The 1,153,433-nt window shown below is 42.9% G+C and overlaps 3 protein-coding genes, 2 long non-coding RNA genes, 2 other non-coding genes and 3 pseudogenes across 8 annotated transcripts; 5 read left to right on the top strand and 5 right to left on the bottom strand.

Annotated features, from left to right (window-relative positions):
• Window positions 1-216,337: 216,337 nt before the first annotated feature.
• BRINP2 (BMP/retinoic acid inducible neural specific 2) lies at window positions 216,338-319,225 on the bottom strand. The gene is made up of 8 exons (XM_026509291.4): window positions 318,490-319,225; window positions 265,888-266,234; window positions 238,150-238,340; window positions 236,861-237,069; window positions 225,242-225,347; window positions 222,412-222,648; window positions 219,398-219,620; window positions 216,338-217,810 (listed from the first exon to the last, which is right to left on the bottom strand). The coding sequence occupies exons 2-8, from the start codon at window positions 266,154-266,156 to the stop codon at window positions 216,694-216,696; spliced, it is 2,352 nt and encodes a 783-aa protein (XP_026365076.3). The 5' UTR covers window positions 266,157-266,234; window positions 318,490-319,225; the 3' UTR covers window positions 216,338-216,693.
• A 5,668-nt stretch (window positions 319,226-324,893) lies between these two features.
• Window positions 324,894-615,305, top strand: ASTN1 (astrotactin 1). Of its 2 annotated transcripts, none has more exons than XM_026509292.3 (23): window positions 324,894-325,176; window positions 432,663-432,850; window positions 462,331-462,724; window positions 464,406-464,552; window positions 465,594-465,701; window positions 470,150-470,299; window positions 471,326-471,493; window positions 479,200-479,284; window positions 520,555-520,629; window positions 527,225-527,362; window positions 527,879-528,029; window positions 536,712-536,878; window positions 539,699-539,893; window positions 541,316-541,443; window positions 547,601-547,705; window positions 549,915-550,103; window positions 586,867-587,135; window positions 592,676-592,809; window positions 596,397-596,548; window positions 597,609-597,744; window positions 601,794-601,894; window positions 610,994-611,177; window positions 615,036-615,305. In XM_026509292.3, exons 1-23 carry the CDS (start codon window positions 324,894-324,896, stop codon window positions 615,271-615,273), a joined length of 3,885 nt encoding a protein of 1,294 aa, XP_026365077.1. In that variant the 3' UTR covers window positions 615,274-615,305. The 2 variants fall into 2 exon arrangements, with proteins under 2 accessions (XP_026365077.1, XP_044243733.1); XM_044387798.2 differs by having other exon boundaries at window positions 471,326-471,517.
• Window positions 615,306-633,632: 18,327 nt separating this feature from the next.
• PAPPA2 (pappalysin 2) lies at window positions 633,633-892,577 on the bottom strand. Its single transcript, XM_044387894.3, has 22 exons — window positions 891,380-892,577; window positions 858,807-859,878; window positions 798,165-798,310; window positions 776,750-777,043; window positions 774,782-774,974; window positions 771,020-771,141; window positions 767,277-767,766; window positions 764,204-764,332; window positions 760,630-760,721; window positions 756,951-757,141; window positions 754,896-755,042; window positions 733,634-733,769; window positions 733,217-733,433; window positions 713,613-713,784; window positions 710,014-710,191; window positions 708,607-708,820; window positions 686,880-687,048; window positions 685,328-685,463; window positions 683,265-683,374; window positions 671,691-671,762; window positions 639,182-639,280; window positions 633,633-636,901 (listed from the first exon to the last, which is right to left on the bottom strand). Exons 1-22 carry the CDS (start codon window positions 892,281-892,283, stop codon window positions 636,827-636,829), a joined length of 5,358 nt encoding a protein of 1,785 aa, XP_044243829.3. The 5' UTR covers window positions 892,284-892,577; the 3' UTR covers window positions 633,633-636,826.
• Window positions 675,757-678,513, top strand: LOC113262788 (uncharacterized). Its single transcript, XR_003318922.4, has 3 exons — window positions 675,757-675,821; window positions 677,751-677,795; window positions 677,890-678,513. It is a non-coding gene; the product is annotated as an uncharacterized LOC113262788 (long non-coding RNA).
• Window positions 792,697-792,803, bottom strand: LOC113262989 (U6 spliceosomal RNA). Its single transcript, XR_003319010.1, has one exon. It is a non-coding gene; the product is annotated as a U6 spliceosomal RNA (small nuclear RNA).
• A 4-nt stretch (window positions 892,578-892,581) lies between the features above and the next one.
• LOC130544307 (uncharacterized) lies at window positions 892,582-895,130 on the bottom strand. Its single transcript, XR_008960488.1, has 2 exons — window positions 894,917-895,130; window positions 892,582-893,178 (listed from the first exon to the last, which is right to left on the bottom strand). It is a non-coding gene; the product is annotated as an uncharacterized LOC130544307 (long non-coding RNA).
• A 48,466-nt stretch (window positions 895,131-943,596) lies between these two features.
• Window positions 943,597-946,599, top strand: LOC125283488 (small nuclear ribonucleoprotein Sm D2-like; annotated as a pseudogene).
• Window positions 946,600-1,062,992: 116,393 nt separating this feature from the next.
• LOC113262585 (40S ribosomal protein S4-like) lies at window positions 1,062,993-1,077,776 on the top strand (annotated as a pseudogene).
• A 31,492-nt stretch (window positions 1,077,777-1,109,268) lies between these two features.
• LOC113262586 (60S ribosomal protein L10a-like) lies at window positions 1,109,269-1,110,869 on the top strand (annotated as a pseudogene).
• A 10,849-nt stretch (window positions 1,110,870-1,121,718) lies between these two features.
• Window positions 1,121,719-1,121,875, bottom strand: LOC113263008 (U1 spliceosomal RNA). Its single transcript, XR_003319027.1, has one exon. It is a non-coding gene; the product is annotated as a U1 spliceosomal RNA (small nuclear RNA).
• Window positions 1,121,876-1,153,433: the final 31,558 nt, after the last annotated feature.

The following is a 1,153,433-nucleotide window of genomic DNA, read 5'->3' as shown; positions in this document are numbered from 1 at the left end:
TTTCCAGCTCTCAGTCCCAATACAGCCAGACTCAGAGAGACTCTCTACAAAGTTTCTACCGAGTCTCTGGCTCTTTCTTCCACTTCTTGCCTGGTGATGATCAGGGTATTCTAGGGGTGAGACAGTTGGGCAACCTACTATGGTTGTGCTTAACTTGTATAATGAAGTTGAGCCCTGGTGAACAGAAAGAAAAGGAAAATCAGTTTTATGAATAAAACTGCTATGAACCATCTTGTACATTTTTTTTTTGGAGGGGCATAGTTTTTTGTTCTTGTTCCTTTGTTCTTCCTAGGAGTAAAATTTTTTTATTATAAGGTAGACATATGTTTGCTTTTATAATAAGTTGCCAGATCTTTTCCCAAGGTAGTTGAACCATTCAGTATTTTCACCACAATGTATAAGAGTTCTGGGTTGCCACCATTGAGTATTGTCTATTTTTTAAAATGTTTTAATTATTTTAACTGTATGCTTTTATTTTGTGGTGAATTTCAATTGTATTTCCTTGAGGACTAAGGATATTGACATGAAAAACTTTTCATGTTTATTGGCCCTTTTCACATTTTCTTTTGTGATGTGTTGATTCAGATCTTTTGCCTGTTTCTTATTAGGTTGTTTTGTTTTTATTAATGAGTTATAGGAATTTTTTATATTAACTAGATACTAATCCTTTGTGAAGTGTATGTTTTGCAAATATTTTTTTCCTAGCCTGTGACTTATCTGTTTTTTCTTAATTTTTTTTTTATGGATGAGCAGAAGTTTTTAATTTTGAGGAAGCCCAGTTTATAAATTCTTTCTTTTATGGTTATCGATGCCTATATTCAGTCTAAGAAAACTGCTTACCTTCAAATTGCAAAGATACTAATAGTATAAAAAGTAATAATGTTAATAATTTTAGCTTTTACTTTGGGACCAGGAGTCACTGTAAATTAATGTTTGTGTATTAGATGAAGTATGGGTTAGAGTTCATTTTTCCCCATATATTATATTTAGTTGTTCATAATTCGTTAAGAAGATATTCCTTACCACATCAAATTGCTTTGACATTTTGCCAGAAATTAAGTTAACATGTAACTATGGGATTATTTCTGATCTTTATTCTGTTCCATTGCATTAACTTACTGACTCTAATGCCATTGCCATGTTTCTTGATTACACCATCTCTGTAAGTCTGAAATCATGTGGTGCAAATTGTGTAACTTTATTCTTTTTTGATATTATTTTGGATATTTAAGTCTTTTGCATATTGATAGATATTTTAGAATCAGATTATCAGTTTCTACAAATAAGTTGGCTGAGATTATGATTGAATTGCATTCAAGCAACTTGTGGAGAATTTTGGAAATCAAATTGTGGAGAATTGACAATTTTACAGTATTTAGTCTTACAGTCCGTGAACATCATATATCTTTCCACTTGTTAGGTCTCAGATTTCTCTGCAGTGTTTTCTAGTTTACACTTTATAACTATTCTTAAATTTATTCTTGAGTATTTATGATTTTTGATGATTTGAGGAAGAGTTACTTTTCATTAAATTTTATAATTGCTATTACAATGTAAAATACCATTGATTTTTATATTACCTTTAAATATTGCAATTTTGCTAAATACATTTGTTGCTTCTAATAGATGTTTTGCAAATTCTGTAGGATTTTCTGTGTTAATCTTGATATCATTTGCAAGTAGATAATTTTATTTCTATTTTTATTTTTATGTGTTTTATATCCTTTTCTTCATTTACTGACCTGGCCATCACCTCCAATAAAATGTTGAATAGGAATGATGAGAATGGATGTCTTTGTCTTCTTAATAATCTTATGGAAAAAAATGGTTAGTCCTTTATTATGAAGTATTACAATATGTTTTATTTTTCATAGATGTCTTTTATCAGATCAATGAATTCCTATTCTATTTCTAGTTTGATAGGAGTTTTTTTTTTAATCATGAGATGGTATTAAACTTTGTCAATCTTTTTTTCTGAACATGATTATATTTATATACAAGTGGATCCAATTTAGTTAAAATTTTTAGTTTACATTTTACAATTTAGTTTACATTTTACATTTTAGTCAGTAATTCTTGTTCTCTTTGTCTCTCTTTTTGTAATGTCTGTTTCAGGTGCTGGTATTAGGATTATTCTTGACACACAAAATCTGTTGGAAAGTTTTCTCTTTTTTTCTTAAAGAGGTTGTTTGTTTGGTTTTATTTCTTCCTTATATGTCTGATAGAATTCACCAATAAAACCACCTGCTGTTTTCTTTGTTGGTAAGTTTTTTTTTAATGATAAATTTAATTTCTTTAGCAGATATATGGATTTTCCAGTTTTGTTTTATATTATATAAGTTTAGTAATGTGTATATTTTGAGGAATTTGTCCATTTTATTTAAGCTATTGAATTTGTTAGTATAAAGTATATAAGAGTCCCCTATTATCCTTTTAAAGGTGTGTACAATCTTTAGGGAAAATCTCCTTTTTGTTCCTATTATTGGGAATTTGTGTTATGGACCTTTTTTTTCCTTGATGAGTATATCCAGGTTTTTATGAACTTTATTTTTTCCTTTTTTAAAAATTTTCTGTTCTCATTTTTATTATTTCCTTTTTTATAAGCAAGTTTCCTTGACTTTACTATTATAAATGTACAAAAGATATACCTCAAAAAAATTTTTATAAGAATTAAATGAGAAAATTTTTTGGCACATACTACTAAATTAGTGATATTCATTATAATAATTTTAGAGATTTCCCTGGTACTTCATGTGAGGTTTCTCTAAATTTCTGGTTAACAATGATTGATATTAAGGATTTTTGTTCTGTATGTAGACAAGAGAAATTTCTTTAAAAATTTTATTTGCGTATAGTTGACAATGTTATGTTAGTGTCAGGTATATAACGTATTGATTCAATACCTCTATGTTATGTTTGCTATGCTCACCACAAGTATAGCTACCATCTGTTACCATACAATGAATGTTATTACAGTATCATTACAGCATATTCCTTATGCTGTGCCTTTTATTCCCATGATTTACTTATTCATTCCATAAGTGTTATCCTGTATTTCCCACTCCCCTTCATCCATTTTGCCCATCCTCCTATCCCCCGTTCCTCTGGTAACCATTAGTTTGTTCTCTGTATTTATAGGTCTGATTCTGCTTTTTGTTTATTTGGTTATTCATTTATTTTTCAGATTCCACAAGAGTGAAATCATATGGTATTTGTCTTTATCAGTCTGACTTATTTCCATCTAGATCCATCCATGTTTTTGCAAATGGCAAGAGCTCATACTTTTTAATGGTTGTGTAATATTCCTCTGTGCACACTTGTGTATGTGTGTGTGTGTGTGTGTGTGTACACCACATCTTCTTTACCCATTAGTCTATCAGTGGGGACTTAGGTTGCTTCTATATCTTGGCTATTGTAAATAATGCTACAGTAAACCATAGGGTGCATATATCTTTTTGAATTAGTGTTTTCATTTTCTCTGAATAAGTACCCAGTAGTGGAATTATTGGATTATATTATATTTCTATTTTTATTCTTTTGAGGAACCTCCATACTGTTTTCCACAGCAGCTGTACCTCTATGTTCCTACCAACAGTTCATGAGAGTTCCTTTTTCTCCACATCCTCGCCAGTGCTTGGTTTTTGTCTTTCTTATTTTAGACATTCTGACAGGTGTAAAGTGGTATCTCATTGTGGTTTTGATTGGCATTTCCCTGATGATTAGTGATGTTGCACATCTTTTATGTGTCTGTTGGCCATCTGTATGTTTTTGGAAAAATGTCTATTCAAGTCCTCTGCCCTTTTTAAAAATTAGATTGCTGTTTTTTGGATGTTGAATTGTGTAAGTTCTTAATATATTTTGGATAGTAACCCCTTATCAGATATGTCAGTTGTAAATATTTCCTCCATTCAGTAGGTTGCCTTTTAGTTTTGCTGATGGTTTCTCTTGTTACACAAAATATTTTTATTATGATGTAGTCCCAACAATTTGTTTTTTGTTTTCTTTTTCTTTTTTCTCTCTTGCCTGAAGAGACCTATATAGAAAAATTTTGCTGTGGCCAATGTCAGAGAAATTATGGCGTGTGTTCTTTTCTAGGATTCCTTTGGTTTCAGGTCTCACATTAGGTCTTTAATCCATTTTGAGTTTATTTTTGTGTGTGGTGTAAGAAAGTGGTTCAGTTTCATTCTTTTGCATGTAGCTGTCCAGTTTCCCCAGCACCATTTATTGAAGAGACTTGTCTTTTCTCATTATATATTCTTGCCTCCTTTGTCATAGATTAATTGACCATAGAAGTGTGGGTTTTTTCTGGTCTTTCTATTCTGTTCCATTGATCTGTGTGTCTGTTTTTGTGCCAGTACATACTGTTTCGATAACTACATATTTGTAGTATATCTTGAAATCTAGAATTTTGTTACTTACAGCTTTGTTTTCTTTCTTGATTGCTGTGGCTATTTAGGGTCTTTTATGGTTCCATAAAAATTTTACTATTATTTGTTCTAGTTCTGTGAAAATGTTGTTGGTATTTTGACAGGGATTGCATTGAATCTGTGGATTGCTTTAGGTGGTATGGACATTTTAACAATATTGTTTTTTCCAATCCATGAGCATCTTTCCATTTGTTTGTGTTGTCTTCAATTTCTTTCATCAGTGTTTTTTACTTTTCAGAGTGTGGGTCTTTGACTTCCTTGGTTAAGTTTATTTGTGAGTATTTTATCCTTTTTGATACAATTATAAATGGAATTGTTCTCATAATTTTTTTATTGGTGTATAGAAATGCTACTGATTTCTGGGTATTAATTTTGTATCTTGTAACTTTACTGAATTCATTTATTAGTTCTAGTAGTTTTTTGGTAGAGTCTTTAGGATTTTCTCTTTTTTTTTTTTTGAGATGTTTTATTTATTAAAGAGAGAATGAGAGAGGGCACAAGCAGGGGGAAGGAACAGAGGGAAAGGGAAAAGCAGACTCCCCACTAAGCAAGGAGCCCAATGAGGAACTCAATCCCAGGACCCTTGGATCATGACCTGAGCTGAAGGCAGACGCTTAGCCGACTGAGCCACCAAGGTGTCCCTGGATTTTCTATGTATAGTACCATATCATCTAAAAACTAGTGATATTTTAGCTTCTTCTTTACCAATATGGATGCCTCTTACTTCTTTTTGTTGTCTGATTGCTATGGCTAGGACTTCCAGTAGTATGTTGAATAAAAGGGGTGAGAGTGGACATCTTTTAAATGGGAGAAATTTTAACCAAGTGGAGCACAACAGCTCAATAGTTTGAGGTCTTTACTGAATAAAGTCATTAACATTTATAAGGCTGTATGCCCTTCAAAATGAAAACAAAACAGGGACTATTCCTACCTGAGTGAGACAATCTTCTCTTAAGCTGTAGCTTCAATTGCTTGCTGTCTGATGAGGACATTTTTATAGAACTGTGCTGAGTCAGCATGCCAGTTCCATTAATGTAACTTGAATGAGATCAGCCTTGTTGGAAAAGAGGGTAGGGATTTTAGAATCTGGTATCTATGGCAGCCTTGAATGGAGGGAAAAAAAATCATGAAGATGGGAAAGTCAAGAACAGGGAGGTGGAATGGAACTACTTCTAGTTGAAACAGAACTGTGTTGGTGGGCCCATGCTAGGCACTTTATGTATTTTATCGCTGTTGCTCCTAATATTATGTGATGTAGATTATTATGTCATTTTAGAGATGAGTATATCCCAGGTTTTGTGAGCTATTTTGGGATTCAAATTTAGGATTATAGACCCAAACACCCATTTCTTAACACTGCATAAAGCTTATACATAGCCCTCCAAAGTAAATAAAGAGCCATACACTTATTCAAGCATTGGTGTAGTATCAAATAGTGGTGTCAACCAGAGTACTGATTAAATATGCTTGTTAATGTTCGTCTGCAATCCCAGACTTCAAAATCTGGCATGATGCAAAGTGAAAAAGAAAGGTCTACAGAATCTCAAAATAAATAAATAAATAAATAAATAAATGGGGAGTAAAGAGGGGGTATATACAGTAAAACAGCTATAGATTTTGCTTTATGCACTGGATGCGTTAAGTTGACTATAAAGCTAATATTTGTATATCAAATCTCTTTTGACATAATTTTGATGTTTTACTCCCATTAGAAAACACATACATGGAAATTCAAGGTCTTGAATACAAGACCTAATAAAAACAATGCATTAGCATCCTAACATTTAGCTCAGAGAAGCATTTTGTCTCTGTCAATATTTAGTCTACGGTGCATTTAATTCTCTGAGGAAACTCCTGTGAGCAGTTGGCTAAATCGGTAATCAATCCACCTGGTCTTGCCCAGTTCCATTAAAGTATAGCTTCAAGAATACAGGCACTGCCTCCTACAGTGGAGGTGGCAGGGGGGATGGCAGGCAGAAGCTCTCAGCCCAAGTGGGGTGTGCTCTTTGACTTCACTCTCCTTCATGGTATGAAGGTCAGGAAAATGGCAGAGGACAGCCCATTTGCCTCTTAACATGCTGAGTCTTCTGTTGTTTTAAATCATATGCTGTCTTTCTCATTGCACACCAACTCCTCAGTGGTTTTGTCTCTTCATTTCTCTCTCACTCTCTTTTCCTCTGCTTTTTTTTCCCCCAAGGCTACCTTTGGTCATTTTGATGGGAGTTCTCGATAAATGACATTAGATATTTCTTGACTGTGTTGGTTATAATCTAATTCTAGAACCAATTACCAAAGATCTCAGAAACTGAAAATGCTACAAGAAGGTGTTGATAAAGACTCTTTTTCAGAGATAGAATGAGCCATAACTATTTTTCATTCACTCAACAAATAATTTATTTTGCATCAGGCACTATTCTAGATTTTACAACAGGGCAGTAAAAATAAAAGGAAAGCGGGGCAGTCAGTTAAGCCTCTGACTCTTGGTTTTGGCTGAGGTTGTGATCTGAGGATCATAAGACGGAGTGCCAGGTAGGGCCCTGCACTCAATGTGAAGTCTGCTGGAGTCTCTCTCTCCCTCTCCTTTTGCCCCTCCCCATCGCACGTGCTCTCTCTCTCTTTCTCTAAAATAAATAAATCTTTAATAAAAAAGGAAAGAAAAAACATATACATACAGAGATTTATTCTTGTCAGGAGATGGAAAGATATATAATTAAAAAAATAAATTATGGGGGCACTTGGGTGGCTTAGTCATTGGTTAGTGGCCGACTCTTGATTTCGGCTCAAGTAATGATCTCAGCGTAGTGAAATAGAACCCTGTGTGGGGCTCCATGCTCAGCGCAGAGTCTGCTGGACTCTCTCTCTCTCTGACCCTCCCCCACCGGCTCACACATGCTCCCTTTAAATAAATAAATAGAATCTTTTTTAAAAATTACATAAGTGCTGTGGGATAATGGTAAGTGCTGTGGGAAAAATGGAGGAGGGCATAAAGAATGGTAATGTTGTAAGGTTAGTTTTAAAAAGGGGTTTTAGGATTGGCCTTGCTGAGATGGTAACATTTGAACAAAACTTGATGGAAGAGGAGGTGAAGGAATAAACTGTGTTTCTGTCTGGGAAGATTTGTGGAGGAGACACCGAGTGCAATGAGAGTACTCTTATTATAAAAGTATTTGGTGGAAAGCAAGGATATCCAAACAGTTGGAATAGACTGAGCAGGTCTGAATTTCCCAGTAAAGTTGCTGTTGAACTTTTATGTGTAATTTCTCAGGTGTTCAATAAGCATTTGTTGATACTAAAGACTGATTAATTTGTTTCAAACATGACCTCTTACAAGATCAGAAAGTATGTAGGTTGCTAGAACCAAAATGGGCATTTAACAGGTTGTTGGATTATCATTGAAGGTTTAGGGAGGTGGAAATATCAGGCTGATTACCGGCACTTTATCAAATGTTTGCACATTAACCTCATTTGAACCAGGCTGCATACCTCTAGTGGGTGAAAAGCAGGAAAACAACTAGATTATCAAGGTCAAGAACACATTTTCTATATTTTATGCCTTGTTTTCTTCCTTCTCAGACTTTATTCTCAGCAAACACCTCCAACCTGGCTGAGAAGGTCATGGCCATATGACCTTAGCTTCCTCACCTTCTCTTCCATCCAGACCTGTTCCCATAGCCCTTTTCTTCCTTCTCACAAGTGCACTCTCTAGGACTCCCTCACCCCAGCCTTTTTTGGTGTTGATCCCAAGCTTCCTACTCTCCATAGAAACTGCAGATTTTCCCATTTGATGAAATCCCTTCTTCTGTCTTCAGATGATAGGAGTTTGTGTTGCTTGCTATTGGATACTCAGAACCTGGTACTTCCTGATACCAAGTACGCAGTCCATAAACATTTGTGAGTGAAAAGGGTGATAGTTCTTTCTTGTCTTAAAGAAAATCTTAATCTGCTTCCAGAGTTAGTGAGAAGCAGATGTGCATATGGTTGAGAAGCTCCCCTTCCTTTTTCCATCTGTCTCCTAACTCCCACTTTCCACTTTTCCTAAAGAGCAATCCTTCCTGGTGCCCTATGCCTCAAAGTTACACATGTGTCAAAGTTACCCATGTTTTGTCTTCCTCAACCAAAACCCTGTTCCCTCAATGGAGGGCATTTTCCTGAGAAGAAAGAAGGGAAATAATCTGATTGAAGTAATTTACTTTGATGTTCCAATAATTACATCAGAGCCTTCTTGGGAATATCTGTATTTTCAAAAGGGAAGGCTTGTTCATCTACCTGACACTTTTATCTTGGAAATATGAAAAACTAACTACAAGTGAATTTTAAAAGGTGTCAGGTAGTTTAGAAAAATTATTGCCCATTTCTCTTTATGAGAGATATTTCCTTAGAATTATTTTTCTGTGTGTGTGTGTGAACCTGTCTTTTTTTCCTTCAAAAAATTTTAAATGCTCTGTCTGTGGCTCTCATCATGGTTATTTTCAAACATCCATTTAGAGATGTCTTTTTGTGGCTGAGGTATTTCTGAGTGACATTTCCTATCAGGTCTGCAGGTGCATCTGACCGACCTCTGTGATTGTCCCACATCAGTGCCATGAGGACCAAACAAGACTCTGTGATTGTGGGGCAGCAGGCAATCCCAGCCAGTGGGTTAGCTCTATTTCACTCAGCATGCTCTTCACCTAGAAAGTCCTATTTTAAGGGCCACTCAAGGGGCAAAAGATATGGGGACAAAAGTGTAGCTTGGCAAATCAGCAGTTCTATTATTTGATAGAGAACCATTTCCAGTGGTTTGGGAATCAGGGCAAGATATATCTGTCCTGAAGGGCCTGACATGTCTGAAGTAACTGCAGTGGCTCTCTAAATAGTAGAACCATTCACAGAATAAGGCCATGTGTACAGGAAATGTAGACACTTTCAAATTACTTTAACTTCTCTGGTTTCCTGCCAGATTGATTTCTTTCATTAGGGGAAGTTACTTCCATCTACATACCATTCTAGCCTCAGGAGGTAGGAGACTGATTTAGTGGTCTTAATTTAGGAGTGTCCTGAATTTTCAGGAATTTATTGTTTAATATTTGAATGCCCATATGTGACATTTGGATTAATCGACTTGATTTGGGTATAAGTCTTTTGTGAGTTATGCCTCAAGTTGAATTTGAAACACAGTTTCCAATTAGTGGTGCCACCATCTTGGACATCAAGCCTAGCGGTAACAGATTGGAACACTATTTTCAGCACAATCCCCATTTAAGACCAATAGTAGCTTTCTATTTCCTATATTCTCTGCCTTAACTTCCTTAGTTTCACATCAGAACCCTAGAATAAAGGTTTCCTGACCTCTTTTCTGACCTCATCTCTCTTAACTCTGTGGCTAGTACACTCAATAGAGGCAACACTGCTCCAGGCAGAGATCTGGAAGTACAGGGGAATTTTAAAAGTCGTTATTACTTGGGGGCAGCACTTGATGGGTGGAGTTTAGGGATGCTTACAGTCCTGTGGTGTGTGGCAGTCCTATAAATGAAGACTTGTTCCCAATACCAAAGGGTATTCATTGATAAATACCACTTGCCTAATTACTGCCTCCCTCCAGCAGCTTTATCGTGATCTCTCTGCCCTTACTCGTGTTTTTTGTCCTCATTCCTCATTTGTATCAGTGTTACCCTCTCTTCTTTACACATCTATACCTATCCGACTGAGATATCTACTCATACTGTCTGCCTCCTGAACCACCCTTAGAGGCTCAGCATTACTTCCACATGTCTTGAAACTTCTCCCAATCATGCCACCCTGAGCAACCTCTCAGTGCCATGAGTCCCCTTCCACCTTTTTATGCTTCACTTTCAGGACAATAAGGCACATTCTTTTGTTTGTTTTTAAACCTTTCACGTGTGCTTACCTTTTCTCCCTGAGCTCCTCGAGAGTAGTCTCGTGTCTTTCCCATCTTTGATTTAGTCTATTTCTCTAGCCCCTTGCTCCAGCCAAATAGGTTGACTTTCCTTCTCCCAAATACACTGTGGCAAAGGCTGCTGTGTGTTTACGACCACTCACTTCCTTGTCCTCCCTTGCAGTTAGGTGTAGTGTTGGAATTGAGTTCTAGCCAATGGGATGTGTGTAGAAGTGAAGCATATCACTTCTAGGCGTGCCTGTGAAAAATTGCCATGTCCAGTCAGTTCTCATTACTCTTTCTCTTTCCTATCCACCAGCTAAAGAGAGAAGACTCTATAGACCCATAGGAGGACAGGACCACAGGATGAAAAGAGTTGTGTCCTTAATGACCTACCCTCTGGAAACAACTGAATTGGACTCTATATGAGCAAGAAGTAAACTTTAATTTCGTTTAGCTGTTGAGGTTGTTGCATATTTGTTATAGTAGCAAGTATTACTGGCCCACGTGCCATGTACTTTCTCATGTATATGAACTTATTTGCATTGTTTCCATGACCCTGAAAGAATTTCCTCTTTGCAGGACTTAAATTTTATGCTTCATCTAAATACCTAGATCAATTCCTACCTCCTCCATGAAGCTTTCTACAGTTTCACCAATCCAAAGTGACTTTTTCCTCCCCAAATTCTTGAATATCACACACACTGCTTTACCACTCAATCAGCAGATAGTATCATGATACCCATCTTTTTATTTAGCTTTAATGTGTGTATTCTGTCTTCTCTGGTAAATTTTAAGACCTTTCAAAATAGTGCTTTTGTCTTATGCTTCACAGTATTAAGGATGTTGTAGGTGCTTGGGAAATAATTGTAAAATGAATAAGTTGTCTTATTTTAACTTAGGCCCTTATTTATATTTCATCCTTTCCTTTTGACACATCTTATACTGTAATATTTTGCTCCTTCCATGGATGGTTTTTATGTCACTTCTTGCTTTTTTGTCTACTTCTCAGTTAGAAATACTGATGGAAGAGAATTATACCTTCCCAGCATACCTTCTTGTTCACCCTAATTTACTTCAGTGCTGCTTATTTGTTTGTGTAATACATGTTAGTTGAATAAACAAATCAAATTCTTTCCTCTGAATTTAGGAACCTTCTGTTTTTATTATTTATTTATTTATTTTTAAAGATTTTATTTATTTATTAGACAGAGATAGAAACAGCCAGCGAGAGAGGGAACACAAGCAGGGGGAATGGGAGAGGAAGAAGCAGGCTCATAGCGGAGGAGCCTGATGTGGGGCTCGATCCCATAATGCCGGGATCACGCCCTGAGCCGAAGGCAGACGCTTAACCGCTGTGCCACCCAGGTGCCCCAGGAGCCTCCTGTTTTTAGAGATATCAAAATACTGTATCAGATTTCTTTATTTTCTTTGTTATTGTATGGGTAATCACATATAGGTGGCTGACTGTTGTGAATGAGGTCAAGCATTATTATATCGACTTTAGTCTAACAAAAGAAAAGATTCTTCAGTCTGTTACTGTAGTGTGATCATCAGTTTTGTTGGTTTCATCTTTTGAGTTAATGTGTCCTCATGGATATGCTATTTTTCAAGTTGATGGGGTAATCTGGTGAGACTTTGCTTAGAGGAATTTATTTCCAGGAAAGCCTACTGAGGCAAAGGTTTTGCCAAGAAATCAGAGTTATTGATTTTGCTCTTCTTTCTCCCCCATGGAACCCTGAGACCTCATTCAATAATCAGTAGTGACCAAAAAGAGAAGATACACAGGTCAAGTGTCAGGAGACCCGACCTCTTATTCCAACAGCTTGATCCTCAGCAGCTCACTTCTTTCTGCATCACTTTGTCCACAGGAAAATGGGCTAATATATTTCTCGCTTTCTTTTTGGTGTCTTATTAGAGTCAATGTGGCAATATTAAGAACCATATAGATAACTTTTGACTAATGGACAGATAGTAGACAGAAAGTCCCATAATATATTGGTGTTAGAATCTTTTTGAATCGCAATTAAACAGATGGCTTAAGTCTCTAACTAGTCTCAGTTACTTGGATGCATCGGACGTGGCTCTAATAACAAGTGTGCTTCCTTTGCTTACATCCCTGAGGCAGGTATTAGTATGGAAGGAAGACTGGGAAATTCCTGAGTAGCCAAATGAGAAGGCTCTTTCAGTGAGGAAGTGAACAAGGAGTTAAGCCAGGGCTCCAGTGTTTGGTCCTGTCAGGGAGAGTCATGTAGGAAGGAGACATTTATGGCAGAGGATAGAAACACTGATGGGGGTGGGAAATATCCAGTGGCTTAAAGCGATACAAATTTATTAACTAATTAAAGTTTTAACTTAAAGACTGCCAGTACTTTTCTATAAATGGTCTCATTCACTAATTATTTAATATGTCTATTCAATATAAGTGCCCGCTTATTATGGGCAAGGACCAGACTTGTTTAAGTCAACATTGTGTGTATCATGATGTCAACACAGGGGGAAATGTTTGGTGTGTGTCTGCTGGAGGATTGTTATCTGGTCTTAATTTCTGTTTGCTCCATTCTATTTTGGTTCAGATTCTGGGACATATGTTCATGGTTGCATTTAGGTATTCACTGCCTTATTCATTCAATGGTTTTTTATTAAATGCCCAATAAGAGCTAGAGATAGAGACAAAGTTCATACCCTCACAGAGCTTACATTCTTGGGGGAGGGGAAATTTGTGTGTGTATCTATATGATGTATATATATGATATTTAAGCAGAGTCCTGAAGGAAGTGAGGGAGGAAGCCATGCAGACTTCTAGAGGGAGAGAATTCCAGGCAAAATGATTGCTTAGTGCCAGAGGGCAGGTATGTGCTTGCTGTGTTGGAGGAGCAGCAAGGAGGTTAGTGTGACCAAAGTCTAGTTGAGAGAAAGGTATAGGAAATGAGATCAAACTTAGACTGGGACCAGATTATTTAGCATTCTTAGGCTATGATGAGCACTAGGATTTATTCCAGGTGAAATAGGAAGACATTGAATGGCTTTGAGCAAGGGAAGGAGCTGATCTGATCTCCTTCTCAAAATGTTTGTTCTGGTTGCAGTGTAGAATACAGATTAAGGGGACAAGGGTGCAAAGGGTTTCTTGCTTTGGTCCAGAGAGAAATGATAGTGGCCTGGAATAGGGGTAGTGGTGGAGGTGGCCTTCTCCCCAGTCACCTCCAATCACTGTCAGGGTGGAAGGGTGATCTATTTCACAAATCTGAGTGCATGGTCTACAATACCATATTGAAATTAGAGCACCCTGGATCTTGCTTTTGAAATTGTGATCTTATTATTTCCAGGGCCTCAGGTCCTGATCTGAGCTGGACCTGGAATCTAGTAGGAGTACAAAAGAAGTGAGTAAGAGAAGTTGGAGGCGAAGCAGAAGGCAGAGAAAGAAGAGTAATGGGATCTGGTTTCTGGTTACAGGGACCCCTGACGATGCCCTGTCAGCCCAGAGGACATAATCCAAAATGGACACTGAAGGCTGTCCTTTTCTCACATCCCATTTCCTTCTCAACCCATTGGCTTCCATGCTCATCAGTGTGTTAGTGTCTGCTTTGCCACGTCAGCAGTGATGTTTACATGGACATTCAACATTGCCTTTCATTCGTCACCTTCCTTGACTCTGCAGCACTGGGTACTGTGTCCTCTCCTGGTTTCCAGAACACCACACTCTACTGTTCTGCCTCCTATTTCCCATTTTCTCTCTCTCCTTTGTAATTTCTGTCTCTGTTAGCTTTTCCAGTATTGCTGTTTGCCAGGGTTTTGTTCTCTGCCCTTTTATCTTCTCACTCTCTCTCCTGCCCCTGGGGCTCCCATCCAGTCCTGGGGCTTAAACTATTGTGTATGTGTGCATGCCCCCTCTCTCCCCATATTTATTTCTAGCTCTAACTTCTGAATCGAGCCTCAGACCAGTTCTAGCTGGTCACTTGTTACCTGTTTGTCCCAGCATCACCTAAAATTGAATATTTCTAAACTGACTCTGAGTCTCAACCTTCTCCAGGCTTAGTCTGCTTTTCTCTTGTTATTCTGCTTCTTGGTTTGTGGAGCCATCCTGCAGTCCTTCTCCTTTCCACCCAAGCCCTTCCCCTATCAGTCATTCACCCAATCTGGATGATTTTTGCCTTCTAAATACGTTTGAATCCTTCCCTTTCTCTCCTTCCCTGCCGGCCCTGTCCTAGCTGAGGCTCTCATTAGCTCTCTCCTGGCCTCCTACCTGATCTCCTTGCCTCCCATCCATTGTCATAACTCCCTCAGGGATCTACCTATCCTGCAACCTGATCATGTCACTCCTTTGCCACAAATTCCAAAGTGTTCCTGTCACATGTTGTGTACTGTCTGATTCCTCAGGGGACCAGACAGGGTTGTTCACCTTCTGGTCCTTGCCCATCCTCCAGCAGGATGCCCTGCAGACCTCTCCCCACCTTCCACTGTCTTTCTCACTCTCGATCAATGTATCTTGGCAATACTGCTTACCAGTCTCCAGTCACATCAGGTTTCGGGCTGGTGCTCATGCTGCATCTTGTGCTTAATAAGCCTTTCCTCCTCCTTTCTGCCTGGAGAGTTCTGAGCCTTTAAAACTCACTTCAATGACACACATTCCCTGGGATGCCTTCTTAGTCTCCCCAGGATAGGTACTATGCCCTTCCTCAGTGTTCCTGGTGCCCTGATAGCATCCTGTCCTCATAATCATAGCATCAACAATAATAGTGATATGCTTCTATGTCTGCTTCCCTTTTGGAGCCTTCATTTCCTTATCTGTAAAATGGGGATAATAATAGCACTTCTCTCAAAATATTGTTTGGAGGGTTAACTAAGGTCATCCATACCATGAATTTAGAAGAGCAGATGGTGCATAGAAAACCTAATAGCTATAATGATAACAATATTATCAACAACAATATTATTACACAATAATTAAAATAATTATATAATAATTAAAATTATTGATAATAAAATTAGCACCTTATTGATGATAAATACCCCCCCCCAAACAGTGCCTCTCTAACAGACAATTAGGCAGTTTGAGAATGATATCACAAAGTGGACATGCCTGAAATAATGTGACTTTTTCTTCTTTCTAAAGTCAGCTGTGAAGAGTTTTAATTATGGGAGAAGATGGGCAACAGTTAGAGATGAAAAAACAGAATCCAGTCCCTGGCTGCAATACAAAGCTCTTGGCCCAGTAATGAGAAAGGCCATAGTTTTCAAATCATGTTTCCAGTTCCCAAGAACAACATTGTAACAAGTTAAATAGGTATCAATACAAACTAAATTACTGACCCTGAAGGGCTAGGTGTCCTAAGAATAAAGGCATATCAGAATAAAATCTCATGCAGATATGCCGGGCCAGGAAAAACTGGAGGAAGGGAAGAGACACTTACAGAGCAGCTATTATGTACTAAGTATTTTACATATACTTGTCCATTTAATAATCACAGTTCATGAATTAACTAATATTACCCTGCTTACACATCAGGCACAGAGGTTTATAAGTTGTTCTGTATTATAAAGCTAATCTTGTGACACCGAGTGGACTACTTGGCTTCAGTGGTCGGCTTCTCTTTGCTTTCCTACTTCAGATTCTTCAAGATTCAGTTTAAGTCCTTCCTCAGGAAATTTCACACCTGGCCATGTCAACTGTTAAAATTGCATCCTGGGCTTTTAGTCTTATCATTCTGTGATTTAGTGTGACTGACTATTCTGCTCAGTTTGTAAATCCCATAAGGGTGGGTAGGGGCTGTACCTCTCTGGTTCACACTTTTGGGACCAAGAACTAGTATAGCACCTGGCTTGTAGTAGGTGTTCAGCAAATGCTTGTTTAGCTTTCACATCTTTAAAAAGAGATATGTGGAACGTTGACCTGTAACATTTCCTCCAGTTCTATGTTTCTGGTGGTAATGTTCAGACCTAGCAAAGGCAGAGACCTGAACAGGACTTCATGTCCCCAAGCAGCTGATGCTGTAGGAAGGGGCATGACCACAGACGCTGTGGCCCTCACTTCTTGTCAAAAATTCCACCTAGGTCTTTTTACTTCTAAGCAGGTGCCACAGGGGCTCTTTATCTTCTTTTTTCTCCTTCCTAAAGAGACTGGAGACAGCCTGCAGTTGCTTTCTTCTTTAGCACTACTGCTCACTTCATCTTTGACATCCTTCTTTCTCCAGATCTGGGTAGGAAGTGGGGTGTAGTCTCTCTGTAGAGACACACACACAGCCCCTTTCACTTTTTGAGTTTTACTGTGAATTGGCACAAAGGTACTGTTGGGGGAACTAAAATAATAAATACAGGGAAGCTATAAAGTCTAAAATCACCCGTGTTAATTATCAGAGACCTGATTCTTGGTTTCTAGTTCCTGCCCATGACTGGTCTTAAGACTACCTCGTTCTAATCCTTGCTCTTGGAACCTCAATTCTTCATCTTTAAAATGGGAGTAAAATGGGAGTAATGGCATCTGGTAGGTTGAGAAATATAAAATTGCCATTTTGGTAGGTCACAGGGGTCAAATATTGACAATTTTGTACAGCTCAACATAATACATCACAGGATTGTTGTAGGTGAAATGAATAATGGATGTAGAGTACTTATCATGATGCCTGTCACAAAAGTACTCAATACATGCAAGCTATGATGATCCTAATGATTTTTATCTGAGACAGTGACTGAAGTCTTATTGGACTTCTGCCCTCAGTTCAATTTTTCTAAGTGGCACCAACCAAATAAATGCCTAGCTTTATCTGACCATTGCCAAAAGAGCAAGCAGGCAGCCCCTCAAGGCGCTTTTTCCAGTATACTGCCTTGAATATGATACTGGAAGAGAATGACAAGAGTCTCATGTCCCAAGTGGACATGTTCAATCTTCAAAGCCCTCTATACTGAAAGAAAACTATTCCCTGAGCATCTCCATACACTGAATGGTCACCTCAGAGGCATTTCCTCACACTGCCCACTTAATATTGCTGTGACCCCAACTGAGTCACTGAATATTTGAGTGGCAGATCATTCATTTTCATTTTCAAACAAATATATGAGTATTTGCTAGGTTTCAGGTAATGCCATGCTGCTTTTACAAACAAAAATTTATCCTCATAGTAATATTGTCATTCATTTTTCATCCATCCCACAAATATTTATTGAGCATCTATTAAATGTCAAGGCTTATGTTAGACAATGGATACTATGTTAATGAAATTAAATATAGTTCCTAGGAGCTACTAGGAGAGATAGTCTACTAGAAAGGATAGACACTAAACACATTATATGGTATTATGGCAGCAAGAAATACAGAGCTTTCATCTAGTTTGGGGATATAGGATAAGCTGCTAACTCATATCACACCTTTGAGAGAATTAGATAAAGATGTCCTAAGAAATGCAGGTCTGTGTCAGAATATAGGGATTGTGAGTGTGACTCAATTCCATCTATCACTTACCCCTCAGCCAGTGCTCTTGTGTGGGGTGAAACTTGCACAGATGTACATGGCAGCTTGAGTTGGTTGGGGGCTTCCTTGAGGAAATGATGTTGGAACTCTTATTTTTGGAAAGGGGTAAAATCAATTATAAATAAATGAAGATGTGTATTTGTATTTGGTAGAGTTGAGAATTGGAGTAATGCTCCAGACACAGAAAACTATGTGCAAAGGCCCTGTGGCAAGAAGAAAGAGGATCCACTTGAAAAACAGAAAAATCCAATGAAACTGGAGTTCAGAAGAATAGAGAGCAAAATGGGAAGGGAATCTGGACAAATAAGAACAGATTAGAACTTGTGGACCTTGGAAGGGATTTTGGTCTCCATCATGAAAGCAATGAAGAGTAGCTGAATTGTGTGAAGTAGATGACAGTAACAGAACTAAATTTTTGTTTGCCAAGATCACTTTGGATGTTAAGAGGAAAATGGATTTGGAAAGAAGTGGCAAAAATGAATACAGGGAGACCAGTGAGGAGGATGTCGAAGGTGAGAAATGATAATTTATAATAGTGTGACATCCAAGGAGATGGAGAAAATAGTACATAGTCCATAAATACTAGGAGATAAACTTGATAGAGTCACTGATGGATTGAATATTGGGGAAAAGGAGAAGAAGCAGCTAATGATGTACTGTATGGTGACTAACATAATAAAAAATATTTTTTTAAAAAAGGTGTGGGGGGGAAGCAGTCAAGGATAATGCTGAAGTTTTTGGCTTGTGGAACGGCATGGGTGGCAAACCCACAGCCTGAGACAGAGAAGACTGGAAGAGGGCCATGTGAGGTGGGGGAGGGGCTGTGTTGGGGCTTCATTTTCAGCATCCAAGTGGAGTTGCCAGGTTGGCAGTAGGACACATATATCAGCAAATCAGAGGAGAAATCTGTGGCAAGGATAGAAATCTCTGAGGTGCCTGTGCAAAGATGATGTGTGAAGCCATTGGTGTGATTGAGACCACCAAGGAAGGAAATGTAAATAAGATAGGAAGCCTTAGAAATGAGCTTTTAGGAATCTTAAATTTACTGGCCAGATAGAAAGATAAACCTGCAAAGTTGTTTTTATACCCATTTTCCAGAAACCAAGGCTCAGGGGAGTTGAATAATTTGCCCAAGGCAAATGGCTAGCAAATGGTAAAGGTAGAATTTAAATCTGGACCTTTTGCATTCTAGAATTCTCACTCTCATACCATGTCACATTTTTCATTCTTCAACAATTAGTTTTTTTCAAAAAACTTTGAAGAATATTGCCATTATTTAATTTAGCATTGAATAACTCTATGTTCTTCAATACAACTATTTTTTTTAATACCCTAAAAGATCCACACAGCTGAGAGTGAGGGGAGAAGGGCAAAGTGGGTCCTATAAGGAAGGATAAAACACAGGAACTCAGCAGCCCCTGGGAGCCTGGAATTCACCAACTTGACATAATTAGCTGTTCACATAACACTCAGTAATTAAATGACTTTACACCAACCTCTTTATGAGAGAAAAAATTAGTGTGAGGTGCCGCAGACACCTTCAGGCTCTTTCACAAAACCTGTCTTCATGGCTGGGTTCTGTAGCTGGCTCCTGCCGAGTTACTAACTGCACTGTCACACCTCCATGGAATACACAGGCACTCCTCTCCCTGTCTCAGGTCAAAGAGCTGAGAAACGGGTCCCAGCGAGTTCTGGAAATGAGGTGCTGAGCCTCCGCTGGGTTGACTCCGCTGGGTTGACTATGTGCAGTTGCTTCTCCTTTCACTAAAGCAGATTCCCTAGGCAGTGGACAGTATGGGAGTTAAATCCAGGGTTCTGTGAAGTAAACTGGGACCTAGAAAATTCTGGGAGGGGCTTTCTAGGTCTACCCTGTCCTCACATGACTGGATGGCATTGGTATGTCTTATAGATTCCTTCAGATTTCTCCCTCTTCTTTATAATTAAAGGTCAGAAGAAGATTCTGGCTTGGAAACAGCACCAGAGAGGTTCTTAACTAACATGGCTCCATATGACTACAGGCCCAGAAAGACTGAAAATTTCACTTCACTTTCTTTAGGGCAGGAAAGTGATTTCAATAAAGTGATTCAAATGCCAGATAAACCCAAACAAGTTATCCTCACCTACCCACCCACTCAAACAACAAAAATGTCTTCTAGAAATAGAATACTTGAAAAGAGTCCAAGTTGGGCAAAATTTGGGACTGCACAGAAATTACAAAGGTGTCCCCTCTGAGACAGCCACTTGGTATTCCTTGCTTTGCAGCAAATCTAATTAATATTTAATCACCATGGAACTGTCCTCTTCTCCCAAGAGCTCATTGAGAACCTGAAGTTGCTTCTGCCTAAAATGACCAACTTTCATATGGTAATGATGACTTTGGTTGGTTTGCCACAAAAGCATTAAAATGTAGACCTCAGAACATAGAAGTGACTAGGAGCATCGGGCTGCTCATAGCCTTTAAGGTTCTTTTGACATATGTCAGTGTCGCTAATATGATAGTGTAGATGGGATGCAGCAATGAAGAATATGTAGGCATGTAGTCCAAGGACTTTAAATTTTAGTCCTTGTCCCACCATTTGCCATCTGTATGACCTTGGCTGAGTCATTTAATTCAGTTAACCAAACATGTATTGAGTGTGACTAGGGAGCTTGACCACAGCTAAACAATGAGGCCGTACAGGTTATTCTCTTAAGGAATTTGAATTTTTTTAAAGGACAGTGGGGAGCCAGAGAACCATCTTGAGCTGGAGAATGACATGATCAGATGTATATACTAGAAAGATCTCCCTGGTGTTGGTGTATAAGATGGATTGGACAAAGATAAGGAGAGACACAGGAAACCAATCAGAAAACTTCTGAAATTTTCTAAGCAAGAATTGTGAACATAAGAACTAGGAAAATGATAACAAGCACACAAAGGAGGTGATAGATATGAGGTATGTTAAGAAAGTAGAAAAGGTAAGACATTGTGAAAGTTGGATATGGAGTTAAGGTAGAAGTAGAGGATGATTTACAGATTTTTGGTATAGGCTACTCCACACATATGGCTAGCTTCACTAAGTTAATAAATAAAGGGAAAAGACCAGATTTTATGCTTGATGATGATGAATTTGGTTTGGAGAACACTCAGTTTGAGGTTTCTGTAGAGGATTCTAGATGGAAATGTATGGTGAACAGCTTTGGTATAAATCAGGAGAAAGTATGACTAAGAGGTAAAGATTTTAAAGCTATATTTATATATAGTAGATGAAATTGTGAACACAGAAAACCTCATGCAGAGAGGGTGTGCAGACTGAAAAGAGAAGAAGACTGAAAACAGAACCTCTGGGGACATTAAGCATTTAAGAGGCAGATGGTAGAGAAAGGGCTATGAAGTATAATAAGGAGCTATCAAAGAAGGTAAAGGCAAATCAGAAGAGGTAATAAAGAATCCCAGAGAAGAAAGAGCTTCAAGGAGAGCATGGCCAACAGTGTCAAAGTCACCAAGAATTCATGTATGATAGGAACTAAAAAATGGGTGCCTGAGATGGATTGACAAGATGGAATGAGAGGTATGTGGAGATATTTTATAAGTTCACTTGTGGAAAAAAGATATATAGTGGTAATTATTAATGAGTGAAGGGATAGATATTTTTATTCAGATAGAAGAGAACTTGAGCCTACTCATATCCTCCTATGTCAATAAGAAATAGCCAGCGAAGGGGAACTTGGATAGAAGAGTCTGTTGGTGGGGTTGGAGTCCTTAGGCTGGAACCTTGTTTAAAGGAGGAAGGATATACTTTAAGCAGGTGTCTTTTTTCCTCTAAGAACAATGGGAGGGAGATGAGAATGGTTGTGTATTTAATTATCTGTAACAGGGTGGGTAAGAATTCATGGGAAATTTTACCTAGTGACCACTACTGTCCTTATCGTGAGGATGAGAAGCAAAGTCAGTTTCAGAGTATGTAGGAGAAAAGGACAGATTAGGAGTTCAAAGAATGTGGCAGTTTTTTGTAGCTATGAATTGGACAGGCCCAGAGCAGGGAAATGCACAAAGATTATGGTATATCAGTAAAGATTCAGCAGGGTGATGGCAGGGGTGGCATCGATCCAGAGGTTGGTGGATTTTCTCCATGAGCACCAGCTGCTGAAGTATAAATATGCAAAATGTGGATGTGTAGATTGACCTATTTTGGAGATTTTCTTTAAGGTAGATAGCTAAAGAACCAAGGTAGAAGGAATTCAAGTTGCAAGCCAGAAAGATGTTGATTGATGAACCACAGAATACAGGCTCTATGTGAAAGGACGGATTCCAGTCCACAGATCTGGTAGACCTGGAGAAAAGTGATGTATCAAGAGGTAGGATATAACCCATGAGATTGGAGGGTAAGGATAATTGGAAAAAGAAATGAGAGACCTGGACATTTTGAAGGATGAGGTTAAAAAGGATGGAATTTAAACTTTGGCATGGAGCAGAGCAGGGTGTGCCATGGTAGAGCAGTAGGAATGGGTTGTTCAGTAGAGTGAAAGAGAGGGCTCTTAGACCTAAAGGGATCAAGGAAATCTGGAGCAAGGTTATTGAATTAATGGTCCATAAATGGAGGATCAAGGAAATCTGGAGCAAGGTTATTGAATTAATGGTCCATAAATGAAGGAATATATGTTCATGGAGGGGCGTGGTGATGCAGAGAGATTGCTGAGATCCCACATGAAGATGGGGATATTACCTTCAAATAACTGAATTATAGTGTTGGGAGTTTCATGGGACCCTATAAACATCATCCTTTGTTCATTCTAAGTTTGAAACCAATTAAGAAAGAGATAGGAATTAAAACAGACAGGGATCAAAAGCCTATATTTAATTTTGGATAATGTGGCTTATATCTGCATGTAAGTCTACTAATTTGGAAGCATGGGTTTAGCCACCCAGGCTTAGGAAGCTATGGACCCCGAAGACTTCTGGGGAGTGAGAGGCAGACCCTTTTCACATTATCAGAAAAAGGAAAGAAAACATGCTCTTTGAAGAGAGGTCAGCTTCTAAAAAGAGGACAGGAAAAGACGGATATATGCATGCCTAGGTCTATAGCCAGACTCATAAATCATTTAGATCACCCCACCTCAGGCAGGAGAAAAGAGTCTAGGTGTATAAAGCTAGTGATACTTTCTCTGCATGAAAGAACGTATAAGGATTAGAGACAAAGGTTTTTTTTTACCCCTCTAAAATCTTGAATCAGAAACACGGAAGTTGTTCTAGGTGTTCCAAGTAGAAAGACTTTTTCTTTAAATTGAGGTCATATTTATATACAGTGGACATGCAGAATAGGAATCTTGGAAATAATAGGAAACTTGTAATGGCAAACTTCTCTGCCATGTAAAAGGGGATAATAATGGTGGTGAATTACAAAGATAATTCAGCACATCCCTCCCTAATATATAACAGCAAGAAAGTGATGCAGATATGGTTGATTTAGATGTCAAAAGAAAGTTCTGTGGTGAGGTGGAACACTAAAGTGGTGCAGGGGAGCTGGGAGAATGATGATTCCTTCTCATGGCCTCATGGCACTTATGATGTGAGAGTGAGTACTTTCTCATTTGAATAAACTGAAAAGGAAAACATGGCTTTCAGAGACAGCCTTATTTCCATTTAGTAAGAAATAGAACAACTAAAAAAGTAGAGATTTTCATTTTCCACAAAATACAGGTTCCAGGGTGCACAGTGAAAAGAGTTGGCTGGGAAGGAGGACAGTGGAGAGAGTATATGTCAGTGACGGAGGATGGAATGGAGATAACATGGTTAGCTTCTACCACATGACAGAATGATCAAGGCTGGTCCGGCTTGACCTACCCAACTAGTGGGTGATTATTGAGCATCAGTGTGGCTCCACTGAAGAGGGAATCTAAATTGTTTTTGTCGGGAATATCTTGGTTGTAAGAAATAGAAACCCTCTGAAACTACTTTAAAGAAAAGGATCAAAGAAAACTTGAAAAACCCAGGGGCAAAAAGGAAAGCTGGGTCCCAGGAACTAGAAAAATTGAAGCCTAAATTTCTCTGTCCATTTCTCTGCAACAAGTATTCCCACCCCTACTTCTGTCAGCACATTTGCTTTGTTCTTTTCATGAAGATAAGGTTTATCTGCCTTGGCATATATGAGGTAGGAAGTGGATTCCATGGTTATAGCTCCTACTTGACCTTTCAGATTCCATGCCCCCCATCTTTTTTTTTTTAAACCCACCGTCTTTTAGCTAGGTTCTCTATGTCCAACTTCAAATTCCTAGGAAAGATAATTTAACTGCCTCACTTTGGGTCAATAATCTGTTCATGATTTAGTCAGCTGTGTCCTGGGACAGAGGAAGGGTCACTTGGTCCCAACATGGAAGGCTGGTCCACACTTCAACAGGGTCAAAGGATCATGGTCAGTTCTCAGACAAAAAAGCATGAGCTAGACATGAGCCCAAGTTGTCTCTAAAACACAGACAAAGTCTAAAAGTATAGATCCTGGGAGAGGAAGGACACAGGAAAAATAAGACAAGAGGTATGGTCATATAACCTATCTATTTAGTTATCTTTAAATGCTAGGATGAATTTATCAGTCTTCTCTGTTTTGGGTTGTTATAAGAATTCTATAAGTGAAGTGATATGAAAGTAGGACATAAATATAAGGTTATCTCCTAAGACTGAATTAGGTGATCCTCAATCCAGAAAATTTGAAGTCATCTAGCTGTGTTCTAACCTGGGTTTTTCTTGAGTTTCCAGTCCCTTTCCTGGCCTCAATTATTGGGAATCTTTTGGAGTCACATATTTTACCTCCTAATCAGTATTTTTTGTCTTTATCTTCTTGATAAATGTATTTTGATTGTTATACTCTATCTTCGTGTGTGTGTATTTCCGGGCTCAAATCAGATTCTTACTTAGAGCCATTAACCAAGACTTTTCCTATACTCTGGGAATGGCAGGATCACTTCTTTCTCTGCCACCGAGTAGAAGAAGTGATCCCCAGTGGCCTCATGGTGGATCTTATGCTTTGAGAGTCTTCTGCACATAGTCTATAGTCCTAACCATGTAGTGATTCACAGGGTGAGGCCACTGATGATCACCGTGCTCCCTCATTGCCCCATGCCTGACAGAGCCCCCACGGTGATCAGTGTCCTGCCCTATTCCTGAACATGACCATCCCTGTCTTTTCACTGCATATATTAGAACCCTCATAGAAGTTCAGGCAACTCTTTTCATGAAGAATGCACTGAGATAGTGCAGAGCAAGAGGACCAAGAATTGGGATCTTACCTCACTAACTCATTCTTGTACCACGCAAGGGCTGGGAGAACTCTGCCTCATTGGAAGAGATCCACGTGAATACACCCTCTCTCCTGATACCTCTCTATTTCTTCAATCCCCTCTTGTCTTCTTTATGCATCACTCTTCATTTTCTCCCCAAATGTGGCATTGCCAATCTGCTCTTTCAGAAAACCCATGAGAAAGGAATCTAGAGCCTCTATATCTCCTTGTGTTTGGAAACATTAGCAGTCCAGATTTCAAGTGAATTAAAAAGTAGATTCTTTCCTCTGCCTTGGGGTTTATTGACTCTAAATAAGGACAGACTGGGTCTTTGAATGGAGTGATGGTGAGAAAAATGCTTTGATTCCAGTTCTTCACTGCAGAGGACTGGGATCATTTTCTTCCTGAGATTCCCAAATTCAAGCATTTCTTGGTATAGATTGAAGACAATCAGTTTAGTCCCTGAAAAAGGAAAGCATATTTTTCCTATTGACTTAACTTTAAATCTGTGTCTTCATAAATAAAAACCCTGATAATATTGTGTAAGGAGCATTGTGTAGGACTCCTTTTATAGCCTATTTTTATTACAAAGAACCATCACATTGGTGGAAAGTGGTATCATATAGGACTCAGATGAAAATAGCAATCCCAAGTAGATTCTTTTTGATCCCTAAAGTTTTTATTTGATAGAAGAAAGTTTGTTCTGATACATTAAGATTTGTTCTTTTAGAATATCATGTATCTCCTATGTATGTGTGATTGTCATCAAATACCCCCACATGCACCCAACAGATGGGTCTTCCTGTGTGGGGTCCTACCGTGTGGTTTTGTTGCTAGCCCTCGCAAATGAGGCTGTGGCTAGACTAGGTCCTGAAGAAAGCCCAGTCCTTCAGCATTACTCTAGATAATATAGTTTCCCTCACATTCTGTCCCTATTCCTCTTGTGGTTAAATAGTGTAAATGTCCTCAATCTCAATAGTGTCTGAAATACTCTTTGTCAGCATGCTGGAATGATCTAATGGATATATGGAAGAGAGAAGAAGAGAAGAAAAAAGAGAGAGAAGAGGAAAGAAAATTAAAGAGCTCAGGGTTTGAGCTAACTTGTCAATAGGAATTACATTCAAATTGAAAGAAATCCAATGCAGTTTAAAGTAATGAATCAAATGAATATTCATTTCAAAATACAAGGATGATCTGCCTCACCACAGAGAGAACAAAATTTGTTTATTATGACCTGAACATTTATGGGAAGGACAGGTATTTGAGGAGAGTCAAACTCTGCCCACAGCCATGTTAAATATTGGGCTTGAAAAATAAAATAGGTAACTCAATTCTGGTCCTAAAGGAATGTAATTCTTGAGATTAGATTTATGAAAGGAATATGTACAAAACATCACAAGTAGGTTGTGTTAAGCTTTATGTAAGCAGGAGCCAAAATGTGGACTATAAAACTGTGGGATAACAGGAGAGAGTAACCCAGGTAGGTGGCCCATTGGTTTTTTTCCTTAAGATGCAGGATATCTCATTGGAGAAATACACCTCTTGTTTCAGCTGTGAGTCCCTGGATTCCTTCTGTAGGCCAGCAGTTTTGTTTTTTGATGTGTCAACGCCTGCCTCTGTCACAGAGATGGTGGCCAGTACCCATGGGTAATTCCTTCTCTGTAATCTCCACTCTTGCCAGAATGCTGGGTTTCTGATCCTTTTCTTTTTTTTACTAACTTGCTTCCTGTCCACCTTCAGCCATTTCAACTTCTTGTTCTTTTTTGTTCTTGAGCTGTTCACTCTAGGGCTTATGATCAGCAAGATCATACTGTAAGAAAGAGAAAGAGAGAAAGCTAAAGTTCAAAGCCTTTGCTTATAAGCTCCTACATACAGTTCCAGGGTATTTAGGATATTCTGCACAGTGTGTAATTGTAATTGATAATGGTGAAGCTGTACACTAGCTAAGAGGTTGTCAATAGAATAAGAAGATACTATCTGCTCCCTATTCAGTTTCTAATTCTCTATCAGTCCTGTTCTCTTGGTTGCTCCAAAGCTGCTGTCTCCTCCAGGTGATGTTTAAGCCTGTCCCTCTCCTCCTCTCCCATACCGTATGAAAAATGGTTGCGCCATCTGCAGCTGTCAGGAGGCTGTGGAGTAGGGAGTACAGCTCAATGAATATACAAATGTGCAGCTGGACCACAGCCCCTTCCAGAAGGCAGCTGGAATATAAATCACAGTGAGCTCACACTTCTCAAGTAGCAGGCTGCCATTGGGGGACTGCCATGCATAAGGGACTGGAGAAAAATAGAAGAATGTGAGAAAGGTCTCAGTGGAAATAGACCCTGCAATATGTGGAAAGGTTGGCTGGAAGGACAGAGCCAAGAGTAGCATGTTCTGAAAAACCTAATTGCTTGGGCTCTTGCAGATCATGCAACAAAGCTAAGCACAACATGGGGTTTATTGAGTTTTAGTATATTTGCTTCCCTTTGAGCTGATGGGAGTCTCTTAGGATCTCTTCCTGCTCCCCCACCCCCGCCTCTCTCAGCACATCCCATTTGCCAGGCACTGTGCAAAGTTCTGTAGCCACAGTTGTAGTTCTTGAATCAAACGAAATCTCTGCCCTAAATTTTAATGGTGTAAGGACATGGCGTTTGGCAGTGGTGATGGGGAAACAGACTTTATAATAATGACAGTTATGATAAATCAAAATGCAATGTGATGAGTTGTAATGGAAATAGATACCAGAATCTGTGAGATGTCAAGGGGTAGAATAGGTTAAATCTGCTTTGGATTGGTTTTTCAGAGGTGACATTTGAATGAAATCTTCCAGCATGAGTAGATACTCCTTAGGAAGATCAGGATGCAGCAGAGAAATAGTGGATGGAAGGCTGGAGGCAGGAAAGAGTGTGCATCGAATCTCTTTTTGGCCAAAATTTTAATCAGCCCAAATTATTGAATATTTTTCTTCAGTCCTTTCTTATTAAAGTCAATGCAAATTCTACTTGTGGACTTGTCTTTCACACAACTGGCTTCACCCTAAGCATATCTGGCCCACCTACCTCTGGCTCTCCATGAAAATAAATCAAATAAATATAAATTTAACTACTTTCCTTCCTTTTTTTTCTCTCTCATGTACACATGCACATGCACACACAGACATACACACCAAGGAATGTGGGCAGCCTCTAGAGATGGAAAAAGCAGAAACTAAACAAAACAGGTTCTCCTTAGAGTCTTCAGAAAGGAACGCAGCCCTGCTGACACTAAAACCTGACTTTAAACCCAGGGAGACACATTTTGAACTTTGGACTTATTGAAATGTAAGATAATAACTTTCTGTTGATTTAAGCCATGAAGTTTGTTGTAGTTTGTTGCCACAGCATAAGGAAATTAATACAGACAGTATCGGGAATGATATGGTGCTGTAACAAAAATGGAGAACTGGCTTTTGAATCAGGCAATGGACAGAAGCTGGAATAATAAAAGTTTTTAATAATAAAAATGTGTATGTTAATGATTCTGCTAGTGAGAACTCAGAAAACAGTGAGGAGCATGGTAGAAAAGGCATGTAGTGTTAGAGAATATCTAAACTGTTATGAAAAGACTATTGGTAGAAATACGGGTGTTGAAGTCACTGCCAGGGGAGTGAGGACTTGAAAGCAAAATGTATAAGCAGTGAAGTTAGATATTTAACTAAGGAGATATCCAAACAAAGTGTTGAAGGCAAGCCCTGATTCTGTTGCAGTTTGTAGCGAAATATGAAGAGATAGATTGAGGGAATAATTGTTAAACAATAAGGAGCCAGGCCTTGATAATTTAGGAAATTCTCAGCCTATCTGGATTACAAAAGACAGTGAAATTTGGTGATTCACTGTCCAGAAAGTATGCTCTTGGAGAGAAAGTCAAGGAACTGGCTTTTGCTTGTGCCTCTGAAGGTTAGAGTATCTAGTTACACTAAGGGCTCTTCCAAGAGGTGAGGTGTGTGAATCCCCCCATCCATCTCAGGAGAAGCCAGAAATATAAATGAAATTATCTAGGAAAGATTCGTGAGGGAACCTCTTGTTTAATGGAGTGAGTTCTCATGACATACACATGAGATACTCAAAATATTTGAGAATTTTGTACCATTAGAAGCACTGCTACCTCGGACTGAAAAGGGCAGAGGGGGTACAAAATGAAAGAAGGTCATTGTACCCCCAGAATTCTGCAGGCAAGAAACTGGCTGATAAAATTACTCAGCTGTAAGTCCATGCTATCTTTCATGAAAATGAAAGGAGGACTGAGAGGGTGGAGCCTTTAGGCCAAAGGGCAGAGCTGAGAGTTACCAGGGATTACTCCTAGGTTATAAAACCAAATGGGGGTTTCCTGGCTGGATTTTGAAATAGTTTGGGAAGGGTGATTCCTTTTTTTTTTCTCTCTCTCTTTATTTCCTTCTTTTTTTTTTTGCAAGTAAATGTAACTGTTACCCTATGCTTTTCCCCGCATTGTCTTTTGGGAGCAGATAACTTGGTGCGTGTGTTTCACAAATTGATAGATGAATTCTACCTAGGCTTTCACCCGTACCTGTTTCTGATTAATTAGGATCAGCTTTCGGTTTCACTGATTTGTTGTTGTTGTTTTCAATTTCATTGGTTTCTGCTCTAGTTTTTGTTATTTTCTCCTTCTGCTAGCTTTAGGCTTGAATTGTTCTTCTTTCTCTATTTTCCTAAGGTGGAGGCTCAGGTTGTTGATTTTACATCTTTCTTCTTTTCTAATACATACAGTTAATGCCACAATTTTTCCTGTAAGCTCTGCTTTCTCTGCATCTCACAAATTTTAATAAATTGTATTTTCATTTAGTTAAAAATACTTTTAGTTTTGCTTGAGGTTTCTTCTTTGACCAATGTGTTATGTTGGAGTGTGTGGTTAAATTTCCAAATACTTGGAGATTTTCCAGCTATATTTCTGTTGTGGATTTCTAGTTAAATTTCATTATAATCTGGGAACTTCTTTGTATGAATTTCTCTTCTTTTAAATTTTCTAAGTTGTACTTACTGGCCCAGAATGTGGTCATCTTGGTCTGTGTGATTGTGTATAAAATGTATATTCTGTTGTTGGATAGCATATTCTATAAATGCCAATTATCAAATTGATTTATAATGTTGTTTAGGTCTTTGCTGATCTTTATATATCTTTACTGATTACTTGGTTGGTTAGTTGGTTTCTTTTTTTTTTTTTCTTTTTTTTTAGCTGTCTAAAAGAGCCTCATTTTATTTATTTATTATTTTTTTTATAATGATTTTTTATTCTATTATGTTAGTCACCATACAGTACATCCCCGGTTTCCGATGTAAGGCTCGATGATTCATTAGTTGTGTATAACACCCAGTGCACCATGCAATACGTGCCCTCCTTACTACCCATCACCGGCCTAGCCCATTCCCCCACCCCCCTCCCCTCTGTAGTCCTCAGTTTGTTTCTCATAGTCCATAGTCTCTCATGTTTCATTCCCCCTTCTGATTACCCCCCCTTTCTTTATCCCTTTCTTCCCCTACTGATCATTCTAGTTCTTATGTTCCATAGATGAGAGAAATCATATGATAGTTGTCTTTCTCTGCTTGACTTATTTCACTTAGCATTATCTCCTCCAGTGCCGTCCATGTTGTAGCAAATGTTGAGAACTCGTTCTTTCTGATAGCTGAGTAATATTCCATTGTATATATGGACCACAACTTCTTAATCCAGTCATCTGTTGAAGGGCATCTCGGCTCCTTCCACGATTTAGCTATTGTGGACATTGCTGTTATGAACATTGGTGTGCATATGGCCCTTCTCTTTACTACGTCTGTATCTTTGGGGTAAACACCCAGTAGTGCAATGGCTGGATCATAGGGTAGCTCAATTTTTAACTTTTTAAGGGACCTCCACACTGTTTTCCAGAGTGGCTGTACCAACTTGCATTCCCTCCAACGGTTGGTTGGTTTCTTAACTGCTGAAAGAGGGGTGTTAAAGTCTCCAACTATAATAGTGGATTTGCTTACTTCTTTCTTCAGTCATACCAGCTTTTGGCACTCTGTTGTTACGTGCATACACATTAAGATTGCTCTGTCTTCTTGGTGAATTAACTCTTTCATTATAATATGCTCCTCTTATAAGATTATCCTTGATAATTTTTTTTTTGTTCTAAAGACTGATTTGACTGATATTAAGACAGCTACTCCATTTTTCTTTTGATTATTGTTAGCATGGTATATCTTTTTTTCCCCCATTAAAGAAAGTCTATTTGAGTATTTATATTTAAAATGTGTTTTTTTGTAGACAACATATGGTTGTTTAATTGGGTCTCTCTCTCTTAAATCCCTTCTGACAGTCTCTGTCTTTTTATTAATATATTTAATTCATTCACATTTAAAATCATTATTGATTTAGTTGAATTAGTATCTATCATATTTGTAACTATTCTCTATAAGTTGCATTTGTTTTTTCTTTATCTGCCTTCCCAGTTTTAATGGAACATTTAAAATGATTCTCTCTTTACATATCAATTATACTTATGTAAAAAAAAATAGTGGTTGTCCTAGACTTTGCAGTATACATTTTTAACTAATCTAAGTCCGTTTTCAAATAACACTATGCTATTTCACATGTCATATAACTTCCTTATGACAGAATATTCTCAGTCCCCCCATTCACTATGACATTGTTGTCATTCATTTCACTCTATATGCTATGTTCACCCATACCAATTAAGAACAAAAAAATGTAAGACTTTGTTTTAACTTTATTCCCTTTCTGACGCTCTTCATTGCATTATGTAGTTGTGTGTTTTGATGTATATCATTTTCCTTCTCCCTGAAGAACTTTAAAAACTTCTTTCAGAGAAGATGTGCTGAAGATACATTTCCTCAATTTTTGTTTGTTTAAGGAAGTTTCTATTTCTCCTTCACTTTTGAAGGATAGTTTCACTGGCTATCAGATTTCAGGTTGGTGTCTTTTTCTTTTAACACTTTATATATTTCAATTTCCTCCTTTCTCACTTGCCTGGTTTTTGATGAGAAGTCCACTGTAGTTCTTAGTGAAGGTGATATTTCTTCTGATTTCTTTTGAGATTTCCTCTTTGTCCTTGGTTTACAGAAGTTTGAATATGACGTGCTTTGGTAGTGTTTTTGTTATTGTTCTTATTATTATTTATCTTGCTTGGTATCTTCTGAGATCACTGAATCTATCATGTGGTGTCTCTACTTAATTTTAGAAAATTTCGTTTTTTCTTCAAACATTTCTCTTGCTCTTTTCTCCCTTTTTCCAGCTTCCGGTATTCTCTTTACTCATATACCACATCTTTTGAAATTGTCCCACATTTCTTGGATGTTCTATTATAGGTTTGTTGTTGTTCTTTCTTTTTTTTTTTCTCTTTGCATTGTAGTTTGAGAAGTTTTTATTGACCTATCTTCAACCTCACTGATTCTTTCCTTAGTTGTGTAGTCTACTGATAGGCCCATCAGAGGCATCCTTTGTTTATGTTACATTGTTTTTGATTTCTCACATTTCCTTTGGATTTTTTCTTAGTGTTTCCATCTCTCTGTTTATATTGCCCATCTGTTCTTGCATACTGTTTACTTTTACATTTAAGCCCTTAACATATTAATCATAGTATATTAAATTCCCTATTTGACATTTCTGACGTTTGTGTCATATCTGAGTCTGATTCTAATGCCTGCTTTGTTCCTTCAAAGTTTTCTCTTTTCTTTCTTTCTTTTTCATGCTTTGTAATTTTTTGCTACAAGCTGGACATATTGTATCAAATAACCCAGTACTGAGGTATATAGATCACTAGTGAGAACATTTATGTTAATATGATTATAAATTTGTCTATGCTCAACATTTGCTGTGGCTATAGGTGCTTGAGACTTCAGATTCCTCAAGTGTCCTTGTTATTATTTCTCCTCTTGATTTTGGGATGCCCTAAGCACTCCTCTTAAGAGAGAGTCTACATCTTGCAATTCTTTCAGCTATAAACCGCTGTTCTCTGGATCCCCATTGTGTGGTGGTCTGATATTGGGGAGAAGAAGCATTCTATAATCCCCCCTCTAAATCTCAGTCTTTTACTAGGCTTGTGGCTTTGGACTGTGACTCTCTCAAGTGTTTTTCCCAGTGGCATAGATTTTTTTTTTTTTCACCCCTAAAGTGAAACAAGAAGGCTAGAAGGGGCTAGAGTGGGAGGAATGCTCTTCCCCAGCTGGGAAAATATTTTTTTCCTGGAGTGTAGGTCTTCATGATAGAGAACGCTCTGGGTGCATTTCACAGTGATTTTCTCCTCTCTCCACCCCTGCGAGAGCCCAAGTGTATTTTTCTTGGCTCTTCACTGTGAGAACCTGGAGGGATGCTTGGAAGAAAAACCCATGAACATATGGTGAACCCCTTAGACTGTGAGCTCTTAGGATTTTCTCATTCTCATGCTAATCCACACTCAACTATCAACAGTTCATCAAAATTACCATTTAAGTGTTCCTATCAGTTGCCACAACAGTTTCTGCTTCAGGTAAGAAGATCTTGGATGTGTCTGAATGAGGCTGTATATGCAGATTGTGGGGTGGAAGCCCTACAAACTCAGGTCTTTGATAGTTTTAAGAAAAGTCATTGGTTTTCAGTTTGTCAAGCTTTTTCTTTTCATAAGGACAAGTGTGACAACTTCTCAACTTTTTACCAGTTGAAGCCTAAGGGGAGGTTGTTACTGTTATTTTTGCTGCCATTGTTATCCCAACTCTTGGAGTAAGATAGGTGTATTAGTTTAAGGGAGATGAAATAAAGCGGCTCCTTTCTATTTCTTAGTGGTCAAATTCATTTTTGCATTTAGTGTGCCAAAAAGAAAAGATCAGGTTTTGATCATTCATTCCCCTATAAGCTTTGATTTGAACCTGATTTATCACCAGAATGACTATACACATACTGAAAAAAAAAAGGTTACAGTTTTGCCTTTCTGGAAATCAGCTACCTAGCAATCCCATCTCTTTGGAGTGCAGCCGAACACCAGAAAATTAGCAAAAAAGTCTCCTGAATAGTTAATGTTACAAATGCAGGTGCTGATTTTCTTAAAATATAATTTTGATAGAAGTAAAACTATATGCAATGCATATATAAGTTATGAAGTATGATGTTAATAATCATCAGCTGTGAGTCCACCACCTGTCATAAAAGCTAGAGCATTACCAGTACTTCCAAAGCTCTCTCTCATCTGCAGGACTGCTAACCTCCTGGAGATGACTACTCTCCAAAGTTTCAGACATATAATTCATCTGTTCTTTGAAAAACATTTTCTTATGTCTATATTCCAAAACAATATAATCTTGAGTGTTCTTTGGTTTTTAGTTTTATTAAAATAAAATATTATGCTATATGTAGTCTTCTGGACTTGCATTTTTCATTTAATTAGTTATATGTACTCTCTGTGCCCAGGGACCCCCTCTGCAAAATGGAGGTAATAATAGTACCTGTCTCACCATATTTTTATAAGAATTAAATAAGTTAATATTTGTAAATCACATAGAGCAGTACTGGGCATATAGATTGTGCTTTGTATGTTTATTAAAGAAGAGATACATAAATTCATTAACATTGTTGATGTATTTGAAATTCATTTTTACTACTATATAATATTATACTTTACATATACCGTAATTTATTAATCCATTCTCATGTTGATTGGCATTTGGATGATATCCAGCTTTCTGTTGTTACTAATAATATTGATCTTAACATGTTTGTTCATGTGTTGTTTCTCTAGAGTTTCTCTAGAGATATATCAACAGTAGAATTGCCATATAATAGGGCTTAAGCATATTCAGTTTGACAAAATAACACCAAAGTGGTTGTATACATTTACACCTCTATTAGTAGAACATAAGAGGTCTTTCTGTTCCACATCCTTGCTATCACTTGGTATTATCAAATTTAGTAGGTTTTTGCCTCTGGATGGGGTAAAATATGGTTTATTTTGTGCATTTCTAGTAATACTGAGCATTTTTCTTTCTTTTTTCAAAGACTTTGTATTTACTTATTAGAGAGAGGGAGAAAGAGAGAGCACAAAGGGGGGGAGGGGCAGAGGGAGAAGCAGACTCCCCACTGAGCAGGGACACTGGGCTAGATCCCAGGACCCTGGGATAATGACCTGAGCAGAAGGCAGATGCTTAACCAACTGAGCCACCCAGGTGTCCCAATATTGAGCATTTTTCAAATGTTTGTCCTTCAGGTTTCTTCTATGGTAAAATAACTATGTTGTTTGCCCACTTTTCTATTTATGTGTATATGTATGATTTTTGTATTTTATATATCTTCATATTTTTCTTTTGTCAGTTAAATATGTTGCAATAATCTCACATTCTATGCTTTGTCTTTTTGCTTACTTTTCAATTTATTTGAAAGAGAAGGCCTTAATCATAAAGTGGTCAAGTTAGTATTTTTCGTAGGGTTATGGCTCTTTATATCTTCTTTAGGAAACTCTTTTTAGCCCAAGTTACAAATATATTCTCCTGTATTCTAAAATGTTTAAAATTTTGGGTTTCACATTGAAGTCTTTGTAATTCATGTTATATATGGTATGAGGTATAGATATTTTTTTCTAGGTGAATATGCATGTAGCCTAATATGCCTAATCCCTATATGTATTGAACCGTTCATTTTTTCCATTGATTTGCAGTGACACCCAAGTCATATATAAAGCGTTCATATTTGCGAATATCTATTTTTTAGTCCTATATTCTGTTCCTTTGGTTAAATTATCATTTTTTTAAACATTTTGTTTTTTCACATAATCTCTGCACCCAACAGGGGGCTCAAATTTATAACCCCAAGATCAAAAGTTGCATGCTCTACCAAATGAGCCAGCCAGGAACCCCTAAATTATCAGTTTTAATATCAATACCATACTAACTTAATTACACAGGTTTTAAACACATCTTGATATTTGTATTTTTCTCTTCTATGGGAGTGCCCTGGCTATTCTTCACTATCCCATATTTGTTCTTCCATATAGATTTTAAAATAGGCTTTCTAAGAATTTCAATATTTTATTGGAATTAAGTTGAATATAAAGATTAATTTGGTGAAAATTGATATAATACCTAGACTCTTATCCATGGGCCTAAATATATATATTTAGTTTTCCTTTAATATCTTTAAAGTTTTAAATTTTTTCCATAAATATTAATATTTTGCAAATCCTTGATAAGTGTCTCCTTTTTTCTTTTCTTCCTTTTTTTTTTTTTTTTGCTTTGTTGTTTGCTATTGTAAAGAATATCTTCAAATGGTTTTTAAAAACAGTTGCTTCTGGCATATAGAAATCATACTGTTTGCGTATTAGACATTTAGCAAATTTGTTAAACTTTTAGAAAGAATTCTAACAATTTCTCTGTAAATCGTCATGTATTTCTCTGTAAATAGTTATATCTTCTGTGAGAAGTGATTGTTTTGCTCCTTTTCCAATTCTTCATTTTATTGCACTGGCTAGAACATTCAGTAAAATATTGAACAGAGTCAGGTATAGTTCTATCCTTTTCCTGGTTTAAGAGGGACTTCTAAATATTTCATATATAAGAATGCTATATCTGTAGACTTGGGGTGGGTAGCCTCTTTCAGATTAAAAAGGTTCCTTTCTAGTTTGTTGTTATGATTAGGTATTGAATAATATCAAATGCTTACTTCCACATCTATTAACCTAATAATATAGTTGTACTGCTCCAACATGTTAATTAATGAATTTGCTTTTAGATTTTCTGAAGTTAAACTATCCTGCACTCCTGGAATAAAGCAAACTTGTTTATGACATCATATTTTTTATATACTCCTGGATTAATTTTTCCAATATTTTGTGGAAATATTTTAACTACTGATTTAAGTTCTTTAATGATTATATGCCTTCCAGGGTAGGCTTTCACAACTTAAATTTTTCTACGATTTTGCCTAATTCAAATACCTTTTCGCAGTTTTGGTCATTAAGTTATTCACACCACTTTCTTATTGCTTCTAATGTCTGGGTTTTTTAAATAGTTATCCTGAAACATGAGAGACTATGGACTATGAGAAACAAACTGAGGGCCTCAGAGGGGAGGAGGGTGGGGGAATGGGATAGACCGGTGATGGGTAGTAAGGAGGGCACCTATTGCATGGTGCACTGGGTGTTATACGCAACCAATGAATCATCGAGCCTTACATCGGAAACCGGGGATGTACTGTATGGTGACTAACATAACATAATAAAAAATCATTAAAAGATAAAATAAATAAATAAATAAATAAATAAATAAATAGTTATCCTCCATCATCTGCCTTAGTGTAATTTTTCTTTATTAGCTCACCAGGAGTTTGTCTCCTTCATTGACCTCTTCAAAGAGCCATTATTTAATTTTGTTAATTCTTACCATTTATTGTTGTTTTCTGTATCATGACTGCTTGTTTTTATCTTTATTATTTCCCTTCTTCTACTTCTTAAGTATTTATTTTGAAGTGTTCTTGCTATTCTCACCACTACTTCTTATATCTCAGACCTTCCCACTGAGTCCATTTTCCTTATTCTTAATGTATATCCTGTTTTAATGAAAGCCTTCTGGTGGTAAACTTGCTTAGGTTTTGTTTACCTAAAAGTGTCTTTATTTTTTTCTTAGAACTTCAAATATTATTGCATGTCTTCTAACTTCCATCATAGATAGCTCTTGAGAAGCCTGCTTTAAGTCTTTCATTCTTTTGTAGGTGATTGGTCTTTTTCCCTGACTTTTTTAGGATATATACTTTTGTCTTTGGTATTTATCTGTTTTACTACAATATAGTTACATGAGGTTTTCTTTGCATTTATCTTGCCTGTATATGTTTTTCTTTATCTCTGGATTCTTGATGCTCATAAATTCTAGAAAATTATCTGTCATTGTTGTTTCAAATATTTCCTCTCTCCTTTCTTTTCACTGATCTTTTGATGAAAAATTAGGCCTTTTCTTTCTATACCCCTTGCTTCTTGTTTTTTCTTTCATAGGTCTCCTCCTTCTGTCTTTCTGCTGCTTTCTGGTTAAGTCTCTCTTCCGTGTGCTTTTAATTTCAGTGATTATATTTTTAACCTCTAACACTCCTATTTATTTTATTTTATGAATTTTCCTGGTAATTTCTGATTGGATTTTGTTTCATGTTTATTTTATTGTATCTTTTTTAAAGATTTATTTATTATTTAGAGAGAGAGAGAATATGAGTGGGGGGAGGGTCAGAGGGAGAGGGAGAGAGACTCCTCCATCAGATTCTCTTCTGAGTGTGGAGCCCAGTGTGGGGCTTGATCTCATGACTCTGAGATCACTACCTGAGCCAAAACCAAGAGTTGCCCACTTAACTGACTGACCCACCCAGGCACACCCCTTTATTATAACTTTTTGGAAAACATCTTATTTGGCATTTACTGTATATTCTTAATTTGCTGATTCTAGTACTTAAAGTCTTTGAGGTTGCAAAGTTTTTGATTCCCTCCCCCCAGCTTTTTATTCCTAGTAGCTTCTTTCCATGGATATTTGGTGACTTTATAAAAATTATGAATCCATACTTGATTTCCTCTAATCTGTTTTAATCCTGAGGGTCTAATTTTGTTTTGCTTTCAACCCAAAACCTTGGTTTCCAGACAGGGTTTTTATTGACTTTTCAGAAGCCGGAGGTCACTACTGAGTGGGACTTCTTTAACCACCTTAGAGGGTCCTGTCTTTTTCTTTTTCTTTTTTCTTTTCTTTTTAAGAGAGAGAAAGTGGAAAGGGGCAGAGGGAAAAGGAGAGAGAGAATCTTTTTTTTTTTTTTTTTTTTTTTTAATGATTTTTTATTATATTATGTTAGTCACCATACAGTACATCCCCGGTTTCCGATGCAAGGCTCGATGATTCATTAGTTGTGTATAACACCCAGTGCACCATGCAATACGTGCCCTCCTTACTACCCATCACCGGTCTATCCCATTCCCCCACCCCCCTCCCCTCTGAAGTCCTCAGTTTGTTTCTCATAGTCCACAGTCGGAGAGAGAGAATCTTAAGCAGGCGCCACCCTCAGTGTGGAACCTGACACGGGGCTCAATCTCATGACCTTGAAATCATGACCCTGAACCAAAATCAAGAGTTGGACACTTAACTAGCTGAGCCACTCAGGTGCCGCTAGAGAGTCCTGTCTTAATGCTGGTATCTCAAGTTGAGCTCCATCCCTCCTAAGCCCCATATCTTGCAGCACACCCTAGCTGCAATCTCATTGTTCTAGGCTGTTCTTGGCATTTGTTCCCATGGCACATCTGAATTTGCCATTGGCTTCTGTTAACTGGTTGGATTTCAGTACCTCCCACCACTTACTTCTGTGAATGTCCAGCAACGCTTTTTAAATAATGTTACAGCTTATATAGGGTATAGTTCTCTGGTAGTGGAAAGGTTTTCAGGGTGTCTTGTTTACCATAACGTTAATACAGTCATTATCTTTTATTCACTTTACTCCTAGTAGAGTCCTTAGACCCTTATTTTACACTCATTTCTTTATATTTTATGCTTAATTATATGATTTTCTAAATGGCAGTTGATTCAGTGCATTAATAAGGAGGGAAGAAGAAGGGTTTCTAGAAGCAGGCTAACAGGAAAGAGATATAGCACCTTAACTTAGTAAGAAAAAAAATAGGAAAAACAACAAAAAATTGGAATAAGAACTCATAAATGACAGAGATCTGAGGCTATTTGGTAAGGGGGTAAATAACCCACAGGTGTAAATGCAGAGACAGGATGGCATGATTTGGGGCACACATAGGCAGGGCCCATCCCCTATCTTAAGAGGCCCCTTTGTCCAGCCCCTACCCTGAATTATCCTGAAATACAAGAGATAAAAAATTGAATTTGTTGGAAATAGGATAGAACATCAGTGATATAAATTGTGAAACATGGGTGATGATTTTCTCTTTATGGAATTGTTAAAAATCACAACATTTTTATAAAGGGAAAAAGCAAAATCCTGGGTGTCATCTTTTGGGGAGAACAACGGCTCATACCCCTCTGGCTTCTCTCCATAGACCTCGCTAGTACCTTGAAGTCTTCATGTGACTGTAGCACAGTGTGATCATTTTATGTCTGTTTTATGATCCTGAAGAAAGGTTAAATCATGTTCTGTGCATTCTGTTAAAGGAATAGGAAAGTGCATAATGCCTTTTAGAAAAAATTCTGCCCAAGATAGCAAAAATAGGAAACTCTTACAAAGGTTTTTCTGGAAACTTCAGAAAAATTGTTTTTTTCTGGATGATATACTTCTGTAGGAATTCTAAATAATGATTTTATTATGCACTTTTTTCAAACACCTTTCAGTTTTTGCAGGATAACATGCGACCTTAAAATTTAGTGGCTTTAAATAAGTGGTGTTTTTTTCAGTTTATGATGTGGGCAGCTGGAGATTTCTGCTGGTCTCGACTGGCTTCACTCTGGCACTTCTGTTGGCAGTCAGTGCCTCACTCATGTTGGCTGGTGGTTAGCTGGTGGTAGACTGAGGCGGTGGGCCATTTGTCTCTTGTCCAGCAGGTTAGCTGACCTGGTTCATGTGGCAATGACTTCAGGTCTCCCAAGAGCTCTTGAAGCTCAGGCTCAGAACTCAGGCAGCATCACTTGTAGTCAAAGCAAATCACAAGGCCAGCCAGATTCAAGAGTTAGGAAAATAGACTTCTCTTTATGGAAGGAGCCACAAAGTCCCGTGGCCTGTTTTGCAACCCAGTGGTACCCCTTTGTTATGGCAAAGAGCCTTTTACCTAACCATAGGCTCTGTAGTCCCTCATGGGTCCTTCATCAAGGCTCTGTCAACATTGCCTCTGCTACTGCACTCCCACCCTTATAAACACTGGCTCAGATGGATGCTTGACCTTAACTCTGATGGTAGTTCTAGGTGAGTAAGGGGAGGAGTTCAGCCAGCAGGACCTGATTGCGGAAACTGCTGGCTCTTCAGCATTTTCTCTTGATCTGGAGATGCTCTCTGATATGAGACCACTACTTCCTCTGTAAGTTGTGAGTGTTGGCGGTTCCAGGGGAGAGCCAAGAGGCGCGCCGTGTATAAGTTCATTTGTCTGGATAGGTGCAGCATGCTGCCCAAAAGGGGTGAAGAGTGGTGGGGGGAGGGGAGCGTAAGGACATAATGCCCCCACTTTCAGACCTGCTTGCGTTCTGCCTCTTCAGATTGCCCTCCCTCCTTCCCCACGCTGGGTAGCACCACATGGTGGGAAATCGCAACTTGTCACTTCTTTGAGTGTGATAGCAAAATCTTGGTTCCTTGAATAGAACAGTTTAATGTTAATTTGCAGGCAAAGAGGCACTGTAGATGTGTGTGTGTGTGTGTATGCACACGTGCGTGTGCGCAAATGTTTGTGGGGGTGGAGGTTGATGTTCCTGAGACTGGATTCAAACTAAATCATGCTACGTCTGCGCTAGAAGAGACATCCACCTAAAATCTTCCTGAATCCTCTTCCCACAGGATTAGCGCCATCAGACTGTCATCCCCCACCCCCATCCCTGGCCTCGAATTTCTTCCCCCTCTCCAACTGAAATCCAGAGAGATCCTCTTCAAATTTCCGCAGGCAAATCCACCCCCACAGTGTAACTCTAATTTTCTCTAGTTACAGTTAGCAGACTGCCCTCGGCTTCTTTATGTCTCCCCTCTTCCTACCACCTTGAATCTCAACTTCCTTTTTCTTATTCTGTGTACATTGTGGTAGTTTTCTTTCTTTTGTAACACACTTCTAAATAAACAAACAACAAAGGGAGATGGAAGAAATAGCAAAATGCTAAGCAATATTTTCGACAGGTTTTTGTTCCTTAAGAGAGCGTTAAGAATCTAGCTATAGGCAATTGTGTTGTAGGTAATGTACAAAGCAAGTTACACAGATAGGATCCCTGGTACTAGAAATTTAATTCTTCTAAGGTATGTTCTCCTTGTATCTGTCCTAAATTCAGAGTAGCTTATGGGCAGTCATTTTATATTAGATTGAATTGTGTGAAATTGCTGGTGCTCAACAATTATTGACATACAAAAATGGCAATTTCATGGGGTTCAAACAATTTCGTTGGTCCACTAAGATTTTTGATCAGTTATTTGGTGAGGCATTCTTCTGCTCAGTCTAGATTAAACTAGAAGAGAAATCACCCCTGTCCCATCTTCCCCCCACTATGGCAGTAGCCGCCTATATGGTTTCTTTGCTTCTGTCTGAACCCCCGTCCACCTTCTAATCAAGTCACTGCTCTCACCAAAAGCATCAATGATGACTCAGGATAAAAACTAAATATTTAGCCTGGCATACAGGTCTCTTCTTGTGTGAGGCCCCAGTCTACTTCTGTAGCCTCTTATGCTATCACTCTGTCCCATATATGTTTGGCTTTAGCCACATTTCTCCAAGAACTGAACAGATGGAACGTATCAAGGCTGCCCCATATCTGTGATTTTGTCTGTGGTTCCTTCTGATGGCGTGCTTGTTCACCACTTGTCTTCTTGAGAAACCCCTACATACCCTGGGAAGCCTCACTTCTAATTTCACCTACTTTTCTCTCCATCCTTGACCTACCCCAGAGTGGAGTCATTGCTCCTTTCCCTAGATTCCCATTAGATGGTACTCTTAAAACTGTTATACCATTTTCCCATGATATTATACATATTTGTGAGTATATATGCTTTGATGGTTTTGAGTCCTCTAAAGACTTGGCCTGTATTTTGATCCTGTTTATATCCCTTGCATTGCCTGGCCCATGGCAAATGCCCCATCAGTGTTGGTGAAATGCATTCCCTGTCTGCAAAACTCATCAACATTTTCATTTCCTATTCAGGATGGAGAAGGGGACTTGGAGGCAAGCAAGTTGCTAATATTATAGTTAATGAGCTTGCAAACATTCCATTTAAGTTTGGATAGAGAGAAAATACTCAGGGCAGTTTTGTTTTCCCTAAACCTTTACCTGTCCCAGCTGTATTAGTTATTCTAGAAAAGATTAATATATCTTTAATCCAACAACATCACATATTTCTCACTTATTTTAAGCAGCAGAGGACACATTTCAGATTTAATGTTGAAACACGCAATAATTTCTATTTAAACATCACTTTATAAGCAATGAATTTTTGTTTTCTCCATTAATCAAATTTAACTTAATCCTCACAGTACCTCAAGGGAATGCAGGAGCCAAGAATACAGTGGTTTGTTTAGGTGATGAAACTCCTGCTTAGTTCTCAGAGAATGAGATTTTTTAAATTCAAATTCAAATTCAGTTTGGTTTAGAGCTAGCCCAAAATGCTAAACCCTGAATCTTAGGGCTCTTTTGCTTTCTTTGACTGCTCGGTCTTAGCAAGTGCCTGAGAAAGCTGTCTGTTTCGAAGTTGGAAGAGTTCAGCCACAGAAGGGGCCTAAGCCAGTGAGATTGTGGCTAAACTTCCTAAGGCCCTGCCAAGGGCAGTTAGAAGCCATGGGACCTGGGATGCAGAAGAGCAAGGGTCTGACCCAGTGGGAGGCTACAGCCTGATTCTGCATCTTTTTCTGAGAAGGCTGGAGGATGGGTTAGGGGTGTGGGCACACAGTGGGAGAGCAGAGCAGCTGCCGCAGGCGGAAGCTGCCAACAACAGCAGCCACAGCAGTGGGACTGGCTGGGGGAGCGCCATTGCCAGCAGCTCTGAGCTAACGATGCCCTCTTCTCCCCACTCAGCAATAGCTCTGAGGCAGAAAGCAGCAGAACAAGTGTCCCAAAAGGGATCTGTGTGACTGCTCATTTTGTGCAGTGTTTTTCCATTCTGCCCAATACATTTTTATTAAAGGAGTATAGAAACTGCTATTTAGTCTATGGCTCTGGGACCATTTGGGGGGGAGGGGACTCTGCCCCACCCTACCCAGTATTCACCCTCATATCTCACTCACTTCAAATCATCTGGATTATCTCTTGAAGAAGGAGGGCAGGGGAAGAGAGTAAATGTTGGAAGTTACATTGATGGTAGCGTTTCTAAAGCTTGGAGATTTAGACCAATTGGTATGCTGGGCTTGCCTGAGGGACCTGGACATTATTGTGTTTTTTAAAAATTTACTTAAGCAAAAAACATATGGGAGATGCAGACTCCGAGTCCACAGATTCAAATGTGCCAAAATATAATCTATTTATTATAACTTAGATCAATTATATCATATTTCCACTGATGAAGAAATTAATACTGAACAATTCAAGATAAACTCAGTCAATCCAGAGCTTTCCCCCCTCCTACCTGTATTCTCAGAGGCTTGTAAGTTTCCAGGGTCCTGTGTTACATCAGTGAGTGTAGTTGAGGTTGTGTCTGGTCTTTGGTCTCTGCCACATTTTCCTGGCATCCACTGAGAAGTTTGCATCCTCACGTGGTCTGGGAGTGAGTGTTCCACTCAGATCATTCTGTCCCCTTCTAATGGAACTAGGACACTGCTGAAATTCACCAGTCTCTTGTGAATTTCTTTCTCAGGTCACTTTGGACCCCCAAAAATTCCATATGCTTCCCCAAAGATACTTCAAGAATGGAGAAACCCAGGAAGGAGGCCCTACTTTAGGACCTTCCTTTCTGTGCACTCACCCTCATTTCTACTCTGATGCTGCTGCCTCATGCAGACCTCGGGATCCCTGGTACCTTGGCACTTTCCTGGGTTCTATCTAGTCCTCACTGATCCTAGACTCCCAAACTCTCCTGGATTTTTCTATTCTCCCCTTCACTGAAATGTGGCATAGGGTACAGGCCAGGTCTTTTTCTTAGAGAACCCTTGACATCTAAGCTCATTTATTCCCCCTTTTTGATTATCTGCTCTCAACCCCAGTGATGAATTCTTTACTGAGTTGGGGTAGGATGGTCTCATCTTTCATCTGCTCTCCCCCAAACCTGTATTTGTATGGAACAAACTTAAGTCTCAGAATCTTTCATAATATTGGTTTTGATACTCAAAAGCCAAGATTTTGGAATATAAAAGTCTTCTTTTTTTCAAACAGTTGTCTCCAGTAATCATTTCAAAACACTGTTTTGAGACTCAAAAGCTATGCTGTCCTTTAGTATTTCTGTTGTTAACAATGTTCCCTTAACGTAAATGTGTGTATTTCCACTAAATGGAGGAGGGAATGGGCAATAAGTTCATTGGAAGTGGCAGGGGAACCACAGCTAATATCTCAAATTGTTATTTTGTCACACTTCTACTAAGTTCTTTCTTTTTCTTTTTTTTATAATAATTTTTTATTATGTTATGTTAGTCACCATACAGTATATCCTTAGTTTTTGATGTAATGTTCCATGATTCATTATTTGCGTATAACACCCAGTGCCCCATGCAATATGTGTATTAAGTTTTTTTCTATGTGTTTATGAAAACAATGAAAAATCAATCTTCTAGATTCAACTTCTGAGATGGTCTAGGAAGCATTGTACACTGTTGTAGCAATCACAGGGAGCAAGATCATGGAGGATCAGGTCTCTCACAAGAAGATTGAGTCCCTATTTCAAGCTAAGGGATGTGAATATTGTTTAGATGAGTTTCACATTGCATTGGACCCCCTAACTTGCTCTCAAAGTAGGCACCAGAAGAAGCCAAAGTGTGGCTTCAAGAAGAGCCATTATCATCCCACTTATCACTAGAGCTTCATGAGACCATGATCAGGAACCTATCATGGGGATGGGTGTTGAGGCCACTACTTCTGTTTTCACTTCTCCTAATAAATACGTAGTTCACAAAGAACTTTGCATTTAAAAAGATTGATCAGTTAGGTAGAATTGGGAAAAGCCATTTCCCATATGCATGCATTTGCCTCCTGTGACAGGAAGTAACGAGAAGGAAGTTGGTGATTGGAACAAATGACCAGGAAAGAATATATAGAATGAGTGGAGAGTGGGACCAAGGATGGAATGCCAGCATCAATAATATTTAAAAGGAAGAAAGATCTAGAAGTGTCTATGAGGGGAATCCAAAAATGGAAAAAGAGAGCCAGAACAAAAGATCTGCTACAAAAGTCAAAGAATACATTTGAAGAAGGGGGAAGTGACCCACTTGTTAAACACCTCAAATGAGTCAAACAAGAGGACTGGATATAATTACTGGTCTTAGTAAGGACAGCACCAATAGAATGGTGATGTTGGGAATGAAACTATCAAGGAGTGAAGAATAGGGAAGGGACAGGTGAATGTAAATCGGTATTCCCCAAAGTATGTACTTTGCTATTATTGTGCCAAGCAATATGCCATGAGAAGAGAGGTTCTGTTTGGTTTTGAATGTCTTCAGTTGTAGCAGATATTCAAATGTTGGCTTCCTCATACAGCCACATTTACAAATTCTTCAGAGACCGCTGTCCCATTGCCAGGAGCTGCCTAAGTATCCCCACTGGTCACTTTCAATTCTTTCTCAACCTCGATGACAAATCTAACGTCTGATAACCCAGCCCACAGTGCTTCTGTTTATTGAGGTCACCTCATTATCCTAGTTTGAGTGAACTCTTGGGTGAGGTTTCAAGTTCAGCTTCTTCCCACAGGTGCAGATGTGGCCCTTGAATAGCATACATCTTTCTCTGCTGACAGTTTCTCCGTTTGGAGGACTCTCTCCTTGTTTTGTGGTCAGGGGAAGGGCCAGTTTGCCTTCAGGCTTTTCCAGGAAAACTCTCATCAGGGTTAGGGCTGCAGTCAAATGTTTTGAGCTATCAGGCTGGACTCCTGGACTCTGAAGACTGAGTACTTGATAAGAAACCTGAAGCAGACTCCTAGTCAAATTGGTTGGTTTCATGACAGATGTGTGTGTGTGTGTGTGTGTGTGTGTGTGTGTGTGTGTATGTGTGTGTGTGTGTATCTTTTTACTTTTAAAGATTTTATTTATTTATTTGAGACAGCCCAGGGTGGGGGGGAGAACGAGCAGGAAGGAGGGGCAGAAGCAGGCTCCCCGTCCAGCAAAGAGCCCAATGCAGGGCTTGATTCCAGGACTCTGAGATCATGATCTGAGCCGAAGGCAGACGCTTAACCAACTGAGCCACCCAGGCACCCCATATGTGTGTGTGTGTATCTTGATTGAATTATTAATCCTGACATGTTAACATGACAGAAGATGTGTGCATGTGCGTGTGTGTGTATGTGACTCAATCAAATTATTAACTAGGACATTTGTGGTGCCAACATCTTTTGATAATTTTCTTTGTATTCCTGGTTGACCAAATAATTTATCCCAGCCATATACAAAGGATGCTGTCTTTTGTGGTCATGTTTCCATAGTCAGAGAAATCTAAGCCTGGAATTTAGCTGTAGACTCTTATGTTGGTGGCTGTCCATAATAATTTTATAGCACATTCTCCATCTTTGGATTTTGAATCACCTCCAATATTAATTGTGACATTTACTTGCTTGTTGCTATTGTGCCCTAAAAATTCCACTTCTCTAGATCATCATGGTATGAAGTTTCTTCCTCAAGTCAAAATGGAGAAGTACAAATCTATGAGAAGTGTGTGCTACTGGCATTTATAGCCTTTTTTTCTAGTACAGATACTCACCAAAATATGCCTTTTATTGGCCACAAAGCATTTGAAAGGTGTTTTATGTTTTATCACCACACACTAACTGTTTTTTAAAAGCCTTGCATCTTCTTACCTCAAATTTTACATCCATGTATGTATGTGTATTCACCCACCTGTGCTTTCATTCCCTGTCTTGAATTTCTGGAGGGTATTTTGGGTTCAGGAGCTTAGAAGGTGTGGGAGGACATCGTTCACCTGTGCCTCAAGTGTGCAGAGTGTTCCCTTCTGCAGCCTTCTTCTGGGCTTGGTCCCTCCTCTTCGCCTCTCCTTGGCCAGCAGCCTGGACATACTGCAAAGGAAGCTCCTCTCACTGTGATCCTCAGGTTCTGCTCATCTGTTTATACACGCCTCACCCTGACTGTAGGTTTCATGAGGAACAGTAAGCTTGGCTTGTTAATTTTGGTATTCCCTGAGTCAAACACAATGCCTGACACATAGTAGGTGTTCACTGTATGCTTACTAAAGGGCTGGATTTCACGTTGGTGGCCCAGTGTCAGGGCTTAAATTGCAAATACTCCCAGAGCTAAGGACCTTCCAGAGTTGACACTTACATATTGTTACAGAGCAGGGTATGGCATTTGTGTCTCTCTGTGTGTATTGTGGGGAGTGTTGTGTTTGAGAAGGGACTAAGGAGAGAATTGAAAAGAAAACAATACAATTATTTGGTCTTCCTTATAAACTGAACTCAGAAGAACATGAACTCTCTCCCTCCTCTGAACTCCCTCTGCACCTGCTGCCTGTACCACTCATCTTAGTACTTAATTAGCACATTGCCTTAAATTGAAGTCGCCCAGGATCAGAGAGGGGTCTAATCTGCATAGTTACCTCAGGAATTCTGTGATGCCATAGCAGGTTACATGGGGTTCTGTTTTCACCAAGACTCCTATGTCACTGGGGAAGAACTGTGATGGGAACTTTGGAGAACCCCAGGAAAGAAGGCAAGAACAAAGTCTATGATCCATTCCCTTGGAAAGGTATCCCAGGAAGTCAGAAAATTTATCCTGATGTGGGAAAAATTCAGGGGACTGTGCTGGACCTCAGATCTCACAGTAAGGAGCAAACGAGCAGGGTTTCTGATGCCTTTCTCTGGGATTGTACCAACTCATCCCTGTCCAGCCCATCTCAGAAATCAATGGAGTTGCAAACATTTAGCAAGTGAGCCTGGCTGCAAAAGCCATTCCCCTGGGTGGGAAAATCTCCTTTTCACTTGGGGAAGGAGGCACAGACATCTTCAGGAGAAACAGATGGAGGGAGTCCCTAGGGGACGGGGGAAGAGGTGTGGGTGGTGAGGGTGGGCCCCAGAGCCTTGGTAAAGAGGCTGGCTGAAGCCTGGAGACCACCACTCTTCTTTTATCTCTTTCACTAAGTTTCTCTGACACACAGAAAGAGGTGGATATGCTAAGGCTCTTTTTAACCTGAAGGCCACCAGTGGCGATACTAGGTGTGTTGTGAGCCAAGGGAATTCTTGATGTAGGCTTGAGTCAATTCCCTCAGTCTGAAACACACTAAGAAATTAAGGTGACGGTTCTTGTTTAAACAGTTCCTTTAATAAGTCTATAAATCATACAATAACAAGCAAAAACAGCATTTTAGTGAAGTCATCAGAGCCCAAATTCCAAGCCTGATCTTTTCTCTGTTGTTCTGTTGTTGTTGTGATTATTATCATCATTATCTTTCTTGGGCTTTCTCTAAGCAAGTGACTCTACCACCTGAATTTTTAAAAAACCCCATATAACTGATATATTTTAAACAGTTATATCTTTTAACCAACACATATAATTAAACATACAAAATATTCCCTCACACCAGTTTGCCAGGGCAGTTGCTGTGATGCAAATTATTGCTGAATACATCCTCTATCTATTTCCCTCCAGAAGCTTGTCCTGCTTGTATTGCCTGGTGCTGCATTTTCTCCTTTCTTTTGCTTCCCACAGCCATAGCTAGAGAGCAGGGCATGTATAATTTTCAGATAATCTGCTACTTCTGATTATCTGCACCACTGCTTCCCAACATTAGCATGTATAATCAAGCGTTAACTTTGTATTTGTCCATTGTGCCTCCTCAGTTAAGTTCACAAAGGGCAAAGGCACTGTCTGATCTGCTGAGTGCCTAGGATGGTGCAGAGCCAGTCATGGGTGCCCCGTACACACTAATTGGGTGCCAGAATGGATGCCAGATGGTGGCTCCCTGATTTGGCGCCTCTCAGGTCTATTTAACCACAGTTCACATCCGCTGGGATTTAGATCCCATTTTATAACCCACATTCTTCTAATCTTGGTGTGAAGAATGTGCTGGAACAGCTCTTGACTGTGATCCACATTAATATTAAGAGTCTCTAACAGTGGACAGAGGCAGAGATGAGCTAGGATTTTCCATCCCAGGCATGAGGACAGTTCAATGTTGTTAGTCCATTTCCTGTCTCACCTGTGATTTTATGTTCCCCCAGTAGAGGGCCAGTCTTTTTCTTTTTCTTTCTGGAATGTTGTATTATTTAAATGTAAATACCCCTAGAAAGGTAACACAGTAAATAGTTATTCGTTGGTTGGTGTAAACCTGCTAAAGTACCAAATTCAAACGGGATATTTAAGATGGGAACTTAGGTAGAGATTACATGTTTATTTAAATATCTGTGGCCAAAGGACCCATTCTACATGAAGTGGAGACAAAGGACGTGAAGGCCACTCGTTGTAGAAGTTCTTTAGGGGCGAGCATGGTCCAAGCTTTCACTAAAGGGTAGTTAGTCAGTGTGTAAGTAGGTATGGTGGGAGGTCCAACTTCAAAAATAAAAACAGGGAACAGAAATCAAATGTGGTTTTCAGTTACCTTCTTAAGGGGAGCCATAACTATAGCCCAGAGACTAATGCTGTAGAAACTTTGAAGGATTTCTTAAGATTTGTAACTTCACTGTATTTATTGTCACTGTTAGTTTTTGGTTGTATTGTTTTGTTTTGTTTTATTTTATTTTGTTTTTTCAGTAGTTATTAAAAGTAAACCCTTAAAACCAAAAGGGGCTTTATGATTATCTTGGGGAAAACAGGGAAGAGGAAATAGCTGAGCAGACTGTTTTCCACACCACTGCCAGATCTTTGGGAGAAAAACCACATAGATGATCCATTAAATGAAAAGAACAGAAAGGGGAGCAGAGGAAGCAGACATAAGCCTAAGAAACAACTCTGGGCTTAACAATAGAAGGGCCCATTTGGGGGCAGAAACCAAAGCTTCCTACATCCTCCAGAAGCTAGAACAAAGCCATGTTGGAGAGCCGGTACCGAAGTAAATAGTAGGGGAAGTCTAGGGTGGCAGAAAAAAGAGCTGGGCAGGAACTAGGGGAGCTACCCCTTCCCATGCTGTTCTGTCTAAGGTTGGCCTCCAGTAAAGCTCAAGGGAGTAACTTCCCATGAGGTCCAGGGGCATCCAGAGTGTAAAGAAAGCTCTTGGTTTCAATTCCAGGCATATACTTTTCTTCTTGAAGTGAGTTTAGATCACATTTCAGCAAGTGTCCTCCTGTAGAGAAAGGTCTTCATGTTAAAAATAAAGTTCACTGGAGACACACTTGGTATTTCCAGTGGCATTTCTACCTGTCCAGCCTAGGGAGGTGTTAGCTCCATTGTCCATCACTGCCTCACCACACTCCCTCATGCAATTCAAGTCGCTGGGTTTAATCTATAAAGTTTTAACAGTGTGGAGCCTAATTGTTTCTGAGGTCACCCCTGACACTGTGCATCCCCAGCTGGGTGGAACCACATTCCCAGTATTGATTTGAACTTGAGAAGAATAGAGCTGGAATGTTTTTGATGTGGGGTGAAAGGATGTTGGGTGGGGGGTGAAAAGGTATGTTTCAACACCCTTTTCTTCCCCATGTGTTCAAATCCCTGATGTGCTACAAACACATTGCTTGTTCTAAGGCAGTGAGGTCAAGAGCTTGGTATCTCAATTCATCTGCTTTGCTGTAGTATTCATGACAAGTTTTTTTTTTTTTTTTTTTAAGAAAACTGAAGAGAGTGAAAATATGGTTTGGTTGCCTCATGTGAGACTTAAATATAGCTGATTGGATGTGCATTTTTCATTTACCTTTTGGTTGGCACGAATGTTCCATGGCAACTTTTAATAAATATAATTCCTTTTTAACCTGGGTTAATTAGGTATTTCAGGCTTCCATGTTGAAACAAAATAGTAGCCAATAAGTACTTTAAGTATGCGTACTTCCCAAATTTTGCAGTGAACTTTGGATTTTTATAAAATGTGATATATTAGCACAGATTGTAAAAATACATGTGAATGTCGTGAATGTCATTCATAGAATTCCATCCTTTTAAAACTGAAGGGTGTTGCAACATCCCACCTTCTTCCTGGAGGCATCTTTTGAGAGTGTCTTGGAGCTGGCTGCCCCTGATTGGATTGAGGGCAGATTTGGACAAGTATGGATGCTGTGAAGGATACAGATGCTCAACTGCCCCACCCCTTGGGATGGGAACTGAAACCTTGTAAGTTCTGCCTAAAATGGCAGCAAACTAATTAAATGGAGAGACAGAGTTACACAATAAATCTTGCCTGGTACAAAGCAGGCTATGTGTAGGAGAGAGCGGGGGAGCCCCGTGGAGGGGTGGAGAGACAGTCAGGCCAATTTAGCACCGATGGCACCACGGCAAATTTGATGAAGATGCTCTCAGAAGTAATTGTCGCTGTCGCTTTTGAACCCTATGGAAAAATAACCCGAAGCACCAAGAGAAATGAATTTTCCCTCGAGTCACTAAGTGAAGAAATCCTCAAAGTGAAAGAGAGAGAAAAAGAAAGAGAACAGGAAAGAAAGAAGTATTTTGCTTTCTTCTGCTTAGAAGTTTGAATAATGAGGTCCACGGGCAGGAAGGGAGAGTAACCGGGTAGAGGGGATGGACACAAGAAGGAACTCAGATGGGCCAATATCTGGAGTGATCTCGCTCTAATTTTCTACATGAGTGAGAATACGGCACAGGACCATCAATCACAGTCACAAGCAGCTCACTCTGCCACCTTTCGCTGCTGCTTCTCTCACCTCCTCCCTCCCAGCCTCCTCCCACTTTGAAAAGCAGGTATAATATGTATGACTAGAAATTTGACCTGCTACTTTGATGCTATGTAATTTATTTTTTGTTGTCGTGGTGTTTTCTTTAAACTCGTCTTATGTCGCACTCATCTGGGTATTACTATTTCTTTCCCTTGAATCTTAACCCAGAATTCTTGCAGACTCACTTAGCAAACATGAATTGAGCAAGAACTATATTGCTCTATTAAAACCTGCTTGTAAATCCTTCTTACGGAGGTCTAAGTGGCCACTTGCTTAAAATGCCACTTCTTCTTGGAGATATCTGCATTTTCAAAGAATTTGAGTACTTGACTTATGGATGGGAAGTTATGTTATAGTCCGAGAGAAGAGAGACTTTCAGGGACAATTTCTGCTGGGGAGAGTATTTGAGGTCAGGATTCTCCCTCACCTCCCACAGTGGCAGGAAAATGGCCTCTGTCTGCTCCCTAGGGGAGGAGTTGGGGAATACTGAGACTGCACTGTGGCAGGAAAGCAAATTCCTTGTCTAAGACTGACTGACCAGGGTTTTACTTTTTAAGTCATTGCTTTATTAGTACATTCCTGTCTGTCTCCCTGATCTTATACTTCAATTTCTGGCAGGTTCATCAAGTGGCTGTAGCTAAATCATCTATTGTCCATGGGACACTGGCCACTTTCAGACGCATCGCTATGCATGAGAGCTCTTTGGCTACACTGGTTACATTCTGCCCTGGTTGCCATCTCCCACAGTTCCGCAGCTGCTGGTTACCATGAACACCTCCCTTTGGTTTTGTTCTCAGAATGTCACAGTGACCAGCTTGCAGGTGGCATCCTGCTATAGATGCTGGCACAGATTTCTAACCGTTATGCTGCCTGTACTGATTTTTTCCTAGTATTTGTTGCCAGCAAAAGTCATTTTGATCTCCCTCTTCCTCCTCCTTTTCCCTTTCCCCATGCACAGGGCTCCTTCGGAATCGCTCAGGCTCAGTAATTAGAGAAAGAAGCACCTCCTTTAATGCTAATCCTAAAATTTCTAGATTTCTTTGGACTCAAATTCTGCCATGAGCAGCCTGGGCCCACTGCATCTTATTGACCCCTTCCTCCTTCTATCCCCAAGCTCATGCCCACCCCCCAGTCTTCCTTGCTTCATGCCCAGCACAGACATGACTTTTAGTCCTCCTCCTCTGCTGAATCTTCTAGATGTGAAAATCACATGAGTCCCATTGACATCAGACCTTGGGTTGTAATACCCCAGGAGCCACCAACCCCTGAACAGTCCCATGGCCCTTACCTCTCCTGCTGCAATTCATCAGGAACAAGTTGATTTCATGTTGAAATAAATGAGTTTTGCAGGTGCTGCAAAAACATTTGTTGTTTGTCAGTAGGAATATGAGTGTGGGATAGAGTTGAGAAGACTTTAGATTTGGGGGGCCCTTCAAGGCTCTGTGAGGAATGAATATGATTTCTTACTAGAAATAGAACAAAATGAGCTCTTCAGAAGTCCCAAGAAAACCCTCTGGATCCATGTGGAAAGGGTGTAACATGTTGCAAGAGTGAAACATCAAGGGAGCAGCAAAGAGGCAATGGACAAGCAGGATAAAAGATATAATCTCACATCCAGCAGTTATGTTGAGAGTTACTTTGTGCAGTACTCATTCTAGCCCCGAAAGAGCATGAATACAGCCAACATTTACTGGGCACTTACTCTAAGGCAGTGTTCTAAGTATTATACATGCTTTGTTTCATTTAATCCTACAGCCATGCTACAGTGGAATACTGTATTATCTCCGTTTAAAGAAAAGAAGCCCCTTATCTAAAATGACACAGCTAGTGAGTGTTGAAACCAAACTTTGAACCCAGATGGTCTGTTTCCAGACTTTCACTTTTAACCTATGTTAATTCCTTTAAATGACAACACTTCCGTCCAGTGCCTTTTCTAATACTAGTATATAGTATGCTCAATGCTTATATGCTGAAAGAAAATATTTTCTCAAGAAAGAAAATAAAGCCAATTAAATTTTATCAGAGGAGGGAGTGAAGGACAGGATGCTGTTAGCAATGACTTTGTCTCCCTGGGACTATAGTCTCAACTGGGCAGGGTCCTAGGGGTCGGGATTACACAGCACCATGGGAGGGATCAGGATGTCCCCTCCATGTTTCAAAGGGTCCTAATCTCAGAGTTAGGACACAGCTTCTCATTCTAGCCACTCCAAACCTATTACTTTTGTTCCTTGGCCACACCATGCATAGTCACCCCTCCACATACTGGCCCTTGTCTCCATTGTCCCCACCGGACAAACTCGCAATCATTGTCTAAAGATCACCACTTCTCTCTTGTTTTTTCTGACCTCCACTTCACCCTCTTGATTTAGAGGTAGCTAACGTTTCACATTTCAGTTTCTATAATAGTTTTTATAACTGTTCGTTTATGATGTTTTCCCCACTCAAGTGAGCTCTTTGCAGGCAGAGTCATATTGCATTCACCAGCGTATCCACAATACCAAGAATATCTGTGATACTAAGCATAGCGCCGGATGCATACCGGATGTTTATTACATACTACACTGAATTGGGTTTCTTGTCTGCTGTGCTTTTCTCCAGTGCTCCAAAAGCACAGCAGGAGTGCATGGATGCTCAATGCCAGAACAATTGCAGCAACCTCTCGTCTTAATTGGCCATCAGCCACTCGCCCCATGGGCAGGTCAACTTGATTTAAAGGTGCAAGATTGAGTGGACAACAGGCACAGAGATACTCAAAATTACTAATCACCAGGGAAATGCAGATAAAAACGACAATGAGCTGTCACCTCGCACTTGTTAGAATGGCTCTCATCAAGAAGATAAGGTTCAACAAGTAGTAGCAAAGATGTGGTGAAAAGAAAATCCTTTTACACTATTGATGGGAATGTCAGTTAGTCCAACCACTATGGAAAATAATATGGAAATTCCTCAAAAGAAAAAAAAGAGCCAAAATGTCCATTGACTGATGAATGGATAAAGAAGAGGGGAAGTGTGTGTGTGTGTGTGTGTGTGTGTGTGTGTGTACATACATATGTATACATACATACACAATGGAATATTACTCAACCATCAAAAATAATGTAATCCTGCCATTTGCAATGACATGGATGGAACTAAAGTGTATTATGCTAAGCAAAAAAGTCAGAGAAAGACAAATACCATAAAATTTCATTCATATATGGAATTTAAGAAACAAAACAGATGAATACAGGGGAAGGGGAAAAAAAGAGAGGGAAGCAAACCATAACAGACTCTTAGCTATAGAGAACAAACTGACGGTTGATGGAGGGAGGTGGGCGGGGGATGGGCAAATGGGTGATGGGTATTAAGGATGGCACTTGCTGAGATGAGCACTGGGTGTTAATAGGTAAGTGGTGAATCACTAAATTCTACTCCTGAAACCAATATTACCCTGTATGTTAACTAACTAGAATTTAAATAAAAACTTGAAACAAAAAAACTTAGATCTACCATAGGCTCCAGCAATTCCACTTCTAGGTATACACACACCCAAAGGAAATAAAAACAGGATTTCACCAAGATATATCCACACCCACATTTATTGCAGCATTATTCACAATAGCCAAAGTATAGAAACAACCCAAATGCCCATCAATGATGAATGGATGAAAGAGATGATACATACACATAATGGAATATTATTTGACAATGAGAAAGGAGGATATCTTGCCATTTGCGACTACATGGATGGACTGGAGCACATTATGCTAAAAGAGCAAAGTCAGACAGAAAAACAAATACCGTATTTTGTCATTTACATGTGGAATCTAAAGAAGTCAAACCTGTAAAAAAAACAATAAAATGGTGGTTACGAGGGGATTCAGGATTGTGTGTGGGGGGTAAGACTGATGGTGGTTAGGGTACAAACTTGTAACAAGCTAACAAGTCATAAATAAGCCATAGAGATCTAATACAAAGTTATATTGAATATATACAATAGGATTGTAGTATAATGATGTGATAAATATTGCTTCAGTGGCAGTCATATTACAGTATCTAAATGTATCCAAGTAACACACTGTATACCTTAATTTACAAAATGTAACATACCAAATTCATTAAATAAAAAAAATAATAAAGGTGCAAGATTGAGGAAGAATATGTCATGAACTGGACCGAATGATTTTCTTAACCAGCTTTGGCCCATTGAACTGTCCCTTCAATTTTAACTGTTCCATCAACCAAACAGCTTACTCAGCTTTTCAGGGGCCTATTACTTGATCTGAAAACATTGGCAACATTTTGACCTCCAGTCTGACTTTAAGCCTGTTATAGATAATGCGTTTTCTCTGGATTAGGTGACGTGTCTTGGTTGTATTGGAGAAACATCAGTTATGTCTATGTCTTGGCTAGTATCAGCCAGAATTGGGAGTGTGCCAGCTTTCACTTCACTGCTAACAGACTCCCTAATTAACCTGCTAAATCTAGTGCACGGTTCACTGTTGTTTTAGAAACGACATGCGTAATATGTACACTTTTTCTTCCTCTACACTTTTTATTTGTTCAGGTTATTAGATAGGCAAATTCTCTTGCGTTGTGTATTAAGCCTTCTCAAAAGAAGTGAAGATTTGCAAAACACCCAACGGGGTTTGGTTTCTTTTGACAAGACTTGCTGTTGCTGCATCTATCCCTTGATAATAGAGTTCTTCTTTGCCCTGATATTTAAATATATCACTCACTTAAAGTGCTTCGTTTCCTTATAATGTCTCCATTCTTATAAACTATTTGTAAAATAAAAGGCTGGAGAAGCACTTTGAGGGAGTTTTCCTTTAAAAGAAGTCTGTATAGTGAGAGTAGAGGCCATGCCTTTTCATGGTTCTTGGGCTGTACGTATGCATGCCTCCCCTTTGTAATGCCTGAAATAAATTTGCTACCTGTGTTTTTACTTCATGCTTTGCACATAGTGCCCCAAATTGCTACTCCCTGGGAGGCTAAGCCAAGGACGTTGTGTTCCATTTTCATGATGAAATGCAGATTTCCCATTGAACCTAATCAACCTTCATTTCAGAAGGTTGACAAGGAAGATACTTAAAGAATTCAGTTGGTTAAATTTATGGTACTGAAAAGAGTCCATTCCAAGAATAATCTCTGATTCCTAAGCTATGGAATTTTTATTTGTGAATTAAATTACATTTTTATTCACTTCAAGTCCTTGCTTCGCAATTTTGCGTCCCTCAAAGAGAGACAAACTTGTTGACAGTCTGCGTTGGTCTCTGTAACATTCTGTCCCAGATTGAAAAGATCTACAGTCTGGAAGCCATGCTTCCACTGGTTGAATTTTATACCAGCTAATAGAACTGAGATTTTTGCATAAGAGAACATGGTATCTTTGTAGTTAGGAAGAGCTAACATATCTTGAGTTACTATTCATGTGCCAGGGACTGTGCTAGATTTTAATATGTGCTAAATCATTTTCTGGCAGCTCTGTGGGTAGGTGTTATTATCTCGGTTTCACAAATAAAGGTATCTGGACTCAGCCTTTTAAGTTCTTTGCCTAAAGCAGATACTTAACAGAAGAGTCAGCATTGGAACCTAGACTTTTCTTTCTGCAAAGCAGTTGCTTTTTCTTCATTCTACCAAACTCTTGAAAATCCTTGTTAGTTTGGGCAGCCCAGCAGCACTTAGAATAACAAAGGAGACAAAGCTTTTGGCTGATTACCCTTGATGTGCCCTCAGAACCCCTCTCAACACAGCATCTAAGTAGCCTCTACCAACCAACTAGTGTAGGTATGCATGTTGAGAGTTACTTGCCATTCCTGTCTCTGAAGTTATCTCCAAAGCATGCAGGTGTGGACTTTATTGCTAGACCATAGGATCATAACCCTAACCCACTCTTCCAGAGTAACAGCTCTAATAAAAAGGGGATGCTAATGCGGAGACACAAGACATGAAGCCACACTGGCCTGGAGAAGCAGGGTGGGTGTCAGAGACACCGATGACATAAACAAGTGGCACATACAAAAATTATGTTGTTTGTCATTCAGCCAATCTTGAGTTCCTTCTGGTAAGAGGTTGATTAACTTTGGAACTATCCCAGAAAGGTATATCAACCAGTCTTCTCTCCCAGTCTAATATATTCTTTTAGATTAAATATGATATATAACCACGCACCTGAATGAATCATACATGATTGCATGCTTCCTTTCACACAGTTTGCCCATCCATGCTCCTCAACACCATTGTGTATTTGGTTACCCATCCAGGATCCATTTTCTCTTTTCTAGATCACGTCATCATCCCATGCTCACCTTTCCCTCTAGTGACATCAGCATCCTCGTCATAGATATTGTGCGTCGGGCCTTTCACTAGCATGGAAGATTTGTCCAGGAGTCAGGATATCCTAGACTGTGGGTGGCATATATGGCTTGAGTCCCAAGGTCAAACAACATGGCTTATGGATAACAGGAGTAAAAACATATATGCCTTTCTCCTTCACACACACACACACACACACACACACACACACACACACACCTGACAGAGGTTTCTTTCCCAGGCTGGCTCAGGCTGCTTCGGAGCAGGGTTAATACTGTCAACAGCAAGGCCTTGTTTTTTCCGAAGTGTAGAATAGGCTTGGTTATGTGAAGTTGAGGGTACAGCCCTGGAGCCAAGCAGAATTGCTTTGCATAATGAAGGAGAAAGAAAGTTGCAGTTTTTGGAGCAAGGAAAGATCCAGGAGTAAGTGACAGGCAAAAGGGCAATGGTGCAATCATAGGCAGAGAAACCCTCAGGATTGACGTGGCTGAGAAGGGAATTTGAGGTACAGACATGTTCCAATGGGAATATTTAAGAAATTTGCAGTAAGATATCCTATGTAAAACTCCTTTTTCATCATTTGCTGATGCCAACCCCTATTTTAGGGTGACTGGATTTTTTGGTGGAATTTAGAAAGGTGCTAAGTTCTATATCAAGGATAAGGCAAAAACAGGGAGTAGGTTTGTGTGAAGGAGCTGCAGGAATTGAGGAAGGGAGGACTCAAACAGTCTAAGAGAGACATTTTAGAGTTTGGATGGGATTGTTTGAATCAAGATATCTGTATCATCAAGTACAGCCTTTCCCAATCTAAGGTTCCTTGCCTAAAGCATAGAACACAGAAAATGATTTTAGAAACTGTTTTCTCAGTTTTCTCAAGGTTAGTATGACTAGTATTATTCTAGATGCACTGAAGAGGAGCTAAATTATTACATACCTTGTGGACGCTTTAGGCAAGATCCGCCAAAGTACTGACACCGCATTCAACCCACTGCCTGTCCTTGCAACAGACCCACTTCTGTTCACTTATGTGTTGTCGATGGCAGCTCTCCTGCTACAACAGTAGAGTCGAGTGTTTGGGGCAGAGAATTTATGGCCCACCGTTTTGTGTCCTTTTATGAGGTGACCAGGTATTGCCACAAGAGAAGCCACAGGAGAAAGACACCAGGGTAGACAGGAGGCAGGAGTGGGTGGAATGCTTCAGTCACTGCATTATTACGGTTCCTGCTGGAGAGGCAAAGCAGAGCAGAGTGAACAGTTTAGGGCTGGCTAGTATGCATCGGGCTGTTGGGTTAGTTCTCTGACTGTCTGCTTCCTGGACCTGGGAAGATGAAAGTGGCAGCGTATTCCCTCTTGAGGAGCGCTGGCCAGACAGGAAGTATGGCTTTGGACTGCTTAGTTTACATGGCAAAAGCATGTTCCCAGTTTGACCCTTTGCTTTCTCTAAGAATTGGCTCTCTCCCATCCAGAAAGGTTTTTTAAGAAGTCAAAACATTATAATATGCAGAAAATTAAAAATAGCTACAATACACCTACAAAGTCTAAATTAGGTTCTGTCTGGCTCTGTAAGAGTCTGGCTTTGGGGCAGTAGGTCTTCATTAGGTCTTCATTTTTTCGTGAACCCCAGTTGAGAAAGGCCAACCTAGTACAGCTAGTAGCATCTTAGATGAAATAAGAAACTTAGAATTGAGCTTGGAATGTGTCCTCACCAACAATGCCAGGATACATACTACCAGCGAGTAATTATTAACGATGCAGATGACGCTGGCCTTCGCCAAAGGCGATTATCGAGACTTAGTCAAATCCAAAAGAATCTAGACCAAAAAGAGGGAAACATCATGGTTGCACATTTTCCAGGATGTTGCTCAATTTATGCCCTGACCAATGGATTTCAACCCACCTGAGAAAAGAACTCCTTAAAGGAGTTCATCATGGCCATGGGTTTATCGGAGTTGAGGGGAAACTCACATATATATACATGTAGTCCCCTTTCTCAGAAAGATTGGCTTCATTTTCCAAGTGTATGAAGAGGCCGTGGTAGCAGTCCCAAGCATCAGTTTTATTTGAGAACGCCTTTTTACCCATCCTGCATAAACAGAACCTCTTATTTTGCCTTTTCCTGTTGGAGCCTTTGTACCTGACACCTGTGGACAAAGGTGAATGTGGGCTATGTGTAGAGATCTAACCTCAAGGGGGCTACATGTGCACATATTTACTAGTCCCAGGCCTCAGCGGCCCCACTGGTGCCTTTCCCTGGGGGCATTGTTTAACCCTAGGAAACTGTCTTTCTAAGAAGGCTTTCCCCCTGCCCTGACATCCCTTTTAGCTAGAGCATTACCCTTGGAAAACTCCTCAACTGAAAGTTGCAGTTGTCATTTCTGAAGTCTGTGCCCCTAAGCACATGTGCCACGTGATTCTGATTCTTCCTCTGCATTTGGATGTTACAGGCCTTAAGTAACGTTTCTTTCTCTCATAATTTTTTTTTCTGCAATAATGGGATGTGCCTCTAGTGCTTCCTTTTCCTTGTGAGATCCCCTGTGCCTTAGAAAGTCCCGGCTAAGGCTTTGACAGTCTAACCTTCTTTCTTTAGTGAGTTCCTTTCCTTCTCTACCACGTGGAAGGCTGGATATATTTACTGGACTGAGCCCACTCTATCCTCTCTCCTTTTTTTGATTTCTGGCCTAGACAGGAGTGATACTCAAATATTCAATCTTCAGTATAGCACAGGCACCAACCATTCCAAAGAGATGCTGGCTCAATGAGGCATAAGGGTGTGTTGTAGTACCAGTGCATTGTTGCTGAACACCAGCCCAGCCCTAGACATCGGCTTATTAAAAATGTGTGCTTGTGTATTTTTTTCTTATGGGAGCCCTTACAGTGAAACATGAAAACTCAGTGTGTTCTATTCAATAAGATCATCTATTTTCAAGCAGATCCTTGTCCAGCTGCTTAACCCTGAGTTGATTAAACTCACCTAGGAAGTATCACAGATCCGCATCTGAAGCAGTCCAGGACTCAGTCTTTTGTTGTCTTTTCCAGGTCCCTGTTAGTATGTTTTATTTGTTCCTCTCATTTCCTTAGAGGCCAAATTTCATACAATTTTGAGCCTACTCCAAAAACTCCAAAAACAGCTCACTGGTGTGCTGGAGCTGGCTCACACAGGCTCACCAGAAACTTGATTGTGCACAACTCTTCCCACATCCATGTTCAGTGATACTGTGGCGAATGCTTGAAATCAGCCATGGAGGGAGCATTCAGAAATTGGCAAACACTACAAATAAGGCTGTTGCTACTTTTTTCTGGAGACTGGGTTGTTAAACAGTAACCATCACAATACTGCATCCCCACCTACAATAATTGAGTGACCTTGAAACTCACCCCCAGTTAATGCTATGAATATTTACACTGGTCTTTATTAATGTTACCCTTTTTTTTCTGAAATCCTTTATATAACTGCCCCCACTCTTAAGAATGTTTCCCCAATTGCTCTTACAAGTAGAGACTATCTTCAGCTGAGCATTGAAACTGAGCATTTTCTATATCTAGGCTCCCTTTAGGGAAACACTATAGGGAAGACTATGCTCTAGCTCTTGTTCTATGGAATTTCTTTGGACTAGAACAACCCTTTTGTACCTAGAACAAGTAAAACATCCCTTTGCCTTTTCTAATCATCTCTTTTTGAACCACTTGATCCAGGAACTCTTTTTCCCTTTTATATGTCTACTGGCCCCCAAGATTTTATTTTCATATTCAGATTGGTCTAGGTAGTCCTCTAAGGTCTCCTAAGGAATCTTTTCTTTCTTTCTCCTAGAGCTTCTGATATAATAAAATGATGCATATTTTTAAAGCAAATTAAGTTTCTTTCCTGAGCGAACTTGATTCCTTAGAACTATTCAGACACAGGCCTTTTTTTTGAGATTTTTTTCCAATTCCTCAATGCAAGAAGATTCTGTATCCTTTATGAAATAAAAGTATCCATTGATAAAATCTGCCGTCTGGGGAATCTAATGTATAACATGGTGATTATAGTTAATAATACTGTTTTACATATTGAAAAGTTGCTAAGAGAGTAGATCTTAAATGTTGTCATTAGAAAAAAGAAATGGTAATTATGTGACCTGATAGAGGTATTAGCAAGCACTAGGGTGGTAAACATTTTGCAATATATCTGGTGTATCAAATCAAGGCACTGTATACCTTAAACTTACATAATATTATATGTCAATTATATCTCAATAAAGCTGGAAAAAATCCATTGTCCCTCTGTGGATGAAGACAAAGTCTAGGTCTTAGAAAACCTGAAGCCACTGTCAAAAATAATGTATTTAATAAATCTGGAGTCAAACCAATGTCATGACACAGAGTATAACTATCGGAAACGTATGAACATGCTGCATAATCTGGGAAGTAACCCCCCCCCAAACATTTCTCATACGTGGCTCTGAATACAATTCAAAATAATATAAAAGAGCTAATTTCTAGAATGCACATTCACCTCTTTTCTCCTAGTTGTCTTTCAAGTTTAAGCTCAAGTATCACCTCTATAAAGACTTCTCTGGCTCCCCTGGCAGAGTCTTTCCTGTGCACTTTGTCCATTCTGTTTTATTACACTTGGATTGTGTAATAACTCTTTCTTTCATTCTTCTACAATACTAGGAAATCATCTTAGATCAGATACCTTTTATTCTTCTTTATATTACCAGGACTTAGGACAAGACATGGCTGGAACTTCATAACGTTTGATTAGTGATAGAATTGCAACATTTTTTTTCCTAGGATTTATAAAATTTACATAAAAATTAAGAAGTGTCATGGAAAACTAAAGTCATTGGATTCAGTGTTCCATTTGAGAGCTGTTGATCCTTTTGTCTGATCCAGAGTAGAACAAGCTAAAGGTAGTTATGCTACCATTGAGATGAATCTTTTGGCTTTCTTGTCCCTGTCTAGGGGGTCAAAAATGTACTCTGAGTTTTGCAGCCTGGTTGTGATGGTAGATAGGTGCAGAGTAGCATCTTGCTTTGGTGATCCAGTGACTTAGCCCAATTGCTTAGCACACCCATTCTTTTCTGGCCTATTGAAATGAGTTTATGATTTCAGAAAAGCTGGGTTTTTGTGCCAATTAAAACTTAGGTGTCCTTACGCAAGTCATCTAATCTTGGTGAGTCTCTGCATCTTTATTCATAAAATAGGCTTAATAGCATCCATATTCAGGAATTGATTTGAGGATCATCCAGGAGACCTTGTAAACATTTATTCTCTAGAAATCAGTGTTTTTATATGAGCGATTATTGCTAGAGTCAGCTAGAGTTAACTGTAGGTGTGGATCCTGAGCAATCCAGAAACTGTGTCATTATGAGCCATGAGCCATTTCTCCTCTGACATTTCAGGATATTCATCTTTCTCATCACACAAAAAGAGTTAACCTGGAAATGGCCATGCTTCGTGGCTCATCCTGAAGTGAGTTATTTTTTTTTCTTTTTCAAAAGTTTGAACTGATACAATTTCACCAGCTTCTCTGCCTCTAAGACCACACAGGCTTTTTTTTCTTCTTCTTCCAAGTCCCCCTCTCAAATAAAATACTTCAATCTCTTTCTTGTGATTGTGTAACTCAGAAATGTCTAAAGCTATAAGCTTCAAACTTGGCAGGGTTGTCATCTTTACTATGAAAGAAAAAACAAGGAAAATCTGAAGGAGAAAACTTTCACTATGTTTTTTTTCTTTTAAGTTAGTTAAATGTAAAAAATAACATGGAGTTGTTATTTACAAATATATTTTCATTCTCCTTGCTAATAACATCATTGTATTGCCGGAGGAGATTTCAGTATCACCATCCTGTTGACAAATAGGATAGAGACATATTCCTATTCTAATCAGGGATGGTGTATAAAGCTTGTTCTAGTCTTGCAAGCAGTGTTTCTCACCTTCTTTTAGACTAATTTGTACCCAGGTCTAATATCAAAGTCAATTATGGTAAGTAAAAGAGATGATTGTCTTCAGGGTACTGCCCCACCCCAGAATCCTCCTCTACTTTTAGCACAAATGAAATTTTAACTTCAGATTTTGCTTTATCTAGACAGCTATACTTTTTTGCAAAAAGGCAAATGGTGGTTATTACCTATGGACCACTCTGAACTAATAAAGACTCTGAAAAGAATTTTTGAAGGGAATTGGATGAGGTTGTAGATATAGACTATGTGTGTAAAGATTAGCAAGAGAGCGCTCAGAAGATAGAACAAAGAGGATGAAGCAGTTACCATTTAATTGACCTAGTTTATATATGAAGGAAGAAGGACATACTTAACTGCAATTCATTTATAAGGAATGAGAACTCCAGAGGGCACTCTCAAAAGTATAGGGAAGAAAGTTAAGAGCCTGGTCAAGAGTCTGGCGTAGACAAAGCAACATGGAATGTGAGATGAAGAGCAGAGGGATGTCCAGAAGATTTACATCTTTGTCTTTGTCCAGGAGTGACAAACATGTGAGGCATGGCAAGTTTGGCTAGCTGAGGTTTCCTACAGAATGATGCCCAGTGTCCTTAGCATATTTAGTCACCAGCCAGATCTCCATGTGCTAAAGACAGAGGAGATGGAGGTCCAGGTGGCCAGCTAATCTCCAGGTTACTCTTTTCTTAGATTTTCTCATCAGGAGCAATTTGCAATTTGTATTTGCTAGACAGAAACAAAACAGAGAAATTTAAAAACAAAAACTTTTGATACAGTGTTGTTACAAAAGATATGACTTACAAATTCTGGAATTCTATAATTTTATATATGGGGAACTCATAGTTGAAAAAAGAGGATTGGGTACTTGGGCTGCAGGAAACTTGCTCAAGTTACCTTAGTAGTGGAAGTTTCTTGAAAGGGCATACATGGCAGTAGAGAAGGCAGTATGCTCACGGGAATCTAGGTACATCGATTACCCGTGTTCCTGGCTAGTGCTGAGCACTAGAGTCATCTCTGTTGTTCCCCTAGGAGCAAGAATCTATAGATCTGCACTCTGACACCATTAACAAGTCTCTGTTACTCTCTGTTTTTGCCTCCCCTTGTTTCTTTTCTCATTGCCCATCAACTCTTTGGAGATCCAAAGTGACTAGACAGACTCTGCAATTAAAATACCTAGTTTCCAAACACTAACTCTATTCCTGACCTGTGCATGTTACCTAACATCCGTCTTCTCATCTGTAAAGTGGGGATAATAATGGTACTTACCTCATTGGTTGTTTTGATAACTAATGAGTTCAAATATTTAAAGCCCTATGCTAATATATTCTATCAGTTTCCCCCTGTTCTAACTCTGGAAAGAGATACTGGATGTCCTAGAAAATTATATTACCTCTATCATGTAGAGTTTTTCTTGAAAGAGTATCAGATGGGTGGTGTGACCAGCTACTGAACACACTTGGTTCAGATTTCTGTGATGTCCAATCCATGGCCAACCCTTGTAACACCCTAAGTCCATTTTCCTTAGGAAAAGGCTGTGGGTAGACAGTTTTCCTTAGAAGGGCTGGTGAGTGTGGCAAGCTCTGACTGGCAAGCCCATTTTGGGAGGGACTAGTGTAAAGAGGATGCTTTATCTAATTAACTAAATCCATCCATCATGCTGCTATTACAATCTCTGACCCTTCTTTCTTTCTCATTTAACTCATGTAATTACTTCAATTATGCACTTCTTCAATTATTATAATTACATATTTTTTATTGAAGACATTCTTAGATGGTATGATGTTGGCAAGATGATCTCTAAGCTTACTTTCTGTCTTGATATTCAATTAGGATGTCTTTACAATGATTCCTGTTAGTTTGGAGGGCAATGGCCCTGTCTTCTTGTTTACAGCTATATTCCCATCATTAGAATAGTGCCTGACATGTGATAAGTGCTCAATAAATATTAGTTGAATGAATGAATAAAAAGGAGATTTGAAAGAGGGAAATGGTCAGGCAGAGTGATACTAGGCATACATTTTATGGTCTTTCTCTAATGTTTAGTGTCTAACATTTTTCTATTATAAGATAGAAAATTATCCATCACTCATATTTTACTAGTGTGTTTTTCTTACTGGACCAAAATAAACCCTCTGGAGGTCAGTGCAGTGAGGTAAGCCAGGCGCTGAACAGGCAGAAATAGGGGATGGAGATGTTTACACCCCGAAGTTGAACTGGTATATTGCTGATAACTAGAAAAAGCATCACCAAAGTCACTCTGCAGTTGCCATGGATACTATCGTGGGTGCTCTGAGGTGTCATTACAAAGTGGAAAGAGTCATGCAGAGTTGGGCTCAAATCCCAGGTCTGCTCTTCTTTGGCTCTATGTCATTGAACAGGTTATTCAAACTCTAGAGCCTCAGTTTTCTTACTTAGAAAATGCAGAGTTGGATTGAAGATGATAATGGCACTTACCATATAGTAAACATTTTCCATTACCCAGCACTAATCCTTATCAATTATTCCGTGCAGTGTGTGTTATTATTCCTATTGACAGATGAGACAACCCAGGTGCAGAGAGGTAAACTGATTTGTCAAAGTCATACAACTGATAAGAGGTGGAGCTAAGATTTAAACCCAGGTTTGGCCTGCATCTCATACCTGGAATAGAGATAATTTATGTAAAGTGCCTGGCACACACGGGCATTTAATAAGTGGAAATGTTAAGATTGCTTCTCAATATATACAGCCCTCAGGACTTTCTCATCCTCACCGTTTCTTCCCAAGTCAGAGAGCTTTAAAGACCCTCCTTTCCACCCCACCCCATTTCCTTACACAAACTCATGAACTTCAAAGACCTTATAAATGAAGTGAGATAGCATCAAACACAACTGGCTACTTTCTAGACTATGTCAGGAAAGGACAGTCCATTTCCTTGGTTTGAGGATCAGGTAGGGGTTAATATGTATCCTACAGTGGCATGCTCAGATCCCTGACAACTGGGTAAAAATGGGTCAGGTAGGCTTTTCTAGCAAGAAAACACAGAAAAGTGGGTGTCCAAGCCTTTCTCCCACTCACCATCATGCATCAGCATTGCTTTTTCAAGTGTTCTGAGCTGTAGCCATGAGAGATTCTTTATAAAACCAAATTTGATTCTGTTCTCTGGATCAAAGAAATGATTACACCCTGGAGGGCTAAAACTATTATACAAGAAGAAAGAGAAGAAGAGGGTAAATGCTGAGATGGGGAATAATTACTGCCAAAGGTGAAGGAGATTGACTGGGAGCATGATACCTGTATAATTGAGGCAAAGTGAATATAAAAATCTGTGCTTGTTTCCAGCATGCACATTCAGAGGTCCTTGGCGACTGGCGTGTACAGCAGGTGGGGTGCTTAAATGTTTGCTTCTCTTGGATCTTTGCTTTTATAATCTGCTTTTACAAGGCCTATTTAAGGAGTCCACTTTACTGCTGGCAAGGGAGTGGAGCACAATAAAGCTATATTTAAAAAACAATCCCAGTTATCTTAAATTTCTTATGGCATTCTTCGAGTGTTAAATCTGCAGACGAAGGTAATGGCAACTCTCTCCTGACCTTAAAAAGAATCTCTGGTAATGGTTGAGTTTCCCAGCATGAGCTCAGATGGTGGGGTGAGTGGAATGGGAAACCAGAGAACCTGACCCGGATCTACGTGCATAATTTCCTGCCTCTGTGGGTTCTGTTCTTTATTACAAGCTCAAGCTTTTTTTTCCTGATTTTTCTAGGAACTTATTTCAGGGTCTCCTTGTGGACTCTGGGGAGAATTGCTTCCCAGCCAACAAGCTGTATTAGACAAATAAGGGGCAAGCCAGGGTTGTAGTTGAGGAAATTCTATCTCAGATCTTGGCTTCCTCACCCACCTTCACTTTCTAGATTGCCTGTTTCATTTCCATGATGAGACTAGGCTCAGTCTGGATACGATACGGCTTATTAAAGGGAGTATGCCCAACTCCGTGAAGTTTAGAGCTCAGCCTGGTCTCTCCTGACCCCCTTTCCTCCCCCTACTCTTCTTCCTCTTCCTGGCAGTCCTGCTCCTCCTCTTCATCTGCTTCCCCCTCTTTCTCTTCTTCCCAAGCTTCTTTCTTTGGTGTCTCAGTCCACACTTTTTTTTAAAGATTTTATTTATTTATTGAACAGAGAGAGAGACAGCGAGAGAGGGAACACAAGCAGGGGGTAGTGGGAGAGGAACGAGCAGGCTTCCCGCTGAGCAGGGAGCCCGATGCTGGGCTCAATCCCATGACCCTGGGATCATGACCTGAGACGAAGACAGATGCTTCATGACTGAGCCACCAAGGCTCCCCCCCACCCAGTCTACACTTTTATTTTTTTATCTATTCTACTTTCTCCACTTCATTTTTTACTTTGTATCTCTTCCTCCATATTTCAAACCTAACTCACCTTTGTAGTTTTGTTCTGCATGTCTCGTCCTTCCCCCTCTATGATATTTTCCACTTTTTCAAAGTAATACTATTTGTTTAGCACCTTTTTTAAGAATGTACATCATTAATGCTCATGACACCCTCAGGAGACAGAAGTGGAAATGAAAAGCTCTGTCCTCAGTACCCAGATGGACTGACAGGAGGGGGGAAATACAGCACGAAAGACTAGCTCCAGGGCCCCAGACAAATTAGTCTGGGCTGAGTGCTGCTTGCTCTTCTCTGGATGGCTCTGTTGGTCCCACTCAATAGGAGACCATTTTATCAACTGTCTGGCCCTCTGTAGCAAAATTTTGAATTTATTTATCTGTTGGTTTTTGTTCCCACCTCCAATAAGCCTGCAATTATTTGCTTTTGAAGACAAACATTAACATTGTTAAAAGCCTCCCATAGGTGCTTACCCACTCACCATGCTCAGAAACCTAACTCGAGTGACAGCAGAGATAACACTGCAAATCATTGTTAAGGAAAGCTTTGATTCTGAGAAAAGCAGAAAACCAGTGGTGAGAGCCAAACAAAATACCTTAGCCCTAGTCAGCAAAAGAAGAGCAGGGGTTTCAGACCTTGTGAAAGGTACCATGAAATGTACTGCAGCTAGAATGAGCAAAGAGGCCAGAGCAAAGCCAGTGGGGGTGGAGGGACTGACGCAGACTGGCAAAGCAAAGCAGGAAGGGGAAGATTAGTGGGCAAGAGGGCCGAGTTTAGAGAACTGTGATGTTCTTAGAAATGCCCTTCTCAGTCCTCTTTCAAAGAACTTGTTGCCTCAGCTTCAGGGAATGCTCTCCTTTGCAGACAGTCTTCAGCTCTCAGTCCATTTAGGGTTGGATCAGCTGCCGACAGCTTCTTGTGAAAGGCCACACCTTCCTGAAATGTCCTACATCTAATGATTGATGGAGGTGGAAGGAAAAAGACACCCACTTCAGGCCAACGCAGGACAACTCTGTTGGGACATTTTAGCCCTAGAGCTCCCCATGGGTGACCAAGGCTGTCTTTTGGGTTTGTATTATAGTTCAACTTCCCCCTCTACCCAGTCGTCTTTTTTTTTTTCTCCCACAGGTGCTTCCCTAATGAGTATCCTTCATACTAACCTCCATCTTAGTCTGCTTCCCAGACAACTCGGCCAAGTGACAGTTGGTGCCCAGTGGTCCAAGAAAGCAAGTATTAAGATGGGATTTCAGAGCCAGATGACTTATTTCCCATTTGGTAAGGAGGATTCCATCAATAAAAGAGCATAGATAGCTTCTGGCACAAGGAGGAAGTTCAGTTATCAAAACTTTCAGCAGAGTTGGATGGTATACTAGTAGAAAGGAATGCTATGTATTAAGTATTAGAGAAATTGTAACTAGAATAACAAGGAAATTGACTGGCTATTGCTAAGCTCAGTTGATGCACTAAACTACAGAGTACCAAACCACAATTCCTGGGTGAAATTCTCCCATTGCCTGTTTTTATAAATAAAGTTTGATTGGAACACACCCACACTCATCATTTACATATTGTTTATAACTGTGCTTTTACTATAAAGGCAAGTCGAATAGTTGTGATAGCAAATTCATGGCCTTAAGCCTAAAATGTTTAGTGCTATGTACTATATAGCACTCTAAAGGAAAAGTTTGTTGACCACTGCATAGGAAAAAAGAAAAAGAGTTAAAATGATTAACAAGAAATTGCAAAACTGAACATGAAATCCAGAAGACTTTTTTGACAGATTACAAAGAAGCTCTCATCTCAGGTAGTGGGAGGACAGAGACAGCTATGCAAATAAACCAGGACTTAATCAGTGTAGTAACTGAGCTCCAAAGAAGGTTAAGCTCCCAGCCAAGGGAGGTCTATTATGCTAAGGTCAAGGCTCTGGTTAGGAAAGAAGGGGACAATGACACATTGGATAGGGACATCTGGATATCAATATAATAATACTCTTGAATTTCTTAAGTCTTCTGAACCCTTTGAGCCTGTAGAAGTAGCCCAACAATCCCCATTAAAAGCAAGCATACTCCTTTTCTTGCTTGAAGAAAAGATAAAGACCTCTCCCTTGAGAAACAACATGGCCCCCCACCTCAGGACCTGCCCCATCTCCCCTCTTGGCCCCTAAACCTATAACTAGCAGCCAGAAGAATGCAGGGCCTGCAAGGGGAGGAGAGATTGTACTTTAAGGGAGCTGCATGATTAGCCAGCATGTACCGGCAGGAGCTGGGAGAGTATATGTGGGAATGGATTCCTGGGGTGCTTGATCATGGGGACTAAAATACATGGTTAGATAAGGGAAATTTTTGTTGAATTAGGAGTATTCTTCTGAGACACAGGATTTAATACTGTATCAGAGACTCTACTGTATCACAAACTCTAGAAGTATGAAAAATGAGTAGCCTACACTGAGTGAGGCTGAAATGCCAGAATTTCCATGGAAGAAGATGAAGGAAATTATTAAAAAACTCGGGGAAATAGTATGCTAAAGTGGATGTACTATGTAAAGCCAAAAACCCCACGAGATGATTATGTTCTGTGGGAAGACCCAGAGGATACAGAATTTACCAAAGTCCCGAGGAAAGCTCTGATGAGATGGTCAATAGCATCAAGAAGTCCTGTGATGCCTGTCCTTTATAGGCCATGGATAATGATAGGAGAAACCATTGCAGAACAAAGCCCACTGAGAACAATGCTCTGATTGGATTCCTAATACAGTTGAGGCCAGGTAGCAGCACTTAACTGTCGGAAGCCAGGTGTATGTAATTTACATAAAGAGCAGCAAGGTTGGAATGGCAACCAAGAAGATGTGATCTACAGAGAGTTGTGATTTGTTAAGAGACTGTGGTATCCCTAAGAGCAGAAAAGATGTGTAAGCAACGAAGATTATTCAACTTGTATCATCAGAGGATACCAAGGATGGATCATCAAGAAGCCAAGGACAGTCACCCCAATAAAAAGTCATGGTTCTTGCCCATTTTCTAAGTCTGAGCCAGTTTTTAGATCCCAAACTTGTTGTTTAAAGAGAAAACAGAGCCTCTGGGACAAAAGACTACAAGACCATGGCAACATATGCAGTAATGATTCTTTCAGTTCTTCCTCAAAAAGATTTACAGCAATTTACTCAGGGCATTGTGATAAGGGAATACCCAAATATTTCAAGGACAGTTGGACACAGTTTTGACGTTTACACACCTGAAGACATGAAATATTTTTGTAGTAGTTCTATGAAAATAGAGACTTATAGGGCCCAGGTAAAACATGGACTTTGACAAAGGTCTAGCTTATTGTATATCTTGGAATTGTGAATCACCCTGTGGTAATTTCCCTAGTCCCCAAAAGTATAACTGGGCTAGAAATACTTGGCAATTGGTGCAACCTCCTCATTGTGTTTTTGGCCAGTGGGGTAAGAGGCATCTGTAATAATGGGAAGGTCAAGTGCAAGTGCCTAAACTTCCCTGCCTCTGGACAAGATAGTAAGAATAAAAAACTTACATTCCAGGAGTGGGGAAAACAGAGGTTAAGAATATAAAGGAATCAGGAGTGGTGGTCCCCATCATATATTCCTTTACATTCCTAGTCTGGTATCTGTAGAAAAACCAGACTGATCCTACCACAAATTCAACCAAGTTGTAACCTTATGGTATGCATGCAACTGCTGTGCCAAATGAAGTATCTCTTGTTGAAAGAGGTTACCATGGCCTCAGGTACCATCAATCTGGTGAATTTTTGCATTCCTATCCCTGTTTAGAAAAAAGAATCAGAAATTGTTTGCATTTCTGTGGATTGGACAGCAATATATATTTGCATTTTAACTCTAGGGCCATGCTAGGTTTTCTTTTTCTGTCATAATACAAACCAAAGAGATTTGGGTCATCTGGATACCTCAAAGAACATCAAATTGTTATACTACATCAAAGACAGTAAGCTAATTGGGTTGAAGAAGCAAGAAGTGGCTGGCATGTTGGAGACCTTGATAAGACACATGCTTTCAAGAAGCTGAAAGATAAACTCTATGAATATTCAGGGGCCTGCAATATTAGTAAAATTTGTAGGAGTCCAATGATCAGGGGCATTTTAGGACATTCCCTCCAAAATTAATGAAAATTATTGCATCTTGCTCCTCCTAACTCAAAGAAGGAAGCAAAGGCTTATAAGCCTTTTATGGTGCTAGAAGAAGAATATGTCACACCTGAGCATACTGCTTCATTCATATAGCAGGTGATACAAAGGCTGCCAGCTTTGAATAAGGCCCAGCACATAAAAGGGCTCTTCAGCAGGTCCAGGCTATGAGCCAAGCAACATGCCACCTAGATCATATAATACAGCGGACTTTATGATATTAGAGGTATCAGTGGTAAGAAAAGATGCCATGTGGAGTTTATGGCAAGATGCAATAGGAGAATCACAAGATAATTTGGAGTTCTGGATTTAGGACCATGCTATCTGCTATGAAGAATTATACTACTTCTAAAAAACAACATATGAGGGTGCCTGGGTGGCTCAGTCAGTTAAGTGTCTACCTTTGGCTCAGGTCATGATCCCACAGTCCTGGGATTGAGCCTGTGTCTGCCTCTTCCTCTCCCTCTGCTTCTCTCCCCTGCTTGTGCTCTCAATCTCTCAAATAAAATCTTTTTTTTAAAATATGATGTGCTTTCACCCTAAAAAGCTAAAATAAGAAGAGCAAACTAAACCCAAAGCAGACAGAAAGAAAGAAAAAATAAAGACTAGAGTGGAAATAAATAGAGAACGGAAAAACAACAGAGAAGATTAATACAATAGAAAGTTGGTTATTTGAAAAGATCAAGAAAATTGACGTATCTTTAGCTAGACAGACCAAGTAAAAAAAAAGAAGACTCAATTTGCTAGAATCAAGAATGATATAAGGGACATCACTACCAGCCTCACAGAAGTAAAAAGAATTCTAAGGGAATAGTATAACCAATTGTATACCATCAAATTAAATAGCCTAGATAAAATGTGTAAATTCCAAGAAAGATAAAAACTACTGAAACTTACTAAAGAACAAATAGAAAATATGAATAGACATAAAATAAGTAGTGAGATTAAATTAGAAAAAAAAAGTCCACAATTAAAGCCCAGGCCCAGGTGGTTTCACTGGTGAATTCTAAAAAGTATTGAAAAGAAGAATTAACACCAAACCTTCTCAGAATCTTCCAAAAAATTAAGAGAAACAGGGATACTTCTCAACTCATCCTATGAGGTCAGAATTACCTTAATACAAAAATTATCTCAAAATGGAGGTGATACCCACCTGTAAGAGCTAAAACTGTAAAACTCTTAGAAGAAAACAGATGTCACTCATCATGACCTTGGATTAGGCAATGGCATTTAAGACACAACACCAAACAAAAGCTAGAGGGGGAAAAAGATAAAGTGGACCTCATTAAAATTAAAGAAAACAAAACAAAATGTTTACACTTTAAAGGACACCATTGAGAGAGTGAAAAGACAACCCATATAATGGGAGAAAATATTTGCATATCATATATCTGGTAAGGGTCTAGTCTCTGAATATATGAAGGACTTTCACAATTGAACAGTAGAAAGACAACATGATTTACAAGTGGGCAAGAATTTGAGTAGATAAGAGTTTCTAATGATTGTTTCCTTTTTCTTGGTGTTGGTCGTGATCTCTCCCTTTCATTCATAATTTTATTAATTTGGGTCCTTTCTCTATTCTTTTGAATAAGTCTGGCCAGTGGCTTATCGATCTTATTAATTCTTTCAAAGAATCAGTTTCTAGTTTTGTTGATCTGCTCTACTGTGCTCCTGGTTTCTAATTCATTGATCTCTGCTCTAATCTTAATCAATTGTCTTCTCATGCATGGGTTAGGCCTGTTCTTCTGTTCCATCTCCAGTTTCTTAAGGTGAGAATATAAGGACGATTGCATTTTAGATTGTTCTGATCTTTTGAGTGAGACTTGAATGGCTATGTATTTTCCCCTTAGGACCGCCTTTGCAGTGTCCCATAGGTTTTGGACCAATGTGTTTTTGTTCTCATTGGTTTCCATAAGTTCTTCTTTAATTTCCTGGTTTACCCAATCATTCATAAGCAGGATGGTTCTTAGTTTCCAAGTGTTTGAGTTTCTTCCAAATTTTTCCTTGTGATTGAGTTCCAGTGTCAAAGTTCTTCTTTAATTTCCTGGTTTACCCAATCATTCTTAAGCAGGATGGTTCTTAGTTTCCAAGTGTTTGAGTTTCTTCCAAATTTTTCCTTGTGATTGAGTTCCAGTGTCAAAGCATTGTGGTCTGAGAATATGCAGGGAATAATCTCAGTCTTTTGGTATCAGTTGAGACCTGTTTTGTGACCCAGAATATGGTCTATTCTGGAGAAAGTTCCATGTGCATTCAAAAAGAATGAGTATTCTATTGTTCTAGGGTATAGTGTTCTATATATATGTATGAGGTCCATCTGGTCCAGTATATCATTCAAAGCTCTTGTTTCTTTGTTGATTTTCTGCTTAGATGATCTGTCTGTTGCTGAGAGTGGAGTGTTGAGATTTCACCAGTGAAGATCTACAAATGGCCTATAGGTACATGGAATGATGCTCAGCATCATTAGTCATTAAAGAAATGCAAAATGAAACCACAATGAGATACCACTACACACAGACTTAGGATGGCTATAATAAAGTTAGACCATAACAAGTGTTGGTGAGAATGTGGGAAAATTGGAACCCTTATTCATTGCTTTTGGAAATGTAAAATGGTGCAACTGCGTTGGAATATAGTCTGATGGTTCTTCATAAGGCTAAATTTAGAGTTACAGAATGACCCAGAAATTCCACTCATAGGTTCAATAAAAATTAAAACATGCGCCCTCACAAAGACTAAAAACTAAACACAAAAACTAAAAACCACTGAGATGTTCACCTGAAAGGCTGAATTTTGTGGTCTGTAGATTATAAATAAATAAAGCTGTCCAAAAACAAAAAAGTGAGGTACCCAGGGTGCAAAATTTAAGGAGGCACTTACTCATGTGCAAGTACCCCCTTAAATTTTATGCCCTAGTTGTCTTGCTTGCCTCACTCTGGATCTGCCATTAAACTTTACTTCTACATTTCCCACAGGAGGGAACATGCGCTGAAGTGCTAGAGAAGCTGTTGTACAAAAGCATATGCACAAGGTGACCCAAATGATAGGAGGGGTGGATTGTACTGGAGTTGGATACCTGCCCTCTACTTCTCTCTAAGGAGTGCCTTGTTGCACCAGTAGCCGCCAGTGCTGTGAGAAGCTTCCGGTGTCTGCCTCTTCAGAGATTGCCTGAGTTGAGGAAAGCCACTTTTCTCAAGGCAGTGTACCTTCTAAGATGTTCCACATTCAGTGATTATAGAAGAAACAGTCTAAAGGCTCAGCCATTCCAGCTCAGTGTGGGATACTCTGATGGGTCAGTCTAGCTACACAACTTCCCTAGAGAGTAGGCTGAGGTGGTAGTTCAGGCCATCATCAGAGCTCAGTTTCTCCCTCTCCCAATCCAACTTGCTTCCCTTCTTTCCACTGTGGTTATCCCAAGAGCCCATCCCATTCTGCACACTAAATTTCATCTCAAAGTTTCCTTTCCTGAGAACCTAATCTGTAACAGGGAGTTAGGGAAATTATAAGCAAACAAACAAACAAATAGATGACAGCAAACACACAGAATCCCTTAGTGTTAACCACTATCTTTTTCTTCAGGGATGTGATACCACTTATAATGGTACCAGACCCCCAAATCAGAGGATCATTCCACCTCAGTTCTTAACAACTATTCATAGAAATGGCCTAAATTCGTTTTCAAAATGAAATGAGGGAAGAAGGCAATGATAAATGGTAATGAATGATTACAGACATTGAAGTGCAGCCACAGACACTGGCAGGGGTTGTGGAGCATGGCGGTAGGGATGTGGTGTAACTGACCAAGAAAGGATACGCCACCTTTCCTGTCCTGAAGGAACTCACAGTCTTTTCACAGATGTGGGCGATAATCTCTATCATCATATAATGTCAGTGCAGGGCTGATGGAACTTCCCTTTCCTGTTTCTTTTCTCCTTCCCTTCTCCTGCACTCACTCCCTTACTCTGGAGCCCCTGGTTCCTGCTGCACCCACGCTTGTCCTGGGGGTGAGGGAGGCCCCCCAGCAGATCTGCCAAGCAGACCACTGTGGCGTGGACTTGGATGCAGGCTCTGGGAGAAATCTATCTGTGATGAGAAGCTGAGGGTTTTTGATGAGCAGGCCATGGACCTCAGGGCATCAGCCAAGACCCCTAATCAACATATTAATGTGGTTTTTTAAAGAGTTTCCAACATCTCTTATTGAACAAACCTTGCTTATAGACTAACTCTTACTACATATGGAATCAGAGTCTAGAATCTATCATCATTCTGCATCTAACTAGCCCTGGCCAGCTGTAGGTACAGAGGGAGAGACAGCAGTCTAAACGGTGCTGTTAGGGGATTTAGAGAGGTCCTTTGGTCTGTATTCTAGCTCCATGGTTAGTAACGTTTCCTTTTAGTTTAAGGTTTTGCTTACCTATCCAAGCATAACCTTTTGAAAAATGAAATGGAAAAAAAGTTTTAAATAATCTGAATTAAAGTTCTGCTTATTATTTATGTGAGTCTGGCAGTTATAAAACTTCTGTGAGCTGAAGTTTTCTCAGGTATAAGATGAAATGAGAGGGGCGCCTGGGTGGCTCAATCGATTAAGCATCTGACTCTTGATTTTGGCTCATGTCGTGACCTCGGGGTCATTGGGCTTCGTGCTGGGCATGGAGCCTGCTTGAAATTCTCCCTCTCCCTCTGTCCCCCACCCCTGCTTGCACACAAGCATGTGTTCTCTCTCAAAAAGAAAAAAAGATGAAATGGGAATAACTGTGGCCTCACAGGGATTATTAGAAAGATAAAGGTAACAATGGTGAGAATTTCATATATTATCAAGTACTATATAATGGTAAGGGGTTATTACTTTCAGCTATTCCCATTTCATCGTAAATATTGTAAATGATATTACTGTCAGTTTTCTCTCTTTATCTGGGGACATTACAAAATGGGAGTTTTAAAGACAAAGAAGGAAGGGATGTTTTGGGAGCAGTTACATGATGTACTTGTCAATGGTAAGTCTGGGCATGTGTCTAATTGAGAGGCAGAATGTACTGGATAAACCCAAGGGAGTGAACTGGTGGTGGGGAATTGCTGGCAACAATTAGTTAATCACCTCGTAGTTCTCCAAGAGTGAGCCCTAGACCACATAACGTCTAAAGAAAGCCAGGTACAGATAACCTCATTCATTCATTCATTCATTCACCTATTGAAAAAACAATTAGCCTACTTTCACTTTGTGCTTGACACCGAGAGCATTGAGTAAAACGGGCGCACAGAGTGGTGGCAGAGACAGGCTAATAGATCACCCCTCTCAGCATCATGTGGCAAAGCTGTGACAGCAAGGCTAGGAGAGGAGCATCTAGATCAGATTAGGAAGCTCAAGAAAGGTTTCTTGGAAGAGGTGACGCTCGATCTGAATTTAGAAGGATGAGTAAGTCTTAGATGACGTGGGGGCGGAGAGAGTGTTTTCCTAGAAGAGAGAACAATATGTGCAAAGCCTTGGAAGCCAAAAGCAGTCTGTCGTATTTTAAGGAACCACAAGTAGTTTCAAATGACTGTTTTGAAGGTGTGTGGGGAGAACAGGTGGGAGGAAGTGAGGCGTGTGTGAAGGTGGGAGAACAGAGAAATAGGGGAGGACAAAGCGAGAACGTCTGAACTTGATCCTGAGACTTCTGTGACACCTGAGCCTGGGAGACAGTGACACAGTCAGAAATGCATTTGAGAAAGAGTAGAATTGCTAGGAAGGGGTTAAGCCCAGAGGCAGGAAGCTTAGGATTCTGCACAGCAGTTGTGAGGGCATGAAGTGGGCAGTAGCCTGGCCTTGGGGTTGGAGATGAGGGAGTAGAGCCGACAGAGTCTGCAGAAGTTTATGGTACAGAGCTCTGTGACCAAGTGTAGAATCATAAGAGTGACAAGTTAGAATCCCTCTCAGAAGCTAAAGTGTACAGAGAGTTTGGGTTTGGTCACTTGACACTATTAAAACCTTCCTCTCCCATTGAGAGTATAGGTGTCTGCTGATGGCTTGCCTACTTTCAGGTTCTGGGAGGAGGACCAAGCATCCAGCTCTTTTCGGTTAAATAGAAAACTGATCTCACCACCAGTCAGGCACAGTCCGTTATTTACTCTAAGAAATCGAGCTCATTTAGAGCAGATTTGCACAGAATGGAGTCTCCAATTTCCCACATTCCCTGCAAGGCCCCAGATTTCCTGCCCTACCTCCCCTACAGAGCGGTGCGTGGTGACCCTGAGCAGCCCCTCCATAGAGTCATCCTCTCCAGCTTATGCTCCCCCCTCCCAGCATGCACACCATCCTCTGTCGGGAGTGACAGATGACTATTTTGGTCTTGGGATTTCCTCTTCAGAGTGTCTGTCACTTCTCCAGTCTGTGATAAACGCATTCTAAAGAACTTAAAGGCTGTTTGACTGGGGCTGAGGCATCTATTTTAGGTTAGAATTGCTGACATTCCAGGAGCATTTTTTTAATAGGATAAAAAGAGTATTAGCAAGATGTGCTCTGCTCTCTTTTACATAGCAAGACTTCTGTGCTACCTAGTGATCTGGGGTGGTGCGGTGCATTTGGGAACCCGTGAGTTGTGACCTGTGGTGGGTGATCAAAATGGTCAGTGTCCTCCCAGCACCCATGCCACTGCAGAGTGACTTTGTATTTCCTCCCATTAAGGAGAGAAAAGCGTTCCTTCTTCTCAAGGCATTGAAAGAATAGGAGTTTTAAAGGGAAAGAAGGAAGGGACGATTTGGGAGAAGTTCTGTGATTAACTTGGCACTGCAGTCAGGGAGGGTATGTCTGGGTGTGTGTCTAGCTGGGAGACAGAATGTACTGGATCACAGTACAGTGAGAGACAAGGAGCACTGGGGGGTTGCTGGGGAAAATAAACGAACTGCTTTGCAGTTCTCTGAGAGAAGGCTTTGTGCCAGTGTCCAAAAAGAGCCAAGTGCAGATCACTTCGTTTATTCAACCATTAATTTATTAACTCATTAATCCATTAATTTAAAAATACTTATCAGCTTTCAGTTTGTGTCCGTCAGGTACTGTGAGAAGTGAGGCTGAGTGTACTATGGCAACCGTAGCTGAGATGTGCTGAGCCCACCCCAGCTCAGCCAAAAGAACCGCCTGGGAGAATCATGAGTTAAATAATGGTATTCGTAAGCCTCTAAGTTTTGATGTGGTTGATGTGCAGCAAAAGCTAAAGCAGGATCTGAATCTAAAGGATATGTATTTTGGTCTTCATTTCCCTAGAAACCTCCTTAGGCCTCCCCTGAAAATGGGTGATGCCAGATTTTTAAAGTCAAAATGTACCATGCCAAAGAGCAGAACAAGATTTTGTGAAAGCAGAGGAAAATGCTTGGACCATGACTGGAGCATACAACACAACCAGGATTAATTTTTAAGGATATGCAAGGAAGGCTAGACCCCAATAACCTTTAGAATATAGAAGCTTACTAATGTAATTAAAGGTATTGCTTTAATTTTTCTTATTGCCCTAGGTAATAATTGATTTGGTGATTTTTTTCTATTACCTTTTTATTAAACATTTTTAGCTCATAAAAAGCTTACTCTAAGCTTATTTATCACAGAAAAATTATCTTTCCATTTCTTCTGCATCATCTGCAAATTTTTATCACTTTACCAAAATGAACCATGTGATACTCTGGAACCATGTGAATCTTTCAAATATTCTCTTTGAGAACAGTAATATAAAATACAAGAATAAAATATCAACTAATTATCACTATAAATTTACTATAGGCCAGGTACTCTGCTTATAGCTCTATATTATCTCATTCAATCATTTGATCAGCTCACATGAGGTGCACATGTCAGTCTGTGTGTGTGTGTGTGTGTGTGTGTGTGTGTGTGTGTGTGACTCATTAGTGATTCCACTTGCGAGGTTTACTGAGGCTCAGAGCCTCGCATTGGGAGGAAGCCAGCAGGAAGCAGCTGTGGCATCTGAGGGTGTCGTGTTGTAGGAGCTCTACTCCTAGCCATCACTTGGTACTGCTGTGCTGGGACTCAACCCACACTCTGCTGTTGTTCTCCGTTATTATTCTTGGGCCAGCCCTCCAAATTCTGTGCACTTCAAGCTTCTTCATCTGTAACATGGAGGTAACAATATACTGTTAACTGTTAACAATATGCAGAAACCGAGGGCCGAAATATGCCATTTGATATTATTGTAGTAGTAGATATGGAAGCGTTCTGAGGCCATAAAATAGTATCTTGCCTACAGTAGGAAATTTGGTTTTGTCTCTACAAAGATTGTGAAGAAAAGCAATTAGTCTTGATTTCAACATGTCTCTCCATTTTTCTGTCTCTTCCCTCTTTCTCCACACAGTATTTGAAGGACATTCCATAAATATGAGTGTTTTGAACAGTTCCTGTTTCTGGTCCACTAGACTGAGCCCCAGCCATTTTTTGACATGAACAGAAGACAGACCCCTTGTCTAGAAGCTCAGGGATGCCAAATGATTTGTCATTATCTTATGAGAGATACAGAAACTGGTAACAACAAGAATGTCTAATGAGTGACAGCAGAGGCAAAATATCTGTGAAGATAAATGATGCTTACCAAGTGGGAAGGCTTAGGAAACTCAGAAATGTGGCCAGTGTATCCAGCAGGGGATAGCTGTTCTCGTTGTGCCTTCTGAAGAATGTTAACCTGTTTACAGGTGCACAGTGGATGAATGGGATGGGTGCTGAGAGGAAATAGAATGCTTTTTTATCTGGGATTTGCCCATTGTGTGGTCTCAAGTGGTTGCAATCACTCAGACACACAGACATGCAAGTGCGTGTATGCACGTATGTGCACACACACACAGCGACTGATATGTGCACACAGATCCATGCACACATCACAAAAGATGCACTTAAGCAGAACTCCTCTATTTTTTTAATATTTAGCATATATGGCCAAAGGAAAAGAAAATCAATAGATAATACAAAATAAAATGAATCCTCAATTCCTTAACAAGGAGGAAGGGAAAATGTATAAAACATCGACATCAGCCTCAAGGCCAGTGATGAGGACTGCCCCTCTGGTCTCATAAATCCTGCCTAACAAGACAGAGATTACAGTCGTAAAGCATCTCATTCTCACATGGTGTCATTTCCATAAATGCAGTATATAAAGAACACAATGATGAGTGCTAACTCAGATCACTGGGGAAAAGACAAATGTTCATAAAGGAGCTTTTGTTGTCAAAGTGAGGTTTTAGAACTTGTCTTAAAATGATGTCCCAAAACTGCTATGAAGAAATAAACACACATTCGTGTGTATGTGTGTGTGTGTGTGTATGTATATAAATATAAATATATATATATATATATATATATATGAATAATTATTTTTTTCTTTAGTATTTCCCCATCAGCAGAAATCTAGACTGCTGAGTAAGGAGGCCAGAGGGACATGACCCTTGCTTTCACAGCAGCATTAACTGTCCTTTTTCTCTTATGTGTGTCCTAAATGATGTCCCCAATATGCTTTTTGCCAGTCCACACCCCAGGACTGCTGGGATGCAGTTCAGTCTTGTTGGAGGATTCCTGCCCAGGTCCCTGAAGTCACCTTCTGGTTAACAGTGGTCTTTCTAATTAAGAGAACTTCCATTAACACTCTGTGCCCCATGATCAAGAGGGGGACTCTCTAAGAGACACTGAAGGCAGTCTTCTAAGTCAGTTATCTCCTAGTGTTTGATTCCTTGCCACCTTAGACAACGCTTCATATCCCAGTCTTATTTCTGGTCCTGTGGGGTTATTTCATAACTTTGAACAGCTCCTGATTCTCTCAAAACCAGAAATCCTGAGGGTGCAGAGACAGCTCCATTAAACTCCTCTGTCTCACCTCCAGAAGGCTGACAGCTGACCCCCCCCCCCTCCCGTGGACAGCTACAGAATCATGTAGATCATGCAAAGAACAGTTGGGGGTTTTGTTTTTTTTTTTTTCACGGAAGTGTTTTTCCTATAGGAAGAAACACCTCTCTTCCGCCCCACCTTACAAAACAAAACCAAAAAATAACTCTACTGCCTACTTAATTTTTCTACCTATCCACCTAATCTGTTCTTTTTTCTTATGTGCTATGGCAAGAACACACTTGACTATGGGGCACAGGTTACGTGTTCATATTCCCTAAGCATCCCTTAAGATAGTTGTAGTAGGAGTTATAACCACACTTGGGTATCCAGGGCATTTGGCAACGGACCTGGATCCCTCTTCACTTGAACCTGTGTTCCCTCCCTTCCCCACAACAAATCTCTCCCTCTGCAAATCTGCCATCGCACACATAAACAATCCACACTGAACACAGGGACACCTAGGTGACCTAGGTCTCAATAAGGGTGTCAGAGAACTGGGATTATACACATTCACTCACTTGTTCATCCATCCATCCAGTGGAAATTTATTCTAGGCCCTTTGACGGGTGCTGTGACGTTTCAAAGATAAAGATGAAATGTCTCTGCCCTCAATGAGCTTTAAACTCTGATAGTGATTTGGGATTACATTATACCTGAACTTTCCATGATAATGTTTTCAGGGACTCATTAATAGGGGAAAACTCATTAAAAGGGACCACTGATATAAAGGAGGACAGATAAAATTGAAGGATTGGAAAATGGGGACTATTAGGGAAATCTGGAGGAAGCACTATTATTTAGCACAGAAGGAAAATCCTGAAGTGATGACTTAATGAGAGTATTTAAGTGTATAGAGGATGGACTCCATTATGGATCTGTCATCCATGAGTTTATCTAAAACCCTTTTTGAACCAAATTATCTTTTTTTTTAGTCTGTGCTATCTCTAGGGGTAATGAGTTCCTTATGTAGACTGCCTGCTGTGTGAAATAACACATCCTTTTGCTTCTGAAATTTCTTCCTTTAAGCTTATGGGAACTCCCCTAATTCTGGGTTCCCAGGATTTGGTTAGCAGTCCTCATGTTGTGCGCCCTCCCTGAACCTGGCATGATTTTGCAGGCTTCTTTCATATCTACCTTCAAGCCCCTGTTTTCCTGAAGAGTCCTTGTTTTTCCTTATAGAGAAGACCCTCGAGATTTCTTATCCAATTAGCTACACAATTTCCTGAGATTTCTCTAGCTCTTGGGTATCTTTTTAGGGGAACGCTAAAAACAACAAATGTATTAATTAATCTAAAACACACTTCCCCCTCCCTTTTAACATCTCTAAAATCAAGATATGTTCTACAGTGTTAAGAAAGAAATGTGTCAAAGTTTAATCGGCAGCATTTTTTTTCCCTTGATGGTAAGGAAAAATAATGGTATGCCTTGTCACTCACCTTCAATCATGAAATATGGCATTAATATACTGTTGGTTTTTGTGGGACAGTAAATAAGGCACAATGGTAAGGTTTATGAGATGCCGCATGGATTGTGCAGGATTAGTAAATTTGTGTATTTGTTCAGTGTTTATTCAGGTGCTTTTTTTCCAGCAACATCTTTGTTGTCTCAAAGGCCAGGCCCTTCTCTGTTATGTAAAACTCTTCATATAGCACCACATATGTATCAGGACCTAAATGATGCTAACCAATAAGACTGGTGAAGAAGCACCGGGAACCTGGCTTCGATTCCTAACCTGGCTCCCCAGGTAAACCCTACAGGAAATTTTCCCCCATTGGTTCTGTCTAGAAGTATAGAGAAAGTGTCTTTACCCCTCAACTTCCCTGCTGGGTTTGAATATAAAAGAAGAGAATGTCAGGATGGAGCTCTGAGTTCCTTGGAAAAAGAAAATGTAGAAAACAGCACGATATCATTATTATTATCATGTTGACCATGTCCCTTGAAATCTCAGCCATTCTGGAGAATGGATTTTCAACTAAAGTACAGCTCTATAATCGGAGCTTAATTGGAGGCAGAGTCTGTTCAGCAAGCTTCTCGGCATGATTCTCCTTTCTAAGGCAGATTGTATTTCACTTTGCATAATGAGGCAATCTTTCTATTTACTGATTATTTCCTTATATAACTTGATCACTGAAAAGAAGTCACCGCCAAGATGTCAAACAACTGACTAATAAGCATATTCCCAATTCCTGATGTGCAGAGCACTTAAGATCCCTCTTTTGCTTGCAGATTGAAGTTTGTGCACACTATATGTCAGAGGACACATTTTGCTAGAAGGCAAGGTTTATATTCCTGGCATTTTATGTATAAAGCCAGGAGGAAAAGAACAGGGTAATGTCTCCATGGCTGGCATCTTGGAGGTATGAGATAGGATGTGAAATTCTTAGAGTTGACCTAATGATCACACAACATTTGCAGAACGCTTTATAACTTCATATTAATTTATTCCCTACACCACCATGATAGAAATAAACAAAACATGCATTATCCCACTTTGATTATGAGAAAAGCAATAATAGAAGCAGTTAACATGTCCAAAAATACAGTTAACAAGTGGCAGAACCAAAAATTGAGTCCAGGTGTTTTGATTCAGAACCCTGCACATCATGCCGTCTCCCCATGAAAGCTGACTATATTCCAGGCCTACCCCAGTCTTCCTGACAACCACAGTGGCGCCTACCAGTACTGTGTCCTTAATGATTCAGTTAAGAGAGCCAACAGTTTTGTACCAGTTTCCTTGGATAATTTCCTCAATCATCCAATTTGTTTTATAGCATAGGCCAGAAATGCTACCTTTCTCCATTGTTCCTATAGCATCTCCTGGCTTGTTTTCTGTATAGAGCTTATCCTGATCTATAACTTTTTTGTTTATTAATATCTCCTTTCTGTCTGTCTCCCCTATAGAATGTTAGGTACATGTGGGTGTATATTGTTACATACAGGGCTCAGTCCTGACACATACATACAGTACCTGACACATAGTAGGCAACAACAAATATTTGTTAAATGAATGAATGAATAAAAGGTGCCTGAAATGGCTAAATTTCCCAATCAACGCTAACGTTAATGCATTGACTTTTTTTTATAATAATTTTTTATTATATATTATGGAACTTTACATCAAAAACTAGGGATGTACTGTATAATGCATGGACTTTCATACATGAGCCATTTTACTGTAGATTTTATTTCCTTGAACAACAAATCTGTGTTCAAGGTGGTCATGGTATTTTGTAGTGTCAGTCCAGCATCTGGAATCATTCTGCCAGAAATGCCATATCATCTGCATTTAATTGTACATTTACTGTATTATAAACCTTGGTTATCTCTTTACAACTGGAGGGAAATTAAAAGGAATGCCAAATAGCACACTAGGGACCACTGCAGAGATAGAGTCTGGACTTCAGAATAGCAATGGTTATAGTTATGGTCTTCTTCCTGGGTTCAAGTACTTTCATAATTCTTTTTTTTTTATTTTAATGTTTTTTTTATTATATTATGTTAGTCACCATACAGTACATCCCTGGTTTCTGATGTAAAGTTCGATGATTCATTAGTTGCGTATAACACCCAGTGCACCATGCAATACGTGCCCTCCTTACTACCCATCACCGCTCTATCCCATTCCACCACCCCCCTCCCCTCTGAAGCCCTGGTTTGCTTCTCAGAGTCCAAAGTCTCTCATGCTTCATTCCCCCTTCTGATTACCCCCCTTTCTTTATCCCTTTCTTCCCCTACCAATTAACTCAATGAACCCTCCAATTTTCCCAAACTTATGTAAGCAACGTTGGTAATGTGGTAAGAAAACAAACAAACCTGTATTCAGGTGTAGCACGTATCTTGTACATTCAGCAAAGCTAGTGCTCTCCTTTGCCCATAAACCATCTCTTGTAAACCTCAGCAAAGCTTCAGGAAAAATCTGTATCCTCTCCCAATAGCATCAAGTCCCTCTGTGCAGACATTGTGCTGTGTTGGTCGATGTGCTTGTTAAATTGACCCAGTGCTTATGTTTTAGTTAGAACTGATAACAGTGACATAAGTCAATATTACTTATCACTATCCTTGATCTGCTCCTCAGGATAAGAACTACATGTATCTGCTTCCAACAGGTTGGGCAAACGTCAGTAGTAAATAATACATTATAAATATAGGTCACCTGCTGATTGGTGGCAGCCACTGACAACTATAAGCTTGCTTCCTGGACATCTGTACCAATAATATTTCCTTCCTCCATCCTTCCAAACCACCCCCTTTCCAAATTTATCACTTTGTTTTTAAAGACTCTTACTCATCTCCTAGTGTAAAAACACAAAATCTAAATTTAACCCCATCTGCCCCCCAAAATATCCCTAATGTGAGACACTTTGGGATACATAGACATGTTTTTGCCAAAAAATAAAATGGCATAATGTCCTCAAGTTATATGAATAAATATAAATTTAAATCAACAAAAATGAAACAACGTCTTTGTCTTTAGAAGCATAGTATATTTGAGGACTAGAAGTCCATGATCATCCATCTGATCTAATAATCCAGTGGCCTCTAACTATGGATGAGGAAAAGGAGACCCAGAGAATGTGAAGTGGCTTCTCCAAGGTCATGTGGTTACCTAAAGACAGGGACAGTGTTTCTTAATGTTCAATTCAATATGATTTGCAGATCCTAGAGAAGAGGATATGACTGGGTTTGTAGACTGGTCAGTCTTTGGCTTTTTCTACTCACTAAGATTAGTATTTCTAACTTTTTTTTCTGAGTAGCCGTTCTCAGTTTTTGTGAGGCTATGGTTCACTTGATAATTCTTGATGTAGCATGTTATCTTGTAGAGAATGCCTGTTCTCACTCCAGCCGTGTTACTAGAACAGACATGAAGAAGAATCTCTTCACTGTAGCTTCTGTTTGGCCTGACGCAAGAATAGGAATGGCTTAAAAGGAAGCACCTGCCTGTTATGTTCTTCTTCAGTTTCAGGTTAATTGTTGACACTTCACCTGCTGGTCAGTGCCCTTGATTTCAAAAAGCAGCTGTTTTCTGTGAGGAAAAAAAATTTTTTTAGATACACCCCCCACATAATTTGGTTAAGTCCTGCATAATTTGGTGAAATCCTGAGATCACAAATTTCAGTCTCCTATTTAGAGATTACTCTCACTTTGAGCTTTGAGGGCAGGGCAGAAGTAGAGTTTTTATGGAGGTGAATAGATGAGGAAATTGAAGAGAAATTCTTCTGCACTTTGGTCCATCTCCATCTGACTCTGGTCTTCTCTTATTTCCTCAGAGGAATATGCCTGCAGTACTTTATGCTTCTGGACTTTTAGCTATTCTATCTGATTCACATCCTGAGCCACTTTACAGTATAATGTGCCATTGGGCCGGTCTGCATCACTGATTCTCTGAAGTTTCTTTAAAGGTGAACATCTAGTGACTTTGGGCAGAATTGTCAGCATGCAGTGGTTAAACTTGGTGCAGTCAATGACTGTGTGATTCTTCCTTAAAACAAAAATAAAGTGAGGGTTATAGAAGGGAGAGGGTGGGGAGATGAGGTAACTTGGTGACGGGTATTAAGGAGGGCACGTGTTATGATAAGCACTGGGTGTTATAGCAACTAATGAATCATTGAACACTAAAAGAGAGAGAAAGAAAAGAAATGACAACATAAATGTAGTAAAATTCCAGACTGAGATTATGCTGAGAAATCTTCAGTTAGTATGCGTAGATCAAGAACTTACCCAATTCAAACACACCCAGAATTTGACAGGGTTACTTTGTTGGTGATGAATTGCTTTAGGGGTACCCTTCACTGTGGCAGTGGAGACTAACTTTGGAAGCCCTGGGCTGATCCCAATAGACATCCAATATGGGTAGATTTGGCTTTGGTAGCCCTGGGCTGATCCCAGTAGACATCCAATATGGGTGGATTTTGGAGAGAAGGTGTAGCAAAGGGGCCCAGAGCTTGGGTACTGAAACAAGACTGCCTGCGTATGAACAGGGGCCACTGCCTATTAGATATATGATCAGAAAAGGTGGTTGTGCCTCAAATTTCTCACCCATTGTCCATAAAATAGGAACAATATCACTAACCTCACGGGATGCTGAAATAACCAAAGTACTAATATGTGTCAAGCACTAGAATAATTCCTGGTACATAGTAAATGCTCTAAATGTTACTATTAATGATAATTAGGTCAAACTGTCTAATAGCAATGTTAAGAAGGAAGCAAACCACAAACATTCATCAATGTCTTGGCCTTCATGAAAACTGCTCCACAAGTACAATGGAAACATTGATTTAGAAATTATTTCCAGCTGTGCTATCTTGGGCTCATTAACTTACCTCTCTGACATTCAGTTTCTTATCGATAAAATGAAGTACTAATATCCACCTCATAGGGTTGTTATGAGGCTAAATAATATCATGTAGAGGAAACATTATGCCTGATACAGAGTAGTGGTCAATGCCTGTCACCTCCCGTCCCTTCCCACCACCAACACCACTACCAATCCCCTACAGCCAAATTGAGTCAACTGGGAAAGAATGCAGTTTTTGCATCAGAGTTTTCAAAATGAGAAGGAAAATTCATTTAATTATTAATCCAATGAATATTTATTGAGAACCTACGATGTGCCAGGCCCTGTGCTGGGCACTTGAGATAAAATGGACAATGCGCCCAACTTTCTTGGAGTTTGCATTTACTGGAAATGGCCGGGCTTAGTGGGTGAGAGATCCTCACTTTGATATTAAAGGTACAGAAGGAAACACTGTTGATTATTATCTCTTATAAAATTTCCAAGAAAATTTTTGTTTGAAGAGGAAGTCATCTTTGGATTCTTCTCTTTCTTTCAATTGGACTGCCAAGCTCCCTCACACCACAGCCTCTGAGCTGGTGCTTCACTCTCCAGAGAAAATAGAAGTCGAAGGGAACTGCATGTCATTGATTAGGCTAACTTCAGTGTCCCATCTGTCTTCATGGCTCAAGATCTTCAGTTGCAGTTCCAAAATCCTTCGGAACTCAAGACCAAATATTGGTTCTCACTAAGAGCTTACTGGCTGATTTAGCAGAAATTTGAAAGGTGGCTGCGTGCCATAGTGCTTTGTAGAGCTCAGAATCACGAAGTTCTTCCCCTGGGAACTTAAAGTTTAACTTTGTCAAAACTATCTCAAAGTAAATGAGGAATTTACAAGAAGAAAACTTATCTGTGGGAGAGAGGAGTATGGTAGTGTGAAAGAGGTATGACGTTGGAGTTGGATGAACCTGGAATCATGAGAGGAGAGGTTAGAGGTGAAAGCTCTGGGGTTGGAAATACCTTGATTCCATTATCTTACTAGCTATGTGACTTTGAGGATGTTACTGAACCATTCTGTGTCTCCGTTTCTTGGTCTACAACATAAGAATAATAACATTAACAACTTCATTAGGTGACTGGAAAGACATAGTGAGTCTAATGAAGATTCACTTGAAAATGTTGAAGGGAAGAGCAGGGAGGTGCTCTTCGAGGGTTGTGCTGGGCAGTACAAGTGGGGAGGGTGCTGCAGGCAGGGGGAAGCCGTGTGTTTATTGAATATCTGGTATGTGTTATGTTCTTTGCTGTGTGCTGGGAAAAGAGGAGATACAGGGCAAAAATGAAGCATGAACTGATTGTACCAGATAACCTCCCACACATTATTTAATTAAATCTTTATAACATCCTTAATAGATGGTAACTTACATGACCTGTAGTTTGCAGATGAGGAAACAGATTCCTAAAGTTTACACAGCCAATAAATGACAGAGCTAAAACTCAAACGCTAGGTGAACTTATTCCCAAAATCTATACTCTGCCTACTCTTTAGAAGGTGAACAAGACCATATCTTTTTTCTAATGTGCTCACTGTCTAATATGTTAAAAAACACTATGATTATGTAAATGGCATGGATTTCATAATTACAGACTCTAGTGTGAAAATGAAACTTTATTTCCTTTTATCTGAATTTACTTTAAGTTTTAGACCTGAAATTCCACCAGTGGGAGGAATTTTAATTTTACCTGTTTAAAGTAAACAAAGTTTCTTGTACCATTTTCCCCCTTAGATTTTTTTTGGAGAAATATTCAGTCAGTTTAAGATTTTTTTTTCTTCTTTCCCTTAACCCAAAGGTAGTGTAAATTCCAAGCACTCAAATAATGTTCTGGTATTTTGTCTGTGGCCATTCTCTGACATTGCTTACCTTTGCTGAAGAGAAGTTCATCTAACCACGTAACCACTGCTCCTCTGCTGACGTTCACGATCCCATCATGGTCTAAGCCTCATCTCGCCATCTTGACAACCAGTCTCCTCCTTGATATTCACACGCATGCCCTTTTCTCGTTAGACTTTTCTTTCTTTTTTTTATTATGTTATTCACCATACAGTACACCATTAGTTTTTATGTAGTGCTCCATGATTCATTGTTTGTGTATAACACCTAGTGCTCCATGCAATACATGCCCTCCTTAATACCCATCACTGGGCTAGCCCATCCTCACACCCCCTTCCCCTCTAAAACCCTCAGTTTGTTTCCTGGAGTCCATAGTCTCTCATGGTTCATCTCCCCCTCTGTCTCCCCCTGCTCTTCATTTTTCCTTTCCTTCTCCTAATGTCCTCCCTGTTATTCCTTATGTTCCACAAATAAGTGAAACCGTATGACAATTATTTTTCTCTGTTTGACTTATTTCACTTAGCATAATCTCCTCCAGTTCCATCCATGTTGATGCAAATGTTGGGTAATCGTCCTTTCCGATGGCTGAGTAATATTCCATTGTATATATGGACCACATCTTCTTTATCCATTCATCTGTTGAGGGGCATCTCAGCTCCTTCCACAGTTTGGCTATTGTGGACAATGCTGCTATGAACATTGGGGTGCATATGGCCCTTCTTTTCATTACATCTGTATCTTTCGGGTAAATACCCAGTAGTGCAATTGCTGGGTCATAAGGTGGCTCTATTTTTAACTTTTTGAGGAATCTCCACACTGTTTTCCTTAAACTTTTCAATACATTGCAGCTCTTCAGGAAAATATGGGATTCCTCACATAGGATAGTTGATGATTGGGTGTGTAAACTATCAGCCTGTAAGTTGTGACTTGGATTTCACTTGAAAAACTGAGAGCTCTCCATATGTTTATAGCAAAGAGTCATTTTACTGTCTTACCACACTTAATGAATAGCATGAAATTTATCTCTTACATCTTGGTCTCCCCTATAAAGAGAGAGTCTTCAGGTCAAGAATTTTGAGAATCTGGCACACAGCTCAATGTCTGGTACATGGTGAGCGTTCAATAAATGCCTATTTTAAAACAATGTATGAATGAATTCATGAATACTGAAAAAATAGGTCTTGCTGGGCAGATGTTCGTGATATTCAAGAGTTCTATAATGATGTTATTTTTACTTTGCTCACCTCAAATAAGAGACCACAGGGACTAAGTTAAGGAAGAAAGATAGAGGGGCACCTGGGTGGCACAGTGGTTAAGCGTCTGCCTTCGGCTCAGGGCGTGATCCTGGCGTTATGGGATCGAGCCCCACATCAGGCTCCTCTGCTATGAGCCTGCTTCTTCCTCTCCCACTCCCCCTGCTTGTGTTCCCTCTCTCGCTGGCTGTCTCTACCTCTGTCAAATAAATAAATAAAATCTTTAAAAAAAAAAAAAAGGAAGAAAGATAGAAAATCATAATTGGGGAGATTAATTGGGGAAAGAAACAGAGACCAATATTGAGCACTCGCTATGTGTGAGACCCAGTGTTAATGCATCTGCATTAACTCTGCAAAGAAAGCTTTGCCTGTGCTGATCAAGTTTTTTTTTTAATTTTTTTTTATTATATTATGTTAGTCACCATACAGTACATCCCTGGTTTCTGAGGTAAAGTTCGATGATTCATTAGTTGCGTATAACACCCAGTGCACCATGCAATACGTGCCCTCCTTACTACCCATCACCAATCTATCCCATTCCCCCACCCCTCTCCCCTCTGAAGCCCTCAGTTTGTTTCTCAGAGTCCATAGTCTCTCATATTACTCAGCTCTCAGAAAGAACGATTTCTCAACATTTGCTACAACATGGACGGCACTGGAGGAGATAATGTTAAGTGATCAAGTTTTTATTAAAAAAAATAGCTGAATTTTTTTTCTCTTAGTTCAGACAAAATTATTTTAGACTTTTTAAAAATGCCTTTAACTAAAACTCAAGGGAAAACTTCATGACAAACAATCTCACCTGAGTAAGGATACAAATTTTCCAGAATGTAGGTGTTAAATCCAAATCTGGATGAAATCTAGCTACAAACTAGCTTTGATGTGAATATTTCCAAGCTAGTAAACTTTTAATCAAACTCACTAAATCCTGAAGCCCGAAGAATTAATTCTGGCTGGTATTTCTCTGGCGAATTGTGACTCTGGTAGGAAATCATGTAAGAGATTTAGCATGACCAGCCATGTTTGAACACTAAGTAAAGACCAGGTAGATTATCCAGGGAAAAGGAGAAAAAGAATTATGTGTATCTGGTCCCTATTAAGAACTGGGCATCTTAAATCATTTTGTTCTTACAACAACTTTATAAGATGAGGATTATTATACCCATTTGACAAATGAGGAAAAGAAGGTTTGGAGAGTTTAGAAAACTTGCTCATTTAGTAAGTAGCAGAGCCAAGTTTTGTACCTGAGGTTGTGTGTCAAGAGTCAGGACATGGTGGGGGGGCATTGCAAAAGCTGGGAGCCTAAGTTAGAAAGGCAGGCTTAATGTTCAGAAGGCCCAACTGGATGAAAAACACAGGCAGAAACGTGACCAAAGAAGACCTCAATATCCAGAATCAGAATGTGAGTACCGATGAAACCTGATAAAGGCTTCAGGCTAAGGACAAGGTAAAAGGCAGAATCCAGACTATATCAGCTTGGAATAGAATACTCCAGGGCTTAGAACACTCCATAGCAATACCTATCACACTGAGTATTGATCCTGGGGCATGGACTGTCTCCCTTATGTCTGGGTTTGAAGCTGCTTTTTTGGCATGAACAAACAAAGCAAGTAGGTGGATAAGGCATGGGTCTATTGATGCCCCTCCTCTGAGGAGACCTTAGACTTTCTTGGGTGACACAAAAATGAGTTTGATGATATATAGTAGCTTTAGCGTTAGAAACGGAAATTTGGGTAAAAGTTTGTCTCCAAGATAGGAAACAGAAAAGTGGAGGTCAGGAACAGAGCTGGGCCATGAATCTGCCTAACAATGGGTGATGAGAAAGTTAGGTCAGGGATAGAACTCTTGACCCAGACTTGGAATTTTCAGAGAAGTTCAGTGAGGGTGGATGGAGTATGGGATCTAGTGTACCTTTGAGGTAGCTGATGAAAGGGGACGTTTGTGACCTAGATTTTGAAGGTATTCTTCATAGCACCTATAAAAGCTAGTAACTTCTATGGCTTCTCAAGGGTTGGTGGCTACCTGCTCCAGCATGAACTAGGTATAATTTGGTGGTGAGTGTTATGATGTGGGTCATTTACTATAGAGATGGGGTATGGAAAAGACTAGGTTATGGGTCAGATGCAGAAAGGAATTTCCTCTTCACTCTTTGTTTGTGACATTGGGAAGCCTTTAATTTGAGAATGACCTAGTTTTTATAAAAGTCAGAATTCCCCAACTTCGCGTAGGTTTCTCATTTGAGAAATGAGGTGGTGCTACCTTTTTCTATATCCAACAAACAGATAAAACACAAGAAGCGTATCTACTAGGTCGTTTACTAAAGCCACAACACAGCAGCCCACACAGGCTTACCTGTTACCTCCTACACTTGGCAGTGTTAGCATGAGTCTTCGTTATTGGCAGCAAAGCCATCATCTGAAGAAGAACATACCTTGGCCGGGGGTTGGGATTTTCAGTTTCCTGTGAAACGCCCAACTCACAATCCAGTTTCTTCCGTTATTTTTCAGCTGTTGATATTGGTTTGACTAGAGAGGTGGCCTACTCCTCAGGTGGTGTTTGGAACCACTGTACTGCCTTATTAAATGCCAGCCAGAGCTGCAAGTCCCTGCTCTAATTTTTTTTACACATCTACCACCAACATCAGGTTTTATTAACAGGGGAGACAGCTTTCTAATGAAATATGGCCCTTAACTTCCTTTTATATTTGGTAATATCCTGAACTCTTTATCCAAATGAAGCATAAAGCACTTACAACTGTGTTTTGCCATTGCACTGACCGAGGAATATATTCATTTGCAGTAACATGGGATTCAATGGAGTGGAAAATAAGCTCTGAAAATTGCTCTTGCCACGAAATTGTATCAATAAATAGGAAAAGCCCATTTAGATTTCACTGACCAATCTCCCCCCTGTGACAAAAATTAATATGGCCAAGTGGTGTGTATTGAAGGTAAGAAGCAGTAGGCACCAGAGGCAGAGCAAGTCATGTGTCAAGGTCTGCCTGGTATGGCTAACCTATTTTACTGTTCACAGAGCCAACTGAGGGTGCTTTTGTGGATGTGGGGGGAGCAATGAGTGGCAAGTAGGTATAAGCCTCTGGGGGATGAAGCAGAAGGAAAGATGCTGGAAGCAACCACCTGTAGGTCATTGACCACACTCTTACTATTGTGTCTCTGAGTGTGCATACACTAAAACCTTTCCCCAAAGGCATCTAGCCCAAGTTAAGAAAATGCAAAGCAGGCTCATGTTGTACTTCTTTGAGTCAGTGTGGCTTCTGGCTGTTAATTTCAATACACCATATTCTCATAATAAAATTCTAGCAGACACATCCGAAAATAAGCACGTGCTTGATCTGTGGTTTATCCATGTGGAGATGAATAAAACATCAAGTTCAGGTGTAAAGTAGTCAATTATGATGTTAAAATTTTGTGGAAAAAATAAAGACTTGTGATTGATGATATGGAAGTAAAGTTAAACTAAGAGTCAGAACTGACAGTTTCTGCACGATTTTGGGCAAACCGAATAATCTCTTGAACTCAGTTGCCATATTTGTAAAATGGACCTCGTAATGGCTCTGCTGCTTGCTTCTCAGAGTTACAATCGAATGAGATTGTGTGTGGTATCTGTAAACACTTAAGGTACTCTTATTACTGTCTACCATCAGCACTAATTTTGAAGAACAGTAATCATGAAGGTAAACCATACCTTTCAGAACTACTCCTTTGTGCCACGAGGAGCAAAATTCTGTGGTGAAAGATGATGGACTTTGGAATCTGAGAAGCTAGATTGGAGTACTACCTCTCCTGCTACAACATAGTAGGGCCTCAGGCAGCTACCTTAACAACCCCCCTTTTCCTGTCAGTAAAATGAGATGGCTATACTGGATTTTCTCTGAAATTCCTTTCCAACACTACATTTTATATGTCTTTGGTCAAAGCGGTAGCCTACTGGAAACCCAGATAATAAGCTAAAAATGAAAGAACATCTGTTGTAATTTCTAAAACAAAAAGATCACAGGTATCTTGCAATTTGATGTTAAAGGACAAGGTCATGGAGGAAATTCTGGACAGGTTTTAGAGAGCTGTACTCTCTAGAGTGAACTTGTCTTGAACCAAAATCATATTACTTGCACTGTTATCAGATTTCTCTTTTTAACCACCCTTTTGAATCATCTGTCCAATGTCAGTGAAGCTTGCTAGGGGTGGTAGACTCCTCTCCTTTCCAGATACCCACTGAGATTCTTAAGTCTTGGCAAAGATGTAAAAACTATGCTTTCCTAGGCCCATTGCCATACTGGTAGAAGCTGGCTATCTTGCTTCCTCACCTTGCCAATAGAGGTGCTTTGGGGAGCTTCTCTTATTCTGGATTTCCACAGTAACATGCAGGAAAGTATCCCAGGCCTCTTGCATGTTGACTAAGCCCCCCTCAGCCCTCTAAATGCTTGTCAGGAAGTCCTGACAAGTGGTAACTCCATGTGGCACTCAGCATGGCAGAACAAGGCTCTTTTCTCTCTCAATGCTCTTGCCAGACTGCCCCTTCCAACCTGCGGGGTTTCTGCTGCTCTTGTTAGAGTCTAGCAGATGATCACACAGACTTGTAGCAGGTGGAACCTGGAGGGAACAATGACTTGTAGTCTGTGTCCCATTAGCAGAAACGTGGGTGAAGAGTCTGTGCTGTGTTTTGTGGCTCCACTTGCCAGTTATTCTCTTGGAGAGAGTGCAACTCCTCAAACTTTGAGAAGCTTTATCAGTATAGAGTCATTGATCCTCAGCTCAATATGGTGGTCAGGATTGAGATTCCAACTTTGGTTGCCTTGGTTAGACCATCCATGGGATCTCTATAATCAGTCGATGTTCTTTTGAATTAATGAATGAAATATATGAAAACATTTTCTCTACAAAATAATACAAACTAAAGCCCATTTACCATTGCCCGTCATCCCATGTCCCTACCCAGAGGAGAGCACTGTCAATCAATTAGTTTTTACTAAATATGGCTGTGTGTAACAGGATGATGAATGGGAGTGCAGCTGAGGAGTCTTTGGGAACCTCCCTGCAGGATTCTGTAAGAAGCAGTAGAACTGACTCTGCTACCATCACCCTGTAGATTTCTCCACCAGATGTATAAGAAAGGAAGTGAAGGTGTGATTTGTTGGTTTAAAGAGAGAATACTGTGAGTCTTCCCTTTCATCTCTATGGGGGATCAGAAGAAGTGCTTTAGCCTAACCCTCAAGCCAGAGGAGGAGGTTTCCAGGAGAACCCCACTTTTATATTTGAAGAATGTCAGCAAGAAGAAGAACCTAGCCTCTAATGCCCTAGTTGGACATCTACTTAAGGAGTGAACTTGCTGGTCTTCACTCAACACCTGTTTGAGCAGGGTGAAAAGAGAACGGGGTAGAGAGGGGAAAAATGAAGCAGCTACATATTATTTGGTTTGGCAAGGATAAAGGAGTTTTCTGTGCCTCAAGTGGACATGGAGGAAGGTAGCTTGAACATTCTTGCTGTTACCCTGATTGCAATGGCTGACTTCCACAAGAAGAGACGCTGTCAGCAAGGGAATGGGGTTTGAACCTCTAGGAAGGTGGGTCAAGGGAGGTCAAATCAGAGCTTTTCATCTGTTTCAAGAATAATTCACTCATGGTCCTCAAAAAAGATGCCTGCCAGCTCAATGGCATCAAAGGCCTGAGAGTGTCAACCAAGAGAGGACCTCAAAGGCACAAAGACTCCAGTTCCACCTCTCTACTCCTGATCACTGCAGGGGAGAGAGAGACCTAGAAGAGGGAGGAGGAAGACAAGCAGCAAAAGAATAGGCATCCTCCCCTCAGGTCCTCCAGCTGGGGTCAGGCTGAGCTAGGTGGGAGGAAAGGTGTGAGATAGATTATTTAAACGAGGATAAATGGAGAAGATTAACCTAGACTGTTTAATATGTGAAAGTAATTGGAAAGCTATGGGATCTGTCCTGCACATCATTAAGGGTTAGAAAGGGGAGATTCAGCACAGTTAAATGTAGTGATTGAAAAAATAACAATCAATTCCACATCTGTATTGCAGTGAATCAGATTTTTCAATAAACCCGTTATGTGCAAGATATAGTGTTATTTGTGTTTTTTTAACATTAATAATGTCATAATGTATATATCATTCTGTAACATGCTTTTTCTAATGCAGCAATATGTCTCAAAGATCTTTATATGTCAATACACTTGGATTTTGTTGTTATTTATAACTGCTGCATAGACTTATACAGTAAAACATTCCTAGAGTTTATTTAGCCATTCTGTGGCTGTGAGTTCTTAGCTGCTGTGGAATAGTGTGATGATTGGGCACAGACTCTAAGAGAGGCAAGGGTTTGGCATAGATCTCCGAAGTAGGGTCATACCTTCTGGACTGATTAAGAACTTGTCCAGGATTTCCAAATCTTTAAGGCAGGTTTCTAAGTTCTTGGAAATTGGGGAAAGTGGCAGAACAGGTTACCTAGAGATAGAATGGTCTTCTCTTCAACCTCCCAGTTATTGTTCTTCCAAGCCCCCATCTTACTGAGGGAGAAACAAAACCAGTGATTTCAGGTCAACACTCTGTTTCCTTACCTGATAACTGAATTTGTTCCTTTGCCTTCCAAATTTTGGTTTTGTGACAATTAACCAATAATGTCAGAAGAGTACTTTGAAAATCTTGAAATAGAGATTCATTACAAACTCAAGGATTTATTAAAACAAATTCCCTTACCAGCTGGATATAATATTTCATATACATTTGTCAGATACATATATTTTAATCTCTAATTTATGTTTTTAAAGTAATACATGCTCATAACAGCAGAATATTTTTCCAGTGATACTTTGCCTCATTGCCAGTAATTACTGAACAGATGTAAGGGTATCCAAATAACTATATGCAATATTAAACATACATTGCTGAGGACAGAATATATTAATGATTTCATATTTTGTAGGACTCTAGTCATCATGGTCAAACATTCATAAATACGTCTTAAAATTTAGTGAGCTCCTCCTAATGCTAAGAATTTTGTTTTTTATTGGCTGTTTACAGCCTCCCTCATGAAGCTTTAAAATGTGAGCATAGCATAATGTATAAACTTGTCAAATCATTATGTTGCACACCTGAAATAATGTAACATGGTGTGCCAACTATACTCATTTAAAAATTTAAAAATAAAATAACAAAATAAAAATAAATAAATATGCCAAGTGAAATAAGTCAGAGAAAGACAAATACCATATGATTTCACTCATACGTGGAATTTAAGAAATAAAACATGAATATAGAGGAAGGAATGGAAAGGAAAAATAAAATAAGATGAAAACAGAGAGAGAGAGACAAACCATAAGAGACTCTTAACTATAGGAAACAAACTGAGGGTTGCTGGAAGGGAAGTCCATGGGGAATGGGGTAACTGGGTGGTGGACATGAAGGGAGGCACTTGAAGTAATGAGCACTGAGTATTGTATGCAACTGATGAGTCACTGAATTCTACCCCTGAAACTAATAATACATTATATGTTGCTTAAATTGAATTTAAATAAAAACATACATACATAAAATGTGTGTGTCATACTTCCACTAACTGGAACTCTTTTTCTGAAATATCTCTTCCTCTCTGTTTTCTCCTAAGAGTAGAAGAATCTGGCATTATCCTCCTCCCTCTAGGAATTTGGGCAGTTTTGATTTTTCTCGTTGTCTTTTGTTTTTTGTTCTGTCCACCTTACAAAATCTTAGTGTTAAATTTTTAGCAACAAATACATTATTATTACCATGTACCAGCCCAGGTTGCCTGATGGCATGAGTGTGTTTCTAGTGAATGTTAGGAGAAACAGCCACTGCAGATATGTTCTTTTGATTTATAATTCTATTCTTGGCTCTCATTTGCAGGTGTCAGTCAAGTCCACAGGATGGTCACTGGACACTTATAAGGTGAGGAAAAGCCTTCTTTCTCCTGAAAGCTTGGAACTTAGATGAGCCATCTGCCAGTGATTTTAGCTTTTTTTTTTTTCTCCTCAGAGGAAAAATAAATACAAATCGCTTGGTATACCTGACAGCCTTCAATTAGAAGGATTTATAGAATCATGCAGCCAGAAGAGAAACTATGAGCCTGTGGAGTTCATTGCCCTGTCTCAGGTCAACAATTGGCATCCCAAGTAGAGTACCTCTCTTTTTATAGCTTTTCAGAATAAAAGATTGCATTCTCACTCTGAATGAATAATACTAATATTTAATAATCCTCATTGCAGGATGTTTCTCTTTTAACCTAAGCAGTAGAGTTGGAAACTATCAGCTCCTTGTCTTTATAGATCCATAGCCCCTGGCTGAGACTTGGCATTGGCAGATGAGATAATTTTCTACATTGGAAGGTAGTATCTTTTTTGATGCAAATGTGTGGTATTTTTTTTTAATCTTTTTGGGGGGGTTTCTTCGATACTTTCTACAAGTGCCCAGGATCAGATCCAGAAAGGCTACCCCTGCCGCGTTACCATGGGCAGAGCCAGCCGAATCCTAAGAGGACTCTCAAGATTCCCTACAATAGGTGTGTGTGGAAAAGACAGACAGCTTCCTTTGTTTCCAGTAGATTCCCACTGACTGAACATCTGTGAGAGGAGTGGAAGGTATTTACTTTGAGATCCTGTTTGTATCAGTAGGAAATCAAACAGAAACTTTTGAACAGTTCCCAGAGAGGTGAAGGCAGACAGCAAGTCTGTTGCTTCATTTGGCTTTCCAGCCACCATTTCTGTCACTGCTCAGTGTTAGGCAGAGCTTGCTCTTCTGTTGCACTCTTTATGATGAAACCAGCCCACCTAAAGCTAGTTAGCCAGAGGACTCAGGCCAGGCTAAGAAAACATCCTGGCAGGGTCACATGGCCTGTGCCTTGGGGGTGTATGTCATAGTACAAAGTGTGACTTCTCCTTTGACATTTTAGCCCCTCGCTTTCATCTGCTCATCTCGGGGGAAGCAATCCTAGAATGGATAATATGATGAGTGATTAAGCACAGAGTTTAATAATAACTCAGATTCTTTTTTACTATGATGAATATGTATTATTAGTCTTAGGATTGCTTATGCCCCCCCCCCATTTAGATTTCTCCCCAATAACAAGGTAACTGGGCACAGGAATAGTAATTTGAAGTTGCTCAGAAAGCTTAGGATAAAAAGGAGTTGAAAAGTTTTACAAGAAATGTCACATAGTCTTTATATAAAAGACCAGATGTTTTAAATTGAGCATATTTCTATTGAGCTGTTATTACGTGCCACACATGACATGGTATCTACCTTCAAGATCCTAGGTTATTCAGAGGGATCTGTTATGTGATACATAATGTTAAATAATGCTATGGGAAGATATTCCAGATCAGGTGGGTCTGAGCTGAGTCTGGAAAAATGAGCAGGATCCAATTTGGTAAAAGAGAAGAGAAGGGCCAAGGGCAGGTGGTGAAGAAAGAGTGAGTAGCTTCTCCAGGAAACTAGAAATTGTCCAGAATGGTAGAACGTAGAGTGCAAGGAGGGGAATGATAACATGTGGCTGAGGGGATACGTTGTGCAGGATGGTGGACAGTTTATAAAGCTCTTGGGAGTTAGCCTGAAGGCAATCATGAGTCATTTCAAAGCAAGAACATCATCATATTTGTGGTTTTAAAAGTCATTTGGGTGGCAGGGGGAGAGAAGCCTGCATCGATGGAGGCAAAGTTGGAGGTGAGCAAACCATTTAGAAGACTGTTGAAGTAATTCATAAGATAGGCCTGAACCAAATAGTAGCATTTGTGTTGGAGAGATGCATAATGGAGATGGAGTTTGAATCCTTTTACAGAGGAAGAATTAATAGAATTTGATTGATTGGCTATGGTAGTTAAGGAAGAAGGAACTCCAATGTTTGGTCATAGAAGACAAAGCACTGAATTGACTTTTAGATTTATGAATTGTGAGATGTCTATGGGATATCCAAGTGGCAATGTGCAGCAAGTCTGGTTCTTGATTTGAGAGTCACCAGCATGTTTTGTTAAGTGAAGCCCTAAGAGTGGGTGAAATTGCCCGGGAAATGTACAGAGAATGCCTCGCCCTTGTTTTTCCCTAGAACACGGCTCTTTGGGGACTGAACATGGAGGTAAACATTGACAGTGTCATTTTGTCTTGGACAGTGGTGCACACTCTGTTCTCTTTCCAGACTCTACCAACTGTCATCTTCTCTTATTACAATCTCATCAATATTTCATGATCCTTTCTAGTTTCCAGGCTGATACGGACACACGTCGTCTTCTCGACAGCTTAAATAGGTGCCTTGATTTGGATATTAGCCATGCTCACACACCAAAGTGCATTGAGATGAAAGAAAAGCCCTTCCACTGTATGTTGATGCCTCCGAGGCAGCTTCTCCAGTGACAGTTCCTTGCCTTGTTACTAGATGTGAAGGCGGTTATTTTACTTTTAATTCTGTTCCTTGACTACCAGAACAAGATTCTGAAACCTTTGTCACTTGTGTTGGTTTCCACCGAACAGTCTATATATTTATTTATACCTGACCACTTGTGAATTGTTATGAATGTTTACAGAAATGGGGGCGGGGAGAGGTGGGGCTCTCAAAACTTGGTTTTCTAAGGCCCGACAAAAGAATAAATATTTTTTAGATTAAAAAAACCCCAACATTTCAGAGTGGCAAATGAATGCATCTCAGTGTTCTGATGATTCAAATGTTCTAAATGAGGAAGCACTGGAGCAGCATCTGTGCCTGTCTCGTTCCCTTTGAGGCACTGGGAAGTAAGATGACTCTGAGCACCAATTGCTTGCAAATTTCTTCTTCTCTTCAGAAATAAATTTGTGCTAGCAGGTCTCCCAATATGCAGATGCTGCCTCGTTGAGTCAAAAGAACATTTTAAGTAGAAGCATTTGCATTCTGGGGACTAGCTTCTGCACTTCTAAAATGAGACTCTGTTGAGAAGCCAGATATTCTTCCCAAATCTATTAGGATGGATAGGATGTGATTCCATTCCCATTTTTATGCTATATTACTTGTGCTTGATTGGAGACCCTGTTGGAGATACATGCCTGTGTAAGAGAGAAGAACTTTGCCCTGATGATCTAGATGATTATACCAGTTCTCTGCATTTTTGGCTAGTAGACGAGGCATAGCCCTGTCTGCACATGTGGGGGATGTGGGGGCAGATGGAGGAGTGGATCTGAGCTGGACTGTTGTGACTCACCCCTGACTAGTTTGACTTTGGGGACATGGCTTCTGTACTAATAAAAAATGCTGTCAATCAAAATGGTATATTGAAGGGTTCAGTACATGGTGTCCAGAAGAGTCTTTATTTAGATGGCAAAAGTGTCAGAAGAAAAAGCACAACCTAAGGATAATGGGCTGATTGAACTCAAGGGAGAGGTAGCAGGTGGGAAGGTGGAGGGCAAAAGAGCAGTTTCTAAGCGGGAATGTAGCAGCAAAGGCAAGTTCTGGGGATGGGTCAGCCATTTATCATAGCAAAAGAAGGTCATATGAACTCATTTTGGAGTTCAGAGTGGTGCTGAAAACAGAAATTAAGGAACTGTAAAAATGGCTCGAAGTTTTGGTACCACGTATCTGGTTTCGTACTTATACCCAAGCGGTTTACTACATAGGATAAAAAATGGCTGACTTTCTGCGACCAAAGAGGAAGCTGATTGATCCCGAAGCAGCAGCTTAGCACTAACGATGGCATCAGTGCCAGTGAAAATGGCAGGCAGCTTTCTGGGCATTGGCATTGCCAAGGGCATTGTTGGTACATATCCGGATAGATTTTCGTGTAAGTTAGAGTTGCAGCAGGTAAGTGCAGTGACCTGAAAGCTAAGAGCAGTCCCAGTGAATAACTGTCTTCCTGACATCATTCCCAGGCTCAGCCTGGCAAATTATTTTTGACTTAATGTTATCTGTACTGTGGTTATATATACTGCTGTGGCAGCGAATGTTTCAGGTTCTCTCTCTCTCTCTCTCTCTCACACACACACATACACATCCCTGCAGGTCACATGGTTTTGTTTGGAGGCTATCCAACTTCTCTGAATGACCCAGAATTTTGCTGCTATAGGTTGCCACAGAGCATGATGGGGCCTGTCATAGACTATGACCATCTAAACAGAAGGTACAGGGATGCCTGGGTGGCTCAGTCAGTTAAGCATCTGCCTTCAGCTCAGGTCATGATCCCAGGGTCCTGGGATCGAGTCCCGCATAGGGTTCCTTGCTCAGCAGGAAGCCTGCTTCTCCCTCTGCCTGCCACTCCCCCTGCTTTTACTCTCTCTCTCTCTCTGGCAAATAAATAAATAAAATCTGGAAGGAAAGAAGGAAGGAAGGAAGGAAGGAAGGAAGGAAGGAAGGAAGGAAGGAAGGAAGGAAGGAAGGAAGGAAAGGAAGGACCTGAGGGAAGAGAAGGAAGGAGGGAGGGAGGGAGGGAGGAAGGAAGGAAGGAAGGAAGGAAGGAAGGAAGGAAGGAAGGAAGGAAGGGAGGGAGGAAGGACCTGAGGGAAGGGAAGGAAGGAGGGAGGGAGGGAGGGAGGGAGGGAGGGAGGGAGGAAGGAAGGAAGGAAGGAAGGAAGGAAGGAAGGAAGGAAGGGAAAATAAACAAAAGGTAGGGGTCTGGAACACCTTCGAGCCTGGTGGACCAAGAAAGATGAGCTTAAGTGGGAAGATTACCACATGAACCAGGACAGGGTGCAAAATAATTCTGGGAGCTAGAGTCAGAAATGGTGGGAAAACTGCTACAACTCTTTTCTTCTGAACTATATCTTTTATCACAGCCCTCTGGGCCAGCTATTATTCTCTGTCTTGGGTTGGGTTTCCTAAAAGCAGAGCCCAAGTCAGGGATTTGAGTGCACATGATTTATAGAGAAGAATGCTCTCAGGAGAAAGGGAATGAGGGAAGTAAGATAGGGGAGGGGAAAGAGCTAAGCAAGCATTTGGTCTCAGCTTGATTTCACAGGAGCTCTGGAATATGAATTGCACCGTGGAGTTGTTCTACCTTGAAGAAAAGTGGTCGTTTTTTGGTTTGCTGCTTTCCCTTCCATCAGTCATTGTCTGCTCCCCCACAGCAGGGGTGGGTGTGACTTACCATCTTGGTGACTTCTGAGGGCAGTTCTCTGGAGAGGATCACCAGGTAACACTCACGGCTGCTGGGAGAGTATACTATAACCCAGGGCAGAGGATCTAACAGGCGCAAAAGCAGTGTTGACCTTATCCTTTATTTTATAGGTGGGGTAACTGAGACTCAAAGATAAGCTTTTGCTTTCAGCTATCCAGCCATCCCACGGCAGAGCATGGACTCAGAGTTAGTGAACATAGATTGTAGATGGCAGTTGACTGATATTTGCCCAATACTATTTTGTCTGTGCATGTGTTCTGGGTCCACAGCTAGTGTACATACCAAAAAGAGAAATGAAGTCCCTACATGAATCCTGGCTCTGGCCAAGGCCAACACAGAAGGGCCAAAATTATATTTTATGTTATCAGAATACAATTTTCCACAAATCTCTTGTATTTTCGTACATTTTGTGAGAAGAAGAACTAACTGCCTTTATTCCTATCTTTTTTTTTTTCCTCCCTTTTTTAGAGAGAAAGTAGGGAGGAGCAGAGGAGAGAGAGACTCTTAAGCAGACTGCATGCGCAGTGCAAAGCCCAACATGGGGGTCAATTTCATGACCCTGAGATCATGACTTGAACCGAAACCAAGAGTTTCAGACGCCTAACCGACTGAGCCACTCAGGCACACCTATTCCTATCTGTTCAGTAATGTTGTATAGCCAGAGCCTTGGAAGATGGAGGTAGTGCCTCTTTCCATAGCTAGGGCAGGCACGCTTCCTATCTAGTACGTAATATTTGCGTTTAAGTTCAGTTTCCTTTTCCAGTAATGCAACACACTGAGTACACAGGTATCACTTTCCCTCTAAGCATTGCTTAATGGGAATTGGCCTCAGGGAATTGATACAAAAATGATGATATTCTGGTTACTGCTATTACTGTGAGTAATAAAATGTCTTTTGTTTTTGAAACGGAAGTTTCATGTCTTCTGCCAGTATCCATGCAGCTATGGCAGCCTAACTTGTGAGCATGCAAGTAGGGTGAAATCTTGGACCTAGCAAGTTATTGACCAATATATTACCACCTCTGGCTTTATATAAGGAGATTTAACTTTGTGATTGGTGATTTGACTTTCTAGGAAAGCTCTAGAATTTTTTTTTTTTTTGCCCACAAGTAAGTGTTTATATCTGTGCCAAACAATGGTATGTCTTTGATGTGCTTTTAAAATAATTATTTGCTCTCACAGAGATGAAGAGACTCTTCATTAGATTAGTCAATTGGATTAATGCAATTAGGTAGATTGCATTAATGGCCCCAAAGTTCTTCATCCTTTTGGTCAATGAGATAGCAGATGTAACTCACGCAGAGCCTTGAAAATGCTTGCAAAATTGGGCTTGCACTTCTACCTCTGCCATCTCCATGAGGTGAGCAAGGCTGGCTTATCCTTCTGATTCTAGGATGATGCTTAGAGGCGCATGGAGTAGACATTCCCAGCCTTACCTAGCCTATGTCAGCTGACCTCTACCTAGCCATAGGCATACAAGGGAGCCAAGTCAAGACTAGCCAAACATCTCTACTAAGCCCAATCTAGATCAGTCAACCTATAAACCAGACAGCTAAATAAATGGCTGTTTGGGTTGTTTTAAGCCATTAATATTGGGAGTAGCAAAAATTTTTACACAGCAAAAGCTAATCGTCACAGCTTTCCAAGGAAATGGATTGCTTTCACTTCTTCATTTTAACAGACTTGTGAGAAGGGTGCTCCGAGTCAGCCACTGCAGCCCAAACTCCACAACTCAACTCTCGGAGTGACATGAGCTCTGCTGTCTCTTTATATGTGTTATATGCCTGACTGCCTACCTTTGTTCCCTCCCTTCTTTCATTTGTTAGTTAATTTATTTATGATTAATACACTCTTCTAGTGGACAGGTGCTAAGCATACAAAGATAAAAAACTCATAAACTAATGAGGACATACACGGAGGAAAATATTGCAGTAGATATAATAAGTGCTAATGGAGATGTGGGCAATCTGTTGAGAACACGAGGGACAAATCAACTGTCTCTGAGGAGTGGGCATGGGTAGCTTCATTGAGGAGGCGTGGTTTTAGGGATATTGTGTAGGCACCGCTATAGTTACTCCCCAGCTCATGCTGGTGCGTTCAACATGGCTTTTCCCACTCAGGAAACCTACTCTGTGCTATGTACTTTTCTAAGCACAAGGGATACAAAGCTAATTAGATTTAGCTCCTTCAAGGAGTTTATATTTTTAGCTTAATTCCAGTAGCTTGGCATCCCCCTCCTTATTTATAAGCTACAGCTATCTCTAAGAGGAATTGCATTTAATCTGATATCAATATTTAAACCTTATTGTGAATGTCTTCCTCCTTCCCTCCCTCTCTTCTTTTCTTCCTTCCAACTGTTGACAGAAAGGGTCAGACTGGATTTTTGCACAATGTTCCTCCCCCTCATACTGGGAAAAGGCAGGGGCCCAGAGACTAGACTGATTCACTAGGCCTAAGTAGTAACCAGGAAAGGCCTCCATTGTGGACTGGAAGGTCTGTTTTTAAGTCCTTTCCCTTCTGAATGTTCAAGGTGATATAAATACATTTTATCTTATTAAGTTGGTCCCTGTAACCAAGGAAATGGCCTTCATTCCCAACCCTAAGATACTGTGAGATGGTATCTCAGGAACTCGTCCTGATAGCCAGTTCTTTGGTGGATATGTGTAACCTCAGCTCACAGGTTACTCCTTAACGTGTTCTGTGCCCACTAGTAAGGCTACCTAAGGCTGTATCCACAACAGCTATTCTCAGACTTCCTATTCTGCCTCAGCCAATCACTGACTCCAGTACTCTCGGTACTTATTTGCTAGCATTTGAAGGAATGATTATATCAGATGTACAGACCTACCAGTTTCATTTAGTTGTGAGTGATAGAATTATTTTAAACAAACAAACAAAAGGTTTATTTATTCATACAACCAAATCATGAAGTGATAGTTCATGCCTTAGGAGAGACTGGAACCAGAGCTGCCAGGTACACGCACACATTTTGTGCATAGCATAGGTCCCAGAACGCAAGTAGGAGCTGGAATCCAGTCCTTTCCCCATTCCCAAAGCTGTGTTCTTTGGCACAAGGTTATGTCCAACCAAAGGTACCTTCTGTTCACCTTCAGGGCTCTGTCCTCCCTGAGGCAGTGCGTTTATCTAATTGGTCTGCTCAGAGGAGATACCCATCTTCTACCTCTTCTCTCCTCATCCTTTGCTCTTCTATTTCAATTTAAAAAACCTCACTATAGATGGAGGAAAATGAGAAAGAAGATTATGAATATAGAAGATAGAAAGCAGCAGCTTTACCAGATAATTAAAAGTGCTTCTTTTGGAACCAAACCATTAGAACAAGATCAAGTTAGGAAAGATATTATTGGAAATGTTTCTTGATTTGAGAAAAGATCTCACATTGTAACAACCAAAATTTCTCACTTTTTAGGTAAAATTAATAAAAATTATTCCAATACCTAGATACAGTCAGGCACAATTTTTGAATTATAAAGAAGGGGGAAAGTCCTATGAGTACCTCTGACAAAAGGAATAAAACAAATGGGGAGCATATCTACAGAAGCATTATTATTAGACTGGTGACAACTTGCTTTCCTCAACAATAAATGCTAGAAGACAATGGAGCAATACCTGGAATTTTGGTAGCTATTAGAAGAAAGATTATTAGCCCAAATTTTATATCTAACCAAACAGTTATTCAAAACATTTTCATATTCACTAGTAAATATACTACCCACATTCTTTTTTAAGAAGTTAGTTGAAAACACTCTCCAAATGACTGATGAATTTGTTAATAGTTACATGAGAAGTCATCATGAAAATACAAATCTGGTTTACATTTTGAAGGATCACTTTGTCTACTATAAGAATGGGGTAGTGGAGGGAAAAGATGGAACTTGTGTTCCAGGTGAGAGATGATGATATCCATATGACTGGTAGAAGAATGGCTTATAAAATGGTAGTAGCAGTAGAAAAAGAGATCAAGTGTTCTAGTTTGGGACATGTCAAATCTGAGATGTTTGCGAGGTATCAGATGGAGATATACATCTGAGGGCTTGGGGATGCAATTGCTGAGGTTCGAGAAGTTGACAGTACAAGTACAGCATATAGTTGAGGAACATCAGCATATAGATGACATTCAAAACCATGAAAATGGATGATGTCATCAAGGGAGAGAGTGTGGGGAGAGAAAAAGACCAGAATTGAATACTGAGTACCATGAAAAATAGGGCAAGCAGCAAGCCAGTAACCATACTAGGCTTGTCAGAGCATCATTCCTTGGGGTAGGGGAGGGGAGAAGGAAGGAAGGGAGGGACGGAGGGAGGGAGGAAGGAGGGAGGGAGGAACGGAAAGAAAGAAAGAAAGAAAGAAAGAAAGAAAGAAAGAAAGAAAGAAAGAAAGAAAGAAAGAAAGAAAGAGAAAGAAAGAAAGGAAAAAGGAATGAAAGAAAGAAAAGGAAGGAAGGAAAGAAAGAAGGAGGGAAGGAGGGAGGGAGGAAGGGAAGAAAGAAAGGGAGGGAGGGAGGAAGGAAGGAAAGAAAGGGAAAGGAAGGGAGGGAGGGAGGAAGGGAGGAACTAACTCTTGGATGTAGGCATTGTAGCAGATATTCAAATTCCTCATTGCGTGTTACATTCTAGGTCAAGACTCAGAAATTTAGCAGGGCCAAATACTAGACTCCAACACTTGAGCTGTGGGACTTTTAAATCATCTGAGTGAGAAAGAATTGACCCATCACCTGGCATAATAGTGGCCTTTATTCAATAATGTGTGAATGGTGGAACTTTGCTCTAGTCTAATTCTGCCAGCTCAGTTTATGGTTGATAAAGCACTAGCCCCACCTGATATGAACAGGTTACTGAGATCTAAAACTTGACTGACTGAAGCCCTGGTTTACAGCCAGTTTCCATGGATCTTTGCTGGAGTCCTACAGAAAATGCTCTCAGTCTACCTTCTAACTCCAAATGGGTCTCTGCACTATATCCCACTGTCAGAGACCTGTACCATTTCAATCCCGAGAGCTGTAAGACTAGTCACTGACATCACTTTAGGAGACACTGGAAGATGATTAGTAATGGTCAACTGAATTCCCCCAGGGGGCAGTTTCATTTTGAATAGGTGAGGGGCTTTTTCTTCTGGAAGTATCCTTGCTGTTTGTCCCATGTTTGGGGCCAGTCATCTTGGCAGGGAACCTCGGAGTCATCCTATCACCTCCATGCTTCCCCAGTACCGTTGTGCTGTGGTTGTTGAAAGCATACATTTGCACTCAAGATGAACAAAGCTGCGTAGTGGACATGGAAAGCACATGGCGAGGTCTCTGGGTCCAGAAGTTCTAACCCATGGGAGAAGGTAAAAGAAATGTGGGTTCCCTTGAGTCACTTGATCAGCTGGACTGCCAAGAACCAGTAAAGAGAAAGTAGTGTCTCTCAGTGGTGTCCCCCCACTCCTTAGTACAGCATATAGTCTGGACTTCCCTACCTCCTAAGGGAGTCAGGGTAGTCAGAGCAGTGCCTCTAATTAGCAGAATCTAATTAGAAACTGTCTTTTAAGTAAGTCTGAAAAAATGTTATTTTAGGCTCTATACCCTTAAATAGAGCAAAGAACTGAGAATGGCTGCAGAGGTACAAAGTTTAATAAATAACACTCGGTACAGTCTACTCCTTTGGGCTCTCAATGGCCAAACACATCTTTCTTTCCATATTTAACTTCCAAACAACATTATCAGTGTCATGCACCCACCTACCAGCATGCCTTTGTGTATTACATGAATAAAGAGGGACTCTTCCTCTCCCCCAAAAAAGGGAGGTACAAAATTTCATGTGTGCATGTATGAAGGGTGTTCATTCCCTTTCCAGCACAGCTAAAATTCCCTCCGATATTGTTATCTAAAGACTAAACAATAATTGTGACCAATATCAGATAACCAGGAAAGGAGAGAGTCATGAAAGTGACATAAATCATTTCTGCTCACATTCTGTTGGCCAGAACTTAGATGCAAGCAGCTGGGAGGGCTGTACCCAGGAGAAAAATGAAAACTGTTCAGTGAACTATAGCCTGGCTTCTGTCATACCAAAAAAGCAGAGTGTTTTAGGAAAGAGGGACTTCTGATTAAACACATGTATTTTTCTCTTCTTTCCCCCACCCTGGAATAATCCTCTAAAATGACAATAAAGGGGTAAAACAGGTAAAGTTAAGAAAGACAAAGAGAACAGGAGAATGAAAGACAACAAAAGAGAGATGTTAACAAAATTTTGAACATGAACATCAGATGAATTCGATGGAGGAATGGTAAATGTTTGAAAAGAAGATGACAGAGAAAATAGGTGATATTCCCACCCTCCCTCAGCCCCGTGGAAGACCTTAAGTGTCAGAGGGACAGGGCCATTGATTAGCTATAGTCACAATAATAAGGTGTGGCAATATAAACCACAGTATACAGTAACCTTCTGTTATTCCCACTTGTGAAGATTAATGGGCTGGCTCCTGTGTTTGCGGGTCAGCTGGGGCTTTTCTCCAGGCTGGGCTTGGCCAGGGCTCCCCAGCGGGGGCCTCTCTGCTCCAGAAGTCTCACATCCATTCCCCAAGGCCAGTGCATTAGCACGCCTGTGCCTCACTCATAATGAAGACAGAGAAATGGGAGCACAAGTGAAAAATGCTAGACCTCTTCAGGACCAGGCTCAGCGTTGGCACACGGTCACTCACACCTCATTCTATTGGCAATAGCAAGTCCCATAACCAAGGCTAAAATTCAAGAGGCGAGAAAAGATCTGGGTCTTTAGTGAGAGGAGCTGGAGTCAAGTGCCAGAGGGCGTGGACGAAGGGAGGGTTGCAGAATTGGGTCCATTCATACAGGACCGTAGCGGGCCTGAGAGGATGGGCTGGAAATGAGACTGCTGCATGCAGGTCCTGTGAAGAGCAGCTACAATCCCAGCTTTCTCTCCCGTGCTGTGGACAGCAGAGGTGGAGAGGTATTTGCTAAAACCCATGGAATAAGTACAAGCCTGCTTTTTGAAAAGTAGAGCACCAACCTCCTTTCCCCATTTATCTCCCAGAACTCCAGCAGGTCTGGAGAAGAAACTGGTAGTCTTTTCTGAAGAAACTGGAGAATGAACCTGGAGAGAACTACCAATAATGTTCACTGGGGGGCTGCAGCTGTGGAGGGACACGGAAAATGAAGCAAGATTTCAAAACAAGCAATTATTAATTATATATGTAATTATGTAATTCATCAACATATGTAACTAAATAAATGATGCAAGAATTAATAACAAATATAAAATTATATATGCACGAACATTTTAAAATAGTAATGAGTTAGAGATGGGCGTGGCATCAGCCTATAAAGACAATCGTTTGAAGAGAGAGATGAGAAACGAGGTGACAGAGCGATGTATGGCTTTAACTAATATTTTAAAATCCACTTTATGATGCGTTAGAGACAGCATGACTGAAGGCTCACAGTCTTTGAGAAGCTAGGGACCTACTGACAGCTAGAACAGAGGTGGCTCTGGAGACTTCAGGAGGCTCCGGAGTGTGTGTCTGTTGAGGAATTTGGAGATTCGTAAGTTTCTTTTTGCTATGTTGCAACACCATGAACTTGAGATCTCAAGACACACATACACAAAGCCTGAAATCAACATATAAAATACTAGTAATGATTGTATCTATGAAGAGGGTTACATGATTTTATTCATGATGCTTTTCTGCACTTTCCAAATTTTATATAATAAATGCATTAATGTCAAATCTAGGGGAAATGTTATCTATCAATCCATCTGTCTCCTTATATATTTCCTTCAGATGTTCCTGGAAGGGCAGGTAGACCACTGAGGAAGTGGTCCTGTAACTAAGTTGGCATAATGTAAAACACCCTGTCTTTTTAGGAATGATTCTGCCTGAGGGATGAATGGGTGGTGGAGCAGCATCCCAAAAAGAACCATCCTGTCTCTTCACTTCATCGGCTCCTCTCTGCATCCTGCCCTTTCTTCCGCACATCACAGTTGTCTCAGCCTCCCTCTCGCTGTTTCACATGTTTTGTCTCTCACTCCCTCAGGCTATTTTCAGATCGCCCCCTCCCACTGCCTGATCTATTTTCATGTAAGGAACATGATTTCTGAGAGCCCTACTTCATTTTTTCTCATCCCCCTGTGGACTGGCCTGAATGCACATTGTCAGAGAATGATGTTGCATGGACTGCAGGGAAGGAATTAAATTACTAATAGATCATTCTCTCTCAGGACAGAGGGGGGCAAATGCAAATAAACACTGTGTCGCCTCACTTCCCTGCTCTTGTACTGGGTGTGCTGGGACCCCAGACCCTCTGATTCTTGGGCTCTCTGGCCTCCTTCTTAGTCTCAAACCCAATGGACATGGATTAGAAACCCTGCCCCTGACTAACCATGTGACTGGGGAGGTTCTTATGCCCCTAAGCCTAGGAGCTCTTCTCCTGAAGATGGGAGTGATAACACCCCCACCACTGAACACAAGATGGGAAACAGCTGCCCCAGCCAGAGGAGGGGCTCAGCCAACAGCCCTTACCAGCCTGTGCTTCTGACTTGAGCTTCTTTCTACTTCTTCTGCTCCAATTTAACTAGCGAACTACAGGGCTCCTGTCACAACATAAGGAATGTCCTGCCTGCATTTCCACAATCCTATCTGGGCTAAACTCAGATACAAGTGGAGACAGACACCGAGAATCATAGCTATAAGAGAATGATAGTTGCAAGCTTCTCTGTTAAGGAAACCTTTCTCAATTAAAATAAACAAATATAACCTGCCCAACTCCCACACTTTCCTGGATGATCTTAGGTATTTATTCTGGCCCAGAATAAATACCCAGTTTTTATTGTGATGGGTTCTCTTTATTAACCTTGTTTAAGCCTCAAGAAACCTTGTGAGAAATTATCATCCTGATATTATAGAGAAGAAAGTGAAGCTCAGAGAGGTTGCTCAAGGTCAATTGCTGGTAAGTACTGGAGATAAGATTTGAACCTACAAGAAATTTGTACTCTATGTAAGCTCTTAAGTAGATTCCCTGTCATAATTTTACTGTAATTTCCTCTCCCTTTTGCAAGTAGGGACACAATAGGAAACTGAATTTAAAAGCACTAATGAATCCAAAACACTGACATCTCTTTAGGTATTACCCTGTTCTCTCAGAAAAAGGCTCTTTCCTCTCTTTGTTTCTTATTTGTTAACTTCTTCTTAACTTGTGACTCAGTGGATTGGCTTTTGGGATTGCCAAGGGATTCATTCATTCATTTGTTCATACTTTCTACATCTAGCTACCTATAGTGTGCTGGGACCTGTTCAAGACACTACAGATACAAGATATCAATGAAGTCAGTCTGTGGAGAGAGAAATATGAATGTGCTCTGACAAAGTCCTATGGGATGGGGGACATCAAGGAATGCAAATTCTCTAGGCAAGTCAGAGTGGATGCATGAAGTAGGTGGTGTTCAGCTGCAAGTACCAGCAAACCCAACTCAGGATTTATTATCTCACAAAACACAGTGTCCAGGTCATAGTGGTAAAAGTTACAGTCTGGCTAGGGCACCAGCTCCATTGTTCTGCTCCTCTCCACTCCGATCTCTTTTGTGGCCTGAATTTGACCTCAGCTTCCCTGATGGTTGCAAGATGATGGCCAGCAGCTTCCTTGTGTGTGTCTGAGAGGAGAGAGAGAGAAACCTCTGTTCAAACTGTGGAACAAAATGTCTTCCCTTCAGTCACTTCAGGTCGTGTACCCCTTCCTAGGACAATAAAATCTACCTGAGACATTGTAAAGGAAGGAGTTTCTTATGATGGGCTTCGGCAAAAAGACCCTTTCCCTGACATGAGCTTCTCTTGAGTAGTATGTGTGGTATGGGAAGTGGTAGAAAGGAGGAAGAGACTGGAGGCTGGATGGGTAGCCAACAAGGTCCACAGCAGTAGGATTCAGAGGGGGAATGACATGTAAGCTGGAGTTGATGGATGAATAAGCGCTCACCAGAGAAAGGTCAAAGTGCATTTCCAGCGAAGGAGTTAGCTTGTGTTTTTGACCTTGCGCCAAGGACTTGACGTGTTTGATGCATGGACTGGTAGTTTCACAGCAGAAAAGTGGAAAGATGCAAAGAGGATTTTTCAATGGTGGGGGCAATCTAAGAAGGGTCTTGCATCCTTTGTCAGGCATTTGTTTTCCATCTGCAAACAATGGAGAACAAAGGGCAGTTTTTATTATACAGCTGGGAATGCTGGATCAGATTTCTCTTGGGATGATTAACTCCATAAACAGAAGTGTAGGGAGTGGAGAGGCTAGCAGGAAGAAGACAGCTACAAAGTTTCAGGTGAGAGATACTGAGTTCCTGGCTAAATCAAACTGGACATGGATGCAGAGCTAGGGAGCTAGAGGGAGGCTTTGGAGGTCACATTTGCTCCTGAAGTCCCTAGTCAGGGTCACTGCTACGTAGGAATAAATCACCATGGGAGAGTAAGGCTAACAGTGCACAGCCAACCCCCGGCCAGAGGGCCAGAGATCGCAGTTGCATTCAGCTTCCCTACTCCAGGGCTTGTCTGGGTCTGCTGTGTTTTTATCCTTTGCACAGAGGCTTCTAAATTAATAATCTGAGATTTACGCTCTCAAGAAGAGAGCCTCAGCACCCACTCAGTGGAGCATGGCGTTCCTCTCTCTGGTTCACGCTTGGATGTTTCTTCTCTTCACAATCACTCTGACCCTGGCAGATTCCTGAATTTGTTACCAGGGATGGTTTCTGCAGTTGCTGAGGCTCATATAACAGGTGGTCAGAAAGGGTCTGGGACTCAGGGATTGAGCCAATTAGAACATTCCTCAGGCAAAACCACGGACAACAGATAACAGAGGTGGTCTCTCCACTCCTGGCCCATGGTCTAGAGGTGTAAAAACTGGAGTTTGTCTTCCTTGGCGGTCTATTATTTTAGAATTCTAAATCTTCTGGAAAAAAAATTTTCCACTTCAATAAATCACTAATCAACTCCTACAGTTCTTCTCTAGGATGGAAATTTAGCTTGGTGGCAGAGAATTTACTAACGGGAGAAGTCGGTGGGTGGGAATGGCGTCCCACCCATGGCATAGCATCAGGACGGGGAGTGCTCCTTTGTGAATTTCTCTTCTGTAATGGCTCATTCCTGCCAGGATACAAACATGCTATAATATCTCATGTAGTTAGTAAGAACACCAACCATCTCAACAAAGATCTCGTTGACCTCTTGTACTCTGCAACTACTGCTCCATTTCTCCTTTTCCCTCTCTAGGAAAGCAACTCCCAAAAGCTGTCCAAACTCTTTCTAATTCCTTGCCTCAAATTCTCTCTAACCCACCCTGCTCAGATTTCATCTTCACCACAGTATGGGAACTACTCTTATCAAGATAGCCATGATCAGTGGTCAATTCTCAATCCTCATGACTTAGCCCCTTGAAACATTTGTTACATGTGTTCATTTCTCCTTTTTGAAACTCTTTTTACTTAATTTGCTGGTCAGTAAACATTTCTGATCACCTGCTGACATCACTGGCCATTTCTTGATATCCTTGGTGAAATCCTCTTCCTTTAAAGGGACCCTAGAAGTTGCAGTATCCCAGGTGTCAGTCCTTGGACCTCTTTCCTTCTCATATCTACTTACTCCCTGCATAAGCTCGTCTAGTTTCATGGCTTTAAATATCATTCATATGCCAAAGACTAAAAAATGCACTCCTTCAGTTCATTGTACTTGTTTATTCAGCTACTTACAAGATACCTCCACGTGGCTGTCTACCGGGCAACTCATGATATTGTCTATCATCAACTTTGTAATATTATAATAAAGAGAGAGTGCTCCAAAAGTGTGTATTAGTTACGTCAAGCTACAAGATAGTTGCTCTAATCAGGAATTTGCACTACAGCTGGCTTCATTGCAGAAAGGCCATTCTCCAGAGGCAGCTACTACAAGCACTTCAGCTATCTTTAACTCTGATCAACACCAGACATTTTGCTAATTAGCATGCTGAAGTCAAAAATGAGTTTTCATTTGTGAAATTAGAGGCTTGTTAATCAGCATAATGGATGTTAGAAATGGGTTTTCATAGGTCAAATTAGAGGTAATCAAGGTATGGGAAGTGGCTAAAATATTTTAGGGACATTCCCTACTCACTTAAAAACAGGGTATAAGAATCTAGCAAGGCTAATGGGCTGTACATTTAGGGATAGTACCTGAAACTTGATTCTTTTTTTTTTTTTAATGTTTTTATTATATTATGTTAGTCACCATACAGTACATCCCTGGTTTCTGATCCAAAGTTCGATGATTCATTAGTTGCGCATAACACCCGGTGCACCATGCAATACTTACTGCCTCCTTACTACCCATCACCAGTCTATCCCATTCCCCCACCCTCCTCCCCTCTGAAGCCCTCAGTTTGTTTCTCAGAGTCCATAGTCTCTCATGCTTCATTCCCCCTTCTGATTACCCCCCTTTCTTTATCCCTTTCTTCCCCTACCGATCTTCCTAGTTCTTATGTTCCATAGATGAGAGAAATCATATGATAATTGTCTTTCTCTGCTTGACTTATTTCACTTAGCGTTATCTCCTCCAGTGCCATCCATGTTGCAGCAAATGTTGAGAACTCGTTCTTTCTGATAGCTGAGTAATATTCCACTGTATATATGGACCACATCTTCTTAATCCAGTCATCTGTTGAAGGGCATCTCGGCTCCTTCCACGATTTAGCTATTGTGGACAATGCTGCTATGAACATGGGGGTGCATATGGCCCTTCTCTTCACTACGTCTGTATCTTTGGGGTAAATACCCAGTATTGCAATGGCTGGGTCATAGGGTAGCTCAATTTTTAACTTTTTAAGGGACGTCCACACTGTTTTCCAGAGTGGTTGTACTAACTTGCATTCCCACCAACAATGTAGGAGGGATCCCCTTTCTCCACATCCTCTCCAACAATTGCTGTTTCCTGCCTTGTTAATTTTTGCCATTCTAACTGGCGTAAGGTGGTATCTTAGTGTGGTTTTGATTTGAATTTCCCTGATGGCTAATGATTTTGAACATTTTTTCATGTGTCTGTTGGCCATTTGTATGTCATCATTGGAAAAGTGTCTGTTCATATCTTCTGCCCATTTTATGATTTGTTTATTTGTTTCTCGTGTATTGAGTTTGAGAAGTTCTTTGTAGATCTTGGATACCGGTCTTTTATCTGTAGCATCATTTGCAAATATATTCTCCCATTCCGTGGGCTGCCTCTTAGTTTTTTTGATTGTTTCCTTGGCTGTGCAGAAGCTTTTTATCTTGATGAAGTCCCACAAGTTCATTTTATCTTTTGTTTCTCTTGCCTTTGGAGATGTGTCATTAAAAAGGTTGCTTTGGCCGATGTCGTAGAGGTTGTTGCCTATGTTCGCCTCTAGGATTCTGATGGATTCCTGTCTCACATCGAGGTCTTTCATCCATTTGGAGTTTATCTTTGTGTATGGTGTGAGAGAGTGGTCAAGTTTCATTCTTTTGCATGTAGCTGTCCAATTTTCCCAGCACCATTTATTGAAGAGACTGTCTTTGTTCCACTGGATGTTTTTTCCTGCTTTATCAAAGATTAGTTGCCCTAACTTGATTCTTAAACAGTTCTGGTTTTAGCCGTTAGGACAAAGGATTTCTGGATGTCTGACCCTGCCTTGGAATATGATCTTCTGCTGAATAAACTTCTCACGCCTGTGGTGACTGGAGCACTGGAAGGCCGGTGTGTTGGGACAGCATCAGGCTTACAGAGCAGGTGTATAAATTGCTTTGTGCCTACTTGTTAATGACATTATGTCTGCATATGTGGCAAAATCTGATCTGAGACTTGCTTTCATTATAACTTGGTAATGAGGTTGTGGGGGCAGTAACTGATTCACCCATTTTGACTTTTTCTGTGGCTATAGTTGTATACCACAATGAACCTAAGAGTTGTGCATTATCAAACTGGCTTATGTCAGTTTTCAGTACAGTTCAAACATAACATGGCCAAAATAGAACTCTTTATTCACCATCCCCTAAAATGTGCTCTGCCCAGGCTTTGCCTTTATAGCAAATGGCACCTACATTCACCCTCGGGCTCAGGCCTGAACTTAGCACCTTACCTGAACTTTGCCTCACACCCGTAGCCTATCCACCAACAAGTTGTCTTGATCCTGTCTTCAAAGAATATCAATCTGTGCACTTTTCTCTATGTCTATAGTTCATCTCTCATCTCTACTACTACAGTGGCCTCCTTTTTTTTTTTTAAGATTTTATTTATTTATTTGACAGAGAGAGACAGCCAGCGAGAGAGGGAACACAAGCAGGGGGAGTGGGAGAGGAAGAAGCAGGCTCCCAGCAGAGGAGCCTGATGTGGGGCTCGATCCCATAATGCCGGGATCACGCCCTGAGCCGAAGGCAGACGCTTAACCACTATGCCACCCAGGTGCCCCTACAGTGGCCTCCTTAAAGGCATTCCTACGTCCTTTGTTATCTCTGGTTGGTTCCCACAGAGCTGCCAGAGGAGTTTGTCTACAATGTCAATGAGATCATATTGCCCTCCTGCTTTAACCCGTACAAAGTTTCTTATTACACTTAGAATAACATCTCAACCTGTTGCCATGTCCTCTAAGACCCCCTGCGATCCAGCCCCTGACCACCATTCCAACCTCTTCTTCCCATTCTTGTCTCACCCCACCTTTTACAGAATTCAGTCTTCCTTCTGTTCAACCTCGCGAATTCGTTCCTGTCTCAGGGCCTTTACACTTGCTGCCCCCTCATCAGAAATACTCTCCCTGAACCTCAGGTCACATGTCACCTCTTCAGAGAGGACTTCCTTATCAACCACCTGCTCTAAAATGGCCCCGTTCCTGCCATTCTCTATCCTGTTGCCTCCTCTACTTTACTGATCTTGTGGAATGAGATCATAATATATCTTTATTTGTTAAATATATTGTGATCTATTTCCCCTACCAATAGAAAGGCTCCATGAGGGTAGAGACTTGAATCTTGCTAGCTAATGTATCCCCAGTGAGGACAACAGTGCTAGGCACATAGTAAATAAATATTCCTTAAATATTTGTGGAATGGATGAATGGTTCCAATATTCTTACATATTTCTGTTTCTCCCATGTTGTGATGTCCAATTCATTACATTTGGAAAGGCAGGTGGGGAGTGAGATATCTCTTTGTGAGACATGCTTATACCTATGCATTCATTAATGTAAGTCATCTTTCTTGCATGCTTTCTATCCATCAAACCCTGTAGTTGGTGAGGATGCAACTGTGAGCAAGCCAGACAGGTTTTCTGCTCTCGTGGAATTTACCATCCAGTCGGAGTCATAAACATTAAACAGAAGCAAATGATTAAAAATTATTATGAGAGATATAAAGAAAAACAAAACAAAACACTGGAGTACCAAGATAGAGAGAACATTATAGAAGCTGGTTAGAGGCAGCATCTCTGAAGAAATGACCTTATGTTGAGGCCTGAAGGATGAGATGAACAAGACTTGTAAAGAGGATGGCAGGTGCAAAGATCCCGAGGCAAGAAAGAAGTCAGCCAGTTTATAGGACTGAGAGATGTACATGGCTCAGAGCTGTGCATGAGGGTGGGAGCCACATTTGACATTGAAAGGAAAAGCGGAGACTGAGCCACCAGGGGAAAATGGACTGGGTATGAGTTTGGAGTCAGCATGAAAGCAAGAACATCAGTTAGAAGATAGTCATGATGGTTGAGCCAGACTTGATATAAGCCTGAGCTAATGTGGTGGCCCGGAAAAAGGAAAGATGTAGCCACATTAGAAGTATATTTTGGATATAGAATCATTAGGAACTGGAGAAGGATGGAATGTGGGTAACCAGGGCTATATACATGACAGATGTCCAATAAATACGTGATCATATTGTATCAGGTAAAATAAGCATATTTTCCAGATTTTATGAAATTTGCAGTGGGGGGGAAGGGCATTGTTATTTTCTGAGAAAATGGGGGAAGAGTGAGCAAAACAGCTTTGAGAAGGAAACTTCTGATTTGCGCATGTTAAGTGCAAGACAGCTGCAGCAAATCAGTTGAATATGCAAGACCAGAGTAGACAGGACTAGACTGGAGATAGCGATTTTGTATCCATGGAAATATAGATGGTGTTTAGAGCAATTGGAATGGAGAATGTCACCCCGGAGAGACTTATGAAGAGGATATATCTCCAAAGGTCCCGGGAAGTGTGACAATCTCTGTCAACTAGAAGATGAGAGACTGAAGAGGAAATTTGACAGAGGCAAATAAAAGGAAATCCAGGATAGTGTGGTATCCTGGGGACAAAGGAGGACAGCGTTTCTAGTAGGAAGTTTGTCAGTTAGGTTGCATGCTGGTGAAACACTCAGAAAGATGAGGAGAGAACAGTGTCGATTGCATTTGGCAACATGGAGGTTGTTAACTTTGACAAGAGCACTTTCAGCTGAGTAATGGAGGTGGTAGTCAGACGTTGGGTGAAGAGTAAATTGGAGGCACAGAGAATGGAGACAGCCTGTGTAGAAACCCTTTTAGGAGGTTTGACTGTGAAGAGGAGCAGAAAAATGTTGCAATAACTAGAGAAGTAGGTGGGGTTGAAGAAGAACTTACTGGTGTTTTTTAAAGATGGGAGATTATAGGATGTGTTTGATACTGATGGGACTGTTCCAGTCAAGGATGGGGAGCAGATTCTGCAGAAAAGAAAGGCAGGCCGCCTTTAAAAGTCAAAAGGGAATGGGATCCAAAGTAGATGCAGAGATTGATTGGCTTTTGGTAGGAGGGGAGTTTTTATTTTATGGAGCTCACTGTGTAAATAATACTGACTTGTCCTGTTTTGTTGCTCAGACCCAAAAGCTGAGAATAACAGATGGTGTGTATTCCTGCATCCTCATATGAGGCACAGCATCATTTAGGCAGGACTTGGAAAGAGGTGAACCAAATCCTGTTTTCGCCCCACTCGTCCATCACACAACATTAGGCGACATAGGAGAAGCTGGTAATGACTCTCTCGTGGTATGTTCCCTGAGAAATGTGAGGGCACAGGGGTGCTTTCCTCTCTGCTTCAAACCAGTGCAGGAAAGGCTCCATGTAACCACTTGGGATGCTTGATACGTATCCCCGGGAGCTTGGGGCTCTCAGGCACCTACCCAACTACTCTTGAAAAAGTCTACGGATGAAGGGCTGTGTGGAGTGGTGGGAGTAGTAGAGCAAAGAGGACTTCAGTGGTGATGGCCTGCATTTCCAAAGTCACCAGGTTCAAAATGTTTTTTTTTTCCCCCTGTGGGCCATACATGGACTCCCCCAAAAATAGGTGATCTGAGAGCTCCTTAAAAGGAATTTTCTCAATCAGAGAGTCTGGAGAGAGGAGATACTCCAAGAGAGAAAGTCTGTGTTGATGGGCCAGAATCCAGGGGACAACGGGAAAATCATAAAAGTCCCACAAGAGGAGACATTTCCCACATCAGGGAGCTGCAAATGGGGAGATATGTGAAGGGCCCACAAAAACGACTCATTACACTTGGGCTTCTGACACACAAAAGGCCCAAATGCTGTGATGCATTTGTCTCTGATTGCTCATCTCCTGAGCCCAGCTCAAGAGGGTCAGAAACAGGATGTAGAGAGTGGGAAAGAAATAAAGAAGGAAAATAAAAGTCGGAGTGGACAAAGATTGAGGAAACCATCTCATCCTCCTATTTTTCAGGCATTTGGGCCTGAATGAGTCTCCAGCTGACATGGCGGAATGGAGGGAGTAGTGGGGACACTTAAGCTAGATGAGAAATTGAAGCCTTGATATAGAACTGGACTGGACTTCCTACATATTTTACAAGCCAGATATTTCATTAATGCCTGAGAGTGATGGGGAAAATGAGGCTATGCCCCAAAAATGTCCAACAATGAGGAAGAACAGTTCCACAGAGGGAGTGTGAAGGGGCAGTGGTGAGAAAGAAGAAAGTTGCTTACTGCCTGCCTTTTTCTCATCCCGGCTTGTTCAGTAAACTGCGTCTAGTTTACATTTGTTTCTATCTTAAAACTTTGTGATGTTTGTACTATTGCAGTCCAAATAAAACCTGTGTATGACAGTTTATAAGCACTGCCATATTTCCTGTTCTCTCACGTTTGAGACCAGGTTTGTGCATTGAAAAGCATCTAAAAACCTGGCAGGTAGCAAAAATAAGTAACACAGGTCAGGAGTAATACAGTAGAGGGGAATGGGGACTAGGGAATGCATAGCTTCTTAATGTTTTAGAAACCCTCTGTTGATCAAACAACATAGAAATGGAGACTTTTGTGTTAGGAAATAAATACAATTCTTCCCCTGCCCCGGATCACAAGCCTACACTGCAGAGTGTGGCCATGGGATGGGGATAGGGGACAAGGTCATGTAACATGCCCCTACCTCACATTCATACATCCTAAGCTAATGTCATTTACTAGATAAGTATAGAAATATTTTGAGATTTCCCAAGTCTATAATTTATCATTTCTTGTCAAAATTCTTGGTACAAATAGGAAAGCATCAACCTGTCATCTTAACATTAACAGGAGGATAGATGAGGGAAGAAACAGAAAATGTGCTTCACAAAACTCCTTTCCTCATCCTGTGCCAGATCTCAGTAATGAACACCAACACAAACCATTTGCTTTAGCAAGGAAACCACTTTTTAAAAGGCTTCCGTTCAATTCGTTAAATATTTACCGAGTGCCTACTATGTGCAAGAAAATAATAGCGGGTCAGCTTTGACCAGAAGGATGTGAACTCTCTGGTGTATAATCTTGTCATTTGGAATTATGCCTGAGTAGCAATATGCTAGCCTCAAGCAGAATATCCTGTCAGCAAAATAAGAGCTTCCTCAACCCAAAACAAAACATATGAGAGAAATATAAAAACAGAATTTCAGAATGAGAATAGTCATATGCTAGAGAAAAATAAATGTAATTGTACTTCATTAAATGTTTGCTTTCTTGGTGATTCCCTAAAAAGGAACCCAGGATTTGTTACTTTATATTATGTCTGAAAAATACCACAGAATCTTGGGTGTTGGGAGGGTCCTCAAAGGCCATTCATACCATGGTTCCATGTGGGACAGATATCCTCCTTAGAAAGGGCCCTTTCTAGATGGTTCATTCCACCTACATGTGGCCACTCATGACTATCATAATCAGGTTCTGGTGCTGTGAGTTGTCCCAGACTAGATGCAAGTAAGTGTTAGAACCTAGAAAGATCTGTGGTGCTGGGCAAAGTTTAAGGTTCTGGTTATACAAGACACATGAATGTGGGTCTGAGTTGGCCTCTAACCAGGAAGCACCATGGTTATAATGATGGGTGAGAGCACATGAGAGGTGAGGTCATTAGTAGAGGACCAACACATTCCTAGTCTTGAAGACTGCCAGTAAGAGGCAGAATCTAACCGAAGAAGAGAGTTCTGTAGTAAGCAAGAAAAACATTCCTGAAGACCTAAGAGTAGGACTCTCAGCATTTGGGAAAGAAGTGTTCTAGAGCACAGTAATATCTTTAACAAGACTTCCCGAAGCCAAGCCTTGAGCAACCAGTAAACATCTCTGTCCCTTCTTCAGCATCCTCTTTGCCTGGGTCGTCATTGCCTGCTGGTGGGGTTCAGTTGTTGCCATCCATAAATTTTCCTTAAATGCAGTGACTTCTTCTTTAAATATTTTATTCTTTAGATTTTTTTATTTTTTAATAATATTTTTATTATATTATGTTAGTCACCATACAGTACATCCCTAGTTTTTGATGTAAAGTTCCACGATTCATTACTTGCATATAACACCCAGTACACCATGCAATACGTGCCCTCCTTAATACCCATCACCAGCCTATCCCATTCGATTTTTATTATTCCACCTTCTCCTAGTTTTTATCCTATCTTTTAGCCATCATTTTTAATGACTGACTCTTTTAATTGATCTCTGAATATCAAAATCTCCCAAGGCTCAGTTTTGAGGTCTCTTCCTTCTTTCTATCCCTAGTCCCATGGCTCATGTCCCACCTATGTGTTGATGACTCCAGATCTTTGTTTCTCCAGCCATGACCTCTTTCCTGAGCTCTAGGCCTGTGTAGCTATTCCTAAATGATTTATCCACTTGTGAGTCAAATCAGGATTTCAGTAATTATATCCAAAATATAACTCATAATCCCCTCTATTGTCCACAACCTGCTCCTCCCATTCTTTCCCCATCTTGATAAATGGCAGCAGCCAGCCAACTGAAGCATTAAGTCAGAAACCCAAGAATCATCCTTAATTTTCCCTTTTCCTCTCTGCTTCCCCACTCAACATCCACTTTGTCAGCAACTCCTGCCATTTCTATTTATAAAATGTTTCTGGAATCCACCCATTTTTCTCTATCTACAGCATTACTACATAGCTCCCAGCTGCCATTCTTTGGCCCCTGAACTTCTGCTGGTAACATTAACTCCTTTATACTCCATTCTATGCCCAGTGGCCAGAGGGATCTTTTAAAGAATAATTTCTATAATTTTACTGCCTGAACAAATCCTATCCAAAACTTATACAAGAATCTCCCATTGAACTTGGCATAAAACCCCAAAGAGACTTCGTATGAGCTTCTTCTGTCAACCCATCTTATTTCATCTGATACTCCACTCACTTTCCTTCAGCCACACTGGCCTGCTTTCTTGTCCTCTATAGCCCAGGCTCAATCCTGAGTTATGGCTTTTTTTCACTTGATTTTCACCCTTCCCAGAAAGCTCTTCCTAAGACTGGCTGCTTATTGTCATTATGATCTCAAAAATTACCTCTTCTGAAGGGAAGGTCTTCCTCAGCACCCAATCTGGTGAGCTTGTGCCCTTCCTCTTGATCCCGCACTATCTTTTTGCACTGTACTCCTTTCCTCAGGGTACTTATCAGTATATGAAGTCACTTATCTTGTCTCTCCATTACTAGAATATGAAGTTTAGGGGAACAGGGACTTTATTTTGTCCCTCATTAGGTCCCTATGTTTGTACCTAGAACGCTGCTTACTAAGCATGGGTCCTTAATAATTATTTACTGAGTAAATGTGAACTCTACCTGCGTATGGCTTACACTCACTGATCTGCTGGAGATATGTTTAACAAGTCTGCTGTTCTTCTATTCGATGGCCCTTTAAATATTTGTAGAAAGTCTTTATTATCATGCAACTATCTGTGTGTGTGTGTGTGTTTGTAGTGTATATGTTTCTCCTGGATATTTAAATCAATCTTCATACGAAAGGATTTCCAGATACTTCACTATCCAGGTCACCTTCTCCTGGATAAACTCCAAGAGAAGATTCTCCAAAGTTAATTCCCGTGGTGACTAAAAATAAACTGAATGACACCAAAAATAGGTAGCAAAAAAAAAAAAATGCTTTCAGGCTGGGATTAACAGCCAACTCCTGTCTTGGTCTAAAGTATTTTTCTGTAATGCAGAATTTAAGGCATAGACAATCTTAAAAGATTTTCTTTATTCTTCTTTCCTATAGCAAATAGCTCTCCCCCAGGGCCCCCAAGCACTCAGCCTTAAACATGTGTTATTTACTTCCTTGCTTACTACTTCCCAAACTCTGATCTAAGAGAGGAGAACCCAAAGACAGTCTCTGATTGTATTTCCAGCCCTAGCCTCTCCTCTGAACTTCAGACTGTGCATTCCGTATCCCATTCAGCATCTCCCCCAGGTGTCCCACAGGCACCTCAAGTTCAACATATATAGCATACTGGATTTTGTCCTCTGAACTTCAGACTGTGCATTCCGTATCCCATTCAGCATCTCCCCCAGGTGTCCCACAGGCACCTCAAGTTCAACATATATAGCATACTGGATGTTGCTTCCCCTGCCTCTACCCTTTTCTCTTTTATTTCCAGTGCCTTTAAGTGATACCACCATCCGTATCAGCATCCAAGCCCCAAACCTCAGAGTCATTTTAGATTCTTTTTTCTTCATAAATATTCACGTTCAATCAATTTCCAACCTGCAATTTTACCCTTCCCATCCCCTTTATTTTCACAGCCCTACCCCGGGCTTTCACAACCTCTTGGTTGTGGCCTTGTGAACTTGCCTCCCATTTTCCCACCTCTGCGTTGCTCTATTTAACCCCATTCTCTGCACTGCTGAATGTCATGGTGACTTTCAGTGCAGCTCTTTTATGATGGGGCCTAAACCTCCTAACACGGTGCCCATGGCCTCCTTAGTCCTGACCTGTTGGCCTGTCCAGCTACATCCACCATTTTCTGAATTGCACTTAACTCTAAAAAACTAAACTAAGAAATCCCCCGAAACACCATACACTTCTAGTCCCCATGCCTTTTCTTTTCCCTCTACCTGAACTTCCCTTCAAACCTTTCTTCACCTGACTAATACTAACCTTCAAGGCCTAGAAGAGAAGCTGCTTCTTTGGGGAGCCTTTCAGACCCTCTGCTGGGCTATCCGTATGTTGGACTCTTATGCTGGCATAGTGCACCGCGTGATTCTCTGCCTAAGCACCCAACATGAGTTAGAGACGTTGTCTGTTTTTGTACCCCTAATAGGCTGATCACTCCTTTCAGGCAGGAAATGTCTCTTAATGATGTTGGTACCTATTCCCTAGGACCCAGCTCAGTGGCCAGCACATAGTAGGCATTCCACAAATGTTTGCTGATCTGAAAGCCCCTTTGAGAGGCTGACTTTAAGAATTCTTGATATAGCACTCTTAGACCTAAACACCACTGGAATACCCTTACGTTACAAAATGAAAGTGGTCGTGGTGCTCTATCATTTCAAACCTTGTATTCAAAAATACTTCTAATATGATATCTCATGCCACAGCAGCAGGATTCAGGAGACTTAGAGGGGTTAGTGCTGCAACGATGTGTGATCTTTTACCTTTTTATCTGCGACTAAACCCACATTCAGTAAAATGGGTGGTAAGATATGTGTCTAAGGCCAATGCAATGAAACTTCATGTGATCTAACAGTAGACAGTTATTAACCAATAGAGAATCCAGGATGCTGTTGTTATTTATGTACATATCTTCATCCCCACTACAACATTTCCACGTGGAAGACAAGGCTCAGGATTCATTTATCCTTGAAACTCTGGGAGTTTCCATCACAGTGCCCCACACAGAGAATGACCTCCGTCAATGTGTATGGAATTGAACTGAGGCTGCTAAGTGGAACGAAGCTGCTTTGAGGCACCACTTTCGTTTGCAATAGTCATGGGAAAATATGTAGTGACCACTTCTTCCTCCTTACAATGAATTTCCTTGTCAAATGCCTCTTTAAAAGGCAGGTGAAGATAATTGCAAGTCAGCTGGAAGGGCTGCCAAGATATGACCTCCGGGGAGGCCTGGAGACAAGTGGTATTGTGCAGTGCTGCTAACATGCAATGTCTAACTGATTCAAGTAAAGCATCAATTTGAAATTAAGATGAGTAGTGACATCAAGCACTTATAGTCATAGCAAAGGGCTTTGTTGCCAGGCCCTGGGAGAGATGAGGACACCTCTCTTCCCTTCTTAGCCTCCCCTTATCCTGTCAGACTCCAGTTAGTTGGACCCGCAAATGCTCAGTCCTCAGAGGCTGTGATCCTCTGTAAGTATTCGCTAAGTAAAGCACAGCACCTCTGCTACCTTTTGAATTCAGCTATATCAATCTTCCCCAACGTTCATTCATTCACTTGGTCAAAAGTCATCCATCAAACACAAGTCACAAGTAAAAATTTAAAGAATTTACAGTTAGTATTCTTCATGGTATTTTCCAGGGATTGTCGGCAGGCACACAAAACACAAAATGAAGATACTAGTCTGAGGGACATGGCATGCAATTAAATTGGGGGAAAAAGTGACTCTTAGTTCAGAAAGTTCTCATTTTTCCCCAGTCTGCAAGGTCTTCTATAGAGCCCTTGAAAAATAAATTTGTAGAGAGTGTGAATATTAATTTGTTCTTACCTTCACATAATGAATTTTTTGCAGTGGATAGAAGAGAAAGAGTAATGATTCTGGATAATAGAGCAAAGCAGGAATTCTCAAACTAGTAAAACCCTTTCTCTGTATACCACAAAGGCGACTTGTAAGGCAGTGCTTCTAGAAGTCTGAAGAATCCTATCTTTCTTATCCTCCTTGTCTCTGGTAGTAATGAGTACTGTTATGTGGCTGTAATATAATTGAAACGGAGACAGATATGGAACCAGAAGCCCTGATTTTCATCCTTCTTTTGTTACTTAAAAGCTGACATTATTTAACTTCTCCTAACCTCAGTTTCTTGTCTGTAAAACAGGATTATAATAAAATGTACCTTACCGGGTAGCTATGAGCATCAAATGAATGAAAAATACTTGCCCAGTATTGAATCCCTGTTTGATCTAGTTATCAGTGAGACTCATTAAGATATAATGTTCAGGAATCCATGACATTTTTCTATTTTTTTTTTTTTGGCCAATTAATGATATTTGAACCAAAAAAAAATGGACTGTAATATCTGGAATTTCTGTAAAACTGTTAGGCCATGAAAAGCCATTTAAAAATCTCCACTTCCACACAGGTGACTCAGAGCTCAAGCAAACAAGCCAAGGGTAGCCCTGTGCTGCCACAGGTTCTGTGGCTTCTCAAAGCAAACAACACGGTCGCAGTGAACATCTAATCAGGACGTGCTCTGTGCTGGGCACTAGGCTGTGCGTTTACTGTGCACCCTCTCCTCTAATCCTCAGTGTAACCAAGAATACTGAGCTCCTCAGCACAGCACCACAGCCCCCAGTGGAGTCTGCACATATGGCTAAGGCAGACCACAGACAGCCTGCTCTAAGAAGGAAGGCTTGTTATCCCACGTCTGAACCCTGAAGGATGCTGATTAATGAGCAATCTGTGTCCCTAGCCACCTTGCTTCCCTTTTTCCTTTATTGTCCCTCTTGCTGTATTGTAACTTCATGTGGGGGCCTTGTGGTCACCTGCTTCTCTCTTGGTTGCCTCTTCCACAGGTGCCAAAGTGATCTTCAGAGCCGGGGCCACCCACGGTCCTGGGGTCTCGGGAACCCTGGGCTTTTGGTCTTTCCACTCTCTGAGGACCCAGGGTACTAGGCAAATAGCACTGTGCTTGCTTTCATGAATTCTCTCTCAGGAGAATGAGAGAGCCCGGAAAAGAGGAGCTCCCCCTCATCTATACCCCTCATCATATCTGCTGGGTTGTGTGGAACAGGGAGCTCCTTTCCCCTCACTTTCTATTAGGTGATTCTTGGCCCCTGGATGCACATTTACAATTACATGGGCAGTTTTTAAGAATATCCACACCTGTGCCCAGTCTGAATCCAGTGGGATCAGAATTTCTGGGTTTGGGACTGAGTCTTGGTTTTGCTCAAACTCCCAAGTGACCCTAACCTATAGGCAGGGCTGAGACCCAGAGTATTTGTATTTATGTCCTGGTCTCTCTCTCTGTTACCCCTTCACTCATCTCACTGAGTGCAGGAGGAAGCCTGGCCTCTTCTTTGGGCCCTGATGAACTGCAGAGAGCCTGCCTATTCTGCTTCTGGCCAGACCTTGAGATAAATAGTCAGTGCTCTCCGCCCTTGTGGGCAAGGCCTGCAGTCCTCCAGTGCTGCAATGTCCATGCAGGTAGGCTGATTTAATTCTGGAGTCCACTGTTAGGAAACCCACTCTCACCCCAACCTAAGACTGGATACTGGGGAATTTGTTCTCAGTAATAAATTTGACATTTATATCTCCATTTGCCTGACAATACCCCATCAATTGATTTAGAATTTGGGAAGGAAAGATATCTATTATCTCCTTCAAGTCAACAGCATCCTCTTTTCCTTGCCTGGTACCCAGACCATATAGATGCTCAATAAATATTTGTTGAATGAGTCAATTCCCTGTGCACTTCCAGTAATATCCATTCTCTAAATTTCAGGCTTGCTTTCTCTCTGTTTCTCTCATCCTCCACAAGCTACAGATGGTATAAATGCTGCAGTCCTTGTGAAGACTGAAAAAGCAGTCAGACAGATGTGTTGTTCATAGCTCCCTAGTCAGGCATAACTAAACATTTACATTTATTACCAATTAGAGGGGAAACAGACTGTAGTTTTATGCACTGTATGTGGCTGGATGTATTTCTTTCTGGGATCTCACTAAAAACTTCAAAATGTATCATTGGATCTTACTCTCTTACCAGCTCGAACCTCATTGAAGATGCCATTTAAATAGAGGTCTATCAATGACAGCACAAATGTACACATCACTCTTCCACCCGTGGAATGCCATAGAGGGGGGAAAGCAATGTCACAGAAGGGCAGCTGACCCAGTGTGATTGAGTTGAACCCGCTCCATTGAGAGTCTGTAGCATGTGCAGCACTGATGGAGTTATGGGAGTCTTTGTTAACGGCGATGCCTGTAAAATTGTTGCTAGTACACAGTGTACAACAATGTGAGTGCATAGAATTCTGCTGTGTCTACAGCCCTTTTTCCATTTAAGGCCAAATAGAATGAGTGAAAATAGTACTAGCAGTGACTTTGGAGTCCACAGAGCATCAGACCCAACGCTGAAGAATTCACTGCTTTTAGGTGAGGTCCCCCTAATTTGCAGTACATCTGCCATATAAAGTCCTGACCCAACCTCATTGGAAAATCAAAGGAAAGCCCTGGCTGAGGTATAGGCAACGCAGGTTCTGGTCTCAGCTCCTGTTAACTCGGCTTCTTGACCTGCAAAGTCAGATCACTGCCCCAGGAAATTTCACCAAGAAAATAATAAGATTTAATTAAAGATTTAAATAAGGATGTCATCACATAGCTATTTATAATAGGGACAGTTTCAAAACAGCCTGAATGCCAACAGGGCAGGGAGTGGTTAATCTATTATGGAAAACCAGATGTCATTTAAAACGTGTGGTTTTACCATAATGAGGTATCACTTCACACTCATCATAACACTTCACACTTTTTAACAGAGGGAAAAAAAAATGCTGGTGAGGATGTGGAGAAATTAGAACCTGCATGCATTGATGCTGGTCGAGATGTAAAATGACCCAGAAGTTGTAGAAAACAATTTGATGCTTCTTAAAAAGGTACACGTAGAATTACCCTAGGACCCTGTCATTTCTCTCCACGGTGTATTTCCAGAAGAACTGAAAACAGGGCGCACCCAGGTGGTTCAATCGGCTGAGCATTCAACTCTCGATAACAGCTCAGGTCATGATCTTGGAGTCCTGGGATCGAGCCCCGCGTTGGGCTCCATGCTTGGCAGGGAGACTCCTTGAGGATTTTCTCTCTCTCCCTCTGCCTCTCCTCCCACTCTGGCCTCCTTCTCTCTCCCAAATAAATAACTAAATCTTTAAAAAAAATAAAAGAACTAAAAACAGGTAGTCAAATAAGTACATGTACACACACATTCACAGTGGCACTATTCATAATAGCCAGAAGGTGGAAACAGCCCAAATGCCCATTCGTGGATGAATGGGCCAAACAAATTGTGACATATACATACAGTGGAGTATTTTTCACCCATAAAGAATGAAGTACTGGCACATGCTACAACATGGATGAACCTTGAAAACATGATGCTAAGTGAAGGAAGCCAGACACAAAAGGTCACATATTGTATGATTCCATGCACGTGAAATATCCAGGAGAGGTAAATTCATAAAGACAGAAGGTAGATGGGTAGTTTCCAGGCACTGGGGGGAGGGGAGAAAGGGGGAAAACTACTTAATGGGCTGGGGCTTTTTCTAGGAGTGACAGAAATATTTTGGAGCAGGAATTGGTGGTCATACAATAGAATTGGTGGACACAATTATGAATGTCCTAAATGCCATTGAATTATTCATTTTTAAATGGTTAATTTTATGTTTTGTGAATTTCACCTCAATAAATTATTGTTTTGATTGTGGTTTTTGAAGGATATTTACTGACATGGGAAAATTCACCTTACGTACATATTGTTGTTTTTTATTTATTTAAGTGAGGGAGGGAGGGAGCATGAGCAGGGGGAGGAGCAGAGGGAGAGAGATAAGCAGGCTCTCTGCTAAGCAGACATGTAGGGCTCGATCCTGGGAATCCAGGATCATGACCTGAGCCAAAGGGAGACACTTAACGAACTGAGCCACCCAGGAACCCTATGTACATATTGTTAAAAACTGGATTTATAATCTGAATTCTGTAACTTTTAAAAATGTCTGCGTCCATGTATGCATATGTATATACGTATGCATATACATGAACTCACATATATATTCACCCATATATATATTTATATACATATATACCATCCTTCCCCCAAAAAAAAACTGAGAAGAAATTCAGAACTCTGATAAATGAATTATAGATTATTTCATTTTCATACTGTTTTGCATACTCCTTAAAATGAGCACATGCCAATTTCATAATGTGAGAGAAAAGACTATTATTGAATAAGAACTGGGTTACAAGTCTATCACTAAGGTTTTCTCCAGCTCCACAGTTCTAGTCATCTAAATGTGTTACATTTACTTGATTGCCTGTTAGTCATTGGGCAGGAGCACATGAGCCTTTTGGGTAGGCACCTAGGAAATGGTGATTTAAGGCAGGCAGGCAATAGCGGAGCACAGAGACATTCAATATACAAACAGTTGCATAAGCAATCTGCATGCACAACTTTGGTCCTCATCACATTGTCCATAAGTGGTGCTCCTAGAAGGACATACATATCTGTTATCCAGCTCCAGAGCCCATTCTCTCGGATGGCTCCTTTAAGAGTTATGGTAACATTCATGGCTCTCATGTGGACTCTTTCCATAATACGTGCATCTGAAAATAAAATAAATGTCTCCATCCTGCACAGCTACCCTAGCTGGAGTCCTGCTAGTAAAAGGAAACTGAGTTGCTGGACTTTTTCTTTTCTTTATTTTTAAAAAATAACATATATCAGGGTGTATGGCTCAGTTGGTTAAGCAACTGCCTTCAGCCCAGGTCATGATCCTGGAGTCCCAGGATTGAGTTCCGCATCAGGCTCCCTGCTTAGCAGGGAGTCTGCTTCTCCCTCTGACCCGTCTCCCTCTCATGCTCTCTCTCTCTCTCTCTCTCTCAAATAAATAAGCAAAATCTTGTAAAAATTTTTTTAAAATAACGTATATCGTTGTTGTATTCCAATGGGCGGTGTCCTAAAATGATCATCTCTTGTTCAGCTTGTCACTCACTGTGGGATCCTGAACTTCTTGTTATCCTGAATTCAACCTAACTCTTTTTCTTCCTATTACTCCATGTCAGTGTAACTTAGCAAGAACACTGAGAGTTAAAAAGGAGAGTTGGAGGTAATGCTCACACAGTCTGAACATTTTATTCCTTATTCATAGATTTTGTTTCTTTTTTTTTATTTTTACCATTTTATCATCTTTAGTGATTCTCCCCAAATCCTAATTATCTTTGTGGATTAAGAGTTCTCACTCTTCGTCTCCCTACCTGTGGGTCAGTAGGCATAAAAAAAGAAGCTGAAAAAAAAATAAGCTGGATTATTAAAATATTTGTGCTAAGATGATACTAGAAGATTTATTGCTGCTAGTGGAAAATTCCTTCTGTGAAAGGAGCATGTACTTGGGCCTATGAGAAGTGTAAAACCTCCTTTAGGGTTTCCAACAGAGAAGATTCATAAAGAGAATGAAGTCAGCTGCTGTTTCAGAAAGACTGAGTCAAAATACATGAAGTAATTCATAACAGAAGATGCAGAAGGTTGAGAGTATGTTCACAAAATCCTGAAAACACAGATGCTGAAGGGTGGTTGACTATTTTCATATGCACAAAGGAGTTTTAGGGAAGTTTCGTCAACAGAATTTAAGGCTGTAACTAAGCTGAGTTTTGAGAGGATGGAAGGTGAATCATTTTGAGCTCAACTAAGCCCTGGTTCTGTAAAACTGAGACAGAACGGAGTTGGATTCCTCAGTCACTAAGAAGGCTGAAACGTTGCTCTAGATTCTACCTAGAGAAAAACCTGGAAGGAGAAGCAGAGGGTTGGTTAAACACCTGATATGGGTCAGCTTCTTGTGTGCCAACCCCAAATGAAGAATAAGACCCAGTACTTATCATTATAGACTTTTATAGAGTTGTACCTCAAATAAGGTCCACAAAGGGCAATGGTGTGTGCCTTCTGAATGTCTGAGTGTGTGCATGCTGTCTTGAAAGTTGGGAGGGGGTCTTGTGGATAAAGGAAAAGTCTGGGGATTTTAGAAGAGACTACATCCCTAAGTCCTCCTCCGCTTTTGTGTGTGTGTGTGTGTGTGTGTGGTTGAATTGTAAGCTGTGAGCCCTCACTTGATAACTTGACACACTGATTACTGTTTTTCTGGCTCTTTCTTTGAAAGGACACTAATCCGGCCCCAGGCAAAATGAACAGCACTGGGATTAACGGACAAAAGATATTCCCTTCCCCTACCTTGACCTGTATCTTCAGAGGAGGGCAGCGTTTATCTAGAGGCTGCTGTGGCGTCCCAGCCAGCCAAGCAGAGCATTCGCAGGGCGTGCCTGACCCACTCAGGAGTTGTTGGTTCCACTTCACACGCACAGTGGGCTCACTCCATGGATTCCTTGCCCTAAGACAACATTTCACAGTTGTCTACATTAAATCGTACTGTGTTCTCCACCCTCAAGTCACTCCAGAAAAAAATGTCTGAAGGTTCTTCAGGATCCAGGACATGGGACCTAATTAGTTGCTCTGTCCACAAGTTTAGTTGATCAAGAGGCAGATCTGATACTTCAGAGTTGATACGCTCCTCTAGCATCATCACCGTGTGGAGCTTTCATGAGCTGCTGTGCTACAAGAATGGCATATCGTGTGCTTTAAGCAACATGGCAATCGGTCCCTGTTGTCACTTGCGGCACCGCAGATGTATGCTTCTCCCGTGGCAGTACCTGGGGAGCCTTCCCTTGATACCTGGAAACTCATTATTAAGGTGAAGAGACAGGAAGCAATGTCAGGCGTGACAGCTTTGAATGGACATCATCTCGATGCTAACACAAACCTCTCGCTTCCCAGGATTTCTCTGTGTTAGTAACACCAGGATATATTCCTCCCATGGTGCTGTCTTTACATTTCAAAGAATTAGTTGAGGGCAAAGAATAAGAGAAATATGAGATTTGCTTCCCCCCCAAAGTGTCTTGATTTTAGAAAATGCATTGGGCTGCCCCTCACATAGAAACAGGATGCCACTGACTCATTCTCCATACGGCGTGTGCTTTGCTCTGTTTTTCTAGCAGTCAGGTTGGGTTTATGTCGAACCGAACACACACACTCACCTGATCTCCCTTGTGGCCAGTGCTCTAAGACAGCTGGTTGGAATTAGAATCCGAGTTTGTGATCATCAGAAAAAACAGAAGCTGCTGTGCCCGGCATTATGCAGAATGTCCACACTGGGACATCCAGATTTGCCCTGGAGAACCAGAAAGACATTGAGTTCATTTAATGATCCAAAGAGCAGGGTCAAATGGAGGGAGGGCACTGGGGGGTGATGAGACAAACGGAATCGGTCTGTGGCGGTAAGATGAGCAAGAACGGGGGAACAAGAGGGGGCAAAAAGCTGGGACTCTGGGAGACAGGACCTAGGGAGATCCCAATGGTTCCACCCCACAGCATCTCCTTGGCCTGGCTTAGTTTTTGATGGGCTGGGTACAATTTAGCTACTGATAACTTTTCTACCTCAGTCCTGATAGTGGAAGCCAGAGTGGCTAGGGAGCTGATAGCAATAGTCAGTATGGGGTCCTGACCACCAGATTTCTGACTCTCAGTCCTGTGGTCTGATGCTGGGCTGAGGGGAGAGGGGGCTAGAGCAGGGCTTCTTTCTGGGAAAAGGTAGCCTATCAAAGCTCTAGGGCGCCGAGGGGGTCAGTTCTCTCTATTGCCCAGCTCTGGAGGACCTGTGCCTCTGTCCTCTTCCCCAAGGCAGAGTGCTCAGGAAGCCTGGTACTGGGGCAGCTGTCTCCAGAAGCACCCTGAGGGGCCAAGGAAGAAATGGCTGGACGCATTTGTCTCCACTGTGCAGCAGAAGCCAAGAGTTCAAGACCCTCCTTCAGACCCTCTCCTCTTAGCTTCCTCCCGCCTGTGCCCGCCTTTCATCTCTCCCTGGCTGCCCTCCCCTCATCCCAACACACACCCTGTTCTTTCTTTCTATTATTTCTAGCCCCACTTCCCCCAGCTCTAAACTTGTCTTTGGATTCTGGTTTTATCATAACCTCACATCTTTTAACATCCACATTTTGATCTCTCACCTTGATAGCTTTGAGCTTCTCTTTGTTTTCTCACCATTTTGCTCTGCCTTATTTTTCAACTCTTAATCATGTGAAATGTTTATCCTAAATTTTAACTCTTTGTGAATTTCTTTCAGTTGTCTATAACTCAATTTAAAGTTTCTAGTCTTTAATTTTTTAGTCTATATTTTATCCATTTTCTAAATGCCCTTTGCTATCTTTTCTCCTTTTTTTGTTTTAATTTTCATCTTACGGTTTACCCTGTTCTGTAATGACTCAACAATATACTAGCCCGATGGTATGCACGGGCTCACATTCCTGAAAGGAAAACAAGAAGGCTTTGTTGTTCCCATCTCTTGTCAGCTGCCCCGATATATATGTCTTTTCCACGTCTCTCAATAGATTTTCTAGCTTAGCTGAAGTTGACTTTGCAAGGAATCTTGCCTTGGGAGACTTATGGGTAGAATCTCCTAAGAGTCAAAATCCTCCTGTTCAGATAGCATGTTATACTTGCTGAGTATTAGTTATTTACAGCTCACACGATCCAGGCATTTTCAGAAAAGTCATGCGTTTTAAAATCTATGTTCTCCAAAGTTTGTATCATTGGCATGTGAGTAAATCATCTGAATGGTTTGCCCTGGGTGGTTGGGAGTGGAGCCGAGCTTTGCCTTCCAGGCAGTGCTTCTGGCCTAACTTGGTGAAGAATCAGGTGGGGCTGAGTGGGGAGAATAAGGGTGAGATTCTGGAACCTCACTGACATCTCTTTACTCCTCACTGGGCTCTTTCACTCTCTGTCCCATCTGGGGGTGATCACAGAGGAGGTGTCTTATCCGAATGTGGCTACCCCTACCACCTTGTTTTCTGCATCATGAGAACAAGAAGTCTATAGCAGGGGTGATTCCAAACAGGGTTTCTAAATGGGGCAGATAAACCCCTGCTAGGTGCTTCTTTCAAACCAGCTTGCCCAGTAACTGGACAACAGAAACCATCAGAAAGACTTCATCCAAGTCTCCTCTCACTTTCTGATGTGGCTAGTTTTCCAATACCTACCACCTCGTAATCTCAGGAGATCCCCAGCATACAGAAGAATATTGGGATGTTGGCCAGTCAGAATGGCTAAAATTAACAACTCAGGAAATGATAGATTAACAATTCAGGAAATGATAGATGTTGGTGAGGGTGCAGTGAAAGGGGAACCTCTTACACTGTTGGCGGGAATGCAAGCTGGTGCTGCCACTCTGGAAAACAGTGTGGAGTTTCCTCAGAAAGTTAAAAATAGAGCTACCCTAGGACCCAACAGCTGCACTACTAAGTATTTATCCAAAGGATACAAACATAGGGATTTGAAGGGGCACATGCACCCCAATGTTTATAGTAACGTTATCAATAATAGCCGAACTGTGGATAGAGCCCAAATGTCCATCAACTGATGAAAGGATAAACAAGAGGTGGTGTATACATGCAATGGAATATTACTCAGCCATCAAAAAAGTGAAATCTTGCCATTTGCAATAATGTGGGTGGAACTAGATGGTATTATGCTAAGTGAAGTAAGTCAGAGAAAGACAAATACCATAGGACTTCACTCATGTGGAATTTAAGAAACAAAACAGATGAACATAGGGGAAGGGAAGGAAAAATAAAATAAGTTAAAAACAGGAGGGAGGCAAACCATAAGAGACTCTTAACTATAAGAAACGAACTTGCTGAAGGGGAGGTGGGTGAGGGGATGGGGTAACTGGGTGATGGGCATTGAGGGCACGTGATATAATCAGCACTGGGTGTTGTATGCAACGGATGAATCACTAAATTCTATCCCTGAAATTAATAATACACTATGTGTTAATTAAATTGAATTTAAATTAAAAAAAAATACTGGGGCATGGGGGAGTCTCATTTTTTGTTAGACTATCTGAGGAAGAAAGGATGACAGAACTCCCCATCAAGTGCCTGTTACAACCACCTTTGTGTCCACTAACCGAAGTGGGCCAGGAGCTATCCCACTTGAGGGCTGGTGCTTTTTCTCAGAATTGGGTGGCTGTAGTGCATCCAAATGGGATTCCCTAAAGCAGCAGCCAGTAGATACTGAGTAACTGCTATGGACAGGTCTTAGGATCAGGTGCCAAGGAAGCAACTTGGTGTGTAAGTTTTAGTCCATATTTAGGGACTTCTTGATATAGTTGGTGATACAAGAAATAGGCATGAAATCATTACACGGCGTACAAGATGCTCACATCTATAGACGCTTCCCTCCTTCCGCCTGCATCTCACCCAAGACCTACTCATCCATAGGCCAAACTTCAAGGTCACCTTCTTGAGGAAATCTGCCTTTTCTGAGTTAGGTAACTCCCTTATTGGCTTTCACCAAAGCCTTTTCTGACTTTTACCTTTGCACTTTGTGGTTTCCTACATTTCTGCCTATTTTCGTCACTGGACAGCAAGCTCTTTAAGAACAGAGTCTGAATGCCACACTGTTTTATTAGCAGCATTGAGAGATGCTCAACAAGTTTTTTTAAATGAATGAATGAATGAATGAACAGTAAGAGGTGGCATATATTACATGGGGAAAGCATAGAAGAAATAGCATATTTTGAACTTAGAAGGGAATGGAAAAAATGATTCCAAGTCCCATGGTAAAATTGTGTGGCTGGTGCAGTATGAGTGATCGGTGATTTTTGTGACCCTAGGCCCTGGTTGCATACACAGTCAGTTCTCATCTGGTGTCATGGTAAGTTACGGAGTCCCTTGATCACAAGGAAGTTGATGCAGGTTGATCAACATCGCTCTGGAAGGGGTGGCATTGTGATTCTGAGCTCTACTTCCAAATCTGTGTGTGTGTGTGTGTGTGTGTGTGTGTGTGCGCGTGTGACAGTAACAACGGGGCCAGATGACCTCTTTCAGCCAGCCTCTGTCACTAGCACTTGCTGAAAGCCACTGCATGCGGCAGTCTGTGATGTGATAGAAAGGACCTAATTATCACAACCTTCCAGCTTAGTGGGAGAGCTTGGGCATACATAAAAAAAAAAATATGTACAGAAATACCTCTGAGCAGAAGTGACACACTCAGAGAAGCATTCACAAACAAGCACAGTACAAAAGACATAGACATGAAAACAGCCAGGCGGCAGCTGGCTCAGGCCAAATAAATAAATCACATCGGGGGTGAGGGGAGAGAAAAATGCCTGCAGATGTAAGGACCTTGCAAGCCACGTAACTATTTTATGCATATTTCTTGTATCACCAACTATATCATAAGGTCCCCATGGGCAAGGACTAAAACACACACCATGTCACTTTCTTGGCACCTAATACTAAGAGCTGTCTGTAACAGACATTCAGAACCAATTGGCTGCTGCGGAAGAATCCCATTTTGAAATGGACAACGTGGAAGAAGAAATGGGGGGGGGCCCTCCTCCTGGGCAGTTCTAAAGGGGAAAAGGGCCTGGTTTGCTGAAGGAGACTGCAGAGGGTGGTTGTGGGTAGGGGGGAGTAATGGCAAGTATATTGTGCAAAGTACAAAGGGGAGTGGGAGTACGTGTGCGAGATTGGTAGGTAAGGGGATTCCTGCTACCGAGCTAAGGGAAGTGCGTGGAGCCAAACAAGAGACAGCTGCTAGTGGACCAGAAGGGAGAAGAAGGTTAATACGATGAATGCATGAGCGCCCTGCTGGCCGTGCTGCTTATACAAGTGTCATGGAATATAGTCCATGGAATCTGTGCATGTAAGGCTTGGCTGGGAGTCTGTGAGCTTGTGTGTCACAACTGAGAAGGGAAGTTGGAAGAGTGCTTATTTCGTAGGATTCAGTATGATTCTAATTTAATAAATTTGTACTGAAGATCTAGGGGAAGCTTTGTAGATAATGGTAATGGACATAGTCCCACCCCCCAACCAAGGGCCTCCTTAGTAAGTGTGGGAAGGGCTGCATTAAGAGGTTCAGACCTCAGGAAGGGGGCTTTTTAGGAAAAGAAGCAATCAGAGGGTTTTTGAAGTGTCTGAGACAGGCAGTCACCTGCTCGCGTGATGCTTGAGATAGATGATTTAGTACGAGAGTCCAGATTGAAGGTGGGGGTGGACTCAAGCTGGGAGGCTGGCCAAACACTGCCACAGCTTCAGGACAGAGAAGTAGCATCTGGCCTTGAGTGAGGGTAGAGACGAGAAGTGACTGCAGAAATGTTTCCAGTTCTGCTCTGACATGGCAATGCTGAATGATGAGAACAGAAAAGGGAGAAAGGCAACCATATTATCTTCCATCTTTACAAGACTAATCTGCTCTTGGGGCCTTGGAAGAGCTGCTCTGTGGAAGGAGCACAGGCCAGGGGTCTGGAACATGGCTCTAGTCCTGCCTGTTGGACCTTGGGAGAAATTATTTTATATCAGTTTTGGCTTATTTATCTTAAGATTAGGCCATCTCAGCCTTAAAAGGTCTATGATTTACAATGGTACTTTGGTGGGAGAAGTATGTAATGGATGACATATTATAACATATCACAGTAAATTAATGATATGCTAAATTACACTGTGGATAGCAATAATGACTGAGATTTGTACATGGATTTACACTTTTTGATGCATTTTTGCATGCCTTATTTCATTTCAACCTTACCACGACTACTGAGGTAAATATTATTACTTTATTCAGATTTGGTAAGTGAGGAAACAGATTTGGAGCCTTGTCCTAAGGCCATAAGGGTAGTACATGGCAGAGCCAAGACTCAAACCCCTGAAATCATAGCCTACTGTTCTGGAATTACTGCTTATTTATTCAACATCAGCTATGAATTCTTGCTGCATGGAGGCTAGCATGAGATATTGTTATTGTTGTTGTTGTTGTCATGTCAGGACATTTTTGATTCACTGATTCACCCATCCACTCATTTATCACATGTTTACTGATCACCTACTATGTGCCAGGCACAGAACTAGGCACTAATGACACAGTGAAGAATAGAGCACAGTCCCTACTCAGGAGGAGCAATCTAGGGAAGGAGTTGGCTACCATTTATTGTAAATAAATACTTAAAATATAGTGCGCTCGGTCCTTGTTGCCAGAGCACATGTGGAGGGCGTGTGATGGTGCGTAAGTATCTTCTGTTTCATCTGGAGCTGGCATCCTCTCATTCCACTCACAGACCAAATCTCTAACAAATGGCTCAAGAGGCCTTCTTTGGTCTAGGGTGCTCTGACTTCCATCACCACACTCTGCTCTTCTCAGAAGGCTGCCACACCTGCTACTACCATTTGGCCTGTGGTACCTTACAGCTCATTTTCCATTCACCTATTTCTTGTTCACTGCGTGTTTTCCTTCCTTCTCCTGCAGAAGGCTCTGTGGTAGACACAGTGGTTTTTGCAGGTGAGTACCATAGGTAACATGTGTTACTCAGTCACAGCACTAGGTCTGAATATGGTAGGCAATCAGTAAACATTTGTTTGATTGATTAAGATTCCCAGTTTGAGAATCCACATGGCAGAAAGGTGCCAAAACGAATCCCCTAAAAGGGCAGTATGCCATTAAACTGGGAGAATGAAGTCCAGAGCAGCTGCATTGCTGTCCGGGAGCATTTTAACGTGATGACTGTATCCTGCAAGCCCACCCTTGACCCCCCCTCAGTGCATGCATCAGGGGCTTAAACAACTGCATTCAGAGCGTGCAGCCTCACCATGACAGGGAGAAAGAGAGACTTTGGCCTTTTAAAGTCAATTTTGTGAAATAGATCTCAATCCAGCAGGGACTATGTTAAGAAGCAATTAAAAAAAATTATTGTTGTTATTTTTACCTGCATCCTGTTTCTGGCTGTGCCGCTATCTTGTGAAGGGGTCTTGGCACATATGCTGTTTTTGAGTGCCAGTTTTCCCATCTGGAAAATAATCCCTGTCCTTGATCCTCAGCTCACAGGGGTGTTTAGAAGCCCAGGGAGGTGATGCCTATGCTGTGCTTGCAGGATCCTGGACAAAAGGCATTGTATAAATAAAGGCGATCACTCCTATTATAGTGTACACGGTGGTTCAGAAGTGTGTTTAATGCCCTGTCCCCTTTCCTCCTGTCTCCTTGCCCTAAAGTCTCCCCTCTGCTTGTACCCAGGAGCACAACTGTTCTGATCTAGCTGCAGTCAGATTAATTGAACAGGAGCCTTTGAAATCCCATCTAGTTTACCCAACCTGCTTATCTTTCAGGCCTTTTACAAGCTCTTCTCTTTATTGAGAAAGGAAAACAGAAAAAGACATCACTTGGAATGGCAACTGCTTGGTTCCTTTATCAGCTCAGCTTTTTTCCTGAAGGGTCCCCCTGCCCCTCAATTGATCTCATCCAAAACTTCCCCCACACTGTGACGGCTGGATGCAGGACTCTAATTCAGTTGCCTTGGCAACAGTTTCTGCTTGTTGCAGGTTCTGTTTAGGGTTGGATCCTCATCATTGTTTTCCCCTCTGCCTTGCAGTACCAGAGGGGCAATAAACTCTGAATTACGTGAAACAGAGGAAAATGTCCAATGAGAGACAGGAGGGAAAGGGAAGAGCAAGCAGAGAAACCTCTAGAGGGGCCACTGTTGGGTCTTGGGAACCTATCAGGTAGTTATACATTGAACAAAAACTTAAAGCCAGGAAGCAATTTATCCAGAATGATTTAAAGGCAGGTATATAGATATACCTTGACATGATGGTCTAATTCCAATGAGAATCGTTAAGAACAGAGGACTTCATAAGCAGAGCTGAATATCTCTTCCAGGTAGACTGAAGAACCACACTTGGCATATTTTCTCACCCTCAATGAACTTGGACTTTGGGAATCCACTGACATTTACTGAGGGCCTGCTCAGAGCTAGGCTCTATAGTTAACACTACAATTCAGCAAAAAGAACTTTCCCTAGTGTCCACATAGTACACATGTCCTTAAAGCACAAACATGCTATTCAAGTGGTTTTACTTCATGTTAGCTTGTTATTTATTTCTGTTTTTATGGTATTTCTTCATTTGGAAGTCTTGGCATAGTTGCACAAGAAGAGACAAGTTCAAGACTTGTGTGTTTGAGAGAGAGGAACATTCTGACAATTCTTAACTGCTGAGCTTCAAAACCTACATATGTAAGCAACTATGTATTCTTCGTGTTGGCACCAAGTACAACTCTCACATTACAATAAGAGCAAGGTAGATCGAATAAGGATGAGTTAGTTTGAATGTCAACTACAGGTTTAAAAGATTTACAGACTTTTCATCTTTGTATTCACTCGCCAAATATTTATTGGGTTCTGATTATTTGCCAGGCACTGTAATAGGCACTAGAAGTATAGTAGTGAAGAAAACGCTAGGGGCGCCTGGGTGCCTCAGTCGTTGGACGTCTGCCTTCGTCTCAGGGCGTGATCCCGGCATTCTGGGATCAAGCCCCACATCGGGCTCCTCTGCTGGGAGCCTGCTTCTTCCTCTCCCACTCCCCCTGCTTGTGTTCCCTCTCTCACTGGCTGTCTCTTTCTCTCTCTGTCAAATAAATAAATAAAATCTTTAAAAAAAAGAAAACACTAGAACACCTCTGCCTTCAGAGATGCCACGTCCTCTCTCAGTCGCATAATCAGTGTTGCTCACATAAGTGCTCCTGCATTAGCAGAGAGGTTAAATGGAGGATCTAGTGTTGCCACACCCAAAGTCGCCCACAAAATTACACAACTTGAGGGTTGAAGGGGCCTCCAGAGACCTTTATCTCCACCCTTCCACTTACAGGAATTCCTGTTTCAAGCATCCTTTGGAGGGAGGCACACCTTCCAGCCATTCTTATCTAGCAGCGCCTCTACCACCAGAACTTTTCGCAGGTCTGTCCACCGCGTCTTACCTGTCTCCTGGCAGGTCTCCTGGCAGGTCTCCTGGCAGGTACCCCTGCTTGCATTCTTCTCCTTAATTCATTCTCCATGCAACGGACAGAGTGGTCTTTCAAAAATGGAATTCAAATCATGTCTTCTCTGCTTAAAACCCTCCAAAGGCCCTCTTTGCACTTAGTTTCAAATCTCAACTCTTCACCCTGTTCCGTAAATCCCTGACACGCTTAGGCCCACACAGCCTCTCTGACCTCAGTCCCCTGACTTCCCCACACAGCACACACCTCTACCTGAGACACAGTGGTCTGACTGCTCTTGTTCTGGAACTGTCCCCAACCCTTCCCCCAACCCCCATTACAACACACACTAAAAACTAAGCTCCTTGGCAACCTGCACTTGGATTTGTTCACTTCTATTTATAAATGTGTCTCACATAGTAGGCATTTATAATTATTTGGTGAATTTTTAAAAATCTAGCTTCTTTAACACCTTTTTAAGAGGGGAATATCCGTATAAGGGTCCAGTGTATATATGATTTTAAAAGTTTGTTTAGTTTTTCTTATATTGTGCAAACGTTTCTTTCTCTGCAGCAGCCACTCTTTGACCTTTGTTCTGTTACGTGAAATTAACCTATTTCCTATCCATGTAAGTTCATTTAAATGTTCGTAGCATGTAGGTCTCCCCACCTCTTCTGCTCTCCAGACTAAACACTCACAGTTCCTTTAACCATTTAAAGGACCTGGGCTGATTTTCTGATCCTTCTCTCTCCTGCTTCCTTTTCCCTTAAGAACTACCAGTTTACCTAGTTCCCTCTTTAAGTGTAGTGATTGGTTTAGTTGTCTGTCACAGCTATCTAAGGAGGAGAAGATGAGCCAGTTAACCAGAGATGTTTAGCTGGTGAAAAAGAAACTTGATCCAATATTATAAAATGTTTATCGATCACTTTCACAAAACTGGTTAAATGTCTGACCAATTAAACCTAACTGAAGCCTCTCCTGTGCCAAGCCAGGTACACCTTCCATTGGATTTTGAGCAACGATTCAATGTGCATATTAGTGGGAAGAGTTGAAACTAATTCTCTGTTCTTAATCGCTCCTAATACATGCTGGTCTGCAATAAATATGATATCAAAATAATTATAATAAGATGATATGGAATCTAAGACATGGTAATTAATGAAGAAGTATTTGAACTGTCAGTGGCGTCTTGAGCCCTAAAGGGAAAAATAATAACCTGACAATATAAGTGAAATATGAGATCAACCAATTAATTAGGAGAATAATTTAATCTGGTGCTTTGAAAATAGGCCAATTAAAATGCACTGTTATTATTTAACATTAAGATAGTCGCTAGATCCTGAACATAGTTTGAAAGTAGACCTTATATTCCTACCCTCAGGGAACTTGAAGCTGATTTAATAGTTGTATATAAAAGGACAAAGGAACGGGTGTGGTGGTGTTGATTTATTTACTGGAACTCCTTCCTGTGGCATTGGGCTGGAGCTTGGGAGAGCTGTTACCACCACTACACTTTTCCAACCTTCTCCTCACTCCTTCTTTTAGCCTTCATTGGAGGGTAGGAGGGATAATTTGAGGTCAGTAGAAGACAGAAGAAATGGGTTAAAAAAAAAAAAGAGCTTTCCAGGAAATACTGTTTTCTATAGTTGAGGTTGTTAGTGGAAAAGAAGAACCCAGATATCATTAGTGCCTTTGATAATTAATTAGGAATAATTAATTGGCTACTAATGAAACAACAGTAACAACAATAAATACAAAAAAACTGAAACCATTCTGCCTTCAAGCATACTTAAGGGGATGCATGTACCTACCCTCAAATTTAATGACAATGCAGAAGATAAGCCACAAAGTAGCCCATTAACTGTTCATTTTGCTTTAATGAATGCTGATCTCTGAAATAAATAATAATAATAAGTGTACTTATAATTTGCAGAAATTTCTTTAAACTTTTTTAAGTCTTCTCCTTGTGAAATACTGAACTTTCATGGTCTCCCCTCCAATACCTTGTTCACAGTATTGCATGATTAATATTTTGATGTCATAACACTGTCCCTGAAAAGAGAATCCTCCATTCTTTCCATCTCACTAGAAGGAAACAGAAGAGAAGGCCCTTCTCTCTGTCTCTCCTAGAATATGTTTCCCATTGAGATGGCCTTTGAACTGTTTTTGTAGCAATTCAAGTAGATTGTGTTGAGATATTCCTCCTCCTCTCTTCTCCTTGGGAGCCATTGGCATTCATGTAGAAGATGTTGGGGAGAACTGCCTGTGGCTGGATACCATCGATGGCTCTAAGTTTCAAATGAGACTAACCCAAAGGCTTAGGGCTGACAAACATCATGCTTTCATTAAAGCATCCGGCAATGTAATACACCAAAATGGATGACAATTTGCGAAAATGTGTTGCACGTTGTTCAAGCACACTAAATTACCATGCTTAAGCACAGAGCAGCTCTGAACTCATTGCCTAAGACTATTACCAGCTCACAAAGCAACATTCCCAACACCAATATCTATCCAGATATTCCACATCTGGACCCATGACTCTAGGTTAAGAAGTGTAAGGATTTGCCTAAACCAATGCCACTGTCCACAGCTTGCTTGATTTCTTGGTGCATATTTACATGAAAACAGAATGTTAACACTAATAAAAACTATGAGTAATTGTGCTCTTACTAAAGTTTATACTAAAGCTAAGTGCTTTCCATGCATTATTTCATTAAATCCTCACAAACTATGAAGTAGATATCATAATTAATTCCCGTTTTATAGAAATAAAGAAATTAAAGCTTAAAAATCAAGTAACATGGTGACTGGCAGAAGAAAACACTCAAATCCAAGTCTGGTATGCTTTTATCTTTGAACCCCTGTGCTCTATCGCCCATTTGTAAATAACATGCCAGGGTATGAAAGCTACAATCACTGCTTCAGCATACGTGGTTATGATAACTTATACATCATTGCACTCCCTCATGTACACATCAATATACTTAGTCCTTTTGTCTACAGATTTAATCTCTCCTTATAATCCTTACGTGCACTGTAGGCATACTTGATTTTTATAATAATTTTACAACAAATTACTGAAACCTAAGGGTGTTGAGCATCTCTCTGTGCCCACTTTTTCTCCACTGTATCCATGGTCACATTTGTACTCCCTTCCCAGTCATCTAATTAACTGAGATGACTTATTTAAAATTTTACATTATTTTCCCCATCAGCCCAGTCTGAAGCAGCAATTTGTACCTATACCTCTGCTCAGAAGGAAGAAATAGAAAAGAAAATGGAGTAGGTTTTTTTTTTTTTTTTGACAGTTGCAATGTATCACTTTCTTTGTCCTGAGGGCTAAAATAATGTTTGAAATTGCAGCAAATTGGGATCTCAGGGCCAAATCTATCTTCCTCTGTAGAATTTTCTACTCTTCCTTGGAATTCCTTGGTGTTCCATTTATTTAGTGTTGCAGATTTAAAGTCTGGATCCCCCAAGTAAACTGTACAAAACCCCCATTCTACCTCAGTTCCCCAACCCAGCAACCACAGGCCAGGCACCCCCAGGAAAGTGTTGTTTGGTTGTTTTTTATCTGATGCTCTTGACTTTACTATTTCTTACCACTCAAAGGGAAAAGTCTAGGCACAAATGGCATGGAGCATGAAGGAAATTACCTGAGTGTTCCTTGGGTTAGTGAGGTAACAGTCTATTCAGATAACGGGTAAATTATCCAATTCCAACCTCCGTTCTCTGACACTGTTGGTAGAAAAAAATTATGAAAGAACAATCAGAAGGCCTTGGTTATGATGAAACATGAAAGACAAGGGAGAAAGAGGAGTCCGAGGTGATGGAAACAAATTGCACCTTGATAACTGGGAGAATGATGATGCCATTAACTGAAGTGGAAAGTCAGAAGGAGGAGCCACAAGGGATGAAGGGAGGATGGAAAAGAAATGATGAATTCAACTATAAAGTTGTTGAGTTTGAGGCGATGCTGGAAAATTAAGTACCAAGTGTCTGGTGGGCAGTTTGAATGGTAGAAGTAGAGTTTAGGGAAAAGGTCCAGGTAGGAGATAAAAATGTCAAGGTCATATGTATAAAAATGAGTGATGTCTCTGGGGTAGAGAAGAGGAATGAGATTGAACCCAAGAAATACCCTTAAACAAGCAGCTAAGAGAAAAGCTAGTTAGGAAGTTAGAAAAAGAATGGTCCTTTCGTGGGGGAATAAAAAGGATGGTGCCATGTGTTGGAAGCCAGGGAATGATAATGGGTTTTTTGCTGATAGGGCTGTGAGGACTCAATCAGATTAAATGTTTTGAAGCAGTTCATAAGTATGAAATGCTATACCTGTGTTTACTTGTAAAGTTGTTCTTTAAAACCAACATTTGAGGAGGAATAGAATTGAAAGGAATCAGCATGAAAGGAATCGGTATCAGAACCTCTATGACCTCACTGGCCACCCACCCGCACTGGACTTTTTTTACTGAGGAGTACCACTACTCCAGCAAAACAGACACCTTATAACTGAATTGAACCACATAAAACAGCCATTTATTTTGTCATATAAAAATGGTCTTTTCATATTTTCCGTCCAACTTGAGCGTGGTTTCCCGTACATACCCTGATTAGCTTGGCCACCTCTCAGCTTTAGGAAGTGGTTTTAACCATCTGACCCAGATTTCTTTCCCTTGACCCTCAGCCTAGTTCCTCTGATCATTCTACCCGGGATCTTTTGAGGGCTGGAATGGGGACATGATTGATTAGTGTTCTAGAACTAAGTGGCCACAAGGCCTAGATCAAAAACCTAGTGTTCTAAATCTTACCTTGTCCACTCTTTTGATCTCCCTTTTATACCCTTTCTCTGAGCTTAAGCAAACATATTCCGGGATTCAAGATTATGGAAAGTGATAACTCTGTCTTTCCCTGATCCGAACACAGGAAAGAAATTTTCAATTGATCAAACATACTGGGCACACCCTTCCCACCACAGAGCAGATAACCAGACTACCTAAAATACAACTGGAACAGAGGAAGGCTTAAAATGTGTCATCATTCTGATTGACCTGAGACCTTCCTCCATGGTCTGGTGAGTTTTATGGTTAGAGTAAAGTAAAGCACAAAGGGAATTACTTCAATTATGCAAATCAACGACCCAATCAAGAACTTCCTTTTGTACATAGAGTCCCAGCATTTGCATGCCTGGTCAGCTGTTCAAATGACCATATTCTACTTGGTCTCATTAACATGCAATCCTTAAAATGCATATTCACTCAACTAATGTAATAGCTTGCTGTCTGCAAATGGAATTCTTCCCAAATGTGCAAGTGGCTCTAAGTAGTTTAAAAAGTTGTAAAAGCAGGGTCAGTACCATATACATACAGCCTGTTGATCGTGAATACAAGTTCTACAAAAGGGAAGACAGCAGAGAGAACCATTAAAGTGCAAATAGAGCAATTATGGACTGCCAACCTGACTCTCCCTGTCATTCTGCAGGACTCCTGCCCCTTTGCCAACTCCATGCAGTTAGAGGAAGCTGACATACCTTCTTGATTCTCTGGTGTGGTTTCAAGGAACGAGATATTCTAAGCCACATCTTTATATCCAGAGCAACTCATAAGACATTAAGATAATGCTCGATTATTAAAAAAATTAAGTCCAGACTGATATTTGCCCTTGAAATGATCATTGGGTTCTGACTTTCTCTTTGCTTCTTCGCTTTGGTTTTTTGTACTATTCACCCCTCCCCTCCCCCAGGGTCACTTTTCATAAATGCAATTTCATGATGAAAATTTGAAAATAATGTGGCAGTGGTTGATTGCCAGGGAAGGCAGTTGCTTCTGCCTTTCTTTTCTCAGAGACACATTAATAAAACACCTGTGAGCTGTTTCATTTTAAATAACCAGAGAGAAAGATGCATATGTAGAGAAATTGATATAATGTCAGATATGTAGTATAAAATTATCATACCATAGTTATATTAAAAACTGTATATAGCTTAAATTTGTATACATTTAATAGAAATGATGCCTATTTTATTTAAAGATACAGTCCTAGGAAAACCCAGCAATATATTTTAGAAAATTGAATGTTAATTTTTAAAAAGCCCATAACTTCTGCACCTATGGGATACTTCAGAAAGTTAATTTTCTCCACAGACTGTAATTTTAACAAGAATATCCTAATATGAGTCAGATGCTTGGGAACAACTTCCATGTATTGAAAATTGGGTTTGAAATAGGATTTTAGGCTGTCATTTTCATCGATGAGATTATATTTTGTGCATGTAGTCCCATTTTTAATAATTTTTAAATCTGAAATTAATAAAAAACTCCACTGAAATTTTCTTAAGCGAAGAGGCACTGCTTACCTTCCTCTGATTGCTTCACTCCATAAAACCCCCTTTGGGCTTCATCTAGGCATCGCATATTTTCAGAGCCTTATTGCTATTATTTTGTTAATATAGTTTTTAAAGGCAACAAAACTAAGTATATAGATTTGCCAAGGGCTGGAAGTTGCCTAGCAAGTTTTTTGGGAAGTCATAGCTTGTTTCTAAAACCATCATAATTGTTCTTTGTGGGATGTGGAGAGCTTGCTTTGCCTGTATCTGTTTATTAATAATTTGAACTTTTTTTAACAATTAGATACTTGTTTGTGGGGTTTGTGCTGAGATCACTAGACTGCTAGGACAGTAGATGGATGTTTTCTGTTCCTGAAGGTCAAGGTAGACCTGCCTCCATGTCAGTCACTGCTACAAGTGAAACAAGGATGCTCGAGGAAGAGAACATTTTTATGGGATTAGTTTCTCTGTCTTTACCATAACCTCATGACTTTATTTCCGTAGTGTATGTGACATAAAGTGGCCAGCATAGAGAACCTATAAAGTATGCATTGTTTCTTCCCTCCTCTCTATTTCAGAGTTGCTCTGGTGGTCTTTTCTCAGGATGGTTTAAGGTCTTCTCAGGTTCAGGGCGCACATACGATCGAATGCATCATCTCAAACCATATTAAACCTGTTTGTATATTATGCATGTATTTCACACACCCACATCCCTCATTAAATCACATTTATTCATGATAATAGAAGACTTGACTTGAATTATTGCTATTTAACTTTTGTAGATATTTAAACATTTATTATTTTTGTGTTTCACCTTTGTTTTCGAATTTTGGAGGTATTTTTGTTTTGTTTTTGTTTTTGGGTCTCAAACATTTTTGAAGTCATTGAGAAGCCTGTAGGTTCTAGATACTGAGCCTAGAGGTCTTTTCTTCTGTCCTGTCTTAGAAGAAAAGTATCATTCCCGCTGAATGAAACCAGCCCCTTCTCAATGCCTTCAATACTAGCCCTGGCACCCATCAACAGGCATTTAAAGAATGTCTACCATGTGACCAAATGACTAGATGCAATGATAATGTAAAGTGAGAATTCCTATAGCAGGAATCTTAGAAAATGGCTTAGGGTGACTTCACAGAGAGGTGACATTTGCACTGAGCCTCATGGACGAATTGGAATTGGCTAGATGGAGGGGTTAGGCATTCCAGACAACACACACTGGCAAAAAACACAGCTTTCTCTAAGATCCTAGTCTATATGGTATCTGTACCTTCTTGATTTTCAAACACTCTAGAGACATGGGACCAATTTTATTTTCTTCCTACCTCTCAGACTGTTCTTCTCTGGACTCCGTTTTACTCCAAACCCCATGAAATTAGGTGCTGCCATCAAGGGACTATTCTTGTCTCTTTTCTTTCTCTTTATGCCCTCCCTTAGTAGTCTGAAGCTTTCTCCAAACTGTCAACCATTACCTGATGTAGGACCCGCTCCTTCTCAATCTCCAGAGCCAAACTGTCTTCTAAATAAAGGGTTTTTTTTTTTAAAGATTTTATTTATTTATGTGACAGAGAGACAGCCAGCGAGAGAGGGAACACAGCAGGGGGAGTGTGAGAGGAAGAAGCAGGCTCCTAGTGGAGGAGCCTGATGTGGGACTCGATCCGAAAACGCTAGGATCACGCCCTGAGCTGAAGGCAGACGCTTTAACGACTGCGCTACCCAGGCGCCCCTAAATAAAGGTGTTTTGCTCTTTGTTTTGTTTTTCATTTGCATGATGGGTGTCTCCATTCATTCCAAATTAAGCATATCATTTCTTCTAGAAAAGTCTACCCTTTGTTCTGTGTTCCTTATTCGGGTTACTGTGAAATTTTCTCAGGCATTTAGATCTAAAATTCTGAGTCATCTTTGACTCCCCTCTCTTGACCCACCCCATCCAATCAGTAATTGTCCTTCAGCTAACTCCTCTTTGTCTTTTATCCCCTTCCCATCTTACTCCCTCCCCACTAGTTGATTATTGATTCCCTTTTCACCTCGCTTATCACCTAGCCTCCTAACTGGTCTCTGAATCTATTCCCACTAGCATGGGCTATATACCTAAGTTGCAAAATGCCCATTTCTGATCACATCTCTCCTCTACTAAGGATGTTAAGAACATCCACTATCTAACAAATAAGATTTGAAATGCTCAGGTCATATTCGAGGTCTCTATTACCTACCTTTCCAATATTAAATCAAATATTCATTTTTATATATCCTTTGCTCCATCGAAACAGACTCATTTGCTGCTTCCTATAGGCATATAGAAATTTTCAATCTCCATCTTTTTGTCTAGAAAACCTTTGCACCCCCCAGTGTCAAAATCTGATTTTTCCTTTAAGACTCAACCAGAAAGCTCCCTCCTTCATAGAGCTTCTCCTCATGCTATGCTGTCCTTCCTATTATTTATTTCCCCTCTCCCCCAAGCCTACATTGTATTGGAAGGGAGTTTTCCCTCTTTTGAATTTACACTTAATTTTTTAATTAACAAACTTCACTGTGTTTTTCTGTTTATAATCCTACAACATTTTACCCATAGTTTTTAGGGCAATGATTGCACTTTGCATTGATTCTAGAGACAGTACTCCATAAGTATCTGGTGGATGAATGAGTACAGCCTTTATAGATTTTTTTCCCTCTAACAAGTCTGCCTTCACATCTCTAAGTCAATTGAAAGAATATTATACGTGAAGTGAATTTATGTATACTTGCAACAAGTTATTTTAAAGGATAATTTGAAAGGGTGCTTATTTCTGGTGTGGAATTGTAATTTTTTTATATAATGATAAAAAGAGATTGGATATTTTGTGATTGAATATTTTGTGATATCCTCTTACAGAATATTTGGTTAAAGTTTTGTGTAATAAAACAGGATGAGTCAAGGACAATTAGCAACAACCATAATGATAATTTAATAACTATTGTTTACCAAGAACCAAATATGTGCCACATACTGGTCTATATGCATACATATTATTTCTATCCCTTTACATTTTACAGATTTTTAAATTGAAGCTCCAAGAGATTAACTTTAATTATCTAAGCAGTCAAGGTTACTATTTAAAATCTACAGTTAGGTCTTAGTCTCTGGATCATAATCTACTCAAAATACGCCTAGTTACTTAAACATCATTCAGTTCCAAGTACCTCCCCTTTTCTCTAGTAAAGCCTGTTCCATTTTTGGTCAACCTAAGACTTGCCTTTGCTCTATTAGTGTGAAGTCATTTTTTCCTGACTTTATGCATTTGTGTGGTGTTTGTTCCCAAAGGTCTGAAAAAATGAAGTTATCAATGCATGAACAGTCAGGGGTGTTCCTCATGGCGGTTCATCTTACGGTACAGTTTAGCAGTGCCTACATCTGAAAGTGATGTGCATTCGCCCACAGATCTATGCACCAGACACAACTCTTTCATTAATATTGACATAATTTTTTAAAAGATTTTATTTATTTATTTATTTAAGAGAGAGAGTGCACATGAGAGAGAGCACAAGCGGGGGCGGGCGGGCAGAGACAGAGGGAGAAGCAGACTCCCCGCCGAGCAGGGAGCCCAATGTGGGGCTGGATCCCAGGACCCAGGGATCACAACCTGAGCTGAAGACAGATACTTAACCAACTGAGCCACCCAGGCACCCAATATTGGCATAATTTTGTCTAAAATATTAAATCTAAGAAAGTTAGCCATTGTCCCCCCCCCCCCAAAAAAAAAAGTCTGCACTGATCTTTTCCAACAGTGGAAACTCCCACCACTGGACCTCACCTGGAGCTATGGAAGTTCACTGTTTTGTTACAAGAGCTTACTGGAGGGAGTCACACAGGGGTAAGATGGTGCGAGTAATGAGCATGGGGGTTTCAAATCTTGGCTCTACTTCTTCAAAGCTGTGTGACTGCTCGGTGCCTCAGTTTCCCTGCTTCTGTGATGAGTGGGAAAGAGGGCGGGAGATGAGATAACGCCATGTTAAAGAGGATTGGGAACCTGTGGACGTGGTATAGCTGAAGCATTCAACCAACAGTGGTCATTACTGCTACGTCTCACAGGACATGCCAACATCCTAGCAGAAGGAGGGTCCTGATTCGGTTTCCTGTGGCTGCTATAACACATTACCATAGACTAGGGGGTTTAAAACAACACAGCTTATTCTCTCACCGTTCTGGAGGCCAGAGTCTGAAACCAAGGTCTTGGCAGGGCCAAACTACCTCTGGGCGCCTTAAGGGAAATTCGTTCTTGGCTCCTCCAGCTTCTGGTGGCTGCTGGCATTTTTTTTGTTTATGGCCACATCACTCCAATCCCTGCCTCTTGGGTCACATTTCTCCTCCTCTTTTGTCTGTGTAAACTTCTTGCCTCCCCCTTGGAAGGACACTCGTCGTTAGGTTTAGGGCCCACCTGAATAACCCATAATGATCTCATCTCAACTTCTTTAACTTTATTATATCTATAAAGATCCTTTTTCTGGATAAGATCTCATTCGTAGCATTCACAAGTTCCGGGGATTAGGACATGAACATATCTGGGGTCGACCATTCCATGCACTAGAGGTCCTGAAGGAGTGGGTGAGGTATTTGGCTTATTTTCTTTGGGCAGGTGAATTATGTGTGGGGCACAGAGTACATCCTGAGCGGAGTGTTGCAGTGATGCTGCTGACAGCCAGGCTGAAACAGCTTCTCAGAGGGGAGGAGAAGGCCCCCAGAGAAACAGCCCAGAACAATGGGAGATGGTGGGGCCTGGACGTGAGGAGAGCTAGCTCCAGATGGAGTCTTGTCCCCAGCTCACAGTGTAGCAGAGGGCAGGACACTTCTCCGTAGGCCTCCGTTTCCTCATCTTTAAAATCAGAGATTTTAAATAGACTGCATACAGGTTGAATACAACCATGTCTTTTAAAAATCTGAGTATTTAAAATAATTGGCAGACATCATGTAAAAATTAGTATAGCTTCTTTGGAAAATCAGCCGTGGCAGCCATAGGGCATTCAGTCTTCTTTAGCACCAGTGAGTTGTAGGAAGTGTGGCCCCACTATTAGAAGGAATCATCCGGCTTGCCACCTCTCCCACCACACACTATTGGCTTGTGACACTGAGACCCAGTGCAAGTGGCCCTTTATCATCCTCTCACACTGCAGATTTCCTGATGGTGGAGAAATATTTATCCATGTTTCCATCTATGGTGAGATCCACATGGTTTTTCCTACACCTGTCTGGGTGCACTCACTTATATGGCCCACCTGGGCCCCCTAGAATTTGCTTTTGTGGTGGCTGCATCAGAAGACTGAGATCACTGCTCATCTCTATGACACTGATGATCTGGGTGCCAGAAGGAAAGGCTGGGGGTGCCAGGGAGTGACTTGACCTGGGACTGCAAGCAAGCTCTCCACGCCCTTCTAGGCACCAATCCGCCACATGATGGGACCTGTCACAGGGATACTTCACAGTTCAGAGGATGAGATTCTTGTCCCCTTGAAGGGCTCCTGATAGCCAGATCCCCCCCACCCCAGTTTTCTCAGTCCTCAGATTTCTTTTCCTCAGCTTTCCCCACACTTCCACCACTCCTGCCGTGAGATTTGTACCCTTCAGCTCCTGCCAATGAGCACCCTCACTGTGGCTTTTCGGGAACTTACTACAGCAGCCTCTCCTTCATCTGAACTTCACTGCGCTCTCCTGCATGATTCATGGTTTAGTCCTGCAAAGCATTTTTAGAGCCTTGTTTGCAATGAGAGAGAACTAGGACAACAAAGCAGCATATTGTCTCTAATCTGGTCCCTCTCATAGGGGGCTAGTTAATTTTTTAAATTGTAATCCTCTAGTAATGGACCATCTGAAAAGACAGTCTCTTTCTTGGCTAGAGCCTCATGTGACTTCGGACGGAGCCACGGGCCCTGCTGCCATGGCTGAGCCTGCCTGGCCACCTTTCAGGGAAGCTGCCCCCACCCCACTCCCCCATTCCCCCGGTCTCAAAGTTCACTGTTCCTTGCCCTTTCCGGAGATCCCTGACTGAAGCTGGAGAGTGATGCCATCTTGTCTCCCCCCATCCCTAACAAAGCTTTTTAAACTCCCAGGGGCTACCAGCTTACCTGAAGTCTGGTTCCAATGACAGTCATCAGATGAATAAACTAAGCATGGAGAAGTCGCAGGGTCTCCCACGAGCGGAGAAACCCTGGCTTTCATTTTCATTTCTATTTATTTTTTTGGTGTTTTCAAACTTCCTTAACAGGTATCAAGCTAAGAAAGTTTTAGACACCATAAAAACTACAGACAAGTTTTCTCTCTTTGAGGTCTTTAAGTTCTGTGTTGCTCAAGTCAGCGAACAGCGGGGGTCTCTCCTTGGTGTGTTGGCTGTGCTCGTGTTCTGTTTGGAGGCAGCAAAACACGGCACGTAGGCTGACTTTGTAGAAAGGGTGCCCAGGACGGGCAGGGAGAAAAGCGAAGCTTGGAAAGCAGGACAGGAGGGAAAATTGGTGACGCAGAGGAAGGCAGATTGATGTTGAGGCAGGAAATGATGATTGAGGCGTGAAGTCATGTTCTGGGTAGTTCGTTTGCCAGTGATGGCAGACCTAAAGCGTTTGCAGACTCTGAGGACAGGAAGAATTTCTTGAAGACCCGCATGGTTCCCTCAACAGTGTGTCCTCATTTCAAATGATGTACTCTCAACCTCACTCCCATTTTTCTCTTTTCTGGGTTAATGGTGCCACTCTGCCCAGCTGATCAAGCTGGAAGCTTGGATTTCTCCTGACCCCCGCTCCCTTGTCACTCCGTCACCTGCCTCAGTCCCCTGCTCAATCGTTTCTGTTTTCTAAGTGCTGAATCCCCCCACTTCTCTCCTGCACTGCCCTGCCAGAATTATCCAGGACTTTCCTGACTCATGTCTGCCTCTAGTCTTTTCTCTTCTCAGCTCCCCTTCATTTTTCCACAACTGTCAGTTTGGGCCCATTGGTAATCTGCCTGACATCTTAAAAAACAAAACAAAATGAAAACAATAAAACCTCCCAGGCTCCTCCAGAACAAAATCCCCAGTCCTGAGCTGGCACACTGTTCTAATATTCTGGCCTTATGTCTTCTGTCCTTTGATCTATAGTCACAGTGTGGGGCAAGCTAGATTTTGCAGCTTCCTGAGCATGCCACGCTGTTTGTCAGCACCTTTATACTGCGCATGCCCTGTCCTGGAGCTCTCCTTCCTTTGCTCCTGCACCTGCTAGCCCCATTTATGCCTGGCAAACTCAACTCTTTCCTGAAGACCCACTCAAACATCCCCCTCTCTGTGATGCCTTGAGTACGTTGCTTGCTACTTGGCCCAATACAGGGCACCTCTGTGCCCCAGCTTCCTTCTCACCTCCCTATACATCGGGCTCCCACATTAGAGGCATGGACCTCTGCTGGCCCTGAATTACCTGGACCCTAATCATTTGCATATAACTCTGATTCTACCACCAACCTGGGAGCCGAAGAAAGTCTAGAGATGTCATTTCTTTCCTGCTCTGTAGCCTTTAACAGTGAGTCCGGAGCATTATTAGGCATTCATCAAGTTTGCTCATCCACTGAACACATACTTCAAATCATGTATTATGCCTCAGGCACTGTTAACAATAGTGGAGATGTAGCAGCAAAAATCTATGGACAAAACTGCCCTCACAGAGCTTACTTGTGGCCACGGAGCCAGAGGGTGAATAAGGTGAAAAGTAAAAATGTTACCCAGTGGGCGGTGCCAAAGAGAAAACTGAAGCCTACCCCAAGGAAGAGTCTGAAAGAAATGTTTGTTGAATGAATGAGCCATTCTTTCTCCTTGGTTGGGGATTTCACAGAATTCCAGAACAGGGGAAAGGTGAGATACACCTGAGATGAATAAATATGAGAGAAAGCAGGAAATCCAGATACCCTGCATTAACATTTTTTAAAAATAAGTTTTGACCATCTACTGGGTTAATCCTCTGCAAGGATTAAGAAGAACCTGTGGTCTGTGAGCAAGAGGGTCTGAACAGATGTTTATCTGTACAAAAGAAATGATTTTGCAAACTGACTTCAATGTTACATTCTTGTAGCTTCTATCTGAATATTAACATCTAAGGTCTGTGCATTGCTTTCCATCTCTGGGACGACAGGCCCCCCCCCTTTTTTTTTTTGGCTCTGTTCCTTTCACACAAACCCCTAGAACCTCCTCATCGCAAGGCTGCTTATCCCCCTCTTTCACATCCCACCAATAATTGGTGGTAAAGACGTAAAGTCACTCTGGCAGCCTGTCTGATGTCATGGTCCCTCCCAGCCCCACAATCTCACACACACTCTCTCACACACTCTCTCTCATACTCGTCCTCACACACTCACACACCCTCCCACATACACTCACACATACTTACCCTCATATACACTCACATCCTCTCACACACACACCCTCACCCTCGCACACACACTCACACACATATTCATACACATTCTCACCACCCACACATACACTCTAACACACGTTCACACACTCACACTCACACATAATCTCTCTTACACTCACCCTCAAATGTACCCTCACATACTCACACCACACACACTTTCACTTACACTCGCACATAATCTCTCTTACATCCTCACACACTCACCTACTCTCACACACACTCTCACAAACCCACACATACACTCTTGAACACCCTCACATCCTCACGCACTCTAACACACATTTCCACACACTCACACAATAGTCGCACACCCTCACACACTCACATCCACCCTCTCACACTCATGTACACCTTTACATACACTTACACACACTGAAATCCCTGTACTAGAGCTTCACTGATGCTTTGCAACTTGAAACTAGCCCTTGAAGAAGGTCTTTTGAAGCAGTCATTTCACAGAATCAGCCATTTGTAACTTTTTCCTTCTCTCAAGTATTCCCCTTATAGGAGGAATGAACTCAGGTCACAAGTCAGTTTTCATGAAGCCACCTCCGGGCTCTTCCTGCTAGTTCTGCCCTATGAGAACCATAGCCTTCCTCATTCAGATGTCTGTGGGTGACATTACCCCTTCCTCACCTATGGCTGCCTGACCTAATCCACCGATCTCTTCTCTCATGGTGGTTCCCCTGTATATACCCTTCTTCCTAGGAGAATAAATTTATATCGTATGGAGCTTCCACAACCTGTGATGTGGAGAGCAGCTCTCCACCATGGCCTCATGAGGACTTCCAAGCTTGCCTTTGCTCTCTGACAAAGGAACTGTTCTCTTCTCTTTGAGTGGTACAATTATTTCTGGGGTCTCTCCTCATGCCCCTAAGAGGGTAAGAACTTCTTTGATCTGACCAAGGCCCCACCTGGTATTCTCCAGTGAAGCTTCACTTCATTGGAAACATTATTGTCCAGTCAAGGAAGAAATGAAATTACTCTGAAGTCAGAAATTGAATTGATTAAAACAATTATTACTATCATCCCCAAGAATGAGATAGGGTTGTTAGGTAAAATTGTAGTTTTTTTCTCCTCTAGATGAAAGAAGAAGCTCCTTTTTTTTCTTCCCATTTTTGAGCCTCAATAAGTAGAAAAGTAGGAGCACATTTCAGAAGAGGGTTGGAAAATGAAAAAAAGAATGATAATTCATTATTCAGTAATCAATTCCTCCTGCAAAAGCAGCAGAGTTTGCAGAGAACATAGGGCTGTGAGGAAAGGCAAACCCAGCCCCTGCCTAGCTTGCACCTCTGGGGCGAATGTTCTCCACAGAGACCTTATTAAGAGCAGAAAGACAGGGAACCAGCATGGGGTACCACTCTTCACAGCCTCCATACCTTTGTACGGCACATTAACATGCAGAGTCATTGTTTTATGGGCCAGCACTCCCTCCTCTTCAAACTCCACTCTCAGATTAAGAAACCACCATATAATTATCTGCCTTAAGGTTCCAGAGTGGATCCCTCTCCTCTGGGGCCTCTGAGTACAGAGAAAGATAAAGCTTTTGCAAGAGGACTCACCTGTCAGGTAGCCTCTGTTTCTCGGTCTGCTCCTGCTCCGTGCACTTGTGCTGGGAAGGGCGAAAGATGCTCCCTAAGATCCCCATTCTTAGTTGTGCACACACCTTTTCCTCTGTGTTCGAGCAAACACTAATGTAGGTGCTGCTGTGAAGGAATCTGGCAGATGTAATTAAGATCCCAAATCTGTTGACTCTAAGAAAAGGAGAGTGTCTTGGATAAGTCTGACCTAATCAGTGGAACCCTGAAAAGGGATTGTGCTCCTCCTAAAGGCCTTGACGTGTGAGAGAGATTAAACGCCAGGGAGACGGTGCACTGCTGGCTTTGAAGGTGGACGCGCCAAGGAGTGAGGAATATGGGGGATGTCTAGGAGCTGAGGGAAGCCATTGGCTGATAACCAACAAGATAATAGGGGCCTTAGTCCTAGAACCACAAGAAACTGAATTCTACCACAACCGTTATAGGAGCTTAGAAGAAGACCCTGAGCTCCAGGTTGAGAAGGTGCCCTGGCGGACACCTTGATTTTAGCATCGGTGACTCTGAGCAGAGAACCCAGCCACAGCGTGTGAGGACCTCTGACCTACAGCACTGTGAGCTAATCAAATGGGTTTCTTTTAAGCCGTGAAGTTTGTACGTATTTGCTCTGCAGCAATAGTAAACTAATACAGCTCTCAGGGATCCCTACAGCACTCTGCTGACAGAGCTGGACCACTTCACAATGCGCTCTGCACAGCGTTTGCAGGCGTGCAGTTGTGCTCTGGCTTTCCTAGGTCTGAAACCCTCCAAGGCAAGGACTACACATGCCTCTCCTAGGAGAAGAAGTATTGTGCAGTGGTTAAGAGCACTGAAGTTAAAGAGACCCTGTTGAAAAGGTGTTCCACCAGCTACCTAGGGCAGATTCATCCCCTGGACTTCAGTTTTGCTATTTCTCAGATGAAGCTGATGACATCTACCTCTTGGGATTGTGAGGATTACATGAAACAATCCATATAGAACATTTAATGCCATGCCGCCATGATGTAAATGATCAATAAATTTATGGCAATTGCTATTATCTGCTTTTAGTCCGTAAACATATATGAAACAATACTTTTTCCCTGCTAGGTGCTACACTCGGTTAAGGGGGGATATGAGGGATATGATGACCAGAAACACCAAGCTCTGGCCTTCAAGTGTCTTACAATCAACCTAGTCGCCATAGTGTCTTGGGTAGAATTCTATCCAAAGAAGGTCATATCTTGGAGGTGACTAGCATTAGAGAGTGGTCTGTGAATGGATCCAGGCCATACCTAGAGTCTCCCACGTGGTACCACAGAAGAACCCAGGTGCTTTTTTTTTAATAATTTCCAAGTGCATCCTGGAAAATCATGCTATCAGAACAGAGCCAGTATATTAATTCTCAGAGTTGTTTGGCATTATGAATCTCCTGGAGGGCCTTATGACAATACAGATCCAGGGCCCCACCAAGGACAAAGGAGGTGCCTGGTCTCTGAGGCACCCCACACTCTGATCCTATTCCAGTTATCTATTGCTATGTTACAAACTACTCCAAAATGTATGGGGTCAAAATAATAATCATTATTGTATGTGCAGTTTGTGAGTCAGGAATTTAGACAGGGCTTGACTGGAAAATTCTTTTCTATGCGGTGCTGACTGAGGTCACTTAATGACTGATATTCAGTTAGCAGGTGAGCTGAAGGGCCCACCATGGCTTTGCTTCATACGTCTGTCACCTTTTCAGAGATGCAACTTAAGGCTCCCAGAGAGAGTGTCCCAAGAGACAGGAGGTGCTACAAGAGACCAATTTCTCAAGGTCTGGGCCCCAACACTGGCTTAGTACACCACCACAGTGTTCTACTGGACAGAGTAGTCACAGAGCCCACCCAGAGCCAAAGGGTCAGGACACAGCCCCACCTGTCAATGGGAAGAATGTAAAAAGAAAATAAAAGAAAAAGTGTGGCCACATTTAATCGCCCCATAGCTTAAGCAGAGTTAGGAAACACTTTTTACAGAATATTAAATGGCTAAGGCCTCCGATACAGACAGTTTCTGGGTGTTCTAGGACAGAAGTCAGTAAACTATTTCTGTAAAGGGCCAGACAGTAAATATTAGGCTTTGTAAGCCACGTATGGTCTGTCTCATATTCTTCTTTTTTTGTTTTGTTTTGTTTCTAATTATTTTAAAATGTAAATATCATTTTTTAACTTGTAAGATGTACAAAAACAGGCTGTAGGCCACATATGGCCTAGGGGCTGTAGTTGGCCAACCTCTGTTCTAGAATAACCTTCCACTGCACTGAGCCTAGCTGCACTGTGAGTATGGTGAGCTTCTACCCATTGTGTCCCCTGAGTAGCAGTAACTCAGAAAATCTTAGAGCTGGGAAGGACTTTGGGAGTCCCCTGTTCCAATCTATCCATTCTAAAGATGTGGAAACTGAGATCCAGAATGGTTCAGAGACATGGCAGAACCGTGATTAATTAATAGTAGACCCCCCAGAAACCCCCCCGACCTCCTCGCATCGAATCCAGTGCTCCTCCCATTGCATCAGACTGGGTCTCAATGGCTGCTCTTCCAGTCAGCAGAAATAGCAGAGATTTAGGAGTAAGGGTTGGACATAGCAGCAGTGAAATATGCTTCCACCCTAGGACCTTGGAGTGTGTACGCCCTCGGCTGTGGTCCAGGTTATAAGTGGAGGCCAGTCCTGCAGCAGCGCTGCTTGGCCTGTCTCTGGCGACTGACTGGAAAACCAAAGTGCAATCTGTCACTCCTGCCAGGACGGACCGTTGGCGTGGTAAGGATGCAGAACACGTACGGAGCGGGGCTGTGCAGAGGTTACATGTGGGCCCGCAAGAGGCTGGCTGGCCTATCCATGCTTCCCATGGGAGAACAGCGATAACTTCTCACCTCCTTAGTGGGAGGTGCTAGTAAGGGGAGAGTCTCACTTCGCCGAGTTCCTCAAGAAGCTTCGGATTTCTTAGCAGCTGCTTGCGGTCCCCATACTTCCCCGTCTCCGTGTGTTTGCTGCCTCTTCTGTCTGGGAGGCTTGCGGACCTGCATGCTTTTTGGGAAAACTTACATATCATCTCCTTTGAGAAGGCTCCCCTGACTTTCCTAGAAAGATGAAGACACTTGTTCTGGACTCTCCCTCCTTTCTTATTTCACGTAAATGATATAAATAATCTGACCCTAAGTCACCCAGTAAGCTTGACACAAGTCATAACTATTTCTGATATACATCTTTTTTTAATAGGTATTATCTAATTGTGTTGTATTTATTTTCATGTCTGTTTCCTTATTAGGTTAGAAGTTCACTGATGGCAAGGACCATGCTTTTTTTTTTTTTAATCTCCCCAGCCCCTACTGTAAATCCTGGCACAAAGTAGGTCTTTAAGTCAATGTTTGCTGAATGAAGGAATATGTGAATTTATGAAAGTGAGTGTATCCTCAGTAAGTAGCAATATGTTCCTCCTGGGTCAGGGTGCTGGGTGATTCTGCCTGCTTGGTAGTTCATGCCAACATTTTCTTCATTACTGGCTCTGAAGACTTGGAATCAATTGAAACAGTTACCATGAGGTACTTCGGAAGTATTCTCCGTTGGGTCTTAAATGTCAGAATCACTTCTTTGAAGAGTCGCTTAGGCATAATTCTGTTCAGGTGGCCTTGCAAGGCCTCTCTTTCGTGTTGTGATTTGGATATATTCATCTCTTCTCCCCAACATCCTAGACCCTGGGCATCCGGACTGATTGTATATTCTGGCTCTTTCTAAAGGAAAGCACACAAGGTCAACAGTTGGCTTTTGCTAGCTGGGTTCATGAAACACCTGAGAACGTTTGCTTCACATCTAACTCATATTTTAGAGGAATATTCTCAGAAACACCTACTGGTCTCAGCTATGTCTTGGCAGCGCCTGATGCTCTTCCGTGATCATGGTTTTTGATTCGAAGTAACTAGACACTGGCTGATCATTATCCCTTTACACATATCAATTTTTTTTATATTGATTCCTGACTTTTGCCCACATAATACAAGCTTTTATTAAATCTGTCCTGACCTCTTTGTAATCACAGTGCAGAGTGGCAAGGCATTATTGTTTCCCCAACAGTTCCAGGAGACTCAACCAGTTGTTTAATACTGATATGGATTCTAGGCCCCTGGAGGGATGAGTTCTCTGTGCAAAGGGAGAATGCTTTGCTTGTCTGCTTGCAGGGAGAAAGGATGTTTGGTGATTGGTACAGCCCTTCTCGGCTGCCCATCCCTACAGCTATGCGGCTGTTGTTTTGCTGTGGTTAAAAATAACTAGTTGGAGGGACAATGTGGGCTTGCAGTGGTATCAGAATATGTAGGGAGATTTAAAATGCTGTGCGGACCTGTCCAGACCTTCAGCAGCTCTCAGAAACCTCCCCTTGCTGATTGGTTATTTTGTAGGTGTGGCTCGTGCAACAGGGAGCGTGGGTCACAGGGGGAAGGACAAAGCCCGAGCAGGAACTAAGGCTTTACAGTTTTATTTATAATGTGTACTTGTGTGTAGTTCTGTAGCTTTGCTTGTTTTAGATCTAGTCTAACTTCGCCGCCCTCGCCCCCCAGAACCTGGAGCTCGAAGTGAAAGATGCTTAGAATGTGGCGTTAATGTAGCTGGTACACTTGCATTTTGGCAAACCTCAGGGCCAGAGAAACCCAAGAATGCCCACTGAGGACGAAAAAGATAACACAACCTCATACAGGACTTTTGTGATAGAGACAAAAGCCCAGTAGCAGAAGTCTTTTTAATGTTCAGCTACACCTGGATCTCATGTTCCAGCTGGGGACACATTACTTCCTGACTCTGAACCTGTGTCCCGCTCTGTATACGGAAGTAATAACACTTTGCCCGGCCCCTCACGTGTCATCTGGCTCCGGTGAATGCTCACAGCCTGTGCAAATCAGGGTGGGCCTGAGGCTAAGTCATACCCCAGATAATGCTTCCATGCAGTGCCCTTGGAGGCCCACTTCCAGGTCCACACCGTGCTCGTGGGGTGGGAGACTCACAGGCAGAGATGCCCTCAGCCTCCGAAGGTCTCCCTTTTGCCTGCAGCTCAACCGTGCAGACTGAACGTCAGCGGGGACTCTGGGTCCCCCAGCAGGAAATCGGTATGTGGGGTATTATTATCTATGCTTTGTGAGACCCTGGCCAGGGGCTGAAGTAACTGACCACGTCCCCTTCCCCTGCACACATTCCCCAAAGGGTCGATTCTGGCTGTGCTGTAGGAACATGTGGGAACATCACCCATGCTAAGGCACCGGTCACACTCGCTCCCGCTCCTGACCAGGAACAAAGAGCTCTTGTCATCTGTTGGTGAGAAGCAGCAGCTTGGTTGAGGAGGGTGTCCGGAAAGGCTTGTCCTCAGTGGCGTTTTCCAGAGGAAATAACAGAAAGGTTCCCTCTGAACGACACCACCACCATAAGCAAAACAGATTCTGTAGCTACGGAGAGTATCTGGCCTATCAGTGGGCCCTTGCTGACTGTGGGAAGTGGGGCAGCCAGATGGTGGGAGGTGTAGAGAGGAGAGGGAGAGGTGGGCAGGGGCAGCGGAGACGGCAGGGCAGGGAGGGCCCCGCAAGTCGGGGAATTTCTGCCATAAAACACTCTACAGCGCGGTCTGCGAGCCAGATCCAGTCTATTGCCTGCTTTTGTACAGTCCACAGCTACAAATGGTTTCTGCATATTTAAATGGCTGAAAAAAATCAAAAGCAGAATAATATTTTGTGCCATGTGAAAATTATATGAATTTCAAATGTCAGTGTCCATAAATAAAGTTTTATTGGAACGCAGCTCTGCCGGTTGGTTATCGCCCGCCACTGCTTTCGCGCTTCAACGGCAGGGTTGAGCAGGTGCGACAGAGACCATATGGCCCCCAAAGCCAAAAAAATTTACTAGCTGCTCTTTTACCGGCAGATTTACTATCTGCTGACCCCTGCACTAGAGAGTGTCTTAAGCGCTGGCCTGTCAATTCGATTTAGTAGTCTAAATTTCCCCCAACAAGAAGCGCTTAGCAATTATTTGTTATTGTGTGTCTTTGCCGGTCAGTCGGGGGCCGCCAGCGCAAAGGCAGGTAGAGAGCAGCACCCCGTTCTCTCCCCGGCTCGGCTCTGCCCTTCAGCCGCCTGCACAGCACTGTGCACGGCTCGGGCTGCTCTTTTTGGAAGCCAGCCTGCCAGGGAAACTCAATGTACACGAGATTTTCATTTGAGCAATCACATGGGGACTACATCCAACTTTTTGAAATATCACAGAAAAAAGAAGTTATATATGGAAATATGTGTGGAACGTGTTACAATGATTTCCATTTCGTACAAAGAATCTATAAGCACAGCACAGCCATGTTTGAATAACCAACTGTGTATTAATCATAGCGAGACATGGGATGTTATTAAACTTCCTCGCAATAGTGAAGGCTTCATATCATATGGTATAGATTGTCTTTGGCTAATAAATCACACTTGCAGCATCTAGTTTGCATGGCTGCAGCGAGCACTGCTGTCATCGACACGGTTGCTCTACATCGCAGAGCACACGTTAGGCGTCCACAGATGCATGCTTGCCCCAGCGGCATTTTGTATCCAGTTAATGCTTGCAGATGGCTGTTGGACAAGAAACTAACCTTACCTAGCCTCGAGTTGCCTTTATTCCCACTACTTTCCACCAACTAGATCTTTCTTTAATTCGGTTCCTGTGTAAACTAGCCATTTTTTAAATAGGGTTTGGGTTTTTTTGTTTTTTGTCTTTTTTTTTTTTTTTTTTGGCAGTTTACTTTACTTCTAAGTGACTGGCTGAATCTTCATGTATTCCCTAAGGAACTTGTTACATAATCCAAAGTTAGGTTTTTAACTCTGGGGAATCTAGTTCAGTTGGAAGGACAGGAATATATTGACAGAGAGATGGAGCAATAGCACAGTTATAAAACTGCCTGGTGTGGGAGCCCCTGTGAGTGCCAGGCGGGGTGGGGGGTGCCGACGTGGCCGCTGGGAGATGGACAGAGAGAAGAGCAATCAGGGAGGGTTGGGTCAGGGGAAGGGGGAGCAGCAGAGATGTTTTTCTGAAAGACTGTGAGAAAGGAAGATGGGAACAGGTTCAAGTTCAGAGGGATGAAATGGCAAGTGAATGTGTTTGGAAAGAATCTGGACGGAAAGCACAAAGAGGCTGTGATCTGCGAGTGAGCATGAGTGTGTGGTCCGTGTGTGAATATGTCTCTCCTGCACCTTGTACTCCAAAAGAGCTGTTGCACAAGGGAGCGTGTGCAAGACGGTGGGTGGGGGTCAGAGAAAGAGCCTTTGAAAGAGCATTTCAGTGAAGGCAAGAGTTGGGCTTGTGCGTATGTGTTGTGTGGGTGTTGGGAGGGAGAGAAAATAGAAGGACGGGGCAACGGACAAAACATTAATTGCTTCCCGCCTATTTCTGTAACCCAACCATAAACACAGTTTCCCCATCAGGCTTTTTAATGGACCGCTGAGGTGAACGTGTGGCTCTGTGCCCTGTCAGGAGTGATGGTATTGAGGCGGACAGCCCTGGGGCTCTGCTTCCCCCCTGCAGTTCATCATGTCTGAATTAAAAAAAGAATTGTTTGGACAAGCCTGTTAAGTGAATGTTTTTCCAGCATTAGTGGGAGAGCCTAAGGAATTCCCATTGGATGGAAACAGCATCTAACCACCTCAGGCAGTGCTGGGAGAGAAATTTATATAACAACATGCACATAGCATCTTTCCTATGCTTGCTTGGCTTCTTGCATTCCGGCCGGTCTAAGGCATCTGTCCAGATTCCTGCCCGGATTGAATGTACCCGGCATCCACCTCCTAAATTGTCCAAAAACCAGAGGACCTGTTTGCACACTCTGATTTGGTCTCTTTCAGCAGGATTCTGAGTGAGCATGTGTTTACCTGGGCGCGCGTGTGTGCATGCGTGTGTGTGTGTGTGTGTGCATGCATGCACAAGGGTGTAAGCGCTGAAGAAAAAGGATCCCGGGTTATGGAAACCCTCCAAGCAGCCATTGCTATGGGAAAGAGTTTGAGCAAAATTCTCTGCAGGAGTTTTGTGCTTCTCTCTGTAGGAGCTACACTGAGCCACAGGAATCCCAGCTCCTGGGGTATTCTTAGTTATTCCATACCCAGGCTGTTTCCAGCAGAAGGCACCAGGGGAAGCCAAAAAAACTAAGAACTGTCCAAGCTTATGTAATGTAGAAAGAAAAAGTCACGTCTTACAGAGTTTAGGGTCTGTATATCGGGAAGGGGAGGAGGAAGCTAACAGGGAAGGAGGTGAGACCCAGCTGCTCCACTAAAGGGAACAAGTGCTGGGGTTCTTCGTGCCTTGGAGCAGGCGCCTTCGATGCTGCCTCGTCTGGGACGTCTGCACACCTCAGCAGCAGAGAGGTCTGGAAGGAGAAGCTGACATAGAGCCGGAGAGGAACTGCTCTGCCAGTAGAGAAGGTGGGGCCGAGGAGGAGAGAAATCGTTGTTGTGGCTGAAAGCATTCCTGGGTTCTGCTTGCTCCATTAACTGCGGAGGGAAAGCCTCGGTCCCAGCCAGTGCAGGTGTGAACACTCAAGTCATCACTTGGAAAATTGGGCCCCGGAGGCAGGAGCTGCCAGCTGCTCGGTGATGGGCTTCAGTGCCTTCCAAGTCTGGGCTTTGCCCAGCATCCCTACCCCTGCTCCCCTTTCCCGGCAGTGTACTTGGCCCCCCGCCGCTGTCCCCCTCCCTCCAATCCTTTGCAGCTTCCCATGTAATTCGCTTGTAACAAGCCTCATAAAGTTTGATCGTGCTTGCTAGGACTGCCGACGGACGAGTGGAATGAGCTCATGTTTCTGGCAGTGGAGCACGAGGGTTAATGCGAGTCCCAGAGGGAACTGCCTGCCCGGGCTTTTTCAGGAATGGGAGGCAACTTAACAACCTTCAGACTTTCAAAGTGTCAGGAAAGTAAAACCTGACACACTCTTGGTGGTTATATGTCCCTGTTCTCTGAATTCTTATGATTAATCAGCAACCTTTTACAAGTGCAACCCCTGTCTCCTCTGCCCTCAATTCCTGGGACCTTCAAATCATCATAAAATAAAATCTTTCTTGTCACCTCATCCCCTTAAACTATTGTGCCCATCCAGTGCCTCTTTGGCCACTCTCCACCTCTCAGCCTCTCCCACATCCCTCCCCACCATTGTTGTCACACTCCTCTGCTGTCTTTCCCAGGACTCCTCACCTCCTTCTCCCTCCTCCTCCTGCTCCCTTCTCTCTCTCTCTCTCTCCCTCTCTCATCCTCTGTACTTTTCTGAACCTCTACCATATGGCTTATTGGCTTGACATCTCACTGGTACTTGGACAGATGGACAGGGACCAGAGCAATGAAATAGGCAATTTCCCAAGGTGAACTAAAAAGCTTTGCTCTTGATTCTTCCAGCCCACCCAAGGCACCTATGATCTTAACAGACGTGTGTAGAGCACCGTTATGTACAGCGCCGTGTGAACGCTGGGGCTCTCTCTACTGTATACCTTGGAACCTGATACCACAGCCGATATTACTGATATTATCACTAAACGATCCTTCACAAATGCATCTGCAGGCTTCTTCAGTAACTCCCCACATATTATTCATTCAAATAAATACATCTCTTTGGGGTACCTTCTGTGTCAGTCATTATGTCAGTCACTGGGGATATAAAGTGTCTTTCACAGGACTACGAAAATTTCTGGATCTGCCAGTCCCATAGCTAGATATTCATTGACTAGTCCCTGGTTACAGAGCTAATGAATGGACAGCTCAGATATTTTTTGGTTAGAGCCAATACCCTTCAGCATGGCTTCTTAAACTGGGTTGTATGTTGGAATCACTTGGGAAATTAAAATATTCTGGGTCCCACTTGCAGAGATTCTGATTTCATTTAAATGGGGTAGGGCTGGGGCTCAAGATTTTTTAAAAGTTCCCCAAGTGACTCTAATACACAGTAAAGAACCAGCGTAGAGCACTTTGTAAACTGTACTCTGTTGTCTTCATGCTCGTTTGCACACCGTGAACCGTGTTTCCTCCATGAAGCTGCGAACAACTGAATTTCCTACATTTTCTGTCTGGCCCATAGGCTTAGCACCATGCTGAATGCACCATAAAGAGACATCAACTACTTGTTGGGTTACTTACTACACGGTGGAGGGTGGGGTTTGGGGACAGGAAAGACCAGCAAGGGAGTTCTAGTCCTTCACCTACTGGCAGTGAGCCTAAGCCATTCTCTCCGAGAAACACCACACAACAAAATGCCTCCCCTTTCAACTTCAAACAAGCTCCTTTACTTGTCCTCTCTCTCAGTTCTCCCCACTTTCACTTCTTATGGGATCCTTTCCCCCAGCAGATTTCTCTCTCCATTTAAAATTTTCTATTTTCCAAACTGCAAACAGGTGCCAAGTTGGCTTTCCAGAAACCTCTCCTCCTTCCAGAGCTAAACCCGAGAAGCCAGGCTTTACTACCAGCACCAGGAAGGTCCAGTCCTTCCGCCCTTCCCCTTTAGCCCACGCTGCAGACAAACGGCCTCCAGTTCATAGAAACACTGTTGTGAGCAGACCTCAAAGCCTTCAAAGGCAGGTGGCCAAGCCAGTTGCTCCCACACTGTGTGAGCACTCCCCCAGAATGACCTTTCCCAGTTCTTTCCTGGCAGTATCGGCTCTTTCTAGCAAGCACCTCAAAACTCTCCGTCTCTGTATATTACCCAGTTCCAAAGCCCCCGCCACGTTTGTAGGTGTTTGTAACAGCACCCCATAATCAGTACCGACTTCGGTCTTAATCTGCTCAGGATACCACAGCCTGAGTGCGTTAAACAACAGACACTTCTTTCTCACAGTTCTGAGGCTGGAAAGTCAGAGATCAAAGTGCTAGCTGATTCTGTTCCCTGAGGACTCGCTGGCAGATAGCCACCTTCTCTCTGTATCTTCACATCGTAGAGAAAGATCTTGTGTCTCTTTCCCTTTTGTAAGGATACTAATCCCATCATGAGGACTCCGCTGTTATGACCTAATCTAACCCAATATAGCCTACCTTCAATACTATCACACTCCGGACTAGGGTTTCAACATAGAATGGGGTGGGGGGGCACGAACATTCAGTCAATAGCACCCTGTATCTGGAGGGGTGGGCAATGGAAATAGAGTATTTAGCTCAGATAAACTCAGAGGATCATCTGTCAGCAGTGTTCTGCACCCCACATATCTCTTAGGTCTAGGAAAATATAAAGCACAAGAGCTCCATCTCCCAAAAATGTGGAGCTGTGAGAGCTAGAGAGAGGGAAGGGTCAGATTTTCACTTATAAGAAGCTGCTGGAAGGATTCATTCGTTCGTTCGTTCATTCATTCGTTCATTCATTCATTCATTCAATTCATGAACCAGTCAGTTAACATTTACTGAGTCCTTTTGAACAAGTGCTCTTTCTGGGAACAGTAATGAGTATGCATATACTACTCTTTAAAGGAGCTCCCAGTTTAATGGAGGAAAGACATCATATAAATAAACACAACTGAGTGAAGTGTGATGGTGGGGGACACGGGAGAGGTGCCAATGCACTTTGAGGGGTGCAAAGTGGGGTGGTCAGGAACGGTTTCTGGGAGAAAGGGAGGTGGAAAGTTAGATGTAAAAGAAAGGATTAGCCAAGTGAATGGGTGCAGGAGGGTGCTAAGTGCCTTATGTGAGCACACAGAACTGCATTTGAGGCGGGAGGGCTGCACAGTGAGCTGTGGAAGAGGGGGGCAGGAGGAAAGAGTAAGACGGAGAGGCCTCGGGTGTCACTCTGGGGGGTGTGAGCTTCAGTGGGATTCCTTGCCACATCCCCAGACTCCGGGAAGTGATGGACAAGCCTGAGCCTCCGGATGTCTTCTGCCACTAAGCATTCAGGATATGACAGTGTCTTCAGAGCACCTGCCCAGGTACTCAGTTGATTCTCAATGCCACCACCTTCTACAAACACACTGTCAGGTTGAAGTTGCAAGGATGTCTCCCCCATTGTGTTGAGCTTGTCTGCAATGAAAGAAAATAGTAGGCAATTTCTAGTTGGGTGTTATATTCCCTTTGAGAACTGTAGTTATAACCGCAACAGGCTACAGACCCACCAACGTATTTTAAATAACAAGGTCTCCCCTCCAAAAAAAGAAACCCCAAAGCACCTGCTCTCTATTGATGTCAGAGATTTTTATGGATGCTACGTCCCATAGCCTTATTTCTTAAAGTCCCTCCCAAATCATGGGTCAGTTGTCCTCCCATGTGACACTGCAGCTTCCATGAGCCATTTCTTCCCCAAGTCCCTTCTTAGCAGAATGAGGGCCAAAAATATTCCAAAGCCAATGCCAGAAAAGACCCCATGAATATGCCTTTGGTTGCCTTTTTACATTACAAAAGATTCTGGAAATTCCATGTGTTCTGTTTGCTGAAGGTCCTTGAGTTCTTAATAAAGCTGGGTTTGCAGAAGCCCCAGGGAATTTTGTGTCCCTTGCCAGCCCCAGGTAGAGGCACTGTTGTCTCATTTCTGTCTCGTGTGTGTGTGTGTGTGTGTGTGTGTGTGTGTGTGTGTGTATAGTTTTTTAATGAGAACTCTGATCAGCTTTCAGAGAAAGTAAAAAGCTTATTTCTGTTCATCCTGGGTAATCTTCTACTAATCTGTTTTTTGCCAAATACAATGGACCCATCAGCATCTGTCCCAAGACAGTCATGTCCCATCGTAGGAGAAGGAGAAAGGGGAGAACTGTGGGTAAGAAGAACCAGGCTCCTGTAAGCAGGGACGTGGCAGATTTTATCTTCATGACAACCAGGGAGGCAGGTGAGAGCATCCCCATTTCACATATGAGATTATAGAAACTCAGGTCATTTGAATAATTTGCCCAAGATCCCAGAGGTGGGAAGTAGCAGCACTGGTTTCTGTAGGTCCACACACAGGGCAGCCTCCTAATTAATATCTGTGGATTTGAGAGCCTATGTGCAAAATTAGCTGGGAGAAGAGAAGGCCTTCTCTGATTAATTTGGGAGAGTGATTAATGAGGAATGTAAAATTTGATAAAAAGAATATGCCATCAGATTTGCAATGTGCTTTTGTACCTTACCAAACCTTCTGCAGCCCCTCTCTCAGGATAGAAGGACCAAGGGAAGTACGGATTTTTCAGGCAAGGGAGCTGCAGCTCGACAGGATCACCTGATGAATTAGCAACGGACTGGGGGCGGGGGCAGGAGGAGTACGGGTTCCTGGCACCTAAGTCAGAGGCCTTAACACTACATCTGTGCATCTCAAGTCTTCATATGCTTCAAAATCAATACAGATGTTCAGATACCACCCCAAATCCACTGTATGACCATTTCTGGAAATGTGCCATGGGATCCATATTTTAAACTCCCTGATGATTTTTCCTGACACTAAAGTTTGTGAACACTTGTACTAAATTTTTCAGTTACTTAGACTTTGTGAGTCAGAAGACCTGGTCCCTCCCTTGCACTGAGGTAAAACTTCTAGTCTATTGATACCTTCTAATCTAAAAAACTGTTCTAGAAGAAGACAAGAAAATACCCCACGTTCTCTCCCATTTTTAATAAGCCTCACCATTAGCTAGTTCTTCCTTGGATCTAACTATAGCTTTGCTTTATTCAGTTTTCCCCTTTTCTCATCATTAGGAATAGAGAACATTTGACAGCCAACCCTCATGCAATAATGGTCCCTATAATTGAAAGCAACTCATATGTCTTTCTTCAGGATCTACCTCAGACTGATGCTCGCTCTGTCCTTTTAGCATCAGAATTATGAAATATTTTTAGACTGAGGCAGTTCTGAGTTATGGACCCTGAGGACAGCATCACAGAGAAGCTGCAAAGATAGGCTTTTTCCAATGTGATGTATTTTGAATAAATATTATTTAAGAATCCAACTGATCTCACTTAAGAATGAAAACATACATTTTCAATTTCCTCTTGTTGCCCTACATTTTATCTATATTTAAAAAACCCGAACCTAAAGTTATAAAGCTTATAAAAATTGAAACAATAATTTTTTAAATCACTGATCGTAATGACACACAATTTGTGCAAATCAATGCAAGTGATCGAACTTCTCTTATCCATTGCTCAGTTAAGATGTATAGCTTTCCATTATCTTGGGGAAAGGTTGGTCAGACAAGCTCACGTTTTTCCCACCTTTCTGTAGTTTTTTTTTTTTCCTTATAGGAAGCAGTATCAGTAAAGTGTGGGAAGAACACCCTCTTCCCCTGATCCTTGCCCCTCCTCCCCACAACAAAAAAATCTGAAATTATTTTTTGCCAAGTCACTGGGGGTAATTCCAGTTTGGGCTTAAAATACAATTCATATGTCTACTTTCTCATGACATAAAATATAGAAATGCCCTAGGGGGAGAAAAACCAGTTTGGGAGCTATGACAAGGTTAACAGAAAAGAGCAGAGGTCTCTATACATGGTCAAGTCACTTTGACAAGATGCTCTTCTTCTAGCACATGGCTAATATTTGTGTTCACTTATTCTCTGGCACTTCTGGTACCATGGGGGGTCTTGGGACTTTCTTGGCTACCCTGTTGTATTCTAAGCAGGTTGCAGTAGGGCTAAATTCAATACCCAGTAAAATTCTAAATTCTGAATGCAGAGAAGAAGAAGAAGGAGAAGGAGAAGGAGAAAGAGGAGGAGGAGAAGGAGGAGGAGAGGGGGATGGAGGAGGAAGAAGAAGAAGAGGGAGGGGGAGGGGGAGAAGAAGGGGTAGCTACTGCTTATTTCTTTTTGTTCTACCTTTTTGTTCTGCTTCTTAGAAAAATTTAACATTTAGAAATAATCAACTAAAAACTAAAACCATTTGAAAAGGCATTGCGATCAGGGCACCCTTCCTTCCTAACTCTACTGAATGACCTTCCACTGGCAGAATTATTCAGCAAAAATGCCTGGCCATCCCATGGAGGAGGAAGTACTGACATTAACACATGGGATTGGCATGCAGAGGAAGTGCCTGTCGGCAGGAAATATGTACAAACACGGTGCTTTATGACCCGTAGATGCCACTCTTCCCATCACCAGCCAACTTTATCTGGAAAGACCATTCTGTCCTAAATGTCACATACAAAAGAGCTTTTTTGTTCCTAAAGGATCATTTCCTTACTCAAGGCTTTTGGCCGCCAATGCATAAAATCTACAAAGAAAAACAACCAACCATGCCTGGGAAAGACATCACTGGCAACACCTTCCTCTGGCTCAGGGGATCAGGGCAGTAAAGGAAGACAAGACAGGGATAGCCAACCCCTTTCCATCACAGCCAAAAAACAAATGTGGTTTGCAGATGCCTTGGGCAGCGATGGCCGTTTGGCTCAGAACTGCCTACATTTGTTTCCCAGTCAACCTCACGCATACTCTGAAATACTCAAATGCTCTCTTGCCCTACACTGACCTGAGCACATACACACTTAGAAGACTCTGCAAACACACATTTAGCTGAGCAGATCAGACGTTCCCCCACCCACTGTAGGACACTTCGTGCAGGGAAGATGTTCAAATGTCCCTTCAACCCAGTAAGCCCTCTTTGAGAACCGTGGTTATAGTTTCTCTACAGAAGGAGATGGATAATTACAAAGTGATTTCTTCAACATAAGACATCACTACTTCATTGGGGCCTAGAATGTCAGATCATATCAGGACAACACAAAGAGAGTCTTTGGCTCCTTTAGATTGTGAACTAATGTGGTATTGGTATTATTTTGTGGTGTCTCCTGCTTAGAGAAATGCAGTGTCTTGAATCTACACATGCACTTGTCCTCACAGAAATGTACTCAAGACGCATTCCCGAAGGTTAGCCTGATAACAATGTTTTCCATTGGCTTCCTCAATTCCTTCTTCTGGTGTTCCTATTTTCCCGTCTTCCTCACCTCCTTTGTTGCTGTTGTCCAGGAGCTGACTCTCCAGCCTTAGTCCTGACCTTTGTGCATTCCTGAAGAGATTCCCATGGGGGTCTGACTTTCCTCTTGGTTTTCCACCAGCCTAATTGAAATGGAGTTAGCAATGGCACTTATTCTCTAAAAGATTTTGTTGATGTTCACAGTCTGAAGAAATGTGATTGGTGGTCACACCAAGTATGGGGTTAGGCTGATAGGAGCTCTCATGCACACTGTGGTCAGCAGTTCTCATTTCTACAATGACTTCTGGATTCTAAGGATTTTTTTTTTTTTCAGAAGATGGTCCCTGTGTGCGATTCCTCCTTTTATTCCTATTCAGCAAATGTTTTGCTAGTGGTAAGAGAACCAGGTGCTCGTATATCACTGACCTGACTACTGTGGGAGAACTAAAGAAGTATGCCTCATTTTTTCGGGGGTACCTACCTGTTGCTGCAAATGAGACTCGCCTATGCGTGAAACAGTCACAAAGAGCAGGCTCGTGCTCGTCCTCTGGCACCACACCCTGCTGCGGAGTGACAAGGATACCTGAGTTCAGAGAAGGCTAAACCAACACGGATGGCTGTTCTGGAGGGCTGAGAAGGGTTGGGGTGAGCAGGCAGACGGGGAAGGCCATTCGGGGTATGGAAAATGTGCTCAGCGGTAGTAGCGATCAGAGCTAACCTACAGCTGGTGCTCTTAACCATCTCTATAGTCTACGTGGATGGCCGCCTCTTTTGGATTTTGTTCTGCATCTTCGGAAGCCTCTCCCAAGGCGAAGGTGTGGCAAGGTGCCATCTGCCCGTGCACAGGCAATCCAAGCAGACAGTGCTGGTGATCTTAAAGCCTGTTTCTCTAGGCGTAACCTGAGTAAATATCTGTCCAAAATTTGGGAGTGATCAAATGTCAAGAGTTCAGTCCCGGGTAGGCCAGTCAGCTTTGCCTGTTTCATTACATGGGTTCGTTCTGTTAACCCTGGGCCAACTGTTCCATGTTACTCATAAGAAGCCTGACTAAGAACGTAAATGGATTATGATAAATCTGCCACTACCATTAAAAAAAATCCAGTTTATTACTGGCTGTGCCTACTGATGTTGTGTTGGCAATTTCAAAGGTGGTGTTTTTTTTTTTTTTTTTTTGGTCTCTTTGTTTTTGCTTTTATAGAACATATCGTTAAAAATACACTCATGGTAGCAGTATCACATAGTGGCTGAGCACAGACGCTGGAGGCACGTTGTACCAGTTAAAATCGTAGCTCTCCTCTTTTCACTGCATGACTTTGGACCAGCTACCTCATGTCATTGTGCCTCAGTTTTTTTAATGTGAAAAATGGGGATGATGATAATGCTCCTGTTTCGATAGGATTGTTGAGCAAATGAGACAGCACATGTCAAAGACATAGAAGAGTGTGCTGGGCATGCAATAAGTATCAAGTCATCATATGACAATGGTCACTATTAGTCCAGAATGGATCTTAGAGAGCATCTAGTTAAATACTACCATTTTGCAAATAAGGAAACAATTCTCAAGAGGGAAAGGGACTTGCCGAATGTCATTAGTAGAATGGATACTAGTACCGTCGGCTCCTGACTCATAATAGAAAAATTTACATTTATGTGTTACCTTAACCATTAACAAAGCACATTCACACATTATCCCCAAACTCGTCCTGTTATACCGTGTTGCCTCTCCAAACTGAATCGCCGCAACATTTTTCAGGCACCCAAGTATAAGAGTTCCATAGGGAACGATTCTCAGTGAGTTCCAGAAAGAGGCGCTTGTGTAATGAGATGAGGGAAGGGCATAGGGAGGGCATGTCCCCACAGTGCGGCAGACGAATGTGAGGCATTCAGTGCTGTGGCAAAGTTACGTTCCATTATTAATTTGATGCTGTGTTAAATTAGCCATTTTTATGAACAGCAGAGAGAATTCCTTCAGGGGGAGCTGCACTATTTTCCATGAGCCCAACTGTCCCAACAGGCTTTCAAGAGAGTGCCTGCTTCTCCCCAGTGGTTAGGAGCAGATGACTCTAATGATACTAGGTTTGCTGCACTTCTTCTTTCTTGAAGAATTTAATCTGGCTTTTGGAAAATGATATCTGCTCATCTTTGGTCACTTGAAGCCTACCTCTCTGGGTGTGTTTGTCCATGCCTGCATCAGCCTAGTCCAGCAATGACTCACAAACAGGTGTGCCACAGCCCTTCACTTGCCGGGGGGGGGGGGGGGGGCTTGGGACTGGGTGTCCCTGTGTTGCACAGGCATCAGATTTTTTTAACGAGGCTTTTTCTTTTTTTTCTTGAAGCAAGAGAGAGAAAAGCAGGTTTTACCGGAACTTCTCTGAGGGAGACCACTATGTGTTGCTTGATAAATCACGCATTTTGGTGGTTAGAGACTTCAAATTTATCTCATATGAAATAGCAATAGCCTGATGAGGGCAGGTTAGAGGCAGAATGACTTGAGACAATAGGAATAAAAGACTGACTCCGGGTGTGGGAGTTCTATGTGAGAACCACAGGAGAAGTACAGGAGAGTTCTCTCTATAAGAAGACTTGAAGGGCTTTGCTCTGGAGTGTGCCGTGTAAACTCTCCTTTCTGTTTTTCTTATGATTCTTCAGTCAAATCTATAAACAAACCATGAACTGGATTTAAAAAAAAAACAACAGTGAAGGAGTCAGTATTGAGATACAATCTGGCAGAGGGCAAAAAAAAGGAAAGTTGGATTTAAAAAAATGTGCGGAGGTCCCCCGTGACGACCTGAATAATAGAGCAGTTCCTCTTTCTACCAATAACTAGCTCATCCTTAGTAGGAATGGCCAACTTTCAGTTTCCTTAGTTTCAGAAACATTTTTCTTCTTTTTGTTCACTAGCTGTGTGTCATGGGCTGAATTGGGTCCTTCCAAAATGCAAAGGTTGCAGCCTTCACCCCCAGTGCTCCCGTATGGGCAGGTGGGGACTTGGGGAGGTGATTAACCTCTTACAAATGAGGTTCTAAGAGTGGGACCCTAATTCAATAAGATTGGTGTCTTTATAAGAAAAGGAAGAGACACCAAAGGGTTCTCTGTGCACACACAGAGGAAGGGCCATGTGAGGGCACAGTGAGAAGCCAGAAAGATAGGCCTCTTCCTGAAACCAGCACTACTGGCAGCTTCCTCTTGCACTTCCAGCCTCCGAAACTGTGAGAAAATAAGTTTTCTTATGCAAGCCCCCTAGTCGGTGGTGTGTTGTTTCACGGCAGCCCAAGCAGACTACTGCGGTGTGGTGTTCCAGTAAAAGAACACCTGCCTCCTGCCTGTTGGGCATGGCTTTATATTAATTTTTCCTTTACCCAGAATGCTATACCAATCAGTGTCCCCTCCTCTCCTGGAAAGACAACTCCTCATATAAGCTCGTTTAGCTGGCGGACGGGGCTGGTGTTCAGATGTGCAATGGTTCTGCTGTCCCTCCGTGTTTGTGTCAGAGAGAAACCAGAGAAGCCAGAGTAGCAGAAGATGTGTGTGTGTGGGGGGGGTTATTACAAGGAACAGGCTTATGCACTTGTAGGAGCTGGCTCCATAATCCTACAGTGCACAGGGCAGGCAGGCAGGAAGGAGTGAGAGCAAATGCAGCCCCAGCTGCTGCCTCATGCCCGTGAGGTGAGTCGGCAGATCTGCAACAATGAGGTAAGTATACGGATCTCAGAACGCAGAAAGAGTTTACAGTTTACATTCTCCTCTATTGCTTGGAATCTTTTCTATTCCAGGAGGGCTTAGTCCCCCTTTAAAGGGCTTCTACCTGATTAAGTCAGGCCCATCCAGGATAATCTCCCTTTTGATTAACTCAAAATCAACTGATTTGGGACTTTAATTGCATCCAAAAAATCCTTCACTGTAGCAACTAGACTAATGTTTAATTAAAAAACTGGGAGGATGTGTGTGTATATTACAAAATGGCTCCCTTCTTGCTTTGAAGCTCTGACTCTCCTGAAAGACCCTCCTGGGTAGCCCACCATAATCAAAACATGAGAAATGGAGTTTGGAGGAATGGAGGTTAGCTCAGCCAGGTTGACACATCTGCAAGCCATCACAGCATTCAATGCTCACACGTGTCCTTCCGCTTCACTCTCATGCTCTTATCCCCTAACACATCCAGGGCTGGTCTGTCAAAAGAATCTTCCCTGAATCCCATGGAAGAGACCACCAGGCTTTAGAAAGACACCCTCTCCTCTTCCGTTCTTCCTTTGCTTGTCCTCTTTGGTTTCAAATCCCGTCCAGTCTCACCACGGCAGTCTTTGGCTCTGTTTGCTGGAATGTCCTAGGAAGGAAGGATTTATACTCTCATCTTGGTGGTTTGCGTTTTTGTAGTCCTTCCAGTTATAAACTGGGGTTGAATAATGGCTTCATCACTTACAAACTGTGTGAAGTTGGGCCAATCCCTTACTTCTCCAGGGCTCAAGAAAGAATCATCTCTTAGAGTAGCTCTGTAGCTTAAGTAAAGCACTCTATGTTGCCTGCACACAGTAGAAGTTTGATAAATGATAACACATCATAATCATTATCCTCTCAATATTTTTATTCTTTTCTCAAAGTCTTTAAAGACAGTCACAGAATAGGTTCTGTACCCAAACCCAGAGCCGAGCATTTAAATCAATTGGTTTGCCGCTCACACAGCAGCAAATAGGTGTCTCAAGTTTCTAGTTGCTTTAAGACATTTGCTCACAGGGGCTTCTAATTGACATCAGCCCTTCATCATTTTCTCAGAAAAATTGCCCACAGCATTAGCAGCAGCAATGATAAATATAATAATGATAATCCCACAAAACCTCAATGTGTGCTAAAGGATCCAATGACAATCTGAACAGCAGGAGAGAAAGTTTCTTCCTACCAATTAATGGGAAGCCAAGTCTAATTTGCCACCTGCACCACACTTTTGAACCTGTCAGGGAAAAAGGAAACCAGTGAACCTTCATCTTGTCACTAGTCTTCTTAGGGACTGCTCTCTAAAGCCAATGAAAATAGCATTCATTAGAGTAAAAAATAAAAAGCCTGTGTCAGCCCCCTATGTTCTCTTCTTGGCTAGAAGCGAAGTCCATCATTGTCAGTGAGGAGGTGGCTCCGAAAGCCCACTGGACTTCTGGGCTCATCTGATGTTGGAGAATGAATATTCCCATAAATGCTTTAGAAAAGTTGAAAGTGTGAAGTCATTAGTTCTCCTGCTTGACTTAAGAGTCAAGGGACATTAGAATCATAAAAAGAGTTCCACTGTTTCAGAGCCCTAAATCTGAGAAAACGTTCCAAAGGCCAGGATAAATTCCAAGGAAAGAAGATAGAACTTCTGAGATGGGTTTTCCCTGGCTCTCCTGAATCATCGAGAGGAACTATACAAACATTTAGATACTCTATGGTTAGCAGATTCCTCGTTAAAACAAACAAACACAAAACAAATCCACAAACCCCTTCCCAGGAGTATCTACTAATACTTCAAAATTCTTAAATGTCTTTTCATTCGGCACTTTGCTTACAAATAGGGATGCAGCCACTAGATGGAAATGTGTAATAGAAGACCATGAGGTTAAAAATACGGATTATAGCTTATTCATTCAGGAGTTCATTAATTCAACGTATATTTTGTAGATATACTATGTGCCCGGAACATAGTGGCAAGGCAAAACTACTTACATCCTGGCAATTTTTCCTTGGAAGAAAATAAACATGTATTTATTGCAACTTTTACAGAGAAATTTTATACTACCAACTTGTAATTTATCGACGATGCACCTAATCAGAAAGAACGAGCTCTTATAGAATATTTCTCACAAATTATGGTAATCTAATTCTCGTCTTATCCTCATACCTTGATTAAAATTACCTTCTTCCTTTGTTACGAACTCCAGATCCCCTCGTGGTGCCGCTTTTCTAAACTGCCACATTACTCTGGAGACTTGTTGCCACACCAGCCCCTCTGAAGGGCTCTCCTCAGCTGCCGGAGACCCGGGGACTTGTTTTTCCTTTGCCCACTTTATTACTGATCTATTCACGCTGTTTGGGGTTTAGAGCTAGACGCTAGGCTCAGAGCAACCGGGTGCTCTCTCTACCTCTCCTACCCTGACTCGCTGCCATCTCCTAGTGAGGACGGGTTGATATAAATGGACCACAGTCAAAGAGATTTACTGAGCCAATGTCAGAGACATTCTCTTTATCTCTGTGGAGATGATATTTCTTCTGAGGTCCTCCTTTCCGTAGCACTCCACTTAGACTCTCGCGCTGCTCTGAGAAGGCCGAGAGCACGTGGTTATACCAGTTCTAGGTTAGACACTCGGGGTACTTAGAATCTCACTCCTCGGGAGTTTGACAGAGCAGAGTGGGTGAGAAGGGGCAGACTGCTGAGTCCTGGTTGTGTCTCTTGCTACTTATTACCGGCTACCCAGATTCTTTTGAATTAGAGGGATAGATTTCACTTGTTCTTAAAATTTCTGGGTCTTGGCTCTATTCTTTCTGACGCCTCTGTGTCTTCTCTCTTATAGGCTAGGCTGACACACAAAGAGCGAGAAAAGCCACGTAACAGAGCCTTAAGACTGCTTCCCCCACAATTACAATAATTCTCTCTCACACATGCACACACATTTTTTTCTTGAGAATTCCTTCAAGTTTCTGTCTTTCTGATCAATACTTTATTCACAATCAGGGACTCAGGTTGCCTCTAGCAACAGCTTTGGCTTAAACATATCATCAGACATACTCTCTCCTTTCAAGATTTGTTTTCCATACTCATGTATTTCTCACCACTGAACATTTTCCAACAACATTTATAGCCAGGAGACAATGAGTCCTAATAAATGGGAACAAAGCATTTTTTTTTCAGGTCAAGCTGTCATGATAGGGATATTTTGTTAGACCTAGATAATTATTATATGATTCTCTCTCTCTCTCTCTGCATATATATATATATACATACACACACTTACATAGATATGTGTATATATATATATATATACGCATATCTACACATATATAATAACACATAACACAATATAATATAAATATTCCTTTTGCTTGTCTGTAATATTGGACATAATAGAAATATGCTCTGCTCACAAGATATTAGGATGAAGAAATAAAAAATTAAGGTAAAATAGGGAAAAAAGATAACTGAATGTATTTATCTTGCTACAGATTTTTCCAAGTGTAGAGCAGGAATGCAACCAGAAATTTAGGACATTCTTGTGCTACCTGGGTGTCATGAGATGTACCATATGGACCCCTTTGTGTATTAAATAGAATATGCTTTCTATACAAGCACTTCTTTAAGCCTCTGGGTTTCCCAGGTTTAAGGAGGCTCCGGGTGAGAAGAATAAGTATTTCCTGAAATCCGGAAAAGTCTACTGTGAATGCAGTCTGTCCCTAAACCACTCTTCTTAGGAAGGAAAGATCAAATAAAACACACAAATTAAGTATATTCTAATTTGGAACATTGCTTGCAATTGGATATATAATTTTCTATTTTCAAAGGCCATTTACAGCTCTGCCTTAAATAGGTTTCATATATATATTCATGAGTATATTCATATATATATATATATATATATATATATATATATATGGCTCTGATTCATAGGCAGAAGGCTTTTAAGACAATGAGTCATAATGGGTAAAACCTCTATAAACTTTGTATCTCCCACTAGTTCTGGAAAAGTCAAGAATGACTTCGAACTACCTAAGGACCTTACAGGTCCAGTGTAGTTGGGCCGAATTCAAATCTCATGAGCACCAAACCTCCCAAGATTTGCTCTTCCCTTGTCCTTGTCCTGGCAGGACCATCTAAGACAGATGGTTACAGAGATTTCTGGCTTCAGAGGGAGCCCTTTGACCTCATTAATACCTTCCAACTCCAGAGTTTCACTCAGTCCTTCAAGAGATAGCATAGAATCTTCCTAGAGCTGCAGTTAAAAATTCCAGGGAAGCCATCTAGACTGTGGATGAAGATTATTTCTGTTAAAACAAAAGTGTAGTATTTTCATGATTTTTTAACATCTTTGAAGCTATACAGATATTTATTTTTAAATGCAAGGGCGATGAATTGATGAAGGAGAAAGTCCAAGGGAAAAAGATCTCCCCAGATTGAAGAAGTTGAGAGGCAGCAGTCTGATTCCCTTTGGTCAAAGAGACAGAGTAGACACAGGAAGAAAGGAGTGAAATGCGGAAAACAACAACATAGGTTTGAATAGAATGGCATGGCAAATAATCACTAAAATTGCAGCTGGATTGTGTTGAAGCAAAGTATAGTCTGCATGACGACTCATGTCACAGGCAGCTAAGTCAAAGCATGTCCCCAGCAAGAACCAAGGACACATGCTAGGCTGGGAAGCCCCAATGTTATCAGCTTACCATTCACCAAAGGCTGGCTGGTGAACTAATGAAACAGGAAATGGGATCCCCAAAGGAATATTACTTGTTGAACTATTTACAAATATCATCAACGGAGCTATTCCATGTTTTAACCCCTCAACAGAAGAAAACATTAACTTCTTTTCTAGAAAACACTAACTTCATTAATTAACCCAACAAATATTTATTAAGGACTTGTTACATGCAAGGCATTATGGTGGGTGCTGGAGACACAATTTAGAACAAAAGAAAGCCTTTGTTCCATGGAGGTTTTCATCATATAGGGAAGATATAATACAATAAATCCATAAATATGTAAGAATAGATGTTGTGATTAGTGCCATAAGGACAACAAGCAGGGAGCCATGACTGAGAAAAATGAGCAGAGAGAGGCCTACTGTAGTTAAAGTGATCTGGAAAGACCTCACTGAGAGAACTGAAAAGTAAGGAATCATTCAGAAAAAGAATTGTCAAAAGGGAGAAGCAAAGGAGACAGCAGGCCCAGAGGCCCAGAGGCTGGAACAGCTTGGTGTGTTCTAGAAACCAACAGCAGACAGCTTGGTGGGAGACGTGTGGTACTGCTGAGGTAGGAAGGGACAACAAACAGCCAGAGATCAAAATGGCAGCTTTATTGCTGAAAACAGCTTGATCAGAGCATGTGTCTTAAATCTGTGGATAGGTGTCTTGTTAATACACCTCAGAATTAAACCTGCATGGGCCTAGTCAGAAGATACCAGCCTTCCTCGTTTACTCCATGGAGAAACAGAGAATGTGAGTCTTCCCAGTGAGCGGGCTGCCCCCCTAGAAAGAGAGAAAAGAGGGGACTCAATTCCTTCTCCCAAACCCGTCAATAAGAAGTTGTTCTTCCCATGGGTGCAGAGGCCAGGAAGCTTACTCAAATGGCAGTCCCTCCTTTGGGAAGCTGGAAGCCAGAGAAGGGGTTCCCCCACAACAGCCACTTAGGTCTGTGCCTACCTGTGTGGTTAGACTAGAGAAGGCAGAAAGGAAGAAAGAGGATATCCACAGTGGACTGTAAAGGACTGTGTCTTGATGAGAGAAATGCCCCACAATCTTCATCATTTTCTTTCTTCGGTTGGTGCCAGCCAACAGCACCCATCAGAGACTGTGGCAGAGACAGGTAAAGGGGAGTTCTGTTTTGATCGCAGTTATGGCTGAGCTCGATTTACAGGAGGCTATGCTGTCCAATAGGATTTCAGTTAGGTTCATGTCTTAGCGGATCCTTCGTTCTTTTAACTCATGCTGTTGTGGTCAAACACATGGAGGTATGTGCCCGGACCACGTGCATTTCCTGCCCCTTCCATTTGTATGTTCACCTGTCTCTCCACCATGCCTGCTTGTCGCCACAGAAGCTCAGATGCTGCTGTTTGGCTCACTAATGAGTATGGTTAAGAACAGAGCTATTCATGGGGCGCCTGGGTGGCGCAGTCGTTAAGCGTCTGCCTTCTGCTCAGGGCGTGATCCCAGCGTTCTGGGATCGAGCCCCACATCAGGCTTCTCCACTGGGAGCCTGCTTCTTCCTCTCCAACTCCCCCTGCTTGTGTTCCCTCTCTCACTGGATGTCTCTGTCTGTCAAATAAATAAATAAAATCTTTAAAAAAAAAAAAAGAACAGAGCTATTCAACATTTCTTCAGGCCAGTAAGAAAAGTTACCTCTTCCCTATTTCATCCAAAACCTCCGTCTCCTTTCCCTAAACATTGCTCTTTCCCTAAACCTGCACAGAAGGGAAAACAATCCTAGTTAGAGTGAAAAGAGCCCTTCATCCTTTGGGAAAGCAGACCGGGCCCGGTCTGATTCACATACAGCAAAATCCTGCTTATGCCAGTGTTTCCTGTTGTGTCCCCTAGGATCCATTAGCAGTGGGTTTCTTGGCATTTGTGGCTGGCAGAAATGAGATCCTCCAGGCCCGACCAGCTCTAGCCCAGCGACGGTTGCATTTCAGCGTCGGCAGGCTGAATGCCCTTCTCAGTCACTGGTGAGGAGCTGCTCTCACGTGAAGGAGCTGTAGGAGTGCACGCAGGAATGACCCTCTCATGTGCCCGGATATTGCCTTCAGTAAGGCAGTTATAGCTCTTTTTTTAAAAAAATTAGTTTTGACAAGATGTACGTAATTCAGAAAGCGCCAATGGTTCTGAGAGGTTTACAAGAGAACCCTCTGTGCCCACCCCAGATGCTGACCCCGCAGGAGCAGGCACTTTCATCCTTCTCTGGTAGTGACCTCAATAATTTTAAATAACATCCTTATACTGCTAGTTTTTCAATTTTAGTCATAATCTATCGATTTTCCTACGATGAAAAATTAAAATTTGGCTCTCTGATGCACGCGTATACATGCACACATGTACACACACACACACACTTCTCTTCCCCTCCTTCTCCCACTGTAGTTCTAACATGATTTTTCAGTGGATCAACATGCATTGTTTACATTCCTGTGAAGTTATCACTAAGATGTTTACACTGCTGAATCATATGGAGCACTGTGATTTTTTTTTTTCTTGTACAATTTTGCCCCTGAGATGAGTAATTTGCCTAAATTTTCCTTTCACTCTGTTATACATGCAACTGTCTTTAATTCACCCCCAGATCAGATCTCCTCTCAAGGGCTTCAGAACACATGAAATAATCTATGGGCGTCACTCCTTTTCTTGGAAACACCCCTCTCAGGGCCTTCATCCGCTCCTGCCCTGTGATGGTGGCTCCTTGGGCCTACTTCCAGCTGCCCTCCTGTCTTTAGCGTCCAGGACACTCAGGAGTTACACTCTCTTCCATGTTGGGATCCCTGATTCCCTAGATCCCATTCTGCCTTCTTTCTTGATTTACTCTCAGCTCTTGCAGTAGCTTTCCAAAAGGGAGCGTGAATTGGAGATACATTTTAGATAACTTTTATATCTGAAAAAAACCTTTATTCTAATACATTGCGCATAGAAAGGTTTTCCCTCCAAATGTTGAAGGTATCTACCCATTGTCTTCTCATTTTCCATATGACTATTGAAAAAGTCTGACTGTTTTTATCCCGACTTTTTAATGTTTAATCTATTTTGTTCTCTATGAAAACATTTAGGATTTTATAATTTTCCCAGCATCCCAAAGTGTCACAATGCTTTGTCTGTATATCCTTTTTCATTTTGGCAGGTGCTTTCATTCTAGAAACTTGGGTCTTTCAGTTCTGGGAAATTTTCTTGAATTACCTCTCTAATAATTTCCTCCCCTTCACACTCCCTTTTCTTTTTCTGGAATTTTTTTTTTTTTTTTTTTTTTTTTTTTTTTTTTTTTTTTGGTGGACCTGCTAAATTGATCCTATAGATTTTTGTTCAGGAAAGTGTGGGGGGTGGGGATTGTTTGTTTTTACATGTTCTTTCCTATTCTTTCTCTTTCTCTCTTTCTCTGTGTGTGTTTTGCTTTCTGGAATATTTCCTCAACTCTATTTTTCAGTAATGAATGTTACATTTCTGCAGTTGTGGTTTTAGCTCCAGGGAGCTCTTTTTTGTTCCCTGAATGTTCCTACTAGTGGCCTCTTGCTCAATTTAGAGCAGCTTAGCTTGTATGGGGGTTGAGCTTACAAACAGAGGAAATGGATGGGGAAAAACTGCAGCTCAGCAGCTCAACCAGCTGTGTGACGTTGGACAATAGACTTAAATCCTCTGCAGCTCAGTTTCCTCAGCTGTAAAGTGGGGATAATAGCAGCACGGGCTTCCTCTAGGGTTACTGTGTGGACTCAGCGAGTACTAACAAAGCACTTGGAGCAGGTGCCTAGTACATAATACGTCAACTCTCACCATTCTGTCTGTGGTATGTTTTCTAATCTTTCTGAAGTTATTAGTTACAGGGGGTTTTCTTGAAAATCTTTTTTCGCTTCCTGCTTTGTCTCTGCATTTTTTTCCATTTGCTTTGGTCTCCTTTCATGAGGTTTGCTTAAACAGTTCACGCTATACTAACAGTGAGGAATTTCAATGTTGATTGGATGCTCTGTGCTTGCATCTGGCTTACGCACTGTGGGCTTCACTGTAGGGAATCTGCTGGATATTTCATTGCAGAACCTCCAAGGAGCGTAGGTCTTGGGCTGCTTTAGCCTCTTGCCTGGGGGTCTAAACCTGGCAGCCCCGGTTCTTGGAACTGAGCCGGGTAAAGGGCCCAGTCCTCCAGGGCACTATGCCAACTTCCCCTGCAGCCTGCTATTTTCTGCACATGCAGCTGCCTCTGCTGGGTCTCATGTTCCTGAGCCTGAACCCCCTTTTCAGAAACTCCACATTTGGACTTCCACAGGGGTTGGGGCTGACAGCCACCTAGTTTTGCAGAATAATAGAGGAGATCCAGGAATCTATCTGCTTCTCACATAGACATTTAACAAATACTTTGTTGTCAGCCCTGCCTGCACTCCCACTTCCAGAAGTATCATTGCTCACCATTCTTGGGCTTTGCTGGGCTTCCAGGGTCCAGACCTGCTTGCTTTTCTCACTTCGGGCCTTGGAGTCCGCCTTCTCTGACATGCCAAGTCTACTACCGCTTGTTCAGCTCATCTCCAGCATTAACATTTTGTGGCCATTTTCCCCATTTCCTTTTTTCTTGACCCTGATAACTATATGCAGCCTTAAAAACATCCTTTCATTGTCCCATTTGTGGAGTTTCAGGAGGAGGCAGATACACAGGTGTGTTTATCTGCCACTCTTTACAATTATACTTCTTCTCAGTGCATTTCTCGTGACTCTACGTTCTGCATGCTGAACCACGGATAATGAGGGCCACAATCCAGGTAATTAATAAATAGAGTTTCTGAGCCTATGGAAATGCTGCTGCAAGTCATCAGTAAGGGACTTGAGCTTTGGGTCTTGAAAGGGCATTTCTGGGCTCTGCCAACAGGCTCTCTTTGTCAGCAAGTCGTATTCATGGACCAGGCAGGGAGGCTCAGGTGAGCAGTGTGTTTTCCCGTGTCTGCCATTCGTTGGCTATACTACCTTGGAATTAAATAAATCTCTGACTTCAGTCCCTTCCCTTGTGAAGAAAACATATCTCTGTTTCTAAGTTTTGTGTCAGGCTTGGAAATTATAAACTGAAAAGTTCTGTACAAATAATGGGAAACATTACATTTTAGTTTCTCCCACCTCTGGGCTCCCAAACATATCAGTCTGTGCCCATTTGTTTTATAGGACAAACTACACTAAGGTTAAATTGATATTTTCTGAGTTTTCTCCCACTTTAGACTGAGTGGCTTCTAGGCAGTTATCTTAGCCATGATTTACTCAGCTTGCTACCATCAAGTCGTAACACCAGGCTTGGCACATGATGGGTATTCACTAAAATGGAGGCAAAGCTACCTGGCACCAGGATGGAGCCCATGATCTTGACCTCTGTAGTTGTGACTTCAAACCAACTACATACACCATGAAAAGAACCCACTTCCGTGACTGAAAGGACCCATTCTTCTTAGGCTCTGAGCAGCCATAGGCTGGTTGACACTGCTGGTCTTGAGTACCTGGGGGCAGACCTGAAAGATGATATTCCTGCTATGCCTGAGTCCATGTCCCATTATGCATCCCTTGAGCCATATGTTTAGTGACTTATATTTAATAAATACAGCAGCAGAATCTGATTATAGCAAGCCCAGAGATAGTTAAACTCGATTGCCAGGGAAATAGAGTTAGAATCCTGAATTGTTTTTATGTATTGCAATGGGCAATTGGAATGCCTGTTCCATATGGCGCTGACTCTGTCTGTGGATTGCACAGCCCATTCCCCGTCAGATGGTCCCATTTTGGGTCAGTGATGATGGCAAGGAACAATGTGTAGAGACAGGTGATCCCCAAGGGGGTCCATTAGATTTCAGTTGTTTCCCGTTGATCGCCGTCCCACGGCAGACCGTGGACTTTGGCGCAGCTGGGCCTGCATCCTTACATTTTTAATCGGCACATTGGTATTTACGATGCTGGCTCTGTCCAGGGCTTCAGAAAGGCAGAGACAATGGTGGGAAGAGAGCAAATGCCTCATATAAAGGTTAGCAGAGATTGTTTTCCTGCTTCCAGAGGTAGGGATGGGTTCTTTTATCTGTACCAATTCACCTGTTTCTAGCTGTCACGGTTCTGAGGAGTATCCACAAAGCTGCGGCGTGCTCAGCCAGAGGGGAGGGTGTTGCCTGCTGCTCAGCCTTCAGAATGACATTTCCCTTTTCTGACCATCCTGCCAACCCCCAGAATGCATTCTCCTTCCTTCTGGAGGCTGCCTGGGGAGGGTTTGCCATTCTTTGCCCTGGCAGGAGGAAGTGGCTCTCTCTTCCATCATTGAAGGGGAATTAAACATACTTCCTTAAAGATGTTCCCCTCTGGCTCACCTGTTTAGCTTATTAATAAAGCAATTCTGCAGCTTCCAGAACAGCGGGGGTTGGGGGATAACCTGGTATGAACCTGAGGTCACTCTTTGAAGAAAAGAATGCCATTCAGATCCCAACAAGAGGCACACACCTCTTTCTATGCCCTTTGCTAGGGCTTTTGTGAATGCTTTTAGTCTATTACAGGAGGCTGGCTTTGGCACATTATGAATATCAATAGAGTTCACATCACCATTCTCCCTACATAAAGGAGCCTTCGTCTAGTATTCACTGGCATGGTAGAGACAATAAGTCTGCTTCCCGCCCCGGCCCCTTTCCTTCCCTTGTCAAGAGGAATCAGTTCAGTGAGAAGCATGCTGCCTAGCTTTAAGTAATTGCTCTGAAACCTGGCCTCTTGAGCCAGCAGCCACTTTTTTCTGTCCTTTGTGGGTTCTGTCTTCTCTAAACATTCTTTCCATCTTGCAGCTATCTTTCTTTCTTGTTCTCTTTCTGTGTGTGTGTGTGTGTGTGTGTGTGTGTGTGTGTGTGTGTGTGTGTTTTCCTAAGAATTTACAGCAAGGCTGACTCGTGCAGAGGCTCTTGAAATGTCATGGTGACCCCCTTGCTCAGCAACCAGGACACCAAGTCTTTTGCCTTCCACAGAAAGGTTGAAAACCTTCCAGCTGGAGTTTATAAATGTCTTGAAGTCATAGAACCTTCTTATTTAAAAATAAAATTAAGCCTCCTTGCTTGAGCGGTAAAGTCTTAATGGCCTACATAAGGCAAATGGCAATAAGGCAAAACAAGTGCTGCTTTACAGCCAACCGTTCATGTGAAAGAGGTGTGTGAAATAATGATAATAGTCATAACAACAGGTAGATATTAGGGAAGGAAGGCTGGAAATGGGGGCTGCAATAAAAGGTATCTTTCCCCATTATTGTGATTCTCTATGTCACTCCTCAAAACCAGAGTCTCATTCATTTTCTTCCTGTGTTGGGGATACCTGCACTGACCCTGTGCCTCCTTTTCCGACTTGGCCCTTAAATAGACGGAGCCACATGGTGAGGATGAGGCTGTCATCCGGAACCAAGGGGGAGAAGGAAGTGGGTCTCCTTACCTTCTCCCATGTTTATAAGATGCCAAGGCACCCCACTGTAGTCAGACGCCATGACTCTTCTGGGGCCCATAGGCCATGGTCCAAGTCTTGCTCATTGCAGAAAAGCCATCTTAGACACCTTGCACAGGGAGGGCCTTGCTTTCTAGAGAGAAGTCTAGAGCCATTTCAGTATGCTGTAGCGTATTGGGGTTTATAGATATTTTTGGCCATACGGCAGTGGCTAGGAGCTAGGCAAGACCATATCCCTATAGCAGACTCCAGGGGACCCACCCCAAACAGTCCTTTGGCAGCAGGATCATCCAGTTTTACATTCATATGCCACTAGCTTTCTTCTTTTGTTATCTCCAGCCTTTAGGAAAGCTTATTTAAGAATTCCCTCCGGTCTTAGCTATACTACAGAGTTGGCAGGACGGGATCCTGGCTCATGTTTGGTCAGAACATTAACTGGGAGCAGCTCTGTCCCCAGAAGAGCAGTGGTAGCCCTAGTAATTAACAAAAGATTTCCCTCAGGCAGCATTTTCCAAAGTGGGTTGCATATAATAAGAGTTCTCTTTGGATATTAATAAAACTTATGGGGGAAAAGATGCCATGGTCAACCAAGTTGGGAGAATATTGAGTTAAACATCTTAAAGGAGTTAATTCTCAGCAAGACTCCTCATGGCCTTTTTACTAATTTCATGTGGCTGCCATAACAAATTGCCACCAAGTCTGTGGCTTGCCTCATCTCCCAGCTCTGGAGCCTGGAAGTCTGAAGTCTGTATCACTGGGCTGAAAGCAAGGTGTTGCCAGGGCTGTGTTCTCTCCATAAGCTCTAGGGGAGAATGGGTTCCTTGACTGTCCCAGCTTCTGGTGGCTATCCATGTTTCTTCACTTGTGTCATCACCCCAAACTTCAAAGGCAGTATCTTCAAATCTCTCCCTGCTCCAGCATCATATCATCTCCTCCTGTGTGTGTGAGAGAGAGAGAGAGAGAAAGAGAGAGAGAGAGAGAAACCCCCCTCTGCTTCTCTCTTGTAAGGACACATGTGATTACATTTAGAGCCCACCTAGTTAATCCAGGATAACCTCCTCTCAAGATCCTCAATTGAATCTTCTACCATATTAGGTAATATTCACAGGCTCCAAGGATTAGAAAGTGAATATATCTTTTTGTGGGGTCGCCATTTAACCACTCCAGCCTTTAATACATTATGGCCATTGTGCATCTCTAGGATGAGTAGGAGTTGTGATGTGTTTCTCAAACCTCAATTGACAAAGCAACCCTCATTTCAGGAAGCTTCTGTAGGATTGGTGTTCTGAGAAGCACACTTTGGGAAAGTTCACCAAGGGAAAATGAATCTTGGGGGGAAAAAAGTCGAATAGTCCAGCTGCCCTTCTCCCTGTAGATCTGGGTTCTATTTTACTAAGGAAGGTGGCACTTTCCTCGCTTCAGGAGATAATATTATTACACAGATAAAATATGAAAAAATATCAGCAATTTCACAGGGACATTTAAGCCACACTCCACAGATGATGTATCTCTAGGGAATAGTTAAAATAGCATTGCATTCGGAGTTTCAAAAGCTAGTTGGATTCCTGGCCCTCCTTCATACAAGCTAAATGATGCTGGGGAAGTTATTAAACTTTTTTAAGCCTTGGTTTTCTCATTTATGAAATGGGGATAATAACCATACTTACCTTGTTGTATCATGTGAATGCCAGGTGTAAGAGCACTTTATTAGATGTAAAACTTAACACAATCTAAGGAATTACTCTTATTCTGTGAAACCCAAAATTTGAAAAAAAACATCCTGTCTTATAGGATGATGGTAGTGGTGGGGGTAGATTTCTACCGGTCTTCTCCAGAGGTCAAGTTGTCTTTGCTCAGTGAGAGACCATAGCCACATGACTGTGCTTTCTTCTTCACTGTTTTATTGCCAATAGTTGGCATCCAGTCTGTGCTCAATACATGAGGGATGAGTGAATTCTCCTTGTCTAGATCACTTCTCCCCAGTGTCCATGCCACAGAATCATGGGATTCTTGGGCCAGAAGGGCCCTTGAGATATCATCTAAAACAGTAGTTTCCAAATGCAGATCTGAGGGCTAGCAAAGGCTGGCTACAATGAGAATCAGCTAGGAACTCATTAAATGCAGTCACCACGCAGCACCCTGGAGACTCTGATTCAGTAGATCTGAGGTGGCAAAATACAGGGAATCTGTATTTTGAACAAGTCCTAAGGAGGTATGATACAGCTGGTGTAACAATGATACACTGATCTAGCCTTTCCCACTATCTTTGTACAGAACCACCCCTAAAGCATTGCATTAAATAATCTATTTCTTTTAAAGACTTCAATGGAATTTTTGCAACTTCCTTCACTAGAGATGCTCTTGGTACCAAGTGGGCATGTGAGACAGCCACAACTCAGTGCATCTGGGTTTATTAATTCTTTCATTCATTCATCTATCTATTCAAACAAACATTTATTGTGCACCTACTATGTGCCTGACGCTGTGCTAATTTATTCCACTGCACTCCTTCTCAGGAGATCCTTTGTCATTGCAAACCCCATGAGGTAAAGCCTCTTATTTCTCCTTTTTGGCCTTGAGCAAGTAGAGATATAGGAAGACTCGCCTTTCTGCTTTACTGTTTGCTTTTCTCTTTTCCAAGGATTATCTCTAAAGTAAGAAGGAAGCTTTAAATGATGAGTCCTTGAATGCGTTAGAATTGTGGATGATATAGTTGGGAGGGGCCTCAAGAGACCCAGTCCTCAAAAATGTAAGGTCGTACCATCCCCATTTCCCCATTTACAAATAAACTACATAAAAGTCAGGAACATTAAGTGACTTTCCCAGCATCAGAATGAGGAAAAGCAGGGCTTAGATCTCCTATCTCTCCCCTTTTCTTTCTTAAAATAATGTTTATTCAGACTCTTTTATTCTAAAATAATGTATGTGAGACCAATATTCTCCCATTTAAAAAATACTACCTTTCAAATATTCATCTGGCTGGTTTGAGGAATGGGCCTTTTCTTCTTCTGCCAGGCTCATAATTACTTATTGACATCTTCTGATATTCACTAGTGTATGTTTATAAATAAATATCACATGCCCCCAAACTGATCCAGCCAACATCTATTAAATGGTGGACGAGTGAAATGTTGTTAGCTGCACTTTATTCTCCTAGGCTGCAGTGGGGCCTTGAGGGTTTTTTCAGAGTTTCTCTAGCCCTGAAGAGGGAAAGTGTCCCACCCCATCCAGCCCTGCTTCTCCTGTCTCTACTGTGTCTCTCTGTTCCAAGGATGCGCTGGTCATTCATCACCAGCAGTCTCTAATGTTGCTAGGGAGGCAGGTCTCCGGGCAGTTCCGAAAGCTGTCATGAGATCTGCGGGTGTAGGGGTGCAACAGCTGGGAGCCCCTCCATCTCTTTTCTTCCTGTACTTGCCTCAAACTTCACAGGGTCTGGGATGGTGCTGCCCTCCTGTGGCAAGTCACCTTCTACGGAGGATAGAGAGGATAAGACCGGGTGGACCCCTGTTTCTGACCTGTGTGGCAGGGGATCAGCTAATCACAGGATTCATAGTCTTCGTTTTAAACAAAGTCCTACCATATCGTATCAGTTCTTTTTAAGGATTCTGAGCCAGAAGTGCTTCCTTCCTTGGCTCACATCTCTCCAGAAGTCAATGGAAGGAATGGGTAGGCACCAGAGAAAACCTTAGGGCCAACAGCTGGAGACCTCAAGTCCTGGGATCAGTCATGGGAAGAGGATTGTGACGGTCTTCATAGGGCAATGGGAAGCTTGAGATCTGCTGGATTTGCTGGGCCAAACAAAATTAGATGCCTGGTGGTCTCAAGGACAGAGCAAGACGCTCAGTCTCGTCCCTGTGTTTGTGCTAGCATGCCGAGCAGACTCTTGATTTGCTGAGGTTGGTGGTCTTTTCTTTTTTCTTTTCCTTCTTTCTTTTAAATACTTTCATATACAATTAATATCATACATTTTCACTCCATTTACTGGGAATGTGATCATTCAAAATAGCCCCTGACGCTGTTTGCAGTGAAATACGAAGTTCAGAGGATCTAAAAATTAACTGTTTGAAAGTCAACAAACCATACTAATTCTGAAATTTATAAAATTCCTACCTTTTTCTCTCCTCCCACGCTCTCACTTTATGGACTTGGTCCAAATCACTTGAAAATTAATAAAATTCTTTTGTGTGCATATGCAATGTCTTCCTCTTCTCCCTTACCCCAACCCACTGCCATCCCTGACCACCTCCTTTATCCCCAGAGAGCCTCAATTGGCTCTATTTGCCAACTGCACGTTCGTTCGGGAACAGCCTAGTAGCAGACCTGACCGTTGGTGTTTGTCCCCTGAGTGTTCAAAGAGATATTTGCATATTTCCTGAGGAGGTGAGTAGGAAGCCCCAGTGTCAGCTGCCATGGCCACCCTTCTGGGATAACTGGAGTGGAAGGACATGCCTCATTGTGTCTCAGCTTCAGATTTATTTTGATGCTGGGAAATGGGGGGTGGAAGGGGAAAGTGTAGGGCAAAAGGAAGACAGATGAATGGTTAATAGAGACTGAAGTGGCAGATTGAGAGAGAACACAAACACAATGGGCAGACGGATGGATTGATAGATTGGACCCAGACATGTAAATAGGATAGTTTATCTAAGCTGCTTAGAGTCTCTCTTTCCTATCTATCCATCTATTTATCTATCTGCCATAAGCAGGGACTGATAGGGAAACAGACAGATTCCTGAGTAGGATGGATTTGCAGCAGGCATGGGAGCCTCCTGGCGTCCTAGACTGGAGGAGAGGGCAGGGCTTTGGGACCTGGGGACAGATTAAAGGTGCTTCCCTGGAGGGCTTCCTGCCTCTTCTGTGCCCCAAATACGAGCATGATCAGCACCCAGCTAGAGAGGGTGGCTCAGGCCTCAGAGTGCCCGCTCACCAGCCTGCCTGCTTCAGACCCCTCCTCTGACCATTTGCAGGTGTTCCGTTCTTGGACCCCAGAAAGTGGACAGCTGCCAGTCGGAGAAGGAAGCTGAGGGGGCAGGGCTTGGTGCTAGCATACATTTTTATCCCAAAGCCTTGCTTTAAATTCCAATCAGGCTTCTAGTCTTGCAACAACAGGGGAAAGGAAGAGGAGGGGGAAAAAAAAATACGTGAAGGAAAGCTAACCGCGCTCCTGCTGTTCTGGAAAGCTGTCAGCTGTCAGGTCTGCTTAACTGACAGCCTGGTCTCCAGAGCCCTGGGAGCCCAGCCCCAGGAGAGGTGAGGGCTGGCCTAGGGTGGGGTGGTGGGGGTTGTTGCAGGCTGCCACACTACCTACCCCCACCCTGCCCAGGCGGGTCTGGGGCACAGCCCTGGGCTAATCAGCAAGCCTGGTGGGAGGGACGTGGGGAGGGGGGGGGATGAATATTCTCTGTTCTACCAACCATCCTGGGGAAGAAAGGGAATGGGATAAAAGGGCTGCCGGTGTTGTGGAAGAGTCAGGCTGTCTCCTGACCTCCCGTCTTTGTTGGGATAGGAGAGGTCCCCTGGGGCTAGGGAGGGGTGCAAGGGTGGGGAATTTGAGAGCATTCCGGAACTCCCTTCAGGCCCACAGGTGCGGGGAACCTACCTTTGCCCCTGTCACAATGGGATTGAGTAGCAGTCAGGGAGTAGCTCTTCTCTATAAGAGGTGGCATCCAGGGTCATCTTCCTTTCTCCTCCTCCGTTGCTTTCGGCTGGGCCCATGTCCCTAGATATGAAATTCCAATGAATCTCAAGATCAACTCTGCAGGGCAAACTCTTGTGTCAAGTGGGAAAGCATTGCTGGGCTCCATTCCAGTCCCCACTCCTTACTCTGTGACCTTGATTCCCGTCCCCACTACCTACTTAAGCTGTGTGACCTTGATTCCATTCCCCACTGCTTTCTCACTATGACCTTGATCCTAGTCCCCACTACCTACTTATGTGTGATCTGGAGCAAATAAGCCTTATCTTTAAAAGGGAGATAATCTTTAATCCACTGATCAAAAAAATTGCGCATATGGAGATATTTCATAAACTATAGGAGTCTATAACACATTATTCTTTCCTGATTTATCTTTGTTTCCGTGACAGCCCCTAACATAAAGACTTAAACAGAGTAGGCACTCAATTATAGTCAAATGAAAACTAAACAAATGGGTGAAGGGATGTAGTGGAGAACTGTTCCTCTCCATTTGAGCACAGGGCTCCGCTGCAGATACAGAATCGGAAACTCTGGCATGGGCCCCAGGAATCTGTGCTTCGGCTGGCTAAGCAGGTAGTCAGTATTTCAAAACCGGGAAGTTTCTGTTTGAAGTAGGAAAGCGGAGGGCATATCACAAGGTTTGGTGATGATGTTTAAGGTCACGGACTATGTCGTTGTTGAACCCCCAACAGAACACAGGGCCTGATAAGCAGCGATGCCGCAGGACGACGTTTTATTTCTTGAGCGTCACAATCAATGCTTTGGTAGGAAACAGGCTGCTAGGGTTTCACCAATAAGACATAATCCCTACCCTCAAAAAAATCACATGCAAGATAATTGTAAGACATGGCTGAAGCTCAACCACACGGACCGCAAGGACATTACATGAAGGGGCACCTGGGACACCAAATTTAAGGAGGTGCTACTCTCAGGTTTGGGGAAGCACCTGCTTAAATTTTGTATCAGAAGGACCCTGTTCATCTTACCCTAGTCCTGCCCTGGGCTGAGGGGAATGGGTGGAGAAGGCTTCTGGAAGGAGCCCTCAAGTCTGAAAAGACCAACAGGAGGGAGTTTTCCAGGGGACTCTTAGGGAGTAAGGCATGCCAGGCAGACGGAAGAGCAAAAGCAGAGGTGACCAAATCAGAGGTGCTAGAAACATTGGGGTATGAGTGAAGAGAGTAAATGGGGAGACTCAGGAGACATGGGGAGATGGAGGGACTTGTCTGCCATATTCAGGACCTTGGCATTTGTCCTGTTGGCTATGGGAAGCAGGAGGTGTCATGGTTAGTTTGTGCTTCTAACTGGTCAGTCTCTAGATACTGCACTGAGTCATCGATATTGTGAGCTACAAAGGCAAGCCACGGGTGTAGCTTTAAATTTTCTAGTAACCCTGTTAAGAAAAGAAAAGGAAAAGAAAAACTGATTTGGATAATATATTTTATTTGACTTATAGCCAAATATAAGCATCATGATAATTTCAACATGTAATCAATATTAAACAATTATTTTATATTCTTTATTATTGTACTAAGTCTTCAAAATCTGGTGTGTAATTTGCACTTCTAGTACATCTCGATTCGGTCTAGGCACATTTCAAGTGCTCAGTAGCCACGTGTGGCTGATGGCTATCACACTGAACAACACATGTCTAGAGAAAGGAATCTAGATGCTAAAAAGCAGAGGCTGATTTTTACAAGGTCAGGGGAAGATGATACATTTCTTTTTTTTTTTTTTAATGATACATTTCTAATGCAGGGTAGTGAGAATGAGAACAGAAAAAAAGAAGGTGATAGATTGTCAGGTGACTTAGCTTCTCCTAACATCTTTGTTTGTGAAATCAAGATACAGTATTTACCTTCCTGGGTGATGTAAAGATTCTCTGAGATCATACATGTAAAGCACCAGTTCAGGCTAGCAGGGAATGGAGGTTTAGCAGGCATTCTCCCCACTACCCAAGCTGTTTGCTGTCTCCAGGAACACGAATCAACATCTCACTTGCATAAGGTGGTGTTCAAAGCACTGGAATGGTATAGTACCAGGTGTGGACTGCCGACACCAAAAGAAATCACTGCTCAGTGTCCCCAGTGCACCTTCCCAGGTGTCTCTCTTGATATCACCCAGGTGAAGGGAAATTAGTAGCTGACTGTCATGGGAAGGCTGGAAGGCAGGGATAGTAAAGCCAGGGCAGGAGAGGCAGAAAAGCAGAATTGCTGACTTCTGGGCAGCAGCCACTCTGACTATCAGCAGCCAGCAGCTGGCAGCAGCTCCAGATGATTGAGAACTGAACAGCTTAATTGGAGGAGTGCGAACATCGTGGAGTGCCAGGCTGGCATGGTTAAGTGCAAAAACGTTTCCCCAGAGCCCACATTTCTTGCCTTAGGTTGATGTGCCCATGCTGTCTTGGGGAATGCCCCTAGCCAAATCCCTGTGCACGGATCAACAGCTTCTATGTGCCTTGTAAGAGAAAGAAACTGCATTTCTGAATAGATGCAGGATACAGCCCTCTAGACCGAGTAGCTCATGCTGCAGAGAGAAGCTGGGGGTAGGGTGGAGAAAAGACAGGTCATTCTCTGCCAAATGAGAGCTCCATGCAGAGTGTCCGAAGAGTAACAGACGCCACACAGCTTAGCTGCATTAAGACCTTTCTGATCATAGGGATTTCTGACTCTTCTCATTTCCACCAAGGTGACGTTCAAATGAATATTTGTTTATTTTCAAAATGATTATTTTGGTTAGCTGAAGTCACTGGGTGGGTGCTGAGAATCTGAAAAAAGAGTAACCAAATCATTAGTGCCTGGAGCTGCTGAAAAGCACAACTCAGGTTCCCTTGGGTTTCCTCTGACTCACATGAATTTGCTATCCCTGCATTAGTCAGAGTAAGCCCACTGCTGTAACAAACAACCCCCAAATTCCACGGGGATACCAACGAATGATTATTTGTGTAACAGTCTGATTTGGAGGAACAGCTCCCCTGGACAGCTTTCTTCCGAGCAGACATCTGAGGACACTCGTACTTTACACTTTGAGCCTTCAATGTTCACTGCTCAGACTCTCTGCTGTCTTCTCCCAGGAGAGGAAAGAAGGGGGAGAATTGCATGTGGGAGCGTCCACAGGCCAGGTCTGGGAACAGGTATGTGATCTCTGTCTACTTCCTTTGTCCAGAGTTCAGGCACATGGCCGCATTTAACTTCAAGAGGCCAGCAAATACGGACTATGTGTCAAGGAGAAATAGGGAAAAGGCTTGTTGAACATCTAGTCAGTCCTTGCCACACTCCCTCTCTCTCTCATGAGACTAAGATAGAGTGTTTGGGGCTCTGACTTGACCCTGGAGGCTTGAGAGTCAGGAGACCGCAGGAGAGGGGCAACATTAATTAGAGGGTGATGCCCTGGAGTTTCAAGGTGATTATTAATCAGGACAATGTCATGGTCAAGAAGTTGTAATGCCAGACTAAATTTTTCTCCCTTGTCTTCCAGACCTATTTCGTCAGTTTGTGAGCCAAAGAGAGGGAAGTTTCTGCAGCCAGAGTGCCAATAGAGCAGAGGGCTAGGCTAGGCTTTCCATTGTTAACTGGCACCCAGTTGTCACCCATGGCCTCCACTTGCCAGCCAAGCTTAGTGGATCATGTGCACTGGTACTCTACCAGTAGAGTGTTTTGTTTTTCTGTTTTGTTGTTTTGTTTGGGTTCTTTGCTTTTAAAAAGCAACTCTGAATCCAGAATAAGCAACACTGTCTGCAAAGGTGTGGAAATTCCAGTCTGGTAAGACACTGTGAAAGACAGTGGTCCTAGGGGGTGATCACAGAGATGGTTAGTGTGATGGATGTTGTGGCTTGCAACAGCGCCCCCTCTTTGGGACTGATACACAAATGTTCTACCTTCTCGGAATATCTACTGCTGATTGCTCACAGTTCACAGCGATTTCTGTTCTGTAGGAACTGCCTTGCTCAAACTTAGGGCGTCCCCCTTGCACAACTCTCAGGTAGCCCAGGACCTAAAATTTGATTTTGTGACTGCCTCCTTGGCAGTCTTAAAAGCCTAACCATCTTGCTTCAATTTGGAACAACTCTGAAGGGCCATTCAGGCTCCAGAACTCCCCAGAGAATCTGCTTAGGTCTCAGTTACAACCTCATTACAAGTCAGCCTCTCCTCCTGTCCAGATTTGCCTTCTTCACTGCCTTACACATGTCTACCTCAGGAACTCGCCCCAGTAAACCTTCTGCATGTCAATTCTCAGCTAAGAATTAGTTGATAGAAAAACGGGTTTTAGGAAGTTGACTTTGAAAATTGGGACTTTGAAGATGGGTCAGTCATTAGCTCTCTGGCAATGCAAACCCCACCACTGGTCATAGGTGGAGGAGAACTGGCCCCTAAGATATTGGAGCAGTGTAGTTATTGAAAGCAGGGAGATTTCTGTGCAACTGTTAAAACTTTCATCAGCAGTAGACTGATATGGAATATCCATAAAAGGGGATACATGGCCTGGTGCAGTGTTTCTTGTGATTGAGAGGGACAAGGGAGATGATAATTATAAGGACCATGGAATTGGGTGACTGTGGCTGAGCACCATTGATTTTTGAAAGATAAATAATGACAGGCTCAGATGATTAATCACCATTTCAGTGCAAAATACAAAAGCTAGAGGGCCTTCTTAGCAGCATTTAGGGAAACCCTCATCTCCTGTGCAGCTGGAGTACCAGAATAGAAAACTAGGCTCAGGACTTAAACATTAAAGTAGTAGAACTTCAGATAGGATTGAATTCTCAGACTCAGTAAGTCTTCTGTAACAAGTACAGGTCCCTAATGGGGGAAGGAATAGGGTGCTGAGACTTGAACTAGGGCAATTTAAATAGATGCAGCTAAGTACCTTGACTTGCTGGTTTCAGAAGTCCCTTCCTCCCCTTTGCCTTGTTAGATCATCACGCTCCCCTTTCTAGAAGATGCTGCAGACACCTCAAATAAGGCAGTCACTTCACAAGAAAATGCTTGTCTGCTTCAGGATCTATCCCCTACCCCTGCCGCTGGCAAGCAATCCATAAGGAAGATCAAATTCCAGTTACAACCGGACTAGAGACACAAGACCAGAGATAAAAGTTGCTACAAGGCATAGCTAACATGTCCCTGTAGTAGCTGGTAGCATATGCATGGTGCTGAATCCTGGAGTACTTGATCAAGAGGAGCAGAACACAAAGTTGGATAATCAAGAGTTTATCAAAAGGGAATCGTCTCCTTTTTATACGATTTAATGCCTTTGCAGGGGCCCTGGAGATAACTGTTACTAGAAGGACTGTTAGAATCTGGAAAAAGCAAAGGCCCAGGCTATGTGAAGTAGAAATTCTAGAACTGCCATGGTACATGTGAAAGAAGAGATCAAACAGCTCAAAGAAGTACAATATCAGGCCAGAGCCTCACCAGTTGAGTATGTTTCATGGGAAGGCCTAAAGGGCACTCCAGGTGTCAAACCAATAAGGAATACCTAGTGAACCTGGGATCAGCTCAGTGATGGCTGTTCTCTATAGGCTAAGGCTGATGATAGGACAGGCTAATGCAGAACTGGGTTTTCTAGTAGCCTGATTAGATCCTCAAACAATAAAGGTCCAGGTGGTGGGCCTTTCCCTCAGAAAACAGGGTAATTGCAATTATTGGAATGAAGCAAGGTGGCCACATATATCACAATATGTGGCAAAATTCAAGTGGTATTTGGGTTTGGCTAGAGGATGAGTCTAACCTTCAAGGGGCTGTGGAGATATTAATAGAACATGTGTTTCCAGAAGCATGTTAGATGAGCAAAGAGGTTATTTCTTAGTTTACGCAGGCAAAAGATATCAAGGATGGATGATAAGAAGGCTGAGGGAAACCTCTCAAATTAAAATTCAAGTTACTTTGTCAAGTTTCCAACTTGAGTCAGTTCTCAGACCCAGAAAACTGGAGGCAGAAAGAGATGCTGGATCCCTATGAAAAGAATCCTGCAACTCCATAGCAAGAATCCTGCAACTCCATAGCAATTGTATTCAGCTGAAAATTTTCTAGTCCTTTTCCCAATGGACTATTTACTTAAGTGACAGTCCGTTTGGGAAAAGGGACTACTCAAACTCTTCAATGATTGTTGGACACGGTCAGAATTGATATTGATATCCAATATGGGGACTCAATATGCCATAATAGTCCTCCTGTTAAAGTTTAATCTTGAAGATCAGTTTGGGGAAATATGCCAGTGGGGCTGTATGAGGCCAGGAAATTAATGGAGTCCTGGAATCCTAGGTCTGGCTCGCATGGGTCCATTGGTTTCACAGACCCACCTGATGATTGTTCACTGGTATAATTGGAATAGACATATTTGGAGTTTGGCAGAAACCCTTATAGTTGGTATTGGTTCCTTACCCAGTACTGTAGGAAATTTAGTAGGGAAAGCCAAATGAAAGCATCTGAAACTATGCCTCCACCCCAAGCCAACACAGTAAATAAAAAGATAACATTGCAGCCTGGTGAGAATGGTAGGCATTAGTGCTACCCTCAAAGATCTAAAGAATACATGGTCTATAACAAATCCCCATTTAATTCACCGGAATAGTCCCTATAAAAATGGAATGAATCATGAATGAATGATTCACTACTGTAAATTTAATCAAGCGGTGTCCCCAGTTGTAGCTACAGAGCCAGATGTGATTTTACTAAAGCAGATGAATACAGCCTCCAACGCATATTAACTGGCCACTGATCTGGTGAGTGCATTCTTTTCCATCCCTATAAGAAAAGAGGATCCAAAACAGTTCATATTCATGTGAGATGGACAAGACTATGTAATTATGGTCTTGTCTTAGGTTATGTTAATGATTTGGCCCTCTGTAATAATATGGCTAAGAGAATGAGTGTCTGTATGGTGACTAACATAATATAATAAAAAAATATTAAAAAAAAAGAGAAGTAGTGTCTAACATTCCACAGAATATCACATTGGTCCATTATATTGACAATGCCATGCCAGTAAGACCAAACGAACAAGAAGTGGGCTAGTATGTTGGAAACCTTGGCAAAATACATGTGCTTCAGCGGGTGGAGATTAAAGCTTCAGGACCCTCACACATTAATGAACTTTTTAGGGATCTAGAATTCTGGAGAATGCAAGAATATCCCTTCCAAATAAAATAACAAAGAATTGTATTTTACACCTCCTACTACTAAGAACGTAGCATAAATCTTAATAGCCTCTTCATGTTCTGGAGGCAGCGTATTCTGTACCTGGGAATACTCTCTCACCAATTTGCTGGGTAACATTAAAAGCTGTGAACTTTGAGTAGTATCCAGAGCAGGGAAGAGCCCAGCAGAAGGACCAAGTTTTCAGAAACTGGTCTGACACTTGAGCCATATAACCCAGGAGATCCTATGGTACTAGATTCATCTGTGATGAGAGAAAATAGTGTGCAGAGTTGATGGAAAGTCCCAATGGTGACAAATCACAATGTAGACTTCTGGGGCTCTGGAGAAAGTCCCTGCCATCTAAAACAGGGGACAATCACCATCAAAAAAAGCAGTTACCATTGTGCTCCTTGCCCCCTGGGAAATACAGAGCTTCTGACCATGAGATAAAAGGGACCTCTCCATCATGAACTGGATTCAGTCACAAGGTGGAGCCAGTTCTGTGGCAATGCATTCTAAAATGGATATGGTACATCCAAGGTTGGGAACAAGAGCTGGAGAGCCTAAGTAAGCTAATCAAGCAGGTAGCCCAGAGCCCTGTGCCATCAATCAGTTTACACTAGGGTATCTCCCATAGCTCACATCTGTGGCTTAATGGAAGGACCTTTGTGATGAGATAGCAGAGAAGTAGAAAGCCCAAACTTTATTTATAGGGTAGCTGTGATGGATGGCAATGAGGGGAAATTGTCTCAGTGGGTAGAGCTTTAATGTTAAGTGCAGTTAGTGATCGATTATATGTAGAGGGAGAACTGACCTGAGGTAAAAAATATAGATGAACCCATGAACAATGGTGAATGGTCAAGGGCCAGGAAGGAGAAAGATTGGAAGATCAGAGACAAGGATGTCTATGAAAAAGACAAGTAGGTAGATCTATGGAAGTGTACAAGCAGCATGAAGTGAATAACCAGCAGAGAACATCTACTATGGGAGAGAGACTAAATAACTAGACAGAATGACTTGATCACCTGCTAAAAACCAACCTCTGTTATTGGCAATCCTGGTGATGACACAATGGTTGCATGACCTAAATAGCTATGGTGCAAATATAGAGGCTATGCATGGGTTACCATTCATTAAAACTGATTCAATTACCGCTACTGTTGAATGGATGCAGCCAATAACTTTTGGAATGGGCTAAGAACTTTGAACAAACACCATGGATTATTGATTATTCTTACCTTTTCATCATGTTAGCTTTTGAATGCCTTTGTGTGCCCACAGGTAGTGCTGAGAGTGATATATTTTTCTGTAGGCCAATCTCTCTCTGCAATAAATTTCCCGGATGCTTCCAGTAAGAGCATAAAGAAGTGCTCCTGCTCCCACAGGAGGCAGCAAGAACAAGAATGCATTGGTTGAAGAAGGGTCATTAAGAATAGAGGCTATAGTAAAACTACATTGGAAGATGATATGCTCTTGTATATAGAAAATTCTAAGGAAGTCACACACACACACACACACACACACACACACACACACAAACTAGAATAAGCAAGTTCTGCAAGGTGGCAGGATACAAGATCAATATATGAAAATCAATTGTAGTTGCATACACAAACAATGAACAATCCAAAAATGAAACTGAGAAAACAATTCCATTTATAATGGCATAAAAAGGAATAAAATACTTGGGAATAGATTTAGCAAAAGAAGTGTGAGACTTTTAAAACCAAAACCTACAAAATATCATCACAAGAAATTAAAGATTTAAATAGAAAGACGTTCCATGTTTATAGATCGGAACACTTAATATTGTTAAGATAATGATACTTCCCAAATTGAGCCACATATTTAACACAATTCCTATCAAATCCCAGCTACTTTTTTTTTTTTACAGAAAATGACAAGCTGAACCTCAAAACTCATATGGAAATGAAAGAGACTGAGAATAGCCATAACATCTTGACAAAGAAAAACAGAGTTGAAGGATACACATTTCTTAATTTCAAAATTTACTGTAAAACTACAATAATAAGTACATTGTGGTACTCACATTAAGGTAGACATAGAGATTAATTGAATAGCATTAAGAGTCCAGATCACACCATACATTTATGGTCAATCAATTTTTGATTCATGTGTCAATACAATTCCATTGGGGAAGAAAAGCCTTTCAACAAATGGTGCTGGGACGACTGGATAGTCATATGTGAAAGAATGAAGTTGGATCCCTACGTCACACCATATACACAAATTAACTCAAAATGGATCAGAGGCGTAAATGTAAGAGCTAAAACTGTTAAGATTCTTAGAAGAAAACATAGGCATAAATGTATGTGACCTTAGATTAGGAGTTTTAGGTAGGATATCCAAAGCATAAGCAACAAAAGAAACAATAGATAAATTGGACTTCATCAAAATTTTAAACCTTTGTACTTCAAAGGACACTATCAAGAAAGTGAAAAGAATACCCACATAATGGGAGAAAATATTGGTATTTGTAAAATATATGATGTTTATGTGTCATACATATTGCATGATTTCATTTGTACAAAATTTTGGGGAATAGGCAAATCCATAGAGAGAAAATCGATGAGCAGTTGCCAAGGGCTGGGAGTTAGGGAGGAGTGGAGAGTGACTGCTAATAGGTACGGGATTCTTTCTTGCATGGTGTAAATGTTCTGGAATTAGACAGTGCTGATCCATGCACAACTTTTGATATAAAAACTACTAAATTGTGCCCTTTGAGGGGTGAATCTCATGGTATATGAATTATATCTCAATAGAGCCGTTACTTTTAAAAGAAGAAAAGAACGAAGGTCATCAGACTATGAGGCTGGATGTGGAACATAAACATTAGGCTGACTCACCATCTTGTCTATGAATATGTGCCTAGACACACGCTGCTCCCACTTCTTAGAACGTTTCCCCTACCTTTATTTCTGCCAATCCATGTCTTGAACTTCTAACATAACTGGAGTATAAACTCTGCCTTCCTCGTGTCAGTATCTAAAAACCTTATGGCTATACTACACCCTGGTTCCCCATCAAAGAATTCAACTAGGAATTGACTGCAATCCGTACTTGCTAAAAGTGCACTTACGATGTGCTATTTGAAAAAGACAGTCTAATGGGTATGTTAACTAGCCATTCTCTTAGATACTCCCAAGCTCTATCACCGTAATGAGTTATATCATTAGAAACAACGTACCTGGGCCACATGACCCAGCCAGGCACAAGCATACTAGTGAGTGATGCTATAATATTATATTCTCTGCTTTTATAAGGGTCTATATAAGAAATACCCATTTAAATGGCTTATCTATGTCTGCCACAAAACTGTAACTGAAGACTTTTCCATTATATTACCCAATGACCCTTATGTAAGGGCCCAGATGATAAATTTCTCTGTTTCCAGGAAAGCGTTTGCTTCTGCAGGTGAGTAACATGGATGTCTCTTTTTCCTTTCCTTTTCTTCCCTTTCTTTTCCTTTTCCTTAAACATAGAAACTGTCTAATGCAATAAAACAACCCACACTTAGTGAGTCTGCTCCTGACCTTTATATGCTTTCCTTCCTGGACCATCACAACATCCTAAGGTATATACACTGTTATTGCCCCTATTTACAGATGTGGAAACTGATGCTAAAAGAGATTAAATGACACTGGGAAGGGGCAGAGGTGGGATTTGAACCAAGGCGGCCTGACTCCAGGAACCAGACTAAGGCCAGCCTCTGCTTTCACTTAGCTGTATGGCCTCCCCACAAGGTTTATTTCCTGAGTCATCTGAAAAATGTTTGAATTCAGAGAGTGTACATACTAAATACATGTTTGCTTTATTCCCCACATCTCCTAGTTGAAAATGCTCAATAAATAACATTGATTGATTTATTTTTCCAAGTGCTGAGATCCTTGGAAGAATGACCCCACATAAATTCTGGTGGCTGTGTTTATTAATGACGCAAAGGTAGGGATCGCACAGGCTGGAGGAGAGGAAGACAGGACTGAAAACGGAAATAATTTATTTTCTTTCTTGGATGAAACTCCTGGAAATTTCATGGCACCTTAGCTGTCTAAAGTCTGGGCCTCTGGGTGCTTGCACACTGCTGGTGGGGATTTAATAATCTTATCTGATATATGTTTCCACGGAGTGACAGGTACTCCCTGACCCACTTCTGAACAGATTTACTCCATCAGAAAGGCTTGGGGGAAAGACCTTTACTCAGCCAGCATGATTCAGCTGGTCTGTGGGGCTGCTTATCTGTAAACACATTCATAAGCAAGCTAGCTCTCAGCTTGCAGAATTTTGATTAGTTAAGTTTCCTTTCTTTCCTCTCTCCTCCCTTTTCTTACCTTATTAGTATCTATAGGTCTGATACCTGGCCCCTATGTGGTTGAGAAATTAGAGAGCACCAAGATTTTCATAAGTGAGGGCCTCACCTCCTAGCCAGACATTACTGACCTTTTGGTTTCTTAGCCCCTATAGTTTCTGGTAGATTCCCACTTCAGAGTCCTGAGTGCCACAGGAAAATGACACGCATACTCTCCAGGAACTCGCTCCTCAAAGTGCGGTCTCTGGACCAGCTGCAGCAGCATCTCCTGGGAGCTAGTTAGACGTGCAGAATCTGGGGCCTCACTCAGGCCTGCTGAGTCCGAATCTGCAGGTGAGTCTTGCAAAGTAAGGCCGGCAAAGCACTGGTTTCAGAATCCCTCAGCCGCAGGGAGGGGAAGCAGCTGCCCTACCAAACAGACCTCCCGAGGCTGTCCCTTGAGTGTGCCTCAGATGGAATCATAAGATGCTGGCGTGGTGCTCAGGAGTCACGAATAAGGGCACTGACCGGCTGTGTGCCTTCAGCGGGGCTCTGCTGCCGCCCTTGCTCCTTTCTGCTCTCTGAGAAGGGGCACACATGTTGTCTGTTAGATCTTTCCCTCCACTGACGTGTAGAACATCTAGAGACCTGGGGTATTGCTTCCATAGTTATTAGAGTTTCACAACAAATGTCATTAGTGCGTCCCAGGGAGTAATTTTCTCCCCTTCGGTATACCACCAATGCTTTGTACATCTCTACTGGAGAATGCACCGCTCAGACTTGCTTACGCATCCCCATCCCCCACATTATACTGTACAGTTTTTCATGGCCCAGAAACACATAGAGTCTTGACTATTCTGCACCTACCCTGGTGCCTAGCACTTACCAAAAGAAGGGAGGGATGGAGGATGGGAGAAAAGGAAGGAATGAGGGAAGGGAAGGAGGAGGGAAAGAAGAAAGAAATGGGATTGGGTTTTAGGGATTTGAAAGCATATATGTATTCTGGAAGTTGGGAAGGATTGGGCAAAAGTATGCAGAGAGGTGAGTGTTCAGAAAGAGAATGGAAAGAAAAATCGTAGGGAACTCTTAGGGGATGAAGCATTTGGGTTACAGCTAAGGGGATAAATCAAGAATTAAGATGACTTAAATACAAGTGCGGAGCCAACATGCAAATTCAGGTCTGTCTGACTTAATGACCTACACTGTCTCCTGTGCCACACTGCCTTTAAGGGCATAAAAGGATAGCAGTAGAAGGACCCCTCATATCTGCGTCAGAAATCCAATTCCCTTGTCCTCAGGGGAGCAAACTGGGGCTCAGAGAAGTGGCTTGACCTGCTCACAGTTACAGAGCTGGCTGGTGGCAGACGCGGAATAAAAAAACAATAAAAGGGGGTGGGTCTGTAGCCAGTCACATAACCTAAATTTTTCAGCCTCTCCCTTCCAGGCCAGGGGCCAGTTGTGTGTCTCAGTGGCTCCTGGTCTGTATTCTCCCTCTACTGCTGGACAGAGCAAGCACTCTGACTGCACAGCAGAGTGTTGCCTCATTAATAGTCTCTGCCATGGCCTTAGACCAAGGTCATATATTTGCCATAGGGACTGCACAGCCTATAGCCTTTGCATGTTGTTAGTACCCAGACATCTCTAGCCCTCACAACAAAGATGGTTTGCAGAAGTTACCGGATTTGTAATGGTATTTAAACTCTAATTGGTGGTAGAGAAAACAGCAAGCAATTGGAGGCAGGATGTTGTAATTAAAAATCATTGAGCTGATAGAGTTATCAGGAAACCAGCAAATTGATCCCTCTATCTCCAGCCTAGGTGGAAACATGTCTACTCCATGCTTACAGCTTCTCAGGGGAGAGACTTCAGCCTTTGCCTTTCAGTTGTTACAACAGCTGATTACTTTTGCTAGATCCACTCCCAGGAAAAGATGGGAGGATACTCCTACCCCTTGGAAGTCCTCTTTTCCTTCCCAGAAATGTGTCTGCCCTTCCCCACCCTCACACTCCCAAGCCCTGAAACTAGGTCCCTGTCATCTTCCAGGACCCAGCTATCATTCTCTGGCAGAAAGAGGTAGGGAAGGAAGACTGCTCTTCCTTCCCTGCTGATGGATACAACCTCGGGCAAGTTCTCTAACCTCTTCTCCCTCGTGTCAGAAGCAGGTAGACTAGATGGCCTCTAAAAACCTTCCAGCTCCAAAAATCTAATCCTTGATTTTGCCAGTGGGTTAACTTCTAAGACTTATTTCTTCCTAAGGGCATTTTAATTTTCATACAAAATATAATGGCAAAAAAAAAATCTCTCCTATGTGCAAGAGAATAGACTCACACAATGAAACCACAGGCTTTGGAGGTGATATTTTGGGGCAGGACATTATGGAGGCAATATATTCCATCTACTCATAAGCCAGCTCTGCCCGTCATGATGACTATGTTCATATTTGTGAAAAGAAGCCAAGAATTGGGTCTCAACTATTTGTGATTCCCTGTATTTGAAGAGATCTTCATTTAATTTTTTGGCCATGGATGCATGAATATGCTTGCAGAACATAGCATTATATAATTAGCAGGGGGCATTAAACGTGTTATTTAGTATTAGGGGTATTAGTCTCGAGCATTAGGACAGATTAGCATTTGATGTATTAGTTCTTTGGGGTTACAATTAAGGCTTGGATTCCTGATTGTTACATCCAATAACTGAATTGTGATTTGGCTCTTAATTCTACATTGAGTTCACCAACATCGACAGCCCGGTACTAATTAATTAATGACAATTCTTTATTTTCAACTGTGTATAAGAATAGGTTGTTCACATCTCCTGATTTATTATAGACTTTCAAGGTGACAGTTTTGACTAGGGACAGCCTTTTCACATTGTGGCGTTTCTTAGCCTGGCTTTCTGAGAAACTGTATGCTGAATCCATGGTTTCAAGCCTTTAAAAACCTCCCAAGGAATTTTGCCTTCCCATCCTTTACCCCCTATTCACCCTCTCCCTTCTCTCACTTGCTTTCCAGAAACAAAATCTTTGGTCTGTTGCTTTGACTCAAGCTCTGGTACACCAAACACCCCATCACTGTCTCAGAAGAGTCAGGGATCCACAACAGATAACAGAGGAGTAGGTCAAATAGAAACATTTCTTCTACTGTGATTAATTAATAATGTCTTTTAGGCCTTCTATCAATATGGTACTTGCATCTGGGCTCACAAGGGCACTCCTAAATATTTACCAATATGTAATAGTGCTTTTAAATGGACTTGATACACTCAGCTTTGTGGTTTCAGCCTTCGGGCTAGCAAGAAGTGGAAATCTTCATAAACTGTGTGCATATATTTCTAAATTCTTAATACGTGGCACCATCATCTTCCCAGAGCCTTCCTAAGACAAGGTGTCTGAGGTAAGAAGACACAACACCCTTTTTAAGATAAGAAGCACAACTCTGTAGGCAGGCTTTTCCCCAGTCTGGTCTGATTCACAGCCTTTGACAACTGGGGAGTCTCACCCTTACCCTGTGGCACTGGCCCCAGTAAGACCTGAGCCTCACGTACTGACCGAGTTCTCACCAGGGCAGTACCTTTATGCCACTGAAGGTGTACGCTTCCTGCACAGCGCCTTCTCGGTAGCTCTCCTCCTCATTCTGAATACTACTGTGCACGGTGCGCCTTTAATTCCCAGGCAACAGCCTGTGTCCGCCCCATCCTACAGCGTGGAGCCGTGCAGAGTGGGTGCTGAAGTCCGACTCTGGTATCTGTCTTACACCTCTCAAACCCCATCACTGCAAAGTATCAACGCCTTCCTACCCCTGGCAACCTCCTTCCCCACAACAGCACACTCCTCTGGCCTGTCAATACCCCACCGATGAAGATGACGTCTGCTGGTTCCATCTTCCACAGATGAGTGGCTTGGTATAAATTCCCCAAAGCAAGCCGTGGCTGAGTAGAAATAGACAGCCAATACCTGTGTCCACCCCTAGATTCTCTGGATTTCTACCCTAGAAGGCTCCAGGGGAATTGTGAAGAAAGAAATGCTGGAGGCTGCTTATCTCCCAAGCATTTCAGGTCCTTGTGGGTTGAAATATGGTGCCATGATTAAATCGGATGCCGAATTCTTCTCTAGGCAACAATAAACGTAGAAGGCTCTTGGGCACATATATATGGCCATCCTTTCCATCTCCCGGTTCATTTTGTACCGGCTGAGATACAGCCCAGGTCGGGAATGGAGTACTTAGTATGTATGTGGTGACTTTCGCCTGAAGAAAATGGGGGTCCATCATGCCTCCACATTGTACTTGGAGGCTGTGGAGAATAGACAGGGAAGTGGTTCTCCAAGAGATTTGCTATGAAATGCTTCTCAGACCACCTGGGGGAGGCACTATGGTGAGAATGATGCCTTATTCTGTGTGGCGTACGTCCAACCTGCTTTTTAGGCTGCAAAAGTGGTAATCAGACAAAATGGAGAAAACCAATGCATCCTTCACAAGGTGCAGAGAGGATGGGAAACTCTCCAGACGTCCGCAGCAGCGGTGGCAAAGAGGAGCCCCCGTTAGCCGGCATTTGCTCAGCACCAAGCCTGCAGTTCCCCTTGTGAGCAGGGACTTGGACGCTACTCTCCTGATAGTGGCAAATCCTGGTTATGGGACTTGTGTTAGTTCTCATGCCTGGGAAAAGGGGCGGGGGATGGCGGGTATCCAGATAACTCTGGGAGAGTTCTGCTTCACCTCATTCTTAACAACCCCCACATACACACATGCACACACACACACAGCCAGTCAAGCCAGACCTCACTCACTTGTGAGAGCATACACTCATCAACCAGCCTCCCCCACAGCAAGAGCCACCATCCATGAATGCCCATGCATCACACATGGAGCAATTAAAACAAAACAAACAGAAAAACCCAGGGAGCCCAAGGCGCTATACCCTTTTTTTCCCCCTCTTTTTCTCTCTCATTTTTCCCCTAAAAAAGGTCTTTTAAGAAAATATATTAAACCAGGTAAACTTTTACTCATATGTTCGTGTGACTGGAGCAGATTGACAAAGAAAACAATCACAAAATAAATATTTTCATTTTGTTTTGTTTTTAAAAAAGAACATTTCCCTATACATCGTCTCTTTCTAACTTGACAGAGCTGCTCTCTTGGACAGAACGGGTGTGTTGCAAGAGGAGCTCCAGCTGGACCACGAGGGGAACATGGAGCAGAGTGGGGAGGCTGAGGAAGCCAGGGGGCCGGAGGGAGGGAGGAGTGGGGCGCAGAGCAAGCCTGCCTGCCTGCCCTTGCGGTCCTCTGTCGGTGTCACCTTGAGTTTCTCGGGGGAGCCGGCTTGAGAAGCAGTCAGTGTCTGGGAGGGCGCAGACGAGGCAGCATACAAAAAGTAAGAACCAACGTGGGGCATCACGAAACAACGCCATTTTTAAGAAATCGGGTTAAAAAGGATACAAAAGTGACTCCATGGAGGTGGGGGGAGGAACTCCTGTTCCTACCGCTGTGGCCCCTCTTGCTTTCTTGAATGCTAAGAATCACTTTTCAGGATCTACTTTTTCATGGTTTGGCTGGTTCTTTTGCTTAATCTCTCCCTTGGCTCCTCTCCTTCAACTGCGTTCACTTGAAAGCACCGACTTTACAGATTTGAGGCTGCTGAGTTATAGCCTCCCTGTGTGAGTGAGAGTGTGTGCGTGTGTGCGTGCACGCATGTGGTGAGTGTGTGCATGTGTGCAGTGGCGGTTCCTTTCTCTCTGGCCTGCTTCAGTCCAAGCCCTGAGGTCCCGTCCGCTGGGTGCTGCAAGTCTCAAGGGAGAGCCCTGTTGGCACTAAGGTGAGGGCTCGGATGATCTCTGCACCCCAGATTCACGGATCGCCCTGGACCACCTCCCTGCCCGGCACTGGAGCGGGCCCCCGTTAGCTACAGAGCTTGCCTGTCTCATACTCCACGGGGTTTGGCAGCTTGGAATTGAAAGCCCTCAGGGAGGACTGGATCCTGCCCACCTCATTGTTGGCCAGCTTGAGCCGATGCCGGAGCAAGCAGGAGAAAAGGTCAAGCCGGACTTTGCCGGGTGGAGAAAGCTGGTTTACCCGGTCCCTAAGCTCTATGAGCTGCAAGAGGGCGGAGTCCTGGGAACCTTGCGTGTACGGGTAGTCTAACTGGAGAATTAAGTCCCGGATGGCATCAGGGTCGAAGGGGAGGCTGTAGCCAAAGACCTGCAGGGTGTTGATTTTCATGTATCCTAAGTTCTTGGAGGGATCGGTCATCTCCAGGGGCTCGTAGTAGATTGTCTCATTGGAGCTGTCGTCCAGGGACTTGATTCGGCTCCGTAGGTAAACATGGACTGTCTCGAAGAAGGTCTTCCACCTGTTGCCCAACGTGATAGTCCAGTTCTGGCACTGGGCGGCCGCATCCACGTTAGTCCTCTCCCAGTCGGGGAAGGTGCCCTCGCTCACGGGCATGAACCAGCTCTCCGAGTGGCTGCCCCCAAACGGATTGACGTAGATGGCCATGACGGGCTCCAGCGTGCTGTTCTTGGTGAGGCAGATTTGCAGGGACAGGGCCAGCATCACGTGCACCAGCCCCGGCTTGTACTTGTTGCTCTTGAGCGTGAGCAGCATGCGCTTCCGCCAGGAGGGGTCAAACCAGCTGCCCAGGCGCATGTCGTTGCTGATGAAGATGGAGTGCACCTCGATGCGGCTGTCCCGCTTCTGCAGCAAGTACTTCAGCTCCAGGTCCTGCAGGTCTGTCTCCAGCCCCAGAAAGTTCTCCAGGGACTCGGCCACCTCGGGCCGGCACAAGCCCTGGGCCAGCACATAGCCTGGGTTGCAGCCCCCGCAGCGTGTGCTGTTGTCCGGAGCACAGTGGGCGCACGCGGGCCCTTCCCCCAGGGCACACGGGATGGGGCCCTGGCAGGAAGACTGGTCGTAGGGGCAGGTGCAGCTGTGGCTCTGTTCCAGGAAGGTGCCAGGGAAGGTGCTTTCTCCACAGTAGAGGAGGGACTGGACTCGGTTCCACCAGTAGGACAAGGACCTTTGGGAAGGGAGGTAGAAATGAATGAAGAGTCATAGGAAGCACAGTGCCGTCTCCCCTGACGGTAGGAGGAGATGGACTGATAGGCACGGAAGGTAATGAGAAAGATAAAAGCCCCAAGTTCTCTGAAGGATGGAAACCCCCTACTGCACCACTTTGGAACGACTGAGTCAGGCCCAGAGCTCAGCGTCTGCTGGATCAACCCACAAACACTCGACAGCAAGCTTGGCCTCGAAGCAGCCAGCTTCATCCCTCCCCAGTACCCCCCTTCGCTTATGCCACAGCCTACAGAAATCCCCCACAGCCTCTGCACCCAAACCCCTTCCGTAGTTTTCAGCCTTCTAGATAAGATTGTCCAACTGGCTCTCCCTCCTTCCCGCGTCCCATCAGTTTCTTTCCCACTACCCCGTCCCTGTCCTTTCTATTCCCTCTGCTTTGTCACTCTGCCACTGAGAACAGAAATCTCCTATGGCTGGCTCCCTTTAGATTTATATCTCCGCTCCTCTGATGTCTCCTCAAAGAGGTCTTCCCTGACACCCTTTCCAAAAGAACCACCCAGTCGCTCTCTAGCAACTCTGTTCTTCCGGAATCCACAGCAAGAAGCAGGATTGGATGTGATTGTTTATTGCTCCCATGTTCACAGACGGCTTCTCTGCCGATGCCGTGAGAACAGGGACGCTGCGTGATTCGCCAGCATATTCGCAGAAGCCAGGTAAGCACTTCAGAGTGATTTGTTGAAAAAATAAATAGGAACCCCTCTCAAGAGCCTCTGCTGGTCTGAGCTCTCCACTCCACTTCCCTTTTTACCAGCGCCTCGGTGAGAGCCGCATCTCCCTGCCCTGCACACCACTTCCATCTCTCCCACACCATCTGGCCAAGACTTCCTTCTCCAAGGTGGCTTTTGTCTCCAGCTCTCGCTTTTTACTAGACCATGCCTCTGATTGATGTTCCACAAACGTGAATTTAAGTGGCTGCCACATAGTTAGAATTTGATAGTTTCATGTTTCTGTATATTTATTAGATCTTCCCAATGAACAAATACCACCCACCCCCCACACACACACTCACACACCGCTTAAAATGAGGATACGCAGTGTGCACTCGTTGAAAAAACGGGCACACAAAAGGGTGGGTGAGTGAGTGTCTCCGACCGCACAGCCCCGCTCTCCCGGGGCGGCGGGGCCTCTCCTTCCTTTCCTCCTGTGACTGAGAGCAGTCACTTGCTTGAAGCAACCCGATGTGTGCATTCTCACCGGATGCAGTCGGAGTGTGGGCTTCCACTCCACCCCTTTCTTGCCTAAAAAAATGCCTTAAAATAGAAATGAGTGAGAATTGGAGTATTATTAGAATAACATGGGAATCCACTATAATTTATATAGAAGTAAAATTAGCCTCTGTTTCCTCTCCCTCACTTCAGACGCGAGTCGTAATGAAGAAGGACACACAAGGAAGTGAAGACAGCAGGAGGATCTCAACGGCCTCCCGTGGGTCACCACTGCGGATCTCCCGCATTGGACAGAGGCCCCCCGGCTTCAGCAGCTCTGGGGGAAGGTACCAGGCGCGGGCCCTGGCAGCCGGGGAGCTCACCTCTCCTTGGGCAGGCGGAAGCGAGGCTGCCGGTGGCAGCGCTTACAGAGGTTGAAGAGCCGGCGGACCATCCGATGCGTCTTCTTGAACAGCAGTTTCAGGCTGGCTCCCAGCTGCTGGTAGCGGTGCTGAAGGCTGGTGTCCATGGCCCAGAACTGGGAGATGGCCGTGGAGTTCAGGAACCTGTCGTCAGGTAGCCTTTTCAGCAGGGCCTGGAATTCCTCTGTGGGCCAAGACACAGAGCTGAGCTCGGGGGGTGTCAGGCAGACCCTGGGAGGGGCAGCCCTGGCGAGTCCCTGCCTGAGGAAGGAGGCTTCCCATCTGCTTTCCCAGGTCCTTTTACATATTTCTTTTTCAACGGCTTTATTTGGAAAATAATTAACATACTATGAACTATAGTTTTAGGATTCTTTTCTCTCTTTCCTGTCCCCAATAGGCTTCTGAATTTCAAACCAGATTTCTGCCACTGCCAGGCAGGCCAGAGGTGCTGCTTTTGCCAATGACCTTGGGATGCACCACCTTCTCCCTTTGTAACTCCTTACACATCATTCTCAACGGCCACAGGCTAGCCCTCTTCACTCACACCACGAACGCCCTGGGGAAGATGGGAAGCAGTCACGAAGGGAAGAGTGCACAGCTGGCGAATGTGGACACAGGGAGACCGAGAGCCCAGCTCAGAAAGCTTCTTAGAAAACTACCAGTCCCATGGGGCGCCTGGGTGGCACAGCGGTTAATCGTCTGCCTTCAGCTCAGGGCGTGATCCCGGCGTTATGGGATCGAGTCCCACATCAGGCTCCTCTGCTGTGAGCCTGCTTCTTCCTCTCCCACTCCCCCTGCTTGTGTTCCCTCTCTCGCTGGCTGTCTCTCTCTGTCGAATAAATAAATAAAATCTTTAAAAAAAAAAAAAAAAAAAGAAAACTACCAGTCCCTGAGCCCAGCCTCTTCCGTCCACATCCTTCCCTCGGACTCTGAAACACCCTTCGTCTCTTTCAAGCTTCAGCTCTTGGCAGATTCCCACTCTTTCCTGTAGCTAATCCAGAAGCCAGATGCTCTCTGGTTCTTGGTGCCTCCCTGACCTTGGTGCCGACCTTGACGCTCTCTGAGTTCTCGGAGCTTCCTGGGCACAGCATGTGTGCTGAATTTATGATCAGATCTGCTTTTACTTGGGACCTGCAGCCACTGTCTCCTGGTGGGGGTCCAGATAGCCCTCGTTTACTCATTAGCGGTAAATAACTCATGGTGGTGAGAGCCAATGTCATGTCCCACAGTAAGCATCACGGAACATGTCCCACCATCACAACTCCAGTGCCGCTGGGGTTGTGGGGACTGGAATGTTCTCCTTAGCAACTAACTGCCATGGCTGGGACTTGAAGTGACAATGCCCAGGGCCTGGGCTCATTCTGATTTCTCAAGCACCTGATTATTCATCCCTCTCTCCCCCTTCCCCAGTGGTTGGAGAATCATACTAGTGATGACATTAACGACTAACATGTACATAGTTTTTTGGTTTTTTTTAAGAGACAGAGAGAGGCAGAGAGAGAATCTTAAGCAGGCTCCATGCCCAGTGCAGAGAGCCCGACATGGGGCTCCATTTCATGACCCTGAGGTCATGACCTGAGCCGAAATCAAGAGTCAGTTGCTTAATCACCGAGCTACCCAGGTGCCCCTCATACTTCTTTTTATAAAACATTTAAGCTCACAAAAGAGCACAGGAATAACAGGATAAACTCCCATGTGCCCACCACCTAGATTTAGCCATTTTGCCATATTGGCTTCAGTCTTCTGTTTTGTTTTTGAGAAATAAGGCAAAGAGAATATATAATCGAAGGCCCTAAACTTCTCTCTTGGATGTTTGATCATTACCATATATTTCTTCACGTTTTCTGCAAACATATCTATCTGCAAAAATATTAAGTATTGGCTAGTATGCTTTTAAGCATCATATAAATAGTGCTAAATACACCTTATATTTAATACATATTATTATGGTACTATTATATTGATAAAATGCGTGTATATAATACACAACCTTTTTCATTTTGTTTTGTTTCACCCAACATGTTTCTGAGCTACACCCACATAACTGTCGCCCACTTAGTGTTGAAATGAATGAATGTACCAGAGTTACTTATGCGTTAATGTTATCTACACTACCCCACATGAGCCTTCCACCCACCTGTTATGATCACTCTCCCTCTTTTACAGATGAGGAAATGGGGGTATCGTGAAGCTGTATGGCTGACGCAAGGTCATAAAACCGGTCAGTAGCAGAGTGTCTTAGTCTTTGGGGGCTGCGCTCAGAAAATGCCACACACTGACTGGCCGATAAACAACAGGAATTTATTTCTCACAGTTCAAGAAGCTGGGAGTGCAAGATCAGGACGCCAGCACAGTCAGGTTCTGGTGAAGCCCTCTTCCAGGTCTCGTAGGGCTAACCCTTCGCTGTGTCTTCACGTGGCAGAGGGGAGAGGGATCTTTCTGGGGCCTCTTTTATAAGAGCACTAATCACTCATCACTTCCCAAAGGCCCCACCTCTCCGGGCATTATATTTTCAACATATGAATTTTGGGGGGCACAACATTCAAAGCATACCCAGAGCAAGGACTCAAAACCAAGTCCTGAATCTAGATCTCAAGGTAACATTGATACTGGCTATACCCGCAGCAAGCATAACCAGCATGCACTGGGTGCCTCCTGAACTAGTCTATGTGTTTCATTCATTCAACAAATATTCCTTGGGTACCTTATGTGCAGGCAAGGCCTATGCCCTCAAATATATTCACCTGAACTTACTAAGTCCTTAAAACGCATCTTTTTGGTAGGGATTCTGTCCCTTTGCATCGACAGCAAAAGATAACCACTCGAGACTTGAGGTGGTGAGACAACCTGCTAGGGGTCAGGGACACAGGAAGTGGGTGAGCCAGGATCCGCACCGAGTTCCCCATATTCTAGTCCTGCACCTCCCAGCCACTCCCCACGGACCGGGAGGAAATGTGGGCCAGCCAGCTGCTCACCTGACTCCTCAAACTGCCGGTTGTGGGTCACCCAGGAGTCCTGGATCTGCAGCAGGCTGTCCTCCACGGCCTGGATGTCCGCGTCGGGACAGTTGCATTCCGGGAAGGCGGGGCTGCACTTGCACCAGCAGTCACTCCCCCTGCAGACGAGCTCGCCCTCCGAGCTGCACGTGATGTAGCTGAGAGCGGCCGCCACAAAGCGCTCGCGCAGGTGCTCGGGCAGCAGCACCTGCAGGCCTAGGGAAAGGACACGTCGGGGAGCTGCAGGGTGGGCCCGGTGGGGACTCGGTTGCCCACACTCAGGGCTGCAGGATACCCAGCTGGGGTTCTGCAAACTTGTGCCTTCTGGGCCCAAGAATGGTCGGTCACCCCAGAGCCTGACCCTGTGGAGCTGGTTGGGTAAAAGGGTCACGCGGCCCCCGTGACGGGGCGGGGGGGGGGGGTATCTGAAAATGCAGATGAGGGGCAGCGAAGCCCAAGGCTTAGCTGAACCCCTCCCATCAGCCAAATTGACAGCAGGCATATCATATGAATGGCCTTATTGGCTATGCATCAGCGTTTCTAGGATGGAAACGGGAAGATGTTTCAGATGCAAGAATAGCTTACGGCCCTCATGGGGGAGGAATCAAGGCTCTGTGGGCTTTTCGCTCTGTTTCCGATAGCCATCCTGGTTCTGGCTTCACTGAGCTGAGCAGCCCACACCGTAAGATGTTATGCTGACCCCCCCTCCCAGCCCTGATGACCAAGGACGCTGCTCTAGTTAGGAAGTGGGACAGGTGCTGCTGGTGCGTAACGTCCGGGCACCACACCAAGTACTTTGCATACGTGACCACAAGTAATGTTCTGGGCCTACTGAGGCTCATCTAGGTGAGGAAGTCTGAGCCCAGTGGCCACAGTGACCCGCCCAAGTCACAGTGCTAGTGAAGTTGGCTTGGTGTCAGACCCTGCCCCTGGTACCATCAGGTCATACCGCGTCGCTGGGACTGGCTGCTTGTCTCAATACGCTTTAACTCTTAAGGAGATCTGAAAGTTAGGTGGTGGGAGGCATCCTAAGTTCAGTCAAGCCTGGGCAGGTATGGTGGCTCTCAGCTCTCTTTTCTAATTAGCTGCCTCTGATCTTGGACATAATCCACTAAATTGCTCCAAGCTTCAGTTTTCCTACCCATCTGTGGTGGATATTGGTTTACCAGTAGCAGAACATACTCCCGATTCAGCTTCAAGCCCCATGGGGTGGCTGTTGGAAGCATATCGAGGGATGAATGAAGGACAGGCAAGCCTTCAGAGGCAACCTGGGCCAGGTTCGAGGTCAGACCTGCAAGAGGCTCGCCCAGGAGGGACATTGTGAGAGACTGTGCCGGGAGGGTGAGAGACAGAAGAACTTCTGGATGTGACGAGCAGCCCTCTCCTCAAACATCTGCCAGCGCTTCACTGTCACGCCCCTGACCTTGTTCTTGGCGGGAAATCAGAGAGCCCAAAGTATGGATCCTTGTCTCAACAGACCTCAAAACATAACTTAGAACTACAGCAGCAGTGGATGTCCGTTGTTCTTGTTAGAGACCCGCCTCCTATTCTGAACTGCCCCTAAATTCTCCTTTCTTGATGCTGTGCCCACAGCTGGCACTTGAGCAGCCCACCCCACACGCCCTGTCCACACGCTCGCTTTCAGCACACGCCCTTCCAAGTCCTTTCTCTTCACCTCCCCCACTCCCGCCCTCCTCCTCACCATAACATTTCCCATTGCTATAAAATAAGTGCCCCGAGCAATGTCTGCATGAGTGATGGGCTATAAAATTAAATGGCATAAACTATTCCAAATGAACCACCAGACATTCCGAACTTCACTCATCGCTAATTTCCAGACACAAACCCAGCCCATCGAGGGACACAGGAGAAGAGGGATGCTAATTGCATGAGGTGGCTCTAAAGAAAGGAGTCTTTTACTCCTTTATTATACATTCCTTGATTCCAAAAGTGCTGATGGGCTGCATCTGGCTCAGGTTGCCTGGAATTTGTAATCGTAGATCCTGGGTGAGGGCTATTGATTTTATAATACCAAGACAATAATATCTTAAACAGAGTCCAATTCGGTTAGGCCTTAAGAAAAATGAACTTTTCCCATTGCCAAACAGCTCTGTCTGAATCAGTTCGCATAGCCCTGCTCAGGATGCTTGGGGGACAGGCAGCAGGAGCCTCCCCTTAACCTTCCAGCCTCCAGGCCTTGTGCCACCCCCTATCTTTTTGCTTTCCTGTTTGCAAGCCTGTTTTGTCCAGTTCTGTCTCCAGTGGGGGGCTCCCGTTCCTCTCAAACTGTTCTCCTGGCTTTGATCTCCCATGGGAGATGACAGACTAATCACAGAAAAGTGGGGACCACTCTCAGGGTAGCCAAAGACCCCACAGTTGGCTCTCAGCTGAGCTAGAGGTGGTGGCTCCATGACCACCCTGCAAAGGCTAGCTGTTCCCCAGTGAGTCCTTAGGACACAGCAGAGGAGTCTTTGGGCAACAAAGGTGATCATCAAACTAGGCCAAGGTATAGATGTGGTATTGCTATAGGATAGTGACAGGAGTCTTGGGGAGGACTACCACATGGGAGGATGTGGGTGTTGAGTGGTATGAACAATGGTCTTGGGAGCAGGATAAACCATGTCAGAAATTCTCCCAAAAGAATGAAGGAAAGTTGCTCCATACAGGTCCCAGAACTCCTGGTGGTTCTGGTCTTCGGAAGGGTTTAGCCAAACAAGGCACCCAGGACTTCTTCCTATTCCTCGGTGATCCAAGCTTTTCAGCAGGTGTGAAAAGTACCGACAACCCATCCCATCACAGGACGGCTTACCGAGTAACTGCACTTTGTTCTCCGGACTCTGTACCAGGACAGAGCTGACCGAGTCCAGGTTGTCGTAGTTGCTGCAGCCCAGAGGGCCGGTCCTGGTCTCCGTGACCTGAAGAAGGAAGGCACAGTGTGCATTTAGATACCAAGTGGATACCATCCCTGTGCACCTCCGTCTCTAGACGTCCGTGTCCTGGCCCTGGTGCCTAAGAGAGCATGTGTTTCCCTTCGCGGGGGGCATGAGGCCACCTTCCTTCCTTGCTCTAACACAGTGAGCATCGGTGGGGGAAGGCGGCCAGTGGCCGGTTGTACACAGGCGAGGCTTTCCGAGGGAGCTGAAGGGAATTTGCCTCTGGGAAGAGAAAATTCAACGTAGGCAGAGGAAGCTGGACCTCTAAGCCTGAGTCCCCCCTTTTCCACCCCCAGAGGGAGACAGGAGGCCAGATGTGGACGCTGTCAGCCGGCTGGCGAGCCCAGCTGCATCCACTCGACGTGGTGCTCGCAGGCTTTAGGGATCCCGAAGATGAAAAGCACTAGAGAAATATGAGTTATGAGTATTATTATTAGTATTAAACATTTAAGTCCCACCTCGGCACTGAGACGTCCTTAGAGAAAATCAGCCATGGGCTTACTGCATATTTTAATAAGTATATTAAATATACATAAACTCTTATAGCCATGTAATATTCCAAAACACCACAGAATCATTTTAAAATATTATAAAGTTGGCCTATCCGTTTTTCCCTGATGTTTTTAAAGTATAAGATGAAAAATGGGGTGCTTTAAATGCACTGAAATAATTCCCTAATAAGAATGATGGGGACCTGCGGCCTTTCTTCTCAGGATCTCCGAAAGCTTTGCCAACAATCAATCAACCAATCAACGAGTATTTATTGAGCAGCCACTGTTCAATTCCACACAATTCATCAAACATTCGTAGAGCGCCTTTCCTGGAGTTCTTCAAGGAGTCGGCCCTGATACCTCTGACCTTCTCTCCTGGCTCCAGGCACCTGTGCTCTGCAGCAGGCATGAAAGTAGCAGTTTTCCAACCTTTTCCGTAAGGATGAGGTTCAAGTCTGGGTCCTCCACACACTAAAGGCTCCACGGGGCTGGGCTCATATTTATTTTGTTCACCGTGTCGTCAACAACAATGAACACAGCACCTAGCACATAGTAGATACTCAATCACTTAGAGCACGCGTAATATGTTCCAGGCTTCGGGGGGTGGAGAGGTGAGCAGAGAGATGCCCAAGTTACGTGCCGCGTCCTCCAGGAAATTACACCCCGTGGGGGAGGCAGGTGCACATGCAACTGGCGGAGACGCATCCAAGTGGAGCAGAAGCCACGTGTCCGAGCGCACTGCGGAAAACAGAGCTCCAAGCAAAGGGAACACGAGGGAGGCAGCCGCAGACGAGACTCAACTGAGCTGGTCCTTAGAGATAAGAAGTCTTATTGAATCACTATATTGTACACCTGGAAGTAATATAACACTCTATGTTAACCACTGGAATTAAAATAAAATAAAAAGTCAAATGAAATAAATGATAATAAAGAGAAGAAGAGAAGGGAAGGAAAGGACTCTGAGCACAAGGAGAAGGGCCAGCGTGAGCTACAACACACAGGCTCAAACGTGTGCGGTGAAAATGTCCAGCACCCTGCAGGTTACCGGGGGAAGCCACCAGGTGAAGAGCAAAGTAGAAATGACATTTTTAAAGAGAATTTAGTATTTTTAGTCTTTAAAAATACTCACAGAACAGAGTAATTAAATGAAGTATGATTTGATACTGACTAGAAATACGGTAGGGAGAGACGGGAGAGCTCCTCATGACTTAAAGTAGGCTGAGAAGGCTTCGTGGAGGAGGTGAGGCATGAACGATGAATACGAATGGAAGAGAAGGAGGAGAGCATTAGGAGAAAAAGAGGTGATTACAGACAAAGACCAAGGCGCAGCCATAGCCACAGTGCACGAAAAGCAGCCAAACCCAGCCCGAATAAAGAATGGGACCAAGAGCATGACAGGGGCAGGAACAATCTTTCTACAGTTGCAAGTTCATCCTCCAACGTCATTCCATTTAACCTTCACAGAAACTCTGAGACAAGTCTCACTACTATCACTCTCCAAAGAAGGAAACCAAGGTTCACAGAGTTACAGTGCCCGAGGCCACAGAGCTGTGAGGAGCTAAAACAGGGTCTTAATGCTTGAATCCTCGGTCTCGTCAGTGTTCCTCCTGTCTCCTGTGAGGGTGCGTCAAAGGACCGCAGAAAATAAAGTTAGTTAAACCCCTCTGGATGACATCACTTCTAAAAACAAGTATAAACAGAGCAGTTCATCGAAAACAGTTCAGTGATCTGCCCTCTGTTCAGAATGTGAACACTGGGCAAAACAAAGTGTATAGACTCGAGACCACAGTATCCTAATATTACAGATGAGGAGACCTTGGCCAGATAGGTGACATGACTTATTCAAGGCCACACATCTAGTTACCTGCAGGGCTAGGATTCATTCAACTCATTCATACATTCTTTCACTCTCTTGTTTATTCATTTTACAACTGTGCAAGGAGCATCACCGTCAGTAAGGCACAGTCACCGCCATCAGGAGTTTACAGACAAGTAGAAACATGTTTCTATAATCCCCGCATTCGGGCTGTTACACACAGGCCTGCCTCCCTCCACAGGTGGGCACTACGTGCTGAACAATGGCTCTGTATTGAGTGAGTGGGTGACGGGCTAGCGGTCACACTGCAGTGAGAAGGCAGGGCCAGGCTTCCTTCAAGGTGAAGTCTTCATCTCTCTGGTGCAAAAGTGCCTGTAAGAGGAGCCATGGCCAAGGACTAGCGCAGCTCTTCTGGGTGGGATGGACTGAAGGGCAGTGTGGAATGGTGGGTGAGATGGTGGGTGGGTGTGGTATTTAGGACACTTGCCTTTCCCCGCCTCCAGGTAAGCTGGCCACCACACTGTCACTGAGTTCTGCACTGGTTTTCCATCCACCCACCCTGGACTCGGTTGCTCACCAGCATCGGGTCCAGGCAGGAGGGAGCTACGTGCCTTATGGAGGAGTAGCATGACCCGCCAAGGAGGAGAACAGGGAACAGCCACTCCCCTCTCCTTTCTGCCCCCACAATCCCTACCTACATACCACCAATCCATCTGCTTCCCCACCACCAGCGCCATCTTATGCAGCATTCCAGGCTGGCTCTGATGCTGTTTTCTGACCTTGACTTTGCTATTCCCAAAGGTCAGTTCCACAAGGGGACAATCAATTAGGTAAGTCATGGAGAGGATGTGGGTAGCTTCCCTTTGTTAATTGTGGCATGAGGACAGGAACGAGGAAGAGACAAAGACTATGATCCCCATGCTTATTTCTGTAGAGGGAAGGAGCCAAGCCAGATCTCCGAGAATGAGGAAGGCTCACTCAGATACGCCAGATCCCAAAGTCAGGGCTCTCTCCGCTGCCGTTCTGCTTTGAGCCACCTCTGTCCTTCTTAGGGATATAAGGAGATGAGAAGAAAAACAGGACCTGGAGAAGGTCCTCTTACAGATATTGCCTGGGCACTGGCTTGATAAGCAGGATGCCTGAAGGCCCCTTCCCCCAAGTGATGAGAGTCCCAGAGTCTCTGGAGGGTGAGTCGAGAGAACCCTGTGCTTTCTCAGTAGCAGAGGCAGACAGCTTTGGCAGATTACAAAAAGGGCCCATAGAGGTAATGGAAAGTGCCGTTCACTCAGGCGCACACATTCAAAGAGCATCTCAGATAAGCTTTCAGAAAGGGAAAATAATTGTGTGCTAATTGGTCTGTTGACAGAGACCGTCCTGCCTTCAGAAAGCCCTGATGGATCTCAGGTTCATTAGCACATCCAATTTTCCATAAATACTAGATCGTGCAAACCGTCCTTCCAGCGAGCCCGCTCTCCTCCCCTTGCCCTTCACTCCCCCACTGCTCTCATCCTACCTAGGGAGACACCTGCGAAGCTGAGAGTGACTAAAATGGGCTTCTCACTGTGAGCGACGGGGCCAGGCAGGGCGAGCACAGCGGATGGTGTGTGTGCTTAAAAGAGCTGCAAATTGAATCCCGGGCTGCTGCGCTGAGGAACTCAGACAAGCCTTTTTAAGGATGCTTTGTGAGAACCACTCCTTTTTGCCATCCTGGGGCCCACCTCAAGTTATACGTGGGCTCTTTTCAGTAAGCTCTGGAACATATCGAACCAAGTCCTTCCCCCACCTTTGATTAAGTAGAGGGTAAGCTGCCGCTGAGAAACAGGCCCCTCTGCTAACAGCTCTGACCCCTTCCCAGGGCTCATGGATGAGAGGTACCATATATATATTCAGCCCTTCACAGTTTGCAAAGTGTTTTCATGTGAACTATGTCACTGGGTGTCACCCCAACCCCATGGCAGAGACCCGGGGGTATTCACAATATTTATCAGCAGGTAAGACTGCAATGTGCGGACTAACCAGAACAGGTACCAGCGGTGGTACAAAAGCAGCGTTCTGGAGGCTTCCTGAGCTCCATTCACCCTTTGATTACTATCAAGGGGAGATCTGGGGGTTCCAGGGGAGGGATAAAGGCAGTTAAGGTGGCACCCAAGTGTTAGAGCGAAAACTGTTTACCAGCTGTCATGGAAGTGGTTTAATATTCTAATAATTGGCATAGCCATATCAGCTGAATGTAAGCCCTGGCTACAAGTGAGCCAAATCATTGGTGACTCCATATCCTGGAGTTCATGGACTTCTCAAGGTCATAGAAATGGTGAGCACCAAGGCCGAAACTCAATTCCAAGTCTTCTCACTCGAGCAAGTTTGTTTCCCTCTAAGCCGGGCAGCCTGCCTTCACCTATCAAGCATTTTATTGAGTGTCTCAGTATATGCCAGCCACCACGAAGGGACCCGGAACCGCGTGCACGCTGCAGCGTCCCTCCTGCTCTAAACTCTCCTGCCACACCTGTGGGCATGGGGAGGTGGCACTGGGGATGTCAACAGCTTCAGTGTAACGTGACAAATCCTGTAATGGAGCTATGTACTGATCAGGGCCAACCTTGCAACCGAGTGGGATGTTCAGCAGGGTCCCAGAGGAATGTGTCAGATAAACAAAAGGGGCCAGAATGCCTCCCTCTCCATGTTGGTGAAAACAAGTGGTTAACAAGGGGTAGAAAGTAAGAGCACACCTGCTTAGAGAAATAAGAGGCAGATATTCTGGAGGATTTTTCCTTCACCAAGGCTGAGCAAGTGAGCAGGACCCCTCATGCCACCCACCTCGATTCAGAGTCATGACGATGCTGGAAGCCAGCTCTACTGTTATTGCAAAGGCATGTTCAGTAGAGGCAAGTGTGTGGCAGGGGCTGCAGCACCAACGAGGGAGTGTTAGCTAGCAGAGATGCATCCAGCCTACTGGCCCCTGCTCTATGGATCTGGAAAAGTATGTTAGAGCAAAGAAATGGCTCTGGTGAAACACTTTACAGTCAGGACAGAATGGACGGGTCAACCCTATCAGTTGAGCAGAGTGGTGGGATAGGGCGCCAAGACCTCCCTTTGGTCCTTGGTTAGCAGTGTGTTCTTGGACAGGTATGTGGTTCTCCAGACCTCGCTAGGCTATGTGAGGATGAGGACCTAGAGGAATGGTATTAGGAGAAAACACTATATGATCCTTGTTTTCTGAATTGCATCCCATTGGGAGAGCAAATTGCACTCCTCAAGAGAGAAAATCCAGGCTGATTGATCCCATGGAGGATGAATTATCATCTCACATTCCATGTGTGATTGGAGGAATTCCAAAAGGAGTCTTCCAAGGATGGTGGCCCCACTTTTGCAGAGACGGGCAGTGGCTCTAGTTCTGGAAAGTGCATCCATTTTGGGTGCCTTCCCATCTCTCACTCTACCACTTGCAGCTTTGCCAAAGAGATGAGTCCAGTAAGCCTTATTTGAGACTATGTATTAGACTCTTTGCATTAGACTAAAGTGGACCTCGAACCAGATTTTTTCCTCCAGGGAATTTAGAGCTGTGATACTGAAAGAAAAAATTTAAAGGGTGATGGTGGACATCCTTAAAATTCAGAATAAATAACTATCAAGCAATTATTATGTGCCAGGAATGGAGACTACAGCAATGAAAAAGAGTGGTCCCTGCCCTGATGGCACTGGCTAAGAGCAAACAGAGAGATAGTGTTCAGTGTGGGCCAGAGTCAGCTCCAGAGCAAGGCACAGCCAAATGTAAGCTGGAGTCATTGGTGTACAGAAAAGTCTAGAATAAACAAAGAACTTGAACAAGAGAAGCTGGAAGATGAAGCAGATGAAGAAAACAGATGGCATGTGTTCCAACAAGAAACAGAGACTGTAACCTGGGTGTCTCACCGTCCTTTTAACAAGACCCATGTGTCTGGAAGGCATTTAGTGTCTTATCCTTGGAAATCTCTGATAGTCTTCCCGACAGTCCTCTTGATAAACCACCTTTATGCTCAAGTAACCTTGAAGAGCTTTGTTTCTTTCAGCTAAGCATGCCCCTTGTACACACCCTTCTACATACACTGAGAAGAAACTAACCTATGTGGAAAACAGGGTCAGTGACTCATTCAGTCAGTCAGTCAGTCTACAAACCTTTACTCGTTACCCATATGTGGCATGCTCTGTACTCTCACTGGGAACCAAAGATGAATAAGACCCAGTCTCTCCCACAAGGACCTCAGAGTCTCAGAGGTCATCATGTTAGCTAGCAGTTATAGTTCAAATGATGAGCCCTATAAAAGAGGCACATGCTTGAGACATGGAAGAAGGGCATTTAACTACCTTGGGAGTCAGAAAAAGCTTGACAAAGGAGTAACCTTTTTGACATGAGCCAAGAAGGGTGAAGAAAGACACTTAGGTAAACAGACAAGCAAAACCAACAGCAGGTACCAGAGATGTGAGTATATTTGAATAAGGATAACTCGTTAAATAGGACTGGGTTACATGATAGAAATGGTAAGTGAAGGGCTGAGGTGGAAAATAGGTGGAAAAGAGACAAAAGAACAGTAGCAATGGATCTTCAATGGCCTTATGGTTTTGTTAAGAAGAGGAATTATTCTTTTTCAAGCTCCAATTGTGCTGTGGCTCCTGCATTCTATATTTTCTTATTTGATCCTCACAGAAATCCATCAAGGCAAAAAATATTCTAATCATTCAACAGTTTTAAGGGTGAGAAAACCAAAGCTCAGAGTAGTTTGGTAAGTTGCTCCTAGCCCGCCATGAGCAGTGGCACAGCAAAGACTCTTGGGTGCGATCCTACGTTCTTTCCATTGCATCACACTGCCACCATGGCTGGGGTGCCGTGGTTTAAGCAGGGGGATGGTACATGATGATCTGCATTTATGCAAGCAGCAGAGAGCGTGAATCAGGGAGAAGAGCTAGTTTAAAAGGTAATGCAAGAATATCAGGCAAGCGTTGATCAGCTCCTGAATTAAGGGGATGGCAGGCGCATGAGGAGGCAGCAAAGGGCAAGTTGAAAATATATCCAATGCAGTGATTATAATGATGGACCATGGAGTCTAAGTTAGGCAAACAGGCAAATGAGGCCATGATAGAAAGTGAAAAGTTGGTCGGGTCAAAGGATAGGAGGAACATTAATGGGAACTTTGAGTTGCTGATCCAGACCTACCTTTCATTTCTAGACAAGATCAATTCTTCTCCACCTTCCACACAGCCCACTCACTACAGGACTGAAGGGGAAAGGGGCTTCCCCAGAGTTCTAGCTTCTTGGTCAAACCCAGTCTATGCTACTAATAGTCTTCTTTCACCATTTAAAGCTGCCTAGGAGACCAGCCTCCCAAATGTACCCTAAGTCCCTGTTAACTTCAGTCATTGTCCTGTCTCAGACTCTCACTCCAGACACTGTACATCCCCTGATCTGACCTCTTCTCTTCAGGTAACTTCCATCTTGCTCTCTCAGTCTCATTATCAGTCTTCTATAGATCTATTGATCTATAGAGATCTATAGAAGAGATCTATTGATCTCTTCTCAAGAGTCTGCTTCATCCTTTTGCATTAGCCACAGCCCAGCAGGTGCTGAAGACAGGGATTTCCTTGCAGTCCTCTCTAGTGGTGGCCGCTGCTTTTGCAGACCTCACACTGCTGGGCAAGGGAGCCAGGGGGGTCTGCCACTGTGCTATCCTGAACACTGTTCCTCCTTCCTCTCGAGCCATCTCTGCCTCCTTTGAAGCCAGAACCATCAGGACTCTATCACCCATGATCCCTCCGTGTTGTCTGTTTTTCTTGTTAGTCCCCTTGACATGTTCAGGTTTTCCAGTATTAAGCTTGCTTACCACTGTCTCTGTATCATTCCTGTTGACCTCAGCATCCATAGAAAACCCTTTAGTTCTCAGTTCTCCAGCCTTCTCACCTCCTCCTAATCTTGGCCTCCAGCCCCATCTTAGCCATCCACACTCATGGCCATGTCCAGAACCCTTTTTTTCTTTTCTTTTGTTTTTTCTAATAGCACTCTCACTCTAATCTTAATATTAAACATCACACACTTGCACTTCCTCTTCTAGCTTCTAGAAGAGGTCTCTTCCCTCTAATGAGTCATCAAACCTACTTCCAATCTTTTGACCTAACCAACTTTCCAACTTTTTACCTTCTACCATCATCCCTTAATGGTCTCAAACCCCTTGGTTCATCACTATAATCACTGCTTTGTGTATACTCTCAATTTTCCTGCTTCTTCTTTCTTTCATCTTGTACACAGAAACACACACACACACACTTCTTTGTTCAATCCAATTCTCCACCTACTCCATGCCTGCCTGTACTTGAAGTGCCAAATGTAGCTGATAAAACTCACAGCTATGCTGACTGGTCCCACATTATAATTATGACCATGGGTCTCAAATGGGCCCTAAAGGCTGCCCAACAAGCATTTATCTAGTAGTTGAAACACCTAACTCCTACCTTCTGAAACCATTTCCTACCTTCTTTTCTCAACAATTCCTTCTCCTTCCTTTTAGCCAAGGACTCCAAGGCTTGTGCCAACAAGGAACTGGATCCATCAGATGAGGAAATCCGCGCCTCCCATCACGTCTACATCCTACTGCATGGTGTCCTGTGCACCTGAATGCCTCCTGCTACAAAGGATGGAATGTTTATGCTCCTATGTAAGACCCACCCCTCCATGGAACATCAGCCTCTCCCACCTACCCAATTGCTCTTGCAATTGCCTCCTGTCACTCCTGCATCATCATTTTCTCCTTTTCTCCTGAATCATTTCAATCAATATGCCAAGATTCGAATAGCTCCCATCTTGAAAACAAAATCTCCGTGTCTCTTGACCTTCCACCACTCTTCAGCTATCACCCATTTTTTCTGTTTGCCTTTACAGCAAAACCCTTAAAGAATTGTCTCTACTCTTCTGATTCCTCACTTTGCTTTCTCTCTTGAACCTGCTATACTCAGCCTTTTGTCCCTGTCATGTCACTGAAACCACTCTTATCTAGGTTGCTCGTACCTCCAAATTGCCAGATTGAAGGTCCATTCTCTGGTCAACAGCACCTAACACAGTCGTCTGCTCCTTCTTTTGTGAAACACTTGCTTCACACGGTCTTGTGATATGATTTCGGTTCTCTGCATACTTTTCTGCCTGGTCTCAGCCGCCTCTGCTGGATCCTCCTCCTCTTCTCCATTTCTCAATATTGATGTGCTGTACAACTCGGCCCTGGAGCTGCTTTACTGGCTACATTCACTCCTCAACTGATCTCCTCTCATCCTTTCCCATAGTATTAAATACCAACTACACATATGTATGTCGTTGTATGCCAAATTTATATCTCCAATCATGACCTTTCTCTTGAAATCCTAGTGTTTCTATCCAACGGCTTGTTAGATATCTCTACTTGGATGTCTAATAGGAATGTCAAATTCAATGCGTCTACAACCAAGCTCTTGATCTGCTTCTTTCAGATTGGCACGTCCCCCAGCATTGTCCTTCTCGGTAAATGGAATCACTCTTCATCTGGTGGCTCATGCCAAAAATCTTGCAGTTAATCTTGATTCCTTTCTTCTAATTTATTAGCCAATCCTGGAGGCTCTACCATCAAAATATATCCTTCATCTGCCAACTTCTCACTACCTCTGCTACAGCTAGCTTTGTCTGAGCAGGCCACCATTGTTTCTTCCCTTGAGCACTGCATCAGTCTCCGTGATCCCTCTTTCTCTTCTCTTCCCTAATCAGTAATGCCCTCATGATCTTAACATCCTTTATTGACCTCTGTCTCAGACAATCTACCACGGGGCGAGGGGGGGGAGAAAATTTTCTGTGTAGGCTCATCTCCCACTTCACCCCTCTTTTGACTGCACTCCAGCTATATGACACAGTGTTTCTGGACCATAACACGCACACTCCCACTTTGGGGCAATTGCACATGCTCTCACTCAAGATACGCATGTGGCCCCCTCCTTCCCTTCATTCAGAACTCTGCTTAAATGGCATTTCTTCAAACAGGTCTTCCCTAAAGTGCCATGTCCCCATCACTCTCTTTCCTCTTCCCTGGCTCCATTTCTTCTTATCATTAATCCCACCTGACATTATATATTTAATTCATGATGTCTCCATCACTAGAATTTAAACTTCATGAGGGCAGGGACTTTATATGTTTTGTTCACTCTGGGATTCTCAGTAGCCAGAGAAGTGCATGACACATAACAGGTGTTCAATAAATATCTACTGAATGAATACATAAGTGAACAAAACTTCTTTCAAACTTTGGGTGTGATGAAAGAAACATATAATACAAGACTGACCACCATTTGCCACCTTCACTTTATATTTAGAATAAAATAATCCAGCATTCTCAAGTGTTCTCATTGGTCTTCCCTTCTCCAAAACCATATGAACTTTCCTAGAAATTTCCTAGACATAAGTAGAGAAAATGGGATGGAGGTTATGATTATTAATGTTATAGTAACTTTTGATCATTTTCCAACATGCATGAGATCATATCACTCCTCCACTTAGAACTCTCTGGTTGTTTTTCATTGCACTTTGACATATTAGAATTCCATATCACGGACATGTAATCTGGTTCCAGTCTACTTCTGAACCCCATTTAGTACCAGTGTCTTCCTGTTCACCTTACTGCAGTCACAGCAGTCTTCTCTGTGTTTTAAGGCACCAATCTGGTTCGTGCCCCAGGGCCTTAGCACTTATTGTTCTTGCTTTCTGAATATTCTTCCTTCAGATCATTCACATGTCAGCCTCAAAGTCTAAACCCAAAGTGACCTCCCTGGACCAATCCGGCTAATACTAGCTGCTCCCTTCTCTGACCCTAGGAAATCTGTACCTATGACTCTGTGTTTTCTTTGTATCCTTATCTAAAATTACTTTGTTTTTATACTTGTTTAATATCCTCATCCCTCACCGGAATGTAATCTCTGCAGAATAAGGACCTTGTCTACCCTTCACAACAGTCTGTTGACTAGAGACTGCCTCAGAGTAGAAACTATGACCCGCGCCACATTTTAGAGCTGGTTGTGCCTGTGTCAGAAAGCTTCTTTCCCACGTCCATCAGTCAGGCCTGGCTGACTTGGAGCTGGATAAGACTCTAGCCTCCCCTTTGGTTTCTCTCTGCCTATGTCCCTCCCTCTCCCAGTACTTCGCAGGCTGTTACCTTGATGGCCCCTGTGGCTATCTGGATATGGTGCAGCCGCCTCAGTGTGCTCTCTCTGTCGATGAAGTAGGAGGCTGCCAGCTGGTGCAGGGTCTCCAGGGACACGGCAGAGCTGTTTCCACTGCCCCCAACTACAGGAGCACTTCCTGCTGTCTCTGTCTTGCGGCTCAGTTTTCGTTTGTCCACAAAAATGGTCAGGGACTCTTCTCCTGTTGCAAACAACATGGGTTCATTGGTGAGGCCTTCAGCTCCCTAATCCCCTACCAATTAGAACATGAAACTCTTGGCCAGAATAGTCGGAGCTCAGAAGGAGTCTCTTGCCCCTGCTGACGATCTCTTCCCCATCGCTGTCTCTAGAACAGTCTCATCAGACAGTGCGCAAGGTAACAGGTGTCACTGCCCAAGAGGCCCTCCTCCCTTTCCTTCATTCTTTATCCCATAGCTCAGCCCCTCCCCTCCAGCTTATCCATTTAACATCCTTTATTGATCTCAGTCTCAGGCAATCTACCTCCATGGGGGAGATAAAAATTTTCTCTCTCAAGTTGTTTATGAGAAGTCACCATGGATATTTCTGCTCCCTCAGAAAGGGCAAAAGCCTTGAAGTTCAACCTCCCTCCTCCCCATCAAACACTCAACACCTACCACATGCCGGCAGCTGGCCTGAACCCTCGGAGAGATTCTTTTTGTCCATCAGACAGTGAGCTAAATGTTATAATAAATTCTGCTTTCTTCTTGCCAGGGCAGAGAGAACTCTGCCTCCTCAGAGCTTTTGATTTTGCCACAGGTTGTGCCATACCCACTCCCAACCTCATTCCCATCCAGCCCAGAACCACTGGAATCTTTTTGGCCAGTTACCAATCTTTAGAGAGGTCAGCAGGGGTCAGGGACTCAACGGACATTTACTTCTTTGCCTATGGGTCTGACAACTACAGCCACAGCAAGTATTAGGATGTGGAGAGCCTCTGGGTTAGAAGGCTCTGTCAAAAGAAAACTGGGAGCGCCCCCTGCTGGCAAGTGCTTAGTAGGAGCCTGTCGGTCCCCCCTACCTCCTTACCCCGCACCCCCTCCTCAAGGACGATGCTTATAAGCAAAGAGCAATGTTCCAGATGTCATGATTTGGATGTCAAGAGATTATACTGTTCTCAAAGGCACCAGAAAGGAAATATTTCTCAGGCAATAACAGGCCAGAAGAACAAAGACCCAGGAACACTCAAGCTATACTCAATGGGTCTTAAAGCTATATTCAATGATCTGACAGCCAATCAGTGTAGGATCACGATGTGGCTTACCTCCAAGGGTGGCAGAAAGTAAGAAATGAGTGCCGTACTTTTTAATCAGGTTTTCGGTAACCTGTTGTAGGTTGGGTCTCCTTCCGAGGAGGCGAATGTTCCGGATAAACTCTGGGGCTAGAGGCAATGGCAAACTGAAGAAGTCCTTCCTTTCCAGAGCCAAGTTGTTTACTTTCCAACGGGCAAACTCCCTGGGGGGAAAGTCAAGGGATAAAGAAAACCTCAATGTATTTAAGAACAAGAAGCCTAAAATCTGAAGTAGGGAATGTTCTTTCTCCACTTGCACCAACCTCCCCTCCCCTTAGCACACATCTCTCCACACAGAGGAACACGGTGCCTGAAAGAGGCCTGCTGGCTTCCACCCAGCCTCCCAACCCAGGCTGTGAGAAAGACCCATCTCAGTTGACCTCCATCAGAACCTACTCCCATCTGGCTTTCTCACTGGAGAGTATCTAATCAGCTTATTCGTATGAAGGTAGTCATGTAGTATAGTGTAGTATGGTGGAAAATATGAGAACAGTGGTTTGCAGAGATATGATCTAGTTACAGTGCCCCCCAGTGGATGAATCGAATCAGCTATCATGGCCTCAGTTACCCATTTGTAAAGACAAGAGTTTGGTCTACAACAACAGTTCTCAAACTTTTTGATCTCAGGACCCCTTCATACTTAAAAAATGACTGCGTCCCCCATATTTATATGGCTTATAGCTATTGATAATTACCACTTTAAAAAATAAAACTGAGAAAATTTAAATGAATTTTTTAATTTAAAGATCATAGCAGTAAATCTATTACTTATAAATAGCATATTTTTATTACAATAACCATATGTCTTGAAACAAAACCAATTTAGCAAGAAGGGTGGTATTAGCATTTTTGAAGTCTCTTTAATATTTGGCTTAGCAGAAGAGAGCTACATTCTCATATTTGCTTCTGCATTCAATCTGTTGTGATAATTGTAGATATTCTTCTTTGTGGATATTTGTTGTTCACTCGACAAATGTCATTCCTTAAAGGTTAGTTACAGCCTGGAATCTGAAACCATATCAGTGCACTTTTTATAACTCTGTTACATGAAAATCCAGTGTTCTATACTGTACTTTGAATGTGTCCTTTTATCCTTCATGATTTCGGAACATCATGCATTGGTCATCTAAAAAATATGGGATCACTGACTTATTCAGATCTTCCATATTGTGACACTTTTCATTATATAATATCGAAATGCCATATTTGTTGATATCACCACAAATCTCATGAGTAAAGTTGTTAAATATTAGAACTGCTACCAAGCTCATAATGACGAATAGGAGTTTTCCAAAATTCTATTTTCATTTGAAAGCTTAAATTTTATTATTGGCAACAAATACTGTTAGTTGTTTTCCTTGAAGAGGTAGGCTTACTTCATTCCCTTTTTTTTTTTTTTTTGAGAAAATGTTTGCCAGACACTGAAGTCTAAATAACAATAGTTTGTCTGTTGGTTGTTCTTTCAAGAAAAATTCGGTTCCAATGAAAAAGCAGTTGGTTCAGCTCACAATTCAATCACGAAAGCATTTTTCCTTGAGACAATCATCATTCTGCAGTCGCCTCAGATGTGCTTTAGGTGTATTTTCCATTTCATCATACAAAATATTAAAAAGACATGTACTCAAGGGTCAAGATCCAATAAAATTAATAAACCTGACTGCTTCAAGGACATTCTTACATGAATCTAGCATGTGTGATTGTGTGTGTGTGTGTGTGTGTGTGTGTGTGTTTAGGTGTAAGTATGTAATGATAAAGAATACATAACTACTGGTATCATTTGGTGAGACTGCCTTTATTCAAATTAAGATGACTTGTTTTCACACCATTAATGCAGATGTCAACATGGACATCCTGAAAAGACCTAAGAGGACCCACCTTTTGAGAAGCCCTATTCTACAAGATGGCAAAATTCCTTTCTAGTCCCATCTACACTTTTAATCTTCATGCTTTGCTCCTCACTGAAATGTCTGTATTTTAAAGGGGATACATTTCCAAGAGGAATCTGTCCTGGGATGAAATTTAAAGGATTGCATCCATCAGTAAGAAAGGACTCTTCCATGGCCTTTCACATTATACTCATAAGGACCAGCTCCACTGCCTTAGGGAACAACAAAATGCAAAGTCTCAGCAACCTTCTCATCCATTCCAACTCTGCTCTTCATGACAGTGCTAAAGCTTGGTCTAACTTTCTTCCCAAATCCATGGACTATAAATTATAGGGCTGCAGAAAAACAAAAGAATTCCAAAATAAATGAATAAAAGTCCATACCCCATTTAAGGCTATAGAATTCTCCCATCTAACTCTGGGATTAAGACAGAGAGGAGGGGCATGTGCCAAATACTACCAGGGAAACAAAAGAAAGGAGACGACTAATAATTCAAGGTTCCAACAGTCTTTTAAAATTCCTATTGTGTGGCTTTATTTATCTAAGCAGGCAAGTTTGTAATAATACATTATCATTTATTTCCTTTGTACAGGAAATGTTAAACTTTAATTAAAGTACAGGGTATTTGTCAAAGTGTTTTCTATCCCAAATCCCACCGCAGCATGAAAAACAATTGCTTGATCTCACGAATTGGCCAAATGGCCAATCAAAAGACATAGGTGACTTAATAGATTTCTTTTTTAAAGACCCAACTATATGCTGTCTGCAAGAGACTCACTTCAGCATTAAGGACACTTATGTTGAAAGTGAAGGGATGGAAAAAGATATTCCATGCAAATGAAAACCCAAAGAAAACAGGGGTGGATATATTTTTATCAGTTAATGTAGACCATAAGCCAGACTGTAACAAGAGACAAAGAAGGGCATTATATAATGACAATGGGATCAATTCATCAAGAAGATAAAACATTTGTAAATATGCACCCAACATATTTAGGTGTTTAGGAGCACCTAAACATATCAAGCAAATATTAACAGATCTGAAAGGAGAAAAAGACAGCAGTTCAACAATAGGGAGAGACTTCAATATTTCACTTTCAACAAGGGTGAGACCATCCAGAAAGAAAATCAACAAGGGAACATTGGCCTTAAACTGCATATTAGACCAGATGGACCTAACAGATATTTGCAGAACATTCCATTCAACAGCATCAGAAAACACATTCTTCTAAAGCACACATGGAACATTCTTCAGGGTAGATCACATGTTAGGTCACAAAACAAATTTTAATAAATTTAAGAAGACTGAAATAATATCATGCATCTTTTTCAACCACAATTGTATGAAACTGAAAATGACGAGAAGTAAAATAGAAAATTCACAAATACACAGAGATTAAGCAACATGCTCCTGAACACCCAATAGGTCAAAAGAGAAACTGAAAAGTATCTTGAGACAAATGGAAATGGAAATACAAATACCAAAACTTATGGGATGCAGCAAAAGTAGTTCAAAGTGGGATTTCTATAGTGATAAATGCCTACATGAAGAAAAAATAAGGATCTTAAATAACAACCTAATTCATACCTCAAGGAACTAGAAAAAGAACAACAAATTAAGCCCAAAGTTAGTAGAAGGAAAAAAATAATAAAGATCAGAGTGGAAATGAATAGCCTAGAGAGTAAAATGACAATAGAAGAGATCAATGAAAATAAAAGCTGGTTTATGAAAAAGATTTTTAAAATATACAAATCATTAGCTAGACTAACCAAGAAAAAAGGAAAGAAGACTCAAATAAATAAAATTGGTAGTGAAAGAGGAAACATTACAATTGATACCACCCAAATACAAAGGATCACAAGAGATTACAATGAATAATTATATGTCAATAAATTGGACAAACTATGAGAAATGGATAAATTCCTAGGAACATAACTTACCAAGACTGAATCATGAATAAATAGAAAATCTGAACAGACCAATTACTAGAAAGAAGATTGAATCAGTAATAAAAAACCTCCTAACAAACAAAAGTCCGGGATCAGATGGCTTCACTGGTGAATTCTACCAGACATTTAAAGAATTCTTACCAATGTTTTCCAAGCTCTTCCAAAAAATAGAAGAGGAGGAAAAACTTCCAAGGGCAGCATTACCCTGATACCAAAACCAGACAAGGACACTACAAGAAAAGAAAATTATAGGCCAGTATCTCTGATAAATATATATGCAAAAATCCCCAACAAAATATCAGCAAACTGAATTTAACAGTACACAAAAAGAATTATACACCATAATCAAGTCAGATTTATTTCAGAAATGAAATGATGGTTCAGCATTTGCAAATCAATCAATGTGATACACCACACTAATAAAACTAAGTATAAAAATCATACGATCATCTCAATAGGTGCAGGAAAAGCATTTGACAAAATTCAACATCCATTTATGATAAAAACTCTCAATAAAAAATGTATAGAGGGTACAAACCTCAACATAAGACATATCCTATATGACAAGCCCACAGCTAACATTATACTCAATGGTGAAAAGCTGACAGCCTTTCCTCTAAGATTGCCCACTCCTGCCAATTTTATTCAACATAGTACTGGCAGTCCTAGCCAGAGCGATTAGTCAAGAAAAAGAATTAAAAAGCATCCAACTCAGAAAGAAAGAAGTAAAATTGTCAATTTGAAGATGACATGGTATTATATACAGAAAACCCTAAAAACTACGCGCGCGCGCACACACACACACACACACACACACACACACACACACACACAAAACCTGTTAGAATAAACAAATCCAGCAAAGTTGCAAGATACAAAATCAATATACAAAAATCAGTTGTATTTCTATAAGCTAATAAAAAAAAAGCAGGAAGAGAAATTAAGGAAATAATCCCATTTAAAATAGCAACAGAAAGAATAAAACACCAAGGAATAAATTTAACCAAGAGTGTGAAAGGTCTGTACACTATATGATACATTGATGAAAGAAATTGAATAAGACACAAATAAATGGAAAGATAGTCTATGTTCATGGATTGGAAGAATCAATATTGTTAAGGCATCCATATTATTCAAAGCAATCTACAGATTCACTGCAATCCTTACAAAATTTCCAACAACATTTTCCATGAAATAGAGAAAACAATCTAAAAATTTGTATGGAACCACAAAAGACCCCAAATAGCCAAACCAATCTTGAGAGAAAAGAACAAAGCTGGATTGACATCTATGCTAAGCGAAATAAATCCGTCAGAGAAAGACAAATACCATATGATTTCACTCATATGTGGAATTTAAGAAACAAAACAGATGAACATAGGGGAAGGGAAGGAAAAATAAAATAAGATGAAAACAGAGGGAGACAAATCATAAGAGACTATAGGAAACAAACTGAGGGTTGCTGGAGGGGAGGTGGGTGGGGAGATGGAGTAACTGGGTGATGAACAATAAGGAGGGCACTTGATGTAATGAGCACTGGGTATTATATGCAAATGATGAGTCTCTAAATTCTACCTCTGAAAATAAAAATAAAAACAAACAAAACAAAACAAAAATAAATCAGACACATGGATAGTGGAACAGAACAGAGAACCCAGAAACAAACACACATATATGGTCAATTCATTTGTGACAAAAGAGCCAAAAATATACAATGGGGAAAGTACAGTCTCTTCAATAAATGGTAATGAGAAAACTGAAGAACCACATGCAAAAGAATTAAACCGGACCCCTATCTTCCACCATACACAAAGATCAACTCAAAACAAATTAAAGACTTAAACTTAAGACCTAAAATTCTTAGAAGAAAGCATAGACAGTAAACTCCTTGACATGGGTCTTGGTGATGGTGTTTTGAATTTGACACCAAACCCAACCTCCCTGCTTTGCGGTAGGCCACACATAGACTTCATCAACTAATAACGAATTTCTATCCTATCATTAAGATTGCTAGGAGAAATAAAAAGCAGGCATTCTTCCATTTTTCATAATTTCTTCAATGGTCAAAAACCCTCACCAAAAGGAAAGATCACCTTACCATAGAGGTGATTCCCAGTATAATTAAATTTAATAAATAAAAAATTATGTGCTCAATCGCTTCATTCAGGATTGCCAAACAGTACCTCCAACAAGCTTTCCTTCACCATCTCATCCAAAAGAGCGCCCTCTCTCACTCTCTGTCCCCGTGCTCTGCTTTAGGTATCTTTTTTAGGACTTATCACTACCCACCATAATACATTTTTTAATTCTTTCTCCCCCAGTAAAACATAAACTCTTTGAGGGCAAGATGGATTCTTTTGAACCTATTCAACAGCAATAGAACAATGCTAGAAGTTCTAACTTGTTATACTGTTAGAATATACCTTACTTGAGTGATTGGGAGATTCTCTCATTTATCTTATTTATTTAAAAATAAATAGTCATTTGTTTTATGTCATAGCTCTCCTAATCCTTTAATTGTTTGGAAATTATTGATGACTGGATAGAAAAATGTTACAGGATAAGAATATATAGAAGCAATTACCAACTAGTGATTGATCTGAAATGAACGTAAAGTATCCTAAATGTGTATGCGTATCAATGGGAAAATTAGATTTGACTTACAAAAATGTAATTTACAGGCATGATTTTGTGCACTGTTTATACATAAATCAAGGAACAGATGGCATTTTCTTATGCTTTGGTAAACTGAGTCTGGGCCCTCTTCCATTGTCTTCAGCGGACATGGACAACTTCCAAACCCTGAGGCACAATCCGAACCCATGGTCCACACTCTGAAGTCCAGTGAGTACAGAGCCCCCATTCAGACTCTGCTATGCTTTACGCCCAACGTTAATGACCAGCAGCCCCAACCCCGCACAATGGGTCTAATGACAATTTCTGCCACACTCATACTGTTCCAGGTCACCAAAAGAAGCAACAATTTTGGAGTTATGCACTTTTCCTTAGTCTTTATCTCTTTTTGTCCAACATCAGACTTGGAAAATCATGTATTTTATCCAAACCAAAAAGAGTTTTGTGTGTTTTGTTTTGTTTTGTTTTGTTTGGAGATAAGGAGTCAAAGTGTTTTTATTTATTTTTTTATAATAATTTTTTATTATGTTATGTTAGTCACCATACAGTACATCCCTAGTTTTTGATGTAAAGTTTCATGATTGGGATAGACCGGTGATGGGTATTAAGGAGGGCACGTATTGCATGGTGCACAAACCAAAAAGAGTTTTGAGCATCTATTTTTTAAATGAATGAGGCTGTGGAAGCTCAGAAAGCCAAGTAATTTACCTGATGTCACACAACTACTAAAAGGGAAACTTGGGCTGTTTGAATTAGAAGAAACATTTTAGTACTATTCGCCAATCGTTTTCACATTATCATGTACATTGAAATTTTCTATGCGATGCGCTGGGATCAGAACTGAGGAGATCAAGCACAGGAGGTCCTGCCACCCCAGACTTTGTCTAATTGCCCCAAGGGCTAAATAGGCCAGTATATGGACATACCCATCCAAACCCATACCTGTCCCTACCATTTGCAGTACCAGCGGGGGCCAGCGTGCATACCGGTTGAGAAGGTCTATCCTATTCCTCTTATGTTATGAGAAAACCATGAAACAGAAAGGGAAGTGGTTTGCTTAAAGCAATATAACCTACTGGTACCAGAACCAGAACAAAAAGCTAGTGTCCTGCCCTTCCCCCAGTGCTGTTAACAACTATGATGGCGGTGACAATGGCAACAGTGAGACCCAGAGAGGTTAAGAAAGCCATTTGCATGAAGTTACACAGTTAGTAAGTGGCAGAGCTGAGATTAAAACCCAAGTCAATACCATACCGCTGTTTCTAGAACACGATTTTCCCCTGTGGAGATTAAGTGTATTTTATGGTATTCTAATTATTTTTAATTGTTTAATTATTTCATTACCTTGAACATTTCATTCTTTCCGTTATCCGTATAAACATGAATTTACCATATATCCAAAATGCACCTTGGTGAGGGGCTTGGATTAAGGTGATTTCAATACACCCATTTGCAGAAGGAGAAATTGAGACCTAGTTAAAAATCAAGTCCATACTCAGGGTACCGTGGGAGAACTCAAAGATAAAGGCCTGATTCTAGCTCCTATGGCTGCTCAGAAAATCATAACACAGAATAACAAATGACTCAGAAAAATGAATGATACTGTCCTAGGAAGCATTTTATGAGCAAATAATAAAAAATAATGGTTAACATTTAATGAATTCTTAGTATGTGCCAGGCATCCCAAGTATTAACCAATATGATATCCAAAACACCCCTATAAGGGGGAAAATATCCCCTTGTCCTCATTTTACGGATGAGGAAATTGAGGCAAAATAAGTTAATTTGCCCAGTGGGTAACACCCAGTCAGCGGCAGAGTCAGGATTTAGAGGCTGTGTGGTTTCATAGTCCACAGTTCTTACCCCCATGTTACTCCACGTACCCTGGCAAACTCAAAAGAGTAATCACTATTTTGTGAGTGGGAGAGATTGAGAGTGTGTGTGTGTGTGAGAGAGAGAGAGAGAGGGAGAGAGAGAGAGAGAGAGGAAGAAAAATTTCACTGGAGAAAGAAGAGATACATAAGGATGGGAATTACATTTGAACCCCACCCAAAAAACCCAAAAGCCGCTTCTGTGAAGTGTATCAGGGTGCCCACCCAGAATCAGGCCTGGGCCTCAGCGGCCAGCAGGATGGCTCAGGCCCTGGGGGTGCCCAGTGGTTTTCTTTTCTACTTCACTAAGTCTCTTCCCTGCCCTTTGGGGCCCTTCATTGAATCAAAATAATGGGAGACACATCTGTGAAAGGAGTTTGAGCCAGAAAGTGGTAAAAATGTACTTACAGAACTTATTAACCCGGTTCCTTCCAGCATCTGAAAGCCTCAGAAGGCAGTACTGGAAGGCAGCCTGAGCTATTCAGAGAATAAATGTTCATTTCCGATTTCCCGTTTAGCAGGGTTTTTTTCCAGTAATAAAATAATCAAGGCTCCTTTTTTTCCCCTAGGAAAAGGATGTTTTCTATATATCAATTATATTAACACACACTACTTCAATTAAGCCATCATCTTTGTTTCAATTAAGACATCAAGTAAATCTCCATTTCAATTTAGCCATTTCTCTTAAAATCTTCTCCCACTGTGTTTGTTACACAGTAAGCAGTCTGAGAGAGCAAACATCTCACACGGTAGTGAAGCCCCCACGGAAAGTGCCTTTAGAACAGCCCAGACCAATACAGGGCTCACAGGTGAAGCCAAGGGGGGACCAGAACTCTCCGACGTGGTCTCCGCCCGCAAAGGCGTTCACGCGGCCTATCGGGAAGCTGCTATCATCAACAGAAGTTTACTCCATTTCCTGTCATACTTTAGATTTGCCTAGAGTGAACAACACACACTTCCGTCAAAGGGTTAACATACCCATATGATCACTGAGAACAAGCAAAACAAAATTTAGGAAAGGTCTGATCCAGATTGGAGTGTAAAACCAGTGTGTTGTGGCAGCCGTCCACACTGACACAGAGACTACGGTGGGTGTGGTCCCAAATCTCTCTCTCCATTCTGAAATGATAGCAGTCATCTTTGTCCCAAACTGCTGAATACTCATGGTCCAGACTGCCAGCAAATGATGCTTCTGGTTGTACATGAATTTAGGGATTTTCCCAGAACCCAAAGGGCCTGCAGCAGGAGAGCAGAACCACAGCCATGCTGAGCTCCGCCAACAGGAGCTCCGGAAGGACTTTGGGACGGGACCAGCCCTGGGTTTGAAGCAAGAGGGTCTCTGATGAGGTTCCTCACTTGAAAGATGGAAATGAAGAATGCCTCCAAGTCATAGCTACTACCCCCAGTGTCACCAACCACACTGCAGGACGGTGCTCCTCCAAGTGATAAGAGGTCAGCCAGAACCCTGCCAGCAAGCGCACCCCCCTGCAGGGCCCCACGCTCCTGGCGATGAAAGACTCAGAACGAGCCCAGCTGGGCTCCTCCAGCCCAGGAGCCGTTTCCAGCAGCTCGGCACTGAAGCACCACTTTTCTGGCTTGTAAACTGAGAACATTGATCCAACCCCCATGAAGAGACATTACCTATGAAACCTCCCTCCCTGGGAAGCCTTAAGGGAGAGAGGATTTTAGAAAGAAACCCACGGTTTAAAAGCAAAACCAAAACTATACCTCAATGAGGCTGAAATCTGGTACCAATGAATACCGCGGCCTACAATATATGTGCTTAGGCTGAGACCTTGGGCTAACAGCCGGATTAATTGTTACCGTTTTCCAAAAGACCTATCATTCCATTTTGTGTGGGATGCACGGGCAGGCGCACTTCCAAGCCCACCGATATGGCTGTCATTGGGAAAGTCACATTTCCTGCATCCCGAGTATGCAGCCCTACCCAACCCCTCTGCCGTGACACCCCTGCAGGCCTGGCATCACCCCATCCCAGTGTCAGTGTGTCCCTGAGTGCTAGGAGCCCATTTGTTCCTCCTGAGTTAGACCCCAGGCTGGGTTTACTGGGGAGACAATCAATGCCGTTTCCAGCAGAACTAACCAATCATCACCTGCTCACTCAGGTGGCAGTTCTCAGAATAGGTTCTGGGACTCCCAGAGAGGTTGGGGAGAAGTCTTATGACAGCTGTGGAGCCCAGGATGCCCACTTCCAAGCACCACTTTGCAAACAATGGCAGAAAGAGTAGGCTGTCATGAGAGGAAATACTGCCCTTCTCTCGTCTTTGCCCCCCTGATCTACTTCCAATAACCTCTTTGGGGGCAACCCTCCCCCAACTTTTAGTGTTCAAAGGGACTCCCGTGCTGAAAGGGACTGAGTTATCATTCTCCAAAAGGTTGTTTTGGGTACAAACCACACTTGCAAGAAAAAAAAAATGTATAACTGGTTTTCCTTGAAAAATGAAGGAAGATGCAGGACAGGTCATGGAATAAAATATTTAAGAACTTAGGAGCAAAAAAAGATGAATTGGCCTTAGCCAAAGACACAAATAATGTTTTTCGTCATTTTTGCTGTGACTTGATTTTGTCTATGTAAACTGTCACCCAATGACCATGGGAAAATTTCTCACATACCAACCAGTTCTGGATAAATGCAAACGTCTTTGTTCTCACCTTTCTCTCGGAGAGCTGCCTTTCCCCAGTTAGCTTGAGACTTGCCAGTTTGACACAGGAATCTCAATAACACCACTGATTTTCCTAAAGAGCCCCAGACACAAAGAAGACTTCTTTTTCTTCATCCTTCTGCCAACACACCTCTTATCAGGGGCTACCACTCCCCCCACAGAACTCAATCCACCATTGAGTTGTTTACCTCAGTAAGTCAGCTAAGATGGCTTCACATTTTCCAGCTGGACATCTTCGGGGCTGAGGGATATATTACGCTTTGGCTCTGGTACAGAAGGCAGTATTTCTAGACACATCCCATCATCGGGAGATTTCTATCTCAACAACAGATTACTGTAATGTACTTAGCTATTAGAGCCTTTACTGCTATAATGAATAAGACATGATTAATCTGAGCTATAAAAAGAAATTATAATAAAAACCATAATCTCTTACATTGGTGTAGAGCTTTCCTTACGTTTAAAAAAAAATTGTACACAATTTTCACACCAGCTCAACTATTTTACCTGTACGAGAAAGAACCTTGGGAAAGAGGAAGCAGAATCTCTTGACTCAACGCTTCACCTCCTGCAGGTTAAAAAGGAAGAGGCAGAGAAACTGAAAAAAGAGACCCAAGTCTCCAGGACGAGTGGTAGAGTTTGACAAGAACCTGGACCACGCTGTGAATGATTCTCTGCCTGTGTCTCTGACCCACGCTCAAGTTCTGGGACCGCCGCACACCGCTGACATCCTTCCCAGGAAATTCTTTGGCCTTGTTGACCAAGGAGAAACTCCAACGCAGGAAGGCTTCAATGCAGGAGCCCTTGGGTTAAATACAATCTCAGCCCCTGCAACTCCAGGAGAAGCAAGAGCAGAGGGGAGGCCAGCCCGCCCCCAAAGCCCCTGTGCCCCTGTGCCCCTGTTCTTCCTGCTCTCTGGTAGAATTCAAGAAGCCTAGCACGTAGGTAATTTAGCTGCCTGCTGTGTTCTCAAACAACGGCCCGTAAACAATGATTGGCCAATTTCATTCTAATCTTCCCAATTTTGCTCTAGTTAAAATCAAGCTGTAGCTTTCAAACAGTTTAATTAAGGCTGATTGGGAGAAATGGGGAGGGGAGACTCAAGCTTAAAGGAGGAGGACGAGGTCACTGCTTGGCAAGTCTCACACTGTCCGGTCGGGGCTCCAGCACTCGGAGAGGGCACTGAAGGCAGTGTGTTTCTGGAATCACCACGAAACAGCACACGCCTTGGAATGGCGGGCCAGTGAATTGCTGAGACCAGAATGAACTGCAGGGGGAGCTAAGATCTGTGTTTTCCCAGGCACAGAACCCTCAGCTCTGCCCTGACCTCCCTCCCAACCTGCTCCCCACAGCTCATCTGTTCAACTGTGGAGAAAATGGCTCTGCTCGCCACTCCGGGCCCCCCGTTGTGCTGGTCCTCGCTCAGCACGCTAACAGCCCGTACCGTGCTTCTCCACAGCGAGCACCCGCGGGCTCCCCATTAGCTACTTCGCTCTAAGAGAACTCCCCCAGACCGGCAGCTCCTTCCATTACTCGACAAGTTTATTCCTTTGCAATGAGATAGCCTTTCTGGGATTTGGGTGCATTAGCTTTTTATAGGAGCCACTCTTCTTTGGACTAAATATTTTTTTTGTTTCTTCAATCGTTTCTAGATTCCTAGGCCCTTCTGCTAAACCTTCTCTGCTTGCAATCTAGCTTGTTAATTTGTTTCTTTTTAAAGATGGCAACCAAAATTAAACACAATTCAGTAGTTGGGTTCTGAGCCACGGAGAGCACAGGATACAATTTCTGAACACATCATTATCATCAGCATTGTAACTATCCTCATTGTGTCTCTCTGCTGAGCCCCTGTGTTACCAGTCACGGCCCTGGTGCTTTACATATTTTTTCATCATCGTCACAATCTTATAAATGTCAGTGTGGTAGATGGAATCCTCATTCTCACCTGGTTCAGAAAGAACGCCTTTTGATATGAGACTTCACAGCATCAGTCACTCCTACGGATGGACCTCATTTCCCTCCCCCAGTGATACTGGGCTTGGCTACCTGACTTCACTCTGGACAAATGAACATGGACACAAGGGACAGGATGCCAATTCTGGGCCTAAAGAGGCATTGCATATTTTCACTCCTTCCTGTCTGCCGCCCTGGCCATGAGAATTGCTTCCCCCACCTACCCGCAGGTGCTTCTCCTTCAGCCTGAGACCCATGATAAACGTCATTGGAGAAAACACCAAACGGGCCCCTTGCAGACCTGTAGCCGGAAGCACACAAACTCAGCCAGTCTACAGATGCATGAATGAGCAACATTATTGTTTTAAGATGAGTTTGGGGGTTATTTTTATGTCCATAATTATGGCAATAGTTAGCTGATACACACCACGAATTTAGTCCTCTTTTATAGCCGAGCAAGCTGAGGCTCAGATAAGTTAAGAATCTTAGTCAAGGACACATAGCTAACCAAAAGTGAAGACAGTTTATGATCTTTCTCATATATATATATATGATCTCTCATATATATGTGAAATACATTTCCTTTATTAACACACCAGAATATTGCATTCCTTTTGTTTTAATATTTATATAGTAAATGTGTTTAAATTCTTCCACTTGTTTTATTAAAGTATAGTTGACACATTAGCATTCCTTTTTTTTGAAGACAAAAATATTCTTGGCTAACAGTAATCTCATAGTCAACGAGAACCCCCCATTTTTTCCAACCCTAGATTTTTGTTTTTATTTTAATTGCTGAGCCAGGCCATCTATATCCTGTTTTGGTGACGTTGGCATTTTGAACTTAAATCTGAGGCTTTGCACTTCACCACCTTCTTGCATTCCATCCCTCTTGGCAGAGACTTGGAAAGCATTCTTTAGCCGTTTCTCCCTTCCCCTTGGGCTCACAGATACACAAATTTCCCCAGCTTCCTCTGCATTTAAATGCCATCATGTGACTGGGTTCCAGCCAGTGGGATGTGAACCCAGGCCCAGCCCAGGAGATGTCTCATGAAATCCTTCATGAGGATTTCTCTTCCTTATTTAAACAAGGATCTCTCTTTCCTTGTTTACCAGGACCCAGAGGAGAATGCTGAGGCCCTGGACGATGACAGAGTGTGACTACATGGACGGAGTCTTGGTCTTGAATAATTTCATGAAGCAGTCTCCTTTCAACCATCTCATAAACTGCACCAGACATAAGCAATAAGTAAATAATTAAATAAACTTGTACTAAGTCACTGAGATTTGGGGACTGTTTGTTCCAGCAGTTAGCCCATTCTAATACCTCGATCGTGTCAATCTCCTATTCCAGCCTGGCAAAATAATCTTCACTCTTGATTTTATTGCCTATCTAGATAAGGGTCTCTTTCAATTACCCGATTTTATTGTCTCTGTAGTCAAGCATCCATGCTCCCATTTCTCCTCAGCTCAGTAACATTCCCATATGGGGTCTCTTTTTCTTGCTTTCTGAGTCTAGATGGAAATGGTGTTAGTTTTGAGCCCTTGATTTTTATGCTGTAGGATCGTAGCGTGTGAGTCCTGCTCTAAGGGAAAAGCACCTGTCACTGTGAAGGATTTACTTTGAACTATCTATAACTATAAAATCAATGAATAGATTAACTCAGGCTACAGTTAGGGAGAACAGAATGTGGATTTTAAGTGATAAATTTGATTAATGTATGGAGATTGCAGTAGAAAGAATTTGATAGAGTAGGACTGCTCCTGCTTTCTTTCCTTTTTCTCAATTAAACTCTCTGCATTTTTTCTTCTTCCCTCTTCTCAAGATTTTCCACTCTGTTGTGTTCCATATTTATTCTCAGGAAACCCCCTCACAAAAAGAATGATGCCCTTATCTTGAAATAAACCAAACTGGGCTTTTAGTTATTGCCAAAGAGTCCTCATAAAGAGAGTCTTATTATTCTACCCATTTTACTGATGAGAAAATTAAAGTTCAGATGCAAAAAACTTGTACAAGTTCCCACAGCCAGAAGTAGCAGAACTGCAATTTAAAGCTTCGTGGTATGATTCTGGAGCCTGGAGCCTCAACCACGTGTCTTCTCCTTCCATCTGAACATCCTACTCATATGAAGAGGTTTCATTCTCTTATTATATCCTTAACGTGTGGCAGACATGGTACTGGGAACTGGAGATAAAAAGATGAAATAAAACATGCTCTTTGCCTGAAGGAGGTCAGAGCCAAGAGGAGAACAAATAAAGACAGGTAAGTAAGGAAATACACAAAACAAATTCTATAGCAGAAATATGAACATACTGATAGGGAACCATAAGTAGAAATTTCCAGCTCTCTTACAGGAGCCAAAAAGACTTCAGAGGGAGTTGATATCTAAGTGGGTTTGAAAGGTGAGTAGGAGCTCAACTGGCAGAGAAATGGAAGGAGCTATGCAGGAAGTGGGAATGGGACTTGTGAAGACACATGGGACCTAAAGGAGCCTTCTGGTGTCTGGGTGAACCTGGAGATGTTTAGTGAGACTAGGACAAAGGTTAGCAGGAAGAAATGGTGGGGCAGAGTCAACAGCATGGGGACAGTGTTCATGGGGTATTTGTTGAAACAGTGAATGGATGGATTTGGAAGGGATTTTAATGCCAAGAAAGTGCATATAGGTTTTCTCCTTTGGGCACAGAGGGACCCACAGGGGACCTCAGGCAAGTTGGACTGGAGAAGAGAGAAAAATACAAGTGGTCAACAATGAAGCCAGGAGACGAGACAAGAGGCCGACTTTGAAAGACAGCTCGGAGATGAAATCCATACAACTGAAAACGGGGACGAGGGTGGGGAAGAGGCAGGAGTTAATGGTGCAGTGGCCGTACCATTCCCAACCCGGGAAGCAAAGAATACAGAAGACCTAACTATAGTAGGAAACATAATGAGTGCAGTTCTGGCTATACTTTTACCACTGACACTAAACCTAAGTGCCCAAAATCAAATCAAATGGGAGGCGGATCCAATCCCCTGAAAAGCTGAAGAAAAAGTTCGGATTTTTTCCTCCTACATTTTTTTTTTTTTTTTGACGGAGAGAGAGACAGCCAGCGAGAGAGGGAACACAAGTAGGGGGAGTGGGAGAAGAAGAAGCAGGCTCCCGGCGGAGGAGCCTGATGTGGGGCTCGATCCCATAACACCGGGATCACACCCTGAGCCAAAGGCAGACACTTAACGACTGAGCCACCCAGGCGCCCCTTCCTCCTACATTTAACTTGAATGAAAAACCTGTATTCTCCCACCATACACCCAGCACATATTGCCAACTTTTCTTGAAGCAATGGTGCTTCCGTTCCAGAGCACAGTCACAACATCTTCCGAGGCATGCCTGTGACCTAGAACCACCATCACGAACCTTCAAGAACTGCCTAGAATGCGAGAAGTAGGAGGAAGATGCCTGATCTGAGAAAAGTTCAGAATGTTGCACTAATCCTGATCCCTGACAAAAGCCTTGAGTACTTTGGAAGGCGAGCAAGCAAGCAAGCTCCCTGGGCGCCAGAATTGGAAGAAAATCTTATGACAAAGTAAATTTCTGGTATTTTCCTCATGCAGAAAGAAGGAAAAGGGAGTGTCAGGCAGAAGAAACAAGGACAGTTTGAGAGAGAGAATGTGGAGGAGGGGAAGGAGAGAGAGAAGAACTTCTGGAGGGAAGCCACACAGTGCCACCAAGTCTAAGAATCAGGCAGAATAATGCTCTCCAAGTATCTACAGACCTGTCATGAAGAAGAGGCATTTAGACTTACTGTCAAGAAATAAGAGAAAGCAGAGTCAGGACCAGCAAGTGGAATTATAGGAAGAAAGACTGAATCAGTTTCAGAAAGGTCTTTCTAGTGTTTGGGGCTGTTGCTTGGAAATTGGCTTCAGTGAACACGCAGGACTGGAAGCGTTCAAGCCAAGGCTGGCTGACCAACTTCGTGGGGATTTGTAGCTGGTTGTCTGCACTGGGTAGGAAACAGGTGATTGTAAAGTTTCCTTCCAATCCACAGATTCGAGCATCGCTGGGTGCCGTTCTGTCACCCCACGCTGTCGGGCCCCCAGTCGTTACTGCCCTGGCAGCTTTGGCCTCGTGTCCCAGGCCAACCATGCATCTGTGGCTCCCAGATTTAGTCTCCTGACCTATAGGCACCAACATGGACAGTGCCCTACTTAGTGGAAACAGAAGGCAAAGCAGGTATGATCAGCCTCTGCAGCCATGTTTCCTCTTCCTTTAAAAAAATATATATATTTCTTTGTTTTAGAGAGAGAGAGTGCAGGGGGGAGGGGCAGAGGGAGAGGGAGAGAGAGTCTCAAGCAGACTCCCTGTTCAGCACGGAGACCAATGTGGGGCTCAATCTCACAACCCTGAGATCATCTCCTGAGCCAAAAGCAAGAGTCAGACACTAACCGACTGTACCACCCAGGCGTCCCAACAGCCACGTTTCTTCTATCAAGTTCCATTTGAGCACGAGTTCCCAGATGACGGAAGCTGACATTCAGGGATAAGCACAGCCTCCCTTTCTCTCCATCTTTATCAGACTCACAGCTTAGAACCTACACAGAACCAGCTGAGCAAAGGCTGGCTTACTGTGCATACAGTTGACCCTGGTTCTGGGAAACCAACCATGGTGAGGGATCATCACACGAGGGTGTTTACGGGCTTCTGTGGATCCAGGAGAACTCAGTCCCCCAGGAGTCTTCCTTCCTGTCCGTCACTAGCCTGCCCCCAGGTAAGGCACAGGCTCTCTTGCATACAAGGATGATGAGAATCCTCCCAGGCCCTGGGGCTGATAATGAAGGGCTTGGTGCGGTGCTGGATCTGGCTACCTCATTCTTCTCCCACCAGGGCGTCCCGTGACCAGTGAGACTTTTTGCTCACCCTGACTCATTGTGACATCAGAGCCTGTTTATTCCTTGCAGTGGGAGGGAGAAAGAGGCACCTTTCTGGGCTCAGGGAGGAGTCTGGTACAGAGGCAGAACCAGGGAGCAACAGGTGCAGAGGGGAAGGACTCCTCCATCTTTCCCAAACCACGTTCCAGTGTAATAGCCCTGATCTGCCCACACCTATGCCTGCAAATGCCACGACTGGCCGGGGAGCCCCAGCTGCCAGGTCTCTTTCACTTTCTATCTGATCCCGTGATGTGCTGTGGATGCAAAGGGAAGTGAGAGTGACCGAAAGCATATGGCACCCATGTCACTGTAAGGAACTGCAAATTTACAAAGCATCCTAATAAGCAGAGGTCATTTGCATCACCCAAGGGTTTTTCTGGCTTTATGAAAGTATCCCTTGAAACAGAAGACATTTCCAAGTGGGTATGTGTCCTTATAAATCAGTAGCTACTGATTTATAAATCAGTAGCCACTGATCCTAAAGCCAGGAGCTACAGATTTACTTAACACTGAATTTTTATAAGCCATCGCCAGGCAAAAAAGAAGATACTGCATTTTGGAACGGCATTAAGTGTCCCTCTAGTACAGGATCCGATTTACAGAAATTTAATTTACACTGCACCCTTATAGAAACATGCCAGCGGTGTAAAGCCGACCCATACAGAATTTGCTGTGGGTGAATTGTTTCAGGAAGATTCATCTGTAGCTTCCTCCCACTAAGGGCTCCCCAGAGCCCAAGCGCAGATGGAGAATGGTGGACACAGGACTACAGGATCTCCGAGTGAGATGAGCCCCACGAGCCCCCCTGAGGCCCTTCTTCCGAGTCCCAAAGACCTGCTGTAATGCCATAAGGCTGAGCAGGAGGGGCAGAGAGCACAGGTCGCTACAACTGGAGGCACCTTCTCTCTGGGAGCGTTAAGAATCCCAGGCTCAAATTGTGTATTTGATTCAATAAGCATTTAATAGTCAGATCGTCTGTGGTATGGGTTGCGTGCTGGCTCTTCCTCTCACCAGATGTATGACATCCTCTAAAACACAGTGTCTTCATCTGTCATGTATGTATACAGAGAGCACCTCCCTTGTGGGTTTCTCATTACGATAACTGTAGTGCAGATATATATATATATATCACATATGCATGATATATACATGAAATATATATCACTTAGTAAAATCTGGGGCATGTAATGAACACTCAATATAGTTATTATTTATTAATGTTACTAATATTTCACAGTAGAGGGAATACTTTGCTTTCTTTCCCAAGTTAAAGAGAAATTTTGGCCAATGTACTGCCTTCTTGAAACAACCCACCCCCTTAGCCCCACGGGGAAGTCGGGGAGGTTGGTACGAGCCGCTGTCTTGCTGTCCATGCTCCATGCTGTGTGGTCGACGCACGGAGATCCCCGCTCCCTACAAGTTCCTATCTCTCAGACACCCGTGCCCTCCAGCGGTCGTCCCTCGAAGAGTGTCCCCCTCCTCACAGCCCTTGTGGAGCTCCTCCTGAGGCCACCTGCCCTGCCCGGCCCGGCCGCAGCATTGAGCGGGGCTTTTCTAGAGGCTTCACTTAGGATTGGGCCCATCAGTCAGGTGCACCCGCAGGCTCCTGTTGACTCGAATGTGAGTCAGGGATGGACTGAGGGGACAGGACTCCTGTCTGTGACTCAGGTCCAAACTCGCCACCTGCTTCTGTCCTGGAGGAGAAGATGGATGATTGATGTGGACACCGAACTCCCCAGGCGGCCCCCGGTACCGCTTCACAGACCTCCCTGCCTCCAACCACCTGCTCCCCAGGGTCTACCTGAGGGCTGAGCCCCCTGAGGCGTGGGCCAGGTCTCCTTCCCCACTGCGCCCCCAGCACGGGTGACGAGGCCAGCACACTCACGTGCTCCAGAAATATCTGCTGAAGGAGGGGATGCCCCGCCATGTGCCACTCACTGTTCTAAGCAACACAGACTGAAATAATTTTCTTGTGGGAGAAGTGGGAAGCCCTGAGGTGGGATAAATGTGGCAGAAGCAGAATAAAGAAAAAAAAATGAGAATCCCTGACCCAGAAAAAGCTCTTCTCTTGAGGAGAAAAAAGGAAAAGGAAAAGACCACATGACTAGCCAGTGTCCCCGTCTGCCTGTCTCTGTGTCGTGATGGCTTCTAGAGGATGCCTACCACCCTTGTCTCTACATGGACACGGCGCTAAGTAGCAATTCATTCATGAATAAAATTAATTATTTCTGGAAGCAAAAATTAATCCTCTTTTTCTCTGCCCGACTGACTCGAGATCTTGCTACTAAATCTCATCTGAAAACAAGACCGATCTTGCTTTTCCCCCCTTGGCCATCCTGGATTTTCCCTCCATTTCTTGCATGTTTGTATTTTTACATTTTTTCTTCACAGACCATCTTTGTAATCCTGTTTCAAGCCAGGGTGAACAACCTGGATATCGCCCCCAAGGACATAAGAAAATGTGAGGCAAGAGTCGTTTTGTCCTGGGGAAACCTGGGACTGGCATCCTAGAATTCATTCTGACGTGGCGTCCATGGGCCAAATCTGTCCATCAGTCATGGAGAAGGTACCAAATGTCTTCTCCCCAGCGTTTGAGATGCGATGGTCCGAGGTGTTCTCTGGTGTGTGGACTGTCACTGAAACCAGACCGCCGAACTCCTAGAAATCAGCAGCACACGGTTTTCTCTCTTTCGTAGCTTGCCGTAGTGCCTAGAATCATGCAACGCACAGAGGAGACTGTCCACAAATACTTGTAAGAGGACCAAGTGAGCAAATACGCAGTGTGGTAAGTCTCCGCTGGATTTGAGTTTTTGAAGCATAAACGATGATGGATTTTCAGATGAACCAGCGGCTTTACAGGGCCTTCCAGCACGGCTCACCGTTTTCTCACCAGGTGAACACTCACCTCGCATTTGTCCCAGGTAGAAACAGGACGAACTGCCTTTAGCTCTACCTTCTCCAGACACACAATTACTTTTACTTCCGGTTACTCATCTCTAACATCGGAAAATGACGTGCCCCTCCAGGCGGGAGTGCTTTGAAATTGTACCCTGGCAGAAATCAGTGCCTAAGGGGCCCTCTGGCATCGTGGAGGGACAAGATCGGGCAGAAATGACACAGTGGGACAGAGCAGGTGAAGAAGGGACATGGTCATAAGTTTCTTGACATTTATATCAAACATAGGGGTGTGGCTGCTCGGTTTCTAAACCACACTGTGTACTCCCATCCCTCTGACTCTACGCTCCTGTGGTTACCACGCCATTCCCCAGATCTCCACCGGACACTTTCCACTCATACATCAGAGTTTGATCTATGCTTCCCCTTGGAGTCCAGCTTTCCTTGACCTTTCTGTGCAGAGATCTCCGCATGTACTTATCCGTAAGTTCCATCAGATCAAGAACTGTGACTTCCTTGTTCAAGGTTTATTATCAGAATCTTGTAGAAGCATAAGCGCAGAGTTGGCCCTCAGAAATGCTGCTTGAATGAGTATTGCTCTGCTTACATAGCAAATGTTTCTTCATGTGTTGTTTCTTCTTGCTCCAAGACAGCAGAACACGTTCTCGTTCAGTTATTTTTACATGATGGGAAGCTTCATATGGGTCTGTCGCATTCTGTGGTGTGTTTCCATGTCAGAGATGGAGATAGGAATTGGCATAAGGCTGAGGTTAGGCAGGGCCCCATTCAAGGGCGTTCCAGATGTTTCTGGAATGAAATTCCTTGGGTGAAGATCTTATGCTGGGTCCCCAGCCTAGATTAGATACTCCATGTCAGAGGTGCTTACATTTAGCCAGCATCAAATGCGGAATCAAAGTAAATTCTCAACGTGCTGTTCTGTCCCTCTCCTACCTCCTCACCTGTGCACGGAGAAATAGCGCCTGTGACCAGAACTGCAGGCTCACCATTGCCACCTTGCCTCTGATTTTGCTCTAATTTGTTTTTTCTAGTTTGTACACCATTCACTTCCCTCCTTCCATCCCGACGAAATCCCTTGTCAAAATATAGATCCAGTGAGAAGTTCAGAGATCAACCAGTTCACTTGGGTGAGGCCATCTCTCCAGAAGAGCTCACCTCTTCCTGCCTGTGCCACCCCCCTGAGGACCGCGGCCTCCCGTGTGGCGCCCTGCTGCTGCGTGATAACGCAGCCTTTCGCTACCTCGGTCGCTGTCCAGCACGCCTAGGAAATCTCGGGGATTTACCCAGGCCGACTCCCGTTGCCTTGGGTTGCCATTTATTTATGTGGATTGTGATCTCTTCATTGGAGATGGCGCCTCTCCCAGGGCTCGCTGTTTATCCAAATCAGGATTTGTTAGTCCGCGAGACATGGTCCCGATGCTAAGTCAGCTCTGGAGCCCCTCTTGGGTGATGCTTCCACAGCTGCTCTCCATTCCTCACCTCTCCATCTCCCGGAGGCACCCACAGGCTGGTTCTAGGCCCTCCAGCCTTTTTTGCTTTTAACTTTTCTCCCAGCTGCTGGATCTATTCTTATGAGTTCATGTGACTTGGCGCGAATAACTCCTGAATTTCACCTCCCTTGACTACTATTCTATGTCATTTGTAACATTCCCTGTAAATATTCCCACTCCCTCCAATGCATCATGGGGGATGCTGCCTTCTGTCCTTCTCCACCCCGGTCAGTCCTGCTCTCCTCTCTACCTCCCAGGCACTTAGTATAGTCAAGTATGGTACTTCTCGAGCTTTCTTGTCATACTGTTCATCCGGGGCTCTTGTTAAAATGCAGATTGTGAGACCCCCGGGTCCTGTAATGTGTACGAGCTCTCAAGGCATGCGGATACTGCTGGTGTACCAACCACACCTGGAGTGGTACGGATCAAATATTTGGTTGTTCCTCCCTCTCCCTTCCCTCACATGTAAGCTCTTGCCAAATCTTATTTTTTATCCTGATGAATTGCACTAAGATTATGTTTTCTTAGGGTTATTGCTCCGGTGCCGGCTGAAAGGTTCTTCTGCCCTAACCGCCCTCGTTCACCACATCATCCGATTCTATCCCTTCTCACCCTACTGCATGTTTCCAGATGCACCTGCTGAAACACATTCCTGCCTCAATGCTACCTACCTTTGGGTATCACTCCACCCTCTTGTTTTTCAGTTTTGTCCTACTTTGGTTCTCAAAATTTGCAAAATTTGCCCAGAATATGATCAAAATATAATATCATTTTTTGTCGGGGAAGATAGCTATTTAATTTCATTTTTGTTTATTTTCCTCCCAAAAGGCTTCTAATGTATCCCCAGACCCTTCCTTTCTAAAAAAGCAGATAGAAATGGGGGTAATAATGACTAAGATCAATAATTTGGAATTATACCTAGCTTTGCTTTTCTCCCAACCACCATATTATGCTCATTGTTCTGTATGATTTCTAACTTTTCTCTCTTAATTTTAATTTATTCTTTCCGAGTTTCAAGCGTTTCATCATAGTGGCTTGGATTTTTTCCAATCCCATGATTATCTCTCTATTAAAGCTTTAATACAAAAAGAAATAAAAAAAAAAACCAGACTGCTCATTACTTTGATTTGTAGCAAGGAGAGAATGGAACATTACCGCTAGAGTGTTTCGAGAAACCATATTTACATTTGCATCAGCTCAATTTAGGTGCCTGATTAGGTTGCGTGGTATGATCAAGATGCACTTACCAGTCAGAGGGAAGTGGCATGGTCTAGAGTAATGAGCAGGAGACTTGAAGTCAGGAGCCCCAAGTGCTATTTCTGGCTGTGAGTGGCTACCTCTCCGACCTTGAACAAGTCCGTCTCACTGCCTTGGGCCCTAATAGCCCGCATCTGCCTCATAGCGCTGCTGTGAGAGGTTGAACACTTAAGTGTTTGTCCTGGTGGGGGCTATGGAGTCAAGCAAGGGAGGGGGCATTAAGGTCACAAATGGAATTGGAGACAAGATCTCTGCTCTTAAAGCTCTTACGACTAGCCTGTTAAGAGACAGAGTCTGAGAAGTGGGCTGATTGCTCAAATCTTGGTCTAACAGGGCTTGAGGACATGGTGAGAGGCTGGCTAATGGAATTTAAAAGCTTGCCTAAAGTTGGGCGAGACAGCCAAGCCCATCCTGTTATTTAGGAAGGCTTAACAAGAGTGCGTATTGTCTTTCTTCTCATAACAGTGCCATCCTGAGACTGTTCGTTTCATCCCCCGCAACAGGGAGCTGGCAGTGACTGGCTTCTGGAGGATGTCCCAAGGAAGGCCCGTGCAGCAATCCCTGACTTTAGGAGAAAGATTGTTACCCGTGGTGACCAGTAAGTGTGTGCCCCAGAGAAGATTCTTTCATCCTTTTGTTGGTTTCCTCTCCCAAAGAGAAAAAGATTGAGGGGTAAAGGTTAAATTGCTTTGAAAAGGAAAGCAAGAGAATGATTTTTTTCTCCTTGCCATATAGTCTGTTGGTGTGAAGCCCTCAGCAGGCATTTTCACAAAGATAGCACCCAAGGTTCTCATCTCAATACCATTCTTTCTTTGGCTAATATTTGTTGAGGACAATCCAAAATAGGTAATGTTTATTAACATTGTTCTAGGTGCTTAACGTCAATTAACGAATTTAGTTTTCACATCAATCCATCAGGTAGGCAACTATTATTGTCCCAATTTTATAAATAAGGGCACTGGGGACCAAAGCAATTAAGTGATTTGCCCAACAATACACAGCTAGTAAGCTGCAACTTCAGGATTCGAACCCAGGTCATCTGGCTCGAGAACCTTCACTCTGGATCACCTGTGCCTACAGGAATACAAACTTGGACAGGGCAACATTCTCAAGGGCCCACAGTTAGAGGCCAAAGCTATTCTAGAACAACCAGCCCTCTTCCCTAAGTTAAGAGCACACTCTGATACCCAAGTAAGAATAGGTGGGATTTGGAGCTTAACAGTAGAACCTTGCTGTACGCTAGTTACGATCAGTTCACACATGAGAAGAGAAGGAGAGCCTCTCTCCTGCTGTGTGAGGGAGCTCATGTGCGTCTGCCCCCTGGGGAAGTCTAATTCTCTCCCATCACAGTTCCCCTCCTTTCTTCTATGGAAGGCACAGGTGGCCACCATCTGAATTCTGTGTATAGAAAGCGTTCTTAAAGAAACGAATGAAAGACTAACGCTGTTTGAAACCCAGGGCTGATGTTCTCTGCACGCATTTTCTCCCTGTGCCCTTCTAGACAAAATGCCCTTCTAGTCATTGGGGATGACCCTCAATGTATATTTTACCAGTTTTCTATAACCACTTTCATCAGAGTCAGCAAGGTCTTGAATTTGCCAGAGAGAATTGCCACTAGAGACAAAAGTGGAAGGGATAAAGATGAATTCCCACAGGGATAGCATAGAGCCCTACAGCGGTATCCATGGATCCACCATTTTGCGAAATAACTAAAGGCAAAACTCCCAGAATGCTCCTGGAGCAGCCGTGTGTGACCACTCTCTCTTCGTCCCACCATAGGGTCACACATCAGAACGCTGCATTCCTGTCAGAATGACTGGTTACTGTTTCCCCAAGTAAAGGTTCATGTGCAATAACTGACCCCAGAGAAACGGAAGGGCACAGCGGAAGCGCTTGTCACAGTAAATGATCAGGAAACCATTACCAACTGATAGAACGGTTGATGGTGCAGAAGTGATTACAGACACTCCCCATGGGCTGGCTCTCAGCTGCCGCCCAGGCATTCAGGGGCTGCCAGGCTTGGGCTGGGGCTCCATGAGAAGAAAAATCTATTGAGGGACAAGAAACGTGATGGTTTATTCCCTCTAGTTTCTATAGCCCTTTGAAGTGGATAGTGGTGTTGGGATCCCCAGGCTGACATTTCAGTTCCAATATACTTAAAATATATATATACGCATTTGGTGATAGCAGCGCTTCTAAAAGATTGGGGTGAACTGAAAAGTCTAAGGTGAATTAAATCTTGCTTCCCTGGACTGGAGGCATTTGCTGCTTAAATACATTCTAGGGTGGAGTTTCTCTCTTTCTTTCTCTCTGTCTCTCTCTGGATGGAAAAAAAATTCTTTAATAAAGAGAAGCATCGTTCTGAGTGACCTTATAGGAAATTGGTGGGGGGCATATGGCCAGTTTCTTATATATTTATTGAAAGTCAACTCAATCTCTTCTGCTCATTTAGCTTCCCTTGAGCAGGTGTTACCGCCCCCTCTCCCAGCCTGAGTTGGCTGAATCATGCCTCAGTGGCCCTAGTGAATTTCTTCTGTAGTCTTTGGAGGATGGCAAGGACCAGAGCCTTGTGGAGTGTGAACTGCGGTCTCTTCCAAGACCAGACCGGATCCAAGCACAGTGGAAGAGAAATGGTCTGAAAGGAGAGCTGGGTGGGTTGCTCCTGAGAGCAGGACTTTATCCGTATATACCTCTGTACCCATGAAGTACAAGCCCCTCAGACACCTGGTCTTGTCCCTCTGTCTGCACCTGTGTGTGGGAATCATGTACCAGGAGAACTGCCTCTGTACACAGCTGCTCTTACCATTGGGAAGCCTGCCAGTGATGAAGACCCCAAAAACCTTATTTCGCAGACCCTATACTAGCCTAAACAGACTGCATGGTTATTGAGGAAGTTTAAAAAAACCCTCAGAAACAACAACAACAAAAATTGTCTCTAAATATATTTTAAGAACCCAGACTCGAGTCTGACGATTTGCAAGCTAATCCTGGCTCCATTCTTCATTAGTTGTGTGCCCTTCAGCAAGTTCCCTAACTTCTCTGGACCTCATTGAACTCATTTGTAAAAAGTGGAGAATAATGGTTCTTCCAACCTAGGATCGTTGTAAGGGTTAAATGAGCTGATGTACAAAAGGCACGTAAAGTGCTAGCTTGAGCAAGGGCCCCAGATTTCAGTATGTTCTTAGGACTAAAAGTGCATGCGCGGAAAGGTTAACAGTAGCAACCTCTAACTGCTAAAGAACAAGTGATTTTTCTGGTTTTCTTTCTTTTTGTGCTTTTTCATATTTTCTCTCTTTTTGTTGCATTAGAAACTCATTTGTAATTGGAAAATAAATGTCTTTGATAAAAGGAAAAAATTTCAGCAAACCTTCCAGGGTTGTCTGAAGACCACAGGCAAGGTGAAGGGGACAGAAGAGCCATGACAACAGGGCAAGTGGGCACAGGGATGAAGGGGAAGTTTGTATTCAGAGATGCACTCCTGGGAGCCCTGAGGCTCTCTGGGTCACTGGAGGTGAGGATTTCGAGAAACCCTCTCCTTTTGAAGTGCTGGTCCGGCAGCTGGGACGATGGGCCTGGTTTATCCCTCATCAGATGGACCTGGCCAGTCTCCCGTCTGACTTTCAGCTCTGACGCTCCCAAGGATAGATCTAAAGGGCCAAGTAGATCCAGCCCTTTACCATGGGCAAGGCCAGCTGAGGCCGTGGCGGGGACAAGGGTCAAGGCAGGCTTGCCCCCTGACACTGCAGGTCTCCCCAGACCTCCAAGGCAGGAGCTGCAGCTGCCCTTCCTTCATTTGCATGTCTAGGTAATTACAACTCATAAAAGTATCTAACCCATTAGTTAAAACCCGGCCCCAGCATTTGACTCTGACCTCCTGCGGCAGCGCGGGCCACACGCTGACTCCATGCCGCCTGATTTGTCCTCAATTTACAAGCAGCACAGCCTATAAATAGAAACCCTTTTGCTATGTTCCCCAGGAGGCATCAGCAGGTTTTCCAGCTTGTATGTGTTTTCTTCTTTCTTTTTTTAAAAACCAACATGGTAGGCTTGTTTTCCCTGCCGGCTGCTCCCCCCACCCACTCAGTCTGGGGGCCCGCGAGGGGGCTCAGCCGGCGGAGCCCCGCGCAGCGGCTGGGGTGCTCAGGGGCGCCGCTGGTCCCCACTCACCTGTAGATCCTGTACCGGGTGGTGAAGCCCTGCCGGTAGCGCTCCATGAAGTCGGCGTACTCCTGCGCGCGGTGGAACGGGCCGCGGTCGCTGAGCAGCCAGTCCAGGGGCGGCTGGCCGGCGGGGGACGCATGCTGCTCGGGGAGCGCCGCGGCGGCCGTGGCCGAGACCGCCAGCACCCAGCCCGGGAGGCCCAGCGCCAGCAGGGCTGCCCACGGGGCCGCCGCCGGCCCGAGCCCCCTAAACCGAGTGCCACACTGCCACCTCATGCTTCTCCCGGCCGGTTGGTGTCTTCATTCTCTCGCCACGCTCTCCGCCTCCGTGCCGCTCCTCCAGGGCTCCTGGCGCTGGAAAAGTCCAACACGGAGAGGTCAGTGCAGCCCCCTGTCTCGGCCCCGCGGCCCGTGCGCGGCGGACCGGCCGGCCGGCCCGTTCTAGAAAGCCCTTAGGCTAACAAGGCCTCTTCACTCTAGGCACTGAGCAGAGGGCTTGATGGAGATTGCCTTTCGTTCTGGAAACAATCCTAGAGGAAACGCCACCGTCCCCATTTTGCACATGGGAAGCCGGGGTTGAGGAAGAGGAACAAAGTGGCTGAAGTTCATGCAGCTTTTAAGAGGAGAAACCAGAATTTTGAACTCTGGTCATCTGACCAACCTTTACAGTAAATTGCTTCTGTGTTTCCTATGTTGACTCAACACCATCTGCTGCTTCTGTCTTCCTCTCCCAAAATGTTCACCATGTGTCAGTCATAGCCCCGCAAAGTGTGAGATGCCTCTAGAAGCTTGAGTGAAGGTGAACAGCGACCTCACTTCTCAGGTGGCAAATGGTGGGGCAGAGAAGTAGTGAGGTCCCATTGCTGCTGTGAAGCTGGGTGAACTCCAGCAAATCCCTTCCCTTCTCTGGGCTTAGTTTTCTCTTATAAAGAACAAAGAGGCTTGACTACGTAATATCTAAGAATCCTTCCAGCTTCCAATATCTGATCCCTTCTTTTACAGAAGGCCATGCCGGAAAGGAGTTAGAACGGGAAATCAGATTGCGCATCGCCATCGTCAGAGAGCAGATCTGTGTACACATGACACCTGTCGTTCTGACTCTCCGCACAGAATGAAAGCTCCCTGAAGGCAGGGCTGGGTGTCCTCCCGAGAGCAGACAGCAGGCCTTTAGAGACCCTTCTTGAAGGAGTGAATGAGTATGTACCCTGTCTGCTCTGAGTAGAAGGGAAGGTGCCAAGAAAGAAGATTCTGGCCTCCAAAACTCTTGGCTGCCTTGTGACTCCTCACAGGCCTTTGATTTCCAGTGCCTGCACTTTGCCTGAGAATAACTGGTCATCTTCATGAAGCTCTGGGCAGGTGCAGGGGACCGATTCAGTACTGTGGGCTCCTGACAGCTGCATTCGTGCCTTTGATGTTTAACAGCTCATGCTGTCAGAGTCTCGCCCATGTCCCCTCGCCAATGCCACTTCAGTGCTAGAATGCGCTAGAATGCGCTAGAATGACTTCCAACCCGAGTGCCTGTAATTTGTGGCTTTGAGGACTTTCTCTGGCAGCCAAAACCAAAGAAGGCTCCCTGGGGATGAAGCAGGGGGTGTTAATTCTCTGGCACTTTCCAGGGTCCTGTAAGGGCAGGCCAAGTGGGCTTTCGTATTTGATTCACGCCCCCTCCCAGAGTCCCCATGTACTCTGTAATGGCTCCAGTTCAACAAACTTCCCTTGGACCAGTGTGAGTCCTGAAGAAGCTGCCCAGAGGCGGGGCCAAGTACTAATGCTGGCCAGAGTCTGAGAGACCCGAGCCTCAGCATTTGTGTTTTCAAAAGAGGTGTGGTCCCTGCTCACAAGGATGTGGGGACAGAAGCATGAGCATCAGCACCTTCAGAGTCACTCCTCTTCTCCGGGTAGAAGGTACTGACCACCTACTATGTGCTGGGGGATTCTTAGAAGCTGCCCCAGTTAATTCTCACCATAAATTCATGATATAGCATTATTGCTATCAGTTTGCTTCTCACTGGGACTCAGCGGATTTGAGCTAGAAAGACGCAGAGGCAGAGTACAAACCTAGATCTGGCTCCATATCCAGACCTTGCCAGAGAAGGCTGAGCTACCCAACAGACCCTTGTTTCATGAACTGGTCAAGAGAGAGAAGCTCAAAAGAAGATAATCAGGTCACACCTGCCCTACTGGGTCTTAGAACATATTATAAAATTCTAATCATTAAAATTGGTGATTCTAGCACATAAATTGGATGGACAGATCAATGATAGAGAACAGATAGCTCAAAAATAGAGCTTATTATAAACAACTTAGAATATACACATATATATAAAAACACTCCAGACTAATTGGGTAGGGGATGGAATATTTTAAACATCATATTGGGAAATTAGTTCCAGATGGATTAAAAAGTTAAATATAAAAAATAAAATCATGGAAGGAAGAAAAATCCCCAAGTGTTTTATAACAAGCAATGTATTACTTTTAAATCAGGGGGAAAGTGATATAAACTAAAAGGAGTCAGCCTTGCACATGGGGGGTAGGAATTTTTTTAGAGGATGTAAACTGATGAGGTTGCCCAAAATACTTCTCATTTAATCATTCACACATTCATTTCTTGAGAAACATAAATTGGGAACTCCTAAGTGCCAGACACTATGCTAAGCATTGACAATACAAAATAATGCTCGTTGCATTATCTGAAACTCTGTTGGTGATTCATTCCTCTTATAGAATATTGTTCTGTTTTTCAAAGCATATTGATGGAGGGGAAGGGAGAAGTCTCATTCTGGAGACTGGGACTACTTGATGCCACAGGCCAAGGCAGCAAACACAGCAAAGTGGAAAGGCACCGACAGGGGGAGAACACTATGGAAGGCAGGATTTGAAAAGGGCCCCTAAGATTCCCACGTCTTACAGTGCACGCCCTACGTAATCACCTCCCTTTGAGTGTGGGCAAGACCTGTGAATATGGTGGGATACTACTCCCGTGATCAGGTTACTAATCAGTTAACTTTGAGTTGCTTAAAAGGCAAAGTATCCTTGGTGGGCCTGACCTAATCAGGAGAATGAGACCCTTTAAAAGAAAGTGAAGTATCAGAGAGACTAGCTCCTGATGACCCGGAAGAAGGCAAACAGTCATGCTGTGAACAGCCTTCCGGGGTCATGCAGCAAAGGATTGCAGGTAGCCCCCAGGAACTGAGAGCAATTCTCTGTCAACAGCTAGTAAGAAAATGGGAACTACTCATACCAGCACAAGAAAGCAAATTCTGCCAACAGCCACATGAGCCTGGAAGAGAACCTTGAGCCCCAGATAAGGTCTCTGGTGAGACCTTGAGCAGAGGACCCAGCTAACCCCTACCTGATACCGCGAGATCGTGAATTTGTATTGTTTGACGCCACAAAGGTCGTGGTAATCCATTCCACAGCAATAGGAAAATAATACAGACAACATAAAAGATGGCGATACCCTCTCCCCTGCGCACAGCCTGGTCTGGTGAGGGGTTCCCGCGCTCCCTGAGGAAGGCCGGCTGTTGCTCCTGGCATGTGAAAAAGCTAGTGTGGCAGTTTTCCAACAGAGCAGGGCTGCTCACCTCAAACCCCCCCCCCCCAGATTACAGACCCCTCAAGGTCAGAGGTCAGATATTTGTTTTTGTAACTCCAGCCCTCACACACAGTCAGTCCTCAAATGTATGTGGTGAACCAATCCCGTGCCTTTTATAGAGGGATCACGGTGAGCCAGGGACAACACGCGGCCTTGGGGCAGCCCCTGAACCCCTTGTGCCCTGTGCTATCGCTGCCACCCCCCCACCACCACCACCAATCAAGAGTTTTCTAAGGACAGGTGTGAAAAGCTGTGTGGTCTTGGAAAGAAATGAGATCTATTAAGTCAATGTGTGCTTCTTGTCATTCTGCGTTTGTAATTATGCTGTTTCAGAGCTCACAATGTGCTGGAACCTGCCTGGTTATAGGACTATCAGCTTTACAATCAAACGGTTTTGATTGCCGGGCCAAGTCTGCTGAGTGCAGCAAGAACGCCTGAATTCAGTGCTGACGCTCCTCTGATACACTTGGCCTTGGAATCATACGGTTTCCGCTTCATCGCTTTCCTCAGGATCTGAAGACGTTTTGACTAAAAAATCTCTCTTTAAGAAAGAGCAGTTTTAACTGGTTTCAAAACTTTCTTTAAAAAAAAATTCTAGAAGGTGTGCCTTCACCTTTAAAAAAAAAAAAAGACAGTAATTGCTGCATTGACAATCGTGGAAAAATTAGGCTCTTCGAGGGGAACAGTTTTGGGCCAGTCTTGTGTTTATGCTCCACAAATAATATCACTCAAAATTTGGTAACACCAAATGTCCAGCAAGTTTTAACCATGTAAATTCTCATGGCTTCTGGTGGTGTGGCTAATATTCAGCAGGTTAAAACACTCAGCACCTTCCCCACGATGCTTCCACGGATCATTTTAACCTAAAGCTGGCTACATAGCAAACCTCCATTTACACGTGAGTGTCTTCAAGTCATGGCTGAGCTAACTCCTTGAGGAAAAAAATTATAAATTTACTTGTGAAAGCCAAATAACTCCATTTCACTTACACTATACTTAAGACAGAGTTTTACACCTACACCAATAATAAATTAGCTTTGGACCAAAGGCACAAGTAAAATAAGTTCACTGAGCCGTGAATGAAACGGATTATGGTCTTGCCAATAGAGAAAATCAAGTACAGACGAAGTTGCAGTAGACGTAGGCAGTGCAGTGGGAGCGCTCCCATTCCACACCGTCCCCTGTCTGAGGACCCGTGGGGACTGCGCTGCGTCCTCCTGGTGGTCTCAATCTCCATTTACGTGTGTGTGGGGGGTGTTGATACGCAGAGCAGCTAGGATTTGGGACGTCCGCAGCTCGTGCATTAAATCTTGGTGAGTAAGATAGAAGGAGAGCCTCCTCTTTGAAAATCATTCTAGAGGAGAGGTCACCTGCTGGAGGAGTGGAGGGTACAGCCAAGCTAAGCTATTGTTGGAAGCCAGAAGAGAAGGAGAAATAGACGGGAAATTGATACCATAAGTAACGAAATTGTTCAGGTCGTGAATAAACGCCAGCATAAATCACTTACTACGCGCCCGGTGGTTACCACGCGTGAACCACAAGGTGACAAAATTACACTTGAACTTCATCTTCCAGACTTTATGTTCCCTTTTGACAGATGAACATACTGAGGCCAGGAATGGAGAGGTGAACTGCAGAAGCCAACCATGTGTTTCCGGGGCAGATCCGGGTCCACCCGGTCTAGATCCTGTACTGTCTACACCTCCCGGCTTCACGTGCGGATGTGAATAGAAGACTCTGCGGGCTTTGCCACTTACAGGTTGGTTGCCCTTGGGAGCAAGTCACTTCCCTCTGGGAGCCTCCTTTTGGTCACGGGTGAAATGATCTAGGAGGTAAGATGATCCCTAGCGCCCTGCCCAATACTGACATTCCGTGATTCTATGCAAATAGAAAGGGCACGCATATAAGGGGAGAGGCATTAAGACTTGAGACTTCTTTGGGAGGAAACTGCTGCAGAAAGGGAGGGAAGCACAGGAGAAGTGAGGTAGAAAGCCAAAATTCTTGCCCGTTGGAGCAGTGACATTTAATAAAATGATTAGGCAGTGACATTAAATAAGTTTTCAAGCCATTTGAGTGGTTAATTGGCCAACTCTATTGAGGAGATATTTTTTTGAGTGAATCGGAGGGTGTCCATGGTAAAAACTCACAGAAAGTGTTATTTGTTCTTGTCCACGACATCGTAGCGTGAAACCTCCCCTTTGACGAGAAAGGGAGGACAGATGAGAGGAATGACAGGACGTTCAGGGGTGGATGGCCGGCTGTCAGTTTCCATCAGTGACTCGCATTCTCCCCTCTTGTTGGGGCGATCTGCCAGCCTCCACGGAGACCAACCACGGCGTTTTCGCCCTGATCATATGCTCCTGGTTGCACTTCTGAGAGCGGTTTTGGCCATCATTCCCCACATGAACCCAGGCAGATGTCTCCCCCATCCCCGACCGCCATGTCCTCTCTAGGCTCCGTGACAGAAGCTTCAGGTTCACCCCCAGAACCGGCACAGCCCGGGCAAGCCATGTTTGCTGCATTTTCCGACCGCTGGTCAGGAAACGACTTAAAATAGGTGAGGCATATGGAGAGCCTCCCTGCATAAAATCAGGTGAGCAAGATTAATGCTTATTTGTGCAAAGGTAAGAGCTAATTATAATGGCCGTTTCCTAAATGTTCTTACGTTCCTCTGAGCCCTTAAAGAGGAGAGGTTGGAAGAGGGGAAGGGCCTTGCCGTAGGTCACTCCACGGGGAAGCAGAAGGCAAACTCAGACATTCTGAGTCCAAGACCTCTAACTCGGCTGGCCTCCTCCTCACCCGCTTCTGTCCGTCAGTCAGTGATTAAGCAATTCCTACACACAAGGAATGTACTAGAGGATGGCACTAAGTCTGATGCAGTGACCCAGCACTTGCCCTCGTGGGGGAGGAACAAAATGTAGGATTTGGGGGTCCTGTGATGATTTTAAAAGAATGATGTACATACATACACACACGCGCACACACACACACGTACACATACGTACACACAGATACACACGCTTTAGTGACATGAGACCTTGTGGGCTCCATCCCCTCAGGGCTCCAAACTTATGGGTTTCTGCGGTGTGACGACCAGCTCTTCACTTATCAAGGACAGACTCACCTGTCGGTTGGAGAGGCTTCGGACTTGCCTGGCAGATGTCCTTGGCACTTTCCTTGGAGAGACGAGCTAACTGACAGGCTTGCCCACGGTCTCATGGGATAAAGCCCGGGTCACCGCGTGCAGACCAGGGAGGCCCCTCTGCCCCAGAGCTTCCCTTGGGGTCACGGGGGTCTCCAGGAGAGGGAAAGAAGGCACTGCCGATCAGACGGAACCTCTAAGTGAAAAGTGGCACGTTTCAAAGCCTTTAAAACCTGATCCCATGCAGATTAACCTTCTTCAAAACCATTTCCATTATACTCCTTCCTTATGAAAGAACAGCAGCTCCTGTGGCCCTGAGCACACATCTGACACCCCCCCCCCCGCCACGCGGAGACCCCCCCGGCTGGCGCTCCACGGTGGAGGGGCTACAAGCAGACTGTGGAGTCAGATGCCTGGCTGCTCATGCTGGTTCCGACCCTCCTGCCTGGCCCGTGGTGAGTGCTGTGTGTGTGTTCACTGTCATTTCTTCCTGTGCTTCCACATGGGTTATAAGAGCCAAAAAGAGTCCACACCAATGTGGGTTTTTGTTTGTTCGTTTGTTGTTGTTCATAGGTAAGAACCCTGAAGCCCGAGAAGGTAGAGTCTCTGCTAACAAAATGTGTCCTCCTTATCCTTTGGGGCTCTCTACAGCTCGCCCTGAGTGACTGCACTGGTCCTCCTCCCCAGGCCCTTGGTAGTTAATGACCCCGGGGGTGGCCAGTCCTTTTGAGTGTATCTGGCCCTTTAGTATCCAGCTACGGGCCCCACCACTCTATTCATCTCTGCCTTCCTTTCCTCTCCATGAGTCTGTATCCTCCCGTCACATCTTCTAGACTCATTTTCTCCAAGAAACCTCCCAAAGCTAGGCTCTGTGTTGTTAACTTTGCCTTCCTACGGTTTTTGGTCCCTGATTACTTTCCACCTCATCATGTCATGGAACTGGGGGGACAGGGTGAGATTCCGGAAAGTATCCAGTGGTTCTCCACAGCCTGGAGTGCGTGTGGTACATGTGTGTTGGCGGGAGTGGAGGGCAGGGGTATAGAGACAGAGAGGGAGGGAAAGAGGGAAATAACTGATGTCCTAGGTTGGGGTGTATTTCTATATTTTGAAATATTTTGCAGATCCTTCAGGGAAATTTTCATACAACTCTCCAGTGTGAGCCAGTGATGGAATCCCCTTCACAATGGACAAGAGATGAGAAAATGTAGGGCCACAGAGGTGCGGTGAATTATTCAAAGTCACATTGCTGATTTGGGGCAAATCAGGACATGAGCCTGGTCTCCCAACGCTAAGCCTAGAGCTCATTCTGTCTATTTCACGTATGTCAGTGATAAATTGAAACTTGCAGGAGGCAGAATGGATGAATTTCAGAGCTACCCTCATCATCACCACCAGTTATTGTGTAGCTCTCAGTTACTATGTGCCAAACACTGGTCTAAAAACTTTCCATTCACTGACTCATTTAATTCTCATAAAACCTTATGAAGTTGATGTTGTTATTATGCCATTTTACAGAGAGGAAAACTCAAGAACAGAGAAGTCAATGATGTCCTTCCAAGAAAGTCCTTAGTATGGTCAAAATGACCTAAAACCTAAAATCCACAGACTTTACTCTGATAAGGGAGCTGTAGTTATCCTAGATGCTTCTAGGTCACTGTCGTTTAAGAAATTGCTATAGATGGATGAAAAGTCTAAAATCTTAGAGTTTACAAGTAGGACTCATCAGAAATAATTTTCCTGGCTTGGATAAAGACATTTATGTCTTCTGCTTTTGGGGAAGCTCTGTGGCTCCTGGTTAGATGACTTGTCAGCATGGCCTTATGAGAAGGCTGTTCTATGTCACCTGTACGGTCTTAAAAATCATAAGGTCAGACATGCATACCCCTGAGTTACCATGCTCTTCCCTCAGACCCCCAAACCAACTGGGCCTGTGCCCAAGTTCCCCATCCCCTCCTTTCTACCCAATCTCAGTGTATGCATCTCTGGTAAGGGGCTCATGCCCTTCCCAACTCCTGCACCCCCTGCCCTCGGCACCCCTACTTGCTGTTGTAGGAGACAGACCTCCAAGAATTGCCTACCCATTTGTCTAATTCTGAACTACCCCCCAAGCTCTTTTTGTGTTCCTCTTTATGTGTGCTGGCCAAAGGCGGGTCCTCCTGCTACCAAGATGATGTCCATGGGTGCCTGTCTCTGGGTATGCCCAGCCACCTTTCCTGGGTCCAGCGACTGAGTCATTCCCTCCAACCCCTAGCAGACAGCTGGTTCCATCCCGCAGGAAGGAAACCTTCTCTATGTCTGCCTCCTTCCCACCAGCCTCGCTTCCGTTGCTCAAGCCCCAGCTCGCTTCCCAGCAGAACCAGCCTCTGTATACACATAGGACAGTTTAAGTATTTCTTTCAGGCCTGGGAAGCCAAAATAAACCTAAGCCAATGACATAGAAATTGCTCACCAGTGTGCAGGCTTTCCAGCTGAGGTGGGGCTGACGAGCAACTCTCCACTGTGACCCGCAGCCCTCAATGTTACTCTTGCTCTTGGCTCTCTGCCAGGCCTGTCACTGAATCTGAACTTTTAGCCCAAGCTCGGCCCTCTTTGGGCCTTGGCACAGAGCAGAATGTAAAATGATAATGCCCTGAGCTGTGCCAAACAGCACAGAGCTCCTGCGATGTCCCAGATGCAGCTGTGACCAGCAAACACATTGTTTCCGGGCTGGTGTTTGTAAATATATGAGCTGCCCGACAGCTTGTGGAATTAAATATAGATGCTACATCACAAACTCCAGCTAAAATAAACTATATGCTGCTCAATGAATGTCAATAAGTACATTGAGAAAGAATCATTATCCCTTTTTCTAGCACCGTCCAAGAAACCCGTCCCGAAGTGAGTTTTTTGGTTTTGCTTTTGGATGAAGGCAACGTTTTCCCCACACAGGCTTTCGACTGCTCCTGGCGGGCAGCTGGGGGAGGGTGGCATGAAGTGACAAAGGGGACACGATAATAAGGTTGCTCTGTTGGGTGTGGTGTGTATGAAGTGGTGGCAGAAGCCAGTTTACGGTTCCCAGATCCACTAGGCAATCACAGTCAACCTTTTGGGATTGCTGGCTTCGAGAAACCATTTCTAAAAGTATGGTCTGCGGTGGCTTAGAAAGACCTGATGGAAAGCAAGCTTACGCATCATGGCGAGTCCTTTCTTCAGTTCTTGAGCTAAACCACCTCCCTTCCCTTGCGCTGATCTCCCGGGTTGCTTGTGTATTGCATCCTCGGAAATGACTAAGGGCAGAAGCTGGCGTTCACACTCTAACATCAGCACCCTGCGACGCTTTCCGAGCTCTCATTCCGTCTTCAGCTGAGAGGGCTTGTTGCCGTGCAATCCTGGGCGCGCTGCAGAGCCCACGCTGCTCTGCCCACGTTGACAAGACCCCACTCGAGGATGTGGCGCACAATGGAAGGCGCTTCGAATTCAGGGCAACTGCAGTGTGGTCCAGAGGAGTTAAGGTTTTCTTTGTGTTGATCCTTTTGAACTCATGCAATTGCTACGTTATTGCCAATTCAATGTATTTGTTTATTTGTGTTCCTCTCCAGTTCTTTACTGCCAAGTTCTTTCTCCTCTACAAGGCAGAGCTGTAGACTTAGGTAGCTCACAGCAGTTGGCCACTGCCTGGGTCCTTGTGCAAAAAGGGTTCAGAGCTTCCAAGGGAAGAGCTAGAGTCATTCTCTAAAAATCTTAATTCACGCTTCATTCTGGCTCTTACTGCCGCTGACTACCTAAACTCTTTTTGACAAATTAAACCCCTTGCAGGATGTGGTAATAAGTTTCTCCACTTCCTTCCTTTTAGGAAAGCTAATAAATAGCTACTCATTCATCCCACTAATGTTTATTGGACAAAGAACATTTAGCTAGAATGTAAAATGCATGAAGGGGATGGTGGACGGAAAGGCTAGAAGGTAACGCTCGGATTTCTTTGCAAGAAAGGTGAGTGCAAATCCTTGTAATAGTTCTCTTACAGCAAGCTTTATTAGCCAAAGCCGCATTATGCAGACTCTGTGCTGACCAGGATTTGCAGATGTCCACATCTCAGTGATACCTGGGGCTTGTCTCGGCAGCTTCGGATTCAAAGCTAAGATGATTTTCAGCCTAATTTTGAATTGTATCATTGATTTTCAGTCCAAATCTTTGGAAAAATAGTATAGAGGAACTCTTAAAAATTTTTTTAAATGAAATCAAATATTCCATTCCTCAAACATGGTAACAGAGAATACAGTTAAGACAGAGCCAACCATTTATTCCGGTGGGTCTCCAGTGTGTGTGGGGGGGGGGGGGGCATGTGATTTTGCCCCCATGGGACCTTCTCAATTTCTAGAGGAGTATTTCGTTGTAACAACTTGGAAAGGGGTGCCTTCTCTAGTGCGTCAGGTCAGGTAGCTGTTAAGCGTCTTATAATGCATAAGACAGCTCCCCACAACAAATAATTATTCCCTGACCCCAAATGTCGGTAGTGCTGAGTTTGAGAAGCTCTGATTTACACCAACAAATTCTAATGATCCCAGACTCATAAAGTACCTCTGAACAATGGAGACCAATTTTTTAGGAAAGGTTTGCATGCATATCTAGTTTGCCGACATATGTTATGGTGGAGAAGACCGAAATTTCTCATCCTCACTCCTTCTAGGCCTCCTGTTTCATGCTTAATGACAACAACACAATAAAAACAGTTAAAATTCCTATTTATTGATTGCTTATTTCCTACTGGGCAGTGTGCTAAGCTCTTTACTATCAACAAAGTGGGCATTACTAATCCAGGAGTGATTAATATAAGGAAAATGAGATTCTAAGAGATTTAGAAACTTGTACAACCAATTTCCTTCCTTCCTTCCTTCCTTCCTTCCTTCCTTCCTTCCTTCCTTCCTTCCTTCCTTCCTTTCCTTCCCTCCTTTCTTCCAAATCAGTCAAAAAACCAATGGGCAGGCTTGTGCAGGGGGGTGAACTAGGAAGGATTTGAATCCGGGTAAGGTAAGTGGTTGAGTATGACAGGAGCCCAGTGGAGTCAGGAAGTTACATACAGGGGGATTTAGCCAATAAGTAAATATATTAAGGATAACAGGAGCTAAATTTCCTATGGTCAAAGAGAGGAATTACAAACATGGGAAGAACAAAAGCTAGAATAAACCCTCTGGCCTTAAGATTAGAAGTATGAACTCATGTTTCTAAATATAGTTAGGGAATAGAAGGACAGAGAGATGGAGAGGTTGACAGATGAACAGATAGGGAGATAGATAGATGTTTGATAGATATAAATGTGTGTGTGTGCTAGATATAATATGATGTTCTGGATTGGATTCTGGAATAGAAAAAGGGATATTAGTAGAAAAACTGATGTAATCTAAATAAACTTTATAATTAATTACTAGTGTTGCACCTATGTTAATTTCTTATTTTTGACAAATGTATCATGGTTACAAGATATTAAAATTAGGGCAACCTGGGTGAAGGATATACAGGAAGCCTGTGCTCTTTCTAACTCTTCTATAAATCTAAAATTAATTCCAAAATAAAATGTTTATTTAACATTAAAGTGTTTAAATGCATACACACACACACTAATACATTCCCTTGGGTATGACACATACATGCACACACAAGCCAGTTCTCCCAGTTCTGTCCACCCCAAGTATGTCTAGGAGGGCTCCCCTCACTTTAAGATCTTGGTTTCTAAATCGTGTTCACCACCAAAAGGAATCAGGAATCCTTGGAGTAATGGATGATTACAACCTATGGCAGTTGAGATGTAATGTGAACTTGGAACCTCTTTTTATGACAGAAACATTGGTGTCCTGGCAAATTTTTAACAGCCAGCTCTCTGGAGGAACAAGTTCTGGTTGTAGCATTCGCCAGTTTCCATGGTGTAAATGCTCGTAACATCCCTGATTCCAAGCTACCAACTTGATGTTAACAATATGCATTTCCTGAAAATTTTGCAATGGGTTCCTACAAGCCAATGTAAGCCAGCTCTAGCAAACCACTGGATTAATATGTGTATATATAAATATATATATATGTATATATATATAAAGAAGGATAGATAATGTCAAAAGGACCCAGAGCCAGCTTGAAAAGTTTCCCTTCATCAATTCTGGGACAATTTGAACATCAGAATAAATATCGGTAGGAATGGATTATATGCCTTTGAGTAAACAAGAATCTATGAGGCCACATTATTTACACATACATACATCCATGCAGCAGGGCGGGGGGGGGGAGCTTTTTCTTGAATAGAATGCCAACTAATAAATGTGGGGAAAATGATGGAATTAAAAAATCATCATTTAGGAATTATCACAGTGATAATCCATTCAGGCAAGAAACATAAATCAGTGCTAAACTGAAATACCCCATTCTTCATCAAAGGAGAATATTTCACAGTCTCAGAATATCTTCCTTGAAATACTTATTAATCATACAAAGAAAAAAATAACTTTATAGTGGACAACCTGACAGCCACTGTCTTACTCTAGTGATCCAAGTTTATATCACCAGAATTTAGACAGAGAAATCATGTGAGACCACATCACTTCTCTCATACTCCAGGCAAAAGATCCTAACTTGAATTCAGCATGAGGAAACATCACACAACCTAAATTGAGAGATACCCTACAAAATAACGAGCCTGTAATCTTCAAAAATGTTAAGGTCACAAAGGTCAGATACTGACTGAGGACCTAATTGTTCCAGAGTGAAGGGCACTGAAGAAAGACATGGCAAGTATGAGCAATGTACAATCCTGGGTTGGATCTTTTGTTATAAAAGACATTATTGGGTCAGTTGCGAAACTTCAATGGGGTCTCTGGATAAAGGGTATATGGGAGTTCTTTATACTCCTGTATGACTTTTTTATGGGATTGAAATTATTTCCTTGTACAAAGGAACAAGGAAAAAAGAAATTCATACGTGATTACACAGCTCATGCAGTCAACATTGAAACCATTGTTGTTCTAGCTCTGACACCTGTGTTATTTACTAACCCATTATTCGAAAACATGTTTGTCTATTGAGTTACAGAGGGAAATGTAAGATAGAGACAGATCCTTGTTTAAGACAGACAGACTCTGATCCTTTACATCTTAGAAGATACAACTAGAAACTTGTTACGTATGGCTGTACCCAGCATTGTCCAATAAAAATACAATGCCAACTACATAGATATTGTAAATTTATTATCAACTACATTAAAAAGGTAAAACGAAGTAGATGCGGTTAATTTTAATAATATATTTCATTTAACCTGGTGAATCCAAGATACTGTCATTTGAAGAAACTCTGTATGGTGACAGATAGTACATGGTGAGCATTTCATAATGTGTGTAATTGTCAAATCACTATGTCATACACCTGAAACTAATTTACATTAGTATGGCAACTATAACTCAATTAAAAAATAAAATAAAAACACAAAACTTTGTCATTTGAACAGGTACTTAATTTAAGAAAATTATTACCAGGATATTTTCTGTTTTTTCACACTGGTCGGAAATCTAGGGTATATTTACTCTTATAGCATACCCCAATTTCTAATTTTTCATCAGAAATACTTGATTCTTTGTTTACATTTGAAATAATTTACAGTTGAAAAAAGAAATCACACACCCAGCTTATTCCAAGCATACTTAAATTTTTTCTGATAATCGAATTGAGTATAAGTTTTGAAAATTAAGTTAATTGAAACCAAATAAAATTTCAAAATGTAATTTCTTAGTTGCACAAGCCACATAATAAGTGCCCAATCACCACATGTGGCTCACAGCTACCATGTTGGACAACACAGGGCTGGACAGATCCACAATTCACCTTCTCATCTATATCCCCATACATGCACTTAGCTCACACCATTCCCATGTACACAGACGCACTGTGACTTCATATGGAGCGGTACACTCTTTTCATTTTGTTGCTGCGAACATAAAGGCTTTGAGTGAAGCGTGGTTCCACACAAGTGAAGGGACCAGGGGTCCTGGCTCCTAGTTTCCTACCTCCAACTCCTAAGTTAGTCTCCCTTAAATCATGGCTGCCTCTGGACTAGCACTTCAGTGAATTACTAGGGGGAATACATAGCAGAATGGTACCACAAAAGAAAGTTCTTTACAACTTAGAAGCATTAGACAGATGTTCATAATTTAGTTTATTTTTATCATTAGAGGCCAAAAGCTGTGGATATTGCCATCACAAAGATTTTGAACAAGTCCATATATTTGTTATCTTGACTTCTCCGTAGTAACCATAAAAAGATGCACTACTCTTTTCCAAGCAACCCTCACACACCTGCCCTGCAGAATGAATTAGAAAGTATCTGCAAAGCTGTGCTCTCCTGAGAAAAGAGTGTTGCAAGTACATTTAGATTGGTAATTGTTGCCAAGTGCTGCAATCATGGATACATTTGCTTTGCTTTGTTATGATTTTATGTATTTCTAAGTTTGCTATGAAACAAGGCATTATTTTTGTAATCAGGAAAAAAAACCCTTTTTCTAATTAAAAAATAATTTAAGATATGAGGAGTACTGTTACAGCTCTATTTTTTCCATCATTCATAGGACTGAGCAAGACCTGAGTCAGCCATTCCGCTAGAGAGCTTCAGCCACCATCCTTCCATTTCCAACCATCTCAGCTGCTCACACTTGGTTGCTCCACTTGTGTGAGGCGGAGCTGGGGTTTAGTGGAAACAAACAGAAACAATTCATCACACTCATTCACAAATGTCCTCCTTCAGGCTCCTTCAGCTCTCTCCCGGCCCCGCCATCCTTGACATTCCGCCAACTCTAGAGCCTTGTGTTTATTCAGTCCTTGGCCAGGCTGCCCAGCGGGGTGGCCCAGGCAGATCCTGGAACTGGCGCTGGTGATTCAGCAGGATGGGGCTTTCTGTCTCAGTCCATCCATCCTCACTCTCAGCCCTAATGAGTGGCCCAAAGGCTGAAACTGTCCTCTTGACATCACAGCTGGCAGGGAGGACCTGGGGAGCAATTACCCAGATGCTTTCTGGGTTTCTCGTCCCCTGAAGTTTCAATTTAAAGATGCTCTTGGTTCTTGTGTTTTGGTTTTTTTCATCCCCACTTAGCACCCTCCCCTCCCCTCCCCGATAGGGGCCACTGCCTGCCGTGGTGCAGATCGTCCCTGCAAACCCCAGACACACCATGCATTCCGCAGTCGAAGCGCATGGCTTCCTGTGTTGTCGAGCAGAACACAACCTGTGCAATCATATCCGAGGCCCTGCCCCGGCCTCCATTTTCTCTGAACCCCCACGATGACAATGACGTCACCCTCTTGGTGATGCAGCACAGCTGCGAATCGGTAGACAGCAGATGCAAGGAAAGACCCAACAGGCAATGAGCAATAGAGGTAAGCTCGTCTGACCACGTAGGACATCTCTGAGTACCATCAACACACCCCAGAGTAGAGTCCCCTGAGCTGGCCTGACAGGCTTAAAACATTTGAGGCCGTGATACAAAAAGGGAGTGTTGGGTAGGAGGCGCCAGACAGTGGTGCACACAGTTGATAGATTCAGCACCTGGGAGCTCTTTCTCCGGAGGGCAGTGAGCAGCAGTGAGCAGGTCGTAACCGCCACCACAACTGGCTCGGAGGGAACGGTTAAGAGCACTCCTTAAAATACTTCTTTTCCCATTTCCATTTTTGGTTCACTCCGAGGCACAAAGCGATCCCCCTCTGCCCCCCACCCCCATCACTGAGCTTGATTTCTGCAAAACCCACAGCAACTGTCCACTCTCCAAACCAGAGGGACCTTCCAGTACCTGTAGCTAAGTAGTTACTACCCACTGAGTAGTAACTGGGTTCCAGACGACGTTCTCACTGCTTTATGTACACTTCCCCACTGGATCCGCTGGACGGTAAATAGCACCGTGTTCTACTGTCATTTTCCCTTTATGGGTGAGGAAATGAGGAGTTGAAGAGGTGAAGCAATTTGTTCAAGGGCCAGCATTTTATGGCCGGGGTGGCTTGTCTGGATCCAGAGCCATGTTAAGCCACTCGGTTCTGCCCTCCTCAGTCCAATTCTCCTCAGGGTCCTGGCTTCTTCCCACGTTTGGGCACAGCCGGACTCTCCCACCCCACTTCTCTCTCCCTTTGCTTCTGTCTGCCTGCCTTCTCTTGCTTTACAGAACCCCCCGCCCTCAAAAGCAGCTTCCAGATCCACCCCCTCACTCATGCCATCCTCCACCCATTCAGCACCGGCCTGTTCCCTCAGCCCTGCCGGTCCTCGAAAGGAACCAACCCGGAAAAAACTGTAATGATTGTGAGAGAGAAAAATCCCAGGAAGACGGCTACCACGTCGGCCACTAACATCTGGAATTCGAGATGTGTGGAAAGGCCCCTCGTTTCATAGAGGAAGAAACGGAGTCCAGAGTGTGGTTACAAGGTTGAGGCTTATGTGGCCAGTGAAGGGTGATCTGGGATTAGAATCAGGCAGGTTTCTCCCACCCAGCCCACAGACCCTTCACTGAGCCCACTCTTCCTATAAGACTATGGTTCTAACAAAGATCCGAGGGACCCATCAATCACACAGGTCTTCCACATGCCCACCCTTACATAGCCAGATCCCAGGGGGACACTTATTTGCAGCAGCCCGCTCTTCCCCTTCAAACCCCCTTTGTATGCTGCATTTCTACCCTCCCTTTGTCTTAGGCTCCGTGTTTTCTCTGAGCCTGTCTTCTGTCTACCTGCCCACCTGCGATCTTGGTTTTTCCAAGCTCTTAGCCCTCAGGCTCTAGGTAACATCTCTCTTCTTCTATAGAGTTGTTTTCAGCAGGATACAAAGGCCATTAGTAAATCAATAACCCTTTATTTAGAAAAGGGGGGGAGGAAGGGACCTGGAGTTTTTAATTCAGATTTAGCAACTCCTGGGGCATTATCAGGAGCATTCTAAAATTAGGCCTTTGAAAAGCATGATGGTGCAGCTGTTGGAACTTAATAGCTTCCTGCCCATAAACAGCAGCAGCTTGCTATGGGTGGGATCATCAGCCGAATTCTCCCTCTCCTCTGACTCCAATGCCATAGGCATCGTCTATGGCTTTGGAGCTCTTTGCGTTGTTCTTGCCTCCACTCCCTCCTCTCCATTCATCACTTTCCTGGGCTCCACATATGGCCTTTTTCTTCTTTCTAGGAATCTCTGCATTTCCATGTATCAATGTGTTTCCATCCAATGCAGCAAATCCTTCTGCCAGTGCATCGTCTCATTTATCATCGGAGCCACACTGAACATCCAGAAGCATGCACCTTTCTGATACATTTACAGAAGTCAGCACATGCCCTAGGACCCATCATGCTTCCTACCGACTATTGAGGACTCCTATCATTGTTCTGTCCTTACTCCTGTTCCAGCCTACCTGTCTACAGGCAGAAAACAGACATAGATCTCCAGACAAGTGTGTGAATGGGACAAGAGGGGTGATGGCATGACCACACTTTAAGGCCAGTGCTATGATGTCTAAAGTCACACACTTAAGATTTGACCATATAACATTGGAATTCTGCATTTCCTTTATCTAGCAAGTCTACATCTGGACGATTATTTTGAAGACGTACACAAAGATTCAGCTACAAGGATATTTATTGGTTGACCGCGGGGGAGAGAAAACCTGAGAGCTGTTTATGTTTCCAAAGTATATTAATTACCTATTACTGTGTAGTAAAACTTAGTGGCTGAAAACAATAAAAAAAAATTACTATCTCACACAATTTCTGTAGGTTGGGAATTCGGGTGGTTCTGGCTCTGGGTCTCCTACGAGGTGGCAGTCATGATGTTGGCTAGGGCTCCAGGCATCTGAAGATTGGTGGATAGAAGAGCTATGTCTAAGATGGTTCACTCTCAAGGCTAGCAGGTGGGTGCTGGCTCTCAGAAGAGAGTCTCCACGCCTCCTTGCGTGGACCTCTCCAAAGGACAGCTTGAGTATCCTCACAACATGGAAGCTGGCTTCCCCTTAGAGTGGGTGCTCCAAATGAGAGCCCAGCAGGAGCTATAATGACTTTTATGACCTAGCCATAGAAGTCACACATCACAATTTCTGCTGCATTTATTGGTCACGTAGACCAAACCTGATACTCTGGGGAAGGGGACGACACAAGGCTGTAGACACCAGGAACTGAGAACCACTGAAAGCCATCTTGAAGGTTGGCTACCACAAATGGGAAAAAGACTTCGCCAAGAGAAGGAGCCCAGAATTCTTTGTACTGTGAGTTTGAGAGAAGAACAAAGCTGGTCTGGCCCTGTTAGTTCTAGACTTCTTTGTTTTTGCCAGCTGTCTGCATGCAGCGGACGTGCATTCTGCCTGCTCTCTGTCCTCCAATCAACTCAGTACAGCAGGCTCTGCTTCTGGGGCACGGCAGTCGGCTTGGCGGGGGAGTGATGGGAGGGCTTGAGTATCTAAGCCTGATTGAGTTCCAGATCTAGGTCATATTCTCTACTTATCTCTTTCAAAAATGAAGCTCATCTTTACCTGTGTCTTAGTCCTCAATTGATTCCCAAGTTCTAAGTGCTTTTTATTGACCCATCATATTCCCAATTGTGTTTTTATTTTAAAATGCCATCTTTATAATAGTGGAAAATTCAAAACATCTAAATGATGTACAATAGATTGTTTGAGCAAATTATGGCGTGGCCGTTAATTCAGTACAAAGCAACCATTTACAAGTACGCTGTATAAGAATATTCAGTGATACAGAAAATTATTTAGGATATATTAGGAAAACAGGATATAAAACAGTATGCAACTTATCGTTCTGTTGCATATCTTCTTAAAAAAGAATTCTAACGTGCATATATATATATATATATATATATATATATGTATACACACCTATACATACCCCCCCACACAGACACACACACTAAAATATCAACTGTAGTTATCATCAGTTGGTAGGTTTATGGGGTAGTTAAAATTTCCTTCCTTTTGGCTAATCTGTTTTTCCTCAATTTCCTACATTTTACACTCATTACCTCTGTAGTGAGGAGAAAAGGAGGAAAAGTTTGCAGATGTTATTCAGGGGTTCAATTAGAAGTAATTAGAGTTTTCTAGCATTCTTTATTGGAGAGAGTCAGGCATTTGAGTCTCTCCTAGCCCACTTCCATAGTTCATTTGACACCACGAACTAATGCCTCTTTCATAAACAGGCTTTTTTCTTGACTTCTTTGACCCCACAATTTCTGTTTTTCTGTTTTTTTCTGCTTTCTCTGTGGCCACTCTTTGCAGACCCATAAGCCTTTACCAAGTCATTAAGTGTTGGAGTTTCTCAAAGCTCAGTGCCAGGCCTTTATCCCTTTCCCCAGTATGTTCTGTCTCTGGGCGGCCTCTCCCCCATTCATGGCTACACAGGGCAGCTCCCCACAGATCATAAGAAATTCATGCCTCAAGCCCAGGCTTCCCTCGCGAGGTCATATGATTTGTGTATACAACCCGAGTACCTTAACTGATGTCTCAAAACTTTCTCAAGTCAGTAAGTCCAAAACAAGCCTCATGATCTTAAGTGGTTTCCTATCAAAGTGAAGGGCAAAATAATCCATCTGTTCTTGTGGTTCTCAACCCTGGTTACACATTGGAATCTTCCGGAGAGCCTTTTAAAATAATACCAACGCTTGAACCCCCAAAGGTTCTGATTTAAAAACGTGGGGTCAGGCCCTGGAGTGAGTATTTTTTAAAAGCCCCTTCAAAGGATTTTAATGAGTAGACAATGTTAAGTGCGACTGGTCTACTCACTCAGTAGAAATCTCACAGTAATTGTGATATCTTCTTTTTTCTTGTCCCTGAAGTATATATAACCCATCACTAAATCCTATCAATTTGGCTTCTAAAATATTGCTCAAAGTTAACCATAAGTCTTTGTTCTCACTGCCACCAACTTAATCTAAACTATCATTTCTCATCTGGACTCACAATGCTTTCTGCATAATGCATCAGCTCTGAACATGTCATCTCTTTTCCTTCCCTAAGGTGGCCCCCAGTGAGTCAGAGCGTTGGGTAATTCCCTCCTCTTGAGTACAGGAAGAACCTGTAGCTTGCTTCTAACCAACAGAATGCAGCAACAGTGATGGGATCTCACTCTCACGATTACACTATAGTATGGAAGACTCCATTTTATTAGACTGGAAAGAAAGATTCTCTTGCTGGTCTTGAGGAAGCAACAGCCAGGCTGTGAACTGCCTATGCAGAGGGGCCATGGGGCAGTGGCCTGTGGACAGCCTCCAGGACCTGAGCCAGCCTCCAGTTGACAGCCAGTACAGAGCTGCAGCCCTCAGACCTAAAACTGTAAGGAAATGAATTCTGCCAACAAGCTGCGAGGTCTTAAAGGTGGATTCTTCCTTAGGGAGCTTCCAGTGACAATGCAGCCTGGCCAACACTTTGACTGCACCCATGTGGGGCCCTGAGCAAAGGATCTAGCTAAGCCGTGCACAGATTCCTGACTCATGGGAACTGTGAGATAATTGATGTGAGTTGGTTTAAGTCACTAGATTTGTGCTAATTTGTCATGCAGCTATAGAACTCTAATAAACCTCGTAATCTCAACCCCAAACACATCAATCATTCATTGGCTTCCCATCACTCTTTACATGAATGATCTGGTTCCTCCCACCTCTCCAAACTCTTACATTCTACCTTGCTCTGTGTACCAGCCTTGTAGACCTTCTTTAATGCCTTGGAGGAGTCTAAAACCCTTCAACCACAAGGAATTTGCTCGTCATGTTGCCTCCGTGGGAGCAAATGTCTTTGAGGGCTCTGTTCACCTACCTCTTACTCAACCCACTTCTTTAAGGAAGCCTTCCTTGAATCCCCCTGTCAGGGTCAAATTCCCGATTACAGCCACCTATAACACTGTCTTTCTTTTACCCATAAAACTTGTCAACTATAATTTTATATATTTGTCTGGAACATTATTTGATTAAAGCAAGTCTCCCTTACTAGTCTGTAAGTTCCATGAAGGTTGTGTTAGTACTTGTTTTGGCTTCTCATTTTAACCCTGGTATTTAACATATTACCTAATGTTTAAAATATTCCTTAAATGAATGAATGAAAAGTGAATTGGATATGGCTTTTGCATCCCACTTCACCCCAGCACATTCAGATTTGAGCACGGGATCTCTCCTCATCTCAATGGATCCAGGTTAGATGAAAGTTTATAAGCCTAGGCTTCAGGAAAAACAAACTACAACCAGCCAAATATGCAAGAACTTTTACTCTTCAAACAAAGCATTTTTAATGGCATGTAAGGCTATGTGTTGGGTTGCCAAGAGGTACGATGCAAAATCTCTGACCTCCCATAACAAGCAAGGACACATGCTAGGGTCTCAAGAGAAAACGAAAGAGACCTTCTCTTTTATTCAAGAAACAGTCCTTTATGATACAGTTGAGGAAGTTGAAATTGCCAGAAGAATATTGTTCAAGCCCATCCTAATAAAATGAGGGACACGTTAGGAGAAAATTAATTAAGGGCACATTGTAAGTTTAAGGTTCTAGAACTCTTGAAGGTCCAAGTTCTATTCAGCACCTGTTTTATAAACTATGAGTCACAATAAATCCTATTTTTATATCTTACATTTATTCCACAAAATATTGACTAATTTCTACATGCTAAGCACAAGTCAACTACTTCATTAATTTACATTCTAGTGGGATAGAGTACAGACTGTAGGGTATCAATAATTAAATATATAATGTACCAGGTGGTAGTAGCTCCATGAAGAAGAATACAGCAAGGCAGGGGGATAGAGGGGAACAGTGGGGGAGGGGTGCTGTTTTATAGCAGGTACTCAACTAAGAGGTATATTTGAGCGAAGACTCAACACAAGTGAAATGGAAACATCAAGAGGGCATTTGGAGGATAAAAGCACACCAGGCTGAGGGAGGAGCGTGGGTAGGCAGGAGCTTGCTTTGCCAGCTAGAGGAACGGCAAAGAGGCTGGCATGGCAGCGGAGCCATGAGGGAGTGAGGAGGGAGGAGAAAATGGGGTCAGGTAGGTGGCAGGCAACCAGATTCTGTAAGATCCTATGGGGTGTGAGCTTTACCTGAGTGCAACGTTATGCTGTAGTAGGTTTGCTCAGGCTGCTCTGTGGAGACAAGAATCTATCTGGAATGCCAAGTGTGGACGAGAAACTAGGTGAGGTCAGAGGTCAGACAACAGACCAGGTAAAAGATGCCAGTGCCTTGATCTCAGGAGGTGGCTGGGGAGATGGTGAACGATGGTCAAATTCTCTCTAGTGTCACAGGTGGAACGTCTGCCGAGGCACTGGCTGGGAGCCTGAGGGAAAGCCAAGCTGGCCATGCCCTAGAATTCAGCGCATTCTGTTTTAACGAAGACGCACTTCAGTCTCTTTCCTGCCCTGCTTTCATACATCGTCATCAACGAAAGAATCCTGGGATAGGCTTGAATCCCAAACTGCTCAGCCTAAATACAATTTTAAGAATTAGAATGCTAAGGAGCACTTTTTACCCGGAATATGCTGTCTTTTTTTTGTATCTCCACTAGGGAAGATGAGAGAAAGCATTCTGCCTGGAACATGATGGGGTCCACTTGGAGACAAAGGAAATTCAGATCTAATGCTATGAGTAAGTAAAAATGAGTCCTTAAAATAACCCTCAATTCCAATCTGCCTGGCACATTTGGGGGAGGGCTGGTGGCCCTCCAGTCTCCTCTCTTCTCTGTGATTTGGGCCTCAGAAGGAGCTGATGATCAAAATTATCAGATAATCCTCTTCCATCTCCAGAGCAAGCTGGGCTCATGCTGTGCAAAGTTGCCCTTAAAAAGTCAAACAAAAACTGTTCCAGTCCATGTGGCCAAAGCTGGAAATCCAAACCATCACCCTGCTGCAAATAGATCATTGATTTTCCTCAAGTTTGGCCTACAGCTGCTGTCTGCTAGAGAACTATCATACTGCCCAGTAGGACTGCCCAGTTTATGACTTCGACCATTTGGGAGCAAAAGGGATAAGGGTGGAAAATCTTTACGTATGCTTACCCCACCTCTACCCCCATGTTGCAATAAGGAAAATATCTGAGGGGGTTTTCCTTCCCTAAGATACCACCTCAGGGATGAACACAGAATACAACCTCGACGTCTGTGTGGAGCTCCTGTATATGGTGTGTGATTGTGTATCTGCGAGAATGTATGTTTTGGGGAGTCAGAGGGAAGAGGGCAGATATGAGAAATGACAGAGAGAAGAAAATAAAATTCATCTTTCTCTTGACTCTCAGAATCTCCTAATTGCCAAATTTAAAGGGCGTTTTGGGTTTAACCTGACTTTTCTAACAGCATGTGACACTGTGGTCACTCCCCTTGCTGAAACATATCCTGTCATTCCACAGCTGTCAGATGGCTGAGCACCTATTATGAGTCAGGAAGGCCTAAGGGTACGATGATCTGCTTCTTCAGGATCAGGGACACTCTTCCAGGGTCCTTCAGGGGCTAGTCCCTCTGTGCCCCTACCCCTTCCTTGACCATCCTTTAAACACAGTAGGCCCCAGCCTGCCATTCTTGGAGGACTTGTCTCCTCATTCCCAAGGTTCCTGGATGCCCACACTTTTCCCTGTTACCCATACAGCAACACCGCCCAGATTTACAAACCTGAGCTCCAGACCTGCACACGTGTGTGTGATCATTACTGGGGTTTTTTTTAAAGGTTAAATAGGCATAGCATGCTGTCTGCAACAAGGAAAATAATACAGAGGTCTGAGGAAAACATTCATTCTGTCTTCCCTCTCCACTGTCACCGCTCTGAATAAGAAACGTCAACAGTTTAGTGTGTGTCTTCCACAACTTTCTCCCATCCGTGCTCATATAAATCTATATGTAAGTCTGTTTATATGTGACATGTATATACATTTCTATATTTCTATAATACATTTTCTTATATAAATTTTCCACAGACATGTTAATCTCAATGCATCTTATATTTAGACTTCAGACCCAAATTTCCATGACCTGAGTTCATGTTTGCTTTGCTTTGAACTGGAAATAAGCAACAGTTTCCTAACTCATCAATCTAACCCCCAAATCACCATATTCATATCCATCCTTTTCTTCCCTAAATTGCGACTGTTCTAAAATGCAAATCTGATCTGCTTAATATCTTTCAGTGGCTTCTCACTGCCCACATGAGAATGTTTGAACACCTTTCCCTTGTATAAAGGGCCTTTAGGATCTGACTTCAATCTCTCTAGCTTTAGTTTTTGTCACACGTCACACTCCATCACGTGCCCTTCATCCAACACCTTATTCCCCCATCCTATTCATCTATGCTTGGGGCATATTCCCTGCTTCCTCCTCTCTCTGCTCCTCTGCATAGGCTCTGCCCTCTTCCTGGGTGAGGGTTAGCTAGGTCCACTATAAAAAAAGTATCACAGAATGGATGGCTTAAACAACAGAAATTTCTTTTCTCCTACTTCTGGAGGCTAGAAGTCTGAGATCAGGGTACCAGCACGGTTGGGTTCTGTTGGGAGCTCCCTTTCTGACTTACAGATGGCCACCATCTTGCTGTGTCACCACATGGCAGAGAGAGAGAGGGATCTTTCTCTCTTCTTCTTATAAGGACATAACTTTATGGTATGGGGCTCCACCCTTATGACTTCATTTCATCTTAATTAGCTCCTGAGGATCCTGTCTCCAGAAATAGTCACATTGGAATGAGGGCTTCAACATACGAATTGGGGGAAGATTTTCCCTTCTTCTCAACACAGAAGTTAAGAGTGGGTACTTTGAGCCAGACTGCCTGGGCCTGAATCCTCCTTCTGCCATTTGGTCTCTGAGTGACTTTCAGCAGGTTACTTAACCTATCTGTGCTTTGGATAGGTAAGAATCAGAATCAACTGAAGGGCTTATTAAAACAGGCCCACCCAGCTGTTTCCCAGTCAGTAGGGTCTGGGGGATGGGGGCGGCTGAGAACTTGCAGTTCTAACCAGGTCCCTAGCTATGATGCCACTGCCCTTGGAGACATATTTGGAGAACCACTTCCCTACAATAAAATGGGGCTGATATCAGTACCTGCCCCCTAAGTTTGTCATTGGAATGATTAGATGAGTCACAGGGTAAAGTGTTCAGAGCGGTGCCTGTTTCTGCTAATTGTCCAATGAATATTAGCTGTCACTGTTATCCTCTGCCTGGCAATGGGACGTTTGTCATCACTCATATTAAATTTCCCATTTGCTGAAGAGCTTTCTTGATATTTCCTGGTAGAATCTGTAGTCTTACACCTATATTCTCCCTACCCCATTATAGAACTCACCACATGAAATTGTTAACTGCTTACACCCACCATGAAAGCCTAGGTCTTCCATGGACTGAACTTCTTAACGATGGGAACTTTGTATTATTTACCTTTGATTTCCCAGGATACGTGGGACAGAGAGCAGCTGCCCAATGACTCTATTTTAATTGAAGAAATTAGTGCAAAGTCTCCTGCATCAGTGAGTATACGTATAGGGTGGACCAGACTCAGGAAGGGCAGTTCTCCCATTGTCATTTCAAAGCTCACCTAAATTCTAACATAGATTTCCTCTTCTGGCGGTGGTTCTCAATTCTGACCACACATTAGAATCCCCTTTTACACCAGGCTGATACCGAGGCCCCTCCCCAGACTAATCAGTACAGTATCTCTAGGTCTAAGGCCCCTGGGCACTAAGTTTTCCAAGTTCATCAGGAGATTCTAATCTGTAACTGGGGCTGAAAACAACTGGGCTAGCAGAAAGCAATCTATTAAAATGTGCATTTCCTTCAACATTAGCAGTCTTCTACTCCGGACCATACATTTGTTTCTCTTATCCCAATATAAATTGCCAGCTTTGTACAGTTGTGAAAAGGGGTAAATAGAGAAATTAGCATTTGTAGAGCACTTTACAGTGTTCAAAGCACTTTCATACTCAGTGTGTCATCAAAATCTTAAAATAACCCAGTGAGGAAGGTATCATTATTCTTTACAAATGCTTTGAGGCAACAGCCCAGGGAGGGGGGGTACACACCAAATCCTCTTAAAAGAAGCAACAAATCAGCAAAATGCCATCTGCCAGGTTTTTTGCTCTTGGCCTGTTACCGACAATGCTACCTACAGGCCATCTTTGCTACTCATCCAGGATTTGGATTCCAAAGATTTTTTTTCCCACTTGGGTTTTGACATACCATGTTCCATGGCTGGTCAATGACTTCTGCTTTGCCCCTTGGCATCCCTAGGTTGGCTTGGCTCTTCGCCAGCCGCTTTTGAAGAGTGGACTCCCTCTTGCTCACAGACATTGGCTTTGTTTGACTTCACTCTGTCCATTGGGAGCATACCACAATCTTCCCAATCTTATGGTTAAGGAGACTTCGATCCAGAGAAGTTAAATGACTTCCCTAGATGCACACAGTCAGCGAGTGGTAGGACCGGGATTCAAACCCAGATGAAGTAAGAAACAACTCAGGAGGACTAGGTGCTTTGAGCTAGGAGTGGACAGGCAACAGGGAGAAGGACACAGTAAAGAAAGAGAGGGCCCGGTGTATGCGCTTTGCCCCCAACACAAGTCTGTGTAGGGCCGCTTCTGAGTTGGTGGACATAAGACAAGACCGCAAAACAGTAACAACACTGTTTTAAAATGGGTGTTGGGTGCCTGGTTGGCTCAGTCGGCTAACCATCTGCCTTGGGCTCAGGTCATGATCCCGGACTCATAGGATCAAGCCCCACATCGGTCTCTCTGCTCGGTGGGAAGCCTGCTTCTCCCTCTCCCTCTGCCTGCCGCTCTGCCTACTTGTGCTCTCTCTCTCTCTGTGTCAAGTAAACAAATAAAATCTTAAGTAAAATAAAATAAAATAAAATGGGGGAAAGGAGTCAAAGGATAAAAAAGAAAAAAAGAAGTCAACTAGTTTGATACCCAACATAATAAAAGAATCACAATTACACAATAAACTAACTGTATTTAATGCTTATTTTGATACAGCTGTTGAGTCCTTAACTGAGAAAATAACATCAGCCTAGAAATAAATATAGTACAGGGACAGGTGAAAAGTAGAAAGAAAAACATCATCAAAGTACATCGACAATACTTTTTCCACTTCAAAATCAAGAACAGGGTAAAAACATAGAAAGTAGCAAAAACATAAACATAAAAATAAATAAAACACATGGAATAAAGCTGTTGCTGAAACTGGTACCTGCTGGGGGAGGGGAGGTCCCTTGGGTGGCTCTGTTAAGCTTCCAACTCTTGATCTCAGCTCGGGTCTTATCTCAGGGTCTTGAGTTCAAGCCCCATGCTACTCTCCACACCCAGTACTTAAAAAAAAAAAAATTTTTTTTTTTAAAGTGGTACCTGCAGGATAGTTCAGAACATTGTTACTTCGGGGGATGGATGTGACAGTTCTACTCTGCTGTATTTAGGGGCATGTTTAAACACATGCAATTAAAAAAATAACAAAATGACAGTGTCACATAGGGGGCCTTAATGGGCCATGAATGGAGTTTTTGGGTTATGGTAGCATTTTTTTAAAAAAGGAAAGGGTTAGAGACCAGCCCTCTTTGTAAGGGTGAGTGCTGTTTTGTGACCTGTTGGCGTCGGTCGCGCACGTGTGTGAGGACGCGGTCAGCAAGTGAAGTTCATTCCATACGGTGGGAACACGAGACAGCATGAAAACCAATGATGTCAATGGATAAGTTTAAAGACATGAAATAGGGTTTAAAAAAATAAAATAGTAATACAATCTGCTAAATACGCTGGGATTTAAATCTCCGAAAAAGTATTTTGCTCAACAAAGAAGTCCCTGGGGTACACTGTTCCGTTCCAGGGTCATGACCATGACCCAGAGGTATTTTCGGCAGTGTCTTCAAAACCCAAAGCACATTCTTGTAAATACAACTAATGGTGGCAACTATTTGTCCTGGAAGGGAATGATTTCTGTTTAGATGAAAAGTCGGAACCGAATATAGGGAATAAGAAAGAAGGCCACACAGATGAGTGGGACTTGTTTGGGCAAACCTTGTGCTGTGAGCTCCTCGAGTCGGGGAGTGTGGCTTTATCCCACACTTGCAGGCTCTGCCACACTGCCCGGCACAGGATAAGTGACCAGTAGTGTTTGATGAAACAATGAGCAAATGAACCAATGAGCGGAAAATATTTTGTTATGAGGCCCAGAAGGTGATATTTTCAAAATAGCCCCAAATACTCTAATTAGTAAGGTATCCCAGGAGAGAGTTTAAAGCTTCTCAGGGAGACTGGAGGCTAATTCTGGGTCAACTCCATTGGGTAATGCAGGTGCCGGTGTATATGCTTCACACCCTTGCATGTGTGTGTGTGAATACACGCATGCACGCAGGTGAGCGCCCACACTCATCACTTTATAGCCCTACCTTTTCTATCCATATGCAAATATGTACAAGGCATCCCTATATGTATGGAAAGAAAGTTAAATCTTCTTAGTCATGGGTAGCTGTTCAGGAGAAAGGGGAAAATGAAGGCTTATTAAAATCAAAAGGGGATAGAAAGAGATTTGATACGCTAAATGGTTAGACACAAGGTTTGGCCTACAAATTAAGAATGTATCGCATCCCTAATTCCTGATACCGGGCAAATGAGCATTTCTCATCTTTGTGATCCAGTCCATTCAAACAGTGGGTATCCTGGGGAGGTGGAGTCCAGGACCCAGCCCAATGTCCTCTTTCTAGATCTGGGGTCTCAGAAGCATATTGTTGGAGGGACAGAACCGTACTACCTATCCTCTTTGAGTTGTGGGTGACCAAACAATGGCAAAGTAAAATATCCTGCTTACGGAAAGAAGTAGGCCTGAGATCATATTATAGAGACAGATTTGTAGGTTATTGAGAAGAATAGAAAATTTGCTTTCCTACCAGTTAGCTTAAAAATGTTATTGGGGAAAACAAAACAAAAAAACCTTCCCATGCCTCTCCTATTGAATAATGTTGGGACATAAAGAATGCCAGTGTTACTCTTTTCTGCCTGACACAAACAATAAGGCACACAGCTAAACATCTCATAAATGTCATTAGCATCCTCTCCACGTGCCAGCCTTGGTCTAGTCCTAACACCAGCATTTCTGTTGCAACGAGAGCGTGTATAAGGCCCGGGTCACGGACTGGGAAGAATGGGACTCCGGCTACAGCCACAGCCCTTGCCAATGACTAGCTCTGTGACCTTGAACAAGCGACCCCTGAGCTCTGGTTGCCTACCGAATAAAACAAGGTGATTGGAATGACCGACGTGAGATGACTGGATCTCTTTCCATCATGCAGGCTGACACTCTGAAAACACAGTTTCACCATGTGATGGGAAAGACAAGCCTAGAACAATACAATTCTGTAAATGCTCCCAACAATGTCTGCTGAAAAGACCTTGCCTTTGCTGAGGGCACATCCTGGACGTGGCAAGGTTCTCGCAGTTCAGTTCTCGCGTGCTTTGGGGCATGGTTCAAGTTCAAGAAGGACACACTTTTAACTCCTTCCCCATGAAAGGAGAGACAGATAAAGATTTTTGTTAAACTGCCCAATGAGAGGAAAACTAAGAATTTCATGCAATTATATGGTTCCTGAAGGTTCTACTAATTGAATTACCATAGGCGCCTGTTGGGCATTCCTGGCCCTGTCCCCTATAATTCCATTAGTATTACCTCTGTGGAGCCTATAAATGCCATTAACATAAGGCAGATATTTGCCTTCAATAAGATAACACAGATGATTTTGCCTAATTGTCTCCCTAATCCCTCCCCCTCACAGCCTGGGGAATCACTTGCCGTTGCTCAAATCCAGGCATTCGTTACTGCGGATCAAACTGCTTTGGAAACACGACAGTGCGATTGAGAAGGTTTGGCTCCTTCCCTTCACCCATCACATGCTCTTGTCTTCTGACCGTGCTCTCGTCTTCCAGCAGGATGAAATGAACCATTTGTCCTGAGATCCCCACATCGGAACCTCGAGGGAGGAAGGAGAAAAGCGGACAGAGCCTGTCCCAGTCCTCACTACCCCACCTGGGAACACAGGACTGGTCTCTTGAGCAGCTCATGCCTCACAGCTCAAGTGGGTTTCCTCTTCCAAGTTTCTTCTACCCCACCCAGCGGCGGCGTGCTATTGGTTGGGTAGTTACGACCACTGGAACAGGCTTGCTCTGCTGTCCCCGAAGGGCTGGCTCTTCCCATTCAGTCAGATCCATTATTCTTGGGCTATTCAATCTTGGATATTCCCAAATCTGGTGTGTTTTTAAGTTATTCAGGGTCTTTGCTTTTTTACCTTATGTTTCCCACTACCTGGTTACTTACTCATTTCTGCCTATTGGCTGAGCAGGGTAAAACCTGATTTCTTTTGCCCTTATTCATTGCTCCGATGAGATATTTATAGAAAGGCTTGGGTGAAATAAGTTTTAAGTGTTCTGTGAATTGCATTTATTCATGTTCCAACCCACCACTATAAATAATCCAAAGTTGAACCTAAGGTCAGCCCGTGGTCAGTGGTAGTATAAAACTTGAAAATCAGCTGTACCAGGGAGATGACTGATGTCCTTAATAAGAATAGAGCTTGGATGGGCTCATTTCCTCTCCGCAAATCAACATATATATATATATATATATATACACCCAGGCAGTGTAGCAAGGGGAAAAAAATAAGTTAGACGGAGTTTGGGACCAGACGGCTTTCACAGTGGGCCTCTATAATCTCCCTTATATTTCTGCAAATCACTTCCCTCTTAGACTAATCCTTTGATAATTACCAGGCCCATCCACCCACAGTCAAAGTGGGCCTGCAAGGGTACGGAGAGAGGCATGATGCCACCTATAGCTGGCCATCAATTCAAGATTCAAGGTCTCAGCTGCAAAAGGTTTACCCTTTCCATGTTAAGGGAGGTTCAAATCAAAACATTCTTAACTTTATGAGGTTGGTGAGGAATTTCCATCAAAGATGGGGAGTAATGAGAGGAAATGAGACCCCTATTATGTCTGCTCATAGCAGAGCAATTATTAGAATAATTGCTCCACTAGTGATCACGAATCCTACACTTAAACTTGTTTCTCCATTATTTTCATTATTCCAATTGATCGATGCCACTTTTAAACCTATTTGAAAGAAATATGGTCTTTCATTATAATCTTTTATTTGTTAATGTAAGATTAAACCGAGATACGTATCAAAGAAAATCTAAGAAGAAATACGTATTTTATGTGACATAGAAAATAGATCTGATCTTTGTAAAGGCTAGCCACTATAAATTTTTAGTTACAAAATATGCAGCTAGACAACTGCAAATTTTTGTGGTTCCAATCTGGGTTTCCTCTGTATACATTATAGGTGAAAGACACATGAATCACAAGAATCGGCTTTGGAAAGGGACTGCCAGGCCATTAAGTGCTAGGTCCCCAAGGGCTACTGTAGTTTGTTCCCATCCTCGTACTCTCCAGAGTTTTATCCAGTTTCGTTTGAAATGTCTTAAGCAATGCATTTCCCGGAGGAAAAGGTCTGGGGAACAAAGCTTGCTGTTAGAAAGCCTTCCTGACATAAGCCCTCGCTACTCTTTGAAATTCAGCCTCAGCAATGCTCTATGCACAAATTACTACTTGTTCAATTAGGACACAAGTTTCAATAGGACTTTTTATTTTTTATTTATTTTTTTATTATTATTATTTTTTAAAAGATTTTATTTATTTATTTGACAGACAGAGACAGCCACCAAGAGAGGGAACACAGGCAGGAGGAGTGGGAGAGGAAGAAGCAGGCTTCCAGCAAAGGAGCCTGATGTGGGGCTCGATCCCAGGACTCTGGGATCACGCCCTGAGCCAAAGGCAGACGCTTAACGACTGAGCCACCCAGGCACCCCAATAAGACTTTTTAGTGATAAGACCCTGGGTTAGTAAACTAGTGCTCTGTGGCTAAGAAGCCAGTGGAGACCTTATACTTTCGTGGAAGGATAACGCTCTCTGGACACGTAACGACACAGCCAGGCCCCTATGTAATCTGAAGGTATTGGGTCTTCTCTTGACTGTTGAGGGAGATATTGGGCTTTTGCTCATTGGCTTGGGAAGATCTCCTAACAAGAGCTAACGTTTCTGGGCTAAGCAGCTGTGCTAAACTCTGAATTACCTCACTTAGTCTTCAGCACAGCCCCATGAGGGGGATGGGCTGGTCATCAACATTGTGTGAAGCAGCTTCGATCTGGTAAGTGACTCACTCATGATCACATAACTAGTAGAGCCCAGAACTGAAACCAGGTCGTCTGACCCTCGAGTTCTAACCACACCCTGGGTCCAAGTAGACAGACTGGAACCCCAAAGCTCACTCCCCATCCCGTAAAACTACAGTTCATTAGTAAAGGAGGAAACTTCAGATGATCTGGTCTGCCCATAGCTGCTTCAGAGGGGATCCACATGCTTTTCCTGACTGACTCCCACCAGGGGAAGAAAGAGAGGAGAGAACAGGAGCCTGCCAACCTCGACAGATGGCGTGTAGGCTGTTCTGGAGATGGGAAGACAGAGATTTTTGCTGGCTGACAAAGAACAAGGGGAAAAGATTGGAGAGAAGTGTGACATAAGCAGAAAGAGCTAAACTTGAAATACATGTGGTAGAGAAGATTGAGGGATAGAGACTGATCTAGGACAGATGGGTAAACAGACATAAAAGGACATTACTTTAAATGCCACATAACTCCAGTCTAGTGAGGAAAAGGGAGCGAGGAGACACAATCAGGAATGAGAGAAGTTCCTCTCCATGGTGTTTCTGTGGTCTCTCAATGGAAGATTAAAAGACCTGTGATGGGTCCCCTCCACCCCCACCCCCAAGCAGTGAAAGATCCATATTCATAACCAAAGGAAACTTGCCCTGGCTGTTCCAGTCTGGAGTCAGCCTTGCAGAAGAGCCAAAGATGGGAACTTTCTGAGGAAGCTTAGACTTGTATCAGTTCTGTTCATCATCAACTGAGGTCCAGAAATGGGACATTAAAATGTAACAGAATTTCTGTTCAGTTGCAACTTACAGGTGAAGCACCTGTTACCAAGCTCCAAGGAGCCCTCCCGAATCTTGGCTGAGGGACCACTGATGGTGTGATCAGTGTCCCACATACTCTCCTTTCGTCTTCCCTCACAAGCCTAGCTTAAGTTATTTATGCACACGACTTCACGTTAAGATGGTTTATTCATGAGATTGCCGTGGGAGACAGGAGACAGACAACCTGCTTCTGTGGGGGTCTCTCTGGAGATTGGCAGTTAGACAATATGTTACTCTGTGAGGCTCTGTGAGGACAAAACATCTCAACGTAAAGGCCTCTGTTTAAACTAACGATCAGTGTTGTGTAGGTCCCAATTTGAGAAGCATTTATATTGATAAAGTTGCTTGAAGAAAAGAGAAAAAAAAAAAAAAAACAAAGATTCTTCAGCACAAGACAGGGCAGGTCTGCGTTTAGGACAGATCAGTATCTTTGTTGGATCTGCAACAAGTCTGAAGGTAATTTACTAACCTAAAGGTAATTTACCATCGTTGGCTGTGGTTCTTCTCAGGAAGACATCAGGGGCAACCAAATTAATCATTCTGCCATCTCTCTATACCATTCACTGTGGACAGGTGCTTGACCAGAGGCAGAACTGTCTTGGATCCTATTCTGGAAGGTTTGGTTACTAAAGAACCTGATTACCAGATGGACCTTGGGAGAAAACTCCATGGCAGAAAATCTTGCTGACTGCATCATAAGAAAATTACTTTTTTTAAGGTATCATTTTTTTTTTCCAGCTTCCTTCATAGAAGTTTTTGGTCATTTGTTTGGATTTGTGGAATCAAATTTAATTGGGAACTACTGCTTTCAATTAAGGTCACATAATGTGTAACTGCAATTCTTAATTTGCATTAAGACTTTTAAAATGTTTTGTCACAGTTAGGACTGCGCTGAACATCAGTCGTGTCTGTCCCTTGTCCTCCTACACCATAGCCTTTTTCACCTTCCCAGAAATTCTTCTGAGCTACAGATTTCCTTACAATTAATTTGTGCTTTGTCCTGAATTAGCTTAATTGAAAACATCAAACTAATAAAACTTAGAAAAGAGTGTCTTACAAAGGTACAGGTAGGGCCGGTGGGGTGGCTCAGTCAGTTAAGCTTCGGACTCTTGATTTCGGCTCAGGTCATGATCTCAGGGTCCTGGAATCAAGAGCCCCGCATCAGGCTCCCTGCTCAGTGGGGAGTCTGCTTGTTCCTCTCCCTCTGCCCCTCCCCCTCCTAGTGTCTGTGTGCACACCAGCTCGGGCATTAGCTCTCTCTCTCTCTCTCTTTCTCAAATAAATAAATAAATAAATAAATAAATAAATAAATATATCTTAAAAAAAAAGGTACAGGTAAAGGGGTGAGTTTTATTGTAACCCAGATGCTGCAGTTTCTGCTTGTATAAAAAGGAACTCTCAGGAAAGATAAGTATGGCTTTATTTTTTTTTTTATAAACAATTACTGAGTTCTTAACCCATACGTGACACTGAGTAGGGAGCTCTGGGATTTAGCACAAATGTGAAGATGGTATATTCTCTGACCTCTCAAGGAGCCTACCATGGGATAAAACATACATACCTTGGAAGTTAATAAACAAAATATATCAATTTCCCACTGTGGGGAAAATTCTCCCAATAACCACGTGACTTGCTTTCCCACCTTCTTGTGGTTTTTGCTCGAATGTTACCTTGTCACTGAGTCCTGCTCTGACTGTCCCATGTAATTGTGCAACCCTCCTCTGCTGTTCCAATCTCCCTTGCTATATTTTTTCTCACAGCACTTACTACTATCCAACAAAAAATACAACTCACTTATTCATAATGACTCTTGCTTATTTTCTGTCTCCTCCCACAAAAATATAAGCTCTATAAGGGCTGGGATATTATTTTTGGTCTATTTTGTTCACTGCTATATCTCTGGCTCCTAGAAAATGCCTGGCATCTTGGAGAAGCTCAATAAACATTTGTTACTCTCAATATATGAACTTGGAATTGAAGTAGATAGAATGACTAGGAAGCTCAATCAGGTATCGCACCTGCTGGAAGGAACTCACAGAATGATACTAACAACGAAGGTAAACATAATATAGCAACAAAGATAGTTATTCATCAAGCAATTTTTATGGGCCTGTCCCTGTACTAAGTTCATTATTTCACTATTTCACTTATTTTCTATAATAATCCTTTTGGACAGATATTATCTCCATTATATTGGTAAGAAAACAAAGGCTCAGAAAATTGAAATCGTTGGTCCCAGATAACACAGCAAGAAAGAGGTTGGGCTGGAATTTCTGCTCAAGGTTCTCCCTTTCCAAAGCCATGATTTATTTTATCCTTTTAATGATGGAACTTTCCCTAACATATACAAAAGTGGAAAGAACCCTGTTATGAACCCCTCTGTACACCCCACTCAGTTCAACCGACACTGATAAATCCATGGCCAAACTTCCCAGAGTTTATGATCTTCACCACTTGATATATGATCAAATAAGGGGAGTAGAAATTTTACTCCTATGAGCAAAAGAGTGGGGTTCTCCACATGGGAGTGCTTTGGGAAGCCTTCATGAGGTCTGCTTTGGTTAAACCCTCTCCTCTTTTTCCTCCTCCTCCTCACAGCTGATTATCCAGGCTTCATGGGAAGTGCCCAGGCATGGAACGTTCAGTCTCTGCTCTGGTCCTGATCCTGGGCTCAGCAGAAACTTGATCCAAAGGAAAATCACATGAGAAGAACTCATTCTGGTAAGTGTAGTGCTCAGTTTGGGAAGGAGATTTTCCCGCTGAGCTCATTACTGCCAAGGGGTTTCAGGGTCCACAGACACAAGTTCAGAAAGACCTTGGCAGTAGACAACGGCAGACCAGCTCGCTCTCTGAGCTTCTGGGGCTGGTGCCTGATGGCAGGTCATCAGCCCGGATGCACGAAAGCATTTTCTGCTAGGGGTTGGGCATGAAATACTGTACCAGGAAACGGTTGACTTAGGAGAGTCACAGAATTCGGGAGGTAAGAGGAGGTGCTGGGAAGGCTTATTTCCAAGGATCCTGATGTGATTATAGGCAGGTCCTTCCAAGGTTCCGTTACTGAGGAATCAGTTCTCTGTTGTCCCTCCTGCCTTCCTTCCTCTCACAATCCGCATGTGGTTGAGAGGAAGAATCGGGGATGTAGGTAAGACAAATCTGACCTGGGTTCAGACTCTACTTCTCCCACTTGTGTGACCTCAGGCTAACAACAAACCTGCCTAAATTTCAGCTTCCGGATCTTAAAGGGGGCAACTGTATAGTTTACCTCTGTAGAGTGTCTAAGAGGATCCTTGGCACATGTTAGTTCTTTGGAAATTGGGGTTGGGCACGTGACACTCTCCAGCTTTCATTAATGAAGTCGACACAAAGTTCCTCAGTGGGACATGTCCATAAATAGTATTATTCAAATTTTTACAAAGAAGGAAATTAAAGTCATCCAAACGCCCAGCTGGATTGTAAGTCCCAGTGACCCACATCCCACTTCCACTTTGGAAGAGATCCAGGATCTGGGAACCACGATGTATCTTCCTCAGTTCCCTCTCACTCCCCAGGACCATAACTTTGACCTCCAGTTATCTCCTCATTAACACCTTTTGAAGGAGCTGCTGACAAGAAAGGTCTACTCCTGCCACCGTGTCATCCTCAGGCCCTGATGGTACAAGAGGTTGAAGACACCTTCCCTGTGTCAAGCACTGTAAGTGCTATGTATATAAATACACATGTATAGACATAGACATAGACATAGACATAGACATAGACATAGACATAGACATAGACACCAAGGCATTCCTTACAACAGGGCAGGTGTCATGAGTCTGCCTTCTCTTTTCAAATTAAGATTAGGAAACAGAAGGACAAAGCGATGAAGTAACTGGCCAAAAGCCGAAATTAGAACCATGTCACCCAGCCCGGCTGGCCCCTGCAGGGACTCCTCCGGTGCTCAGGAACATGAAGGGGTTGCGACTAGGCTCGAGTGCCAAGGCCAGGCTATTGCATTGCATATCAAGGTGTCAGCAGGATGGCCAGATCGTCAGCCCCCTCTCTGTCTTTGGTAGGCACAGGATTCTGCACCTAATTGCTCTCCATGAATCATCCTTGTCAGGTTGTTTTGCTAAGCATATTTTGTGTTTAAGTACAGCAAAATCTTTCAGAGGTTCAGGCGGTCATTATAATAAATTCTCTGATGAATAAGGGGCAATGATCCCAGGCCCTCTTGCAGGAAGAGACTCCTGAGGCACTGAGGTAGCTGGAGCTGTCATTCCTCCCTGGCAGAAATTTCCAGAACCTCGCTACTGCAGGAGAGGCTGTCTGATAGAGCAGATAACAGGACAGGCTCTTGAGGCAGACTGCTGGGTTCCGATCACGCTCTGTGACTTCCCAACTCTGTGATCTTGAGCAAATATTAGCCTCTCAGTTTCCTCCTCAGTGAAATGGGGATAAAGTGTCTGACTCATAGGGTTATTCTGAGAAGTAAATGAGCTAATACATATTAAAAAGTTAGAACAGTCCCTGGTAAGTACTGAATGCTGAACAAAGGATGGCTATTATCACAAACACTTCTCTAGACTATAACCACTTCCCCTGGCCAGGGGGGAAGTTCATTCTCTCCTCTGGAAATGTGGTTAATAGTAGAGCTGGGTGGCAGGATCGCCCTTGTCCAGTAGACGTTGCTCACGCCTTCATGACAATGCTTTCCATACGGAATTCATCCAAACTGAATAGGTGTTTAGCCATAAAATCAAAGAATTAAAATTTCCAGGCCAAGACATATTGGAAATATTTGGCTAAATAAAGTGACAGTATGTTTCTTTATTGCAGAACTTTTCAGAACCTCTAACCTGCTAAGTGCATTGTCAACTTCCAACCGTGTGTGAGCGGATGGGTGGGAAGAAAATACCGCGTCCCCAGCTCTTCCAAGCATAGACCTTGTTTTCTTCATGACGGCCATTAACTACTTCAGGGACACTAATGTTCTACCAAACTGAGCTGGGTAACGTTTAATTCAGCTTGCCTTCAAACGGTGTTTCTCAAAGTGTGGTCTTTATGTCATCTACTTATAGAAATGCAGTTTTCTGAATTTTATGCAAGACCTATAGAATCAGACTCTCCAAAGGAGGAGCTGAAAATTCTGCATTTTAACAAGCTCCCCAGGTGCACATTAAATTTTGAGAAGCACTGCATTAAAGAAAACCCTTCCCTGATTTTGGAATTCTATACATTTGAAATCCTGAATACTAAGTTTTTCGTAATAGGAAGGATGCTTGTTAACTTCCCAGAAAGACCATATTTTATTTAATGAAAAGTGGATGCTGTGGGGGTAGATGGTGAGGTTTGTTTAATTGCATAAATATTAAAAGTTTTCCCTGTGCTAGATAGAAGACTTGGATCCTGGCTACAAAGGGCTTAGAGTCTATAACTGAGGAGAACCAGGGACATGGCTCAGTAGTCAAGTTCACATGGGAAATAGGGGGCTCCTTCTGGGAATCAAAGGAGGGAGTAGAAGAACTAATTTCTCTTCTAAATGGCTCAGCCACAAATGAACCACCAAGATATTGTTTTGGTTTTGATATCCAGAAAGAAACGTAGTAGAGAACAGGACAAAGAAGGCAGATAAAGCAACGGATGAGAGTAGAAAGTAGGGAGGGGAAACCTAATAGCAGGATGAATTATGGGAAGAGAAAAAAAAGCCCAACCCTGCTGACTCTGTTCAGTTTAAGGTGAGAAATAACAGGATTAGAATGTCAAATTGCTGAGTGTTGCAGACCTGAACCATAAACCTTCTCTAAGCTGTTCAGCTTTTTCCCTCTGCAGTCACTAATTAAATATTGCCTTGAAAGAAATAATATAAAATAAAATAAAATAAAATAAATTTTAAAAGCCAAAGGCTTTTTTTGAGACAACTAGAAAGCATGTCATTAGCCTGTCATGGGGCTGGGTACCTGGCTGACCTTAGCTAGGAGCTGAAAGTGGAGGGATGTATGGGAGGGACATCAAGATAATAGAGAGCTTGCCTCCATCTTAAACTTTTCATAATCACTTTTTATTTCATGTGCAACCTCTGTAGTATCTTATTTTCACATGTAATCTCTTTGCCCTAACTCGTAGTTCATGGAAAATAGGTGGGATTTCCCCTTCCATGGATAAACCAGAGGATGTTAAAGGGTGCTATAAATAGTAACTGAAGTCCTGAAGGCATCAGTGTGTCCAATAGGACAAATGACCAGGCGAAGCTCACCAAGTCACGATGGCTGAGCCATTCAGTGTCCTTTGTCTTTATAAACAGTTTGCTTTCTTGCACATAAAGCTTGCTATGCAGGTAGGTTCCGAAGTCTGTTCTTGCTCATTTCATGCAAACACGGTGTATGTGTTCCAAGCTTGGTGGTTGGTATCTTTATGATAAAATATCTGACTCCAGCACCTGAGGCCACAAGGAGTCCATTTGTCATTTCAGTCTCCTGTGTGGAATGGGGCTGCCACCAAATAAGGATTTAACCGACTAAAGCCCTAACAGAGATATCACTGGCCCTGTGTTCTTCTGTTGTTTGCCTGAGCAAAATCTATCATTGCTCTATATGCATATGGCATGTGTCAACTGTTTTAAAATTAGCCAATTTTCCTAAGCATAAAAATGGATTTTTGTCATATCACATGAACCATATATCACAGAAACAAACCAGTTTTTGTTGTGGCCTTTTTTTTTTTCTTTTCAAAATGCATTAAGTCTTTTTAAGTCACTGCCAAATCCATTTTGCTCACTGCACTTGTGACATACATTTAAAGAAACCAAGCAGAGTAAACAAAACAAAACAAAAAATCAAAAAATCTCATACAGTGCTGTCACCTGGGAAGAAATCTAGTTCATTACCAAACCAACCACACCTAGGAGGCTGGATCGCTTCACCTGTTTCTAAAGAATAAATACAGCGTTTGTGTGCTGCCCTGCACTGAACATTTGGGATAGGGCAAAAATGATAAAAATACAAATAAGATGATTAAGAAAAAGCTGTCATTTACTGAGCACTCTGTGTGCACCAGACATTGTGGGAAGTGCTAATTCTCCATTATTTCGTTTCAGACTCAAAACAATCCTGGGACATGAGTTTTGCTATATCCATTTTATAGATGTGGAAACTGAGGTTTGTGCGGTTAAGCAATTTGGCACAGTTGCACAGCGAGTACCGAGCAGAGCCCGCCAAACTCATCAGCCCAAGTGAATCATCCTTGAGCCTGTTCTCTTGACGACTAGAGCATCTCGTGTGTGAGTGGAAGCCCGCCAGACATAATACTGAGCTATCAGGGGGCATCTCTGGCACTCCTGCATTCCGGGCTTCTCCTCTTCATGAAGGGTATCAGGGCGATATCGTGGACGCTGCTCTGCAGTCCCCACTTCGCTGTGGAAGAGGAGGCAGGAGAGACGGCGTCTCCTGCGTGGCCCACCACCAGCACAAAGCACTGCTTTGAAGGATTGGGAATGCCAGCAGGCCTCCTTCGGGAACTTCTGCTGGGCACCTGCAGACTGCCCCCCACAGTGCTAGGACCGGGGCAGAACAGCGTGTGTACTGAACAGGCAACTGTCTGTATGGTTCCTTCTGAGGGGCCTACAGTTCCCTTCCTCAAAAGGGAAAACATAAGTCTCCTACTTGGGTTAACATATGTGAATTTGTCTTTCTAAGTGCTCAAGTGTTAATTGAGAGGGCAGCACATTAAATCATTATTAGTCATTAATACTTCAGTACAAATTAGTTGATCAGGTTACTGAGAGGTGTGAAGGGCCCTGAGGGAAAGATATTATTTTGATGGAGGTGGTGGGGTGGGGCGTTGCGGGGAGGGCTGACCGGTTGCTGCAGGGCTGAGGCGGCGCTGGCATTCAAAGGGAGAATGGGTGGGGCAGGGAAAGAGGGGGACCACCGTGCTGCTGCTACCACCTGCCCCCCCACACGACCCCCCCGCCCCCCGCCCTTGCCCCTTTGGAGTTTGCGGGACTGTACTTCCAGGCAAGGGTCTTGGGAGAAAGGCACTAGCCACTGTCAGCAAGCTGCCGGCAAGTACCCCGCTTGCGCCTCCGTGGCCAGCGGACCTGTAATGCAGCCTTTTGCCTCTAGGGGTCTCCAGTGCCCCGAGGCTTCGGGAGGATGTTGACCTTGCTCGGTTATCCCGCAGGGCTCAAATCCCAAAGGACAAAGATTGCGGAAGGGGAAAGAGGCGCGTGCCAGGAGCCCCCAGGACCCCATCCCCCACCGGAACGCTGCTCACCCACCTCCCCTGCTTCTGCTTGATGGCTTATTTATAGCACATGCTCAATGGCTGAACACCAGTGAGGGGGAGGCAGAAATTAACTGCCCCCGCATTCTTACTGAGTGCCTAAGCGTTCCCATACCTCAAGGGTATTCCAAGGACTTCCTTCCACAGCCCCACCCCACTCTCTTCCGGTAAGCCCCAGCTCGAGGCCACCAGACCACAGCTGAGCAGGAATCCCCCAACCCCCCCAGCCCAGAGGCCTGGTGCTCCGCGCGCTGCAGGAGGCCGGGCAGGGAAGTACAGAGCAGGGTCCTCCTCCTTCTCACCAAGGCACCCCCTGCCCCTGGGGCTGGACCCCGATGGCCAGACCCTCCCTGGGGTTGGAGATGAGGAAGCAAAGGGATTGTGAGGGAGAACAACAGCCTGTGTCCAGGGACACCTCAGTGCACTGTGAAAGCAGTCATCGAAGGCCAGAGGGTCCAGAGAGAGTTTTTCTGTTAAAATCTCACGACTGAGGAGTATTAGAAAAAGTAAAAACAAAAAAACAAACAAAAAAACCCTTTGAGAGAGAAAGGCAATATTACTCTTGATCATGCTTGAAGAGGCTGCAGGGGGTTGGTGGCAATACTCTGGCTTTCTGGTCTATCCCATGACTTGGGTTTGAAGCCCAGCTCCACTATTCACTGCCTGTGAGATCCTGGATCATTGACTTAACCTATTTGTACTTCATTTTTCTCATCTTCAAAATGAGAATAATAATATCTACTTTGTAGGGATTTTTAAAATTGACTAAGATCCAACAGCCAGTAATACAGTGTCTGGTACTGTGCCTGAGACACAGCAGGCATTTTATTCACACGCACTGAATGTCATGCATCTGCAATCAAGAACAAGAATGCACAATAGTCATTTGTCCCAGGCTTACTGGAATTCACAGGTGTGTTGGGGCTGGTGAGAGTCTCAAATTTTAAAATCAATTTCAATATGTCACCCATTATTTTAAATGAATCGCAAGTCTTGCTTTTTAAAGGAATTCTGTAGTGTGGTGGTTTTCAGTGTGCTTTGAACAGACTTGAGATTCCAAGGAGGTGCCTTAGGGACCACTTGAGGATGAGAAAAGAGAAGTGACAGGTGGGGGAGCTCCAGGTCCCCTGCTCCAAACAGGGAGGTCTGCTTTTATCTGTTTCGTATACTGGGGTTCTAGGTAAGGGCTTATTTGATTAGAGTCTCCTACTCCTTATTTATTTATTTATTTATTTATTTATTTATTTATTTATTTATTTATACATTTTGTTTATTTGAGACAGGGAGTGGGAGAGCACGAGCTGGGGAAGGGGCAGAGGGAGAGGGAGAAACAGACTCCCCGCTGAGCAGGGAGCCCAACGCAGGGCTCCATCCTGGAACTCCAGGATCATGACCTGAGCTGATGGCAGACGCTTAACTGACTGAGCCACCCAGGCGCCCCTCCTTCCTACCCCTTTTTTAAAGGTTAAAAACCACTGCTAATATATCCTTGCGTAAATCAGGGAAAAATTTCCTCCAGCCTAAGGACACTCAACTCATTTTACTTGTTTTAAAAGCCTGCTCTTTTGAAAATGGAGCATACGTATATCCAGAAACAGAAGTACTTGAAATATTCGGCCCAGAAATACGAAGTGCCCACTATACGTAAGGCATTGTGCTTGGAACTTGGCAGTATTTTTGAACGTGCGCTAACTCTCTTGGCCTGCCCCACAAATCCCCTGAGGGCTTAACAGTGCTTCCATCCCACTCCTGACTGATGGAACCCAGACCTTGGAGCAGCTACCCTTACCTTGACCACAAAGTTACCCTTGCTCCTGGACATGATCTAAGACAGTGACAACTTTGCAAAGCCCCATGTGGAAGAGCATGGGCTCTGGGATCTGACAGACCTGGGTTCAAGTCTGAGCCCCGTCACTTCCAGGTGGTGTGACCTTGGATTAGCTGTTTCATCTCTCTGAACTTTAATGTCCTCATCTACAAACAGAAGACAACAGCCCTTCTCAGAAGGTTGTGAGTTGATTAAATGAGACAGTGCCTGGAAAGCACTTAGCACGGTGCCTGGCATATGGTATGATTGCCAGGAAGTTCCTGACTCACTGGCATCTAACGGCTTGTGCTGAAGCTACTAGCTGACTCTCACTGACCGCAGCTAAATGCCGTCATGGCTTTCCACGAAGGTCAGCGTCTGATGAGCTTGACTACTCCGGGACACACACACAGCGGCTGCCATTTTTTGAATTGTGCGGCAGGAACTTTGTTGACATTTTTGAATCATTACCTTGAATCATCATAATATTTGTGCAAGATAAGCGGTTATTTTTGTCATTCTACTGAATGGGGACACAGAAGCTCAGAGAGGTTATGTAGTGTACCTGAGCTGACACAGCTAGTAAGTGACCCAGATTAGATTGAAGCCCAAGTTTGTCTGACCCAGAAACCAGGGGCCTTTTCTCCCCACCTTACTGATCTTAGAGCGTTCCTGTATAGAAGCCAAAGGGCGTGGAGTGGGGGACGAGAGCCCTGGGTTTCAATGGCAACCCCTCTGTGCTTTGTCTTCTTAATTTCAGTCTATAAACAGGAATGATACTTACTTGTAAAGGTTGTAATAAAAATTAAATGAGACAATATATGTGAAAATAAGCCTCATACAATGTTTATCATAAAGTAGGCTTTGGATATATTTTAAATAGGCATGAACTTGTCCCATCCATTTTTTTAGCTTTATTATGAGAAATATTCATAAAGAATATATATGTGTGTGTGTATGTGGTGTGTTGTCTGTGAATATATATATGTATGTGTTTATGTATATATATGTGTTTAATACATAAAGATATACATACATATGAAAAACTATAGCAGAAACTACCACCCAGTTCAGGAAAGAGAGTAACCCCCAGCCTAGAGGCCCCTCCCTGATCAAATTCCCTTTTCTCCGTCCAGTCCAAGTCACTTTTCGCCTTGTTAAAAAATAATTTTCTTTTCCCCTTTTGCTCATGCCTCTGGGCTGTCTCCAGCCTTTTTGCTCTGCCTGCGCCTGTCACTTCACTAAGGTTCTGAGTGACACGTCATTCACAGGAAAGAAGTGAAATAAAGTGGTTCAGCAGAGCAGGGATGCGTGCGCGTGCGTGCGTGTGTGCGTGTGTGTGTCCCTGCACCTTCTACCTTTCTGGAGAGCAGCAAACCAGAGGCTTTGTGAGAAATTGTCTTAAACCGAAAGAACAGAGGGACAAGTGGACTGATGACAGGGGTTTGGGGAATATTTGGACAATTTGTTACCCCCCAAGATGGCTCAGGACTGAGTGTCTACACCAGCAGGGGACATCACAGAAGCTACAGCCTTGGTTGTCACACAGCATACAATTTCTCTTCTCCCAGATTCTTCCCTACCCTGGGATTTCTACCTTCCTAAACTGACAACCAGGTCTCAATTTAAATGTTTCCTCCTTGAAGAGACCTTCCCTGACCACCACCTCGCTCACTCACTCTCTTCTAATACTCTATTTTAATAATCTTCATTACCGGCACCTGAAACAATCTCACTTATTTGTTTACGTGTCTATTTTTTTTTCTGGATATCATAATAATAAGCAATATGGGTTCAGAATCTAAACTGGGTTAGAATACCAGCTACCCCATTTATTAACTGTGTGACCGTGGACAAATTGTTTAACCTCACTGGGCCTCCAAGTCATCATCTATAAAATGGGAATGTAGGATTTATTAAAATGGTAATTATAGGATCATTAGGTGAAGTCAGTGAGTTAATGTATGTCAAGCTTTCAGCAAAGCCTGACACAGAAGTACTATTAAACTGTTAGCTATCAGCAGCAATCTTAATAATAATCATTATCATGATTACCATCCTATCTTCCCTCTAGAATGTAAGCAACTTGATGGCAGAGTTTTTAATCTGTTGTTCACTGCTGAATCCCCAGTGCCTAAGAAGAGTACCTGGCACATATACCTAATAATATACTGAATAAATATTTCCCAGGAAATATGTCTTTGAAACCCAATCCCAGCCCCACTTTGAGCGCTGTAGATAGCCATATAAACAAATTGTTGCAGTGTGGTGGGTATGGTGCAAAAACAGTCTGACTGAGGTGTGTAGGAGTACAGAGGAGGCGGCAATTAATTCTTTCTCTGAGTCTCAGGAAAGTGTTCAAGGAGGAGATCATCTTTACAGAGTCTTGAAGGTCTGTAACCCTGGAGAAGCAGGACAGAGAAGGGGAAACAACGCCGCATACCTAAGGACCCTGGAGCGCGGAGGGAGCTGTCCATTATTTCAGGCAGCTGGAGTGCGAATGGGGATTTGGAGAGAGGCTTGAGGAGGCTGCCAGACTGCCTTAGGAGGGGTCTCCTGTTTGTCACGCTGAGACATTTGGGTTTTATTCTGACAGTATGGGGAGTCATTGGAGAATTACTATAAGGGGAGAAGCATAATCAAGTGGACCATTTTGAAGCATCGCCCTAGCTGCAGGGAGGAGACTGGACTGTCCAGGCTTTAAGAGAGGAAACGGAGGCAGGAGCATTGGGAAACTCCAGGTGAGAAGGCTGAGCACCTGCTAAAAGAGTGGTGGAGGGAGGCTGGGGGGAAGGATGGTTTTGAGAAATCACGAGGAGGTAGATCTTGCCAGGCCTTGGGGATTGATTGGATGTGGGGGGCTGTGTGAGAAAGTGGAGCCCAGGACAACCCGGATTTGTTAATTATGCCTCTGGGGGTTTGGGTGAGACTTTCATCAAAACAGGGAATTTGGAGAGGGGAATCGTTTTGTGTGTGAAATTGGTAAGCAATGAGTTCAGCTTTGGACATTTTACTCAAAGCCAAGACCTGTGCTAGGAAAGGATGTTGACATTTGTTGAGCACCTATCATGTACCTGGAACTGTGTTTGGAACCTTAGATAGTTTAACTCGTCTAACATTCAGAACAACACTTGGACAGATGGGGTATTATTTCTTCTTACTTTCTAGATGAAGAAGCTGAGGCTCAGAGAGGTAATATGCTCTCCTTTACATAGTTAACAATAGAGAACAGTAAGTAGACCAGTTTGAGTAGACAAGACTGAATGAAGTGCATAAAAGAGAAGGATTAGAAAATAAGGTAATAAAGGTAATTTGGGGTTGAATCATGGAAAACTTTGAATGGAAATAATAACCACCCCATAGGGCTCTGGTGAAAATCAGGTGAGAGAAAGCTTGTAAAACATTTTGTAAACTCTAAGACGCTGAGCAATTATGAGGAGTTCGAGTTGTGGCCCAACCGCATTGCAATGAATAATAATAAGATAATAATAATGATTGGATTATAAAGTTCAAGTCTGTAATTATTAAACAAAATTCAATCATGATGCCTTCCCCCCATTCTTCTTACTGACAGGTCCACAAAACAACCTTTAACACAGAGCAGTGACTTCTTTCTCCTCAGCACACTAGCAACACGTCTGATTTGAAGGAAAACTCTCACAAGGAAAGATGATAGTGTGATAGTGATGAGAAGAAAGAAGGAGATTTGAAAACCAAACACACCTAGCTGGTCCCAACTGCTGTGTCCTCACACTTTGGAGTGAAACCCTAAAGATAATTTCCTTGGTTATTTCCACTGTCATGCAGAAACTCGAAAATGTTAGGATAAAATGACCAGGCCTCTCATCTGCAGATTGTTTGCATGTGAACCAAGAGCTGCCATGCTCTGAAAATGCTTTGGGTGGGCTGAGTCACCATTGATGAGGTGCCCCTCAAACATAAATCAAAGCAAGCTATGTGGGCTGCTTGACATCTCTCCCTCCATGTTCTTTCCCTTCACGTCTCTGGCTCCTCTTATCTCATGCCTCTGCCCTTTGTCTATATTACCTGTCACTACTCTCCAGCCCCTGGACCAGCACTCCCAAAAGAAACATAATATGAGCCACAAACATAATTTCAACTGTTCTGACAGCCACATGAAAAAGTAAAAAGAACGGAGTGAAACGAATCTTAATATATTTTACTTAACCCAAGATATCCAGAATATTATCATTTTAGCATGTAATCAATATTAAAAATTATTGATGACATGTTTTCCATTCTTTCTTTTCAGCCAAGTTTTCAAAATTCAGTGTGCATTTTATACTTAGAACCTGCATTTCAAGTGCTCAAGAGCCACATGTGGCCAGTGGCTACTGTGCTGAGAGGATAGCGCGAATTAGAGCGCAGTCTCATGAGGTATCGAATTGCAGACTCCCTTGCTCAACCCTGCATTCCGGCCATCTTGGCATTCCACGTGGGTTCCAGGAAAAGGAATGATAGAACTGGGTGTTGAAGATTCCATGCTGTCATGATGTTAGTCAACTCTACCTCCATCTGCATAAGCAGGGTAAAGATTTGAAAAGAGATCAGCCTGCATCCTAACTGGCCAGATGACGCCCCTCCACCACAGCCCCCAGTCAGAAGCATGACTGAGTAGCCTCTCTTCACTCCCCAAAAAAAAAGCTTTAACCTACAAGCACTCACCACACGCCCATGGGCCTGGACTGGCAGTGGGTACTTGGGAACAGAAAAGAAACAGGCCACAGCCACGCTGTCCGGCTGCATGGTCATTTAACACAGAAAACAAAGAAGGCCTAAGGGAGAATTTTCAACAGAAAGGAAATATCCCTGAGGACCATCCCCAGAGTGAACTCTTGGGGCTGAGGAATCAAACGAATTGGATTCTGGGGATTTCCTCTTGATCTGAGAGCAATTATGGTGTGACTTTAGGCAAGTAATTTTACTCTCATGCCTGATAGCAACTGTCTCCATGGTGGAATGGGGCCACCCAAGCCAGCAGGGACACGCAGGGTGAACAGATGTCTCCAACCAAGTGAAGACCAATGAATAGCGTGGTTGTTCTCTCACAGAACCTATGGCTTGCTTTGACCTTTTCCCTAGGAGATGGGGCTCCTTACTGGAGCAAATGGTGTGGCCGGCCGGTCGCAGCCATCTCCTGGTGGTCTGCGCCCAGGGCCCCTCCTTGAAGCTGGCTGGGCTGGCAGCCTGCCTGTCCCCTCTCCTGCTCAGCTGAGCAGCCATGGTACCCCGTGGTCCAGCTGCGGCCGGTACCGTGCCCCACCCTCCTGCTTTTTGTGGCCTCCTCTTTTGTGACGGCTACAGCATTTGTTTTATTAAAAGGGAAAGAGGAGGGGAGGCAAGAGGTTGGGTACACAGACATGCTCAAGAATCTTAAGAATAAAAATCTCCTGCTCAATGCTAAATGCCTAAGGGCTTTGGCATTTTGCCGGTTCCTACTAAACCCCAATAGGGACATTTGGGTTGGGAATCTGGAAATGGAGGAAAATCAAGCCTCTTAGGAGATTCTGATTCTAAAATATGAGATTTTCTCACATTCTCTTGAAACTTGCCTGGTTTTCCCCCACTATCTTCATCCAAAATTTTTGATACAATGTTGATAAGCTCCCTGACCTTGAGCACTATTTTTCTCATAATATATGGATTAGACTTGAGGGTGGGTGGGAGGCTAGGTGAGTTTCCATGCCTAATGAGATGTCCACAGCCAAGAGTAGCTTCCTCTAGGCCGACAGAGGCTTCAAATAATTAACCCAGGTGTACGGTATTTCCAGGATCCAAGTGGAGAAGTGACCCAGGGCAAACCCGAAGGAAACGTGCAAGCCTTGAAATTTCCAGCATTCTCAGCTATGCTGCAGTTGACATTGGCATCTCTGTCAGCTGGAATCCCTTCTCCATTTCTTCCTTTCCAAGCAAACCCACCCCATCCCCTATGGTGCAACTCAAATTCTCTCTCCTTGGAATACTGATAGTTCTCGTTATCTGAACAAATCAGTCGTGGATTAATTAGGTCAGCCTCGTGAATCTTTTGTATTGAACTGCTGTTGAGACTGTATATTGTCATTCCTCTTTTTCCCAGATGTCAGCCTCTTTTCCTAACTAGACTGTAAGATCTTTGAGGGCAAAGGCAAGATCTAAGACTTTTATCCCTCATAGCCCTTAAGTCAGGGCCAGAGGAAAGGCCCGATGTCACTGCAGCCTCCCATTCCTGTAAAGCACAGAACAATTCGATGAGATCTGTGTTACTAAGATGAAACCATTTCTTAGGAGAAGTTGGTGGAGTCTGGAGTTGGTCCAGGAATGCTGAACCCCAGACCCCCCTCCATGGAACCCTAAGTACAGCAGTTCATCTTTCCAAGGTTCTCGGCCCCCTCTTTTCCAAGAAGGAGGCTAAAACCATCCCCACTCCACTTTGTAGGGTAATCAAAGACAAATGAGACAATAAGCTGTGTGAGGATTAATTAGATGAGCTCCCTGAAATGCTCTCAGCCCCCTGGAAAAGGATGCCATTGTACAATGTATACAAGGTCTTCTTATTTAAGGGAAAGAGTTGAATCGCCAAAATGCACTGCACAGTGCGGAAAACAAAACACGAACCAGGAAACCTCGACACTAAGCATCCCAGTCAGCAGAAAGTGCCCACGCAGCTGTCTCAAGTCCCTCCAGATTACCTCTTGTTTGTGAGCTGGGGAGGGATTCTGGAGCACTGTCTCAGAAGGGATCTTTCTTATGTGATGCTCCCCGGTGGCCAGCCTGTGCCTTGGGAAAGGTGATCAGAAGGAGTTGATGACGCAGGGATGTTCTCTGCCCTCTGGCCTTGCTCAGTAAACAACCTGTTAGTAGGCCAGAAGGCAACACCCAGAGGCTGATCTTCCCCCATCCTTGAGCCTGGCCCCGTGCTGGCAGAGCAGGGCCCTCCTCCCTCCCCAGTCCTTCCTTCCTCTCCTCCTTCCTGGTGCCCACACTGCAGTGCATATCCCTCCATTCTGGGAGACAAAGCTGGCCCCATTTTTTGGAGAGGAGGGAGAAGAAAGAGTCAAGGATCCTTCTGTCTTCTCCAGGGCTGCTGCCCAGCTGTGAAACCCTTTGGATCCAGCCACCCCCTCAGCAGGGAAGACCATAGTCTGACATTTGTTTCTTTTCCCTCAAACATTTCACAGTATCTGTGCTCTGCGCCTACTCAGATCACATCCCTCCTCAAAGAAGCAAAGCATGCATCCTTCCCCAGAATAAGCAGCAGCTATGATATTGATAAGATTTCAGGATCATTGTGGCAGCCTTGCTCGGTCATGTCCCCAGGGCTGCAAAGCAACTTATGGTGAGTGAGAGGGAACTCCGGAGGGTCCTGCTTTAAACAAAAAACACACACACAACTGTGTGAAACCAAGAGGGAAAACACACAAACTCCAGCATCACTTTGCTGTTGCCTGATGTCATCAGACTGCCCCCCAGGGGATTCTGTAAAATACTTTAGCTGCTTGGTGAATACTGGCATTATATGTATTCTAGAGAACACGGTCAGAAAGAGTGTCCCTTCCACAAGCACATGTCTGGAGAAGGACAGAGGCAGAAATACTTGACTTATAATAAACCTTTTATCCTCCTGATTGGTCGGCGCTGACATATCATTATTCCTGCTGAATAAGGCCCAGATTATCCAGCCATAAGCATCGCTTGTTATAATTGCCACCCTTTTAAGAAAACATTTGTTCCTGCTCAGGGCACCCGGCTCCCAGGGCTAGGAAGAGCACACACACAGTTCTTTACAGAGGGGTCTGTTCAATCATGTTACAGTGCATTAGCTTGATTATTAGTTAATATTTGGCTTAGGTCTATATACCCTGGATAAATATATACCATGCCGAGGGACTGCTGGGTGAGGAGAAAACTCCTCTGGGCTGGAACAACAGCTCCCAAGTTCACGCTCCTACTAGGAAGGAACACTCCAGGGGCCTAGGCAGAGAGCTGCACATGCGTGGTTCTTTGGTCAGCAGCCTGCTTTCTGCATACAGCTGTGAGCACAGGCACACACACAAACACACACACATACCACAGGCAGCATCGGGCTGTGTAACCAGATGATCACAGACCCAGGGAGAGGGATCGCTATAGAATCTCAGCATGCCCCTCCTTCCAGCACGACACCCTTCTCCCTGGTGTCGCCAGCGTGCCACCAGGCTCAACTCGATCAATGGGGCTCTGCCACCACCCTAGGGAGCCTATTTGCAACCTACAGGGTTCACTCTTCAGAAATTTTTTTCCTGGCTGCATGTGCCTGGGAGAAAGAAGACAGGCCTCTACAGACACGCCACGGAGCTCTATGAGCATGTGAATATAGCTCTATGGACATGTGAATATGAATGTATCATGTATCACACCCTCGGCTCTCGGGGGGCCCTTCCCAAATATAGTGAACAGACTACAGTTCAGTCCAGCAGCCTCCGAGCAGGCAAAAGTCCTCGTCATCTTCTGCAATTACCCAGCCCAATTGGATTTTCTGAGGCTAATGGGAGTTGCACTAACTTTGAGGACTTAAACCAGGCAAAAGCAATATAGGTCAGGCAGAGTGCCCAAGCCAGGCGACACCAGCAGGCAATAACAGGGCGATCTCCTAAGCTGCGAAGTCCACTGCTCAGCTCCACGAGACAGAAACTAAGAGGTGGGATCGTTCCCTCTGCCTGCCACTGCCACACACCTGGGCAACAGGGTTGCAGGAGCGCGAAATGATCCCCTTCCCAAGGGACACACCAAAGGACAACAAAAAGGGAAGAGAGAAATCGCACCCAAACCCTGCACTGTTACCTTGAATCCTTGCAAGAGCCCTCCTTGCAGTATCAGCTGCTCCCCAAACCTTCACGGACTGGGAGGAGACTCCTGAAACATTCCAGGTTTTCGTGCAACATCTCCAGTGGCAGCTTTCCAAAGTTTTTACTTCATGATTTCTTGTGGCTCCTTCTCATTTGGGGAAACGCGAATGCCTCTCCCTCAGCGTGTGAGAGAGAGCGGATGTCTCTTTTCAAATTCTCTTGCTCCCCGCTTTGCTGCTGCCGCCGCCGTCGCCGTTAGACCACTTGCCTGCTGCCTTCCTGCTGAGCAGCGAGGGTCCCCGTCACCCAAAGCATGCTTGAAGTGGGGCTTCGGCGCCAGGCCAGGGCGCACGCGGGTGGGAGAGGGAAGGAAAGTGCAAAACCCAGATGGGGGAGTCCCCTGTCCCTCCACGGAAAAGACACCCAAGATCTTGCTTTCCTTCCAACTCTAAAGAGACTCACCCGCCCTCTCTCTCTCTTTCTCCCGAAATCACTGCCTTGCACTTGAGCGAAGACAGTTCCTCCGGCTTCACTGCTCTCCCGGCTGCCTGCAGACCTGCCCCCGAGCTCGCACCGTACCGCAGGTGCACGTCCCCGGGCAAGTGTTAACGGGAACCTCCGAGCTCAGCGGAGGCGCTGCAGATGCAGCGGCGAGCAGCTTCCGAGGCAGGCGGGTTCCATCCCAGGGCTGCAGCCCGGCGCGTCCCTGCTCCGACTCCGCGCTCCGTACCTAACCAGTGTCACCTGCAGACTCAGACACCAGATGAGTGTCTTAAGATAACAATGCTGCCCTGCCAGCCTCTCTCTTTCTTTCTTATGCACGTAGGTTGGCAGCCAATGGGACACAGCGCCACACTCCCCACAGGTGCCCATTGGCTGGGCTGCTTGGCAGGGGGCGGGCTCGGAGTCTCACCGGCTGTCTCCTTTGGTTAGCTGGCAGGCTGGGGTACCAGCTCTGTTAACCCTCCAGGCTTTGCAGCAGGGACTTTTTGGTGTGGATTACGAAGCCTTGGTTAAATTCGAGGCTGGGGAGTTGGAGGGTGTAAGAAGCTGACGAACAGGAAGAAGCTGGGAGCTAATTACATTTTCTCCTAATCTTCCTGAGTTACAATAATCATTTGTCCCAGACCATTTTGTTTGCTTGCTTAACTAGAACTCCCAGAGATAGGGACCCATTTGAGCCATTTTCCTTCTAAATTGAGGTTTTATTCGGTTGTTTTGTGCATTTTAGCCTCTTGGTCTTGAATTGCTTAATTAGAAATGAGCCCCCAAGTGAGAAATACTTCTCTCACAGTGGGCGAGCGCGCGCGTGTGCGCGCACACACACGCGCCCGCGCGCGCGCGCACACACACGCACACACACCCCAGAGACACGAGAGAGAGGAAAAAGATAGCAGGAACTCAGTAAGAAGAGGAGAGAGAGACTCTGAACAGCTAAATCAAGAAACGTTCTGTCCCCAAAACCAGGACTGTGAAGACAAAGGCATAGAGGAGAACTTCGGGTTTCTGGGGAGAGATTAAAGGGAAAAAAATGCCCTGCTTCCAAAAAAGGGAATTGTTTTGCCTGTGTTGCTCTCCTTCTGTGTGTCTCTTTTTGCTTCAGTGTGTGTCGGGAGGAGGGACTGTTGATCTCCATTTGGTTTTTAAAGGAAGACTAGAGAAATCAGAACAGGACCAGCCTTGTTTCTGTGAAGCAGGTGCTGTTACTGAGCCTGTGAATTGAGAGGAGGGGTGGGGGAGGAAAGAATAAGGAAAAAGAGTTCTTAACTTTGGATCAAAGAGTGTGAAATATATTTTTAATGTCCTAATGAGGATGCACAACTGAATTACATCCAGCTAACTAACATATTACACTAAATTTGGACAAGAGCACAGGAGAGTAATAGTTCAAGAAAAATCCAATCAACAGAAGAGCTAGGGGCTGGAGCTGGCAAAGGAATTTGGGAGTTCAAAGTTGTGTGGTGGAGAAAATATGGAAAGAGGAAATACATAGAAAGGGAGAGAAGTGTTTTGATTTAGCTTTCTTGAATGGAGAGCAAAATCAAAGATTATTTTGTAAAAAACGAGAAAAAATAAAAGAAAACAGAGGTTTAATGAATCTCAAGTAGTATATATCAGGATTAGCTAAAAAGCATTAAGGAGCCAGATGTTCTGAATGAATGGGGAAAAATTAGAACTACTTCTCACATACACACCCATAGCCCCACCCATCCGTCACTTTCACCTCTTCTGTATCTTATTATACAGGTTTGACCTTCCTTCTGCATACTGTGGGTATGGAGTTCTAAGCCATGTTAAAAAAATTAATGAGGTATCATATACATTAAAAATCCCACAGGTGTACAGTTTGATGAATGTTTGCCTGTCTATGCATCCATGTAACCACTACTCACATCATTTCCAGCACCCCGGAAGCTCACCTGCTCTTCTCAGTCAAAATCCCCCACTCTCCAAAATAGCTGCTATTTTGACTTCCATCATCAAAGATTAACGTTACCTGTTCTTGAAGTTCATAAATAGAATCTGAGCATATATGCACTTTTGTGTCTGCTTTCTCCTGCTTATCATTAGGTCTGTGAGATTCATCCATGTTGCTGCATGTTTTTATTGCTGTGCAGTATTCCAGTTCATGACTATAAACCATTTATCTATTTCCTATTGATGCAGTCTTGGATTCTTTTTTTTTTTTTTGTCTATTCAAAGTAAACCTGCTATGAATGTTCTTGTATATTTCTTTTGGTGAACACATGCAATCATTTATCCTTGGTATACACCAAGGAGTATAAATTGCTTAATTTACTCCTGGCTACTACAAGGAGGACAATCTCATGAAGGAGATTCTGAAGCCCACTCTCTACCAGAAATAACTGAATAAAGGGATAATGTCCAAGGCTATCACTACTGAACACCAACTTGATGCCTAAAATGTGTCGGATCTTTTCCATACATAGTTTCATTTTCTTCTCAGAACTGCTCTAAAAAGTATGTATAATTGTTTCTAATTGCAAATTAAGAATCTCAAATGCAAGACATGGTGATCAGAAGTGGCCCTTGGCCTTGTAAGGTGGCGCGTGTGTATGTGTGTGTAAGTGCTCCGTGAAGGGGCGATGAGACAAGGATGTGAGAGAAGGACCCACTGTGTAGATGAGGCTGGAGATTGGTCTGTGGAGATGAGACGACCTGGAGAACACAGAGCAGTGCCTCCCAGGTGGGCAGAACGGCATGGGAGAACTGGAAATGGGAAATGGGCTTTAATTTGATTGGAATGTGTATCAGGTTAGAGATAACAGAATGTGCTATTTGATAGCATCTCAGTGAAAGTAAGTACTTGCACCTATTTGTGGCCTCTGAGGTGGGCAGAGATCACGGACTCCATTTCACTGATAGAGATACTGAAGATAAGAATGGTCCAATCTCCGGGCGTCTGGGTGGCTCAGTCGGTTAAAGGTCTGAACTTGATTTCGCCCCAGGTCATGATTTCAAGATCTTGAAATTGAGCCCTGTGTGGGGCTCTGAGCTGGGAGTGGAGCCTGCTTAAGATTCTCTCTCTCCCTTTCTTCCAACCACCCCTTCCTGCACATATGCACTCTCTCTCTCTCTCATTTTCTCTCTCAAAAAAAAAAAAAAAAAAAGAAATTAAAAAAAAAAGAATGGTCCAATCTCACTTTCAAATAAGCAAATTAAGGAGTTGAGACTTACATCCAAACATGTTTGCAACTATATCATGTTGCCTATACACAAAGGTAATGATTGAGATGCATATAAATTTCTCCAAGTTCCATTTAAATGTAAAACATCACAGAGTACAGATGTTCTACCTTCTGTGAACTTCAACCTTTCCCCCATCTCTAGGCATTTAAATCCCTAAGAGGAGGCCATGTGACATTGCATCTATGTTTACAGGAATCCAGTGCCCTGGCACTATAGGACCTCTTCTTATTTGTACAGTTCTTTTGTCTGATCTTCCCATAGAGAAAGAGGTCTATAAAGGTTTGAGAAACCCAGCTTCCAACTATTTCCAAATTAATATACATTTTTCAATGACTATTTAATCTATGCATTTTTCCTTTTAAATGTGAATAAGAATGCATGTAAAAATGACCATGGATAGGCAAAAAATACTAGATCCTGACTGATTAGAAAATCAGCCCCATGTGATTCACTTAGGTTTTCTAAAATGACTCAACACTTCAGAAAATTAAAGATTTCAAAGGAATTGCAGATTATATGCTACTCAAAAGTGGGAGTATTTCTCTTGTCCATGCCTAGCCTAATGCTCAGCAGATGGTAGGTACCCAAGTGTTTACTGAATGAATGACTGTGATTCATAAATTCTGATGATAATCCATGAGTGCACCTAAATGTAACATAACTGTAGTGGAGAGAGCATTAGGCAAAGAAGTCTCATCTGCAGTCTTAACTGCACCCCTTCTTAGCAGATTGATCTTGGGTAAGTCACCTCACTACTTCACTGGCCTTATTCATCATCTGTTAAATGAGAGAGTGCACACTGATGATCTGGTGGTCACGTGCTGTTTCTCTCACTCTACAACCACTTGTGTTTTCCTGGCACCCACGCTAATCTTTCCATGGTAAACTTCGCAAAACTAAGTTTAATACTGCTTTTTAGGCTAGGGAGAGTAGGAAAAAAAGTTTCCTGGGGTCTTTCTCTCCTTCAGAACCTCATAGGGGAGTCATGAAAATAAGGATGAGTTTTAGGAAGGTCCTCAGCTAATACATTTCTTTTGCAGTGGTTTGCAGTGCTGCGTGGTGATCGACATCTGGTACACCAGATTCAAAAGACAACTCCTAATAAACCGTTTTTTGTTCCCTTTTTCATAGTAAACAGGTCTTTCACCTCTTAAATATGGCTTATTTTCTCTACTCCTATCCATCAACGAGAGTACCTTTGTGAAATATATGGCAAATGTGTTTTTTTTTCTTTGAAAGGACATACATTCACATGTGCCAATAAATTAACAGGAGGCACCATGAGAATGAAATTGTTTCTCAAATGAGGGGTCCTCTTTGTAAAGTGTGGCACATTAAATTCCTGGAGAGTAGGCACTACCTGGAGGAGACTTACAACACCTAGTATTTAAATCAGCATTGAATAAATGATGTTGGAAGGGCAAACTTTTAAAGTAAGTTATTGGTTATCGTGGGAGAGAAAGTTCAATAAAACATCAGATTCCAGCACACACGAACCACTTTTCTACCATGGTTTATTGCGTATTGTCATCCTTTTGTTAAGGCAACACTGCCCAGCGCTAGTGGAAACAAAACTTAACAGGAGTTATTGTTGCTATCTACCCTGTTCTACTTCTGATGGGGCTGGGACTGACTTGGCCCATGCCCAAGGATACTCTTTTATTCCTTTCCAATTTGGTAGGGGTGCTTAGACAATTCAGGCTTTTTTGTTTTCCCCACATTTTCTTCCAGCTCTGTTATATTTACTGGATTCTCTAGAATTAAAGGCTCAACATTTCTTCTAGCTAGTTTTACTTTTTCTATCAAATATAGCATTCCCCACATCATCTTTATATTGGTTACCACTGATAACATTCGTAACAGAAATGAAACAAAGAGCAGAAAAAAGTTGCCAATAACACTTTTGATCTCCTGCTTCACTGTACACCGTGCCTTGGCTTTATTTTGTTGTTCACATCTACCTCTTGAGCTATCTATATCTACAAGCCAAATGTTTCCTCTAAATATTTCTGCAAAGTTAGTGCTGAGTAAAAATATATGCATCCATTTTTTTTTTTTTAGTCAGCAACCGTTTATCCAACACACGTATGCAAACCTAGTGGATAAAAGGACAAGAATGTGACCACCTAATCCACGAAATAATGGGGGGCTCATTTGCATATACAGAACCCCCCCCCACCTGCTTTCAGGAAGCGCCTTTTAAGGTGTGTGCGCCCTTGTGCCCTTCCCAAGCCATCTGGATGAGGATGCGAGAAGGAAGATTTTGCATTGCAAAGACCGATTTTTTAAAAAATGCTGTGCAGGTAGTTCCCAGCCAAGAGCGTGCTCGTGCCGGGGGAGGCGAAGGAGGAGAAAGGCGGCAGCACGGGCAGCCTGCTGGGGGCTGACCTGATTCCCTAGAATCCTCGGCTCCTTTCCTCTCTCCTCCGACGTCCTTCCTTCCCTTCTCTCCTCCTTCCCCCCCTTCCCTTCCCCAGCGAAGCAGCTGCGAGGAACAAAGAACGCGGGCGCTCCGGGAAGCAGCGCGCAAGCCCCGCGCACTGCGCGCGGCGTCTGGCTCCTCGGAGCGGGGCTCTCCCGGCTCCACGTCCCTCCGCAGCCTCCCCCGCCTCCCGCGCTCGCTCGCTCCCGCCCGCTCGCCGCCTCCCCCACCTTCGCGGCGCCGGAGGAAGGCGGCCGGGGCTCAAGATGGCTTTAGCCGGGCTCTGCGCCCTGCTCGCCTGCTGCTGGGGGCCGGCGGCGGTGCTGGCTACGGCCGCCGGCGACGTGGACCCATCCAAGGAGCTGGAGTGCAAGCTCAAGAGCATCACGGTGTCGGCGCTGCCCTTCCTGCGCGAGAACGACCTGAGCATCATGCACAGCCCCTCGGCCTCCGAGCCCAAGCTCCTCTTCTCGGTGCGCAACGACTTCCCGGGAGAAATGGTCGTGGTGGACGACCTGGAAAACACCGAGCTGCCCTACTTCGTGCTGGGTGAGTCCCGGGGGAGGTCGAGGCGGCCCGGCGCCCCCACCCCCCACCCCGGCTCGCTCCACACACCCACTCGCCGCCGACCTCCCCTCCCCCACTCCTACCTCCCTGGATCCGCCCCACGCCCAGCCCGCCCTCCACACCCACCTGCCGGCCGCCGTCTCCTTCTTCCTGACTTCTCCTCAGATCCGACATGGATGCTGGGCCCTCGACCTTCTTGCCGCCCTGCCCCACAGGAGCAGGTTGCTGGAGTCTCTCTGAAACCTTTCCCGGCCTTGACCTCCCCGCTTTCCTTCAGGAGCACATTGACAGAGCACTTGTCTGCGACCAGCTCAACTCCCATAAGCCCTTCTCCCCACTCCCTGGCCACATGTTCCCTTCTTTGCTTCACACCCCCTGGACACCCACTCCCACAGCATTTCCTGGGAGTTCGAGGCAGGTACCCCGCCCTCCCCGTGGCAGGCGTGTGTAGGCCACATCGCACTGGCTGGATCTCTAGCCTGCACTCTTGGAGAGGGCTCGCTATCTCTCACCAGGTGACTGGCACTCTCTGGCGTTCCTTCACAACACTCAAGTTTTCTCTCCCCCTGGTGTCCATCCTGCCTCCACGCTTACATGCAAGGATGTCCTCATGCAGCCACCTCCACATGCCCAGGTCGCAGCACAAGGCCTTGGGTAAAGAAATCATCCAACTCTAGTCTATTCATGCTGGTATCTTCTTTGTTCCCAATGCGACCTTTGGTAGGCAAAGGCATTTCTGCACACAGAATGGTCTTCCTGGCTGAGAGACTCCTCCTCCCTTCCTTTGTTTGTTTACATTTCTCTCTCAGTACCCCTCTATTAATTTTCTTAGGCCACAAAACTCCTTAGGATCCTGGAACCTTCTAATCCACCTCCTTTTCACTGCCAGGCTGCAAAGATATTGTGGTCCTGCTCCAGCATCTTGCAAAGCAGGACAGGTTCATGTGACTTTGTTAACCAAAATTTCCCTCACTTTTCCTTGTGCAGATGTCTCTCTCCCTGCTGTGCACACCCACCATGCAATTCATTTCTTTAGTGATGCTGTAAATCGTCCTTACTTTGCCCATGAGAGAATTCAAAGATAACCCAATTCACAGTTACTGTTCAGATACAAAAACTGAAAAACAATGAAACTGTCCAGGAGACGAATGTTCCATCTACTTAATGTCCTAACAACTGGAGTTCACTCTGTAGGAACATGGCTTCCTGATGGCCATACATAGGTTAGAGCCACATGTGGAATGTCCTCTAACACCTCCCTGGTGCTCTTTATTCACAAGAGATCTCTTTACGTTGCAAACATTAAGAAGTGGGTGAATAAATCCCTACTCTCCAATCCCTATGGAAAAGCGATTTCAAATATTGCCTGGTCCTTTGAAAAGTTGGTTTGCCGTTCCTGGAGTGCAGCTTAGTTGACCCTGTTAAGTCCAGCCTACACACTTGATGGCATTACTTATTTTTGCATTAAAAACATACCAATAACATAATAAAAACTGGGGGCTGGCTGGGAATGGGGACACTGTGGCTATGCCGCTCATTAAAATGTACAATTGCTGGGTTATTCAGTGGATGTAAATTTTGCTTGGAAGTCATGCTGATGTGCAAGTAACAATCTGTTCATCGTAATAGACAAGAATGAGCATAGGGAATTATGTGTTTCTAAAGAGCCTGTTTGGGGCTCTACATGCCGTGTTTACCGTGCCCGAGGAGGGCTGTGTGTGGTGCATGAAAAAAGGGAAATTGGACTAGCAGGTCTTCAAAATCCCACTTCCTTTTTTGCAGCATCCCAAAGCCGGGGCCTGAAGCCATGATGTGCCAGCTAGGATCCAATGTGCACAGCAAAAGACCAGATGTGAAAGAATGGGGTTTCTGCACCTCTGTGCAGAGCTGCCCACTGCAGCACCCTGCTGGAGTTGCTATGGTAACCTCCTGCAACTTGGCATTTACATACAGGAACAGACACACACTCACTTCAGAGCCAGATGCATTTCCTAAATGCACTGATTGTGTCCTTGCCACCCCATCTCCCCCCAGTCAATGGGGGCATGTTCAGACCTAGTATTCCCAGGGGGAATAGGAGTACTGTCGGCTTGGGTCGGGCAGCACAACTAGGCAGAAAGGGATAGTCCGAGTTCATGGAGGGTAGACTCAAGTGTATAGTTGCTCTCCAAGTTAAGTTTTGTGATCTTGGATTCTGTCACACATGGCCAGTAGTAAGGGCTGTAGTGACTTTGATTTGGAGCTTTCCCTACTCTTATCTCTGGAACTTACTGTGCTGAAGCCATCCCCTGGAGGAATACGAATCCACTGGTCCTGGGAAATTATTGATCATTTACTTCCTCAGCACTCATAGGTATTCTTAGGATAGAGAAGTTAAAAAAATAAAAGGCCCCTGCCGTTGGGTTCGCTCTAGTCAGTGGCCACACACACTGAAATACTTGGAGGAGTTGTAAGTAATAATGCTTGAGTGTGTGGTATGGGTGGTAAGGGGTGTAGGAATGCCCAGGAAGGAACGACTTACGTGGCAAGAGCAGTCTCCATGGATGACATGGGCTTCACTAGGGACCTTGACCCAAATCAGGTCCTTTGGTTTCCTTTTGTCTCCAGGATCAAGTCCTCTTACTTCAGTGAGGCAAACAAGGGTCTCATCCTTCTGACTACAGCCCGCTTCTCCAGCCTCATATCCCTACAAGCCTGCTGTAGCCTTTCAGGATTCTTTCAAGACTTTGCAAATACTGTTCCCTCCACCTGGAGTGCTCTTTTCCATTCTCCACTTGGTAGCCATCTATTCTTCCTTCTAAACCCTGCACACCTATCACGTTTCTATGAAGCCTTCCCTCTCCTCCCAAGGCACAGAAGTTTATCCCACTCCTATGCTCTTTGTGTTCATTAAAAAAATCAAAACACAAATGAACGGAATTAAAGATGGATTCGGTTTGGTGTGGCCTAGGGGAGGTGAAGCCATTTGAAGTCATGGAACAAAGATAAGCAGTCGGTGGTGGTCGGTGGTGGTGAGAATGAATATGGGATGGTGTGCCGTGCGTATGGTGCAGTACAGAGATTGGCTTCGTGGTAGAAGAGCTGTCAGGATGGTGCCTGGCTCTGTAGAGTGGAGCGTGGTTCTCTGTGTAGAAGCCAGGCAGTGGAGGGCTGGCTTTACATAGAAAGCACTGAAGCCCGACTCCCAGAAGTGACCTCAGCAGGTCAGTCCTGGTTTGCTTGTAGGACGCTACAATATCCCGCAGGGCGGTGGAGGGGGTGGTGGTAACTTCTGTCCTCTTAAGTGAGTTTGCAAATTGTGGTGCAATGCTATATGAGACTTTCAGTTGTGCTTTGTTTGGCTACATGTCATTTTAAAATGTTTTGAATTTGAATGTTTTCAGTCAAGGCCTGCCATCTCGAGATTGTCATATTTCCTTTTTCTTTATGGTATTTCTCTGACAACTCTAAACCAGATAATCTAAACCTACTTTCACAAGTGTTGCAAAAAGCGACAATATCCCAAAGTAAAGGCAGTTTCTATTTTAAGGTATCTGGTTCATAGACCTGGGAACCAAAAAGAAGATGCTATAAAAGCAACCATAGGTGTTTTTTCGGGGGGGGGGGGGTGTAGGGATTGCAATCCAGGAGGCACAGAGTCCATGCAAAAAAGAAAGTTATGCTCATATTGCAAGCAGAGAGTACAGGTTTATAAAAGCAAAACCCACAAGATTACAGAACTTGTTCTGAAAGAATTATGATTGGTGCTGACAGAGTTAAACTGGAGACTACAGGATTGGCTATTTAGCTAACAGGTGTTACATTGGATTTCAGTCCAAAGTAGAAGGATGTGTTTCAGGGGGTGGTCAAGTTGCAATTGACAAGTTGCAATTGATGAGTTCAAAAGTTCATGGCTATTCTGGAGAATTGAAACAGAAGTGCATGGGCCCTGCTTCCTCAATGTCCTCTGCACCCTGTTTTGAACAGACTCTCTTAGCCATGTTGATTTCACTGTGGAATTTTCCTTAAAAGGCCTTATTACGCTCTCAGGAGAATAGAAAATGTTTCTTAATTTGCCCATGAAAATTTCATATCTCAACTAAAACTCAGTATCTCCGCTTCAAAACAGTAGACATTCTTGCTGTGGAGGCATATTTGATTTTGAGACAATTGGTTAACCTGAAGTGTAGCTTCTGCATTGAAGTGTGGTTTTCTGAGCTGTGAACAGATTTATCGGACTCGCTACTATTTGAAAGGGATGCTTCTCTGTTTCAGACCCAACTATTGAGTTTGTGCATGTGTAAAACTTTGTGAAGAAAGCTGTTTCTCTGGAGCCTTGGTGTTTGGTTTTAGCTGTCATGGCTTTTGATTGAAGAAGGTACTCCTGAAGATAAATCAATCAGCCTGCAGAGATGTAGTGAGTTCCCACGTGCAAGGTGCTGTTTAAACTGTCTGGAGCAGTCCAGTGTGGTGGTTGAAAGAACAGGCTTTGAAGACCGATCTAGTGTCAACTCCTGGCTTTCCACTTATTCCGACAGTGGAGAAAAGTAAGAATCAGAGAGGTTAAATAATTTACTCAGGGCCACATAGCTAACAATGGTTGATGGCTCCATCACTCGAACTCAGGTCAATGTAACATTTTAACCTTTCTCTTAGTTACTATTTTATGCCTTAAAACTTTAAAAATCTGTTCTTTTTCGTGGTTGGATGAAAGAAGCCCTAGCGATGGTTAGAATGGGGAAAATACACTAACCTGTGCAGAAGAATCCTTTATGATTTCTATGTAAATGCCTTTTGGATATCTTTGCCCTCTGAGTGATTTCTCACACAAGGCTTTAGCACAGAAGAGAGTGAACTTCATCAAGAAACACTTGCCTGAGTAGGTGTACTTACCTAAGCGGAATTGGGGAATTCTTCCTTACAGCGCCCAAGGGTGGGTAGCCACGTTCCTTGGTGTGTTACGGCGCCCACAGGCATGATGAACAACGTGGGGTACTTGGGGATGAAGATACATGTCCAATGCTCTTCTTAGAAAGACCCCACAGAAATGCAAACTGGGAATCCCAGGAGAAGGCTCCGCTGTTAAATGGAGTCATGCAGAAGATGCTGTGGTTTTAGCACCTTGTCCAAAGCCACTGCCTTTTGTATTAAGTGGCCTTAGGCTTAGAATCCACCATCAGAGCCCAGTGGAGCTACTCGAATAGCAGTTTCTGAACTTTTTAATTGGCTTCCAGTGTAATTAATACTGGGCATAATTTTCGACCTTTCTACAAAAGGTGAGCCTTTGCCTAATACGAAACAGCCCTAATTTTTGTCACATGTCTCTCCATCTCCCCATTTGAGAAGTAACTTTAAAATTTGGTTCTTTTCCTTCCTTTTACTCTCTGCTACGGTGAGCTCCTTAGGTTAACAGTAAACAGATTTGTATAGAGTGGCAGCCCATTTAAGACACGGGAGGATGAATGGCAGTGATCTTCAAGTAGGGTCTTCTACGCTTATATAACTCATGGGAGCAGAATGCACTAATTTATAGTATTGAGAGGTTTATTATTTACTGTTTGTCTACAGAAATGTAGATTTTTACATCAAAGGCATTTTGAATGCAAGAGTGATGAATTTTACAACACTTCAAACACTCTTCTAAATATAGTGATAGGTTTGAATTCAAGTCATTGGAGTTCTTGAAGGAAAAATAAAATACAAGCTTAATTTCTTTATTTTTCTTTGTGGAATAAAGATTGAGGTCTTCTTTTATAGGAAAAAAAATATATACTTATGGGGATTTTTAGGAATGTAATTAAACCCCAAAGGCTAGTAGTTTCTCAGATTAAGGCCAGTTTATGGGAATAGAACTTGGCATCCTTTCAGCAGGAACATGCCGCGTCTTTATTTCTCCACTTTTATACCAAGTTCAAATATATGCACACAGATGGCAGAACAAGCTCTATTTTGAGCAAGTTAATCTCTCAGGACAAGTTAAAGCCTATGATAATTTTTAGTGTACCACCATTTGGCATCTATCATCATGTTTTTATTATAAATTTGTAATAGTTATTATTTTATTTTTTAATCACATAATTTAAAACTTTGAGAAAACAAAATGAAGTGCCTCTATTGACTCCTGGGTTTCCAAGGAACACAATTTGTGCAAATTAAATTGGTGCCGATGGTAATCTCAATCGATGTGTGACAACTTTTACAAAACAGTTTGGTATTACACAGCAAAGTTGACAACATGCATGCCTCCCAACCCAGTGATTCCACTTTTAGGTGTTTATTGCACAGGAATTTTTATATGTATATTGTTAACCTTAAAAATAAAAGTTATTTTACCAGCAAAAATGGATTTATTTGGGAAAGACAGAGAATTGCAGTTGAGGACATACAGGCTGAGGCAAAGCCATAGGCATGTCTAACAAACAAAGGAGGGTAGGTTATTTCATGGAGAAGGAGGAAGAAGTTGGGAGGGGTTATTTCGAATGAAAGTCCATTGGAAAAAAGCAAGAATTCAGGCTGATGATAATTTGTCATCAGTTGAGTTGCAGGGCTAGTTGACTTCCTGTAGAAGATTCAGTGCGCATCTTTTCCTGTGGGGACCTGAATTGATCACTTTCCTAGGGATGATTCTTCTGTTGGGGTTTGTAACTGATGGTTCTCCCTGTGATTGACATCGAGTGGTAGGGCGCCTCCTTCTAGCCTCCCCGCTTCACGTTAATGAGGTTTCCCTTTATTAATTTTTGCAATACACATGAATATTTGTAGTAGTAGTGTTAGTCATAGCAAAACTTGGAAACAACCCAATGTCCATTAACAGGAGTCTAGAAGTATAGGAGATGTTACAGTCATCCCCCGGAATGTTATCCAGCCATGAGAATAAATGTGTTACAGCCACATACACCAACATGGATACATCTCATAGTGGTAATGCTAAGCGAAGATAAACAACTAGCTGAAAAATACATACAGCACAGTTTCATTTATATAAAATTCAAAGTAACACCACATTGTTTGAGGATATGTAAAGATGTAAAATTTTTTATGAAAAGCAAAGAAAACACAAAATAAAGAATGGGTATTGCCTCTGGTGGAAATGGAAGATAATGGAAGGGGGAGGGAAAGAAGAGGGGCTTCTGACATTCTGGCAGTATTTCATTTTTGTTTTTCTTCCTTTTTTTTTTTTTAAATAAACTTAGTTTTTTATAACAGTTTTAGATGTACAGAAAAATTGCAAAGGTAGTACAGCGTTCTCCTACCCCACACCCATTTTCTCCTGTTACTAACATCTTATGTTGATAGGATACATTTATTAGAATTAAAGAACCAATATTGATATATTGCCATTAACTAAAGCCCATCTTTTATTTAGATTTCCTCAGTTTTTACATTGAGTCATCAAGTCTCCTTAGACTCCTCTTGTCTGTGGCAGTTTTTCAGACTTGTTTTCGATGACCTTAACAGTTTTGGGAAGTATTAGTCAGGTATTTTGCAGGATGTCCCTCAACTGGGATTTGTTTGTTTTCCTGATGATGAAATTGGGGCTCTGAGTTTGGGGAAGGAATCCATTTTCATCACATGTCAAGGGCACATTTGGTCAATATGACTTAGCATTGTTGCTGTTGACCTTGATTCCCTGGCTGAAGTAGAATTTGTCAGATTTTTCACTGTAAGTTACTCTCTTTTTCCCTTTCCATGCTATGCTCTTTGAAGGAAGTCACTATATAGTCTATACTAAGGAGATGGCGAGTTATGGTCCACCATTTAGAGAGTGGAGTATCTACATAAATTATTTTGAATCATTGTACTGAGACAGTTGTCTTTTATCTCTTATTATTTATTTAATCATTTATTTATATCATATAGACTCACAAATACTTATTTTATACTTTGGGTTATAATCCAATACTACTTTATTGATTTTTTTTCTTTTAATGATTTTATTTATCTATTTGACAGAGAGAGAGAGACAGCCAGCAAGAGAGGGAACATAAGCAGGGGGAGCAGGAGAGGAAGAAGCAGGCTCCCAGTGGAGCAGGGAGCCCGATGCAGGGCTCGATCCCAGGACCCTGGGATCACGCCCTGAGCTGAAGGCAGACGCTTAATGACTGAGCCACCCAGGCGCCCCTGCTTTATTGATTTTATTGCTGAAATTGTTCCAGCTTTGGCTAATGGGGAGCTCTTTCAGTTGGCTTTTGTGTCCCTTTGACATACCCTCATCAGTGTGGGTTCTTTTTTGTTTGTTTGTTTTTTGAACATTTTGTTACTTTCTATCACTTCCTGCTCTAGCTCATTTTGTATGTTGCCTACCCACCCCGCCCCCAGAGTTCTAGAATCAGCTCTTTCTCCAGTTAGCCCTGATTCTTTTCATTGGAGAATGGTATTAGAAACCCAGATCTAGGCACTGTGTATATTTATTTATACTGGGGTGTTGCTTCTAGGCTCTCTCAGCTGACAGCAAGGAAATACATGTGTGTATACTAACTCATATGTACACACATATCTATAAATATTTCTATAAGTAACCATCTGTATCTTATTAAGCTAAGCATGAGTTCATGCTGATGTATCTGGCTGTAATCCATGATCTAATTATCGTGATCTAATCCATTATCTAATCCATGGATCGTTCTAGCCTCCTCCATTTGTTCATCCCAGTCCAGCAGTGAGAAATCTGGTTCTCACTGTCTTCCATCCATTTATTCAGTTGTTCAATTCCACTATCCATCTGTAACAGTATCAGAATTGTTTACCCATAACCCCAGTGGGGAAAAACTTGATCAATTAGAGTACAGTTCTTACACACAGCATCTTTCGTCTTTAGTCTTAAAAGACCAACCAAAGTTACTTAGGTCAGCACCTCACCCCCACCCCAGGTTGTGTCATACATCTTTGATACAATTAGTATTTTGTCTCATTCTGCATTCCATCCTAGGATCACCCAGCCTCCTAAATGACTTTTTTTTTTTTTTTGATTTGCACACATTGAGATTGACTCTTTGTGTTCTAAAGTTCTGTAGGTTTTTAACAAATGAAATGCATAGTGTTAAATATCTACAATTATAGCATCACTCAGAATAGTTTTACTGCCCTATAAAACCCCCTGCCCTTCCCCCATCTACCCCCCCTCTTTACGTCCAAACTCTGGCAACCACAGATCTTTACTGTGGCCACAGTTTTGCCTTTTTTAGAACGTTGTATAATTAGCATCATACAGTGTGTACCCTTTTGAGACTCGCCTCTTCACCTAGCATTACACATTTAAGATTCATCCATCTCTCTCTCTCTCTCTCTCTCTCTCTCTCTTTTTTTTTGGCTTGATAGCTCATTTATTTTTATTGTTGAATAATATTCCATTGAATGAATATACCAGTTTTTTATCCATTCACCTGTTGAAGAACCTTTGGTTGCTTCCAGTTTTTGGCAATTATGAATAAAAGAGCCATAAATATTAGCATATGGGTTTTCGTGTGCTCTCTTTTTGTTTTGTTTATGTAATTTCAGTGCAGAGATTTGAGTTAATCATACTCCTCGATTCGTAATACATTTTATCATAGGCCCATGAAAATCCTCCTCCTTCCAGTGGTTCATGTATTTGGCTGTTTGTTTCTCTTTACCGCTACTCCCGGTTCCCACCTACCCTTCCCCATAGGCAAGCACTCTAATTTCCCTAGTGTTTATCTTTTTTAGGAGGTATGTGTTCTTGTAAAACATGAATAATTTTGTGTTCATGCTTTTTTTTTAAGATTTTATTTATTTATTTGACAGAGAGAGAGGCAGCAAGAGAGGGAACACAAGCAAGGGGAGGGGGAGAGGGGAAGGAGGCTTCCTGCTGAGCAGGGAGCCCAACACGGGGCTCCATCATGACCTGAGCCCAAGGCAGACGCTTAATGACTGAGCCACCCAGGCACCCCGTTTTCATGTATTTTTTTTAATTTAACTAAATGGTGATGCAATATAACATACTGATTCTTCCTCTTTTCAGTCGGCACTATATTTTTAAGACCTACTCATGTTACTAGGTGCAAATAGACCCAACACTGTCCAACTGAGCTTTCTGTGATAATGATAATGTTCTGCCTGCCGCAGTATGGTAGTCCCGAGCCACATGCTGCTCTTCAGCGCTTGAAATGCAGCTAGTGCAGATGAAGAGCGGAATTTTTTATTTAAAAAAAAAAATTTAACTAATTTGCATTTAAGTATCCTCCTGTGGCTGGTGGCTGCCGTATTGAATAGTACGCATGTAGAACATTTCCGTCATCTTTGCAGAAGGGTTTATTGGCTAGTACAGGTGTGGCCCGTTCGGATTGCTGCAGAGCATTTCATGATCGGCATCCACCATATTTACCAATCTTTTCAATGATGGAGACCAGGTCACCTCCAGCTCCTCATCACTATAAATAATTATAGTGCTTCAATTATCGTCTTTGTGCATATTTCCTTGGGGACTGTTGTTAAAATTTCTCTGGGATATATAAGCAGGAGTAGAATTGCTGCTTCATAAAGATTATCTATATTTATTTTGACTAATACCGTCAAATTACGCTCAGAATGGCTGTACTAGTCTGCATGCTCATCGGTAGTACTTGAGGGTTACTATACCCCCGATACCCCCACCAACCCTTGTCTTTGTTCAGTGTTCTCGTATTTGTCCGTTTGCTACGTGTGAAGTGATATCTCTTTGTTATTTTGTATTTTCAGAAGTACTTTAAATCCTAAGGAGATTATCCCTTTGTAATAGGAGTTACAAATATATTTTCCCCCAGATTACTATATGTCTCATGATTTTGCCCATGTTTTTGTGTAGTTGGTTGGTTTTCCAAAAGCTTTGGAATTTTCTGGAAGTTAGTATTTATTTTTGGCTTCCATACCTTAAATCTCAGTTGGAAAGTTCTTCCTCACTTAAAGATTATAAAAGGATTCATCATTTTCTCTTCTTATAGTCTAATGGTTTCGTTCTTTGCATTTAAATATTTGATATATTTTGAACATTCTGACATATTCTATGAAATATAACCTTACCCAGATGTACTGTAGGAAGTACCAACTTTAGCTCTCCAGATGGTTACTCAGATGTCTCAGTGCCATTTATTAAATAGTTTGTGATTTCCCCTTTGATTAGAGGTGTCATCTTTATCACATACTGAATTCCTTAATACATTTAAGTCTATCTGAACTTCTGTTCTAGTACTATATATAATATATATATACATGAATATATATACGTGAATATATATATAGTATTTATATATATATATTCATGTGCCTATCCACATTGTTTTAATTATTGAAAGCTCTCCTCTGTATTGTAGTATGTTTTAATGTTTAGTAGAACTAGTCACCGTCTGCTACTTTTTTTTTTTTTTTTAATTACCTTGGGGGGAATTAAGTCCTTTTGATGTTGAGTTTTTCTACTTAATAACTTGATGTGTTTGTGTTTGTTCAGGCTCTGGTCTTTCCTTTAGTACAGTTTTAAAGGTTCTTCTTTCTCCTCATAAAGTTCTTGTACATTTCTTGCTGGATTTACTTCTAGGTATTTTGTCTTTCTGTTCTTTTGTAGAAGGAGTATTCTATATACACATATGTAGCATATATATTATGTATTTTATATGCATGTATGTATATATATTCTAAATGATTACAGTTTGTGTATATCAAAGATCTTGATATTCTTGTGTTAATTTTCAGCTGCCACTACCTTACTAAATTCTCTAGCTGTAGTTGTGTTTTAGTTGGTTCTCTTGAATATTTTAGTTATGCAGACATATCATAGGCAAATATTGATCATTTGTATTGTCCCCTCAAATTTTTATTTCTTTGATTTTATTTTCCTGTCTAATTACACTGGTGGTGACTACAGTACAATGTCAAAGAAAAATGTGATAATGTGATTCCTTGTCTTTTCCTGACTTTAATGGTGGCAACACTACTGTCTTGCCATTATGATAATTGCTTTGTGTTAAGATTGATAAACATTATCATGTTAAGGAAGAATTGAGTGTTTCTTTCTTTATCAAGAATGGCTTTTTCAAAGATTCTATTTATTTATTTATTTATTTGAGAGAGAAAGAGAGAGAGAGAAAGAGAGGACGCACGTGCACATACAAACGGCAGGGGGGAGCAGAAGGGGAGGGGTAGGGAAGGGGAAAGAATCTCAGGCAGGCTCTGTGCCGAGCATAGAGCCCAATGTGGGGCTCAATCTCCTGACCCCGAGATCATGACCCAAGCTGAAACCAAGAGTCCAACACTTAACCGACTGTGCCACCCAGGCACCCCATCAAGAATGAATTTTTTAAAATACTAATATTTTTTAGTATCCATAATCATGTGATTTTTCTTCTTAGATTTATTAAAAGGATAAATTATATAAGTGGATTTTCTAATAATGAACTATCCTTGCATTCCTGAAACAACCCGCACTTGGTAAATAGTGAATTATTCCTTTAATGTGTTGCTGGATTCTGTTTGCTAATATTTCATTCAAGATATTTTGCATCAGTATTCCTAAGTAAAGTTAGCCTCAGATTTTCTTTCTCTCTGTGTGTAACCTTTGGCAGGATTTAGTATCAATTTTACATTTACTTTATAAAATAATTTTCAAGTTTTCTTTCTTTCTTTGCTCCAGAGTAATTTATATAGCATTGAAATGATCTATAAGGCCTATAGCCATAGCCACTGTCCTACATGGTGTGGTAAATGCAATGACTGAGCTAAGAACTCACTGGTTGCTTTGTTGGTCAGCAATGAACTACTGAATGAGGTAGGATAATGGGAAGTTCTTTCCAGAGAAAATACTCTGAGTTGAGATTAAAGGATGGTGGAATTTAATCTGGAAACCATGAGGGTTCTCAGGTTTCAGGAAAAGTTAGGAGCTCCATCAGATGGGAGCAGGATATAGAAAGTGTGAAAAGCAAAATGGGAGAAAGGAAGTGCAGTATAGAAATATTTAAGTGCTATCTTTGGGACCTATGTCAAAAGTTGACAGCCTTTAGGTAAGGGGGCATGAAGCTAAGGATATAAACCATAGAAATGCCTGGTGAGACTCTTTCACTGTTGCCAATATCTTGGTGGCTTTGTAACTCTAAATAGTGAGGGAATACTTTCAGTGAATATGCCACACCACACAACTCCATGAGGCAGAACTCCCAATAAAACTTGTATACGTATAGCACCATCTGGAGATGTGCAGGGCAAGTCTGGGCACATCTAGTGACCTTGACGGATGGCTTCAGATTGTCATGTTCTCCCTGTACATCTACTTTCCCTCCAAATTTTGGAAATTAAAATTCACTCATTTTTCCCCATTATAATCTCATCCTGTGCCTTGACCTTATTCTCTTTCCCATGTCCCCTCTCTTATGTTTCCCAGCGTCCTCTGGATGGCTCTTTTCAGTCTAGTAATAATCAGAATATAGTCTGAAAGTGTGCAGTGGCAACAAGGGGGATACTTTATCAAGAAGTGTCCTCTGAACACTTTCTTATAATGTTCTCTAAGCACATAAGAGGGGTGGCCATTCCCTATTTTCTTCGCTGATGCTTCCATACCAAGTGTTCTTAGCCTCAGCATCATGAATGGGCTGCCGAGTCCATTAAGTATAAAATTTGTGTGTAAGTGCAATTTCCTGGAAAGAGAGCCCATAGCTTAATCAGATTTTTAAAGGGAAAGAGATTAATCTTCTGGAACAATGAGACCTTTACAAATTACTTAAAGAAGAAAAATTTATTCTCTCTCAGACTACAGTTCCAAGGGGGAGGGGTTCAGTTTGGAAGGGCAGCTCCATTCCATGCACTTCTTCAGAAACCAGGGTCCTTCCATCTTGCTGCTCTGATGCCCGGACCAGCAGGTTTACCAGCATGTTTCTGCTTACAGGAAGGAGAAGGGCAGAAGTACAGGGTGACGATATTCTTTTTATTTAAGCAAGTGAGACAAATATTGCACGTATCCCATCTACACACATGCTTTTGGTGAGAACTTTGTCATATGTCCTAAGTCCAGGCATATGATGCTGGGAACTTCAGTTTTAGCTGGGTGGCCATGTGCTCAACTTTAATTCTAGGCAGAAAGAAAGAGAGAATATGGAGTGTCTGGGTGGCTCAGTCAGTTAAGTGTCTGACTCTTGGTTTTGGCTCAGGTCATGATCTCAGGGTCCTGGGATGGAGCCCTGTGTCAGGCTCCGTGGTCAGCGAAGAGTCTGCCTGAGGATTCTCTCTCTCCTGCCTCTCCCCCTCTCCCTGCTCACATGGTCTCTCTTGCTCTCTCTCACTTTTCAAATAAATAAATAAATCTAAAAAAAAAAAAAAGGAAGAGAAGACAGATTTTTGGGTAAAAGAATAGTCTCTGTCACAGGAACTTCAAAAAAGTTAAGAGCCATCCTTCTAGACCCATACAGTTCTACTCTCCTTCTGGAAGACACCTCCTTTTTGGAAGTACACATCTTCAACTTTGTCACCTTCTGCCCTTCCTTCTCCTTATTCTTGGTACTGCCCCTCTGTCTTTTCTCTCTGTCTCATCTCCTGCCTTCACCTAAGCACATTTCTTGAATTATGTAGACCTTTATTCTTAAAAGGCAAGATAGCAAATATTTTAGGCTTTTCAGGACATATGGTCTCTGTTGCAGCTACCTAACTATATATCTTTGTGGTGGAAAAGCAGCCATAGACAATATGAAAATGAATGGGTGTGGCTGTTCCATTAAAACTTTATTTTCACAAATAGGCAAGTGGCCCACATGTCACTGTTTGCCAACCCCTGATGTAGACAATATATCCTATTTCCTACTTCATAAATTCCTTGCTTCTCAGTACTTCATAGACCTTCAGAAACCCATTTCATTCACTGGTAACTGTGTTCACAAGCCCTCATCTCTGAAAGTCCTCCAACTGAAACTGGTCTGTTCATACCACAGATTATTCTTTCCAGCTCTTTCCTGCTCTCCCTTATACTCTGACTTATATTTGACCTTTGAAATTCACCATTTCATTGATCCTTTTTTTTTTTAAAGATTTTATTTGTTTATTTGAGATAGAGTGAGAGAGCGAGCACATGCATGAGCAGGGGGAGGGGCAGAGCGAGAAAGAGAAGCAGACTCTCCCCTGAGCAGGGAGCCCAACGTGACGCTCGATCCCAGGACCTCAAGATCATGACCTGAGTTAAAGGCAGATGCTTCACTGACTGAGCCACCCAGGTGGGTGCCCCTTCATTGATCCTTTTATTTTCCTCACGTCTATTAGAATGCCTTGGGCAACGCTTCCTTTTCCTGGAAGTACCTCCTTATTAGAACCTCAAATTCATTACTTCTTGTTACTGTATAGCATCTACTAGTAAATGTCCAAATTTGGATCCGTTCCCCCATATCCGCATGTTTTACTTTGACCCCCCCACTGAATGCCAGGGTTTGTATATAAATTCTCCCATTTGCCTGGATTGGTGGCACCATACATATCTGAGTTCTAATCTCTGTTTGGCCCTTAACATCGCTTATTATTTTTTTATTGTCCTTGATCAACTTGTCTTCTCAAGTTGACTTGAGACTATTTCAAATCTTTAGTAGGTAGTCAAGCTCCCAATCTAATTTCTGTATCTCTTCATGTAGCATAAGACCTTGTCTCATACTTTATCTCAATATTGAGGCTGATTATTGGGTATCATTTCTGTACACCCCCAACTCTCAAACTTGTAGGCTTACTTCCACATTCATTCTTAACTTCTCATTTCCAACTGCCAATATTTTTTCAGCAGCTGGTGGGTATTGGTCATGGTACCAGGCTCTCAGGATGCAGTGAGAAATAAAAAACACAATTTCAGATTCACAGAACAAAGAATTCTGCCTCTTCTGGGGCCTCACTGTGTCTATGATTCCTCTCTTCTAGACCTTTCCTTTGTCTTGACCTTTCCTTTTCCTAGATCTCTCCCTTCAGTCTATAGTCATGTCTCTCCTATCTTAACAAAAATTTCCCACTTCCTAGTATATCCCAATAGCAAGCACCTGATCAGTCTCTCCCTGTTCAGGATGGCTTTTAGCTTGCTGACTGCTTCATTGCACCAAGGTGCTGTGTGCAATCCAGGGAACCTTCGTCTGTCCTTGTCTTAATGGTCCCACTGTTACATTGCCACTGCTGATCTTCCTTGAAATTGTCTCCTCCTTTTCTTGGGTAACGCAAAGGTAGGAAGGTACCTTGTAAAACTGGAAGAAAGCCAGTGCGGCCGTAGCATAAAGACAAAAGAGAACTCTCCGTATCAGCTGATGGTGCCTTCAGAAGCTTTATGATTTTCCAGCTTGTACTGTATTGACTCCCAGGACCTGCTGGAGAAAGCTCATGATTCTTAGCAAGACATGAAGGGTACTCCACGATTTGCTTCCTACCAGTCTGCTACTGTGTCAGACTGACCTCATGTTAGTTTGGAATTCTTCCATTATAAGTAAGAGAAAACTTGAACTGAGGCAATGATAAAGGGGATTTGTTGGCTTGGGTCAGTGAAAGCAGTAATTGGGCTTACTGTTATCAGGGCTCCGACTCTGTGTCTCTTTAGTTCATGGCTTTGGCCTCCTCTCTATGTGGTCAGTGTCCTTACACTGGTTGTTAAACAGCGTAGCAGTTGCAGACACCACATCCAGATGGAGTGTGTCCAGAGAAAGAGTCAGGATTGCTTCTGAGAGCTTGCACAAGCGGAAGAAGGCTGCTTTCTCCCAGCAGCCCCCTGCAAGCCACTGCTTGCAAATCGTCGTGTGAGTTGACTTAGGCCTGCCCATCCCTGGCTCAGTCTCTGTGCCAAGAGGGATGAAATATCTGCTCAGCTTCAACGAAGCGGCCCGTTCTGGAGCTGAGGTGGTACTCCCAGACTGCATGGAGAGAGGGAGAGTGAGGAGGAAACTTCTGAGTCACTTCAGCCCCTTCCACTTCATAAATCACGAAGGCTGACTTTTGCTCTCTCTTTTATTCTCCCCCCCAATTCCTTTTGTTCTTCCATATACATCTTAGGTACGACCTCCTCTTCCGAGGGTTCTTTGCCTTCCCTGTTCTCCTAGCACTCCGTGCATACTTCCCTAGTAATACTCTGTAAATCTAAAATTATTTTCTTTACCAATTGCTTATCCCATGAAAGCATAAGTGCCTCAGAGAGAGGGAGAGAGAGTGTGTGTGCATACGTGCAAGCTAGGGGAAGGTTGGAGAGGGAGAGAGAGAATCCCAAGCAGGCTCCCTGCAGAGTGAGAAGCCCAATGTAGGGCTTGATTTCACAACCCTGAGATCATGACTGAGCCAAAGCCAAGAGCTGGACACTTAACTGACTGAGCCACCCAGGCTCCCCAAAGGCAAAGTGTTTCCTTCCTTTTTTTTATTATGATATGTTAGTCACCATACAGTACATCATAAGTTTTTGATGTAGTGTTCCATGATTCATTGTTTGCGTATAACACCCAGTGCACCCTACAACACGTGCCCTCCTTAATACCCTTCACCAGGCTAGCCCATCTTCCCCCCCATTCCCCTCCACTCTAAAACCCTCAGTTTGTTTCCTGGAGTCCATAATCTCTCGTGATTCATTCCCCCTCTGTTTACCACCCCTTCATTTTTCCCTTCCTACTCCTAATGATTTCCCTGCTATTCCTTATGTTCCACGAATAAGTGAAGCCATATGATAGTTGTCTTTCTCTGCTTGACTTATTTCACTTAGCATAATCGCCTCCAGTTCCATCTATGTTGATGCAAATGGTGGGTAATCATCCTTTCTGATGGCTGAGTAATATTCCATTGTATATATGGACCACATCTTCTTTATCCATTTGTCTGTTGAAGGGCATCTCGGCTCCTTCCATGGTTTGGCTGTTGGGGACAATGCTGCTATGAACATTGGGGTGTGTGTGCCCCTTCTTTTCACTACGTCTATATCAAGGCAGACAGTTTTTTAATCATTTCAGTATCCTCAGCTTCTAGTACAGTGTTGCTTGTTTGGCGTGGTGTATGTGTTTTGTGAAAACATATTGGGCTTATTTGCACTGAGCTTCACCAAGCTGACTCCTGCGGAGCCTTGGCGTTTAGCTCAGGGGTTCTTAAAGTATCCCACAAACCTTTCCATGGATGATGAGACCCCTTCCACAGGCTCTTTGAAGTGAAAACTGTTTTCATAATATTAAAGTCTTATCTGTCTTTTTCACTGAGTTGGTATTTGCACTGATGCAAAAGCAGTGGCGGGAAAAGCTGCAGGTGTCTTAGCGGAATTCCGGCAGTGACACCAAACCCTACTGGTAGCCGTTCAGCTTTTCACCACACTCAGCGGTTGTCCCACAAATCCAGTGTTACTTGGGGATATCCTAGACGAAGCAGTCTCAGTTACTAATTTTCTAATTTTGGCCCTTGAGCACATGTTGTCTTAATATTCTAACTGAGAGAATGGGAAGCACACACGACTTCTGCTAGAAGCTGACGTGTGAGTGTTTGAGTTGCAAGCTCAACTATCTGCTTCTGTCGTATACCATAATTTTTGCTTGACAGAACAAGCGAACTGTATTTATTCAGACTTGGGAATTTGGCCGACATTTTTCTTGAAAATGAACAAAGTGAGCTTGGAAAATAACTGACAACATTTGTAGCCAACGATGAAACACAAGCTTTCAAGAGAAAAAAAACCATGGAATATTATAACAACTTGTGAATGCCACAGCGAGCTTGACAGCTTTTCAATACTTATAGACTTGACTCATGAGACCAGTAATGCTATTCATGAATGAGAGTTTTTGCAGTTGTATAACGAACTGTGCCAACATTTGGAAGATGTGTGGAAATCCATGAGAAACTATTTTCGAAACGACCAGTGCATGACGTTTTAAAACTGTGTGAGTAAAAAAGTACATTCAGATTTCAACATGGATGATGGATTTTAATGAAGACCATACAGAATCTTCCAGGTATGGTTTCTGGTTCCACATAGCCATTCACCTTTATAAGGAAGTTATTACTTACTGAGCTTTGGTGTACTATCAAAAAAAAAAAATCCACAATTTCCTCAAATAGCTATTAAAAGACTCCTCCCTTTTCTAGATTCATCACTCTGTGAGGCAAGATTTTCTTCATATACTTCAGCCAAAGTATTCTGCAATATCTTTAATACAGAAGCAGGGATAAAAATCCAGCTGTCCTTTATTTAGCTGGGTATTTAAAAGAGTTTCGAGAAATCTAAGATGATGTCACTCCTCTCACTATTTCTTTTATCATAAAAATATTATGTTTTTTTTTCATAAAATACATGGCTTTTGTTAACATGTAATGGGTTTCTTACTATTGTTTTTAGATGAATTAATAATTATTTATGATATTTCTCGGCTCTGGCTTCAGTTATGGTAAACATTGATAGACAGAGCCCAGGTAGAACCACGAAAGCTCATCGCAGATCTCGTAATTTTTAAGAAGGAAGAATGGTTGTTGAGACCCAGAAGTTTGAGAGTGGCTGATCTCAGGGCACCTCAGCCAGGAACTGACCCTGAGGCCGCAGGGAGAGTTAGTTATCTTCCACGTGAACTGTGGAGCACTTGGTTCATGTCTCTGTTACAACATTTCCCACAGAACAAACTATTAGTCTGTCTGCCTGTTGTTTCTGGCCTGTGCTCCTAGCGCTGGTTCGTCTCTGCTGCACAGTACTTGGTGAATGAACAGAAGAATGAATGAGCAAATGAATAAATGAAGGCTCGAAGGTCTCTTCATTCTACTGTAGCTCTGTTTGTAGTTACTGAATCGTAATGAGTGTTCTGTGGTTCCTCTGGGGGACAGAGCTTAATTCACACACATGATAATAAGCTCTACCAGGTAGATGGGCTGTGTGTAGCCCCCATGCCTTTCAGCCGTGTGGGAGAATTTCTAACAGGCCAAAGCCAAAGTGGGTGATGAAGAATCTCAGAGTCCTGGTGCTTAACGCTGCTGGCTTACAGAGGGGCTTTGCTTCAGTCACTTTCTTTAGGACTTTGGAAATACTGTAGAGTGAGCCTGGAAGGCACACTGTTATCATTACGTAAAGGTCATGGGAGAGGGCGATTGCAAAACTGTGACATTTAAAGCAATTTTGGCTTCTTTCCTAGGGGTTTTGAGATTAAAGGTGAGGGGTATGGCTGTTGTTCTAGACCCACCTGGAAGAGTTTGAGCTGCCTGAAGACGGAGACTCTAAATCCAAGGCCTATTCACCTCATTGACCACCACAGGATCAGAACTCAAAGTTGACGTCCCCTTAGTTACAGGTTAAAGGAGTCTGAGTCAATAATCAGAGCTTCTCAAATCTTGGTCCTGGACGATGCGATCCTGGGGGTTAGACACTAGGGCTCTCGAGGACGTCAGGCACTTGGAAAGGTTCAAGGTCAGTGCTTCACACAATTTCATGGCAGATCTCTAAAAGTGACGATCTTTCTGGGTCTTCCTGGAGTACGTTACATGTCTTCTCGTGGTTGGAGGTGATGGGTCTAGTGCTTACCCCTTCAGTTGCCCCAGAGGTTGGAGGTGAACATCGCAGTACAGCTGAAGTTCATCTGCAGCATGCCAGGAGGCTATGGCATACCAACGGGGAAAGTCTTTTCTAATTTAAAGTATCTTTGTGGGAAGGAGCTGCCTTCTCATCGTGTCCTGTGTGGAGTCCTCCATGCCGTGAGAGATCAGAAATGACCTTCCCAAGCATCTGAAAACTGTGGCACCTCCGAATTGGGCCTGATTGCCTCCACACCACTGGGGTTGTTATCCAGTGGGTTAAACCAGCTCAGAGATAACCCTAAATCATTACGCTCCTCTCCCTGCGCCTGACCTGTTTTGGTCTTAGCCTTAAGTACTCTTCATATTTAGTTCAGTCATCGTGCATAGAGAGCACATTCCGGAATTCCTGATGGCATCATCAACAAGTTACAGTCCGTGGAAACATGTAATAACTATAATCTCCACAGAGACTCGATAAAGTTCTAGCTAAAGGCAAAGAAACTTGGGGTTTTGTTTACCTGTGGGACCTGGTTCAAGGATACTATTGCCCAACAAATGGTAGCTTATTATTTGAAATAATGCTAGCCTTACAGAAACGTTGCAAAAACAGTGCATAGAAAGCTCCGTATACCCTTCACCCAGCTTTCTCCTCATTAACATTTTGCCCAAATGTACCGAATGACCCCAACTAAGAAATTAGCATTGGTAGGAGAATACTTCTAGGTGCCACGTGGGCTATCATTTGAAAAAAATGTAAGATTTAAACATATATGAGAAAATAATAAGTATATCCAATTAATTTCATTGATTTTTGTTACTAAGAATCAGGTAAGGCAAAAATCGCTTTAAAAGTCTAGTAAAATTTCAGGTGGCACGTGGACATGGCACAATTAAACTATGAAGGTATGACTTGAATGAGTGACATTTGGGAATCTCTGTCAGAATAAATGCATAATTTGGAAATTTCAAGAATTTACCTCCTTCACCTTCCTACTTTGGTCGACGCTCCTTGGATGCTGGTTTCCCAGGGCAGGCTTTACTGCTCCACAGTGCCACTCTTGAATGATTTGCATTCTCCGTCCAGTACGTTGATGATGGTCAAGCCTAGAATAACGTCCCCGCACCTGTCCATAGGAAAGTTGACTTCCCTGTAATCCTCACATTACTACACAGATTGATGATTATGGTGGTGATGATGGAAGTTAATGTTCTCCCTCAGACTGGACATTGACAAAAACTTGGAAATGTGCGTACTAAAGGGAGATTTGAGAGGCAAATGTAAATTATCCAGTTAATGGGTTTTTCCCAATATAAATGCAAAAATCGCTTTCATCTTCAGGTCACCACGTAAATCACACTGCTGCTTGGCAGTTTTACTTTCTGCCGGGTTCTGTGCGGAGGTGATTACCGAGAACTCTGGAGCAGGGTAGCTATTTGAGGAGTTTAGATAGCTATGAGGGCTGTGCAGGAGGCCAGGAAGACCTGCATTTCATCCGGAAGGGAATTTGCTGACCACATCTGTCTTGTGAAGTTCAGCTTTTCTTCCTCCCTCGGGAGTCAAAATCACTTTAAATAATTTGTGACTCTTCAAACTCAGCCTTCCTTTTTGTATTTCCTACCCCTTTTCTCCCGGCTCAAAGAATCCTGGTTTCTCACGCATGTTTTCATTGTTAGTGAGTGAAAACTTGGTGAGACATAGGGGTTAAGTTGAGGTTACCCAGTCTCATTGTCCTCGCAGAAGTCAGGAATTTGCTAGATGAAAATAATGACCATAAGATAGAACAAAAGTGCTTTTTGTTACAAGACATACTTAAACAGATTTTCCTTAACCTAAGTCTTTCTCAGTCCCGTTGACTTTCAGATGCTCTTGTTTTTCATCCCTGTTTGGTTTTTTATATAAAATCATGGATGTGAAGAGCAACAATGATGTATCAAGGACTCTTAGCTCGATAGGTGCTACTTGACAGTCGTCTTCTGTATTTTTCCTTATATTTGCTTGGCTTTCCAGACCATTCCATATTGTCTGATACAGCAAAGTAATGCCAAGTCCTGGGGTGCTCTGGAATAACAGAAGGATTCTAGTTTCTAAATGTCAAGCACATGAACAGTAGTTAACTCAATCCTGTATTTTTTCATTGGCCTTGTTTCTTCATTTGCTTTTTTATTCTTTTATTTCATTTCCTATGTTTGTTTACCATGTAACAACTGTTGGCACTACAAACATAATTTTATTTTATTTTATTACTATTATTTTTTAGAGATTTTATTTATTTGAGAGAGAAAGAGAGAGCGCACAAGAGGGAGGGAGGGGCAGAAGGAGAGAGAGAGAGAGAGAGAGAGAGAGAGAGAAGCAGACTCCTGGCTAAGCAGGGAGCCCGACACAGGGCTCCGATCCTAGGACCCCAGGATCATGACCTGAGCCGAAGGCAGACGCTTCACCAGCTGAGCCACCCAGGTGCCCCACAAGCATAATTTTAAAAAATACAACAGCAGTGTGGCCTTGGAGCCCAAGGCCGACCACCTTGTCTAGAATTTGTAAATTTGCTGGCAGTGTGTAATTATTATTTTTATTGCGGCAAACAGCAATAACTACAGAATAAATATGACCAAAGGGAGCTGTGACCAAAGTATGTATACATAACCACTAGAGCTAGGGTTCATGGTATAACGATGTGCACAGTCAGTCCCTGTGGCCCTGGTTATACTGGTAGACGCTAATACTGCCCCTGGATACATGAAGGGCATCCAGCAAATTGGCTCCTATGTTCATGCTAACTTGGCAGGTGGGAGCAGCTACACTCATGTACAGTGTAATGTCCTGCTAACCACTGATACTGGTACAGACTAAGCTGACTTCATGTAGTCAGGGGAGATGGTAGAGCACATAGTGATGCTTTGGTCTTGCCCCACGTGCTATTAGTGAAATGCTTACTGTTGGGGTTGAATGAACCCAATGAATGTCACCCAAGTTCAGGAACAATTGAGAGGCAGAGACAAGAGATAGACAGTTGGAAATGAGAATATTACCTTTGTTACTGATAAAACTATGCTGGGTGACATGGCTCAGCTATGGTCAAAAGGCTTGCCTACCATTCTTTTTAACTAAATGTCATGCCTCCTGGGAAAGAGATCTGGCACTGCTAAGCCCCCACTGAGTATAGAGAGCAGAGTAGAAGGTACACTTTCTCCAGGCATGCAGACATCAAAAACACAGAGGGAGGAGGGGAGGGGCTGAGCCGGCCAGCTCAGATCTTTTCCTCCCCTCCGCACTGAGATCTATGTCCCCTCTCCCTGGAAGGAGTACAGGTCAGAGAGACCAGCACTGCTATCCTAGTAGAGACTTCTTACATGTGGAAGCGTGAATCTGGGGAGAAGGGAGGTTCCCAGGAGCCCCAACACACTGTGTGCCTGATCCTGTGCTAAACCTCTACCTCCATGATCTCAAGCACCACAGCTGTTCGGAAGTAAGTGGTTTGTATTAGTGTAGAAATGAAGGCTTCGTAAGGCAAGTCGTTTCCTCCAGATCATGCGGCTAGAAAGGGAGTGAACAGCATTCATTCTTCAGTCTATCTGAGCCCAAAGCCTGTGCTCTTAATCAGAGTTCTGCAAAGTCTCACATGTTGTGCATTCATAGTTCTTCCTACCTTGGCGTGCGCCTTGATTTCTTCATTTCACTATCTGCTCAATGGGGAGAGCTATCCTGACTTAGAAGAGAGAACTCTCATAAGGAACGGATCATAAAGAATGGTTGTAAATTATGATTAGTGGACACATGCATGAGATTCCCAAAGAATCCACATAGGGATGAGGGCTACACGCTTTAAATGGGGAGAACAGAGCGTCCCCGTGCTTTTTTCAAAATGTTCTTTATCTGTGAGCTGATCCGTGCTGGTGAAGGAAGTTAGGCTTGTTTCCCCAGAAAGTGGTCAATTGGGTCACACTGTGCTTGGGAGATTCTTTCATTCATTTGTCCCTAAGGCACATGTAAGATGTCCACCCTGTACCAGGAGGCTTGGGGCTGAATTAGGGGAATGCTTGGAGGGGACAGATGAGGCCCACATGATCCAGGGGTAGAAGGTCCTGTACATACTCATCAAGGGAAAGGTATAACACCTGCTCAGCCATGGCGGATCCTTGACAGATGTTTTCTGCTCGTGTAACTTTCATTCTTCTCAAGCACACTTTCACTGATCTGACTGCTAAAAGGAAAACACTGTTTCTTTTCCTCTATTCACAATACTTTGACACCAGTTGTGTGTGTGTGTGGGGGGGTGTCTCTCACTCCCAGCAATTCTCCAAGTCTCTGCACGCTAACTGGGTGTGCTCCAATTTACTTATGACACTAACTGCGTAGAGTTAGAGCTTAAGGACTTCTTCCCACAAGACTGACCTCCCCCTCCCCCGCTTTAGATGCCAGTCCCAAGTCCCAGGTTGTCACTCATACTTCTGACTGACCAGCTATACACTGGGGTTCCCACAAGCCCCTCCTCGGATTTGATAATTTTCTCTAATAGCTCATAGAACTCGCAGAAACACACCCGCCTGTTTATTGTCGAGGATTCAATGAAGGAAACAGATGAGCAGCCAGATGAAGAGGCACCTAGGATGAGGTGTGGAAGGGTCCCGTGCACAGTAGCGTCTATTCCCATGTGGCTGGGGTGTGCCACGCTCCTGGCGCATGGGGATTGTGCGCCAGCCCAGAAGCTCTCCATGTCTCAGAGTTCGGGGCTGTTTTATGGAAGCTCCATCACCAAGGCATGATTGCTTCCTGACTGAGTGTCCAGTCCTTCTCCCTTTCCCAGAGGATGGGTTTGAGGCGGACAGTTCCGAGCATCTAATCATGGCGTGGTCTTTCTAGGGACCGATTCCCACACAGGAGCCTCATCAGAACAGAAGATGCTCCATCATCCAGGGAAATCCAGGGGATTTAGGAGCTCTGTGTAAGGCACTCCTATTATCCTCATCACTCAAAAAAGTACAGCGTTTTAAGGAGCTCTTTTCAGGAGCCAAGGGCAGAGACCAAAGGCATATTTCTTACTATGTCACAAATGCCTCTGACATCACTGCCATGATAGAATCCATTCATTCATTTAATTGCATGCTTGAAGGTGGCTGTGAAGCCATGTTTATTTCTTAAGACTCTCCCTGATTGGAACAATTGGAAGAAACATTTTATTTTTTTTGGTTCAAAATGGCAGTGTTTTAGGGATGCTCTCATTTGGTGGTTGGGGAGGTCTGACTTACTTATGAGGCTACTGTCTTCTTTCTATGCCAATGCAAACATCTCTCCATATATGGAAGAGTTTCCTAGAGTGGTTTATTTTGTAGGTGATAAAAATACCTTGATAAAGAAAGCAGTGACAGTGCATGGGATACTTAGACAAAGGTCCGTGTCTCATCCTGCTGGGAACATTTTCTCAGGGGCCCCTGAAAGGAAACGAGAGGATGAGTGGAAGTTTTCCTGCCTGTGTCACACCCTGTTGCTGCTCTCTGTGTAGACATAGTTACTGGATTTCTGTTTACTTTGAGTCTTCTTGTCAAATTGGAATAATAATTGCTATCAGGTAAATCCTAGAAACTCACTAGCTTCCTCCCTCATTTCTTTTTTTATTTTATTTTATTTTATTTATTTATTTGAGAGAGAGCACAAGTGGGAGTGGGGGCGCAGAAAGAGGGAGAGAGACAAGCAGACTCCCTGCTGAGCAAGGAGCCTGATGCAGGGCTCCATCCCAGGACCCTGAGATCATGACCTACGCTTAACCGACTGAGCCACCCAGGCACCCCTCTTCCCTCATTTCTAACAGATTTCCTGAACTTCAAGATTCTTGGTCATTTCCACAATATCTCTGTTCCAGCACGGCTGTCTCCTTCTCACTGAGTCCAGAGTGCCTTCCTGATTTGAGGTATAAGCTTCTGTTTAGGGCAGATGCACTCGTCCTGATTTGGTTCCTATCATGTCTTTCCTTTTAGAATGTTCTCTTCCCTTTTTCTACCGCCTGAAATACCAGTCATTCTGCAAAGAACAGCATGAGTCCCTCTCTTTGATAAAGGCCTCTCATAATTGCACTGTCTCATGTAGATATTCTCTGTCTCCAAATCCCCCAGTCAGATCCTGGGGATCTAGCTGCATTTTTTAATATTACTTAACTATTCCTCTGTGTTTATTTTTCCTCCCAGCTAGAAGGTAAGCTCTTGTCTGGGAGGGACTTTCTTTCTTTCTTTCTTTCTTTCTTTCTTTCTTTCTTTCTTTTTCTTTTTTTTTTTTTTTTAAAGATTTTATTTATTTATTTGACAGAGAGAGAGACAGCCAGCGAGAGAGGGAACACAAGCAGGGCGAGTGGGAGAGGAAGAAGCAGGCTCATAGCAGAGGAGCCTGATGTGGGGCTCGATCCCATAACGCTGGGATCACGCCCTGAGCCGGAGGCAGACGCTTAACGACTGTGCCACCCAGGCGCCCCTGGGAGGGACTATTTCTTACGCGTCTTTGATGAGAGCCCTTGTCTTTGTGAGAGCCCAGAACAATGCTGTGCTCATCACAGACGCTCAATAAATGCGTAGTTAGAGAATAAAGGCACAGACCCTCCTCTGCTGAGTTTGCCACATCCTGGGCTCCCTTGTTGACTCACACCGGGAAGGGCTTTTCAGTGGATTGTTCTTTTCTTCCTGGCTCTCCTGTGTGGCCAAGTGGAAAGCTTGAACTCTGGTGTCAGAGAATCCACCACTTAGGCATTAAATGACCATAGCCACGTTTCGTTCAAAGCCCTGAAACATCGGCTGTCTCTTCTGCATGGGAGAGAGAATCCTTTTCTCCTAAGAGAGCAGGAAATCCCTTTCATGGAGAAGCTGGCACAGTGTTCGGCACCGTGGTAATGCCTCTTCTTGCTACCCCCTTGGACTCCGCCTAGGCTGCCCCTTCCTCACCACCTTAACCCCTTAACCGGGTAGCTCCCAAGTGCTCTTCAGTGGTACCCTGATTAATGAAAGCTTCCCAAGGAAGCTCAGCGTGGTGCAAACTCACAAAAACCTCCTCTGAATCTTGGGAAGCAGAGCTGTCTGGCTGCATTAGCATGACAAAACCACCTCGGGACAGAGCTGTTTGTCCCAGTCCAGTTGAAGAGGGAGCCATGTTGGCTCAGCAAAAATGCCCAAGTGCTTTAAATATATCTGGATTCACACCCTCTTCTTTCTGTGCCTTCCCTCTTCCTTCCCCCTCCTCAGCAACCGGATTCCTCAATAGCTTTGCCTGCATTCTGCCATAAAAACAGTGAAGGATCTGACATAATTAATACTCTTTGATTAACTGAGTGTAGTTGAATGTGAATGAGTTTCAGCCAGCATGTTACCCCAATGCACTGGTGGTGTATGAAACTTTGTCCCGTGGGAAGAGATCTCCGGCATCAGCAAGCAGAGAGAGAATTCTGCATTCCCAATCTGCTAGCTCCAAGGTTAACCTGTGACAGACCAAATTTAGCATTTTTAAGGTGATAGGGTCTGTTGACACAGAAGCAGCATCTTTCTTCTTTCCCGATGGCTTAGCCTCCACCTCTCCTGGGGAGAGTTGACTGGGCTGGGTTTTGGACCTTGTTCTGGTGGCTGGCAGGGACTGGATAGGGAAGCAAGTACTGTATAGGCCCCTTCCAGCCTCTGGAGGGTTCTATTCTTTGTCATTGGTATCCTGGAAGGTAGCTCCCCTCTCCCTTGAGTGATGGCATCTTAACCTCATTCTAAACCCTATCCACCTTGTTTTCTATTCTGAGACCCAGGGATGCACATTTTAACCTCCATATATTTGCGGACTTTCCAAATTTTTTCTTGTGGTTGACTTCAAGTTTCATAGCACTGTGATCTGAAAATATGCATGGTATGATCTCAGTCTTTTTGTACTGGTTGAGGTCTGATTTTTGCCCTAGTATGTGATCTATTCTGAAGAATGTTCCATGTGCACTTGAAAAGAATGTGTGTTCTGGTGTTATAGGATGGAATGATCTGAATCTATCTGTGAAGTTCATCTGGTCTGGTGCGTCATTCAAAGCCATTGTTTCCTTGTTGATTTTCTGTGTAGGTGATCTGTCCATTGCTGTGAGTGGGGTGTTAAAGTCCCCTACTATTATTGTGTTATTATCAATGAGTTTCTTTAAGTTTGTTATTAATTGATGCATATATTTGGCTGCTCCCAAGTTGGGGGCATAAATATTTACAATTGTTAGGTCTTCTTGTTGGATAGATGCCTTTATTATGATATAGTGTCTTTCTTAATCTCTTATTACAGTCCTTCGTTTAAAATCTAGTTTGTCTGATATAAGTATGGCTACTCCGGCTTCCTTTTGATGTCCACTAGCATGATAGATGGTTCTCCATCCCCTCACTTTCAATCTGAAGGTGTCTTTGCGTCTAAAATGAATCGCTTGTAAGCAGCATATCGTTGGGTCTTGTTTTTTTTACCCATTCTGACACCAGGGACGCACATTTTATATTTTTCAATATACTAGACGCTATTTTAGTTAGCTTTTCATTAACAGATTTTCCACACTCTAAAAACCCTCATAAATCACACCGGGCAGGGTGGCATGGTAGCATGAGTATTGGGCCAAGAGGCAGGAGACCAGGTTCAGTTTTATCTTTGGTCCTCAGTATTCTGCAGGCCCGGCTCTGCGTGCTGGACATCCAAAGGCAGCGAACGCCGAGCCTGAGCCTTCACAGACATCGGTTTGTGTTCTAGCTCTGCCTCTAGACGACTGTGACCCTGGAGGAGTGCATTCCCTTCTCTGCCTTGTGTATCGAGTGATGGCATTGGAGTGGGGGAATCTAACACTCATCCCAGCTGTAGATTTTATGAATCCGTAAGCAGCAGACCTGCCTCTGAGAATTAATGCTTCAAAGGGGTATTTCCGCACTGTAACAGCCCTTCTTGTCTGACTTTTCTTTGTTTCTTACGTGATTTCCATCTTAGTTAATAATGTCTGCAGCTGAGAACGAGCCTGTGATGAGGACCTCTGCTCGTCCATAAGTGATGTTTGCTAGAACTCGAGGTAGCCTGGCCCCCTCCGTTTCCCCCTTTCTGAACCGTGGATCTCTCCCGAGTCTTCCTCCCATCTTCACTAGCCTGTTGACTTACATGGGTTATTAATACCTCCTAGTTTATTTCACCCAGTAATATAATCACTGAGCATTTGTGCTGCGGCCCTTTTGAATTGCATTTCCATAGACTTCTTCCTTAGGCTTTCCTGGTTGCCCACACTGGGGTTTTCTAATCCAGTGGTTCTCAACCAGCAGTGACTTGAGCCCTGCTTCCCAGGGAATGTTTGGCAATGTTCTGGAGGCATTCTGCTTGCCACCGCCGAGTGAGGATTGCTCAGGCATCTGGTGAGTACGGGCCAGGGGTCCTGCCGAACATCTTCCCATGCATGGGGAGCCCCCACCACAACAAACTGCCAAGTCCAAAGCGTCTGTAGTGTGAGGTGAGAACCCCTTGTGTAATCATTTTGAATTCCTTAGATGAAGAAACAAAATATGGCTATTTCCATGTGGATGGCCTGCAGCACAGGGCCACATAACAAGAAAGAGAGGAATGGTTTGTTTTTGTTTCACTAACAAACCCCCCTGGATAGTGAACAGAGCCACCACGACTGCAGATTTCCTCGTGTAACAGTCTTACAAGCACACCCAGGAAGGGAGGTCGGCCTAAAACCACAGTTTGATACTTCATAGAATACTTTGAAACAGCTACAGACTGTTCTATTGGGATACTTAACCAAGTGCAGTAAGACTAAAGGCCCTCAGGCAATCCTGTTGAGTTGTGTTCAAAAGCGGACCCTCGGCGTGAGGACAGCCACAAGGACTGCAGTGGTGGCTTCTGAGGCCCGAGGTGCCTGCTGTGAGCCGAAACCGTGAGCCAAAACCCTCAAGTAGGATGAGATTTAACGTGATGACAAATTTTAGCACAGTGTCAGGCCCTTTTAATGGACAGCGGTGATGCTTTCTTCAGGAGGAGAGGTCATCTAGTCTGGCTTTTGTTTTGCTTTATTTTGTAGTTCTCAAGTTAGAATGGATGATTCTCTCTAAGCCTGTGATAAAATATTCCAGAACGATGCTCGTAAAACTTTAATGTGCATATGAATCACCTGGGGATATCATGAACACCCAGACGATCTGTAAGTACTGCTGGGTGGGGACCACGACGCTACCCTCCTCACAAGCTATAGGAGATGCTGTATATGAACACAGGTGCCGCTGGGCCAACGGTACACCTGGAACGGCAAAGTTTGAGAACATTAAAGCTGGAGAGTATTGTAAAGGTCATTTAGTCCAAGCCTGTATTTCACAAATGATGGAAGTGAGACCTGGGGACTCTGGGGCAGTCGGAGGCACAGTATGGTGCCCACCTGAGTCCCCACTCCTTTCTCACGCTGGCCTCGCTGCCCAACCTTTGGCAAATCACATACTGCTACTGCGTCTTGGATTTCTCCTTTGAGAAACAAGTGTGCTGTGGTCCCTGGGAATCCTGCTGGAGCTGTCGTTTCCTCCGTGCCTCTGTCATTTGGATGCCGATGGTCACCATGGCTCATATCTCTGTTCCCGTTGCCTGCTGCCCTTTGGGGAATAAATCTGGGGAATGGTGGGGGGAGACAGATTTGGATGGATAGATGATTGCTGGGGAACAGTATTGGGGTACGGGCAGGCTACACAGGGGCTGTCTTCATTGGATGAGGGCACCTCCTTGAGATGGGCTCTCACCTTGGTCACAAGTGAATCCCGGCACCCATCAAGCTGGCTCGGAGCCACTGGTGATGTGATGAGATGCACAGAGCTTAATGCTACTTGGCATTCCTCACTGCTGAGACTCAAGCAACAAAGCGAAATCAGCATCCTGTGGTAGTAAGCACATTTCCCTGCCCCCCACCCTGCCATGTTCAGAGGTGCTGTTAGCATCCCAGGAGTGGTACTTCTAGTCATAATTATATTGGAAGGCAACAGGAAGAGGGGAAGAAAGGAGAGGACAGAGATCTTCCCCTTGGCTCACTCGAACCTCTTCATTATTCATCTGCTGTGATGTCTTCCCTGGCATCTTGTTGCTTTTCAGGTCATTGTTATAACTAACCACTGTGGTTAGCTTAGGACATCCCTCTGGGAATTCCGAAGGCATTTCTCACGACTCATTCACAAATGATGATCATACCTCTTCTCATGCATGGTTATTCTTGCTGAAGTTTCCTCTCCCTCCCGTAGTCATTCTTAACCCTCCTCTTTGCATTCCATAGTAGCGGCCAGGGAAGACATTTTTAAAACTTGAGGGGAAAAAAAAATCAATATTTTAAGCAATAAAAATCCATTGTTTCTCACAGGATTTTTATTTGAGGATTTTCGCAGACATCAGACAATAAATCTCCTTTGGATCCTTTTTAAATTATTAAGGAAGGTAGCTCTTTTCATTCAGTTTTGAATAATAGCAAGACTGAAACATAGCAAGTCAGTGTTGGCCTAAATTCACGCCTGCGGGCTGGTGGGAAGTGGACCCACTTCCAGAAGAGAATCAGGTTGTCTGGTTGAAATCCAGACACCTTGTGATTCTCTACTCCAGTGAGGTTGTTCCCAGGAGTATATGAGGCAGGACTCCAGGGGTGGGAGACCAGTGTTCTCTAACAAGATCAGAACTGTTCGAGCTGATTAGACCCGAGAGATGGCGCAGGAGTGGATAATGAGTAGTAGAGAGGTCAGTTAGGTGCTACTGTGTTCCAAGGCCCGTGTTTCGGAAGCAAGAAAGCACTCAGTGAAATGAAAATGTAACCCATTTAGTGTTGATGAAATGACATTCTTATGTTTGCAATCCATTACTAATCGGTGGATCTCAGTGCTCCTTGGACGCTCAGAGGCCAGCTATGCACATGGAATGATGAATTCTGTAGATGTCAGTGCAGTAGATCGGGATTTGTGGATCCAGAGATCGGTGCCCTCCTTTCTGCCGCCATCATCGGCTGTCAGTATGTGCTGCCAGCACTCACGGTGGGCACAGCATGGTCCTAGGCACGGATGATGTTCTGTCCCTGGCATCTGATACATAATTGGTACTCAGAATAAGTCTGTTGAATGGATCAACGTTTGAGTGAATGAGTGCATAGACTAAGGCAAATGAGACCTGTTCCTGTGCCTCATTTTCTTCATCTCAAAAATAGAAATAAACTAGACCTTTACAGGGCCAACCTGTCAACTCATTCATCCCCACCCTTTCGGAGAAGTAGAAACGTTTGCCTTCAAATTACCGGGAAATGTTTTAGACTTTGCATTAGCTGGACTGTAGGTAGAAGCATGGCCTCTTTTTGTTCTGATAGGATTCAGTGGGCAGGTAATATCAACTACTGTGGACGGCCCCATTCCTGTGCCGTCGTTATGCCCTGATTGTCCCTATTCTTGCCGTACTCATCACCAATTAGATGGAAGAGAGAGGCAATGATGAGGAGTTTGGGATTATAGGGCATTTATGCTTACGTGGCACATGGGATTTGTACCATGTGTTTTGTGAGGTAGAGGAGAATTGATTCAGTCTCAAAAAAAAAAAATCCTAATATATTTTTGAGGTAACAGAATGTTGTGGAAAGAAGAGATTGGGCTTTGTATCCAGACAGACCGTCTTTTTTTGTTGTTCAAGATTTAATTTTTTTAAATTATGTTTTTCAAGATTTTATTTATTTGTTTGAGAAAGAGAGAGAGAGAGAGCACGAGCAGGGTGGAGGGCCAGAGGCAGAGGGAGAAGCAGACTCCCCTCTGAGAAGGGAGCCTGACTCCAGGCTTAACCCTAGGACCCCAGATCATGACCCGAGCTGAAGGCAGACACTTAACTGACTGAGCCACCCAGGTGCCCCAGACAGACCCTCTTTTGAATTCTATCTATGGGTGATTGCAGTCCAGTTATTTAACTTCTCTGAGCATAAGTTCTCTTTTCACCATGGGGAAGTCTAGCTACAGCAAAGTGCCTAGCACATAATCATTGATTAACAGCTTATCCCATTCTGACTCTTATTTGGGTCAATGCTTAGAGGTGTCTTTGCACATACCTCCGTTGACAAATAAGGTAGTAAGTGTGATAAAAACAATATCCAACACATGTTCATAACTCTAGGACATTAGGGGCACTTTAGAAGCTTATCTTTAAAAATATATTGTGTGATCATTTGTGCTTTATGAACTGACCTAGAAGGATTCTTGTCCTGGAGAATCTGATCTAAGCCAAGCGACACAGAGTGGCAGACCAGCAACACGAGCATCTCCTTCGCCTTTGCACCCCGTTCTCATTCTGGGTCTGAATATCCGTGATTCCAGGTCTCCGGTGAATGGCTTTGCCCGTGTCGTAAACACAGGCAGTTTGTGAAGCAAGTACTAGAAGGTGTACTGATGCAAAGTAGGAGGCAGAGAGGAATTTCATTAGCTTTGTTTTTCCATCGGGCCCTTCGGAGTCCGGGGACCCAGCTGTCTCCCAGCTTGAGTTCAGGCCCTGGCAGAATTTTGGATGCTGCTTCCAGACTGCTGTTTGGGATGATCTGTCGGAAGTATGATCTTAATGAGAATCTGAGCTCCTGCTGCAGACGTATCTGTCCTTTCGGCTGGGGACTGGGCTCAGGAGGTGTTGGGGTCAGGAGGGCGCCCCGGGCTTTCGCCCCGGGTCACGAAGCCATCTAGTAGAAACCGCAGGATGGGGAAGGCAGGCCGTCACCTTTCCTCTTTGGAGACTTTCTTTGCTTTCTCCTCTTCTCTGGTTGGTGATTATTAAGTCCCAACGGAAGGCAGTGACTGGTAGCCTGAAAGGCAGAAGAGTGCTCTTTTTAACCAAGGTACGAATCACATTTCCTACTCAGGGAGAAAGGAGGGGGATGGATTGTATCTTCATTTGTTCCGATGTTTTCAGAAGTGCAATTCCTTCCCCACCTCCTTCGATTATAAGGGTAATACGTGTTCACAGTGTTTGTGTCAGAAAAAATAAGAAAGCAACAAGAAGAAAAAAAAATTACTCAACTTCTGCCAATGAGAGGTAATCCTGTTGACACGTAGGTGTATTTCCTTCTTTATAAGCATAGTTTTTACCTACTTGAAATACTATTGTATATATAATTTCAAACCTTGGGCTTTCACTTGAAATTTTAATATAAACAAATACCCATATTATCAGAGTCTAAAAACAATTTTATAAACCCCGAGAAGGCAGTGGATGGGTGTAGACAGTTTCCTATTAAATTCTCAGTGCCTAGCAAATAAGTATTTGTTGAATAAAATGAACAGTGGTATTCGAACATATGGATGTTCAATATTCTACTGAATAATATTGACATTTCCAATTTGTTTGCTTTTATACATAATATGTCAGCAGTCCTCTATGGTATAACCCGATTCTTTTATCCTTCTGATTATTTTCTTCTGCTAGATTCCCAGAAGTATAATTACACACTCAGTCAAGGAGGTATGAGCATTTTTAAAGTTCTTGGAACATATAACCCAAATTGTTTCCAGAAAGGTTGTGCTAATTTATACTTACACAAAAAGTATGTGAGGGGCACATTTCACTGTTCCCCAGGCAGATGGTGAGGTAACAGAGACATCGAGGGCCACTTGGGCAGCTCCATCCATCTAGAGGATGGACAAGAGCAACTTCCAGTGAATTGAGGGGAATGTGTTTTTTAATAGGATCTGAAGAGTGAAAAGTGCCATGTACTTTAATTTAAAAATCCAGTAGTTGCAAACTGGGGCTCAGAGTAGACAGGAAAAAAGCCCTGTTAGGGAAACTAAAATATAAAGCTTTCTCCTGCTCAAGGGACCTAATGGCCAGCCCCCAAAAGCCTCAGCGAGGAGCCCGCATGCTTGGAGCTAGCAGTAACCTTGTCTGCCTTCACCACTCAGTGTCAAACACTTGAACGTGGACCGGGCTCACGCCAAACTCTCTGGGTGACACTAATCCCTGATTTAATTACCCTTGACAGTGTGTGATGGGCCTTAACGAGCTAAGGTCCCTAATGAGCTACATCTTGGGGTTTGGGAGCATTACCTGAAGGGCGTGGGCCCCATCCAGGCTAACTCTGGTGGATGCAGAAAACCAGCTCAGGGACTTCAGTGCAAGTGACAGAACAGCATCCGGTGACCTGCAGAATACGCTCCTAGGTGGGGAGATGACACATGATATTTCCCTGGCCCTAAATCATTAGAAAGGAAGAACTGCAGGGACGATTTTAAGAATGTTGGCATGATGTGGGTGCCCTGCCACTTTCTCTGCCGCTCCGTCACCTTCCTGGGGACAAGGACTATTTTTGCTTTTATGCTCTTCACTTAAAGTCTCCTTCTTGGCATGCATTGGGCTGAAGTGGGAGGCTGTGCCCGCCGAGTACTCCGGAGGGATGTCCTAAACTTACCACCAGGGTTACACAGACCACCCTGTCCAACATGGAGCAAGGTTTATCCCACATCTTCTCTGTTAAACGAGGTGACGTTACTGTTTGGAATAAGGAACTTCAGCAAGACTAGACAGTAGAAAAACAGAGGATCAAATGAATTAGAAAAAGTAGATGAACTTACAAAGTAAGCTTTAGCCATGAAGATGACTGTCTATTTACAGGCTCTGTGACCTTGAAACAAGTTGGTGAGCCTCTGTCCTCATTTGTATAACACAGATAATAGTGCTCCTGTTGTAGGACTTTGCTAACATTAAGAGACAGACTGCGCAAAAAAGAGACTAGAACATGGCCTTAGCACCTCCTTAGGGCTCCAGAAATGGCAGGTGCTTTGTTGGTGTTGTTAGGTTCTTATTATTTTCCTGTTCTTTCCTTTACTCCGCTTTTTCCTCAGGTGCACACTTTGCAGAGACATTCTGCCTCCCGGGCTGTGGCAGATTTGGGTTGACGGAGCTTCTAGATCTGGTAGCAGCATAGATGCTTACAAGCTGCTGTGTTGTGGTGGGTTCCTCAGGTCCTACAGGAGCGGTTCTCGAGTCTTATTTCTGCACGTCCCACTTCCCTGAACTAGTCTTCTGTCCTTAAACTGATTTTAGTTTGACCTTGATGCTATAATTATCTTAATCATTCATGTCTAGTCCTTAACACCCGGATAAGAATTTCGTACTTGGAATTCAGATCAACTTGTTCTGGGAACTTAATGATTAGACAGCCCTGGAATTTATACCTTTATCCCTTATACATGTTTCCTGAGAATTTTTTACATTGTCTGAAGCGTATTTGTCACTGTGTTTCCCCTGTAAGATTAATCCCACCATCTGATGGAACCTGGCGTCTTCATCTACTGGTCTAGTTGAGCACACTGACCTGGACTTAAAGCCCGAGTAATCCTCACGATGCCACCACCTTTCCTCGGAGCTCATTCGCACCTTTGACAATCAGAGGCTGATTCTCTAATCTTAAAAGCATACTTCTTTTTTGACTATTTATCATATTCCTATTTCATGCTCATATGAAATTCCAACCCTCATATCCTATTCAGAGCAGAGATGAGTGATTGCTGCGTCCTAATCTGGCTGATCCAGACTTTGCTGGGATGGGTTGCTAGTTTCACCGACTTCTCCAGCTTCTGTTCAATCCATTGGATAAAATTAAACAACTCTTTCCTTCAGGTGCCACCACAGGGGATTAGTCTTTTAGATTCTTGTCTGATACCCAAAGAGCATAAACACACAGTTGAAATCACAGACGGGAAGGTATTCTATCACAGATGTTTCTTCTCGATTTCAGTTGGGGAGTTGCTTCTAGAGCTCGCATTTGGTGCATTTGCGCCAGGATAGTATGCACAAGTTCAGAAACAGCAGTGGTACTGTGAGCTCCCCAGACTGAGAGCAAGAACAATTCTTAAAATTGTGGACTTTTTCAAAAAGAACTTGTTTGGCTTCGGTAAACAATGTGTGGAGAATATGAGGGTAAACATTTCAACTTTCTAATAATGTTGGACTTTCAGACTTTTGGTTAAATTAAGCAAACCTTAGGTGTTGTTTGCCGTCTTTGAATTCACCATAGAAAGGCCGGTTCCAGGCATAAAATCCTTCTTGTGTGTAGTAAGAAGTTTTGGGGTGAGAAGAACCTGCAGGGGTGCCTCTCCACCTCTCCAACCTCTCCACAGAGGTTGTGAAGAGAGTGAAATGGGTGCCCTCCTATTTTCTTTTTTCATACAATACTTCCAAGTTATGACTCCTCTTCAGAAAGGTATTTTTTGCTCAGATTCATCTAATGACAAGAACTTTTGTGAATAATCTTAAAGTCTCTGTAGGAGGATTATAACTAAGAACTGATGAAGGCCCCCAAACCTTTTCTGCTGTTCAGTGGAAAGTTTCATTTATATTATTGCTGTTGTTAGTATTATTATTTTATCAGAATCTGATGATTGCTTCACCAGGGCATTGCGAGTTACTATTCGTAAGGAAATTGCATCTTTCTGGGAAAAAAAGGTCATTTTCTGTTGGTGCATAAGTTGACATGAAAAATTACATCTACAGCAAACATTTGTGTTGTGAATCATATGCGTACAGGATGTGGTTGACCTGACAAACTGTTTAAATAAATCATCAAAATGGGATGCCATCCACCCAGCAGTTTTGAAAGAACTTGAGAGTGAAATTGTAAAAACGAGGGCCAGATGCGTCAGATGGCTCCTGTAGGAGGAACAGGACTCACCGGAAGGCCTGCTAACTGTCAGAGCCACCCAGGGCAATGCAGAAGTTCTGGGGCCTCATATCACTCTTCCATCGCCAGAAAGAGGTAAAGCCCCTGTCCAGAGAGAGTCATGGAAGGTCTACAAAACCACAGCCAAAGTTGAAGAATAATACGGTGGCTAGGCTCTTGGGCTTTGAACCCAGACACAGTGGGTCAGACGTGCTGAAGCTGTTTGGATGCGGAGAAGGTACTGGGTGTGGGTGGAAGAGCAGAAAATACAGTGACACGGGTGAAGAACGGGCTTAGATGTCAAGGAAAGCGATAAATGGGTGCTTCTCGGAATAAAAAGCATTAACCGAGGGGTCTTCTAGAAACCACTACTTCAAAATTTTTAATTTAACATTTTAATATTTTTATAGACGAGAGAGGCCATAATGAAATTTCTTTAGTGTGCAATCGACATTAAAGTCTTCCACACACAGGAATGTCAGGCCAATAGAAATAAATTTCAGAAATATCACAGAAGATTAGATGAGGGAGTTGAAAAATAACTTTTGTAAAAAATTAGAGCTTCGTTCTTTGCCACACGGATGATCATGGCCTACCTGCACAAAGTTTGTCTGATGGTTCCAGTGACTGTTTGCCCTTGTTAATGCCTTTGTTGCTGGTTGCTGTCTCTTTGGTATGGACCATATGTTAGCTTAACATGTTACTTACCTTTTTCCATTTATATCTCAAATCTCCAGTCATGTTGTCTTTTTTATTCTGGTATCACTAGATCCTTAATAAGCCTTTAATGGTATTCTTGATGATTACCTTAGCCCAGGTTCCCTGGAAATCGGGACCTAAGGAATAAGTTTTGATGATGTATTTGCAAGGCACGGACCACAAAAGTAAAGACAAAGGGCAGAGAGAGGGAAGGATGAGAAGAGTTACGTGCTGATGCATTATGGTAATGGCCTTGCTTCATGACACCAGCGAGAAGACACAGCAGGTCACTTGATACAGACGTTTGGCTCTGGCCAAATGCGAAATCTTTGGGCAGAGCTGTGCGGCACCTTGGAGCAGTCCCGGGAAGTGGGGAGGACAGATCATTTAGCTGCCTGGCTCCTTCCCTTCTCCTGTCTCCCCTTGGTCCAAGTCTGCACCAGAGAAGTTTAACCCTCCGTGTTTCTGGGTTGCGTTAACTGGTCTCTGCAGTGGCCACTCAGCGAGTCAGATCTGAAGCCCTAATGTGTGGTGTGCTCCATCCGATCCCGAAGTTGCCGGTGAAGCCAAGACTCAAGGGGTGCAGCTGATTGTCCTGGGTGTATGTCCCCAGCCAAGGGGGAAGGTCTGTCACTCCCAGGCAGTAACCGACTAGCCCCACACTGGCTTAGGTCGGTTCATCAGTCCCAGAGACAGCTGAGGGTCTTGGAGGCTGATGAGACCAAGGGAATCAGACAAAGCTCAAAAGGCCAATCTGATAGGATGAGGAGGGGGAAGAGGAGGAGGAGGGAGGAGGGAGAAGGTGTTAAAGAAGCACTACCAGCAGGAAATGGAGCCAAGAAACCACCTGAAGAGGTCATCAAGTATCAACATCAAATAGAGGAGATTTTAATGTGAGGATAGTTTCAATGCTCTTTAAAGAGGTGAAGGCCAAGAGAAGTTCTAATTAAATGAATATAGATTTGTTCACAACATCTTGGAATATTAGAAATAAGGGGCATCCTTTGAAGCTTGAAGGAGAGACTTAATTTGGGAGAAATGAAAGGGGGTATTATTATTACTTCACAGAGTGGGTAGTAAACACCCAGAATGTATTACCCTCAGAGGTGATACTGTCAGATAATACAAATTGGTTGAAGAATAATTTAGGGAAGTTTATATTTATGGAGCCATAATCGGCTACTAGGAGGAAATTAGGGTGTTTTGGGTACTAACCCTAACCTTTTGAGATTGAGATCACAAGAGACAGTAATGCCCTTCCATTAATATACCTGGTGTCATTTTCAATGACCGAATCCTGCTGTGAATGGATCATTGGTCTGAGCCGATACAGAGTGTTTTACCTGCCCATTTTTATCATTAATATCCCTGGTAATTTCAGGCACTTTGTTTCTTGAGGGAAGTGGGGGGGGGAGGGGCATCAGAATCCTTGTCTCCAAATCTGTGAGCGTCCCATCTTCCTGTAGAGGGATTTGGTTCACTGTAAGGATTTCTCTGACTTTGTCAGTACCCAGTCTGTTAGCATTAAATTCTGCTCTCCAAACCAGTGGGGAATTAAATGGGCAATCAATCCACTCGATCTTTGCATAGTCATTTGAAACACAAATATAATGAGATACATTAGTTTTTTCATCCTCATTCAGAACTCTCGTTCTTTGCCTTAGTTAATTCTATACTTGGGTTTCCTTCTCTCTCTGTTTATCCAAATCCGTGCACTGAAAGGCTTAGGCCAATTCCCATTTCTCTATAAAACCTTCTCTGACCACTTCATTCCTCGTGGCCTTTCATGGCTTTAAATCATTTGACATTTATTGCCTTTGTCATAAATACTCAGCTTTATGCCGTCTTGAATTGGTTGCTAATCACTTTGTTTGTACATAGATCATGTCGCTCTAACTAGATTTTAAACCCTTTAAGCCCCAGAGTGCCAGCTTCTATACTTCCAGGTTCTCCGGTATGTAGCACGATGCCAGGCACCAGGGTGATGCTGGACCAACACCTGCTGAGTGACAGGTAGGCTGGTGAGAGGAACGCATGTATGTCCCGCCGTCCAGACTCAGGACAGCGGCCAGCTCTCCATAGGCCCCTGTGAAAATGCTTCCTCTTTGCTGTTGGATAATCAAAGCAGTCCTTAATTTTCACTGAGAGTAATAAAAGTTACTGCCCCTTTTAGTGGTGCTCTCTCCCACTCCTCCTCTATCAAAACATGCCTGTGAATCCTAAAGACCTCCTAATTGATAATAAAGAGAACTTAATCTCCTACCTGATATTAAAAAAGGATTTGCCTTCCCTATCTTTGTCCCCTCGTTCCTTGGGGCAGTGGCTTCTGTGGTAGCTGTTAGCAAAATGCTTCAGGCAGTATACATCAGCTACGGAAATCTCAGTACTGCGCTCCAAGCGCCAATCTGAGATGAGGCAGCCGCGTTTAGCTGAAGCAACAGGCACCTCCCCCTCACCCCCTCACCAAGCCTTTCGTGGGGTCTCAAGGTTCTTCATTTTCTCTCTCCTGGAGATAATTTTTTAAAAGATTTTGTTTATTTATTTGAGAGAGAGATAGCAAGAGAGCATGAGTAGGGGCAGAGAGGGGGGCAGGGAGAGGGAGAAGCAGACTCCCCGCTGAGCAGGGAGCCCGATGATGGGGGGTTCAATCCCAGGACCCGGAGATCATGACTTGAACTGGAGGCAGATACTTAACCGACAGAGCCACCCAGGCGCCCCTGTCTCTCCTGGAAAGAATTTTGAGGGAAGGGATTCATTGGCAGTAGGAGGCAGAGAAAAGACTTGGAGGAAGAATGACTTGAACAGTTTGGCCTGGAACATGCCCTTGAACTTCCGTCAGCCTCCCAGATGCTTCTCGTAAGGATGAAGGGAGCACATAAACACACAGGCGAGGGAGGGGAGTGGGGGCTCCGTCGCTCCCTGCTTTAAGCTAGCATGTTCATTGGAGCAGGGAAGAGATGCCAAACGTGTGCCCTGTGCTTCTTAGAAAGAGGTCTGTGGTGTGCGTGGAAGGGAGAGGCCAGCGCCTCGTGGGAAGCAGCTCCCGAAGTCCTGCCATAATCAGATGTGCAGCTGAAAGGCTTCCTCGAAAACATCTCCATTGGAGAGAACAAAATTAAATGCCCTTAAATCAAACCTTTTACACAATGGACCTGTCCTTTCCTAGGCAAGATGGAAATAGACTTGCAACTCTGGGGCTTAATTCTTTTACTTCTTGCTCGTCAGCCACTGAACTCGGCTCCCTGCCTGGGGTGAGCTCACAAGTCGATCCCGAGGCCTCCCAAAGGCTTGGCTGTGCCAATTGCTCGCTGCACCACCGGCCAAGATGTAATCAGCTCCCAGAGCCGGGATGGGTAAGATGCAGCTGGAAATGAATAGCTGCTGTCTGTCAAGAAAATCAGCTGTGGAGAACCCTGAACTCCTAACAGAAAGGAAGAAGGAGCCCGTGGGCCACCTGGAGCCCACCGGGGTGGGATGAGGGTGGGAAGTGGAACGGGAACTGAGAGTGCATGTTTTGTGACCCGTGATTGTCATTTTGGGGATGTTAGTGTATGGTTATATATTTTGGAGCCTCTCTTGTCCACCTCATCTCTAAAAAGGGAAAAATAGTACCTACCCTTCTTCCTCCATGGGAATCTGATGGGAAGCAGATACTCTGATGCATTTGCTAGAACTCAGTAAACCACAAAAATGCTGGGCAGTTGTTGGGTCTCAGTTGTCATTAGTAGAAATAAAAGTTCAATAATGACTATTATTTGGTTACTTTTTCCTCTTTTAAATGAATGCTTTGGAAATGTTTGTGCATATTTGTGTTGACCTTCCATGTTTTCCCTTGGCTGTTGGCATGAAGCCAGACCTGTACTCTGAGGGCCCACTGCTGAGGGATTCTGCTCAGCATTTACTGGTTTCCTAGACTTCCTCTCTGAAACCTGGCAGAACATTGTACTTCTTCACTCCTGACTGGTAACAAACCCTGTGGGCAAGTCCAGCTGCGTGTGGCTTATGTTCCCTGGGATGTTGAGAGGTGCCCTGGCCTTGAAGCTGGTGCTCTAATGAGTTGCTTCAGCCATGATAATCCCCAGAGGGAAGAAGGGTCCAGAAGAGACTGTGCAGTTTAGTGTTTTGAGTCTAGCTCACTATCTTAGGGGATCTTATCTCTCAGCCTTTTCCATAATTTACTGCAAGTGGCTCAGAAGACCTTTTGGGCATTTCTGCCTCCAGTTCTTTGAAGTAAGGAGGATAATTCCCGTCACCTCCCTTGCGGGAATGCAGTGAGTTTGATGAGTTAGGTAATGTCTGGACGGAATGCTGGCCACCGTGAGGGAAGAAGAGTAGGGTGGCCAAATGCAAATCCCCCAGTGGTGACATGGGTGGTCAAATCAGCAGATGGGGAGTGGAGGCCGAGCCTTGCCAGCAGGAATCTGAGCTGGGTGTGGGGCGGTGGGGGGGTTGAGGAGGGTGGATGGGAAGTCTCTTTCCCCTGGGATATGGGAGCATCCCCATTTTGCTCCTTCGGAGTCTTCTCACTGGCCTCCTTGGCCTTGCAGGTTGAGGCCCTGCCCAGCTGCCACATTCCAGCACCAATCACATACTTGTGAGCTGTCATGGCTCAGCTTAACATGTCCCCAGATATTATGACTAATCAGGTTGACAGGAAGCAAAGACAGTACCACTCTCTGAATTCCATTTTGGGGGCATCGTGCTCTGCTTCTTGAAGGGCAGGGGAGACGTGGCTCCTGTCACTTCTGGTCCTGTTTCGCTGTTGCCCCAAGCCTCTGGCTGTCCACGTTAACACACTGGGCTTTGTCTCCGTCCCCTGGTAGCACAGGGCTTACCCTCGCTACCTCCTTGTTGCAACTCATTTTTAAAAGCACTTTGGCAGGAGGAGAATGGGATTTGGCAGATAACGGTAGGGTCCCCATCGATCTCTTTTTTTAACCTGGTAACCCCAAAGTGTTCAGTTAGCTGCAGTACTTCCTTCCCTCTGCGTGGATCCCTTCGCTCGAGCCAAGAGATGAAGCTGCCAGCAGTGTGCTAAGTGGGTCAAAGGGCCTCTCGTTTGCTTGCATCTGCTTTGACCCTGTTGACAACATCCCTGAGTCTTCTCTTCCGCCACCACTGCCACTGGTCTGGTTATCCCACCAGTTATCCCTCTCGCTTCAACTCTTGACACGTTCACCCTACCTCCAGGGTCAAAGCTGGGTCTTCACCATGAAACCCAGGCAAGAGCCTGGGGCACATGGAGATACCTATAGGCTTGTCTTTTTCCTAATTTCAGGGCCTCTTAGATCAGTGAGTCAGGTGTAATGTGAGAGCTCACAAAAGCCCGAAGGAGTCGGCAGAAAGGAAGGAGGTAGAGGTAGAAAAGCTAACTCTTACAGGTCACTTTTTTTTTTTTTTAATACGGGAGTAGTAAAATGCTGCCTCCCTTCATTTTCAGCCCAAACCCCAGAAAGTGTACATCTGGGTAGATGAGAAACTTGAGGCTCCAAGAAAATAGTGACTTGCCCACCATCACACACCATCAACAGGCAAGACTGCTAAGAGTGCACGCTGCTCCATCTGCTCTCAAGGCCCATGGACCTCCCCGAATGCCCTCTTCCTGCTTTGGAGTCCCCTCGGGCCATCCTTCCATCTCCCTGCTGAGCAAACAGAATGTGTATCACTTGTTTGGCGTCACTGGTCCGTGTTCCAGGGGCATAGATTCCCCAATCTTTTCCTCGACGTCTTTCCTGTAAGGCACCCAGCACTCCACACACCCCTGCGAGAGTATGATGATGTCTGGTGGCCCTAGCTCTGAGTCCCAGTCGAAATCTAGAACCTTTTATCCTCATAAAGCTCACATGTAGTTTACATGGCGCCTGGCCCTGGCAGGGCTGCTCCTTATGTGAAGAAAGCAGCAGAATCATGAACAAAAGTAGAAATTGAGTTTTAAAATCACAAGTCTTTAGGTTCCTCTGGGATGAAAATGCTGCCCACTCGCAAGCCCCCTCCGTTTCTGAAGCTTGGTCTGCAGGAGCATGATGCACAAGCAGAGGGATGACCAGTGGAGATCCTGGCATCTGAGCTCGGCTCAGAAGGGAGACAGGCCCTGGCTCGGGATGCCGTAGACACAAGCAGCACCCTGGGCCGGGGAGGCATCATCACCGCAAGCAGCTGGACGGAGCACATCGTCTGGCCCGGTGAGCCCTCTTGCCAGTGGCTGGACTTGCAGGAAAGCTGAGGCGAATACCAACTCGGTCAGAAAAACCAAGAGACACAGCCTGTGTACGTGAGATAGGAAGGGCTGAAACTCATTATAGAAGAAAGTGCTGTCTTTTTTGCAATGGAGGACCCTCCTTGTGTCTGGGAGTCATGAATATTGCATCAAAAGAAGAAGCTTATTTAGAAAAAGGAAAAAGAAACCCAGAAGCTGGGAGAATTAAATAACTCCTGGGAACTAGCCTTAGGAAGGTCTTTTCAATTTGATTGTGGAAGTAAGTTTCTGTCAGGGTTTTGCCTTGGATTTTGAGCTTTGTGTGAATCCAGATCAAGAAAAGCCCTTTGGAATGCCCGAGGTGAGGAGAGAGCCCTCTGTGAAAAGATGGCGGCCGGAGAGTCTGGAACCAATGGGGCTCAGGGCACCCATCAGCCTTCTCCATGCTCGCTTTCTGTACTCTCTTTGTATAAAATTTCCCAATGTTTAAATCTCCCCAGTGTAGTGGAGGATCTTTTAAATTGAGTCTCATTGTGGCAGCTCTGCATTTTAATACTTCAATGAAATATCAAGTAATCACACAAATATACTACAAGGGGCTTTCCAGCACAAGATCAGATGGGAGCTCCTCTGCGGCTCTGTTTTCCGGCTCTGAGGCCACTTTGGTGCCCTTTTCGTGTGGAGTACAGCAAATAACCCTCAGCAAAACGTTCCTGCTCTCTGGTGTCACACAGAACAGGGAGAAGGAGACTGTTTCCTGGATTATGTATCAGGTGTTTGACAGGGACACTCTGGCAGGCCGTGCAACAAGGCACCTGGCTCTGTATGTGGGCAGGCTCTTTCAACAGCTTCCCCCACATCTGCCCTATTTCTTTCTCTGCTATTTTAGGACAGAGGGAAGGCCTCTGTTATTGACAGTCCTCAAGAAGAGGCAGGTTGTTAACAGACAAGCTTGGGACAGCTCTCTGTGATATTTAGGATATCTGCCGTGAGAATGAGGCAAAGTGAAGGGAGAAGCAGTAATAACAACAAGAGGCAAAAGGAAAGGCAAAGAAGTGGTAAAAATAGTCTGGAGCTAAATCTGCATTGTTCTGTGTGGGCAAGGCCATTCCAGGAGTACATGGAATTCTAGGAGAACTGGCTCCCAGAACTCAGCTGGTATCAGCTTTCATGTTGCTCAAAGGAGTGAAAGGCTTGGGAGAAAAGAAGAGGAGGGGGAACCAAAATACCCTCTGCATTTCTGTAGCTTCTTTTGAGTTGAGAAGGACTCTTTAGCCAGAGCCTCCATCCAGAACCTTGTTTCCATGGCAACCCCTTGCAGCCTGCAAAGCTGTGACGGCCCATTCTGGAGCTAGAGTTGCTGAACCAGAAAATGGAAGAGAAGTTTTGTTCCCTGGATTATTAGCATGAGCTAGATACACCTAGAGGTATGCAGGAATCTGTATTCCGTAACAAATCTTGTTTTTCTCCTTTGACCTTAAACATGAATTCTGTGCATTTATTTAGCATTTACTGTGCACTGGTACCCATTAGGTTCTGGGCATACAAGAGGTGAGTAAGACCTAGTCTTTGACATTGATGAGGCTGCTGGCTTGGGTTTTGGGGGCGGTTACCGCACCGTGAGCTCTGTGCCACAGAGCACTTATGGGCTGGGTGTTTCACTGGTGCAGAGGAGCATGTAGCTAGCTTTGATGGAGGTTGAAAAGGCTTCCCAACGAAGATGGCATTAAAGAATTGAAAAAATAGTTGTGAGTGGGAGTTTTCCAGGTGGGGAAAGTGAGGAGCAGGAAATCCCTTGGGAATAACATCTATGAAGTGGAAAATAAAGCAAATTATGATTTTGTTTCTTGACATGTTCCTGAGACGCCCTGCCCCCCAGTAGATTCTGCTATTTCTGGAGCTTCTGCCCACCAGCTGCTGAAGGCTCTGGCAGCAGTATGCCGCTCCAAGTTGATTTAAAGTCTGGGGACTGACAGTATTACCCCAGCCCTCCTGGGACTTGGACCTGTACACTTGCTTTAAGAGACACATGCATTTCTAACATTATGTGGAAATACAATACTGGCAGATCAAATGCCGTGGCGGGGCTCAGACGTGGGTCAGGGCTGATTTTTAAAGCTTATAATTAAATATTTGAAAAATCTTTTGTTCGGGGATTAGCATACTTGCTTCTTAAGACATCCCCACCATTAATTTGACTCTTCATGTAATGATTTTTTTGAAGAGGCATGTACCTATTCTGAACTACCTAAGTGGTCTTTACTTTAACTAGCTGGCTTCTTTATGCTCCTAGGGACATACTGATTTGCATATCGACGCCAAGAATATAAAGATAAATTACTTCTTTCAGAGCACTGGAGAGCAAGGCCCACCTCAGTAATGTTCCACAGAGCCCCCTCGGAGCAGTGCCAGTCATCCTGTGAACACTCCATGCATATTAATTGGTGATAATTGAAAAGTAACACCCATCATCCTGAAAGAAGAAAATTGCCTCAACTGATTGCACTTTTATACGAAGATTATTCTTATTACCTAGATTCACTAAATAATCAGATTGTCATTATCACACTCAGTATTACTACTTATATGTAGTCTTTTATTCATTCATTCAGCAGCCATGTCCAAAGCAACGTGGTGGGGATATAAATATGAAGAAAAAAAGACAAACAACCGAGCCCTATTCTCAAGAATCTTACAATTTACTGTGTTTGTGGAAGGGAGGGTAGAAATGTATATAAATAAATATGATGCAGAGCAGAATGAAGGAATTGCTGTGTGTGTGTGTGTGTGTGTGTGTGTGTGTGTGTATTCCTAGCTCTGTGCCTCACACATGACACGTTTTGTAAGTGTAACATGATTGATAGGACAAATAAACATGCTGTAAAGATGCATTGAAGAAATGATTCATTTTGATGGGTGTCCAGGGTGTTCGGGACAGAAAAGCCTTATAGAGGAAGTAACATTTATGTAGAAATTTCCAAGAGTGAGTGGTGTTTTGTAGATAAAGAGAAGGGCAGTACAGGTTGAGGAAGCAGGCTGAGCAAGGCGGGAGGTGGGACAGCACGCAGCCTGCTTGGTGAATGGTAAATGGCCCAGTGAGGAAGGGTACAGTCTGGGACCCCTGGAAACCGGACACCTGATTTTGGGTCTTAAACGTCAGCATGCTTAGAAATTTGGATTTTATTTTTATGGTGTGGAGGATGAGAAATGAGCAGCTAGGGAAGATTTGACGCTATGATGTTTAATGCTTATTGTCTATGTGCTGCACAAGGTGGGGCTTTTCATCTGCTTTGTTCACTTATCCCAAGGGCTTGACCCGGTGCCTGGCACACAGTAGGTCCTCAGTAGGTGACTGTCGAAAGGGATTCTACCAGGGCTTGAGGGGTTTATTTCTGGGGCTGATATGAAATTAAGAAAATGAGAGGGATTTCAGGCTGGAGATTCAAGGTGTAGAAAGTTTTTCCAGGAGCTTGTGGGAATACCTGTGAGACTGAAATTGAGAACACCAAGAAAGGAAAACTGGATGTAAGAGGGCCTCGGGTCTGATAGGCCCCTCTGTATGTTTAAAAAGCAGTGACTGGCTGGGATTGCCACCAACCAAGGCTCCGAGGGTAGGAGTTGCCTCTGGTAGGGGTCAGGGTGGGGGGCGGCTGAGCAGAAGGAGATAATGGCTTTGCTGTTGGAAGGGTTGAATTTGATGTGCCCTTGGGGAATTCATGTGGGCAGTAGGGGAGTGGAGCTCACTGTGGGACAGAAGGACTGGAGCGAAAAATGTGGGAGTCTTTAAGAGACAGGTAACAGGTGAAGTTCAAGGGGTAGGGGCCTGCGCTTCCTGGGGAGGGAGCCCAGAGCAAGCTGAAGGCCAGAGACAGAATCCAAAGAAAGCTTGCATTTAATGGGTAGGAAAGTCAAAAGCTTGAGAATTAGTCAGGAAGTTAGGGCGAAAATTAGGGGAGCAAAGGGTCAAAGAAGTCAGAAGAGTGTTTTCTAATTGAGGATGTGAGCGAAGAGCTCAGTTTGACCAAAAATGAAGCAAGGTGAAGGCCAGTAAGAGCCTACTGGATTGGACAGCCAAGAGTACTAGTAATTAAAAAAAAAAAAAAAAAAAAAAAGAGTACTAGTAATTTCAGTGGAATGGTGGAGGCAGAAAGGATTACAGGAAGTTAAAAATGTTGGATGAGAAAATGGAGCACAAGTGTAGACAGCTTTTTTAAGAAGTCTGGCAGTGAAGGAAAAGAAAGAGCGGGGTTTCGTTTCAGGGGAAATCAGAGTTGCTGAAAGACATTGTATTTTTTATGAAGGGAAGTATGTTTGTGAGCCAGTGGGAAGGAAGCTGTTAGGTAAAGATTTAATAATCAACTTTTGGTTGTTTCCATAATACAGGAAAAGTATTTTGACTCTGAGAAAAGAGAATACATGAGCTTTCATCTACATGTACAATAAAACATCTGAGCACAATTTTAATGTGATAATGTCAAACACAATGCATAAAGATGACGTTTAGTCTTACAAATAATGATCATTTTGGCAGTCTGGGTTTTTTTTTCCTGCAGAAAGAGGGCTGCTTTCTGTAAATGCTGGGAGGTAGAAGAGGCAGTGACATCACCATGTCTGTGCCCCTGTCCCCATGCTTGGTGCTGGTTATGTAGCACAAGAGGGATGAGAAGGCCTAGGAGATGCTGGGAATTCTGGATGTTGAGGTTATCGGATCCTTTACCTTGTCCTCTAGAAGACTCCTGTGAAAAGTATTCCAGAATGAAAATGTCCTGCCCATGGGAAAGTGCCTGGAACCTGCCATGGTATTCGGTATCGGTCCCTATGAGAAAGAATCTCCTGGAATTGGATGTGATTGTTCTTTGTTTGGGCTATCAAGGGAGTAGAGTTGGCATAGAAACAAACGGGGAAACAGTTTTCTTCCTTTTTTTTTTTTTTTCTTAACCAAATAATACAGCCAAACAGAAGCAAGTAAATTTTTTTATCCCTTGAAAGTTGGAGAACTTGTCCTGTGTCGTCAGAGTGCCGGGATGAAAATCACTGTTATAGAAACACGGAGTTGGCTGAAATGTGAGCAGAGCAGAGGATTCTGTACATTTCAAGGCCTTCCTCGGTCCCGAATCTAGAGACCACCATTTTACACTGAGAAGTAGAAGTGGACAAAATCTTTAATGGCAGGGAAGTGGATGTATAAACCATGATGTGTCTCTGAATTCGTCCTATGCTGTGATGTAGCGTATTCAGAAACGTGGAGGAGGGTGCCTGGGTGGCTCAGTCTGTTAAGCATCTGCCTTCGGCTCAGATCATGATCCCAGGGTCCTGGGATTGAGACCCATGTCAGGCTCCCTGCTCCACGGGGAGTCTGCTTCTCCCTCTGCCCCTCCTCCCACTCATTCTCTGGATCTCTCTCTCTTTTTCGCTCACTCTCTCTCTCAATAAAGTCCTTAAAAAAAAAAAAAAGCATGGAGGAAACCCAGTAACATGTTGGGAAAATCCAGGATACAAATCTCTGTATAGTGTGATGCAAGTTTTGTAAAATTAAATGCTGCCCATATAGACATATTTGCAAGAAAACGACTTGAGGGAATATTCTACACCGGAAATATTAATGGTGATGGGATTATGAGTGATTATTATTTTTCTTTTTATATTTTTACATACTTGCCAAGTTTTATGTAACGAGTATACTTTATTTTTATGATCATAAAATTTATTTGAGCCTGAACTTAAATATCACACAAGTGTAATTGCACCTGTGTTTCCTCATATGTGTCTTTCTGTTTAATTTTCAACCCGAATAGGGTCTAGGCTTGGGGGACCTAATTTAATAACTCCTGTGGGCTCATGTTTACAACCAAACCTCAGTATGAATCAGAACAGGTTCTGTTTAGAGCAAATCAGAACTGACCTATTTCCCAGAAATTTCCCTGTGGGAGAAATGGGTGGGCACCGAGACTGGGGAGATAGTGGCCCTATTTCTGGTCTGTTGGACATATAAGTGTCTTCCACAACTCCTCCCCCTCCTTCTCTCCCTCCCCCTCCTCCAGCTCCTCACCCTCATCCCTCTCCTTCTCTGCCCTTCCCCTTGTTCCTCCCTCTCCTCTCCTGCCTCCTCCTCCTCCCCTTCCTTCTCCTGCTCCCCTTTCTCCTCCTCTGCCCTTCTCTGACTCCTCCTTCTTCCTTCCTGCCTCCTCCTTTTGTTCTCCTTCCTCCTCCTGCCCCCTCTACTCTCCCTCTTCTTTTCCTCCTCACTCCTTCTCTAATGGTCAGGTGCTCTATTTCTGTGCTTGAACCACATGCACTGGAGGATGAAGAGCTGGCTCAGGAAAAGTTCACGCACATTATTGATAAGACACACCAGGAGCCAGAAGAAAGGCAAAATGAGCGTTGTGACTTTGGTCTCCCAGATGAGGCTGTTTAAAAAATTGATAAAAAAGAATGTTTGTGGCATGTTGTTGAGCTTGACTGTGGGGATGGATACATGAGCCTACACATGTAATAAAATTGGATAAGATAAAGACATGCAGACATACACACAAATGAGTATAAGTAAAACAAGAAATCTGAGTAAGACTAGAGGTGTGATCAGTGTCAATATCCTGTCTGTGATATTGGCTATTATGCTATAGTTTTCCAAAATGTTACCTTTGGGAAACTGAGTAAAGAACACAGGCTATCTCTCTGTATTATTTTTTTACAACTGCATGTGAATCTACAATGATCTCAAAATAGAACTTTAATTAAAAAATAAAAAATATAGGTGAGCCGTTCATGTCATGAAGATCCATTGCCCATTTAGTTCAGGATTCTGCTCCGATAGTAAAAATAAAGGATTTCAAGCAAATATCAATTAAGAAATTGCTTTTTATCAGGCACTAAGCTAACTATGCACTTTACATGCATTATTTTCTTTCAGTCAGTTCATCAACCTTATGATGGGTATTGCTGTCCTCATGTGATGTATAAGGAAACCAAGGCTCACAAAAGTTAAGGTGACTTGCCCACACTCACCCAGCTGGTAACTGCGAAGGAAGGAACCAACCCAAGCAGCCTAACTCCAAAGTGGGCACACTTAAATCGCTAAGCTGCACTCCCTCCTTTTTCTGTCAGGTAACATGTTGGCCTTGATGATATTTAACTCAGATGGGTAGGTAGGGGTGTCTTGTCTCCTCCCAGCCCTCATTTCTTTGCATTGATCCTTTGGGGCTCATTCCCTATGGGTTTATCTAAGTTCTTAGGACACTTACTTATATGACGAATTTTACTATCTCTAGTTTACTATCTCAATTTTACTATCAATCAAGTTTATGTACTGCTGTGTAGGTATGTCTTTTTAAATCGAACTCTTTCTGTTAGGTTTCTGTGGGAAACTCCTCACTCCCTTTCCACCTGCTGATTATTTACTGAGATTGGGTGGGGTTTGTCTGTGTTGTTTGCTGGTGCCAGGCATGCGATCAAATATGGGTGAATCCGGTAGCTGGAACTGGGAGAAGGTGGCAAGGTTGGGAAGGCCTGAAAACTGGTATTGGGACAGAGCCCAGCTTCTGCAACTGGGGCAGTCGTTGAGCCCATATAAGTGAGAGCAAAGAAATGAAATTAAACCAAGTAGGTGCACTGGAAGGGAAAAAACAGAAAAAGTAAAGACAAAAACAAGGCTAACTCTGGAACTGGCACATCCAAAGGAAATGAGATGGTAGTAGGGGAAGGTAAGGAAGAGAACAAATCTAAGGTCAAGAGGATGACAGTAGTGAGAAGCCTTTTTCCCCAGCCGGAATTGCCATGTATGCTTCCCAAGAGGAACAGCCAGCTCCAGGACGTGGATGGCAACAGGCACCACCCAGCTGTCTCTGGCTCTGAGTTGCTATAAGACTTAAATCACTGGCCCTTAAACGTCCTAACATGATATGTGACTTTTTCCAGTTCCGAGGGAGAAATGGCCTCTTTTCTGCCATGTAGAAGCTGGAAACAAGCTTAGGTGTTTATGGCCTGGTTTGGAGCAAGTGCAGGGGTTATGAGTTATTGTCTCCTATGGCGAATTGACAGCCCCATGCTGCTCTGAGCCTGGACTCCTTGTGATAAAGAGGCAGTTTCCAGGTGATCCCTGGGAATGTGTGCAGGGAAAGCTGGAGAGTGGGGAGGGCTGCTGGCCTCATGCACTCGTGCACGCCGGCTCATCTATGCTTGCCTGCCTGTTTTAGCAGGATGCTTTGTACAGGGTTGAGGAAGAATTGGTTGGCTGGTTAAAGTTAGCTCTACAAAGATTGCCTTACAGGGAAAATGAAAGAGAAGCTTCACAACCAGTCACAGGGGAGAGAGGTCATTGCAGAGGGAGGAGCAGGAGATGATGTAGGGAAAAAATTAATGAGAAGAGCACTGGGCATGATAACAGACTGACTTGAAAAAGGGAAAAGAGAAAAGGATTCCGTCCTGGGATTGGCTAAGCTGTGTGAAATGTAGAGATAAAAAGTAATGCAGCCATCTTAGAATCAGGGATGTCTGCACCTCAATGCTTTTCTCCTCTACCCCCTTCCCAGGCTAAATCTCAAACCCAAGAGCATTAGGGATGTGAGAAGAAGAGAATAGAGATGCTTGGGAAGGAGCGAAATCTACTCATTACGGCAGGGAGGGAGTGAAATCCACTCATTATGGCAATATTGATCAAGCACAGTTTGGAGCCATTTCCCCCATTGGACCTTATTACCCACATCCGTCTTTGAATCATTGTCCCAGTCTGGTTGTTGCTGGGGCAGCACTCACCCCTGTTGGACATGGGCTGAATGCAGACTGTCCTTTAGGAACTTGTCCCTGGTGAGCAGGACCTCAGCTGGCCCACAGAAGAAGTGTGGTGGGTGGGAGCGAGCAGTTCTAAAAACAGCTAGTGTGAGTGCTGTAGGGAAGCAAATTTTGTCAAGCCAAGATAGGCCTCTTTGGTATATTGATTATTTTAAGATGGTTATTTTTAAGAAAAAGCAGACACAAGAGAAGCTCTTAAAACTGAGTAGAAATTACCCTTCTGTAAGAGACATTTACATGTATAAGGGAAATCTCCATTCCTAAGGGTGTCTCCCCTCCCTATCCAGGAAGAGGGGGATGAGTCAATCTCTAGGAATTCTTACCAGTAGGGAAGGTAATGAACTTAAATCTGTGTCACAACCTTACCTGTGTTTCCTGTGTTTTTCCTGATAACTTCCCATAACTGACTTCCAATCCAAATATCCTCTTTTATCTTTAGCTAAAGATGGTATTCAAGATGATGGCTTCAGCCATTTCAGGAGTTACTCTGTTTTCCTGGGTATCCCATGTGTACAGGAGGTATACGTGTTATTAATTTTTGTTTGATTTTCTCCTGTTAATCTGTCTCATGTCAATTTGATTCTTTTTTTAAAAGATTTTATTTATACATTTGAAGAGAGAGGATGGGTTTGGTGGGGGGAAGAGGGAGAGGGAGAAGCAGGCTCCCTGCTAGCATGGAGCCCGATGGGGGGCTCACTCCCAGAACCTTGAGATCATGACCTGAGTCAAAGGCAGATGCTTAACCAACTGAGCCACCTGTGGTCCCCTCAATTTGATTCTTATACCACTCAGAAGAATCTTGAAGGGTAGAGGAAAATTTTTCCTCCCCAACAGTGCTACAGCATGTGTCCTCTTCCTTTGATGTGAAAGATTCCCTACACCAAAGCCACTGTCAGCTGCAAGAACATGATGATAAGTATCTTTTTTTTTTCCTGCTTAAATAAAGCAATTACCACAGACTATGCAAACACCTGAGTGACCCCAGTGGTAACCAGAGCAATTTGCTGTAAAGTTGGTTTCCACTGAAATAGCAAAACTTTCCATGGAAGTCAGGCTTGACTCCAGATTGCAGATGTGGAGGAGGGTCACTTCCCATTGGACTCCTATAAGGAGACCATCTGAAACATTGGAAGGAGAGAGGGAGTGGGGTGTGTGGGGGGCGGTAAAATGCAAAGCAGAGCAGTGGGATATGGCAAAGGGTTGTGAAACAACTTTGCACCAAACACCTCCTAGTTGCCTGGAGGTGTTTGGCTCCTCCCCTGGCTGAGTGCTGCCACCCCTATGGATGTGGGCCTTCCTGATGGCACCATGGCCATTTGAGAACTGCTGTAGTCTACAAGAACATAGGAGACATGCCAGAATTTTCCCTCACAAATGGGGACTACATACTGCTGCTGTAGAATCCTTTTTTTTTTTTTTTTAAGATTTTATTTATTTATTTGACAGAAATAGAGACAGCCAGTGAGAGAGGGAACACAAGCAGGGGGAGTGGGAGAGGAAGAAGCAGGCTCATAGCAGAGGAACCTGATGTGGGGCTCGATCCCATAACGCCGGGATCACGCCCTGAGCCGAAGGCAGACGCTTAACCGCTGTGCCACCCAGGCACCCCTAGAATCCTTCTTTTGGCAAGCAGTTGTTCAAATGTCTGCAGAACTGAGGGGAGGGCTTGGGGTCATATGTACACAGTAACCTAACGACCCCCCCATCCCAGTCTCTTATGCCCCCTCACTCTCTAGCCTAGTAGCTGCAGCAGAGAAAATTACCATCCCATCACTTAGAGCAATCACTGAATATTTTAGAAAGCAAAGTTGCCACTGAAGCCATCTGGCAGAAGAGTACCATGTTTAGGCACATGCTTGTGGGGTTTGCTCTCTAAATACTTAGATCATTCTACTCTTAAGAGTGGTCTGCAGGCCAGCAGCTGTCAGCACCACCTGGGAGCTTATTAGAAATGCGGAATCCAAGGCTCCACCCTAGACCCAGTGAATCAGACATGTATTTTAACAAGATCCCAGGTGATTCACGTGCACATTGAAGTCTGACAGGTACTGCCTTAGATGTCTTCAGTGCTGCTGCTTATAAAGGCATTACTGTGGAGCAACTTTGTCTTGGAATTAGCTTTAGATCCCGATCTTAGCTCTATTACCTAATGATGTTGATCAAGAAACTGAACTTTTCTGAGACTCCATTTCACCAGTATAATATCAAAAGAGATGGTTGTGACAATTCAGTGAGCTAATGCCTATCAAGTGCCTGGCCGTGAGAATGAATTATCTAGAACTCTCCCTACTACCCCATCTTCTCATTAAAGGGTCTTTAAATAAAATAACTTACCCCTTGTCCCTAAAAGGCTAGCTTTTATAGAAACTGGTGTTTTCAAGTGTTATAAGAGGGTTACAAAGAATTTCACTTTGCTTGATCGATCTTACCTCTCTTAAACTCAGCCAGGCTTTCACAGCAATCTTTTTCTAAATCATGTCTACTTCATAATTAAAGGCAAGATATCGGCTTATTTCCTGGTCCGTTGAGCCTGTATTAGAAGCAACCTAGAATTGAGCACCTTTCACATTTCCTTTTCTCTAAAGTGGACCATGGCACAACTGCTCAGGCTTTGGGCTTCAGCAGTCTTGGGTCCAGACTCTATTACTGCCATTTACCAGTTATGACCTACAGGAGCTGTCTAGCCCGTGTGAACCTTTGTTTCCTTTTATAGAAAATGGAGCTGATGAGTCCTTGTCTCATAGGATCATTGTGAAGAGTCAGTGAAAAGTCACAGACGCTAAAGGTCGGAACCTTGTACATATAGGTGTTCCCTATACATCTATTTCTCTCCTCTTTTGTATCTAGAAATAACTCTGAGCATTTTTTTTTGCATAATGAAACTAGTATTTGTTCTCAAAAATCACTGGAAAAGGGAAGTTTGAATGTCAGGGTCACAAGCATGATTTTTTATCCTCTTTGACTCCCTGGCCACCTCAACATCAGAGCTGATGCTCTGAAAGACACTGCAGCCCAAATGGTATCATGATGCATTGGTCTTATGACTCGTTTTAATAAATTAACTTTGAAATGTTACCTATTTTTACACTTAGAAACTCTTTTTAACTTAGTCCTCGTTTGATCTTTATAACTTATTCTAAAGGTCTCTTTGTAGGTTATCTTTCCTCTGTAAGTCTTGTGATGGCCTTTGGCCAAAAGCTATAAAATTCTGGCCTTGTAAAATCTCTATTAATCACTTTCACACGTGTCATGTATGGCTCATATTTACCCACCAACTTTGAGTTCCCAAAATACTATATTTCAGTGAGAAAGAATTGGATATTAATGTATTTTATAGGTAGATAAATAAGGTAGGGAAAGGATGGAGAAAGGAGGGCAAATAAGTGAATAGTAGTAAGTAATATAAGAGGAAAATATTCAGAAGTATAATTAAAGATGAAAGATGCCTTTAGCTGAGCTTTTCAAGGAAGTGGAAAAGTCAGCGAGTCTGAGAAACTTGGCTGGGCTATCTACTCTAGTAGATTGGAAATTGGAAAGATGAAAGCTCTTCTACCCAAAGCAGTGAAACAGAGAATCATATAATATTACGAAAGGAAGGACCCATGAGGGATCTTCCAGTCTGTCTTCTTTATCTTGAGGCATGTTCACACTCAGACAGTTCCAGACAGATGAGAAGTTATTTTTGCTTTTAAACAATGCTAGGAAAAGCTATTCCGTGGTCTCTCAATTACAATCAACATCTAACAATTTTGAACGTTTGTAACAATTTCCAGTCACAGAGAGCTTGTCCTGAAATCTAACTTACGTCTTATGTTTCTTGCTCAACGATGATTTTTATAGGTTGTGTACTGTTAAGGGCTGGGGCTTAAAAATGCCATTCTAGAGCATTCACGCATCCGATGCAGTAAAGTTGTCTGTCTCTTGGGATATTGTGTGTGTATGTGAGAGAGAGAGAGAGGGAGAGAGATAGACAGACAGGATTTCTCTTCATTGCAACCACTTTGAAATCTTTATTAGATATATCTCAAATATCAAACAGTTTGTCACAAATGTAACAGTGATTTTACACACACCTTCCTAGTATTTATTTTCCTCTACTATTTCTTGAACAAATGGCTTTCTTAGATTTACTACACATTTTCTGCAAGCTTCAAGTAGATAGTTTTAAATGTAGCATACCATATTTGAAAAATCAGTATTCATAATTTAATGACTTTCAATTTTATCTATTCTCAATCTTAGTTTTTACCAAACTCATGAGGCCTGACATTCTCCATCTATTCCAGAAGTTCTTCAGAATCCAGTAATCACACACCCTGTTGAATTTCCTTCTGTTTTTCTGCATGCTGTTCTGTCTCATTTTCTAGCACATCCTCTTCTCCCTCACCACAGAACTGGAGTTCTTCGGGACCCAGCCCTTTGCCTTCTGCTTTACGCTTTCCTTTTTCTCCATCAGTGATCTCATTCACTCTCTTGGTTTCCATTGCAACCTCCGTGCCTTCAACTGGTAAAGCTATAACTCCAGCCCATATGTTTTCCTGAGCTCGAGAGCCATATGTGTATCTATAGACTGAATATGGGCATTTGTATATCTTGCAGGTGCTCAAAGTTAACATGCCCCAAACAGATCCACATTTCTCCCTTTACCGTCCACACCTCCTCTTTCTGCTTTCTCAACCCCAATAAATGACACTGCCCATTATTCACAATGGCCAAAAGGTGGAAACAACCCAAGTATCCATCAGTAGATGAGTGGATAAACAAAATATGCTATCTATGTCTAGTGGAATATTATTCAGCCTTGAAAAGGAAGGAAATTCTGACACACGACACAACATGGCTGAACCTTGAGAACATTGTGCCAAGTGAAATAAGCCAGACACAAAAGGCCAAATACTGTGTGATTGCACCTATGTGCGGTACCTGGAACAGTCGGAACGTAAAGGCAGAAAGTAGAGTGGTGGCTGCCAGGGGTAAAGGGGAAGAGGGGAAGGGTGTGGGGAGTTCCTGTTCGATGGACGGGGAGATTCAGTTGGGGAAGATGAAAAACGTTGTGGAGATGGATGGTGGTGACGGTCATGCACCAGTGGGAATGTACTTGATGCCATTGAATCACCCAATTCAAAACAGTTAAGATGGTAAACTTCGTGGTATGTATCTTACTGCAATTTTCAAAGACGAAGAAAGTAAGGCAGCCTGTGAAAACGCACCACGGAGACCACTCAGCCGTGTCCAGAATGTGGGTCATACGTAGGCTCATGCTGCAGGCCAAGTTTCTCTAAAATATCAAAGGCACGAAAGAAGTGGGGAGGAGGGAAGGACTGTTGTGGAATAAAGGAGGCCTAAGGGACAGGACTTAACTAATCAATTAAAAAAATGAGTAAATAAGACCATCTTCCACCTAGCCTCTTAAGCCAGAAACCTGGAAGTTGTGCTTGAATTCCCTTGCCCTGTATATCCTTCCCTATGTGTTTGCATGTGTGCTCTGTTTCCAGGAAACACCTTGGTTCTGACTTCGAAGCAAGCAAGCTCCAGAAGAGTTGGGTAAGGGAGAAATTTTTATGTCTTAAAGCTGTAAGAAAGACTTTACAAAAGAGATGGGCCCGTGAGGGCCTTGAAGGCTGGGAGATGGGGAGTTACCTAGGAACAGGTGATTCTAGATAGAGGGACAGAGTGAGAACGTGGTGGACAGAGGCTTGACACATGAGTGGCAGTGATAGATGGGGGGCTGCAGGGAAGGCTTTTTATGTGCCCAGTCTGGTTGTGCTGACTTCTTGTAGCAGTGGGCCGTCTGGAGTGGCTTGTGCCATATTCTACTCGGTTGGAGTCACATTTTGTTCTGCAGGTACGCTAATTCATGTACACACTTGACATTCCGTGATATAAGGAGGTCAGAAAGAAATTTGATCAGATCTACTTCTGGAAGCTTCTGGAAAAGAGGGGTCATGCTTTGCAAAGGAATGGGAGAATCTGACCAGGTTGGTTGTGAAAGGATAGATTTTACAGAGAAACCAGTGAGCTCTCTAATCAGCTTTACACTTTGAAGGCAAGGGAAGGGGACATTTGCCCGAGATGAGATGTCTTATCTTTTCATGCTGTTTCATGGCTGTGAGCTGGAGAAGCGCCTAAGGGACATTGCTGTCACGAGACACAGCTAGTATACACTGGATAAGTAGAGAATCTGGATGAAATGCGGCCGAAATCCCATTCTGAGCATCAGATGAAGGGTAAGCTTCTTAAAACAAGTTCAGAGCAGGTTCCTTTGTTTACCATCTAAGTGTGATGGGGCATTACCCTTGGTTAAATTGGTCGCAGCCTCTTTCCCCTGGCTCATTCTTTGTTTTAAATCTCCTCCCCTGTGATAGCTTATTGCTTTCCATTCTCCTTTCTTTCTTTGAACCAATAGTTTTTGTCTATATCCATCAATCAATGTCCCAGCAGAAAACAGGTTATATACTCCAGCTGAGTTTGGTACAATTTACCGAGGGATTACTAAACCGGTGCGGGAGGGAAGCGTGCAGGATGCAGAGGCCGCTGACAGCCAGGTGTGGTCACCAGCCAGACGCCCGAGGGGGAGGAGAAGGAGCCGTCCCTGAAACCAGAGACCCTGAGGGCTGTTTGGAGAGAGGCATGACCCCCACAGAGGTACACAGCCAGCCTGAAGCCAGCCCAGGGGAAGTCTCACTCCTCTTTCTCCCCCACTCTCGTTCAGGTCAGCCTCCCTGGACACAGAGCAAGATGAAGGAGAGTGGAGGGCAGATCAGAGCAGTGGATAGAATACTCCCGTTGGGTTTCCATGTAGATCTCTTGCTGTGGTGTCACTGCATTTATCTTAAGAAGAGTTTAAAATAAAATGTTTCCCTTTCCTAACTTTGCTTTTACATTGTCATATCTACTTGCTTATTCATTTGAATTTTTAAAAGGGAGTTAATTTGGGGCACCTGGGTGGTGCAGTCGGTTAGGCGTCGGACTCTTGGTTTTGGCTCAGGTCATGATCTCAGGGTCATGAGATCGAGCCCCGCATCCAGCTCTGCACTCAGTGCGGAGTCAGCTTGGGTTTCTCTCTCTCCGTTTACCTCTGCACAGCCCACCCCCCTCCCACGTGCATGCTCTCTCTCTAAAATAAATAAATAAATCTTAAAATGCAGTTAATTTTATAGCTAGGTCAGGCCTGCCAATGTTCTCCTGAGCGAGGAACCCCTCTACCAGAACCTCTCAATACATACTGCACTCAGGAACAATCAGCTGAGTCAGGGGGTCTGGGGAAGGGCCTGAGAGTCTTCATTTCTAACATGTTCCCCAGTGATGCCCATGCAGCTGGTCCACGGGCCACATTTGGAAGAGCAAGGCGCCGCACGATTTGAAAATGATCTCTGGATAAACTGCCAGCTGCCCCAGATTAGCTAGGTGAGGCAATGGGAGGGTCCACCTTTCTGCTGATGGCCCGCCATCTGCTCCTTCATTATTCTTGGCCTTGCCACTCCTTCCCAGGATTCAGGTGTAGCACGTACTTCCCCAAGCCTCAAATTTTCTGCCTTCTTTATGGGATTTAATGCTGCTCTTCTTCTTGGACTTGTGAAGGAACAATGACGGCAAACTCCTACGATGATCTTCTGGGGTCTTGTTATCTGCCTCACGTTGCTGCCATTCATTTGAACACCATGCAGCGTGGTACTTACCTGAGCCAAATGAGCTGATGATGTTTTGGTGATTGGATCAGTGAGTTGCAGGAAATGAGGAGCCTGTAGTCCTAGGAGTTTCCCTTTAACAGGACAAGGTATCACCGGCTCGGATGTGAGGGTATCTTAACATATTCCTGGCCCTATTGGTCGAAGGAATTTCAGCAAAACTTGTAAACAGTACTTGTAAAATAAGTGCTCCATTCATCAGAGGCCGAGGCTCTACAAATAGGGGAGGGAGGGAGGAGGGGCTTGTTTTTCTGAACTTTATGGCAGACGGGAAGCGGCTACATCAGTAAGCAGAATTCGGAAAGCCAGGACCTAGGGAAGGTACAAGCTGGGGTACAGGGAGGTTCTCTCTGGGATGACTACGGATGTCACTGGGTAGTGTGTCCATGGACTGAGACAGCGGTGGGGCCGGTGGAGTTAAAATTATTGGAAGTTAAGGTAGAGAAGAGAAGTAGAAAGGATCAATTACATCACCATCAATTGGGAAAATCAACAACATTCAAGAAAACAACTATTTAACCTAAATTATATAAAAATACTGTGTGCTTACAATATGGCTACACGTACTCTTTCAGATCATCATGCCAGCTCTGAAGAATAGCGTAATTAAGGGCCCAGACTCTAAATTGCCTGGGTTTAAATCTGGTGTGCACCAGTTCCTGGAAATGTGGCATTATGAAGCTTTTAACCTCCCTGTGCTGCATGTTCTTTTTACAGTGAAATGGACATGAAAATAGTAACAATCTCATAGGGTTGTCTTGAGGGATAAAGGACTCCATAAATGAAAATTGCTGAGAACAATGCTGGCATAGACTGATTTCTCAATCAATGCTAACAATAATTATTATTATCATGTAATCTAGTTCGATTTCCTGCTTAACCGTGAGTTCGTCCCATGAAGACATGTCGTCTCTTCAGGCTTGGTGCAAATGCAGTGGATGTTGGGATGACCAAGTTAGTCATGGCGGAGGGGAAGTCTAAATAGTGTTGAAATACCCCCAAGATATTTTTCCTTTATGTTCATGGCACAATAAGCATCTATGTAAAAAGGAATGTGGGGAAAATAATTTGAGACTGTAAAACACAGTAGTCCTGATTCTTTAGTGATTCGTAGGCACTAAGGCGAAGGATATCCGTGCTCGCAGTGGTGTATCAAGGCTCTCAGGTTTTGGCAGAGTTTTTTGGGGGGTGGGGTGGGGTTGGATAATAAGGAACTAAACTCTCTTAAGGAAGCATTTAGCCCTTGAATTTGTAAGGCATTTCATGTGAGTTCTGTGAGACTCAAAAGGTAATTATTACCGGGTATCCAGCGTAACATCAAGTATCAGCTAAGTCCCATACAAGCATATTATTTAATCCCCGCTCTCTCTTTGGCGGCAGCTAGGTACGGTCACATAATCCCCCATCAGTGAGGAAATGATGGGCCTAGAATTCCTAAGTGACTCCCTGTTCAAGGGCAAACGGCAAATCAGAGAGCGAACCATGGCTTGACTCCAGAGCCCGTGGGTTCCCGTTCTGCCTGTTAACTGCGAGGCAGGCTAAGCAGTCAAAGAGGAATGCCCATATGGGAAAAAAGGAAACTCATTTCAAAATGATACTTGACGAAAGGTAGTGGTGATCAAGAAGGGATAAAGTTAAGGCCCAGAGGAGTGCTATTTCACAGTTGTAAAGTTGAGGAGACGTGGGCATCATCTCATCTCAATCTTTTCATCTCACCGACGAAGAAGGAAGGGTCTAGACCTCAAGGTCACTTGCAGTTAGCGTCGGTGCAGAGACGAGAACCCCTTCCTGGACTGACATTCGTTCCGCGCTCTGACTTTCTCCACAAAGGACAGTTGCTTTAGCTGGGCATGAAAGGCCGGGAGTATAAGCGACTGTGGTATTCTTTCCGTAGGAACTAGTTAGACTGGGAAAATCACACTTTTTAATTATTGAAATCATTTATTGATGCTGAGACACTGTTTGTTTGGTGAACATATGTGGAGAATATTAATGGGTATTATATATTACTAAAGCTCCCCCTTATTGACTTTGGCGTCACAGCATAAACACCCATAGCCCAATAAAACATGACTTTGTCTTAATAGCATTATGAATAAATTATTAAGGGCTTTTTTTTTTTCTTCTGCAGTAATTTTACTAGTTTGAATTTTTTTTTTAAACAAACCCTCCGCAGGACTGTAATTAAAAGTAAAGGAATGCACAGCAGTTTTTAGCCATAATCCTCAGGAGATTAATAAGGAGCTGTCCACACTCAGACTAGAGAACACGCTCCGCTTGCTGAGGGGCTTCTTGGGAATGGCCTTCAAGGGGGGGGCGTGACCCCTGCTGCACATGGATCTCACCACCTGTGGCTGGGGTCTTGCTGCGGGAACTTGCCTGGAATGGCTGCCGTGCCACGCTTGTGGGATGCCAGTGGGCATTGCCGAGGCCAGGGAACGCATCATCCGTGGCTAGCACAAGGCTGGCCCGGGGTAGACCCTCTTCAAAAGCTTGTTGGATGAATTCTTGCACTCCAGGCCATGCCCTTTACCTCCAGAGCCTTACTGCGGTTTGCATTTCTTCCTGTGGTGGCTTAGGGGCCTGCTCAGAGCTCGTACACACTGTGAATAACTGTGATCCGAGACGGGAGGTCCCCATTTAATGGGCAAGGGCTCTTGTGTCAGCCAGACCTATATTTTAGTGATGGCTTCACTGTCTTAGGCAAGTTACTTTGTCACTTTGACCCTCATTTCTTTAAAAATGACAATACCCACTTTTCGGGGGCTGGTGTGAGGACTGTGTGATACACATGTAAAATAACCTAACTCGGGCTCTGGGAGGCTGTGATTAGTCACTCTGCTTGCCACCAGATGGAAGCCCTAGAAGAGAGTCACCTGATCATAAGCTGGCTATTAAATTCGATTTATCTATTGTGTTGCTATTTTTGCATAACCATGGAATATCTGCTGCCCCGTCTCTGTAGCTCAGTGCTTCCTCCTCTCTCTTCTCACGGTCGTTCAGTTTTAGTTCCTAGTCTCTGTGGCTGCTCTGTCCTGACCAGTCCTCCAGTGCCCAGTCCTGCTGATTCTGCTAGAGAGAGTGCGGAGAACAGATGTCCAGCCTGTGATTGTGCGTGCAGCGGGCAGGCTTACTGGAGAACTCCAGCGTGGCAAATTTCACTCTTCATTTTTTTTCTAGCGTTTTGATCCATTCGGTCCCCAAATATAATTCACATCATCTGTTTGCCTTAGCATCTCATTATGAGTTAGGAAGTTGTTCTCAAACCTCTATTGGGCGCTGAGAACATGTGAGTCTGTGCAACACCAACACCCGTGTGCATTGCTCAAGGCCCCCTGCTCTGATGGTCACATGATTCTTGGCACTTATACGGTGCCTCTTTCTGCAGAAAGTAGCTAGTTCTTCCAGTGTCCTTGAGGACAGGTAGGAATTGTTATGACCCTTTCGCAGTACGGGGGAACTTAGGCACAGAGGGTCAGATGTTTATTCTAGGTCATTACAGCAGCCGTGATGGTCGGGAAAGAGTTTTCACTGGAGGCCAGCTTCCAGCCTGAGTCTCGATATCTCAGAGCAGGTGTTTGGTTTTGCTGAAGGCTTTTGTGTTGGCACCATTGGGTTTCTCCTCTTTGGGGATTGGCCAGTTCTGTAGCACCGGGAGTGATTCCTTCCGGGGTCTCAGGGAGGTTAGATGCCTAGAACGTGGACATCTACTCTTTTGAGGCATGCTTTTTGGGAGGTCTTTCACAGAGATAAATATTAGGCTGGATTGAGAAAGTGGTCAGACTCAGTGATCACAGTTATTATTAATCTTGTACCCTTGCTACCCCAGCCATTGAAGTCTTTTTTTTTTTTTTATGTGTTTTTTCCTTGCACTTGGAATAATTCTGATATGAGGATAGAATCAAAGCAGGTTGAAAAGAACCCTTTGGTTCTTTTCTTTAGGGAATGCAGACATTTTGTCAAAGGGCTGTTGACCTCTCTGGAAGCTACGTGATAGAGAAGGAGCCTGATGAGTCAGTGGTCCCAAATCTGAATTTTCCTTCCCTCATTTAGTAGCAGTACAGCTTGCATGAGTTTCATCCTCTCTGACTTGTTTCCTTCTCTGTAAAATGAGTCCACCTGGCTTTGAACGCTATTGTGAGGATTACATAAACCTTTAACACTGCATTGACTCATGATAGATCCTTAATGGTTTATTCCCATCTTTCCTCTCTTTATTAAAACTGGAGGACAGACCTCTGTGTTCCCTCAACAGACCTTACAGATGCAGCACAAAGGACAAATGCCCAATTAGTCCATGTCTTCAAATAACGTATGTTCCCCAAACGTATCTGACTTCTCTTTGTAATTAGTGGGACACATCTCAGATACCACACACTGCCAGCAATCAACTTGAAATGACAGATGTGAACTCAGCCATTATCCTAATAGGTCCATTTTTAGTATATGAAAACTGAGACCCAGTCTTGCCTTGGGGAAAAAAAAGTGAGTACCTTGATTCCTGCATAAGAATGTGACATTTATACATTTGTGTTCCTCATTTGCAGGCTGGTGACCAGTTTCATAAGCAATGATGAGGGAAGAGCAGGGCAAGGGAGGAAAGGCTGCCTGTGGGGACAGTCATTCTTTATCTTATTGATAGGACATCTCTCCTACTAATTTGTCATTTTTGCCTTATGATGTTTTTATAGGAAAAGTTTTAGGACTTCACATTTTTTAAATGACGTATAAGCATATGGGTCAATGCATTTCAACAGAGATAGCCACCTGTATCACCAGGAGCCTGATCAAGAAACAAAAGAGCATCACGTTGCCCAAAACAATCCTCCTTGTGCCCCTTCCAGTCACCACCTCGTGGGGAAGCACAGACTTGATCACTTTCCAATTTTATATAGAGAAAATCATACAGTGCAAACCTTCTGCATATGTGGTTTCTTTAACCCTACATGGTTTTTTGGTGAAAGTTTGTTCATGTTATCAGAGTAGCTGTAGCTCACTCATTACCACTGCAAATGGCATTCCTTTGTGTGACTCTATCATAATGTATTTAGCCATCCTACTATTGATGGCCATTTGGGTAGTTTCCATTTAGGAAACTGTTTCCTATTTGAAACAGGGCTGCGGGGAGATCCTTGTGCATGTCTTTGACTCATGAATAAGTTTGCTTTAGTTGGGTGTGTATCTCTGAGTGGCGTTTCCAGCGTAGAGTGGATACCAGTGCTTAGCTTTCACAGCTCTTAACAAATAGTCCTCCAAAGCTATGTCTTTGGTTTTTATTTTTTTTATTTTATTTTTTTTAATTTTTTTAAGATTTTATTTATTTATTTGACAGAGAGAGAGACAGCCAGCGAGAGAGGGAACACAAGCAGGGGGAGTGGGAGAGGAAGAAGCAGGCCCATAGCAGAGGAGCCTGATGTGGGGCTCGATCCCACAACCTGGGATCACGCCCTGAGCCGAAGGCAGACGCTTAACCGCTGTGCCACCCAGGCGCCCCTATGTCTTTGGTTTTTAAAAGCCCAGGTCATATTTTGGGAAAGATTGGAAAAGGACCCTCCAACCAGGCTTGCCTCAGTAATCAACTGACCTTATGCTCAGAAATGGAATCCTCTTCCTTTAGTTGTAGGTTATGTGCTGCTCACGAATGGAGTTTTATTTATTTTTTATTTTTTTATTTTTTTTAAAGATTTTATTTATTCATTCGACAGAGAGAGAGACAGCCAGCGAGAGAGGGAACACAAGCAGGGGGAGTGGGAGAGGAAGAAGCAGGCTCATAGCGGAGGAGCCTGATGTGGGGCTTGATCCCATAACACCAGGATCACGCCCTGAGCCGAAGGCAGACGCTTTACCGCTGTGCCACCCAGGCGCCCCACAAATGGAGTTTTAATACCCTGGTCCTATCACAGTGGTTAGTGTTCTTTACCCGATGGTAATGGTTTCCTCTCATCCTGAGCTCCTGAAGACAGAACATTTTCCATGGAGGTACAAACCCTTCTCTGGATGTGAAAACTTCAGCTTGTTCATTTTTATGGTACAATAAAAGCCCACTTTTTAAAACTGGCCAGCAGGGAATTAGGGTATCAGTAGAAAAATTCTGTGTGTATGCAGTTTCTAAGCTGTCCTTATCCAGCTTGTTCTGTTCTGGAAATGTATTAGTAGGAGCTGTCACTTGTCTTAAATGTTTTAATGAATGATATTTAGTTGCCTATGGCTTTTTTTTTTTTTTTTTAGCAAAGTACATAGATTTTTTTTAACTGCAGAGAGGGATGGGAAATAATAGATGTTCTGCCTTAACAAAAGCATTACCAAATGCCAGCTAACTGACCTCATTTCCCTCTTTCCAGCACAGTGAAATTTCATTATCGTCATCATCTGCATTAACTAATTTTTATTATCTGTCCATAAAGTACTAAGGGGTTTATAGTAGGGTGCGCAGAAATGAGACACGTGTTGGAATTGGAATCAGGTGCCTGGGAACAAGCCTGTCTGCCATTTACTAGTTTGGTACCGTTGGGATAATCCCTTCGTGTCTTTCACCTCAGCTGCTTCTATTGTAAAAAGGAGGGTGTAGAGGGTTCAGATTCTATGATGTGTAAGAATCTTTCCAGCTTTATAAATCCTGTGGTTTGAATTTTAAGAAGTTTGGATATGTTGCATCTAACCAAATTTTCCTTTCAATGAAATATATGTTTTTAAAAAATCTTCATATTTTAAGAAGATAAATGCCTACTTCTCTGAGATCAGGGACTTTTTTAATGGACTTTTAAAAATAAACAAGATGAGAATGCTTCTCCTGGGTATATTAAGGCCAATAATGAGGACCCTCCTACTTCCTAGTGGTACTTTCCAAACTTGAGACTGCTCTCTCTTTTTTTAGCAAAGGGAGAAGTGGAGCAGAGCAGGGGAAAATCTACTAGGTAACCATATTGGCAAAACATTGAATTATCCTAACTTCAAATATCCAAATATCGTCTTAGTTTTTATTTTTAATATTAATATTTATTAAATGTTAACTGTTAATAGTTATTTACATATTAAAATTTATTTCAGAAAATAGCCATTAAGGACGAACTATATGTTAGGGAATTAGGATTTCAAAATTGGTTCACAGAAACCCACATAGTCAATGAAAGTCTCTTGTGTCTAAAAAACACACCCAATCTGGTATTTTTTTTTAAAGATTTTATTGATTTATTTTGAGAGCGAGAGAGAGAGAAAGAGAGAGAGTGTGTGTGCCTGGGGGTAGGGGCAAAGGGAGAGGAAGAGAGAAAATCTTAAGCAGGCTCTCAATGTGGGGCTCGATCTCACAACCCTGGGATCACAACCTGAGCTGAAATCTGGAGTCGGACGCTTAACCGACTGAGCCACCAAGGTGCCACAAATTTTATGTGATTGAACTTTTTAAGATCAAAGGAAATGGAAAATAGTATATGTTCATTGTAGAAAACTTCAGACCTGATTTTTTTTTAAATAGTCTGTACAGATCATAAAATATATGCTAGGACTTTAAAGAAAGATTATATGTTGATTTATTCCTTTATGCCTGCCTGTTTTCCCTGGAAAATAATTATGTTGAGAAGCTGGTAAGAATGATGTTTTTGGAGGAAAAAAGAGAGTACATAAAAATCAGCTTTGGAGTTTCTTCAACATAATACCTCGTGTTTAATTTTTAATTATAGCAGTACAAGAGATGATATCCAGTGTGTTGAGAATTGATGTTGCTTAATGGGAATGTATATTCTTCCCTAGTAGTATATGTATTATTCATAGAAGAAATGGTCTTTCATGAAAGGGCAGCTGGTCCTTTAAGATACAGGAACCTCCTGAGTTGGAGTAGCTGCTAACAGTGGTTTTGATTTGCTGCCCAAAGTGCACTTACAGGCTCATTTAACATTAATAGAAGGTGATCTGGGTTCCTTCGTGACCTCTTGGAACCTAAATTATAGCCTGGGTCATTTAAGAGATTTGGGATGAGTAGACAGCCAGTCAGCAACAGGTCATGGAATGAGAATTCTCACCTTTATTTCCCTCCTGGATCTACCCAGTGATACTTCCTTCCTTGTCCTGGGGCCGAGGGAGACGGGGAATGGAGATCTGTTTACCACAAGAGATTATAGACGATGATTTTTAAAAATTACTCTTCTACTTTGTCCTGTTTCCCCTTCACTTTCTCTTCTGTATTTCTTTTCTTTTCTTTCTTTTCTTTTCTTTTTTAAGACTTTATTTATTTCCTTGACAGAGAGAGAGCACAAGAGAGGGAGGGGCAGAAGGAGAGGGAGAAGCAGGCTCCCAGCTGAGCAAGGAGCCCATTGTGGGGCTCCATCTCAGGACCCCGGGATCATGACCTGAGCAGAAGGCAGATACTTACCCGACTGAGCCCCCCAGGTGCCCCTTCTCTTCTGTATTTCTGTTTCTCCTTGCTTCCTTCCCAGCCATTTGCTTATTCGACACTGACCACCACGCCATCTAATGCTACATGAGGAAAAGTCATATTATTAATGTACAGAAGGAGATTGAGACAAGGCAAACTAACTGATCCAGACAGTCCAAAGGAGTAAATAATAATAAATAAGAATAGTTACTGTGTGGGCTTTGCTAAGTGTCACGCACTCTATTTTTTTTTTTTTTATTTCATCTTTATGATAAACCTTCCATACAGGTATTGTTGTAGCTGCTTTTAGGTGAGGAAATCGAGGCTTGGATTCATTAAGGAGTTGTGAAGAGACATATAGCTGGTAGGTAATGGGGCTAGGATTTGGACCAGGTTCTAACCCCAAAGATTATGTTTGTGAGTATTGCACTTGTGAGGCTGAGCCTATATTGAGAAATTTCTGTATGAAGTAAGATGAAGGTGTTTGGCAGTTGGGGAAAAAAATAATAACGGTACTTTTCTCTGTAAATACCTCAGCATTTTCCTAGTGGTGTTGATCACTGGAAAAATGATAGTGATGAGTAAAAATGATGGGAGTTTTGTTAAGACTGGGGAAGATCTGAGGAACTGAGGAAACCATTTAAGATCTCTATGGGTTGTTTGAAACTGGATTTACTCTTGGAAGTTAGCTACATTGGACTTGAGGTGTTCAAACAGACTTTGGTTGTCTGAGATTCGTGTCTCTAAGTGACCTCCCAGTTTCCTCTCAAAACTAATGTCCAAAGAGAGAGGGGGTCATAGACCTGCAATAATTCCTGCTGTGATCTTGTTAATGGGCTGATCTGCAAGAAGCAACAAGAGTAAGAGCAGTCATTGAACTGTGTTCTTCGTTCTTAGGGTGGTTTTGCCAATCAGAATCCATCATGGTCCCATGTAAGTTTTAGGATTGTTTTTCTATTTCTGCAAAATATGCGGTTGGGATTTTCATGGGAATTGCACTGAATCTGTTTAGGTAGTGTGAACATCTTAACAATATTAAGTCTTTCAGTCTATACATAGGGGATGTGTTTCCATTTTAACTTCAGAACATATTACAAAGCTATGGTAATCAAAACAGTATGGTATTAGGATTAACGACAGACGTGGAACCGAGTAGAGCTCAGAAGTAAACTCAGGCATACACAGTCAAATGATCTTTGACAAAGTTGTCAAGACTACATAATGGGGAAAGAAGAGTTTCTTCAACAAATTTTGTTGGAAAAACAGGTTTTGCAATGTGTAAAAGAAAGAGGTTGAACCCTTGTCTTACACCATACACAAAAATCAACTCAAAATGGATTAAAGACTTAAATGTAAGAACTGAAATTACAAAAATTCTAGAAGAAAATACAGGGGGAAAGCTTCATAAATTGGTCTTGGCAGTCATTTCTTGGCTTTGACATAAAAAACACAAGCAACAAAATGAAAAATAGGTGAGTGGGACTACATCAAACCAAAAGGTTTTTCACAGTAAAGGAAGCAATCGATAGTGAAAAGGCAAGCTACAGAATGGGAAAAAAATATTTGTAAGTCATCTGATGAGGGGTCAATATCAAAAATATATAAGGAACTCCTGGGGGCGCCTGGGTGGCACAGCGGTTAAGCGTCTGCCTTCGGCTCAGGGCGTGATCCCGGCGTTCTGGGATCGAGCCCCACGTCAGGCTCCTCCGCTATGAGCCTGCTTCTTCCTCTCCCACTCCCCCTGCTTGTGTTTCCTCTCTCGCTGGCTGTCTCTATCTCTCTGTCAAATAAATAAATAAAATCTTAAAAAAAAAAAAATATATATATATATATATATGTATATATATATATATATACATATATATATATATATATACATATATATATATATCTGGAACTCCAATAACTCCATAGTAAAAACTAAATAACCTGACTCAGAAATGATTTAAGGACTTGAAAAGACACTTCTCCAAAGAAGACATACAAGAGGTTAACAGGTATATGAAAGATGCTCAACATAGCTCATCATCAGGGAAGTGCCAATCACAATGAGATATCACCTTATAACATTAGGATGCCCATTATTAAAAAAAAATAAATAATGAGTGTTGGCAAGGCTGTGGGGAAATTCAAACGTGTGTGCACTGCTGGTGGGGATGTAAAATGGAGTAGCTGCTATGGAAAACATGAAGTTTTCTAAAAAATTTAAAAGTAGAACCACGGTATGGTCCAGCAATCCCACTTCTGGGTATTTACCCTCCCATCCCCGCAAATTACAAAACAGGATCTAAAAGAGATATTTGCATTCCCATTTCACTGTGGCATTATTAACAAGAGCTAAGATACGGGAGCAATCTAAATGCCCACCAACGAAATAATGGATAAAGAAAAAAATAAACATATTATTCAGCCTTAAGAAAAGAGGAAAATCCAGTCAGACACTACAACGTGGATATAGTGCGTGATCCCACTTACATGAGGTCTCCAAAGTAGTAAAACTCATAGAAGCAAAAAGTAGAATGGCGGTTGCCAAGGACTGGAGGGAGAAGGAAATGGGAAGTTGCTGTTCAGTGGGTATAGAGTTTCAGTCATACACGATGAAAACGTTCTAGAGCTTTGCTGTGCAACAGCGTGTATACAGTTAACAATACTATACTGTACCCTTCAATCTTTGTTAAGAAGGTAGATTTCACATCACGTGTTCTTTTACCCCCCACAAACACATACAAGCACACATTGAGAATAAGAGTACAAACTGAGAATGTGAGAAGGATAAAATGAAAATGAGGCAATGGGCTTGAGATTATGTGCCTTTGGACTGGCCGAGTCCAAGGCCGCAAACTGGAGGAAGAGGAACACTGGATTATACTCAGGAGGCCATCATGTGCACAGGCAGTCTCTCTCCATTTAAAACCACCCCGTGCACGCTCAGCGAGCCTTACATTGTCTTGGGAGGCAGGATGCACAGCACAGTGGTTAAGGGCATGCAGTTTGGTATCAGACAGACCTGGGTTTGAGTCTTGGCTTCTCTGATTATGAATTGAAAATTTTTTTGCTCTTAAAAAATTTTTCTTTTATTTTAATTCCAGCAGAGTTAACACACAGTGTTGTTGGATTGAAAAGGTTAAATTGAAAAGACTAGATGAGATAATCTGTGTAGCAATCGCAAATGAAAATGACGATGGCTATTTGTTAATGTGGAGACAACGTTTGATATATGAGGCTGGAGTGATTGGATTTGAGGAGTTATATCAAAGTTCCTGAAATTTCAGGCAGGGACATTTCTACGAGGCAGGCTCCCTTGGGAGCCAATGTCAGTACCAGTATTTTTATGTAGATCTGCACCCTCATTTTAAGCCCCCAAATACAAACTTTCAGTTAAATTCGGAGACCTAACAATCGCATGTACAAAACACATAGCTGAAAACATACTGTTTCATACTGTTTCAGCTGTCACATACCGTTAAGGAAAAAAAAAACCTGAACTTTGAAAAAACAAAACTCTGTTAGCCATTCATCTATGGGAAGTGATTCAAATCTTTCCTTCTCTGTTGATTTTTCCTTCATCTGTTGAGGAGATCTGTCCCTGTGTCATTTTCCAGCCACCCAGGTTCTGTTCAGAGGCAGGAAGAGCCCTGGAAGAGCCAATCTTGAGGGTGTGGGCAGGGTCATCTTTTGCTTATTTTCCATTGTTGCTTCCTGGGCTTGCTCTTCCCCAAAGGTCAAATGTGACCTCTAGAGTATTAGCTCACCACATGGAGGTTCTCTTTTTTCTCTTGAGCTGCCGAATGATAGGAGTGTGGTTGCCCTAGGATTTTGCAGTTCTTCTAAATTTGTAATATTGGTTTCAGGGGAAAAGTAATAGAGGATTTCTGTCTTAAATGACCAAGTGGCAACCTGCCTGTGCCAGGAATGGTCAAAGTCATTGCCTTTTTGGTGATGGATAGTACACACAGTATCCTGCGCTGAGGGTTCAAATAAATGTTCTTTAAACGTCAGCAAAGCATTTGGCAAGGTCTTTCACACTAGTTTTTCTGACACTATGGTGGGAGAGGGCAGAATGCTGGGCCAACTAAATAGGTTCATATGTGGTTGAAATTTGAGAGTGGATTCTAATCATATTTTTTATTCAGTCATTCATTCATGACAACAAATATTTATTCAGAGCTCTACCACATGTCAGACCCTTTTCTAGATACGGAGGACATACCAGAGACCAAAGGAGATAAGACTTCTGCCCTCATGGACCTTACACTCTAGCGCCATGCCACAGGGCTCTCCAGTTCCATCTTGTTCCCCATTTCCACAACCGAATTCTATAACATTCAAAAGCATGATTGTCCTACAAAGCCACCATAATAAAGACAGTGTAGCACTGGCATAAGGATGGACATATAGGAGTAGAATAGAATTGAGAGTTGAGAAATAAACCCATATATTTATAGACAATTCATTTTTGACAAGGGTGCCAAGACAATTCAATGGTGAAAAATGGTTCTGGGGCAGTGCAAAACAGCATATCCCATGTGTTAAAAAACAAAATTCAGGGTAGTAAATCTGAAGGTCTAATTATTAAATGACTCATGAATTGAGCAACATTGCATCTAGCAAGTTAGAGAGGAGCGCCATGGAGATGCAGAAAAGGAAAGGTTTCTAAAGGCAGAGAGGGAGTGGAGAAAAAGAAGTTGCTAGCAAGGAATGCATTGTTTTAGGCAAGGTCACCTTCCTAAGGGGAGCAGAGGGACCTGTCAGCAGATTGCCTCATAGTGCTGACCAGAAAATTCCATCTTGCTGGTTAAAGGTAATATTCCTGGGGCTGGGGTTGGGCGAGCTGAAACTGGGGTTAAGTCTTGGCTTGCTGGGGTGAGGCCCTTAACATCAGTGAATTCATTTTGGTCCTGTGGTTTTCTTTCTAACACATGCAAAAGAATGAAATTGGACCCTTGCCTCATACCATATAGAAAAATTAACTAACATGGACCTAATCTCTTAATGTAAGGGCTAAAACTATAAAACCCTTTGAAGAAAACATAGGTATCTGTCTTTGTGATCTTGGATTAGACAGTAGGTCTTACACATGACAGCAACAGCACAAGCAGCAAAGGGTTAAAATAGGTAAATTGGATCTCATCGAAATTTGTGCGTATCAAGGAATACCATCAGGAAAGTGAAAATGTAATCCATATAATAGTATTAAATATTTACAAACAATGTATCTGATAAAGAGTTCATATCCAGAATATATTTTTAGAAAACTCATAACTCAACCCATTAAAAAAGACAATCCAAGTAAAAATGAGGCAAAGACTTAAGTAGACATATCTCCTAAGAAGATAGACAAATGGCCATGAAAATATGCTCCACCTCATTAGTCATTAGGAGCTACAAATAAAACCACAATGAAATACAATTTCATAGCCACTAGGATGGTTGTGATCAGAAAGACAAACAAGAATCCATGCTAACAAGGGAGTAAGAACATGGGAACCCTCAAACATTGCCAGTGGGAATGCAAAATGGTTCAGCTGATGTGGAAAACAATTTGGCATTTCTTCAGAAAGTTAAGCATAGAGTTACATATGACCCAGACACTTTTATGTATATACTCAAGAGAATTGAAAACATCTGTCTGCACAAAAACTTACTTATGAATGTTTATAGCTGCCTTATTCATAATATTCAAAAAATGGAAACATCCAAGTATACATCGATTGATGAATGAACAAACCAAATGTGCTCTACCCATACAATATACTATTGTTTAGCCATAAAAATGAAGGAAGTATTGATGTGTGTTACAACACGTATGAATCTTAAAAACATTATGTATGCTAAGTGAAGGAAAGCAGGCACGAAAGACTCATATTGTATGAGTCCATTATATGGGATGTCCATACTAGACAAATCCATAGAGACAGAAGGTAAATTAGTGGTTGCCAGAAGATGTACGGAGGAGGGGTGGGGACTGCTAATGGAAATAGTTTCTTTTTGACAGGATAAAAATTTTCTGGAATTAGATAGTGATGGTTGCACAACTTTGTGAATATATTAAAAATCACTGTACAATCTAAAGATTTATTTATTTGAGAGAGAGAGAGGGAGAGAGAGCGCATGCCGGGGGTGGGCAGCGGGAGAGAGAGAATCTCAAGCAAACTCCCCACTGAGCGCAAAGCCCAATTAGAGGCTTGAACCCAGGACTCTGAGATCATGACCTGAGCCAAAGTCAGGCCATGGACGCTTAACCAACTGAGCCACTCAGGTACCCCTAAAAGTCACTGTATAATATCAAAGAGTGAGTTTTATGGCATACAAATCATATATCAATGAAAAAAACATGCTTTTCATAATTATAGGCTATGTGAAACTAGCAAAGGGAATATTTGCATTGGGCAAAGGCGGAAAAGTCAGTACTCAGACGAACCTTGATGGATTGGACAGCTGGGCTGAATCTGACAGGGTGAAATTTAGTAGGAATAAACAGAGAATCCTAAAACTGCCTTCAAGAAAAACAACTAATAACAGCCCTATAAAAATAATTCCAGGCTTTAGTTCACAGGGAGCCTGATGTGAGTCAACAGAATGACACATCCTTTGAAAAAGCTAATGTAACGTTCGCAGCATTAGTACAAGTATGGTTACTCCAACGAAGAATGAACGTCACTTTTTTTTGAGAGCTGGTCAAATGGCACCCAGACTTTGGAGGTCAGTTCTGGTTGCCACTTTTCAGGAAGCACCCAGTTCAGTGGGTGAATCTAGTCCAAATACACACTCTATTTGGCTTTCACAAAGTCTGCTTTCTCATTTGAAGGAATTTTGGTAAGACGTGCCTCTTCTTCACTGCTGGCCCTGCCATCCCTTCATTGCCTGGAGCAGGGCCAGGCTCACACACAGGTATCCTACCCGCCTGCTCCTCACTAACGTTTGAGTTTAGCCCCCTCTCTACCCAATCTCAAAAACAAAGACCTGTAAAAAGAATGGCAGAGGGGTCCCAAGACATGTTGAAAGGATAAGGAACAATTGAATGAACTAGCTGTGTTTGATCAGGAAAAGACTGTGGGAGAGGACTTCAAATATTTGAGGCCCTTTCATGCAGATGTGGGAGAAGACAAATGAGTACAGCCAGGGATTAATGGGTTGAAACTTCAGAGGAGATGCTTTGATTCAATGTAGAGAGCGGTTCAACTGAGCCTTCCTGTGGGTGGGTGGGTTTTATCCAATGGTGGAGAGTAGGTTGAGCTTCATTGGCACAAGCTGATGACCGTTGGGGTGGAATTTATGATCAGATGGATATCCAGGGTCGATGAGTTTGGTCATCTCTTCTAGTTTTAGGACTCCCATCATGATGCGATTTGTCTGCCCAGCTACTCTGCCGGTTCTATCTATTAGACCCTCCATCAGGGACTGGACACATGACTACGTTACGGATCTTGTCCTTTAGGAAGCTCACAGTGTAAAGAGAATAATAAGAATACCAGCACCATGGAGTTATTTTGAGGATTAACTGACATAATGCCTGTCATGAGTGTGTCTCACACTTCATGTACTCTCAATTAGTGTTAGTGAACTTTTACATTAGACAAGACAGAAAAGCTAAGTAAATATAGGGAGTGTGACATATACCTGTAGCACATGGACAGAGTGCCGTTGTGTGGGTTACTGATTGTTGGGACTGTGAGTTCCCTCCATCTATAGCCTCGTCAGATGGTAATGGTTGGCTTCTCCAATGAAAATGAGCAGCAAAGATGGTCAGTTTAACTATATGTAAGTCAAAAGTCTGTACCTTGCTGGGGCCTTTGTGTGGTGATGCACTGCACTGATGATAGTGGTGGTGATCGAGGGGTGTGGTATGTGTGCTGTGTTTACAAGTGTGTACATTCATGCTCCTGTAAGCAAGGCTAACCTAATATATGGGCAACTAATGCTTTTGGTGTCAGAAGTGAAGCGGAGGCCCTGTTTGTATTAACGTAAAAGGCTCCCTCAGCCCCTGACTGATAACACCCTAGGAAAGGTGACCATTTTCAAGTGACTTCTAATTTATATTTTAGTGTTTGATTTCAATTTACTAAGGGTCCGTTTTAATGGGGTTTGTAGGGTTGTGGAAGAACCCTGAAGGGCCCAGTATGTTGACGGTGCTGGGAGGGGGCCGTAGGGCGAGAAGAAAGACAGAACAAGGCTTCCTGCCTGCGCTTTGTGCGAGTAGTGAGTGTGTGTGGGAGAGGGAGGTACCAGTGAGTCGGGATATGTTCCCTGCAGGTGTCAGATGAGGTTCCCAGTGTTTTGTGAACTGGACTCTGGGAATCGAGGAGTACTTGTATTGGCTGCTTTTATTTGTCTCAAACGTTTTCATGGTATGGTGCCTCTCTCTCTCCCTCATTCTCTCTCCCTTGGCTTCCCATCATAGCTCCGGATCAAAGAGTAACACATTAACCAAAGGATAACAAACGGCTTGAACTTCCCTCCATAGGTGTTTTTGTGATTGAAAGGGTCATATCTGGCTGCATTTAGAAATCCTCTAGAGACTCTCATGGGAGCTTCAAGGACCATCGGTGGTATGAGTTTTCCACTGAGCAGGAAGTCTTGGCATCAGACAAATCACAGAGACGGGGAAGCTCCACGTCTCCACACTGATGAGATGAAGTCATGGGCTGCTGGGTCACCTCCTCTGCTTTTGAGGAGAAGGACTGGCTGTGGCTAGTTACATAAACCAAGAAAATCACCAGTCTGTCCTCCTTCCTTGCCCACTGTCCATGTGTCTGCCCAGCGCCCTTCCCATGAAGGGCAGGCAAGTGTGGTGGGGGAGAGGGAGAAGAAACACATGTAGAAACTCTGACTCTGGATCAGGAAGTGGTTCCTAGCCAATGAGCATTACTGTTTTCTAAACCTTAACGGAAGCATTTTGATGTTTTTAATACCTTCTTTGTTGAGGAAGGAAGGAAGAAGAGAAGGAAGGGAAGAACGAAGGAGAAAGGGAAGAAAAATTCCACAAGTGTTTGTATTTATTTATATGAGCTTGGAGAAGGTTGTGCAAAGGTATCTTTTGAACGTTATTACTAGTTATTTCTAGGAGCAAGGTAGCAAGGTGGAGAGGCAGAAGTTTTGCTTCAAAAACTTCTGGGTGGTTTGACTTCTTTGAATAAGCATGTTAACATTTTAAAATAAAATGTTTAAAATAATTTTAAAACTAGAGTAATATCAGTAGAGTGTAGGATTCCCCCCCCCCCCAAAATTAAAGCAGCATCTCTTGGTTTGTTGATAACTCCAGAAAAGCATGGATTTTCCCCTTGAGACTGTCCTGCCTGCCTTCCTGATCTTACCCATGGTGACACTGGCCACATTCAGCCCCGTGTCTGATCAGACACACAGTGAATGCTGCAGCTGCTCTGGTTTCGCTCTGTCTTTGGCTCGCTGGCCTGATTCTCAAGCTCAAGGGAACTGCCTCCATTTCCCCCCTTGAGAAATGGGGAGCACCAAGAAAGGGTGGCTGGACACGTAGGACTGACTGTTGGTCATCTCTGGCAGTGGAACTCAGTCTTGTCTTGTGGTGGCAGAAGTGGGGGTGGGCAGGTAGGGGGGCGTCTCGTGTGTAGCAGGTAGGGCAGCCTTCCAGTCTCTTCGGGTACTTCAGTAGACATCCAGTCCAGTTCTGTCACCTCTGAGGGATTCAGACCTATTTCAACATCCACGCCTTCGGGCTGGTACTAAACTGCCACTCGGAGGCACGTGAGCTGGGTTCCGCATCACTGTTACCCGAGTTGAAGATAGAAAAAGATTAGGCGATAATAATACCTTACAGGTATCCAGCTTTTTTAATCCAAAGCTCTTTAGGAGCAGCTCAGGAAACCCCAGGACCCAGAGCCTGGCTCAGCAGGTGCCGAAATGCAGCCCTGCCCTGGACAAAGCCACCTCCCGGGTCCGCGAGCCACCTCGGAGAGACTTCACCTCCAGACCTCACCTGGCGAGGTGAAAATGAAGCCCGCATCTAACAGCAGCCGCGGGGACGCTTTTCGGAGGCAAAATGTAATTACCAGAGTAGGAGCTGGCCGGGCACGTGGGGATTAACACTCCCCCGCTCCCACAAGCACCTTGGGCTCTCGGAATGGCTTCAGCAAGATTTGTGGTTTGATGCTTCCATCCGAAAGTTGGCTCTGTGTGGAACACGCTGGAGGACTGGCTGACTACAGGGACATTGATTCACTGCAACCGGGGGAAGGGATTTACTAGTATTTCTTGTGAACCCAGGCAGCCTGAGGTGGAGTGGGGAGGGAATCCACAGAGTACAAAGGTTGTAAAAGATTCCATAGTCACCTGCAAATAATAAAAAAGGCCCGGGCTCCTGCTGAACGGGGGCAGAATTCCATACGTGGCTCGCTGAGCACACTGTCAAGGATGGCTGAGTCTTCATGGTCAGCATCGCAGGTCCTGTTCCCGCTCTTGGATCCCAAGAACATTACAGCAAGGTGCTTTCCTCTTTTAGGCAAGGCTCTCATGAAACTGGCTTGGGAGTCTGGAAATCCAGGTTTTCTGTTTGCCCTGGTCAGGAAACGTCATGACTTATGCCAGTCACTGCCCCTCGTGGTGCCTGATTCTTCATCATCCGTGGCATGGAGAGGTTGGACCAAATCAGGATCTGACAAATTATGTCTCACAGAGTCCTAGAGATTTCATTAACATGCCTCAACTGCCAACAGCAGGGCGGGAAGATGGGGATGACGGGGCTCTGGGCCCATTATCCCTGCTGGGATGAGAAGCTCTCTTATCTTTGTTGACATAGTAAGCATCTCTTTAAGGTTTCTTTTGAAGAAAGAGTTCTGCTGTAAAAAACAAAAAAGTTAGATAATAGATGCTATTTTCTGGTTCTCTCTAGCTATAATAGTCTATACCCTGCAAAGAGCTTTGGCAGTTTTATAAACAAAACACCCAGAGTTTGCATATTAGTTACCCTTGAAGATACTCAACAATCTATGGTATCAAAATAAAAACGATTATTTTCTTTTCATTAAAAGCTATTTATCGATCATAGAAAAATTAGAAGAAACACAAAAATGCATAGAGATTTAAAATCAGAACCCTACTCTGCAGAAGTGAACTGTAAACATGAGAAACATCTTCTGCCAATTTGCTGTTCGTATAAAGTTCCTTTGTAGAAAACTGAGCTCATATCTTACACAGTTTTCAAAAAGTTAAAAAACAGTATTTGACCGTATAGTATTTGACCATCGTGACTTGCCATGTCATTAAGTGTTCTTGGAAACATACGAGGCTTCCTGTACTCCATCATACTGTCTGCGTCATCACTTATCCGTCCCTTCTTCAAGTGCTGAACATCTAGATGGATCCCATCGTCCGTAAGTTAAATTGCAAGGGGAACGTTCGTGGAATGACTTTTTTTCTACCACCTATTACAGTACATTTGAAGCCTAATTGTTGGTGCTGTTGTTTGGTTTATTTGTTTCTTTAGTTTCAGGGTTATGGCTGTTTTTTCCCTTCTTGAAAATTTGCGTTTATGTCTAAAACTAGTTGACATAAGAAGAAAGCTGAATGTGGAGAAAAGAATTGCTTGAATGGATCCATGAGGTGACAGAGATGGTGCCATTAGAGATAGGAGAGGGAGGAAGGAGAAACGCTAGGGGGAGGTCTGTGCTGGGGGTGCAGGAGGGGATGGTTTCTCTGCTATCACAAAAGACCAGGGCATCCGACAGCCTCAGTAATACAGAGAAGTCCTTGTGCCAGACCATAATTATCGGCTTTGAGAAGATAGTCCCTTTCGGAGGTACACACAATTGGCCTCTTAGATCCCCTCAAGGAGCATTGTGAGGGGCTTCGGTAAGAACCATGTGAATAGTCCAACAACATGGTCGCTAATGTTGACATTGCCGCTAACTAACCCCATGAACTTGTGGCAGAACTGTGACTCATTGAATAATGAGGGGTTCCAATAGGTCAGTCATTTCCCATGAAGGACAGCAGCCCACCTGGGAGCCATTGAAGACTAAATGGTGTCTATGAGGTACTTGCAGTTTTTATTAGGAACCAGGTAGAAACTGTGCCCTTGCTATTGAAGAAAGTGAGAAGGGAGAAAACCAAGGAAATTCACATTTATCCCATGCCTTCTCTGTGCCTACCAGTGTGTGAACCAGGCTCTTTATCTCAGCCACCTGTCCCAACAATCCTGGGAGGCGGGGATTTTGCAGGTGCACTTTACTGCTATCCTCCATTTTACAGGTGAGGCTTCTGAGGCTCGGATCAGTTGAGTGGCCTGTCCAGGGTCATAGGGCTAGTAAAGTGGCAAAGTGGGATTTAAATTCACACTGCCTGGCTTCAAAAATCATGATCTTGTCACTGGGCCATATGGCCCCAGTCAAACATATCTTTGAATAAAAAGAGAAGAAATAAATTATTACCCAATAAATAAATTTGGTAAACAGGAACTAGAATGAACAAGGCTCCCAGTCAGATAAAAGAAGAGATGTCTTATAAATCTGGGACTATTTCCTCTCTAAGTTCTACTTCAACATACACAACCAAATGCTTTTCCTTTGAAACTTTTAGATGTCGAGGAGTGTGAGAAGTCCTTTAGTCCAGTCATTTTGTCTTATAGATGAGAAACGAGGGTCCAGAGGAAGGTAACTGACTTGTTCGGTATTATTTAGATGGTTAGGAGCAGAAACGAAGTAGGAACCAAAGAGGTCTGCAACCAAATGAGACAAGTATTACAACACCTGACGAAGTGCCTGGCATGGATGAGTACCAGTCTGGGGCATATCTTCTGCTTACCCTCTACGATTCCGTCCCTCTCTTGTGTTCATTCCATCATCCGTTCAGCATTCACTTGTTGTGCTCAAGCCATGTTTCCAAGAGGCTCTTGGTCCGGTTAGAAGTTCATAATGTCTTACACCAGTGCTCTTCTGCTCACACCCTATATTAGAAAGAGTGAGTTTAGAGGTGAATGGGAGAATAAGTAGAGAAAATGAATTGATAGGCTCAATTTTTTGAAGGGTTTTGCAATGAATGAGAGTAAAAAAAAAAGGTAATGAGAAAAGTCAAAATCAAGGTCAAAGTTTTTGGGGGATTTTGTTTGTTTTGTTTGTTTTTGGAGGAGATAGAGGTGAGAATGATCTTTAGCCTTACTTTACTTATTTATTTATTTTTAGGTTTTTTGGGTTTTTTTTGTTCGTTTGGTTTTGGTTTTTTTGTTTTGTTTTGTTTTTAGTCTTCTGTTAGACCTAAGAGGAAGAAATACTAGAAAGAGAGACTGAAGGTGAGAGAGGATAGTGGAGCGAAATCTTCAGGGCTAGCATGTGATGGAGAGGTTGAAGAGCCCTGAAGAGCCCAAGTAGATGGGTTGAACTTTGGAAGAAATAGAATAACTTTCCTTCTAAGATGGGTAGGATTTGAAAGAAAAAAGTGAAGATATGGAAAATCCTGAAGTGAAAGGCAAGGAAGTAAGGAGAGCTCAGTTTTCCTATAGGTTGATTGGGCTTGGGATAGTAGGTTTGAGTTATGAAAATAGGAATTGGGCTCAGCATGTATCCACTCTGGAGATTTCTGTCATGGGAGGGACAGACTCTTCGGCACCTCTGCGATTGGGCAGTTAGTTTACGTAAACCCTGGGCGCTCACACAGCAGCCTCTGCCTTCAGTGGGAGACAGCTGGGGCCTGGGATCGTGGTAAAGCATGAGTCTATGGTTCTCCTGTCCTTGGTCCGTCTAGTCATTTGCCTTTCTTTCCTCCTAAGTGGAAATCATGACCCTCCATCCATTCCCTCCCTGATGGCTTCTGAAGTGTGACTATGAGAACTTACTTCCCGCTCATGATGGTGGAGCAGCCCTGAGCTTTGCGGTCAGAGGCACTAGTCATCCAGAGGGCGGTGGTCACATTTTTGCGATTATTATAAAAAGTCTCCAGAGTAGTTACTTTCTGTCTCCAAAGATGACAGAACTAAAATGAGCAGGTTTAAGTGACAGCCATGGAGAATTGCTGTGGGCAAGGATTTGGAGGAGGGTAGAGTCTCCCTAGAGACCTCCAGGCCCTTATTTTCTTGGACACCTGAGATGCAGAAGAGCTTCCTACAGGGGTTTGGTCCAGATGGTATTAAGCCTCCCTTACAGAGCTATGTTTCATCTGTAATCCTGATAACCAGGCCCCAGGTGGTTATGGCTGGAAGTGGTCCATGTAGGAGACTGTGTTGACAATTGAGGATTTGGGGAAAAGTCACACACACACACACACACACACACACACACAAAGGGAGAAGAGAATTCATCCGTTGCTTTCCTGATATGTCATGGGCCTTTGCAAGAGGCAAATATTTTATTCCAGGGACAGAGACCTAATGCCTAGTCACAGGGAAAGCCTCATGTACTGCATTTTTATTCATTTCTGACTTTATACTTGGAATCCCTAATTTCCAATACCTAAAAACAATTTTTATTGTTAAAGGTGAGAGGAAGTCTCTTTTTCTTCTCAATGACATATGACCCAATTTGGCACAGAGAAAAGAGGGATGCTTTTGGACCTGCAAATTTCCTACAAGAACTGTAGAAAATCCTGAGGCCTGCCATCTTCTGACACTGGGTGCGGCCAGAAAGAGGGTGACAGATCACTGGTGTTGAATTTGTATGTGATGGGCAATACATTTTATACTCTGCCCAGACAACCAAAAACATATGGCCCTGGACTCACATAATCGGGAAAATATACTGATCCGTGGCCAGTGGTTGTCATCAGGTCACTAAACCTATTTCCCCAGATATAAAATGAGACCATCTTGCCTCTCAGTACAAATGTAATAAAATCTAGTAATGCAGCCATGAAAATAAGCACCGGCCCATAACCCAAGGGCTTAAGAAGTCAAGGCTAATGAGAAACGGGCAGTATACAAAAAATAAATTGAATTTCCTCCTCTTTATCTTGGGTTTAGTAGGAATTTGGGTGTATTTTCCATAGAGAGTGTCTGCACAGGCCTCACGCAGGTGGGATGCAGAAAAGTGGGAAATAGTGGACATTGGTTAGAAGAAGAGCGGGTAAAATCATAATTGGAGTAGGGCCAATGAAAATTTTATGGTACTAATGATTTTTAAATCTACTAGTAGGTAATGAGGTGCTGAGACATTACACACAATTTGTAATGGTGGAACTCCCTCCAGTATGAGGAGAGAGAGTACTGAGGAAAGCCAGGAGTATTTAATGCCGGGTGCTGGTGTTATTTTTTTCTGGTGTGTCTCAAAAACACCTCCCCTGAACGACGGAGGAGGGGGAGGGAAATCCATGCTATTGTGGTGTCTTTGAAGGCACGGGGAGGGCCATGCCCTGGCACGGAGACCTGCCCTGATTCTCAGCTGCCTTTTCTTCTTCTGGAAAGTCTCCCTGCTGTACTCTTCGTCTGCATGCCCTTATGACAGAAAGATCAAGGGGCCACTTCAGAGGAGCTTAAACTTCAAACAGCATTTTCCAAAAATAACAAAGGTGGAAGAAAGAAAAGAGAGCCGTTTGTGAGTGAAAACCTGAGCCAAATAAAAAAGCATGAAATGAGACACTGTGGAGGAGAAAGTAACTTGAGAGAGCACAGAAGCCCATCCCTCTCACTTGACAGAAGAGGAAACTGAGGCCCAGAGAAACCTTGCCCTTGCAGGACAGTGTGGTCCCAGGGTCATCCTGGGCCCCAAACCTTTGCACACTGCATGCTCATAGATGAATTCTTCCATTCCCGGGCTCCAGCTTACCCTAAGTCATGCCTGACCAGAGAGGAGAAGTTTCCGTGTGCTTCTGGTGTGCGCATTTACATATCTATGGGTTGCTCCTGCCCAGAGGTGCTAAGTGTAATTGAGACTCTGAGCATGGGAAGCTCCTCTCCCTCACCCAGACCTCCTCCCCACCCTGAGTGTCCTCTGTGGGTGAGCCTCCCACTATCCACACGCCTTCCCTTCCCCTCATCCCTGCATCCAAGCAGTGACTCACTCTTAATTCCCCCCCCCTTCTGCTGCTTCCACCATTTCTCTCTTTTGCGCCCTAGTCCCAGCCCCTAACTCCTCTTCACACCACTTTTCCACAGTTGATCTCCCTGTTATTGATCTCAGCTCTTCTGGTCTTTCTATTCCACAGCCAGCTTTTTAAAGGCACAAATCAGACCCTTTGGCCAGTGAATAAAGTTCAAGCCCTTCAGCATGGCACACAGTGCCCTCTGCACCTTGGCCTCCAGGGAGCTCTTCAGCTTGGTACAGCCAGCCAAGTGCCGTCTCGAGGTTCTCGGAGGCTGCTCTGCGATTATTACATGGCTCCATGTGATAACCGACCGTGCAGCCAGCATCTTTCCTTTGCCACGTCCACTCTGTGCAGACAACCACCTTTCTCTTTAAACCTAGTGCAAGTGTCATCTCTTCTTTTAAACCTTCCTGATCCCCTCCTCGGACTCCTAACCCAGAGAACAAATTGGTGGCTGCCGAAGGGGAGGAGAGTGGGGGGAATGGGCATGGAACGGGTGAAGGGGATTCAAACGGTACAAACTCCCAGTTATAAAATAAGTAAGTTATGGGGATGGAAAGTACAGCATAGGGAATATAGTCAATAATATTGTAATACAGTAACCGTGGTGAGCATTTTATAATGCATGTAATTGTTGGAACACTATGTTGCACACCTGAAACTAATTTATAACTAATTTAGTATTTGATAATTTTAACTGATTGAATATTCTATGTCAGCTATACTGCAATTAAAAATTTTAAGAAAACATCAGAGTTTAGGCAGGAAGTCAGTGATGTTGGAATAGTGTTGCGTGGTGACAGCTCACCGCGGTGAGCGTAACACAAGGTATGGACTTGTTGAATCACTGTATTGTACACCTGCAACTAATGTAACAGTGTCAGCTATGCTTCAATTAAAACGAAGTTGAGGGAGGACTAAACCACAATGTTAAATGTTGTTGGATGATCAAAGATGTGAAAATGATCAAAAAAATTAAAAAAACAACAGGCCATATTCTTGCTCTGTTCTGTCCATACCTCTCCTGCAGTCCCTTTATGGTATTCCTAGGTGTTGGGTTTTTTTCCCCCTGCCCATTCTAGAACGTAAACTTATGGACCAGCTCATTCATATTTGTAACCTTAAGTATTGGCATGAAGATAGGACTCAGGAGAATACTTTTGAAGAAATAAATGAATGGATGGGTGAGTGAAACTTCACAAGGTCAACTAGTGACCCAATCAAGCAAGAGATCCTTGGTTTCCTTTCTTCCTGTTCATGTTTTCCCTACACCATGTTGTCCAGTGAAAAGACCCAGGCATTTAAAATGGTATCATGAGGGGCACCTGGCCAGCTCAGTCAGTAGAGCATGCAATTCTTAGATCGTGAATTTGAGCCCCACATTTGGGGTAGAGATTAAATAAATTTTAAAAATAGGGGTGCCTGAGTAGCTCAGTCTGTTTAGTGTCTGATTCTTGACTTTGGCTCAGGTCATGATCTCAGGGTCCTAGGATCGAGCCCCACGTCAGGCTCCCCACTTCAGCTCAGGTCATGATCTCAAGGTCCTAGGATCGAACCCCATGTCAGGCTCCCTGCTCAGTGGGAAGACTGCTTGAGATTCTCTTTCTCCCTCACCCTCTGCCCCTCGCCCTGCTCTCTCTTTCTCTAAAAAAATAAATAAATCTTAAAAATATAAAGTAAATAAAATGATACCATCAGTGCATTTTCCATACACAATTTATCTTATTTTCAAGTCGAAGCATTAGAACTTACCAGCTAATTAGAAATAAGTGAGGACAGGTCTCCAGTTTCTGGTTTGTTATCTCTCTTGTGGCTCAATTATATTTAAATTGTTCAGGGAAAAAAATGCAGACAGCAAAGCTAAATACACGTATTGAGTGCCTGCTGTATGCTTCACACATGGTCTCATTTAACGCACACACACCCTTTGAAGTGTGCATTATTACGTACATTTTACAAATGAAGACACAGAGGCTCTGAGGTTATGTAACTTGCCCGGGATCCTATGACCAGCAAATGTCAGAGTTGAGAGTCTAACCACGTCTGTCTGATTCTAAAGTCCATTCTCTTTCCCCTTCACTACACTTCCTCCCTAGGGAAACAGAACAGAATTAGGGGCATAAAATCTCAAGAAGTTTCACTAAAAGACATCCCTCTGTGACTCCAGTAACAAATTGGACTGAAGAGGCAGGCGCTGTGAACCCTAACTCTAATCCTGTTGCATGACATGATTTCGAGAAAGTCAATTAACCTTTTATTTTCCATCGCCTTGTATTCACAAATAGGGGATACACAGACTTCCCTCAATCAATTACTGGGAAAGAGTTACTTCATAAATTGGTTTGTGTTATTTGTTACAGAAATGCATTTGCTCTAATTACTAACCATAAAAACGACCTTACTTCTGTAAGAAATTAGTATTGGTCTGGAGGAAATGACAGCTGGTCTAGTGAAAAATCAAACCGTTGGATCCAAAATTGATTCCCTTTTTATTTCACTTTATATACCATCTCTTTTGAGGTGTGTGATGCCTGTATTCTTTTACGCCCGGTGATAGGGCAAAAATTGGAGAAATGAAGAGATGTTTAGGAGAGAAGAGGAAGGACAGTTAGGAGTGTGGCTGTTGAACATTTTACGTGCCAAATTGATTTTTTTTTCCCTAGGCCTAATAACTCCAGGGTGGAAATGGATCGTTTTCCTTGAGCATTAAACACAAGGCATTCCCAGCACTCATTGGACCTCAACAGTTAACGGCTGTTGATAGAACTTGAATGTTGACAGTGCAGAGTCTAAGATTGAATATGCCGGACAGAGCAATAGAGAAAATATTCAAAGTAGAAGCATTTTAGAATATAAAAATTACACTTTCGATTTTTTTCTGAATCCTGAGAGGCAGTATAACAGAAAGAGCCTCAGTCTGAGATGCTTTCTCTGGATGTCTTACGAGCTAATGCTTCGTGTGACCTTGGGCAAAATATCGAACTCTCCGAGCTTTTGTTACAGTTTAAATAGAGGTTATGGAGTTTCTGCTGTTGAGGGGTTGGGCATCTGTAAGGTGAGGACAGTAGCTTTGAGTTCCTTCACAGCACTCTGTCCTTTGGTTTTGCGTGGCTGTGGTACTGCGTTTGGTCTCCAGCCCCCTTTAGAGCCTGCCTGATGAAGCAGGTCAGCAGGAGAAGGGAAATGTTCGAAGACGCAGATAGTGAGAAATAATGGGAAAATGGTGACTTGAGTTTTCCCCTTGAAATCATGGTACTTCTTTCAAAATAAAGACCTAAGTAAATAGATTTTTAAATTGGAAGGAAGAATTAACCCCAGCTTCTAGAGGCTAAGTTCCTGAAGGATGAAACTTCTTGACATGTTCCTATAGTAACCCCTACGATTAAGAGGCACGAGGCTGGGGGAAACCAAGCTTGGCCCCGGCACTGGGACTTACAGATTATCCCCACATCCCCAAGCCACTGTTTTTCTGGGACCTGGGAGAGACACCAGCTCCTTCACCAACAGCCTGTCATTTTGCCAGTCGGAATACGCTCTCAGACATTCAATCTACTCTTTCCTTGTTTTATAAAAAGTCCAACCTTTATACACCTAATATGATTTAGTCCTGGTTTAATTTCCTGAATCTTTGTGCTGCTTTTTCTTCCTGGCTCTCATGTTCAGTGCTGCCAGTGTCTTTGTCCCCGCAGGTGCAGACAGATTAGCATAAAGAGTAAGTTGCAGAATTGGAGAACAGCAAATTTGATTTCAAAAGCCATTTCAGATTGAGGTCCATTTGGTGGCATTAGGAGCAAAACTAATAAACAAACCAGATTTTTTTTTTCCCTACTCAAATTGATTTTTTTTTTTACTTGACAGTATCCCTTTAGAAGTAGAATATTTTATCAAATTCTGATTTTAGCTGTCATGTACAGTGCTTTTTTTTTTTGGTTTCCTATCTCATTATTGCTGACTGTTAAGTTATGTGGGCTGGCAAAGGAAAATCTTTTCTTTTATAATAAAGAAGAATGCATTGCCTTTCCAGCGTCATTATCTCCCTGTGTGTTTCATGACCTTATAGATGCAGTGCATTGTGGTTTGACACTGTTTTTCGTGCTCGCATAGCTCCCATTTTACAGATGGGGAAAAATTAGAAAGAGACTTTCAGGGCCATACCTACACTTGAAGAGACATAATTCTGAAGAAGCCCGGATCTAGTGGACTCTCTCACTGATTCAGCAAATATTGTTCGTGACTTCTCTCATAAAGAGTGACGTGTGTTTTTTACCTGTTGTTCTCGGAGGCGGGAAGAGTGCGGTCAGCTGGACAGACAGATCGGAGGAGGTCTGTGCCATGTGTCGTGATCAAGGGCGTCCAGTGAGGGGCCAGAGTTCAGAATTTGCTGAACGTTTTGGATCTTCTGAAGGGTGTCCACATCTCAGAGGGAAGGCCCCTGTGATTGCAAGACTCAGTTCTTCAGCGAGGGGGAATCCTCGCGAGCACCCACACGTGTCAGCAGCAGGCAGTGACCTTGCAGGACTCCCATTCCTGCTGGACCTCAGGGCAGGTGGACCTGGATCCCAGATGGCTCTCGGGGCTCTGCAGAGGGCTTTGAGGTATTCCCTGTGTTCTCCTGCCATGCATCAGCTTCTTGTCACCCCCCTGCCACCTTGCCTAATGTCTCCCTCTCTGCCCCATGTCTTTTCTCGACCCCAGAGCTTTGCTTACTCATGTTTTTTCTATTCCTCATTTCTCCAGCTTGAAGTGGCCCTTATGGCATAGACTCCCCATCTGTGCATTTACTGGGCAGCTCTCGGAGCTCGGCTTCTGCTGAGTTTTGCCTGATTTGTTCCATATTCCCCATTTCATGTTCCTAAGAGGAAGAATCGGATGAGCTCATCTTGTGCTGGGCCATGCCGTGGGTCACTGCCCCGTCTGTAGACAGGCTGCCCTCGGTGAGGTGTCCACCCTGAGACGGTCATGTGGGCGGAAGTGCCTAAGGCAGGGGCTGTGGGAGGAGGGGCCGCTCGTGCCCTGGCCTACTGTTCTCTTCATAAACCTTCCTAATACTATTCCTCACCCTGGAGTAGTCTGCCAGCCTCTGAGGAATAATTTCTAGGAGTGAAAATATTTTCAAGGTCAGAAAAGGAGAAATCATTAAAGTGACCGTAGCTACAAGACACTGTCTTAAGAGCTTTACATTTATTACTTCATTTCCTGCTTACAACAACTTGACAAAGCAGATATAATCCTTTTTGGGCTTAAATAACCTGTTCAAGACAAACCAGTATTAAGTAGGGAGGATGATATGCAAGCGAGGTCCATCGGACTTCAAAATTATGCCTGCAAATTATACTCCTTCCATATCTAACTGGGTATCTTTAACTGGCATTTTCTCCACCTGAGTCAAATTAAGCATCTATGAAATAATTTGATTGGAACTGTAGCCGTGATGGGGGAGCATCATAAGCCAGTGCTGGGATGGAGGCGAGCAGCGTGGGCAGGTGAGGGAGGTCTCTCTCCTCACAAAGCAGGACTCCCTCGTGTCAGTGCTGTGGATGCCAGAGCCTCGCGAGGTCATCTCACCCCCAACAGACGTGAATGTGCCGTGTGGCAGCCTTCTGTGACTTGTATTAACACAGATCCATCATTAATATGACAAATATGCACACCTGCAGACTTAATTGCTTCCATTTTCTTGAGTCACTGATAGGTTTATGGCCCGCCTCAATTCCAGTAAAACTGAAGCAATCTAGATTGGACGAAAAAGTGTCTTACTCCAATCAATCTCTTGAACAGACCCAGACTCCAGCCCTGATGACAGACTTTCTTTCTAGACAGAGTAATTAAAGAGGCAGAGCCAGCGACTTTTTAAAGTCCCTTCATCTTAGTTTTATCATCTATAATACAATCTTAGAAACTCTAGACGGGAAACATCTTTTCTTCTCCCATCCCTCCCCAAATGATTGGCCCTCCCTCTTGGCAAAGGCTGTGTGCCCCCTCCATCTGTCTTACTGCAGAGGCCAGCGTAGGCTTTCTGGTTCGCTCCTGAGGGGATAGTGGATGTGCTGAAGGGTTTCTATTGTAATTTGGGGGTCCCTCCCTTAAGATGGAAAGGCTTGCCCACAAAAAGAAAAGCCATCTTTATACCAGAAGCTTTTCCGCCACTAAATCCAGGTTCAGCTCTGCCCACAAAACCAAAGATAACACCAAGTGGGATATCACTTACTCCTTACACTATTGAGGAAACTTCTAGCAAAGAGAGCAAAGCTACCTAGTGTATGTTTTGTGCCAGTGGAACATTTTAAATATCGAAGGAAAAAAACCACACAAGGATTTGGAAAACTTTAATAGATTATTAAATGACTATGTAGGAAGTAATGTGTGTTAAATAGAAATTTATTGACCAAAAAATGTATTTTGGTAACCATTAGGGGCATAAGAGATCCCCACAAGATCTAAAGAAATGGTGCAGGTCGGAAAACCCTCAAATTCTTTCATGATTGTGGAAGGGGAGAAATGAGAAAAGTAACTAATGGAATGACTTTTCTCAGTTGTTATTGAAGAATCTGTGAAATTTCTTTTTTTTAAGATTTTATTTATTTGAGACAGAAAGAGAGCACGAGAGGGTCAGGAGGGTCAGAGGGAGAAGCAGACTCTTGCTGAGTGGGGAGCCTGACTCAGGGCTCAATCCTGGGACTCTGGGATCATGACCTGAGCCAAAGGCAGATGCTTAAGCGACTGAGCCACCCAGGTGTCCCAAATTTGTGAAATTTCAACAAACATCTTACTTTCTGAAATTTAAATATTAAGCAATATTGAGCCGCTGACCCTTGAATAACATGGGGGTTGGAGCACTAATCCCCTGTACAGTTGAAAGTCTGTGTATGACTTTTGACCCCCGAAAACACTTAACTAATGGCCTACCGTTGAGTAGAAGCCATACCGATAACACAAACAGTTGATTAACACACATTTTGTATGTAATGCGTATCAGAGACTATATTTTTATAACAAAATAAGCTAGAGAAAATAAAATGTTATTAAGAAAATCAAATCATAAGGAAGAAAAATACATTTTCAGTGCTGTACTGTATTTATTGAAAAAAAAAATCCACATATAAGTGGACCTGTGCAGTTCTAACCCATGTTGTTCAAGGGTCAGCTGTACCAAGAATACCCCAAACCAGATAACGAGAATAGTTAAGTTTCTGAAGCAGCAAAAGATACAGCCACGTATCCTGAAGAATTTCAGAGCTGAAGTTGGAGAAAATGGTGTCAAAGTATCTGATTCAACCTCCTCTGGCAGACCATCACTGTTTATAAGGATTCAGACTTTATGGGGGGCAAAGCACCAAAGTTGATGATGATGGATGAGGTCTGTAAATACCTCAGCATGAATTGAACCTAGTGTGAATGTAAGGGGTGGGCACAGGTGGCGGGGGTCATGGTAACGCTGGGAGTCTATAGAGGGAATCAAGGCTGACTGTCGCTGTTATAAGGGTGTACCATACATGCTCATCAAGGGGATCGACTTAGGTTCTCAAAAAGCTTTGCCAGGTTCTACCTTTAAAATCTATTTTTTTCGTGGTCAGTTACCACCATATTTGTTGGTGATGGAGCCTCAGTTATGAAAGTAGTGTAATTGACAGACTTTACACATGATTAGATGATACTAAACTTTGTATACTAAAAAGTCAAGTTGATGGAGACAGTCAGCAAGGAGATCATTAGAATCCATGTCAGAGGACAGAAGAGAGGGAGGTGATTTTCATACCATCAATGTCAAGGCAATGCCGTCCCAGATACAGGGTCTAGTTATGTGTCACATCATTAATGGTTCAGAAAAATAACCTAGAATTCATTAAAGTCATTCGCTGAAAACATGGGCCCATTATGCTATCCTGGCTTAAATGGGGAAACAAAATGTCATCATAAAGGGCATGGGAAACCCAACAGTACTCTACACTTATGTAGAGCCCTGTTGATTTTTTACCAGGAACGAAATAAGTCATTCTTGTCACTTATCTTTAAGTATCGTATTAATATTAATAATTATAACTCATATTTCTTGTATTTTGAAGCATTTCCATTTTCACTTTAACCACACTGTAAGGTAGATGTTTGTATTACTCCCATTGTTTGAGAGATAGAGAAACTGAGGCATAAGGATTTCAGAATAATAGGTGCAGGAACCTCGCCTCCGACTTAGGTTTTCTAATACTGGGATCCTTCCCGTCTCTGCTGTGCTGCATACTCCACTCTAGGGAACACATTTAATGAACCCAGAGGAAGCACAAGAATGGCAGGTGCAGAGGTCAAGAGGAAGTGGGTACGATTCTATGAAGGTAGAATAAAAAGCCTGATACATACTAGACACAAAAGCCAAATATGGATGAAAGAAAAGTGAATGAGTCTGCTGATAACAAAGGCAAACACTACGAGAGGAAGGTGATCCATATTTATCACACGAAGTGTGCGTGACCTTGTTCACCAAATACTCAACTGCTAGGATTCAAAGTTCTACTTGAAACCCAGGGAAGGTGAGCTTAGGGCAAATAAAGGGAGTACTCCTTCATATAGAACTCACTTTCCAGGTGTGGTACAATCAGAAAATATAGGTGCAGTAAACAAAAAAGATACTGAAAGTTTCATGAATGAAAAAGACATAGTTGCTAAGAAGCTGAGATTGACCCTAGCTTTTCTTTAAGATTCTATTTTTAAGTAATCGGTACACCCAGTGTGGGGCTCGAATTTACAGCTGCGAGATCGAGGATCCCATGTTCTCCCGGCTGAGACAGCAAGGTGCCTCTAGATTGACCTTTGCTTTAAGACCAATGTCCAAGAGCATACGAGCCTCTTGACACAAAATTGCCTTCCAGCTCGGTGCCTTTTCGGCCACAGAATGAGGACTAGAAGAAGAAGGTATCATGTGTCCCTAAATTCCGGTTTTTGTGTCCTGACTTAAGTCTCCTGACCCACTCATTTCAGCTACCATCACTTGTGTTCTCAATCTAATGGCTTGATTATGAAATTTATAGCTGTATTCCTTTAGAACGAGAAGCAGAAAACCCAGCACTTTTATTCTTCATTTTCAAAAATTCAACTAACATTGTTTTAGTTACAGCCTCTAATTAATGGGTCAGTGCTACTAAATAAGGGAATGGAAATGTCAGTGCAGCCTCCACCTGTTAATTTCTGATCTTTTGTACTAATATGGATGCTAGGACCACCAAAGCAGGAAAACTAACCATGGGAGCTCATCTTGCAGTGGAAATATGAGTGGAACATTGCTAAGAATTAAAAATGAAACTCCAGAAGAAATGTAATGCCAGTTAAAATATAAGAATAGTAACATGACTGTGGCAGACAGTCAGGAGAAAAGGGGCAAGGAAGACATAGTGAGGAAATAGATGAATTAGAAATTAGTCTTATAACAGAGGGTATCTACCAGGATCCGCACAGGGAAGAGAGAGGGAAGTATAGTGGTTCAGAACCCAGACTCTGGAGCTAGACATCTTGTTTGAATCCAGTCTCCTCCACTTGCAAAGTGTATGGTGCTAGGCAAGCTACTTAAACCTTCTGAGCCTTAGCCCTCTCACCTGCAGCTGTTCTCCACCTCATGCAGTGGCTGTGAGGATCTGGTGAGTCAGTATATTCAAAAGCCCGTAGGTAGGGCCTGTCTTCTTGTAACTACTTCATAAGCGTCAGCAGTTACTCTGAATTGGGTTCTAAGACCGGATTGTGTTTGGGGGCTGATGTTTGTACTTTCCTATTCTTGACTTGATCAAGTCAAAAGAAGGGAATATATGGATAGATTATCAGGTCCAGTTCGTACATCACTGCTCCCCATTCTCATAGCCATGGCAGATGATACCAAGGATTCTGCCTGACTAATCTCACCACAGCCTCTTCCTTGGTCACTGGTGGCAAGAGGCGAAGTCAGCTTGTTGGCTTGGGTGCTAATGACCCCTCACTGGATCTGTCACTTAGAATTGGTGAATGGACAGTGTGAGGCTTCAGGAAGAGTGTGTTCCTTTTCTGGAGTGATGATATCAAAGTCATGTGACCAGTAACCTAGCCTCTTTGTGCCTCACCTCCCAATCCTGGGATGATAACGGTACCTATCTTATAGGCTGTCGAGTAGCTTAGGGAGCATGTATGTGTTTAGCTCAATATTAGTTGTGAGAAATAGTGATAATGATCAATTGTCCTATTTCATTTTTGGCAGATTTAGCCTGATCTTTATATCATCCAGCACTTCATGAACGCTAGGCTCATGCAGAGCATGATGCCATGACGTATATATGATAATAAAAGCACAGAGATTCAGACACACCCCACAAAGTAGTCACCAGCACAACAAAGGGGCAGGAGAGCAAAGTAGGCATGAGGATTGGTGCCACCAATGAATGCAAAATGGCAGACAGACTTCACCTGTTTCCTAAAATAAGTCCTTCACGAAGAATGCCTGACTCCTTGTTTCTCACGATCAGCCCTTAATGTGTGTTTCGTGTAGAGGGCCTGCAGAGGGGGGAGGGCTTTAGAATTAAGAGAGGGCTATAATAAAGAAAGAGGGGAAGAGAAGTGGAAAGTGTTAGCAACTGGTCCTGTCAACGTCTGTTATTCCTGTTTAAGCAGCAATATATTACAACTATCAAGGGACCCGGTATTCCTATAAATTACTGTCACTGGGGGCTAGACGGCTAGGTCCACAGTTCCTTGGGGAGATCTGTCTGTTGGGTTATTAGGGGTCATCTTGACCCCTATTGTAATGAGCACTTAACACAAATTAGCCTGCAGAAATGGGCCCAAGGCAGTCAAGAGAGTCTTTAGACCCAAAACTGGAAGAGAGGAAGAAGCAGATCTGATCCTCCAAGGGAGTCTGTCACAGGGAAATCACATCAGATTGCCGTGTGATTTGTACACTAGTGAGAATTGGTTAATAACTCAATTTCATTCCCGGGTCTATGAGCCCAAACTCTTCAAACTCCTGACAGTGTTTACTATTGATGTATATCTTCTGTATATCTAATTCATTAAGCTGAAATACAAGCACAGTGGTTCATGATTTCTCAGTATAAATAAACATCGCTCTGTAGACAGCACCATTTGGTAGAAAGAGCACTGAGTTCGGAGTCAGAAGGCTGGATTTGAGCCCTGTTATCTCCGTCTCATTAGCTCTAACCCTTGCGGTCCTCCCTCACCCTCTTTGGCCTTCTGATTCTATTTCTGTAAAACCTACCACACAGGATTGATGAATGAAAAGGGAGGGGGCTTTATAAGAAAAGGCTCTGCATGTTGTAACACAGTGATTATAATAAGGAATTTTTCACGTGCTTGAGTCTTTGTAGAATTCCTTCCCATTCTCCTTTCTCAGGCTGGATAACACAGCAGAGATACAGAAGATTATTACCATTTTTCATCTTCACTCTGTAGGAACCTAAGGTTCAGCTCCCAGTATGGCAATTGTAGATCATAAGGAAGACAAAAAATAGAATCAGGGAATCTTAGAGAGAGAAGAGGCTTTAGAAGTCACTTGACCCCCCTCTTCTGAAGGAGGAAATGGTTTAGAGAGAAAACCCTAGAGAGATGCCTGGCCTGCCCAACCACGTATGTGCAAGAAGGCAATGCTCATGGTCAGCAAGGTGAGCTCACAGGTCTGTAGGAATGGACTAAAAAGCTTTGTTCCCCAGGGTGAAGATGAGACTGGAAAGTTCCACTTAAGTTGCAACACCTCTTGGCATTTATGATAACAAGCACTTACACTGATGCGTCTGCAGAAGAGGATTCCATTTACCACCGTTAATTCTTTTTTAAAAGATTTTATTTGAGAGAGAGAGAGAGAAGAGGGGCAGAGGGAGAGAATCCCAAGCAGACTCTGCGCCTGACCTGAGCCAAAACCAAGAGTCAGATGCTTAAGCCATTGAGCCACCCACGCACCCCAACCACCGTTAGTCTAACATTACCTCCGTTTGGTCCTTCCGGCATCTTTGACCACAGTCACCGCTCCCACGCTCCTCTGGGGAGACCTGCCTCTGAATTCAGGAGTACCTTGCCATGTGCCTGAGAGCAAGCTCACTGGAGCCGGCCTTGCGTGCCAGCCTTGAATGGGCGTGGGCAGCTCAGCCTCCCTCTGCGAGAATCCCTGTGGCCGGATCTTAATGCAGAGGTCTGTGGGTGGGGGTTTTATGAGAGATAGATAGCTACAGTGTTCCATTTGCTAGCAAGCATTAGAGAAATGTCGACGAAGGACTTGGCTCAGGTTCCTCACGGACCTCAGCTGATTCCTGGACTTGGGGTTCCCGGACTTATAAAAACTCTTAAGCAGCTGGAGTCATTTAAAAGTACCATTTGCTTAAATCTGTCAAGGATTATTAGTCAATTCTGGAATTTATGTGAGTGATTCTAATAATGACAACAACAAACACTATTAACAAGGACAGTGAAGACATTGATGTTGACTGGTGGGCATCAGATGTCAGATACTGCTAAGCAGTTTACTTATATTATCCTGGGGTTGAGATTTGCAAAGTGAGAGAGTGGGGATTGTAATAGTGGAAAGGAACAGTAGGCTTGAAACCAAGGGGTCTGGGAATTTTCCTCCCTAATTAGTATTTACTAACTGGGTGAACTTGGCTAAATAGGTTGACTTTTCTGGAATTCCTCATCTGTAAAATGGGGATATAAGATACCCCCATTAAAGGGTCATTGAAGATTAAGGTAGCTCATAGTGTTGAAAGGGCTTCTTGGCAGAGCCAGCACATACTAGGTACATCATTATTCATTAAGTTGAATCACAGATGATAAGAACAGAAATACAAGTGCGTGAGCACTAATTGGAAATGGAGATGAATTAAGACAGTCGAGGACAAACAGTGGGCTTTCTCCTTTTTAAGTTGTGTCCAGGTGATCTTTTGTCGTTCTCATTTTCCCTTCCCATCCCTTTCATAAGGTGAGAGCTACAGAGGGGACCTCATTGAAATAGTGTGGGATCAGAATTAAAGCAAATACTAAACTCTTTGTTAATGAAGGACTGAAGGTACAAGAGAGAGGATTCAGAAGAAGCACAGCTCTCACTGGGTCTGCGAAGCAGTATCCTTGCAATTACCCCCCATCCGTCTAGTGCCCTGGCTCTCCAAAACCCAGGCATCCATATTGCTTCCAAGGCCACACTGCAGGGAAGTGGCCCCCAAGGACTTGCAAAGCTCAAATCAGAATTCCAGTCATGAAACCGCAGGCTTCAAAATGACTTATTCTCATTACAATGTATGAAATGATCCGTAAATACATATTTTAACATTACGGAGTTTAAATATTATTACACATCTTACTTGATGTCAGATTTTGTTAAATGCGTGCCGTTATCTCAATTTACAAAGGTCAGTCAGGTGGCAGTGGAGAATAGAGCTGGATATATTTAAAATTTTTCTTACCAGTACATCTGCGGCTCAGATAACCCTGCCTTTTTCAAAGAGCTTTGGGCTTTTTTTTTTTTTTCCCCTTTCAAATGAGACTTTAATGAGTATCATGTGGATAAACTCTTTGCAGAGGTTTGAAAAGATCCAGAGAAACACTGTAGTAGGAACAAGCAAACCATTTTGGATGAAATCATAAGCCATTTGAATGCTTCCTCATCTCTCTGGTTGTGTCAGAACCTTTTGGCTGCATTTTTCCGCCACAGGAATGTTTTCATCTCCATGGCTAGGTAAATAGAATGTTCGTGTAGTTGCCCGATTGCTATTCATGCCAGCACAGAGTAGCAGAGAGTGACCTACTTCCAGCAGCATCCATAGAAAACCTTGCTGCTTTCCATCACGTCTGATTTTAAAATCTACCTTCTGGTTTTTTGCATCCTCTGCCCCCACTCAGCCCTGGAGACAACATACCATGGACTGTCAAGAGTCCTTATTTCTTTCTCTAATCACTCCTGTTTTCTGTGTTGGTTCATTTTAGTCCACCTTAAACCTCTTCTGGAAAAAGAGAAGGGGAGTGTGTGGCGAGGCTTAAAGGAAGTGAGCATTTCCACTGTTTAAAGCATCGCTCTGTAAGGTGGAGCTGCCGAGAGGGATCAGATGACGTTTTCTTACTGAGACTACCCTAGTTCACATAAACATAAAAGGTGGATAACTCGTCGGAAACCATTGGGAGGCATCTATGTGTGGATGGTTCTTTTTTTTTGAGGACCACTGACTGGAGTTTCCAGAGGTCACTATCATGAGTTTCCATACTGCCAACCCTTAGTCTGTAAGTTGACAGGCTGGACTGAGCCAGAAGCATCCCAGACTCCAAGAGGAAAGTCTGATTTGAAAAACTTCCACAGAGCCTTATCCAGTTGGTATGCAGAAAGATACTCAGTCTGCACCTGATTCGGGGTACAACTAGAACCAAGTGTCATGTGTGGCTTTGGGTCATGGAATACCATGGTCACAGCCAGGACGTCTTTGGAGACCTTCTGGTCCCATCATTTGTGGTTGAGAAAAGTGAGCTTCAGCAAGATTATAGCAGCCTGATTCTCCCAGCTCCCCCACCCAGTGCTCTGTTCAGGCTGCCATTCCATTTCTCATCACTAGATCATTAATGCTTTGAGGCACTCTTGTTTTTTGAGAGTAAATGTCACCAAGCAGAGGAAATAGAAATTCAGTTATCCTTCTGGTCACAAGTGGAAATTTCTCTTCCAAATCTGCAAGTCAAGAAGACTCTAGTTACTTGAAAGAGAGAGTCTTGAAATTTTAAGTCATTTTGCTATAAAGTGTTTGCTTGCATAGCTCCGTGGCGTTGGCTCAAGCCATGAGATGATAAGAACAGGCTCATGGCAGACAGCGAGTTGAATAGAGGAAGCACAATGAAGAGTCCCATTCCCAGTCGGACTTTGAACATCTTGACAAAAGAATTTCCTGGCTACGTTGTCTCCCATTTTATTGTTCACTGAGCCAGGCCCCGTAGGCACAGACTTCAGGCAAGCAATTGGTGTTTCTGGCGTCTGTGCTGGTTAAATTCAGGCCCAGCAGGGCACCTTATCTTATGTGTTTCTCACTCTGGGCTGTGGGATAGTATCGTTTCAGAACTCCATTCCAGATGGTCCCCATGGCGAGAGGCGTAGAGGCCCAGCCAACTCGGCCGGAGGGACATCGCTTCTCTGGCTAGTTTCCTTTTCTTACTTCTCTTGACTTTGTCCTTCCTCTTTGCATTCTTCTCCTTTGTCTGCTCTTCATCTGTCCCTTATCTTTCTTCACAGATGGCCAGGACACTAATGTGCTGCTGTCATTATGTTACGGAACAAGTTGGGGTCTTTAGAGGCTGCCGTTCCAGAGACATTAAGGACTTGGGTCACGTTTGATACCAGGGTAAAGATTCGCAGGATAATTAGTGATCCTCTACTGTTATTAACCCCTGACTTAAGCAGGTTATTTTCTTACAAAGGTGTTGAAAGTTAATGCCACTGTTAATAGTTTCAGTTGGAAGACCATAATGAAACCATGTGGGAAACTACACCAATCATCAATATCTTTCAAACTCTGAAACTGGGCAGGTGGGGGGTAGGGTGGGAAGGAAAGTGAAAAAGAGTGGAAGAAAGAGGGTAATTATATCACAGGCTTACGTTTGGTTATCTTCGTGATAGTCACCGATGGACAAGACCCATTTGTTATTCTTACTTTGGAACAGTTGGCTTATCACTGCTGAAGTCCTGAGCTTATAAGCTTCATCACCTAGGGAAACTCCGAACGGCTGCTCACCCAGCACAGGTGGAGGGAAAGCTAGAGTCCATTCTTAGAGATGGTCCCTTTCCCTTGGAACTTTTTCATGGGGCTATTCACAATATCAAATTTAACAGAATTGAAAAACAGCCAAGCAAGACCAATAACACATAGATTACGCCTCTCCAGTCCCCTACCAGCAGGGAGTTTCGTGGTAGTGCATTTTATTTGTCTTCAATTGATCGAGCTCTTTTCTAACTCTGCTCTGGGGAACCCCCTCCGAAGCTGTATGAGATTGGTTTTGGAGGAAGAGTTTCTAAGATTAACAGCAAGTTTGAAAATCCTGGTAGTCAGTAACGGCCATCAGGGGGTGTTACCCTCAACCTTGAGATGCTGTAGGGTCAGTTTATCCGGTGCCTCAACGTGAGCTAAGAATTGACAAGTTAATGCTCCTTTTTGACTTGACCTCACCGCTTGAGCAACCTCATTACCTCAGCTGTATTCGGCTTGAAACCCAGCCTTGCCACGAGGGGAAAAGGGGCCGGGAAAGCCAGGACTGCTCAAAGCCACTCTAAGTTTCTCAGCGAATGAAGGGATCTTTGAGAATATCTCCATTTCATATCCACATTTGACTTAAAATTGCCAAATTCTTTGAAGGAGGGCGTCATGGATCTGCTGTTCAATGAAGCTGTCTTTTGGGGAAATTCTGTTGCTAACACGCTGTGCCGTGTTAGCAGCTCAGTTCAGGGGAGCTCAGCGTGAGGGGACACCTAACGAAGGGGCAGGGCACTTGGATGGTATGAGGAAGTGGTTATGTCTGGAGAAGGAACTTTCGCAGCAAGCTTTTGGTATCCTAAGCCAACCCTGCAAAGAGACAGTGTTACAAGTTCACAGCACACGAGCTAAGATTAGAACAATGACTAAAGGGCCCCGTGGGTGGCTCAGTCCATTAGGTGTCTGACTCTTGATTTCATCTCAGGTCATGATCTCAGGGTCGTGGGATAGGGCCCTGTGTGGGGCTCCGTGTACAGCAAGTCTGCTTGAGATTCTCTCTCTCCCTCTCCCTCTGCTCCTCCCCCCTACATGCATGGCTTCTCTCTCTCTCTCTCTCTCTCTCTCTCTCTCTCTCAAATAAATAAATAAATCTTAAAAGAATAATGACTAAGGTTGATTTAAAAGTGATTTCATCTCACTCTCCTCTGTGCATTTCCCCGTCCCAGGTTATTCTCTTGTATGTCTCTGCTTGAGGTCCCATCTTCCTGGTTCCCTATTACATGCAAAAGCTCCAACATTTCTTCATTAGAAACCACATATCGGCATCAGCAGAGCCTGTCTCACCCTCCTGAGATCCAGTCTGAAAATGGGCCTGGCTCTTAAAGGCTCCGATGACATATCCCAAACCTCTCCGCCCTGTGCTCAGAGAGAAAGGGAGGTGGAGTGCAAGTTTGACCTGAGAAAAGATTGGACATTGTTTGGCACATTGAAATGATTGTCTGTCTAGGTGGTCATGTGAAGCACACTGTTCTGGACTTAGAGTCATGGAATGTCAAGTTACAGAAGGGTTCTGAAATTCTTCTATCCAGCTCCCTCTTATACAGATGAGAACACTCAGAGCTAGACAGCTTATTTAAGGTTAGTCTAGACCTGGATCTCTTGAATTCCAGTTCAGAATTTTGGTCCCTGAAGAATATAGGATCGTGGTTACCCTGAGATTGGTATTGAGTCCAGTTGGTCTGCTACCCTCTTTCTGGGTCTTCATGATCTTTCTAAATTGTGGCCTCATTCGCTTCTCTGCTTATTAAAACCATGGGTGACTTTCCATTAGCTCAGAACTCAAACTGGCATTCACACCTTTCACCGTTGACATCAGTCTGCATCTCTAGCCTTGGTCTGTCCTCCACAACTCCTCTGCACAAACTCCACTTTCTGCCAACAGGCATCATCCTGCTGTTTCTTTGTACACATTGTTCTCTTCATCTGGACTTGCCTCCAGCATCTCTTCCCATTATATCCCTTCCCATGGGTTTCTGTCCAGCTGGGTACCACTCCCTCACTCAGCACTGCTGTTACTGCTTTGAGTACTTAGTCATGGCCATGTCTTTAGTCTCTTACTAGATCAAAGGCTCCTTGAGAATAGGGATCGTATATAGCACAGTTTGCTGAATGTGGCGAATAGCGTGTGCTCCAAAAATCTTCTTTGTGTACAAGAATAAGTGGCGTCCTGGTTTCTGTGTGTTCCAGGCAGTTCCAGAATTTTGGGAGGTGCTGAGAGATGTGCAGCTTTTGTAGGGGAAGAATGGACACGCTGAAAGTAAGGACAGCTTTCCCTTCCTGGAGATCTCAGTCCCTGGCTCAGTCTGAGCCTCTTCCGTAGCCCTCAGGAAGCCTTGCACTAGACTATCACCTCCCATCTGGGCTTCTTGGGAATCTCAGGGAAGGCTTGCATTGGTAGAGCAATTTCTGACCTTCTTCTTGAGATATTCTGCTAACATCCAGACCAACTTGATTACAGTGACGTTTCAAGCTCTGATCTCAGCCCCACTGGTGGTGACATTCACAAAACATGTATTGTGCCCTATGGTTTTTCATTGGGTGACCTAGGGCGGTTACGGCATAAGTAAATAAGTTCCTGGTTTAGCTTGTTAGTCCTCCCGTGTCAGATCCTGCCAGGACAGGGGAAAAAGCCAAGGATGAAGCTATCATTCTGTAATTATCTTGAATTTTTAAAATGACAGGTGCCCTCATGGGCAGGCATGGTGCCCTCCTTCCTTCATCCTTTACCCTCTACAATGAGTCTGGTCTGGGCTGAATCAGGATATCACTGTCTACGGGGATGGGCATGAATAACTCACAAAGAGATTCAGAGGACTGGTCTGGAAAATCAGGTTAAGCGCTTTAGAGTTATGAGGTGCTAGATTCCTTCTGAAGAGTTACAGGAAGGGCTGAAGTGGCACCCAGCGTGTGTGGAATTAATCCCGGGCTGGCTAAGAGCAGGTGTGGGTAGAGCTTCTGTGCTCTCAGCTCACCTCCCCATGGGAGCGTTTCGTCAATACCCCCACCACACCTGTTCTTTCTTTGGTACCATTACTCCTTGGACCCTGGAGCAGAACACCTTCCTCCTCAGATATTGGCTTGGACTGCCGATAGGCATGGGTTTCTCTTTGGGTTGATGAAGATGTTCTGGAATTAGAGTGGTGATGGTTGCACAACTTTGTGAATATACAAATATATTTTGAAAGGGTGAATTTTATGGCATGTGAATTTGATCTCAAGTTATAAAGAAGTCATGGAATACTAAGACTTTGCACAACAAATTAAAATATCGCAGCACCAAAACTCCTAGAAGACCACATGGACTCCGTCCTCAAGTGCTTTCTCTTCCCTGTGCTTGTGCAAAGGTCATGTCGTCTGGTGTGTGGTGGGGGTGGAGGGGATCTGATAAGTTTTATCCTTGATTTGATTCCGGCTGGCATGACCTTGGTCTGGATGTTTGCTTGTCCTTGCTTCCACAGTTAAAATGCAGATAATGAGCCTGGCCTTTTTGATGAGGGTCTCCTGGGAAATTAAAAAAAAGATCAGTTTAAGTGCTTTACAGTTATGAGGTGCTAGATTCCTTCTGAAGAGTTACAGGACGGGCTGAAGTGGCACCCAGCGTGTGTGGAATTAATCCCGGGCTGGCTAAGAGCAGGTGTGGGTAGGAGGCTGCACATGTGTTGCTCTGAGTGACTTAATGACGGCGTTAGGTGCTCTATTAGGAGCTGTCAATGCTTGTGATTATTGGCCGTGGTGAGGAGACTATTGGGTTTCCACTGCAGTGGCAGGGAAGGGACTTGGGGGAAGGGTGTGTTTCCCAGGAGGAAGCTTCCTGGTGCTCCGAAGTGAAGGCTTCACCGGTGGTTGGGAAGGGGCTTGTGATGGGGAGGCTTGCAGTGGTGACGTGTGGCAGGGCTGCTGCTGGGAGGCATGCCCCAGGGTCGCTCTTCACCTGGAAGTCTGGAGGGCCTCCTTAGAGGCACCGTGAACTTGTGAGGCCTGTGTCACTCACTGCCTCACTCAACAAATGGGGCTGTGCCTACGGAAAACCAAGACCCGGATGCAGGGGGGCCTCCACTGTCCTGTCCTCTGCCCACTGCAGCTTCCTGGCGGCTGGTGTCGGTCATTCCCCAGAGCATGGGCAGCCTACCATCCTGAAGGGATGACAGAGTGCTCTAGGCTATTGGGCACGGGGCTGAGGATGGTCTTGTCTGTGCTGTTGCTTCATCGTCCCTCACACACCCATTTACTCTTCTCCCTGGTCTGGAGGTTGTTGGGAAGAGGTGGGGAATACTATCCATGTCTTCTAGGGACAGGCTAATAACCTGTGGCTCATATGAATTCTCTCCCTGACCTACCCTGAGAGGACCAGACAGTGTTCTTCTTCCTCCTCCAGTTCTCCTATCAGTGTCTGAATGTCCTCTTCCAACTTCTCTCCCTTTTAAAAAGAAGTCCGCTCACCCTTCAAGGCCCAATGCCAGGATCTTCTTCCAAAATGCTACTTTTCTCCCCCTCTTCCACCCTCAACCCAGGCAAGCCTGCTCTCTCCCTCTGTATTTCCGCATGGTGTCATGCACACGGTGGAACACATTCACATTCACTCAGGGTGAGTTGCTTTGGGCAGCTTGTTGAGGGACTCATTTCGGTTAGTACTACAGTGCGTAGAACAGTGCCTGGTGCATAATACATGCCCATGGATATGGATATGTGGTAAGTAAATTAATGGATAAATATATAAGTAAATAAATAAAGCACAACATCATTTGTGCCCTCCTACAAATAGTGAAAGATATTTATAAACTCCATAAATATTTAAAATTGCTTCCCTCTTTATGGTGTGGTACTTGATGAGAATACTATTCTAAATGTGTCTTATTAAATCTTTTTTATGCCTATGGAATAATTTTTTTTGGTCAAAAGTGATAAATTTTGGGAGAAGAAGCCATGCCTTTTAAAAAATGAAATTTTATAAAGCCATGCATCGCCAAAGTGTGCTCAGCAGAATACTAGTTCCTAGGGTGGTAATAGTTGTCAAGGAAAAAAGAATTTGGGGGCCAAATGAAGTTTAGGAAGGCTAGGTTAATCAGGTCTTTCTATTGTGGGATGTCGCACAGCTTCCATATGATATTGCTCAGGAATATTAGCAAGAGAGACACTTAATAATTGCATACTTCTAACAGTAGCTTAGCACCTGCAGTGTGAGGCAGGTGCGTAGTCGGGTTTTGGTATTTTGTTATTCATCGTTGGTAATCATCCACTGTCTCAGTCTAGAGCCCTGAGAGCAAGTGAGCGCTTCTGTCTGTGACAGGGACCCACTTCTTCACCACCTTCTCCACACGCACCACCTCTACTCTGCAAAGAGGAGAGAAACATTAAAGGGAATTAGAACATTACCTGCCACAGCAAGTATCACACATCTCCAGTGGGCTATGCAGCAAATGATTGTGGTTTTAGAAATATCCTATGAGCCCCAGTGGCTCTGCAGTAACCTCTCAGGACTGTTCCAGACGGGCTAGTTCTCTGCACAGTAATTACCAACTCTCTCCTTGGTAGATTCACTGGTGTCTAGGAGTAATTGCTAGGAAACTCACATTTTCAAATTTACAAGAGGCAAACAACCTTGTATTTACCTCGGGGGGTTATCAGGGTATTCAAACTGTGCTGGGTAAAGGATGCTATTGATCATAGAAATATGGGGAAGAACTTGAATTTTCACCTTTGTGTTTTTCTCAATGGGTGAGAGCCTGGCTCACTAGATTATGGTGCAAAGACCTATGGGGTATCATTCTCTTTTTCTCAGGGCCTCTTCCCTTCCTTGAGATTCGAAACAGCTGTAAACCCGACCTAACTCTAGCTGGAGCCCTTAGTTGTCTTTGACTGATGCTGGCTCATTGGTACCATTGTCTAGGAAGAAGATGAGTAAGATTCGGATTGGTCCCGTCAGAATTCTGACCCGTGCCTTTGGTGTTTGTCCTCTAGAGATCTCAGGGAACACAGAGGACATCCCTCTGGTGCGCTGGAGACAGCAATGGCTGGAGAATGGCACTTTGCTTTTTCACATTCATCACCAAGATGGTGCTCCCAGTCTCCCTGGACAAGACCCAACGGAAGAACCCCAGCATGAGTCAGCAGAAGAGGAACTGAGGATCCTGCACATCTCAGTCATGGTAAGAGCGGCATGGCTTTAGCCCCTTGGGCCATAGCCGATGTTATCCTGACGTGAAGAGTCTTGGTGCCGTAGACATAGCTCTACAAAGCCCACCGCACAATGATCATTGATCATGTGGATAAGTAAGGGTCCCATTTGTGGGAAATGTCTCCACCTGTGGTGAAGCAAAAATTGCCATTATTTTTGAACCGCCATTACCCAGCTGTTCTCTTTGGGAACATGCCTAGACACGGAGTGACTTTTACAAACAACAGACAGGATCGGATGGGGGCAGTGGATTGTCTTAGAAAGGGGTTATTCAACTCGTAATATCAGAATATCTTACAATAGTTGCTCCATACATGTCTGCGGAATGACTGAATTGCGAAGCTCCTTGCTGCTACCAAGCCCTCGTCTCTCTTTTCCCAGCTGGGAGAAAGTCAGCATTTGGCTTCCTCACCTCTTACAACGAAGCGCAGGTCAATACATACTTGCCCTTCTCCGTAGCCTGGCTCAGAATGTCACCCTTGGCATCCCTTGTCCTATTCAGAAATTTGAGACCTCAAGAAAATGAGAAGATTCTTTCAAAAATTCTAGGAACTTGTGTTTTAGAATCTCACTCGAAAGGAAGTGCTACAATGGCAGGCAGGGGTTTTGTTTGGTGGTGTTTTATTCACTGATGTATTCTTTGCACTTAGAACAACACATTCACATACTTAATGCTTAATAAATATTTGTAGAGGAAATGAATGAATTTCCCCAGTGGAGATAGAAAATGCCTGTGCCACTTGTGGTAGGTATTTTATGTATTAGTATTATATTGGTGAAACCAAATACATCATTTGCTTCTAGGGTAGCCTGAGAGCAGGCTGAGGCTGGACTGATTCTTCCTGGGCCATATGTACGGGAAGGCATGGGTATCTTCATGTTTATGAAACTATACAGAAAACCTGGGCCATATGTACGGGAAGGCATGGGTATCTTCATGTTTACGAACTATACAGAAAACCCTAAACTCTGTCTATTACTCTGGCACCAACACTACATGCTGTTCAGGTTTGTGTATCAGATCGCGAGAAACTGAGCACATTTTAGATATATAGAAATTTCCATCACCCAAATATTTGGCATTGAAACTCTCCCCATAAAATCTCTGATAAAATCTCAGAACATAAGTCTTCTACTTCTTCCTCAACTGGTGTCCCCATGAACAGCTGGCTTGATACATGACCTTCATAGACACAAGCTACTTTATTTAAACTATATGGTCAAGAACAGAATCCTTGAAGAGCAAGTGTAAACTGTGTTTAGATGTGCCTGAGGCAGCTAAGTGAGATTGTTACGCCTCACATTTACGAATTCATTGAGGTTTCTGATATGGCACCTACGCTACCTTTATATCCTTAATTGAAGACTCGCATTTCCTCTCTCAGGGAAGCTTGTCTCCTTTAAAGTGGCTTGTAGTTTCCAAAGAGTGGTGAGAGCACGCAGATCAGTTGAATCAACGCTGACATTGACGGGAGTGACAGATGTAGAGGCCACATTGTCTTCACATTTATGGTACCGTCTGATTGAAAAGAAGGACACAGTGGTGGACTTCCCACCAGTCATTCCCATCCTCCCATCATTGTGGAAAGTAGACATTATCGTGGACGGTTTTTGTTTCATTTTGTTTCTTTTGGTCTGAGACCATTTCAAAGAATGAGTCATCACACTAAAGAAATGTTTAGGGTGTAGAAAAGTGTCTAAAGATGTCCAAGAACTCATATTGGGTGTGATTGTGTCTGAAAGAAAGACCCTGAATACAAGTGGTTAAGACAGGCAATGTGTCAGAAGGTGTGTTTGGTGGGGGCTGGGGGAGTAGTGTGAAGATCCACAGAAGGACAGTCTAAAGCCAGTACTAGTTGCTATGTCACATCTTAGTGTAGAAAAAACCCTACTTTCTGTCCTCAGAATGATGTGCTCCAGTAAGTTCTCTGGAGAAGTATACGGGTATATATGTATGTGTGTATATGTGCATGAGTGTTCGTGGGGGTGATTGGCAGTGAAGATAGAAATGCGCTGATCAAGGATGCCAAAGGATTTGAGGACATGGTTGTGCCCTTAAAATATAACACCCCCTGTGAGAAGCCCTACATTACTAATGCTTTTTTTCTTGAGGCCTCCCCAAGCAGGGATTAATGGAGCATGGGCACTGAGTGGGAAGAGAACAAAAGTCAGCCTTCAACCGGGCTCTGAAATCTTTCCTTTGTATGCTGCGGGTCACCCATGGCAGACCAGCAATGACGTTCTGTCTTCCAAATAAAATGGAAGAAATGATTCCTTCAGCTTTATTTTAGTTTATTTTATCTTATTTTTCATTAAGCTGGAGGGGAAGGAGGTTAAAAGTGCGTGGGAAAAGGGTAGAGGTAAGGCACGTCTTGTGTTTGTCTGTGGCTTGACCTCTTCGATGTGGATAGGCCCACATCTCTATGAAAAATTCAGAAAGGCCGTTGGCCTCTGTAAGAAAGTAAGAATCCCAAGGTAAAGCGAAGATGTAAGTACTCCCTCCCATCCTTGGCAAAGATGGTGTGGTCAGTGGAGTCTCCTGCAGCCCGGCTTGCCACCTTACCTTGCCCCATTCTCATTCCATGCCATACACTCTCGCACATCGCCTCTCCTATCCTTCACGTTCTTTTCTAGACACAGTTTCAAAGTCTAAAGTTGTGTGTCTTCCCTCAGCTTAGAAATCAAGCCTGAGGGTATCCTGTTTGAAGATGTCGTTCCTAGAATCTCTGATGGCTTCTTCTTAAGAGACTCAGGGACTGGTAGACTTTATCTGATACCCTTTATACCATATCCTTCGGAGGTAAAGTAGGCAGCCATTTGAGACATCTGGAAAGAGACCATTACAAATGTCAGAAGATTTTGCAGTCCTTTGACTAGTAACGCTGTTGGGCAGCAGAATGCACTTACATGAAATTTTATTACCCAAACCGTTAGTTATGAAATGACAATAGCAGAGCTATTTTTCATTAACTATAACGATCGATACTGATGCGGTTTTCAGTTTGGATCCAAATAACATAATTTGAAAAAGAGAGAAGTTAAGGTGATTATCAAAACATGAATACACCCAGCCTTTTCTCTCTTGTTAAGAAAATGTATATTTAAAAGCTTAACTGGTAATTCTAAATATTTCCAACATGTGCCGAGGGAATTAATGGTTCTGTGAAAACCTTTAGGTTTACATGTCTCTCATTTTGTATTTACAGTTTTCTCATCCATATTGCCTCAGTGCAGGGACCACTGTTTATTTTTATATTTTGCATTTACTGTGTTTAGTTTTAAACACAAAGTATAAGTAATGAGAGACTGAAAGGCAAAGGCAAACCTTTTCTGTATCCATGTGACACTCTGTGAATGAGAATTGGTGAATTCTCTCTTACACTGTGCCCACTCTAAATATACCATCAGCAAAATTGTGGGCTTGCAGAAAACCAATACCTCAGCTGGGAACTTGGCAATTTAAAACTTTGAAAAACCTTTTGCTTTTCTTATTTTTCAATCACATCCTAAAATTTTTGAATTATTTTTTCCAAAGAGGTACTCCTTCCCTCCTGAAATCGTATATTATTGCTCGGAGGGTCAAACAATGGATTTTAACCTCCTGCACGACTGAAACAAGGCTGAAGAGATTTATTTTGAATTTTGCAAGATAATTGACATTTGTAACTACCGAGGTACACAGGGATACTCTTTTGCAAACTCTTGAACAAGTGAAAGCAAAATCATCTAATGAAAATTGATGTGTGAATTTAAATCCAGAAGTCAAAAGAATTTTTCAGTGATAAGCAAATTGTTTACTCCATAGAAGATCAGGTTTTAATATGACTTTACATTAGATATTCAGACTCTGGATTTAAATTTCCATTTTGTACTTTGGCTAATTTACCATGTGATCCACATTTTTCTTCTTAAAGTGTGCAGAGCAATTGAATGGTGCATAATAGCATTTTAATGTATTATCTATATATTTCATCTTTGTAATTAAAGATGGCAGTGTTAATAGACTTCCTATATGCATATAGGTTTGTTAAATACATTTTTCACAACAAGTAACCTTTCAAAAATGCTTCAGTTTGATATATATATTTTGTGGTGATAACTCCCACTGGTAGGTGATCTTTCATAGTTGAGTCTAAATTCTTAGACACAATTCACAATTGTGGGAAAAAATAATCTTTGAGCATCTGTTGATCTCCCTGAGGCTTGTGTGACTAGAGCCCATCACCAAAGGCTGAGTGACACTGGAGACCACTAGTCCCGGCCAGTGTCTGCAGGCTCCTGTGGTCCCCAGTGCCTGGCTCCTTGGGTGTTTCTAGGCACCTTGTTTCTGGGAGCCCCAGGTGAGCCCTGGACACACAGTTTTCTCTGGGGAGCAACAGTGTAGAGAACAAGGTTCTGGGACAAAAGAGGCCACAGGTGCTACTGTGGAGTCCCAGCGTCCAGGAAATACAATGGGCACTTCAGAGAAGTTCCGTTCTGGGGATGTGAGACTTGGGCCAATCGGTACAAAGCCGAGGGACCATACCTATGGGAGCCTCCAGGATGGCGTTTCCAGGACCGTAGACAATTGTGTGCATCCCTGCTCAAGTTCGTTCAGCTGCCTACGCATCACGTGTTACTTTGCTGGAAATGTCTACGCTGTACTCCTAGAGCTCGGCCGCGTCAAAGGGCAGGGAAGGGCAGTTCTACACACGGTCATTGCTATGTGCCACCAAGACCATCAGTTAATTATTAAGTATCTGGGGGCACAGGAGAGCTGGATGCTTTCTCTGTCCGTTCCTTTCGCCTTTAGCCAATCTGTTACAAAAGTTGATTAGCTAATTCACTAATGAGGGTCACTTTTATATCTCTTTTGTCAACTTTTATCATTTGCTCGGTTCAGCTGAGCATGCCCTAATTTATCAGGGCCAATCCTTCTGATCTTTATAAAGAAATGGTGGAGTTTAGACATATCTTCTATTACCACGAAGTCTAGAACTGGAGTAATGACTGAGTCAGTCCGAAGAACTTTTCTAGCAATTCAAGCCATCTATCATGGGGCAGGACTGACTTTTGGCCATCCCCCCAACTTGCCAAAGCCATCGTTGTGTACTTGGCTTTCCGTTATGAAAATGGTGGGCCATTCCTAAAAGAATCAGCAAAATCCCTACAAACAAGACCTCCTGTCTCTTGGGTTGTTGCTGACAGACTGATGTTCGAAAGATGACATGCCAGGGCCCATTTGGGGGCCATCCCAAGTGCCGAGGGAGGGTTGGTTTATAAAACCTTCCCACCTGGCACCATGGTTTGGCTGTGCAGCTCTTGCCAAGGCACATCAGGTGCAGGTACATGTAAGTCCATCAGCCACTCCAGTGGTTGAGGTATTGTGAGTACTAGTTGCACTCCCGTGTTTCTGTAGAGGGGGCACTGGGGTGTGCGGGAAAGATATACTGGACTTAGAGTTGGAAGATGAACTCCAGAACCTGGCTTTACCACTTCAGGTAATCCATTGACCTTTCTGGAAGCTTCTCGCTTAATCTGTGAAATGGATACATCCACTGCTTGGCTTTTTAGTTTCAAAAAATGGAAATCCACTCAGGCCTTCTCTGTAATGGAGTTTGACTACAGAAATTCACATGGAGGTAAGGTAGACAGGAATCTTCAGATAAAAATCCCCAGAGCAGAATTTCATGAAGCCGGGAGCTGGAAGATTGCACAGGGTCCGAGTCATGCTGTCAGCCCCCAGCCTCAGCAGTTTGTGGTTTGGCTCTTTGATGTCCATTTTCATTGCTCCTTGTTGCCATGAATCAGCTCCTTTGTTCCATCTATTCTGTAAATCTCGTCCCCATTTTGATGCTTTTAAGTGTTGGTACTATCCATTTACTCATCGGGTCACCTCACTTATGACCCCTCCTGATCCCTGCAGCTTTACAATGTTTCCAGCTTTGTCTGTGCGGCTCAGATTCCCTGCTTTCCTCCACGTATTCTAACTCCTCAGGGAGACAAGCAGAGGGACCAGCCAGTGACTGCAGTTCCTGTTTGTTCAGAGCTTTTCCTATCAAGTTATCCCATAGGAAGATGTAACCTTCACCTTCTCCTGTTGGCTGTCGTTATGGGGAGGTTGGCTTAGGTGGCACAGAATGTGACTAGTCCTACTCCAGGCCCAGCTCAGAACCAGTTTCTTTAGCAGAGGCTGAGAAGCCATGATTCCATGATTTAACTGTTCAGTACAATGGGCATATACTAGTAGAGATGCTTGGAGGACCCAAGGATGCTGTCATCATCATCGTCATCATTATCACCATCATTACCATCATCACTATCACCATCATCGTCATCATTACCATCATCAATACCACCATCATCATCATCATCATCATCACGATCATTACCATCATCACCATCACCATCACCATCACCACCATCACCATCACCATCACTACATCATCACCATCATCACTGTCATCCCCATCGTCATCATCACGATCATTACCATCATCACCATCACCACCATCACCATCACCATCGCTACATCATCACCATCATCACTGTCATCCCCATCATCATCATCACGATCATTACCATCATCACCATCACCATCACCACCATCACCATCACCATTGTTACATCATCACCATCATCACTGTCATCCCTATCATCATCATCACGATCATTACCATCATCACCATCACCATCACCACCATCACCATCACCATCGCTACATCATCACCATCATCACTGTCATCCCCATCACCCCCATCACCATCACCACCACCAGCATCATCATCATCATCATCATCATCATCGCAGTTTTATTTTCTATTTACCAAGTGCCAGACACTGCTCTAAGTACTTTCAATATATATTGCCTTATTTTTTATTCTTTTTTTAATGTTTTTTTATTATATTATGTTAGTCACCATGCAGTACATCCCTGGTTTCTGATGTAAAGCTCGATGCTTCATTAGTTGCGTATAACACCCAGGGCACCATGCAACACGTGCCCTCCTCACTACCCATCACCAGTCCATCCCATCCCCCCACCCCCCTCCCCTCTGAAGCCCTCAGTTTGTTTCTCAGAGACCATAGTCTCTCATGCTTCATTCCCCCTTCTGATTACCCCCCTTTCTTTATCCCTTTCTTCCCCTACCGATCTTCCTAGTTCTTATGTTCCACAGATGAGAGAAATCATATGATAATTGTCTTCCTCTGCTTGACTTATTTCACTTAGCATTATCTCCTCCAATGCCGTCCATGTTGCAGCAAATGTTGAGAACTCGTTCTTTCTGATAGCTGAATAATATTCCATTGTATATATGGACCACAACTTCTTAATCCAGTCATCTGTCGAAGGGCATCTCGGTTCCTTCCACGATTTGGCTATTGTGGACAATGCTGCTATGAACATTGGGGTGTCACACCATGAGGTAGGGCTTGTTATCACCCCATTTTACAAATGATGGGACTGAGGGCCAGACAAGCTAAGTAACTCATCTAAAGTTACACAGCTATTAGGTACAGAGCCAGGATCTAAATTGAGGTAGTTGTCAGAGTCTAGACTCTATTCTCTAAGAAGCACCTAGCTCATATTCTGGACAATAGTGAGTGCCCGATATGTATTGATTACATGTTCTTTTACCAGTTTTTGCTGTGTTGTCCACTTTTGACTGCTGAGACTCATCTGACACTTTTCGCTATCGTTAATTCCAAACTAATAACTCTATGAGCACTAGGACCCACAACCAAGGTGGAATATAGATCTTTCTTCCTGTGGCTACACCAGGCAGCTAACCCCAAAAGCTCAGATTCGGTTCAGCTTGGCTACACCCACCTGCTAACCTTGGCTCCAGCCACACCACTTCACAGCTGGCAGCAGGCGTATTGGCAGGGAAGGGAAGAGGGCAGTTAGGGACTTCCAGCTCTAAAATTGTGAAAGTCACAGAACAATAAACTTCGGCTTCTTTGTATACATACTTTCACACTTTGCAGTAAGCTTTTAGAGACAAAAATTAAAAAAAAATTTAAAAACATTATTGACCTATCATTGATTTAAAAGGGTCATTGACTCATTTATTCATTTAGATATTTGTTCTTTACCAATATCTCTCAGGCTTAAGGTATGTACACACACACACACACACACACACACACACACACACACACACACACATATCTACTAAGAAGATAGAAAATTAATAAGACAACATTCTGCTTTCAAGGAACATTTAATCATATTATTAACACTTAATATTTGAGGATGGCCTCTGGCAGAACTGGGAGCCAGGTGGAGTGTTCTTTTCCATTTCTTTCCATGTTTTACTTCCTCTTTACAAGTTTGTTCTTCTCTTTCCTAAAGCTCATAGAGGCCTTAAGTTGCCCCCATTTCTCCAGATAGCAAGTAAAATAGCTAAGAGGCCACATTTTCACAAGGATACTATTTTTTAACAACATGATGTAATACTCTGTTCAGCAATTTAGCTCACTTGATATAGAAGCCAACAAATTACTTTTAAGTACTTACTTCCAAAAATCCCTGAAGGTCCTTTTGAAAGCAGGAGTCATAATCTCTGTGGGGTTTACATTGATCAGAAGAACTGGTAATACTCCTAGTAATGAAGCTCACATTTCCCTTACTATGCCCCAGACAATGAATGGGGTCATTTTCATGCATCGTATCAATCAACTCCCACAACTACCTTGTGAAATAGATAGTAATTCTCCCACTTTTCAGATGTGAACACTGAGACTTAAAGAAAGTAAATCACAGATCCAAGGTCATACAGGTGGAGCCAGGATTCAAGGCAAGTGTAACTGACTCCAGACTTCGTTCTGCTAGGATGGTGTTGCTGGATGGTATCAGGGTCAACCAGTTTCTCCAGTTTTCTAGGCTATGGGATAATTTTGCTTCTTCTAGCTAGCACAGTAGAAACCCTTTCCCTTGATGAAAATTAGGAAAGCACATGGAGAACTGGGCAAGGTGTCATCATGGTGGAGTTTCTGAGCCACTTCAAAAAGTGAAGATTTGCACCGAACAAAGGGATTAAGCATTGCAAAGAAGCCTGGGGTTGGCTCTGAGCAAAGGTCGTTGAGGAGCCAAGAAGCCATTCAAGACTCTAAGTCCCATGGTATTGAACTTTAGGGCGGGGGTTTATAGCAAGACTTCGCTATCAGAGAGAACAGTTTATTTTTTTATTTTTTATTTTTTTAATAATATTTTTTTATTATATTATGTCAGTCACCATACAGTACACCCCTAGTTTTTGATGTGAAGTTCCACGATTCATTACTTGAACCATGCAATATGTGCCCTCCTTAATACCCATCACCAGTCTATCCCATTCCCCCACCCCCCTCCCCTCTGAAGCCCTCAGTTTGTTTCCCAGAGTCCCTAGTCTCTCATGGTTCATTCCCCCTTCTGTTTACCCCCCCTTTCTTCTTCCCTCTCTTCTCCTACCGATCTTCCTACTTCTTATGTTCCATAAATGAATGAAACCATATGATGATTGTCTTTCTCTGCTTGACTTATTTCGCTTAGCATGATCTCCTCCAGTGCCGTCCATGTTGCAGCTAATGTTGAGAGACCAGTTTAAATCCTAGTTCTACCACTTACTAGATTTTCTAGTGTCCTTGGGCAAATTGCTTAAATCTCTCAAAACTCACTTTCCTTATTTATAAAATGGGAATGATAATAGATTCTGCTTCTTCAAGCTGTTTCGATGACTAAATGAGATGATTCTTACTAAGCACTTCCTACAGTGCCTGACCCATGGGAAGTGCCCAGTAAATATTCACCACGTAAACTCTTGGGGTGCCATGCAAGCTGGCTGTAACAATTCTGTGTGCCGTGTGTTACCCTGGGGCTCACTACCTTAGGGAGCCAGAAAAGCAGCTGGGATCATAGCAACCTTTTACAGGAGTCCTAGAGGAGTTGTGCTCGGGGACAAGACTTGAGGCAATTAAGGACCTCAGGGCAATAGAGCGGGCCTGTGACGAAGCTGGAACGTGGTCGTGTACATCTAGGGCATTATGAAGCCACTTCTGTTTCATTGTTTACAAGGTTTCCTAGCAACTATCCTATGGTTTGGGATGGTAATCCCAGCTCCAAACTTCCCTGGAAGAACTTCACTAATTTATTTATTTATTTATTTATTTATTTATTTATTTATTTATTTCCTCAAACCAAAGGATGTCATTATGGGAATTCCTCTTCTGCTCTGGTATCTACATATACAAAGATTGTTGTTATTCACATTCATGATGGGAAAAAGAAGGCATAGACTGGTGGGTGACCTTCATGGCCAGCAGTGATGGAGAGACTCGGAGTTCTTATTCTGAAGGTTTTTATCTTTCCTCCAGCTTGTGCCGCCTTCCCCTTGGTTCTGTCAGGGTCTAAAGTTTTGGGATTGTTTCACAGACCTGAAATTTGCCTTTAAGTCTGCCCTCAAGCCCACACTCCCGAGTGCTTGGTGGAGACAGAGTAGATTTACCCCAAAGATACAGACGTAGTGACGAGAAGGGCCATATGCACCCCAATGTTCATAGCAGCATTGTCCACAATAGCTAAATCGTGGAAGGAGCCGAGATGCCCTTCAACAGATGACTGGATTAAGAAGATGTGGTCCATATATACAAGGGAGTATTACTCAGCCATCAAAAAGAACGATTTCACAACATTTGCAGCAATATGGACGGGACTGGAGGAGATAATGCTAAGCGAAATAAGTCAAGCAGAAAAAGACAATTATCATATGGTTTCACTCATTTATGGAACATAAGAACTAGGAAGATCGGTAGGAAAAGGAAGGGAAGAGGAAAGGGGGGGTAAACATAAGGGGGAATGAAGCATGAGAGACTATGGACTCTGGGAAACAAACTGAGGGCTTCAGAGGGGAGGGGAGGTGGGGGAATGGGATAGACCGGTGATGGGTAGTAAGGAGGGCACGTATTGCATGGTGCACTGGGTGTTATACGCAACTAATGAATTGTGGAACTTTACATCAAAAACTAGGGGTGTACTGTATGGTGACTGACATAATAAAAAAATATTATTAAAAAAAAAGAGTAGATTTGGGTATAATAGATGTGAGCAGCCAGGCGCCCACAGAGAGAACTTAACCCAGATAATGGCAGGAAATTAGGCCAGGGGTCTGGGAAGGGCCAAATGATAAACATTTCAGCTTTGCAGGCTGTATGAAGTCTGGTGCAACTACCCAACTCTTGCTGTTAAGTGCCAAAGTAACCATATACAATAAGTAAATGGATAAATGTGACTGTGTTCCAGTAAAGCTTTATTTACAAAAGAAGCAGCGGGCTTCGTTTGGCCTAGAGGCTGTAGTCTGCTGATCCCGATCTAGTACATTCTCTTTTGTCTACAGATCCTAAACAGAGACTAAAGTCTTAACAACTCAGGGAAGTGATAGGGTCCCATTTGCAAAGTGAAAGATAATAGTTTGCTAGTGTAAGTCAGACTACTGTAGATTGATTATAATTGTCACTTAAAGCAGGCATTGCCAAAGATTGTTCTTGCTACAAATTCAAGGCACAAATTCAGGTAAAATGCAAGCTATTAGCCTCTCCTGAGAGGTATTGGTGGGTTTAGCAAAGACAAAGTTGATGAAAACAAAACTATGCTTAGACTTGACAAGGGAATTATAAACAAGATGCCAATTAGGAAATATGCTATTTTTTTTTCTTCCCTGTGAAGCTGATGGCTCCTGCTTGGTTTCAATTTTGACATACACAGTTGACTTTTGTGAAATGTTGAGATATGTTAAAACAGCCCCTTAGACTGAAATACCTACTGTAAGTGTACATGCATGAAGAGAAATAGATTATGCTTCCGGACATGTCACGATGCATTTGGTTTGTGATACGTAAGGACTTTAGGAGTTAGTGGTGGCTGTCTGCCTGGCTTATGAGGCTGAAGGTGGACGAGGCATTTTAAGCCCTCATGTCATGAAAACGCCTTATCGCAAACCCTGTCAAGTCCATGCTCAACTTCATTGGAAGTCCTGCCTGCATGAGAGAGTGATGTCAGTAGCTCTCCTGCAGGGTCCTCGGGAGTCTCCATGGCACATCTGAGGAGGTCAGGAGCCTCCTGCTGCTGCTGTGCTATTTATGATCCTCCCGATACCTCTGCCACTGCTGCTGACATCCGTGAATAGCAAGAGATGAGTCAAGTAGCCTTCTAACTTGGGAGAATCAGATGCTCAGCTAATTGATAGATTGAACTGTGGCCGACAGCAGTGGGTGCTTCGTGGAGCAGAGCGGGGGCTTCTGGGCATGGCTCCCAATGCCAGAGTTTGCTTAAGGTGAACTCCAGGGGCGTTCTGCTGCACCCTAAAGCACCGTGAAGAAGACATGGGATCTGACAGCAGGTGTTTGTTGAAGGGCTCAACCATTTGTTTCCTTGCTTCCTATACCTTGTCTGAGCAAGAAGATGGAAGGCTTTGGGGCTAATACATATAAGCATTTGCGACGTGTAAGAGTGAGCGTGTGGGAATTTGACGTTTCTGGAACTTAGACACTTTCTTACAAAGTGAGGTAAGCTGCCACACAGAGCAAATGCAGGAGGGTGTGTTGATTTGATGTGATTCTTTTTACCCCCTAAATGTTGTGGAGTCAGTTCACCGGCCCTGGGCTTTGAGCTGGCCATGTTAGGGCTCTGCTGGCCCGAGCAGGTGGACTCAGCACCTGAGAGTTCCAGCCCGCCCCGGCACGACCGCCTCCCTTCGACTCCGCCTGTGGCTGGGTGGGCAGCACCCACGTGTCCCAGCCAGGGCTCTGCCCAGCACTTCCGGAGCAGAGGGAGTCAGCTGGGCTGTACTCATCTAGACTGCATTTTCTCTTCTTCCCTCCACAGTGAGAAATACTGGGCTGGGGAGATAACGCAGACCACCGAACTAGAAGTCAGGAGGCTTTTGTGATAGGCCTTTTCCCCACGAAGGTCTGTGAGACTGCAGGCAGACGTCTTCACCTTCCAGAACCTGTTTCCCCAACTGTAAATGAGCGTTCTCAAAACTTTAGGCATTCAGATTGTGCCATATTTTTTTCCCCAACCTATACTTGTATTCTCTGAATATTTTTATTTAAATTGGCTGGCTTTTCCAGTTTGAACTCATTTTAGCCTTAGATGAAAACGCCAATAAAATCATGGGTTTGATGTTACCGTTAATTATTTCAGTACAGGTTAGGAAAAATACTATTTTATAAAATAATAAAATTAAAATGTCTCCCACTTTGGCCAGCCGTTGGCATGGCATCGACCAGGAGCATGGATGGGCTGTGGGCACTGTGCCTTGGGAACCCCAGGTGGGATGAACTTGCAATTTGCTTCCAGCTCTGACATTCTAGGAATATGAAAGTGAAGGACGTGAGGGACACTGGCAACCCCTGGTTAAAACAGACTTCAAAGTAATACGCAGAGAAGCTCTATTCTGTTCCCTGCAGCAACTCTGCTTTCCTTTTTTCCCTTTATGAACATGAGATGATGGTCTATGGGGAAATGGCAGGTTTATGTGCCTATAGGTGGGGCTGAATGGAGCCGGTTCTGCTCTGGGAGAAAGCTGGCACTTTGCACTGTGCTGACCTGTTGCAAGGAGTTTGGTGGCTCTGTGAGACTTTTCCCGTGGCCCAGTGGGGCCTCTCCTCAGGCACCCTGGGATTTGCCGAGCTGCCGGCCCAGGGCCTCTTGTACTCAGCCAGCTCGCTCCTGACAGTCTCCATGGAATGTCCCTGGATGTCCCTCAGCTGGGGGAAGTGCTCCAAGAGGCCCCCGGGGGGAGGGGAGCTGCAGGATGGAGTGGCCCCTGGCCCACGAGACGGAGCCATCCTGCGAAGGGCCCACAGACTGCAGTTGGCCCTGTAGGCGCAGACTCACCTCCAGAGCCCTTGTACTCTCAGAGGATGCTTCTCCTTCTATCCACGACGACTGTGATGGAGCCGGAAGAGCAGTTGATTCTGACCGGCACAACTGAGTCGTGGTTTTACGTGTCTTCTGCACCTGATTGCTTCTGTGGCCCTGGGAGCTGTGTCCTCAGGACAGCAGCTGTGCTTAGGGGAAAAAGTCTGCTTCCGAAGGAAAATTCCTGCCAAGGTAGTGGTTCTGCCTTGTCAAATAACAGTTCCGGGACCTGCAGGGCACCTGCCAATCTTCCTTCCACGTGGGCCCTGCCACATCTCCGGATATCGTCTGGATAAGGGCGAGTCAAGTCAACGCTGCCATTTCTCTCGTGGGAAGGAGAGGTCGTCTCTGGTCTCTGAGGCAACGGAGACTCACCGTCTTCCTCCCCTGCTTCCTCTTCTGCAGGCCCTTTGTGAGTTCCTTGGCCTCTTTGATCAAACTTGCATCTGATGTTCATTTTCACCTGATTTCATCTAATGAAAAAAGTTGGAGTGGGACGTGGGCCATGTAATATTCCTGTGTGATACTGCGAGCACGTTCAAAGGGCTGTTTCTGCATCCAGAAATTTTCACCAGCATCTGTGTCAAATGCTGCCTTACCCAGCTAATATCCTTCCAGGTCACTAGGGTTGCAGAGAAAAAACAGTCAAAAGGAGAAAAATAGTTATTTCACTGGAAAATCATCTACACACACACTGCATTTTATTATTTGGGGACAGAAGGATCTCAATCTTCCTCCTCCTGCTTATTGTGCAGGACCCTCTTCTCCGTGCCCTTCTGCTCACTGTGCCTGCACCTGCCATGACCATGGCATTGTCCTCTTGCATCCCTCCCTTCTGCACCATGTGTATGCATTCAAATCTTACGTCTCTTTCAGGTCCTATTTCAAATGCGTCCACCTGGCCATCTCTCTGCATCTTTCAACTAGAGACCATCCCTCCCCTTTGTTTCTTATAGCTGGGCCCACAGGAAAGCTTCTCTGAGCCTCTCTTCTGGCTAGTGTCTGTTTCCATCCAAAAGCAATTTTGATGAGTCTCTTCTTCCCTACTAGACTCCAGACTCTGAAATGGCAGGATCTGGTTGGAGTCTGATTCATCGTTATATTTCTTACAACTACCAGCACAACACTTCACACAAGGAACATCCCCAGTTGGTGTTTGTGATATGAGTAGAAATTGTTTGTATCATGTTTTTTTTCACTTGGTCCTTATAAATGTCTCTGTCCCTGGCCTTGGCGTCTCTCCCACCAGCTTCTGACTTCGCATATCTGTCTAGGTGGTCCACGTGCATTTTGAACAAGACAGGTCAAAGGAAACGCATCCTCTGTCTTCCTGAAGGCCCTCTCCACCTCCTGCATCTCCCATGGTGCAAGGACCACCAACACGGTCTCCCAGCCTAGGGCCCCCTCCCTCTCGCTCCCCACTCATTCAGTCCAGCATCAGCCTCTGCTCATTTTCTTTTCTGAATGTCACTGGAAGCCCTCCGTGCCTCCCCCAACCCCCAGGGCAGACAGGCCCCTATCGCCTCTCACCTGTTCATGCTGCCTTCTCACTTGGCCCTCCCAGAACGTCTGTCTCCCTGCCACCAGGCTGTTCCTGGTAAAATACAGCTTGGACAGTATCATCTTGCTGGTGAAACGCCTCAAACAGTTCCCTCCACTCTGAAGGGCCAGTTTCTAGGTACCCTTTCATGAGTGGCCCTCATCTCCTACCATGCCTTAGTTTCCACTCTGTGCGAGCCACGCTGACCAGCTCAGTCATCTTGCCTCGATCTTCTTTGCTATGTCATACATCTATGATTTCATTAATGTGCTACTTTTGGCTTAAAATGTCTTTCCTCTGCTCTGAGTGGGGTCGCTTCTAACTGCTCTATAAAATTCGCCCATGACTTCCCTGGGAAATGTCCCGATCCCCTTCCCTCTAGGCAGGGGTGAGTGGTGCTGTGCAGTCCCCAGCGCACGCTCCAGCTGTGATCCTCATCGTCTGTGTGTGAGGCTGTCTCCCCAAATGTGAACTTCTTCGATGGGGGGGTGTAGGGTGTTCCACACCTCTGCATCCTAGCGGAGCGCCTGGCTTTTGCTAAGAGGCCAGAAGGGACCTTGGGAATGAACGGCCATCTGCACAAGGAAGGCTGAGCAAGGGCTTTTCTGACACACAGAAACCTGGGGCTCAGAGGGTTTGTGCAAGCGCTAAGTGGCTGGTAAGTGGCGCTGGTGGGGACAGGAGCGGGTGGTCAGTCAGTGCACCTGCCCCTGTCTTGCAGAACTTTCAGGGCGCTGTTTTATTCAGGTCTCCTCTCTGGCAGTGTGGCTCCCTCCTCCCCACAAACCATCACTTCCCTTCCTCCCTTCGCATAATCCTGGAGCAGGAAGCCTAGGGAAGACTGTCCTACTACACACCAGAGCTGGCCAGGTCACAGGGCCATCTTTGTCTCTCTGTCCATCTATCAGTGATCATCTACCAAATCTTTAAGATTGGTATTTAGTTGATACTGAGCAAAATCACTGTGGAATATTTTCAGAGGGAGGACTTCAGCCTTGAGTGCTCCAGGCATGGCTTAAGGACTGGGGTGGTGCCCCCTTGTGTTACAAATTTAGAGGGCTCCTCCCCAGACCGGCCTGCCTCTGAACAAAGGGCTCCTCAGTTTTCCTCTCTCTTTCTTCTTTCCCGTCTTCCTCTGCAGTTCTCAGCCACGGTGCCATGTCCCCATCAATTGTCAAGTGTGGCAACTGAATTTGATACTAACAATGGTGAAGTGCCGAGATTTGTGAGTGGTTTCCTTTTCTCCGTCAGAGTGGAGTCTGTGTTATAAATGCCTTATAATAAGGTCGTTCTCACTCAGCTTGCAGTCTGGTCTTATTTCTTGATGGAGAGAGAAAAACACAGTTACAGCCGGTACTGGGTGTGCTGGGGGGTCTACCCAGCTTGGAGGCCACATCTGTCATGGTGTGGTGGTAGAGAAAACTGTCGGGAAGCGCTGGCCCCGACAGCGTGTGGCCCTCTTGTAAGGTGGATATACTTGCCACGGTACAGAATGGAGTTAACGAGAACTTCTCCGTCCTACCTGCAGTCCCTCTGCAGAAACAGAAATATAAATGTAAATATATGTGCATACATAAATACAGGTAATGTCTATATTAATGAAAACAAAAATGAAAGCTTTTGTTTCCCAGAGAAGGGACTTTCTTTACACCATTCCTTTTGTAAAGCACACAGTACAGATTTTTCCCATAATTAGGTGCTAAATAGATGTTTTATAACTGGACTTAATGTGGTGATCATTTTCCAGTATAGACAAAAATCATTATGTTGTACACCTGAAACTAACGTTGCATGTCAGTTATATCTCAGTAACAAAAAACATGTGGTGACAAATTTCTTTAACCTCTGGTGGTGAGACTCTATTCGTGAAGAGTTCCGTGGAATACAGCAAGAAAGTCAGATCCAAATACAGGCCCGTTTGTTTTTCCAGAAAAAAAATCCCCGTTGATTTAAGTGAGGCCCCTGGCATCCCACAGCGGCTTGCTGAGGTACAAAAAGGTGTGGGTGGCAACGAGGTTGGATAAGTAGAAGCCATCGTGCTCTCTGAGAGCACAGCTAATATCCTGTGCGTGATGGGTCTGGAGCGTGGACCTCCCATCTGAACATCCTTGCGGCTGAGGAAGCTGGCATCTACTGCAGTTGACTTCTTGCTGGGAGGCTCTGCAGATGAGGGAATGTCTCAGGACTGGCGGAGGAGCCCGCAGAGAGGCATGAAGATGGGTTTCCAGAAGGAGGCCTTAAGTCTGAGTCGATAAACAGCATGGAAGTCATGCTATTTGTGCTTTATCAACCTGGTCAAGCCAGCCTCCCCCTAATTAATCAAGCAGAGCCTGTCTTTGCTGAGGCTGGGGCTGTAGTTAAGTTTTTAAACCAGGGTCTCTACCTGCAAGTGCAGTCAGAGCTGTGAGATAGGACACAGAAGAATTAGGGATTAAAGATTAATTAAGAAATGCCCATGGATGCTTTCGGAGTGGGGAGAAAACAACATGTCTGCAGACTGGAGAAATCAAAGTCGGTTTTGGGAAGGAGAGGGACTTCTGCTGGGGCTGTGGAAGGGCATGAGGGGCTGAGGCAGAGGTGGAGAGAGGGAGGGCATGTCAGGGAAGGAGAGGGCAAAGGCTCAGGGATAGGTATGGACACGCCCTGTTACCCCATGCCTGTGTCCCCTCTCTCCTTCCCTCTCCCCCGCCTCCTCTCAACCCTCCCTTGCTCTCTCTCTCCCCCTCTCTTACAATAACACTGAATCTTAAGAATAGAAAAAAGAAATCACCTCTATTAAAAAGTGGAAAAATGAAATCCCATGAACACTGTGATCTGAATTAAATCATAATGATGCTGCTGGTTGGCTGGGAATGGCCCCCACGGTGTCAGCAACACATGCCCACCCCAGGTACAGAATAATGCATTGTCTGGAAAGATGATGTCTGTCTCATCAGTTGCCTTGGAAGCAAGAACCCCTGACTGTCTTTGTATCATGGGAGAGTCTCTGGCCAGATCAGGCTGACCTGTGGATTCACACTGCATGATCCAGCCACTGATCAGTAAATTAGAACTGGATCAGAGTTGGGCCTTTTGTTACTTTCCCTGGGGGGAGAGCAGGGGTGGCTGGGACTCTGCTTCCAGCTTCCCTCTGCTCAGACCCATCTTTGGCTGGTGAGCCCAAAAGCCTGGTAGACATGACTAGCATCTGGCTGGGAAGAAAATGAGCCATGGACAGCTAGTGAAGAAATCGAGTTACAGGTGTCAGGTTCTCTAGTCAACCTCATCACCTCCCCCTCAAAAGCCAAACACAAGGGAGAAATCGTGGAAAACCAGAAGAACAAAGCTGACATCATGCGGAGCTGGGTGGGTGGGATGCCAGAGAGGGAGGAGGCAGAGCAGGGCAACTTTTTTTTTTTTTAATTAATGATGGGAAGCATTTGAAGACTTTACAGTGGCTTTGCCTGCAAAAATGTGATTAGCCAAAGACAATATGCTGCTGATGCTGGAGCTGGTAGTTGAAGGAAGCCTGCCCTAATGAGAACATCAGTGTCTCACTCAGATTGCCTTCTCAGACCAGACCTCTTCTCCAGATTTTGTGCTTGATTAGTTCCAGAGAAAAATCGAATTATAATAATTTTTTAAGAGGGAGAAATAAGAACCACGGCACTTAGCACATGGCCCAAGAGGAGACTCTTTTGACTGTCAGTCTTCCCTCTCCCTCCCCACTTTGATACCAGACAAAGCTTGTTGGCAAGAGCGAGAGGTTTGGAAGATATCTTGGCATAGGGTACGCTAATCGTGTTTGTACGTCAGCGTCTCTGCTCCCCTTAATCCCCTCGCCTGTTCCCTTTGCTACAATTCTTCAGCTTTAATATGCATCTTCCTTGGATGCCAAGATTGAGTCATGGCTGGAGCATTACAAGAGCTGTGACCACGGGTGTCCATTGTTCTCCTCAGCATTGTGGTCAAGTCAGTTCCAAGCGAGAGGTCCTTTAGGAGCAGAAAGCTCCTGGATTTGACCAGCTGTGAATGACTTGCGTTGGAAGTGACCATTATCATCCTTGGAGTTCTAACGCAAGACATGACCTGCAGACCTTCTCCAAATCTGTTGGCCAGCCATCTTTTAGGTGACCCAACTGTGACCAGTTCCTAGCTTCCCTGAAAGAGTTCAAGTCCAACATATCCTTCCTAGGCTGTTTTCTCCATGTGCTGCTCTCTTGTGGAAAACATCCACTGCTCCCCTTAGGTCTCTGCACCCAGAATAAGGGCTTACAGATGACAAAGACACCGAAGTCTGTGTGCACGTGTAGTAGACCGTGCTCAAGGAAATGCTCGAGCATCTGTACCTGCCCACCCTGAAGACAGTTGATTTCACTTAGAAAACCTCTACCCAAGGACAGGTATCTCCATAGATCTTCCTTGCCTTTGTTGAAACGACAGCCTGATAAATATGGCCACCACTGGCACAATTAAATTATTGCTTGAGATTACGCATTTGGTTAACCCAGTATCAAGCTTAACTGAGGAGGATTGGGGGCATCCAGAGCAGACCATGTAGACGGTACTCAGTGTAGACATTTGGGAATCCTTACTTGTATAACCCTAAGGGTTATGTGTAGCTGGAAGGCCATTCAGGGCTTAATTTAGAGAAGATGGAGGTTAAGGAATTGGGGCCCGGGCCCAGGCCCACTGGTGGGCCCCTTTCTACTCAACCAGGTCATAGAATCATTAAGATCAGTGGTTGAGTCTTGATTTGGCTTCATACTACCACAAAACCTGAGCAAGTTACTTAACCCCCCTGATCTCCTGTTTTCTCATTGAAAAATGGAAACTGATTTCTACTACTTATATTTATTGGTAGGATTAAATAACATAATGTAATTCACCAGGTGCTGTGTTTGGCACATGGTAGATACTTTACAAATATGGTTGGTATTTTTCCTCCTTCATTGCAACGATACTGTAGGAACAAGGCAGTGTGTCCCTGGAATTACAAAATAAGGCAGGAATTTAGGGGGGGAATTAAGCATGTGTAATGGGATTGCTCTAAGAAGCTGAGAAATGCTTTCATGGTGGTTTGTCACCTTTGAGATCTTCACACTAACCCTCAGCTCGGTAGGCTTGTCACCTCTCCCAGTGCAGACGCCACACCGTTGGCGGTTCCATTGTGAGGGGGAAGCTGCCCATGGCTCTTCAAGGTGTGACTAGACTGGCATACCAAGCAGTTGTGCCTTTCTGTGTGGGACAGGAATACGATCAGGGCCTGCAGCCAACGTGAAGGGGCTTCTGCCTGTCCCCCCACTAGCAGGCATCTGTGAATAGCACAGCCTTTAAAGATCCACCTTATTTTGGGGGCAGGGGGAAGAAACAGAGCTTTTGAATCTCCACTGGTTCAGAAAGTGGTATGTACCAAATTCAGGGAAATCTTGACATCTTGATTTTCTCACCCTCTGCCCCCAACTTTTTTCCATCTGAAGTCACTGGAGTCCCGACAGGTCATCAGAGTCCCCACAGGTACCTTGCATAGGGCCTGCCCTCAGTGACTGGTCTTTAATATTTTCATTTGCTCAGCCCCAGCTGCTGCCCACAGAGCTCTTAGGTCTTTGAGACCTCTCACCTCCCCTTGGGCAGGGCTGCCTGACTTTTGGGAGATGGGAGGAAGAGGCGTTTAACAACGCCATTATCTTCAGAGAGAAAGAGGGTTAAAGTCTAATGGTCATTAGCATATATTGTGCCAGCTGCCTCTTCTGTTACTTGTTCAATAATTCCCTTAATGTTTGGTCCTAATGGAGCAGATTATTGTTATTATTTTATTTCATCAAGATCACCTACTGCATAAAAACAAAGAGGAAAGGAGGAAAGGAACGTGGCCAAGAATAAGCACTGAGCATTATCCAGCTGGAGATATTTATTTATTGGCTTCATGCTTGGCTTGTGAAGCTTTGAAGGGCTGGTGCACACAGCCCGTGGAGGGAGCCCGTCTCACGCGGCTCTGCCCATGGGTTGCCGAGACAGCGACCTGGAGTGCTTTTGCTTCTCCGTGGACCCTTTTATCTCCCAGCCTGCCTGTGGTGCACAGTACACGCATTCGTGCACGTGCATGCACACGCACACGCACATACACGGGTTACATGTGGGGCCAGCCTCTTCACGTAACACGGATTCGGGATCGCATCCACGGTGTCTGCCTCGGCAGCGTCCCCTCTTAGCAGATTGCTCCATTTGTCTCTGGCGGGACGGCAGGACCTCAGCTTTGCCCGGGGTTCCTGATCCCTCCCGGCTCTCCCACTCTGCAGAGATCTCAGCAAGTCTTTGGAATTAGGGGATCCATGAGGGTAGCCTGGGACCGGGAACACCCCGCCTACACCAGCTGCTTCTGTCCCCTGCCTCCCCCAGCTGGACCGGCCTTGGCATTCTCATCAAGGCCAACAATAGGCCCCCGAGGCCGCTGAGGATCAGAGAGCTCTGAGCTCCTTATGAACACTTGCACTCTTTCTTCTGCTCTGGGACAGCAAAGTCAAGGTTCTGAGGCAAGAAAAACTCCCAAGAACCAAAAAGGCAGTTCTATAAAAAGAACCTGAAAGAGGACAACTTGAAATAGCCCGGGCCGACTGCGGCACGCTAGCCTTCAGCCACTTCGCCTGTAGGGCTTCAGCCTCCCATTAATGATGCTCCCGAAGGCTCATAAAGAAACAGGAGACAAACTTCCTGGATTAAAGAAGAAAGAAGGTGGTCAAGCCTAACAGAATTCAAACTTTTAGACCTGGGAAAGACCAAAAAAATTAAAAATTGTAAAGTCGAGTCTCCTCTTGAGCAGAACTTCATTCATAACATCTTCAGGTGGGAAGGGCCTTCAGATGTGAACCCACCTAACCTAGAAGGCTCTTAGTCTTCGAGTTTGTCTCTTGCTTATGGAAGGCTGTCTTACTCCCCCCCCCCATGGCATTTTAATGAGAGAAGATCATGGGGGGGGCATCTTATTTCATTCCTGATCTTTGGGTACTTGTACCTGGAGACTTGGGGCGGGGGTTCTGACGTAGCTCATGGCAGCAGGCTAACGTAGAATCATGCCCCGGCGAGAGGCTGACGAGGCAGGGCAGGCCTGTCCCCTGCCAGTGGGATGTGCAATTCACGTCAGAAGCCCCAGAGGACATATTGAGGCCTCTTAATTAACGTGGTGGCCCGTGGCAACTGGAAAGCATTTCCACACGATTAAAGACTTCAGAAAACCCCCAAGGGTAGGTAATGTTCCTAATAATTTATAAATTGAACTCACTGCTTAATATGCTTCACATGTTTCTCTTGTCTTCCATTTGGGAAGGAGATGGGCAGGGGATAATGGATTTCTATTCGCCAGCCACAGCAGAAAAGAGAATCCTCCAGAAGAACAAACCAAGGGGCCTGCTCTTCTCGTTTTGGTGACTCCTTCTGGCAGGAAAGGGATCCTCAAGGTCAAGAACATGTTACTACAGCTTTGATGACATCACCTCATTTCAAAGGCCTTCTTGTGGCTTTGGAACTCCCTATCAGGGACTCCATTGGCTATCTAGCATTGATAGCCCCGCCCCTGAAGGATCAGCTCCATTCCTTCCTTGGTCTGTATATACGGGCTCTACGGGTCAGGAATTGCTCACGGACATTATCTCCACCAGTAGTTTACCAGTTGAGAGCTAGTCCCAGTTTGACAGGAATCAGTGTTAACAATCAGAAAATTTTCAAGTTGGAAGAGTCAGTTCATTTCTTTCAGTCACTTCATTTGCTAGATGAAAGCCTGGGGAAGGTTCGAAGAAGTTATACACCTTGAGGGGCGCCTGGGCGGCTCAGTCGGTTACGTGTCTGCATTCGGCTCAGGTCATGATCTCAGGGTTATGGAGGCCCGCATCAGGCTCCCTGCTCAACCGGGAGTCTGCTTCTCCCTCTGCCCCTCCCCCCACTCGTGCTCGAGTGTGTGCACGCAGCTGTGCTCTCTCTCTCAAATAAATAAAATCTCAAAAAAAAAAAAAAAAGAAGAAGTTATGCAACTTGCAGAGCCCTTCTGCTGGTTAGCCCTGCTGTTTTACTGGTGGCCTCCATGCTATTAGTAACTTAGGTCTAGGTTTCCACTGGGCTCAGAAACACAGGGTCAGACGAGACCTTGAAGTCATCTAGTTACCTCACCTGTTTTCTGCCCCTGGAGCATTTGGAACTAGATTAGAGGATGACCGGCGGTGCCACGTGGGCTTGCACGGTTTGCTCCTCTTGGTCTGTCTCCTTTGAAAGCCAGAGATGTAAGTGATCACTGTCATCTCTAAAAGAGGTCCTTAGTCCCAGACCCTTGGGCATTTTTATTGGGTGAAAACAGGAGACACGGGCCACCAAACTTGTCTTATTTCATTCTTATTTTCTAACCACCATTTAATTCCTTGAGTAATATAATTTGAATTCAGTGTGTCCAGTTGCCTTGAGGGATAATTAATTATGTCTCAGACTCAGTCTTCTGGTTACTGCTAGGGTGAAATGAAGCTTTGAAATGTGAGCTGATTGATTGGCTGCAGTCCCTTGACAGATGGTAGCTGGGAACATAATCTCAGCTTTTCCGTTTCTCTGCCAGGGGTTCGCAAAACCCAGGTGACCCCTAAACTCTGGTGACATTTGGTAGAGTGAGATTCTTTATTCTGGGATTCACTGATCATATGACACTGATACGGGATGAGGGAAGGGTTCCACTGGCCCCTGAGGTATTCCCTTGGGTATCTCCTCCAGGCCAAGGTATCTTTAGCTACCACACTTTCTTCTGTTGGAGGAGTAATGACATTTCCAGCCCTCGTGATCTGTTTCCATCTTCCTTTTGTGCCTGCATTTGCCTTTAAAAACCAAATTATACAGAGTATTTCCTCAAACTTGAATGTAAAATCCATGAGATCAGGGACTATCCCTGTATTATTCGCTGCAGTATCTCCATCACAGTGATTACTAGAAACCCACCTTACTGAAGTGAGTACATACATCAATGATTGAGTAATAAATTGAATGAATGAGTTACATAAGCAACTGACTTGAATAAGCTTTGCTGGCAAGCGCACAGAAGATGTCTATATTGAAATATATTCACAGTTGACCTCTCCTCCCTTCCTCCCTTCCTTCCTTCTATAATTATTGAACACCTTTATGCCATGCACTGTGCTTGGCCCTGGAGCTTAGCGGCCCCCGCTTTCATGAAGTCTGTAATCCAGGAGATGAGATGGACAAGCAAATCGAAGGTAAAATAGTTGTGGTCAGAGTTATGTGGAGGGTTCTATGGACAGTTCAGTGAAATTAGGGAAGAATTGGCTGAGATTATTTCACTGAACAGACTTAGAAGGACAAGTAGGAGTTGGCTCAGGGAGGGAGGTGTGACCTAGACCCAGGACGAATACATGGGTCAGATAATGAGTCGGTCTGTGGTTACCCTGCATGATTGGGATGAGCATAAAAGGGAGATCTGCTTAGAACTTTCTATCCCTGGGCAATCACCATCCATGTTCTATAAAACATTGTTACAGAAAGATTTCAAAATCTGCAAATGATCTGACAAACCTCATACTATTCTCTCAGGTAAGTGCCGAAAATGTCAGTTTTGTAATAAAATAAAAGCTGATTTCATTTTTTTGATCTCTATTAGAGCCAGTAGAAATGATTTATTGATTTTTAAAGAAAAAAATATTTTTAAATGCCACTTCTTTTTTGCATGGAACTTATTAATGGATGTGGAGTTCTCATATACCCCAAACGTGCTTCTAGTTATTAAATTTTAACAGTGTTGAGGAAAATCAATAGAATAATCAGAAAACTCATAAAAAGATGAATAAAGAGCAAAACAATTCCATACCTTGCAGTAATTGTTGTTGTTGTTTTTTTTTTTAATATTCAAAATCTGCAACTTTACTTGTCATTTGGGTCCAGACATACCTCGATGATTTTGCTTTATTTTGTTTTGTTTTATTTTGAATGCCATAAAAGTGAAGCTAACACTCACGAATGAAGAACAACTTCCGCGCGCTGCTCGGGTAGTACAGACCTGCACAGCCAGGAGTGCCTGTGTGAACTCCTGCATGCTTTCTGCAAAGCCTCCTGTGCTGATGTTAAGCTTGTCTGCATGTTCATGCGCACACTCCGGCTAGAAGTCTGGCTGGAGTGGAATGCCTGGAGGAAGTTTGCTCCTCCCACCAAACTTTATTCCGTCAGACAAGAAGATGAGTGCAGCTTGCCTTTCCCTTTTTGACTTGGTTATCAGGAAGTTCCTAGGCGGTGTAGCTCCTGGTTCAGGGGCTCTTTCCATTTCCTCTGCCACCTCCTTGTTCCATTAGATTATTTAAAAGAAAAACTGCAGAGCCTCTTGGACTTAAACTGAAGCTGCGTAAAATTCTCTGTAGAAGTAGAGTGGTTAAAAATAATGCTAAGATCAAAGAACCATGGTTTATCACAGGCATGTCAAAGTGATCGATTGTGAGCACCAGATTTCCACATCCTCATTGTAGAAGGAAAGTTGTCAAGGTGGCTCCATCCATGACTTCTCCTAGTATAGTGGAGGGTGTCTCCCTACTCCTTCCTACCTAGGACCTTCTCACTGGACAGAGCAGATAAGCAGTTCAGAGGAATTTGTGTGTAGTGATTTTACAAATTATTATTATTACTACAAAATGCTATTATTAAATTATATTCCATGTTAAAAGCATGTAACATTATATATGTGATTATTTACTAATAATAATATTTACTAATACTAATAAATAATAATATTTAATAATACTAAATATAAATATATTGAAATATATTTAATATAAAATAATATATAAAATATAAATATAAATATTTAATAATCCACAATTAGTAAATTGTTGTCAAGTATTGTGACACCTGCCACCAATTTAGGTTATAGAGGCAGAGAAACCATACCACAAATTGAATACCCGAGAATCTTCCTTTTTTCTCTGTCTGTGCTGAGCTTCCCCAAGTGGCTGGAGCTCATGACTAGGAACTGATTAAGAAAAACCTAAGGTGGTTGGAATCACTGACTGTAAGCAGCAGAAACATTTCAGTAAGGTTATATATGCTAAATACACCGGCTTAGCTGATCGGAAACTTGTGTTCTAGCTCCCTATAGGTTGCTATTTAAAAATAAATAAATATAAAATATTCCTAATGGAGTGTCTAGGGCCACCCAGGATGAAGGGAATTTTAGATGCACCTAACAAAGCAATGTCAGGAGGAGGATCGGGTCTAGAACCACTCTGGCACGCTCGAGTTTTGTAGTTTCTCTGGGCCTTAGTTCTTCATCAGAAGAGGAGGGGCTGAACCTAGAGATTTGCAGTGGGTCTCTCAGTTGAAAGAGAAAACAAATTGCTTTGTGGAAATTTAACTAAATTGAGATCTAATGGTATCCTCCAGGCGTGTAGTGATGTGTGATGCACATTGTCTCATTGTAGCACAGAGACCTTGAAACGTGAGTGTTGTCTTTCCACTACCGACTAATCTTGGGTTTGCACACGTAGGGGTGCTCAGGGAAAGGTCCTTTGTTTATGATGGCGCCTCTTTGGACCCACCGTCAGCTGGATGTGCCCTTGGAGAAGGGAGGACAGATCCAAGTGGGCTCGTGCACCCCCCCATCCCACCCACTGACAATCTGTGGGGACACCGCTCACTGGGTGCGTGTGTTTGCGGCGGGCAAGCCCCGTGCGGGGTCAGGTGTGGGGGCTCTGCCACGGGAGGCGTTTTGCTCCCATTCCAGAACTACTGTTATTTGCTGTGTGCCCTTGCACTGGCTACGTAAGCTCGGTGTTTCAGCCTTTTCAGAGGTAAAATGAGCCAACAGTTGACCCTACCTTATGGAACATTTAGACACGTGTCTGATCCACGCGAGCAGCCCCACACCGGACAGCTGCTCTTGCTATTGACTGCGAAGTACGGGAATGAGCCTTCAGCCTGCATCTGCTCGTGCTGATCATCTGAGAGGAGACACTGAGGGGAAGCACGGAGGGGCCCCCGGATACCTCTGTGCGAGCGGAAAGTTGGTGTTTCAGCCATTCCTCAGAGATTGATGTTTATGCTGCTGTTATAGCTCTTTAGGGAATAAAATTACCTCTCGCTTTCACGAGCCTAATTCAATGTCTGACAACTTCTCTCACTCGGGAAGTTATTCTTTCTGTGTGGCTTAATTGCCTATTGTCGCAGTTTCCGTTTGGGGTGAAGGAAAGGATGGCGGGTCTGACTCCGAGATAAAGGGCCTGCCGAGAAACTAGCGGGCTGGACTCGAGCACGGGCTCTCTGCGGCTGGAGCGGGGCTCCGGCCGGGGCCGCTGCCACGCTGGGGCGCGGGGGGCGTCTGCAGGCCTGCCCGGGGGGACAGTGGGCTGCAGGGAGGCACCAGTCAGCCCCGACGTGGAACAGTTGCCCCTGCGCTCCCACCCGTACTGCAGCTGGGGCAGCTTCACGTTTACGCTCTGTCTACTTGCGTGAGAGATTTCACCAGCAGAACCCGTTCCACAGATAAAGGAAAAATCTGAAAACCCTGGAGGCCAGTGTGTGTCCCCAAAAAGCCACCTGACATGACCTGTCACCCGGCAACTGATTGTTGCATCTTGTCTTAGCTGCTGTGCCTGTTTGAAAGCAGCAACACTGTGTGTGTGTGTGTGTGTGTGTGTGTGTGTGTGTGTGTTGCTTTGCTCACGGTGCTGGTGGGGGAGGGAAGGTAAATGGGAAGGTTTATCAGGAAAGGAACTTTATAAATTCAAGATCTAATTCTCACAAGACTGGAGAAAGCCCCGGCTCGTGTGTTTGAGGGAATAATCTTGACCCAGCCTGGTGTGCATGGGCCCCCCGGGAATTAATAAGGGGTTTTCATCTCTAACCTGTGGGATGGGTGGCAGTGACTGAAGCCCAAGTTTTGAGAGCAGAACCATTTGGAACAACCCCACCTAATGAAATAGGTTTGGAGAGATACTGACCAAAATAAAGGGAGTGAATACAGATTGTGCACTGGAAGATTTATGTCCGCTGAGCGCTGGGGAGCAACGGTTGTGCAAGGCCTTCCCTCCAAACCCTGTGCCCCTGGATGTCAAGGTGAGGGGCTCGGTGTCACCGAGCATGGCATCCTGGCCTCTGCTAGACAATGGAGTGGAGTCCTGGTGTTTAGGGAGTGGCCTCAGAGGGTAGCCTGGGAACATGAGAAGGTTCAGAAGGAAACTCCTTTGCCAGCCTGACTCCAGGACATGGGTCTCAGTCCTTCCCTCGAGCAAGAATGGGAGATCACTCGGGACCCCGGGAGTGGGAGTAAGCTGTCCCCTAAAGCCATAGTGATCCAAAAGGTCACGTTCAGATGTGAGGGTCTGCCACACACTTGCTTGTAGATCCCTAATGGACATAAACTTCTCTTTGGGTTGGTTGATGGGGACATTTAAGGTCAGGCTGAGGCCATCCCTGATTCTACCTGACATACTCCGTTAGGCACTGCACAGTTCCCTAGCGTCGTCCTTACCACCACCTTCCCAGGCTAAGTGGCACCTTCTCCATTACACAGAGAGGGAATTTGAGGTTTCAGATTTGGGGGACCCACCGATCATTGATGTAGCCAGAGTTAGAATCTATACGTGGCTGATTTTATGATGTGAAACAGGAAGAAACGAGATGCCATTCTGCTGCTAAAAACTGGCAGGAAGCCAGCTTTATGTGTAACAGATTTGCCTTAACAAACTAACCCTCTCAGCTATTTCTACAACTGAAATCATACACACACACACACACACACACTTCTCTCCCATTGTTTGCTAAACCAGAAACGACTGCGAATCACTGAAATCATGCACTGGTCATCACAGTTCCATTTTTCTCCATTTCCCTTAAACACCCTTCACCACAGACAGTGCCTTTGCCACTGAGTGCTGCTTGCTCTAAGCGCCTCCCGCGCCTGAATGAATGAATGAATGAATGAGTGAGTGAGTGAGCGATGGATGGTGGGGGGGGAGGGGCGATGCCTTTTGGTGGGAGGAGCTCACCCACCTTCCCACAAGTCTCTGCGGTCCTCTCTTCGCAGGGTGGCATGATTGCTCTCCTACTGTCCATCTTGTGCCTGGTGATGATTCTGTACACTCGCCGACGCTGGTGCAAGCGCCGCCGGGTGCCCCAGCCCCAGAAGAGCGCCAGCGCCGAGGCGGCCAACGAGATTCACTACATTCCCTCCGTGCTGATCGGCGGGCACGGACGGGAGAGTCTGCGCAACGCCCGCGTGCAGGGCCACAACTCCAGCGGCACCCTGAGCATCCGGGAGACGCCCATCCTGGACGGCTATGAGTACGACATCACCGACCTGCGCCACCACCTGCAGAGGGAGTGCATGAACGGAGGAGAGGACTTCGCCAGCCAGGTCACCCGCACCCTGGACTCCCTGCAGGGCTGCAACGAGAAGGCAGGGATGGACCTCACCCCAGGTGGGCAAGTCGCTCCTCTTCTTGGGCAACTAGGGAGCGAGCAGGGAACAGCTTTTCTAATCTTGGAGCGGGATGTCGTGCATGATGGCATGTACCTGTGGCCTTTCCCAGGGGGGCCAGAAGGGTCCACCCTTTCCTGAGACAATGGGAGCTGCTTTCTATGTGGGAAATCAGAAGAACAAGTACCCATGGAATCCCTCTCCACTGCCCCTTTGCACTGGAAGCAGAGATACTTTACATCCAACAGAAGGATGGGTTAGATAGAGCCTTTTTCATACATAATAGAGCAGTCCCCCCGGGAAATAAGAAGCTAGCAAGAAAGATCAACGTGTGTGTATGGCATTTTTGCATGTTTACGTACTCTCATGTTTACTTAGGCGATTTAATTATCCATCGAAGTGGAAGGGACAGAGGTGTCTGTTCTTTTCTATGACTCTGGAGACTTTGGTCTGGGGTGGGTGTCGTTCTTTGTGTTGTCTTGTCCATGCCTCTGTGGTCTTTACAAAGGTTGTACTTCTTCAAAGAAGATTAGGAATGCAATCAAGCTGTCCGACCTTAGATGCCTTGTGTTTCTACGGAGATGCTGGGTGTTAAAGACCTGGACCTGATCGGGCTGAACCAAATCAGGGTCGACAAAATGCAGAGAGAAAATGACCGTACTTTTCTTTTATAGTGGCCTTCCTGTCTCTCTCTGGAACTTCCATAAATAATCAACTCCTCCTAGGTAAAACCCCAAGACAGTGATCCCTCAAAAAACTGCTCAATTATCTTTAAAGAAGACATTTTTCATACCGAATATTGCTTAAGATATGTAGACTTTCAGTGGGGCTTGAAAAGTGGGAAGTCACTTTTCAATAGAAGTCTCCATGCTGGGGCGCTTAGGTGGCCCAGTTGGTTGAGCATCTGAGTCTTGTTTTCGACTCAGGTCATGATTTCATGGGTCGTGAGGTCGAGCCCCTCATCTGGCTTCACGCTCAGCAGGGAGTCTGCTTAAAGATTCTCTCCCTCTACCCTCCCCCGCCAAGTAAATAAATAAATCTTGAGGAAAAAAAATAAGTCTCCATTCTGCTTGGTATCTAGAAGAGATCCTGTATGAATAGCCACTTTTTAATGAAATTTAAAGTCTGGGAACTCCTTGAGGATAGGAAACACGCCTTCAATGCCTTATATTCCCCATAGCACCTGGCGCGTTGCTAAGCCCACCAGGTAGCCTGTGATACTCGGGGTTGCAAACTCCAGTGCGTTCCAGAGCAGCAGGTGTCGCGAGTACGTGCAGCAGCTGGATGTCAGACAGCAGGGAATGGTGCGGACTGGGATGGAAGAGGGAGAGGGCATGTTCTGCCTGAACGCACTCAAATTCAGCTTCTTTTAAAGCTCTGTGCTGCCCCAGAGAAAGGAGTCTGTTTTCTGTCTCTAGCCAGCGGGCCACACGTGGTGACCCTGATCAATACGGAGTCAGTTAACTTGGATTTTCAGTTGTCATCTCTCTCCTTCTCTCCTCCCTCAGTTTGTAGCCCTGCATTAATCAGAGGAGTATCTAGTCTCTGCCAATCTCTCCCTTTAAAGGTTCCTTATTTCAGTTCTGTGAAACTCCATGTATGTGGTTCATGCAGCTTTCCTGGCTCCCACTTTCTCTTCGACTTTTCTCTGAAAGAACCTGCCTTGACTTTTCCTTCTGCAGGAAGTGACAATGCCAAGCTGTCGCTGATGAACAAATACAAGGATAACATCATCGCCACCAGCCCCGTGGACTCCAACCACCAGCAGGCCACTCTGCTCTCGCACACCTCCAGTAGCCAGAGGAAGCGGATCAACAACAAAGCAAGAGGTATCTGTGTGTGATGGGAGGGCTTGCGGGGGGCGGATTCCTTAATAGTGGTAGAGGCAGGACCATTCATATCCTGGACGCCCGACGCGCAGGCGTGGCTGGAGTCTGGGTGTTTGGGCCCAGTCTTCCTGGAAGCCTGTTGAGTGTTACTTAGCCAAAAAACTCAAATGTACAAACCTTCTGACCAGGTAATTTCATAAACAAGAATTTATCCTTAGGAAATAATTGGACAACTGTGCAAAGCTGTGTGTAAAAGGCTGTTCATCACAACATCGTTTAAAAGGGCGAGAAATTGGAAATAGCTTAAGTGTCCATCAATAGGGAATCAGTTAACTACCTGCACATCTGTCTCTCGTCCAGCAGCTTATCAGGCAGCCATTTACGATGATAAGATAGATCCATATTTGTTCATATGGAAAGTTGCCCACCCATTTATTAAATGGAAAAAAAAACCCAAGGCTGTAAAATTGAAGGTACAGCAAAATGCCATTTATAAGGGGAGATTAAAAACCCTTTATCTATTTCTGTATCAGAAAAAGTCAGAGAGCATATACGTCAAGTGTGAACAGAGTTTTTCTCTGATTGACAGGATTTAGAGGACATTAGGGTTGTTCCCTTTGCACGTTTCTCTGCATTCTCTTTATTATTTTTTTCCCCTTTTCCCATTGAATGTATATTAATTCTAGGACCAGAGAAAAGCAAAAATATAATATCCTAACTTCTGAGGAGGCAAATTTTCCTTCCGTCCCTTTCCACCCACCATCCGTGAAGGTCCTCTCTGGCCGTGCTGCCGGGAGGGGCCCAAGTCGGGGGGAACCTGGGCTGGGTCGAGGTGGGCTCCAGTGACCGCTGTCACGGAAAGGTCCACTTCTCCAATAAATCTGTGTATCAGGAAGCTCCAGTGTTCGTGTCTACTCCTCCCAAATTGTCAGTCAACCCGCTCTTGTTTTTATCGATTTTTCTCTTGAACTTGCCCAGTGATTTGGTGTCATGAAGAAAAAAGTGGAGATGTCGACTGTGCTGTGCTTCTTTTCATTATAGCTGGTTCCGCCTTCCTGAACCCTGAAGGAGATTCTGGCACTGAGACAGAAAACGACCCCCAGCTGACCTTCTACACTGACCCCTCACGGAGCCGGAGGCGCAGCAGAGGTGGGAAGGTCGGAGGGGCACCGCGGGTGGCGGGGCTCTGGTCAGGGGAGGCAAGGAGCTGCAGAGATGCTGGGTCGGGCTGGGGGCTGTGTGGACCCAAGCCAGTTTCTGCAGGAAGCGTCCTTGGACCACAGCTGGTGTTTCCTCCTAAGGAAGAAAGAAGAGCCTAGAGTGGAAAATTTCCGAGAATCATCTCTCCCAGATAATGGCACTCTCAAACAAGTTTTCAAGTTGTTTGAAAGGCTATTTCTTGGTCAGAAGACTCTCAATTCCTTCTGGAAGCCTCAGGAGTCCTATTTTGCTGTTTAGACACAGGAAATAAAGTTGATAAAGTGTGTTGTATGTGAAAATGTGGACGGTATATATACCCTTGTTCACCCAGCCACGCCGGCCACGGGACTGGGCGAGGCAGCGGTTGGGAGGCGGGGTCACTGAGGAATGATCTATGGCCTGCGAGTCGTGTGTAACGGTATTTGACCCTTCAACCCCTCCCCCCTGGAATCACGGGACCCAAGCCTCCAAGTCCCCTCTTTCTCCTGGCAGGGTCCCGGTGAGTTCACGCACTGTGCTTGGCACCGCTAGAGCTGTCCTTCCGCGCAGACACTCCCTGGGCCACTGGCCCCGATCCTCAGGTGGGACTGTGGCAGATGAGGGGCCACTGCCCGTCCCCTTGCTGGTAGCACTGTTGTCACTGAGGGAGGTCTGGGTTCAGTAGGCTTCACCGTTTACTTGCTGTGTGATATTGGAGGAGAACAACAGCTTCTCTGAGCCTGTTTCCTCATGTAGGAAGTGTGTCAATAAGACCTCACACGCAGGGCTCCTGAAAGCATTAAATTATATTAAAATGTGCTTTTTGGGTGACTGGCAGAGTGCTATGCGGTCCCCGTTGTCGGTGGGCCCAGACCTCTCCGCAGTGCGGCCTCAGGCTTGTGCAATACTCCACCCTAAGAAATTTTAGACAGGGGCCCCTTGCGATACAGTGAAGGCTGTTTGAGTGGCCTCCCCTTGTGTTATACCCAATGGCATTTTCCCCAACCAGTGATCAACCAACGCCCCCCAAAAGACATTTACAGTCTGGCTCTCTCCTACCTCTACTTGAGTTCCTTCCACACTGAGGGCGTTCTTCCCAGAAATTGGAAGCAGCCCTTTTAATTCTTCAGTTTCGCTAAGCTTTGCGGCTATTGGGACAAAAGTCCTTCCCACCACTTTTCTCAAGAGATCAGTGGGGCTCTGGACGGCCTAACGTCTGATGCCCCAGTATCCCTGAGGTGAGACTGTAGATCCCTTGGTCCTCTTTACATATTTATATACAGCAGACAGTCAACCTCGGCCCATCCAACCCTGAGCGGGTGTGTTCTGCTTTAATAAAATCCTGTTCAAGAAAATCCATAGTAATGAATTAGAATGAGTTTCTTTGCAGCACAAAACTGTTCCTTTAAAATACCAAGCTTTCCTAGTACATCAACTGTTTATTGCTATTAACTAGACTGTAAGCTTCTTAGGGATGGGCATGTCTAATTTATTTTTCCAAAGTGCCCAGTGAAGGATTTTGCCTATAATAGATGCTTGTAAGTGTTTGTTGAATTGAACTGAATACATCAATCAGGCCGGCAAGAAATTTTATAACTCACCTGCCATAGGTCAGGCTTTGTGATGGGAGGTAGAAACATGAAAACATGGCACAGTGATAAGGCTTAATTTAATATTGTAAATAAAGTAAAATGAGTACTCAGAGGGCAGAACAGGTCATTCTACCTGGCAGCAATTTGAGACAAAGAAGGAGAAAATAATTAGACCTGGGTTATATACAATGTATAGAATTTCTTGAAAGAGGAGAATCTAGGGTAAGGACATCCTAGTAAGGAAAACAGCATATAGGAAGCCCCGAAGGCACAAAAGAACATGGTATTTTTAAGCACGTGAAAGCAGTTCTGTATGGCAGTGTAAGAACAGAGGCCACGGGGCAGCAGGGATGGGGATGGATAGCAGGCCGTCTCCCCAAGGACCGCACCTGAGCCATGAGTTTGCACTTGGTTCTGTAGGCCCACTGGACATTTCGAAGTCAGGTAGAGATGCTGGATGGTGGGTGGATGATCCGGAAGGACCGCGGAGGCAGGAAGATGAGTAGCAAGTTACTGCAGTCACAGGAGAGCAGCGGCAAGTGCCCGTAAACAGTGACAACACCGTGTGATAAAAGCTTTAACAGCAGGGTGCACCAGGGCTAGAGGAACAACAAGGGATGAGTGAGAATCTGCTCTTAAAGGTTTCAGGGAAGTGTTTACAAGGAGATGCTGTTGGCACGGAGACTTGAAGAGTAGGTGTATACCAGGCTGACAAGGTGACAAAATGGCATTCTGCGGAGGAGGAAATGATATGTGCAAAGTCAGAGACACAAACGATAACGGTCTAGTCAGAGAGTGGGAAAGGGTTTACTAGAATGAAGCGTCTGGTGCGGGTTTGCGGTTTGCTTAGGAAGTAAGGCTGGGGGGTCAGGAGACAGCACGCGCCCTGACCAGAGGACGCAGACCTAACGCTTCAGTTGGCGCATCTGGAGGCTTTCCAAGAGCGTCCCCCTGGTCCGCTCAGCTTCGCGAAGGGTGCCTGCAGGGGCGGGCGGGGGGGGGCGTTGAGGCAGGGAGACCAGGCACACAGCTCTTGCGGCAGTCCAGGTGTGCGGTGCTGGGCGCGGTTGGGATGGAGAAAATGAAGGCCAGAGAGACTTTGGACAGAAGCTGGAAACAGATTTCATGGCGTGGAGGGAGGGAGGGCATGGCTTGTATCACGGAGGGCAGGGTCGGACAGGAGTTTTCCGACTGGAGAAACCAAGTAGCTCAGGGCGCCGTTCTCCGGTGGTGGAAATCGGAGGAAGAGGGAGGGTCCAGTCTCGCTTTCGAGTGCCCGGGGGACGTGCTGGTTGGTGGCGGATCTGCTGCTCAGGCCCGGTTTGCGCTGGGAGTAGAGATTCGTAAGTGTGGGGAAATAAACCCCCTGGTGAAAGGTTCCTAAGGTGAAAAGAATATCTCCAGGTAGCAAGGCACAGAGGATCCCGAGGCCGTCTGCCACCCTGCGGTGTCTCATCCCCCAGCTCCTGCCAGCACGCAGCTCAGAGCACCTGCTGCCATAACGGATGGGATGGGTGCAGCCACGGACCCAGACCGTCCCGTGGTCCTGAGAACAGCCGTTCCAAAGACTCCCCTGGGCCCAAAGATTGAGTAGCGCCCTGTCTGGGGGCTGTCGCCTCAGCTGGACCCCTGCCTCCATCCCAGCTTCTTAGTAGCAGCTTGACCCTGGACGTGCCCTGTCACCTCTTTGATTGTCCCTCTGTGGGCATTGCCTCATCAGACCGTGGTCATTGTTAAGTGACACGAGCCACGCAAAGCCTGAGCGCTGGCCCTGACACATAATGACGCTTCGTAGATTTTAACTGTCACTATGAGGTTGATCTCCTTGAGACTGATTTTCCTTACCTGTGAAGTGGGTAGTTACTATCCAGACTCCTAGATTTATTCTAAGGAAGCAAATAATAAAAAGAAAATAATGTATACAAAGCACTTCGCCCGCTGTCCGACGTAATAGATACCTTTTATTTCTATCAGTCGTAAATGCCAACACAGACCAGACCATAAGAAAATGACAAAGGACACATTTTTTTGGCCACTTGCCTTGCTTTCCTACTTCCCCACATCTGTTCTGCCTCCACATGAAATGTCCCTCTTGTTACTACCATTTTATCCTCTGCACAAAAACCGAAAACAAAGACACACCATGAAAACCTTCCTTCCTATTTCTGTCCGTACCTGCCTGCAAGTGTCTTCTCGGCATCCTTATTTGCTCACGAGGCTGCCATTTATAATCTTACCCCAGCGACTGCAGGGCTGGCGGGACCCTTCAGGCGTGACAGCATCCTCTACACATACAGAGCAGACTTTCCTCCTTCCTGGTCGGTCCTATAGACAAAGAGTCACCTGTAGGACTCCCACCCACAGAACTTAGGAAGTTTCTCAAGAGGCAGTTTGAGAAGTAGTTTGAACCCTGGGAGGAAGGACCTGGTTTTTGAGAGCGCCCGCTGTGAGAAGCGGTGAGAAGTGCAGAGAGTTCTAGCACGTGGTAGAAGCATCCTTGCCACCCTTGGGCAAGAGGTTGGAGCTCAGCCAGGCGAGTAGCGGGGGAGAATGCCCTCCTTTCTCATTTCTTTGTGAACCTGTCCCAGGAAGAGTGCAGAGAACTTGCACACAACTGACCGTTGTTGACCCCGAGGGCCACTAGTAGGCTAATCCCCTCTGACTCTAGCTGCCGACATGGTGTTCCATGAGGATGGAACATTCCCTGCCAGGGCTAGGTTTGCCCACTGCCTCCCCTGTTTGCTGGGTTGGGCAGCAGAAGGCCAGATCAGCCTCCCACTGCCAAGATTCTTACCGCCACGTGTCTTGCTTGTATCTTGCTTCCAGTGGGCTCTCCCCGAAGTCCTGTGAATAAGACCACCTTGACGCTGATCAGCATCACCAGCTGCGTGATTGGCCTTGTGTGCTCCTCCCACGTCAGCTGCCCCCTCGTTGTCAAAATCACACTGCACGTCCCTGAGCACCTGATCGCCGATGGTAAGCTCGCCTCCGTGGGTGCGGCTTCCTCCCCAAAGGGGAAGTTTTCATGTTGGGTCAGGAAGATAGAGAAGCCAGGGGTCACTGTTACTTATTACTGTAAGTGAGGGCAAAGAAACCCAGACAATTAAGGCTTAGGACAAATTTGGATTGTCCACAGACAAAATCAGAAAGCAGGTTAAAAAAAAAAAAAATTGAACAGATTACCTCCTCTTCTCTATGCCCATTCCAATTTCTCATTTCTGTTTGCTTTAAAATAAGCCCCTGTCTTTGTAGAGAAATACAGAGCATGCTGGATACAGGTAGATAGACACCGAGAGATTCTCTGGCTTTTGGGAAGAGAGAAGCTAAGTGGAGCAGTGGAGGTGATTAAGAATCAGCCATGCTTCGGTTTGGTATGCCCGGGTGAGAAATTCCTAATTGTAGGAACTTGCTAAAAGCCTAGAACTCTGAAGCAATAATTTCCTTTTGTCCAGGGGGACCCCAATATAATGAGGGAGCAGTACAGGTTCTGGAGGCCCTGAGTTCGTGAGGCCCAGAGCACCTAATTGACTTGTTAATGTCTCTTCTCTCTGCTGCTAGAAGGGTGAAAACAGGTGGGGACTGTGCGCGCTATTAGAGGGCCTGCTATTTCACGGCAAGTGGAGGAGACCAGGCAGCAGGCCCCTGCTCCTTGGGTGAATGCCAGTGCCTGTGGCTGGGTCTGATGGAGCCATGCCGTGGCCATCACAGAGCTGCTCTGTCCCAGCATCCCCTAGGCCCACCCTGATAGAGATGGGGTGGAGCAAAGCAGCAGGGAACAATGGAGCAAGGGCAGCAGGAGGTCCACGTGGTGGCTGAGCCTCCATCTGTGGATCCCTTGCTCGGGGGCTCATGACAGGCCGGGGCTGGTAGGAGTACTGACCTCGGATTGGGCTAATCTGTGCAGCATCCCGTACTGTGTCTTGAGCGATGCACGTGTGTGCACGCACGTGTGTGTGTTGCATGTGTGCACGCACAGGCACGCCTCCTCTCTCTCTCCTGCAGGGAGCCGCTTCATCCTGCTGGAGGGGAGCCAGCTGGATGCCAGTGACTGGCTGAACCCCGCTCAAGTGGTCCTCTTCTCTCAGCAGAACTCCAGTGGGCCCTGGGCCATGGACCTCTGTGCCCGGCGGCTCCTGGACCCCTGTGAACACCAATGTGACCCCGAAACTGGTAGGCAGGAGCACCGGGCAGCGGGTAACTGTCAGAGTTCATGCCTCTTGCAATCACCCCTCTGGAAACCCAGACCACCTCTCCCGATGTTTCCATTGCCTTTGGGGGCCTAGACGGTGCAAGCTACCAGTGTGCGGCTGGGCCCCTGAACATGTTGACTTAAAACGTGTCATCTTCTGGCGGAAGCCTTGGAAGAATCCTATCTGTAGCCCCTACTCTGTACCCCAGACAGGCCAGTTTAGGATGACCTCCACCATCCATTTGCCATCCTGTCAGCGGAAGTCAGCTTCTGGGGCTAGACTTTTTATGCATGTGTATTGCAGAAAATTTGGAAAATTTAGAAAAGTTGATAGGAGAAAATAATAATCATCTATAATTCTATCTCTTGGAGAAATCATTTTAAAATTGTATTGTCCTGCCTTCTGATCTTTTATCTGAGCATGAGTTTTAGAGACTTATAAGCACACTAAGTCCAGTAGCGTTTTCTTGATTTTTTCACTTCACATTCTATCATGAAATTTTTCCAGAACCATTAAATAATCCTCAATAACATAATTTTAATGGCTATTTGGTATTCCATTGTACGTCCATATCATAGCTCATTTAAATAGTCCCCTATTATTTGACATTTAGGATGCTTTAAATTTTTAATTTTTATAAATACTACCAAAATGAATATCTTTCCACATAAATGCATTTCCACATAAATGAAGTTATTTTCTTCGGGTAAATTCTAGGAGAGAGATTACTGGGGCCAAGGGGAGAGACATCTCTCAGGCTGTCATGTTATCAGATGGGGCTGGGGCTTCCCCGAGAGGGTCCACATTCGGACACGGCACACATGGTGCCACGCCCACAGCTTCGTGAGCTCCACGATCCTGAGGAGTGTGGGCCCCTCCTTCCGGGTTGCTGTGCACTTTCCTTGTAGAAGGGGTTTACCTGCAACAGTCTTCATCAGGACCTGGGTCCAGTAGATTCAGTACCACAGATAGATCGTTCCCAGGGAAGTCGTGTAATGTCTTAGAACAAAGGAAGGCATGTAATGATAGCTAAGACCCCCAAGGGAAGTGTAGGAATCTGGGGGCCAATTCCTCCAGCTCCCTGTGCCTCAGGTACAGCCCCTTCTCCTCCACCACACACACACGCACACGTATATACGAGTACACGCACATGCACACACGTGCACACATGCGTATACACATACACAGTACACATGCACACATACATACACACACACGTGCACACATACACACAGGCACACACACTCCTACAGATGCGTTTTCTTCAGGTGCTGGGGTGGAGGGCTATTAGTAGAGACTGAGTCCAAGAGATAGAGCCCTGCTTCTGTTATAATGCATTTCTGTGTGTCTTTGGAAGAGTAACAGGTGGCTGCAACACTCAGAGTTCATTTTCTTAGGTCTAAGAGTTGTTTTCACCTGGGCCCATCGTCGGGATTCCAGGCCCCCATATGGAAAAGAAAGTACAGCATTTCAAACATCTGATATCTAAGACTGTGCTTACTTACTGTTCTTCCCACGCTGTCAGGCAAACACCAAATCAAACAGATGGGTTGAGCACCATGCCCAAAAGCCAGTGTGCTTGGGAAAAAGGAAAAAGGGCTCATCTCCAAAGAGGGGCCTCTCCATGAGCAGAGCTGGTCTCTGGTCCCCCCGGCTGACTTGGAGTGAGAGATCCTGGGACAAGCTCAGTGCTTAAACTCACTTCTGAGACAAGCCTGATCTTCAGAGGGCCTTGGAAGGTTCTACTGAGGTTTCAAAGAACAGGAAGCACTTTCAATTACATGTGGGGAGAAGGGATTGGTGTTTTGAGCATGGAGGGGTCTTAGAGAGAAATGACCTCCTTTAGACCAATGTGTGAATCCCCCCAAGAATGTACATAACTCACCCTAAGCCCCGCGGCTTCCTAAGGCATAGTCTGTGTTCCATCCGTCATGAAGTCAGAGCAGAGGGGGTTATCAAGGGTTGCTTGATTTCCCCAGACATGTCAGATCCAACATATTTGTCATTGAAGACTATGCAAGCAGCCGTCATTACTGAGCGTGCTTCCTGAGCCAGGAGCCGGGCCGGCTGCTTGTCCACAGTGAAGTTCCCATCACCTGCCTCTTCAGTCTTCCCAGACGTCTCATTTCTAATCCTTGCTGAAAATGACTTTGGGAAGCCCTCCTCTGCTAGTGGCTTCCCAGTATCTGTGACAATGACCGAATATCCAACTGGAAGACCAGGAGGGAGACTGCAGAGAGGAACCCAGATGCCACACCAGAGAGCTAAGGTGCAACATCTTCATTTGGGGGGAGCAGCTGAGAAATGCTGCTGCAGAGACTTTTATTTTCATTAATGCTGGAAATGGAAGCCCTCCCCCTTCCCACCCTGCTTCTTCCCGCACATGGGATGATGTGGTCAACCCACATGCTCGTCAGTGAGAAACTTTATCGCCTCCCACACTCCATCCTAGAGCCTTTCTCCAAAGAGCTGAGTGTGGGAATTGGCTGCAAGTCAAGCCGACGTTATTTTTGCAACCCTCCAGCTAACTCACTTGGAAATGTCATAGTGTTGGGACATGTGCTTTCCCAGCCATGCTGAGGGGTCTGCCCATATGGAGATCCGGAACTGTGCAAGTGCACGTGTGTACTTCTTCACATACACGCTGCACAAACACACAAACACACACGCTCCGTCACTGCAAAGGAGCATCCTCTGGGGCCTGGAGCTCTCCTTAGGCAACCTTCCAGAGGGTTCCAGAGTTAAGCGTGTTTTTACTCATCACCTGCACAGTGGTCCTGAATAGCAGCTGTGGTAGGCAGAATACTGGGCCCCCCAAGATGTTCTCCTCCTCATCCCCAGAACCTGTGAATGAGTTACGTTACATGGCGAAGGTGAATTAAGGTTGCTAAACAACTGGCTTTAAAATGAGGAGAGTAGGGCGCCTGGGGGGCTCAGTCGGTGAACTCTTGGTTTTGGCGTCTGACTCTGGGTTTTGGCTCAGGTCATGCTCTCAGGGTTGTGAGATCGAGCCCTGAGTTGGGCTCCCTGCTCAGTGGAGAGTCTGCTTGAAATTCTCTCCCTCTGCCCCTCCCCCCTGCTCACTCTAGTGCACTCTCCCCCCCCTTTCAAATAAATAAACAAACAAATCTTTTAAAAAAAATAAAATGAGGAGAGTATCTTGGATCAACCAGGTGGGCCCACTTAAAAGTGGAAGAGGGAGGCAGAAGAAGAGACCAGATCCTACGACACGAACGTGAGAAGGACCCCACCAGCCACTGCCGGCTTTGAAGTAGAGGAGGGGGGCACGGCGTAAGGAATGGGGGTGGCCTCCAGAAGGCGGAAAAGGCGAGGAAGCAGATTCTCCTCACGAGAAGGAACGTAGCCCTACGGACCCCTTGTGTTTAGCCCCGTGAGACTTAGTCAGACTTCTGACCTACAGAGCTGTAAGATAATAAATTAGTGCTGTTTCAACCACTACGTTTGTGATCATTGTCATGGCACCTGTAGAAACAGCAGGAAGAAAAGGACAGAGAAAGGACAAGCATCGTTACGCTCCTCTGTAGCTCCCCAGCCCCGCTTACAGAGGTGGCCCCCTAGACCATGCAAAGATGTGTCAGGCGTCGACAGAAGAGCTGGCGCTCGATGGAGCTTGTTGGTCTGTTTTCCGTTGCAGATTCCTGTCTACATTCTAGCAACAAACTATCTGGAGGGGATGTAACGTACCTGGAACTGGGAGCCCAGTGCCTGGAAGTTCTTGGCCAATGCACACTGACATTCTTCCCCAGATCCTCCCAGGTTTATGACCTGGGTGTGTCTCCGGTTCCAGTGGGCTGACAGCAGACCACTGAGGTTGAATGGCATAGTGCCCTGGCTGGATCCAGCCAGAGGTTGACTTTTCCTGTGCCTTCTAAGGGTTTTTCTTACCGTTGTCTGTTTGCTCCCTTGCTTGGCTTTTGAGGGAACCACAGCCTAACTGCTATCCTTAGCGTTTCTCACCCCTCCAGGCCCGGGCTGTGTTCAGCCGGTTGGGCAACTGCGGGGGCTGCACACACCTGCTTGATCTCACAGCCCCCGTCAGCCCTGGCCACAGACCCTCACTGCCCTTTTCAAGATATGTAGCTTTTATGGGTCTGCAAGGAGCACAGTCTCCCAAGCTAAATCAAATTTTAATTGCCATCCAAGATTGCCATCCACAGAAATTCCTTCTACCCCAGATCTTTCTAGAAGCTAGTCCTAACTACAAAGAAATATGTAAAATCTGGCAAGGGGTGTTGGACCACTTTTCCAGACTCAATGTAGCCCTCCTCCCCTTTCCTCGGTCTGAACCACTGCCTCTCTCTCTCTCGAGCCCAATTTGGCAGGGTAGAACAGCTCCCATTTTGTTCCTGCCACGTGGATTGCCCACTCTTTCCAAACTCCCTTTTGTGGCTCAATTAAAACACCTTCCTTCAGGACGTACTTTGGCGTATTTCCCTCTGTCTGCCCTCCCAGAGTCATGCAGGGCTCTTTGACTCTGGGCCTGCCTCTTGCCTGATGTCTCCACAGGGAAGGAGGCCGGGCAGTTAGATATTACCCAAGTCCAGGTGTCTTCCAGAGGGAGGTCATCACCCAATTCCATTTAATGAAAGCCAACAGCAACCTGAAGGATAGGTGACTCGGGGCTTTTGGCCCCGTCAAGTCCAGCCCAGTCATGTCTGAGGAGCCTTAGCTTCAAGGTCTTTGTTAATCCTTTGATGAGATTTGCACCTCAGTCCTTCACCTGTAGAATGGGCAATGAGGGAAGGCACAGGCACCATACAAGTTCCTTCAAGGCATGTGACCTCAGGGTACCAAGCACAAATCAAGGGTAGCCATTTCCTCGCCCTCCCTGGATCACCTCTTGGTGGGCTTCTGCTCTCTGGTAGTGTGGTTGCCCGTGAGTGTCTCCTGCAGGGCACACTCCCTCCCGGTTGGGCACTTCTCCGTGGCCGTGACACGTCTCTCCATTGGATTCCTGCAAACACCGCCACCGAGTCGGCACGTCATGTGTTCCCCGCCATCTGTCACAGCAGATGCAGAGACTGTAACACTTCTAGCTTAGGAGGGCATCCAACACCCTTGTGGGGTCTTTAAAATTCACAGCTAACAGTCGGAGCTTGTGCTTGCACGAAACCCCTCTTAAAGTCAAGATTTAGCATTTGGTTGCCATAGCAACTTCCCTCATCAAGTCAAAACTCCTTTCCGTGTAGATGGCCAAACTGGTTTTGAGGAGGAATGCAGAAGGGGGACGTTTGGTGGGTTCCGGAAATGAGGATCATTTGAGAGGCAGATTTTGGATATCCTCAAACTCTAGCCTGATATGTTTGAAAATGTCTCTGTTGCTCTGACTTTGGGCTGCACATGACATTATATGGAGGAAAGCTTTCTCTGTTGTCGGTGGTGTCCCCACATAGTCATGAGTGATGAAACCGCATAAGGAGATAATGACTTTGAAGGCAATTTGAGAAAGGTAAATGTGCTCTACAAATGGTGCATATTGCCATCATTAGGAAAATCAGGCTCTGCTTGAACTCTGAGTTGTTAGTGCATTTATTTTTACATGTTTTGTGGTAACTAGATATCAAATGTGGAAGGACTTCCTTTCCTGTCAGTCCGCATTTCTAGGGCAAGGCCTCTAGCCAAGACCCTCTGAGAGTCGGAGTGATGGCTCTGACAACCTCTTGAGGTTACTTCCTGTTTTTTAACGTCACACCCAGGCCTGATGTCCACGAGGACAATCAGGAGATGATCTGAAGGGGGAAGCATGTCTGTGCCCTAGACCCCTTTAGTTGCCCTCGATCTCTCTGTCTTGAGAATGATGGTAGTGGTGTTAACTATAAATGTAGGGCAAAATTTTAAGTTAATTAATGAATTTTCCATTACGCATTATGTATACAATCCCTACTCGTGCAGAAAAATGAAACTTGTTCCTGCCCTTGTGTAGCTTATAGTCTTGAGCCCCTGCTTTCCTTGAACTTGGTAAACAGGCGGCCTGGCTCCTTGGTGATTTTCTTCTTTTATGAGCCTCTGGTACTTGCCTTCTTTATCTTTCCTTTTCCCAAAGAAACAGCCTTCATCTGAAAGCTTAATTATCACCTATCTAATTTCAAGCTTCCTTTTCCTATGTTCCGCCTCTAGCTCCCTGACCGTTCCTAGCTACAGCTCAGCACCCCTGGAGCCCGTGGATTTGAGCCTGTTGCGAATCTAGCTCATGTGAAGCCTGAGTGTCCCATACAGGAGACAGAGGACTGACCTCATACTCTGTGTACAGCCCCCACAAACTAAGAAGCTGCTAAGCACCTTGAGCTAAGCAGGTGTTGGGGGGAAGAAAATGAGCGTTATCTGATAGTGGGGTCCTGAGGGGAGTAGCTTAGAGGTCCATCTTGAAAGGAATGGTTAAGCTTAGATCCTAACAAAAAACTCATTGCTTTAGAACCTACCCACTCCCTTCCCTCATAACTGTGGGGCCACTTTGCTTCATTTTTATTAGTTTTTGTCTTTGAAAAGAGAAAACAGCACTCAAAGCTATTATTCTATGTGTATCCTTTTTTAAGTGTCTCTTGCTAGAAAGATGAACAAACTGCATGCCCCTGGTCTCCTGAGGGCAAGCCACTTTTGTTACGTACAGATCATAGGAAGTCACGCCCTGTTCTTTACCTACGAACTAACCAGCCAGTGAAAGAGTGGGACTGGTCTCTGCAGTTTAGGGATATATAAATTACATAAGGAATTATTAATATAAGGGAACAGGAGCAATTTGTTTTCAAGATCAGTGGTAAGTCAGGCAATGCTTCTTAATTTTGGGGGGTCTTGAGTTTCCTTGTAAATCAGATGAATGTTATGGAATCCTGCCGTGGCAACATGAACATACACACATATACGGTTTTGCATACAATTCCAGAGGGGTTGTGAACCCCTTGGTATATTAATGGAGTAACTAGTGGTAATGAAGCATCGTACTATCCTAAACAAATAGAGAATTGTGGATGGTCCTTCTGTTTAACAGCTCCAAAATCATTAGCCATTTTCATTAAAAACAAAAACAAAAACACAGAATTCCTCTAAAACCGTAACGGATATAAGTGGCCTCCTCTAAGCATGTAGTTGCTCTGTGGGCTAACAGCATGGCATGGTGGGAATAAAGGTCCGGAGTCAGAGAGTCATAGATTCAAATGTTAACTGCCGTTTATAAATTGTCCCCAGATCCCTTCATTTTTCCGAGCCTCAGTTTCCTCTATCAGCATAGCATAGCTGATAATACCTACTTTTCAAGTTTCTTAGAAATATTTGATGAAATAAGTCACTTAGGAGCTCTTTAAACATTCATTGATCACCTAATATGCGCCTTGCAGGAGACTAGGCACTGCGCAAATAAGGATGAAAAAGTCCTTTTGCTCAAAGACTTCCCGGTGTTTGCTTCTACAGAGCACGTACAGTAGGTTCTTTGTAAATGTTCGGTTTCTCCACTAGTGAAAATTAGCACGTAGTAGAAGATGGAGAGATTGAGGGTGTGTTCATTCACGTGGGCGGTAGAGACTGGGATGTGTGACATAATGGGATTTATCATTTCATCCACACCACTATTAGAGTCGGAGTTTAATCTGATCATTTCATTTCATATTCATTTTCTCAAACAGACATGTTAATCAATTGCTTCACGTTTCTTCTTCCTACTCTGCTTCTAAGGGGAATGCCTCTGCTACGAAGGTTACATGAAGGATCCGGTACACAAGCACCTTTGCATTCGGAATGAATGGGGCACAAACCAGGGGTAAGTGCAGGGAATGGCAAGCGAGCCACTTCCCAGATGTCACCCTTCTTCGTGCAGAAGAGACGCGGAGCAGTTGCGTGCAGGGAACGGAGCTAAAGGCTGGTTATATTCTGAATCGCGAATGGGTAAAAATGTCATCGTGCATTTCCATATTTATACCATTCCAGTGACGTCCGTGTCATCTTTTTCTCCATTTACGAGTTCAGAGATGCTGCCTCTGACTCGCAGCCCCACAGCCTCCAGCTGGGATCTGAAAATCAAGCTGTCCCTGTCTTCTTTTTCATTCCACCGCCAGCCACCAGGATTCCACAGGCAGAACTTAGCTGAGGATTTTGTTGGAGACGCACGAAGCCACCTAGACTCCCGTGTGGCTCACCCAGAGCTTGAGGGGCTCTGAGAGACGGACATGAGGAGAAACGTGCTTCCCCCACCACCGTCAGCCAGGGTGACGTGCGGGAGTGCTCCATACTGAGTCAGGGTACTTCTGCCAGATCCCCAGTCACCCTTTCCCTCTGAGACCTTTGCTTTCCCCCAAGCACACATGACTGGGATGAGAGTTCCCTTGTCTTGCCTTTTTCTTTTAATTTTTTTACATTTAAAAAAAGTTATTGTGATAAAATCTACATCACATAAAATTGACCATTTTAATCATTTTGAAGTGCACCGTTCAGTGGCATGAAGATCATTCACATTGCCAGGCAGCCATCAGCCCTGTGCATCTTCCTTTGCTTTTTATTTTTTTATTTTTTATTTTATTTTTTTAATAATAATTTTTTATTATGTTATGTTAGTCACCATACAATATATCCTTTGTTTTTGATGTAGTGTTCCATGATTCATTGTTTGTTTATTAACACCCAGTGCACCATGCAATACGTGCCCTCCTTAATACCCATCACCGGCCTATCCCAATCCCCCACCCCTCTCCCCTCTAAAGCCCTCAGTTTAGAGGCATCTTTCTACTCTGTTTTGGGTGCTGAGAGCTGCTTTCTGCATTGGCTTGCTCATGGAGCAGGGTGGGAAGAGAATGGGATCAATAAACACTAACTAATAATAGCAGTTGATGGAACAGGGAACACTAGAAAGAAATCAAGGCACAAGCCACCTGAGAGCGATTGCTTTTGTGCAGGTTGGAAATGTGTTTGCAGCCTGACAAGGTGGGAAAAAGGCACCACCATCATTTCATACACTGGCATGGAGGACTCTTATCCCCGAGGTAGGATTCTGATGAGACTGAGCCTAGAATAGGGAGTGTAGTTCTGGACTCTCAAAGCAATAAATATGGAGACAAATGGGTGAGAGTTTGGAGAAGAGCAATAAAAATGATTGAAGAGCCCAAGGGAGTGATTTATGGTGAAGGATAGAAGGACTCAACTCGGAGAACTGGCCAGCTGATGACTAAGTCAAGGCATGATAGATGCCCATCGACGTTAGAAGAGGGCAAATGTTCTGGAACGGGTTGAGGTTGAGGAATAAGGACAAGAGAGAATGAAGTTAGGGGAAGGAAATCTGAGTCACAGGTCAGAAAACTTGAGGAAGTCAAAATGCCATGAAATTTTTCTGTTGGTGAAAATGAAGGATTGCTCTGTTTCCATTGAACTTGAGATCCTATCAGAGAGGCAGTACCCCGGATTTGGAGGACGGTGTTTGTAGAAGGGTATAAATACACACGAGGTGGCGTGCTGTTGAAAGATGGGTGGGGAGGCCCGAGGACTTGGCTAATAGATGTCAGGTGGGCTATGAATACAGAGTGCTGTTTGCTATTTAGAGTCACCTTAGTCCCCTCACTCTCCGTCCCCTGAAATGTTTGCATCACGGATGGGGAGCCAGGATTTTAGCTTGCATGATGGCCGAGCATCTGGGTTGGTGATGATTCTTACTGAGTAGAACGTTGCGAAGGGTGATGGATAACCAGCTCTCTATCTCTTAGCCTGCAAACTTGCCGCTGAAGAAAACAACGGCAAAATATCATTTCGCTTTTTGCCCTGAATGATCCAGGCTGGCCTTCTGCAGTGATTGGATTTGGTGGCTAATCGCTCAAGCCTCCACATCCCTCGCCTTGCAGACAGATCATGTGCGGACGGGCCTGGCTTCAATCGGTAATCGCACAAGGGTTCGTCATCCCCTCCGGCTGCGTGGTACAGGCAGTCTTGGGATGTAGACAGGAGCCTCTGGGGACTTGGTGGAGGCCCCATGTTGGTGTCGTTTAAAATAAGACAGGCTAAAGCACCGAGTTGCAGACTGACAGGAACATTAGCCCCAGGAAACAGACAAGGAGGCCTAATCTGTCATTTCCATCTCTAATTTCCATTATTCTCTGATCATCACTGTCTGCGAGGTCTCGTTTTGGACACTAATAAAATAATGGAGCCACTGTTAGGAGGGAAAAAAAAAGTGACTATCTTGGGGATAATGGAACCAGGAGTGATAAGCAGCATGGGTTTATATGTATATAAAAAAACACCAGACAAAAGACTGCATTTTCCTCATAAAATGACAAGATAAATGAAAAGTGGAGGATGCCATACATCTTGATTTAAATGGGGGTTTGATGCCACGTTTCTCTAAATGATGCTTACAAAATTAATCGAAATTGATTTGAACGTGAAGTCTGTCACTTGAATTGAAACCGGCCTGACAGATTGCCAACTAATGATACGTATTGGGGTATTATGGAAAAATCGATGGCGGGCCTGATTTTCCTGAATATTTACTGTTCCAGAAGGTGAAGGGAAGCAGCATGTGTGGGTATTTATATTTTTCACCTAGTATCCTTGTACTGCGTACATAAAAATAGCTGAACATTCTTTTGAAGTACAACAAGCAAATCCCAGGCCAGTGATATTTAAAATGAATTCCCCTGTGAAAAATCTAGGTTAATGTATGAGGAGAAAAGTAGCAATAAGCATTCATGACTTTCAGACAAGGAAGAAAATTGATTAAGGACACTAATACAAAAAATTACACCTGCAACTTTACCCAGCCTCTGCCTGGCGCTCCAGTTTACCGAGACCTGCGTGTGCGTGCATGTGCGCCTTCGTGCACACGTGGGTGCTGCATCTGTGTACATGGCATGCGTGTGCGTGGTGTGTGCATATGTGTGTGAGTGAGCTGGTTGGTTCATACAAATCCTCTCAGCCCCGTACACCATCATTTATGCTCTCATTCATTCATGTTTTCAGCAAATACTCACTCCATTACCTATTGTACCAGGATAAGCTAGATTGCTACTTATAAGAAGATGTGGTCTCTGTTCTGGAAGAACTAATAGTCTAGATAGATAATGGGCACATAACGAAAAAATGACAATGAATTCTAAAACCTATTAAAAGAAAGGTGTGAGCAAAGGTCTATGTGATTACAGTATAAGGGGTGACTTAGATGACATCTAAGAACCTAGAATCGGATGTTGTGGAGAAGTTAGATTTTCAACTGTTCTATTTAATGGCTGACAAAGGTAATTCTAAGCAAAGGGAACAATATATGCCAAGGCCTGTAGACATAAGAAGCATGACTTCTCCGGGACTAGCAAATAAATAGCCCAGTGTAGCTTAAGAGTGCAGTTTACAGAGACAGGAGAAGAGGCTGATAATGAAGACTAGCTCTTGAGGAGCTCTTGCTTTCTAAGGCTTTGGACACCAAACTTCCACGTAGGTGCCCCTAAAATTGTTAGCAGGAGGGAGAAGCTCCAAATTGTCTGTATATTTGGTGGGATAATCCCTCATTATATATGATCGTTCTGGGTCCTTCAAAATAAAATAAGGCGCTTGGGTGGCTTAGTCGGTTAAGCATCTGCCTTCAGCTCAGGTCATGATCCCAGGGTCCTGGGATCGAGTCTCCCATTGGGCTCCCTGCTCAGTGGGGAGTCTGCTTCTCCCTCTACCCTTCCCCTCTTCTCGTGATCTCTCTCTCTCTCTCATTCTCTCTCTCTCAAATCAATAAGTAAACTCTTTTTTTAAAAATTAGATAAATTAAAATAACCCTAAAAAGAAAACAAAAAAACAAAACAAACCCACTCAAAACCTCTTGAGACTATCTAAATTTGTATTTATCTGGATTCTGTAAGTAAAACATAATCCTAAAATTATTCTATAGATAAAAGTTTTTAAGACCAAACAGCAAAGAATGACAGAATCAGGGATCATATATGTAAGGCATGTGAGTCAAGGGGATTGCAACCATTTTTTGGTGCCTCTGGTTCTGCCAAAAATGCCCATGTTGAGAAATGTGTGGGTGGAACTGGGAGGTGAAGCCAGTCACTGTAGTGCACCCAGGTGACAGGATCAGGTCACCAGTTGTAAAATTATTGAACTCATTACGCAAGAAGCTCCTATTCACTAAAAGTAAAAAAATAGCTTCAAAAAGATTAAAACAAAGTCATGGATGACAGATTTCTAATGAGTTATTAAAAGAACATGGGATGTTTGAGCTTATATTTTTGGTCTTTGAGGCTGGCAACAAAATCAATCATTTCCTGCCACAGCATCCCTGGAGACACAGTTGTCCCACAGAGGACCTAGGATATAAAAGGGTCCTACCCCAGCATGGGGCTTTACCAGGTCTTCTGTCTAACCTGTCCTGAATTCACCAGAAATTCCTCAGCCTCCTGTCCCTCTGGTTTTATAGACACAGACTGGGACTATTAGGGAGTATATATCTAGTATTTGTTCACTAGGACAAGAAGTACAAATTGAAAATTCTCGCAGACAAGGAATGAAACCAATAAATGAGGGTGGAGGAGGCAAGAGAGATTGATTTACATGAACATATTAGAGGAGAAAAAACAAATTTATTTAGCTACTTTGGAGATTCATAAGAAAGGCTATCAGAAGTTTTTTGTTGTTGTTAAATTAAAAGTGTGCCCCAAAGGCTTCTAGCAACTATTTTTCAGAACACCACATCACATAAAATTCATGCATTTGAAGATTCCTTCTAAATAATAGTCTGATTTCTTATGCTGGCATCTCAGGTGCAGAAGGCAACACCAAGGAGATTTCCTACTAAAGGACTCTCACATATCACTAGATTTCAGTGCTGAACAGTGGTGATCAAGTGATAATTCATGAGACGGGAAGAGCTGGCTGTGGGAAACGAACAGGTGTTTCTCTACGGCTTTAGAAGCTGTTGTCAGGAATCAGAACCTTCTTTCACCGCCTACGCAGGAGGCAACACGTTTACCATGGTATCCCCAGATAAGTACACATGTGCGCATGTGCGTGCATGCGCACGCGCGCTTTTTCGCTCTTGCACACGGCCCACGCCGCCTTAATCTGTCCCTTCCATTGTGGCAGGTGCTTCCTGTTCTCTTCTATTTCTACCACTTCTCCCTGCTGTCCCCTCCCAAGAGTGACTGCTTGGGGATTCTAAATCCATATAAGGAGCAAATGTCCCACCCCACAGAATCCAGTTTCCTTTTTACGCCAAGAATGAGGACAGTGTCATGGTTGGCCTCAGTCCCTCTGTCATGCTCACAATACGGCCTTGATGGCGGTAGTTTTATTTGGGCATGCCTGAATGATGCCATTCGCAATATTTCCCTGGAGACAACTCTTATTACAATGACCAGAGCCCGGTGGAGAGGATGTGTCTGCCTCTGGGTTCTAGGTATGGAGGAGAAACCAGACTCACCAGAGTACTCAAAAGGAATCCCAAACCCGTCCTCACCTCCTGGCCGTCTACAACCCAGCAAAGCCCTCCTTTCAGCTCTCTGACAATCACAGAGCAGATGTCCAGCCACTGGAGGGCAGTGACTGCAATGCCAGGGTGCATCTCAGATCTCAAGTCTGGGTCTTGGGCAGTGTTTGGCTTTCTTTGACTTGCCTGAAGTCTCTTCAGAAATGACTCAGCTGGAGTCAGACAGTCCTGGGTGACATATGACATTTCCAGACTTCTCTCTGTCCATTTCTAGCTCATCGTCTGGTTTTTATTTTCCCACCCACGTGTCACTGGTTTCTGTGTCACCGATGCCCCAGTCACCTTCCCCCAACCCCTCAGACAAGATTTGCAGGCCAGCCTGGCACTGTTCTTTTTATCTCTGGGTGCCCTCCCCCCTGCCCTCCAGCCCTGTCTGTATTGTCTGTGCCAGCGCCTGTCATTGCCATGCCATGCACAAATGGGATTATCTTCCCATTAGCTCTCTTTTTGTTCTCCTTTTCTGTTTCTGTGTGTGTGTGCGCGTGTGTCACTCTTTCTAATTACTCCTAACTTAGTCCCGTATTCCTAACCAGGGTTCCCAGTGTATTTATTTGGCCCCTTATTTCTCATTCTTCTTTTCTCTCCTCCTTGTTTCTTTGCTTCCATTGCCTCCTCTTCCCCCAGGAGTCAATGGCAACGTGGCTGTCCTTTCTCCCGCCCATTTCAATGTCAGATCGGCATCTTAGCTCTTAGAATTAAGCCTCCAGTTCCTAGTACTCTCTCTCTTTAGAAGTCCAGTTGTAAGCTGATTCTGGACAAAATATTGTCCTGTGGAAGAAGAACTGACCCCTCCCCGGATAAGCAGGCAAGAACCGAGCGGTCCAACATGGATCTCCACCCACCAGGACCTCCTCAGACAGGTGTAATGGGATCAGGTCCCCCACTTGGCTTGGGAAACTCTGCACCTCGTCCTCAGGGATTTTCTCAAGTGAAAGCATGTTGACTTGACCCATTGTCACAAAAGGCGTGTGGTCAATCAGCTGAATACAGTGATAGACCTTGTACATTGCAGATAGACATCTGGCTAGGGGAGCAGCTAAGGGCTGAAACCTAGCCCGTGCTCGCCAAGGCAAGCAAACCCTGAGACAAAGGATATGTTTGTCCAGATGGGCACCTTTTTCTAATTTGCACGGAGGCACTTAATGAGCTGTGCTGACCCTGACTGTGGTCATTTGAGGTGGTGCCCTTTGCTCCCCTCTTAGAGGCAATTGTAACCTTCTTGGTTACTCGAGAAGATACCAGAGCAAAATCTGCCATTAATAATTGACTCCCTGATGCCTGTGCATGGAGCAGATACTTAAGAATCATCTAGGGAGCTTATTTAAAATATAGATTTCTGATTTCTACCTCCAGAAATTTTAATTTCATGGGTCTGGGAGAGGGTCCAGATTCTGTACCTACAAAATGTTCCCCCGATGATTTTGAAGCATAGCCAGACTTAAGAACCCTTCCCGAGCTGGACGCAGAGTCTCGACCCCTCAGGAGGGCACCCTCTTACCACTCTCCTCTGCAATGAAAATAGGAATGGGTTTGTAGACTGTGGCTGAGTGCATCCTATAGGATCCTTGCATTTTACTGATTAGGAAATTCTGGGCCAGAGAGGTGAAGAAACTTGCTTAAGGTCACAGAGCAGGGGGCCAAGCTTGACAGTGACGGGTGGGTATTGGAGCTCAATCAGTCAGGTAAATACAGGTTTCAAAGAGAGTGCAGTGGGAAGAGCATGGAACACTCTAGAAGTCAGTTACCAGCTGTAGATGAGGGGTTGATGTTCTGTGGTCCCCACCTGCTTCTCTGCATCCTCCTCCCCCTGGGACCGAAGGGCCTCCTCATCCCACCCTTCCTAAATGACAAGCGTCTGCAGTCCCCCTCCTGTACTGCCTACCCCCTGGAGGAGGGTGAAGCTGCCACAGTGTTCTGACTAGTCCAGTCACGGCACCAAGAGACTTATTTTAAACAGTGCCGGAGGCGGGAACACTCATATTTCCTCCAACATGACCACCAGGGTGAAAAAAAAATCAACCTCAATTTACCCTCCCATCTGCTCAAGAATGGAAGATAAATTGTTTCAATTTTATAGAAATGAATGTTTTATGTCTTGCCCATGCTTTCCAGATAGTGTCCTGAATTTATATATTCTACTGAATGCATGGATATTTTCCACTAGGAATGCTCACTGGACCTTCAGCTTCCTTGGGTTTCGGTCTAAGAATACCAGGTTTGAGAGTACTGTCATTTTTCCCGGCTTTGGAGATCTTGGCTATTTATCTTTTTTTTTTTTTCTCTTTAGAATAAATAGAAAAAAAAAAAAATCCACTCATTATCCCATGCTCAGAGAAAACTACCATTACCGTTTTGGCACATTTCCTCCCAATTTCTTTTGCAATGCATCAGAAATTTTGCTTCCCCCTGCTCCCCTCAATTCTGTATGTATTTTTGTTCTCTTTCATAATTTAACAATAAGTGTATATTACTTTTATAATCACAAAATTTGGAGGCAAAAGATAAGGAAGGAAGCTTTAAAAGTATCTTTGTGGTACATTCTCCAAACTTTTGCCCTGGGAAAGTTATTCTTAATGTTTCACTAAACCCCCAATTTTAACCTGATTTGGGGGGAAAAAAGAAAGTGGTTCGGGATCTAGCATTCAGGTCAAACTCCAATAAGATGTCTCTGTAAGTCTGGGGAGCAAAGGGCTGGATGAACCGTAAGCAGGGACCCTCACATTCAGCACAGTGTTTAGTGCTGTAACTTCAATGTCACTGAGGACTTTGAGCGACCCCTCATATAATGCTGATTAATAGCTGTCATTTATTAAGTATGTAATGCTGGACTCAGTCTTTTGTTTTTTTTAAATATCACTAATCTTGATAAAAATCCTACAAACTGGTTAAGAGGTAAGTAGTTAGTAGTGTTTATTCTACCTACGATTTCTGTGAAAACAATTTAATATTTAAAAAATTTTTTTAAAGATTTTATTTATTTATTTGACACACACAGAGAAAGAGCACAGCGGGGGGGCAGCAGAGGGAGAGGGAGAAGCAGGCTCCTTGCTGAGCAGGACCCTGAGATCATGACCTGAGCTGAAGGCAGATGCTTAATGACTAAGCCACCCAGGTGCCCCTGTGAAAACAATTTTAGTAAAAATAATCTTAGGGTGTAGCCTTCCTAGATTAAGTATTTTGGATTCTTGTTCAAACATTCATGCTGTAATTGTCTTTTTGTAATTTTAACTTCATATAATTTCGGAAATTGGAGAGCAAACTTTTTGTCACTACACATTTGTTTTTTACTTTATTTTTTTCCTTTTAATAGAAGGAATGTATATAATTTGTAGACAATCTAGGGAAAACACACACACACACAGAGCAGTAAAAAGAAGAAAATCTAAGCCACCTGAAGTACCATTCCCTGGAGGGAGCTCATTCTGACCTTTTGTTCTGTTTGTTTAAATATAATCCTTTTTTAATAAAACTCACATCATATTGTTATAGCTCTTGCTCTGTTTTATACACACACACACACATACACACACACACACGTATACATATGTATGTATCATGAGAATGATGCCTATTATTTGAGGCTCAGTAGTATGATGACCAGAGTCACAGAGTTGTGAATAGAACTTGTTCTTGTTGCCTGATGCCAACATCTAGGCTCTTATTTAAACCATGATGTAGCTCGACAATTGGGATAGTACTTTCCCTCCTTACAGTCTCCTTTCCGCCAAGCTTATTAATCTTCCCATGAGGTTGTCCACACCAAGAGTAGCATTGTTCCTAGTAAAGGTTGCCCTTTGAATAAGACCCTTGGATTAGGAGGATCCCAAATTTCAATTGTGCAGGACCTTGGACAGCTGCTCAAAGCCCCAGTTGCCTCCTAGCCTAATTACTCTTTAGTGGATCCCTCACTTCCAAGAGGATTAATGCTCACCTGCTCACATTTTTATCTATATAGGGGGCAGCGGAGCACTGTGGGAAGAGCGTATTGCTGGACTGAGATTTGGTCTCAAATCTCACTTCTTCTATTTAAAAGCACTGTATTTTGAGCTGACTTCATAACTTTTTTGAGCCTCAATTTCCTCATCAGTAAAATTAAGAATAATAGTATCTACTTCATAGAGTTTATAAGGTTTATGAGGAAAACATAACTAAAATATGTTGTACTCAATAATGTTAAATAAAATATGTAAGCTTTCAATAAGTGATGGCATTGAGTTTTGCACTGGACATGGCCTCATGTATGTTCTTTGAACTGCCACTAAATGATGTGATCTTAATATCCGCTTCGCAGGTTGGGTTTAGAATAACCTACCAAGGGATGCCTGGGTGGCTCAGTTGGTTAAGCGTCTGCCTTTAGCTCAGGTCATGATCCTAGGGTCTTGGGGTCGAGCCCTGCATTGGGCTCGCCACTCAGCGGGAAGCCTGCTTCTCCCTCTCCCTCTGCCTGCGGCTCCCCCTGCTTGTGCTCTCTTTCTTTGTGTGTGTCAAATAAATAAATAAAATCTTAAAAAAAAAAAAATAACCTACTGCTAGAATGGAAATTTCACTAGGGCACAAATAATGCCTTGTATTTCATTACATCATCACATCCTAACACACTATATCTGTTACCTCACTTAAATAATAATGGGTTGTATTCATTGAGTGCTTTCTATGTGAAGGCATTATTTTTAATGCTTGGTGAGTGTTCGTATCATTCCTTCCTCACATCATGCAGGTGAGGAAACCATGGCACGAAGGGTCCAATAACGTGCTTAAGAGCACATGGTAGGAATGAATGGCAGGAGATGGAATGAACCCAGCAGTCTGACCCTGTGTCCAGGCTTTCAGTGTGATGGATGAGGAAAAGTATGGCCACCATGTGGCCTCTCAGGATAAGGCCCTCCCAGCACTCAAGACCTCTGCATTTGTTTCCAGCCTGGTTGAACTCGCTTGCCTCCTGACCATACTTACTTTTTACTTGACACCCTCCCTACTTTTACTCAGGACACAGCTTCCTCTCCAGTTACTCCTTCCATTACCCTCCTAGTTAATTCTATCCATTCTCCAAGGCGCTGCCCAAATCCCTGATCCTCCATAAAATCTTCCCTCATTCTCCAATTGGAAGACATCTCTTCCTCCTTCAGGGTGCCTTAGACCTTGTGGCAGTTGCCACATTGTGCCTAGTTATTTCTATCCCTGGGTAGGTCTCAACCCCTTGTAGACCGTATGACTTTTGGAGCAGGCGCTGAATTTTGAGTCTCATTCTCAAGTACACACTTCCTTGCATGTGGTAGGTGCTCAATAAAAACGGAATAGCTACCGGTGAGATTGCAAGCATTATGAGAAATGGACTAACAGGAAAGCTATTTATGTTGGGGGACAGGAAGGAGGGAAGTTCCTGATACCACTCACAGCACATCACTTCCGCTGAGGACTTCCTCTGTGCCAAACACCCTATTCAATCTTCACAACAGTCCTATGAGGTCCAGTCCATTAAGAGCTTAAATACGTGAAGAACATAGAACATATTGGTTAGGACTGTGCAACAGACCCCTTGAGTCCCAACCCCTTTCCGTTGGGCAAATTACCTAAGCTGTCTGTGATGTACCTTCCCCTCTTGTGAAATGGGAAGGATAATAATGGTACTTACCTCATAAGGTGCTGAGAGGTAAATGAGAATTCTGGAAAGTGAGAACATCTAACGCATGGAAGTCAGCATGAGACATCATGATACCTGCTAGGGGGACGGTTTTCAGGAGGGAGGTCTTGCTTCCATTATTTAAGATCTCTCCATTTTGACCACTGACCAGCAGTTCCTGCCCAGGCTAAGGGGGGGGGGGAGGTTGTTTGTTGGCTTGGTTTGGTTTTAACTTTTTTTACCCTCTTTATCAGCATCAGAGCAGTCATCCTGAAGGCACACCCTCCTCTTCAAAAGCTTTGTCTCTCCCTTCCCCAAATTGCGTTTTCTAGCGGGCAGAGGGGGGTGCTGTTGGACATAGAAGCCTACACTCAAGCCTCTTCCTAATTACACTGCAGTAGGATTTTCCACACAAGCCCCTAGCGTGGCAGGATGCCCTCTTTGAAGTCATTAGTCTTCACAGCAGGGAGCATGCATCATCAAAGACTCTGTTTCCCAGCAACCCCTGCTGTGCCCTTGTGCACCAGAGGATTGCAGAGGGAGAGAGCAGAGCCTACAAGTGCATTAAGTCTGCTCCTCTCTCCTCTGGCCCTGAACCGTGATTCCTTTGAACTGAGGCCCAGGGAGAGGGCTGGTGATGCTATCGCAAAACCTTTCCCCATTCTTTCAGTTTCAACCAATTTAGCAATTAAACTTGCTAGGTCCAGGGATGCAGAATGTAGGACATGGTTAAGGTTCCAGTTGGTAATCTAAGGCACTGTGAGATGGCAGTTGGGAAAGGAGACAGTGGCTGTGAGCCTCCAGATATTGAAAATGTACCTGATAATGACTATGAGGAATCTGCGGTGAAGTTAAAATTCTGTGTGTGTGCGCGCGCGCACGTGAGAGACAGAGAGGGAGGGAGGGAGAGAGAGAGAGACTGAGAGACCCTCCACTTTGATCAGACAAACCTGGATTTTTATCTTGGCTTTACCTCTTACTTGTCTGTTTATTTCTGACTTTCAGTTTCTTGATCCCTTCGAAGTTCTGTGACTATTGTGAATGAAGGAACGTTTAACAAAAACGTCTACTTAGGCCTAGATTTTTGGTTTGGGCATGAACCTGGGTCTTATTTCAGCGCTGATGTCCAAGGACTCCGCCCAAACTCACCTGGCTTATCTTTGGATGATTGGTTGGTGGCACTCCATCGTGGATTCTTGAGGGGTGGAGGGGAGTGTTGGAGTGTAGACCTCTGGGGGCAGCGGATGAGGGCTGCTCCAGTGGGCGTCGGCGGTGAGCATGTCCTCCTCCTCACCACAGTTATCGAACCGCTGGCCCGAGACAAGCGCTTTCTCCCTCACCTGTGTCCCACTATAGGCTTCTCACCTGGCAACCTGCTTCACGACTTGTCCTCAAATCCGTCCTCTCCAGCCACCCAAAGATCTACCCAGAGGAGCTATTCGTTTTGTACGCTGCCCCCAAACTCAACACTGAAACCTGTGGCCCTGCAGAATACATTTGGGCCTTCCTAAGGTGACCCGCAGGCTCTTGTTGACCTGGTTCCTGCCAACCCCGTCAGTCCTATCACCCCAGTCCTCCTCTGTGCGGATTGTTATGTTCCAATGACATTGATTCTGTTGGCCAGCCTGTGTGTGCACCGTGCTTACCACGTGTTTGGGCATTTGCCTGGGGGGGAGGGTGCTGCGCCTGGAGTGGCTTTTCCTACTCCCTTCCCTAGCCCACTCCCGAGCTTTTCTGGCTGTTCCCTACTTAGTGTTTAGGTAGCCCTCTCTGAGATATCTAACTGATGCCACCCAGCTTTTACAAAGGGGCCTTCCTCGGTGACCCTGGGACGCCTCATGCAATCTCTGCCGTTGCTTTCACACCATCGAATAATGATCTGATCGTTCTAATCATCTGTTCGCTACTCTGCCATGGCCCCTGCTCTTCCAGCTTGCAGGTTCCTCAAGTTCAGGCCCATGTCTTATTCATCATTGTAACCCTTTGGCATTTCCTGTCACATTCAAATTAAGCATCGAATACATGTTTGTTGAATGAATAAGTGAATGGTTGCTGGTAAGGTTCTCCGTGCACGTCCTGTGTAAACCTCTGTATGATTTTCTCCGAGCATTTCTTTGTGCTCAGGTCTCTTTATCCACAAAAGAGAAATCAGCTTATTTATATTTAATATTTGGCATGGTGTTCTTTTCTCAGTTAACTCATTTTTCTTCCAAGTGCCACTAAAGCAGTGTACGTTCATGAGTCATTCATTTGAAAAACATTTATCGATGACCTTCCATGTCTCAGAGATTGTGTTAGGTGCCCGAAAAAAAAGGAAGATGGATAATAATAGCCAACAGTCATGTCGGGTTTATTATGTGCTAGGCACTGTTCAAAGCACTTAACATCTCCTCATTTAATCTTCACACCAACTTTATGAAGGAGATATTATTACTGTCTACCCTCATTTTACAGTTGAAGACATTGAAGAACATAGCCTGTCCTAGCCTGAGTGCTCTAGAAACAAAGCTTCAATATTAAGGCTTTATAGGGAGGATTAATCCCAGGGGAGCAGAGTTGGCGGGGGGAGATCACTGAGACAGGAAGAAGGAAAAGCATTGTCAGGTGCTGAAATGGTAAGCTGGCCACAGCATTACAAGAAGCCAGTTTTTGGACCCACAGGATGTAGTCTAGAGAGGCCTTGTGGAAATTTGTACATCGGAACCGTCCATGAGGGTGGAGGATAGGCAGGAGGGGAGAGGAATGTACCTGCTGATTCTTCCCAGGGTCCTGGTTCTCATGGCAGGTGCCAACTTCTGTGAACATCCACAATGTTAGAGTGAATGGAGCCCATGCTCTTCACTTCTTTCTCACATCCCTGGTCCCCCCACATGTTACCACCCAGGTGAGGCTCTGATGGGGGTCAACCTCAAGTGAGAAAGTGAGAGATCTCCCTCAGTATTATGAAAATTTCCACTTGGCATCAATCAACGTACAAAGTGCAGAAGTACAGGATACGAGAGAGTTGTATATAACAAAGTTGGAGACTGATTATAAATAGTCTATTGAATGAATGAATGAATGAATGAATGATGAGCGATTTGAGATGAATTGAAGAATGAGAAGGCAGCATCCCAAAGACTGAGAACAGAGTGGTCCCGAAGTGGCTCCACTGATAACCGGGGTGCTAACATGAGTCGCCACAGCCAGATGACAAGCTGACAGAGTCCCCGCTGACCGAGGTCAGGCCACCCAGTGCATACTCGGGAGGTGGATGAAGCCAGACTTTAGAGCAGGTGGTTTTCTGGAAGAAGAGAGTGTTTCTGGGAGAGCTCCAAGATTCTTTTGGCCGTGGGGGTAGGTAGTGTTCAAGGATAAATACCCTGCTCCTATTTACCTCTAACAACTGGTCCAAAAACCCGTCCCAGGACGTTCTTGCTTTCGCTCTGCTCCTAGTGTCTGCCACATAGGACTGAGAAGACTCTTCCCCGGGGTTCCCTAGCACCTGCACAAAGGCAATGAGTGCTCATTTTGGTGCTATGCTGACATTCTTGTCCGTTTTCCCACTGAACTGGACAGCGGTGGGAAACTCCCTGAGGACACAGACCATACCCTTTACTGGCTCTGTTTTTGTCTTTTTGTGTTTGTGATGCCTGGATCTCTTAGTCATACAGTAGGTGTTCAATAAACATGAACTCAACGGTTGAATTCATGAACAAATTGTGCCAGCTGGTTGAGAGTTCCACCCTAGTCATTTTTCAAGAAGGAAATTAACAATTTTTTCTTGCCCTTCTGAGTCTCTCTCTTTTCCTGTACCTGCCACCAAAGTAATACCAGATGATAGAGATTGCAGTGAAGATCATCTTAAAAGAGATACTAAATCTTATTGGAAAGAGAGGAAGGGAGACAGGTTTCTTTTGCCATTTCATTCTAAACAGTTGAGAAGGATCCTTTCTGATCCTCATCTAGCCTGCCTTTTCTTGGCAAGAGCCGCAGGGGTCCAGCCAAGGGTCCTTAATGAATTTGGATGCAGAATTCTCATTCTCTAAGCTTGTATTTGTAACTCGTTCTCGATGTTCAAGGCATGCGTTTTTCTGAAAGATAGGGTTCAACCCAGGAGGTCACTTCTCTGGTTATCTTTCAGCTCCCCCAAACCTATATTTAATAGTCTGGAGAAGCAAATGAATCTGCTTGGGATCTACTTCAATTCACTCCCTCAGGTCCAGGTTAAATGCTGGAGGAGTGATCTGACTGGGACAAGAAACAGCTGTCATTTCTCTCTGCTTGCCAAGGACCTCACTTACCCTTCCTTCACTTTATTGGTTCCCAATGACACATGGGCAGGGGGCTATGGGGCACCACAGCAATCTTACAGGGGTTCCATGAGATATTTTAAATCGTCAGAGGAAACAGAAATACCTGTCAGATACCTTACTTTCTATTTTCAATATAGGGGTATTATTTGTTTCAAATGACCACCAAATTGTTCCTACATAAATAGTAATAATACTTAAGTTGTTTGAACCTACTACTCCATAAATGAAACTAGTAGCTATTTCTTTGGACCTGGACGAGCTGTGAAAATTATTATGTCCCTTTGGGTACGAGGGGCCCAGCGAGTTTGGGCTTCATACAGTGTCCCCAGTTAGGAACATTATTTTCTCAGGTTTATCTCTGAGGATGCTAAGGATCAGAGGAGGCAAGTAAATCACTACAGGGTCAAATGGCTTGTAAGTGGTAGAGCCAAAATTTGAACCCAAGACTGCCGGACGCTGAAGTCCCCATGCCTCCACTCTACTGCAGAATTAATGAAGACCGGGTCTTAGACTGGTCGAGTTAACATGGGCTTTGGCAGTAATTCAGCCCAGCTTATAAACCTGCCCAAGCCACACCACTGACTGGTAGTAAGAGTTGGTCTAGGGATCTGGTCTCCTGTCTCTGACTTCGTCCTGCCTTATTTCCTCTCCACTCTCAACTTCTCTCTCTTCCCAGCCTTAGGCAGCCACCATTATTGCTCACCAATGCTGGCAATTGAAATGATGAAGGCGCTTTATTACCTGAAGCACAGAGAAGTGAGGTGCTTTAGGGAAGAGCACCACAACTAATTATGGCAGTGAAGGGTTTAGTTTACAGGGAGAGATGAAAAGAACAATCATGCAATGTGTAATTTGGATAAAGCAAACGTAAATGGGATGTGGTGTCATTTGTTAATATCTGAATGGTATAAATGTCAGAGGAAAGGGCAGGGAAGTTATTTAGGGGATATAACTAGGAAATGCCATGAGAAGGAGAAAGAAGTTAGGCTGAAAATGTGATGCTGATATTTATTTATTGGCGGGTGAAGGGAGGGCCAGTGGAGGGCTCTGCGTTGCGTGCTTTAGGTTAAGTTGCATTGGATGGAGCACTCTGGAAATTCCTGGTGACACTGACCCCCCGGGGATTACCTAGATAGTTTTCTCTATTCGGAATTTTCATGGTTCTTTAATAACCATAGTTCTTCATTTGTCTTCCAGGGTGTTCTTTGCCCTTTCTGTTTTCCCTTCCTGTTCATTTATATCCATTCCAGGCTCTTCTTCCCATTTTTTCCCCCTTTTTCCGTCTTACTGCCTTCTGTCCCCCTCATCCTCACAGTCACTTTTGATTTGCCTTTTTTCCCCCTCTGGTTATTCTCACCCTCCCATCTTCCTGCTCGTCTTTCTCTGGTACCTGGCGTATCCCAGGTTTCCGGGCCATTGCTCTTCCTCTCTCCTTCCAAAATAGAAGACAAAATTTGCCACTCTGACAAAGAGAACAAAAGCTGCAAGTCCCTGCCCAAGTTACAAGGACAGCATTTTCTCTTTTTAGGGGGTTTTAATTTTAAAAGGAAAAAAAAAATTGCAGCCTCTCCTCCCTCCCCCTGCTGTGCGTTCGCTGCTTTCTGGGCTGGGAGCGGCTGCTGAGGGACAGCCAGATAAAAAGCCACTCCTTTGGTTCTGATCATTTCTGCTCTCGTCTTTCCTTCCAGCCTCAGCTCCTTTTTACTGCTTTTTTTTTTTTTTTTGGAAATTCAGGCAGAAAATGGTAGCATTAGCATTTTTAATAAAGGAAGCTGGAGAAGAGAGAGGCAGCTCGAGGAAGCTGAAGGAGGGGACGGAGCCCAAATCCACTGACTGTCAAAACTGCCTTTTGGAGCCAGGGTGCTCTGGGTGGGGGCAGGGGGAGGCGGACAAGAGAAGTGGTCGTCTTAGGAGAAGCATTCAGGCTGATATAATTGGAGCTTTGAGCACAAGCAGTCACAGTTGGGAGGTGGGAAATTGCTGTGCTAGATTGAGTTTGGCTCAACTTGATACTGAGGCCCGGCATTGTGAAATGTTTTCTAATTTAGCTCATTTTCCCTGTCTTCCTGGAATGAGCCATTATTCGTCCATTACTGGCGAAAATTATGGTCCTGGCTAACCCCTTCTCTCCTTTTCTCTTCTTCCTCCTCCTCCTGTGCTCTGTAGGAAGGGAGAAGAAATAAACAGGAGGGAAGGGGCCGCACCTATTCTTTCTTTAGAGAAAAGAAGTGAACCTTGGAGACCCGGAGTGGCTGACATCATCTTTCCCTATTTCATTTTTCCAGGGATACGAATGCAAAAGTTTAATGGAGTTGCTAGGTTTATGTTTTGTCTGTTAAGCCATTGTACCTCTGCAGGATGAAGCTTAATTGGCTCTTTTGCCACCATTGAAAAGGAAAAAAAATATCTCCTTGCAGAGGTTACTGTTCTGTAAAGAAAGTGCCAGTGATTAGATCTAATGCCTTTGACGGCTGGATAAAAAGTTGCTAAATAAGAGTAGATTGAATGCATAAACCTGGAGTCAATCAGAAGGTAATACAGATCCCAAACAGCAAAATGAACTGTCTTACCACAGTATTCTTCCCCCATCACACTGATAACCCTATGTGAGTACAATCGTGGGAGATCTACTTTGCTTTCCCAAATCCAATTCCGTAGTGGGTCAGGATGAAGTCCAAATTGGGGCAATACCCCTTGCTACTCCTGGATTTCAGCCTATAAAGTGCTTGAGACCTCTCTGTTGGTAAAGTGTGAACCCTGATGATTGTAGACATTGCATATACTTCATCGTTGGAAGCCTCGCTGTTTTAACAAAAGAGTGACTGTCACAGCCAGTGTTCCTTATACATGAAATCGATCATTTTAGCCTCATCTGAACAGACAAGAGAATGTGTGTATTTGTATAAATAGTCAGTTGCATCTGGGCTCCGCATCATAATGCTGAATCTTGATTTCCTTCATCAGTGAGTTATTCCTCTTGCCCCTTTGCGTGTACCCATGAGGCGGTGTTGGTGCCAGGCATATGAATATACATATAATTATTAACTGCAGCTCTGAAGAATGTCCAAGATCTTTAAGCCAGAATATCTTTGAAGAGTGCAAAGAGGGAAATGGAATTGTATTTCTTAGATTCCTTCAAGGAATAAATGCTGCCTCCAATCTTCGTTTCCAAGGGTAGAATTAACATCAGTTGGAGACTCTCAAAAACATTTAGGTTTGGATGGAATGTAGGTTTATACCCAGAGCCAAGTTCTCTTGAAGGAGTCAGGAATTAATTTGGAAATTGCTTTGTTACTACACCTAGGGAAAAGAGGTTTTGTTTTTGTTTCTGTTTTCTTAATGTCTCTTAATTTGCAAATAACCTCAAGTGAGACCTTGGCCCTCTGCTTTCCCATTAAAACCTTCCTGAACAAAGGTCAACCATTTAAGCATCTGAAGGGAAGTTTTTTCCCCAGGAGCAGGCTCTGCCATTCCTACCCCTTCCTGGAGGTTTTGGCAGGGTCCTTGATTCCCTTCTGTTACTAGACTGTCTGTTTTCCCTGGGTGATCTCCCCCTCTCCCAGAGAGTCAGACATGATCTGTACGCTTGTGTTTTCTAAATCTGTATCTAGCGTGAATCTCTTTCCTTAGTTTCAGGCTCCATTTCCAACTGCCTTCTGGATATTTGCTCATGGATTTCCTACCAGTATCTCAAATTAACTTGTCCAGAATTGAACATGAAACCCACACCTGCCCTGATAACCCGCTCTAACTCCCACAAGTCTTGTGTGAAGAATTGTATAAAAGGCATCAACAATCCCTCAGTCTCCCAGATGAGAAACTTGGGGGTCGTTCTCCATGACCCTCCTCCCACAATTACCTTCTGCTCTCTCTCTTTCACACACACCCCGTTAGTCCCCAAATCCTTTATTCTTCTCAGAAATATCTCTCAAGCCCAGCTGTTCCTCTCTATTCCCAAAGCTACAGCCTTCCTCCAGAACAATCCATTACCTTCGACAATTGCTAACATCTTCCTAACTGCTCTCACTGCCATTAGGCACCTGTTGAGGGAGGGCGGATGAGAAGGAAAGAACCTGCAAGTTAGAGAATGTGCATGATAGGCAAGTTCCTGTGGGCAGTGGATCTGATAGGCGAGGCCTGGAGGAAAAGAGTGAAAGGTAGGCAGTGGCCAGAATGCTTGGAATTGCAAACAAGGGGTCTGGATTTTACCTAACAGATAATGAGAAGCCTGTGGAATATATTTTGAGCAGGGAGGCGATGATGAAGATGGTATTTCAGGAAGGCACGGAAGGCATTCATGCAGGGATCTGCAGACTATCATCCTCAAGCCAAAGCTTGCCTGCCACCTGTTTTTGTAAATAAAGTTTTATTGGAACACGGTTGTACTCTTTTGGTTGTCTATTGTCCATGGCCGCTTTTCTGCTACAAAGGCAGAATGGAGTATAGATGCAACAAGAGACCACATGGCTGCAAAGCCAAAAATATTTTTTATCTGGCCCTTCCCAGAACACGTTTGATGACTCCTACGAAGGATCAGGGGTTCTCAAACCCAAGACTACCGACATTTTAGGTTGACAATTCCTTGTGGGGGGTGGGGGCTGTCCTGTGTTGTAGGATGTTTAATAATGTCCCTGACCTGCACCAGCCCCCTAGTTGGGACAATGAAAAATGTCTCCGGACACTGCCCCATCCGGAGAGGAGGTTAGCATGACCCCCCATTAGATTATGGTGCAGCCAGCAGTATAGGGAGCAGTCAGGAGGCCAGCCGGCAGCGATACCAGCAAACACTTGCGAGTACTTAGCGTGGGGATTTTACACTTCTTCATTCCTTTAACCTTTCAGCATCCTGTGAGGTGGGTACTACTTTATCATTAGTATCCCCTAGGGTGAATATAGTTATTATCATTGTTTTACATCCGAGGGAAGGAGACCCAAAGGTGAAGTGATTTACTCGAGGCCACTGGAGGAATAAGGGGCAGAGTCAGGTTTTGAACTCAGGTCGTCTGGCTCCAGAATTCACATGCGTAGCCATGAGACTGTACCGAGTGATATGAGCAAAAAGACTTGATGTGTCCTGGGAGCTTAATGAATACAGGAGTGGTTGAAAAACAAACATTTGGGGCTCTCTCCTTCTCTCCATGTCCAAACCATTGACTTCCCTCTGACCTCAGACAGCTAGAGAATCTTTTCAGGCGTCTCTGCACCTTGACGGTGCTACAGCCAACTGCCTTCTTACTCAGCCCCGTGCAGCCTCCACACAGAGAGGTACGTGCCAGGCAGAGCACACCCTCGGTCGGACTGTCCACATCAGCACGGCCACTTTCTCTCAGTCTTACTATTCTCCATCATTCCATCTTGTTTTCTAAGTAGTGATTTCGTGTTCATTCTTACGAAGAGATTACAACGCCTTTCCTGTGGTTCGCCACCATCTTTAGCTTTATTTCCTATTTGGACCTGGCAGCCGTTCTATCATCTTCCTGATCATTCTGTCCATAGAGAGCGCACATGTTGTGAAGGCAAATGGGAGGGAGATGAGTCTGGGAAAATGAAATAAGCTGGAAGGTGTTCATAAAGGGAGACGATCCTTCTAGGGACAAAAGAGCAGGTTTGAGCCTCAGCTTCAGAGGCGGTGCCAGGAGCCAGATCTCAGCTGCCGTTCCTGGAAACCTGTCAACCAACCCTCCCTGCTCACGAGCCTGCTGAGTTTATCCGGGCTTGCTTCAAGGTGAAGGTTGGGGTTGGCCATCTCTGCAATGAGAAGAGAAAATTCCCTGTCTTCCTGAGGCGTGGCAGGTCCTCTTTTATTCAGGAGATGGCATGGATGGAAAGAAAAAATACAGAGAGCGAAAGAGAGAGAGAGAGCAAGCACGTGCATTTGAGAGACGGAAGCAATAAAAGAGCTAGGACTCAAGATTACAATTTGGGAGTATATTAGCCCAGCTAATGGAGAACAAAGGTCTAGTAGCTGTACCGTGGAGAGACAGAATGGAGTGGCTGATAACCGTCCAAGTTGGGTGACTCTTGGCTCCCAGAGCTTTGAGCAGAGGACTGAGGTGCTCAGGAAGAAGGGATGCCCAGCAGCTACTCCTTGGCTTGGGGCAGATCCCAGGGAACTGGTAGGGGCAACAAGCTGTGGAGGGGAATGGCGAAAGCAGGAGCTCACCCTTCAGGTCTTCTGGTCCACTCGGCCCACCTTGACTCCTTGGTCTTTTGTCAGCCAAGTGTGTGAGGGTGCAATGACTGCCAAGAGCAGGGATCACACCGTAGAAACAAGAAGCTGCAGTGATCTTGAGACCTGGGAAGAGGGGACCAAGGGTGGGGCGTGGGATGAGAAGCATAACAAAGCGGGGCTGGTGGGGTAGCCCAGGACAGAACAGCACTGGAGGAGGATGGCACAGAACAGCGGGAGCCGAGACAGGGCTCTGCAGGGTTATGGAGGCGTTCTGGATCCTCCTTGCTGAGGTTTCCTTGCCCGGGAAAAGGCTTTTCATGTGATCTACACTTTGTTTTGCTCCTAGGAGGGGAAAGTGAGTGAGGCCTTTGGTGTGCACAGAACAGGTGATTCTCCAGGCCAGACAGGTGTCCGAGGGCAGAAGTCCCCAGGTGTGAAGCAGAAGGTGAGAACTGAGGAAGGCAGGGGCACACCGTCACCTCCTCACCACTGCGTGAAAGCTGGACTTGAGGCCTGTGTGAGAGGGGAGAGCCCCCCCAGGACACTGGATTGGCGTCTGGGGCAGGGAGGGGAGTGGTTACTGGAGAGAGTTCGCCTCAGGGGCGGCAACTATGAGGGAATGAGAGCAGCAGACTAGGCAAAAGGAGATGCTTACCTGCCAGGCAGTGACGACAAACGCTGTGCCAGGCCAACAGGAGCTGGGACAGCCCTTTAGAGATGTCCGAATTGAGGCAAGGGGACTGGACTTTTGATCCCCGTAAGGGCCAGTCCCTGGATGCCCCCTGCCCAGAGAAGGCCTACCTTGGGCAAAGCAGCTTCCTTCAGCTGAGGGCAGCGCCTGGGGCGGGGGAGGTCGTCAGCAGGCACACTCCCAGCGCCTGGGGGATGCATGCCTGGGTCCTGAGGTGGGGCTCTGGGTGGTGGCCCCGAGCACGCACAGCAGCAGACAGAGTGGTAAGACCACGGGCATTCGCCTCGGCATCTGCCCCAGGTGCTAAACTTGTAGGGAGTGTGACAGCTCTTCTCTCTGCCGCGTCTCAGGTCTGGCACTGAGTGGGTGGGACCCACGTGTGCAGGACTAAGGGCTGAGGCTGGTCAGGAGGCTGTGACAGTTTTGCTCTATGGTATGTTGGCTGGCTCTGTCACAGCTTTCAAGCTTTAGGACTGGGCTGTTGGGTGACAAACTGACAAGCGTCCAGATGAGAGTGACCAGAGGCTGCTGTGTCATTCGGCAGGCCTGGGGAAACCGCCTGGAGGTGTTCAGTCTACAGAAGGAGAAGGGAAGGGAGGACATGCTAATAACTGTAGCATCCAAGTTAGCCTTGCTTGGTTTCACCCCAGAAAGCCAGACCCAGGACTAATAGGTACGAATTAGGAGGAAGCAGATTTTAATTCAAATCAGAAAGGTGTTGAATGCTTAACACCATCTCAAAATAGAATGCTCTCCCCAAGGAAGCAGCAAGTATCCTGTCTTCTGAAATCTCTGGGATTTGGGAGCTGAGGCTCTCAGTGGTTCAGTGGACACGCGGTGGTGGGTTTGCAGCGAGGGACGTGGTCTCTTGATACTGGATTTTGTGGTCACCTAAAACCCAGTTTTTCCCTGAAGTCTATGATCATCTCAATATTCCCCAAAGACTCCGGCCTGTCAGCTGTCAGCATGATGGCAACCTCACTACCGGGCAATGCTTCTCATTTCTGGATGGTTCTAACGGAGGTAAAGGCCTTCCATTTCCTTTTCCCCAGAGCCATGCTTCCATCCCCCATCACTTAAATTGGAGAGAGAGGAATTCAAAAGGCAAATGCTGCAGAATGGCACTTTCAAACACTCCATTCTCCTTGCTGTCTGTACTGAACAATTACTGAGCCTCAGCCTTTGTTCCCGGCTGCTGCACCAGCAGTGTGGAGGGAGAATAAAGGCCCCATCTTGGAGAATGCTGAAAGACCCCAGAAATCGCACAGCTTTCACAGTATCAATGAGGCACGGAGGACAGCCCCCGTCCGCTGTGGTGTCTTTCTCTATCTTGCCTCTGGCTGGGCTGTGACAATCGCTGGACTTCCTCAAGTCTCCACTGGCAGTCAGCTCGACAGAATGGATCACGCTCTGGCTGGAACATTCTACAGCGGCACAATCCAACGGGGGCAGGCCCAGCAGCTGTCATTTGTATGAGTGGATTTGGGGCCAGTAGGAGATGCAGGAGGGACAGCCACGGGGATCTGAAACCTTTTGTTAGTCCAGAGGACCGAGGCTGCCCAACCACTGTGCCCAAGTCCAAGGTCAGAGGGAGAACTTCCCAGGCTTGTGCGCGTGCAAGGAAGGCCTGTGCGCACAGTGCAGGAGCGCTGAGATGCAGACTGTGGGAAACGTGTCGTGAGCTGCTGCGTGAGTCGCCTTCAGCAAAACCTGGCCCAGGCAAGGAAACATTCCCAAAGCCCAAATCAGAAAAAGTTTGGGGGAGAGAACAACCTACAGCAAAAATCTGTGAATTTTAACTATGTCTGTGAATGTTTTTCATAGGGAAGGTAAGGGCTGTGCGTGCAGAATGAGTTAATGCTGCCAAACGGATTAAGAGGAATAAAAATGGTGTTTACAAATATACCAGGGAAAAGAAGCACTTGGGAAAAATAGGTCCATAAATAAGTAAAGGGGATTGAAATCTACTGCAAGTCTAACAAGACCGAGGCACCAAATTGCTTTTTCCTATCTGTCTTTTACATGAAAAATAACAAGAAAAAGCCGGGGGCTGTGATGATTTTCAGTGGGAGGCTATAACTGTGGGAGCCCAGTGGGGATGCCAGGGGCACTGGAGGGGATTCTTCAGGGGCTCCCCATGACCCCTGGCCTGGCCCGAGTGCTGCCTCCTGCCCTGCCCTGCCAGCACGGCCAGCTCCACCCCAGGCTTGACCTTCCCTGTCCCTGGTGCATCAGCCACGTTGAACCGCTTGCATCAGCCAGCAGAGCCTTCTCAGGCTCTTTCCCGTTCCTGAACACCTGCCCCACCCCCAACATCATCAAACTTCACCTGTCCCAGCGCCACCACTTCCTCCTCCTCCATTTTGCCAACCTGGGAGGATCCAGCCTTTCCTCTCTTCTAGTGTCCTTTCCAAATCTCACCTCCTTCTCCTCAACTCTGTGGCTTTTCCTGCTTGCCCTCAGCTTCAGCCCCGAACTTTTCCAAACCTTCGTTGTTCACCTCACTTTCATTATGTAAATGTGTGCCTACGTGTAATTCTCTCTTTAGACCATGAACTCCTTACGACCTAGGCCAGGTCGTCGCGCTCTGTGTTCTGGGCATCTGTCTCAGTGCAGGCACAAAGCAATGCTATTCTCTATCCAGGCTGCAAATTAGAATCTCCTTGGATGTACTGAAACATATCCATGGACACACCCCATATCAGACCTATTAAATCAGACATCCCTTGGGGTTGAACCTGGCAGTGGTGTGGTTGGTGGAAAGCTCCCAAGGTGATTCTGATGCCCAGTGAGGCTTAGCGCTGCTAGTTTAGGTTCTCAAAGTGTGATTCCCACACCAGCCACATCAGCCTCTCCTGAAAACGTATTAGAAATGCACATTTTCCAGCCCCAGTCAGAAACTCTGAGGTGGGGCCCAGCAATTCGAATTGTAGCAAGCCCTCCAGGGGATTCTGATGCATGCTGCAGTTGAGAGCAGCTGTTGTACTAGATTCGGGCTGACCAGCAACCACTGAATGGGATCGTAGAAGAAGTCTCCCTGATTTATCTGCCCTTAGTTTGCATGGCCGTCATTACTTCCCAGAATATATGCAATTGATAAAGCCATTGGTTTTGGAATCTTGTTTTCTGTCTTCCTCCTCTTGCTTCCTCATAGGAATCAATTAACCCATTGACTTATCTGGTTCCTTCGTTGGACTGTTGGTTCTTAAGAAGAGGGGCTGTGTCTTACTTGACTTTGCTTCCCCAATGATAAGTGTAGTGTTTGGCACATAATTAACCCTCGGTAGTTCTTTGCTGACTGCATGAACGAAGAAACATACACGTTAACTGTCCTTCTAACAGATGTCTCAGTTCACCAATACCTTCCAGTTCTCAATTTTAGGCGATTACCGGCAAGGCCACTCCTTGATGGCAGTGTATTTTAAAAGCATCTCACCATTAAACTTTCAAGGTCTAAAGTTCTTCACAGTTTCCCTGGCTTCTCCTTGTCCCTTTCCATCCTCCCAAAGAGTCTATTCTTTGACTTTATTTTTCAATATCCACCAAATCCATTGTCCCTTTCCCAGCTTCATATGCCCCCCCCCCGCCAGCTTAGACCTCCCATGAAGCCATTTATGAAAGTATTTCACAGTCACCCCTGAGTCCTCACCCTTTTTTTTTCCTACCACTCCTGCGTGGCCCAAGTTCCCAAGCTTCATAATGGTTTTCTGCTTGCTTCTCTGCTTCTTGGGGCTTCCTTGAGCTGGGGAGAATCCCGAGGACACTTGCTGATGGGTATTCTTTCTAGAATTCAAGCAGGGACTCAGAGCAACATCACAGTCTTCTTACTCATCTATCATCATGGGCCAGAACCCTTTGCCCTGTTGTCAGGCACCCAGTTCCATCCTGGCTCGGACTCTCAGCCCATAACCTCCAATCTAATTTAGCCAAGTCGGAGCCCTGTGGCCCAGGCTCCTTACCCCCCCGGGTCTACTTCAGTCTGTCCTCTTTGCCCTTTCACTCCTGTGTTGCAGTGGGTGTGTCCTCAGCAGCACAGCTAAACTCTCTGCCCCGATGTGTCCTTCCGACTCGTCTTGCTCTCCATAGAGTCTTGCCCCACAGCCGACTCTCTCTTGCATCTCCTATCATACCTGGCCACTTTCTATCCCTTGACCCAATTATCTCTCCATATCATTTTTCTCATTTCCTTTGCTACCTACATTTCTTAAGGGAAGTATCTACGTAGTTCGTCTCTGCTTTTGTTATCCGTCAATGATGTTGTTATAATTATGACCTTGAAACTTTAAACTCAGTCTGGCAATTGCTCTCTCGCGCCCTCCCTCCTCTCTCTCTCACGCCCTCCCTCCTCTCTCTCTCACATACAAACACCACACACATACACATTGCTGTTTCTAATGTCGCACACTTTCACTTCTTTGTATTCACCCCATCATTCATTAATTCCCTGCGCCCCTGCCCCGGGAGGGTGTTGCCACGTGTTGGGCTCTGCCACTGGCTCCAGAAACCGTGGGGACTTCTGCATTCAAGGGATGCACCCTCTGGTAGGGAAGGCACCAGGAGAAGCAAGAAAACAACCACATCACAGAATACTTGTGGGCCTTGAGAAGCACAGTGAAAGAAATACAGGGCTAATTAAGGATGACTGAAGGGAGGGTGGGCTGGGTTACTTGAAATCTGGAGGCCGTGTTGTTGTTGAAACTGGGAGAGGAGAAGGTGCCGGCCAGGGTAAGGGGGAATGTCAGGCTCTGCAGGGCTAGCACACTTTGGATGGTCCTGGCTGGTGGTGGGAATCTTCGACACCCTGAACGTGGTGGAGTAGGCAGGGAGGCGGAGGCTGCTGATGAAGTGGGCAAGCCAGAGCTAGGCTGGGGGTAGCTGGGGAGGTCAGGCAGTGAGTTCAGGCAGGGGACCTTGAGGGCCAGGACAGGAATTTAACAGGGAGGAATGGCTTGAGCCCATTCGTATGTAAAATTTCTCCTAGCCTGGGGCTTAACCCTCTCCTTCTCAGGGAGGCTGTCCCTCAAGGACCACATTCCTTCCTGCAGAGCTTTCTCCTCAGCCATGATTGTATATTCATGAGTATAAACTCCATGGAGCAGAACCTCACCATCATCGCTTTTGTTCACATCCGTATCCCCAGAACACAGAGCCTGGCCCCTGCCAGCTGCTGAGTACGTATTTGCTGAATAAATGGTTGGATGAATGAGTGAATGCTCTCACCTCATTTATCTTCTTCTTTTTTTTTTTTAAAGATTATTTATTTATTCGACAGAGAGACAGCCAGTGAGAGAGGGAACACAGCAGGGGGAGTGGGAGAGGAAGAAGCAGGCTCCTAGCGGAGGAGCCTGATGTGGGGCTCGATCCCAGAACGCCAAGATCACGCCCTGAGCTGAAGGCAGACGCTTAACGACTGTGCCACCCAGGCGCCCCTTCACCTCATTTATCTTCTGCAGAGTTTTTGGCAATTCAACTTCCCTGAGCCTCACCGATCTTATCTATGAAATAGGGATGAATGGGGTAGTAAATGATGGATCAGCCGCCATGTGGCTGTTCTGCTCTTCTGCTCCCCTGGTCTCTGTTTGCACTCCTGCTCTCCGTCTCTGTGCTCCCCTCTCTGGAACAGGCCAGCACTGCATGTCCCAAGGTATATCCGCTACCCATCTGGCCCAAGCCTATGGTTAAAACTCAGCTTTCCAGTCCTGCCTCTCATGTCTGCCTGGGATTGTGGATGTGGGTGCAGATTAGCCCTTCCAGCCGGGGCCGCGCAGGGTGGAGGTGATGCCCTGAGGTCCTAGCAGGAGCTGTGGGATCTGAGCACCACGCCTGAGCCGTGGCTCTGCCCCGCATTAGCTGGGCGAGTTTGGCGAACAGTATTGAACCTTCCTGAGCCTTGCTTTTCCCATCTACGACATGGATTAATATAAGGCCAATGCCTCTAAGTTTTTCTGACAATGATGTGAAATAATAAAAATAAAGTGCTTGGCTCATTGCTGATAAATGCACAGTAAATAATGGCTTTTCTTGCTGTGTTCTAAAAATTGACAAACCAAATGCCATGGATTGTTTACTTGTCATTCTTATCAGACCACGATTTGGGATGGGGACCCGGCCTTTGATCTGTGTATCCCAGTGCACTCCATTGTTCCTGGCTCATCAGAGGTGCCTAGTAACTGCTTGAGGAATGACTCACTACATTAATGAAGTCCTTGATGGCAGAAAACGTGTATTAATCATTTCTGTGTCCCTCGACAGTGTTTAGCAAACTGTTTTTTTTTAATATGGCACTTGGTTAATTAATATTTTTCAAGTAAATAAATAAATGAATATGTGAGTGAGGAATTGAATTAATAGTGAAACTTGCTAAATACATGTTGAACTGAAACAAATTAGTAGATAGGAAAGGACTTCGGGGAAGGGGTACAAACTCTACACTAAATATAGGTCCTTGATGGGTATTAAGATTCTTCTCTGGTTCATTTACATTGTCTGTCTCCCTTGACATAAAATCATAGGAATGTAGGAAGCTGCCTCTTCTCCTGCACATTCTCTGCCTCTGATCTTTCCTTCCGTGTTCATGCTGTCGGCTCCCCTACCTTCTCCCTGGAACTGAACGTGTGTGTCTGTGGAGGAGGAGGGACCCCGGGTTTGCATGTCCTTTGTACAGGGAGGTCACACTCAGCAGAGAATCGGTGTCGGACTATTTTTCTCACAGAGATGGATTTGCACAGATCCATTCCCAAGCTTGGGTCCAGTTCATCTGTGAGCAGAGGTGGGTGTCCAGGGACACGAGGCAGAGGCTGTGCCCAAGGACAGTAGTAAGCAAGACTAACAAGCTTTCAGGAGGATTGAACTCGAGACCTCGGCTGCACTAGCCCAGGGTAAAAATCAACCAAGCCTTTAGATTCAGAGTCCAGAGAGAAATGGAGGAAGGAAACTTCCATTTAGAAAGTGACAACTGTATTTCAGTCATTGCACTGAAACTATATTTATTCATTCATTTAATCTGCTTACAGCCCTGTAAGTAACAGACAGCTATTTTCATCACCATTGCACAGAAAGAGAGGTTTGGAAAGGTTAAATATCTGGTCAGTTTCGCAGGGCTGGCAAGGAACTCAAATCGAGGCCTTGCACTCCCATGGAGAGCTGTCTGACTGCAGAGCCCACCCACAGAATCTGGGCCGTGGGGTGATTTGTGTGAATGATGGAAGGCCCGATGGTGATTTACTTTACAAGGGGCCCTGCTCTCCAGGTCTCTGTTCTGCAGGACTGCTTTCAGCGTCCAGAGCAGCTGCCAGGAGGGAAAGAGAGGAGGAGAGACCCATTTTGAGTCCTGCCAGCCGTCTAACTCCCCTATCCCCAGAGGAATTGTTGCAGCTGGCTGTGGCAAAGTGTGTGAGTTTGTGAACGTGTGTGCATGCGGAGCAGGGCACACGTGTGTCTGTGGGGGGGGGCATCTGTCCCCATTTATGAATGCATGAAAATCTCAAAGCTGTTTAATACTCTTTTAATGGAAGTGTTGATCCACTGAAGTCAAAATGACTTGACAGTTTTCAGAAAAACCAAATGTACACCTTGTAAAATTGTAATGAGATTTGGGATATCTTAATTCATCAGTAAAAGGGACAGGAAAGAACTCAATATGCTTCATCTCTTATTATTATTCAGAAATTTAAGGGTGGGTTCCAGTGAATTCCTAGGCTAGGTTGCAATTTCTGTTTTTGTGGCAGTCGTATTTTATAGAATGCCAGACTCATTCATAAGGATTGGCTGGGAGTACGAGTGGGCACATACTGGGCCAGGGATTCTCAACCTCTTATGTGCTTTGCAATCACCTACCTAACTTTTTAAAAATGTTGATGCTTGGCTTCACCCTAGATATTTGAAAGGAGAGCAACTAAAGTGTGAGGATCATGGTGCCCATATGTGGGGTGAATCTGAGGTACCCCAAAGCTTGAGAGCCATTCTGCTAATTGTTGTTAATGAAAGATGCAAGGATAAAGGAGATTCAGTAGCTGGGTCAATGAGAGAACATTTAAAGAGGGAGACAGATAAACAAGAGGCTTGGAGACCACTTGGCGTAGGGCAGAACTGCCCTGCAAAACAGACCAAGGCAGCAGGTAGTTCCCCCTGGCACTGTAGTTGGCATCTGCCCCTCCTGTCACCGCACCGGGAAGCCGGTGGGGGGCAAGCCTGCCCAGTAGCCAGGCGGCGGCGCTGCCTGCAGAGCCAGTGCTGTCTTGGTGCCTTTCTCTGGCATCTCCGTGCCTGGGATGGTGAGGAGGGGGAGCAGGTGAGAAAACACAGGCTCTGCCCTGCAGGGTAACACTCACCGATGCCCCTTACTGGCTTGTGACCTTGCACAACTGCCTTAGCCCTGCTGAACCTTTGTGTGCCCTTGCAACATAGGGACAGTCACCGTCAGGCCGGATAGCTCTCCGGGTGGTTGTGAAATGATGGATGCGTGTGTGGCACTGAGCACAGAGTCTGCCTGGCATGGGGTGGACGTTTAAGAAATGGCAGTTACTGTTACCAGCTTTTTCTGACCCATTCAAGCGTTCTTCCTTTTACTTTACATAATCCTTGATCCCAGAATAGACAGGGGAACTGCAAGTCTGCACCAGCTTTCTCCATCTGAGGGCAGACGGACTCTGTGCCTGCTTTCTGTGATGACCCCTGAGTTACAGAGGTCATATCTTTCTCTCCATGAGGCACATGGTCAGGGTCAAGGTACTGCTTGTCCTGCATGACTTCGGGTCCGTGCTCGTGTCCCCTCACATCCCTTACTCCCGGAACTGCTTTGTGCGGACGAAAAGATAAAGCGTGGAGTCTACAGTTGTGATGTCTGTGTTTCTGTGTGTGCATCAGGCAGCAGTCAGTGGAGACACAGAACCAATAGCCCGAAGATACAAATACAGAAAAAAGATTTGTTTTGAGGAACTAGCTCATGGGATCATGGAGGCTGACAAGTCCCAAGATCTGGAGTCAGCAAGCTGGAGACCCAGGAGAGCCAATGGTGCAGTTCTGGTCTGAATCCAAAGGCTGAGCCCCAGGATAATTGATCAGGTAGCTGCAGTTGGAACGCCGACAGGCTTAAAACCCAAGAAAAGGCGATGTTTCAGTTCAAGTCGAAAGGCAGGAAAAAACTGATGTCTCAGTTCAAAGTCCATCAGGCAGGCGGAGTTCTCTATAACTCAAAGGAAGGTTAGTTAGCTTTTTTGTTCTGTTCAAGACTTCAACTGATTGGGTGAGGCCCACCCACATGAGGGATCAGGACCTGCTTTACTCAGTCTGCTGATTGTCATGTTAATGTCATCTGAAGCACCCTCACAGAAATACCTGGAATAATGATCGATCAGATATCCGGACACCCTGCGGCCCCGTCAAGGCGACACATAAAATTAACCATCAGAGTGTGCATTTATCTTTATTGCCACTTTTTTTGCAAGGTTGTATCCTTGAATTTTGTTCATTATTGTCATTTTGTTTGTTATTGTCATTTTCAAAATCATTTCATATATTTCTAAAATTTCTTCGGGAAAAACCCTTTGCAACATTTAGAACCCGCATTCCCAGTAATATGTGAATAGTAACGGCTAGCATTTTTTCACGATTTACCGTATATCAAGGGTCATTATAAGTAACTGGCACATATTTTAGATCATTTAATCTTGTGCAGTTGGTGAGGTTAGGCACTATTAGTATCCCATTTTATAGATGAGAAAACTGAGCCACAGAGAGGCGGGAGCGGTGCCAGTTTTCCACTGCTCTTTCATTGAGGTAACTTCTGTAAAGTGCCCGCACGCACTTATACACAACACAGAGGATAAAAACGGCAGCAAACGCTGATTAAAAATGAGTCATCAAAGATTACCAATGATCTGAGGTTGATTTATCCACAGTGTGAAGTCGGTGTGGGGTATGCTGCACCTCATGATTTCCATCTACATATGAGCAAACTGAGACTCTAGGGCGCAGCTGCTTGAGGTCACAGCAGCAGAAGGGAGTTTGGATTTGTCACTTCCACCTGAGGCTCCTTCCCGTATGTCCCACCGCCTGTAAGACGCCAGAGGCTTAGCTGAGATAGCGGCATCCTAGATGGAGCACAGACTGTTCCTGCCCAATTGCTGGAAGGAGGGCCAAGTCATAGGCAAGATGTAGGCTGGTGAATGGATGTGGGGATGCAAGCTTGTAATCCGATTGCCTCTGTTTTCTCAATTCTGTAGGATGCAGAGCGTTAGCTAAGGGTAAGGGTGGGGGAGGAGGTGTTGAAGGTTTTGAGGAGAAAGAGGAAGGTTTGAAATATGATCTAGAGAGTGGGAGAGTGAACAGACAAGGAAAAACGTCGTGTGATGTAGGTAGCATTCAGAGCCCACTCGAGTCAGTGGTGTGGGATTTAAGATGAGACCAGTCAGCGTGGTTGCCAACTGCATTCATGTGTGGAAGGACAGAACTGGGGCCACAGGGCCGTTGAGTGTTGGAGTGTCTTAAACACTCAAGTATGGTGCAGCGGGGGAGGGGTGAGAGAGTTGAGGTTACACAAAAGGGTGTGAATTTATGGGCCACAGAATTTAATCTAAGTAAGGAGTGGGGAGCATACATGAGGTTGGTGAGGGTCAATGCAATGGTGGTTGGATGAAGGGTTTTTAAGTCTCAGGAGGGTAGAAAATTATGGTGTTAGGAGGCATGATCTGGGAAGGTAGGAGGTGATGGTCAGGTATGGGGGTTCTTGAAATTATGACCAAGGAAACGTTGTGTAGTCTAAGCTTTACCATGGGAGTGGGGGTAGAGGACAGGGTCATTTAAGAAGAAAAGCCAAGGTGCTGAGTGGTTTGAGAATTGAAAAGATCATTTTAGTGGCTACTGAAGTCACCAGAAATTACCGAGGAGTGTCAGAGAGGACGGTGAGCCAGGCTCTGAACTGTGGGAGGAAGATGGGATGGGTGATGTTAGCATGACTGGAGCAAGTGGATAGAATGGTCTGATGGCAGGAATTCATGACCTTGGCCAAGGGCACAGGGCTAATCAGTGGTAGAGCCAGGTTTTAAACCTACTCAGTCTGGTGCCAGAGCCACACCCCTGGCTGCTTTGCTATTTTCTGACAAATATGGTATTCTGCTCATAAAAACTTCTAAATAATAGACGTTAAATAATGAATAAATATTTTGTTTGTCTTTACATGAAATTTACATGCTTAAAGATAACATGAGTTTGTAAAATATACCATGATCATCATGGTTTGTTTGTTTGTTTGTTTTTGAGAGAGAGGAGGGGCGGGGCAGAGGGAGAGGGAGAGAGAGAATCTCAAGCAGGCTCCATGCCCAGTACAGAGCCCACACGGGGCTCAATCACACAACCCTGAGATCATGACCAGAGCTGAAATCAAGAGTCAGATGCTTAACGGACTGCACCACCCAAACAACCCCCATCATGGTTTATTTATTTTTATTTTTATTTTTCAAAGATTTTATTTATTCATTTGACAGAAAGAGAGCACAAGCAAGGGGACCTGCAGTCAGAAGGAGAGGGAGAAGGAGAGGGAGAAGCCCCCGATGTGGGGCTCCATCCCACGACCCCGGGATCATGACCTGAGCTGAAGGCAGGCACTTATCTGGCTCAGCCACCCAGGCGCCCCATGGTTTATTTTTTTAAATGTAATGTCAGAAATCCATTTTCTATTCATCACATGGCGATGTGAGTCATAATGAGAGTAACTAGCATTTGTTGACTTTGTTCTGTGTGTCAGGCACTGTGCTAGGGTATATACACTCATTTATACACAAGTCTAGGTATGGTTTTCTCCACACTTTATAGATGACGATGCTGAGGCTGAGAGGAAGTGCGTGGCTTGCCGGAGTGGCGGGCTGCAGCGGACCGCCTCCTCCGGGACTCAGACCCGGTCCAGCCTCGGAGTCGGTTCTTTATAGAGCACCTGCTGGGGGTGGTTCAGCCTAGACAGTGAAGGGAGAGCAAAGAGGATGGCACAGCTCTTTGTATCTCATGAGGGCAAGTATCCACTGAATATATAATAAATTGATTTGATGTGTAGGCTTTATAAAAGAAAGTGTGCTTTATATAACAAGAGACATAACCTAGTCTTGGAGCACCAGGGAAGGTCTATTTTGAGAAGTAATTTTTTAAGCCAGACTTAAAAGAATAGTCTCAGTTATCACATCAGTGGGAGGGAGAGAAATTCAGGTAAAGAAACATCTGGGGCACCTGAGTGGTGCATTTGGTTAAGCGTCTGACTCTTGGTTTTGGCTCAAGGTCATGATTTCAGGGTCGTGAGATCAAGCCCCGCATAGGGCTCTGCGCTCAGGTGGAGTCTGCTGGAGATTCTCTCCCTTTCCCTCAGCCCCTCTCCCCACTCTCTCTCTCTCATTCTAAAATAAAATAAATAAATTTTTAAAATCTTTATTTTTTTAAACATTTTATTTATTTTTAGAGAGAGAGAGACAGAGGCAGAGACAGAGCACAAGCAGGGGGAAGAGCAGAGGGAGACGGACAAGCAGACTCCCCACTGAGCAGGGAGCCTGATGCAGGGCTTGACTCCAGGACCCCCGAGATCATGACCTGGGCTGAAGGCAGACACTTAACCGACTGAGCCACCCAGATGCCCCTTAAAATCTTCATTAAAAAAAAGAAAAAAAAAAGACACAACATCAGCAAGAGTCCCTAGGCCCTAAAGCATCCTATAGAAACATCGGGCCTCATTATCTTTATTATTTAACTTCTGACAAAGCCATGGGTTTAGCAGATAATCTAGGCATCAGTTGTTCTAGTACTTACTTCTCCCGGAACTGGTACTGATTGTGAAGACGGTGGCTTATAATAATCTCCCCTTTTTATCATTAGGATAAATGGAGGCATGGAAAGTTTCAGCCAACAGCGTAGCTGGAAAAGTTATTTTTACCATTTTTCTCTTCACCTTTTTCCCCTGAATATCTTGCAAACTATCTTTCTCCAGAAGCATTTTTTAATGAACCTCTGTTCTTTCTTTGTTTCACTGTTCCCTGCTTGCAAATGCATTTACCTAGCTGAGGAAAGGAACATTTGCTCAAAAGCTGTCACATTACATATGGATATGATCTCCTCAACCAGGACCCCACGGTGTAGCGCTGGCTGGGCTGGAACTTCGTACACTGTGCTTCCACCAGCAACTTAGCCGAATGTGGGCCAGAGGCAAGCTAAAAGGATGTGCTTTTATTTAACTGTGGACAAATTATTTTCATTTCTAAAATGCTCTCTTTAGCGACAGGTGGAGGCATATATAAGTTCAAAAGAAGCTCCTGGTTTCTATAAGCTCATCACGATGTGCCTTACTCATCAGTGTCTGCATCTGAAACATTCTCTCTCTCGCCACACTGAAGTGTGCATAACACCCACATACATACATGCATACATGAATGCATGTATCCATACACGTATATACGTGTAGGTATTCTCTCCGTCCCTCCATTCCTCCTTCCTTCTTTCCTTTCTCTTTCTTCTTTCCTCCCTTCCTTCCTTCCTTCCTTCCTTCCTTCCTTCCTTCCTCCCTCCCTCCCTCCCTCCCTCCTGTCTGTCTATCTATCTATCCATCCATCCATCCATCCATCTATCTCCATTCCCCCTTTCCCTCCCAGGTGATGAGTCTTGAGCTTTCCACAAGGAAGCCCATCCCCAGACATGCTGACCAGAAGCTTTCAAGCTCCATTTCTAGGTGCCACTGTTAGGTAGGAAGCTGCTCTTAATCAGAAAGCCACATCTGAAATGCTCTTGTCCACAGAAGTGGTCTCTTCCTGCACTGCGAGAGCTAGTGTGAAGGGATCGTCCGGTCAGGCTGGCCATGCAGAACGTTCACTTGCTCAATTATGTCTAGGTTACATAGCAGAAGAAATACCCAAAGACAGAGTCAAGTCAAGGCCACCGCCAACTTCTGGCCCAGGCCAACACCAAGACCAAAGGGAAAAACCCCATGACTGCTAATGTGTCCTGGGGAAGAAGAAGAAGAGTTGAGGAGAGAAGCTGAAAATCTGGGAGTTGCCCGTGCTTAGGAAAGATTCTACATAAACTGTAGGTATAGTGTGAGATGGGGAGAGAGCAAAAGGCAAATAAAAGATTACTAATAGTTCTCAGCATCCCCAGTGTGTGTGTGTGTCCCGCTGGCTGCCGTGTTCCCATTACTACGGGGCTGGTCTGCGGCAGGAATTATGCTCCTGCTTGAGGCCGTGGGTCCCACCTGGTGGTCACGCTGGCCTGTGATTGCACCCGGATCTAGGCCATCTGTAGCTGCCCACATGGGAGGACAGTCTTCAGGGTCTTGATTTGTCAGAATGAAGAAATTAACAAGCAAATAAACTCTATGCTGACTTCTGATGCCGCTACTGTTCCTCAAAGAACGAGGGGTACTGGTTCGCCCAGCGCAGGACGGAGAATGTTGGAGGTCACACATCTCAGTTGGAGTCAAAAGAGTGAAGTTTCCTCCCAACTGTAGGGTTGAACCTCCCGCCCCACACCCGGCCTGATGCTATCCTTGGGCAACTCCACGGCCTCACGCTCTTTCCAAAGAACTAATATTGGGCACGGTCTGCTCGGTGATGCCCCCCACTTCTGATGCAGGCAGCGCTTTTGCCCCACAAGCAGATAGAAGCTGGGGCGGAAATCATGATTCTGTGTGACATTCACCCTCCTCCCATCTTGAGCCCTAAAACCCAAATGGGAGTTGCCTCTGCTTAGATGCCTCTCCTTCCCCGGCCGCCGAGCTTGGTCCGGGTGGCTCATCTGGTTCAGGACACGTCAGGCAGTTCCTCCACGGCTGATGCTGTCCTAACGAGGAGGGGAGCATCCCCTCTGTGGTCTGAACCTGTAAAGACACGAGCTGCAGAAACGGGGACCAAGTCTCCACCACGTGCCTTAGCCATTCGGAGAGAATAAAACCTGAAGACTGAAAACAAAGCAAAGAGAGAAGGACCACCGGAGGGCCATGGGGCCCAGTTTCCAGGCGTCCCCAAGGCAATGTCCATTTCAGCCTGGATATAGGACTCAGTGATGGGCTTCTGACGTGGACCTCTACCCAGACAGCCCTGATACAGAGGCTTTTCCTCTGTCAGGCAGTCATGGATAACTCAGCTCCCAAGTGTTAGGTCCAGCTCTTCATCGTGTTACCCCTGCCTTTTCCCGCATGGCCTCCTGGAGCCTCTCCTAGCTTCCCACTGCCACCTGCTACCGTTCCAGGCACCGCCACCACCCAGGCTTCCCAGCCCCAGGACGAGCTCTTTACCACTACCGCCCAGCTTACCTCCCGTACTTCCATTCCCCGTCCTGTTTACTCATTCCCTTCCATTTGCCTGGATATATAGGGGTTTCTTCAGAAAGACTATAGATTCCTTTGAGGGCAAGAATCTCTTTATCCCAACTCCTGGCACCTAGTATCACAGTTCACACACAATAGGCCCTCCATAAATATTTGCTAAATAAATCAAACAGAAATCCCCATGTCTTTGACAGATCATCCTGGACTAGTGGGAAGAAAATGAATAAATTCTCTTTAATTCCTTTGCCGGAGAAATTTGCAACGTTCACCATTTCCCAGGATGGTCTAACCCCCTCTCTGTATTTAAGGTCAATACTGTATCATCACTGTCCTGTGAAGTGATGGCTGGGTGGGAGGTGGGGGAGTGGGGCTTTGGTGTTTCCATGCTCATCATCACCTCCTCTCCACGCAACAAACCTACGTGTGCGATCTGAGTTAGAGCCTGGTGTTGCCATTGCATTTGCAATGCAGGGCAAGACACCTCTTCCTGTATAGAAATTAAGGAACCTTCTAACTAGAGTATTTATATTTGATTCGTGTAGGTGATAAATTCCACTGTTTAAGCAAATGCTTGTAGGACACTCCCTAAATGTCAGACACTGTTCTGAACACTTAAGCTATATTAAATTGTTCCTCCTCATGACAACCTTGCCAAGCAGATATAATTGTTACCATCAACCTCATTTTGCAGGTGAGGAAATGGGGACACAATGATTAAGGGACTTGCTCAAGATCACGCAGTGATTGGTGGCTAAGCTGGAACTGGAAGTAGGCAGGCTGGCTCCAGAACCCATGTCTTCATTGCTGTATCCTGTTGCCTCTCATTGTGATCTGGGCAAGGTCTACCCTGCACATCTGCGCCCTTGGAATTTGGGTTGTCTTTCTCAATCTGCAGGCCCCTCGAGAACAGGAGGGCTCTTTAGTCTGACCTGCCTAGCAACATGCTGGTGTGTGCTTAATCAGTGGGCTCATTGATTTATTACCTATGGCTTGAATACAGGTCTATTTAGGTTATTCTATGCAGTTAATTGTTCACATTGTAATCAACGCCAGTCCTAAAATTTGGCTCCTCAAAATATATTTTCAAACAACCTAGGAGCCAAGCCAAGAATTAACTCTAATTACACATTGTACCAGTTTTTGAGTACTGGAGATGACTCGAAGGCAAAATGTGTGTTATTTAAAATTATTAAACTGATAGTAAATAAAATGTGATTTTGCCCAACAGAGAGATAAAGTTACATGTCCCTCTTTTTCTATTGCCCTTTCTAGAAGGTGTCAAGGATCATGGGGGACTTTTTTCCTCATGACTTCTAGACTTTCTCTTGAATTAATACATAATTTTTAGCAGCCCATAAGCCACCACATGCTATTCAGCAGAAAAGAATCATATTCAAATCCCTCTCTGTGGGTTCACCTCCAATAAAGAGAACAAACATGGAAAACACATGGGGGAGAACTATTTATTTGATGCAGGGGTTATTCATAATACAGTGTGGGGTACTTTTTGGAACCAACTGTAGTTGCTTCAGGATATTTCTAAATTGAATTCCAGGAATAAAGTGTTTATAAATAGTAAGCATAAAAAAGAAAAGAATGCATCCATCCCATCCACTTTCTAATGTAGTCCCAACGGCTCCCCTTGCAACTACGAATTCCTTTGGCTAGTTAATTGGCTAACTAGTTGAGTTAAGTTGTTGGTGCTCAACCCTATCAGACCCAACACCCTGTTTTATAATAAATATTTTTTAACCCATTTTATAATCCTTCCATGAAATTCATAAATAATAAAATCTACGTATGTAAGATTTCAATAATAAACATAATGCCTTAACAATGATTAAAAGAGAAATAAAAACAAAATAATTTATAATGATGTAGTAACTATTTTAATGTGTAAAAGCTGTGGTAGTATTGTGGTAAGAGAAATAATACAGTCGACAGACATTTGCACCTGATGTCGATTCGCCATAATGTAATATGTAAAGTAATATATGATATACAATATATGTAAGAGCAATATAGACTGATCCAGATGTGCTGTATTGATGATTCGAAGATCATGAACAGCATTGTGGACAATGATATCATTTTCCAAACTTATGAACAAATCTTGGTAAAATTTCTAATGATGTATCATCTTCCCTCGATTTACATGGTAGTTACGCAAGTAGAAAAAGTGTCATATTTTGAAACAGTACAAGCTGCTTTGTGCTTATATGTAAATGGAGTTAGCATCTTGGCTCAGGCCATGATAGGCAAGTTTTCACCTATGTAAATGTGTAGTGAGACGTTCGGTAGTTTGCAGGACATATGGAAATGCTTTGTTGCAGTGCACTATTCTAGCCTTTCTGGCCCTGCCCTCTAAATGCCAGCAGTGTCCTCCAAGCATGAATGTCCCCAAACGCACTCTACTGGGTGATATCACCCACACTGACAACCACTGGGTTAGCTCCCAGCATTAGCCCCAAATCATAATTATGTCAATTTATTCTGCTGACTTTTTCTGGTTCTCGAAAACCAAGGCATGTCTGCAGTAAAATCCGTAATACTCGGGTTAGTTGTGAGACTGAGTTCCATGGGAACAGGGGCTCAGTTTATCCAGTGCGTACAATACCTCATACCCAACACAATCCCAGGCTTCACTCAGTCTAGCTCAAATGAGTAAATAATTTTTGAGTTAAGCATTTGGGTTAGTCAAAAGATAGGTCCTATTTAAATGAAATAGTTTTGCTACTTTCAAGTATGGGTGACAAAACCTCAAAGCTCACAAAGGAGACTTGTAGTTAAGAATTATTTAAAAATACCATTTCAGTTGTTTCTGCTTGACTGAATGACATTACAATGTTTGAAAACATCTGGAACCTGTCCAAGTCCCAGAATCGTCATGTCATTTTGAGTAGGGAAGGGGAACATGTTGAGGACCCTGTGTGAGCTGTGGCTTTGGCCAAAGAGGTTTGCTTAATTTTCACAGTAGTCTGGAGGCAGCCGTTATTAACCCTATTTTTACCAAAGAGGATATTAGACTCAACAAGGCAAATAAGCTGTCCACAGCAAGCCAGTTGGGTCAACAGCAGAACAGGGTTTGAACCCAGAGCTCTCTGATTCCAGAGGCTTCCTCTTTCCCAAGAAATCATGCTGCTCCTCTTTTTTTTTAAGTGAGGCAAAGCTAAGGGTCTGTCTGTGAAGTCTGCGTGGGCAGGACCGTGAATTACAGCTATGTGAGGGCCACCTTACTGTAACTCTTCTCTCTATGTAGTCGTGGTTGTCCTGCCCATTACATCCCACTTTCCTAGTGGTTCCATGAATTTTACGTTGATCCTGTTCTCGGTCTGGTTCCAACATTCAGGGTCTTGTGTGAGCTCCCGTCAGTGGGAGTCTGGAGGCAAGGATGAGGTCCTCTCTCTCTCTGGGTCTCCAGTACCCACCATGGTGCCCCGCACGAAGTGGATGTTCCCAGAGTGTTTGTGGAGTTGATTTTAATTGAATGATGTTTCTCCTTTTAGGCCTTGGCCTTACACAATATTTCAGCGGGGCTTTGACCTGGTTTTGGGAGAACAGCCTTCTGATAAAATATTCAGGTAAGTGGCTGTCTAGGGACTTGCTTATGTATGTCTACAAGCCTGTGTCCCACTTCCCACTGAACTTTCTTTCCTAGATAGAAAGTATAACCTGGGAACCACGTTTAGCAGTTCTGCCCTACTCATAACAAAAGCACCGGCCCCACACTTGCCTGGTGACAACGTGGAGAACTTAGAGGGCAGACAACTCCGTTTGGGTCCTGGCTTCCTTCCTTGCTTGCTCTGTGAACCCCCGTAATTTACTTAACCTCTTGGAGCCTCCAGTTTCCGCATTGGTTAAGTGGGGCTACGTCATATGCCCGGTTCTGTTGTTCTGGGGAATATATGAGATAATGCGCGGAAAGCCCCTGGCCTAGAAATTGCCACAGAGCAGGCAATTAATGTCAGTTTCTGCTTCTCCACTTTGCATCTAATTTGCACCTTTTTCATAAAATCTTGCTCAAAATGAATCTGTCCCACCCCTGCCGCCTCCTTTTCTCAGCTCTACTTCATTATTATTTTCTTCTCTCTACCACCCTCCTAATCAAATCAGATGTTTCTGGTCCCTCCCAAATTTCTATCGACACACCTGGAATAGCACAAGCTGGAAAAGTCAACAAGCAGAGGAAGGATCTGGGTGCTGCCGTGGACTATTGGATTTTCTTCAAGTTTCATTCACACCAGGCTTTAGCTGGAACACATGTTTATTGCCAGACTAAGATCTTATCATCCATTTATTCCTTCAACCTACCCATCACTCAATGAATGTGCAGCAGAATGTGCCTCTGCTGGCTACCAGCTAAGTGCCCGAGATTGCATGTGGCCTGGCAGAGTGGACGTGAAGACACCTCCCTGTGCGGGCACGTCCCCAGGTAGAGGAAGTCAGCAGTCCCGCAGGAGGGTCTGATGTCAAAGCACGATGCCTTAAGCTAGTGTGAGGCTGTATGGGAGGAGTGGGGAGCAGTGTGGGGCAGATGGAAACCTTGTTTCCTTTTCCCTGCACTACTAATGTGCTGAGTTTCATGTATTCACTGCTCCCTTTCCAGGCCCTGCCCCAGATCCTCCCTGGCAGCCAGACCTGGCCTAGGTGTTCCTTTTGCTCCTGCATTCGCCCCCTAGAGCTCGCTCCTCTGCCCCAGCTTCTCCTGCCCCTCCTGCCGGCTGGCTCCAGATGGACCCGGTTTGGCCCCTGCCGTGTTCTCTTAAGGCATGCTCTTGGCAAGAGCGCAGATTTGCAGAATCACTTCCGCACGGGGCCTCCCCTTGCCTTTTTCCCTCCTGAGTGTCTCTCCCTGGGGGAGGCTGGGTCACATTAATGGCATTGGCCGTAGGCTGCGTTTGAGGATTTGTGCTACACAAGATGTCAGCTATATTCCTTAGACTACGACTTGGGCATTTAAACTTCCCAACAATGATTTATCATTTGGCTGACTTTTTTCTCTCTTTTTCTGTTGCTGGTCTGCGAGGACCTTCAAAGGGTGATAAAGATAAGGCAGATGGAGAGCCTCGTGGAGTTAGGCTGATTAATGTGGATAAGCTTCCTCTCCCCTAAAAGTCGGAAGCTAACACTTTGAGAAACAGAGGCCTTCATGAAATTTCTGTCAGAGCAGAACTGCACAGGAACTGCGTTTCCGTCCCCACAAGCTCCATCTATTCTTTTCAAGTTCGTTAGTTGCCAACTGGCTGTGATACCCCAGCACTGCAGAGGGGTCAGTTGCATGGTTTGACCCTTTCAGTCAACTATTTCAGGAGCCAGTGGGGTAATCAATCATGTTGGTCCCTAACGTGACAATATGTAGTCTCTCTCTGACAAATGCCATGGGTCATGATTTACCTGTTACAGGTATTAAGAACTGTAATCAAAACCACTCTGGGATCTGAGTAAACCAACTGCCAGGGGCTATTCTGGAAAATTCTAGACCTGGTCAGTGACCGTAATCTCCTAAAGAAGTGAAGGACTATTTACTTGCCATTCTGCTCACCTATGATTTAGTGTCCTGATGAATTCCAAGCCACTGCACATTTCTGACATTTGAGTCTTTCCGCCGTTGAACGTCAGTGTACAAGTCTGTATTATAAGCTGCTCGTCTGTTATGCAACCTTTCGTTCTTAGTCAGATCTATTCCCTACCTGATCCACTGTACCCAACAACTTGAACATTTCCTACTCTGCACTGTGGTTCATCCTCTTTCCTCTAGCAAGAATATTTATTCTCCTTCTAATATAAACACTACCCATTTTCATGGTCCGCACCACTGCAAGAAACTGGCTTAGATGCTGTAGGTAGACCAAACAAATATGACTGACATCATCCCTGACTTCAGGGAATTTACAGTCTCATCCAAGAATTGTTCTCCAACCCTGGTCCTCCAGGGGAATCCCAGTGGGCTTCAGAATTGACCAGTGATCTTACCCGGCACAAACGAATTAACTGAAAAGTTCTGAGATGTGGGACCAGGCCATGAGTGTTTTTCAAAAGCACCATGGTAATTCTGATCTCTACCCAGGATGGATAAATGCTGCTCTAAAGCTTCTCCAATCCGCAATGACTTTTCCCCCTCCAAATATCTGTAGCATACGGTCTGTAATATTTATTTGTCAATTATTTTATCGCATGTTTATTTTTATTTGCCTATTTATTTCCCCAGTGAAATGGTTGTCTTCTTGAGGTAAAGGGTAGTACCCTATATGGCTTTAAATATTTAACGTCCAGCACACAATTTGGAACACAGTAAATCTCTAGTAAATATCTGTAGTTGATCATTTCAGGTATTTCCTAAGGACTTGAAACCAGATTAATAAAAGACCTTGATACTCAACCTAACCTTGGTAATCTGCAATCCCAAAGAAGCTGGGAAGGGCCCACGCTAGACTCAAAGGGTCTGAGGAGGCTGAACCTCCAGCTGAGTCTTTTTAGCAAACCCCACGTGGTCCCAGAGACGTCCTTTCCATTGTGGTTGGGATGATGCCATTCCACTAGACCCTCTGGTGAAAGGGATTGGTGGAGACCAGATTGCTCTCCCAGAGACCTTCCTTCCCACACGTGTACCTGTGTCACTGGGAACAACACCTCATCCTGGACTGGCCCGCTCTGGGGAACAGTGGAGCTGCCAGGCCAAGAGCTGTTCATCTGTTTCCTCACATTCTCTTTGATGCCAAGCTGCGGTGAGAGTACAGGCTTATTCTGTCCAGTGCTCTCTGGCAAGTGTTGGCCTCTGAACAAAAGTTTTAAGCTAGTTCAACAGTGTCGTGTGCACGACTCAGCCTACAGCTGAGCCATCAACCGCAGTGGTCGCCACCAGCTGTCACGAGAGAAGGCCCAACTTGGGGAAGCATTCCAGATGCTCTCCCAATTTCTCTTTAGTGGCTTTTTGAAGTCATTCCTGCCAAATCTGTATGAATGAGGGACAGATGAGATTTCAGGACACAGCTTTTTCTCTGACAGTTTGTTCTATATTTGGTGTTTTGGAGTTACTCCGTAAATTTTGCAGAGAAAAGAAAACTTTAGAATTTCATAGGCATGAGCCAGTATAGGCTGGAACGCTGCTGGGAGCCGCACTTGAGTATCATACCAACCCCCATCTTTCCCACTTACGGAGAGGTGACCTTGGGGAGGTTGCTAAGTTCCTTACAATCTTAATGGACAGATTGGTAAAATGGAGCCAAGTGACCAACCTCAGAGGACTGTGGTGAGGATAAATGGGGAAGCTCCCTGGAGCACCTGCCGTGTTGAGAGTTCTCAAGTGAAGTTAGTCTTAGCCACACCTGACTGCTTCCCCTGCGTGTTTCACCTTGGACCTACCAGGAATCGAAGATCACACTGTTTTTTTCTTCTTAATGTGGTCCATTGCTGTGTCTCAGAACCTACTGGGCACTTTGGAAGCTCCTCACAACGTGAAACCCAGATCGTTCTTGACCATTAAATCTATTCAAACCCAGAGATGAACCCCTATCCTGCTCTACATGAAGGATAATCTTCACCAGCACTTCTACCTTTAAATTTGAAAATGGAGATTATATCCCCCTGTAGCCCATGTAAACTAGAGAACATAACTAAATCTCCTTATTGATCAGTCAATAAATATTTATGGAGTGACCCCCTTTGGCCAAACATTTGTGTTAGGCCGTGAGAATACAGAGATGCCATCCAAGAGGGCACGTTCTTCTGAATGGTGACAGCACAGGAAAAGGTGGGCACAATTTCCACATCTCCGGGGCAGCCAGGGACCGGGTATGGGCAGAGAGGAGCATCCCTTGCTCAGCCTGAAGTCGAGCCTGAAGATCCTAGAGGGCTTTCTGGAAGGGGTGGGAATTTTAACTAAGTCTTAAAATGGCTGGAATCCAGCAAAGGACACAGGGAAGCAAATTCAGAATGGATTATCAAGAGCAAAGGCAAAGAGGTGAGAAGATGAAGGCGACTTTAGGAACTATGGTCAGCTTGCACCGTAGAAGCACAAAGTGTGAGGCAGGGCTTGGCGTAAGGAGAAGCTGAAGAAGTGGGTGGGAATGGCATCTTTGGAGATGTAAACTTTGCCCTGTAGCTCTTAGATGCATTTAGCAGTTCTAGCTGGAGGAAAAGGTGGCTTCCTCTTCCCTTCGAGTTGTTGCTGCGTGCAGAGGAGGGGAAAGCTGAAATGGAGGGACATGGGACTCTCTTCCAAAAGGAAATTAACCATCAGAAATATGCTAGAACTGCCAACTGTTTCCTAAAATCTGTTTCATAAATTATAAGCTACAGGTCCCAGATTTGTTGCTCTGCATCCAAGCAAACTTGTAATTTTGTAACCAAAATAGAAAACAAAAATTCACCTCTATGTCCAAATAAACAAATAAACTGCTTCCTCCCGGTACCATCCAAACTTGAGTATGTTCTCTTGGAAACAAAAGATTCCTTATAATATTAGTGGTGCCCTCAGCCCAGCCTGCCTATTGCAGTGTTGCCCTCGAGAATGTCCATCCTAAAACGCAGGGTCAGCACAACTACTCGCCTGTTGTTGCCTTGGACCCACTTTATCCCTAACTTCCAAATTCCAGTCACTTTGGGACAATCATTTGCCCTGAATTGGCCCCTTAACCTTGCCCGGTGAGGGAGGGTGTGTGTGTGTGTGTGTGTGTGTGTGTGTGAGAGAAGGGGCTGGCATGCCTTCAATTTTGGCAGGTGTCCTCGTCTGTCCCCTATTAACAGCCTCCTTCACCTGGTGCAGACCCCTCCTGCACCCCGCACAGACCCAGCCCCAACTATTGCCTTCTGCCTCCAGGGTGGGAAGAGTTGAGTGCTTCCTTCAGAGCAAGAGGCATCGCTGATATTTCAGCACTGCTGAATGTGGAGATTTGCCCAGCAGGTCAGAGAAGTAGGGGACCAAGAGTGAGATTGGGAATGAAGGAACCATCTCCCCAGTCCTGGCCATATCCCACTTGCTCAGTGGTTTTGCCTCTCCCCCGGGCCCATGCCTTCTCGTCTTTCAGCTGTTCTAGCTCCTCAGGCTGTCATTCAGGGAGTGGGTGAGCCTTGGTCCGTGGGTATTCCCTGCGGCCAGCATTCCGGAGCGCTACATTTCTCATAAAAGATCGCGCGCCATCAGTCTGGTTTCCTAGCATCTCCGGCAACCCCAGGGAGTGGAGAAGGGAGTGTGTGGGTTAAGGGAGAGGTAAGAGCAAGATTCCGAAGTGGCGTTCTGTGACCAGCATACCGATCAAGCCAGGGCTGGGTTCTTTTTAATTGTACACATTCTTTAATTGTTCCTCGCTCTGCGTTAAAGTTGGAAGGGGCTGCCAGACTGCCACAACCTTGTGATATCCCACCCACACTGGCTTTTATCCCATGGACTATTTTTTGACTGTGAACACAGAGTATTTGAATGCCTTTGAAATAAAATGAATGAATAAATAAACAAGTAATGTTTCATGGTTTCCTTAAGCTTTCCCTTGAAATGCTGATTGATTCTTTTATTCCTTTTAGCTCCTGTTATAAGAATTAAAAAAAAAAAAACAACCCACAACAACACGATCTCCCCTGTCCCCCGAGGGTTACCGCCATTAGCTGAGGGTGTGGGTAGGAGTGTGGAGAGTACATCCAGGCTTGCTCTGTTCGTCCTCTTCTCCTCTCCCTGGGGCTCCTGGCTTCGGTTGTTTATGTGTGCCTCACACAACAACCAGCAAACGGGGAGCTTCTCGCTTCTTTCCCTTGGTAGGGTTTCTCCAGGCACAGAGAGAAGCCATCACTACCACTGTGGGTGTGCGATCCGAGGGATGGGGCTGGTGGGAGGCCAGCCTGTCTCTTCAGTTAAAATGCTTCCAACTGTATCTGACTTAGGACTGAGGAAGCCCAGCTTCACATCTGAAGGAAACTGGAATTGGGTTTCTTAGGGCTTGATAAAACCCCTTCCAGCAGCTGCTGAGGGGGTGCCATCCTCAGCTCCCCCAGCTGGCCGGACAGGTGTGTAGGAGCAGTCCTCTCTGCCTCCCTCGGATCAGTCGTGTTGTCCACACAATGGCGGTCAGCTCCCTCTTCTGAAGAGGCCGCGAGGGCTGGGAAGGACTGACGGCAGAAGGCCGGGTCCTCCGGCGGGGTGCCGGTCCCCCAGCCGTAACCACCTGGTGTTGGGTGTCCCTGCAGGTTCACCTACACCCTCGGGGAGGGCATGTGGCTGCCCCTCAGCAAGAGCTTTGTGATCCCACCGGCTGAACTGGCCATCAACCCTTCGGCGAAGTGTAAGACGGACATGACGGTGATGGAGGACGCCGTGGAGGTCAGGTGCGTGGGGGCCCAGGGCGCCGAGGCCACACCTGGCGGGGGGGGGGGCTGAGGGAGGAACCCCCTGAAGGCCCAAGGAGGTAGGGAAGGAGTCAGGACAAGCTGAAAGGGGAAGCTGGCAGGCTGCCTTCAGATTCGCAGTCCGCGGTGCCGGGATCTACTCTATCTGGGTCGATATCGCACACCCCAAGGCTCGTGCTCTGGGAGAGGACATAAAATTAGAGTTTGTAAGCACTTCCCACATCCCCTAAGGACTGACAGGCAATAAAATGTTAATTTCCTTGCCCAAGTTTAGACCTCCTTCTTTGACCAGGCATTACAGCCTTGGCTCATTTCCCAGATATGGAGAATGTCCATAATTTGTTAGTTCAAGGCTCAGAGTGTGGCTGATCTTTACTTTTTGTTAGCGAGAGCGAGACGTGACGCGGTTGACTAGATAGGAACTTGGAATGTGATGCTACTTGCTGCACCCGAAGTCCCCTTGACTCCGCCCCCTCCCCCCGTGTCTCCCCACAGAGAGGAGCTGATGACCTCGTCCTCCTTTGACAGCCTGGAGGTCCTGCTGGATTCCTTCGGGCCCGTGCGCGACTGCAGCAAGGATAACGGGGGCTGCAGTAAGAACTTCCGCTGCATCTCCGACCGCAAGCTGGACTCCACTGGCTGCGTGGTACGTCCGCCCCATCAGTTGGGGGTGGGGGGACGAGGGTGGCGGGGTGCACAGGGGAAGACATAATGCAGATACTTAGATGAAAATACACCGTGAATAAAAGAGAAGGAGCCTGGCTGGCTCCGTCGGTAGAGTGTGCCACTCTTAATCTCGGGGTCATGAGTTCGAGTCCCACATTGGGTGCAGAGGTTATTTAAAAACAAAATCTTTAAAAAAAGAGAGAGAGAAGGTCAAAAATGATCCCTCTCTAGTTGTCACCACTGTCTAAGTTATGAATTTTTTCAGGACGCCTTGGTAGCTCAGTCAGTCAAGTGGGGCTGACTTTTGTTATCAGTTCAGATCATGATCTCAAGGTTGTGAGATCAGTCCTCTGCACTGGGTGCGGAGTCTGCTTAAGATTCTCTCTCTCTCCCCCTCCTGACCCTCCTCCCACCTCCCTCCCTAAAAAAATAAATAAATAAAAAATAAGGGGCCCCTGGGTGCCTCAGTTGGTTAAGCGCCTGCCTTCGGCTCAGGTCATGATCCCAGAGTCCTGGGATCGAGTCCCACATCGGGCTCCCTGCTCAGTGGGGAGTCTGCTTCTCCATATCCCTCTGCCCCTCCCCCCTGCTTGTATGTGTGCTCCCCCTCCCTCAAATAAATAAATAAAATCGTAATAAATAAATAATTTAAAAATTATGAATTTTCTCTTATCAGAGATGAGAAGCTAATCACCAGTTAATCGAGAAATATTTATGGAGCACCTGTTGTGTGTACCATCACTATTCTAGGGAAATTTCATGACTTATAGAACAGGATTCTTTGTTTCCAGTGTTACAATCTAATTGGTGAGGGATACCCCCAAACAATTCAGGAAGTAATTAGCTGCTGAATAGTATGACATTGACTCTGGTAGGAATTCAACTGTATTAACTGTAATAGGAAATTCCACCTTTGTCTTGGGTCAAATGACATTGACTGTAGCAGGAGATTTAAGGAGAAACCTACCTAAGGCCAGAATGATGAAAGAAGTAAGTTACGCCAGGAGTGGGAGGGAAAAATAAAAATATGTCTCCTTCGAGACCCTGGCGATGAACTCCTACTTCACCGAAGGTAGTTTTCTACTTTGTTATCAGCTACGGGAACTTTGGCTACGTGTAAAATATGTGATGCTAGGACCTAGAAGGGCCATTTGGTCGAGAGCGTGCTAAGGTCGCCCCTGCACTGTGGATGAAGAGTGATTGAACCCCGCAGGTAAAGGGAGGCAGGAGCAGATGAAGCCGTCAGCCGCCCATGCCTTTCTGTTGGCATGTTTGCGCCCCTCAACACTGTTGTCTGTCACCGGCCCTCCCTTCTCTTAAGGGCAGAATGATGCAATCCTCACAGAGAGGAGTGGACAAGGAAGGAAGGCAGCAAAGCCAGACGTCAAGTGGGCATAAAGGAGAGGGAGAGCTGGTTCATTGAGACGCGCGTTGCTCTGCAGTGTTTCTGGGGGCAGGGCCAGGAGCCGCCAGCTCAGGGAGAACACGGTGCCTCCTCCTGCTTCCCAGTCTGACCGCTGCGCTCTGGTAAGGGGACCCGGAGCAGGGGCAAGCTGTGAGGAGGCCGGGCCAGTCCATCTTTCACACACCTCCTTCCTGGTCTCTGAGCACCTGCTCTGTTCCCAGAGCTGTGCTCTATCAAAGATGGAGGAGTGCCTGGGATCCAGGGTGGGACTCTCTCAGCCTTAGGCCTCCCCAGACTTTCACAGATTAGGCAGCCACTGACGGGAGCCTGATTCATCTGAGTTGGGAAAGAAAGTAAAGAAAAGAAAAGGGAGAGAGCAGAGGGGCAGGTAGGCGGAGACCTGGCCGATCCATCAAAGGAACGGAAAGCAGAACAGAGGACCATCAGGAAAGGACAAAGACAAGTGTTCTTTGGTTCTGTCTTCCAGAGGCAGCCAGGAGGTGAGGTGATGTCCCACAGTGCGGCCCTCCCTTGGGCCGGTCCACTTTCAGATGTCTTGAGCAAGGAGCTTCCCAACTGGGTCCCTCAGGAGACAATTTCACTGTCTAATGGAGCTTCCAGCTGAGACACATTTTTTCCCTCCTATTCAACCTGCATTTCTTCATTCAGATTTCAACCTTTCATTCCTCACTGCTCTCTCGGGTCATTCTGAGTACTGAACCACTGCGTGTGCACGTGCGTGGATCCCTCTCTCCAACCCGCCCCGCCCCCATCCCAGCTGGTCCCGGATGAATTTGAGCGTGCTCACACCTTCACACACATGCACACGATACACTCTCCGTCTCCTCCCACCTCCCTGCCTCTTTCCCGAGCCCGAAGGGTTGCCTGTCAAGTGCCTTCTGTCGGTGATCCTAGCCCCTTTTACTTGGCATGTAGCCTTGCTGGTATATTTTTGTACTTTTAGCACTGTAATCTGTGAGACGGAGCAAGCAGGAATAGTTCCGATGAATATGCATTTGCAATAAGGTCGCCGCGTTTTAGAATCCGAGCCACTGCAGAAAGTCACCCAATAAGACCAGTGCTTGGGATTAGCATAATACTTTAAAGTCACTGGTCCAGGGTGGCGGTTGGAGGAAGGAGGGACCCACCGACTGGCAGGCCATTCAATTGACTGTTTTTCCTTGGCCATAAAGCACGTGATCCCTGAGACAGGAGGACTGATGGGGTGAGAGCTGATGTGCCACATCATGACCCTTGGGATGGTCCTGAGAAGTAGACCAGGGACCCCCCCACTGATGCGTTACCAGAGCAGTCCCGAGTCATCTGGAGGTGGACCGGGGACAGCAGCGGACCTGGCACCAAACTGCAGTTCGGGAGGATTGGGCTACCATTCTCCTCTCCACGGAAACCCTGACATTCAGTTAGTTCTCTGGGTGCTGAACTGAAAGCCTTCTCAGGAAAGCCGTGTTTTCATGAAAGGAGAAAGAGGTGAGGAACTCAGAACACCCTGGCCCTTAAGGAACCCAGGAGAGCGGCAGAGATGTGGGACAGAAGGACGCACCCGGGCATTTTCCTGACTGGACGCCAGCCAGACAGGTGGGGCTGGTGCGCCCTGGCCACTCAATCTTCATTCTTTCTAGGAAGGCAGGACATGTTTCTCGGGTATGCATGGACTCCCACAGGGTTAATTGCTACCCGGTTAATTGCCCTATTGTTTATGTTGTCTCTGAGGACAGAAAACAAATGCCGGTGAAAGGCACAGACCTGTAGAAGCCACAGTCCCTCTGTGCCAAACCAGACCACTCTCCCAAAGCAGGGATTGTTGAATCTTTGGGAGGGTTCCCAGAGCAGAGGTCAGCCGCCCGCCGCCGATACCTTGGGTCTTACTTCTACCCCTTGTCCTTACTGTGCCAAGGTGGGAGCAGGAGTCCTTCCCTGGAAAGCACAAGAGTAGGGGTTCTGTGTTCTGTGAAGTTCCATTAGGTCCTGCAGAGCTACTGTATTACTGTCCTATTGCTGCTGTAACAAATGACCACAGGTTTTTAGGGGCTTCAAACAATACTCATTTATTATCTTACAGCTCTGTAGGCGAGAATCCAACATGAGTCTCACTGGGCTAAAATCAAGTGTCAGTGGGACTGAATTCCTTTCTCGAGGCTCCAGGGAAGAATCCACTGCCTTCTCTTTCTTAGCTTCTAGAGTTTGCCCTCGGGTTTGGCTCGTGGTCTGCTCTTGCATCTTTAAAGCCAGCTACATTGCATTTTTCTGGCCATTCTTCTGTAGCACATGCTCTCTGATCTTCTGCTTCCCTCATCCACTTTTAAGGACTCTTGTGATTATGTTGGGTCCACCTGAATCATCCAGGATGATATCTCCATCTCAACCTGACCAGCAAAGCCCTTTCGGTCATATAAGGTGACATGTTCGCGGGTTCCGGAGGTCATATTGCTGACATCCTTGGGGGCCATGGGTGGGAGATGGCAGTGGGATCGGAACAGACTTGGTAGGCTGGACGCTGGTCCCCACTCCCAGCTTGAACCAGGCCATCCTCATTCTCACCAAGCCTACCTATTGAGGTTTAAGTTAAAACTTGGAAAGTTTGGAAATTATTTCCAACGCTATAAAATAATGGAAAGCCTGTGCTCTATTGCTCCTTCTGCATCTTCACACTCATCCTGAAAGTGGCCAAAAGGTGGCCTTGCTTCGTGCTCTATCTGCATGGGCTTAGGTGAGCAGACCGTGGCCTTGGAAGGCAAGAGGTGGGCTGTCCAGCTTTCTCGTGTAATGAACACATGACCTTCCCTGCCAGAGCGTTATGCTCTAATGAGCTTTGAATTACCCAGTGACCCTGCCGCCCTTCTGTCCACATGCTGTCCACAATGGTTTCCCATGAAATGTATCATTTCGCCTCTGCTGGAGCGCAGATGTGTGGAGACCATTACAGATGACCATATCTCTTTCTCTCTGTAGGACAGTGAGCAGAAGTGTATGCCTCAGAGGCGTTCAGAGAAATGGGGGCAGGAAGCTGAAATGTAAATTTAATTCCATCAGACTTTCCCCTTGGGAGAAGTCTTGCATGGCTTGGGCTTGTGTGTCAGAGCCCATCAAAAAGTCAGGGAAATTATTATTTGTAAAAGGGAGATTGCCATGTAGTAAAGGGAGCTTGTTTTGAGTGAGCATTGCGGTTGAATATCTTATCAATCAGCCAGGTCAGGCAAGGCGGACTCAGCTGCGGGAAAGTGTTCCTCTTCTTCCAGAGGCCCTGAACATGCTCCCTTGTCCATCACTCGTATTCATCTGCCAACAGAGCATTCGCCTCATAATCTGAAACTGAAGGGTGTGTGTCTCAGGCTCAGTGAGATTTGACTAGACTCTTAAGTAATCAATCAACCAAAAATCATTGGTAGTAAAAGAGGGGAGACAGTGGAGAAAAGGAGTTGAATGGGGGAAAATCATTTTAATCTCATTAGCAAATGATGCCTTATACCAGTAATAAGTCAAGAAGCCATGAGCATCTCATGAAAGATGATTAACCTTGTGTATTTTAGGGGTCACTAAAATATGAGCTCATTTATTGGACCTTCTTGATGGGGGAGGGTTGTTGCCATAATAAATGGAGTTTTCTTTTAAAGCCTGTAGTTTATAAAGGCTCTGGGATGGTGAAATGTAACCTATGCAAAGAGGGGTTGATGTATGAACTTGGGGCTCAATCCTAAGCAAACAGTTCTCTTTTAAGGAACAAGTGAAGGCGTTGTCCATAAGCCAGGAGATGAGAATGGCCAACATTTGCAAAGAGAAAATGCCAGCTCATCCTGGAGATAGGATTTCTCTCCTGATGACTGGGCTCTCGCTGCAGATACTTCTAGGAAGAAGGCATGGTTTGGAGCCTGTGGTTTTCTTTGTATTTAGATTCAGATTTTGAGGAGTCTAGAATGTGAACACAACAGTACAAGAAGCATGTAGGTGAAAACAAAAACAGTGTTACACGGTGGGAAACTTGATTGACCAGACCCCTTGGAGAATGGGTGTACTGGTTCAACCAGGGTTGAGAAGAAAACTCTATTTTCTGTTTCAGCCTTTTTTTCCTGGAAACCTTTCAAAAATATTTTTCTCTGAACTGCAGACCAAGTAAGTTACAGTGCAGTGAAGATAATTGCATCTTTTTCAGTGATTGAGGATCTTGTCTTGCCTTCAGGGTCATTGCTCTAGACATTTTGAGTGTTTTTGCCTTATAAATATATGCATCGCTAATATGTGTGTGTGTGTGTGTGTGTGTGTGTGTGTGTGTGAAAGATGGGGGACTGAGAAAGACAAAGAAAAGAAAGGAAGGAAGGAAGGAAGGAAGGAAGGAAGGAAGGAAGGAAGAAAGAAAGAAAGAAAGAAAGAAAGAAAGAAAGAAAGAAAGAAAGAAAGAAAGAAAGAGAAGAAAAAAACAGGGAGAATATTAGGCTAAACCTACAAATCCATAATTGATCCCAGAATGTACTCTGGGAGTTACTCAAAACAATCAGACAAACAAACAACAAATCTACAGGATTGCTTTACCTGTTGACGTATTGAATTGACTCTATTTCTTTAGGGATTCCAATGAATCCACATTTTCTCACTCCCGAGAAGCAGCACAGCAAAGGAGAAGAAACAGACATGAGCTTTGGGGTCAAATAGATCTAGGTCCAAAATCCGATTCTGCCATTTTCCACCTCTGTGACCTTAAACCAGTTACTACTTAATCTGAGTTTACTCTTCTGTAAAATGAGGTGAAAAGAGTCTATCTGTGTTGTTGCCATTGAAGATAACACATATAGATTGTCTGGCACATAGAATGGCTTAATTCCTGACAGCTGTTATTATTATTCTAGCTTTGCTTGTACGAACAACAACAAAAATGCATCTTGGGCAAGGCAGCTAACTGTCTTCTCTCCAGCTCTCCTAAGAGAGCGTAACTATCAGGTGGTCCAATTTGGCATAGCAGCAGGCATCTAGACATTAGGGCCAGGCAAGACGCGGATATGCCAAGCTTTGGAATTCTGGAACAAAGCCTGCTTGGGTTTAATTTGGTGAAGCCTTTGTCAGAAGTCATGCTTGATGGAGCATTGTGAAAAAAAGCAGGTGGCTAGGAAGATGGGAGTCCTGGCTGGTGAGCTAGCCAATGCAAGGGTTGAAATCACATTCAGTGGGAGGACTGGCGTGGTCTCTACTTTGATGGCTTTTCTCAAGCTTTATAGAAGGAAAAAAAGAACACCAACTCATGGCAACCAGAGCAGCCCATTTAATTCCAGTCAAACTTCCACATCCATGCCGGGGCAGCCTCACAGTGGTGAAGCCAGCTCCCTTCTGGTGGCACATCTGGCCTAACAGCTGGATGGCCAAGGCAGTGGTTGGGTGGGGGCGCTAACAAAACGTGGGGGGCCATCCTCAGCCGCCTCATTTGCTTGTTTACCGTCATCTGAAACATCTGGGTTTGCACCGCATGGGGCAGCCCTTGGAAGCAACTTTAAATGCCCTCACCTTCCAGCGCTCCAGCTGGCTTCATGCGGAGGAAGGGGATGGACCAGCCTGGGAGCCTGGCGGGCCCACAGAGGGGCCATTTGTTTGGGAAATTGCAGAATTAGTGTCATCCAACAGTGCACATCCTGCTGTGATCTTGGGGGGAGGGGAGGTGTGTTTTCCGGGGCACACCTGCGGCAGCTCCAGGCTACTGGAGCCAAAGTGCTTGGCAGTCAAGAGAAAGAAACAGGCAGTAGGGCAGGAGAGGGGGTGGGGGGGGTGGGGGCGCGGTAACACTGTTCCACCAAGTTTTGAAAGTTGTTTTTGATTTGGTTGTGGCTTGAGGGGAGTGTGTTCATTAGCTGACAGTATGTGCATAGAGCACCTCATTACAAGCAGGTCAGATCTAGACAGACCCCCCGCTCTGCCCCATACTAGCTGCTTGACCCTGGGCAAGTTATCAGCCCTCTTGCAGCCTGTGTGAAAGGATCCGCTGTAGTGCAGACGTGCAGGATCCATTGAACAGACAGAAGAAGCAGGAAGGCAAAACATCTTTTTGGACTTACTTGGTGGGCTCCAGTGCACCGAATTCATGCATGAATTGGCAGTGTTAATGCTTTCCACAGTTACTAAATGAGGCTAATATAGGGTGTTGCCAGCGTAATGCCCAGCTCCTACGAAGTGTTCAGTAAACAGTAACTGTTGTGTGAGAGACTGTTCGGGTGTAAGCTAAGGATGGGCCAGCCGAGTCATGGACCCCATAGCCAGCCTGCCAAGTTTCGGGTGTGGTCCTGCCGTGATCAGCAGTGGGACTTTCACAGAGTTTTCTGTGCCCGTGGTTTCTTCACATGTCACATGGGGCTGATCATACTACATACTCCAGGGGATGTTACAAGGGTTGAATGAGTAAGACAGACAGGACTTAGACCCGGCCTGGTGCGCGATGGGGGCTGCAGGAGCGCTCCTGCTGCTTACCAAGCCCCTTTGTCTTCCCCAGATTCTGGCTGACATCTCTTCCTGGATTATCTTCTTTGCTGGAACTCCTGGGGAGTTCACTGAGGGCATAGCAGTGCAGCGAAGCAAATTCTTTCGCAATAAGAGTGTCCAGGACACTGGGATAAAGCCCAAAGCCAAGTGTAGCACCGTGGGTGACCATGTAGCAGATGCCCTTGTCTTGCATCTTCTGCAGGGTGTCCTCGAGGCAGGGAGGTCATGAGTATGGCCACTTCTACCAGGAGAGCAGGGAAACCCCCCTCCAGGGTCACAGAGAAAGTCCACTTCCTCCTTCCAGCTGGAAGCCCTCGCTCTGTCCATTCCCTCCAACCCTGTTGACTATCTGGTACCAACGTTGGCAATGTGTTTGCGTGTTAAAAAAAAAAAAAGTCCTACTAATACTAAGTGCAAACAGCAGCACTCCTTCCCCTTGGTCCAAAGAAGTCTCTGTTAATGCTGTTCCATTCTGGTCCGCCACTTCCACCCAGTTGGGAGTCCAGCACACCTCGCCCTGTCTTGCTGTGATGTTCCCTTCCTGCCTGTTTGGAGGCAGTGGCTTTAATGCAAATGTGTGTGATCTGTGCCCAGAAAGAAGCAAGATGTCGAAAAGGTCACTTGCTTTTAAAGGGAGTCCAGTGTAGTGGGAAATTCGTGCATTAGTTGCCAATGTTAATGGTTTCAAGGCTGAGTGCTAAAAATAGGCGTCAGTGGTTACGGTTCCCCGAGAACCCAGTCCCCTGATTCACCTCCCTGCGTGGTGGTTTTTGATTGTGCCAGTGCCCGTCCGGACTGAGCCCCATGAAGGACAGCTCTGGCTGCTATGACCGCCACATTGGGGTGGACTGCTCAGATGGCTTCAATGGCGGCTGTGAGCAGCTGTGTCTCCAGCAGATGGCGCCCTTCCCGGACGACCCCACCTTGTACAACATCCTCATGTTCTGCGGGTGAGTTGCCCATGAGGCCAACCAGCTTGCTGGGGTGCTGGACATTCAGCGTTAAAACCAGGAAAGGAAATCTAAAAGAACCGGTCACCCTAGGCCAGTGCTGAGGCTCTGAGGAAAGAGCCTTTCGGGACAGGAAGAGCAGCACTTTTAATATCAGAGTTGGGAGGCCCTTCAGAGAAAGTCTAGCCCCATCCCCGTGGGAGAGGAACCTGACCACAGTCATTGCCTGCATATATCAGAATTTTCCAGACCGTGTTCCCTGGAACTATGTTAACGTGTTTTGTGATGAAAGGATTCTGTGGTCCAGAAACTCTGGAAAGATTGTGTAAAGCTGATTAATTATCAAAGAAGAGGAGGGGGGAAAACTTTGGAAGAGTGGAAACATCACTGAGTTCTGTCCCTGAAGGCCCACCCTCCCACAGACATGCTAATTCCTCAGGGCAGTTCCTCCACAGTGGGGTTCAGCGGCTCCCTCAAGACTGGGAGCTGGTAAGTGGAAAGATGAGGATTAGAATTCAGGCCCTCTGCGTTTTTTTTTTTTTTTTTTTTTTTTAATTCTGTGGTTCCTTCAAAATTTAAATTTACACCTCTGACTAGAATTATATTTAAAGACCGTTTCTTATTATAGTTATAAAGTAAATAGCAATTTGACCCATCTTTATACACTCTTGGTTTGCTTGTCTGCCCTTCCTTCCCCTTTCCTTCCCCTTCCCTTCTGCTCTCTCCCCACTCCTTCCCTGCCACCCCCTTCCCCCACCTCTGTCTTCCTGCCTGTCAGGGAGGGTGCATACTTTAGGCCATATGCCACTGGGCCGCACAGATGAATGAAGTGCTGTTCTTGCCCTCAGGGATCTCCTACTCTAAGAGGCTTGCAAGGAAAATCAGGGTTTATAATAATACAGCTCTGCCCTTTTGGCTCTGTCGCTAAAAGCCAGTGCCTACTGAATACTCAGGACAAGATCATTGGGTGGAGTCGTAATGTTATTTTATTGTATTTCATCGAAATTTATTTCTTTTCAATTGACAGTTTTTACCTTCAGTTTCTTGTAAGATACCATTCCGTAAACGGAAGTGTGATCTAAATGTTAATGTCTCTATGATGTTATCGTGATGGTTGACCCACTTCAATTCATAGAGATAAATTTATAAAGTCTTTAATAAACATAGATTTGTGCACCCGGTTTGTGCAGAGACTCTAGCTAAGTGTTAGATACAGGATAGGGGTGTGGGACAGTGCGGAAGGGGGAGCTGTTGGGACACTCAGGAGGGACGGGGAGGGAATCAGCCAGCTTCACAGTTCTTTCCAGAAACAGTAAGTTACGGCTCCTGGAAGGAGCCACTTCACCATCTCGTCCCAGACCTGGGCTGGAGCCACAGAATCGTTTGTGGGTCTCCCATCACATCCGTGGCCTGCACTAACGCCGTAGGTTCCTAACCGGACTCTGTTATTTCAGCTGGGATTCGGTGTTTGGGAAATTAGCACTCTCCAAGCCATTGCAGACGCCAAAAGAGTCCCTTGACTTGCCATTTCTATGTAAAGCCTAAATCACCTGCACTGATAATTAAAGAGCTCTAGTCATGCCTGTTAACACAAATACGTAAGTGTAAATGGGGGATACAAAGAGTTAAAGTTCCGGTAACTGGACCTCATTTGTCCCTCTGCTGGTAATACGATAAGATTTGATGAGTATTTGCTGTTTGCTGAGGACACTATAAGTCCTTTAAGTTCGTTGTCTCTCGCGATCTTCTCAACAACCCTGCAAAGCAGCTTTTCCCCCCGCCTTTTACAGATGTGGAAACTGAAACTCAGAGAGTTTCATCAGCTGACCTGAGGTCACTCAGTAAAGGGCAACATCACTGCTTCTCACCACTTAACGCTATGATTATTTGTTCCTCCATATAGAAGAGACATCTTTACCTTGTTGCGACAATTACCATAGATAGTAATAAATGATGTGTTTTAATGTCATGAGCATCTGTAAATTCTAAATCTGGTATAGTTTAAGGAGAGACCCCCATGAAATTAATATGCTTTTTAAATGACAGGTTTATCAAAGTAGTGCTTGAACTAACAAATTATATTCTTCTCAATATAACTACAAATAAGGTCCAATTAATGACTTACGGGTCATTGAGCCTTGTTTACCAACATCAGTATTGCTCTTCCATTAGAGTAACTGTCCATGTTTAATGGGGAGGGACACCAAGGAGGTGTTCACACGGCGTGCCCTTGTGTCTGTTTAGTTCAGGAAGGCTACTGTGAATGGAGGGGGAGTTAATATGGGATGATCTTGTGTTTGGATACATTCAAACAAAACACAGTCAGAAGATGATCAGTCTTTCTAATTTCTTAGTTGACTTGTCACAGGACCAGATTAGAAGGTTATTAATTTCTTAAGCACAGTGTCACTCCTTTCACTGCCTCATTACCCTCCAAACAAATGCAGGGTCTGGCCACATACATGGTCTTGGAGAAAGGTTCTAAAATATCTCAGATTTAAGTGTGGTAACTCACTTACAAGCTTATCTCCAGTGATTCTTACCCCGACCTGTCTGGGAGAGGATCCACTTAGCAGAGGAAGCACTCTAAAGCTCTGAAAGCACTTACCTGCAAAGGAAAGGTGAAAGATTCCCTCCGGTCACCTAGGTTTGTAAGCTTAAGAAACTGAGATCTAAAGAGGACAAAATCGAACTGAGATACTCATCATGTTTACCACCCAACACCCTCCCAGAGGCATTTCTGCCCAATCTGTTGGGTTGAGTTGACTGCATAGCTCGTTGATGGAACAACTTTTTATCTTGAGTTTCCTACCGTGTTAGGTGCATCGAGGATTACAAGCTCGGTGTGGATGGTCGCTCTTGCCAACTCATCGCAGAGACCTGCCCAGAGGGAGGAGACTGTGGGGAAAGCAGGGAGGTTCCCATGAACCAGACCCTCTTTGGGGAGATGTTCTTTGGTTACAACAACCATTCCAAGGAAGTGGCTGCAGGACAAGTGCTGAAAGGAACATTCAGGTGAATCTCATGTCTATGGAACTGGTTACTCATGGCTACTGATGGCTCTTCTTCCCTGAAGAGCTTTAAAGTCAACATAAACGTTTGCACCTTGGAGCAAGATGAACATGATCCTAAAAGGACAGGTTGTGTTCTCGCCCATGGTCTTCTCCTCTTTCCAGAACTCGGGACCCATGCTTCCTCTAGGTGAACAGTAGAGTGTTAAATTTCTATCTTGCCCAGGTAGGGACTGCAAGATTTTCCGTGGAAGGCGCTAGAGAATGCTCACATTCTGTTTGGCTCTGAGTGGAAGAATCAGTGTGTCAGTCAGTCTAGAATAGCAATCCTCAAGTATGGCCCACAGTTCCTGAGGGTCCCTGAGATCGTTATAGGGGATATTCAAGGTCCTGCCTTTTCCAACTACAGAGAGGCTGGGTTTTCTTCATTCACATCAACCCAAAAAATACCTTGCAATAGTTGCATGCAGAGGTGAGAATCCAGCTGTTTTCTATTAAGTCAGATGTTTAAAAAATTTGCAAAAAATATAAAAAACATCACTCTTCTCATCATTTTTCATAATACGTTCAGATCTAATGGGTTGATTATTGTCATATTTAGATGGATTAATACATATTTCTAAAACTTCTCTTTCAATTTCTAATATGGTAAATATGGACAGATAAAATCCACACAAACAAAAGCTACTTGGAGTGTTCACTTATTTTTAAAACTATAAAGGGGTCCTGAGAACAAAATGTTTGGAACCATTGATTTAGAACATTTCTTGGAGAGTCTCCATTTGACCCCTGTTCCTATTGTCTCTTAGGCTATTAGAGTACATCTTCCTCAGAACTCATGCTTTCCGGGAGATAATGATGATGGGGGGGAGGGGGAGGAGGAGGAGAATGTCATAATATGAACCAGCAATTGATAGCAACCTAGGCCTGGACTCCTGTGAGCAAACCAATAGTAAGTATCCAAACCTGTTCTTGAAGTCAGTTGCTGTTTCTGTTACAGACTGTAGGCTTTACTAATATTTCCCCTTTTAGGCTGGGATTTCATTTGCCAGTGGCAAGCAGTAATGTGTCATAACCAATCTTGTGGCAGCTAGAATTTTCTCTGTAGTCTAGAAACGAGACTGCGTCTGTCTAGGTCTTGTGGAGGGTGGATCAGGAGTAGCGCCTGGGAAGGGAGGGAGGGAATAATGTTCTCAATCTTCTGAGTAGACGTTTTCAACTGATGTCTTTCTTTTCTGTCCTAGCCCTCACCCTGCCTCTCACACCCTGTCCTGTTCCAGACATGTCCATCAAGTGGGGTTCACTGGGAGGGGAACCTCTTGGTCCAGGAAGAATTTTTTTTTATTGTAGGTTGAGCTATAGATTGCCCACCAAGGAGTGGGGTTCACCTTGACACTCAGAAATGAAAATCTGCTTCTGTTTCCAGGCAAAACAACTTTGCTCGAGGTTTAGACCAGCAACTGCCAGATGGTCTTGTGGTGGCCACCGTTCCCCTGGAGAATCAGTGCCTGGAGGAAATCTCGGAGCCCACGCCTGACCCCGAGTTCCTGACTGGTGAGTATGCCTCCTGCCTTACTCAACTGGCAAAAACCAGGCAGCTCCCAACAGTTTCATAAAATCAAAACTCTTGACCTCTCTTGTTTCCATTTTCATTTCATCGCCAGTGATTTCCTTGATACACAATAAAAGCGCAATTCTAAAACACTCTAGTAGGATTATTTGTCAATAAATTGCCAAGATTATTATATAATATCTGCAAATGGTCTAATAATACCTTTCTCTGCTAGTCTTATTGGGATGCTTTGAAAACAGATGGCATAATAGATGGGTCAAAGTTCAGAGGTCTCAGTGGATTAGAGGGAGTAGAGTCAGAGAGGAGGTGGACAGCTACCATCGCCTAGATATCTGTCACTGGGGCCACTGGGTTCCCTGGCAGGTACTTACGGACCAGTGTGAAGGAGGAGAAAATGACAGAGCTTTGTTGTCAAATGACCCAGACTTTGTGTCACGGCTCTGCTACTTCCTAGTTGTGTGACCTTAGAAAATGCAGTCTCTTGGGGGCTCATGGCTCTCGTCACAAGTTGGAAATAATGCCCCTCAATGCTGTTTTGAGCCCATTGATATTCTTCCCTTGGGCTCATTATGGAAATAAGGATGGGTTGATTGGGAAAGGCAGGAACTTCAGGGGCTACTCCTCCTTTCTGAGCCTCTGAAGACCACCCTCCCATTAATGCCTCCTGGACCAAACAAGACACTTCAAAGGGTCCGATGGACCCATAAGGGGAAGCCAACCAGGAACTCAGTATCACTTGCTAGAAAGTTGAATGTGAGCTCAGTTCCACTGCTGGCTTGCTCATTTCTCCATTATTTTTCTCCCTTCCTCGTTCTATATCTCCCTAATCCTGGACCTTTCTGTCCTTTTTTCTTTCCTTTTCTGAAGAATGGATTGTGCTGAGGGCAAGCCTTTTCAAGATATCAAATTCTGTTTAAAACTTTATTTTAGACCTAAACCAGATGATAAGTAGGTCTGTCTGAGGGAGTATTGTGTAGTAATTAATCACATAGACTCTGGAGCCTGACAGCTGGGCTCAACTCTTCACTGGCTGTGTGATCTTGGACAAGTTGCCTACCTTCACTGTGCCTCAATATTTTTACTTGTGAAAATGAATATAAAACTGTCTTTCTTATAGGATGGATACAAGGAATAAATAAATTAATATTTGTAAAGTTTTTAGAATAGTTCCTGATGCATAGTGAGATGTACATTTGTTAAATATATAAGCATATCCAGGAAGAAAAAGAACAAGAACATTCGAACTATCAAATAGTGTTTTTCCTATAGAAACAGAGGGAGTAAGAGAGAAAACAATTTCAATATATTCTGGACCAGAAATAAATGTCATCAAAATCAGTTGCTTTCTGAAAGATGACACACTCACACATGCACACACCCTAAACAGAAAAAATTAAGATGCAGCCTTTGGACATATGTCTAAAGCTCCCATCTCTAGTATTAGAGAAGCTGGCTTTCTTGTTTCCACATCATTTTCTCAGAAATGCTCCCTGTGTGTGTGTAAAGTGTATGTCAAGGGAGGTGGGAGGTGACACACACAAAGAGGACAGGTTCCACAGCAGAGATATGTGTCTTCTGTTTAAAGAGCCACCAAGACCTCACATGTAACAATTTATTACAGAGGTGAGGAGATGTGACTGCAGTTGCTAGGCTGAGGGGACAGAGAGTTGTCCTGGCTGCTACCTGAGGCTTTTTTGGAGGAGTCTGTGGCTAGATCTGAGAGACATCAGAAGACCACGTTTGAATCTACATCTTTGGAAATAAGGATCAAATCCAAACTGGGTCCTCGTCTACAACAGAAATTTCTTTCTCCCCAATGCCCTTGGACCTCTCTTAATTTGGCATATTAGAGGTAGAAGGAGTAGAAGGATGTCCATATGGATCACTTCTGTTCTTCATGGCCTTGAGAGAGTCAAGTCTAACATTTGATGTACAAAGGTTTGGTCTTGTTTTTTTTAAAGCCCAGAATGACTAGAAGAATTAAAGAGATGGTTGACCAAATTTCTCCCGTATTAACTTTCTGGTTCTGGTAACATTTTAATTATATCTTTCCTGAGAGTCGCATAGAGAATATCGTATCATGTTGTACTAGGTGCGATTATAGGTCATAATCCCCATAAACCTACAAGCTTAGAAGATTTTAGAGCTAAAGTGATCTTCAGAATCTTCAACCTCAGCATTTATAAGCACGGTGGTGTTTTTTCATGAAAAACCAGTGCTCCATTCATAAATAGGTTCTTTCTTTAAATACATTTGGAAAGACTATAGTTTCTACCTCTCAGCACTTTGCAACACCTTAGCCTAGAAAGACAGGTCCCAAGCAGCCCTATACTGAAGAAACCCCTTCTACTTCACTTGACCCAGCAATTCCCGAACCTGTTTAACCAGAGAATCCTTTGTCACATAATAACTGTTTCCATCTTTCAGAATTATTGGTTTGAAGAACATACTGGAAAATATTGATTTATGTGCTTTATCTTGCTGAGTGCTTCCCTCTTCATCGAAATAAGAGTTAAGAACTCCGAGCTTCGCCAGACTTTTTGGTGTGACAAGTTGTGTGGAAATAAATGAAGAGCAACCAGATTAAAACAGGTGAAGGCTACTCATTCAGAGCTGGCTGTAGCAAAGGATTCAGCCACCATCACTTGCATTTTGGCCGAGACTGAAGGGCAAGCAGAGGAGCAGGAGAGCTTTAGAGGAAACAAGGGAGGGCCTCGGGTGTGCCCCGATCGGAGGCTGTTGGCATGTAGGTGGGCCAGCTAACTACAGAGGAATGAGGCATTCTAGGTAGGTGTTCAGGAGTACATATTTGCCTTTCTCTGGTTGGACCTAAGTTGGAAGCAAGAACAAAAATTAGGAAAGCTGTCAGTCATCGATCAAGTCCTGGTCATGTTGCCAGTTTTTACAGAGCATACTGTTTGGCTTCCTGGACTGGTCGCTAGAGATGGTGATCTGACTTCTCTAAGTCTGATTTATAGACAGTAGACTAGCTTCTTGGGCTGGTTACTAGAGATGATAGGTTGGTTTCCTGGGCTTTTTGTGTCAGATTATGGGTCAGAGTTCTATTTTTATATATGATCTGGCCATCGCCCGTTTGTATTTTGAGTCTCTCAGTTGAGAGAAAAAAGAATCCAGAGGCAGACCAAGGAGGGAGAAGAGGCTGCTGGCCACATTCATGGGCCAGTGGATGCCATAATTGCTCAGTGTGTGTGAAGATTTAGAGCTCTGATCTCTCTGGAACTTCTTCAGGTTCATCTGAAGGAAACATACTCTTAGGCATAATGCGTTTCCATGACATTTCAAATAAAATAACAGAAGAAACCAATCTTCCCTCCCTCTCTTCTTCCCTTCCTCCCTCCCTCCCTTCCTCCCTTCTTCCCTCCCTTCCTTCCTTCCTTCCTTCCTCCCTCCCTCCCTCCCTTCCTCCCTCCCTTCCTTCCTTCCACAGAAGTGTATTCAGTCATTCTTTTTTTCAAGCATAGGTAGGGGAAAGCATGTTCTTTCTTGAGAAAACATAGAGATATTTTGTTCGCTAAAAGACTCATTGAGAGATATATTCCCAAATAATAATAAATTAAAATAAAAAACTAGAGCTGACTACATGTCAAGGGCACACTGAGAAAGAATCCTATGACCCAGCTAGAAAATACGTACTTTAAAATATCCCTTTCTTTTTAACTAAAGGACATATTATCCGTATGCAGGCTCAGAACAACGCCTCCCAAACACTGACAGTTCGCACCTGTCTCCCTGACTCTGGTGGAGCCGAGATGCGCTCAGTAGGATTGCTGTTCAGCGGCTAAGCGTTGGGGCTCAGTATCTTGGCTCATCATGGGTGAACATAGGACAACGTCATCCCTTCCTATCCCCTGAAATCCTTGCTTGCTTTATTCTTTCTTCACTCTGTCATTCTGAACTGAAGCCCAAGAATTTATAACAAAAGCGTCGAGGAAGAAACGGCCAGTGTACACAATTAGGGGTGATGAAGCAGGTGACGATCATAGACGCCAGGCGTGTATATGATGCTTTATGTTCTTCTCGGCGTGCTTTTATGCCCAGAACTTTATCGGGTTCTGGCAACCTACCTGTGAAGCAGGTTAAGATGAATGCCAGGATCGCTACTTTCCAGATAGGAGAATGGAAACGCAGGAGGTGCCCAGCCCAAAGTCACAGAGCTGGTCGGAATCGCAGGATGGAAGAGGAAGCAAGAAGTCACCTCAGCTAAGCCTCTCACTTACAGCTGAAACCACGGGCAACCAGAAGATCCCGCAGCCAGGTGGCCAGAGAGAAAGTCAGTCGGGGGCGGGCAGCAGAAACTGCCCCTCCAGCCACACGTGTTAGAACTCCGGCCTCCTGGTTTCCTGCCCGTTTCCTTTCCCGCTAGGAAACAACTCCATTAAAGGGAATGTTTTCCAATATACTGAAAAGTCTTCATTGATTGGGCTTGCTATTTTTTTTTTATTAGTAGGCTTTTTGAAATAACAGCAAGCGGGTGAGCTGACGTAACTAGAGAACGCACGTTACGTGCAGTACGTGCAACAGTTCAACAGAGCATGCACGCTTATGCTCTCAGGAAATGTGTCTTTAAGGTATGCGACTGGGGTGTTAACCCTGTAAAGTTCGAGTTTCATTCATATGCTTTTAAAATTAACCTAAAGGTGAAAAGCCAGGGTATGTAGTAGTATGACTATTGTCACAAAGCTTCATGGCCCAAAAGAAGAACATTTGAAAGAAAAGAAGGACTGAAAACCTTCTTTTAGTTTCAAGTAACGTATCTCTGATTGCCCGACATGAAATTTAAGCAGTTGATTCACTAAGCACCCCTTCTGACCTTTTTGCTTTTTTTGCCTTACCGATAGTTATTCCTGTATGATTTACACCGAAATGGAAATTTGGCAGTTACTCAGCTAATTTGATCAGAGTTGACAAACAGCTAACCAATCCCGCCCCCTCTTCATCCAGTTTATGTATTAAGTTAGTTGATTTAGCCTGAAGGAAGCATGGGTCACAATGGCAGGATCATTCAGTATGTATGTCTGTATTATCGCCATTATATTCATACACATTATACACATAATATTTACACTAGGTATCTATCTAAAGTTTCTATACATATTGCCATTCTATTTACATATATATGCACTTACACGCATGCATACACATATATATTTATTCCTATAACTTATGCACCTAGCAAACGTTAGGCATAGAAATGAAGCTAAAACTGGTTTTCTAAGCTTAGCAAGGTGATTTTTTTTTTTTATTCCTTGTGGTCTAATTATTTTGTTTCTGTAGCAGTTTATATTTATAGTAATGACTAGAATTCAAATAGGATACCACTCTTTCTCCACGGTGCTCAAGCAGGAACAACCCATTTCAACGCATCTAAGTGGCTACAAGGGTGTGCTTGTTGAGAATAACGTTGGACGAGTCCCTTGGCTTCTCAGTTCTCCCCTTGGTAAAAGGGAGACCACAAATAAAGCGTCTGTTACAGAGTCTGGCACATAGATGGCACTCCCCACAGGGCCACCTTGCCCCTTGATGACTGCGTCACACTGACCCTGTCCCTCCTGGTGAGGAAGAAATCAGCATTATCAGCTTCAGAGTAATTAAAATGTAAATACTGAACACAAATCAGTTAAATGCGACAGAAAAATCAATGTTATCAGGTACGTGAACTGAGTCAATTACTACAGCTATTAAAGAGTAAAACTCGCGGGTGTTACAGTAAGTCTAGCGTTTCACAGAAATTTACTAAGGGAATATTATAGAAACGTTAAGAACCCCACCCTGTCTCAGATACATCTGGAACTCCATCCTGGCTCCACCTGGTGGCCTAGGGCCCTTAAGCAAACACCCTCCCTGGGCCCCAGTTTCCCTGTTTATGAAATGCAAATCATAACACCTGTCTTGCACTAACCACGTGACTTTATGTAAGCAGAGTATGCGGAGTGCTTCGCAAAATGTCTGCCGCAGAGGAAGGGTTCAATAAATGAGAGCTGTTGTCACTGTGATTCCAGAAATTCTCTCCATCAAAGAATGCTTTCTCGTCTTTTCACAATGACACCTGCTAACCCAGTAGGCTTGGGACCTGAGAATCAATCACACACACTGAGCCCGCGTCTCCTCTGTCCCCAGGGATGGTGAACTTCAGTGAGGTGTCTGGATACCCTGTGTTGCAACACTGGAAGGTCCGGTCTGTGATTTACCACATCAAACTCAACCAAGTGGCCGTCTCTCAGGGTGAGCACAGCGGCAAGCCGCCCCTCCCACTTGCTCCTGGGGCGTGGAGTGCCTTTCCAAGGGCACAACCCTTTTATCCCATTGTTGCAGATACCGTCGAAAACGTAGCCACTTCGAGAGATGCATAACCTATTCACTCAGATTCACCCTTAAGGGCAAACACCTGGAATCCGATCCTTGTCTAAAGATAGATTAAATTGCAAGTTTTATCTTGGACTGTAGACGTGATGGGAAGGGCAAGGTGGGGCCGGTGAAGATAAACACCTACTTTATCTTTCCTCCTGGGGTCACGCAGTGTACAGAGAGGACATGCAAAAGCAGACTTTTTATAAATTGACAGAATAAAACCTTCCAAATGCAAAGAGCATCCCTTAGAGTTTTCATACAATGAAAGAAATAGGGGAAAAGAGCAAGAAAGAGGAGGGGGTGGGGGAGGGGGTAGAAACAGCTTTTATGGTCCCTGAACAGTAAGTGAGCAAAAGACAGATAGATGATAGATAAGAAAGCGAGATACCTAATAAGTTAAGGAGTAGCGAATTCCAAAAACCAGGACAAATTGACCCAGACAGAACAGTGAGGTGCCTTGTACAAGTATTCTTTACATTTGGGCAGTAAATGCCTTGAATCAAGTTTTTTCCTAGCACTTAAGCGATCCTGATGTGCAGTTTGCAGATGGGCAAGTTAGTTGCTACAAATGAGGCCTTAATGTAGGTACACATCTCCATTCCAACTCATCCTCTTACTCCACTCCTTCCTCTGAAGCCACCTAAAGAATGTGCCAGACAGGAAGTTTATGCCGTAGAGTCTGGTTTCTCTGTGTTGGATGAAGAGGTAACTAGAGCCAGATGATGTTGGCATGCGATGACAAGACAAGGAGAGGGAACTTCGGGTCAGCAATAGGGAGGCAGAGCCTTAGCGCCAACAGGAGAGAGATAAAAGATAGGGGACAGAGAATTATAAAGAAGAAGTGAGACCTATACTCATGAAAGGTAACGCTTTATGCATAGGGAAGGAAAATGCATTAAGGATATAAAACATTTCCATAGGACACAAGGGGACTCCGAATTCTGTTTATTTTAACTTGAAAGAGTTCTTGGCAAGAAGGGATTAGGATGGGGAATCTTACTGAAGTAAACTCTGCTGGTACAGAAAAACCTGGAAAGAACTAAGCTACTCCTCATTCTAGGAACACGTAGCAGTAGAGACGCTGTCCTGTTTCCACGCTGAGCTTGCTCCCAGCACAGGTGTCATGCGCACTGGGAGTTAACAATGGGATTTCACTGCTGCCCCGTGCCTTTCAAAGCCACGTGTGGCATCACTGGTGATGTGAACTTCTGCACTCAGGATCTCCTGCCTGGGCCAGGCTCTGCCTCGTCCTGATAGGACACAGGTGCATACAAAGGAAGGCTGACTAAAGCTGGCCAGGTTCAGAAGGCAATAGATTTGGAAAACTGGGCATGGGCTATCTTTCCATCCCGTTTAATTCTCCTAAGCAGGAAAAGCAAATCTGTGGAGATCTGGTGGGGGAGGTGGGGAGGGAGGGTGAATAGATCCTTTCTTCTACTCGCCATCTTCCTGTCCATATATTTTTGATTTTCTGAAATAAATATAAGCAATAGATGAATGACTTCTCACCCCTCTTCTTCCATTATCTTCCCAATACCCGTGTCTATGTCTGAGGCAATAGTCTACCTCCAAGAACTCTTTTGGTCACTCCCCACAGTTAGAATCCATTTTTTTACACTATGACCTTGAAATACGCACGCTCCCACATACACACAAGAGAAATTTCATGAAGCAGGACTTCATTTTACGATGTGAAATGTTCTTTGCTGCTTTTGTGTTTCTATTTTAGACTACGCTATTCTTTTTTTTTTTTTTGAAATGCCATTATTTGAGCTCACTAAATTGATTTAATGTCATGACTTACGATCTGAAAAAGAAAAAAACAACCTTGACTTGAGCAGGGAGTTAGATTTGGCGGTGTTCTGCCTGCACGAAGTTAACAACATAACCAACTGGCCTGAGAGATACTCATCGAGGAAAGAAAATTTAGCGGACTGAAAATGTCCAGCTGATAGGTCCAGCCAGCTCTCCAGCATCACTTCAGGCCACACGGGCGTTTCAGCTTTGGAGGCTGAATGGCCCGGGAATCTGAGCACCCACCTGTGAGTCCTCACTCTCACTCTTGGGTGATGTTTCTCCATAGCCCTCAGCAATGCGCTCCACTCCCTGGACGGGGCGACGTCACGCGGGGATTTTGTGGCCTTGTTGGACCAGTTCGGCAACCATTACATCCAGGAAGCTGTCTATGGCTTTGAGGAGTCCTGTTCCATCTGGTACCCAAACAAGCAGGTGCAGCGGCGACTCTGGCTGGAATATGAAGACATCAGCAAAGGTGAGTGATGAGCTCATCAGCAGATTCTACACCCCGTGCAGGTACGGCTGTCTGGGTGCGAATCATGGGCCCAAACTAAAGGAGTCTGTTGGCGAAGGACTAGTTCAGATGTTGCTGCAGTGTTCAGTGCCCATCCTTAAAACTGCCCAGCTGGGGTGTTTGGGGAAACTTCAGATACAGGATGGGGTCAAAAGTGTATGGTCACTGTGTTAGTGATCATGGAGGGTCCTCTAAAGGTTTTTACTGGTTCCCGTGCATTCTGCTGTCATGACAAGGGCAAAGTGTTCAACTGTTCTTATGGCCAGGGGAGAAGCTGGAGAGTGTTGCAGTCTCCCCTGCTATGTCCTGCCTCTACCCTCCCCGGCTGGCAACCCGTTCCAATAACCACAGAGCAAACCTCTTCTCGCTCCATCCTGCCCTGTGTTTAGGCCCTTTTTTTCCCCAATGATTTGTGCTAAGAGGAAATCTCCATAGGCTCAAGTGTTTGTATAGCTCTGGATAACAGCCTTTCAAATAAATCTTTGTCCGCTGTTGGATAGCAAGTTAGTATTCAGTCCAAGTAAGTATAAGAAATTGGAATTATTCAAACCTTCTGAATTCACCTTCTGGTATGGGAGGAGTACTGGCTGGCAAATACGTATTCTGATCAATCAAGACCGGTATAGAATTGCCATTCATGGAATTTCTTCGGAGCTTACCCTCATGGCATTCTGATGAGGCCAAGTTAGGGGTGTGTGAGTTGCTAAAGGGCAAGCGATGAAATTAGTGCAATGGAAACTCAGAAGCAGGTCATCCTAAGATTTAATGATCCAGAGTCCCTCCGCAAGGAGGGACCCTCTGTGCCAGCAATGCCGCGGTGGAAAATGTGCCCCTGTGGCTGAGAAGCTCTTGACTCTCTGAGCTCCAGACAAATTCCTGTTTTGTTTTGCTCAAGACGTAGCAGAGGCACAAGGGCCTCTCTTGCAGCGGGGCATTTCCTTCCAGAAGATGCTAGAGGCTTGTGTCTGGGCTCCAGCTGTTGCAGGCATTGCCCTCCAAGCCCTGATTCCCCAAAACTCAAACACACAATCCCAGGTTTCTAGTATCCTTTCAAACTTCAATCTCTGAAAATTGCTCTGATTCCAATTTGCCAAGAAAGGAGTGTCGTGTAATCAAATGTAGATAAGGCCAGTTCCAGCTGGCAAAGCTTTGTTACATTTCTATGCCAGAGCTCAGCGATTGAACCAAAAGGCTAATTCCTCCCCTGTTTCTGTTTGCCAGTGATTCAGGGATGGCCAGGTTTTGGGACTGCTGGGAAATGAGTCTGACCTTCCCCCAGAACCCCTGGTTCTCTTCCTTGCTTCTATCCTGAGAGTTGCCATGTCCTTGAAGTTCAACACTGAGCCCAGGAGGGCGAGGTATCCATGACCTTGGCACTGTGCCCTCCCCATTTGATCTCAAGCCATTCTTACCATGGAAGAGTTCATTTTGTCGCACTCCAACTGGTGACTTTAGTTCTCTTAAGTATTCTGCATACAACCCCTTGCCTGTTACTGATCTTAGAAGTTACTCGAACATTTTAATACATCTATTTAGAGCTCTGTCAGTTGTCCCTGTATACCACCATCCCCTCCCAGGTCTTACTCTGCGTCATAGAGTTTATCTCTTTTATTGTTTGCTCTGCTTATTACTCTTAAATAGTTTTCTCCTCCCTAGGTGCTAATTTCCTTTTCTTCCAGAAGCATGAAGTATGCTACTGATGAAGACATATAAATACATAAAACAAAGGAAGATTTTCTTCCACTTTTCTGCACTCTGAGAGGATTGCTCCAGAACGGGATCTGTTCACTAGCAGTGAAAGTGTTCTGAGAGGGCTGTACCTCCCATGACATAAAAGTGACATCTTGTTGGACTTGAGTCCTTTGATGATATGTCCTTTCCTGCTCTGACTTTCAAAACCTTCTAGTGAAAAGGGCTCCTCTGTTGTTGATTTTTGCAGCTAAAATTGCTGACAGATTGACTAGGAAAGGAGGCTTATTAGGGGTGAGCTGAAATGGAAAATACACAGGACTGACGGGTTGGGTCACCTGGCATTGGTCAGGTGACTTCTGCTTAGTTCACTGTCCGGACCTCACCTGTAGTGCCCTCTGCGGTTCCTTCCAGCTCTCATAGTTTGTGGATCCTTCTAAGCCCCTCTTTGTGTGAGCACCTTTCTCAGGTCAGGCACTAGAGTCAAGACTGCCCTCTTCTCTCCACAAGTCACTACAAAATCTCTCAAAGGTAGGTTCTATGCCTTCTTCAACTTCAACTTCCCAGGGTCTAACACAGAGCAGGGCACATGGTAACCCCCCAACAGGCATTTATTGTGGTTACTGGTGGTGGTGGGAGCGGGGGTGGTGGCAGCTGTGGAAATGGTAGGAAAAGCCCTTCTGAGGCGGCATCTTGCCAAGTGGGTTTTATGATAGACAAGCAGACTGCACTCGTTCTGCCTGACGATGAAGACTCCCAGCTGGCTATTTTGGGCCAGATCCTCAGAAGGCAGCCTTCCATCCGTCATGCACTTACTTGTCATACTACCACTATATGGTTTGGCCATACCAACATTTAGGAACATCTGTCTTTCGGTAAGTCTGACTGAAGCCTGTGAAAAAGAAACTTCCATTTCTCATTGCTTGAGATTAGCCTCTCCTAATTTTTTTTTTTTTTACAGAGTAAATAAGGACTATCAGAACTGAAATTTCCCAACGTCCCCTCTCCCCACTGATAAACTGACTTTATCTGCTCTCATTGTTCTTGGCCCTCTTGCCTCAGAAAATGTAATGAGTTCCTTCCTCTCCAGGCTAAACTCTCCACCTGTGCAGCGGCTCCCCGTCCCTCTCTGCTTCCTCTGAGACCCCACTCATTCAATAGTGTCTTCATCTTTCATCTTTACAGCCCTTCATCACTTGAATTATCCCGCTGACAACCTTCTATCTTCCCCCCAAATAATAGTTTTATAAACATGCGACTCTTTTACCACCGTTTCCTTTCAACGTATTATCACCAAACTTCCTGAACGAGTAGTTCATGCATCTTCTCTACCCTCTCAACTTCTTTTCGCTCTTCAAATTACTATTATTTGCTTTCAACCCCTTTCACCCTACAGAAATAGCTCTGGAGAAGGAAATTAAGGACTTCATAATCAGAGGTTCACTTTTCCATTCTGTGATCATTTTATCTACGTCGGCTGGAGAATTTGTTCCTCTTGACCAGGTTTGCCTTCTCGAAAATTCTCTCTTCCCTTTGTCCCCAATTCTGTTCTCTCCTGATTCTCTTCAAAAATCTTTGGTCTTTATTTCTCATTCCTTTCCCCCCTTATTCCTCTAAAGACATCATTTACATTTTGCTTATTTTCCAGAATTTCATCTGTCATGTTCAGCTCTTCACTGTTGCTGGGGGATTCTCTTCTGTGTCCACTTCAACCTCCACCTCTAATCCTTCCCTTTTTCCTGAGACTCAAGACCTCATTTGCCCTTGAGTGTTGAGCATTTCTGCCTAGATATTCTGCGGGGACATCAGTGGTCACCATCTCTTTTCTCTGTATCCACTAGTAGATTTGTCCACTACGTCGGGTCACCACACAAAGTGAGGAGTCCTTCTAGATGCTCTCCTCCATCTGCCACATTAACCTGTTTACAACATGCTATTCTTTTTACCACCTAAATACTTCTCCAACAGGTGTCTTCTCCTGTCCATTTCCCAAAGTTGTATGAGTTTACAGTATCAGCTCCCATAAGAACTGAAACTGCTTCCTCGCGTGTCTCCTTTTCTCTGGTTTCCTGTCATTCTAGTCTATTCTGCATGACAGTTATCTTCTTACGCTTAATCACGTGACGACTCAGCTCAAAGCCCTTCACTAACTCCCTGCTGACTTCCCACCATGAGCGTGACCTCGCTCCCTGTGTTAAGTGTCCTAGGGCTGATGTAACCAATCACCACAAACTGGGTGGCTTCAAACAACATAAATGTATTCCCTGACTCTCCTGGGGCCGGAGGTTCAAACCCAGTTTCCATGCGGTAAACTCAAGGGATCAGTAATATGGCGCTTTCTGGAGGCTCTTGGGGAGGGAGTCCCTTCCTTGCCCCTTCCAGCTTCTCAGGGCCACCTGTGTTCGTTGGTTTGTGGCCATCTCGTCCATCTTCAAGTTGCATCACTCCGATCTCTGAGTCACCTGGCTTTCTGCAGGACTCTTCCTGCCTCCTCTTTCTTATAAGGACCCTTTGGACTACACTGGGCCCACCCAGATAATCCAGGATAATCTGCCCATCTCAGGAGTCTTTATTTAAGCGTATCAGGAAAGTCCCTTTTGCCATTCACAGGTGACATTCACAGGTTCCAGAGATCAGGCATCTTTGGGAGCCATTATTCAGCCTGCCAAATTTCTGCCCTCTCCAGCTGCTGCGTCACAGGCCACTTCCTTATGAGGCGGCTTGCTCTCAATTCCAAGCCCTTGCATGTGCTTGAAGACAGTGCAAGACCTCAGGGCTTCCCTCCCTGCCCCAGTCTAAGGCTGTAGATATGCTCGTTGAAGTCTCCACCACTAAGGTTCTGTCTCATGCAGAAATTTCCTCTTGGGTCCCTGTCTTGTCTTATCTTCTCGTGGCGTACTCCGTTTTTCTCCTTTCTTAGGTGTCTGTTCAGCTGCCTAATTTCTGGGAGGGTATCTGTCTCCCCTTAGCCCCTTAGGATCAGCAAATTAGTCTTCCTGGCTATGATATCTGTTCCTTACTTTCATTTTTTAATTGCTCTCTTCAGCTCTATAAATTGCCATTTGCAATTAAATGATACCCTGTCCTAGTGTCAGCCCCAGTTCTGGGTCCAGGGTCAAGGTTTGGATGAGGGCTTTGATCCTTTGCCATACTTCAGAGCCTATGTGCCTGTGCTGTCTTGTCAACTATTCTCCCTCCGTTCTACCATCCCCTCCTTCCAGTTTGTCCAGTTGAGGGGAGCTCACATGCCACCATGTCCACCACACCTCCCTTGATGCTCTGGGCAGAGGTCTTCACTGCCTCTCCCAGCACCTTGCATCTATCCCTTGGTGGCGCTCTTCCCATTCCCTGTGCTGTCATTGCCCTGCATGACTGTCTCCCGCAATAACAGATTTGACAGCACTTACCAGAATTCTCTCATTTTTTTACTTTAACAAGATTATTTATTTTAAAAATTCAAAATGCATAAAACAGAACAAATAAAAAATAAATCTTCCTTCCATTCTTGTTTCCCAGTGATTGAGTTCCACTCCCCAGAGACAGCCGGGCAGCCATTGCTACCAGTAGACTGTGTATCCATCCAGACATATTCCATTCCTAGCCATTTGGAAGTGAACAAAGCAAATTGCAGAAGAGTAGATATATTAGGGTCTCATCTGTTTTAAAATCTATATATAAATATATGCCAGTACACACACATATAAATATATATATAATCTTCTAGTCTCTCACTAAAAATATGTCTATGGATGTGTGTATACAATATGTATATGTATATATACATATATAGAGAGAGAAACATGTATATAATCTCAAAATAGCTTTATTTGTGTATATATGAGAACAAATTGTCTGTTTGCTCTAAGATTAGGACTATGGGGTAAAGACTTTTATTTTTTGTACTAGAAATTTCTGTATTGCTTTTCCCACAATAAGCATGTGCCACTTTTACAGTCAAACCCTTTTAACACATTGAAAAATATATTCTGCAAAGTTTGCATTACCTTGAGTGAAGACTTAAAGTTGACTTAAAAAAGCCAAGCCAAAACCAAAACAAAGCATACCATTGTTATCTACAGAGATCTGAACTTTGGATAGAAATCTGGGAAGAAGTGCAAAACAATATCATGTCTTATTAGTGTTTGCGTCTTCATCCCTGACATGGTGCCTGGCATATAATTAGCATCCACTGTTTTGGAAGGAAGGAATCTTTTATTTTGTTCTTACTTCAAAAAAAAAAGACAATAAAGAGCTATAGATCTGTAGATTCTAGAGAAGTGACCAAAAAAAAAAAAATTGAATCTTCGTCAAATAAGAACTTCCAAGGGCTTAATTTTAATCTGCCACCTGACACACTAAGCACAATACATTTTCTTTCTTTCTTTCTTTCTTTCTTTCTTTCTTTCTTTCTTTCTTTCTTTCTTTCTTTCTTTCTTCTCTCTTTCTTTCTTCTTTCTTTCTTTCTTTCTTTCTTTCTTTCTTTCTTTCTTTCTTTCTTTCTTTCTTCTTTCATACTCCATTAAGAAGTGGATTTCCTCAGGGCTTTCTCCCTTTCCTTTTCCAATACCACTTTCACTGTTACTTTAGATCTGACCTTTGTCATTATCTTTTCTTGCCATCGCCATTGGTGCACATAGGGGAGGTTATCTGGGTTGACAAGTGGCAATCAGGAAACTCTTCTTTTCTGCTGCACTTTCTAGTCCATAATCCACTGGGTTTTTGTTTGTTTCAAGCCCATTGCTTCCTTTCCATGGGGAAAGCTAAGGAGAACGGCTTCCTCTTCTTCCATGATACAAAGCTGAGGTTTTCTGTTTTCTGTTTTTTTCCATAAGGTGACCCTCTAGCTCCAAGAAGTCTTAAATCAGATTAGAGGCAAAGGAAGAAGTAAGCCACCTAGATGGCATTGTATTTCTACCACACAGGACGCCATGTTTTCCGCTTTCCATCGATTTGTTTTTGGGTGGATAGGGCCCAAGACAGACTCCGTTGGTCCCTCTCCCCAGAATAATGAATAGATTTCTCCTATGGCTGAAGCAAAAACAATAGCTGGATCAGCAGTCAGCCTTCTGAACCTGGCCTGTGAGTACTGGTCAGCAGAGACTCAGTCTTGTGAATTTGATGGCTGGTGCAGTTTGTAGGCTAACGTACATAATTAGGGTAAATGGCATAAAAATCTGATTAAGTTCGGGAACGCAACATAGACATCCAACAAAGAGTAATAACATAAGTTTCTATAATGTTTTGTGTTTTACAACCCTATGGTTGCAAGCCAGCTCCAAAGGCTCTTTTTATGCACGTTTACAACAATGAAGTTAGCACTCCAGTGGCAAAGCAATTACGGCATATAGCTATTTTCTTTAAATGATTAATTCATTCATTCCTCAGACATTTGCTGAGGGCCTGCTATACGCAAAGCCCTGTAGTGAGCAAGAGGGGATTTGGTTTGGAGGAGACAGCTGCTCTATGGCTTTCCCAGGCAGACAGACCTGGAGAAGGTCCTGCTGAAGCTGAGCCTGACGGGATCATAAACAGAGGCTCTGAAAAGGAGCTAAGCTTTCTGAAACATATGGGTGAGGTTTAATTTAAATCTTCAAGTCCCTGGGCCCTGATGCAGAGTGCAGAGTAAACTGGGTCTGTAGGCTGAAGGAAGACATCATTATGAATAAGCTTACCAAACAGCATGTTATATAACTTTCCTCATTTAATCCTGAAGTCTGACCCTCCCATTTTATAGATAAGGAAATCAAGTCTCAGAGAGCTTCTATAACTTGCAGGTAGTCACAGAACTAGTCAGGGGCAGAGCCGGGACAAGAAGAATGCCTTCACCTCTTGAGATATACCCGATACAGCTGCATGCTGTTTTGCTGCCAATGGCACAAGAAGAGATTAAGGTAGGAAGGTGAGTGAATGAAATGGAGGTGGGACCAGGACATAAATAACGCCAGGCCACTGGCCTAAGATGAACTCAGCAAGGCCAGATGTCACCCCTGGTTGGACATCATAGTGGATCCACTGCCTTTCACCTTGAGTTTCCTGGATTTTTGATTGTTGTTGGATTTGGGACCAGGATCAGTGATGATGGTACAGTTGGAGTCATTTTGTTTTCCTATGTGGCAGTGTTCCTCAAAATTAATCATGCATATGTCACCTGGGATCTTGTTAAAATGGACATTCTGATCCAGGAAGTCTGGGTGGGGCCTGACATTCTGCATGTCTAACACGCTGTCACTTGATGCCAATGCTGCCAGTCCAAGGACCCACTTTGAACAGCAAGGTGATTGACTTGTCTCAAAGATGAACAGGGAATGGGTTCTCTCATCATCCTCGTTCGACCCGTCCAATGCAGAAACTTTAATGCTGGAGCCACGGCATGGTGGCCTCCAGGGCTATGTCCTGGTGTCATCCCCACAGAGGAGTGTCACAGATAAGAGGACTAGACTGAATGGTTTTCACTTTGGACCAGGACTTTTCTCTGATTAAGCCATTGATCGGTAGGCTTGTGTGCAGAATTGAACAGTCTTAAGCCCTCAGGCACTGAAGGGAATTGGAAACATGCCAGCAATCAGGACTAAAGGTGATAAGCTGATTTTTCTAAACTTTGTACTGTAGGCAACATTGTTCTCATCTTACTGTCTCCAGCATTCTCTAAGTTTTTTTTTTTTAAATTAGTATTCAAGAGGCTCCCTTTTTTTTTTTTCTTGCGGAAACCACTAATGGCTGTAAAGTTTCATACAGTAACATAGGGCTAGCATTTTAGCTAATGGGACAATTGTGGTGGTGATGCCCAATTCCCTTCGTATAATTATGGGCCTGACAAGAGTGACATATTGTACATACACATACAATTCAGTAGTTAATTATATAGTATTCTGGATTATTTTCTACTCCAGACATGTAAGCTTTGCCCTCATAACTTGATTGATTGCTTCTTGGAAGAGGGCTTACCCATTCATTTAGTTAACACCTTCTATATCTAAACATGGGTCTAGGCACTGGGCATTTAATGATGAATGACGCGGAAGAGTTTCCTGCTTCTATGGAGCTTATGTCCTAGTGAAGAGAGACAGACAGTGGCAGGTAACAATAAATGAAAGCAGTAATTCTAGATAATGAGAAATCCTGCGAAGAGACTGAAACCAGATGATGTGGTAGCTATTCGCTGAAAGATTGGGAACTGATTAAGATGGCGGTCACAGAAAGGCCCCAGTGATGGTGATAAAGGGGTGAAGTTGAGCTAAGACCTAGAAAAGATAAGATGGAGCTGGGACAGAACCATCCAGGCAGAGGAAATAGCAAATGCAAAGGCTTCATAAATTTTTTTTTAATTCTCATAGCTTCTAGCATAATGCTTTCTAGTAGGGTCTATAAAGTGACTTGATAAATATCAGACTGATACCCAGTAGGACTGTGGAGAAGAGAGAAACCTCTATTATCTGATGGCAGATGAAGAGGAGAAAGCCTACTTTCTCCAAACTTGTTCTGTTTCCTGGATTCAGCAAGCTGAGATAGGACCAATGTGTTCACCTCATCCTCTTGTTTTAAAACTTTTAATTCCAGTATAGTTAATATATAGTGCTGCATTAGCCCATCCTCCTTTATCCAGCCTGTAGATCGGTGCTCAAGTGGGATGGCTCTGGTGATATAGACCCAAGAGAAATAAGCATAAGGCGCAGCACATATGTCTACCAGCACTTTTATCTCAATGTTATGTGCTCTACCCCACAACTAATAGTTTATTTCTGAAAAAAAAAAATGTTGGAAATGTGAAATTTGCAAGATAGATGGTGATACAAGGGGATATTCCACATCAAATGTGAAAATCTGAACTTGACATTACTTGGGGTTTTCATGTCTTTGGGGATGATTGTCTTGTTTCTTAATATGTCTTAGTAATATGTCTCTATTGCCCAGCCTGTTCTAAGGTGGCGTTTTGAGGGAAAGAGCACTGGGTGGGGAATCAAGAGACCTGGGTTCTTGGTCTCAGTTGAGCCAATAGCCAGGTGGTCATGGGTCAATTACTTAACCCTCTTCAAAATAATCTCACCTGTATACAGGATAACGAACATGAATTAGATGATACTTAAAATTCCTTCTACTTCTAATGTTCTGTGATTTTGCACACTCATCCAGTGATTTCTACTTTTTTTTTAATTTTTTAAATTTATTTGACAGAGAGAGACAGCCAGTGAGAGAGGGAACACAAGCAGGGGGAGTGGGAGAGGAAGAAGCAGGCTCCCAGCGGAGGAGCCTGATGTGGGGCTCGATCCCAGAACACCAGGATCACGCCCTGAGCCGAAGGCAGACGCTTAACGACTGCATCACCCAGGCGCCCCAATGATTTCTACTTCTATAACAGAATGCAACATTTAATAATGCCTGGCTCATGGCTAAATAGGTTAACTCTACTGATGTGGAAGGAGTTTAGTGTAGTTGTTTGTAGGAAATATTTAAAGTCAGGCAGATTTTTATTACAATTTTCATTTGCTGTGACTCTGGCAAAGTTTCCTTAAAAGCTGTGAGCCTCGATTTCCATGTCTGTAAAATAGGGCTATGAATACTTATCATACAAGTGAGGATTAGGTAAAGATTGAATACAGTAATTATATATGAAGCACAATGTCTAGCATTCTGTAAGTGTTCAACGCATTATGAGTCTTACTATTGTTATTACTATTATTACTAGAATTATTTTAATGAATTTGCAGGTCAGCTTATTATTTTTTGAACAAAATAGTAACTGACGAAAATTTCAAAGGGCTATCAATAAAACTCGCCCTAGGTACATTCGCTCTTCACAGAAACACTGATGTATGTTTTACGAGTCACAGATCACCTACAGGGGGCCCAAATCTTCATCCCAAAAATCAGGGTCAACATCACATCCTTTGGCAACCATTTTCAGTTCCAGTTGTAGTCCCTTTGCTGGGAAAAGATGAGGAAATAAGTGTGATTTCTCCCATCCATATAAGAGGGGATTTTTTTTTTTTTTTTTTTTTTTTTTTTTTTTTTTTGTGGAGGTAGGGGATAGAGGCTATAAGAATGTGCTCTCTATGGAAAAGGATGCCTGGGGAAGGCTTTTTGATAAGCAGCCTGGGTGTTTCTGCCTTTTAAGTGCAAAGGAGCTGTCGGGTGCCTTCCACAAAGGGGGAAAAATTCATGAATGTGTCCAGCTGCACCAGCCTTCCCTTTTACCTGCGATTCAAAGCCTCTGCCGTCTGGCTCCACTGCCTGCATAAAGATGCAGAGATTCCTCTCGGGCCCCAGAGGTGGGACCCTGGCCCTATCTACAGCTAAAGTTCCAACATAAGTGGATGATGTTGGGGCTGAGAGAGAACTTGTTAGCAGTTTTCTGTTTTTGTTTGAAATCCCATCCTGGTTTCATTGACAGTCTGCTGTCAAGGAACATCTACGCATCTCTGGTTCACTCCCCACGCCTACCCCATCTCCAGCCCCGTGTAACACCATGCACAGCGTCTAGCAGTCAGTCAGTCAGTCAATACTGATGGAATGAATACGTGAGTCAATGCCATACTTTTTCTCTTCTTCTTCCCTTTCCAAGGGAAATGACTGCATATTGTCTGAGACAGCCTCTCCTTGAACACCTTGCCCCCAACACCCCTGGCACCAGCCTACCCCTTCATCATCCCTCCTCCCTATCTCCAGGTTTGAGTGTGTTGTGGGTGTAGTGGGGAGGGGGGTTGTCATGTCCTGGAGTTTGGCATTAGAAGAATAGACTATGGGGCTCCTGGGTGGCTCGGTCGTTAAGCGTCTGCCTTCAGCTCAGGGTGTGATCCCGGGGTTCTGGGATCGAGCCCCGCATCAGGCTCCTCCGCTGGGAGCCTGCTTCTTCCCCTCCCACTCCCCCTGCTTGTGTTCCCTCTCTCACTGGCTGTCTGTCAATAAATAAATAAAATCTTTAAAAAAAAAAAAAAGAAGAAGAAGAATAGACTAGACAGGTATCTGGGTGGCTCAGTCGCTAAAGCGTTTGCCTTCACCTCAGGTCATGGTTTCAGGGTGCTAGGATCGAGTTCCACTCCCTGCTCAGCGGGCAGTCTGCTCCTCCCTCTTCCTCTGCCCCTCCCCTGGCTTGTGCTTTCTCTTGCTCACTCTCTTAAACGAATAAAATGTTAAAAAAAAAAAAAAAGAAGAAGAAGAATAGGCTAGACATTAAAGCCAGTGATCAGCACAAGGTAGGACTAGGATTAAATACTAGGAAATGGACTAAATCCACGTGTGGACCTCCAATTTGTGATAGCTTTCCAAATTTCTGGCTACCGGTTAATGTTCTAGGAGCCAGTAACAGCCTTTCTTTTATAAAGCAAGTCAGAAAGTTTTCTTGGTGGGGGTGCAGGGGGCGGGATATGTGTCAGGTGTAACGCGTAACTTGGGCTTAAACAGAAACACAAGACATAAAACCATTTTGACCTAAACCAACAAATCAACAAACCCCATTCATCTGAGCTTATCTGTTTGGCCACTGACCATTTCTGTTTCATTCCTCATTTTCATTCCTCTGTTGTCAGAGACAGTCTTCCTGAATCCCATGGAACTCTTGGGAAGTTGTTTCAATTATTAGAAGATATAAATTAAAGAGAAAATTTAAAAATACATTAGAAAAACTAATGTCAAAGAAACCAGCAAGAAATGGATCAGGTAAATAATTAATCTCAAAAAAAATGAGAGTAGTTGACATCATTTTCAAGCCTGGCCCCAAGTGCCAGCTACACTACACAGTGTAGGTGATTCGTGCTACAAGAGACAGAGGCTCCAGAATGCATCATTTCTTTCTCTGTTCCCGATGAGGGGAAGATAGTCCTCCAGTCAGACCAGCTCTCCTCTTTTACAAATTCTCAAGCACGCTTTGACTTTACTCCCGCTAGGTTGCTGCCAGTAGTCAGTGACGTGCAGGTCTCAGTCAGCAGCATGTCGAGGGAAGGCTGAGTTCCTTTGCAAGGTAACGGCGTTTACGCATTCCTTCTGAAGTGTGCATTGAGTGTTTACTGTACTCAGGCACGGTGCTAGGCACCAGGAGTATGGTGGTTAATAAAAGAGGGCTCCTAACCCACTGTGGGATTCTAGATGTTCAAGTAAAGCCTGACTGTTTCCTCTGGCAGCCTTTCCTTACCTCTTCTCTCCTTGCAAGTGGCTGGTCAGTATCCGTGGGACAGCATGGCAGAGCCCTCAGGGGAACCCACAAAAGAGGGGAAGGAAGCCATTGCAAGATCCACCGTGAGCGTTTATTCCGTTTCCTGGGACGTTTCTCAGGGGCAGGCTTAATGCACGTTCTATCAACTACCAAAAAGTCGGTGCTGATGACAGCTGCTCGCAGGAGGCATCTGGAACATGCCGAAGGAGGGAGGCGAAGCAACACATGTGGAGAGCTTTAAATGAAAGACCCCTGGCAACATCAAGCAGTTCTGGGGAGAGACGCTGTTGGGCCAGAGACGGCTCAGCTCAGTCATCACCGCACGAGACCCGTGGACTTGATTAAGTCTGGCGAGGGACGGTGTTCTTTACTCTTAGTTAGAAGGTGATGCCACAAAGACCCTCCGTCGAAGGCAATCAAAAAATCAAGCAGGTGCAAAAAGACCTTAAAACGTTTTTGGTTTTGCTGATAAAAAACCAAAATAACAAAGTAAGAAAGAAAAAGAAAAGGAGAAAGAAGCATTTCTTTAGCTCCATTTCTCAGTAAATCTGCCAGTTAAGATACGTGCTTTGTAGGTGAAATGTGAGTGCTAGTGACAGGGAAAAACAACCTAATCGGGTGAACCAACAGCCCGGACTCCCTTGACACTTTTCTGTTTCCTTGGGGTTTTTCTGGAGTCAGGCTGATTCCGCAGGGGCAGCTCGTAAAGTCGCTCCTTGCGCGTGCTTCCGCCGCCCGTGCCGACTGCCGGGGCCCCTCCTGTCCATTTATTACAAACCCAGTCGATGACTGTGGTAATTGGTTCTATATATATTGATGTGTTGGGGGCATTTATGACTTTATGTATTTTTATTCGGTCGGCTCTGCCTCCTCCTCCCTCAGAGAGCAGGGAGCTCGGCCCACTTCTTTGCAACTCCCCATAGATGTGGCTGTCGGTTCTGCTCACAGGGGCTCACAGGCAGTATCGATCAGAGTCCTGTGGATGAGGATATCGGGAGACACCGCCTCCCAGCTTCCCCGGCCCCTGCATTCTTGTACAGGGCTGAACGGAAAGGAGATGTCATGCCTTCAAAGTGTCCACAATCACTGTCTTCAAGGGTGATTAATATGTTGGGACCTGTATAGACCATGTCTCCTGCATTCGTTGGGCACGTAAAGGTCATTCACGATCGACAGATAAACATCAAAGCAAATAGAACCTAGGATATCTCCCCTGTAATTCCATCAGCTATTTTTTTATGCTTTCATTATTTGTTTCATCACTATTGAGTCTCCACTTCGTGCAGGTGTTGCCGGTCAACCTGCAAACAAACTGCAGGAGAGACAGGATACCTGCTCTCATGGAGACTATAAACCAGCAAATGAAGAATAAGCAAAGTATTAGGAACTTTACCTCTAGGGGGTAGTGAGGAGGGTGCCAGAGGCCGTGCCCACTTGAGACACAGCCATCAGGGAAGCTGTGCGTGACACTTTTGCTGAGATGTGGAGGAGGAGCTGGAGGAAAGACATCACGGAGGGGGAGTGGCCAGTGCAAGGAGGTGGGGAAGCATGGTGGGGTCAGAGCCGAAGGAGCAAGGAAGCTGTGGCCTGGCTGGAGGCTGGAAGGGCTGAGATTGGCCATGCAGAGCCACAGAAGCCCCAGCTAGGCTGCTGGAAAGGGAGCCACTGAGGTAAATGCCCCGGTCACATGTATAATATGCTGGGATCCCTCCTGCACGGGGTGGAGAATAGCTTCAAGGGAGGCCAGAGTGGGCACAGGGACACTGGATAGAGACCTAAAACAGTAACCCAGGCAGTGGACAGGGAGAGGAAAGAACAGAGCCAGGTTTGTTTATGGAACAGAGAAGCTTGAGGACAGGGGTGTCTGGGAGAGAGTGGGGCAGGGTGGGAGGAATCAGCATAATTCCCAGATATTTGCTTGCCAAAGTACCATTTACAAACGTGGGGGAGGGGAGGGGATGGAACAGATTGGGGGTGGATGGGGAATAAAGAGATTCATGCAGACTTGTCGATTTTGAGTCTCCATACACACAACCAAGTGGAGTCCAGTAGGCTGTTGGGACAGGCAGGTCTGGAGCTCAGAGGAGAGGTCACTGCTAAGAGATGCCAATCCGTGAGTCGGCGGAACTCACCCGGTATCTAAGGCTTTGGGATGGGTGAGCTCAACTAGGGAGGGTGACGGAGAAGAGCAGAGGGCCCAGGACGAAGGCCTGAATGGCTCACGGGTAGAGAGCGGGTAGAGGTGGCAGGTGGAGGGTAGCTCAGCCAAGGGGACTTTGAAGGGGGCACCAGGAGGTGGGGCGACCAGACGGAGATGGTGGCAAAGAAGAGAGCAGGCAGATGTGTCTTGTCCTGCTGAGCAGGGAGGGAGATTAGCAGGGTGAACATCATTGCCCTGTTCCCTTAGAGAATCACAACGTATTATCACCGCAAAGGCCCTGAGAAATCATTATAATGGTAACTTACAATGAGTAGTATTTCACGTACACCGTATTTCTCAGCACCTTAGGAAGGAAGAGGTAGGTTACATCTGATGACCCTGTTTGGTGAAGGGTCTTTTGTGAGCTCTTCTCAGTCACTCTGAATTAGAAAACCATGAAAGGCACCTTGCAAACCAGAGCTGTGTCCCTTGGGGATCTGCAGGGGGCATGAATCATCCTAGATCCTCGGGGTGCTGAACTAGAAAAGCATTCCCCACTGGGGACATCTGCCTGAAGACTGTGTGCCCTTGTAGTAGGACTCTCTCGCCAGTCCCCTACCCCACTGGCAGTCCAGCACCCCTAATTCCAGAGGGGATTGCTTGGGACCTGCGGTGTGAAGACACTAAGCTGTGGTCACGTAGAGAGTGGCAGAACCCAGGCTCGGTCACCGACGGTCTGAGTCTCGCAGAGCTCTGTGTCTGTTTCTCCGTGTGCTGAAACCCACAAGGGCTCTGGGCACTTGTCCATCGTCCAGGTGCCTCTCTTTGTATTTCTGATGTGCCCGTCATGCTGACCCAGGTTGAGCACTCCATCCCAGAAGGATGCCAGATCGCACATGGCACAATCTACTCTTAACAGTTCTGTAATTGCTAGGCATTCTGAGCATAATAGCAAACAAGTTGAAATCCTTCCTCTGCCCAGTTCTTAGCTGGCCATCCACCCCCGGAGAGAGGGCGCCAGTCTACAAGTTAGCAAGCACTCATTACCTGCTGCTGAAGGCGTATCGAGTGCCAGGCCCGATGCTACGTGCTGAGCGTCTATTGATGAATAATAGTCAGGCCCGGCCCTCAAGTCATTCATAAAATATATGGGAGGGTGTCTAGAAATTATAATAGTATGGTAAGGGCTACAAGAGACCTGAGAACAGGAAGCAGCGAAGAGGGGCTCCTAATCCAGACTGGGGCAGGATTGAGAAAACCGTCCTGGAGGAAGCGTTGCCTGGACAGAGAGCTGGTGGGGGGTGGACATTAGCGTGCAGCCTCCGGGGCCAGAACAGTCTCAGCCGGAAAAAAGCAAGGCATGGGAAGCCTGGGGGTGTGGGAAATACGGGGGAAGTGAGGCTAGAGAGGGGCCAGGGACAGGTGTAAAGGGCCTGCTGGCCATGCTCAATCCCCTCAGTTTTACCTTAAAGTCATTTGAGAATTATTAAAGGATTTCAACGGAGAGAAGGCATGTCCCCGTTGTGCCTTAGAAGCACACACCCAGGGGCGCCTGCGTGGCGCAGTCGTTAGTGTCTGCCTCCGGCTCAGGGCGTGATCCCGGCATTCTGGGATCGAGCCCCACATCAGGCTCCTCCGCTGGGAGCCTGCTTCTTCCTCTCCCACTCCCCCTGCTTGTGTTCCCTCTCTCGCTGGCTGTCTCTATCTCTGTCAAATAAATAAACAAAATCTTTAAAAAAAAAAAAAAAGCATACACCCAGAGGCTCCTGGGAGCTCAGTCGGTTGCACGTCTGACTTCAGCTCAGGTCATCTCAGGGTCCTGGGATAGAGCCCTGTGTCGGGCTTTCTGCTCAGCAGGGTGTCTGCTTCTCCCTCTGCCCCTTCCCCTGCTTGTGATCTCTTTCTCTCTCTCAAATAAATAAATAAAACCTTAAAAAAAAATAAAGCATAGACCTGGTAACAGTGAAGAGGATAATTGGGAGATATCAAATCTAGAGATAGGTTGACCATCAGGAAAATTTTGGAGTAGACCAGTGGGAAGTGTGGAAGGTCTACTGAGGGGAAGACATGTCAAGCGTAGTGCGAATGTGACAGTAATTTGGGAAATGTCCCCCAAAAGCTGACTCTTGGGATGTGGAAGGTGAGGATGGGGTAAGCCATGCAAGACTTGCCCATAGAAATCCCCTAGGTGGACATAAATGGAGAGCCTGTGGGCCCTGCGGCGACTTCCCTCATTGTGGAACAGCAAGCATTTAAAGCTCTTTGGCTGAGACATTGAACCAGGCTGACGTGGATTTCTGAGTAACAGAATTTTTGCTTTTTGTCCTAGTACAATTTGCTTCTCGATGCTGACAAGGCTGGGGATCCAGAGGCAGCAAACCCAACTTTCTGAAATGTCCATTCTAGCAAGACCTCACTTTGGGGGGGGGCTCTTGAGCTGCAGCCACACCTTATTGAGATGTAAGGGAGGGATGAGGAACCTACATATTCGTCTGTATTCTTCTCTCATAGACAACGTGTGGGACGGCAGGAACCCCAAGGAGAAGCACCTTGAACCCCGACCAGTCCTCTGGCCGAGTGCAGGGGAAAAAAGGACAGCAGTGATCTTTATGGTCTCGGGTTTTCCGATCCACATGAGTCCCTTCACCATATTAAATAGCACAGTAGTTTTTCCTGGGAAAGCCGTCTGGGGGGAGATGACCTACGGATGTTGGTGAAGATTGAGAAGGGGCAGGGGGGAGGTGGGGAGATTACGGTTTGTAAAAGCTACTAATGCTTGCCTGTAGTAGCTAGAGGTCATATTTCTGTAAATACTCTGATTCTTGCCATTCGGAGCATATGTCTCCTTGTTATCTTTTAATTGGTTTTTATTCTAAATTTAACACTAAACAGTTTGTGATGGTAGCGGCTGTGAGCACTGGTGTGGTGCATGTTAATTCTAGGGACGCGTGAGGCGTCAGGACGTATCTGTGCCCTCCCTCTCCTCCCCCCATCACACCAGCCCGCATTAAGGAGCTGGAGATTGCTCATTGCGCCCTTTCCTGCTGCCTGTGCTGTCATGTTTATAGATGTCAGTTTCGGGGGAACAGAGGGGGAAGAGTCATCTAAAACCTGAATGATGCCACCAGAAGCTCCGTGTGGCAGCAGGTGAATGCCGATAGCCCGGAAGCTGGTGTCTGCGAGCCCGGGATGCGTGACAAGCGCACCCAGGAGAGGCCTTCAGAAGTCGTTGAAAGCAGCCCAGCAAAATGCAGTAATTGGGGTGTTCTGGAGAAAGCCAGAGAAGTCTGGGTTTGAAGATCTCGTCTCTCTATGATATAGAAGGAAACAGGGAGCAAAGTGGGAAGGAAAAGGATATGACTGCGTGATTTTAGAACAAATGACTCAAGGCCTCTGAGCCTTGGTGTCCCCATCTGCAAAATGGGGCCACGAGAGTATCGCAGAGCGTTGTGAGGACTAAGAGTCTTGAGGCTGTTAGAGCATCTGGCCCATAGTCGGTCCTCGATAACATGAACTATTAGGTTCTGTTCCAAAAGGGGTGCAGTCGCACAGCAATCCAACAAGATGCTCTGCAAGGAACGAATTCCACGTTCAGATTATTTTCTGACAACACTGCATGCGATGTTTCCTTTTTGGAGATTTGTAATACATATTAGAATTCTGGAGGCTTTCTGCAGATTTACGAGAAAGCCTGCTTAACTTTCACTTGAGTTGTTCGTGCGTCTCAGAGCCTGCACATCTTTTTTTTATTTGTCTCTCTGTTTGTTATTTTTAATAATACTGAGAGCGGATCCGAAAAACAAAAGTTCTAGGAAACCTACTTAGGAAAATCATGAGTTTTTATGACACGGCTTCTAACACGGCACATGCTTTCTCTTTAACCCCTTCTCTCCAGATGAGGCACCAAATCCTTGCATTTCCTCTGCAGTACTCCCTTGGTTTGCCCCTCACGCTCGCACACACGATTGTCACCCCAGGCTGAGCGCAGACCGCCAGGCCTGCCTTGTTACTACAGCGTCCTGGCTGGTCGCCTTTGCTTCTAGGCTCGCATTTATTCAGACATTCGATCTAAGTCAGTCCGCACGGCATCGCCTGCCTCATTTTCCTCGCCCACTGCCGTGCTCCAAGCCTTGCTCCTAGCTGCTTCGTCAAGCCCAAGATTCCCGGTCTGGTTCTTCAGGGGCCCATTCAGTGTGGCCCTACCCGGCCTGTGTCACTTTCTGTAAAAGTCGGTGTCACAGCGTGAAACTCTTGAAAGACCGCTTTGGCCCCTTCGCCTCTGTGGTTTGACCTTGCTGGCCCTGCCCTCATCATCCATGTCCCTGACCACCTGGTCAGCTCCCGCCCATTCGTAAAACGTGGTCTTCCAGGAAGCCTTCCGAGACTTCTCTGGCCGTCCAGACTCCTCTAACGCTGACCATCTCAAGCACACCACGTGGGACTGGTCGTGCCTCCAGAGTCAGACAAGCCCAGGGACACGTTCCACCTCCTTCACCTAGAGCTCTGTCACCTGGGGCAAAGTGATTTCCCTCGCCGTTGCTCAGGTCTGTCGTCAATAAGGGAGGGACAGTTTCAGCACCCACCACTAAGGTCGACAGGAAGAATTGACAGTGTTGACTCTTACCTAGACACGAAGAAATCCAGTCATTCTTCATGTTCTGGAAAATGGCTTACCACGAAGAACTAACCTTCCCCGTGAGATGATGATAAGACTCATGGTTGCCCCCTTTGTTTATGAGAAGGCCAGATACAGACTCAAAATCCCCATTCTTTGCTCTATAAAAGGTCACCTAAACTGTTGTCCCCAGTGATCGATCAGAACAAAATGCTTGCTGATCGAGCTTTGGTTATACCCCTGAACTTTGGCCCACGTTCAGCCTGAACGAGCATGTTGTCCCTCCTGAGAACAGGCTGGCCTCACACTTCTTCCCCACACCTGGTTCTTTCTAGCTTTGTTTAGTTCTCTCTATAAAAGAAAAACTCTTTTTACCTAACTCTTGAGATGCTTGCAGACCACACCAGAGTATTCTCCCTATTGTAACAATCCCCTCTTCATATTACAGTAGTATCCACCCCCCCCGCCCCCAGCCAACTTGCAATAATCCTCTTGAATAATACTCTGCTCACTAAGTCTGGATTTGCTTTTTACTGGACAGAGTATGTATAAAGTGTTTGGTAGAGTGCCAAGATGCCTGATAAAGAACAGCTATTATTAATATTACTATTATTATGTTTGTTAGTCTTGCCGTCCCAAATTGATTGCAAATTCCTGGAGGTCAGTATCTTAAACTTTAGAGCTCTCCACAGTCTGTAGCATGATGCTGGACATGTGACCGATCTTTAACAGATGTATACTGACTCATGAAGCTGTCAGTATCATATCTGGAAGCCAACGACCCAGTATGATCTGCAGATAATGTGAAAGACACTTGGCTCTTTCAGAGAAGGAAGGTGATCAAAGAAGGATCGAGACCACCACCGGATGTCATCCTAACAGGTGCTGGGAGAACATGGCAATTCCTGTTTTCCTTCCATCTTCTCTAGCACATTCCGTTGCTTTTAAACAAGAGACAGTAGAGAAGCCATGCACGAGGGAATCGCTGCTCAGAATGGGGAGCCAAGAAGTTGGCAACTTTGAGAGAACCATGTCTGAAGCATATATGTTACCCACAGGAGTTAGCAAGACTTTCCACATCTGGGCTCTGGGCAGCCATAGGGGACGAGGGGGTCGGGAGGTTGGAACGAATGCTAGAAGGCTGTTCTTTTTCCTTCAAATACAGGAGAATATTATACTCTGGAAAGTAGAAGTTATCAAACAGTGTATCCACCCCCTGCATGACTTGTGAAGAGAGAGAACTAATGATAACAGAGATCTAAAATGAGTTCACTGTGAGCCAGCCGTGATAGCAAACCTTGTATTTGTTAAAAGAGTTTTTAGATTTTGGAATGCCTCTGGCTGAAGAAAACCCATTAATTCCACCATTCCCATAAGCTCCTTACCATTCCTGGGAGGCTGTATGACCTAGTGGTTCAAAGCAGGGTCTTTGAAATCTGTATGCCCTAAGCCCTGTGGGCTCCACTTCGATATCTGGAAAATGGACTGATAACATCTACCCTGCAAAACAGGTGTAAGAATTCGATGAGATCACATATCATAAAGCACTGTATTTCTAGTGAGAACTCAGGAAATCAGGGGTCAGGAAACTCTGACTCACAGGCAAATCTGTGTTCGTACAGTCCACAAGCTAACAATGGTTTCTGCCTCCTTAAATAATTGAAAAATAAGGATAGAAAGGGAAAGGACATTTTATGATATGTAAAAATTATATAAAATTTAAATTTCAGTATCCATAAATAACATTTTATCAGAACAGGGCAATGCCCATTCGCTTCGGTATTATCTCTGGCTGCTTTTGCTCTAGAAGGGTGTAGTTGAATAGTTGCTTCCGTGATGCATGAGCCACGGGGCCTAAAATATTTACTCTGTGGCTCTTTACAGAAAAAGTTGCCAAATCCTACCATAAATGGTAACTCTTGTTATTAAGGATGCTCTCATCTGGGGTGCCTTGTGGCTCAGTCGGTTAAGCAACTGCCTTAGGGTCAGGTCATGATCTCAGGGTCCTGGGATCGAGCCCCACATTGGGCTCCCTGCTTGGAGGGGTGGTCTGCTTCTCCCTCTGCCTGCTGCTCCACCTGCTTGTGTTCTCTCTTTCTCTCTCTCTCGCTCGCTCTGTCAAATGAATAAATAAAATCTTTATTTAAAAAAAAAAAAAAAAAGGATGCTCTCATCCCTCATGGCCTTGCCCAGCAGCTCCCTCCTCAATGAAGCTTTCTTTGTCTAATCATCCTGATATCATCTGGTCCTTATCTGATCCTTAAAAAAAAAAAAAATGATGGCCCTTAAATTTCATATATCTGTCTTATCTCCTCTACAAGATAATACAGCCTTTGAATGTAGGGATTACACATAATTCATTTTGGTATATTCAAAAGACCTGCACAGTGCCTTGTAAATAGACATTCAATAACTTAGTATTTGCTCTATCAAATTGAATTGAGTTCCAGTTTGGGTCTTTTGACTTTTGCTTGATGTCAACCAACTTTTTGATGGAAAGGAAGTCCTGAGAGGCTGAAGACAGAAGCGCAAGAAGGGTCTAAAAAGATCGGCACTCAAATAATGCTAACAACCTCGAGATGAGTACTTATCTCTATACACACACAGTTTCAGCGTTGGTTGCTTGTTGACGACGTTCCTTCCTCCTGTTTCCGAAAGTACAGTTAGATGTGCCTTGGGGTGGAAATACGTTAGTCTTGAATGATGAATTTTCTAATCAACCATTTTAAAGGAATCCCTTTCTCCCAGCTTCCTTGACGTCACTTAAGTTCCTCGCACTGGGGGAAGATTGTGTTTTGTTAGGGGTGTGTGCACACACACACACGTGCACAAAGGACAGACATCCATTCCGTTGTGTGGCTTTATTTGCCATTAGACTGAATTGACCTCCAGTAGACTTGTTACCATAGGAATGAAAATTAAATCCAAGATCCTATAGCTACAAGCTTTAGAAAAAGATAGGATTCATGACTTATTATATCCGAAGTGACTTATTTTTTGTATTTCTCAGTGGGTTTTTGATTCTGGATTAATATAAGGAGAAGATACCCCTAGGGTCTTGCTGATACCTAGGAGGGATTTGCTTTTTCTCTTTTCTGTGAAAATAAAAAAAAATCTAGAAATCCTAGCACTCCGTCAGTACTAACCCCTAAGTATTATAAATCGTTACTCGAGACGTAGAATGAAGGTCCTCAAATGTTTATACCGCCCGCCCTTGCAAGTACCATCCACGTCGTGTTGCATTTCAGGGAGAAATAGTTTGTAACTAGAAGGGTTGGATCGGGGGATCAAAATTTAATCTTATCCCACTAGTGTAGCATTTTTATTTGAAACAGTTAAAACTCAGCATAATCACCAGCATCTTTTCTACCCATTTGTCCCCTAATATTAATAAAAAGATCACCCAAGTGCTGGAGAGCTGGGTTGCCAGGCTTGAGGGTCACCTTGGGGCCATAGGGACCATGTCATTCTGAACAAGTATGCTACCACCGAGGAGGCCTGAGAGGCCACCATGAGGCCAACGAGCCACGTCTTTGGACTGGTCATCATGCATCAGATCTGTACACGGAAGCATGCGCTCACAAACTAATTACGAACTTAGCATCGTCTTTTCCTCCCTGGGACTATCAGGGACTCTGGGCTCTAGTACTGAAGCGGTGGGTCAGCCACATTCCCGCTCCACTCCCTCCTGCCATCTTGGGCAGGCAGCTCAGTCCTGGCAGAGGCCTGGACTCAGGCATGGCTGCCTCGGCAGAGCCCTTCCTCAATCCTAGCTTTGTTTCCCCACAATGCGGGGGACTTCTGATCCCTTAACTGTATAGAAGCAGACCTCCTGGCAGCCTTGGTGGGTTAATTCCTGCAGATCCAAAGCCTGCAAGTTGAGTGCACGCTTACTACTGAGCGCTCTTGTTCTGTCTCTAGCTCCTGAGGACCCTGTTCTGTTTGAGCATCGAGGTTTGTGTGCTTGCCTTTCATTCATTTTGTGTGTATTGAGTGCCTCCTGGGTGCCAAGACTGTGCTAGGTCGTGGGACTATATTGGTGAACAATGGCTACCATTGAGAGCTAAGACGATGGAAGCTGGGCTAGCAGTTTTACGTGTATTATCCCGTTTAACTCTCAGAATCATCCTGTGAGATAAGTTGTGTTATTAACCAATTTAACACATAAGGAAACTAGCCCAAAGAGTTTAAGCATCTTACAGTATGTTCCAGAGCTCTGAATTTGAGCCCAGGCCTAACTGCCTCCTCTCGTGAGATAAGGAATTCTGGGTGAAGACTGTCTTTGCCAGCGGGGTGGTGGCCTGGGATATGATCTACTTACAGTGCCCGTCTCTGCTGCTTACTCTGAGACACATGGGCCTGCTGCACTCCTCTCTGGCCTTCCCTTCGTTTTCAAGACCAGACATCTGCTTTTCTGCTTTCCTCGGTACAATATCAAAGGTCCCAGAGACAGGCCTCCTCATAGACCATGTCCTCACACACTGTTGGATCTGCGAGCTTCTGTTGGCTCAGTCGCTGAGCAAGGCCATTTCTGTCTGTCTGGCTGGCTGGCTGTTTGCTGCTGTTCTCCATCAATGGTTAGTTTCTCTACTAAAATAAGAAAATTGAGTGTGTGCACAAGAAAGAAGTGGACTTTAAGGGAGACCGTGGTGTTGGGCTTTAATGGCCAAAGTGACAGGGTGGGGACGCCTGGGTGGCTCAGTTGCTTAAGCATCCAGCTCTTGACTTTGGCTCATGACCTGAGGGTCGTGAGATGGAGCCCCGCGTCGGGCTGTGTGCTGGGCAAGGAGCCTGCTTAGGACTCTCCCTCTGCGCCTCCCCCCATGCTCTCTCTCTCTAAAAACAAACAAACAAACAAAAACCAAAGTGACAAGATGGCCATCTTTACAGGGGATGACAGCTGGGCCCTGCTACGCGAAAGCCTCTTTCTTCCTTGGCAGGGCCTTTTCAGAAACTGCACTGGTCATTTTAACACTTGTAATTGTTTTAATACCTACTCTTGCAATACGTATGCAGGGAAGTGCAGCAGAATCACAGCGTCCCCTTGGTTGAACGTAATGATAACGTTCTCTCTATGATATTTGAATGAGAGGAGTTAATAATGGAATGTGTTGATGTGCACACACCTCGGTCCTCATTGTCTGAAAGAGAGCCTGAGACCTGGCTTCCGCATCTGCCCCTCACTTGATTGTCCACAAGGGTGTTGCCTTCTTCTCACGTTTTCATCAAGTCCTTTCTCTATGAGATGAACTCGCATGACTGAGTAGATCCATTCTTGGTCGAGAGTATAAAAGTTTCCTGACTTTTCTCATTACCGCCTAAGTAGGGACTGACCACACAGTGCTTTCTGTCTGACAAAATCCAGGAAGCAGAGTCTATAGGTGGCCCATGATGGACGCTGCTGCTGGTGGCGTTCTCCTTCTCAGGGTCAGCGCGGTCCTCTCGGCTGGGGAGCACGCTTGGTTACTTCTGGAACAGTTCCGGCCAATGTCATCAGAGTCTGAATCAGTAATTTTCAAATTAGGCTGCTTGCACCCCGGGGCTCTGAGTAGATGCTTGAATGGCTCCATAAACAATAGAGTTGTTTATTTTTACCAAACAATAATGACGCCACATGCCTAGGAGTCCATTCCCCACTCTTATCTCTTTTACATATTAGGGTGACTTGAAGAATTTGTAAGAAGTGTTCTGACAATATTTGTAAAGTGAATTATTCCTGTTTAGGTTGGTGAATCCCAACACGTTATCTGAGGACTGCCGTGTTATCCGCAGTCAGAATCATTTTGGTGTGCCGGATAAAATGCACGTCCCAGCCCTGCTGCTCCACTGACTTAGTGGAAGACGGAGAAGATGAGGTTGCAGAATAATAGAAGTTTAACAGTTGGCTATTAAAGGGGATTCGGAGCCCTTCTGAAGCACTCCCCCTGCTGGAATGTCCCTGACAGTGACTGTCTTGCTTCCGCGGGAACATTTCTACTAGCCCAGAGCCCACCGTCTCCCAGGCTGCCCATCTTACTTTGTATCACTTGTAAGTCCTTATAAAACAGCCCCGCGAAGTGGATTTCAAAACTTCCTCGTGGGTGTGCCCAGGGCCCGTCTCCGAAACCTCTAACATCACTCCTCATCCTATCAGTGTCTGCTTTCCTACCTACTCCCCTACCTCACACACGGGGAAAATGAGCTTATAAAAAGACGTAGCCGTGTATATTAGCACTGAGTACTCTGCCTGACATACAGTCGGCCCCCAACGAAAATTTGAGATTCAGTAAACTCATTTCCTCTTATTTCCTTCCTTGGATCTTAATCGCGCCCTCTGAAATGTACAGAAATTCATGTGATCCCACTTCGTGTGACATCCCTTCAACTATATGGAGAGAGAGCTCCCAAGCCTGTTTCCAGGTCTTCTCGTATCCATTCCAGACTCTCCCAGTTGATGGTATGACACCGTGTCCGCGTGCCCTGGGATCCTCACTGCCCTCCCGAGTGTCAGAGTGGCTCTCCACTCGCGTCACCCAGAAGTGAACCATCTCATGTGGCTTAACATGGCGCTGTTTCTGTCCCTCGCCTTGGTCATCTCACTCTCAAACACAATCTGAGACTACATCCGTGTGCCACGCATTGCCAGCCTCTTCATCTTGTAACCCTTGCTTGTCCATGCATCTTGTTCTTTCCACCACTGGCAGCCAGGCTGAGCCACTGAGGCTCCCTCACAGACCGGTGTGGGTTGCAGCTCTGGGTGAAACCACATCTCATAAGAGGAGTTTGATGAAGTCTGGATGGGCAGCTGCAGAGGCCATAGTGTCTGAGAATAGAGCATGGGTCACTGAGAGGTGAAAAGGGCCTGGTCCACTCAGCACATTTTAAACTCAAGAGATGAGGACCAAGAGGTGAGGGACTTCAGCGGAATCCAAATCACCACGAGGAGCCACAGTCTGTTTAAGCGGGCGGCTCCAACGGGCAGGGAAGCAGCATAAATTTCAGTGAGGCAAAGCTAAGTGGTAACGGACTCGCAGTTCTGTCATATATAGTTAATTTGCAGAATAAATTGGTCAGAGCAGCAAAAGGATTTAACATCCAAATTCATTTGAAAAACAGAAGCTAGATGAGTATCAAGAGGAAAATGGAGACCGCTACAACATTCCCTTGCTGGTTGGAGTAGTATTATTATTGAATAATATTTTTATTAAAAATTTCTAGACCGTTTGGTAGTTAAAGATATTTATAAGCCAGACTCTACAGTGTCTCAGCAAGGCATTGAATCTCTCACCGTGGACCACATAAGCCCCAGGAGGCTCCCACCTGCATGTAACTCATGTCTGCATCCTGGCCCCACACACACACACACACACACACACACACACACACACTCTGCACAGCCAGGCTCTTGTCATGTGGGACCAAGGCAAATACTGGTCATATGTCAGTTCTACCCATTTCAGACCTGTCAAAGAGTTTCTCTCGATTATTCTTATCTTGTCCAGATTTGAAGCCAGAAAGAAAAGAGTCGACGAGGCCTGAGCTGGAACTTATAGGGCAGGAGACCCAGTACATGGAGGAAGAGGTAGAAGGAGTCACACAGAGAGTGTCCCTGAGGGGATGGTTCTGGCAAAGCGAAGGGGACTCATGGGCACCCGGTAGCTGGGAAACAGTGCTGCCTGGGAAGTAGAGGACAGCATCATTCATTCCGTGCTGGATCAGACTGGAAGCTCAGAGAGGCCCCCCGTGGAGCCCTCCACATTAGCAGAGGCCCACGGCGGGGCTGAGAGCTCTCTGTTTCTCTCTGGCCCGGCTTCCTCTCTCTCCTTGGGCCTGGGCTACTCCCCGGAGCCATCCTGGCTCCTTCTAGGGGAGGACCCTGGGAAGGCGGGGAACTTCTGCGCTGGAGTGGTCTGAGATGCACACTTGGCTTCTCAGCTCGGCTTCCCAGACAGGAAACACAGGACTGGGGGAGGGGGGAAGGCTTAATCTCCAGACAAGTGCACGGGAGGCTCTTTGCTGGGAGCCCGCTGAGCGTGCCCACTCACTCACGTGGTCTCTCTGCTAATGGAGATTTGCAAAGAGCCATGCCGCAGGTGTTCCTCATTTTCACCTCTCTCTAAGCCTGGTCCTCCCCCTCCCTCCCCACGCTGCTCTGTCTGGCGAATCAGCAGGGATAATCCCATGCAGCTCGGCACATCCGGAAGGCTGTGACTCTGAATCTCTGTGTCAAGTTTATTTTGATGTTGACAAGAAGCTGCACACAGCTGCAATGGGGCCTTGGGACGCAGAGGGAGCCAGAAACTTCTTCTTTCTTCTTGTTGCCTGGTGCCCTGGGAGGAAGTCCAGCAGGTGAATGGTCAGCTCCTGAGTGCCCAGCAAATGAATCGTCACTGGCGGTGGGTCAAGGGAGGGCTCACCGGGTGATATCACAATGCTGAAGCCTACGGACATTGCAGTGGGCCGAGCGGTTGTCCCCCTAAAATTCATGCCCACCTGGACCCTCAGAACGTGACCTTATTTGAAAATAGGTTGTCTGCCGATATAATTAAGATGAAGTTATCTTGGACTTATGGTGGACCCCAAATCCAATAACGGCTGTCCTTAGAAGGGACAGGGAGATCTGGACACCGAGGAAAAGGCCACGTAACAACTGAGGCCAGGACTGGAGCAGCTCCAAGCCGAGAGTCTCCAAGAAATGCCATGAGCTACTTGAAGATAGAAGAGGTGAGGAAGGATCCTTCCCTAGAGCCTGCAGAGGGAGTGTGGCCTTGCCGACACCTTGACGTTGGACTTTCTGCCTCCGGAGCTGGAGGAATAAATTGATGTTGTTAGAAGCCACTCCGTTGGTGGTGACTTGTTTGGGCAGCCCTAGGAAATGAAGGGGGAGGATTTCATAAGAACAAAAACCTTGGGGGACCCCCGCGGAGTTGCATTTTTGGTGTCTGGTGAATGAAGAATGGGACTGTAAGAGGCCAATGAAAAAAATGGAATCATGTCAACATTGCAGAAGGGGGGTGTTCGACAGTGTACCCCTATATTTATGACACATTAGCCAAGGCTGAGGGAACAGCTATGGGGTACCAGGTGCTGGGCTCTAGGGACACACGGGTGAGTAAGACTCCACCCTGGAGGCGAGCAGAACAGACAAGGCATAAAACCAAATCTGTCTGACAGTGCTGGGCTCCTCTGGACACAGGCTCCAAGTACCGCTGGAATTACTTCTAGTAGGGACGACGGGAGCAGAGAGGCAGGTGGTGAACATACAGGGAAGGAAGGAAGGCAGGAAGGAAGGAAGGAGGAAGGGAGGAAGGAGGAAGGGAGGAGGGAGGAAGGAAGGAGGAGGAAGGAGGGAGGAAGGAAGGAAGGAAGGAAGGAAGGAAAGAAGGAAGGAAGGAAGGAAGGAAGGAAGGAAGGGAGGAAGGGAGGAAAAGACAGACTCTTTGGGTGTGTGAGGGGAACAGTGGTATCAGCTCAGTCGCCCATACCCGGCACACGTGTGCACTTAACTAAACGCTTCCAGATCACTCCCCCCCCAACACACACCTCAGGTTTCCTGGCCTGGCCTCTATGGTGAATCCTAAGGAGGCTTTGGGGTGCAGACTTGAGGAGTTGCAGGCAAAAAGAGACCAGAGCAAGCTAAAATCCCTCTCCTTCTTGTCATGGCTATTTGTTGAACACATTGCGTGAGAACCACGACTCACGTCAGACAGCTTCTTGTGCACTGGGGGCTAGCAGTCTAGCTGATTAGAAGGGTTCATTGCTGAAGAAAAGCTGTAGGGCTTACTCGGAATTCTTGGATTTTATTTTTGATCCTCTTGAGACACATAGGCTGTGTCGAGATGGGTCTCTGGGCATCTCGGTGGGTCACTGAGCTTTCGTCTTCTTTCCCTCTTTACACGAACTTGAAGATGAACAGGTGCAGCGGGAGTCACTGCCAGGCAAAGCCTGTCTTTGTGTTTTTATTAATCCCTTGGCACATGCTGCTTTGCCAGTTTTTGGACTCAACCTCTCCTCCTAAATGGACCGTCGCTATCACTGACCAAAGCAGAGGCTGACAGAGGCTTTGGTGAGTTCTGGTCAGAGGTCTGGTCAGTTTTCGATTCAGCTAACCGTCTCCATGCCAAAGAGGACTCACGACATTGGCAAAGACAAAGTGCTGAGCGCACACCAAAACTCCAGCTTCCCATGAGCCTAATTAGCCAAAAGCCTCAACCAGACAATTATTTGTTTGACAGCACGCCCATTAAGGGGGGGGGCAATCTTAAGAAAATGTAACCTTATGTTATTGATCAATTTTTAAAAGCCTTCTGGGGTCTCTATACCGTTTTATTTCCGTCTCCTACAGCTTCCAAATCTGCATGGTCATAATTGATGAACAAAATGGTCACCTGGAGGTGCCTTGGGGAGAGGTTTAATTCTGCTTGGTAGGCAATGCTTCACGAGGCAGGCAGAAAATTGGAAAACTGCATTTTTAGAGAAGAAAAATGTCAACAAGAATTGGAGGAAAAATAAGCATTTTCTGGCTAAGTATCAATTAAACAAAAGATTCAATTTTCCAGAAGACACCTTTTCTGCCACCTCCCAGTTAATGGTGCTTTGCTAAGGTGCCCAGTGGATATTTCATGACTGCTAATTATTTACACTGGACCTCACCACACCCAGAGATCTTGCTCATCCTGGTTACAAAGACCATTTGCTATTTCCAGAAACTTCCTGAAGAAATACCAAAGAACTAAATCTGAAGTTTCAGAAACTTTAATTGTAGAACAAAAGGTAAAGAATAGATCCTGACAAAATGATTTCTAAAAAAAAGTTGTGAATTCATTTGTAGGGAAGGACAGAACATAAACCCTATGGAGTTGGGACTGTTCCTGAACGTGTCGGACAATCGCGGACCAGTGGTTTTCTAGTATTGAATCCCAAAAGCACATCCCCAAAGATGTGCTTCTTCTGAGCTAATGGGTAGTGATGAATGCACGGCTGGAAACTCGGGTGGGCGCCTGTGTACAGGCTGAGCGGGGGCCAAGGAGGAAAACCGCAGAAGACAGAAGTTTTCGTGTTTCATCCTTAGGACCGTTCTCGGGGTCCAGGTGTCCCCCGACTCTTGCTGTTACAACCACTGTCCTTTTTTGCTGGGGAAGTGGGATATGCCATGCGGAATCCCCTCCAAGTGCTCAGTTCCCAGAGCGGCCCACACCCCCACAGCGATGTGCCTCCCACCTCAGCTGCTATTCAGTGCTCACGGCCCAGGACACCAATCAGATCCTTTAGCCCTTCTGTGACATTGGTGGCTACAACTTTCTCACATTGACTAGTCGCAGGAGAACCACCGTCTGCTCCTCGGTGCCACAATGGGCTCCTTTTCTTAAGCTTAAGTCCTTCATCCCCAATAACCTTTGGGATGCCTGTGTGTGTGTTACACAATTCACGAGATGTACTTCTGCAGTATTTCCTCGAATCCTTGCAACTAGATCCTCTCAAGCCAGGTCACATTTGTACCTGAAAGGAGGGGAGCTTGTTCTGGATTGATGTTCCTGTTTTTAGGAGAAAACTAGAAAAATCTCCAAAGAACCCAGGACAGCAAAGAGGGAAATGAATTGAAATCCAGCCTGTCTCATTAGTACCTCATCACTTTGTATACAAGTCATTATGAATGATTTATTAATTCGACAAACATTTGTAGGCATTCAATAAATATTTGCTTAATGAATTGTCGAACGCATTAGCTACTTGTTAGGCACTGTGGGGTATGACACTGGAAGGACAAGACACGGTTTGGCCCCCAAGGAGCCCATTTGATGGTGTGGCTGGTGGGCGGGTTAGGCAAGTAGACAGGCAGTGTGAGAAGAATTAATTTTAGAGAGTACTCGCTCCATCCCAGGCACCGCGAAACTCTCTTCACGGATTATGTCTGTTAACCTTAACCACAGCTTTACTAAATCAATTCGGTTATTATCTCCTTTTCACATATGAGAAAGCCCAGGCACAGAAAGGTTAAGAAACTCACCCCAAATTGTACAGCTCGCAAGGGATAAGGGCAGAAATCAATCCCAGGCTGCCTGACTCAGACCTCACTCTCTAAGCTGCTGTGCCCTGGGGGCAGCCGTGGACGAGCAGAGGAGTGGATGGTTCGAGGAGGTAAAGGATGAGAAGACTGGGTGATTGCTTGGAAGGGCAAGGGCGAACCAGCAAGGAAGCCAAGACTTCCGTGTTGAGCCATGAGGAAGCTGGTGTGTTTTGTGGACTTAGCACCGTCCGGCGAGGAGCAGCTTGCTGGGGACAGTTTGCAGGAATGACCGCAGCAGCTGGGGACACGTTGAGTTTGAGGTGCCTGTTGGACATTCAGGTGGATTTCAAGCAAGCTACGAATGAGGCTCTGTTATACTCACGGAAGAGGTCCTGGCTAGAGGCAAGAGAGTTGGCTGTTGTTGGAATAATGCTTTGTTCTTGCCGCTTCGTTGTTTAAAGCTTTAGTAAGGGGTAGCTGTTAGCAAATGCTTTGGTTGTATTCTTTATGTTGGACTTGTTTTTAAAGTTTAAATCTATGATAGTGAGTTATTATATTCACCCCCTTTACCGTTCCCAAAAAATATATACCCTCTGTATGTGTGTGTGTATATATATATATATAGAGAGAGAGAGAGAGAGAGATATGATGGCTATGGATACACTTGAACTAGGTAAAGGAGTTTCCCAGATAAAGACACAGTTACTGGCCCCAAACACTCATTGTCTCCTATAGAGAAGTAGAGAGAAGTGGCCAGTTCATGCCCTCTCCTCTTTCCCCTGATTATTAATCCATCACACTGTATTTTATTCACGTCTCAGAGACTATTTTATGGCAAGGCTAGGAGTTCAGTTTAAGTCATCCAGGGTGACTCGAACCTCTTTGTCCAAGGACGTGACCCAAGCATCCTAAGACACTGATCCGAGCCGGAGCGCACGGGTGGAAATGTGAATTCAGATAACTCCAGGACACCCGTGTGAACAGGGGTAGGCTGGGGAGGGGATGGAAGGCGGGGTGTCGCAGTTGGCCATGGCCATGCTGCATTTACCCCATGTCAAGCTTTCGTTCCCGTAGATCCTAAGTTGTCTCCGAGGGCCGGGATCTAATTAGTTTGCATTTGATTTCTTTGCTTCCTAATGAACTACCTCTGTAGTTCTAGCTGTGATGTCATTAGCATCTCATTGCCTTGGGCACCAACTCGGGAGAGAGAGTCTTAAGCAGTCCCAGACTCCTACAGGAATTGTACCAATTTACTTCATAACAACTCATCCACCACCATGACCTGTCAGTTCCTACCAGCAAAGCAGACCCTGCATGAGGGTGGGTCCGTCACTTTCATCATGCTCGTATGGTTCCTGAGTCTAGGAGGGTCAGGATGTGTACACCTAAGGCCATGGGCACATCCACAATGAGATTCCGAACGTTGAGGATGCCAATATTCTCATTCCACAATATTCTATTGGGGAAATTCATCCACTGTGTGCTGTAGGATACAGATTTAGCCTAAAGCAAATGGCATTTATTTATAGCAAACTGTATTTGCAAAATGCTTTGCAGTTTTGGGGTTGTTAACTACGTTCCAGGTTGGCTGTTCTTCTACTCATAAGAAAGCTAAGTGTCATGGCTGGACTCCAAAGCCTCCCTGAGAGCAAGGAGATGAATTCTGCAAACAGGGATCAGAGGGGCCACACCTGGGTGTTCTCGACCAAAAGGCACCTTTGCCAATTCTAATCCTTTAAAATTTCAGTTGCAGCTTCTTTCTTATGTCCAGAGACTCTGTAACTTGTTGAAATCACATATTCGTTTTATTAAAAGACAGTGTAGTGTCTTAAAGTGATAGAGCATTTCCACTCAGGGTCTAGAGGGCAGAAGAGGCAAGAAGTACCTACAGACTGTAGTCGGAGTGGCCATGGAGAGGGGAGCCACTGAACCATAAGGAAATGAGGTGGGGTCTCCTCCCTATGACTCTCCACACACCAGCCTCTCTACTGCCCACTCCAACACTGAGGGGGAGTTAAAAGCAAATGTCAAAGATCAACCCTCCTGAAGCTTTTAGGATTTCAACTGCTCTTTCACTTGCCACAGACATGATGGTTATAGGTGCTCTCTTTGGGCAAAGGGAGATTTATCTGGGCTTTCACCACCGGACTCCATCATTTTAAGGAGTATTTCCCCATTGTGTCTTTAACTGCTCATGGAAAATGCATTTCCTCTTTGAAAAATCTCTCCCTCACACACAACTCTATTCTTTGCTGGAGCCTGGATAGATGGCTTTGGGAGTTCCCTGCTCATACCCTCTGTAGAAATCCACCTCCTCTCTCGACAGCTCCGTACTGCATGACGAGGGGACTGGAGGGGCCTTCACCAGGCCTGCTAAGGACCTGAATATTTTCAGGAGAAAGAAAATAGGATTCTGGATTAAAAGAAGAGTTTGGAGGTCTGCCACCATCTTCTTTTGCATCCTCCTCCCCATGCCTCTCTTCTCCCTAACCTTGCACCTATCTGGGGCTGGAGAATATTGAGGGGGATTCGCTGAATCTTGATTTTAATTGTGATAGTCAGAAGACACCCGCCAGGGAACAGCCCCTCAAATGTTTACAGCAATTACAAGCCTTAATGATGGAGCGCTGGAGGGCAGGGAGGTGGTCGCTCAGCTCCACTGTGTTTGAGGACGCAGTGCCCTCTAGTGGCCGCATCTTTCTGTCAGAACGGTGCAACCGAAGTAAGGACCGGGCCAGCGTCCTACACAGGGATGTGTATGGGGTGCGTGGTGGGGAGGAGGGGGCAGAGTTCCTGGGTATTTGGGGATTAAAGGTGAAAGAAAAGGAATTTGGTGGCATATTATTTTCCCCTTGAAGTAAATTTTACTCCATGTGAAGGATATCCAGGGGGATTTTAATTTTCTGTCTCTGTGTGTTTCTCCTTGGGACCCATTTTATGGAATTATGTTACTCATTAATTTTTTACTATTTCATTGAAAAAATGGTACCACAACGTTTTTAAGTAGCCAGGTATTACTTTTCCGTTCGTTTTTCTGTGGTGCCAAAGTGGCCACACACAATTCACCGCAGATACTTCCTCTCACAGAAGTCATTTTAGACTTGATATCCCCATCTAGTGGTCATTTCTTGGGAACTCTCTCCCAGCCCAGGCTGAATCCTTTCTCGGCAAGGACCGCTGTGGGTTGATGAAATGCCTCTGACTGTAAGGGTCATGAGGGTCCTCCAAGAGACCCTCAAGCTCTCTGGCAGGGTTTGCACAGCAAAATTTTTTAAACTTTGCCTTGAAAAGAAACACTGTGTCTTTTCTGATTTTTTTTTTAATTTCATTCACTTTCCCAGTGAAAGAAGGCCTGTTTTTCTAGAAATCATTTCGAGAATCCAAGACCTCATTCACCTCACTTATCTCTGGCTGGTCCTTATAGCCTGTTGAAGAAGATGGAGGCCTGGCGAGGGGCTGGGTGAGGAGAGTCCTGCAAGACTGCGCTCACTTTGCAAATACTTCCAGCCACGGGGTTGACCAGGTGCCTGAACCTGAATGTCAGTCAAGATTTACGTGTGGCTCTGAGTGACTCTGGGGCTGGCTGGTGTGGGCTTCTGGGCCTCCTGTTTGATAACATCGTTCTTCGCTTTGGTGGGTGCAAGTTACGCAGTTCTTATAACTAGGAAAGTCTTCAGTTCAACTCTGGGTTTGTTATTAAACAAATTGCAAATGTGAAATAAATTAGATCTCACACTTACAGTCACGGAGTGAGTGCTTTGCGTTAGTGCGCAGAAGGAGTCCTGTGTCGGTGGGGCTTCTGGATGAAGATGCCTCATCCGCATAATGAAACAACCGTGTTGAAACGTCGCAGGACGTTTCCAAATGGGCTCATAGCAAACATGAGGGAGGAGAGCAGAGAGCTCCCTGGACCCCACAAGACAGAACCCTGTGAGAACACCAGTGAGTTGTAGCTCACAGTCACCTTCTGAAACCCCTTTGCAAACCTTTGTTCCAGCCATATCCCCCAAAGATCTCACCCATCAAGTGCCACATTCCTGAGCGGTCCAAGAGGACCAGAATGAATGTTCTGTGTCTGCCCCTTGTTTCCAGAAGCCCAGTGGTCTCCATGAAATTGTTTCATGTCCGGGCCTGTAGCTGTGTCATGATGGGTCTGGGATCTCTTACGGAGCCTGAGGGCTTTGGTCAGAGGACTGTACTTCCATCTTCGTCTAGCATGAATAAGTTAGATGGGAAATCACGAAGGCCTGGAAGACAAATACCAAGCCGTGTTTTCTTCCACAGGGAACAAAGTATTACTTATTTTCAGCTAGGCATTCCTCATCTTTGTCACCAAAAATAAACCAAGAATTTCTCTAACTACCTTCACTCATCAATCAAGGGCGTTATAAATTCCTTTCTTTGGAGTGCTGTGGAGTGCCCAGACTCCCTCCTGTCTTCCATGCATTGATGAATCATGAAGCAGAAAAGTCCTCTTCCCCCCCAATGACTTAAAGGCTTTGGAATCTCACAAAACTGGATTCAGATCCCAGCGCTTACAGCATACTAGCTGTGCCATCTTAAGGCTCTTGACCTCACTTTCCTCCTCCATAAAATGGGTGCAATAGTAGAACTGCGGGCAGAGAATTCTTGTAAGGGTGGAAGGAGGCCTGCAACAGCTCTCACTTCGTAGTTTAGGTAAATCTCACCTATAGTTATGATCAAAACTCTCACGATGATGACTGGACGTGCACTGGCCGCTGTGTTGCCATGTATTCATCACGCGCGCTAGAGGTAGGTACATTGAATATCTTCCTTTTACGGAGGAAGAAACAGAGCCCTGGAATGCCCCCTGTTGTTACTGTTTGGATTATTGACGACAGTCGTAGATCGTCACATACACGGCAGACGCATCCCTCGGAGGGGATCGGCGCAGCTGAGGCGTCTCCAAAAGGAAACCACCCGCTCTCACATTTGGAAGGGCTGTTTCCAACTCTAATAGGTTACAGGGAGGACGCGTTCCCCACATTGACAGGGACGGCGGAATCACATCCCGAACGTGTCTGGGACCTTCCTAGGATATGACTCCAGCACTCAGGGGCCACAAGATCACGCAAGACCTTGCTCTTTTGCCTGCCTCATTGTTCCTTTTCACTTTGTGTCTGGCAGGCAACTCCCCATCCGATGAGTCGGAGGAGCGGGAAAGAGACCCCAAGGTGCTGACGTTCCCAGAATACATCGCCAGCCTGTCAGAGTCCGGCACCAAGCGCATGGCAGCTGGAGTCCGCATGGAATGCCAGAGCAAAGGACGATGTCCCTCCTCCTGCCCCCTGTGTCATGTGACATCCAGCCCTGACACTCCTGCTGAGCCAGTTCTGCTGGAGGTGACCAGAGCAGCCCCCATCTATGAACTGGTGACCAACAACCAGACCCAGAGGGTAAGAGGCCTGGGACCCAGGGGACTCAGCAAAGCATCAGCAACAACAGAGGGTCTTCCAAATGGCCTTGGGGGGGGCGGTGACAGGGTGTAGTTGAGCTCCGTGCTAGAATTTGGATGCTGAGACTTTTTGTTTAGCTAATCCAGACACATAATTTGCTTAGATTTGCATGTTTGCATATTAAGTCGAATCAGTGCATCCACAACACCCATGGTCATGGCGCAGGAGTCACAACTCAGCATTTGTGTAGACTCGTGAGCAACAAGGGCTGGGAGGAAGAAGGTAGATCAGGAGGCGTGGCATTCATAGTCACCAAAGTCATTGTTCAGAAAGCCTCAGGGGACAGTTATGGGGGAAGGCTGGCTCCCCGAACAGATCCCAAGCCTGGACTGGCTGCAGCGAGGACAGAAGGAGTGCATCAGGCATAGGTCCCAAAGGGAAGGGTCTGATCTTAGCCTGGGGGGGGATGGTTTCCTGTCCATGGCTCTGATTCTAAGAACAAAGACCACAAAACACCACATTCATGCAAATCTTCTGCCTTATATTATACTGCGAGGTCATGACAAGTCCCAACCACCCCTCCTTTCCCTCTGTGGCTCCCTTTCCAAAGGTGCTACGAGAAAATGAATGGACCCAAAGGGATAAACGAGAAGTGTGGCAGAGACAGGGAGTGGCTTAGCTCATTCCTTAGCTCTCTGATCCCCTCAAGGACAGAAAGAACAGAGTCGGTCACAACACACACAACAGCAACGATGATGACAATGACAAGAATAAAAACAAAAGCTCAGAGTGTGGGGCTTCTGACACTACAGGCAAAGGTGACCTTGAGGGACAAGACAGTAGAGTCGGAGCAGAGAGCTCCTTACCTGCCTGAGAGCTGTGCCCATTCATGTAGGATGATAATTGCTTTCTCTTTCCCCTTTAAGGGACACCTGATGAGTCACAGTTGTTGAGCTGTGGTGACGTTGAGCTTAGGTGATGCTCAGACCGGAAGGGATTTTTGCACGTGTGTGCTGCTTTCGCCTTTCCGCCTCTGCCAATGATAGTTCACCGAGTGTTGGAAAACAAGGTTCCTCACAGACACAAAAGGAAAATGGTTCCTTTGGCCTATGAATTGCTTTTCATTCTCGTGGAACTGACTGGGGAAGAAGAGCTGGGGAGAAGAGACCACGGAAGAGGGGCTTGCAAGGATGATGAGGAGGACAGGTTGATGTCACCATGGAGACCCAAAGCTGCAGTGGCTTTAATCCAGTGCCCTTACCTGCCCCACTTTGTCTTCTGGGAGCACCCAAGGCTGCTGCAGCTGGTGCCCCAAGAGCTCCTGAGCACTTGCCCCGGACCAGCAGAGGCAGGAAGTAGACTCACAGCACCGCCCTATGGGACAAGGCGTGCAAAGCTGCAGAGTAGAGAAGAGCTGGGAGGGAGAGGAGGACAAAGACTTCCAGCGTCCTGTAGGGGCATCGGGGTAAAGTGGGGAAGCTGAAGGAATTTGTGTCTTTAGCTTCTCCCTCCCTGGATCTTCTACTTGCCAGACCTTGGTGCTTCCCTGTCTTCCTGCACTAGTTTTAAGAGAGGGGTTGGGAGAGATCGTCCATCTGGCCATATTTGAACATTGTAATTTCTGAACACATAGACAAGGTGGCCCGAGGTGCTTCCATCACCATCCCATGTTTCTTCTCTCTCATTCCTTAGACATATTCTGTCTTCTCTGCTCATCCTCTCTGTTCCTCTGCTTTTCCTTCTAATTTTCCCTTTCTCACAAAGAATGCAGACATGGAGTGAAGAAGCAAAGGAAAAGGGGTGCTAAGTCACGACACCAGTAAACTCCAAGTGTGTTCTTATCTCTACCCCTCTGGTAGGTCTGGGGCCAATTGTCTCACCTCTCTTAGCCTCTTTGGCCTCCTCCTGTTGGACTAGATCATCTATGATGTCATATTTCAGTCTAGTGATTATAACCCACCAGGTGTCTCCAACCCAACATCTTCTACCCCCAAACAGTTACCATTGTGCTTCAGTCTCGGTCGATGGGATTCTCATTGCCCAAGCTCGAGGCCAAGTATGCTTCCCTGACTTTTCGTGTCACTCCCTAACATCTGTCTATCACCAGGGACTACAAATACTTTGAATCCATCCTGCTGTGATTGTACCCCCATCACAGTCATCCACTGTAATAGCAGGCCACCATCTTCTTGTCACAGTAGTATCTTACTGGTTTTCCTGTGAGACCAGTCAGAGACCAGGACATCAGATCCTGTTGCAGCAGGCCAATTCGGTAGCTCTGCAGAAAGTCCTTAGCATATCGTGACAAGGGCAGTTCATTGTCCCTTACATGGTTAGGTTGTGCCCACTCCATATTTTATCCTCTAAATTTTAACTCTTGGCATCTCCTTAAACACAACACATTTTCTGTTGTGCATCTGGCCCTTCAGACTTGTCACTCTCTTTCCCAGGAATGGCCTTTCCAACTTTTCTGCCCCCAGCAAACTCCTGCTATGACAGTACTTCCAGGTTTCAGCTCAAGCATCCACAGCTGTGACAAGCCCTCCCTTATTCTCCCAGGCCAGCCCCTATTCCTTCAAGTGGCTCCCGTTGTCTGTGCCCCTACATCTCCTGAAGCTGTCATGAGTGCTCACGCTTTTGTTCACATATTTGTCCTGTAGACTCTAAGAAGCACTCGTTCTTCTATGGAATCCCAGTGCCTAGCAGTAGCTGACACATAGTTGGCACTCCGCTGAATAAATGAATGGAATAAATAAATGGAAGAATGAACGGACAGGTGAACTTGGCCTGAAAGTTCAGCTGTTTTCCCTAAAACAAAAAAAGAACAAAAATGGGAAAATCCTGATTTCTTTTCTGGAATCAGGATTAAATCTAATAACAAATGAGGATCCCCATGCAATGCCCGCCACAGTGTCGATACCAAGAAAAATGTAATTCTTTTCCTCTTCCTTTCCAAAAGGGCTCCTTCTTGATTCCCTCTTCTACCCCATCCTATCTTCTGCAGTTACTGATAGCCCAGAATTCAGGAAGTAGGCACTTGTGGAATTGTGTGAACCGAAGGTGGAAAGTTAAAGTTTTTGAAGAAATGTCTGTCATCATAAGTGTTAGTCCTTACTCCTCTGGGTTGAAAATCCGATCATGTTGCTCCCCTGGGTTAAAGCACTTTAATGGCTTTCCCCTGGCCTTGGAATGTGACACCGCCCCTTACCATGGACCACACGGCCTCCATGACTGGCCCCCTGCCACTTGCTGAGCACCTCTTTGCCCTTAGGCTCTTAGGAACCTTTTCTCAGTTGATTTTAGAGGTCAAGTTTCACCCAGGCTCAAGTCATCTCAATGTTGGTTTTTCCGCCTGGAGTACTTGCCTATCTTATGTGACCAGATACCTCTTGATCTATCCTTCCCAATTCAGATAACACACATCCTCATGGAGGCCTTCCCAAACCCCTCTGTGAGACTCTCCCCCTTCTTTGTCCCTCCTGTCCCAATTCAAACTTTTCCTTTGGAGCCCTTACTACCACTCCTAGTTATTTGGTTACTTATGTGACTTTCGTTTGTTTGGCTCTTTATTATTTGACTGCAAGACTTATGTGGGCAGGGGCCGTATAGGTCTCATGCACCACTGTACCCTTAATGCTTAGCCCAGGAACCAGACCGTTACAGGAGCTTAGCTAGTAATTATGGATTAAAGACTGTAAGTGGGCAGCCACAATGTCCTCTTTATTCCAACTCGATCAACCAAAGTCAGTTTTCCTAGTTTAAGAAAGTGTACTTTTGATTTGAATTTGGTTCAGTCAGGCAAAGCATGAAGTGAGCACCTATGGTGCCCCGGGCTTCCTGCTGGGAGCCGTCAGAGAATCAGTCACATGGAGCCTAGGTTCTGTTGTGGCCCCCCGTCACCAGCCTGTGACCCCGACCCCATCAGTAACCTCTTTGACTCTACGTGTCCTCCACTGTAAATCCCGTTTACCGTGGAGCTCAAACCACAGTGTTAGCCCTGAAAGGGCCTTGAAATTCTAAAACTACACATATATTATACTGACAATCAAGAATTGGTCCCTGCTCCCTAGAAGCTCCCAATTTGGGGGTAGAAGGGTATGAGAGGGGTCAATATGGACCCTTATTTCAGCTATTCTAACCTAAGAATGGCCTATGTGAAGTTCTGAAGGAATGTAACTTGGGGTATTGGCTTTCAGGTTGGACATTTCGATTTTTGTAAGATTATCTGTCTTTTTTTCCTTATTCTTTTCTTTTTCTTTTCCTTCCTTCCTTTTTTCCTTCCTCCCTCCCTCCTGCTGCACCCCCCCTTTCATTTTTTTTGCTCTAAAATTTTCCAAGATGGCTGCTTCATTTCTCTAATTTACTGTTTCTATGTGGGTTTGGCAAGAGTGGGTCAGAGAGAAGAGACTCACAGGAAAAGCAGAGGCTGCAGGTGGTGAGCTGACCCGGAGAGAAAGCTGACCTCGGCCAGAGTGTTTGGCCACGTGCCCTCTTCCCGTCCCTGGGCTGGGGTTGAGGCAGCAAGGTCCCACGGAGGGGTCAGTGCCCATCAGGAATTGCCCCATCTCAAGTTCTATTCCCTGACTAGTCTAATTTTATCCTTTTGTGCTTTCATAGAATAGGGAATATCTGCTGTGAAATCACTGTATGTGAAGAATTATTCTGTGCTCTGTGGCGTTTGTATGCTTCCACATAAGACCCAAGCCTGTCATTCAAACACCATAATAATTGCTGACATTTATTGATGACTGGCGTACTATTTATATGTGACTAATGCGTGCACAGCACAGGTACTAAGCTATGCCCTTTGGCGTCTATTATGTCATGTAATCATCACAACAGCCCTCTGAGGAGAGTGCTGTTTCTATCCCATTTTTCCATGGAGGAAACCAAGTTGATCTAATTTGCCCCAGGTCACATGGAGTGAGTGGCAGAGCTGAAATCCTCACCCAGGGCGGACAGCTGTGGAGCGCAGGTCTTCACCTGTGTGCTGCGCTGTTCCCACCTTCTACCAGGAAAGAGAGGCCTCACACACGAGCACAACCCCAGGCAGATCTGCGTAAATACTGCACGGGGGGTACACGCGGAAGGAACGCAGCAGAGGCCGTGCTGGGCAGGGTGCAGAGGGCAGATGAGGGTGCACAGAGAGGCGTTTGAGAAAGGACCACGTGCCTAAGGGCAGGGGAAGAGGGGTCAGGGCAGTGGATGGTCAAGAGGTTGTTGTTGCTAGGGCCCCAGGTGTGGACTGACGGATGGAGAAGGAGGGAGAAGTAAGACTTGCTTCCAAGGCTATCGCCCTAAGCACAGAGGTGAACTGGCCCATTAATGAGAGAGCAGCGCCAGAAAGGTCCTACGAGGTCTAGCTTCCCAGAATTCGTCTCCTGGGGTAGGAATTTTAGATCCAAAAATGGTGAAGTGGTGCCCCAGCATACTGGCTGGAAGTCATCTAGAACCAAGCAGAGCCTGGGTTCTGTCTCTTGACTGTGGTGACCCAGCCCTGGCTCCTGGACACTCACTCTGCCCTCTGCCCTCTCTTGCAGCTCTTGCAGGAGGCCACCATGAGCTCACTGTGGTGCTCAGGGACTGGAGATGTCATCGAGGACTGGTGTCGCTGCGACTCCACGGCTTTTGGAGCGGACGGACTCCCCACCTGTGCGCCTCTCCCACAGCCTGTGTATGACTCCCTTTCTCTGCCTCTCTTCTACGTGCTCACCTCTCTCAGTTCTGCAAACACACATTACAGAGCATGCACTTGTTACAAAGCAAAGGGGCGGGGGCCGGGGAACAGGAAGAAAAACACGAGGCAGCACCTGGCCTCAGCCAGCTTTCAGTCTTAGGGGAGGCAGGCACACAGAGGGTCATAGGAGAAGACATGGTTTATAAGAATTATTGGAGAAGATTAAGTCAAGTGTGAAAGGGAATGGTCAAGTCTGAATTTGGGGGATGGTGAAGGCCACACTTGAATTTCTCCTTGAAGGTAGAGAGGGTAGGACAGCATGGCCAGAAGATCAGAGGGGTAAACTGACGTTGCAGTGGAGTAAATGAGAGATCAGTAGTGAGACCCTACTAGGCCAACGACACATTTCCTGGGTGGCAGTGCTGTGTAGAACCATTAGGTTTTGCTATCCCTTCCATTTAAGAGACAAGGAAATGCATTCAGATGGACTGAATGATTTTTCCAAGGTCATCAAACAGAGAGCAGAGCTACCACGGCTAAGAGGCCGTGATCTCAGCCATGATAGCGTAGAGAGGACACAACGGAGAGATGACGTTGGGTAGAACCAACGGGGCATTGTGGGTGACTTGCAGGTGTGAGAGGGAGAAGTTGAGAATGGACCTAAGACTTCAGCCCCTGGTGGCTGGGAAGATGAATAGGCCGCCTCTGAGAAAAGAAGCATCAGAGGATATGCAGGTTTGAGGAGGAGGCTGTGTCTGGTTGGACTCACCTTGGAGACAGAGCAGGGTAGTCCTACCGAGATGTTCAGTGGTCAGAGAGAAAGATGGTTTGGAGAAATAGACACTAGAGATAAGAAGATTTAAATCAACCCCAAAGAAATGAGCAATGGAACCATAGCTATGAGAAAGGATACTCCCGAATAAGTATCAACTGGAGAAGAGAGGGTCGGAGACGGGCATTAGGGGCTATCTGCATTTGAGGGGTGAACAGAGTAAAAAGGGCTGGTAAGGTGGTTCAGGATGAACATGTCCAGTTTCTTCGCCCTTGGGGAAGGCTGAATAGAACTGGCCAAATCCCTGTAAATCCTGACGGGCTAAGGCCCGAGGCAGACACCCGCTTAGCCTCTACTATGGCATCTGCCCTGGGAGTGAAGCACAGACGTATGGGGTCTAGTAAGGAGTGCTGGCAGAAAGCTGGAGTTGCATGGCCCCATGGATTGGTGAGGCGATGAAAGCCCAAACGCAGGGTCAGGACCTGCAGGAGTGGGAGGGCCGAGTCAGCAGGAGCGAACCAGCAGGAGGATGCCAGCAAGTAAGAGGCTGGCCGTGTGGATGCTGCCATCTGTCCTGTTGCAGGGAGGTGCTGGTGGGCATCAAAGAGCCAGGACTGACCAGGAAGAGAACCAAGAAAGAGGAGAACACAACAGTAGACTGTCAGTGCAAACTAGTGTCTTCTTTTGTCTACATGTCCTCTCTCTCTGGTAGTTTTAGATACACCAGCGCTTGGCTTCTTGCTCTTTATGGCCATGACTTGGATCTCTTGAGTCAAAAGAGAATCAAGCTCATTCTTAGTCAAAGTCCTTTCTTTTGGTATAAAGGGAGCCACTAGAAGCAGATGGCTTTTCTAGATGGATTCACCCACTAAGAAAATTACCTGAATTTTGACACAACACTGAAGCCACTGAACAGTTACCATCGGGTGGACACGAGATCCAACCATTGATGTCTCAGGGCTGACTTCCTTTCTAAACTTGTGTTTACTATAGCAATAACATTGCTAAAGACCAAATTGGGCTAAATTTCCATAAACAGGCACATCTATTAAGGATTTCACTTCTCTTGTCAACTTTAACCACTTCTTTTAGTAGCAGACCTTCGTTTCTTGAATGTTTCTTGGTAATTGGAAATAGAAATGCACTCTGGTTTTACACGAATCTATGTAAATCATGCGTGCTGTTATTTCTCAGTAGAGGCCGGCTTTGGTCCACATTTTCACAGAATCTGACTTCTCAGAAAGGCTTAGTTACTTACTTAAGCTTCCTAATGCTTTTTTTCTTCAAAATAGCACTCAGCATATGACTCTAATTAATGAATTTGTCAATATCCGCACTGTTTTGGGTCTGTTCCATCTTTCATGTCATACGCAAACTATGCACCCTTCATAGTAAGCCACTAAAGAGCATGTGTTTTGCATGATTTTCCCACTGGTTGAATTCCTTGCTATTGCTCCCACAGCCCCCCGTGATTTCTTCTTAAAGTTCTTATCACACATTATTATAATCACATGTATAATTGTACGTTTTTCTGTTGACCCCTCCATAAAAGAAGGGGCTGGGGTTGGCTCGTGTACCACTGCCTCTTGAACACCAAGCACATTCCGATACATAATAGGTGCTCAACAAACATTTGCTGAATTGAAATGGACCGTTGCCTTTGTGTGCTCCATCCGTAGCCCCTGGCACAGTGACCCCCTGAGATCAGTGACAGGCATCTGTGAGCTGAGTAGAGAGCAGAGGTCGATGATTATGGGAGGGCATGAGATATGGGGACCAAGGATGAAAGTGAACAGCAGGGATGCGTGAGACGGAGGGACACTGGAGTGAGCAGGAGCCGGGAAAATCCCCACCAGCCAGTGGTCTAGAAAGAAACCCAGATTTGGAAGCCAGTGAGAAACCTGAGACACACCTATGAAGTCAGAACAAGGCAGCAAATTGAAACCACTTGGACAATTAGGAGATCCGTACCACGAACGTCAATAATGTGTAGTGAGTCTTTGCAAGGCACAAAGACGAATGAGATGGCAAGGCAAAAGACTCTGAACTGGAAAAGGCAAAGAAAAACTGAAGTCAGGAATCAGAATATTCAAAGAAACCCAAGAGCAAAGAAAGAACCTGAAATCAGAGCCCAAGTCTGCAGCCACAGGACATCACCCTGAGGAAAACTTGACATGTGGTCAACTTTCTCTTGCCTGGTAAAGCCCCCTAGGAGCATAGCCTCTAAACCGAGCCTGTTGCAAGGGCCAGCCAGCAGAAGGTGTCGGGAAGAAAATATGCTAGTACCCATAGCAAGAGGGCAAGCCAGGGTTCCCCCCACGGGGCAGACTCTGGTAATGCTGTGGAAATTGAGCTGACCTTGGCCTTGTTAATGCAGGGCTCTCCCAGACACCACCTCAGGGAGACTTGGTATGAGCTTTATAGGCACATTCTCTTATTTTTAAGAGCAAATCCAGAAATTATATTTCCAAGCCCTATATAGGGCCAGCCAGAAAGCCCTGTCCACTGACCCTATAAGCTGTAGGTGCTCATTCATCTTTGACTCAACTACTTATTTATTTGCAAACAGATGTTGAGTTCCTAATGTGTAACAGGCACTTAAGAGTAATAAATACAGATTCCAGGGATCTTCAAGAACCATTGCTCTCTCGTGAAAGAGACAAGCTCTCAGAGAGATCATTCTAGTGGTCAGTTGAGAAAGGTTAGAAGGATGACTTGAGGGTGTAACAACTGAGAAGGCGGCCAGTATCAGAAAAGCATTGCAGGATTCAACAGGGACCCCATGTCATGTCTCTTCCTGTCTTGCACCCAGGCTGAGACTCTCCACGGTTCATGAGCCCAGCAGCACCCTCGTGGTCCTGGAGTGGGAACACTCAGAGCCTCCGATCGGGGTGCAGATTGTAGATTACCTCATCCGTCAAGAAAAGGTCACTGACAGGATGGACCACTCCAAAGTGGAGACAGGTGAGCCTCTCTGACTTCATGGGCTCCTGTTAATCTATTGGTAAAAAGAAGAGAAAAGAAAAATGTCCTGCCTCCTAGCCTTTGCCCCAGGTCTCTGGTGTCCAAGGGCAGTGCAGGAGGAGCGGGGGTAGAGGGTGGGGGGAGGTAGGGAAGCAAGAACAGCCATCTCGTCCATTTAAGAGTTTTTGCATGGTGAGCATCTGACAAAGTCTTGTTTTGATTTTGTTTTTCTTTTTGTTTATTAAAGAGGTGTCCATTTCATTGCCTCTAGGCACACTCACAAAGAAACAACAATGCAGTACACTAGTTATCCTAGCCCACAATTAGGAAACAATTCTGTGCTAACCACTGCCATGATTACAGAAAAAAAAAATTCCTTTGCTAATAACCCCCCTCTGGGCAAAAGCATGCGCAAACAGATGTGCTTAGCCCGTGTCTTGTCCTAAAGCAAACCCTGCAGTTGCCAGGTCCAGCTAGAAGAGGGAAGTCTTTGAGAAGTGGAAACACCCCATGAACAATGTTCCAGGCCTCAGGATTTTGCTGCCTACATGTAGGGAAAGGTCAACATAAATCATCCCTAAAACCTACGCGTGAGTGCAGTCCCCCACAGGATGGAGGCGTCCTCAGTCTGGTGCAGGGCAAGTAAGCTCCGCCGAAACGGTCCGCAAGGCTGGGAGGCATACGCACGGCCCTCCGGCATGGAGAGCTGCCTCCCGCTTCCCCCGGGGCCCTGGCCCTGTGTGCAAAGGTACTGCGAAGGGCGGGCAGTGGTCCCTGCCCTTGCCAAGAACATTTCATGAAAGAGCTCACACATGTGTATCCATCTTGCCATGGTTGTGTCTGAACTCACTCCGGACAAATGGCTCTAAATTGATTAAACATGAAACAGAAAAGACAATTCCTTCTAGGTCTTTTTTCTCCACTAGGAATTTGAGAAGACTGAGGACCAGGCAGTTCTAATGTTAAGTTCTCATTGAACTGATGCCATCTCCTTGCTTGGCCAGCACTGTTTCTCATGGCCTTTTCCATTCCTTCCCCTCCCCCCCCCACCCCGGGGCAGAAACGGTGCTGAGCTTTGTGGACGACATCATCTCTGGAGCAAAGTCTCCTTGTGCCATGCCCGCTCAGGTGCCAGACAAGCAGCTCACCACCATCTCTCTGATCATTCGGTGCCTGGAACCGGACACCATCTACATGTGAGTGACACACACCTGCTTGAATGTCCCGAGGCTCTGAGCTCCTTCATTTTTGCTGCCTGAGTTCCTTTAGAAACTCGGAAAAATATTTTGAGTTTCTCAAGTCTTACCCTGATCAGCATTATAGAGAACTTTCTAGGGACCAGAAAGGGAAGATTAAGAGAGACAAGAGCTTCAAAGGGCTTGCAACACAGAAAGGAAATATACAAACAACTAACTTTAACATCAGAGCAGAAGACATAGAGTCTAGATGGAAGAACAAGGAACATGTAGAGGAGAAGAGGGAGGAGTAGCTGATTTCTAACTAGAGTGGACATCACCCACTTGGGTCATGTAGAATTTCAGCAGGTAGAGTAATGTGGGAAAAGGCAGAGTGGGCTGAGGAACCAGCAAGGGCAAAAGCAAAGAGGCATGAAGGTAACTAGCAAGGAGTCCGATCGAGCGGAAGCTGATGGTGAGTAAAATGGAATGGAAGAAGTGATTCTGGAAAAATAGAGTGAATGTTCTAAGTCAAGGGAGATTATTAATTTTTTAGACAAAAGGTGTAGAATAACAAGAACTCTGCTTTAGAAAACTAGCTCCGGTGACTTCGAAATAGTTTATAGAGGTAGAGATGGTCAACATTTTTCTCCAAAGAAAATACGGTGGATTCTATCTCGTGGCCCTCGGAACATCCCTATTCTCTCTGGGAGCACTTCCTCATTTCTCCCTGTGCTCCTGGAATAATAGTAAAATAGTTGTGAAGCAGAGACATAAAAGACGCCAAAAGAGGAGAGAGACTGAGGGAATCTAAGTCATGATGGGAAAATATTGGGGGGTGGGGGCAAGGCAGAATTCCTGGTGATGTAGTTCTGGGACCTTTTGACCCCATCGGTATGAAAGACATTTTACAGTGTACAGGTGAGGTCACAAGAATGTAGTCAGAGAATAAATCAGCTCCCTTTCCACAGGTAAAGAATTCAAAGGTAAAAAGCACTAGAAATGTGAGTGGCGTTGCTTGCAAGATGAACGTAGGTGCTGAATGTCTTCCATCTAGGAAAAAGAGATGTCACTTGGGGATCATACTAGCAAAATCCATAAAGACAAGGGATATTCTAGAGGAGCTGGAAAATACAGAGATGGAAAGGATGATACTAGGACAAGGGAAAGCTGGCCTACGATTCTTAGCCCCTCTCATGCTATTGGGTAATTGTGGCCCTTTATGAGAATGGGAACAGGCAAAAGGAGGAAATTTTGGGATGGTGCAGTAAAATGCCTCACACTCCGCGAAACTGGAATTCTCATAGTAAGAGCTCACTAATCCCTGTCACTAAGTCACAACTGTTAATTAGGAATTTTGAAATTCCTGTGAACCAGCCCTCACCCGTGTTGGGACCCTCCTCACGTGGGCCTGATCTGGCCACGTTTTCTGATCAAAGACCTGAAACTTATACTTTCTCCCACTCTGCTGTGTTGGGTGAACGTCAGTGTTGCCCTCTTATGTCTGATAAAGCACCAGCTTTCCGTCTGTGTTGATGATTGAAGTCAGGGACAGTGCATGGGGCGTAGGGAAGAAGCCGCCGGCTCCGTGGCGCTCCACTAGGTGGCGCTGCAGATCACGCGAAGAGAGCAGGGGAGGGCCAGGGAGAGCCTGTCCTCCCTGTAGCTTGAAGCCAGACCTTCAGTGCCTGGTAGGAGGAGAGAGCCCCGGATTAATCTTTGGAGACACATGGCCTCAAGCCTGATTCTACTTCGAAGCACTAGTCATTGTAAGCAAGATTGCAACAAAGTTTTCTAATCATTACAAGGGAGAGCTCAGCCTTCGTTTATGGGGTGCTTCCTGTGTGCGGGAGCCTCTGGGAACCCTCGGGGACCCCGTGAGGTTGGAGTCTCGCTCTCATCTTACAGTTGAGGAAACTGAGTTTCAGCAACACGGAGTGACTTCCACAGAATTGCAAGCTGCTTGTCCGGGGTGTGGTGGTGGTTAAGAATTGAATCAGGGTTTGCATTTTCTTCTCTGATTGCTTCTCATTCGGCAGCTGCTCCAGGCTACCAGAAGGATCCAGCTGCACGATCTCATTTCCTCACGTGAAAGCATAGAGCTGGCCCTTCACCTGGGCTCCACGGAGGCAGAAGGGCGTTTCAGAGGAGCTGGCTTATTTTGTCAGCCTGTGCGTTTATTTAATGCATTTAAAAAACATGATTCTGAGAATTCTGGGTCCACAGTACAAAACATTTAAGGAGCCCTGGTTGAAAGGGGTCTTAAAACGTGTCTGGTTCAACATCTTCAATTTACAGAGAAGGAAACTGAGGCCAGAGGGGGGAGGTGACTCCCCTTCTAGCCCACCCCCAACGTCACAGCCTGTGCTCACAGGAGAACTACTGCCTCTGGGAGCCTGTGGGAGCAGACAGTTCGGAAAAGGGGAGTGAACTTGGAGCCATCAGCAAAAACCGCCACACCTGCACAGGGATGCGTGAAAGCGCACGAGGCGGTCAGCCCTGGACACGGGGGCCCAGGGTGCTCCTTGCACACTAAGGCTCAGGAGCCAGAGCCAGGCTGTGTCTGTTCTCACACACTCACCCACACACTTCCACACACTCTCACACCCCCACGCACTCTCTCACACACCCTCACACACTCACCCACACTCTTACACACCCACACACTCTCACACACACCTTCTCACACTCTCTCATACCCCCACATGCTCTCTCACACACCCAGTCTCTCACACCCACACGCTCTTTCACACACCCCCACACACTCTCACACCTCCCACAAACATTCGCACACAATCTCACATCCTCACACCCACACACCCACTCTGTCACACACACGCTCACATCAGGTAGGCGTTGTCACAGACTAAGGACAGGCTGAACAATGCAGTCAGGCGGACGTGGAAAGGGCCCAGAAGTCGTGGACGAACCGTATTTCCAGTTAGCCCTTCATCTGGGAGTAGGGCTTCTGTCTCTTGTCCACTCACTCTAGCTAAGCTGCTTACTGTCCTACGAGTGCTCGATGGCGGAAACCATAGTGCTGACAATGAACGGAGCAGCCCTTCCCTGTGAAAATGTGTGAAGTGCTCCATGGGCTTTGGTAGTCAAAGTAAGCTGGCTGCTGTCCGCGTCCCTCCAGGACCTACGGAGCCGGCCCGCTGAGGAAATGTTCTTCGGATAAGCACCATCTCTTACTTAGAAGGTTGGGGGAAGATCTTCTTTCCTAACACCTTGCTTTGCTATTAAAAATAGCAAGGGCTTAGGACCCTAACTTTTGTACTAATTGCCCTGTCAGAGTAATGTGAGAATTCACTTGAGTACAGGCATTTTCATTCCAGCTGGGGATCCGATCAATCCCCAGTTAGTTAGTGGGGAGCTTACGGTGACGAGGGCATAGAGCAAAGCTGCTTGGAGCGGTGAGAGCAGCTGGGGGGGAGTTCACACCACCCCAGGCTCCCAGGCACCGAGGCAGAGGGTCCCAGCATGCCCTGCAGGATGGTGGCCCTCCTCAGAGGCTCTCATTTCTCTCTCCCTAGCACTCCTGCTCCATGGAGAGGACACAGGTGTGTGAAGGGGAACCGTGTCCATGTGTGGGAATGGCAGACTGCAGGTGCAGGTCTCAGGGATGCCCTGGCTGCCTCTGGGGCCATCCCTGAGAACCTTAGCTCAAGAGAGTCTGGGGTAGGTGGGCAGAGGAAGGAGTTGAGACCCGGCCTGAGACCCGGGTTGTAGGACAAGACTCAGGATCCGAGCAAGGTTCCAGACAGGCTGATCGGATGCCCCAGCTTCAGGTTTGGTGGCCTCAGCCACAGTTCTAGAAACAGCACATACCAGTGGGCTGATCAGGTGTGTGGGAGGGCCAGATAGTGAAAACATTTCGGGGGGCTGCCATTGCTAGGGATCCAGGCAGCCCCTGGGAAGCTGTGTGGGGCTGGTGTGGTGCAAAGAGCCCATTCAGATGGAGAAAGAGAGGGGTGGTGGGGAGACATGCAAACCCACCCTAGCCAAGCATGGCCGTCCGCCGGGGCCGCTGCTCCTCTGTGCTAACGGCGCCCTCCCCTGTCTGCCAGGTTCACCCTGTGGGGAGTGGACAACACTGGACGGCGCTCCAGGCCCAGTGATGTGATCGTGAAGACCCCCTGCCCCGTGGTCGATGATGTCAAGGCCCAGGGTAAGTGACTCTGAGGCCAGGAGAGCCTGCAGGGGGCCGCAGCCCCTTGCTGTGAGGCAAGCAGGAGCAAGGGCATCAGACAGAACAACCTGGGTTCAGCGGGGGAGGGGGAGCCCTCAAGGCGGCAGGTGTCTGGGAGTGCTCCTCCAGCTCTGCCTCCGGCGGAGAGCCTCACAGTCTGGGAGTCACGGAGCCTGAGGACACGCGGACGAAAGCCCCGGGCACACGCGGTAACACACCAGGCGCTTAGGTTCGTGGTGGAGTCCCGTGGCCTCTGCTCTCAGGATTCCTCTCTTCACGTGTGTGTACATCTGCAAAGTCATGTTGAATTAAAACATAGAAAGGCTACAGATGTGGACATCTGTACAAACAGCACACTTGCTGGAGCTCCTTTCCTCCCGATGCCCCTGGCGGCTTTTGATGGTGTCCTCGCTCTGAGGCTAAGCCCATGACCTCCACAGCCAGGATTTGGCCGTCCTGGGCACCCCCTCCCCGGGGCTCTCGCACCAAGAACAGGGCTCCGGCCAACCACTGCGGGCTCTCCGGGGGAATGGGGCTGATGTGCACAGGGGCGGAGACATGGGCCGACGTTGGGAGCTCAGCCGTGCAAGTTTCGGGAAGGGGAACAGTGCGGCCAAGCCGATTGCTGGCCCCTGAGAGATGGCTGCCGGCTGCAGGTATATTGGGCTGAGTATGAGAGGCACAAGCCCGCAGCCACTAAGGGGTGCACCAAAGCACAGCGGGGAGAGGGACCAGACCTACGTTAACTAAAATCACCGATGCTGTAGCACTTTACAGCTTCTGGAAGGATTCTCACATTAATCTCCTCGTTTAATGTGTGTGATACTGTTTCTTTTCAACTCAGGAATCTGATCATATTAAGGCCCCTTCTTAAAACTCTTTAATGGATTGCCATTCTTCTTCTGACAAAGACCAAAATACTTAACAGACACATTAGGACCTAAATGAGGTGACCCTCGCCCACTTTTCCAGCCTCTTCTCGTCCACTCTCCCCATCCATCTCTGCATTTCAGCCTCACTGCCTTTCTCAGGTCCTCCACACTGTTCCCACTCCTACCACTGGCCCTTTGCACGTGTTCATCTCGTTACTTCGAACGTCCTTCACCCCCACCCCTGATTAACCGATGAGCTCCCCTCAGCCTGCAGATTACGGGTCAAGTCTCCCTTCCTCGGTACAGTCAAGAGGTCAAGGGCCACTGCTAGATGTTCTCACGGCATCATGTTACTTTCCTTCAACTCATTCATCTCCGTTTGTTACTAGAATCATGTGTTCAATATCTACCTCACCGGACAGCGAGCTCCAGGAGAGCAGAGCCTGGTTTGGTTTACTCACTATTCTGTCCCGAACACTTAGAAGGAAGGCAGCATGGTGACCGACTGGTTACAGACAATCTTAGACTCTGGAGTCAGACCATCCAGCTTCAAATTCCTGTTCTGCTATGTACTTGACCTTGAGCAGTTTACTTCACCTCGTGCCTCAGTTTACTCCTCTATAAAATGGGGGAAGGGATAATAGTAGTAGTAGATAAGATGCGTAAGAATTAAATGAGTGAATTTATGTTATTTTTTTAAGTGCCCATCCCATAGTAACTGTTCAGTAAATGCAGGGGAGTATGCATTCTAACACTGTGCCCCTCGTAGTCAACCTGATACAGCCGGAGTCAGGGGACATAATGAGGTGATTTCAGAGGTAAGCACAGTGTTTCCCTGGTTGAAATCGGCTCAGCCTAGAATTCCAGCATCATTCTATAGATGCGGAAATTGGGGTGCAGAGTTGAGTGAACAGCTGACCAGGGCCACAAAGTGAGCCTTGAACAGAGTCAGCACTCAGACTGATTATTTGACATCAATTCGCATTTGCTTACGATGTCAAATCAGATATTTAGAAGGTCATTGTGTAAAAGAGTGAAAACGTTTCTCTGTCTCTGAATGAAGAAAAGACCTCATTAAAAAAAAAAAAAAAGAGTGTTCAAGTTTGGTAGAAAAAGAAATTCTCCCTTTCAGGATTATTAGAATCCACTGGGACGTTCCAGTGGAGTGGAGATCTTTACGTATAAGACAGATGTGTTTCTTCCCGGAGTGAGTGCTGCCTGGCTTACAGGGTACGGACCAAATGACTTTTGAAGTTCTCAAAATCCCTTGATGATGAAACAGAGTCTGGGGTGGAAGACCCTCGGATGAGAGGCTCTCTGGAGAGGCCCTTGGCACAATTAGGTAATCCTCTGTTGATTTCCTACTCCAAGCCAGGGAGAGGCAGGTGATGAGAAGGTGCCCCAGCTAATTCTGTTTGGGAGGACTTGCTTCTGTCCTTGCCGGCCACGTAGGCACCTTGCACTTGCTGGCTCCGGGGCCGCTGGCTGGTGGCGGGGCGGAGCAGGTAACCCTGCAGCACAGCGCCACCTGCAGGAATCGATGGACAGAGGGCGACCCTGCAGGAAAGAGCGGCCAACATAGAGTAGCCTCCCTGGGAGAGACCACTCTTCTGTTTCTCTGTGGGGCTCCTCTGGGTTAATTCCAGCCCCCAAAGGGAATCAAGATGGGCTTCTGCCCACGTGGGCTCCCCGACAGAGAAGGGTGTCTGAAATCCCAGCAGACCAGCTGGGCACAGGAAAGTCAACTTCATGCCGAGAGAACCAGGTGGTGTCCCCAGGTGCTTTTACTTTTCCGCCAGGAGGGGGTCCTGTACGGGCCAAACGTGCAGAGACGACGTGGACTCGAGCGGATCCTCACAAATTAACTCAGTTCTAGCAGCTCTGCCGAAAAACCATATGCTCTGCCTCCTTCCAGCCCAGATGGTGATCATGAATATAGCTCGCTTGGGTCTGAGTTCAAACCTAAAAACAAATGTGAATTAGCTTCTAAGTGACCCAGAGCATGACCTCCGCTCCTAATTATCCAGCAGGAAGCCAGACTATTCCTTATACGAACACTTTCCCTAAACCAGGTACTTTCTATGAAGAATTTTACCACATCATGACACTAAAGCCACTGAGCAAGGGAGTTTCTACCCGTGTTCTACTGAAAGCATCTTTCCCGGGGAAGAGCAAGCCCGTGTCAGAGGTTAAGACCAGCCTCGTCTTCCGGCTGGAGCATGGCCTTGCAAGAGTTCTCTGTGAAGCTTCACGAGGGAAGGCCAGCTCTCCTCCACCACTCCCCCAGCATCCATTGTTCTTTCCTGATGCCAAACACAAATTCTTGTCCCTTCCTTCCTTTGACATTTATTGAGCCCTGGGATTAGAGACTGCAGAAACAACAGTAATTAGACTCAGAATTTGTTCTCAAGAATGGTGTCATCAGATTTCATAAATGCATCAAATCAGACCACATATATTAAGCCCCGAGTAAACACCTGGTCTGGGCATTAGGGGGCAAAACCCCTGCCTCCTGGAGCTTAGATTTCAGCAAGGGTGACAAACCACAAAGGATAGTAAAACAGGTGTTTCAGATGGTGATGTATGTTATGGAGACTGGCTAGCAGGGAAGTGGGATAGGCAGTGCAGAGGGCAGCATTTTAACTGGTGTGGTTTGGGAAGGGGGTGAAGGAGGAAAACACACAGATACCGGGGGGAAGATCATTCCAGATAGAGGAACAGCAGGACAGAGATGCCTGATGTGTTTTAAGATGAGAAAGGAGGCCCCGTGGTAGCGAGGGATGCAGAGGAGAGAAGGTGGAGAGGAGTTGCGAGAGGCCGTGGGGTGGATCCCGCGGGGCCCCAGCACAGGGATGGGGACTCGGACTGGGACTAAGCAGGGAAGCGCTGAGCACTTCAAGCAGAAGAGGGACGTGATTGGGCTTAGCGTTTCACAGGCTCATTTCCCCTGCTCGTGCTGAGCGTGGACTCCAAGTAGCAGGTCCAGTGAGGAGCCAAGGCGACAGCAGGGACAGAGGAGAGAGGATGCTCATGAGAGAGGTGGCAAGAAGTGGTCTGGTTCTAAATTATTTTGATGGTAAAACCAAAAGACTTGCTGATGGCTTGGAGCAGGGAAGAAAGAAGTCATGCCAAGGCATCCTAAGCAGAACCGCCAAGTTCAATGGTTTGTGACCTTCCCCTGGCAGACCCCAGCATCCTAGATGAGGACAGAGAAGAGGCCAAGGATGGAGCAAGCTGGTTGAGGGCACAGGCCATGGCCCTGTGGGTTATGTCAGGTAGAGAAGGATGAAGATACAGAGAGAGCTGATACCCGGAGGGAATGGCAGAGCCGAAAGACCTGGGGGCTGAAGGACAGATTTGATGGCGGGAGGAAGTACAAGAGGCTTGAAAGGAGGTTGTGTTCACGGATGTGATATTGGGATTTACCATCTCAAAGCTGGAGAAGGTCTCAGACATGATGATTGACTCTTGGTGGCTGGGATGGGGGGAGGGTGTCTAGTCTTAAAGAGGTTTCTCATGTGGACAGTGAAGTCACCCAAAATGGTGATGAGAAATGAAGTGGAGAATGAACCAGATGCCAGATTTTTCCATGGTTGTAGAATAGTGGTCAGGAAGTGAGCAGGGGAAATAGGAAGAGGCAGGTGCATTGTTAAGGTGGGAGGACTTTTACACATATACGTAGAGAGCAGGAAGTTATTTGCAGGAGGTCATGGGAGGCTGAGAGACTGGGGCATGGGAGCATTCCTCTGTGGGGGAGAATGCTTCAGACAGGTTTCTGCCAATACAGGGACATGGAGAAAAGGAAGAGTGTTTGCCAAGGTCAAGGGTAAAGGGAGAGTTGTTCGCCATATTGCTGATCCTGGAGGAAGCAAGGAAAGTCTTGAGAGAATAAATTTGCATAGAGCAGTGGTTCTCTAAGCATGATCCGGACCAACAGCAGCCGCAGCATCACCTTGGAACTTGTCAGAAAGGCAAGGTCTCAGGTTCCATCTGAGACCTACTGAATCAGGAACTCCGGAGGGAGCCAACAATCTGTGTTTTCACAGGCCTTCCAGGTGGAGAATCAAGTTTGATTGCCAAGGTTGAGAGTCACGGGTGTGAAGGCAGCACAGAGTGGCCTAGGGAGGGGCTGCACGGGGACGGCGGACCGGGGCTGGGGGTGGGGAGGGGACCTCGAGGTGTGGACAGCTCCAAGAATGACAAGAATCATTGCCCTCAGGTTTTCGTAGGGAATTTTGTGGTCAGTTACTTCAGTGTGGGGACAGACTTAGGTCCCAGCACCACACCCCCCCCAGGACTAATGAAAATGGTGACTTAGGACTTCCATTCGGGGGACTTCTGTTATAGTATCAAGGGAGCCTTTAGGTGGTATGGATGCCTCCCAGGATTCTCATTTCATAGTAAATTTCATAGCCACTGCTGGGGTATAAGAAAGCTCACTTCTGCCCCAGGAGTCACTCCTCTCATTCAAATAAGACTATTTGCACCAGTCTCTTGGACTCCTGCGTTTCAGTGTCTCTCATGGCATTGGGGAAAGCATGATTTTGTGGAGAACCAGTAGTAATTCATCATCATGAATAATAATAACAAAATAACATCTCCTGTTGTCTGGCTCTCCTCTCAACTCATCTTACTCCAAATACTGGGGCTTATTTGCTGTTTTCAAATATGCAGCCCAGAGGCTGGGAGCTCTCTGCTGGCCTTGCTTCTCCCCGGCATGCTCTTCCCCACACAGCCCTGCAGTTCATCTCCTCCCCTCCTCCAGCTCTCGGCCCCAGGGTCGTCTCTTCAGTGAGACCTATCACCGCCATGCTGTTTAAAATCTCAGTGCCGTGCACAACGCGCCCATGCTTCCTTCTCTTGCCTGACTTCCTCCCACTTCCTCACCGACGATATTGTACTGGTGATATATATTGCTTCCCCAAATACCTCCTCCCACTAGACTGTAAGTACCTCAACGGTGAGGAATTTTGTCAGGTTCTCCCTGATGTAGCTCAAGTGCCTAGAAAAATGTCGAGCACGTGGTAAGCCCTCAGGAAAACTTGTATTGAGTGAATGAATGAAGGTACGCTTCTTGGGTCCCGACATTGAGCTGAAGAAAGGCTTTACATTTAATATCACTTTTAATCTCACCGTAATCTTGGAAGGTGTATATCATTCACCATCATTGAACATCAATACCCAGAGAGGTTAAGTAACTTGTCCAAGGCCACACAGCTGGTGTGACGTCATATGACGTCATGGTGCCAGTTCTTAACCACACCTCTGGGTCTGAGGGCTTCAGTCCCCACCCTGTGGGTTTATTCTGCTGCGTGAGAGGTACCAGCTCCCTTCCAATAACTAATAACTCAGCGACCCTTTTCCATGATGAGGCCATGTCTGTAGACTCCCCATCATCTCTCCACGTGCATTTTAACTATTCCTGAACATCCTGTATTTTAAAGGCAGGGAAGACAGATCCCTATTTTGGATAGCCCAAGACTTCTGTGAAGCTGAAAACTGGGTAAAAGAACAACTAAAAATACTTTGTATTTTTTTCCATTCTCTGAGTTAGTGACTTCTTGAGATGCTGTGAAAGCTAATGAAGAAATATCTCTAGATTTTCACAGTGGAGATAGGAGGAACCAGAAATACTCATGCACTAGGAACCTAGCCTATATCCTTCTGGACAGAGCATCCCATTTACTGATGGCGGCTTGTAAGCACACCCCAGAGTTAGATTATCTCGGTTTTAGGAGATTTATGGTGGCGCCCGGGCCTGTCCCACCTGGTCTCAGGCACACTTGCTGCTGCTAGGGAGAAGCATGAGCTTCTCGAGCTAGATATAACCGCTGTGTTAGGAGAGTAGTAAATATGCCGGAAATCACCTTCTCAGCCGTCTCTGTTCCCTGGCAGAGATAGTTATAACCAGGGCTCGGGGTCTTGGATGTTATTTCCCATCTCTAGAAGTAAGAACAGAGAGGCAGCAACAAAAAGCCTGGGAAAAGGAACCCCAGACCTTCCTATCTGGGCTCTGGTCTGATCGCCCACATTTTCCCTCCCTGGTTTTTTATCTCAGTACACGTCCCCCTCCTCCTGTTGAAAACAGCACAGCTTTTAGAAGAGTCCCTCTGCTTCTGTCTGTCTCAACTCCAGAAATGACGGGCCCCTGAATTCTTACCAGGACTCCCTCTTGCTTGGCAAGTAGGGGAAGTCCTTTAAGAGAAATAGTCACCCCAGATCTGCATCCCCCAAGACTCTGCCCTCTCTGTCTTAAGATGGCCAAACACTACTATCTCCTGAGCATTGGTACAAAAGAACAATGGAAGATAGACAATGTTTGAAAACTTGACTCCAGCCCACACTGGCTATATGACCTTGGGTAGGTGACCTGGCCTCTCTTGGCCTCTCTCTGAATCTCCTCCTGTGGAGGAGAGGGACATTCATATCCATCTTGCAGTGTTGGTATGAAGATTGGAGTTCATATATGTAAAGTTCTTGACAATCGGTAGGCCATTTATAAGTAACTGGGGATACCATAGACCTTTATGTTCTAAGGCACTGTCCACTTTATCTCTTGATCCTATTTTAACAACCTGAGAATTTAAAAATCCTGAAAATCTAAATGGATTTCTGGACCGAAGTTATTTATAATGCAGTTAAGGTGTTGGCTACAAGAGTTTGGTTGCTAAAGGATTTTCTAGACTGGGATGGAGAGGTATCACTGGAAAGATCATGAATTATATTCATTTAACTAACATTTTCTAACCCACTCTGTTGTTTGGCCCTGTGCTAGCTGCTCAGGATGTGGCTCCTGTCCTCATGGGCAGTGGGCAGTGGGCCAGATAGAAAAGTAAGGAGATCACTGCAGTGTCGGGACAGAGTAGGGGTAGAAATTCTCTTCCTTCCAGCCCAGAAAACCTCTACAACAATGACTTTGTCATTACTAACAGCCCAGAATTCACTTGGAATTGTGACAAGGAATCAGGTTGCTATGCCCTTTGGCTGACGGGGGTCGAGTGGGCAAAGTGCTGGCTTGGAAACCCATAGACTTAGTCTCTTCATCCCCAGATTTAACACTGGATCAAAGACAGAGTCCTGCTCTCCAGATCTCAGTTCCCAGCTGTTGAGGAAGGACATGTGAGCAGATTTCCTTTCTGACAGGTTTAATACGAAAACATTTAATGATCAAGTGCCTCAAGCTCCGTAGGAAAAAATGCCAAGGCTATCCAAATTCACTGCCACTTTGCCGCATCACCAAGTTCGGTCTTAGCGGTGTATGCCTTGGAGGAGAAATCTAAGAGTTATAAATTAAACTGAAAGATCACTCATTCGGAGTTGCAGGATGTACTGGATTCCATTTCTGTGTCACCACATATCTGCAGGCTTGTCTTCGTATCGGGTCCGGGCAGCCCTAGCGAAGGCTCTGCTGTCCTGCAGTCGCGGGGCCGGATTGCTTTAGGGACTGCGGCCGCTCCTCGTTCTTCACGTTGCTCAAGCATCACCTGACGGTGCTTCCCTCCATCCCTGAGCCAACTTTCTGCCCCCCGGGCTTTCCTGTGCTTTTGCAGGACACCCTTGGGACCCCAGCAGATATAACCTGGAAGTGCAGAGGAGCTAAAGCCTCATGGGGCAAACGTGAAAAGTCCCCACAGAGCAGTCAGAGATGGGAGCTGGGGATAAAGTCTTCCATTCTCCCCTGGATGGACCGGTGGCGATCCAGCAGCTTCCTCTCCTGCAAAGCCTACCACCTGCTCCTTAGCACGCCCCCTACATTCCCTCAGCCTCCTTTCCCACCTCATTTCCTTCTGTCCTCCCGCCAGCTTCCCCGGGACCGCACTTACCCATAAAGTATTCATTTGAGATCTTCTTGCCGTAGGCATTGTATTTTCAGGAAACATGGGTAAAGACACAGAATATTATAACTGAAGTTGACCTCAGAGATAGTCTACTTGAGGGTTTTCATTTTTTAGAAAAGAGAGCAACAGCCGATGCGGCCGAGATAAAAGTGAATTACTCAAACCACAGTCTCCAGGCTCCAGGTTCAGGGTTCTTTAGGCAACATCACACACACACACACACACACACACACACACACACACTCATCCATATACGTGTAAATATGTGTATGCACACATCTCCGTGCACTTGCACACATGTATGTTGTGTGTATACATACGTGTATTTAAAATGTTATTTTTCTTTTTGCCTTTTCCGCCCTCCTCAGAAATAGCAGACAAGATCTACAATCTCTTCAATGGCTATACCAGTGGGAAGGAGCAACAGACGGCCTATAACACCCTCCTGGATCTGGGTTCCCCCACCCTACATCGAGTCCTCTACCACTATAACCAGCACTATGAGAGTTTTGGAGAATTCACCTGGCGGTGTGAGGATGAATTAGGCCCCAGGTAACCAAGAAACAAAGACCTCGGCTCTTTGAAATTCTGCCCACTATTCCACTGCACCCATGGATTCACAGAGATTTCCCGGGTGAGCTTAGGTGCTTCGAGAAGTCAGTCCCGTGCTTTTATATAGCTCACTTCATGCAGATTAGTTTGGGATAAGCTGTATTTAAGTAGGGAAGTCATGAATACATTTCCTGAACTCTGAAAAAAAATCTTTGCCCTTGACCTGTTTTACCCACCTCTTTACCATGCTGACGCAGCATTGCAAATGCTACAAATGATAGGAGCTGGAAGCCTTGTCTCTTGCGAAAGAAACTTAGGAATTTTATTGAAGAGGTTATCCAAAACTATTTATTGCGTATGAGCTTTGCAAATACGATATGCATTTTACAGACATATTTTCAGCGAAACTGCACATCCTTATGAAAAGACAACGTGGTGGTGACTAAGACTCACCTTGACATCTATGTTGGCCAAAGTTAGGACAGTATAGTGTTTGCCAGCATCCCCCGGCCCTGAGGTTAACGGCTTTTCAATATCAGGACCCACTGCTTTTATGTTCTACGACACAGAGAGCACTCTTGGAAAGAGAGGGATTGGAAGAAGGTGTAGAGGGACCACCTTCCTTTTGCTTCATTGATCATGGCTACATGCTCTTGCTCTGAAAAAACAGATTTCGGTGGAAATACTGGAATTTTCAGATAGATTCAGTGGAAGAGGCTTACATGGAATGTTGGTGCCTATACGTCCTTGAATTATTTAGGAGTTTATAAAGAAAAAGGGGAGGGGGCACATGGACTATTTTTAGAAAGAAAAAAAAAGGAGAGCAGACGAAGACAATCAGTGCACTGGAATTCTCTGGCACTTACAGAATTCTTGCACTCCTGCCAACAGGCTGCTCGGAAGTACCACCCAAAAGTTGCCCCATCCGTCTGACCTCTGACTGAACTGGAGGGAGACCCAGTGTCAGGGTGCTTCTCGTGACCTGAAATTATAAAGTCTCCAGAAGACCACTGTTCAGGACATCCCTTCCTATTCTCTTACTTTTGAAAGGAGGAGGAAGTTTAAGATTATCTTCTGAAATGCAATGATTCCATGTGTAAGTTTAGGAAGAATCTCTGCATTCCATAGATTATTTCCTGCAGTTATTATAAAGGCGGATGGCCCTCGGGCAAACAGATGCCACGGCTATGGACCAGGACACAGAGGGAAATACATACGGGACTTTTCATTGGCTTTGTCTCAGTTTCAGGAGAAAGCAAACCCTGGGTTGGAATGTTAGATACTTATTAAGATATGTCCTTTCTGTTCCATACCTTATTACTCCTGCCCTCATAATTACTTATGCCTAATATTAGCTCCTCTTTCTTCTTCTCTCCCCAGCTCCCTTCCCCCCTACCTGGCTCTGCTCACTCCCTCCTCTCTGCTCCCCCCACTTTTCCTCCCTCCTTCTGACATTTATTGAGTGTATATATACAGTTCTTGGTTAGGGAACATAAATGTCACAATTTGAATAGCACTAACATTGCATATATCATCTTCATTTCCAAGGGCATTAGGATTGCTTTTAAAATTTCTCTCTTGTAACTCAAGAGTTGGAGGGAAATTGGTTAATAAAGAAAGTGAGCAGGGGCAGAAGTGTGGATCCTCCCCCGCCCCCGCAAAGTACGGCGTGCTGCTGACTTGACATTCTCTTCCCAGACTCTCCTCCCCGGAGACCCTTTCATGTGTGGTGCTGGGTTTTCAAGACTCTGCAGTAGAAAACGGTGTGTAATTTCATTAGCTTCTAGAAATCAAGTTTTCCTTCCCTGTGTCATGGATCTCAGGGAGAGCCGCGGGAAAGGAAAAGCCGTGAGGTGCATCCAGCCACTCCTGCGTCGGTCGTGCGCGTGAACAGAGGAGGCTCTGGGGGCTGCATGCTCCCCGTGAGCGGGCAGAGACCACCCCCTCAGTTCAGTGAAATGCATTCCCTTAGTGTTCATGGAGGCCCCCAGATCGACGCGAGGGTTGAAATCCTTTGAAAACAACATGGGCTGTGTCGCTGCTAAGGAAGAAGAAATCCACAGGCTCTGCGAGGATCAAGGGGAGACCCAAATTACTTATTATTGTTATTTTTCTAAGTGAGCTATGAAAGCAGCCACAAAATCTCCACGGGCTGCTCAAATCTGTTCTCTTCCTGCGTCCTTGTCTCGAGGCTGATGCACACGCTGCCCTCATTCTCCCTTCGCTCCCTCTCCCTCCACCTTCCAAGAACTTGTCAACAACTAATGACATGTAGTGGGATAAATTAAGAGGAAGGGCCACCAAAGTCCCGTTGATGACGACTTTTGGAAGCCTGCTTGGCCAAACCGCAGAGGCCAATAGGCGGAGGAGACACCCTCTGCATGGGATGCTACGTCGGTGGCTGGCGGAGTGTGTGTTTGACTTCCTCCGACCCACCAGTGAAGTGCGAGAACATACGACTGCCCTCCGATGCCCTCACTCAGTCTCCACCCCCGGCCTCCGCTGGGGAGTCTCCACACCTTTCCTCCAGCATCATCTCTGCCCCTCTCAGCACGTCCTCCCAGGAATGCGGTGAGGTCACCCCCTCGTGGAGTCCCGGCCAGACGGAAGGGGAGGAATGAAACGAATGTGCTTATTGTTCTTTGAAAGGTCATTCTCAACGGAGTGCAGAAACTTCCATTTTCTGGAAAGAATTGGTGATTGAATTAGAAAAGAGTTGGTTCTCACATGAGAAGGTAGCCGAGCAGCTGATAAATACTGCAAGGAATTGAGTTCATTGAGCTTTTCAGAACGGCATTTTACAGGAGCTCCTTCAAAGAAGAGAAACTTCGTGGGTCTCTGGGTACTTAGGGGCTTGAAGAACAGGAGGAACGCAGCTGAGTGAGGGATCGCTGCTCCGTCTCAGAGCCGGCGAGGTCTGGCAGCTGGCGGACAGCAGCCCCCGTCTCGGACGCTGGCACCGGGCACCGGGAGCACGATTGTGGCGACAGCATCCTTCTCCAGGCTGCACGCAGAGGCCATCGGGCTCTCGTGTTGGCCCGGAGGGATCGCTGCGCTCCAGCGTGTGCGAACTTGGGACAACCTCGTGCAGCTCCGCTCCTTTCTCTCCCCTGTGATCTGTGACAGCCCTCCTCCTCCCCCTCTCTGGATTGGGTCTCAGTGGCCGTGGCCTCCTGGCTTTCCAAGGGAGAAGGCAGAGTGGAGTCGGAGCTCACCTGAACACTAATAAGGTCACGAGCCTCTGAGAGTCTGCATTTCCCCCAGAAGGGCCCTGCGTCATTGTGCACGGAGGGCATTGTCATCTTCACCCTTATTTCACTGTCACTCCCTCCATCCGGGCATAATTAGTTACATTTGATACCCTCCAAAGTTCAGTATATCAGCTGTTTCTGCTTAGTTCTAAAATAGCCTTGAAAAGGGAAATATTCACTCAAACACATTATTTGTCATTTAATGATGGTAAATTGCTGGCTGTAGAGAAAATGGATTTGATTTGTCTTTCAAAACTGCCAACTCTATGATTTTAAAAGGGCATAAATTCCCACTAAAATAGTAGTTATTTTCTTTCCTTTATTTTTCCTTATGGCATTTTGTTTCTGTCTTTTGTTTTGATGCCTGTCCCAGTTTGCACAGCCAGAGTGTTCTTTCATCCGTCTATCCATCCATCTATCCATCCATCCGTTTGCTAGACAGATGTTTATGAAGACCCGCTGTTCTGAATGCCCATGATAGAACAGGAAGCAGGACACACCAGACTCTGCCCCCTGGGAGCTTTAAGTCTCACTCTAACAGTGCCTATTCGCCTTTCCCCGCCTTCTCTTCTTTCTAATCTGTGTATCCTCCATGCTCACTCCATAGGAAAGCTGGCCTCATCCTTTCCCAGCTGGGGGATCTCAGCAGTTGGTGCAATGGCCTCCTTCAGGAACCCAAGATAAGCTTGCGACGCGGCTCCCTTAAGTACCTGGGCTGCCGCTACAGCGAGATCAAGCCCTATGGACTTGACTGGTCAGAGCTCAGCCGGGACCTCAGGAAGACGTGCGAGGAGCAGACCCTGAGTGTCCTTTACAACGACTATGGGGACAGCAAAGACATCTAGCGCCATGATGCCAGATGGTGGCTCCCAAGAGGAAGCAGGAATTGAGGAGAGGAACATCTGGGTTGGTCTGTGGATTTTTAATATTTTTTAATGGAACATTAAAAGCTCTAAACCAGGGAGAGGCAATATCTGAACCAGGGAGAAACTGATCCTCGCTCCCTGTAGAACTTCTTCGGGATGGTGTTCTCCATCTGCATGTTGGGTAGACCTGCCAACCAGCGCCTCATGCAGTGCCACTTCTCTTTAGGGGATTACTTTGGGGTTTGTTTTACAGCTGATTTGTTTCATTTATGATTTTTTTTTTCCCCAAGAGGTTTATCGCAATGCTCGAGAGTTCTGCCATGCTTCCCATGAAAGGTCTATCAGGTTAAGGCATCCTGGGCTCACTGAGTCCCTGAGTCCATTGGGGACAGAAATGAGACCAGAAAGTCACCAGACTGGCCTCAGGCCCCAGCCACAAGCATTCCTCAGGAAGCATCTCACTCTGGGAGCCTAGGTCTGCTCACAGAGAAAGACGACATCGGGGAAATCGGGAGGGTGGGCTCTGTATAGGCCTCATGGTTCCCCCCAGGCCTTCCTATTGCTTGATTCACACCTCATAGGTGAACTGAGCTTCCAATATGGGTCCCAGCGGGCCTTCGGGATTTTTAGGTCCTCACCCATTTTAAGACAGGATTGGGATGAAATCTCCCTCTGGCGGATCTCTGCCTCCCCTCCAAACGGTATGAGATCTTTAAGAGGCAACAAAACACTACCTGTCAAGTGCACCTTCAAAACAGTCTCCCCGGGAGACTAGTTAGCAGTCCCATTCTAGAGAAGAAGTAGGGCTGATTATTCTGAAAACTCCAGGCGAACTTCCTCAGACCATCAATGTACAGCGTACCGCATGCCTGGATTCTCTTAGCGCCCACATCCCTTACCCTGGACAAGGCCTGCTCCGGCCTGGGGGCGCTGATACCTCCATGTCAGTGTTTCAGTGAACTCAAGCGATTACTGATCACAAAAAAATGAATGTCCATTTCTCCTTTGCTAAATTTGCTTAATTATTTTGCTAGTTTTGCAAATCCTTCCTCTGGTTGGCCACCCCCAGGAGAATGCCGCTGTTTTCACCTCCCATCTAGCTGTCAGGTTCTGTGTAGGCCAGCCTCCCGACCGCGAGCAGGGGCCCAGCCCTTGCTTCTGCCCCGCTACCCTACTGTCGCTGCCTTGTGGCCCAGCTAAGGGGAAGCCCCACCTTTCCACAAGAGCTTTGAGGGCCGTGTGGCCCAGCGATGGCCTTAGCTGTGCCCACACACCTCAGAAGCCTCAACACACACCTTCAGCCACCCTGCCTTTGACCAGGGCCCCTCATTTGGAAACACAAGAGAAAGGTCAGCAAAGAGACGCAGGATCTATATTGAACTATATTGATTTTTTTTTTAATAGTAAAGACAGATCACATTCATGAAGTGCTCACTGTGTCCCAGACGCTGCTCTGAGCACTTCACCTGTCCCTGAATCCTCACGACACCCCCCCCCACCTCCCCTCCCAGCCCCACTACCGAAGAAGAGCTATTCCCAGCCCCATTGCAGTGATGCGGAACCAGAGGCAGAGAGCGGTTAGGCAACTTGCCCCAAACTCCTCCTTGAGCACTGCCTGGGCCACGATGTGACTTCAGGCTGTGTGACTTCAGGCTGTCAGACTCCGGAGTCCTCTTTCACCCACAGTTCCAGGCCAGCTTGCCTGTGGCATGCAGCTGTCCCATCTGTAAGCTCCACTGGGACCAGCCCGACAGCGCTCCCCGTGCCACACCCACCTGGGACAGATGTGCCCATGGGGCACCTTAGCCTCTGCAGAGGGAGCACCCCGAGGGCCCGCCAGGTCTGTGGCATGAGCCCTCCCTTGGGGCCTGGGAGTGGAGCCTGAGGGGAAACTGCAGGCCACCTCACTCCCCTCCCCACATTTTTCCATAAAAAGCCGGAAAGCTCTGTCTGGTGTTCTGTAATGTACTTGCCTCAGAAATGCCTCCACTTCCAGATTGAAGGCTAGCAGAAGCCTTGGCCGTCCCACCCATGGTCAGGGCAGGGCCTCGGGTAAAACGCCTAACGGGACATCGCTGACCGTCCCCAGAGAGGACGATGCCACAGGCACCCGGAGGCCAGCCAGCGGCCAAGGCCGAGGGAAGAGCTATCTTTGCTGCCACCACTGTCTTGCCCCCCGTGTTCAAGTCTGCCCACAAAATGGGCTCGATGCAGCGTCGTGGGAGCCCAGGGCCGCACTGCCCTCCTGCCCCGCCGCGGGGGAGACCGGAGCCAACGGGCTGCAGAGGGAGGCTGGGGAGTGGCATCAGCGTCACCCTTCTCCATCCCCTCCTTCTGTTTTATTAAAATAAAGGAGGGTCATTCTTCCCCCAAGCCGCTCCAACTTTTCATCTATTTTATCGTTTTCTTCTCCGATCCCACCTTTCCTCCTTCGTCCCTTCCTTCTCCATGACTCCCTTCCTCCTCCAGTATCCCCTTGTGTCCTTCTGGTGGCATGTGTGCTTGCACGCACACACATTACACACACGCACTATGTATACATTACACACACCTGCATTATACACAAAACGCACACAACGTTGTTCACATGCGGGGCACACATTATATATGCATACACTATATACACACACACATTACACGGACTGTACACACGTACACTATACACGCACAACACATACATTACACTCACACATGTACACATACATTACACACATGACACACCCACATTATGCGCCTACATTACACACACGTCACACACACTGTAACACACCCTACGTGTGCATACATTACACATACGTGCTCTGTCCACATGCATCACACACACAGTGCACACACAGCCTCTATGCCTGAGTCCCGTCTACTTTCAGGTGAAAAGTAAGGCCAATATGAACCGGGCAGGAGACGGTCTTTCGAGTTCCCCTGATGAGTAACTGCAGGATTTGGCCCTGGGAAGACACCGTCGATCACACCCTGATGACATTTCCCAAAGCTTGCCTGGAGGGACCCACCCTGGCTAGAAAGGGGGACAATAGTGGACCAGTATTAAACCTCAAATTTCCAAGCTGCCAAACAGGTCTAGGGAGTCACTTGTACCCACCACACGCCCCCAGCTTTGGGCTCCCCACGAGACCATGGTGTTTCCTCTTGAATGTATGTGACCCCCGGAATAGCATTAGACCTTTAACTGAGAGTGTGACCATTTTCCACAGAGTTTGGTCCATTTGTTATTTTTAGTTAAGCACACTTCTTGATATTCAAATGTTCTATTAAAAAACCTGAGTGTGAAAAAACCCCAGTTGACTACTATAGAAAGAAGAACAGATAGGATGTGACCAGCTTCGGATGTAACAGTATTGTTTCAAAGAGAATTATTGTACGATTATAAAAACATGGAATAATCAACTAAATAATAAACAAAGCTGTGCGTAAGTGTCAGGTGTGTGGATGTTACCTTGTGTCTTTCGAGAATCAGAGGGATCTGGTGGCACCCATTGGGAAACCATCCCCGTGTTCAATGTTCTACCTCAGATGCCACATAGACAGGCTTTATAGCCTGTCATCCTGACTAAAAAAAACACTTCAACACCTCACAGCAAATTGTACTCACGTTGTTACGTGGTAGCGGTTTTCACTTCTCCGCCACCTTCCGGATGATTCGCCGATGGAATTTGTTCACTGCGCATGTGCTGTATTTCGCGCGATGCGCGGTGCCGAGGGAATGCGGCGAGTAAGACGGCTTTGTTCTTCCTTGCGAAACCTGGCATTATATGGGGAAAGGGAGACACTGAGCCCGCCATTACCAGGGTGAAGAGAACCATGGCAGAGAAGTGTGGGATGATGGGAGGCACCAACATTTCTCTTTGGGCATCAAAGGCAGTTGTTGCAAAAGGCCCTCCCCGACACTTTCCTGTCTTGCGCTCTGTGGAGGCATTTGGGATGGGCTGGCTCTTAGGAAATGCTGCCTGCTGGGCAGCCCCAGCACTCAATCACTTTTTTTCTCTCTGCCATGTAACTTTGAGTAGATGTTCTCTCTGCTGCCCCCAAACCATGTGATTCCCTTTGTCCTCCAAAACCCAAGATGGCGCCTGCGCACTCAGTAGGCCTTCTTGCAAAGCAATGATGAGAGTGCCTTTCCCCACGCAAGCAGGAACCAGGCAAGGGTGTTTTAAAAGGTGACCACAGATCCTTTGAAACCCTTCCCCTCTAGAATTGTGTTCTACTTCCTCTCCCCTTGAATCTAGGGAGGTTGGTGACTGTTTTAAGTAAGAAATGATGATGGAAGTGACACTGTGTGACTTCCCAGGCTGAGTCAAAAAGGCGTTGGGGCCTCTGCCTCCTTCTCTGGAACTCTGGCTCGCAGAGGTCTGAGCCATCACGTAAGAAATCTGAGGCCACCATGCTGGAGAGGTCATGTGGAAGCACCGTGGTCCCCAGTTCCAGCCGAGCCAGCCTTCTAGACATTCCTGCTGAGGCATGTGACTGAAGCTGGCTTGGACCCTCGCGATCCGTCTGTCCGCCAGCTGCATACCACCCAGCAACTTCTATCAATGTCACATGGGAGAGAAGAATCACCCTGCCAAGCCTTGCCTGAATCCCTGACCCCAGAATTATGCAACAGGATAAAACAGTTATTGTTTTAAGCCACTAAGGGGGTCTGCTAAATAAAGGGGATCTGATAGGGAGCCAAAAAAATCTATTCCAACTACCCAGTGACCGAGCATGGAGATTGCCCTGCCCGAGGCGTGAACTCACCACGAAAAGGAGAGAAAAATGTATGCAGGCTGGGACTACATATGCGTAACATGCCTCTCGCCAGTGAGGTGAGTCTGTGCCCCAATAGAGGGGAGCAAAAAGAAGGGTGGCCACTTCATCCCAATACATCTGAGCAGGTGAACCTCAGGAACCTCCCCGGAAATTCTGTTTGAGTTGCTGGGGCAGGGGGGGGGGGGGGCGATAGTTCCAGGGCCAGCCAAAGAAAGAGAAGGGAAAAGACAATTTGGAATAAAGAAGACATATTGGAAGGAAAGGGTTTCTTCCAATGACTTTGTTTTTCTGTCCCTTTGCGTTTGGAACTTCCCGGATGTGATATGCACACCCCACGCTTAATGTGTGGCAGGCACTTGTGCTAAACCCTTCACTGCATAATATTCATCAGTCTTGTGAAATTAATACCCTTCAGTGGGAGGAAGCAGTCCCAGAGCCCTGATATCACTTGTTCAAGGTCACAGCTAAGTGGAACGACAGGCATTTCCACCAAAGGCATCTGACTCTAACCACCCCACAGCATGCCCACCCACCCACCCGCCCCCGCCACTACTTTGTTCCTCCCTGAGTTTCCTAGAAAGGGAAAAGCTCCTCCCGTTGAGATTGTTACAGATCACTGGCCTGTTACTCTGTCTCACGCAACGGGAGAGAACGTGGCTGAATGCTGGGTCCGTGCACACTTACCACTACCACTAAGAAAACAACTCCGAGCACATAGCTTGTTTTCACAAGCCAAGCACATTGTTTCTTTTTGTTTATTTGTTCTTGGCTTGGTTTTTTTGTCTGTCACATGAGTGTCACGCAGACCTCAAAAACTGTGACTCTCGCTCTGTATGCTTAGGGTAGCCCTGTATTGCGCTTTAGGGGTACTCTGGCTGGTCCTCTGTGTTCTGCATGCGTCCAACACTTGAGGCAGAACTTGGGGAACAAAAGCCTCTTGCCCTTCAGGGCAGCCTGGATTGACTCACTGATTCATACCAGCCTGGATTTTGACAGCCTGCCTCCAACCCTGTTCCCATCATCAGTGCCGAGCTGCTTGTCATTTAGGCTGCACCAATGAATGAGCAGTTTAGTGTCAAAGGAAACCTCAGCGTTCTATAGAATAGCTGATAATTTCTCTAGAAACATGGGGCTCCAGGACTCGTCTCATGTTTGCACTTTTCCAAAGTGAGAAAAAAAAAGTACTCCTTGTTCTGGGACTTGCATTGTATGCTCTAATTGGATGGATTCCCATAAGAATGGACAGGTTTGACACGACGTTTCTTCACCACAAGTGCCCTTGGTTGGAGTTTATGAATGTGCCTGTTCACACAGGGCTATGAATCAGTGTAACAGATCCCTTACCACTTTCCCGGTAGGAGAACCTCAGCCATGTTCCGTGCTCAGTAATTAGGAGCAGCTTCTTCTGTTTGGAAGGGTTCAGATGTCAAGTGACCGTGAGGCTCTTGCCGCCCGACGGATCACGCAGCGCTCTGAGACCTCCCCACTTAGAGATGAAACCACCTCACACATGTCCTGGTGATGTCCAGGACCTAAGTGTCCAAGAGTCAGACTAGATTGGCCATGCCTTAACTGCATTTGTCCCAGTGACTATTGAGTATGACATGGTAACGATGCCTACACTCCTCGAAAGCCGACTGCCTCTTTGTCCTCAGATCCATTCTCCAAACTTTGGAGGCTGCCCCTGCACAGTGTCACATAGAGTTGACTCTTGTAACTATATTTCCCAGACTCCCTGGTCAACAGGCTTCCGGGCCAGGGGGTAATGGAGGCACTTAGGGAAGAAGACTGGAGGACGGAAGAGGGAGCAAGCCAGGGTGGTTCTCCCTCTCGGGTTTGGACAGTGTCTCTAGCATCTCCTTCATGAGTCCAGCGGCCTATCATGTCTCAGACCTCCTCCAGCAAAGGGCCACCACGCTTCAGCTCCTTCAGGGGACTCTGCCTCCCGAGCTTCAACAACACGACCTCATCTCCTCAAAGTAAGAGCTGCTTCCTGCTGCTGCTCATTTTGGGGCCGCCCCACAGTTCTCTAGATGCCTTCTCTGTTATTCCAAAACCTTTCTCATTTGAATTTCCTCCATTGAATTACCTAAAATGTGTGCTGCTTTCCTGGCTGCGTCTTAACTAATACACTCTTCCAATTACAAATTGCATAACATTTGGTACAGGAATTTTGTAACTTTTGGGGGTTGAATGATCTGGAAGATGAAATTTGGATGCTGAAAGGAAAGAAATTTTATGAACTCTAAGATTGATTACAGGGTCAGAAAATAGGTTTCTACTCGAGTGCTAGATTTGGTCAAGCCACAGATAGTGGCTGCCTGTGATTTGAAAAGGATTCTGAGGATGGAGCTGTATCTGGTGAGAAAGACTGGTGATGATCAATGCCTGATGGGGGAATGGAAATGGTGAACAGCAAGGTGTGTGCCATGCCTTTGTTCTCCCTAATTGTAGGAACAGAACAGGCACAGAATACCTGAAATCAGAACTATCTAGGAAAATTTATTATGCTTACATCATACATGTATTTATGATATATGTATATATGAAAATTATGATACATCCACAAGTGAATACAGGTTCATTGTGCATTGATAATGGAAATAGTGTGACAACAGAAAACACATTTCTGAGACTTTCTGGCCCCTAATCAATTTCATAGCATTTCATTTACCTTTTCTGAACTGTCATTTTCATTTCTAAATCTGCATTTTAAGACAGTCCTAATGATGTTAATATGGCATCTTAAGTGGCGTAAAACAAAGGATTTCAAAGTCTTCATCTGTTTCTGCCACTTGAGCAGTGTTATCAGTTAGGATCCAGTTAGGATTTCAACAGAGAGAATTTAATATAGGGAATTTTTTAAAAACATATCGGAGGATCAGAAAAGCAAAAAATATTTGAAACTCCAAGATAACACAGAGCTCTTAATAAGAACCGTAGGAAGCGGCCCTTACTCTTGGGCTAGAAGAACAAAGTGGGGGAAGTTGGTTTAATGAAAATTGGATGCCCTCGAGCAGGAGAGGCTATTTGCCCGGTGCTGGAACTTCCGGGTGGGAGCTAGTGGGGCTAGTTCCTCAAGCATGCAGAGATAATGGAGACTGGAACCAGGGGCTGTTGCCATGGTGAAAAGCCATTGGTAGGATGGCACAGACACAGACAGCAAGCAGACAGGAAGGACCCAGTCCCTTCTCCCACTGCCTTCCTTCCAGTCTCCTCTGCTGCCCCTCTGTGGACAAAACCTAACATGGAATTGAAGGACAAAAAGGAAGCAATGTTTGCAGCCTTCTAACAGCGGCATTACAAAGCAGAATGCAAACAGGTGGGTTTGAGCTGAGACACGATAGCTTAACAGCTGCACAGGCAGCGTGAGACTTGAACAAGATAGGGTTTTTGAAAGCACTTAGCGCGATGCCTGGAACTCACCTAGTAAGCAGCAACAGTGATGCTCCCTGGCCCTCGTCAGTGCTCCTTAGACCCAAAATGGAGCCAACTTTGTCCCTGATATTAGCGTTTCCCGGTAGCTTTCTCTTGACAACATCGACAACTTAGAGAGGCAAGAATACATATTCCAAGTTCGTATTATGCACTCTTTTTTAGGTGACAAAGATCCTTTCATATATTTGAAATGGAACTTCCTCTAAGGTTTTATCATCTTATGTGAGATTTCTAATGTTGCTAAAGATGCCATTGTGTTTGACAGCAGGTAACATGTATGCATCGCTTATTATGTGCCAGGCTGAGCACCTTGACATGGCTTCTCTTGTCTAATTCCCCCAAACAAGCAGCCCCACGCACGGATCCTGCTACTGTCTACAAGGAACAGATGAGGAAACTCTGAGGTGTTGAGTAACTTGCCCAAGGCCACACAGCAGGTAAGTATGGGAGCCACAGTGATGTTTTTTACCACTCTGCAGTGCTGCCAGGTGGCCCACTGGAGTCACCTTCCCTCAGCCCTGGAACTTGGAACCTATCTTAGGTCACCAACTGAACTAGCAGCAAAATTTAACTGAATGAGGGTTTTTCTGTTTGTTGTTTTGTTTTGCCAATGACGGGGAGCAGTGTCTCTTGCATCCAGCAAGACTGACAAACCAGACACAGCACTATTTACACGTCCCATCTGGCTGCTTGGCTCTGATCGTCAGCACAGGGTCGGTCCCCGCCATGGAGAAGCTGTGACTGTGGTGCGGGGCCTGTGCACTTTCAAGGCCCCTTGTGACATGGGTTTGTTGGCATTCGTGGAAATGGAACTCCTCCCATCCTGAGCTCGCTGGGTTTTGATCGAACTGGTGTGAGGTATAAGCCTCACCCCCATTCTCTAGCCTGGTGGTGTTCTCACACAGGCCATTCAGCTGGTCAGATGTCTAGACAGTTACAGAACAGAAGCATTCTACCACAGCCTACATCTCCACCATGGCCATCCCGGACTGAAAAGATCATTCTGATGTCCTTTAGACCTCTGGACCTTCCAAGCAGTCTCACTCTTGGGTATCAGATGGGGAGGATGTTTTGATCCTCACCCTGTAGGCTCTATGTGTCTTGGCAACAGGGGTGGGATGTGAGGAGGCCACCATAGAGGCGTTGATGATGGAGCTGAGTTAGGAGGGGGGAACATAAAGGGAGGGCATTTGGTTGCCATGGCAACACCAGCAAACACTCAGAAGAGAGGGTGTGGTCCAGGATTTAACAAAGTGCCATTGGGTTTGAGCAGCAAGTGGAATGTCTGAGGGTAGCTGCATTCCTCCCCACAGAGCCTGGGGCCGGGCCACCAGCAAGGACTGCCTGTACCTCTCAGGAATGCTCAGGATGAAGACAGGCATGGAAAAGACAAGCAGGCCTCCCAGGTGTGGGTTTTCCTATCCCCAGCCACAGAATGGGGGCCTTCCAGAAGAAATTTGGAAAACTCCGCAAAGAGCCAAAAGAGACTTGATCTACAAATTATTTTTTTCCCCAAAAACTCTGAGGCTCGCATTCTTCACGGTATGAGCAGGCACTCTGAAAGTTCTTCCCTGCAAAAATTCACTGCTGTCTTTTCTTTTGCTGCCTGTCCTTCTCTTCCAAAGTGGTGTTCTCACTGTGGACATGGACCTGGGTCTCAAACCCTCACAGTTCGATCAAACAAAAAACGGGTTTGGGGCACAATGTGAGCAATGGGAACATGGGTGGCAGTGGGTTGAAGCGGCAAGTCTGGATATATGCAGGAGAGACAAGACCACAAAGACAGTGAAGGGATGAGGCTGGCAGGACATGAAGAGTGGGTTTAGAGTATGTGAAAGCCTGAGGTTGAGGCAGGGCCTTGGGTCCAAGGCCCAGTGGTTAGATGAGGCTTTCGCTAGCCAGGAGATTCACAGAAAACCCGATAAGACTGCTACCAGTGAGCTTAATGGCTGGCCAAGTTGTCTGAAGAAGATGCCGTAGAGCTCCCACTAAAGCCTGGAAAACAGATATTGCCAGAATCTGACCTTGCCTTCACCTCCAGGTCTTGCCAAACTCAACTCTTCCCTTCTCCAGATTCAATTCTTTTCTGTCCTAATTCTTCTTCCCCTAAGCCTTAACTAGCTTAGAGGAAACTCCCATCTAAAGTATAGCATGAATGGAAACTAGAGAGAAGTGGTGAGATTTTAAGTGTATCTGAAATGCTAAGAGGGTGATATTAGGCCCATCACTGAAAAAGAAAGAAGGAAATTCATTCATTAGTAAATATTTATTATTAATAATTATTTCTTGAACTCCAGGTAAATCGGCTGTGTGGCATATACTTTATATTCATTACAGTAAATCTGCATAAAAACTCTTGAAGTTGGGAATTAGCGTTCCATTTTACAGATGGGAAAATTGAGTCTTAAGTCACTAACTTGCTCAAGATCACTCACCTTCCACTCAGGTCAAGTTTTTATGTTATAGGAAAGGAATTCACATGGCGCACTTCACATGCCAAGTGCTTTCAAGGGTTACAAATGTTCCCCAATCGAATGCACGTAACAAACCTGCAAATATAATCTCATCCCCCACTTTGCAGTTGGGCCTTGAAAGACTCAGTCATCTATCCAAGTTCTCCATGAGCTGGGAGCCCACACTAGGTCTTGAGTCTGAAGTCTATACTCTCTAAATGAACTAGTATGAATACCTAAGTGCCTAGAATATCTACCAGAGTTCACTTTGACAGAGTCAAGGCTTGAAATCCATGGATGCCTTGGTACCCCTGGGAGCTTCATTTATACCTAGAGGGAAACTTGCTACTCTCCTGCAGCCAAGACCATTGCCTGGGGCCCTCTTTACTTCATGAAGGTAAATTGTCTAACTCTAAAATTATTATGGGTGGATACAGATTGCTCATTAATGAGCATGCTGCCCAGGCAGAGCTCTGAGACATGCTCTGGCATTAGCACTACCCTGCAAAATTGTAGATAAATTACATTGTCTTGCTGACATCGTTTTTTAAAAAATTTTTCCTTCCCTTAATACTTGGAATCAGGTCACATTCTAACTATTTAATCTGGGGCCTCAAACTGGCACACAGTATAGCTTTAAATTAAATTATATTTAAAACCTAGCCAATGATTCATAGAACACTTAATTGCATGTGAGTGTGGGGGGGGAGAGAAAGAGAGGAGAGAGAGAGAGGAGGGGGGAGGAGAGAGAGAGGGGAGAGAGAGGAAAGGAGAGGAGAGCGGGAGAGAGAGAGGGAGAGAGGGAAACACCAACACCAATCAGACCATTAGAATAATGGGCCAGAAAGTTCATGGAAACTCAAAAGCCGGTGAATCACCATCATACTTTCTCTGCCCCTTGTGTACCAGGGACACTTCTGTTTACCTTAGATAATAATACTTACTACAACCATATATAATATAAAATGCTGGTTCCATGATATGTACTCTATGCTTGTTATAGCAAATCTGCATAAAAATTTTTTTGCAAAAAAATTCTTTAAGTTGAAAATTATTATTCTGTTTTACAGATGGGAAAATTGCCTCCACAGCCATTAAGTAATTTGCTCAAGTTACTTTATTAAGTAACTTGCTCAAGGTCACTCAACTTCATCTCAGGGCAGGTTGCCTCTTAGATTCTCTCACTTGCGTGATGAGTAGTTACTGTTTCTTCCCAATCGTTGCGGACTACACACAGAAAACTGAAATGTGCATATGTCAGCTGGGCTAAGGCAGTCCTCAACATAAAACTGACTGACAAGCCCTGAGTTCAACAGTCAACTTGAAAAGGAGTCCTTCTGACACTATGCCCTCACAATCCAGTCTTCTGTGCTGCCCTTGTATCAACAGCACTTTTTCAGACTACTGCTAAAGGACCAATCAAAACATAAAGTTCGAGTCCACAGGCCCACCCTTAACCCCAAACACAACATCCCCCCCCTTTTTTTTTTTTGGTCCTCACATCCAAAAAAAATCAGGGTTGGATTCAATTTAGCCAATTTCAAAGTTTTATTCAGGCAGGGCACTGTGCAAGGCAGTGCCCGAGATCCAAACCTGAGTAAGCTAGTGCTTCCGGGGCCACCAGGTAGAGATGTGAAGTTGTGTCTTGCTCAAGGTTGCTTGATCCCAGGGGTGAATGTGGCGAGAAATCAAGCCCAGTCAATTTCTCTAGCCAAGGTCTCTGATGCTGGTTTGCTTCACTCGGACAAAGGGATGCTGTTTTCTCCACACAAAAGTCACCAAATGACCTAGTGGAGTTAAGGTCACTTGCCATCAAAGAGTTTACAGTCGCTTTGGGAGGAAAGACAAGAGCAGAGCCAACAGAACACCAGTCATCTAGACGGACTATCCTAAGAGAGGACAGTAAGGGGTCAGGGATTCAATAAATCTCATCAAAGAGGGGAATGAAGCAGAGCTTTGTGAAATTGGAGAATGGGAAAAAGGACTGAGGAAATGAAGTCTGGGACATGAGGAGACAAAGGGAAAGCCATCCAGGGTAGGGAACAGCATGAGCAAAAGCAGGAGGCTCAGAGGCCAGAGAGGCATTCTCTTCGACAAGGGGAAGGAGCCCTGGTTCAGAAACTGGGAAGTCAGTGCAGTGGGTTGGCTGGGCTGAGATCGGTTTGACCATTAAGGACATGCAGAGTAGTGTATGAAGTTGTTTCGCTGAGTCATGGTGACTTGATGAGAGCTGAGGAATGATGTGGACTCCGTGTGCCAGTGGAAGAGGCAGGAGAGGGGACCTTGCCTGGTGACATCACCATGGCCTGTAGAGGAGGTGATGGCAGCCAGGGGGAAACAGGGCCAGTGGGAAGGAGGATGACAGGTGTTGAGAATTACAAAGGAGATGGGATGGATTATATGCAAGCACAGAGAAGCTGGTGTAGGAAATGCTTTCCCTCTGAGGACTAGCCAGGGCCATTATTGTGCCCAAGGAGACCCTCCATGAGCTCTCCCAATGGCACCATCCCTCTCCCTCATTTTGCCCTGGCCACATTGGCCTCAGTGCTCTTCTGCAAACACACTGAGTTCTGTCCCTGCTCACACGCACTGCTCCCTGTGCAGGCTCATCTCTCCGGGGATTCACTGGGCTTCCTCGCTTTCCTCATGCCTCCGAGAAGCATGCTCAGACCATCCCTCCATGAAGTAGCACCTCTCTGCCCCTGGCCACTCCTGGCCACCTTACCACTCCTCAGTTTCCTTTGTGGCACTCCTCACCAGGAGACATACGTATTTCTGGCTTTATTGTCTGTCTCCCGTTTCTTTCCAAGCTCCACGAGGGCGGGGACTGCTTTGTTCACTACTGTATCCCTAGTCCCTGACACAGACTAGGTGCTCCATAAATAGTTACTAAATAAAACAATATCAGCAGCTGTAGGAGTATTTTTTGCTTCACGAAGGTCACAGCAGGGACCTAGGAGATAGTTCTTTAGTATTAGACTGATTCACGACAAAGCAGGATAACTCATGGAGGAGAATGCTGAGTGCACAATCAGTCTCTCGGAGACCTTTTCACGCCTGAGCACCTACAAAACTAAGTACTGTGCTTTCTGTGTGCGGTTCCCCAGGAGGGAGCTGTGCTAATCCAGCATGGTGGGGTAATGCACACAGCTTGGAGCCAGACTCCAGGGTCTGAATCCCGACTCTGCCATTTGTTAGCTCTGCTGCCTTGGGCCTCTCTGTACCTCTCTGAATACTTCCCCTGTCTCATTTTGTGAAGTGTTTCCCTGCTCTTCAGTCACTGTCTGACTTCCTAAAGTGAAGGTCCCAGTGGTGACTCTGTTACCTGACCTGTTATATATAATTGCATAGGCTTAATGGAAACTATGTGCCAGTAAGAGACCTTTTTATTTGCTTTTGATTTCTGGTTTGAGGTTTCTGGATGTATAAATCTGTAAATGACTTATTACATTTAAATGGTCCTAAAGTAGAAAATACAATCTGAATACTCAGCTGACCATCATGTGCCCTTACTTCGACCATGGGACACAAGTGTCAGGATAAAAAAAAAAAATGCCCAAAGCATATTTTAAAAGCAGATGTGAATAATTTGTGTGATATTCTAGCACTGTGCTGGCCGGTATGGAGCCCACCATATGTAGCTATTTACATTTAGATTATTAGAATTGGGTAAAATCTAAAATTTAATTCTTCAGTCATCCTGGTCACACTTCAGGTGCTCAATGACTAGCGGCTGCTCCACCGGACAATGCAGATGGAGAACTTTTCCATCAATGTAGAAAGTTGCATTTAATTATATTAACAGTACTCTTCTACAAATTCAATACATTCAACAATTCAATGATTTTTTGAAGAAATAACCAGCGTTCCACATAGCTAGTGCAACCTTCCAGAGATATTCTAAATATCTGGAGCTTACCAGCATTTTTGCCAACTCCAGAAATTTCCCCATAACCCACTTCATTTTGCTCAGTGCCATGCTTTACCACCATCATCCTACAATTCATTTGCTTCTTTCTGAATCAGTAGGCTAGAGCATCTGAGAGCCAAACCACACAGGATTCTCTTATCTTCCCAGTCCTGAGAATAAACTCATCATGGCGCACATCTCAGAGACCCTGTAATGTCTGAGCATCACCGTGTTTGAGGATTTAGAGGCTCTTTACAAGCCATTCAAGGCAGTTCCCTCACTTTCTCCGCTGGCAAACTTCCTGACAGAGGAGTCTATACACGTCGCTTCCATCAATCACTGTTTGACTTCTTCCTGTCTACGTTGCTCAGGCACTGTGCTGGGCATTGCCCTACAAAGGCAAATATTTAGGAAACTGAGGCTCAGAGAGGTTAAGTAACTAGATGACAGATCTAGTTAGTGGTAGAGTCAGAATTCAAATTCGGTTTTGTAAGGCTCAAAAGCTTGCCCTTCACAAATCACCATGCTGCTGCCCCTAGATTACAAGTTACTAATGCATTGTATGTATTGCCCGTCAAGGTCCAGACTCAGTCATCCATGCCCTCAGTCTCCCTGTAGCAGACCACGTATCAAAGTGGAAAAGGCATTAGCCATGTTGAATTAATAAGCAGTATTTCCCAGAATGGAGGCTACTCGGACATTTTAAGTAGCTATGGGATCGCTCTTATAGGTCATTCTCAAGGTATTGATTCACCACCAACAAAATCATTCCTTGGATGTCATTTGTGTCCTAACACAACTTGCCTTAATATTCAGAAACCACACTAACCTGTGCAAATGGAGTTGCAGTATGGGGAAATTCTCTAACTTTTACAGCCTTTTGTGAGACTTAAATTTATGACTTGTATGTGTATAAACATTTTTAAAAAGGCAATTTCCTTCTGATAGCACTACCTAATGGGGAAGAAAGGCAAATTAATTGGTAATCATTAAAAAGTCAACACTCTCCCTTTATATATTCATTATAATTTTTTTTGCATTTGAATAAACGACTTTCATGTGGACAAAGAAAAGGAAGCTTGTCTATATTAAATTATCCTTAGAAGGAAATTAGATTCAAAGAATATGAGCAAATTGTAATTACTCTGGACTAACTTTCAGGGTTTAGAAATGTTTTTATTATACTGATTTGTTAACCAGACTTGCAGATTCTCTTAAGAATGTTCCCTGTCATTGTCACACCAGTTGTTTTTTTTTTTTTTTAAGATTTTATTTATTTATTCGACAGAGATAGAGACAGCCAGCAAGAGAGGGAACACAAGCAGGGGGAGTGGGAGAGGAAGAAGCAGGCTCATAGTGGAGGAGCCTGACGTGGGGCTTGATCCCATAACGCTGGGATCACGCCCTGAGCCGAAGGCAGACGCCCAACCGCTGTGCCACCCAGGCGCCCCTGTCACACCAGTTCTTACTAGTATTAGTACAGGCAATGCAACCTGAACATCTAGTGGAAGGATCAAGAAAAAGAAATCAAAGAGATCCATCAGCAAGTTGTTGAATGTAGCCGATCACACACACTTCCTAATGAGTTGACCACCAGACTGAATTCTGACCAGAAAATGTGCATTCAAGCCCAGGTAGACTCAGACTACGGCAGACTTGAAAATAACCATCTATTCTCTAAACTAGGCTTACCTCGTTCCGGACCCGAATACCCAAGGCATAGGTAGGTTTTATGGGTGTGGACTATTATGATATGTAAGATTCTCTCCACCACATTCTTTTTTCCCAGCTAACCACTGGGCAGCCTGAAATGTTACAGCTTCAGAATCAGTGGTCTTCCCGGGAGGACATAAAAAGAAACCCAAAGCCAGCTCCAGAGATGCCACGGAGCTATTTATGAGTGTAAAATCTTCTCATTACCTTCTTCCCCATGCTAAGCCCCTCATCGTCTGGTTGGCCTGAATCTAAGAGTAGTGAGTCTCCCAGCTGACGGGTGAGTCATCATGTCATTTAAGTTTGTCAGTCAATGGAAACCAGAGCTCCAAAGTCTCTCTCCAGGACTATCCCTGGGGAAGCTATTAGGGAGAAGGCAGCCTTGCCAGATGTCTCCGTCCAGCTGGCCTAACTGGCATGTGTAGGGGCATCTGCTTATACTCAGGGCCTGGCATGAGGAGAGAGCCCTGGAAGAGTATTCTAGAAGCTTTGCTCTCAGTTTTGTTACCATCAGCTACTAACAAAGCCACAAGGAAACCAATGAGTACCTTGAAACATAAACAGGTAAAAAGACATTTAACTCTCCCATTCCAACTGAGTATGGGTTCACCCTGGGCCTAGTGGAAAGCATCATGTAGTGGAAAGCACATTGCATTTGGGGAACAGAAAACTTGGATTCCTATCCCAAGTTGAACTTAGTTATATGAACTTAAATTTTTCAATAACCTTTCTCACGCTCAGTGTCTTCATCTGTAAAATGGAAACAGACAAACTGGTTTTGTCTGGGTAGCAATAAAGCATAAGAAAGCAATTTGTGAACCGTAAAGAAAATGTCAGGTAACATTTTTTTTCTACCCTCAAATGTTTGTTTCTAGTCACAAGCCTCTCCCTTAAGTTCCAAGCACACATTTCCACCCATCTATTCCATAGTCCTTACCGAATGGCTAATCGGGTGTGTTAGACAACCACCCAGCCCTTCAGGCTACCAGATGATGCCCAGCATGACCAGAGACCTTGCCAAACTGCCCTCCAGCTGTGGAAGCCTCTTCCAGTGGGCTAAACACTACTCTATTGGAAACTTCCAACAGATTATCTATCTGACTCTCAAACTGATTTTATCAAATAGCAAATATATGATCTTTATTCAAAAGCTTGCTCTTCCCGGCTTCCCTTTTCTGTCAGTGATGATAATCTTCCTGGGGGTATAGGTTTAATGCAGAGACCTCATCTTTGACATTTCTCTCCACTTCTCCCTCCTTCCCTTTCACATCCCATCAAACACCATTTTTCTTTTCCTTCTTGCATCTTAAAGTCTCACAGAGCTAGGCTTAACACTAAGACCAGTCATAGGAACTTAAGGAACTTTCCTCACCAGACTGACACTCGCTATCCTTATCTATGAAATGAGAATGTGGCAGTTGCAGATTTGTTGTGAGGATTAAATAAGATTGTGCGGAACACTACGTCAAAAACTAATGATGTACTAGATGTTGGCTAATTGAACATAAAAAAAAAATTGTGTTTGCCAATGCATAGCCCATGTTAGCTAAGTTCTACCTTCTAGCTCAACTGGAAGCCTCGGTGATGTCCAATATCACCCAGCCTCTCCCCAAACCTACCTCCATATCTTCAGCCCTGTTCTTCACTTTGCCTGGACTGTCTTCTCCTTCTTTCCCATTGCTGTCTACCAAACTTATCTGCCTCCTTCTCAGACCATCCTTCAAACACTATGTACCTTTGGCATCCAGGAGTGACGCCTATTTCCTCTGAACCATAAATAATTCCTGGGCTTTACTTCTACAACTCACAAGACACTTGACATCACGACTGGGTGCTCTGCTTTGGCACATGTCACCTCTTCTCATAAACGTTCATGTTAATTTTCTCTACACATGCCATTTACTTAACAAATCACTTCTAAGTGACTTAAAGGAATGATCAATCAATTAACTGATGATGATGTCTGCACCTGGCATGAGCAAATGGAAAGCAATTTGGAAATGATGGTTGATTTAAGCAAAGAATAAGACACCAAAGACACTTCACATTTTCTGTGCTGATTTTTTAATGAACATCTTATAATCTTACAAAATAACTGGCTGTAGCTGTTTTACATTACAATACAGTAGATCAGCTCCTTTCACTGTGTTCCCAATCAAGCCATCCCCTTGGGGTGCTAACTGATGCACTTAATAGAGACCTCACAGAGGAGAGGAAGTGCCAAATCCAATGCCTTGTAACGGAGGGAAGGAAAGGAGAGAATCAAGAGTAACTCTTCACTTTCATGTGCAGGTTGGCCAGCTGTCCATTCTCCTTACTCTGTCCTCTCATCTGTCTGGTTGGAGACTGCCACACTAACCATGAGAGTCAGTTAGTCCTGGGCAACCTGAACAACCAGAGCCCCTAGTTACTAGAAAAAAAAAAGAAGCAGAGAAGTGATTTTTGTAACAAAGAAGGGCCTGTGGGAGAGGTCCTCCATGACCCCATGGATGCGTAAGAGCAGCCCAATGCAGACCACCACACAGAGTGAGTGGGAGTTGATATCTCCTGGGAATCTGTGGCCACGGTGTCTCAGTCCTTCCACTTTATTAGTGACATGAGAGCTCAACGCACTAGGCCGCAGGGACAAGGGCTGGAAGAGCCTGGCATCTCTGAATGGCCAGAGCTGATGAGGGCCGGCAGCCTTCGGCCAGAAGGGCTTTCCACACACCACAGAAACTGCCCTCTTGCCTTCGCAGGGCAGTGGTGGGTTGCAGATGTTGCCAACGGAGAAGAAAGTATTTGTAAATGAAGTATGACAGAGAAATGTTCTCACTGGTCCTTCTGTGAAGAGACTGAGCACAGACCCACACTGGTATGAACCACAGGCTTGCAACCTTGTGGGGCAGCTGAAGCCTTGCTGAGCTGGGCGATGCCCAAGATACCTCTTCTGCTGCCTCAGTCTCAGACAAGGCAGGACTCCCTGACACAGAGCTTGATGCACTTCCAAGAATTTGGATCCTCTCCCCAAGAAAACAGTTTTACAACTTTGTAAAAAAAAAAAAAATGGAGGATCTAAACTTTTTCCACTGTCCTTCCCATATTGAAGCCTAATACAACCCTAGGAATATTTATTCTCTTTTTGGGGTACTAAATGTGAACCCAGACAATGAACAGTAGGTATCTAGGTTTCCCTTATAGCTAGAAACATAGAGGACAAGGGCTTTTCGGATGGGCAATCTCTGCTTCTTCTTTCCCCAATGATGGTGCCACCCTCATTTCATATCCCTAGAGATAAATATGTGTATACCCCCTTCTTTTTTTCCCATTCCAGAACATTTCCTCCACGAAGTCTGGCTCAAGATAGCGGTGGGGAATATTTCCTCTTCCTATTTGCAAAGCCATTGCTTCAGTGTTGGTGGGAAGAGTAGAAAACTTGTGGTCAGAGCCAAAGAGCAGATGATTCAGAGAGACCAAGGTTGCACTCTAATTTTGGCCTGTTCTTTGCTTCCATTGGAGAGGAAGCTCCAAGGGAGAAGCAAGCCTCCAGCCCTTCTCGAGATAATAAACTGAAGTGTTGAGCAAGAAGTTAACTCTCTTTCCCCAAGGCTTAATCCAGAAATTGTTACCAAAAACAACTACAATAGACCATGTGCAAAAAGAGTAAGCCTGGGACGTAAATAGAGGCAGGTTAATGTGGTCATTTTACCCACAGTCCAGCTATTGAACAAGAGAGGATAACTACAACAAAATGGACCCTAAATAGTTGAAATTCTTCTCTCTTCCCACAGAGTGTCACCCTTGCTCCATGTGTTTCTGCAACTTGCTCAAATCAAAAACTCTAGGTCACGGCTATGATATGTTATACTCGCATAGAATTTACCTCAGATTCTGCATTGCTTGAAGGATTCCCCTCTGATCTGTTTTGCAGACTTGGAACAAGGCCAAGTCTCTGACTCATTTCATCTTCCTGCCTGTGGCTCTGACTTAGCCTGGCCTCTCCCATCTCTACGGCCTCCTTTGGCTCCTCTTTCTCTGCCTGTTCTTCCATCTCCTCCCACTTTGCCCCTATGTCATGTCCATAACATTTTTTCCCCCAGAAAATCAGCCATTGGTCATGTGTCTGTGAATGATAGCCAGGTCTAGGGACTTAGAAGGAGAGAGGGCACAGGCCAACCATGAGGAATGTGTGAGTTCCTGTAACCCTGGCAATCAGAGAACAAGCCCACTGCTCACTGACTGGCAGATAAGAGCCACCCTTGGAACAGGTACATATGGGAGTGTAGAGAACCCTGGGTCTCACTAACTCCACCTAAGAGTTCTGAGAAGTGAAAAGTAGTGAATATATTCTTTTTGGACAGATACACAAGAACCACAGTCTGGTTCTCCTGGAGCACCAATGGGTACTCCCACCCAACTTGCCATGCCTCTTAATGTTATCATCCCAACCCTTCCCCTCCTCAAACTGGGCCTATTTTCCTGCTCATGAAAAGATGATCAGCTGACATGTTAGTATCAAGAACTCCATCTAATTTCTCTCTCCCTCTCCTTCACCACTTCCCTTTCAACCTGCCAACCCCCATCAACAGAAAGATGGCAGAACAACTTGTCTTGCTGTACTCAAACCCTCAGGATTCATTTTGGATGTGAACTTCACAGCAGCATGTGTGGAACAATGTATAATTTTTAGCTTAGTAGACAGCAAAAAATATAATATATATAATATATTTATATAATTATGTTTAAATACTTATAAAGAATTAATAACTAACCTCATTATTACTAAAGGAGACTACACAAAAGAAAGGGAGCCGGTTTAGAGTAGACGAGCCCCGAAAGATGGCAATCCATTCAAAATGGGTGTTAACAGAGTGTCCCTGGCAACTTCTCTTCTAGTATTTCGGTATTGGTTTACAAGTTGGATGGGGATGAATAGTTGGCGGGGTGCCGAGTGGGGAGCAGGGCAAGAGTTGAGGATGGGGTTGAATAGAATATAAATGGGGGAGGAAGGTCCTTGTATATCTATCATATTTCTCCTTCCACTTTTAATCAACTGACTGAAGAAACTTCTGCCTGTGATTCTTCCCTATTTGGGCTACCTGATGCAACGGTTGGCACCTATAAACATTCTCCTGCATGTCTACAAGATCCTCATGTTCCTCCTCCTTCCTTCATTTCACAACCTTTCTTCTTCATTCACCTTTTGTTTCCTTTTGTGGAGGCCTCTCTTTCTTACCGCCTCTAGGGCGGTGGAAGGAGGGGCTTGATCCCACAGTTATTGATTTTCTTCTGCCTTCGGGTCTCGGCAGGTGCATTCATCCAGGTCACAGTCAGCAGCAAATGGAATGACCTAGGGGAAATCAAAGAGAAGTTGAAATAACCCATTTTCTTGCCAAGCATCATACTTTTCAACCAGCGTCTGCTTTTCTCGCTTGGTCCCAGAGGAAGTGTGGTATTACCAAGGTTACAGAACAGAAACTAACACTCAGTTCTTTCACTTACATGTCTTTTTGGACAAGGTAAATCTTCCTTGCTTCACTTTATGTATGTGTGTGTGTCTGTATATATACATACACAAACAGCGGAAGGACAACAGTAACTACCCCAGGGGGTGTTAGTGTGATTTAAATAAAATGACGGATATAAAACACACCTTTCTAGGCACCTATAACACCTTTCCCTACTACTTCTAATACAATCACTAATGTCAAGAACCACTGTTGATGTTTTTGTTGCCATTATCCTCTTCATAAAATCCCTGTGTGTAAGGTGGATGTTAGCATTTCCTTTTACAGGGAAGGCCAAGAGATTAGATGACTTAACTCAAGGTCATGACACCAGTATCTGGAAAACCAAGGCTCTGTAGCCTAGCTCTATGACTCCTCCTTCTTGGTATTCTTGGAACCATAAGATCATCTTTGCCATCTTATAAGCATGAGGTTTTGCCCATCTTGAAGCCAGGATGTACATTGACTTGGTGAAACAAAAGTTGCTCTCTACCTTTTTGCACCACAGCACCAATAGACAAATATATTTTTGAGTATCCATAACTAGCTTCAGAGAGAATTGGGCATTTTGGGAGATATGATGTAAAAAGTGGCAAGGATTCTACCCTTTGGGCATGGACAATCAAGTGAGGTAAAAATAGATAAGCATAGATATGTAATAGTCCAAGCACACCGAAAAGATGGGCTTCGTCATTGGGCAAGGGGGTTGGAAAATGGGTGGTGTTATTTCAGGAAATTTTCCAGCATATTTTCACATATGAGGTAAAATGTGATTTAGGGGGATGAAGTGCCTTTTTAAAAATTTTATTTACTTATTTATTTGAGAGAGAGAGAGAGCAAGGGGAAGGGGCAGAGAGAGAGAATGTCAAGCAGACGCCATGCTGAGTGTGGAGCCACTGTAGGGCTTGAACTCACGACCCTCAGATCATGATCTGAACTGAAATCAAGAGTTGGAGAGTCAACTGACTGAGCCCCCCAGGTGCTCCATGAAGTGTCTTTTCAATCCTGATTCTAGTACAGCCGGCTACAGGCACTGAAATCCGTTAAAGACAAGCCCTAGATTTACTGAGTGTGAGATGGAGATGGGACTAGAACTGCTTGCTTTCTTCTGAAGTGGCATACCTTCCTGTGTAGAGATGGGATCCATGACCAGTTACTTTCTGCAAGTGAGAACAATAACTAGTTGACATGATTTCTGACCTGTTCTCCAAGCTCTTAATCTGTTTCTCTTGGTCTGGGATTTATAATTTTTTACAGCAAAAGAGGGCCAAAACGAACAGTGATCCAATGAGCCCCTGAGCATTCTCCATTAAATAAGTTAATTCACCCGAGTGGTGAGAAGAGTGTCTGGCACATAGCGAATCACATACCAGCCATTAGGTACCACAGTACTCAGGTCTGTAGAGGTGATCATGTAGGTGTGACTTCTTGTGAAGACATGCAGAAGGAAAGAAATACTAGCTCTTGCATATTTCTAATTCATCAAATTGGCCGGCTAGCATCAAATATCTTTGGAGCACTTGGCCTTTTATCCATATCATAGCAAAATCTCAGCCTATTCAATTTCACAGGTTTAGCCTGAGCATATCTGCCAATTTGACAGGGCCCGGAGAAATAGAGATAAAAAGAATTGAGAAAAAGACTACTGCTCAGGATATGGTCTAGGGAGTGCTCCAGGTAGCTTGTGGTGGCCATTCAACATAAACTTGAAATATGCTTATAATAAACTATATAGGATTATTAATTTAATTATGAAGATTAATAATAACCAGATGTCACTTCATTAGTAATCCTGCCTCCCCAGGGGGTAGAGGCCATAATTCTCTGCCAGCAGAGGTAGATCCTGGACAATGATAAGCAGATGTGAGTCTCTGAGTAGCAAAGCCACAGCTTTTCTGAAGGAGTTCCAGGACCAACCACTAGAGAACTAGTGTTTTCTAACAACCTCACCTAAAATCACTGTCTTTAATCCTGTCACTATAGAAGCTTAAATGTTTATTCATTATAACTCCCTCTTGACTACTGAATAAAAATGATACAGAATGAAGGAGAACTAGCTGAAGCCCCTGCATTTATTTCTGGAGCCCCTGCCCTGTCTGTTACCCGCAGGTATGCTCACTTACCTTCTTGGAGGAGAGCGTAGAAGAGCAGCAGTCTCCCCCATCATAGTGGCAGTAGGCCCGGTTGTTGATGGTATCACACCATCCATCTGCTTGGAAAGGCTGGTGAGGACGTGAGAAGTCAGTGTCTAAGAACAGCTTCACTGGGCTTTGCACTACTCTCCCACCCATCCCCACCATAATCCATGGAACTCAAGAGATATTAGGGGAGAGCACCCGAGGGGCAGGATACAAACTGACCTAATATTCTGAAGAAGTTGAAAAGTCTCAAGACCATCGGACACAAGGATTTGTCAAATTTTACCTGCAACACCTGCTTCTGACCAATTCTAGGGTCCAGAATTGTTCATTTAAACTCTTTGGTCAACTTTTTCAGCTTCTTGTAATAATAGGTCTTTATATAAAATAGGTTATCAAATATTTTCACACATTTTAACTCTGTTGATCATCAGGAAAAGCCTGTGCTGCAGGCAAGGTTGGCTTTAATGGAGATGCATAGAAATGACAAAAAGTGCCCTAGGTCGCATAGCAAAGGTCAAGCAGACTTTGGGATTAGAAGTCATGTATCTTGACTTTCTGCTGCTTCTCCTGGATTAAGAACCATAATGTCCACCCCTTCTCCTGGTACTTATATTCAGAGACCCTGGTAGTCCTGGCATGTTATGAAGAATAAATGACGTCTGTTCAGAATGCAGGGGTCCTAGGGTTTGGGACACCAATGTCGGAACAGAAATAGTCTCACATGTACAGCTACCTAATGCACAGCAGCTAGACACAGGGTGAGAGCAGAGGAAGCGAAGCTGGTTCCATTCATTCCTGTTACTGCTACAAGTTAACAGAAACCAAAATGGGAAAGGGGCCCAGGCCAAACCAGAGTTAATGGAGTGTTTCTCCCCAAAAGAGAATGTATGATAAGAACAGCAACAAGCGGTTAAAAATTAGCTCAGAGGCCCAATGCATTGTTTCCCTAGAACCACTCCTGGAGAAAAACAGTGTCCCACAGCACCCTGGAGGGCATACCAGCCAGCCCACCTACTCAATCACATTGGCTGCTTCCCATCCTGAGTAGATGCCCAATTGCGAAGCCTCAGGAAACATCTTGTGGCCAAACTCTTTGGACCACAAGACAGTCAGTAGACTTTTGAGTTCTGAGGTCACCTTCCAGTCTGCATGTTTAAATCACTTTCTCTCCCCCCACCCTCCTTAAATGTCAAATAGAGGGACTGTTCCCTATTTCACTGTGCTTTGATGAGATAGATCACTAAACAACAACAAAAAAATGGCCATTAAATAATTTTCAGCAATTGAATTACATCAGAACGAGCTCATCCAAATTATTACTTCAATGTTTTGATTTATTCTATGGGGTCCTGAGGTCATGTGAACATCATTCCAGATGTATACCAGGATTCCAATCACTGAAAAGTTGCTACTTGTGGGGTGGAACTCAACAGCTGTTCCACAGCTGCACAGCAAAGGCGGTTGAGAGCAGGAAGTAAAAATGAATTCTCTTTCAACACAGGCCTCACTGGCCAAGATGAAAGGCAAAGACTGTGCGATGTGTATTTGTCTGTAACACCGGAGTGAGTGACTCTGGCTCTGCAGAACTTGGGATAACTATACAATCAGGACTCGGGGCTACAATTACAGCCAACTAATCGGAGTCAAAATATGGCTTGCTACATCCGTAACATCCATGAATGCCCTCGGGTCCTCCCAGGAAGACCAGATACATCTACTGAGATCCCCCACTCCCAGTTTTCTTTTTCTTTTTCAAGTGTTTGGTGGAGTATATTTTCCTCATCTAACACTGCATCTGTTACTTTTTCTCCAACCCTGACTGACTCATTGGCAAAACTTAATCTGTTCCTTCTTTATTTTTCATGTTATTGTCTATAAAAATCCAAAGAGCACCCAAAATACTTTTCTTACGTGTAAAAGTATCGTCTTCAGTATGGAGGATTAAAGGGAGATCTTCCTTTTTGTAAGAACAACTTAAACTTTTGAATGGATTAACAAAGGATCCAGGGGGATCTTTCTTTCCAAAGTCTTCCCCAAGGATGGCTTCTCATCTCAGGAACACTAGGAAGATAGGTTGAAAAGAGCAGAAATGGTCTAGGTGACCTTCTCTAGCTCCCAATGGGTGTCTACTGTTAGAGCCTGAACATGATTTCTAGAAACTGCTTCTTTTATGCTCTTAAAGGGTCATCTGGGAAGAAAAGAGAATTTATAAAAAGGGGCAGAAAATCAGAGAAAAGGTTGGAAAGACCCAAGTATTTAATTTACTATATACCTATTAGAATTAATTGTTCCTCCCCCAACCTGCCAAAAACAACTACTCCACCCTAAACAAACAGAGTCTCCTACGGCAACATGTGCCTGGGAAGCTTGACAGCTTGAGTCCAAAGTTACAATGGAAAAAATAGGAAGGGAAAAATGACTAATTGATCCAAAGTTCTTAAAGCATCTGAAGGCTGAATGTAGATTAGATAGAAATCTCAATAATGGGAAGGTGTCAGACTGAGGACATCACTCCTTGCTGTAGGAAACTTCCCCCAAGGGAGGGTGCTAGGCTTGGTTTCTCTGCACAATGTGTCCATAGGTAAATTTTTACTACCCATACGTATACCTTGTTTATCCTATAACATCAGCAAACAAAGTGCTTCACATAAGTGAATTTTTCAAATACCTGTAGCCTATTTTTTTTAGAAGACACATTTTCATTTTCCATTTTGACCATTTGACAAAAGAAAAAAAAACTTATAAAATTCCTCTTATCTTACCTTTTAATAACTTTAATAGAATACAAAGTCATCAACATGAACATTTTTCATTTTCTTTTCCAGGAAGACTCTCTGTCTTGGGCTACTTACCCTTTCATTAAATGAGCCTCCTTCAACACACACACGCACACACTCTTCATGAGTCAAGCTTAAAATTATACCTGAAGTAAATACCTACATCTGAGAGAGAGGCTAGGTTTCTATTCTTACGATGCATGAGCTTGATGGCATCTATGGCCGGCTAGCTGTGTTCCAGGCAGACGCGGTAGCCGCATAAATGGCTGTGGGTCAGTGATGAAATCGGAAGAAGGGCTGTCAGCATATATGCCTATGTGACTATGAAAACTGTACAACTTTGGAAACTTCACAAGGTAAAGATAACTTCTTCTTTATGTTATCTATATTCTTTATGTTATTTTCTGTTTAAGGTTGTTCTGGAAAGTTAGGCACAAGGATGGTGGCCCTATCTGTTCTCTGTGAATATAGTCATTCATTCAGTCATTCAACATCCTTTATTCCAAGCCTCTATGTGTCAGGCATTGTTATGGGGATACAAAGATTAATAAAACACAGTTCCAGCCCTTGAGAGAATCCACTGCAAACAAGTATAGCTTGTAACGATAAGTGCTAGCATAAGGATGTGGACAGGAGAGAAGTGCCTACGCCAGATTTTGGTTGGGGAGATTTGAAAGAGCTCTCAGGGCCTGGCTCTGCTACATCTAGCCTCTAGCAGGAGAGGTTAGGACTGGATGATTCAGAGGGGAAGCCTGAGAAAACTCCTAAGGGAGAAAAAAAGGGTGAAAATAGAGAGACAAGTGGTCCCAGACTGCCTATCACAGGGCCCACCCTCAGGAAGAGCTCCATAAACACTGACTGATTGGCTGATAACACTTCTATTACTTCAATTACATGAACATTTTTCTTCTACACCTTGCAACAGAACTCATGACCACAATGATGTTTTAGAAAGGTTAGTTTTGAACTTTAGATGTTCTGCTCTGATGACCTACAGGTTGGGATCTCAGCCAGAAGTGACTATCTGCTTATAGGTAAGGCACAGGGCAGAATACTGATTTTTCATCTTGAGGAGTGTTTCAGACCAGGAGAACATGCTAATCACATTCGTGCCTAATGCTTCACACTATTTTCTTTCTGCCGCATCATTTCCCATCAAAACCCTCTAGTTCTATGAATGACAAGTCAGACCCACATGCATTTCTTCTTATTGATGAGGCTGTATCAGGCCCCAAAGAAGCCCTTTTCCAGGGAAGCTGTGGTGCCAGGCCCAGTGGAGTCCTTGCAGTAGATGGAAACTCTTATAAATATATGTAAGAACATGTGCTCATTTTTCTTTTTCTCTGGCTTTCCAGTGAATGCTTGGCCTGAATCTCCAGCCTGATACTCCTTCTCCATTCATCCCCAAGATCTGCCTACCATGTCCATACTGCCTGGGTTCCACTGCAAGGTTGCTCTTAGAATTTCACAGGCCGAAACTTGTGAGGTTTTTGAGGTCCCTCAAGAACCCTCGATGACGAGAACATTACTTGCTTTTTGGGTTGTTTTTTTTTTTTTTAAGGATCATAGATACATGAAATTCTAAGGTTGGATGGAGCCTTGAAGACTATTTAGTACCAAACTCTTACTGTACAAATGACGAAATGGAGCTTTAAAAAAAGAGAAATGTCCTGTTTGTAAGGCGAGGTGGTGGCCATCCTGCGAGTAAGATAGAGTCTCTGGATTCTCGATCTGATGTTCTTTCTATTATAGCATGCTACCACTATCTGAGGCTTTCATTCATCTTTTAATTTACTGGGAATGTAGGGAAATGTGAATTCCTTTGGCACCTCTACATAACAGGCTTAGGTATGGGACATTAACAATAGAGTGAACCCAACGATCCAACACAGAAGCAAAAAAAGGGCAGTACATATATCATTTCCCCTGAACCCCAACAGCTTCACTTCTGCTTTTCTCAGTTGCAGGTCAAAGTTTATCCCAAATAAGCTGCCTGGCACTATCACTCCTTCTGGCCTCGGGGCTTGGTCCATGCATATTTCCGTAGAGGCTGGTTTCCTCAGGAGGAAGCAGCACTATGCTCCCATCCCATCAGCAGATGCCTGCAACCCAGAAACATTTATTTCTGGGTCCCAGAATGCTCAAGCCAGATATTTCTCTGCTCACTGCCATCAGCTGACGGAAAGAGGAAATGGAGCTGTTCCCCTCCTCCAGTGTTCACCCCTTGGGGTGGGAGGGTGCCAATGATCTCACATTTGTGGGTTTGCAACAATCTTCTTGGAAAATGTAAAATTAAAATAGATACCCTGAGATGGATTCTGCAGGGAGAGTTTCTTACATACAACCCCCTCTGGAAAGTCTCATCTGGCTTCCTGGCCCCAGAGAGACCTCCCTGCCTTTGCGTTACTACGGTATGTTTCATCCATATAGGCTTTATATAGGACTTAACGCTCTGTACTATCAAGGGTTCAGAGTCCAACCATCTCTATAGTACCAGCCGCTAGTTCAATGTCTGATGTCACAAGAGGTTCTCAATAAATGAGTAAATATGAGGGTGGCTAACAACATTTCCTTAGCATGTTTTGTGACCAGATCCCTCCTTTCCATTATTCCTCTCCTATTATGTACAGAGCATCGGCATACATTTATTTAAGAGTGGGAAGAGGCAGCAGAATATACCATCTGAAAGTTCTCCTTCTATAAACAATCTAAAAATGTTGGATAAAATTTAACAATATCCTCTCAACTCCAGAGTTATGATAATTAAAAGAATTATTATTATTATTATTATTATTATTATTATTACCACCACCACCAGGGGTCAAAAACAAAAAGAAGCTGAAACCAAAGCAGGAAGAAGGTAGGGAAAGCATGGCTGTCTTCAGGATGTTTGCAAATATCTGTCACCAAGTGGTTAGATTTTCACAGCTGATTGGGAATAGGGGTCCAGGTCTTGGACCTCTGCAAGGTGGGGAATGTGTAAGTGAGGCTGTTAGTATTTTAATAAGAAGGCTGTGTTTGTGAGGACTGATATGGAATGCCACAGTCCTACCGCAGTGGTGCACAGGTAACTTGGCTCACTTGGAACTGGGAGATCTGTTCCTGCCTACCAGCCCTGAAGACTAGATGATGCAAACCCACTAATCGCTAGGATATTTAGGATCTGCTGGGTTACCAGATAGCAGCTGAAACAATAGACAAGCAAGATGTAATTCAAAGAAAGGCAATGAAGACACACACTGTGCTGGGTGGGCAGAGGGCAGCACCCCTTTGGTGGCCCTGAGAGAGGGAGCCGAGTTGGGGTGTGGTCTACTGTACTTTACTGGCCCATGTGAGGTCATATAGCTTCTGTGGGGCTTCGAACCTCTCTGGCTGTGCAATCCACCAGACCCTCAAAAAAGAAAAAGCCAATGTACAACTTTATAGGGTCTGAAAGAAAAGCCCGATTATAACCAGTTTATCTCCGTCTGACACCAAAACCAAAGCACAGTCTTGGAATAGAAATAATCAAATAGTGCAAAAACCAATTCTTCTGAGAGAAATAGTTGGGATACATTGAGATGGAAAAAGAAAAGCAAACAAAATAAGGTCGAATGGCTTCTTTTTCCTGTAAAATTTTCATGGGCTTCAAGGTACACAGGGCTTAATACCTCCTGGCCGGGAAAACGATCAAGGCTGTGCAGTCCGGTGATTAAGAGCATGGGATAGGGTGTTTGGTAAACTGAGCCCACATCCCAGCTGGTGATTAAGAGCATGGGATAGGTTGTTTGGTAAACTGAGCCCAGATCCCAGCTCTGCTCCTTACCAACGCTTAGATGTGAGCAAATTACTGGACTTTTTTAAGTAGCAGTATCCTCACTGCTGAGTGACAGTAACACTGACCTCATAGATTGTTCTAAGGAGTAAATGAGCAAATGGAAGTGAAATACTTAGCCCCGTCCCTGGTCCACAGTAAGTACTCAAGGAATCCTAGTTTTATGAAGGCAGCAGGAACACTACCACTGTTTTTACTGCTGCGGGTTGGTGTCTGAGTTCTCTCCACAGAGACTCTGGTCAGAAAAACTTCAAGATCCTACCAGCAGCACTTCAGAGTCAAAGCCATGGATGCTCTCAGCCCTGTGCCTCCTGCCCCATTCACTTTCACCACAAATGCACCATCTGAGTCATGGAGGAGTCAGGTGACAAGGGAAATGGGTCTGGAAATTATAAAAACAGAGTGGGAGAGGCCTGACTGGCTTCTGGAAGCCAGGGCTCTCCTCAAAACCAGAATGGTGACTTGAGTGTCTTAGCCTCTGAAAAACCCCAAACCATCACAGACACCTCTTCCCTGACGTGCACCACAGGAAAACAGGAAAGTGAGAAGACTCTCTGTGACTTACTTTTCAGCCAAAAACAACCTCCTAGCAGCCCCTTTCATTTCGCTGCAAATAAAGACCCAGTGGTGCGCTCTCTTCCACCTCGCCCACAAACACCCGCCAGCCTCCTTCCCCGCTAGCCTCCCCCTGGGCCCGACACAGCCAGGAGCTTCTCGCCCACCCTAAGCCAGAGGCAGGTGGTGGGGTGGGAGCCCTGCGTGGTGAAGACTAGGCAGGGTAGCACTCAGGTAGAGTCTGCATTGATCTGTGCCAGAAAAATCAGATCTCTATTGGCTCAAAATTAGACCTCTATTTCCCAAGAGACAGAGACAGGACATCCCTCCACAGGTCACGCTGTCTTAGGGTCTCAAAAACCAAATGAGGCAGCCCTCCTGATTCTGCGGTCTGCCCTGTCTGTTGGGAAATGCCCCAGCAGTGGGCCGCTGCTCCTGACGGGAGTGTGTCCTGGCCCTCACTCGACCTGGAGGCCTCACCCATGCTAAGACCCTCGGTGCCTCTGGCCCTTATCTCCCGTCCCTTCTGCCACATGCAGGAGATGACCGTGACAGTGCCTAGCACGCTGCTCTGGCCACCATCCTTATTCCTTCGTCACATCTCCATAATCACAAGGTCACTGCCAGGCCTCTCTAGGCCATAGCTTGTCCCCATGTCCTAAACAAAGAAAGCCCCAAACCCTTCTTCCCCTCCTGCAACAGTCTGACTCCTGTCCTCCACGCTTGCCCTCGTCTCTGGAGCAGCTGATCCCGAGCAGCAGATTTGAGGCCGGTGGCTCCCACTCCTGTGCCGTCGCCCTCCCTTCCTTCCCGAACCACGCAGCAACGCTTCTCAAGATACAGTTGTCCCAGAGTCCTGACATTTGTGATGCAGCAAAGGCCGGGCTTGGGCCCCCAGAAAAAACTAGTAAGGACACACCATCGGACCTCATTGGCCTCTCCACGGCCAGCCTGGGGGGCCCACTGATTCTGGTGATTTGGGTTCTCTTGTTCTAATGGGGGCCGAGGAAGGTGGTGGTGGCAGAGGTGGCCGGGCATTTGGCTTTCTTCTTGAAAAGAGGAATAGACTCGCAATTGTTTGTGCAGGGGAATTTCCTGCCTTCTCTCCCGCTAATCAGAGCCAGCCTACTGTGTTTCAAAGTTAGAGACAGAAACTTTGAACCCAAGAGGTCTGAACTCTGTAAGGACCACGGGGGCAGGGACACGTCATTTGTTCCCTCTTCCACTCCTGCTTTGTTCCATGAGCCCATGAGCAACGGACCCCACAGCAGCACAAAGCCTAACGTAGCAGAGTAGCTTCTCAGTGAATGTTTGGTGAATTGAGTTTCAAGGATTCCCCTCTAGAAGAGACTTTCTAAACGAAAAAGGCAGAATATTTTCTGCTTTCTACTCCTCTTGCCTTTCCTCTAAGATAAGGTGCTTTTCCTCGATCTCATTCCCTCGCCTCCCCAGGTAATCTGTGCTCGCTATCAATTACTCTCTCTACAACGTCCCCTGAAAACGGCTTAGTGTGACCTTCCGGGTACAGGCTCACAAACAGCAGACCCTTACAGAAGCAAACTTCAAGATTCAGAAGAATGAAACTGGGAGTAGAAGTTCAGGCCACCGCAGCTACCTTGCTGAGCAGGTGGGACCCGCCTGGCCCCCGTCACCGCGGTCAGCGGTCACTCACACAGCTCCTCCTCTCTTGGCCTTCCGCCAGCCGTGGTGGCAGGCCTGCACCCCACAGGACGGGAACCTTCTGCCGTATAAACTCTATTCGAGAGCTGGCATAGTAGCTCCGGGAGGCGAAGGAGACAAAAGGCTGAGGAACCTGGTTGAAGTCGGAGGCGGAGAACCTGCAGCTGGAAGAAAGGGCTGGAGAAGCACCTGGAAGAAGGCCCAGGGCAGATGACCGGGGTCCTGCTCTGACTTTGAGCCTCTACTTCCCTCTGTCCCTGTCTTCTGGTTCTTTGGCCAGCCTGCAGTTCATGGGACGTTGAGGCCGGCCTGGGCTGGCGAGGGGAATGTTCTACCGCAGCCCGCCACGCGTGCTCACCCCCCGGCACCCCGCCACACGCACGCCCATGCCAGGCAGCTCGGCATTTCTTGGCTCCCCACGCCTGCCTGTGGAAGATGACTGGGAATGCAGACTGTGGGAGGAAACGACAATATTCATTGTTTGGATTAAATATTTTTCTTGGCCCTCCTGCTGTTTGCTGAGCGTCTTATTTTTTTCTCTTTCCCCATTCTCTCATTCCTTCTCTCCCCCTCCATCTCTCCCTTCCTCTCTCTTTCTCGCTCTCTCCTCAGCAATCAAGCACACCAGGAGAAATTTTGAGGAGAAAGCAGACACTCCCAGCGTGGAAGGAGCTGTTTAAAGAAATCAAAGCAGTTGACCAAACCTTTAGCCATTCTGATACCACACCCAGCTCTTCACAAAGAGGGTACGCTTTGGGGCCAATCTAAATCACGTGATTTTGAGCATTCACAAGTGTTCTTGGGATATAACTCACAGCACTTGTTTTCTTTCTCATTCTCTCTTTCATATATGTGTATATACACATGATTACATACATGTAATGTACACACAAAATACATATATATACACATACACATAAATATCGTACATATGATATATACTGTATTCATATGTAAGGTATGTGTCATAATACACAATATGCATATTATAGATATATAACATTAAAATGTGTTTTTATTATACACACACACACACACACACAGACATACACAATTTCTCTGAAAGCTCCTGGCATAAAGAATGAACCTAAAGGTAAAAATATTTTTATAAACCACAAGCCATCAAAAGGAAACCAGATACTATTTTTATCTTATACATGGCATTTTCCGTGTATAAGGCACTGTGCTACAAGGGTTGTACACATGATCTTACAGAACCCTCACAATAACTCAGTGAGGTGGGTGTTATTATCATGCCCCTTTTACCAATTAAAACACCAAGGACCTGAGCCGCTAAGGAACCTGTCTGAAGAAAAGACACAGAGCCGCTGTTGATGCCCAGGCCCGTGCTGTAATCATCCTGACATGTTCACACTGCCTCCAGCATCGTTATCAAATAGTAATGATACACCACACTCCCCGTCTCAGTATTGCACCGTGTCCAATCTCTCATCACAACTATGGGCATGCAAAGCCACTCTCTGAGGAAAAGTCAATGCTATAGAAATCCATGAAAAATGTATCATCTAGGATATTTAAGTTCAAAACATATACTATGAGGCAGGCATGAGGCTAGCTGCTGAAATCCTAGGATATCTAATCAATATATACTTAGTGTGTCTTCTAGGTACAAGGTTCTGTGGGTGACAAAGTCTGCACTAAAGAAGCTTTGGTGTCATTAGCACTGAATAATGCAGAATCTGAACAGCACTTGAGACAATAGGGAAGAAACCACAGGCCATTGGAAGATTGATTCCCAAAGTAATTAATGGCACCAATAAGAGCTCTAAGGTTCAGAATAGGAAAGGGGCTGGGACATATCAGAAAGGCTTTATGGAGTATACTGGATTAGATTTAATCTTTGAGCACAGATGGGATTTGGGCAGAGATGTGGGGAGAAAAATCCCAGCAGGAGGGCAAATATAAGCCAAGATATAAGATTAAAAAAAAAAGATGTATCTGTGGTTTTCTGCTTCAAGTATTAATGACCCACATTTGGAACTAAGTCAAAATCCCCATTCAGAGGAATCTAGCTAGTCCTTATCCCGAAGACAATAGGGAGCACTAGAAGGTTTGCTTTGTTGGTTTTGTTTTGTTTTGAGAAGAAGAACAGGATAAAAGTTATGTTTCAGAAGCTGGATCTCGGGACAGTGTGGGAAATGTTCAGAACAGAAGTGGAAGGATTCAAAGCAGGTGGAAGTTTACCTCAAACAGATCTGATCTGAGAAGAACAGAACTGGCTGGTCATCATATGGGACTGAAAAGAAAGCAGACAGAGGGGTATTGTGAAGGAAAATTGCCAGGATTTGGAAAATGGTTGTATTTGGGTAGAAGACCGATAGAGATGAAGGTTTTTCTATGACATTTCAACTCTTCAAACCATGCTAAACTTTTCTCAAAAAATTTGCTCATTGACAAATAGCTAGAAAGAATCCTTACTAAATCTATGGACCAAGTCTTAAGAAATAGGTCAGTCAGCAAACCCTGTCCCAGCTCACAGTGAGAAGTTCTCACTGTTTTCTTTTTCCATATAAACACAGGCCTAGAGGGGTCCGGCCCATTTTCTCTCCTGCCTGATTTCTGCCAGGCTCTCTCCACAACTTAGACATGACTATTTTATCACCCCCTGAAATACTCATGTCCAGCTGAGTTGAGGAATGGCAGGAGGGAGGTGTCATATTTATTCTAGAATATTTTCTTGCCAATAGTCTTGTTTCTTTTAGCCCGGGTCTAATGTTTAGTTCCTGTGTCTATGAACAGCTCACTTTGTGTGGCCGGTTATCGTGGTTCTCGAGCTCACCCTGTCACGCCCTCCCAGGTCGTCAGTCTGGCTGTTCTGTTCTCCGTTATTTGGTGGATGTGTCCAGGCTCCCTTTCCCCCATATGGAACAATTCTCTGCACAAGGGTCTTGTTTATATTCCCTTTATCTCGGGGATGCTTGTCTGTGTATCTCATTCACTCATCCTCTGATCGGCTGTTTCACATGTTCTCCAGGCTCATTTCCCTGGTCTCTGATCCTCGCTTGGCAGGGTTCAGCGGCACGCCACCCCTTCCTCCAGCTTAACGCTTGCAAAGCCCGGGGAAGTGTCCCAACAGGTGGCCAGCGCCCTGTGTTCATCTCTTAGTTGAGTATTCTACAAGTCCTACGTTCCTAGTTTATGTGTTATTTGTTTTCAATCTTCCTACCAGTTAAGAAAGGGGACTCTGGAATCAGACTGCCCGGGTTCATGTACTTATCCCACATTTGCTGCCTCTGGAGCTTTGGAAAGGTAACTGAATTCTCAGCCCCTCACTTTCTTGTTTACTGAACAGGAATGAAATAAGGGTAATGATTCCTTGGTGTGCACCTGGCATACAATAAACACTCGTTAATGTTATTAACTATACCATGCAACCAGGAACTATTTCTTGTCTGTTTGCTTTCTGAGTGCAACGAGCCTGGATATTCTGGGTATTGATGGTTTCCTGTCTGTGAAGGTGGAGAGTAGCCCTCCCAAAGGTGGCTACCAGAGAACCTGGTCATTCTTCCTCTCTTTGGCCTGTAGTCCCAGGGATCTTATATTTACCTTGCCCAACTATGGGAATAGAATGACTATATATATATATATAATATGGCCTTAAGGCAGGAAAAATACCTGAGTCAGGTTATCTGATACTAATCGTCTCTCTTACATTCTATTGTAGACTGTTGAGGTGTAGGTATAACAACAATGTTGTGTTAAAGTCTGCCATTAGTCCTGGTCTGTTTCTTCCCCCATCATCTCCACTTCCATTCTGGACCCTGCTTGCTCTGACAACCCCCATGACCAATGTATCCAGCTCTACCATAGTATCTGCATATTCTCCTACCCCTCTGGAAAGCAGCTGACATAAAAATGTGTATCACCAACTAGATAAAACAGAAAATGTTCAGGCAAAAAATGACTTTAATTTGGGAAAGTTTGAGACACTGTGAGTCATATGTGGAAGACAAGCATTTGAGAGAGACAACAGAAGCATATATAGCACGCTAAAATTACATAGTGCAGGCAGCAACCTATTAAAGAAAACTGGGAAACTTAGTTCTATGTATCGGAACATCTTCTGCTTAGGGGACACGAGCACGAGCAACGCTATTAGGAACAGCAATGCTGTTCCTCCAAAATGCATATGTTCAAGCCCCAACTCCCAATACGATGGTATCTGGAGGCGAGGCCTCTGACAGGTAATTAGGTTTAGATGATATCATGATGCGATCAGTTCTCCTCAAGAGGACATACCAGCACTTCCTCTCTCCCTCCCCCCTGTGAACACATAGCAAGAAGGCAGCCATCAGCACACCAGAAAGAGAGCCCTCACCAGGAAACTGAACCATCCTATCCCTTGATCTGGGAATTCCCAGCCTCCAGAACTCTGAGAAATAAATGTCTGTGGTGTAAGTCACCCATTCTATGGTATTTTGTGACAGCAGCCCAAGCAGACCAACACACATGCCTTATTTAGTGAATTTATTAATTCAACAATTTTTACTGATTTGTCAACACAAAGAATTTTCAGAGCTCCTATCTGCAAAAAGGGAGCATGAAAAGAAAGGAAGCGAGGACAGGCAGGAAGCAGCTCCCAGAGGGAGCCCAAAGAAGTAAAAAGATCACTGGCAGCTGTTCAGTTACTAGGCAATCTGGATGGATCTCGCCATGGGACTGGGCACACAGGGCATGGAAACAGGACAGGTAGTATGGCCAACAAGCCGGGCAGGCTGCAGGCACTCGTGACTCAGCTACTGTGTCATTAGGGTCATAAGCGGTTCCAAGGCCAGAGACTGTTCCCAGAAACCTAACAGCACTGCAGACATGCACCACCAAGTTTAATATTTCTCACATTAGAAAGACTTCAGTTGAATCTAATCTCATTTTTAATTAGTCCTCACATCGCCTGGTGAGACAGATTAATATGATTATCCATATTCCACTGATGGGGAAAATGAGATAAAGGGCCATGCCCCAAGGTCACTTGGGGAATGAGCAATAGAGGTGAAAATTAAACTTAAGCATTTTAAACTTTCAAACCAGCACACAAGGGACAGGACATTGGGGAGCAGCTTTCATCTCCATTTGTTCGAGATCTTTCACATCTGGAAAATGCATATTCAATTTATTACTTCGTTTCTCAATTAAAAAATAAAATACTAATTCCAGTTCTGAACCCCAATATTCCATATGCAATGCATAAGGAATTTACCAAATAATGTATGCCAGGAGAAGCCAAAGAAAAGAATAAAATGAGCATTTCTTAACCACATGTGAATATTTATTGACTATTTATGGAATGTTTATTAACATTCCATGGGGGGGTGAGGGTGGATATAGACACAGAGGAATGAAACATGCCCCCTGCCCTCCAGAAGTGGATTTAACTGGATATTCAAAATAGGCACACCAACAAAAACACACATAGCATACACCTCCAACCACATAGATAGGAACCAAATTTTTCTTTGACCCCATAGACGGTCAAGCATTATATGCTAGTTAACTGTTGGCTAAGCTTTTCTCAGAACAAATTGAGATATCAGTGTGAGAGGCAAACCCACAGAATAATCATCCACCCTCCTTCCAACACAATTAACTTCAGCTCATCTCTTAACGTCCAACATCCAAATGTTTACCAAGTCTACTACAGAAATAGTTTTGTATTCAGGCCCTTTTCTTTCTTCTCTACTTCCTCAGTTCAGTAAGAAGGCTGTTACATTAGTTCAGGTTAGAGATGATAAGGTTCCGACTTCCATGGTCAAAAATATGCCACTATGACTTTCTACCTAAAGTATAAGTCCTATCATCTTTCCTCTGTAACAGGGATATTTAATGCTCACCTGATACCTGTGTATTCCCGTGTTTCCCTGACTCTCTTGAGGTGGGTTTTGTGGCCATGTAACCATGTCCTAATAAATGGAAAGGCAAGCAGAAATGATGTATCACTTCTGGTCCAAGGGACTCAAGAGTTACTGGCCTGTTTCTTTTCTGTCTCTTTGGAGGCAACAATGGAGACAACATTTTGAGAGAACAGAGGAATAAGATGGAAGAGATCAATGGGTACTTTAAGGATTTATACCTTTAGAGATTTAAGACTTAACCTGGAAGACCAAATCAAGGGGTGGATCTGCACAACATTTGTTAAGACTTTTAATTGGATTAAAGTGGCACCCAGGGGATCCTTACAACTGAACAAAATGCTTCATAGAGAAAAGACTAAGGACTTTGTCCCAGAGAAGCCTCCTAAGCTCAGAATACCTTTAATTAAATCTACAGAGAGAGGCACATCTGGAAAAACTTGCAAGGATAACTCTTGGTATATGGATTTGACTAAAATCAAGTATATACAAAACCAATAAAGTCTGTAGTTGAGTTGCCAAAAGTATCACCAGCTTGAATTAAAAGAGACTTACAGTTGGAGAACATAAAAAGATTTTTGGGACCCCCATTTTCTACTATGACAAAGCAGGCAGAGAGAGCTACTTAGCTTCCAATAGAGGAATGTTCTCCAGCGCTCCTTTTGTGTCCCAAGAGGAAAAAGGAAAAGAAAGGACTTCCAAGTGAACAGAACCCAGAGCCATGAAGAACAATGGACTTGGGAGCTATATCCAGGGAGTAATCAAAAGCTTATAACAAGAAGCATTCTCTATTCTTAGACTAGGGATTTTTTGCAACTTTTCTCAGAGGGATTTCAAAATTGTTGTGGACCAGCAACTGTTACGTGCCTCTCATTATTCTCCTTGAAAGTGGGGATGCTTACTATAGCGGTCCTGTCTCTGCTTCACTTTGTCCATCAGGTGTGGAAGGCAGAGAACTTGTGATTTTAGTACACCAGGCTCTAGATTAAGAGAAGCTCATCATAACCTGACAGTAAGTCATGATAGTCTAGATTTTCAAGCCTGATGATATGATTGGGTAAGACCTTTTTTGACCAGAGGTTTTGAATATGCTGGCACACCTTTGCTGGCCCTTTGGTACCCATGCTATCCACCAAGAGCAGAACATACCCGGTATATTAGCTACTGACCCTGAAACTCTGAAGCCTGAGTCCTTGAGAGAGATACGTGGAGTATACCTGAAGCCAACCCACAACCTAAAACAGAACTGCTTTAGTCAATCTGCAGATGTACAAGTGAGAAATAAATTTTGTTATTAAAAGACATTGATGTTTGGGGATTATTTGTTATCTAGCATTATTACAGACAAATCTGATGACTGCAATGTACCACTTCCTTTCATATCTTTGCCTTTCCACATGCTTCTATTTGTCCTTCAAAATGTTACCCCTCTATACTATCTCCATGTGATTGGGACAAGATATTTGCTTTATTCTCTGTGCTCTCATGTGACTTTGTTCATATCTTTGTATTATTACTCATTGGGTAACAATTGATTTTTTACCTCTATTGCATAGACTGTGTTAGGAACTTACTTTTATAATCTCAACACGTAATAGGCACTCAGAAGTATTATTTAAAGGAATGAAATGAATAAATGGGTGTGAAGCTGTCGTCATAGTTTAGTGACCATGGTATAAGTTGGGAAAGGAGGCTGTGACTCTTCTGCAAATCCTAGCCATTGGGGGGAGCAGCAAGCTTTTGTATGAGGCTCATACAAAAAAAGCTGGATGGATTTGGCTTTTTTTTTTTTTTTTCATGTGTTGGAATTTGGAGCCCTAGATTCTGTAGCTAAGCTTGGAGAGGTGGGAAGATGCTTCCCATGCATGAAGTATTGTACATTCCTGGGTTAGAACATGTTTTCTTTGGGGGTTGTTGTGGTTTCTTTCTTTTTTCTCTTTTCTTTTCTTTTTATTTTTTTCCCCCAGCTTTGGAAGCATCTAATGTTTGCAATAACAATAACAACAACAAAAATATGAGGTTGGCCCAGTATGAATCAGGAGAGAATTTGTACATGCAGTAGATGTAGGGGGTGGGAAAAGGGGGAGGAAGGTGGAGGGAGGGAAGAAGAAAGGAAAAACACAATTGCCAGGAGCTTAGCAGAAGAAAATGCCATGCCTGACACGTGGCTGGCACAGTGGGCAGCAACATCTGTTCTCGATGAGGATCCCCAGTGTGTGCTGTTATGTGTGCACGTGTGTGTGCATGTGCGTGTGTAAGGAAACACCCAGGCTCTGTGCTTCAGGAAGCCTGCTCGTGGCTCCAGTCTCAGTGAGTCTGAAACGCTGCCCTCAGTGGTGGCCTCTTACCGTGGGTTAGATCTCCAGCCAACTTATTCTTGCAAAGTATGTTGCAGGCTAGAATGGGCTGTGGAAAACAAGCCCGAGAAAAGCCACAAGGGCCTCCTGACCCATTTGAATTTTTCTCCTGCCAAGTTCTCATTACTGATCTTAAATAGGAAGGAAAACAATGTATAAGGCTGAAGAGGCTATGGAGAATTAATGGGGGGGGAGAAAGGCTTCCATAGCATCACTGGGTTAGGGGAGCTGAGACAAGGAAGAGGTAATAAGTCTGTTTGCAAAATAGGTGTATGGTTTTGTTTTGCCATTTTTTTTTTCAGTTTGGTTAAGCATTCAGGGACTCATTCTTCTCTCTTATTCTTGTTACTCTCTTCAGTGAAATAGAGGAAAAATAAGGTGGAGGGTCTGTATCTTCTATGGACAGTAAGCATCCTCTGAAGGGGGAGCTTCTGAAGGAAAGGTCCCTAAGCTGTTGGCTGGAGCTGGAATGCTACTGCAAGCCTCAGACCTGAGCTGCCATTAGCCCCTTAAACAAGGTTCTGATGCCCATGTTGGGTGCCTACACTTCGAAAGGTACATGCAAAGAGACACAAAAGCTTGCTTAAAATTGTAGGCTTAGTTCCTGAAAGGAGTCAGACTGAGTCGAAGGACAGAAGCAGGGGCTCTTTTCTCCACACCGGTTCTTCGCTGCTACGTTATTTGCACACCTGCCTGCAGACATTCAGCTCCCTCGGGTGGGACTTCAGGTGCAGCATGAGGGACGTGTCCCCTGCAGTGCCGCCACGACTCAGCCTGGCCTTAGTTCAGAAGACTCCTCACACGGGGGATGGTAATGCCAATGATAACCCCATACACGTGTGTGGCATGTTAGTGTCTACACATGCTTTCATAAACATTATCTCATTTGAGAGCCAAAAGAACTTTGTAAGTCAACCAAGGAACATATGTTTTCCCATCAGAGTTAAGTGACTTCGACTGAGGTCACATGACCAAAGAGAAGAAAAGCAATCTGTGGAACATAGTTTCCTCTCTCCAACACACAACAGCCTTCCAAGAGCTGAAAGGACTCTGGAAATCCAAATCTCATCCATCTCCAAAGTCCGAGGACATGGCCATGCTAACTGTAGACTTAATACCAAAAAGTGAATATTCAGTAGAAAAGACTCTTAAAGGACTAAACTTAGGGTCTCTTGGCAGTCTTCTCACTCTTCACAAATTAGCAAAATATTCCTTTTCCCCAAAGTAATCAAGTTGTTTAAGGTTGTCATCCCACTGCCAGTCCTCTCCCAAACCCGTGGCTGCCCTGAACTCCCGACCTCATTCATCTACGCAAAAATATTTAGTGAGCATCAACCATGTGCCAGTCACTGTACCACTTCATTGAGGACTTGAGATAGAACAGTGAATAAAAGAAATTAAAAAGTCCTACCCTATGAAGCTTGTATCCCAGTGGGGAAAATAGACATTAAATACAACAAATAAGTAATAATTTAGTGAATTAGAAAGTCACAGTCTTATTTAAAAAATAGGGAAATGTAAGGGAAGCAGGAGGGCTATGTGTTGGGCAATAGTCAGAGAAGGAGGGAGTAAGGATGGTTGTAATTTTCAATCAAATGGTCAGAGAGGGAATATTTGGCGGGTTGTGTAAGCCAGTGTAAGGATCTTGGCTTTTCCTCTGAGTGAAAGGAGGATGGCTGGAGGGCTTTAGCAGAACACTGCTTAGCTTGAACTTACATTTCACCAGCACCCTTTGGCTGCTGAGCTGGGAATTGGCTACGGGGTGGTGGTGTGACCGGCCGGGGGACCGCTGCAGCAATGCAGGCAGCAGATGGTGACAGCTCAAACCAGGGGGCAGCAGCTGGGACAGTGAAAAGTGGCTGGATTGTGAACATATTTTAGAGGTTGAGCTATTAGGATTCCCTGATGAATTGGATGTGGAGGGTGAGAGAAAGAGAAGAATTAAGATGACATCTAAGATTTCATCCTGAGCAACTGAAGTATGAAGTTGCCATCAACTGAGATGGGAGAGTCTGCAGAGAGAAATGAGCAACTGTTGTCTATGAAATCCCTGGATTCTTGAATTCCATCTGCTACTCTATAAACTTCGCCTTTATTCATTGTTACTGCCTTTCACCTGACTCCGAGCCAATAGTATTTGTAATCCCCTCTATCCTCTCTTACCTTGGGCCTCCAGATTCTCAACCAGATTATTACTCACAACCAATAAATATATTCAAATCTCATCCACATCCAAAGTCTTTCTGTGGACACTGTCGTCCACTTAAATTACTGCCCATCCTGCTTCTTGTACTGGTCAACTTCTGGAAACGGTATTTTTTATTTGCTGTATCAACTTTCTTATCTATTTCTCAACCTATCACCCTCTCCCCGACCCCACTGCTACCTCTGTGTCAGGGATTTCAGTGAGTGCTTAAAACTCATAAACCTACTTGTCTGTCACCAATACTCAACTTGTTTGTCTACTCTGTAGCAGGGAGCGCTATTCACCATCTCTCTCCCCAGAAGTCTCTCTTCTTTCATGGTTTTCCTGAGACCACTCTCTCCTTCATTTCCTTCTACTTTCTAATCATTCTGTCTCCTTGACTAGCTTCACTTCCTCTGTTCTTCCCTTATACCACCTGCCTCCTGCCAGATCTTTTCCTCTTTTCTCCTCATTCACGTGCCTTGCATGACCTCATCTACTTGCCACCTTCAACCATCATCCTTATTTCTCATCATCTTTCCTCATTTCTCAACCCAAGTCATGGGGTAAGACTGTGTTCCTGAACTTCTGTTTCCATTTTCACTAAACTTACGCAGTCTAAAGCCTACCCATTATCTCCTCCTACAAGTAGCCTACTTCTTTCTCTTTACAGAGCTTAGTGGCACTATCCACCCAGGCACTGGTGAGTTAGATTCAGAACCTCATCTTCCCCATGGGATGTGATTCTAGAATCAGTCTGGTATCTTAAAAGAAAACCCCTCAATGGTTACTTCTTTCCATCTCTACTGGCAGGGGTAAAGTCTGGGTTCTCATCTCCTCTCTTCAAATAGAGACATTGTATCCTAACCATTCTACTGATCACCTGTCTCTCCTCCATGGGCTTCATCTCCAACAGTGTATCAGTGTGATGTTGTTACCAGTAAAAAAAAAAAAAAAAGGTGAGGCTCCTCAATGCCTCCAGAATAAAGCTTGTATTCTAAGCATGACAGCATTCACGCCTCTTTCTAATCTAGCCTGGGCCTCTCTAACCTCACCTGCAGTCTTCACATACCCTGTCCTCTGGTGGTTCTCCAGACTTCCTATGCATTTCCTTTATCTCCAACCAGTGGAATGATTATGTCCTTTAAGGTTTCACATCAATGCCATGTTGCTACAAAAGTTCTTCCAAATTTGAGGTCACACACCTACTTCTTGCCTGCTCTGTAAGCAAATACAATCACTGTCCTTTCACTGTTCCCACAGCACTTTGAGCATGCCTCTCCCCCAAATCTGACTGGGGGTTCGCAGGACACAGGAGCCTTGTAGAGTCTCCGACTGCGCCTGGACAGTATCTGTTCCATGAATAAGTGCTTCCTTGTCTAAAACTTACACGTTCAGGAGCTCGCGACTTAAAGAGATTTTTGCTTGGTTTTAGGCTGAAATAAGTTAGAAAAGACAATGGAGGGGAAAATTACCAAAATAGGGTAAAGGTCTCTGTCAGGTGTCTCCTTTATCTTCCGTATAGGCGTCCACTCTGTCGAAGGAACTGTTAGTAACAGTACACTGCTCACGGAGCATGTACTAAGTGCTAGGCTCAGTACCGGTAAAACACAGGAACTGAATTTGTTTTTATATCTGTTCCCTCTACGAACCCCACTAAAATGACTGTCAAGGAATAAAAAAGGTACAAAATCACAAGACAAAAGAAAATGTGAGAGAGAAAGAGAGTCCACAGAAAATCCAACATTTAGGATAGCGGAGAACGGATGGACGAGTGGCAACTGACGCAGAAAATCTGAGAAAACAGAAACCTCAGTGCTGTGAAATGCCACAGCAGCCCAAAAACTCAAGGATTAGAAGTGTCAGGTGCCTCTACAGGCAACAGTACAGGTGTGTGTGTGTGTGTGTGTGTGTGTGTGTGTGATGGTATCAGAGAGCTCAAACCCCATCTTCTCTATGAGGACGTCAGTAAATAATGTCCTAAATGAAAAAAAAATCAAGATTGGCAGAAAGAATTATTAAATAGATATGTATGGATGGATGCAGATATTTATAGATGTAATTTCCAGAAGAAATAAAAGAAGTGAAACAGAAGCAGCAAAGAAGACACGGAAGGATCTCCTCTGCCCAGAGAGCCTGAGGTCAGACAGCAGAGGCGCAGCTCATCTCCTCAAATGAACCGACGGGTGCCACCCGGTTTTCTAACTAGGTACATGGATTACCTTTATAGAGTTAAAATTCAGTTTAAAAAACATTACACAGAAATATAACCAATAAGGGTGGAGCTGAGATTTAAATCCATTAATCTGGAGCTGAAATGCGTAGCCTTTCTTCTACACATCTTGTTTGCTGCAATTTGCAAAGAATCGCCATCCACTTGGGAGTGTCACCCTCTTCTTTGTCATCACTCACTGCTGGGTTAGTCAGAACAGACACACAAACACACACAACCACACACAGAATATGTATAGAGGTGGACATCTGTACTTCAGAAACTAAGAAATAAGGTAAAGGATTTCATAGTGTACCTTGCTACCGCTCCGTCATTGTAATAAAGTATATAACGAAATCATTCCACTTAAGGAAATATCAACTTTAATAGAATGAACCAGAAATGACTCAAACTATGTGAACTTTCTGAAAGAGCTTGTTTCCATGACTATTTAATAAAGGCATTGTGCCAATTATGGTGCTAAATAGTATACTAACCAATGCTCTATAGATTTCTGAACAGTCTCAGTGAATATATTTGAGTCATGCTTAAGTGTATTTAAAACACGTTTTAGAAGCTAGCTAGACATCATAGGGGAGCGATGTCCCTGTGAAAAGAGAAAAGGGGTCAAGTTATTTATGGGTAGTATTGTATTTTGTATTGTATTTGCTCAGTATAATCATGGGGAAGCATCTGGAAGGTCGGGCAGGTTGAAGAAAAGAAGGTAGCAGTTCAGTGATGCCAGTTTTGCAGGTGGGTAATATTTAAATTGTCTTCAAGCCCAGGCTAGAAATGATAAAGAAAAAGAACAGAAAAATAAGGAAAAGCACAGAGTAATCAGAAAAAGGGTGCGGTGGGAGGAGGGAAAGGGACAACCCGTGTCATAAAGAGAATTAGCAGAATGAGAAAGCGGCCCACCCAGGAAGCGGAGGAGACAAAGAAAGCCAAATGCAGCCAGTTAGAAAGCCCACCAGGACGCACCGCGTGGCTCCGCGGGAGCTTGAGAGACGCATAAATTCTCATGAATGTGGTTAATCTAGATGAGGTTTTACAATTTGCACGGTCGTGCTTTCAGTGTTTCACTTTTTTAAAAAGTGAGGGGGAAAAAAAACAATGGTTTTAGCTTTCAAAATGAAAACCTAGTCCTAATTAACATTTGGAGTCTGATTTTCAGAGATTCCAGCTGGAGGATCTAAAGTACAGCCCTGAACCGAATGGGACTCTGGACAAGCCGAGAGACATGCCCGGATTTTCAGCCTGGTGCAGAGATTGCACAAAACTGGCAGTGAAATTCACAAACAAATCTCGAGGGGATTGGAATTTGGCAGTCAGTAGAGCCTGGAAGACAGCTCCAACTTAAGCTAATTTTCCATTTTTCTCTGGATTTTTAACACGGTTAACACATAGTTAGATTTTTAAGAACCTACACTATCCCTACCAGAAGCAGAGTAGCTGTCCCCATTATTGGCATCTGCGACCTTATTATTCCTACCGTAATTAGCATTTTTATGGCCCCTCTTTACCCGTGGACCCTAAAGAACTTGGCAAGAATGTAAAAGAAAAGTAAGCCCATATGATCTGTCCTCTGAGAATCAGCAGGGAAGGAATGGTTATTATATCTGATCTGTAAACAGCTAAAATGTGACAAAGAGAAGTTTAATTGCTGGCTATTATTTAAATGACAAAACATAAATAGAAAGGGAACGAGAAGTTAAACCTCTGCACAATCACACAGTACACAAGTGATAAAGTCGGAATAGAACATTTGGTTTTCCGAATACAGATATCATAAAAAGGATTCATTTTTCTCTTACTGAGGAACTTATAAGGACATACTCAGGTGAGAGGTTTTCTTTTGGTTTTTTGTTGTGTTTTTTTTTAAGAACCAGTCGCAATCCCACCTGGTCATGCTTCGAAGTTCAAACCTCGGGCATTTTTAAAATGTAATTTGTGACTCTCTGGGAGTGGACCAGTGTTTCTGAAGCACAGTCGTAGAGATAAACCTTAAGGGTAGAAAGGAGAAAAGACTGAGAAAAGAATGGCTGGACAGGTTTCACGGAAGCTGAGGGGAAGAGAAAGGAGAGATTTCGAATCACACATGGGATCTTTGCACCGATGCATTCTTCAAGTCCCCTGCACTGTCACTAGCGAGCTATTCTCTTCCAGCTCTGGAGACCAGCAGGTCACAAACCCGGGAGGGAGTGTACCTGGAGCCACCCAGAGGACCCGCATGCCTGGGTGATGTCTCCCCACCCCGCCCCCAGTGCATCTGAATCGGAAGCCCAGGGTGGGACCCGAGGGTCTGCATTGCTAACAGGTGGCCTGGTGCTGCAGCAGCAGCCAAGGCCTTCCGTTGGCTTGGTGCGTCCTGGATCCCTGCAGGTGCAGGCCCAAGGGTCCCCGCTCTCCCTGGAGGCTCAGACAGCCCTAGGGGTGAAATACAGCACTGTCTGACTCACTTTGGTCTTCAAATATTTCACTTGGGAGAAAATGTTCCTTCCTGCTTTCCCGGAGGAGGGCCAGCCAGTTTAGCTGCCACAGGGAATGTGGGACTTCTGCACTGGAGTTTCCCAGACGCTCACACGTTGCATTTCACCTTGAAGAATAAAGATCCCTCAAATTTATGATCCTGTTGGTGGGTTTTGCCACCCTGCAGTGGAGCTTCACGTGGTCAGATACGAAGAACTATAACACTGTTAGCCAAACACACACACGCACACATACACACATACACACGCTCGCACGTACACCCTGCCAGCCTCTCCCTTCCCTGACCTCAGATCATCTCACTCAGATCTGTAGACAGTCTGTACCCCAGAATAAAGCACATCCCTTAGAACAGGACTTTGTGGTCTGACTCTAGCACCTCTCTCTTGGCTCAAACTCTGGGTAAGAAAAAAAGGTACAATAAAAATTTGATTTTCATGCCGTCATTTCCACCTCATGAATTTTATACCGGCCCCTGCATCCCATAGACTTGCAGCCGTAAGCCGAGGCAGTGCCCATGAGTGATGAAGAAGCGGCTAACAGGGCTACCATCTGGAGTAGAAATACTAAAAGGGAGGCAGAGAGAGGTCCAGGACAACACAGAAGAAAGAATCCAAGGAATGGTGTAGCAGAGGGAACAAATTAGGGATGGAAGCATTGTTGGTACTAGATGTGTAAAAAAATACAACTGCCCACCTCCATTTAAGTAAATGCAGCCACTCTGCTGAAGCTGAATTTGTCCCCAACTCCTCCTCGCCTGGTCTCTCCACCCCCAGGTCCCTCTATACAAATCCCTATCAAGGGAGCGCTCCTATGGCAAGGATACATACAAATACCTCTACCAGTTGCTTTAAGAAAACACAAATATATTTACACTTAAATCCATGGCATGCTAGATCTGCAGGGAAAGAGAACACCAAAACATTTTCTGTGTTTGACACAGCAGAGAATGTTTTACCGTGTCAGACAGAGGACAATACCTATCCCCTTAAAATGCCCCAAAGGCTAATATGCCTTTTAAACACACCTCTTTAAAATCTTGTATAAAGTCTAACACTGCCAGGATATTTCACACAGATTTAAATAGCTCATTCAGTTTTTAAGCCCATTATTTTCCGTTCTGTTCTTAACAGGGGATGGTGACTATTAACTCTTCTGTAGGTAAAATATTTACAACATGAAAATATTTACCACGTTAAGCTTCATCCTTCTCTTCTTTGGCTTAAAAATCCCAGTTGCTCTCGAGTTTTGACCCTAAAGGAATTATTATCAAGCTTGTGATATCATTCTTGTTAACCTTCAACATGGTCTGCATTTTCTAATGGCTACAGAAGCTAGATCTAAAGAGAAAACAGGATCGGACCAGTGGCGAGAAGAATGAAAAACAATGAAACACTCAGGTTTTCTCTTGGTCCCATGTACACGCATTGCCACACAGCCTGTTGTTTTAAGGAGAGGCGTGCTGCTATCTACCCATGAAGAAACCTAATTTTGAAAATTTTTCACCGTAATTTAAAACAATCCAGTGTTTTCTGGCTTCTAAGAATTTTAGTTTTACTACTTTGCCAGATGTTTCTACCTCTGTCCTTGACCTCTCTAATCTGCATTCTATTTCAGGTGATTTCTTCATTTTTCCAAGAACTATTGGAAGATGGATCCTTTTCTCCCAAGATGCAAGGTGCCGCTAGGTACCATTATCGAGGAGTGTATTCGTTTATCCTGCTCAGTGTTTCTCAAAGTGCAGTCGACAACCACTGCATTAGAAGCATCCTAAAGCAAATTCTTGCTCCTCACTCCAGACCTGATATGTAAGAATGGGAAAGGAGGGGCAGAACTTAAGAATCTGCATTTTAAATATAAGAACCCCAGGGGTGCCCGGGTGGCTCAGTCGGTTGAGCGTCTGACTCTTGATTTCGGCTCCGATTGTGATCTCAGGGTTGTGAGATGAAGCCACGCATCGGCTCTGTGCTCAGTATGGAGTCTGCTTGAGATTCTCTCTCTCTCTCTGCCCCTCCCCCTGCTCTCTCTTTCTCTCGCTATCTCAAATAAATACAATCTTAAAAAAAAAAAATAAGAACCCCAGTTAATTCTTTAGCACGCTTTTTATAAAAACGACCTGTTGACTCCTGTGTGAAATGAGTGAAGATCTGGGGTGTGGACAGAACAAGTCTTGAGTGTTCCACTGGCTGGGCCACCCCATCCCACACAATCTACAGTAATGATCCACCTCATGGTCAAACCCCTTAGCTGCCATCTTAAATGGGGGCTCTCTCATGTGGACTAGAAGGGCGCATCTGCTAAGCTTAAGAAGTGATTCCTCCTTTATCTCTCTGACCGATCATTCTTGCAAAAACATGGAGGTGGTAAGGGAGGGCATGTTCCTTATAAGGGTAGGACTCGGACTTAGAGAAAACTGTCCTAGACCTGTTTCTAGTAGAAAAATCAAACTTGCAGGCATGCAGACAATATTGCTCAACCCCCTTTGCCTTTAAAACAGTATATACTGCACAGCCTCCCTCCAGCTTTCTGAGGGCGCCTCATTCCTTCGAGAACATCAGAATGGATTAGATAGGGCACCTGAGTCATACGAAGCAATCGTTGACCGAACCTCCCTCCAGATCAGCCTGGCCTCTTTTCTCCTCGGGGTACACGCGCAGACATGTGTATTGCCCAGCACTGTTGTATGAGGATGAATAGTGGCAAGGAGCATAACTTCCGTTTTGAAACAGAAGCCGCTCAGTATTACTGCTAAATGAAATCCAATTAATGTTTATCACACGCTCAACGAATGTTTAATGAACATTCATACAAAAGGTGCTTGTATGTCCTTTATCATGTTCTGACTTTCCTATCTATCCTATCTTGGTCTGAGTTTTCTCTTGCCAGCTAGTACCAGGAGGGAAGCAGTAAAACCAAAAGCAGAACTGGTCTTGAACAGACGCCAAGGAAGGACAGTGCCAACAGATTTTCAAAATGCAACCTATCCAGTGACTACGAAATCAAGACTAACCAAAAAGGCCACAAATCTGAACAGTGGCTCTTTAAGAGAAGGACCCATGGGTATAATTAAGATCAAAATCTAATCAAAATCTTAATCTTTTGATTAAGATTTAAAAAATCCCAATCTTTTGATTAAGATTTAAAAAATCCCCAGAAACAAAGGAGATTTGCAGTTATTCCTGAAAAATTAGCATGACCCACACACTATTGGCGTGTAACCTCTCTGAAGGCCCCAAGCTCTATCCCCGTGGGTGTGTCTCCACAGTTTTCTGAAGCTGGTTATCTGAACAAGTTTATTTTTTATTTTTTTTTTAAGGTTTTGTTTATTTGTCAGAGAGAGAGAGAGAGAGAGCACAAGTGGAGGAGGGGTAGGGGGAGAAGCAGACTTCCTGCTGAGCAAGCAGCCCAATGCAGGACTTGATCCCAGGACCCTGGGATCATGACCTGAGCCGAAGGCAGACGCATAACCGACTGAGCCACCCAGGCGTCCCTGACCAACAAGTTTCAAAGATAAATCTTATCCATCTAATTTAAAGCTGAGGGAACTTAAATTCAAAGAAGTTGGCTGACTTGTCCAGGGAATCGTGATAAAGGGTGCAAGTGACATTCAAGCCCGCCTCTGCGCACCGGACAACCTTTCTTCTGCTATTCTGTGTAGCCCTCCATGTACCTGTTGCTAGGTCTTCTGATTCTGTGCATGACAGGGTTTTTATTCTTTACTTCTCCTTGCCTTTAGGGGAATAGAAACAGGTGTCACTGAAGAATTAGGCTATGTTTTTCAGAGGGATACAAAAATAAATAAAACACGCATCTGACACTTAAGAGCCTGCAGTCTGTCGGAAGGATGGACCTATCCAATAATCTTGAAATTATGTGGTAAGTAAGGTGATAGGCATTGTAAGCATATGCATAAGAATTTACAGGAGAAAGGGTAGCTAATGCCCACAAAATCTTGAAAGGCTTTCTAAGTTTTACTGGGAGCCCGGAGAACATCAATTAACCATGGCTACTTGTACTATATAATAAATACTCATGAAGATAAACTGGGTATAACCTGACCATTTCTTGATTCTTACTCTGTATCATTGTTTCAATAAGACCCTCTCCCCTCATAGTGAACAAGAGTAGAGTCAGCATTTGATTCTAATTATTGGAACACCATTCTGCCTCTGTCCTCCCTCATAGCTCCCACTTTTGAAAAAGGAAGGGCACAGCTCTACAAAACAGCAAAGGGGCAAAGAGAGAGTTTCGGAAACTGTACTTCAAAACGGAGGCTGCTGAGAAGGACGCAATACGCTTGCAAGAAATACATGCTCACAGACAAAGCAGCACCAAACCCGAGGTCAATGGGCACTCAATTTTAATCATCCGGCAGGAGGGAAGTTAATCTTTTCTCTCCAAAAGGAGGCCGTAAGTGTGGTCTTTAGTCCTAGCTGCATTCCCTGGAGAACAAGGAGTTCTTAGTTTAAGTGGAACCTAGGGCTGTGGACTTTGGCAGAACTAATAAATACGACTTTATGAAAGAGAAAGGAAGGAAGGAAGGAAGGAAGGAAGGAAGGAAGGAAGGAAGGAAGGAAGGAAGGAAGGGAGGAAGGAAGGAAGAGAGGGAAAGAAACCAGAGAGGATAACACATGTGACCTGACAGTATCGTAGTGTTCACGGATGGAGAGAGCGCTCACTTCAATTACCGCGCCATAAAACGAAGACACCCCCTGGCCTCTCTCTTTCTCTTGCCATGACGGGAAAAGAGTACACGTTATTGGACAAGCATTTGGCAGAATCAGTGTTTGTTTTCTGCACAGTTATCCTAGACCATTTGTATACTTGTCTATATTTTAATGAGCGCAGGTCTGTGAGGAGGAAGAACAATCAGGAAACCAACGCAGTAGCCCAGGTGGGAAATGCTGAGGCCCCAAGAAGGGGCACAACGGTAGGAATGAGAAAAGCTATTCATGGAATGATCTGGTGACCGACTGGCCTGGTGACTGAGTGGACACGGCAGCTGTCTCCATGTGATCTGTGAATTATGGATTTCAGGGGGCTTCCATGGGAATGGCCTGTTTTCCCTTTCTTCTCTTGTTCTTTCCCTTTTCCCACCCTAGGGTTTGCACCCACTCACCTGGAGGCCACACTAGCAATTCTGCCTCCCGCTTTCTGCTTTACTCACTCAGTAAGCATTTACAAAGTGCCTAACAGTTCACCACGAATGCCACTACTTTATACCCATCAGCTCGGGACCAGACATGGCATGGTGTTTAAACACTCCGTGTACATAATTCACCTTAATTCCTTGACACACTCCTCAAAATAGCTTTGTCGCCCCCACTTCCCAGTATAGATTAAGGCACGAAGGCTCACACCACTCAGCTGGCCTAGAATTTGAATTTACATTTGGGTGACTCCAAAACCTTTCTACCAACCAAGCTACCATTCCCTGCCCATATGCAACTTACAAAAGAAAGAGACAATACGAGGAGGGGCGGGTCAAAAAAAATAGGAGGAGTGTTGGGTTAAGTTTTGAGAAACAACTAGAAAAACAGAATTTAACATATGAACAAGTTTGGATTGTGGATCTCTAGTACGCACATATGCTTGCTGAGACAAGGTGAACGCGTGTGCAATTATTTATATAAGATGTTGTAGAGAACACCTTAGAGCTATCTCTTAAAGAAGCAAGAGCCAAAGAATGATGGAGAAATGAAGGTGAAAGCTTGGTGGCAAAGGGGGTAGGACACAAAGGAGCAGAAGTGACAGGAAGCAGGACACGGACAGGGGGATAGCAAGGTGATAGATTCACTGTCTTGAGCGCACGGAGAGACGTGAAGAATGAGGTACTTCATTTTTACAAGGCTGGATGCCTCAAAGGGACATCACAGAGTTATATTCAGTACTGGAAAGCAAAAAAAGAAAACTCCTTTTAGATACTGGGGAACAAATGTCTCATTTGAGCTCAGATTTCTGTGCAGCACTTTTAAAACTTCCTCTCATCCACCGAGCCCTCTTTGGTTTATCTTGCCTCTGGGTCTGTTTTCCCTCCGTCTGTCTTTGACGCTCTTCAGTTGCCCCTAATATATTTAGCCGACTTTTTCCAGTAAAGAATTAGGTGTCTGCCAAGTGGCTAGTTCCAGCCTCTCTTGTCCTGTCTTTCTCCAGCTCAGCCCCTCTCTGCATTTCTTGCTACTTACTATATCTTCAGAGTTGCTTCTCTTTCTCCTCCCCTGTCTAATTCCTTTCCTTTCTGGTGTGTATTGATGCTCCTTTTTTTTTTTTTTTTTTTTTGCTTCTTCCTTCCACTCCTTATATGTTTTGTTTTGGTTTTTTTCCTTCTAGCCTCTGCTGAGAGATTAGAAGCAACTCTTGTCCTTTCAAATGTCGTCCTACCCAGAGAGTCTCAGGAAATACTGTAGAATAATCAGGATGGAATTAATGTTGGCTAGAATGACTCCTGGCCCAAAAAAGGTTCAATTTGGGGTTCCACAGGCTGGGAACCTTTTTGTCTGCTCCCATAGTGGCCAGGGCAGCAGCTCTCAAATTTCAAATTTCGGTGGTCTTCAGAAGCACCTGGAGGCCTTGTTAAAAACACATTTGCTGGGCCCCACACCCAGAGTCTCTGATTCAATAGGTCAGGGATGAGGCCTGAGAATGTGTATTTCTAACAGGTTCCTGGGAGATGCCTGTTGTGCTAGTCCATGGGACACACCTTGAGAACCACTGGAGCAGGGGTACCAGCAGCCGGCAGGTGCTCAAGGCTCAGCCGCGCATGGCAGCGGTTGGGCAGGGGCGTCAGAAAAGGGAGTGGGGTTTTTCCTTGTCACATCAACAAAGGGACTGAATAAAAGCCTAGGAAGCTCTGGTTAAGGGATCCAGAGGACGTGCTGGGGGTTCAGTGAGGAGGGGAGGACACATGGGGAAAGCTCTGTGTTGTAACCTTCTGGGAAACACGGAAGCCAGCTCCAAGCCCTGTCACCCACCCTCCCTCTTGCCATCACGCATAGAAGCAGCAGAAGGGAATTCTCAGGATCCCTTTGATCTCTTCCCAGTTCTGAGTCCTCTGTCTGTTTATCTCCCTCCTTCCCTGGCCTCCTCTCCCCTCTTTCTACCCCCTGCCCAGGGGGATGAGTCACCGCCCCTCCTCCCCACCCCACTGCCATCTGTTTTTCTAATGATGGCAGAAGATGAGCTGTTTTGTTGGCCCATGCTGTAACAAAGCATACTCCATGCTAGCATTTTTCCTGATGGACTCTCAGAATGCTATTTTATTGGTGTCATTTCCCCCACCCAGTTTTCTCTTTGTCTCAAACCCCACCCTTTCCCCCTCTTTGGCCTCATGTAGATCCCAGTTTCCCAGAATTAGATAAAGAGAAACAGGGATACAGAAGAACTCAGGGACTGACAAGCATGTGGGTTGGGTGTGTGTTGGGGGGAGGGTGCTGGAAATCAGTGGCAGTGCAACAGCTCTCGCTAGCACACAAGGAGCAGCCAGAATTACCCAAGTGTCACCACTAAGTGGCTTAATTACTTGCAGTGAGAGATTTGGATGGCAAAACCGATTGTGACTGAGGGGCTATCCCCAGGGCGAGAGGGTTTAAATTGTGTGTGTGTGTGTGTGTGTGTGTGTGTGTATGTGTGTGTGTGTGTGCCCCCTCCCCATGTCAGGATTCCTGGGTCACTCTCCCTCAGTAAGGCTGGGCCTCATTCTTGACTCTTCTTCACAATAACTCCTGTTAATCTAGCTAAGGAATTCACAGAGTGCTAAATCCCCTACTAGAAGGGAATCCCTGCGCGAAGAAGTACATACGATTCCCTGAGGAAGTAAAGGTCTGGTTCGAATTAATCAACGGTGGATTAGAGGTCTACCTCAGAGGCTGAGAACATGGACGCCGTGTGACCCAGGCAGTTGATGTCAATGAGAGATGCCCACTAGGTAAGAAGCCACAGGGAGCGGGGAGCATCTTGCTGACCCAGAGAGCAGCTGCCCTTCTGGGGTTGTAGCTGTTACTCAGAGTCAGCTAATTATTGCCATCGTTGCCAGATAGTCTTGTTTTTCAAGAGACAAATCTGCACAAAGTGCTTCATGTTGATTTTTATCGGGAGTATGTGTGTACGTGTATGTGCGATGTTATATATACATGTACAAATTTTATGTGAAAGCCCAATTTCTAAATACTGGCAACCAAAATAAAATCGCTTTCAGACATGGTGCTGGCCAAATAAACCTGTCTGTAGGCCATCAGTCCACAAAGCCCTGGTCTAACTAAGTGCAAGGAAGGTCCAGTTACAGAATCCTAAAACCATAAAAAATTCTGATTTGCTTTTCACTTATTTTTATTAGGTCATTTAAAATGAGACCCTGGAGATTTTGCTTAAAAAAAGAAAAAGAAAAAAAAGGAAGAAGAAGAAAAGAAAAAGAAATCCTAATATGTGTAATTTGGGGATTGGAGAGCTAAATTTACGAGATGAAACAAAGGGCATAGGCACGAGATCTTGAATTAGAAAGATTCAGCTCCCTGTGAGTGAAGCAGACTGGAGAACTCTGGGCTTGGGGGGGGCAGCTTACCTCACACGACTGAATGCAGTGGATGAGGATGGGGTCTGGGTGCCACTGCCGCCGCCCAGTGCACACGATGCTCTGCGGGGAAGATGAAAGAACAGAAAACAAAAACAGAGAGCCCTGGTCAGTAAGAGAAGGGGCAAATCCTGAGCTCCCCCTACCAGCCCAACGCCATTACCTGAGGGAGACCCTGGCTGTGCCGCACTGAAAGGGCCGAGCCCGGCTAGTCTTTCCTGCGGAAGTGCTAACCCTGCCAGCCGGAGCCGAGGTGGAACGCCTACCCTCTTCACCCTCCTTCACCAACCCTCCGAGGTATCAAAATTTCCAAGAGGGGTAGGTGTAATTTTAGAAAGCATCCTCAATGTTGTAATGACTTTAATTTGGTTCTAGGCATAAGATGGTTTCCATTTGTTTTGAAATTTTCAATAACATTACAAGAAATTGTGAGCTGTCTGGGTTGACCAGGAAACACCGTGGATTTTTAAGGGCTGAGAAATATAGCTTCACAGGAAGAGTCTTGAACTAAAAACGGCTCTCAAGAATCCTAGACGATAAGATGTGAGTGCCAAGCAAGGACCGGAGGATACATTGCGCAATCTGCAGCTCTTGTTAGCGCATTTATCCCTTCCTCGTGGGAAATAAAAGAAGGTCTATGCATTGGACAAATAAGGCTAATGTGACACCACTGGGGCTCAAAACGGCACCTGCATCAAGCTGGAGAGAGCAAAACCACGTTCATATTAAACACTGGTGACCGTCTGTCCCAATGGCCACTTCCAGATGTGCATTTAAACAAACATTTACTCTTTGTTGAATAATAATTACAACCCATTTTCACTGACTTTTTCCTTTTAATTTTTGCATTTTAAAATTTCAAAAGATACACTTCAGGAAAAGAGAAAGTCCCACAGGACGCTTCAGGGAGAAAAGGAGAGCCTCTCCATAGCCTGCTATCAACCCAGCCATTTGTAGACTTTCATACGCACATTTTAATTCAGTGCGCTAGGATACAGTGCAATCAGAAGAAAAATAATACACTGTCAGATACGAGCTTTACACAAGATAGCACTTCCAGTAACTGGAAATTATACATTCTAGAACGCTAACACTGTGCGATAATCAGATTGGAGACATTTGCATATATTAATATGTAGGCATATTAATATACACCTCATAGTTATGAGAATGGGAGTCTGCAAGGTTTTCCTGGAGTTGTACTACTATAAACTAAAACTCCTCTTTTGCCGCTTCCTTAAAGAGGAGATAAATACCATATATCCTAACAAATTCTGATATTCAAAATTCCACATTGTAATACCATAGAAAGTGAATTGGTTTTAAGTTTTCACTGCACTGGGAAAAAAAGGATTAGCAAATCTATACAAGATTATACAAACATATAAGGTAAACACAATGGGGATGGTCATCCTACTAAAAACGGACTATTCTGCACTAAAAGCCATTTAAGCAGACCATTTGCATATAAACAATGGCTCTGCTACCTGGGAAGGATTCTTATTTATGTTTTAAAACTGGTATCAGTGGAACTCTATTTAGCTAGCAATGGTCCTGACTTATTTAAAATATCAATGTTTTATCCTTCGTTGTCACCAAATAACGGTAATAGCATAAAATAGGAAGTTTTACCCTTGAGATGTAAATACATAGCAATCTTATTCCTTCTCCTGGCACCACATTCCCTAAGGATCCCCATTCCCAGTCCTTATCAGACATTCAAACGTATACAGGCTTCTCGTACTATGAGCCAGACTCCCCAGTCACAAGAGGGGTCTGAAGATCCACAAATCGAGTTGCTGACCTTCAAGAGGTCAATTCTTCCACATAAGGGTATATTTAGCCTGGCACCCTCACATGATGTCTCTGGCCAGAACTCTCCAGAACATTCTAGAATGTACCAGCCTCTCTTCTGCCCTCTAAACCTTCCACGCCATCTACCTCTTTCGTAAATGTAGGCATGTGGGTTTGTTAACACTTTAGAAATTCTAAGGCTATACTGCAAGGGAGGGAAAGAAAGAAAGGAAAAGAGTCTATCTTTACTTGCAATTCGGTTTCTTTGCTCTTTTGTCCTATCATCTCCAACTGATGTTTTCTATCTTTGTATTTTTATATAATTTTATTACCAGTAATATAGATTCACAGAATATAAAAGGTATAAAGGGTGCAGAATCTCCCTCCTACTCCTGACCCCCAACCACCCAAGTTCCGCCATTTGATTTTCTGTATTTTGTATCATTGCAGAGATATTCTATGCATATGCATACATACACTTATGAAACTATTCCTGCATACAAATTATAGGATACCATAAGTTTATTTTGTACTTTGGTCAGTTTGCTTGCTTGTCTTCATTTCACTTCACAGTGTTTCTTGGGGTTCTATTCATTTTATGTTATCTGGAGTGTTGCATCTATTGACTGCGCAGTATTTCATTGCACGTACGAACCCTCATTTACGTCACCAGACCCACGTGATGCATATTCAGGGTATTCACAGTCTCTGTTCCAACAAACAATGCTATGCATAAATCATTCCACACAGGGGCAGCTCTCTCTGTAGAATAAATTCATGACAGTAGAATCCAGAACACCGTCTCAATGATTCTTTAATGTTCTGTAATTCGGACATGAAATTAATTCAAACTGGCATCCTTCCTTAATCCCTATAAAATGGCAATCTTATTGGTATCTTCTGGTATCCGGTCATTTGTCTTCCTAGACTGCAAAATCCTTGAGAACAGGGTCTGCCTCCCACTCATATATCTTATTTCAGTGACTCAGAGACGATGTTTGACAAGCATTTGTCAACCACTAAATATGATGCTGTAGCTCCAGGATTCTCCACTATCTTCTGGCCTCTGAACAACATTCATCCCATAAGAAAAGATATGCTTATGTCATTAATTGAACTAATACTTACTGATCAAAACCAGAGGAGAATTTCAAATGTGTTTCAGGCCCTCAATTTTATGGACATGTTTGTGGTGGTGAGGTGAAAGAGGGGAGTGAAACAGGAAGAAAAGCAGTGAGAAGGGCTAGCTACTGGTGAGAGGAGTTAAATAAATTCAACAAGGAGGCCATTAGACTGAGCTGGCTCTGATCCACGGTGGCCCTACTTAAGCAAACCGGCATCTAAGCCTGTAAATGCTTCAAGGTTATGAAACTGAAAACTATGGACAACCAATCACAAAGAGTCAACTAGGCTTTAAGCTATAGCCAATCAATAATTTCCTTACTTTCCTTCCATTTTTCTCTACCATAGAGTCTCTCCTGAGCTCCTCTTGGTGGAGCACTCCTAAACACCTCTGGTTTGATGATGCCTGACTCAAACAGATTTTTGCTCAAATAGGCTCTTAAAAATTTTAATATGCCTCAATTTATCTTTTAAGAATTCACTATGATTTTCTTATTTTCTGGAATATTTTTGACAAATTATGATAGTATATATTACATTTGAAAGGCTATAGGAAACGACTGAAAGAACCACCTTATATCTTCTGTCCAGCTTTATCAAATCTTAACAATTTGACGTATCTGCTTCCAGAATTTACGTCACTAGAGATTCAGTTAACGTCCCCTATACATACCCCTCCAACTTCATTCTCCTTCCTTCCTCCCTACTGGGAGGAATTCTGAATTTTTAAATCATTCTGAATTTTTAAATCATTATTCCTATACATTTTTATATGATTATAACTATTGATATTATACTATTAGCAAGCCCCTTTGCAGGTGAATTGATTGTGAACAAAGCTTTGTTTTGAACTTTCCAAAAGAAAAACATTCATGAGAAAACCAGTTTAAAGATTTCCTCTTGGTTGGGCCATTTTAAAACTTTTAAAAAGTAAAAGGGAAAAAGGGAAGAACAAAGGGAAGGTGGAAGGGGGAAAGAGAGAGAGAGAGAGAAAGAGAGGGAAGAAAGGGAGGGGAGGAAGGGAAGGTCATAAGGCAATTGAAGTCTATTGCTTGGTTAAATGTCTCACTAAAGGTCACAAGACTGATGGTTAGCCAACATTAAGGTCTAACACAGAATTGCTCAATTGTTTTTTTAATCAGGAGGAGTTACTTGACAGAATGGGCTGCTAATCACAACAGACCACAAAGTTCTGCTGTTGACCAGGTTTGTGACAATTTCCTTATTACTACATATGTATGCAACCCTAAATAGAATACAGCATTGTTTTTTCATATTTATTTGGACAGTAGCACATTACTCTGCAGTTTGCTTTTCAGTTCTTCTTCCCCCATCCTCCAAGACTGTCTTGGACTCGATGCCTTGAGACTTACTCAAACCAAAAGCAGACACTTCCATACTTGAAACTGATGAAAAAGAAGATTTTTTCATGACTCATGTCTGAGGGATTTGTTCTCCCACTGATGTGTGTGTGGCAAGTGTCACTGGAGCTGTTACACAACTGTGGCCATCAAGAGGACACTCTGAGGGATGAGGGCAAGGATGAGGAGATGAGAAGACAGACGGGGAGGGTGAGACCAGCTAGTCGGACACTATGGCTCCTGGAGGGCACTGTCTTCTTTTTCTCTTCCTGCTTCTCTCTTCCTCTTGAAACAGTTTGTTTTTGCATAAGGAATTATTAATCCTTTGGGGACCAATTTGGGAAAACAAAGTCAGAAATTACAAGATTTGTTTTGACTGAGCAATTCTAGTGAAGAGCTGGGGAGTCGAGGGAGGGATTCCCTGCAGTGTTGAGCATCTAATAAACCTCACATGTGGAGCCACAGAAAAATCTCATTCGTTTGGACTTCACTAATTCCTAATTGTGATATACTAAAAAAAGAAAAGAAAAGCATTGTTCATCTGTGAAAAATGAAGTTATGAAGCAAACTAATAGAGGAAATGAGATGTTATGATGGATGCTTTCGTACTTCAGAACAGAACCCTTTCAAGTATAATTTAGAAAACTCATTTACATGCAAACAATTGCCACATTATGTATAAAAAAAATCATCTCCCCATGAAATCAGATTCTTGAAGGACCACTTCTTTCCAACATAAGTCAAAATGTTAATTTTCCTATTTTAAGTGGTAAATCTCAAAATATAATAAAACACCCTCTCAACACAGTGGTTAAGGACATTCATAAAATTCAACCTTACATAGGCTTTTGGAAAAATCAAAAGGTTTGCCTTGGGAAAGAGCTCTGGAGGCAGGAGCTACTCTCTTCTATGGGCTCTGGTTTCACACGGCAACCCCTTCTGAGCAAGGGACCAAATGAATCATATGCTGAGGAGACCTGGGGATGAAAATAAGACATCATTCCTACCCTCAAGAATCTTCCAGTTGAGAGGCAGAATGGCAGAAAAGAAGAAAAGGGAAGAAGAAAATAAAGATGAGGAAAGACGGGGATGAGAAAAGCACAAAGTGTTCCCAGCAAAAGTCTGAGGGGAGCTCGTCCCACACCCTCAGTTTGGATCCCCAGACCATTGGTGTCTAGGCACTGCCAGAGAGGTGTGGGAGGCTGTGGCACAAAAGCTCTTGTTTCTGGGTGTGAGCAATGGTACTGAATGGGCATTTGGCTGTCTCCTGCATCCCAGCTGCCAGATTCCACTGCTAGGTCACCTTGACTGGCAGGCCTTTATTTGACTGCCAAGAAGCCCTTTTGTTTGGTGTCCTCTCCTTCTGCCAGGTATTTCTCTGCAGATGTCATCACCATAGAAAAGCCTAGATCTCTGTGTGTAGATGAAGAAGGAAGGCACCATCACAAAAACAAAAGGCCCAGCAAGTCCACCTGAGCATTTCAGATCTTTACCTCTTGTCTGCCACAGCCAGCAGGCCCTTGAGCCATTAGAAATAATAGTCATTTTCATCCGTACTCTCAGTCTCACAACCAAAGCTGTTAGAAGTTGCTTCTTTAGTCAGTGTTCCAATAGGAAACACTGAATTGTCATTAATTCCCTTTCCAGCCCCATTTTTAAAAGGGACAGAAAAAAGAAACAAATGATCTACATGTTTCTGTCCACACACACACACACACACGCACACCAATAAACAAAGTATAGAACTTAGAGAATGGTGCTTTCTCTTTCACAGAGATAACTGGTGATACCTGTTCAGAGAGGAAGGAAACTTCCAAAGGTAACATTTGTACTAAATGAACTGAAATTTCATTTTTACTCACTTCAGACTGTATAAGACATTTCAGAACTGTTATTTTTGATTTTTACAACAGCCCTGCAAGATAGATAATACTATCCTCACCCTTGCTGATAAATAGACAGGGGCAACTGAAGGGTAAGTATTTGAACCCAGGGGGACCCCCTCTTCTATATGTGAGTTGCTACTTCGAGTTGTTTTTCATCAAAACCCCAGGTTACTAAGTCCTCAGAAATTCTTCCTTTAATGGAAAGTATATTATTCTAGAAGTCAGGTATCATTTGTAGGAATAAAAACCAGCAGAATCCCCAGAGGAAGGCAAATAAATTTTGTGGGCATCTCAAAACTATACCTGATTGTTCTTTAAAAACAATCTCTCTCACAACAAAGAAAAGTAGAATTATAGGAACCTGTCTCTCTAAATTATTTTTGTTAGGGAAGGAAGGAAAGAAGAGAAGTGTAGGAATGAGGAGGTTCTTATGGTTGAGATGAGTGGCTTCTTTTCTATTTGATGAGCAAACTAATCCGATACACACTGCAGGGGGAAGAAACAACTTTGGCGAACAGGGCGATTCAGGGGAGATCACGGTGGACTTGGGATCGGACAGGTTGATTGCACTTCTCTCTGCTTCTTGTTAGCTGTGCAAGCTTGGACAAATCATCCAACAACAGCTTTATTGGTAAAAACAAGGCTAATAAAATCCTGCTTTCCTAGTTTATTGGTTTGTGATAAGATTAAAATGAAATTATAAATATATAAAAAATATATGTGTATGTATATATATACACAACTTTGAAATCAATAGTGTTATCCAACTGTAAGATATCATTTTTATTACAAAGAATGAAGTCATTGGAAGCAGACTAGAGAAAATGATGCAACTTAATTCATTTGCTCTGTAGCCTTGCCAGATCTAAAGGTATTTGAAGTATGGGACATAGAGATTTGCACGAAATAAGGAGATCACCATTTGCTAAACAAAGGAGCCAGGCTCCAAACAGACATGCTTGTACTTAAAATATTTATTTTGCCAGTATTTTATTTCGTCATACCAGTGTCTCTCAAAGCATTACAGCGGAATGACTGGGTGCGTTTCATGGCATCGCCAGCCTCTCTGAAGGGTAGAACCCAGCTCCGCCCCTCCTACGAACTGCCCAAATGATTCTTAAGGACACCACAATTTAAGATTGAGTACAATATGGAACAACCCCCAAGATAAATCAAGGTAAGTTATAAGGATTTTACTCGATGAAGAGTTTCATTTAACACAACTGCTTTGGATTATAAGGCATTTCCTCTTATTTATGAGGACAAGCTTAGATTTCCTGTTGCTCAGGGGCTGCTGGGTGCCACAAAATAGCAGACATCATGAAATCATCTATGGCTGGTGCATAATCTTATCTCTGAGGACCTGGGAACACAAGAATAACCTCATCACCATTCCCATTGCTTCCATTGACTTCTTTCTCTTGTTTTCTGTGATCATAAAGTTTGATTTCCTAAAAACAAAGCATCCGTGGAAGTTTTTTTTTGTAAGCAATGCTCCTTTAATTCATTCTATCTATGAAATTGTTGAGAGATGCAGAGGTGACAGCTTTTTGGACATGCTCTGCTAATTCTCATTAACTACTGGATTAACACTGGGTTTCTTCTGGCATAAAGAATATTGATTTGGGTTATGTTATCAATTATGTATTCAACTTCTAAAATTCTGACCTTTGGATCTTTCTCAGGAACGAATTACTCTTACAAGGTAAGTATGAGGCTCATTTTGTGAGTCACCTCAATTCTTCCTCCACATTATGAGAAGAAGCTAATTACTTCAAAATTGCTTCACTTCACAAGTCTCAAAAGCTCTGCTAGAGTGATGATGCCTCACAATATGCAAATTATGGTCAGCATAGCGGTGCCCCCAAGTCGCAGAGGACAGTATCATTGCAGATGGGAAGAGCGGGCAGAGGTGTGGAAAAGCAACCTGTTTCTAGTAAGAATGGCAACTAATCAAGAAAGATTGTTCCTCATCAAGCACAGAGTTAATTTCTATCATGTTTCTCATCTGATCCTCAGGTTAACCTTATGAAATAAGTATCATGTCTACCTTACAGAAGAGGAAATGGAGGCACAGAACACTAAAATGTTCTAAAATTATGCACCTGATACATAACAGAGATTATGAATGAAAACTCAGCTTTTTTAAAAATACATTTTTGATTCTAAGGTCTACAATATTTCTGTGATGCTATTGTCCTCAAAATCATGCCTGCATAACCTGTTTCAAAACCTGGATTTACTGACTAGACCATGGTCATGACACATGCAATGATATAGACAATAACACTTGGTGTTTGGCTTAAGGAGAAAAAAGTATTCTGCATTTTCTCTCTGGGGTGGGCAACTTGAAAATAACAAGGATATGATTACATACTCCCGCAAAGCTGCCGACATGCCCCAGTTTGATGAGGAAGTAGACATTTACTTCCGAAGTAGAAAATGGTGCTACAATTTCTTTGCTCACTCAACCAATGTTTATAAGACACCTACGAGGTTCCCAGCACTGGAAAAGTCACTAGGAATATAAATGTAAAGAAAAAGCTATGGAATAAGGGTAAATAAGTAATAATGACTCCCCTGAAGGGCAGTTAAGAAAAAGGAGGCTTTCAGAAAATAGAGAATATTGTTTTCTAGTTTGGAAACCATCATGTCTCTGTCATTGGTACCCCTGCTATCTTCATGGAGACAACTGAACTGCTCTTCTTTGAATGTTCCACTTGGAAAGCAGAAGTGGGAGACCCCCAATCACTGGAAGGTCTGCACTCTGGCCTCCCAAACCCTACATCCACCAATTGTCCCCACTGGATGCCTTTATGGGGAAGTGGGTACAAAAGAGTTCCTTAAGCAGTTTATTTCTCAAGAAGAAAAAAAGGGTCTGAAATATCCTAAACCTTTCCCCCTTCAGCTACTAATGGAGAAAGAGAAGCCTTTTCCCAGGGGAAGTTCAATTTAAGGGACTGAAGGAAAAGGTCTAGACCATCTGGCACTCCATGAAACAGGAGTCAGGAGCTTTTCTGGAGCTCTTCCTCTGGGCACTGTAATTCCAGCTAGACCTTCACAGCAAACTATGGGAAGTGGGACAGAAAGTCTAGAAAGACCAGCGATGGGAGAACCAGGCAAGGTGTTTCTCTGGCTTTCTCCTTCCCACCCCAACCTGCAGGCTCCTGGTTTGCTCTGCCCTGCTCAGTGTCCTCCTTAGGTTCTATGTCCTAGGAGGGGCATGGCCTGCCCTGCGGGATCTCGCCCACCTGCCTCTCCCCTATCTCATCCTTCCAGTACCCATTTTCCCTTTCCCTTACCACCATACATACCGTGGTTTCAGCCACAGAGAACTTCTTACCATTCCTACCCCTCTAGAACATTCCTCGTGATCATAGTTTATGACCCACAGGAAAAGCCTCCTGGTCCTTTGATCCTTCTTGAAGCTCCTGAGCAGAAGAATTAGTTGCTTCCTCCTGGGTGTTCCCACAGCACTTCTACCATAACCAAACCACTTCCTGTGTTGCATTATTATAAATGTCTGTTTTCGTGGCCAGATTATAAGTCTCATAAATAGAAGGACTATCATTTTCTCATCTCCATATTCCCAGCACTTAGCCCACTTCCAGGGCACACAGTAAGTCCCAACAAATGTTTGTTCAATGAATAACTGACTGAATTAATACAAGTATGCTACTCCCCATTCCCCACTCCTGAATTGTACTTGGAGTAGTTTTTTCTGATCCTTCTGCTTTGACACAAATCCCTGCTGATAATACAGCACAATTAGCCTGTGAGGAAAAAGAAGCAATCAGAGAATGGTTTCCAAATGAAATGTGCGACATCTCCAGACTCCATCTCTTGGTGACTCTATAAGAACAGCCTTCCAATTATTTTCTTTGTTAGTGTAATAAAGCAACCAAGCTCCCAGGCTCTATGTTACCCCGACCCTTCCCACTCTAAGGAGAAATAACTAACTTAGCACAAGACCTTCTCCATCCATATCTTGTATAGCCTTGTCTTCCTTGTTTTCATTATTTACCTCTCAAATATTTATTGAGCACTTTCTGCCTAGTAAGCACTGTTCTAGGATCAGGGGATATAGTAGTGGATGGAACAGACAATATTCCTTCTGTGGGCTTTTAATTCCAGCAGCAGAAAGGAATACTAAATAAGACAAATAAGTAAAATATATAATATGCCTGGTAATGGTAAGTCCTAAGGAGAAAAAATTAAAAAAGGGAAAGGGGGACAGAAAGTTTGAGGGGAGATAATATTTTAGATAAACAGTCAGGGCCCCAGAAATCTGAGTAAAATTCTAAAGAAAGCCAAGGAGCAAGACATGAGAAAACCTGGGAGAAGAGCATTCTAGGCAGAGGGAACCACAGAGCAAAGGTACGGTGGTGGGAGTGTGCCTGGCATGCCTAAGAATCAGCCAAGAAGCCACAGGGGCAAGAACAGAGTAAGCCAAGGAAAGCATACAAGGGATGAAGTCAGAAATGTAAACACAATCACTGGAGGAAAGGAGGCCATGGAACTGAGAACCCAGGTTTTAGAAGTGTCAAGTGTGTGGAAATTGAAATGACTGAGTCCTGCAGCAGTATCAGCTAATGCTACCATGACCCAGGATCTAAAGTGTTTAAGAAATAAGGGGAGGGGGTGACCTGAGGGTCAGAAGATGACAGAAGATGAGGTTTGCTTTGTTGGCAGTAGATTCAAATGTGGGGGATTCCAGAGAGGAGACTGGGAGAATGGTTTGGAAGTGGCACTGAAGAGACAGGAGGGCAGGTGCCCCTCTCCCAGGCCCAGGGGAGAGAGAAAGCGGAGAGGGGAGTCCTCAGGGTTTCAACTGAGAATGCAAACAAAAGGAGAGTCCAGAGAAGAGGCTGTCAATGTAGTGGGTCCTGCCCACAACTGACTGGATTCCAGGGGGCCTGGGAGAAGATCTCAGGGTTCAGAAAGGCTGGGGATAGAGACAGGAAAGGCAGCTCTCTTACTCCCTTTGGTTTTTCTTTCCCTGTTTTTAGTTTTGTCTTCATCTTTTCCAAACCATCTTTCCCTCTCCATCCTTCTTGCAACTGTTTTCATTTCTTTGGCTTCTCCTAAGTTTTCCTGTCCTATTTTTCGTTAGTAGTCATCTTCTCTTTCCATTTCCTTCCTGAATTACCATTCTTTATGTCTCCAAGTCCTCCTTCTAGATTATCTTTTAAACTGTCCTTTGGATAGGGGCCATCTTTTTTCTCAAGTTTCCTCTTTTCTCTTCCTGATTTTTAATTCTTCTCTCTAGGAATGATCCATGTGGTTGTTTGCTTTAAGGATGCTCTGAAAGCCTTGGAAATTCTCCAGGGAATATGCTGTCAGTTGAGAATTTCCCAGTAGTCTTACATCCTCGGCACATAAAAAAATGTCCCTTTCCTCACCTGGACTTTGACAGGTTCCATCCAGTGCTCCAGAGTGTCAGCAGTGATGTTCTCAGGCAGAATTACAGGATCACTAGGGGGAATTACACACGATGGGGAACACACTGCACCTGAAGGAACAGAAATTTACATCAGAGACTTGAACTTCTTAGATCTCTGTCTATTTCATCCTGGAATCAATAGCTTTGATCTTTTTAAGAGCAATTACTTTCTGTGTTATGGGTCACCACATTATCATGGTTACAGGCAGCGCTGAGATGCATCTACTATGCACCTACAAGGATACTTCTACACTCATTGCTAAAGAGCCACTGCCCCAGGTTAACTCCCCTTGACAAAATGCCCACTCCTCTTCCTGGTCCAATATAGCTCCTTCTCTGGAATCTTTGAATCCCTGCATGATCCAGCCATTAAAAGTTTAACTCCTGATCCTGCAGACCCCCAACACCCCACTCTAGGACTCTGGCTAGCCAAAGACTAAGCTCACTGGCTAATGCCTTTTAAGTACCTTTAACATTATTCCTGTTTATATGAGGGTTATAATTATAGCAGCTACTACCTAAGAAATTTACTAGCTGGGGAAAAAATGGCCCAGAAATTATGAAGGCACATTTATAATGTCTGTTGCTGCACTGAAGATCATTATGCTGGCAGCCAGGAAACCTATGTGATTAAAAGAGGAAGCAACAGGAAATTAGAAGCAGAGACTTTGGTCATGTGTTAGCCTCCTGAAGGAAAATCTTGCTCTGTTCCCTTGTATGTGGGGCCCAAGTGTCTTCTAAAACTCTATTCAAAGATGACACACTCCCAGGGTTCTCTGGTTCCTCATCTATAGATTTGTTCATCTCCAAGCTTCTTCTTAGCTCTCACTGTCTCTATGTCTATGTTTTTTGCAAACTTGTGAAATAACTCAAAATGCAACATGACTCTCAAGAGCTCTATATAAGTGAGTGCATGACATTTTAATGCAGAAATCAGAAAGTGGGGAGATGAGACTTTGCTCATGAAACACCATTCAAGAGGTCCAGTTTGAGCACCCCACAACTCCATGCTTGGCCATGAGAAATCCCAGGGCAAAGAGCAACCTAAAGACGGTAGAGAACCATCTCTGAAACTAATGAGCTTTCTCATTCATTCAAAATATGCCCACTGGCATTATACAGTTAGAATGACATAAAATTACTCCTTGTTGGGGCACCTGGGTGTCAGCTGGTTAAGATCCAACTCTTTGTTTTAGCTCGAGTCATGATCTCGGGGTCATGAGATCAAGCCCCATGTTGGGCTCCTCACTCGGTGTAGAGTCTGCTTGATATTCTCTGCCTCTCCCTCTCCCTCTGCCCCTCCCTCTGCTGTGCATGCCCTCTCTCTCTCTTTCTCTCTAAAATAAATAAATAAATAAATAAATAAATAAATAAATAAATAAATAAAATCTTAAAAAAATATTACTCCTTGCTTATGCAGTTCAGAACTCAGGGTTAATCTTACAAGGTTTTCCACAAATAGCATCCTTTTCTATGATGCTTAGGTCCAGCCAGGGCAAAATTGAATCAACATCACTATAAATCAGCTCTGACCACAGAGACCCTTAGCTGCAATTACTTGATTAAGAAGTTGCCTATAGGTTCTGGAGCCTGGACCCCTGCAGAGAAAAAATGGCTGAAGAGCAACGCAATCATTCCTTTCAGGAACTCTCTGCTCCAGTAACAACTGCAGAAGGAATGGAGAAGGGGCCCAGCACATGCATGGTGTATGACTATGCATTCCCACCTTTCCTCTTGGACTATAACTCAACTCCTGCCACAAATAAATCCACTTTCTGTCTGCAGCGAGTAGGGAACATGACCAGACACTCTGCAAACAGCTCAGCAGCCACACCAATGTTACACGCATGTGGAAGGGTAAAAAGGAGTTTGCCATAAATTTTATTTTTACTGAACCAGCTAAAAGTCAGCTTGCATTTCCATCTACTCCTCAGGGAAAACAATGGATCTGACTCGAACTCCAGCCAGGCCTAATAAAAGGATTACTTGGGAGCAGAATTCAGCATCTCTTCCCAAACTTACCAATCCCGTATCCCTGTTCACACTTGTACTCCACAAAATTCAGCTCCGAGGGGGGTGGTGGGCACTCCCCCTGCAGGTTCTCACACAACTTGAACTCCTCAGTCCATAGTCCCTCCTTAGTGCAGAGGATGGGACGCTAGAATATCAAAAGTGAACATTTCCATTCTTGTTTTGTTAACTTCATTTAGAGCAGGGAAAAAAGTGGTCTGATGAAATGGTAGTGTTCTCCAACTTTTAGAACCTGGACTAAAAGATACTATTGAAATAATAAACCATGTAGTTACTGACCAAAAAATAAAAATAAAACATAAGAAAAGTCAAGACAATTTTTTGCTGTTTGGATGTGAAGAAACCATGAACAATTTTGCCATTAATGAAATTTATTAACAATGTGTTTTCCTTTGGATATAAGGATTCAGTGAGCTGTTAACTGTAGCCCACATATTTGGAGATATTTTTGGAATTTTTTTCACAGATGGTGTTGTTTTGCATGGATTCATCCATACTATCACATAAACGCTGCTTGTAGCAAATGTCAGATTTTTTTTCAGGAGGAGTGTGATCCAGTGAAACCAATTCATAATTTTTCTGAAGGTATTTTTGCCTTTCTGCCTGAATGGACACATCATAGTTGCTTTTGATCTCACCAAAGTTTTATTCCCTTTCTCCATATGTGTGCTGGTTTGTGTGACTCTTGGCTCCATGCCCCCAATAATCACAAAGTATACTATATGCAGATCACAGAGAAAATAGCACTAACTCACAAAACCCAAGAAAGCAAGATTTTAGAACTGTAGATAACTCTCCCTTCATCCAGGGCCAACTCCTTGAGGCCTTAAACAATCAGTGCAAACGGATGTGTTTGATTTCTCAGGAGTCTCATTTCATGGCATACTCTTTTCACATCTGTCCGGCAGTGCTTACCTTGGAGTGCTGGACACTGAGACAGACATGTGCCAGGAGAGCAGTCAAGGTCATTGATCTCTGCCGGAAGTCTGCTTAACTTCCTGTCTCATGTGTGTGAGTGGTACTTGAAAGGAGTCAAAACTAAAATTGATTTTAATCACATAACCACGATAAGACTGTGGTTTTCGTTTGAGACGTCTTGTGCCAAAATCCTAGGGAGAATGGTAGTCAAATAGTGCTTTCAGCTTTGCCTTTGCTGAGAAATTTGTGTTTCTGTTCAGGACTCTGTTCTACTGAAAAATATGATACCAGCTTTCAGAGCCAGGTTAGGTCAGTGGCCATACATGGGAGGAAATTACATTGACAAATCAAAAGCCCAGCATTTTTTGGCATTTACCCAGATACCCAAACCATCAGGCTTTTCCTTTTATCCAAGAGGAAGTTCTAAATGCAGGAGAAACAATTCCAAAAACGTGGTTATCTTCTGAATTTTCTATCAAATAATATCAACCCTGCTGGTTAGAATCCCAACTTAGTAAGGACCTGCCTGCTGGGATTCACTTAGATCATTTCTAGTCAACGTTATTGAATTGGTCATCAAGATTAGAGCACAGCCTGATCCAAAACCAAGTTCAAGTCATCTTACCCTTCCACTTTCCTGGTTACAGTTGAGCATACACTGGCTGTTGAGCTCAAAGCCATTGGTACATTCATACATGCCTTCAAAGACTGGAGAAGGGGGCTCACACACCACTGGGACACAGCTGCCTTGCTCCCAGATTCCACCCTCCAGGCACTGTATCTTCAGGAAATTGCTGATGAGACATAAAACAAAATCGCCCATTAGACTCCCTCAAGGAGGTCATGGGAGAAGACTGCAATATGGGATAAGGATTAGCAAATAGGCAGGAGCAGTTGGTTCTTGTTAGCTAAAGGTCCTACCTCACCAGTCTAATTTCTGATCATGGAAGTAAAAATAGTAGTGTACACTTAGCAGTGACAGCAACAGCTATTGCATGGTATAGGCATACCTTGGAGATTTTGCAGCTTCAATTCCAGACCACTACAATGGGAGATATCACAATAGAGTGAGTCAAATGAATTTTTGGGTCTCCAGTGCTTATAAAAATCATGTTCATACTGTATTGTAGTCTATTAGGTGTGCAATAGCATTATGTCTAAAAAAACAATGAAAGCTTAATCATGTCTAGATTTCGATTTAAAGTGAGAAACACACGACTCTTCCTTTTATTCAAACACTTGAAGAACGTAGAAACGTTATTAATTGGCCTAATTCCAGTTTTATTGTTTCTCGGGGAATATAGAAGCCCTAGGAGAGGGAGAGAGATGGGGAAAAAGCCAGTCAGTGAAGCAGTCAGACCACACACAACATTTATCGATTAAATTTGCTATCATATGGGTACGGATCATGATGCCCCAAAATGATTACAATAATAACATCAAAGATCACTGATCACAGATCACCATAACAAATATAGTAATAATAAGTCTGAGATACTGTGAGAATTACCAAAACAAGACACAAAGGCAAGAGGTGAGTAAACGCTGTTGGAAAAATGGTACTGATAGACTTGCTCAGTGCAGGGTTGCCACAGACCTACAATTTGTAAAAAACTGCAATATCTTCAAAGCACAATAAAACAAGGTATGCCTGTAATATTTGATATATAACTCTCAAGAGAGCTTGATAAATATCAGTGCAGGGTCTAGACTGTTTACAGTTGGGTTTTATTTAAGCCTTTCATCTTGGAGAAGCCTCACACCTAAGTGCACTGGGAAATGCCAGGTGGGATGAAGGGAAGAAAAAGTTATCACACAGTCAGGGGACTACCCAGAAGTGATGTGGGGGATCGTCAGTGTTCATATGGTAATATAACTGATGAAGCTGCCAATACTTCTTAGTTCTCCAGAGAGAGGAGAAGATGCAGCATATAGATGTTCTTTTAAAACAGAGACTCTTAGCCTAAACTTTAGAAGGACAAGAACCTCACTAGAGGTTACTATGGTCATTTTGTTTGTTAACAAGTCCATCTTTTCTTTGGAAAGCATTCATAGCTTTTGTCAGATTCTCAAGTAGGCACGACTCAACACTGTCCTGAAAGAACTGCTCTTCCTTCTCGTGCATGATCATGGCCTCCAACCAGAGAAACTGCTTCGAGGTAGACAGAAGTCAACAGAAATAGGTCTTGATACTGTGAATTCCATTCCATCCCCCTTCTGACTCACTACAAATTTGAAGGTGCTTTCCATGTTGCTGTTTTAATGCATCCACTTCTGATCCAGAGCAATCCTGGTTACAAGCTTGTGATTCTAAAACAGAAAGAATTCCTTGGCCATGGACTCAACCATATGGTGGCCTTAAATTATTATTTTCTAGGGCCATGATGCTCTTTTTAAATTTAAATATGCCCACAACTTTTAATGACTGTTGCATTATTATACAATGCTTCCTCTGTACTTCTCCAGTATTCTAACATTACACTAATAAAATATTTATCACATTGTTTTATAAATGTGCACATATCTCTCTTTTCCACTAAGATGGAAACTTCCTGAAGGCAAGGATTGTGTCTTATTCTTGTTTTTAATTCCTCATAATAATTCCTAAATAATATCTGGCTTACATTAGGCATTAGTGAAGTATCTTTCAAGTTGAATAATTTAACCAAAATTCACAGTGTTAGGCATATTGCAGAGCACATTACACATGGTAACAAACTGAATGATCAGATTAGTCCAATGACACAGTATTATTATTCCTAGTTCATAAAGAAACATATTCAGAAATGGAAATAATTTGCCCTAGATCCTACAGCACAGAATGCATTTGATTTCAAATAATTCAAATAGGGGTGCCTCAGTGGCTCAGTCGGTTAAGCATCTGCTTTTGGCTCAGGTCATGATCTCAGAGTCCTGGGACCCAGCTCCAAGTGGGGTTCCCTGCCCAGCGAGGAGTCTGCTTCTCCCTCTCTTGCTCCCCCTGCTTGTGCGCACTCTCTTTCTCAAATAAATATTTTATAAAAATCAAATAATTTAAATAAATTTTAATAGTTTAACATAATTTGAACAGTCTCCACTTAGAAATAAGTGAAGGAGTGTTTGTTAGTTTTTATTGAGGCAAAATTGTTATATAACAGTTTCAGATATGCAACATGATAATTTGATATTTATATACACCACAAAGTGATCACCACAATAAATCTAGTTACCATTTTTCAGCACGCAATTGACCTCCTTCACTCATTTCACCTATCCCCAACTCCCTCCCCCTCTGATAACCATCCATCTATTCTCTGTATCCATGAGTTTTGCTTTATTTGTTCATTTCTTTTGGGTATTTTAATTCCACGTATAAGTAAAATATATGACATTTGTCTTTCCCTGTCTCACTTATTTCACTTAGCTTAGTATCCTTAAGATCTATCCATGTTGTCACAAATGGCAAGATTTCCTTCTTTTTTAATGGCTGAGTAGTATTCCACTGTGTATATACATTACATTTTCTTTATCCATTCATCCATTGATAGGCACTTGGTTGTTTCCATATCTTGGCTATTATAAATAATGGTGCAATGGACACGGGGGTGCATATAATATCCTTTCAAATTAGTGATTTTATTTTTATTTTTTGGATAAATACCTAGAAATGGAATAACTGGATCATATTGTAGTTCTGTTCTTGATTTTTTGAGGATTCTCCATACTGTTTTCCATGGTGGTTGTACTAATTTACATTCACAATATAAAGGGTTCCCTTTTCTCCACATCCTCTTCAACACTTGTTATTTCTTGTCTTTTTGATAATAGCCATTCTAACAGGTTTGAAAGGATATCTCCCTGTGGTTTGGATTTGCATTTACCTGATATTTAGTGGTTTTGAGTATCTTTTCATGTGCCTGTTGGCCATCTGTATGTCTTCTTTGGAAAAATGTCTATTTAGATCCTCTGCCAATTTTTTAATGGTGTCATTTGTTTTTGTTTTTTGGGGTTTCGTTTGTTTGTTTTGTTTTGTTTTTTTGCTATTGAGTTGTTTAAGTTATTTATATATTTTGGATTTAACCCCTTACTGGTTATATGATTTGCAAACATTTTCTCCCATTGAGTAGGTTCTTTTTTCATTTTGTTGATGGTTTCCTTTGCTGTGAAGCTTTTTAGTTTGATGTAGTCCCACTTGTTTATTTTTGGTTTTGTTGCCTTTGATTTTGGAATCAAATCCAAAAATTCAATGCAAAGACCAATGCTGAAGAGTTTACCTCCTATGTTTTCTTCTAAGAGTTTTATGGTTTCAAGTCTTACATTCAGATCTTTGATCCACTGGGGGGTCAATTTTTGTGTAGGGTGTAATACAATGGTCTAGTTTCATTGTTTTACATGTGGCTGACCAGTTTTTCCCAACACCATTTATTGAAGAGACTGTCCCTTCTCCATTAAATATTCTTGGTTCCTTTGCTGTAAATTAATTGACCATGTATGTGTGGCTTTATTGCTGGGATCTCTATTCTGTTTCATTGATCACTATGTCTGTTTTTATAACAGTACCATATTGTTTTGATTACTGTAGCTTTGTAGTATGGTTTGAAATCAGGGAGTGTGATACCTCCAGCTCTGCTCTTCTTTCTCAAGTTTACTTTGGCTATTCAGAGTCTTTTGGCCCCATACAAATTTTAGAAGTGTTTGTTCTAGTTTTGTGAAAAAGACCATGAGAATTTTAATAGGGATTGCAGTGAATCTGTAGATTGCTTTGGGTAGAATGGATATTTTAACAATATTAATTCTTCCAATGTAGGAGTATGAAATATCTTTCCATTTATTTTTGTCTTCTTCAATTCCTTTTATCAATGTCTTTGAGTTTTCAGTATACAGGTGTTTTACCTCCTTGGTTAAATTTATTCCTAGGCATTTTATTCCTTTTGATGCAATTGTACATGGGGTTGTTTTCTTAATTTCTGTAGTAGTTTGTTATTAGTATACAGAAACAATTTTACTGAATTCACTTATTAGTTCTTTACTGAACTAATAAATACAACTTTACTGAATTCATTTATTAGTTCTAACTATTTTTTTGTAGAATCTTTAGGGTTTTATCTGTATAGTATCATATCATCTGCAGATTGTAACAGTGTTACTTTCTTTCCAATTTGGATGTCTTCTACTTCTTTTTCTTGCCTAATTGCTGTGGCTAGGACTTCCAACAGTATGTTGAATAAAAGCATCAAGAGTGGGCATCTTTGTCATGTTCCTAATCTTAGAGGAAAACCTTTCAGCATTTCACTGTTTAGTATAATGTTAAACAGTTATTGAGATTCATACTTTTATTCCCAGAAATATTTTAGGGTAGAAATCTGATTTTATGACTTAAATTCTTAAGTATCATGGTTTACGTGAACATATATCTACTATCTGTTAATAATAAATACTATTTTTGAGTTATATTTCAGGCGTTTGGCAAAATACCTATATACATTATTTCATTGAATCCTCTGAATGGCAGTTAAGGTAAACATATTATTATCCACATACAGAAGGAAACTGAGAATGAGAGAGATGTAAAGCTAGCTTGAAGATGCACAGTAAAAGGTATATTAGGACCTGGACCCAGGTGAGTAGCTGCCAAAGCCTATGGTCCTTCCACTGTGTCCAGTTTAACTGTTCCTTTTATGCTCTACAGCCCACTTTGAATATTAATAGCATCTCTATCCTATTCAATATCCCAGATGTCCTTTATCTTGATACAACATTTAGAAGTGTGGCAAGAAGAAAGAAAGAAAGAGAGAGAGAGAGAGAGAGAAAGAAAGAAAAGAAGTAGAAGATTCGTTTTAAATTTATGTATTGAGTAATAAATTACATATAGAATATCACACAAATCTTAGTATACAGCTCAAAGAATTTTTATGTGTGAATACACCTGGGTAATCATTCAGATCAAGAGATAGAGCATTTCCAGTACCCCAGAATTCCCCTGGTGTTCCTTACAGTTAACCTTCCCACATCACTATAATCCACAATATTCTGACTTTCATCAGCATAGATTATGTTTGCCTGCTCTCGAAATTTATATAAATGAAATCACACACTACGTACTATTTAGTATACGGCTTCTTTCCCTAAAGGAAGATGCCACTTAAAAATGTCTTCCCAAATCTATTTTCAATGAAAGGCTTGTAGTTTTCTTTTGATTATAACTAAACACCTTTTTCTCCCTCTTGTAAACTGGATATTCTACTCTTCTTTCACACTACAGAGCTTATATCCTCCCAGGGACTCTCTTCTTTCTACCACCTCCCACAGAGGAAATCCTTCCCCTACCTCTGCTGAATTGACATCCTCCAGCTGGAAAGAGCAGGCAATACCACTGACACCAGGGGAGAGGCAAGGCTGTAAAACCTTGCATGTCAGCATGGTTATAAAGGAAAACCCTTGCCTGGCCAAGATGATAATATTTTGACTTCATGTGGTATTTTTCTCTGAATTGGTTGGAACTCTTCAGCATGGAAACAGTCCTCCCTTTTCTTGCCCAGCAAGAAGAGCCATTCAAGAATGCTGATTTCATATATTTCCTTGCCAGTTTAATAACCTCAGTGGTGAAGGTAGATGGATCAAACTTGCATGGGGAAGAGTGAGTTGGCCATTGTAGGTGGTAGCTGAACAACGTGACGGGCCCTGTGATGCAAACCACCAGCAATATCAGTAAAATATAAAGAGGGAGAATGCTGGAAGGTAGAAAGGAAAGCAGCGCAGCTCCCACTGGTACGTCTGAACTCCACAGGAGACACTACAGGCAGGAATGAGAGGAAGTTGGGAGAGAGACCTAATTCCCTAGGAAATGGCATTTCCCTTCTATAGGGGGCCCTATGCCCCCTCAACTTCATGGATTCTCCTTCCCAGTTTCTTCTCCCTTGTATGGGGATGGCCTCCTATGGCCATCTCTCCATACACCTCTCACAGCTTCTGCATGGCACTCTATCAGATGACCCACTTCAGGTTCCACCCTCAGACTTCTCACAACGCATCTGACTGGTCAGATTCTCAAGGCCCAATAGCAAGCCCTGTCTCACTGGCTCCATGTTGGTGCCTGTCAACCCCTGTTTATGGCACAAACCTTGAGATCCCATGTTATGGAGCCTAGCACTTGAGTGCCATGGGCTGGTTCTGGCCGTAAGAGACTGTGATTGTGGCAAGAATTCAGTGTCCTGGATTCCTCTTAGCTCCAGGAAATTTAGTTTCCACAAAGGGCCCTTCAAGGGGACTAAAGCCTATAGCAATGGCAAGACTTTGATCTCCACAGGTGCCACAGCTCCCTCTTCTAAGTTTAGTGTTGAGGAGTGTCCTCTGAAACTTTTAAAATCATTAATGAAAAAAATGGGTTTATTTACCGTGGTTCAACTCTTTCACGTGTTATGAATCAAGAGTCAAGAAGCACTTTGAAATCATGAAGTGAGTAGGTTTGCATTTCAAAGAATGATGGCATTGGATACTAGATCGATACACATAGGCAGACCCTCAACAGGACGGGGATTTCAAACTTCTTTGCTAGTCGAGTCCAAATGTCCTTCACATGAAACATTCTACTCACTATTAGCTGTCTATATTTTCTTCATTCCAGCAGAGTAAAAGAGGCTGAACTGTCACATTAGGAACCATGAAGTGACTTGCCCAATGCCACACTGCAAGCAATTCATTGGCAAAAGAAAGAACAGAATCCAGAGTTTTCAAATCATAATATAACACCCCAATCCTCAGACCAATGGTTTCCAAATGACATTTGTAGACCAATTATGTAGAAGACATTTAAAAAACCTAGACTGACAGGCTTACTGAATCAAGTATCCTGGGACTGCCCTACACTCTGTATTTTTTAATTGGCCAGCAGTTTTTATATGCAGCCAGGTTGGCAAACCATTAAAATCTATGCTACTTTCCTATGGCAAAAATTAACCTTAGGTGTAGAAATCAGAAAGCAAAATCATGTACCTAACAACCCTGGTTACAAAGGCTATATGCTTAGCAAAGACCAAACAGGAACAGTTACAACCAGACAACTGACTCTGTAAATGGTATCATGAGGAGTTGGGGCTAGGGGAAGGTCTGTATTTATTTTCCTTCTAACTACTCCAGACAAATCACCACAATTTCCAAGTTAGAAGATGCTTTTTTCCAATTTCCAGAACTTGTGGTATCCACCTAGTGCTGAAAATCCAGCTGTGCTCTTTCTGCTTCTTACACCATTGCCAGAAATAAAGATCTTGTAATCAAAACTTGGCTGAAAGTTTGATTGATGTTGCTTGAGGCACACATGAGTCTACCCTATCCCATTCTTCTATCACCACTGCAGGGTTTTCAAAAGTAATATTTATTTTTCACTGGAGAAAATAAAAATATGATTGTGGAGTCCAAGAGAATTATCATGTCTTTACCGATCAAGGGCATCTGGTGTCTCCAATGGGTAGTCCCTCATGAATAACAACAATAACAGGGAAATAATAAAATATGAGCACTTAAGTGCCAGGGATTGTGCAGAAGAATATATATCTATATCATTTTATCCTTAAAGCCCCATGTGTGAGAAGGACTATTGTTATGTGAGTTCTCGATAACCTTATCTTTGCACATGCTCTTCCTCAACCACCCCCATACCATCCTCTACCCTGTTGCTCAAATTTGAAAGCTAAAAGACATCCTTGATTCTAGTCTTTCTCTCAATCTTACCTTTTTCCCAACCCCCCCATCTGACCTTATTCAATCCATCAGCAAGTCCTCTCAGTTTTTCCTCCCAAATATCTCCAGAATCTGTCCCCATACCTCTTGCATTTCCACTGTCATGAGTGCTAGCCCAAGTTCCCACCTCCTAACTGGATGCCCCACTTCTCTGGATTCCTTCCTATTCAGCTGGCAAACACCAGTCAGAGAGGTATTTTATAAAATAAATAAATACATTGCATCATGTCATTTTCTTGCATTAAACATTAAAATTGCCTCTTCTTACATGGAAAAAAAATCCAAACTTTCTCATTTCTTACTCACAAGGTCCTGCATAATCTGGTCCCACTTTCTCTGACCTCATCTTATGCCCCATTCACCTTCTTTAATGTACTTTGTCCACATTGGACTTAGAATCCCAAGCACAACCAAGTTCTTTTCTGCCAAATGACTTCGGTGCTATCCTCTCTGCTTGTTTTTCTTTTTGCTCTTCTGACTGGCTCTTCTTTCTATCTAAAAAAATTTTTTTGCCACCACAGAGCAATCTTATTTTACACTTTTATTGTTTTGGGTTTTTAAAGCACCTCTTTCAAGGAATGCATACTCTAATTATTTGGGTTTTTTGTTTTGTTTTGTTTTCGTAATTTATTTCCTGTCTCCCTGACTGGAATGTAAGCTTGGTGAGTAAGACCTTACTTACTATAACTTTAGTCTCCAGTACAATGTCTAGTACATAATAGGCACCAATAAACATTAGTTCAATGAATGTAGAAATGCTGACTTTATAGGTGAGGTAGGTAAGGTTTAGAAAAGTAAGATAACTTGCCTGGGGTTATCTAACTGGTTAATGGAAGAAAAGGGTCAGTGCCATGATCATCTGATGCCAATGACTATATCACAATATGGAAGCACTATTATTCCTAGAAATGGAGCTGCAGATAAAGTACCTCCTCTTACCTACTACATTTATACTGAATGTCACAAAATCCTACCACAGAACATCCCTAAAAAGGAGGTGTAAAAGCAAGGAGTAATCGCATTATTTCCCTAACACAGATTAGGAAACTGAAGCATTAATCAGCTAAATTGTTGTGTGGCACACGGTCAGCTTTTGAATTGAAATTTGAAGCCTCTTTACTCAGAATAGTTTAGATCCTTACCACTTACCATGTGGTTCCCAGAACAGCAGCACTAGAATCTCCCAGGAGTTTATCGGCAATGCATAATCTCGGGTTCCACCCAAGACTGACTAAAACAGAATCTGGATTTTAATAAGATCCCCAAGTGATTCCAATGCACACTCAAGTTTGAGAAGCACTACCCTAGACTATGTTAAAAGGCACAGTCCTCTACCTCCCCCGCCGCCCAGAGCGAACCATCAGCACTTCCAAACTCCATACCAGTTTTTCTCTTAACAAACTACAGACCTGGTTTCTCAAGCCAATGTCCTAACTGAAGAGCCGACAGACTTTGGTCATAGTCAGTCCACAGCCCATCAATGAGTCCACCCTCCGTAGAGCAGGCCCTCGACGTTTAGCCCCAGTGCACTCCACTGGCCAAGGAATAGTATCAGCAGGACCACCCCACTAGACACATTGGCTTTGCTTTTTCATTCTTCCGTGACTCAAGAAAATGCCCCTTACAAAGCTCTTCTTCCACGTAAAATAGAGCCTCTCTGTCAGAACAAGCAGTGTACTAAGTCCTACAAGTACATAGATAGTTCTACTTCTAAGCCCCACCTCTCACTTCTGTCTTTGGGCTTTCTGCTACTAAAGCCATACTGCCTTGCCCCAGGTCTGAATACCTAACTAACTCAAGTCCGGGGCCCCTTCTCCACCCTCTCATTGCCCCGCCTTAGTTGTCCCGCCCTCAGCCTCTCTCAGTTTGAGTTCAGTAGCTCCCACTTAATCTCTTTTGCATAAGTCTCTTGGCCTCTCACATAATTCTTCATAAAGCTAACAGAGTTTATCTTCTTACCAAATCTGCTCAGGTTACCCCCAGATTTTAAAACACTCTGAAGTTTCTGCAATGCATGCAATTTAAACCCAAACATATACAAGAGCAATTAACATTACCGCAGAATTCTAATATTCATTTGCTTCCATGTATATTTGAGGACCTGGTGGTTACACTGAAACGCAGGAGTGAACTGGTTCCAAAACAAAAACTATTAAATAGGACTCTCTTGCCTTACCCGTGTTTCATCATTGAGTTATCTGTCCATTCATACATCCAGTCAACAAATACCCACTGAGCGTCTACTACATGCCTATGCATTATCTTAGGTCATACGGTTTTGGAAACAAATATTAATACCACAAGAGAACCAGAATACTGACCTATGAGAGCCCAAAGAGGGAGCCCCCAGCACTTCCTGGAGACATGAAGGATATCAGCAAAGAAACACTTAGAGATGGGTTCATTAGGCAGGGAAGGAGGAGAAGTGCATACCCACCAGAAGATCGATGCATGCAAGAACCCAGAGGTGTGAAAGGTAGAATCTGTTTGAAATCTTGGCCAAAAGTGTAAATGGGAAAAGTATATACGTGCCCACCCTACTTTTTGAAGTCTATTTACCTTTATCTTGCTCTATCTTACGGGGAGGAAGAGGCAGGGCAAGAGGAGAGCTGGGGTGAAGGCCGGTGGGACAAAATCCTGGCAGAAAAGGGCCACAAATCGTATGAATTCGATTTCAGAGGGCAGTTCTCTCGCTGCAAGAAATCTTTGTCCATCTTCACCAGATTTCCAGTGTACGAATTCCTCCGCGTACATACTGTTGTATCTTTGTTCCTGGTCGGTCCGACCCATAGACAGGCCTGACAGAAGGTGCTCACAGTATAAACACATATCCACACCCTCACCTTGGAGTTAACTATGCAGTCACTGCAGGTCATTGTTGCTCTTTCAGAAAGCAAAGCTCTTTACATGCCTCCTGTTTGGAAGTCACAGCAACAATAAAACCTGAACCCACTAACGAGTTAGCCAGAGCTTCTGGAAGGTTGTGATATACCTAAGGACTTTGGACTTCACACAGGGGAATCCCATGTCTGCAATGCTCCTGATAGCTCACCCTTCTGATGTGGGCTAGAATGAAAAGGCTGGTTCTCTTTGAAACTTCCCCTGACTAACGAGAAAGAATCAGAAGCCCCAGTGGCCTTCAGCAGGCTTTCAGTGGCTGCACTGGGTGATCCCCATCAGGAATACAGTGGTGAAGAGCAGACGATTTGGAATCAGGCGACTAATGCTTGAACTCCAGATGCGGCTTTAAATATATCTCTGGCTTTTAAAAAAATAACTTAGCTTTTTTTTCCCTCAGTTTTCCTATCTGAAGAATGGGGTTGATAATAGCTTCCTTACAGGGTTATTAGATTACATAAGTTAGTGAACATAAAGTATGTAGTACAATGAATAGCACATACAATTCCCAATAAGCAGCAGAAATTATTAGCTCTGATAACCAACAGATCTACTCAGCCACACTCCTCTGTCCATCCCTCTGCTCGCTCTCTCTCCCTGTGCATGTGATATGAGTGTTCAGTGTTAACATTCTATTCGGTCTTCCCACCCTACTCAGTTCTTCGGATTTTTGTCCCACCCAGAATCCTTCAGGAGATACTTTAAAAATCAGTTTGGCTTGACCTGACTCCATCACTAGACAGCAAAGTCAAGGTCACAGAGGCGCCTGGGTGGCTCAGTCGTTAAGTGTCTGCCTTTGGGTCAGGGCATGATCCTGGCAGTCTGGGATCGAGCCCCACATCAGGCTCCTCTGCTGGGAGCCTGCTTCTTCCTCTCCCATTCCCCCTGCTTGTGTTCCCTCTCTTGCGGGCTGTCCCTCTCTCTCTGTCAAATAAATAAATAAAATCTCTAAAAAAAAAAAAAAAGTCAAGGTCACAATCAAAATGCTCCCCACTAGGCCAAAGAAGGGATTAGCAGGAGCCTGAGGAAGAGAATGGGGTAGGGGGAAAAGGCAAAGAAAGGACATCGGGAGAGAAAGTATGGGTTGAAGAAAGTCCTATGTGTGTGTGTGTGTGTGTGTGTGTGTGTGTGTGTGTACAAAATTCAGTGCTTACTCATATAATATTTTAAAAATTATTCTTCCTGATTAATAGAGAAATCAGCAGTCAATATAGTATCAAAATAGGAAGGACAGTTTTATAATCAGATATTCTCTAGCTTAAGATTGAAGGTCACAGGGAAATTTATGAGTTCAGCGAACGCTGTGTTTGAAGTAAAGGCCTGCCTGCCATCGCTGGAGCCCTGTGAAGCCCGCAGCAGGGAGCTGGCCCGCACCCAGGTGTGCATTTGAGTGGCCAAGGCTTGGAGAAGAGCTTTAGTCACTTTGATGCCAAAAGAGGCTGTAATCAATTAGCTTAAAGCTCACATTATCCTACAATGGCAAGAGAATTGAGGATTCCAAGAATAAACTTTGAATGTATTTACTATAAACACTAATTATAAAGCCAGACAATGTCTTAATGGAAAGAAAACAAATTTCTATTTCTCACAGATGCATAAGTGTACATAGAGATTATAGTGTGCCCTTTAATTGGCAAATCATAGATAGCACATGTGTCTCTGTCTATATACACACATAGGTTTAACAGCTGTTCATATGTGTATATGCACAATGTTATGACACAGAGTTTAAAAATTATGTAGATTATTTTACTGACTTTTTAGAAATTGCAAATCCAGAATATTTAAGGAGGGTTAGCATTTGTCTTAACTACACATTTCCATTTCATTAGCCAAGTCTTTCTCTCCCTGCCTATGGTCCAGTAAGTTGAACCTCAGAGGTTCAAGCCACGGTTCTAAAAGATCAAGAGTCTAAAAGTCTAGGTGACGTCTCCAGGACACGCCCTTCCATTCTGCTCCCACACCAGTCTGACCTCACATGCTTGCCCCAATTTTTAATATGTCCAGCTCTATCTTGCTGACTATTTCATTTCCATCCCTCCCCCCCACATCCCCCTTTTCCCTTTCATGGTCTACTTGAAGCCACTGTAGTATTTGAAAAACCCCCTGAGTTGACAGCAGGATGAGATGAAGCATTCAGAGAGGATTCTGACTGGAGGAGGGAACTGTATATATATATATATTTTTTAATTTAATGAACTGTTTTCGTGTGTGTGTGTGTGTGTGTGTGTGTGTGTGTTATAGGCAGAGGAAGTGCACTCACCCACTGGCCCTGGTAACCAAAGACCTGTACCTCCTACTTGGAATGCCAGCTTCAGTCTTTCTGTCCCTATGTTGTTTTTCAGGAGTATAGGCACCAACAATGGATGGGAGACAACAGCCACTGAGCGTTTTCCTTTTTAAAGATGTTTACCTGATAAACACACCAAAAGCAACATTCATTTTGCAAGGGTTATGAACCTGATGATGATGATGATAAAATATCAGCTATTGCTGACCTAAAGCTTCATATGATTAAGAACTGTGTTCACTTATTTACATCTCTTATCCAATTTAATCCTTATAAAAAGCTATAAGTACTTCTATTTCCTAATACTCATTTTATAAATAAAAACAGTGATGTTCAGTATAGATCAGTAACTTGCCCAAGGTCTAAGAGCTAATAAGTGGCAGAGTTAAGATTCAAACTTAGATCTCACTAATCCCAGAACCTGTGTGCTTTACCACCAAGCCAAGAGAAAAATTTTGGACTAAGGAAAGCCTTGCTAACATTTTGACTAAATTTTCTTCTTTAGGGAAGTTTCAGGGAAGTACTTAATCTTTAAACTCAATTTTTTAGATCTTAAAAATGTACCCATATTCTGTCTTCAAGGAAGACCTGGATCCAATCCTCTTGGTGTGAAGAGAGAACAATTCACCAAAACCTATCGAGAGGAAGAGGATAAGACCTTGACTGTTCACTCAGACCAGAAGTTCTCCAAGTATTACCTTAAGTACTGCCCACTAACATTGTGCCTATGCGGTAATATATCACTGCTTCTCTGTTGTTGTTGTTGTTTTTTCTGGTGGCAATAAATTGTTATGTATCACGTCTCTCAATGGTGTTCTGCCAAAGTGCTAACTTCTTTCATTGATTCTACTGAGATAGAAAATAAATATAGACTTTTAGAGCTGGAAGTCACTCAAGATTTCCCCTTACTTTACAGATCTGGGAAAAAAAGGCCCAGAGAGATGTAGTAATTTGCTCAATATTGAAAATCCTGTTAGCCAAGAGCATGGGCTTTGGAGTAAGAATGGTTTAACATCACAAAACGGCTGAGTGATTGTGGGAAGGCTACTAATGATACTCTGAGTCTTAGTTTCCTCATCTGTCTAAAAATATACTGAGACATATTAGTATTATAGTATATCAAGCTATGCATTACTGTATCATAATATACAATATTATACTATCATCTTATTATATCACCAACCCAACAGAACAGAGTCAAGGCCTTATGCTTTTTAACTCTCTGCCATACCAAATGATCTTTGTATGTAGAGATGGGTCAAGTCCACATGTATAGTCCATGGCCATCCCAAACCCTCCCTCCAAGTCAGAGGAGACAAACTCCCACTAAAGAGGTTTACCAACCAAACATTTGTTAAACACTAAATAGTCATAATGTGGGGCCTATTTTTTACAGTCTTGACCTATATCTGTGTTTATAGAACTTAAATAGATCTGTGTTCTCTGGAAAAGCTGATACCATGAGTGACTCTCAGAAAGTATGGCTGTTCACAATCATTCTAAAAAAGATCTAACTACTATGGCACCTTTCGCATGGCATCTTGATGAATGACTTACAGAGGGAGAGGCTGTCTAAGTAAGTTAGAAGGTTGGAATAATTTGTAAGTTAAATTAATTATGAGCCCTAATGAGGTTAATCTAACCTTCGCACATAAAGATAACACCTAATGAGAAAAAGGTAACCATGGGAGTCAAAGATAAGGGAGAATATAATATGGTCTTTTTGATAAAATATAAGTCAAACATATTTATTTTAGCTTCCTGGGAAGTGAAGTTAATGAAACAACAAAGGGGTGATGAACAATGATGTGTAAGTGGAAGTAAATTGCAGGGGAGGAAAAGAAAGCAGCTTAAAGGAGCCTGTGTATGTGTTGTAAAATGTCAATAAGAAAGAACTCATGAAACTACTACAATTTCTTTGGAGTTATAATTGTTTGTATTTTTTTGATTAACTCCAAATATAAATAAGCCTCAAAGAGACATGTAACAATCTGGCATGCAAAAGTGCTGCTACACTAATTTTGAAAAAAGAAAACATTACTCTGGATATTTTTAGACGAGTCAAAATCCCATGACTGATACTGTTCTTACAGAAACAAAGGTTCCCGTAGACTTGTGCTTCTCGATTTTGGCTGCATACTGGAGCGACCTGGGAAGCTTTGCAAAACACTAATGCCTGGGTCCCACTTGCACAGATTCTGATGTAATTGGTTTGGGGTATGAGCTGAACATTAAGATTTTTCAAATCTCCCCAAACAATACTAATGTGCAGCCAGGTATGAGAACTGTTGTTCTGGTGAGCTTGTTGAGAGGTCTAATCCTTTTGTGTGACTATTAACTTGTACAGAGTTGTGCTAATCAAGCTTACATGTGTGTTGAATAGATAAAAGTAAACAGTCTTTGGAGAAGACAATTCCTTCCATGTTACTGAGACAATTGCTGGAAGATAAACATACACATATATTTTTAGAGTTCTTCTACTCTAAAGCCGTTGAAATAGAGATCTCCACTCCCTCATAAGAGACTGCCCCCTTTCCTTCACCATGATTAGCATCAACTTTAGTATCAAATTCCTATCAAGATTTTTCTAATAAATGTATTTTCATCCATTCATAAGGCATTTATTGAGTACCTACCAATAAATGTAGTAGCCATCGGGTACATGAAGCTAAACAAATATTCATGGTCTCTTGGAGAATATAGACAAGTAACCAGACCATTTCTACTCATTGAGATAAATGATGTTGTCAGGGAAGTTCTGTGCGCAATGTAACCCTGGGAAGAGCAGTTCTTACAGACTGGGGAGATTTGGTAGTCTTCCTGGATAAAACTGTACCTATGCTAAAAACAGGAGAGTAAGAGTCAGCTAAGGCAAAGGTCACTGTTGGGGAGAGCTCTGGCCCAGAGGCATGTTAGTCATGGCTTAGATAAGGAAGTAAAATCAATCCAATGGTATTAGAGCCTAGAGAAGGAGAAGGAAAACCAGGGAGTGAAAAAGAACAGTTGGAAGGAAGTGGTCTCCCAGGGAAGAGAGTAGGCTATGAGCCTATAAAAGTAAGCAAAGTCCAGCTAGATTGTATAAGACCTTGAAACTATTTTAAGATTTTTTATTTTCCTAGTGAAATGGCTGGCCATTCTATTTTATGTATGGAAAAACTGTAATTAGAATTCTGTTTTTTGAAGATCAATTTTGGTGCAAAGTGGTGAATGTATTGAAGGGAAAAAGACTAGAGTCAGAAAGACCAGTTCCGAAGTAAAAAAGGATCGTAGCCTATTATAAGGAAGTGGCAGCAGAGATGGGGAGAAATGGTCATATCTGAGAGTCAGTAAGATGACACTTGATGGAAGTTGATGACTGGTTTGACTGGGGGTGAAGGACACCGAAGAGTCTCAAGTTATGTGCAGGTTCTTGGCCTGACCAACCACACGGAACACAGAGGATGTTAAGATTTGAAAGAGATTATAATAGGCTCTGTTTTATATAGTAAGAGTTTAAAATGCAGACGGGATATCCAAGTGGCTATAACCATAGTCAGTTGCTCTAATGGTCCTTATGGCCCTTAAGGGAAGAGACTACAGTAGGAGGTATGGATTTAGGAAGCAACAGCATGCGGATGAGGGATGAGGCTACAGGGTAAATGAGCTTCATCCCAGACATGCGTACACAGCAAGAGAGAAAAGTGAGCTCAGGGAAACACCGACATTGAAGAAATGGGCAGAGGGGAAAAAGCTAGAAAATAAAATTAAGAAGAGATAGAGAAGAAGGAAAATCAGGGAGAAGAAGGAAAAAGAACAGAATTAGGGAAGAAGTTTCAAGCAGAGTGTAGCCAACTATGCTATTATAAAGAGCCTGACTCCATTTGCAATGTTTGGTGACAGCTTTCAAGCCCCATCATCTCCTACATCTGAGCAAGCCTATCAGAAAGCTTTATGCTTCCTCTGTATGGCTTCAGCAGAAAGTTCAAACCATACACAGGTTCTGTTCACATGCAGAAACCCTGACATAAGCCCTACTCCCTAAGCACCATAAACCCCCAGGCCCTCTCCTTTCCCTGGTTTCTCCAGCCCTTTGAAGGTCAACCTGGGATCCTCCCCTTCACTTTCCAGAAGAACTCATTATGTGAGTAATAAACCTTTTCAGAGTCTCTTGGTCTATGTGTGGTATCATTAGTTTCAACATCCACACCAAACTGTGGGTAGGAGGGTCCATCCTATCTCTCATGGTGACCACAACCTAAACCAAATATTCTCAAGTAACCTGAAGACCAAGAAGAGTCACTGCATTTGGCAGCAGAAAATCCATGGCAGGGACAGCTCTAGTGAAGAGACAGGAGTAAAAACATGAATGTCAGAGTGTGAAGGAGAGAAAAGATGGCAAGCTAGAGAGAGTGAATACAAACAACTCTTACAACAAGTTTCGTCATGAAAGGGAGAAAGAAAGATAGAGCGGTAGCTGGGGTCAGGGGCATGGGATCAGATAAGGCTCTGCTTGTTTGAGTTGTAATGTGGGAGAAACCTGAGCATAATGAAAGAGAAGTAATGGGCAAAAGGAAGAGAGATGCTTCCGACGTAGGAAAGAAGAAGGTAAGTGGGTGGAGAGAAATCCCCAAGAAGGGAGATGGGGTCCACAGCAAAGCTAGCAAACTTCATTTTGGACAGCAGGAAGGGGGAGTGTATGTTTGGGGCATAGGTAAGCTTGCCCACCTGTGGGTAGACTCTTCACTCTGGGGAGTGAGGTGATATGCTAGAAGTTTTGAAAGAGGTGTTAGGACTGGAGGAGAAAAGCTGTGAGGTGGCCTTCAAGAATAAAGACAGTGCTGTCCTCAAAACACAGAAGGACCTGGGAACGGGGTGGAAAGGTCACGTACCTTTTTTCACGCCATCTTGGAGTGCTGGTCTCTCCTGAGTTCGCCTATTTAGAAAGATCTGCCTAGTTTTCCTCTCTGCCTGCACAAATTGCTATAATCTACTCTTAATAGCTCACTTCATTATTTAGTTTTTAAACTGTTTATCCATTTTGTCTCACAAAATCAAGAAGATTTAGCAAATATAAATAAGCAGAAAAAGAAAAGATATTCCCTATAAACCTACTACCTAGAGATTATGACTACTAATACCATAAGCATTTCTAGCTATTATAAAAGTAATAAAAATATTCTTTTAATATGAAAAAATAGAGATTATATCATTTATAACAGTTACTTTCTTGCTTTTATCCACTTAACATTGTATTGTGAATGTTTTCCCATGTCTTTAATATTCTTCCAAACATCTTTGATGATAGGCTATTTCATGATGTGGCTGTACCATTGTATAGCTGTACTATATCATAGATATTTGTTTTTGTTTTATTGATTTTTTTGTTCCCCCAATATCCATTTACCCTCCTTCTCAATTTCCCTCTGGGGAATCCATTGGACTTGGGTGATGCTGACTCCAGCCACGACGTGAAGGTCGGAATCCCTGACCCAGGCCTAAGCCATTGCATTTCCCCGTATCTAGTGTGGGCAGTGCCACTTTCAAATCCTGGGAAGGAGGGACCAGGAATCCAGGGGCCAGGTGAAAGTGCCTCTCTTGCAGCTGTCTCCTTCCCTGTCATGCTTCAAGGAAAAATAAAGCGCATGAAAGAGAGAGCACGGAGGCCGTGTGCTCCCTGAGGTTGGAGCCCAGATCCTCTTCACGCCTGTTTCCTCAGACTGGATACGGCATGCATGTGATGAACTTGCCAACTGCAGCTATGCCCTCCCCGCCACCTCTGAGCTGAATGGGACACAACTTAGATGGGCTGATACGAAGAGAAAAGTCAGATCCAGTACTTGTCTTTCCTTTCTCTTGAAACAATGTTCAAAGGACTTGAGAAGAGCAGGAAGGGAATGTACTTGGCTGACATTTTTGTAGTTGTTTCCTTGTTTTAAAAGGAAATGAACAAGAAGCAATAGGTGGTACTTACACTGAACGTCATAGTTGATAAAATGCTTCCGGCACATCTACCTCCTTTCAGCCTCAACACAACACTCTTGGATAGAAATTACTACCACTCACATTATGGATGCAAAAATGGAGACACACGGATATTGAGTCTGTTACTCAAAGTCACGCAAACAACACGCTGTGGATCTGACCATCAAGCGGGTTTGTCCGCGACTCGCAGAACGGCATAACGTTAGCATGTGCCCGCTCTGTCTGGATTGATTGATCTCCCTGCCTGCTTTACTCAATCTCTTCTCATCCTGCTTGCATATCCTAGAAAGAAGTTTAGAGCCCCATTTGTACAACTCTGGGCTCTTTTCACCAAGTGAGGAACAAGGCTGACACAGTTCGTTGGGTAAACAGAAGCAGCAAGTGACAGTGATTTACGCCCGGCTTGCAAACTTCTGATGACCAATCTGCCGCCTGCTATGTAAACAGGTGTAAACTAAGATTTAAATCAGTTTACACAGTGTGGTAAATAATTTAAGCTTCCCTCAGCATGGTGTTTGTGAATGTAAATGTGTATGCCAAAACCAATGTCGACGTCGGGCTTCCAGTTTCTCCACCAGAAAAGCTGTGCGGACAAATGGCCTTTGTGCGCCCCTGCCCTAGCTGGGGCAGCCGGCTGAGCCGGGGGTGCAGGGTAAGGCAGAGAGCCCACAGTCCTCATCCCCCCCGCCACACACACAGCTCAGCCGTGGGCTGAGGGAGCTAGAAATCACCCCTCCAGCCTCAGTTCTTCCTGGTCCTGAGACTCTTCTCTCCCCCTCGATTACTCTTCTCTGCACTGCTGTGCAGACACTCGAGTCAGCGGCAAGTCTGTGTAAAGGGAGGCAGAAATCAGAGGGGAAAAAGCCAGAAAACAGCTGCCTTCTGAGGCGCTGTAACAGCACTCACGCTTGACGGCCTGGGTCCTCACTGCCTGTCCATGCGTGCCTATGCAAATTGATCCAGATCCTATGAAAATCACACGCAAATGTGTTTTCGGTTGTCAAAAACTATTGACTATACCTGCTAGAGTCCACTAACCCGGAGTGCTGCCTCTTATGAAATTTTCACCAGTATTATTCATATTCTCATCAGCCTGTCTCTCACATGACTCGCTTCCCCCCTTCCATATAGAAGTCTGGGCTTTCTCTGGAGTGGAAGGCGCTGGGCAAAGCCAGACTCAATCCACCCCATAGTAGGATGGCGGGGTGAAGGGCACATGCAAGCCAGAGAGCAAGTTGCCTGATATTCTTCTGTCCCCTTAGAGAAGTCTAGCTTATAAGCAAAGTTTGTCTTGGCATCATTGGAATGCCATAGCTGGGATCTTGTTAGTTCAAAAAACAAAAACCAAAACCATCTTTGAAAAAAAGAACCTACTATGGTCAGACTTTTAATTAAGTCCTGGGTAAGAAATGAACTGGATTTTCTCCTATACTGACACAATTTACGATAGGGCAGAATATCTACTATTTACTGAGTACAAGGAGTTTCTTTTTCTGAAAGCTTTTTGTTTGTTTTGTTTGTTGAGAAAAACCTTCTTTTTCTGAAACCATCTATTGAGCAATTGGCACAAGGCGGGCACTGGGCTGGATGCGCATTACCTCGTTTCATCTTCAGCTCAACCTCTGATGTGGGCATTACCCTCAACTTACAAAGGAGACTGAGACCCAAAGAGTTAAGTAACTTGCCTGAGGTTACTCAGCTGATAAAAAGGGGAGATAACTGGGATTGAAGCCCAGCATGACTCTCTTCAAAGCCTTTTCTCTTAAATGATCCTGCAAAGCCTTTGTTCTTTCTGATCAGAGGAAAGGCACCCCATCCCCTGGCTTCCAGGCCTAGAAGTGCGCACACAGGAAGTCCAGCAGGGAGAAAGCAGAGAGACTATAATAATATTAGTGGCTGTGGCTAATATGTTTTGTGTGTTAAAAATAAATTTACCAAACCTTATGTATTATTAATTGATTATGTATTTAGTCCCCACACCAAGCCCTATCAGGTAGATATTATTATTACTATCCTTGTTTTACAGATGAGAGACTGAGGAAGAGAAAGAAACCTTCCCAGCATCACATAGGTAATAAATGTCTGGACTGGGGACCAGCCCAGGCAGTCTGGCCCAGAGCCACCGCCGTACATTCCCAACCGACCTGATGAGTTGGATTCAGGTGACAACACTGAGTAGCTCCCTACACTTACTTTGAAGGACAATGATAATTAGGGCAGAGATTCTTTTAAATCACCTAGGTGAGCCTATGGGATCTCCTATGGGAAGGAATACCTTTACAGAAATCACACCTGGTCAGCCTGCCTGCGTGGCTGGGGAATACACCCGTGCAGGTGAAGAGAGACTGTATAGAAAAACCAACCAACACAACGAGCAAGGGCCAACCCAGAAGGTCTTAATATTATTTCCAAAGCAACAGTCTGGGATTTACGAATGAGAGCATGCGGGTAGAGAGAAGCACAAAGACCCAGGAACAAGCCGGCTCACCTCCTGACTTTACCGTCCGCACTCGGCACGGCGTAGTAGCCCGGTTTGCATTCGTATCTGCAGATGGAGCCCACGTCATGGCTGCGCTGGAGGCAGGGGGGCAGGAGCCAGCTGGCATTCGGGATAACAGGAGGAGCGTCGCACTCCAACTTGCAGTAGGCTTCAGGGAGGGACCAGAGCCCATCTTCAAGACAGGTCAGCCATGGGGTCAGTCCTGAGTCCAGGAAAGAGAAGCACAGAATGCTCAGAGCAGAGTCCAGAAATCAATGTGGAACCGAAAAGAACAAAAACCTGTCCACCCGTCGGCATTCTCAGGAAGTCACATAATTCTTGGTGGAGCAGCTTCTCTGGCACCTCAGGTCCAGGGCTCATCCTGTCTTTCTTCCTGCTGAGCACCCCCTGGGATCTCTTACACAGAGGTCAGATAACTATTCCCTGACTGGAAGGAAAGAACAGCTACCAAACAAATCATGACCTCGTTTCCCAACTACAAATAATAAAAATATAGTAGTGACCGTGTCATGGAAAGCATAGTAAGAATCACGGATGACACATTTATACTGCTTTTTAGATGCCAGGTGCTGTTCGAAGCATTTTACAATACTTACATAAACTTCACACCTCAAACAATCCATTGCAATAGATACCATCATTATCTCTTATTTTGCAGATGAGGAAATTGAGTTCAGGCAACTTGCCCCAGCTAACAAGGGGAAGATGCAGGGTTTGAACTTGGGCAGCTGGGATGCAGAGTTCTGTACTTAAGCACCACACTGTATGCCTCAGTGTTCTTCCATGAATTCCAAAGGCAATCCAGGAACGTCCCACAGTGGCATCACCAACCCACCTCCGACCTACTACATCAGGCTCTGCCAGCATTAGGCTCAGGAAGCTGCATTGGTACAAGCTTCCTGGGGGCACGGATAGGCACACCGAAGCCTAGAAGAGCTGAAGAGCAAGGTGTGAGGTCAGAGGAGGTACCAAGATCATCTCTGACTAGCAGTACAGCCAGGGACAACTCACAGAACTCTGTTCTCATCTATAAAATAGAACCAACAGCACCTAACTCATAGGAAGGTTGTAAATATTAAATAAAAAATTTGTTCATGATAAAGTGTTTCTTGATTATTAATATGATTAGGCAATAGTGAGCTTGATTCCAGAGGACATACAATCAAATAAAAACAGGGAAGTCTAAGTGTCTGTCATTCATGAGATCTGAGCCAGGGCATGTCATCGGGACAAAAATGGTGGTGCTCTTTGGGACTTTGGTGGTGTTATCAGAAGAGGGTGGCACAGCAGAGCAAATGCGAAGAGTACTGGGGTGAAGAAAAGATCCCTAAAGTAACCCAAAGAGAGAGAGGCTGTAGAGAATCTGCATTTCAGTTCCTGGTTGGCTGACAATACCTTGAAGCTTGGCTGGTGGGACGCAGGAGATTGAACAGCGTTTCAGAAAGTCTGTTCCCGCTGAGCAGGAGAAGGTTGCATAGTTCACCAAAGATGGGTCGGGAACACCACAATCAAGGGGCATGCAGCTCACAGTCCGGTCCCAGTGCCCAGAGGAACATGTGAGCAGAATTTCCTTCTAGAAACAGAGAATTTTCTTCCATCAAGGTCACATGAAAAGGCTTATCAAAGTAGTTTCCAGGCTTTGGAGGAATCCTGGTGATTATTTGTGCAAACACCCAAAATAGGTAAAATGATTTTGCCTCGCTCCCTCCTTAGACCCTATTGGCTTAATATACGGTCTTCAATAACCAGGTAGGCTGTTGCTGACCGCTCCTGTTACTGTAAGAGAATCATGAAATGGAGACACTTCTCCAGGCCAACTCTTGGCTGCCTCCCATGTGCTCCTGGATCCACTCTATGCCCTTCACCATGCTGTGTGCCCTTGTAGGTTTCATGCCTCTGGTTGTGCTCGGGCCTAGCACGCAGGACACACTGGAAGGTGACTCAGAGCCGGGAGGGAAAGGGAGGTCAGGGTGTTTATTCTTCCTACTCCCCACCTAGGGCATTACTGCTGGTTGGCTTCATCCTTTGCTAGCACTCTCCATCCTCTCCTGCACTCTCTTCCTGTGGGTTCTGCTCCCTGCTCCCTGCAGTCAACTCTTCAGGCCTACAGGTGATGTCAGCCCTTGACCCTGGGATTCGGCACCACCTCCTGGTAATTTCCCTGTATCCTACCTCCACCTTTATAAGTAGTCCCTGTATTAAATTCCCTCAAATTGCCCACTTTGGAGCATGTCATCTGTTTCCTGCTGGGAACCCGGAAGCCAACCAATACTGCTCCTGAACGTAATCACCTCCACTGAGAATGGTGCACAGTATCTAAGAACAGTGGGAATCAATGCATACAAGGCACCTTCCAAACCTTGTGGTTAAATTGGAGAGATTCCAGCCCTTTCCCTGAGCCTGTCCTTTTTGTGGGGTAGCCCTAGAGTTCCTTGTCACTAAAGAAATGAAGAGACATTTATTAAGCACCTAGAAGGGCCAGGTTCTGTCTAGGTTTGGATAAACAAGATACCCTCCAGGAGCTAATCATTTACCAGCAGAGCAAATCACAGGCTGAAACAATGGCTCAGAAAACCGAAGGGAGAAGAATGGAACGAAGGAGAAAGAGAGAGAGGAAGGGAGGAAAGGAAATACGGAAGAAAAAGATATATTGCTATTTATTACAGCCTACTCCTTTCTATAATGATTTGCGAGAATATAATCTAAAGAGTGGAAACGATAAAACAAAAGAAGTAGGAAATGGGGACCAAGAAGAAAGAAAACATAAAAATGTAAAAAGAGGCAGCCATATCAAATGTAGGTGCTTTCTCTGTGAGACGGTACTGTGGGGGCTGGAGGGCTGGAGGAGGGGGCTGTCCCTCCACGGCAGGAGGCAAGGGTCTGCAGGGAGGTTCACAGAGTAGGTGACACAGGACCTGGCCTGTGAAGGAGGAGCAGGACTTCCCAGCTGCTGACGGGAAAGGGAGAAGAACGTGTCCAGAGTGAAGGGGACAGAGTGAGCTGGGACTGAGAGACCTGGAAGCTCATGGCTTGTTTGGGAAAGAGAACAGCCGTCACTCCAGGCAATGGGTTACCACAGGTCAAAGAGAGTGCGGGGAGATTCTGCGGCTCGATTCTGCGGCTCAGCAGTCATCCCTCCGGGAGACCACAGTGGGAGCAAAGCCAAAGGTAAAATGACTGGTGAAAGCACCTGTCACCCCTGACACCCACTCCTGGCCAGCTGCTCCTCCCTCTTCCCAATGTTTCCCTGTTGCCTGCCAGAAGGACCCAAGTCAAAGCCAGACACATTTTTCTGTTTAGTTTCAGTTCTTATGTCAACAAAAGCAAATATCCCCACTGTCTTGTGATCACGAGCCGGGATTGTATAATTTCCTTAGTGGGGCTGGCTTCGGGTGACAGGATCAGTCAGCTGGAGAGCTGTGTTTGCTGACTCCACCATACGGCTGGCAGAGGGTGAGCTCCCACCTTCCTCCTCCCCACCCAGACTGCCCCTTGCACACTTATCACAGTGTGGAAGCCTGGCTCGAACCACAACGATCACTTACAGAATCTGTCTTGAACTCTACATATATCTCCTGGTTCTTCTCCTGGCTTAAGTGTTGTCCATTTTGTCTTGACTGTGCTCCTAATTGTAATGCATTGCAAACACTGTCTTTTCTTCTCTTCCTCTCTTTACCTATCACACAAATGTATTCAGTCCCTATTTTTTTGGTCATTCTTTCTATCTCTTCTCTAGTGTGAGTTAAGCTGGGTGAAGAACAGGGGATAAGAGCTCTGCCTTTCTGACCAAAGCACCATAGACCAAGGAGTTGTTGTCTCCAGGTCTATCACAACTGTTTTTCTCTATGCAGAACCTAAACCACCCGAAACCAACAATTGTGTCTTCGAGTTCAGACCATCTCTAAGCAAGTGAAATTCTTCCATGAATTTCACTTCCAATTTCTACCACCTCCTAAGTAGTCAATTGGTACAAAGTGCAAATGATTCCAATCTTTTGCATCACTGATACCTGACTATCAGTCATGTATCCATTTTTTCCTCATCATACCATGTCTTTCTGGTTCTCTCCTCAAGCACCATTATCTTTTCCCTAATGCCTCCTTTCTCTGTCTCATATGATGGTCATGTTTTCTAATGGCTGATTTCAAGTTTACAGTTCCTCTGTGGAGTATTGAAAGCTCTCTAAAGGAAAGATGGAAAACAGAATTCTTAGTTGAGAATACATTACCATGCCCCTAGTAATGGCAGCTTAACAGAGGGTTACATGCCTATCATTTAGCTAGAAGCTTTTTGGTTACTTCCAATCAGTCATCATTATGACTCAATGACATAAATACTTCTGTCCTCATTATTTTACAAATATGGAAGAACAGTTAAAGAGATTAGTTTCTTTTGTTTTTACCTAAAATTATACAACTAACAGACAGTGGAACCAAAATTTCATTCTGCATTTGTCACCTGAGCCACACTCCTAATATATTCTACCACCTCGAAATGCTGGGAAATGGTGCTATGATAGCTTGAAGAAATGTGGAAACTTAGGCCAAAGCTAGAATTGTGATATAATCCCCACCTCAGTAACAGAGGGAAGAAAATCAGACTCCTTCTCCAGCCTTTTTATAAGGAGGGCTGGGGGGGGGTCAAACCATGAGCCACAGACAAGCTGATTACAACCTATCTTGCTTACGAGTCGTGGGCAAGTCTAAACTGTGGCATTCTCATCTTGAAGACAAAAGTGGGGACCATAATTTCTGACAGGGAAAGGAGGAGGAGAATGGGATAAGTGTTCCTACCTGCCGTCTGCATGAGAGAAACTGACACCCTAGTTAATGGGAACTGCACCTTGCATTCTGTGAAGCCATGCTCTCCTTGCTTGTTAGAGTCCTCATCTTTTTTTCCAAGTGATTTAAAAACACCTGCACTTCCCCCATTCAGCCAGGGAGAGCCTCCCTCCCCAGGACCTTGGTCTTGATGACCTCGGGTTTCCAACTCACCTGCAGAGGCCTGAGGTATTTCCCACTGCTGGCCTGAAGGGCAAACCCCCTTTGACAGGTAATAGCACACTTCATGTGACCTGGGCCACCAGAGGTACAGTTCACCATATGCACGTGATCAAGCAGCAATGGTGCACAGCTGCCCTGCTCCCCACAGGGCTGACGGACACAGCTGGGGATGACAGAAACAAAAGTATCTTAGACTGACTCCAGACCAGCAGGCAGCAGCAAAGACTTTGCAGCTTCCTCTGGAAAGTGCCTCTAAGTCAAAGAGAAGGATTTTTCTCCAAAACCCACATTGAATTCATCACCTCCTATATGACCTGGAACTGTGAGACATGAAATAAACAAGAACAACATCGGCGAACAAGTAATGAATGATTAACTGATTTTCCACAGCTTTTCCAGAAGGACAAAACGGTGGCAGGACAAGGTGGGGAATGTGTCCCAAGAACTCTGGATGGCATCAGAAATGGCTGAATCAGAGAGCAATCCTCAAGATGTTTAATAACCAGTACTTCTGGATCCCAAACAATCAGAGCAGACCCAGGTCAGGAGTGAATGCTTGGGGCCCCTGGTTGTGTCAGGCACTAACCTTTTAGTTGTTTGATTCCAGAGGGCTCTAGATGAAGGGTCTGGGTGTCTGAGATGGCAGAAAAGGCAACATTTATTTACTGGTTGGTATGGAAATATTTTTGACAACTGGAGCCACAGCACTACACACCACTGGAAATCAGCACTGCCTGATCAGAAACTGAGCCCATCACAGGAAGAGGAAACTCATACATACTAAATCTCTGCCACATGCCTGATGTTGCGCTACATGCTTCCAGGACATCATCTCAGCAGAGGAGGACCACTGCCTGGAGCTCTAGGTCAGTCAGCCAGGAATGGAGAGAGAGTGAAACTCACCAGGTTCAGGTTTAGACCATAACAGCAACAAGGATGAAACAGAGCAAAAGAGAGCATTACCTTCTTCCCATAGAGATGAAAAATTAGGGCACTGGGCCCATGCTGTCTGACTTTGAATCTTGGATCCACCATTTACTACTTGTGTGATGTGGCTGAGCTATTCATTCCCCAGGGTTTCAGCTCCTTCCCCCTAAGAAGGGGACAATAATGGTACATATCCCACAGGGTTATTATTGTTCTGGGTTAATTCGCTCTGCTGCTCCACTGCAAATGGCCAAAGTCCCACCCTCAGTGGCTTGTTTTCATCCATACTTTCTGGTTTTCCCATTTCTATATCTTTGTTCCATTTGTTGAGATTTCTAAAAGGCCTTTCTTCTCCAAGAAGCCCTTCCAGATATTTCCTCCTTTGAACCTCCCAGGGAAATTCTTAAAATAATTTTTAACACTTCTATTACTCTATCCCATATTATAGTCATGTGTGCATCTGCTTGCTCTTTCATTTATTCATCCTTTGATCTACAAGGCAATTAGCATTTGAGTACCTCCTAGGTGCTGAGACTCCTAGCAACTAGATTACGAACCTCTTGAAGACAAATGCAGACTTACCCACTTTTATATTCGCCATAAACCCTGCTGTAGTAAACACAAGAAAAGTTTGCCGAATTAAATTTGCTCATACAGCAAAGCAAGTCAATGGCTATTAAGATGGATAATTTGTTAATTCTAAAGTGACAGATGGGAATCAGAAACACAAAAATATCATCATCAAACAGTGATTCAACCATCTTGCCCTACTCATTCATTCACTAATAAACATTTACTGAGCACTTATTGTTGGCAAGGCATTGGTTTGAGTACTGGGGGTACAATAAGTATCATGCCCTTAAGGAAATCATAATCTAGTGGGGAAGACCAATGAGATCTTTTCTTGCTCATGATGTTATTGCCAGTGACGCCAAATATTAGCCAAAATGGCTAGCATGAAGCTCATCGTCATTAAATTGCCCTATTGCCCTAGAATTGTGTTAGCGGTCAATGACTTTATTAAAAAGCTGGGCAAGAATATAAGAAAGTAAAAAATAAGACGTCATTGAATATGTACATATCACCTTGACATAACTGAGAATTGATTTTAAAAGCACTCATCTAAAAAGGATGGATTTGATCTGAATATGCTAAAGTTGCTGCTTCTTATCTTGTACCCATAGGATTAAGTCATAAGTCAGTGACATTCTCATTCTTTTATCTATGCTTATTAGCTACAGGCTAGAGGTGTTGGAGTTTAGTATGAAAAAAACTGTTTTACTCTTTTGAGTTCTGATGATTCCCTTCAATGGTATGGAATGCCTCAGATTCACTCTGGAGGAACAAATCTGGAGGGAGGAATATATGAATTGGGGGGTAGGTGCTGTTAATAGCCAACATAAACTCCCCAAATCCAATGCTGATAACTGGGTATGCAATGCAGGAAATGAATCTTTGTCTGAGTCTTTATTGAACCTATCTGGATAAGGGATCTGAAACCTGACTATCCTTCATGGGATGAGATCAGAACACCTCATTAGTGATGCCTAAAGAACTCCAAGTTTTAGAGATGCTGCATTCCTTGATGTCCACAAAAAGTCATATTTCTTCAGTGTGATATGCAGAGAGTACTAGAAAACAGAGTCATTAACAAGTCCTGGTTCCTGTCAGCTTGTTGCCAAGAAATTAATGTGAAATAGCACGTGCTGTTTTTCAGTGACTCCATCCAATTAATTAATCCATGTCATCATTGAGGACAAATACATGCCGAGATAAGACACAGAACAAGTACTCTGAATTAGCCTCCCTCCATCAAGATGGGGTTCCATTAACTGCTGTTGCTATGACTACCGGTGTAAGAAGCCCTGCCAGCACTGGCAGCAGAGGAGGAAGAGTGAGACAGGGGAGCACGGTAGAGGGGGGAAGTGGCATGAAATAAGACCAAGGCAAAAAAAAAAAAAAAAAAAAAAGCACCAAACCCAGACCTGTTTATGAAGTGAGAAATGGGTTTAGGGCAGCTGCTGCAAATTCTTTCACTAGCTTACATTTCCATTTGCTTCCTTTTTTAAGGAATTTGTTTTATGAGGACGGTGTTTGTCAGGTTATTAGCTTCTGATGGCATCTGGTACCAATTGCAGAATTCTCTCCCCTGCACCCCAACCCCTCTTTTGTGTTTCTCTTCCACTACAAACACCGCTTTTCTGAGGGCTGTTGTGTCCTCCATTTTCCTGCCCTCCCCAAACATTCTCTTTTCTACCTGGCGCTACACGAGCTCTCATATCAGAATGATAATGCTAATAGCAAAAACAGTCTTAAGACTTCTCTACAAGTTTCTTCTTATGGTGTTTAGACAAATGGTAATGAAAGTGGCAGCAGTGAGGTCTTACAATGCCCCAGAGAGGTGGGAAGTTAGGTATTTATCTTGGTTTGACATACAAGGAAACCGACGCTGCTTGGAGACTGGCTGGAGGCCACACGGTTAGTCAGAGGAAAATCCTCAGGCTGGAGCTCAGAGCCCTTACTCCTGGGTCAGCCTAGACCACGAGGCCACCTCCCTGCGGGGATGAGGCTGCTCTCCTGTTGTTTTCTTCTCAGTTTGGGAGCTAGCAGTATAGGCCAGGGAGAATGTAGCAGGGCAGCCAGGGGGAAATATGGAATATTTAATAGTCTGTCTTTGTTTCAAGCAGTTTTCTTTTAAATGATAGCAAATCAAATTGTCAATATTTGTCCAGCTGCCGTTGTCTGCAAGATGCCCTGCTTAGTGTGTTTCCTCCTTTGGCAACAGCTCCTTAGTGTTGTACCCACTTTTTCCAGATCTTTCCTGCACCCCATCACAATGTATTCTCAGGTAAGGATATGATGAATCCAGTCAGATGTGATTCACAGGTATTTCCATAGTAACAGGAGACAAAGTTTTAAACCAAAAGAATGAGTTTTTCATGATGGAATTTTAAGTCAATAGACCCTTAAAAATCACACTCTGTAGATGGCCACCTACCCATTATTCTAGCTCCATTCTTTGTCTCTACACTCCTCTGATAAGCCTCTACTCTCTCTCTCGTATGGTCCTCATTCCCCAAGGTCATTATGTTGGAGGGTTTTAAAAATGCTTTCAACGAGGAATCCCTGTACAAAATGTTATGTTAACCCCAGGCTATTCTCCTCTTGTACGTAACCTGCTCATAGGCACCCAGGCACAATCCTAATACTGTCCTACCATAATGATGTGTGTGTTTCCTTTGTTGGTTGGGTCTGTGAGTGACACCTGTACTTGGGAAACCCCTGTCGGCACAGTTCATAGAAGAGTAGCCCTTGTGAGGCAGGCTTTCTCAATCACAGTGTACATTAGACTCACTTAAGCAGCTTTTCAAAAGTATAGATACCCAGGCTTTGCCCCCTTGCAGATTTTGATTCTGATGGCTTGTGGTAGGATTTTCGCATCTGTGACTTTATAGGTTTCAAAGTGTTTGGTGCTCACCACGAACAAAACCCAGTACCATGAAGGTCTGGTATATGTAACCTGAAAGATAAGCAAATAAATTCTATAGGCCAAGACTATAAAATAACAAGGCCGATTCCTGAAGGAGAACCTGGTCCCACTGCTTGATTATTATACGTCAGTGTATTGAGTCATATTACCATGTAGAAGCCATAAGACAGATCAAAAGTATGCAACATTTTTCCTATTCTGAAGACACTTTCACCATAGCTGCAGAGAGAATAATGAAATCATGCATTACTGATTATGAATTCATGGCTGTTTCAGAGATAGTCTTAACATTGGGTATGAATTGATCTCAATGAATGAGCAGAATTTAGAAAGGCAAAAAAGATACCCTGGAAAGTAACCTCTCATACTTTCCAGACAGAACACAGGTAAGGTGGCACTCTCAACACCTTGACAAAAATACCATTTCCTCCCCATCACTGAGAACTGAAGAAAATTCATTATGTGTGTGGGTCTCTTAAATTAGGACTAATAAATTTAGAGAACCTATAGTGAAAGGAGCCCATATCCATATTTGGAGACAGACTTACAGGCAAGTTCCCAAAGCCCTCCTCTGCCTTACAGTGGTTGCTGAAGAACGGGGTAAAGCTGACCCCAGAAAGCAGACATCATTCTCTGCAAAGGGAGCAGACAGATGCACTAAGAAACTTGTCATGAGCTGTCTCCCAGAGCATCTCTTTTTCATTTTCCACTTTTTGAGGCCACTAGAAAGAAGCTGGCCTAGTTCCCAGCCAAGGTCCACATTTAGGAAGCTGGGTAGTTCCTGACAAATGGGTGGAGTCCTGGCTGTTCTGCCCACAGCTTCCCCACAGCTTTCATCCAAAGATCCTTTGAGGGTCTGAGCCATCCAAAGGAATTTCAGGAGACTACAACATAATTCGAGATGCAATCAGAATTCACAGTGAAGGGGCGCCTGGGTGGCTCAGTCGTTAAGCATCTGCCTTTGGCTCAGGTCATGATCCCAGGGTTCTGGGATCAAGCCCCACGTCAGGCTCCCTGCTCAGCGGTAAGCCTGCTTCTCCCTTCCCCTCTGCTTGTGTTGCCTCTCTCGCTGTGTCTCTCTCTGTCAAATAAATAAAAACTTAAAAAAAAAAAGAATTCATAGTGAAGGGGCATCTGGGTGGCTCAGTCAGTTGAGCATCCAACCCTTGATCCTGGCTCAGGTTACGATATCAGGGTCGTAATATCGAGCCCCACGCTGAGCCCTGCACTGAGCCCTGAGAAGCACTCAGTGCTCAGCATAGGAGTCTGCTTGTGATTCTTTCTCCCTCTCCTTCTGACCCTCCCCCCCTGCTTGTGTGTGCTAAATAAATAAATAAATAAATAAATAAATAAATAAAATCTCTAAAAAAAAAAAAAAGAATCCATAATGAAACCCTGCTTCTCCCATATGAGGGCTGATGGAAGATTATATGCTAAAGACCACATTTCCTTGGACATGAATAATTCTGCAGAGGAGGAATGGGGGTGACCTTTAACAATGATCTTAGAGGAACCACAGCTTGTTAAAAGTAAAATGGACCTTAAAGATAATTCAACCCAAATTCCTCGTTTTAGAGATGAGGAAGATGAGCCCAGATGAAATGATGGGATATTCCAGAACACTAAGACTACAATATAATCACAAAGAAACATTTAATTAAGCTTTGGCTCAAACTCAAAATCAGGATGACATCAGCTCATGGACTTTTCTCAAGCCAATATCCCACCCTCCCTTAGGCAGCCAGAAAAAGCTGAGCACAACTTGATATCTGGAATCTAGGTTAGTTTAGGAGAAGCTGTCTGGCATCTGTACCATACATTTTGACAAACAGCATGGTGTAATAGAGAAAGTAGTAGATCAAGGCCAATGTGACCTGGGTTCAGGTCTTGGCTTGTCCCTGCTTACATCCATGACCTTGGGTAAGTCTCTTAACTACTCTGGCCCTCTGTCTGCAAATTTGTAAAATGATGGATTTGAACTAGGTTCTCTTAAAGGTCCCTTCCAGCTCTAGCATGATATTTAATTTCCTAGATGAGGTGATGGTGGTATTGGGGTGGGAGTACAGAAAACCCATGAATGGGCAGGATGTGGTGGAAAACCCAAGAAAGAGTTTCTCACAATCTTTCCTGCCCAGTGTAAGTTTTTGCTTAATGTCCCAACTTTTCAGTTGCTTAGTTAAACAAAATATTGCAATTCATTTATCCAAGAAGTGCCACCATTGACCAAATAGCGATCCCAGTGGTTTCTGCAGAAACAGCTCTTTTAAGGTTAAATAGTAAAGAGGATCAGATTTCTGGCCATTCCCCTACTGTGTTTTATTGATTCTTATTGAAATAAGAGGGTGTGGGCTAAGCAGGAATGTACGCTCTGGATTTGGCAGCAGATGGAAGTAGAATGTACAGAATGTAGAGTGGACTGGAAGAAATGGAGTTCTCATTAATCTTGCCACCACCAACAGCAAACCGAAATAATAATAATAGCATCCATCCTTAGAGAGCTTTGCAGTTTCTCCAAACCAATACAAAAAGATACGGTCTCAACTCTGGCTCCCCTTTCTACCTCTTCCTCAGTATGGCTCCATCTTTGCTTTGTAGGACAGAAACCAGATTAAATGTCAAGTATATTTCCATCAGCCTTCTTGGGCAAAATAATGCTGGTAGTTTGAGGGGTTTTACTGAAGCATCACACCAACCAGGAAGGGAAAATTAATTCAAGTTCTTTTCCTCTAAAGATTCTCATCTGAGAGAAACAGAGGAATCTCAGTAGTAATTCTGTTTCTTCCCTCGTGACAGAGAAATGATGAATTACTGCATGAAGCAGACTTCTTCCATTCCTGTATGTTGGGAAAACGGAGCTTCCCCTGACTCTCTATTGAAGGCTCTGCCCTGAAGTCGGCCCCTTGGGAGAGGTCCATCTCTTCCTAGAATGTGACCTATTTGTAAGTTCAGGACTGGACTCTGGTGGCCCCAGTACTGGGTAATTTGCTTCACTCATTTCTAATTCTGGGCACAGTTTTTACCACGCCTGGCTGTAACACTAGAAGTCCCATCCAAATGCCCCCTGTCCTTCTAAAGAGAAACAGATTTACATCACACGGCCAAAAGCGCTCCCTTTCAAATCCCTGCCTCACCAAGTTTCGGAACCCATGATTTTAATGTAGATTATAAAATATGTGGAATACCAAAGGAAGAGTCAAAACAATTGCTGGCTAATTGGCAGAGGGTATGCTTCCTCGCATTGCATCAGGGAAGCAGAATCACCCCTCAGAAACAACAATAGGGGTGCCTGGCTGGCTCAGTCCGTAGAGCATGCAACTCTTGGTCTTGGGGTTGTAAGTTAAAGCCCCACATTGAGTGTAGAGATTATTTAAAAATAAAAAATCTGTACCTTCTAGCGCATACATTTTCCAAATTGCAGTTCCTCTGCTATCCCCCAATAAACTCTATTACTAGTAATAAATAAATAAATAAATAAATAATAAATAAAAATTTAAAAAATCTTTAAAGAAATAACAAATGTGTATGTAAATTATAAAAACATAAATTATATACATATAAAAATACATTTTTCCAGTTTGCAAAGGCAGTATCCATCTCCTTGTGGGACATTTTCTAATGAGGACTGATCACTGGAGCCCCCAAATGATTGTACTGCTGACTCTTGCCCTACCTCCTATTCATCCCTGGATACCAATTAAACTGTTAATCTGGGAGTTACACTGCCCCAGCCACATTCATAGGCCCAGCCTGAGGAATTATGAAGCACGTGTAGTTAAGTGAGAGAACAGCACAGTCCTATGAATGAAGTTTAGTGGGCATGAGTTTCCATCTGTGTCATTCCTAGAACAGTTTCTACAGGGCAGGAGGGAATAGCATGACTTCTCTGTGGCTATACAGAAGCTATGTAAACTCAGGTCCTGAGGATTTGCAAGCCAGCACCTTGAATGAGTCTCAACTTCACACATAAAAGTTAAATAGGTGTTCCGGAAACCAGCTCTAGTATGCATGTGTGGGGGTGCAGGTTCCCACACTTACAACCAAGCAATTCTTGGGCACCAGCAGGGTATCTGAGCATTTAACTCAATCCTGACACTACCTGTCCAGAGAAAGCATCAGGCTCCACAGGTTAAGAGATTAGTCCTACCAGACGGTCCCCATCCCCAACTCAGGCACCACTCACAAACCCAAGTGGTTACCTATACTTCTGACTGACTGGCTATAAATTAGAGGTTCTCAGGACCTCCTCCTCGGGTTTGATTAATTTGCTAGAGCCGCTCAGAGAACTCAGAGAAACATTTTACTTACTGGTTACCAGTTTGTTATAAGATAATAAATAGAACTCTAGAACAGCTGGATGGAAGAGACACCCAGAGCAAGGTATGGGGAAAGGACACAGAGCTTCCATGCCCTCTCCAGGTGTGCCCCTCTTCCCAATGCCCATGTGTTCACCAACCCAGAAGCTCTCTGAACACAGCCTTCTGGATTTTTATGGAGGCTTCAATACATAGGCTTGATTGGCTGATTCAACCTTCAGCCCCTCCCTGCTCGCTGGTCAGGGGGTAGGATTCAAAGTCCCAACCTTCTAATCATGTGTTTGGCTCTATAGACAACCAGTCTCATCCTTAAGTGCTTTCCAAAAGTCACCTCATTCACATAACAAAAGACACCTTTATCACTCTCAACGCTTAGGAAATTGCAAGGGTTTGGGAGCTGTGAGCCAGGAACCGCAGACTAAGACCAAATATCACAATACTGCAGAAGTAGAACATAAAACACGTGCTGGGCCCCCTTGGGACTCTCCTTCTCCCCCTTGGCTTCCTTTCTCCATGAAGTTTCTGGACTCCCCAACAGAAGCTTCACATTGTTCCCATCATCTCATAATCCGGGGATTTGTCAGTCCTTAGCTGACATCAGATTTGGAATATTCTCCCTTCTGTTCTTTTGTTCCCTCCAGCTCTCCCAACCTTGCAGTGTCCGTGGCTCATCTGCTTATGGAGACATGAAGGCCCAAAGAAGGGAGGGAAGGGACTGTCCTGAAATCTTGTGGTGAGACTGATGATGTAGCCAACCGCAGAAGTCAGGGGTCTGGACATTGGGCTTCCTGCCACTCCAATCCCCAGACTTCCTCTGCCTCCATGGTTATGGCTACATAGAACCAGACAGGGCCTGAGAGTCATTCCAACGAGAACTTATGGTCAAATCCGTCAACAGTGTCTGTCTACTTGGCAGGCTGGCAAAATGACAGAATCCTGGAAATACTGGTTTGTTTTTATTTTCTGTGCTCTCTCCACCAGCTGCTATGAGTACAGACCATAGACAGGGCCAGCCCTGAGCAAAACTGAGAAGCAGGTGACATTTTAAACTCATCTCTCTTTTCAATACCACTTTTTCTGTTCCTGGTACCCCCCCCCCCAAACTTCCAGATGCCTATACCAGGTTGCATTTCATCAGGGCCCTGGTCTATTTTTGAATTGACAAGGTCCATAAGAGAATAGTTCTGCTATAATGAGTTGATAACAACTTATGACATCTCTACTTCTATTAAACAGTTATTTACTGTTTTAAATAGACCCTTGGAGATCACCAAGACTTGAAGAAAATCATTCCTAATGGTGGAATTTCAGACACCATGATAAGACATAGAGGAGTCATTAATTCAAAGTTATTGTTTTGAAACGAGCTTATTCCTTAGAGGGAGACTCCAACTCCCAGTCTTCATAAGTTGTTTGTGCCTATTCCTAGCTTTTGACCAAAAGCCTCCACCTAACCAGTTCTCAGAATGCCTCCCACTAAGAATCATCTCGGACAAGGTAATATTTTAATAAAGGCTATTTCTAGAATAGTCTAGCCATGTAGCCATGTACCAATAAACCCCTCAATGAGACCAAGTCTGTGACCTTTTCATTTTTCCTCTATAACCCCTCAAGAACAAATAGTTGAACAGACTCAAACAGCTAACTATGCCTCCCAGAGCAGACCTGTTGTTCACCAGCCCATCCGTCATTGGTCAGAAGAATCAGAATCCTCTCCAGGGGTTCTCCTCCTTCCCTCTTACTTTATGGACAAATCATTCTGGGAAAAGGAAGTTAGGCAAGAAACCTAGGGAACAATTGAGCAGCTATAATTCTTTCTTTGCTTAAGAAACAAAAACAGATTCAATGTTAATTTGCTAAACTGCTTTGGGGAAGAAGATAATCAAATGAGCAGAAATGCAATACATATTTCATTTCTATAGTGCCTTTCCCAGCAAGAGAGAACACTTCCCATCATCCTGGAGTATTAAAAGCAAACCCTCTGCTAAAAAAAAAAAAAAAAAAAAAAAAGCCAAAACAAATGCTTCAACCTGTAGCCCCTAAAAAAAGAAAGGAAGGAGCTCTTCACTTTGTGAGGCTATCAAAAGGGAGGTGATCTGAATGCTGTATTTACATGGAAATGAGCAGGGGAAGAAGATGACTGGCATGGTAGAGAGGCCCAATTCAGGCAGAGAAGAAAGGGAAAGGGTTGGCATTTCAAATCTTAGCTCCAAATAATTGAAGCACAATAGGAATTCGTAAAGCAGCAGCAATGAGGGTTCCAGGGAATAATGAAGCATGAAGCACAATGACGGATAATAGAGATGGAATGATCCTATTACCAAGAGCAGGCTCACAAACTGATTAGAGTGGGGATGCAATGCCAAGGCACTGAGCTGTGCTCTGGCTATGTGCCCCTGGACTGGGGTTTGGAGGCTTTATAATCTAGCCCCAGCTCTACCCCTAATCTACAGTATAACCGAGAAGAAATACTTTGACACCTGAGTCCCAACATCTCCCAAATGGAAAACACAGCCACTTCCCCCCAGAAATTCTCTGGGGATTTTAAAGTCATAAAAGAGAAGTTCTATGGAAAAGTTGCTCCCCTTTCTACTGCACCCCCAGACAAAATTCCATGTCTATAGTGAATTCTCCAAGCACCATGGAAGGTGACCCAAAAATCTTCTCAACTTGACTCACTAATGCAAGCTCTATCTTCTTGGTCAACAGATTCACCTTTTTGAGAAGAACTTTCTAAGGCTAAAGACACCTTTTTGTCATAGCACAGGAGTGCCATTGAAAGAGGGGGGGTTGAAAGAGACAATGCAGCTAGGGTAAGTCAGCCTGAGATACAGCATTAGCCCGGCATGTTACCAAAGTTCATAAGTTGCAGATGGGTAACTATGAGTTATTTGGTGATACCTACGATTTTTCTCCCTGGATCATTTAGTTTTGCAGTCCCTGCTTCAGGAAACAGAATCTGAAGAATAGAGGCTACCCAGAGACAACAGAGTTGACTAAACTAATACATATGTCCATAAATTTGCAGGTATCACTGTATCCTAAGGCATTCCCAACCAAACCAGATACACATTATTCTTTGATTCCTCAGTTTTAAAATGACCTAATTCTCATCTTTACACAAGCATGGTTGACAAGACATGGCAAGTATATTAATTATGTACATATGCATTTTTATATTAAGTATATGAAAGTCAGAGGCTGAACTCCAACTGATATCCACTATAGCAGCCTAGTAGTAAATGTTTTCAGTGAAAAAGGTAAATTCTAAGAGTTGTTGCTTTGAATATAGAATCATACAAGACACAGTGTGTGTGTTCATTATGTTTTCTTGATTCAGACTTTATGTGTTCATGCTTAGCTTGCTTTAAGTAAATAGAAAAATGCAGATTAATGCAGAAAAAGAAAGAGGAGAAAATCTGGGGATGACACTGCTCTTTACAAAAATATTTATTTTTTACTCAAAAAATAATACCCTTTTGAATGGCACAATTGTTTAAAAAGCTAAATCACTGAAAAATGTAGTTATATAATTCATTACACATTAACCTTTTCCAAAAGATTGTCTGGCATAAAGTGAATACACATGCACATATAGCCACATTTTACTAGACCAAAATTGCTTAAACAATTAACTCCCAATTATCTAACATTATGAAAAGAATCAGAAAACAGATTTTTTAAACAATAGCCATGTTTTTTATTTTTAGATTTTTATATGATTTTATGATTTTCCAGGAACAGATATTACTGATTAAATTTCACTTTAATGAATAAAAATTCTAGGTGAGCCATGGAGAAGGTGGTTCTAAGGGTGGCTCAGGCTTGGAATAAGGGAAAGTGGACTAGGGAATAGAATATGGATGGATATGGGTCATTGCTAGAATGGATATGACACAACTAGATAATGGAGAGTTGAGGGGATATTCTCTAGTAAGAGAGCTGCTTAGATAATCCACCTACCAAGACTAGGGAATTTCTATGAGAAGACCTTGCTCTTAGAATCACTGTTCCTCCCTTATGCTTTTTTTCCAAATATAATTTGAGGGAGGGCAGCAGGGTTTCTTGGATGGTAGTAGACAGGGATTCTTGGGTGGTAGTAGCCACGGGTATATTTCTGAAACAGAAATTCTTACAATATTCTTATAATGGAACGTTCCTTTATTAAAAACAAATTTCTTGGATTCTAGTCTTAGTTTTGCTAATCTCAAATAAGGTGAATTTGTACACTTTGAGCCTCAGTTTCCTTAACTGAAAAATGATTCCTGGCACATTGTAGGCACTTAATAAATATTTTTGAATGATTAGTAGTCCATCTCTTTCTATACACAGACAGACATGCACACACATACACACACACACACACACACACATGCACACACACCATATAGCATAATTGGTTTTACAAATCAATTTACATTAAACTTTTCCAAAAACTTTCTTCTACTTGGAGTAAAATACAGTAACGCATACACAAGGTGTACATTCACACTCTCACACACATATCCATTGTATAAGACCTAAATTGTTACATGAATCTCAGTTATTCACAATGAGAAAAAGGATCAAACCATGACTATACATGGTTAACAAGAAAGAATAAGAGTGAGAACAAGAGAGAGAAGAAAGAACTTAGGTTTCTACATGGAAATTCATTTGAAATGATTAATATCCCGTTCAATTGTAGATTGGAATACTTGGCGTTGATAAGCTATAGTTTAAGGTAAACCTCAGAACCCACCATAATTTTATATTTATGAATATCTATTACTTGTTTTCCATCTCAATCAGAATGTGTATTTATACTGAATAAGTTAATGAGGTATTTATGCTTCATGTTTGCCTTGGACTTAAAATAAGTTCGAACATTAAAAAAAGAAAATATGCATTTCTAGTTAGGTCAAATCTATTTAGAAGTTATACTGAAAAGTGGACTGAGGATCAAAGCCAGGACCTTAAAGGAAATATTAGCTGGAACATAAAAGGCAAAGAGCAAAAAGGGATTTCTTCTGGGTTCTTTGACAATCTTTCCTGCCACTTTGCGATCCTAGAGATGCGCCATGTAAATATTGCTCTTTGTCCAGTTAGTGTGATGTCATGTGTTCGCAGTAGACCTAGCTGGAGAGACTTCCAGGAAGAAGGGGCATCTCTTCTTGATTCCCATGTGTTTTTCTCTCCTGGCCTCTGCATCAGTTGACATCTCACAGGGCTTCAGGCCAGTGGTGCTCACCCCCTAAGGAGTTTCAGGGACACCCTGCACATCTCAGCAAGGTCTACCAGCAATCTAGCTGGAGCAAATCTCAATGGTGCCCCAGTGATTGACTTCCCAGAAAATTTCACCAGTGCCCAGAGGGTGACCTCCCAAGAAGTGTCAGAAGCACCCCAATGGCAGCTTTCCAGAAGTCCCTACAGTGCTTGAACACGCAACTTCCTAATAAGCTTTGACTGGTTACCCCAGTGGGTGGTTTACTCCTCGCTGACCCCAGTCTGTGAAACCTCAGCAAACTTCTGTGCCATCCATTGTGCCATCGCCAAACCCACTCTGATGAGCTCCAAATCACAGCCTTAGGTGGGGAGCCTTTTCCACATATGTTCCTTCCTCTGATACTCTTCCCTCACCTCTAAATGGAATGACTACTCCCTTTATCCACCATTCTTCTACTCATTAGGGTTCTCTTTACCCTTAAGTAGTTAATCCTTTGTAGTTCCCTTAAGTGGTTAATAGTTACTTATATTAAACTCTCCCTATTCTAACTACTGTGTCCTCACTGGACCCCAACTGGCATAGAATGGAACTGTACATGGTACCAGGAGATAGATTCACAAAGGTAGGATCTGGGGATCAGTTTGGTTGTAGCTTTGGGCTTGAGTACAACGCAGAGCTCCTTGTCAATGGGAAATGGGATGCTAGCAGTCTATAACATGAAGTTGGATAAATAACAAGCATTACTTTTGGTCAATGGTGCTGAAGAGCCAACTGGAAATACGTACCCTAGAAACCCAAGTGGTTGCTGACTTAATGGAAGCTGTTCTCTACACCATTGCTGGGCGTGTCACAGCCGCAAAGGAGAAGAAAGCACACTGAAGCCAGGAAGAGAAGCCCTTCCTCCTGCAGTGTGTCTCCATAACCCTCTTCTGACAAAACTGAACATTGCGTCAGCCGGCAAAGGACAAATATTAATAAAATCCTGTTCTAGTATTACACATGCACATGCTAAGAGTGGCCTGAGAGCTGAGAAGCAAGAAACTGATCAGTGGCACCCTTGTAAAAAGAGGAATGGAGAAAAACAAAGACGAGGAATAGTGTGAAAGCTGCCATGGGCGATGCTCCCGCCTGGTGCTAGAATGTGCTATGCACGCCACATGTATGCTTCTCGGTTAATCTCACAAGAATGCTATGAGGTCATTTTTCCCTGCTTCCAACTTAAATTCCAACAGTACAGAAAAAAATATGAAAACTCTTATCAATATCAAAAACCAAGACTGACAGCTGGAATCTGTGAGGATTTCCTCCTGATTTCAAAATGTATTGGAGTTGAATTGAGAAACGACATTGGAAGCTAAAGCATGCATATTTTTTTTCCTGAGGGGGGAAAAAAAGCAAATAAGGAATAAAGCCATGCTAAAAGGAGAGAGGGAAAGGGTCATTCTTTCTTCATTCTCTGGCTTCTCTTGAGACCAGCACACTGGGCACTGCTTTTCAGGGGTCACAGATCTGTTTTTTATCCCTTAGTCCTCATCAGTACCACCCTTCCATTACTGACTTCAAGACTTCAGGTCAGAAAGTATGAGGGTCTTGGTCAGGTGGGGTAGGAGTGAGGGGAGGGGGTGAGGGAGAACCGCTGGCAAAGGCCATGGAATCCTAGAAGATAAATGTCCCAAAGGTAAAAATACTACAGGGTCCTAAAGATACTAGAGGCTTGAGGAACATGAAAGAAATTTTCAGAATAAACAGGGCCATGTAGCAATATGCCCTGGGCTCATTGGCAATGAAGATACCAAAATGTTAAAAATAAATGAAAGGCAAGTATTTACCAAATAAATAAAACAGAAGGAAAGCAGAGATGGAAATTTAAATTCCAGACAAGGTAGAATACAAAGCCAAAAGCATTTAACGGAGCAAAAGGGTTGGCACAAGGCATGATCCTAATGAAGATAAAAGAGTCTCAAGCAGTTATGCACCTAATTCTGTAACATCAAATTATAAAAAGCCAGAACTCTTTGAAATACAAAGAAAAGTAAAGGAAGCACAGTTGTTTGGGAGATTACACTGCAACCTGTTATGGAGAAGGTAGATGGAAAAATCAGTAAGACAGAAAGTGCAAATGTTGCAAAGGAAGGAGCGGTCAGAAGTTTCAACCATTGTAATCAGCCCATGCTCTGGAGAAGGAGATGAGTCAATGCTGGGGGATCTGCTGTATCTATCATTGGGTAGGGGGGAGAGAAGTTACAATCAGTGTTTCCATTACATTATGCTCATGTAACTAGAAGAACAAAATTCTGTTGTAGGAGAAATCACACACCCATCAGCAATTCTTGCCTATTAGTAAATTCTTCTAAACTTGACTGTGTGAATTTCCAAAGTAGATAGTAAGAGTCCTGATTAGAGTCCTGATTAATTGGAAGCTAATCCACTCATTTAGGCAAAGTAACCTATCAGTGCCTGGAGTATATCTCGGACACACTCCAAATCCCATTGCATTAATCACAAAAGTGGTTCCCACTTCCTAAGGCTATCAACATAATCCTGGCATGGTTGGGGGGTCTGCCTGATTCTCCAACTCCTGGGATGCTGTGGCAGGTCATGCTGGACCTTTCCCTAAGTGGCTAGAGCTAGAAACAGCCACAGAGTAGAAGTGAGTTGAGCTCTAATTGAGCACCAGTGGCCAAAACCAGGAACACAAAACTTGGTTTTCGAGACTAATGGTTCATTATCAGTAGACTAAGCCCAAAGGGTCATGAACTGGCAGCCATCATAGCAGAAAAAGAAACAAGATGAAAAGAGAGATCAAAGCTAAAGGATCCAAGGTAAGGATCCCAAACATCACTGGAGAGCCAGACAGGTTTATTGGTCTTCAGCTGAGATTCTGTGGGCCAGTCGGGCTGGTTTAAAGATGCAGAGTTGTAGGAGGGACAGGCCATTGGTCATTAATGGTTAAATACAGAATGGATAATATATCCTCTACTGCCAGGCATCTGTCAGCTCTCCATTGCCCATTTTAGTATTAATGGAATTCAGGTCATAAGGGGTAAGAATGAGGTAGCCAGGAATCCCTCTCACTATGCCCAGAATTTGAGGGTTTCATATTATGATCTATCTGCATCTACAACTGGGATTGATATAAAGATACAAAAAACCCTTTTATTTTTTGAGAGTACATAGGGATTCAGATTTTAAATCTGTTCACAAAGAAAATATATGAAATCTATTAGGTTAACTGTGTATCAAAATTTACTATATTGCACTGATTTGCTGGCTGAAGGGAAGCCAATTTGCATGGCTCCTGTCAGTCACATGTGGTTTGGAAAGGCTTGTGCATTCCAGATACACTCTGTGTAAACTGGAGAATCATACTCTATTTCTACTGGTTTGCATGCATGCGTATAAACTTGTTTTTCCCACAGTGCCAAATGAAAATAAGTGAACGAGCAGCAGTGATCACAATTAATCAACTTCTTTGTCAGAACTTCACAGCTGTGACGGTGAGGGGAATTCTTGTCCCTCAGGTCTAGAGAGGCCATGACTTCCACTTCTTCTGGGTTTCCTGTTCAGTTCTGTTCCATCCAGCATTTAGAGATAAAGTCTGTTACTATCATTCAGCACAGCTTCTGGCACCTACTACGTGCCAGACCCTCTGCTGGGTACTGAAAGATACCGCATGGAATTTCCACCAGAGAGAGTTCAGAGCTTAGCGGAAAAGAACAACGAGTAAACAAACAGTTACCACCCGAAGTGATAGCTATCTCTGCAGAGTGTGGGTTATGTACAATGCCCTATGGAAACAGGAAAGGAGTTTGCCAAGATTTCACAGAAGAAGGTGAATCCTGATGGTGAAGTGTGAGTTGAAGTGAAGAAGGGCTGGAAGGCATTCAAGAAAGTAGGAACATAATGTGCAAAGACATGAAACTCATCAAGAACACATGTCTCAAGGACCTGAAAGAAATTCTGTATGGCTTGAGGCCAGAGGTACAGCCAGTAGAGAAAATCATTTGAAAAAAACCTGGGAGAGAGAGGCAGTAATTCTAGTAAACAACGTTATTTTAATACATTCCTGTGTTAATATTTGAAGATGTTTGCTCAGTAAGAATACTTAAGAGCTGCAGACAAACTAACTAATGTTACAATGTCCAACATCCAGACTCTATTCCTTATTGCTTTTCTCTTTTTAGCATTTACAACAACACCTGGCACACAGTTGGTACTCAATTAACAAACTATTATTACTGTATGTGGTAGATGGCCTCAAACATGGCTCCTAGTGATTCATGCCCTTCCCCTTGAGCATAGGCTGGACTTATTGACGCATTTCTAATGAAAAGAATACGCCAGAAGTAATGGATTGTCACTTCCAACATTATGTTATAAAAAGGCTGTAACTTTTTTATGGTCTCCTGTAGCGTTTGGGTGGTGTCCCACGTACTCACCCTCTCTGGCTCTTTTTCTCTCTTGGATCGTAAGCTGCTGTATCACAGGATGATCAGACAGCTCACGGAGAAGCCAACGTGGTGAGGAACTGAACCACGCCCACGTAAGCACTCCTGCTGCTAGTACCAATGTGAGTGAGCCCGGACGCAGATCTTCCGAGGCCTGCCCATCACCACATGGGTGAACTTGGAAGTGAAATTTCCAGCTCCACTTGAGCCTTAGGTTATGGTAGCTTTGGACAACCGCTTGATGGCAACCTCATAAGAGACTCTAAGCCAAAAGCACCCAGTTAAGTTGCACCCAAATTCCTCACTCATGGAAACTGTGAAAGCCACTCAATTTGCTATGATTTGCTACACCGCGAAAGACGACTGACATCCTACACACTACTGTCTACTCCTAGTCCCCAATCAAAGCTTGGGCATGGTGGTATCAGAGCTCCCATCTGGTGACGGAACACTGCCTGGCAGCTTTTGCGACTGGGATCCCAGTCCCCTGACACCTCACTCCTTGAGGGAACAAACTCTGTTACCTACAGTCCCACTCCATTGATTAGACCACTCATAGTGAGTGAGTTTAGCCCAACTGGAGCACAGACCACTGTACGGCCTGCTCCCTCCCACCTTCGGGCCTCCTTGGGCACACCAACACTCTAAAGTACAGTCCCTCTACTAGCTGAGCCAGAGAGTTCAGGAAACCTCTGTCTCGATGATGACAATCACAGATGTCCACAGAAAGATGTATGTAGATAATATACTCCTGATTTCCATGTGTAACTCTGATTATATGACATGCCTTGAAAACTAATTGTGAAACTTGCTGTATACACTGTCCAGGTGGGAACAAGTGGAAAAACATACATTGCTTAGGGAACATTGAGTTTTTGGCAGAGAATATTTGGCAGTTTCTATAACCATGTTGATTTGAAGGCAGTGGTTTTATATGTAAAAAAGATTTTAAGACCTTGTAAAGATGTTAAATATTTACATAAAAAATTATTCTTAACTAAGGAAAGAAGAGCAAAATATAAAACCCAAGTGTGCCTTCTATGAGTTGTTCTTCACTTGTTTCTTATGTCTTCTTAGTAGTTTTTAGACCCACTTTTTAGTTAGTGATTAAGCACCCACTGAAAACAAAATGCTACATATGAAAATGATAGCAGTACACCCCAACCAGAAGAAAAAGAAAGGGGAAAAAAAGGAGAAAGGGGACTCTGTACCTCTGTCCCTGATGATTTTGCCCCTCAGGCTCTGGGATGCACTTATTGAGAGCTGAAGGACTCATGTGGGAGGATGTCCTTAGAGCCACCGCTGAGATGCCCACCAATGGGGATGAGAAATTCAGCAGCACTGAGGTGGTACGGTGGGAGAGGACATTCAGGGGATGGGTCACGTTGATAACCAGCGGGTTATGCCGGCATGACAGCTCATAGGTTCCTGAAGAGAAATAAGGAGATGAAAAATACTGTAAGCCATTCATATGCTCCATCTTCCCACATCTAGCATTCCTTGTATTTTCTCAATAGCTGCGTATTGTAGGCAAGGTCCCAAACAATATCAGAGACAGACGCCCAGCTGACTCCAGGGTCTACTGGATCATCCTCTAGTGACCCCAAAAGGATCACTGTCAGACTCACCAAGGGAGTGGTTGTTCCCACTGACATCGGTCAGGTGAACAGTCACTGTCGGCCGCTGATGTTGTCTCAGTCCTGGGCCATCAGATGTCAAGAAAATGAAAACTGCCGTGGCCACTCCTGGTCTACTGAAACACACCTAGGCGTAAGCACACATATGTGTAAGTCATCATTTCCACCGGGCTATCAAGGCATGTGTCACACTATTTTTACACTTCTCAGTCCCCCATTTTTAAAGTAAGAGTTCCCTTCTCCTTTGCTTTTGAGAAAAATATGGAGTAGGCATAGAAAGATAGCTGAGGTCACACCAAAAATCAAAATTAGATGAAAAAAAGATAACTTTCAGCTACTGAGCTTTTCATCTTTTTCTGAGGTTTTGTTTTGTTTTGTTTTTTACCTCAACTGTTCCTTTTTTCACTTGGACCTGTCTTTCTTTAAATTTCTCAAGAAGATCACTGAAAGAGATCATTGTTGGAGACAAGAAATCGCTGCATAGCCAGCCAATCTTATCTCCAAAGTGGGAAGAAGAGGACAAGAGTCACCAAGCTAACATTCTGTTTGAACTGTCATAGTTCAGAACATAGCTCATTCTTCCCCATCTTTCTGTCTTCCCTCTAAACATTTTATCTGAACCTCTCACTGAGTATGTGGACCATGACAGGAGACGCAACTGTAGTGTCTCTTGTTTCTGAGACTAGAAGCCGTGAAACTGTTTATTCTCATGCATTTCTACTGGTGCCCCAAGAATATATATACCCTACCCTACCCATGGCTGAAAAATAAGCCAACACCGAGGGACAGGAAATTCAGTTATTTATAAGCAATATCTCTAGGTGCTTAGGCTGATTAACAGTAAAAGAGTCTTTCAAAGCAAACTATGGGAGTTTTGTCCCTGGAAATCCTTCAATATAAAAGAAGACATCTTCAAGATAGGGAGATGACCTGGAGAGCTTATTTCCCACACTGAAATTATTCGATGTAGTAATTCTAGTTTTGTTTTACACCCTTTAGCTCAATATTACTCTCGTTTCCGTTCAGAGTAAATCTCTACCTTACCTGGTATTACGTGGTTGCTACATTATCAGATTCTGGAGCTGGACCTTACAATGTTCTCTGCCTTTCTGTAGCTTTTTATTGGTTCTGAGGGTGACAAAGCTCCAGGAAAACTATCCCCAGGGTTAAAGAAGGGTGCATCTAATGGGAGGGACCTCTTCTAAAAATGGAGAGGAGAAGGGTAAAACATGTTTTCCATTTTACCAAGAATTCTTCCTTGTGTGCAGGCTGATTTTTCCTGAGTCTTGGTGGTGTGTTTATAGTGTGTCCGTTTGCACTGCTGGCTTAATTAGGGTGATTTTATGATTTGCAGTGGTCAATGCAACACAGCTCTCCCTTCTTCCTCTCCCCCTTTGAGGGAAAGACCAGCCACACTCTCTTTTTACAGTGTCTTTTTCCCCTCATTTCCCCTCTTTGAAATAATAAATATTCCTTTATAACTTAAGAAATATCCAGACCCATAGGTTACGGCTTGCAATACGAGGTCCTTTGTCCCTGACTGGATGAGGGCTAGACATGAAACATACCATAAGGTAACCAAGAGCCTAACGCAAAGCCCTCAACTGCAGCAGCAAAGGACATCAAAGTCCCTTGGGAACTCCCACAACCTCTTCCTTTTGCTATACCACAAAAGAGACCTGAGTACTGGAAGAAAGTTCTGGGGTGTTTCCTGAGCCAGGAACAGACGGAGTCCAAACAAGTACACGGTGGCTTTACCGCAGTAGGCCTCAGACTTGAAGAGTGGGGTGGGTTCAACAAGGAACAGGAGCCCTCAGTCTTCCCACCTTCTGTTGGGCCCCAAAATAGACACCACCCACCTGAAACGAACTAGGAGGGGTCAGTCTTATGATGGTGTGGATTTCTCTATCCTGAGGGCCCATGCCCAAAACCTCCAGCTCATTTTGCATCTCCTGGCAATGTGCCTTCTTGCTCTAAGGGTCTTTGAACCAAATCCCTTTGAGCCTTACAGCCTGCTCCTGGTGGCATCGTCTCTGTGCCTCGATCTGTGGGAAAGCGTATGCCAGGATTTCTAGGCCATGGCTTAAGCAGGAAACCACAGGTAATACTCACAAAAGAAACACAGGCCCAAGAATATTGGGAAACATAAAGCAAAAAGAGACAAGGGTTTGATCAAGGCACAGGATGCCGAGTCTGTAGCATTTCCTCTCACAGTGACACAGGAGACGTAAACCGAACTTTGTTCTCAGCCGAATTACCAAATACGCCCCACAACAGCAACGAGATACAAAGAAAGTATGAACTCTCATATGACTTTTGGAGCCTCCAAAGCAGAGACTAGTTTGAATCCACGCATATGTGCATAGCCAATCTGAGCCAGGGTGAAAAGAACCAAGTAAGTTCACCATTCTGGAGAGAGTGTTGGCCAGGCAGAAACCTCGGTTTGACTCTTAGCTCCATCTCTACTAACTGGTTAAGGCTGAGGAATCCATCCCTCCTCTCTGAGCCTAGGGTTCCTATTTTGCACATCTGAAACACAGACATACTAACGATTTCATGAAGCTAGTATGAAGATTAAATGAAATCAGTGAAAGCACATAGGACAGTGCCCGTCATCTAGTAAGAATTCAATGTTCATAAATTAATTCACAAAATAATTCTTATTTCCAAAGAGCAATATTTTTTAAAATTTTGTTTACACTTCAGGAAGACATGGGTGAAGAATAAAATTTAAAAATTAAGCACAAACTGTATATTTTGGTATACAGAGAATTATGCTCTTCTAAAACCTATACAGTAAAAAATTTCACCTATGCTGTTTTAAATCGGCATTTGTAGAAATGTGAATTTGTATTCCAGGTTCTACATCTAGAGACACTGGCAATATCCAAGGCTTTTGGTATAGAATATAGCTCTTGTTTATAAATGTACTCTATGAAAAATATATTTTATATATGTAACTCTTTTAACAGATTTTCAGAAAATTCAGTTCAATATGTGTTCATCAAAAACCTACTTTTGTTGTACATATACAGACAAAAAAACTTCTAAAATTGATGGTATAATTAGAATGCTGAGTTTATTCCTTAAACAAAGGTGATTATTTTTATTGAAGTATAATTAACAGTGTTACATTAGTTTCCAGTACAACTGGATTCTACAATTCTATGCAATACTCAGTGCTCACCACAATAAGTGTAGTCACTGTCACCAGACAACATCTTTACAATCTTATTGACTATATCCCCTGTGCTGTACTTTTCATCTCTGTGACTTACTCTGTAACTGGAAATTTGTACCTCTTACTGCCCTTTATCCATTTCACCGGTCCCCTCACTCACCTCCCCTCAGGCAACCATCTGTTCGTTCTTTGTATTTAAGAGTCTGGTTTTTTAGTTTGTCTCTTTTTTTCTTTTTGTTCATTTGTTTTGTTTCTTAAATTCCACATATGGTATTTGTCTTTGACTGGCTTATTTCACTTCGCATTAAACCCTCTAGCTCTATCCATGTTGTTGCAAATGGCAAGACTGCATTCTTTTTTATGACTGAGTAATAGTCCATCATATATCTCTATCTCTATCTATCTATCTACCACGTCTTCTTTATCCATTCATCTATTGATGGACACGGGTTGTTTCCACATCTTGGCTATTGTAAATAATGCTGCTATAAACACAGGGGTGCATATATTTTTTGGGAGTTTTGCTGCTGCTGTTGCTGTTGTTGTTTTGCTTTTGATCAAAGTAGTTATTTATTTATTTACTTTGGATTTTTTTAATTTTTTTAATTTTTATTTTTTTATTACGTTATGTTAGTCACCATACAGTACCATTAGTTTTTGAGGCAGTGTTTTCATTTCTTTTGGGTAAATACCCAGTAGTGGAATTACTGGATTGTATGATGTTTCTATTTTTAATTTTTTGAGCAAACTCCATACTGTTTCCCACAGTGTCTGCATCAATTTGCATTCCCACTAACAGTGCACGAGGGTTCCTTTTTCTCCACATCCTCGCCAACATTTGTTATTTCTTATCTTTTTGATTCTAGCCATTCTGACAGGTGTGAGGTGATACCTCATTGTGGTTTTGATTTGCATTTCCTTGATGATGAGTGATGTTGAGCATCTAAGATGACATTTTTAAAAGTTATTCTTCCCACAGCTAAATCACAGCTATTTTGATCTAATATTACAGCCCACACTATTTTCACTTTACACAAAACACACCATGAATTTTATGTTCCTGGATATAAAAGATAGTTATCGGCTAGAACAGAGACTTGGAAACATGAAGTGCTAGTTATTAAACCCATGCCACTTTTGCCACTACAGTGCGACACTTCTCTCATCGACACACCAAATGCATCATGTGAATAGCTTCCCCTTCAGGACGGAGTGTCAAATGCACCTCCTGGGGTACTCTTCAGATCTGAAATGAGCAGCAGGCATGCTCCAAGAGAAAAATTCAAGGTGCTAAGAGGTCAAAGGGATTGTTAGCTTCATGTGCCATGTTTTATTATTTGTTTTAACAGGGAGATTGCATTCATGTATTACGTTGACAATATAAAATTAATTTGAACTTGGCTCTTATGAAGAAAAACAATAGATAGATGTTAGAAAGGAGACAGAATCTTTTAGAAAAGCAAGTGATTCTCAGGACTGAGGAATGGTCTCAAGACACAGGATTGCCAGTGAAATTAGCTCATTGAATCCATTGCAAAATACTGTGAAAAGAGAAATACAGATTGGAGAAATAGATAAATAGATAGACAGACAGACAGATACTGACTGGCATACAGATGTGGAAAACCAGTCCACCACACTCAATGGCTTTTTTATCCAAAGCCTGCACATTAACTACTGGATGGAACTTCTGGCCACTGGTGAGGGATAAGATTGAAAGAATGTTTCCCTAGTGAAGAACTATTTAGGCTTAAGAAATCCCTCTTCACTCTGCCTATGGGGTACAGACACGCTCACTCAATATACTCCCAAACCAAGTATTTCAACTTCCAGGTCATCCTTTGTGGTGGTCACTGGATAGCAGACCCTGAAACTATACCACAAACTTGAAAAGAATCTTTTCTGAGGTTTTAAATGCTTTTGGTTAGTTATTGGTTTGTTATTTTTTTTGGTGCCTTTCCATTTTCACTCATCTATGGCACATGCTGATTTCAGAGAGAAAGGGAAGGCCCTTGAACAGGAGAAAGTGGGCAGACACTACATTCTCTCTGTATAGCACTTTACAGTGTGCCAAGCATGATCAGATGTCTTGCTGGAGTCTCCATAAAGTTCCTTGGGTTTTTATTCCTATATGAGATTTATACTATAATATCTCCAGGATACAAGGGTTATATTATAGGGGTAGAAAGTAGGTTCTGAGGAGCTTAAGTGACTTCCTCTAGCAAAATACTAGAGAGGTAGGAATTTGGGTTTTCCAACTTCAAGTTGTGTACTCTTCTGACTACCCAATGGTTCTTAATTTGGGGTGAGCACAAAGTCACAGATTCCTTAGAAAATGTGTTGACACTCATAACCTCTATTTCCCCAAAAATGAAGTCACATAAACACGTAAGCATAAAAGCTTCATACAATTTCTAGGAGCTAAGTGAACACTTTGAAAGCCATTTGTAATACAATTAGGGGTCAGCAGAAATCAGATTAAGAATGCTTGCATTATTGGGGTCCCTGGGTGGCTCAGTTGGTTGAGTATCCCACTCTTGATTTCAGCTCAGGTCATGATCTCAAGGGTCCTGAGATTGAGCCCCATGTCCAGTTCTGCGCTCAGCAGGGAGTCTGCTTGAGGATTTTCTCTCCCTCTCCCTCTGCCTCCCCCCACGTCAAATTAATTAGTTAATTAATTTTTAAAAAAAGAATGCTTGCACTATTGGTTGAACTATATGCCTTTCCTGTAGGTGAAAAATTATCAAATATTTCATATGGTTCACCTAATAATATTGCTATCTCTGTAGACTTCAGAAATTTGACAAGGCAGAGATTAATTCTCAACGTTTCAGGGGACCTTACCTGACGTCCAAAACTAATGGAGGAAGGGAGGCTCTGAGGCAACTAGCCTCTTGCTATTGAGCTGTCTCAGTAGTCTCCATACTTGAGGATGTAAGTCAAAATGGGGAAGGAGTTTTGAACCTGGTTTTACTTCCTGTCTCCCTTGGTATTAGTAAAAACCCAGCTGATATCCTATGTTATATTCCCTCATAGTATAAGTAAGGCTATGAACATCATGAGTTTATGTGATTCTCTTTTCAGAAGACTGAAATCAAGTAGTCATTTTGTGAAATGAAGAGGGAACCATCATTATGACCCCCACCATCCAGGGGGAGACATTTGAAAATATATGACTCAGCAAGTCAGTGGAAGGACTCAGATCAGACTCATCTTGTTGTCTCAATTCCTTCTAACAGCATTTCCTCATCTGTGATTTTAGACACCAGGGCTAAGTCTGCAGAGGCTCTGTGTTAGAAGAACTTGTAGGACCCAGAATGGGGCTTAGAAAGAGGCAAACCAAATCTGTAGCAGATACTGCAGTGTGGGGGTCCACTGTGAGATCTGGGAGACACTGTGAGACCCTTTCCTTCATGACTGAGCACTCAGCCCACAGCAAAGTCTCCTTCTGGAAACTGCCCTCTGAGGAAGACAGACTCCAAAAGCTCATGCCACTTCTCTGGAGAAACCCATGTCCAGGGGCCTTTTGATAGCAGTGAGCACTGTACAAGGTAGGAGAACTCTAGAGGCCAACCCAGCTCCCTGTGGGGTGATGATGCCTTCACCTGGCTGTCTCACAGCCCTTCTCTCTTAGTACTCCCTTGGTTCTTTCATTCCCTCACAGGTGTTGATCTTACGGAAAGTCCTCAATAAACTTTCAGCATGCAAATCTTCACCTCAGAATCTGAATCCTGGGGACATTCCACACAAGACAAACTCTGAGAATGAGGAAAGGTATTATGGAATATACGGAGAAGGCTTTCTTGGGAACAAGAATACATAAGTGAGAGGATGAAGGAGCACACTGCAGAGCCAGGCAAGTTTCCCCCACCTCTGGTTGAAAAACATTGCTATCCCAATTATTCATGAAACTTAGGGTCAGCTAAGATGTCATGTCTAGAGCCTGCAAAAGCTTCCACATAAAATAAATAAAAAGTTATATTAGTAGCAATCAGCTAGGAAAGCGGAAAATGAGTGCTTTCCCCTCTAGGGATAAACTGTTGAGCCACTGGGAGATGGAATTCCTCTTTCAATGCACCAGGCTTGTTTTTGGTGGAAATGAAAATCATATATACATAGTCCCTTTTGCTTTTGCAGGATTCCCAGGGAATGTAGGTATTCACATAGGTTAATTTTCTAAACAGAAGATTTTCTTTTGAAAGGCAAGAAATTTTTAGAAATTTAGGTGATGTGTATAGAAATAATTCCAATACCTATTATAAATGCTCCTGCCCTCTTAACCGGGGAATACTGTACTTAACGGAATTTTCACTTGGTAAATTGGAAGCATCACTTTGAACATCAGTTATTTTCCTGAATGCTAAGATAACAATCCTCGAAGGCAGTGCTCTTCAAACTTTAATGTACATACAGACTGCCTGAGGGTCTTGTTAAAATGCCAATTCTGATTTAGTAGAGCTAAGATTCTGCATTCCTACCTGGCTCTCAGGTGATGCTGATGCTTTTGGATGCCAACCACATTTTGAGTAGCAAGGTTCTAAAGGCATCAGTAGATATACTTATCTTTGCCCTTAGTATTTGATAGCCTACTATGACTGCAGTTCTTTTATTATTCATATTTATTATCTCGTTCTTTTTTAAATTCACCATCAAGCTGAAATTATAATACATAACTGAAAGGAATCATCTAGTCCAAACACCTCATTTTAAATCTAAGAAAATTGATGTCCAAGAGGGTTATATGATTTATATAAGGCCATTTGACTGATTAATGGTAAAAATAGGGCTTATAATACTGTTCCTCTGAATATAGGTCTTCTCCCAGTTTCTATATCCCCTACTAATTTGCTGCTCCTTTTCTATAGCAGATTGAAAATTCAGATCATTAATATTATTACAATTCTAGGTAAAGTAAATAGGCTTTAACAAAGGGTCCTGTCAGCTTTCCTAAGAAACAAAGTAAAAAAATCCAAAGTAGTGATGGGACTTGGTGCTTTCTATCTATGAGCTTTTTCTTTCTTGCTAAATTATGAAATCTGTTCAGTTTTCTGGATGGTTGAAGTCATCTCTGAATAGAGGATTAGTATCCAACTGATTAAATAAAAAAAGAATTATAAGTTTTGCCAAATTTAGCAAAAACTACCAAAACCAAACAAGGTACTTATTTAAATATGAATATCAGAGAAACAATAAATATTTTTGTTTAGTATAAGTATGTCTTGAATATAGCACAGGACTTACTTATACTAAAAAATTCTTCACTGTTTATTTGAAGTACTTTTTTTCTGCAACTTAAAGTTGGCGAGATATGAGAATGCACAATTTTTTAAAAATGAAGAGATAAAAGAAGAGCAGAGAAATAAAAAAAAAGGAATGGAAGAAAGGATTTTGTAGGTGTTCGTAGATAAAGAAAAGTAGAGAAGATGTGGTAAAAGTGGTAGATACTTTAGGAAGCTAATGGAGAGTACATTTCTAATACAGACTGGACCTTAATTTCTGAATGAATAAAGACTCTTTCTTTAAGTGCTTCTAATAAAATGTAGGGCCAAGAGAAGAAGAAAAAACCTCTAAGAATGACGGAGCTGGCACAATAAAAGTTGTTATCCTCTGAAAACTCAGTGGTAGAAACAAACAAACAAAATACTACTAAAAGTTTCTGATTTTAAAAAGAAATTATGAGTTATTACAAAATACTTAGGGCAGACTGACAATGAAAGCCCTATGTGTCAACAATTACTGACTACAATCAAAGCAGTACCTAGAGGGAAAAATTAAGGAACAGTGAAAACAAATTACCCAAGTGTTTGACACAAGAAGCTAAAAGGGAACATCAGTGTGAATCCAGAGAAACAAGAAGAGAGAAAATAATAAAGATAAAGATAGAAATCAGTGAATTGGAGAACCACGACTAGAATGAAGAGAAAAATGAACAAATAAAAATTGTTCTTTGAAGAAACCTAGGCATGAATAATCAAGAAAAACAGGAGAAATCAGAAGGCTTAAAAACACACAATATAAAGGGAGTGGTAACTATAGCTGAAACAGAGATGAGACAAAGTAAAAATACATTATGAAAAACTATCAGCACTAAATTTGAATATGTGGAAGAAATTAGTAAATTTATGGAAATATCAAATAATCCAAAATTGGAAAGGAGAAATTAAACATATTAATAAAAATCAAAGAAAGTTAAATGACAAACATAAATCTTTCCTCAAGCAAACCCCAAACCCAGTTGGTTTTACAGGTGGGTTCTACTAAATTTTGAAGGAACGGATAATCCTTATTTTATACAGGTGGTTTCAGAAAATGTAAGAGGGAAAACTGCCCAATCAACTTTATGAGGCTTGTGTAATCTGAATATTCAAAAAAGGAATATATAAACTAATTCCATAAATAAATACAAATGCAAAGATCCAAAGCAAAAGATTAACCAATAAAATCCAAGAGCATATTTAAAATTTAGTATCTAATAAGCAAGTAGGTTCACGCCACAAAAGCAAAAATGACTTGATATCTTAAAAAAAAAAGTCTATCAGTATGATTTCAACATAATGACGGATCAAAGGAGGAAAATCATACCAATTGACACAAATCAAGTGTTTGATTAAGTTCAGCTCACATATACCAGTATGTTTTTCAAGAGGCAGAAGAAATGATCCAAGGCTTATTCTAAAATTTATATGGAAAAATAAGTGTTCAGGAATAATGAATAGCTAATTTGATTTTAAAAACTCAAAAAAAAAGTGGAAGAAGGTGGGGACATGCCCTACCAGATATATCTAGGTAGTAAAAGTCATAGTACTAAACACAGTGTATTGCTGGTGCAGGGAACATGAAAATAGGTCAATGAAATAGAGCAGAGTGTTAAAAAAAAAAAACAGATTCAAGTCTATTCCAGAAATTAGTATATAATCAACATGGCACTGTGAATCATCAGAGCAAAGACAGAATGTTTTAATGGTTGAGATTAGAAATTGACTTATCATATTTAAGGGGAAAAAAGTGGAAACCTATCTTATTCTATATACAAAAACAAATTTCAATTATGTTAAACACTAAACTTCAAAAGGCAAAACTACAAAACTAATATAAGAAAACAAAAAATATTTTTGTAATCTAAGAAAAAACTAATAAATTTGTCCACGTTGCAATTAAATAAAAGAGGAATACTAACTGCCTGATAATTATTTTTGTAAAGGGGACGCTCTACCTCACTAACAATCAAAGAAAAAAATGCACAATATAACAAGATATCACTTTGTTCCCATCAGATTTATTAATTTTAGGTAATTGGATAATATTATGTTTATGCAAGGATATGTGGAAATGGGTGCACCACTCTCATTTGTCTTGAGAGTATTAAGTCTAATTTCAAGTCCATATCTATATGTATGTCTCTATCGTTTGGTGTATTTCAGGGCCATCTTGTTCCATTAATTTGTCTATTCATTGATATTTTAACCGTTACAATTTCATGATGTATCTTGGTATTTGACAGAGTCAGGCCTCCTTCATCACTAAACTTTGGCAGAATTTCCATTAAAAACATTAAAATCAACTTTGTAATTCTTTAAATGTTTTTTGTTAGAATTTTTGTTGGGATTATGTGAAGTTCAGGATTTAGAGGGAATCGACCCCCATATGATACTGAGTCCTCCTATATAGGACCAGTTTGTGCCTCTGCATTTATTCAAGCCTTCACTGTGTCTTCATATAGATCTTTCATTTTTCTTTTTTAACATTTATTCCTAGATATTTTACTACCTTGACTGGCATTATAAATGAACTTTTTTCTTTAATCATATTTCTCATTGATTGTTGTTTAAAATTAGAGAGCATATTTGCTTTCATCTTAATTTTGTACTAAACCATGATACCAAATGAAATAATTTTCAGGTTGTTTCCTCTTTTCAGATATCAACTCAATTTATGAGAAAATAATTTGAGTTTTACTTCTCTCACATTTTAAATTTCATAAAGTATAGAAATCAAAGTCTAGCACTGGCTGCTTTTTCCAGATAAAGTAAAATAACAGTGGTGATATAGGAATTTCTTTCTACTTTACTGATTTCTGCTCTTTTCTGTTATTTCCTTTATACTTTTACTGTGACTTTAATTTGATCTTTTCCTAATTAAGGTAGAAACTGTGATTATTGATTTTATACTGCTTATTTTCCAAATATAGGTATTTAAAACTATAAATTTCCCGGGGAGTACTATTTTAATCATATCCCATAAATTTTGAAATGTTGTTTCATTATCATTCAACTCAAAATGTTTTCTAATTTCCCCCATAAAACCTTCCTTGACCTATGGGTCATTTAGAAATGTACTGCTTGATTACCAAGAAACTGGAGATTTCCTAGACATACTGTTATTCATTTCTTATTTAGTACTGTTAAGGTCAGAGAATGTGCTCTGTATGATTGCAATCATTACAAATTTATTAAGACTTGTTTTATGGTCTAGTATATACCCTATCTTGGTGAAAGTACCATATGCATTCTGCATATGTAGTATTTCTACAAATGTCAAAGTAGGCCAAGATACTTGAGAATGATCTTCAAATCTTATATACTTGTCCTGATTTTTTTGTCTACTTGCTATCTCAATGACTTAGAGAGGATAAAAATCTCCAATTATGATTATGGATTTGGCTATTCGTCTATTAGTTCTATCAATTTTTAATTCATTTCTTTTGAGGCTCTATTCTTAGGTGCTCCAATTTTATGACAATTAAGATTGTTCGGCAGTTTTGATAAATTGACCTATTTATCATTATGAAACATCCCATCTTTATCCCTGCTAATATTCTATTTTATCAGATACTAGCACAGCACAGCAATTTCTTATGCTTAGAGTTTATATGGCATATAATTTCTCTCTTTTACTTTGATTCTGTATGTCTTTGTATTTAAAGTGTGTTTTCATAAACAGTATATAATTGATACTTTCCATCTTATGTAGACGGACAATCTCTGCCTTTTACATGGCATTTTTAGATAATTTGCATTTAATGTAATTAATAATACAGTTGGTTTTAAGTCTATCACCTTGGTAATTGTTTCTTAGCTCCTTTTTTCCTGCCTTCTTTTGAGTGAGTCAAATTATTTTATTATCCTATTAATCTTCTCTTTTCACTTTCTACCTATAGCTATTTGTATATATGTGTATTTTTTAAAGATTATTCTGGAGATTATACGTATGTCTAACTTATTACAATCTACATTCAAATAATATTACTATCTCATAGGGTAAGGATCTTACAGCAGTATTACTCCACGTACCACTTGTGCCTTATGATAATATGTATTATTTCTTCACAGGAGAAATCAGTCAAGCTGTCATTGAGGTTGCTCAACTCCCCTTTTCACCCACTCATGCTTCCTTCCCTAGATGTTGATACCCAGCCCACTCCTTAATGAACATCCTACATACTAAGCTTCACCTTAATTTTAGTATATGTGCTGCCAAAGCGAGCACCTAAGTTCCATTTCAGAATCTACTTCCTAGAGGATCCAACCTGCAACAACCAAAGAAAATGGCCAAATCTCCCCATCTTTGAAAAATTCCTTTTGATGTGGTTTCCACTCAAACTACAGTTCATCTTTTATAAAGTTTTGCAGGAAGAGGAAGTTTGCAGCCTCTGTTCACCTCCCCTTTCAATCTAGCCCAGCCCACACCTTATTAATTAATAAGCTACCTGGAACAGAGCAAATCTCAATACATGTGTTTCTCCACAACCCCCACTCCAAGAATCTGGTATCACAGATTCTTATCTTTGAAATCCAATCAATTAAATATGCAATGCATTTTCTGTTGAAGATTCATATGTAGTGTTTGGCTAGTTGAACCCACACAAAGAAAAGAAGGAAATTAAGGTTTACAGGCTTTAGGTTTTATGTAGCAAAGGTTTCTAGGAGTGGTCCATAATTTATAACTGATGTTTTCAATATGGCATTTAAAATACTATAAGCATGTGGAGGTTTCTATTAGGATTTCTATCCAGTCCAGCCTGAGTGAGACCATTCCAAATTTGGGGCATTTTAGAACATCCATGAAAATAAACATGAGCATATGATTTTGCATATGGGCTCCCTGCGAAACCAAACAACAGATACTTATTGGATGTCTGCTTCTCAAATTGCTTCATTTGTTGTCTATATTGCTGAGATTCAAAGCACTTTCTAGGAGGAATCATGCCTTCTCTTTCTTTCTCTATCCTTCAATGGCACCTAGAATTACAATCTGCACTTAATAAATCCTATGAACTAGATCCATAGGTACATCATCTTTGAAGAATTTAGAAGAAATCCAACAAAAGAAGACAAGAAGACTTTCCTCCCAATTCCACATATGTTTAAATTTGCTTTCTTGCTCATGTCATATTCTCATGTTTATCCCCAGTGTTCAATTCTGGGTTTGGCCCATCACAGGTACATAATGAATACTGACTGAACAAGGCAACACAGTATAAAAGAATAAACATGGGGTCAGAGTCAAGTAGCATGAGTTTGACCTTCAGGTTTACCATTTTATTCTTGAGTGACGTAGAAAAAGCACTTTGAGACTGGTTCTTATTTTTCTCATCTATAAAACAGGAAGACACATACTTTAGCCAAACTCATAGGCTATTGTAGGGATGAAATTAAAAAGTACATGAGAATGTACTTTGTAAACTATAGGATTTTAAAATGTGCTTATTATGGAGCACCTGGGTGGCTCAGTTGGTTAAGCATCCAGCTCTTGGTTTCGGCTCAGGTCATCATCTCAGGTTCCTAGGATCAAGCCCCATGTTGGGCTCCTCAGCAGGGAGTCTGCTTGAGGATTTTTCTCCCTCTCTCTCTCTACCCCTCTCCATCCTGAAATAAATAAATAAATCTTTAAAAAATAAAATAAAATAAAATGTGCTTATTACTGTAAATAATAAAAACCTTTTATGACATGTAAGAGAAAGTTTGTATATTCTGGTCAACTGGATCGAGATTAGATAAAACCAAGGAAAACTAAGAGAGACAAGTTAACTCAGTAAAAGACTGAGGACTAAAGTGAGAAATTTGTTGGTTAAGTAGCATTTTAGTAAATGAAGGATTTTGGAAAGATATTTTCAAGGCTAATGTTTTTCAGTATAGTTGTTTCCCACTTGTGCAATAAACTTGTCTCTGATCCACTTTATACAAATTGTGTGTGTATCAAACCAAGATTAAACTAAAAGAAATAATAAAGAGTCAAAAATCTTACAGTCTTCAGAAAACTTGGGGAAACTGCAATGAGCTTATTTTTAGAATTCACTCCCTAATTAATTGGTATTATGTGGATTTGTGAAAACTAAATTTTATTAATAGGTTTGATATATTAACTTAACTTCCAATTATATTAGGGATTTTTTTCTTATACAAGGACTATTACCACTAGATCACTTATAGTAAGAATAGGGCACATACCTAAAATATAATGGTAGCTAACTGACATACATTAAAAAAATTCCAGTTGGAGACTTCTGCTTACAGCTGTGAGGAAGTAGCTTATAATAGAACAAACACTCCTGAAAAGAATAATTATAAAATATGAATAAAGTAAAAAGAATAATGTTTGGAGACATGTGAAAGCAACCACAGCAGTCAGGACTGAAAAGACTTGAAAAGGAAGGAACCACATTGAAGGGAACCTCATATTCTGTACCACTTATGCTAATAAGGCATTTTTCAAATTCTAAGCTCTGTAGAATAAAAGTATAAGAAACAAGGCAGAAATTGGTGGGTGAGAGTCTAAAAAGCTAAGCAGTTTTTGGCAGACATATACTGCTAAGGAAATAGAAATTGTACTTCAGAGAATATCAAGATGGAGGGCCTAATCCAAGCTTTTAGTTGAGACCCCTGAAAGGCTAGGGCTCAGGAAATAAAGAGAAAAATGAAATATATCAGGACTCACTAATACAGAAGCATAAGCTTGAGTCATCTTAATTACTGATTGGATTAAGGTGTCCTTTCCCAAATCTTATTACATGTTTTAAAAAAAGTAAATGATCTTGAAAGGAAGATAGCATTAGCAATAATCTCCACAATCTCTATAATAATATTTATTTAAAACATTATACAGTATGAAAGTAGATGAGACTAAATGAATGAAAATAAAGAGAAGAAATTGTCAACATCAACAGATCTCAGATTACCAAGATACTGATATCATCAGACACAGACTTTTACAATTATAGTGATTAATGTATTTTTTAAACAAACAATAGGATAGAAAATTTCAAAGTGAGAATCTACAGAAAAAGTTAAATAGTAATTCTAGAATTAAAAATACAATAACTGAAATTAATAATTTAATAAACAGTTTAATAGCTATTGGAGTAAAAGTTATGATTAGTGAAACAGAAGATATGTCAGCATAAAATAGCCAGACTTCAGCAAGAAAAAAAGGAAAAGAAAAGTAGAAGAAAAAGAAAAAGGAGAAAAGATACACAGCAAAAAGGTCTAAGGTATGTATATCTGGTATCAAGAAAAAGAAGAAAGTGTAAATGGGAAAATAAAGACAGTAAGTCACAGATTCAAAAAGCCTGACAAAGCCTCAGCCAGATATATAAAAAGAAAAAACAGGCCTTGGAACATCACAGTAAAAGTGCTGGAGACAAAACACAAAGAGAATATACTAAAAGCACCAAAGAATAAAGGACATTGCCTTCAAAGTAATATACATCTGATATACAGATGTACAGCTAACTCTCCAAAGAAAGTATGAAAGTGAAAAGGCACTGGAATAACATCTTTAGGCTGATGAAAGAAAACAACTGGCCACTGAGAATGCTATCCCAAGCAGAGATACCTTTTGAAAATGAACGTCAAAAAAAGATGTTTTCAGGAACACAAAAACTGAAAGAATTCATTGCCATCACACTGACATAAAAAGAAATAATACATGGGATTTCTTCAAGCTAAATAAAAATGAGGGAAGCACAGAAATGTAGAAAGGCCTGAAGAGCACTGGACAGGGTAAATATTAGCTATTTTTAAATCATATTAACTTTAAAAAGCCAGGAAGCAGTAGATGGAGGTATTCTAAGGTAGTCACTGGTAATGAAATTATGAGAACTCTAATTCATAGTAGACTCTAAACAGTTAAAGATACATGCTGCAATCTCTAGAATAACCACTTAGAGAAAAAAATAAAAGTATAACTCACAAAGTAATGGAGGGGAAAATCAAATAAAAATTCCTGTTTAATCTAAAAAATAAATAAAAAAGAATAAAGGACATATCGATCAAATGAATAACAAATAGTATGTTAGTAACTTTAAAACTAAACATCTTTAATTACATGCATTCAATGTAATTAGACTGAATACTCCAATTCAAAAATTTAGCCTGAAAAAATAATGGTATATTGATGTCAAACAAATCATGTTAAATATAATTATACAGAAAGATAAAAAAGTAATAGGATGTTAAAAGACACAATATTCAAGTAAAAACAAAAGGCATGACTATACTAATATCATGCAAAGTTTACAGTAAAGCAGGAATATTCTTAGAGGTAAAAAGAGGCATGAGGCATAATGTTAAAACAGATAATCAACCAGGAAGATATAGAAATTTCAAAATTATATACCGACAGTCCTCACTTTGTATATCACAAGTTCCCATATGCACAAGTACCAATTATCACAATTTAATTATATAATACCAGAGTCCCAATGATATGACTTAAATTTCAGTTAGCACAATATATTAATTATAAGTACAGGAAGTACAAACTTCTCTAATGGTCCTTCAATCCACAAATCACTCTGATCAGTAACCAATCACTTCTTTCAAAGTCCATCACTGATTGGTCGCTGTGTATCTGTTATTCAGTTCATGCAGAGACAGAAAAGTGTGTAGCTGTGTTGCCTCCTTGTTTCTCAGTGATAGACCTATATGACATTTTATAAAAATGGGTAATTGAAAGGGGCAATTGGCCAATAAGGATGAAAGTGTAGAAAAGAAACAAAAAGCGATAATGCTGGAGGAGACATGTGAATTAAAGGTAAATAGAGTCATAGAAGAAAAAGCTGATGGGTGGGAATGTCAATTCTGCTGCCAATTTGAGGGACTCTAGATATGCAGCCAGAGGGACTTAGTGAAAGTGAAATTATCAACATAAATGAGAAAAGTGGTTGTGACAAATAGGATGAAGATGTCCTGGAGGAAGTGATGCCAAGAAAAAAATCATATTAAAAGAACTCTCAAAGATATTTCATAACATTGAAATTGCAAAGGATAAATTGTTGGAAGCTGATCCAAACTAAGAAAGCAATATGACAATTCACAAAGGCATAAAAAAAACTGCTAGCTTTGTAATGTAAGTCATATGATGAAAAAGAAAAAAGCCAAGTGCTCTTCAAACTACCTTTGATAACATTTTTACAATGAAAGGGAACACTTTAATTCTTTATGTTTTTAATGTTTTATATTATAATGAACTAAATAAATATCAAATTTTACTATTTAAAAATTTTTCCTTCACACGAGTTTAACATTGTGGCAAAAACTCTGAGTTCATGCAACAAATTATAATTTTTCCTCATTGATTATTAAGTTTGCTTTGCATAATTTCAGCTTGCATGATCATTTTGTGGTTCCATACAAAGTGAGAATTGTGTGTATATTTAATAACATAGCCTCAAAATGTATAAATCAAAAACTGATAAAAAAAAATAAAGGAGAAACAAACCCAAGATTCCAGTGGGAGCTTCTAAAAGTATCACTCATTAACTGATAGTAACAGTGCACAGAATATCAAGAAAGTATATGTATATACATATATATATATGATACAGAAACTTTCAACACGATAATGGGTGAATTTGATTTATCTTAAATACATAGAATGCTCTATCCAATAATTTCAGAGTACATATCCCTTTCAAAGTACATGTAATATTTACCAGTCTTGACCATATGCTGGTCCATAATTCAAGGCTTAACAAATTACAAAGCCATATGGGATATACTCTTAGGCCATAAAAGACTGTAGCTAAGAATCAGAAACAAAAAGGTAACCAGAAAATCCACAAATGTTTAGAAGTTAAAGAGCACACTTTTATATAATGCAGTGGTAAAAAAGAAGAAAGAAAGAAAGAAAGAAAGAAAGAAAGAAAGAAAGAAAGAAAGAAAGAAAGAAAGAAGAAATCAAATGAAAATCAGAAAAACATGTCTGAACGAAGTGATTACAGAAATAAGATATGCGAAACTTTTAGGATGTCACCAAAGCCACACTAGAAGGAAATATATGGCCTTAATGCATATATTAAAAAAGAAAAGAAGCCAAAAATAGTTATCTAAGCATCATCTCAAGTTACTAGAAAAAGAAAAGCAAATTAAATACAAACATAAAATAAAGGAAATAATGAAAATAAGTACACACAAGTATGTTCTTTTTTTCATTATTTCCTTCCTTTTAGGTTTATATATAAACATTCCTTTTATCCATATAGATAGATATAGATACATAGATATGCACATACATAGACTATATATATTTTCTTTGGCTGGTTCTATAAAAGTCTTCAACAAGACTGACCAAAAAATAAATAAATAAAACAGAGAAGCAAAATCCAACAATATCATGAGTGAAAAAAATTTCTAGAGGTGGAAACATTACAAAGAAAATAAGAGAACATTATAGAAAACTTAATGCCAATACACTGAAAATTTTGGGGAAAAATGCATAAATTACTTGAAAAACCCAACCTACCAAAACTGACCTAAGAAGAAATAGAAAACCCAAATTTTTCTACATTTGTTTTAAAATTTTAACTCATAATTTAAAATTTTTCTCAAAGAAAACACAGGATCAGATAGCTTCACTGATGAATACCTCCAAAATTAACACCAACCTGACACAACAGATTCCATAGATCTAGCAAGGAAAGAAACATATTTTAGAAGTCAAACCTAGCCTTCGTCATAAAACCTGATAAAACACTAAAATAAATTTTAAAAATAGGAGCCAACCTCTAATGAACAAAGATGTAAAAAAAACTTAAAATATTAACAAACAGAATCCAAAACTATTGACAAAGGATTACACATCACCTCCAAGTTGTTTTTTTTTTTCCAGGTATGTAAGCTTCGTTTAACATTTAGAAGTTTGTATCAAAGTAAGACTTTGACAGAAGACAACATAATATGATCGACTCACTAGATGTAGAAAAGGCATTTGATAAAACTCAACTCCCTTCTCTCAGAAAACAATAAAATGTTAAGAGAAATTAAGGAAGACTTAAGGAAGGAGTTGAAGGAATATATTAGAAGACTCAATATTTTAAAGAAAAACTCTCCCCAGATTGACTTAATGATTTAATGAAATCCCAATCAAAATTACATCAGGTTTTTTCCCCCCATATGTGGAAATAGAAGCTGATACCAAAATTTACACAAAAATTCAAAGGACCAAGAACAGCTAATGCAATCTGGAATAAAAGGAACAAAGTTTTAGGACTTATATTATCCAATTTTAAGATTGTACCATAATTAATAGTATAATATTGAAGCAAAAATATACAGACCAGTAAAACAAAATATAGAATCAATGAAGGGACCAAAAACATGTTGCTAGTTGACTTATGACAAAGGTGCACAGTGTAACACAGTGGGGAAAAGAAAATTTTAGTTTGAGTAAGAGTGGTTCTAGATGTATTGCATATCCATAGGGGAAAAATTCTTGATCTCTACCTCACACTTTATATAAAAATTCCAGATGGTTTGCAGACTACATATGGAAGGTGAAATAATAACATGTCTAAAAGATAATATAGGAAAGTTTATCTTTGTGACAGGCAAAGATTTCTTAATACCATACATGAAAAGCACTTAACCATAAAGGGAAAGAAGAATAAACTGGACTTTTGTAAAATTTAGAAATTCTATTCATCTAAAGATACCACAAAAAGTAAGAAAAAGTAAGTCACAGTACTGGAACATACTGGAACATAAATAACATATAACCAAAAAAGAATTACATGTGGAATCTTGTAAAGAAATCACATAAATGAAGAAAATGACGGATAACCCAATACAAAATTGGGCAAAAGATTTGAATATGCCCTCCAGGAAAAAAAGAAAAAGGATATACAAATGGCCAATATACATTTAAAAGACTCTAAAACTCATTAGTTGACATGTAAATGCGACTGATGCCTTGGAGAGGACACCTTTATATGCCCACCAGAATGGCTAAAATTAAGACTTGAAATACCAAGTACTGGTAAAAATGTGAAGCATTTGCAATACTCATAAGCCTCTGGTGGGAGTCTAAATTAATATAACCATTGCAGAAGCTTATTTGGAATTTTCTAGTAAAGCTTGTCATCTGCCTACCAATGATCTAGCAGTTCCAAATATACCCAACTATTTATATACATTCACCAAGAGAAATGTACAGAAACATTTATAGTAGAACTATGTGTAATACCATAGAGAAAAACCGTCAATAACCCAAATGTCCATCAATATGGATAAATACATTGTGGGATATGCACACACTGGAATGCTACACAGCCATGGACATCAATTCTACTGTTACACGCAGCAGCATTCTCACAAACAGAATGCTGAGTAACAAAGAATGACACACAAGAGGACACACTCAAGTATTTCACATAAAGTTCAAAAACAGGCAACCTCTGTGATGGCACTAAAAACAGTAGATGCCTCTGTGGTATCATAACTGAGAAGGGCAAGGAGAGCGCTTTACGGGGTGATCATTGCTCTGTTTCTCGATCTGTGTGATAGGTAGAGAGGATGTTCACTCTGTGAAAATGTATGGATCTGTACACTTCTGATATTTGCACTTTTCTGTGTATATGCTACACTTTGATAAATGGATTTACTTACAAAGAAAGAAGCCCAAAATTCAAAAAGAGGTGAAAATAAATCAAAATTTCAGAAACATTCAAAAAAACAAAAGGAAATTTCCTGACAAGCCATTCCAACGTATCATTTTACACACACACACACACACACTCTCTCTCTCTCTCTCTCTCTCTATCCATAGCCTTCACAAAGAACCATTTGGGTCACTTACTTTTAGCCAAACCTCATCCTCTCTCTCCAGGCTACCTTCTGTCTGCTCACTTCTTCTATCCCGAGGTCTATTACCATTGGTGACACAGGGAAACCAGCCAGTAAGGGGATGGTGCTCTGGTGAATCTGGATGATATGATGTACAAATCTGAAATGCAATTTCAACCAAAAATTAAATGTGGAGGGTAAGAGAAAAGTAAAGACAATGAACCTCTGTAGCTCAAAACCAAAATTTTCCTCTCTTTCTGGGTACTTAGTGATTACTGGCAGAAAACTTTCCTCAGTGTAGAAGAATGCTCTCTGCTAGCCTCAGGATGTAACTTACCTGGGTAGAAAAACAGACATGATAACTCTCAGCCCACCGTCAACCCAGAGATCTTGCCCAAGGAACAGTCCTGGCACATTTTAGGGCAACTGCTCCGAGAATTAGCCACAGAAGCCTGTCCAGGATGATTGTTACATCCTTACCAGGCAGGATCCACCAGTCCCGGGAGTGAGGCTACTGAGTCAGGAAGCCATTGAGCATTGCTGGGTCTAGAAGCCAGGGAACAGAAACTCCAGAAAATTTCTCCCACTTTACTTAAGGAAGACAGACAAGCTAGACTACAAGCCACTTCAGGGAGCTGTTACTAACTCAGAATCTTCCAACTCCCCTGGCTTCCTGTCCTTGGGCACCAAGAACTCTTGAAAAGGATGCCAGACTTCACTGAAGAAGTGTGGTAGAAACGGCTACTTGCCTCTCCCATATCCATTTCCCCTTACAGAATTTCTTACTAACAAACTCCAATTTTGTTCAAGATGGCAGTGAATCCAGTTATAAATGCTCATCTCCTCAGACCGCTTACAACTGAGGGTGATGAAGTGATCTGGATATGACCAATAAGATGTTGATGGAAGTCTGTAGTGTTAAACTTCCAGAAAAGCTGCCATGATTTTCCCAATAAAAAGGGAGAGACTGAGTTAGCCTATACCTATTTCCCTGAGAACTTCCCCATCTTCCTGCCTGGAATGCTGACTTCATGCCTGGAAGAATCATCTTATGAAGAGGAGGAACGAAGCTGCAAGCCAAAGATGAAAGAGCTAGAATCTAGAAGATGCTTAGGTCCTTGAGGAATTTCTTGACCTAGAGCACCAGCCCTGGCTGGTTCCTCAATTTCCTGGGGGTGTCTGCTTAAGTATAAAATCCAGTGATTTCATCCTGGCCTAAAATACCTAGAGAGCTTAATCTCACTTCTGTTGAAAGGACGGTATATTGCTTATTGTTATGATAAATGGAAGAGTTTAGTTGGCAATGGATACATCTGGAATAGTACCCAAAAGCCAAAGCCCTTCATCTTTTTTTCAGTATTCAACTATAATTCACAGAAGTCAGTCCGTCAAGTCCTCAGAGGATCTCCTATTTATTTAGGTGGAGATTCATGGAAAATTGTATACCTAAGGATTTATTTTTAGTACTAACTGTAGAATTTCTTTACATTGAGTTATACTTTGATCTTTAATATATTTTAAATTCCATTTGATCCCTGTAATAAACCATTGAGTTAAATGCAAAAGTTACTACTATGACCCATTTTACATATGAAAACATTGGGGCCCAGAGAGGTTAAGTGACCTGTCAAACCTCGCTTAGTAATAATAATAGTAATACCAGTGAATTCAGTATTGTAATCCAAGCATTCTCACTCTTTACCACTTCTTTTTCTTCTTTTAAAATAAATCCTCCCATACACAAAGCTCAAGCGTCATTTCTGATATCTGTACATGTGAGGTTATGAGATGCTCTGAATCTCTTGGAGTCAGCTACTGCACAGCCAAAGACTCCTAGATGAAACCTAGTATGGGTAAGTGGGGTAAGGGGGCAGTAGGGTGGGGGGGAAGATGAGACTTAATTGCCAGCCTAGAAGTGTTTCATTTAACATTACCTTATCCTGAGTTCAGTAGGGACTAAATTTGATGTCAAAGACAGGAGAGAAATGTGAGCCCCCATAAAGCATCTGAGAGAGAGTCACTTGACAATTCTACTCAGCCTTAACTCAATTCTTCTGGCTTGATTTACCATGGAATGAGGTTCTCCTGTTACCAAGGAAGCAGGACACTTCTCGTCTTCATGAGAGGAGTAAGCTTGGGTGGCCCACTGATCCAGGTATCCTTTGGGAGTATAGAGGCCACAGTCTATGATGCTGGTTTCCTTCTCAAAAGGTTCACATATCCCATCTCCCTCATATATGTAACATAGGCTTGGCTCCCCTGCCAAGAAATGTTGTATAACGTTTGAAAAAGTGTTGTCATACATGTCATGTAAAAATCATTACATTTTTTTTCTCTAGTCCAAGAAAGAGAATCCTGCTACTGCCAGCAAGTCTAACGCCCACCCCAAACATGCAGACAACACACACACACATACACGCCCCTAAGGAAGGAGGATTCTTTTTCGTGGGGAGAGGAGTAGAATCCATCTGTATAATAAAAGGTATAGAAAGGGGTGAGATTTGTGAATCAAGAATAGGAAGAAAAAGGTAAGCTGGTTTTTGAAATATTAAAGTAGTTGAGGGATTTGTCTTTCCCTTAGACTTACAACAACCGTGTGGGGTGGGCATTTTTTGTTTGTGTCATACATGGGAAACATTTTGCCAAAGGTCCCTCGTTACATAAGCAACAGAGCTTGGATGGGAGCCAGGCCCACAGAAGGCAGGGTCAGTGGGATCTCCGTCAAGCTGAGGCAGAGCAAACAAGTGAGGAGTGAGGCCGTATGCAAAGCTGCTGGACTGTTGTGAAGCGAGCTTGTATTTCCTGGGCAAGTCCATCCTCACTCCCAGGATAACTCTGCCTAAGTGAACAGTACCGACTACAGATACGTAGCTGGCTTTCTCTAAGTGCGGAAATCTAAGGTGCAATCAGAAAGCCACTTATTAAGTTCTACCGCCTTTCCTACCAAAAGGTAGGACAATGAACATTAGTTAACATGATTCTAATCTGTTTCTACATAAAATAATAGGACATGAAAATAATATCAAGATTTGAAAATCAATCAACATATAGGGACACATTCAGTATCATCATTACTAAAATCTACTGTCCTATGCCATTCTTGTTATCTTCCATTCTTCACAATACCACAGGGATGTTGAAGTGATTTTCAGTGGCTTATCAACATGTAGCTACGAATTATTTTCCTTCATAATTTCTTCCAGTCTAAGACCCTTCTGTGGTAAGTCTGTCTCTACTTGCCAGGAATAAACCAATGCTCCTAGGACTTGGTTCTAAGCCTACTTTGGGTTTTAAACTCCTGCATTCCATCAAATGCATGGCCTTCCCAAATCACTCCCCCAAAGCCAATATATATGTATTTGGAATAACTTTCTCTCTCTCATTTATATGCACGTATATGTATATATACATGTACCTGTGTTCATGTACATAAATATGCATGTTTTATATGTATGTTTGCATGTATTTTATGTATATCTGTATATATTTTTATACTATATTTTATAATGTGTATATATGTTTTGTTTCTCTATTTATAACACAGTGAATGTTTTTTCTTGCTTCTATTTTTTTTTTTTACCATGGACTTAAAATCTTTGCCTGTTTTTCAAGTCCATCTAAAAATAATAGACCACTTTTAAAACGCATTTCACAATAGTTCCTTCAAAACTAATCTTTTTTTAAAAGATTTATTTATTTATTTTAGGGAGAGACAAGTGTGCATGAGCCAGGGTGGGGAGCAAGGGGAGAGGGAGAGAGAGAGAGAAGCAGACTTCCTACTGAGCACGGAGCCTGATGTGGGGCTTGATCTCACAACCCTCAGATCATGACCTGAGCCAAAATCAAGAGTTAGATGCTTAACTAACTTTGTCACCCAAGAACCCCTCTAACCTAATCTTTGGAGAAATAATGGAATAGATGCTTAGCATACTATGAGCTTATTATACAATGAAACAGCAGTCTAACTGTGTAACAGATCATTTTAGCCTTACCCTGTAAAGTTAAAATAATTTAGACACAGTCTTACTGGATTTGGAGGCTAAGGAAATATGAGCCAAATTTATTGGAATCAAATGTGTTAGAAACAAAGCAAGGCGGGCTCTTAAGTCAAATGAGGCTTGAGCTGTAATGGAGAAGACACAGCATTTGGAGAATATATGTGTGCATGTATGTGTGTGTGTGTATTCAACATGAGCCCATTATGTTACCAAAAAACAAAAACAAAAAACAAAAAAGCCCAGAACACAATGCAAACAGAGGTGGCATTAACAAATACTTGTGTACAGAAGAGGGGAGGTAATCGGTTCTGTGTATTCTGCTCAGCCAGACCACATCTGGAGTATTGAATTCCTTTCTGGGCATTGACCACACGAAACATGCCAGGTTAGGGTAAATAGGAAAGGGTCTGGAAACCTAATCACATGAGGGGATGTTTGGATTGGAAAGGAGAATAATGGGGAGGCATTTCAAATATCTGAATGGTAGTCAAATAAAACAGGGAAAAAAATTATCCTCTATAGTTTCATAGCAAGGAAAAAGCACTTGATTAAGCATTAGGCAGCTGAGCTCCAGTGCGGGCCTTGCAGACCTTCGCCGATGCCTGTGGATGAGTCACTACAATGCTCTGAGCCTCAGTTTCCAAACCAGAAAAAGGGAGAAGAATTTTATAACAGATAAAGCCATTCTTCAGTAGAATGGTGCATTTCAAGGTGTGTCCTTCACTGCTAGAAGTATGTAAGCAGGAGCTAGAGGCCCCTCTCTCAAGAACTGGCAGAAGAAATTTCCATATGGGAAGGAAGCTGGACTCCAAATCGTTGTTAGACTGTACATGGGAAGGGATCAGGGTATCTATCAGACTCATGGTACATGGCAGGTACTGAGTATGTTTTATTAGATGGATGGATGGAATACTACTAAGATTCTATAATTTTATGATTCTGCTCCAGACAGCAGGGCCATTTGTGTGTTCTATACAGTATTTAACACCTTAATAAATTATACATAATTATAATCATATCTTACTTTACCTTGAGACTTAGAGGCATTAAAATATTTTTCAATGCACTGCTCTTTCAAATAACTGGCGAATGGTTATGTTCCACAGAAACACTGCAATGTATGCAGATGGGAATTGAAAAAATAATCTATGTTAGAAGCTCACTGATGATGTCTTTAACCAGAACTGGGAGAAGTCTTCTGGACAACCTTCCTGTGAGGCAATAATTTATGACTTTTCCAGGATTAAGCAGCGTTAGGACCCTCTGTCATCTGTCATGATCTAATCTATTAAACACAGCCACCAAGAGATCCCTTGCACTCCCTTTGGCCTAGAATGTTTCCTATGCTGATTTTTGTGTAGGACTTCCATGATTGTACTGTGTGGCTGATGCTCTGATGTTAGACATGAGTACCCAAGAGCAACTGGTAACATTAACCAAGGAGATGGTGTAACCCAGTGGTTTCACATGTAGATTCTAGAGCCTCACTTCCTCGGTTCAAATCCCATATAAGAGAAAGCAAGTTATTTGAACTCTCTATGCCTCAGTTTAGTCTCCTCATACTTAATGGAGGGACTAAATGAAATACTATATGTCAAACAGCTAACACCTGACACACAGCAGACACATCCAATGTCATTATTATTAGCATCCTGCTATATGTTATAGGATATCAAAAGCTAAGGGAAGTACAACACAGAGACACCTGCAGAAATAGGACATAAGCCTAGGGGGTGCTCCTCAACCCACCTGCACAGTGGAAGCCTTCCTCCAGCTGGCATGCCCTTGAGCAGCCATCTCCGCTCAGAAGGTCGCCATCATCACACTCTTCTCCCAGGCTCCTGGAAGATAGAAATACACATTCTTATATGCATACACGTATAAAATAATTGTTCTTGTTTAGTTACCATTATTTTAAATTCTTAAAATTCCCAATTATATATTAAGGAGTACAAGTTGGAGAAAAACAGGAGTTAAAAAAATGCTTTTATAGAAAAAGTAGCTCGTGGCTCAGAAACCTCTAGGGGATCCACGAGGGTCCTGCCCGTGTTTCCGGTGGACGGCATTAAGGTAGAAAATGCACACTGACCCTATGATGAGTGAAATCTTAGAAATAGCTGGTTTGGTGAGGAAGAAACCTGCCTATGTGTGGTTCTGTTCTCTATTCATTTTTACCTGATATTTCCTTATGTTTTCATTGTTTTATTCTATCTAGATGCAGTTGTTGTTAAAGTTAGGATTTTGTAGAACTGAAAGCTCCTGTTTTATGTACCAAGAGACCCAGCAGCCTGATTGCTGCCAGGTCTCAGTCCAGGGCAAAGCAAAGGCTCGGTCCTGGTCCTCACTCCCTACCATCACCTGGTGGCAGCTACCATATATTGCAGGGCAGAAATGAATACTGGGAGAAGAAAAATGTCATTGTTTTGTTTTGAACCTCAAATGCTGACACAGCTGATGACTAATTTGGATTGGGGTGGGAGAGTTAGTTTAGACTGAGGGCTACAGGAAGCATATTATGAGAACAAAACGGATAACACAGATGTGGTCATTGCAAAATGCATTGAGGGTTGGAGACCCTGGGTGGCTCAGTTGGTTGAGCGGCTCAGGTCCTGATCTTGGTGACCTGGAATCTAGCCCTGGGTCAGGCTTTGTGCTCAGCAGGGAGTCTGCTGGAGATTCTCTCCCTCTCCCTTTTCCCCTGCCCCTCCCCTCCACTCACTCTCTCTCGCTCTCTCATTCTCTCAAATAAATAAATAAATCTTTAAAACAATGGCTTGAGGGTTACCATTTTTTTCTTCCTGACTTTGCACCATGTCCAAAACAGACACATATTTTAACTCAAGTAGATAAAGAGTGTTGGCATACTAATGTGATTTCGGACCCAGGACATGACTAACCATTGTTTAAAGTGTACCTCCTCACAGGGATGGGGTGAAGACTAAGTAATTAGATATGAGACTGCTTTAAGATGAATTAAAAGCATGCTACAAATGCAATTATATAATGATATTTTAAATGGTAGGATGCAAATGGAGAAAAGATAACAGAGCTATGAAAAACATGATTGAAGAAATTAACGAAACTTCAAATTCATTTTTATTTTGAAGATAATCTCAACAGCTAATACGAGCATGTGGTGTATCATCTCAGGCACTGCTGCCCCGTGGAAACAGGAGAGCCATATGTAACATCCTTGATTTTCTAGTAGTCACATTTAAAAGAAAGAAACAGGTGAAATTAGTTTTAATACCACATTTCATCTAACTCAATATATCCAAGATAGTCATTTCCATATGTAATCAGTATAAAAATTATTAATGAAAGACATTACATACTTTCTTATGCATCCTACATCTTTAAAATCTGACGTATATTTTTCACTTACAACACATCTGAGTTCAAACACTTGATCTGTATTTAAATTCACCTACCCAAGTTGTTCCAAATATACTTAAAAGTTTTCTGATAACTGAATCAAGTTTTTAAATTAAATTTACATTACTGAAAATTAAATAAAATTCAGTTTCTTAGCTGCATTCGCCACATTTCAAAGGCTCGACAGCATATGTGCTGAGATGCCCCACACTGAACAGATTGAGATGATTACTTCCAAGTGAATGCAGCTCACAAGTTCAGGGCCTGCACTCTGTTTGGTGGTCTTACTGCAGTGTTATCCAACATGACAAAAAAATTTATTAACATCAGGGCCTCAGGATGACTTCTGGGGGATCTGTGATTCCCTTAGATTGAAACTATACATTTCTCAAGTTTAAAACAGTGGGTTCAACGATTCGTGCTTCTCCTTGTTGTGTATGTCGTGGAGGGCCTCCAGCTGAGACAAAGCTACAATTCACAGGTACCTTCCCACTGGAGGGCAGAACTACGTGTGACTCTTTACGGAGACGGAATACAGACAGAAGCGTAAAGGAGCGTTTGGATGAGGAGTCTTGTGAGGCCCAGTGAGCAAGCAGCTGGTGCTTCAGGTGAAGCTGCTTCGAGGCACAGGAGAGAATGTGTAAGAGCAAGTTAGGAAGACGGTTCTTCCACCCTGCCTGCCCCAGACCCCCAGCAGATGTGGCATCCGGGGGCCTCAAGGTGGCCTCCACCAGAGAACTGCTGTAGGAGAGGCTACAACACAGGGCAGAGTGTTTTGCTCAAGGAGGGCTCTGGCTGGGTAGTAACGGTAACCAAGGCGCCAAACACTGTAAGTGGCAGGTGGCAGACTTAGAAAGAGGCAGCCAGAGCAGCGACAGCAACGACAGCAGCCCGAGTTACTCTGTGCGCATGTGAGGCATCCCCAACTGAGATGGAGGAAGGGGGCTGGAAAGCTGAGACTGGGTGAGGCAGAAGGTGGCAGCCAACCAGCAAGGTCTGGGTGTTAGCAAGGTTTGGCTTACACCAAAGGTTAAAAATCCTAGAAGATCAAGAGAAGCAGCAGTGTATTGATTGCTAAATGATGGGAAAGGATCTCAAGAAAGGCTACAGAAGTCTGTCTATTAGGGCCTCAGGATACTATGTATTTTCACCTAGTCTGGGAAATCAAAAATAGGCCATCTTACTAGGATGCAGCATCGAACACAAATCACGGTGCCTGGCCATCCAGCCTCCTACTCCCCCAGCTCTCTATATTAGGTTCGATAAGCATTCAGGACAGGTGAATATAGGGCGACTGGTGGGACATGGGAATCTTCAGTGCTAGATTTGGGAAAGTCCCAGATAAACCAGACTGAATTAGTCACCTAAGCTGATATCACAAAAGGGCAACAGAAAGAGGAACATGGTATGTTCAGAAGCCAAAGTAGTGATTTCATCTCTACCTTGGCAGTTTTAGAGAATGGATGTAAATTACATTACAGTCAGGTCTTCTAGGGGCCAAATGAGCCAGTGAAGCTCAGAAAGCTACACTGACTTTCCTCAGGTCACACAGCCCCTTAGTAGCATAGGACAGGCCGCTGACCCAAAAGATACACCCACATTGTCTTTTAGCATCATCTGACAAGTAACCTTCTCCCCAGTAAACTCCTTCTCTCAATCACTGCCCAGCAGCTGTCCTTTGAAATCTTAAGAGCTGCCCTCAACCCCAAATCAGCCCCAATATCTCAGTATCCTGTGGGTGAGCTCTAAATAAAAGTGAGCTTCTCCTTACGTAAGATGTGGGTGACCTCTCAAGATCACTACCAGGTCCTAGATCTTGTTCAATACTAGAATCACACAGTGCCCCCAATTTCCAGAACAAGTCAAACTAAAACTCAAGATTAACCCTCCTGGTCTGAGCCAGGCAGGGCAATCCTTGCTCACACATTCCCATGCTCCCGATACTCACCCTGCCACTTTCCCATCTCCACAGTAAGGAGCTCCGTGGATATGGCTCAGCGGAGGTGAAGGTTCTCCCAGTTCTGTCCCAGCTCCAGCTTGAACTTGGTATCGATACACCTGCCCAGGTGTGACCTCCCTGTGGAAACCAATGAGCTGTGACCATCCAGAAAGTGAGACGTTGCCCTCAGTCTTTTGCAGATGGCTTACAGGAATTTAAAGATATTTGTGGGGAACATCAATGTTAAACATATGCCACGTTATGTGAAACAGAGATCAGGGCAGAGTCTTACGCAGCAGCAGAATGTCTGAAAGCACATTGGTTTCTATATTCCTAGTATGTTCCACATAGTGATCATGCAATAAACACTGGCTGAAATCCCGCTGAATTAACTAACGGTCCTGCCCAGTCTACGAGGATGGCATCTCAAGTATACCTTTATTGTGTTAAAAAATCAACAAGCAACTACTGGAAAACTAGTCTTCTGTATCCTTGAAGTAATCAAAGAAACTGAAGTGGAAGCTGCAGTGTTTGGACTCAGCAAGGCCCTACCTGGCCCTGCAGATCAGTTTTCTCGTCTCTCAAGAGAATTCTTATCTTAAAGACACTAAGTCCTTAGAGGGAAGAATGAACTGTCTCCCAGAAGGAGGTGAGAACACCTTCCACCATCATTTTGGGGATGCCGGAAATCCTACAGCTAGGAATATGTTAAATGACTCCCCACCTCTAAGCCTGCCAAAATGCATAGATGGAGTTTTATTGGTTGACATCAGAGATAGAAGGAGTTTAACCAACTCTCTTTAGAACCCAAGTGCACTGATCAGGTGGAGAGCCTGAGAGAGTGAACATTTAAGTGAGGTCGGGGGTTCAAGAGAGGGGCTGCTATTTCCCAAAACAAATTCTCCCCTCTTCCTCTTGTCCCATGCCTTCCCTAATTGGATAATGACCGCCAACGTCAAGCGAGAATGGGAGTGACTTAGGAGGACAGGATCTCACAGGGTTGTTGGGGCTGCCCTGATGGCCCCCATAAACCTCTTGCCAAGACCCTCTCTTCTTTAACAGATGCTTCAATTCAGCCACAAAGCCTCCACTCTCTCACTTGATGCTGCAAACAGCAAACGGGAAATATCATGGGGTTTCAAAAACATCTTTAAAAACCTCTGTACTGGCTTTTAGTTATTTTAATAGGAAAGACACCTAAATATTAAAGACTTTTAAATTTCCACATCAACTTTCTTTAGGGAAACAATCTTCTCATGGGAGTGCCAGATATTTCAAAAGCAAAACCAATTGCATATCCTCATCAATTCCATTGGCTTCCCTTTTCAGGGCGGTCTCTCATCCAGCCACACGTAAAAGTCTCACCCTGCCCTGCCCTGGAAAAGGACTGGATGGTAGTGTCAAAATGTGTTTACACTTCTTGTGGAGAAAACTCAGCGGCAGGTAGCCCAACCTTCAATGATCCGAATTTATAAAAGGCAGTGTGTCACTAAGGAAAGGGAACCAAAACGAGACTCGGAAAATTGGATTTTAATCTTGTCTGAGTTAGTCTGCCATGACTAACTCTGTTCAACCAAATTAAGATCAACCTTAGTTTTCTCATCCATAAAATGGGATGTTATTGACTTTAAAGGTTGAGTGTGTGTACACGTGTGTGTCTGTGTATGAGGGCTTGTGTGGATTATCATGTTAGATACCAAATGTCATTTTAACTGCCTTATCAGAAGGGCTCGAAAACTAATGTTTGCCTTAAAATCTGTCCCATGATCTCTCCTTTCATTTGCATTAGCTTTGTGTCCATTTCATTGTTTTCTAGTTCTGGTTCAGAGAGCAAGTATGAGAAGAAAAATGTACCAAGGCTCAAAGTGAACAATGCCCTCTACTTTTGCGTAGCTGTGGCAGACTGCAAAATGGCCACAGTTCCTCCTTCCCAGGTTCATGCCCCTCTACAGTGTGGCTTTGCTGTTCCTCCCATCAAGAGACAGAGTCCATTTTGCCACCCCTTGAATCTGGAATTGGCTGTGTGAGGGCCAGAGGAACGTTAAACGTATGAGCGTGAGAGGGCTTGCCTTTCCTGCTGCTGGAGCCCTCCCACCACCACAGAACAAGCCGACACGAAACCTACCAGGGAATGAGAGGTCATATGGAAAGAGGCCTTCATCCTCCCAGCCACCCCAGCCATTTGAGCTGAGTCCCCAATCTGTACATGAGCTTGTCCTGGCCATCTACCCTGGCCATGCCAGTCCGGATGAGAGCACCCAGCCAACCCACAGAATCATGAAAAATAGTGTTTGTTGGTTTAACCCACTTCATTTTGTGATGATTTCCAATGCAGCAAAAACTAATTAATACAGCACTTCCAATAAAACTTCTGTTTTACCCCTGAATCTCTGAGGAAAATGATGAGATGGGGGTACTTTGCCTTTAGAGATACTAACCTCCTACTTTAGACCTTGAACTCTTCTGAGTCAATGATCTTACCTTAGTCTGTGTCCCCACCACTGAGCACACTGTGCCAGGAACACAGCAGAACTCACCAAGCGTAGAAGGAACAGAAAAAAGAGAAAGAGGAGAGTTGGAAGAGAGAGAGGGAAAGACGGAGGAGAAAAAGAGGGATGCATGAAACACACATCAGGAATGAGTCTTGAAATGAAGGAGTGTCTGCAGGACCCTTGGCTTCCTTGCTTAGCTACAGAAGGATTGACTACAATCCTCAAATGTTAGAGGAGCTGTGGCAGATTAAAAGTTACAGCAAGGAATGTCACCAGATAGAAGTTGACTCTGATCAACTTATTTGTGGCAAATACTTTCAGTCCAGCAGAAGCACCTCACATAAGAACCTCCTTTTTCCATGATCCTAATGATGGCAACATTGGTCAGAACATCTGCTTGCCCCTTTCTGGTAAATATTTTTCTTCATCTCAGATATGCCACTCTAGAATAAAATCTTCTCTGAGATTCTGAACATTTCTCCAACTAAAGGCATGTCACAATGGAAAAAAGTGGGGAAAAAGGGAAGCAAAACCCACTCCCAAAGCCCCAGGAAGCCCCGTGGTTTAAAAAGCCCTACCGCCCAACTCACACGTCCGTGAACTTCCTGTGAGGATTTGTCACCACCATGGGCAAGCCATTGGCAAATGGGGGCTCACGGAGAACCTGGTACCTCACAGGCCTGCAGCCAGAGCACAAGGGACTATGGGGCTGGGAAGTCAGCAGAGCTGCATCGATTTCCATCCGCTCATCAAAGGTGTAGACCTTCACCCCTGAGACCTTCCCATCAACATGCAGTTTGATAGTGAGTGGGGTGTCACAGAAAGTGTCTAAGGGGCCCAGGTGCACAGAATCCTGGTGTTCCAGCAAGATCTCTGTGTCAAAGAATGCCTGGGAGGAGTCCATGGAGAGGTAGGTGACCCATAGGGTAAGGGTGTCAGCTTGGACCGGGTGCTGGAAGAGCAGCTCCAGACTACAGCCTTCCGCAGGGCAGGGGACCGTCATGTTCATATGGTACAGGTGGAGCTCAGGACTCCAGGCCTGCAAGCTCGGCTCACAGGGCTGGTCCACGTCTGGAGGCCCTGAGGGAGATGAAGAGAAAGACAGATGCATTAGGAACTGCCATTAAGTTTGAAAATGAGTAGCTCATATGACCAGCCAAGAAAGAAGAATGAGGAAGAGAGCTTTGAGCTAATGTCTACAGAAATTGGTCAACTGAATGGGTTAGATCTTAAGTACTACTGAGGACAAAGGTTTAACAATGTAAAAGTATTCTGTCTTGCTCCATAGCCCCTCCACATGATGCCTTTAACAAGAGAAGTCTAGCAAGGCATCAGGAATGGAGCGGCCCAGATCCCAGCTGGAAACATGAAGCTGATGCAGAGAAGGCGAATCATGTCCTTCAAGAGTCCTTGAGCAGAGGAGAATTATTTCTACTTAGTTTATTAATAATTTATGATAAACCACTGCTTCTGAAACCCTGTTTTACTTATGAATAAGGCCAATGTTTGTTTTAGTGTGTCATTACATTCTGTTTAACTAGGCTCTTTGCAAAACTTTTTTCATTCCCTAAGATCACACCTTAGCAGTCTTTCCAACCGATTGCTATCCAAATTTTAAAACCACGCATTGAAATTTCCCTTTTAGTTTAGGTATGTGTGAGCAGTTAGGTCACTGCATGGAGGAAACTGCAGGCAGGAAATAGAAACATGTATTCTTTTTTTTTTTTTTTTAAGATTTTATTTATTTGACAGAGAGACATAGCGAGAGAGGGAACACAAGCAGGGGGAGTGGGAGAGGAAGAAGCAGGGTTCCCGCTGAGCCGGAGCCCAATGCAGGGCTCGATCCCAGGACTCTGGGATCATGACCTGGGCCGAAGACAGATGCTTAATGACTGAGCCACCCAGGCTCCCCCAGAAACATGTATTCTTGAGTGGAAAAAAAAAAAAAAGGAGATCCAGTAGCTAAGTAAAAATGGGATGGTAAAAAAGTCAAATATTGCAACTATATTAAGGTTGTTTCTGTGAAAATCATCTATCAAATGGTTTTTCTTTCGTATCACATAAGGGGAAATTAAGAAAAAAGTGCTAAATTAGGCATCAGCAGAGTTACACTCTAATTGGTGCTATGCCATTAGTTGTGTGACCGTGGGAAGTCTTTACAAAGCCTCAGTTTCCTCATTTATGAAATAAGCTCTATTCAACCCGTGGCTTACTAGGATACGTAGAAGATCGATACAGTGTTCTCTAGAAACATAAATAGGATTATTTAGCCCTTCCGAATTTGGAAAATGAAAAATATTTCAAAGGCCAGAGGAAACAAGTTCAAGTGTGTGTGTGTGTGTGTGTGTGTGTGTGTGTGTGTGTGCGTGTATTACATCTCACAGGCCTTATCATCTTTTGCCTATATTGTGAATCCATTCATTCATTTATTCACCCATTCAACAAAAATTGACCGTGTACCTCTTTCACAGCTAGCACTGATGTAGGTATTGGACACAGAGTAGCAAACAAGAAAGATAAAGTTCTTGCCCTCATAATCCTTACCGTAGGGTGATAAGTACAAAACTAAGTTGATAAAGTGGTAATGGCATCTTTGAAGAAAAATGAAGAAAGATAAAAGACTAGAGAATGAAGGGGTAAGACTAGGGTCTCTTTTAGATTATAGACCCAGGGACGTTCTCTCCAGAAAGATGATATTTAAGCAGGGAGTATGTCTGGTTCAATTTCCTATTCCCCATAGCATTTTAGAAAGTGGTTGGTGTTCATGAAGTGTCATTAAGGATATTTAGATCGTATCTGTACATACAGGTGTTTGTGTACACTCTGCTGGGGATTCAATCACCTTCACTGTGTATATTTTAAATACGACTTGGTTCTCCATCTTTTCAAAGCAAAGGAAGACCAGTATTTCTTAGCAGTATTTTCCAGTAGCATCCCCAAATACTAGCAGAGTAAAAGCCCTTGGAAGCCACCCCAACAGCAGTGTTGTCTCAGAAAGGTTTTATTACAATCTCACATTAAGACGTGAAGTGGAGGCCTTCAAAGTTGACCTGGTTTGCCTCAAGACACAATTAGAACCCAGAACTTCTAAGTCCTTTCACTTCTACCACATAACTTTTAAATTTTGCCAAGAATTAAAATGAAAGAAATGCAGGGCCAGGGAGTTGAATGGGCATTAGAACACTAGCACTGGACAATTTGTTTGCCATAGAGATGGCCTTTTATGAAAAGCCAATCTCTACATGAGTCCAACACAATACCAATGTGAATTTTATAGTTACTTTCCGTTCTTCCTTGAAAACTGTCATTTGAAAAAAGTTCCATACGGTCAATTAAAAGCAAGTACGTTGTCTCTCTCCCAATTTCTCCTGGAGGCTCCTGTCATTTGAGTAACTGGGAGCTCAAGAGGACATTTTACAGACACTGTTGACTCCAAAACCAATGTCCTCCTTTTTTTTTTTTTTTTTTTTTTTTTTTGGTCAGAGTTGACTGCAAGCTAACTCAAATAGGACTGTGTCCAGGTAGCTTTTAGGATCTTAAATAAACACAAGAGAAGGAAAGAGATGATAACTAGGTAGACACTGAAGATGGCGGTCATAGAAGGCCAAGCCATTCAACAGAAGGTACTGAAACTCATCAACAGCATTTTCTGGACTTGAACTGGGATAACATTCGTGCTTTAATTTGTCCTAGAGGCCTTGATATACATACGTGAGTGAATACTAATGGAGAAGTAGGGTGAGGAACAGGAAAAGGCCCAGCTAAAAACAATTTCCCCCTCCTAGAGCCTAACTAAGATCACATCCAAAGCACAACCAGTACCAGTGATTAATAGACTCATGAAATAACATAGATGAGAACGATCAGTTTGGAACACCTAGTCCACCCCACCCCCACCCAGACCAGCTTGAGCCGTGCATCAGTGTTCCCTGCAATGTGTTCTCTATTACTCTCCTGAGAGAGATCAGCTTACACTGTTATGTGGCAAAGCTGCTCCTTGGGCCGGTAGGTGTTTGTAACACGGAATGCCTGAGCTCTCACCCTGAAGTCACCCCCTGAGCACAGCTGTCTTCTCCATCCCCCTGTCCTCTATGCTGACCTCTACTTCACCACAGCCATTGGGCCTACACGCTAAGCTCATGTGGGACACACAAAGGTACCAGGCGGAGTCTTTCCCAGGCCCGCAGAGATATCCAGCAAATCACACAGGAGCGCGCGCGCACACACACACACACACGCTGCCTTTTTCTCACCATGCCACCATTCCACTCTTTACCCCCACCCCCATTCTCAGCAGCCACCAAGTATAAACAAAGAAACTATGGTCCTTTACCCACAGCCTCCTCTGGAGTCCAGTAACCTGAGGAGTCACACACACGCCGGGAGGAAGCTGTGTGCACGTACTGACGGAATGTCCCATCTTCAGTGCAGGCACCACACACACTGCCCGGGACCCTGGAAAGATGAAGGGGGAAGGGAGGTGAGGAGAAGTGGTAGGATGAGCCGGAATCATGAAATTCGGAAGGCCTCTGGAAGTGGGGAGTGGTGATGGGTAGTGAGGCCGTGGGGGGTACCTGGGAACACAACTATTTCTCAACTCATTTCCTTCTTGTGTAGACCTCATCTTTTAAAAATTCACAGTGACATGAAAATCTCAAGGTTATGAAGCAGAAGAATTTAACTAAGTCATAAAGGAGGCCTGTGGAGATGAAAGTGGGCAGCTTCTATCCTAGGAACATTCAACACAAAATAATTATAATCTGAATCTTTCAACACAAAACTCCTTACTAGGCTGACTTTCAATAAGTCATCCAAAGGCCCCTTACATTCCCCCAGCTAAAACAGACAGCAATTTTCAGAGTAAACTTAATAGCTATATGTGGTCTTATGTTTTAAACTCCCTACTTTAAATCACATATACAACATAAAAGTTGAAAGAAATGTGATGCCCCTTGGCTCTGCATCGCCTATGAGGAATACATCCAAATTTCTTACCATGATCCAAGGTTCTTCACTAGCTAACTCCAGCCTTACTCACCTGAGTTCCTCTACGAACTTATGTTCCCAGTGCAATGAACTAATCACCATTCCTCAAATACATCATACCCTTCTCACAGCTCTGCGAAACATGCTCTTTTCTCTCCTGACAAATAGCCTTTTCAAGCCTCTCTGCTTAGCAAACTCCTACTCACCCTTCAAAGCCCATTCAAGTGTAACCATTGCAGTGGCACTTAGCTTTACTCCTCTGTGAGAGGAGCACTCTCTCCTCTATGCACCCACCACAGCATCTGGCTCCTGTCTTTGGGCATTGCTCTGTGGTGTTGAAAATGCCACTCCAATTCTCTCCTTTGCCTGTGAGCAGGTCCAGACCAAGCTCTGTCTTTCTGAGCCCAGCACTTAGCACAGGGACTGACCTCGGCAGTTCCTCTGTAAGAGCCTGTTTTATGGGCATCCCTGAGACTGTTAGTACAGTTTACAAAGAGCCCTTTAACCACTAAATAACGAGGGGAGATGAAGGCTCCTCTCTGATACTTAGAATCTTTTTAGAAGCCCAGCTGTGAATGATGCATCTGAAAATGAACACATCAAGTCAAGGTCTCCCACAGGTAAAGGAAGAAAACGAATATCTTGTAATATACTAGAAAAACAGGGGCGCCTGGGTGGCTCAGCCATTAAGCGTCTGCCTTCGGCTCAGAGCGTGATCCCAGAGTCCTGGGATCAAGCCCCGCTTCGGGCTCCTCCGCTGGGAGCCTGCTTCTTCCTCTCCCACTTCCCCTGCTTGTGTTCCCTCTCTCACTGGCTGTCTCTCTCTGTCAAATAAATAAATAAAATCTTAAAAAGAAAAAAAAAGAAAGAAAAAGAATATAATTGTTAAATAGAGGTAATAATTATGTTACCAGCTCCCTTTTTTCCCCAGCTCCCGTTTCTAAGCACCTTATATGCCTGGCATTGTGCCACTAGGTGCTTTTCATAAATCATTTCTAATCCCTACAAGAACTCTGTGTTTACAAATGAGGACACTCAAGCTCAGAGAGATTAAGTCAACTGCTTAAGGTCACAGCAAGTTCCTTAATTCCCTTGAGCAAGTTCCCCCAAACCATCAAGTGTCCGGTACTTTGGCAATGAAAAGGTGCAGTTAACTCCAACCTCTGACTCCGGTCAGCACCCACTTCTAGTGTGGACACAACTCCAAACCACATTTCCTTGATGTACTTGGCCTCTCCGGGGCCGCTGCTGAGTGCGTGGTTGGGCTCCTCTCTGACATAAGAATTCCAAATACCTACTGGGGAGGAGTAAACATAACTCCAAGCGTGACACAAATCGCTGGGTATGTGACGTGAGTCTCCCCGACACACATGTTGGGAGGCCTCCACACTGTGGCCCACCTAGCTGAGAAAAGGAAGCAAATTACAGCCTTTTCTGCCAACAGACTCGCAGCATGCCAGTACTGATGTCTGCTTTATCGTAACGTTTGTACCAGAGGGAGAACTGAAAGATTAAATTGTTTACACGTGTTACATAAACTGATAAAAAACCCCAGTCTGCACATGCCCACAGAGGACTCACTGTTCAGCCAGTCCGACCAAAGCTGCACAGGGTCACCCTTGCAGGAAGAAGATTCTTAAACACATCACATTTGTGGACTCACAGATGGAGCCCTGAAAGCTTAGGTGCTGGTGACAGTGAGAACCGCTTTGTAGGATCATTAAGTTCTAAGTGATGTCATGCATTAAGCGTACAGCAAGGTATTGAGGACAAGTACCAAGATCCAGAAGGCTGGGAATACCACTTTGAAAAAGGATTCACCTGATTCCTTCCATCCCTGTCTCTGCCTGTCTTCTCTCCCAGGCTTTCAGGAAAGATGGGGTACATGGAAACATGCTCCAGGGGCATCCGGCTCCATGGCCGGGGCCTCATACCCAGTAGGGAAGTGTGACACCTAAAAGAGGGGCTATCTGCCTGCTAAATAGGAAAGCTCTAAGTTCAAAGAAATAATCTATTCCAGGTTCCCTGTTTCTGAAATTCCAGTGGCTGCCCCACATTCACCTCTATTCAGTTGTGGGGTCTTGGGCTATAGCCACCATGGGCTTCTCTGTGCCTTGGATTTCTCACTCATGTGGCAGTTGTGCTTACCTCAAGGACTGAATAAGACCCCTGCAGGTAAAATACCCAGCACAACGCTTCACACAAAGATGGACCAAAGAGACGAGAGCTACTCTTGCTATTTAACACACAGTGGCAGGGCTTGAAAGTGCAGAGCCTGCACAGGCCACCTACATGGAGTGCTGGCCCTGCTCAGGGAAACCATTCCCCCCTCCTCCCACCAACTGTCCGATGGGCTGCTTTTCCTACCTTCTCCCCATTTTACAAAACTTTCCCTGGTATTCATGTATACCAATATGCAAAGGATAAATAAAAGCTAATTTTAGATATAATGACTCTCTTTGAAAAACATGTATCAGGTGTCCGTTGTGGCAAGCCAAGAGACAAAGATGCAAAGAGTAGTCCTTCCCCAAGGAGTTGTGGTTGAGCGGGGCAAACAGGAAAATACACAGATAATGATGCCACAAGGCCGCAGCCATAAGTGGGACAAGCACCAGGTACAACCGGAAGCAGAGAGGGCATTAGAAACACCACACAAGCCGGTGAAGGCCCTGTGCAGAGCTTATAGCAGAGGGCAGCCTGCCACCACCCCACCCCCAGAACTGCCTGAAAGGATGTACCTCACCTCCTTTCCCTCTGCTCCTGGACGGGTAGCAAAGGCCACCTCCGCTTTGTCAGTTCATCTTTATCACATCTGTCAACCTCTTCATGGCTCCTGGGAGCCTGCCAGCTATCACATTCTGAAGGAAACACATGCCAGGCCCCTCGCCAAGGAGTGAGCACACATGAGGAGCCACTGGCTACCTGAGAGCACCTGTGAGCTTCGCTAAGGAGACGAGGACGGAGCAGGACGGAGGGGCAGCCCCGAGCAGCGGTGCACACGTTTATCATTCCAAACCGGGGCTCGCCTCACCTCGCATTCTTCCCCTCGTGCACGAGAAATGCCACAGAGAACACAGAGCAGCTCGCCTGTGGCAAGCACCTCTCTCACCTGTCATACACAACCCCACTAATTGGAGGAAGCCAGTGGATGGTGAGGGACGTGTGGGTCTGCCCGACGACCACAGGTGGGATGGGAATAGGGGTGGGCTTCCGGCTCTGACTCCACTGCTGATACACAAGATCCAAATAGCAATGCATCCGGGCCACCTGGTTAGGGGTGAAGCTGTCGGTGCAGTCATCATCTGTGGGGACAAAAAAAGGAACAGGAGAGGTAAAGATCTTAACCTGCAAAGAGCACCAAGGCCGGGGTGAAGTCTGCCTCGCTCATGCCCTAAGTCACGAGCACCCAGCACAATGCCTCACACTTACTGCGTTCCATCAAGACTTGTCAAATGACTAAATGTATTCTTTTCCAGAGAGTATCTAAGCTGCAAGTGAGAAAGAGAAGGCAGAGAACAGTGCTTGTTTATCCCTAAAGCAGGACAATTACCCTGCTGTTGGGCTGAGCCAGGGTGAGACGCGTGCCCTGGGGTGTAAGATTGCTCCTAGCTGATGGTTACGTATTCAGGAAACCACAAGATGGCAGTGTTTCGGCATACGGGCTTTTTATTCAAGAACGTTTCTGGAGTTGCAGACACCTGCTTCATGCCCAGTGACTCTGCCAAGGTTAGGGAGGATTCACTGGAGATGCTTAAGGAAAGAGAGGACCAAAACATCAAGGACACAGTAGGACTGGGAATGGAGGTCCCAACCTTCGTTCTGGAGCTTGCAACATCTCCCTGTTAGACTCAATTTTCATAGGGCTGGAAAAGGGGTTATCTTAGTCTCAGAGCCTTTTAATGAAAGCACATCAGTCAAACACTGTCCCGTTTCTTAGATGTTTTCTCTGCCCACTTCAAAGGTGGTAACTAAACAGCTCTGCCTTCTGCACCCCATTGTTTGGTTTCCCCTGGCAAGGGCAACTGTGTCCTTGTTGGGAAGCAGGGATGCTGGTCCTTATGAATTCAATGCACCTGAATTATATACAAAAATGAGACTTGGATGGAAATATATTGATAAGTCACAAGCAAGATCAGCTCACCACTCTTTTCTTCCCTTCAAAGGCATGACCAAGTTCCTGTGGTTTACCTTTTTTTTGGATAGTCCTAGAATTTATCACCAAACAAGCCCCTGGACCTTACAGAAAAATCATCTCCTTCCTTCTCCCCTGGAATAAATCATCAAATCAAATCAGTCCTTACTTCTAGGGATAAATTTGAGTCCATCATCAAAAGAATATTATTAGTACTACTGTTTGTCAGAAATGAGGAAGTGAAAGAGGAGGGGAAGAGACATAATCCAGGATAATAAGACCAGATAATAGGGTTGTTCCCATGGCCAGGAGAGTAGTACCATTTTTTTAAATGAGACAGCATATTTTGTCTTTTTTTTAGACAAACTAAGACTCAGCCCTTGGCTAGTGTTGGAAGAAGTGAATCTGATACCTTTAAAAATAACAAAATAAAAGGAATATACAAATAACAAAATAAAAAGGAATCCTGATCTTGAGCTTAAAATTAACCAGGTCCATCTTCTTGACCATCAACTTCAAAAACAGCACAGAGCCACCTTGACCCAGAGACCTCTTTCCCCATCACTGTTTGAGTCTACTTCGGAGTGAATGCCTGAGAACATGGGCAAGAACAAGAATAACCAAGTTCTAAAGGTCAAAGGAATCTCAAGAGAGCTTTTGGTTTTGTCCCCTTTTTAAACTCTCCAAGATAAAAGTGTCTTCTTCTTTTGACCTCTAGCAGAGGAGAATCCAGTCCAAAAGACCCCTTAATATCTTCATATTTCTTTAAGTTCTTCAACGACACAAGAGAAAAGACTATGCCATGATAAATACACTTCAGCTCTCTGGCAGGAATGACTGCTTCACAGACCTCTCCACCTCCCACACCTCCACACCCCACCCCAGCCACAAAGGGCTCCCATGTAATCTTAATAGAAAATATTCACATTGAGACTGTTGTGGTACCTGTATAGCTCATGTAGTTGCTGAATGGAGCCCCTGGGAAGTGGGTGAAGCCACAGGTGTCATTGGTAGGCTCTGGGTCCTGGCACAGCTTACTCTTGGGAGTAGGGGCAGTGTCGGCACAGAGGTCTCCCGTATCCATGGATGGCACGGTCTCCCTACAGGGGTCATCACAGGATTCCCTCTCACTGACCCCTTTGAAGACATGGTAGAGTCCCAGGACATGACCCACCTCATGGATCATAATGTTGGTATGGCCAGGCATGCCATAATAGGCTGGGTTGAGGACAACGCCACCTGCAATGGAAGGTTTGGAAAACATCTCTAAGCATGTAATGAATAGCAGCCCTCTGATCCTTAATTATGGCTTCTGGTAAACATCGTGGTCAATTTCAGCCTCTAAGGGAACACTTTATAACTTCTAGTGGCTTTCAGTCCCTGCTCTTCCCTTTAGTCACAAACACCCTCTAAACTAATCAATAAAGACGTCTTTAACCCCTAACAGAGATGAGTCCTGTACTAGAAGCCAGGGATAGCAATAAAGACAACATGACATGAGAGAGGGCCAGGATTCTCAGGGCTGACTGCACATTAACATCACCTAGTGGAGTTAAAAACCACAGATGTCCTCAAGACCTAAATGTGAGACCTGAAACTATAAAAATCCTAGAGGAGATCACAGGCAGTAATATCTCTGACATTGGCTGTAGCAACATTTTTCTAGATAGGTCTCTGAGGCAAGGGAAATAAAAGCAAAAATAAAAAATTGAGACTACATCAAAATAAAAAGCTTCTGTACAGTTAAGGAAACAATCAATAAAACTAAAAGGCAACCCACTGAATGGGATCATATTTGCAAATGACATATCTGATAAAGGGCTAATATATCCAAAATATATGAAGAACTCATACAACTTAAAATAAATAATCCTATTTAAAAATGGCCAGAAGAAACGAGCAGACATTTATCAAAGAAGACATCCAGATGGCCAACAGACATATGAAAAGATGCTCAACACCACTCAACATCAGGGACATGCAGATCAAAACTACAATGGGATGTCATCTCGCACCTGTCAGAATGGCCAAAATCCAAAACACAAGAAACAGTAAGTATTGAGGAGGACATGGAGAAATGGGAACCCTCTTGCACTGCTGGTGGGAATGCAAACTGGTACAGCCACTCTGCAGAACAGTTATGGAGCTTCCTCAAAAAGTTAAAAATAGAACTACACTACTATCCAGTAATCACACCACTGGGTATTTACCCCCAACCTACAAAAGTACTAATTCAAAGGGATACATACACCCTGATGTCTATAGTAGCATTATCTACCATAGCCAAATTATGAAAGCAGCCCAAGTGTCCACTGATAGATGAGTGGATAAAGAAGAATGGAATATATATACACAATGGAAGAGTGTGTGTGTGTGTGTGTGTACACACACACACACACACACACACACACACACACAGAGGAATATTATTTAGCCATTAAAAAGAATGAAATCTTGCCATTTGCAACAACATGAATGGAGTTAGAGAGTATAATGCTAAGTGAAATGGGTTAGTCAGAGAAAGGCAAATACCATATGATTTCACTCATATTTGGAACTTAAGAAACAAAACAAATGAGCAAAGGGCAAAAAAGAGAAAGAGAGAAGCCAAGAAACAGACTCTTTTTTTTTTTTAAGATTTTATTTATTTATTTGACAGAGATAGAGACAGCCAGTGAGAGAGGGAACACAAGCAGGGGGAGTGGGAGAGGGAGAAGCAGGCCATCAACAGGGAGCCTGATGTGGGCCAGGACCCTGGGATCACGCCCTGAGCCGAAGGCAGCCGCTTAACGACTGAGCCACCCAGGCGCCCCAAGAAACAGACTCTTAACTACAGAGAACAAGTTGATGGTTACCAGAGGAGAGGTGGGGGTGGGGAATGGGCAAAATATGCGATGGGGATTAAGGAGTGCACTTGGGATGAGCACTAGGTGATGTATGGAAGTGTTGAATCACTATATTGTACACCTGGAACTAACATAACACTGTATGTTAACTAAACTGGAATTAAAAGAAAAAAAAATTAAAAATCCATTACACTGTTGATAAAAATGTAAATAGGTACAACTATGGAAAAGAGAATAGATGTTCCCCAATATATGTTTTTTTAATTATAATTAATTTATTAAAAAATAAACTTATATGTAGAAGCAAAAACAAGCAAACAAAAAACCCCCACAGATGTTCATTCTAGCCCAGATGAAATGAATCCAAATATTCAAGGACGAGGATATATGCCTCAGTATTTTTGTACAAGATTTTATTTATTTATTTGACAGAGAGAGAGAGAGAGAGAGAGAGTACAAGCAGGGGGAGCGGCAGGCAGAGGGAGAAGCAGGCTCCCACTGAGCAGAAAGCCCAACGCAGGGCTCGATCCCAATCAGACTTGAGCCAAAGGCAGGTGCTTAACCAACTGAGGCACCCAGGCGCTCTGCCTCAGTATTCTGTAAAACTTCTCCAGTTGAGAGCCATTGGTCTGGGTGAAAGCATATGTGGTTTAGAGCCAGGGAAGTCTGGGTCTGAATCCTGACCCTCCACATACCAGCTCTGAGTTCTTGAACAGCTATTTGACCTTCCAGAACCTCAGTTTTGTTGTCTGTAAAGTGAAGATGATGACACCTACTTCTTGATTTTTGTGGGTTTGGGTATTCTAAAGCATTTGGCACACCGTAAGAGTTTAGTAAATGACAGCTATGTGCGCTACTTCTGATTTCATGATCCCTACTCACAAGGAGCCAACAAGCATTGAGACAAAAGACAAATCCAACTAAATGACCATGCAATTCAGAATGTCAGAGGCATTGCAGGAATATGCCCCACTGTCACCTCCCCCAAATCTCCCTGAGAACACCAGGGGAGGTGTTTCAGAGAAGAGTTCATTGGATCCAATCTGGGCCTGGATGAAAGTAGTGGTATCATTGTAACTTTGCAAAAAGAAAGGCTAAAGACTTCTAAGTGCCCTGACTTCTATGTGTCTAGCTTCCCAATCCCAGCTTTCCAATCCCAGATTCCTAATCCCTGCTTCCTTCCTCTCCCCATGTTTGAAACCACTTGACCGTCCTTCTTCATCTCCAAAAATTGTCAGGATCAGGCATCATCCTCATCTCTAAGTCCTGAAACAGGTCATGTCAATAGCTCTGGACCAACCCTCTGGTTGTGTCTCCAGGCTGCACCTGCCCCTCTGTCCCAGATCTGATCCCAGTTCCCAAGACTTGCTTCATTCATCCTACCTGAGCCCTTCCTATGTCAATAGTCTAGTGAGTATAGCAGTCCCCCCAAAAGAATAGCCCTGCCTCTCTTTCGCAAGATCATATTCCAGGGACTATGTCTCATTCCTGAATTCTGTGCGATGCCCTACAGACAACTACATAAATGGTTTTATGGGCAGAACAGAATCACAGGGTATCTGGTGCCACACCCACTGGTTTCTGCAATAAGTGACTCACTCTGCCCATTTAGTGACTACCTTACTTCAAATGGCAGTTTCTAAACTCAAGTTTTAGCTTCTTACCTTCTACTCAGGCATGCTGACATTAACCAAGGCGTGCCAAGACCCGTCCCGAAATATACTGTCTACTTTCACATCTAAGAGCCAGACCTTATCCTCCTCATGTATTATTTCTATCACTTCCAGTTTCCTTTTATAAAATTATTTTCTGTATATTTCTCTCATTTGTGCATCATTACGTCAACATAAAGTAATTTGAAAACAGATCTATTTTGGTAATAACCAGAATGCCACATATTTGAATAAAGCCAGCAAAATACAGTAATTCCATTTTTCAAGATGCCGACCCCTTCTTTACATCAATTGCAGTACTATTCATCATCAAAGTTCATACACCTTTATGCTCTCATCTCTTCTTCATTCACATCAACGGAGGTGCTCAAAGAGCAGTGCTGTTTGTAAGTGCCTTCACTCCCTTACAGCTTTCTCCACCACATCCTTCCCCCCTACAGACACTTAAACTCTTTCCTTCTTCCTTTCCCTTCCCCCACCTCTAAGCAAGGCTTGGATTCAAAAAAACCAATCTGACAGAAACAGGGCTTCGATAGGCTACAATTCAGCTATAAAGTTAAGTATCCACATGCAGTAGTTAGTTCTTCCTAAACCGTGTGGTAGCCCATGGTTAAGTAGGCTTGAGAAAAATGCAGCAGGCCACACCCACCTCTTGCAGATTTGCTCCTAGCCTGAGAATTGTTCTGCTAAAGGCCCTAAAAGCCCGCAGCAATTTTGTTTAACCCTTTCCTTCCCAAACTCATTTGCACACAGAATGCGTTTGGGGTAGGACACCTTTTGACGTACAGAATACTAGCTTCCTTAGAGCACAATTCTTGGAACACTACCAAAGACAAAGAAAACTCCCAATCAGTAGTTATTTTCTACTCACACGTTTAAGTCCTCTCCAGTGGGAGAAGAAAGGGCTGGGGTGTCTGGATGGCTGAGTCAGTTAAGCATCTGCCTTTGGTTCTGGGTCATGATCTCAGGGTCCTGGGATAGAGACCTTCCTCAGTTGGGTTCCCTGCTCAGCGGGGAGCCTGCTTTTCCCTCTCCTTCTGCTGCTCCCCCTGCTTGCGCTCTCTCTCTCTCTCTCTCAAATAAATAAAAATTCTTAATTAAAAAAAAGAAGAAGAAGAAAGGGGTTATAGCTGAACAGAAATAAGATTCCGGGAAGAAGGGATGGCAAAAATAGGAAGGAGGGATGACTGGGAGTGTGGTCCTGGGGACACTGAAGGAGGATATGAGGGTGGTCATTATAAGAGTGGGTGTCTCATCAACCTGCATAAGTTTTTGTCTCAACCCCAAATGAGATATTTCCAAATCTAGAATATTCTCCTTTCAATAAACCAGCTTATTTATAAGGAGAGGAAGAAGCATAAAAATGCAAATCCTCAATACACCCAGCAAATCTTCTCCACACCAGTGACAGTTGGCCAGGATTTTCCTCCACAGCACTCTTAATGCACATTCCCCAAACAGGAGAACATAGATTTAACCACATAGCAGCGGCTACAGAGTACTGAGCTTCATTGCTATGTGTGCATTAGATAGAATACTGTATACTTTACTTTAGATAAGTCCTCTGCACACCAATACATGGTGAGGAAAAAGCCCAAGGTCCTCTTATAGTAATTCTGCTCGCTAGAGCCCAGTGATTATGAAATCACACTGGATCTGAACTTAAGGAACTTGGAATGTGGTCCTGACCCTAACAAGCTGTAAGACTTTGGCTCTGCTCTTTCACCTTTCCCTAGGTTATCTGCAAAATGAGGGGGCTAGCCAGGCTTATCACTAAGATCCCCTCCTATTCTCATCTGTGCCCTTAAGAGCTTACAGTCGGGACTATGTGACACAATCATAAATACCAAGTGAAGAAAAACTTGTATTATCTTGGATCGTCACCTTGTAACTTGTATTCCAAGACTCCCACCCTCTCAGGAGCCTGAGGGGAAGGGAAAAGCTGGCAGGAGCAGCCGCATACATTGCACCCTCAGATCTGCTAGATTTTCAAGTGATCCAGATTCACTCCCTCCTGGTCCTCACGCCTTCCCCTTCCTCTCCCTTATGCATGGGGTCCCACATAGTTCCTCGAATCACCCTTTACTCCCACTAAAATAAACTTGTGAAATTATTAAAGGAGTGGGTTTTAATCACACACATACTCATACATCCATGTGGGTAGGAGAGGAGAAACATTAATTTATTTCATGGTTTAGTTTATAAAAGTTCTTTCATGTTTTGATAAAAATCACACACACACACACACACACACACACACACACAACCTATTTACACTGAAGCCAGAGTGAAGCGTAAAGACTTGCTGCCAAAAATCTAAAAAGAAGAATGTGAGAATTTCTTTTCATTAAGAAGGAACAAGTCCTGATAAATAGCGAATAAAAACGGCACCCCCACCCTCTTGCCCTCTCTATTATTTGGGTCTGACCAAGGAGGGTCTGGCGAGCTGTGAATTCCCACCTGCTGATGGAAATACGCAGCTCTTTTCCAGGAGCAACTTAATAGGAATAATAAAAAGACAGTACAAAATGCTACTTTCCAGTTCCCTTTCTATGTTAATATTTTTTTAAAAAAGCAGCAACACCTTCTGGCTGATACCTATGTCCCACACTTTCCTCCATTTCCATTACCAGCATGGGTCAGGCTCTGAGTGGTTACAAGGAGGGTCCTTAGAACACTTCACAGAAGCCTCTCACACATGGGCTCCTTCCTTGGCTGTGGACACTCACTGGAAATGTATTGATCCTTCTCTTTGGGAATGTTCCTTAAAAGCTCTCAAGGCTATTTCCCGATCTGTTTCATGGTAATATGAGAGTTCCTACCTCAAAGGGTTGTTATGGAGATTGAAATAGTGATGTAGACAAATAAGCATTTAGCATATTTTCTGGAACAAAGTAATCCCAAACGTATATTAGACCATTTGTCAATATTACTATAATTATATAATGTAGCCTGGCCACACGGGCTCATTTGCCCCCATCTCTTGTTGGTTTCCTCCTAACCATCTTCATTCATCAAGAAAATGGGAAGGCTAGGGTCTGACCACAAACAGGACAGACTTTCCAGAGTGAATCCAGGCATTGCCAGGTAAGGGAGACAAACACCTCCACACAAGGAGCTCTGATTTGCCCCTAGGCTGCTCACACTTTGTTTCCATGTTGTTCTGCTCCTGAGACCCATGGGCACCCAGAAGACAGGAAAGACTTAGACAAAGTTTCAGACAGACTAGTGTCCATTCAATCCACAGACAACACACTGATATTCAAAAGCTATTTGTGATAGCTTAAAATTAGTGATTGTGTATGGAAAGGAAATCTTGTAAGATTGCACTGTTAGTTTAATTCTTCATAGACCTTGCAGGTAGGTCAGATTTACACAAGAAACCTTTTTTTCTGTAATGCCAATAATCTTTTCCTTCCTACTGCCCTAAGTTATAGAGAATATAATTATTTCTTATACTCAAAACCACTGTTCCTTTTTGCTTCTCCTCATCTTAGAGGATAAAACTAAGACACAAATAAGGGATAAAATATGGTGGTAGAATGGGGGGCTGGGATTCCCTTTCCTGCAGTTAAATCCTTTTCTTCGTGTTCTCTGCTTTTACTACATTGAAACAGGAAGGATAAGAAAGACGTGCCAATATGTTTTCAATGGCATCTTCTTCGTTCCTCAATCTTCACTCTAAGACACTATCAGACTCTACCTTCATTCACCTCCCCAACACCTGTCCTACAAGGCTGCCTAGGAACTGATGACAAAACCCAGGAATGCCTACTTAGGGGAAACTTTGAAGCAATAGTGTGAATGAAGGGCAACATTTTGGAAATACTCTCATTTTATCCCAGTGGCTCCTGGCCCCTTACCCCATTGCCAATTCAGGAAGCCAGACTCTTCTGCATTCATCCATTACCTCCCTAGGAGGTATAAGATGGATGAAAAGCAAAAAAAAAGAAGCCCTTTTCTGAATGTGAGATTTCCAAAGTCTATGCCATTTGGGTCCTGAGGGGATCCAGGGTTTAGCTAGCATGGTAGGTGAATGGAAGGTAGTGACCTTTGCCTCACATTACCAATGCCATCATCACATCTTAGCCTGGAAAAAATTCTTCTAAGCTGGAGGAAGAGAAAAGAGAAAAAAGGGAAATAATGGAAATATACAGATGGTGACGGGTTCAGATAAAGTGCACTGTGTTCTATATTTCAATACCCCAGTAAAAGGATACCTCGAAACAGGTACATATGATCTGACAGCAGGGGGATCTTGCCTTATTCCGGGAATGGATTCCCGAGTAAGAGCCCTAATTCTAGAGAAAAATGGCTACAAGGGAAGAGTGACAGAGAGCCTCCCAGAGATCCCCTGAAGGTGGGCCCCATGATAGAAACAATGGCCATCTAATGTGACCAGCATCCTTTACAAAATGCATCCTTTCCCCTATAACCTTCTCTAGCTTCTAGATGGTTCATAAGCTATCTCTAGAGTTAGACCAGCATCCTTTACAAAATGCATCCTTTCCCCTATAACCTTCTCTAGCTTCTAGATGGTTCATAAGCCATCTCTAGAGTTAGACCAGCATCCTTTACAAAATGCATCCTTTCCCCTATAACCTTCTCTAGCTTCTAGATGGTTCATAAGCCATCTCTAGAGTTAGATACAGCACCAAGCAAAAAGAAGCTAATTGACTAAGAGTAAATCTCTACTACCCAGCTAAGTAGGGGCTCAAAATAGAAATGAAGTTCAATTATAGAATAAATAAAAGCTACATTTCTCGCATACCTGAATATATATACTGAGACTTGAAGTCAATCCACGCCAGTACCTCTAACCTGTACGCAGAACATAATATGAATGGGGCTTCCTGGATATAGCAACTAGTGGCTACATGCGCCACAGCTGTTGCTTAATGGACTGACACGGGGAGCACAGATTCAGTCTTAGAAGACCTTTCAGCCTTGATTATAAGGGACAAGCTAAAACAATAAGACAGGGTTGTTGTGTGGTCTAGGGGATGGTGCAGGGGAAGAAAAAAAAGAGAAGTTGCTGATTAAAAGAGGAAATTTCAGTAGCAGAGAGCCAAAGTCCTAAGGTGATGCTGATTTCCCAAGTTCCAACTAGCTTTCCCCGGTTGTACAAGTACCGCCAGAGTGGCATATAGTAAAGAGAATGATTCCCAAAGATACTTCTATTTAAAAAGAAAAAAAAGAAACAGGCAGTTTGAGGAAAGGACACAAGTTGAAATGACTTTAAAACAGTTCTGCAAAATTTTTAGGGCCGAATGTTATATGGCCATAAAACAAGGAGGTTGAGGGCTGGTCTGCAGGTGCCTACGAAATTACTTCCAGTTACTGGCTAAAATACCCTCCTCCAAACACACTCTCCACAATGAAAGGACAAAGCTATCAAAGTATGCATAGGGGTTCAAGGAAGAAGCACTTTGGGGCAGGGCAAGGGAAGTAAGTACAGAGGTAAGACAAAGGGAGAGAAAGAAATGGAAAAGATTAAAAAAAAAAAGAAAAGGTCACAGGAGCTAGAAAAAGAAGCAAGCTTTTAACAAAACGAGCATAGAATCCACCCATCTCCAAATCTTGTACTGGCTTCTTAAGTTTTACAGCCTGTGGTCTCATAGAAGGAAGTCCTTGTTCTGGAAAAGACTGAACCAAGACAAGAATGCCTAGAGGGTGAAGAGTTTACAGTCTGATGTCATTTTCTGTCTCTTTTATACCCTCTCAGCCACTCTTACTGTCAAATGTCAAGCACTCAGGGCTCTCCAGCCACCCCCACACCGTGGGAGAAAAGTAATCCAATTAATAAAAGCTGAAGACGTTATTACTGAGGCATCAGAGACAGTATGTTAATCCTTTCTTGCCTGTGGATGAGGGTAGTGCTAGACACATACTACACACACACACACACACACACACACACACACACACGCTCTTAACCAGAATTCTAGGCACCACAGAGTATAAATGGGGAAGATATTTTAAAAATTCATTTATTAATTCAGCATTTATTGAACATCTATTCTATGTCAGGTACTGTTCAGGGCTCCAAGGATTCAATGGCATGTTTTAAAAGAGGAGATCTTTGGGGCAACTGGGTGGCTTAGCTGGTTAAGCATCCGACTCTTCATTTTAGCTTAGCTCATGATCTCAGGGTCATGAGATTAAGCCCCACATTGGGCTCTGTGCTGAGCCCCTACTTGGGATTCTCTCTCTCTCCCTCTCCCTGTGCCCCTTCTCTCCCTACCCCCTGCTCACATGCTGTCTCTCTCTAAAAGAATAAAAATTTATAAATAAATAAATAAATAAATAAATAAATAAATAAATAAATAATAAATAAGGAGATCTTTCAAGCTGTCACATAAAAGGTGATTAATTACTCCCCCTAATTACAAATGCATGAACTTACCATTGGAGCACCCCAATTTCAGGGCATGAAATTCACACCCTAGGGCAATTTTGTCTAAAGTTTCCAATATCCAAGACTGATCCCTGTGTTCAAAACCCCAAGACACCCAGAATAATCCTATTTGCTGAATGTTATCTTCTGACAAATAATCTATAATAGCAGCTAGTGGGTAATTCCTAGTCCTCATCTTGTTCATCATGTAGCTTGTCTCGTGAATGCTTCTATAATTCCTCGTATTTGCATGTGCTCTCCAGTTTATATATCTCGTTGACTCCTTATTTCCTGGGAGAATCATCCTGCTTTGGCATAGCAAAGAGAAGAACAGTGGACTGGGGACAGAATCTGTCTCACTCTAGTCCAGCCGTCTAATGACTGGTTACCTCCAGTAGATTCTTCCACCTATTCCACTCTGGAGTCTGAACCAGCACTCCACAGAAACAATCTAGCTGCAATGACCAAAGACTTCCCACATGTCAAATCCCGTTTATTTCTCGGCACTTGCTGCCTTAACTCACCTTGTGCATGAATGTGTCACAACTGACATAACACCCTAGTGTCAACGTCCAACAGTTTGGTTGGGAGGAAGCTGGGGTTTGCCCTGAGGAACTCCTACAAAAGTTCCAGTAGGGGGAGAGATATCTTACCTCTGAGCAAATATGCTGCTTTTACCTTCCCCTGCCCCCTCCAGTACTATTACTTTGCCTTCCCCCAGATATCTGCCACGACTACATCACCCTGTGCTAGCTCTCTCCTCCCATCATCTGAGTCCCAAAGGAGCCAATATCTTTCTGGGCGCTAAAAATCTCCAGGTTGGAGGTAAGGTGGTAGGTTGAGGGCACAATCAGAAAGGTTAACCACAGACACATGGTATTTGGAGTTTCTACTACTTTTGCTGCTGCTACCAATGGAGCTAATATTTATTGAGGCCCTATGTGCTAGGTTCTCTTCTTTGTGCTTATTATCCCCATTTTATATAAGAGAAAGTAAGGCTCAGAGAGGTGATTTGCTCAAGATTCCATGTGTTCTTATCCAAGGGAAGCCCTAACCCACTCTATCACTCAAAGACTTTTTTTCCTACAACGGTCATATTATCTGGACCACTTGAAGACCCTATATATTTAAACCCCCGTTATGAGCCAGGTTCAAGTCGCCTCCCACACAGTTCTTCGGTCTCCTGGACATTGGGGCATGTTGTTAATGATCCAGTCAGGATCTCTGAGTGTTCTTTGGCAGTACAGATGTTCCCTAGAACAAGTAGAAAGCTGACTGGCCCAGAAAACTCTGAAGTGTCTAACTTTTGTGCCCAACAGTGACAGACTCTTCTTGATAACCTAGCCAAAATGACTTGTACTGACTTCATCTCTCTGCAGCAGCTGCATTTATGGGCCACTGGGGACTTTCTCAAAATTCTCTCTCTCCTTAGGTTTCTGGTATACCCCTGAATCCTGCTCCCTCCTGCTTCTGTGAAAATCCCTGCATAGTCAGTTTATAGAGATCCCAAATTCGACATACCTAAACCAAACCAGCTCTTCCTTTGCTCTTCCTTTTCCTGTATTTTCTACCTTGGCACCACTATCCATTCTGTCAATCAAATAGAACTCCGTTTTTTCCCATATACTTATTTATGTGAACAAATTTATCAGCACTCAGAGCTACGGAAGGAAAACAAAAAGCAATATACCTGGTGCTAAATCCTGTTCCAATGTAGCAATAATTAGATTCATCCACAGAGACAAGAACTAATTTGGGGAAGAAAAGCCGCACTTGTCTCATTAAAATATGCATTCCTCATTTTGTTTATTAGTTATTAATCAACATTTTAAAAGAGTGTTTTGATCAATTTTGGACAAGCAATCCTATGAAAAGATAACTCATAGAGAAGAAATCTTTTAACACTTTATAACTTATGATCAGTATCAATGTGAATATCCTGGTGTTGATATTATACTATTGTTTTGCTGATGTTACCACTGGAAGACAATGGGTAAAGGTATGTAGAATTTTTATGTACTATCTCTTAGAACTACATGTGAATATGTAATTATCTCAAAATAAAAAGTTTAATTAAAAAATTATCACAAAACAGTTATTTTATTTAAAATATTTTTTTGGCAGAGAAATAGATGACTAAAGATGTTAAAAATATGCATATGTTACATTAGTATAAAGTTCTACAGGAGAAACTGAATGGAAACACAAATTCAAACAGAAAAAGGTGCAAAGAATAATTTCCCAATGTTAAAAATAAGTGCATGGCTATGAATTTGTGAATGATGGTGATATCAAATCATTATGTTACTGAAGATTCATTTAGGAGAGTAGATTTAAAATTTATCTTTAATTGTCAATAATTTAAAATAATATGGCAGGAATTATATTCTTTGCCACTATTTTAGATGCTGCTCTTAGAATGTATGAAGGGGTTCAGAGTTTTTCAAAAGTGTTTTAGGGGGCACAAGAGAGCAAAAATAAGTTTGAAAAGCAGTGTGCTAGCCATTCCAAGTACATTCACTTCTAAGCATGCCCAGGTTGTTAACAGCCTGAACCCTGGCATCTCTCAGTTCTTTCACTCTGGAATGCTGTCTCATTGTCTGCCAGGCCAACTCCTGCTTATCTTTCAACTCTACTCTCAGCCCCTCTGGGAATTCTTCCCTGATGATTTGAGCACAATTAGGCACTTTCTCTTCATTCTCCTACTTGACCTCATGGGCAGTATCATCACACAGTAGTGGAAGTGTATATTTGCATGTCTGCCTCGCAGTTACATTGTGCAAACCTTTAGGGTGATCTCATTTTATTATTGTATCTCCATTATTGCCGCAAACAGATTCAACCACTTTTCTTTGAATGAATGATTACAAGTATGGTATTGATAGGTTAGATAAAGCCTGGTTTACCATAAATTTAAGTCCTCTGCCTTTATTTTTTTTTAAGATTTTATTTATTTATTTGACAGAGAGACAGCCAGCAAGAGAGGGAACACAAGCAAGGGGAGTGGGAGAGGAAGAAGCAGGCTCCAAGCGGAGGAGCCTGATGTGGGGCTTGATCCCATAACGCTGGGATCACGCCCTGGGCCAAAGGCAGACGCTTAACGACTGAGCCACCCAGGTGCCCCATAAGTCTTCTGCCTTTAACGTTATATTTTCAGTTTAAGTCCTGTGTACTATGGCTAAAGATGTTCAAACTACTGAACATTAGAGCTCAAGGGGAACTCATTCATTCACTTACTTATTAAAAAATTCTACCCTGCATTACCATAGTATTAAAAGTAAAAAGTCATGCTAAAAATCAGAAATGGTGTGGATGGAAAAGCACAACCACAAATTACATGTACTGACTTAAGCCACTGGTAGTCGGAAATTGGATTCAATCTTCAAACCTTCAGGCTAGTGTACTTATCTGCTGGGTCACTCAGCTGACCCTCAGAATGCAGGGGTTCTTGAATGTTGACACAAATAGATAATCTTAAGCTCGAGTCTTAAAAAGACTCTATTTAGAAAATCCTAAATGTCTTCCTCTATCATGTTATGCCAGCTGTCTGTACTACTCTATACCTGACTTAGGTCAATATGGTTCCTTTGTTCAGTCATAGTTATGACTGAACATCAGGAAGAAATAAGTAAGAACTCGAGCAATTTCATATTGAGCCAGATCTTTCAGCTGTTCAGTCTAGTCTTCTGCTTTTGAAAAGCACATTAAGGAACATGTTACAGGAGAACAGTTATTCCTAAGAGGTTTAAGAGTAAAATATAAATATACCTAGCTTATTTTGCAATTCATTATGAGTCAGTGACTCATGAGATAATTTAAACATTTCTTGAAACCATTTACATTTAATACCTTCACTCATTTATTCATTCATCCCTTCGTTCAGTGAGTATTCACAGAAAACTACTAGTTGTGGAGTACTCTGCTTATGCATAAAGGTCACAGTCCTTATTCAGATTTCACTAGTTTTTACACACTCGTGTGTATGTGTGTGTGTAATGTGTGTCTTGCAGTTCTACGCAATTTTATCACATGCATACCTTTGTGTAACTACTGCCACAATCAAGATACTGAGCTGTTCCATCACCATTAAGATCTCCTTCTTGCTATCCTTCATGTCACACCCACACTATATCCCTCCCCTCACACCCCAATCCTGACCCCTGGCAACCACCTGCTTGTTCTTTACCTATAATTACCTCATTTTGAGACTACTACATAGAATTTTGAGAATACTACATAAATCATACAGCATGTAACTTGTGAGATTTTTTTTTCCATTCAGCATAATTGAGACCCCTCTAAGTTGTTGTATGCGTTCATACTGCGTTCTTTTTTAGTTCTGGGTAGTATCCCATTGCGTGGATGTAGCACAGTTTGGTTAAGCAGCTAGCATGGAAGGACACTTCTGTCATTTCCAGTTCTTAGGCTCTTACAAATAAAGCTGCTATGAAAACTGATGTACAGGTTTTTGAATGGACATATGTTTTGATTTCTTGGGGATAAATGTCCAAGAGTCCAGCTGCTGGATCATCAGGTGAATGTAGGCTTAGTTTTATAAGAAACTGCCAAAGTATTCTCCAGAGTGGCTGTGCTATTTTATTTTCCCACCAGCAATGTATGAGAGATCTGGTTTCCCTGCATCCCTACCGGCATTTAGTATTGTCATTGTTTTTTATTTTAGCTCTTCTAAAAGGTTTGTTATAATACCTCATGTTCATTTTAATTTGCATTTCCTCAATGGCTAATGGTACTGAACATTTTTTCATGTGCGTATTTTCTTTGGTAAGATGTCTGTTCGTGTCTTTGCCCATTTTCTAACTGGAATATTTGTCTTAGTATTGAATTTTTAAATTCTTTATATATTCCAGACACAGATCCTTTATGAAATGTGTGGTCTGCAAATATTTCCTCCAGGTTTGTCATTTCTTTGTTCATCTTAACAGTGTTTCTCAGAGAAAATGTTTTAAATTTTTATTAAATCCAATTTGTTAGTTTTTATTTTTATGGACCATGCTGTGAGTGTCATATATAAGCACTCTTCATCTAGCCCTGCCCTTAAGATTTTCTCTTACGTTTTCTTTTAAAAGTTCTATAGGTTTACTTTGGGGGGGGTTGTTTCTTTTTTAACTTAAATTCAATTAGTTAATATATAATGTATTATTAGTTTCAGAGGTAGAGGTCAGTGATTCATCAGTCTTATATAACACCCAGTGCTCATAACATCACGTGCCCTCCTTAATGTCCATTCTCCTCCCCTCCATCAACTCTCAGTTTGTTTCCTATTATTAAGAGTCTCTTATGGTTTGTCTCCCTCTCTGATTTTCTCTTGTTTTATTTTTCCTGGGTTTGTTTCCTTTAGTAACCAGCCTCATGCTGTATGTGTTGTTCTTTGATGTGCTTGTTGGAGATGTGCTCAGCCTAGCACATTCCTTTTATCCATGATATATTCCACAGAATTCATGTCACTACTTCGGTTGCTTCGTTCCGCTGTCATAAATATGCCCACTTTTGTGCACAAACTTGAGCACAAGGGCTGGAATTTGAGGAGAAGAGTGTCAGTTTGAGTCCTTGTCGTTTTGAGGTGAAGGCATGTTGACTTGGCATTGAGCAGGTGGCAGACAGTGCATGCTGACTCGGGCAGGAGGGTGGCTAGACTGTGGATTTGGAACCCACAGGCTGATGGCATTGTGTGTGATGGGGACTTGGCTGCTTTTGCTCATAGTCATGAATTCCTTTAAGTTTTGTTTTTCTGGGAAACTCTATCTCTCCTTCTATTCTGAATGAAACCCTTGCTGAATATTCTTGGCTGCAGAATTCTTTCTTTCAGCACTTTGAATATATCATGCCACTCTCTGCTGAAAAATCCACTGATAGCTTTAGGGGGTTTCCCTTGTATGTAACTGATTTCCTTTCTCTTGCTGCTTTCAAAATTCCCTCTCTCTTTATCACTGCTTTTGGCCATCTTATTTACTTTGTAAAAATATGAAATGCTTCACAAATTTGTGTGTCATCTTTGCACAAGGGCCATGCTAATCTTCTCTGTATCATTCCAATTTTAGTATATGTGCTGCCAAAGCAAGCACTAGGTTTACTTTTTATATTTAAATCTCTGATCTGCATTGAGATAATTTCTTTATAAGGTATAAGATTCATATTGAAATTCATTTTCTTTTGTCTATGGATGTCCAATTGCTATAACACCATTTGCCGAAAATACTTATGGCTATTAATGTCTATAGTGTATATAAAAATATTACTCCTTTCATTTCTCATAGTGGTTATATATTCTTTCTCTCTCATTTTCATTTTTTTTTTTAAAGATTTTATTTATTTATTTGACAGAGATAGAGACAGCCAAGAGGGAGGGAACACAAGCAGGGGGAGTGGGAGAGGAAGAAGTAGGCTCATAGCTGAGGAGCCTGATGTGGGGCTCGATCCTGGAACGCCGGGATCACGCCCTGAGCCGGAGGCAGACGCTTTAACTGCTGTGCCACCCAGGCGCCCCTCATTTTCATTTCTTGATCAGTTTTTCTAAGGGTTTATCAACTTTGTCCCTCCCCCCCAAAATTTAACTCTGTTAATTTTTTTCTAATTAATGTTTATCGTCTTATTTTGATTACTTCCTTCTGTCATCATTTTTTTAAATTTATTATGTTATGCTTTGCTGGTTTCTTGAGATGGATACCTAGCTCAGACATTTCCTTTTCTAAAATACAAAACTATAGATTCCACTCTACTTACAGATTCTTGTATATACCAATTTTGATAGGCCCTATTGTCATAATCATTTCATTTAAAATATGTTCCTATTTTCACTGCAGTTTATTCCTTGACCCATGAGTTAAATAGAAGTGTATCACATAGTTTCCAAATATTTAGGGATTTCCTAGTTTTTTGTTGTTTTTGTTGTTATTGACCTTATTTCCAATGATACGAGAAAGCAAAGACTTCATGATTGCAACTCTTTGTAGTTTACTTTCTGGCCCAGAACTCTCAGTAAATTTTCCATTGTACATGAATACAATGTATATTCTTCACTGTTTAAGTATACTATATTAATTTTGTTCATTAAGTCATGTATTAATTATGTTTCAAACATTCTAGATCTCTACTAGATATTTACTTATTTTCTGAGAAAATTGTTTTTAAAATAACAACTATGATTGTGGATTTTTCTGTCTTTTTATTTTTGTCAAATATTGCTTTACATATTTTAGGGCATGTTATTGGGTGCATAAAATTTATCATGGTTACATTCTCCACTTCAATTTACTTTTTTATCGTTGTAAAATATTTCTATGTATCTCTGGTAATATGTACTATCTTAAAGTTTACTTTATCTGATATAAGAAAGCTACATTGACATTCTTGGACTAGTTTTAGTCCATTTGCATTTAATGTAATTACTAATATGTTAGGCCATAATCAGTATCTTACTTTTTGTTTCTATTTGTTCTGTTATTTATTCCTATTTTCTTTCCCTTTGTTGCCTTCATTGGATTATTTCATTTCCTGTTCTGTTAGCTTACAAAAGATCATTTATCATTTAATGGTTACCCTAAAGATCACAACATGTGTTTTTGACTTATTACTGTCTAAAATTACTAAAATCAGCACTTTTTCTAGATATAGGAAAGGAAAGGACCTTAAATTCTTTAACTTCATTTACTTTCTTTTCTGTCTTTTGTACAACTGTTGTTATATTTTAATTCTACATATATTTTAAACCAAAAAGAAATTATTATTACTTTTAATATTTTTATCCTTTCTAGTATCATTCATTTCTTTGTGCACGTCTCTACTTTCCATCTGGGGTCATTTTCTTTCTGCTTGCATAACTTTCTTCAGTATTATTTTTACTGCTGATGTTAAATTATTTCTGTTTTTATCTGTCTGAAAATATTTTTAATTTTTATTTTAGAAGATATTTTTGCTGAGTATTCTAAGTTGACAATTATTTTCTTTTTGCATTTAAAAAATGATATCTGTTGTTTTACGACTTCCATAGTTTCTGTTGAAAAGTCAGCATATGAACCTCACTGTCCTTTTAAAGTAATGTACATGTTTTCTCTAGCTACTTTTAAGCATTTTTTTCTTTGTCTTTGGTTGTTAAGCACTTTTGCTATAATGGGCCTAGCTGTGATTTTCTTTCTATTTTATCCTTCCTGGGGTTTATAAAACATTTTGACTCTATTGTTTGTTATCTTCTGTCACTTTACAAGTCTCAGCCATTATCTCCTCGATATTCTTTCTGCCCCAATATCTTTCTCTTCTTCTTCTAGAACTCTAATTTACATCAGACAATTATCATCAGGTCTCAAATGTCTCAAGTTATTTTCTGTATTTTTCCAACACTTTTTCTCTCTGAGCTTCAATACAAACATTTTCTATAATTTTCTAGTTCTTCAATTCTCTCCCCTGCTCATAAACTTATCTATTAATTTCCTAATTTCAGTCTGTATTTTTTGTTCTAAAATTTCTGCTTAATTCGTTATTACAAATTTCAGTTCTCAGAAGATATTCTGCATTTTTAATATATATTTTGTAATATATTAATCATAATTTTCCTCAAACCAATATCCTATAACTCCAATATCTGGGTAATCTGTAAGTCTGTATTTATTAATGATTGCTTTCTTCTTTGTTTAGCTAAGTTTTGCCATCATTTGGACCTGTTTCTTGACATAACTAATAATTTTTTACTGATTGCTGGACATTGTACATGACAACTTGCAGAGGCTCTTCGTGATACTGTCTTCCTCCAGAGGAGGAAAGAAAATATTCAATTTTCTTTTGTTAGGCAGTTAAATATAGGCAAATGTCTTTCTCTCACAAGGGGATTTAAGAGTGTTTCAGGCTCGATTTCAGGCTTTGTGTAATCTGGAATGTTTCTGTTTGGTGTCACACAAGGATGTCACAGGGCCCCTCTTCCTTGATAGGGCCTCAATTACAATTTTTTCTTCCCTCTACTATGAGACTCCTGAAACAACTGTTTGACTTTTTAATCTCTTAGTAGTTATTTTATACTTGTTTTCTTGACTGCTGGCCCTGAGAATGCATGTGTTAGTAGTTAGCAAATATCTTAAAAGAAAATTATCAGCAAGATATCAGGCTTTTGGGGGGATTTCTATTTCTACAGAGATTTCTATTTCTTGGATGACTTGGATTGTCTGACCTTTAATTTTTGTCTCCCCAGTAGTGAGACTTCAGCAGACTCTAGGCTGCTCTCTGCTCTGCCACTATTCCTTTCACTGAGAATTTGGCAATTTCCCTGAATGGAAAAAAACAACTGAGTTATATATAGACCTCACTTCAATGCATTTTTCTTCTCACTGGGACTGGGTCCTCAAATCCTTGTTGTCTTAGCTACTGTCTGATGTCTTCAAATAGCTTTTTTTTTTTCTGGCATTTTATCCATTTTTATAGTTAAATGAATCTTATCAATGGCTCAGTTCCAATAAAGCTAGAAAACATTCAGTGGTCTGCTCTTAGTCCAGTGATTCTTATTAGGAGGCCAAGAGTTGTCTTCATAATCGCCGGGCAGATAGATCATTTCACTCATTTATGGAACATAAGAAATAGGAACATCGGTAGGAGAAGGAAGGGAAGAAAGAAGAGGGGGTAAACAGAAGGGGGAATGAACCACGAGAGACTGTGGACTCTGGGAAACAAACTGAGGGCTTCATAGGGGAGGGGGGTGGGGGATTGGGATAGGCCGGTGATGGGTATTAAGGAGGGCACATATTGCATGGTGCACTGGGTGTTATATGCAAGTAATGAATCATGGAACATTGCATCAAGAACTGGGGATGTACTGTATGGTGACTAATATAACAAAATAAATATTATTTTAAAAAATAATAAAAAAATAAAGGTTTTCAAACACAGATTCAGTTCCCAACGATAGACCTGGGGCTCATGAAAACCACTGCCGGGTAAACCTTGCTGTCAGGACCCTTTCAAATATACACCAAAAATGTTACCATTGGCAAATCAGGTATGCACTAATTTGGGGAAACTTTTCTACAGTGTTATATGCTCCTCTGCTACCATTGTGTTTGACAAGGATAAGTCAAGACACTCAAACTCACTATTAAATGGATTATTGGAATATGACCTTCTAGCCTACCACGAAGGCTGGGATGACACATTTGCTTTCATCTAGAAAGCACCACTAACCTCACAAATTTCTGATTTCTAATGTACTCCAAGCTGAAAATACAAAATTTAGTGATAAAAGGACTGCAGAGCCCTAAAACTGTATCATACTGTAGAGCCAATGTACCCAAGCATACTAGCAAAGCATTCAGTTTGGATCACCACATGTTTAATTTTTTTATTTTCTCCTTCTTCACTTGAGATATGTAGCCTTTCTAAATGTTGACCTGATTCATTCCAGAGATTTTCATATTCTGGTTTCCTCCTGAACATCAATAATATTTTTTCATCTATTGCTAACCTACTGCTTATCTTCCTTCTTCCCAAATCCATGATACTAGCTGTCGTTTGGAAAGTTTCTCATATTTTCTTTAATTATCAGTTCAACATGTTCTGGGCTCCACTTCACAATGACCCCATTACACATGGGTTTGACATATATAGCATTATGTGATCTTCCTTAAGTTTATTTCTCTCTGCTTCATATTTGATTACTAAGAAGATTCACTTTGCATAACCTTTTTAAAATCATTTATGAAGTGATTTCCAATCTCTATAACCATTCTCTTTCCAACATGAAGATTCCTCCCAATTATGGTAATTCAGTTTTAAAATAAATTTTGGTAGAATCCTACTCAAGACTCTTTGAAAGTACATACAAATTATATTTAATAATTACTTTTTATCCACATTAACTGACTTAATGACTTACTGATTGACCAGTAAGATTTCCTTTACAATAGCAATAACACATTATAAAAGGGATTATCTTTCTTAAGAATGTAGAGGTTCCACTCAGTATTAAGGTATCACCCTTTTCCTAGGTAAGCAGGCAAACCCCACCTGCCTAAACTTCCCAGGATTTGCTCAGGAGCCCAATCCTGGATCCATGGATGAGGAGCCATGCATGAAGCCCACAGGTCTTCTGTCACATTGATTACCGTAAGCCAGGTTTCACAGTCTAGCCACCTTCTTTGCTAATTTCCCCCTTGAGGCTCTCCAAGACATAAAATGGATCTTATTACACATCACCAACTTATTTACATCTAAATCATACATCTGTCTAGAACATCCTGAGTATTTGCCACTGTTTGCTCTGATACCTCCTTCTTGTCTATATTGAAACATTTTGACAGATTCTCCCAAAAGCCATTCTCAGCCCAAGGCAGCTAATTCATTGAGTAAATTTATTTTTCTCCTTCTTTCTTTTTTCCTCAAACTCACTTCACATAATCATTTGGGGCCTGCTCAATTTTTCTACCATATTTGGTCTTCACTTCACTTACCCAGGTGACTGATGGCTTCCTTGTCCCAAGGCCAGGTGGCAGCACCAGCAAGGTCTTCCCGCACTGAGCTAGCAAAGTAGACATTGAGGAAGTGAGTACTGTTAAGCTGCAGTGCCTCCTTCAGCTCCTTCACACTCATGTATGCCCTGGAGAGCACACAAGAGAACAAGTATCACACCGAAGGATCAGTACATAGAAAGCAGAACCATACCCAATCAGACTGACACTCCCAGCCAGCCCCTTTAGAGGGGCAGAGAGACAGAGACCAGGCTGTCCAATATAACAAAAAAGGCACTAGTACACATTTGGGATATTTATTCCAAGATAAATAATATCTTACCTTTTTAGCACTATATTATTCATATGAATACTCAGTGTTTGAAGTCATACTCAATTCCCACTCTACATCTTGATTATTTCTTCAAGATAAATCCAATGATACTCCTAATTATTCACCCTGAATACTAACCCCAGGTCATGGTGAAGAAGACCTTCCAACTCTCAGTTTCTGGTTCCTTCTATCACACTACATGACCATTATTATGATCAGAGGACCAACTGAATCTCTATTTCAGTATATGCTTGCTTTGGGTATTACTTAAAAAAAAAGTGGCTAGGGAACATAAAGTAAAAAGAGGAAAAAAAAAGATGAGTTATAGGTAGAAGAGGATATCATAAAGTTACTGCAAAGAGTAATTGTGTATATATATATGTCTATATATATATTTTTTTCTTTGTAGTCCCTTAATCCGTAGAAACTACTCCAACCCCAACTACCTTATGCTACTTACCAAGTATCATGACTGATGGCTTTCAACGTAGTAGGCAATATTATGTTTGCACTTATGCACAGAATTAGAGGTCTATTAAAAACACATGCCATATGGCCCATAAAAAAAGGAAACAAGCATTTTATCTCTTTATAAGCTTATATATAGTCAAAGACCTTCATCTTTCTTGCATCAGTGAAACTTTAAACTTACCATAAGCAAACAGACTCACTCAACATTCTCACTGAAGAGCTATTTTAAGAACGAACAACTGAAGCAGAGCTCAGTGGCCCTTTGGATTCACTGGATGCTTCCCATAGTGACCACAGTCTGCCACTCAAAAAGGGGAATATTCCTATCACAGCTTAAACTGGGCAGACAGCTCCCTCAACATTAGTTGGAAATTTCCTTTATAGATCATGCTTCATTGTTGCTGTGCTGATAGACAAGCTGAAATCCAGAAGCTCATGTTAGGACAGCATGACCCTTCTTCTATTGCTTGCTCTGCCTCCCAACCACACTGTTGACGCAATCTATTTAATCCACATGTAGGATATACTGGCAAGGAGAACCCAAGAAATAGAGATCCCAAGGAAGATTGTTTTTGTATTCTTTGGAACAGAACCAGAAAGGGGAATACAACTTAAGAAACAAAAAAGATTCTGCTTTAGAATCAAAGATACTTGAGAGAAAAGAGATTTAAAAATACTTTTTCATTTTGACTTATAATATCTTGGAAAAATAGTTCTAAGCCCCAAGAAATCATCCAAATTCCATGAGGTGATGTCAGATGTGATCAGAGGGATATTCCTTCTGCTGCTTTCCTGGAGACACAATGTTTTCTGGACTGTTGCCTGGTTTTCCCTGGATATTAGTCACATTTTCTTTCCCTTTCTCCTTTATTAAAAATAATTACAATTTCCTGTATTGACAAATTGATGGTTTGGAGCTGTGATGACATCAAGTAATTCTTCAACATGGAGATGTAGGCCAGAAGAATGGAGCAGAGAGAGGGTGAATGGGAAAAGAGAGAAGAAAAGGAAAGGAAAGGAAAGGAAAGGAAAGGAAAGGAAAGGAAAGGAAAGGAAAGGAAAGGAAAGGAAAGGAAAGGATGGGAAAGGAAAGGAATGGAAAGGACAAATAAGGGCAGAGAGAATCAGAGACTGAGCCTACACACAACTCAGGATACCAAGGAAGACAAGTCACACCCTTTCTCTGTTCCTATTCCAGAGTTCCCATTAAAATTGGGAGTTGGTGACTTGACAGTTTTCTCTCTTTTCTCCTCCCTCACTTTCCCCAAATCCCCCAGTTCCTGGCATGGTTTACTTGGGCTATCTGTGTGTTACTGGCTTCTCCATCTGCCATTTACCAGTCTTGGCTGCCATCCTCTGTCCTCCCTCAACCCAGCAGTTCCACTAATTTCCCTTGAGCACCCTCCAAGAGGCCTCCTCCTCCACCACCAACCTCATTAGCTGGTTCTACTCATCTCCCTTTTTCTTCTTTGCCCAACCCTCTCTCCAGCCATAAATTACCCTTCCAGATGAGAGTATTTATGTCATGCTGGTGGCAAACTAGGTGTGGTTGCTCTAACTCCTGCACTCCACAGAGATATATGTAGACAGAAGTCAGCAAGTATAAGAAGGAGAATACATTTTAAAAAGCTCGAGACAGTTGGAAACAGTCATTAATTGAACTGATAGAAGAAAACCTTATTTTGTTGGAAACAAAGACTTTTTTCTAGATTTTTCCTTAATCTAAAATGGGGAAAACTTAGATATCAGTGTGTCTGCTTTATATGTAGAATGCCCTACCTATTATAAAGTGTACACCTGTTCCCATGGGGCTTATCAGTCTGCAGAGTACCAACTAGTGCTCTCCCTATGCCCAGTGCAACTCTAAAAACTTAGTTTTTCTCCTTCTCTCAAATTCCTCCTGCTCTTAGGTGCCTAGAACTCTACTACCTCACCATACACTTTAGTCTTTTTACTTTCCCACCTCCTGGTTAGTTCCTATACAACAAGCATTCGGCACCTTGCCCACAGCCTTTTACTTCCCCACCTCCTATCATCCATTACTTGGGAAATTTCAACATCTATGTGAAACATCACTGAAAACAGTCTTCTTTTTAACTTCCTTACCTCCAATTGCCCCCACACCTCATATTCATGGTCAGACTGGTTTTTATTCCTGATCTCCTGTAAATCTTTAATTCTACTTGTCTATACTTTTACTTGTTTATGGTCACCTCCTCTCCAGGAATGATTTGAGATCACCATTCTCTCGCTCCTCCTCTCCCACCAACCTCAATCTCTTATTCCCCTGACTCTTAGTAAATGATCATGCCTCCCTCTTCAGTGATGAAACTGAAGCCATTCACCACAGACTCTAACACACACACACACACACACACACACACACACACACACACACACACACATTCAATTCCTTACCTATTTTTATGCCCTTATCTCTGGTCCCACAGGATGAAGTTTCTGAGCAAAGCATAGCTAACACCCTCTCTTTTTCCTTCTCCCTTTTCAATTCAAACTTCTTGAAAGAATAATTTCCTGATCTCCTATTCATTTCTTTTTTCCATGAACCCCCTAATCCCATGGTAACCAGGCGTTCATCGGCGTCACTTTACCAAAACTGCTTTAGTTAAAATTGTCGGTGACCTCCAAATTGTCCCTCCCTACAAAAATGAAAAAAATTCAGTCACCTTCTTATGGGAATTCTTTATATTTAGTTGCTTCCTGCTTCTTAAAGTTCTCTACTTCCTCTGCTTTTTTTTTTGCAATGTTCTTTTCTGGTTGTATTCTCGCTTTTGAGACCACTCTCAAAAGGATTCCTCTACCCCTTCTAATCCTTAAAAGTTATTCCCCAGGATTCTGTGGTCTTGTTTCTGGTACATTCTTTTGTCATGCTCCTTGTTCACTATTGGAAACTCTTCTACTCCTAAACTTTGAAGCACAATCAGTCTTTGGATAACATACACACACACACACACACACACACACACACACACATATGAGATATATCTATGGTGTGTGTGTGTGTGTGTGTGTGTGTGTGTGTGTGTATAACTATAGAGTAGCTTCTTGTTTCTCTTTTATGGCAGGACATCTCCACTTAGATCATACGCATAAATCTTGAGGTCAAAATGTCAATCTGATGGGTGGTTCTACCTGAGCACAAAAGAAATTTCAGTGAATCTGAAATAGTGGTCTAACCAATGAATCTGTGGACATCTTTTACATGGATAGCTATGCAGAAAGGGTTGAGGGTTGAGTTTTGGCTAAACACAGAAGAAGTATGTATCTGTATCCATGGAAAGATAAAAAGGCAAAGACAAGGGAAGGACCACGGTGGCATTTGTCCCCTACTTAATTTTACAGACTGGATTTTGAACTCCTCAGGAAAAACCAAAAAACACTCTTTTTATAAAATTAGTGCAACCCAGGATACACAAGCCATGCTTTAAGGCCTAATGACACAATGAAGCACCAGTTGAGGACAGGGAATACTCTCTCTACTTCTGGAAAGAATTTAGGGATGTCAGCACCATTCTAGTACTGAGAGTTTTACAACCTTGAGTTACTTTAGAAGCCAGCTCTCTCAGGAAGCTAGCTTTTCCCTAGAGAAACAGTGAGGGCAAAAGCATCATTTGGAAATGATGCATGTTAGTAGAGAAGGTAAACACCATTGCCAGTGTTCAATTGCAAACAGTGGGAGAACCACAGAACCTGGTGGCCATGAATTTTTAAGGCATACCCTCCTAGAACTCCCAAAAATACTAGAGAAAGGGGACTGCATGAGGGTAAGATTTTGGTTATATATTGAACTAATGTAATTTGATTGTTAATGGTAATATGACCTCATTCATGCCCACAGGGCTATATGAACTGGGTTTATCTCTGAAACTAAACTCAGTCTTTTTCCCCACAGCTACTTCTCCAGTGTCCCTCTCTGAATTGGTGCTACTCCTATTATCCTCTCCATGACACAAGTAGAAAACCCAGGATTCCTCTCTCATTCCTCCCTCCTTTCTCCTCCACTCTCCTCAATATACTCAACCACCTCCTAAATTGCCCCAGGGAGGACACCATGATGATGACTGTTTCTCTTCTGAATGCCATAAAAGAGGCCAGATATCATCATAACTAGGACATTAGCAACTGGGAATATATTTTTTCTTCAAATTCAAATAGGAAAAACCTGACAAAACTTACTACACCCAAAACATTAACTCAGTTTTGCTAATTCATATGAGAATGAGTAACACTACTAGAAGAAAAATGGAATTATTCTTTAGAAATATGTAAGTGTTGGGTGCCTGGGTAGCTCAGTCAGTTAAGTGTCCAAATCTTGATTTTGGCTCAGGTCCTGATAGGGTCATGGGCTCGAGCCCTGTGTCAGACTCTGAGCTCAGCATGGAATCTGCTTGAGATTCTCCCTCTCTCCCTCTGCCCCTCCCCCTAATCATTCTCCCTCTCTGTGTCTCTTTCTCTCTCTCAAATAAATAAATAAATCTTTAGAAATGCTTAAGTGTTGTAAGAGCTTGAGGCTGCAATAAAAGAAGTAACTAGAGATCAAAACAGTCTGAAGTCCAGTGTCATAATATCTTTGGTTGTAGGCAGAATCATGTTCCCAAAGATGTCCATGCCCTGGAGCCTGGGGTTTGTTAACTTACATGGCAAAAGGGACTTTGCAGAGGTGATCAAAAGTACTGACCTTACGATGAGAAGATTTTTCTGGGTTACCTGAGTGGGCCCAATCTAATTACACAAGTCCTTAGAAGCAGAGAAAGCATACAATCAAAGAAAGTGATGTGTCAATGGAAGCAGAGTCAGACAAATGCTACCTTGCCGGTTTTGAAGATGAAGGATGGCATCTGGAAGCCAAAGAATGTGGGTGGCCTGTAGAAGCTGGAGAAAGCAAACAAATGGCTTCTCTCCTAGAGCCTTCAGAAAGATATGCAGCCCTAACAACACCTTGATATTAGCCTGGTGAGACTTATGTCAAACTTCTGATCCACAGGACTGTAAGATAATATCTTTGTGTTGTTTTCAGCCAGTAAGCTTGTTGTAGCAAGAACAGAAAATAAATAGAACTTTTTTTACTTAAATATAGTATCTTTGGAAAAGAAAAGAACATATGGAGATTGAACATACGGCTTCAGAAGATAGTAACAAAATAATGGATTTGTTTTAAGAGACCCTGTCCTGGGGCACCTGGGTGGCTCAGCCTGTGAGCCTCTGCCTTAGGCTCAGGTCATGATCTCAGGGTCCTGGGATCTAGCCCCTCCCTCTCCCTCTGCCTGCTGCTCCCCCTGCTTGTGCTCTCTCTCTTTCTGTGTCAAATAAATAAATAAATCTTTAAAAGAGAGAGAGAGAGAAACCCTGTCCTGTGATTATAGAATTATGGGCTCAAGGGGAGGAAAGAGTAATTCCCACCATTCAGTTCTTGGCAGTAGCTTGCCTACCTTAACAAGGGAGCCATACCCTGATATTGGTTTGGAAGATGAGCGTGAAAATACCCACATAACTTGTTACGTCCAGATAAGGCAAGAGAAGAACATAGCAGAAGAGGTACTCAGTAGAATTAAGAGAACATGACCAAACCAGTGGTCATAAGTAGCCAGTGTGTCACTATCCTGAGGAACACAGGCTCCCAAGCCAGGATGACTTGGTCTTAAGTCCCTCCTCTTCCACTAACTGGCCATGTGACATTGGCAAGGCACCAAGCATTGCTACAGCTCGGTGTCCTCATCTAGAATGGGAATAATGAAGCATCTACTGTATATAATTATTGGGAGGAAAAAATGAAATAGCATTTATAAAACCACACATAAGCATTCAACGAACCTTATATTAGTCATAACAGTACCTATGGCCTCAGATGAACTGCATAGCTGGCAACACAGTTCAAATATCGTAATATAGGAAAGCAAGTATCATCTCAAAGACCTGATGGGGAACTAGTCATGGGTTATGTCTCAGGAGGGGCAGACCTTGCTTATAAGAAAAAAATTAAAATGAAATGGAGCCAACACCACAGTGCAAAACAGAAGCAAACACAACTTAAATCTAAAACCTGAAGTAAACCCACCATGAAAAGCTTGGAGTGAAAATAAAATAACAATTCTTTTCTAGGCACAAACTATAGCTGGCCTTGTCAGGCAAGGGATAGTTTTGATTCCTCCCAAAAGAGTTTCCAGAATTGACACAAAATAAAAATACAGTGATGTGCCAGAACTTCAGATAAGACTCGGCCAGGGGCGCCTGGGTGGCACAGCGGTTAAGCGTCTGCCTTCGGCTCAGGGCGTGATCCCGGCGTTATGGGATCCAGCCCCACATCAGGCTCTTCCGCTGTGAGCCTGCTTCTTCCTCTCCCACTCCCCCTGCTTGTGTTCCCTCTCTCGCTGGCTGTCTCTATTTCTGTCGAGTAAATAAATAAAATCTTAAAAAAAAAAAAAAGACTCTGCCAAAAGGCCAATTCTGCTAATAACAATTGCAGCCCTTCTGATAAATACTTTCCCTGACTTCCTGATAATATCTCTCAAAAGTTCAGGAAACAACAAAGAGATCTAAGAGTGTGATTTTAATTCTTACTAATAGGAAAGAACTATCTGGTGACATGGGGTGGAGGAGCTCCTTCAATGAAAGAAACTACATTTTACTTTTTGCAACAGCGGAGGCTGGGAAAAACAAGGACTTGAGCTTCAGGGAAAGAGAGTTCCAAAAGGGAGGAATGATTCCTTACCGCAAGATTCTCAGGAGTGAAATGGCCCTTTGGAAGCAGAAGTATATAAACTCTGAAAATGCACTGAATTCTAGATTGTCCCAATAAAGGTGAAAGGAGCCAAGAAACATCAAAAAGAACCAGGTTGGATAAAGGAACTATCTGCAAAGCTAAAATTTTAAAACATCACATGTAGATTTTGGGAAGAGGAATAGCATAAACATGTAAAAAAAAAAAGGGTCAAAAAAGATAAAGCTGAGGACAACCATAAACATGAAAACACTGCAAAGATGATAAATTTTTAAATTTCCATTAAGAAAAGTAGAAAGAGAGTATGATGACACAGAAGGGAAAAAAAGCTGAACTCTTCAATGTCTGCCTTGCTGTCAAGATAAAAAACTGTGAAAGGGCAAATCTATTCAATAATTCATTAACCTGGCAATCATTCATTTGCCCTAATAATAGTGATCAAAATTAATTGAGTCCCAACTTTATGACAGATGCTTCATATATATTTTCTCATGGAAAGCTCACAACAATCCTGTAAGGTTAGTGTATTTATTTTACTTTACAAATAAGAAATTCAAGTTTACAGAATTAAAGTCACTTGCCCCAAACCACACAGCTTGTAAGTTTTGGAGGCAAGTTTTAAACTCAAGTTCTTCTAACTCCAAAGCACACATCCTTTCTTCTATTCTTTTTTTTTTTTTTAAGATTTTATTTATTTATTTATTTATTTGACAGAGAGAGAGAGAGCACAAGTGGGGGGAGCAGCAGAGGGAGAGGGAGAAGCAGGCTCCCCACTGAGCAGGGAACCTGATGCGGGACTTGATCCCAGGACCCTGAGATCATGACCTGAGCCGAAGGCAGCCGTTTAACCAACTGAGCCACCCCTTTTTTCTGTTCTTAAATTGGTTTCCCTAGCATCTGTGAGTCACTGTGTTGGGCCCTGGCAATAAAAAGATACATAATATATGATTCTTGTTTTCAAGAAATTCAGTCTTGCATAATTGTACTGCAAGGTGACAGGCACTGTAACAGCAGTGCACACAAGTGACACTTATCATGATGAGCCCTGAGTAACGTACAGAATTGTTGAATCACTATATTGTACACCTGGAACTAACATAACTCTGTATGTTAGCTAAACTGGGATTACAATTTTTTAAAAAATTACATGGAAGAACAGAGGATGAAGTGAAAAATCGGGTAGGAGAACCAGATGTTCATAAGGCTCTGTGAACTTTGTGGCGGAGGCCGTGAATTGGTTTGTGCCGATTATTCTCCCCTCCTTCTAGTGTGTTCCTATTCTGGAGGACAGAAAGGTTGAATTCTGCATTTTTCCAATTCTCTTGTACCTAGGGATCTGGATGTGATTTAGAGTCTGCCAATCAGTTGTGCACTAGTTGGAAGATGGCAGAGAGATGGAGACCTTACTGCTTTTTCTTTCTCCTCCTGCAAGCATGGCTGGGTGAGAGCGTTCTAGCCACCGCATTAGGGTGCGGAGCGCAGGCTGGGTGGCAAACACTTGTTCCTGGTGCGCATCTAGGGGGCACAGCATGACTGCAACGGTGGTTTCCTGAGCAGCACACAGTGTGTTCCTGAATCCAGCACTTCTACAGGGAACCCCAGAATCCCCCCGCCACCACCGCTTCCTGTCTGTGGCAAGGGTAGGGGGCAGCCCCACTGGCAGGCCTGTTCTTCAGTGCTGTTCTGAGAGAGATTCCCAGATGCCCAACGTAATCCTACAACTCCAGCCCTTCTATAAAATCTTTATAAGCAACAAAATTCCCATATTTAATCCTTCTTAGTTAAAATGGTAACGATGCTTTGCAGTTTGTTTGTTTGTTTGTTTTTTTCAACTAAATATTAAATGATCCAGAGATGATATTCCAGCTGTGTTTTCCACATTTGATTTTGGGTCTCAGGGCAGAAAAGTCAGGAAAGATATAGTCAAGCCAAAGATAAACACATGACCAAAAGAAACTAGAAGTCCTACTTGATGGAAGAAATAGTGCAAGAATTGTTTTTGAATGAATTAGTCTCTGGAATCATTAGACTTCTACTCTAAAATCCCCCAAAGGACATTTTTGGGCAGTTACATACCAATGAATCTTTATGGGTGATGGAGAGGTGCAAGATGGCCAAAGACTGAAAGGTATTTCAAGTTCCTTTAGAAGAAGGTGAGATTTGGAAACTACAGATCAGTGAGCTCAGTGTCAACTCCCAGAAATATTTCTAATGTCTTATTAAATAGGCAAATTTTTACTACTTAGGTAAGACAAAGTTGATTATGGAAACTACCATGGGCTTCTTAGGAAAAAAATCATGCGCAGGTAATCACACTTCTTTTCCTGTTGATTGGGTGATTTACTGGATTTGCTAGAGTAGATGATTCCTTAGAGAAACGTACCTTGATGTAATAGGACAAGTGAGACATCACTCATGAAATCTCTATAAGGAGGGTGGAGTAATGTGTATAGTTATGCGTTCATAACAACTTACACCAAATTTGGGGACTGCCTGAAGGGAAGTTTTTAATATCTTGGCCGAGGTGTCTGTATTTGCCCCCATTTCACTGGATCACATAATCAATGTCTTGCAAGAATTCATACAAGTTTATCGAGTTTACAAATGACACTAACTGAAGAGAGACCACATGCTGGGTGGCAGAATAAGACTCAAATAGGCCTCACAGAGCAATAATTACAGGGATAAACTCAAAAGGTAAAATTCAAAAGTTTCAAATGTAAATCCAAAGTTAAACACAAACAAAGAACACAATTGCTAAAATACAGTATTAAGGACACTGGGCCTGGCACCAATTAATAGGGAAAAAAATGCCTGTAGATTTCAGTTGCCAACAATATTCCATCATTCCTTGAGGGAAAATGTGTAGACACCTAAGATTCAGTGCTAGGCTCAAAGACAGTGCACTGCCGTGAACAGACCTGTGCTTGGTTAGTCTATCCTTCTCCAAGTACACTGGAACCTTCGACATGTCCAGAAGAGGGAGACTAAAAAGGAGGAAGATCTGACAATGATGCCATATGAAGAATGGCGGAATAGATGGGGCATATCTAATCTAAAAGGCAGGGCTGGTGGGGCAACCCACCAGATTTGCAACCCATTGATACATAAGGTCCTTGCTCTGTATAGGTCCAGAGGAAAGAATTAGAGCCAAAGAATAAAATAATGAGGAGGGATCTTTTGCCTCAATATATTTTAAAAACTTAATAAATTTTAATTGTTAAAAAAAGAATTCCCTATCACTAGAATATCTAAGCAAAAGCTAAAAGATCACTTTGCGAAGATGTTGAAGGGGTAAGTCTTATGTTAAACAGAAAACAAAATCTAACTACCCCTTACAACTGTGAATTGTCACAATGTTGAAACCTAATGCATTCTCATTGTCTCAATGATTATCTTAATACAATTGAGGTCTACATCTGTATCTCCCTCTTTTCAATTTTCTCACACTTTTTAAAAAAGATTTCATTTATTTTTACTTAAGAGAGGGAGTGAGTGAAAGAGCATGAGCGGAGGGGGTGGGGAGGGAAGGAGAGATAGAAGCAGACGCCTCTGCTGAGCAGGGGCCTGATGAAGGGCTTGATTCCAGGACCCTGGGATCATGACCTCAGTGGAAGGCACACGCTTTACCGACTGAGACACCCAGGTGCTCTGATTTTCTTACACTTTTGACTATTTCTACCAGGATAGCCCCTGTTGTGGGCTGACTTGTGTGTCCCCAAAAGACACTGGAGTCCTAACCAGTACCTGCGAATGGGACTTTATTGGGAAATATGGTCTTTGCAGATGATCGAATTAAGATTAGATCATTTGGGTGGGCCTTAATCCAATATGATTGTGTCCTTATAAAAAGCAGAAATCTGGACCTAGAAGGAAGACCCTCTGTGGGAAAATGCAGCTTATAAACCAAGGAATCCCTGGGGCTACCAGAAACTGGGAGAGAGGCCTGGAATCGATTTTCCCTCACAGCCTTCAGAAGGAACCCATCCTGCTAACACCTTGATCTCAGACCTCCAGCCTCTAGAACTGTTGTGAGACAATGCATTTCTGCTGTTTAAGCCACACAGTGTGGGATACTCTGTAATGTCAGCGCAAGGAAACTAATACAGCCCTCATCACTGCAAATCTACAGGATATGGACCTCACTGATTTAATCCTTTCACCTGCCCCAGATGACCCAGTCCTAATTTAATTTTCTCTTCTGTTCATGCTATCATAATTCCACTCGTTGCCATATTCCCTTGCCACAGTCACTGTCTGGATGGAATAGATCTTTTTTACTTTATTTGCCATGTACTAAAATGTCTTCTTATTTTTCTCCTCTAATATCCAACTCCGGTCCTCCCTGCACAACATCAAAGCTTACTCTCTGCTTACTCTTCGTTCTCTGTGGCCTTCACAACAGTCCTTTAAAATCCTTTAAATTGCCACTCAAAGCCCAGTAATTGGACCCCAGCCTACCCCCTACCCTCCGGGCTTACACTAGCATCACTACGTCATTGATTGAGCTACATTGATTGACCCACTGATGCCACCCATGCTTCTGATTTGTCTTTTTTGCCTCCCTGCTCTGATTATGCGGTTCTCTCCTTACATATACAATTATCAAAATTGTAACTGACATCCAAGTCCCCTTTTCTATCTCGCTTCTGTAAAACCCACACTGGTTACCCCAGCCCAAAATGAGCCCCTAACTCTGAATCACTACCTCATTCAGTCTAGTCTATAACACACAACAGCAATTATAATATGTAAGCCTGCTTCGGCAGTATTTGCCAACAGCTGAAATCCTACCTCCAGATATTTAACTTAAGAAGGTATTTGTATGAGTTTCACATATGCAAGAACAAGAACAGTATAATAGCAACATAAAAAAGTAGAACATGATAATATAACACCATGGTATATTATGCTAATAGACTAGTATAATAACAAACAAGAGTATAATAACAAAATAGAGATCATGTAAATTTCCATTACCATGGATCTGACAAGATGAATTAAAAGTATATAATATTCATACCATGAATGCATCAAAAAGGATCTAGATATGTATAGATCTATATAGAAAAGTGCCCCTAATCTAGTATTGATTGAAGAAGCAAGCTGTGTGACAAGAAGTGTAATATAATTCTATTTATTTAAAACCACATACATGTCAGTCTAGATATTAGAAGGGATGAAATAGGTAGTGAGATTTAAACTAATTTTTTCTTCTTTGTATTCTCCTGTATTGATAGATATAGATATATATAATATAGCATTCTTTTTTAATGAGTAATGTTTTATTAAATAAAATTTTAAAGTAAATGCACACTTCCTCAGCACATGCTGAGATGGGGTTGTAAACTTTACATGAGATTTCCAAAAGTTATTGCTTGGGTGCAGTTTAGTCTAGGGGTGGGGGAGAAACTGGTGGGACTTTGAACAATGTATTATTAATTCAACAATAAAACATTTGAAAATACTGATAATATCATATATTTGTATTGGTATAGGTCTGTTAAGAAAAAAATAGCATTTACAAAATAGAGCCGTCTTTGTTTCAATATTATAGAGCATTCTTTATTTCATTATCTAGACAAAGTTCCCAGAAGTCAAGTACCATGTCTTTCCCAGTGTGAGAGCAACTTAGTATATCATCTTGCATATTATCAAGTGCTCATTTAATATTAGTTGAATTAGTTGAATATATCAATGGTAGAGATGGATTGTAATTAGAAGATGAACCAAAGAACACTCTATTCTTCCCCCCCTCACAAGTTTGCCAATATTGCCCTGCTGAGGACCCTTCCACAGGGGTCTAGTTACCTCTGAAAAAGCCAAACTTCAAAGAGTAACGTGTAAGACCTGCTGCCTCCAATAGAGAGCAAGAGACAAAAATACGCCCAAAGACAAAGCCCAAAGACAAAAATATGCTCTTTGACAACTCTTTGCTGGTGACTAAAGACAGAGCAGGTTCTTGGCAAAAATAGTGTGTAACAATAAACTCTCTGGGTCTGGGTAGGAATGGGCAATGTAATTCCACAGGCATTACACAGGATTTAAAAATAGGAAGCTGTTCCCGGGAGGAGTGGTCCTTGTGGATAACTGGAGCGGACACAATGTGTTTCAGCTAACGGTAAAAATTCATGAAGTCATCCAGTATTTTAGTCATTCTGCTATGTTTCTTTTCTCTTTTTCTTAAAGCTCCTTCTTCCATCGCTTTAGAACATTTTAAAAGGTTTCCTTCAAATCCTATTGTCAAGCAAATCATTCCTCCTGTAATATGTCACACACCAACACCACAGAAGTCAGTTCTTTCTGAGGATACACACACACCAAACTGAATTCTTAACTTTCTATTCTATTGACTACTGGGGAAGGTGAATGAATCTTATAATAACAGGATTATGATGATTGAAAATCCTTCACACTTTGACTCTGGAAGGCAGGACGACACACTCGTTAGTTCAGACAGCATCTACTGAACACCTGCCAAGTCTCAGGCTCAGTGCTGAACGACCAGGGCACAATGCTGAAGCAGCCCAGATAACACTCCTACCCCTATGGAGTTTGTGGCCTGACAGCAGAGAAGACAAAGAAATGGGCCATCACACTGTGACTCAGCAGGGACTCTTGCAGAGAAAGTAAAAGGTATAGAGAGAGTCTACAGACAGAAGCAGCTGACTAAGACCTGAGGTGCTAGGTAGGTCTTCTCAGAACTGGCATCTACAGCAAGAGGCCTGGCAGACAAGAAAGAGATATCCTGGGCAGGGAGTGGCATAGGAGGAAGAGGCAGCCGTGGATACAAGGCCACGTGGCCTGGGGAAGGGGGGGGAGGAATTCATAAGAGTTGGAGAGAAGTAGAAACACTGATGCTGAACCTAGTAACAGCAACCAGATCCTGAGAGGCGCTGCAACCCATGGTAAGAAGTTTAGAGTTCTTTAAAGCAAGGAAAGAACATGATTAAATTTTCCTTTTAGAAAGATTGGTCTTGAGAAAGTGTGGAGAATGGATTCAAGGAAGGCAAAACTAGAGGTAGAGAAGCCTGTGGATGGATTTGAAAGATATAGGGATAGAGCCAACAGAAATTGGTGATTAATTGGATGAGGTAGGGTGACGAACAGGAAGATTCCAAATGATTTCTGGGTTTTAAAATTGAGTAACTGGGTAGTGCAATTCACTGAAGAGCATTAGGAAGTAGGAGGTGGAACAAGTCTGCGTGGCAGTTTGAAGTCATCTGTGATAATCAAATTAGAGATGCTTATTAGACAAGTGTATATGGTGCTTTAGACCTGAGGAGTATATGAATTCCAAAAGCATTAACATATAGATGATAATGAAAAGTCTGGAATGAATGAGGTAGTGCTTTACTGACTTCCTAATAGGTATACTCAACACAACATGTGCTTAGGGAACCAGGAGAGAGAGAGAAAAAGAGAGAGAGAGCAAGTTCATTTTCAAAACCATATCCAGAATTGTGCAATCTGAAAGTCTAGATAGAGACAATATTAATTTTGCTTTGTTTAAAAATACAAATGTTTACTTTTGAATTACATATGACAGGACATTGAAGACATGATATTATTTGAGGGTCTCAAAAGCCTCAATCTGGCCCAGGAAAAGGTGTACAGAGTGAGAAGAGAAGTCATAAGACCAGAACCTGAGGAACAGTAACTTTAAGGAGTAGGCAGAGGAAAAGAAATTGGCAAGGAGGTCTGAGAGGCAGGGACAAAGTGGTAGGAAGAAATCCAGGAGAGTTACTATCTCCAAAGCCAAAGGAGATCAACCCAAATGTTCCTGGAGATTGAAGTAAGAGAGGAACAGAAAAGCTTCCATCAGAAGTATAAACGGCAAAAAAAAAAAAAAAAAAAAAAAAAAGGTTGGTAACTTGGACAAAACCAATTTCAGAAAACTAGCAGAGGCAGAAACCAGACTGCAGTGGGTTGGTGAGTGAGTGGGTCTTAAGGAAGAAAAGATAATGGGCAAGAATCTCAGCAGTGAAGGAAGAGCGTGAGAATGTAGAGGAGGAAAGAAAGTTTCTATGATAGGAAATTAAGCATTATTAAATTAGTTTAATAGGAAGATGCCACTAAGGAGAGAAAAAATGAAGAAAGAAATAGTTAAGAGAATCAAATGCAGAAGCCAACCTTACAAAGGAGTGTGGTGGATACTGTTGGCACCCCACCCAAGCAGGTACCCCCAACCATCTAGCTGCTTTGAGTACTGACTGTTAACAGCCTAGATAGAGAATTCCCCTTAGCCAAACAGGAGCTGCCTCACAGGAGATTACGCTTGCCTCCTCCCAGGTTCAGCTCCCAGACAATGACTGACTGACAGAAGAGTGCAAAAGGCCAGCTCTTTGCCCCAAGATGGGTCCAAATCCATGGTGTGGTTCATGTTCCAGAGCTCCCTGTTGGGCTGAGGTTAGACTCTAGCTGAGGCCAAAGGCTTGCTTAGCCCCTTGCCCTGCCTTATCCTATTTCTCTCACCCTTTCTTCTAAAAGAAACCCTCTGTAAATCACAAATACCAAAATTCCTGTCAGAGGCACCACTTCTTGGGAATCTCCTGAAAGATGGAGAGGAGCATATGCCCATGCGATAGAAAAGGAGGAGGGAGGGAAGGTAAAAACACAAGTGGTTTTGAGGATTGATGGCATTACACTGAGAGACCACTTCTCTAGTTTATGCTGCTTTCCTACTAAAGGAGAAGGTGAAGTGATGAGTCCAGAAATTTGAGAAGACTTAGAAGGTATGAAATACTCACTGTGGAAGAACAGAGAATAGGAGACCACTTACTAGGGGGATATAGGGGGATTATTTAGATGGGGTCTATGAACAAATACTCCCATGCTCACCTTTGTTCCAAATATAGTTATTTATAATTCCTACTTACAAGTAACTAAGGAGAAGGGAAAAGAGGAACATTTCTATTGCTACTAATGATTACAAAGTTGGTGATTCTTCCCTAGATGTGGAATTTATAAATGTTATATAAGAATAAATTCTGTTAATTATAAATTGGACTTAAAGATGTTCTGCTTTCATCCTTTACATTCTTTGTAAAATTGTCATCTGCAGGTCACCAATAACCTTCCAGTGTCTCTATCCAGTGGACACCATTCTATCCTTACTTTCTTGACCTCTCTGAGGCAGGTGACATCGTTTACCACTTTCTTCTTGAGACTTCCTCTCAGTTGCCTTTGGTAGGTAAACACTCATCTAGTTTACTTTCAACTCTCTGGGCCCTCCTTCTCATACTTTCATGGATCCTTCTTTCTCTCCCTCTCTCCTAGGCACTGTTTCCCCTGGGCCCATCCTTTGTTTTTTTTACTTCTCACTCTCTATATCCCCCTAGGGTGCACACATTCACTTCTGCAGCTTTTTCTTCAGTGATAATTCCAAAATGTATCTCTAGCTTAGATTTGTCTCCTCAGCCCCAGGTAAATATATCATATTGTCTAATGAATATCATCCCCTAAATGTCCCTTGGAGACCTCACACTCAACAAGTCTAAAACTCAACTCACCCTCCCTTTTAATTTCCACTTCTTGCATTTCCCCATCATGGAGACAAGTCTCACCATTACTCCATATCCAACACAGAACCCTACATGGGAGTTATCCTAAACTCTTCTCCAATTTCACATCCAATCAATCACCAAGTCCAGTAAGTTCTAATCTCTCCCACACGCTGTCCATGTCATTGCTTGAAGCCAACATAGTTTCTCTTGTGGTTTTATGAGAAAAATCTTTACTGCTAGCCAATCTCCAGTCTTCCCCCTATCTTCTCCCATTTTCCTTATGGAAATCCGAGCAAACCATTCCCCTGCTTAAAACACTCCAGTGGTGTTCAGTGTGTTTGTGACAAAATCCAAATGCCTTGATACACTTTCAAAGCCTTTCATGATCTGGCCCCTTGCTTCCTGTCTGGCTTCATCTCTGGCCATTATTTCTCTTAATACTGTTTTTCCAAATTCCCAAAGTACTCATAGCTCTGCACCTGTGTTATGTTCTCTCTTGCTTTCATGAAATTGCACAAATATTTCTTCTGCCTAGAATTCTCTTTTTCTGTGTATTTTTTTTTTTTTTTGCTAATAACTACCCATTATCAAAAATTAGTATAGATATCACCTCTTCCAGGAAGGTTTCCCTAGTATCCATCCCAACTGCTGAGTCCAGAGTTGGTTCCTGGCCTAGGTACTACCTGAGCACTCTGTGTCCCTCCAGCTTAGCACTAATGGCATTATGCTGGTGACTGGGGGAAAGCTGAAACTTCACCAAAGATTCTTCTGATTCCAGAGCTCTTTCTCTAGCTATGGTCCAGTACTGCTTCTAATGATGGCTGAAATATTTCTCAATATCAAGTCCCTGAAAGGAACTGAAATAAACGCCACTGTGGGATATACACATTGTAATGCAGAAAACAGCCACTTCTGTATCACATTTGACTTCTTTCGATATAACAATTAAGTGCACAAGGCAGCTAGATAATAAAATAAGCATTTAAAAAATATCCTGTCATTCACAGACTCTGGGACAAGTGTTATTGGTTGTAAGGAGGGACAGAATAGGAAGTTCCAAATGCAGCAAAGTGTTCTGGGCCCCTCTGATGGTGCTCATAACTTCCCCAGAGGTTGCATGAATCTACAGCCAAGGGTCATCACGCATCAAGAGACAGTGGGCTCCCAGTTCTACTTTCTCACTCGGTAAGTTCTCATAAGACCACAGACTCCAGTCGGATGTCAGTATACATGCCTCCTGATGAAGAGGCTCCTGATGGGAGAATTTTTCTTTGTTTCTTTTTTCTTTTTCTTTTTTTGCATTATCACCTGTAAACTTTGATTTCAGAAAGTTGCCAGACCATAGCAACCACTGCAGTTGTCCACCTGTCCATCTGACTGAGGAAAGAGAATTTCGTGTATATACACAGAGGCAGTCTCTTTTCCCCTCCTTTCTCCACTCCCCAGTCGGCTTGTCCCTCGTCCTCTCCTCTCCTCTGAGAGTTGAGGCCCAGGAAGACACACCTTTTCAGCTACTCTATTGTGCTGCCTTTTCTAGATGGACAGGTCCAATATTTTATCTACAGAGCACACTTTCTCTCCTCATTCTCTCTCCCTCTTCCACCACGGACATTAATGCTTTGAAGCCATCTGAGGATCATTTGTTGGCAGACTGATCACATGCAGACTACGGCCTAGCAATGACTCACACTCTTGTGGTCTCCCTGTGTTTACCATGGATATTCTATTCCAGCTGGATTTCCCTTTCCCCAGGAAACCTAGAGCTAAGCGATTTCTCCATTTTTCTTCTTCCACTCCAGCATCTCTACATGACCCTTTCACCACCAGCGTCTTCTTAAAGGTGTGTGTGTGTGTGTGTGTGTGTGTGTGTGTATGCGTATGTGTGTGTGTACTCCAGACCATGAATCTGCAACTATGGACTAGAGAACAATTCCAGTCCGCGGCTAGTTTTTGTATGACCTGTGAACTAATAATGGCTTTTACGTTTTTAAAGAGTTGTAAAAAAAAGAAAAAAGAGAAGAAAATGCAAGAAAGACCATGCATGGCCCCAAAGCTTAAAATATTTACTATCTAGCCATTTAACAGAAAAAGTTTGTCAACTCCTATTCTGTACTGAAATATGCTTCTAAAACATGAATCTGAATTCAGGTAGACATGACCTTAGGGCCCAGCTCTACCACTTACTTGTTCTGTGACCCTGGACACATGATTCACCCTCTGTTTTCTCATCTGTAGCATAAAGTAATAATTAACTCTAATGACTGTGTGAAAGTAAAATGGCAACTGCGCAAAGCACTTAGCATAGTGGCTACCCATCAGAAGAGCAGAATAAATAGTAGCTATTTTTTGCTATTGTTATTTTTTGATTCAGTGAGGTCTATTACATTTTTTATACTCACATAAGAAAAGCCGACACACAAGAAAGGCAACACATTTTCAGACCAATATGTGAACCAAATCTCTTAACTATCCTGTGACTGGATCCCTTCACTCTCAAAAAGAAGGGAGTGTCATAGCCATGGTTCTATGAAGATTAGAGGTAAGACAATACTTCCCATATATGGCTCCAAATGTCTTGATGGGATCTCAGAGCTACATTTTCTATTCCTTTTCACCTAGGCAGAAACCTGAGAGTAATCCTTTCTCCCCCATATTCATTCTCACCTCTAATATCCACTCGGTCACTGAGACTTACCTAACTGACCTATTAATTATTTTCAATTTCAACCCCTTAGCTCTAATGTCACTGTCATGGGCCCTCATTATCTCTTGCCCAAACTATAGCAGAGGTCTTTTGTTTTCTTGACTATAGTTTTACCTTCCCCAAGCTGTTATCCACATAGTTACTGGACTTACCCATCTAAGCCATGAATCTGTCCAAACTCTTACCTTGCTTACAACCACCTCATCTCCTGTAACCCTCTGGCTCATGTTCCAACAACATCAAACCACTTATAGTTCCCCACCCACACCCAACCATGGTGTTTAGTGCATCTCTCCTTTGGCTTGTGTTATTCCTTTTTTTTTTAACAATTTATTTTTTATTTTATTTTTGAAGATATAATTGGCTTTTTATGTTATGTTAGTTACCATACAGTATTTCATTAGTTTTTGACGTAGTGTCCCATGATTCATTGTTTTTTATAATAATTTTTTATTATGTTAGTCACCATACAGTACATCCCTAGTTTTTGATGTAAAGTTCCATGATTCATTACTTGCGTATAACACCCAGTGCACCATGCAATATGTGCCCTCCTTAATACCCATCACCAGCCTATCCCAATCCCCCACCCCCTCCCCTCTGAGGCCCTCAGTTTGTTTCCCAGAGTCCCTAGTCTCTCATGGTTCATTCCCCCTTCTGTTTACCCCCCCTTTCTTCTTCCCTTTCTTCTCCTACCGATCTTCCTACTTCTTACGGTCCATAAATGAGTGAAACCAAATGATAATTGTCTTTCTCTGCTTGACTTATTTCACTTAGCATTGTTTGCATATAACACCTACTACATACATGTTAAGATAATTCAGAATGCAAAAAAGAATTATAAAAAAATTATACAGCACCAAAATTCTAATTCTTCAGAGATAACTACTATGATCTTTTGATATATTTGTTTCCATTGTTTTTGTATGCATATAACACGCAATAACTTACCAAATTGGGACATGCTATCCCTTTGAATCTTGAGCTCTGATATTACACAATTATGTTTTCTGACCCATACAAATTTATTTTGTTCAACTAGATATGCAGTCAAGTATCCTTGACAATCATTGTTTCTTAAGCTATAATAAACCACAGAAAACTCATAATTGTGCCTTTCTCAGCCATTTACTCTTTGGGGCAAAACTTTTCCATCTCATTCAGTGGCATTTCTGTAAGAGAAAGAACAGCTTGGGCACTGCCCAGAAAAGTGGAGCATTAGCTTTCACTGGAGCATGGAATAAAAAAGAAATTCTGAGAGCATGAATCTTTCTGCCTCACCATTTTATCTAAGTTTATTTATAGAGACAAGTAACAATTTGGTTATAGAGTCAAGTGGCCTCTTTAGGAGTAATGAGGATATTTGAGCTGACTTTGATGCAAAATTGCACATACCAACTTAGACCTTCCTGACTTATGTCACTGCTCCTGCAAACACTGGTATAAGTCTCAGTAACACCTCTATTACCAAGAAGCCCTTACGACCAACATGATGATTCTGACTCAATAGAGTCTCAAGAGAAACAAAGGCTCCTTAAGTAGTTTCCACAAAACAATTCCATAATAAGAGAGAGAAAGAGGAATGTACTCCCTGCTTTATTCTAAATGCAGATTATTAAATATTCTGAGACCTCCTCAACTAAATAAACCTAAATTCTGTTTAAATTCCTAGGGGATGGCATGAGTAGTAATAAAAATTGTAGCTCTGAATTAAGATGGCCCAGGTTAACTTGGGTTTTGCCATTTTCTTGTATGATTTGGAGCGTTATATAATATCACTAAGCCTGGATTTCATGATTTGAAAAATGATTGCGGTTATTTAAAAAACGGAACAGAAAATAATCTAAAAAGTGAGGATAATAAGAGTACCTGCCTCTTAAAACTGCCACACAGGTTAAATGAAATAATATATGTAAAGTGCATGGCAAAATACCAAGTACATAGAAAGCAAATGTTATTCTATTCAGCATTCTTTGAACGCTTTTGAAAATGGCACACTTTTTATTTTTTTTCCAAATAATGCCTATTTCAAAGCCAAAGGAGCATATTTTCGCAAACTGATTTAAACTCAGAATCAGGCTTGTTTTCAAAAGTTGTGGAAAGGTGGAAGAAAGCAAGCAGGGAAAATGGAACAAAGACAGAACTTATGATTTTTTCTTTACTGTTTGAAAATTCACCAGGAGAATGTATTATTTCGGAGGAGAAATTCAATTTTTAAAGATTAAAACAGCAAATTAAACCTTAGAATACTCACCCTACACCACGAAGTCTTTTTAGGCGGTATAACAAAAGCAACCTCACGATTAAAAGGCCAGCACACACAAGGTAACGAGCATATCAGGCCCTGCACCTGAAGGTAAGTGGGGCAACGCTTCTCCACGTTAGAGAACTCTCCCTCAGCAGAGTTTGGGCTACTTTGTCTCTATTCTTCTCACTCTACTCCACTATTTGAAACCAAAAGAGGGGTCAACCAACAATAACTAACAAAGAAAATAGAGACCTAGAGAAAGGACTGAGTGAGTTCATTTTACTTTTTTTCACCTGGTATTTCTCCCAAAGACACTCTTGACAAGCTTAAAAGGAGGATGGATAGGTCATCTGTTTAGCCTCATCCTTTAGCAAAAAGTCAGCATTTCCAACTCCAGGATCTATTAACAAAGTATTTTCAACATTCAGCATTCTCCATTGGTCTCCCCCATCCCTCCCCCACATGCTCACACACTCACATGCATATGCACACACACACACACACACACACACACACACAATTTCTTAAAACCCAAGTTTATTTTTAGGCCAGAGAGATTGGGTGTTCCAGATCAGGGCCCTGTACTCCTGAGCAGACATTCTAAAAAGGCCTCACTGCCAGATATAAAAAGGCCGCTGTATAATTTATTAGAGGAACTTTCACAAGACTTTGATTACTTTTTAACCAGAAAGTGAAAAAAAATATCCAAGAATCCTGATCAGATCCAGTATTGCACTTGGCACTTGGGAATTTGTAGGGGCTAGGAATTCTCAGCAATCCCCAGCTCTCCAGACTGTTCGTCCACGGCACGCCATGAAGGAGGGTTCGATTAGCTGGCATTCAGTCTTCTCTCTTCCCTGAGACCGTGCAATTCTGTTTCCCTAAATAATAGAGGAGACTGGGCCAAAGAAAACTCAAAACAATACACTCGTTTAATAGCTCTAATGGCTCTGCTGAGGCCTGCCAATGAAAACGCTGGCTAAATTGTTCCAGAGAGAGGCTTCTACCGGAGCTAAACAAAACCTGCCAACTCTCTACCCACCACCTCCTCCTCACTGCCACTCAATTTTTGTTTCTTTCTTCTATTTTTTTTCAAGTTGGCCTTTTTTCAAGAGGAGTATGTAAAATACCCAAAGAATGTTCTCTTTTCAATATGTATTATGTTTGGGGTACAGATTCATGTTTACTTTTCATGGGTATGGTGAGCATATTTTCAAACCCAAATCAAGACGTGGTTTTATAGTATAAGGGCACTTTACAAAACAGTAGAATAGAATATTTGAAATCATGACTAACCTGAAAAATCCAAGTAGGGTCAACCTCCATCATTAAGCATCTAAATATGTCAGATGTTGTGGGTTGTATTTTCTTTCAAAAATCATTTTTTGGGAACTGGCCATTTCTTAGCACTGTACAAGGCACTTGGGATGACACAGATATAATTTAACTAAAAAGAAAATATCTCCGCACTCGACAATAACCAACAAATAACCTCCACCCCTCCTTTCCCAAGGAAAAGGGTCATGGTGACCCTTCTGCACAGACCTAAAGAAGAGAGTGTCAGAAGAAAAAAATGAAAAATGACAAAGAAGAAAAATTGGGGAAAGAATCTTTAAAAAGGAAGCAAAAGAGCAGTCATAGAGAGGAGAGAATAAAGATATTCCTAACAAGGCAAGGCCACCAACAATGGAATCAAGAGCCAGTGCTGCACACCAAGACCACTCTTCTCCACTTTTGTATAAGAAAAGCAACTAAAACCAGACAGATGGAACTAGATCCCATACCCTCTCACCTTCAAATACCAAAAGGAAGTCATCAAATTCTTTCAAAGTCCTTCAAAAGAGTATAATGCTACCACTAGGATTTAGAAGGTATCTTCAGGTTTTCTTAACCCGTACAATTCCTATTAAAACTACAAGCATCCCCTATTTTTAGTACAGTTCATGTGGCATACAAAAAACTATGGTGCCACTTTTGGCTGGTTCCATACTGACTTGAGCACAAGTTCTTGGGCTTCAAGGAATCTGTTGCATTGATTCCATGATTCAAAAAGCAGAAAAAGAGCATGTGAAAAGTGTTGCTTTGTACATCATTACAGAGGAGAGACCCAGCAAGCAATGGGGAGGTTTTGGCCAGAAGCAATGTAGTGAGTCGTGTAACGCATCTGTACGAATCCAGGTTATCTCCCCTCCAGCCCATCCTGCACTCTGCTGCAAATTAATTTTTCAAGGTCATGTCAGTCTCTACTCAAAAACCAAATCATTGCTTTTCATTGTCCAATAATTAGTTTCAAAATCCTTAGTTTTGTGTTGAAGATCTTTTATGTTTTTGCTCTTCAGCCTTTTCTTTCCCTATCCTTCTACAAATGACCAGATTCAGTTGAATGACATTGCTCTCTATTCCCTCAATATGGCTAGAAATTTTCTCCAAATTTCTCCTGTTTTCACTCATGCAATCCTCATTGTCTGAAATCCCAAATCTTCACCTACCAAGTCTTATCAATCCATCAATATCCAGATGAATCTTTATCTCCTTTACAAGTATGACCTAATTCCCATGTCCTCACTCTTATACTATATCTACAATGAAACCCATGCCCTATTTCAAATTGTAACCATATTTTACCTTGTTTTATGCTTATATTTGTACTTCCTCCATGCCACACTGTAAGTTCATTAAACATAGGTTACTTCTTTTTGTCTCCCATGAAGAACGTGGGCTTTTATAGAATGCACTCAACAATTATTTTTTTTTCTAGGTCTTCATGTGCCAAAAACACATCACATAATTCACTGAGAATTTCCAAAATTTCTGTGCATCACAATTGCCACTGAGATTTGTTAAAATATTTGAGTAAAGTCCAGGCATCAGAATTTTTAAAAAGCTAACAATTCTGACGTACAGCAAAACTTGTGAGGCCACAATCTATAAAATTTTAATAATGGAAAACGTTTTGAGAAAATGATCCTAAATATTTAAGTTCCACTTAGAAGTTAAAGATCAGTGCACCAGTTCTACCAACGTTCCCAACCTGTAAGCCATGTTAAAATCATATTTGTTTGCCCAACGTTCCCCCTCTGACCTCCTATCCAATTGGCTACCCTAAGTGACTAACAAGTATAGTGGACCCTTAAACAACACAGATTTGAACTGCACAGGTCCACTTATATTTGGGCCTTTTATACTACAGAACTATAAATGTATTTTCTCTTTCTTATAATTTTCTTAATAATGTTTTCTTCTCTCTAGCTTACTTCATTATAATAATACAGTATATAAAACATATAACGTAAAAAAAAATTGTGTTAACTGACTAATTACCGGTAGGACTAACTTAGAGCTTACCCAAGTTCCAATACAGACGACGGGTTCTGGTCAACAGCCAGCTATTAGCAGTTACATTTTTAGGGAGTCAAAAGTTATATGTGGATTTTTGACTGCATGGGGGGTTGGTGCCCCTAAACCCCCCATTGTTCAAGGGATAAATGTGAAGCCAACCTTCTGAGAAAGCATTTGTTCAGATAGATTTGCTAGCTATTTAAATTTAGAGCCTACCCAAGTTCTAATACTGAATTCTAGTCCTGACTGGCTAGATTAGTAATTGCATAATCTTAGTGTAAGCCATTTAAATCCTCAAGCCTTGTTTTCCCTGACCGAAATATGGAAACGAAGAAATAGGCAAAGTCAATACATTTTAAAGAATCGTATTGCATGGTGCACTGGGTGTTATACATAACTAATGAATCATGGAACTTTACATCAGAAACCAGGGATGTACTGTATGGTGACTAACATAATATAATAAAAAAATACTACTATAAAAAAAGAATCTATAATTATCCCTGCAAAATGAAGAAGTGCCAATAAAAGTTCTTCACTAATTCACATGACTGTCACTTTACAGTTGTGTTTGTTGACAGCGCCCCTTTCACTTTCCCTAAGCAGAGTACATCAGGAGGAAGCCGCTTTACGGAAGTGCTACAGAGGGAGGAAAGAGTATGGAGGCAAAGCTGTTTCATGTTATTTACTCCGACTGCCTGGTTTCAGAATTGATGACAAACTTTATTGGGCATTCCTGGATCTGTGGGCTCTGGGTCTCCAGGATTCATTCCTAGTAATGTCAGGTTAACTCAGGGCATCTGGCAGCACCACATGAGGTGCTATGAGTAACATCAGTTTTGCAACCTCATTTATCATATAATTAAATTATTACATAATGAAAATATGCACCACACAATAAAATGTTCATTCTCCTACTGTGGTACAGTATACTTAAGCATAAAACAGCCACAAGGGAAGACTGGAAATGACATGGAAAGGTCAGCCTTAAAATTATTTTAATTCATTTAGAAAAAAAAAAAACACAACAATAAGAACAAACCCAGGAAGAATTAATTTCCAAACCAAAGAGACCAAGGAAAGTTGAGTGGAAAACAGGAAATTAAGGGAGGAGAAAACGAATACTGGGAAAGGGGAATAGAAAGAGAGTAGGCCATAGAGATGGGACTATTGTCACAATTTCTCATGATAAATTATAGAAGGTTGCCACTGAGAGTCATTAAGATTTGCTATTATTCTAAGATGACTGGCCAAACTTTAGAATTCACAGCATCAGCGTGTCATTGTGGTACCCTGAATGTTTGAGTGGCTATAGGGCAATGTTTCCAAACACTGGATTGTGACCCATTATTAAGTTATAAAATAAATTTAGTGGGTTGCTAACCAACATGTATTTAAAGAAAGAAGAAGAAAAGGGAAAATATCAGCATGCATTATCCACTGTTAACAGTAAGTATTGTATTTGGAAACCTTGGGCTTGCACATGACATAAATATGCACACACTCATTCTGTGTTGCCATGCAAAATGTTTTTCTAACTGGATTCAGGATAAAAAAAAAAGTGAAATCTTCTGTTATAGGAGTGGATTGTTCTGCTTTTTAAGTCATCTTCTGTCTTATTAGAGAGCTCCTCTTTTGCTTCCTGTCCTCTGACATGTGAGAACTCCCCAAAATTTAGCCCTCAGTCCTTAGTTCCATCATAGTCCTATGCTACCTCTTGGAAATTTTAACTACACCTACAATTCTAAGAAGATCTATATGAAATCTCTTAAATTCATCACCTTCCAGACTACGAATAACTAGCTTCAGTCAACCTACTCGATAGTGCCTCACTGTCACTCCAAAAATCAATGTATCTAAAGTAAAATCACCTGGGTCCAATCCCCGATACCATCATCTACTGACTGTGTCACTTTGGGCAAATTATCTAATCTCTGAAGGCTTCAATTTCTTTATCTGTCAAACGTGGATAATGGCATTTTCTCACGTTAAATACAATAATGTGTATTAAGAGTAACAGCTCTTGGGATACATTAGGTGTTTCATAATACCTAATATTTCCCTATTCCCTCAAACCAAATTCCTCATTAGATTTCTAAATTTTTGCAAGACTCAACATTTCTCCAAGACTTGAATTACTGGAATAATTCTTGATTTCTTGCTCTTCTTTCATCTCCTATCATTCACCAAGAACTGTTGATCCTATCAAGTCCAACCTGCTCTCAAATCTCAGCACCCTCATCTCCTCCAGAGCTGGTGTCACCTGATTCCCAGACTGAACCCCATCTATAACTCCTGGTTTTGGCTCAAGGCAGGAAAGTTTACCAGCAAACCATTCATCTCAGGGATGAGCATTATTAAGTTACTCTCATGAAGTACTCCTGCTGCGCCTCCCCATGTTAGGCAGGTACCCTTCAGCAAGTAATCTACCTCTGTGTGCTTTCATGTCCTCATCTGTAAAAATTGAGATACAGGTTTTCTTAACCCATTTACTTATTGTGACAATTAGATTCAAAGCACTGACACCAGTGCCTGGCATAAAGTAAGTGCCCAGTAAGTGTTTCTTCTTCTTACCATTTCTCCTTCCTCTTCTCCTCCTCCCCCATCTTCATCTTGTTGTGTTTATTGTTGTTATTATTAAGAAGGGCCATATGCACCCAATGTTCATAGCAGCAATGTCCACAATAGACAAACTGTGGAAGGAGCCGAGATGCCCTTCAACAGACAAACGGATAAGGAAGATGCAGTCCATATACACAATGGAATATTACTCCGCCATCAGAAAGGATGATTACCCAACATTTGCATCAACATGGAGGGAACTGGAGGAGATTATGCTAAGTCAAGCAGAGAAAGACAATTTTCATATGGTTTCACTTATCTGTGGAACATAAGGAATAGCAGGGAGGACATTAGGAGAAGGAAGGGAAAAATGAAGGGGGGAAATCAGAGGGGAAGACAAACCATGAGAGACTACGGACTCTGGGAAACAAACTGAGGGTTTTAAAGGGGAGGGTGGTGGGGGACGGGTTAGCCCAGTGACAGGTATTAAGGAGGGCATGTATTGCATGGAGCACTGGGTGTTATACGTAAACAATGAATCATGGAACACTGCATCAAAAGCTAATGATGTACTGTATGGTGACTAACATAACATAGAGAGAGAGAGAGAGAGAGAGAGAGAGAGAAAGAAAGAAAGAAAGAAAGAAAGAAAGAAAGAAAGAAAGAAAGAGAGAGAGAAAGAAAGACCAAGAAAAAAAAAGATTCTTACTCTCTTACACATTGTTTCTAACTTATTCACTTCATTAAATTCTCCATAGACGAGTGGTTTTCAAACTTCATTCTAAGAACCCCGGGACCCAGTGAGGCTGCTCAGGAACTGCTGCAGAAGGAAACAGCTGAGATATGTGCGGACAGGGCACAAACAGAGAAGCTCTGTTTGTTCCGTCGGGGGGGCTGTTTATTAAATTGATCTTCTTGAGCAAAATAGCTCCATTGCATGAGAGACTATGGACCCTGAGAAACAAACTGAGGGCCTCAGAGGGAAAGGGGGTGGTGGAATGGGATAGACTGGTGATGGGTAGTAAGGAGGGCACGTATTGCATGGTGCACTGGGTGTTATACGCAACTAATGAATCATTGAACTTTACATCAGAAACCAGGGATGTACTGTATGGTGACTAACATAATATAATACAAAAACATTAAAAAAAAGTGTAAAAATAAAAAAAAAATAGCTCCATTACTAAAATAAAATTTGAATAATCCTCTCTGAGAGCACTATCAGCACTCTCTGAGTTCACTGTTTTACCCCCCACCCCACCCATCATGTTAGTCATTCATCTTGACATTTGGTTCTCTTATTCCTTTTACATACAGCTCGCTCCCATCCCCCACCTCCACCAAATTTCAAAGTTGAATCAGTCCCAGCACTTGATTCTTCTTTCTAGGTTCCTAAGAGCTAATTAAAAAAAAAAATACATACAACCACAAAGATTGGTGTCACTACTAATTCTTGGTCTTCAATCTCAGTTAACTGTTCATTGCTGCCTAGCAATCTAACGTGTCTCGAGGAAGTTCCTTCCTCCATTAACTTCCCTACTGAAAATCCTTACTCCATCCCTCAACCATTTACCAAACTAAATCCCACTCAATCTTGGAAGATCTGCTTCCCAACTTCATGAGAAAATAGAAGCCACATGGCAACACTTCATTTAATTTGTTCCTTCCCAACTACAAACACTGCATCCATCTTCTCTCCACTTTTACTGTAACTGCTTTCTTGTAATTCAAGCATTTGTCATTTCTTCTGAGAATTACCAAAATAACCTCCATGATGTCCCCACCCAATCCAATCTCCATGTTTCTACAAAATGTTAATCTTGTCACATTATCCATTTAAATAATCTTCAATGGTTCCCCAAAGCTTAGCACATGAAGTTCTTCATTATCTACTCCTTGCCTAATCTCTGGCATCAAGAGCCTTTCCCCCAATATATTCTTTGCTTTAACTTCATACTCCTTGATTGCCATGTCACATATGTATTCTTTTATACAAACTTCTTATTTTGCCTAGAACAACTTTATCTTAAAAATAAACATTTTATTTAAATATATAAAATGTATTTAGGTAGGTAAAGGTAGAAATAAATATATTAATACAGGTATTAATAATCTTTACCTAAATAACTCTTTCTTATCGCTCCAAGTTCGCCACTTAGGGAAGCTTTCTCTAACCTTCCCATTTGATGCAGATAACTCACTGATGTTGATTAAGTATTAATCACAGCAGACTATAGACTTTATTTATTTGAGAGAGAGAGAGAGTGAGAAAGAGAGCATGAACAGGGGGAGGGGCAGAGGGAGAAGCAGGCTCCCAACTGAGCAGCGAGCCCAATGCAGGACTCGATCCCAGGACACTGAGATCATGACCTGAGCCAAAGGCAGACACTTAACTGACTGAGCCACCCAGGCTTCCCAGACTAAGCTTTTGAAGGCCAGGCCTACTTCCCACTTAACTTTGTGTCCCCCAAGTGCTTAGCACATTGGTTGGCATGTTTGACATCCAATAATGTTTTAAGAATCTTATAGCATACATTTTTCCAGGTAGCTTTTTTTCTCTTTCTCCCCAGTCCTTTTTGGATGATACATTCAAGTGCTTCTAGAATATAACTGACATACTCTGTCATAATACCAGTCACATTGCATAATAATTACTGCATTTGTCTTCATATCCCAGTGTCCTCACCAATGCCTGAACATAGCAGATGTTCAATAGATGCTTAATTAAAGAATATATTAGTGAGAATTAATACATGAATGAAAGTCTTCCTCATAAGACCCAATCTCTGCCATATGTCCCAGTTTCAAGAATTCAATTTGCACCTGCGTCATTGTCTCTAGATTCATTTCCTTTATTATCTGCTGAGTAGCCTAAAACCATACAGCATTGGACCCCAGCCTTATTCATACATAGATCCCTTTCATGGTCTGAAATTCTAAAATCCATCTTAATATCAGAGGTTCTGACAGTCTCATCAGATGCGAATTGCGCACCTGCCTACCTGCATGTCTGGACTTCCAAAGACTCATACACACACCGAAATTTTCCATCATCCCTGTGATCACCTACTTGAACATCCAATTATTTAATATTTTGATCTGTCATTAAATGACAAAGTTACATTTCTTTTTAACGGGATAAACTCTTATTTGGTTGAAATTATGAAAATAGTGTTCTATTCCTATAATTATCAGCTGATGGAACAGCTTTCTGATGGACTAATTTTCTTGTACAGACTCTAAATTCATACCTCTTGTATGTCTGCCTGTTAAAAAGGAGCCTGGCCCTGACACTGTGTGTAACTTTCTGTTAATATCAGAGGGAGTTATTGGAGTAAATGTCTCTCTCTGGGAATATACTATAAACCACAATAGATGGGGGTCAGGTTGATCTGTTTACATCAATTCTTGATTGCTTTTCCATTGTTGGGGAAGACCTTAAGTTTTATGCGTAGCATAAATCGCAACTATAGTCTAGGATACCATATTCAGCTCTTAACATAAAAGACCTGTCAAATGCAATACATCTTGTGAAGAGCAGAACCAGGAAGAAAAACTGAATTTTTATCTGTAAGCAAGCTCTTTAAAAATTGGAGACTGCAAGTCCTTTTTTAATACTGAGAGACAGTTTCGGGGCGCCGGGTGGCTCAGTCGTTAAGCGTCTGCCTTCGGCTCAGGGCGTGATCCCAGGGACCTGGGATCGAGCCCCACATCAGGCTCCTTCGCTGGGAGCCTGCTTCTTCCTCTCCCACTCCCCCTGCCTGTGTTCCCTCTCTTGCTGGCTCTCTCTCTCTGTCAAATAAATAAATAAAATCTTTAAAAAAAAAATACTGAGAGACAGTTTCAATTCCAGATGATAAACCAAATGAAAAGGCAAATACAAGATGATCTTTTTAAAAGAAACGTTAAAAACCAGCCCACACAGGCACATTGTATCTACTTCTATTTTGCCTGTGTTTATATGTACTTATATACGTTCAAGAGATAGCATTCATTCAAATAAAGTATCCAATAGTAATCAAATAATGGCATTATGAAACATACAAACACTCACAAAAGGCTTTTGTTTCCTATTTATTATTATTATTATTATTATTATTATTATTATTACATCATACTCTATTTATCAATTAGATTGACCTCAACTGGGCCTTTATGCTGTCCAGATCCTACTACATTTCCCTGGTCCATTTATTCTCTTGTTCACCTAATAACTATTTCATATCTTTTCTCTGCTCAAATGTCCAACACCTTCTTTTTCACGTCTTCACTCCCAGTTAATGACCTTAATGCCTCTTTCACAAAGAAACAGAACCAAAAACATTCAGACAGTCTCCTGCCATCAGATCTAATCTACCTAGCCCACCAGAATTTCTGCTCTGCTTTTCCAGTGAACTGGGCAGGCTCTGACCTAAAACCAGTCCCTTAGGGGCGCCGGGTGGTGCAGTCGTTAAGCATCTGCCTTCAGCTCAGGGCGTGATCCCGGCGTTCTGGGATTGAGCCCCACATGAGGCTCCTCTGCTGGGAGCCTGCTTCTTTCTCTCCCACTCCCCCTGCTTGTGTTCCCTCTCTCGCTGGCTGTGTCTGTCTGTCAAATAAATAATAAAATCTTTTTAAAAAATAAATAAATAAATAAATAAATAAATAAAACCAGTCCCTTAATACTCCCTAGATTCTATCCCCTTGACCGTCTCTAGGACATCTTTCAGAAGTTCTCCATAAGACAAATTTCAAAACAACATGCTTCTAAGAGTATCTTTCCCTATGTCTGACTTATAAGAAACAATAAATTACACTATGAAAATGGATACTTAAAATAACGAAAATTACACGTATGTCTAGGTTCTCTTAAAAATAACATCAAAATAAAATTCAGTTTATATATACCAACCAGATGAAATCAAAACCTGGAGGTAGGGGAAAGTGCTTTGGACTAGGTCTAGAGGCCTGTGTCTTGTCTGTTCTTTGGGCAATTCACTGAACGTCTCTCCATCTCAAAGGATTAGACTTAGAGATTTCTACACTCCCAACCACTTCTCAGATTCTTCTCTAGTACCTCCATTCTTCCAGACAAACAGCCTTTTGAAAGCAATTTATTAGTAACAAATTGTTGACTTAATCCAACTACTTGTTTTCAGAATACCTGGTTGTTGTTTTTTTTATTTTTTGAAAGTTTTTATTTTAACTCCAGTACAGTGAACATACAGTGTTATATTCATTTCAGGTGTACGGTATAGTGATTCAACAATTTCATACATCATGCAGTTCTCGTCAGGACAAGTGTACTCCTTAAGCCCCATCACCTGTTTCACCCATCCCCGCCCCCCACTTCCCCTCCTTCCCTCTGGTAATCATCAGTTTGTTTTCTGTAGTTAAGAGTCTGTTTCTGGGTTTGCCGCTCTCTCTTTTGTTTCCCTTTGCTCATTTGTTTTGTTTCTTCAGTTCCACATACGAGTGAAATCATATGCAGAATACCTGGTTATTTGATAGCATTTTGGATTTGATGCCAAACCAGTGGATACCTACAGATAGTTGTAAATCAAATCTATACAGCTGAAAGTAGTTGAGTAAACTTCCTGGTAGCTGAATCCCTCAGAAAACAGGGCCAACCGTTCTCTGGGTGCCCAACAGCAGAGGTCTGCATGTACAAGCCTGATCACTAAAGAAATAGGAAGAAATAAAGGAAACTCCTCAGATACAAGTGGAAAAACAGGTGTGACCTGCAGGCTACCTATGCATCCAATCGTATTGCCAAAAAAATAGAGCATTGCCTTCTCTGAGCACCTGGCCCAGAAATGTACCGAGATTGTTCATCACCCTCTACTGTCTGCGCAGGAAGCGTCCAGCTGTCCTTCTTAAACCTCATTGTAATTACACACATTCTTCTTTTTCTATCTCTCAAATGCACTCAATTTTGATCTCCATGTGAAATCAATTCAGGTATGACACCAATGACAGGAATTTCCAAAACACTAAGTTTTAATTTTCTAAATCCAATGATACATCTGATAAAGAGTTAGTATCCAAAAATATAAAGAAGTTATAAAACTCAACACCCAAAAAACAAATAATCAGTCCCCCAGTTCTAGCCCTCCCAAGTGCTCACTCTCTCTGCCTTTCTCCTGAGCAGTCTCACTAAGCTTTTCTCCTAAACAGCCTAAAATCATGACAACAATGTAATAAATATAATAGGGGTGTCTACAGAGTGATACAAAAGCACAGAGGAAGGACTAAGGGTGGGGATGGGAGTAAAGGAAACAACTAAGTTGAATCTTAATAAGAAGTGTACCAGATGAAAGAACAAAGAAACTTTACAGAAAGGAGGAACAACTTCTTCAAAGGCATAAATATGGGAAGAACCCTGACATGTTTGGAAAACAATGAGAAGTTTTATGCATTCAAGGAATGATGACAGATGAGAATAGAACAGTAGATAAGAGGAAAATGAAGAAAGATCTTAAAGTCTTACCAACAAAAATGTGCCCTATTTGGTATGCATTTAATTTATTCTTGTCACAATAACGATGAAGTGACTGACCTGAACCAAGGTAATGCATTGTGTTATGTGGGGCCTTGTGTGGGCTCATTCAGTCTCATAAAGCTGAACATTCAAGGAACTCTAAGCTTTTTTAGTACGACTTCAATCATCGACACATTTCCTTGGATAGGTGATAAAAGCAGGTACAGCACTTGCCCAGATGCAGTGATTTTTAATGGACTTATTTAAGGTAGCAAAGTGAAGGAAGGAGCCCAGGAGATGCTCAGCAAAGTATTGGTGAATATATTTAAATTGAATCAAATAGAAACCTGATCCTTGGAGAAATCTCCCCAGAGTTCTGTACACTCACTGCTATTTCTTTGAGTGCCAGGAGAGCTCTCTCTCCTGTCCCCTTGTAGAAAAGCAGCTGTTCAGGGAGGCAGGTCTTCAACAGGGACAGTCCCAGGTGAAATGAGGACTGGCTGTTTTTCTAGCCCAACCATAATGAACATTGGCTTTAACTCTTCCTGGCATTGCTGGAGTTTACACTATTCATTTCAATGGCCTTCTGGCTGCCAGAACCTCTTTACTGCCCAGTGATCTACATGGCCAATAGTGAATCATCAGAGACACACACAGACCTGTTCACCTCTCTGAATAGAGACACACTGACTCAACTGGCCAAGAGGACTTTGTTCAGAGCAGAATAAAAAAGTGTAAAACCTACTCAGACCAGAGAGTGGAATCAAAATGGAAGTTCTTGAGATAGATGTAAAATTGTTATAATAATAATAAAGGGAACAAAATATCTCAAGCTATTAATTTGGTCAACAACTTCCCCTATCACTTTACCCCATTTTTATTGCTCTTGGACTTAGGTGGGCATAGCTGGAGTTGATAAGGGCAGATGATTTTGGAAATTCCATTATATTGGACAAAGTATACCATCATGTTCTTCCAAGTCTCTGTACTTCAGCTGCACTCAACGTCAAAACCCCAACCTCAAAAGGAATCTTGTATTCTTACGGCTTACCATAGTCAAGTATGTTAGTAATGGCACTTGCTTCAACACACCTTGATAGCAAAAAGAAAAAAGGAAAAATGATTGATAAATGACCTCTGGGACAATCCTTGGCCTAAGGACATCACTCTAGGGCCCAATAGATCTTTAGTGATCATCCTCGGCCTCCTTAGATCAGTTTGTACATTTATATTTTCAACAAACTTATTTAGCACAGATTTACTGAGCACCTACCATGTTCCTGATGCAAGACTATACAAGTCAAACTGTGTGAGATTCTGGTTGTTTCATCTATGAAATGAGGATAATACTCATCTTTCAGAATGATAATTAAAAATACAATAAATTCAAAATACTTACCTCAGTGCCTGACACAAAATCAAGGCTTAATAGTCACTTCCTCAATTATAGCAGTACAAAAACAAATTGGCATACTTTTCTTCCCTCAAGGAACTCATAGTGTAGATTGTGCCTAAGATCACCCCAGTGTCCTGGAAATACTATAAACTGGAGATAAGCTATAGCTACTTAATCCTTCATGGGCTATGTGCGCAGAACTGAGTCAGGACTAACCTCAGTTCTCAGTGTTCTGGGCTGAGAACCCCATGGAGCTTTCTCCTGCATGAATTCTAGATCCTAATTCTACCACCCCATTTAGCTGTTAAAGTAAAAGAAAGCCATGGACTATTTTATAATTTAAATATAATTGATTGATGAGGCCATCAGGAAGGTGCTGTCAAGTGCCAATGAACATGAATAATATCTCTGGCCTAAGACACTTCATAATTTGTAGAAAGTATTCTTAATTACTAATTTTAAAAGAAAATCAGAGAGAGTAATGTTTCCTGGCATGAGATGGTGTTGTATCCACTAGAGGCAGTTACTGCAAGAAACATGCCATGGACCCCCACATTGAGTCCTCACAGACAGAGCAAGTGAGTCACAGGAATCACCTGTGTGAGAGAAAAATCATTGCCATCAATTGGTCTTTCCTGGAGTTTTGAATGGAATTTTAATCTTTACTCCCACGAAACTGGCCTTCCCAAAAACAACTGCTATTGTTTTCTTTTTTTTTTTCCAGGTTGTATTTTAACATAAGACCTGGTATACAAAATTACTTGGAAAAGTGAAGTCTGATTGGGAAGTACAGATGAAAACTAGTAAGAGCGTTGGTCATTCCAGACACTGGGTTGGGGAGCAAGGGTGCCAGAAGTGATAACTGTGAGAAGAGCAATTTGATCTCCAGGTAGAATGACCCCGCTTTGTCCATTACTGTACCCAAGGCCTCATTTGGGTTTGTAGGTGAGCCCATTACATTCTTCCCAAATTTAGGTTTGTCATCTTCTATTACAATGAATGCTTGCTGAATTTAAAAACAAAATGATTATTCAATCTGGAGACATCTCAGAAGACCCCAAGCAGCTTTCAGATCAATGACCTACCAGTTGTCCTCAACCTCGGAAGAACAGATTCAGTTATTAGCATATTCACGAAGTGACATTTTCCCCTCATATGAATACATTAATGATGTCTTCTTCTACTCTTTCAACAACTTCTTCTACTTAGGGGATTTCTGTTCACTTGTCACCCCTGAAGTCGGAGCTACTTTGTTGCCCCACCAACCTTCCTCCCTCTTAATCCCCCTTTGTGGCATCTTTTTTCTCTTTGCTCGTTTCTCTATATCTGAAGGCAGAGCGTGTCTTTAGTGTAGAGTGTGTAAGGATATTATTATGCCTTTACTAGGAAAATGTGGAAAAGGATGAATTAAGTAATGCCTATCTTGAGACAATGTACATGAATTTTCAGTGCAAATAAAAGTTTATTTTACTTTTTTTACTCAAGCCCTTATAAGGGTATTTGCTTATAGGGTAAATTTCTATAAATTGAGTCTCACTTGAATTGTTTTTCCACTGACTTCTATTATCTAAAGAAATTTGACATGCCAGACAGTAACCTGACATCTTGAGAATTGAGTAAATATGTTCCCAAGAGCCACTCCTTTACTAAAAGAGGTATTAACAGAAATAGAGCAATAAAAGTCTTCCAGGAACATATGCTTAGCATGTGCCTTTGTGATGACTGTCAGGAAACATTTTCATTGAGTGAACTGGCTCTCCGTATATATTACTGTATGTACATGGGCCTTTCTGGGAATGGTAATAATGTCTCAAAGTGTCTACTAGTTTATTTCTCTCTCTTTTGAGATAAGCAACTTCACACCAGGTTTTCATGCTTTGCAAAACCATCTGCTTAGATTGAATTAACTCCATTATGTTGGCCATAATTGAGTAGATCAAGAATTAGGGTGTTAATTAAAAACTACCCAATAAAAATGTTCCATACTGGATTATGACCCATCAGCCCAACTAGATCTTCTCTGTTCAGAGAAGGTGAAGGTAGAGGAGGAGGATCAAGTAGAATTTCTAGAGCCATTTTTGGTACCAGTGTAGCAATAGTTATATTCTTACACTAGCCTCCATTACTTGAGGTCACCAGGATACCTGACAGAGCTAAACTCAAATAGTCCTCATGATCAATTCATTTTTTCATTAAGCTCTAAAAATTGCCTAATAACAGTCACTATACTGGAGTATGACCGATATCATCAATGATGACTTCCAGTGATCCTTGACACCTGGTATTCATACCCTTGTATAATCCCCTCCCCTTGAGTGTGGATTGGGCTTCATGACTCATTTCTAATAAATAGAGACAGAAGTGATGGGATGTGCTTCCAAGATTAGGCTATAAAAAGTCTGCAGCTTCCATCTTGGGTTTTCTTTCAACTCATCTGCTCTAAGGAAAGCCATGTGGTAGAGCAGCCTTATGGAGAGGCCCACATATGAGGAACTGACACCCCTTGCCAACAACCATATGAGCGAGCATAAAAATAGATGTAGTCAAGTGTCAAATGACTACAGCCCAGCCTAATATCTTGATTGTAGCCTCCTGAGACACCCTGAGCCAGAAGCACCTGCTAAGCCACTCCCTGGATTCCTGACCCTCAGAAACTGAGAGACAATAAAGGATTGTCATTTTAAGCTTCTGTGTTTTAGAGTAATTTGTTAGTCAGCAAGAGATATTATTTGGAGGGATATATTTACACTGGCAAACTAGAGCCGTAGGCCACCGGCTGTTTTTGTAAATGAAGGTTTATTAGAACACAGTCATACCCATTCATTTACACATTGTCTGTAACTGCTTTCACACTACAACAATACTGTTGAGTGGTTGAACCAAAGACTGTATGGTCTGCAAAGCCAAAACTGTTTACCATTTGCCTTTTATAGAAAAAATGTGCTAATCCCAAGACCTATAGCATGAATTTTATTTGAAATGACCAAAGAATACTGATTTGGAAGTGGGACCACACGTACTGACCTAATTTCTTCTTTTTGAAGATTAATATAACTATTGCTGTAACAAGTAGGTGGTCTGTCTAGCATCATATAACCAATAGCAAAGCTGAACAAGAGATCCAAGTTTCCTAGCTCCCATTCCAGTGGTCAACACACCATAATACCCTCCCTCAGATAAGCCACCAAAACAGCATGTTGTTTTTGATTATCATGAGTTTCCTATGTTACTTTATAAATCACTACAGGTCCCACTGCGTAATTTCCTAATAGCACAGTAGCATTCACTCATGTGTCTCAAAATCTTAGCAGATGACCTTATTACTTGATATATCTAAGCTAATTCAAATGTATATGAAAAAGGAAAAGGACAGATTATAGAAAGACTCACTGAAAATAATTATTCAGTTTAATTTCATTAAAATTGACCCTTGAACAATACAAGGTTGAACTTCACAGGTCCATTTACATGCAGATTTTTTTTTCGATAAATACAGTGCAATATTGTAGAGGTATTTTCTCTTCCTTTTGGTTTACTTAATTACATTTTCTTTTCTCTAACTTGATTATTATAGGAGTACAGTATATGATGCATATAGCATACCAAATATGTGTTAACTGACTTATTGGTATGACTTCCAGTCAACAGCAGGTTATTAGTAGTTAAGTTTTTAGGGAGTCAAAAGTTATACATGGATTTTCAATGGGAGGGGTGGCACCCCTAATCTCCATGATGTTCAAGGATCAACTAAATTTTTACTCTTGCCAAGGGATTGTGCAGTTGAAAAGTGGTAAGCTAATGATGTATACTTACTGTCAAAAATTACCTGCTGAATTTATGTATAAATCCTTTCATGAGAGAAAGCAAATGAGCACCACCAATTTGACTTTCTTGTGTCCAGAGCAGACACTGATAATTAAATACAGTATCCTTTCCCACTGAACCTTGCTGTACTCTCACAATCCTTTTCAATACCATGCTGCAGGAACTTACTAACATTCAGTTAAGTTGGCACCTGGGTTAAAACTCATGTACCTTCTCTGACATAGACAACAGTGTTACGGTCTCTATAAAGAAAATGTTGATATAAGTTAGTTTCAGACATCTTTTAAGAATAATTAGTGACCGAGGGAACTTAATTACTATCTACTTAATGCTAAGACAACTACACGACATACATGCGAAGAACAGAGTTAATGGTACAAAGCATATGAGGGAGGATTTGTAACTCTGTTCTAAATGTACATCAGGGTCCAGCTTAACAGCTTTCTTACTTTCTCCATAAACCTTTCCCTGATATGCAACCATATGCCCTGCCTTATCTGGGCAGTCCCAGGTTGTTTCTCTTATCCTACCATAATCATTATTATTATACAAAGAAGGTATTTGTTGAATTAATGAATGCCTGGGATCATAAAATCTCTAACAGCTAAAACTATCCCTTATTCACCTCAGTCAATCTCACAGATAAATAGTACTTTGGGCATCATACATGCTTTACAAATATTATTTGAATAAATGAATAAACAAATGCATGAATGCTTACAATAAAGTTTCTTGATCTCATTGTTCAACTTTGCTCAGTATGTTATTCACAACATGATAGATGGGCATACTAAGAAAAGTTCAATCATTGCAATATCAATTAATATATACCAAACAAGAGCAGCATATGCCACAGGGCAGAATTCTTTCTTATTTCCTGATGCATTTGAGTGGTTGACTAAAATACAGTGAAATCTCCTTGTCCAGTTATTTTGGTACAGTTAGTAATAAACACGGGGTCGTTGCAGCCCATCTCTGAAGATACGGCATGGATCTGATGACCTCTGAAGGTCTAGGTGACTCATCTTGACAAGCTGTTTTGACAAAATGGGTCTCAGAATATGAACCATGAGCAGATGCCACCAAATAGAGTCTACAGGAACCAAGGAGTACAAAGTTTTGCTTGATATTGAAATATCTCAAATTCCAAAATGGAGGAACTAAAAATAAGAGTCTACATAAATCAGTACTTATTGGGATCAAAAATCTTGGGATTGCCTGTCATGACATATCTTAGCTACATTTCTCAAATTTTACCTTGTGATCTAGCCCACAACAAACATTGTTCTCACAACTTCAAAACCATTACTTTAAAGTCTTAACCATCTACAAAAGGAAGAACTATGAGAGCACTTTTTACATCAGTTCAGATCTTCAGACAAGTCAGCATAAGCAATAAGATGTTCTGATTTGCTAAGGATTGCCTTTTCAACCTCCCAGGGAATTAACCTTGACTTGAAGCCTTTTCCACTATGGAGTTTACTCAGAAATTGACCTAATCATTGTCTTAAAACCCCATTTAGACACAATGTGAAGATCCTAGATGTCTGAGGAGGACCTTGCATGAAACTTGACAGAGAGGAAATCAAGAAACTAATATAATCTCAAAGGATTTATTTAGTTCCTGGCCAGCCTTTGAAGTTTTCATATGTAATAACAGAGGTCATTCAACAGGCTTCACACAAGTCTGACCTAACAGCAGATCCTGCTATGGTATAATACATGGCCCAGTTAATATAGCTCCACACCTTTAGGGAAATGGCTAAGGCAGACCCTCCATGTGGCAACTGGATATCTGATCTCCATATGACTCTCATTAAAGCTTGGTAAATTATGAATTTCAAGTTCATAATGGAAGAAAAGAAGGACAAGCTGCCTCTATACTCTGTTCTTTCCTCCCTCCACTCATCCCTTTCTTTTCCTTCACCATCAACCTCTTTACCTCCCTCGCCCTCCCTCCTTGTCCCCCACCCTGGTACTCACTCTTCAAAGAAGAATGCTGCCTGCTCTGGAAAAGTGATATGGCTTTCTTAGCCCATCCATCATTTCAATTTTCCTTTATCTCCCAACTTCTCCTATAGCAACTGAAATGAGGCATGGGCACATGGCTCTTTGTTCCTTTAAAATTGGGACTTACATGCTGCTATCCATGCCAACTGCAAAAAAGAGAAGCTGCTTGGTCACTAAGACAGCAGGCTCCCAGAGTGCCCAGTCATGGACACCACAGAGTCAGCCCATTCTAATTTCTCGGGAGTCACATTACCCATAATGATGGTCAGCTCTGAGCTTTATTCTCATCTGAACTTTACTTCATATCTTCTTTTCATCATCCTTCTCATTTTTCTTCTTCTCTAGCATCATCTACTTTATCAATGATTTTATCATGTGAAACCAGTAGACCTGATAAGCACATGGCCACCTAGGCAAGGGAGTCTGCTAAAGAAGCTATGATCTCAAACTTCTTCTGAACTCCAAAGTATACTTTTGAGGCTATAAAGTGAATCAGAGGCATAGAATGAAATGGGGAAGTGAGAGGCTTAAATGTAGAGTCCTCTGCCTCCTGCCTAGCAGCCTGAAGAAACAACTGGGAGTCAGACAACCTCCCCTTGGGTTATTCAATCAATCCACTGGTTTCGTGACTTAAGGCAAGCTTCCTTATACATAACATAACATAACTTGGTTGAATTAAATGACCCCCAAAATCCAGTTATGATGTTCCATGACACCAAATATGAGTAGGTTCATATATCTTTCAGAATTTACCTTGGCTCCTCCCCTTAGAGATTCACAGCAGCTATTTTCAGAATCACTTTCTTTCACAATTCATGAAAGAAAGAGATGGGGTGAGACTTAAAGTCTCCTTCCCATTTCAGCTCACGAAGACTGACTGAAAAGAGGCTACTGTGAATGACTGTCACCTTCCTCAAGCCCGTCAGCAATCCCCTCCCTCTCCTCCCTCACCAAGAAGATGAAGGCTACCAAGCAAAGCCTCTCTCAAATCCCTGCCTGCTTTCCAACAACTTGTGTATCTGTATCTACTCTCACCGCCTTCCCTTCAGTCTCAGAGAAGGAGGTGTGTCCTTTCTTCAGTTCATAGCTGCCACTGTTGCCTGGGCTCTGAATCCCTTCCTCTCCTACCTCCACAGAAGGGTTATTCTCTGATTATTCATCTTCAAAACTGTTCCAGGATAAATTATTTCAACCATTCTCCAAAAGATAGAAATTGAGGTCATAAAATTACCTTTGCTTGTCCTTAGAATGGCAGACCTAGTAATGATTCTTCAAGAGAATATTAGATTTTTGCATAAGGGCATTGTAGAGATGGTTGCTCATTACACCACACAGTTTTCTCTACATGCGGTCCCCAGGAGAAATTTCCGTCCAGTATGATTACCTACACCAGCTGTTCTCTTGAGTGGCTGTTTGTTTTCATCTTATAGAGTGAGCCATGTAGCTTATCCTTTCTTATTTCTTGTACCAGTTCTGGGAAGTTCAGAGCTAAATCTGTGGTCTAACTCTAGAATTCTAATATATATGCACTCATTTTGCATACTAAATTCACCACTGACTTTATCTTTTCTTATCTGTCCTTATTTTCCCTTCTTTTCCTCTTTTTTTATCCATGTGTTTCTTATTTTAAATTGTTGTATCATATGAAAATATAAATTACACATTAAGTCCTGTCTGCAGTAAGGCATGTTATAATTAACCACTTAACAGAAAAATAAACATTTCTTCTAGAGACCACTTATTTAGGAATATATATACAAAATGCATAAGGATTTCTCTTGCCATGGAAATAAAGTCCAAATATACAAGAAAGCAAAACTTAGAAAGGCATTTGAATAAGCCTTAGAAAAGGATTACTTGAATTTGAGTTTTAGTACTGGCCACAATAAATTCTTGAAATCAGGCGATCCACTTAAATTAACTGCATAAGGATGCTGTGACAGCTCCCCCAAGAGCTCTGAAGATAGGACAGACCACTACTGCATGGGCCATCTTCACTTTGTGTCCTTTTCAAAACTACCTGTGATGGATGAGACCACTAAAAAAGAAAGAAAATGTGATTTTATCTAATTGCTCACCAAGGATCTACGATCACGCAGGAAAGTCCCTGAACAGCAAAATTAGAGATGACAATTTTTCCCATTGTATTAAAACCTATGGAAAAGGAGTAGACCAAACTACTGAACAAGAGAGTGAGATATAATTACAAAATGTATCTAACAGAAAGTATTATGCTCCACATGAAGTTAATCTGAATAATTGTCCTTCTAATATTACACTGTGAATGCCCCATAATGCTGCCCTATTTTCAGTTAATGGTTAGGCCACTGAATAAATGGCAATTACTATTATAGTCATTATCCTAAATTTCCTTATACTATATGACAGGTGCCAATTCTCTGCTGACCTTAATCCCTTGCCTAATATACTCTCCTTTCTGGTCTCTACTACCCATCTTTCAAGAACAGCTTCAAATCCCATCTCCCCATTCCCCAACGAGTCCTTCCAGTTGGGAAGAGCTGAACATATAAATGCTTCTTAGAATGATTTTTCTGATGACAGTGTACAGAGTTAATTTTGGGGTTAGAGAAGAGGAAGACTAAAAGTAGAAGGACAAGTTGGTTGGTTTCTGTAGAAACTCAGACTTAGGGGGGCAAAGATCATTAAAGATAGCATTTGGCTTTATTCTACTCAGTATTTGCAATTATATTCATGTATGTCTGTCCCTCCCACTTGAACTCTTTGAAGATAAGGATTATATCCCTAGTGCCCACTACTGTGTATAAAACATAGTAGGCATCCAATAAATGTTTGTTAGAAACTAAATGAATTAACAAATGAGTAGATGAATGAACAGAACATGTGAGATGCAAAAGAGGACCCTGTGACTTTTTTAAAATTTCTTTATACTGGCTCCTTGATCAAGTAGGGAGAAATTAAAAATCCATACTTGATGATGAATCACCACTCTCCTCCCCAAACTTTGGATGTGCTCCAGGTTGTTGACATTCCTCATAAAAACCTGCTGCCCAGAACTGAGCACAGGCTCCAGACAGAGCCTGATCAGAACTGTGACTAGAGGGAGCAACTCTTCCAGCCATCAAACACTCTATCCCTTTTTAACAGAGTCCAAAACTGTTGGCATATATTTAATGGCCACATCACGCTTTTGCTTCATATGAAGCTTATGCTCATGATTATTTTCACATTGATTGCTGCAAACACAAGTATCCACCAGCTTGGTTTCTGTATTTTTTACAGCCTAAATTCATCCCTGTAAATTACCATCATGTGGTACTGACCCCAGCATTTAATACTTTTTACATGAAATAATTTTCAATCCCTAATTTTGTCATAGTCCCAAATGCTATGACCCCCCAACTTTGTAGCATTCATTCAATAGATAATTCTGACTACCTGCTGGGTACCGAACACAGAGGAAAGACATAGGCTTTCCTGGACATAAATCTTATTGAAAGCATAGTAGAGAGAAGATGCTCATTGTGCTCAGCTTTGCATTTTTTGTACTTACGTGAGAAAGAAGCCTACGAGAAAAGATAGGGCACAGATTACGTCTGGGTCAGGGTGATTAAAGTCTCTGCTTCCTGTTCATGAGGACTTTTTATTACTATATAAGGCATGATCTTGCCCCTGTAAATTCCACACTGAGATGAATGCTTCTTTCACATCTTATTCTCAATCTCCTGTCCAATATCTCCTTGAGGATGTCCACTATCTCTTCAAACTCAGTGCTGAACCCAACGCAATGTCTCACCAAACATTTATGAGGTATTTTTAATTTACAAAGCACTTTCAACAGTATTATCTCATTTGAACTTCACAATACCCCTTTGTGACAGAATAATTAGACACTTCTCTACATGTTCTCCACAAGCCCTCCTGTAGTTTCTCAACTCATCAAAAGTAAAAGCTAAAATCCACACAATGTCTATAGCTATTAATTTCTGTCTAACTGATTCTACTCCAGCCATAGTAGCTCTATGCTATTTCCCATGTGGCTCACTCCATACTTCCCTCAGATATCTGTTCAAGTGTCACCTTTTCAGTAAGACCTTTCTTGCTTCTACAGCAAGCTCTCCCTGTTTCCCTTATCCTGCTGAATCTCTTTCCACACCACTCATCACCATTTGACATATCATGTGTTCACTTGTTATTTGTAGACTGCGTGTCTTCTCACATGAAACTGTAAGCTCCAGGAGGTAGGGGATTTTTTTTCCTTCACCACAATATCCACAATGACCAAGAGAGTAACTGGGCTAGACTAGGTGCTCAATTAACCGGTGTTGAGTATCAATAAATATGAATATAAATGAACAAATGATTAAATTATGTGACTAGGCTAAGAACGTCCAGGTGGCTCAGTCAGTTAAGTGTCCAACTCTTGATTTCTCTCAGGTCATGATCTCAGGGTCATGAGATTGAGCCCCAGGCTGGGCTCCGCACTGGGCGTGGATCCTACTTAAGATTCTCTCTCCCTCTCCCTCTTCCAGTTTAGAAGCCCTGATCATCCCTCCACTGAAAATAACTAAAACTTCTTAATAATATGTAAAAATAAATTTTAAATGAATTACAAAGCTGAAAGGAAATTAAACTATCTTCAGAGCCCACATATAAAGTAAAAATAAGAATCTAGAAAAGTAAACATTCTCTGAAGCCACTGGCTTCCCTGAGGCTCTGCCCATTCTTAGTGCCCTTGAATTTCAGTTTGATGGCCTTGTGAAAATCTTGGATAGGAAACAAAATGTAGGGTTTAGCCAAGGTGGGGAGTTTTATGGGAGGGCCCCACATAAAGCCAAGACTCAAGGACTGTACCATCAATAAAACAGAGAATCAAAAAAAATTTAAAGCTCCCTTCATCAAGGGGGACAGAAAGGAAACCTCCATTCCTGATCTTGATCCAAGATGGAATGTGAAAATCTCCCCTGGGAAGTAACCACAGTCAACCCTCACAGGTTTGCTCCCCAAACTCATAATGCTTAATGGTTTAAAAAACCTCATGACAATCATACAAATTTAAAGTAGTTTCACGTTAGTAGTGCCCCACGCAACTGGTGGAAGTAAAAAGAATATCTTCAATCCAGGCCAGAAAGAAATATGACGAAGTTTTAAGGAACATGGACTCACAATAAAAAATCATAAACACAAAGAAAATAAGGCTCCATGAGCAAGAACCAGCAGAAATAACAGAATCAAACCAGCCGATATAAAATATAAAAGAAGTATGCTTAATATTCACATGCACTTGTAAGAAACATTACAGTGTAATACTAAGTATCTGCCACCCAGTTTCTCCCAATGATGATATCTTGCAAAACTATAGCACAATATCACAACCAGAATATTCACTTTGATACAATCCACCAATCTTGTTCAGATTTTCCCAGTTTTACTCATATTCTATGCAATTTTATCACATGTATAAATTCATATATCCATCACTTTAATAGGTTTTTTAAAATAAAAGAGAATATCCAAAGTATGAATAAGTAACAGGAACTCATTTTAAAAATGACTAAGCAGATATGAAAAAGAACTAAATAGAACTTAGGAAGATGAAAAGTATACTAATAAAAATTAAAAATTTATTGGTGGGTTTTAAGAGCAAGTTAGCCAAACCTGAAGAAAGGGTCAATGGGTCAATAAATCCAAAAATAGTTGCTCAAAATGCAACACAGAGAGGCAAAGATTGAAAAATTGAAAAGATGTTAAGAGACATGGAGTACAGAGTGAAAAGGAATAATATATATATAATAGGAAATACAGAAGGAGATAATAGAGAAATTATTAAAAAATTAATTTGAAGAAATATGACTAATAATTTCCCATAATTGATGACATGAGTGCTTAGATTCAGAAATATTCCATGCTCATGGATCAGGAGAATTATCATAGTTAAAATGTCCATGCTACCCAGAGCAATCTACACTTTCAATGCTATCCCGATCAAAATACTGAGGACATTTTTCAAAGAACTGGAACAAATAGTCCTTAATTTTGTATGGAACCAGAAAAGGCCCCGAATCTCCAAGGAACTGTTGAAAAGGAAAAACAAAGCAGGGGGCATCACAATGCCGGATTTCAAGCTGTACTACAAAGCTGTGATCACCAAGACAGCATGGTACTGGCACAAAAACAGACACATAGACCAATGGAACAGAATAGAGAACCCAGAAATGGACCCTCGGTTCTTTGGGCAACTAATCTTTGATAAAGCAGGAAAAAACATCCGGTGGAAAAAAGACAGTCTCTTCAGTAAATGGTGCTGGGAAAATTGGACAGCTACATGCAAAAGAATGAAACTTGACCACTCTCTCACACCATACACAAAGATAAACTCCAAATGGACGAAAGACCTCGATGTGAGACAGGAATCCATCAAAATCCTAGAAGAGAACATAGGCAGCAATCTCTACGACATAGGCCAAAGCAACCTTTTTCATGTCACATCTCCAAAGGCAAGGGAAACAAAAGATAAAATGAACTTGTGGGACTTCATCAAGATAAAAAGCTTCTGCACAGGCAAGGAAACAGTCAAAAAAACTAAGAGGTAGCCCACGGAATGGGAGAAGATATTTGCAAATGATACTACGGATAAAAGACTGATATCCAAGATCTACAAAGAACTTCTCAAACTCAATACGTGAGAAACAAATAAACAAATCATAAAGTGGGCAGAAGATATGAACAGACACTTTCCCAATGATGACATACAAATGGCTAACAGACACATGAAAAAATGTTCAAAATCATTAGCCATCAGGGAAATTCAAATCAAAACCACACTAAGATACCACCTTATGCCAGTTAGAATGGCAAAAATTGACAAGGTAAGAAACAACAATTGCTGGAGAGGATGTGGAGAAAGGGGATCTCTCCTACATTGTTCGTGGGAATGCAAGTTGATACAGCCACTCTGAAAAACAGTGTGGAGTTCCCTTAAAAAGTTTAAAATTGAGCTACCCTATGTTTACCCCAAAGATACAGACGTAGTAAAGAGAAGGGCCATATGCACCCCAATGTTCATAGCAGCAATGTCCACAATAGCTAAATCATGGAAGGAGCCGAGATGCCCTTCAACAGATGACTGGATTAAGAAGTTGTGGTCCATATATACAATGGAATATTACTCAGCTATCAGAAAGAACGAGTTCTCAACATTTGCTACAACATGGACGGCACTGGAGGAGATAATGCTAAGTGAAATAAGTCAAGCAGAGAAAGACAACTATCATATGATTTCTCTCATCTATGGAACATAAGAACTAGGATGATCAGTAGGGGAAGAAAGGGATAAAGAAAGGGGGGGTAATCAGAAGGGGGAATGAAACATGAGAGACTATGGACTATGAGAAACAAACTGAGGGCCTCAGAGGGGAGGGGGGTGGGGGAATGGGAAAGGCCGGTGATGGGTAGTAAGGAGGGCACGTATTGCATGGTGCACTGGGTGTTATACCCAACTAATGAATCATCGAGCCTTACATCGGAAACCGGGGATGTACTGTATGGTGACTAACATAATAAAATAAAAAATCATTATTAAAAAAAAATTAAAAAAAATTTTTTTTCTACGGTTAAAAAAAAAAAATTGAGCTACCCTATGACCCAGCCATTGCATTACTAGGTATTTACCCCCAAAGATACAGACGTAGTGAAGAGAAGGGCCATATGTACCCCAATGTTCATAGCAGCATTGTCCACAATAGCTAAATCATGGAAGGGACCGAGATGCCCTTCAACAGATGACTGGATCAAGAAGCTGTGGTCCATATATACAATGGAATATTACTCAGCCATCAGAAGAAACGATTTCTCAACATTTGGTGCAACATGGATGGCACTGGAGGAGATAATGCTAAGTGAAATAAGTCAATCAGAGAAAGACAATTATCATATGATTTCTCTCATCTATGGAACATAAGAACTAAGAAGATCGGTAGGGGAAGAAAGGGATAAAGAAAGGGGGGGTAATCAGAAGAGGGAATGAAGCATGACAGACTATGGACTCTGAGAAACAAACTGAGGGATTCAGAGGGGAGGAGGTGGGGGAATGGGATAGACTGGTGATGGGTAGTAAGGAGGGCACGTATTGCATGGTGCACTGGGTGTTATATGCAACTAATGAATCATCAAACTTTACATCAGAAACCAGGGATGTACTGTATGGTGACTAACATAATATAATAAAAAAACATTAAAAAAAAAAGAAATGACAATAAATCTCAAATGCAATAATAAAGAAAAATCTACATCAAATAAATCACAGTGAAACATATCATAGTGCAGAACACTGAAGGCAAAGATCTCAAAAACATCCCAAGAGAAAAGGCAGAATAAATACAAATGAATGGCAATGGATAGCTAACTTTTCAACAGCAGTAATGGAAACCAGGAGACTCCGGTATAATATCTTGATAAAAGAAAACAAATAGCCAATCTAAAATTACATACCTAGCAAAGTTATCTTTTAAGAAGTTTGGTAGGATAAAGATATTTTCACAGAAATGAAAATTAAGAAAACATATGACTATCAAACATTGAATAAAGGAAATCCCAAAACCTGTCTGTCAGGGATGGGCCAACTGGTCTCAGAAGGAAGATTTAAAATTCAAGAAAGATGGTAGCTATTAAAACATATATATTAAAATATATTTATCTATCTATTGTTCAGTTGATCAATGGATCAATCAATATCTCTATACACAACACATTGCTCCCATTCGCTTACTGTTCAAATCCCTTAGCCCATCTAAGGCCTTCCCAATATAACTTTTCCAATTGTCTCTCTTTCTTACTCTTCCCTAGAAAATTTATCCTCCTTTCAAGATGTTCTTTTTTTTTTTTAAGATTTATTTATTTATTATTTGAGAGAGAGTCGAGTGGAGCAGGTGCAGAGGAAGAGGGAGAGAGAAACTCAAGCAGACTCCCAGCTGAGCACAGAGCCTGACACAGGGCTCAATCTCACAATCCTGAGATCAAGACCTGAGCCCAAATCAAGAATCAGATGCTCACCTGACTGAACCACTGAGGCACCCCTCAAGATGTTCTTTTTACAGTGGCCAAAATATGTTTGCATATGACTATCTGTACATTGGTTTGTATGTTTGTCTTTACCTTACAAACTCTTTCTCCTGCACTTCACTAGTCATGGTTTAAGGGATCCACCTCTTATACTATCGTTTTTCCTAAGAATAAGCCCACGGTGGTTTCTGTTTCCTTTCCTTCACCTTTTCAAGTGTGCATTCTCTAAGACGATCATTACACAATTAAAATAACCAAATATTTATTGTACACTTACTATGAGCTATGTACTTTGCTAAGCATGTAAGACTTCTCCCTGACACACAATATAGAATGGTGGTTAATAACACTGGCTCTAAAGAGTTTAATCCCTGTTTAATCTGCCACTACATGATGATGGTGAGTTAACCATCTCAAGTTCAGTTTTCTTTATATAAAAAGGAGATAATAAAAATATCTAGTTCTTGAGGCTATTGTGAACAATGAATAAGATAATTCACACAAAGTGCCTTGTTCATTTGTAAGATAAATAGATGATAGATAGATAGATAGATAGATAGATAATCATAGTAAAATATACATATGTTACTATAAACTAGGTACTTTACCAGGATTATCCTGGCATATTTGAGTTTTGAATTCTAAATCACAGAATCCTAGAAATAAAATTGGCATTAAAATTCCATGGGAATTACATTACTAGGAATACCAAAGTCTAAGGTCTAAGGAAAAGGACAGTATCAGAAATTATGACTGCAGGCATTTCATCTCCAAGAAGTGAAAACGAAAAACCAGCTCACTCTACCCAGATTGTTGGCACCAGCTGGAAGAAGACTGCTGCCTCAGAACCCTGAGGAGCCTTCTCTGCTGTCCTGCTCTTTTGCCCACGATTGCAGGAACTCAAGGCTGGCCAGAAACCTATGACTTCTGGCCTCACATGCAAAGACGAATTGCGCCAATTCACACTGACCACTTCCAGAATTTGAACCAAGATACTGCAAAAGACTGAGACCATTAGCAATGGGATATGAATCTGAAGAGTTAATGAGATAAAGCAGAAGCCACAGCAAGCTGAGTTTAGTTTTAAACTAACACTATAAGGGTAAGGGAACGTTTATTAATCTAGCAAACTGGTAACAAGATATGAATGGTGCAAAGGCACTAAGATTTAGAGAAGCCTGCAGCCTTTGCCTGAGTGCCTGGACCTGCCCCATCCCTGGCAGCCTCTGAGCTCCACTTCCAGCCCGTATGCCACCGTACAATAAATCTTTTTTTTTTTTTAAGTTTACTTGAGTAAGCCTCTGTTCCTTACAACCACAAAAGCCCAACTAAATGTCTGACAAGAACCTTGGCTAATCTGTGACATCATTTCAAACAGCGTTTATCTGATCGGAAGGCCTGAACAGTGATCTCCTCCTTATTAGAGGGGAATACATTCCAGGACCCCCAGTGGATGCCTGAAACCATGGATAGTACCAAGCCCTAGACATACTATGTTTTGTCCCATACATACATATCTCCAATAAAGTTTAATCTATAAATTAGACACAGTAAGAGATTAATAACTAATAATTAAATAGAACAATGATAACAGCGTATGTACTAAAAGTCACGTGTATGTGGTCTCTCTCCAAATATCTTATTGTACTGTACTTGCCCTTGTTGTGATGATGTGAGATGATAAAATGCCTACATGATGAGATAAAGTGAAGTGAATGACAGGGGCATTGTGATGTAACATTTGGTTATTGCAGATCTTCTGACGATATGTCAGAAGGAGGATCATCTGCTTCTAGACCGCACGTGACTGCGGATAACTGAAACCGCAGAAAACAAAGCTGTAAATAGGGGGCAACTGCTGCATCCCTTGTGAAGAGCCTGTTCTTTCCCTCAGTCACTGTCTCCCAGCTAATAAGGGTTCATCTTCCTGCTATTGTAGTCAACTGCTTCTCCCATCATCAAGATTTACTCCATGTTTCATACTCTCAGAGCCATCTGGGAGCTCTGCTACTCAAGTAATGAGATAATGAATAAAATGGCTTACAGCCTTTTCCCTCCTCAGCTAACATTTTCACACTTTCATGGGTATCTTTAGTTATTTTTACTTACTTCTGAATATGGCAATTCTGCCACAGTAATGAGACCAGTAGGAGGGATTACTCAAGTGTGTATTCTGAATACCCTTCTTTTTTTAATACGGAGTAGCACACTGTACCATACCCAAACTCTTGCCCAATACGGTCATTTCCCCCATGTCATTGATTTTTCATTTATATACATGCTAATTCATTTTAAAAATACCAACTGAGTACTTCCTATGTTACAAGAACTATGAACAAAGAGCCTAAACTCTTGTGCAAGAGACAGACAACAATGGGCAATGACGATAGAGTATAATGAGTATGTACTTGGGCAGGAGTTGGCAAACTTTTTCTGTAAAGGGCCAAATAGTAAGTATTTTAGATTTGTGGGCCACGTAGTCTGTTGTAACCACACAGTTCTGCCCTATGAAAGCAGCCATAAACAAGAGTAAACAAGTAGATGGGCCTGCATTCCAACAAAATGTCACTTACAAATGCAGGTGATAGGCTAATTTGGCCCACAGGCCATAGTTTGCCAACCACCATTCTGAGGTGAGAACATTCTTTTATTCAACAATTATTTATTGAACACTTCTTAGTCTACTCCTTTTGCTATTCTACGTGCTAGGGTAAAATAGTAGCCCAAACATTTTATAAAAACCCCTTTTCTAACGGAACTTCGAGAAGTGGAGAAGATGGATGTTAATCAAAATTATATATATATAATTTATCATGTATATACTATACATATATATATGTTAGTAATAAATTCTAAAAAGAGAAATAAAACAGGAAAGAAACTATGAAGAGTCAGAGGAGTGTGTGAAATTTTAGATGAGGTCACCAGGGATGGCTTTGTCTAGAAGGTGACTTTGAAAAAAGATTGGAAGGAAATGGGAAAACCAGCCATGTAGAAATCTAGAAGTACATCGTAGCAGAGTGAAAAGCCACTCTCATGCGGTAGGAGTCTGTCTGTCAAGTCCAGGGACAATGAGAAGGCCAGTGTGGCTAGAATAGAGTAGACAAGGGCAGCATGGTAGATGAGCCCACAGAAGTAACTGGTGTCAGATCAGAGAGGGTGCTGTAGGTTACAGTAGTACTACTGGCTTTGACTCTGAATGAGCTGGGAAGCTGCTGGAGAATTCTAGGCAGAGGAATGACTTGATCTGAGTTCTACTAATAGGATTACTCTGGCTGCTGTGTTAGAAACAGATTGGGGATGGGGAGGCATGAGCAGAAGGAGTGAGACCAGTTAGGAGGCTATTATAATAATACAAGTGAGAGAGGAGGGGGCCAGAACAGTGGTGGCTGGAGGGGGAATGAGAAGTGATACAAAGGAGACAGCCAATTGTTATTTGAGGTCAAAGAAATGGTCCCAAGAAGGAGAAAGTGGCATCCTAACTGAGACTTGAAGGATAAGTAGGAATCATCCAAGTATCAAGCTAGGGGAGTCAGATCCATGTCTGCAGAAGTCCTGGTGAGAAGTGAGAGACGTGCTGGTGTTCAGGCAATTAATGAGTCAGCAGCGTCCTCCAGGGGATGGTACTCTAATGAAACACAGCCTCAGAAAAACCCCCGGTGCCCACACTGACGATATGCTCCACCCTCTCCCCAACCTACTTCTCTGGGTTAGAGGGGAAACCCACCAACAAGATTTAACTTTCCTCCAGTTACTAAAGTGACATCCAAACAGGACTCCCAGAGTGAAAGAAGAAGAAAACGTTTCTAAGTGTGCAGCATTCTTTGAGATTCCAAAGCTTAAATTCTAGGAAGGGATCCCTAAGTAAAATCATCTGAGACAGACTGGCATCTGATCAGGGTACCAGGGCCAGCACCCCAACTCCTAGGAAAATACCCAAGTATCTTAAACAACTGAATGTAATTGGAGACAAGGGTCTCTCCTAAAAATTTTCTAAGAGGAAATATTTTTAAGCCAGACATACCACATGGCTCTCTCACAAGTCTGTCTATTTGGCTAGGATATAAGCACAAAACGGAGAAAAACAACCTCTCCCCCACTTACCTGGGGAGAAAAATTCATTGCGCCAGGTGAACAGAAAAGTTGTGGACTTCATTTACCCTATAATAGGGTACCTACGGGGACTAGGGAGAAACTGGCCTATAGGAAAACAAACACAAGACATTTCTGTTTGTAGGTAAGCTTTTTAAGTTCACCTGAAGTATTTTATTTCTTTCCTCCTATTCTCTTTGCTGTACAAAATGGGTAGGAGAAGGTGAGACTCATCCCTTGGGAGTTTACACTGCTAGTGCATTTTGAAGGGGAGGGATCGAGAGGTTTCTTTGTTTCATTTTAAAGTTTCTCCCCCATTTCTTTTCTCTCTGCCCTCTTCTACCCTTTATGCTTATTTTCCTTGTGCCTTTTTTTTTTTTTTTTCTTTTTGGCTCCAGGGAATTTTGAATCCCAACTTCAAAAGAAACCTATAATGAAGCCTGGCTGATGTTGAACAGACCCGCCACTGCAGGGGCCCAGCCCAACCATTCCTTTGGCTCAACAGCCACAGAGGGTGGCTGAGCAAAGCACAGCTAACCCTGAACATACAAGTCTGTGCAGCGCTGATTTCTCCACCTGTTCCCTCTGATGGCACATGCATCTGCCCTCCTGCCCCTGGATATAAACCCTGTAGTGTACAAGTTGCAGACACCACATGGAGCCATGTCCCTGCAGGACACCTCCCAGCCTACCCTCTGGAGGACCCCTCTAGAGGGAAGTGGGCCATGTCCTAGCACTGCCATGTCCAGCAGTCCTTCTGCCCTCAAACTCCCCCGTACCAAAACTCAGGGAATGAGGCAGAGAAGAGACAGTGAGTCACCAACACACAGAGACCTTAACCTACCACACCATGATAATGATATTATGAAATCTGACAAATAGAATCCAAAATGGAGAGGCAAGCACGCTGTTTCTAACTCAACTGGACACTAAGCTCAACACTGATGTGAAAAGGACAGAAAGAACAAGGGATAGAAAGTAGGTTCGGAAGTAAAGAGCCCTTCATCTCTGAGACATAAATTTAGAGAGAAAAATAACAGAAACAAGTCACGACCAAAAAAAGCTGAAGAATGCAAAGGTCAGGGAAGCTGAGTTTCCCTTAGGGCATGGAGATTCCCTTGGCTTGGCTTCCTAGGATACACCAAAGGGAGTGGTCAACACTTGTGGTTTTATTAAGTGGACTCAACCCCCTTCCTCCCCTCAGCTTTTGTAGATGCTCTCCCAGGGTGGCTACTATGTACAAAGAGACATCTGGCCATGTAGCCTTTCCTACCCATAAGCCAAGTTCCTCTATCTTGATAATTCTGTTCAACTGGCTGGGTAATGTATCTATAATTCATATCTCCTTCTGACCAGCCCATGTCTGATAAATACTCTCCCTTTGATAGGCCCATCTGGGTTACAGATGTTTGATACTGGATTCCTCAGGCTCTCTGCTGTCTCAGAGCCTTTGGGAGAGGAACTTCTTTGGGCTAGATTTCTTGCTGAGGGTGGGGAAAGGGAGAATGTTGAGTGGGATTTAAAAAATGAGGAGGATTGTTCATATGCCAATCATCGTACTCACATGTTAGTAATCTATCTGTAGGTGTGTCCTCCACTTCCCCACCATCCCCCAGTAACCTGTAAGCTCCCGAGAGGACTCTGTCTCTGGCACACTCCGTTTGCTCAAAAAATGTCTGGCATAGCATTTGTTAAAGTTGGATTCTTTCAGAGTCACAGTATAATGGAATTGTGAGCTTGAGTTCTGTGATTTAATTGTAATAACAGAACACTATATATGAATAATTTAGTTCCAAGACAACTACTAGCTTAACCAAGTCTCATAGAAATCCAGAGATCTATGTCTCCATGAATCCAAAGTCCTTTCAAACAACCCAAGCCATAGTCCAGAAAAGCAGTCTGCATTCCATACTCTGCTTTCAGTGCCTTTGCCTGGATTTAATTTTAATAAAATAAATCCAGGGAATTCTGACAAAATTACTAAAACCCTCCACCAAGTTGTTAGCACCTGCTCTCTATATATTCTTTATATTTGTCCCTCTGCTTAGCTCACTGTGTCTGGCACATCAAGGACCTCAATAAATAATTGTTTTTCAAAATATGGTTCTTGCCAATAAGAGTTACGAAAAACATTCACTATTTTTAATGATAAAAATTCAGCATAAGGAATACAAGGCAGAGGAAAGAGGGGGAAAAGTCTATATATGAAATAAATATAAGGGAGTTGGGAAAGAGAAAAGCTCTCCTCTCCACTATGCAGATTTCTTCTTCCAAAAGAAGAAATTCAGAGTTATTTATCCTTTTTTAGATCATGATAAGTAGAGATCCAAAAGCGTGTTTCCTATTGTGAACAAGAGCTAGATATTTGAGGAAATCCACCAGAATGAAAGACAGATAGGGGAGGGGGGCAGAGGCGAAGGAAAAAAAAAAGTCGACTACAGATGAGTCAGATATAGTGCACAGGGGGGAGCAATCAGAATATATCTTATTTTTAGCCTCAGAAAATTCTGCATCCTTAAAATAAAAACAGATTGATACAGAAAGTCAAAAAATTAAGCACGTCTTAAAAATATGATTGCTAAAATTAAAAATTCAATATAAGAGTTGGAAGATAAACACAAGGAAATCTCTGAAAAAAAGAAAGTACAAAAGAACAAAGAGATAAAACATATGAGAGAAAAAAGAGAATAAGTTCAGAAGATCCATCCTCAGGAGCTTCAAGGGGAAAAAAAGAGGACAGAGAAAACTTAATGAAGTATCAAAGTAATAATTTAAGACAATCTGCCAAAGGTAAGAGCATGAGTACCCAAATCAAAAGAATCACTGAGTGCTCAACAAAAAAATAAATAAAAGGCCAACCCTAAAAAAATTATCATAAAATCCCTAAAGTAACAAGGCTAAGATTCTAAACAATTTTTAAAAGGAAACAAAATTTCTAAATTTTGTTTAGAATTTAGAATTATCAGAACAGAAGTTATGAATTTTTTCAAAAAATCTGAGAGAAAATATTTTCCAACCCAAAATTTAACGTCAAGGCAAACTATCAATTTTGTGTAAAGCAAAACAAAAACGTTTTGAGAAATGTTTTTCAGAAAAAGTTACCTACAACATTCTTTCTTAGAACGTTGCTTAAGGATATCTTCCAGTAAAATAACGTTGCAAATTAAATGTCCAGTAAGGTAAGGTAATAAAAAAAAAAGAGAAAATCATGCAGTTTGGGACACAGTGGCTCCAATCCAAAAAGCAGAATTTCTGGGATGACAACAGTGCAGCAGACCTAGATAACTGGTCAAAATTGGAAGAGGAGGGGTGTCTGGGTGGCTCAGTCAGTTAAGCGTTGACTCTTGATTTTGACTCAGGTCATGATCTCAGGGTCCTGAACTCGAGCCACACTTCAGGCTCCTGCTAAGCATGGAGCCTGCTTAAGAGTCTCTCCATCTCCCACTGCCTCTGCACCCCCCATACACACACACATGCACTCTATTTCACTCTCTCTCAAAAAAAAAAAGAAAAAGAAAAAGATTGAAGAGGAGAGAAAAATAGAATGAACTACAAGGAAGAGCTCCAGAGAATGAAAAAAAAGACATATTCTATAGATGAACTGATAAGATAAAAATTGAGGCTATCAAAAATGATGGAAGGAAGAAGAGAAGGAGGGAAGGAAGAAATAGAGACTCAAGAGGTAGGTGGGGGATGGGAGGAAGCTACGCCAGGAAGGAAATATAATAATAGAATCTTAGTTTGTTCTCCAGAAAAAAAAAAATCATAGCCATGATGCTGTAAATATATAGAACTGATTTAACTAAAGATAGTCAAATAACTATCCTGGAAAGATGGAGGGGAGAAGAAGGAGACAATATAAAAATTAAAGTCTCCTCTTTATCATAAGAGCAAGCCAATGCATAATGTTTAAAATTGGTGACTCGAGTGATATAAATACAGTATTTGGATATATGGAGGTAATTACCAAAAGAGACAGGTAAAATAATCAAATATGGGAGCAAGGCTAGAGGGTGGAGAAGGACGGGAAAAGTTAGGCTGGGGACTATCATTCTTCCTTATGGCTTTTGGCACAGTTTAATATTTGTAACCATGAGCATTTATTAGTTTGATTTAAATATTTTTAACTATCAGAAAAGCATAAAGAGTTTGTTTTTATTCCACAAAGTGAATTTTGCATGTTGGGTTAGAGAGGTTTGAAACACGTCTGGGTCTAGGGCTAGAAAGGGATGCGTTGCCATGGCAACTCTGCGTCAGTGAAGGGAAGAAGTTATAAACACCTAGTTAAGGGTAGTGGCCGTAGGTATTTAGAGACATAAAGGACTACTCTAAGAAGAATGATGCCTGTGTACCTGGAACGACGGCTCTCTCAGTCATGGCAGTGGAATGTTGTAATAGTAAGGAGAAAAATAAGAACAAGCCAGATTTCCTTGTCTCCCCGGAGAGTTGGCAACCACTGTTGTTAGTGAGGGTTAGCTTCTGCTTAAGGTTATCAAAATCTAAAAACCAAACCCAAACAGAATCTTTCTAATGTGAATATTTCTGGGAACGCAATCAATTCCCCTTATTATTATTATAATATAAACAACTGCTTCCCATCTGTCTGGTCTAATAATGACAATAATTAATGTTAGTTTAGGATAATTTTTTTACATTGAAAACTTCAGTCTCCAAGCACTTTTCTAACCCTTATGTCATCTGATTCACAAAACAACCCAAGGATATAAGTAATGCAAAGTATTACTGCAATCACCCTCTTTTTACAGACAAGACATCTGAATTTCAGAAAATGACTTGCACAGTTTATATAGCTAGTTAAGTAGCAGGGACTCTCAAATTCGACTGTGTCCTGATTCCAAATTTTACACTTAGTCTTTGACATCACATGCCTGAACTACAAGCCGACCTATTAACTAGTGTTAACTGACTGCCCACACACAGGGATACCATGAATTACTATACAAACTGTGGCCAACAAACACAAAGGCAGCCATCCAGGTACTGGGTGGGAGCCGAGATCCAGTCTTCCCACCTCCCGCCAACACTACACCCTAGCTCAGATGTGAGCCTTTTTATAATTTGTACAAAGGTACCAGTTATGTCATGAGGAAGCCTTGCCCGAATACACAAATTAACAAGTTTACCACCCACCTCTCTCCTTTCTTACCTCCCTCTAACACTCCCCAACCCCTGCATTGACCATAATGGAAATCCTCTTACTGGTTTCTGCCTCGCTATAGAAGACACATCAGATCCATTAATTCATTGAAATAAACATAAGACAAACAACTATATGTCGGGACTATTCTAGGCACTAAGTATGTAGTGATTAACAAGGGCCCTGATCTAATGCAATGACATTTCAGGTAGGAGAAAGACAAACTAATGTACAAGAAAACATTAGAAGGGATTAGTGTTACACAAAGAATCAACATTAGCTAAGGTAATAGTGATTGAGTAGCTTACTTAAATTAGGGGAAATCAGGAAAGGCCTCTTCAGGAGGTGACATTTCAGTTGATATCGAAAAGACAAGAGAAAACCCACCAAGGGAAGACAGAGGGAAAGAGGTTTACCTTATTTGCTCTCTGAAGAGCCCCTGGCTTCCTCTGGCAGACTTAGCTGTTTGGCTCTCCTGTACCTCAAGCACCTGGGGCACACATCTCCAGGTGCACATCACACCATGTACACCCCGTCGGCTCCAGAGAATGAGTTCTGTGAGGGCTGTCCCTTCTCTTCACCAGTCCTGTGTCCCTAATTATCTAAACCTAGGGCTTCACAAAAGCTCTATAATGTCTGGTGGGATGGATGAATGTTTTATTTGGGGGCTGGGTGAACCCTCTGTGTGAACCTTCTTTTCTCTCCAGAAACCAAAAGCATAAAATGTGAGAAAGTAGGACACCCCAAGCCCCAGGCCCTTACCTCTTGGGTGAGTCGGGGTCGAAGCAGGTCTTGTGCACATCAGCCACCTCGGGGTCGCAGCAGTCCCCATCGTCAAAGTCGTTCAGCATGTTGTTGCACTCCACGTGGCAGAGCCCATCCCTGCGGTTCCAGGAGTAGCATCGGCCATGCAGGCGGCAGTCGCCCCCATCATAGCCCGTGAGTGGGTGTTCGCACTCAGGGTCACAGTGGTCATTGCCAATCTTGCTGGGTTCACAGTTCACAAGGACAACCCGGTGGCGCAGGGTGGAGTTGTGGACCTGGTGGACACTCAGCTGCCAACTGATGTTGTAGCGGCTGAAGGCATGGTTCAGTGCCTTGTGCTGCCGGCTGATCTGCTCCTCGCTCACGATGGGGTTCAGGCCCTCATCATCACAGATGTTCACCACTTGATAGCGGATAACCTTCTCTCCCTGGAGGGGCTGGTGCCCATTATAGTGGGAGATCAGCTCTACATTGTCACAAACCGTCCGCCCACAGAGTGGGGGCTGCAAAGGTGACAGAATCTCAGGCTCAGGCTCAAAGCCCTGCAGAACCTCACGCCATGGGTATTCCCCATCCCTAAAGGGGGCCCACTGTTCTTCCAAGGGCTCAAAACTGGCTGTCAGGATCAGGGTGGTCAGTTCCTCCACTCCAGTTGGATGCTGAGGACTGTGTTGGAGGTGGCTTTGTGGGAGGGCGGTCGACCAGAAGACCAGTGTACCCAGGTGTCCACGAAAATAGTGGCCATCCTCAGAGCTATCCCCCCCCAGAAGCAAAGAGCGACAAGACGCCATGAAGGGGCTGTTCAGGGGACCAGACTGCTCTGGACTACTAGCCACCCGAGTGCCATCCACATACAGGGCCATACGCTGTCCATCATAAGTGGCTGCCACGTGTGTCCATGTGCCTGGTTGGTAGCGACTGTGGCCAGTCACAATGGTGGCTTTCTTCACCCGGTCGGTGCGAAGGGAGAAGAAGAAGCGAGCGTCTCGCCTTCCCATGTCCTTCCCTGAGCGGATCCCTAGGGCCCAGCCCTTGTCACTGACAGTGTGGGAGCAGTTATCAAATACACCTGGGAAAGAAGGAAGAATCGAGGGGAGAAATACCAGATATAAAGGGGATGGAGAAAGGGAGAAGAAAACCCATATAAATAGCCAAGAATGTAGGTTTTTAGTGGGAAAAAATAAGTGATACAGATTCCCCACCTGAGATGTTTATCCAGTACCCCATATCAAGCCATTCTGGCAACATCTATCCCCAAAAGGAATCTGATTTGAGATTCCATCCAATGTAACTCATTCTGGTATTTTTCAGCAATCAAAATGGAAACTAAAAAGGGGATGTCTAATGCAAGTGATAACCATCCCCTAGAGTTTGTCACAAAAGTTCCTCATGCTGGGTCCATGTCTTCCCTCCTTTCCTCAGAAGCCATGGGGGCAATCACAGTTTTTAGAAAAGACAATAATATCCTATTCCCTCAAAAGATCCATTTTCCCTCATTTGAGTATTGAAATGATGATTCTCACGGGGGAAAACAAGGAGTTGGTGAATAGGAAGTCCCTCAGAGAAGACTGTAACAGATATCTTCTCAGCCCACTATTCCCTCTAGTGCAAGGATGCCCATCCACAGTGAAGAGCTGTTCCCCAGAGTGAGCAAAATGGTACCACCCCATCGTCCTAGATGAAAAAATAGTCAAGTCAGTTATAAGAATAGTTGTTCTATAACCAATGATGCCCACCATAGTACAGAGGCAAAACTCTACCAGAGAAATGAAGCTGAAGCTCCTTACCACACAGTACCTCACCATCTTACTCAGCGGGCACAGGACTATTAGTCCAACTGAACAAACAAAGGGGGGACTACTTGTAGATAACTAGATCATTAATATGCTGCCAACAGGAAAAAATGAGTCAGATATAATACAACCACAGATAAAACAGGAATCCCAAAGGCAATTTGGATGCCTCAAATGTTCCCAGAAACCCATCTGTGGTTATGAACCCACCATCCCCTCCAGCACCTCTTCTAATAGTACACAGGTAGAGTCTCAGAGAAGGTTTCACTTGTAAGTCACATAGAGGCACTACACCCACACGGGAAAGGCTTAGTAAGCACTTCTGTAAATGACGGAGAAGTCTGCTAGCCTCTGAATCACATATCTGAGGCTAACACCAAAAGTCTTTCTCCCCCAGCCTGTTATATAATTGTATTTATGCCCCTGAGTTCCTATAAAATCCACCCAAACAAGTAGTTCTCTACAGAGAGTCAGAATTTAAAATCCATGAGGCCTCCTGTTGTGATTGCAGTCAAGTATTCTAAAAGTCGCTACTTTTTCATAAATGACAGAATATTTTTTCTTCTGTCTCTAGCATAAATCAGTAACTTGTGATTAAAAAAATAATAAAACAGGGGCGCCTGGGTGGCTCAGTCAACTAAGTGGCTGCCTTTGGCTTAGGTCACGATCCCAGTGTCCTGGGATCCAGCCCCATTTCGGGATCTCCACTCGGTGGGGAGTCTGCTTTTCCCTCTCCCTCTGCCTGCCACTCCCCCTGCTTGTGTTCTCTTTCTCTGTCAAATAAACAAATAAAATCTTAAAAAAAAACCTCACATTTTTTAACAAAAGCAACTCTAAGAATCAGACGTTGAAGTACTGGTGAGGACTACGTGTAATGCAATGGTGATGTTCCAGTTTTGTTTGTTTAGGTTGGGGGGGGGAGTGTTTTTACCACGGAGGTCTATCTGGTAAAGGAGCATAGGAACTCCTGCTTTAACAAATTTCTGTATGGGGTAGATTTTCAAAAGAGGAGGCAAATCTAGTGAGGTGAATAGTAGTTCCCTGGCTCTGAGTTTCAATTTGGTTAACTTATATTGGTAAGCACATTTAGCCTTAATTATATCCATCTGCTTACTTATGAACAAATTTATTACAATATTTAATATCAGGACTATGAAATTACTAAGCTCTCGTCTAGTAAATATCTGCTAGTTTTTAAGAGGAAGAGTTGGGGAGACTATTTTATACTTGTTGCATATAAATAGATGTATCTACAGATCCTTCTTGACTTATGATGGGGTTACTTCCTGATTAACCTAACCTAAGTTGAAAATGCATTGAATATACCTACCCTACTGAACATCACAGCTTAGCTTAGCCTACCTCATACATCTCAGAACACCTACAGTAGCCTACAGTTGAGCAAAATCACCTATGAGAGAGACTATTTTATTATAAAGTATTGAATATCTCATGTAACTTATTGAATACTGTACTAAAGGTGAAACACAGAATGGTTATATGGGTACAGCACAGCTGGAAGGGTATCAGTTGTCTACCTTTGCTGCCCCTGCATCACTGCCGCCCAGCATCACAAGAGAGTATTGGACCATACACTAGTTCAATATTGGACTATATAAGAAAACATACAAATTCAGAATTTGAAGTACAATTTCTACTGAATGTGTATCACTTTCATACCATCATAAAGTAAAAAAATCATAAGTTGAACCAATATAAGTCAGGGCCTACGTATATGTGAGTTGAATTACAAATTATTAGGCTTCTTATATAAATTACCAGATACTTAACTTGTTACCTACCTGGCATCTAGTTGTAATTTTGAACGCTTTTACTTAATGTTATTAGAACTTCTGGTTAGTATCAATAAAATAATTGTGTCTTCTTATTTACCTCATAGGAAGCTATAAAATTATTGATAGTATGTCTAAAATGATATTTCTAACATCTTGAGATAATACATAGAAGATGTAATTTTATCATACTAGTCTAGTTTGGATTAATCTAAGTTTTAGTAATTATATTAGAAAGAATTTATTAGAAGAACTAAAATAGTCATTTTAGTTGAGAACTGTAACAAGTATGATAGAAGTATTACTTTTTAAATGATTACCAAAGTAATTATTCTTTGCTCTCTAATTTAGTAAGATGTCCAAGTAGCATATGAGAAACCTCACTAAGTGTTTAGATAGCTGCATTTTATTTGCTGCATTACCATTGTTCATCTATAGGAAGAGAATAGTTTTTGAAGCACTGCCCTGCACTCATTCCATGCCTATATATATATCAAAGAATTCTCTAACCCAATTATTGTGGACTGAATATTTGTATCCCCCTAAACTTCATTCGTTGAAACTTGAATTCCTGTTGTGATGACATTTGGAGATGGAGCCTGTAGGAGGCAACTGAGTCATAAGGATGGAGCCCCACGATGGGATTGGTGTCCTTTTAAGAAGAGGAAGAGAGCTAATCCTTCTTGCTTTCCGCCATGTGATGATACAAGAAGAGGGTCATCTGCAAACCAGGAAGAGGATTCTCACCAGCTGGCATCTTAGACTTCCCAGCCTCCAGAACTGTGATTTTAAAAACTGCTTTTGTTTAAGCCCCCTAGTCATGGTATATTTGTTACAGCAGCCCAAACTAAGACACCACTGTTATCACCTAGCTGTGGATCAGAATGACAAGAGAAACTTTCACAAACATAGGTTCTTGTGACCGTGTTGAGAGCTGCTGATCCACCAAATTTACAAAAGAAATCACTCTTCTCACTACTGACCAGTGGATGGAAATGCAGAAGACAGAATTTGAGAGTCATTGTATTTTCCGATCAGTGAAGAAGAATTAGAAAGACTGTTATCAATGGTAAGTTAAATTAGACATGAAAGTGGAAAGTTCATCTGAAATTGCTTCATACCGTTTGTTTAAAAATCACATCTGATCAGACATTTTAGTACAACCTATGTAACTCTTGTACATACTTGTTCATTAATTCAGCAAACTAATGGAATGAGATGTAGTTAAATGAAATAAGGGCCTGTTATGAATAGTGCACAGATATGATGCTATTAGGGGATGTGGCTAATTGATTGTCTAGGAACTGATAATTATTTGGGGCTTTTATTATCTGTAATAAAACTCTTATTTAAGACCACTGCAATGAAAATAAATATCCTCTGCTCCCACCGAAAGATCTATTATTCCAAAGAGGAAACTGTGGCATTGAAGCATGGTGTGGCTTACATCTCCCTGATAATCACTGCCATCAGCCCCAAACTCTTTCTGAAATCTTGAGTGCAGCCTTGTGAGGACTTTCAAATTTTCCAACGACAAAGTAAGTAAATATTTCTGTCCTTCTGCATCTTCTATAGTCTGTACTAGTAATCATCCCTTCCTCCAATCTGGAGGATGTGGATAGAAAATTGATTCTCTCCTCTCTTGAGACTGAGTAAACCAATACAGTGAGGCTGAAATCGCACCCTCTGCTCAAACATAGATGTAACTCCAACACTGACCCTACCACCTGCTGCTCCACACTTCAGCCCTAGCTGGTGGGAAGAGGATCATGCTTGGTCACTTGAAGGACTGTCACCCTACCAAACCACAAAGGGTTCACATTTTATCTCACTGTCTTGCTTCTTGTGGGAAATGAAATTTCACTTGGAATTAGTCATTTCAGTTCATCAAACATTTAGTGAACATCCCATTCATGCCAGGCATAGAAACTCATTTCAGCTTTGGAAGACAAAGCCATCTTTGCCTTTGAGGAGTTATACTCTCATGGATGAGTGGAAACATTAAGCGATAATTCCAGTATATCAAAACTTAAGATCAAGGAAAACATAGGAGAGTGAACAGAGCCTAATCTCAACCCATATAATTTGGAGAGAATCTCCTAAGGGGAAAAGACCCAAACCTACTCTTGAAGAGTGAGTAAGAGTTGGCCAGGCAAAAGAGTTATGGATCACTCTACACAGTGGGGACAGCAAGACGGCAGGCACCACGGGTGGAAACAGGTCAAAGTAGGTCTTGCATAACACAGTAAGGGGCTTGGACTGAATAAGTTAAGGAATAGCTGGAGGTTTTTCTACTGTTGCCAAATGCCTCTGATATCCCGAGAGCACACAGAGGAACTGCAGCATGAAACATCCCATGACTGGCCTTGCCCTGCACACTTGGTCCAACTGCAATTAAGGAACTTTCCAGAGCTTGCAGATGAACAACTGTGGCACAAGAAATACATGAACACTACAAGAGTTCCGTGTAGTTAGTCCACCCACGTACTTGTTCAGTAGATATTTATGAAGCAGTACTAGCTGCCAGTCTTAGTATTTGTGCTGGGAATTTCTAGTGATCAAATGGTTATTTGACATCATGGGGTACAGTACAGTGCAGAAAATAAGCCTTAAATAAGTAACTACAATGAGATATGCTGACAGCAAGAAGTATAAATAGCTATGTGAACAGCCAAAGAACCTCTTTATTAAAACATGGAGATAATACGGCAGAAATTCTCCCTAAAGTTATTAAGCGCCAGCTTTCTAGCACTGACCCATCTTGTTAATAATTTGACACTATCCAAATCTGCCCATGAAACTAGGGCTGCCTTGATCACCAGTCAAACTGTATGAAAAGGTTAGGGAGACCCAAAGCCAAGAAACTCCAAGATGTAAGTTCAAACATTCCCAAATCAAAGGTCCTGACAGTTCATCCAGAAACATTCACAGTAAAATTCCTTATATCAAATATCCAATTCAGCTGGATCTTCTAAACTGGGGTGTGGTGTTGTTTTTGTGAATATTTTTCCCTTAATTCTTATAGCATGGAAAGATATCTCCCATTTATACAGTACTGAGCTTTCCAAAGCAATCTTACGTAACTACCATTTAAATGGTAAAGCCATCCTGTGAGCTAGGCAGGATAATTATCACCAGTTTCATTGTATAGATGAAGACATTGAGGGTCTGAGAGGTCAGGTGTTAGGCCGAGTGCAGACAGTAGACTGTACAATGGCTGAAGTGTCATGATTCAGAGCCCAAGACAGATGTCTATGCTGGGGAAACCACAGAGTATGGGGGTTCCAAGCATGAGTCAGTGGAAGTTTCAGTCCCCAGACTGCTACTTAACAAGATATGTGACCTCAGAAAAATTATATCACCTTGCTGAGCCTCAGTTTACTTATTTGCAAATTGTACCTATAAAATAAAATCTGTCCCTCACTGGTCTTCTCTTCAACATCCTTCAACCACAAGCTGAGATCACAGGTCTACTTCCTGAGGTTGTTGGAAGAATTAAATAAAAGAACACATATGAAAGATCTTGGCACAGTGCCTAACTCATACAAAGTGATGAACAAACATTAGCTATGATAAGGAGGAATTTGATGGTGAGATATCAAAGGGAAGAAGAAATCAGGTATAAAGACAAAGTTATGCTGGTAAATATTTAACAACTGGTCCTCTGAAGAAAAGAAAAAGGAAAAAAACAAGTCCTGATTTGTAGCATTTGCCCATTTTTGTAGTACAAATATTCCCACAATGGCTAATTTTAAGTTACCAATATGATGTCACTGAACATGGGATTGGGAAGAGATGTGTACAGTTGGTTCTGGTGAGCCTGTCTGAGCCAGCTCCACCATGATAAAGACTGAAAAAGAAAACAAATGCAAGCTCCTAAGTGTCTTCTTCTCCTTCTGACTATTAAAGTGGCTGTGTGTGCTTTGCTGCTGAGCTGATTTTTTAGAATTTAAAAGGAGTTAATGTCCCTTTAGACTCACTATAAAGCTATAGAAATCAAGACAGTGTGGTATTGGTGAAAGTGTAGACAAACAGAGCAATGAAACAGGACAGAGAGTCCAGAAATAGACCCACATAAATAGATTCAACTGATCTTTGACAAGGAGCAAAAGCAATACAATAGAGCAAAGATAGTCTCCTCAACAGATAGTGCTGGCTCAATGACATCCACACACAAAACAATAAAGCTAGGCACACACCTTACACTATTCACCAAAAGTAACTCGAAATGGATTATAGACCTAATTGCAAGGTGTAAAACTACAAAAATCCTAGATGATAACACTGGAAAAAATCTAGATGAGCTTGGGTTCAGTGATGACATTTTTAGCTATAACACTAAGACATGATCCATGAAAGATGTAATTTATGAGCTGGACTTGATTAAAAATAAAAACTATTGCTCTGCTAAAGGCAGTGTCAAGACAACTAGAAGACAAGCCACAGATAGGGAGAAAATACTTGCAAAAGACACATCTGATAAAAGACTGTCATCCAGAATACACAAAGAACTCCTGAAGCTTAAGAGTAAGAAAAGAAACAACCAATTTAAAAATGAGCCAAAGACCATAAGAGATAACTCACCAAAGATATACGAATGGTAAATAGGCATACGAAAAGGTACTCCACAACATATGTCATCAGGGAAATGCAACTTAAAACAACGAGATACCACTACAAGTATATTAGAATGGCCACAATCCAGAACACCGACACCAAACGCTAGTGAAGATACGGAACAACAGGAACTCTCATACATCGCTAGTGAGAGTGCAGAATGGTACAGTTTGGTGGTTTCTTGGAAAATTAAACGTACTCTTACCATATGATCAAACAATCACACTCCTGGATATTTACCCAATGGAGATGAAAACTCTGCTTACACAAGAACCTGCACACAAATGTTTACAGCAGCTTTATTCATAATTGCCAAATTTTGAAAGCAACCAAGATGTCCTTGATTAGGTGACTAGATAAATTAACTGTGGTACATCTAGACAATGGGATATTATTCAGCACTAAAAAGAAACGAGCTACCTAGCCATGAAAAAACATGGAGGAAACATAAATATATATTACAAAGTCAAAGAAGCCAATCTAAAAAGATTACTACGGTATGGTTCCAATTATGGCATTCTGGAAAAGCAAAACTATGAAGGAAATAAAAAGATCAGTGATTGCCAGGAGTGAGAGGAGAGAGATGAACGGGCAGAGCACAAAGGATATTTGGGGCAGTGAAAACAATCTGCGTGATATTATAATGATGGATATATGTCATTTTACTTTGATCCAAACCCATAGAATGTACACCACCAAGAGTAACCCTTAAGAAAACTATGGACTTTGGTAATTATCATTTGTCAGTGTAGGTTCATTCTTGATAAAACATAAAATGTACCATTCCCATGAATGATACTGATCATAGCAAAGGCTATGCATGTGCAGGGGCAGGAGATATATGGGAAATCTTGTACCTTTCTCTACATTTTTATTGTATACCTAAAACTTTTCTTAAAAAATAAGGGTAAATGTTGCCTCCACTGTGGATTTTGAGCCTTAAAATGGCTACCGATTTTAAGTACCCAGTGACCAACTGTGCTGGTTAAATAAAATTTGCCCATCCTAGACCTGCTGTTCAGCCCCTTCAACCATAAAATGGAATCGCAGAGCAACCTGCACAGCTCATCTACATATTCCTAGGAGGGACACCAGAACTGCTTTCTTAACTCCATCAAGCAGGAGCAAGATAGACTCTGATTTAAAAGAAAAATCTCCAAATCCCCATTTAAGAGACTTCTCTTCTCAGTCTAGCAGAGTAGAGCCCGACAAAACCAAGGCAGTATAGTCTCACCATACTATACGTGGTGAAACCCGTAGCTTGTGCGACATTGAGATTTGACAACTTTGGATGTATATGTGAGAAAAGCAAATGTGTTATAACTGTTGTTGATTCATCAAAGTCACATTCTTGGGAGGAACAGAGACCAAATCATCAATATGATTTATGAAATCACTCAACACCAAACTGAACTATGACAGCCCATGGGTTGGAAAAATGAGATTGAATGATGTAACTTGAAAAATGGTGGTGGTACTGAAGCCAAACATTTGGACCATGTCATTTTAAGATTTTAAGAATCACTCTTCCAGTTCTTGCTTGGAATGGGCTTCCATTATGCATCGATGTTGACTAAATTTAAAAATGTTCAAACACCTTACTTTGTATTTAATCTAAGTTTTGAGAAAAAGGAAAGTAAATTGAGGGAGTATACCCTATTCATTGTATTCTTGTTTCTAACTCCAAAATTCATATTTACAGACCCTGGGTACCCTAACAGAGCCATATAATCATGTGGGTCTTCAGGAAAAATCATTTGCTTCCAGTTCTTTATTGTTAATTGCACTGGAAATTAATAGAGTCAATTACTGTCAAGGAGAAAAGCCTTCTTCAAACCAGGATACAGTCTCCCTGAGTGATTATGAGAGATTCTAATCGTAGTAAACATCATGGCTAAAGAGTTACAGACAACTGTTTAATAGGTACATTTTTAAATGGGGCCTCTGTGGAGGAATAATCCTGCTTCTTTCCACTTCTCGGGTTCTTTTTTTGCACTCAGGAGATGTGTTGCTCACCACAGGGGGAAATAAAGGGACCTAAACTACCTTTTATTAAATGTCTACTATACTCCAGACACTGGACATGTGCCACCCCTATTAAACCCTACCACAAATGTATGTGTTGATTTTATTATCCTCATTTACAGACCAAAAACTAAGGGTCATAGAAGTTAAGCAAGTCATCCATAGTCTTACATCTAATAAGGGCCAGACACAGGGATCAAAACCAGGGCTGTTGGACCAAAAGCCCATGCTTTTTCCACTGCACCAAAATATTTCAAACACTGGGGCACCTAAGTGGCTCAGCTGAGCATCTGCCTTCAGCTCAGGTTATCGTCCCAGCGTCCTGGGACTGAGCCCCACATCGGGCTGCCTGCTCTTCAGGGAGTCTGCTTCTCCCTCTCCTCTGTGTGCTTTCTCTCTCTCTCAAATAAATAAATAAATCTTTAAAAAAATAAAATATTTTGAATACTAGAAAAAAGTGTTTAGTTATTGTTTTGAAGCAAGAAGAACAATACAGGTTGGTGAATGTGGCATTAACAGATATGCAGACCACTCCTTGAAGTGACTGGGATCTGACTCTTCAAAACCTGTGGAGGCAAACAGCCACCCCCCAGAAACAGTTTGGAGGGCAGAACGGACTGGCTGGCTGGTTAATATGTCCATGTTGTCCAACTGATAGGCTGACTTGTTAAGCATTTGGTAAAATTTCCGGGTGGTCCTGCAGGGTTTTCTGTGACACATACTACTCAGGAATCAATTCTAGAGGACCCTAAGGCACAGGGAGAGCTTCTCATCCCAAAGCTAGGACAGCAACTGAAGTCTGAAGAAGGTGGAAGGGAAACCAATGTCAAGAACACTCAGCTGAAGATTCCCTCCCAAGCCAGTGGCTTCCACCTCCATTTTCTCTTCTTGGTTTCCCCAATAGGTGGGTAACTGGTGGAGGGGACCCTGTATCAAAAGAAAACGTAATAAAATAGAGGAGTGGGTGGTCCAGGTTGGAGCTGCCCCTACCTCTCAAACAATCCAAACTGCTCTGACCACTCTCTGGTGGAAAAGGATCTACCAAAAATCTTCCCTCTCCCCTGCTGGGATCTTCTGTCCATTGGTTTTGACAGAGGGAGTCCCTGACCACAAGACAAGACAGAGGGAGTTATGCTTCAACAGCGCTCCTGGCATCATAATTATGAGGCAAGTATCATCCACCCCAGGAGTTATAAAAGTCAATATAGGGATACTTGGGTGGCTCAGTTGGTCAAGCATCTGCCTTCGGCTCAGGTCATGATCCCAGGGGTCCTGGGATCAAGTCCTGCATTGGGCTCCTTGCTCAGCGGGGAGGCTGCATCTCCCTCTGTCTGCCTCTCTCTCTCTCACTCTGACAAATAAATAAATAAAACCTTCAATAAATAAATAAATAAATAAATAAATAAATAAATAAATAAATAAATAAATGTCAGTATAAAGAGAGAAAAAAAAGAATCTTCTGAGAACTGTCAGGAATCAACCTGTCCTTGGCATTCTTATTTTATGGTAACAAAAGAGGAAAAGGAGCATCTCATACCCTTTTCCTCAAAACAGACAAGTAGCTGTGTTTCAGGAACACTGTGTGAACTTATTTCAGAGTGTTGAAAGAAATGGAAAACTAAAAAAAAAAAAAAAGAAGAAGAAAAGAAAAGAAAAAGATCTCCATCCCTTTCTGAGAGGCTATGAAGGGCCAATGCTGAGAAGGGTGCCCAGAGATTCATTCTCTTATACCTACCAAATTACACTCTGCTCTCCAGTGAATACGCCACTCTTCCAACGTCAACATTCTAGCCCCATCGAGAATGTCATCTAGCTCCCTTTATCTGAAATGCCTCTCATCTGTGGGCACGTCCTTCAGAAATCAGTGGCAGGTCCATCTTGTCTGGGAAGCCTTCCTTGACTGTGCTTGTCAGAGCACCCCTTGCGGAGCCACATGGTACTGCTGTTACTCTCCTTATTCCGTCAAGCAATATGAGAGCGCCCTGAGGACAAAAGCCTGTCTCAGACACCTGTGCATTTCCCACAGGGTCAAGAAAGGAACGGTTTTAGTTCCTGCACTGTACCAACTCTGTTTCAGAAGTCAAACTGAGTCTTGAGTCTTGACTCCGAGGAGAAACATTCCCCACCACTCCACAGGGGAGGGGATAGACAGTGCTGCCCAAAAGCCCTGCAATTGCATCTGACCTAAAGGGATGATGTAAGGGGACCAAGCATTCTGTGCGCTGTGTCAACATGAGTGCTTAGACCTTCCCATGACGCTAGACCTGCTTTCCCCCAGCCCTCACATAAAAAGCTGCTTCCTCCTGGGTCCTACACAGCTGGATTACAGCACATGTGATAAAACCTATTGAGAGCTTTTCTTGGGCAAAGCACCATTGTGGAGAGAGACCCTGTCCATGGCAGAGCCACAGAGAGGAGACCGTTTAACTACAATACAAGCCAAGGTGGTAGAAGATAAATATAAGGTCCAGACAGAAATACTGCCCTTGGCACTGAGATGGCCATAGAACCTCACTTCCAGGAAAGCCCCATGGCAGAGTCCTTTCTGCACTTCTGGGAGAATCTAAGTTGAGAGTGACAGTCCTGCTTCTCCAAGAAGGCCCACCAGCTTCCAGGAAGGTGAGGTTCTATTCAACAAAACAGAGGAGTCATGCACAGTGTCATCAGCTCTGGTAACTAAAAAAACATGCTGTATGGTGCAAGCTTGTTTTTATGAGAAAAATGAGCAAAAAACAGAGCCAGGTTAGGTCATGACCATAAATCAACCTGATAAAAGGCAAGGTCTTTTCTCAGGATGTTGTGCCTATGCCCCCCTCCCCCCCTCACACACACACATCTATCTACCGCCCTCTGCAGAACTACTTACCCAACACCCTGCCCCCCAGAGAGGCCACGAGGGGAAAAAAGGACCAAGAAGGAGGAGGAGATAGGCCATCCATCAAAGACCACACAAACTGGCAGACAGCGGGGCCATGTCAGCAGGAAGAGGAGAAAGTGAAAAGAGAAGCCCAGGGAGGTGTTTTTCAGCTGCTCCAGATAACGTTCCTTCCAGACAGGATTAGGCTCAGCTTTTTATCCAGGAGTCCAAGCTTTTATAAATTAGAGCATAGAATGGGAAAGTTCTCCTGGGAATGTTTCACTCATATCTTCCCAGCAAATTTTTCAAGCCCTCCACCTAGTCCACTCTTCCCTTTAGTCATCCTCTCGCTGTGCACAAAAATGATAGAAACCATGATGGGGGGCTTCCCCGGCCCACCACAAGCTACTCAGGCAGGGGTGAGGGACAATGTGGCAGCTCGGCAGGGAGAGGAGAGAGCAGGGAAACAAAGAATGAGGTGGTCGGAGACAGGAATCCAAAGGCATATACAACCTCAGAAGCTGTGGCCCACACACGACAACCGCAGAAAGCAGTTAGCAAGGTTCCTGGTGCAAACCGTCAATAAATACTAGCTACTTTTAGAGTTATTTTTGCTAGTGATAGAGGGGTGGGATATGCGGGAGCTAAATCCAAACACCACCAGCTTTCACCTTTCATCAGTAGTGCCTGCCTAGAGTTCAGGCTGGAAGTGCCCACAGACCTCCTAAGAGGCTAACTTTAGTCCAGAGCTGCTCAGAATCTACTGTGGGTATGAACACCTCAGGGCCCTAAATAAATGCAGTACGATTCAGGTGGCACCTGAAATTCTGCGTTTCCAACAAGCTTCCAGGTGAAGCCAATGCTGCTGGCCTTCAGACCATACTCTGAGGAGTGGGCCTCTAAATGAGAGCAGATTAAGATCTGGGTCTTTGAGAATGGGCCTCTGTTGGCAGTGGGTGAGGGACAGAGCTCCACTAGTGACTTAAATACATAAATCTCCTCCCTCCCACCATCATTCCACCACTTCCTGCACACATACACATGTGCACGTGCGTGCGCACACACGCTCACACACAGACACAAGCAGGCACCACACAAGTCTGCCTCGCGACCATGCGTGTCACTTCCCTCTGCTCACATAGCACCTGCACAACAATAGGTGACAACAAGAAGAGACAGAGGCATGGGGGGTATAAAGACATGAGCTGAAAACTCAAAAACAGAAGTAATGAGAACTTTCAGTGTTCAGCCTCAAAGACAGGCAAATTAAGACAAAAAAGAAATTCTTGTCTCTCAGGTTGGTAAAGATGAACAATGATAGTCTCCAGAACTGGTGACATGGTGGAAAAGCAAGCACATTCACACACTGCAGGGTTGAGAGAAAATTGGTAAACCATTCTGAAGAACAATCTGGCAACCATTTGCCACAAATATTCATATCCTCCAACCTTGTCATTTCATTTCTGGGAATCATAATAAGGAAATAATTAAGAGGTACATTATTATACCTCTCCAATGGCATTATTTATAATAGAAAAACAGTTCAATCCACCCAAACAATATACTACTACTCTGCCTTTAAAAATAATATTTTGGGGATGGTGGGGAATTGGATGAAGGTTGTCAAAATGTACAAACTTCCAGTTATAAGCTAAATAAGTACTGGAAAAATCATGCACAACATGACGACTGTAGTTTACGCTACTGTATGGCATATGTGAAAGTTGCTAAGAGAGTAGATCTTAGAAGTTCTCATCACAAGGGGAAAAAAATTTTTTTCCCTTTTCCTTTTTTGTATATCTATATGAGATGATGGAAGTCAACTAAACTTATTACGGTAATCACTTTATAATATATGTAAGTCAAGTCATTATGCCATATACCTTAAACTTACACAGTGCTGTATGTTGATCATATCTCAATAAAACTGAAAGATAAATAAATAAGTAAATAAATTTAAAAAATTTTTTTTAAATTAAAAAGCTGGAGGTAAAACTCAACAGACGTCCAAGACGGCAAATACAAAGATCCTGAATTCTCCTCCTCTCACAGACACACTAGCTTCACAACCATATGTGGAACAATTTCTTCTTTAAAAAACCTAAGGTCTGGCTGAGTGACGACACACAGCCAGCAAATGAGCGGGCAGGAGAGGCCGGAACACAGTATCACCGTAAATCCCACCCTCAGCCTAGCAACCCACAACCAGGAGGAAACTCAAGCCCCAAAGGTTCTCCCTGAGGAGTGACGGTTCCCAACCCCTCACTGGGCATCCCAACTTTTAAGACATACACTTGAGAGACAAGCCCCCAGAACATCTAACTTTGAAAATCAACGGAGCTCGTATCCCATCAAGACAAAACTAGCCATCTGAGAAACCCCCCCCCCACCCCCGCAGCAAAGAACTGGTACACTCTGACTCACTTGCCCAGGGCCCAGCTCGGAGGCAGCCCATCGCACCCAGACTTCAGGGAAGGAGGCTCACCTGCTGGTATCAAAGTGCTGGCCAGAGGGGCAGGCGTCCAATGTACCACACACGTCTCTGCTGGCCAGAATGCGTTCTAGGGATACAGGCTGGCAGGCGCTGTCTTGGCCCCGTCTCTTCACTGCACCGCAAGCACCAGTAGCTCCCAGGAAGGAGCTCTTACACATGTCTGGTGTCCTGATTTCTGCAGCTGCTGCCTAGGGGATACCTCTTGATCACCTGGCTCCAGGCCAGGGGAGCTTGTGTTCCCTGGTCCCACAGGACTGTAATAATTGCTGTCACCCAGAAAACACCCAGAAACCCTTGACTGGTGTCCCGATTTCTCCCATTGTTGCCAGGAACACCTCCTCATTGTCTGGCTTTGGTGGCCAGTGACTTTATGCTCATGAGTCCCACAGAACTGTATCCACACAGCTGTACTAATGGACCAAGGGTTCTTAAACAGCTGCCACCCCTAGGACAATGCCAGAGGCAACAGACCCAGGAGCTCTGTCTTTCTGTGGAGGAGGCCTCTAAGCAACCCATCATGAGTGGCCTGAGGGGCAGGCTTCTGCTTAAACATGTATCGTGGGGCTGACTGGAATCCTTTCCAGAGACCACTGAGTGGCACGCACTATCTTCAGGCTCCCTTCTGCCACACTCCAGAGCGCCTGTGTCTGGAGGGGAGCTTTCTATGCATCTGGTGGCCTGGTTTTTATTCGGGGGGGGGGTCACATTCCTGGGACCCACAGGACTGTGGCAATCAGAGAGGCAGTCCGTGGCGGGTGGTTTCCGAGCCCAGCGCACTGCACAGACAGCAGACGAGACACCCTCCCCAGTCTTTACGTGCAGGAGGCCTCTTTGCTTATGTTGGAGCTTTGGCCGGAGGGTCAGGCCTCAGGTTTTGACACACATTTAGTGGCCTACAGAGCTGCTCTCAAGGAATGTAGGCTGTGGACGCCATCCTGGCGCTCCCTCTGCCTTGCTCCAGATCGCCAGGATCACCCAGAAAAGAGCCTGTACGCTCATCTGGAACCCCAGTTTCCGTGACTGCCGCCAGGGTTGTGAGATGTGCCAACACCATCCATGACCTCAGTACATTTCAGCACGTTTAAATTATTTTTTTCCCACATAAGGAAATAAATAAATAATTGAAGTGCAAGAAGTGTTGAAATGTTCCTTACATCAACTCATTCCCACTAAAAAAATAAAACAGTCTCCTAATTAGTAATTTTAGGCACACGGATTTCTTTTGCGGGGAAGGAGATGTCATTTCAACCATTTTTAATAACTCTGAGAATGAACAGTATGAAGTTCCCTGAGCATTCACGTCCTCTGCTGGGCCTGTGACTATGGAATTCCACAAACAGCCCATCAAAGCCCAGGCAATAGGGGCGCCCTGGGAGGGGGGCTCCATCGTTGAGCGTCTGCCTTTGGCTCAGGTCATGATCTCAGGGGCCTGGGATCGAGCCCCACATCAGGCTCTCTGCTCAGTGGGGAGCCTGCTTCTCCCTCTTGCTCTGCTGCTCTCCCTGCTTGTGCTCGCTCTCTCTCTCTCATAAATAAATTCCAAAAAAAAAAAAAAAAAAAAAACAGAAAAAAGCCAAAAAAAATTAGAGGCTGGTGTGCATAACGAGCATCTGTGAAGGGAGAGTTGCCTGCAGGTTTTTCTTCCTACCAACCTGATCTTGCACCTAAACTAAAACAGGACAGCAGGTCCTTGGAATTACAGCAACAGAACAGAAAGGATAAAAGCCCCCCAAATGCAGAAAGTTGGTAGGAAGTCCCACCCCATAGACAGCCTGGAATACTTTGAATCTCTTAATCCTTGAGAAGACACCTTAGTGCCCAGCGCAGGCTAGTCCTGGGAAAGACAGAGACAGAGTGGCGCCCACAGCTCCATGCTGCAGCCCTCCTTCTGCAACCTCATCTCATTTCTATCAAGGTCCCTCTGGGAACTCTTAAAATTCCAGCTGAGCAGCTCCCGACACCAATTTCCTGTTTTTCCCTTTCCTCCGCCAAATAAATAATGTTGAGATCTCTCTCAAAAATTTGCTTTGGCATTTCACTTGCCAGGTACAGTTTACAGAATCAATGCTGCCCTAAGAAGAAATGTGTAAATAGTGTTAAATATATACTTGATGATTCAGAGGCATTGCGGGAGTCTTTATTTAAAGAAAGCTTGGAGCAGATCCTCATGCCATGAAAATAAGCTCCCAACTTGGGTTAGCTGGTTGCCTATCAGGTTTTCATAAAGGGAGACATCAGAGCATTAGGATTTGTCCAAAGTGCCTCCTATTCACTCAGTGACCATGTACTGCCTGTGTTGACTTAATAATATCTGAACATTCTTGCCTCTGCCCTGTGGTCAAAAATAACCCACGGAGACTCTGGCAGCTTTCTAGGAAGCCAGTTATGCTCAGGGACCACACAAACCCAAATACTCTGCCAATCAGAACCTAAAGCCCCTTTTCCACCAGTTTCAAAGCCTAAGAAACCAGAGGATACAGAATGTGTGTTCTCAAATTAAACCCAGGTGAGTCTTCAGAGCCCAGTGTGCAAAGAGAACACTTAAAGCTGACCTATGAGTCAACCCCTGCTGTAACACAGCTTTGGCTGCCTGGTCTCTGAGTGCGAAAGAGAAAGAACAAGGAAAAACAGGTGATGAACTGACATTTTAGGTTAAATGAGGACTAAAGTCATATTTTTTTTCCTTTTCTTATTGAAAATCTTTCTAAAGATTCTTCTGCTTTCCAGTAAGAGATTTAAATTAACCAAGGGCAACCTGGAAGAGCTGAAATAACACCAAACCGGAAACCAAGAAGCTTGGAATGTGATCCCAGCCTACTGCTGTGTGATGTCTGGAAAGTGCCTTTCCCTCTCTGGGCCTCACACTCCCATCTGTGAAGGAGAGGCTGGGTTGGGTTGTCACTAGGCCCATGCTCTGAGCATCTATGCCTGGGATCTCCAGGCTCATCCTGAAGGACTGCAAGGTTCTCATCCTTTCTCACTGTCAGACATCCTGTGATGGGGGCCACAGAAGGTGGAAAGGATGGAGCTGAACCCACATCTCAATGGGCAGGTTTTGTTCTACTAGATCCCTCTTTTGAATTCATCTTGCAATCATGTGCCTCTGCCCCCTAAACAGTGGAGCAACTAAAATATTGTGGTTCACTGGGGATACTGGTTAGTTGGAATCCAGTGCCTTGAGTTGCACTACAGATAATCTCATGCTAAGTTGTGTCACAGAGACAGACATGCGTATCCATGCACAGGAGCTCAGAAGAAAATAGAATTGGCAGGGATGAAAATGGGCAGAGGAGGCCTTAGGGGAGAGGGGCATGAGCCTGCCCTGGCCCGATCGGCTGGCAGTATCTTGAAGGCAAGGCTCTGGGTCCTTCTTGTGCCACCACATCACAACGGAAGGATGAAGACAGCAATCAGCAGTCACTGAGCACACACTACGCCCCAGGCACAGCTCTTAGCACATGATGGGCATCAATTTATTTAATCATCACAACAACTCCATGAAACAGAAATGGTCGCAATGCCAATTTTACAAATGAGGGAACTTTAGCTTGCCAGGTTCACACAGCTAGTAAAGGGCTGAAGAGCAAAACACCTGGCTCTGGATCCTGGCTTTCTCAGCACTAGGTTAAGGAAAGAATTTAGATGGAGGAAGAGATGGAAGTAGGACATTTCAGGTGAGGAGCCAGTTTGTGCGGAGGCCAGGAGCTGGTAACAGGTGGGTCATGTGGAGAGAAAAGATTTCCCTGCCTCGGGACTGTGGTTGACTTTGGGGAGTGAGGAGAGGTCAGGTTCTATGTGTGGAAAGGGACCAGGTCATTCCCCATCAGCTCATTCAACTCCAAGTGCCCACTCCACTCCAGGCCCCGCTTTCGGTGCTGGGGTGACACACACGTGATCAAGATCCGGCAAAGCCCCCAGAAGCCTGCAGGCAATCCGATGGCTCCCACTGCTGACCCGAGTAGCTCAAACTGGAACTGGATGTAGGAGCCACCATGGTGTTGGACTAGAGAAAAGGAAGGATGCAGTCTAGGAGGGGCGGGGTTAGGAGGAGGGATGGCAACAGAAGTGCCAGGAGCAGAAAGCTAAGCAGGTGCCTTCCTCTTTCCTGCCTAGCTTTCTGCAGCTCAGCAGCACATGGCCCATCTCTCCTAAATTCCCAGACCTGGCCCTGGGCAGGAAGCCAAAGGGGGTGGGGCCACCTGCTTGTGCCCCCTCCTCTGCCAGTGACTTGCTAAGGTCAGGCCAGTGACACTCTGCACGCTGTCCAAGGGTGCAGTAAGACTGCCACACCCGGGGAGGAAGTCATGCCCAAAATTACCTCCAGCCACAGGATACATGCCACAGGCTAGATTATAAGGATTATAAGGATATTCTATTGTGCAATTATGTCATATTATTAATGTGCCTTAAAACAAATAATGTCTGGAATAGATTTCTGCTGTGGTTAGTGTTTATTATTATTCTGCATAAAGTTGGAACTTTTTCCAAAAATAGTTCTTGAATACCTACTTTGTGTTCAATAGATATCTGTTGACTAAATAAATGAGTAAATAGATTAAAAATAATTGAGCTTGGTACTGCCTACGTTTTATGTTAACAGAATTTCACCCCCTAAAAAAGACCTTTGTGACAACTCCAGATTTTGAAAGAACCAGAGAAGGGGCAAAGGCTAGAAAGACCTGGAACCCAAGGAAAGCTCCCAGGTCCCTTGTTGTCCTCTCCCACAGATTAACAAGATGAACCTTCTCTAGGTACAGGCTCCCTTCCTTTCCCTAATACGAACAGAAGCACAAAACAAAAGTTCTAGGGAGACAATGTGAAAGAGATCATGTGTACAAACCAGAAGAAGCAAATAAACAGAATAGATAATTTCTGAAAATTTAGAAACAGTCATAGTTAAACCAAGTTGCAATCCCATCCAATTTTTCTGTGGGACTAGACCCTGGTCAATATTTATCAAGGGTCAATAGATTTGGGGGGCTGAGGAAGTTGAAGTGGAGGGGAAGAGTAATCACTCCTTCTAGTTAATGTTGAGTGAATTTAAAACCTCTTAGCCATCTTCCAAATCAACAGGACTTAAAGATCACCACATCTTCCTGTGCCTACCTCCAAAGAGTAATTCACTCCACAGTTTGTAAGACTAAATCTTGCCCTTTGTTTATTCGCCCATTCATTTGTCCTCTCATCAAATATCTGTCCGGTGAGCTTTATTTATTCATAACGCACCAGCTGCTATGGGCACAGCAATGTGCCAAGGACAGTCCATGACCTCGAGCAGAGCTAGCCGAGAAGAGAAATGGCAGAGGAGTAGGGCTAAGTGTTCACTGAACCTCAGCCCCCAGCACAGTGCCTGGCACACAGTGAGAACTCAGCAAGTACCTGTTGAGTAAATAAAACGTGGGATGGGAATTACGGTAAACTGATCTGAGTAAGTCTGACTACAGGGTTCCAGGAGAATCCAGCAGAGAACAAACCTACATCAGTGAGACCAGGGAAGATTTCCTGGAAGAGATCATTCTAACTAAAAAGCCAGGGAGTGACTAAGAGTAAGTCAGATGAATGTGGGTCTGCGGGAGTGGTTTCCTATTGGGAGAAAAAGTGCAAAGGCCAGAGGCCAGAGGCCCAGAAAAGAATGGTAGATCTGTGTCACTGCTCACAGTGTGGTGTTGCTAGAAATTCACTGAGTGTGTGTGTGTGTGTGTGTGTGTGTGTGTAAGCAGTGACTGTGCATGTGTGAGTGTGCATAGACACAGGTGCACAGCGTGTGGATATGAGTGTGGGAGTGGGAGTCTACACTGGAGGGCTGTAATGAGTCTGAGAGCATCAGTAGGGTCCCACGTAGCAAACTAAGGGAGCAAAACTTTATTCTGAGCATATAGTGGGGTCATCCAAGGGTTTAGGCCAGAAAGTGACTTGAGCTGTATTGTAGTTGAGAAAGCCCCCTTGGTACAATTAGCTAAAGAATGAATTGGTCTCTCAAGTGAGAACGTGCAGAATGACTGTGGCCAAAAGGAAGGTAGCAGCTGTGGGATGAACAGGACAGGCCCCAAAGATACCGTCAAAGTAAAGCAGCCATTATTGGGTGACTGGTTCCTCGTATTATATGTGAGACATATTGAGGGAAGTGGGGGCGAGGAGTCTCCATGGGGACAGGAACTCTGACTGCTAGCCTGTGTAGATGGAGCCCTTTGCTAAGAGCAATTAAAACAAAAATAAAATGAAACAAAAACAAAACAAAACAGGAGGCGTGGATTGAGATGGAAGGGTTCAGCTGAGGCAGGTGGGGGCTCTTCACTGCTTACTGCTGCTGCTGTTAACGTTGGGGACAGCTTCACACAGAGGAGAGCACGTCCCCTAGGAACAGAGCGCTCGAATTTGAACTCAAGGCTGTGTGACCCATTCTGCCCTGTGTCCGGCGGAGCACATGCGTTCACGCTGTGCAGGGACCAGTGTCAGGTCTGGCACAAAGTACTACATGGGTTATTCATCAAATGAAGACGTCTTCAGTAATGTCCTGGAATGACTGAGCGTGAGTTTATTTGCACGCTTTACATTTCTGTTACTTCAACTTCCACGATTTTCCTGTGCGTTCATGCTGTCTCCTGCCTTACTTTCCCAGCGCTTTATTACAAGGCCTTCAGACTTGGATCTCTCTTACCTTGAAATAAAATGTCCGAGCCTGTGTCTGCTTCTGACCTCCAACCCCTCCCCTCAGAGCCGAGTTTCTGTGCAGAGCACACAAGACCCCACTCTCTATCTTCACTGTCTGAGCATTCATCCATATCTCCACTCACTATCATGTGGGCATCCCCCTCACCTCAGGCCCCCAATTCTGGAGTGAAACTGCTCTCCCTCAAGTCACCAGTGATATCCTCACTGCTGGACCTAGTGAGCCTGCCTCAGGCCTTGCTGGTTTGCTGGGCCCCCCGGAGCCATCTGATACCCTGAAAGTCTCATCCTTTTCTCTTTTCCTGCAATTCTGCTGCCTCCCAGGCCACCTTCTCTCTCTCTCTCTCTCTGGTTACCAGCTCTCCTTCCCCGGCCTCAAGGAGCCCTCAGACTCATTGAGGCAAAACGGGCCCCTCCCAGTGGCTGGGCTATGATCACTGGCTACAGGTCTGCTCCCAGTGGGCAATGAGCCCTCTTCAGGGACAGCCTCCAGCACATGGTTAAATGCCTGAAACTTCACCTGCTCGGAGCTCAGTATGTTGGATGAGTGAATAAATTAGTGGAGGAATGAACAAATAGAATCCAACTACTTTACTTCTTCCCTAACCTTCCCAAAATGTATAGCAATTATTTGTACGAGGAATAGCAAATGCTGAGTCACCACTTAAATGATGATTCACTAACTGATTGATCAACTTTTAAACTCTATGACCTCTTCCCCTCTGATTAGTAACTGGACTTCTAATCCAGAAATGAGCTATAATTATTGGTCTTGATAGCCCCACTGCCATGGGGCAATTGCCATGGCAATTGCAAATGTTCAAGATTTGGGATTCCAGTGATCCCTATGTGTATATTTGGGCAGAACCACTTTTCTTCGCCACTCATTGCTGACTCATAAAGAGAATCGGGATGTTTTTGTTTGCCTGCTGTTGCCTTATTTCCTGGATGTTCTCTTTTTCAAAAAATTCAAAGAGTAGGACTGTTTTAAAGTAGGTAGTGAACATGGGGAAAAGAGGATGCTGTTATTCCTTGGACAGAAACTTAGCATAAAATATGCTTTCTGGAAGGTGCTGGGGTCATGGTGTATATGATGTGAGCATAGGGATTTGACGAGCCCCCAGGGTAACCCAATTCCGTGTACCGGAGTGCAGAAGCATGGAATTTATGCCCTTGCTTATGGCATCAGGAACTGAAGCTATGGAAGATACAGGCTCCAGATTAAGGTGCAGCCTCCCCCCCGTTTGTTTAGCCTCCTGAGGCACAGGCTAGGACGGGAACAAGAAGGAACCAGGCGCACATATTTCTGGCACCCATATTCTGAATGACTCAGATGGGCAGCCCAAAGGAACAATAAAGAAGAGCAAGAAGGAGGGAAGAAGGACAAAGCATTGCAGGTGACAGGCAGTGGTCAAATTTATTTGGACTGCCAAAGGTGATTTCTGGTTTCCAGCCCTGCCCCTGACACTCCTGAACATTCCCAACCTGACAACCTGTGCCCCACCCAAGAACGACACCAAGAATCCCCATGGGTTCCGTGCCATCCTTGAGGACCAGGCAAGGACACACAGCTAACAGCTGATGGGGAGAGAGCAGCCAATGGCACCACCCAGGTTGGTCAGAGCCCCTCCCCACAGCATTGCCTCCCTGAAGGTGAAAGGGCCAAGAAAAGAGGCAGTAACTGAAGGCTGGGGGTGAGGACAGGAAGGGCAGTGACACACGAAGGCCCCAAAGCTGGTGTGTGACTAGGAGGACAATCACACGGTCGGAGGTGACTCTCCTTCCCCCGTCCCCCCACAGACACCTGGATGACTTCTAAGTCCCAGGTCTAACCCTTGTGAGTCAGACTCCAGGCCCTGAACTGAGTGGCTCACAGGGAAACAGCAATGCCCCCAACGCTGGAACCCAGGAGAAGGTTCAAGGCATTGATAAGGGAGCTGTATGGGCTTTATTTTCCCTCCTTCTGTTTCTCTTCATCTTTGCTTCCAGAACGTGCTGCCTCATCACAGTCTGATGCACTGTGACTTCTGAGGGCCCAAATGTTCCCCATATGCACATCATTTAGGGCTCCTGTGTGTGGAAAGTAACAGAAAGTAGTGCAATTCTGGCCAAAGGGGGACTCCTCCCATGCAGAGCTGGGGTCAGGGAAGAAAGGGCCATTTTATGATGCCTTTGAGAAGCTGAAGAAGGAAGCTTGATGATAGCATCCTTCTCAGCCATGAAGGGCTCCCTGTGATTGCAGAGACTTCAGCACAGGGGTCCAGTTGTCTCTACTCCCTGAACAAGACAACAGCACATTTCTCAAAGACCACCAGGTGCTATCGGATGGAAGCAATGGTGGAGCCTAGTCATCAGTGAAGTCACAGGGGCCCTTTTCACTTAGAGGGTAGGAAATATAAAACCCAGCCCTCATGCATGGCTGGGGCTTGCAAAATGGTGTAGCCACTTCAGAAAACGGTCTGGCAGTGCCTCAAAATGTTCCACATAGAGTGACCCAGCAATTTCACTCCTAGGTATAGACCCAAAAGAAATGAAAACCTAAGTCCTCTCATGCACAATGCTCACAGCAGCTGTATTCACAGTGACCAGAAAGTGGAGGCCCCCACAATGCCCATCAACTGAAGAATGAATAAACAAGATGTGATATAGAAATCTATGGAATATTACTCAGCAATAAAAAAGAATGAAACTACATATTAAACATGATGAACCAACCTCCAACGAAAGAAGCCAGACTCAAATATGAAATGTCCAGAAGCAGCCAATCTATTGAGGCAAGAAAGAGACTGGTGGTCATCTCTGCCGGTGGTGGAGGCAGGAAGGTGAGGAGGGAAATACAGACTGGCTGCTAATGGCTACAGAGGCTCTTCTGGGTCAAAGGAAACCTTCTAAAATTAGATTGGTAAATGTTTCACAATTCTCAAAAAAATAAACAACAAACCTATTAATTGTAGAGTTTAAACATGTGAACTTGATGATATGTGAGTCATAACTCAATGCAACTTTCTTAACAAGAAAAATACATAAATATAAACTCCACCTGGAATCCTCAGACCAAGAAAGTAGCAGGACTTCTTTCCTGCGGGAAATCTCTGGGAAGTTTTGCTCTTACTTAAACAGACGGCATGGGGCGTCTGGGTGGCTTAGTCATTAAGCGTCTGCCTTCGGCTCAGGGCGTGATCCCAGGGTCCTGGGATCGAGCCCCACATCAGGCTCCTCTGCTGGGAGCCTGCTTCTTCCTCTCCCACTCCCCCTGCTTGTGTTCCCTCTCTCGCTGGCTGTCTCTCTCTCTCTGTGAAATAAATAAATAAAACCTTTTTTAAAAATTTAAAAAATAAATAAAAATAAATAAATAAAATAAACAGGCGGCGTTTCCCCACCGCGGATACGGCCACCACCTCTCTGTTGGTATTACTCTGGGCAGCACAGAGCTAGGAAGTGAAGCAACAGAGGCAAGCGAAGCAACAGAGGGCTGCGAAGGAGCACCACGCCCTCCATACCCTGGGTCAGCAAAGGAGGGCCGCAGGCAAGACCTGGCCTGCCCCCTATGCTCATAAATAAAGTTTTCTTGAAACACAGACACGTTGATCTATTTAGATACTTTCCATGGCTGCTCGCACACTCACACCAGAATGGCTGCAACTGAGACTGTCGGGCCTACAAAACCAAAGCCATTTACTACTGTTCCTTTACAGAAGAAGTTTCCTGACCCCTGCTCTAGACTCACAAGTCTAGAGTCTTGCTACATCAATATGGACTATATGGCAGCTGGATCACCGAGATCTCTGTTAGAAATGCAGGCTCTCTGTCCCAGGCCTACTGAATCAGAGTGTACACTTATGCTCATTAGTTGTGTTAGTGCAAACAGCAGATGCCGAGACAGGCTTCACGCACAAGGATTTCATTAGAGGGACAACTCTGGGAGACAAGAGGCTTGCACCTGGGAAGGATGGGAGAGCCATCAGCCGGCGCTGCCAGTCTGACCTCGAAGGAAGGAGGGGGAAGGGAGGTTCAGTGGAAGCACTGGAGACCACTGTTCAAACTAAGGAATGTTCTACAAGCCCTTCGAGAGTCTTCGAGCCAGAGCTGGCTGTTAGAGAAGTGCTCTCGGGAACTGATTTGCTTTATCCCCACCACACCGAAGCGCACGTGGCCTCAGTGCACATGGAGTGAGGAATTCAGAGCGTAGCTCCTGGGGTCTTTGGTCAGTGAAGCAGCCAGCAGCTGGAGGGCTGTGAGGCGGATCCTCAGGGCATCCACTTCGAGGCCTGTGCCCGTGGCAGCCCTTACATTTTAAGAAGAATCCCAAGTGATGTCTATCAATATTTAAGTTGAGAAGCAACGGTCTAGAGCATGAGTCGGCAAACTCCTTCTACAAAGGGCCAGACAGTAAATATTTTAGGCTTTGTGGGCTGAATTGTCTCTGCTGCCACTCCCCAACTCTGCCTTTTAGTGTGAAAGCAGCCACTGAGAACACACGACGCGGCTGGGTTCCAATAAAACTTTATAAAACAGGCCTTGGCTTTGGGCCAGATGTGGCCCACAGGCCCTAGTATACCAACCTGTGCTCTAGAGTTGTGGGGTTTAAGCTTTTTTAAAGTAACTTAACTCTTTCTTCATAGAAAAGGATAAGGAAGGGGCTGCTCCTCTTGAACGGAGGGGGGGAGCCCTGCACCGGGCAATCCCGCTCAGAAGCCCCCAAGGCACCCCTGCAGACAGCAAAAGCAGATTTGAAAGCCACTTCCCTGTTCCCCACAAAGAGCCTCGAGATTCAGAAAGTTCCTCTCACCATTATTCTCATCCCTAATGGGCATCTGGCAATTTAAATTTCTACTTTATGTGTCCTACAAACATAACTGAGAGTCTAACACTGTGCTAGGTATGTAGGGATGACAAAAGCGAATCAGACATGCATTTGGCTCCGGGGAACTTTCAGTAGATAGAAATGAGACATGTGCAGAACTGATAAGACAGGAAGCAACATGCACCCCAGGAAACCCACGAGAAGGGCTACGGAAGCCGGCAAGTAGAGATGGCCCTCACTGCGGGAATCAGGAAGGCTGCCTGGTCAAGGGGCTCAGCAGTCAGCCGTGAAAGGAGGGGCAGAGTGAAAGCCTGTTACACTTCTAACACTAGATGCTGCCCCCTTTTCTGGACGGGCGTACGGGCACAAGATAAAACCCCTCGTACGTGGATGCTACCGTACAACCATCAGGGCTCATGGCTTGTCTACACCGGCACACTCATGTACCTCACCCCACCACGAAGGGCAAACCCAGCCCCCGAGACGAACAACGGCCTTCGCATCCATGTTTCATCCACGCAAAGGGCAGGGGTGCTACAGCTTTGCTGCGTATCTAGGCCCCCGCCAAGGAGCAGGGCTATAATGTGGAAGAAATGGGTGATCCCTCAGGGTCCCAGGAGGGCAAACAAACACTCTGACTTTGATCATTGCTGCGAGATAGGAAGAAGCAGCTGAGGAGGAAGGTCACAGAATCCTCGTCTCCTGAGGAGCTCTGTGAAAGGTAGGTGTATGGCTCTTCCCCTGTCATTAAGACTGGATAAAGGGGGAGATAGCACCCATGGTCCACCTTTTAAATTCTCTTCACATGCACACTGACACTTCTGGGTGTGGGAATCTGTCTTCTGTGATGCTCCTTGTCTGCACAAATGAAACTTCTTCCCATGAGTACACAGCTCCCTTATTGGGAGAGGGGGGTGTCTCTGCATCCCGTAAAATCGCATTTCTTAGATGTCATTCAAAACATACCAAAAAGGGCCATCCAAATGCCCTAAACAAGGGGTTTTTAACCCATGGTCAGGAGACACGGGCCATCAGGAACTCCAGAAAGCTCTGACAGCTGTGTAAACTACGGGAACATGCACGTTTTTCTGGGGAGTAAGCATGGGTCTCGTCAGATTCTCAAAAGAGTTTGTGATGCCAAAAAAGCTTTAGTGCCATTGTCCAATTTATTCAAAATAGTGCAGCCCAGGCTGAAAAAAAACACGTGATTCTAAAAAATAGAGTTCTTCTAGGCAACTGATTCTATTGTGTTCTCAATCATCTTGAAACCATCTTGTGAAAAAGCCTATTTACCATCATTCCTATTTCACAGATTACCTGACTAAGTTCCTAAGAAATTAAAGTTAATGTCTCACCTAAGGAAAAATTACAGGTTCATGGGTAGAACCAAAGGTAAGTAGGTTCAGACCCAGTGCTCTTAGTGATGACTGTCTCCCGCTGTTAATACCACGCCGTAAGTAAGTACCACGGGTCAAGCCCTGTATCGGGCACTTTACATACACGACTTATTCAAACATCATAACAACTCTGTAAGACATTATCTCATTTCTCGACTTGAGGAAACCAAGGCTCAGAAAAGTTCAATGAATTGCCAAAGATCAGAGCGCTGATAAGTGTCAGAGACAGGCTCTGAGTCCAGGTCAGCTTGACTCCTCGGTTCTGTACTGGGATCCGCTCCGAAACTTGGATCCTCACAAGAGAAAAACTGGTCTTCAAGTGAGGGACAGTTTCTTAGACATCTTTGTATTCCCCACAGTGCCTCTCCGGGCTTTGCATGGCAAGGCACTCAGTAAATATTTGTTGAATGAAGAAACGTGGACTCAAGCTCTAATCCGGCCACGGACTCACTGACTCAGGCCCCTGCAACTTGGAGCTGCAGGTGGTTACTCAGCTGGGCAACTGCAGGGAACATTTGACATCAATTATGGGTGAGGAGGAACCTATTAAAAGTTTCTCTTCTGTGTATGTTGGGGTTGAAGGAGGGGAAAGTAAGTTGAGAAGGAGGGAAAGGAACAGGATGGTTTCGGCTTGGGTGCTGGAGCTTAAGGATTTCACATCATGATGGGACAGAATCTGTCTTCTGTCTGCTGCTGAGTGAGTTCCAATAGTCCAACCAAATGGGCCTGTGACCTCAGGCTACTCCTCTGTGGCCCCACGTCCCTAAATTGCCAGGTCCCTGAGTAGTTAGTTTTATCGAGACCCTTACGCTGGAAGAGTTGTACGCAGTCCTTTCCTATCTCCCGTTGCCCTGCTCCAGAGCACAGGGCACAGGCAACTTTGGAAGGCCTTACCTTGAGGGGCTGTGGGGGGCAGTACTATGATGCCCCCTCTAGGGCCCAGAGAGCACCTAAAGTTTGTGAGGCCTGCATTGTCCTGGGCCCTGAATAAAAGGATTCCAGCAATCAGTTCTGGAGCCCCACTTCCTATTTTGGAAGAATGTGGGCGTTTGGGGTGGAGGGAGGAGATAACTCTAGTTGATTTTGTTTTCTTTACTAGTTGCTGCAAGTTAGTCACAACCCCCCAAAATGCCACTTTAGCCCTTTCGCAAAGGCCCTGCAAAAAGACTTGTATGAAGCCAACCCTAAGGGATGCCTACCAACACCACTCTGGGAGGGGATGACAAAATACAGCCCAGAGGCCGGGGCAGGGACAGCAATCCAGGAAACCAGACACATTCCCCACTACGTGGCTTCCAAAGAGCCGCCTACTCTCCTGTGCATGAAGCAACACTGCCACCTAGTGCCCCATGTGGGAAGTATTCCCTGAGGCCCCACATCTGGGGGGGTGGGGTCCTTCAGAGTGGCTGGTGAATTGCTTGACATCTCTGCTGAAGGGGAAAAATGCCCCAAGTTTGGGAGATTGAGAATGGGATGCTGGGTAAGTAGAAGCTGAGGTTTGGGAACCACTGGAAAAGAGTATGGGAGTCAAGGCTTGCAGCACCTCAGGTTATCCTCAATGGAGCAGCAGAACTTCAAAGGTTGGAGTATGTTTAGCTCCAGGAACTCGGTCCAGTTGTTATTCTGTGCAGGAGAAGGCCCAGCAACCCAGGAATGGGCAGTGACCAGCGACAGGAGCAGTGCTGGGTAAGAGAGGGAAGATGGTCCGGTCTGTTGATCGGAGTGAGTACATTCGTGCAAATCAGAGACCTTTGCCCCTGAGGACCGCTTCATGGCCCTCAGCCTTGGGGCCCACAAGTGAAGCGTACGGAGCTAAGCATGGTGAATAGACAAGGATGCCCATGCCCTTGGGAGCCCAGCTGCTAAAATCCTGAAGAATGAAGGCCTCGTTCCCAGCCCCCATTTTTCCCAGACTTTTACCCTAAATCTTTCCTGAATATGTTCTAATGTGCACAAGTCTGAAGAAAGATACAGGGTGGAAGGTGGAGAGGAGCTAGACCTGGGTATTCCCTGCCCTCAACCTTCCTGGTGTGGACCTCAAGGGGAAATGCCAGTACACCACAAGGGCCACTTTGATTTGAAGAGAAAGAAGTCTCAGAGGCTAGACTGTCTGCAAAAGACTTCCTGCCTAATTTTACATGCTTCCAGAGGGTTCAGAGGGGCACTTTGGAGAAGGATCTGAGTGTGTGTGCTGTGGCAAGGTGGGGGCTGGGGGGCGGGTGGCTGGTGGTGGACAGGTGGGCAAGGGAGGGAGCTGTATGGGGGGCAAGTGGGGACCTGCAAGGAGAAGGACTGTAACTGGAATGAGCTCCTGATGTTACGCTCTGCAGAGCGGGAGACGGGACATGCAAGGGACAGGACAGAGGTCAGGTACCCACTGTCCCGAATCCATTCCCTCGGGTTTGGGTTTTAATAACTGAAAGCAATAGCCTCTGAGAGCCTCGCTCATATATTCCTGTTGGATCCCTCTCTAATTCTTCACAGCCAGGGAACTGATCCCAGGTCCCTCTGTTGCTACTGCAGGAGGAGGGGTAAGCGGAGCCGTGGGTCTCGGTCTAGACTGCAAGCATACAGTTTCCCTGGCAGATGGGTACTAGGAAGCGAGATTAGGCAGCAAGAAGATGTCATCTGGGAAAAGCTGTGAAGCTGCCAACTCTGATCAGATAATCATCTCATTATTTCTTCCATTTGGCCCCAGTATAAGGATTTCCTTCTACTTTTTCCCTGCCCCCACCTTCTTACAGCCCAGCCCCTTCTCTCTCCCCTCCCCTCATCCCCTCTCCCACCCAAAAATAAAATAAAGCAAAACCACAAGACTAGAGCGCTCAGTGTCTGGGAATCCCAGCTTCCAAAGGAGAAATCACAGCCAAAGAGGGGGAGACAGCGTGTCCAGAAGGGATGTTCCAGCAACACCCCATTGAAAGAGGCTCCCTCCTTCCAGATTTCTTTCTCCAGTCTGAAACTTATTTGCAGGCATCCAGCAACCTGAGAAGTTTTTAATTTGGGAAGTCATCAAGCACTTCAGGAGCTCTGGGGTTCCATTCCCACTCTGCCTCTGGCACACCTCTCATTGTTTCGGTTTCCCCCACCAATGTAAATGGGACTGGCAAACATCAGAGGGCATTGTAGATAATCCAAATTAATGAGATTAAAATGGATCTACGATGTGCCTAGCCTTGTGTGAGGTTCTTTCATGGGGGGATTCGAAGGGACAACGGGACCATAAACAATGACCTGTCATGTCTAGCCCCCAGCCCTTGCTTGAAACCAACGCCCCCACCCCCAGTAAGGAAAGGGAGATAGTTATTCCTAATTCCCCTCTTTTCTTTGTCCTTCTGGGTGACTTTCCATGAAAGCCAAGATCTGGGCATAGTGGAAAACAAATACAGGCAATGTTCTGAGGTATTACCTCTGGTCAAAACCATAGTTACACACAGTTCTTTTTTACGTCCCTCATACAAAGAGCCACAGCTAGACACCAGGGTCTTGGCTTGTAAATGCCAGCCTCTTCCAGCATCCCCTGCTGTTGTCAGGCTGGATACATGTTAGGACAAGCAAACGGGACTCCAGAACCCGGGCCGGATAGGAGCTTTCTGCTAAGTTCCGGGGCTGCTCAAAGAAAAGGGAACGGCCAGGGCTTGGGGCTGTGCACCTGGCCACCTGGTTCTCCTGCAGCCTGGCCCCGCCCACCCATGGCTCACTGTGCAGGTCCTGGTCCTGACATGTCGCTGCAAAGTTGCCTGGCTCTCTTAGACTGGACTATGAGAAATGGAGTGTGACACTTCTTCCCCACTGACAATGAACCAGAGAGCTTCCCCTTTAAAGAGGGGGTAAGGAGTGAGCTGAAGGTCTCCTAAGTGCATGCACAATGTATAGAACCACATGAGATCGATACTCACTGGGACAAATGCTCTTGTGGTTACAGAGTCATTATCATAGATGACGTCTGGAGTCCGGCTGTGCTGATGAATAAAGGCCCTTCTGCCTTTCTCCCTGGCCAGCCCCTCCTGGCTTTCCTGCCCCTGTGCCCTTCCTCTCCTCATCCCCTATGTCTAAGCCAGGCAAACATAAAGCCAGCCATACCCCCAAAGACCACAGAAAGACCAGGAGCGGGCTGTTACCTGTAATGATGGCTGGGTTGTTCTGTCCTCCCTCTGGTTTCACCCAGGCTTCCACTGTGAACGCTTCCCGGGGAATCTCAGCCAGCACTTCTGGGCGCAGCAGCAGCCGCCCCCGCCTCCCCGAGAAGTACAAGACAGGCAATCCTCCGTGGGGGTTAAAGGTCTCTGTTTCCCAGTGGGGGTCCCCTCCACCCTTCTGGATGCTGTCCTCTGTCAGACTGGTTCTGACCCCACGCACAAGGGGATGCTTAGGCCAAGGCTGGAAATGCCGGGGAGAGACACCAGGGTCTCCCCGCACGCCCCCCGCCTGCCCCTTCACCACCTGGCGACGATGCCTGATCTTGGCCCGGCCCTTCCTTCGGCTCTCTGGTTGGGGCTCCTTTGGGCCCACGAAGGTTGTGGTAACAGTGGCAGCCGTGGCTGAGTGCTCCTGAGTCTCAGCCTCACCTGGAATCTCCTTGGATCCTCCATCGCCAAGATAAGTGTCATTGTCTCCCCGCAGCTCAGACCACCCAGTAGGATCATGCCAGACCCACGGGGTGGACGGCTGCTCAGCTTCACCCCTCGGCCCCACACTTCCAGCTGGGCTTGTGGCCAGGCCCCTCGCAGCATCTGGCTTACTGTGTCCTGCATGGCGGGTTCTCTGACCCCCCACAGGGTAGGGCCTCAGGTGGTCCCCAGGCCTGCTGGGGTAGACCCCAAATAGGTGATGCTGGGGAGCAGCTCTGGGTCTTCGCAGCTTGGCCCCCAGCCAACAGCTTTCTCCTTCCGCCGGCACCTGGTTCAGGTGTCCCCTCTGAGCCAGGGATCTCTTGCGTGTCCAGCCCGGCTCAGAGCCGGCAGTACTGAATGCCCACCCCACCAGAATCACCAGGCTGAGTCTCAGGATCTTTGGACACATCATACCTCCCCCAGCTCTTTATACAGAACCAGAAGTCAACTTCTGGGTACCACACAGGAATGATGGGGAGAAGAGAAAGAGACGGCTAGCCGTGGATTCGCAGTCACCGGGGAAACTGTTTTGTTCACGGACCAAATTTTAGGAGCAGCCCCAAAAGAGTGCCTCTTCTGGCTACCAGCGATGAGTGCTGTGCCTCCCTCTCGCTTCTCCCTTGACCTGGCTCTCCTGACTCTAGTTCAGTCCTTGCAGAATGAAGTTCATTTCTCTGGGTTCCTTGGAACCTCCTCCTAGAGAGCTCAGGTTTCTTTCTTTTTTTTTTTTTTTTTTTTTTTTTGGTCCCTTCTTCAATAGCCCCTCCCCCCGCTGATCCTAGAAGAGGGACACACAGACAGGAGCCAAATCCTCTCACACACACACTCCCTCACAAACGCATACTGCTCCCTACCTGAAGTCATGAAAAAGGCGCTAGGCTTCTCATTTTCATTTCTCTCTCCTTCTTCCTTCCCTAAGAGTTACATTATGTACCTAAGCCGCATCCCCCTTCAAACAAACCACTACAAGAACTTGCATCCAGAGACACAGGATTTGATGCTTCTATCTAAAACTGCAAAAGGAACCTGGGGGCCCAAAAATTCAAGCTGGTACTTAGCTTTTGCTCTCCAGAGGTCCTCCTCAGCCAGAGCCCCAGCCAGCTGCCAGTCTGCCTGTGCAGGTCAGAATGTTTCCCTCAGCTTGGTGCTTGGGCTTGTGGAGTGTTGAAGGTTTTTTAATCCCCTTCCAACTTGTTGGTATGTTGCAAGTCTCCGTAAAGTTCTCCTTGGGGATGCCAGTCTGGTGTCCTAATAACCTTATGAATCTGAGAGCCCTCGACTTCACCTTCTGGGAGTCTTGTGGGTCCCTGGGCAGATGGGAAAGAGAGCGAGAAGAAGAGCGTGTACTTCAGGGGACCTGTTCTCTCCGGTGCCTCCCGCTCTCCTCTCTCCCTCTCTCTCTGCCTGTAATTATCTTCTTGTTTGTTTCATTTAAAGACAATGATGATGTCAAAGCTAATAAGTTCGGTGCATCACTCCACCTACTCCCTGTCCCCTCCTTCCTCCTGAAAACCTCCCCACCTCACTGAGGCACAGGGGACAGACGCTACTCCTGGTTTCCCCAGTAAACATCTCGGGCTTTCTCTTTCAGCAGCCGCAGCCTACACAATCAATAGCAATCAATACTGTCTTGGAGCACTCTTTTCGGTGTGTATTCTCTCTCTCTCTCTCTCTCTCTCTCTCTCTCAGACACACACACACACATTCGCACATGTGTTGTGAACAGATCTGCTTACTGTCTAATAAACCCCCCACCAGCCATTCAGGGACCACTTGCTTCTCTTTCTTTTGTTTTGCCACAAGCCTCCTGTATTTTTTTCCTTATTTCAATCATTTGGGATTCAAAAGAACAATACCCCAAATTCACTTTACATTGGAACTTGGGAGGAAGAACAAATCAATTAGCCTGCTGTAAGAAGCATTACATGGGAATGCCATGAATTCATACTACGGAGATCTTTTTATTCCCTCTGAAGTTTCTCACTCTGAAGTTACTAAAAGTCACCATATGCTGAGTGAGCAAATAAACAAATGAGATGCTCAAAATAAGTAATTTACAAAAATGAACAGCTAGACCCAAGCGACTATTTTTTTTTTCAACTGATTTGAAATGAATGGAGACGATGGGGAACTAAATAATGTGACTCCAGCCTCTGTAATAATGCTTGCCTAGAGGCAGGCTATCTCAGAGTCCCACCCCCTAAACACATGGACATGTACACACACACACACACACACACACGCACGCACACACACACACACGTATGCACACACTGAGAACATGATTCTGAATTCTTGACACGGGTGAGGATGTTTGACCACAGGTGGGTACAAAACAGGTAGAGGAATATATTGGGTCCTTCCTTCACTAAGAAAAATTACTTACAGTTCTAAAATCCCTGCTTGTGTTGCCCACACATAAAACATGCAGCCCACACACTTTGGAGTAAGATCGCAGTGCCTCTTTCGCCTCGAGACTTCTCCTCCGTTTCCTAAACTCCTCTAGCCCGGCTAAATACTGACTTGTTTGCGTTCAGCATGCTGTGCCCTAATCGCCCGCCCCCTGGCATGCCCAGTCTCCCTGTGCAGCATCCACTGGAGCCTCAAAGCAAGTCCCCAAAGAGATCAATTCAGGCACGTGGACATTACTAAACAGAAATCCCTTGATCCCAGACTGTCCTTTTCCCTTTTCTTGTTTTCCTATCTCCCTTCACTCCTTCTGACTTAGCCCTTTTCTTTTTCTTTTTTTTTCCCCCTGAAGTAGCTCAAAAGAGTTTGGAGCTTTGGAAGGGAGTAGAGGGAGATGCAGAGAAAGACAGAAAAGCAGAGGAAAGGGGGGGTGGGGAGAGGGAGGGAAGGAAGAAGGGAGGGAGGGAGGGAGGAAGGGAGGGAGGGGGAAAGAGAGAGAGAGAGAAACACCAGGAAAGAAAAGAAGGAAGGAGAGGAACCTTAGTGTAAATGAAGAAAAGATACTCAGGTAAGAAAAGAAGAAAACTTCCCCCTCCTTCATGCCACCCCCGTGACCCTCAGAAAAAGGTTCCATACCATTCATTTCAGGAAGGAGGGATAATACAGCAAGGAAGAATTCCGCCTCCTTTTCTGCCCCTGTTTATGTGTGAATGATCTTGCAGTCCCTATAGGTCTCTCCTGGCTCTCAGCTGCTAGTAATCCATTCATAAGGTTTCAAGAAGCTATACAAAACTCAATCTTCCAGTTCAGTTTCTCTCTCTCCCCTTCATTCCTTTGCTCACCACTCTCCTTCAGCTCTTGGCAGTGCAAAGTTTAAAAAAAAAATGTTGAACCATTTCTGTGTTTTCCTCCTGTTGTAACTTTTGCTGTGACATCATAACCCTGCCCACCAACACCCCACCTCTCGCTCTCCTTTCCATCCCACCCCCCATCAGCCCCAGACCCCCCAAAGCACCCCCCCCCCACGGAGAAGAAGGGCTCCTGTCAGTTCCAACGTGTGAAAACACAAAGCTACTAGAAGGTGCCCCTCTCTCCCCTCCGTCCTCCTCCCCTCTCCCCCTCCCTGCCTTACCCACCGCTCAGCCACGGCTCTCTCAAGGCTTGTAACAATGATCCCATCTGTTTGACATGTGCGGAAAGGTGGGCTGGATTCAAATAATCTGTCAAGTGGATCAGATAAAAAACCCAGCAGCCCCCTCCTCAATTCCATCTCACACACACACACACACACACACACACACACACACACCATGCCCCAGCAAAAGTGGGAGAGAAGTCGGCCGTGTGCGCACCCACCCTGGATGCCAGGGAGGGAGACACCACACATGCCAAAGGCAACGCACATTTATATATACATAAATGTTGTGGCTTATTTGTTTATGACAAACACCGGCACCCCAAGCCCCTACCCCTCTTCCCCAAGTCCTGCCACTCCACAAGTGCGCACACTGGAAAGCTGGTAGAATCTGTTTTGAAATCTCCAACGAGAGGGTTTTTCCCCCTTTTTTTCACTCCCAAGCACTATCTGTGGCGATCAGACTCGAGCAGGGTTGCCAGCAAATGCAGGAGGCCCCTTCTAGGGTACAGGCTTTCAAACCAGCGAAGCCAGAGGGAATGGATTTAAGGACACACAGCAGGAGCTGGCTGAATTTATTTTATTTTGACGGGGGTAGCTGGGGGAGGAATATCATTTCTGAAATGCCCAAGCAATGAAGGGAGAGGATATGGATTTCTTAAACAGTTTTTGCAAGAGGAGCGGTGTCTTGTTCTGCAGGTAAATCTATAAGGCGAGAAATTGGAGCTTAGAGATAAACAAGGACCGAGAGGGAGGGAAGGGGAAGGAGACAAGAGAGGGGAGAGGGAAGAGGGGCAGGGGATGGGGACCTGGGGACGGGGAGAGAGGGAAAGAAGGGGAGAAAGACAGAGGGGTGAGGGGAAAGGAGAAGGAAGGGAAGAAAGAGGAGGGAGGAAAGAGGAGGGAAAGGGGAGAAAGGGGGAGGGGAAGGTTGAGGAGGAAAGGAGTAAAATAGAAGGAGGAGGGGTGGGGGCGAAGGGAAAAGAGAAGAGTCTGGAAGGAGGAAGGACTGAAGAAGAAAAACAGGGAAGAGAGGAGGGAAGAATGAGACGGCGAGGAAGGAAAAAAGAGGAAGAGGTGGTGAGGCACACAAAATATGGAGACCAGGAAGGCAGTTAGATCCATGATGGTTAAACATAAAGAAATCAGAGGGGCAGGTGAGGAGAGCCACTACAGAATGAGGCAGGGGTTGGGCTTTCTGCACAGAAAACAAAGGATACACAGTGGAGGGGCTCACTCCAGTGATCAGACACGTTTTAGAAAAGCAGATTGCCAGGGTTCCACATTGTCTCTTTAAGTAAACCCCTATTTCCTCCTCCTTCCCTGCCTACACCCTTCCTCCAACACCCACCTCCACCTTCCTTCATTCACTTCTTGTGCCAGCGGTATCTTCCCCTGGAGAATTCTCTAGTAAAATTCAGACACTCATCCCCCTCCCCCCAAAAAACCCCACCCTTAATACTCAGTAGCCCCTTTCTTCCCTTCTGTCCACAGAGGGCCCTGACTCCTCTTATGTAAAGACTGAGCTGTTTGTGACAATCTGCACTTTGTTTCAACCCAAATTATACTATGTTTCCCTTAAGCCCAGGACGGCAGGGCTGCTTTGCTTGTATTTGCTGCCATAGTGGGGCTGGTCAGTTTCCATTAGCATTGTCATTATTATTAAGAGTCTTGGAACACAGGGAGGAGCCAGTCCACGTCTGTGTCCACCTGCAGTATAGAGCATTAGTGGGGAGAGAGAGAGGTGGGGGGGATGAGGGAGAGACCCCCTAATATGGTCACTGATCCTCTCTGACTTTCTGATTCCAAAATCTGATCCCTTGAGGGAAAAGCTCAGCTGGGAGGCGGCCAGGGAGCGTAGTAATAAAAGCCTCCCAGAACACAACCAAATGCAGTATCTATATATAGGAGCCGGATCTGTTTTCGCTACTTGCAGTCTAAAATGACACCCGGAAACAAACATTTCAGCAATATGTTTATTGGAATCTTATTCAGCTAGTGCTGGAAAGAGTGAGCTTCTCTGAAGGATTTCACTAGAAGGCTCGGGGTTGTTGCTTTCTGCACCCCTTGCTCCCTGCCCCCTTGCTCTGTGCTCTGAGCTGGGAGTCAGTGGTTCTAACATTCATGGGATCACTGGAGATGCCTTGAGGGTGACCTACCACAGCCCCCTCTTTTATGGGTAAGGAAATAAAGGAGAAGTCACACAAATAACAACAGCCAGATACAGCATCCAGGTCTCCTGAATCCCAGTCCAGGTTTTCCCTCCTCTGGTATGCACCTGTCCTGCTGTCTTGGTATCCACAAGCCAGTTGGATGGGAAGAGGGTATCAAAGACCTGCCTCTCTGGATCCACATCCAGGCAAAAAGGCCCAGGGAGTATATGTTGGTCATATGTGTTCTGTAACTCAGAATCACATAGCACTCAAAAAGAAATGCAAATCCGCATTTCCAACTCCTCCCTGTGTGTTTGGAGCCAAGAGAGGCCCTATCTTTTTGTCAAACTGTTTGGTGCTCTGTGTGTTAGATAATCATATTTTTTTCCACAACACCATTACTATTACAAATTACTAGCAATGTTAATGATAGTCTTTTGCAAAGTGCCTTTCATCTAAATACATCAAAGCATTTCATCCACAGGTTAGGCTTCCTCACCTCTTGGGGGTTGCATGGTGGAGGCGACATGTCAGAGATCTATTTCCCCTGGGGACAGCCCTCATTGGGAAAGTGTTTCTTGTAACATTTCAAACCTTGGGACCAGCTTGTGGAGCCCTGTGGCTGGGCAGAGTTTCACAGTGATGCTGGATCCTGCTCTGCTCATCAGAGGCACGAATCTCTACAGGGTTTATGCTTCAATCAGCATTGCCTTTCCAAGTGGAGTCTGTTCGAAAGATAATCGCATAACAAGACAAACAAGAAGACTGTGTACTTGCTCCTCCTTTGAGCTAATGCACATCTACGTGCTTTCTTTCTTCCTGTCTGTAATGATACAAACGCAAGGCAAGTGCTATGTCCATTTTACAGATAAACACACTGAGGCTAAAAGCTAAGCAACTTACCCAAGGACCTATAGACACTAAAATGCAGCCAGAACAAATCTGAAATGCATTATGCTAAAGTGGAAGAAACCAGTTTCAAAAGGCCATGTCCTGTATGATACCATTTATAGGACATTCTGGAAAGGCAAAACTATAGAGACAGAAAAGATAGGTGGGGGTCCAAAGCTGGTAACCGGGGGAGAAAAGTTGAATACAAAAAGCACAAAGGGATTCTGGGGTGAAGGGGCTGTTCTCTATCTTGATTGTGGTGATGATGCATGACTGTGCATTTGTCAAATCTCAAAGAAGTATGAACTAAAAAAGGTTACTGTGTATAAATTATACCTCGGGAAACCTGCAGTAGTGGACAGGGAGAAAAATGGAGCCAGGGCTAGGGGCAGGGTCTTTTGATTCTGAATATAGTGTTCTTCCGTCTATATCCTGCAGGTGTCCAAAGACCAAAGGAGAGTGTGACAGTGCTTGGTCATGGATTGGGGCCACTCTGTACCTAAATGTTCCACTGATCCTCTCACCTAGCCCCTCAGGGGACCCAGACTGAATGGAGCAGACCTGGCTTCTAGTCCCAGTTCCATCAACACAGATGACCCTAACGCATCAAATAACCAACCACCAAGTGATCACTGGCCAACAACTAGGCCCCGCTCTGCCATTCAATAGCTGTTGGATCTTAGGCAAGTTAATGAACCTCTCGGAGCTGTCTGTAAAATGGAGAGATTGGAATAGAAGACCTCTAAGTTTTCTTAGAGGTCACACTTGAGATTCTCTCATTTTCAGCCCAACACCTTTCTAATTGTTTAGAAAATTGTTTCTAATTGTTAAAAAAAAAAAAAATAGGGGCAGCTGGACGGCTCAATTGGTTAAGCATCTAACTCTTGGTTTCGGCTCAGGTCATAATCTCAGGGTCATGAGATCGAGCCCCACATGGGGGCTTCGCGCTCTGCAAAGAATCTGCTCCAAGATTCAAACCCTCTGCCCCTCCCCTTGCTCATGCTTGCAAGCGCGCGTGCACTTTCTCTCACAAATAGGTCTTTTAAAAAATAATTTTTATAAATTTTTAAATAAAAAAAAAAAAATAACCAGCCAGTGCTGGTTAAATATCTTCCCATAAATATCTCAGAGACTAAAGAATACATTAGCAATGGACACCCACAACATTTATTTTAATCCTTAAAGAAAGCCATATATTCAAATATAACTCCACTGTAACACTGATATGCAGCAACAGGGGAGTTTTTAAGCTCTGTTATTACAGTGACAAAGTTGTCCTATACAATGTGCCACTGTCATATGTTTAGAAAATCAAATATCAGAACACTTGGTAGTAGTATGAAAATACTTAAATCAGAGCAGTTTTAAAATTTGCTACAAGAATCTTAAAATTTGGTAATTCCCTCAAGATGGTAATAATAACATTATTAATAATAATAACTGACATTTATTACTTACAAAATGGCAGGCACTGTTCTGGTCACTTTATATACATATATATAATATGTATATAATAATATATGTATATATTAGTTGATTGAATCCTCACAACAGTTCTGTGAGGTAGGTTCTTTTATTATCCCCATTTTCAAAGGAAGAATAATAATAGCAATTAACATTTATTAAGCACATACCATGTGTTCAATGTAGCATCTATTAGTCAATGTAAACTAAGCCATGCACATCAACTACCTCATTTAAGTCAGCAAGTAACCTATGAGATAGCTCCACCATGATCCTCATTTTTAGATGGGAAAACCAAGGCAATGAGAGTTCAAGCAACTTATCTGAGCTTACTCACCTTGAAAACAACTGCCTGTCTCTAGACGCCACGCGCTTAATCACTATTCCGCACAGCCTCTTCATGCCCATGATGATTTGACTCCCAGCACAAGACCAGATTTTTCCTGATGAGGACATCCCACTGGTCTCTCTGGAGTAGATGACAGATCTCCCTTAGGTCTTTTCCTAAAGCCTCCCCTGGGTGAGGGTCCAGTGCCTCCAAGAAATGTGGCCCCCGTGGATAGCAGCAGCCAGGTACAGGCTCTGCTTCTGCCATGCTAAGGTACCTTCCACAGATCCCCATATGGACACCTGTTCTCACCATCCATGCCCACTGGATCCATCACGTCCCCAATGAAATCTAAGGGACATAAAACCAACCAGTTATAAATGGAAAGCCAGTCACTTCTCCAAGTCATTAACTCCATCTGGGAGGAATCATGCAAGATAGATAAATGCTAGGTTGTCTATTATTAACTAATACAAACTTTTAATACTAATAACAGCTATTAGTTGATGGTCTATTAACCATCACAAAATACGTATTTCCTGTGTTAAGGTCAGCTCTGATATAGAACTCCAGGTTTTAGGCCAGATTCTAAATTCTGAATGGTACTCATGTTATTTAATTGCTGAAATGTGGTCCACGTGTAATATTTCAAAATAAATATGCTCCCCAGATGTCTTCAAGAAAGGGAGCAGGCTTATGGAAGAGGAAATTTGCCCTTCCTAAATGCCCACCTGGCCCAGCCTTTCCATAGATCGCAGCCACAACTGGAGGCAGAAACACAAACCAAGGCAGTGTGAACCCCTAAGCTTGTCAGATGCCCTCCCACCCCCATCATTCAACACAGACCCTGTCTGGTAGGTGCCAAGAAAAGTTCATTTCTTTCCTGCAGGCCAAACTAGCTAATGTGGTAGAGTTGAGAGGGTAGGCTCTGTAGGTGACAAACATGGATTCCAATCTGGGCTGGCTCTGCCCCATGGGCAGTGTGGTCTGGGGCAGATTTCAGGGCCACCAGTGAGGATAACAGCGTGCCCACACTCCAAGTGAGAGGCCATAATAAGGCACATTTCTCAGCAACCTATCTGGCACAGAATAAGTGCTTACTAAACTAAAGAAGTCCACTCCAATTTTCTACCCTACAAGTTTCTGAAATAACAAAATACTCAGCAAACATTACAGGTATTTTTCTTTATACTGACATTTTGAAATCAGAGCTATCAAAGCATATGAGTAGAAGCTCACAGAGTCGGTATGACTGCGAGAGCTCCAAATGCTGAAGGACAGACGCATGCGTATCAGCGGCTCAAATACTATAGTAGCATTGCCCTCAATGGCATGTTTCCAAAATGGGGAACAACCCTTGGTAAAATTGGCAAACAAATCAAAAGGCAATCTTTCTTCAATAACACGAAGTTGCATTCCTGGGAAAGTATATTTAAGGTAAAAAAACGAAAACAAAACAAAACAAAAAAAAACTTCTGTGATTAAGCAGTTGTGTTTAAAGTTAACTTCTAGACTTGGATCATTATAAATAGGTGTTTCGTCTACGTGAATGTTCAGCCAGAATTCAAGAGGCAAGCAGGATGAGGATATATTTTGTGGAACTATCCATGCACTACAGGGAAGCCTAACATCCCTAGCACCTGCCCACTGAATGCCAACAGTAACCCATCATTGTGACACCAAAACCACCCTCACTATTTCCCAAAATGTCCCTAGGGGGCAGCACTTCCCCCATTGAGAATCACTCATGTAACCCAAGGCTAATATATTATGCAAACAAATCTGGTTGAACCTTATATATTTGCTGGTAACACACTGCTAGGATCCACAAAGGAAAAAGTCATGTGGAGGCTTCTACCTGCATTTTTTATGGTATTTGGTGAGAAAGCTGAAGTACCTATTCCTCAGTAGTGGCTTGAACCATGTGTGCCTGGTATACGCATACAGATGTACGGAACACATTCTACCAAATGATCACTTTTCAAAATATCATCTAGTGAGCTTCTCCTTGCTCAAGTGTCAGTCTGCTCGGTTCCATTAAGTTCCCTCTACTTAAAATAAATAAATAGAAAACAATGTCCAGGATTACGAATCTCAAAACTCAAATCATGGATTCTGGTCCTTGGGCCCCAATGCCACATCACGTGCCTCAAATTATCACTGGAAAACGTTAAGTTACAGAGGCAATGGCCATCACAGGCTCTGAGCAGTTCTTGGGCCAAAGCACTAAGATCTCAGAAGCGAGGGCAGAGATGCTGGTAATCTCCGGAGAAGTACGTTCCACCCATGGAGTGTCTGAGTTGTCAATTTCCTTGGGCTGAACTGAGTAGGTCAGTTTATCTAGCTATATGGTTAAGAGCCTCAACTGTTTAACTCAATAGTTTGGCCTCATCTTGCCCTCTGAACTAAGTCTTCGGGAAGAAGCGGTTACATCATTGTGTCTTTACCTAATCTTTCGGGAAGCACGCTAGGTGCCAGCCATCACGCTAGATTCTGGGGACACACTGACAATAAGATCCAAGCCCTGCCCCATATTGCCTCACAGACTTGTTAGAAATTCCTGAACGTGAACACATTGTGCGAAGTGGCTGTAAGTACTATTGTGGAAGTCTGAATGAAGTGCTACCAGACACCAAGTTTTAAAGTAACCAATGGTTCATGTGGTAATCAAGGGGATTTCACAGAGGGGGTGATTTTTTAATGGAGTCTCACATGAAGAGTAGGAGTTTCCCAAGTAAAGGGCATTTCTAGAGAGAATGGTATGTACCCGATGCCCCATTCACACTTTATTCAAGCCTCCAGGATAGCATTTATTGCTAAGTCCTACGGTTCACCCATGGTTTTATGTTTTTCTTCCCAATGATCCTAAGGAAATCTAGGGTGGTACCTGTGTCTTATTACCTATGTATTTCCAGAGGTCCAAAAAACCAGGCTCAGCTGAGAAATCATAAATGTTGATTACTGGGGAGAAGAAATTCCTAGAGAGAATCAATTGGTCCCTCCCTTTCCTCCTCTTGCTATTGAAGAGCCTGGAGCCCTTCCCAGCAGACTAAGACCAGAAGGGCATACAGAGGTTGAAATAGTACCCACACCTCTCCAAGATACAATTTTTTAAAATTCTATTTAAATAGCAGAAGACATGTTCCTCATGTCTCCTTCTAGCATTAGACTCAGCCAACTCTAGACCTGAAAGAAAAGCATAGTGAGATACAAGAAAGGAAACAATTAACAAAATGAAAAGATAACCTACAGAATAGGAAATCATTTTTGCAAGCTATATATCTGATAAGGGGTTAATAGCCAAAATGCGTAAGGAACGCATACAATTCAATAATAAAAACAAACAAAAAACCCTCAAAAAATCAGCAAAGGACCTGAATAAACATTTTTCTAAAGAAGACATACAAATGGCCAACAGGTATATGAAATGTCACTCATCATTAGGAAAATGCAAATCAAAACCACAATGAGCTATCTCACACCTCACACCCATTAGGATGGCTATTATCAAAAAGATAAGAGATAACGAGTGCTGGTGAGGATGTGGAGAAAAGGAAACCTCGTGCACTGTTGGGGGGAATGCAAACTGGTGCAGCCAGTGGAAAACAGTATGGAGGTTCCTCAGAAAATTAAAAATGGAACTATCCTGTGACCCAGCAATCCCACCTCTGGGTGTTTACCCAAAGGAAATGAAATCAGTTATCTCAAAGAGGCGTCTACCCCCCACGTTCATTGCAGCATTGTTCACAATAGCCAAGACATGGAAACAGCCCAAGGGTCCATAGATAGATGAATGGCTAAAGATGATGTGATTTATATATACAATGGAATATTATTCAGCCATGAAAGAGAAGGAAATCCTGCCATTTGCAACAACATGAATAAACCTGGAGGACATTATGCTAGGTGAAAAAAGTCAGAGAGAGAAAAGACAAATACTGTATAATTTCAATTTATATGTGTAATCTAAAAGCATCACACTCGGGGCGCCTGGGTGGCACAGCGGTTAAGCGTCTGCCTTCGGCTCAGGGCGTGATCCCTTCGTTATGGGATCGAGCCCCACATCAGGCTCCTCTGCTATAAGCCTGCTTCTTCCTCTCCCAGTCCCCCTGCTTGTGTTCCCTCTCTCGCTGGCTGTCTCTGTCTCTGTCGAATAAACGAATAAAATCTTTTAAAAATAAATAAATAAATAAATAAATAAATAAATAAATAAATAAATAAATAAATAAAAGCATCACACTCATAGAACCAGAGAGTGAAGCAGTGAGTGGTTGCCAGGGGCTGGGGGAGAGAAAATGGGAAGACATTCACCAAAGTACAAACTTCCAAGTTATAAGATGAATAAGTTCTGGGGATCTGATATACAGCACTGTGCTTACAGCTGATAATACTGTAAGCCTGAAATTTACTAAGAGAGCAAGTGCTTTGACCATTAAAAAAAAAAAAAAAGGTGTGGGGCGCCTGAGTGGCTCAGTTAAGCATCTGACCTCTTGGTTTTGGCTCAGGTCGTGATCTCAGGGTGGTAAGATCAAGCCCAGAGTCAGGCTCCTCCCTCGGCACAGAGTCTGCTTGGGATTCTTTCTCCCTCTTGCTCTGCCCCTCCCACTCCCACGCCCATGCTCACATTCTCTCTCTCTCTCAAATAAATAAATCTTTTTTAAAAAGGTACTGCGTGAGGTAATAAATGTGTTAACTTGATTGTTAAGCATATCACAGTGTTTACGTATACTAAATCATCACACTGAACACCCTAATATATACCATTTTTGTTATTTATGCTTCAATAACGCTGGAAAAAAAATTTCAGGCATGCCACCACCAAAATGTTCTGTGACAGCCTGTCCGGCTTGAGTTCTCCCTAAGGATGGAGCCAAACCTAAGCAAAATCACGGTGGAATGAAGGGCGGGAGATGAGGGGTCCAAAGGAATCTCCGCTGCCCACGGGGAAGGGCGCTTCCTCAGAGCAGCAGCACCCCCTTCCGAGGACACGAGTCTCCAACACGTGCCGGAGTCGCGGGAACAACCCAGGTCTGTATTCAGCTGGAGTCCCAACCAGCACCCCAAACCCTCCTCTCCCCTCCTCAACGTCCTCCCTCCACCCCAGACTACGAGCCGCTGGAGTTCCCAGGTCTCTGCTTACCCAGCCCTGTATGCCCACAGCCCAGCACAGAGCCTACACGGCAAAGTAGGAGTCATGGACGCCGAGTGTGTGAGGAATGCACTGCGCCGAGGATGGCAGCATCTGGGGCTCCCATCAGGCCACTGTGACCTGAGGCTCTGCTCCCCCTTCCACCTGCCCCCCCCCTCCGCCGCTGGGGCCTGCAGCACTCAGCCAGCCCAGACCGTGCCCCGTGCTCCTTACCGACTGAGGCAGCCACAGGAGGAGGCTGGCACGCTCCTGGGCTTCTAAGCTCTGCTGTCAGCCTGGCTCTCATCACCAGTCAGACAGGCACACGGACATCTGAACCGAAGGTGTGGCGAGGGACTGGCCTACCCCGCAGGGAGACACTGGCCTCTACTTAGCACCTGCGAAACTCGATCCCCATTCCACTATCCCCATGCGAGACTCAGGCCTCGCCAAGGTAAGAGATGTGGGTGAAAGGGAAAGGTATGACAGATATGACAGAAGTGTTTTCAGGAACCTGAGGGGTAAGCCTTAAAGGCCATGTAAACAGCCATAACTGGGAGCAAAACTGCTGAAGCCTGTAAGGCCGAGCAGAGCCAGACTGTAAGACTTTCCTAACCAGAGTCTCAGGGGACTTCTTTTACGAGTCTGCCTTTCAAAGCCCTGGGAATGGAGAGCTGGCCGCAGGGTCTGCTGGTGGCTCAGACCTGCGAAGTCGTCTAGTGATACAGCGGAGAGACGGCCCGAGCGTGCATTCTGCTGGGGGAACCTGGGCCACCGGAGTGGCCGGGGGTGGGGGGTGGGGGAACAGGGAAGGAACAAAAGCTGGGACTGATCCAAATAGGAGCGGAGAAGCATTACAAGTTTCATTTCTGCCCTCATCTCCACAAGTAATCATGAGAGCTTGTTCAGAGGAAACCCCAGCCTGGTTTGGCTTCGGGAGAACATCTGGATGGGGACATGGTGGATCGAGGCATGGGCTCTGGAGTCAGACAGAGGGGCCTCTGCAGCCTGCTGTCCTCATTCACCATCAGTGTCACCTTGGACAAGTGTCCTCACCTCCGCGTCTTGATTTACACTTCTGCAAAATGGGAAGAATAACCGTAGCTGCCCCTCAGATTGTGAGGATTCAACGAAAAGCTGGTGATAAAGGGCACTAGTGCACTTGACACCCACTCTGCTCAAGCCAAGGGGAGACGGCGGGCCCACGCTTGGCCCTGGCTCTGCGGGGATCGAGTGCGAAAGGAGGAGGGGAGATTTGGAAAAGGGAATCGGGTCACTCGGGAGTGTGTGTCACTAGAAGAAAATGGGAGGATGGGAGGCCGAGGAAGTACGAGATCCAATCAAGCCCGCAGCACTCCGAGTCACTACGTGGAACGATGAAGAAGCAGCACAGCTGAGGCAGAGCCTTCCCCCTAGCAGCCGGCTCCCCAGGCAGGCCTGGTCTGAGTGGTCGGCTTCAAGACGGGGAACTCAAGTAGGAAGAAGGCGTCCACCACACGTCCACCACACGCAGAGTGGGGTAGAGCTGGAAGAATCGGCAAGCGAGCAGGTAACCGAGGTTAAAGGGCAGGAAGATGAAGGTCCCGCTATGGGTCTAGGCAGCAGGGCCAGGGCCCTGGGGGGTCTCGTACGAAGAGCTGAAGACGCCTGCTCCTGGGACAAGGCTGCTTCTCCTGTGTCGTGGAGGCCAGACTCTCAGAGACAGATGGTAGGCCGAGGCAGGGAGCCCCTGAGTAGGGTATCCCAGGTGCTGCTTCCACAGGGAAGCTGAAGGGTTGTTCCTTCCACACCTGAGAAGGTACATTAGTTAAATCTTTCCCAAAGTATTTTTATTAATTGATTTGTCTGTGTCAGAGAAAGAAGCTGCCTGCGCGTCTCACAGACACACACACACACCATACCTCCTCTGCGTTCAAGGGACCAACTTCTCTCTGGTCAGAAAAAAAAGAAAAAAAGAAAAGAGAAGAGAAGAAAAGAAAAAAACTTGGCTTCTTAAGCACTGACCCAAGAATGAAGATAAGTAAGAGAACCCAGAACGTGGCATGTGGACAAGGTGCAAGGTGCAAGGTGTGTTCCAGTTCCATGCACCGATATCTCGATTTATGTCCGAGTATGGGAGTAACTGAGCATCCCCTACATTCAGAGAACCACGTAAAGTATACGCTTGATGAAATGGCATGAGAATAACTCAAGTCCTCAGAGAATAATGACAACGCAGTGGACACAGGGGTGCAACACGGTACAGCACAGACGACATTTGGATCCCTTCACCTTCTAATACCTGAGCCTTGTCCACTGCTTTGGAGGGAGGGGGCAGTGAGCCCCCACTGAGTCAGCAATGGGGGGCAAAGCTGATCTGTACCAAGTGCACTCAGAGCAAAGGAGCAATCTGAGCACACAATTATTTTTACAATTTGCTGTCCCCTCATTATCAACCAAGACTAGAAGATTCTGTTAAAAAAAAAAAAAAAACAAGGTCCCTTTAGAAAAAATCTACTAGGAAAATAATCTGCTATACCTCAATGGGGCCATGAATGGAAATTAAATGCATGGGCTCTGGAGTCAGGTAAACGAGGTCATCTCCACTAACCATTAAATATATGTCTTCTCTTCGCAAAGCCTCTGTTCCTCATCTACAAAATCAGAATGGTAACTGTACCTCTCTCATGGGGTTGTAGGCAGATCTAAGGAAATGATGTATGAACAGGGCTTAGCAATGTCAATGTAGACTACATATCCAGTATGTGTTAGTATTAATACCACCTGATACTGATCCGTGCCAATTCTTTCCTCCCTCCTCTATCTGCCTAGGTAGTGCCTTCTCACAGGGGCTCTGGGTGTGGCCAGCGGGATGTGAGTGAAGGTGACCAAGCAAGGCTTGAAGAACATCTGCACACTTGGACATGCTTGCTCTTGCTGCTCAGCTGTGGCCTCGAGAACATGCTGAGGCCACCCTGATAGAGGGGAACCATGAAGCAGGATGAGTGACCCCTGTCACCCTGGCTGTGGCCATTCTAGATTGACTCATGTTAGCCAACCCCCACCTATGTAAGCAAATCTAACCTAGATTAGCAAAGCCAACCCACAGCTAACCTCAGAAGAATGAACTGGTTTAGCAGAGATCAGCCAATTGAAATGAATTAACCCCTACAAACCCAGGAGCCAAATACCACCATGTGCCGCTGGGTGTGCTTCGTGAGGATACTGTTTGTTACGTAGCATTATCATGGCAGCAGATAACCAGCACACTATGATTATTAACATGGTTATTGTCATTATTGTTATAATCATGACTTTTCAGAGGAGCACAAAAAGGCTCACCTATACCTTACTTAGCTGTCACAAGCAAAACATCTTTCTCACAACCCGCTGTTCTTTCCAGAGAAAGAAAAGAATGTATTAGACAAATGAGCAGGTGGCTGCTGCTTCCACAGTTTCTGCCTTGTTTTCCTGACAGGTTGTTGCTAATGATGCTATTATTTTTCTTGTGAGCAGAGATGCCCATGACAGTGTAACCTCACAGGATGCTATGATGAATTGCTAATTAGTTTAATTAGTGAAGAGCCCTTTTTCCTTCAACTTAGATTCTAGCCTTCTATGTTCCCACAGGGACTTCACGGTATGAGGTCCTAAGAAAGCGCCTGTCAGGAGACCTTCAAAATGAAAGGCATGAGATGAAATGCATTCTCGGGTCTTCCAGCCTTCACTTTTAAATAATAGCAGGCAGCCCTTCCTCTGTGCCAGGCGCTATACTAAGCATTTTATGTGCAATATCTCATTTATTCCTCACAAAAACCCAAAAAGCAAGAACCATTCTTATCTCCAGAAAGAGATAAGAATATAAGAAAGAAAACAGAGGCTCAGGGAAGTCACATCACTGTTTCCAAGGTCACAGGGCTAGAGAGTGACACAGCTGGGACTAAAATCCAGGTCTCTCCCCTCTCATTCTCATCACTGCGCCACGTACTGTTTCCCTGGCCCTGAGGACGCCCTCCCCCTCAGGCTGGGTGCTCTTCAGCTCTCTCCATCCTCCCTACCACACTGTGCTCTCAAAAGAAACCCCAACACTAACCCCTGGGTCTCTCATGTGCCTCTAGGCCGCCGTGCTCGAAACCAAGTCATCTGTGTGGTATGTCTGTTCCTAGTAGCATTTGTTTGTGAGTGAGAGCAAACCCCTAAAGAACCATATGCTAAGCCAAATGGGACATGTTTAATTTAGCTGTTATGAAAATGAAATCTAGAGGTCAGAAAAATAGTAATAATAAGTAACTATTATTACTATAGTATTATCAGTAATCATATATTAGTAGTAATTATATTAATAATAACTGATAAGTATGGGCTCCCCAGTCATCAGGAATCTGGGTTCTTTCTCTCTTGTTCCACAATATCAACATGCGCTTGCTTCTGCCTCATAGCCCAATATGGCTACTTGAGCTCCAGGTATCACATTTGTATTCCAGCCAGCAGTGTGGAGGAAAGCTGAAGGTGAATGGTCCTTTCTTCTAAGAACATTTTTTCTTGTGTTTTATTCTTTTATCTTTATCTCTTTTTCGCTTCATTCCTCATTTTTCTCTATCCTGGGGCAAGCTGTCTCATTTCTCTCCACTTTCTGCTTTTTAATCACAAACTTCTGCAATCTCCCCTCTGATCTTGAGAATGGAAACAGGGGCATAAGGAACATGGTAAAGAGCATTTTTGCATTCCAATAAGATATTTAGCAATTTGCAGGAGATTTAGTCGTAACTGGAGCAGATTAAGAACAAATAATTTCCAGTTCAACTGTTCACTTATACTCCCTTTTATCCTTCCCTTTTTCTTTTTTTAAAAAAATTTATTTATTTGAGAGAGAGAGAGCAAGCACATGCACCAAGCAGGAAAAGCAAAGGAAGAGGGGGAGAGAGAGAGACTCTCAAGCAGACTCCCTGCTGAGCGTGGAGCCTGAGGCCGGCTCCATCTCACAAGCCGGAGTTCAGGACCTGAGCCGATATCAAGAGTCACGTGTTCAACCAACTGAGCCACACAGGCGCCCCTTTATCCTTCCTTCTTTCCAAATCCCCCAAATGCCGCATCTCTACGTGTTTGCAGTTGAATGTCACGAAAAAAAGTTTTAGGCATTTCAGCTGACCAATTTGAGATGGTACCCATGAGAAGGCAGCACTGAATGTGGGAGCTCTTGCTACTCCTAGAGATAAACTACATGTGTGGGTTGCTTCTCTTGGGCACACACTTCTCTGCTCGGATTCAGGTACGCCACAGCTCAGGCTGGAATAGGCTTTCCTGCAGTTAACAATCCTAAGTAAAATAACCTCTTTCTCATTGTGAGTGTATTCTATCTGTTGAAATCATTAAATATCTTCAAATGTTTTATTTATTTTTTTTAATTTTTTTTTCTTATCTAAAGGCAACCTGCCACTTACATGTTCTTCCCCCATTTTTTTTTTTAAAGATTTTATTTATTTATTTAACAGAGATAGAGACAGGCAGCGAGAGAGGGGGAACACAAGCAGGGGGAGTAGGAGAGGAAGAAGCAGAGGAAGAAGCGGAGGAGCCTGATGTGGGGCTCAATCCCATAACACCGGGATCACGCCCTGAGCTGAAGGCAGACGCTTAACAACTGCGCCACCCAGGCGCCCCTCTTCCCCCATTTTAAGCAGCCAGACTGGTTCTTCCAATCTGGGCAAGTTTGAGCTGCCATCTTGCTGAGGCAGTGAGAAACTATGAATCATGGAGATTGGGAGGGAAGTCAAAACTGGAAGAGAAGCTGGGGTTCCCAGGTGGCTCAGTTGGTTAAGCATCTCCCTTTGGCCTGGGTCATGATCTGGGGTTCTGGGATGGAGCCCCATGTCAGGTTCCCTGCTCAGTGGGGAGTCTGCTTGTCTGTCCCTCTCCCTTTACCCTCCCCCCCACCCTACTCGTGCTGTCTCACTCAAATAAATAAAATCTTTAAAGAAAAAAATAAAACTGGAAAAGAAGCAAATGAGTAGTCTAGGCCCAGAGAACACCCAGAAGTCAGCAGTCAACCTAGACCCTGACGTTAGAAGCCAGGCAAAACAATTAGGGAGCTAATGATGATCAAATACACTGAGGCAAGAGGGCAGAAATGCAAGGAGGTGCCAGAGCTGAAATGGGCAATTCATCTCTCCTCTGCTGCTTTGCACGGGCACCATTCTCTAGACCAACAAGGCAACAGAAATGCAACGCAAGTCTTATGTGAAATTTAAAATTTTCTAGTAGCCACGTTTTTTTAAAAAGTAAAAAGAAAAGGGTGAATTAAAATTTAGTTAATAAATTTTATGTAATCAAATCAATCACACCCAAAATATTATCATTTCAAAATGTACATCAGTATTTTTTAAAAACTGATTCATGTGACCTTTTACATACAAAGTCTTCAAAATTTGCTATGTATTTTACACTTATGGCTAGTCTTTCTTTAGAGCAGCCACATCTCAAGAGCTCAGTAGCCACATGTGGCCAATAGCGGCTATGTCGGACAGCACACATCCAAACCCTCCGCTCAGAGCAGGGTCCCGGAACCAGCACCATCAGCATCATCCGGGAGCTTGTGAGAACCGCCGAAGCTCGGGCAGTTCCCTGGAGTTAGAACCTGCATTGGAACCAGATCTACAGGTGACAGGCACTTTCAAGTTTGAGAAATGCTACCGTGGGCAAAGGCAGCAGTCCTTTAGGAGTAAATGCCATGTGGTGTTTCCAGAGGTAAAGGGGAAGGGAGGAGGTACAAAATTTCCTCACTCCTCTGATTGGCGGCTCAGACAAAAATAATTTAACTAAATAGCATTACAGTTGAATAACAAATAGCTCCAAGTGCAGTGTTCTGAAGAACCAAAGACTTCTCTCATCGTCTCCTCAGCAGCTGAAGACTGTGGTGTCCAGTAACCTGGGCTCGGCCTCATAAAGTGGCTTAAACACCCTAGCACTTTGTCCAAGGCAGAAAGGGTGGACAGAGACCCAGGGAATATGTAGAAGAGAATCACTGTCACCCCCAAAATAACCCCCTTGTGCCCTGCCAAGGCGGCTAAAATCCTTACCATTTGACTTAGACCTTTGGACCAATGCGTTAATTTGGAAGCCCTAGGCAACGTGCAAAGCTCATCTTTGGAAGGGGTGCCCCAGAGAGGTCTACATACATACACCATAGTGAGAATTAGTTTGTAGCACACAGGAAGGAGGAGAGGAGCAGGAAGCCGATCTTTGGACAGGAACAGAAGTTCTGAGGTATTAAGTGCGCAAACATTGGCCCCGAGAGAGGATGGAGGGCACGTAAAGGGGCAGTAGTGAGGAATCCAATGCAAATTCCACAAACCCTCATATTGCTTCAGTTTGCTTCATTGTGAACCACCTACACAATTGCCATGAACAAATCTGTGCTAATCCCACCAGTGCAAAGGTCACTGGGGCAAGCAGGGAAGCTTTTGGTCTCTTGGGGGGGGGGGTGTTGGGTGAGGAGCAGGGGGTGTTCAGTGCATGTGTGTGTGGAATCCAGTGATAATGCAGTGCCAGGCAGCAGAGATGGAGACAGGCACAGAGGCAGAAGGGGATCTAGGGAACATGGAGCAGAAAGAGTCAGGCGAGGCCACAAAGAAGACATGACGTAGATGTGTGAGTGTTCTGCATGCCTGGCAGCAGCAGGAATCACGCTCCTGCTATGTCTGGAGGGGGACAGAGGGTGTGTGGACCCGTGGCCAGGTGGGCACAGGAAGCCAGGTTGCCCTTCGGGCCCTTGGCCATCATTAAAGGTGAGTACCCGGGAAGGGCAGGAACGTAAGACGTCCCCTAGCACACATTTGTTAGCAGTGGCCAGGAGGAGAATCAAACAAACACCACTGCGAGTAAATCAGTCACTGTTTGAGCAGGTGCCCTTTTCCGAATGAAATTGCGTGTGTTATTTTTAATATCTCTTGTCCATCTGCTCTGGTTGTTTCCTCTGGCCCAAATTGGAAGGCTCCATCGCATTACCTGGATGGAGATTTGACCATGCAGTCACCTTCGCAGAGCTGCAGGGACGTGCTTGGCTTCTCTAATACACAAACCCCAGGAAGTATAAATAGAAATGTTGCTTTTATTTGTAGACTTAATGCTTATGGGGAAGCTGGCTCAGAGGCATAAAAGCTTACCTCTTCCAATTCACTGAACTTTGGGCCCATAATTCTTGCAGTTCAGAAAATTAAATAGAGGTCAGCAATTTATGCCTAAGGTACCGGAGGTGGAGAGCCAAAGCAGGGCTATTAAACCCGGCAAATGTGCTTATGTGCTTTCAATTTTCTCGTGTTGTTTCTGCCGGGGTCTTCTACAACCAAACTGCTGCTGGTTTATGGACTGAAAAACCTCAGAGTGAGACACAGCTTTTCTTCAGCACCTCTGCTAAATGTCAGGGCCGGTTGGGAGCCCAGGAAGCCCTCGGCCGGGACGTCTCTGGGAAGCCCAGGTCCCAAGATACAGACGCGCAGCCATTAGCATCAACTTCAGTCAGCGCCCAAATGCACCCGAGGGCTGGCTCAGGTCCAGTAGGCGTTCCCTAAAATACTAAAGACTACTCACTTGGTTTTATACTTGTAGATTTTTTATGGCTGACTTGTGTACTAGCCATACTCCAGTTGGAAATAAAGTCCTGGGAATTAGTATAAAGAGAAACATTGATGCCTAAAACCTCTAATCGGTGTCAGATATTGGTCGGTTGTTAGTGACCTCAGCACAGCCTTGTAAGGAGCTCCCAGAAGTGCTAGAAAGGAAAGCCCCTCAGTCTCTCCCATGAAGGCTGAACAGTGACCAGTGTACTTGAGAAAATTAACTGGAAATCTAGATTCTGCGGAACCGCTTAGAAAAGGCAAATACTACTTGAAGACACAGCCTCGGTGCTATATCCCCAGCACCTAGGATAGGTTCTCAGTAAATACCGATGGACTCCAAGACTATGATTCCAGGCTTACAGCTGTCTTCATACCATGCTTACGAATATCTTAAATATCCTAACACCCAGACAGAGCCTTTTTTTAGATTCCATCCTTATTCAGAAAGTCATGCATCTGGTAGCCTTGGCCCTTGACACAATACACTGAAAACCAATGATGGTGAACCTTGAACATCCCACAGGGTCAAGCTGGACTCACTTCCATCAGCAGTACTTCACAGCTACTGGAAGCAGGCAGGATCCAAGTTGGACCTGGTCTGCCTGCCTGCTGCTCGGAGCCATGTTGTTGCAAACACTCCTGTTTACATCAAAAGCGCTCCATATTTGCTTGGCAAATAATTCAATACAAATTAGAACATTCAGTTCCAGTTTGGCCTGGTAGCCTCATGTAGACAGAGCTAAAACTTCAGCTGCCTTTTATGAACTACCAAAGTGGCCTAAGGTACTGGGCCTGATGAGACTTTCATGTGGTCACAGAATTGATTCCCCCAGTTGGAAGCAAGAAGTAGAGATGCAAGAAACTAGAGAGAAAAAAAGTGGGAAAAGACCTTCCTTATTAGCCCAAGAAAGCTCTGCATTCCAGCTCTTGAGGCCCCATTTCTCACACCAGTCCAATCCCAGCATCTGAGAGAAGTCCATTAAATATACACCCCTAACATAGACTCATGCATTTTTCCAACTCTTAGAATTTACAAAGAAATTAAGATCCAGGGGCGCCTGGGTGGCACAGCGGTTAAGCGTCTGCCTTCCGCTCAGGGCGTGATCCCAGCGTTCTGGGATCGAGTCCCACATCAGGCTCCTCTGTTATGAGCCTGCCTCTTCCTCTCCCACTCCCCCTACTTGTGTTCCCTCTCTCGCTGGCTGTCTCTATCTCTGTCAAATAAATAAATAAAATCTTTAAAAAAAAAAAAAAGAAATTAAGATCCAGAGATTTGAAGTGACTTGTCCAAGACCACAAAGCTATTTGGTAGAAATCTTTGTTTCTCAGTCTCAGCCTCTTTGTACCACAGGATAATCTGAGGGGAAAAGGAGAATCTCCTACAGCCCTCTAATGATGTAGCTGGGTCTTACACTTCGCAGATTTCACAGCTCCTGACTTGAAACAGAGTTCAATGCGCAAGGGAAGAGTTTCACTTCCCTCCGTGGAAGTTACGATTCTGCGGTCTGGCCATCCCAAATCCCTGGGGGCATCTTGTCTCCCAGGACTACGGGCAGCAGCAAGGCCCCGGGCCCCACTGATCTATGTTCTAAGAGCAGGTAGCTCACTGGCCCCTGAGTAGGGCTGAACTATGAGCCTTATCTTCTTTTGCAGCGCATATGACATGCCCACTTGCAAAAATGAAAGAGAGAAATTTCCAGAATGTGTGTGAAGTAATGTTGTTGAGATTTTTAGCCAGTTCCTGTGCATCAAGCACTGGAATCTCTCCAGGCCATTGGTATTACTTCTCCTGGCATTAAAGAAGGGATGAGAGAAGAAAAACTCTGAAGAAATATGGCACAGATGGCAAAAATCAGTGGGGGAAAAAAAAGAAAACTTGGCCTCAAGAGAAAGTAAGTAGCAACACGGATGTGAATATGCTGATAAAAAAGGCAAGTGGCTATCTTGCAGGGTTAAAAAAAAAAGTCTGGTGATGGATCACCATGCCGGCAAATGTTCCACGGTATTGAAAACAGAGCTAGCCACAAAATCATTTTTTTTCCAGGTTTTTTGTTTGGGTTGGAGGATGCAACATCAAGGGCACATTTGGAGGAGATGTGTGCGGTGAGGGAAGGCAGAGCACTAGCTCCTGCAGCAGTTCTCCAGGCTGAGAGCTGCTCTCCTTCCCTCCTCCCTACACCTTCCCCCTGCACTCCCCCCAAGGATAGAAGAAAATGCCTTACAACTTCGGGTAATTGACATCCCTGGCACTTCCAAGCACAGACCTGGGGGAATTCAGCAAAGCAGATCCAGAGAGTCCTCTGATTGTCTGCCCCCCTTGGTTAACTGCAGGCTCGAAGGAGAGCCTCCGAATGGGCTTCCACCCACAGGAAGCTATGCTCTGACACTGGGATGAAGCTGACTTCTGATCATTCTGACTGATCAGAGAGATCAGTCTCTGGCTCTTTCTGAGACTTTTAGGGGCACTCTTAGAATTAAAGGGGCTCCTGGCCCCACTCGCACTTTTCCCACCTGATTTTCCCACCAGAAACACACTCCATCAAATTAGCTTTTGTCCCAATTCTAAGTCACACAGTAGGGACAACTTAAACATATGTCTCTTTCTTTAATCCTCTGCACTGCATGTCAACAACTATTTACAGAGTGCCTACTATGTGCAGATTGCTGTGCTAGGTTATCTTGGAGGCTATAAAAGATGGACAGCATATGTCCTGCCCTCAAGGAGCCCTCCTGTAAGCAGAATGAATTATTATAGCAGTAACTGAATGCAGGGAGCACTTAACTGCAGGAGATCAGAAAGGATGGGTCAAGTATGACTTCATGAGTGCCTGAAGGATAAGGGAGGATAGGAGAAGGGCGTTCCAGGAAGAAGCACAGCAGCAGACCGATGCTCAGAGGTGGGAAAGCATGCGGAAGCCCTGCTTGGTTGAAGCACATGGTACGTGGAAGATGTTATGGGCTACCAGCCAGAAAAGGTGAGTTAGAGATAAAACCAGGAATCTCTAATGTCAGACTGAGATTCTGGACTAGAAGGAAGGGAAACTGGTGCTCTGGGCTAAGTCAAATCATCAGATGAAACAAAGAAATAGTTGTTTCCAAAAGTTCATCTGAATGGACAAATCGTTGTTTTCCTTTTCACTCAGTATTTGGGGCTACTGTGCCCCAAAGGTACGGTACAATGGAAAGAAAACCACCACCTGGGCCAGACAGATCTGTATTCAAATAGTGATTCTACTATGATTTAGCTCTGGACCTCTGCAGCCTGCTAGTCTTTGCAGCTGGTATGACTTAGCTCACCTCCTTAGCTATAAGAAGCATCACATTGCCCTCTTTTTCCAAGTCAAATTAAATCTGCCTCTGGATCTTCACTAGCAGGCAAGAAATGTATTCTCTGTAATATCTGGGGGTGGGGGAAGGTCAGGGGATGAGCTGCCCTTCTATGGGAGTGTTCAAGAATCTTAGAAGACTTATTTGTCCAGAGAACATGGGGAAGAGCCTCCGTTCTTTAGTCTGTCTCAGGCACCCTGAGTTTTTAAAGTCTGAGCCCTGAGGGTCCATTTGAAGGTGGAAGCCTCCATTTTCTCCATGCCAAGACTGTCATGATGATCTTTCATTATAGATCCCCAGACATGGCAGTAGAGGGTGACAGACTGTTCTGCTTTACTGGGGACTGACAGAGTTTACAGGAAGCAAGCCTTTCAACTTTAAAACCCAGAAAACTAGGATGAATTGGACGCCCTGCCTGGCACTCAATGTCCAAATCAATGGTGTTCACATGCCACCCCACGAGAGCCCTGGTTCACCCAGAGCTCTGTCAGGGGCACAACAGGACTTATTACTACCCTATCATCTCTCAAAACCAATTCTACTTCTTTAAATCAAAGCATTAACCAGATATTCATTTCTTCTGACTACCTGGAAACTTCTTCTTTTGGCTTTGAAACAAAAAATCATCAAACAACTCCAGCATGGGAGTCCAGAAGCCTAAACATACAGGCCTGACCATTCCATCCCTAGGTAAGAAGAGGAAGGTGTGGGGGATAAAAGCAAACGAACAAATTACTCATTTATTTTCCTAAGAGATTAGTCCATCATCCAGCCAAAATCTACGCAGTAAGCTTATACTCTGTGTCAGGCATTGGGCTAGATGCTTGACATACCCTGGGGAAGAGACAGACAACAGCCCTCCCCTCAGTGAACCTACATTCTATCATTATTCTGAAACAAGAAAGAAACAGGAAGAAATGCCTTGAAAAATTATCCAGCTGCACGCTTGATCTAGATAAGCCTTCTCTCTAAAGTGGTGGTTATGGTACCTATGCCGTCGAGTTGTCACTATGGCACCAAATATGATAACATGTGGAAAGCACTCACCACAGAGCTGCCTCGCAGGACACCGCTCAGCAGCGCCACTGTGGCACACTTGGCTGTCGACACTTGCTACTTGAAGCTACAAACTGTTTCTCCTTGATACTTCCTTCAATTTCTGCTACAGCCTTGCTGCATTTCTGAAGCCTTTAGATTATGAGCTCCATTGCCAGATTCTCTTTCAGGTTATCTCTTGTAATTCCCATTTCACAGGAGGAGACGCTCTGGCAAGATACGCAATTTGTTTAGGTTGCAGAGTTAGGCAGAAAGTGACAAGTCAAACCCACATCTTCTGACTCTAAGCCCGTAGTTATGCATCATGTCACATCACCCTCCTGGCAGCTCCTTTGAAAGACCTCTTCCCTTACCCCTGGGTCTGGAGTTCTCCCATTACAGGGTGGGGTGACAGCGGCAGAGGCTGTAGATCAAAGGTAGGGTGGCTGTATTAGTCAGGGGAGGGTCACTGCTGTAACAAGTCTCCCCAAAATCTCAGTGTCATAACTCAGTAAAAGTTTACTTCTCCCATAGGACTCTCTGATGAGGATTCATACAGTCATTCAGGGCTTTTTCTGAATCTTCTAGGGCTTTCTTGTCTGCTATATTCAGCCTGCTATATTTAGAATAAGGGCCCAAAGGATTATACGGGGGACTCTTAATGGGCTAAGCTCAGAAGTGGACCCATATTCTATTAGCCAGAACTCAGTCACACGGTCACACCTAACTGCAAGGGATGCTAGGAAATATAGTGTAGTTGTGCGTCCCTGAGGAAAAGGCAACGGGGTTTCGTGAACACCCAGAAGTCCTTACCAGGCAACAGGATTTGGATGGCAGCAATGTCCTAGAGATTATCAGCTCTTAGAACACTCCATCCACAAAATGGAAGCCTCCAGAGACTGGTTCCTTTGCAGGATTGTTGTGAGGACTAGAGGTGCACATGGAGCTCCAGGGCCAGAGCCCCTGAGGAGATATAGCAAGGTGTGGTGACGCTGACATGACCTCAAGCTCCCCTTACCAGCTCTAGGTCACTGGCCGGGTCTGATGATCTTTGTGAGCGTGGAACTATATCTCAAAAGTATGGACGCCAGTAGCCCATCTCTGCCCATGAGAATAACAAGGACATTATTCAAAATGAGTGCTGTCTCAAAATCCCAAGATAAATGGGTACTGATCTGCATTCAGAGAAAGAGACTGTGAACACACAACAAATACATTGTTGGGAGAAGAGATGTGGAGCACTAGGTGAATGCCTACAGGGGGACCACACTTCCCTTCCAAACGCTACCTGGGTGGACTCTCTGTGGGCCTCTATTAGGTGATCCATTTCTGGAAAACTGCCAACAGCTAGGATTTTTGAAATTTTCATCTTATTTTAAACATTAAGGCAGTGGTCCTCAAACCTGGCTATATATCAGGATCATTTGAGGAATTTTCAAAAACACAGAAGGCCCCAAAATCTGAATTGCCGTAAGTTTCCCGGATAATTCTGAGTCAGTCAGATTGGCAGTGTGCCATTAAGCTCATTAAGAACCACTATCCTCATGTATTAAAAGAAATCCTGAACATCTTTTTGACATACTTATTACTTTGTAATTTGTTAAATAAAGCAGAACACCACCCTCGTGTGTAATACTTTTCCAAGTGTTGAACTACACAAGCAAAGGCTCTGTATAGACACTTTACATTTGACAGATAAATGCTTGAATGCAGACACGGGGCCAGTCAGAAACCAAAACAGTTCTACTAGGTTGAGCAATTAAACATTCACTCATTCAACCAATGAGCTGACAAATTATTACTGAGCCATTTGCCAGGTTCTGTGCTGGGTTCTACGAATATAAATACGAACAGGAAATAGTTCCTATATTTGAAGAAGACAAAGAAAAAAAAAAGTGACAGCCAAGCTTGCTTCCTGTAAGTACCCAGCACAATGGCTCCTGAAATTGTAAGTTTGTAACATTTTATTTGGAGCAAATGCAGCTCCATAAGGAAGGACCATACTTCTGCTCTCTTAACCACATTTCATTCCCCTGGAATTAATTTGTTTATTCCATGGTGAATAGTCTCATTATTCCTTGCAAAGAATATAATGCCATATCAAAGGCTACCTCCTCCAGGAAGCCTCTCCTGATCACCAGGGCCAAAAATAATGGTTTCCTATGTGTTTTAATTACTTTAGGTCACACCTTATCCTTGTATATGTATTTTAATGTCATCTCCCTTCCCTTGCAGTGCTGACTTGTTGTAATGCTGTTTTCTTTGAAATATTTTCAGGAAAAAAAAATCCACTTAAGTATGCTAGACATAGAGCTCTCTTTCCCCGGACCTGAGTACCAACCCATGAGAGCTAGCATGGCAGCCTGATGCCTGCACCCTCGGCCACTGCATGTTGCTACACCATATTGCCAATGCTGGCCACCAGGAAAAGGTGCTGCCATGCTACCTTGAGCTGAGCACATCCTGCAGTCGGCGTGGCTTATCCAATGTATCCTTTATCTCTGCCGCTTGTTTTAAGTTTATAGATCAACAGTTTTGACACATAATGACTGAGAAAATGTCTGCAAATTATACTACTGGAAAGAAGTACACAAGGAGGAACATGATGTACATTGAAAGGTAAATTTGAGGGCAACTTGAGAATCCTTCAAGGAAATGGCCATGGATGAGAAAACAGGGTCAAAGTCAGCAGGCAATTAAAGATTGGTGGGAGTTCTTTGACATAATGACGGGCCTCAAACATCCCTGTTGCCTGAGAGGGCTGCCAGACAACAGCATGAATGGACCTGAAGGAATGCTGCAGGTCATGACTTGGGAGAATTGGGAGGGAAGAGAGCAGCTGCTTGCCAATGTACAAAAGAGAGAATGGAATTCCACAGGATGGTGCCGTAAATAACCCATACAGCTCTGACTCAGTTAGAGTTCCCATTTCCAAGAGGCATCAACCCTGCCAAACTGGATAGGTATGATTATCTTATTTTTCCTACTGAATTGTAAAACTCTTTTAACACAAAATTCTATGGCTCATTCATACTTGACTTCCTAGGGAATCTACTACAGAGTCATGCCATGAAAATGAATGAATGAATGAATTCCTCAATGAAACTGTACACTCACCTTCTCTGACATGTCACTTAGAAAAACAAACAAACAAAACCTCCCAAGTTCTGAGCTCAGATCATTTTTGTCAGCAATTTTCTAAGTGTCAAGGCCTCCTTAAAGGGGACCAATAAGACAAAGAAATGTTGAGCTGGTGATGAACCAGGCTCAGGATGAAGACAGAGGCTCAAGTTCCTCATGGTCTGACATTCAGGGAGCAGAGATAACCTGAGTCTCTGCGTTCCCAGTTAGGCCCTACATTCAGTTTAATGAATGAGAAGAATTAGGGGAAATGCAGGGTTCCTCCAAGGGAGCAATTTTTTCTAGGCCAGAGAACAGACGGCTCTGGAAGTTCTGATGAGATGGTGAGGGTGAGAGTGAGGGTGAGGGGAGGGGAGGGAGGAAGGCATTGCTGCCAGTTAATACACATCAGATGGGTTTAGACTTCGCAAAAAGATATTAGGTCTCATTAGCCCATTCCACAGCTCTACAAGCACAAAATCGTTTGTATTTGGTTTGGATAAGGTGTCCTGGAAAAGCAGGCTGGAGATTCAACCCATGCTCCCCATGGCGAAGTAAGCACAGACACACAGACGGGCACGTCCTGAAATCATGCACATCTAGGGTGTCAGGAAAACGATGGCCAGGGATTCTTCATGTCAAGCCAGGACGTTGCTGTCTTTGTTCCTAAGAGGCTGCCTCCCCATGCCCACGTTTGCAAAGCCTGCGAGGCTTCTGCCTGCCTGTCCCCAGTCTAGGGGGGAGGCTGATGTGGGATGGGAGAGACCCTGTACCAAGAAATCCAGAGAAGAGATTCAGAAACTCTTCCCTCCTCACAGGGGCAATGGAGGGGAGTTACAAAGAAAGCACCACCTCACAGGACCCCTAATGGGGTCCAAGAGGAAGGAAAAGAGGAATGGCAGTGAGTCTAGTCTGGTCCAGGTTTATTATGTTTGATTTTCCTCTCACTCAACACACACACACACACACACACACACACACACACACACACACAGCGAGAGGGAGGGAAGGAGAGAGCAACACTGGGCATCTTTGCAGGAAACTGTGTGATTTTAGTAGGGTATAAAATGGAACAGTGAAATGTTATTACCATAACAACTGACATCATAATTGCTCTTTGAAGGGCACCCTCTTTATTCAGTAAATACCCTGATAAGCAGCTTAGGATAGAGAGTGAGACATTGAGCAGATCTCTTCTACAGGAGAAGATGAAAGGAATTTGCATTTCCAGCTGAAAGATGGAAGGGTGGAAGAACTATGACACAGAATGAGGCTCGGCCAGTACTTGGAATGACAGTGCTTGTGAATCCCCCCAGTAGCCGGGCACCCAAAGACATTTTAAGAATGAGGACAGACTCGGGTTCAATTTCAAGTCTGTACTGCTACAATTTAAAATCCTCTTCTTATATTCCCAAACTCCTTATTAAAATCTACTAATCACAAAAATTGCTTTGATAAGTAGAAATCGTGGCATCAAAGAGAAGACTTACATTTCATGTTTAGGTACACATTCTGTGAATTGAATTTTGTGTTTAGGTTGTTATTATGTGAAACAGAAACAGCATAAAAGGGACCCATAAATGGAGGAAGCAAGAGTTTGGAGCCAGTGCTAAAGAAGAGAAAGTAATTCCCCTAGAAATTCACAGTAACCATGGGGATTTTGACCTTTCACAACATGTGAAATTGGAGATCTGATCCAATCTCATCTAGGTCTCAAGGAGAAAAGAGGACCCAGCTGACATCAAGGTTACAGACTAATAACAAAGTCTGCATACGCTGGAGTTCTCTGGTTCAAGTCTACTCACTCTTGTGTAAACTCTAGGTCTCACCTTCACTTCCATCAAGGTCTTCCCAAATCTTTCCAGAATTTCCTCAGGTGCATGTTGCCCACATATGTCAGAATAAGGACTATCTGCCCTTCCTTAATGACCCTCACTTTCCCTCCTTCCCTGTTTGTCCTGTGGGAGTGCCTTTCCACTGGCAGCTGGCCTATGTCTTACCAGAGGTATTGCTTCCAGTTTGCTGTCCACCCCTCCCCTGACTTAGCTGCACTTCAGTGAAGTCAATCATCTCCTTGAAGTGTGGCGACCCCACACGTTTTGATTATCTGTTTCTGTGTAACAAGCCACCCCAAAACTTAGTGGCTTAAAAAAATAACAACCTATTATTTCTCATGATCCTGTTAATTGATTGAGCTTTTCTTCTGCTTCACGTGGAGTCAGGTGGGGCACTAGGATGACCAGATGATCAAAAATGGCCTCATTCCCAATGGCTGGATATTAGAGCTGGCTGTAGGCTGGGAGATCAGCTAGGGCTGGGGGCTGGGGGCTTTAGTTTCCCTCCAACTGGTCTCACCACACAGTTTCTTGGGATTCCTCATGGTATGGTTCCAAGAAACGGGATAGAAAAAGCTATACATCTTTTAAGATCTGGCCTCATAGCACCATCTCTGTCACATTCTATTGGTAAAGCCCAAGAGGAGGGAAAATACGCTCTACTTATTGTTGGGAAGACTAGAATGGTAAAGGGAGGAAGAAAGTTGTAGTCACCTTTAACCTACCACGCCCCCCCACACTTGCGAGTGCGCGCGTATGCACGCGAGTGCGCGCGTATGCACGCACGCGCGCTCTCTCTCTCTCTCTTTCACACACACACACACACACACACACACCCCACTATATTACATCCCCAGGCACCCTCTAGTTCCAACCTCATGTGGAGTCTGTGTAAGAACCACTTGGTCTATTTCTATTAGCACCTCCCTAATCCTTAGTAACAAGTCCAGGAGAGTCTGATAACAGGACCAGCTAACTGAACTAATCCTTCCCCGCCAAGCAGTCTCCTCCCCAAACTCCCTCGCCTTTCAGTCACCCACCCTTCCTCCTATGACCAGCCCATTTATCACAGGGCTGGTGTGTTCTTTTGAAACTTTCATTTCATTGGCTTACTCAAAAAACTGAGTTCACCTTAATCAGGAAGATATGCATGCGCCGTCTCTGATAAGAGGCTAACTGTGAAATGTCTCTACTACGTATCCAGAATTGGCACAGAGATGACAAGATCTTCAAAGTGTCGTGATAGCCATAAATCACTGGAAGTTCCCCAACTCCAACTCAGTGCAACAATTCTGCTCTCTGAAAGTGCAGCTTAACTGCCTGAACCTCAGCTACTTTAGAAAAACTCCCAATGAGTCAAGTTCCTGAACTCGACTGAATTGGTGTACTTCCAGAATTTTCTGGTAGTTCTGGGAAGCTAAGAGGGTGAAAAACCCCCCTCCCCGCCAAAAAAAATCTCCAGCATGGATACATTCTCTGACCAGCCTTGTTTCTAGACCCAAGACCAGCCAAGAGGGGTAGGGAATAAGAAAAACAGAAAAAAAGATAGGAGATGGGATTAGTCGAGGAGGAAGAAGAGGAGTATAGTATTTCTAATTCCACCTTGTCCTTTGTCTAGAGAAAGGCTGATGCTTCTCCTGCTGCAAAGGGATGACTTTCCTACAGTTCCCCTTACAGGTAGTTAAGACTTTGACCTTGGCCAACTGCTAACAATGGCCTCAAGGACAGTTACTGATGAAGTAAATTAACTCAGAGATAAGGTTCTGTCTTTTCCCAGCCCAAGCTTCTTGGTTCAGACTGCTCTGCTCCCCACTCACCTTACAGAAGAACCATAGATAAGAACACTTGACAACAACCAAAGGGACAATGACAGAGTTTCTTTCCATTGTAGCTTCCAGCCAACTACTGACTTTAGTTTCACCGACTGGTTATGAATATTAAAAACAAAAAGATACTATCAGCAAGTAGAGGGAGGTGGTGATAAACCACTGTGTTTGGTTTATATTGATTAACTGCAATTCATTATGCAGGCAGGTGATGCACATTCATGGTATTTCCATTTTCTGGAGAGTATCAGCAGCCAAACCTTCCAGGTGGAAAAACAGGAGCAACTCAGGACAGTGAATGGTGGGTTGCTGATTGCTCTTTTTCATTAGTTCTTCCTATCATCATCCCATAGAGTGGAAAATTTCTAATTCACATGGATGTGGACCTTCATCTGGAGACAGGAACAGCCAAATCAGTTTTCCTCTAATGAGAAAAATTGTATAGAGCAGAAGCACACAGTGTTCTATACCGTGCACCTTTGCTACTGCTATTAGGTCTGAAGGTCATGTCCTTCCCCCTTCCTATCTCCCTCTATTCCTCTACCCTCTTCTTCACTCATCCAACTCAGACTCTATCTTCTCTAAAAGCCTCTTCCTACGACCTAGATGAGGCGGGCACTGCTCTTTTGTGCTTCTTTTTTCCCTGTGCACACCCCAATACTACACTTACGCCAATGTGCTGAAGTTATTTGTTCATGTGTCTCTTGAGACAATCAGGCTGATTAAGCACTGTGTGTTATTCTGCTTTGCACCATTAGATCCTAAACCCCTGTCACATAGAAAGTATCACAACCACATTGAACCGAATGGACATCTAACATGTGACCTTCACCATCCTCTTCCTTCTCCTCAATGTTACCAAATAAGTTCTATGACTATGTCTCACAGTCATGAGGCAAAACTGAATGCATCTCAAAGAAGTTTTGAGGCTGCCTAATCTCTGCTCTCTAGATAAATGTGTGTAAACATTTACATCATCACAATAGAGTAGTAGTGCTTTCCTATTAATCTTAATCCTTGAGTTGCTTTTCCTGTGGGAAGTCATCCACATACTCTCCTGAGTTCCTCCCGAACTGAAGGCAGATGCCACGAGATAGATGTATATCCATTCTGGGAATGCTGTCCCACTGCCCTATGAGATCAACTTCGGACTTGCCCTCATCGATCCTCTACATACCCACTTCCACACACAGGCTCATAAACAGGAGCGTGGCCCTTTCAGATGATTTCTGATTTTTCTTTGAAAAGGCGCACCTAAAGCTTTTCGAAATCATAAGGAACCTCAATTGGATTTCAAATGCATGGAGTTATTTTTTAATTGCACTCAAAAAAATTATCCTCTGCTTAGCTCCTTTCAAAGTCAGATAATACCAAACTTCAAGATGCAAAAGTTTTCAGGTACCTTCTGGTGAGTTTCTTTTTTCACCTGTCAAGCTTTCCAAAATCAAGGGTGACTCCACAAAGGCTCTGCAGTCTTTCTGTTGACATTCCAATAGACTGAGGTGGACCTTAGAGACTCCCTGCATTTGGGTTGAATTATCATGGCCATGTATATGAAGATTCTCAGTTTCTGTAAAATGTGCATATTATTTTCTAGAAGGAAGTAGTATATTAACACATGAATAAGTACGGAAGTACGTGGGTAGATAACCAGATAGATGAGTAGATAAGTAAATAAATAGGATTTCCCTTCTAACCAGCATTCTGAAACGACTCATTCTTCCCCTCTGGGCCTATTTCTAGTTCTCTGAAGTTGAGGGAGTTGGACTAGTTGGTCAAGGCCTTTGAGTCTATGAGGTAATCTATGACCAGCTCAGAAGTAATCTGTGATGAGACCGATGAGGGAGCAGAAGGCTAGTTGAGGACAAAGCACAAGCTGACACCCTGCAACCCCTCCTTCACTCCTGGGTAGGATACATGTGACATTCTTCCAGGAAGCTCCCAATTGTCTTAATGTTAATGCCTTACTAGAGGGGAAAGCAACCTTAACTTGAAGAAGGCAAAGGCCTCCAGTATCTTGCAGGTCTTCTTTGGCATATGAAAATCCTTTTGAAAACCTCCCCTTTTCCCCACCCCCAACTCCCAAGTACACAATCAGCCACCCCTTACAACCCCTGTGCAGCAGCTCTTTCTGCCCACCTGTGCTGTCCCCAAGCTTCAATAAAACCACCTTTTTGCACCAGACATCTCAAGAATTCTTTCTTGGTCACTGGCTCTGGACCTCACCCCACCAAACCTCACCTATATTCCAAAACTACACAATCCTGCCTTCCCATCCCACCGTTCCATTCTCACCACCATTGTATCTGTATTTCTGACTTCCTTCATGGACATTCTCAAGGGAATTCTACATCTTCTGAAATCCGCTTTCTCAAATTTCATTTCTTTGTTACTCTGGAATTCTAGCACTCCTCAGTCTATGGCCCCTTACCCCGACAGGAGCTGGTCACCCTTCAATCTTTAAATACTTTCTTCAAGTTCACAAGTACCAAAGGCCCCTTACTTCCTTGTTTCCTGTGGCAAATCGTTCTTAAGTGACCTGACAAGTGAATGTTAACTTCCTTACGTGCCTCGCTCACTGACCTACAGAGACATGGAGCCGCTGGCTCAGCCTGGCTCCCAGTCATCTGTTTCTAATTGCATCAGTCCCTGTATTAGCTATAGGCTTCAGTTTCACAGCCTGGGATGAGCCGTCTAGAGAGACTGCCTTCCCCGACTTCCCAAAACACCTTCAGCCTGAGAGGAGCTGTCATGGATATCCCCTCACATTGATAGTTTTCCTTTTAATATTTATAAACAGGAAAGTATTTTTTTCTCCACCACTTGAAATGTATATATTCATTCATTAAAAGGCACTGACATTGCTGAGGTAATGGCCTGCCGGCAGATTTACAACAGGAACTATCTCACTGCCTGCAGGCCTGTGCGTTTTAATATAATTAAAAGGCTTCTGTTTGGAATCTTGGCTAATTAATATTCATGCTTTCCTCCTTCCACCTGCCACTCCCAATTTGCTGTCTTTTAGGAGATTGATCATGGCCCAATTAATCCCACCACCAGTCAAAGCAAGCAGGCATAAGAAGAAAGGAAAAAATGCCATTGCAGTGTTGGCTTCTTAATGAGTAAAAAGCATTTTAACTAATGGAAATATTCTCTTGGTTTACGAGGAAAGTTGAGGAAGAGTCGCTATAAACATGGGAATATGGTAGGAATGGAAGAGTTGACCGGGGATTGTAGATAAATTGCTCACACTGGAGTGAGTTCAATTTATTAATATTTAAGGGCTTTCACAAGTTTCATTTGTGCCAGAAATCACAGAACAGGAACTTGAAAAGGCAGGTAATAGATTTTTTTTTTCCTTAAGTAAAATAAAGTGAAATGGTGATGAAAGTTGTCACTATTCAGTACCTGAGAAAACCATCCACACAAATAAAAGTGGTTCACATTCAGGGACCTCTGAGAGCCAATCAGATTCCTGGACATAGTCACATGGTCACTCACTTTTCTTTGCCTCTGCCATCCTTCAACACCAAAGCTTACAAATGAAAAATGTTTTGCCTTAAAAAAAAAAAAAATAGGGGCGCCTAGGTGGCTCTGTCAGTTAAGCACTGACTCTTGATCTCAGCTCAGGTCTTGATCTCAGGGTCATGCGTTCAAGCCCTGCATTGGGCTCCATCCTGGTGTGGAGGCTGCTTTAAAAAAAAAAATAGACTAGAGAAGGGGCCATGGTAAGTGATGAGGATAAGGGTATTAATGATAAAACTTTCCTCAGATACGTGAAAGCAGATAGAGGAGGGAATTAAGCTTTCTCTACTTCAAAGCATAGAAACAGGAATCTTGGAAGCATTTGTGAAGAAACATTCAATAGCCGTGGACCTGAGCTTGAGGGAGATGTGAAGAAAGAAATAGCTTTAGGGCTCTGCCTTCCCCACACAGTCGCTCTTCCCAATCTGAGTGTCTCAAGCACATGTGGTCTAGTGAGGAGAGTGAGCCCAAGAGAAAGTTTCTCAAGCAGAGTGCCTCACATTCAAGCTGGCTGATGCTGGCCAGTGGCTTCACCACTGAGTTTCATAAAATGGGAAAACAATGTCACCTTCAGAGGGCTGTTGTGAGGACTAAGTGAGAAAAAGCCTTGAAAGTGCCCCATGTAATGCTCAGTAAAGGATAATTCCAGCTGTGTATCTAGTCTGGAACAAAGCGCAGAAGTGACAGCTTCTGAAGACCACTTTTCCAGAAGGCATAAAGAAGGATGGGGCAAAGAGGAACGCACTCTCTTGGCCACAAAAATGTATAACAAGTGTAAAAAGCCTGTCTCGCCAGGACATTGGGTATTAATAATGGAACAAAGAGGGGTTAGGGAAACAAGATAAAAATAAACCAAAAGCACTGGGTTTATGCAACAGGTACATGTAGTTTGTTCTCTTGATGAGTCACTGGTCTGAGAAATCTGTTTAGGTTCAGCAGGAGGTCCATGAATAAGCTGAAGCTTAGTTGTCCTTCCACCACAGTTGCTCCCATTGTGAGCTTGTGGCTTTTTACCTTTTAAAAGTCTGAGCAATCACATCCTTCTGGATGAGATTGTGTAGGGACTGTACTGCTGACCCATCCAACCAGAATGCCCTCTTACAGTTCCCAGCTATCAAACTCCCACTCATGCTTCAGGGCAGCTGAAGTGTCCCCTCCTCTGAAAAGCCATCCCCATTAACCAGGTCAGAACTAATCACTCCTTCCTTGGGATCCCCAAAGAATACTCCTGCTCCGTTCACATCTACCACTAAAGTCTCTCTACCTCAATTAATGATGAAGATATTTGCTAACAGTTAAAGAAGACTTTCCAAGTACAAAACACTGTGCTCAATGTCTTATGGGCACTAGCTCTGTTAATCCTCGAAGGTGCTTTTTTTTTATTCTCTCCATTTTATTGATGAGGAAACTAAAGTCTAGTGAATATCATGAATATCTTGCCCATGGTCACAGAGCTGCTAAAACAAGATTACGACCAAGGCAGTCAGACTCCAGAGCCCCCAGGTTATTAGTCATTGTCTCTTTAGCAATGCTCAACGTACATTAAAAGTTCAACAAAGATTAGTACACAGAATAAGGATCATTTTAATGGGTTGTGGAAGCATATCTCACCCATGGGGCCAGTCTGAAATGGGCAAAACCTACTACAGACATGCATCAGAGGAAGAAGTTTTCTGTGGTCTGTCATCTTCGCCACCATATTCCCACAGAGCCTTCTTTTTGGTCCTGGCCACACCTAAGATTTTATGCAAAGTCCAAACTTTCCTTGAAACAGATTCAACCCATGAAGGCGGCTGTGGAAAAATAAGTTTATACATCTTTTTTTCAGTCTTATATTTTGTCAAAATGCTATTTTTGGTGATGAGCCTAAACCGCAGTGAAACAGAGACTGAGTCCAAATGATTGGAAGCCTGAAGGGGTTTCTCTACTGAGGTTTTGATTTATGCCAAATCCATAAGGTGAAGGGAAAGACTCCAGAGGGTAACCCAGGTTAAGGTCTGAAGGATCAAGGCGTATCTTGTGGTTTAAGACAGTCATCCATAAAACTGTGGTAATAAACCTTTCTTGCCCATTCATGTGGAGATCCATGTGTGTGAGAGCCCTTAGTGCAAGTATGCCGTGCTTTTTGGAGAAAGTTGTTAGGGCTGTGTCTCCTCCAAGATGTGCTCACTTCAGTTGCCGGTCTTTAGTTGAGCCTCGGGAAGATGCTTGAAATGCATCCTCTTCCTCCTCCTGGGCCGCCAGCAAGAAGTGGACAGCTATCTATCACAGGATGCAGTATGTAAATGAGGACGGAGTATTTGTAAGGTTTCTATAGGTCTTTCAGGGAAGAACTCTGAGAGGCAAAACAGCTCGTAGAATTTACCTTTTCCTTTTGGAGATGAGGAAGTTGAGGTCAGAGTCAGGGAGTCTGTGGAATGAGGGATTAGCCAACTGGACCAACATAACATGCCTGATTCACAGAAGATTCACAGATCTTCCAACTTCTATTGATATTTTGGTGTGATTTCTTTTCTCAAAACATAGGTTGTGTTTTCCATTTCAATAAATGTTTCATTCAGTAAGAAGTGGAGGGTGAGAACTTGTGAAGGTAAGAGAGAAGAGGTAGATCTTCCCTTTGAAACAGCTGAAGAACCAGGGAAATACTTGTTGCTGGTATTTAAAAAAGAAAACGCTGGGGTGGGTGGTGAGTAAGAAAAAATTTTATTTGAAAATTTAGAAAAATATAATCAAATAATTTATCCAACGAGCTACAGAATATGAGGGCAAAAATAAGTAAGATCATTCACAATTTGTAGAAGGATCAGGTTATACCTATATCTTGAAATTGTGAAAATTCATCGGCCTCCTGAAAAACATCTGGTGATACTGGTGCTCAGTCTGGGGCCCGGGAGATCTGTTCTTTTGACTCAACATTGCACCTCTTATGTTGCTCTTGTTCATTTGTACAGAGGCTGAAATGTTCCATTATGTTTTAATAAGGTTTTTAAAACTATTTTGATCAACTTTACTGAAGAAAACTTTCCATAAACTAAAATGCCCATTTGAAGTGTATAGTTTAATGAGTTTGACAAATATAAATGTGTGTGTATGTATAATCAGCACTATAGTAAAAACATAGACTATTTCCACCTCCCTAACAATCACCTACATGTTCCTTTGTAGCCTTTATAGTCAAGTCCTCCACTCCTTGTTCCATCCGACCAATGACCTATTTTCTACTCCTTTAGATTGGTTTTATCTATTCTTCAACTTCTTATAAATGCAATGATAGCATAAGTACTATTTTGTATCTGGCTTCTTTCACTTAGTGTAATGTTTTTGAGATTCATTTATGTTGTTTCACGTATTAGTAGTAATTCCTTTTTGTAGCTGAGTGGTATTCATTGTATGGACATATCACAATTTGCCACCATTTGGGTTATTTCCAGTTTGAGACTTATGATTTAGGTTGTTATGAATAATTCATGTGCCATTCTTTGTGTGGACATGTTTTCATTTCTCTTGAAATGGGATTATTGAGTCATATGATAAGTATATGTTAAACTTTACAAGAAACTGCCAAACTGTTTTCCAAATTGTTTGTAACATGTTGCATTCCCATCAACAGTGTGTGAAAGCTCCAGGTGCTCCACAGTCTCCCCAACACTTAATGTGGTCATTTTTTACAATTTCAGTCCTAGAAGAGTTGTAGTGGTATGTCATTGTGGTTTTAATTACTTTTCTTGATGAGAAATAATATTGAGTATATTTTCATGTGCTATGAGCCATGTATCTTCTCTTGTGAAGTGATGTGAAATATTTTGCTTTTAATTGAGCCATCTTTATTCTTGCTATCAAGTTATAAGTGTACTTTATATATCCTGGCTGCAAGTCCTTTCCTGATATAGATACTGTGAGCATTTTCTCCCAATCTGAGGCTTATATTTTACTTTTCTTCACCTTTTAAAGAAAGGATTTTAATTTTAATTTTTAAAATTTTAAATCTAATTCATAATTTATGTTTTGTGTTTTATATGTCAAAAAAAACCATTTTTATCTCAAGGTTGTGGAGATGTTTCTCCTGTTTTTCTCTGGAAGTTTTAAGTTTTATCTCTTATATTAAGTTCTATGATCCATTTCAAGTACATTAGTGTTTATTATATAAAGTAAGAGCAAATGCTTTTTTCCATGTGAATATTAGCTCCAGTGTAATTTGTTTAAAAGATCATCCTTTCCCCCATTGAATTTCCTTGGTTCCTTTGTCAAAATCAATTGATTATATATGTGGTGGACTTTTATCTGGACTCTGTTTTGTTTCATGAACTGTCCTTACATGAATACCACATTGTCTTGAATTCTGTAGTTGTGTACTAACAACTGAAATTAGGTAATGTGAGTCTTTTCCTATTTTGTTTTACTTTTTCAAAATTTTTTTGGCGATTCTAGGCCTTTTACATTTCCATATAAATTGTAGAAGGACTATGTCAACTTATACAGAAAAGAAGAACCATGATTGGGATTGCACTGAATCTACAGATGAATGTAGGGGAGATGTGATTTACAAACACTGAGACTTTTGATTCATAAGCATGAGATACCGCTCAATTTATTCTTTAATTTCTCTCATCAACGCTTTGTAGTTTTCATTGTACAAATATCGAAACTATTTTGCTAAATTATTCTTAAGTATTTCATGATTTTTTGTTGCTACGGGAGTGGTATTGCATTTTGAGTCCACTCTTCTAATTATTTGTAGCTAGTACGAATAAACACAGCTGATTTTGTTATCCATCTTGTATCCTGTGACTTTGCTAAATTTACTTATTTGTTCTAATCATTTTTTTTCAGATTACTGAGGGCTTTTTAATACCATTGTAATGGTTTTATAGGTCTATTATAACAAATACCACACACTGAGTGGCTTAAACAACAGAAATTTATTTCTCACAGTTCTGGAGATTAAGGTCTCAGCAGATTTGTTTTCTTCAGGGGTTTAGAGATGGCATCTTTCCCTTATGTCTTCGCATCATGTTTTCTTTGTGTATGTAAGCTCCCGGTGTCTCTCTGTGCCCAAATCTCCTCTTCTTAAAGGATACTGGTCAGATTGGATTGTGGTCCACCTTAATGGTCTCATTTTAACTTAATCACTCTTTAAAGGCCCTATCTCCAAATACAGTCACATTCTGAGGTGCTGGGAGGTGAGGGCTTCAACACACAAATTTTGAGGGACACAACTCAGCCGATAACAGCCATCAGGTTATCCAGAAATAAAAACATTTTCTCCCTCCTCTCTAACTGTATGCCCTCTCTTTCTTTCCCTGCCTTATTGTACCAGCTAGGATCATGGATAACATGTTAGATAGAAGTGGTGGGAAGAAACTTCCTTGACTTGTTCACAATCTTAGGTAGAAAAGTACTCAGTTGCTCCCCAATTAAGTATAATGTTCACTGTAGTTTTTTGAAAATGTCCCATTAAGTCAGGTGAAGAAAATGTACTTCTATTCCTAGTTTGTTGGGGTGTTGCATTTTTTCAATTGCTCTTTCTATATCATAACCCTGATAACACACCTTGCTCTGAAATCTACTTTTCCTGATATTAATATAGCAGTTGGAGCTTTCATTTGATTAGTGTCTTTATGGTATATTTTTTTCCATTGTTTTACATTTAATCTACTTGTGACTTTATATTTAATGTAGACTTTTTTTAGATAACATAAAAAGAACAAGAAAAATTAGTTCTTATCGTTTTATCCATTCTGACAATGTCAGCCCTTTAACTGAAGTGTTTAGAGTTCACATCTAATATGATTGTTGATATGGTTATTAGGCTTAACTGACTATCTTGATAGTGTTCTCTATTTGTCCCATTAATTCTTTCTTTTTTCCCCTATTGTTCTGCCTTCTTTTGGATTAAATATCTTTTCTGATTAGATTTTACCACTGTTATTGGCTTATTAGCTCTACCTCTATGCTTTTTAGTTTTTGGTTTGTGCAGATGCACGTGTGCTGCTTCTTGGGTTTAAAACATACATTTTTAACTTACCACAGTCTATACCTTCAAATGCTATTACACCCCTTATGTCAGTATGCTTCCATTTCCTCCCTCCGATCCTTTGTGCTATTATATATTTTACTTCCGCATATATTATAAACCTCAAAATGTAATATTATTTTTGCTTTACTTGATTATCTTTTTTTTTAGTTTTTATTTAAATTCCAGTTAGTTAACATACAGTGTAATATTAGTTTTAGGTGTACAATATAGTGATTCAACATTTCATACGACACCCTGTGCTCATCTCAGCAAGTGCATTCCTTAATCCCCATCACCTATTTTACCCATCCCCTAAACCACATCCCCTCTGGTGACCATCTGTTTGTTCTCTATAGTTAAGAGTCTGTTTCTTGGTTTGCCTCTCTCTTTTTCCCCCTATAATTATTTATAGAAGCATTACCAACAATAGCCAAATTATGGAAAGAGTCCAAATGTCCATCGACTGATGAAAAGATATAGATGTGTGTATACACACACACACACACACACACACACACACACACACAATGGAATATTATTCAGTCATAAAAAAAGAATGAAATCTTGTCATTCGCAATGACGTGGATGGAGCTACAGAGTATTATGCTAAGGGAAATAAGTCAGAGAAAGACAAATTCCATATGATTTCACTCATACATGGAATTTAAGAAACAAAACAAATGACCCTAGTTGATTATCTTTCGAAGAAATCTTAAAATAAAAATATCTGCTAAATGTACCCATATGCTTGCAATTTGTAGGGCTCCTTATTTCTGTATATAGTTCTAAATTTCTGCCTCTTTTTAATAATCTTTATAGCTCAGTTCTGGATACAAGTTGTTTTAACTTTTGTTTGGCTGAAGAGTTATTATTTTACCTCCATTTTAAAGCATTTCCATTCTAGTTTGACAGGTACTGTTGTTTGTTTGCTTTTCTTGTTCTGTTTTTGGTTTTGGTTTTGATTTCAGCACTTTCAAGATGCTATTCCATTATCTTCTTGTTCTCACAGTTTCAAATGAGAAAATTATGGTAGTTGTTATCTTCATTCCTCTATCCACACCATGTTATTTTTCCCCTCCACCTGCTTTTTAACAATTTCTATTTATCACTGGTTTTTTACCAATTTCGTCATGTGATATGTCTTAATATGGTTTTCCTTGTGTTCAGCATGTATGAGATTCCTTAAGTTTTTCAGATCTGTGGGTTTACAGTTTTCATCACATTTAGAGTATTCCAAGCCATTATTTATTTAAATATTTTTTTGTCCTCCCCTATCCTTCTAGAACACTAGTTACATATACACTGGACTACTTGAAATTTTTTCCAAAATTACTGAGGCTCTCTCTATTCATTTTTGTTTCTTTTTTAATCTTTATGCTTCATTTTGGATAGTTTTTTGTTTTCAAATTCACTATTCTTTTCTTCTGCAATGTCTAATCCGCTATGAATTCCACCAAATGATTTTTCATTTCAGATGTTTTGTTTTTCAAAACTAAAGTTTCTATTTTTCATTTTTCTTATCATTGTGTTCAATTTTTCTTTAACTACTTATGGTATGTATAATAGCTATTTAAATATTCTTATTAATTAATTCAATCATCTGTCATTTCCAGATATGTTTTTTTCAACTTATGTTTTTACTGAATATGGATCATACTTTCCTGTTTTCACATGATTGTAGTTTTTGACCGAATGCTGCAGTTTGTTATTTTTATATTGTGGAATACTGAATTTTGTGGTTTTCCTTTAAAGAGTGTTGTACTTTGTTCTGACAGAATTACATTACTTAAAGATCAGCTGGATCTTTTGACAACTGTTTTTAAGCTCTGAGTAGTCTTTACTCCATGGCTAGTTTAGCTCCACTATTAAGGCATAACCCCTCTAACGTCTCCATCAAATGGCCCAAGTTTTCAACAAGGATTCTCTGCTCTGGCTTCTCAGAATATGAATATCTTCCAGCCTAGCTTTTGGGGGACATTTCTCCCTATATGTGCACAGTGAAGTCTTCAAAAACAGACCCAAGGGAATCCCCATGAAATTTCTGAAACTGCCTGTGCAACCGCCTCTTTTCCAGTAGTCTGTCCTGATAGTTCCAGTAACCTCACCTTCCTGATCTCTAATATGTATCTCTGCAACTCAGCAATTCTGCAATGCTCTGTTTGGGATCCCCCTCTTGGAACCAGGGTGAGGAAAGGGCCCCCAGGCATAAAGTTGGGCAATCTGAGATCTACCTCACTTGTTTCTCTACTTTCAGAAGTCAAAGTCCTGCATTACTTTTTCTAATATCCAAAACAGTTGCCTCATGTATTCTGCTCAGTTCTTTAAGTTATTTATGGTGGGAAGGGAAGTCTGGACCCAGTGACTCCATCATGGCCAGAAGCAGACATTTGTTCTCAGTATGTTTTTGTTTGTTTTTGAAGCACAAAAATATTGATTACTTAAATCTAGGGACAAAATAGCCTAAAAGTGGTTGAAATAGAATGAAAACATAATAAAATGGATAAATAGAATGAAAATGTTATATGTGTCAATGAATATTATGTTGTATTATTAGTGGGTTTTTGGTCATTGATTTAATAAATTGGGGAGGAAGGAATTAGGAAAGACAGGGTCATTGGAAAGCCATTTCACAATCAGAAGGACTATTTTATTACAAATTGTCACATTCTTTGACTGTTCCTTAGGCTTCTCCCTGTGTCAGACAGAATAGGCTAGGTCATTCTGTAGTGCCAAGTAACCTCCCAATAGTAGTTACTTAAGGTAACAGTTTTATTTTTCACTCATACTACCATCCATTCTGGATAGGTTATAGGTTACAGCTCTGGTCCATGTCATGCTCATTCCATAACCTAGCAGAAGGAGTGACATCCATCTGGGACATACGCAGCTTTTATGGAAGAGGGAAAAGATAGACAGCACTCTATAAGATGGCCTTACAACTTCTGCCTTGAAATGTCACATTTCTGACACTGTACTGGCCAAAGCAAATGACACGGCCGTGCATTACTTCAAGGATATAGAATCCTTCAACAGGGAAGGGAAAATTAAGCTATTTTATGAATATTAATACAACCTACCATACTCCTACACATAGCATCTTTGTCTTGGATTAGCTCCTAGAAAACAGCTAGACAGCATCAGGAAATGTAGCTAAGCATTTAAATGTGGCTTCCATCCTGGAAATGCACAAAGTCTAGGCTGAAATGACTACTGTGAGCTATTAAAAGACTAAAGGGAATCTATATCTGCTTATATGTGAAGCTCTACAAACTATATTAAGTGAACAAAAATAAGATACAAACTAGTGTTTATTATATACTTTCATTTGTGTAAGGAGGAGCATGTATTTATATATCTGCATGTGTATGTATGCATGGAAACATTCTAAAAGAATGCACAGGGAACAGATGCTTCTAAAGTAATATGCAGGAAAATGTTTCTCTAGAACAGAACATAGGAGTCTAGACTGGGAGAGCTATTCCTATCACATACCCTTTTGTACCACTTAATTTTTTTCAGTGTATTATTTCCCTAATGACTCCTTAAAAATTCCTTCCTTCAGGGGCGCCTGGCTGGCACAGCGGTTAAGCGTCTGCCTTCGGCTCAGGGTGTGATCCCGGCGTTATGGGATCGAGCCCCACATCAGGCTCCTCTGCTGTGAGCCTGCTTCTTCCTCTCCCACTCCCCCTGCTGTGTTCCCTCTCTCGCTGGCTGTCTCTATCTCTGTCAAATAAATAAATAAATAAAATCTTTAAGAAAAAAAAAATTCCTTCCTTCATGTATACTGAAGATTTTATCAATCAACCAATTTCCCCAGCAATGTTCCAGAGCATCATAAAGGGTAAATGCAGAATGACCATAACAGAGATCAGAGATCAAAAATTAACTCTCACTCCTTCACAATTTCCAGAGATCAGCCCAATGAGAAAAGGAAAATATGAAATGAAACTTTCAAGTTACCTCCTTACACCCTGACATTGATACTGTGCATTTTTAGCCCATGAAGATGAGAGAGATTTAGTTCATGATCCTAAAAATCAGAGTTTAATGCTTATTTGTGCAACTCCTTTCTTACCATGTTTTTCTCCCTCAAAAACTGCTACTGGAGAGCTACTCCCACTCCTACTCTGAAAAGACTTTCTGCAGCATTTGCCTCCCTAGCATGGATATAACGTTTCAGAATGCCTATGCCTAAACCTTACAATGAACAGGCTACTTTTACAGGACTTCCTCACTTCACAGTATTGGATTAGTGGACTCTTTGCTCAAGAACAAGGTCAACTTCATGCTGGAATAATGAAGATATTGACTAAGAAGGTTTTGTTCTTATTGTGAGAGCCAGCAAGTTATGTTTTAAATTGTTTTACAATACTAACTAAGCATCTCTTGAAATCCTTCTTTCTATATTCATGTGGGAAAGAGAAGACCAACCACCAAAGATGTCTATGTCCTAGTGATCAGATGTGTGAAAATGTCACGTTACATAACAGATTATGGAAATAAATTATGTTAAATTATTTTAAGGCTGCAAATGGAAGTAAGATTGCTGATCAGCTGCCCTTAAAATAGGGAGATTACACTGGATTATCCCGGTGGACCCAATGTAATGAAAGAGTTCTCAAAGTGGAAGTGGAAAGCAGCAGAGGACTTAGTTTCAGAGTGATGTGAGGTAAGAAAGACCGGGCTCACCGTTGCTAGCTTTGAAGATTGAAGAAGACTACAAGCCAGGGCATGTGGGCAGCCTCTAGAGGCTAGAAAAGACAAGGAAATGGATTCTCCCCCCAGAGCTTCCAGAAGCAATGCACCCTGCTAACACCAGTATAGCTCAGTGAAACCTGTATCAGATTTCTGACCTACAGAACTGTAAGGTAATAAATGTGTGTTGTTTTAAGCCACTAAATTTGTGGTCATTTGTTGTAGCCACCATAGTAAACTAATACAATATGTTTATTCGTCAGTGTTTATGATATAGAGCACAGGGGTCTCATACTCAGGACATAAACCAGTTTGACTGACAAGCCTGGAAGAGAAACCTGAGATGCAGACTACACAGACACATGATCAAGTCAAATCACTTTTCCTCAAAGCAACTGAATGCCGAAAGTTCTCTCAGTAGAGGCACCTGGTTGGCTTAGTCGGTTAAGCGCCTGCCTTTGGCTCAGGATCCCAGGATCCTGGGATCGAGCCCTGCATTGGGCTCTCTGCTCAGTGGGGAGCCTGCTTCTCCCTCTCCCTCTGCCTGCTGCTCTGACTACTTGTGCTCTCTGTCAATAAATATTTTTTAAAAAAATTCTCTCAATAATGAAGCCACACAATAAACTTCAGAAGATCCAAGAATGGATCATGATTCAATTAGATGTGAAATAAGTTGCATGTAAGAAAAACAACTTAGTCATGCCATGCACAAGCCTTCTACAGGACTTTTCTACCTTTTATCTGGTGAGACCGCACTGTTGTCCTAGTACTTTACCCATCCTACAGGAAACATAACTAGGGATTTTTTTTTTTTACTTGAAAGGTTGACCAGATGCAGTATCTATTTCATCAGGGGTAAAACAGGGCAGAGGTGGAGACTATAAAGAATAATACACACAACACTATTTAGCATAACTCAACAACAAAAAATTTTTCCAAGAAAAAAATTATCAATTGATCATATCAATTGTATTAACCATTTCAAGGAAAGAGTAAGTGCATAAGAATGACTGAGAATACAACTAATCCAACGCTATCCTTATAGCTGTATGATAGTTGCTTGCACCATATCAAGTATCACTTTCTCTAATACCATTTAAATGTAAAGAAATACAGACAAGACCCTTGTCTGAGGTGTCATCACTTTGTCCTAATGCTCTCAAACCATTCTTCTGACAGAGTGGTGTGGACAGCTGGTATGTCTCGAATTAGATGTTGGATAATAAAACTCACACTTTTTTTGTTATTGGTTAATAGGTCATCCCTACATTTAACAGTGTTCGTCCTGCTTATTTTTTTAAATAGCTACATACAGACTTAAAAGAGAACTTACACCAGAAGTTATTCGTTATGCTAGTCTATGTTCATCACTTTTTCACTCATTTATTCCATGAAAGATTGTCTTTTATTAGCAACTGTGAAGCTGCATCACAGTGCATTAAATTTATAAATGAGATGTTGGCGTCACTATCACAAAAGGTTCAGAGGGAAGCTGAAGAATATGGCATTACCATGGTGACCTGCTGTGATGGTGATCTCCCCAGAGGGTAATGGGCCACAGAAAAACCATTAGGAAGCTCTCCTTCAGGGACATGTTGTTGCTTCTTACTTAACCACTTAAAGAATGATCAGAGCCACAAAGTCAAGGAAGCAATCACTCTTCTCTATTACAAAGAACGAAATGGAAGTCTCTGGGCTCTTCTACAACCATTTGTACATAACCTTGAGAAAGGCTTCCCCATGTCTGGTTGGAAAATATTAGCGAGAGAGAAAAGGTTTTACAAATGCCAAGGGGTACAGGAGTTCATTATTAGCTTGTTTACTCCCATTTTAAGTTCCTGTAGTTTTGTGTTTCATCTATTTGGAAAGAGAGGATATGATTTGGGGGGTTAGAGAAGAGTGGCCTGAGGGACGTAGATGGGGAAGGAAGGGACAGGGCAGCTTCACACAGAAGAATTCTGTAACAATAACAGATTTTCTTACAAAGCTCTGTCATCCCTTGTTTGTTTGTAATTGCCATTCAAACTAAAAGAAACAAGTAAGGGAATCACAAAAAATATATAGGAAGATATTTATCAGAACCACATTAAAACTATCTTTTAAGAGATAATGGAACTGTGAGAAAAGACTTTTCCATCAACTCTGGGAATTTGCTTTGCTGCTACTTCTGTGCTTTTAGCTTTTGGATTTGGTTTTACGAGTGGGTATGTATTTATTTCCTTTATATTTTATAATATATGTGTGCATGTTGTCTGAGGCATCAAACATTTTATGATTAACATTTGGAAATGAGTACAGTTGACAACAGCCAGTTAATGCTAGCCCAGCAGCCTTCCAAGTACTAATATACTATAATAGAAAACCAATTTGTTCAGACTATTAGCAAAGTAAAGCACGTATTCGTCAATATTTTAAGTGAGCTGCTACAGGATGATTTCTCAAGGACATTAGCCAATTAATATTGTTGACGTCAACGGTAACCATGGTTTAGATTTATGCTATCATGTACATACGTTAGGGGAAATTGGTATTGAGTCATTATCAAAAGTTAACCCCAGCAAGAACTGGTTATATTTTATTTATTGCATGGCTACAGAATGTACCTCTAATCTAAGCCAGAAATTTTCCAAATTCATGTTGCTGGTCAAAAGAAATCTGAGATAAATAGACATAAATTGCAATTACTAATGTAAGACAGTTTAAAGCTCATAAATCGAGCATGAACTAACTCAACTGGTTATGTCTATATGAACACATATTCAAAGGTATACATTTTCTTTAAAAATCAACTTGGGGTGAAAAAAGTTTTGGAAACTGAATTTGTTTTTTCATTTGGTCTTTCAGATCTAAAGTCTCTTTTTTCTTTTGTTTAGGAATGTAAAACTACAGTATGTTTAGTTTGGTTTGTCCCTAACATCAGTTTTTTCTTGTTTTTGAAACATTAATACCTGGAAATGAAAAAAACACATAGGAAATTTCTCTAATGGAGAGGGGGTTGGAGGGAAAAACATCTGGTAAATTATCCTATTTTTACTAAGTTAACGAAAACCTCACAACTTTCTGCATATATATACATATTTCTAAATGTGAAATTTTTCCAAAGTGTCACTTTTCCTTTGACTCGAGTACATTTATCTATGTGTATCCAAACACATACTCATTTATCTTAGGATTCTTTTTTCTAATTAAATTGCAAAGGGGCAAACATTTCAAACCTAGAGCAGGGTGTTCTCATTTATTATTGAAAGAACATGGTGATCTCCAAATACATCCATACATACACACAGAGAGACACATCATGGATTCAGACCCTGGGAAAGGTTGCAAGTATTTGCTCAGTTACCAGGAGCTAGGAGAGCGACAGTAACTTACTTACAGACTTCAAAGGTTATCATCCACAAAATAAATTAAAGCGTGGACTGGCTGACTATCCAGAAAGGATGGATTGTGACAAGGCCAATTTAGACAATTCTCCTCTTTACAGTGGGTCTTTTCAGCCTCAGAACTCCTTTTTGTGAATTGAAGATGGGAGCAGTATAAAAGAGAGCTGATGGAAGGAGATGTCCACCATGGTCTCCCCTCCCCAGATGGAAGAAAGATCTGGGCTCAAAGTCATTTTTGAGGGATCACAAATATTCCACAGAACTAGAGATCAGGATATTCAAAACAATCCTGTCCTCTTATACACTAAGATTTGTTTGACTATACATCTCCTAGCCCAAGGATAAGCTCAAAACCACTAGCCTAAAATGTGTGTGTCTTGCAGAGTTTTGTAATCCTCAGAATAAGTATGAGGCAGAATCCTGAATATGCAAAGATTAAGTTATTATCTATTCTGGGATCATGGCATGACTAACCATATACTCTGAAATTCTAATCAATTAAACTGAGCCATTATTTATTATTAATTTACTATTCTTTACATACAATACATAATTGAAGTCAATTTAGTACATAATTATTTCCCCAAAATATGTGGTCCCAAAGTGTTGCTGTGAACTAGAAATCAAAGGAAATTCATGGTCCACCCTAGCAAGAAACCAGTTTTTCATTCAGCCAAGCAGTCATTTGCTTATTCATACAGTCATATCACCTGTGAGTCACCCAATATGCCAGAGAATATTTTCTAGCTTGGTTGCCAGCTAGAGAAAGGTAATTTAAATTAGCATAAGACTCTTTAGGAGACATAAGTGGTCTGAGAGCACAGCCACCATCACCATGAGCTACCCAACAAGCCCAAGAGTGAGATGACCCTGGAGGAGCTGCAAAAGTGGGAGCAAGAGGAGTTTAACACAAGTCCATTCTCCATGCTCACCCAGTCAGTCAGGAATAACACCTAAGGGTCCATCAACCATGGCAATAACAAGGAGCTCCTGGTGTTGTGTGAAGGCCATTGACAAGCACTGCAACATAGTGCTGGAGAATGTGAAGGTGATGCAGACCAAGATCCCCAAGAGCAGGAAAGGTAAGAAGTCCAAGTCAGTCAACAAGGACCCCTATATCTTCAAGAGGCTCCTGGGAAGAGCCTCAGTCATCACGGTCCTACAGAACCCACTCACTGATGGCCTCCACCCTGTTGTCAGAAATCACTCTGCTATGCTGCAAAGGCCTGTCCTTAATGATGGAAATAATACAGTCCTGTGTTTTTTCTTTATAAATACACAAAGTTTTGAAGGAAGAAAAGATGGAAGGAGAGGGAAAAGGGAGGAAGGGAGGGATGGAGAAAGGGAAAGAAGGAAAAAGAATACACTGGCTTAAAAAAACAAAATGTGGAAAGGACAACCTTGGAAGTGCCTGGTATCAGGGACTTCAGTGATGCTTCCTGGTATTTCTTCTTGTGATTCTTCTCTCTGCTTCTCTCTGTGTGCTGGTTTCTGACCAGCATTTCCAACACGCACGAAGGCTGGCCACCTGTAGCTTCAAACTTACATCCTTACAATCTCAGAAACCAAATTTTCAAGCTCTGGTTAGAAAAGTCCCAGGAAAAGTCTTCTTGTCCTGGCTCATAACAGGTGCTCTCCCTGGGATGAATCTCTGTGGTCAAAGTCTCATAAGCAGTTACCAACTCCCAGTGTAGAGCATGGCAAGGAGCAGGTCTAAGAGAAGAGAAGACTACTATCTCCAAGAGGAAAGAAGAATACTGTGCAAACAAAACAGAAAATGTCCACCGTTCCCATTCAACCTATAATGTTTACAGATTGTGAAGACGCCTTTAACTTGAGAATTGAAAAGGATAATGGAAGTCCATGGCTCCAGCTTTCCACCACTGTGTTCAGTTCTGGGTACAGTGTTTTGTTTGTTGGTTTGTTGGTTTGTTTGTTTGTTTGACTGATGAGAGAGAGAGAGAAAGAGAGAGAGAAAGAGAACACACGAGCAAGGGGGGAAGCAGAGGGAGAGGGAGAGACAGAATTCCAAGCAGGCTCCACGCTCATTGTGGAGCCCAACACAGGGCTCAATATCATGACCCTGAGATCATGACTTGAGCTGACAGCAAGAGTCAGACATTTAATGGACTGAGCCACCCACGTACCCCCCTGGGTACCATGTTTTAAAGGAGGAGGGACAAATTAAAGGAGTGTCCAGAGGAATGATGGCATTTGAAGCTGTACCTTACAAGGTTTGGTTAAAGGAATTGAAATTTACTATCTTGCAAAAAGGAAGACTAAAGAAATGCAAGGGGCAAAAGGCACCTCTTCCATGCAGAGGAAGGAGCATATTTACTCAATGCTGCCTAATTATAGGGGCCATAAATATGCCTACAGGATTCAGAAAGGTAACATAAGGGTATGAAACTAGCCAGATATTTGAAAACAATAGTGCATGTGTGATAGTTAATGGCTAGTGACAGCCACAGGATGTGGAAATCCAGAGGGAGTGGAGGGCTGTGGACAACTGCAGAACTTACGCCCCACCTAAAGGAAGCAGCCCCCACTCAGGTCCATATCATTGTTGTCCTGTAGGAATGTAGGTGCAATATTGCAAGATCTTTCTTTTTCAATAAAAGCCAGAAAACCTGATTTTTATGTAAAATCTCTCAGTGTCTCCAATGTTGGTTCATTATTTTTAAAAACAAAATACAATGTTGAAAGGGATCCCCCCTTGGGGCCTCAGTTTGGAATATCTGCTCTAGAAGGTAAAACTAGCACTAGTGGATCAAAGTTCTTAAGAATCAAGTATTTAGTCTTTATAACTGAGATATAGTTTAGTAACAAGAACTCTTCAATCATGATGTAGTAGATGCTTTGTGAGGTAGTAAGCACACACTAAATAGAAGCTGATGAACATTATTAAGGAATATTGTAGAAATGAATCCTGCATTAGGTGGTCTGACTACTCATAATAAAAGTTTACAGATTGACTCTGAAATTTTTGAAATAAGATCAGGAAGGATTCTCTGAAACAGATTCTAAAGTAGAAGACAACATTTGAGGACTATATAATCTACTTTGGATTTAAAACACTGCTGAAAGAGACAGTGGAGAAGACCAACATAACACAGTATTTCTAAATGGAGGCAAGAAAGACCACACTGAAGATACATATATAATACATGTCCTGGCAATGGGATAGGATTTTAATGGACATAAATCCAAATCTCTTTCTGTCTAGTTGCAAGAAGAAAAGGAAAAAAAAAAAAAAAAAGGCTTCCTAGACCTGTGACATGTTTTAGGATGTTTGGACTGAGGGAAGTGTGGTTTTGGGGGCTAAGTGCTCTAGATTCTTATCCTCAGTCTGTCACTCATGAGTCATATGACCATGGACAAGTAACATCCCCCACTCTCCAAACAACTTAAATGATTTGCCATCATTTCAAATTCAATATTGCTAAGATAATATTCCCACTTTTTTTCTTCTCAAGTTCCCTTTCTTGATTTCCTCATGTCAAGGGAAGCAGCAAAATCTGACCTCTTCCTAGACTCCAGGGGCCTATCATTTGCCCGCTGTCATGAAGAGAGGTCTCTGAGATGACATCATGAGCAATAAGCTAAAGAGAAAATTCAAGTTCTTGGTATAATGGACAAGGTAAGGAACTTCCACTTGAAACCAAACACAATGAGGTGCCCACAGGAAGCAGATCAACTGCTGAGCCACAGGACTAGTAAAGGTATACTCTGGGCATTACAAACCCAAATGGAAGCTCAGAAATTACCTCTACAGAGTCTGGATAAGTTCTAAGACAGGGCCCACCTCTTCCCATTTTTGCCTGTAGGATTTTGGGCAAGGGAGAAGCTTTTATCTTCTACTGGTAGCTGTGTCCCTCAAACTTCAATGTAAAGTATGTATCTAACAAACTCAGTGATAACTTCAGATATATTTTTTTAAAGATTTATTTATTTTATGGGGGGGACAGACAGAGGGAGAAAGAGAATCCCAAGCAAACTCCCCACTGAGTACAGAGCCCGATGCTGGGCTCTATCTCACGACCCTGAGATCATGACCCAAGCTAAAACCAAGAGTCAGATGGTTAACCAACTGAGCCACCCAGGCGCCCCTTTAGGTATATTCTTAAGAGGGAAAATATAATCCTTATTAAAAAGCAGCTGTGTGACTCCTAACACTGCCAATGCATAGCCTGGATACATTTAATTATTTTTTAAAGTGACTGTGGAAAAATTAATTGAAGGGATAATGGTCAATGTCACCTTAACATTTGTTTAAAAGTGGTACACATAAAATTAGCCTTCAAAATTTACTGCAAGATTCATTTCCCTTTCTGCTAAAACATAACAAAGATGCCACGAGACTAAAATGCTTAGTTAGTCTGGGAGGTTATACTGTTGCCCCTTGTATGTAGGAAAGCTTAAAAAAAAAAAAAAAAAAAAAAACAAAAACAAAAACTTTTTCAGACAATTAAGGTCACACAAACAGTTGTTGACAAGCTCTTACTAGTAAAATGTTTCTGCCTTTCTCAGTAGGATTGCCCAGCTACCATTTACATGATTTGACTAATAACTAATTAATAATACACAATGCCTGCATTTTAACTGAGAGGCAGTTTAGCAGAGTGGATAATAGCCTGACCTCCCGGAGCCAGGCTGCCTGGGTTGAAATCCCAGCTCCACCACCTACTAGCTGGTAAGTCTCTTAACTTCTGTAGAGTGTCCTCCTTTATAAAATTGTAAACCTACATGTGTAGTGAGAATTAAATAATATTTATAAGACAGTGCCTAACACATAGTTAGCACTAAGTAACTGTGAGATATTATTATCTCTTGCCTCATAGAATCCATGTGTCCTGCAGATATTCGCTAGGCTCCTTCCTCTGTCCCAGACACCGTACCAAGCACTGCATCAGGCACTGGAACACGTGTAGCATTTTCTAAACTAGCAGCAAGAGTTTCATTAGTGTAGGCAGTGCATTCTCAAGAACAAAAACTAAACAGTAAAGTGGAAGGAGGTGCAAGCCTCCTTCTATCGAATTAAATGCATAAATTAGATACTACAGAGTATATTTCAATGGGTGGTCACCCATAATCTACTTGCAAAATTTGCAGTTAGACAGTGACCCACTCAGGTGGGTTTTGCAACATCTATGTTAAATTTGCATCTGGCTTAAATTTCTGTATTAGATGATGCTTCTAATTTGTGTTTTGGGTTAAGGCCCAGCTCCCAATGTGTGGACAGAGAGTTACGAATGAGGAGTCGTGTTATCAGAAGGCACGCGGGGAAAGGAGGGGAACAGAGTTTTGATGTGAGTGTGGTGTGCCAGTTCTCATATGTCTATAGCCCAGGCCAAAATCTGCCCTCAGTTATGCATGCACAGCTTTCATTGACGTCAGTAAGAACTGTGCTCATGTAACAGGAGGCAGAAATTTGGCTCTTTGATTTTAATAGAATTAAATGCCAAAAGTTTTGCTGATGCAGGTTGCAAATTTAAACCCCAAAGGGTCAGGAAAATGCAACAGAACATTGTACTGTTGGCAATCTCATCTTTTGCACAGGCCACGTAATTAAGCAAGACCTGAATTTCTCAAGCCTGACTTGGAAGCCCCTGATACTATTATGCCTAAGAGTTGTGTGTGGCCTCCAATTGCAGTAAGACCTTTAAGTATGATTCCAAGATTTTGTCTGTGGCTTAAGATAAAAGGCTAACACATAGCCCAAATTCATTGTCAGTTGCAGGATTCCAGTCCCGGTCTGGGTTTTAACAATGCTGAAATCAGTTGGTGGTGCCAAATAGACTCCACTCCCCACCTTAGATGATTGGAGAATTATGTAATGAAATTTGGGGACTTAGCATTCTTAGAGTATTCAGTTTACGTTTCAGTCTAATTTATGTTCAGACATATCCATAGCTTTGTCTTAATATTTGTGTGGTTTTTAAAATTCAATTTAATTTTACGCAGTGATGTTAACAATTGGATCTCCCAGACCTGAGCATCTGGTAGTAAGTTTCTGAGTGGTAAAACATAATTCAAGAGAAATATAAGGCCAGACCAATGACAACCCCCACCCCACCCAAAAAAAAAAAAAAAAAAAAAAAAAAAAAAACCTTAACTAAGAGTGGAGATGTTTTTAGTTCCTTTAAGCAAGTACTCAGAGTTCTGTTTCCCGCTTTGGGTCCAGAGAAGCAGCCTTTCTCTTGAACAGTTATTAAGAACTTAAATGGATGTATGCCTAAGTGTGGTTCTGGTGCTGTGAGTTTCCTTGTGAATGACATGACCCAGCAAAGCCTTCTTGGCTACTTACCACTTCTCAGTCCCCACTTTTCAAGGGAGGAGTAGATTATATGAATGGTGAATCTGGAAAAGACAACAGAATATACCTAAGTTCTTTAGGATCTTCCTGCCTTCAGAGAACATATATTCTGTTCTGCTCCCATGCTACAGATTTTTGCCACTGAAAAGGGAGGCAGCATTACCTGTGACTGAGGATAAAGGATATTCAGGAGATTGATATTCATGAATCCATCATACGTAAACCACATTCTCCCACACCTTCAGAAGCAATAGAGCTGCTCTTGACATTTTAATGAAGGGGCATTGGTGGACAAGCACCAAGGAGTTACTAGCTAATGTCTAAAAATGATCACTTAAAAACGAACAGACTAAGAGTATTACTTAGAAATAAAGAAGCAAACACGAAGGGGAAAAGAAGAGCTTGAAAGTGGCTGCCCTTGAAAATCAGATTGGGAGAAGTGACATAGGGTAGGGCAACAGGTCACTGTCCTCACTCTCCTTCAACATTCAACTTTGTTTTTACATTTGGTAAACAGTTCATGATTCCACACTTACTATATCATGGAATAAAAACATATCAGTGTAGGACAGACTTCAACAGATCTTCTCCAATGTTTTTCAAACTGAGAGTCACAATTGGTTAGCATGTCATGAAATCAATTTGTTAGATTGTAACCAACATTTTGAAATCGATGCAATGCAGTGAAATAAATGGATAGATCAGAGGGCACTGGGATCTGGATCACAATATAAAATACATTTTTATTGTGGATTATAATAAAAAATGTTTGGAATCTATTCAGTTTTCCAACTTCCCACTTAACCCTCAATGAGTTTCCTTAACTGTACTGTCCATTTTATAGACCAAACCAATCAGTTCTAAATAAGAGTATCCATATGAAAATGTTTGGAAACCATAAAGCTAAAACCACATTTAAGGTACTGTTTTGATTATATCATCATCATTATCATCATCATCATTATTATTACTATTATTATCATTGGAGAGATGTCCAAGCTAGCTGACCTTTAATTTGGTACATCACTTCACCATGAAAGCAGCCATAGCACCAGCCCCAGCCTATACCCACACTCTTCCAAGAAGCTATCAATGCCCTGTAGTATGTGGGCCAGAGCCGTGGATCAGTCAGGGGTAGCACTGATCTGATAGCACATTTAGCCTGAATGGAAGGGTAATGGTTATGACAGACCTTGGAATTATACAGACTGGGATCCAAATATAGCTCTGCCACTGATGAACTATATAACTTGAGATAAATTATTTAACTTCCTTGAGTCTCAAGATATCATTGTCAATGTCATCAAAACAATGACTTTTGTTTTATATTCTGGAAACACAGAGAAGTGTTCCTCACTCTCACCAGAGAAACTGCAGGGCCAATGAGGAGACATAGGTGCTGCCTGAGCTGAGAGAGCAGGGAAAGGAGGAGAAAGAGCAAATCTAAGCCAGCTCTGTAGCCACCTAAGCATGACCTGTGCAAGATGCCAGTGAGACCCACAGTGTGGGACTCTACCACCCATGCCGTGTTAAGTACTACTGACTCTACTAGTTTTACAGACATCTCTCATTCTCAAGTCTCATATCTTGCTATTTCCAATCTCATGCATTTGACCCAATGGCACTGTGACTCAGGACTCAGGATTCACGCTCCACGTTCAAGAGCATCCTATGGGCATCCACCCACACACTTGTCCAGAATAGAAGAGTCCAGGGTCTGCTACATTTGACAAGTGCTAGATGTAAGGGATGGAAGACTTTGGCTCATGTTCCAGTTCTGCCACTTTCTCTTGTGACCTTTGCTAAGTCATTTCACCTCTCTAATCTTACTTTCCTGCTTCAATAAGATCAGATGAAACGAAGAAGAAAATCAAGACTCAAAAGTGCAGTGAATAAAAATTTGGGAATATCTACATTTCCCCAAACAGAATGATGTTAATGGAAGCAAAATACCTAACCACTCTGACATTTCTTATTTTAGAAATGTTTTTAGGGGTGCCTGGGTGGCTCAGTTAAGTGTCTGCCTTTGGCTCAGCTCATGATCTCAGTGTCCTGATCCAGCCCTGAGTCAGGCTTCCTGCTCATCAGGGAGTCTGCTTCTCCCTCTCCCTCTGCCCCTACCCCCCCACCTGTGCCCGTGCGCTCTCTCTCTCTCAAATAAATAAAATCTTTTTTAAAAACTGTTTTTAAGTAAATTAAAAAAATAATAGTTCTTTTGTTATGTTGATCTTTACTATTTAAAAAAGAAACAACCTTGATTTTCCCTGAAATACAATTCTTATCAATTCAAATAAATTCTTTTGGCATTCATCACCTGTCACAATCTGGTTCTACCTACATTTTTAACTTCATTTTCCATTATTCCCCCTACTCTGTTCCTCCTGTGCTGAAGGTACACTCAGCCTTGGCTTTTCCCAAACATGTCAGACATGTTCATAACTCTGTGTTTCTGTTCATGCAAATGTCTTCCTCTCTTCTCTGACTCCACGCTTGCATTCAAGCTCAGCCCAGAAGTCACCTTACCTGTGAAGTTAGCTCCCAACTCCTCCTCAAGCAAAACTAACCTTTTCTACTTCAGGATTCCCATAGCACTTAATCCACACAGATAGTATAGGGCATACCATAGGATATCCTCACAGTTGTAGTTCCACCCCCACCCCCACTAGACCATCAGCCCCTTGGGGGCAGGGGCAATCCACCCTTGTTTGAATATTTAGCCTTTCCATAGAGTCTGGCACTTACCTAGCACATAGTAAATGTCTGATCAAAGAACAGAGTTATCTTAACTTTTCAAGATTCACAGCCTTTGATAAGGTTATGAAAGAGATTCTCATTCTTTCTCCTGCAGGCTGCAAAGCCAGTAGGGGCCCAGTTCTTGGGAGTTACAGACAGAGCCAGCACCTGGGATCAGGCTGGGGAGATTAACATGTGGTCACCACATATTTTGTGGTAAGTAAGACAGCCTCTAGTTTGGACTAAGAAACAACAACAAAAATCCCTATTTTGGGGATGTTGGGAATCTTGGGGTTCAGGTAGACTATGGGACTCCTGTTAAAGCTGTAGAATGACCATAAGGTAGAAGAGTCAAGTGGTTTGGGTCATTTGACCCTTCCCATCCTCCATCAAAGTACAGGGCCCTCACTAAGAAATACTGAGCCATGATAGAGCCAGCTAATTTCCTGATGCCTGTACTGGCTATTTAGAGCTCCGGTCACTTCAGACAAACATAAACCCCAAGCAATCTGCATGGACTAATGGAGTCTGTCTGCATCCCTGGGGGGAGAAGATGAACACACACATGAAATGCTTGGAAGAAAATGCACAGCAATATATAACCAAGGACCAAAGTATGCCAAACAGACAATAGGTCTCCTAGTTTATGATTCTACATCTGTATCAAAGAAACATCAACTAGTCTGGTTTTACAGGCTAACAGAAAAGACGACCACTTTTGTGGTAGAGTTTCAACATAACAGGAAAATCCTGCCCACTTCCCTATCCCAAAAACACTTCCCTTATCAGGCTAACAGATAACTGAAGATCCAACATTAAGTCTACAATTCCTTTGAATTGGTGTTTCTTATTTTTATTAAATGCCCCTGGAAAGGATAATATATTCACCATAGGGCAGCAGTTGGTCAAATCCTTTCAGATACAGAAGATGGACCAGAGAGGTCCTAGGGCCTCAACAGAAGAAAGGCCTATTATTAATGGGAAAAAAGGAACCAAAGAAAAAAAGGATACCTAAAAAAAAAAACTTTGCCTCTTTCCCAAACTTCCACAGGTACTTATCCTAAAGTAATACAGCCCAAGCAGCACATGTTCTAATGATAGGGACCCTCTCTTCCTAGAGTCTAGTCTAGCTAGAATAGAATGAGATCGAGAAAAATGTACTCCTGTCTGAAATAGTTTCACAAAATCAAGTAAGCCAATTTGTCAAATATTTATTGAGTATCAACTATCTGCTAGGCACTTTGACATTATCTGGAGATAAATACAGCTGACTAAAAATCAGTCCTGGCTCTTAAGGAATTAACAGTTCCGTGGGGACACAGATATATAAGCTAATTAGTCCCATACAGTGCCATAAGTGCTATGATCAATATAAAGTTCGAATTTCAGGGAGTCACCAGTGGGCCTGAGCTTGGTCAACTGTTCAAGCCTTTCATTTCTCTGCACTTAAAAAAAAAAAAAAAAAGACATCATAAGGAGACTCGGCATACCTACACTACAAAGCAAATTAGCCTAGCATGATAGCAATGATCCTGGCCTTCTATGGGTAGAACAGACACACAGGATCAGCAAGTCAAAAAGCTCACCCCAAATCTGTAGGGGATGCCATGGAACCCCAAAATATGTACAACAACCATGGGTTTCGGGCATTTACCTACCAACTATGACATGTCACCAGCCTCTCCAAAGAGCCAAGAGGACCAATATGGTAATGTCTCCAAGTATGTTGTTTCTGGATAAGAGCTACTGTTTATGAAGAATGCAGAAAGGCTATTTGTCTCAAGGCCCTGGAGACTGCAGCCCTAATTAGAACCCCATATATTACAGTGAGGAGGGTACTAAACCCAGCATTGTTCCAACTCCAATCCCAACCACTGCTGGTCTTGAAATCAATTAGCTTGGCCACAATACACAACTGTTTAATGATATAGAACAGAAGAGAAAATAAAAGAGCTTATCACAGACAGTAATGGTAAGTATTGTTTTATAAAGCTTACGTTTTCAGTTACATTCATGAGAGTGGAGGTTTGTTTGTGTGTGTGTATGCTGGATACATACTGAGTCACGATGTAAAATGTGGGTGGTGATCCACAGTTTGAGAAACACCACCGTAGCATGAGGCCCAACCTCACTATCCAGATGAGTGTACTGAGATCCAGAGAAATGAAAATACTTGCCCAGAGTTTTACAGTTAGTGAAGGTATAAAAACTAGAAACTGGTATCCTGCCTCCCACCTCAGTGCTTCTCCATCCCCTATCACAATGTACATGGGGTCTTGATGGGGACAGCAGGGGTGGTAGTAGGTAAGGGAAGGCCAAAAGGGAGGATAAGGATGGAAGAGCTGAACCTATGGGTTTTGCCAACTAGATGCAAGCTGCACTGGGCTTCTTTCACACCATGTTTGAGCAAGCATGTTCCAACCACAAAAGAAAAGAAATTAACTTGGTAGTATTTACCAAGTGCTTTCTATGGGCCTTGAACCATACTAGGTACTTGACATATCAACCATATATAGATAGTTTTATCATCCCAATTATTCAGGTGAGGAAACAACATCAGAGATTTGGGGTATTGGTCCAAGGCAATACAGCATCTTGGTGGCAGAGCCAACACTCACACTCAAATCTAATTTCAAAGTCACTCCTTTAAACCCTCCACACCAAAACTCTATTTCCAGATATATTTCAACCCTGTTTCCCATATTTTAACCACTCTCCCCTTCTATAAGTACTTCAAAGTTAATTTTATATATTTTATAAACTAATACATATATCTGTGCATATATCTGTCGAGATATAAAATCTCCAACCCTCATTATACTCCACATTTTGATTCATATATTATAGGATAAAATTAAGGCATCCTTAAGAAGTAATAGCCTATGACACAACGAACTCTACTATTCACTCTTATTTTAAAAAACAGAAAAGATGCCTATAAAAGTTTAGTTATTCTGGAGAATGAGAAAGACCTAGGCCTATTTTATATCCACCCAGGACATCTGGAGAAGAAACAGTACCATACAGAGAGGAAATAATAAAATAGTAGCATGAGGGTTTAATACATTCAAAGACAGTTTTACAGGGGTGGCTGGGTGGCTGGGTGGCTCAGTCAGTTAAGCATCTGACTCTTGATTTCAGCTCAGGTCATCATCTCAGTGTCATGAGACTGACCCCCCTGTCAGGCTCTAAGCGGGACATGGAGCATGCTTAAGGTTCTCCCTCTCCTGATCCCTCTGCCCCACTGCCCCCCCCACCACACACTCACTCTGTCTCTCAAAACAAAAATACTCTTGCTGCTCACTCTTAAAACAGGATGGAAAACCAGCCTTCTCTCCATTTTTCCTATTCACCTGCCTAAAATCCCTGAGAAGATTCCCACATCAACCTCATTGCTTGAACTGGATTTAGACATGGTCTCTTAACACCAGCATTTCAGTTTGGAATCCAGAGCCTGGACACCATCATTGACCCAACTACTCTTCTTTTGATCCCCTCCTGTCCCCTTTATTGTCTCTCTTGGGTCAGTTATGCACATATCTGATCCCTGCCTGATTCTGAAACCCTTTTGAACAGGAACTACATTTTATTTATCTTTGGCTCCACTGGGTTACAGCAAGGATTTTGAATATACTCACACTCAATAAATGTGCTTATTTGAGTTAAAACAAGGAGCTCCTGGGGAACCATCCCAATCTAATCAGACTGACTGGCAGTGTGTGGAACAGGCTGTGTTTATGCTGTGACTACTGACCCCAGCCCTGGCAACTCCTTGGCTTGCCCACCCCATTATGTCTCAGTGTGCTTTGTCTAAAACCAGGGTTACAGAGACTGTTAGAAGTAATGAACATCTAAAATAAGAGTAAAAGCTTCCAGGTTATTTAGTTCTTCTAGGATTTCTCATATTTGGATTGCTAGTCATGGTTTAGAACTTTTGCTTTGGAAATTCACCAACTTGCTTTCCAATTAGATTCTGACTACCTGGCTACAGTAGCCAAGGTCTATGTGGACTCCAGCAGAGGACAGCAGCTGAATATCACCTCTTCCAGGAGTGAAGACTCCTTGGCAACGAGGTAGCCTTGAGGGTAGATATGGAGATTTTGAAGATGCCAGCTTTCTGAATGCTGCGGGAGTTAGAGCATGTTTTCAAAGGAATACATGTTAGATCATGGCTATAGGATGGACTTTAATCAAGATGGCCTTGGCCAGAAAACCCAGATACCGTTAACACTGAAGGCCATGCTTTTAGAATTGTTCATTTTGCTGATTCTCAATGATTCTCTACCTCTGTATTTTCTAAGGTATGTCTTTAAATGGTTGATACCAAATTATCTGGAGTAAGATTTATTAGCTCTCTCCTCCTTAGGATGTGGAAAAGGTATTTTAGCCACTTCCTCCTGGCCTTTGATTTCATCCTTCTCTAGACTTGATTTTACCTTCTCTAGACTTGATTCCACTTCAAGTATCACTTCTTTCTTCAATCTATCCTCCTCACATCCCAAATTAGCCCCTTTTCCTTTACCCATAAACATGATCAAGCTATCTAGAGCCCCTTTCTTTAAAAGCCCTCAATGGCTCTCAAAGTACACGTTCCTTACCCTGACATGCAAAGCCAACTACAATCTAGTCTCAATGTGTCTTTACACTCTCCTCTCCCACTGCTGCTATCCCTACTCACAGAGATACCGAAAATGGAATGTTCACTCATTTCAAACCATACTCTGTGCTTTTCCACTTCTAGGCTTTTGCTTGTGATGGTTCCTCCATTTGAAAGCTTTCCATTTGCTCTCCATCAAGGAGAATTAAGATATTACTCAAATGCCACCTTCTTCATGAAGTCTTTTCTGATTCCCTAAATTCAATATGATCTAAGTTTCAAATCCCAATAGCCCTTGATACAAGAACTTCTCCTTGGTATATATCCCATTCTACCTTGTACTGTAGATATGTCTGTACCTGTTTAAGTATTCCTACTAGATTGTACATTCCCTGAAGGCAAGGACTATCTACTATTAAATCTCAGTGACTTTCACACATATTATCAGAGTACACATGCATTCTTTCATTTAAAACAATATTTCTTGAATCTATATCTACTATAAGCCAGGCGTTAAGATTATAACAAAGAGCAACCTATTTTTGCTTTTGTTTCCCTTGCCCCTGGTGACCTATCTAGGAAGAATTTGCTATGGCTGATGTCAAACAGGTTACTATCTGTTTTCTCCTCTAGGATTTTTATGGTTTCAGGTCTTGCATTTAGGTCTTTGATCCATTTTGAATTTATTTTTGTGTATGGTGTAGAAAGTGTTCCAGTGTGAGGGTGCCTGGTGGCTCAGTCGGTTAAATGTCCAACTCTTGTTTTCAGCTCACGTCATGATCTCGGGGTCATGGGATCAAGCTCTGTGTCAGACTCCATACTCAGCAGGGAGTCTACTTGAGATTCTTTGCCTCTCCCTATCCCTATGCCATTCCCCCCACTCATTCTCTCTTTCTCTCACTCTCTCGCTTAAAATAAATAAGTAGATAGATAGATAAATAAATAAATATCTTTTTTAAAAAGAAGAAGAAACTGGTCCAGTGTCATTCTTTTATATGTTGCCATCCAGTTTTCCCAACACCATTTGCTGAAGAGATTTTTTCCCATTGGATATTCTTTCCTGCTTTGTCAAAGATTAATTGACCATATAATTGTGTGTTCATTTCTAGGTTTTCTTTTCTGTTCCATTGATTTATGTGTCTGCTTTCCTGCTAGTACCAAACTGTTTCAATCACTACGGCTTTGTAATGTAACTTGGAGTCTGGAATTGTGATGCCTCCAGCTTTGCTTTGCCTTTCAAGTTTGCTTTGGCAATTCGGGGTCTTTTGTGGTTCCACACAAATTTTAAGATTGTTTGTTCTAGCTCTGTGAAAAATGCTGTTGGTATTCTAAGTGTATTAAATTTATAGTTCCTTTGGGTAGTATAGACATTTTAACAATATTTGTTCTTCTAATCCATGAGCATTGGCTTTCTTTTTTTTTTTTTAAGATTTTTTATTTAGTTAGTTGAGAGAGAGAGAGAGAGCAGGGGAGGGGCAACGGGAGAAGGAGACAATCTCAAGCAGACTCAACACTGAGAGCAGAGCCCAATGCAGGGTTCAATCTTATGACCTAGGCTGAAATCAAGAGTCGGATGCTTAACTAACTAAGCCACCCAAGCACCCCTGTCTTTCTATCTCTTTGTGTCATCTTCAATTCCTTTCATCAGTGTTTTATAGTTTTCAGAGTACAGGTCTTTCACCTCTTTGGTTAGGTTTACTCCTAGTTATCTTACTGACAAAATAAAAAGTTTCTGCACAGCAAAGGAAACAATCAACAAAACTAAGAGGCAACCTACAGAATGGGAGAAGATATTTGCAAATGACATATCTGATAAAGGGTTAGTATCCAAATCTATAAAGAACTTATAGAACTCAACACACCAAAAATGAATAATTCAATTAAAAAATAGGCAGAAGACATGAACAGACATTTTTCCAAAGAAGACAGATGGCCAACAGACACATGAAAAGATGGTCAACAGCACTATCATCAGGGAAATACAAATCAAAACTACAATGAAGTATCACCTCATATCTGTCAGAATGGCTAAAACTAACAACACAGGAAACAACAGGTGTTGGTGTGGATGTGGAGAAAGGGGAACCCTCTTGCACTGCTTGTGGGAAAGCAAATTGGTGCAGCTACTCTGAAAAATAGTATGGAGTTTCCTCAAAAAGGAAATTACAATCCAGTAATTACACTACTAGGTATTTACCCAAAGGATACAAACATACTGATTTAAAGGGACACATACACTCTGATGTTTACAGAGCGTTATCAAAAATAGCCAAATTATGGAAACAGCCCCAGTGTCCATCAACTGATAAATGGATAAGGAAGATGTGGTACATATATGTACAATGTAACATTACTCAGCCATAAAAAAAAAATAAATCTTGCTATTTGCAACATCATAGATGGAGCTAGAGAGTATTATTCTAAGTGAAATATGCCAGAGAAAGAAAAATACCATATGATTTCACTCATATGTGGAATTTAAGAAACAAAACAAATGTGCAAGGAGAAAAAAAAGAGGCAAATCAAGAAACAGATTCCTTTTTTTTTTTTTAATTTGAGAAAGACAGCATATGTGCACACCCAAGCATGAGTGAGGGGAGGGGCAGAGGGGGAGGGGGAGGGAGAGAATCTCAGCCGACTCTGCACTGAGCACAGAGCCCAATGCGGGGCTCAATCTCACCACCCTGAGATCATGACCTGAGCCGAAACCGAGTCAGAGGCTTAACCGACTGAGCCATCCAGACACTCCGAAGCAGATTCTTAACTATAGAAAACAAACTGATGGTACCAGAGGGGAGGCAGATGGTGGGGATGGGTGAAGCAGGTGATAAGGACGGAGTGCACTTGCGGTGATGAGCACTGGCTATTGTATGGAAATGCTCAATCACTACTTTGCACACCTGAAACTAATATTACACTGTATGTTAACTGGAATTTAAATAAAAACTTAAAAGAAAGATTATATCAGTGATCAAACTCGACAAAAATCTCTGTTCTCATGGAACTTGTATTTTTGTATTACAGTGGGGAAAGACAGATAATAAACAATACATTTATTTAGATGTCAGAGGCAGTGAGTGCTTTTAAGAAAAAGTGTGGTTGGGGCGCCTGGGTGGCACAGCGGTTTAAGCGTCTGCCTTCGGCTCAGGGCGTGATCCCGGCGTTCTGGGATCGAGCCCCACATCAGGCTCCTCCGCTATGAGCCTGCTTCTTCCTCTCCCACTCCCCCTGCTTGTGTTCCCTCTCTCGCTGGCTGTCTCTATCTCTGTCAAATAAATAAATAAAATCTTTAAAAAAAAAAAGAAAAGAAAAAAAGAAAAAGTGTGGTAAAAAAAATATTTTTTTCTTTTTTCCTTTTTTTTTTATTTGAGTATAGTTGACACACCATGTTACATTAGTTTCAGGTGTATAACATAGTGATTCAATAAGCTTATACATTTTGCTATGTTCACCATAAGGGTAACTACCATCTGTCACCATACGATGTTATTACAATATCATTGGCTATATTCCTTATGCTGTACCTTTCATCCCTGTGACTTACTCATTCCATGACTGGAACCTGTATAATTATAAGAAAATACTTCTCTGAGACAGTAACATATAACCAGAAACTGAATGAGGTAGGAGAGTGAACCATGTGGCTTCTAGACACAGGGAAAAGCAAGTGGAAAGATCTGAACAATATATGCCTGGAGTCTGAGAAGTAGCAAGGAGGCCAGCATGGCTGGAATGGAGTGAGACAGAAGGAATGACATGAGGTCAGAGAGATAATGGGGAGACGTATCATTTAGAGCCTCGTAAGCCCTTACAGGGACTTCAGGCTTTTATTCTGAGCAAAATGGATGTGAGCGAAGGGTTTTGAGCAGATGACTGCTGTAATCTTTTATTTTTATAAGGTCATTTTAGCTGCTCTGCTGAACTGAGACTGTGGTGGCAAAAGGACCAAAGCAAGGAGTCCAGTTAGGAGGCAATGCGATTGTCCAGGTGAGAGAGAGCTGTGACGCAGACCAGGGAGGTAGCAGTGGAGATGGGCCAATTCTGGATACGCTTCGTAGGTAGAACCAACAGGATTTGCTGAAAAGTTAAGCTCAGTGTGAAAGAAAGTGAAGCTGGCTCCAGTGTTGGAACCTGAGCAACTGCAGGAGTGGAGTTGCCATTTGCTGTGAGGCAGGTTTAGGTTTTACTGAGAACTGGGTTGGGAGGTCTGGAAGCCGTCACCTGAGTCCTCGTGGACCGGCAGCAGCCCACACCATCCAGTTTCAGCCTCTGGCGAAGTTCTTCCCCCCCGCCCGGCTTTCCATTCCTGGAGCAGCCACAAGCCCCTCAAAGAGCTCTGAATCTCGGCTAGTGGGTGGGTTTCTGCATTTGCTTCTTGTTTATCCCTTAGTGTCCTGTTTTCCTCCCTCTCTAACCCACTTTTTACTAGAGCATAAAACAAAACATTAACACAAAATAATCCTTTGTACTGTGTTTTTTTATGTTCAAATCACAGGTGTGGTTTCTGATTGAGTCTTGACTGATACAGTCAGGGAGAGGAAATAGAACCAGCAAAGGAGCAGTCAGTAAAGCACTCAGGTGGAGATGGGCAAGGCCTGCAATCCAAGTGAAGAAAACACCATAAGAAAGCGGGAATGAGGGGCGTCTGGGTGGCTCAGTCGGTTAAGCGTCTGCCTTCGGCTCAGGCCAAGCTCCTGGAGTCCCAGGATCAAGCCCCATGTTGGGCTCCCCACTCAGCAGGGAGCCTGCTTCTCCCTCTGACCCTCCTCCCTCTCATGCTTACTCTCTCTCTCAAATAAATAAATGAAATCTTAAAAAAAAATTAAGCAGAAATGATCTTGTATGCCAAATGGTGCTGATTATCATGTAAGAGGAGGATGGAGAATTGACTATGGGACTCAACAACATGGAAGACACGAGGTAACCTTGAAAATAGTATATGTAAGTTGTACCTGCCCACACCTTCCCCCCAATTCATGATACACTGGTATCAGTGCCCTGATTTTCCTTGGGAAACCATCTTTTCTCCTCTCTCATCACATATGGTTTGAGTAGGCTTAACTTCAGAGCTCAGCATGCAATCTAAGCCTGGCCAGAGTACTGAACCCCTTGGTTACTGTGATTGGTTCAGGGATAAATATGCAACCCAAATTGGCCCAATGAGGTTTATACCCAAGACACACCAAGACCTGAGCTTCCAGAAAATAGGAATCCTTTTCCCACTGAATATGAAGCTGAAAAGGCAGACTATAAACCCAGAAATGCTGTGATCTTGCCACACAAACCATACAGCTTGCCTGAAAATGGGGCTAATGTAGAGAAAACACAACCAAGAAAAACGAAGTCTCATGCCATTCACATAAGCCCTTGGATCCTGTTAGCCTGAAACCACCCCTGGACTTTTTAGCTCCACTTTAAAATCCTTTTTTTCTGTTCACAACTAGATTTTAATTTTCTTCACTTACAACCAAAAGAAGTTATGAGCAAAATAACGACATTTAATCAGTGATTATAGGATAGAAAACAATTGATGAGTAAAAGGGTCTTGCCCAAAGTCTCTGTGGCCAAGCTAAATCTATACATCAGGTCTTCTCACTCTAAACAACAATTATTTCCATTATATCAAACTCCCCTGTAATGAATGTAGCATCACTCATGACTGCCATTATTCAGTCTCAGGAAGGAAAGGATTTGGACTAGATTTCAGTATGACTGAAAGATTTTTCTAAATTGTGTTGAATGGCTATTCTTTCTCCCCTATGGCATGAGAATTCCTTATAGTGAAGAAAGGAGAATTTAAAAGTATCATAGTAGTGAGATTTTGGCCAAGGGAAGTAGTAAAAACTCTTTATTTTGAAATTGATTGAAAATATGTATTTTTTTTCTTTTTTTTAAGAAATCTACCCTTTTATGAACATCCATTTTTGTCCAGGGTCAGAGCAATATAAATCACAGCCTCAATTTCTCCTTTACCTCCAAATGCTATAACTGATTCGTTCCCATCATTAACTCAGCTGCAGATAATTAGCTAATTTGACAACTGGTTCCTCCTCAGCAAGTAGCTGAGGAAGTCAGCTTCCTCAGCGAGTCACAAATGTGTGTTAAACCACTGTTTGTCTTCGGGAAACCTTACCTTGACCACACCAGGAGATGTCCCTGGTTAGATATAAATTAAGATAGATGCCTGTTAGGTGGACGGATGACTCTGTCTCAAAGCTGCCACGTGGCATGGTCCCAGAGCTGTGTCTGAGCCCCAGGCACAGGAGGATGGCATGATGGCCTTGCTGCCGAAAAGGTGCTTTGTCTGTGTCTGTGTCTGTCTGTTTTAAAATCTCAGAGCTTAAATCAACCAATGAAATATTCATGGCGATCTAAAGTAGTGGGCAAGCTAACGGCTTTCTTATGGTAATATCAATATTCTTGGAGCCAGTCTTAATCCAATATTCAGAAAGCTTCTCTTCCCCCTTCGTCACTTTGGGTTCAGACTTATTTTCAGAAAGCCTCCGCCCTTTCACAATCCTGCTGCATTAACAGGATGAGTGGTGGTGGGTGGGCCAAGGGCACAGGGAGATAACATGAAGAAGACTCTGTGGGGTGTAGGTGCAGGTGGGGGACAAGGAGGAGTGCTCTCCCACACGCAGACACAGGTACGTCCAGGATAGACATTTAGCGTGGCTTCCCTGGGAAGCTGGAGAATGTGTGCATAGTCGGGTGACTGGCTTTAGTGTTTTCGTCTGGTCTACGTTTCCAGGTGTGTACGTAGGATTTTCCTTCCTGGCAAGAGCCAGAGGGAGGGGTGGAGGGAGGCAGAGGGGGAGGTCCTAACCAGTGTCATGGAAGGAAATTACTGCTGGAGAAAGAAAATATTTTCCTTCACCCATTCTCTGTCGCATGTGGGTGCCCCTCCTGAGGGTAGAAAGAGGTACAGGATGAGCATCTCCGAGGACAGAGCTGGCCCGACAGACAGCTCGTGTGCTACACGATGACTTGTGCCTCTCCCCTTCCCCACCTGGCCCTTCAGCCCTGCCCACCTCCACTCCCCAGCAACCACATGCCTGCCCTTAAGGTGGGGTGGAATTCTACATTCTCCTTTTCCCTTATTAGCCTCTCAGTGCAGACTGCCAAAAAAGGGGCCAGTTAGGATGGTGGTTTCCTGATGTGGGTACCTGTCCCTCAAGACTGGAATAAAGCCTGCCAACTCATTCCAGGTCTGCCCGCCCAAAAACCATGGAGCAGCCTTCTCCCTGGGCTGGTCTGTGTTATTGAGACTTCTCCAGCACTGCCCTTTCGGGTGCCCCAGTTGCTGGGGAGGCAGAGAGACTTCTTGGAGACTGGTGCCCACAGCAGTACTGCCAAACCAAGCTGGGAACTGAGGAGGCCCAGTTACAGGCGTGGTAGAGAGAGGTAGGTGGGAGCAGCAGGACTGTGGGGGAGAAGGCTGCTCCCCACACACACCCTCTCTCCCACCAGCTGGCTTCTCTCCAGCAAGAGTAAGTGAGCAGCAGTGTTCCACATCAGGCCTCAAAGGTTGTCAGTCAGCTGGAAACCCTACGCTGTGGCCAGGAGAAGGTGGAGAGGGGCCCCTAGCCACCAGCACTTCCCTGTGTATTTCTCTTCTAAAGGCTAATTCTTCAAATCCAAGCTGCAGAAGATAAATTTGTTTAGATTTTCTGTGCTTTAAGGGTGATGTGCTGTAAACTTGGGGAATAAAGCAATAGGAGTCAATTTTACAAATCAAGTCACTGTATTTTACCTTACATGCAGAGGTTTCCTGACCACAACGCCTGGAAAAGGGAAGCTCCTAGATGCAGTGCAGAAAGCAAGGTATTTGGATTCTCTCTAGAGAACCTGAACCTCATTAGGTACTAAAGAACACAGGTTGACCAGCAATAAAAAGAAAGTCTAAAGAATGGAGAGGCCATGAGAGGATACTCCTTATTCATGACATTTCTATGAGTCAGCTCTCTCTACAATTACCCAGCAAACACCGACAGGAATCCCTGAGGGTCCTCATAGCCTGCTAACCTTGTGCGACACCACCTCACTCTAACACTTCTCCCTGTCGGCAATAGCTAAGTCAGGGGGTGCTATTTGTTTGGGACACCTGCTTGTTAGTCTAGTATACACAGACTCGGCGATGCGACTGTCTCATAATTGCAAAGGTCAAAGCATCACTACCTTCCCTTTTTAAAAAAGGATTCTGCAGGGCGCCTGGGTGGCACAGCGGTTAGGCGTCTGCCTTCGGCTCAGGGCGTGATCCCGGCGTTATGGGATCGAGCCCCACATCAGGCTCCTCCGCTATGAGCCTGCTTCTTCCTCTCCCACTCCCCCTGCTTGTGTTCCCTCTCTCGCTGGCTGTCTCTATCTCTGTCGAATAAATAAATAAAATCTTTAAAAAAAAATAAAAAATAAAATAAAATAAATAAAAAATGATTCTGCTGAGTCCTTATGAACTGCTAGCCCCCATTGTCCATTCACCAAAACCTTCAAAAGAAACAGCGAAAAGCCCAAACCAGCCCAAAGAGATGGTTCAAAATGCTGTTGCTGTATGCTCTCACAGAATCCAGCTCTGTGCTTTAATTTACTTGCTGTGTGGCCTTGAAGAAATTACTTTGCCTATCCAAGCCTTAGCTTCCTCATCTTCAAAGTGGAGATAATAATGGTACCTACCTGATGGGTTGCTGTGACAACTGGATGATATAATATATGTAAACATTTCTACAACACAAGGTGCTAAAGATGTGTTAGCTGATATTATTACTATAATAATTACTGAGGCCCCCTAAATGTTGGTTGAGTAGAATTCTTGTCAAGCTCCTGGGGAGAAAATGTCCTCATTGGTTGATTAATGTGGAGATACCGATGCAGCCAGTCTGCCCTCAAGGTCCTATATTACTTAAGACCCCATCTCTATCCAGCTTGATTCAACTACACCAAATGGATAGCAAAGTTTAACTCTGTGATATAAAGAGGTAACTGTGATACTGGGGCACCTGGATGGGTCAGTCAGTTAAGCATCCGACTCTTAATCTCAGCTCAGGTCTTGATCTCAGGGTTGTGAGTTTGAGCCCTGCATTGGGCAACATGCAGGGCATGGAACCTACTTTAAAAAAAAAAAAATCTGTTAAAGGATGGAGATCATTCCTCAGGGATGCAACAAGACTGCCCCCTATCTCTGAACACTGGATTGACAGGCTGAGTGTAAGAAGCCCAGCCACATCTCGCTGGCCATTCTATCCTGCCTAACCAATTGCTCAAGAATATTGAGGCATAATACTGATAGTTTAGATAAGGTCCCTATCCACACATTCTCAAAATGAAATCCACACATTCTAATGGAGGTAAAAACAAATCCATTATCCGAATCTACATCTGGAATTTGATGTGATGCAAACAACGCCATTAGGTTATGATCATTGCTGTGTAATACACCCTGCTGAACATTTTATGTTCTTTCATTTAATCCTCATAATAACCCTACTGGTAGGTCGATTCTACTTTTCTCCCCATTTTACTGATGAGGCAACTGAAACTCAGAAAGGTTAAGTAACTTGCCCAGAACACAAAGCTAAGTGGCAGAGCCAGGGACCAAATCAAAGTTTACCTGACTCCTGAGCCTGGGATCTTAACTATTCCTTAGCCTTTACTCCTACTTATATTTGAACCACTATTGAAAGGAATCTCTTATACTAAAATATAGTCCACTGGAATGGTCTTTGAAATCAATATGGATTCTTAACAAAGATTTCTCAATCTCTTCTTGTTGAAAATTAAGTGCCTTTGATGGCTCATGGCCTGCAGTCTGGCATGTGCTTCTTTCTTTATAGTCTTTTCAATAGCAGAATCCACAAAAAATATTTGGCCAAAGATCCCAGTCAAGGCTAGCATGCCAGCAGTTCCCAGATATGCTGCAATAGACACTGCCTATATGCTATAACAAATATGTACTGAATCAGCATAATTGTCCTATGTCTTGAAGAGCAGATAACCAAGCCAACAATCTGTTAAAAAGTTTGGATTTTGTATTATTCATGCTCTCTACTCCCTTATTTCAGGCATAGGTCAACCTTGAAATCCTTATAGCAGTTTTGTTTTCTTTCTCTCTCTTTTTTTTTTAAATGGGTTGGGCCCCCTTAGTGGGGTGAACTTTGCAGGTCTAAGCCAGTCTACTTTATTTTAATTAAACAGAAGAATATAGATAATGGAGTATGTTCACCAACTCTTTGTCCCTCAAATGGAAGCAATAGCATGCACCAAGGTCCTGAGAAGGAAGTACAGGATCCCATGATCCTGAGAGGAGGGGTAGATTTTGATGACAGGAATAAAGGAATAAAAAACTGTCTTTCTCATGCAGAACTTATTTCTTTTCTTGAGAGCAGTTAGATGGGACTGAGAGAGCTTCTCCTTGGAGATGCCCTTGAAGAGCTAAACAAGATATGGATAGTATCCAGGGGGAAAGAAACATGGAGATTACTTAAAGATGACCATGGCCCATGTAAAAGTTCTTGTCAAACCATTGGAGGGTTTGAGGTTCCTGGTGACTCACCAACATGGCAACAGGGCTGAGAGCACCTGACTCCAGCTTTCCCCAGGCAAATATCCAAGTACCAAAAGAGGGGCATAGACACACTGGTTTCACCTCAGAATGTTTTCTAAAAATACAAATTCCAGAACTTCCACCTTCTTATACAGAATTATAATCCCCAAGGAAAGACCCAGAAATCTGCCATTATTAAAATCTTCCCAGATGATGCTGATACAATCATCCCAACCAAGTTTTCCAAACTGACAAGTGGGCCAAGAGACCAAATGAAATAAAACTCCCCTTGAAGTAAGAGTTCAGGGAGCTTGCTGGCTTTGCAGTGTACCAATGGGAACAAATTTCAAGCAACCATACTGGTAGGTAGGAGCTCTTGAGTCTAGATAGGAGTAAGGGACAGGCCAATACTCATGGGAGAATGCCGAGAGTCCCACTTAGGACCATATATGTGGGAGCACTAGCTCACTTATCCTGGGTACCTAGGAATAGCACCCTGTCTATAGCTCTGCTTCCAGGTTGTCTGAAGTTACCTGAGGTTCCAGGCACCTGTTTTGACCAGTACAGAGCTCTTGGATCCCACACATTAGTTCTGGCAATCTTCAAGGATGCTTTGATTTCTAGGAGCTCTTTGTCCCAAGCATATGTTGTCCAAGAAGAATTACCAGAAGTCAGCGCAAGGAATAGGGCTAAGGATTAACACTCCATGGTAAGGGAACACTTCCCTATATTTCTTCTAAGCAATATCTCTCAAGATCCCTGTTATTAAAGTCACAAGGAAGGGAACTCCTTCCAAAGGCTAGTGTTCAGGTAATTCTAAAAGGCATGATTCTCAAGCTTGGATGAGGAATAGAATTTCCTAGTGAAGTTCCATTCTCCCAAAGGTAGAAGAGTATTTCTTTTCCCATCTATTAAGTGCTATATGCCTGGGAAGTCTGAAAATGGACAGGGCAGAAGACAAGCCTCCTTCCAGAATAGTAACACAGATGCCCATTCTGGCTAGCCTGGGCACAGAAGCCACATAGTGCCAGTAAAATGTCCCCACACTGGCATCCAGAACACACAGGGCTTTTCCATTAAAAACAATCACTGAAATTCATCAGAACCACCACGTTTCTGATTTCCAGTTCTCATCTTCCATACCTAAGTGGCTGTGCTCGTTTCTCACTTAATGTTGCCATTGGAATGGAAATGTCTCGTACTTCCCTGCCATAGGTGTAAGTGACCATTTCCACTCTGACGTCCACCCCAAATGCCACTTTTTGGACCTCCCCAGACAAAGCTGATGGCCTCCATGCTCTCTTTCTACTGACCTAACCCACCCAGACTCCTTGATCAAGTCCCATCACAATAAGCACATCACCTAGAAGCAAGGTCACTGGTTTTAGGAGACAATGAAAGTCACCATCTGTTTACTGTATGGTGGGGACTTGAATGCTCTTGGACGCTCAGAACCACAGATATGGCAGAAAACAAATGATATTCAGTAAACAAACACTGGAATCCCCTGTGTGCTGGGCACTGTCACAGGTGCTGAGACACAGGGAACAAGGTAGGCAAGGTCCCTCCTCATAACAAATATATAATCTAGACACTAAACACAGTGCTTGTGGATATTTTTTGAACCACATCTTACATCACTAGAGGATTCAGATGTTGGTAAGATAGAGATGGAGGCCTTCTTAAGAACGTGTTTTCAATATTTTCTCTTTAACCCTTTTAAAAGGATGCTAGCCTGGTCATCAGAAAAGATAAGCTTTATAAAATAGTCTTTTCTCCAAAACTCACAAAAGTCTTTTAAAGTCATAGTACCAAATAACTACAGTAACTCAGAAAATCCAATACCTTAATAATATGGAAAAATTGCACTCTCTGCAAGCCCAGTAATTTCTCCTGATTTCTGTTTCCCATTACAAGTACCAGTTAGGTGTCATGACAGAGATAATTCAGCAGCTTCTCTTTTAACATTTTATCACCTCAATTTTTCAGACTTTCAAAATGAAGTGGACAAATGGCCATGACTCTTTCTCTCTTCTTTAAACCAATTCCTTATCCCGTCCTTCATAAAACAAAGTGAAAGAGCAAACTAAAATTACTAATCTCTCTTAAAAGGAATGTAAGATGTTGGGTTATTTTCTTGGCCCAGCTAAGATATTGTCAGATGACCTTTTTCAATCATTTAACGTGTCTGGTGACATCTTCAGAAAGTAAATATGTCTGGCAATTTTTTCCACAGTTCCCATCCTGGAAGATCCATAATGACAGGAACTTCTCTAGCCAAGGGTATTCCTGGGTATCAGGAGGATAAAGTAACAGTACACAGGGTTCCTGCTGCTTACTGAAAGAGGTAACTATCTCTCCCCAGTGTAGACCTTCCTCCTGTAAGGATGCACTGAGGCCAGTAACAACTGATGCTGGGCCAAGAGTGAAGAATCTAGGCTTTTTATTTTCAGTAACACTCCATTAAAAACTCCTCACCTATACTAGACTTTTGGTTATTTGTGAGCCAAGTCATACCCACACATACACACATGTAATCATTCATTCGTTCAACAAATATTTATTGAGTACCTACTCTGTGCCAGCCCAGAGTTAATGACAATGTAGCTTTCTCACCATGGGAAGCCTTTCCACATGTTTTAGATGAACCACGTGCCCCAGGAACAGTTTTATGGCATAGCATCCACGTACTGTTTATTATGTAAATTCATTCTATTTTATTTTTCAATATGGAAAATATGGAAAAGTAGAAGAAAAAGAAATGTCTCTTTAAACCAAAGATGACTACCACATTTACACTTATTTTCTTCCCTTTTCCTGTGTGTTTAGCTTATACTGTAGTTGTCTGACCTAGATGTGTTCATACTGCACAGATAATTTTCTATCATGCTTGTTTTTCCCACTTAACTATAAAACATATGACTCCCAAATGTAAAAATCTGGGTCTTGAAAGAGGATTCTGAGGAGGTGGTGGAGTATGAAACACCAGGAATCTGTCTCTTGACTGAGACAATAACTGCACTAGCAGAATCTGTCTGATATAACTATTTTGGAACTTTGGAGTCAATTGAAGGCTTGCAACTTCCAGAGGAAGGCTTGGACAGTAAATTATGGTTAATTTTGGTCACTTCTAGCTCTTAGCACAGTTGTACTTTCCATCCCCCACTCCTAGGTCCATAGCAGCAGGTGTGCATGTGTTTCTGGAGCAAACTGCATACAGCTTGCAGAAGCCAGGAAGGGCAATAATGACCCTGTCCCCTTTTTTTAAAAAAAGCAATGAACAAAACCAAAAACAAAAAACAGCAAACCCTATGAAAGGAGGAGTATACAATCTCCAGAGTCAACAAGATTATTAGATTCAAACGTCCAGTTTTCAACAACAACAAAAAATTTCAAGACATACAAAGAAACAGGAAAGAATATCCCACTCAAAAACAACAACAACAACAACAACAGAAACTGTCTCTGAAAAACATGTTGGCAAATTTACTAGATAAAGACTCTAAAACAACTGTCTGAAAGAAACTCAAAGAACTAAAGGATGATGTGGAAGAAATAAAAAAAATGGTGTAGAAATATCAATAAAGAGATGGAAAGCCTAAAAAGAAGACAAAACATAATCTAGGGGCGTCTGGGAGGCTAAGGTCATGATCCCAGAGTCTTAGGATTGAGCCCCACATTGGGCTCCCCATTCAGCAGGGAGTCTGCGTCTCCCTCTCCCTTTGCCCCTCCTCCTGCTTGTGCTTTCTCCCTCACTTGTTCTCTCTCAAATAAATAAAATTTTTTAAAGTAATTCTGGAGGTAAAAAGTACAATAACTAAAATTTAAAATTCACTAGAGGGCTTTAAAGCAGATTTGAGCATCTAGAAAAAAGAACCAACAAATTTGAAGATAGGACAGTGGAAATCATTGAGTCTGAGGAACAAAATGAAAAAGGATTGAAAAAAAAGAAACAGAGCTTAAGGAACCTGTGGGACATCATCAAGTGAACCAACATATGCATTGTGGGAACCCCAGAAGAAGAGAGAGAAAATAACAGAGCAAATATTTGAAGAAAGAATGGCTAAAAACTTCCCAAATTTAATGAAAAACATTATATAAAATGTTTTAATAAATGTTTATAAATGTATATAAAATGTTTAATAAAATGTATATAAAAACCAAAGCTCAACAAACCACAAGGAGGATGAACTCAGAGACAAACACAAAGACACTTTATAATAAAACCTTCAAAAGACAATGACAAAGAGAAAAATCTTGAAATCAGCAAGAAAAGTGACATTTCACATATAAGGTATCCTCAATAAGATTATCAACAGATTTCTCTCAGAATCTTTGGAGACCAGAAGGTTCCAAAACACACACATACACACACACACAGCAACCAGCAACCAGCAACCAAGAATCCGATATCCAGCAAAACTGTACTTCAAAAGTGAAGGAGAAATTAAGACATTCCCAATTAACTAGTGGAGAACTTAAAACACAAAAGCAGTAAAATCAATTTTATCTATAGAAATCAGTCAAGGGATTCACACAATAAAAGGATACAGAGTATAACATCATTTACATAAAATGTGAGGGGTGTTAAAATTTAAGGCTTTTAGAATGGATTTAAACTTAAGTGACCACCAACTTATTATAGACTGCTATATGCATGTTATATATGAACCTAATAGTAACCATGAATCAAAAACCTGTAATAGATACACAAAAAATATAGAGAAAGGAATCAAGCATATAACTAAAGAAAGCCATGAAACCACAAAGGAAGAGAACAAAAGAAAAAAGAAACAGAGAAGAACTACAAAAAATAACCATAAAACAAGTTTAAAAAAACAGCAATAATACATACTTATCAATAATTACTTTGAATGTAAATGAAATAAATGCCCCCAATCAAATCACATAGAGTAACTGAATGAATTAAAAAGCAAAACCATCTATCTGCTACCTACAAGAGACCCACCTCAAACATAAAGACACATATGGACTGAAAGTGAAGGGATGGAAAAACATGTATCATGCAAATGGAAGTAAAAGAAAGCTGTGGTAGCAATACTTATATCAAACAAAATAGACTTTAAAGCAAAGACTACAACAAGAGACAAAGAAGGACACTACAGAATGACAAAGATAACATAATCTAACAAAAGAATATAACAAATTGTAAATATTTATGCACCCAAACTAGGAGCACTTAAACACATAAAGCAACTATTAGCAGACCTAACGGAAGAAATTGACAGTAATACAATAATAGTAGAGGATTTCAGCACCCCATTTACAGCAATGGATAGATCATCCAGACAGAAAAATCAACAAGGAAATACTGCTTTTGTGTTTTTTTTTAATGAGTTATTTTTCATTTTATGATTGAATTGTAGGAGTTCTTTTTTTTTTTTTTTAAGATTTTATTTATTTATTCGACAGAGATAGAGACAGCCAGTGAGAGAGGGAACACAAGCAGGAGGAGTGGGAGAGGAAGAAGCAGGCTCATAGCGGAGGAGCCTGATGTGGGGCTCGATCCCATAACGCCGGGATCACGCCCTGAGCCGAAGGCAGACGCTTAACCGCTGTGCCACCCAGGCGCTCCGGAAATACTGCTTTTGAATGATACATTGGACCAAATGGACCTAACAGATATATTCAGAACATTCCATCCAAAAATAGCAAAATACACATTCTTTTCAAGTGCACAGAGAACATTCTCCAGAGTAGATCACATGTTAGGCCAGAAAACAAGTTTCAATAAATTCAAAATAGAATGAAATCATATCAGAATCTTTTTGACCACAACAATATGAAACTAGAAATCAATCACAAGAAAAAAAATCTGGAAAGAACACAAATACATGGAAGCTAAATAACATGCTACTAAGCAATGAAAGGGTCAACCAAGAAATCAAAAAGGAAATAAAAGGAAACATGAAGACAAATGAAAATGAAAACACAGAGATCCAAAATCTGAGATGAGCAAAAGCTGTTGTAAAGAAGGATTATGATAATACAGGCCTACCTCAAGAAGTAAGAAAAATCCCAAATAAACAACCTAACTTTATACATAAAGGATCTAGAAGAAGAAAAAAGAACAAAGAAAACCCAAAGCCAGTAAAGGAAGGAAATAATAAAGATTAGAGCAGAAATAAAAAAGAGACTAAAAGACAAAAGAACAGATCAATTAAACCAGGAGATGATTCTTTGAAAAGGTAAGCAAAATTGGTAAATCTTTAGCCAGATTCATCAAGAAGAAAAGAGAGAAGACTCAAATAATCAGAAATGAAAGAGGAGAAGTAACAACTGACACCACAGAAATGTAAAGGATTATAAAAAAAATTATGAAAAATTATATGCCAACAAATTGGACAACCTATAAGAAATGGATAAATCCCTAGAAGCATATAACTTCCAAAACAAACCACGAAGAAATAGAAAATCTGAACAGACCAATTACTAGCAATCAGTAATAAAAAAATTTTAAAAACTACTGAAGCAATAATCAAAAAACTCTCAACAAACAAAAGTCCAGGACCAGATGGCTTCAAAGGTGAATTCTACCAAACTTTTTTTTTTGAGAGAGAGAGAGAAGGGGGAGGGGGAGAGGAAGAGAGAGAATCTTAAGCAGGCTCCATACCCAACACAGAGCCTAATGCAGGGCTCAATCTCTTAACCCTGAAATCATGACACGAGCTGAAATCAAGAGTCAGACACTTAACAGATTTAGCCACCCAGGCACCGCTCTACCAAACATTTAAAGAAAAGCTAATACCTATTCTTCTCAAACTATTCCAAAAAAATAGAAGAGGAAGGAAAGCTTCCAAATTCACTCTATAAGATCAGCATTATGCCACAGCCAGAGGAATGCACTACAAAAAAAGAAAACTACATGCCAATATCTCTGATGAACATAGATGCAGAAATCCTCAAAAAAATATTAGCAAACCAAATCCAACAATACATTTAAAAAAAATCATTTACAAGAGAACCCAGAAATGGACCCTCAACTCTGTGATCTACAAATCTTTGACAAAGCAGGAAAGACTATCCAGTGGAAAAAGGACAGTCTCTTCAACAAATGGAGTTGGGAAAATTGGACAGCCACATGCAGAAGAATGAAACTGGACCATTTCCTTACACCATACACAAAAACAGACTCAAAATGGATGAAAGACCTAAATGTGAGACAGGAATCTATCAAAATCCTAGAGGGGAACACAGGCAGCAATCTCTGTGACCTTGGCTGCAGCAACTTTTTGCTGGACACGTCTCCAAAGGCAAGGGAAACAAAGGCAAAAATGAACTATTGGGACTTCATCAAGATAAAAAGCTCTTGCACAGCAAAGGAAACAGTCAACAAAACCAAAGACAACTGACAGAATGGGAGGAGATATTTGCAAATGACATATCAGATAAAGGCTAGTACCCAAAATCTATAAAGAACTTATCAAACTCAATACCCAAAGAACAAATAATCCAATCAAGAAATGGGCAGAAGACATGAACAGACATTTCTCCAAAGATATCCAAATGGCCAATAGACACATGAAAAAGTGTTCGACATCACTCAGCATCAGGGAAATACAAATCAAAACCACAATGAGATACCACCCCACACCAGTCAGAATGGCTAAAATTAACAAGTCAGGAAACAACAGATGTTGGCAAGGATGCAGAGAAAGGGGAACCCTCCTACACTGCTGGTGGGATGCAAGCTGATGCAGCCACTCTGAAAGAGTATGGAAGTTCCTCAGAAAGTTGAAAATAGGGCTACCCTACCACCCAGCAACAGCACTACTGGGTATTTACCCCAACGATACAAATGCAGTGATCCAAAGGCGCTCCTGTACACCAATGTTTACAGCAGCAATGTCCACAATAGCCAAACTATGGAAAGAGCCCAGATGTCTACTGACAGATGAATGGATAAAGAAGATGTGGTGTATACATACATACATACATACATACATACACACATACAATGGAATATTACACAGCCATCAAAAAATGATATTTTGCCATTTGCAATGATGTGGCTGGAACTAGAGGGTATTATGCTAAGTGATATAAGTCAATCAGAGAAAGACAATTACCATATGATCTCACTGATATGTGGAATTTAAGAAACAATGCAGAAGATCATAGGGGAAGAGAGGAAAAAATGAAACAAGATGGAACCACAGAGGGAGACAAACCATAAGAGACTCTTAATCATAGGAAATAAACTGAGGGTTGCTGGAGGAGAGGGGGTGGGGGGATGGGGTAACTGGGTGATGGACGTTAGGGAGGGTATGTTTTGTAATGAGCACTGTGTTTTATATAAGACTAATGAATCACAGACCTGTATCCCTGAAACAAATAAAACATTATATGTTCATTTAAAAAAAAAAAATCATTCACCACAATCAAGTGGGATTTACTCCAGGGATGCAAGGGTGGTTCAATATTTGCAAATCAATCAACGTGATATATATCACATCAATGAGAGAAAGGATAAAAACCATAGGATCATGGCAATAAACACAGAAAAAGCACTTAACAAAGTATAATATCCGTTCATGATAAAAACTCTCAACAAAGTAGGTTTAGTGGGAACATACCTCAACATAATAAAGACCATAGCAGGAAAAATCCACAGCTAACATCATATTCAATGGTGAAAAACAGTAAAACCATATGAAACTGAAAAAAATGTGATGTCTAAAGTGGACAAAGAGCTTTTTCTAAAAAAAAAAAAAGAAAAGAAAAGAAACTCAATAGTGGAAAAACAGCACTTTTCCTCTAAGATCAGGAACATGACAAGGTGTCCACTTTCACCACTTTTATCAACATAGTACTGGAAGTCCTAGCCACAGCAATCAGACAAGAAAAATGAAATAGAAGGCATCCAAATTGATAGGGAAGAAGTAAATTTTTCATTATTTGCAGATGACATGATACTATATAGAGAAAAACCCTAAAAGCTACTCCACCAAAAGACTACTAGAACTAACAAATTATTTCAATAAAGTTATAGGATACAAAATTAATATGCAAAAGTCTGTTGCATTCCTATACACTAATAATGAAACAGCAGAAAGAGAAATTAAGAAAACAATCCCATTCATAGTTGCACCAAAAAGAATAAAATATCTAGGAATCAACTGAACCAAGGAATGAAAGACCTGTACTCTGATAACTACAAAACGATGATGAGAGAAACTGAAGATGACACAAGCAAATGGAAAGACATTCTATGCTCACTGATTGGGAAAAACAACATTGTTAAAATGTCCACACTACCGAAAACAAAAGATTTAATGCAATCCCTATCAAAATACCAACAGCATTTTTCACAGAGCTAGAACAAACAATCCTAAAATTTGTATGGAACCACAAAAGACCCTGAAAAGCCAAAGCAACCTTGAGAAAGAAGAACAAAGCTGGAAGTATCACAATCCCAGATTTCAAGTTATACTACAAAACTGTAGTAATCAAAATAGTACAGTACTGGCACAAAAATAACCACGTAAATCAATGAAACAGAATAGAATGCCCAGAAATAAATCCACACGTTTATAGTCAAAGAACCTATGACAAAAGAGGCAAGAATATACAATGGGGGAAAATACAGTCCCTTCAACAAATGCTGTTAGGAAAACTAGATAGTTACATGCAAAAGAATGAAACTGGACCACTTTCTCACACCAAACCTAAAAATAAACTCAAAATAGATTAAAGGCCTAAATGTGAAACCTGAAACCATAAAAAATTCTAGGAGAAAACATAGGTAGTAATTTCCTTAACATTGGTGATAGAAACATTTTTCTAGCTCTTTCTCCTCAGGCAAGGAAAACAAAGCAAAATTAAACTACAGGGACTACATCAAAATAAAAAGGTTTTGTACAGCAATGGAAACCATCAACAAAATGAAAAGACAACTTACTAAATGAGAGAAGACATTTGCAAATGATATATCTAATAATGGGTTAATATCCAAAATATATAAAGAATTTTTACAACTCAACACCAAAACCCCCCAAATTACCAAATTTAAAAATGGACGGAGGACCTGAACAGACATTTTTCTGAAGACATACAGATGGCCAACAGACACATGAAAAGATGCTCAACATCACTAATAATCAGGTAAATACAAATTAAAACCACAATGAGATATCATCTTATGCCTGTCAGATGGTCAAAATAAAAAAAAATTAAAAAGTAATAAATGTTGACAAGGATATGGAGAAAAAGAAACTGTCATGCACTGTTGGTGGGAATGCAAACTGGTGCAGCCACTGTTGAAAAAAGTAAGGAGGCTCCTCAAAAATTAAAAACAGAAATATGAGGGGCACCTGGGTGGTTCAGTTGGTTAAGCATCTGACTCTTGATCTTGGCTCAGGTTTCAATCTCGCAATTGTTAGTTCAAGCCCTGTCCTGCGTTCTGCACTGGGTGTGGATCCTACTTAAGCTTTTTTTTTTTTAATAGTTTTTTTTTTTTTTTCAATTTAAATTCAATGAGCCAACATACAGGACATTATTAGTTTCAGATGCAGGGTTCAATAATTCATCAGTTGCATATAATACCCAGTGCTAATCACATCGCTTGCCCTCCTTAATGCCCATCACCCAGTTACCGCATCCCCCCACCCACTTCCCCTTCAGCAACCTTCAGTTTGTCTCCCAGAGTTAAGAGTCTCTCATGGTTTGTCTCCCTTTCTGATTTCTTCTCATTCAGTTTTCCCTCCCTTGCCTTGTGATCCTCTATTTCTTATATTCCACATATAGTGAAACCATATGATAATTGTCTTTCTCTGATTGACTTATTTCACTTAGCATAATACCCTCCAGTTCAATTCACCTTAAAAAAAAATAGAAATATGATTCAGTAACTCTCCTACTGGGTATTTACCCAAAGAAAATGAAAACAGTAACTTGAAAAGATATATACACCCCTATGTTTATTGTGGCATTATGTACAATATCCAAGATATGGAAACAACCCAAGTGTACATTCATAGATGAATCAATAAAGATGTGGGGTATACACACACACACACATGCACACACACACACACACACATGCACATGCAAACACACACACAATGGAATATGACTCAGCCATAAAAGAATGAGATCTTGCCATTTGTAACACTATGGATGGACTGAGGGTATAATGCTAAACTAAGTAAATAAGTCAGACAGGGAAAGACAAATACCATATGATTTCACTCATATGTGGAATTTAAGAAACAGAACAAAGAAAAAAAGAGAAACAAACAAAAAACAGACTCAAATACAGAGAACAAACTGGTGGTTGCCAGGGGAGAGGTCAGTGGGAGGATGGGTGAAATAGATAACAATGATTAAGAGTACAATTGTCTTCAGAGCACTGAGAAATGTATAGAATCACTGAATTATTATACTCTACACCTGAAACTAATATCAAACTATGAAGTATAGGTTATACTTCAATTAAAAAAATTTTTTTAATTAGTGTAAAAAAAAGAATTGTCACTGCATAAAGCCATAATAAGGTATTATAAAGCCATAACTAAGTATTACCCAAAGGATACAAAAATACTGATTCGAAGGGATGCATGCACCCTGATGTTTATAAAGCATTATCAACAACAGCCAAATTATGGAAAGAGTCCAAATATCCATCAACTGATGAATGACTAAAGAAGATGGAATATTACTTGGCCATAAAAAAGAATGAAATCTTGCTACTTGCAATGATGAGAATGGAGCTAGAGTATATTATGCTAAGTGAAATAAGTCAGTTAGAGAAAGACAAATACTGTATGATTTCACTCATATGTGGAATTTAAGAAACAAAAGAGATGAGCGGGGCGCCGGGGTGGCACAGTTGGTTAAGTGTCCAACTCTTGGGTTTCAGCTCAGGTAGTGATCTCAGGGCCCCGTGTCAGGCTCTAGCCTCAGCACAGAGTCTGCTTAAGACTCTCTCTCCCTCTCTTTTTGCCCCTCCCGCCCATACTCTCTCTCAAATGAATAAAAATAATTTTTAAAAAAGAAATGAAACAGATGAACATGGCAGGGCAGAAGACAGAGGCAAAACAAGAAACATATTCTTAACTATAGAGAACAAACTGACGGTTACTGGAAGGGAGGTGGGCAGGGAGATGAGTTAAATGGGTGATGGGTATTAAGGAGGGCACTTGTGATGAGCACTGGGTGTTGCATGTAGGTGATGAATCACAAAATTCTACTGAAACTAGTATTACACTACATGTTAACTACCTGGAATCTAAATAAAAATTTGAAATAAAAAAATAAACCTCTAATCAGGGAAATTAAAAAGAAAAGAAAGAAACTACTGTGTTATCCAGCTAGTGGGATCCCACACTTGATTGTTACTGCATCATAACCTGGCTTATCCTTACTACTGGACAGAGTCGTTAGAGAAATCATCCTTTTAGTTTTTATCTGTAGCCAACTGCCTCTGTAGAAATCAGACAGGAGACAAATAGGAGTAATACACATTTTACTCTTTTCAGAATTGCCCCTAATGGATTCCTCTCCAGAAACACTACACACAAGTAACTGTCTAGCTATCTGTTCTACCAATTCATCAAATATCAGAAGTCCATATGGATAGAGCTTAGGCTTATGCTAAATGATTCACCTGCTTGTCACACTAATCCTAAGCATGGCACACATTCAGAAGTGTGTAAAAACATAATGTGATTAGAAAATAGGCCAAAGACCTGAACAGACATCTCACCAGTGGAAAATAAAACAAATGGCAAATAAGCATATGAAAAGATGTTCAACATTGTACGTCATTAGGGAACTGAAAATTAAAACATCAAGGAGACCCCACTGCACACCTATTAGAATGGCCAAAATCCAAAACACAGACATCAAATGCTGACAAAGACGTGGAGCAACAGGAACTCTCATTCACTGCTAATGGAAATGCAAAATGGTACAGTTTATCAATTCCTTACAAAACTAAACATACTCTTCCCATATGGTCCAGCAATCATGCTGCTTGGTATTTACCAAAAGGACTGAAAACTTATGTCTACACAGAAACCTACACATGGATGTTTATAGTAACTTTATTCATAATTGTCAAAACTTGAAAGTAATTAAGATATCCTTCAGTAAGTGAACAAATAAATAAACTGTGGTACATCCAGACAATGGAATATTATTCAGCGCTAAAAAAGAAATGAGCAATTAGCCATGAAACGACATGGAGGAAACTTAAATGCACATTACTAAGTGAAAGAAGCCAATCTGAAAAGGCTCCATACTGTATGATCCCAACCATATAAATTCTAGAAAAGGCAAAACTGTGGAGGCAGTAGAAAGATTGGGGGTTAGGTGGAAGGGAGGAATGAACAGGCAGAGCACAGAAGATTTTTAGGGCAATGAAACTATTTTGTCTGTTATAATGGTAGATACATGTCATTACACATTTGTTCACACTCATACAATGTTAACACCAAGAGTGAACCCTAATGTAAACTGTGACTTTGAGTGATGATAATATGTCAACGTAGGTTTATCAACTGTAACTAATGTACTGGTTTGGTAGGGGATGTTAATAGTGGAAAAGGCCGTACATAAGTGGGAGCAGGGGGGTTACTGGGAAGTCCCTATGTCTTCTGCTCAATTTTGCTGTGAACTTAAAATTGCTCTAGAAAATAAAGTCTATTAAAAATTTAAAAATACCCCCTAAAAATGAGGCATATGCACAGAGCAAATGAAAAAACCTTACTCTTTTTTCCCCAAAAATAGATTTTTTAAATTTCAAGTATAGTTAACATACAGTGTTATATTAGTTTCAGGTGTACAATATAGCGATTCAACAATTCTATACATTACTCAGTGCTCATCATGTAAGTGTACTTTTAATCCTCAGCACTTATTTCACCCATCCCCCACCCCCCACCTCCCCTCTGGTAACCATCAGTCTGTTCTCTATAATTAAGAGTCTGTTTCTTGGTTTGTCTCTGTTGAAAAAAATCTAACTCTTAGTAATCACATTGGTGAGAGTAGTACTGGTATTGTTCTGAGCCTGTTGTGTTTGTAAAAAAAAACTTATAGCACCAAATTTGAATTAGAAGTATCAAAATGGGGGCGCCTGGGTGGCACAGCGGTTAGGCGTCTGCCTTCAGCTCAGGGCGTGATCCCGGCGTTATGGGATCGAGCCCCACATCAGGCTCCTCCGCTATGAGCCTGCTTCTTCCTCTCCCGCTCCCCCTGCTTGTGTTCCCTCTCTCGCTGGCTGTCTCTATCTCTGTCAAATAAATAAATAAAATCTTTAAAAAAAAAAAAAAGAAGTATCAAAATGAACTCATGAGGTATTTTATCTTTTAAAATACACAGATATTTTAAAAATACATGGATATTTCCTCAATCTGTCCACTAAAGAGGCTTAGAAACACAGTAATAATGAGCATACTATGTCTGGATTGAGCTTCTAAAATACCATTTCCTACTAAAAGAAACCAGGGATTCTTGAAGAGATGGCAGGTCCAAAGCAGGAAAGGTACAAGATGAACGTAGAATATCTTGCTGTTAAGTAGCAAGGAAGCCATTAAAGACTATTAGGGTCTTCGCAAAGGCTTCATGTGCCAATGGAGGGTGTTTCACTAACAAAAGATGGGATGAATTGAGCTGCAGTAATTATTACAATTGCTTGAAACCCATCAGGTATGTTGAATACATGCATGAATACATGGAAACATGAGTTCATGATAATTAAAATAAAAAGGCATCTTTGGAGGATGATAGGAAATATTCATTATCTTCACAACTAGTAAATAAAGGAAAGAATGAAGCATTTACTTTACACATTTCCTATCTGAACTGAACTACTAATTAAACAAATAGCTAAGGAAAAGTACCTTTTTATAGATATAGCCTGACTAATAAAAGAAAAAAATATTCTGCAGCTCAAAATAAATTGTTGGGTCTAGGCCCAATATCTGCTAAAGTAACAAAGAAGACCACCAGACATTATATACTTCCTGATGTACCACCCATCATCTTGCCAAAGGAATTGAGCCTGATTTGGAATCCTCCAAATCCAGCTGCCATTTTGCAGGAAACACAGAGAACTTGTTGGACTGCATCAGGAATGTGCAGTCAGCAACAATCACACTGTAAGAAATCGCAGGTCAAATGCCCTGGTTTTTCAACAGATCAACTATATGGAAGAGAAAAGTTTGGAGGGGAAAACTGTAAGTTTAAAGAGATTTTAAAGACATATTGAAGTTTTTAAAAATGGGCAAAACTAAACTATGTTTAGAGATGCCACTTTGGTAATAATACCCCCACCAATTAAGAAAAAGAAAAAAAAAGGAAGTGATTTCTCTAGAAGTCAGTATATGGTTACTTTAAGGGGCAAAAGACTTGTGATCATGACAGGACACTTGGAGGGCTTCCAACATGACTGACAAAGTTCTCTTTCTTTATCTGGGTGACAGTTAAAGAGGTGCTTGCCCTATAACAATCCATTAAGCCCTGCATTTGTTTTGTATGGTTTTCTGTATTTATGTTTTATTTTATAATTTTATTTTTTAATCCTCATCACATATTTTACCCCTCTCCCACCTCCCTCTGGTAACCATCAGTTTATTCTCTATGGTTAAGAGTCTGTTTCTTGGTTTGTCTCTCTCTTTTTTCTTTGCTTGTTTTGCTTCTTAAATTCCACATATGAGTGAGATCGTATGGTATTTGTCTTCCTCTGACTTATTTCACCTAGCATAATACTCTCTAGCTCCACCCACGCAGTTGCAGATGGCAAGGTTTCATTCTTCTTTTATGACTAACATTCCATTGTATGTGTATACCACATCTTCTTTATCCATTCATCAGTCAATAGACACTTGGGCTGCTTCCATATCTTAGCTATTGTAAGTAATGCTGCTATAAACATAGAGGTGCAGTTATTCCTTTGATTTAGTATTTTTGTATTCTTTAGATAAACACCCAGTAGTGTAATTATTGGATCATAGGGTAGTTCTATTTTTAACTTTTTGAGAAATCTCCATACTGTCTTCCAGAGTGGCTGCACCGGATTGCATTCTCACCAACAGTGGATGAGGGTTCCTTTTTCTCCGCATCCTCATCAACACTTGTTTCTTATGTTGTTGATTTTAGCTATTCTGACAGGGGTAAGGTGATATCCCATTGTGGTTTTGATTTGCATTTCCCTGATGATGAGTGATGTTGAGCATCTTTTCACACGGCTGTTGGCCGTCTGCATGTTTGGAAAAATTATTTTATAGCTTTTTTAAAACTTTAGTTAAACACACACACACACACACACACACACACACACACACCAAATAAGCTGAGGTATCTGGAGAAGGCTTTCCAGAGGTAGAAAAATCTTGAATTGGGTCTTCGAAGGCAGGGCAAATGAAAGTTGGGAATAAAAAATCTAATTATCTTAGAGGAAAGTAAGTGCCCAGAAACCCTGCTTGAGCTCCTCATTCATTTGGAGAAACACCTCAAATCCCTCCGGCCCAAATCAGCAAGCTCAGGACCACCCATAATCCTCCTTTCCTAAGCTTTGCCCATTTTTCACTGCTCCACATGGGTTCTTATTGTGCTAAGTAACAAACACTTCCCTTCCCATGCTCTCCTTGGCTTTGGCATAAACCTGACCCAAAGAGACACATATTCACCAGCTATGGCCAACTATCCTTAAAAGCTGGAGAAGACAAACTCTGGATCCTAGAATCAATAGCCCCTCACATTCTGAGGATATGCTGTTTGACTTGATAAGTCAATGGGGACTTGGGAGCTAAACCATGAGGCCAGCTCTTGCTCTTTCAACACCCCCCACCCCCCAAAAAATCACTGACCCAGCACAGTGGTGTCCAGATTAGAAATCAGATCCCGCAGTGATTAGAGGAGACGCCACTAGAGGAAGGCTGGAGCAAAGCTGATAAGCACAAAGTATTTTTGGAATTGTTGTGTTGTTTTAAAAATGGTTGTATTTTTATTTCACATTTTTTGTTGCTTCTGGTCCATTTTCATTGGGGGGTTGAATACTTCTCTGGGTTTTCTGTTTCATTGCCTACAGGGACAAGAAGTCTTTCTTCAGAAGAAAGCACTCTTTTTCTCAGTTCGGCTCTATTTCCCTTCTCTCAGAGTGTTCAGTGGAGCTTAGAGCCAGCCCCACTTCTCTTGACTGGTATCTCCCAACCTGATCACTTTCCTCTCCCCCTAATCTAGAACGTATCCCTCCAGTTTGCCTTTCCAGCTTTCAGGTCTAGAAAAAACAGGTGAAAAGGGTGAATGAATGCTGAGACATCTTCATTAGGAAACTAAAGAGACAGTTTGATATGGCTGTCCATTGAAGGGAGGGCAGAAGTGAGAATTCTCACTCCTTATCCACCAGGGCTATCCACCAAACACATGCCCACATGGGGCAACAGGAGAAGTCAGCACAAGTTGTCACTTCTCGGAATCCTCGAGCTGCAGTTGTGGGAGTGAGCCTCATTCAGCATCCTCCCTCACCTCCACCTCAGCAATCCAGGACCTTCCTGCTGGCTGCTGGAGTGGGGTGCTTCTCATTTACATTTACAAGTGAGTGTGAATACCAGTTAGCATTTGTATTTGGGAATTTAATTATACTGAAAGTTGTGTTTCCTGTTAGAGAAATTCCATCACATTTTCTGGACAGGATTCTGGAGGGCAAAGTCCCTTCCTGGAGCCCATAACAAACTCTTGCAAGTCCCTGGCAGCTTCCCCTGCAGGGATATGTGAAGAGCATCAGGGCCGCGGGACCGACTGCAGGGAGGCTGGAGCACCTGCGTCTGGAAGTGGAACATAGACTGCGGGCTGGGCCCAGGCCTCTGATTGGAGGCAGGATTACAGAAACTGGGGGACATCTGCAGATGCCTGAAGTGTGTGGGGACATCCCGCCACGTCTGGGAGGTGAGAGTGGAGTCTCACCGTAAAACAGTCCAGGACCTCTGGCCCAATGGATGTTCTCACAATCAGTCACACTTGGGCCAGTTCCCAAGAAATACCATTGTTGGCTTTTCTTTCCTTTGCTAGTGGGGGCTGTTCTCCAGTGCGGGGCGGAAAGTACGCAACTGCTAACGTAATCCCTAAAGACAGCACTTTCCAAGGTGCCACCCACAGAAAGAGTCCCGCCAAGAAGCTGCTGTACCCACTTCTCCCCACGATGCAATTAGTCCTGGACCATTCAACATTTATCATCACAAATATGTTCATAGGGGAGCCAGAGGGAGGCATGAGTTATAGCCCGTGCCTGTAGGCCATGCCCAAGGGCTGAACACTTCCACTCACAGAAACAAAAGAGAAAAGGAGAGGGAGGGAGAAGGGAAGGAGGGACATTGGACACCACAGGGAGGTCACAAACGACTTTTTTTTTTTTCTCCCGATAGAAAAGTACTTTTTCAACAGTTAGGATTTTTAAAAGCCACAAGTTCTTTCTGGTCAAAAAGACCTGGTGCTTATCAAGGAAATTAGAGTAGAAAGAAACCCTTTTGAGACCAACACTGTTCCTTCCATGTTGTACTGATAAGCAAGCCGCTGAGCGTATACAGTCTTTGAAAGTATGTGGAGGTGGAATGGTTAGAATCGGATAAAAACTGAGTTTGAAGTGACACACCTGAACTTGAATCCTGATTGTTCCATCTGCCAACCATCATAAGTTATTAACTCTTCTACACTTCACTGTATCATCCCTAATACAGAATAATAATTGTTCCTGACTTATGGGACTGGTGTGTTTAATGAGATAATGTGTTTAAGTTGCCAAGCAAAGTACCTAACAGATAGTATATGTTCCATAAATATTGTTAATATTATTTATTAAGGTAAAGCTTTTTAACAGGTGTATGTCCCAAAGTAGCCATGAGGGGCAAGGGATCAACATTCTTCATATATCCCTCCATATGGGAACCTCCCCCTTTTGGGAAAGGTCACACCTGGAAGCAGGAGGGGAGAAGGAAGCAGGCACCTAAGTGACCAATGGACTAACAGACTGTAAAATCAGTTTGCCTCTTCCTGTGAAAGATGGCAGATGGAAAGGAACAAGAGTACACAGAAAGTGCCCCATTCAGATGTGGCCTCTAGGACTCCTATTTCTTCCCAGACCCACTCGACCTACAAAAGGGTTGGAGCTAAAATAGGTATGTGAACCTCCATGACTACATTTCACGGGGCTTAGCAAGGAGGACAGGAGAGATGGGACTGTACACCTGGAAGTGTGTCCACAAGGAGCTGGCAATGAGAATTTGCTCTGCTGATGGAAGTAGCTCCCTTCCAGACCAACATCCCTCACTAGGGATGGGTAGACCTAAAAGCTGCAGGGACTAATGAGCAGATTTGCTTTGCTTTTCTTGGTGCTGGATAAACATCAAATACTCTTCTTGCATCAACAAAACCCCTTAGTACATTGGAAAAATTCAGCCTGAAGCTCTCTATAAAGGGTCATTTGAGAGTGGAATGTGATGGCCAAGAGACATCCAGGATGGGAGAATGTCACTGGCTTGTTATTAAACATCATCTTCCTTTCTGGTGCTTGCTCAGATATTCCAATAGTGAGCTCAGCAAAGCTGGGAAGCTACTTGAAATCCACAAACCTTGAGATACATGGGGTTTTAGAATAATGTGACCTTTCGGATTGTCCCCATTTATTATAGTTTGTCCCTTTTTAATGGTCTGCCCTCATCTCACACCCCTTGCTGCCACTTATTCTCCCATCCCTCTTGGGTCTCACAATGCTGTCCTTCACATACTTATCACTGGACAGAGAGCACCTTAATTAAATTTGTACTTTCAGCACCTAGCACAGTTCCTGATACGTTGAACTTGAGATGTATAAAAACCCATCAAATACTCATCAAATAAATTCACGGGACACCAAATATGTGTCTACATCTCAGCTGTGAGGCACAGATGAGAAAGTGGTTTGTGCCAAAGCACCTACACCTCTTCCTCCAAGCTGGTGACTTTGTAAACTGTAGGATCAGGTTAGGGAGTATAATTCAGGACCATTTGTGGAAGACTGAAGATAACTGCATCAAGTGGAACTGAACCCAGCACTCACTTGCACCTTGCCCCACTAACTCAGTAAACAAGGTGCAGGCTGTCCTTGATTCACCAGACAGTGCAGGTGCCAAGGCTCCTTCCCTTACAACAGAACCCAACTTTGTGACACCTTTGTTTCCAAATGTGAAAGCAGCTTGTCAAAGTTCAGATGGAGAAGCTGAAGCTCACCTTCCTGCAAGGTAATGGCTACTCTCTGCAACTCACCAGACCTGCCAACATGCTCAGCAGTGAGAATAAAAGCTCAGGAGCAAACAACTGAGAAAGGAAGAGAAAAACTTGTAGCCCATTTGGATTTATTCCAGAATGATGGCTTCCAACAAGGTCTCAGAGAATTTCACTGTGGAATCCCCAGCTGGAATTTCCCTTAGCTCTGGAAACATTCTTCCTCACTTGGTGTTCCAAGGAATTTCTGGCTTTCAGGATGATCAATCCTCTCTGCCCAGATTTGACTGGTGACAAACACACAGGACCACGCCTCAACTGTGTTCATAGCCCACAAGTCATACTGATGTTTTGTGTACCTGGAAAGCCTTCACACCCTCTCCATTGCACAGCCTGATTCACTCCAGGCTCACTCCCTCCAGGAAGACCTCCCCAATTTCTACAGCCCTCATAGGATCCCTTCTCTTTTACTCCTTCGAATACTTCAGCGTGGTCCTCTTGATCACACCATTTGGATCTTATTCTCATTTTCTCTCAGATAATATACTGTTATTTAACACAATAACTTATATGACCCAGGAAGGCCTGAACGTACCTGGATATAACTTCTCATGGGTTACAAGTGGAAGGGCCTCACCAGACAGACAACGGTATTTGAAATTTTGCCATTATAATTAGAGGAAGAGAGTCAAAAATGATGAACATCATCCAGTCAGCCCAACATCTCACTTGGTGCAAGAATCCCCTTGACGTCACTCTTGGTGGATGTTCATTCATTTTTCATAGGAATTCTTTCCATTACAGGAATTTCATTTCCTTTGCAGGAACACATTCTCATATTGAACACCACCAGTTTTGTGGGGTGTTTGTTTGTTTGTTTGTTGAGAGAGAGAGAGAGAGAGAGAGAGAGGGCATGAATGGGGAGAGGGGTGGAGGAAGGAGAGAAAGAATCTCAAACAGACTCCCCACTGAGCATGGAGCCCAACGTGGGACTCGATCCCAGGACCCTGAGATCATGACCTGAGCTGAAATCAAAAGTTGGACGGCCAATCGTCTGAGCCACCCAGGTGCCACAACCACCAAAGTTTTTACAGAGAAGATAATTTCTCAAGTTCAAAGAATTCGTGAAGGTAATTTTCAGCAGAGATAACATGTTAAATATGCATTTATTATCAGCCACTTTGACCTAATTCTGCATGTTCCCTAATATGTTAAAAAAAAAAAAAACTAAGAGAGTTAAAAGATAACTCACTTATAGATACCAAGAAAACATGGAGCACTCTGATAAAACAGTAAGTAAAAGTTGTGGTTGGACACTTTATAAAAGAGGCAATATATGTGCCCAATAAATACATAAGAAATCTATTCAATCTAATAAGTAATCAAAGAAATGCTTTCACCAGTCAGCTTTGACAACCAACCATTTTAGAAAACAAAAACAGCCAGTATTGGGAGATTTGTGGAACAGTCCTCTTATTCACAACCTGCTGAGACTAGAAGTTGTCACCATCCTTTGGAAGACACTTTGCACATGTGCTATGACTCTCCATACCCTTTGGTAGTAATTTCGCCTTTTGACATTTATCCCACGAAAATAACCAAGGAAGCAGACAAATATTTATATACAAGGATATTCATACAAGTGACATTTAACTCAGCTAAAAATTGGAAACAACCTAGATGTATTCAAAAAAGAAGAAAATAGATCCGGACACATCCATGTGATAAATGCTACCAACATAAAACACCATATTTTTGGAAATTATTTAATGATATGGAAAATGGCCAAAATGCAATTTTAGTGAAAAATCAGGGTTATAAAATTGCAAACAGAGTGGGATCCTACCTTTGTTTAAAAATATAAATAAGAAGAATTAAAATTGAAAACAGCAAATACCCCACCACCCAGAGCTAACTACCACATATGGATGATGGGACCAGAGATTATTTTCTATTTTCTTTTTTTTTTTTTGCATAGTCTTAATTTTCTATGGTAATTTCAACCACTTTTATAACAGGTAAGATATTTATGTAATTTGTAATGTTTTCTAGTGAATTAATTAAGAAGAAACTTTTCATACTCAGCTAAGACAGCATTGAGCAGATGACTGCGTAAAGAACTATGTCCAGCACCTGGGGTCTTGCGTGGGAGGTAAGCTGGTGACAGCCGGGGAGAAACTTTGGGAAAACCTGTCTTTTCACCTTTGTATCTCCAACACCTAACATGGTAATGCCACACAGGACCAGCTACATAATTTACGGGGCCCAGTGCAAACTTCAGGAAATAAAACTTCCTTGTGGAAGAAACATTACACATTTGAAGACGACAGCAGTAGCACATTAAGGCACTGGCCTAAGGGTGGGGGCTCTGTTGCAACTGCACAGATCCCGTGCCCATGAAGCTGCCCCTGGCCCCACATATTGTAGGTGCTCACTAAGTATTTGTTGAAGGAAAAGAAAAAAGGGATAGGTAGAAAGATCCCAAACACAAACATCCCAACCGTGCCTCAGAGCAAACCTACACTCAGGAACTTTGAAATCCTAGAAGGGTATGAAGTCATAGACAGAAGAGAACACTCTTCCAGAATGTTCCCAGACAATCTACATTCAGACGATACTGTCCTGTTGTTGTCATACATATACCTGTTTGATCTTGGTCCACAGTCTCAATGTTTGGTCTGGACACATGATCACTCTATGTATAGAAGAATAAATATTATCTCTTCTGTCTGTTCAAATAAAATCTCCAGCTCTGGCGATCACATCCTCAGTCTCCGCTTTTCCCCTCAACCCACTTTCCCTCCTAGAACCCTGTGAGCTTGGCAGAATTCTCCCTACCCATGCTTTCCTTCCTGCACCCCCTCCACACCCATGCTCAGCGCTCCCTCCGCCTGTAATGCCAGCCAAGCAGACACTGAGCATGAGAAGGTGGCTGCAGAGGGTGTGAATAACCCTCATCCTAATCTCCACGGTCTTCCTGTGCAGGCCTGGCCAAAGCCCAGGAGAACCGGAGTTGCCAGCTCATGGAAGCAGTTGCAAGCCTAAAAGGAGACGAGGCAGCCAGGGGTCATCACTTATCAAAGCAAAATGGGACAATCTGCACAATTTATTAGACTGGGGAAACTGAGCCTTTAAGGAGGAGCCCGACCCTTGGCCAGGGAGAGTGCTGAAGTGGGATGTTTGCCCTCAGCTCCCAGGGCCACATCCCAGCCCTCCGACACCAAAGGAATAGGAGAAGTCTGATACTCCCTTGCACATACCAGAAACCAACTAAGTTAGCAAACGTCTAGCATCTGTCTGTCAGCAGGCACGCTACAGTAATAGTAAATGACATCCCCTAACATGTACGGAGTGTGTTGCTCCTTAATCTCTGTCACATGTCGTCGCCATTGAGAACCTCAGAAAGACTCATGTTATAAGGTAAGACAGGCATTATGATCCCACTGACGGCTTAGGAAATGGAGACACCACGAGATTAAGGGACTCTACACACGGTCAGATCTTTTGCTAATGGTGGGCTCAGGACACAAGCCCACGTTTCCTGAGTTTGTTCTCATGGCTCCTACACTGCTATGGTTGAGGATGGGCAGAAGCCCTTTATAATTAAGACCAGTCTAACAGAGGCGGGGTAGGTATGCAGGAATGATGAGGGGAAGGGATGCAGCAGACTCTTGCAAGAGTTTCTGGACATTTTACATTAATAAATAAGATATAAATAATTTGTTATTTGTCTTGCAACTTAGCAGCCACTCAGCTTTTAATTAGTCACATAAAAGCAGGGAGCCTGAACAAAAGTGCAGTGACCAATTTCTATGTCAGTTTGGAATGAGAAGAGGGTTTTTGTTTTTTGTTTGGGGGGGGGATTGCTTAATTTGAATATTTCTGATGGCCTGGGGACTCTTTTTAAACAAGATAGTGAAGCCAGCCCTCAAAGAGGTGGTTCAATTCAATCCAACAAGTGTTGTTGAGCCCATGCTCTACATGACATTATCAGAAGGAAGCCTCACACATGTTTTGGGCTCAGCTCTGTCTCCTGTATCCCTGACTTCCTTAGGCAGGTTCAGGGCCTCCTCATCCAAGGCCCCACTTTGTAAGCACAGACTCCATTATAGCAGTAACTACATTGGAATGTGTTTTTGTGGCTCTTTTCACATTACACTGTGAGCCCTGGAAAGCAAGTCAGACCCTAGCCATCTTCACATTTCAAAAGCCGAGGAGATGATCTGGAACATAGCAGGCCCCTAGTGAATCCATCTGACTGATGAGCAAATGAATGCATAAACCAGTTCCCCTAAAACCTCAAGCACTTGACCTCTTTGAAGGTTCAGATCTCCCATTTATGAAATGGGCATAGGCATACCTGTCCTACCTGAGACACAGCGTTGTGAAACGATTAAATGCGTATTTGCTTTTCGCCAGGCCCTCTCTCACACACATGTCCCAAACACACACTAAAACATAGAAAACCTGCGGGAGGCATCTGGGTGACTCAGTAGGTTAAAGGTCTGCCTTCAGCTGAGGTCATGATCTCAGGGTCCTAGGATGGAGACCTGCATCAGGCTCCATGCTGAGCAGGGAGTCCGTTTCTCCCTCTCTGCACTTCCTCCTGCTTGTGCTCTCTCTCTCAAGTAAATAAGTAAAATCTTAAAAAAAAAAAAAAAAAAAAAAGAAAGAAAAAGGAAGAAGAAGACAAAGCAAATGTGAAGACAGGGGCCCTGTGGCTCTTGTTAATGGCTATGTCCCCAGTATTTGCACTAGTGCCTTAGGACTCAACTCATGTCGGCGGGCGGGAGAGAGGTGGAGCAGACCGGCGCAGAACAGTCACAAACCCTGCGGCCTCCGGCCATCAGAGAGCACACTGTAACTGCTGAGGGACTGTCTGTCGCGCCGTCAAACATTTCCTCTGTCACCCACTGCATGAGGAGGATCACACCCACCTTCCTCTTTCTCAGAAGAGGACAATGCTGTCTTCTTTCAAACTTTCTGCAATGCCACAGGCAGGGGGTGGGTGGCCGCCGGTCACGAACACCGGAGCCAACAGAGAGCCGCAGCAGGAGCGGAGAGTGGGCGGCTGGGCCTCTGCCGTCACCCTGAAGCTGGACAGGCACGTGGGTGCCTCTGTGGCCCTCCTGGAGCCAAATCACTACCTGAGCACTCGAGCTTCCTGAGGATTAATGAGGCACAGAAAGGAAGAACACCTCAAACCATTAACCCTCACCAGCCATAAATCCTCAGGAATCGCACAGCACAGTAGCTGCTCCTGCTGTATTGAGGTGAAAATGCATCTTTGAAAAGCCTATGGATTTTTCTTAATGGACAACAATATCACTGGTACCCAATAGGTCTTTCCACAGACTAGAAACCTCAGCCTGGGGGCTGGTCCTTTATTCAGTTTGCAATGTTCCTTCTCCCTCTTCTTGCTACCTGTCTTTTCTTGTGTCCTTTGCTCCTCAAATATTAAAAGATGCCACATCAACTGAAAACACTGGAACGTGAGAAAGAGAAGCCCGACGAGCTTGCAGGAGCCACAGCCTGAAAGCAGGTGCGGGCTCTGAAGGTGGGCTCTGTGGGCAGCCAGACAGGAGAAAATAGAGGGCCAAGACTGCCAAAGTACAGGAATCCTCAAGTGACTTCTTTGACATTGAAATCCCCAATGAAAATGTAAATGCTAAATGGTGGAGGAAGCCTTTAAGCCATTTTTTAGGCCAGTAGCAGCTTTGCTACAAATAAATCATCCAGAATAGCCAATCACCTATCAGAGCCATGGGCAATGCAACTCAATACAGGTGTTAATGAGGGAAGGAAGGAAAGTCAGGAATCACGGCGGGTGGGGGGGGAGGGGACAAGAAAGTGGAAGAAGTGAGTGGAGGAAAATGAGAGACAGAACTGGGCTTGGGGGAGGCATCAGGTCCTTGGCCATTGGATATGAAGGGCAGTAGTTGGAAAGTAAATCTCAATAACTTTACCAGATAATTCTTTTTTTAGAACAAACCCAGCTAGAGGATGACCAAAGATGAACAGAAGCCAGAGAGAAGGCAAAGCAAGGAGAAAAGAAATGAAGGCCAAGGGGCTTAGCAGGAGGAACAGAAGCATTATTTTTGGCAGTCATGGGATGCTGAAGACCCTGGGGCTCCACCAAATCTTAGGTTACCCTTTGCTAAAATACATCACTACTCCATAATCCAATTTCTCTATGAAAAACAACTCTCGCAAGTAGCTTGCCTCAGAAAGTCATTCTGGGGGATAAAGAGTTAATATTTGAAAAATCTCAAGGAGACTTTGGAGAACAAAGTTCTATTCTAAGTGTGAGGGATTCCTATTATAAGACACTCTGTAGAGTGACAGATCTAAATGGCCTCTACATCACACAACCATAATCCTCCTCAGTGTACAAAAGTCCAAAAATAAAGACCAGATGTCTTCAAGTTGCTGACGTTGGTTGAGCCAGTTCCACTGGCTCACAGTGATTGCTAAACCAAGCTTTCCCTGGACGCAAAGCTGAGGATTTCCATCATTGTATTATTGGCTTTTTTTTTCTTTTTTGCCACAATTTTCCTGTTCACGTATATGGGCACCCTTCTGGCCTCCTTGGGTCTGGAGTGGAGTTTTCCACTCCTTAGAGAGTGCATCTGCAGAAGCTCAGTTGAAACCGTTAAGTCCTTGTGCGCTCTCAGCAGCCTCTCCTGGCATGGAAGAGCCGGTTTCTCATTAGCAGCTGGTTAGAACAGTGAGGCCTCCACCAGCGACTTGCTCAAGGTTTCCCCCAGAAAACCTTTGTGAAGATTCTGCCCCAGGCCAGCTCTCCCAATTACCCCCTCCACCCCCCAAAACCCCAGTGCTTTGTGTAGGCCCGCTGGGGGTAGTTCCCCATCTTCTATCCAGCCTCTCGCTGTCTCTTTCTCGTAAGTTTCCAGTGTGATGTGGTGCGGAAAGCTTCCTGGTTCTTATTCTCATGCCTTGCTCATATGTATTTACCCTGTTAGATTATTTGCTACTCAGCCATGAGAACTATATTTTGTAACTCCTTCTTTATTCTCCCCCTCGACTCTCACAGATGTTAGTACATCAAGAGGTCTTAGTGAAGAGTTTGTTGACAGGATAATTCTAAAAAGGGAGAAACAAAAGAAAAAGTGAATTGTGAGACAAAGACAAGTAAGTGTGTGCTTGCGTGTTGTGTGTGTGTGTGAGAGAGAGAGAGAGAGACAAAGAAAGAATTCATTTATATTATTCACTCATGTCATAAACAGTTGTTGAGGGGCTCCTCACACGGTGCCCCTGCCTCAGCGGCTGGTTCCGAGCAGGGCACGCTCGCTTGCCTGCACAGCCAGGTGGAGAGCTGGCCCTGAGTGGAGCAGGTGCCACAAGAAAGGCAGGAAAAACTCCGCACGGGGCGTCTTTGTTCCACACTACTGAGACGGCAGAGCTTCCCAGAAATCCTCCACAGCATCTGTCCCTGGCTCTGGAGAGAGGCTTTACGGCAGACAAGAGTATATTATGAATCTTGTTTAGAACTATTTATGTGAAACATTTTTTTGGCAGTAACTTTATAAATAAACCTGAGTACTGAGCAGTTAAAAAGAAAAAAAGGTATTATGATAAGCACAGGGCTGCAGCAAAGAACAACAAAAATTAAGTCCTTGTGCTTCCAGAACAACACCTCCTTGGGACTTCCTTTGATACAGTTTGCTAGGTCCATGAGCTTCCTGTTGCTCGTGTGTTTGGAGGGTTCATTTCATAGCTGAAAAGGGATAGTCTCTGGGTATGTCTCATGTAACAGAAGGTACATGTGCCCTATAAGAATATGTTTGATTTAGGCTCAGAGTACAAAATCCAGAAAGGAGTGTTAGATATATTTAAAACCTAATAGTTTTCTTTGTGATGTGTGACTCTTTCATCTCAAAGCTGGAGGAAGGGGCGCCTGGGTGGCACAGCGGTTAAGCGTCTGCCTTCGGCTCAGGGCGTGATCCCGGCGTTATGGGATCGAGCCCCACATCAGACTCCTCTGCTATGAGCCTGCTTCTTCCTCTCCCACTCCCCCTGCTTGTGTTCCCTCTCTCGCTGGCTGTCTCTATCTCTGTCAAATAAATAAATAAAATCTTAAAAAAAAAAAGAAAAAAGCTGGAGGAAAACACTGTACAATTTATGAATGCTAATGAGGGCAGCTAAATCTTTCATGCCACTATATATATAATGGAATATTACTGAGCCATAAAAAAGAATGAAATCTTGCCATTTGCAACAACATGGATGAATTTAGAGAGGAAGATGCAAGTCAGGCATAGAAAGATAAATACCATATGATTTTACTCAAATACATAATTTATGAAACAAAACAAATGAACAAAGAAAAAAAAAGATAAAGCAAAAAATAGACTCAACTACAGAGAACAAGCTGGTGGTTACCAGAGAGGAGATGAGTGAGGGGATGGGTGAAATAGGTAAAGGGGATTAAGAGTACACTTGTCATGATGAGCACTGAGTAATGTACAGAACTGTTGAATCACTATATTATACACCTGAAACTAATATAGCACTGTATGTTAACTATACTGAAATTAATGTTTTAATAACTTGCATACCACTGAATATTTTAGGAAACCCCAAACTGCAGATTACTACTAAATCAGAAGCACTGATATCAAGCAAAAGATTTTAGACAATAAACAGACTGACTTCCAACAAATTGTTTGCTTTTTAAAAATATAGAAACTGCTTCCTATCTAATCTTAGTAGCAAAAACCCCAACTGCACATTGCTTTACTTTTCAAAGCATGGAAAATTATTTATAGATGGGATCTAATTTCACTCTCCCTGTAACATAGGGGTGGTCAGAATACAGTGTCTATTCCATGATACTTCAAGGACAGTTAAGCTCACATTCTACTCCCAGGTAGGATGAGACTAGTGCACATGTCCCTCTCCTCACTTAAGGCATCTTTTAAATTTGAATTTGAATCTTACTTTGAACCTGAAGTACTTGGAGAGTTGAATTGATTATATGCTTCCATTCACAGCACACTCTCATTATCTGTACATGCAGGGCCTCTCTCTTATTTTATTATTCTGCTTTTATACCCGATCATTCACATTTCCCTCACTTTCCGTCTCTTTATATCTCCTCCCCTACCCTAAAGGCACCCACATTAGTGTGTTTGATTCAGATAGGTAGATAGATATAGAGATACACGTACATACATGTATGTGTGTTTCTATATGTAAATGTTATATATGTGTATGTATGTGGAGGGGTGATCTTTGAAAAGTACACAGTGTATGGTGTGTCTATGGTGTCTTAGATGGTACTTTGCTGGAAGTTTCATTACATTTCTTTCATTCTTGGCTTTCAAGCGCCCATTCTCTGCCTCCGTAAGTAATGCTCTAATGAATATCCTTGCATATGCCCCCCTTCCATTAGTATATGGGAATTACTCTATGGTATATACTCAGGTCTGGGGTTCCTGGGTCATAAGGTATATGCCCACAAACATCACTTTAGCAAGATACTGCCCAATCGTTCTCCAGAATAACAAAACCAATGTACATTTCACCAGCAGTACATACAAGTTCTAGTGTCTCCAGATCCCTACCAATACTGACAGTTTTGAGCCCCATGTCAGGCTCCCTGCTTCTCCCTCTCCCTCTGCACTCCCCCTGCTTGTGCTCTCTCTCTCAAATAAATAAAATCTTTAAAAAGAAATTCATTTTCAGGGCGCCTGGGTGGCACAGAGGTTAAGCGTCTGCCTTCGGCTCAGGGCGTGATCCCGGTGTTATGGGCTCGAGCCCCACGTCAGGCTCCTCCGCTATGAGCCTGCTTCTTCCTCTCCCACTCCCCCTGCTTGTGTTCCCTCTCTCGCTGGCTGTCTCTATCTCTGTCAAATAAATAAATAAAATATTTTTTAAAAAAAGAAATTCATTTTCTAATCTAGATATCAATCCCTTATCGTTTTTTTTAACGCAGATACCTTCTCTCAGTCTATTATGAGTCTATTAACATGAACCATATTGCTTGCATTGAAGAGAAAGCCTCTAATTTGGTTGTAATGAAATGCACCATTTGCCTTATGAATTGTGCTTTGGTGATCTTATTTTCATAGGCCTCCCTCACTCCAAACCCACAAAGATATTCTTTTCCACTAGCTTTATATAGTGCCACTCACATTTAGGTCTTTAATTCTTCTGGAAGATTAATTTTTAGTGTAATACAGAAATCTGTCTTAATTTTTCTGCATAGAGTAACCTCATTTACTTAACACCATATATGAAACAAACCAATGGCATACACATTTGTGGTACCACATCTATCATATACCATGTTTCCAAATAAACATGGGTCTATTTTTAATTCTTTGTTCTATTACATGGATTTATTTTCCTATTCTTTTTCTCATACTACATTGTTTTTACTACTGTGATTTAATATGTTTCCATATCTGGTAAAGCAAATCCTCTTCTTTACTATTCTATTCTTCTCAAATTTGACTTAGCAGTTGATGGGCATTTATTAGTCCATACAAATTGTAGAATAAACTCAAGGTCATTTCTGTTATCTTGAAAGACCATGAACTTTTATTCTACTTCCTACTCTGGGCCTATGGCATGAGACTAGCCCTTTATAGCATATCCCCTTATAAAGCAATTAGCAGAAACCCTCCTGAAAGCAATTTAAGTCAGTAATAATAATGTAGTAAATGCTCAAACAACATCATAAGGACTTTGTCTTTTCATTCGTCTCTTGACTCTACTCTCTTCTGAGCTGGCTTCCATATCAGACATTTCTCTGAGTAGGTCCCCAGCTGCAGCTTACCTTTCTAGCAACCCAAGCAGAAAGAAAATGCTTCTTCTCTTAGAGCTTCATCAGTTCTGGATGGGGCTTAAATGCCCTGGTCTGAAACATGCTCAGTCCTCAAACAACTGATGTGACCAGAGTTTAGAAGGCTCTGCTTGGCCACGCCTATGTCTTTTGCCTGCCCACCACTGGATCAGCCCCATCAGACACACATGGACTAATAGGGAGGGAGTAGATCCATAAAGAGAAACTGAAATGCTATCAGAAGAAGGGAGAACAGATGCAAGGCAGACAAAACCTACAACAGCTAACTATCCGCTTGTAAAAATCCACTGCACTCACTTATTTTTATGTGACTCCTCCCACCAGAAGATAAGCTCCTTAAGGGTAGGCCTTGGGGCCCTTCATCTTTGGGGCCCCAGCACCGAGTTAAGTGCCTTTATATAATGGACATTCAACAAACATTTATTGAATTTGAGTGGGTGGGTGGGAGGAAGAAAGAAAGAAAGAAAGAAAGAAAGAAAGAAAGAAAGAAAGAAAGAAAGAAAGAAAGAAAGAAAGAAAAAGAAAGAAAGAAAAAAAGAAAAGGAAGGAAGGAAGGAAGGAAGGAAGGAAGGAAGGAAAGAAAGAAAGAAAAGAAAGAAAGAAAAGAAAGAAAAGAAAAAAAGAAAGAAAAGAAAAGAAAAAAGAAAAGAAAAGAAAAGAAAAGAAAAGAAAAGAAAAGAAAAGAAAAAAGAAAAGAGCAAGCAAAGCCAAGAGTAGCAGTCAGGGCTAGGTTGCTTGGGATTGCATGTGAGGAAACAACAGTGACTGCATCAGACTCTGTTAAATCGGCATTTAACAAGCTAAGACACCAACCTCAGAAATGGGTCATCGTTCCTCTGTCACATGTATATAAAACCTAACAGTTAACTCCACCAACTTTCCCAATGACCTGGCGCTTCATATAAGAAAAAGTCTAGGGTAGTGGCTAGGAGTTTTAGAATCCAACAGACCTGATTCCCATCCTGACTCTGCCACTTATTACGAAAACTTGGCTCATTTAACCATTTTCAGCCACAATTTCTTTTTCTGCACAATGGGGACTAATATGTACTTTTCAGAGTTATAATATTTTAAAAGATAATTATGCAAAGAGCTCAACCCAGTGTCTGGCACTGGGCTATAAGAAAATCATTGCTTGTTGGTTTATAACCTCAGGAGTTCCCTCAGTGGGTATAAAACTGGCCCCAAAAACAGAGGGCAAGGGGAAACAGAAGAAAGAGGCAGACCGTTCCAGATGAGAAGGTGGTAGTTTTAATAAGCAGGGGAACTTATATACAATATATTCAACCATGAAAAGCATCATCCTTGAAGATTTTTAAATTATGGAGATGCCCAGACCCCAAGCCTATTGAATCAGACCTCCTGCTTTAGTCTTAACAGATAAGGTCTGGCTCCACCACAGTGATGCTACTTCTTTGGCTTCCTTTCCTACTACTCTTCCCCTGGGTCACTTCACTCCAACCAAATTGACCTCCTTGCTGTTTGTATTAGTTATCCCTTGCTATGTAACAAATTATCCCAAAATTTTGTGACTTAAAAAATATCTACTATTTCACAGTTTCTATGGGTCAGGTACTCAAGCACAGCTTAGTTTGTATAGTGTCTTGACATATGATAGTAACTCAACAATCACTTGTTGGATGGAACAATTTGTGGCACTATCAGAATATTGTTTTTACAAAACCTTGATCTCATTTGGAAATTGACTTACAGAAAAACAGGCAGCCACTCCCAACTACCTCTGCATCTAACAGCTGTATCTGTTCTCATCCCAAGTCCAGCTACTTCCCAGGGAAACTTTTACTCTAGTTTGTATATGGCAAAAAGAACCATCTTAGCTCAGGCTCTCAGAGGCAGACCTTGAGGGATGCCTGGGTGGCACAGTCAGTTAAGCGTCTGCCTTCGGCTCAGGTCATGATCCCAGGGTCCTGGGATGGAGTCCCTCATCAGGCACCTGGCTCAGTGGGAAGTCTGCTTCTCCCTCTGCCTGCTGCTCCCCCTGCTTGTGCATGCATATGCACACGCTCTCTCTCCGACAAATGAAATCTATTTAAAAAAAGAAGAAGAAGAAGAAAAGGAAGCAGACCCTGAAATGAGGATTCACATGCAACAAACTTATTAAGGAAGTGTTCCCAAGAGAAACCGGTAAGGAAGTGGGGTAAGTCACTTAAAAAACAGGGAATCAGTAGTAATCAAGCAAGAGCATGACCAGGAAGAGTCCCAGCCTCAATCTAGTCCCACAGGGAGATCAGAAGTACAAATCACAATGTCAGAGACTGCCCTCCTCAAGACCAGAAATCTGGGCTTTCATACTCCACAAAATCCACCACTGGTTAAGCGGTGTGCAGTTCTAGAAAGCCAAGGACAGTCCTCTGGTGGAGGTGGAGGTATGAGTCATTAGAAGCAAAGCAAAGTCAATGAACCAGTAGAAAGGACCTGACCTCTGGAAAGAATGCTGCCGTATCTACCACAAGTGCTATAAAAAACAGCCTCTTGCTCCTTTGAATCCAGCTATGAGTCCCATTTAGGGCAAGATAGAATTTTGTCTAATCACATCTAATCCTTACCAAACAAACAAAAACAAATCTATGAGGTAATTATAACTATTATTCCTACCTTAACCAAAGCTTAAAGAAATTAAGGGACTTGCCCAAGATCATATAGCTACTAAGTATCTGAGCCAGGATTCAAACTCTGGTTTATCTGTTTCAGAATCCACGGTTCTGATTGCTATTTTATAATTAAAAATGTATTTGTTCTTCTAATTTTACTACCATGGTAGAGAAAATACAAAGGCTAAATAGATATCTATTGATAGAAATGAGAATATTTGTCCAAGAGTCTGACCCCCTTGGTACCTCTAGCATTGTAGAAAGTCAGTAAATTTCCATTTAGAAGTAATTTTAACAGGGTCACCTGGGTGGCTCAGTCAGTTAAGTGCCTGACTCGATCTCCGCTCAGGTCTTAATCTCAGGTCATGAGTTCAAGCCCTGTGTTGGGTTCCACGCTGAGTGGGGAGCCTACTTTTAAAAAAAAAAACAGTAATAATTGTAACACAGGGACCTGTTCCATACAACAGTCCTCAGATAGTTATAAGTTGGGCATACACAAATCTAAGTCCATCCCAAGACCTTGAAAAGGTGGCAACAATATAGACTTTATGTACATTCTGGAGTGATCCAATAAGATGTTTGCCATCTGGAAGAACTCCTTATTGTTCAATGTGGGTGTGGATAAAACCAACACTAAAGTTTTTGTTTTGTTTTGTTTTAAGATTTTACTTATTTATTTGAGAGAGAGAATGAGCAGGGAGAGTGGCAGAGGGAGAAGGAGAAGCAGACTCCCCCCTGAGCAGGGAACCCAATGCAGGGTTCAATCCCAGGACACAAAGATCATGACCTGAGTTGAAGGCAGATACTTAACCAACTGAGCCACCCAGGCGCCCCCAACACTAAAGTTTTTAATCTCATTTCTCCTTTCAAGCAAATTCAAATGAATTTGCAATGGCAGCTCCAGGGAAACTGTTTTGGGTTTCAGGAGAGGATGAGAATTTGGTTTTACCAGCAGTGATGACAGAAACAATATATGGAGATCACCAAATTCGGGCAAAAAGCCCCTTGCTGCAGTGAACAATTGCCTCATCTGGGTTCATGTGATGCTGTGTTGGGCAAACACCTGCTTTGACACATGGTCTTTCCTGTTGGGTCACTGGGGTACACCTAAAGCCCTCTGATTATACACAGGCAAAAAGTCTAGAGACCAAGTGAGTGGTGTGAGATGATACCAATCAATAGGGATTTAAAAACCTTCAGTTTTAGGATTTGGTTTGTTTGTTTATTCATTTGGATAGGTTCGCAGTGAAAGGGCCTCCCAATTTCATTCTTTCTTGCAACCAATAGAAATAAATACCTTTCCCAGGTGACTTTTAAGGTTGGACTTTAACTACGTGATTACATAACAGAATGAAACTAACCCAGCCCCATGACTGCTTCTACCTTTTATGAAAGGACATATGTAGAAAAGTGCATACCACACAATGAAGTTTCACAACCTGAACACGTTTAGTCACCACCCTAGGAGCCCCCCTTATGTTCTCTTCTGCTCACCACACACACCCTAGGAGTAGAAACTCTCCTGACTTTCTAACACCATTGATTAGTTGAGCTTGTTTTTGTACTTTATGAAGCTGAAATCACACAGTGTGTATTCTTGTGTGCTTGGCTTCTTTTACTGAACCCTGTTTGTTGAGATTTACCCATGATATTGCAGTTACTTGTAGATCATTTATTCCAATTGCTGTATATTATTCCACTGTGTAAAAAATACCATAATTTATTTATCCTTTCTATTGTTAGTGGACATTTGTGTAGCTTCCAGGATTTGGCTTTTATGAATAATGCGGCTATGAACATTCTTCTACAAGTCTTCTTGTGCCTTTCTGTTGGGTATACACCTAGAAATGCAACTGCTGGGTCACAGTGTGGGCACATATTCAGCTTTAGTAGATACACCAAACACTTCTCCAAATCAGGATTTTCACCTGTGACTTTCTCCTGTGTATTTTTCACCTGTGATTTTCACCTTCCAACACTGGCCTCATTAACATGGAACTTGAATAGAGCTAACCAGTTAGGTACTGCACAACTGCAGCCCTCCCCCCACTGAGGATGCACATCCTTGAAGGGCATGAACTCCCTGGCATTCTTAAAAGTACTTTAAGCCCTGCAGATGCTCTGAAAACATGATCTTCCCCCAGTGGGGGGGGGGGGGGAGGCAATTTGGAGGCAATTCCATGCTGTTGGTGATACAGGTTCCCATGACAGAAGAGTTTCTTGCTTTTGGAGGTGGTGGGAGTTGAGTGGTAGTTTCATAAAGCCCAAAGCAATTACAAAGCAGCCTTTGCAAAAGAGATGGAGGTTGGATCAGAGTGCTTCCACTCTCCACACACACCACAGCAGAAGTCCCGGGAGGTCCACTGGAACAGAGATTGGTTGGAACCCATTACAATCCCAATGAGAAGCCATTCTAATGATCTCCAAAGTGGAGTGTAAATCACAGCTGTGCAAAGCTTTGAAAATCTATCTTTTGTTGCTAATCTGTCTGTTCTGAAAGGGTGGGTGGGGGATGCATTGAAGGCATGCAACACTCTACAAATCGACAAACAAGTTCCAGACAATGGTTCCTGCCCTTGCCAAAGCTGTGGTTCAGTGTTTTAATAAGCTCATTGGGATTTATTCTTGTTACTGTACTTTACTCATTAGCTCCTTGAAGTTACTGTTGGGTACCTCAGGGTGGAGGCCCCAGACCTCAGCATTCTTCTAAAGGGCTCGCCACCGCAGAAGGGAGAGGGGAGGCTGGGGCACACATGGCCTCAGCAAGGTGCCCCCTTCGTGGTTCTCCTTCCCAGAAAAGAAAAGCAGAGCACTGAGGTGGGAACCAGCATGCACACACAGGACCCAACAAGGAAGGCTTCTAGAGGAGTCTAGACAAGAAGTCCTGGGATTTAGACTAAGCCCCTCCCAAACCTCTTTTGTTACAGCTTGATTGGTTTTCCTGTGGACATGGGGTGAAAAGGCATTGGAAAACACCCTTTGATGGATCAAAGTTGCAGAGTTATAATAATATCATTATTTCCTTTGACATTAAGCTGATAAAAAAAAAGCCCACATACTACAGGACTTATGATGTAGTTCCATGCTCCCAGTTTTTCTAAATGCCATCACGGCGGCATATTTGTGAGTTTTGTTTTTCAAAGAGGTTTACTCAAAGAGGGAAGAAGAGGAATAACAAGTTTTTTATTTTTATAAAATAACAACACCAAATTGGAGCTTTATAAGAATATGCTACACACTTAACACTTGCTGATCCCCACCCTTTACCATAGGGACATTTTATTATGCTTATTATACTATTATTACATTATCCTAATTGAATTAGCCCCTTCCCTGGCTCCTCACTGCCTTCCGAAAACAATTTAAACTACTCGCCCTCCCTGTCAAGGCCCTTTGCCACTCAGTTTCTGGCTGCATTTCCCCTCTTGTTCCAACCTCCTCTCTTACGTAATTTCTACATCTGAACTAGGTAGTATGTTTTGTCTCTTCTGCTCTATTCCTTTTATTCTACTATCTTGGCCTGTAGGAAGACCAAATCATTCCCTAAACACCACCTCCCTATGTCCTTGTATTTCCCATCCCTTCCTATGACCCTCATCTTCCAGAATATCTACCCTATTTCCCTTTCTATTGGCCACTCATCATGGAAAGAGAATGGAAAGGTTTCCTTATTCTGATGTGGCAGAAATGTATGTTGTGTACACCAAACAGAAACTGGAAGAACTAGTCGTAATTCTATAGCACGGCCTCCCTCTAAGGCTTGTCCAACTTGTTTTCTCATTTTTCCATACATTGTGCCTGAAAGTTATGGGGATCATTCATGATTACCCATGTATGTGAACAGAGACAGGAACAGTTCAAGTTAACTTCACCAGCTAGCCAACAGGGACATTAGAGATATCTTACTGACACTTCTGCACTGAACTCTTTGTATTTTGACAAATATTCTTTATGGTAAATTGATGCATTTTTATACTTACTTACACTTATAAAGCCATAAGGTATACGTTGTATGCATGTATTATATATACACTATATACATATGTACATTGTAATATACTGTTTACAAAGTACTTTCAGAAAAATCTTACCACTTGGTCCTCAGAAAAGCTCTGTGATTAGATGGAACAACAATAGTACGTCTGTTTTATGGAGAAAAAGACTGAGACAGAGATTTAAGTGGGTTGCCCTGGATTTCTGGCTTCTAGTTGGTGTTTTTCCGTTATATTATATTCTCATAAAATATGAGGAGCACAAAAAGGCCTTCCTACACAAGTACATTGCTTTGCATAAGCTTTCCATAACAACTGACATTATGCCATTATAGATGTGTTCATTCCTTTAAAGTATTACATCCCCAGATATAAAACATAAAGCCATAATCTTGAGAATTAGTTCTAGCATAGCTGACTGTCACCTCTGATAGCTGCAAACAAAGAAACTAAAGATTCAGATACAAGTTGCCTGAGGTCCCAAACTAGATGCCTGCTGAAATGCTAGGGGCGGAGGAGGTCCTTGGAATAAGGTGTTTGTCCTATCTTCATGGCTTGCTAGTTTGAAATCTTGAGCAAATTACCTTTGAACATCAGTTTTCCCATCAGTACAAAAGAGACAGTAATAATACCAAGATGAATAAAGCACTGTAAGCTGGTGCACTGACAACTGTTAGTTTTCAAAAATGTTAGTTCCTATCACCATGACGAATTAAACCATCATGGACTCCTTGAAAGACTGAGCCTTTATAATTAAGATAATCCATGGGATTAAAAAGGTCACCCCTGGAAATAAAATTCAAAGAAGTTACAAGGGATCCATCATGGTGACAAGCCACCTTTTTAATATCATGTTAAGTCCCTAAACCACAGAGCTTTTTATTATTCCATGATTGGAACAAAACATGTTCCAAGGACTCAGGTCAGGATGGAAACAGATCTGGGAAGTTCAAAGCTGCCCTGTGAGATCAGTTCTAGAACTAAGCAGCAGAGTAGAGCTAAAGTGCTTCCAGAGGTCTCTAAGCAACCCTAGGGGAATGGCAAAGCAATCTGGCCAAAGGCACAACCAAGATAATTTCTGAGATAATCGTTCATCTTCTTACTCTTTCATCTTCTTCATTCATAAATTTAACAAGTATTTATTGAAAGCCAACTATGAGCTAAATTCTTGGTAAGCTTGGGGGCTTCATAAGTGAGCAAGAAGACTGGGTTCTTCCCTCAGGAAGCCCACCGTCTAGTTTCCATGCATATGGGAAATATCTATCCTAATAAAACAGCCCTAGAGTACTTACTCAAGGCCTCTCACAGCCCTGTCCTGACACCTTAGAGCAATGAAAACATTCACTGAAATCTTCCAACTGTATGATTCCATTTCCTTTCCACCAATTGCCCTTGTCCTGCCCATCATACTCAATACTTCCTTGACTTTGCTTTCAGGTACAAGACTCCTTTCTTGTCACATCTGTGACTGGAAACAATTTCCTAGTCAGTGGAAAATTCCTCCTGACTCCAAAGGAATACACGCATCATTCTACCTATCTAACCTCACCCCCTGTACTCCAGCTAAATTGGATTTTTTAGTTCCTCAAACCCACCATTCTCTTTCTTGCCTCACCTGCACCCTCTACACCTGCTGTCTAAAAAGCACTCTCCAAGACCACTCCCTGTACTTTCACACAAACACACACACACACACACACACACACACACACTACCTTCAAACTAAGGCTAAGTCCTACTCACCTTTCAGGCTTCAGTTTAAATATCATTTCCACAAAGAAATCATCCGGACGTCATGGCTGAGGTTAGCTCTCTTCTGTTCTACGCTTGTGCATCTCCTGTATTCTCCCTGTGGGTCCATCGGTCGTATATTTCATGACCCTCTTCATACCCACACTCACTTGTTTACTATTTTCCTTAAGCTCCATTAGGGCATAAAGTATATCCCCCAGCACCTAGCACAGTGCCTACAAAGGTAGACAGTTAGTTAATACATATTTTTGTATGATTAAATGAATCTCAACTACCCCCTGCACCATGGAGAACCTTAAATATATCTACTCAGTCATCTGAGTTGATCTCAAATGTTCTTTCCACTTAAGAGAGTTCATTCCTTTACACTGTAGGCTTCTTAGAATAGCCTTTTTTTCCCTCCTATGTATGTCCATGGCCCCATATAAATATTAAAAGCCTGATCAAATGTTCCACAGTTGGAATATGGTGAGTGAATGACTCAGTGAGAAGTGTCCTTCTATTGCATGATTAAACAAGACACAGAATATTACATGTTGTCAGAACAGGATGAAGTCAACATAATCTAGATTAATGTGGATGTTACTGGCTTGTCTATATCCAGAATAGATGGGGAATCTGGCATTGTCCCTGCTCTATGGAAAAAAAAAATTAGACAAGTTCTGAAGCTAATGTTTTTTGATCTTTCCACACCCCAAACAGCATTTCTTCACTACTGTGGATTGGGAAAAAGGTAGGATTATTCAGAACACATGGAGTACTTAAGAAAAGAGAACACAAAACACTAAAAACTCAACCCTCATAAACATAAAACTTGTGTCCTGCCAATATCAAATACAGTTTTTCCAAGATACAAATTTCATGGATAAATTCAGGGAACCAAAGGGACATTTGATCAGTTGGCAAATGAGCTAAAGCTGGTTCTGGATCCAAATTCTTTCCTCAAATCTTCATATCCAACTCCCCCCCCCCATGACTATTTGGGTATCCCATGGTATCAAATTCAGCCTTCGGATTCCTTCACACAAGCTATCTTTACAAGTCTTAATGAGAAGAGAAAAAATAGCAGAAACCAAAGAAACACGTGAGTTCTTCTTTTACCTCTGTTTCCTGAATGGATTGAGTATCCTTCCTCTTTATAAAATTCTGCCCCAAAATGGTGCTGCATCATACACGTGTAAGCAAAAGGAGGCATAGAGGGAGGGAGAAGAGGGAGCTGGCGGGGGGGGTGTCAGGTCATGGAGACAATGAGTTCTTTCAAAAAAAGAGAAAGAACCCCGTAAAAAAAAAAAAAAAGCAGATCTGAGTCTGTAAAATGACATTCAACTGTGGCAAAAATAGACAAGGCAAGAAACAACAATTGTTGGAGAGGATGTGGAGAAAGGGGATCCCTCCTACATTGTTGGTGGGAATGCAAGTTGGTACAGCCACTCTGGAAAACAGTGTGGAGGTCCCTTAAAAAGTTAAAAATTGAGCTACCCTATGATCCAGCCATTGCACTACTGGGTATTTACCCCAAAGATACAGACGTAGTGAAGAGAAGGGCCATATGCGCCCCAATGTTCATAGCAGCAATGTCCACAATAGCTAAATCGTGGAAGGAGCCGAGATGCCCTTCAACAGATGACTGGATTAAGAAGTTGTGGTCCATATATACGATGGAATATTACTCAGCTATCAGAAAGAACGAGTTCTCAACATTTGCTACAACATGGACAGCACTGGAGGAGATAATGCTAAGTGAAATAAGTCAAGCAGAGAAAGACAACTATCATATGATTTCTCTCATCTATGGAACATAAGAACTAGGATGATCAGTAGGGGAAGAAAGGGATAAAGAAAGGGGGGGTAATCAGAAGGGGGAATGAAACATGAGAGACTATGGACTATGAGAAACAAACTGAGGACTTCAGAGGGGAGGGGGGCGGGGGAATGGGATAGACCGGTGATGGGTAGTAAAGAGGGCACGTATTGCATGGTGCACTGGGTGTTATACAGAACTAATGAATCATTGAGCCTTACATTGGAAACCGGGGATGTACTGTATGGTGACTAACATAATATAATAAAAAATCATTAATAAAAAAAAAAAAATTCAATTCAAAAAAAAAAAAAATGACATTCAACTGGAATCCCTTTCTTTAAATATAAACAGATGTATAATGTCCACCCACCATTCAGTGGAATAATGCCTAAGTACCTAAAGGCAGAATGTGGCTGAATATCCAATGAGAAACTATGATTTAAAAAATCATATTGTCTAAAGAGCTACAGTTAAGATAATCAAATTCATTCCTCCATTCAATAACATCTTTGAATATCTACTTTATGCCCAGAGACTGTGCTAAGTGCCAGGTACTCATATAGGTAAGAGGCACAGGCCCTGAAGCAGCTTATATTTTAGTGGAGGAGACACGATAACAAAGAAGTACAATAACCCTCTGCAGAAAGAAGGGGAGAAGGAAGAAAGAGGTAATGAGATAGTAGTATGGAAGAGAAAGTGCCTAAATCTACCTGGGGAATTCTAGAATGACTTTAGTGGATGACACTAACATGAATAATTAATAGTGGCATTAGCAACAATCATTATTGTTATTTTTATTGTTGTACCCTGGTGAACCTGGGGTGACATATAATGGTATTAATAATAAGGGTCAAGTACATTAAAATAATCCCTCTTTGGGTTAAAAAGTTCCTTATGTTATGTGAAGCACCTTAAAGAGGCACTGAAAAAATTGTGTTAGATCATTTTCAGTGAATAGGATGTCACTGGACAACAGAAACACTGACAAAATTTAAAGGAAGTCAAACTATGCTAATAATTAACTCTCTCAGAGAGTGAGTGACAGTTTAAGAGACACTTAAAGTAATAAAATATTAGAACTCGAAGGGACCTAAACAAACATCTAGCTTAACACCAGCATTCCTTTATGGTATAAATTTGTCTACCCTTCTGTCAGACTGATATTGTCTGGAAGCTCTCTGAGGATAGGGCCCGTGTTCTTATTTATTTTGTATCTTAACACTAAGCAAGAATCAGGAGCTAAATAAGGTTTTCTGGAGGAAGAAACTAAGAGGCTATTCATTCAAGCCCTGTGTTTTAAAGATATAGAAACTGAGTCCCAGAGTTATGAAGAATTAAAAGGCAAAACAAAATCTATTATTAGTAAAGACAGAGCTAGAACCCCAGTCTCTTGCACCTAGGCCAGTTTATTATCCATAATATCGTAGTGCACATCTACAATTAATCCCTAATCCATAGACTGTGTAGAGAGGATGTTTTGATTACAGGGTTTCCAAAGATCTATCTCATCTTCTCATAGCTTTCCCCTGCATATCTTCCGCTCCTCCATGTAGATGTCAGAAAAACAGAGAGCAGAATTGTCCCCAGACCCCATATATGCCTAAACCAGTAGGAAGACCCACAGAGTCTGTGAAACTAGACCAATTTTCCATGTTTTTTTTCCACTGTAGGTCCTTAGCAGGGTTCTATTTTAAGACAGAAATGTTTTTTCACTACCCCTCAAATCATACCAAAGTAGATAGTTTTCTACTGAATCGATTCTGTATAGCAGAAAGCACCACAGGTTTATCTGTTCTTTCAAGCAGTGGAGGGTCTTTCTCTTGGACTGATATTGTCTTTATTTCTGTATACTTTGTTCTATGATGTTGATGGTGGCGATGGTGATGATTTTATTTTCTGTTTGTCTTTGGTTATTACTGATTGAATTTTACCCTAAGGATTATAGGTAAAAGTCAGTAGAGGAATTAAACTTTCCAAGAGTTTTCATTTATAAATAAATAAAGCAAAAAGTTAGGCAATATTAACAGTGCTCTAAAACATCTTGACAGATAGTCCTTCATCTAATTCACTGAGGGAGAGTTTTTATTCTTTATTATTTTATTTCTTATTTTACAAATAAGAAAACTAAGCCTCCACCAATTACCCACACTTACATAGCTAACGAATGATGGAACTGAGTCTCTAATTCACGACTTTGGACTCTAGATCCACCTGGAATTTTCTCTAACACAGACAGGGTGATAGGCAATCAGCAAAATCCAGCAGGTGAAAATTAAATTTGCTTTATGAGAAAATTATGAAGAACTAGAATGAAATGGATTAAGTTTTTGTATCAAGCTCACAGAATTAAAACTGTATTCTTAATGTCAAACCCATTCTCTATATAGGGCCACCATGTTGACCATAGAGTCAGACCATTTTTACTGCTTAGCAAGGAGGGAAAAAAACAACTCAAAACAATTCGGAGGTCCAAGCAGTAGGAGAATGTTTTGATAGGTTCAGAAAAAAATCAGAAGATGTGAGCCACCCCTTGTGAGGCTCCAGCATTCATCTGTCGGGGTTAAATTTGATATTGAATCATAAGCTCATATTATATAAGATTCTGAAGACCTGGCATTTCCAATATGGCTGTACCTTCTAGAGCATCCTTCTGGCTGCAGAGATGTATGGCCCTGAAGGCAGAAGGATGTTTTGCCAAAAAAGCATAAACTGCTAAACTGTATTGAATTTCTGAATTTTTATAACATTTTCAACACTTGGTTCTTCTTTAGTTATGAGACACTGAGTTGTATTTGAATTTTGTAAGCTTATTCCACTGTTGCCAGCCATTGACCCGTCTGTGAGCAAACAATCTGACATTCTCACTCAATAGGCAGGCACTCTGACAGGTATCTTGACCCAAGAAAACTTACTTTTTCTTTGACTTGTTAGAGATCCCAATGCATCTCTTCAGAGAATTACTTCTTTTCCAGGATCACTCCAACCTCAAACACTCAATTACCCACAAAAGAAGCAATAACTGGCATTTAAAAATGACTGAATCCACAGATGGCTTAAATGAACATTCTGGGAGTCACTTGAACCACTCACTATTCTCCAAGGAGCATTAATAACATAATTCCCAACTGTTGTAATTTAATTCATTATATACTACTGAGTACCAGACATATGCAAAGCAAGGCACTAAGTGTAATGAGTCTGAGGATAAAAAAAAACATGGCTCCTTCACTGTGTAACAGGAGAAATTAGATATGCTTATAAGAGACTAAAAACAAGTAAAAGTGCCATAAGAAATGTCACAATGCTCCAATAGTCAATTGTTGCTCCTATCTGCTACCAACAGATTGCCTCCAGCCAAGTACAAATACCATCCTACAGATCAAGACTGAATTAGCGCTGGCGTTAATATCTGCTATAATGAGGAGCATCAAGAATCTTCTGGCTGGGTCAGATTCTAACTCAGAATCAATGTTCTCTTTTATGAATCTGTTCTCCCTTCTGCTTTGGCCTGGCTTCTTAGTCCTGACCCTTCCTGAGCTCCTCTTCTCTCCACCTCCCAACCCCTTAGGCTGTCAGTCTTGCTTTGCCTAACTCTGGGGGAATCTGTATTCTCTTGATTTCTGACCCTTTGCCCAGCTTTATTCTACTGCCAGATTGTAACATATGATACACATATCCATGACACTGTCAGACTGATCATCTGGCTCTGACTCCCGACCCTTTACCATAGATCTGCTTCACTCTTTGGAGTAGCTCTGTCTAAGCCTTTTCAACCCACACCTATTCCCTGTCCCATATCAAATACATTGATGATGCAGGTACACTGATAGGCTCTTAGAGATGCAGAATAAACTCACCGAGTAATAAATCTGATCCAGTTGCTTGAACAGAGATAATGGAACTAAATTATTTCTGTCAGGAAAATAATTGAATTAGAAGAACCTTTTGAAAATGGGATGAACTGAAATTTCATGCTCTGAACTGAACCATGAAAAAGATCAAAATCACCAAATTTAATACCCAAACAAGAAAAAATATGTGTCGTTATGTAGAAGCAGCTACTGCCTAAGAATTTTATCTCAGGGTCCCAATATGTCATAAAATTGTGAACCTAAGAGCTAAAAAGGACTTTGTCTAGTTAAACCGTGTACCAAATTAAAAAAAAATCTGTAGTTCACCATCATTAGGGAGCTCTGCAACCTCATTTATTCAACCCACGCTTATTGATCATCTACTGTGGGCCAGTTTGGGTGCTATAGCAGGATCTATGAGAATGAAACAAAGAGCTGGGCCTCAAGAAGCTCCCAACCAGGTGGGAGGGATAATCGTGCAGCAGACAGCTATCATATAGTCTGATGAGTACCATGATAGAAACAAGAACAGGGTTCCATGGGGATTCACAGGAGCAAAGAATGGAACCTCATCAGGATAATTCAGAGTAGGAAAGAGGACTAGAAATGGCTTTCCAGTAGAGGAGACTCTTGGAATGAGCTGGAATGAGCCAAGTCACATAGGGTGAACAGGTTTATAAGGCGGAGATGACAGCATGTACAAGGATAAGAAAGCATAATGAAGGAAAGTTAGGAAAGGTAAGCAAGGGCTGGGTAATACAAAGACTTATCTATTCCAACAAGAAGACTGGATGGTACGCTGGGGGCAATGGGGAGCCACTGAAGGATAGTGGGGGGGGTACATAATATTTGTATTTTAGGAAAAAATCACTTCAGCAGTAAGGATGTGAAGGATGGGCTAAAGGAGCATGAGACTGTAGTAGCAGAAAAAGTAAACTGATGCCTCTGATATAAGGAACACATTGGTACTGTGTGAGCTCAATCCCTGCCTAAATCAAAATGCTGGGAAATAGAAAAGAAAAGGAAGCAGCAGCACCTGGCTAGTGTAGGCACAAACAAGATGGGTCACAGCCTCTGATCAGATCCCAATTAACTTCTCACCCTCCTTTCAAGTCTATAGAAATTACCAGGAATGCATAGACTATGTTATTCATGGGACCAAGGTATCTTTCTTCAAGTCTTCAGTACATTCATACCCAGCACTGTATGAATTTTCCCCCCCCAGTTTGCCCCTCCATGCCTGCCAGACCATTGCTAGTCAGTTTCCCCAGGCTTGCAAGAGAATGAGAAATTGTGTAGTGTGCTGGAGGACCTGGGAATACCAGATCTTGCATTGGGTTCCCTTTTTCTACTTGCACCATTGAACTGGAGTTTACTGAATTAAGGGAAAATTACAGCAATCCAGATTAGAAATGACAAGGGACTAAACCAAGGCAAAGGAGGTATGACAATGACAGGGAACAGATTAGACTGGTATTCTAAAGAAAGAATTGGCAAGACACAGGAATAATAGAGACTAAAGAAGAAGGCTGAATGCTTAGGTGTCTCTGAATTAGTTCTCTAGTACTTCCGCTGAATGGAAACAGCAGCGACAGAAAGGCTTTCCAGACAGTGAATTATTTTAAAGAAGAAGAGAAAATTCTTCTTCCTGAGGGTTATAGATTCTCTGTTGGTTTTTAAAATAAGTTGCATTGATCATCTTCCATTTGATATGTCTTAATTGAGGCTCATTTACCTTTAAGAAAAAGAAATAGTCCCTTCTAGCTTTGTGATTGTCTTTGGGTTTTACATCCTGTGTTAAAAGGCTCATATTATGTACTGACAGGATCTGACCCTGTAAAACCAGTTTATAGGCATTGAATTTCTTGTGTAGGCAAGTATACAATCCACTAATGATTACCCCTTGCTTTTTGTTTTATGCTAAATCCAGGGACTTAGTATTAGGCAGCAAATGCATAAAAAATATCTCCAACCGAGTTCCATCCAGCCTTCAATATTATCTGGGCACAAGGTGAGCCTAATGATTTCTACCCAAGAATCTATTACAAAGAAGCAATCCTGGAAGGCCTCTCCTGAAGCACTTGATTAATCCCAGGCAGACTGTGATGGAAAATTCTGTGCTGGGTTCCAGAGGTCACACAAAGAAATGCATATGTGTCAACCCTGGAAAAGTATCATCTGCATTCCAGCAGTAAACTGTTTTGGAAATGTCGTCCCTCAGAGGAGTTCATGCCAGACCCAATTAAAGTCATGGTAATAAAGAGTGGAAAGATGACACAAATGGCTAGAAATAATCATAAGTGTTAGACTGTAAGAGATGGTACACATGCTCTAGTCTAACTCCCTCTTTTGTAATTGAGGGTTAGCAGCATTAACAGGTCTCTCCAGATCTCCCAACAGCAGGTTCAGTTCTCTTCCTAGCACGTACTACCACTTTGTGGAATCCCAAAGTAGCAATGCATTTTGGCTGAGATTCAGATATGCTAGCATGTGGAACTAGGCGCCCTCCTGTCCAGAGGTCATCTATGTACACCAGGCTATTAAGAGTAACTGTCATGGAATGTTTGTGGACACTCAGATAAGGATCTAGCTGCATCCTTTTACTGGTATGGGACCCAGGACCCCCATGGGAAAAAACTTGAACTGTGTCCATAATTGAGGTCTAGACAAATACAGACATTTCTAATAGATTGGGGAGGTCCCAAGGGAAGATTTGCTCCAAAGAGGGACAACCAGGTCACTGAAGGAAAAGTTATCGTAAGTGTGGAGGAGTCTTGGGAGGGACAGACTTAGTATCAGGGCCTGAGTGTAAGAAAGGGAGCAGTTATTCTGGGTACAATATGAGGATGTCCTTAAAACACTCTCCAGCTAGCCCCAACCAGCCCCTGGGGAGGTCTATATAGCCAAGGCAGAAGAGAACTACATAAAAACAAATACACAAAAGAAATCAATCACTCAAAGGCATCCACATTTCTGGCAAGAAAACAACCTTGCGGAGGGCTGGATGATGGAAGTGAAAGATCTTACCACGAGGGACCCATGCAGCTGAGTCAAGGGACCCCTACAATGGAGGGAACAGGTTTCCACACCAGCAAAAGACTCCAAGAACAAAGATGGGCAGAGATGGAGAGAAGCTTCCATCAGACAGTAGCAGAAAGAACTAACACGTCAAGGGAAGCAGAAGTTGAGAACACATCATCGACACTGCCAAGGCATCCAGGGTCTCTCACAGCCAGCATGGCAGAGCTGTTTCAGTCCCCTCAAGGTGACCAGTGGTACCGGCACAGGCAGAGACACACCCAACAATACAGGGGTCACAAGCAGTACAGCAGCAGCACCCCATCAACCCATCAAGATCAGCTGCGAGGCAAACCTGGGAAGGCAGCAACATGTTTTAACCAAATCACAGCATAGAGCAGGGCAGAAGGACAGGAGCTGGGGCAGATAAACTACAGAATTATAACCTCTTCTCACCGCTATATTACATACACTTAGCACTTGCTTGATACCTACCATAAGACAGCAAATACTTATGTTGCTGGTTGAATCTCCTAGGAGGAAGACTTTTGAGACAGCAAGGCATATGCAGGTCCTCCTGGGATTGCACCTATGGGAACAGATGAAAGCAATACGGAACAAAGAGAAAACTGATCTGCAATAAATCACAACAAAATCCTCAGCCAATTCCATAGGAACTCTGGAGTTGGGACAGTCCTACAGAGTTGTCTCAAATTGGGGCAAAGGGGTGGGCCTTTATACTCCTGTATCAACTGTGTGGGAACAGACACCTTGAGTGAGGGGACACTCAGCAGAGGACGGTGCCTGGTGAACGACTTCACTGCAAGCCATTTGTTGTCAGCTCCCAACAACGCGGGGAATAAGTGTTTTGGTCCTCAAGGAGGGATCTGGACAGCATAGCACAGCATGTACCCCAATTTGTTACATAAATGAAGGGTACAGCTTAAATGGTGAGACCCCACCATTTTTTAGAGAATTCCTAAAGCTATAGAAAATAGGATAAGACTGAAGTCCAATCGTTTGACAGGTGGGTATTATTGATCAGCAGATTTAAGGACAAACTGTCCAAGTATAATCAGCAAGAGTCTATAAACAAATGGGGTCTTGGAGCATCCAGGCTCCATTAAGACTCTAAAAGGTTAACGGAGTCATTTTAGGCCAAACTTCCACCTCTAGAGACTAGCTGGCTGGGTGCCAGGAGAGCCCAAATGCTAGTTTGCTTACACCACTCAATGAAATAAAAAAACGTGTTATGGATTCGTGGGCCTATGAATCATCTCTTCTCCACCTCAGAACTCTATCCAATAATGGAACTCCTAACCAAATAGGAATCAAAATATCAACTTCTTAATGGCCTAGAAAGCATTCAAAGATCCTCAAAGCAGGAGTCCCAGTAATTATGCTGGAGAATACAGCTTATACCTGATGCAAGTTGGGACCCTGTTTTCCATCTTCAATATATACCTTAGAATTTTCACACTCAGTTGTGCCATGGGGTCCTACAGAGCAGAACCTGGGGACTCAACTGGATGAAAAGCTTACATGCCTGACTCATATAGTAATCACGAGCCTGATAAAGAGTTTTTTATGTTGACTTCCCCCTAGGAAAACGGCCTCAAAAGTGTCCCAGACTCTAACAAAGCAGACTGGTCTCTCCCGTAAGGAGAAGTAAGCAGGTAAAGAGAAGGGGGGGGGTGTTATTAGAAATGTCCTTCTTTGTACAACGGTGGGTCATAGGATGGAAAGTATGAACATTTTTCCCCAAATCACATGACAGTTGCTTGTCAACCTCCTTCTTTATCATCTCCATGATGAGAGGTACACGGCTCACTAGGAAACCTATTCCAGTTTTAAAACCCCCCATCGTTAAAAATTCTTCATTATTCTGAGCCAAAAACTGGTCGCATTTCATCCACTGATTCTAAATCTGGGACACCTAGGAATATCTGTGTTCCCTATACAACATGGAAGACTCTATCCAACAGACAGACTCCATCACATATGCTACTTAATTAAGCACATTGGACAAATCTCCACGATAATATTTATCCAATTTTGTTGTTAATAGGTGGGGTCCTAAAAATGCAGTTTTCTAGACCTCCTGCCATGGGCTGATTCAGTAGGTCTGAGGAGGAGCCTAAAATACAGCATTAGATTATAAGGTTGTTACAGGCAGAGATATTATCATACTTATTTCTGTATCCCTTACACTTCATAAAGGGTTTTGAATAAACCTTTACTGAACAAATAAAAATTTAAACATAGGGGGCGCCTGGGTGGCACAGCGGTTAAGCGTCTGCCTTCGGCTCAGGGCGTGATCCCGGCGTTCTGGGATTGAGCCCCACATCAGGCTCCTCCGCTATGAGCCTGCTTCTTCCTCTCCCACTCCCCCTGCTTGTGCTCCCTCTCTCGATGGCTGTCTCTGTCTCTGTTGAATAAATAAATAAAATCTTTTTCAAAAAATTTAAACATAAAGACAGTGAATAAAGAGTTTTAAAGATAGCTATCATTAACAAATTACCTATAAGTCTTTTCCCTTTCAGAATAAATGTATCCAGTTTTCTTCACAACAGACCTTTCATAATCGTGTCACTCTCCTCAGAACACTACACTTGTCAATATTCCTGTTAAAATGTGGTGTCTGAAGTCTAACCCATCTTCCACATGTGGCTGGTTCAGAGAACAATTACCTCCCTTGACCAGAACACAAGAACGCCTGGAAGACAGAGTAAGATTGCAAGTACTTCTTTTGACAGCTAAATGACACTATTGGCCTACACTGAACTTACATTCAACTAAAACTTCTACAAACTACCCCCTGTCTTGAATAGAAGCAGTTGATTTTTTTTTAATTAATTGTAGCACTTTCCTCCTACCCCTATTAAATTTCATCTTATTATTTTCAGCTCATTGTTCCAGTCTGTCAAAAGACTTGAATCTTGATTCTATCATCCACATTAGCTATTCCTTCCAGCTTTGTGTGAAAATTTAGTAAGAGGTTTATGTGAATATTTAGTAAGAGATTTTCTGTGTCTTCATCTCTAATTCAATAATTAAAATGTTAAACATGACAGTGAGAGGGCCAGAGCCAGAGACTTGAAGGGTACCATTACAGATCTCTCTTCAAATGACACAAACCTCTTAAACACTTGTGGAGTAGAGCTATTGCACCAACTATAAACCCACCTAATTGTGCTTCATTTGGGTCTTACTTCCTCTTGTCAACAAAGGTGTTATGAGAAGGTCCTGATGCTCATTGGACTAGGAGACTTGAATTTATTCCACACTCCACCTGCCATAAACTTACTGCGTGACATGTAGTCAATCTTTTGGTCTTCCATTTTACTTACAAATGAGGAATTTGAACCAGGTGATTGCTAAGATCCCTACCAGCTCTACCATTCCATGATCCCTGGCATCTTGATGAAATATAATACTTCCACCACTAGTAAACCTCTCAGAGAGTAAAAGAAGTTGTTTTGGCATAACTTGTTATTAGTGAACTTCTACTGACTCCCAGTGATACTTTTCTAAATTCATAAAGCTATTTAATAATTCATTCTAAAATGTTTCAGTCCGTGCTCCCCTCACAGGCAAATGGAAATCAAGAGCTGCACTGAGGTATGGAATTTGCACTGAAGTATAGAATTTGCACTGAGATACAGAATTCTGGGAGCTGGCATGGGCTTAGGGCACCACTAACCTGCCAAGCCTTGAACATGGGTATGGACAGATCCAGCCTCAACAGTTGTGCGAATCAACATCAAAGTCTCTCATCTGGGGGCGCCTGGGTGGCACAGTGGTTAAGCGTCTGCCTTCGGCTCAGGGCATGATCCCGGCATTCTGGGATTGAGCCCCACATCAGGCTCCTCCGCTATGAGCCTGCTTCTTCCTCTCCCACTCCCCCTGCTTGTGTTCCCTCTCTCGCTGGCTGCCTCTATCTCTGTTGAATAAATAAATAAAATCTTTAAAAAAAAAAAAAGTCTCTCATCTGTAATTTCTGAAATTTATATTTTCCATTATAAAAGTTGAGATGTTTACCTCCTGCAAGTTTTCGGCAGTGCTCTCTGCTTTACCACTATTTCTTTAAGTTCACTAGGAGCAATTACATACACACATTTCTGAGTTCGTGGTTTACTTCCTCCTGGTCTAAAGACTTGAATATATTTAAAGCAGCTGGACGACCTCTTTTACTTACTCATCTCAGTCCTTAATTCATTATTCTGTCTTTCAGTTTTTTAATTACTGTTTTTAAATAGACAAGAATGAAGAAAATAAGAGTTAGGTAGGTCTGTGTTATCTTCAACTGCTAACATTGCCTCATCTACCTTTAAATAATGGAACAATATTTCAGTATCTTTCTTGCTCCCAAATTCCATTTTTTCTATCCTCATTTTACCCTTTTTATCAGTCCTTCATGATGATTTCTTGTAAGGTGACTTTAAAAAGGGCATAAGAAGAAAGGGTGGACTTTTGTAGAAGACAAGTTGAAAAGCAGAGAAGGCATTAGGTAAAAGGAAGAACTCTGAGTTAGTGAAGTAAGATCAAGCAGCTGTTTGAGAAGGCCATTTCCAAGTCCTCAGAGAAGCACTCAGGAGATTAAACAGTACAGAGGCTTTGAGCTTCAGAGGGCAGACCAATAAAGAAATGTGGCTACCAGAAATTAAATTCATTTAGTGCTCACAGAATAATAGGCATTTAAAAAGCAATTAAGCTCTTTCTTCTGAAAAACAACCAATTTAATGTTTCATTTTATCTTTGCTCTGAGATTGTTTATTTATGAGAACAAAAAAAGTAATTAATCAAATTATGTATTGTTTTCCAATAAAGATACCTTAATATAAAATTAAAACCACATGATTGAACAATCTAGTGTTACATCCCTGACTCTCTGTTACTCATATCTAAAGAAGGACTACACAGTGAGTCTAATCTACTTTCGACAAGCTCTATTAATGATCTATTGTAACTGTGCAAAAAAGGGGGGGAGCATAATTTCTAGATTCATTTTCTAAAGAGTTAGTCCACCCCCTGTAAATTATTTTAGTTGTGACACTGTCACAGAGAAAGTTAAATATATGATATAGAATTCAAATTTGGTGGGGCGCCTGGGTGGCACAGCAGTTGAGCGTCTGCCTTCGGCTCAGGGCGTGATCCCGGTGTTATGGGATCGAGCCCCACATCAGGCTCCTCTGGTGTGAGCCTGCTTCTTCCTCTCCCACTCCCCCTGCTTGTGTTCCCTCTCTCGCTAGCTGTCTCTATCTCCGTCAAATAAATAAATAAAATCTTTTAAAAAAAAAAAGAATTCAAATTTGGTAACCAAAAAATTAGATAACAATGAAATAAATGAACAGAAGACATCAAAACTTAAAACGCTTTCATTTGTTTTTTTCTTTCTTCTTCTTGAAGCACCATGTTGGCTTCATCTAAGGGAAATTCAAGGTGATACATTTTCCCATTCCAATCCCAGATGCCAGAAATTGTTGAGCGTTTCAACACGATACCACATTTTTTAACTTTTAAAGTGACCTCAAATTATTCTTCTGTAGCATGTAGCTGTACAGGAAGTAGAGGGTTATACTTTATTTTAAAGTCTCCAGATTTCAAATCTTTCCCCCCCATCCCAAAGGTAACAGTATTAAGGACAGCTTGAGAAATACCTTAAGGACTAGCTTATACTGATTTTTATACTGATTTTTCCTACATTGATCCCAAAGTAGGCTAAACGACTTTGTTAATTAGTTAATGAAAAAAAAACTTGTGTTATACAAGCAATCTATAAGTTCATCATCTTTAGCAATAATCGTAAAAAAGTATTTCAAACTTGTCCAGAAGGAGCTGGAATTCAAGTAACTGATGTTCTCATAGAGTAGAAGCATTACTGACCAACAGAAGAGATTTCTTCCTCCCAGACAACTATTTAAGGCATTTGTATTTGATTATGTGGTGGTCCAAGGAAAGATATGTCACTGACCTAGGAATAAGAGAGGAACTTCCTCAACTTGATAAAGAATACCTACCAGGGACACCTGGGTGGTTCACTCAGTTACGCATCTGCCTTAGGCTCAAGTCATGATCCCAGGGTCCTGGAATCTAGCCCCGAGTTGGGCTCCTTGCTCAGTGGGCAGCCTGCTTCTCCCTCTGCCTGCCACTCCCCCTGCTTGTGCTCACTCTTTCTCTCTCAATCTCTCTCTGACCAAAAAAAAAAAAAAGAATATCAAAAAATTACAGCTAACATCGTACTTAGCTGTGATAATCTTAAAGCTTTCTCACTAAGATCAGGAACAAAGCAAGTCTATCCCTCCTCACAGTGCTTTTTGACATCATACTGGATGTCCCAATTAATGCAATAAGACAAGAAAAAGAAATAAACAACAAACAAAGTAGAAAGGAAGAAAGAAAACTATCTTTGTTCACAGATGACATGATCATCCATGTAAAAATCCAAAAGAATCAACAACCAACAACAACAACAAAAATTCCAGGAACTAATAAATGATTATGGCAAGATGGCTCTAAATGCTGACGAGGATGTGAAGCAACAGGAACCCTCATTCACCCTGGTGTATATGCAAAATAATACAGTCACTTCAGAAGACAGTTTTGTGGTTTCTTATAAAACTAAAGATACTATACAATCTAGAAATTGTGCTCCTTGGTATTTACCCAAAGGAATTGAAAACTTACATACACACAAAAACGTGTACATAGATGTTAAAGCAGCTTTATTCATAACTGCCAAAACTTGGAAGAAATCAAGATGTCCTGTAGTAAGTGAATGGATAAATAAACTGCAGTATATCCAGAAAATGGGATTTTATTCAGCACTAAAAAGAAACGAGCTATCAAGCCATGAAAAGACATGGAGAAAACTTACATGCATATAAGTAAGTGAAAGAAGTCAATCTTGAAACGCCTCTATACTTACATGATACCAACCATATGACATTTTGGAAAAGGCAGAACTATGGAGACAGTAAAAAGATCAGTGGTTGCCAGGAGATGGGGGGAGAAAGGGATGAACAGTGGAGCACAGAGCATTTTTAGGGCAATGAAACTATTCTGTATTACCATAATGGTGACTACATCATTATAAATTAGTACAAACCCATACAATGTATAACACTAACAGTGATCTCCCATGCAAACCATGGACTTTGGATGATAATGATGTGTGAATATAGACTTACCAGTTACAACAAATGTGTCACTCAGGTAAGAAATGTTGATAATACATGTGTTGGGGTAGGGAATATATGGGAAATCTCTGTATCTGCTCAATTTTGCTCTGAACTTAAAACCACTCTAAAACATAAAATCCATTTTAAAAATTACTTAATTAAATGCTAACTATGTATGTGTGTATCTCCACTTCCTAAGCCATGGAACTCGTGAGTACAATTTATTTGAAAAGAAAAGGGGGGGGGATCTTTGAAGATATAATTAAGCAAGGATCCTGAGGTGAAATAATCCTAGATTATCCAAGTGGCCCTTAAATCCAATAACAGGTGTCCTTAATAAGAGATAAATGAGGAGAGGCCGCAGACAGAGGAAAAGACCAGGTGAAGACAGAGGCAGAGACTGGAGCTATGTTGCCACAAACCAAGAAACACCTGGAGCCATCAGTAGCTAAAAGATGCCAGGAAGGATTTTTCCCCAGAGCCTTCAGAAAGAGCACAACCCTCTCAATACCTGAATTTCAGAATTCTGGCCTCCAGAAGTGTAAGAGAATAAACCTCTACTATTTTAAACCACCAAGTTTGTGATAATGTCTTGCACCCCCCATAAGATAATGTCTTATACACCAGTTTATGCAACAGTTTAGTAGAATATGGATTCAGCAAGTTTCAAAGACTCAAGCCTCTCTTTTCTACCCACCACAATTCCCTTCCTCCATCTTCAAAGCCAGCTGTGCCTAGTTAAGTCTTTCTTATATCACATCAGTCTAACTGCTTCAATCATTACATTTCCTTCTCCAGCTCCTCTACCTCCCTCTTTCACTTATAACTACACTTACAGTTACATTGGGCCCACCCCAATAATCCGGTATAACCTCCCTTTCTCAGGGTCCTTAACTTAATTACATCTGCAAAGCATCTTTTACCATGTAAGGTAACATATTCACAGGTTCCAGCGATTTGCACGGAGACATCTTGGGCAGGAGACATTAATCTGCCTACTATACATTGCTAAGTATGTGCCCATGGATAAATGTATCACAAAACTAAATGACAAGAATTGCTGCAAACCACAAAATAAAAAATGAGAGAGAAAGAACCAACAATGACAAAGCCCACATGGCATCAACATTTGCACAGAGGAAGCAAAGGAAAATAGCAGGACTCTGGGAAACAAACTGAGGGCTTCATAGGGGAGGGGGGTGGGGGAATGGGATAGGCTGGTGATGGGTATTAAGGAGGGCATGTATTGCATGGTGCACTGGGTGTTATACACAAGTAATGAATCATGGAACTTTACATCAAAAACTAGGGGTGTACTGAATGGTGACTAACATAATATAATAAAAAAATATTGTTTAAAAAAAAAAGGAAAATAGCAGGATGTCTCATGCACCTAAGAACATGAAAACTCCAAATTCCCCAACAGATACCCACTGGAAGAAGCAATAGGCCAACTTGAGATCAGTAGCTGAACTGAAGAGTTTCAATATTCAGGATGAATGCAAGGAGTGCACCATAAAGTCTGAAAGCTAGATCAGTCTAGGCTACATGAAATACTGAAATTAACAAGCTAAAATACTCATCCAGGATCAAGTCCAACAGCAAGGAGAAATCCCTAAGAGCCTATACAAATACAGCTGGAAAGAAACAGGAGCAAAATGGATGGAGGTCTAGGGGAAGAGGATCTCAGACAGTGTGAGGCCATTTATCAATCACTTTGTGAAAACAGAAGAGGAAGCTCTTAAGTCATGAAATTTGAAAAGCTATCTTGACCCATCACACCATCCTGGTAATAAGAGAAAAACTCATTTCACCTAAAATAAGGTACAAACAAGGATCATGATCAAATCCTTTAAGAAGTTATAATTTTTGAAAAGTAAGATTTCATTCTTTTTTGTGGCTAATACACAATGACATGGATAGAGCTAGAGAGTATTATGCAAAGCAAAATAAGTCAGTCAGAGAAAGACAAATACCATATGATTTCACTCATATGTGAAATTTAAGAAACAAAACAAATGAGCATGGGGGAAAAAAGAGACAGGCAAACCAAGAAACATATTCTTAGCTACAGAGAACAAACTGATGGTTACCAGACAGGAGGGGGTGAGGGGATGCATTAAACAGATAATGGAGATTAAGGAGTGCATTTGCTGTGATGAGCACCAGGTGTTGTATGGAATTGCTGAATCTCTATATGATACACCTGAAACTGATATTCCACTATATGTTAACTAACTGGAATTTAAATAAAAACTTTTTTTAAAAAGTGGACTGCAGAGTAACATCCTTTCAGACAACAAAAGCACTCTAAAAGGTCATATCTACAAGACAGATGAAAACTGTAACCTAATATTTCAAAATGAGCTAGAAATCAATTAAGAAAATTATGGAAGTGTCAAAAGAACATATACAATAATTAAAGAGAATATGGAACTCAGAATTACAAATTAGAGAATATATAGTTTCAATAATTATAGCTAAATTAGAAGGAAAAATGATGGATAAATAAAACAATTAACACATTAAGATAAATAGAAAGTGAAAAGAATGAAATTCTTAAGCTAAAAAATAAAGAAGTTAGAAACTTTAGTACCAGCCCAGATGGAGTAACAGAGGCCAAATTTGCCATCCCATATGAAAAAGTATAAAAAAAAAAAAAAGACAAGTATATGGAACAATAGTTATCAAGACATTAGGTAATAAAGGGTACTGATCCCTAAAAAATAGGGAACAAACAGAATGAGCCCTACTATTGCCCCAGTGTACTGCCTAACAACCATTTCTAGGTCACACTGCAAGTTGAAGATTTGAGGAAGATCCCAGACTTCCCATGAAGTTGGGTAGATAGAGTTGGAAAACAAAGCAGCCAGAATTCACAGGACAGAGGACTAGACAGAAGAGAACGAAAAAGAGAGAATGAGAGAGAGAGAAAGAGAGATTGAGATCTGGAGATCTGCTAAGGGTCCCTCTTGAGTTTTCAGCTGAAAACTGATCAACCCATTCATGTAAGAATATTACCTGATAGGGAGAAAAGCCACCAGACTAGTTCTTATTCCCACCAACCAGAGTGCGGGATTTAACACATGGCACTGGGTATAATACTCAAAAGAGTTTTGCCTTTTGCCATGGTTATCAGGGGAAAACTAGTCCTATACTAAACGCTGCTTTGTCTCACAAAATAAATAAATAAATAAATAAAATAAAATAAAATCAGGACCATAAAAGATGAAACCATTTCCAAGAAAGTAAATTGGTATCACAGAACAAGAGTCAATCATATTTACAACAGTACAAAAATATCCAGCACTCAAGAAGGTAAAATTCACAATGCCTGCCATCCAATCAAAATTACCAGCCATCAAAAGAAAGAAGAAGGTATGACCCATAGTGAGGGGAAAAAATCAAACAAATTGACCCTGAAATGACACAAGATTAAGAGTAAAGACATTAAAAGAAGTATTAACTAGTGGTTTCCTGGGGTCAGATCATATTGGCTCAGGAGAGCCAATTTTTTCAATTATTCACAATTATTGGGAATTTTACAAGCTAGTTGCTAAACACAGCCATCATTTAAAATTAAATGACTAACAATTAAATAATTTATATTTAAAGCAAATGTAACAAATGCTAAAACTCATCACCTGCTAATTATTTTAATATGTTTTAATATAATCTACACATTAAGGTTATTGTATTTGTATGGTGAAGATACTATAATACAGTGTGCTACTATTGAGTATCTCTTCCCAACTCTACATTCAGTGATGACATGTTGGTAGCCACAGTGGGTTCACTGAAAGCACAGAAATTGGCAAATGTGACAAATCAGGGCTATGTTATTTTCTTTTCCCAGAGAACGACTGTTAAACATTTGTCAGGAAAGTATAAATTATAAATATATTCCCTATGTTTAAGAAGCTAGAAGAAATATGGAACATGTTAAGTAGAGACACAGAGGATATTAAAAATATACACATATAACTTCTAAGAATGAAAATACATGAGATGAAAAGTATACTGGATAAAAGTAAATTAGACTTTGAAGAGGAAAAGATTAGTGACCTGGAGAACAACACAGTAGAAACTATAAAATAAAACACAGAAAGAAGAAATTTTTTAAATAAATACATAAATATATCATCGGTGAGCTCTGGGAAATTTCAAGTGGCCTAATATATGTATAATTCAAGTCCCAAAATGATATAAAGTGGAGGAACAAAAAAGTTTTGAAAAAAATTGTGGCTGAAAAATTATTCGCGTCTGATAAAAACTGAAACTCATAGGTCAGAGGATTTCAAAGAGCCCCAAGTACATGAAACATTAAGAAAATGACAGGGACATCATAACCAATTGCTTAAATCCAGTGATAAAGACAAAATCTTAAAAGTGATCAAAGAGGGGCACCTGGGTGGCTCAGTCAGTTGGGCAGCCAGCTCTTGGTTTTGGCTTGGATGATGATCACAGGGTGGTGGGATCAAGCCCTGTGTCGGGCTCTGCACTCAGCGGGGAGTCTACTTTGGGATTCTCTCTCCCTCTACCCCTCCCCCACCCCCTCTCTCTCTCTCAAATCAATAAATCTTTTTAAAAAGTGATCAAAGAAAAATGGCACATTATATACAGAGGAACTGTCTCATTGGAAATAATGTAAGTCAGATGACAATGGAGCAGTATCTTTAAAGAACAGAGAGAAGAAACCTTTCAATCTAGAATTTTATACTCTGTACAAATATCTTTCCAAATAAAAGGTGAGAGATTTGGAGGAACATCAGAAGCATAGGAATTTCTAGCACTCTCCTTCCCTCCAAAAAAACATCAATTTGAACAACTAACCAGAGGTGAAAATACCTTCTCAAGAGCTAAGGATTCCAGGAGGGTTATAGCACGTGAATGAAGCACAGAAATAAGAAAAGATACATTGAGGAGGGCAGGAAAGATAGATTCACATTACTCCCATCACCTCTCCCCTATGCCCAGGCAGCCCAGTGCAGAGAGAAACACTCCCAATGGGGGAAAGACAGTGATGTGAGCACCAGACTTCACCAAGTCAATCGCTACAGACCTAGACACCAAACAGAGTCCATAAACTCTGGATCCCAGTCTACCGCAGCACCAGGCCAGTTCCCACAGACCCAAGCTCCCAACCTATCTTGTGCCAAATAGGTTCCCACAAACCCAACCTCCAGGCTGACACACCCACCCTAGGTCTCAGGTTATAGGCTCACTCCAAGGGCCTCAGACTCCAGGCTTGCTGGTGCCAGGCCAGCCCCTGCCAGCTCCTTTAAAATCAGGCTCCCAACCTTTACCATGACCAGACAGACTCCTGTAGACCAAGACACTGGGCCTACCCCAGGGGTCCCTGGCACCTGGTTGGCCCCTGTGGACCCAAGATCCAGTTGTATTCACATACAGCCAGGTCCCAGGCCCATCACCACAGACTCAAGCACCAGGCACACACCAGTGAACCCAGGCTCCAGGCCCAACCCTGCAAACCAGTACCAGGTTGGTCTCTGTAGACCCAAGCACCAGGCTTACTCACTTTCTGACCTAGGCACCAAATCTGCAAGCCTTAGGACTCCAAAACCTGTAGTCAGCACTAGGTGACCCACCCAGAATCCCTGGAGGGGCTGATGAGTGAAGGACTTTGCTTGTCAAGGCTAGTCTGTAAAAACTGGAAGAGGTACCTATGTCCTGAAATGCATGAACACCAATGCAAGGCCATAAGGATCATGAAAAATCAGGGAAACATGACACCACCAAAGAACTAATGGAACTCCAAAGACTGACTCTAAAGAAATGGAGATCTGTAAACTGTGGTAAGGTTCTTACGGTATACTTAAAGTGTATAGAATCACTTGGAGGTAAACAGTTATAATTTAAAGATTCATAATTGAAACTCTAAATCAGTCTCCAAAATAAACAGGAAGAAAAGAAAAGAAAGAATTATGGACAAGAAACCAACAAAGATTAAACAGGATTTTTAAAAATAATCCAAAAGATAACAGAAAAAGAGAACAAAAACCATACTGGACAAATAGAAAATAAATAACAAGAGGGTATAATTCAAACCCAGTCACCTCAATTATCCCCAAATCATAAATGGTATAAACACCCCCAATGTAAAGGCAGATATTATCAAACTGGATAAGCAAGACCCAAATATTTGCTACCTACAAGAAATCCATTTTGTTTGTTTATTTATTTATATCTTGAGCAGGCTTATTTATTTATTTATTTATTTACTTATTTATTTATAGAGAGGGAAGGGGGGGAGAGGGAGAGAGAATCTTAAGCAGGCTCCACACCCAGCACAGAGCCAATGCAGGGCTCAATCTCAGAACCCTGAGATCATGACCTGAACAAAAATCAAGAGTCTGATGTTTAACCAACTGAGCCACCCAGGCACCACTTTTTATTTTTTCTTTTTTATCTTTGAGAGAGAGAAGAGAAATCCATTTTAAACATAAAGACATCAACAAGTTAGAAGTAAATGAATGAAAAGAAAATACAACATACCATGCTAATATTAATCCAAAGAAAGCTGGAGTGGTTATATCAGTATCAGACAAAGTTGACATCAGAGAAATGAATATTACCAGGGGTAAATATTAAAGAGATAAACTGATCAAAAGAACAAAACAATGCTAAAAATTTATATGCCTAATAACAGTTTCAAAATAAACATAGTGAAACCAATAGAACTATATGGAAAAAGTTCAATCATCAATTATACATGGAGATTTCAACACCCCTCTATTAATAATTAATTGAACAAGTAGACAGAAAATCAATGAGTATATATAGGAAACTTAAATGACATTTAATCCAAGCCGACCTAAACTGAAATATTCCAACCAATAACAGAATAACATTCTGCTGTACACATGGAACACTTACTTGTACGAAACATGTCCTGAGCTATTCAACTAGTCTCAATAAACCGAAAAGGATTCAAAGTATCTTCTCAAACAACAATGGAACTAAAGTAGAAATAAAACACAGACCCTATATAATAGAAACTACCTAAATAACCTATGAGTAAAAGAAATCAAAAGGGAAGTTAAGAATTACTTTTAAACTGTATAAAAATTAAAAAAAAAAAACTCTCAAAATTTATGAATTACAGCCAACCAGGGCTTAGAGGGAAATTTATAGTTATTAAATGCCTTTATTAGAAAGTAATATAGGTTTCAAATAAATGACAGCTTCCAACTTAAGGAACTGGGAAAAGGAGAGTAAATTAAACCCACATGTGCAAAAATAAATAAATAAAGGTTAGAGTGAAAACCAATGAAATAGGATAAAAACAGTAGAGAAAATTGATTAGAAGAGAAGCAATTTTGGGGAAAATAAATAAAATAATAAGCTTCTAGCCAGATTGATGAAAAAAAGGAGAGGAAAAAAACTGTCAATATCAAATGAGAAAGGTGACAGCACCACAAATTTATAGATATTAAAATAATAATAAGGAAATAGTACAAACAATATGCCAATAAATTTGACAATTTAGGTGAAATGAATTAATTTCTTGAAAGACACAAAGCTCACTCAAGAAGAAGAAGATAGGGACACCTGGGTGGCTCGGTCAGTTAAGCATCTGTCCTCAGCTCAGGTCATGATCCCAGGGCCCTGGGAACTAGTCCCACATCTGGCTCCTTGCTCAGTAGGGAACCTGCTTCTCCCTTGGCCTGCTACTCCCCCTGCTGTGTGCTCTCTCTCCCCCTCTCTCTCCCTCTCTCTCTGCTAAATAAATAAATAAAATCTTTAAAAAAAAAAAAAGAAGTAAACTGAACAGACCTATAGCTATTTTAAAGACTGAATTTACCCTCTGCTTACTGCAGCATTATTTATAATAGCCAAACTACGGAAGCAGCCCAAGTGTCCAATGACAGATGCATAGATAAAGATGTGGTATGTACACACACACACACACACACACACACACACACACACACACAGAGGAATACTATTCAGCCATAAAAAATGAAATCCTGCCATTTGCAACAGGATGGATGAAGTTAGAGAGTATAATAAGTAAAATAAATCAGTCAGAGAAAGACAAATACCATATGATTTCCCTCATATGTGGAATTTAAGAAACAAAACAAATGAGCAAAAGCAAAAAAAAAGAGAGAGAGAACCAAAAAACAGATTCTTTTTTTTTTAATACATTCTTAACTACAGAGAACAAACAGATGGTTACCAGAGAGGAAGTGTGTGGGGAAATAGATGAAATGGGTGAAAGGGATTAAGAGTAACTTATCTTGATGAGCACTGAGTAATATATGGAAGTGTTAAATCACTACACTGTACAATTCAAACTAATATAACACAATATACGTTAACTACACCGAAATTAAAATTTTTAAAAAGTGAATTTAGTGTTTAAAACCTTTCCATAATGAATACTCCAGCCCACATGGCTACACTGGCAAATTCTCCCAAACATTTAAGGAAGAAATATTACCAATTTTATAGAAACTCTTCCAGAAAACTGAAGAGGAGAGAACTTACTCAATAAGGTCCAGATAATACTGATTCCAAACATAATCAAAGGCATTACAAGAAAAGTGAATTATAGACAATATCTATCATGGACATAGATGCACAAATTCTAAGTGTTAGCAAGTTGAATTTTACAATATATAAAAAGAATATTACATCATGACCCACAGAGTAAGCCTTATTTAACATTTGAAAATCAATTAATGTAACTTACCATATTAACACTCTAAGATAGAAAAATCACACATTATCTTGATAGAAGCAGATAAAGAATTTAACAAAAAACCAAAAGTCAACAAACTGAAAATATAAAGAAATTTCCTCAACCTGATAAAAGGCAGCTATGAAAAACCAAAAGCCAAAATAATACTGAAGAGTGAAAAGCTAAATGGTCCTCCTTAAGATTAGGACCAAGACAAGAACGTACATTCCTGTTGTTGTTGTTTTTGTTGTCCCAAGTTACCTCCCCCTTTTTTTTTTTATCAAGTTAGTTACCATATAGTGTGTTAATAGTTTCAGGGGTAAAAGTTAGTGATTCATCAGTTGTACATTCCCATTTCTACTCAACATAGTGGAAGTTCTGGCCACTACAATTAGACAAGAAAAGGAATAAAACATACCCATATTGGAAAGAAAAAAGTCAAATGCATTTATTCATGAACAACTACAATTAAATACAAACACTTCTAAATGCCAAATACATATATTATAAGAAAAGAGATTTTTTTTAAAAATAGGCCACATAGTGGAAAACTATGTATATAAAGGATTTGTATAACAAACAGAAAATGGAAAGATAAGCCATAATTTTTAAAATAATTACCTATAAATAAAGAATACTATAGAGTGGACAGAGAAATTTAGAACTTCTCAGAATCTCTCTTGTTTTATAGATTTAATTTTAGACTCGTACGTATTTTACATGGCTGTAAAAAATTAAATTTAAAAAATCATTCCAAAAAAAGTTAAAATAAAATGAAACTAAAGAACCTAAATGTGTATCCATCTGGTCACTAACCACATAGAGAAGAAGACCAAGTAATTTCAAAAATAGACTCCAAATCATATTGTTGGTGGAAGGGCTGGTATTGTTATTCTGAGACTCTTGTGTGTGTATTGTGGGATAAAGCAAATGAGTGACTATGTGATATTCTATCATTCCTGTTGTAAACCAAGCATTCTCAGAATACTTAGAGAGAGAATTGGAATTTCTACAGCCACATAACTTAAGGTATCTAATTACTGTCATTCAACATCAAAAAAATCCAAAGATTGGAGAGCCTAAGAAAACTTGGGCACATTTAGTTACTTTTGGCTTCTAGGTAAATATGAGTTTACCATCTTTGAAAGTTTTCTATGAGTAGAGTAATAGTATAAATAAGGTCATTACATAAAATGTTCATTGAAAAGTTAAGCTCCATTTCTCTTGGCTGCATAAAACATTTTTAACAGAAAGAGTTTGGATCAAGTTAAAAATAGTATGGTAAAAGGAAAGAGTCAAGAGGCCTGGGTTCAAGCCCTGAATCAGTTAAGGCTGATTCTGAACTGAGGGTAGAGAACTGGATAATCTCCGTGGTCTCTTGAAGTTTTCAAATTCTGTCACGGTTCCAGTAATGCCATCAGCAGCCTACTTCTCAGTTCACTTTCATTAGTAAATAGGCTTTCATCAGAAAATGTCCAATCTCACTTGAAAGGTGTGTCATATATTTATACATACACTATACACCTTTCAAGTGAGATTGGACATATACATAAAATATATATATATATACACACATACACATATGTGTGTATATCTTTATATCACATATATGTGATATATATATATGAAATTAATGATATCCCAAGCCTCCACAACCAAACCACAGCAGAACATTGGCACCAATAAGTTTATCTGAAAGAACAAGTAGCAGAGACTATATCATTAGGAGGATAACTACAATAAAAATCTCAAGATTGGAAAGCCTGAACAATACCAATTTACCACAAGAGTCCACAAATTGAAGGCCACAATGCCAGGCATGGAATTCCTAAAAGGATTATCTCTGACAGTGAGCCACAGTTGTCCTCAAAGGAATTTCTACATTTGGCCAAAACATGAGATTTTGAACACATCACAGTCAGTCCACATTACCACAGAGCCAAACCCCTTGCAAAGGGTTAGTGGTGAAAAGCTGAAAGACTGAAACTCTAAAACACATTAGACTAGGCTGAGACTAATGGTACAGGCCCCTGCCTCAGACTCTTTGGAGTAAGGAATGCATTGTGGGCAACTTTCAGTTCCATTCCCCAGTTATTATAGTCTCAGCATCTTCCCTCAGCACTACTGTCTATGCGTGGAATGTAGGGCCTATGGCAGTGAGTCTACTCCTCACACAAATATTGTCAAACTGAGTAAAAATAGATACAATAAACAACTCACACCACCAGGCTCTCGTCTAACCCCTTAGTCTGTGTGAAATCTTATCCCTTGGAAGTTATGGTTGACACCAAACACTGTAATAGGAGATATTCTTGCTGGTGATGGTTTGTTTAAAATGACACCATAGTCCCACAGGGAACATTCTGGAAAAAAATCAATATTTTTGCTTAATTACCTCAGCAAGTACCTTATCAGCACAATCCTGTCTTAGTCAAGGCTTTTTTGGTGGCAAGTAACAGGAGTCACTCAAGCTATCTTAAGGGAAAATTAGAATCTATTGCATAGATTATAGAGGCATATCATGGAAGCCAAGAGCAAGTAACGCAATTGGTCTTCATGAGTGCTGTAATACCAACTGGAAAGATATTAGGAGTCAAGGCAGAATATGACCCTCATCTCTATCTTCCTCCTACATCTTGTTTCTTCTCTCTCTCTGCTTATACATAAGATGGCTATCTGTGGTAGGCAGTCTCTCAAATGATCCTTCATGATCTACACGTCTTCCTATGTATACCCTCGTGTGATCCCCTACACCCAAATGTAGGCTGGACCCTGTAACTCACTTCTAATATAGAATACAACAAAAATGATGGTACATCACTTCTAAGATTAAAGAGAAAGTGGCTACCATCCTGCAGACTTTCACTCTTTGTTCATAATGATTGAAGCTGCTGCTATGTTATTATCTGATCTATGAAGAGACTCCCAGGGAAAGAAACTGAGGGAGTCCTCCCTCTATTCAATAGTGGTACTAAATTTAGGAACTAAATAGAGGAACTAAATCTTGTCAACAACTATATAAGTGACAGTGATCTTAAAAATGGATTCTAGGTCAGGTGAGCTTCCAGATAAGATTGCAGCCCCAGCCAAAACCCTAACGGAAGCCTTGTGAGAGAACTCGAGGCAAAGACATCTTGGTAACCCGCATCTGGGTTCCTGATCCACAAAAAAATCAGATAATTAATGTTTATTGTTAAAAGTCCTTAAATTTAGGGGAGACAATTCATACGTAGATAACTAATACAGATTTTAGTAATATAACATACCTAAAAATATGGAATGGCTTTAGAAATGAGCAGTGGTATGGAGACCAAAAAAGTTTTAAGGAACATGCTTAAAGAAAGCCTAAATTGTCTTAAATATATTTTTAGTAGTAGAAATCTGGGCTTTAGAGATGCTGCTAGCAAAGGCTGAAAAAAAGAAGTTAGGAGTTGGAAACTAGAAGAAGGAGGATCCTTGTTACATAGGGGCAGAAAGTTTAGTAACACTGTCATCTGCAATTATGTGGAAAGCAGAAAATGCCCCTAATGAAGTAGATAATCTGCTTAAGGAGATTTCCAAGTAGAATACTGGAGGTGCCAAATGGTATCTTCTTGCTGCTTAAAGTAAAATGCAAGAGGAGTGAGATAAACGAAGAGGACTGTCAAACAAAAAGAAGCCAGGGATTGATGGTTGTGTAAATTCTCAGCCACTTCAGATGGCAAACACTGTAAAATTAAGAAATGGCTTCCATGCAAGGAGCGAATCAAGAGCACTGCTGGGAGAATACAGTTGAAAGATAAAGCTGAGGGTGTAACTCTAAAGCTTTTTGTTCAGACCTCAGATAAAATAACAGTGGTGACTAATAGTAATACTGAGTCACACAAAAGTCCCTTTAAAGAGACTAAGGTGTGTCCCACAGAGTCTTTTAGAAAACAGGTCTTCTAAGAAGCTTACATGCATCATCCCTCATACATAATAGCAGAAGTTCAGTGTGAAGACAGGCTATTCCCAAAGAGATTTATAAGTATGGGCTTTGTCTAATGAAATCAACTTCAATGACATTCACAGGAGCCCACAATGTTTTTGAGAGAACTGTATCAGCAGAAATACTACCAGTTTGTACTAAAAGGAACAGAGACAGTACAAAATGAAAAAAAAAAAAAAAGTTAGATTCCCCAAAGTTATACTGGTAGAAAGCAGAAAGCAGGCTGAGAAAACTACTCAGCTAAAATACATGTTACCCTTAATACAAAAAGAACGATTCACTAGGTGCATCCAAGAGACCTGAGGATAGAGACAAGAGTCATAGAGAATTGGGGCGCCTGGGTAGCACAGTCGTTAAAGCGTCTGCCTTCGGCTCAGGGCGTGATCCCGGCATTCAGGGATCGAGTCCCACATCAGGCTCCTCCGCTATGAGCCTGCTCCTTCCTCTCCCACTCCCCCTGCTGTGTTCCCTCTCTCGCTGGCTGTCTCTCTGTCACATAAATAAATAAAATCTTTAAAAAAAAAAAAAAAGAGTCATAGAGAATTATTCTCTGGACTTGAGACACAGTTAAAGAATTTCTAATACTTTCTTGTCCAGATTTCATAATTGCTATAAACTAGTGAGTCCTTTGTGACTTCCATTCCCCCATGCCTTTTTGAACAACAGTGTCTATACCAGTGATTCTATGCATGTCCCACAATTGTGTTTGTGTGTACTGGGGGCAGATAATTTGTCTCTTTAGTCTTACATGTTTACGGACTGAGAGGAACTGTACTTCAGGAATTATTCCTTTTTTTTAATGTTTTCTTATTAATATTATGTTAGTCACCATACAGTACATCCCTGCTTTTTGATGTAAAGTTCGATGATTCATTAGCTGCGTATAACACCCAGTGCACCATGCAACACGTGCCCTCCCCACCACCCATCACCAGCCTATCCCATTCCCCCACCCCCCTCCCCTCTGAAGCCCTCAGTTTGTTTCTCAGAGTCCATAGTCTGTCATGCTTCATTCCTCCTTCTGATTACCCCCTTTCTTTATTCCTTTCTTCTCCTACCGATCTTCCTAGTTCTTATGTTCCATAAATGAGTGAAACCATATAATTGTCCCTCTCTACTTGACTTATTTCACTTAGCATTATCTCCTCCAGTGCTGTCCATGTTGCACCAAATGTTGAGAACTCGTTCTTTCTGATAGCTGAGTAATATTCCATTGTATATATGTACCACAACTTCTTAATCCAGTCATCTGTTGAAGGGCATCTTGGCTCCTTCCACGATTTAGCTATTGTGGACAAAGCTGCTATGAACATTGGGGTGCATATGGCCCTTCTCTTCACTACGTCTGCATCTTTGGGGTAAATACCCAGTAGTGCAATGGCTGGGTCATAGGGTAGCTCAATTTTTAACTTTTTAAGGGACGTCCACACTGTTTTCCAGAGTGGTTGTACTAACTTGCATTCCCACCAACAATGTAGGAGGGATCCCTTTTCTCCACATCCTCTCCAGCAACTGTTGTTTCTTGCCTTGTCAATTTTTGCCATTCTAACTGGCATAAGGTGGTATCTCAGTGTGGTTTTGATTTGAATTTCCCTGATGGCTAATGATTTTGAACATTTTTTCATGTGTCTGTTAGCCAATTGTATGTCTTCATTGGGAAAGTGTCTGTTCATATCTTCTGCCCATTTTGTGATTTATTTGTTTCTCGCGTATTGAGTTTGAGAAGTTCTCTGTAGATCTTGGATACCAGTCTTTTATCTGTAGCATCATTTGCAAATATATTCTCCCATTCCATGAGCTGCCTCTTAGTGTTTTTGACTGTTTCCTTGGCTGTGCAGAAGCTTTTTATCTTGATGAAGTCCCACAAGTTCATTTTATCTTTTGTTTCTCTTGCCTTTGGAGATGTGTCACGAAAAAGGTTGCTGTGGCAGATGTCAGAGGTTGCTGCCCATGTTCTCCTCTAGGATTTTGATGGATTCCTGTCTCACATCGAGGTCTTTCATCCATTTGGAGTTTATCTTTGTGTATGGTGTGAGAGAGTGGTCAAGTTTCATTCTTTTGCATGCAGCTGTCCAATTTTCCCAGCACCATTTATTGAAGAGACTGTCTTTTTTCCACCGGATGTTTTTTCCTGCTTTATCAAAGATTAGTTGCCCAAAGAGCCGAGGGTCCATTTCTGGGTTCTCTATTCTGTTCCATTGGTCTATGTGTCTGTTTTTGTGCCAGTACCATGCTGTCTTGGTGATCACAGCTTTGTAGTACAGCTTGAAATCTGGCATTGTGATGCCCCCAGCTTTGTTTTTCCTTTTCAACAATTCCTTGGTGATTCAGGGCCTTTTCTGGTTCCATACAAATTTAAGGGCTATTTGTTCCAGTTCTTTGAAAAATGTCATTGATATTTTGATCGGGATAGCATTGAAAGTGTAGATTGCTCTGGGCAGCATGGACATTTTAACTATGTTAATTCTTCCAATCCGTGAGCATGAAATATTTTTCCTTCTTTTTGTGTCTTCTTCAATGTCTTTCAAGAGTGATTTGTAGTTTCTAGAATATAGGTCCTTTACATCTCTGGTTAAGTTAATTCCAAGGTAATGTATGATTTTTGGTACTATTGTAAATGGGATGGATTCCCTAATTTCTCTTTCTTCAGTCTCATTATTTGTGTATAGAAATGCAACTGATTTCTGAGCATTGATTTTGTATCCCGCCACATTACTGAATTGCTCTATAACTTCTAATAGTTTGGGGAGTGGATTCTTTGGGGTTTTCCATATAGAGTATCATGTCATCTGCGAAGAGAGACAGTTTGACTTCTTCTTTGCTGATATGCCTCATCCAAACCTGAACCTGACTTAGGTAATGAGATTCAAGACTTTGAACTGATGCTGTAATGTCATACTCCAGGGTGCGGGTGAGTGTATTTTGTACTCAAGAGGGACATGAACCCTTGGGAGGGGTCAGAGGGTAGACTGTGGTAGGCAGCCTCTAAGATGACCTGCAATACTTGCCTCATAATATTTACATCCTTGTGTAATCATCTACCCTTGAGTGTGGAATTTACCTGATCACTTTCTTCTGATGGATAGACGACAAGAAGTGATGCTATATCACTTCCAACATTAGGTTATAAAGCGATTTCATGTACTCTTTCTCTTGTACTCTCATGTTCTCTGATGGAAACCAGCTTCCCCATGGAGAGGCCTATAAAGCAAGGAACCTAGGGAATCCTCTGACCAACAACCAGCAAGGAACTGAGAGCCTCTGTCCAATAGCCCATGAGGAACCGAATCCTACCAACAACCATGTGAATGAGAATGGAAGCAGAGTCTACTTCAGTCATGCCTTCATATGAGACCACAGCCCTGGCCAATCACTTTGGTTAGAGCCTTGTGAGAGATTAATGAGGTAGAGGTACATATTTAAGTCATTCCTAGATTTCCAACCCAGAGTAACTATGAGATAATCAATATTTCTTGTTTAAAGCTGTTAACTATTGGGACACCTGCGTGGCTCAGTCAGTTGAGTGTCTGACTCTGGGTCTCAGCTCAGGTCTTGATCTCAGGGTCATGAGTTCAAGCCCCACATTGGGCTCCATGCTGGGTGTGGAGGCTACAGAAAGAAAGGGAGGAAAAGAGGGAGGAAGGAGGATTATAAAAAAAAATTAAAAAATGAAGCTATTAACTTTTAGGCAGTTCATTACACAGCAATAAATAATTAATACACTGGCCCAACCCTGCAGCCCTGTACCTATTACTCTGGCATCACCAAGTGACAGGTGTCCCAGTGTCTGATTTCCAAATGCCCAAAAGGAATATTCTGATTGGCCCAGATTGGTTTCGGTGTCTCCCACTGATACAAACAGCTATGGCCATAGAAGGAACAAAATTGTTTACCACAATTACAGCCACAAGGTTCTGGTCCTATGAGTAGAGATCAGTTCTTAGAGAAGAGGAAGCAAGCTGGAAAAATGTCTCTCTTAAAAGGAGATCCTCATCTATTGGGAAGATGAAACCCTGGAGTAAACGAAGACTACCCAGGGCAATAATTGATTAACTATGGGCCCTCTGTTGTTATCGCCTCGAAAACAAAGTCTAGGGCTCTGCCTAGTATGACTCTAAGATAACAAGGATGTTCTGTTTCTAGAATTACTGTTTGCTAGTTGTTCTTTTTCTTTTTTAATCCATTAAGCTAGTTGTTGAGCAAAGCGCTGAGAAAAAATCAATTGATTGGATTCATCTGTTGACACAACAATAAAAAGGAAGCAAGCAGATGTCATAAGAGCAAACAAATGCTCTTCTTTGATGGAAGGGAAAGAAAATCTCTAAAATGTTACTCCTCTGCAGGGCTTGGCTGCTCCAGTGAATTGTCTTAAAAACAGGTGTCTTGGGGCGCCTGGGTGGCGCAGTCGTTAAGCGTCTGCCTTTGGCTCAGGGCGTGATCCCAGCGTTCTGGGATCGAGCCCCACATCAGGCTTCTCTGCTAGGAGCCTGGTTCTTCCTCTCCCACTGCCCCTGCTTGTGTTCCCTCTCTTGCTGGCTGTCTCTGTCAAATAAATAAATAAAAATCTTTTTAAAAAATTAAAAATTAAAAAAAATTAAAATAAAAACAGATGTTGTCTTGTTATGATTGAGCAAAAAAAAAAAAAAAAAAGAATGTTGGAAGAAGGAGGATTATTAAGGGCTAAAGACCTTTCTGAAACCAGGAACATAATGGTTAGATGGTGTCAGGAAAAGAGCTTCTCATTCCTCTCCCTTGTAGTAAAGTTTTCTGCTTGCTGAAGAGTCTAAATTACCAAAATGCTGGTCCCAGAAAGCAAAAAGATAAGAAGGGAAATAGCAAAGGTAAGAACTGACGTACAAAAAGGTAGGAGGAGAAAACCTAGAAATAGATCAGAAATGGGCTTTAAGTCTAGAAACAATAGAGAATACAATCTGATGATTTATAGCATTAATTTATACCTAGGATTTTGAAAGTAAAATTTATTTTTTTTTAAAGATTTTATTTATTTATTTGACAAAGATAGAGACAGCCAGCGAGAGAGGGAACACAAGCAGGGGGAGTGGGAGAGGAAGAAGCAGGCTCTCAGCAGAGGAGCCTGATGTGGGGCTCAATCCCATAATGCCGGGATCACGCCCTGAGCCGAAGGCAGACGCTCAATCGCTGTGCCACCCAGGCGCCCCTGAAAGTAAAATTTAAAAAACAGAGATAAAAGTTCAAAGAGTAGCGCTTCCAATCTGTCACCAAGGTAGGCTGGAATCTATTGAAGCCTCCTTGGCTTTGTGGAATCAGAACTTACCAAAGTTGTACGGAGAACAATTATAACCATTAGCTGCATAATCCCACCCCATCTCCCCACGCTACCAAAACTTTTCTCCTCCAAGTCTTCGCTGCAACCCTGTTCTGTCACATCACTGGGCAATTCACAGTGATAACAGCACCATTACTAGTAATATTAGCAACAGCTACTGTTTATTGAGTCTTAACCAAGTCTTAGGCACTGAAGTAATCACCTTTGGTAAATAACTTAATTCTCACAAGAATCCTAGAATGTGGGTACTATTAAGGTCTCCATTCAGTAGATGAAGAAACTCATCTAAAGCTGACAAAGATTTACAAAACTTGCCCACGGATGCACAGCTGGAAAATGAAAAACTTAAATTTAACCTAACTTCTAAGTCCATGGCCACTATGTCAGATAACCTTCCACTTCATTTCTGGAGCACTTACATCACTGCACTAAGAGCTCCACTTATATTATCTCATTAGATTATCAGAACAGCCTATATAGTAAGGTTGATTATCCCATTCTATGAATCTAAGTAAATGCACTGATCACCAGGCTATTGTCCATTGACCCTCCAGCTAAAATCAACCACTATTAAGTCACTAACATGTGCAAAGTGAATACTTAATAAAAACAAGCTTTCTAGACAAAGTGTTTTTATCTGGCGAACAATGTATAAATCTCACAGAGGGAACACCTAATTTCATAAAATACTGAACTAGGCAATTATTTCTCTTTTGCTCATTTTAAAGGTCAAAGAGGGCCCCTTCCTACTGTATATCCACTTACATAGCCCCACAGCAGAAACCAATGGGTGTTTCAGGCATAAGCAAGGCAGACGTGGCTGCTGGGGTGGGGTGGAAGATGATAACCAGCATACAGACTGTTGTGCTTATGTTGTTCTGTGTTGACATCTGATATGGCTATTCTCGTCTGTGTTTACATGTCCCATTCATCTGGTTCAACCAGACAGAGTTTTATTAATATTATTGATGGTTGCCATAACAACAAGCATGTGAATATACTTTAGCTGTAATACTGTGACAAGTATTTGGTTGATCACAGTCCGTAAATTCATCAGAGGAATGATCTCCAGGGGTGAAGGAGATGGAACAGGACATCACCAGATGGACACTTGCTTTGATCTCATTGGGGAGATTTACATAGTGATTTCTCCTGAAAAATTCCTTTCCAGAGGCTTCCTCTGGAACTTTGGAGCTGTTTGACCCCTGGAGAAAATCCAGTAATTCAACCAAAGACTCTTCCTAGACCATAAACAGTATTCTGAATTTGCACCCTCCATTTCCATTACTCTCCCTCTCCCAATCATCTCAGTCCCTTCAGTATGCAGGACATTAAAAGAACAAAGTCAAATACTGAAACTGGATGATCTTCCATTGCTGCTTTAGATCTGGCTTCTTAGGTGACCTGCTTTGGGACTACAGATGCTTGCTAAAATATATGCTACATATTGTGGTGGGGAAGAATATGGGGCTAAATGGTAGATATGGAAAACATAAAAAACTGTCTCTGCCATTAAGGAATTTGTGGTCTTGTTTAAGCGATAGCATGACTGAAGGGGATCCTGAGGTATGGAACTTTCAGTTTTATAACAGGAAAGTCCAGGGCAAACTAAGATGAGTTAGCCCCTCTATGAAGTGCATTGGGGAAATACAGAGACCTCATTTCTCCCAACTCTAAAAATAAATTTAAAATTTTAACTCTTTTGCCTTAGCTTACAGTAATCCACGCTCAACGGAAGAAAAAAAAAAGCATGAAATCTTTACCAAGGAGCACAGAGATGCCAGCCATCCCTGATCCTAGAGCTCTAGCTCCAGAGAGACAGAGAACTGGATTCCCTTGGTGAAACACCTCAACATCCATAACCTCAAAAGTTTAGCTTCTCCTTATGAGGCATGTGATCTCTTCAAGGCACTGAAATACCATTTAACAAACTGACTCCCCGAAGGTGTCTAAGTGATTCCCAGGGTGTCACGGACATACTGGAAGAATCTGGTTCAACCAATTTTGAACAACAAATCTTAAAACTCCCAACATACAGCTGTGTGTTTAGGATGAGACATGATGAGTAAAATACTTTGATTACAAAGAGTTACAACTTAAACACAGCACAGAAAGGTACCAGACTGAGGTGTTCCATTTAATGTATTGGTTGAGAAGGTGAGAGATGGTAAGGAGATTTCATATCACCACCACTCTTCCAGTAAGAGAAGAGTATTTATTGGGCTTAGGATCATCCATTATTCATCTTCTCTAGAGAAATAAGAGTGCTATACACAGGGTGATATCGGGGAAGTGAGTACTCAAACCCCCCTCCCCCACTGCCAATTTAGAACATACTTGGGAGAAGGAAAGAGCAGAGTCTTCTCCAGGATGCTAGCAAGAGCAACACTATCCAACCACCTTGGTTCAACTCAATCAGTAACGAAAAAGATACTCCGCCCAAAATGCCCTCAAAGCTATGGGCTTTGAATGAATGAGGATGAGGAGACAGGTATGAGGCTGCCCAGGTGATCCATCACTTTCCTTTATGTGCCCAGGAAGGCTCTGGGCATGTTATGGGTTAAACTGTGTCCCCCACAAAAAGGTATTTTGAAGTCCAAACACCTGGTACCTGTGAATGTGGAAATTAGGTCTTTTCAGATACAATCAAGTTAGGAAGAGACCACACTGAATGAGGGCAGGCCCTAATGTAATGACTGGTATACTTAAAGAAAAGGAAATTTAGACACAAAGACACATGAGAACAACACGTGATGATAAACACAGATTGGGGTGATGCATCTGCAAGTCAAGAACACCAAGAGTTACTAGCAACTAACAGTAGCTAAAGAAAAAAGGCATGGAATAGACTCTCCCTTAGACAGAACCTCTTTGACACCTTGACTCTGGAATTTTGGCCTCCAAAACTGTGAGAGAATAATTTCTGTCATATTAAACCACCCAGTTTGTAGCAATTTGTTACACAATCCTAGGACACTAGTACAGAGGTCAAAAGTCTGTCCTTGGCAAAATAGTGAAGCAGGTACTTCTGGAAACCGAAATTCTTGCCTGATTTACTGTACTCACTTCATTCCATCTTGCTCACCTTCTCTCTACCCTCCAAACCTGTGCTAGGGACATAATACTAAAATTCAGATCCTCCATGGCTTCCCACAGCTTACATAAGATAGAAGACCCTCAAAGTATTGCCAGATGTGGGCACTGTCCATCTTTATAGCCCTCTCTCTTGCCTTACTCATTGTCTTTATAGTCCCCTAAAATTACCCTTCTTTTTCATACCTTGGTAATTTCACACAGATGTGTTTTTTGCCACTATGAAGACTTAACTCAAATACTACCTCTCTAAGAAGCCTTCCAGAACTTCTGTAGGTGAAGAACTTGTCTGATCTTTGTTCTTTGGCATAGATCTTCAAAAACCCTTGGAATTTTGAGTGATATAAGTGTCTTTGTTATGCTAATGATGCCACTCATGGTAGGCCCCTTGGTAACTTCAAGACAGAGACTCGTCACCAGAAAAGGGTTGGGACTTTCACTTGCTAGACCTCCAGGGAGGGGAGTATGAGTGGAGATTGCACTCAGTCATAGAGCCAATGATTTAATCAATCATGCCCCTGCAATGATAAAAACTCTGGGCACCCAAGCTCATGGAGCTTTTTGACTGATGAATACACTGATGTGCTGGGAGGGTGATACACCCTGACTCTACCAGGACAGAGTATGGAAGGTCTATGCTCCCTCCCAGAACTCACCCAATGTGCATCCTTCATAAGAAAACTGGAATCATAAGTATAGCACTTTCATGAGTTCTCTGGGTTGTTCTGGCAAATTGTCAAAACTGATCAGGTTATGAAACTCCCAAATTTATAGCCAGGTGGTTAGAGGAGCAGGTGACCTGGGGACCCCCAAAGTAAAGCTTGCATCAGAAGTAAGGGCAGCTGGGGCACCTGGGTGGCTCAGTCGGTTCAGCAACTGCCGTCAACTCAGGTCATAATCCCAGGATGCTGAGATCAAGCCCCATGTCCAGCTCCCTGTAGGCAGGGAGCCTGCTTCTTCCTCTCCCTCTGTCCTTCCCCCTGCTTTCTCTCTCTCATAAATAAAATGTTTATTAAAAAAAAAAAAAGAAGGGCAGTCTTGCGGGAGATAGACCCTTTAATTTTCGAAGTCTAACATTAACTCCAAGTGGTTAGCAACAGAACTGTACCAAAGTACACCCAGTTGGGTTTTGAGACGGAACAACCCCCTATTACTCCTCTCCACCTTTCACCAGCTGGGGTTCCAGTCTGTATTATTTTTGCATGTCCCCAAAGAATCCTCCTCCACAATCTATATTGTTTGAGTGGGGAGAATCCCATTTCTTTAGCTCCAGATGAAGCGTTTGACCCACACCTGGCCAATATGAGGGTTCCATTTCCCCTGGTTGCTTAGAATGGGCGTATGATCCAAGTCAGCACAATGAGATCATCTTCACAGAAAACCACCATGTTTCCTTCTTTCCTAAGTGGATGATAGGCAAGACCACAGCTGCCTGATCCATCCTTGCAACATTCAGGAAGAATGTCAACATAAAAGAAAAAAAGACTGGAAAGACTGTCCTGACAGAGTTTCTGAGACCATGAATATAGCTGTGTTTGAACCAGAAACGCCTCCTGGACTTCCTACTTATGTTAATCAGTGAATTCTCCCTTTTATTTAAGCTGTGTTGAGTTTTCTGTCACTTGCTACCAAAAGAATCCTGACAATAGTCCATCCTCCCAAAGCACATCTGTGACTCATTTCTACCATCACACTCATTACAGGTGTCAGTTTGTTTGCCTACCCAGCCACTGGACTGGGAGCTCAGAAGAAAAGTGACCATGTCTTATTTTTTAATTCCTATCTCAATGCCTAGAATAGCAGTGTCCAATACAGTTTTTGAATGAATGTTGGGTAACTAACCATCTCTTTACAGGTATTCATTTCCAACCCCCTGGTATCCCTCTGTCCCTCTCACCTTCACCCCAGCATTGTCTCATTCACATGGTAATAGAGGGGGAAAAGCACCAGTCTAGAAATTGAAAGATTAAATTGGAGCCCTAGCTCTGCTTTGTAGCCTTAGATGATTTTCTCTCTCTCCAGCCTTATTTGTAAAGTGACTAATATCTGAAGATTCTCCAAGAGAAAACGTACCATGACTCTAATATCTGCTAAATTATTCATTAAAAACTAAGGCAGTGCCTATTAAGAGCTAAGCTGTGAGTTTTCCCTGGAATCACTGCATTTTAATAGATGATTCCTAAAGCCTGAGAAACCTGAAAGGGTTTTAGAGGCAAGGCTACAAAGGTGGAATGCAAAGCTACAGAGAGAAATGTGTGATAGGCGTGCACAGCCCAGTGACCCCATACATCTCTTCTTCCTTGGGATTTGCTATGGAAACTGCAACTGGAAAGATCTAGCACAGTACCAACCGCACAAGATGGAATCCGACAAAGTCCATTCAATATGCGCACTACGCCACTCGCAGCTTAAATCATCAGAACCAGACCACAGGGTGCCTGGGTGACTCAGTCGGTTACTGTCTACCTTCGGCTCAGGTCGTGATCTCAGGGTTTGGGATCGAGTCCCGCGTCAGGCTCCCTGTTCAGTGGGAAGCAGGCTTCTCCCTCTCCCTCTGCCCCTCCCCCCCCTCGTGCGCTCGCTCTCTCTCTCTCTCAAATAAATAAAATCTTAAAAAAAAAAAAAAAAAGAACTAGACCATGAAAAAGAACTTGCCTAAAACCCACTGGTTGGATAAATGCCTCAGTCCATGGCATTGACACTGTCACCCCAAGCCCAAAAGGAAAGCATCTGTTACAATAAAAAGATGAAGGGACCCAATGAAGAAAACAGGTGAAACTATGTCTCTCAAGTCTTACCAAACAGGAGTAAGACCTAGACCAGTGTCCACTGGGAGACTGTCATAGCCTCTAGCTTCTTTTTTCTTCCTGAGGGTATACACTGGAATGTCTTTATTTTAGGCCAAATTTCCCTCAAGGGTAAAAGCTATAGAAGAATATCTAGAGAAGAACTATCGAAAAGGACATATGTCATAAATCTGATGTCCCCCATCCCTACCTCCCCACCCTGACGGAGTCACGACAGGGCATCCAGAAAGTGAGCTCTGACTGGACTGAGTCCAGTTTTGTCCCAACAAACCCAGAGGCCATGCCTAGAAGAGAAGTCAATGGAGGCAGAGAAAATCAGCTCCATTATCCGGGCCCTGGATTACTCCTGCTACCATCCCAGGACTTGAGAGAGGGTGGCCACTGAAAACGGGAAAAGAAAACAGAAGAAGGGAGATGTTTCTTCAAATTATTTAGATCAGATTACTAAACATTTTTCACACTTTCCTTCTGAATAGACCACAAATGATGCCACTCAGAGGTTCCAGGGGGTATAGCTATATAGTACAGGTCAAATGCAGGACTGCTCATGAGACAGTGAGCTCTTAAAACCCCAGGGTGAATGAATCTCTATTCTTTACTAATTTTGATGAGTAAAGAAGCCAGGAAGGAAAGAGAGGGAAGAGGAAAAGAAGTAAGAGAAAGAGAGGGGTCTTGAGTGAGCCCGTGCACGAAAGGAAAGGCTAAGATGACTGCCTTCATAACTTTGCAAAAGTTGTCCTAGGAAGGTGGAATCAAAATTCTTAAATATGGGGGCGCCTGGGTGGCACAGCGGTTAAGCGTCTGCCTTCGGCTCAGGGCGTGATCCCGGCGTTCTGGGATCGAGCCCCACATCAGGCTCCTCCGCTATGAGCCTGCTTCTTCCTCTCCCACTCCCCCTGCTTGTGTTCCCTCTCTCGCTGGCTGTCTCTATCTCTGTTGAATAAATAAATAAAATCTTTAAAAAAAAAAAATTCTTAAATATGACCCCCTGAAAGAACGTACAGTAAGCACCCATGAATCAACTAAGAATAGTCCCTACAGAGAACCCTACAGTCCTGGAAATAAATCCTGCATTAGAAAAGCAGGAAGTATCCTGTCCATCTTCAAATGTCCCCAGAATCTCTCTTTCTCAACTGTCTGTTCCTCCTTCCACACAGGCATCATCTGGGATTATTCCAGAGAGAATTAAATCTCGCTTCCCTGACACAGGCTATGGAAAGCTACAGGTCATCTCTCCACGTGCTTGGGCTTCTCCCATAGTGTTGTTCATACTGCAGTTCCTAAGGAAAGAACCTCAGAAAAGCAGCACAGGAGCAGAGTTCTTAACTGTGGGGAATGCCAACTTTCCCTTGGGTGAGAGCACCCTCTGGTGGTGGAAGTGTGACTTGTGGCCTAACCGCTCCATATCTGGAGGTACGTTGTTTCTGAACTGGGCTCAACCTTAAATCCTTCCAGATGGAAGCGTATTTCAGGATCTCTCTTGGTAGCATAACTACCCATCGAAATCAAAATTACAAGATCTTGGCTCAGAGCCTATTCTATTACTCCTAGCGTGTAACTTTGGCCGAGTCACTGTCCTCCATCTCCCTTCCTTTGATAAAAGTAGGAAAACAATGCCAACGTTAGGATCAAATGAAAATGCCCTGCAACTCAGAAAAGTACATTAAAGTAAGAGATACCATTATGGTTTCCAAATATATACAGATCTCAGATTCAATAAAAAGTTCTTAATATTATATCCTTACCCTGACGGATGCTTGGTGTATGTGACCCTTAAAATCTCCTACACCAGTATTTTCCTTCTGGATACCTGCCTTTTACCTTTATCTAGTCCCGTTACTTTGTGACTCAGTGCTACTACAGCCTAGTACTGCTGCCTCCAGTTTCTCCTCCAAACCACCCTGCCCACTGCTGCTCTATTAATCCCAATGGCTGTGTTCATTGAGTCACTTCCCAGCTTTGGAACCAAGGACAACTTCCCATAAACTTGAGTATGGGTCTGCAAGAGACAAAGGGGGCATGAACAAGAGGACCCTGCACAGCATGGCCAGAGGCAGTCTGGTGTCCTCCACATTCTTCCAGCCAATATCCCTACTATGATTGGCTTTGGGACCTCTCCTTTTCTGCAGGGTATCAGGCAATCCCTGGTAAGGGACACAGGACTTTAACCCTTTGCCCTTGGCTACTTCTACTACCTCATTCTACTTGGCTCCTTCACATATACACTGCAACCCACCCAAACCAATCCGCTTAAAGTCTCCAAACACAGTGCTTTATCATGTCTCCATGACTTTGCATGTGGGTTTCTTCTGCCTTAAGCAAATTCGCCACACTTCTGGGTAATCCTCACTCATCCTCCAACACTCAACACCAGGACGAACTCCCAGAAGCCTCCATTCACTCCTCACCTCCAAAGTTGGGTTTATCTCCCCTATGGACCCCCTGTGGTTGCCATTATCAGAGCACTCATCACGCTGTACTGTAATTGTCTTCTACTTGTCTCTCTTCTCCTATTTCCTAGCATAATATTTGGCATTCAATAGGCACTCAGTATAGTTTGGTAAACAGAGTGATGCCTTCTCTTTTACCAAATCCAAAGGTCACTTTTTTGTTCTAATCTTTCTTGATTAGATTAGAACAGTACTGGCTGCCTGACTACTCCACTTTCTTCCCTTGGCTTTCATGACACCAAACCCTCCTGGTTTTCCCTCTGCTGGAATTCTACATGCTGGAGTGTCCAGGGCTCCGACTTGAGCCCCTCATTCTTCTCCAGGTTTATGCTTTCCCTGGGTGACCTCTCCCAGCCTCGTGGATTTAAATGCTGCCCAGACTTAGACTAGCCTGTGTCTCTAGCTTTTACCTTTCCAAGCTACTCCAGAGTTTCAACTACCTATTAGACAGCTTTGGTAAATTCACATCACCTATGGATTTTAACTCAACACAGTCAAACGGAACTCTTGATTTCCAATCCCTCACTTCACCTTACTTGTCTCTGACTTACCCATTTCAGAACCTGGCCCCTGCAGCCACCCAGGTGTTCAAGGCAACACTCAACAAATTATCCTTAATCCTCTCTCTTTCCCTCACTTTTTTTTTTTTTTTAAGATTTTGTTTATTTATTCGACAGAGATAGAGACAGCCAGCGAGAGAGGGAACACAAGCAGGGGGAGTGGGAGAGGAAGAAGCAGGCTCATAGCGGAGGAGCCTGATGTGGGGCTCGATCCCATAACGCCGGGATCACGCCCTGATAAAGGCAGACGCTTAACCGCTGTGCCACCCAGGCACCCCTTTCCCTCACTTCTTAGTCCATCACCAAACTCTATCAATCCTACCTCCAAAAGTGCCAAATCCTGTCACTCTAACTCCACTACAATGGCCTTCTAAGTCTCCACCCTGTTATAGACTTTTTTTTTTTAAGATTTTATGTATTTATTTGACAGAGAGAGAGTGAGAGAGTACAAGTAGGGGGGAGCGGCCGGCAGAGGGAGAAGCAGACTCCCTGCTGAGCATGGAGACCAATGTGGGACTCCATCCCAGGACCCCGGGACCATGAACTGAGCCAAAGGCAGCCACTTAACTGACTGAGCCACCCAGGCACCCCTCTGTCATAGACTTCTAATGAGCCTCCTTTGGTCCACGCTTTCTCCCCTCCCATCAGCTTTCCACATAGTACCCAGAGTGATTAGAAGGCTGTCACAGAGATGGTGTGAATTCTGGTCAATTAATTAAGATGGTGCCTTCCAGCAAAGTTACTTTTTATCTTTGAAACTGGAGGACATACATTGAGACAATGTAAAATCCCATTTCTCACCCCACTTTTACCCACTAGTTTTAGTATTCAGTAATGTATCTTATTTATATGAATTATTCCTCTGATGGTTGCCAATGGTGATTATCTAATACCATCATTCCTTCTACACTATGAGTTGACTTTCCACTATAAGGAAGAACTTTCTTTTCTCTTCTCCCCATTTATCTATTCACTCATTCAGGTATATCGACGTGGACTCCTGAGTTCATTTTTCATTCAGTAGGTTATAATCCACAACCATCATAGTTTATTCTGATGCTCAGTGTGTTCTAGATTTGGCCAGTGGGAGCCCCTCAAGCTCCCATCATTCTTTGAGCATTTTTTTTCTTTCTGACACAAGATATTCTAGGCTTATCTTAGCCTTTGCCCCAGACCTAGTATCCACCATTTTTTCAATCAGAAAGTGGCATTTGGAATCCAAAATCTGGGCTCCAGATGTGCTCAACACTACCGGGGTATTGCTGTTCCCAGTCTCTTTCAGTGGACAGAACTAGAAAATACGTATGCATGTACACATACACATATACACATACAAACATATACCTGCATGTGTATGTACACACACACACATGCATGCATGCACAAACATGCACACACGTATGTATATACACACATATATAAAATACATATACACACATTTATACTTTATATATCCATAATTTCATATCAATACCTTCAATTCTAATACATGGTCCATTTCATTCTAGCTTTGTCCCTTTTTTTTATTTTTGAAGATTTTATTTATTTATTTGACAGAGAGAGAGACAGCCAGCGAGAGAAGGAACACAAGCAGGTGGAGTGGGAGAGGAAGAAGCCGGCTTCCAGAGGAAGAGCCTGATGTGGGGCTCGATCCCAGAACGCAGGGATCACGCCCTGAGCCGAAGGCAGACGCTTAACAACTGAGCCACCCAGGCGCCCCAAGCTTTGTCCCTTTCCATACTCGTTTCTTTCATCTCTGACAACGAGAAATACGTTCTCTCCAACTCCCATTTTGTAGCTTACCTCCTGACACTGCCAGCGTGCAGCTCTGCTCCGGCCAGGGCCCCAACCACCCCTTGTGCCTGCCTGCCAGCCGGCCTCTTTTATACAAATGAACTCATATATGCATGCTTCATAAGCAGGATCCTGAAATAAATATCAAATTTGGGAATCACGGTGGGAGAAGGAGGAGGTGGCAAATCATAGATGAATAGCATTAAGCAGGCCCTGAAGTCTAAATTCCAGAAGAGTGAGCAGCCACTATACTTTTATGGGTCCTTCTTTATGGAAAGATCATCAAAGACATCAAGTGAGAATCTTTATATTAGGGTAGCTGAAATAAAAAAGGATAAATATGCTTCAGAAAGCAGGGTTTTCAAAAACATGGACACCAACCTTCAGAGAGAGAACTTCTAAAGCCGATCAAGAACAATATGCAGGGGACGCCTGGGCAGCTGTCAGTTGGGCGTCTGACTCTTGGTTTCAGCTTAGGTCATGATCTCATGGGTCATGGGATCGAGCCCCGCAATGGGCTTCCCACTCAGCCGGCAGTCTGCTTGAAGATTTTCTCCCTCTGCCCTCCCCCACGTCAAATTGATAAATAAATCTTAAAAAAAAAAAAAGAAAAAGAAAACTATATGCAGAGAGCATGATGAGAGAAGCTTCCCCAGGACAGAAGACATCTGGTCTGAAAAAAGTCAGAGAAAAGAAAAGAAAAAAGTTAGGGTAAAAACGAAAAAGAACAAACAGAAAACTGAAAATGAAGTTGGTGACCAAACCAGTGAGAACACTCAGCCACCTCAGAAAACAAGGACACAAGGCACCAGGCTGGCTCAGTCAGTGCAGCATGTGACTCGTGATCTCGGGGCTGTGAGTTCAAGGCCCATGTTGGGTATACAGATTATTTAAAAATTCGTTTGAATCTTAGAAAAAAAGAAGACAGAGACACAAGTGCACCCCATCACTGAAAGCAAAGGAACATTCGTGAACAGAGGTCTAAATTTTCATGAATAGTTAAAACATGACTTATTGATGATAGGAATTTGGTCACCAAACAAAGCTGCTTTTATTTTCCTACCAAAAGGAATGTGGAGTCATCCTTGAGGATTATACAAACTACAAGAAACTTCAAGGACATATAGACAATAAGGAGAATACTATGGTCAAATCAGAGCATAAAGAAATGCATACTCCATCTGATGTCGGGCACTCAGCTACTCTACAACTTTGAGACCACAGTACTGTGGAATCCTTGCAGGTCACTACAGCGTACCCATCTTCCAGGTTTGTGGCACACCACATTTACTGAGATTATTTGTATACATCCAAACAATATTGGCTTTTGCATCTCTGGATGTAACTTCTGGATGAGAACTTTGCTTGAATATTAAACTACCTGCAAGATTTCCAAAGAAACTGGCAGAAATTTCTGCAACTCTGTAGAGTGCCAGCAATTATAAGGTACCATCAGAAAGTTGTGATCTGTTCACAATCACGTTTGGATCTCAGTGGCATGCCAGAAAACATTTAACAGCTATTTTCTGGGAGGTAGGAACACTGATTTGTACCATTAGCCAACTTCTGGGGTGTAAATACTCCTTCCATGATCAATTTCAAGATACAATTTCAATGTTCCTGAACAAGGATTTGGGAGGAGATGCACATAATCACCTCTTGTGAGCTGGTACAAATCAACTCCAGTCACCTCCAGCCCACCATTGTCTACAAACATTTTTGTTCTTGGTCTTTCTTCGAACAAAGAGTGTACTTCAAAATTGTTAGTATATAACAGGAGTGATAAGTTTGTTTTCTGTTCATTTGGGGTTTTTTTAAATTTATTTATTTTAGAGAGAGTGAGGGCACGCAAACGGGGTAGGGGAGCATATAAAAGGGTGTGAGTTTGTGTGTGTGTGTGTGTGTGTGTGTGTTGGGTTTTCTCTTGCTTGTTTTATGCAATCAGGAAAGAAGCTGGACCTGAATATGTAATAAAATCATTTTCATGTTGGCATGCTGGGATGATGTTACCAAATTCCTGAAGAAAAGAAGCATTTGAACTAAAGTAAACACCCCTTATGCAGATGAATCATGAACCTCCTAATTGCAACAGCAGCCCTCATTTTCACAGTGCTTTACAGTTTTCAAAGGGCTTTTAAATGCACTGTGCCTTCTGGTGGACTTTTTTATTGAAGTGTAGCTCGCGTACAATATTATATTAGCTTCAGGTATATGACCTAGTGATTCAGCATTTACATTACAAAGTGCTGACCATGATAAACCTAGCCACCATCTAGAAGCATATGAAGTTGTTATATATTAACTCTGCTCCCTATGTACATTGTATCCCCATGTCTTATTTATAACTGAAAATTTGTACCTTTTAATCCCCTTCCCCTATTGTGCCTATCCTCCCACCCCTCTCCCTCTGACCACCACCAGACTGTTCTCTGTATCTATGAGTCTGTTTCTGGGGTTGTTTGTTGTTCATTTGTTTTGTTTTTTAGATTCCACATATTTGTCTTTCTCTGACTTATTTTCCTTAGCATAATGCCCTCTAGGTCCATCCATGTTGTTGTAAACTGCAAGATCTCATTCTTTTTTATAGCTGAGTAATATTCCTGTGTGTGTGTGTGTGTGTGTGTGTGTGTGCATGTGTGCATGCACATGTGTGTATTCGTATATTCCACCTCTTCTTTATCCATTCATCTATCAATGGCCAGTGCAAGGTCCAATCTCATGACCCCAAGATCACAACCTGAGCCAAAATCAAGAGTCTGATACTTAATCTACTGAGCCACCCAGGTGCTCAAGACTGTGCTCTTGAATCTAAGATGCAACCTGAGATTTTATATGGCTCTGGAAGGGCAAGTGGACTTAGACAAAGAAGAGGCAGGGAAGTACCTTGAGGAAACTGGAGCAGAAGCGTAGAAGTGAAAGCATGCAGCAGGTATGTGGGCAATAGGAAGCTAAGCCACAGAGTGGATACTGATGCTGGTTTTTCAACTGACGATGAAAATATGAAGAACAGGTGTCTTCTAAGTAGTGCCTATTCCTCTTCCTGATACAGCATGAAAATCTGAAGGCTGGGTGTATACAATGACCCCAAAGCTTGAAGCATCCTGGTTCCTTCACGGACTTGTGAGCAGTGATTAGCAAAATGTAAACAAACTACAGAACATGTCAAAGTTTGGAGCTCTTCCTAATAAACAACACAGAAGGAAGGAAATACGGTAATAGCATCCAACTGTACAGTTCACTTAAGAGGAGAGAGCCCTAAGGAAAAAAATGGACCATGGTAGCAAAGAGGACAATGTTGTGATAGCAATGTTGATGGTGACAACAGCAGTGTGTACACAGGGTTTATGACACCCCGGGAATTGTGCTTTACCTACATTACCTCATTTTATCCCCACAGAAACTTCATGACATTTACTATTAGACAGGACTTCTGGAAACAAATAATGTAAAATTGACTTGAAATCACTTAGCATCAAAGGGGATTAACCATCTGGCCAAACTAGAAAGTCCAGGCGTAGATAATTCAGGCTTCAGAAATGGCTGAATCCAAAGAACCAAATGATATTATCAGGATTCTGTCAGTGTTTTCATCTCTCAGCTCATTTTACTCTGACTGTTGGCTTTGTTTGCAGCCAGACACTCTTGGCATACCTGGGGGAACTGACAGCTGGAAGCTCCAAGCCTACAATTTACACTTAGAGGTCAAAAGGAAAAGAAACTTTCTCTCTTGTTCACTCCCCCTCTCTTGCTTTCCCTGCTCTCTCCCTCTCCTTTACTCCATCATGGAAGGCTCTGGATGGCCCTAATCCATCATGTGAACACACAACACTCAGACCAAATGCTCCAAGGGCCAGGCTTGAGACCTGTGGCCATCCCTTTCCACCACAGGTAATGGGACTGACAGACCTGCTGGCACCATAAGAGATAGGAGGGCAGTTCCCAGTGCAAAGCAAGCTGCTAGGCAAATGCCCACTGCAGGTAAACACTAACATTATACCTATTTGGTGATGAGAAAAATTGATGCTCTGGATGGTTGAGTTTGAAACCAGGCTTAGAAATAAGATTACCCACTGTTCAACCAATGGCTGTTAAGCTGAGAAACTTCTGAAAAGGACTGGACCTGAGCCCGATCCAGATAATTAATCCAGAATCCAGGGGGTAAGAACTGGGGAACATATTTTTTTAATATTCGTAGGTGATTCTAACATGCAGCCAGTTTTAAGAACTCCTGTCCTAAGCGCTAGGTCCCTTTAGTAAGAAAGCCAGGCTGCACACAGCGGTCCCATCAGCCATCTTCATCATTCAGCATCTGAGATTGAACTGATACTTGACCCGCCTCCCCTCATCTCTGTGTCCTCCCACACCCCATCTTCACAGCTGCAGTCTCTCATACCTCACTTGACACAGCAGGCATTCAATAAATCATCTGTTAAACTGTAGCTCCTTAGGTTTTCATACAAACACTCATAAAGGGCTGAGGGGAAAACATCATGATGTAGTCGTGATGATAATGATGGGAAGGAGGAAAAAGGAAAAGGAAGAGTAATCCATTGTCTGTCTGTTCTGACTCAAAAAAGAAACAGAAAAAATAAGGATCTCAGTAGGTAAGATTATCATGTAGCATAAATTATTTTCCACATTACCATACCCTTCAAGCCAGCTCCTCAGCGTTCATTCTGCCAGGTTCCTTTAATTAGGACATCCTATTCCCCAGTTAGAGACTAATTAAGCTTGTCAGCACCTTTCTAGAATATTAACTATTTTATTCTTTAAAAAGCTAGACTTCATTAAGTCAAAATCCTTTATGGAAAAGCAGTATATTCTAATGACTTCCTGATCTTTCATTTCATTTGACTACACCATACTAAACAATGGGTTTATTCTGATCAAAAGTTTAAGATTAATTTTACTGCAGTCAAGCAACTGCACGTTGGTTAAAAGCTTCTATTCGAGCTTGGCTAACATAATAGCTATTGGTTCTGTGTTCCGTTTGGTTGTTTCTTTCTCACAAAACAGCTTGATGCTCTCAGACTTGCATTTTCCCCTGTCGGACTCCTGAGCCTATGTGTTTCATCTCCATTTCGGTGTGGAGGTGTGTGCAGGGTAACTCTAATTTTCCCCATTTGGCTGTCTCTTTCCTAGAACCTCTCCATTTTCAGCTGCCCTGGGATTTCCCTTTACACTGCACCTGCCCTGACTCTGGACTCCACCCCAGCGTGGGCCAACCTCATAAACGTTTATGGGACTGTCTGCAGCAGGCCATGGGCGCCAACCACGAACACCTGTTGTTTCCTCACCTTTTTCCTGACCTTAGTGCCCATCCCCTGCTGGGCTTGGGCATTCCTTCCATCCAGAGGGTTCCTGGGGTTTGCATACCCACATAATCATCTAATCATCAGTCGGCCAGTGGGTTTATTTCCAAAAAAACACTGGACACTAAAGTGTGTTTCAAGCAACTCAGCTGAGCCCTTAGGCTAAAGAAGCATTTGCCTAAAAGGACCCTTTCTGTGAAATTCCAAGGCTTACTGGCAATCATAGCTGCTTTGGTCATATTTTTTCCAAAGTTCTTGTTTGTTCATTTTTATTGTCAGTAACCCCTAAGGAAAAAGGAAGGTCTATTAGAGTCCTGGGAAGACTGTGTTTCCTTCGAGGAAGAATCTAGCATTTCCTTTAGGAACCTGATGTTCATGCATTCACTGCTCCTGTCCCCATGGGCCACCACTGCCACCACTGCAGGATGTTAGACTTACCAGATCTAGGAGTCTCTTTGCCTAATTCTTCCTGGACTCAAGTATTCCCATCACCAAATGGCTGCATGTGTCAGTAACACTTGAGTTCAACGGGCTCTGAAGGGCCCGCATGGGAACCTAATTGCTGTTTGCAATACTGCTCTCACAGGAACATGTATTATGCGTACACATAATAAATGTGCAGTAACAGCAATGTGTCTCCTTCCCTCATCCCCCCACTCAGGCCCTACCCCTAACCCTATGGAAGGTTCTAGACATCCAGAAGCAAGAGGAAACAGTAGCTCATCTGCTTACCACTCCTAACTGCATTCGTCTTCTTCATTCAGTTTTTTTTGTTTTGTTTTGTTTTGTTTTTTGAGGGAGAGAGAGAGAGAATGAGAAAGAAAGAGAGGGAGCGTGTGCTCCGAGGTGGGGGGAGGGGCAGAGGGAGAAGGAGAGAAAGCAGCTTAAACAGGTTCCACGCCCAGGGGGCTTCATCTCGTGACCCTGAGATCATGACCTGAGCTGAAATCAAGAATCAGATGTTTAGCCAACTGAGCCACCCAGGCGCCCCTATATTTGCAAAACATTCCATACCTGGCTTAACAGAAGACAGGCAGATTCTCCTATCTGCTTCCCCTCTGAAGCTTCAGTGACACCACATTTCAAGTAATGGTTAAAATTTACAACATTCACTCACAAAATATTGAGAATGGAAAAAAGGAAATACTAATATTATTATGAAAATAGTTTTGACCTTATGGAGATCCTGAAAGGGACTCAAGGACCTACAGAAGTTCATAGACCATACTTTAATGAGTACCTCTGACCCACGGTAAATCCCACCCAGCCCAGCCCTGAAGACACCGCACACCAATCAAACCCCAGGAAGATCACCACGAGATAGGAGTCTGAATAGTATTCATACAGCTGACCCTTGTACAACAGACGGGTTAGGAGCACTGGCGCCCTGTGCAGTCAAAAATCCACATACAGCTTTTGGTTCCCCAAAAATTTAACTACTAAGAGCCTACCATGGACTGGAAGCCTTACCGATAACATAAATAGTTGACTAACACGTATTTTGCATGTTAGTATGTATTATAAACTATATTCTTACAATAAAGTAAGCTGGAGGAAAGAAAATGCTATTAAGAATATCATAAGGAGGGGCGCCTGGGTGGCACAGCGGTTAAGCGTCTGCCTTCGGCTCAGGGCGTGATCCCGGCGTTCCGGGATCGAGCCCCACATCAGGCTCCTCCGCTATGAGCCTGCTTCTTCCTCTCCCACTCCCCCTGCTTGTGTTCCCTCTCTCGCTGGCTGTCTCTCTCTGTCAAATAAATAAATAAAAAAAAAAAAAAGAATATCATAAGGAGGGCGCCTGGGTGGCTCGGTTGGTGAAGTGTCTGCCTTCAGCTCAGGTCATGATCCCAGGGTCGTGCTGCTTCTCCCTCTCCTCCGCACTCATGCTCTCTGTCACTATCTCTGTCTCTCTCAAATAAGTAAAAATCTTTAAAAAAAAAAAAAAAAAGAATATCATAAGAAAGAGAAAATACATTTAGACTACAGGACTGTATTAGTTGAAAAAAATGTGTATTTGTGGACATGGCTTTAAATCCTTGTGTTTTCATTTAATCAGTGAGGATGCATTTAGCAACAAGTAGCTAAAAACCAACCCAAAGTGGCTTGAGGGATAAGGATATTTATTATGTGTCCTAAGTCCTAAGAAGGATGGTGTTGGGACTGGATGATTCAGCAGGTCTTCCCATCTCTCCATCCTGCTACCTTCATTACATCACCTCTGTTCTTTGCTTTCTCCCTTCATGTTTGCTTGATGGCATCAAGTGCCCCACGTATCACAGCCTCACACCAGAGCATCCAGAGGCAGGGGAAGTGCAAAGTGTCCTTTTAAAAACAAGAACAAGGTTTCCAGAAGCCCCACAGTGCATCTCCTCTCTTGTTTCACTGGCTATAAGTGTCTTTCCTTCTCATGCCTGAACCAATTCAATGGCAAGGGGAAGGACATCACCAGGACTGAATGAGACCTACTAAAAATCTCCCCTGTGGCTGAACAGAGACACTGCTCCCCACTGGTGAAAAGTACTGGGGTTCTCTTTGCAAAATAAAGGAGAGAACAGCTCTTGGGTGGGTGACAGATAGCGTCTTCCCAGCTTCTTTCCAGCTGAGTTATCTCGGAGAGGTTACTGAGCATTTCACAGTCCCAGATTCCTTATCTACTAAGTGCAAATCATAATACACCTACCATCTAGGTTTTCATGAGGATTAAGTAGGATTGCTCATGAACAGCCACCTAGCACAGTGCTTGACACAAAATAAGTACCCAATAAATGTTAGCTATTAATCTGCCAGCTAATTCTCAATAAATTTTCTAATTAGATATTCTTTCAGATACCTAAGCTGACCTTCCCTCCTCTTCTAGCAGCTAATCTCGTCCTCTATAATAATCTATCATATGATAGGAAGGTTTTCTTCTTTATGTTTTAATCACTGAGCTGCTTCTTTTCTACTATCCCTTTGCCATTTATCCAACTTGAAGAGCAGAACAAAAATAGACTCAGTGCTAAATTAGCAGACTGACAAACAGAGAGGATAATAGGAAAATTACTATAATTCTGGCTATAACACAGCTTACTCCATTTGCAATATCCAAGGATAATATTTGCTTTTTCACAATAAACTATTGTAGACTCGTATTCGGCTAATAGTATACTGTGACCCTCAGGTCTTGCTCTTGCTTTCTTACCGCCATGTATTATTTCCCTCTGGTTGATCTGGGCCAAGTGTTTACATTATGCACCACACAAAACAAAAGACTTCAGAGAACTGCCTCAGATGCCTATGAAACAGGACATCAGAAAGAGAAATCTCTCAAATATGAAGTTTCTTCGGCTTGGTATGGCAATACTATCTTTGCAATTATATAGAACACTCAGGAATGATGGGAATGCTACTGAATTATGTATGCATGTCATAGGTTGGTTAGAAAAAGGTATTACTAGACTATCTGTCTTACACGAGATGAGTGAAATATACATAAATCATCTGACCCTTTCAGAGGCTTTGTGTTCTTCAGATGTTTTGTGATGATTTCTCTGAACAATTCCTCGGGATCATTTTAACAGAGTCATCTTTGTAAACAAGGCTGCACAGGACAAGAGAAAGAGCGCTGGCCTGGGAAGTGGCTGAGCTAGGTTCCAGCCCTGCTTGCTGATGGTTTTCTGGGCATCCTCCAGCAGCATACGTATCCTTCCTGAGCCTCAGCTTCCCTCTCCACCCTGAACTCTGGAGCTCTGGTACTCAAAGCAGGGCTGATATTGCTAACCCTGGTTGCATCCTGGAATTTGAAAAATACCTTCACAACACAGTGCTCATGCAGTGTCCACTCCAGTGAGGTATTTGGGTGCTCTCCAAACATGCACACCAGGTCCTACACTTGGCAGACAGCACGTGAGCTATGTCCGTGTGACACCCTTTTGATCCTTGGCCTTGCATATCAAGAGCAGTGTCTGGTGTCTATTGAAGATGTGTTTCACCTATGTGGAAGTCCAACAGTAAAAATCTGTTTAAAAAAAAAAAAAAAACTTGAAGAAGGGGTGCCTGGGAGGCTCAGCTGATTAAGCATCTGACTCTTGATTTTGGCTCAGGTCGTGATCTCAGGGTTGTGAGATAAAGCCACGCGTTGGGCAAGGCACCGGGGGTGGAGCCTGCTTAAGATTCTCTCTTAGGGCACCTGAGTGGCTCAGTTGGTTAAGTGACCAACTCTTGATTTTGGCTCAGGTCATGATCTCAGGGTTTGTGAGGTCGAGCCCCACATCAGCCTCCATGCTCAGCAGGGAGTATGCCTGAGATTCTCTCCCTCTGCCCCTACCCCTACTCGTGCTTGCTCTCTCTCTCTCTTCCTCTCTCTCTAAAATAAATAAATTAAATAAATCTTAAAAAAAAAAAAAAAAGATTCTCTCTTTCTCTATGCCCCCATTCCCCTCTCTCTCTCTATGAAAAAATACTTGAAGAAAATATCTCAGTGTTTTGATGATCAAATGGCACAGGGTGCCAGAGATGGCTTAGAAACCCTCTCACCACATACATTTTTCATTTCCCATGTAAGAAAACATTGCTGCAGCAGGCTGGAGATAGAGTAGGACTGGAACGGGAACTGGGTCTGCTTGTCCCGGAGACAGTGGAGTTTTCACTAAAGCATGCTACTTGTTCTAAATATACCACAGTGGCAATATCAGGGGTTAGGCACTCATATAAACATAAAATACAAAAATTATATTCATAAGGCTTTATACCTCTTGTTCCCAAGCAACTTACACCTCTTCTTCGTTTTTTTTTAATTCCAGTTCATTAACATACAGTGTTAAATTAGTTTCAAGTGTGCAATACAGTGACTCAACAACACTTTATTTCTTCTTTCATTTGAGCCTCAGCACAAAGAAAGCGGACACTTGGAAGGGTTAAGTGATTCGCACAGTGTCACTTAGCCAGTTGGTTAAGAGAGCCAACCTTGGAGGCCAACTCCTCCAACCCTGGTCTTGTATGATTCCTGGACTTAGCCCTGCCTTCCATCAAACAAGCTGATCACCAAGGAATGAAGTAGATCTTTCCACTGCTTCTGGTTGCTGAGTGATCAACCTGAAAAGGGCTGGTCCAATTGGCAATATACTCCAAGCTACTCACATGTTCTAATCTACCAATATTAACACTATAATTAAGTTTACTTTTAGGAAACTCCTGAACAGGAAACCAACTAGAAACCAGATGTTCCAGCTGATTTTTTTTTTTTTTTTTTTTTTTGGTGCTCTGAAATGGCTTGTTACTACACATTCAACCATGTTAATGCGCAATTATATGAATGGGTGGTTCACATAGACACATTCCTAAACAAGCTATTTTTTAATCCAAAGTTTCTTCATCACATAATATCGATAATTTCTTACATTTACAATGAGGAGCAACAGCTTAGCAGTCAAGCAGGAGGGCTCTAGTGGTCACGTCCCAGCTCAAATCATGCCTCTTTTACTAGCTGTGCAAACTTGTCACAGTCTCCTCATTCACATAATAAAGATAAAATTGTAGCATATACATCGTAAAGCTGTTAAGAGAATTACATGTGGTAATACATACAAAGAACATAAAATTGTACCAAGCACATACTAAGGACTCAATATATGCTAGGTATGATTATTACTTATATAAAGGAGTCTCACATTATCCTCAAGTTATAAACAAGGAAACAGAGACACAGAAAAGTTAGCAATTTTCCTAAAGCTACAATGTCTTAAACGGCCTTATGGGAATTTATTTGCTAAAACCTTATTAAAGGTTAACTGGTGTCAGGCTGAGAGCAAACACAAGAGTGGGGGAGAGAAGAGAAGGAATCACAGGCTAGCTGCGTGGGAGGGGCTCTCTGAAGGGCCATGGGAGACAGAACTGAGTTGAATGTTGCCAACTTCACACTTTTGCTATATTTAGTGAGTGACTAGTCTGTGCCACCCCACACAGACTACCTCAAGTGGTTTGGCTTTCCCTCAAAGTGTGACAACAGCAGAAGAATCAGATCAAATAGAAGACATATTTTAGGTCACATAATAAGACAGCCTCTAAGCAGAAGCCCTGCTGTGTCTAGGTCTATCCCATGTGACATAATAAATCTGTTTAAATTCAAGAGGTATCAGTTATGTGGACACAACCTCCCTTTATTATGAGGTCTATAAGTTAGGAATATTCATTGCTGACAGTAAGTAAAAAAAAAAAAAAATCAACTAAATTAGCAACTAAATTATCTATGGTGGTGGTGTTGTCATTTTAATTTCCAATCTATCTTGGATTAGTCAATAACTTGTTCAATGAGACAAATCTGTCACTGGTTTAAAACAATATCAAAATACTGCAGAGGTATCTAAAACCTTATTCTCAATTTCTGTTCTTATCTCTTCACAGAGCAGTCAGAGTGTATGGACTGGCATATACTTCTCACCTTATGCATAGTATTGCATAAATATAAGGACATTTCTTGTCAACTTCATGAGAAATTCAGAAGTGGTCCCAGGGTTAACCTGAAGGCTCCATGTCATTAAAAACAGACCCAGATTTTTTTTTTATTATCCCATTTTGCCATCCATAAGAAACTGGTTTCTATCCTTAAGCTTGTAATCTCATGGCCACAAACTTCCAGAGCCCCAGATATCACCCCCTCACTCGACATTCTCCAAAACAGGAAGGGAAGAATAAGGGCAAATGGATTTTCTCCTCATGTGGCTCTGTCTTCACTCAGAGAGAAGTATCTTGTCCAGAGACTCCCCTAAGGTTCCCCTAGCTCATCCAAAACGGTCCCTATACCGAATATGCAAAGGAGAACGGGATGGCTATATGGCTGAATGCGGCCAAAGGAGAACAAACGCCTTGGGGTCCAACAGCCACCTGTACAAAGTCAGAGGCTTCAACAAGAAAACACAAGGAAAGGATGGACGGTAGGCAAGAAAGGAAAAGTCTGCCACAGAAGTCTTAGCTCTTCCCAAACCACATGAGGCTTAAAAAAGTCTACCCTCAGGGAAAATGTGGCATTTTACAAGGAGAATAAAGGATACACAAATTTTTTAATATTATACACACTTTTTCTTTAAGATTTTACTTCTTTGAGAGAGAGAGAGAGAGAAAGCACAAGCAGGGGGAGGGGCAGAGGGAGAGGCAGGCTCCCCACTAAGCAGAGAGCTTGATATGGAGCTGGATCCCAGGACCTGAGATCATAACCTGAGCTGAAGGCAGACGCTCAACCGACTGAGCCCCCCAGGTACCCCAATATTACAGACTTCTAATCCACTAGAAACTTCCGGAATTCAGAAAGGACCAGAAGACAGATCTCCCATTCATGACCTGAGCAAGGTTTTTAACCTCCCAAGCCTCCTTTCCCTTGTTTATAAAATGGGTTTATAATAGGACTTTCCTCAGGGGTATGTTCTGAGGATTTTAAAAATTAACAGAAAGCACTTAGAATGGGTCTTGGCATATGGCAAGCCCTAAATAAATCTTACCTTATTATTATTGCTAAGTGGCTATGGGGACTAAGTTTGAGTTTCTACATAATGCAGGGTTAGAAAATCATGAGAGCTTGAGAATTCGGAGATACCTAGGGCAGCTCCTGGGACTTGTTTCACAAAAATGCACAACAAGGAAAGAATAGGCAAGTGCAGAGAGATGCCATGGGCCAAACAGGTGACGTCTGAGAGAAGGACGTCAAGGCACTCACTCTGAACCAACGGATATTCAGTGGACCCAGATCTGTCTCACAGTTCAGCAAAACCCAAGAAGCTAGTAGTATCAAGTCATGGGTCCTTACATAGTCTTGCTCCCTTAAGTCACTTTAAGGCCAGTTTGACGAAGCTAAGAGCTTCAAGAGTAAGAGCTGTAGAGCAGCAGAGCTGTGCCCTTAGAGGTGGTGCTGAAGTTGCGATGCTGTGCTGTCTGCATGCCAAGGAGTGACTCCAGGAAGCGAGAGACTCGGGAATGACCCGGAGGACCTTTCAAAAGCTGTTGACAGGAGCAGCTGGGAGTTACCATGGCCAGCACAGAGTCACTGCACGCAACAGTACAGGGGCTAGGGGCCGCTGGCACTCCCTGCCACTGAGGGTCATGAGACATAAAAGCAGTTGCTGTCAATAGCGATTTCGAAAAGATGGTGCTGGAAACTGCCAATGGGACTGATGTTCATGATTCAAAGCAGCAGACCCTAGGTGGGAACTGGAAGATCTCATCGCTCAGAAGTTCTGGCTCTCCTCACCATCGGTGCAGGGATCAAAGTGCTGGTCACCGAACAGCAAACTGTAGAGGGAACAGCATGGGCTTGGAGTTAAAAGACCTGGACTCGAGTTCTGGATTTTCCCTTCTGTGACCTTGGGTAAGTCGCTTAACCGTCCAAGCTTCAGAGAATTTAATAATCCAATATATATGTAAATGCTTTATAACATATTACGTACCAGGGAAATCAAAACACTGTTCTCATTATATTTTCAGTATATTCCTCAATGAATAGTAAGATTAACAATTCTGCACAAGGGAACCTAAAGGGTAGAGAGCCCCAGAACATCTGAGTAGGGGCCCAAGCCACTTCTGGAGCCCCCCAACAAGAACCTTAGTTGCAAAACTGAGGTTTGGAGAATGAGAGACTTGCTAATGAAATGGATCAGAATCAAATTTGTGATCTTGTCTTTGGGCCTCTGCATAGATGCGGTACAAGTTTTCATCTGTTTTAATGTGCTTGAAATCCCATTTTGTGTCAAATGAAAAACCACCTGAATGTTTCCTGAAGAGGGTTTTTTTAGGGAAAACTTAAGCATAACGTGTCTGTGGTTGAACTTCTGTCAGTACAGTCCCTTCCAAAGTTCCTTGAGAAAACCAGAAGGCAGCAATATTTCAGCAGTTGGGAGAGAAGGACACATTACAAGACGTGATCACAGCTGCTGTGTTGTCAGGACATCCTTCGGGTGCGTGCAGACTGGTGCTTTCCACCCTGCACCACCCATCTCGAGGATTCCCTGCGCACATCAGGGCGGTGGCACCACCTCCTTGTCTCCCTTGCCTTGGGCACCGTCTTCTGTTTTGGCAACTCCTGTGCTTCTGACAGACGCCATCTGCCTATCCACTTTGAGTTTCCACTGCACTGACATCTGGGATTCAAAACTATTCAATCTACTGTCAACGGAGTCTTCTTTAAAAAAAAAAAAAAAAAATTAAGGGGAAAAAAAAAAGTCAAGAAGTAAAGGAATCCAAACACTATCTAAAATGAAACAGAGAAACAGCATTCTTTTGGTCTTGTTTTTTAAATAGAGCTTTCCATCCCCCGTGTGTTTATTCTATAATTAGAAAGTACGTTGTAGAAAGGGTGTTATGATCACCCTCTAAAAATCTTGTTTTTGTAACACTGAATTTACCATATGATATTAATTTAGGGAAAGAAAAACACAGGAAAGCAGCCACAGCACAAAGAGTTCGCAATGCAGTGCTATGGAGTTTCAGTCAAGAGGAATAGCTAAAAAATAATGTCTATTAATGTTTTCAGGCATGAAAGTGATGAAATTGTCTAATTTGAGTCCACATTGACTCTTGCCTAAACTATGGCAAGAGACTGAATTGATTATCCTGCTTCCCAATTTTTCCCTCCTCTGATTCAATCTCCAGAAATCACTGTGCTGAATCCCAAGTCTGATCATGCCCTCGCTCTGGTCAGAACCATTCAGGAGACCCTTATCAGCTACAGAACTAAAGATTGCCCCAAATTTGGTAATCCACAATCCCTCTAGAGTCATTCTCTACAGAAGTGGTACTGCTCCCCAAGGGCAGTGTTTGAAAATGTTGGGGGGATTCTTTCCAGTGATCAAACTGACATGACTGGCTTTGAGGAGGCTAGTTCTAGGGATACACACTCCCTGACGTGACAAAGAACCGTGCACCCCAAAATACTAATGGCATACCCATTGAAAAACTCAGAGCCTACCTTTTTAAGTTTTCCTATTTATTTTCTATTCCTTCTTCTGTCATATCCAACTCTCCCACCCCCTTGACTAGTTCCACTTCGACCTCAATGGCTATGCTCAGACAAGTCTCTCTAGTCTGAAATGTCCTTCCCAGTTCACAGATCTTTACCACCCTCAATCCTTCAAAACCCAGAATAAACTATTCCTACGGTCCAATCAGCATTAACTTCTCCCACTTCTGTGGTCCCTAATCACTTTGCTTATACCTCTGCTTTAACACTTGTTGTATTCTGCCTTTAATTAGTGCTATTTTTATTACTCTTATCTCTACTACCAAATCACACATTCCTTGAGGACAGGAATTGCTTTATTTATCTTTATATACCTCTAACACTGAGCACTCACTTAGTGCCCAGTGCTTTGTAGATTTGTTGAATTCAATTGACTTAAACTCATTATTTCTAAATACTTTTTCTATCAAATATATGTGGGAACATTCTAAATTTTAGATTTAATATGTAAAGCTTAATTTACATATTAGATTTAATATGTAAAGTCTTAGATTCAATATGTAAAGTCTTATTTTATTAGTTCTTCATGGGCAAAAATCTGTTTGAGTAAATTGCAAAAATGGTTGGTTTCCTGCCCCTGTAACTTAGACAGGGTTAAATCCTTTCAAAAGAAACAGCCAAAAGGAGTTAGTCTTCCAAAAGTCACAAGGAAAAGGAAAATGTAATTTTTTGGTGTTACCCAGTGAGATCTTTGTGTACACATAGCTCCCCAAATGACTAAACTTTACAAATTTCACTTGACTTTAATTCAACTTTCTAAAAAAAAATTTAAGTCACCTTTGGACTGGGATAAAACGTGGAAAATTCCAACTCAAAGTAAGATTTTTTTCCCCCAAGGAAGCTGTGAGCAAATGAAAACAAGGTTTGGCGGGAGCATTTTACCACCTCTACCATAGGACGGGTCACTGCCAACGCCATACTTGTTGATGAGACATTTGGCAAAAAGCCTGCTACAGAAATATAGTCTGTGACTTTATTTTGCTGGAGATTTCATCCATGAAGATTTTCTTTTCCAGTTACAAAGTTCTCCCAAGAGGGACATAGCTGCTTTTTGGAAACCTGTGAAGTGTTGGCAAGTCTTGCCCTGTTTACCATGGAAACTTGTACTTGGATAGAATTACAGTGTATGACCTGGTACAAGCATAGATGGATGTTTGATGCCTGCTGTTTTCTCTTCATGTTGATTTGGAAATTATAAATCATGGGACCAGATCCAATAACTTTGATCCTTCCAGTTCATTTGTTCATCATGGCATATGGTCATACCTGCTCAGACTTGAAAATACATTGGCAGATGATAGAACATATGTTACAATTAAAATTTATGGGTTTGGTTCTGATTAATCTGCATAAGATTGCCTGAAAAGGGAGTAGACTATTGGTAAGCATGGGTGATTTAATGTCTGCTTATCTTGTTTTTTCTTCAGGAGTTTGAAAATATCATATGGCTTCGAAACTGCATTGATGGGTTTTTGTTTTTTTTTTAATAAGAAAGAAAAAAAGTAACTAGACCCGCCTGCAAGCAGATATTATCTGCTTTCCTCTAAATAACGGTTTAAAGCATCTGGCCCAGGATTGTGTAAGAGATTTGTTTTTATGCCTTTGGGAAACATTTAACAGTCTAGCACAGGACCTCTTCGCTTCTTGCCTGGATTATGACAATAGTTTCTAACTTGATCCCAGACCACAGTTCTGGCACCCCACCCTCAATCCATTTGCCACAGTCTTACTGGCACTATCATTCAAAAAAACAGATCTGATCACCCCAATCCAATCGTTAAAACCCTTCAAACAATTTAGGAGAGCTTTTAGGAGAAAGTGCCAAATTAGCATGGCATGCAACATTCTGTCCTAACCTTTTTGGGTTACGACTCTCCTCTGGACGACGTGTCACTCAGGTATCACCCAGTTGTGCCTCTCTGCTTTTGAACCAGTGGCTCCCATGCACAGAATGTCATCTCTGTACTCCCTGCCTCTCCATGGCTTGCTTCTATTCACCTCTCACACCATGGACCATTTTCTCTAGAAACCAACCGGAAGTTTCTCATCTAGAAAAGGTGACCTCCACAAGTGTTCCAGTAGCACTTGCGCATACCTCTAGGATGGCAGCTGTCACAGTACCACATGGAAGTAGAACATGGAGGCTCCAAGAGACCACATTTTATCCAGAGCCTAACAAATATCCTGGCATGCAGAAGGTATTCAATAAAAACTGATCATATTATGAATGAACAAAAGGATGAATGAAGGAATAAAAGTTTGCTTTTACAGTTGTTTCTCTGGTTATACTTTTAGACACTGAGAATTCTTGACTTTTCCATTTTGAAAGGATCGTGAGATCAGGGATTATTTTTTCCCTTTCTACCATTTTGAGAAAACAAAGTAGATTTAAGAACCAAGCTGAACTAAAAGAAAATGTACACAAGCTAAGAATTGAAGACTGCTCTTTTCATGGCTAGCACAGCCCCGGCTCATGGTCGCAAGAAGAATCTGAAGTGTGTAGCAGCTCTAAAGCAGCAAAGGCTAATAATCTGACCACTATGTTTGCTCCTTGTCCATCTACCAGTCCCCACAAGCTGGGAGAATGTCCTCCCCTCACTTTCCAAGGAACACAATTAAGTATGCTCTGACAGGAGATGAAATGAAGATCTCATTCAGCAGTCCAGTAAGATTGATGACAAGATCCAAACTGATATAACCTACCCTACTGGTTTAATAGATGTTACCGGCATTGACAACACTGAAGAGAATTTCTGTCTCATCTATGACACCAAAGGTCCTTTGCTGTTCATTATATTATACCCTAGGAAGCCAAGTACAAGTTGTGCAAAGTGAGAAAGATCTTCTAGGGCACAAAAGGAATCCCTCATCTGGTGACCCATGATGCTCACACCAGCCATCGCCCTGATCCCTCATCAAGGTAAAGGAAACCACTCAGGTTGATTTGGAGACTGCCAGGATTACTTATTTCATCAAGTTTGACACTGGTGACCTATATATAGTGACCAGAAGTGCCAACATGGAAAGAACTGCTGCGATAATCAACAAAGAGAGATATCCTGGTTCTTTAAAAAAAAAAAATGTGTGTATACACACACACACACACACACACACACACACACATATATATATATAATTTATTTATTTGTTTATCTATTTTAGAGAGCGAGAGTGTGTGTGAGCAGAGGGAGGGGAGAGGGAGAGAATCTCAAGCAGACTACCCGCACAACATAGAACCTGATGCGGGCTCAATCTCAGGAACCTGAGACCGTGACCTGAGCTGAAATCAAGAGTTGGTTGCTTAACCGACTGAGCCACCCAGGCACCCCCATGCTTGTTCTTTTGATGTGGTTCATGTGAAAGATGCCCTAGGTGACAGCTTTGCCTCTCAGCTCTCCAACACTTTTATTATTGGCAAAGGAAACGAACCAAGGCGCTCTTCCCTGAGGAAAAGGGATCCACCTCACATTGATGAAGGAGAGACAAGAGACTGGCAGCCAAACAGAATAGTAGGTGAAATCATCTCTAGGTGATGTGAACTGAAAGGTCTTTGTATTTAATTAAAGATAATATGGCATAAATAGACCCATAAATACAGAGAACAAACTGATGGTTGACAAAGAGGAGGTGTTGGGGGGAGCAAAATGGGTGAAAGAGAGTGAAAGATACAGGCTTCTGGTTATGGAATAAGTCATGGGGATGAAAGGCACAGCAGAGGGAATATAGTCAATGGTATTGTAATAGTGTTGTATGTGTGAGAGCTGGTGGCTATACTTGCGGGGAGCACAGCATAACATACAGCCTCGTTGAATCACTATGTTACACACCCGAAACAAATGTAACATTGTGTGTCAACTATATTTCAATTTTTTAAAAAAGACAGTTTGGCATGATTAAAAAGAAACAAAGAATTGAAGAATGTCACAAACCATTTAAGAACTAAGTATTAATGATTTAAGCAGTCATCATTCAAATGACTTTGTGACCCTTTGCACTTTGTACTTTATACTGACCAGCACAGCACATCTAAAATGAAAATGCCAACCCTAGTTTGTGACCAATAAGCTGCCACATAGATACTGGTAATTTTTAGGATAAAATCATTTGAAGTTTACTTGAATACAAAAGGAATTAACATAAAATTGTTTAGCAATTTTGGGGAAAAAGTATGTTATTAATCTGAACCAGTAATAGGGTTTATAAATCCTTCTCATATTTAAAACAATCTGCTTGCAGGATTTGTGACTTTTCCACTTGTTTTCTTTTATTCCTACACATGTGCTGACAGTTCAAAGAATCCAATCTTTAATTCTAGTGTCATTAAACCCAGCTCCAGTCCAGAACTTACACTTTGTAACATCTTCCACCAGGCTCCAAGAGATAAAAGCAGTATTTAAAATCAGTCCTCTATGTAGAAAAAAAAAAATCTAGAGCATGATACAAAGTACAACAGACCTTCTAGCCCCCAGACCACATCTCTCCCCACCCCCTGCCCTTATTGGTCAATGTCTGACACTGCTTTAACAAACAAAAACACATATCCCCTCTAAGATTAAGGTTCTTTCCTGCTATTTTCATTCTCCTAGGGAGTTTTATCATAAGTGGGTGATGAATTTCATCCAATTTTCTAAATTTGTTGAATTAAATAAACAACTGTTTTTATCTTTTACTTCTTCTTTTGTTTTTGGTGCTATTCCATGCATCATAGTTTTAGTGCTTTGCTTTTAATAACATTTTCAATTTTTGTATTGCCAGTGTATAAAAATACAATAGACTTTTAAAACGTTGTATTTTTAAATACAGATTTGCAGATATTGTAAATATGGTGCAGAAAGGTCCTTTGTGGTTTTTATCTAATTTCTCTGAAGGCTTATGTTGTATATGCCTGTCATACAGGATCAAATCTAGGAAATTGACATTGGAACAATATATATTCTTGATTCTATGTCATTTTGTCACTTGTCAGCTTCATGTAACCACCAACCCAGTTATAGCATTATTCCATCACCACAATTCTCTCCCCTGTGCCCATTCTCCCCATCATCTTTAACCCCTGACAACAACTAATCTGTTTTCCATCTGTATAATTTTGTCATTTGTAAAATGTTATGTAAATGAAATCAAGCAACATGGTGTCTTTTGAGATTGAGTTTTTCTCATTTAGAATAACGTTCTTGTGATCCACTCAAGTTGTTGCTGTGTCAGTGGTTCATCTGAGTAGTATTCCATGGTTTGGCTATTATACTTTTTGTTTAATCACACACTTACTGAGGGACATTTTGGTTGTTTCAAGTTTTTGATCAATACAAATAAAGGTGCCAAACATTAAAAAAAAAAAAAAAAAAGAAACACAAATTAAGAGAATAAGACTCAAGGTGCTGACTTAAATTCACACTGCCTAGTATGTTTCCCTTTTGCCCTCTTTGCCAGGAAGCTCAGAGCCCAATTTATTATCCTGTTGTAATTAAACAGTTCTACTCTTTGTTTCAATTAGATGTGTCATTCCTTCTACTATATTTTATGGACTACATGTTTGTGTTCCCCCCCCCCCAAATTCATATGTTGAAGCTCTCACCCCCCCCCCAGTGTGGTTATATATATGATGGGAGCCTCTGAGGAAGTAAAGTCAAGTTAAGTCATTAGGGTGGGGCCCTGATCTAAGGGGGATTAGTGTCCTTACAAGAAGAGTCACCAGAGTGCTCGCATGCTCTCTTTTTCTTTCCCCCTTCCCTCCTGCCCTCCCTCCCTGCACACTTACTAAGGAAAGGCCATTTGAGGACACAGCAAGAAGGCAGCCAAAAAGAGAGTTCTCACCAGAAACCAAACAAGCTAGAAACTTGATCTCAGACCTCTAGCCTCCAGAACTCTGCGAAAATAAATTTCTGTTGTTTAAGCCACTCAATCTACAATATTTTATTATGGCAGCCCCAGCACTTGCATATATGATTCTCTATCTGACTTTTTACTGCTTACCCAGCAATTAGTCCCTAAGCTCTGGTTGCTGTAACTTCTGCTGTGCGACATCTCCCATCATCCACTCACCAGTCCCAACAAATTTGAAAAAATATTTCATAAACAATGAAATTAAGACAGGTAATAACTCACCATAATAATTTGAGGGCCACACTCAACCTATACTTGCAACCTTATATTCAACCTTGTCTATTGCTTTTTAAAGAGTATCCTCTATAATTTCATAAAAAGTGGAGCACCTGGGTAGCTCAGTCAGTTAAGCGCCCAACTCTTGGTTTCCACTCAGGTCATGATCTCACAATCGTGAGACTGAGCCCTGAGTCAGGCTCCATGTTCAGTGCAGAGTCTGCTTCAGATTCTCTCTCCCTCTCCCTCTTGCACTCTAATAAATAAATAAAACTCTAAAACAAAAACAAAAAAAAAAAGAAAGAAAGCAATGACGACTTTTTTTCCTTCTTATACTTAATGTCCAGTTTTATAGGTGATGTTTCTACAAAACTGTCAAAATTGACAAGTGTGCCGCTATGGCCTGATTTCATGGGACAGTGTGTCCTTATCAAACGCTTAAAAAAAAAAAAAAAGCCCACTTCTACCCCACTTCCTTTGTTTTCATATTTTTCTCTTTTTTCTAATCTGTAATATCATCCACAATCCAGCCCCACTCCTCCATTCTTAGACCTGTTTCTCCTACCACACTGTCAGCAAATGAGTTCAGTATTGCCCATTTCTTTGCTGTCATTCATCTTAGTTTATGCAAACTCTTTTCTTCTCATAAGACACACTCCAGATAGCTATCTTATGAGACTTCCAAACTGTAAGATCATCCAGGGGAAGTATAGATGTTTAGAGCTACAAAAAAGCTAGTATTGCTCAAAGAATAGTTTTTATATCAAGGGAAAAAATCACTGACTAAGATAACAAGAGTTTCTGGGTTCCTGGGTGGCTCATTCAGTTAAGCATCCGACTCTTGATTTCGGCTCAGGTCATAATATCAGGGTCGTGGGACTGAGACCACTGTCAGGCTCCACACTCAGCAGGGAGTCTGCTTGAGATTTTCTCTGTCTGTCTGCCCCTTCCCCTGCTCTGATTTTTGCTCTCTAAAATAAATAAATAAATCTTAAAAAAAAAAAAAAAGAATTTCTACTACAGCTCACATGCTTAAAAACTGTTCTTAAAAATTCTCCATGAGCCAAAATATTCTGAATTTGTATTGAAAGAAAAATCATATAGCTGAGAATACTTGAGATAAATCCATTTTGACTTTCTTTTAGTCTTTTTTTTTTTTTAAGATTTTATTTATTTGTCAAAGAGAGGGGAAGAGAGAGAGAGAAAGAGCACAAGCAGGGGTTGCTGCAGGCAGAGGGAGAAGCAGGCTCACCACTGAGCAGGGAGCCTGATGCAGGACTCAATCCCAGGACCCTGAGATCATGACCTGAGCCGAAGGCAGACACTTAACCAACTGAGCCACCCAAGCGTCCCCATTTTGACTTTTTTTTAGGTACAGAGGTAAAGAAATGACAGATTTATTTTTTCAAAACTGTATTTGGTTATTTTGACAAAAACAACTAAAAAGTGGTTGAATCGTGTAGATTCCTGTATGGACAGACTTCAATGAGAGACAACATTAGTAAAACAGGAAAAATAATAAACTGAAGTTAAATGTGATTTCAAATTACTTTATAAGCAACTAAGAAAAATTCTTAAAGACTTCCTGGATGAGCATGTCAAAATTACCCTCCTGGGCATTTAGAAATTAAATAAAGTTAAATAATGACTCAAGAGGCAACAGTGTCCAAATACAGAACAACCATTTCCACTTGCTGTCAAGCATGAGGACAAGTGTGCTTCTATACATGTTCTGAAAAAGACCCTTGGTCAGGAAAGCGAGCACCAGTTCTCACTTCTTTGAGAATTAAAGTACTTAGTGTTTTCTAGAAATGTCCAAAAAGAGCTTAACAGACCTGACATTCAAGGTGTTCCATGGCATCCCCAATATAGGACTTTTCCAGTTTTCTATTCTATAGTCCTATTATAGACTCTATTCTCAAGTCAAAGCAAGCTCCTCCTTGACCACACTATCTAATGTTTTCCACCCCACTCATGTTTTATATTACCCTGCTTTGTTTTCCTCATAATACCTATCACTATCTGAAATTATCTAACTGATTTTTTTACAGTCTATCCCCTTGCCTCGTAGAATGAAAGCTTCATGAGAGCAAAGATTTTTCCTTGTTTAGTTCTATATCCCCAGGGTCTAGGACAGTATTTGTCACAACGGAAGTACTCTATAAATATTAAAGGAATGAGGGGCGCCTGGGTGACTCAGTCGGGTAAGCATCTGCCTTCGGCTCAGGATATGATCTCAGGATCCTGGGACTGAGCCCTGCGTTGGGCTCTCTACTCAACAAGGAGTCTGCTTCTCCCTCTTCCTCTGCCCTTCGCCCCTGCTCATGCTCTCTCTCTCTCTAATAAATAAAATCTTTTAAAAATATATTAGAGGAATGAATTAATTAATTAGTGAAATATTTCCCATGAACATCCAAGCTTCATTGTATATCTGTGCCTTGGCATATAGTTTCCTCCATCTAGAAGGCCTGTGCTCTCCTTCTATACATCTTCATAGTCCAACTGAAATTTTATAGCATCTAGGCCCATGTTAGAGTTGCCAGTGTGCACACTTCAGCCCCTCCACAGAGTGGAAGAGAGTTATGGGATCAGCCTTTGATATTTTCTTGTCACATACACAGATAACACAAGCATGCCTGTGCGAGCGCGCGCGCGCACACACACACACACACACACACACAGAGCACTGTATCATTCAGCATTTGTTAATGAATGGGACTGAGGTACCATTCAAGTTCTACATGTGATTTCACCTTAGCTAGAAATTTAACCAGAAAAGTAGACCTATCATTTGGTTAGTGCTGTGGAATGGCAAGAGAAATATATCAATTACAGGTGCTTCATCCACATAAAAACAGCCAGAATAGCGAAACTCTGATGCAAACTGCCATCATTAGTTAATAAACTTGTATTTAATTTTGTCATATTAAGCTCGGTTGTCCCTTGTCTGGCTCCTGGGACACAGCCAGGACTCCATATGGCATTCTGATAGGAGTTGGGAAAAAGAGAAGGAAAAAAGATAAAACAGAACCTCCTCAAACCTACATAAATCTGAAAGGGCCTCCTGTCCCTGGGTTTATGTCAGACTGACCTCTCTGCTGCCCTAGTGGGGGAATCTGGCTTGAGCAGGTTAGCTGAGATTTATAAAGGCAGGAGGAGAAGTGCTTTTGTTCATCCCTTGAACTGACGGGTGTTAGTACCAAGCCAGTCACATACTCATGTTTTCAACCACCAAATTCCCCTTTCTTGTCCCTTTCCCTGCAGGCACTCAGTCTCTATCAGCCTATTCAGTAATAAGCTCTTTCCACTAGACTCTAAACAAGAATTCTCATGACAGTGAGTCCTCTGACCATAAAAATTATGTGTTTAATCTCATGCTTTTTTTCTCTGTATTACCTCTATGCTCATTCTTGGTCTTGTAACACAGAAGTATGTCCTTTTTATTTCAACTTGCTCTTTAATATCCCCTGCTGGATCTAGAAGTGAATGAAATCTGTGGATGATAGTTTAGCTGGTGCATTTATTTTGGTTTTCTGATCAGGGTCAATGGTGGGCTACAAATTGATCAGTGATTTCCAAGGTGGATTTTTTCATACCTAGGTTGTGAATAAAATTCTTAGAATTAAATTAATTTGGACTTACCTTTAAATTTCAGAAATAAATACTGAGCAATAGCATTCCTTGATGCAAAACATAGCAAAAGTTGCTGTGTCTCCAAACAGACTGGGAACTATTGTTTTCACAGAAACAGACCTAGTCCATTTCATGAATACTGTCCAGTTACCTAGCACAAAGTTTGGATGGGGTTTTTTGTTTGTTTGTTTGTTTGTTTGGGGGTTTTTTGTGTGTTTTTTTTAAGATTTTATTTATATATTTATTTGAGAGAGAGAGCACACGAGTGGGGAGGGGCAAAGGGAGAGGGAGATAGAATCTGAAGCAGGCTCCGCACTGAGTGCAGAGCCCTATGTAGGGCTCAATCCCATGACCTGGAAATCATGATCTGAGCTAAACCCAAGAGTTGGGTGTTTAAGCAACTGAGCCACCCAGGTGCCCCAAAGTTTAGATGTTTCACGATGGTAATAAATTAATTCACATTTGGGTGCCTGGGTGGCTCAGTTAAGCATCTGCCTTCGGCTCAGGTCATGATCCCAGGGTCCTGGGATAAAGTCCCGTGATGGGCTCTGTGCTCAGCAGGGAGTCTGCCTCTCCCCCTCGGATTCTGTTAGCTCACTCTCCCTCCCTCTCTCTCTCTCACAAAAATAAATAGATAAAAATTTTAAAAAAATAAATTAATATTTGCTGCTTGCAAACTCTCTGAATTTTAAAATATTCATCCTTCTTTAAGCCTTTAAAATTAGAAACCTGACACGTGGGAAGATTACACAGACAACTGTTAGGAAGTGCACCAACCATTGCTTCCAGGTCAGCTTGCCAACCTTACAAAACAGTGCAAGAGTCACCCACCCCATAGGTAGAGATGCATATTCACGGACACCAATCCAGCCCACTGATACTGGTGAACGAGTCAGATGTGAGTACGGCTTGCTCACAAGACTATCTTTAAATATGATTTAAAACACCCTATACAAATTGGAGCATAGGGGCGCCTGGGTGGCATAGCGGTTAAGCGTCTGCCTTCGGCTCAGGGCATGATCCCGGCATTACGGGATCGAGCCCCACATCAGGCTCTTCCGCTATGAGCCTGCTTCTCCCTCTCCCGCTCCCCCTGCTTGTGTTCCCTCTCTCGCTGGCTGTCTCTCTCTGTCAAATAAATAAATAAAATCTTTAAAAAAAAAAAAAAAACAAATTGGAGCATAAGTCAAAAACAAGAGGAAGTGGTAAGGAAAGGTTAACCATGCAGTCTCAATCCCAACTGCAGGTGCACAGAGCTGGAAAGACCTATTATGTGTCAGGAACTGCTTAAAGTCCTTTAACACATTAGTTATAGAAACCTCACGGCAGGGACGCCTGGGTGGCTCAATCAATTGAGCATCTGCCTTCAGCTCAGGTCATGATCCTGGGGTCCTGCGTTCAAGCCCCACATCAGGCTCCCTGCTTCTCACTTTCCCCACTGCTCATGCTCTCTCCCACTATCTCTCTCTCTCAAATAAATAAAATCTTTAAGAAAAGAAAAAAGAAACCTCATGGCAGGTAGTGGGTGGTAGGCTACTATTACTGTTTTTAATTTAACATCATGCACATGAAGAAATAGACATACAGGGAAGGCTACTTGCCCCAAATCATACATAAAGTGGCTAAGCAGTGGAGCTAAGACTCAAAATTTCAGAATCCACACTATTAACCACTATACCACCTGCGTAAGGGGTACGAACCACCTCTATGAACTCTAGCGAAAGATATCTTGAAGTTACAGAATATTCGAGAAGCACTGCACAAGGAGGAGGAAAATGATGCCAATCCAGGGCACTGTGTTGCTGCAAACAACTTCAAAGAGGCGACAGACTACTCTGATCAGCATAGGCAGGTGTTGCAATGGGTACAATATCTGCATCATCACTAAAGGAAGATATTCAACAACTGCCAAAACAGGAAGCCATCCAGAAAAAAAATTGTGCATTTGTTGTGAACAAATCAAATTCCTAAGAAACACAGCAAATATTATAGTGTGCATTTTCCTCAGTTATATTCAAACGGGAGTTGGCTATACCCTTCTTGGCATGTCAGCTGCCAACAGAGATGCAAGAAAGGAAATGAACAAATGTCAATTATGTCAACGAGGCACCACTGAACTAACATCACAACCATCATGAAGAACACTTGGGGTGTTTTAAAGAAACATCATCACTCCTTCAAAGTTACTCATTTCTTAAGATTAATGGACTGTAGGAACGCCTGGGTGGTCCAGTCGGTTGAGTGTCCCACTCTGGATTTTGGGTCAGGTCATGATCTCAGGGGTCATGGGATCGAGCCCCGAGTCAGGCTCCCCTCTCTGCCAGGAGTCTGCTGGAGATTCTCTCTCTCCCTCTGCCTCTGCCCCCCACCCCTGCTTGCTCTATGAATGAATGAATGGATAAATGGATGAATGAATGAATGAATGAATGAATGAATCCATCTTTTAAAAAAAAGATTAATGCACTATATCCATGACCAGCACAAAAACTCCTTCCGACAATGTGAGGAACTGTAATCAGTGAGAAGAGAGTACAGCTCCATTACTCTCTTAATTGTTTTCTTTGTTGTTGTTTCTTTTTTACTAGCATCATCATTTCCTATTTGTTCATTCTTCTTTCCTCTCATGGCATTAACATATGTGGTAATGATTCACAGTTTTTTGTAAGACAAGCACTCCACTTGAATCAGGTATGCCCAGATGAGGTACCTAGACATGCCTGCATCATCACTAAACTGTTTTAGGGGATCATGACTAGTTTTAGGGGATCATGACTTAAAAACCAACGCTTTGAGCCTAACAGAAACTCCAACTTATGGCTATTATTAAATAATTAAGTTCAACTATTTCAGGAACAGGAAATGTCATAGCCACCATTACAGTTCACAATGAAAATAACAATACCCAAGTGTCCATGTTAGCATCCAAGATTATAAATGAAAAGGACTGCCTGCCTTATGAGATACAGGTTTGATATTACAGTCAATGAGATGATCACATAAAATGTAGCATTTCTAATCTCTTCAATTCTTAGTAAATCAATTGGACAATCACAGAGCCTTAACTAAAAATCCTGTTTTGTAGGGACACCTGTGTGGATCAGTTGGTTAAGCGTCTGCCTTCAGCTCAGGTTGTGATTCCGGGGTCCTGGGACTGAGTTCCACATTGGGCTCTCTGCTCAGTCAGGAGCCTGCTTCTCCCTCTGCCTGCCACTCCCCCTGCTTGTGCCCACTCTCTCTCCGACAAATAAATAAAATCTTTAAAAATAAATAAATAAATAAATATCCTATTTTGTATATAAGATCTACAAATATTTCACTAATACTGATTTATTTTTGTAAAGGAAAATACAAAATTAAAAATTAAATTAAACCTGCAAATGGAAAGTAAAAGTGATGAACATATATAATCATCTAGAAGTAATATTAAGACACTTGAAGAGAAGCAGAACATGTAACCATATCTTCAAATAACACCTTTGTTAATGGCATATGCGTTGCTAGTGAAAATTACATTTAAGCCTTTTTATTCTAACAAATCTACATACTTGAAGCTTCAGCACAACAGTGTTCTAGCATTTACTACCTTACTCATGGCAGTGATTATACAAACTAATAAAAATATAAAACAATAAATATTTTATTATTAGAATCCACTAAGACAATACACCATCATTCTGACATTTATTTCTTTATAAAAGTAATTAAAAAGTAATAATAATGCTGAATTATGTGATATTACAATCAGGAAATCTGGGATATTGCATTCAGATTAAACTGCCTGAGCTAAAAATGTTATGTTATAAAACCTGAGGAAATAATTCATTCAACTAATATTATTAAGTACCTAAAAACCGTATAACATACCAACTTTTGGTAAGTATTAACATATTAATTAATTTACTTTTTATTCATATAGTCTACTGTAAGTTCAATAAATACCGTTCTTAGATACATTTAATGAACTCAGTGATAAAACTCTTGAGAAAATCTCACATAGTTTTCTCAAACTGTTGTCCCTGAGACCAATTTTTATTTGAGGAAAATACACATTAAAAAATTGGGGACCACATCAGCAACTTACTTACTCCCAAATATTTCAAAGGAAAAAACTGCTGTACTGTACTCGAACCCTTTCTGTGTAAGACTTCTTTTTCAAAATAGATTTTTTTAATACCGAAAAAAGGCTAGAAATTGCATCCGTTGAGACTTTTGAAGGATTCCACAGCAAAATTAAGCCTCAAGTCTCTAAGTCTTTTTGCTTTGCCTTCCCCTTGATAAATCCTTTTCCACTTTAGAGGCTTTGCACTTGCACTCCTTCTGCTGGAAATGCCTTACACTGACTATGCTCATAGCTTTGTTCCTCAGTGCATTCACGTCTCTGCCCAAATAGCATCTTCTCTGGCAGTACACTCCTCCATCACTCTGCATCCCTCTCCCCGCTGTAACAGACTATTATGTTTTGGGTCCTTGTGATTGAAATAAGAAAAAGAAATTCATATGTAATAGACTCAATAGTAAGATGGCTCCATGACTTAGATCCTGAAATAAATCATAGCATTACTCATTCTTACACATCAATAAAGATTCTCTTTCGAGACATACAACTTTTGTTAGAAATTTCTTGGAGGGGCGCCTGGGTGGTGCAGTCGTTAAGCGTCTGCCTTCGGCTCAGGGCGTGATCCCAGCATTCTAGGATCGAGCCCCACATCAGGCTCCTCCACTGGGAGCCTGCTTCTTCCTCTCACCCTCCCCCTGCTGTGTTCCCTCTCTCACTGGCTGTCTCTCTGTCAAACAAACAAACAAACAAATAAATAAATAAATAAATAAATAAATAGGGGCGCCTGGGTGGCACAGTCCTTAAGCGTCTGCCTTTGGCTCAGGGCGTGATCCCGGCATTATGGGATTCAGCCCCACATCAGGCTCCTCCGCTGGGAGCCTGCTTCTTCCTCTCCCACTCCCCCTGCTTGTGTTCCCTCTCTCACTGGCTGTCTCTATCTCTTCAAATAAATAAAAATAAAATCAATCAATCAATCAATAAAAGAAATTTCTTGGAGGTCTGATGATATTTGCTGATTGAATCTGAAAGTCAAGTAAAATCGGATGTTCCCTCTCAGGCACTATATATGTGGCTTTTAAAGTTAGACAGACCTGGCTTCAAATCTCAGGTCTTCAACTAACTAGCTTTGTGAGCATACCCCTAAAACTACTCTCATTAAAAGCACCAACCCCTCCCCAAAAATCCAACAGATATATTCCAGTTCTTACGTTATTGGACCACTGAATCATTTGGTGCAGATGACAACTCCTGTTTTTCAAGAAATTTTGTTTTCTTTCTAAATTTTTGGCTGCTCCTTATCAGTCACCTTTACAGACTCCTCCCTTTCTTCGTCATCCAAAGACATTGATGTCTCTCAGCGTTCTGAACTAGGCACTCTTCTCCTCACTCTTCACTCTTTCTTGGTGCTCTCATCCTCTCCCAGACTAGGGCACTATGGCAGACAGTTGTCTCTCAAGGTCCAGATCCAGGTACACAACTATCTACTCAATATCACCATATAAATTTCCCAGACACACTTCAAATGGATCATGTCCAAGCAGGAACTGGCACTTGCTTCACACTTAGCCTATATTCTCCAGTTCCTTATGCTAATGAAGACACCATGATCCAGCCAGTCACACATTTCATAAAACAACAACCTTTACTCTACTCTCACCCTCCCCTTCCCTTTTCTGATCAATCACCAAATCTTGCCACAACTACTTCCTATGTTTCTCAAATCTGCCCATGTCCCTTCATCTCCACTGTCATCACCCTATTTCAGGGGCTAAAAAATCATCCCTGACCTGGATCACCTCTAGAGAACAGAGACTTAAACCTGTAGCACTGCTATGAGAAATAGTTAATGAACAACTTCGGGTATTTGGAGTAAATGAGTATTTTACTCTAGTGATTTTTTTTTTCTTTTTTTTTAAGGGTAGGGGGAGAGCAGAAGGAGATGGAGAGAGAGAATCTTAAGCAGGCTCCACACCCAGCACAGAGCCCAACATGGAGCTCGATCTCACAACCAGGAGATCATGACCTAAGCCCAAATCTAGAGTTGGACACTTAACCAATGGAGCCACCCAGGCATCCCTACTCTAGTGATTTCTGACTCTCAAGGAAGGTGAAGGTCATATTCTTTTTCTCGGGAGTCAAAGACTATGGGCCTTCATAAGGTTGTTTCATTAATTAATGTTAAAACAGAAAATAAAAGCATTTAATATTTGGGGGCACTGACAGTGATACTGTGATAGCCAAGTGACCTTATACAAGTCCAGAAAAAAATCTAACCAGTTTGATTTTATGTTATCCAAGGTTGGTTAAACTGAGAATATTAACAGTTAAGATTTAATAAGCGATTTAGGAACAAACACATTTATAAAAAATACTAATTAATTGTTATACCTTCATATTAATCAATATGTAATGCCTATACCTCTTATGACAGACCTGAAAACATCAAAATAACAATTTATAAATACCCTACTTGGTTTAAAGTATATAATGTTTTAGAAAAAGTTGCTATTTAAGTAATTACTTAAATAGTTACTACTCTTAGAGTTTGCCCGAGGCCTGACTCGAGGCTTGATCTCACAACCCTGAAATCAAGACCTGAGCCGAAATCAGTCAGATTTAACCTACTAAGCCCCCAGTACTCTTACAACTTAATAAAAAAAAAAAGACACTGCAATTAAAAAATAGGCAAAGGATCTGAATAGACATTTCCCCAACAAGACATACAAATGGCCAATAAATCCATAAAAATATGTTCAACATCATTAGCTATTATAGAAATGCAAATCGAAACCACATTGAGATACCACTTCACTCCCACTAGGGTGGCTATCATCAAAATGGACAATACAGTATTGGTGAGGATATGGAGAAACTGGAGCCTTCATATATTGCTGGTGGGAATGTTAAATGGTTCAGCTGCTTTGGAAACCAGTTCAGCAGTTTCTCAAAATATTACCATATGAAACTGAACCATACCAGCAACTCTACTTCTAGGTATATACACAAAAGAAATGAAAACAGATGTCTACTCACACAAAAAAAACTTGGACACTAATGTTCACAGCAGCACTATGCATGATAACTAAGAAGTGGAAACAACCCAAAAGTCTATCAACAGATGACTGGAGAAATTAAACATGGTAAATCCATATAATGGAATATTATTCAGCAGTAAAACAGAATGGATTCCTAGAGCATGCTACAACATGCATGAACCCTGAAAACATTATGCTAAGGGAAAGAAACCAGGTACAGGTCAGTCTAACTTTAAAACCTACATATATAGTCCCTGACAAGGAACATCCCATTTTACTTGACTTTTCAAATTCAATCAGCAAATGTCATGGGACCTCCAAGAGATTTTTAATAAAAGTAATATTAAGATGTAAATAGTTTCCAACCCAGTAAATCCCACTAAATCTCTAAAGAGAATCTTTATTGATGTGCAAGGATGAGTAATGCTGCAATTTGTTTCCAGATCCATGTGATGGAGCCATCTTAACACTGAGCTATTACACACGAATTTCTTTTTGTTATTTCAAACACAAGGGTCCAAAGTAGATTCACATAAATTTTCTTTCCTAAAAATAAAATACCAAATGTATTTACAACATACTATAAAATTTTAAAAAATCTACTCAGAGGATTTGAATAACTGTACAACAATCTCCATGATATTTTTTCTTTTTCTTTTTTTTTTTTTTTAAGATGTTATTTATTTATTTGACAGAGAGAGACAGCCAGCGAGAGAGGGAACACAAGCAAGGGGAGTGGGAGAGGAAGAAGCAGGCCCCAAGTGGAGCATGGAGCCCGATGCCGGATTCAATCCCATGACCCTGGGATCACGCCCTGAGCCAAAGGCAGACGCTTAACGACTAAGCCACCCAGGAGCCCCAAACAATCTCCCTGATATTTGAAAACCAGTCTCCTTCTAAATTCACTGAATTTCTGTAACCTTTAAGTTATAAAGGGATTTCAGGCAGAAGTTTCTGAAGTTTAATTAAATACAATGCCTCTGTAGATTTTTTTTTTTTTAAGTCATTCAGTGTTTGGAGATTTAGGTATGATGCTATTGACTCCTTTACTCACCATGACAGACAAGTGTACAGCTCATTTATTCTTAGAACAAAGCCTATCTTTGACATCTCTTATTATGCCACATTTCATTATATTGTAGGAAACAATCACTAAGATAGAAAAGTAAAACAATTCCTAGGGTTTCCAATAACCTTAAAAAAAAAAAAAAAGTCATGGCTAAGACATTATTTTGGAACTTGAGATGCTCTTTTACATGAGAATGTGATCCATAACCAGAGATGCCAGGTCAGCCCACAAATGCCATCTAAGAAACAGATAACATTCCTTTTTTTTTTTAAAGATTTTATTTATTTATTTATTTGACGAGATAGAGACAGCCAGCGAGAGAGGGAACACAAGCAGGGGGAGTGGGAGAGGAAGAAGCAGGCTCATAGCAGAGGAGCCTGATGTGGGGCTCGATCCCATAACGCCAGGATCACGCCCTGAGCCGAAGGCAGACGCTTAACCGCTGTGCCACCCAGGCGCCCCACAGATAACATTCCTAAAGCCAAGACTAAATGCTTCTAGTAAATCCTAGTTGCTATGTACCATAATGTTTTAAAGGTAAAATACATTCAGAGTGATCATTTACGATATCAAGATCACGTTTCCCCACTGTACCTCTAATGTAAGACTGCATCACTCTTTCAATGCATTTTACTTCAAGAAATATCTCTTGATCATCTGTACACCTACACCACTTTTCCTCACCTCCTACTGAACAAGCAAAGAGAAAAAGAAGTCCCTTAATGTCAAACCACAGCTCATGATTACACAGATTAAGGTTGAAAGCCCAAGAGTACAGATTCTTGAGAAAGATTATATTAGCCAAGTTTCTTCTCATTACAAAAGTTAGACACCCAACTCAAATTGACCTAAATTAAAACAAAAAAAAGTAGTCCTCATGTCCAACACGGGGCTTGAAATCACAATCCTGAGGTCAATAGTCATAAGCTCTACTGACTGAGCCAGCCAGGCATCCCAAAACAAAATTTTTTTAAAAAAATATATTGGCTTGTGTGCCAGAAAAGTCTAGAAATAAAAGTAGTTTTAGGCATGATTTGACCTGAAGTCCAAAAGATGTAATCTTTTCTTTCTTATCTGTCTTTCTTATCTGTCTTTTGATTCTGCTTCCCTCTACAAATGGGTCTTCCCTTCTAACCACAATCTTCCTCCCTATGACTGGGGAAAAATGGACCCTGGCAATGCCGAACTCACAATATCCTAGGACCATTAGAGCAGAGCAAAGAGACAGTCTTCCTGAACTTCTCCTAGCACAAAAGTCTCAATCTGGTTTATGAGTTTGGCTAACATACCAAACCCTCTAAGGAAGTTGGGGTATAAAACATAGTAGCTGAAAGTTCTCACAGGACCCTACGGAATAGGAAAGAATGGTTTCCCCAAAAAAGTTAGATGCTGGGCAAACAAGTAAGATTAATGCATTACATTTCTTTGTGTCTTCTTCAATTTCTTTCGTAAGTGTTCTATAGTTTTCAGAGTACAGATCCTTTACTTCTCTGGTTAGGTTTATTCCTAAGTATCTTACGGGTTTTGGTGCGATTGTAAATGGGATCGATTCCTTGAGTTCTCTTTCTTCTGCCTCATTCTTAGTGTATAGAAATGCAACTGACTTCTGTGCATTGATTTTATATCCTGTGGTCTGGAAGAACAAATACTGTTAAGATGTCTATGCTACGCAAAGCAATCTACACATTCAATGCAATCCCTATCAAAATATCATCAACATTTTTCACAGAGCTGGAACAAATAATCCTAAAATTTGTACAGAACCAGAAAAGACCCTGAATAGCCAAAGGAAGGTTGAAAAAGAAAACCAGATCTGGACGTATCACAATTCCAGACTTCAAGCTGTATTACAAAGCTGTAATCATCAAGACAGTATGGTACTGGCATAAAAAGAGTCACATAGATCAATGGAACAGAATAGAGAACCCAGAAATGGACCCTCAACTCTACGGTCAACTAATCTTCAACAAAGCAGTAAAGAACATCCAGTGGAAAAAAAGACAGACTCTTCAACAAATGGTGCTGGGGAAATTGGATAGCCATATGCAGAAAGAATGAAACTGAACCACTTTCTTACATCATACACAAAAATAAACTCAAAATGGATGAAAGACCTAAGTGTAAGACAGGAATCCACCAAAATCCTAGAAGAGATCACAGGCAGCAACCTTTTCGACCTCGGCCACAGAAACTTCTTGCTAGACACTTCTCCAAAGGCAAGAGAAACAAAAGCAAAAGTGAACTATCGGGACTTCATCAAGATAAAAAGCTTTTGCAAAGAAAAGAATCAACAAAACTCAAAGGCAACCTATGGAATAAGAGAAAACATTTGCAAATGTCTTATCAGATAAAGGGCTAGTATCCAAGATCTACAAAGAACTTATCAAACTCAACACCCAAAAAAACAAAAAATCCACTCAAAAAATGGGCAAAAGATATGAACAGATATTTCTCCAAAGAAGACAAACAAATGGCCAACAGACACATGAAAAAATGCTCCACGTCACTTACCATCAGGGAAATACAAATCAAAACCACAATGAGATACCCCCTCAAACTGGTCAGAATGGCTAAAATTAACAACTCAGGAAATGACAGATGTTGTCAAGGATGTGGAGAAAGGGGAACCCTCTCACACTGTTGGTGGGAATGCAAGTTGGTACAGCCACTTTGGAAAACAGCGCAGAGGATCTTCAAAAAGTTAAAAATAGAGCTACCCTATGACCCAGCAATTGCACTACTGGGTATTTACCCCCAAAGATACAGATGTAGTGAAAAGAAGGGCCACACACACCCCAATGTTCATAGCAGCAATGTCCACAATAGCCAAACTGTGGGAGGAGCCAAGATGCCCTTCAACAGATGAATGGATAAAGAAGTTGTGGTCCATATATACGATGAAATGTTACTCAGCCATCAAAAAGAATTAAATCTTGCCATTTGCAACGACACGGATAGAACTACAGGATATTATGCTAAGCAAAATAAGTCAGAGAAAGACAAATACCATATGATTTCACTCATATTTGGAATTTAAGAAACAAAACAGATAAACATAGGGGAAGGAAAGGAAAAATAAAATAAGACAAAAACAGAGAAGGAGGCAAACCATAAGAGAGTCTTAACTATAGGGAACAAACTGAGGGTTGCTGGAGGGGAGGGGTTGGGGGGATGGGGTAACTGCCTGATGGGGAAGACACAAAGGTAGAGACGGAGGCAGAGATAGAGATAGAGACAGAGACGTCCTGGGCAGATGGTGGGCACTGCTGCTGGGCTGGTAAGTCCTTGAACCTTGAGCCAAGTCAGCAGATGCCTGACACAGCCAGGCACTCCTACCAGCACTAAGGTGAATTCCAAGAGCCTCTCTGCACCAACTTCTTGTGCACCCAGAAAGGAACTTTCCTTCTTGCTGATACTATATTATGCCTGGTGATTTAGTGCCTTAACACAGTTCCGAGGGCACTCCTCCCTGTCAGTGGTTGAGATGTTCCTTGCTTTCTTCCATCATTTACATATGTGACCTGCACACCAAAATGTAGTTCATCAACTAGCCCTGAAGTGTTTTCTTCTGAATCCTCATAGTTGTGAACAACTACCTGATCATGTCCATTGCTGTGCCCATTAAACAAGGGAACCCCTCCAAAACTGTCATCAGGGTACCTAATCACCAAGGGCCTCTTTGGCCATGATGCCTACTCTACTTTTCTCTTAGGGCAAAATAAATACAGCAGCCTCCACTGACTCTGTAGATGATGAACAGGCTAATGCCCCTCACTTCTCGGCAACCTGCAAGTAACTCCTCCTTCCGAATAACTCCCTCCAGTGCCAACAATGCTCCGTGCCAACTGCCAGCCCCTTATTGAGCTAAAAGCGCCTTGATGAGGATTATTTGGCTTGTGGTCTGCTGACCAAGCCTACCCTCCTAGGTTTAGCTAACTTTAGGCCACTTTCTGCAGTACCCAAAAGATACTGGTTCTAAATGGTTCATGCCCCACCTAAGCCATAAAGTGAAGGGAAGGGGTACCTCAGATTTTAGACTCCAAATCCCAGGCTGTGACCCCACTCCAAATAATTTCCTCTGTATAGAGGGTTACTCTAGGGAGGGATAAATGAAAAATAAACAGATGGTTAGGAAACAGGATAATAATCTTTTGATGTCAAAAAAAGGGGGGGGCATTTTACCGAAAGAAAATTTAACTAGGAAGACATTCATTAAGGTATGTCTGATAAACTTTTCCAATTACCAAGATAAAAAGCTTTTGCACAGCAAATGAAGACATCAACAAACAAGAAGACAACCTACTGAATGGGAGAAGGTAGTTGCAAATGACGTATCTAATAAGCAGTTAATATCCAAAATATATAAAGACCTTATTCAATTCAACACCAAAAAAATAATAATAATCCAATTAAAAAATGGGCAGAAGATCTCACAGACATTTTTCCAAAGACATGCAGATGCCAACAGATACATGGAAAGACGCTCAACATCACTCAGCATCAGGGAAATGAAAGTTAAAACCACAATGAGGTATCACCTTATACATGTCAGAATGGCTAGAATCAAAAAGACAAGAAATAACAAGCGTGGGTGAGGATGTGGGAAAAAAAGGAACTCTGGTGCACTGTTGGTGGGAATGTAAATTGGGGTGGCCACTGCAGAAAGCAGTATGGATGTTCCTCAAAAAATTAAAAACATACCATACGATCCAGTAATTCCACTACTAGGTATTTAGCCACAGAAAACAAAAACACTAATTGGAAAAGATATGCACACCCCTATGTTTATTGCAGCATTATTTACAATAGCCAAGATATAGAAGCAACCCAAGGACCCATCAATAGATGAATGGATAAAGAAGAGGTGGCATATGTATTCAATGGGTATTACTCAGCCACAAAAAAAAAAAAAAAAAAAAAAAAAAAAATGAGGTTTTGCCATTTGCAACAACATGGATGGACCTAAAGTGTAGGATGCTAAGTGAAATAAGTCAGACAGAGACAAATACCATATGATTTCACTTACATATGGAATGTAAAAAACAAATGAAAACCAGAAATAGACCCATAAATAAAGAGAACAAACTGATGGCTACTAGAGGGGAGGAGGGCAAGGAGGATGGACAAAATGGATAAAGGGGAATGGGAGGTACAGACTTCCAGTAATGGAATGAATAAGTCATGGGGATAAAAGGCATAGCGTAAGGAATATATATAAGGAATGTACTGTAATAGCACGGTATGGTGTCAGATGGTAGCTACACTCGTGAGCATAGCGTAACGTACAGATTTGTGGAATCATCATGTTGCGTTCCTAAAATGTGTGTCAATTATACTTCAGTTTAGAAAAATAAAAGGTATGGGGCGCCTGGGTGGCACAGCGGTTAAAGCGTCTGCCTTCGGCTCAGGGTGTGATCCCGGCATTCCGGGTTCGAGCCCCACGTCAGGCTCCTCCTCTATGAGCCTGCTTCTTCCTCTCCCACTCCCCCTGCTTGTGTTCCCTCTCTCACTGGCTGTCTCTATCTCTGTCAAATAAATAAATACATAAATAATCTTTAAAAAAAATAATAATAATAAATAAAAATAAAAAAATAAAAGGTATGCCTGTACTGCTTGCACTTGGAGGAAGATTAGGGAGCAGAAAGAAGCAAAAAAATTCAAAATCTAAAACTACAAACTATTTTGACTGAATGACTGCATTCTTCTTTCATATGCCTATGTTAAAAAAAAAAAAAGGTTTCCATGGCAAAAGGCCTTACCTACAAAAAAAAAACTTGTTTAAGATAAATTCCATTATTTAGATGCTGAATTCAGTCATATGCCAATTTTTCCCTCCCTTTTGAGTTCATATTACTCACACTAAAAGAGATGGCTATGTCACCATATACACATATCCCTAAAGCACACGCATTTCCCCCCTCCATCATCTCTATTTCAAATTTCAAGTCTCCCTAACAATGAAACAATGTTTGCAGCCCAATGGTTAATCCCCACTTGGGTCCTGAAATGACCTCCCATAGGCTGACAGCAAAGGGTCAGAAAAAGACCCTTAACATACAGACTTTCTTCACCTCTCTCTTTCTACCATTAGCACTCTCACCCCACCTTCTAATCATCTTACCTGGATGATTTTCTCCTCTGCGAACCACACCAAAAGTGAGCTTATTCTACAAGTCTGAGAGGAAACAGGATTAGAGTAAAAAGTCTGGTCTTAGACTCCAAAGTCCATTTCTGGCAAACCCAAATGCATATTTGGTCAAGTAGAATGTGAACCAGAAAAACTTGGTTAAACCACGAAGGTATAAATGAGTCACTGAGATATTTTATGGTGTGCTTTATTTGGAGAGTGGCCATTCTGGAAAAGGTCAGCAGGATGGCTTCTCCACACAGGACACCAGACTTCCTAAGATGATCAGTATTGTTAGGAGCAATTTACTGTTCTCTCTTTTTTGTAATAAAACAACACACAGGCAGGAGGAAAAACTTTAAACAGAACAGGGAGTTCCTGGGATGCCTGGGTGGCTCAGTTGGTTAAGTCGCTGCCTTTGGCTCAGGTCATGATCCCGGGGTCCTGGGAACAAGTTCAGCATCGGGCTCCTTGCTCAGCGGGCAGCCTGCTTCTCTTCTACCTGCTCTGCCTGGAGCTCCCCCTGCTTGTGCTCTCTCTCTGACAAATAAATAAAATCTGAAAGGGGAAAAAAAAAAAAAGAACAGGGAGTTCCTTCCTACAAACTTGGGCAGTTCTTTCTTAAAATTACCTCCAGTAGGAGTCTCAAACTTTCCAGAATCTCCATCCATTTATATATGCATATGTGCTTTAACAGTAACCTAATTCTGTTGTTTGACACAAATGGAGGAATGCGGTTTATTCTGTATTTTTTAACAATATATCTATCTCATTTTTTAAAAAACTGCATGATATTTCCCTATTGTATATTTAGGTTGTTCCCAAATTTTTTATCATTATAAATTACACTACAACAACTTACATACACATCTTTTCTTTTTTTTTTTTTTTAAAAGATTTTATTTATTTATTTGACAGAGAGAGAGAGACAGGCAGCGAGAGAGAGAACACAAGCAGGGAGAGTGGGAGAGGGAGAAGCAGGCTCCCAGTGGAGGAGCCTGATGTGGGGCTCGATCCCAGAACGTTGGGATCACGCCCTGAGCCAAAGGCAGACGCTTAACGACTGAGCCACCCAGGCGCCCCCATATACATCTTTTCTGACTTGCGGATATATATCCATTTAGATAAATTCCTAAAAGTGGAACATCTGCATGAGAAATTTTCTATACGGTTCATTTTAATAGATATTGCTAAATCGTCCTTCACAGGGTTATTTGCACCAATTTGTCCTCATAATAACAGTGGATCAAAGTACTTCCTTCCCACGCAAACCAAAATTATAATGCGGTATCACCTCACACCTGTCAGAATGGCTAAAATAAACACAAAAAACTGGTGTCAGTGAGGACGTGAAAAAAGAGAACATTCTTGCACTGTTGGTGGGAATGCAAACTGGTGTAGCCACTCTGGAAAACAGTACAGAGGTTCCTCAAAAAGTTAAAAATAGGGGTGCCTGGGTGGCTCAGTCGTTAAGCGTCTGCCTGCGGCTCAGGGCATGATCGTAGAGTCCTGGGATCGAGCCCCACATCAGGTTCCTCCGCTGGGAGCCTGCTTCTTCCTCTCCCACTCCCCCTGCTTGTGTTCCCTCTCTCGCTGGCTGTCTCTCTCTCTGTCAAATAAATAAAATCTTAAAAAAAAAAAAAAAGAGAAAGTTAAAAATAGAATTACCCCACAATCCAGCAATTGCACTACTAGATATTTACCCAAAGAATACAAAAATACTAATTCAAACATGCACCCCAATGTTTATAGCAGCATTATCTACAATAGCCAAACTATGGAAACAGCCCAAGTGTCTCTCAACTGATGAATGGATAAAGAAAATGTGATATAGATATACAATGGAATATTACTCAGCCATAAAAACAAATGAAATCTTACCATTTGCAACGACATGGATGGAGCCAGAGAGTATCATGCTAAGCAAAATAAGTCAGAGAAAGACTAATACCATATGCTTTCACTCATATGTGGAATTTAAGAAACAAAACAAAGGGGGAAAAAAAGAGTGAGAAAGAGAGAGGGGCAAACCAAGAAAACAGACTCTTAACTACAGAGAACCGATGGTTACCAGAGGGGGGGAGGGGATGGGTGAAATAGGTGATGGGAATTAAGGAGTACATTTGTCGTGATGAGCAGTGGGTATTGTACGGAAGGGTTAAATCACTATATTGTACACCTGAAACTAATATTACACTGCATTAACTGGAACTTAAAAACTTTTAAAAAAGAGAGAAAATACTTCCTTGCCCATAGCTTCATTAATGTTATATTACCCAGTTTTTAACCCTTTTCAATAATCTGATAAGTAAAAAATAACCCCTCTTTTGTATTCTTTTAATTCAATACACATCGCTTTGTTTATAAATGAGGTTGAGCACTTTGATGTGTTTGTAATCTATTTGCATATATTTTTCTGTAAAGTGCCTATTTATATTATTTGCTAATTATTTTTCTTTATGTAACCTGCATTTTTCCTATTAATTTATAAAAATACTTCCGTATTAACAAAGTATTTTGTCTGAAATGTCACATATATTTTTGCAATTTGCCAACTGTCTTTTGACTGATTAGAGCAGTTACTGCTATACAGAAAACTTTTTTTTTTTTTTTTTTTTTAAGTAGGCTCCGTGTGCAGCATGGAGCCTAACCTGGGGCTTGAACTCACAAAGACCTGAGCTGAGATCAAGAGCCGGTCACTTATGTGGCACCTGGGTGACTCAGTTGGTTAAGCATCCAACTCTTGCTTTCGGCTCAAGTCATGATCTCAGGGTCCTAAAATAGAGCCCTGTGTCAGGCCAGTCACTGGGCACGGAGCCTGCTTAGGATTCCCTCCCTCTCTCTGAGCTCCCCACCCCACCCACTCACTCACTGTCTCTCTCTTTAAAAAAAAAAAAAAGTCAGATGCTTAACCAACTGACTGAGTCACCCAGGCACCTCAGAAAGCTTCTTTTTCTTTGGTATGTAGACATTTATGAGTATTTTTTTTACCTTTGTGTTTTTATATCTTCAGTAGAAAATCCTTCCTTACACCAAAATTATTAATTTTTTAAACATATACATTTTCCTGGGCACCTGGGTGGCTCAGTCATTTAAGTGCCTACCTTTGGCTCAGAACATGATACCAGAATCCTGGGACTGAGTCCTGCGTTGGGCTCCCCACTCAGCGGGGAGTGTGCTTCTCCCTCTCCCTCTGCCGCTCTCCACTGCTCGTGCTCACACTCTCTCTCAAATAAATTAAATATGTGTGTGTGTGTGTGTGTGTGTGTGTGTAATACACACACACACACACATTTTCCTTACTTTATTTTTGTCCCACTTATTTCTGACAACTTAGAAGCTGACAGATTCATCAATGGTTTACCCCAAATGGAAAGTTCTACTACCAAATTAATAAATTATCTCTTTTTTCTCACTGATTTGAAATGTCACCTTTACCACATAAAATTCCCATACTATTTTAAGTCCATATGCAGACTGTGCTCTCTTCTAGATTTGGTATAGGACAGGTAGAACTCTACAAGTTACAGGGGCCAAAATATTGAACCCCCTTGGTCCATGAGGTAGCTTAGTCAGGACGGAGGCAGCCCAAGTCCTAAACTGGTGGTTCTGCATGCAGCCTTGTTTTGATTTCCCAGGGTGCCACAAAAATATTTTCAATTCCTAAGTGTACCAAAACATGAAGAAGTCTGGGAAGCACTAGTGTTTGCGGGGTTAGGTTAAGTGACCTCTGCACAAAAGGCTCAAACCCAGGCTCCATCTTTACTGGTTGTGTGACCTTAGGTGAATTATCAATTTACCTTGTTTAAAAGAGAATTAAAACAATTTGCTATTATTGTCTATTTGTTCTTGTTTACTTAGGAACGCATGTTGAATTTTACCAAATGCCTCTCAGAATCTAAAAGATAGCACTCTGTGGGGGCACCCGAGTGGCTGGCTGAGCATCCAACTCCATCTCAGCTCAGGTCTTGATCTCACGGTTGTGAGTTCAAGCCCTTCATCGGGCTCCATGATGGGTGTAAAGCCTACATTAAAAAAAAAAAAAAAATAGCACTTTATTTTTAACCTTTTAACCTATTAATACATGAACTAAATCAGCAGGTTTCTTAATATTCAACCAAATGGTCATTCCTGGCAGGAACTTTGCTTAACATGTATTATTCTTTTAATCACTAGTGGATGCTATTAGAACTTCTTTTAAAGTTTTGATATCCAAAAGTTAGATTTGTCAGTGATTTTCTTTTCTTACTATACCACCTTTATCAAGTTTGGAATGACTGCTTTCTGGCACCATAGAGAATATTTGAATGTTTTCTTTCTCTATGCATTGGAACAAGTGAAATAACATTGGAATTATTTATTCTCTGGAGGTTTGAAAGATACCACATGTGAAGATCTCTGGCCTTGGTACTTAGTGTGTAACTCTTTGACAACTTCCTCTATTTCTTCCAAGAAAAGCAGTCTGTTTACATTTTATATCTTCTCTCTCATCAATTTTGGTGATTTATGTATTCCTAGAAAACCAACTATTTTGAACAGATTTTCAAATTTATTTGTTCAGATTTGATCAAGGAAGACTATAATAGTTCTTTTACTTTCCTCTAATTGTGGTGATTTTTCCATTCTTGTGTACAGTGAAGCCACATACCCAATCGTATAATTTATAAGCTAACATTGACTCTAACCCCTCAACACATCTACTGAGGTTACAAAACCCTAACATTATACCTGAGCGGAGTAAACCAAGCAAAACTCTGGAATTTTCCATGTATCCCCTTTAATCTCTCAGGATCTGATAATTATCTTAGTCAACAAAAATTTATTGAGTATCTACCCAATATTTTTGTAGGCAGGTAATATAGTACAGAATGTGGTTTAAACACCCAAATGTAATGGGAACTTTACCCACACCACTCCAATAATCACATTCATATATATTACTTTACTGAGAGAGATTCAAACAATTTTAAAATAAGGCAAAAAAAAGATGTTCAATGACTGGATTTACCTTGGTGTTGACATCTTCAGGTCCCTACATACCGCAAAGACACACACTACTTGGCAGAACTCAGCATCATCAATTTGCCCAAGATAAGTCCTATAAAATCTAAGGATCTACCTACTGACTTCCTCAAATGACTTTTCCCCTTCCTTGCATGTAAAGTACAACTAAGACTTTTCTTAAATAACATGTTCAATTACATTGTATTTTGTACATGAAAAATTCAATTCAACAGAATATATACATAAATAATATACTCCTATAACTTGTTGAATGCCTGTCCTTGTAGGGTTCACCCCTCTTACTACATTTTCTGTTCCGTTTGTTGTCATTTCTTCTTCAGGGACGCCAATGGTAAATAAGTCGGACCTCCTTTGCCTCTCCTCTCCAGATTTACCCTTCACCACCTGTTCTGTGATAATGAACATGGACCTGATAAACATTTCTCCTTCGTTGGCTGGCACAATACTAGTAGAAGACACTGAGGAAGAAAGGTTTCTCTTCCAGGTTCCAGTGTGCTCTTCTAGGCAGGCCCCTGCAGCACAGGTAGCTTCTGCACTGTCCTGATCCAGCAGCACATATGGTTTCTGAGCAGCAGGTACCCAGAGCTCTCAGAGACCAGAAGCCCATGGCACCTCCCCATGGGAAACTTCCCCAGAATCTTCTCTGCCAACCCAGCAGCTCCTGGTGTACAACTCCACAGCTTCAGTGAACTTCCCCTTCCAGGAAACCATAGCACATCCTCTTCACAAGATCTGGATCTCAGACCTGGGTGAAAGGGAAGGAGGTTTTCCAGAATCTGCATAACCTATCTTCCTTGTCGAACAATATACCTTATTCCTAGGGGTGGTAGCTGTTAACCTATATCCACTACTTATGTATTTAGCACTCTTTTTACCCCTTACTCTTTTGTTCTACTAAAATTTATACTGTTAAGTCTTAACTCCCAATATCTTAGAATGTGAATATATTTGAAAACACGGTCTTTAGAAAGGTAATTAATTAAAATGAGGTCATTAGAGTGGGCCCTAATCAAATATGACTAGTGCCCTTAGAAGAAAAGGAAATTTGGACACAGACACAGAAGGAAGACCATGTGAAGACAAGGGGAGAAGACAGCTATCTATAACCCAAGGAGAATGGCCTTGGAATAAATCAACCCGCTGATTTCTCCAGAAATTGTGAGAAAATAAATTTCTGTCGTGAAACCACCCAGTCTGTGGTACTCATTATGTGGCAGTCCTAGCTGACTATACACTAATCAATTCCCCATTATTCCAACCTCTTGTTATGATTAATAATTATCTTATACTTTCCCAGTTGCAATTACTATCTAGTTTCTGTCTCCAGTCATAGTTTTCTTGAGCATTCTTAACTCTTTATTCTTTATAATTAATTTATTTATATCTAATTTTGCAGAATTTTCTCAATCCTGTCTTCCATATACCTAATTGTTTTTTTTTTCTGCTTTTTAATACTACTTTAATTCCTGGAATATATATATATTTTTTTCCTTTCCATTTCTTTCCTGCAGGCTTCCAGACCACTTTTCATCTCTTTATGCTGTCTTAGTAATTATTTCTTTAAAGTCAGTGTTTCTTCCTTTGCTCTTTGTAAACACCTCTCTAAAAATCTCTTAAGGAGGGGCACCTGGGTGGCTCAGTCGTGGGGTGCCTGGGTGGCTCAGTCGTCAAGCGTCTGCCTTCAGATCAGGGCGTGATCCCAGAGTCCTGGGATCGAGCCCCACATCAGGCTCCTCTGCTGGGAGCCTGCTTCTTCCTCTCCCACTCCCCCTGCTTGTGTTCCCTCTCTCACTGGCTGTCTCTCTCTCTCTCTGTGTCAAATAAACAAATAAAATCTTTAAAAAATAATGAATACAAAAAATAAAAATCTCTTAAGGAGCACCTGGCTGGCTTAGTCGGTGGAGCCAATCTCTTAATCTCTGGGTCATAAATTCAAGCCCCACATTGGGTGCAGAGATTACTTAAAAATAAAATTTTAAAAAATCTCTTTGAAATCTCTGACAGGTGTTTATTTGAAATATTCAACTATTGCTTAACATATCTTCTGACATGTATTCACCATCTACCTTGAGTACATTTGGTTCCTTTCCTCCTTTCCCTATTGTACTTCAGTTTAAGCCCAGTGCTGGCTCACTTTTAAGCCATTCTTTCTATGCCTGTTATGTGCTGAAGAAAACACCAGGGAAGTAAGTTGGTACAACAGATAAGTTCAATAACTACATGCTTTTCCCAGATATTTGTCCACGCTGCTGGGTACTCCAGAGCACATCTCCATGCTCTCATTGTGCCTCATTCCACATAAATAGGATCATTTCTGTATAACATCATCTACTGATTCAGCTCAAAGTTGACTGTCACTTGCTTTCGCTCCTTCACCATGTCACAGCAACACTCTTCTGCGTGAGATGATGGCTTTGCTTTCAAGTTCCTTAATTCTGCCTCCCCTGCCACTCTATGAGTGTGGAACAAAGTTCAGGGTTCTTCTAAGCCTGTCTACATGTAAGACTTTGCTATTCCAGTTAAAAGATTGCTGTTTGTACTGTTCCAAGTCTGAGCCATCTATGTTGGGAAACCCTGAACACTGCTCAAAATATAGAGATATACATACCTGTCACATTTTCCCTTTGGCTTTAATTTTCCCTTTGTCAGTTATTCTTTAATCTTAGGGTGTGATTGCTACTTCCATCAAAGTTGTTTGCTATTCTTTATTTAACCTATGTATTACATTTGATAATTTCACAGACAAGAATGGAGCAGAATTATCTTTACTCTATCATCACCTAACCATAATTCCCTCATAATTAGCATCTGAACCATCATGGACACTTAAGACGTTCTAATCACGGTTGACCAAAAGAGGAATGTGAGTGTGTTATCCCCCCAATGCCATGTGCTGTCTCTGATATAGCAGAGGGCCTGGGACTGGAGTTAGTTGCAGAACCCTTCTCAGTCTAGCTTTCCAGGGACCACTATCAACTAATGAAAGTTGGCATATGACAAGAAAATCATTTGCCAGGGGTGCCTGGCTGGCTCAGTTGGCAGAACATGCGACTTTTTTTAAGATTTATGTATGTATGTATGTATGTATTATGTATGTATTTGAGAGAAAGTGAGAATGCAAGCTGTGGAAGGGGGCAGAGGGAGAGGGAGAGAACCCTCAGGCAGACTCCCCACTGAGCGTGGCGCCTGACGTGGGACTCTCCATTCCAGGACCCTGGGATCACGACCTCAGCTGAAATCAAGATTCAGATGCTTAACCAACTAAGCCACCCCAGGCACTCTGAGCATGATTCTTGATTTCAGGGTTGTGAGTCTGAGCCCCACAAGGGGTGGGGAGATTACTTTTAAAAAAATTTTTAATCTTTAAAAAAAATCATTTGCCATTCTGTGTCTACACTTGTGATCTTGTATAAATAAAAAATTTACTTGTGAGGGGCGCCTGGGTGGCACAGCGGTTAAGCGTCTGCCTTCGGCTCAGGGCGTGATCCCGGCGTTATGGGATCGAGCCCCACATCAGGCTCCTCCGGTATGAGCCTGCTTCTTCCTCTCCCACTCCCCCTGCTTGTGTTCCCTCTCTCGCTGGCTGTCTCTATCTCTGTCAAATAAATAAATAAAATCTTAAAAAAAAAAAAAAAAATTTACTTGTGAAATCCCTCCTTTGTAACCTCTAATAGTACCATTTGTCCAGTTAATTTTAGGGAAATTTTTCCAATGACATCACTGGTAGATCATCTTTGCTGATGTTTGGACTCCCAAAAGTCCACACTGATTCACAGTCCTTACTTCCCACATGACCTGTAGTCAGAACACGTTTTAAAACTTCTGACTGAAAGGCACAGACACATATCAGAGAAATCTGAGAGAAGAACGTTACCAGATGCTAACCCTAGAGTATCTCTTCATCTATGAGCCACAGTCTAGTTTAAGTTCCACTTGAATACACTCTTCACAGACTCTTAAAGTTTCAGGAATTTATAATCTGCAAATGGATGGAATAAATTACTAAAATACACAAAATTTCCTATTCATTCTGGACTGCCTACAATTAAACTTCTAGCTTTGAATTTTTAGCCTTTGCTCTCTGAAAAATACATATATTTTTGGACATCACAATTGGGTGATAATCCAAAAACTTTGCATTTATTTTCTTTGCAAACACAATTTTAAAATTGTTTTAATAGGATATTAAATCTGACATTTCTTGTTTTTTGGTTTCTCTTTTTTATACAACAGATGTCATATGTACATCATAAACAAGGTGCTTGACTACTTTTTCATTCATTCCTTCATATGTTCAGCATACAACTGCTGAGTGCTTACCACGTGTCACGTACCTTGTAAAACCTAATGATACAGCAATATACAAAACAGACAAAAATGCCTGCTTTATTGCTGCTTACATTGCAGTAGATTTTATCAAAGACACTGTGAAACCAGTTCTCCAATCACTCACTTCTTCATTGTCTAAGAGATGACTAAAAATCCATTGGGAGAGTGAAGAGGTTGCTAATAAGGATTTTTTTTTTTTTGTGGGAGGAGACTGTTATTAGAGTGTTATACATTTCCTTCTTCCCATGGGAGGGAAGAAAATTTCCCTGATCACCTCAAGCCAATTGAAGGTTCAAAAGGACCATCTGAAAAGCTAATATGCATTTTCTGGAATTTGAGACACATAGGGGAAGTTACCTGATCCATGGATGAACAAAGAAGCAAAGATAAGTATAGCTAAGAGCTGCCTGTAGAAGAACAGTTTGTATCAGTAGTAAACTACATACCTGTTGAGAGCAGGGCTAAAGGGTCTGTTTTCCAATGATCAGCTACAGACCCTATAGAATGGGGCTGCCTGATAGTCAAGTTGATTAGCTGACTATGACCCCCACCAAAATTTCTGGCAGTCTCAATAAGAGGCTGAAGGCAACCCAGGGATGCAGAAGGGGAGCGGAGGGATGAAACTGGCCACAAGGAAACAGCATCCCTCATGCCAAGGACTGCAGGTTAAGGTCAGTAGGAACACAATCCCCAAACTGAAAGAAGCACCACAGGGAAGAAAGGATAAGCCTTGGATTCCACTAAGCTCAGATAGCATCACTGCCACCTTGCAACTTTACCAGACCGGAAGAACTCTTCTGCCCCTTACTTCTCCCTCTATTCTGACACTAAAGGGCCCCAAAACAGCAACTATTAAGTGTAGAATGCAGTGAAGCAAGAAAAGACAAAAGTCAGGTCAAAATCCCTCCCTAAATCACCCTTTCAATCCTCTCGGCCTGAGGCCAACATAAACTGAAGGAGAAGAGATTTTAAAATGAATGAGATTTTGGACTTTCGATACTTGCCTGTGATATATACTTTTAATTACTTAGTGAGACAGAAAAACCTTGGGACCTAACTAAGGTTCTATCCCAGGGGCTGGAAATAACTAATCCAAAGAACAAGCAAAAAGAATTAAAGGGCTTTCTGCCTCACTCTACTCTGCTCATTAAGTAAGTTTAGTTCGTCGTAAATAGGAAGAAATCCATGGTTACGAAAACTTCTGAATTAGATTTACTGGGAGAACAGGGTGACACAGCTGTGGATTCTTTGATATGAAAAGGAAAGCTAAACGATGCCTCCTTGACCAGTCTGTAATTACCTATGGCAACAGAAGATTAGAGGTTCATAGAAAAATAATAATTTTTACTACACTATTCAGTACCTTCCCCAAATTTTCCCAAATACCTCTAATTCCTTCTATTATCTAATCTCAAAACAGGGAGACTGTGACCTGTGAATTACAGAGCTCCTAAATGAGTAACTGTTGTTTTTTTTTCTAAAGCTGAATCTGAGTATGAAGCCTATATAAAGTTCAACTGTGATTAAATAAACAGAGAGTCAACCACCTTTGCAATAGGGTACAAAGTTCATCCAGAATAGAAGATAAATGAGTCAGAGATTAAACACAGTAGCTGTTTTCAGATCAGTTTGCCCTGGTAGCATGGATCCAGGAATATTTAAGACATGTCCTCAACTTATCACAGAAACAATCTTTTTGAACACATGATGGACAACTGTGAAGCCTATAAACAGAGAAAGGACAGGTGTAAGGTCTACTTCTAAAGAAAATAAACGAATAACTGTATAAATAATAGCCTGGTCACCTTAACTTTGATACCTGAAAAGATCAAACTCATCAATCATTTCATTTATAAAATACTAAAAGATCACAAGGTGCCAGTGACTAGTAAGTGGGACTTTGGGAAGGATAAAGCAGTCAGACCTACGTGGTATCAGTCCGTGACAGACTCCCAGGAATTACTGATGGAATGAGGAAAAAAAAAAAAAAAAAGACTTTAACCCTGGTTTTAAAGGATATACTCATAAATAAAGTTGGGGAAATATTTTCAAAGTACATCACTATATGAATTCTCAAAACTTATTAGAAAGCAGAACAGGGGCGCCTGGGTGGCATAGCGGTTGAGCGTCTGCCTTCGGCTCAGGGCGTGATCCCAGCGATCTGGGATCGAGCCCCACATCGGGCTCTTCTGCTATGAGCCTGCTTCTTCCTCTCCCACTCCCCCTGCTTGTGTTCCCTCTCTCGCTGGCTGTCTCTATCTCTGTCGAATAAATAAATAAAATCTTTAAAAAAAAAAAAAAAAAAGAAAGCAGAACAGATGGGAGTTTTATTCTCCCCTTTTCCTTCCTGGAGAGAGGACAAGAGGTATGGTTAAGTCTTAAATATATGGGGAAAACAACAACAAAAAAACATTTACCAAATTTTAATAAATTGGGAGCATGTCATTCATTCTGCAAGTCGAGAAAACACACCTTCTTCACATTGTTTCCACCCCCCTCCCACCAACATCTCTCCACTTTGAATTCATTATTTTACGATACTCAAAGTCTATAATATCCATCTGTAAATCGCTTTGCAGACGAATTTCCTTTATGCTACATTCATCCAAAAGGAATCAAAAGCAAGGGGACTTTGCTACCTCTCAAAAAATGAGAGAGGTTCAAGGGACACAGAAAAAGTAAGCTAGCTGGGTACAACCAAGATAGGCTAAACAAAAATAAAGGAATTCATGGGATCTGATTTTTTTCACACAGAGGAAATGGAAAGAAGTTTAATCCATGTAGGAGAATCACAAGAAGACAGGAATTGAGTGAGGATTCCACTGACTTTAAGATGGTTTTGACCTGAAGCCAGGGGTACACTCCCACAGGAACCAAAGAAGCCTCAAGGGGATTCCTCAAATTATGAGAAACTTCTATAAAATCTCAGAACTTTCCACAAATGTTGCCTCAACTGAAACAGTGCTTTGCTGTGATAACATAACAGGCTCAATCTTTTCCACCAGTGGAAGCCATTCTTTTTCAAAGTCCTTTTCATTAATTGGGCCAGAGGAAATATGGCTCTGAATGTTCCTTGCTCGAAACTGTTCTATCAACAACTCAGGACAGCTTTTTACTACTCCTGTTACCATTACTTACAGGTCATACCACCATTCTTGATGACTTTGATCATCTGACTCCCTACCCAACCCCATTCCCATTCTTACTGACTTAACACCTAGCTCCCTGGCTGCAAAATTCCTTGATTCCAATGTATCTACTAACACTTCACTTCACTTACAAGATGGCACAGCCACACTTTGGATTTTACTTACAAAATGGCTCCAAACTCATAAAATCTGGGTTTCCTCTATACAACAATTTCATTCCCTCACTTGTATTGAACTTTTTTTTTTTTTAAGAGAGATTGAGAGCAGTATGCAAGCAGGGCAGGGGTGGTGGGAGCACAGAGAGAGGGAGAGAGAGAATCTTAAGCAGGCTCCATGCCCAGCACAGAGTCCCATGTGCAGCTTCATCTCACGACCCTGAGATCATGACCTGAGACAAAATCAAGAGTCAGACGCCCAACCAGCTAAGCCACCCAGGCACCCCTGAACTCTCTTAAACTTCATTATGATCCCAGAACTTTGGACTGTAGAGAAAACAAAACTAACTTTAAATATAAACTTTCATATTTACAGGCCATATGACTTTACAAGAGTTATTCCACAAACCTCAGGCTGTTTCTTGGTATAGCAAAACAGTGGCATTGCCTGATACAACTCAACTCACATTCAACTCACCATTAAAAATCCATCACAATATACAAAATGACAAAAATTGGCTATAACATTGTAAGCTAAAAATAAGAAGACCACATGACACTACCAAGGGGAATTTCCACTAGCATTGTCAGTCAAAATGGATTAAGAAACATTCCTGAACTATAAATCACATTTTCCACAATCTAAATAAAATATCATAGAAAATGCCAAAAAAGGGAGGAAAAGGCTTTGCCTCCCTCTCATTATGTGTCTCCAACTCTGAGATACAGGGAATAAAATAACGAGCAAAACAAATGACTATCTTTCAACTGTATCAGCCAAAGCCAGAATAAAAAATAGCCACGTTTGGGGCGCCTGGGTGGCACAGTGGTTAAGTGTCTGCCTTCGGCTCAGGGCGTGATCCCAGCGTTATGGGATTGAGCCCCACATCAGGCTCCTCTGCTATGAGCCTGCTTCTTCCTCTCCCACTCCCCCTGCTTGTGTTCCCTCTCTCGCTGGCTGTCTCTATCTCTGTTGAATAAATAAATAAAATCTTTAAAAAAAAAATAGCCACGTTTTTTATTCTTCTATTTATTATTTCCTTTCTTTCTGTATCTATTCAAGGACTACCATCTCTAGTGCTCAATGCAGCAGAAAACAGCGTATCAGGAGGTATATTGTAACCAATCATTTTTAGTTGCCTATGTATGTCTAAATAAAAACCCTACTGGAGATACAATTTTTCATCCCACATTATACCAGGAAAAAAAAAAATTGCATCTTATGCTCTAGTAACTCATAGAACCCAATTGTTAAACCTAGATCTAATGCCAGTCCAGCAGCCCCACATAAGATAGTTATTGTACATACCAACCTGCCCATTATGAAATAAAAAGTTTAATCTTTTGAAAGTAATTAACTTGGTGTCTTCCAAAAGAAGCTAGAAGATACAGTCCATATTAAGCAGGAGATGAAGCCATAAACAGAAAATAAATTGAAATAAAGGGAGAGGTAAAAGGAAGATGACTGAAATAAGAACAAATCAAGGAAATCTGAAACAGAATGTCAAATTAAAACTTACATCTTAGATGGTAAGGAAAAGAACACGGACTACAGAAACCTGAATCAACTAATTTAATCCAGGATACGGGGCGCCTGGGTAGCGCAGCGGTTAAGCATCTGCCTTCGGCTCAGGGCGTGATCCCAGCGTTCTGGGTTCGAGCCCCACATCAGGCTCCTCCACTAAGAGCCTGCTTCTTCCTCTCCCACTCCCCCTGCTTGTGTTCCCTCTCGCGCTGGCTGTCTCTCTCTGTCAAATAAATAAATAAAATCTTAAAAAAAAAAAAAAATTTAATCCAGGATAACACTTCTTGACCAAATGGGGTTTATCTTAATAATTCAAAGCTATTCCAATATTTAAATATCAATCAAATAATTGTATTATTTGATTATATAATAATTATATTAACAGATTTTTTAATTGGCTTATCATTTCATTAGATACAGAAAAAGCATCAAACAAAATTCAACAACCCTTCACGATTTAAAAAAAAAATCTTAGCAACTGAAAATAGAGACTTCCTTAACATTATAAAAGGCATCTACAAAATACCTACCACTTACTCACCACTCTTATTTGATATCACATTGAGTGGTGAGAGACTGAATGTTTTCTCTGAAGATCAGGAAAAGGCAAGATGTCATCCCTTCACCACTCCTATATAGCACCATACTGGGATCCTGCCCCGTGCAATAAGGCAAGAAAAATAATTAAAAAGGCATAAAGATTGAAAAAAAGTAATAAGGGGCACCTGGGTGGCTCAGTCAGTTGAGCGTCCAACTCATGATTTCAGCTCAGGTCATGATCTCAGGGTTCTGGGATCAGCCCCGTGCTGGGCTCTGCACTCAGCATGGAGTCTGCTTGTTCCTCTCCCTCTGTTCCCTGCCCAAAACTCACTCATTCTCATTCTCAATTTCTTAAATAAATACATACATACATAAAATCTTCAAAAAAAGAAAAAAAAGTAATAAAATTGTCTCTATTTGCCATGATTATGTAGGAAATCTCAAATAACCTATGAAATATCTCTTAGAACTAAGAAACAAATATAGCAAGATTACAGAATTCAAGGTGAATATACAAAAGTCAATTATATTCCTATATATCACCAATGAGCAATTGGAATTTCAAATTAATAAAAATACCAATGATGATGTCACACAAGAAATGAAATACTTAGGAATAAATCTAACAAAATAGGAATCAGTTCTGCATATTGAAAACTACAAATCATCAAGAAAAGAAATCAAAGAAGCTCTAAATAAATGAACAGATACACCACATTAAAGGACTAGAAGGCTCAATTTTTTTTTTAAAGATTTATTTATTTATTTGGGAGAGGGAGAGTGCATAAGCCGGAGGGGCAAAGAGAGAAGGAGAGAAAATCCCAGGCAGACTCTACTCCCAGCATAGGGCCCAATGTAGGGCCTGATCTCACAACCCCGAGATCATGACCCAAGCCAAAATCAAGAGTCAGATATTCAACTGACTGTGCCACCCAGGTGCCCCTAGAAGACTCAATATTGTTAAGATACCAGTTCTCTCCAATTTGATCTGTAGGTACAGTGCAATCCCAGTAGATACCCCAGCAAGCTTTTTCAAAGATATTAACATGTTTCTTCTAAAAGGTTGTATGGAAAAGCAAAGGAACTAGAATTGCCAAAACAATTCTGAAAAGATGAGCAAAATTGGAGGAGTCAAAAATCATAGTAAATAAACACAGTTTGGTATAGCAAAGACAATATAGTTATTATGATAACCTGATAGATCTTGGAGACATGAAGTCCAGTTTCCCCACCTTCCCAGACATATGAGTAAAGCCATCAGAAACTCTGCATTGCCCTAGCCACTCCAGTGGCCACATGAGTGAGCCCAAGAGAGACCAGCAGAGCCATCCAATAGAGACCAGGCAAAATTGCCCACCCACAGAATTTTGAACTAATAAATGATTGTTGTTTTAATTTTGAAGGGCGGTATCTTTACACAGCAATAAATAACTGATATACCACAGTAACTCCAATGCCAACTGGCAGTAGCACAATTATGCTGGAGGGGAAGCCAACATGAAAAGAAATGGTGGCAATCTTAGCAAACTGTGTTTAAATATTTTACTTTTGCTTGTTGTGATGAGCATTGGGTGTTGTATGTAAGTAATGAATCACTGAATTCTACTCCAGAAACCAATATTGCACTGTATGTTAACTAAAATTTAAATTTTACAAAAATTTTTAAATAAATATTTTACTTTTGCAAATTTTGTAAAAGTATGTAATCATGTGAACACATTGTCCAGAACCTTGGAAGGCACATGTGTAAGTGTGAATCCCTGATCTGAAGCATCATTCAAGATAAATCCATCTCTGGTAAGCATGATACTTAATTCTGAAACACTAACAACATCCTCTTTACTATCATAGAGGATAAAGGAGGGGCACCTGGGTGGCACAGTGGTTGGGCGTCTGCCTTCGGCTCAGGGCGTGATCCCGGCATTATGGGATCGAGCCCCACATCAGGCTCCTCCGCTATGAGCCTGCTTCTTCCTCTCCCACTCCCCCTGCTTGTGTTCCCTCTCTCGCTGGCTGTCTCTATCTCTGTCGAATAAATAAATAAAAAATATTTAAAAAAAAATAGAGGATAAAGGAATGCCAATATCCAGAACATTGTTCTAGATGTCTTGCTCATAAAATAATGATATTTAATGTTTATTATGTATCATGTACTAAACTAAGCATTTCACATAGATTATTTAATTTAATCATCACAACAACCTCATAAGGGAGGAATTATAGTAACACTCTTCAGATGCAGAAACCGAGGCTCACAGTGGTTGTTAATTGCCCAGCGTTACATGGTTATTAATTGCCAAGCTTCTATAAAGTCTGTACTCTCAGTACCTAAACTCTGTAATAAAGATTTAAAAAAATAAAATTAAATGGAAGGAGAATATTTTATTTTTGTTTTTTATACATTTTTCCTGTAACCTGAAGGGAATTTTCTAATATGTTTTCTAGATATAAAGGAAAACCATCTATGCTTATATTCATTTTACAGATAACTACCTTACTGATCTCTCCCATAATCTTAAATTGATGCTGTAGGGTTATACCAGTAGATAAACATATCAGCTGGAAATAGAGATCAGTGCATGTATTTTCTCCATGCAGACAATTCTATGGAAACAACTGGAAAATATATTAGAAATATTATAACTAATATAATATTAGAAATATTAGAAATATATAGAAATATAATATTAGAAATATTATAAAGAGTTCATCGAAGTAAATACAAAATACAAATTTTTTTTAAAGATTTTATTTATTTATTTGACAGAGAGAGACAGCCAGCGAGAGAGGAAACACAAGCAGGGGCAGTAGGAGAGGAAGAAGCAGGCTCCTAGCGGAGAAGCCTGACGTGGGGCTCGATCCCAGAACGCTGGAATCACACCCTGAGCCGAAGGCTGATGCTTAACTACTGTGCCACCCAGGCGCCCCTACAAAATACAAATTTTTTAACATAGTTTTCCTTAAAGCCAATAAAAAACAGTGAGAAAACATAATAGGGACATGTAGTATTTAGAATAGCAATTAAATATATTGTATCTAGGAACAATAATGAAACATGCAAATCCTGCGTAAAAGAATTTCAAATATTTAATCAGCTACATTAAAAAAAAAACCTATGAATAAATAACTTACATAATAATTTCCTATATCCGAAGTCTGACTACTACAGAGTTGCCAATTTTTTTCCAAAGAATTGTATTATAGTTTAACTCTAAATCCAACCCAATAAAAGCCTCAAAGTTGTTCCTTTATCAGTTTCTCTATTTGAAATTTTTGGAGGTGATATATTCACAGGATTCAACATATCAAAGACATCACATGATGGATCAAAGAAACTACATATAAAAGCTAAAACTATAAATAAAACTCTCAGAAATCACAGGGGGGAAAAATTCATTATACTGGATTCAGCAATCATTTCTTGACTATGACAACAAAAGCACAGTCAACAAAAGGAAAAATAAATTGGACTACTTCAAAATTAAAACTTCTGTACACCAAAAACACAATACAGTAAAAAGGCAACCTATGAAATGGGAGCAATATTTGCAAATCATATATCTGATGCAGGATTAAGATCCAGAATATATAAAGCAGTCTTACGACTCAATCACAACAACAAAAACCTGATTTAAAAATGGGCAAAAGACTTGAATAAACATCTCCAAAGAAGATATACAAATGGCTAACAAGCACATGAAAAGATGTCCAACATTACTAATCATTGGATAAATGCAAACAAAAACCACAAGGAGATACCATCTCACACTCATTATGATGGCTACTGTCAAAAGAATTAAAAAATAGAAGATAGAAAATGCTGGCAAAGACATGGAGAAATTACAAACCCTGTGCACAGCTAGCATGTAAAATGGCACAGCCATTATGGAAAACAGTACAGTGCTTCATCAAAAAATTAAAAGTAGAATTACGATACGATTCAGCTATTTCACTTCTGCATATTTGCTCCAAAGCACTGAAAACAGGGTCTTGAAAAGAGATATTCACACACACACGTGCAAAGCATAATTCACAATAGTCAAAATGTGGACACAACCCAAGTGTCCACTGACGGATGGACAAACAGACTGCAGTACATGCATACAATGGAATATTCAGCTTTTAAAAAGAAGATGAGCGTGACATATACTTCAATATAAACGAACCTGGAGGACATTGTGCTAAATGCAAAAGACAGTCACGAAAGACATCTGCATGATTTCTCTTACATAAGGTACGTAGAGTAATCAAATTCACAGAAACAGGAAGTGGAATGGTGGTTGCCGGGGCCTGGGAGAAGGGGAAAATGGGGAGTTTAAGGTTACGATTTCATTTATGAAAGCATTTTTGAAATGACGAAACTGTAGAGATGGTGAACAGATTGGCAGCTGCCAAATGTTGGGACATAGGATGAAGGAGGGAGATACTGGTGGCTATGAAAGAATAACAAAAGCCATTTCTTAGATGAAATTATTTTGTATCTTCACTGTAGGTAGTAATCACACAAATCTATATGTGTGATAAAATTGCACAGAACAAATTATATATACACACACACATAAACACAAATATGAAAGAGTGTAAAACTGGTGAAATCTGAGTAAGGTCAATAGATTATATTAATATTCATTTCTTGATTATGGTATCATACTATAGATATGTGATTTGTATGATTCCTGGGCCAGCAGCATTACCTAGAACTCGTTAGAAATAGAAGCCTGGGGTACACCTGGGTGGCTCAGTTGGTTAAGTGTCTGCCTTTTGCAGGGGTCATGATCCCAGGGTTTGGGATCAAGTCCTGCATTGGGCTCCTTGCTCGGCAAGGAGCCTACTTCTCCCTTTGCCTGCTTCTTCTTCTGTCTGCTAATGCCTCTGCTTGACTGTTCTCTCTCTCTCTCTGGCAAATAATTAAATCTCTAAAAAAATTAAAAATAAAATAAAGAAATAAAAACTTGGGCTGGACTCCAGACCTACTGAATTAAACCACATCTGGACCAGACAGAATTATCACTCAGAGATGAAGGTTTTCAAGCTGGAAGGAGTAATTGTATGTGACTTCAGGGTTGTTAAAACTTGGGGAAGAGATGGGGCACCTGGGTGGCTCAGTCAACTAAGTGTCCAATTCTTGATTTCAGCTCCAGGGTTGTGGGATCAAGCCCCACGTCGGGTTCCTTCCATGCTGGGCATGGAGCCTGCTTAAGATTCTCTCTCACCCTCTCCCTCTGCCCCCCCCCCACAAAAGAAAACCCTGGGGAGGAGATGACTGTGTCACATGAAAAAGAGTAAGAGGGCTATGAGACTGTATAGGAAATCCTACTTGGGAACCAGCAAAAGCACTAGAAGTTTTGGAGACAGTGGAGCTGCAGATCAGCTTGAAGAAGTACGACCCTCACAAGGACAAACATTTCTTGGGCACCATCAGGCTTAAGTTCACTCCCCTCCCCAAGTTCTCCATGTGTGTCCAGGGAGACCAAAAGCACTTTGAGGATGCCAGGCTGTTTCCACAAGAATATCCCCCACATGGACACTCAGGTGCTGAAGGAACTCAACAAGAATAAGAAGCTGGTCAAAAAGTATGATGCATTTTTGGCTTTAGAATTTTTGATCAAAGAGATCCCATGAATCCGGGCCCAGGCCTGAATAAGGCTAGCAAGTTCCCTTCATTGCTAACCCACAATGAGAACATGATAGTCAAAGTCAATGAAGTGAATACCATGATCAAGTTCCAGATGAAGAAGGTGCTAGTTCTGGCAGTGGTCCCTCAGCCACATGAAGATGACAGATGATGAGCTTGTATACAACATCCACTTAGCTGTCAATTTCCTGATGTCATTGCTCTAGAAGAATTGGCAGAACCTCTGTGCTTTATACATCAAAAGCACCATGGGCAAGCCCCAGCACCCATACATACTGAGGCACAGCTTAAGAAACCCTAGTGCGACCATCAAAAAAAGGACAAATAATGTGTAGAAAAATTGTATAGCGGTAAGGATGGACACCATTTGTTGGCTCACCCATCGTCTCCCATTTGACCTTCTACTCAGGAATGTCCATTTGACACTGTCTGTCCAATGAGATATAAGTGGAAATCTGCTCTGGGGTTCCTAGGAAAGCTTTTTTTAAATTTATTTAAAGATTTTATTTTTAAGTAATCTCTACACTCAATATGGGCTCAAACTAACAACTCCGAGACCACAAGATGCATGCTCTACCAACTGAGCCAACCAGGTGCCCAGGAAAACATGTTTTCTTTTCCTTTCTTCTCCTTTTCTTTTTTTTTTCTTTTAGAGAGAGAGCAAGCGCATGCACACAAGAGTGGGAGAGGGCAGAGAAGGGAAAGAGAAATAGAGAGAATCCCAAGCAGACTCAACCCCTGGCACCAAGCCCAAGCCAGGGCTCCATCCCGCAACCCTGAGATCATGATCTCAGTAAAAATTCAGAGTTGGACACTCAACCAACTGAGCGACCCAGGCACCCCACATGTTTTTTTGTATCTCTTTTTTTAAAAGATTGATTGATGGATGGATTGATTTATCTGAGAGAGAATGTGTATGTAAGAAAATAAGTACAATTTTGCAAACTTTCAAGTCAGATACATAATCGAAATCACCTGAAGCCCGAATGGTTGGTGCCATTTCTACAGTGTGAGTCATGGGGACCAACAAGATTGTTTAAAGGCCATTTTTCAGAACTCTCTCAGAAGCCCAATCACCCAATACTTGGCTGAGGCTTCTGATGGGCCTTAACATTTACCAAGGGATTTACGAGACCAGTTCACTAGACAATCTTTCAGGGAGCTAAATTCAGTATGCCACCGACCCTGTTATGCTTGTTCTCTGCCTAGGAAGCGCCTCTGGCGATCTATGCCCTCCTCTACTGCTCAGAGCTTCCTCCTGCTGATCCAATTCTCACTGCCATCCTTTCTCCCAAACCTTTCATCTGTGCCCTCAGAAACCTCCATGCCACGGAAATTTTTTTATGTTACCAACAGTTAATATTCCTCATGGACATTTCTTCTCTTGAATCCTTCACCCTTCTCTTGAATCCTTCTCAAATGGTGTTTCTCATATCCCAGTAATCCCCAAACTGTGTGCAGAGTTAGGGTTCTCCTCAATGCTGTTTGAAGACATTTTTTCTTCACTCTAAGGTAACACCTCCTTCTTTTTCCGTAAGTGATCAAGGAATATTGGTACGTGTTCATGATAAAAATATAAGGATACCACGAGGTTCAGGAGAACGGTGTAGCCGTCTTTTGAACATATTTACCACTTTTTATCATTCTATTAAATTGTAAATTATATATTGTTTCTATATTTTTTTTTAAGATTTTTATTTATTTGAGAGAGGGAGAGAGAGGACAGCGAGAAAGAGAGAACACAAGCAGGGTGAGGAGCAGAGGGAGAAGCAGGCTCTCTGTGTTTCTGTATTTTTTAATAGTTAAAACTACACATTACAACATGCATCCTTCACTCACCAAAGTCTGAAAATCAATAACTTTAACTTCCAGGACAATACAAAGGCCTGAGAATCCTTTACTACATTTACCGTCATTCCAACGTACATGTTTAATGCTGTCATGTATTTTATTTCTCTATCTAGCTAAATCCTAAACACCACAAAAGTTTTATTATTGTTTTATACAGTGTTCATTTAAATTGACCTCTTTCGTTGTTCATTTTTTTCTATACCTCTAACATACATCCAGGGTCTTTTTCCTTCAATCTCAGGAATATCCATTAGAATTCCCTTTTATGTGATTAAGTCAGTTTCTGTTTATCTAAACATTTCTATGTACTTTTTCTTATATCCAAAGGATTCTTTCATTTTGTAGAGCCTTCTAGGTTGGCTGTCATATTTTTCATCACCTTGTAGATATCAATCATCTGTTTTCTCCTTTCTACTGTTCCTGTTGAGATCTATAAACCTAACTGCTTTAGGTAATCTCTTTTCTCTAGCTGCTTTAAAAGATTTTCTATCTGATTTGTTTTATACAAATACTTGAAAAGATAATACCTGAGATTTTCTAGAACTAGAAAAAACATCAATATACGGAAGTCCAGTGAATATACATGTAGACATTTTATACAGAAATTGCAAAATGTCATTTTTTTTTAAGATTTATTTATTTATTTGAGAGAGAGAGCGAGCACAGTGGGGAGAGGCAGAGGGAGAAAGAGTGAGAGTCTTAAGCTGACTCCACGCTGAGCACAGAGCCTGACAAGGCTTGATCTCAGGACCCTGAGATCACGACCTGACCAAAGCCAAGAGTAGGACTCTTAATTGATTATGCGGCCAAGGCATTTTCTCCATCTCACACTTACACTATTCAGGGCTCTAAACTTAGCTTTTGATATATAAAGGGATGTGTTTCTTTAGAAATCTCTTCACACTGGGGCGCCTGGGTGGCACAGCGGGGCGCCTGGGTGGCACAGCGGTTAAGCACCTGCCTTCGGCTCAGGGCGTGATCCCGGCATTCCAGGATCGAGCCCCACATCAGGCTCCTCCGCTATGAGCCTGCTTCTTCCTCTCCCACTCCCCCTGCTTGTGTTCCCTCTCTCACTGGCTGTCTCTATCTCTGTCAAATAAATAAATAAAATCTTTAAAAAAAAAAAAAAAAAAAAAAAAGAAATCTCTTCACACAGTTAATAAATTCTGGCCATTATACTAGTGTTTCACCAAAGACCAAAAAAGTCAGCTATGAAACTTCAAGCTCCTTCACTCCTTTGTTCTACATAGAATCTGACTTGAGCCTGAATGGAACACCTTTTGGGCAACAAGATTTACAACAGATAAGAATACATCTCAAAATACTTCAAATGTAGTGAGCTTAAAAATTTAATAATTACCAATGAGATGTGAAAAAACAACAGGTTTATTTTATTTTCCATAACTAAGCCCATGTTGCTCCTAGGTACCCATCCCAGTGAGCAGTACAAGAAGAGGATAAAGTAGCCAATTTAAAGTAGTCTATTCTCTTCTGATTTAAAATATTCTGTCGAGGGGCGCCTGGGTGGCTCAGTCATTAAGCGTCTGCCTTCGGCTCAGGGCGTGATCCCGGCGTTATGGGATCGAGCCCCACATCAGGCTCCTCTGCTGGGAGCCTGCTTCTTCCTCTCCCACTCCCCCTGCTTGTGTTCCCTCTCTCGCTGGCTGTCTCTATCTCTGTCGAATAAATAAATAAAATCTTTAAAAAAAAAAAAAAAAAAAGAAGTTGTCACTCCATACTTAGTATAAGAAAAAGTTGGGCAAACTGAAAATCGATGACTTTTCTTGGACTCCTTAGAGAACTAAGGTTGCAGGACAAATGGAGCAGAGTCAGAGTGAGAAAATCCTGGGAGCTGCAGTGTTGAGGGGACTACCACATTTTCAGACATTTTTTACCTCCAGTAGCCCCACCAGTTTCTCATGGTGAAGATCCAAGAAAGATCTTGCGGTTGTGGAAGGGTATGGGGGGAAGAAGGGAAGATAAGGCTATAGGCCAGAGCTTTCTCCCTAACACAGCAGACTATTCACCAGAGAAAAGACCATGGAATATGTATCCCATCTATGATAAAGGCAATTGTGTGGCTCCAGCTGCATCCACCCTTCCTATCTCTTTCAAGACAGGAAAAGGGCTAAGAAGAACTTGTGAAGGTCATAGCCTAGAGGCACGCTAAAAGCCCAGTGAAAGGCTGAAGTTTACTCCTAAGATTACAGGATGTTCCCCTTTCCAGCACCTTACCCACACCCATAAGGGCTCCAGTGTAATGACAGGGCATCACAGCTAAAAGAGCTGCAAGGTGCAGACTCTCTCCAATGGGGAGGTCCGAGGGAAGCCAGAACATAACAGAGGAGATTCAAAACAAGACACTAGAAGAACTATGTCAGGGCTTACACTACATCCAGTTTCTGGATGCTATTATCCTAGGAACAGGTGATAGGCAAGACTGTCCTTTCTCACCATTCCGATTTAACATTTGTTTTAATTAGTTCAGTTCACTGTAACAAATTACCACAGACTGGGTGGTTTAAATAAGAAATGTTGATTTTTCACAGTTCTGTAGGCTAGGAAGTCTGAGAACAGGCTATCAGCATGATAAGATTCTTAGTAAGGACCCTCTTCCTGGTTATAGCCTTACACAGTCTTTCCTTGGTGCATACAAGCAGAAAAAGGGATTCTGTGCCTCTACTTCTTTTATAAGGACATTAATCCTATCATAAGGGCCTCACCTTCATAACCTAAAGTGCCTATTACTTCCCAAAAACCTCACCTCCAAATACCATCTCATTGGGAGTTAGTGTTTCAAATATGAATTTGGGGAAGACACAAAGATTCAGTCCATAGCAATATTATATTTGAAGTCCTGGCTACTGCAATAAAACAAGAAATGGAAATAAAATGCATGCAGATTGGAAAGGAAGAAATAAAATGGTTTTTGTTTGCAAATGACATGATTGCCCATATAGAAAATCCAAAAAAAACTAACAAATCTCTGGAACTGCAGGCATACTCAGAGATGGTGCAGGTTCAGTCCCAAACCATCACAATAAGGCAAATATCACAATAAAACAAGTCAAATGATTTTTTTTTTGGTTTCTTAGTGCATATGAAGTGATGTTTGTACCATACTATAGTCTATTAAGTATGCAACACCATTATGTCTAAAAGAACAATGTACATACCTTAATTAAAATATACTCTACTGCTGGGGTTCCTGGGTGGCTCAGTCAGTTAAGTGTCAACTCTTGATTTTGGTTCGGGTCATGATCTCAGGGTGGTAAGATCAAGCCCCACATCAGGCTCTGCACTCACTTGCGGAGTCGGCTTGTCCTTCTCCCTTTCCCTCTACCCTTTATTTAAATATATAAGATCTTAAGAGAAAAAAATACTCTATTGCTAAAAAAGCTAACTATCAGGGCACCTGGGTCGCTCAGCCCATTAACCGTCTGCCTTCTGTCCAGGTCATGATCCCAGGGTTCTGGGATTGAGCCCTGCATTGGGCTCTCTGCTCAGCAGGGAGCCTGCTTCTCCCTCTGCTGCTCCCCCTGCTTGTGCGCGCTCTCTCTCTCTGTCAGATAAATAAATAAAATCTTTAAAAACATAAAAATAAAAAAGTAAAAATAAAAAAAGCTAACCATCATCAGAGCGTTCAGCAAGTCATAAACACTGATCACAGATCACCATAACAAACATAATAATAAAAAGCTGAAAATATTGTCAGAATTACCAAAATGTGTTACAGAGTCACACTGAGCAAATGTTGTTGGAAAATGGCACCAACAGACTTGTTTGATGCAGGGTTGCCACAACCTTTCCTTTGTAAAAAAAAAAAAAACAAACAAACAACCACCATAGTATCTGTGAAGTCCAATAAAGTGAAGTGCAATAAAAGGAGGTATTCCCATAATAAGCTATTATAGCAAGGTTACAGGATACAAGATTAATATATAGAAGTCTACTGCTTTTCTATATACCAGCAATGAACAACTGGAATTTTAAATTTTTTTTAAACATTTTTAAATCACTATAATAGCACCCCATACTGCAAAACAACAACAACAACCAAAAAAAACCCAACAACTTGTATGTAAATGTAAAGTATTTGCAATTTCTATATGGGGAAACTACAAAATTCTGATGAAAAATATCAAAGGTCTAAATAAACAGATATTCCATGCTCATTTATTAAAAGACTCAATATTGTTGGAGTGCCTGGGTGGCTCAATTGGTTAAGTGTCTGCCTTCAGCTCAGGTCGTGATTCACATCAGGCTCCTTGCTCAGTGGGGCACCTGCTTCTCCCTCTCCCCCGCGGCTCCCCCTGCTTGTGCTCTCTCTCTCTCTCTCTCTCTCTGACAAATAAACAGAATCTTTAAAAATAAAAAATAAAAAAGATTCAGGGGCACCTGGGTGGCGCAGTCATTAAGCGTCTGCCTTCGGCTCAGGGCGTGATCCCAGCGTTCAGGGATCGGGCCCCGCATCGGGCTCCCTGCTCTGCTGGTAGCCTGCTTCTTCCTCTCCTGCTCCCCCTGCTGTGTTCCCTCTCTCACTGGCTGTCTCTCTCTGTGTCAAATAAATAAATAAAATCTTTAAAAAATAATAATAAAATAAAAAAATAAAAAAGATTCAATATTGTTAAGATATTAATTCTTAGAACATGATCTATAGATTCAATGCAATTCCAATCAAAATCTCTTCAAGCTATTTTGTAGATAGTGACAAAATGATTCTAAAGTTTACACAGAATCATTGAGCACTACATCAAAAACTAATGATGTACTATATGTTGGCTGATTGAATTTAAATTTAAAAAATAAAGTTTACAGGGAAAAACAAAAAATCTAGAATAGCCAACATAATACCGAAAAACAAAGCTGGAGGACTCACAGTGCCCGATTTCAGGGCTTAAAGTAAAACTATAGTAATCAAGATGATATGGTATCAGCAAAAAAAAAAAAAAAAAAAAAAAAAAAAGACACCTAGAGCGATAGAATAGAACAAAGAGCCCAGAAACCAGAAACACACCCACACAATATTGTCAACTGATTTTGACAAAAGAATGTTAAAGAAAAAATTATTCACGACACTTGTTAAAGACAGCAAGACATTATTTGAGAGGGACTATTGCAATGGGATTTGCAGGGGGGAGAGAGATCAGTCTGAATTCTGATTACAATAAGGACAAGTGGAGATTCACAGCCAAAGAGCAGGTGGGAGTCAGAGGATGGAAAATTACTTAAAGGAAACATCAAGGGAAAGGAGGATTCTTGCTAGACCTACTGAATAGGGGATTCCTGGGAAAGGCAGGCCATGGTGATAAGATATTGCAGGTGGGAGATGAGGTATCTGATGAGATATCAAGGGTGATTACTTACTAAGAATGGGGATTCACTCCCAACTGACATGATTCTTGCTAAAACTGACCTAAGCAGGCCAAGGACAGGCCTAGTAGAATAGAGGGCCAAGAGGAGCCTGACCAAGGTTTGGTCAAGGAGAGAATCTTTGTCAGGAGTAAAGACAACTTAATGAAAAATAAAAGAAGTCTTTTCAACAAATGATGCTGCAACAATTGAATGTCCATATGCAAAAAGGAGGAGGAGGAGGAGGAGGAGAGGAAGAGAGGAAGAGGAGGAGACAAAGGGGGGTGGGCTGGATTCAGAACTTAACACTTTTCACCAAAATCAATTCAAAACAAATCATAAACCTAAATATGAAATACAAAACCAAAAAATTCCTACAAGATAACATAAAAGAAACCTCAGTGACCTTGTATTTGGCGATGGATTTTTACAACACAAAAGCATCATCCATTAAAAATGATAAATAGGATTCTATTAAGAAATTTTTTTAAAGTGTCCTTAAGAAAACCATAAGTTATGTCACCCAAAATCTACACATGAACAAATGAATTCATATGATGGTGATATAAAATGACCAACAAAACATCAAATCTTCAGAAAATCTGATAATAAACACAAGAAAATAAGCATATAAAGACAAAAGCATTAAACATGAGAAAGTAAATTAACCACAGGTACAGTGATTTTTAAAATTTAAGAGATCACCACTGTAATTTTCTAATATTAAGTCTGAAAATAAAAATGAGGGATGCCTGGGTGGCTCAGCTGATTAAGCATCTGCCTTTGGCTCAGGTCATGATCCGAGGTCCTGGGATCAAGTCCTGTTCAGACCCCTTACTCAGCGGGGAGCCTGCTTCTCCCTCATCCTCTGTCTCTCCCCCCAGGCTTGTGCTCTCTCTCTCTTTCAAATAAATGAATAAAATCTTTAAAGGAAAAAAAAAAAGAAAGTGTAACAGGTAGTTCCCTTCAAAGAAAGACAAACTAGTCAAAATTGAGAGAGGAAGAGCTCATTAAATATATGGTCATACATAAATAGACAGATAATCATAAAATAAACAGAAAAAATTAACCATAAGACTTACTCTTCCGTGACCAAAAACACCCAGGCCTAGATAGTTTGATAGGCAATTTCACTCCAACAAAAAGGCATAATTATTCCCATGTCATTTAAATTTCTCCAGAGAATAAAGAAGATGAACAACTTATGTTTCATCCTAAGAGGTTATTACAACTATAATACAAAAACATGCCAAGGATATCACAAAATAGAAAAGAGGGCCAACCTTACTTATGGGTATGAATATGAAAATCCAAAAAAAAAAAAAAAAAAAGACAGGTAAATTGAATTTACCAATGTATTAAAAAGATAACATCTCATGACCAAGTAAGATTTATTCCAAGAACATAAGGATGGTTCCACATTAGGAAACCAACTGATGGGGCTTACTACATTAATAAACAGTTATTTGGTTATTTTGATTACATGGTTATTTTGATAAATGCCAAAAAGACATTTGATATGGGGCGCCTGGGTGGCACAGCGGTTAAGCGTCTGCCTTCGGCTCAGGGCGTGATCCCAGAGTTCTGGGATCGAGCCCCACATCAGGCTCTTCCACTATGAGCCTGCTTCTTCCTCTCCCACTCCCCCTGCTTGTGTTCCCTCTCTCGCTGGCTGTCTCTATCTCTGTCGAATAAATAAATAAAATCTTAAAAAAAAAAAAGACATTTGATATAAATATAATATCCATTCTTAAAGATATTAATATACATTACCACAACCTACGCAGGGGAGAGAAGGAACACAAAATGCGTAATATCCATATGAGTGAAATTATATAAGTTCCTGTGAAACTTCAGGTTTTGTTATATTTCTGTATTATTTTTTTCCCCAGTTAGCTTGTATTACTTTTTGTAAAAATAATGACAAAAATAACCTTGCATGAAGCACTGAACTACAAGTTACACAGAAAATAATGCAAAGCTTTCTTTAGGCAGTTGTGGTTTATATTAAGTACCAATAAAGAAATAATGTTCAGAGAATGAAAAGAAAAAATATGAAACAGAACATAGAAAAAACTATTTTAAAAAATACATGAGCAGGGCACCTGGGTGGTGTCGTTGCTTAAGTGTCCAACTCTTGGTTTCAGCTCAGGTCATGATCTCAGGATCCCTGGGTCAAGCCCCACATGGGGCTCTGCCCTCAGCACGGAGTCTGCTTAAGATTCTCTCTCCCTCTGACCTGCTCCCCCAAATAAATAAATTTTAAAAATAAAGTAAAAATATACATGAGAAAGACCAATAGTTAAACAGCTTTAACAAGTATGAGACCTCTGTTGTCTACAAAATACTACAAAAACAAAATAAAATTGCTGGTTTCTGAAAGACACGGTTAAGAGACTCAAAAGATTAGCCTCCGACTGAGAAAAAAATATCTGCAAAACATGTATCTAAGAAAGGACTTATATCTAAAATATATAACTCTTAAAATGCAACAACAAGAGAAAAACTCAATTTTTAAAATGGGCAAGAGATCTGGACACCACACCAAAGAGGATAAACATATGGTAAATGAGGACATGAAAGGATACTCAATGTGATTTGCCACTGGGGAAGTACAAATTAAAACAACAATGAGATTCCACCACACACCTATCAGAATGGCTAAAATTTTAAGACTTTGGCTAAAACACTGACAACATCAAATGCTGCCAAGAATGTGGAGCAACAGGAACACTTATTCTTTGCTGATGGGAATGCAAAATGGTGAAGCCATTTTGGAAGACAATTTGGCAATTTCTTACAAAGTTAAACATACTGTTATTATATGATCTAGCAACTGTGGTCCTAGGTATTTACCTCACTGATCTGAAAAACTCTGTCAACACTAAACCCTACACAATACTATTTATAAACACCTTTTTCATAATTGCCAAAACTGGAAGCCAACAAGATCTCCTTCAATAGGTGAATAAACTATGCTATATCCATACAATGGAATATTAAGAGATAAAAATAAATGAGCCATCAAATCATGAAAAGACACAGAGGAATGTTAAATGTATATTGCTAAGTGAAAGAAGCCATTCCGAAAAGGCTACATGCTGTTATGTGACATTCTGGAAAAAACTATGGAGACAGTAAAAAGATCAGTAGTTGCCAGAGATTCAGAGATGAGGAGAAGGGATAAATGGATGAAGGGTAAGGGATTACTTTCATGGCAATGAAGCTATTCTCTATGATACCGGAATTGTGGATATCTAATACTCTGAATATGACAAAACTCATAGAACTTCATAGCATAGAGGGTGAATCTTAATGTATGAAAATTTAAAGAAAAATCACTTAGAAGGGGGACAGATCCTAGAATAAAATTCAGATTTTTTTTTTGAGAGAGAGACCGATAGAGCGCATGCGTAGACATGCAGGTGGGGGGACGGTGGGAGAGGGAGAGAGAATCCTAAGCAGGCTCCTTGCCCAGCGTGGAGCTGGACACAGGGCTTGATCTCACGACCCTGAGATCGTGACTCTGAGATCATGACCTGAGCTGAAATCAAGAGTCAGACACTCAACCAACTGAGCCACCCAGGCGCCCCAGATTGTGACAAAATAATCTAATTGTATTATAAGTTAACAAAACAGGGGCGCCTGGGTGGCACAGCGGTTAAGCGTCTGCCTGCGGCTCAGGGCGTGATCCCGGCCTTCTGGGATCAAGCCCCACATCAGGCTCCTCCGCTGGGAGCCTGCTTCTTCCTCTCCCACTCCCCCTGCTTGTGTTCCCTCTCTCACTGGCTGTCTCTCTGTCAAATAAATAAATAAAATCTTTAAAAAAAAAAAAAACAACTTCACTAATGCGGGAAAATGGCGTTGATCTAAGTAACTTTGGAAATGAGTAGTCTGTAAGATTAAAGTCGAAAGAAACTATACACAGCACCATACTCTAATTGATAATATTAATTTCCATTGGGGGTTAATTTTTTTTTCCAGGGGAGAACACGAACAGTCCCCCACCACCACAAATCATGCAGTTGAGTTTGCCACATTTGGGGAAATCACTGGGGTCGGCCCATCCTGAGTGCAATGGACGAAAACCTGGGAAAACCATTTTGTGATCGTGGTATCTCCCCTGCCAGGCAAGTATGGGGGGATTAATTTTTGATACTGCTATACTTATATACTAGAATCAATGCACTGGAATTGAAGTAAATGGATGGTGTGTATGTGGGGAGAGCCAGTTTTCTCACTGTTGAAATGGGAGTTTACAAATAAGCAAGGGAGGAGGCTAGAAAGATCCATGTGGTAATGGATTAGAGCTGGAGAGAGTATGAACTTACATTCAGCTTAATGAATAAAGATGGTTACATATAGAAATATTTATAGCTATATGTATATACACTGATTGGTATACATACATACACTTAATCTGTCAGCTGAGTAATGACATCCCAGTATCAAAAAGTACATCTAGGGGCGCCTGGGTGGCGCAGCGGTTAAGCGTCTGCCTTCAGCTCAGGGCGTGATCCTGGCGTTCTGGGATCGAGCCCCACATCAGGCTCCAATGCTGGGAGCCTGCTTCTTCCTCTCCCACTCCCCCTGCTTGTGTTCCCTCTCTCGCTGGCTGTCTCTATCTCTGTCAAATAAATAAATAAAATCTTTAAAAAAAAAAAAAAAGTACATCTAGCATTCAGATCTTGGATCTTAATACTACTCTCTAATAAAAGGAACCAGGGTACCTTGGAGAAACAGCTGAATCTAGAACTGGGGCAGGAAATATCCAAGATGAACCTGGCCTATCTTTCAGTGCCAGAAAATAAGAAGTACTAAAAACAAACAAAAAATCACAATGATGAAGGTATGTCAAAGGGACACAGGAGCCAATTAAAAGAGCTCCCAGCGACCAAAGCTGGTATAATTTAAGCAACAATATAAAGTAGTATTGGTTTATAACCCAAAATATAAAATAAATATCCATGACCCAAATGGATATAAAAAAAAATGACTGAGTAAATAAGTAGATGGTGGAGAGGAAACAAACTTCCTGGGTAGAAGAATTCCAAATAATTTATGTAGATACTCTGCCTTCATGGAAGTGAAGCATAAATCCCTACTCTTTAAGCGTGAGCTCTGTACAGTGACTTCTTTCCAAAGACTATAGTATGGAAAGAGGGGTGATGAGAAGAAGAAACTTACAATGGAGAAACCTGACAAACACAACCTCAGCCAGGTGATCAAGGTTGCTAGAAAGTATTTTTTAAAAAGATTTATTTATTTATGGGGGGGGAGACAGAAAGAGAGGTGGGGGAGGGGAAGAGGGAGAGAAACTCAAGTGACTCGCCGCTTGAGTGTGAAGCCTGAAGCAAAACTCCATTCCACAACCCATGAGATCATGACCTGAGCCAAAATCACAAGTTGGAGGTTCAACAAACTGAGCCACCCAGGCACCCCTAGAAAGTATTTTTAACATAAAATAATGAAAAAGGTAATTTCTCTCTGTGGTTTTGCTCCCCAAAACCTACAAGCTCAATCTAATCATGAGAAAAACATCAGACAAATCCCAATTGAGGAATATTCTACATAATATCTGGCCAGTACTCCTCAAAACTGTCACAGTTATCAAAAAATGGAAAGTCTGAGAAACCATCACATCCAAGAAGAGACTAAGGAGACACGATGCTTAAATGTAATGTGCGGTGGATAGGGTCCTGGAACAGAAGTATATTAGGTAAAAACTAAGAAAATCCGAATAAGCATGGACTTTAATTAATAACAATGTATCAAATAAGCTGATACCCCAAAAGGACCCACCCCCAGGGTGGAGGATGTGGCGTAGTCCATACACAGAATTTCACCTTACATCCTACTTGCCTAACACAGAGGGAATCCCAAGCCTTAAAATTAAAGGTTGTCCTCAACTGAGAATACAGCAAATGATCCCCCAAATACTCCATATGGTAGAGGCAAATGGAAATCCTCTCTGGAGGAATGTGACTCCATCCCAACTAAAGGTATTGCTACAAATAACTGTTAAAGTATGTGTAGAGGCCGCTTTTAGGCAACAAATAGAATGAGCAATGGAAACCTGATCAAGGCAAAAGGGCCCAGAGTGACCACTCGGCTGAATACAGACAGGCCTATTAGGTGATACTTTGAGGTGAAGTATCCACAGGCCCTAACTGACCAGTAGGCTATAACCAGGCACAGTTAGCAGAAAAGGGAAAATTCCATACTCCCCATACCTCTCCACCTTGGCCCTTCACAAACAGCCTTACCCACTGCCTCCTTGCAGTCTCTCTTTTGCTGTCCTGCCCCCCTGCTCCCTTCCAGTGTATCCAATAAATTTCTATCACCTTTGTTCTGCCTCAGGTGAATCCTTTCACCATCTGAGCCACTGGCTTCTACCCGACTGAGTTGCCCTACATTTGCGGGCCCCCATCTGATGAGAAGAGACATCACATTATGGTGACCAAAATAACCATGCACATGAACAAACAAAGGACCAAGGGCAAACACAAGCAGGAAAACCTACCAGAAGAGAGACACACAAAATTTCAGTTAACATAATGAGTTGACACAGACTATAAAACTACTATGCCACAGTGTTTAAAATGATTTAAAAAAAAAAAAAAAAAGGAAATCCCACTTCTACTCAGTGTATAACACAGACCAATTTACTCTCCTGCCTGAATAACCAAAGACTACAAATAAATGGAACAATGGTTATCAAGACCCTAGACGTCAGGTTGCAAAGGACAGCAACCCTGAAAGACGGTCAACGGAAAAGGTATTCTCCACAACTGTCCCAGCTTGTTTCCCTGCAAGTTATCAGGTGTCCTCGGCAGAGCCTGGTGGACTCAGTTGAGGAGATGGAAAGGAGTGTTGTGAAAAATGAAGTGGCTAAAGTCAGCTAGACAGAGTACCAGAGAAGGGACTGCATAGAGAGAAAAGTTAGAAGATCTGCGGGGATATAAAATAAAATTTATTTTAAAAAGTATCAGTGTTGGTTCATTAATTATAACAAAAGTACCATGCAATGTAAGATGTTACTAGGGAAAGCTGGGTGTAGAGTCTATGGGAATTCTCTACTTTCTTCATAAGTTTTCTGTAAATCTAAAATTGTTATAAATAATAAAGTTTATTGAAAGCACCCAGCGGACCCACGGACCTGTCTCTGGCTTCGGCAGAGTTAGGACGGCGCTGACCCAGAGACGCCCCTTCTTCCCGCCTCCCAGCAGCCTCTAACCTCTCCTCCAGGCTCATCTCCAGAACCATCTTCTCCGCGACCCTCTGGCCCCGCGAGCAGCCCGCAGAGCATCTTGGGCTTCCTCCTCGTCGCCCTGGACCATGAGCTCCGGGGTTCACCCGAAGGACTCCACCGCCCGCTCCCCAGCACCCGCGGGCGTCGTACCCACCTCTCTCGCGGCTTCCACGCGGCGGCGGCAGCGACGAGACAGCTCCTGAGGGCGTGGGTCACACCCCGCAGCCCCGGAACCCCCCCAGACACGGAGCAGAGCCGAACCAGACCCCGTGGGCCTACGGGCCCAGTGCCGCCGACTTCCGGAAGACCACTTCCGGCGCGAGCACGTGACACTCACACTTGCGGCCTGTGCTGCCGAGTTCTCCTTCAGAGGCCCACCTTCCAGCTGGGCTAGGAGCCCCAGAGCCAGGCAGCCTCGGAGGGGGCCCCGCTGGCTTCTCCCCCCACCCCCCCACCCCCAGCCAGGGCTTCCGCCTGAGCCTCTCCCTGCCCCCCACTGGGCAGCTCTTCGACCACCCTGCACCCTCTCCCGAGCGGTGGGCCAAATGGAAACAATGAAGCGTTTTGCAGTGGTAAAATAAAAACACACATACATAACTTCTCCCCCTCTGGGTGGAGATCCACACACTGCCACCCCCACCCACCATTAGCGGACTATTGGAGAGGGGACGTTCCTCTTAAGAAACTGCTACAAATTCAATCAAAACTTTACATTAAAAAAAAAATTAAAGAAATGACTGAAGCAAGGAGAGCAAAGAGATAGCAGAAGGCTAGAGAGCTGTTGAAAGAACTTGAGCTTTACCTAAGAGAGTGGGAAGACACTAGTTTTTAACAAGATGTGCATTTGCAGCAAATTTGAAATTCATACATCATGATGCATTGCAAAAATAAAACTTTAATTTTTGTAACACAACAAGGTTAAAAGTCCTCCCTTAGCAGAAATACAGACACATTTTTAAGGGTAACAATGGCTCGGGGGCGGGGGGGATTTAATGATTTTTCAATTAACTCTGCTTCTTGGGAATAAGTATTTAGTATTTTTTTCCCCTCTTCCTTTCCTGCCCTTATTCCTTGGTAATAGGGAACAAAGTTTCTGGGTGACTTACGTGATGGCTGGTTTTAGAAATGTGTGGTCCAAAAGCCTTCCTTTGGTACTTTGTAATTCTGTTTTCACACTGCAGGCTTCAATTTATGCTGTCATCTACTGGAGAATAATTGTTCTGGTCCGGGAGTTGGTATTAGAAAGCGGCATGTCCTGCTGCTAACCTGAGGAAATATTATATGGTGGTTAGAAGCCTGGTTGCTGGAACCAGATTGAAAGATTAAAATTCTAGTTCTGCCATTGACTAGCTTAATCTCTCTGTGCTGAAATTTCTTCTTTGATAAAATGCAGATGTGCATACATACATACAGGGTTACCATACAGGGTTGTTTCTCTGGTGAGGGAGTAAATTAATATATGTGAAGAACTTAAAATAATACCTAGCATATAGCAGTGCCATGTTAGCTACCGTTATTAATGGCCATAGTATCCAATGCTGTATTTTAATAAGTCATTTATTTTTAGATAACTTTAGATATACAAGAAAGTTTAAAAAAATAATAGAGGGACACCTGGGTGGCACAGTCAGTTAAGTGTCTGTCTTTGGATCAGGTCCTGATCCCGGGGTCCTGGGATCATCAAACCCTGCATTGGGCTCCCTGCTCAGGGGAGAATCTGCTTCTCCCTCTCCCTCTGCCCCCCACATGCTCCCTCTCTCGCTCTCCCTCTCTTTCTCTCAAATAAATAAACAAAATCATTAAAAAAAAAACAGAGAATTCGTGTGTTCCCTTCACCCAGTTCCCCCCAAATTTAATATATATATAATCACTGTACATTTACCAAAACTAAAAGATTAACATTGATGTGTTATTATTAAATTAATTCCAAACTTTATTTTGATTTTGCCAGTTTTTAAAGTAATACCTTTGTGGCACCTGGCTGACTCAGTCAGTGGAGCATGTGACTCTTGATCTCAGGGTTGTAAGTTCATGACCCATGCTGGTTGTAGAGATTACTTAAAAATAAAATCTTTGAAAAACTAAAAAATTTAAAAATTTTAAAATGAACTAATATCCTTTTTCTGTTCCAGGATCCCATCCAGGATACCACATTGTGTTTAATCTATTACATTTCTAAGATATCATACAGAAACTTCTCCTAGCCATGGCAGAGAAATTAATACCAGACTACCAAATAAAACCCAAATATGGACAAAAAACTGTGTCCAGGCATGAACAACAGTCAGTGCATGACTGAACATTGCAAAAATAGAAACATTTAAAGGAGGTCCCACAATCACCTCAGATGTTTGTCAGGAGACACTTTTGTGCAGTGGAAGAGGGAAATGGAGGCCTGGTGAACAGTAGTCTTGATCAGCTGAGGAAACAGACAAAAGTTAGAGATTTCCAAAGTGGCTAGAATTTGTACTGCAGGGTATCTGAGATGAGGGAGCCCAGATGTCTGTGTGGGACTCACTATGGATCCAGGGCCATGGCTGGGGGCTATATGAGCACAGGACAAGACTGCTCAAGGCCTAGCAGGGGTTACCTGCCACAGAGCTGAGAGCCAAATCACGATCCTACATTGAAGACCTAGCCCGGCCTCCTCAGAAGCATCCCTGGAACTTCAGAAAGTTCATATTTTAAAGTAAGAACCATGATCCAGAGTAAAGGACACATCCTAGGACTAAACTCAAAATTGAAGCCTGACAAGACCAAAAAGATCTACCAGTAGTTCGAATGATTGCAAAATAAAATTCAGTACTCCTTATAGAGGAAAGAATGATAATCCAGGCTTCCAACAGCATAGCATCCACAATCTATTGTAGTAGATGGGGGCACCTGGGTGGCTCAGAAAGTTAAGTGTCCAACTTTTTTTTTTTTATGTTTGTCATGATACAGTACATCATTAGTTTTTGATGTAGTGTTCCATGATTCATTGTTTGTGTATAACATCCAGTGTTCCATGCAATATGTGCCCTCCTTAATAAACATCACCAGGCTAACCCATCCCCCCATCCCCCTCACCTCTGAAACCCTCAGTTTGTTTCCCAGAGTCCATAGTCTCTCATGGTTTGTCTCCCCCTCTGATTCCCCCCTTCATCTTTCCCTTCCTTCTCCCAAAGTCCTCCGTGCTATTCCTTATGTTCCACATATAAATGAAACCATATGATAACTGTCTTTCTCTGCTTGACTTATTTCACTTGGCATAATCTCCTCCAGTCTCATCCATGTTGATGCAAATGTTGGGTAATCATTCTTTCTGATGGTTGAGTAACATTCCATTGTATATATAGACCACAACTTCTTTATCCAGTCATCTATTGAAGGGCATCTCAGCTCCTTCCACAGTTTGGCTATTATGGACATTGCTGCTATGAACATTGGGGTGCATGTGGCCCTTCTTTTCACTACGTCTGTATCTTTGGGGTAAATACCCAGTAGTGCAATTGCTGGATCATAGGGTAGCTCTGTTTTTAAAGTCTTGAGGAACCTCCATACTGTTTTCCAGAGTGGCTGTACCAGCTTACATTCCCACCAACAGTGTAAGAGGGTTCCCCTTTCTCCACAACCTCTCCAACATTTGAAGTTTCTTGCCTTATCAATTTTTGCCATTCTAACTGGTGTAAGGTTTTGATTTGAATTTCCCTGATGGCTAATGATGTTGAACATTTTTTCATGTGTCTGTTAGCCATTCATATGTCTTCTTTGAAAAAATGTCTGTTCATGTCTTCAGCCCATTCCTTGACTGGATTATTTGTTCTTTGGGTGTTGAGTTTGAGAAGTTCTTTATAGATCTCGGATACCAGCCCTTTATCTGTAGTGTCATTTGGAAATATTTTCTCCCATTCCATGGGTTGCCTCTTCATTTTGTTGACTGTTTCCTTTTTTGTGCAGAAGATTTTTATCTTGATGAAGTCCCAAAAGTTCATTTTTGCTTTTGTTTCCCTTGCCTTCGAAAACATGTCTTGAAAGAAGTTGCTGTGGCCAATGTTATCCTCTAGGATTTTGATGGATTCTTGTCTCACATTGACGTCTTTCATCCATTTGGAGTTTATCTTTGTGTATGGTGTAAGAGAATGGTCGAGTTTCATTATTCTGTATACAGGGGTCCAATTTTCCCAGCACCATTTACGGAAGAGACTATCTTTTTTTCCATTGGATATTTTTTTCCCTGCTTTGTCAAAGATTAGTTGACCATAGAGTTGAGGGGCCATTTCTGGGCTCTCTATTCTGTTCCATTGATCTATGTGTCTGTTTTTGTGCCAGTACTATGCTGTCTTGGTGATCACAGCTTTATAATATAGCTTGAAATCTAAGTGTCCAACTCTTGATCTCAACTCAGGTCTTGATCCCAGAGTTGTGAGTTCAAACTCCACACTGAGCTCCACCCTCGGCGTGGAGCCTACTTTTAAAATAATGTTCATATAATAGATACTTGTATGTTTATAAATATGTAAGCACAGGGGCGCCTGGGTGGCACAGCAGTTAAGCATCTGCCTTCAGCTCAGGGCGTGATCCCGGCCTTATGGGATCGAGCCCCACATCAGGCTCCTCCGCTAGGAGCCTGCTTCTTCCTCTCCCACTCCCCCTGCTTGTGTTCCCTCTCTCGCTGGCTGTCTCTATCTCTGTCGAATAAATAAATAAAATCTTTAAAAAAAAAAAGTTAAAAAAAAATAAATATGTAAGCACAAAAGACAGGAGTTAGGGGCGCCTGGGTGGCACAGCGGTTAAGCTTCTGCCTTCGGTTCAGGGCGTGATCCCGGCGTTATGGGATCGAGCCCCACATCAGGCTCCAATGCTGGGAGCCTGCTTCTTCCTCTCCCACTCCCCCTGCTTGTATTCCCTCTCTCGCTGGCTGTCTCTATCTCTGTCGAATAAATAAATAAAATCTTTAAAAAAAAAAAAAAAAAAAAGACAGGAGTTGTACCAAACAGAAACTACTTTGTTACAAGGCTCATACATTTTATATAAAGTATCACATAATATTCACTGTAAGATGACTATGATTGTCCTGCATCTTGTAATCCTGATGGCAACCCTAAAAAATAATGTAAAGAAATATAGCTGAGGGGCGCCTGGGTGGCACAGCGGTGAAGCGTCTGCCTTCGGCTTGGGGCGTGATCCTGGCATTCTGGGATCAAGCCCCACATCAGGCTCCTCCGCTATAAGCCTGCTTCTTCCTCTCCCACTCCCCCTGCTTGTGTTCCCTCTCTCGCTGGCTGTCTCTATCTCTGTCAAATAAATAAATAAAGTCTTAAAAAAAAAAAAAAGAAATATAGCTGAAAAGCCAACAGGGTGATTACACTAGAATACTAAATTAATATTCTATTAACCTGAAAGAAGTCAGGAAAGGAGAAAGAGAAAAACAAAATAATAACATTGGCAAATTGAAAGCAAGTAACAAAAAGAATAGACCTAAATCCAACCATATTCATGATTTTATTAAACGTAAAACAAAAATACAACTAGATTATAAAGAAAATGATGAAAACAAATGTATCATATAAATGATATGCAAAATAAAGCAGAAAGAGTCATGTTAATTTTGGACTTAACAGACTCAAGACAAAAAGAATTATCAGAAATAAAGGGAGACATTTATAATGATAAATGAAGAAGACATAGCAAGCCTAAAATGTAGGTGGCTAATAACTAAGCTTAAAAATAGATGAAGCAAATCTGACTGAACTAAAGAGACAAATAGACAAATCTACAATCAGAAGTAGAAACATCAATTTCCTCTTTAATAACCAGATAAAAATCTAGAAGGATGCGGGGGATCTAAAAATAATTATTGAACACTCTGACTTCACTCAACTTTAGAGAACAATTTATCCAGTAATAGCAGAATTCACATTCTTCCCACGTGCATGTAAAGCATTAACAGAGGTAGACCTTACGCTGGGACACAAAACATCTCAATATATTTTAAGTTTGCAATTTTACAGAATATGCTCTGTAAATACAACCACATTAAATCAGAAATCAATAACAATTAAGGGCGCCTGGGTGGCACAGAGGTTAAGCGTCTGCCTTCAGCTCAGGGCGTGATCCCGGCATTGTGGGATCGAGCCCCACATCAGGCTCCTCCGCTATGAGCCTGCTTCTTCCTCTCCCACTCCCCCTGCTTGTGTTCCCTCTCTCGCTGGCTGTCTCTATCTCTGTCAAATAAATAAATAAAAATCTTTAAAAAAAAAAAAAAAAGAAATCAATAACAATTAGATATTTTTAAAAGCCTCAAGTATTTACAGGTTAAACAACAAATTTCTTTTTTTTTTTAACGATTTTATTTATTTATTTGACAGAGACAGACCACAAGCAGTGGGAGTGAGCAGCAGGCAGAGGGAAAGGGTGAAGCAGACAGAGGGAGAGGGAAAAGCAGGCTCCCGGAGGGGTGGGGAGCCTGACGCAGGACTCCATTCCAGGACCCTGGGATCATGACTTGAGCCGAAGGCAGATGCTTAACCATCTGAGCCACCCAGGTGCCCCAACAAATTTCTAAATAGCCAGAAAAGAAACCATATGAAAAATTAGTAAGTACTTGAAACTAGTAGTAAAAATATATCAAATGTTTTGGATAGAGCTAAAGAGTACTCACAGATGTTTATCAATCTCTCTTTGTTGGGGAAGGTCATCAAAAAGATGTGACCACCAATTGACCCACGGGCTGGACCTGGGCACTCCGATGGAGGCTCCTCACTCCTTCCCCTATCCCTGGAAAGTGGGTTCCACTTGTGTTTCCTGCTCCCAGAGGCTGCTCCAAGGACAGAGCCTTCAGATGGTGATATGTTGAAAACACCTGCATAGCATATGTGACTGAGCCCTGTTAGGGCCTCTTTATAAACTTAAGATTTGGAGGGCAAGTAGCGAGATCCATTCATCTTGCTGCTGCCCAGTGTAAGCCTCGTAGGAAGTCCCCTATGCTTCTTAAAACTGCCAAGTACCACTCTTTCTTCCCTCTCTCCCTACCCTCCAAGCATGAGGGCCAGTTTCAGATTATACCTGGGGAGCTCCCAGCAGGGTGATGAACCAAGGATCTGTAACTTTGCTAATTCTTTATTCTGCCATTCAAGTATCTGTTGAGTCCCTGTAGTGAATTTTTGTTTGAATTATTACTTTTTCTTTTAATTATTATTCTTTCAACTTTTCAACTTCAATTTCAAACAGAGTTTGCATTTGGTTTTTCTTATCCATTCTTTTTACTGATAATCTCTATTTAATGCAACATTGTCTTGCGTCCTCCTTACATCTTTCATCATGCTTTCTTTCAGAACAGATTTACAATGCCACTGAAGTGTTTTTCTATTACATCTGAAATCTAGTAGCCCTCATAGGCAGTTTCTATTATACGCTTGCCTCACAATTTCCTGTTTCTTTGCATGCCTCAAAATTTTTGTGGGACGATGGACATTTTTTAAATTGTTTCTAATTTATTTTTTAAAGTACACTCTAACCCTAATGTGGGGATTGAACCCATGACCCCAGAATCAAGAGTCACATACTCTACCAACTGAGCTAGCCAGGTGCCCTGAAAATGGACATTTTTGATAATATATTTTAACAACTCTCATACTGGACCTCCTGTCCCCTTTTTAGGGCTGTTACTATTGTTTGTTTTTGTAAAGAAAACGCTTGTTTTCTTACTACGCACAGCATACTCCTGTACTTTCAGTACCACCTCCCTTCTAGTCATCAAATACATGGGAGTTTTCCCCACACCAAGCAATTCTGCAACAGCAGCTGGGCATCCTACAGTTCAAGTCAGCTCTGACACTATCTACCTGGTGTAGCATCAGTCCCACAGTCTCCCAAGACTGACCACCCACATGCCATTCCAGACACCAATCACCAAGTCCAGGTTATTACCTGTACTTCTGACCAACAGGCTACAAATCAGAGGTTCTTACAACTCCCACCTCAGGTTTGATTAATTTGCTAGAGCAGCCCACAGAATTCAGGAAACCAGTTTACTTACTAGGTTGCTAGTTTATTACCAAGGATATTAAAGGATATGAATGAACAGCTAGATGAAGATACACAAGGTGAGGTCTCGAAGGGTCCTGAGCTCAGGAGCTTCTGTACCCATGGAGTTTGTGGTACGCCATCTTCCTGACATAGGGATGCATTCTTTTTCACCAGCCTGCTGTCTGAACCCCGGTCTATAAAGTTTTCATGGAGACTTTCTTACAGAGGCACAGCTGATTAAATCATTGGTCGTTAAGTGATGTGACCTCCTGCTCCCCCCCTTCCTCGGAGGTTGAAGGGTAAGACTTAGAGTTTCAACCCTCTGATCACACTGCTTAATTCCCCTGGCAACAGCCCTCCCCACTTCGGTTACCTAGGGGCTTTGGGAACATCACCTCATTAACATAAACTCAGGTCTGGTTGAAAGGGTTTGTTATGAATAACACAAAACACCCATTTCATGCTACTCTAAAACTGTTTCAGGAACCAAAGACAAAAACCAAATATCATAACAAAAGATTCCCTTATTGCTATTATCTCTTGGGAAATAACAAGGGTCTTGTGAGCTATGAGCCAGGAACCACAGATGAACACAAAAATATATACTTCTTTTTATATCTCACAGTGTCACAGACCACCCCCTGGGTTCGTTCTTTCTTCCTTTCTTTCTTTCTTTCTTTCTTTCTTTCTTTCTTCAAGATTTTATTTATTTATTTGACACAGAGAGAGAGAGAGACAGCCAGTGAGAGAGGGAACACAGGCAGGGGGAGTGGGAGAGGAAGAAGCAGGCTCCCAGCGGAGGAGCCTGATGTGGGGCTTGACCCCAGGACTCTGGGATCACGCCCTGAGCCGAAGGCAGACACTTAACGACTGAAACACCCAGGCGCCCCAAACATTTTCATATTCTTGTACTAGTTGATTTCTCCCCAGACCTGTGCAGAACTATTTAGCATGGATACCCACTGATGGGTTCCTAGTCTAGTTCCTTCTCAGGCTGACCATTTTCAATAGATAGTACGTCCTGAGGAGGCTTTGACTCAATTTTCCAATACATTTGATCTTCAATCAGTATTAATATAAGATTTATTAACATGAGGTAGTTACATCTTCCCAACAATAGCAGCATTATACCATATTGCCACATGGTCACAGTGTGATTCAAGTTCATTACCAAACAAATCAGTAAGAGGTCCATGCTTTGTGTTCCCAACAGAATCTACCCTTGCCCATCTAACAGATATTATTAAGAACAGTTATCACAACAATTGGTCATGAGTTGGTTACATATAGGTGTTGACCTTAAAAGTAAAACAGTTATTTTACTAGCAAAATGGGTTTAATCTGGAATAGCAGAGAAATTGCAATTAGGAACATGCGCACTATAGCAAGCAAGGGCAAATCCGCAGGCAAATCCACAGCCCAAAGGAAAGGAATTTTACTTCATGAAGAAAAGGAGGAAGTTGGGAGGGACTTCTGTGAATGAAAGTTCATTGGAGGAAAGCAAGTGTTCAGGGTCCTGACAGTTTCTCATTGGCTGAGTTGTGGTATTTTCTTATTGACTGAGTATGTTGCAGGGCAAGGAGGCAATGTACATCTCTTCCTGTTGGGTGTGAAATTGATGAGTGGTAGGGTATGGGAGCTCCCCTTCCGGCCTCCTGAATCCATTTTACTTTATTTTTTTAAAAAAGATTTTATTTATTCATTTGACATAGAGAAAGAGAGAGAGTGAGAGAGTGTGCACAAGCAGGGGGAGCTGCAGAGGGAGAAGCACGCTCTCCAATGAGCAAGGGGCTTGGTCCCCGGACCCCGGGATCATGACCTGAGCCAAAGGCAGATGCTTAATGGACTGAGCCACCCAGGTGATGGGATTTGGGAATATAGGTGAGGTTCGGTGGGGTGAGGTCTGGAGCCGACGGCTAAGAAAGAATTCTTGAGACGTCTTTGGTGCAAAATGGTGGTTTATTAAAGCACAGGGACAGGACCCATGGACAGAAAGAGCTGCTGCACCGGGGTTCTGAGGAATCAGTAATTATACACTATGGGGTTGGAGGTTTCAAAGGGATTTTCATATGTTAAAGAAGACTCACAGGATACCGGAGCCCTTCCCATTGTCAAGTTAAGGTTGTTTTTACCTCTAGCAAAGCATTAACATGATGATAGTTGGAAGCTTCCTGGAGGAACATTGCGCTCTGCCCATTTCAAGTATCTGTCAGTGGGTTGCAGGTTACAAGGACATTTAATTGTATCTACATTCCCTTCTGGAAGCTAGGTTATTGATAGATATGCTTTGTTCTTGTAGATTGCTAAGACATTTGTAAACTGAGGGAGACTCACGTCTTGCAGGATTGTATCTCTCTATATGTTAACTATTTGCTTTTCCTTTCCTTAGCTTTAGGACAACCAGGAGTGCCTGAGGAATGTCACATATATGGGGGGGATTATGGGGTGTCAGCTTCTGCTTTGTCCTCAACTTGCCTTCTGTTCCCTCATCACAGGCACCTCCTGATTCCTTTTTAAATAAAGTTTTCTTTATTCAGTTAATTCAAGTTAATTAAGAAAAAGTCAATCACCCTCATCTCATAGGCTTATACTGAGACTGGTTTTCTTTGTGTGTAAATATAGTGGGGACCACCTCCCACCAAAGGGTAGGACACGAGTGGTATCTCGAATAGTTCCTACTGTTGTGAAACCAACCTCTATAACCCGGAGCTCAAATATGCAATGTGAAGATAGAGTTTGGCAGAGATATAAAAAAGGAAGATAGTTTGTTTCTTTGCCAGGCAAAGGAGACTGGAGCAGTCTAGTGCCTCTAGGACTGCCCAGGCTAAAAGGTTGAGGGGTTTTCTAGGAAAATACAGGATCGGGGTAGTTTCCTTTTTTTTTTTTTTTTAAGATTTTATTTATTCATTTGTCAGAGAGAGAGAGAGAGCGAGCTCACAGGCGTACGAGCTGGAGAAAGGAGCAGAGGAAGAGGGAGAAACAGGCTCCCGGCCGAGCAAGGAGTGCTGGGATCATGAACTGAGATGAAGGCAGACGCTTAACCAACGAGCCACCCAGGCGCCCCTGGGTAGTTCTGATAGGATCTGGTAACTGCTGCCAGCCAGGTTCATTATGTCTTCGAGATGGTCTCCTGACTAGTGCTGCCACCAACCATCTGAGTCTCCTTACTAAGTATCAACATCAATACCGAGTTCCTGGAACAAAGGATTCTGCAGAAAAACGAGTGAAGGCGTGGGGCTTCAAGAATGAGGAGGAGAAAAATTCATTCAGTTTAAAGTTGAGCTTTGCTGAAGCATTAGTGTGTCCCTCTTAATATCCGCCCATGTTTCCATTTTCTATAGCTGTTTCACTATCCCTAATGAAGGAGTAGAAGGCTAGCTGAAGATAAAACACACGCTGACACCCGGAACCCTCCTCCCCCATATGTGTGACATTTCTCCAGGAAACTTCCAGCTCTCTTAATGCTTTGCTAGAGGGAAAACCACCTTAGCCTGATAATAGCAAGGCCTCCAGTACCCTGAGGATGTTCTTTAGCATGTCAAAGTCCTTTTGAAAAACCTCCTTTTTCCTTACCTCCCCCAACCCCATAGTATAATCAGCCGTTCCTCACACTCCCCAGTGCAGCAGCTTTCTGCCCACGGGTCCTATCCCTGTGGTTTAATAAAATCACCTCATTGTACCAAAGATGGCTTAAGAATTCTTTCTCGGCCATCGGCTCTTGACCTCACCAACATTCCAAAACTACATCATCCCTACTATTTATACTGCAGGATACGTTTTATTTCAACCTGTTTGGGGGCATAAGCAGTCATGACACATCATTGTAAATTACAGGTGCCCCTAGAGAACTTCCGTAAGCTTGGAGGCCATAAGATTTGCACAGGTGTGCCCATTAAACCCCAGGCTAGCATCCCTTGCCCCATGGCCACTTCAGTTTCTATCTGTATTAAATGAATCAAGAGGGCCTTTTGGGTCAGAATACAGGCCCTTTCCCAAAACTGTTCTAGCGTTATGGCATTATTTGTTGAGTCTGCCTGACCCGCTTTGCTAATGCTTCGTTATATCTCCAGGCTGATTTCTGTTCTTTCCTTTCCTCTGGGAAGAGAACTCCCTCTAGTCTGCCTATTCTAGTTAATCTTTTTCCTCTGACTGCTGCTTTTCATTAAACGCAAATTCTGCTTGTCCCAGGATACCTAGACTAGCACCTATCTCCCCTAAGGCTCTTTTCTAACTTGCGGGCCACTGTTGAATACACCATGTGTGTTGTTGCTATTGTGTGACTAATGGCTCGGGTATGGTTAGCATACACATTTTCTACCTCAAAATGTTGGGCACCCGATATTAGGGTTAAATGAGCGGTCGTCAAAACCGTATGTAATTTAGTTTGAGTATGCCCTAAGGCCTCCCATAGCCTCCCTCCTGTCAGTGTGGGGCCATTCCTTAGGGGATCTCAGATCCACCACTTGATGCCCACTGCTTTCCTCTCCTCAGGAGCCCATTGTTTCCCTCCGTTCTAATTAATAGCTCTCCATCCCCCAAGACAAGGGTGATTGTGTGTGTGCATAACACATTGTAGCATGTTGGGCACACTGCCATTACATTGCTTCCTTTATAACCGGAGACCCTTGCAAGCATTTGATCATGGAGGTTTATGGTTACAGGGCATATTTACACAGCAATCAGTGTGCTGGGAGCAATAGACCACATGGCTTAAAATCTCTGTAGGAAGCAGTTTTTTGAAATTCTCTCCCAAAGATGTCCTTTGTAGTAGATGTAGCCTGAAAATACTAGTCAAAAGATGCTAACACATTATTAGAGTTCCATTTAGTCATTAACAATTGATCCAGTTCATCAACAGATTGTATGACCAGAATGTCTCCCAGACTCAGGTTTGTAGACTTCCATCCAATCTGGTCAGGTTTCAGAAGCAGGGGTAGCCTCAAACACAGCTTCAACTTTCTGGACATTTGGTATAATTGTCCTAAGAGGTGATATTCTTTTGCCCTGAGCCTTCTTTCAAGGTGTTGATACAATGTTGGATTTCTCTCATTTCAAACCCACTTATACATTCTTCTACACTCAGCTGTTATTTCTCCTTTCTGTCCACTTGTCATTTATTTGTATCTAAATTTTTCTACCTTTAAAAGGGGCATTAAGTTCAGCCACAGTGCTGGTCCTGGTTGCTAGCAGCAACCCTAGTCTAGCAAGCACCTCTCCCTCAATTTGTTCAATGATTAGCCATTTTATTTTAGGGAAGTCTAGTCCCCACTCCACCCCTCAATGCACACACACACAATGTTGAACCTTTCATATTGCTCCTGAAGGAGGTATACCCATGATCACCCTACACTCTTCCTTTCTTTCCCCGCCCACATTCAGCTGTTAAGCACTAATTGCTGGCCAATTGCTCTATTTTTTTTTTTTTTTTGGCCTGTCCATGAGCTTAAACTATTCTGTAAACTAATCCAATAAAATTGTGTCTCCTTTATTTATTTGTTGTTTTAAGAGAGAGAGAGAGTGCACGCACACATGCATGAGTGTGGAGGGACAGGGTAGCGAGAAAGGGAGAGAGAGAATCCCAAGCAGTTTCCACACTCAGTGCAGAGCCTGATGCAGGGATTGATCTCACAACCCTGAGTCAAAATGAAGAGTCCAATGTTTAACCAACTGAGCCATCCGGGTGCCCCAAATTGTGCCTCCTTTAAAGGCATGGTTTCTGAAGTTAGAGTTCGATATCTTTTCCTGACTGCAAGAGAATTCCTCCCAGCTGTCCTATTGCTCTGTTCTCTCTCACAAACTAGCCAGCCTACAGTCTAGTCTGTATCTTCATTAAATGCATGAATCTCTTTCCAATTGCTTTTCACCACAACCTCCACCGTTCAAACCCTTAGGCTTGAACTTCTGCAAGTTCTGTTAAGAATGCAGTCAGTTCCTTTGGAAATGGATTGGGAGCTCCCAGCTCCTCCCGAGAAAGAGATGAGGAACAAGTTTCTCTTCCTAGGCAACATTTCTGAGCTGGGGTTAGGAACAGTGCATGTTTCTCTCAAAGTGCCACCTTTGGTGTAGGTGCTGAGTGCTCAGTGAAGTGGGGGGAGCAGCAGCCCCTCTCTGGGCATGGAATCATTGCTCCCCAGATGTGACAAGTGTATTGGACCCCAGTTCTTTCAGCATGCTGTGACCAAGGCCCTGACTGCATCTGACTCACCAATATCCCCTACTCCCCAAGCTAGCAGTCATTTAACTCACAGCAGCACCATAGACACCCACACACGTTCCCTTGATATTAACAGAACAGCTCAGTTCATTCTCTTTCTGCCTACTGCCATCAGGATGTCCACATTTAAAAATTATTCCCTTCTAACAACCAAAAATGCTTCAGTTAACTTAATGTAAGTTGGAAGAAGTTGGCCTTCCTGCCTTTTTCCTCTGGAAAATATGAAATAAACATATCTTCCCTGACACTCAAGGCTTTTACTTATTGGAATGAGGGATCACTTTTCTTCCAGGCTTTATTATATTTATCCATTTCTAAAAGATAGGACTTTCTGAGATTTATCATAATAAAAACAATTCAACAATTAGAAGGAAAGAATATGCCACCCCAAAATGTGCCATTTTGGCAGAAGGATTATTTTGAACTGAATATTTTTAAGAAACTGTAGGCCCAGGAGAGCTCTGAAAATGGAAATTGCCCTTTTGTAAGAGAAATCTACATTTATAAAGGGAATTTACATTAGAAAGGGGGCTTGTACCAGGAAGAGAGCTATTACTAGAGAGCTATTACCTGCCTGGCAGAGCAACCTTTGTTTACCAAACATTTTTTCTCAGCTTCCTGGGACACCTTCATGTCTTGGAAGCCCCAAACTCCTAAACCTTTCCTTAGCTCATTATGGTGTGTAAACCTCAATTCTTTAGTCCCCTTTTGAGTCTCATATCTTTGAGGGGCTTCCATTAAGTAATTCAAACATAACTTAAAAAAATTTTTCCTTCCTGTTAATCTGTCTTCTTACCCCAAACTCCTAAACTTTGGCCCATCCTCAGCCTGACCAGCATACATTCCCCTGAGAATAAAATAACTTATTCTCTGATCTACTACTTATACATACCACTGTCAACTTTGAAATTCAGTTACTTTACCACCCAAAGATGGGTTTATTTAAGAATAAAAGAGAATGCAATCTGGAATAAACAAGTTGCGTGAAACCTTACCCAAGGTTTATTCCAGGGAATAGACGAGAGGCAACTGTTTTTCCAGGTGAGAAGGATAAGTTGGGAAGGCTGTTATAAATGGAAAGTCCACTGGAATAAACTGGGAGCTCAAAGTGTGGCAGCTTCTCACTGGCCAAGCCGTTGCAGGGGAAGGGGAGTTGGGGAGGAGAAAGCCCCTCTTCTGGCTAGAATAGTAGGGTGGTATCCACCTGCAAGTCTAGGAATGGTCAAGTCCTAAAGTCAAGTCCTCTCCTCCTGTTGGGTCTGCAGTTGACTATGAGTGGTGAAGCCTTAACCGCCTAATGCCATTTTAGTGAGATTTTCCATGAGTGTTTCACATCACCCATTCACCCCACTTCCCCACACCTAGTTGTTTCTAGCCTTGCTTGCTCTTCTCTTTTGCCTAACTCTGGAGTGTCGCTTGCACACCTTGTGGTCAAAACATTCTCCCTGTTGCAATAATCACCCTCCCCCACTTGGCAATAATCATTTTCTCTCTCTTGCAATAACACATTTTTTTTAAGTAGGGTAGGGATGCCTCGGTGGCTCAGTTGGTTGAGCATCTGACTCTTATTTTTATTTTTTTAAAGATTTTATTTATTTATTTCACAGAGAGAGACAGCGAGAGAGGGAACACAAGCAAGGGGAATGTGAGAGGGAGAAGCAGGCTTCCTGCCGAGCAGGAAGCCCGATGTGGGGCTTGATCCCAGGACCCTGGGATCATGACCTGAGCTGAAGGCAGATGCTTAACAGCTGACCCACCCCGGCGCCCCTAGCATCTGACTCTTGATTTCAGTTCAGGTCATGATCTTAGGGTTGTGAGATCAAGCCCCACATAGGGCTCCATGATCAGCACTGAGTCTACTTGTCCCTCTCCCTTCCCCTTTGTTCCTCCCCCCTCCACTCCTCCTACACACTCTATCTCTTTCTCTAAAATAAATAAAATAAATAAGTAAAATCTTCTTGTTTCTTTTTTTTTAAGTAAAATCTTTAAAAATAAATAAATAAATAAATAAAGTAGGCCAGATGCGCAATGTTGGGCTTGAACTCAAGACCCTGAGATCAAGAGTCATGTGCTCTACCAACTGAGTTGGCCAGGCACCCCACAATAATACTTTTGAATAGTCTCTCCTTCTTTAAATCCAGATTTGATTTTTATTCCAGGCTTATTACTAAGTTCTCTTGGTATTGCCTACCCTACCTCTATGACATCCTGAACATAAGGGTTTTATAGTTTATGGTTAACTTTGAGTTAATACTCAAGATAGAATAATGGAAGTGGGTTGTTACTGTCCCAGCTAGAGTCATTATAATGCAGCTAGCTTCCCACCAATCCAGCAGATGCACAAGAGGGTCCAAGTGAGACCTGAAGAACATCCCAGTAGAGCTCAGAGGAAACTGCCAACCTGCAGAATGAACAGTCAGTAAGTGGTGCTTTGTTTTTTTTTGTTTGTTTGTTTTTTTAAGATTTATTTATTTATTTAGTTGACAGAGAGAGACAGCCAGCGAGAGAGGGAACACAAGCAGGGGGAGTGGGAGAGGAAGAAGCAGGCTCCCAGCCGAGGAGCCCGATATGGGACTCGATCCCGGAATGCCGGGATCATGCCCTGAGCCGAAGGCAGATGCCTAACGACTGCGCTACCCAGGCGCCCCTGTTTTGTTTTGTTTTACAGATTTATTCATTTATTTTTTTGAGAGAGAGAGAGCATGAACAGTAGGGGCAAAGGGAGAGGGAGAGAGAATCTGAAGCAGACTCCATGCTGAGTGTGGAGCCTGGTGTGGGGTTCGATCCCAGGACCCTGAAATCATGACCTGAGCTGAAACCAAGAGTGGAATACTTAACTCACTGTGCCATCCAGGTGCCCCAAGTGGTCTTGTTTTAAGCCTTTAAGTTTATGGGTATTTGTTATGCAGCAATTGATTAATGATGCAGTGAACACATGAAGGAAAGAATGAACAAATGAATAAATAAACAAATGAATAATGTTCATTTAATAATGAAACTCTGGAGATTGTGTTCCTTCCTAAGTAGGAGGAAGGCAAACCAGGACTTCCGAAGTAGATTGCTACTGGGGCTTCCGATCTGAGATGATATTTAGTATATGAGCTGACAAGGATAAAAATATGACTTTTGAGTGTATTTTTGAAACTTTAGTTGCTATGGGGGTGTTTGGAAGTGTATCAAATGTATCGCCCACCAAAAATATGGAGTCGTGATACTAAGAGGATATTAGTGAGTTCTCTGTGAGTCATGCATTCACCTTAGACTAGAAAATATCTTCACGATGTTGTGAAAAGTCAAAATCACGCAGGAAGTTGCATTAGTCTTTAAGGCAACTTTAAAATATGACAGCATCTTTTTTTTTTTTAATGACAGTATCTTAATTTAATATCCACTTAGTAAAAATATATGTACCTTGCCCTCAATATACCAGGCACTTTGCCAGATGCTGGGAATAGATCAGAAATAACAGTCATTGCAATCGAGAACCTGACAATCTAGTTGAAAGATAGACAATTACAACACTAAGTGCAATGACCAGTAAGGGATTTACTGCCTGTGTAAATAAATACTTGGGGTTTGTGCTGATATCAGGTATGGCTGGATTCAGGACTAAAATGCTGTGGTCAGAATTTCATTTCTCTCCATGTATTAATACTGTGTTCCTCTATACTGGTCTCATTCTTGGATTCCAAAGGTAGCAAGGTGATACTAACATGGCGGCAACAGTTTCCATCTCTATGACCTCTTTGGCTTCAGAGTCATCAAGAAAACAACAACAACAAAAAAACCCCACAAAAAAACAAGCCCTCCTTCCCAGATGTCCCAGCAAAAGTTCCTCTTTCTTCAGTAATTCATCCATTCCTGAACCAATCATTCTGGTTGGAGGGGTGGAACAGGCACTAAGAATGTGACTCACTGTCGTAAGTCCGGATTATATGTTAAACTTGGAGTTTGGGGGTTTGGGTTCTCTCCAGAATCACACAGACTGAAAATGAGAACAGACACAGATCTCCATGTGTCACCAGAGGTAAGGTAAGTGGATGGTGGTATTCAAAACACAATCGCTTTAGATTATAGAGGACCTAGCTTTGTCATTCTTAGTTACTGCAAAAATTTACCCGCAGTTTATGGTTTGTCTTTTTATGTTGTCCTTTTTAAATGTTTATTGTTCTTGTTATTAAATATGTCCATCTTTTTCTCAGTGATTATTTCAGGACCTTTAGCCAAATTCCCAATAATTCTCACACTCCTGATTATGTTTTCTTTTCTCAAGGGGAAAAAAAATGGAAACAAATGGTGAGTTGAAGGGAAGGAAAAATACTTCGCTACCCTCAAGGTCTTCCAGCTGGACTAAAAATTATTAAATTTACATGAGACAGGTTAGCAGGAGAAAAAAACCCAGTTTTTAATATGTGCACACAGAGGCCCAGTAATGAAATTGAGCCCTAAAGAAATGACCAAGGCAGGCAGTTTTTATACTTTTTAGCGAAAGAAACAATCTATGAGGAATTGACAGGATAAAAAAACCAAAACAAAACACCCTTAACTTTGGGAGTTTTGATTAGTAAGGAATTCTAAACAGAATTTGGGCTGGGTAGTAAATTAGTAAAAAGTGACAAGAGTTGGGTCACCTGGCTGGCTCAGTTGGTAGAGCATGCCACTCTTGATCTTGAGGTTATAAATTCGAGCCCCACATTAGGTGTAGAGATAACTTAAAACCTTAAAAAAAAGAAACCTAAAAAACATAGTAACAGGAGTTATTTATATAACCTTCTGAGCTCTACATTTCCCATCTCTGCTACAAAGAATGTTTCTTTACTTAGTGGTACAGGGACGGTACCTTTCACATTGGAAATTTATTTCCTGCTTTCAAAGGGATGGAGAAGGGTCTGAATATCTTTTTGGTATAAGTTATCCCTTAAGGACTTTTTACTTAAAATAATCAATATGCCAAAGTGACATATTTTGGGGCAGCCTGCCCTCAGCCCCTACAGAGTCTTAGTATTATTCTCAAGAAAGTCTTACCCGGTGTACCATTAAAACAAGAACATATAATTTTGTATAGTTTCTATGAATAAAATCTCATTTCATTTTTTTTAAAGACTTTCTTTATGAGAGAAAGAGAGAGCACAAGTAGGCAGAGTGGCAGGCAGAGGCAGAGGGAGATGGAGAGGGAGGCTACCCGCTGAGCAAGGAGCCCAGGGCAGGCTCGATCCCAGAACCCTGGGATCATGACCTGAGCGGAAGGCAGCCAACTGGCTTCCTGTATTAGTTTGCTAGTGCTGCTACAGCAAAATACTACGGACTGGGTGGCTTAAAGAACAGATATTTATTTTCTCATGGTTATGGGAGCTGGAAGTCTGGGATCAAGATGTTGACTGGGTTGGTTTCGCCTCAGGCCTATCTCCTTGGCCGGCAGATGGCCCCCTTCTTGCTGTGTCCTCACGTAGTCTTTCCTCTGTGCATGCCCCTGGTATCTCTTTGTTGTCCAAATTTCCTCTACTTGTAAGAACACTGGTCAGATAGAATTACAGCCTACCCTAAAGATCTAAATTTTAACTTAATCACCTCTCAAAGACCCTATCTCCAAAGGTAGTCACATTCCGAGGGACTAGGGGTTAAGGCTTCAGCATATGAATGGTGGGGGGTTTACAATTTAGCCCATAACACCATCTTTTTTTTTCTCTCTCTCTCTTTCCTTCTTTCTTTCTTTCTTTCTTTCTTTCTTTCTTTCTTTCTTTTCTTCTTCTTTTTTTTTTTTTTGATTTTACCTATTCATTTGAGAGGGAGAGAGAGAGCATGAGCGGGGGTGAGGGGCAGAGAGAGAAGGAGAAGCAGGCTCCCTGCTGAACAGAAAGCCCAATGTAGGGCTCAATCCCAGGACCCCAAGGTCATGACCCAAGCCAGAGGCACACACTTAACCCACTGAGCCACCCAGGAGCCCCAACACGGCTTTTCTGACTCTATATTCTCTCTCTCTCCCTCTTTTTTTTTTTTAATTTTTTTTTTAGATTTTATTTATTTATTTGACAGAGAGAGAGACAGCCAGCGAGAAAGGGAACACAAGCAGGGGGAGTGGGAGAGGAAGAAGCAGGCTCATAGCGGAGGAGCCTGATGTGGGGCTTGATCCCATAACGCCGGGATCACGCCCTGAGCCAAAGGCAGACGCTTAACCGCTGTGCCACCCAGGCGCCCCTCTCCCTCTTTTCCACCTCTCCCACATACTGCTCTAAGACACTGGCTTTTGAGCTTCAACTACTGAGCATTCCCCCTACAAAGGGCATTTGCAAATGCTGTGTTAATCTCTGCCTAGAATGATCCTCCCCTACTGTTCCCTCGGCCCACTTCCTTTTTTCATTCAGGTCTCTGGTCAAACATTAGTCTCAGAGATGGTTTTGACCAATTTAATCAAAATATCATTTCCAACAGTCAACTTTGTTTAACAGAGTCTATCTACTGACTTAATATATTTATTAGCACATAAAGATTATGAGGAAGAAAATTTGTGTAACTACCGTATGTCCAGAACTTGATATAGTGGTTGATACATGGCAAGTATCCAATAAATGTTTGTTGAATGAATAAATGTTATTCCTGAAGAATAGAGAAAGACTGACCCACTGAATCTTCTACAAATGAGTAATTAATTTGTGTTTGGATATTATCTGCTAATCACATGTCTCTCAGAAACCAGAAATTATTATTATTTTACTTTTATTTATTAAGTAATCTTTATCCCCAACATGGGGCTCAAACTCACAACCCTGAGATCAAGAGATCAAAAGTCGGGGCATCTGGGTGGCTCAGTAGGTTAAACATCTGCCTTTGGCTCAGGTCACGGTCCCAGAGTCCTGGGATCAAGACCAGAGTCTGGCTCCCTGCTCAGTGGTGAGTCTGCTTCTCCCCCTCTTTCTCTCTCTCTGTGTACTCTCTCTCAAATAAATAAAATCTTTAGGGGCGCCTGGGTGGCACAGTGGTTAAGCGTCTGCCTTCGGCTCAGGGCGTGATCCCGGCGTTATGGGATCGAGCCCCACATCAGGCTCCTCCGCTGTGAGCCTGCTTCTTCCTCTCCCACTCCCCCTGCTTGTGTTCCCTCTCTCGCTGGCTGTCTCTATCTCTGTCAAATAAATAAATAAAATCTTTAAAAATAAATGAATAAATAAATAAATAAAATCTTTAAAAAAAAGAGAGAGATTAAAAGTAACATGCTCTTCTGACTGAGCCAGCCAGTTGCCCATGAAACAAAAAATAATTAAAAAAAAAAAAAACATGTGGAGAGGCACCTGGATGGCACAGCTGGTTAAGTGTCCAACTCTTGACTTCGGTCATGAGATTCTCATGCTTTGGATTCTCTCTCCCTCTCCTTTTGTCCCTCCCAGTCATGTGCGCTCTTTCTCTCTCTCTCTCTCTCAAATAAATAAATAAATCTTTAAAAAACTAAAACCAAAACAAGGGCACCTGGGTGGCTCAGGTCATGATCCCAGGGTCCTGGGATCAAGTCCCGCATTGGACTCCTTGCTCAATGAAGAGCCTGCTTCTCCCTCTGTTGCTCCCCTTGCTTGTGCTCTCTCTCTCTGTGTCAAATAAATAAATAAATAAAACTTAAACGAAACAAGTGGAACTATTTGGTAAGAAGCACAATAATTGGTAGAATAATAGCACATGAATGCAAATTAGTGAAATAAGATCGAGAAACTCTACTAGAAAATAAAAAAGGAAGAATATAAATGTATAAATTATAGATATATACAAAAACATACGAACTTCATATATATATATATACATATATATACACACACACACACACACATTTTAGCTGTGTGTGTGTGTGTATTGCTAAAGGGTAGAGTGAAGAGAAATAAAAGTGCCAAATCCAATTAATTGGAATCTCAGAAGGAAAGAAAAAGGAGGAACTATATGATGAAATAGTATGGTGTGATGATTCATTTCCCAGAATTAAAGCAAGAAAAAACAACTCTGATTGAAAAGGCCCTTACAGGGGCAAACAAGAGATATGCATAAAGGACATGATCTCAGGTTTCAGTACAAAGAGAGAGTGAGGGCGGGAGGTGGGGAACGACACAGACATAAGCAGTCTTACTCCAAAGCCTGCAACCCACTCCACTATGACCTACATGTTATAGCATACCAAGTTCGTAAAGATGTGGAAGATTATATTAGGCTCAATACGAAAACTCGGAAATATTACTTGGTTATTACTATTTTGTATTTAAAACTTTATTTGGAATATATGTTTTTGCATGGCACAAACTGGAGGTTTAATTTACAATTTTTCCAAATGGACAATGTTTTAGCACTGTTTATTGATTAATGATGGCACTGCCTCTTTGTCTAATGTGTATGTGTCTTGTTTTTTAATTTTTTCAGTGCTTGCTAGGAATTGAGGACCATGATGAAATGCCTGTGAATTATCTAGAGGAATTTGTACTGGTTGCTGCCGCAAAAGAACCCTCACATTTCAGTGACTCTTCCTATCTCAGGGCGAACGTTGGGAGTGGTTCCTTCTGCTTCTTCGGGTGGTTCTTTCCTCAACTTCAGGCTTTTTCCTCACATGTAGGCAGGGATCAGTATCCAGCTGAAGACTTAAAGATGCTCTTTAGATCTCTGGAACTCTGTACAGCTCTTTCCTTTCTGCAGCTCTGCCCTGAAAACTCTGGCCACTGGATTCTTAGCCACTTCTCAGACTGCCAGTTACATTTCCTCAACTGAGAGACCATCTGGAATTGCCTGGGTCCCCTCTCCTTGTGGCGTGGCCTGGAGATGTTCTTGAGGCAGTCAGCTGGGGGGATTCTAGGGCTCACCTCATTTCTTTCCCCCTTTCTCGGGGTTCACAGTGCTGTGCTACCCACTCTCCAATGTCTGAAAGCATTGCCTCACACAGTGAGCCTGTTTTTTCAGTGGTTTCATGTGGGAGGGTCAACTCGGTCCATGTTACTCCATATTGGTCAAAAACGGAGGTCCCTTGGATTCTTTTTGTTATTTTGTAAGTTGGAGTTCATTCTTATGCAGTCTTTTCCGAGGAATGTGTAGGGGATTAGATTGTGTTCCCTAGAAGCCAGGCCTGAGATGGGAATTCTTAAGAGAGTGACTTAATGAGGGTTTTCTCTTGGGAGGAGGGCAGAGAGGGAAGCAGGATAGGGCTGGAGAAGGAAAGGGCCACAATGAGGTTTCATGTGGCAACTAATTTCAGTCTAGCTCTCTGGGGATCCAAGGTGCACTAACCACACTGCAAGGCTGGTCCCAAAGAGGCCAGAATTTTGTTTAGAATGGTGTCTGATACTCAATTTTTACTTGTGATTTTGGTTTAACCGCTCAAAACTAACATATGCTCTTGGATGAGTTGAACTACTATTGGACAAAGATTACCTAGATTTGGCAACCTTCAGTCATTGAACAGGGGGTGGAGTGCCAGGATTTTGGCCAGCGGCTTTACTGCTTTAACCAAATTTTTCCCAAGTGGAAATGAGATAATACTAGTTTCTACTATCTCACAATAAACTGATAAGTGCAAAGGCAGTTTATGAACTGGTTTAATGGTAGATGCCTGAGGCTCTGGGTGGGAGGACTCAATAGGCTGAGAAAAAAATACCTGTTGTTATCTGAATAAATATAAGAATTACCATGTGGACTCATGAAATAAGAGGAAACAGGTCAGAAAGAATCCTTGTTTTATTTGACACCACCTTTAGGTTAACAATAGGCTCCCGCAGTAACTTCTCTTGCGACCTGATATAAATCTAATTACGTTTATTATAACCAAATACTATGCATCCTTTATTCTAGGTTGTTTGCACAAGTTCACAAACCAGTGCTACTTTAGCATTCCCAGTTTCTTACAGAATTTAGTTGATGATAGGAACATGTATTACAGTAGATATCACAGTATGACTGGCCTGCAATTACATCTGAATGCCCAGGGTACTAGGCAGAAAGAAATGTCACAATCTAGGAAGGAGTCTTGATGCAAATTACAGTGAACAATTTGCTGTTTTTTAATTTTTTAATTTTTTTATTTTTTTTTAAGATTTATTTATTTATTTATTTGACAGGATAGAGACAGCCAGCGAGAGAGGGAACACAAGCAGGGGGAGTGGGAGAAGAAGAAGCAGGCTCATAGCAGAGGAGCCTGATGTGGGGCTCGATCCCATAACGCCGGGATCACGCCCTGAGCCGAAGGCAGACGCTTAACCGCTGTGCCACCCAGGCGCCCCCAATTTGCTGTTTTAAACACAGCTTGATTCTAGCTATATACACTTTCCCAGACTGTTTAGTTATGCCACATTGCATGCATGGGTCGTTAAATCCATGGAGCAAAAGATTTACTATGTAACATGCTTCTATTTCAACATGAAGTGGGTTTTTTTTTTCTCCTTTTGTCCTTTATTACCTGGTCTCCACCTCATGATGACAGCAATTGTTCTCTTTTGAATTCATTAGAATTCATTAGATCTCCTTTTGTTCTGGTTTATTAAATTCAAGTGGATCTAAACTTACCCATATATTCATATATTCATAAATATTGCCATAGAAAAGATGAGCAAATTTTTTTAAAGATTTTATTTATTTATTTGAGAGAGAGAGAGACAAAGCGATAAGCTGGAGTGGGGAGGAGAGGGAGAAGCAGACTCCCCACCGAGCAGGGAGCCTCCTGAAGGGCTTGACCCCAAGATGCTTAAGTGAGTCACCCAGGAGCCCCGAGCAAATGTTTTTCTAGACCATGTTTTTCCCCAGTCTTGGGCAGTTTTTTTTTCTTTGAAACTTTTTTTTTGCATCCACATTCGCACAGCTCCTAATATAATATTTCATTGTTAAAATACTTCTGATTGGCCTAGGACATATTTTTACAACTGCCTTGACTTCAATTGCTAGCAGTAGCTTGCCAAAGACGTGCTTTAATAAAGGAAATTAACTTCTTTTAATATGTTGACTGATATACCAAGGTTTTAGTGCTATTAGTTTACCTTCCCCAAAAGTGCTTATAATTTTACATAGGAAGACTGGAGGAACAGAATAAAAGCTAACAATGCCATTCTAGCAATGAAAACAGTGTGATAGACATTTTCAGAAAAAAAAAGTTGTCTGCAAACAGTAACTCTTGAGAAATTATAGTTCTCCGTAGGTAACTGCCTACCTCTGGTTTTAATTCATAAGTTGGAGCTTTTCATTTTACCAGTAGATGATGGATTATTTTCTTCTAGATGTATTATTATGCTATCGCATTATAGAAACCTTTCTATTTCTTTCCTGTCCATTCACACTGACAAAAAAAATATATTTTCTTCTTTCCCCCTTCAGTTTAGCTTTTTAATACCATGTTTATTTGACATCTCTCTCTCTCTCTCTCTTAAAACAAGCAACCCTATTAAATTAAAAAAAAAGAACTTAAGAGGAAGCTATTATTCACTAAGAGATTTGGTTGGACAGCAAACAGGGAGAACAGGCAGCAAACTCTTCAGGGGAATCAGGCAGATAAGGTTTTTAGAAAGGATCTTTTTGAGAGATTGGTTACCAAAGGGCAGGACTAGCTGGAGGTAGAAACCAGCAGCCTTATTTCCCAAATATATTACACTTGGATAAGTCACTTTGTTATTCATTGATTGATTGATTTTATTTTTAAGCTCTACACCCAAGGTCGAGCTTGAACTCAGGACCCCAAGATCAAGAGTCACATGTTCTTCTGAGTCAGCCAGCCAGGCGCCCCTGGATTAGCCCCTTTGGAAATTTGTCTGGGAAGTTCAATCTTCGTGGTAATTCCATTCCATCTTAACTCCTTTGGATTTTACTTCAGTAATAGTATTTTCGTAAAAGACTTCGGATTTTGTCTTGACATTTTTGTCATTTACGTGATTAATATATTTAACAACATGATGGAATTCTTTCATTTATTAAGGCGTAGCTTTTATTTTACATGTACTTTCATTTTTCATAATGTTTTCTTGTCTTCTGTTTGCTTCTTTTCCTGAGTTGTCAGACTTCCTTGTGTGTGTGTGTGTGTGTGTGTGTGTGTGTGTGTGTGTTTTGCCATACTTCCTCTTTTCTCTTCTGCTTTTCCAGAACATCTTGCCTGTAAAAAACAATAAGGACTGTGTACTTTGAGAGCAGTCTTTATAGATTTAACTGATATAAAAGGGAAATTCCATTGCATCACATCTATCCCCTCCGCTTCCTTTTTTTTTTTTTTTTAAGATTTTATTTATTTATTTGACAGAGATAGAGACAGCCAGCGAGAGAGGGAACAGAAGCAGGGGGAGTGGAGAGGAAGAAGCAGGCTCCCAGCAGAGGAGCCTGACGTGGGGCTCGATCCCAGGACTCCGGGATCATGCCCCGAGCTGAAGGCAGATGCTTAACGACCGCGCCACCCAGGCGCCCCTCCACTTCCTTTTTTAAATTTAGATTTTACTGAAGCCCAGGTTCCAAAGAGGTAATACTAAGCACCGATGATTTTTTCCTAGGAGACTCCTCAGCTAAGGTCATACCACTTTTGTCCCTTTAATAAGCTACCTGGAAGGAAGAGATCATTTTACATATTTCTCAGACATTCTCTACATAACAATCACAGTGTTTCTCAAAGGGTTAGGTTCACTTGGGTGCTGGTAAGAATGCATATTCATAGGCCCTACCACAGACCTAAAGTCAAAATCTCAGGAACCTCCAGTTTTATTTTTTATGTGCTGAACTTCCTCCTGTGTCTTAACCTGAGTTTTTGATCACTGCCTGGATTTGCTTACTTGAACACACACACACACACACACACACACACACACACACACATATATTTAGAGATTTTATTTATTTATTTATTTAAGGGGGGGTAGAGAGAGCACTAGTGGGAGGGGCGTGGGAAGACGGAAAAGCAGGTTCCCCACTGAGCAGGGAGCCCAATGCAGGGCTCCATCCCTGGGACCTTGGGATCATGACTTGAGCCTAGGCAGATGCTTCACCAATTGAGTCAACCAGGTGCTCCCCCCCTTGAATATATTTTCATCCACTGACTCAATACATCCAAAATTAAAGTATCCACTGGCCATCTCCAATTATGTCATCATGCTATCATCCCTGGACTCATCTTTGGAGTCATTCTTCTTTGTATTCCATCATTTTAAAAATAGTTTTATTTAAGTAATCTCTATCCCCAGCATGGGGCTCGAACCCGTGACCCCGAAATCAGGAGTCACACCGTCTTCCGACTAAGCCAGCCAGGCACCCCTGTATTCCATCATTTTATACTTAATCGACTTATTGGCCTTTGTGCCAAGTACTGGGAAAGACAGTAATGAACAAGAGAGATCATAGGTCATGCCCTCAGGGGTGGTAAAGATTCTCTTACAGAGAGTAATTTAATCCTAGAGATTCTTTTGTGTTTTTCTCAGAATACTCCCTTACTTTCTTTGTCAGCACCCTAATCTAGAATCTCATCACGTTTGGACTGCCATCAGTTTTTCCTAATTAGTTTCTTTGCTCCTAATCTCCCACCTCTTCTTAAAGACTCATCTGCTGAAAACTTAATCTTCAAAACAACGCTTCGAATATATTTTACCCCCTCGCAATGCATTCATTGTTCCGGTTGCCTATAGGTCACTTTCCAAAGTGGATTCAAGGCTTTTACAATCTGGTCCCCAGATGAGTTTTTGCTGAATCAACTTTTCCCCCTATGAAATAGATATCTGAATTTGATGTAAGCATTTTTACTTATTTATTTTCTGGGCTCATGACTTTAATTACACGTTCTGCTTGACCAAGCTATGCTTTTCTCTTAAAGCCCATCCCCAACCCAGACATGGTTGGCCCTTAGCCCTTGCTCTTGTTTCTGCTCCTATGGTGTTTCTCTGCTTACTCATTAAGCATTTAGCATGTGCTCTTTGGTAACATTATTTATCTTTGTATGTATTTTTCTAGTTCTTCAATTATTCCTTAGGCTTCTTGAATGCAGGAACAATGTTTTATACACTTCTTTATCTCTTCCTTGCCCAGTCCAGGCCTATGTGTACTATTTGATAAATATTCATCAGGTTCTTTACACTTACTTTTTAATGCATTCCTTCGATCAAGAAATTATTGAATGCCCAGTAAGAACCAATATGGTCCCATCTTTGATAGAACTTACAATTTAGTTGGAAAAACGGACTTTAAGCAAATAAAGATGAGACCGATTGCTTTATTCATTTGTAAGTCAAGAAATATTTAATAAGCACCTATCAT

Source organism: Ursus arctos, unplaced genomic scaffold (genome assembly GCF_023065955.2).
Source record: "Ursus arctos isolate Adak ecotype North America unplaced genomic scaffold, UrsArc2.0 scaffold_2, whole genome shotgun sequence".
In the NCBI taxonomy this organism is placed as follows: domain Eukaryota; kingdom Metazoa; phylum Chordata; class Mammalia; order Carnivora; family Ursidae; genus Ursus; species Ursus arctos.
Note: the sequence above shows the minus strand (reverse complement) of the source record. Positions and strands in the feature narration are given on the sequence as shown.

Excerpts from the sequence above, each read along its gene's own strand:
- ASTN1 (XM_044387798.2), top strand. The coding sequence starts at position 324,894 with ATGGCTTTAGCCGGGCTCTGCGCCCTGCTCGCCTGCTGCTGGGGGCCG. Across the intron at positions 464,553-465,593 it reads GATCAACAACAAAGCAAGAG|CTGGTTCCGCCTTCCTGAAC; the intron begins GTATCTGTGTGT and ends TTTTCATTATAG. Across the intron at positions 596,549-597,608 it reads CCACTCCAAAGTGGAGACAG|AAACGGTGCTGAGCTTTGTG; the intron begins GTGAGCCTCTCT and ends ACCCCGGGGCAG.
- BRINP2 (XM_026509291.4), bottom strand. The coding sequence starts at position 266,156 with ATGAGGTGGCAGTGTGGCACTCGGTTTAGGGGGCTCGGGCCGGCGGCG. Across the intron at positions 237,070-238,149 it reads ACTTTCTGCCACCCTTGGAG|GAGAAGAGTCCCTGACCATT; the intron begins GTAAGCCACATC and ends TGTTTGCAACAG. Across the intron at positions 217,811-219,397 it reads TTCCGCCTGCCCAAGGAGAG|GTCCTTGTCCTACTGGTGGA; the intron begins GTGAGCTCCCCG and ends CCCTTCCCAAAG.
- PAPPA2 (XM_044387894.3), bottom strand. The coding sequence starts at position 892,283 with ATGATGTGTCCAAAGATCCTGAGACTCAGCCTGGTGATTCTGGTGGGG. Across the intron at positions 859,879-891,379 it reads CAACCCAGCCATCATTACAG|GTGTATTTGATAACTGCTCC; the intron begins GTAACAGCCCGC and ends CTTCTTTCCCAG. Across the intron at positions 755,043-756,950 it reads CAGGAGAACCTCATTCCATG|ATTTGTACATCATATCATCC; the intron begins GTAAATCAAGCC and ends ATTGCATTTCAG.